The sequence below is a fragment of the Typopeltis vanoorti genome, chromosome 24 (assembly GCF_054136105.1).
Source record: "Typopeltis vanoorti isolate ZY-2024b chromosome 24, IOZ_Tvanoo_1.0, whole genome shotgun sequence".
NCBI classification, from domain to species: domain Eukaryota; kingdom Metazoa; phylum Arthropoda; class Arachnida; order Uropygi; family Thelyphonidae; genus Typopeltis; species Typopeltis vanoorti.
This window is the reverse complement of record NC_143572.1, coordinates 71,242,193-72,395,625: the sequence shown is the minus strand read 5'-3', so window position 1 is coordinate 72,395,625 and position 1,153,433 is coordinate 71,242,193. Positions and strand designations below refer to the sequence as shown.

General features: G+C 36.2%; 4 protein-coding genes and 1 non-coding gene across 7 annotated transcripts; 2 read left to right on the top strand and 3 right to left on the bottom strand.

Moving 5' to 3' along the window:
• Positions 1–75,150: 75,150 nt before the first annotated feature.
• TRNAR-UCU (transfer RNA arginine (anticodon UCU)) lies at positions 75,151–75,225 on the bottom strand. Its single transcript has one exon. It is a non-coding gene; the product is annotated as a tRNA-Arg (tRNA).
• Positions 75,226–201,585: 126,360 nt separating this feature from the next.
• Positions 201,586–440,173, bottom strand: WDR79 (Telomerase Cajal body protein 1 homolog). Of its 2 annotated transcripts, none has more exons than XM_090413474.1 (11): positions 440,118–440,173; positions 411,422–411,934; positions 405,303–405,417; positions 361,659–361,747; positions 354,012–354,102; positions 335,824–335,956; positions 320,824–320,925; positions 308,182–308,300; positions 302,014–302,117; positions 209,693–209,845; positions 201,586–202,148 (listed from the first exon to the last, which is right to left on the bottom strand). In XM_090413474.1, exons 2-11 carry the CDS (start codon positions 411,844–411,846, stop codon positions 201,947–201,949), a joined length of 1,533 nt encoding a protein of 510 aa, XP_090269600.1. In that variant the 5' UTR covers positions 411,847–411,934; positions 440,118–440,173; the 3' UTR covers positions 201,586–201,946. The 2 variants fall into 2 exon arrangements, 1 of the variants encoding a protein (XP_090269600.1); XR_016550413.1 differs by having other exon boundaries at positions 202,017–202,148; positions 302,076–302,117.
• A 228-nt stretch (positions 440,174–440,401) lies between these two features.
• LOC150093402 (uncharacterized) lies at positions 440,402–674,049 on the top strand. Its single transcript, XM_090413608.1, has 10 exons — positions 440,402–440,619; positions 491,414–491,597; positions 516,071–516,082; positions 530,425–530,523; positions 553,621–553,731; positions 582,847–582,917; positions 618,866–619,087; positions 631,484–631,728; positions 641,337–641,796; positions 673,508–674,049. Exons 1-10 carry the CDS (start codon positions 440,542–440,544, stop codon positions 673,787–673,789), a joined length of 1,764 nt encoding a protein of 587 aa, XP_090269734.1. The 5' UTR covers positions 440,402–440,541; the 3' UTR covers positions 673,790–674,049.
• Positions 674,050–717,410: 43,361 nt separating this feature from the next.
• Positions 717,411–802,800, top strand: LOC150093401 (dynein light chain Tctex-type protein 2B-like). Its single transcript, XM_090413765.1, has 5 exons — positions 717,411–717,528; positions 725,150–725,283; positions 756,053–756,122; positions 769,397–769,460; positions 802,408–802,800. The coding sequence occupies exons 1-5, from the start codon at positions 717,455–717,457 to the stop codon at positions 802,453–802,455; spliced, it is 390 nt and encodes a 129-aa protein (XP_090269891.1). The 5' UTR covers positions 717,411–717,454; the 3' UTR covers positions 802,456–802,800.
• A 73,300-nt stretch (positions 802,801–876,100) lies between these two features.
• On the bottom strand, positions 876,101–1,153,036 carry Cul4 (cullin 4). 2 transcript variants are annotated; one of them, XM_090414051.1, is made up of 18 exons: positions 1,152,648–1,152,779; positions 1,113,066–1,113,174; positions 1,097,614–1,097,833; positions 1,086,745–1,086,814; positions 1,078,670–1,078,743; positions 1,062,297–1,062,459; positions 1,046,062–1,046,234; positions 1,023,174–1,023,360; positions 1,009,423–1,009,615; positions 1,002,637–1,002,674; positions 985,520–985,586; positions 960,413–960,609; positions 950,924–951,145; positions 944,233–944,338; positions 938,663–938,736; positions 931,895–931,993; positions 899,730–899,882; positions 876,101–877,190 (listed from the first exon to the last, which is right to left on the bottom strand). In XM_090414051.1, exons 3-18 carry the CDS (start codon positions 1,097,688–1,097,690, stop codon positions 877,095–877,097), a joined length of 1,989 nt encoding a protein of 662 aa, XP_090270177.1. In that variant the 5' UTR covers positions 1,097,691–1,097,833; positions 1,113,066–1,113,174; positions 1,152,648–1,152,779; the 3' UTR covers positions 876,101–877,094. The 2 variants fall into 2 exon arrangements, with proteins under 2 accessions (XP_090270177.1, XP_090270174.1); XM_090414048.1 differs by lacking the exon at positions 1,113,066–1,113,174 and having other exon boundaries at positions 1,152,648–1,153,036.
• Positions 1,153,037–1,153,433: the final 397 nt, after the last annotated feature.

The following is a 1,153,433-nucleotide window of genomic DNA, read 5'->3' as shown; positions in this document are numbered from 1 at the left end:
ATCCTTTCTGGTCCATGAATGAACTCTCTTCAGCTGCCCTGCCATCAACACCTGACATGTGGAGAGGATGCTGGTCCAACAATCTCCCAACAAATGTCTTCCTGGTAGAAGATCCCTGTGCTCTGTTGCTTGGTTTTGCTCTTCCTAGGAAGATTTGGTTACCTATCCACAGGATCAGAACTAACCAGGGCAGATGTGGCTACCTACTACATAAATGGGAGCTTTCGGACCACCCTTATTGTGATTGTTCTCCAGTGGCTCAGACGATTACTCATATTGTGAACGACTGCCCAAGGCACCAATTTCACGGTGGTGGTCTACAGGACCGCCACAAGATGACTGATGAGGCCTTGGTTTGGCTTTCCAGTCTGGACATTTATCTGTAGCTGTTCTGTATTCCTTTTGCCATAAGAATAAATAAAAATAAATAAATAAATAAAGCGGTAAAGCATTCGACTGTAGATCAAGAGCTCCATAGTTCATTTCCTGGTTTCATTAAGCAACTTGAATCTTAGTAATCCACTTCTTATTTGAACTGTTAAGCACAATTAAAAAAAATCTTCCAGGAGGAAAAATTCGGATTTTTCCTCCTGGAAGAAAAAAAATCGACGTAAAATATTTTACGTCGTTTTTTTTTAATTAAAAATTGACAGAGAAGTTGTCTTCTGTTTAAAATAAACAGATTATTTGTGAACTAATAACTTTTAATTCACAAACATAAAAAATATCGAAACAATAGCAAGTTACATCGGTTAAAGTAAAGTGTTCTCCAGGGTTATGTGTTTGGACCAATATTATTTGACAATTTACATCAACGACTTCTGTGACGTACATTTATCAAATAAAACAAACACTTTTGCACATGACAGTGCATCGTTCTTCACTGCAAATTCTGTTAACGAAATGCAAAAAATGATAAACAAACACTGATCTTAAAATATTAAAAAAAAAAAAAACTGGGCTCATGCTAACAATTACTTTACAATTAGTAAGATCATTTGGTTCATCCATATATTCCTGCATAATCGGAATTGTAAAAAAAGTATATTTGTGATGTACTGTACCGTCGACAGGGTGTAGCATAGAGGCAGTCTGCCTCACGACTCGGCTTAATAAGGGCGCTCGTTCAGCCATATTGCGATAGGCGCCTTCGCTACCTTAACAATTCCGGTCAGGGTAGCAAGTACGGAAAGAAGATTTTCCAATCTTAAACAGATTAAAAATTATTTGCGAACAGCAATGACCCAAGACAGATTGGTCGGTATAGCAACTATACCGAAGGCGGACATAGCTTATAATTTAAATTTAGAAGAGCTTATAAACATTATTTAAATTAAGGGGATATTAAATCCCACATTGTTTTAAAACCGAATAAGAAACTCAAAGATCGGAATCAAAGAGTTTCATGCCGAATATAGTAAACTATAAAAGTATCGGCGACTACTATCGTAAGCTAAAGCACGAATTCAAGTACGTAGTACAAGGTAGGGCAACTCATTGCAAAGGTGGAGAAAGTTCTGATCGCTATTCTTAGTATTTTCCATAATGTAAAACCCATCTCCTAGGAGATGTATTATGTTATACATTATGCGGGGGGGTCACTACCCAGACCGGTTTCGATCTATATTGAGATCTCATCAGTGAGTAGCTAAACCAAAGTATAATACTGAGGGTATAGCGAAAAGAACTTATGTACTCTGCTATACGAGTTGTCAAAAAGGTGCACCCATAAATTATTTAAAATAAAGAGCCAATAGGCTTCATTTTCGGCGATAATTTAAATAATGTTTTACATCGCCGAAATGAAGCTTATAAACAGTTTAATTATTATTATTATGTAATCGTTTTGCATTAATGTTTCTGTTGTAATAAAAACAAAATAGCAATTGGAGATTTTCTTATATTTTTGTCTTATAATCCATCAGGGACGATGTTTAATTGTTTGCCTGAGGGCGCGATCTAATCTAGTGATGTAAGTTGAATTCAAATGTTTGAAAACTGTAATTACGGTTAGGCTATTTCATTCTTGAGGACTTCAAATGATCGATGCTGCCATCTAGTGGTACTTAAACACTATTATATATTCTATAAGAAATAGTGTGCGAATTCTGGGCAATTTTATTTTTATGTTTTTTTTATTATATATATATATATCATCTATTAACGATTTTACACAGTTCTGCCATCATTTCTATACTTCAGGTAATAAAAAAAAAAAAAAAGATTTCTTGCTCAAGTTTTTTGATAGGATTTCGTGTTTTGTAGAACGTCTGCGTTAACAATGTTTTGATGCAGCAAAGATCAATCCAAAAGAATATTTCAGGTTCACCAACGATATCAGCATTTTATTTGTTCAGACCAATTTCTTTTGCTCACCCTAAATATATAACGTAGGCGCGTATAAACACACACACACACACACACACACACACACACACACACACACACACACACACACACACACACACACACACACACACACACACACACACACACACACAGTAGTGATTGAGTCACTGGGCGATCCCCGATAGAAGAAAACTCGGCACAAATGTTCTTTACTTCTTTCATATATCGGAAATCGATGTCTTCTTTCCATACGCGATCTCGTCTCCATCAAGTCTTAAGAATAACAGGGCCTTTTCAATGCCTGGAATGGACACAAAGACACCCACGCCCAGACGCGAACGGCTAGAAACACTTCTGTGTGGCGTGTACTAACCCTAATGCGGTAATGTAGACATACTCAAAGAGCTTCGTTGGTCAAAAACGCAAAAAAACGTAAGTGAGGTATTCTAAGTTCACGCAATGCACTTGAATATTATTGGAAAACTGCTTGGTTAGAATATGAAAAAATAAAAAAATAAAATAAAAATAAAAATAAAAATTGAATTTGATAATTGCTTGCTACGAGGGTGAAAAATCTTGAACTTTTCAAGCAGCTCAGAGATGACGTCATATATCTTTTCAATATTTACTGCCAGTATTGCAAAATATCTTATTTTTCTTAATTTCTTGTTCAACTGCTCACTCAGTGCTTGTTCTCATAAAAAGGATATTACATGAAATCTCTAATTATCTGTATAAAGTACAGGCTTATCTATATAAACCCCCTGTTCTATAATAATTCCCCAAGTAGCAGTGATGCCCCACTAATTACTAGGTTGAGGGAAAACACCCACATTGGGAAGCTTTCAAAATTTGACATTATCGTTTTTAAATTTTCAATCTTACATACTTTGATTTATATACTTTTATTCTTTTTATTATTAATTCTTTCATTTTATTCTATTTAATTTTTGTAGTATTTGTTTTTATTTTGATTTCAGTTTTATATATGAAACGTAAATTTTAGTTTTTATTTGCAAATGTAAATTTATTTACATGTTCTTGTTCCCACTCCTGTTTCTACTACGCACGTAGGTTATTGTACCCAGATTTGGTCTGTTGGGTTTAAAGAGGATAAAGAAGCTGTGGAAGGGTGCAAAGAAGAGCTACAAAGAATTATATCCGGATTATGGAATTTAGATGAGGGCAGTTTGCGAGTATGTGGATTACAAACTCTGGGTTAACAGGAGAAAGAGGGTCGATAGGATAGAAGTCTATAAACTTTTGAATGGGTGTTATAAGATATGAACTGATGAAAATTTTCCTTATATGGGAGGTTGGGGTGGGGGAGAGAACACGGGGGCATCCATGGTAGTTAAGTTTGTTCGCAGTCAAGAAAGGGGTAAGAGCTAGGTTTTTCTCCAAGAGAGCATAATAATAATAATTTTTATTGATTTCTGAAATAATGATAATAATAATAATTAAACCTATAACCCAACGATCATGTGGATTCTTTCAAAGAAAAAAAAATACGAATTTTATCATTACTTTGTTATGCGCATAATGTTATTTAGCTTTCTATTTTGATGTTTATTTAGTTCAACGATTCCATGAATTTCCTGTGGCATTCTGTCATTACATATAATGTATATACGTCATTATTATATTATGACGAATATAATAATGACGTATAATATAATATCATATGCATCGAAAATAAAACTATTTCAAATCCGGATGTCTTTATAAAATTAATCGTTCTATAATTTAATTATATTTTTTATGCAATGGTTCAATACGTACTTATTAGAGAGAGCAAGTTGCAACCACAAATTATGAAACATCGATCCACCTATAGTTACTTAACACTACATTAACATTAACATTAACATTTCTGGCTAGATGGGTGAAGCAAAATTGCTTTTCATATTCCCCTTTGTCTTTTAATGGTAGGACTTTAAATGGAATGTTTGTGAGCTTTATGCTCGCCCATTGAGGGCAGTGAAGTTAGTTGTGTTCAGCTGAACTTAAGATAGACTTTGGTCTTTTATATTTGTTGATTTCTTCTTCATTATATTCCGAGGCTTCCTTGATTAAAGGGTTTGGGTGGTTACTTGTCTTGGTAAAGAACTTCTCAGCTAGATTTTTGAGAAGGGAAGAGATATAAGGGATATTAACTTCTCTATGGATCTGGGTGTTTCTTATGTACCAGGGGGCATCCAGAATCATCCTCAGGCTCTTATTCTGTAATCTCTGAAGTTTTAGAATGTTTGAATTTGCGGTGTGGCTCCAAGCTGGGGATGCGTAAGTGATAACCGGTCTAATTGCCATCTTGTAGATTGTTAATTTTGTTTGCATATCCAGTTTACTTTTTCTGTTGATCATAGGGAAGAGCTGTGCTAAGACGTTGGATGTCTTAGAGGTAATGTAACTAATATGTTTGCTGAATAGGAGTTTACTATCAAGAATCACTCCAAGATATTTAACTTCAGTCTGCCATGGAATCTTTACTCCCAATAAATAAATATCCTCCATGGTGTGAATTTTCTTTCTAGTGAACAGTATGGCTGAGCTTTTCTGGGGGTTAACTTGGATCCTCCAGTCTGCCATCCATTTTTCTAAGGTGTGTATGCTATTTTGTAATCTTCTAGTTGCCAGTTTTGGGCTCAGTGATCTTGCCATCAGTGCAGTATCATCTGCATATAATGCAGTGAATGTTGTTCTTGGGTTCAGAGGGATGTCTGCTACATATATTGAAAACAGTAGAGGTGCCAGAAGAGATCCTTGAGGTACGCCTGCCGAGATCCTGCGTCTGGTCGAAACCGTTTCGCCTACCCTGACCTGCATGTATCTGTCTTTCAGGTAAGAATGTATTACCTTTATTAGCCTGACTGGAAAATTAAATTTAATCAGTTTGTAGAGAAGACCTTGATGCCATACTTTATCAAACGCCTTCTCTGCGTCGATGAAGATGGCAACTGTATTGAGTTTCCAGTTGAAACCTTTAGTAATAATTTCTACCAGCCGGTGCACTTGTTGGGATGTACTATGGGCCCTACGGAAGCCGAACTGTTCATTAGGCAAAATTCCTAACTTATCTGTTTCTGCTTGGAATCTTGAGAGGATCACTTTCTCTGTTATCTTTCCGAGGCAGGATAATAGGCTTATGGGTCTGTAGCTTTCAGGTAGGTGAGCATTTTTTCCTGGCTTCTTCAGTGGCATGATTGTGGCTGTTTTCCATGTAGAAGGGAAATGCTGGAATCTAAAGATGGCATTTGTAATGTTAACGAGATGGACTATGGCCTTTCTTGGAAGTAGTTTTATTATTCTATTAGTTATGCCATCCGGTCCTGGGGCTTTTTTATTGTTTAGATGGGAGATGATATTTATCATTTCTGTTGGATTAGTAGGAGTGATAAGTTCTGAGTTGACATTGTTCTGTCTTAAGGTTGACCTAACATGACGATGAATCTTGTATATAAGGTTGATATTTAAATTAGTATACGATGGGTTGCACTGAGATTCTAGATTATCTACTATTGCCTCGGCTTTCTCTTCATCTTTGTGAACTGTTCCTTTCTTGGTTTGGATAGGGGGTATGAGTTGTTTTTTGGTGCGGATTGCTTTTAAGAATTTCCATACAGAATGATCATCAATGTTAATGTTGGTCAATTTGGTTTCCCATTGTTGGTTTCTGTGTTTTTGAAGAGCTTCTCGGACCTGCCTGTTTAGATTGTTCAATACTTTTTTATCTTGTGGGGCTCTGGTATTGTGGTATCTCTTCCTGGCTCTATTTTTTGCTCTGATTAGATCCATGATTTCTTCAGGGATTCGGTTAGTTGGGTTGAAGGCAGTGGATTGTCTGACTGATTCAATTGCTTTCTGAATTTGTATAGTTAAGTTATTTGTTGCTGTGTCAATCTCTTCCTTTTTACTGATATTGGGTACCGGACCAATATGATCAGGAAGAACCTTGGCTAACTTGTCCCATGGTATGAATGTGTGCAGAGGAGAGAATTGATCTGATGAACCTAGATTAAGCACTATTGGACTGTGGTCAGAAGATAATTCGTTGACTGATTCCAATTTGTATTGGTATCTTAAATTTTTAAAGATAACAATGTCCAGCACATCCGAGCCACCCGAAGGGCTGAAATGGGTGGGCTCAGTAGGGCCGGTCACTACAATAGAGTTGAGCATTGCATAGTTGAAAAGTGTGTGACCTTTGGTATTAGTAGATGAGCTGTACCAAGATGTGTGTTTTGAGTTGAAATCTCCTGCTATTATTATGGAGTCATTTGGACTAAGTATGGAGTCCAGGTCTGTTGTCAGCAGAGGAATGCTTGGAGGGTTATATGCAGCATAGATCTTGAGACTCCCGGCATTGAAGGTATGCACCTCCACACCAGTCACCTCCAGGTTTACTGTTTTGGGCTTGTCTATTGTGTTATGATTTAAATAACTCTTAATATATATGGCTGTGCCTCCGCCTCTTGTGCCAATTCTGTCGTTTCTGTAAATAGTATATCCACGGATTTTTGGGTTATTAGCTGGTCTTAGGTGTGTTTCACCAATCAAGATGATATCTGCACTGAGACGAGTTGAAAATTCTTTTAGTTCCAATATCTTGTTCATTAGTCCATTAGCGTTCCATGCTATTATCTTAAGAGCTTTTGGTTTGAATTTATTATTCATGACAGATGGCTGTTATAATGTTTTGAGTGCTTTGCAGGAATCTTTTTCTGGAAGATGTTGATGGGCATGTCTTGCTGAATTCTTGCAGCATAGTGGCAAGTGAGGCTGTTAAGACAGATGCTATGTTTGAGCATTCTAGCTCGGGAGATGTAGGAGGCTTAGTTCTTGCAGCTTCAGCATATGTTTTGTCCCTGGTTGTTCCTTCTTGTGAGGTAGAAGGCAAGGTGTTTCGGACTGGAAGACCATTTGTTTGGATGCTTGAAACATTGTTACGTGGCGGAGAAAGATTGACTTTTATTGTTCCTCGGTTTTTTGGATTGGAAAGGCATCCCTTATAGTTGGCGGGGTGAGGTCCTCTGCAGTTTGCACAGCATGCTGGAGTTGTGCGAGGTTTGGTGCAAGAGATGGTCTGGTGTCCCTCGCCGCACTTCAAGCACCTGTAGGCTGCCTTACATAATTTTTGAGCATGTCCAAATCTTTGGCATCTGTGACACTGACCTGCAGATGCTCTTTTCCTTAGAGGCTCAGTTGTAATTTTGAGACCGCATACTACAGTCAGTTCATAGATCTGCTTTTGTGTGTTGTTTATTTCTACCAGCACCAAAGGCATTGGTCTTTTGTCTGCTCTGAGCATTCTGCTCACTTTAACTGGGGACAGGCCCTGTCTGGAGAGATCAGTGGACACTTCTTCAGGAGTGATACCTTCAGCTATCCCACGTAGAACAACTTTCAGGTTCTTTTCGCTAGGTAAAGTGAAGGTGTGGTATGGGACGCTAGCATTGTCCATAAATCTGGTCATCTGTCTGTAATCCGAGACAGTAGAGGGTTGTATTTTAACTCCTTCATCTGTATTTTTAGCCCATGAGAATGAGATATTTTGTTCTCTTAGGGCTGATGTGAAAGGGATCCATTTTTCTTTATCCCTTAATATGACTGGTGGTATCTTTTCTTTAGGACCATTGAGTACTTCTATCCCTGTTGTTTTGGGTTCTTCCACACTGGTAGACATTTTCCTCTTCTTTTTCACCAGTTGGAACTCTGTATCAGTTTCCAAGGAATGATAATTACTGTCTTGGGATGTAGCATCTTCCACACTTGGGGAGTGTGCTAAATCTGATTGCGTCTGAGTTGTGGGCTCTTCAATCATGTCAACCATATTATCCTCTGTGACAGCTGTGGGGGGGAATGTGTCAAAGAGCTTGACTTTTCCTGGCCAATTTTCACTCAGCAGCTTTCCCAGTCTGAGGAATTCAAAATAAACTTCTTCGAATTTGGCCTCATTCAGAAGTTTTGCCATGACAATATTTGGAAATGTGTTAAGTCAAGGATGGAGAAAGAGTAGAGATTGCTCTGGTGTTCCGAGCAGGTAAAAGTAATCCTGTGGACTTTTGAGGGTCCACTAGCAAATCCCGTAGACACCCTAAGGTGTCTACCAGCAATAAGATGTCGCGATATAAAATACAGCAATGGCGATACTAACGGCAGTAGGCCTAGCGTATCGCCCTTGTAACTTCAATTGACTTACCTGGATGGAAAATAAATAAAGTGCCTGTTTATGGCAGTAAGCAATTAACTGAAATTACTGATGAATACGCATAAATCACTAAATCATAACCGTCAAATTCACAATTCACCATCAATAATACACGACACTAAACACTACCATGCGAGCCGCCATCTTACAAACTTTTTCAGTTGCTTTGTACCACTTAACACTACATTGAAGTGTGTGTTTATTTAAATTTTCTTTTATTTATTTATTAAATGGTGTTTAAATATTTATTAATTTTAGAAAGGATTTTCTTCTTTTAATGAAAAAATCTACAAATATAAATTTAATTTTATTTACTTAAAATGTTTTTATTAAAGATAATTTACTATAATCAGAAAAAAATATACGAAAAAGATCAATCCATATAAATGATGACGTGTTTTGGATAAAAAAAATAAGATTGATTGTTATTTATAATATTAAAACATATTAATATACGGGATTTCACAGACAATATTTAGGTTAACTAATAAATATTACCCTACCATGCACGATAATTGCTAATTAAAATTTAGTTTTGTAATAGCAAATGCAATGTCGAAGCATTGACTATCATCCATCAGCGTATAAGTAGTTAAATTTTATAACATTATCACTAATTTTATTGCATAAACAGTGTCAGAAGTAATACGTTTGTAACTAGCGTTTTACAGAACGTTAAAAAGTTCAAAATGCAGTACTTCGTATTCAGGATTCCTGTTTGTATATTTTCTAACAAAAATATAATATAATATAAATAAAAAAGGCACAAAAAATGTAATAGAGACACAGCTTCTGATAATTAGGCTATGAAATTTTTTCATAAATTTTTATGCACGGACATGACAAACCACGGTCAACTGTAAGTATTTATTTATTTTTATTTTTTTATTTTTATTTATATATATTTTTTTCGCCTATTATGTATCTTTTTTCTAATTCAAATACGATATTTCAGTTAAGCGAATAATTTTAATTAAAAAGTTAAAAGTAATTAACTTTAGCTAATTAAATAATGCATATTAATATTGAAGAAGTCGTTGATTGACGACTCACTTCAGGACTGGAATTTATGTTTAGAATTAACCACCAACTGAACATCGTGTTTTTATGCAAAATGAATGCCCCAAGACAAATTATGATTACTTCCACTGGGAAGTGTTGGTTGTTTTCGCAAAATTAAGAAGATGCGATCCTTGGGCCATTCGTCTTTTCTGCTTTAAGAAGTTGTCAAAGACACATCGGAATACATTATTAAAGTAGGAATAGGGACGAGCTAAATTTAGAACATTTCGATAGCGTATAGGTGACCGGATTGAGTTGATTGTGTTGTGATTAATTAAATATCATTTTAGGTACTTTCGCAAAATGTATAAACCCTTTGTGGATTCATTTGATCCGCTTCTAACCACATAATAATTGTCTGCCGGACCGATCTCATTCCTATTTAATATTTGTGTTCAATGCTAAACTTTGTTTAGTTAATGGTCACAATTCGTATTATTGTTTTTTTCGAAAAAAAAATCTTGGTAAAATTAGCCCGAATGATAGTAATAAGTGCTTTATGCTCTACCGGATTTAGTATTTAGGATTTATATTAAAACCTGTTGAGTAATGTGAATTTTTGCATAAATTGAACTAGTTGCATTAACAAAACTAGTCAAAAAACGAAACTGTGTATGTAACAGTAGTCATGCCAAAAATGGCCGCTAGGGTTTAAATTTTTGCGATACGAAGAACGTCAACAAACAAGAATTTTATTCTTTGTGTACTTATTGCTGATTTTCACGCTAAATTCATTCTACGGTGTTTATTCACTTTTGTTAAAGAGTCTTGAATTGGATATATTTAGGAGTATAACAACATTTGTAAACTCAGTAAACAACCCGGTTTAATAGTTACGATTCTCATTAATCTTTCTGATTAAAATGCCACTTTCTCTCTTAATTTGATCGATAGAAATGAAGAATTACAGTGAGGGTTAACTTGTATTCGTGTCTTAGAACTGATTTTACATCAAATTATCTTCGTCTACATACTTTTAGTTTAACGATGGAATTCATTTCTATCAGTTCGATATACGGATACAGTATGGACTATGTACTCATATTATTCTACATATTCTTTACGACACAGAATTCTACAATTTTGAACAGCTTTTCTCTTGTCATATACTGTTTTCAGATCTGAAGACTTTTTTCTTTCTTTCAGTTCTACACTTTCTTTTCAATATGATATTCAATTTTATTTTGCTGATCACTAAATAGTGGTCCCATCTGATTTCAAATCCTTTGTATTCTCTTGTGTCCTGATCAAGTGCGAAGATATCGCTATCAACCATATCAAGCAATAAGAAAAGTCAATGAGACTTTTCTTATTGCCTGCATCTTATCTCCACGTGAATTTGTGTACATTTTAATGTGGAATCATGGTGTTAGTAACGACTAGTCCATATCCTGAATACAAATCCTGCTCTGACCTTGTCTCCAAATTTTCCTAAAATATGTCTATATGAGGGGTATTCATTTCCCACTGTGCTGTTTAGATAAACAGCAAAGACTATCTTACCCCTTTCTTGCCTTCTGCAATGGCTAAAAATTCTCCTGCTACTTCTTTAGTAGAAATTTCTGTGAAGCCATGGGCCCAAAGAAGTCTCATTGTCCAATTCTCCATCTTGAGGGTTTGCCCACATCACTCGACTTGATATCCCCCGTTATTCCCGAAGATTATCCTCATGCTAGTCTTGAATATTACAGCTACTCTTTACATTTCTGATCCCTAGTGCTGGAATTATTCCCATTTATTATTTAGAAGGCTATTTTTAAGTGGCTATGCGTTTCGCAACCATATGCGCGAGGAAGGAGTGTCCTAGGTTCGATTCCCGTCGACGACGTGAGGATCTTCTTCAGCCATAACCAAGTTAGCCGGTGTTGGGCATGGACAGTATATCTTGGGGGAAAACCCTATTGGGTTTCCCTCCAATTTATCTGGGGTTTTTCATACAGTAAGCAGGCAAACCGGACCCCTGAACACGAACGGATTACAGTTATTAATACGTCCCAGCCATATGCGGGTCTCGAGCCGGAATAAAATTGGGGTTGGGGGTTGGGGAAAGCAATGGTGAACTATCCTGTAAAAATCTCACCAGGAATAATTTGTGGGCATGCTACAAATTGACTTACGGTCGGAAAACGACTGAAAGAGAAAATGAGGATCAGGGATTATTTAGAAGAATTGAATCTTTTCTTTCTTTTTGATAAAACTAGCTGTTTGCTATTTCTTCCTAATATTTATTCTTCGATTCTTTGACGTTCTCCAAACAGCACATCAAGAAACACAGCATTTTGACACGTGCAGTCAAACACGGATTACTGCTTCTTACTGAATAAACAACCATTTTATTCATATTAACATAGAATGAAGGAGGCATTATAATGCTGAATTCATGACAAGATTACTATTCTTGGTCTTGTCATCAATTTAAATGCCATTCAAGAAGAAACATACAAAAAGAAAAATTATATTAGAAATAAGACCGCTAAGCCTAGCTCCCTCCCATTTAAAGGCGCTTATTGCATATCATTATCTTATGCAGTTGAATAAGCAGAGGAACACACCCTCCTGTTCGCTTACATCATTAGCTAAAGATCTGCTGTTATCAGACTTTGATGTCAGAATCTGGTAAAATTCTTGGAAATTTACAGAGGAATGTTTGTAAAGTATGGTGAAACGTGTGTGAATTAAGTAAAAGTGTGGAAATGAAAAGAACTATGCAAAGTAGAATGGAAACCGCTTTTCAGAATAAACTAAACGCAAGAGAAACGCTAAACACACAGTCGGAAAACTCTATATAAAATTTTTAAGCAATGTGGAGAGTAGACTGGAGTGTCAAACTAATATCCAACTCTCACCGTGTTCCTAGTGCACTCTCAGTAGATATCTACCTAGATAGTGAATGAAACAGATGGGATTTGAGGTTTAACATACCAAATTTTATATTTATTGACTTAAACCAAAACACTGTAATTATACAAGAAGAAGAAGACATGTCATATCGGCTGGAAATTCGCCAGATTTAACAAGGATCCACTATTTTCGTGGAGAAAGAAACCACAGCGGCCGTGAAAAGTCAGCTACTGAAAAAAAAAATCAACATCAACAAAAAAAAACAAAAAACTCAACGTCAGAAATATCAACCCAAAAGAAATGGAACTGGTGGACGATTCAAAGAACACAAAATCGACATAACTGGCATCACCAAAACAAAGAAGAATAAATAAACTGCTGAAATTCTAAATAACCACAACAGCAGGTTATATTCATGCCATGATGATCATGGAAAGAGACACGTAGCTATAGTCTACAGACATATTTTGGGCAAATTTGGAGAAAAGAGCAGAGATACTGTATTAGTAAGGACTTACGGAATTTCTGTTGGGGATATAGACTAGTAATTTCTCACACCGTATTTCACCATAAAGATGCGATAATCACATGAAGAGAAGACATATTAGCAATGAAAATTCTCATTGACTACGTTGTTATTTACAGCGACATTATCATGCTAGTTCTACACACAACAAGATTGACGGGCACTTGAAATAAGAAATGTTCACCATTTTGTTTTGAGCAGGATTAAAATTAAGTTCAGATTGAAAATAAAAATGTCCACTAAATTTTTAAAAATAATGAAGTCAAGCAGTGTTCGAATGTGAACTCAAATATTCTAATATTATTCATAAAGAATGGAAGAGTTCGAAGACAAGAACCAAACCTTAAAACTCAGAACAGTCTTTGAAGAAAACATTGATTGATTCAGCTAAGGAAGCATATGGGGAAGATGTCTGCAGCAAGAGCAAACTCAGAACTCTGTGATATACTCAGGAAGTTAAAGAAATAATCAAAGAAGAAAGCCTACAGAAAGGTCTTAGTAAGTTAGCATATCCTAAGAGAAGAGAATACATAGAAAGCAAAAAGGTGAGCAGTGTGTATGTAGAATTGGTAAACGTCATGGGGAAAATTTGGTAAGAAGATAGAAGATAATCGATATCAGGAAGGTGGGGGAAAGGATTGAAACAATTCTAGAACATAAATTTCATATAAGAATTTAAATTCTTCTTAGTTCAGTCCACACTTGGGATAATGCTCCGCGTAAAAGGGTGGTCTGAAAAGTTCTCAATCTAACAATAAAAAAATGAATTTATAATTTCAAAATTATTTTTATTTTTCAGTCTACCATAATCTTTCTTAAGACTAATACATTTATTCCAGTGATGCTCCAGCGCCATTTATTCCATCTCTGTAGTGGTTCTCGGTAAGATCATCAACATACTCCTCTGCAGCTGCAGTCACCTCTTGATTCGAAGAAAAACGCTGACCAGCGAGTAAGAATTTTAGTTTTGGGAAGACACAGAAGTCAAAGAGAGCCAAATCTGGAGAATTGGGTGGATGTTCCAACAATTCATAGTGCAGATCCCTTAATTTTCCCATTGCCAAAACACTTTTGTGGGCAGGTGCATTGTCCTGATGAAAGATGATTTTTTTTTCTTCTGCAAACCGTGCCTTTTCTCATGAATTTTTTCGTCTAGCGTGGTTAACAGATCGGAATAATATTCTCCGGTTATTGTTTTACCCTTTTCAAGATAATTAATAAAGAAAATGCCTTTAGCATCCCAAAAATACCGATGCCATGACCTTTCCTGCTGATGGAACCGACTTTGTCTTCTTTGGCGCTGAACAACCGGCTTCTGTTCACTATTTTGACCACTGTTTGGATTCTGTGTGTAATGGTGAATCCAAGTCTCATCCATAGTAATAAATCGACGCACAAAATCAGTTTTTTTTTATTCTTGTTAAAACGCTCCAAGCACTGTTCAGAGATTTTCATGCGAGTGCGCGGCACCCATCTTGTGCAAAACTTTTTCATTTGCAGTTGTTTATGCAAAATATATCCTGCACGTTCTTTTGAAATGTCTTATAGTCTCAGCAATTTCCCACACTTTGATTCGTGGGTCATCCAATATCATATCGTGCACTGATCAGTGATTTCTGATGTTGTTACTTTTTGGACGTTCTTCACGTGGATCATTTACAAGGCTGGTACGGCCACGTTTAAACTCGGCAGCGCATTTCTTAATTGTCGATGACGAAGGAGAAGAGTGGCCGTAAACGTTTATGAACTTAGAATGAATTTCTTTTCGCGATAATCCTTCTTTTACAAAGAATTTTATAACCCACGATACTCAATTTTATCCATTTCAAGGGATACAGACAACACTTTCGCTTCAGACAGCTGTATAAAACAAACTACTTGATAGAATGACTTGCAACTTCACATGGATGCTTATGACAGATGTACCAACTTGAAAAAAAATCTTGCCGATAGTGTGGCAATCTGTGGTCGAGGACGAGAACGTTTCAGACTACCCTCCTAATAATCACCTCTTAGCCTTCTAAGAAGAAAAAATAAAAATAATTTTCCACATTATGAATAACGTAAAGAAGCGATGCATAATTTGCTTTAGAATATTCGACAACATTCGTTTCAATCCACATTAAGAAATTTTAAGAAAGTTTTAATGTGTTTGAAGAAAATAATACTAGAGATCTGTACGCTTATTTTTCTGTGTAACAAATCAAAAGGCTTTTATTTTTCGATGTAATTTGTAATGTAGAAATTAAAATATATTTTATTGCTAAAATTATTGGGGAAGCTTCGCATTTTTTTTCCCGTATCTACCTATACATGATTAAATAAAACCTGGGAATTAACTAGAATTAGCTGCGCTGTTGCAAAGCGATTGTACGTTTCTAAATCAATGTTAGAAGATGATTTTAAAAACCTAAGAAGTCCTACTTCTTAAAGGGAAACATTTACAAAATCGTTAATCTTTATTTTTTTATAAATCCACCATTGTCTTAAATAAAATGTTTTATGACGTCATTTACTTACTATTTTCATAACGAGAGGGTTTATTTTTCCGATAATTTGAAGTGAATTGCGATTACAATAAAAAAAAGACAAATAATTTTGTTAATTTCCACTGCAGAAAAACAAATTATATAAAAATACTGTAAATCACTATTCTGACAGATTGGTTACTAGAGGGCGTATAAATAGACAAAACCAACAAATGACACGAGCTTGCGTTTTGTGCACATTATCCACGTGCTTTCTCATCAAAAGATTATAAAACAAAATGAACCTTTATGACGTCCATTTCCTTAAATTGACTTCATACAAAAATCTTTTCACGAAAGAGGATGCTCATTAACCTCGCTTTGAAGTAATGGACGCAATTTAACATCTTATTTTCATAAAAATGTAGAAAGTTTCTACCATATATCTGTAAGCACCACGTGCAAATGTTTCGAGAACATAAAATTTAATAGAATTTTTGAAATGAATTCTTTCTTTGTAGTGATCATGATTTCAACATACCCTCAAGCCTTCATCAAATGTTTATTTCTTTTTTCTCTTTTTGTAAAGCGAAGTTAGATGCAATCATCCAAATTCTTTCCAAGCATTACGAATGCCCTTTCATTTGAAATAACATAAAAGATCTGTTCTTTTGTAAATAAAGATAAAAATCCTTGATTATAAGAAACATTTATGGAAATGCATTCTACATTTTATATTATTATTTTTCTTGGTCTAATTTATTAATTAAATTTACATTTAAAAAAATATATTACACACCTTTTATTTATTTAAATTAAATACATATAATAAATTTAAATGAATATTTCAAATGAATTGCATTTGCTTGGTTTCAACACGATCAGAGCTAACACAACTGCCCTCAAAGGGCGAGATTAACTGCTCACAAACCTCTCATTCCCAAACAACTCTCATCACAGATAAAGGGGAATATGAAAAGCACGAGTGCTTCGCCCATCCAGTCAGTAATGTTAATGGTAAAAGAAAAATGCATTTGCTTGGGAATCAATCGACCGTGAGATGCGGTGATTGATTCATTGAATCCAATAGTCTTGGAGGGTAATGGATGGCAGTGCAGTAGCCAATGAAGTTCTACCTGAGGTTCGGCTATTGCTGTTACCCTCCTGCCATGATCAAAGCTTCAATAGATCAATAACACCTTATCCCTACACTGTCCTCTACAGATAACGGGGAAGATGAAAAGCATTCTTGCTTCGCTCATTTAAGCCAGTCCTAATAAGGACTAAGGCATTATATATGTGCGATTATGAAAAAATTTGCATTAGTGTGATATTTTTGGATTTTCGAATGATATATATATATATATCATTCGAAATATACAGAGAGAGAGGTAAGCGATCTGTAAGACTTTTTTTGGTAACACAATTTTTCTGGAAGCGGTCAGAAGGGAAAAGAGTAGGGACAAGACAGGTCTTGCTGCCCACATTTTATATAGAGAGAGGTAAGCGTTCTCTAAGACTTTTTTGGTAACGCAATTTTTCCGCTAGCGGTCAGAAGGGTCAAGACAGGTCTTGCCCCCCCCCCCCCAACATTATATATACAGAGAAGTAGCCTTTCTGTAAGACTTTTTTCGGTAACGCAACTTTTCCGGTAGCGGTCAGAAGGGACAAGACCAGGTCTTTCCCCCCACATTATATATACAGAGAGGTATGCGTTCTGTAAGAATTTTTTCGGTAACGCAATTTTTCCAGTAGGGGGTCAGAAGGAACAAGGCAGGTCTTGCCGCCCACATTGTATAGAGAGAGAGGTAAGCGATCTGTAAGACTTTTTTTCGGTAACGCAATTTTTCCGTTAGCGGTCAAAAGGGACAAGCCAGTTCTTGCCCCCACATTATATATAGAGAGAGGTAAGCGATCTGTAAGACTTTTTTCTGGTAACGCAATTTTTCTGGAAATGGTCAGAAGGGAAAAGAGAGGTCTTGCCCCCCCCCCCCCACATTATATATATAGAGAGGTAGCCTTTCTGTAAGACTTTTTTCGGTAACGCAATTTTTCCGGTAGCAGTCAGAAGGGACAAGACAGGTCTTTCCCCCCACATTATATATAGAGAGGGGAAAGCGTTTTGTAAGACTTTTATTCCCAACGCAATTTTTCCGGTAGTGGTTAGAAGGGACAAAACAGGTCTTGCCCCCATATTACATATACAGAGAGGTAAGCGTTCTGTAAGACTATTTTTGGTAACGCAATTTTTCTTGTAGCTCTCAGAAGGGACAAGACAGGATTTGCCCCCCCCCCCACATTATATATACAGAGAGGTAAGCGTTCTGTAAGACTTTCTTCGGTAACGCAATTTTTCCAGTAGGGGGTCAGAAGGGACAAGACAGGTCTTGCTGCCCACATTTTATATAGAGAGAGGTAAGCGTTCTCTAAGACTTTTTTGGTAACGCAATTTTTCCGCTAGCGGTCAGAAGGGTCAAGACAGGTCTTGCCCCCACATTATATATAGAGAGAAGTAAGCGTTCTCTAATTTTTTTGGTAACACAATTTTTCTGGAAGCGGTCAGAAGGGAAATGAGAGGTCTTGCCCCTCCACATTATATATATAGAGAGGTAGCCTTTCTGTAAGACTTTTTTCGGTAGCAGTCAGAAGGGACAAGACAGGTCTTGCCCCCACATTATAAATATAGAGAGGTAAGCGTTCTGTAAGGCTTTTTTTGGTAACGCAATTTTTCTTGTAGCGGTCAGACGGTACCAGACAGGTCTTGTCCCCCTCATTATATATAGAGAGAGGTAAGCGTTCTGTAAGACTTTTTCTGTAACGCAATTTTTTCGTTAGCGGTCAGAAGGGACATGATAGGTCTTGACCCCCCCACATTTTATATAGTGAGAGGTAAACTTTCTGTAAGACTTTTTTTTTTAACGCAATTTTTCTTGTAGCGGTCAGAAGGGACAAGATAGGTCTTGTCTTCCACATTATATATAGAGAGAGGTAAGCGTTCTGTAAGACTTTTTCTGTAACGCAATTTTTTCGTTAGCGGTCAGAAGGGACAAGACAGGTCTTGCACCCACATTAAAGCTTTCGCCTTGAAATGGATTTGCCTTTTGACGATCTGAGTTTTAAAGAACTATTGGCTCTTTTCAGGCATTTAGGTAACATACTAAACAGAAAATGTCCTGAGAAAATCGGAAACACGAGGTTCTTGAAGTGGAGACAGAGGGCCTCCAGCCCTCTGAACCTCCTCCCTCTTCACGTGACAACACCAGCAAGAACAACTGAAGACATCCCTAATTCAAACTCCAGTGGCTTTCAGAAAGTCAGAAGGAAGGAGAGAAAGGAAATGTCCCCCGCAGCAGATCCTGAAATAATACCCCAACCCTTGGAATGTACAGCTCCAATGGGCACAACCTGTTGAAGAAAGAGCGACGGACTCAGGGTCACAGCCCAAAGAGAGGATTCCTCCAGTTATTCTAAGATCGAAAGAAAAATGGTCATCAATCGCGGAGACAATGAAGAACAGCAACATCAAATTTATATCAACTAATAACACAGATGACGGAATCCGAATTCAACCAAAAGGGGCGTTGGACTACCGCTGGTTCAAGGACTTATGGACGAATTGAATGTCCCATATCACACATTTCAACTCAAGAGTGAAAAAAACCTAAAAGTAGTCATCAGAGGTCTGACAGAAACCATTACTTCTGATGAAATAGCTACTGACTTCAGATCACAAGGCATTGAACCAATTAAGATCTCGCGCATGCACCCAGACAAGCGCCCCATGCCTCTGGTCTTAGTGAAGATCATTAAAGACCACAGAGAAATTTACGACCTTAAGATAGTTTGCAGCTTAGTCATCAAGACCGAACCACTTAGAAGGCATCTGCCGGTCAATGCCATCGCTGCCAAAAATGTGGGTATGCACAAAAGTTATGTAAAGCAGATTACAATGTGTAAAGTGCGGTGACAGCCATCCCTCGCACACTTGCACAAAACCACGGTCTACACCTGCTAAATGCGCGAATTGTGGCAGCCCACTTCCAGCCAACTATATGGGCTGCTCAATTCACCCTTCTAACCTACAGAAGACAAGAGCGGCATCAGCCCCGCCCACTCAGAATCAAGCCTTGAAACCTGCGCCAGATTTCACAGCACGGGTGTTACAGCCGATAAAACTTTCGCTTCTACGGTTTCTCCGCGAATTTTATCTGGAACCTCGGCAGCTTATAGCCAAAACTCTGCACTCATTCTTGCTGCCTCACTAGGGGAGATGCTAACAGCCTTTAGCAAAATGAACCCCAACCAAGCCGACACCAACAAATTCATTAGGAATACCCAGATCATCTTCTCCATAATCAACAAGTGACACGTTCTCCTGCATATCGTCGCTGATATCCCAGATATTTCCTCGTTGCTCCGTAACACTACCACTACTTATTCACATAAACGGCTTTTCATCGCAAGCAACTTATTCAGGAGTTTTCTAAGCGCCTGAAAGCTGCTCTGCTTTTCGGTTCAGGAGCTTCCGCACTGCCCTGAATAGGGTGAGCCAAGTGCTCGTTAATCTTAAACACAAATCTATTTCCTAGCCATGAAGGGATAATCATCCATGGGATTGAGGTCCATCAAGCCACAGAAGTTACAAGCATTTATATGCACTCAACAGAATTGTGTCATCAAGGAGCAAAATTCTGGCGGGAGTACCTCAGGGTTCTTTTCTGGCCCCAATACCTTTCATAACCTACATAGCATATATTCCTCTCAATTCAAGAACAACTACTACGGCCCTTTATGCTGACGACACCGCTGTTCTAGCAAGATCGCTCAGCCCACACCTAGCAATCACCAGACTCCAAGGAAGTATCAATGAGCTAGCAAACTGGTTCACCAACTGGAGGATTCAAATGAGTCCCCTCAAAAGCTCAGCCATGCTGTTTTCAAGAAGAAAGGTCTGAGCTTTTGAGGTGACTCACTTGAATCCTCCAGTTGGTGAACCAGTTTGCTAGCTCATTGATACTTCCTGTCTGGTGATTGCAGGATGTCTTCTTTCTGCAATAAAGAAGACATCCTGCTCTCTGGTCATAAGATCCCATAGCAATCAGAGACCAAATGTCTTGGGGTATTAATGGATAAGAAACTCCTTTTTAACAAGCACATCAATCTCATTGGCTCCAAATCTTCCAAAGTAATAGCACAGCTCTACCCATTGATCAACCGCAAGAGCAAATTGAACCTACATAATCAATTGCTTCTTTACCGGATGGTAATACGTCCAGTCATTACCTAAGCCTCACCAGCATGGAGTCACACTTCAAGATCAAACATTTCGAAATTGCAGAGAATCCAAAACAAATGCCTTAGGATGATCCTGGATGCACAGTGGTTCATCAGAGATTCACCAAGAAACTGGCATTCCATACATCTCCTCCTTTCTTCGTCATCTTGCAGAAAAATTCTTCGTTAAGTCAAGTTCACATTCAAACCCACTGATCGTACAAGCTATCAATTACAAGGAGACTGATTACTACAAACACAAAAGACCGAAAGCTAATCTTCTCTCAATTGATCATAGCTAACACAACTGCCCCCAGAGGACGAGCTTAATTGCTCACAAATCTCCTATTCCCAAACAGCTCTCATTACAGATAAAAGGAGAATATGAAAAGCACTAGTGCTTCACCCATCCTGTCAGTAACGTTAATGGTTAATTGATGCATTTAAAATATTTAAATGAATAATTTTTTTTTTAGAATTTAGCTGCTATTTGATTGTTGTGCTGATACATAAGACGAAATATTTACATAATAAAAAAAGTTTTTAATTATTTTATTTTATTATAATAAAATACATTTATTACTTATTTTATTTATTTATTTATTATTATTATTTTTTGATAATAAAACATACTTAGCATGGATACGTGTAAACGGTCCTTTCCTTATTATTATTTTTTTTTTCAAACTCATTTTAATGACACCAAAGGAATTAAACCACATTGTGCAGATTTCCATCTCTTATATGGAAAAATATGAACAGTCTTTAAATAGAGCTCGCGGAGAACTAGCTAGGATTACTCTTAGCCGATTCTAAAGATCCAAGTGCTACTTAAGCTATGTGGAGAAAAATAATAATAAATAAGCCGACATAATGAAAGGTTGTTCTGCAACCACAAAAAAAAAAAAAAAAAAATCACATTCCAGATTGAAAACCTCTCTCAAAATTCCTTGCATTGTATATAAAGGAGTGAACTGTTTATGCTTCGCTGGCTGAAGGAGTAGTGATTCAGCCTCTACACTAAGAGAAGTTGGTGGCATTGTTAGCGATGGACTACCGTTACTATGGTAACGTCCTTGGAGGACTTTCGGAAGATGTTGACTCAGAATAGCCTCTGGATGATCGAAGCAAGCACCCGTTAGTTATACTGTCGGGTCAAGTTTCAAGAGACGCTGAGACACTGTGACGTCACAGAGCGTAGTTAGAGATTCGTGGTGATGGTAGTACTGGACGAGGTAAAAACGAAAAAAAAAATTGTTTCTTTGCTGTTTGTCTATTTCGGGTTCCACTTTCGCAGTTTGTTTTCACAATACTATTGGGTTTCCACACTTGGGATGAATTTAGTATAAAATGATTCAACCTCCGTGCCAATGAACCATATTTCGAGGTGGATTCTTCTATTAAGCTGGTTCTACAACCTTCACCTCATTTCGTAAAATTTCTGTACTCAAAATACATTAAAACGTGATTGAATAATGCCTAACTTGTTTTCCATCTTTTGGTTGCTATGTAACCGAATAATACCATAGTATCTCCATAGCAACAGTTGTAATTTCATATACTAATTTTGCTACCAATTTCTTTCGATATTTCATCCAATAGGATGTGAAAATGATCACAATATAACACGTTTGTATTAATTTTTACCCCTCTAATTTTTATTTCGTTGTCATGGCAACTCCGTAGTAACAGCCGCAAATTCATTGCATGCTACTAATTTCTCGTCCTCCTTATCCAGTTCTTTTGATTGTCATAGTAACTCAGCAATCATGAACATTACTGTGATATATCGCAATAATGCAAGCTGGTTTCATCTTGTCCAGTTGGCTATATTTTGATACAAAATATTTGCGTTCGGTTGGTTGTTGTTTATAGCAACATTCGTAGAGATTATTTTTAATCTGTGCAATCAAAGGAAGAGATTGTCTGTAACAATTGATAAAATTCCTACACATGGACAGGGGTATAACAAAAATTTTAGTTTCGAGAATTTTGGGGAAAACTTTAAAAAATCGAATGAAATTGTTTTTATTACATCTCTGATTATTTATTTGAAAATTTTCTTAAAAAAATGTTTGTTTATTAAAAAAAATGTTTTATATTTCTTTTACGACAAAAAATCTTATACTAATTTTGTAAAAATTAAAATTTTCTCTATCTACCTTTTATTCTATCTTATCACGGAAGATTAAAATTTTGTTGTAGTGACAATTAGTGATGTTGAAAAAAAAGATGGCGTCTCGCATAGTAGTCTCGCATGACGGTTGTTGTTGTGAAGAATTGTTGTGAAGAATGTTTTTTGATTTTGATTTTGATATCAGTGGTGATTAGTGAGTTTTAGATATTGTGAATCTGCTTTGTTTACAGAATAAAAGGTAAGAATTTAACTTTTGATACAATTTTCTGGCCCTAGCCCGTTCTATACGCCATCATACCTTTCCGAAATATATCTTAATATTTCGTACACAAGAATGGAGAATGTAAACGATATCAAGGACGCCATTCAACAGCTAAACAAAGATATGTCACTTGACATTCTCAAATTCATCCTTAAGAAATTTGATACAGACTACCCTGGCTGCTTGAATCTCTTTACTCAAGTAAATGACACTGAAGATGATGATTTAGACATAGAAGAGGACATTACACCTGTTCTACCTACAAAGTCTCCCCGACAGCTCGATTGTTCTCATGAGGAACAATCTAATAAAAGACGAAGAACATCGGTAGGTGAACTGGAAGATAATGTATCAACTCAACAAAATCAGATCTCCCAAGACAGAAAAGAAAAGGTCCCTCCAGTTATCCTTCGAGACAAAAACAAATGGACCTCAGTCTCAAGATCCCTAGGAGATCATAATATCAATTTTTCCTGGGCAAGAAATACGGAAGAGGGTGTAAAGATCCACCCTACCACTGTCACCGATTATCGCTTGATGACCAAATTGTTTGACAACTCCAAACTGCCCTTCCACACCTTTGCGCTAGCAAGCGAGAAGAACTTAAAGGTAGTTCTAAGAGGAGTGGCTGAAGGCATCTCAACTGATGAGATTACAGCTGACCTCATCAATCAAGGACTGACTCCAACCAAAGTCACTAGAATGTTGAGATCAGATAAAACACCAATGCCACTGGTGTTGGTCGAAATCTCTAATACACAAAAAAGCATCTATGAATTAACGGACATCTGTAAGCTTAAAATCACAACCGAACCTCTAAGGAAAAAGGCATCGGCAGGGCAGTGCCACAGATGCCAGAGGTTCGGGCATGCCCAAAAACTGTGCAGAGCTGCATATAGATGCCTAAAATGCGGTGAGGGTCATCAAACCAACTCCTGCACCAAACCCAGGTCAACACCTGCCTGTTGTGCCAACTGTAGAGGACCACACCCCTCTAATTACAAGGGTTGCCTTTTCCATCCAAAAAACCGTGGATCATTAAGAAGTAACCACGCTCCTCCAAGAAATGACACAATGCACATCCAAGAAGTCCGCCCTCCAGAACATATTACCTCACATTCAACATCACAGGAAGGCACTAGACCATCAACCATGTCCAAATCATATGCAGAAGCGGTAAGAACCCAGACTTCTTCATCACAAGAGCGAACAAGCTCTAATCTCACTTCAGCTTTAACCTCGTCACTTGCAACAATGCTGCATGAATTCAGCAAAGCAAGCACCTCACCATCCTCCAGAAAAAGATTCTACCTAGAAACCCAATCCATACTAACAGCTCTCTATAATGTTTAAAAAATTTAAACCAAATTCTCTCATGATAACAGCATGGAATGCCAATGGCTTAACAAACAAAATTCTCGAGCTGCAAGAATTTGCAAAAAGATACAATCCAGACATAATCCTGATCAGTGAATCCCACCTCAGACCATCAAACAATCCAAAACTAAGAGGTTATATTTTATACAGGACAGACAGACTTAACTCTAGTGGAGGTGGAACAGCTATCTTTATCAAAAATTATTTAAGCCACAACTCGCTGACCAACCCCCAAACTCTAAACCTTGAGGTGACGGGTGTGGAGGTGCACACAAATAACGCTGGCAAACTCAAAATCTACGCAGCTTACAATCCTCCCAGTATTCCACTATTGACAGCAGACTTAGACTCCATCCTCGGCTCCACAGATTCCATAATCATAGCTGGAGACCTTAACTCTAAACATACGGCTTGGTTCAGTTCGTCAATCAACACCAAAGGACGTACCTTATACAACTACACATTACTCAACTCATCAATAGTAGCTGGACCCACTGACCCCACCCACTACAGCCCATCAGGAAGTTCTGATGTATTAGACATAGTTATCCTCAGAAACATCAAATATCAATACCAGCTGGAGACAGTAGAAGAGCTTAACTCAGATCATAATCCCATCCTACTCAGGTTAGGACTTCAAGACCAACTCTCTCCCCATCATTCTTTCATACCATGGGACAAGCTCTCTAAGGTTCTTCCAATCCACATCGGTCCTCCCCCTGTCATTCGTAAAAAAGAAGAAATAGATCAAGCTGTAAACAACTTAACTAGGCAAATCAACACAGCAATAGCATCAGTCACTCAAACCACTGTCTTCCACGCTTCCAAGATCCCAGAAGAGATAATGGACCTGATTAGAGCCAAAAACAAGGCCAGAAAGCGATATCACAACACCAGAGCCCCGCAGGACAAAGCAACCTTAAACACTTTGAACAGACAGGTTCGAGAAGCCCTCCAGGTCCACAGAAACTCCAAATGGGAAACCAAACTGAAAGAAATCAACCCAGAAGATAACTCCATGTGGAAGTTTGTAAAATCTCTTCGTACCAAAAGACAACCACTTCCCCCTTTAAAGACCAATCTTGGAGTTGCACACACAGATGAAGAAAAAGCAGAAGCCCTAATTGACAATCTGGAAAATCAATGCAGCCCATCTTATGCAAACTTAAATATCAATCTTATTTACAAAGTCCATCGTAAAGTTAGAAATGCACTAAGTCAGCTTAAGGATGATTCAGAAACCATCATCCCCACATCTCCAACAGAAATAATAAATATCATTTCCCATCTGAAGAATAAAAAGGCCCCCGGCCCTGACGGCATTACCAATAGAATAATAAAGCTACTCCCACGGAAAGCCATAATTCATCTAGTTAATATTACCAATTCCATCTTAAGATTCCAATACTTTCCCTCTGATTGGAAAGTCGCGGACATTATACCTCTGAAAAAACCTGGTAATAACCCACAACTTCCCCAAAGCTACAGGCCCATCAGTCTTCTTTCCTGTCTTGGCAAAGTGACAGAAAAGATCATCCTATCAAGACTGCAAACAGCAGTGGACCAACAGAAAATAATCCCAAATGAACAATTTGGGTTTCGCAAAGCTCACAACACGGTGCAACAAATTCACCGACTAACAGAACATATCACTCATGGTTTTAACTGGCACCTTCATACTGCTGCTGTATTTTTGGATGTTGCCAAGGCTTTTGATAAGGTCTGGCATCAAGGCCTTATCTTCAAACTAATTGAAAACAATATCCCAATTAAACTAGTGAAACTCATATATTCATATATCAATGAAAGATACATGCAAGTAAAACTCAACGGAATTGTTTCTTCAAGGCGCAGAATCCAGGCGGGAGTACCTCAAGGTTCTCTTCTGGCCCCAATACTTTTCACAACTTACATGGCAGATGTTCCTCTCAACCCAAAAACTACTACGGCTCTTTATGCCGACGATACCGCTATTCTGGCCAGATCGCTCAGCCCTCACCTAGCAATCACTAGACTCCAAGGAAGTATCAATGAGCTAGCAAACTGGTTCACCAACTGGAGAATTCAAGTAAACCCCCTCAAAAGCTCAGCCATGATGTTTTCAAGAAGAAAGATCTGCAACAAAGAAGACATCCTGCTCTCTGGTCAAAAGATCCCATGGCATTCAGAGACCAAATATCTTGGAGTATTGATGGATAAGAAACTCCTTTTCAACAAACACATCAATCTCGTTTGTTCCAAATCTTCCAAAGTCATAGCTCAGCTCTACCCATTGATCAACCGCAAGAGCAAATTGAACCTACATAATAAATTGCTTCTTTACCGGATGATAATACGTCCAGTCATCACCTACGCCTCACCAGCATGGAGTCACACTTCAAGATCAAACATTTCAAAATTGCAGAGAATCCAAAATAAATGCCTTAGGATGATCCTGGATGCACCGTGGTTCGTCAGAAATTCACAGATTCACCGAGAAACCGGCATTCCATACATCTCCTCCCTTCTTCGTGATCTTGCAGAAAAATTCTTCGTGAAGTCAAGTTCACATTCATACCCACTAATCGTGCAAGCTGTCAATTACAATGAGACTGATTACTACAAACACAAAAGACCGAAGGCTATTCTTCTCTCAACTGATCATAGCTAACACTACTGCCCTCAGAGGGCGAGCTTAATTGCTCACAAATCTCCCATTCCCAAATAACTCTCATTACAGATAAAGGGGAATATGAAAAGCATTTGTGCTTCACCCATCCTGTCAGTAACGTCAATGGTCAAATAAAAGAAGAAAATAAAATTAGTGATGTTGTGATAATATTAATTCCGAGAGCTAAGAGGTATATCTTTTGCAATATACATATAAGACGCAACACAATTGTAGCTTTCACCTTTAATATTTAAAATTTAAAAGGAAACTTGGATCATGTGAACCCTCAACATTCACTTAAAATGTGCAACAGATGTTTGCACGCGCATAATATTTAATTTTTATAAATATTTTATCGGTCTCGCTTGCATTTATAAGCAAGATTGTCTATCAAACTCGAATAAAGGTGTTTCGTTTTTCTTTTTATTTATTCATTTATTTATTAAACTTCTATTAACACCATGTGCAGCTACATTTCATTTTCTATGGAACATATTTGTTCACAAGGTGAACTGCCAACCAACACAGTAATTAATTTCAATGACACCGGGGACTATCTGCTAAGTTTGAGATATCAACAGCTTTGTTAAAACATCGAAAAGAAAACCACGAGAGGTTTTCTTGCAAATCGAACCACTTCTGGCCTCCAAAAATCAATTTTCCACCTAATAATCATTTTTTTTAACCGTTGTAAGGGTAATTTAGTTATATTTTGGTTGTAATATATTTTATATATATTGGGAAAGATAACTTTCGACAGTTACAAATCTTAGAGTTAAAAAAAAAACAACTAATTAATCCTAATTAGGAAAATAGAAAAAACCGAATTAAAAACCAGACTATTTTAATGCAATATTCTATCTTTTTTTATATTTTTTTTAATGAGAAACAACCGGGAATTCAAATGCAACTGATTTTAATTCAGTGATGTAACAATAGGCATCTTCTTAAAAGTGCCACGTGTTGAGTAGAAGTATAACAAATGTTATTAGCAGTTTAAAGTGATTAGGAATTCGTTATTTTGCTGCATTGGAAATTACAATAACGTTAGTTTCAGTAACGACAGGTGAAAATTTCAAGTGCGGTGCCGCATATACAAAAAAAAAAAAAAAAATTCTAATCAGTAACCAATTTATTAATAAATAAATTTACACATTTAAAATCGGAATCATTTGTAACGTGCAATGACAAGCGCAAACGAATATCGGCGTTAGATCGCAGTGCATTTGTTTCGTAATCTAAAGCGTTAATCAAACAATTCCAATTTTAACTATTCAATCGATGCCAAAACATAAGCTGTAACCTTTAACATGTTGTATTGCATTTATGTAATGTTGTAAGCATTGTTATTATTTTATTTAATTTTTATTTTTTTATTATTTTGTTCCTTGGGGATGCTGCAGTGTCGCAGTGCTTATGTACGAGCCGCCACTGGTTAGTTTGGTAGAAACTGCAACAAATAAAGAAAAAAAAAATCACACTACATAATGTTAAACCTGAAATTTGGTCTCCCAAAGATTGACCAACTAGGTTGCTCTTTGAGGTGAATAGTGGATGTTATTGGCACTGCTACTTATATAACTGCCACATTTTTGTCAACAATTCTCTCCCATCAAGCTCATACATCAAAAATAATGCCAAGAGTTCTTTTTTTTTTTCCTACAAAAAAAAATTGAAAATTTAAGCCACGATCCTGCTAGTATCGCGATACGTTTTGGCATCCCTTCGACCATTACTAATATACTTAAATGACTCTGGATTATCAAGATTTTCCTGACAACATCGTAAAACTCTTGAAGTTAGTGCTTACCTCAAGATAGGTCACCTGGAAGGACAAATTTTATAAAAATCGAAAGACACTGACAATGGTAAGTGCATTCTCCCCTGTTTTGGCAAATTAGTTTTTTGGATTATTTAAAAAAATAGCTCCATCTATTCAGAACAATTGTCATGGAGCTGGTAAGTTAAGAAAATATTTTTCATTCGTTTGGACACTTACAGATCAAGATATGCAAACATTTCTTCAGAGATCCAATATTTCTTCATATAGGATTAAGTTCACCTTCTAAAAGGGATCAAAAGATCATCCTGGATTCGCGAATGAGAAACTGAGTTCTTGACTCAACCGTAAATTCAAAGAAAATATCTGAGTATCCCTATGGACCTTTGTCTTTACGCAGGAGAATACGACTATCATAGATATTTGACACCAGCCGTATTATCTGATTGGATAAGCATTCATGGAAGCCGGATTGGATAATACGAGAATAGTGTTATGGTGTGATTTTTTTTATTTTTTTTTTATTTTTACAAATTCAGTTGCATTTGGAAAGAAACCTAGTGTTATTGAACTATACAATTGAGATTCGAATTATATTTGAATTTCTCATTGTTTCCCTATTCATGTGCTGACGATCTGTTGTGATATTCGAAATATCTATTAACTAGTTTAATTAATTAAATAATTAAAAAAAGAACAAACTTCTATCTCAGTCCTCACATATATTCCACGCATAGTAGTGATGTGCCTTTATAGGCAGATCCCTCAACCTCTCTTGTATGGAATCAATTTAAAAAAACGCCCTCCAGTATGATCAGATTTTATGCATCTGTATTCTATGGCACCTCTGACTGCATTAATCCACCTAGATCTTGACCTTTCTTTGGTTAGTTTTTCTGCCATTTTAGCATCCCTGCAAACATTTTCAAGTTCCTTCCTGATATCTTCATTTTTTAATATAATTCTACCACTGATACCATCTGGTTATTTCCCTAACTGTTTCTAAGACTTCTCATATCTGTGGTCTCCAGTCTTAGATCAAATGATTTATTTCAAAGCTCCATCTCAACCCACAACTGTCTTGTATACTGTTAGTTTATAGTGTCCTAGCTAAGTATGTCTTATTGCATTTAATGTATTCACCTGGTTCTTCACCACATCAGCTTTGCTTATTCTATTGTCTATTTCCATATTTAGTTTTCAACCTTCAATAAATTTTGCAAAAATATTAAAAGACTAGAAGATGAAATAGAATATAAAAGAATAAGAGCCATAGCTAAAAGAGAAGCCAGAAAAAGACATAGAGAATCATGGAACAAATTTGTTTCTAATTTAGAACATGATTTATAAAAAAATAAGATCCAATGTGTATAAGTTTTTGAAACACTTAAATGCAAATACTAAGGAAAACATAAAAATAAACACCGAATTGAAATTAGAAGAATTTCTAAATTTCTACACAGAATTGTGGACAGATAAATATTTTAAAAAAGGCAACTGGCAAACATTTAATGAAAATGAAAAGGAAATAACTGAAGAAGAATTAGAAATCAGCCTGAAAGAAACAAGAAGCGGAAAATCACCTGGAGAAGATAAGCTAGGTTCAGAACTATATAAATACGCAGGAACAAGATTCAAAGAAAGAGTCCTATTATTTTTAAATAAAATTTATTCAGCTGGTATCCTCCCAAAAGAATGGAAAAAAGCAATTGTGATTCCTATCTTTAAGAAAGGTAATAGAGTGATCCTAAAAACTATAGAGGCATAAGCATACTAAATTCCTGTTACAAAATATATAGCAGAATTTTAAATAGCAAACTAATGAAATATTCCGAAAACTTTATTTTAGAAGTACAGAATGGGTTTAGAAAAGGACGATCATGTATAGACCCGGCCTTTGGCCTAAAATTAGTAATAGAGAAAAGAAGAGAATACGATTTAGAAACACATATTACATTTATTGAAAAAATCATTTGACAAAGTTAAAAGAAACATATTATTTAACATATTAAAAGAAAGACGAATACCAAATAATATCCTAAAAGTTATCACAAGTATATATGAAAAGAATCAAATACAAATAAGATTAAATCATGAGCTATCATATATGAGAGTGATAAACCAAGGGGTTCGACAGGGATGTCCCCTTTCAGCAATTCTTTTTAATAATTACCTAAATGAAATAATAATAAAATGGAATAAAAATTTCCATCAAGGTATTAAACTTTCTCCTACTGTGAACTTAAACACTCATCTCTTTGCCGACGACCAAATAATAATTACAAATTCTGAAGATAACTTAGAAAGCTATTTCAGATCTAAATGAGATAGCCAAAGATTATGGTATGATAATATCAACTGAAAAATAAAAAACTATGGCCTTTAACGGACAAGATCCAGAAAGAACTAAAATAGTAATAGATATCTTAGAACAGGTGAATTCATTTAACTACCTAGGATGTATGATCACATATGAAAATGAAAAAGATATAAACGTAAAAATTGCGAAATATTTAAAAATAACAGGTGTAATTAACTCTATATTTAAACCAAACCTAGTTCAAAAACAAACCAGACTAAAAGTATACAATACTTTTAGTCTTTTAGCCTTACCGGTCTTAATCTATGGAAGCGAAATCTGGACAATAAAACAAAAAAGACAAACAAAGATTAACAACAGCAGAAATGAAGTTTATGAGAAAAACTGCAAAGTATACCCTATTTGATCACAAAAGAAACGAAGATATTATGAAAGAATTAAACCAAGAATCAGTAATAGAAAAAAATTAAAAAATATAAACATAAATGGATGGAACATTTTGAAAGAATGAAAATAGAAAGATTACCAAAACAAGCCTTAACCACACTACCGGCTAAGACGTCCGTAGACGTGAAGGTTATCCTGGATGCGAAGTGCATATTAAAATTGTAACGTCATTGATATTACATTGAAATTAATGATGGATACGAAGCGTATCAGGATGCATATTTGATCCTCAATGGCCGGTAAGGTGGTTAAAGTACAAGCCATTAGGAAAAAGAAGACCAGGACGACCTCTAAGGAGATTCAACGATGACTTCTAAGGCTGGAACAGGCCATTCTAGGCTTAAATCCTTGAAAAGCATGATGATGATGATGATGATAAATTTGCCTCAGTAGCTGAGTCCTCATACGGTATTTATTTGCCATTTGCATGGACCTAGCTGACCCGCATCACAAGTATTTTTGCGTAAACCATACCTAGAACTCTTGGCAGAGAAATTCATCTGAAATATTGACGTACACTTTTATTTCCCTGGTAACGATAAGAACTCTACTCCAATCTTCGAGAGTTCAACCTTCTTACTAGTTCACAGAGCCATTTGAAGTATTCATGTGTTCATATATTGCATAGGCATTGCTGACGTTAAATAACCCTGTTGCTTTGGTAACCGCTCATCAATGGCTTCATTGTTTAGGCGTCACTTTTGTGACTTCACAAACGCAATGCAAGCTCAAGTAAATTAATTTCTAAAAAAATGTTTCTGTAGCTTTAATAAATAGATCGATTGTTAGATGAATCATTGTTTGTACAAATAAAAACAGGAGGGTAACTAAATACTTTTAAATGAATAGGAAAATATATCATGTATTCATCGAAATGGATGTAATGTGTGTAGTTTTGGGCACTGGCCTCATCTACGGAAAGGAAGATGAATGCCTGCCCCACTCCTTTAAGATAATAAGATAATAGAGTATTATCTTGAACGACTGGATTCCCAATGACTGAATTGAGCCGGCAGCGTAACTTGATGGTTTAATAATGAGCTTCCCTGGACAGTTATGTAGAATTGAATTTTAAAAAGGCTTCGGAATATCCCCCTTAGATCTTTTCGGTGAAGGAGTGGAGTAGTTCCATTCGGAGTGCATTCTCTATCAGGGAAGAGAATTCATTCAGACGGAACTGCAGTTATGGAGGACACGCGTGGGGTGGCTGGTGGGAATTTATCGGAAGGGCTTAAAGAGATTCAATATATAAAAATGCGTCGAGCAGTTTTAAATATTGAAAAGTCTTTTCCGGTCTGGTATGACAGAAACCGATCGTTTCTTGTCCTATCATTTTTGCCACTTCTGTGGTGGAGGCGTATGAGGGCGGTCGGTGGGATCAGTGCCATCTTTCAGGATGGTGGTTGGAAGGTGGGAAAACTGTGGACGTGTTCATGGATAATACCGTGGATGCGATGGAGGTGTATGAGGGCGGTCGGTGGGATTAGTGCCATCTTTCAGGATGGTGGTTGGAAGGTGGTAAAACTGTGGCCGTGTTCATGGATAATACCGTGGATGCGATGGAGGTGTATGAGGGCGGTCGGTGGGATCAGTGCCATCTTTCAGGATGGTGGTTGGAAGGTTTGAAAACTTTAGCCATGTTCGTGGGTAATACCATTAATGTGGTGGAGGAGGCGTATGAGGGTTGGTGGTGGGGATTTGCACCTCACAGACACTGCAGTGTGTGTGTGAGGTGTCAGTCGATGATCATTGCATTCGAGGTCAGAAGCTTCGGATAAGTTCTCGACAAATAAAGATTGATTGGAATGTCTTTCTGTGTTAGTAGAATTTTTTCCAGTTGCCTAAATGTTTCTTGATTTGCTATAAATAGCCATTTGGAATATTAAGTTTATCGTGTGTGTGTGTGTGTGTGTGTGTGTGTGTGTGTGTGTGTGTGTGTGTGTGTGTGTGTGTGTGTGTGTGTGTGTGTGTGTGTGTGTGTGTGTGTGTGTGTGTGTGTGTGTGTGTGTGTGTGTGTGTGTGTGAACTTAATTCCGAATATTTTACGGAGTACCTCATACTTCCGCGGAGTTTGCTGGTATATTATTACCAGCAAACCTAGCCGAAGTTTGATGATAGTTAATTCTTAGTTAATGCTAGTTAGCAATAGTTAATGCTTTGATGCTAGCTAATAGATGCTAGTTAATTATTATTTGTTCTTTTTAGGACAATTTACCATTAATCTATAAATAGAAAACGTTAATGTTTAGCTACGAATTCAATGGTATTAGTCGCTCATTGTATTCGTCCTTGATGAATTTTAAAAAAAAGTTTTATTTTTTTTATTTTTATGACAATGTTCTGTAGATTTCTGAAATTCATGTTTTAATATATTTTTCTGTCTTTTACATGTGTTATTATACAACAAATTATTTAGCTAATATGAGTACGAGGGTATATAACGTATATATGATAAAATGAATAAAATACCGCTGGCCACATCCTTTAAAGCTTGTCCTGTTTTCGGCAGGTTTTTAGCGTTGTGGTAAAATGTCCCAAATACCACTTTATGAAATCATGCATGCCACAGAAATTATTATTGTTTATATTATTTAAAAAAAAATACTCATTTTTAACACCATGCAACACACTAACGGGTGAACGAAGAATATTAATTATTTTATCCGTGAATTTTTTTTTTTTTTTACAAAAGGACTGTCTTAAACGCCATCTGCTGGCCTTACAGAATAACTCATGCGATCAAAAGTTGAGCTTGCAGCCAAGTAGATCAAAGGATGCGAATTACGAGAAAGAAACTTTGACAAAAGGGTAATGCATGAGATAACATCAATCGGCTAACTCACCAAGGTGATTGAAAAACGTTTTCACCACCAGGTGTCGGTTCACATGAACACTTGATTTATTTTCTCTCTTTCATCTTTTCTTTCGAAGCACCATCAATTTTCTGATTATTTGTGTACAACTAATACAAGACCTTACACGATATCATCTTTATGATAGAAAGATAGACAGAGAGACCTTCGCGATATATCATAATTCTAAAAATTGTGAACAATAGCAGAGATTAACCGATAAGTTGGATAGTTTAGTTCTATTTTTTTATTGTTTCGGTGACAAGCATAAAAAGTGTTGGTGTACACCTCACGGATGAGTTGAAGAGTGGAAGGAGAGCATAAAAGGCCATAACATTTGGATTTGATTAAATATAGTTACTGAAACTGAATCTAACTATCTGGCAGAAGAGCCCACACTATAATGAACCATAGAACCATTTTAAGCTAAAAGAGAATGCTTCGTATATCTCTTACTAACACTGTATACAAAGATTTCATATAAGTAGACCTTCGCATACTTCTATAATATTTCAGCGATATTTTAAGGATAATATTAGTAAGTTCAAAGTTATGCACTTTGAAGCGATGACTATCAAGCGGCATTTTATATTGGTGGGATTATGTTTGGATAACTGATTGGAATTATGGTGGAAGTTTAAGGATCACATAGCAATAATTGCAAATCTAACTCGGAAAATAATTGCGTTGTTCAAACGAACATTGCCAGGTAAGAATATGGAAGTTATTTTGCCCTCTTTTACAAGGTCTTGATACGACTACACTTCCACTACTGTGCGCAGATTTGGTGTCCTGGGTTCAAAAAGGATAAAGAAGCGTGGGAAGGCTGCAAGTAAGAGTTATCAAGATGATATGGGGATCATGGAATGTAGATTATAAGGATAGATTGGATGCATGAGGACAGAAGACACTGGTGGACAGGAGGAAGAGGAGTGATATGACAGAGGTCTGAAAAATTTCAAAACTTTTACAGGATATCGGTTGATAAAAGTTTTCATTATATAGAAGGTGCGAAGAACACAAAGGGGCATTCGTGGAAGTTACGTTTGTGTATGGTTTAAAAAGGAGTGAGAGTGAGATTTTTCTTTTCTCAGAGAACAGTGAGTGAAACAATTTGATAAAGTGGTGACGACATCCAGTGTCAATGAGTTTAAGAATAGGTAGGATAGCTGGTGTGTGTGTGTGACGTATGGTCTCCTCAATGAATCTTCTTGAGTCTTCCTGAAAGTTAACAATATATTTGTAGAAGTGGATTATAAGAGGATTTATAACTATTTATATATCACAGGCCACTAATAAGCTTGTAATGTCACAAGGTAATGAAATTGTTAATGTGCGCAGATCTTGAATATTTATGACAGAGTATAATTCAAATCCACAGCTTGTTCTAAAAGTGAGACACTATACACTTTTTCCTTCTAGGATTTATATAGAAAAATCGGTTTTATAAGGGTTCATGTTCATTATAGATAGGAAGTTGAAGTTTATGGACCATGCAACAAAGATTGCAAATTCAACTCAAAGGATAATTGCAATGCTGAAACGAACTTTGACATGTGAAGATAAGGATGTTATTTTGTCTCTTTACAAGGCCTTGATAAGACCTCACTTGGGCTATTGTGCGCAGATCTGGTCTCCTAGTTTCAGTGATTCTGATATATATTGTAGAGGGTGCAGAGGACTGTGTCAAAAATTACATCAGGATTGTGGAATACTGGTTATGAAGAGAGATTGAGAATTTGGAGGCTGCAGATACTAGCAAACAGGAGAAAGAGAGGTTTTATGATTGAGACTTACAAACTTCTGAAAGGGTCATACAGGATTTCAATTGATGGAATTTTTCAATTTATGGAGGGCGTGGAAAGGGCAACCTTGGAAGCTGAGAATGAATACTACTAAAAAGGGCGCGAGGGCTAGATTTTTCTCTCATAAGGTGGTGTGTGATTGGAATGGATTACCATTGGATGTTGTGAGTGTGAGCAGCGTGAATGAATTCAAGAGATAAGTATCACAGCTGGTGTGTGTGTGTGTGTGTGTGTGTGTGTGTGTGTGTGTGTGTGTGTGTGTGTGTGTGTGTGTGTGTGTGTGTGTGGCCTCCGTCGAAGAGTCTGTGACTCCCTGGAGGTCTCTCTTAATAATAATAATAATAATAATAATAATAATAATAATAATAATAATAATAATAATAATAATAATAATCCAGAAGACGAATAGAGTCAGCAAGTAATAATTCACCAAAAGAAAGTTAATCACTAGATGTAGAGTTATGGTTAATAAGGGTACGGTGTCTGAAAAGATTATTCTTATTTATTTATGTTTTTGTCAAGAAAAGGGAATAAAATATTTTTCAGTTAAGCACGAAAAAAAAAGCCTTCAGAACAGTCGGGCAGATGACATCATAATAAGACTTCCTAGTATCAAAATGATGAAGATTTTTCCAATCTCGCTTTGTTTAAACGGGATTCAAATTATCTAAAGCTTATGAGAATCTTCTCACACTAAACACCAAAATTCTTCTGGAATTCGAACAAAGAAATTAGAATGTCTAACTTCATTCATGTGAGCAATATTTTAAGACTTAACACTAACACGTGACCATCACAGGCGATTCCTAATATGCACATATTTAGCTAAAATAATATTGATACAAAACAAAGCGTGTTCTGTTTAGTTCTTTACCGTCAACTTATATCCACACTAGATAAACATAGTTGGAAATGGTCTCGTACTTTACTATCAAATTTTATTTTTCACTTTCTTTGTTTCTTTTATCTTTTGAAACCATTTTTTCTCTCTTGTGCTTTGATATCTCGTTATCTATTGTACTTCTAGTCCACTTCTTACATTTTGCTACAAACTGCAAATTATTAAAAGTCTCCTGACGCGAGACACAAAAGGATTTGCTCGTTGCCTCCTAGGCAGATCGCAAGTAGCCCGCTAACTTCGCTCAGTTACAAAATTGCTGATGCTGGAAAAACTTTGTTTGGAGCCTCTTCACATCGAGACAGCAAGAGAGAGAGAGAGAGAGATTCTCCACTTCCGTCTTTCTCTCAATGAGTCCATATTCATTACAAGGAATTCCGGTTTATCAACTTTTAAAGGCCAATCCTCCATGTGTACACTCTACTAATAGTTACAATAGCATTGATAATTATAATGGTTGACAAATTCATAATTTATTTAAAATAAAATTAATTTATGCTGCTATAATCTATTTCGAGGTTCTCAATGCGAATACCTTAAGGAATTATTTTCTACAGATATGAATAGGTTTTTATTATGAAATTGTTATAAAGCCAGGTGGTTTCTCATTGGCTTCCTTGTCCAATAATATCCTATGCCTGTTTGCTAGGAGAAAAAAATACAGCCTCCTTACGAGACCGGGTAACTCATCTCCGATTAAAAAAACTCTGAGAAATGTCTTTGCGTCAAAGAGGAGGATTCGATCCAACTTCTTTCCAACCAAAGATTACTTTAAATTGAGCTACGGAGGCTCTAGGAAATAAGTAAAAGAAAACAAAGTGGCATATCTTCATATATTTATAATAAAATATGGAAGTAACTGAATTTTAATTGCTTATGTTAATTTTACAATATACGTTTTTTTCTAATTAACAATTTTTAAAACAATTTTCATCCTTGAACAGTATTCAAAGAACTGACAAGACCAGGTATGTTGTTCCAACCATATTGCATTCTTGTAATTACTCTATTGACATAAATAATAGGAAGGAAGTGTGTGTGCGAATGCAAGGGCATTTGTAATTGGAATGAAGGTAGTGCCCTTTTTTTTACTCTTGAAATTCATTTGCATATTGGACACTTATCTTAGCGTCCAAATATTTGTTTTGGTAATTATATGTATCTGCATTGATCTCAGGGGCGGCTCGTGCATAGGTACTACGGAACTGCAGCACCCCCCCCCCCAATTTTTCACGATAACAATTATATTCATTAGTTTATTTATATTTGCTTGTAATATTTAATTTTTTCTTCAACAATCCTATACAATTCTCTTATTTTGTATAAAAAATAATAAAAATCCATCTTGTAGCACTTAGGAGGGCGAAGGACGCTAGCAGCACTGTGTTTACCACAGTGTCATATTGCTACGCGCGCAAGCATATGCACGTCATAGTGAGATGCGAGCTATTAGCGTAATGCGACACTGTCTGTCGCGAAGTTCCACTGTTATTTATATGCAGTTTGCATCAGTAGTAGAGTGTCCGTAGTGCTTATCGTGTTTATGGAGTAAACCTATATCCCATGGACTAAGGTCGATGCTATGATTTTATCATAGACAGCAAGGCAATTAATTCTGTACAAATAAAAGGGGAAAAAAAATCAAAATTTAGTTGATGTTTTTTTTTTAGTGTTTACTGTATAAATAGTTCAGTGGAGTTACTCATTTGTATGGAAAAAATAGAACTTTTTACGATGTTTACCAGGTAATTAATCACTCGAACAAATTTTATGTTGTACCAAAAGAAAAAAAATTAAGAAAGAAGTGCGGGATATTCGATTATTTTTAATAGTTACAGTTTACTTCTTTCTCGCCTGACATGCGAGCAATTAAAAACAACCCTCAAAAAACTAAAATACTCGAGAGAGTGAAATAGGTCCCAGTTGGTTCTTTAGCTAACACGAAGAGAATTTCAATAATGTTGAACTAACGGAGATAAAAATATGATTTAAAATAGTTGCAATATTAAAAACTCCAAATAATCACGAAGCATGAAGAATGGATTCACGAACATTAGCGTTAGAGGCGATGCTAAGTGTACACCTCCACCCGCCCATATTCTTAATACAGGTGGTGATTTAGTAGTTTGGGGAAAAAATAATAATTTTTGGGGGGGAAATGCCTTCATTTTTATAAGAAAGTTATCTTGTAAATTCATATTCTTGGAATAAGGTTCTCCGAGTAAATAAACCAGGTATCTTTAATTTATAGTCTAACCAAGGGGAAAAACTTTTAACAACTACCGTCTCCAATCCAGAGTATTATAATAATAAGGTGTGACACCTTTTGTCGACTCGCATATGAAAATATGACTTCTGCATTATTTCAACCTTGGTATCACCTATGGGTCTGGCTCCCACTGATGAGACCTCAATGAAAATCGAAACCGGTTGGAAGTTTGGGTAATGAATGGCAATGCTGTAGCCCATGAAGTTAACTGAGGCACGGCTGTTGCTGTTATCCGTCAGATGAAATATGATCCGCTCTGTTCGGTAGTGGGGTGAGCCTGCCACGGGGTAGAGCCAACGCGGAGAGTTCTTCTCAGTGGCAGGATGAGCCTGTTACTGAGGAGAATAACACTGAGTTTTTGATCCTGCGGGTCGCTCATTGTTGGGATCTCACGAGTTTTTTGGAGAGGTAACCCCACACTTAAACAGGGAAACCGGTTTGGGTAGTGATCCTTCCCATAATGCATAGCATTATACATGTCCGTAAGGAGATGTGCTTTGCATTATGGGATACTAAGGCAAGTGATGTGAATCATACCACTTTTACCACGAGTTGCCTCAGTCCTGAAGATACTTCAGGCGCAAACTTTGTTTGTTTACACTTGAGGAAAAATGGGCATTTTAGTCTCTCATGATGCCATTTCTTGTTTACTGTTTACCCATTGAAATATTTTTATTGTCATTAATTGGAAATCTAAACTTTTTAAAATACTTCAGGATGATAATTATCATCCTGAAGTATTTAGAACTATTAAGGATGATAATTATCATCCTTACCACCGACTTACCACTATATATTATAATATAGCAGTAGAAATGCTTAAAATAAATTTTACAGATTTTCTTAAAGCATTTGAGTGTATTGATAGTGAAACTTTATCTGTAATTTTAGAAGCTACGGAAGTCCTGACAAATATGTGAAAAAATCAAAGAAATGTATAAGGATGTAAAAGTTATGTTATTGCACAGCAAACAACATCTGAATGGTTTGAGATAAGATCTGGTATAAATCAGGGTTGGTAATGTCTGGGTTATTGTTTAACATAATCATCGATTGAATTATGAGAAACGTTTATGAGAAATGGAATCCTTTATCGCAGCTGGAAGATCTAGATGATGGGGACGCCATAGTCTTGATACACATCAAAATACGCATATACAAGGAAAATCGGCAGCCTTGTATAAAACAACTGAAAAGGTTGGTCTTAAAATAAATGTGAGTGAAAAAAGTTCTTCAACTGAAGAGCAAATGCCTGAAAGAAATGAAAATCAATGAATTTTATAAAAGAATTAAGAATTTTAAATACTTGAGAGTAAATGTAGGTAATGAAGGTGGAACTGACAAAGATATAACGAAAAGGTTGACTAAAGAAGATACTGTCAGAAATTAAATAACGGAAGTCTTCAAAATATCAGAAAAAAGCCAAATAATACTTTAAGGCTGTATTATTATATGGATCAGAAACATGAAAGCTGACCAAAACACAGGAAGATAAATTAGTTTTCTCACAGAATGTCTGCGTAAATTATTAAAAATAGTTTGTCCCCAACGTATTAAAAACGACGTATATATAAAAGGACTGAATAAAAAAGTATTACCAGTGAAATAAAAAAGGTAGATGGAAATGGGTCGGACATGTACCGAGAAGAAACAGCTGAGAGTTTCCAACAGTAGCTTTGCCATGGGTCCCAGAAGGAAAAATGGAAAACGCCTAAACTAACTGGAAGAGAATGAAAAGGAATGAAAGAAAGAAAAGAGGAATGGCTGAATGGTTGGCTGGGAGAGCTGGAGAGAAGCCGAAATTGTGGCACATCACAGAGGTGCCTTGAATAAACGGATCTCGGTCTTATGTGCCATGAGGCACGAAGAGAATAAGGAAGTAAATCCCGGTTCCCAATTACTCCATAGTCAGGTCCAGGGCAATTCTATTGGCGTTCAAATCCTTAAGAAACTCCTTTCCAATATCCAGGTCTTCCATTCTCTTAGATTACCGTTAAGTCCTACACTCAAGTTCTCTTCAGAGAATGCGAGGAACCGTTTATAAAGACTTTTCAACTAAATATATGCTAACTGGTCTTATATGGACACGAGAGGATTTTTTCACCCAACAAAAAGGCAAAACGACTGAGAATATGCTTATTAAACTGGAATTATAAACTGGCCTCATGGGATTAATCGCTTTAGTTGTAATTCCAAGCAACCCCCAAAGCCTCTTACAGGTACGGTAATATGCCTGCGTATTCTTGATTGAATTTGGCCGTATGTTTTCAAGCGGGTTTGTGTGAGTTATTCAGGAGAAAAACTTTGCCATCTTTCTTGTGTATGAGATCAACTTACGCACCTTAAGGTCATCTTTATTTAAGATAAATGCTCATTGCTCAGAAAATGTCATATTTATTTAAGAGAAATGTTCGTCGCAGGTCTTTTTTTTAAAATCCAAATATGAGTCTCGTTATCCATCACATTGATTTCTGGAGCAAAATCGGATAGAGTCATTAATGGTGAGATTATTTTCTCCTGCAGTCATTTTCGAAAGTAAAGTCATTTCTGGCTATGTTAACTCCATGCATTGCATGAGGGTCTTAATACTCATTTTTTTAATATATGATATCATTGAAGTTTTTTTTATCATCCTACAAAAAATAATCCATTGGAGCTAATTTCTTATATATTACATCTTTTATTTCGATAAACTTTTCTGATGTTTTCTATTGATTTTTTAAACATTGGGATCGAGTATCAATGTAACGAAAGTCGTGCAGTTTGCTAGTTCGACATGTCCTATGTGGAATGGAAAGTTGCACAAAGAAAACTAGAAGGAACCATGGAAGAATGTAGAACAATCTTCGCCGATAGATGATATTGTAAAAACAAAAATCAAATGCCGACTAGTTATGATACTAAGTGGATGGCGCTTGCTTAGAAGTCATAACTATCTACTGTTATTGCCCAAGTATGATTGCAGAGAAAAAACAAAGACTGCGGTATTCTATTTTTATGAGACTGGATTGATTGCACAAAGTGTAGAATAGAATTTGGACCAAAATGGAATTCATTTCTTGGTAGACTGAAAAATGTCGGTAATAATTATTTATATTTGAAATGAAAAGTGTCAAGAGCCACAGATTTGATCAATGCTACCAAGAATGCTATTAAACTCACTGAGAAAGATAGCAATCTGAAAGAAGCTATCATAGAGGAAAATTGCGCGGTAGGATTGTGTGATAGAAGCTAAAGGTAATGTTCCTGAGTGTAGGCGACCACTGAACACATACGTGACAGCAATGGTTAACGGGAAACTTCAATTTTATATAAAATAATAATACTGAACATTAAATAACCAATAATTTACATTTGAGCAGCAAACAGCTGCGTCTTTTCCAGTGCTAGCACATATAATAAACAGGTTGCTAACAGAGACACTGTGTGATTGTAATATCCAGAGCACAGAATTTGAATACGATAATTATGGGTTTAGAGAGGAAAGAGAACATGATTGGGGTTATGCTGATGACAGCAAATATATATATATATATATTCAATACAGAATTTTCCACTTAATAATGATTTTGTTCTTATCATAGACTGGTATAGTGTGATATTAAATTTAAAGTTCGTCTTACTGTTCATGTGGGAAAATGGTGCAAAATAATAGGCAACAATTTGAACTATGGTGGAAAGTATTTGAAACAGTTTAAGTGGAAAAGCAAGATTCGTTTGGAATATTTCGATATCCTTGATATACTGATTGGTTATTGTGGAATGTATATTTGACTTGAAGCACTGAACACAATTTTTGGATGTCTGAAAATGTTTTTGCGTCCATTTCTTGTAGATTGCTATAGCCATGGGATTCATCGCTCAACAGGTATTATCTGTTGTCTTTAATCAGAGCTATTCTACGTGTCCAAATACTCCTGAAAGCAAGATCGTCGTTATGCTTTAATATCTTGGAGACGTTTTCCATTTTTTTTTATAAGGTTCCAGTGCTTTTCCATTGTAACAGAATGTTAAAGGTGCTGAATCCCAAACCATTATGTTTCTTCTCAATGTACGTAATGTTTTCTTGTGTATTTTTTGTTTCATTTCAAAGATTTCGTTTGCATTTGGTTGGAAAGATCTGGTTTTGAATCCTGTTCAGGACACCAGCGGAACCTTTATGAAGCCTTGTTAAATAAAGATGAGTTAGCCAGCCTCATGCGGAGTTGTTTAGAATATTTAATTTAAAATATATGAGCCAAAGTTTTCTCACCATTAAAGTGTCCTAAATAATGTTTGTAGGCAGCCATTTTGTTTTGATATCGAAGACGAAATATTTCGGTTTAATGCCAAAGATAATCTGATTACTAATTATCAGGCCACGAACATCGACGCGATATTAATTTGGTTTTTATGTCAAGTAACTGTTTGTACTACAAATAGTTACTTGACATAAAAACAAAATTATTCTCAAAATAAGCATTCATTAGACTTGCCGTTATTTGGGTGAAATTACAAAAATTAGACCGCAAATTAATGCACCCAAATTGTTCAAATGCAAATTAACCGTATAAATATATACAGATTAATTATAATTAGGCTAGTTTATAATCAGTCAAAATATTGTAAAATAAATAAATAAATATAAAAAACCGTAGCGAAGAATTGTTACACCTCACGTCATACTAGTTTTTAAGAACTATCATTAAAATAAATATCCGTTGAATTTATCTGAATGAGATCCAAACACCACCTGGTGGTGGTGGTGATACTTATTCACCTAAAGATGCAATCCACTCAGTAATAACCTTCGATGATAAGATGTCTATTAGTAATTAGCTATTTCTTTTTCATTTATCTAGTATTGGCTTAATACTATTGGGGAATGTTTTTGTAAACATAAATGCTTTCCAACTGGGAGCTGGTGGTTTTAGTCTCAGGTGAGGAGAATTAGTTTTGGTCTTGCGTTTCCATTTGTCCTGTTCGTGGTAGTTTATAGCTTGACAGATCAGCTACTTGGACGTTTTTGGTTGCACATGGTATTTAGTGGCCATAAAGTACGCAGATAGGTATTGATGTCGAGATTCTAGTCTCGCGGTGAATTTTTGCATTACCGATGAACCATGATACGTCTACTATCATGTGTTAGCATGAAACTTTGTAAAGTAGTTTGTTTCCTGGACTTAGGCTATGTGTGGAGTAGGATTGGCCAATTTCTTTAGTTACTTTTTGTAAGCGGATTTGCTGTGTTTAGCTAAAATGGACATTTTTCCAAGGTATTCCAAAAGTTTTTGGTTGCCGGTTGCAAGGGGATTGAGATGTAGAAATGCACACGTTGCCTTGGGTGTGTGTTGGGTGGGGGGATTGTCTCTTTGTGAAAAGGGATGCTGCAATTTTGTCAGCTTTGACTTGTCGTCTGCGTCGAGAACCACAGTGGTCAATAGTGTTTTGGAAATATCTGTCATGTATATGGTAAATAGCCGGGGTACGGCAGAAACTGTTACCTGTAGTCGGAAGTTTAGATTTCTGTTACTTAAGAAGGATTTAATGGTTTTGATTATATTGATTGGGAAGTTGGCTCCGATGAGTTTGTACTGGAGGCCGCAGTGCCACTCTTTGTCAAGGCGATGTCCAGAAAGACAGCAACATTATGCTATTTCCGGGTGTATTCTATCCCACTGTAATGTACTCAACGAGGTTGTCATGCTTGTAGTTAGGACTGCACTGCTTTTCCAGACTGTTCGCAAGAGCCTCTGCTTTGTTCACTTCGTTGAAGACAGTGATTTGCACACCATGGATTAGAGGAAGGGAATTTCTGTCAATGAGACACCCTAAAAAGTTTTCATAACAATGGTTCGTCTGGTTCGTAGTGATTGTAGTTTCCAATCCAAGTGCTAATTGTAACAGTCTTTGAGCTAGACGTGGTCATGGCATAACGGACCAGTTGTTAGTTTTGTTAAGTACTCAACAATCTTAACAGACCAGTGTTTTGTAGGCTTCGTCATCTGACTATTCTTTTGTCCGCTTACGTTCATAATTTCTTCGGTATCCGATGATGATTGGGTCGACTTGTAATTGGACTATCAGGAGTGACGTTTTAAGTGAGTCCATTTGTAACAAGACTGGATTATTATCTAAACCGAGGTCCTTTATCATTTGTAGCTGGTACCGATGTCTTACTTCGGTACCAAAACTGGTACCGAAGACAATGAATAGGACATCTGGGAGTCTGGTTAATCCATAATGGATGGTTCCAGGGATCCTGCAATTGGATATTTCTAGCAGTGGCATAATTGCAGTTGGTTGCGTTGCTGTTCCAGGAAGGCGTTTGGAATTTATGTGGCCGGCTTCTAATATAGCGTCTTTGAAGTACCGGTCTGATTTCAGTACTTGCTCGGGGAGTTACAGGCAAAATAGACTTTTAGATTATCGGTATTGGTAGTTTGGATATCGATTCATGTTCCTCGTTGCGAGATTTACAATTTTGTTCTGTTTTATGTCACGCATCATGCAGATGTTTGTGCTTCGGCCTCTCACATTTGATCTGTTGTTGGCTGATTTTAGGGTTTGTAGGCTGGGGGTAGGGTGCGCCTTTTTGATTAGGATTATTCCTATATCGTATCGTTTGTCGAAATTCTGCATTTTGTGGACTTTATAGGTTAGGCCGTCGGTTCCATTGCATTTTACCCCATTCATCAACTGCATTTTTAGCAATTGATGAATGGGTAAAATTCTGTGAGCGTTTTTTAATTTTAAATTTGTTTGTATTTTCCTGTGTGGGGGTTTGTTTTCCTGAAACTGGATGTGTCAATTTCTTTGAGATGGTTGCTTCTGCATACCTCTTGATATCTGAAAATGCTTTAGTTATTTTTGATTGGTGCTCATTAGGAGCTTGCGTAGCTCAGTGGGAGTAGTGTTTGCACTTATCAGTACTAAACCGCCCTAAGAAAGCGTTATGAGTTCGATTCTAGTCGCCGGCTAGAGGAACGTTTTCCAAGTTCACGAGTTAGTCGATCTCTGGCACGGGAAAGCGGGTTTTTCCTCTCGGAAACTGAAGAAAACCAACTGTGGAACGACATTGTTTCGGACGCTAAAAATATTGTGTTGGGGTTAGAGACCACGAGATGGCGGTACTTGTTAGCCATCTCTTCACTGCGTGCCACTTAAATTAGTGATAGCCTTGTGCCAGCCGTCTCTGATTGACTACTAATGAAGTTTGAACTGCCCACTCAGTCTCCAAAAGTTAGATAGGGCCTACTCTTAGGGAATAAAAGGCATTAACTGATTTTTATTTATTTATTTTTTCGTTCAGTTAGGGTTGCTACTTTCACTTCTGGTATACTAGTATTTTTGATGGAGGGAAGGCTACTTTGTGAGGGTCTGTCTTTGTTTTTTTTTTTTTGCAGGTAGTAGCCGTCGAATGAGTGTAGTCGAATACACTCAATTTGGTTTCTGATGACAGCTGTCATGGTCACCCATTGGTTTTGATATGGGATGGTGCTGGTATTTGAAAAGTGGAGTTGTACATAACAATATCATACTACGCTAAACTTTGCTTATAAAATATTATCAAGTATGAAGTCACACAAAATTATGGACTGAGCACGGCTAATTAATTACATAATGATCAATCTCACTGATCTTTTTTTTTGGCGGGGGGGAGTGGGACTGAGCCCTTGACGCTTTATCCTGAACTTCATCTGATTGAAGGAAATGTGTGGATGGGGTGTTATTCAGCTAAAAGCTCTAGTCATGACTGGGTAAAGCCAAGCCTCAGTTAAAACTTCATTGGCTACAGCATTGCCATTCGTTACCCGGGACGTAACTTCTCTGCCCCTACTAGATACTACTGTTTTGTTATAGATTTAATAACACTAGAAATTCATCTTCATTAAAAGGCGAACTTATAAAACTTACTTTATAAACTTGTTCTTATTAAAATATCACTAATCAAAAATTAAATTTAAAGATAAATTTATATTATTCTATAAATGTTATATTAATTTTATAATATCTAATTACCTAAAGGATTAATTGCTATTTTATTTTATTTTTTCAAAAGTTTCATAAATTTGCCAAAATCGATCATGGCTCCATCTGACGTCAATTAAATATATCATTGCTATTTCACGTAGTACGTAGCTAATATATTAATAACGAAAATAAAAACCGCTTTTGAATTGATATATTTCTTATTTTACCTAACAATTGAAGCAAATACCGTACATTTAATATATAGTTTACTTTAGTAATCTGTTGTGATGTATAATTCAAAACATCAATTTCACAGTGTTTATGTTTCGTTTCTTTCCTTCCTTTTTTTAAAACCGATAAATAACAGCGGTTCCAGCCGCACGATTACTAAAAGCCTAAAGCCAAGAAATATCAGTTTAGTCTTCTATTTGGAATACATATACAATTATCAGATAAGATACACAAGCATTATAGGTTCGTTGCATATTAACGAAAAATGCTGTCGACGTTGCTTGAGAAAGAAAGAATGGAAATATGCCGTGGAATGTAGACACACTCTCCGTACTTTACCTAAAAATCCAATAATTTGTATTGATGTTTTCTACTTGGGTTACAGAGTCCTCCTCTTTATGGATAAATCTAAATGTAAATATGAAGCTTCTAGAATACAATCAATTACAGAAATCCATCTGAGAGTTTTCTAAAGCACATTATAAACATTGCTGCATATAAAACGTAAACATTGAATGTTACAAATAGCTGTTTTGTACTGTAAAAAGAAATTATCGTAATACAGTTGCTTTTTGTGGGAAGTTAGCAAATAAATTTTATACAAAACTATTGCACTTATATAATATAAATAAAATGTTTTCTTTTTAATTTATTTTAAGCTTTTTAATAGTAATTTTTTCACATGTATACCAGACACCGTTTTTAAGTCAAATTACTCTCTTCGTACATATATAATAAGAAAGGGTTTAGCTTAAAGCAACTTATTAATGATTGTCATGTAGAGATGCTTTGTTATTAGCGACTTATGCAGCTATTATGCAGCCAACGGCAATCTATTGCTGTATTCTCCCCTAACGAGCGGTCGTTCTGTTTCAAAAGATTGGCGAATCTCATGGAGCCAATCTTTTGAAACATTAATATGTATGAATTACTGAGATAAGACTGAACATTCCCCTGGGAGAAAAATAGTAAAGTCAGAATCAGTAAAATGCGTAAATTGTAGAGATCCACATTCGGCTAGCTATAAAGGCTGTACTCAATTCCCGCTGAACCTGAAGGAGACCAATCTTACTCAAGGCTCCACTATTACTTGAGTCATACTCAAATGATCTTATCTACACCAGGTGATCAACTGTAACGGAAATCCCATGTCGCTAAGATCGTTTGGAACGTCAACGGATTGGGCGAAATAACGAAAGGTATGAGACCAATGTATTTTTCTGTTAATTTCTGTGACAGTACACGATAATGTTCCCATAATCCCTTGGGAATTTAACAATATCTATGGAAATCTTTTATGTAAAATTCTATGAAATTACACAAAATTTTGTTGTGTGGCGTTAGGCATTATTTTAAGATCTTTGTTATGGCAACAATAGAATGGCTGCTGAGTCACTGGTCAAGGTGTGATTGAAAGGGATAGAGAACCTTTTTTTCATTACAAGAACAGAAGTTGTTTCAAGGCGAACTTGTGATTCTGCAGCCAACAGGGAATTATGTGTCCAGTCTATAAATGAAGAATGTATTACTATTAATATAGTGAGTAGGCTAAGGGTTAAATAATCCATAAACCCTGGCCTATAAACCAGATAAAGTCTTTAGAGTTGGGTTTCTGGATTATGTAATCCTTATTGGAGCTTGAAATGCCTTGGTAATTTGGGCCAGGCTCAAATAGATGAGGCACTGATCTCCCACTGCTCCATAAAATTCATCCACATCAGAGGAGCGTCATGCATATAAATGGAAATGTGGTCATGCATAAGATGCATACTGCGGTTCAAGATACTGAACTAGACGAGAATCAACACTAGATGAAGGAAGCAAACGGCATATCACAAAAACAGATTTGGGTTTGGTGCGATGCCTTTGTAAAGTATAGTTCTGGATCACCCACTAACCAGTCCTGATCTTTTATGGGTTTTTTTTTTTTGTTCTATGCTGGAGGTACTATTTACGGCACAAATACATAAACGTATTTCAGTTAACAATGTGGAAAAGCGATGCGAACCCACTTCAACATTGCTGAAGTTGGTAGACAAAAAAAAAAGCCATGTGTAGTTAACGGTACTTCCGTATCTCTCAGATTATCAATGCTGGTGTACAGTCTTTCACATACGAATGTTTGTTGTCTTATTTTTCAAATCACTATCATGCACATATATTCAAAGCTTTGCTTGAATACAAATAGGCAGGCTAGGATTATTCATACCCTAATCTATCTTTCGCGGAATTAATAATAAAATCTTAAAAAGAAAACGAAAGGGATAAACATGAAATAATTCTTCAATCTGAAATAAACAGGAAGTAAAAAAATTATTAGCATTCAGTAGAATGTCTGTATCATCTTAAATGGATTAGAGAGAGAGATATCTGATTCTGGCTTGTAGAATGTTACCTGCGTATCAGTAAATTAAGTGCAGCGGCTAATTCGTAGGGTTCCATGTTTGTTAACAGCATTCACGTCAACCGTTACATATATTTATCGATCAAGCATTGCTCTCTTTTCCATTAGAGGGAATGCCAGAGTTTATAGTCCAGCAAGGTAGTTAAAACCACTCAGAGAGGAACATTTGATAAACAACCCACTTTCCCAAGTAGCAAATGACTACGATATCTAAATTACTGCCGATTTACGAGCTACGAAAATATAATCTGAAAGGACTGAAAACTGATACGAGCAGAGATGCAGTGGATGAACACCGAATGGAGTCTCTACAGAGGAGTTGTTACAGATTTAGATCCAAAATATTAGCGATATCTCCAAGCTGAATGGAATCGAACAGTAAAGCAGAAATAACGATACGTCTAAAGCACTTGCTATAAACAAGCAATGCAGTGCATTAAGAAGACGATGTCTACGTTCAAGTGCGTATGATAATGGGCAAGGGTCGTGATCAATGAATTCGATGACGATGGAATTATGAAAAAGCTACGCGATTCAGTAAAAGAACTATAGTAGGCAGGGTATCAGCTTGATGACCGTTAGCTAGCGAATCGAAGACAATTATTATTATTATTAATTTGCCGGCCTGGTTGTCGCCACTCTCCAACCAATATACTGCGAGTTCTAATCCCATTATGGATGTTTGTGATCTTATTTAGGTGGGAAATGAACTTTATCACTCGGTGTGAAACCATCTCTCTGCTTATTGGAGCCTGAGGTGGCTTGTAAGGTTCCATGTTTGGTCTACAGCAGGGTTTCTGGAATGTGCAAAAAATAAATAAAAAAATATATATATATATATAATTGATAAAAATAGGGAACAAAAATCTTTAGCCCATCAACGGTACAAGAAATGTACCATAGGCTGGCAAATAAGCTTTCGTGGGTGGAGGCAACATAAGAAAAATGGCACATCCACAGAATTTAAAGAATGACTGCAGGAAGTCATGTTACACCATGTTATAGAAACCATTCTTCCGGTTTTGGTGTAGACAAACTAATTTTCAGCTGAAAGAGCTTTTCAAAGATTTCTCTCGTCATGATGTGAAGTCTTTTCCAATTAAAGTGAAATTAAGAAAAAGTGGGTTGTTAATATTGAACTACTGAGGCAAGACAGCTTCACTGTGTTAGTATATGAATTGAATCAAGTTTCGGACGTAAATAATCAAAGAGGTCAGAGCGGTTACCAGCATTTGGAGAGCGATTAAGTCCTCCTAGAAAAAAGATTCTGGGTGGACGTTCAGTGCTATGGAATGTCTGAATTGATGAATGCACATGTGTGGGAATTTTGTTGTTTTTTAATTTATGTTTGGGCTTTGACCTAAACTTGGTTCATTGTACTACTATGAATGGTAGTACTGACATGTCCTGCATATCCGTTTTGTTGCTGTACCTTGAAATGATAGAGATTTTCTTGCTAATTCAATGTATTAAGCATGTGATTGGATATATATTATTATGATTATTAAAAAAAAAATAAATTCAGATAAGTACATCTACCATACTTTCAAATTTGTCTCCCATCTACAACTATTTATATTAAATTTATACGAATAATAAAAAGGTGGATTATTAGATCTCATAGAAAAGATTTAAAACCAAAAATTATAAACTATGAAAGAATCAGGTTTAACTCTACTTAAGATTCCATACAGAAATTATAATAATAATGCATCATTATTCAAATTTAAATTTATAAATCTCTCTATCATGTAGATTGCAATAAGCTTTGAATATGCTTCTCTCATCATTATTAAAACGCACTGATAGCTGAAGTGTAGTATCTGTTCATACAAGTAAAACGCTTAATGCTAAGAGGACACAATGCTAGGAATAAATTGTGAAAACATGTGATACATTGACATCACAATTTCTTTATAATTTATTATTCACTACAGCGCAACTGGAAGAACGAGAACAGTGACGGTGGCCCTTTGACTGTCATCACAAAATAACAAATAGGATTGAATTTATATTAACAATTTAAATATATCAATTCCCATTTTCCTTTAAATCTGAAACTCATCATCCTATCATGGCAATATTTCAGTTAAGGAATAAAATGCATATAACTTTATTTAACTATAAAATCCTTTAATAAGGAAATATGTAATTCAAATTTATAATAAGCTACTATATATGGTTCCAGCTCCATCCAAAGGATGCTTTGGATGGAGCTGGGACAGTTGGAAAAAATGTATCTTAGCTGAGGCTCATCAAGCGGAAGACAAATTGTGTGTATTATTATTATTATTATTATTATTATTATTATTATTATTATTATTATTATTATTATTATTATTATTTACAGAAGTACAACATCATCTCACAAAACCAATACGGCTTTCAGAAAACAAAAAGCACCATTACTTTATTAGAAGACATCGCCGACGCAATAAAAAAAAGCTCTTGACAAAAACAAGTACGCTGTCGTTATACTGCTGGACCTAACCAAAGCATTTGATACACTTGAACATGACATACTACTCACCAAACTATACTCAATAGGTATAAGAGGAACACTGCATACATGGTACAGGAACTATCTCTCAAACAGAACACAAGTAACAAAAATAAGTACACGTCACAGCCGGGGTATACAAATAAAACACCATGTCCTTCAAGGCGCCATATTATCACCCACTCTATTCAACATATACATTAACGATGTTCATAACATACCCATAAGAAGTCAAGTATTTCAGTACGCAGATGACACTGCACCACTAGCAATCCACACAGACATCAACTCGGCTCTCTGCAAAGCACAACAAGACCTAAATGAAATCACGACATACTTCTATCAAAACGCAATTCTAATCAACCGCGGAAAAACACAGATGTTGATAACACACAACCGAAGAATCATGCGACCCGCACCACTATCGACACAGTGTCACACATACCGCTGCATTAACAACAAAAAAAACCTGCCAATGTCCCGAAATCAAACTGTAACATATGCAAAATAAATAGATTGCCACCTTAAATGGACAAAACATATAGAATACCTACATACAAAACTCAGCATCATCGCAGCAAAACTCTTCTAAGTAAAAGACATTATTCCATCCAACATAAAAAAAAAACTCCTATATCACGGTATCTGCGAATTCCTACTCAGATACGGAATAACAGTCTATGCAAATACATCAAACAGCCACCTAAGAAAATTAGAAATATTACATAGGAAAATTTCTTTAACAGTAATTTGGACACGCAACAACCAATATCCGACCAGCACATGGCGATACACAGAATCCTGAGCATTAAAAATCTGAAGCACTACATAACATTAATAAGGAATTCATTCAACATCACCTATGGAAACAACCGAGACACATATCGTATAACACGACCTATAACAACTCTCTACATCCCCACACCTTTCATGAACTCATACAGTTCTTCTGTGAGATCACATCAGATACCCATGCAACTCAACAACCTACCAAGAAATTTAAAACACATACATAACTACAGAACATTAAAAAACGAATTGTGGAAAATATACCAACAAAGTTTATATATTATTAACACTAATATACACATCACAAATCACCAGCATCCAATGCCTACATCATTGACATAAATATTGAAGGCTAATCCCACTCTCTTCATAAAAGCTAACCCAAGCTTCGAAGTAGGTGAGATTAATTCGCCTCACTTATCTACACGAAATCCTCATAATCAAAGACTGCAGGTTACGTAACAAAACAGTCAGTACGGTGTATAATAATAATAATAATAATGAAGATACTGATATTAAAAAAATAATAAAATTGTGTATATGTAAATAGGCTGAATAATAATAAGCTATGATATTGATATTGAAAAAAATATGTACATTTATATTTAAAAAAAATCGCTGTACTCTACGTTTTGTACTGAACAGAAAATGTAATAGTATGCTTTATTGTATATATGTAAATACTCTGTATGAATAAATAAAATGTTTTTACAGTTTAAAAAAAAATTATTATTAAAGACATCGTTGGAAATGAGCTGAACTATTGGCTTTGAAAAGACTGACTCCCTACCAATTGCCAAAGGTACGGGCTATAAGAGTTTTGTCCACTCTCTTTGGGAAATATAAGTGCACACGAGAATTTGATTTTAATTTTATTTATGATTACTTTTATCAAACGAAATTTCGTTTGATAAATGTTTCCTTTGATTTAACTTTAACCCGAAGCTGTTCTTACTGCACTGATTCAAAAAGAATGTACAAAGATAACACGTTTGATCAAATGTAGTAATTCAACATCATGATACTGTAATTTCAATAGCCAAGCGAACATAAACATCATCTTATCTAAATATTCCAAGGATGCAGAATCTTTATATATATATATATATATATGATTCTAAAGTAAGTTATATTAAATAAAACTTCTAAATTACTTTCGGAGAATTTCCGAACTTTTAAATTGTTTATTAAGAATTACAAGTACACCTTTTTCATATTAATACAAGTTTTAAATAATAGGTAGAGAGCTCGGTCGATAAGTCGTGAAGATCAATCGACCGTGAGATGCGGTGATTGATTCATTCAATCCAATACTCTTGAAGGGTAATGGATGGCAATGCTGTAGCCAATGAAGTTCTAACTGAGGCTCGGCTATTGCTGTTACCCTCCTGCCATGATCAGAGCTTTAATAGCTCAATAACACCTTATCCCTACACTGTCCTCTACAGATAACGGGGAAGACGAAAAGCATTCTTGCTTCACTTCTTTAAGCCAGTAAAGAATCTCTACAGACTCTTTACAACTAAATGCGCAAATTGTGAAGGACCTCACCCTGCCAACTACAAGGGATGCATTACGCACCAAAATAACCGAGGATCAGGAAAAACTACCCTTCCAACACATTTCAGCGATGCTCAAGACAGCCGTGCAAGTCACACCCCAGTCCAAATTACCTCCAGCTCGACAACTCAAGAAAGCAAACAAATGCCTAAAACTTATGCAGAGGCAGAACGAACAAAGGCTACTCCATCTCATGACCATATAAGCTCAAATCTAACATCAGTACTAACTGCCTCCTAGCTGCCATGCTACAAGAATTCAGTATGACGAATCCTTCGCCGTCCTCCACGAAAAGATTCCTACAAGGTATCCACTCAATTCTGACAGCCCTCAACAATGAATAAAAGAAAATTCCATCCAGACTTTCCCATGATCACTGCATGGAAAGCCAACGGACTCAATAACAAAATCCTAAAACTACAAGAGTTCTCTCACAGACACAATCTTGATTTCATACTGGTAAATGAAACACATCTCAGGCCAGCTAATAATCCCAAATTACGGAACTATATTATGTTCAAAACAGATAGACTCACCAGCAGCGGAGGAGGAACAGCTATATACGTTAAAACCTACCTAAGCCACAATGTTCTGACCAATCCCCAAACCAAGACCATAGAGATAACAGGCATTGAAGTTCATACCAACAATGCTGCCAATATCAAAATCTATGCTGTATATAATTCACCAAGCATTCCATTGCTGGTGTCTGACTTGGACTCCATTCTTGGCTTCACAGACTCCATTATCATGGCTGGTGGCTTTAACGCCAAACATACAGCCTGGCATAGCTCCACAATCAACGACAAAAGTCGAACTCTAAACCATTACTCAACGCAACATTCTATTGTTGTAACTGGACCCACAGAGCCCACCCATCACAGCTCAACTGGAAGTTCAGATGTACTTGACATAGTCGTCCTCAAAAACATCAGATACCAATACCAGCTGGAAACAATAAATGAACTTTCGTCCGATCACAACCCGATTCTGCTTCAACTCGGTACACAAGAACAATTCTCCCCTCCCCACTCTTTCATATCTTGGAACAAACTCTCCACAATCCTACCTGATCAGATTGGCCCAGTCCCCACTATTCACACTAAAGAGGAGATAGAAATGAAATGGCTGCAAACAACCTTACCAGTCAAATCAAAAATGCAATAAAGTCAATTACCCAAACTACAGTCTTTCACCCTAGTGGTCGGATCCCCGAAGAAATCATGGATTTAATTAGACTGAAAAACAGAACCAGAAAGAGGTATCATAACACAAGAGCCCCTTAAGATAAAACAAATTTGAATAAATTAAACAGACAAGTCCGAGAAGCCCTCCAAAAACATCGAAACCAAGAATGGGAATCTAAGCAAACGAAATTAAACCCAGAAGACAACTCCATTTGGAAGTTTCTGAGAACCTTCGCACTAAAAGACAACTCTTACCCCAAATTCAGACCACAAAAGGAATAGCCCATACTGACAAGGAAAAGGCAGAGGCTCTGGCTGACAGCTTGGAAACTCAATGCAACCCCTTATATGAAAATTTGAACATCAATCTCATCTAGAAGATGAGATTGATGTTCAAATTGGTGTTCAAAATGGCCTGCATAACTCGGCGGTGTTATGGCCTGTATAACTGCAGAGGTTCTAGATCATCAAAAAGATGATCTAGAATCTCTCACACCCACTTTTCTAACAGAAGTTATAATTATTATAACCCACCTGAATAACAATAAAGCTCCAGGTTCAGATGGGATTACAAACAAAATAATTAAACTACTCCCCAGAAAATCATTGTACATCTAAACAACGTAATTAATGCCATCCTCAGACTCAAGTATTTCCCCTTAACATGGAAAATAGCAGATGTCACACCAATCAAAAAGATTCGAAAAAACGCCCAACTCTCTGAAAGCTACAGACCTATCAGCCTTCTGTCTAACCTTGGAAAGATCGCAGAAAAAGTAATCCTTACTAGGCTTCAATCGCAAACGGACAAACTACGTATAATCCCAAATGAGCAATTTGAATTTAGAAAAAACCACTCCACCGTTCAGCAGATCCACAGGCTGATCGAATATATCTCCGAAGGCTTCAACCGGAACCTTCATACAGCTGCAGTCTTTTTAGATGCTGCAAAGGCTTTTGATAAGGTGTGGCATCAGCGTCTTCTCTACAAGCTCATCACATTCAATATGGCTACTAATCCAGTTAAAATAATTCACTCTTACCTCAGAGACAGATACATGCAAGTCAAAATAAATGAAACTGTATCAACCAGACGCAAGGTTCTGGCGGGAGTGCCGCAGGGCTCACTCTTCGCCCCCCCTTGCTGTTTTCTATCTATATTGCTGATATCCCTCAAAACCCAAGCTCAACAATCACTGCATTATATGCTGATGACACTGCATTATTAGCAAGATCTCTCAGCCCCAAACTAGCTATCGAAAAACTCCCAAACAGTATTCACACATTAGAGAAATGGTTGATGGGCTGGTGAATCCAAGCCAATCCACAGAAGAGTTCAGCCATACTGTTCACTAGAAAAAAGCCTCAAATCAAGGAAGATATATATTTACTAGGTGTTAAAATCCCATGGCAGAATATAGTCAAATATCTCGGATTAATTCTCGATAAAAATCTACAGTTCACCAATCATATAGAACACATAAGTTCAAAGACATCCAAAGTAAGAACGCAGCTCTACCCCGTGATCAACAGAAAAAGTAAATTCGATACTCAGAACAAACTGCTCATATACAAGATGGTAATACGCCCAGTCATAACTTACGCATCTCCATCATGGAGTCATACTTCGAACACAAATATTCTAAAGTTAGAGAATACAGAACAAATGTCTGAGAATGAGTTTGGATGCTCCGTGGTTTATCAGAAACTCCCAAATTCAAAGAGAAGTCAACATTCCCTACATCACATCTCTCCTTCACGACCTAGCTGAAACGTTCTTCATCAAGACAAGTAATCATCCGAACCCACTGATTAAACAAGCTTCAGACTATAATGAAGCAGATTTCTGCAAATACAAGAGACCCAAGTCAATTCTATGCTCAGCTGAACAGAGTTAACCTCACTGCCCTTTCAGGGCGAGCTTAAAGCTCAATAATTCTCCACCCAAAGAACTTTCCTTTTCAAATGCAGGGGAATATGAAAAGCATTTATGCTTCACCCATCAAATCAGTATCGTTCTGCGTTCTGCGAACTTTGTTTGAAAGTGATTCTGAATTCTTGTGAATTCGATTACGGTCTGTATATAAGCTGGTGTGAGTTTATTTTGTGCGTTTATTATGTGTCTTGAAGATCGTGCAATTTTTGAATCAGTGCTCTTACCAAAACAGTTCAGAGTCCTGTAGCAGTGCCGGTAAGATTACAACTGCATGGTAAGCGGTTTGTTTTTCTTTCTCACTTTGACAGATATGGAACAGCAGCCAAACGAGACAACGTGTGAAGACGTATATCGGAAATCTATCAGACTGGGCGAGCTGCTCAACAAAAATTGGCCAGGAAAGGTGAAACTTTATGATACGTTTCTCCCGGTTAGTGTCACAGATGTTGACGCGGAGATTATGGAAGATCAGTCAGAATCGGCAAACCTCACTATTTCTGATTTTCAAGAAGTCCGCGTAAGCAAAAAGCGGAGAAAAACAGATAAACCTCTCAAAGACAACATAATGGAACAACACGATCAAGTTTCGGACTCCACTGCTTCTCCCTGAGAAAAGGTGCTTCCGATTATATTAGGTGAGAAGCAGAGATGGGCAGCTTTAAGATCAGCAATGTCCAACCTACACATTGGCTATGTAAAGGCCAAAAATGTGGACGAAGGAATAAATATATATCCTACAACGGTGATAGACTATAGGCGATTATCAAAAGAAATAGACAATAGAGATATACAGTACCATACCTTTTTGCTCAGCTCGGAGAAAAATTTAAAAGTGGTCTTCCGTGGCGTCTGTGAAGACATTGATATAGAAGATATAGTTGGTGATCTTAAATTGCAGGATTTACCTCCTGTTAAGGTCAGCAGAATGTGCAGATCCAACAAATCTCCCACCGTTAGTCCTCGTAGAGATCCATAACATATATAAAAATATCTACAACTTGAAAACAATCTGTGGGCTCATTGTCACACCAGAGCCACTCCGAAAAAGAGCATCTTCTGTGCAGTGCCATGGGTGTCAAAAGTTTGGTCATGTCCAGAAATTATGTACAGCTGAATTTAAATGCTTGAAATGTGGGGCAAGCCACCCAACCAATATCTGCACAATGCCAAAAACAACCCAGGCTAAATGTGCCAACTGCGGTAGCTCCCACCCGGCCAACTACAAGAGTGCATTCAGCACCCAAAAAATAGATGAATGGAAACAGCTAAACAGTCCTCTTCCTCTAGTACAAGAATACCAGAGGTCCCTACACCACAGCCGGAGGCTCGGTGTCCACAGTCAGAGACCTTCGAAGATAAAGTGAACCAAAAGCAAACAAGAAGTTATGCTGATGTGGCCCGTACAAACAAATCAGCACCTACAAATCTAACAGCTGTTATTACAGCCTCTGTAGCCAACATGCTACAAGACTTCAGCTTGTCAAACCCTTCAGCAACCTCCACCAAAAGATTTCTCCATGAAACACAGGTCATCCTCACAGCACTAATTGATGAGTAGGAACAAACTTCTTCCAGCCTCTTTGCAAATCATTGCATGGAATGCGAATGGCCTAAGAAACAAAATTCTGGAGCTGCAAGAATTCACTAACAGATATCAACCAGATGTTATATTAATCAACGAATCTCATCTAAGACCCTCAGATAACTCTAAAATAAGGGGTTACTGCCTATACAGAAATGATAGATTGGTCTACAGAGGTGGTGGTACTGCCATCCTCATTAAAAACTAAATCAAGCACAATTCTGCGATCAACCCTCCAACCACTAATCTTGAGATCACGGGCGTGGAGGTGTTCACCGTTGTTAGTGGAATTGCAGATCCACTAAAACGGTTGCATCCTTTCCAACTTCATAGGATCACACAATGCTGTTGTGGCAGGCCCTACTGAACCAACTCATCTTAGTACGTTTAGAACTGCAGACATCCTGGATATAGCTATCCTGTAAGACATTAATCTTCAATAGCCTAAGATCATTAAATCAGTTGTCATCTGATCACAACCCAATACTACTTCAGATAGGAAGACAAGAATACCTGTCTCCTCCCTCTCACTCCTATATATCGTAGGAAAGATTGTCGGAGGCGCTCAGGGATAGTATTGGCTCTGTTCCTCACATTCGTACAAACGACGACATAGAATCTGCAGTTACTAGCCTCTCCCAACTAATTAACTCCGCCATAACGGTAGTCACATTCTACAATTCGTCCACAAGCCTAGTCGTCTGCCTGAAGACATTATGAACTTGATCAGTGAGAAAAACAGAGCCAGAAAAAGATTTCGTAACACTCGTGCGCCACAAGATAAAACAAATCTAAATAGACTTACTGGGGCTGTGAGAGATGCCCTCAAGCCACATAGAGACCATCTATAGGAAGAAACGTTAGTCTCTATCTCACCTACTGATCACTCTGTCTGGAAATTATTAAGAAACATCAAAAACAAAGGCAAATCTCTTCCCTCAATATTCTCTGCCCAGGGTCTTGTACACACTGATGCGGACAAGGCGGAGGTCATGGCAAGAAATTTAGAAGAGCAGTACAGACCTGCATATGGAAATCTAGACTTCAATCACATATACAAAATTCACAGACAGGTCAGAGACTCACTCAAACTTCCTGATACTAGTACTGACCACATTGTACCCACATCACCAGGTGAAATTTATAATATTATTAAAAACGTAAAGAACAAAAAAGCTCCTGGACGGCATGGCATCTCAAACAGGGTGATCAAGCTGTTGCCTCGAAAAGCTGTAGTGCACCTGACCATTATAATAAATGCAATCTTAAGATTTCACTATTTTCCTTCCACCTGGAAACTGGCTGATGTAATCGCTATACATAAGCCAGGCAAGGACCCACAACTACCGCAAAATTATCGTCCAATCAGTCTTATCTCCAACCTGGGTAAGGTCGCGGAGAAGGTCATCCTTTCACGACTCCAAACCTCAGTAAATGACCTAAACATCCTCCCAAAAAACAGTTTGGTTTTCAGTAACACCATAGTACTACCCAGCAAATCCACAGAATTGTGGAATACATCACCACCAGCTATAACTGGCGCCAGTGCACAGGAGCTGTTTTCCTAGACCTATCCAAAGCATTTGACAAAATCTGGCATTTCGGACTCCTACACAAACTTAACTCAGCCGGTATCTCACTAAAAATGGTTCATCTAATCCATTCATATCTTTAGAATAGATCGATACAAGTCAAAATCAACGGTTCTACCTCATCCCAGCGCCATATCTTTGCTGGAGTGCCGCAGGAATCCCTAGTAGCTCCATTGCTGTTTTCTATATACATGTCGGACATCCCACACAATCCGATGTCTTTCATCTTGACCCTGTATGCGGATGACACAGCAATACAAACCAGATCTTTCCGTCCCCACTTGATTACCAGAAAGCTTCAAGAAAACCTTCTAAAGCTGGAGGGTTGGTTCTCCAAACGGAGATTAGAAGTCAACCCCCAAAAAAGCTCAGCCATTCTTTTCCTGAAAAGGCCAATATCTCCTGCAGGAGATGGATGTGTTAATATTCAATACTAAAATTCCCTGGCAGACAGAAACAAAATACTTTGGTGTAATTCTCAACAAAAAGCTATCTTTCAACCAACACATCAAGTCTACGTGAGTAGAGGCATCTAAAGCCATCGCTCAGATCTATCCGCTAATTAATAGAAATAGCAAGCTCAGCAACAGAATCAAATTGCAACTATACCAGCTGACGATTCGTCCTATAATCACCAATGTCTCTCCAGCCTGGAGCCATACCTCTAATACTAACATTATCAAAATACAACGAGTACAGAATAAATGCTTGAGAATGATTCTGAACGCCACATGGTATGTTAGAAACAATCAACTTCAGAGAGATACAAATATTCCCTATATTTTCTCTTTCCTAGAATCCCTAGCATCTAAGTTCTTCCTAAAGACGTCCACATACCCCAACGATTTGGTTCAGCAAGCTGCAACATACGAGGCAACAGACATATTCAAACATAGAAGACCAAAAGCTATATTAACCTCCTATAGCGATGCATTATCTCCATGCCCAATCAGGGCGAGCAAACTGCTCATAAATTTTACTCTCACTGTAACCTCAACAGATAGCAATGAATAAGAAAAGTATCTTGCTTCGCCCCTAAAGACATAAATGTCAATTGTCAATTGTCAATTTTGTTTGAGAGATGAGATTGAAAAGCCCGATGCTGACAGACGTGTTTTATTAACTGTGCTTGAAAACTGCGCCGTTTTCGGCTGTATTACACAATTTATGGAGGTATTCCGTGAATCTTGCATTGCACTGGATCTAACCCTGCCCGAATTCCTACTATCTTCCCTATACACGAAATGTGTATGAGGTCAATGGCCACGTAGGCCCTACCCGTAATTGATGACCACTGGTGGATGTATGGTTTTAAGGAGGTAGGAAATCCGAGCTGAGCCAAGCAGTTCCTCGGTCTCTTCCCACAGCACAGCACCCCTTATCGATCTTTGCTAGTTGACTGTTCCAGTTAATTGATTGTGCTGGCAGGTCCTTAGGCCTGCGGGAACATAATTGTAGGCTCACAGTCCTACTTTATTACCAAGCCTTTCACAGCCCTCAAATAACTCCAGGAGATGCCCCATCGGCATGTAGGGCATCACGGAATAGATCCAGAATCTAAACAAGGAGGAGTCTCTAGATGCGCTGAAGTTCATCATGACAAAGATTGAGACTGATTGGCCGGGTTATTTAAACCTGTACGCCTAAACAAACGATTCAGAAGGAGTGGATGAGGAAACTCAAGGAGAATTCACTACTGTTCAGCCAACTAAAATCCCCCGCCATAACAACTCACAATGGGAGCAGTCAAACAAGAGGGGAAGAACAACAGATCTTATGGAAGATGACTCATCAACACAGTATGTACCGAAAAATTCGGAAAAAGTTCCTCCCAGTCATATTACGGGATAAGGATAAATGGACTTCTGTCACTTCAGCCCTCAGGGAGCACAACATCACATACTCCTGGACAAAAATCTCAGATGAGGGAGTCAAAATCCAACTACTGTCACTGACGACAGACAGATGACAAGGCTACTGGACAACAAAAATCTTCCCTACCATACCTTTGCTTTACCAAGCGAAAAGACCCTAAAGGTACGCAGAGTCACAGAAGGAATCACCCCAGAAGAAATCTCAGCTGATCTAAGCAACCAGAGCCTGACCCCAATCAAAGTGAACAGGATGCTCAGGTCAGACAAAAGGCCAAAGCCGTTAGTATTTGTAGAGATTGATAATACTTAGAAGAAGATATATGAACTGACTGCTATTCGTGGCCTCAGAATTACTACAGAGACTCTAAGAAAGAGAATGTCAGCAGGACAGTGCCTCAGATCTCAATGGTCTGGGCACGCTCAAAAACTATGCCAGGCCAACTTCAGGTGCTTAAAATGCGGCAAATGCTTCCAGACCATTGCATGCACCAAACCAAGATCTACGCTAGCTAAGTGCGCCAACTGCGGAGGTCCCGCACTCCTCCAACTATAAAGGGTGCGTAGCACACCTAAAGAACCGCGGGTCAGCAAAAGCCGCCCTGCAGTGACATTCCGGGCAACCGTGCAGGTCGCCATCCATTCCAAACAACCTCCACTCCGGAAGAAAAACAACTTGAAGTCATGACCAAAACATACGCTGAGGCTCCACGAGCTAAGGAACCTCCTACGAACTCACAACCTCCAATCTAACATCAGTACTAACCGCCTCACTGGCAACCATGCTTCAGGAATTCAGCAAAACAAATCCTTCGCCTCCTCCACGAAGAAATTCCTACAGGGTACCCATTCAATTCTGGCAGCCCTTAATCATGAATAAAAGTAAACATAAACCTAACTCCCTCATGATCACATCATGGAAGGCAAATGGTCTGACCAACAAGATCCTCGAACTACAAGAGTTTCCTCACAGATATATCCTGGACATTGTCCTGGTTAACGAAACGCATCTCAGGGAAGCCAATAGCCTTAAATTAAGAGGTTTTGTGATGTATAAAACAGACAGACCTACCTCCTGTGGAGGTGGCACAGCCGTATACATCAACAGTTATTTAAGCCATAACGTCCTGACCAACCCACAAACCAAGAACCTCGAGATAACAGGTATTAAAGTTTATACTAACAATACCGGTAGCATCAAAATCTACCCCGAATACAATCCACCTAGTATCCCACTATTGGTATCTGATTTGGATTCCATTCTCGCCTTTACTGACTCCATTATTATGGCTGCAGACTTCGACGCCAAACACACAGCTTGGTTCAGCTCCACAATCAACAATAAAGGTCGTACACTAAACAATTATTCAACACAAAACTCAATAGTTATAGCCGTACCTACAGAGCCCCACCCATCACAGCCCAGTTGGAAGCTCAGATGTACTTGACATGGTCATCCTCAGAAACATTAGATACCAGTATCAGCTGGAAACACTAAACGAACTGTCTTCCGACCACAACCCTATTCTGCTCAAGCTTGGTACTCTCCAGCAACTCACTCCTCCGCATTCCTTTATACCTTGGGACAAACTCTCTAGAATTCTCCCAGCGCACATCATCCCAGCCGCAAAATCCTGGCTGGTGTGCTTCAGGGCTCTCTCTTGCTCCCCGCTTTTATTTTCAATTTACATAGCTGACATTCCCCAAAACCCTAGTACAATCATAACTGCATTATATGCAGATGACACCGCTTTACTGTCAAGATCACTCAGCCCCAGACTGGCAATCAGTAGATTCCAAAGCAGTATTCATATACTAGAAAAGTGGCTGATGGACTGGAGGATTCAAGTAAACCCCCCAAAAAGTTCACCTATAATAATTTCAAAAAATAAAAAGGTCCAGAGCAAGAAGGACATACCTCTATTAGGAATCAAGATTCCATGGCAGACTGAAGTTAAATACCTCAGCGTGATACTTGACAAAAAACTTTAATTCAGCAATCACATAAAACACATAGGCTCGACATCTAAAGCAACGGCGCAACTGTACCCCATGATCAACAGCAGAAGCAAACTGGATGTACGTAACAAACTACTTATATATAAAATGGTAATCCACCCAATCATCACTTACGCATCACCTGCTTGGAGCCATACCTCGAATACAAATAGTCAAAAACTGCAGAGGATACAGAACAAATGTCTGGGAATGATTCTGGATGTCACGTGGTTCATAAGAAACTCCCAGATTCACAGAGAAGTCAACATCCTTTATATTTCTTCCCTTCTGCACAATCTAGAAAAAACGTTCATCAAGGCAAGTAATCATCAAACTCGCTGATCAAACACAATGAAGCAGAATGGTACAAATATAAAAGACCCAAATTAATCTTATGCTCAGCTGAACGCAGCTAATCTCAATGCCCTCAGAGAGCGAGCCTAGAGCTCAATACACACTCCATTCAAAGAACCTCCCTCACAGACAAAGGGGAATATGAAAAGTATCAGTGCTTCACCCATCAAACCAGTAACGTTCTGCGTGTTCTGCGAACTTTGTGTCGTACTGGGAATCTGCGGTTTATTTTGGCTTATTGAGAAGACAATACAAGGAATACCCTTTTTCGCTGACTATACGTGAATTACTCAATTCCTCTAACGAAAAGCTAACCCCTCTTTCAAAACAGGGGTTATTCGTCTTTTAATACAAAAGTAACGGTAATCAAAACAATTATCGTAGCCATGTTGCTATACACCATTTCAAACATCACTGACGCAAGGGTTAGAATCATTTTTAGGCGTCTGATTGTTTACTTCTGGAGTTATTGAGTTATCTGAGGTTCGTAGGAATTTTCTCCATCATATAATAAAAAAGTTTTAGCAAATGGGATCTGGGTGCATCAGCTAATTCCAAAACAGTTGCTTTTGCAAACTTTTGTTTTTGAAACGCCAGACCTAGTCACAAAGGGAGTGTTGTATAAGAACATCAAAAACAGTTGAAGGCAATCATGTCACCGGGACTTCGCTTTGCGGATCGCCTACGGGCGACTTCCAGTGAAACTAATGAAATCGCTGTACCGACCCAGACCATGACACTCGCGCTGTGATGTGTGTCATGGAATAAAAGCAGTGGAGCACTTCTCTATCACTGCCCACCATCCAGCGCATTTGGCTGAGGTGGAATGAGGCGTTTAGGGTTCCAGTGCCAACTTTTTTGGAAGTGGTCCTACTATATATATATATATATAGAAAGTATTTTACCTTGGGTATAATAAATGTTAAAAATACCAAGCTATTTTGGAGTAAAACTAAAATGTAGTAAAACCAGGTTTAAAATAGCTTGGTATTGTTAACATTTATTATACCCAAGGTAAAAAATACTTTCTACATTTATATCTCCTCCTGAGATTTTAATTTAATAAGGTTAAAACACCTTATGGTAACTTGTTCTGGTAAAATACTTATAAGCTCTGTATTACTAAAATCTTGGTATTTCTAACCTGGCTCCCACTGATGAGACCTCAGTAAAGGTCGAAACCGGTGGGGAGCTATTATGAGTTCGCTCTCTTAAGGTTTTTGCCTTAAGGGAGCAATTTGAGACTCCAGGGAAAGTGTTTTCCGGCACGGCCCGGTGAGGGGATGTGTCGGTGAATGCTTTTCTTCGGAATATGAGCGGTTCTGCTCGGTGGTGGTGGTGGGTGGAAGGCCATCGCTGAAGGGAGCCAACGCTGAGATGGAGGGTCTTTCGCCCAAAATGGAGTGGCCTAGGGATCGTCCGAATTTTTAGAGACGGCTTTACTTATTCATAAGGTCGAAACCGGTCTGGGTAGACCGGTTTGCCTTTAATACAAAGCATCATACATCTCCTCCAGGAAATGTGCTTTGCATTAAGGGTAAATATTAAGATTAGTGATCAGAGCTTATTCTACTTTTACCATGAGTTGCCTTGGTCTTGCACTAAGTGCAGGATCAGCTAGACTTGCAACACTTGCAGGCGCAAACTTGACTTGTTTGTCTGTTTGTCTTACTTGGGAAATGGAGTAAAACCAGGTTTAAAAATTGGCATTTTTAAACCTGGTATAGTATATATATATATATATATATATATATATGTATTTATTCGGTTTTAACGATTTTACATGAAGCATAGTTCCATTGCAAAGATTTGCGAGAGGGAGGCGTTTCCCCCAACATTCAAATAGGTTGTCGCAATCGCCAAGCATATCTAGTTGGACCTTTTGAGTGTGATCGATATCCAGTACTTTGCCCAACAGCATACACCTGAAGTATCGCATATATGAATACCGTCCGGAGAAAAGCAAACCAAGAGTACCTCTTTCTATTGACCTTGAAAAGGCCTTCAGTAGTACCTCACGAATATCGACTCTGCGTGACCGTAAACACTAACATCAACCTTTTCTTCATAAAGCCATGCAAACTACGTTATGGAGCTAAAAGCAGTGTTGTTATGAAGGGACGGCCATAAAATTTTCCCCAAGAGAATTCATTTATCGGTCATTAGCCACCAGTACTGTCTCTCGATATTGTTATTCCTTATGTCATTGGTCCCTCCCTATGGTCAACAAGCACTTTAAAAAGGGTTTCAAATATCCAGCATCCCTTCGCATAAAGTATTTATGGCAGGCAATCAGACACAATAATACATTGAGAGGCTGAAATGCAGAAGCTGTTAACAAAAACATCTTGAAATAAACAGGCGTAAATCCACGAGATTGGTGACAGGGGACACTTGGCATTCCAGCCAAAGTTTTTTTTTTCTTTTTCTCTGAATGGGTGGTTTATACTTCCATAAAAAAGATAACTTCATAGTTGCAGAATATGGGGATAAAATAAATAGAATAATAAGCCATTTGATGCAAGCTGCTGTCAGTGTAGGGATACTAGTTTGAAATATCTACCATCAGTCATGACCATGGTATACGACAATAGAATGATATCAAAATACCATTGATTTAATAAGCAATTGTATTATTATGCGTTAGCATGTATCTTTTTCAGAAAATATGCAAACGTAAATGGCTACAAAAACTCAATCACATATTACTCAAATGGATATGTGAAGCGAAAGATGTTGCTTTATGAATGTGGTGAACTCCAGGCCATCAAAAAAGCAGCATCTTATCAACAGAGTCGGACTGACTTGGGATGCTTCGGAGTTAAGACCAATGTAACTAAATCTACGATGCCAGTATTATGTCTGTTATTGGTGGGTGTATTTCTAGCAGTTTGGCTTTTTTTTGCTGGATGAGAAATCCTGCGTTGGCTTTATGAGCCGATCGATAGAAAACAAAGCGCTTAATAAACTCAGTAAGATTTTATAGAAACCTAATAAAAATATAAGTACCTCATTTCACCCAATCCGATGGCTTTGTATACACAGAAATTTAAAAAAAAAAAGAAAAAATTAAAAGGCAGCCCTAGAAGATACTACATTAACAACAGTCTCTGTAATGTTAACTTTCCAAGGATGAGACAGCAAAACAAATTTGAAATGTATTTCGATCAATGATATCGAAGATATGTTTCTTTTTACAGAACTAGTAAAAAGAAAAGAGACTCTTAGTTTTTAGACATTATGATAACAAAAACAAAATAAACCGACCAGACTATCATCAAATATTCACAGGAAGCTGACTCATACTGGATGCTATCTGACTGGTTCGTCTAGCCATCACTCCAATCCAAAAAGAAAAGCAAAAATCAATTTTGCATCCAACCATCTTCCTGTGCCTCTTGCAATTCTAACAGCTGACGTACAACTTATCAATCAGCTATTTATTGCTCTTTGTAATATCCCATTTACACCATACAATTGTAGCGTTTTGAACAGCTTTTCTGTTGGCACCTTTTCATATATATTTTCCAGGCGTACGAAATATGAATATAGATCTTAGTTAAGTTCCTGGAATTTCGTGAATATTTCTTCTGAAAACCTCTATTTAGTCTGAGGCAACTTGTTCTTCCATAATGCTTTTCTTAGCCTTGTGATTTATGTAATCATGTATGATTACAGTAGAAAATTCCTCTGTAATTCCTTCAATTTTATACCCTTCTTACATGGTATTCTGATTGTACTCCTCCGATCATCTGGAATTCGACCTTCTGGATTATGCAATGTAAAACGTTTATACGCGTATTGGAGTCTTCCGGTCGAATATCATCTATTCCAGCTGCATTTCCGGTTTCTGATGTCTTTTTCTATTTCACTTATTTAAATGTACTGATTGCATTCCTATAGAATGTATTCTATCACTTATTTCTCATTGCTAAACTGATTTAATAATTTTTCCCAACTGATTCAAACATCTAAAATATGTTTATCTTCAGTTTTATGTCACTTTTATCATCTCTGATTCCCTTTACAATATTCTTTCCCCAATTTCTAAGTTTTTTTCTTTGTTCTTCGATAGCCTCCAGAACATTTTGTCGCTCTCCTGACATCTATCTTCAACATTTTTACTAAAGTATTCCCATGACTTTTATTTCGCTATTTTTACACACTTCTTATCTTATGTTTCTTACTCTGCATTCCCTGAGGGTCCTTCTTGACCTACTTGCCAGGAGCTTTCGATATTTTTTTTTTCAGGACTACCTATTTATCTTCTTCAATCCACCATAAAGTTTCTTTCTTTCTTTCTTTTTTTTTGTCTCAGTAAACAACTTCATAAAATTCCTCCAAAGAATTTGTAGTTGAGTTGATATCGGCAATGCCATCTGGCCTGAATGACCTGATTTTGAATCTCGTCTATGATTGGAGAATCATTATAGGGACTTTTCAGCTGAAGGTGAGTTAGCTGGTTTCATATGGAAGTGAAAGGGGGGTTTTCTTCTCGGAAACAACCCGCAAAACAGGAAAACTGACGAAGAACATTCGCAATAGATAAAAATATCACACTAGCCTCGTGGCCTTATTTGCTTCGGCTGTAACTTCAAAAAAAAAACCAACTTAATACCTCTATTTGTTGCCTTTAACATTTTAGTCAGATTTTGTATTAAGTCCTCAACAGGCGGTTCTTGTTTTCAAATACTAAAACAAACCGAACGTTTCTAAAATAGAAGAAGCGGCAACCTTCATTAGTGTGTTGTGTCAACTGTTTATGGCATTTGTTTCATCAGAAGCCCAGTTATAGTGCCAAGAGTGAAAGTGTGTTTTGACGAGCGGTCGGAAAATGAGTTTCAAACAGAGAGCTGCGATTGATTTTTGTGTTACACTTGGTAAAAGTTTTGCCGAAACGCATCAAATGCTTCAAAATGCAAACGGTGACGAATGCTTATCCCGTACTCAAGTTTACGAGTAGTTTAAGCGAATTCAAAGTGGTCGTGTAACGCTTGAGGACGAGGAAAACCCGGGCCGTCCAAAAACCAGACTGAGCGAAGTTAACGTCCAAAAAAAAGTGCGTGATTTCATCAAAGAAAACCCGAAATCGTCGGTGAGATTGATTGAAGATGAGTTGGGGATTCCAAAATCAAATGTGCAAAACATTTTGACCGAGAGTTTGGGCCTTGGTAAATTGAATTCGCGATTTGTTCCCCACAAGTTGACAGACCACCAAAAATGTTTTGAATTGAACACTGCAAGGACCTCATTACAACCGCTCGTAAAGATTCAAACTTCATTGAAACGATCGTTACTGGTGACGAAACGTGTGTTTTGAGTATGAGCCCGAAACAAAGCGCCAGAGTGCTGAGTGGAGACCACCAGAAGAGGGGCATCCGAAAAACAGTCGCTTGGAGAAGTCAAAAGTAAAGATTTGTTTCTACGATTCCAAGGGCATATCCATAAAGAATTCGTTCCGCCTGACCAAATGGTCAATGGTGAGTTTTATCTCGAAGTTCTGAAGCGATTGATGGCGAGAATTCGTCGCGTACGGCATGAGTACGGCAAAACACACCGTTTTCGACAACAAAAAAGATAAAACAGGTGGCGCCACTAGTTTTTCCATTTTCGAAAAGTTCGGTTTCGATTTGGACAAAGGGTGTATTACGATCGCCGAAAGAGCTACGCCACTTACGACTTTGAAAATATATTCGTAGATTTGAAAATAGAAAAAGAGGACCATGGTTAAAAACCCGAGGGGAGAGTATACCAGTGACGGGTGGAGTTAACAGGATCAGCAGCACATTGAATATCATTAATGCAAACCATGCCAACATCTGCCTTCCATTTAGAACCCTTAACTATCTAAGATTTTTAATGGAATTTTGACGAAACTCCCAAGAATGTGCCCAGTTAAAAAATATTGCTATAGGAAACTTGATATAAACAGATACAAATCTTTTTTTTTTTTTTAATTTTGTCATTACTTTTTTTATTGTGTTATAATCGCATCTAGCAACAGACGTGCCTCTCAAGATGTAGAACTTGATAAACACCCCTTTCGCGTTACAGAGACACAGACAATGCACCAGTTAACGATAAATAAAAAGCTCAACCAAAAAAAAAAAAAAAAAAAAAACATTCTATGACTCACTGCTCTCTTCAACCTATGAGTTTGCACGTGTAGCCAAGCTCGCATCGCATGATAACAACACATAAATAAATAAGTGGAACTGTCTGTGTAATAGCAATGAGTTCGTAAACGGGACATTTATACAGCAAAGGTGAAATTAAATGTATAATTTAATGGACTGAAGAGAGAGATGTGATAGACAAGAACCTAGATCATTTAGGAACAGGTCTGCTGTTAGTTATTTATATCAAGAAATCAAAGTCCAATAAAGACTGAAATGAAAATGACTCCCACCAGAGATGAAAGAGGTTTGTGTTTTATTCTTTCTATTGTGATTCTCTATATACACTGAGGTAGCTTCGCATTAGGAACACTTCCCACCGATTTACATATTCGGCGCGATAACGAAGTATCACGTGACATCAACGCCATGGACGGCTAATATAAATTGGCACACCTACCTCTGCACGCAATCCGTGAACGTTTGCCAGTAATGGGGAAAGGTGGCGACGTAAGCCAATTTGACTGCGGGTAGATATGCGGGACCTGTAAGGAAAGTGCCAGTATTTCAGAAACAGTCGCACTTGTTGGTTGCTCCCATACTACTGTATCAAAGGTGTACCAGGACTGGATTAACCATGAACAGACAACCAGCAGAACGGCTCGCATTAGTCGACCAAGAGTGGTTGATCCTAGAGGTAAACGTTTGTCACGACTGGCATCTCAGCAACAACATGCAACAGTCACGCAGTTCACCCTCCAGTACAACAGTGGAGCAGTTTGACCCATTTCCACATGCACTATGTGCCATACCTTACTTCTTCACCTGGGGTTCCACAGCCAGAGACCAATGATATCCATGATGACAGCCGGGCACCGCAAACAACACCTCACATGGGCCAAGGAACATTGGCAATGGATCCTCAACAGATGGATGAAGGTCATGTGGGGTGATAAGTCCCGTTTCTTGCTGCACCATGCTGATGAACAGGTTCGCATGTGGCATAAACAGCATGAAGCCTTATTCCCTGGTTGCACAGTTGGGGGTTCAACAGGCCGTTGGAGGGGGTGTTATGGTCTGGGAGTTTTTTCCTGGCACGTCCTAGGTTCATTGCTTATCATCCCACAAACACCGAATGGTGAACGCTACAGGCACCTGTTAGCCAACCATCTCCGTCCATATCTCCAGGAGGTTTATCCCGATTACAGTGCCATCTTTCAACAGAACAATAGATCATGTCATCGGGTTCGTATAACTACTGAGTGGTTAGAGGAACACGACAATGAATTTGCCACATTGCCTTGGTCCTCAAACTTCCCTGACTGTAACCCAATGTGTGGGATATGCTAGAACAGGGTGTGAGAACTGCTGATCCTCCTCCTCCACAGAGTGAGCATGAACTGATGGAGTTGGGGTAGAGTTACGCATGGAGGATGTTCAACACCTTGTGGAATCTGTTCCTAGGCATCTGCGAGCCATGATTGCACAGAGAGGTGGATCAACGAGTTACTAGTTGGGTGTTCCTAATGTATAGCTAACTCAGTGTAAGTAGTTTTCATTCTAAATGAATCCAACATTAAAAAATTGAGAGACTTGATTTTTCTAAATTATAAATTCTTATCAGTATGAATAAGAACAAGAAACACATTCTTTTAATATAATAACAGGTATGTATTATACGTATAAATCTTATTAATAATCGTTTTTATGACTTAGTAGAATAATATGCATATATTGGATTATAGAGTATAAGCTCAGAAGTTGAATATTTGCTACCAGAATATGATGATTCCATGTGGAATCAGTCGGTCAGAATTCCTATCCTGAAATGTATTTTTCATCAAAATACTTGATTTTTGCTTTCTTAGACCTAAAGACAAAATAAATAGAAAGAATTTTTTTTTTCACTTGGAAAAACAAATTCAGGTCAGAAAGGGAACTAATGTACAACGCTTACAGAAAACTACTCTTAGAGACATTTCAGTACCCATCCCGAACTGTGATGCAGCTCTCACAACGTCGTACCATGCTTAGCACCAAGCGATTCAGGAGTACTTGAAGCAAACTGGCCCACTCGCTTTCAGAGCAAGGATAAGGCAAGCAGCAATGTGTCTTCCTATTGGGTACCAAACGTGTTGTGTGGAATGGAGATCTGGAGAGCATGCTGCCCACTCGATGCAATTACTATCGTCATCCTCCAGAAGCATCTCCACTGGTCGCGTGCGAAGTGGTGCGGTCGTCATCCATCAAAATGGATTCTTCGCCTACAGAACCATGGAGCAATCGAACACGACGTTGAAGAACTTCGTGGTAATGTCGAAATTTTTCAACGTCATGTTCGATTGTTCCGTGGTACTCTAGGCGAAGAATGCTTCTCCACACCATGATTCCAGCACCGCCGGGATCATTCACTTTCAAGAACATTCTCGCGATGGTAAGCAGTACCATTTTCACGTCTAGAATCCGAAGAAAGACTGAAGCGACTCTAATCTGTAAAGGGTACATTAGCCTATTGGTGTCTTGTCCAATTTTTAGGATCCATTGAAAACGTGCTATACGAACATCTGTGGATAAAGGGAAGCAGAGTGCAGGCCTCAGGACATATAGGGCCTACATTTTTCAGACGTCTTGCCACAGTTTGTCGAGATATTCCCGTATCTGGGCTTGAATGGGACCAACTTTTGCAAGCTGATTTGCGGTGGTGTGCGTCGATTACGTATTGCTGTTATAACCAAAAATCTCTTCATGCTCCATGATTAGAGCGAGGATAACCTCTTAGCAAACGTTTGGAACACACTCCATTGGTTTGAATTTGCCCAGACTTCATAAATTCAAAATTCCAAACTCTCTGGCAATATCAGTAATTCTGCAACATCCTTCAGGCTTTCCAATAATTCTTCCCAGCGTGGAATCATTTAGAGGATGTCTCTAAGACACTACAAGCCATCCGAGTTTGCAACTTCATTCCATCACGAAAAGAGCTTTTTTCAAACACAACTCTCTTAGCACAGCATTTTGCTTTATATTCTGCGGAGTGCTACCTCGTAACCCCTTTGCACACGATTCGAAAATTTGAACACATACCCACTTTCTACTCGAAATCGTCAGTTATACAAATTGTCACAAGCTGATTCGTCTGAATTTGTGGGTTGTCCTTAGGTTTTGGACACTAGTGTACTATTGTTATTTATTATCATTATTATTATTTGTCACCTCCAGGGAGCCCAAAAACTCATCGAGGGAGGGCACCAGCTCTACAACTCGGTCTCCACCACTCACAATCCACCAACTGACCGCAACTACACCAACGCCATCTACCGCCGACCACTACCACTAGTATTTTATTACACAATTATTATTATTATATGATTATTTATGTTCGCATGTAAATATAAGTGCTTCACTCCATTTTTATCAGTTTCCTTGAGATAAAATTTTGTTTTTCTCGTTAATTTAAAACGTAACGAATAATTTTCAACTGAGCATCGTAATAAAGAAATTATTACTCAGAGCGAGAGGTAGGAATGATTAAGTGATTTTTAAAGAAAAGAAATCATCCTTGGTGGGACTCGAACCCACGACCTTTGGATTAGAAGTCCAACGCGCTATCCACTGCGCCACAATTTATTTTTCTTAGGGTTACTATCATCACAGTTGTTGGGTGTATTTGCTCGACCATGGTCGTGGAGAGCCAAGTCAACTTAGCTACCGAGTCAAAAAAAATTTCCGGTCCTCTGATCTTAGAAATAATTCTATGATGTTTAGTACCAATTTGAAATACAACAAAAAATTATTCTCTTCAGAAAAAAAATTAAAATAATCAAGCTACAAATAGGACCTTGTGAGATCCAAAGAAGTCGATACGGTTTCCCGAGGGAAAATTTGGGAAGGAAAAGCTTATGATATGTATGAATAATTTTTTTCATTCACTGTTCGATTAGTCATCAAAATTATGTGAATAATGTTAATCAGGATACCACTGGTAAGAACTGTTCACATCAAATAGCAATCCGCTAATTCTTGACTGGACCTTCTAAGATTCTAAGGAGGAGTTTTTGTGCATTCTGTTTTTTGAGGAAATCATCATAATATTTTTTTATAAATATATGATTTCATTTTCTGATTAATTTTCGTATTTTAAAATATATGTGAACATAAGAAATTTGTTTTTTCCTCAGTTAGAAAATACTTTATATCCATGCGTTCAGACCACGACCCACACGGTCGAAACGGCTCGCACCCCGTCAACCCTCTCCTTGGTCCCCTTTTCCTATAAACCCTTCCCCTTCCGCTAAAAACACAGTTTCTATTTTCAGCTCCCTTTTTCATCTTTTCCCACCCTACAAATAAAGGGCTCCGCCCACCCTTAAAAATAATATATATTATATAAAAAAACGGGTTTTTTTCAAATTAATTCTCCCACATTGCCTAATTAATTAAATTAATTAGGCAATGGATTCAACATATTCAGTGGACGAGTGAGCTATAAAATAGGCCGTAATCTCCTTCTAACTCCGGTTATAATTGAGCAAACTTCCGCTAGATGGCGTGTACCGAAATTCAGAGACTGCTTTAAAACAATTGAACTATTCCTTTGAAATTATATTCAAATAGACCTAAGCCATTGGCGACAAAAAATTAGCGTTGGTGTTAATGAATGTTAATTTTACCAGTCGATTCGTACTCGATTTTTGTGATAATAATGGTCCTAATTCTCGAAATCTGAACAACAACTCTTCTAGGAAAACTATAAATATCAACGTTATGCACGAAATTGAAGGAGACAGCGTCTCCTTTAAATTAGGAAACTCCCAGCCTCAGACAGGTGGAAATTAATAAAGTGTAACCTGTTCAAGGTCAAGGGAATGATGAAGAAAGAACGATTGCTATAATGACTACTGTCTCGCTTAAATGAGGGTACTTAACCCAGACGTATGCACCAAGGAAATTAAGAAACTTGTGCTAGTGATGGGAAGAAAGTTGTGAATGACGTTGTCATATATCTTATATTAGCAACCTATCGTTCCAAAAACACAGTGCAGTTACCACAACCTGTATAATTAGAATCAGTAGTTCCCCACCCCCCTCCTGAATATCTACATGCAATGACAGCAATCAGCCACCTCTCAGAGCTAAGCGCTGCCAGTACATAGATGAGATATCCATAGTTTATTCATTCATAGTGACATAAGTAATGCCCAGCAAATATACAACATGACATCAATCTAGTCGCATTCATAAACCCCATCTACCAAACTCGGATAAGACAAAATCAATGATATTCAGATACCCACTGAGCTAGACAGTTAACAATAAGTACGTAATAACCAGTATTATGACTTCCTCAACACACACACACACACACACACACACACACACACACACACACACACACACACACACACACACACACACACACACACACACACACACACACACACACACACACACACACACACACACACACACACACACACACACACACACACACATGCTGTACAAACTATAAGCTTAGCATATTAAAAGGCATTAATAGCTAAACACCGATATCGTTGCAGAGCTATGTTCAATACATTACTTTGATGCTAACTACAGAATAGATAGAACAACGCATCGCATAACAATACTTCAAACAGTTATATAAATTAATACATAAAAAATATTATGGAAAAGCTACCTGAAGATTCTACGATCCACATATGCCTAAACAATACTTTCAAAACAGAATCCTTACAAACCATGGTGTCCTAAAATGGGCGTCGAGAAAAGAGAAGAGTATACTCTATATAACCGTACAGGAGTAAAGCAAAATACTATACGAGATCAGGTATTTCCAGTTCAGTAAGGATCTTCATATTCTTAACACCAATGTGTGTGTGCGTGTATGTGTGTATATATATTATTATTATTATTATTGTTGTTGTTGTTCCGGGAAACTCCAAGGAGTCGACAGACTCATCGAGGGAGGCCCTAACATCATGTCAAGAACAACTATTCAACATTCACACAGTATCTATCATATCTTGCCTTGAACTCATTCACGGTCGTAGCACCCACAACAGACTCTGGAAGCTTATTCCACTCATTCACCACTCTCCAAGTAAAAAACCTAGCTCTAACACCCTTGTCAACCACGCTCTTGCCCAGCTTCCATGCATGGCCCCTAGTCCTCCCACCACCAGTCATATTTTCAAAAATATCTTCTGGATCAATCTTATAAAAACCCTTCAGTAATTTGAATGTCTCAATCATATCACCCCTCCTTCGCCAATCGTCCAATTTCTGCAACCCACAAATCCTCAACCTATCCTCATAAGGTTCATTCCACAGACCTGCTATCATCTTGGTCACTCGTCTCTGGACACTCTCCACTTCCTCCCCATCACGAAGAAACCCTGGTGCCCATTACTGGGCACAGTAGTCCAGATGGGGTCTTATCAAGGCTCGATACAGAGGAACAACAACTTGTTTGTCTCTGCATGTTAAATATTTTTCAGAAGCCAAGTGATTTGGTGAGCTGTTTTAGTCACTTTTGCAATGTTCCCCCTAAACTTCAACTCCCTATTCACCAACACTCCCAAATCCCTGGCCTCATCAATCTCCTGGAGTACGGTTCCACCAATGCGATACACTGCTGCTATTCTTTTCACCCCAAAGTGCATAACCTTACACTTTGCCACATTAAATTGACATCCATTTTTCCTAGCCCAGTTCTTCAAACTATCCAAATCATCCTGTAAAATTTTGACATCCTGTTCATTCACAATTGCTCTACCCAACTTTGCATCATCAGCAGACAAGTGAACACTTCCTCTCAAATCCTTTCCTATATCATTGATGAACAAATTGAAAAGCAGTGGTCCAAGAACAGAGCCCTGTGGCACTCCACTAGTCACAAGCCGTCTTTTAGACTCCACTCCTGAATAAACCACTCTCTGGTATCTCTCCTTCAACCACCCTCCTATCCATCTCATCAACCCTATATCTATCCCCATCTGCTCCAGTTTACTGATTAGGGTTCCATGTGGTATCCTATCAAAGGCCTTGGCAAGGTCTAGTAGTATCACTGTACACCCATTACCCCAGTTCAGCCGTCACTGTGTTATAAAACGTGAGCAAGTTACGGAGGCATGATCTACCCTTCACAAAACCATGTTGTCCCCCATACAATATCCCATTTTCATCTATCCAATCCTGTATTCTTTTCTTGACTAATTTCTCTAAGACCTTGACAATGGTTCCTGATATGCTAATCGGTCGATAATTTACAATAGCAGTCTTGGAACCACCTTTATGCAGTGGAACTATTTTCCCCTCTTTCCACCCGCTCGGGACTAACTCAGACCCGAGACTCAAATTAAACAAAATGGTCAAGGGTACTGATCTCTTTAGCTGCTTCTCGTACAACACGAGCTGGTATACCATCCAATCCCACAGATGTATTGACATTGAGGTTATGCAATAGACTACTCACCTCCATTTCATTCACCACAATTCCCGTATAATCTACTGGTACATTCGTTTCTGCAATGTCACCACCTGGATGATATATTCTTGCAAAGTGCTCACTCAGTAACTCAACTATCTCAACTGATTCAGTTACCTCCCTACCATCGGCATTCTTTAAAATCATTCCGCCATGTACATTTTTCCTTTTACTTGCTACATATCTAAAAAACTGTTTAGGATTCTCTTTAGCCTGTATGGCCAATGTTCTTTCTTAATCCTTTTTTGCTTTTCTTACCACACTCGTCACCCTTCTGGCCTGTGCTTTATACCGTTCATGTGCCTGCCGGTCACCTTTCTCCTTAAATTCCCTCCATAGTTGTTTCTTTTTTTTTGCAGCTCAATCTTAATGGTGTTATTCATCCATTTAACCCCTACGTGATTTATTATTCTGACTCTTGGTATACAGTCAGCCATTGCTTCATGCAAGCACTTCTTAACTACCTCCCATGCACTATCAACTTCTAGTCCTTGCAGTTGTACATGCCTTGGCACTGAACCAATCAAACTCCTAAGCTTGTCATACTTTCCAGCCCGATCATTCCACATGTACCCTGTCTTAATTGAAAATTCTACACCATTACCACCTCCCAAGTCAAGACCCTATGATCACTCTCACCAAATGGTGGCAATATGGTCATCTTTGTTACAGCCAAATCCTCAGATGTAATTACTAGGTTAAGCACACTCTGATCCCTAGTATTTTCCATTACATGCTGTCGCAGATAGTTATCCCTTAATAACCGCATAAAATCCAATTCCTTCCACCCGTGTGTCCTCTCCTCACTCCAATCAATGCGACCATAGTTGAAATCCCCCATAATAATCACCCTCCTTCCACTCATTTCTTCTATTTGCTTGTGCATACTGTCACCACCATCTTTTCCATCACCTGGTCTATAGCAGCACCCAATTGTATATTTAGTTCTGCTAGTCACAATCTCACACCAAATGGCCTCAAATGTGCTCTTTTCTCTATCCTGCAATTCAACTTCTATTCTCCTTGGCTGTAGCTCATCAGCTATCCTCAACAATACTCCTCCCCCCATATATATGACAGAATGATCATTGACTCGGTTAACATACATAGGTTTATGAAGAATTAAATGACTAGAACCGAGATTTAAGTAAAAAGGTTTTAATATAAACACACTACTAGTTTCGGCCTGTAACAGCCTTCTTCAGGTGACATTATAAAAGAAGAAAAAACACCAAACATTGAGAGTTAAAAGACTATGAACAACCCAGACAGTCTTTATACATGAAACACAACTACAACGTTTTCATGCTAATTATGTATGCAATAAATATTTACAATAAATATTATACAGAATTTTTGAATATAGAATATACATAATAATAATAATTATTATTACTATTTATTTATTTAATTAATTTATTTATTTATGTTTTTTATGTCTCAGATAAATTGCATACATAGTTGCTGTAATAATTATATATATATAATATTTATAGCACATTTCAATTGTGAATAACAGATACTTGCAAGTAATAATTTTCTTCCTCGAAGCTTAGCAGAGCTTATCTGAGGAAGATAATAGATGACAGAGGGTGGTGGTTTCATGGTTGTGTTCCTATAGTGGTCACATGCCAGGTGTTGATTTTACTGTTTGTTGGTACGTGCTTGAAAGACTTCAACTGCTATTACAGTTTCACTATTTTTTGTGTGTGCAAATAGGGTTGGATTTAGACATGGTGTGTTTGTTTCTTTGTGTTCTTGTAGTGATGGTTTTTGATAGGGGGTTTGTCATAGGTTTGTGTGTGCGTGTGCGTGTGTGTGGGGGAGAGAGAAACAGGAATTGCTCTAATTTTCATTCTCGCTATAATATTTATATAGTGCCTGTTTCAGCTCTCTGTATGTTCCTAGGTTTCTGTTGTCGAACAGCAGTTTGTTTATCATGTCAGGTACGTAGAAGTTTCGGGTGGCTTTGCCGTGTTGATTGTTGTACTTATATGTTATGTAGTTTGTTGAGTGTGGTCTTGTTATTTGATATGTTGTTCTGGTTACTCTATATGTTGGGCTGTAGTAGTGTTTTAACATGACTGTGTAGTGGCGTAAGTGTTTCACCTTAAATATTTTGTGTTTTGTCCGTGCTTCCTGCATAAGAGTGGGTTGTTCCCAGAATATCAGTTTTACTATTTTATCTTGCAACCATTGTAGCCTGTTAAGTCTGTAGTCTGCGCAGAATGTATATGATGTAATTGCATATCTTAAAATATTTTCACATAATGCTTTATAGATTAGTATTTTTATGTGGGTTGGGGCAATGTCTTTTAATCTGTATAGTTTGCTTGCTATTATCTAAAACTTGGTATGTAGGTAGTTTGTATGGCTATTCCAACTTTGATCAGCATCGAAGTGAAGTCCGAGATAGCGTGTTGTTTTCACCTGTGTGATGGTTGTGATTTTCGGTTCTGCGCTTTGTGTGTAGGAGCATGAATGTTGGACAGTGAGATATTTAGTTTCTATGGGCAGGATTTGGGGGTTTTTGAATACCATTAGCTTTGTTTCCCTGGATTTATATATATGCCGTTTTCGGTTAACCAGTTAGTGATTTGATTGATGTTGCATATTTGTGTAAGCGATATTTGCATTGTTGTGAATGGATACTATGGCAGTGTCGTCTGCATACTGGAAGATTTTACTTTTTAGGGGGAGTTGGCTTATGGCGTGTGTGTATATGTTAAATAGAATGGGAGATAGGACAGCTCCTTGCGGTTCTCCACAGGTTACATGTACCTCTTTGCTGTATGCTGTGGTATGCTTTCTGTTTTTCGTGTATGCTTTAAACCACTGGAGTAGACGACCTCCAATTCCGATATGGGTTAGTTTCGTTAACAAGGTTTTGTGTGTTAGTGTGTCAAATGCTTTTGTTAGGTCAATGAATACCACTAATGTTATTCTGTTTTTATCCAATGCAGCGTTTATTAGATCTGTGAAATCTTCCAGGAGTGTTGCTGTTCCTTTATTTTTTGTGAAAGCCATATTGTGTTTTGGGTATAATTTGAAATTTTTCAACGTATGTGGAAAGTTTCTGATGCACGCTGCGCTCCATGATTTGGTTGATTACAAACAGCGGCGATGGGTCTGTAATTACTTATAATGTTTCTTTTTCCCTGTTTGTGTATGGGTGTGATTAATGCAGTCTTCAGTGTTTCAGGTATGTGTCCCGTTTCGAAGATTTTATTTAACAGTTTTTGTATAACTGGAAGTAGGTTGGTTGAGTGGTTCTTGATGTCTTTTGTTCTGATTTCGTCTATCCCCGGTCCTTTGTTAGGGTTAATTTGTTGAATTGCCAGTGATAGTTCTTCTTTTGTTACTGTGGGGAACCACATCGACTGGGTTGCTCGTGGACCTAATGGAGAATGTTCGTTTGTGTGAGGAAAGGTTGTTTCTTGTAGCTTTTGGACAGAGTTCACGAAGTGCTGATTAAAGTTGTTTAACAACTGTTTGAGGGATTTTGGGTCGCAAGCAAAGCTGTGTTTTATTGTTTCCGAGGCAGTGGTTCTGTGTATATTGTCCAGCATTTCATTAATCAGGTGCCAGGTTTCCTTTATGTCATTCTGAGCTGTTTTTAATTTGTTGCTGTAATAGTTTATTTTTGTCATTCTAATCTGTGTTGTTAGGAGATTCCGTTTTCTTTTGTATTCAGCTTTTAAAGCGATATTGTTCGGCGACTTCTTAAGTTTCTAGCTTCTGGTTCAGTGTGTAACTGTAATGCTGTGAAATAATGGTCTGCCAGTTTGCATGTTATGACGGCTGCTGTGTGGCTGTTTGGAGGGTGCTCTTATATTTATATGGTCAATGGAGGATGAGGTTGTTGTGTTTCCGACTATCTCTTCTCGTGTATACGACTGTATGGATGGGGTTATGTTATATGCCAATAATAGGTCTAGGTATTGTTCTGTGTTGTTATTTATGTTTCTAATATTTATATTAATGTCTCCTATTATTATCAAGTATTCTGCGGCGCCTTCTTCCTTGGCTGAAAGCCATCTGTTTAGTTCTAGGAATTTTGTGGTGCTTAAGTTGGGTGGTCTGTATATTGCGTTTAATATCAGGGAGTTTTCTTGTTTGATGTTTTTAATTTCGATGCATATGTTTTCTGCGTATTCTAATTTATAGTTTATTTCTGTTACTTCTAGTTTCTGTTTGGTAAATATTATTATACCACCGCCTCGTTTTGTTTGTCTGCAGTGTTTGTGTTGTTGGAAGTGTGGCATTTGGTAGGTGGATGCTTCTTCGTTTGTCATGGATACTTCAGTTAGTATTAAAATGTCTATGTCGTCTATATCTTCCTTCAGATAAGCTTGCAGGGTCAGCTAGTATTTCTGAATGCTTCTGATGTTGATGTGGAGAGTAGATAGTCCTTTTTTTGGGGATTGTCACTTGTTTCCATTCTGTTATTGATTTCAGAATGTGGCAACTATCATGTTCCAGGGTGATTACATCTGCTTGATGGTCTGCATTCATGTTGGTTGGTGTGCTGTTCCTTCTTTACGAGTTTCAATATTCCTTTCAATGTGGCAGCCTGTTGAGGTCGTCTACGGATTTTATTTCGATTGGTTTTACGTCTTGTGTCTTTCTAAGGAATATTTTGCTGTCTCTTATCCATATAAACTGGTAATTGTTTTCTGTTTTTAATTTCATTGCTTGGTAGAATATTTTCTGATAATATGGCATTAGGTATTCGGACAAGTATATTGGGGTATTGTCGTGGTCTCCTTTCAGATCCTTGACTGCTGTTTTTTTAATCCTGCTAGCTTTTATAAGTGTAGTTTTTGTTGGGCTGTTGGTGAGTCGCACTACGACGGGAGAAGGACGGGTATTATTTTCTCTTTTCTTTTTTTGTGGTAACCGATGCACTGACTGGATGTCTCTTGATTCAATGGGAGAGCCAATTTTTTGGCTTAGTTGTATTACGATGTCTCTTAGATGTTCCGTAGCTATTTCTGGGAGACCATTTATGAGGAGATCATTTTTGTGCTGCTGTTGGTTTGAGAGTTCGTACTGTTGCTTTAAAGAGTTTAGTTCTTGCCGTAGTTCCTTTGTCTCTTTAATTAAATTATGCTGTCTTTCCGTTAGCTCTTTAACGCAGTTTTTAATTTCTCTAACGGTCTGTAATACACCTTCTATCGAGTTATTATTAAATTTAATAAATTCCTCATATTGGTTGCATTTTTCTGGAATTTGTGCGGTATGTTTTTTAAATAGTTCTCCAACAAAATCGATTAAACAATCTTTTAGGTTTTGTAATCTATTTTCAAGTAATGCATTTAAAGTTGGCTCACCTGGGTTTCCGTTGTTGTTTTCTTTGTTTTTAATCCCCTCTGTTGTTGATAGCTGTTTACTGCCTGCGGTTGTTTTCTGCATTGGCTGTTTTCCGCCTGCGGTCGAAGGCGACGTTCCTTTGTTGTCTCTGCAATGGGGACACTTCCACTCGTCACGATTCTTGTTTGATTTTCGCTGCCAAGTAGTCTCGGACAATCCTGAACATAGAAAATGCATGTTTCTCTGGCAGTTCCTACATGTTACGTGGTTTTCTTCCCCCGTTAAGTCTTCTTGGTATTTGTAACACTTCATATTTCTTGTTTGACGATCTTGCTGTAATTTCTAATATGGCGACTTTGTTCTCTTCTCGCGTAGTTGACCAACGTATACTTCGAACTTTGAATACTTATATTTTACTTATTACTTAACAGATACTTACAGTTTTTACATCAATATGTTCGTCTTGAAGAACGGAATTCACCGATGTACTTTAAATTTTAATTCACAAGAAAAGATCTACTTTGCAACTTAAAATATGGGAGCATCGAAACAGCGTACTTGCGACCGCTTGCTGCTAAAGCGCCCTCTCTCCAATAATAATAATAATAATAATAATAATAAATTATTAATGATATTTGCTGTTTGAACCCTGTGGTCGGTTTTATGCTACCAAATATTACATACAAAATTAACTCTTGGTGTTCTTAGAACTAGAACTAGAGTGGATAGCCATGTTGAAAAGTATATTTTCTATGACTGAGTTTGAAAATAACATCAGAAATGAATAAATAAATATACGCCTATTGCTACAAACAATTAGTAAAGGAGCTCCACCTATTCCCTTTAGGGGAATAAAACACGTTAGCTCGTATATACATAGATATCATATGACAACTTTTATTCTCCAATGGGAGTAGGTGGAGCTCTTTCACTACCTTTTTTTATTTATTTATTTTTTGAAATAGTCGGTCATCCAGTCTCCACTGTTACTGTTGTGTCTTCTCTTTAATTTACCAACTGTCAGCAGTGATGTGTTTGTTTTAACACTACGACTGTGCCAAATAGGATGAACCCCAGGACCTCTAAATTCCATAGTGATGCTTTTGCAATTTTCAGATTCAAATATTTTGTCGGATTTGCATAAATTATTCATTATAGAATGAAGGCCATTCCTATTTCATTCCAAATTATCACGGACAGCATCTAAGCCTTCGTTTTTCAGCAAGTGTAATAATAAGGTAGTCAATTATAAAATCACAACTCCCTTGAGATAAACCTCCGTCTTCATACTTAGCACTGAATCTTCAACACCAAATCATGAAATCCAAATCAGAAGTATAGCAACCACCTAAAAAGTTAAGTTTTTAGCCAGAAAAAAAATTAACTACCTTACCGGCCATTATGGATCAAATACGCATCCTCATACGCTTCGTATCCATCATATATTTCAATGTAATAACAATGGTATTTCAATTTTAATGTGCACTTCGTATCCATGGTAACCTGGACGCATATATACGTCTTAACCGGTAGCGTGGTTTTAAAGAAACTTTTAAATAATCTAGATACCTACAAAGTTTCAAAATACCTACAAAATGCTAATTACACCAGTCGTATCATATGATAAGTCCGCGCGGTTAACCTAGTGGCTTTCGCTTCGCAACCATATGCCTGGGGAAGGAGTGTTAGGCAATGCGGCCCCGTAAACACACAGGGATACGGCCAGGAATACTTTGAGGCATAGGGGTGACCATTCTATCCTCGTATTTCGGTTACGAAATCTAAGCATGCTTGGAGGGTTGTGGGACTTAAAGGCCTGTTAAAGCCATCTGAGATAGATGAGATAGATAGTATTATATGGTATAGAGACATAGAATATAACAAAAGCTGATGAAGATGAATTACAACGCTTCGAAAACAAAAGCTTCAGATGAAGCTTTTGGTCCGGTGAAAGATCCTGTGACAGATCCTAAAATACTAAATAAAAGATTTCTCCTTTGCACGATTACAAAAAGTAATTTTTTTGAATCATTAGATAAGGCAGATGACAGAAAGAAAATAAAAAAGCTGGTCTTTGGTGGAATTCTAAGCAGAAGAGGGGGGAAATGATTATCAGATGTGTAGAAATATTTGGGGAAAAATTTAGAGAAAAAAAGCAAAGATAATGGTAAGCATCTGCTGGCTTTCTGTTCAGAAAACAGATTAGTCATTACTACCACTACATCCTGGCATAAAGATGTGCACAAATTCACACGGAGAGAAGGCACAAGAAAATAAAAAAACTCTTATTGAGTACAGCAATCCCTCGATTAGTGCGCCTAATGCGTGCTTTAAAACAGGCGCATTAATCGAAAACGCACTAATCGAATATAACCTATGGGAAAAAGTATAATTCGTTCCTCAAATTTCTTTTTTGACCCTTAATTTTTTTATAAAAGAATTAGGGTATGTCTCAGGGCCTAGTTAAAGGAAAACCATGAAGCTGAAAGACAATAAAACATATTCAGAATATAAATTTATTATTCTGCTTCTTAACAAAGAATTGAGCTAACGTAGTTGGGTGGGCATTTTGTTTCTTTTTTTTCATACAACTCTGATGGTATGGCCCTATTTGCCTCTTCTGCAAATTTTACTGCTTCTCTCTTCATCAGGGTTAGCCTCTAAGCATTGCTGCTTAAAAACTTCGATTGTACGAAACATATTTTCAAATTGTTTCTGTGAAACCTCTTTGGGCTTGTCAGTGATTAAATTTTTTTCATGTTCTTCAGGATCTTCCCGCTGTGTATCTAAATTTAGCAGGTCGGAATCACTCAACTTCTCAGAATGAGATTTAATTAAATTAGATTCATTTGAAAAGCCTTTAAAATCATTTGTACAATGTGGAAGAATGTGCTTCCAAATGGCTCGCAGATTGCTAGCAGTAATTTCATTCGACTTTATAACCAGGCTGAGATTTATCTGATTTGGCTAGAAAAGTCTTGGAAGACATTCACTTCCAAAAAAAGGCCGTTTTCATCGACATGAAATATTTGTTGATCAGAATAGTCTCCTTCTTACACAATTTTGAAGTCTCCTTCTTCAAAATCTCTGGATATCTCCTGATCTGCACTTGCAGCTTCGCCTGTGATTAGAACATTATGTAGGCTATTTCTCTTTTTGAAACGCTCAAACCACCCAGCACTAACGTGGAGTTCTTCTTTTTTTCCATCATTGATAGCCCTTTCTTTCCAGGTTACAAAGAGACAATGCTTTTGATTTAATAAGGCCAGTGTATATAGCGGAATCCGTTTTTGGTTACAATCTTCGATCCATGTAAAAAGAAGTGTCTCTAATTCAATCATTATAATACTTTGATTTCGAGTGCATACATGATGAACTTGAAGCAGCCTTACCTTTCTCTTTGTATTCAGTAGTTGATTCACCCATTTTTGTGTTCTTGTCCTATCTCTGCTCTGGACTCGCCTTGTTTATTTTTCTTAATTATTTCAAGTTTTTCTTGAAATAATTTCTTGAAATCCAACACTTCCAAACACTCAAACACATTTGATGTTCGGGCAAAATCTTGTAGAAAATGAATTTTCCAGAGTTCACCATTCGATTTTCTCCAAATCCACTGATATTATCTTTAAATTCTCCTTTCTTATTGTCTCCAAATCCTGCAGCTTGGAAAGTAGCCCATATTCGACCCATTGCTAAAAAAAGGGCAACAAACTTTACCATAAACTTACTGCTGTGTTTACTTATTTCAGATTTTTTTTTGTAAAGAAACCATTAACACTCGACTTCTGCGCGAAAATTTAAAACTCATAAACATTAGTTTGTGAGTTTTAAATTTTCTATGATTTTTTCTCTGTAATATTCTTCTGAATCGCATCAGTAATAATTTTCCCAATCATCTAAAATCTGGTAAAGCGCAATTTAGGGGCTCCTTTACAGTCCAGTTCCATATTCACAGGACAGGTTTATTCCTACTAATTCATTCATTCTACTTTGCAACAATGCTCTCTTTCTCTCTCTCTCTCTCTCTCTCTCTCTCTCTCTTTCCCGTATATTTCGTAAAGGGCACAGTCTACAGTTTGTTGACAAGTTTTTCTAAAATTTGTGAACATTGCATTTCCAGCATTTCCTACTCAGCAATTTTTTTCCTCCTCAACTTGCTGTCCATCAGTGACACCAAATGTAACAACTTGAAAATTCTCTGCTGTATGGATTGCTATAAAAGTTGCTAAATTTCTTCATGCCATTCTTCTTGAATTCGACATACCATTGGCAAACAGCATGCCATTACAAGATTTTAAAAAGGAAGGGATCCATGTTAAATGCAGTCGTTATACACTATTTAAAACAAAATAGGACGCGATATTAGTCATTAGTCAGCTAGCGATGCGATGGCAGGACAAATGGAGCATCTAAGATTAATATCGCTTAGTTCATTAAATGATCAAAATTCCGTAGTGAAATAACCCAAGAAATAGGCAGATCACATAAACTGAAATTAAGAATTGCCCAAACTTTCTACCTTGCATCGGTGGATTCTGCAATCAAGTTCAAGCGCTACACACGCAGAGATTTATATTGCTAACAACATAAGCATCATTCTCAAACAATTCCCAGGTTCGACTTTTGTGGTTCGGAGTTCGCCTTGATTGGATGGCTGGTGGAAGGAAATCTGTGGTATGGAGTAACGAATACCAATACAGAATCTGCAAAGCAAATAGTTTTGTTCGGTGGTTGCCAGGGAAACGTTATTTGTCAGAGTGTACGTCAGCATCTATTAAGTGTGATATGGAATGGGGATACATGCCCTGGCTTGAATTATGGTTTGATACTTCTTCCGAAAATCAAACGCTACACACTTTATCTACATTCTGGACAATTATCTGCAGTGACGATTCGATGGAAGTTACTCAGATATCAAGTGATACCATTCTTTGATGAAATTGAAGTGCGAAGGTTGAACTGGCCAGCGTCTAAACGGACAGAGCAAATTTGTGAAGAATTTTCGTGGCTGGAAGGCCATGTTAGCTGGCTCAGTTCATTGTAGAATTTGAATAGCATTTCAGTGGAGGAATGATCCAAAATATCCTCATCTATTGGCAACATTTAGTAGAAGGGCTACCAAAGAGAGTGGCATCCAACAGCAGCGGATGGATGAACAACGTTTATAAAACTCTGAGGTGTCCTTTTAACAAAACATGATCAATTAAATTAATCGATTACATACGTTTTTTTAAACACTTTGTTATTCCTCTTTCTTTTCAGAATCTGAAGTCTTTAAGAAGTTTCCGAATCGATTATAATTTATCCAAGGAATTCTGTAAGAATTCCACATGTTGGAATGAATATTTTTTTCCTGTTTTTAAGCTAAACGTGGGCTTTAAAACAATAACTTGATTAATAGCAAAGATCAAAAAGGGCTTACTGAAAAATAATAGAGATTTTTGAAAAAAAAAACGACACAGATCTTGAATAACTTAAAATTTTTAAATTAGTATCTTAAAATAAATTATATGCTGAAAGTTTATTTCATTAAATGGAGATTTCGTTTATATATTTCATTTAGACATCATTAAAAAGTAAAGGGCGCTGCCACACCAATAATTAATTTCTAGTAAACCGATATATAATCTTTATATGACTTGCGGATGAATCAATCGACCGTGAAATGCGGTGATTGATTCATTCAATCCAATACCCTTGGAGGGTAATGGATGGCAATGCTGTAGCCAATGAAGTTCTAAATGAGGCTTGGCTATTGCTGTTACCCTCCTGCCATGATCAGAGCCTTAATTGCTCAATAACACCTCATCCATACACTGTCATCTACAGATAACGGGGAAGATGAAAAGCATTCTTGCTTCGCCCCTTTAGGCCAGTACTTCCGTCTTTTCGTGTATCTTTTGTGACTGCAGTCTGTCTCCATCAGCAAATAACCAAGCCCCACTTCTATCAAGCTTCTTCGTTCCTCCACACTATCGAAATCCTCATCCTCCTTCTAACCTGACATCTTCTCCACATAGAACTGCATATCAAGCCCATACGAACTTTAAAGTAACCCCTTGGAACTTATTGTAAACTAAAATTTGAAGGATAAAATTTTACCCAAGTGTCCCGTCATCAATTGCTATTATCTCCAGTTCTTTACTTAGTTTATTATGAAGATTAATCATAATAAGAAAAAAATAAGTCTTGAAATTCCTCTTCATTTCATATGAGGGGGGGGGGGATATCCTATTATGAAATAACGAAGGATAAGCCTAATATTTTGACTAGGCTGTGTATATTGTAAAACCTGGGATATTTGGGATTATCTCGGGTGGGTTGTACGTATTTTTGTCCATTTGGTTAACATGCCTAATTAGGAAAATGGGGTATTAGACTTTTTTTATGTGTTTCTTCTTCATGAAAGGTTGTAACCCTATCCTATGTTAATACCTTGAGTCATTCATATACTCGCTCAAAACAACAATTCACAGTACCCTTATTCTTCTTTCGATTATCATGAAGATGTCTTTGTGCATAACAAGGACTTCATAAGCCTAAAATCACCCATATGGTCACCGTCCTCATGGGCTTTACAGCTCCATACATAGTACGTGTCCTGCATTCTAAAAATACTATTAGTATGTTTGGTAATGAATTATGGTGGGAGCAAGATTACAATGTAGCATACATTGTAATCCTGCACTGTAATCACTCATTTTTAGGAAGAAGTAAAAGTCGCAGCCGAAATAAACTTCCACTTATTTAAATAGCAGTGTTTATATATTCATCTACCTTCCACTGCTTTAGTTTGAAGTTGGGCTAACCGACAAGAACAAGAGGAGTTTGAAGAAATGAATCCCAGGCAGGAAAAGCATCAACGGAAGAAGAGGAGACTGACGAAGCAGACGAAAAAAAAAAAAAAAAAAAAGGTTAGCTACGAGCAAAAAAATAATGGAGAAGAATAAACACAGCGGGATGTCCACTGTTTCTATTGTTTCTGATAACAAAAAGAGTGATCTCTACCCTCTGAGCAATAACTACTTGTTCACCATGGTAACCGACATGGAGAGTCACGCTCCGTTCTTCTGCACGAGCTGACTGTTAAGAAGTAAGTTTGTTTCTCAAAGATAAGCTTGTTAATGGGGGGTTTTTGTGTGGATGACGTATTACCACGAGCTCTTTCTTCGTCCCATCAAAGAGTCCAGAAGGAAGGACATCCATCAAAAGGGAATCCTTCAAGTGTTGGAGATCGGAAAAATATTTTCACGAGAAATCGTCGTTTAATTATCGAGTTACGTTTCAAAATCGTTAAGTGGGTGGGGTTGGTCATCAGCGCCACCTGCCGACAAAAATGTCGATTTCATTCACAGTCCACCGTTAAATGATCCGTTAAACGAATTGGCATAATTAAAGGAGAACTGTCGCCCTGATCCCTCAAAGGGTGTTCGATGCATCAGACTAGCAGCACCTGACGACGGGATTTTTCACTCAACACCACGTTAACGGAAGACGCAGTAGCGTCGGAGCTGGCTGAGTTAGTGAACCGTCCACGTTACCATAGCAACAGACAAAAGAGCCACACGCAGCACGACAAAGAATAGAGTCGGATTATAGGCGAGTGAATCCATTGCAAATAAGAGCACCAGAAAAGGGTTGTACCCATAAGTGCTTCTGTTATTAGCTATCAACACTTCTATTGTGTTGTGAATCAAGTCTCTTTTTAATTCACTAATGATGTTTGCTGCTTAGGTTTCCCAGTTGTTTGATTTAGTGATGACACGCATCTGCTTGGAAATGCAGAGGGAGAGACAGACAAAAAAAAAATCGAATTTTTATTCCCTTTTGATTTACATCATGTCGTAATAACTTTTTCTTTTTTAGTTTTATTTTCTCGAAAAATATCTTTATGGATGAAGTAAGGGTTAGATGATCCATAACCCTGTTTTCGAGTCCACGTGGAGCTTTTTTTAAGCCACACCAGGCTTCCAATAATGTTGTCTCACACCTGGCGATGAAAATCATATCCTAACTAATCATATTCGCAGACATCCATGTCCGATAGTGTGATTTGAACCCACTACCTATTGTTTGTAGAACGGGGATGCTATCCACTTGATCAACCAGCTGGCAATAATCAATATATTAACATTAATTATGATATAATTAACAGTCCACGTAGGTAACAGACAAAGCACACTATTTAATAGGATTAATCGCCCTGTCATAAAATGAATTAGGTTATTAAGTCAGATTACCACTTCGCCGCGACAGGCTATTTCAGTCTAACATATAAAAGAAATGAGGTTAGATATATTTTCAAATTTTAGAAAATATTTTAATTAGTAAAATTAAAACGTAGAGTAAAATTAGCATGTGACGTCACATCCTTCTCAAACTATGATACTTCACTCATGCTACAACGAGAACGAGAACAATTCCTCGACATACATTCCCATTCAGCTATCCTTGTTAGTCGTAATTAAACTAACTCTTATTAGTTAATAGAAGTGGCTTTAAAATCCTTATAATTTTTTAAATTAAGCAGGTACTGTTTGTTAATGGTAATTTATGCTTCCAGCCATTACTCGTCTAGTGGGACTGACCACTCGGAGATTTTCGTTTCTTGTAGTTCTAAATAACTTCCTTCTCTGTCCAGATAATTTTTTTTTAAGGTTCTGACTTGGGAAGCAGTTCATCGTACGTCTGTCCAAGCATTGAAATTTATTAGAGTATCTTCATATCGTTTGCGATGGTGAGAAGGTCAGTGTTTAAGAGAATGGTGGCAGATCTTGAAGTTTTAGTGATTTGAGTACTACGAGGTTTTTCAAATGAGCCAGCAAAAGTATGAATAGGATTTGAAGTTAGAGAGAGAGAAAGCTACCATCCAGTCCACAAGATGGTAGCTTGTTGAGAAGGCATCAATACCAGACACTATCAAATGACTTGGAAATATCCAAAAACCACATGAGTTTCTTCAAAATATTGTCCACGGCTTGTATCCAAAGATGAATAAGGTTAGTGTGGAGGTCTGATGTAGAACGAGAATGACAGAATCGAAATTGGTGGTCATTAATTAGTTAATGGATCTCCAGGCAATGAAGGCTGGTTGTTGATGACCTTCTCTATCAGTTTCGCTAGCAGGATGTCAGAAAACTTCCTGCTGGCGAAATATCTTCCGTGAGCAGTGTGCGTATAGCAGGAGGTTGATTTAGTAGGAGGTCATCTCTATAAGAGTTGAAGACAAAGACTGGTAACGAAGTGGTCCACCTTTATATTTGGATGATGTCACCATGGTACTGTGAAAAACAAGGAAGTGCAGAAGATACACTAAACCAAACAGCCTTAGAGACGGACCAGAACGCTTGACTACCATTTGAGTAGAGCAGGAAAAAAGCTTGTTGTTCGACTTAAAGACAGAAAGTAGCACATGCACCAAACACAAACTTCGAAGTGTTCTCTGAGCCTTGATCCAAGCTGATCAGAAAGAAAATTTATAGACAGGATGTTTGAAATAGTTATTTAATAGTTTCTTCAATCTGAGAAATTCAAGAAATTCAATTTTACCTATTTATTCATATTAATAAGGTAATTACAAAACATATACATCTAACAGTGTCAAATAAAAAGTGTTTGTGGAAAAACGCTGCAAAACTAGCCCAACAGAAACATTCCACCCTACTAACTACAACTAGCGGTTCCTATCGAACACTGGATTGCCATGTCCATGATTACAAAAACTTAAAAAACACTATAAAAAGTACGCAACATTAGATAATGAGAAAACACAACGGATTCAACCAAACAAAGAGCGTGTGGAGACAGGAGAACAACACGTTCACTTTATAAATTCTGTGCTAATTGGCTTATAGAATCCCCTACCCCCTTCTGTGATGAATAAACATTACAACACAGTGGAGAAAACCTTCCTTGATTTGTAAACCTCAAACTTGTGGTCCGATTATCTCTGATTAATCGTAACACTGAAACGTAACTAAAGAATAAACCTATTCATGTGACAAACCACAGAATTTCCAAGCAAAAATGCATCCCCCGATGACTTTCTCTTCTCAGTGTCACACTAGGCTTAAAATTAATTCCTCCATACTAATACGGATAAATCGAATTAAAAGACCAACGCAATGCATCTGAAGATTATACCAATATAATTAATCTATCAGATTTTTTTTTTAATTTCAGGAGCTTGTCGCTGTTGTTTGCACAGCTCCATCGATAGGATGCAAAGATGATAATCTTTGCATCCCATCGCTGGAGCTTAAAACAACAAATTGGATGACATGATAGGCATAGTAATCCCCATTAATTATACAAGAGCTTTAGGAATTTAATAAAGCATATTAAAAAATCACTAGATTATCTTAAAGGTTAACCCATTGCTTTTAATACGGCAACTCACTGAAGAGAATAAAGAAATTACAATGGTATAACTACTTGATTCAAAGTCTAGAAATTCTCTAGAATTTATTTGAAATGTGATAGAATATGTGATAGGATGTTTTATTTATCTTCTGGAAGACATTAAGCTAACCCTGTTTTTCTAATTATGTCAACATTTGGAAGAAAGACTCAAAGGTATCAAGAAAAATGACTACATAGGTTTGATGTAGGCCATCCCGAAAAATAAATATAAACTTTTTTATGTGATTCTACAGGTACGCTAGTTTTTCATTTTGATATAGCGTGAACTTTTGAAGACTTATTCTTCTTCAAAAATGATCAGAGAGAGAGCGATATATCAAAATAATATTTTAAATGGTAAAACTATTTAAAAGGCCTGTAGGTCCATGTGTTTTCTCTTTTGTTCCCATAGCGTTAGAACATCAGTAGAAGATATAAGTTCATTTGTAGTGATCAAAGAGACTTTTTCTGGATCTTTTCAACCAATGAACTTTGACACAGACATGTTCGGTGTAGAATTCCAAAAATGGCGCTGCAGTTATCTGCCGTAGTCTCACCCCTAAGTATTGAAATCGTTGGTAGGCCCAAACTCAGCTATTATCTAAGGCTATGGATAGAGATTTGCTCCTCGTCAATTTTCAGATGCTGGATCAAAAGTTCTGCTTATCCGAGCTCATTAATCGATTGATTTTGTATGCGTTTATTCAGTAAATTCCAGTTTCATTTTGATTCCAGTGCATAACTCACTTATTTTATGGACACTCGCAATAAGTTCCCCTGCATGAATAAACAAGCGGAACTTTTTTTAAAAGAAATTTTTTGTTTGAAAAAAAAAACATCCTCCAATTTATAGAAGTTGAGGAAAGGACGAGAGGGCATCCTTGGAAGCTGAGAATGAAGGCCGCCAAGAAGGATGTGAGGGCTAGATTTTTCTTTGAGAGGGTGGTGCGTGACTGGAATGAATTGCCATTGGATGTTGTGAGTGAAAGCAGCGTGAATGAATTCAAGAATAAGTATGATAGCTGGTGTGTGTGTGGTATGTGGCCTCCCTCGATGAATCTCTGACTCCCTGGAGGTCTTTCGTAATAATAATAATAAAATCTGATTTGGGTCAAAAATACCTCGTGCGAAATCAACTGTTTTTTATTCTGCTTGGAGTTACCTTTTAAAAGTTGAATCCTAGTGGTGAAGCGGAAAATACAAGTTCATTAATCCACACTCGAAGATTTGGGATTTTAACCACATGTGTGACTGAGAGTGGTTGAGACTTTTATGCTTCTCTTCCACGATCTCTCTCTCTCTCTCTCTCTTGCTTTGAAGATTTCCCCACATAAACAATTCTTTCATTACCGTAATCCTCTTTGAAGACCGAGAAAGCACACGAGGCAGTCAGCTGACACTTTCCACGTGGTATACTTCAAATGCGTACTCCAGATTTTTTTTTCCCCTTTTATCGGAGGCGGAAGACGATAGTCTTAAGTGGACGGAGGGAGAAGCACCAAACAAGAAAAGTAATACGTCAGCTTTTCATGCCTTTTCTCTGCCTGGGTAACATCCATTAGATCCTTATGGGGATGCCAAGATGACAGAATGTTATCTTGTAATTCAGTTCGTTATATAGTGGCGCCCATTACAAGCTAAACTTCAGAGATAATCAGCTCATTCGAACACCCATATATATATATATATATATAAATATTTATTTATTTACGATTCAAAACTCGTAATTTTTTGCGTTTATATGTTGTGATATTTTTGAAGTAGTCATTGAGTCAAATATAACTTTTTCCTGAAAACTGTAGCTTGTAGAGCAAAAAGATGATGGAAGTATTATGAAGAGTTCCCCCTTTATAATACTTCCATCATCTTTTATAAAGAGGGAACCCATAAAGGGGGAACTCTTTATAATACTTTACTCATCGTTTTGCTCTAAAAGCTACACTTTTTACATGCTTAGTCGCAAAAGCAGGACTACTGGAATCCATCTAATCTAATCCATCTTGAACCTATCCATGGTATCGGTGCACTATAGCCTTTCAATCTCTCTTGGATGGGATTCCTATAAAAATTGACACAAGCATATCGTTCCCTCAAAATGAGAGTCCATCTACTCGAGTGAGTAGATTGACATCGTATGAATTATGATAATATTCAAGTATGCAATGCTTATCGTTTTACCTAATTTAGATCCTATTTTTGTTCTAAATGACTGGATCCACATTTGCAAATACTGAATTTCAAGAAAATTCATTTAACACAAACTATGCTGTCCTCGATGTAGATAGGTGGACGAACAAAGCGATCATATTGGGTCTCAGTGGTTGTTAAATTATTCTTTGTTTATTTTTATTAAAAGGACAAAGAAAAGCTTTATAAACTCTTGAAACTACGAGTACACAAGTTTTTGGGAATGTAGAAATTAATTCTCAAGTTTCTCAAGATGAAACAGACTGAGTCCATCGTTTATTCTTCTTCGTGCATCAATTTTAATCATCTCCATCTATCTGTCTAGTTCTCTCTTTGCAGAGCCAGAGAATAAAGCTAACCAGTGAAATGGATTCCTACCTTGTTGCGAATGCTTAACATTATTTTTTAAAAATAATTCTTTCAGATTTTTACTAAGAAATTATGGATTTTATTCATGGCAACAAATAAGCATTTAAATAAACTATCAGACGAGAGAGATGTATGGCAGGAGAAAATTAAGATATTTTTATCATCTTCAAATTCTTCTCGCATTCTAAATTAGAGATTTTCAGTTGGTCCGATGAATCTTTCCTCTTCTCTCTCTCCTCATCTTCATCTCGTCTCTCCGTCTCAGATTTATGCTCCAATCCTTCGGTTTTATCATTGGTTTTGTGCAGTCAATAAGAACTGGATGAGTGTGTGTCATCGATCTAGTCTTAGTGGCGTCTCCATCGTCTCGTGCAATGGCTCATTGCACGCATATATGGCACACAGGATCATCGTTCACGGGATGGCTTTCGTGTTTGTGGTTTTAATGATTTAAGCTAGTTTATTAATAAACGTAACAGTTGTTTTATAAAACCTGCTTGCATAACGAGGATGTTTACCGAGGACAAATATAGCGGCAGTTTCACTTGAGACTTCCCTCGCTGTTCTGTGCCTGATAAGTTCTCTCCACTCACACTTCCTTTAGAAAAGTTAATTGACGAATTAAAGTGAGAATAAATCGCTGTTGACAGTGACAACATTGACATTCATGCTGATCGCGGAAAAGGTTGAGATAGTCAAAGAGAGCCGTATTGAGTTATTATGTAAATAATAGGTTTTGTAACACTGGTTTAACGAAGTGTTTGTGGGATGATATTTTTTTTCTTAATTTAATCATCTAAAAACACTTTCTTTTTTTTGGTGTCGCTTGATTCACTTGCTTGCGTAATCCTTTGGAGTTTTTTTTTCCCAGATGATTTAATGAATTAGTCGATCTTGGTGCAGGTAAATAGGGTTGGTTCTACCTGAAGAACTCCGATCTTTAAACTCAGAAAAAAAATCGACTGTAGAAAGAACACACATAGACAATTAACTTGGATTAGGAACACAAGATGGCGGCAGTGGGCTGTTCTTGCCACCTTTACCAGTAAAAAGCCAAAAAGTGTACTGAATTGAGGCGAGAGTGAAGGTGGATGCAGGAAATTCAATCTATTTCCAATAATTTAGTATGAAATAGGGTAAACCTTTTCCCTATTTTCTTTGTTTATTGCAATATAAACCTTTCTTTTCAAAGGTCACCTTGCTGTAAAATTCTGCAGATTTGAGTGGATGTTGTTACGATTCAAAAACGTGATTAGGCAGGATCTCTCAATAGCTACTGGAGAGATATTCATTTAGGATCCAGATATTCACTTTCCTCCAAACAATAAATAAAAAAAAAATAGTAAGACACTGTCATGTTCTCTACCTCTTCTTAACTCATGCACAAAACCATCCTCCTTATTCACTGGCGAGAATGAGACCTTCCTAGATAATTCCCGAGGAAAATGTGAACGTTTTCTTTGGTTGCAAAGATCTAGGTTCGAGTCCAGTCTGCGACTTAAAGAACCGTCATGAAGCTTTTCAACTGAAGAAGGAGGCAGCAAGATTTTTCGCTCCCAGAAACTCGGGTTTTTCAGCCCGAGTTTATGGCTTCATACCCACAATTTAATAGACGTAATGCTGGCTTCCTTGTCTAACTTGCTTCAGTCACAGTTCTAACCAAAATCAGTCTTCACCGAGATGGTCAACTTGCCGACTCTTCACGCAACTTCCTCTCTCCATTCGGCTCTTATTTATGTACATGGGCCATCATGTCTTACAGCCAGGGGTGTGTTTTATGTGAAAATCATTTCATTCTTGTAGAAACGATGGAATTGTATAGTGAAAAGCCTACCTTGTAACGGGATCATGTCTGCTATCAGAAAGTCAGTTTAGTTTGAAGACTTGCATAAATGGGTTAGCCAAATCAGATCCCCGATCTATCTTCGTCTACAGCTGAGTCATTTGGAGTAAGTTTAGAGGAAAAAGATCAGAAAGATCAAAAAGTTTCACTGATTTTATTTTGACCTAATATTGCTGGAAATGTAGTCTGTGCTTGGGTATTCATGTGTGCGCAAGCGTAAAAATCCATCCATGAAATGTTGAAAACATACAGAGTACATTACTACTACTAGTAGTGGGCTAAGGACTAGATAATCTAGAAATGAAGTTTCTAATGGGAATTTCTCGTCTTGAGGACGAGAACACACACACACACACACACACACACACACACACACACACACACACACACACACACACACACACACACACACGCACGCACATTTGTATTATTGATAATCAATAATAGATAAATTGACATTTGGATTAATGATAATCCAATATTTTAATATTGGATTATCAATAATAATTGATAATCCATAATCCACAATTCACAATTGATAATCCACAATCATGAACATCCATATCTACGGCGAGATTCGAATCTGTTGGTTGAAAAGCGAATATGCTGACCACAGCCAACCAAGCCTGCAAAGAATTTAATTCGATACGATTGTGCAAGAATAACTTGCAACAACAACGACCAGAGGAATCTTCATATGCGTTCTTTTCAATTGAAGGTGATTTATCCGAACTTATACTGAAGTAACAGGGTTTTTTCCTCCAGGAAACCAGGGTTTCTTGTTATCCCGCGTACAAGCAAATCGGCCATAAGAACACACACATTTACAGACAAAATATATTGTTGGTGTTGGTGATGGGCGGTAGATGGCGTTGGTGGTAATTCTATGTAGAGGGAGAATTAAATAGTAGACGGTAAGATGTTTGTAGCGTGAGTGAAGTCCCTGCTGCGATGAGTCCTTGGACTCATAATAATAATAATAATAATAATAATAATAATAATAATAATAATAATAAATGCAACTCAAGTCATTCTTTAGCATGCGTCCTGTAAAGTTTGGTGTGAATTTCTGTTTTACCTACGATGCCCTTTGGTTGCAAAGACCAGGTTTCGAATCCATTCTAGGACGCGAAGAATCTCATCAGGGCTTTTATGCCTAAATGAGAGGCAGTATCATAAAGAAGCTACTGGGCTATTTAGAATTGTCTGTTATGGCTAACTGTACTTTAAATGAAACGTCCTGGTGAAGGTTCTTTGCGTCCTGGATGAACGACCTGAGATTTGATTACAAAGACCTGAGATTCGAACTCAGATACTTCTGACTGAGTTACGGAGGCTGAACGTCAGGGAGATTCAATTTTTTTTTTCCAGATACTTGGGTTTTTCATCTATCAAAACATGCAAACCAACCGAAATAGTTCACAATTAACAAACATAAGAACAAGAACATAATCATAAGAACAGTATTAAAACCTAGGTGGAACTTTCTCAAAGCTGACTGGGATTCTTTTAAGAAACAGGTTGACACTGTAATAAGATTTATAAAGCGCACTGTAAACGATTACAATAGATTTGTTAGCATTGTTATTGGTGCAGCCAAATGAACCATTCCAAGAGCTTTAGGAGAGAATATATCCCAGGCTGGAATAGTGACAGTTAAAAACTATATAAAGAACTCTCTGCTAATAATAACCCTACAGTAGCCACTCAGCTGCTGAAGTCTCTTGACAATCCTAGAAAAGACAAATGGATTAAAACAATGAACAATTTTAATTTTACTCATCATCATCATCATCATCATCATCATACGTAATAATTTTACTCATTCCAGTCGAAAAGCTTGGTCCCTGATTAAGAAGCTTGACCCTAATACAAGGACTTCTGGTAAACTGCCCGCCATATATCCAAAACACATTGCAAAGCATATAGTCTCAATGACTAAATATCCTCAAGATAAAGTAACTACGAGAGAGGTGAAACAAAAACTAAAAAATCTCAAAACAGATCTTCCACCATCATCACTATCTCCGGCTTTCACTTCCCAGGAACTTACCCAGGCAGTTAACTCATTGAAGACTGGGAAGGCGACTGGACTCGATAACATCTACCTGAATTCATTAAGAACTGTGGACCAAAAACTATTCTATGGCTTATTGCTATGTACAATAATATCCTGGACTCTGGCATACTTCCATCAATTTTTAAAAGATCTAAAACCATTACTGTCTTAAAACCTGGCTGGAATAGTGACCTGGCAAAGACCTTGCAATTGCTTCCAATTACCGTCCTATTGCCTTGTTAAATATCTGCCTGAAACTTCTCAAAAGAATGCTATACAACAGAATTTCTTCAAGTATACATAACAGAACTCCACAGGAACAGACTGGCTTCAAACCTGACAGAAGTTGTTGCGATCAAGTACTGGCCTTGATATGTATAGAAAACGGTTATGAAAAACAATCGAAAACAATAGCGGTATTCGGGGACCTCTCTGCTGCCAGTGACACAGTGTGGAGAGAGAGTCTTATCTTAAAATTCCTAGAAACTATTCCATCACCAAAACTAGCCAACCTAATTAATCAAATACTAGCAGAGAGATGGATACAAGTATCTCGGAATGAATGTAAAAGTAAATTCTTTAAGATTGAGAATGGCCTACCTCAGGGGTCAGTTCTTGCCCCATTGCTCTTTAACTTATATATTAGTGATATCCCAGAGACAGCATCACAGAGATTCACGTATACTGCTGACAATATTGCCATTGCAACTCAACATTCAACATTTCAAAACGCTGAGAACACCTTAACTGAAGATCTGGCTGGACTTTATAAATACTTTAGACGATGGCGATTACAACCTAACCTGAACAAAACTGAAGAGGATCCTTTCATTTAAGTAATATCCAGGACAACTATGTCCCAAAAGTTTATTTCAGAAATAAACAGGTGAAATTTAGTAATCATCCAAAATACTTAGGAGTTACCCTAGACAGAAGTTTGACATTTAAATATCATCTAGAAAATATTCCTGGGAAATTAAAAACTCGTAGTAATATAATGCATAAACTTGCTGGTACTTCTTGGGGTGCTGATGCCAACACACTGCGTACTACCGCACTGTCTTTGGTCTATTCCACGGCAGAGTATTGTGCTCCTGTGTGGCTGAACAGCGCACACGCTTCTTTGGTCGATGTCCAGCTGAATCAAACTATGAAGTAATCTCTGGAGCTTTAAGATCTACTCCTGGCTACTGGCGCCCAACCCTCAGTAACATAGCCCCCCCTCGCTCCGCAGAACTCAAGCCTTAAGCAAACTATGGACAAAAATAATTGGAAACAGTTCCTTGCCTATCCACCAAGACATTCCCTTCCACACTTCACAAAGACTGAAATCCAGACACCCTGCCTGGAGGGGGAGAGTATTGGCTTCAATTGACCTCCAATCTTCAAATTCCCATCTCAAATTCGACATCTTGTCTGGAGGGCTTCAATCTCCCTAGACATGTATGGACCACTTTAAATCGGATCAGAACAGGACATGGGAGATGTAACCATCTCTTGCATAAATGGAACTGGTCCTATACTCCAAACTGTGAATGCAGAAGAGGGATCCAGACTATCAATCACATTGTGCTTGAGTGCCCTATCTACTCATTCTTGGGTTCTAAAGAGGACTTTTTTAAACTGACCCCAGAATCCCTGGAGTGCATCCGGGATTTAAGGATTAAGTTCTGACTCCTGATTCTTAATTTTGATGTTTAATCATTTCAACCTAGTGTACTCCTTTTAATATGATTTTTACAATTGTTTTTATGCTGTTTTATGTAATTTGTATGTTGAGACCTGTACATCATACCCTAAATAAATAAATTAACAAACAAAATCCATTCGCCTCGTAGCCTTAAAATGCTTCTGTCATAATTCCAAACAATAATGGCAGCATCTTTTTCTGTTTATTGAAAATGGCAACATCACTAGAAATCACTAGACCTATTCCTTGTCATGGAAAACACTCTTACACATCATACTACCGCCACCGTGCGTGTAGTTGAAGACAAACTCAAAAAAGATTCTTTGTTTCAAAGTCCAGGGACCAGTTTTGGCGATCTAAGCACCAATGCAACCTTTAAGTGAACAATGATGAATACTTCCTCTTTAGCTTCTTTCCATCCACTGCAGGATATAGCCCTCACTCTTAAGTGTCCAGCCGTCTGTCTTTAGAAAATGTCCACCATTTCATGTCAACCCTCTTTTGTAGATCGTCACTCTTTTGTTCTTTGCTCTTTGTCGAGGAATATTAGTAAATTTCTTTTCTTGTCTTGGTATCCACTCAGTACTTAATTTTGTCAAACTTTCGCCTGGCAGTTTACTAATATGGCCAACCCATCTCCACCTAGAATTCTTTACAACACTTCACAATATCATCTACTGCACTCATCTCTCCAATTCTAGTATTTCTTATTCTATTTTTTTTAAGTGGAGAATTTATCTCTCCAAGGCTCTTTACGCCACACGCATCTGTTTGCCTGTTTTTAGTTGTCGCCCATGTCCCACTTCCATAGGTAAACAGTGGAATAATGCACATATTCAAGAGTTCTCCTTTAAGGCCTATAGATAAAGCTCCTAACAGATAAACTTTGTACAGCCAAAATGCTTTAATTCCTCGTGCGATTCTGCTACTTATTTCGTTATCTTGTATTTCCTTAAAACTAATTGACTAAGATAAATAGTCTCACACAATATCAATACAATTGTCTGTTAATTTTAGTTCGATTTGATTTGAATTCGTCATCATTTTGGTTTTATATTAATATTTAAACGTTTTTCCTACGTTCTCTGTCAAGGTCATTTAGCATATCTTGAGTGTCTACTTTTTTGTTTGCTATGTCATCTGCAAAACGTAAGTGACAGATTTTTTCCATTGATGCTAATCCATAGTTTTCCAATGTGATGTTCTTAAAGATTTATTCTGTCAAAACAGGAAACAATTCGATTGATATAAGATCTCCTGGTCTTACTCCTATCCAATACAAGTTCCTTTCACTGATGTTCTATATTTATACTTTTATTTTGAATTTTGATATATAGTTTTTAATAATCGGATATAATTGTGTGTGTGTGTGTGTGTGTGTGTGTGTGTGTGTGTGTGTGTGTGTGTGTGTGTGTGTGTGTGTGTGTGTGTGTGTGTGTGTGTGTGTGCGCGCGCGCGTGTGTGTGTGTGTGTGTGTGTGCGCGCGTGTGTGTGTGTGTTCCAGAACGTCAGTTATCTACATCCTTTGCATAGTTTTGTCTCCATGTTTCTTCATCACTTGCGTTTTAGATGATGTTCCTATACTTCTGGCAGCGTAGTGTACATTTTTCTTCACATCATTATTAAATATGGATTGTTCTTAACAGTTTTCAGCAACGATCTAAGTAAATTGTATAAATCATTGTAAGGATTATAAGCTCTCGTGACAATATTGTAAACACAAACCTAAATGGTCACAAAAGTGATTAAGGGCGACACAGATTAGTAATAACAGAGTTGTTAACCTGCTTAACTGTATTATGTTGTTCATTTTAGATTACTTTAAGTATCTTTAAGCGAGTATTAGTTAGTTCCAAATATTGTCGGCTGCTTATTCGACTGCGTACACCTTTTCCATCAATTCTTTCAATCTTTCTCGTATTTTTTGGGCTCCAAACCATTTCTGACATGCAATAAGAGTCACGAAAGTGCCACTAATCCCCAGGAAAACATTCTTTCCATTCCCACAAACCGCCCCCCCCCCTCTCATTCTCCCACAAAGATGTCGCAATTGCATCCGGATGCAAATACACAAACACGCAGTGCCGACCGAGCAGGTGAAATTCTCGTCTGTCGTCGCCTTTCTTCTCCTCCTCCTCCTCTTACATCATTTGTTTCGAGCCGAGACCACCACGAGCGTTTTACGTGCACCGCGACAATTCATCAGCGCTACTTTCGTGTGGCCACTTTGCCATTAACGTGTCCCAAACCCGCCCAGGTAACCTCCGTTAACATACAGTGCGTGACTACTGAAAAATGGGAGAAAATTGATATGTTGTATCAAAGGGAAGCAACCAAGCTGCGATGACGTCATACAAGTAGTGGCGCTAGCGTATATTTTGCGTGTAACAACAATGTCGATTTCGGTAGCTTATCAAAGAAAAGGAAATCACGTAATTGGAGCGAGTCACTAAGTAAAACTATTTGGCGTCGTTTATCAAAAAAAAACGGAAAGAACTTATTAGCGTTGCTTGAACTAATAAATTTAGTTTCCTAAAATTAACGAATAAGTTTATTAAATGAAAACGACTTTTAAAAAATCTAATTTTTCAAAGTCTTTCATAAATTATTGTTAGTTTGACTTGAACTGGAAAAAAAAATCTACGTTCAACTCTACGTCTTTAAATTACAAATGCAGAGTAACTTTGGACAACGTCGTGATGTTCTGATTCACTGACGTCATCCTTCGCCACGACAGACGCTCATTAGAGTACGGAAGATGCTATTGGAATGAGAGGAGGGGAGAACGAAAAGATCGAACATCACAGACCCGATAAAACTGCGTTTCAAAGGCATCCTTCCGTTTGCAGTGGAATTACTTGAAGGAGTGGACCGACAGGACACCTGGCGGGACATAAGAGTGGCAGTCATCGCAAAGCCTAAATTTCCGACATCATAATGACACACAGGTGTGTGTGTGTGTGCGTGTGGTTTACAGTATTTATTACCTTTGTCCCAGTGCACACTTGAAGTTGTGTTTCTTGTACCATCCATACTGATTTTTAGAAAAATATATACGACTGAACATTGTACATATTTGGAAAAAAATAAATCTATTGAAGGAGTTCAGTGACGCACCTAAGATTTATAATGGATTTGCGGGTTCCAAAAATGGGGAAAAAAATTGATTTAATAGGAATGATGGTAATCTTTCTCACCAAGATTCAAAAGCACAAGCAATATTCGATTTTACAACCAGTATAACAGTTTTTAAATTTAGTTGATACTTTGTTCACTATAGTGTGTTTTTCAGAATAACTTATTCTTCATTTTATAACCGCTGGTGAGTTAACCGGTCTCATTGAGTTGCGAAAGGTTTTTCCCCTCTCCGGGAAACTTGGATTTGTCATCCAAAAAGGCAGCAAGCAAACCGAAATGAAAAACAAACGAAGTTTACAAAAACGATACACTGGCCTTATAAGCTTAGCTGTTTCGCAGTAATTCAAAAAGCAGCCGCAAACGCTCTTTATTTATTTATTATTATTATTAACCTTACAAACTACAATAGCCTGAAAAGAGCTCTAAGGACATACTATGAACAAGAAACACGCACCCAAAATACCATACAAACTTAATGAAACACAATATGTTCGTTCAGGCTTCCAGTTCAGCGACGCATCAATACATTCCAACTTTGTGTGTGTGTGTGTGTGTGTGTGTGTGTGTGTGTGTGTGTGTGTGTGTGTGTGTGTGTGTGTGTGTGTGTGTGTGTGTGTGTGTGTGTGTGTGTGTGTGTGTGTGTGTGTGTGTGTGTGTGTGTGTGTGTGTGTGTGTGTGTGTGTCGCGCGTGCGTGCGTGCGTGCGATTTTCTCAATCATAGATTTCGTAGCTCTTCAACATAGCAAAAAAACCAATAAATAATAACCAACTGGTGTCATCCTCAGTTGGTTATTATTTATTGGTTACATATAAGCTTACATATAAGCTTGAACTTCTCATCCAAGATGTATCATATGTAACCAAATGCATGTAATGTACGTATCACATGTAAACCAACGTATGTATTATATGTAAACAAATGTATGTAATGTATCATATGTTATCAAATGTAAGTAATGTATGTAATAACTGTAACAAAAGAATGCAATATAGAGTGATTATATCCATTGATATTGTATATATAGAGTGTAAAATTGCAACGAAACATCTGTAATAATCATCGTTATGAATATTATAATAATATACGTTGTAAACAGTTATTGTTATTATTACTATTTAAAAAACTTTATGTACGAGAAACTATTTGTTATGCATAATTGTGTTCATATAATGTATGTAATTTATCTGAGAAATGATAAAAATGTTAAAAAAAATAATAAAATATTATTTGACACCTCCAGGGAGGCCAAAGACTCATCGAGGGAGAGTGTGCCAACAGCATCGAACGAATAACCCCATCCGACTACTAGCCGCGCGCTAAAATTTGCTTAACTTTTTGCATGAGACATTAGTAGCAAAAACTTAAGCAAGTTTGAGATGTCTGAATTCATGGCTAACGTCTTCTTGGCTTGAAAGAGAGGATTATTTACTTTACTCCGCATATGAGTGACCTAAAGTGTCCTGGAAATGTTTGGTGTCTAGCGAAGCTTCTAGATTAGGTAAAATATTAACAAAAGGCTCAAAATGCATAAAATTAATTCAAAAATCCTTTGGCTACCAATTACAATATTTTGTGAATGGACATCACTTAAATAAAAAAATAAACAACTCTTTGCCGTCCGAATAAAAAAAAACTATGATTAATTAAGTATTTGTATAATTTAACCTCTGTTGTAACATGGATATTTTAATATTTCATTGTTTTTCCTAAAAAATGCGAACCATATCCGGACTTGAACACCCCCTTCCGTAAGTAGAGCTGCCTGCAGGTATCGTTCACTTAAACATGGCCAAATAGTGAACAGAAATTTTCGTTGCAAGTCTCAGGGTTCCAAAAATGTTTGCTCCATTGGTCGAACATTCTCTCTCTCTCTCTCTCTCTCTCTCTCTCTCTCTCTCTCTCTCTCTCTCTCTCTCTCTCTCTCTCTCTCTCTCTTATGTGAATGAATGATGTGACACCAAAAAATAGTAGTAGCGGAAATTAAGTTCGACCTTCCATGGCTAAAGGTGGAAATTATTCCTCCGGGGTTAGGAAAGAGGGGGCAGAAAAAGGAAATGATCATATTAGCAGCAGACAGCCAATCGTGAGGAAGACAGAAAAGGTGAGAGAGAGAGAGAGAAAAGAAATAACCGAGAGCCATGCAAGCGGGTTCCTTCCGTTTCAAAGCACGATCCAAACCTCCCTCACTTATCAAAGCAGAGCTTTACTCATTAGGAAATTAATTTAATTTGCCTACGATAAAAAGTGTATCAGTTATATTTCCATTAAAAAAAGTATGTCTGGGATGATTGTAAGACTGGAAGAATTAAAATGCAAAAATGATTCGATATGCTCTTTTTTTTCTTGAATAATACGTACAGTTTAAAACCACATCGCAGAGTAGAGTATAAAGGCAAGGGATTCACGCTAAAATCCTAAGTTTCATAGTACAAGCCGACCATCGATTCCAACAATGCTCGAGTTCGACTTTAGAGAAAGTTTACGGTTCAGAGCTCTTCGTGATCGGACTATAGATCGTTAGAAAGACATATAGGGTAACATTAATCGCAAGGCATCATCAATAAATCAAGCAGACGTATTTCGGTGTGACGTCTACTAGGAGAATGCTATTTACCGAAGTTTATGATTCTATCGGGTAGCGATGATGTTTTGGTGTGAATTGTTTCTTTTGGTTTGGACCACTACATTATGCGTTTGGTCCATGCATTACTGGTCCTAACCATACAGAATTCTAATCTAAATTTTATGTGAAGGGCCTAGAAAGATGTACAAATGTTAGATTGGTTGAGGACGGGACCAATGCGTTTAGCTTAAATGCAGGAACTGACCTTCCATGTTACTAAAGAGACTGTGAATCAAAATTCGCTTATTAAAAAGTCTATCCAGAAGAGAAAAATCACGACCAAAGGTGCGCTGCTGGTATACTGGAATTTATTTATAAAAATAAAGTATTTGTGACACATCTACTTACTGTATATTTTTTCTGTTATTCTTTATTTCATTTTATTTTTATTTTATGACACGCTTTTTATGCAGTTTTGGAGTTAATTTGCTTGTTGGGGAATTACACACGATTATAAAATTGAAATCTCTTGGAAAATCATGGCATAATACCAGAACATAAGCCCACGTCAACAAACTCGAAGTTGGTGCTTGAAAAACGATGACTGGAATACGAGACTATTGTTGCATTTACGTAGACAGTTACGCATGCGCAGTTAAAATTTAGGCATAGGTCAGTCGAGTGTGAGCGGTTCATTAAAAATTTATTTCATAAACACACCGAGTTACAGAAATTTAATTTATTAATAGTGACACCGAAATATTTTAGCATAAGTGTGGAATAATTGAACTTATTTGCAAGTTTCTGCAAAATAACCCTCGAAAGTACTTCGTCAAACGGACAGAATCAAGCCAACGAAGCCCTCTAATAATCCAAGATATAATACTGCATAAAGCTGAGAAATAAACTGATATAGAAAGGAGAAAATATCCTCCTTTCGAGGGACCCTGTAACCTCTAGAGAGCGTGCCCTGAGTGGCAGATAGGGGGAGTCCACCAGATGGCGGGGTGGTCTGAATATATTAAATAAGGACTCGTGGATCAACAGGGCCATGAGGGGAAATCATCTTGCAAAGGAAGTGGCATTCCCATGGTCCCCTAACTGGATCTATCCTCTTCTTCCTCTACTTTGAGGAAGATCCACTGACTTTAACCTTTCCTTTAAGGCCTTATCAGCCAATTCTTCTTATTTTATGACCCTTATGCTATTAGAGTACTCAGGACTATTAGGATCTTTCCATTTCTGGCCCATATCTATGTCCCCCTCTAAAATCTACTCTTTCCCGTTCAAATACTCTATTCCTCCTACGGGTTTAAATTTGTAAGAAGGCTAGTTTCAGAAGCCTTAAAGTAGCAGCCCTACCATTAGACTATCCATCGGCAGACTAGTAATCTGACACGGAGAACATTAATCTACTTCTAAGCTAATAGACAAAGGTAATCGAAATGAATCTGTGGAAAATGACCCTGGAATGGAAAAGGTAAAAGGAAGCAAATGGAAGCTTAGGGAAGACCAAAAAATTCAATGATAAGAAAAAACGTGTAGATATGAGACAATACAACCAAAGAAATAATCAAAATGAAAAAAGAAGCCTATCATGAATGGTTAGCAGCAAAAGATTAGAAGATGAAATAGAATATAAAAGAATAAGCGCCATAGCTAAAAGAGAAGTCAGAAAAAGATATAGAGGATCATGGAACAAATTTGTTTCTAATTTAAGACCCAATGTATATAAGATTTTTAAACATTTAAGTACAGATACTAAAGAGAACGTAAAATTAAACACCGAACTGAAATTAGAAGAGTTGTTAAACTTCCATACAGAATTGTGGGCAGATAAATATTTTAAAAAAGGCAACTGGCAAACATTTAATGAAAATGAAAAGGAAATAACTAAAGAAGAATTAGAAATCAGCCTGAAAGAAACAAGAAACGGAAAATCACCTGGAGAAGATAAGCTAGGTTCAGAACTATATAAATACGTAGGAACAAGATTCAAAGGAAGACTCTTATTATTTTTAAATAAAATTTACTCAACTGGTATCCCCCCAATAGAATGGAAAAAAGCAATTGTGATTCTTATCTTCAAAAAACGTCGTAGAGATAACCCTAAAAATTATAGAGGTATAAGTATATTCTAAATTCTTGTTACAAAATATACAGCAGAATTTTAAATAACAAACTAATAAAATATTCTGAAAACTTTATTTTAGAAGTAAAAAATGGATTTAGAAAAGGACGATCATGTATAGACCCGGCCTTTTGCCTAAAAGTAATAATAGAGGAAAGAAGAGAATATAATTTAGAAACACATATTGCATTTATTGACTTTGAAAAAGCATTTGACAAAGTTAAAAGAAACATATTATTTAACATATTAAAAGAAAGACAAATACCTAATAATATCCTAAAAGCTATCACAAGTATATATGAAAAGAATCAAATACAAATAAGATTAAATCACGAGCTATCATATCAGAGAGAGATAAACCAAGGGGTCCGACAGGGATGTCCCCTCTCAGCAACTCTTTTTAATATTTATCTAAATGAAATAAGAACAAATGGGATAAAAATTTCCATCAAGGTATTAAACTTTGTTCTACAGTAAACTTAAACACTCTCCTCTTTGCAGACGATCAAATAATAATTACAAATTCTGAAGATAACTTACAGAAAGCTATTTTGAATTTAAATGAGATTGCCAAAGATTATGGAATGATAATATCAACAGAAAAATAAAAAACGATTGCTGTAAAAGGAAAAGATCCAATAAGAACTAAAATAGTAATAGATAATAAGATTTTAGAACAGGTGAATTCATCTAAATATCTAGGATGTATGATTACATATGAAAATGAAAAAGATATAAACGTAAAAATTGCAAAACATTTAAAAATAACAGGTGGAATTAACTCTATATTTAAACCAAACCTAGTTCAAAAACAAACCAGGCTAAAAGTATACAATACATTAGCCTTACCGGTCTTAATGTATGGAAGCGAAATCTGGACAATAAAACAAAAAGACAAACAAAGATTAACAACAGCAGGAATGAAGTTTATGAGAAAGACTGCAAAATACACTCTATTTGATCAAAAGAAATGAAGAAATTATGAAAGAATTAAACCGAGAACCAGTAATAGAAAAAATTAAAAAATATAAACATAAATGGATGGACCACGTTCAAAGAATGAAATCAGAAAGATTACCAAAACAAGCCTTAAAGTACAAGCCATTAGGAAAAAGAAAACCAGGACGTCCTCTTAAGCGATTCAACTAGGACTTCTAAGGCCGGAACAGACCCTCTAGGTCCAAATACTTGAAAAGCATGATGACGATGATGATGATGATGATGAAAATATCCTCACAATGAATACTACGAGCATAGCTTCAAACATTAAAGGAATCGGGTAAATTATAAATTGAAAGAAGGAAAAATGCAATTATTACCATAATGAATTTTTAAATGCGAAGATAATGTCAAAAACAATGGAGATCCGTAAACGATATACTCGATTAAAATATCGCCAACCAATACTTCCAAGAGTGAACAGATGCCTGCAGTCACTTGCATTAAAATGGCAAAAGAGTCTTAAGAGATAAACTGAATAATTACATCATAGTGGTCAATAAAATTTTCTATGTAGCGCTAATAACAAAATAATAATAACGAAATTTAAAGGTGACACTGCTGAGGGCCACGATGGTAAGTACAGTTGTAATGTTAAATAAATATCTTTACGCTTAAAATACACAATATTGACGTTGCATTGATCTTCACTGTAAATTCTGTAAACGAAATACAAATGCAGATCTAAAATAATAGCTAGAAATTGGTTTCAGTCTAATAATTTACTCTCAAAGCATAATTTATAATTTTAAACTGATAAATACACCCGTTAATAAAATCATTTGCTTCATCCATATATTAATACATAATTGGAATTGTACAAATTAACTTAAATTATAACTAGAAAACATAAATACTGTAACATCTCAGAATTAAAAATTTTCAACGACCTAAGATGGAAACTACATGTTAAAGATAGAGAAAGAAACAGAGATGGGAAGAAGGTAAAATTCATGGTATGTATCTTTTTTAAAATATCTTAACTATAATATATTTGGCGTAGATACAAACTGTGATGCGTATAGTGTTCTAATCTGTGGAGGAACCTATTACACCACACCACATCACACTAATGCCCCTAATTAGTTCACAGAATAAATCAATACGTGTGCTGACCAACAGTAAATATATAGACACCACAATGGACTCCAAATACACCCTATTAAATGTCTTACCACTTTGACAATTAAATATCTATACCCTTGGAGGGTAATGAATGGCAATACTGTAGCCAATGAAGTTCTAACTGAGGTTCGGCTATTGCTGTTACCCTCCTGCCATGATCAGAGCTTTAATAGCTCAATATCTATACCCTTGGAGGATAATGAATGGCAATGCTGTAGCCAATTAAGTTCTAACTGACGCTCGGCTATTGCTGTTACCCTCCTGCCATGATCAGAGCTTTAATAGCTCAATAACACCTTATCCCTACACTGTCCTCTACAGATAACGGGAAGGATGAAAAGCATTCTTGTTTCGCCCCTTTAAGCCAGTCCTTATAAGGACTATAATTAAATATCTATTTACTGTATATAGAATATTACTGTTTTTTTTTTTTTAAAAAATCCGATGAAGACCTCCTCTTCATTATAAACGGAATCAACATAAACAAATTCTTCTAGCTTTGATCAGAGATTGTTTGAATTTCTATAAGAATATTGATAGTTGTTTAGAATAAATGTATACATTTAGATATGCGTTAATGTCATAACAATAAATTAGCTGACATGTACACTTTTATTGAGTGTATATATATATATATTATTCCCGTGGAGTGACTTTTTGGCGATGTAATTAACCCTCTGAGAGGAAATAGTCTCCTTTGAAATGTTTCCTTTCTACACTCGCATATTTTTAGACAGCAGGCAGATTTCGAAACAGGTTTGGAAGATTCGTATCGGAACATCATCTCCAAGGATAGTCCTGGAGTTTAAGATTTAAACAGTTAGATTATCGCTACGATGCAAGATGCAGAAGATCTCATTTTGAGGTGACATTCAATGCTATTAAACAAATTCCATATACAAGGTAAACCTTGGTTCAGAACTCAATGAAATACTTGGATTAAGAAAAATCCACGAAAATGAATCACGCTGAAGGCAGACTTCTAAGATTCCTTCGGTTTTAATGAGGCCATGATTACCAGTTATTGATTATCTATTAAGTTTACGTTAGTTCCAACCGATTGGCGAGTGTAGCTGAAGAAGCCATTACTCCTATCAAACGCACTCACAATTCACGAATCATTACCTCAAAGCCGCTTCAGTTATGTTAGCGATTTGGGTCTTGCCAAAAGTCCTGATGAGGTGTATTTAAATGGGACAAACCATTAACAATTTCAATTAGGTCAACACTTGCAGTTCAATCTTGTTGCATATTAACCTTGAAAAGATGTCTTCTAGCCAGTAGCTGGTGGTGATAATATTGTAGACGATAATATTCTACAAGTCGTTTCTAACTAGTCTATGTTCTAGTCGCAAAATATTACATTTTCCCCTCATATTGATTTGCATTTATTTGTATTGTGCTTAGTTTCCTTATAATTATTTACATTTTAAATTGAGACTAGGGCCTCCACAATTTTTTCCAACAGGGTGGAGTGCTCTCAATATGTAGAAACTCTGTGCTTTCTACATATATGCTCAAATAATAATGTTATTAAACATTCAGGAGTCAAAGTCACTGAATTGTTAGACAAATTATTAGAGAAATGATCAACAAACCCCCATGGAGTCCATAAACTCATCCACAACATATCTTACGTAACCACAAATTTATTCACACCGTTAGCATTTATAAATCATTATAAATAACCTTCCATTATGTCCATCACCCTCCACTTAAAAAGAATCGCTTCTACGCTGTTATTCAGCACTTGCAAGGATGGCCTTGGTCTTCGTCCTGATCATTGTTACATCACTTGAAAATTCTTTCCAGTGTCCATCTGGTAAATACCTCTCAAAATTTCTATCAGTCATATCACCCCTTCATCTTCTTTCGTCAAATTCCTCAGATTACATTAGACCACATTGTCATGCTCAGATCTGGTAACTAGATCTGAGCATGACAATGTGGGCTAATCAGGATCTTATCGATCAGGGTAGAACAGCAGAAGTCGACTGTAGTTTTATAAGAACGAAAGAGAAAAGTTACTTTATATTGTTATTGTTATTTTAGGATTTTCAACATTTATGTGACAAGTCCTCAGTGTATAATCTTAAATAGCTTGTGAGGTTTCTTCATCTTCTTCAAATCTTGGTAACCAGACCTGAGCATGACAATCCAGATGTGGTCTAATCAGGACATTATGCAATGGAACTTCTACTGTCTTATCTCTGCTGATCAATGTCCTTCTAAGCTTTACATTAGACTTATCTAATCAAGAATATATCCTTCAACTTCAAATTTTTATGTACCATGGTCCCAAGAATCAGCGCCTCCTCCTGTCTATCATCCAGAAAAGTAGGAAAACCAGCAATTAGAATATGTTCAATTAACAGCCATAATATATCTGTTGACCTTGCGAAAAAGTCATAAAAACCCATTGAAATGTCTGTCTAATTCTTCAGTAATTTTATTCGCCACTTGATTCGACACTTTCTCTTCACCTTGATGAACATCAAGGTGAAGAGAAACTTGACTTTGTGTTGTTGCACATGCGCGGTAGAAAATACACAAAACGATAGAAAAATTAAATAAGTAACGAATACTTTATAATGTGATTATAGGCGGCCGTTTGCTTGGTTTACCATAGCTTAGGTTAATGTCTTTAAGCTAAAGGAAGTCACGAATCCAGAGTTAATTCCTTCCCTCGTAAAATTACATGTTTTCAAAAGAAACACACCCACCCACCCACAAGTTGTTCTATTTCACACGTATGTAACTAAGATAAAGAGATCTGGTTGGTGCGACATACTGTCTCGTCTAGTTCTTCATTTATAGAAAAAGAGTTTTTTTATCAAAGACATATTTATAGAAAAAAGTTACGTTTATTTTTCCCGAACGACCGCAGCAGACCACTCAAACGAAAGAAGAAAAAAAATATTCTTGAGTTTGGAGCTGAAGTGTAATTGGAATGATAACCGACTTTAACAAGTTTCTTACAGATTTACAGAGAGGAGGGATTTCCCACGTGACAGCTCATAAACAACGACCTTGCGACCTTGAAAATATTTGTTGAAAAATTACAAGCAATTGAGAGAGAGAGATTGAACTTTAAAGATGTTCGCTCCAAGAAGAGAAATCTCGTCTTATCCATCTATAAGAATGAAACAAATAACGAAGAATGAGCTACCTTGATTTTACAAGCATATTAGTTTCCTAGGATGTTAGTGGTCCACTGGAAACAGTTTTGAAATCGCGTGTAGGACGGGAAAAATCCTTATTGGAGGTAAGTTAGCCGGCATCATACGAAGCAGACGGGGAGTTTACTTCGAGAAACCACAACTACGAAAACCAGCCATGAAAACACACGCAACTTACACATAAAAATACATATTTAGGCAAAAAAATTCCTATCCCCCCATTATCTTTTAATTATGGTTGTGAAAACCAAAGATACATGGAAGGCCTTAAGGCAATGTTTCCCAATGTTTTTTGGATCATGCCCCACCTCAACGCCTCAAAGATTTTGATGCCCCCCCCCACCCTCTAGCATAATAGTCAACCAAGTTCTGAAAAAGTATAATATAAATATGTACTTTAAATAAAAAAGGTAAAACTGTTTTTAATTTGACTTTCTTCAATGAATATAAATTTTAAATTACACTTTGTATATTATAAAACATAAATCGAACTGAACTCGCGAAAATGAAATCCAAGTTAATGCGATCCTTGAGCTTGATGTCTGCTGCAAAGAGTTTTTATTTGAGGTACTAATTTCATCATTTTCAATCTCAATTCCCCATGGTTTGTGATATCCAGATGACTTCTTTTCTCAGTAGCAAGTTGTTTACAGTACTAAAGCCACATTCAACTAAATATGATGACGGGATGGGAAATAGTGTTTTTTTTTTGCAAAACTAGTTGAATTTCGATATTTCGTTTATGTTTCGTCAGAAAGCCATGCCATTGTTCCTTTTATGTTGAATAAACTTCTAATAGACTCATCATTTTGCTTTTCTGAGAGTTCTTGATACTGTATTGATGTCGACTGCTGTACTAGTGGTGTCAGCTTTTTTCTCGAAAAGTCAGGGTTGCAACATCGACAATTTATCGCCGATAATGGTGAGTTTTTTGAGTATATCGGTGATGAGGTGGCGAATGTAACATTTTCTCATTGCCCCCAAAATATTCAAATTTCCCCTACGTGGGGCGTACGCCCCACGTTAAGAAACACTGCCTTAAAGGCTTATGGATATCATACATTATTATTAAAGTTATGTGGAGTCTCCGTACCACAGTGACCATAAACGAGTCCTTTTGATGGGAAAACCTGTATCTCGTCTAGGACACAAAGAACCTTTATCTGGGCGTTTACAGAATCTGATACGAAGATGGAAGATTTTAACACCTTTAACACGCCTACAAAAATAATATGATCACTGAATAATGCATTTCCACATACAAGTCCTTTGGTCCATTGCATATTTTGTTTCTATTGAGAATTCCATAAGAATAGTGCAGCAATTAGACCTCGAGGAGTTGATTTACAAAGTATTTTTAAAAAGGCTTTGAATTATTCTTTTTTTTTCTCTAGTTCGCGGAACTTGAACTTTGACCTGACCTGGCCATCACAAATTCAAACGTATTTGTTCGACTTCAAACGCATTTATTCGTTTAATTGATTATGAAATGAATACTTCGGCTTTGCTATAATTTTACATGCAGAATAACCTTTCTCACGACTAACTGCTACGGTCTAAATACTTAAAAGATTGCCTTGGTTTATAGTACAGAGGTTCGATCCCCAACAATGCTTTGTTTCGATTCACGTCCTTTTTGTGCCATAGTGATGGATTGCTTGCTGCAGATGGGTGACCCATCACAATGAAACTGTGAGTAATACCGATTGGCTGTCACAACAGCAGCTGTTCTAATTAGTTACTTGGCACGCGTTCAATCTATATGTAAATTTATGTTTGTTTACAATTTTGAATCTGATTTATTTATTTTTCCTGAATGGTAGAGTAGACAATAAACTTAATGAATTTGCTGCTAAATTATGGAGATATGTTGTTATTGCTTACAAGGTTAGTCGGAATCAGGTCTTTCCAACCCAATGGTATTCACTGCTATGGAGGTGCTAAAAATTCCTCTTTTAAACAGCTTAAAGGAGAATGGAACTGATATGCAGGTATAGGACAAATTCAGATTAAATAACTTATACAATCTGAAGGTAATTCCAATTTTATACGGAGGTAATGTGGTTTTTTTCATCTTACAAACCGGCCAGAATAATGCATTGATCTCATAGTCTCAGCTGTTGTTGCCGTAGTTCCAAACAAACTACAACCCATTGGGTCAAACTCGGCTTTTCCCTGCAAAGTAACCTGGCTTCATAAAAACCTGACTGCTTTGACAATACATTAAATCCTATCTAAATAGGCGACTCTGCCTGTCAGTTGTGTGTATTCTCTGGCCAGCCAGTTTGACTGTTTTGTAAGATGGAAAAATCCGGTTTTCCAGGAGAAGAAAAACTGTTCACCTGCGCCTGAGACTGGTTAACTCACCCTTAATTGAAAAGTTCTTATAAACAGCTTTGTATATGAGGATCGAACCCATGTCTATCCACCCACCGTATATTATCATTACCAACTTATTGATATATTTATGCTATTTAGAAGTATATTACCAAATGAAAATAATGTTTTTTTCTCTTTGATCTTCTTGTCACCAATCGGATTTTGTGTATCTTTCGTGCGATTCAACACATGGTGAGTTTTTATTAGCAGAAAGTTCTGTAGTTTTTCATCGAGTTCCCACAGCTAAAACCACGTCAATGTCCAATTATGACGTCACTTCCAAGGCATTTCTTTTTGTAAACAGAAAACTGTTCTTTGATAAAACCACTTTGGAGACATTGACTGGTGCTTCACGAAGTTAAGCAACATTTTGTGGCCCGCGTTAAAGAAGGGAATGAAAGAAGGGGAGATTGCATAGTGTGAATTTGGCTTAAAAGGTTTTTTTTTTTAATCTTTATAATTCATCGTAAGCACTTTCGTCTAGAGAGGAGTTGCGATGAGAATGGAAGTGCCAACATCAATAGCCTAAAATCAATTGGAGAAATTTTTAAGCAGTTCACTCTGCGAGAGAGAGAGTGCATATGACACTTAATGCAAACAAAATAAGACGGCAAAACACGTCACCTCGGAATTCGACATCACGTGACGAATATTTTTTTTCTTGGACGAAGTTGTTCTGGTGAGTGAGCATTTTCACATTCTTTTGCACTGTCAAGGGATTGTTGACCTTTCCCTCTGAATAACTTGGTCTGCATCAACCGAAGAAAAAAAAAAGTAAAACATAATGATGCGGTACCTCCAAGCGTTCGACGACCTCGCTAAGAAAGTCCATAGGGTCATGTGTGTTCTCTGGAGAAAACGGCATAATGTTCGTCTGAACATTTTGGGAAATAGTGACGCAAAATATGAGACATGTTTTCCATGCACGTAAGTCTCCATTCCTGTTTTGGTATTGACGACGTCTTATCCCAAATGTCTTTGGTTTCTCTGGCTTAAAATATGATTTTGATTCTTTTTTTTTTTTACTTTTAAAAATATCAAATAAAAGTTAGAGATTTTTTTAGGCTGCATAATAACCTAAAGGAAGCTCGATAATCAAACTATGTGATATTTCTAATATTATCAACAAAAGTATTAACATCAAAGAGTGTACGAATAAAACTAATAAGATCTTGCAAGCGTTTTCGACTGGAACCAAAATTTACTCAGAAAGATTTTAAATAAACAGCAAGACTCGTTTAGATTGAATATTTGTTCATGAGGACATTTTGAACACAGATGTTTGACGAATTTCTGTAGTGATGAATCACAAACGTATGATCCACCTTGATCGCCTACTTTATTCTGAAGACATGGTTCAAACAATGTCAGAATAAAGACATTGTTGGAACCACGTCTTCAGAATAAAGACATTGTTTAAACAATTCTTATCTTTTAAGAAAAAGACTGAAATCATCTCTTTTGAACGTACCTTGAAGCATCCCCTGGAGATAAAGAAAAAGCCCCCCTCCCCCCCCCCCCCCCCCCAAAAAAAAAAAATTCACCATCACGTCGAATTATCACAGCGGCTTCATAAGCCTATTGTGCCAAACACTGCTAAACCTACGTATACAATATACCAGACGTTCACCAGACAGTCCTTTAACTGGCTCAGATTTGCAGAATAGAATATTTTTTTCTTGTACGAAGTTGTTCTGGTGAGTGAGCATTTTCACATTCTTTTGCACTGTCAAGGGATTGTTGATCTCCCTCTGAATAACTTGGTCTGCATCAACCGAAGAAAAAAAAAAGTTCTTCTCCCGGATCTGTTTTTCTAACATGTACCTTACATTCTCAACAGGGTTCAGATTTAAGCTTTCTGGTGTCCAGGGAACATGGTGGAAGCCACTGTCATGCTCGCTGAACCACTGCTGAAGAATTCTTGAGCGATTAACATTAGCATTGTCGTTCATGAAACTACTGCTACCTGCTGGATAAAAAGTCAACATTGCAGGATGGACTTGATCAACAACAGTGTTCAGATATTTCTTGAAGGACACCGATCCTTCCAGAAATATCAGGGGATCCGTTCCGTACAAACAGAACATTCCCCACACCATGACACCTCCTCCAGAACCTTGAGTTATGTTTACAAAGCAAGCTGGGTTCATTGCTTCATGGGACTCCGGTCAAACTATCTGCCTACGGTGACTAGTCGGAGGGCACGACTTTTCCAGCATCTAGTCACGATGTTCCTAACACCACTTTAGACGAATTTTCCGGTTCTTCGCAGAAATCAGTGGTTTCCGTGTAGGCATACAACTGCTAATACTGATCCTTTTTAATTCCCTGTGGATTGTTCGGTGAGATATGGGGCAGGAACAAACTTCATTAAACCTTCACAAGACTTTTCAGAAGACGGTGATCTCTTTCCTGACAGACTGTCTTAGGATCACAGTTATGCCTCTTAGGCAACCAATGTGGGTTATTTTTCCGCTGATTAAACACATGGGTTATCTCACCTTTTGAGAAGCGAGCTCTGTTGTTTTCAAAATCGTCGGTCCAACCAAACGGGCACCCACAATAAGTCGTTTATCGAGTTCAGAAATATCCTTTGTTTTTTCCTATTGTGATCAACATTATTCACGATTACTGACCACCACCACTACCAGCATTCCCAAACGGTTGCCTAGGACACGTGGTGATGCACGCGACCAAGTATTTTGCATATATGCTGCGTAAGTGACGTTTACATACATCTGTATAAAGGTGCCTAATTCATTGACCGGTATGCGTGCATAAGTTTCATCTTCCACCATAGTATTTCTCCAAAAAGTGTGTGTGTGTGTGTGTGTGTGTGTGTGTGTGTGTGTGTGTGTGTGTGTGTGTGTGTGTGTGTGTGTGTGTGTGTGTGTGTGTGTGTGTGTGTGTGTGTGTGTGTGTGTGTGTGTGTGTGGAGCAGTAGGAACTAGAAAGTGTTATTATAGATAACACACCACCTTCTAGTTATATTCTAGTTGTTATCTACAACTACAAGTAGTGCTTAGTTGTAGATAACACACACACGCACACACCTCTGTGTGTGCATGTGTGCTCGTGTGTGTGTGTGAAGCAGGAGGAATTAGAAAGTGTTATCTACAATAACGCCTTCTAGTTTCTAGAAGGTGTTATCCATCGTAGGTAGATAACGTATCTATCTACGATATGCTATATCGTAAATAGATGTGGGGTTCAGATCCGAGCTTTGTAGTGACCAGAGAAGAAAGTGTGGAAGTCGCTTTCATGATATTTCCTATCGTAGAATGCACACTGGCGATCGTTAATTATATCAGTATAAAAATGTAGCATAGGACAGTGTTTTTATATCAATATCACTGACGAAATATCTAACATATTTTAGCACTTCTGGTGAATATTCTCAAGTCCTTTGAACTTGAGAATATCCGCCAAGAAAATGTATATTTTACTTTTGAGAATGTTGTTGGATGATGATAGTTGGGACAAGTAGAAGTCCCAGTAGACTCTCCATGGCTTTAGTGAGAAATCGAAAAATAAATAAATAAATAAGCATCATTTGGGGTTAGTCAATTTCCTGAAAATCATAAAATGGCTTAGAAAAATCTAGGCCACTTTATGAGTTTTTATATAAGTTTAAGTATGTCGATCACTTTCTAGTTATGACCTGCCAACATGCTTTAAATACACACAGTATTTACGAAGTATTAACGTACAGTCCATTAAGAAAACGTAGTCTGTGATTACGAACATCTTGAATGTCTACTTCAAAGGGGAAACAATGCCTTTAGCGCCAACAAGAGAAAATCTGTGGGAAAATCTGTGCCATCCTTTATTTGTCCCTGAAATTTTAAACATTTACCGGTAGTCATAGCAACCAGAATGCGAGGCATTCTCTCGGGGATTATGGTTCAGTTTTGCGATAATTCCAGTTGACCTTTGTCGCCACTCTTCCCAGACATGAGAATGGACTCGGAGTTCACTACGGCTAGTCGTTGACGACTGCATACGAAACCCCAATTATTAGATCCAAGCGAAAGGTATGAACACTTAATAATAATACGCATCAGCACTCTCTGAGAATAGACGGTATTCTAATGGGGGAAAGCGAAAACGTGTCTTCTGCTCAATTCCTGGTATTCGATTGCAAAATAGAGAACATGAAGATGGCAACACGTGGAGCACTCAGGAATCCAAGCAAGACTTAAGAAGTCAAAAAGCAGCATTGGATAGTAAAGTATCCAAACACGAGAAGCATTTTATATATATATAGATAGATAGATATTTTTTTATTATTTAACTTGTTAAAATATACATTAGACGATAGGTAACAAGGACTATTTACATATTATAATTATATATATATTACAGGGAAAGAAACATTTTCCTTTCGGGTGTACAATAGAGAATGCAACAAACGAATTAAAAAATTACAGTTCAGTTTCAGTCTGAGTTATCTTTCAGATGAAGCACATTGTCGTCGTCAATCCAGAAGAGGGTACCAGTTGGATTCCACTCCTCTATGAATTTCGCGACATTCAGGGCATAGGTGATTATCACTCTGTTTGCGGGACAGGTTAGATATGTGTGTTCCAAGGTACCGGAAGCGTCACAGAATAGACACTGATCCGTTTCTCTTAGCTGAAATTTGTAGAGCTTAGGAGTTGGCAAGATGTTATGCCATAGTCTCCATTGTATGTCGGAATCTGAGTGGCATATGCAGCCTTGTAGATGAGAGTGTTAAGGATGAATATAAGAAGGGCGAGGATGGAGACACTGACATGAGGAAGTGGTATATTTTCTTGTAGTTGGAGGGAAGAATTGGAAGTGAGGCTTCAGATTGTACAATATAAAATATCGGCCCCGAGCAGTTTCTAGAAGGAATACGGATTTCCTGAGGTGTAGCGATATCTGGATAGGCTTTTATAATGGAGGCTTGCAGCTGTTGATATTGCTTTTCAGTTTTTGGGTTCTTCATTGGTAGGCTTGTGAATGCTTTCCACTTTAGGGTGTAGGTCAGGAGGTCCCCTATGACTCTTATTCCTGCCCAGTTCCATGTAGGGAAAAGAAAAGGCTGGCCCGTTGTGAGACTTGTGATGTTTCTGTTCGCAAATAGTGGTTCTGTAAGTACAGCTGACTCTGTTAATTCTGTAAGTGTGTGTGATGAAGTCCTGTGTTTTTCCATCGCTGTACAGCTTCTTTGTAAAAATGAGGTAGTTTAGGAAGAGATGGTGCAGGACTGGCCATTCGGAGGATTGTGGAAAGTGTAAGTCCTCTGGTGGATGATTTCGTGATGTAATCGAAGATGGTTACATAAGTGTGATTGCATTGAAGTGTCTTTAGGAGGAGGATTATCCTGAAGGATCTAATCTTGTTTTCAAGGGAAATCAGGCCTTGACCTCCCTTGCTGAGTGGCTTGCAGAGTTGAGGGTATGTTGTCCAGTGAGTTTTGTTCCAGAGGAAATGTTTGATTTCCTTTTGAATGTGGTAGAGAAATTCTTCAGGAGGTGTGAGTACTTTGAGGGTATGCCATAAGACACTCGCAGCCATCTGGTTAACTATTAGTACTCTTCCTCTAAGTAAAGACATGGAACGAACGCTGTTCCACTTACCTAGCACCTGTTTAAAACGGTTGTGCAGCTGTGTCCAGTTCAGTGTGTCATATATTTTGGTGTTGCCAAGGTGCACACCCTAAGTATCTTTGTCCTTCGCTTGAACAGGTACTCTTTCAAATACCAGTATTAGTCATGCTAGTATTTAAAGCGGTATTCTATTCCCTGAGCTGTACTATTCAACTTCTGGGCCCTTGTAGAGCAAGGGTGCAGTTGAGATAACAATAAATATCAAATTGCAAAAATAATTTAAAATACAGTACTTCTTTTAAAGGATTTATTGCTATTCGTTTTCCTATAAAAAATATCATAAAAGTAAAATACGCACTAGACAGCGCTCGATCGAGATAGAATTGTTATTTAGGAAGCAGGTTTTTGAAAAATGAAGGATAATCCATACTGTTTGCAAAGTCAGCAACCATGAGGAAAAAGTTTATATCTTTTTAATTGCAACAAGAAACACTAATAGCGGTAAAAAATTAAAAAACACTAATAGCGATTAGTTGTGATGAAAATAGCACTAAGAAGTACGTCACACTTATTAGTTTTATTGTCCATATAATTATTGCGAACTTTAATTTGCATGCGATTGATCCCTTATTTGGGGTCCAGAGAGTTCACATCTGTTTGGTCCTGTTTAGTGAACAGCCTTAATATCAGCTTCAGAAAAGAGGGAAAAACGTAACCAAAGGGCAACTGTGAGCGCAAGAGCACACTCGATGATAGTAGAGTTACTGAAGAAGCACAAGTGAACTTATTGGTCAGTAGAATATATCCTAAAAGTTGTTCTTTGCTTCTAAAGCTTTTCTTGAGTTCCTGCGTCTTGATGCGGTCAAAAGCTGAACATGCAACCAACTTTGCAATATGCAGAACCAACTTATTTTGTCGAAAGGGTATAAAGATGTTTTCCTCTTCGTTCGGAGAGACTTTGGTTCAAGTACCATCGATGATGTTGATAAGTAGAGGAACAGCAAGAATAGTTCCCGATATGTACAAGACGTGTTGAAAAAACAGACCGAGTTTTTGCCATAAAAACGTTATTGCTCATTTACAACATTTTAACACTGTCCCCTTCAAAGTAGTGCCCTCTATTGGCGATACACCATTCCCAACGTTTCTTCCATTGTTGAAAAGCACAAGCAAAGTCCTTTCAAAGTGGTTTTAAATTTAAGAAACAGGAAAACGTCTGCTGGGACTAAGTCCGAAGAATAGGGGGGATGGGACACAACCGATGTCTGATGTTTTGCCATACAGATGACTGCGCATTGTCGTGGTGTAACATCTAAGTCTGGTTTTCCCACCATTCAGGCCTCTTCCTGCCACGACATCCCTCATACGCGCTGAAACTTCCTGGTACAATTCTTTGTTTACCATCTGACCACGTGGTACAAATTCATAATGTCTTTCCAATCAAAATACACAACCGACATCACCTTGATCTTTGACCAACTCATCCATCGACGCTTAAACCACTCATAACACTGCGTTCAACTCATGCAATTCTCCTCGTATGCTTGGTTAAGCAACTGAATTAGCGCTGTGAAATTTTTACCAAAGTTTGCAGCAAACTTACACACGCACGTTGTTCTTCAAGCTCTTTCATAAATAAACCATTGAACCAAGGAAGGAGGTCAACGCAATCCATTGTACATCTAGTTTGCATCGAAGAGATTCTAGCAAAAATAATTTAGAATTTAGAGAAGAAAAATGGATATTCATAATGCTCGTGATTATCTCTCTCTCTCTCTCTCTCTTTTCTCGATCAAGAAAATGTATAAAGTATCCTTGAAAGATCTTTCGATCACTGCCAATTTTCCTTTCCTTATTTTCTAATTTTATCTGTCTATCTCTCTTCAGATCACTGTTCGTTTTTACTCTGGTCTATCGTTGGCGTTTCGATTTCGTTATTTCTGTTTCTTCGCATTTTCACTACGATGGATCAAATTGGGTTCGTGTTTCCGGTTTGGAAATAGGCGTGCCATCATTATGCCTTTTTTTTTTTTTTTTTGGCGAACTTCGTCACGTTCAGGATTGCCAGATCTTAACTGGAGCACGTTCGTTGTAATTTCCTCTCTAAATGTTCCTTCGCGCGCGATTTAGAAGGTGTTAACGGGGTCACACGTGCTTGGGAGTGAGGAAGTGCACAGCTCACAATTAGGAACGTATAAACGAACGCCAAGAAGTATTTGGGAATGTTCGAAAACAAATAAACTAACTAACACAGTGCAACTTCTTTTTTTTTTACTCTATGTGTCTCTCACACTCTCCCCTCTCTTCAAAATCCGGTGACTCTTCGGAGAAGATCCATCATATTCATAATCATTCTGATTGCTTTGGAAGCACCAAAAGAACCAGGAACATGTGGATAATAAATATAAAACTTTTTAAATATCATGAACATAATTTCTGTTCTATCCCCCAGATTGCTCAAATTGCTAAACAAGGAAAGCATCTTCTTCATATATACATTAGAAGACATTTTGGAAAACATCGCTTGCTGATTTGCACCATTTACGATACACATTTGGATAATCTTGTCCGTATCTTCCCTCCTACTAAACTTTTATTTACAAATTTCAATCCACCCGACCATGGAATACTGTTCTCATATTTGGGATGGGTGCATCTAAGACCTTCCTCAGTTATGGAGGGGTTATGGCCCCTCCATAAACGCTTCCTCCAATCGCTTTTCCATAGACGCACTGTTGTTGCATTATGTATTTCTATGGGCGCTGCTTCACGCCGCTGCCATCCTACCCTTTCTTCTAGTTATGTATGGGCACGCGCGCATGCTAGACAACACCTTATACAGTTCAACTGCAAATCCATCGAACCAACTACTCATTCTCTAGATTTAAGTCTAGAATTCGCATTTACAGGCTTACAAGGCCTACAAAAAACTTCAGAAGCTAGTGATAGGAATCGAAAAATAGTCTTTTTAATCAGGTCTAGCGTTATGGAGGTTATCATAGGGCTACTCAGCCTCTAAACATATTAATTATTTCTAAAATTTCCCACTTGCAAAAGACATAAACGATATTTGAAATCGTCTTCCTAATTAGATGTATACGTTCGATTTTAGTCACCGTCTATAGCAGGGGAGAATTCTCCATGCTTGCAATGCAAGCTCATTAATCAAGAAAGAAGTAATATTTATTTCTTAATAAATGCATGCATTTATAAGCATTCCATTTAGGCTTTTATTTTTGTAGATAGAAGACGTCTTAAGGAAGCTTGCGCGGCAATAATTGAACTTTGCGTTGTGTATCGAAGCCCGATGCTTGCTCGGTTGTGGGAGCTTCCAGGTCCTCGCAGCAGCACTGTGATTTCATGGCTCCACACCCATTTCCTCTCCCTTCACGTCATCTTAAACACAGACCATACGCAGTCAATGTAGCTCTAGCCAGTGAGCTTCAGCCAGCCTTTACAAGTGTGCGTGTTGCTTGGGAAAATTAAGTTACAACCAACTTCTTATGGCGATGTTATTGACCAGTTCATAGAGAAGCACCTTAGGGTAGAATTTGTATTCAAGTAGCTAAATTGAAAAAGATAGAATATCATTTGTAAAATAAATGTTGTATTTGTATGATTAAATGTATATAAATATCTAAATATATAGTTTTGAACGGTCATTAATTCATTATTCAGCTAATCAGACTTCAATCACACCTCTCACTCCCTGAATGATAACAAGAGCAAGCGTGAATTTCAAGATCAGCATTCGCCCCTGGTCTATAGGATCTTTTAGTCGGATTTTTTTTCCAGTTTATTTCTAAGTTAGTCGACTTTTGTGGGGCCAAAATATGGCGACAATAGTCTGCCATATTTTGTACGCATTCGGATATTATGTTGCAAAACATTGTCTTAATCTGCGCTGAAATGCCAGAAATATAGTACCTCTAGTTAGACACGTTGGCACATTACAAATTCAGACATATTAAGTGTAATATTTGTGAAAAAAAAATTGTTACACATATTAAGTAGTGTCTCCAAAATGCTCATAATTCCAGTTATAAAATAAGTAGATATATTCTGGAGAAAATTATCTTCTAAGACACAGGCATTTCTTTAAAAATTTGCTTCCTAACACATAACAACAGATTGGGTATATTTTACTATTGAGAGCACGAGTGAGATATACAGGAGAAGGTATTTGGTTTATAATTAAAGTAGGCTAATTAATTCTTGCACTCTAATTAATTCCGCTGTCATTTTCTTTGTCTAGTTTAACTTCAAGCTTTTCACTGGATGCGACCTCGGCTGACAGTAAAAGAGACGAAGGAATGGCTATCGTATTTCTTATGCGCAATGAATTCTCCAGCACCTGTCAAGGGGTAAAGTTTGCTTATTTTCTAATAATTAACACCAATAATTAACTATTATTATTCGCATTTGCATACAGAACTTTGTGTTACGTAATAGGGCAGTAACTGGTTGGGAAGATCTTTTTTAAGACTCACTGATCATTCGTTTAGTTGAGAGACAATTTCAGGTATCGAATATCTTCTTTTAGCCTCAGCTTCTGGGGCTGAAAGAGGATGTCCAACACCTGAATGTTTCCCCCAAATCATCCAGTTATTTTGCTAATATACCACCATGCATTACTCATTATGTTGAGTAATATCGCTTGAGATTTATGTAGTCCCATCTCTAGTTTACGAAGTCAAGGCACACGTGTTTCTTCGTCCATTTTGGCTACAGGACCAACAGATGTTCAGTGCAGGGTATCTAACTGGAAAGTAAAAAAAAAAAAGCATCCAAGTCAACATCCGGAATGCCTGGACCAAGTTTAAGAGTCGCACTAAGTGTTGCTCACATATCTTAAACAGATGTTTCGCTGTCAAATAACAGATGGCTTTAACAGAAGGCCCACAGATGTTGCGTTGATTGCAAGAAAGTAGAGAGAGAGAGGGAAGGAATGACAGAAAAGGTGATATAAGACAGTCTTTCTTGTATCTTTTTTTTTCTTCTCTTTTCTTTCCTGTTTCTTTTGCCTCCTCCCACCCAGGTGGTGCCGAGTCTAAAATCTGCTGCTGAGAAGATGGGGAGTATCAAACAGACTTTTACAGATGTTTATTGCATATGAGACGTTGCCAATTTCCTCCCCTCCCTACCCGAAACGTCTTACGGTTCGTTTTGAGATGAAACTAACGACTAGACAAAAATTTATGTCAGAACATGGAAATATAATCCAGTTACAACAAACTTAAGGTATAATCACGCTAACAGTTGCTAAGGAAAAACAACCCCTGTGTATGCTATGTTAATACAGCGAGCACAGGTGGAGAACGTTCGCTAAATTCATGCACTCTTTCAGAAATATCAGGACACGAATAAATATATAATAAATATGTACATATTTTAATGTTTAGCACATTTTGGCATGCGAATTATGTGACATGTTTCTGTCAGCTGATGACATGTTTTAGGGGAGTAATACACCTTTCAACTTATGCTCCGAAATCGTCAGTTCCTTTATCAGGAGGATTCTGAACAGGAAATTCTGCCAATATTATTCTGTACTCTTCCAACTAATTTGTTATACACCCGACCTTTTGTGATAATCTCATGTTCAAGTATGTAACACCATTTGTCAGGAATTATGTCACGTCATCTAGAAAATATAGCGTGATTCTTTGTTTCATTATACTGTCGATAAATTCCCATACTTCCAAATACTGTAGTTAACACAACACGCGGAACAAGCATGTTGGAAACAGAAACCAGATCCAGTCTGTTTGAACAAACGAAAACGATGGTTTGCAAGATTCATCGCTTTCACTGCTTCTAGGCGTAACGTACCAACAACGAAGAAGATATATAATATTGAATTAAATCTCTAAAAAATGTTTAGATGAGAATTTGTTGTTGGACCATTTAAAAATGGAGATCCGCATGATTGTTTTAAATAAAATTCGCTGAAAGTGGAAGATGATATCAGTTCGAGTAATCAGGAATGCGTTTTGGCAATTTCTATTTGATGTGAGTTAAGAGATGTCATAGGTTAGATGAACTGCTACCTTTTGAACAATATCTTGTCAGAAAATTTCACATGCGCCAACTCCAAAAGAAAAATTAAACAGGAGTGGAAGATAAATTTGCGTTTAATGAGTAATGTTTGTTTTAATGATTGAGAATCCAAATATTCTCTTCTTTCTATAGCCGTGATAAAGGTCACAGAGATTCGCGTAGTCAACAATAAATGTTTGATTGTTTATAAGATCTTTCGTGTCGTTCAGTAGAGTTTGACGTGTTTTAAATATTAGTCGTGGACTGATCAGTGGTACACTGGTGTTCAATCTAATGGATGGTGCGATCGGAAAGACAAAGCATACTAAATAAATGTTCACTGGATTTATTTATCAAGTTAAAATGTGTTGTGCGACAATCTGGTTTCAGCTCATCTTGAATTAATGAAAATATTGTAGATCAAAGTACTCACCAAGTGAATGACTTGATCTCATGAATGGTTGCATTCTAATAGAGCTGTAATCTACAAGTTGGAAGTTGAACACGCAGAATATGCAACAATAATCATTTTGGCATAATGCCTGCGTAGAGGAAGAAGAAAACGATGTTGGAAACGTACCAAATGTGAGGAGAAAAAAATCTGCAGGTTCTATATTGCTGTCCAGTTCGAAGCAGTCTTTCGTGACCGGATATATAGTGCATCTAGCGTTTTCATCGTAATTTAAAAACCTTTGAAGAAGCCGATGTTTTGAATTTTATAAATATTTTCTTTGTATTACATCATGATGACGAAATGGTCAATTCTTCTTCACTTGAATGCGAGCTTGCATTTTGATAATAGAATAAAATGAAATTTTGCGGGAAGCCGGATGTGAGGCGTAACAAGGTCGAGTGCAACAGCCGCACCATTTTTTGGCAAGATATTCTTACACGGATAAAGCAGAAGTATTGTTATATGTTTGGGTCTTTGCCATCCAAATGAGATAAGCAACACGTAGTTTGGTAAGGAATCTATTCTACATTTCATCAAAATCCAGCAAGTTAAAGTTTTATTGCAGAGAATTTTTCTACCACCAATCAAAAACAACTGAAAGACACTAAAATGTGTGGAAAAAATTTTGGTATAACTTTTGAAATAATATTTTTTTTAATTCCAGTTTTCGTTTCTATGTCAAACTATTGCAATATTACATCCTTTTGGCCATTGTACGAATTAGAATCGCATTATAGTTTATCATTGACGAAAGGTCTTCTGAACTGTTACGGAAAAACATGTTTGTTTGTTTTTTTAATTAACTGTGATTTCCTTCCATCCAAAATGGAAACGTTTCCTCCGCTAAGAAATTGGCGAATTCAAATATAGTAATAAAAACCCTTTTTGTCCTCTTCTGTTGTTTCTTTAGCGATAGATTTTTCTCCGTTAGTTTAGATGATTGCTGGCTTTCTCTCTAATTTCATAAACCTGCTTTTATATTCGCTTTTATTCGCATTTATATTATATTTATATACAAGTTAACACACCCATTCTCCAAAGTACTGTATAAGTTGAATGCCAAGGGATCCAATTTAGATATTTTGTTTTGTGGCATTTTTATGACTTATTTCGTGTTCAAACACTTTCGTTTAGTCGCCTCCCAGAGAACATTCTGTTCTATAGAAAGAACAGAATTTGTATTGTGAATTCTATTCTGACAGTTGTGTCAATAACACGAAAAGGCAAATTAGTGAAGCACTTCGAAGTATCTAAAAAGTGTTTGCCACTCAGACTAATAATTTTAAAATCTTCGCACTAAGTGCATTCTGGGACCCTTACAATACTCAAAAATATTCTGAGACAAATATTTTGGCACGTGAGCTTTACGAACAATGGCCCTTCAACGAATACGCCTGTGTCTCACTTTGATTTCTACCTAGACTGTCATATTAATCAATCATCCCTTAAACAAAACACATAAACCTGCCATAGAACACACACAATCGACCGACATAACCAGCTTGTTTCGGTGATTATTCCAGTCACACCAATGCGTAGTTCATTGATGGATTCTCTTTCAAGGAGTTCTAGCTAGCCATGGATTATAGAAGTTGTGCCAAGGCGTACCTACTGAATTCTAGCCATATTTTCCATGGAAACGGGGACTATAAAGTACAGTAGATTCCTTTATAGACTTCTTGAATAAAAGTCGACGATTAAGCTTGTATGATGGAGAGCTCATCATGATTCGCCAACAGATCCGTAAAGTTGTGGAATAAACTGATGAATCACCATTTGGATCTGTCCCTGATCTTTCAGAATTTCGAAGCGCACTCCAGTTGCTTCTTTAACTCCATCCACCCATCTAATTCTTGGTCTTCTCCTATTTCCATCAACTTTAGCAAGCATCATCATCTTCACTTCTCCAGACTGTCATTTGCTCGCATAATATGTCCAAAATATAACAATTTTTCTTGATGAGCATAGCTTCGAGGGAGCAATTTGGCCATATTCTGTCTATCACTGATTTATTGGTTTGCTTTGCAGTCCATGATATTCTTAGTAAGCGTCTCCAAACCCATAATTCAAATGATAATATGAATATGAATATGTAGCATATTATCATACTTTCTTTCTGAGTAATAATCTTCTTCTAACTTCTTCAGTACAATACTCATCTTTAATATTAAGTATGATAATATGCTATTATCATACTAAAAAGGGTAGTGACTTTAGTTTTGGGGAAAATGGGAGTGCAAAGAGATGACTATTCACCAGATAATCCTTACTTGATCGCAAGAATTAAAAACATTGGTTGATTCTTACGTTTATTTGAACGCAGATTAGGTAATACGTGATTTTTCTCTCTTTTTCTATCATTCAATCCTTTCACCATTGCAATAATATTTTAATCTCCACTGAGATTTATGTCAACAGTACTTAACAGTGGAATATTAACTTTTTTCAATTTATATTGATCATTCTTCAATGTCATCGTGATATGTAACCCCTTTCTACTCCTTCCCCACTCACACTTCATTCGTTAGCATGAGAAGATCTCTCTATTGGCATGCTTCCAGTAGTTTAAGGCGATGACCCAAAACATTCCAAGAATACTGGGAGATTTCCCTGCTGATATCTTTGGAATGTTGCGCCTCGCAATAAAAAATAAATAAATAAAAAAGTCTGACGAGAAATTATGTATTACATTATAATACATAATTTGTATTATAATATAGGGAATAGGGTTGTATCTAACAATTAATGGGTTAAATATATGTGAAACGTGTATTTTAATCCGTTTAAATACGTTGTTTCATAAAATATGTTTAAATGTTCATATTCATTCTGCTATTTTTGGAGGTGGGGTAGATAAATGATTGTTTTTGGCTTTTGTTTCTTCCTTAAGGATTTTTATCTCCTATGAAATGACGTCTTGGGAAATTGTCCTCAACAGACTATGTAATAACTAACACAAAAAATTATACAACAAGAAATAATTGATATCAGAGTTCTAACATTAGCTGATGTAGGAAATTACTATTCATACTTATTGAAATTAAGATTCAGTTTAAAAAAATTCAGCAGAGTAACACACATTAATAAGATTAATGAACCAAAGTATAAGATAGAACTATTCAGGAAAGAAGGTATTGAAACAATACCTTCAATATATCAATAATGAATAAAACAGTTTTAATGAAAATACAAAACTGAATCAAAGCTGGAAAATCTTTTAAACTAATATTAAACAAGAAGTATACGAAGCCTTAGGAGAGAGAGAGAGAGAGAGAAAGAGTTGCAAATAAAAGGAATGGACTCTTTGGTACTTGGAGAAGGTTAACCTATTTATCTGGAACAAAAGAAAAAAGAAGCCTTTTAGCATATCTGCAAGGTACATCTATTGAAGAAAAGTACAACGCCAATATTAAAAAAAAAAGAGGCGAAACAGATCCAAATATTTACAGAGGAATCGATATATTACTAACCACGTTGAAAATCTGTACAAAACTTATCCAAGAAATAATAAATTAATCTTTAATATTAAATGATGGCAGCGAGGTTTTAGATTTGAAAGATCATACACTGGCACAATATTTGAATGTGAAACAACTCATACAAAATCAATAGAATACAATGCTCCAAGTTTTATGTTTTATAGAACAACATAAAGCATTCGATAGTATAAAATTACAAAATGTAAATATAATGATGAAAAGAAAAATATAAAACACAGATAGTAAAGCGTATAACAGATATTTATACCAATAATAATGTATAATAAGACACTGCGATAATAAAGCAAAAGAAATTGAAATAAAGAAAGGAATAAGACAAAGTGATTTGTCTTGAGAAACCACAGTAGCTCAGATGATCCCTGTGGTCGGAAAGACTCTGGTTTGGATCCTGTCTAAGCCTGAGAAAGTTTTATATCAGAAAGTTTAAAATCAACAATATGAAAAAATAAAGATCTAAATAATAAGAAAGAATAAAGAAAGAACATCCATACCTGTTGATATAAATTCCATAATATCAGATTTACTTGGAGAAAACTTCAAACTTCTTTCTTATTTTCTACCTATTTGAATTTTTTCTGTCTGTATGTTTGCTATTTATATAAAAGTATCTTCCAATAGCTTCTTGGCTTCACGAGCATGCGCATTGCGAGAAAGAGTAATGGCGATAATATAAGCCAAACTCAGTCTTGTTTTCCAATATTGGTTGCTAATTTAAGTGATTCCCAACTCCAGCGAAATCTGAAATGGTTGTGGTACAACCAACGTGTGGACCACTCGAAAGCCTTTTATACTCTTCATCTTTCAAACACACAAAAGGCTTGTTAAGTAAGCCTTTTATTAAATAATAATATCATTTGCGAAATGTCTCCAACACCCATCTCGTTATCATGCTTGTATTGGCATTTAAGCAATAGTTTAACGATACCAAACTCAAATGTTGGAATTCTTTGATGATATCGAACGAAGATTTAATTATAATTATTACTCACCTCCTTTCTGGTTTTTTAATCGGCAAATATTATGAAGAAGAGATGAGCGATTTAAAAAAATGGTATCCCCCTTCTGTTTTTCCTTTTAGAAATAGAGAAAAACTTAACGCGTAGAATCTAAGATTTAAATGATGTGGAAGAATAACTCATTCTTTTACCAGAAATTTAACCCAAGTGATTAATTTAAACATTTTGGTGTCAGATAATTATTGGAAACAGAGCAGCATACTCGAGGTAATCAGAAAGCATCTGTGCTCATAATGTGCTTCTTGTGACACAAGGGTTCGTTTTGCAGTAACATCACACAGAGTAAATACAATAGACAAATCCTTCCTCAATCGTATTTTAAAATATTCCTAGGTGAAGACAGAATTAGGGATTTTTCCTATGGATAAACCACTGTAGATCGATATTTTCGACGGAATAAAAGGCAAAAGACAACTATTGAGAATAAATGCTTCATACAACAAGAAATCGTCGTTCCTATTATTTTATAGGAGCGGTCAATGTTAGGAAGATAAATATTTTTCTGCTATATTTAATGTTAATTCTACTTCATCTTTTGTTTCTTTATAACAAAAGATTTCGGTGAATCTTAACATGAAATAAGATATTTTATCTCTTCGAAACTTCTCGTTAATATAATCATTATAGCACTTTCATTGATTACCGTTTTTTGTGTTTTTATCCTTTGCATTTGCTCATCCTGCACTATCGAAGTAATAGTCAATATTGATCCATTCCATAAGGCAAATTCTTACCTTTTTGGATGTTTTAATTGTCTACAACGAATATTCTTTATAATGCAATTCACTAATGGGCTTCTAATTGCTTGAATTCTCACTGCATCCCGTTGCTTTTGAGAATGTGTGCAAGGAATAGACCAAGATTTTCTGGAGGAAATAAATGACAGGTGGTTTGGTTTCGATCTTATGTAGAAAGTTGAAACGAAAACTATCAAAATAATAGATGCAAAGGAGTCGTTTTAGAACAAGCAAGGGAAAGAATGAAAAAATATTACAACACACCCAAACCATCAATATAACCGACGAAAACATTGTAAGTTGTTTTAAGTTGAATACGAAAACAGACAGCATGAAGGAGAACTTGAATTAAGGCAAAAGAAAACTTTAACTTTTAAATAAGTCTGTAGCTTTCCCGCATTTCTCTTACTAGATCGCGTACACTCGATTCTTCTTCTTCAAGATTTATTCTCTTCTTCTTCGTCTTCTTCTTGCGCATCTGCAGTGAGCACAATTCAGAACATTCCCACCAGTGGAAACCGAAAATACCCCACATGGAATGGCATTCCAAGGAACCAGAACATAAAGAAGAATGAAGAGAGGGAGAGGTGTGTTTAAAAGAGAGAAGGAATCAGCAAAGTTAATCGGCCAGATAAGTGCTCCTATTTTCAGCCATGAAATATACGAGCCGAACTGAGTTTAACTACCCCCCGCACACACACACACACACACACACACACGAAGTTTGTGATTCAACCAATGTTCAGATTTAAAGATACAGCTATTTACGTAAGAATGAGTGCCATCTGGCGGATGTTTCTTTCCTATTCTTGGCTACAAGCAAGATAGTTTTACTATCAAGTTTGTAGAAATACGCATCCGGTCCGTCCCTTCATGCGCAACTTGGTGGACATGCATTAAATCCGTTTACTTAATTAAAATGGATCCTGTTCGGACACAGCTCTTCCCCGGTGGTTTCGTCATCCCCCCTGTCACCTGATGGAACATTACTCTTTCAGAGTTATTTGGGTCACCCACGTAGATATCGCAATATTCTGCTCGTGCAGGATAGAAGTGTGTGTGTGTGTGTGTGTGTGCACAGGTGACGTTTAAAATTGAAAGGGGGCTTATGCTAAACAGATTTTTCAATTAAAGTGTAGAATTAAAGTAGAGACAGCAAAGTCATTTATTAACTGTAACTATACACATGCACGCGATGGTAGACAACCTGTTTATAAGCAGAAAATTATGAAGGCAGAGTCGAGAAGATTCGCCCAAAATTGTTTGACCCCAATTCTGTCACCGTTTAAGACTTTCGGCTTCAAACGCGTTGTGGTTTAGACTCAGCTGTCGGCAATAAACCAAACCACACACACACACACACACACACACACACACACACACACTGGACAGACCTCCTTCTCACGCTCAAACGACGATCCTCTGCTAATCTATCCAATTCGAGAAAGTATGTAACGCAGAGGTACTGTCTAAAAATAGCAGATAAGTATCTACCACCAACCTCTCGACCTTTGCTCTCACTTCGATGTTCTCTAAGATAAAGGAAAGGCATGAACAGTCAACTTCTTCAACACCTGGAAAATGATCAACTAATCAGTGGCCATAGAGATACGCCAGTCAATTCACAGCAGATCTAGTCGCCTACTTTACCCACCTCTGGACACGTGCCATAGAAAAGTTTAAAAAAATCTATGCGGTGGTCATCAATATTTCAAAGATCTTTGGTAGGTTTGGCATCAAGGGGTTCCTTAGGAAATTTACATCTTATGGTGTGCCTTTCATCCTTCGAACTGGATCAGCAGTTTTCTCTCCGCGGTTCACTGCATGAAGTAGTGCAGGGGATTTACTCTTCAGATTTCTCTACTGATAGGTTTTCTTCAGGACTTTGCTACTTCACTCACTCTTCTTCATATAAATAAACAATCTCCTTTCACCTACACCTTAAATCGTATCCAGAGTTTGGCTGATGATAAAAGTAATTTCTCCTACTCATAACGTCCCATCCCTTTACAACCATTTCCTAACTGGGTCGAGACTATACAGTGAGGATATATGATAGACTTGCTTCATAACGTTATAAAAACAATTACAGCACACACACACACACAATTATTATTTCGTAGAAATTAGAAGAACCACTTAACGTTGATACAACTTTAGAAGTCAAACTAATATGTTCGTGTACTGTCGTAGCTATGATCGCGTATATAAACAAACCTTACGATGGTGACATTACAGTACGGTTTGCTGGATGTGTGTGTGGACTGTTGATGTCTGGTTTATCAGCAAAGTGAAGTTTTTCTGTTTAATTAAGGTACTTAAGCGAGTTTTTCTCCATTTCGTCAAACTATGAGCTTTAAGAAATACAAAAACAACTCTCGTTATCATTACAAGGAGGACATGTAGACTAACTTATCGAAACTTTTTAAAAAAATTCTTAAAGCCACCACAATAATTCCAAAATTCATAAAGATTCAATAAAAAAGAAATGCTTAAATATTAAAAAGAAACAAAACGAAGAATTAGTAGCTTCAACAACATTTCTTAGTGGCCTTCCTCATTGTCATTTAAGAGAAAGTACGAAACATTACTTACTGAGGCAGATTATGTTAAGTTGTATCCGTATGGTGTCCAACTGGGTAAGTGTGGTCATAACGTTCTATAAGCCACAGCATGCGGTTGATGTGGTTTATAAATTATTACTATCTGTTTAGATTATTGCTATTTATTCTAATTCCTAGGCTTCTGAATGTTTTAATTTTTGATAGGCTTGTCTTTTGATATGCTTTGTCTGTGATCTTTGATTTTGAAGCGTTTGGAATAAAATTCTCAAGTGGTAGGCTTTGGACATTACTGTAGGCATGTTTGCCTTGTTATTTGGATGCTTTTCATAGTGTCTGAAGTGTCCGTTCATCCTCGTTCTCATTGACTGATAAATGATAATTGTGAGTATAGTTACATCTCTCCATTGACATTGAAACTTCGGGATACGCTTGGCTCCCTTCTAGAATGTGACACGTCATTCTGTATTATTAAATTTGGTTAGTTTATTTTTAATCAACTTTGTAAGGGAAAAAATTACTTAATCAAAAATAAATAAATAAAATAAAAACCTAAATAATGTACATCTCCAGTTATAATCCAAACATGCCCCTGTAAATCCATCTTCCACGTATAACACGTTCAATTGTATATTTCCCACTTTATCTCTTTTTTTTTCTTTATGTGAATCTCGCCAACGACAGGTGTTTTCCTATCGTATATTATTATGGGTGGACTAAGGATTAGCTCATTAACCCCAAAATCCCTCAGTTTTTTATATGAATTTTGAAAGAGTACCATGCTTGCTCTAGAGATCAACCATGCACTTTTTCAAGCCACTTCAACAATTCGGGTTGAGTATCTCACATTGGGTGATAACAACTGTCTGTCTTAAAACTATGTTAAACCACTAAGTATTTAAAAAAAATAATTAAATGAATGCTACCGCTAGCTAGATTGTTCGTTTCAATCCACAAAGAATACATTAAATAACGATAACCCCTGTAAATCTATCTTCACTGCACAACACACGTCTCATTTTTTTTCCCAGCTTGTTATAATTAATGATAATAATAATAATACTAAAGTTCTACACTTCCAGTTGCTAACAACGAATTCGGGAGTGGCAAAATTACATTATAATCAAGATAATTGAGTTAAGCGTGTGAGCTTGGCGATGATCAATTCATTTCCTATCACCCATTTAATGATGGGTCTATTTGTGCGTCACAATACAAACGTGAGATACTAAAAAATTCATTCGCACTCTTCAGAACGATGTGTGAGTACCATACACAAATACCCACAGGTATGTTCGTTGTGGAGAGAGAGAGAGAGAGAGAGAGAGAGAGAGAGAGGTCCACCCAATTCTCTCGTCTTTTCCGAGTGTTTCAGTTTCCACGCCAACATTTCGTCCTCATCCCTAACATCCCCGCATCGCGCAGTTTTAATCGATTGCCTTCCTTCCTTCCATACACTCGCACCCAAGTGTCACAGAATGGTCATGAAGGGATGGAAACCAGAGTAAGTAACTGATGCAGGAAAGAGGTGAAAGGGGTTTATGGGATTGTTGTTGTTGCTGTACGAAGGGATGGCAGAACAACAACAACCACGAAAAAATAAAGTGTTTTATATGGAAATGCAAATCAGAAGACACATTAAATTCGCAACAAACACTCAGGAATTCTGAAATATGTTTTTTTTATTTCGTTTCTAATAACGCTGAGCAGCAGTAGAGTAGCAAATCGAACGTTTGGTGTTCGGAAAAAACAATTCACTGAAGAAGATTGCATGGACACAACGGAGGAAGACAAGAGAAGTAAGAAAACTGAAGATGAAAGAGGAAGGAAAAAATAGAAACCCTGAGAAAAACCGAAACAAAAATAGACGGAAAGTAATCAAGAGAGTAAGAGAGAGAGAAAGGAAAGGAAAATAGAAAGGAAGATGGAGAGAGAGAACAAGAGAATAAAAAAGAAAATACAAGAACAAACCTTGTGTGTATAAGAGAGAGAGAGAGAAAGAGAATGGAATGAGTGAAAAATAAACATAAAAAAGTGATATGGAGAAATATAAAGAGAGAACTAACAGAAGTAACACACACACACACACACACACACACACACACACACACACACACACACACACACACACACACACACACACACACACACACACACACACACACACACACACACACACACACACACACACACACACACACACACACACACACACACACACACACACACACAGAGAGAGAGAGAGAGAGAGAGATACAGAAGGAAAATGGAGAATTTTTGGAAAGAATGTTGGGGGAGAAGAAAAGAAAATACGATAAAAAAACATCAGTTAGGAGAGAAATCGAAGAATATTTGAGAAGAGAAGAAGATTATAAAAAGATGAAGAAAATGGAGAAAGGAAAGATGAGTGAGATAGGTGAAATTAGAAAATAAAATGTGCAAAAAAAAAAACCAATAGAAAGAAAAATGCAAAAGGATAGAAAAAATCAAAATAGCGGGAGAGCAAAATGGAAAGAGTAAAATACTGAGAGAGAGAAAATCGAAAAGAGAAATAGAAAGATAAGAAAAGTATAAAATGGGGGGAAAGTGGACTTGTGTTTATGAGAGGTTCTCCGTCTCTTGCACTTGCATTCTCTCCAGAGATCACTCCTTAAAAATATTCAAGAAAGTCCCTCTGTTTTGAATGAAGTGTATTTTAGGCGACTCCTCCTCATGAAAGGTTGTACACCTTTAATATCGCTGATGGACTGATGAGAGTTTAATTCTTTCTGTAGAAACCAAACATGAAATTTTTTCAAGCCACTGCGGGCCTCCAATAGGCAGTCTCACACCGGGAGTGAAACTCATTTCCTACCTAAGCATCCATCCCCATGACACGATTCACTCAGCCTGTTGGTTGGAGAGCAAAGAAGCTAACCACTCGGCAACCATACAGACTTAAAAAGGGACATGTTATTCAACATGCAATATTTATTTTTACATTTCCTTAATAAACGTGGTCATTCGTGACAGAAATCTTCAATAATTAAACAACGTTTTTATTAATCTCCCTGAAAACATCGACTTCGTTAATTCAGTCACTGTGATTGACTCGTTTTTTTTTTTAATTCCCAAATACGCCACTCCAACAAACACCTGCATGAAGCTGTTAAATACGATGGGGGGAGGGACAACATTGCGCCAATCCTCCCACAGTAGCGCATTGACCTCTCTCTCCCTCCCCAGAGACCTACCCATAATTCATTAAGCACCCTCCAACTCTATTACCGTATTATTAACAGTTGCTAACAGATCCCATAGCAGTGACGTGTGACGGAAGACAAATATGCGATAAATTAGGGGCGCCCCTGGCAACGGAGAAATGAAGAGGGCGAGGGGGGGAGGGGGGGTTGAGCACTCACGACTCTCCTGGGAGATTGTTTTCTTATCTTTGGCGGTGCACACTTGGCACTCCCGTCTCCACTCAAGCTTTCGCAGTGGTTCGTACACACACACACACACGCACGCACACACACACACACACACACACACACACACACACACACACACACACACACACACACACACACACAACAGTCTTGCAAACGAAACCATCTGTCGCACGAAACACGACGGTGTAGAAGTAAAATTGTCGCTAATTATAATGGAAAAAAAACCGACTGGATTATTTGGGCCTAACCTAACTTAAATTTGGCAGAAAGATTCAGCTTATTATGTCAAACAGTCTTTCGTTTTATTTGCATGCAAAGTATATCTCGCAGATATTATTTTATTATTTTTGTAATAAATTACGAACTTTTGAGTTACCAACGATAATTTAGTTTTCGGTAGCTTCCATGTTAATAGCATCCTTAAGTTGTGAGCCGTTTTATCTCCTTTCTTGTTATTTCGCAAGTTTTATTACGGGTAAATGATACTGAAGATAAAGTCTTCCCTTTTCACGAAATTATGGCTAAGATACAACACCATTAATCCACCCTCCACACGAGATGATATCAACTCCATTACGAACTGGTGTCTCTTCATACAAGCTCGTAAACTTAATGCACTCGATGGTGTTTTATGTAGAAAGCTTTAAACAAAATTTCCTCATCAAAAATAGACGTCACTGCAACGAATGAAAAATTCTAAACTAACTGTTGTTACTCCTCGTATTACATTGGCATTTTATTCTTATTGGATTAAATAAAATATTTACAAAAGAAGGGATGCATAGATTTTTCCTTAAAAACAAAAGAAAAAGCATGACAGTTATAGTTAACTCATAGGATTAAATAGATAGAAAAGGACATTTTTATGAAACACACTTATTATATTAATTCTGTAGTAGGTGGTGTAAAAGTTTTACATTTTTAGGCAGTGATTCTATGATGGACGTTTTTAATAATGTTACGTTTATATGATTAGTCTACGCTTCTAAAGATATTATATTAACCACGCATACAGTTCGTATGCTTACCCATCATCGCATTCAACGAAAGGAAAAATTCCTAAAACTATTAGATATCGTACATTGATCGTTTATGTATCTAAATACACAACAATTGATAACACAATAATGTACATTGTAGTGTATTGGTATCGTCCAGTTAGGTATTTGCAAGGATAAGTTTTCCTGTATTTAGACATCAGAAGGTATCAGCTGTATTCAGGTATCTAAAGGTATTAAGCATAGTGTATTCAGGTATCAAGGTATTAGGCATCGTATATTTATCTATCTAAAGGTATCGTGTATGTATTAAGATACTTATAGGTATCAATTATCGTGTGATTAGGTACCAGAAGGCCTTAGGTATTGTCCCTTTAGTGTTTACAGGTATTCTGTATGTAGCTATTTGAGGTATCGGGTATATCGTGCATTTAGGTATCTAAAGATATCAAGTATCATGTATTTAGGTATAGGAAGATATTAGGTATCGTCTATTTGGGTATCTAAAGGTTGTAGGTGTGTCTAAAAGGTATCGCAACTTTAGACAAAGGAAGAATTCCTAAAACCACCCTTTTGTCACCTTTTATGGTCAATGTGGAAGAGGGAGTTCCTAAAAGGTATGAATTTATTTTAAATATATAAGGGTGAACATTTCTAAAGATATTTACTGTGTACTTGTCGCAAGTGTGGAAGAAATAATTGCTAAAAACATTCGATTTATTTAGTTCTCTTTCCAACTCACATTTTAATAAATGCAGTTTGCTCTGATTAAGCGTTTTTGCCTTTACATTTCCCGTTTGTGAACCTGTATTGATATCAAGGAAGTGGGTTTTATTATCTATTCCATTAGCGACAAACACGACCTAATGTTCCTCTGTTCTCCGGATAAATGCTAATTTTATCGTCATGAGAAAGAAAGCCTTTCAGTGACTCGTTTTTCATAAACCACTAGAAATACCGACACTTCGATCAACACTGTGTACAACAAGCGAACTGTTTTAGCTTCGTATAAATAATAAAAAACGTATCAGTCATAGCTTTAGTCCAATCACAGTAACATGTCCTACTTCTTCGGGTATCCGCAGATAAAAACGTTACAAAATTCCAAATAAATCACTCGTTAGCTATTAGCAACAACTCTACCGAAGGACGTAATGAGCGATCATTAATCGCTATGACGACGCAAGGTAATGTATGTTTATTTTATTTTTTTTTTTTTTTTTCAAAAAAGTTAGACGCATTACCTGTCAATACGATCTTATACCGATTCTCTTTCGTTTTGACCTGAAATAGTTCTACTGTTATTTGTAAATATGTAAACATAATTGAGAACGAAATTTGATGCTTGTGGATGTTAACTCTATGTTAAACACTTATTAAGAGAACTAAAATAGTTAACAATGATTAAAGTGCTCAATGGAGTAATAATAGACCAAAGGCCAGTGAGCTAACAATGGATCGACAAGCTAACGGGTTAACAATGGATCTACGTGTTAATAGGTTAACAATTAACCAACACGGAATTAACAGATGGAAATGTTTAAACAATATATTAAGAGCAAGTTAATAGGCCAATGGTTAGTTTATGGAATGCAGTAAGTTAACAGTAGTTTTAATATATTGACACTGTTGTAATAAGCATGATGTTAATGATAGTTTATATTTTTACCTAAATCAACGATTTATCATTTGTCCGTGTTGTTTTTTTTTTCTGTATTCGCGACACTGAAATGGTGTTACAGGTATGGTTATTATTTATCGAGTGGAAGCAGTTACCAATGTTTAACTGACCTTATTAGAATCAAAATTTATCATAATCATCAACTATATTCTTATAATTTTTCGGAGAATATTTTATCTTATAAACCTGCATGTAAGCAACAGGGAAGGAGAAATTTTCAAAAGAGATTTGTGGAACCACTCGGGACTATAGGAACAGTCACGTGATGGTAGCCTACAAATCTTTTTTTGAAAATTCCCGAATAACTGATTTTTTTTCACGAAACTGCAGACTTGAGCATATTGATTTTACAATCTGATTTTACATATTGATTTTACTACCAAAGAAGTTCCTGTTTGCTCTCTGAATACTTGCGAAGTTTACATAATAAAATTAATCGAAACAATTTTTTTTAAAAAAGATTTCGGTTCATAGTGAATTAACGATCTGTTAACGATAGGATAACTACAGATGAAGGATAAGTTACTAATAGAGAAACTGTTGATCGAAGTTAACAATAGGGTAATCGCATTAAAGGATAACTATAGGTTAACAATAGGATAACAATGAGTTAACTACCTCAACCCACTGGTAAATTTGTAGGTTAATAAGGCTATTATCCTAAATCACAATTATATTGTCTAATATATTCACTATATAATAAAATTTAATTTTTATTGCTGAATATTGTCAAAAATGTCAAACACAATTTCACGGAATAATTAAAAACTTTTTATTGATAATTAAAAAACCGAATTATAACAAACAAAAGTGTTATAAATTATGCACGTGGTCCAGTATTAATCCAATGACTTTAAACAGCTTTAATACACAGGAGATGATCATAGAAATCAGAATATTAATCATATTTCTTAATTTTTGTTAATCTTTTTAAACTTTCGTCATAATCAAGTTGTTGTTTTTTATTTTTTATGTGAGCACTTTGCTGTACCTGATCAGAAATGTATAAACTTCATACTTACTTTGTAGATAAGGAATAATAAATAAGAAGTAAATGACAAGGTCCAACTGAAATCGTAGAACGCACAAGCAGATGGAGATTATTCGTTTTGATCACAGATGGCGCTGATTAATTCTACAACACTGAGAAATGGGTCAATGATACAGTGGGTGGTATTATAGTGAAAAAAGGGAGAGGGAATAAAGGGGAAACTTACCTGACATTTCTCACACGTCCACTTGACGGAGTACCCGCTGCCGCAATCGTACCTCGAGAGCAGCGACTCGAATTCACAAGAGAAATTGCGAGCCTCTTCGTCCAACTTGCGCACATCGCTTACCAGGGTATTGCAATCTTCCCCTGGTCGACTCCCGTTAATCACGTGTGCTAGGGTGTAATGGGCACAGAATCGCAGATGAATGTGACCCTGTCGTCCCGGGTCACAGGCCGTACCCTGGGCCATTGCGTCGTCCAAATAAAGGCACTGGTGATGCTGAGTGAGATTAGGGGAGGCACTCGTGCAAGCCGTTTTTCCGTTCACGGTCTCCACCTTGCACGACTTCGTGGTAGGACGCACACCTAAAAAAGCCTGCAGGATCCGGGGGTCACGGAGGTGAGAGCCGAAGACCTCACCGTGTGTCGCCACACAGTCAACTAACGCGACTGAGAAAAGCAGAAGTGCACACTGCCGCCATCTTTGAAGAGTAGTTCTGTACGACTTATCCACTAGAGACGTCTTCCTCCCATACTTAGACACAAATATCATAGTTCATTGGATTAGGAACTGGGACTTGGGTGTCGGAAGAGCTGTTTCAGTTACACGTTCCAAATGGAGCCAGTCCGGGCTGGGTCGAGCCCGGGTCCACCCCACATACCACCGCCAAAACCCCGGCCGACAGAGGGCAGCTAGCGCCCTCCTCCACCGTCCCCCCGAAGAGTAGGCCGGGAAGGGAGCGACCTAGATGCCCCCTTACCTCCAGGCCGACTGTTGGCCCCGAGCTCGACCCACCCGTCACCCAGAAAGAGCAGTCGTTGCGGATCGCCTTCTTGGGCACCCTCCGGCTTTCGGAGTAGAAACACGCGATGGACGAGTACACCGCCACCGAAGATGTTCTGAAGACGAGGAGCCTCACGTCTGCCCGTGCATAGTAAGCAGGCGTGGAGGGTAGTCATGCTTGACGGACTGACGGGGGTGTCCTTTTCGGGCTCAGCCGGAGTTCACCTTCTTACACACCGCCATGTTTGGAGAAAATTTTCCTTCCTGCCTGCTCGCACAACACAACACGCATGCGCAGATGACTGAGGGTGGCAATGATTACCATGGGACGAGGAGTTCGGTGGGCGAGGGGCGTACGAAGGGGGAAAGAAAGAAACCAAAAGCACCGCCGGGGAAGATCGCGAGCTCGGGCCGATGAAAGGCAGCCACTTTCAACGAATGCTCAGCACCTCCAGGTCCGCCAGAATGCTCCCTTGGAGCATGCGCGTCGTCTGCTTCCTTCCTCGCATGACACCATCCGCGCACGCAGTGCAGGGGATGCGGGTTCTTGGCGCAGCCTAGCAACGGGAGGGTGGGAGTCAGGGGGGGGAAGAGAAGAGAGAGAGTATGGAGAGCGAGCCGATCTCAGCTGATGCGATGTCACCTTCCTGGGGGCAGGCGTCGGTCGTCTGCTCGATGTTCGGGGAACAACAGGTTACGAAAGCCGCCGTCGACTACCTCCCCATTGGGTCCCCGTTTGATCCTTGTGTCACAGTCCGGTCCGCACGCAGGAACACTTCGTCGCTTCAACTTTTGGTGTCATTAGAACGTGTCGATGTAATCCACTGTGACTTGCAGTGCCGTCTGACGGACAGAAACCGAAACACAACCACATAACGAGAACAGAGTCGGAGAGGGGGGGGGAGAGATTTGTTCTATAATTAGTCGGCCAAGTATTCCGGTTATGAGAAACTGATTTGATTTTTTTATACCTTAACTTTTTGGAAGATAGTGCATATGTCCGATGTGGTCACAAGAGCGAGTACTGATGCAATAATCCTCGCCTGTTTATTTTTGAGACCTGCGCTGGGAATGCGCAGCCGAACATGCGATACACGAAAGGCCGATGGTTGAACCACTGGCAACAGTGATTCGTCAAAATGTTGATGAATGAATTTTATTATTATTTTCTGCTAATTTAAAATCGTCTCGAACTGTTTAGTTTTTCTTAAACTTCTTCCTCTGTTCGGAAGGAGATACACAAACTGAAAAAGCCTCTGTCTCTGTTCGACCTTTGCCATACCTTCACCGACTGCCTCTCATAATAATTTAACGACTTATCCTTCCCTTTATTTTGCTTAAAGAGACCCACAGGGGGTGGAAAAAATCTCTTCTTGAATTAATACCCAGACAGTTTTCTTCCATTGCTAATATTCCAAGGTTTTTTCCTTTCATCAATGATTCTCGATGTATAAAAATATTCAAGGGAGTTATTGCAGAAAAACCTTTAAGGGGTCGATTTGATATCCCCATGTAAATTAGCGTCTATTAGGGAGATGTTTGAAAGAGAAGTCGTTTATGTATATCTCGCGGCACTAAGTGCACTCGAATCAGTTTGTTGGAAGGGCGCCTCTGGATAGATGAATTTGGATCAAATAAGTTATTTAGAATTTTTACTAAAATTAACAACTATATGAACGGTTATCCAAGCCAAACAACAACTAAAACCTAAACGACGCAAACGTGTAGGAGTCTTTTAAAGTGTGCAGTGATACTGAGCTATCATTACACTGAAAACTCGCTTTTCGTGTCCTTCTTTATCATGGTAAAAGAATTCCTGCATATCAAGTTCACCCAATGCTACTTTAGAATGCTTGGAATTATGTCAAAGCAACGGGCAACGAGACCAGTGCATTTTCTGTCAGCTGCGTGTGTAAACCTCGATTTTTCCAACCTAAACGTATAGATTGTTATAAGGAAAAGATTCTCTTCAAGCAGTAAAACATCCAGTTATTTAGAGCATCAAAGTTCCTCTGTAAATGCATTTCTAGATGAGCCAACTATTCACTCTTCTTCTTTGGATAACTCTGTGCATTTTTAAAGGAGAGATAGCTCCTAGCGAGTAGGAGACTCAAATCTTCAATCGTGTCAGGGTCGAATCCTGCGTGGACACAGTGCTGTCTTAAGGCATGGGCACACTGGACAGTTTCCCAGAGGCCCAGTGCTGTCATATTGTTCATGAGAGATCTCTTATCAGAGTGTATAAATTACTCAACTCGCTGGAACACTGAGCTAAGAAGAACTGGAGATAGCGCCCAATACTTCAATAACTATATGCATGGAAAATGATATTCTCAATTTTTTATGATTAAACATTGATTTTGTTAAAAGTACCAATAAATCTATAGGCTTCATTTTATTGACCGTTTGCATTTTTATTCCAGTAGGTGAGTGGGTAGGGGGCCCCCAGTGCATTTCTTTGCCCAGCAGCCTACAATAGTGTTAAGACGGTACTGTGTGGACATGCGTGTTTGTGATTGTCTTTAGGTGAGAGATGACTTTTATCATCTGGTGTGAGACTACCTTCCCTAAAGCGGCTTGAAAAAGTTCGATGTTTGGTGTCTAGAGCAGGATTTCTGGACCAAGTAAAATACGAATAAAAATATTTTAAAAAAAAACTACAAAAATTAATTAGAAAATGGAAAAAATCATTAGTCCACCTATAAATACTAATATACTATGACTGTAGGTTTAGAATTCATCATGGGTGGAAGTGACACACACATACAAAAAAAAAAAAAAAGAAAGAAAGAAAAAAAAAAACATTAATGCTGTAGGTCCGGGAAAAAAATAGGTCTGCAAAAGTCCGTATCCTGTTTACTAAAAAAACTTTACTACAAACCCCACAGTTCTTTCCTAACCCCTCGTTGGTCTGTATGGATGTGAGAACATTTGATAGCCTTCCATTTCGCCTTATGTTGCTGATAACTTCAGGTGAATAGCAAAACCAGAATAGCTGCCTCTCTGCACGGAATATTGCTCAAGCGAACATTACCCATCGGCCGTATGGCAAAGCAGAATCTCTCTCGGCAAGATTTATAATGAAACGAGGGCGGGACTGTAGTTTGATAGCCGTCAGCGTATCCTCTTCCTCAGTTCGTGGTTATGTGTTTCCCACCTTGAAATCCAATATAGTACGTCTGTAACGTGGCGGACAATTTATCGGTCAATTACTGCTTGCTGCCTGCTTATTGATCTACACTCGAGTCGGCTTTAGCGTCTTCTTTGCCGCATCAAAGGGAGAATTTTACATCACCTGGATATCACGTGCGAATACAACGATACCGAAGATTCGCAGTTGTCATAAATTTCATTCAATCGCTGTTTCCGCAAAGAGGAATTGATGCTTCGTACATTCATACGGAAAAGGAAGCGGGTTACAAACGATAGTGTTCACAACCGTACAATATTATAAGTAGGTTTGAAAAGAATGCATGGGTTATGCCAATAACGTCTTTCCTTAAAGGTCTGTTAAAGTACATAATAATAATAATAATAATAATAATAATAATAATAATAATAATAATAATAATAATAATAATAATAGTAATAATAATAAAGAGAAACTGACCTATGGAATAGATTAAATAAAGCTTTTTCTGTTGCCATTACAACAATTGGTTAAAATCATGCAACAGCTGATACTGCTATGACGTCATAATAAGAAAACGACAACGGATATTGCGTGAAATGGACAATTTCATCAAAGGTACGTTTCAATAGCTATTTCTTTGTGACGTAATAATGTCGTGTCAATTTCAACACCTAATATCTCTCTGTGACGTATCAATGTTGTGTCAATTTCAACAGTTGATATTTTTCTATGACGCAATATGTACAAAATGTCAATTTCAGCAGTGCAACTTTATCCATTTATTTCAAATTTCTATATTTCCCGTTTTCCTTACCATGGCGAGTGATTTTAAAAGTGCACAACACGCTTTAACAGTGCCTTACCAGCGAAGCCAAATCATTTTTATCCCCAGCTTCTCAATATTTGACATCTGACTGTCGACCACTTCATATCTCTAATGCACTTTGGTCTTTTAGTTTGTTTCGTGGCCAAAAGTAACAAGTCGTGCATGCAATACATTTGCTGGCTAACTGCCACAGCTCGAAAGCGTGGATTGTGCAACAGTTGACAGCTCAATTGAAATATTTTTTGCAACTAAAAGGAATTCTTAAAAGTTAATAAATGCCCAAAGTCATGCACTTGTTGCGAAAAAGCTGAATTTCATATTTTCAATAGTGGAGGTTCCACAAGGTCTTTGGGATGCATACCGAATAAGAAATAATGAGAAACTGACCTATCGAATAGGTTAAATAAAGTTTTTTCTATCGCCATTACGACAGTTGGTTAAAATCATGCAAACAGCTGATACCGTTATGACGTCATAATTAGAAAACGACAGCGGATATTGCGTGAAATGGAACAAGTTCATCAGAAGTACGTTTCAATAGCTATTGCTTTGTGAGGTAATGATGTCACAAATGAGAAACTGGATCATTTGGTTGTTGTATTCGAAATCGACTCTCATCACGAAGCGGAAAATAACATCTTCCAAGTATGAACAGTTTTTGCCTGCTTGTTGATCTGAACTTCCTTTTTTGTTAATTTCTAAGAAAGAATTAATTTTCCAACTTAGGAATGAATTTTAAGGTGATAATTGTAACTTTTAATGCAAAAAAATAGACGTTTGAACAATATAGTAGGGAATTTTTTTCTTGCGATGATCATATCCAGTAGCTGTCAAGTCACATACATAAAAATGTTTGGTTGAAATCTTTCCAGGAATCATGTTCGAATATTGACAGATTCTTCCTGGTTAACATAATAAATAATAAACGTGGGTCGCGAATTTCATGGCCTGTACAAAGTTATAAAATTTGTAACCAAATTTCAGAATCATGACCATGCAGCGAAGAAGATCCTATATATATAATATAGGATGAAGGTTCTTATAAGAACTGGGTGATGGACTGAGTCCTTGACTCTTTATCCCGTCATCTGAATGAAGAAAATCTGTGTGGATGGAGTGTTATTGAGCTAAAAAGCCCTAGTCATGGCTGGGTAACGGCAATAGCTGAGCCTCAGTTAAAACTTCATTGGCTACAGCATTGCCATTTGTTACCCTGGAAGTCCTAAAAAGGACTTTCTCTCTGTCTCCATCATAGGATGAAGGTCCTTATATCCTTATATGGACTGGCTTAAAGGGGCGAAGCAAGAATGCTTTTCATCTTCCCCGTTATCTGTAGCGGACAGTGTAGGGATAAGGTGTTATTGAGCTATTAAAGCTCTGATCATGGCAGGAGGGTAACAGCAACAGCCGAACCTCAGTTAAACTTCATTGGTTACAGCATTGCCATCCATTACCCTCCAAGGGTATTTTGAAATAATGTTATTAAGCAATTAAAGCTCTGATCGTGGCAGGAGGGTAACAGCAATAGCCGAGCCTCAGTTAGAACTTCATTGGCTACAGCATTGCCATCCATTACCCTCCAAGGGTATTGGATTGAATCAATCAATCACCGCATCTCCTGAAATAATGTTGAAATAATGCAGATATTATATATACCTCATATACAAGTATATAAAAGGTGCTTGAACTTCTTAATAAAAATCTCTGAATGAGAGAAAGATGTAGAAAGATTTTTACCTTGGGTGTAACGTACATTAAAGATACCAAGAAATTTTATAGTTTGTTTTAATCCTTTTCTAAATAAGCAAAAGAAAGTTTTGCGGGTGAAATATATATTTACGTCTGAACTACTTGTATATAGAGGCTAATGACCTTGTATCACTTGCCTTAGTATGCATCCCATAATGATTATACATTCCTAAATGTGTGATTTGCATTATGGGATACATACTAAGGCGCCAGTGATATGAAGTCATTAGCCCCTATATACAAGTAGCTCAGACGTGAGTATATTTCACGCGCAAAACTTTCTTGGGGAAGAGGATTAAAACCAAGTATAAAATTTCTTGGTATCTTTAATATACATATCTAGATTGAACTCGATTTACTTCCAGCGGTCTAAAACCAACAGAAACCAAATAATCTCGCAACCAGATATTCGAGCACAATTTCGAGTACGAAATAGCAATTTTGAGGAATTATTTCGAAATCAATGGGAGAATGAAACCGATCATGCGTATTTCAGAACTCGAAAAGTAATCAGTCGCCGGAACTTGAACTTAGCGAACTGAATGCAATTCTTTACGCACGTAGAATTGATCAAAGCAGACAAGTTCATTTAGAATACGGTCATTTACAGACTTTCGCTTCTATTAAGAGATTTTCCTTAAAATAGAACTGTGCACAACTTCCGTGTGAGCATTATTTTTTTTAGTTTTATTTTCTGTCTATGGAAGAACTGGAACTGCAAACTAGAAACACTTCATAGACTCGATAACCTTGACGAAGTTAGGCGTAAGATTTTTTTTTTTTTTGGCTGAACATTTCGAAATAAAAAAGAGTAATCATTGGCCACTGTTTTTATGGTATCCAATCATTACACCTTTTTTTGTGAATACCGTCTAGGATTCCCAATCGTCATAATCTCCATGCCATTGGAATTACATCTCCGAGCTGTCAAATACTGTGGGTCGACTAGTGCACCAACTTTCCAACGTCAAAATGCTAAACGCACAGCGTTTTCTAAATAGGGACTGTCATCATCCCTGCGCAATATTTTACAACACTTCGACAATCAGTGACAGTGGGAATAGGGTCTAAAACGTTCCTGTTCACGACGTCGCATGTTAGCGACAGGTGTTAGACACAGCAGTCGAGTGTTAAGATTAAGACAGTCAATCGTTTGTTTGCTGCATTCATGACTGAGCAGTCCTATTCAGGATCCCCTTTGTTGTCCTCAGGTGGGGAGGGGAAATTAAGAAAGGCGTCCTAAAGATTGACTGCCCCACTAATAGCTTGTTTGATTAGAATAACCATTCGCCAATCGAAAGCAACGCATTTACTCTGCGACGTGGAATGTTCGGAGTCGTATGGATAACCATACACTGCGTTATCTGATAGATGGACTTCTCTTTGGTCCAATAAAATCAATTGGACCAAAGAGATCAACCTGCTGGTTCTCTTTGATGACATTAAAGCTTACTTAGATGGAAGATGATTTTAATAATCCTGTATGACAGAACCATTATATTTATTGGATACTTGAAGAGACATTTGAAAAAAATATCATGTGTGATCTGTAGATAAAAAATTCCGAATTTATTAAGACATCCCATCTTCGGTATTTAATGTCCTATAGATCTGTAACCGTTTTAATGATGGTCATAAAGCATACAATATGCAGCTATATAAATATAAAAAGCAAAATTTATTTATAATAAATAAATAAATATCTTAGAATCAGAACTCAAAAACGAACTTGAATTTTGAGCCCAAAGTCCAGTCCTCACCTACTCTCATACGTCACTTTGTTATGTCACCTGATTATTTGATTATGGTGTGCTACCATGATGTATGTGAAGTTTCAGTCAATATAGAATTCGTTTTGGTTCGGTTAAGTCATAAATTTAAATTTTGTTCAATATCCACTGGAATCAAACAAAAGAAAATGGAATGAAAATTTGGGACTTGGTTCAAACAAACTGTACAGGGTGGCCATAAAATAACTTCCCCTCTTTGGAGGCATCTGTAACTAAAACCAATAAACGGAATGAGACCAAATTTTATATTGAGACTTTTGAAGGCATGGGGAGATGATTTCTGAAAGAAAAAAAAAAGATGTAGTGCCAAAAGTTGCCGATAGGGGAAATTTTGGCGCTGGCGGAGCCGAAAACAAGCGGATAATTACATTAAAGGCAGATAAAATGGAATAATAACATTTCGATGATGTAAGCGACAGACGCGTCACTCATTCCAGCTGGATATACGGCCAGTTACAATGATAATAATAATAATTAAACTAAAACAACTTGCGAGAGACACAGAAATTAATGTAGTGGTTGAACTCACAGGAAATAATGTTTTATTCATCAGAATGAGGTTCCCCTGGACCACATACACGATTTTCAATGTACTGCTTTCCGTCCTCTGCCAGGTCTAACTCCTGGTGATCCAGTTTCTTCAAACTTCTTAATCATAGCTCTCAATGCTACAGCTGACATAGGACCTGTACGCAGGTTATGAAGCCTTCTAAATTCCCAAAGGGCCGCTACGGCATTGCACTGTTTAAGGTAAAACAACTTAACCAGTAAAGCACGCTGAGGCAAGGTAGGACGCATATTGAGCACAATTCGTCAGTCATTCGAATAACCGCCTGAACGTTCCTAATCCCTTTTTAAGTGGAATTGGTGGCGCTGCTGTCACGTACGCACAGTAAAATTTGCATAATCCTTTTTACCTGCATTTACTGCAAATATTCGATTGCTTTCGGCTCCGCCAGCGCCAAAATTTCCCTATCGGCGACTTTTGGTACTAAATCTTTTTTTCGCGGAATTCATCTCCCCATGCCTTCGAAAGTCTCAATATAAAATATAAAATTAATTTATGGCCACCCTATATTTTGTACTGAGTAAAGCTAAATATACATCGTTGATAAGACAACATAATCGGGTATCATGCTAGCTGGGACATTACGGTTATTATATTAGACTCTGATGCTTTCTTCAGGGAACTCAATAGAGCAGTGACAAGTCAGTGACTGAAGCAACCTCAGAAGCACTGAAGAAGCCACTTTAGCCTCTTTCTAAGCAACAGGTCAAAAGTTCGTATTACACCGCTGAAATGATAAACATCCATGAATTTTTTTCAAAATGGATATTCAACACCTTAATTACTACATTTTTCTAGCAATATATGAGTTTTATAAACTATTCATATTACTTTCAACGCTCCGATGCGCCACGTTATATTACAGGTGCTATCGCAACAGTTCGGGAAAAAAAATTGAAAAAAAAAAAAAAAAAAAAGAAATTTCACTGACCTGCATAGGTCCGATTCCAACGTAATAGAACATCTTCGGGACAAAATGGAATGTTGGATGCGTGCAATACCAATGCGCACAAAAACATCACGTGGTAAGTGGTATACTTGATTTATATTTTTGGAAAGTGTAAAGAGCGTGGGTCAAAGGAGAGCTCGCACTTATTGGTGTGGGTGCAATTTAGGTTTCTCCGAAATATGGGAGTGCTGAAATAGTTATTTTAGCTTAGTGGATTTATGTTTAGCAGGGAAGAAGTGGAGGAATTTTTCGATTCATTAGACAAGCTGTGTTAAAGACTTAACGAGTAGAGTAGGAAATAAATCCAAGACAAAAATGTCCAGAAAATTTGGAAAAAAAAGAACACTTTTAATAACAATAGTAAGTACCTGCTGAATTATTGTCTAATGCATGGACTAGTAATGTAGATATCTTTTCAATATCTAAAGAAAAAACAAAAATAATGGCATTCAAAGGAGAAAACCCAATAAGAAGTAAAATTGTGATAGATGATAAAATATTAGAACGAGTAAATACTTTCAGATACTTGGGATGTGATTTATCATTGTCAAACTAAATGGCATAATTAATAATATATTTAAGCCATCTCTAGTACAAAAACACACTAGAATCAGACTATATAATGTCTTGTCAAACTAACTCTACTATACGGAAGCGAAACATGGACCATAAAAAGAAGATGAAAAACGAATTCAAACAAATTTCTCAGAAAAACAGCTGGATCTACCAAGTGGGATCATAAAAAATGACGAAATTTTACAATCCCTGAATATAAAACCAATTAATCACTACATAAGACAGCGTAAGCCAAAATGAACTAGAACGTTTAAATTGAATGGTCAACAGCAGACTACCAAAAATCTTATACAGATACAAAATAAGTGGGAAAAGAAGAATCGGAAGACCAAGAAAGAGATGGCATGAGACCGGAACAGGCCACCTGACCTAAAATCCATGTTAGGAAGAAGAAGGAGGAGGAGAAGATGATTATGAAGATGAAGAAGAAGAAGAAGAAGATAAAGAAGAGAAGAAGATGAAGTAGAAATAGGAAGCGACTACCACCTGAGTTCAGTCTGAGTTCAGCACGAAAATATGAACATCTATTGAAACGGAAATGTGTTCCGAAGTTTCGAAAATAATTAAATCCTGAAGCTTTCGACAATAAACAGTAGACTCATCTTGTAAACAAATCTTGTAAACGGAGCACGGAATTCCGAGCAATAGGAAGAGTTTGGAAAGATTACAGGTCATTGAAAATAGCATAATCTTTGGACACTAATAAGAAATCTTATAAATGAAAGAAAGACTATCACAAAAGAATCAAAGTTCATAAAGATGACACAAAACTTGAAGACGATGATAGGTTATATAATTTGGTTGTCTGAAGCAATGACTTCAAATTATTAAATGATGAATGAGAAGTAGCCAGGAGAAAACTGCAGTAGGTGCCAAACTGGAATGCTGCCACGAGTATGTTTCGTACAGAAAAAGATACACAAGCAGTTAGAGTTGATGCAATCCTTCTGATATAAAAGATTTAGAGAGGATAAAATATCCAGATGGTTTAGTCACAAGTTAAATAAGATGATTGTATCAAAACTGTTATTGTACTAATCTATAAAAAAAAGAGAAATAAAACCGAGTGTAATAATTACAAAGAAATTCATTTTCTTTGATGAGTATTTCAATAGCCGAAGAATGTATAGGAAGATGATGTGATGCTACATCAGATGAAAATGCTGTTCCAACTGTTGAACCACATTATTAGGGAAAATGTGTCAAACCTGTATTCCTATAGGAGCTATTACGTCTTTATTCTATGTGAATGATGTTATGCTGTTTAAGCAACTGTTCTGCAAGTATTCAAGAAGCTTTAGTAGGTGCCAAACTAGAATGCTGCCACGGGTATATGTCGTACAGAAAAAGATAGACAAGCAGTTAGAGTTGATGCAATCATTCTGATATACAGGGTGTCCCAAAATCCACGCAAGAAGTAATTTTGATAGAAAACACAGATTTTTAATTAAAAATTGTAATTTCTTATTGATTCATAAAGTATACAGTATAGGGTTATGCATGGAATAGTATATCGGGTAAATGGCCTCCACGGCTTTGCTGGTACATACGCACTCTTTTGTCGAAATTTTCCATGACCGTTTTGCATAAATGTGGCTGAATTTCGTTGATACAGCGCTCAATTTCCTCCTTCAAGGCGTGGGTGGTCGTGGGCTTGTTGGCATAAACCTTAGATTTCAAAAAACCCCAAAGAAAAATGTCCAACGGCGTTCTGATCACCAAAACGGGAAATTACACGACCAGGAAATGACTCATGCAGTAATTGAATTGTTTCTCGGGCTGTATGGCATGTGGCACCGTCTTGTTGAAACCACATGTCGTCCACATCATATCTTGCAATTTAGGCACAAAAAACTGGATTATCATGTCGCGATAGCGAGCACCATTAACTGTTATTGCCTTACCAGCCGCATTTTGGAAGAAGAATGGACCGATGATGCCTCCACCCCAAAATCCGCACCAAACAGTGACACGTAGTGGATGCATTTGTTTCTGAACAATCACTCGTGGATTTTCTGAACCCCAAATACGACAATTTTGTCGATTAACGAAGCCATCAAGATGAAAATGAGCCTCATCGCTGAAGATGATTTTGTTCGAAAAATAAGCACCCACTTGTTGTTGTTCCATAATCCATTCAACGAACTCTCTTCGTTGTGTGTGTGGTCATTTTTAATAACCCTAAACTGTCAGCTGTCACGCTGCCTTTTTTTCTCATTGGCAACACTTTACCGCACAAATGGCGCTAAATTTAAATCTTGCGTGAATTTTGGGACACCCTGTATTAGTCGAATTAAATACCAAATTGCTGTGAGAAATTTGGCATGAAAATCAACATTTAAAACACAAACTATGAAAATAGGCAGATAAATATTAAACATCAATGAATTCTCAGCAGTGAACCCATAGAACGGATTACACATTTTGACTGTTTAGACACAATTTTAGAAGATGGCAAAAATTATAGAAATTAATAAATAAATAAGGCTGGTATGGTGGGAAACCACTGGTTGAGTTCTTAGTTTTCAGTTCTTTCATAGTAGAGACAACAAGGAGCAGATCAATAACCATAATATGAAATCGATTGTATGGTGTGCGATCATTGCAATTGGAATCATGAATTGATACCTCACGCGTATTCTATTGGGTATTAAACTGTACTTGCTCTTCGGGTCTTTTATTATTATTATTACTATTTGTCAACTTCAGGGAGTCCAAAGACTCATAGAGGGAGGGCATCTACTCTACAACTCCACCACTCACAATCCACCAATTGACCGCAACTACACCAACGCCATCTACCGCCGACCACCACCACTATTTTTTCCACAGACAATCACTTTTTTGATAAGTAATAATTCAAATAACGACATATAGAAGAGGAAAATATCACTATATAATAAAATAATGTCCTTTAGTTGTTTAAGACGGATGTGACTTATTTTTTACGCGAGAGTGGCATTATTATATTTTTGCGATATCTGCAGGCTTAGCTTTCATGTATCCATAGCAACTATAACTTCTTCTTGCGGATACCAGGTGGAGGCGTACCTTATACGTACGTCAATAAACAGATGTCAGGAAATAGGTGAGTTTCAGCACGTCCTCTGGTAGCGAAATTAGTAAATAAACAGAAATACAAAATGGGTACACCCGATTTTTTGCACCGGATATCGTTCAGAACAATTTAACTGCACTAGAAATAAATTTCCTACCACGCTCGAATCACAAAAATTAATTGGCGACAATTTAGAAAATTGCAGTAAATATTACAATAATATTTGCTACCCAAGCAAGTGAAAATTAGTTTACGACCGACCTGTTTATGATTTATTTTACGTCTTTGTCAGCCTAAAGTGGGCAATAATAATCCTAATGACAATGTTACTGAGTTTAATTATCGCAACATGAGGTGTGCTGCAAACAAATAATAAGACAGGAATGTTCCCTGGTGACAGACGAGCCAAAGTCTTGAAGCGGTTTGCGTCTCTGTTACAACTTAACAATTAAGGGGTGTGTAAATTTTGATGTGTGTGCCTACTTTAAAACTCAAGTGACTTGCTTAATATGCTGTTTAAATCGGAGTGGAATTTTTAATTAATGTCAATTAGAAACGGTCACTAAACGAATTGCATTTTAAGCCTTCTTTCAGGTCAAGGGAAACATCCCCTCCCCCGTTTTAACACAATAAAGAAGCAGTTGAATGAGGAAGTAAATAGCCTATAATATCGATCGTTAAAATAATTTAAACTGACTTACATGCAAGAAGAATTTATTCACTAAATATTACTATTCCTATAGACCTCTATTTATTAAATAAATCAATAGAAGGGGCAAAATAATAATTCTCGAGCAGTTGCCATAATTTTATTAATATACCAACGCATCTTATAATGAATAAGTGAAATTTTTAATCGAAAACACGCTTGAATTGTTCGCCAAGAGAAAATAATTAGACTCAAATAAAAATAAATATATAAAATCATGATTTAAGTAACTGTTCTGGCAGCAGACATATGACGAACATTACTTTCAGCAGAATTTTGTTGTTATCGAGCCATAAAACGCAAGATTTTATGTCATCTGCGTGCCAAATGCGTTTGTATATTTCCATGGCAACTTACCAACCACAGTGACACCTGCAGTGATTTATATTACGTAATGCCATTAAATGAGCAATAATTGTTACATAGCTAAACGTATACCTAATTTCACAAATTCTTTTAGGATCATTTCCCCGCAATAATTCCATTAAATATTATCCTATCATATCTCACATTTATACAAGCATATGATGCAAAGAATATTCTCTTTGTATAGAAATCGTCAGAACTCAGAATTCAACCTTGACGGTTGAATTCTGAATTCAGAGGAGATCACGGGTATCATGTATTGGTTATGTATTGGCAGATGCTCAGTAAGAGCTCGTATGCAATGCGTAGTGTGTGTATTCTCAAATCGTCTACTCAACTCGCCCCCCCCCCCCTCCAAAGATTAAATCTTGAGTGCGTCACTGAGAAGACTGTTCCAAAGAACAGAAGCAGATGGAATGAAGGAAGAAGACGAGATTGAGAATTACCTTTACTTTTATGAAAATTATAATTTTAAAAGTGATAACTATTTTGCTTCTAGAACAGTCGGAAAAATTTATATTATAAATTAAAAAATGTATATTATAAATTTGAACGTATAAAGTATGATTTCGCGTGTTGGTGACGAATTTGTACATTGCCTTATTCATTTCTTTCCTTCAATATGAATTGACTCTTCTTGGCACTGTGCCAGCTAGGGCTCTCGCATCTGTAATCGGAAAATATTAGGATTTGAGAGTTTATTTATTTATTTTTTTTTTATGGACCCCACGCACGAGCAGTTACGAAACCTAAAATACAACACTTAAGAGAAGTGTTGTGTTTTGAACGAAAAAGAATACTGTTTTTTTTTTTTTTTTTGGAAGCTGAGGAGAGTTATGAATGTGATATGTTTATGCAAGGGTAAGCTAGATGTGAAATCAGTCCAAGAAAGGGAAAATGATCCTGACTGGAGACCGGATCAGTATCAAAAGTAGAAGGAAGTGAAGTGAGATCTTTCTGATGGATAATAAGGCAAGACTGTGTTCTGATAGCGAAACCAACTAGATTATCTCTCGCCCTACTTGAGAGTGGTGAGGGGGGAGGGTTATCTTTTATGATATTAAACACTAATTTCATAAATTAATAAATAAAAATAATTCGGCACCTTTTGTAGTATTTTTATTGTGTGTGTACACACACACACACACACAGAGAGAGAGAGAGAGAGAGATAAAAGGAATAATTTGATTGATTGATTTGTAAGTTCTGGAGGAAATATCAAAGGATGGAGAGAGGGGATTACACGAGCCATTACTGCAGCCTGATTTCCTTCCTTCTCAATGTGCTTCCTTCATGTTATATCTAATAAAGCAAAGACGTTTTCCCGCCTAGTAAAAGGATGAACGACAACCGATCACGTGAGTACGTAATCTAACTATATTACATTTCTCATCTTTAGAGAGGCAAAAGTGGACTAGCATCGCGAGAGTGTGCGCCAGTCCATCAGCACTTTAATTAGCCCATAGGCCACTAATATTTTCGCGTCATTTTCTCCGTAGATAAACGTGTTACGAAATAACTGTGCGAACGGATGGAAGAGACAGCTTTTCTGATTGGTTATTTGATCCCTCCTACACGTTTGGACCTTATCCTAATGCCATCAACTTCATAAGTCAATCGTTGACTTCGTCACTAAACTTGGACGCAACTAATTATTATGAATACTTGAAGTCTTGAAAATTGTGCGCCGACACTAATTTTTTTTTAATTTTTTTAATAGTTAAAATCATTTTTGATGACGTCTACAATAAAGTGATGCTTCTCGAGCATTCATTTCATTGGTTATTGTAGTTAACATTGACCGATTTATTTATTTCTGCTTCTATTTATATTCTAAAAGCTAATGGAGAAGCCAGTAAAGTTAAAAAACGGCATAAAGAACTTGATTTTAACAACGCAAAAAAAAAAAAAAAAAAAAAGAAAAGAAAAAAGTCGTCTGCTGTTTCAGAACAAACAAAAATAATCTTTAAAAAAAAAAAAAAGCAACAGACTTTAAAATAGAAACCGCCTCTCTGTAGTTTTTATATTCGCGTACATTTGTTTATTTTACATTTCTTCCTACCCACCTATCCTGTCTTATGGAATTACGTCACCGAGGAAATACAGCGCGTGAAAGGCTGAAGGCTACAATAAACAGACGCCATCTGATTTTAGTCGCCTTAATGGAACGAAGTCAGACGTGGAAGTTATTTAAAACACGTGCACCTATTTAAACTCGAGCCATGGCAAGATTTGAATTAAACGGGATTAAAATGAGGCCTTGCCAGACCTGTCAGACTTTGAATAATCGCATAACCTTTGTTTTCACCTGTAATAATTTATAAGTAGACACCGAACAACTCCATAGATCCACAAAGTCATTTCCAACGCACACTCTTTACGTTATCAAAATAAAGACACCGAAAACATCCTTTGGGAGGCAATTAGTCAACGCTAGTTTGTCGTTTGACAAGGGGTTCGCTCCATTTGTATAATTAGATTTTGAATATCTGCCAGATAAGCTCGTGGGTGAAACATGAAGCTGGAAAGAAGTATACGTAAGCACGTCCGAGGATTACTTTCTTACCACTGTGTTTTTGTTGAAAGCAACCTCTCAGTAGTGTGTGTGTGTGTGTGTGTGTGTGTGCGTGTGCGCGCGCGCGTGTTAATCGGTTTTCCAAATTATCGTTAAATGAACGTGTGCTAGAAAGATAAACATCCTTACCCCCCTTTAGACTCGTCAAGGCAAACACCAACACTGCGTATATTTTACATGGGATATCCGTTGTTTATCGAATAGGTTTACGTTCGTCTTTTGCTGTCAACTATCTTAAGCTATGGTGAAATGAAGTTGCTTTACTGTAAGTCAAAACAACAGACATTTGTACGGAAAGAGTGACACTCGGTAGAGCAAATCATTCTGCTAGTTAGTATCTGCAGTTTCGAAACAAAAAAAATTGAAAACTAATTGGTCAGTAACAAAGCTTTCGAACTTCGTCCAGACGACGACTTTTAGCCACCAAGCGGCGATTTTTACCAGAATATCTTATCATTCAAAGAGAAATAATCAAATCGAAATTGATTATTTTATTAAAATCGTATCAAAATTGATTATAACTAATCAAATAATTTATTAATTAATGTTTAATTATTTTATCAAAATAGCAAAAATGTTATTTTTAAAATAATGCAACGAAATAATTATTCTATAATCAGTTCTTTAAAATAATATAAATTATTTAATAATTATTCTATAAACGGCAGACGATAAAAAGATTATTATTCACGCAGTTCACTAAAAGAATATCAAATATTTCTTAATTATTTCATTTAAACCATACGATGAATTAATTATTATTTGATTAGTTCTTTAAAAGTTAAAGTTTTTTAAAACGAAAATTATGAATTATTAGTTTTTATTTATTTATTAAAATATATCATTTCTCCCGGAAAAGCGGGTTTTTCATCCTTCGTACAGCAAATAGGGCTATTAAAAAACACTCAATTTACAGATAAAAAAATACTATTGCTGTTGGTGGTAGTAGACGGTAGATGGCGTTGATGGTAGTAGTGTCGCTGTGTTGTAATTGGAAAATTAAGTAGCTGTATGAGACAGCAAGATGTACGTAGCGGAGTAGAGTAGTGTAGAGTGCCCTCACGAGATGAGTCCTTGCACTCCATGGAGGTGTCATGTTGTAATAATAATAATAATAATAATAATAAATCATTTTCCTTAATATGACAAGAGAAATTTTTAGCGTGCCGACATGAGTGTAAGGATAAACTTGTCTGCTTTTATTTAAAAAACACGAAATTATTTCGAGTTAAGCTAAGAGTCAAAATGATTTACATTTCCAAATTTTAGTTCCTTGAATTAGATTGCTTTTCCGTTTTTGGTAGGGTTCAAGCTGGATCATGCAATGGAAATTTCTGTTATGGTCCATGAACTATCTGAAACCTCTTCCTACTCAATGGACAGCTGAGTTGCCATCCTAGAAGGCTCATTAACTATTAAAATAATATCGCCATCATAGGTCTCAGAGCCATTCCTAGATCAAATGGACTCCAGGCTAAATCATCTTAGGTGGCTTTCTATGTCACTCAAGATTTTTCCCTTTTCTCTTTTTCTTTCTTATTTTCGGGGCAAGGAATCAGTTGAAAGAACTAGCTCAATGGAGACATTTATCAGGTTGGAAGGAAGCTTGTAATCCCAAGAGTTACTGGCCTCAAGCAGTCCAGCTTGGGATTCCAAGAGAATCCTGGATTTCTGGATTCTGTACTGATTGGTTATACAAGGTCGGATGGAATTCGCTTGTTGTTGTTGTTGCTGTTGTTGTTTTCTTCTTCTTTTTCTTCTTCTTCTTCTTCTTCTTCTTCTTCTTCTTATTATTATTATTATTATTATTATTATTATTATTATTATTATTATTATTATACAGAAGAACGAATAGACTTTCTTCTGTCTTCCAGCACACCAAAACCAACCTAATCAATGTGTCTCTAAGAGATATCATAAAATCCACTACTGTACTTGGAAAAGAAGGAAGAATATCACTGGATGTTACATATGTCGGTGTACTCATTGGTTTATTAATTTGTTAAGATTATTAGAACTAAAGGAAAGGCCACAGATGAGTAAATATTGGCATGTGTTATTTTTCAGTAGAAAAGCCCCTCCTCTCGCATGGCGCTGGCTAATTCATCATCAGTTGAAACGTCCTTATACCAGGCTAAGTCAAAAATGATTTTATTTTATTTAAAAATAAATAAATTGACTATTTTATTTACCTTCCTTGATATTGAATTTAACTTTCACTAATTAGACTTCTTTCTGCATTATTTATGTGAATATATTTGCTCTTTGAGTAAATGCATTAAAGTGTGCAATGAATCGATTTCAATGGGCTGAAGTATAACAGATCCAGAAATACGATCTAGACTTATAGTATGGAATGGCAAAAGCGTTTTGTTGCAGTGAAGCATATGCAAATGGATCCAAGTATTTAAAAAGCATGTAAGTATCAATGAGGAAGAACAGTCAGAATGGTGAGCCTCCATAGGTTGGTTAGGTTGGTCGGTATAGAGGAAGCCCTTTAGCTGAAAGACCTGGGTTCGATTCCCGTCAGTGACGTGAAGAATCTTTATCTGGTCTCTTTCAACTAAAGGTGAGTTAGCCGGTCTCATACGGAGGTAGGAGGGTTTTCACCCGGAAACTAGGGTTTTTCTTCCCCCATGCAAACAGGCCCCGTGAACACCCACACGGATTACAATCACATACATCCATGCCCAAAGTGGAATTCGAATCCGCAACTTATTGGTTAGAGAGCGGATACGCTAACCACTCGGTCAACCAAACCGCCAATGAAGTCGAGAGTAAATGATAACAGGAGGTGGCGTGACCATCGCTTTCACATTACTTTTCTATGTCAATAACGATAAATAAGAGTAACAAACTATACTGCTTTTTTTTTCTTTCTCACTGTTGTTGTCGGCATCAAGGGTGTTTTTCGATTCACGGATATCTTGAATTGACAGTATGCCATCGACAACCTTAAGCATGGTTGTCGTAATGTTTACAAGCACAGTAACACAACTATGTTTGGTAGCTGTAAACAATAACCATCCTAGACGGTGTTAAACTTCCGTAAACATTCTGATTTATGTTATGTCTTTTGCGTGTGTCTCGTTTTCCAAACATTATGGCAAAAGTGTCAAAAGTGGGAAACACTGCGTTTCCCACTTTTGACACTTCTTTTTGTGGCAACAAACATTGTTTACAATACATTTTCCTGCTCTTCCCATTTCTTTGTCTGCTTTCAGATATTTCTTAAGAACTTTTAAGATTTCAGGATATTTATTGATATTTTATGTTAGAATAAGGTTCCTGTGTAGCCTTGTGGAAATGCCGCTTGCTTCCATTGTGCTATACCCCCAGAAGAAAGCCCCGTATAGGTTCGATTCTAGTCGCCTACTAGAGGAACTTTTTCCAGGCAATTTTTTCAATATGTTTCCGGGTTAGTCGATCTCTTTGGCACAGGCAAGTAGTGGTTTGCTCCTGAAAAATCGGGTTTTTAATCCAGCAACTCATGGATATTGAGAGTACAACTCACATTGACAATAGAACTCACACTATTTCACACAATAATATATAGTTTCAGGTTATTGACCAAATTCTGGAGTCAGTTGCCATACACTCCTTCGCCAAAATCATTGAGGACCATAAACTAGTTGTTGTCAGCGATAGCTAAGGGTGGAGTTTGGCTACTACAAATTTTCAAAAGGTTAGGAATAAACGGCCTCACTTTTGGAAAATAAAACACATTTAGTAGATTTATATTTCTTTCAGAATATTTTAGGATTTTAAGGTATTAAGATTTCTAAACATTTTAAACTTTTTTCTTTTTTGTTTTTCAGTCACTGGGTGATGCAATGCGCACTGCTATGCAGTTGCTTCAGATCACAGTTTTTTTTTTCTATATTTAATTTCTACATTGTTACGTTTATTTTACGTTTCATCATGTGAAACATGAACGCTGATCGCGAAATATTCGATCAACCACAGCAAGATTCTTCCTTCATTTAAAAGATGACAACAAGAGAAAAACAAACTCAGCATCATGCACTTCACCTTACGTTAAGGGAGAAACTATAGTTGCAAATGCCATGTAGCTTTACCAGTATATTTTAAATCTATTTTATCTGTAAATCAATGTTCATAAACAACTGCCTCTATAAATATTTCATAAATCTCAAATGAGAATAGTATTTTTAATCAGAATATTCAAACATAGAAAGCATGACATCTTCGACAATAAAATCCATGTGACAACAGTTGCATTAATACTTGTTGATTGGATTGGATTCCTTTCTGTAACATGAAATCTGTCCAGGTGGAAGGCTGTTTGCGTAATCGGATGTATTCTGGGAAGGAAAGATCTGAAACGATCAAACTTGGTATCAGATTTATGAGAATGGTATAATATCCGAGCCTCCATAGCTCAGTTGCTATAGAAGAATCCCGTTGGTCGGAAAGATCTGTGTTCGATTACGGTCAATGTTTCCTCTGTGTTCGATTCTCTCATACGGAGGTATTGGATTTTTCGTCCCAGTAGAACACACGCAATTTACAGATAGGAATACTTAGAGTCATAGCGGTAATCGCCTTATCGAGAAAATTCTTGCCTGTGTCATCACTGTATCACAACAGATTCTCCAGACACATCATGCATGTTGCCTTGGGCTAATCTGACAACTGTAGGGCCACCCAGCAGAAACATACGTTTTGAAAGCCAAGGATGTGAATAATTTCATGAACAGTAGACTTACTCAAGTTGACCACTTGTGCAATTCCATGCAGTTTCACTTGCCGTCTTCAAGAACGATGCCCTTAATAGGCAAAATGTTGTCTTCTGTCTTGCTCGATGAAGGCCTGTCCACCCAGGGGTACATTGAAAGAGCCTCCTCGTAGATTGTGTTATATACAAGGGCGATCACTCAGAAATCACAATCGGGCGTACCTTGGGTAACGTTGAAACTCAACGTTGGCTAATCCTTCAGCTACCGGAACAATCATGCGAACTATAAATCAGCCTTCTTCAAGGCTAGCATTTAAGACAACTTCAATAAATATTGAAGGACTGGCGTTCAAAAAGGCTGACGGTCAATGACAAGGCGATACAAGCCGCTGTTTTTTGGATGAAGAGGATATGATTGGTGTTCCGGACTCGGAAAGTAAAGTAAGTACGGAGGATAAGTTCAAGTTCTGGGAAGCTCCTTGGAAGTCTATGGGTGCTTAAGTGCCTGTTAAAGCCACTGATGGATGGATGGTATAATATCCAGTTTGTTAAAGGAGTGAAATCTTTGTCTGAAGGAACATATCTTGCTTTTTAGAATTTTTACTGTAATTAAAATTTCTAGAATTTTTGGAATTTAGAATAATTAAAATGCTAAAGATATTTTGCCTTTTGTCAATGTCGTGCTCGAAATTACAGGAGCAATTTTCATTGTACTGTATTATAGTACAATGTTCAAGTCCATAAATCAATCTACAAAATTTACAGTTTTACGTTCAAGCTCAAAATACTTTACCCGAGTTGTGTCCCCGCAATATTGCTTAATATTGCAAGGCTATTCAGTGCTTTCTCGTTCAGATTGCAAAGACAGATGAGGGCCAAATGTCCACTTACGTCTGGTTCAGTTGGTATGAGCATTCGAGAAATCTATCCACATAAGCAATATCACATGTCGTTTCTATTTGTTCATTTCATCGACTTGATTGCAATGACCCACGAATTTTCTCTTTTATGTTTGCTGATTGACTGACTGATTCCTAATCTCTTGATATGCTGCCCGTCTTTCAGCCTGATATTAGACAGCACTGTGTATGTGTCTTCTCCGATACAACTCGCATTACCAAAATAATGTTTTCTGAGGTCAAAAAATCTATCATTGTACATTTTTCATCCTCTAAGGTATCGTATTCTCATGTTTATCATTTTCTCTAGTATAATTCAGAGATGGCTGATAGCAGAATTGTAGAATTACCTACCAAAGTGCAGAAAATAAATTAATGTGTGTTGTTTACTTCAGAGAATGGGTTCGTTTCATAAATAAATAAAGCCTCATGGAACAAATCCACATCTAATTCAACAGGTGCTGTTGCAATAATGAGGAGAATATTTGGCCTTCATTTGCCTTCGGCCACCTGAGGTGGTCCTACCACCTCTGGTGGTGAACCAAAGGAAAACATACCCATTATTCAGGTGGCACGTGCACTAAAAGAAGTTTAGTGCACTCCACTACTTATTTCAACACATTCATCCCCACCCACACAAACTCGATTAAGTAGATAACGACACCCTAAATACCTGCAGTCTTCAGCTAAAACTTTGAAAAGTTCAGCCTTTAAGGTGTTAGCATCGGCTCTCGTGCTCGGCATCTGTTAGTTTGTGCGATTTTAGCAGAGAATATCCAAGATCCACTATAGCTGGTGTGATTAAAAGATGTAAACACGATGGCCAAAACAAAGAAGGAGACAACATATCTTTTGCCATTAGACATCTGATGACAAGAGATAGAAAAGTGCTGAAATTGATGGTGCATTGCATTCCTCCTGTTATTCATCAGTGTACAAGTAAAAGATACAAATCCATAACACAACAGCTCGTTTGTGGGCAAGTAGATCAGAGTAACAAGGGATTGATTGATGTGTTTTTTGAATAAATTATGGGACGCAGACCTTAGCGGAAATTGTACATACAAAAATGTTACAAACAAGTGTCAGATGGAAAGAAAGAGAAGAAAGAGAAGAACACTTTAAGCAGTTGAAGCTAATGGTCATACTGCATTAGATATTCATTCGGTAAGTTTAAAACAGGACTATGACCATTAGGTTCAAGTGCCTCAAAACACTTAGAAGATGATGATGAACCCTTCTAAAGATACTGGCCAAAACAGAAATGTTGTCGAAGGGAAAGATGCTTGCGCGCGCGCTTGTGTGTGTGTGTGTGAGAGAGAGAGAGAGAGAGAGAGAGAGAGAGAGAAAGGAGTAATCTATTAAATGGTTATCCACTCATGGACAGCATCTCAGAACAACACTCTAAGATCGGGAGGATTTGCAATTTATAGTGTTAGGAATTATGCAACAGAGAATTGGTGTTTTGAACGAAAAAGATGTCCAAGTTTTTTGAAGGTCGAGAAGAATACGCATTCACTTAACCACATTCAGCCTCATATCTTATTGCATTGGAAACGGCGCTAACTGATATAAACTCTAAGATTTCGACATCACTTTTCCATGGTATGATTACACTGTTTCCGATTTCTTTATCCAAACAACTACTCCTACTACTGAATAACTGAAAGAATCCTTGTTGGGCTGGACCATTGCTGGGTCTGCATTCGCACACACACAAAAAAAAAGATTATTACCTTAGCCCTGGACTTCTTTCGCACAAGTGTACAAAAGAAGTCCAATAAACATTCAGCTTACTTTAGCTGACTGAAGTTAAAACCTGAGCATCGCATTTAGTTTAGCCTATAGACCGTATCATCCATGCTCAACCAGCTGCCGATCATTTTGGTTCCATTCTAAAACTGTGGCTTCAAAATGGTTCCTGTAGTCCAGGAGTGTCAAACTCGTTTAGCTTTGCTGGCTGGATTGAATCATGAACTAGATCTCGCAGCTGGATAGGGACAATTATTCCTAAATACCCATAGACTTGGTATATAATAATTTGACAAAAAATTTTTTTTTTCCCATGAATTTGTTTTTAACAAATTCACTTTCTGAAAAAGGACTTTGACGAACGGCTATTTCATTTGCAATTACATAGCTCGCTGTAATTATAGCATCCCCTTTTTATGTATGTTTCTAAAAACTGACTTTTAGTGCGAAGTTTGATAATTTTTTCTTCGCGAATCTTTCTACTACAATCTTTAAATTTCTTTTCTTGATTAGTTTTACAAGGTCGTTGCACATTGTACTCTTTAGAAACAGAAATTTGTTTATTGCAAATCGGTTTACTATCCAATTCGACAAAAAATATAAATCTGTTCATTTTTTTGCACTATTTTACAGTCAATATCAATTTTTCTTTACTTTGGCATAATGGGCTTAGGTAGATATAAAATGTTTACATAAAATAATCTTTAAATCTAAAATTATCTTTAGCGAAAGCAGTAAATTGTCACCGATAAGTATATACTTTGTTGCAGCTTTGTTAGAGAATTCGCTCCCCATAAAAGGGTTACAGTTGAACTTTAAACCTTAACCGTTAAGAATTAAAGATAAACTGTTTTATAACCTCTATAAATATATATTAGCAGAATAATTTAAAATTAAAAAAATATTTTTTAAATATAAACTTCAGCCCTGGGCAGGACTGAACATGGGCCGGATCCGATCCTTGGGCCGTATGTTTGACACGCTGCTAGTCGTCAACTAGAATCGAACTCAGAACGGTCCTTCTTCCGGTAGCCTAGCGCTATGGATGCAATCGTCGTTTCCACTGGGCTACACAAGCCTTCATTAAAAAAAATCATACAGATTTTGAATTATCGTGATTTAACTCTTTGTTCCTTAATTTATGGAAACCAGTGTAATCAATGACTACCATTATTTAACTGAACATTGTCACAGGCTTACATAAGGATATCTGCAGTCTTACTAATGATTGGTTTGGTTTGATTTTGGATTTACGATGAAGCAACTCAAGCTATGAAGTCAGTGTATCATGTCTACTAATTGCGTATGTTTTAATGGCCGGTTTTCTTGTTTTTAGGGAGTAAAAGCCCTTCCACTTTCGTACACACACACACACACACACACACACACACACACACACACACACACACACACACACACACACACACACACACACACACACACACACACACACACACACACACACAATGTCCTGTCAAAAATCAACGAACTTTGTAATGTGCTAGGGAAAAAGCCAAGAGACTGTTTCCTTAATCAGGATTAGAATCAAACCCAAACCAGCTTTATTTTATAGACCTCTTGGAAGGTACCAAGTAGCTACGTTTCGAGCGGTGTATTTTTATCACTTATATATGGGTTATGTCAAATATGGTGTTTCCTTCGTTTGGTAGTTTAATATCCTTAAAATATTTTTCGCTTTATAAACATATAATTAGGTAATGAAAACTTGAGCGAATATTTGCATTTCAGACCCGAAATTTGTTTCCATGTTAATACATCATTCACGAAATTTCCATGGGTCATACTTCTAGTTTTATGGTTGATACTTAACTCTTGTGTTTAAATACTGTTCAGGGCGCAGAAAATATTTTCCACTTGTAATACGATATCGTTTCATAGACGACAGAAAGTTTTTTCTTCCATAAATTGGCTTATCACCACTGATGAACATTCAATAAATACGCACTCACTTGACTGCCTTTGCCATCGCTCCCATTGTGGAGTGATTCACTGAGGATGGGAGGAATACGATATTTGAAGTAAGTATGGGAACACCTCAGTTTTAAAAAGGAATATACTGTTGCTAATTCAGCCGAGATGCACTCAGGAAAATAAAGAATGCAAATTTTGACACATTTTTCGAAGTAATCAATTAAAGTTCAAACGTCTTCAGAGGAAGAATGTAATGTCAAGATCTGCGCATAAGCCTGACATCAACTTTGTCAATCAATGGACAAATCACACTAGTATAAATCATTTTGGATAGGCAACTATGGATGTGGCAAATACTTGCAAAGTGCCGTATGTCCGAATGCGCCCTTCCTTCCCAACTAAGTCGCACAGTGGTTTGGAGTTATTTCTACTGATGTGGACGGACGTTCAATTGTAGAGTTCAAATAATTCATCATAAAGGAGGCCCCCCCATGCTACTTGTCAGTGTATAGTTGTTTTCCTTGAAATGTAGTGTGCTACTTAAATACAATCAGACCATTATGTAAGAGTTAGATTCCTCCAACTTTACGTAACATTGCTTAAGTCGGATTTAACTCCATCATCCTTTAAATCACACCATATTGCTAACATGTGTACAGTGCATGTTTTCCACAGTGCATTAATTATTATTATTAATACTTTATTCACATAACTGATACACAATCAAAACAAGATATCACTTAAATACCAATTTGACTGGTGATACAGAACAATTCAGATTCGACCCAAGAATCTAAGAAATAGTCTGTCAGGTAGCGTCGTAAAATATTGAATGTTCCAAGTAAGTTGCTTTTTGTAGGTCATATGGGATCACTTCGTTGATGTTTAATTGCTGTATATAGTTGGATAGTTTCTTTGAAATTGCGCCAAGTGCACCGATAACTATTGGGATGACTTTGGTGTGTTTAAGCCACAGTCGGCCAACTTCGATTGCCAGATCTCGATATTTAGTCATTTTTTACAGTTCTTTGTTTTTAATGTTGTTGTCACTGGTACTGCGATATCAATAATCCAAACCTGTTGATGTTCGATAATTGTGATGTCAGGTCTATTGTGTTCCAAATGCCGATCAGTTTGTATTCTAAAGTCCCAGAGAATTTTGGCTGTTTCGTTTTCCAATACAGTTTCTATTTTATGCTGCCACCAGTTATTAGAAGTAGGAAAACCATATTTTTTGCATACATGCCAATGAACTATTTTGGCCACTTGATCATGGCGGTATTTATAGTCAGTTTGAGCTATTTTGCTGCAGGCACTGATTACATGTTCTACAGTCTCATCTTTCTGATCGCATAATCTGCATTTGCTGTTATTGTTAATGTTCGAAAATTTTTGTTTTCATTGCACTAGTTTGTGATGCTTGTTCTTGAACTGCTAGAATAAATCCTTCTGTTTCTTTTTTAATATATCAATGTTGTAGCCATTGCCACGTCTTGTTGAAGCCAATATTTTCCTCAGTCTCTAGAAAAAATTAGCCATGCAATGGTTTATTTTTCCAGCGCACATATCGGTTATTTTGTTGTTCCTATTTTGTAATCGGATTTGTTTCCTGTTGCATTTAGAAGGCCCTTTTGTGTAATTGCTTGAAGCATTTGCTCAGAGATATTGTCGATGTAACTTCATAAACTAATTTCTTCTTCTTCCCCAGTCTGTCTCACTTGCAGCAGACCCCGTCCACCTATTCTCCTCAGTAGGTACAACCGGTCATGTACCTACTGAGTTTATAGTTTTGCATCCAGTTTGTTCAGGTCTTCTTTTGTCCGGTCTGTTATGTCACTTGTGTATCGGATCACTGGTATAGCTTCAGGATCTTTCTCACCCATAACCAAGTTATCCGGTCTTGTGCGTGGATAGTAGGGTTTTTCTCCACAGTTTATCTGGGTTTTTTACATCCAGCAAGCAGGCAAACCGGCCCCCTTGAACTCATTAGCTACAGTCATAGGATACACCGAGAGGCATAGGGCTAGCAACCATATCCTCGGAACGGGTACGACTTAGAAGAGCTAAGGATAGCTCCGTAACAGGCCACTAGGCCTAATACGTGAAGGCAAGAAGAGGAAAAAATTTTTGTTTTCAGATATTTCTAGCTCATTTGATGTATTCTGCCTGTTGTTTAACTTTCGAGTGGAGAATATCATTCGCTTCTAATATTCCAAGGTATTTATAATTTTCGTCAGCTGAAATTGCTTTTATATATTTCTCTTGATCAAAATTGACACTGTTAGTGTCATTAATTTCCCCCCGTTTAATAGATAAAATGTTGAAGAAGCTTAGGAATGGAGGAAAGAGTGCTGTAAAAGGAGTTAGAGATGATAAAGGTGACATGAAAATAGGAGAAAAAGATATCCTTGAAGTATGGAGTAATTACTTTGAAAAACTGCTAAATGAAACAAGGAGTGATGACAGCACAGTGTAAAAAACACTGACCAGGCATGCAGTCAGGAATACATATCCATACTTGAAGTAGAAAAAGCCATTAAAGGCTTGAAATGTGGAAAGGCAGCAGGAGTAAATGATATTCGACCAGAAATGCTGAAGTATGGTGGTATAAAAGTCTTACAGTGGCTGCACTGCATAGTTCAGAAAGCCTGGACAGAGGGACGAATTCCCGCTGATTGGAATAGAGCTCTCATTGTACCCATATATAAAAAGGGAAATAAAACTGAATGTGAGAATTACAGAGGTATTTCCCTACTGAGTGTTCCTGGCAAGATCTATGCAAGTATACTTGAGAAACGGTTGAGAAGAATTGTGGAAGAAAAGCTTGGTGAAGAACAAGCTGGATTCAGGCCAAATAGAGGCTGTCAGGATCAGATCTTCACTTTACGACAAATAGTCGAGAAAGCATGGGAATATAACAAAGATTTGTATTTAAGTTTTGTCGATTTGGAAAAGGCATATGACAAGGTGCCAAGAGAGAAGCTATTCAATATGCTGCAGTTATATGGTGTCTATGGGGCATTATATCATTATATATTAAACACTTAGTCTTTATTTGAGTTGTAAGTCAGCAGTTAGAATTGAAGGAACTTCAGGAAGATGGTTTAATGTTAAATCTGGTGTGAGACAAGGATATACATTATCCCCTCTGTTATTCATTATCTATATGGATCGCATTATGAAGGAAAGTGGTATTAAACATGATATCAAAATTGGAGATGTTAATGTCAGCTCTTTGCTTTATGCGGATGATGTTATACTTCTAAATAAATCCGCTACAAGTCTGCAAGATTCTCTGACTAAATTGAATAGCTGTTGTAATCGATATGGTAAGAAAGTCAGCAATAAAAAGGCAAAAACAATGAAAATAGGTAGAATAGTTGAAAATATCAACTGCGTTGTGAACGGAGAACTTGTGGAACAAGTAAAACATTTCAGCTACTTAGGCACGATTTTTTCTGAAGATGGTAAATTAAATATAGAAATAGACAACAGAATCAGCAAAGCTGGTATGGTCGGAAATCAATTGAATAAATTCATATGGAATAAGAGAGAAATTAGTCGGAACACTAAATTAGCTGTATACAAGACAGTGTTCAATCCAGTTTTAACTTATGGATCTGAGAGCTGGGTCAGAAGTAAAACACTTGACCAAAGACTAGAGACTGCAGATATGAGAGTCCTGAGAAAGATTAGAGGCGTGAACAAATGGCATCAATGGCAATATCATATTAAAAACGAGGATATTAGGAAAGAACTTGACATTGTCAGCATCCAGGAATGCATTAACAGAGCTAATCTCAGGTGGTATGGTCACTTAAACAGAATGGACGAGTAAAGATTAGCAAAACAAGCGTTCTCTACCAAGTTGGCAGCAAAACGACCCAGAGGAAGACCAAGATATAGGTGGATTGATACGGTGCAAAATGCCTTAGACGATAGAAATATAAGATCTGATAATGTTGGAGTCTTGACAAGTAACAGACTGATTTGGAGGAAAATTGTAGATAGGAAGTTAGTAATGAAGTAATTTTTTCATGTAGTACTGTCATATCCTGTACACCCCTTGAGGGTACATGGCCGGAATTTGATGATGATCATGATGATAATGATGATAGATAAAATTGCGCATTTATCTAAACCAAATTCCATTTTGATATCCTGACAGTAAAGAGTCTATTTGTTGAGCCAATTTTCCATATAACTTCAAGTCATCCATATACAACAGATGGGAAAATTTAATATTATATTTAGGAATTTCATATCCAAGTTATGTTTTATTCAAAATCATAGACAAAGGTATCAAAGAAACTTTGAAGATCAATGGTGACAAGGAATCACCTTGAAAAATTCCACGTTTAATGCTTATATCTCCGAATCGTTCATTATTCACTATTAAAGTTGTTTTCATGATTTCATAGCAGCAGCCAGAAACGAACATATGTTTTTTGCTAATTCCAAATATTTGTAGTAATTTTAGGATCCAGGAGTGTGGGAGGGAACTAATGCTTTCTTTCTTATAGTCTATCCATGCCATGTTTAAGTTAGTTTTTCGTCTTTTTGAATTTCTGGGAATTATTTTATTCATAAGGATCTGGTCTATTGTTCCTCTAAATTTTAAAATTGCCTTTTGGTTCAATCGCATAAATCTGATTATCTGATAAGTAGTGGTATATGGAATTTGCTATCACTGCAGTGAACAGCTTAAGCATAGTTGGTAGGTATGTTATTGGACGATAGTTACTAGGGACCACATCCTTATCCCTAGCTTTTATATTATTATTATCATCATCATAGGGGACCTCCAGGGAGTCAAGGATACAAACCAGTTGTCATACTTTTCCTTAAACGCATTCACACTAGATGCATCTCATTATCTATACGGGAAAACTATTCCAGTTACTGGAATAGTTTGCCTTGCATTTTTCTCTGTGAGAGAAAAACCTAGCTCCTACCCCCTTTCTTAACTTCCATAGATCCTCCGTGTTCTCTCCCCACCTTCCATATAACGAAAAATTTCATCAGACGATATCCTATAACACCCATACAGAAGTTTATAGACCTTTATAATATCATCCCTCTTTAACCAGAGCCTCTAATTCCCATACTCTTAATCCGTCCTCATAATCTAATCTAAATCACAGAATCCAGATATAATCTTTGTATCTCTTCTTTGCACCCTTTCCACAGATTCTTTATCCCCTTTGGAAGGGGATAAAGAATTGTGCCCAGGAGACCAAATCTTGGCCCAATAATCCACGTGCGGTCTTATTAAAGTCTTTTAAAGAGGCAAAATGACTTCCTTATCCTTACATGTCACGATTCGCTTCATCATCGCAATTATTTTGGCCGGCCTTGTTGGCCTAGTGGTTAGCATACCCGCTCTCCAACCAACAAGTTGAGGGTTTGAATCTTGTCATGGGCATGGAGGTTTGTAATTGTCTTTAGGTGGAAGATAAATTTCATCGCCTGATGTGAGACCATCTCCTTGCTTACTGGAGGCTTGAATTGGCTAAAAAAAGTCCCACGTTTAGTCTCTAGAGCACAGTTTCTGGACAATGCAAAAAATAAATAAAAAATTACAAAAAATATAAAATTGACAAAAATGGAAAAAAATACCCACACACGGTGCAAAAGTACTACATGTTTAGTAAATAACTTTTGGCCGGTGGCAACCACAAAAAATCCTCTAAGTTGTATTTGTAATTTTTACTGTGACCTTTGACCTTCAAATTCCTATATGCCAAGGTCCCTAGCCTCATCAGTTTCTTGTAGAATAACCCTGCTAATATAATATGCCACTGGAAATCTCATCACGCCGAAGTACATAACTTTTCACTTGATCATATTAAAATAACAGCCATTTTCGTTTGCCCGAATTTCCAGTCTGTTCAAATCATTTTGTAAATGCTGGATATCAGCAGCGTCACTGACTGCCCTGCTATCTTCGCATCATCGGGGAAACAATTACCCATTTCCTGTTAGACCCTTCCTAATGTCATTAATCTATAGATTGAACAACAATGGCTCCAGGAGTGAACCCTGGAATTCACCATTGTTCACCATAAATCATACCCATTTTTGATATTCGTCTGCCAACCATCCACTTATCCAATTCAGGTTTATATTCCGCACCCACATTCTCCAGTTTATGCAACAGCCTTTCGTGTGGTATCCTATCAAATGCCTTAAAAAATCCAACATTATCATAGTATATCCATTCCCTTTATCCAACTCGGCCGTAACATTGTTATAAAATATGAGCAAATTGCTGAAACATGACCATCCTTTAGTAAACCCATGCTGCTCCTTCAAGAGTATAGAATGTTTGTCTACTCATTTTTGTATGCGAGTTCTTACCTACTTCTGTAAATTTTCACTAACACACCAGAGATAATGATACATTGGTAGTTAAACATATTGAATTTTGCACCACCCTAGTACAACGGAGCTATCACATATTCTTTCCATTCCTGTGTTATCTTTCGTGGGATGAGATTGAAGCCATACAAACATGTCAAAGGCTAACCAGTTTGGCTGGACGTGCCTTTAGCATATGCGCTGTTATCCTATTTATCCCTATTGCCGAATTCTTATGAAGGTTATGCAAGATGATAGGTCTTAGCGCAAAGTGAGCACTCACTAATTGGACAATCTTTTATTATTAGCTTCTGACACAAGAATACCATCCGCATTCAGTAAAGTTATTCTTCCATATTCGTTCTTTCTTTCTTTTACTTGTGGCATAATGAAAATTTCTTTTGGGTTGCCAGACATCTGTTGGCTTTGAGACTTTTTTTAAGCTGATATATCTTCAAAGCATGTCTGACATTGCCAGAATGGACATAGAGAAAAATGTGCCTTTTGTGATGGCTACCTGAAACTTCCACCACCATCAAGACCACATACACGCGCTGAGATCACAGGATTTGGTGTCACACATGCGCAGAAGCTTTCTGAGCAATGACTTTCCAAAAAAAGTAAATATTGTTTCCAACTTACCGAATGAACCGTTATATTATATCACGTGTTTCACATCAACATTAAAAGTCGCATCGTCAATGCAGCTAGACACATTAAGGCAATTAGAAATCCCACTGAAGTTACGCTTTTTTTTTTTTTTTAAGATTTAAATAAATTTATTATGTAATATCAGTAGTTGCAGGTGAGTTAGGCACTTAAAAAGATTGACGTTATATTTGGTTGTATGTCAACAAAATGTATATTAAGTAGCACCTATAGCAGTTGTTTTCTCAGCCTGTACCCAATTTATTCAGAGGTTCTGACTGGACAGATTTTACTCAATTTTTTGAAATACGTATCCTTACAAAATTGTCGAGCCATTCCAATTAATGACCATTTCTAGAGGAACACAAGGGACAAAGCATTTGGAAAGTGTATATTTTGTATTAACCTCTCCACAGTCGTCTGGAAATTAGTAAGAGGTTGGTTATGACACAAATAGATATACATGCAGTTCACTTTTTATTTCAATCAGCTTTTTTATGAGCAAAATTTGTCAAAACGAATCTTTATCATCAAGGTGGAATTTAATTAAATGTGGTGTTTAAGAATATAAAATAAAATAAATCTGCTAATGCCTTTTATCCCTGAAAGGAGGTAGGCAAAACTTTTAGCCTATATTAACTTTTTGAAGACAGATTGGCAGTCAGTTTCCATATTTCAGAACTTCACTATAAACGATCCAAGATGATTCAAGGCTTTTTAGGGAGGAGAAAAAGCGAGGAAGAATACGGTGAAAATCGCTATCATCTCGCGAGCCTCTGTCTAAAATATATGAAGTCCAAGGTCGTTTTTTTACGAGGGTTAAAGAAATCCAAGTTTCCGGTAGAGAAAACCCTACTTTCCATACTTCTGAACTAGATAAAGAAAGGTTTAGAAAAGTTCCTGTAATCGGCAATGGAAATCGAACCCATAATGGTCTTTCTTTGGTTAGCCTTTCACTGTGGGCACAAATACTATTTCTATAGGAATACACACAAGCGCTTGATTTATTTAAACCCATTGGTTGTGATAAAATTAGGAACGACCACTATACGAATCAAAAGTGATCAATTTATTATTAAGCCGCATTATAACGTTCGAAACACTCCTGGAAAAGTGGTAGTACCTAAAGTACTACCACTCTTGCAATTCATAAAGTCCTTTGAATCACGTAGCAATCAAAATTTTCAATGCGATTAATATAACAGGTATTATAAAGGCAATTATAAGTGATTTTGCTGATGTCAAAGTAGTCGAATGATATGCTGTTAAATAGTAGTTTCTATCATTAAACTTGACCATTGGTTCAATTTCTTCCAAAACTTTTTTATTATTATTACTATTGTGAAGAGCCTGTGTAGCTCAGCGGATGTGGCGTTTACACACCGCCGCGCTGGGCCGCACGAAGGAAGACTTGGTTTCGAGTCTAGTCGGCGACTAGAGGAAATTTTTCTAAGCCTTTTTTCGACCGGTTCCCGAGTTAGTCGATCTCTGGCACGGGCAAGCAGGTTTTTCCTCCCGGAAACTCGGGTTTTTCGTCCTGTAAACTCAAGAAAATCGACCGTAGAACCCACATTATTTCAGACATTAAATATATTGTGTTAGGGTTAGGGACCACGAAATGGCGGCACATTTGAGCAGTCTCTCTTCACTGCATACCGCTTAATTAGTGATAGCCTTGGGCCATCTGTCTCTGATTGGGTACCAGTGGAGATTGAACTGCCCACTCAGTCTCCAAAAGTCAGATAGGGCTAAATGGCCTCGCCTACTCCCGTATACGGGAATGAAAAGGAGTTAGCTGATTTTTTTTTTTTTTTTGTGATAATTCCGTTTTCACCGACTGAGTTTGAATGATAATAATGTTTCGTTTTTTCTTTCTATTTCTCTATATCGAACAATAATTCTTTAAAAACGAATTAAGTAAAACGTATCTAAAAAGTAAAACTGTGTTTGATAATGTGCTAACATCGATTAATCCTGTCTGCAATATATACTTTACGTGTCATTTGTACACAATTTCAGGGCTTGTTTTGTGGCATGAAAAACCCGTTTCCAGGAGTCAAAAATACTTCCATTGCTTTATGAGCCTGTCTAATTCATCAATAATTGGGAAAAGCCTTTTAAAAGATTCTTCACATCCTAAACAGGATTCGAAAAAATCTTTCTAACCTAATAGTATCGTCCTTTTTGTACCTGTTTCTAAAACTTTTCTAAAACTTTAAATTGTATCTTTGGTGTTACAATTCCGGGAGGAAGCGAGTGTGGTTGTTATCAGTTTCATACTATTTGAATAACCTGCAGATGCATTTTCCACAACTTCCCCTACCCCTAATTGAGCACAACTGTAATTAATTCTCATCTGCAGAGAATCCGTCAATCCGCTTACAATATGACCTTTTCTTACATACAGGCAAATTGGTCATGAGAACACACGCAATGTACAGACAAAAAAATACTAATGTTGGTGGTGGGCAATAGTTGATGTTGTGCGTAGTTGGAGAATTAAGTGGAGGAGACGCGAGATGTGTGCAGTGGAGTAAAGTGCCCTCCAATGATCAAATCTTAGACACTTTGGAGGTGTCTAATAATCATAATAATAATAATAATAATAATAACGTAATACAGTCTACAGGTAGCTAGACTCCAGAAATTCATAGGAAAATTCTCCATACCATAAGGCTTTCGCTTTCTGCCTCTTTTTGTAGAATTTGCATCTGGTTGATTCCTTTCGCAACACAGTCATCGATGATTAGACGCAAACATGACAATCTGGGCGGAGAGCCCACTTGGGAGACCCATATGGAGAAGAATGAGTTGAACTAGACAATGGTGAATGAGTGGAATGGATTACCAGAGATGGTTGAGGGCGTCCCAACAATGAATAGGTTTAAGGAGATGTATGACAGGTATTGTGTTGGATAGAGTGGGTCTCACGCGATGAGTCTTTTGACACCATGGAGTACCCATATAAATAATAATAATAATAATAATAATAATAATAAAAGTGGTTTGGGAAACACGGCCGTTGTCCATTGATTAGCCATTTTGTGATCAGTCATTCCAGGTTTTTCCATGGGCTTGCACAAGGTGAGCCGAACTTCATTAGCATCGGTGTGGTGTAAACCCATCATTGACCCATCTACTACTGTTTTCCACTTCACCTATAATAATTATGAACAGCCAACAGTATTCGGTTTCCCTGACACTTCCACCTTTCAATCATGTCCTTCTGAAGTCTGGAAGGTCACTTTCCCGTTTTGATAAGCAACTTCGAATGAACAGAGCATTACATGCTTCCAGTTGTGTCCAAAAAAAAAAAAAATAAATAAATGGGATAAAAGAAAAGGATGGAGCGTTGGTGACATAATCTGAAGCCGAACTATATATGATGTTTACGGATGATCACAGTAGTAGAGTCATTTAGTTGGACATATCCAGGAAGCTACTGGATATAGTTTATGAACGGTTGGACGTCTATTAAGCAAATTGCCCTCTTCTGGACAGCATTCAGCTTTTTAAGGCAGGCTTTCACTGCACCACTTCATATGTGGAAGCAGTATTTTAGCACAGTGGTTCCCAACCTTTTTCCACTTGTGTACCCCTTTTAAATCCTTTTCTATAAATTGTACCCTTTGTTTTTAAATACTGACACTTTTCTTCAGTGCCTATCTTAATGTAAAATAGTGGAAAATAGTTGTTTTTCCACCATTATTTTTCGTGTACTCCTGAACGGCCCAGCAAGTACCCCCAGGGGGGGGGGGGAGTATGCGTACCACCAGATAGGAACCACCGGATAAGCATCATCGTATGGTAAGACAAATGTCTCCCGTATGGCAAACCGAACACTGACGAACATAGGAGTTGAGGACTTCGTCTCTATAAGTTGGAGCATTCGTGGTACGACTAGGAAGCACATACTGACCGGTGCGTCCACAGAACACAATACCTCCCGAAACCATTAGACTACTTCCACCATAAGGGTGCCTCTCGCTGATATTAGAGAGATGAGAACGTGTCCTTGGGTCTCTCCAGATCAGAGCATGACTGTAATTGCTTGTAGCAGAAATCAGGACTCGTCAGTAAAAGTACTCACCCCCACTGATCTTTGATCCAGTTGATATGAAATCTAGTCCATGTGAAACGTTCTCTCCTCTGGCAGGGGAGAGGGGCATGCAGACTACTGGGTAATCCAGCATACAGATCACTTTCGTGAAGCCCTCTGTACACAATGGAAGCAGATATCAATGTACCTATAGCGTTAGGGGTCACATCGCAGCGTACACTATTATGGACAATAATAATATGAGTATTAGCGTTCAGGATCGCGACACGGCAGCAGATGTCTTCTGTATTTTCTCCGATGTCATAAAAAGTATCTATAGCCATGTGCTTACCTACTGTTGCACGCCAAGGATGGAGGCCTGCTGCCCACCGAGTACCTATCTTTAGGCGGGAGGGAGATGATTTTCATCACTTGAGATAACTTCTCAGACAACTACCCTGCTTATTTGGGTCCTGAAGTGGTTTGACAAAATTTCACATTTGGTCTCTAGAGAAGGATTCTGGACTATGCAAAAATAAATAAAAATACGATATATATATATATATATATAGTGAATTTAAAAAACAGAAAAAAATCTTACCCCAATTGCACTGCAAAAGCCCTAGAGGTTTACAAAACCTTTAGGTTTATAACTTTTCATGCGAGGAATTCACTTAAAATTATATGTTGGTCAATTTTTTGACATTGATATCATCCAGAAGAATATGAATCAGTTGAATCTATGTCTAGCACCATAAAAAATCAAATAAATAAATTCGGCATGCCTTTCATTACCCAAAGGGAGTAGGTGCTGCTGCTGTTTAGCCCAGACCAACTTTTGGTCTGGGCCAAACAGCATTTTTAATTGGCTTCCGGGAAAGAGAGTAATATAGGCAGCTGCCAACTTGTACTCCCTAACTAGAACAGTATATATTATTATCTGAAATAGTGCGAATTCTATTATCGACTTTCTTGAGGTGTGGGATTAAAAGCCAGTTTCCAGAGAATAAACCACACCCACCTGTTCCAGACAACGACTAACTCGAGAACCACTCGAAGAAGTTCCATCAGTTGGCGACTAGAATCAAACTTAGAAAACCGCGTTTTTTGAGATAATACTTTCAGCTACTTTATAGTGTTAATTTCTAATATATTTCGATTTATTAAAAACCGTTAACAGTGTCAGAATGCATTCAGCACTATAATAATTTGAAGAAAAATACACTATATAGAACTCTTTGGTGTAAAAATTGTTTATTAAATGTAAGAAAATCTGTGTAGCTCAGTGGAAGTGGCCGAACCAAAGACAGACTAAGTTCAAGTCTAGTGGCCACCTGGAGGAATTTGTAAGCTTTTCTTCGACAGTAATCGATCTCTGGCATGGGCAAGCGGGTTTTATTTTCCCAGAAACTCGAGATTTGCGTCCCTTAAACTCAAGAAAATCGACCGCAAACCCACGCTATTTCAGAGCATAACCCATCTTGTTAAGGTTAGGTACCACAAGATGGCAGCACTTGTTTGTCCATCTCTTCGTCGATTGTCATATAATTATTGATACTCGTGTGTCAGCTGTTTCTGATTGACTACCAAGTGGAGATTGAATTGCTCACTCAGTCTCTAAAAGCTACATAGGGTTAAAAGGCCTCGCCTGCTCCCTATAAGGGAATTAGAAGCATTAGCTGATTTATTTTATAAGAAAATGTAGCACAACACAAAGCCAACTTTTGTTTAAAATTATTTATTGCGAATTCCACCTTCAGAGTGTTATAAATCTATTATCGACATATTAATATCGATGAATAATATGTGAATTATGATAATAGAAACTGTTGTTTTTAAAGCATTTCGAGCCTCCAATAAGCAGAGCAGTGGTCTTGTACCAAAAAATCTTAAGGGACCTCATTGGTGAAAAGTGTAATTTCTTCTTAAGGAAGAGCCATATTCTTTTCTTGTAATTTCTTAACTGTGCTTAAAAAAAATCAGCTAACGCCTATGTTCCCGTATAGGGAGTAGGCGAAGCCGTTTACCATATCTAACGTTTGGAGACTGAGTGGGCAGTTCAATCTCCACTGGTAGCCAATCAGAGAGATAGCTTGCCCAAGGCTATCACTGATTCATTGGTATGCAATGAAGAAGGCGGCAAGCTAGTGCCTCCATCTCGTGGTCCCTAACCCTAACACAATATTTTTAATGTCTGAAAATAGTGTGGGATCGACGGTCGATTTTCTTGAGTTTACGGGACGAAAAACCCGAGTTTCCGGGAGAAAAAACCCGCTAGCCCGTGACAGAGATCGACTAACTCGGGAACCGGTCGAAAAAAGGCTTAGAAAAATTTCCTCTAGTCAGTGACTAGAATTGAACCACCAAATCCTTTCTTTGCGGTCAAGCGCCGTAGAGTGCAAACGCCACTTCTACTGAGCTACACAGGCTCTTAACTGTGCTCTAACAAAGCAAATTCTAATCTTTCTTAGGTTTTCTTTCTAACAATCAGTATTAATTTGCTATATTTGGGTTTAATCCGCTTTGATACCTTTCTTCCTTGCTTGCAATTTTCCAATAGAATATTTCTTAAACCATTTACTTACAGATCTAAATTTATTTAGGCTGCATGTGAAATGAAGATGCAGAAAATGAATTTGAGGCTCATATTGTTTCCACTTTGTCAAGAATTTTTTTCTACATGATTTTATTTATCATCTCTTTGATATTTCAGACATTTGATCGTCTGGTAATAGGGCCTTCTCATTAAGCTTACACCTTAGAATCCCCCTATCATCAAAGGATTGCCATCTTCCTCTCTGGTTGCTTATTGCATGTTATGGTGATTAGTTTCATCAGATTTCTCCATAAAGGCTAGAGTACCTCAATGCTCTGTACTTTCTCATGCACTCTTCTTTTTATATAATCTCCTCCCAGATTCCATTGTATTCATAGGTTAACTTGCAACACACTCCATGTACCTTCTTCATTCGACAAACCTTCCAGTTTGCCAACTTTGATTCAAACTTAAAGATCTTCCATAATCATCTTAATCGTAGGCTGAAGACCATCTAGTGAATTTGAATTCTCTCAAAATGCAGTCCTGTCTTATCAGAAGAGACTGCTTAGTTTTCAAAATGCTTCGATTTACAGTCAAGATCAGCATACATTTTATGGGATTTAATCTAACTTATAATGACATAAACATGTTACATCCATGGCATATTAGTTCCCAAAATGACTGGCATTTTCTTTGCTTTGAAACAATATTTCCCAGGCCTCTGTAACCTACTGGCAATGGCGTTTCAATCCCTAGTGCTAGGCCGCCTGAAGAGAGGTCGTTTTTCTAACCCGTTTTTCGAACGGACCCTGCATGCGCAAGTAGGGTTTTCATGCTAGAAACTCGGTTTTTTTAACCAGTGGCCGCAAGATGGCAACAGTTTATAGCTCATGTACTTTCTTCACTTGATGCTGTTTAAAATCACTGAAAGTCTTGGACCAGCTGTGTGATTGGCTGTCCCACAGTTTCCAAAGTTATTTGGGGTTACATGGTCTTGTTTACTCCCACGGGTATTAAAAAAGATTAATGAATTTTTCCATGTTTATCTTTAGGTCAACTTGTAACACTTTATAAACACCAAATCTTCCAGATGTTTGAATATTGATCTCACAATTGGTTGTGGGGCACTAAAATCTACCTAAAAATGCTCAATTTTATAAGGAAGAGCTGTTTGTAAACAGATTACTCCACCTATTTTTCCCAATCACACTCCTAGATGCTGTTTTCATTATGTCTTTTCTATCACTATGGATAATCAAATGGATAGGAACAACTATAGAAAAAGATTGGTTCATCTCAAAGTCAACTTCCCGTTTTCTCCATGTGGAGTGGCTGTTCGTGATAGAAGAGAATCTCCTAGTGATGGTGCTAGTTGCTTTTCATCCTTTCTTTTTGTACTTTTCTTCCCATAGTATTTGCTTTACTTTTGAATCTATTTTACTTTTCTATTCTTCAGATCATTATCAGTAGTATCAAATCTCCTACCATGTAGTGCAACCTGTGGTAACCTTGAAGGGGATCCTAGTAATGTTGCACTGCTTTGGCAACAGAGGAAGGCTTGGATAGTTCAGCAATTACTCAATTGGCTAGTGGGCTCACCTACAAGGGTCAACATTGTTGCTCATGCAGGCAATGAAAAATGTATCTTTTCCATGGTCTTGGGGAAGGGTTGTCTTGATGCATTGCTGGTGTAGTGTTCAGAGGATTTGTGGCATTATATTTCTTGGCAAAGAACTAAAAATCCCTTTGAGCATGAATTCTGCATTCTCAAATTTTTCATCTCCTTCACAAGGCCCAAACTAAGTACAGATGGTATAGATATATCATCTGATAATAGAAATAAGAAACAATAGTCTGACGTATATAATCCATGCTACAGGTGAAAAGATCAAATAAGAAAAATGTTACATTTATTTGTCCAATAAAGTTCAGAAAGGTTGGCAGGATCTTCCACAATTTACAATCACATTCTGGTGATATTCTCGTGATAACATCACATCTCAAACACTCAGATAAGGACGAGTAACAGCCGTAAGAATAAAAAACACGTTACAGTATCACCACAAAAACACTCAATAATTCTAGAGGAGTTATATCAAAACGAAATATTCTCGATGTGCAAAATGACAAATATGTTCAAAGGCTAAAGGATCAAGGAGTAACAGATATGAGGTGCATCGTGATATGTAGGGCTAGTAATGTAATTTCAAACAGAACTATCGCCCTTAAATCTGATAGATAAGAGCATGATATCCCCACTGTCCTGTTAGGCTCTTCAACTTAATCCATCAAGATATAAATTTGGGCAGGTCCAAACTGACTGTCGTGGCTCTACCATCGTCCCCATAAGGCGATAGCAATCAGCATGATAATAAACTGTGCTCATGAGATTTTAAATAATTAATACATTTTAAATTATATAAAATAAATAAAATTGCATCAACTGAAACCAACCAGCCTTCTCATGGACACTCCAAAAGTGAAAAGGAAACTGTAGAGCAAACAGAATATTTCACTATATCATGATTTCAGCACAACTCAACGTTACGATTGAAAGTATTCTTTGGAACGGCTGTTATCACCCACGCTATTGCAGTCACACTCCCAAAACGATCCCACTTGTAAAAAACCTCATGGCTAAAGCACCATGAAGAAAACCCTTCAGACACCTCCACAGAAAAATTGGGTATGTTTGTTTCCACTGAATTAAAAGTAAAAGCAACAAATGATAAAATATATCAAATTATATATTAAAATTTGCCAGAGAAAGGGACGGACACTATCCATCGGTATTTTGCAACATCCAATGGCAAACACAAGCCAGATAAAACTAAACCCTCAAATTACATAACAAAAAGACCATGGAAATTCATACAATAGATCTGCCCAGGATTAAGCCAAAATATCAAAGTTTTCACGTTGAAACGTTTCCCTTACAGGAGGAATTTAAAGAACAGTGCAGACCTTCACTTTAAGTAATTTTCCTATTTCTTAAAGATAGAACTGATGACGAATTTGGTATCCCTTTTCAACACCTTGACACCACTCTGGAAACTTTAGCTCTCTCCCCACTCCTAATGGGTTTATGATTATCATTTATTCACTACCAGGTTCTGATTCAACTCAGACTGACCTTAGCCTATACTGTAACTGTCTCTGCTCATATTTATCGTGACTAATGGACATAGTACTGTGGAGGAGTGGGGAAATAGTGTCAACATTAATGGAAAGATTTGATTGTTAAGCGTATGCTCGACAATAACGTCTCTTATTCTGAAACATATCTTATAACTGCTCTCTCTTTCTCTTCTAGCATTTTAGCATCTTGCACATTTTTTGATACTTTTTAACTGGCATGGCGAGAAGCTACATTCATGCCAGCAACCCTTCCCACACGTACCAAGGAGAATAGAGATCTGATGTGTATACACATCAGTAGGTAATAACTGAAATTCCCAACATGGAACTGTGCATAGCTAAAGATATTAGCATATTTAAATGACAACTGCTTTCATCAAAACAAGAGAACAGGTTCATTTGCTTCGAAATCAAGGCCCTGAATTGAATGCTTTGATAATTCCAACCATCAAAGGATAGGTTCCCTTACAGAATCACAAACTCGCAATCAAGAGCTTGGAGAAAACGAATATATATGGTATAGATGAAGTCTCGAACACTGATCTGCATCTCATTCCTTAGAGATGTGAGGGATATATATTCGGCTCCTTCTACTACTTTTAGGTCACGAATATGTGTAATGTAAACTGTATGCAAAAATATATATTAAGAAGTTGACTTTTTTCACTGCTGAGAATAGTTTTTCTCATCCTTAAATGTGGATCTGAATGAGGATTGCAATTTAGGCAAATACGTATACATGCAAGTACTATTTCGTCTGTTGAAAACCTCAACATCTGGTAGTGTACTAGCGATTCACCAGCGCGAATGAATTTTTACTAATTTAGCCAAGCTATACTCCACTAGATAACAAACTGAATGATGTTTTTAACTTTTTCGGATTGGTTGGCTGAGCTGTTATATTGGTTGGCTGAGCTGGATTTTCTGAGTGGTAGACCAGAAGTGGCTTTAGTTTCAAGTCTCTGCTTGCATTTGCTGCCAATAACAAGGTAAGTCTATCTTTCATAGGCTTGTCCTGGGAGTTTCACTTCTTCTTGCATGATGCAAGTTCGATTTGGCAAGCGCTTCCAAAATAACCCAGTTTCATCCCCGTTAAAAATTTGCTGTAGTAGCCTCCCCCTGTCTGAGAACAATATGGATGCCTGTTCTACCTTGGAATCTGTGAAACCAGCCTTGACTTGTTTTGAATTCCTCAGTTTGATCTGAGGAATAGATCATTGCCTGAGTTACTGGATCTCCCTTCATCTGTCTATCTTTCTCTAATTCAGGTGATAAGCAGCTTTTCCATTCCTTCATTGATTGAATATCTAATTGAAGATCTATTCTCGTCAGAAATCTTCATTGAACCCATAATCTTCTCCGTTGCCAAAAAGTTGCCACAGTTGACCTAGGAATGCCATACTCTTGAGCCACATCTGTAATTTTTCTGCCTTTCTACACTTTATCTACAATTTCTTTCTTCTTCTCTATGCTCAACCAAGTGTGCTTCTTTCCTGAATTATTCCTCTGTTCACTTCTCTTTGGACACATTCTTAAAGTTAGCTCAAAAAAATAATAACTGCAGATGCACAAAATTTTTACTTCCTGAAAAATGCAATTTGAAAATTAGCACAAACAACACAAGCAAACGCCAAAATAGCCCAACAAGAAATGACAAACAACATCGCACAATTCCATGCACTGGCCCGCGAAATTCAACTGTTGAATTGCGATGCACCACTGTACCATTAAGGTAGTACAAAAATACTTTTTCATGAAAATTATGCTGAATGAAACTGAAATGCCATATACAGAGTAGTGGCCTATAAATTATAGGGCAGTCAAAGAATCCATGTTTAAGATTTGAACCATCATCCATAGTTCAAATCTTCCTCTACTAAGAATTCATTGAAATCAAAATAATTATCAATTAATAACATAAAACAACTCATTTAATTATTAAAATAGTATAGTAATCATAAATTATAAAATAATTAAAAATCATCCAAACAATAACCGTACTAACATCAAAATAAAGAAATATATAATAAAAAAAATTACATAAATTTATAAATTATTCATCATCAAATTCCTGACATATATCATCATATACGACATATGACATGATAGTGCTACATGAAAAACTTATCATTACTTCATCCTATCAACACTTTTCCTCAAATCAATCTGTTATCTGTCAAGATTTCAACATTATCAGATCTTATACTTCTGCCTTCTAAGGTACTTTTTATCAATCCACCTATAGCTTGATCTCCCTTTGGGTCTTTTTCCTCAAACCTGGAGGTGAATAATTGTTTTGCTAAACTTTCCTCTCCAATTCTTTTCTTTAAATCACCATACCACCTGAGATTAGCTCCACTAACACATTCTTGTAACAATGTCAAGATTGGAAGTTTCCCCCTACTTGGTTAGACTATAATAAATTTAGTTTAATCCTTTATCCAAGTGTAAGCAAACAAAGTTTGCACCTGAAGTATTTTCAGGACTAAGGCAACTCATGGTAAAGGTGGATCAAGCTCTCATCACTACTTGTCTTAGTATTTCCCATAATGCAAAGCATATCTCCTTGCAGACATGTATAATGTTATGAATTAAGGGAAAGCACACTACACAGACTGGTTCCAACCTTTATTGAAGTGTCGTCAGTTGGAGCCTGACCCAGAGAGGTGATACTAAGGTGGAAGCAATGGAAAAGTCATATTTACCTATACGAGTTGCCAAAAGGTGTCTGACCTTATTATTCAATTAGTCTGGATTTAGAGAAAGATGTTGGAAGTTTTTTCTCACTTGGTTAGACTATAATAAATTTAGTTTAATCCTTTATCCAAGTGTAAGCAAACAAATTTTGCACCTGAAGTATCTTCAGGACTGAGGCAACTCGTAGATAAAGGATTAAACTAAATATATTATAGTTTAACCAGGTGGAGAAAAATCTTCCAACATCTTTCTCTAAATCCAGAGTAATTTAATAATAAGGTGAGACACCGTTTGGCAACTCGTATAGGTAAATATGTATGACCTCACCATTGCTTCCACCTTAGTATCATCACCTCTGGGTCTGGCTTCCACTGACGAAACCGGTCTGGGTAGTGGCCCTTCCCATAATGCAAAGCACATCTCCTTTCACATGTATAATGATACATGTCTGCAAGGAGATGTGCTTTGCATTATGGGAGATACTAAGACAAGGAGTGATGAGAGCTTGTTCCACCTTTACCACGAGTTGCCTCAGTTCTGATGATACTTCAAGTGCAAACTCTATTTGCTTACAATTGGATAAAGGATCAAACTAAATTTATTATTTCTTTCTAATATCCTTGTTTGTAATACAATATTGCCTTCTGTTCATTCCTCTATTCTTTCTCAGGACTCTCATTTAATCTTTGGGTCAAGTTATTTGTTTCTAACCCAGTTCTCAGAACCATACGTTAAAATTGGTTAGAACACTGTCTTCCATATAGCTAATTTAGTGTTTTGACTAATTTCTCTCTTATTGCATATAAATTTATTCAGTTGACTTCCAACCAGACCACCTTTGTTCATTGTCTATTTCCATATTTAATTTACTATCTTCACTAAAAGTTGTGCCTAAGCAGCCGAAATGTTTTACTTATTCTATAGGTTCTCCATTCATGATGCAATCGATATTTTCAACATTTCTACCTATTTTCATTGCCTTTGTCCTGTTACTGCTGACTTTCATACCAAATTTATTACAACAGTTATTCAACTTAGTCAGGGAATCTTGCCAACTTCTACTAGATTTATTTAAAAGCATAACATCATCTCAACAAAGTAGAGCTGACATTAACATCTCTAATTTTGATATCAGGTTTAATACTGCTTTCCTTCATATGATCCATATAGATGATGAATAACAGAGGAGATAATGTACATCCTTGTCTGACAACAGATTAAACATCCAACCATCTTTTCTGTACTTCTTTCAATTCTAACTGCTGACTTACAACTCAAAGACCTAAGTATTGCTTGATATAATGCCCCATCGACACCATACAACTAGAGATTTAAACAGCTTTTCTCATGGCAGTTTGTCATACGCCTTTTCCAGATATACAAAACTTAAATACATATCTTTGTTATATTTCCAGTATTTCTCAACTCTTGTCATAAAGTGAAAATCTGATCCTGACAGCCTCTTTGGCCTGACTCCAGCTTGTACTTCACCAAGCTACCCTTCCACAATCCTCAAACATTTTTCAAGTATACTTGCATAAATCTTACCAGAACACACAGTAGGGAAATACCTCTGTAATTCTCACATTCGGTTTTATCTCTTTTTACATATGGGTACTATGAGAGCTTCAATCATCTGGAATTCATCCCTCTGTCCAGGTCTTCTGAATTATGCAGTGCAGCCACTCTAAGAATTTTATACTCGAGCATTTCTTGTCGAATATCATCTACTCCTACTGCCTTTCCACATTTCAGACTTTTGATGGCTTTTTCTACTTCAAGTATGGATATGTATTCCTGATTGCATACCTGTTGAGTGTTTTTTACCACTGTACTATCACTGCTTGTTTCATTTAGCAATTTTTCAAAGTAATTACTCTATACATCATGGATATCTTTCTCCAGTTTTCGTGCTACCTTTATCTCATCTCTAATTCCTTTTACTGCACTGTTTCCTCCATTTCTAAGCTTTTTCAACAGTCTCCAGAATATTTTGCCACCTTCCTGATATTCATTATTTATGTTGTTTTTTCATGACACTAGTTTTACAGTGTTTAGCTTTCTTACATTTCTCACTGTATTCTCTAAGTGCACAAGCTGATATTAGCCAGGAGCTTTTGGTATGCTTTCTTCTTTTCCTTCACTGCCTCTTTAACTTCCTGTACCGATTTTCCTGTGCTTGCACAAAACCTCATCACATGCCTCTCTAGCTGAATGAATCAATGTTATCTTCAAGGTTTGCACTGAATCTCCAAAGTTTGGTCCCTGTTCTCAAACTCTTTCATTTTTTCTTGAATAATGATTGTGTATTTTAGTCTACAGTTCACATATGAGAACTGCTCAACTTTTATTCGCTTTAAAAATTTCTTACATGTTCATCTTTTCAATTTTATCCTGAAATATCAAGTCGAAATGATCACTTCCAAATTCACATCCTTTATACATTCTAGTGTCCTGCACATTATTAGATTTGCTCTTTTGTCCAAATTTTCCTAAAATATTTTCTATGTCTGACAATTTCCTACTCTGCTTTTAGATCTCCAACAAAGTCCAACTTTTCCTTTTTCATTGTGTCAGTTGTTTCTCTAAAGCCTAAAAATCTTCCACTTCTTAGTAGAACTTTCTGTGGGACCATAAACACAAATAAGTCTCATTGTCCAGTTCCTCATTCTGATATTTGTCCACATCACTACTTGATATTGCCTGCCATTCAAGATTAGTTTCATATTTAGTGTTGAACACCATAGCTACTCCTTTTTCCTGATTGTTATTACCTGAATAAAACATTTTGTATTTATTGCTTTTCTAAGCAATAAATACAAAAAAAAAAAAAAATAAATAAAAATAAATGACAAAAACTGGTGACGCCTTTCTAGATGTCACCAGTTTTTGTATTTTTTTTTTGTTTGTCACTCCTATTATGTCAATTTGGTATTTATTCGATTTCTTTGCCATTCAAGGTTCTTATGTTTGGCTAGCTGAGCATGTAGGAATCGAAATTATTGCAAAGAAAGTAATATTCGCCGTCGTCTGAACAATTTAGGTGTCTCTTCTTGTAGGTTTATATTCTAGTGCTAATTTAGGAATCTTATTATTCTTCATTCTTTCTATGTGTTGTAGCCAATTTTGCTGGTATACTCTATTTCTCGTATGTTTTTTTAAAATTTTTGTATCTAATCGTTCTCTTATTTCTGTGTTTTTCTTTTTATCTAGGTTCTAAGACCTAGGAAGATTCCAAGACCTATCCTTAGATAGGTCTTGGAACCTTCATCTGTTTCTTTGTTTTATCATCCAGGTTTCACTTCCAAATTTGGGAGATGGTTTAGAGGTCATATTATGTAATCTTAAGTCTCTTTAGTCATTTGTTTTCCAAAATTTCTTTCAACTATGCCACTCATCCTGTTGTAAATTTGTAGTCTAGCTTCCAATTGTGAATCAGTATTGTATTGCGAGATTATATTTCCTAAGTACAGTAGTATCTCGCTAATCCGAACCCCCCAGTAATCCGAACTGTGGTTTGAAAGAAAAAAAAGTTTTCTTTATGTATTATTATTTTTTGTGATATTATTTTTATTTAATAATTATTTTAACTATTATTATTTATGTTATTATTATTACAGTACAGTATTTTTAAACATGCATAATTTGGTTAAAAATATAAATCCAGATGTTGAAATTTCACAAACAGATGTTATGGAATGGATTACAGGTAGACCCGAAAGTGAATTCGAAATCAAATCAGATGTTGAAATTATAAATGTGACGCTACAGAATGAATTAAAAGATGATAAAAGAACTCAAAGAAAAAAAAGTAAAACATGAAGAGGCAGTTGAAAGAATGGGCTAAGCAGAATGATATGCCATTTCACAAAATTTTATTGCTAATGCAGCTCCGAGAAGAAGCATTCGAAAAAAGTTTGGTTTCCAAGAAGCAAAAGAAAATCAGTGACTTTTTTTTTTTTACAAAGAAATACTCTGCTACTCTATTGTCTATTATTCTATCAGTTACTTCATTTATTTACAAAATTAAGTTGATGTACCATTAAAATCGGATTATTTTTGTCTTAAAAACTAGTTGTCTTTTGGGGGGAAAATTCGCTAATCCAAACGAGCACGGATTTTATTAGTTCGGATTAGCGAGATACCACTTCATTTGAATTCCATAACTTGTTCCATTATTTTATTGTTAAGCATAATTTTGACTCTTTGAATGGTGTTTCCACACAATGCCATAGCTTTTGTTTTTGTTTCAGAGATTTTCATTTTAAATCTTTCTGCTATTTCATTTAGGTGGTTAGTTGCAATTTGGGGTTTATCTTCTGAATTTGAAATTAGTACTTGATCATCTGCATAAAGTATTGTATTTAACTGGGTTTTATTTGTTAGTTTAATTCAGTGTTTCTCAACGTTTTTTGGATCATGCCCCACCTCAACGTCTCAAAAATTTTGTCCATTGGACCTTTTTTTAATAATATTTATTACTACTACTACTCCAGTTGCCCATTCTTTTGATATTTCCAGATATTATGGAAGAGTTTAAGTAAGCTTTCTTTTAAGCTATTGTCTGCATATTTAAGGAGTTCAACACATATTCCATCAAGGCATGGGTTTTTTCTATTTTTTTAAATTCTTCCATTACTATTTCTTCTGTAATTTCCTGTATATTGATATCTTCAGTTTTGAGAGTTTTGTCACTGTTTTCTGTTGCTTGTTTTTCATTCCATAATATTTTGTGTTCTATCCAATCCTCTTTGGAAATTAAATTATTTCTTAATTGATCATTTTCTGTTGTTTGTAATTGTCTGAAAATTTTAAAACATGTTCTTTGTGGTCCAGTGATATCATGCTCTGATGTTTATTAATGTTACTTTCTAAGAAACTACGGATTAGAAATTACTCTCTACGTATACTTCTGAAAGGCTTTCTGACTTCAGCCCATAGTTTCTTAGAGAGTAATTTCTAATCCGTAGTTTCTTAGAAAGTAACATTAATAACATAAAAATAAGATATACAGAAAGATAAAAATTTTATTTGTAAATGAAGAACAAAGTGGAAGATAAATGAGACTTCACTTCATACAAGTGTCTGAAGTATGTATCTAAAATTAATAAAAATAAATCTAAAATTATTACTCAAATCGAAATATTAAAATATTAGCTCAGAGTTAACTAAAATAACTCACATAAAAATTATTTTTTTTAATATATTTTTTTAATATATTTTATTTAACTCAGAGTTAAATAAAATAATTATTTCATTCCATGAAATAATTATTTTATAACAAGTCAGATTAATGGCGTTGGCGATTTTTTTTTTTTTTTATGGTTATCTCAGCACATAAACATGCTAAGATAACTTGTAAACATATAAAGAGTTCCAATCTGTTTTCTTGCATAAGAACTTACAATAAATATTTCCTTGCCTATGTATGATATGTGTTTATCAGATATGCTTTCAATAAATTTTAAAATATCAATCTTACCAACTACAAACGAGAAGTTGCAAAACTTATAGCACATAAGTGCTGTGTGTGTGTGTGTGTGTGTGTGCGCAAGAAGTTGAAGAGAAAGTAGGAATCTGATGTATTTCTTGAATCTGGATGTTGTAGTCTCTGGGGAAATGAGGGAAAACAGTGTAAAAAAAGGTTGTTCCAAAGAATAGATGAAGAAAAATGAAAAAGGAAGAAGAGAAACTGAATTAGTAGATTTGAAGCAGGACCTTCGAGGAACACTGGAGCACTCTATATCCCAGTACATGTGAGAAACAGTGTCTTGAGCAGAAAAAGTAGATTAGTTTATTTTGAGTCTGAAGAAGCTATGAATGAAATGCATATATCATGGTTTGGAAATTGGATATTATGAGATATCAAGGGAAATGAAGTGGGAACTTTCTCATGTAAAATAAGACACGACTTCATTATGGTAGTATTAAGGTTCACAAGGTTATCCTTGCTCCACTGAAGAAAAGCAAAGTTTAAAGTACTGGTAATGAAAGATCTTGGAATCTACAAATGATTATGCACTTCAGGGTTGAGATGAAGAAGAGGAATGGAGTGTATTATTAGCATAGCTATGAGCAAGATTTGAGGACAGTGAAAGGTTATTTATGACAGGAGGAAGAGAGTGGAAAGTACAGAGCCCCGTGAGATACTTCAACAATGATGGGGAAATCTGAAGGGAGGATGACATTATCCATAACTTGTAGTGATTGTAGTGATAGTGACATCTATAAAATGATTGCCATCATTTTATAAGATGGCAGTTTCTGAGCAGACCTCTGTGCCAGACCCAATCCAAATGTCCTAGAAATAACAAGAGCGACTACGACATGAGTTTCTCAAACCTTTCCATGGCTTGAATCCAAAAGTGGAAGTGACATCTAGGAGAGTGGTTGTGGATAGAGTGCCAAAATTCATATTGCTGGTGATTGATTAGCAGGCAAGCTCTGAGAAATGAAGTGAGAGCAATTAGGCAACAGTTAAATCTGACGTTCGTAACTTCTTTTTTTTGGGGGGGGGGGGGGCTGAATACAAGCTTATTTCCATGCTGAAGGTTAGATGCTGGACTAGCAGGAAACACTGAAAGAGAAATATACATATATATATATATATATACACAGGATAGGTGCTAAATCTAGAGTACAAGATTTTTGTACAGTAGAAAGAATACTATTAGGAGCAGAGAGCATATTTTGCTGTCAAAACTATTCAGGATTCTTTTGATGGAGGATAAGAGGAGGCATGGAAGGCACTTTCTTCATGAAACGAACGCTACTGTGGTTGTTTATGCAGGAGTTGGAGGAGAGGAATGATACCATGTCTGCCTTATCTTTGGGTGATGTAGTGATGATACATCAGAATAAGTGAGTGGGAGATGGAAGGGCAGAAGTTGCACTAAAGGAAAGCAAAACTACAGCTTGCTTGGTACTATCCCAAATAACAAAAAACTGTTTTGTTGTTTTTGAAGCAAAAATTCACTATATATGAAGGGGAAATTGGCTACCAACTGCAAACAGCACTTCTGTTTTATTGGCAAGGGACCAGAATACTTTATTGCCATTGAACAGGAGGCAAGCTTTCTGCATATGATCCTTTCAAAATCAAATTTGGTATGTAGATTTTTACTGCAGCTGCAACAAGCTGAAAGCAAAGCAGAAGTTTTGTTGGCAGGCCATATGCAATAATATAGTAACCTACCATCTAACTGACCCTTCAATTACCAGAATGGCAAGTACAGATAATTGAAGTACTATTAACAGGTGCTCTACAGGGAAGGGTCAGTTAATTGAAAGGTTGTTGTTTTGAAGGTCGGATAAATGGTAGATACTGTATATGAATCCCCCCCCCCCCGGATTCCCTTGTACACTATAAATGCACTACTCATTGGAGAACTAAGGCTTGGATAGTGGTTAGGATTTTATGTTGAATGGGGGAATAAACACCTTTATTCTATTATTTGATATGAGTAGAAGATGGTGGGGAGAATGGAATCAGTAATCGGACTATGTAGAGGAGAAACAGAAATCACAGAGGGGGTCAACCCATTTATCATGGTGACAAACAGGGTGACACAAGACTGAGAATGGGTGGAGGGTGTTTTTTTAGTAAAGGAAACCTGGGTGAGATCATGGTCTGAGTTACCATTAGAAGAATGACATCTACAGTATATTTTAAATGTTAAGGAAAAGTCAAAGGTTGGCAGAATAGCTAAGATTATCTGGTATTATGATGGTACATGGATCATTTGCAACTTTCTTTTATATTTTTCTACTTCTTCTATACTTTACATGGACTTTTTTTTTACATTGTATTGTTGGGTTTATATGCAATTTATTAAACTCTTTTTTTCTTATTTTTGCAAAAAAATAAAATAATAAGAATAAAAATAAATATGTAAATAAAGAATAATAAACAAGAGAAAAGGGCTGCTGAAGGTTTTGGATCCTCTAATCCTGAAGATCACAAAGAACTTCAATTGGTTCCATAAGTAAAATTGCTGAAGTGATACAGAAAATAGAACTAATAATTACAGTGGTTCAAACAAAACAGCAATATCTAATTCTAGAAATTTCAGTTCTGCAAGTAAAGCTGATATCACTGAAATCTGTTCCATTTCTTACTCAAAAAAAGTAATATTTGGTGTCAAATCAGACAGAACAAGAAAAAATTTTGCTATAAGCCTTCCACAAGCAAATTTCAGTCAATAAAACAGAAGTGCTATTTGCAGTTGGTAGCCAATTTTCCCTTCATATACATTGAATTTTTGCTTCAAGAACAACAAAACAGTTCTTTGTTATTTGGGATAGTACCAAGCAAGCTTTAGTTTTGCTTTCCTTGTCATTTATTCAGCAAACTCCTATCAACACAGTTCAATTTTAACAACAGAAATTAGTTATAGACTTTCATATTCAGGTATTTTGTTGTAAAAACTTTACAACAAAATACATGAATATAAAAACAGTAATAATCATTAAATATCTAACATAGAATAACAACCAGTAGAAAACAAACTACAGTTAATAGTTTATTATGACAAAATACAAGTGGAGCACAGAATAAAAAAAATATGAAGATTTTTTATGTTCAATAGAATTAGATGTCAATTTGTGTTCTTGCAGAAAGTGAACTGGCTTTAGGGTGTCTGTGTGTGTTGCGGGGGGGGGGGGGGGGGGGGGGGGGGGGGGGCACACCTAATTAAACATTCAATATATGGCAAGCTTTAGGAATATTAGAAATTATAAACTAGTATGATCCTTAATGTAAACAAGCTAAAAAGTAGAGAGAGAATGATTACATTATTTGTTGGCCAGAATTAAAAATAAATTTATATCATGTTGTGTTGAATAGCTTAAATAGCTGCATGGAAAGAGAAAATGCAAAGTACTTTTTTTTTCTTTTTTTTTTTTTATCATTGTAGATGTGACAAGGTTCAGTACACATGTTTCTGTTTTGCTTTCATAAGCAAAGAAAGCAATGAATATGAAGTCTTTGGAAGATTTATGGAATTTATACACTATATAAGAATGTGTTTATAGAAACACAAAAAATACAGTATTCATATGAATGAGAGTCAACAATGATTCTAATACAAGTGGAGCACATACAGCCACTCAAAACTTGAATTTCACAAATTAATCTGTTCGCTATTTTTTCTCTTTGCATCACACGAACATGCATAGGAACACAGTGAAATGTTGTCTGAAAGTTGTAACATTTTCCAGTGTTGTACAAAAAATCTGTAAAATGACAATACACAGAAATGGAAATTTTTGAAAAGACACACACGAGAGAGAGAGAGAGAGAGAGATAAACCTTTTTCAGAAATACTTCCTGGGATCAAGAAGACAAATGGGTCATTAATGAAACCAAACCTAACTTGAGAAATCAAAATGGATCTAAATGTTATATGTACTGAATCATTTGAATAAATTTTGATAGTATCTCTATGGCTGAAAATATTTACAGCAATAATCATGAAAGCACTGTTTTGCAAGTACGAAAGACCACAACTGATGAAGTTGAAAATCATTTTAGTCTTCTATATAATTTGAAAACAATCAGAAAGAGTTGGTAAGCCAGCTTAAATAAATGCAAACTAGTTGCTGAAAATGTAAGTATACTTGGTTGAGTTTGATTTTCAGAAAGAGAACAACGATGGCAACAGTTTTAGAAAAATAAACAATTCAAGAGGTCTTTTTCTTGAAATCAAGCGTAAAAGAGATATTCAAGAGCAAAATATTTAATGTTCATTTGAACAATATCATTTCTGACATTATCAACTTATTTGACAATTGCCATGCTTGAGAAGTTTTTAAAAGATATACATAACTTTTTTTTTGTCATGCCAAATTTAATTTCTTTATGAACTAGATTTCTTTGAGAATGTTTCAAACTTTTTCATTTTTGAGTTTGAAACATTTTTAAAAAAGTTTTTATGCCTAAAGTTAACATAAGAAGCTTCCACACCAAAGACAGATTTGTATTTTAAGTTATTTAGTTTACAATTATTATTATTTAATTCTGTTCTTTAAATTTTAAATGAATAACATAAAAGGTTTTGTTTTTCTTCTTATTTGTCTGTTTCATTCTTATATCGATATCCCTGGAAGTCCACAAATTTCCTGCACCTCACAGTGGCCGTGGAAATATCGCAGCATTTTATTCTCAAGTAACTAGAAGAAAAGCTGTCAAATATCCTGCAATTCTTCTATGCACATTTTAAAGGTCTTTAACAATTTAACTGAAACTGAGGACTAATAAATCAAAGCATAATTAGAATATATAGTATATAGAAAAGTGACTTCAAACGGCTCACATGAAATATGCACTTCAGTTTCTTTTTGAAAGCGAAGTATACTGAGTTGTTAAACAGATTTCCAATGCTCATACTATATACATTATAGTTTGTTTTTCCTGTTATTTTTCGTTGCTTGAATGCTTTAAAGATAATTTATTCAGCTAATGTTGACTGATAAAATTACAACTGAAGTAACTATCATAAAGCAATCACTTCCTCTTCATTGCTATTTTCCAAATCAGAAGAATTTCCTATCCACCATATTCTCAATGAATTGTCTTCTTTTATATATTTATCTGTGAATGAAGCAGAGTCATCTAATTCATCATCAGAATCTAAAGGATTAGAAAACTTGCGCTGACCAGATGAAGTAGCCAGGAGAGGAAGATAAGGATGAAAGCTAGGAGGAAAAAAAAAAATGTGTATATATATATATATATATATATATATATATTATATATATATATATATATATTTTTTTTTTTTTAAATATGAAAAACATAAAACTGCTATATGTTTACAATATAAATATTTGAATAAGACATTATCACATGATAACAATAGCATGCATACTCCTCTTGTATATATATGTGCACATCTGAAAGCCACATAATAAACTCCAATACCCTCAAACACTACCAGCACATTTGCCTCTTGTGGGTATCGAGTGTGGTTATAACCAACCAAACCTAATGCCCTCGTATCTTCAAAGTTGTAATATTAATTCAGCCTGCAGGAGTGTAGTGAAGTAATGCTCACAAGGGATAATGACCAGCACACAGATTAGTTTGAAATTACAATTATAGTGCCCAAAATAATGCAATATAATTAAAAAATGTGCTAAATGACATATGAAGAATTCAAAAGAAAATAAACTGGAATACACATATAATATAATACAGCAACACTGAAAAGCATATAATAAAATAAACAGTTATCCACCATCAAATTCCTGATATGTACTCTCAGTGGTGGTGGTGGTGGTGGTGGAGGGGGGGGGGGGGGTTTATACAGAACAGTACAAAAGTGCTACACGAAGAAAAGTTTACATCCTTACTACAATAATTCCTATTGACAATTTCCCTCCAAATTAATCTGTTATCAGTCAGATTTTATATTGCAGTCTGTCTAGAGCACTTCTTACTGTATCAATCCATCTAGATCTTGATCTTCCCCTGAGTCTTTTCCCTGCCATCCCAGCAAAAACATTTGTTTTCTTAACATATCCTCTTGCATTCTGTTTAAGTGACCATACCAACTACCAGTTCTAGATCTGCTCACACATTACTGAATGCTAACAATGACAAGTTATTTTCTAATATCCTCATTTTTAATATGATTCTGCCATTGATGTCATCTGTTTACTCCCTAATCTTTCTCTCAGATCCATTAACTAAAATTAGTTTGAACACTGTTTTCTTTATGGCTAGTTTAGTGTTTTCTCTCTCTCTCTCTCTCTTATTCCACATAAATTTATCCAGTACACTATCATACCAGCTTACCTAATTCTGTTATCTATTTCTATTTCCAGATTTAATTTATCTTCACTAAAAATTGTGTCTAAACAGCTGAAATGTTTTACTTGTTCTATAGGTTTCAATCAGGATGCAGATGATATTTTCAAAGTTTCTGGCCTATTTTCATAGCCTTTAACTTTTGATTGCTGACTTTCATATCAAATTTATTATAGACTTATTCAATTTAGTTTAGGGAATCCTACAGACTTGTACTGGATTTATTTAATAGTATAGACTGTTGAGAGATAGTTAAAGGGTTGACACTGGGGAGTTCTTTCGTTTGGTAAACAGAGAGAAAGAATGAGGACAAGAGAGTAAAATCCTTGAAAATTGTCAGCAAGAGGGCAAAGAGTAGTTTCTTTGCATGATGGAGGGTAGTCTAACTGTGGAATGCATTGCCAGATAGGGCAGTGAGAGAATGAATGGTGAATGAGTTCAAGGAGTGGTATGATAGACTGTCTTTTCTAGGACAAGTCTCCCACAATGACACTTGCAACTCCATAGAGGTCCTGAATCACAATACCAATAACATCATCTGAATAAAGTAAAGGGCTGAAATTAGTATTTCCAATTTTCATATTGGGTTCACTTTCCTTCATGTTACCCATATATACCTATTCTAGCCATAAACACTGTTACAACTTGAGCAGTGCAAAAACTTTTAATCTATCAGTAAATTGTTTATAACTTTCAGCACATACAAACCACCACATGCATAACTTGCATACAGCAGCACTCACTGTTTGAAATGTCCCGCTTTACCTTCAAGCACACCCAAAGTCTGAGCAGCCACATATTGATATCAGCATGCACAACATTCAATGGAAACACTGCCACTGCTTGCTCCAAATTCACCTTCAGGTTGGCAATGCTGGGGTGTCATTTCTTACAGGCTATTCTCTCAAGTTCCAACTACAATTTGAAGCCCACAGATTCAGATCAGGACTTCCAGACAGCAAACCATCGTTGCGATATGTAGTAGTGCACATTCGCCTCCAAACACTTGCAGGGAGGGACTGAGTCCGGTTAGATGGCCCACTGCCTACCATGAAATAAGGTGTTGTTCAGAGCTGTACCACAGGTTCTAGCACAGTGTCTTGATGCACTCTGGCAGAAGTTTTGACCCCTTTCTTGCAGAAATATAATTTGGATACCCATCCCCAAACCATCACTGATGCAGGGTGACAATTTCTCTGAATCGTGGGTGCAATGGTACATGCTGCAACCATTCAGGGTATATACCTGATCATTTTGGTGGTTAAACGACTCTTCGATGAAAATCTTATCTGTGAAGAGGATATCTGTGTCTGGTGTTTGTGTACTGCTGGAAAAGTACCTTTGATTTTATCACCTTCTTTTGCATAAGTTGTGGTGTTAGGAAGTGTCCAGTAGAATGATAATAGACTCACCTCTAGGTCATCAGTTAGTACACGTTACACTGTTTTTTGCGAAACATTCATCTCTCTTGTGACATCCCTTTCTGTGTTCTCACAGAATTATGGCAGAGGCATACTTCACAGCCCTCACAAACTGTTGCATCCTAATGTAGCATGGTCGACCTGTTCTTTGGTGGTCAGATATATCTTCTGTATCCTGATCCCAAGTGTTTTTTGCAGCCACCTGCAAATAACAGGTGGCTGCATTCCAACCTTGTGAAGTGTTATTACAACTACACGGGTCTCATAATCTCCCCACTGTATGTTCACCTGCACAGCTAGACAACGCTCTCTACTGATAAACATGCAAATGTTGACTGCACACAGCGCCACTAATGGAACCAGGCTTGTGCAATTCTGTGGGCAGCACAGAGAGAATACAGAAGTTGTAACTGTATTTATGGGAAAAAACTGTGTAGATAAAGTGCATTCTTACCATATACCTGGTTTAACATCAAACTATCTTCCTGTACCTCCTTCAATTCTAACCACTGATTACAACTTAAATAGAGACTATGGACTGCTGATATAACATCCCATCTATACATATAATTGTAGTGTTTTTTATGGCTTTTTCTCTCGACACCTTGTCATATGCTTTTACCAGCTCTATAAAACAAAGACACATCCTTATTACATTTCCACGATTTCTCAACTATTTGTCAAAACATGAAAATCTGATCCTCACAACTTCTATTTGGCCTGAAGTCAACTTCTATCACTTCTTCTTTTCAAAGTTATACTTCATTATGATAAATAGACTGGAATAAAGAGGCAACATCTGGAACCAAAGAGAATGGACTTTTTGAGGGACAACTATCTCAGGCAGTATGCAACAGAGGAAACACAAGAACTGAGGGTCTTGGATTTATTTATCTCATCAGAGGATATAATTGTAAATGAAATGTCAAATCTTCGTCCAGTTGGCGAAAGTGACCATGAAGTAATCTTAGGTGGTGGCCAGCCACATCAGGTCTTTTGTATGACTTATTTTTAACGGTATGGTATTAACAACACCAAACAATTTTATCAAAATATGTTTTATTAACTGCTGAGCTAATTGAGCAGTTAATAAAACATTTTTTAATAAAATTGTTTGGTGTTGTTAATACCGTTAAAAATAAGTCATGAATAACCGTCAACACCTAAGCTTACCCTGTTAGGTCTTTTGTAAAAAAGGGTTATATGTGGAACTATAAGGAGATGATTATGGCAAACTCAGGAGTCAGCTTGCAGCTATATTATGGAATGAGAAATTGAATGGGAAGGAAATCAAAGCTTCTTGGTCCCTAATCAGTAATTACCTGGAAGAAGCAAATGACTGAGTCTATTCCAGAGGTCAGGAGATTAAATAAGGTAGGGTGTAAAATAGATGATTACAGAGGTGAAGCATTCAATCTGGAAGAAAAAGTAATTGTGGAGGCAGTACAAGATGAGTGACAATAATCAATTACATGAGTACAAGTGAGGAAGGTGACTCACTTGGTAAGGATAGCAAAAGTGCAGTATGAACAGCAGTTAGTAAATTAGACTAAAAAGAAATCCTAGGGGATTTATTGATATATAGCCAGTAGAAGGAAGAATTATTATGAGAGGATGATATTGGTCAGCAGTAATGGTAGAATGATAGCCATCATCATATTCCCGAACATGTACCCTCAAGGAATGTGCAGGATATGATAGTACTACATGAAAAATTTACATCACCACTAACTTCCAATCTACAATTTTCTCCAAATCAATATGTTACCTGTCAAGACTCCAACATTATCAGATCTGTATTTCTGTCTTCTAATGCACTTTTTACTGTATCAATCCACCCATATTTTGGTTTCCTCTGGGTCTTTTTCCTGCCAACCTGGCAGAAAACATTTCTTTTGCTAATCTTTCCTCTCCCATTCATCTCTCATAAACATCTGGTTAAGTGACCATTCCACCTAAAATTAGCTCTGCTAACACATTCCTGGATGCTAACAATGTCGAGTTCCTTAATAATATTCTCATTTTTAATATGATATTGCCATTGATGCCACCTGTTCATGCCCCTAATCTTTCTCAGGACTCTCACATCTGCGGTCTCTAGTCTTTGGTCCAGTGTTTTATTTCTAACCCAGCTCTAACATCCATAAGTTAAAATTGGTTTGAACACTGTCTTGTATACAGCTAGTTTAGTGTTTTGACTAATTTCTCTCTTATTCCTTATAATTTATTGAGTTGACTTCCAACCATACCAGCTTTGTTGAGTCTGTTACCTATTTCCATATTTTCTCCATGGTTCTCCGTTCACGATGCAGATGATATTTTCATTGTCTTTGTCATGTTATTGCTGATTTTCATACCAAATTTATTACAACAGTTATTCAATTTAGTCAGGGAATCTTGCAGACAAACTGGATTTAATCAGAAGTATAACATCATCTGTGTAAAGTAAAGAGATGAGATTAACATCTCCAATTTTGATATCAGGTTTAATACCACTTTCCTTCATAACGTAATCCATATAATGCATAACATACAGAATAATGTACACCATTGCCTGACACCAGATTTAACAATAAACCATCTTCCTGTACTTCCATCATTTCTAACTGGTGACTTACAACTCAAATAAAGACTAAGTATTGCTTGATATAATGCTCCATTGACACCATACATCTGTAGTGTTTGAATAGCTTTTCTCTTGGCACTTTCATATACTTTTTCCAGATCTACAAAACTTAAATACAGATTTCTCAACTATTTGTCACAAAGTGAAAATCTGATCCTGACAGATTCTATTTGGCCTGAATCCAGCTTGTTCTTCACCAAATTTTCTTTCCATAATCCTTCTCAAACATCTATCAAGTATACTTGCATAAATCTTAGCAAGAACACTCAGTAGGGAAATACCACTGTAATTCTCATATTCAGTATTATTTCCTTTTTTTTTTTTTTTTGTATATAGGTACTATGAGAGCTCTACTCTAATCATCTGGAATGCATCCCTCTATCCAGGCTTTATGAACTAAGCAGTGAGGCCACTACAAGATTTTATATCTCCATTTTGAGTATTTCTAGTCGAATATCATCTGCTCCAGCTGCCATTCCACATTTCAGGCTTTTTCTACTTCAAGTATGGATATGTATTCCTTGCTTACTTCATTTAGAAATTTTTCAAAATAATTACTCCATACATCAAGGACATCTTTTTCTCCAGTGTGTCACCTTTATCATCTATAATTCCTTTTACAGCACCCTTTCCTCCTTTATTTCCTCCTGATATTTATTTTCTATGTTCTTACCAAAGTCCTCCCAGGTCGATTGGTAGAGCCTCTGCTACTAATAGCGCATGCAAAAAGTTAAGCAAGTTTGAGCACAGTTAGTAGTTGGAAGGGATCAATCGTTCGATGCTATTGGCACACTCTCCCTCGACAAGTCTTTGGACTCCCTGGAGGTGTAAAATAATAATAATAATAAAACTAGCTTGTTTAGCTACTTTTACACAGTGTTTAGGTTTCTTACATTTGTCTCTGTATTCTCTAAGAGCACAAGGTGACTTATTCACCAGGAACTTTTGATATGCTTTCTTCTTTTGCTTCACTGCCTCTTTAATTTCCTGTGTCCACCATGGAGTTCTGATTTTTCAATCCTTACAAACAACCTCACCACATGCCTCTCTGGCTGAATCAGTCAATGTTTTCTTCAGGGTTTGCCACTGAACCTCCAAGGTTGGTTTCCTGTAATAAAACTTATCATTTTTTCTTGAATGATGTATGTGTATTTTAGTCTACAGTTCACATCTGAGAGCTGCTCAACTTTTATTCACTTTAAAACTTTCTTACATGTTCCTATTTACAATTCAATTGAATTTCAATTGAATGAAATTCAATTTTATCCTGCTCAAGACTAAATGGCGATTACTTCCCATTTCAAATCCTCTGCACACTCTAGTACCCTGCAGTAAGAAAACAACCTAGTCAATGGGATTTTTCTTATTTCTTGCCTCTTCTTTCCATGTGAATTTGTGCGCATTTTTATGTTGGAACATTGTGTTAGTAATAACCAATTCAAGTAATCCAACAGGTATTTGCCAATTATTATTAGCTTTGCTCTTTTCTCCAAATTTTCCCAGCTAGTTTGCAGCATTTAAGGCCCTCCCCAGACATACCAAGGGAACTAATGTGTCACATTAGGTCTGCTAGTATGTCTGGGGGAGGGCCTTAAATCATCAGAGAGCCGCCATCACCTCCTTGAACAAAGCCAATCTAGCATGATGAGGCTATGGTTTTATGCTGTCAACATCACACCCTCCCATCAACTGATAACAAGATTCATCAGACTACATCACTCTGGTGCATTATGCAGAGGTTCAGTTTAGATGATCCCAACATTCTGTCAACAGTGCTATACATGATAAGGTTGTTGGCTCCAATAGCCCATGGTATGCAGGGTATGCCATCTGTTCACTTGATAACACTGCTCGGGCCTCTGAGGTTAAACAGGATATGATTTATGCTGATGTTGTCCTGCACGAGATTGGATAGTCTACGTCTACCCGAGTCATCAATGGCATGTGGTCAGCCACCACTTGCTCGCTGGGCACTGATATGTCTACTAATGGTATACTAGTGGCAGATCCATAATGTGGTTGCCCTCAAGAACCCTAAGATTCTTACCACTTGGACGATAGAATGATCCATATGTCTTGTGCTGATAATACGTCCACGATCAAAGTCGCTAAGATCACCACATTTAATCATGTTTGTTGATTGTGATACACTGTTAGGAAGCCCCGATGTCTGCCTATTTACCGTCCACATTCAGTTTGGGTACATTTCACTCTGTGCAGGGAATGCCAGTATCAACTTCCCATCACCACTGAGTATGTATGTCTTCACTTCTTTATAGTTTGAGATCACAATTATGGAATCTTCTAATTTTATAAACTAGTAAATTTATCATCACAATTCAAAAAATCAATTATCAATATGTTATTAAGTTAAGATACTTACCTAGTACCATTAACACAGTCATTATGAGCCTGATAAAACATTATAGGTTCTTGAATAGGTTCTTTATTTATGCCTACTTCAATAGGGGACTTGAGTGTGTCCCACACAGTTACTACTCCATTCTGATTACCTGATACCAAATAACGGCCACAACTAGAAGGAATAAAGAGCAATTCTAGATAACAAAAATTATTTACATACAATATAAGTAATAAACTGATTTACAAGTCACTTGCTACAGGAGCTAATCATAACAGATTAACAGTTACTATCCTGTCACCTGGATATCACGACTTACTGTGCATGTCCAGTATTCTTAATTAGAGATGTGATATCAGATTCATAGAGCTTTTACTAAGTCAGCTAAATGTGCATTAATTAATGATGAACTTGAATATCCAGAGATATCTTATCATGAACTTACATAGTTACACAGGTCTGTTGTTAAATCTTGGCAGGTCTAAAATTGAGTAGAAAAGCTTATGTGTGTTGGAAGTTCATGTCAATTTAATAGTATTAATTCCCAACAAAAGAATAATAAGAAAATAATTAATATTTATTTAACTTATTTGCTGATATTTCATCCAGCATCTTCAGAGCACAAAAAAAAGTTTGTAACAGTGGGATAAGTTTAAAAAATTGTTAAGGACAAAACAAGGACCTAAAGTCCTAATTCATGGCATCTATTATTTCATAAAGAGAGAAGAAAAAAAAAGTTATTTAAATTAAGGGGATATTAAATCCCACATTGTTTTAAAACCGAATAAGAAAATCAAAGATTGGAATCAGAGAGTTTCATGCCGAATATAGTAAACTATAAAGTATCGGCGATCACTAGCATGAACTAATGCAAGTGACTCTAGTATGTAGTACAATACCGGACAACTCATAGCAAAGGTGGTAAAGTTCTGATCGCTATTCTTAGGTATTTTCCATAATGTAAAAACACATTTCCTAGGAAATGTATGCTGTTATTACATTATGGTGGGAGGTCACTACCCAGACCGGTTTCAGCCTTTTTTTGAGGCTTCATCAGTGAGTAGCTAGACCAAATTAATACCAAAGTGTATAGCGAAAAGAACTTATATACTCTGCTATATGAGTTGTCAAACAGGTGCACCCATTAAGTTACTTAAATATAAAGAGCCAATAGGCTTCATTTCGGCAATATAAACATTATTTAAATTAAGGGGATATTAAATCCCACATTGTTTTAAAACCAAATAAGAAACTCAGAGATTGGAATCATATGAAGAATTATATTTAAGAAAAAAAAGTATTAATTTGATCTTAAAATGATTATTTCCCAGATTTTTGGTAACTTGATACAGCCATACATACTTGAGGTTTGGGGAATATTTTAAAGCTGCTATTGATTCCAAAAACAATTTCTCTGACTTATGACTTCTGTGTAACACTTTTGTTTTCTTCCAATTGATTCTGCGTGAAGCATCCAAGGCATGATGGTGCTAGTCCCAACTTGCCATAACGATAGTGCCAAATGTATTTTTTATGTTCTCCAAAGCGAATATCAACAATTCTTCCTGTCTGTCCATAGTACGCCAGGTCAAAAGTACAAATACTTCATACACTCCTGGATGTGATGAAGGAGAGAGCTTATCGTTAGGTGAATGCATGAGAGTTACCAGTTTGATATAATTTAAATGTGGTATGGAACTGATATTTTTTAAGCATTCTAGATATTTTTTCAGATGTGTCATGAATGTATGGGATGGAAACAATTTTGCTGCAGTATTGCATATTAGGCAATGAAAGGAATTTCTGGGGAAATTTCATATTTTCTATTTTCTTTGAGGATTATAGCCATTGGCTAAAACAATGTGATGCAAGTACATGAGTTCAGTGGTAAGAGAATTATCATCAGAACAGGTAGCTTTGGCTTTGTGAGTTAGTGTTTTTAAGATACCATATTGTTCAGCTGGATGATGGTGTGATTAGTTGTGCTAATATCTCCCTGTATGTGTAGGTTTTCTATAAACAGAAAAAGATAATGAACTATCAGAAAGGTGTGACTAGTATATCTAGGAAGGGCAGACAGTCATTAACTTTCCATTCCACTGTGAAGTGCATTTTAGGATGTTTGCTATTTAAATGCACTAAAAATGTATCTGGACCATGTGGCCAAACAGCAAACACATAATCAACATAGCACAGCAAGACCACTTGAGAGCACTGTATTCATTGCTTGTTTTTCTAAGTGTTCTTGTGTAGAAATTGGCTAAAGGAGAGAGAGAGTGGGGAGCTCTCTCTCCTTTAGCTGTCCCATCTGTATATCTTCCCTTTCTATGCAAAATAACCAACATGATGTACTTAAAGTTGAATAATTCAAATATATCTCACCGGGGGGGGACTAACAAATCCAAGGTCTCAATTAATGGTTTGTTGTTAAATAATGAATTAATATCAAAACTAATCATTATGTCTGAACTTTTTAAAATATGGTCGTTTTGTCGTGACGTGTTCTCTTGACGTTCGAATCCGCCATCTTGCTAAAAGTCACTTTCATAAAATAAAGGAAAACTAATTGCAAATTAATCACTGATCTAAGGATAGAGAAATTTCTATTATACTGCGCCACTCTATCCTTAGATAAGTCTATATGAATTAGTAGGATCAATTCAAAATTAGTTAGCAGTCTTTTCATTCATTCAGGCCGAAGTATTTATTTTCTTTCTGGGATTCCCGCTAGATTCGAATTTTTGTGAACGGTGCAGTAAAAAGAAATTCAGGCAAACACAATATTCAAATTAACAAACACAATATTTAAATTAACAAACACAATATTTAAATTAACAAACAAAACATTTAATATATGGTTATATAACAAATACATGAATTCCACTTCTAAATATGACAACTCAGTCAAGTTAGTACATCATGTCAAGTCATTCATATTAATTCAATCTTCCAAACTTTCACATACAAATTCACAGTTTCAGAATCACAAAGTTTCTTTACTCAATTTATTACAATAGAATTTCTTATTTAATCAGTTTCACACACTTCTCAGTCATGCTATAAGTTCAAAATATCGCAGGCACTAATAGTTGAAAATATCTCTTTAACAATTCTTAACTTCAACTCTCAATCACGAAGGGTTTCCACAGTTAAAGTTAACAATTCACTATGATAGACCTTACCGGAAATGGTTCCTAGAACATCTATTATGTTGTGAGGAAACTTCTGGAATTCACTTATCACACTTAAAGAATAAAAACACATTTACAAAACTTATCCGCAGTTATACTTAAAGCACTATCAATTACGCTTCAGAATTCTTGACATCAATTAGGGCACTTCAACTATCGTTATTACCACTCATAAATTAATTAAAACACTGTGAGGCTCTCTTTAGGGCAAATCGGAAATAAACTGCAATACTAGATCAGCTGGGTTTATTCAGAATTCTTCCTTGAATGTTCAGCTTTTTACTTTATCAGATTGTAGCTTTAAATTTCCTTCTATTACTACTGCTGATTTCAATTACAGCTAACTATAAAATTCGTTACGTTCTTGCTCACTTATAAAAATTATCCACTTAACTCCTACCCTAAGAACCTTTTATTTACTTCTACTTCTCTAGTTTATCCCCTTGCTACTTTTTACTTCCAAAATTCCGTTCCGACTTTCCTACTACCTATATATTTTCTCTTCTTATTTTGCCCACGCTCCCTTCACTCGCGCTCGTTTATTTCACGCGTCTCTATGACAACCGATAAAAGTAAACATTCTCGCGAATGTTACATTAGGCTATACAACTACATTCAGTTATTACATAACGTTAAACTTTCACAAAAAAGAATAAATAGAATATTTGCATTTCAATAAGTGTGTAGTTAAATTACAAATACAAGTTCTTATAATATTGACATAACAATTAATAAAATAACTTAATAATATTTAATACAGAACCTCTTTATCATTAACACTTTCTTTTGATTCAATAATTAAAAACTTGATATAATTAAGGCAGTTATATGATATCAATTATAATTTATGTTATTTACATTAAATAATATTTACAAATATAGTTCTTGTGACGGAAAATCATGTTGGATTCTGAATCAAGTAACATTTATTCTAATTTCTACATAATCAGAATCCAACAGTTTAATATAATTTTTAGGTGAACAGGATTTTTAACAAAAGAGGAAGAATTACCTGCGGGGGAGGGAGACAGGTTCTAGTAATTTAGCCAAATGTTTAGCAATTTTGTATGTAAAGCTGTTTATACTATCCACAACTGTGCATATGGTTGTATTTTGTTTGTGAATTTTTGCTGCTTCATATATTCTGGGTTTTATATATTACTGAAATTATTATTACTTCATATGAAATATGAAGTAATAATAATTACTTCATATGAAGTAACATATGAAATATTACTTCATATATTACTGAAAAGGCTTGAGTTTGTTAACAGCTTCTATTGGCAAGGAAGTGACTTTATTCTTTTGTAAGTAAGTTAGAACACTTAGAAAAGCAAACAACGAATACAGCCACTCTCAAACCTGTGGTTTGAGAGTGGCTGTATTCATTGTGGTTTGGCTGCAATATGTTGATGATGTGTTTGCTATTAGGATACATAGTCCAGACACATTAGATACATTTTTGGTGTATTTAAAATCCACTTCACAACGGAACGGAAAGCTAATGACTGTCTGCCCTTCCCAGCTATACTAGTCACACACTTTTCTGATGGGTCAGTATCTTTTTCTGTTTATAGAAGCCCTACACATACAGGAAGATATCTGCACAAGCAATCAACCATCATCCAGCCTCAACAATAAAAACACTAACTCACAGAACCAGAACTGCCTGTTCCAATGACAATACACATAACACTGAACTCACTCACTTGCATCACACTGCTTTAGCCAATGGCTATAATCCTCAAAGAATAGACAAAATACTAAATGCGCTCAGAAATTCCCTTCATTGCAAAATATGCAAGACTAAACAAAACTGTTATCATCCCATACATTCAGTACACATCTGAAAAGATATATCTACAGTGCTTAATAAATGTCAGCTCCATTCCATATTTAAATCATGTATCAAAATGGCAACTCTCATGCATTCACCTATGGAAAAACTCTCCTTCATCACATCCAGGAGTGTATGAAGTGCCTTGTACTTGTGACATAGCATGCTATGGACAGACAGGAAGAATTGTTGACCTTCACTTTGGAGAACATAAAAAATATTTGGCACTATCATTATGGCAAGTCGGGACTAGCAGACCATGCCTTGAATATCCCTTCATGCGAAATCAAGAAAAAAAAGTGCTACACAGAAGTCAGAAATACTGTTTTTGGAATCAGTAGCAGCTTTAAAATATTCCCCAAACATCAAGTATGTATGGCTGAATTAATTTACCAAAAATCTGATAAACAGTCATTTTAAGATCAAATTAATACTCCCCTCCCCCCTCACTCTTTATGAAACAATAGATGCCATCAGTATATACTTTTCAGGTGAACAGAATTTTTAACAAAAGAGGAAGAATTACCTGGGAATGGGGGGGGGGGGGGAGGTCTAGTAATTTAGCCAAATGTTTAGTAAGTTTGCATGTAGGGCTGTTTATACTATTCCCAACTAGGCATAGGATTGTATATATAAGATAGCCAAAGGTTATGGAATGATAATATCAACAGAAAAATAAAAAAACAATGGCATGTAAAAGACAAGATCCAGTAAGAACTAAAATAGTAATAGATAAACAAGATTTTAGAACAGGCGAATTCATTTAACTACCTAGGATGTATGATAACATATGAGAATGAAAAAGATATAAATCTAAAAATTGTGAAATGTTTAAAAATAACAGGTGTAATTAACTCTGCATTTAAACCTAACCTAGTTCAAAAAGAAACCAGACTAAAAGTATACAATACATTAGTCCTACCATTCCTATTGCATGGAAGTGAAATCTGGACAATAAAAAAGAAAGACAAACAGATTATGAGCTGAAATGAAGTTTATGAGAAAAACTGCAAAGTATACTCTATTCAATCACAAACAAAATGAAGAAATTATGGAAGAATTAAACCAAGAATCAGTAATAAAAAAAAAGAAAACAAAAAAAAAATTACCAATACAAGTCTTAAATTACAAACCATTAGGAAAGAGAAAACCAGGACATCCTTTTAATAGATTCAAAGATGACTTCTAAGACCAACAGGCCACTCTAGGCCTATATCCTTGACAAGCATGATGATTCATTCCTTTGCATATTTTGAATACTACTTTTATTATTATTATATGGGCACCTCCATTGAGTCCGAAGACTTATCATGGAAGACCAATGTATCCATACAATCTGTCATACCTCTCCTTGAACACCCATTCACAATGCACTCACAACTGACTCTGGCAACCCATTCTACTCATTTACAACTCTCCAAGCAAAAAATCTAGTCCTCACACCCCATGTTCTGGTCCCTCTAGCCAAGTGCTGAAACATTTCCTCTGCATCTATCATATCCCCTCTTTTTTCTCCTATCAACCAACTTCTGCAATCCACACACCCCCTCAATCTATCATCATAGGAAACATTCCACAGACTACTCACCATCTTGGTCATTTGCCTCTGAATCCTCTTCACTGCCTCCTCATCCCCAAAAAACCCAGGGGACCAGACTTGAGCACAGTAATCCAGATGTGGGCATATCAAAGTCTTATAGACAACTTCCTTATCTCTACTTGTTAATGCGTTCGTCAATAGCCAAGTAATCTCATGGACTACCTTAGCAACATGTCCTCTAGACTTCTCAACATTAAACTGACACCCATTAACTTTTGCCTATACTGACAGCCCATTTAAATTGTCCTGCACATTGCCTTCATTAACTCTCCACATTGCATTCATTAACTTTACTCTATCTACTTTTGCATCATCAGCAAACAACTGAATATTTCCTTTCAGGTTATTTTCTATATCATTTATGTACAAATTAAACAATAATGGTCTCAGCACTGAACCTCGCAGCACACCACTAGTTACCTGTTTTTACCTCGATTCTGCTCCTCCATATACCACTTTTTGATGTCTGTCCCAGAGTCAACCTTTTATCTACTTAATCAGTGTCATATCAATCCTTATTTGTTCTAATTTGCATAACAGAGTTTTATGTAGTATTCTGTCAAATGCCTTTCAAAATAATCATGTAGCCATTTCCTTTATCCAATGCAGCTAGGGTATGACTGGGGTATTACTAGGGTATGACCAACCCTCATACAGTATCATATTTTTATCTACTCGTTCTTGAATTCTCTTTTTTTACCAATTTTTCTAATACTTTTACCACCATGCGTGAGATACTGATTGGTCTCTAATTTGCTACTGTAGTCTTAGAATCTCCCTTATTTTGCCCTCTTTCCACTCCTTTGGAACTCTACAAAAGCTCAGACTGAAATTAAAGAGCCTAGCCAGACGCATTGCCAGTTCCCTTGCACATTCTTGCAAAAAACCCCTAGCCGATATCCCATCTAATCACACAGCTGTATTTACACTGAGATTCTGAAATATTCTAAGAACCTCCAATACATCCAACTCTGTTCCCACATTAGTGTTTGTCACATAGGTTAAAGCAGTAACCCAACTATTTTATCCTCTTTTGTCTCCTCATGAACATCACTTATTAAGGTTAATATTCCATAGTCATTCTTCCTCTTACTTGCCACATAACAAAAGAAAACCCTGAGATTTCCTCTGGCCTGCTCGGCTAGGCTCTTTTCATAATCTGATTTTGCCTTCCTTACCATGCTGGTCATCTTTGTCTTTATATATCCTCCACAGCATTTTCTTCTTCTGCAGCTTGTGCTTAATGATATTACTCATCCATCTTACTTCTACTCGATTAACCTTTCTTACCCTAGGTATACAATTTAATACTGCTTCTTCTGGTTGACCCTTAACTATATCCCACGCACTACTAACATCCTTACCCTGCAGTGTTTTATGCCATGGTACAGATTTATGCTTCTTCCTAAGCATGTCATAATTACCTGCCTTGTAGTTCCACAAATACCCCTTCTTGATAGAATATTCCTCATGTTTTACAATCTCCCAAGTCAAGACTGCATGGTCACTTTCACCAACTGGAAGCAATGTTTTAATGTGACTCCACCTATAAAAGTTTGTAAATTTATAGTACAGGGGTGGCCAACTATGCATCGTTTTGGAGCCAAAATAATTCTGGTAGGACTTAGAAGAGCCATGACCTTTGACTGATGCGATGGTACGAGAGTGAGGGAGTGTGCACATGGCGAGTTTGTAAGAACTACTTTGACTAATTACACACCTAATTTTAAGGAGCCTACTACAAAAATGGATACAAGGAAGACCTCTAATAGTAAATAATTACTAAAATTATCGACTTTAAAATTATTCTAATTGTTCAAAGTAAAGTTCATTTAATGTGTTTGAATTAAACTTTTTTATTGCTGTAATTTTTACTAACTCTGTTTTTTTCTCTCTTTCTCTTCTCTTTTTGTTTATTTCTTCTTGGTAGATCGTGAAGAGCTGTGTGACGTGAGTCGCATGCGGCTTGTGAGCCACACTGTGGTCATCCCTGTTAGAGTACATTAGTACTGTAGGTAGGCTAGAGATTTTTTTTCTATTTGATTAATTTATATAATCTTTTTTGTATTTTTTTAAATAATCTGGAATCCTACTCTAGAATCAAACATGGAACTTTTGAGAAAACAAAATACTATTCCATTTTATACATATTTAAAATATAATTAAAATATTTTCTGGAAAGGATTTGGAAAGAATTCTGAATCATGTTTTATTTGATAATTTTCTTCAGGAGCATATCATGCCTGGCCAATGTAAATTACTGGCATTATATGACAATCACACCTATTTATTTATTTTATAATCTGATTTCTTTCTAAAGTAAATCATTTCACTGTCTAAGAGAGTTTCCACTATCTCTTACAAAATTTATAAGGAGTGTTTTTTGGTTCTGATTAGAAAAATAAAAGAAAAACAATATCCTATTAATTATCATATGAGATTCTATTCTATTAATTATCATTTTCTTCCACCTTCCATATTAATATATGGAAAAAGTAAATTTTGATCTGATGACCTTTATGGTATATATAAATTGCCTCCATAGCACAATTGGAAGAACGACAGTACAATGCACCCTTTGATTGAAATAGGCCTAAGTTCGATTCTCATCGTGACAGGAGGAATCTTTATGTGGACTTTTTTCAATTGCAGGTGAGTTAGCCGATCTTATACAGAGGTAGCAGGGTTTTTTCTCCCAGAAACTTGGGTTTTTCATCCCGCATACAGACAAATCGGCCCTTCAGAACACACGCAATTTACAGACAAAAAATATTAGTTGTGGTGGTCGTGGGCAGTAGATGGCGTTGATTGGTAGTAGAGGTTCAGTGTACTGGTGAAGACAATTGTATAGTAGATGTCCTCCTGCGATGAGCCTTCGGACTCCTTGGAGGTGTCACGAATAATAATAACCATAATATGTTTTTCCCTTTAAAAGGAGGTGGGGAATACAAACTGCACTGGGCGGTAAATCAACACAGTAACTGTTGGTCCATCTCATATGATAGCATGCTAACCGCTTCCTTGCACATTAGTATTCAGATGCATTTTCAGTATGTCAACCATGTTTGTTGAAGTGCTTTTCAAATATATATGCAATATACTTTTTAAAGTAACCATATAATAAATATGTCAAAACATGTCATAAATGCGAAAACAATCCCAACTTCTGTCAGGGGGGGTGGAAAATTTACAATAACTTAATAAGAAATTGACCTGGCTTTTCAATGAAAGTCTGGATGCAGGAAAGGTGCCCATGGAATGGAAGGAAGGTAAGATAGTAGACTGGAAGTGTCTAATTATAGGCCAGTTTGTGTGTCATCAGTAGTTAGTAAGATCTTGGAGAAAGTAGTGAGGGACCATATACAGCATTGGGCAGATGAAGGTAATGTTATCAGTGAGAGTCAACATGGATTTGTGAAGGGGGTGCTCTTGTTTTAGCAATATGCTAGCCTTTTATGATAAAGTTACAAGAGCATTAGATGAGGGAAAGGCATATACTGCCATTTTCCTAGACTTAGCAAAGGCATTTGACAGGGTGTCACATGATAAGCTGATATTCAAGTTGCAGCACATGGGTCTGGATTGGTCAACTGAATTCAGGATTGGCTGTCTGATAGGTATCAGAGAGTTGTGTATGGTGGGGCAATATCAAAGAGGCAGAAGGTTACAAATGGGATTCCACAGGGCTCAGTACTGGGACCTATAATGTTTAACCTTTATATCAATGACATTGTCCGTGGATTGCAAGGGGATATTCGGTTGTTTGTGGATGATGCGAAGCTGGGAAGGGTTATTAGTAATAGTGCAGATGTGGTAGCCCTGCAAGAGGATTTGAATAAGCTAGATAGATGGGTAAATGAATGGGGGTGTCAGTTTAATGCAGCAAAATGTAAGGTCTTGAGGTTTGGGACACATTGATGGGACTGCATACTCTATGGGAGGAGTTAAACTGGAGGAAGTAGGAGAGACAAGAGATCTGGGTTTTATTATTGATAGAAACCTGAAATTTAGGGGACATATTGCAAAGGTAGTGAAGGTAATGCAGAGGATTGTTGCAATAATGAGAAGGACACTGACCTGCAGAGATAAAATGGTTATCATTCCAAATTGTATAAGATTCTGATCAGACCACACTTAGACTATTGTTCTCAGATCTGGTCCCCAGGATTTGAAGGGGATAAATTAACTGTGGAAAGGGTACAAAGGCAGATAACAAAGATGGTGTTGGGACTGTACAATGTTAGTTATGAGGATTGGCTGAGGGAGTGTGGACTGCAGAGTTTGGTGGATAGAAGAAGGAGAGGTGATATGATTGAGACTTTTAAACTATTGGGAGGTGGTTACAGGGTTGACACTGGGGAGTTCTTTCACTTGGTTGAACAGTGGGAAGGAGTCATGACAAGGGGTCATCCCTAGAAGTTACGAAAGGAAACTGTAAGAAAGAGGGTGAGGAGTGGTTTCTTTGCATGGAGGGTGGTTGAACCATGGAACGCATTGCCTGATGGATTGGTGAGAGCGAGAATAGTCAATGCATTTAAGGAGTGGTATGATAGACTTTGTGTTTCCTAGGAGGGACCTCCTTTGATGAGTCTTAATAGACTTGTGTTTCTTAGAAAGGACCTCTCACGATGAGTCTTTTGACCTCCATGGAGGCCTAAATAATAATAATAATAAAAATTTTATAACTTTAGCTTTTCCCTTTAGCTTCTACCTTAGGTCTTAGACCTGCTTCGACCATGTTTATTATAATATACCTTTCCGCTGTTTTTGTGATCTTCTAGTACTTGGTTTCCGTTTTTCTATTATTAATTATAAATAATAGAAAAATGGAAACCAAAAATTGGAAAAATTTATAAATTATAAATTTTTAATAATAAAAAAATAATAATTATTATTTTTTGCATTCTGTTGACATGCTTATGCCATTCCTTTTTCATGTATTTGCTATTCATTCATTTACTGATTGTAAGGCACATTTTTTTATATTTCTTCATTTCTGATCATATGAAATTTTGTTTTCCCCACAATTTTCCTAAGAGTTTTCAATAGTCAATCTTAACTGTTTCATAGGCACATGTTAAACTGGTCTTATTATACTTTTATACATACAGGGTGATCCAAAAATTAAAGTATTCCTGTTTAAGGACTAGTGGAGCACCACCCAGTCATCCAAATGCTGCAAAACTTTGCAGGAAGATATTACAATTCATGAGGAAGCAATATCTGAAGGGAGAAAGGGGGGGGGGGGATCCAAGGTTAACCACCAGAGGCAGTGTATGATGTATCAAATGCAGATGTAGATTTGGTACATCATACACTGCTCCTGGTGTATGGTGTACCAAATATAGATGTAGTAATTTTTCTCTGTGTGTGTGTGTGTCTGTAGAAAAGCAATACAAGCATATTTTTATTCACTTCTATTATCCATTCATGGACTGGACTGTTCAATGTACTGCCCTTCCTAGTATGCCACAAACTGCATCCTTTGCACAGTGTGTTCAATGGTAGAATGCAGCTGATGTTGCTCACATGCTGCGTTATTGTGTTTCAGCGCTGGCAAGTTATCAGGATGATCCTGATAAACCCTATCTTCGAGAAATCCCCATAGCCAGAAGTCACAGGGGGTCAAGACCAGGTGAACAAGGCAGCCGTGCAGTGGGAAATGCACAGCTGATTACTCTGGCTTCTGTGAATGTTCTCAAAGAACTTCCTGTATGGATTGACTGATGTGTGAAAGGGGGGGGGGTACTGCCTGTGCACGACTGAGCCTATGCACAGGCAGTGCTTTAGCTGTCGTACAACAAAACTGTTTATCATATTGCAACACCTCTCAGCAGTAACTGAGCTGGTTACAGAACCTGACTAGCAAATGTTCTCAAAGAATGGTCAAATGATAAACAAAGCTGTAAACCCCCATGAGACAGTAAAAATCATCCACAGCCACACAGCGTCCAGCTCCAGTCAAGCAAGGAAATGTTGAAGCAAATGTCAGTCGACTTTCAGAGTGCTGCAGGTGCAACTCCTGTGTTGGGGTTATCTTGAATGGATAGAAATGCAGAATCTTCCACAGAATTTTCCAAGCAGTTGTGTAAGGCACATTTATGTGTCTTGATACAGCACATGCACTGCAGCAACCAATGCTGTTAGGCCTGCTTCACAATGGCAGTAGCAACTTCACTCACTTGTGACCTGAATGGTTTGTGACCTCTGAAAGATCTAACACCCAACGATCTCGTTGCTTCAAAACAAATAATCATAATCACAGAGCACATGGAGATAGTGGACCTCACTGACATTTGTTCAGGTGATGAAATTCTCAAGTGTAGCAAAAGCATTGGAATTGTGTAGGTAGTACAGCTTTACAAGCAAAGTACAATGGGCAGGGCTAGTGCCATAATTGTGGATGGTATTAACAACCATCCACAATTATGTTTAAAACTTGAGAAATCCTCTTTGACTTCAGCATTTGCTCTTTTACTTCATTTTCTATACTGTTCCTTCTTAATTCCTAAGTATTTAAAATTCACTGCTTGTTCAATTATTAGTTTTGTTTATTTCTAGCTTACAACCGATAGGGTGCCTATAAATCCTGAGATTTTTTTTTTTTAAATTGATATTTTCATATAACTTTGGCATATTTTCTGGAAATGAAATACTTCTTTTCGTAAATTATTTTCTATGCCTGATACCATTACCAAATCTCTGCATAGCTGATTACGGTCACTATATTATTATTGTTATATTCCATTTAACTTCCTATCTTTAGTTCTGTTATTATTTCAGTCATAAAAATATTGAACAGTAGAGAGCTTAAGGAATCACTTTGTTAATTCCTTTCTTCATTCTGATTTCTAATGTTTCTTTATTGCAGAACCTACTTACACACTTATGTGTATATATATCTTTGATAAGCTTTACTACACATTTTTATTTTGTTTTTCACTATTATGTTTAAAAATATCTTGTAATTTTAGACTACTGAATGCTTTATCATCCTCAAGGGCTCACTTTAGTGAGTATGGGCTTGGCAAACCCAAGGTACCAGATGCTGAATCATGCCTTACTTCATGTAATATACATCTGCTATATTATCTGTAGACTGGTCCCTCCCCCTTTTTTCTTTCATTTCTTTCTTCTCTTCTTGCTCCTTCCCCCAATGTTATTAGAGTATTTGAGGGCTAGGGGTGAATCTTTCCTATTTTGCTATTTCATCTCCATCTCATCTTACAAGGGTGGTCTGAAAAGTTCTCAGCCCAACAATGAAAAAACAAATTTATAATTTCAAAATTATTTTTATTTTTCAACATAATTTCTCTTAAGACTAATATATTTATTCCAGCGATGCTCCAGCACCATTATCTCATCCCTGTAGTGGTTCTCAGTAAGATCTGCAAAATACCCCTCTACAGCTGCAATCACCTCTCGATTCAAAGAAACGCTGACCAGCAAGGAAGAGTTTTATTTTTGGGAAGAGACAGAAGTCAGAGGGACCCAAATCTGGGAAATAGGGTGGATGTTCCAACAATTCATAGTGTAGATCCCTTAATTTGCCCATTACCAAAACACCTTTGTGGGCAGGTGTATTGTCGTGATGAAAGATGATTTTTTTCTTCTGCAAAACTGGGTCTTTTCTCACGAATTTTTCCATCTAGTCTGGTTAAAAGATTGAAATAATATTCCCTGGTTATTGTTTTACCCTTTTCAAGATAATTAATAAACAAAATGCCTTTAGCATCCCAAAACACTGATGCCATGACCTTTCCTGCTGATGGAACCGACTTTGTCTTCTTTGGCATGGAACAACCGGCTTCTGTCCACTGTTTTGACTGCTGTTTGGATTATGGTGTGAAAGAGTGAATCCAAGTCTCATCTATAGTAATAAATTGATGCACAAAATCAGTTTTATTCTTGTTAAAACATTCCAGGCACTGTTCAGAGATTTTCATGTGAGTGAGTTTTTGATCTGCTGTGAGCAAGCATGGCCCATCTTGCACAAAGCTTTTTCATATGCAATTCTTCATGCAAAATATATCTTACATTCTTTTGCAATGGCTATAGTCTCAGCAATTTTATGTACTTTGACTCGCCAGTCATCCAATATCGTGCACTTAATCAATGATTTCTGGTGTTGTTACACGTTTTGGATGTCCTTCACATGGATCATCTTCAAGGCTGGTACAGTCACGTTTAAACTCAGCAACCCATTTCTTGACTGTCGAAAACGAAGGAGAAGAGTACCCATAAAATTTTATGAACATACATACATACATCTTCAAGGCCCACTCTTCCTAATTGGGTTGTGGGGACAACAGCTGCAAGAGGAACTTCCAATGGTCACGATCCTCTGCCACCAAGCTCAGGTGTTCTGGTAGGATTCCCAAACATGTCCACCCAAGGTTTTGGATATAATCTATCCAGCGAGTCCTTGGCCTTCCACGTGGCATCCCACCCTCTGGCTTGGCAAAGAGGACCTGCTGAGGGAGCCTCTCTTGTGGCATTCTGACCAGGTGCCCGTACCAGCGTAACTGTGATCTCTCAACACGGAGAAGCAGCGGTTGAGTATTGAGGGTTTCCCGAATTGCAGAGCTTCTGACTCTGTCGAGTTTTGTCAGCCCCGCAACCCCTCGAAGGAACCTCATTTCAGCCGCTTGGATTCGTGTCAGCATTCTTTCGGTCATTACCCAACTCTCATGACCATAGGTGAGGATGGGGACATAGACTGTATTGAAGACAGCCAACTTTGCCTTCTGGCTTAACTCCCGCTTCAATACTACCGAAAGGCCAAGCTCCCGCAATATTGATCTTGCTAAGCCAATTCGAGTATCTAGCTCTACGTCCCATTTTCCATCATCCGTGAATATGGACCCAAGGTATTTAAACTTCTCCATCTGTCTCATTGGGACTCCACTTACATTTAGAGTGCACTGGAATGGTTGTCTTGAGACCACAAATGTTTCAGTTTTGGCCACACTGATCTTCATTCCGGCATCTGCACAAACAGCTACAAACCTATCCAGGGTCCGCTGGAGGTCATCTGTGGAAGAGCTAAGCAGAACTAGGTCATCTGCAAAAAGCAGACATCCAATGCTACATTTTCCAATTCTGACACACTCACTGCCTCGGCTGTGCCTATCAATCCAGTCCATAAATATTATGAAAAGGAGGGGTGACAGAACACACCCTTGGCGGAGGCCAACGGAAACTGTGAAAGGTTCAGACTTTGTGCTGTTTACCCTGACACAAAACTCTGGGCATTCATACAGGGACTTGATGGCAGCTAATAGTTGCCCATCCACTCCATACTCCTATACTACTTGCCAAAGCTTATCCTGAGGAACCCGGTCATATGCCTTCTCCAAGTCCACAAAACATGTGTAGACATTCTTGGCATATTCCCAAGATTTCTCAAAGACTTGCCTTAAAGTGAAGATTTGGTCAGTTGTGCTTCTACCATGACGAAAGCCACATTGTTCTTCCTGGAACTTTGACTCAACTATGCTCCTGCACCGTCTTTCTAAGCACTTAGCATACAGTTTCCCAGGCAGGCTGAGCAGAGAGATGCCACGATAGTTACTGCAATCCTTCTGGTCTCCCTTCTTAAAGACTGGTATTATTATGCCTGTCTGCCATTGCTTTGGTGCTCGCCCAGATATCCAAGCAGCCTGACACACTCGAGTCAGCCAGAGAACAGTCTCGATTTAAGGTTTTAGCATTTCGGGGCCATTTCATCATCGCCAGCAGCCTTGCCCGATTTTAGCGATTTTATTGCTAAATGGACCTCTTCTGCTGTGAGACTAGTCATTGCCCCGATCTGCACCTCTTGGATGTCCACAACTGCTGGGCCACCCGGGTTAAGAAGGCTCTCAAAGTATTCCCTCCATCTGTGGAGGATATCCTTCTCGGTTGTTAAAAGTGCACCATCAGAGGCCTTAACTGCCCTTACTGTGCACGATTTCCTCCCTCGAAGGCGGCGGATGGTCTGCCAGAATACTTTGTTTGCATTTGCATAGGATGAGTCTAATCTTTCTCCAAAGGATTCCCAAGCCTTCTGCTTTGCTGTCTTTACTGCCTTAGCAGCAGCTTTTCATGCCTCAGCATACCGCAAACGCATCTCAGGTGACCTGACTCTAAGCCATGTTAGGTAGGACTCCTTTTTTGCCCGGACAGTTTTTCGGACTTCTTGATTCCACCAAGGTGTCCTTTTCTCACTGCCCGTTGCCACGCTGAGCCTCTTTCTGCCACACCATGAGAGTGCAGAGACAGTGACAGCTGTTCTGAACAGCTTCCATTCCTCCTCAACATCTGCAGTATGCTTGGGAATCTCTTTGAACCTGGAGGAAATGTCATCTGCAAAATTCTTCCTCACAGCCTCATTTTCCAATGTCTCCCATTTCACACGGTATAGCTGCTTAGGCCTACCAGCGTTGATGGTAGCATCTGGTTTCTGAAGCCGCAGAGTGCACACAACAAGGTGGTGGTCAGTTGGCAATTCTGCCTCTCTTTTCACACGAAAGTCCAACACTGAGGAAAATAGGTCTGCTGAGACTATAAAGAAGTCAATCAGAGACCTTTGTTCTAGTGTATCCCTGTACCAGGTATACTTATGGACTTCTCGGTGCTGGAAGAATATATTCATTATGGACAAGCTGTTAGTACAGCAGAAGTCCAATAATTTCAACCCATTCGCGTTAAGGTCAGAGGCACCGTTCCTCCCAAACACACCCCTCCATGCCTGGTCATATATACCTTCCTTAAGTGAATTTGATGCAAGGATGAAGAAGGTCAATAAACCTTCTTCATCCTTGCATCAAATTCACGCTAGAAAAAAAAAATCTCCACAGGGTATCTCCTTTCTGGATTTACATATCCAAAGAAAAGAAGACGGTTCTATCTCCACTTCAGTATATCGTAAGCCGACATTTTCAGGTCGCTACATTCACAATTCTTCTGCTCATCAATGTTCCAACATGTGCATTGAAGTCACCCATTAGCAGGACTGATTCCATGTCTGCCACCCTGTCAAAAGCAGCATCCACTTCCTCTAGGAAGGCAGAGTATTCTGACTCCAGATTAGGTGCATAGGCTTGCACCACAGCCAAATCATGGTTTTTCATCTGAAGCCTTAACTTTTATGAACTTCGAAAGAATTTCTTTTGGCGTTAAACCTTCTTTTACAAGGAATTTTATAACTGAACAATACTCAATTTCATCTGTTTCAAGGGATACAGGCAACACTTTTGCTTCAGACAGCTGTATAAAACAAACTACTTGATAGAATTTATTGTACAATGAAACATGTGGAGTATTCATGACTATACAACCACACGTAACCACAGTAATAACTTTTAATAAGTAAAGATTTCATCCTAAGTATCATACGACAAGTATCATAGCCAATACATAGAATACCTTGAAGAAAAAATTTTCACATTTAAACCTAAACCAGAAATTTGGCTACGATATGTTGATGACGTCTTTGCTGTCTGGGGTCATTCTGAACAAGAACAACTTCTGTTTCTAGATAAAATAAACCTTCTTCATCCTTGCATCAAATTCACGCTAGAAAAAAAAAATCTCCACAGGGTATCTCCTTTCTGGATTTACATATCCAAAGAAAAGAAGACGGTTCTATCTCCACTTCAGTATATCGTAAGCCGACATTTTCAGGTCGCTACATTCACAATTCTTCTGCTCATCATCCATCTCAAAAATTTGGCATCGTTAAATCATTAGTAAGCAAAGCACAGATTCTGCTCCTCTGAAGAATCTTTAAACCAAGAATTGGAAATAATCAAAAAGACAGCCATACTAAATGGATTCAATCCTTAAACAACTCAAAAAATCATCAGTCACTTCCCTACACATCAACCTAGACAAGAACCAGCCCGTAGGATTCCCATACCTTATGTTAGAGGCATCTCCGAACATCTTTCAAAAATTATGAAGAAATACAAACTTGCTGCTACTTACAAACCAATCAACCAGTTCTATAACTTGTTTCCTTCTCCTAAAGACAAACGTTCACCTCTGATGCTACCTGGCATGTACAAGGTTCCATGTTCCTGTAAATTGTCTTACTATGGACAGACAGGTAAATCCGTTAATAAACGCATTTCGGAACATCAAAACCATATCTGTCTTATCAAACGGCAGAAATCTGGCCTCGCACAACATGGTAGTTGAAAACCCAAACCATAAGATCCATTGAAAAAAGACCCAACTTCTACATAGATCTTATATAAACATTAATATTTATATAAGTGCTGAAGCTCTACTTCAACAGACCAAATCTGAACCGTAACGACGTTTTTTTTTTTTTTTTTTTTTTTTTTTTATATATACGTTATCTTTATTAAACACTTAAGGAATTGAACAACGTAGTTAAGGATATAAATTACATTAAACTTTAATAAATATTTTCCGATATTTCGGCAACGTCACGTTGCCATCTTCTAAAGGAACTTACAAAAAAAGTTACGTGCACGTAGGCACTACAACACAGAAACTGGGAATGAAGAGATGAAGCTATTGTTCTCCTAACAGTCCAGATGGTGCCCTCTAGCGGGCTAAGTAGGTGTTCTTGGCCGTTGGGCTGAAGGTCTGCTGATGTAGGCCTCCCAAATTTGGGGCAGTCACATACAACCAAATTTGTTGAGGTTTGGAGAATTTCTTAGGGCTGAGGCTGATTCCATAAAGAGTCTTTCAAATTTGTATTTGCTACGGTGTATCACTGTAGCTTTCTTCCACCATATTCTGTGGCGTGTATAGAACATGGTCTGCAAGACCAGAATGACAGTACTTGTGAAAACGGATGTAGTCCTTGTGTTCAGAAATTCTGATATTCGCTGTCCTGCCTGTTTGGCTAAAGTAAGACAGTTTACAGCTGCAAGGGACCTGGTATACACCAGGTAGGTCTAGGGGAAGTGGTTGGTCTTTAGTGGAGCAGATAAGGGATGCCAATTTTCTGCAAGGCCTGTAACAGAAGGTCAGGTCATGTTTTTTTAAGATTTTGGTAATCTTTTCTGAGGTGCCTCGGATGTAGGGAATGGTGATGGATTTAGAGTAATCCTTGTTGTGTGTGTGTGGGGGGGGGGGATCTGTGGTTTATAGGTTTTAATATTTTTTGGATTTTTTTTGGGGGGGGGGGTGTAGCCATTGGCTGAGAAAGTGTTCAGGATGTGATTTAGTTCAGTGTTTAGGAAGGACCATGTCGTTAGAACAGATTAGTTTAGCCCTGTTGTATAGTGTTTTCACCACTCCATATTGTTGTGAGGGGGGGGGGGGGGATTGTTGGTGAATGTATCTGGCTGTATGGGTGGGTTTTCTATAAACTGAGAAAACTAAGGTTCCATCAGGCTGGCAGGTGACTAGTGTGTCTAGGAAAGGGAGGCTGTTATTTTCCTCTTTTTCCAGAGTGAATTTGATCCTGGGGTGTTGGTTGTTTAAGTGTGTTAAGAAGGAGAGAAGTGTTTCAGAGCCACGTGGCCAAATAGCGAACAGATCATCAATGCAGTGAAGCCATATGGTTGGTTTTTGTGGGGCAGAGGCTAAGGCTTTTTCTTCAAAGGTCTCCATAAAGAAATTGGCCAAGGGTGGGGAGAGTGGTGAACCCATGGCTGTCCCCTCTATTTGTTTGTAGAGTTTTCCCTGCCAAACGAAATAGCCTGAGTTCATTGTGAACTGAAATAGGGCCGAGATATCAGGAGAAAATTTAGCTTGGATTAGCTCAAAATTTCCTTGAGTGGGACATTTGTGAATAAGGAGGAGACGTCAAAGCTGACCATTATGTCAGTATGTTGGAGTGTAAGGTTTTCTATGCTGGCTTTGAAGTGGGCTGAGTTTTTTTTATGTGTGATGGTGTGTTGCCAGTATAGTGTGTGAGCTCTTTGGCCAAATGTTTAGCTAATTTGTATGTGAGGAATCAATGCCATCCCCTATGGGACGTAATGGCACATTTTCTTTATGTATTTTTGGGAGTCCGTAAGTATGGAAGGGGGGGTTATAGAGTTAAATGGCTTTAATCTGTTAGCAACTTCTACAGGCCAAGAAGTAAATTTCTTAAGGAGCCTGTGAAGTTTTCTAATTTGTGAGTTGGTGGGATTGTATTTTATAAGGAGGTAAGTAGCCTGATCTAATAGAAGAGCTTTAAGCTTACCTGTGAAGTCCTTTTGGTTAAGTACTACAGTTGCATTTCCCTTATCTGCTTTGGTGATAACTAATTCTTTATTATTCCTCATTTCCTGCAGAGCTTTATATTCCTTGTTGGATATGTTGATTTTTGGTGGTCTTGCTTTGGAGAGGACACAAGTTACATCCAGTCTTACACTGTTGGCGATTTGATGTGGAAGGTGGCGGATTCTGCGTTTCGTCTGGATCATAATATCCTCACTAGGTATTTTTCTGGCAGCAATGGCGAAGTTGTGGCCACGTGAAAACGCGTTGAGTGCTTCAGGCTTCAGGGTGACTGAAGAAAGGTTGATTTTGGTGTTGGTAGGAAGTTTTGGATTGACGGTAGAGTTCTTTTTTAATTTTTCAAATTTTTTCATCTGTCGGCCTTGTATTTTTTCAAATTCTTTGTCTGCAGCAGCACACGAGATGTCATGTAAAATTGACCAAAGCTCGTGATTTAAAGTGCACGAAAGCTCTTCTTCGAATGCACGAATAGCTTCGTTAATGTCCGCTAAGAGAAACCGCGTGGCGGTGATTTGTTCGCGAAGCAACGCGTAGCTGGCGCGGTTATATATATGAAGAGCTTTTTGTGAAACAAAACGGTGCTTGAATTTTACACAGTTCAGGATTACCTGATTATCCCGGCAGCGTTTTAGGAAAGTTAGACGATTTAATTGTCTAGTCAACTTCATTTTACCGTATTGGCGAGCCTTCCGTGTGATAGCATCTCCGTGGATGATGTTAATTCTCATAGACAGGCTTATATGTTGGTTATGCATTATTAAATTACTTAAGGAATTGAACAACGTAGATATGAATATAAATTAAATTACAAATATTTCCAATATTTCGGCAACATCACGTTGCCATCTTCAAAAGGAACTTACAAAAAAAGGCATGTTGTAGTGCATGTAGGCACTACAACACAGTAACTGAGAATGAAGCTATCGTTCTCCTAAAAGTCCTGATGGTGTCCTCTAGTGGGCTAAGTAGATGTTCTTGGCCATTGGGCTGAAGGTCTGCTGATGTAAGCCTCCCAAATTTGGAGCAGTCGCATACAACCAAATTTGTTGAGGTTTGGAGAGTTTCTTAGGGCTGAGGCCGATTCCATAAATAGTCTTTCGAATTTGTATTTGCTACGGTGTATTACTGTAGCTTCCTTCCACCGTATTCTGTGGCGTGTATCAGAGCATGGTCTGCAAGAACAGAATGGCTGTACTTGTGAAAACGGATATAGTCCTTGTGTTCAGAAATTCTGATATTCACTGTCCTGCCTGTTTGGCCAAAGTAAGATGGTTTATTTTAGTTTATTACAAAATAAGACGCGTCCCATTGTGGATGGCATTGATTTCCCCACATATAAATTAGCTAAACATTTGGCCAAAGAGCTCACACACCATCACACATAAAAACTCAGCCCACTTCAAAGCCAGCATAGAAAACCTTACACTCCAACATACTGACATATTGGTCAGCTTTGACGTCTTCTCCTTATTCACAAATGTCTTTTGTGTAGTCTTTGGTACAGGATTTTTATGTATGTCAGTGGTACAGGACGAGTATGCATATCTAAGATGCTTGTCTTCCACCGCTAGAGAGCCAGAATGTAATTAATCTGGTGCCTTTACCTAACAATGTTACATATCCAAGTATAGGTTCATTGTGGGTGTTTCTGGAAGCAGGTATTGGCAATAACTAATCTGTTAGCGTGGACAAATTCCAACAGCCTTTCACCATGGGTGTTACATTCACCCAGACTAAACATGCCACGCTCCGGCCTAACTCTCATACTCTTTCTGACTTTTGCATTTAAGTACCCCTAAGATATAAAGTATGTCTCTCCCTGGTAGGCAATCCAAAACAGTGTAAATTTTCATAGAGTTCCTCACTTTCTTCTTCAGGCCTATCTGTGTGGGGTGCATAAACTACCATGATTGATACACTGATATGTACACTTTCTTTTGAAATGACCTTCTCCATTCCATCTGGTCTCTGTGATTTCCAGTATGTCATACTCTTTTATACCTATCCATCTCTTTACATACGATCTCAAGGCACATGGAATGTTCGGGGTCTACCATCTGTAGACCCCGAACATTTCACGTGCCTATGCAAAATTCCCTTCTAAGATTAATCCTATACTTTCTGTGTTGCTTATTCACAATATCACTGACTTTTGTTGGCGACTGTAATATACTTCTCGAACAGGACCCTCTGCCTTAAGCCAAGAACACTGCTCTGATTATTCTGCATGACAACCGATGCAACATGAGATGTATTATAAGGCACAACCATATAATTTTTATGGTTGTGCCTTATAATTTAGCATTTTCGAGTGAAGTCACTACCAGAGGAGAGTGGTAAGGTTGCAGAGACCCTTTCCACATACGAGGGTGGTCTAAAAAGTTCTTGGCCTTGTCCATAGATGACAACACTATTGCCAAGATTTTTTTTTTCTAAGTTATAAGTTTCAGTAAGGAAATACCATGAGTAGACACATTACTTACAATTATAATAACAGAATTAACTCATGTAAAATATTCTTTATTAGTAGAATTTTCTCCTGAGTATCACAGGCTTCATCAATACAAGTACAAAGGGTAATTAAACAATAACTAACATATTCACAAGACGCCACCTAAGTAGCTAAAGTAAGATAACTAAAAACGTCCTTAAATTTCCTAAACTTATTTTTAAAAAAAACTATATGTATTTGTGTATACAATTACAAAAGTTAGGAAAGATTAGCTGATTTTTAGAGTACCATCTCCCACAAAGGGGATAGACTGTTTAAGTTAGGGGAATGAAGTAACGTTTGTAAAGCCGTTCCATGAGGAACCGACTTTTGTCTTATTCCAAATGTCTAGTGTTGATGGCATGCTCTGCAAGTCCAGACTTTTCAGGTTCAAGGTACTGAATATATGACTTGTGTTCTTCTAACCAGATAAGAACAGATCTTCCTGTTTGTCTGAAATATGATAACCCACAAGAGCAAGGAATCTGGTAGACACCTGGATAGTTGAGATGTGAGAGCTTGTCTTTTGGAGACATGAGGAATGTGGAGATTTTTCTGATGGGTCAAAAGGCAACACAAATATTTAGTGGTTTTAAAACTTTAGCTATGCTTTCGCTAACATCTTGCATGTAGGGGATATGTACACACATTATTTCTTCTGTATTTGAAGAGGATGCTAAAACACGACTACTTATAAGGAATTCTTATATCCATTGGATAAGAAGGAGGAATTAATATATTGAAATTCTTTCTGTAATAGTTCTTCTGAAGAACAAAAGGAGTGGGCTCAATGAACTGGTGTTTTTATAGTACCTGCCTTTTCACTGGGATGGTGATGTGATTCAGCATGGATGTAATGGCCTGTATGAGTCTCCTTCCTATAGACTGCGAATGGTAGGTTATCATCTGGTTGGCAAAGAATTAAGAGATCTAGAAAGGTTAACTGCTTATTTGCTTCTACTTCTAGGGTGAACTGGACCCTTGGATGAAGTGCATTTATTTTTTGTTGTAATTCTTCAGAAGTGCCCTTCAATATGACAAAAATGGCATCCATATATCTGAACCGATGGTTAGGTCTAGGTGAAATGTCAAAAATACATTGTTTGAAGTGCTCCATGAAGAAGTTGGCAATAGCAAGAGATATAGGATTACCCATTGCTGTTCCTTCGATTTTTTGGTATAACTGGTTTTTGAAGGAAAAATAACCGGACTTTATTACAAATTCAGATAATTTGACTGTCTGGAGGAAATTCTTGATGCAGTAATTCAATGCTGTTTCTGAAATCCAAACAATTTTTTATATACGTAGCAGTTCTTCTAGTTGAAGAAGTGAGAAAAAAGAAGTAAATTAAAAGAAGTTTTTAGGTCTCAAAGAGCCCATTGGATTTATTTAAAGGCCAGTAGATCACTGTTAAATTATCAGCAGCAAGAAGCAAAAAAAAATTCTTGCCCTCTTAAATAAAGAAATTGTAGATATCAAGAACACTTCAGAATCAGTATTAGAGGCTGAAACGTTTAACACCATTTTATGCACATCATCGATGCCATACCGAAAGGTTTTTAATGCTTCCCGTGATAGATTAAAATAAGTTTGTTTCACTGGTGAGCCTCCCCAGATCCAGCAGTAACGTCTGTGATACAGATAGAGTAGTTATTAATGTGTCCGGCCGTCCGCTAACAGACAGCAAACATTTTGTTTTTTCAAAAGGTCATAATTTTGCCATTGCTCTGAATAAGGGACCATAATAGATTTTTTCCATAGCATAGACAGAGGTATTCGATCCTCACCCCGCCAAAAAAAACAGCTAACTGGACAAGATTTGAATGTGCAAAAATTCTTTTTAATGCCAAACCTCCTCGACCGAATCTCTCTTACTCTGAACTAAAAGCACTGAAATCGCCGAAGAATAATAAGAACCTAATTATTACGAAAGCTGACAAAGGGAAGACTGTAGTTATTCAAGTCAGAAGACAATACGAGGAAAAAATGTCACTGATACTCCACAACAATTCAACTTAGGTAATGTATCAATATGGGATGAAGATAAAAATAAAACACAAAAAACCTCCTTCAGGCACTCACCTAGATTATATGGTCTTCCAAAAGTATATAAGCCAGGAATTCCATTAAGACCTGTTGTAGACTGTATAGGTTGACCCACTTACAAAATTTCAAAATTTCTGTCAAATTTACTCACTTCTTCAACTAGAAGAACTGCTACGTATATAAAAAATGGATTTCAGAAATAAAATTGTAGATCTTCATCTAGACGATTCGGATATTGTGATTAGTCTAGATGTTGTTTCTCTATTTATGAATGTTCCGTTAGCACACAACATTGAATTACAGCACCAAGAATTTCCTCCAGACATAGTCAAATTATTTGAATTTGTAATAAAGTCTGGTTATTTTTCCTTCAGAAACCAGTTATACCAACAAATCGGAGGAACAGCAATGGGTAATCCTATATCTCCTGCTATTGCCAACTTCTTCATGGAGCACTTTAAACAACGTATTTTTGACATTTCACCTAGACCTAACCATTGGTTCAGATATGTGGATGACATTTTTGCCATATGGAAGGGCACTTCTAAAGAATTACAATGGTTTCAAAAATAAATGCACTTCATCCAAGGATCCAGTTCACCCTAGAAGTAGAAGCAAATAAGCAGTTAGCCTTTCTAGATCTCTTAATTCTTCATAACCTACCATTCGCAGTCTAAAGGAAGGAGACTCATACAGGCCATTACATCCATGCTGAATCACATCACCATCCCAGTCAAAAGGCAGGTACTATAAAAACACTGGTTCGTCGAGCCCACTCCTTTTGTTCTTCAGAAAAACTATTACAGAAAGAATTGCAATATATTAATTCCTCCTTATCCAATGGATATAAGAATTCCTTCATAAAAAGAGCGTTAAGTAGTCTTGTTTCAGCATCCTCTTCAAATACAGAAGAAATAACGTGTATACCTATCCCCTATGTGCAAGGCGTTAGTGAAAGCATAGCTAAAGTGTTAAAACCACTAAATATTTGTGTTGCCTTTCGACTCATCAGAAAAATCTCCACATTCATCATGTCTCCAAAGGACAAGCTCCCTCATCTCAACTATCCGGGTGTCTACCAGATTCCCCTGCTCTTATCCAGTTTGAAGAATACAAGTCATATATTCAGTACCTTGAATCTGAACAGTCTGGACTTGCAGAGCATGCCATCAACACTAGACATAGAGTTCATTGGAACAAGACAAAAGTCATTCACAAAAGTCAGTTCCTCATGGAACAGGTTTACAAAGATACATGTCAAACATTACTTCACTCTTCCCCCCTCCTTAACTTAAACAGATCTGATGGTCTACGTCTATCCCCTTTGTGCAAGATAATACTTAAATCAGCTAATCTTTCCTAACTTTTGTAATTGTATACACATATACATATAGTTTTTTTTAAATAAGTTTAGGAAATTTAAGGACCATTTTTAGTTATCTTTCTTTAGCTACTTAGGTGGTGCCTCGTAAATATGTCAGTTATTGTTTAATTAGCTTTTTTACTTGTACTGATGATGCCTGTGATACTCAGGCGAAAATTCTACTAATAAAGAATATTTTATGTGAGTTAATTCCATTATTATAATTGTAATTTTTTCTAAGTTGCTACATCTGTCATAAGCATCCATGTGAAATTGCAAGTCATTCTATCAAGTAACTATTACTAAACAAACACACGTAACCACAATAATAAGTTTTAATAAGTAAATATTTCATCCTAAGTATCATAGGACATCGTCAGTACAGTTAATTCAAACAATACTAGGAATAACATATGGTTAGGGCACATGATTACAATGGAATCCCAATGTGCATGCAGTAACATATTATAGAATTAAATTAAAATATATCTGGAGAATAAAAATAGATTACATTAAAATAAGATAACATATTCTCGTAGACAGGCTTATACTTTGGTTATGCATTATTAAAACACTTAAGGAATTGAACAACGTAGTTAAGGATATAAATTAAATTAAACTTTAATAAATATTTTCCGATATTTCGGCAACGTCACGTTGCCATCTTCTAAAGGAACTCACAAAAAGAGTTACATGCACGTAGGCACTACAACACAGAAACTGGGAATGAAGAAAAAAGATACACAGGTAAGCTGAATGCTCTTCTATTAGATTGGGCCACTTACCTCCCTATCAATTACAATCCCATCAACTCTCAAATTAGAAAACTTCACAGGCTCCTTAAGAGATAGCTTCATCTCTTCACTCTCAGTTACTGTGTTGTAGTACCTACGTGCACGTGCCTTTTTTTGCAAGTTCCTTTTGAAGATGGCAACGTGATGTTGCTGAAATATCGGAAATATTTATTAAAGTGCAATATAATTTATATTCGTATCTATGTTGTCTAAAGAAGAAGTTGCTCTACTACTGAATTTACCATGACTACAAAAATAATGATATGCCTTGGGAACAATATCATTTTGGCAGTATGACTGGGACAGTGTCTTTCTAACTCAGAAAGGTTTGACTAGAGAGAAAGTTTTCAACAAAAAGAGGTGAAATGCCCTTAAGAGTAAGATCATAAAGGTATTTTAATAATATTATTTATTATTCTGATTGTTATCCTAAGACACCACAGAGTCACAGACTCACTTAGAAGGTCCCTTTTGTCATAAACACAGCTCATCATACCATGCCTTAAACACATTCAAATTTTCCACAGACACCATACTCTCAGGAAGTGCATTCCGATCATCACAACTCTCCATGCAAAAAACCTGCTTCTCACTCCCTTGCTCACACCATCTTTCTACAGCTTCCAGGGAGGACCTCTTGTTTTCTCCCAATTTCCCACCATTTTATTAAAAACCTCTTCAACATTAATCCTATAACAACAACTTACCAACTTGTACATCTCTATCATATCACCCTCTTCCCCCTATCCACTAGACTCTGCAAATTGCATCGTCTCAACCTTTCTTCATATTCAACATTCCAGAAATCAAAAACTATTTCGGTCAATCACCTCTTGATCCTCTGCAACATCTCTTCATCCTTCTGAAAACCAGGTGACCAAATCTGTACAGAGTAGTACATATGTGGCCTAATCAGAGCCTTATACAATGGAACCAGAATCTCCTTTCTTCTACAAGTCAGTGTCCTCCACATCATTGCCAGAATTCATTATATTGTCCTCACAATTTTGGCATTATATCTTCTAAATTTTAGATTCTTATCCACCCTAAGAGCTCTTATTTTCTCCACCTCCTACAATATATCCCCACCAAGAGTAAATTATACATCCCATCTTTGTTTTCCAAATTTTAAAACCTTACATTTTTCAACATTGAACTGGCATCCCCACTCCTGTGCTCATTCACTTGGTCTATTTAATCAAGTCTTCTTGTAAAGCCAAAACATCTGCAAACATATATATATCCCTATTCAAATCTTCTCCAATATCATTAGCATACGGTTAAATAACATATGCCTTAAAACAGATCCTTCAAGCATACAACTAGTAACTTTCCTCTTCTGGGATATTGCTCCCCATACACAACTTGTTGATATCTATCAAGACAGTCAATCACCAATTGAATGCAGTAGTCTAATATACAAACTCATTGTAGTTTGACTATCAACTTATCATGTGGTAATCTATCAAAAGCCTTTGCATAGTCTAAGTATACTATCGTGTATCCATCTCCCGCATCCAATGCTGCTATCATCTTATGTCATGTAACAAGTAGATTACTAAAACATGACCTCCCTTCAGCAAATCCATGCTGTCCATCAAAGATAATACCATTATTGTCAACCCAATTCTGGATCCTGATTCTCACCAACCTTTCCAACAATTTAGCCACAACACTGGCCTATAATTTGAAGCTTGAATTCTGTCACCTCCTTTATGAAGCAGCACAAATCCACACCTTTGGAACTTGACCCAATGTAAGACTTATATTAATATTAAACAAATATGTCAAGGACGATGTCAACTTCCTGGCACATTCTTTCAAACTATGTAGTGATATATAAATAAGTCCTGCAGCCTTATTAACATCGTGTTTGCTCAATTCTCCATGTACCTCACTCACTCATAGTCAGTCTCTTATCCTATCATATCGAAAGTACTCCCTAGGAATTTTTTTTTTTTTTTTTGCTTCAGTAGTTAACTGCTGCTCATACTGAACTTTTGCTATCCTTAACAACTGAGTCACCCTCCTTGCCTGTTCTTCATATTATTCATGGAAATGATTAATACCAATCCTCTTATGTTGTGTCCATAATGCCTTTTTTTCCCTGTATTGCATGCTTAATCTCTTCATTCATCCACACCTATCTTATTTAACCTTCTGACCTTCGGAATACATTTTGATATTGCTTCTACCAGATAGTTCTTGAATATCACCCAAGCAGCACTGATCTCCTTTGCACTCCAATCCTCATTCCATGCTACAACAGCAAGCTGTCTCCTGAGCTTCTCATAATCACCAGACTTGTAGTTCCACATATATCCCTTCCTCAAAGATGTCCTCACATGGCTGGCAACTGCCCAGGTAATCACTTCATGGTCACTCTCGCCAACTGGAGGGAGATTTGACACCTCATTTATAATAACATCCTCTGATGAGATGATCAAATCCAAGACTCTCAGTCCTTGTTTGCCCTCTGTTACATATTTCCTGAGGTAGTTATCCCTCAAGAAATTCATTTCCTTTACTTCTAATTGCTACCTCGTCATCCCAATCTATACTGTGTAATTAAAATCACCCATACTGATCACCCTTCTCCATTTGCTTGCCAAATTTACTCATACATTTCCTGGTCACTACCCTCAACATTATCAGGTCTAAAGCAACATCCAATGAAGTATTTTGTTCTATTCACCTCTATCTCAGAACACACTGCCTCAAAACCATTACCACTATTTCCCTCTTCCCACTATCTCTACCTTTTATGGACACAACTCTCTTTCTATCTTCAACAGCACTCCATCTCCCTTTTTACCCTTTCTATCTTCATGAAATACAACATATTCTTCCATCTCTATTCCTGTCAGGATGTTATCCTCATCCAACCACGTGTCACTTATTTCCAAACAAAATTCCAACAATTTTTAGGTGAACAAACTCAATCAATGCAATCATTTCATTTCCCTTGTTTCTGATATTGCTAGCATTTGTATACAAACATAACAGCTCATCCCTGGATCTATAACAAGTTTCACTGATGAAAATTATTAGATGTGACTTCTCCATACTTTCCTCAAGTCATTTCTTTTTCTTCTTATTCATCTTAAAATCTTTCAAATCCAACCATTTTCCTTTTTTTGTCTACACATGCATTCACATCCTCTTGAAGCATCAACCTTTCTCACGCTGTGTTCCCCTGTCCATCTTGAGTCTCCCCATTTCCCTGCTTGTCTTGCACGCTTGTTCTCTCATTTGCTACTCTCATGCTACAGATTTCTTTCACTGCATTCCAGACTCTAATATCTCATAGTAATACTTAATTTACAATTTAGACAATATCGACAAACATTTAAATAGAAAATTTACTTATCTTGCTGCAGCCCACATGATGACCACTGTTTAACTCATGCCGCCTAACGCTGATGACAATATATCATATATCTTGTCAAAGAAAACTAATGTGTGTTCACATTTTAAGAATATATCTCTGATGAATGCTTTTAAAAGGACAAAAGAGTCCAGTTATTTGCTGATTAAGTAACTCACAATGCTGTTTGAAAAAAAATTTCATTGCTTTCTAGATACCATACTAGCTGGCACTGACTGACCGCAGGACATGGACTAATTATTACTAACACCATGTTCCCACATAAAGATGTGCACAAATTCACATGGAGAGAAGATGCAAACAAGAAAAGTCTCACTGACTATGTTATTGTCGACAGTGATGTTTTCACACTGGTTCATGACACAAGAGTATTCAGAGGATTTGAAACTGGAAGTGATCACCATTTAGTCTCGAGCAGGATAAAAATTAATTTCATATTGAAAATAATGGTGTGTGAGAAAGTTTTGAAACAAATCAAAGTTAGACAGCTATCAGATGTGAACTGTAGACTCAAATACACAAACATTATTCAAGAAAAAGTAGAGTTTGAAAACAAGCACCAAACATTGGAGATACAGCAGCAAACCCTGAAAAAAACAATGATGGATTCAGCAAGAGAGACATATAGTGAGCATAAAAAAATCAGAACTCCATGGTGGATTCAGGAAGTTAAAGAGGCAGTGAAAGTAAAGAAGAAAGCATATGAGGGGTGGTCTGAAAAGTTCTCAGCCTCGACCATAGATGGCAACACTATCGGCAAGATTTTTTTCCCAAGTTGGTACATCTGTCATAAGCATCCATGTGAAATTGCAAGTCATTCTCTCAAGTAGTTTGTTTTATACAGCTGTCTGAAACAAAAGTGTTATCCGTATCTCTTGAAATCGATAAAATTAAGTACTGTTCAGTTATAAAATTCTTTGTAAAAGAAGGTTTAACGGCAAAAGAAATTCATTCAAAGTTCATAAACGTTTATGGGCACTCTTCTCCTTCGTTTTCAACAATTAAGAAACGGGCTGCTTAATTCAAACATGGGCATACCAGCCTTGAAGATGATCCACGTGAAGAATGTCCAAAATGTGTAACAACATCAGAAATCATTGATCAAGTACACGATATGATATTGGATGACCGGCGAGTTGAATTGCGTGAAATTGCTGAGACTATAGGCATTTCAAAAGAATGTGTAGAATGTATCTTGCATGAAGAATTGCATATGAAAAAGCTTTGCACAAAATGCTGCGCTTGCTCACAATAGATCAAAAACGAACTGGCATGAAAATCTCTGAACAGTGATTGGAGCGTTTTAACAAGAATAAAACTGATTTTGCACGTCGATTTATTACTATAGATAAGACTTGGATTCACCATTACACACCAGAATCCAAACAGCAGTCAAAACAGTGGATAGAGCCGGTTGCATCAGCAGGAAAGGTCGTGGCATCAGTGTTTTGGGGATGCTAAAGGAATTTTGTTGTTATTGCAGCTGTAGAGGGGTATTTTGCAGATCTTACAGAGAACCACTACAGGGATGGGATAATGGTGCTGGCGCATTGCTAGAATAAATGTATTAGTCTTAAGGGAGATTATGTTGAAAAATCAAAATAATTTTGAAATTATAAATTCATTTTTTCATTGTTAGGCCGAGAACTTTTCAGATGACCCTCGTATTGAAAGTTCCTGTCATGAAAGTCTACTTGTACTTTTAGAAAATACAGAGAAAAATGTAAAAAAGCAAAGCACTATGTAAAACTAACTAAACAAAAGTCATGGGAAGACTTTGGTAAGAACACAGAAAATAAATATCAGAAAGGAAGTAAAACATTCTGGAGGCTATTGAAAAAGCTCAGAAATGGATGAAGAGTACCATAAAACGGATCACAGACGATAAAGATGACATGAAGACTGAAGATACCGATATTGTAGATATCTGAAGTAATTACTTTGAAGGATTATTAAATGAAACAAGTAGTGACAGCATGGTGGTAGAAAACACTCAACAGAAATACCATCTAGAATATATATTCAGTACTTGAAGTAGGAAAAAAGCTACCCAAAACCTGAAATGGGGAAAGGCAGCTGGAATAGATGATATTCGACTAGAAATGCTAAAATATGCAGGTTTTAAAGTTTACAGTGGCTAGACTGCATAATTCAGAAGGCTTAGTTAGAGGGTTGCATTCCAGATTGGAGGAGAATGCTTATAGTACCCATCTGCAAAAAGTTAAATAAAACTGAAAGTGAGAATTACAGAAATATTTCCCTGTGGAGTGTTACTGGTAAGATATGCAATATACTCAAGAAACAGCTAAAACAATTGTGGAGGAAAAGCATGGAGAACGATGGGTTCAGGCCAAACAGAGGTTGTCAGGATCAGTGTAAGTTTTGTAGATCTGGAAAAAGCATATGACAAGGTGCAAAGAGGAAAGCTGTTTGAAATGCTCTGGCTATATGGTGTAAATGGGACATTATATCAAGCGATACCTAGCCTATATTTGATTTGAAAGTTAGCAGTTAGAACTGAAGGGGTTACAGGAAGATCGATCAATGTTAAATCAGGTATGCAACATGGGTGTATATTATCTCCACTCATATTCATCATCTATGTGTATCACATTATGAAGGAAAGTAGTACTGATTGATATCAAAATTGGAGATATCAATCGCAGTTCATTACTTTATACAGATGACGTAGTACTCCTAAATAAATCCAGGACAAGTCTGTAGGATTCCTTGACTAAACTGAATAATTGCTGTAATAAATTTGGTATGAAAATCAGCATTAAAAAGACAAAGACAATGAAAATAGGCAGAAATGTTGAAAACAGCAACTGTATCCTGAATAGAGAACTTATAGAACAAGTAAAACATTTCAGCTATTTAGGCACAATTTTTAGTGAAGATGGCAAATTAAATTTGGAAATATAGAGCAGAATTAGCAAAGCTGGTATGGCAGGAAGTTGAATGAATAAATTTATATGGAATAAGAGAGTGATAGTCGAAGCACTAAACTTGCTTTATAAAATACAATGCTTAAAGCAATTTTAACTTATGGATCTGAGAACTGGGTTAGATATAAAAACATGATCAAAACTGAAGAACCACAGATATGAGAGTCCTGAGAAAGATGGGGGAGGGGGGTGAACATATGGCATCAATGGAACTATCATATACTGCCATTAAAAATGAGGATATTAGGAAACAACCTGACACTGTTAGCAAAGCTAATCTCAGGTTTTGTGGCTACTTAAACAGAATGGGAGAGGAAAGACAGCAAAACATGCATTCTTTCCTATGGGGATGGCAGGAAAAAGATCTAGATAAAAACCAAGATGTAGGTGGATTGACACACAGTAAAAACTGTCTTAGAAGACAGAAATATACCGCAAGATCTGTTAATATTGTAATGTTGGCTTATCTGCCATTCGGAGGAAAATTGTTGATAGGAAGTTAGTAATGATGAAACTTTTTCATGTAGTACTATCATAATATCCTGTACATCCCCTGAAAGTATATTTCCGGAATTTGATGAAATTTTTAATAATAATAAAAAAAGTTTTATTATAATAAAACATGCCGTTGATGAACAGGTTGTAAGTTCAAGTTTTCCCAGAGCAAAAAATAAAAATATAATGCAAGCAGTCAAAAACAGAAAAAGAAAAGTAAACAAGATTATAATTGTAGTAGGTACTAATGACTTAACTAGTGATGAGTTCAGTATGAGAAAGAACATGAAAGGGTTGTTGGACGAGGCAGAGTGAAGAGTGAGAAAGTGAAAATAGTTGGCATGTTGTCTCGATATAATAAAAATGAATTAGAAAGAAGGGTTATGATGGCACATGATGCAATGCTAAAGCTGTGCTAGGAAGTTCAGATTTGTATAAGATGGATGGCCTACATTTGAAAGTGTTTGGCATCAGGAGTCTTGAAAAACTAATAACTTGTATGAGATCTAACATAGAGAGTCAGGGAAACTAAATTATAATGGATGCAAGTTTTTGGATGTGTGGAATGAGTTTGAGGGAAGTTCAGATTTGTATATGTATGGATGGCCAACATTTGAAAGCGTTTGGTATCACGAGTCTTGAAAAACTAATAAGTTGTATGAGACTTAACATAGTGAGTCAAGGAAACTAAATTATAATGGGAGGAATAATGAGAATATGAGTGTAAGAGTGACAATATTATATAACTGTGTTTATGATGGGAATGGGAATTATCATGGAAATGATTACGAGGAGAGAAGGATTTCGACTTTGTGTTCTTCTGGTTCAGACCCATCAAATGTGTGCAAATATGTCTACATGTATAAGGCACTAGAGAAGAACAGAGATCTGCACGTTGATAACTGTGTGATGCAGATAGATTATTATGTCTGTACACAAATGCTAGGAGTATCAGATACAAAAGGGTAGAGTTTATTGCTTTAGTCAATAGGTTGGGATCTCAGATTGTAGGCATTAATGAGACCTGGCTATCAAAATCAGACATATCGACTGGTATCGAGTGTAAGGGGTATATTTTCAGGAAGGATAGACAGGATAGGAGAGGTGGGGGCATGCTACTGATATCAGGTGACATGAATTGAGTTAGAGTTATGACCTACGATTGTAGTACTAGATTGTAGAACCATCTGTCCAAAAAAAAAAAAAAAACAAACTTTTCAAAAATATAAGAAACTAGTGGCGCCACTTGCTGTAGTTTTGTTGTCGAAAGTGGCAACCTTCATTAGTGTTGTGTCAACTGTTTATGACATTTGTTTCATTAGAAGCAGAGTTATTGTGCCAAGAGTAACAGTGTGTTTTGACGAACGGTCAGAAAATAAGTTTCAAACAGAGAGCTGCGATTGACTTTTGTGTTAAACTTAAAAGTTTTACCGAAATGCATCAAATGCTTCAAAAAGCATACAGTGATGAATGCTCATCCTGTACTCAAGTTTATGAGTGGTTTAAGCGATTTCAAAGTGGTCATGAGACGCTTGAGGACGATGAAAAGCTGGGCCATCCAAAAACTGGACTGAGCAAAGTTAACATCCAAAAATTGCATGATTTCATCAAAGAAAACCCGAAATCGCCCATGAGATATTGAAGATGAATTGGGGATCCCAAAATCAACTGTGCACAGCATTTTGACCAAGAGTTTGGGCCTTCGTAAATTGAATTCGCGTTTTGTTACCACAAGTTGACCGACGACCAAAAAATGTACCGAATTGAACACTGCAAGGACCTCATTAAAACCACTCGTAAGGACTCAAACTTCCTTGAAACGATCGTTACTGATGACTAAATGTGGTGTTTTGAGTATGAGCCCAAAACAAAGCACCAGAGTGCTGAGTGGAGACCACCAGAAGAGGGCATCCGAAAAAAAGTTGCTTGGAGAAGTCAAAAGTAAAGACAATGCCGATTTGTTTCTACGATTCCAAGGGCATTATCCAAAAGAATTCGTTCTGCCTGGCCAAACGGTCGATGGTGAGTTTTATCTCAAAGCGATTGATAGTGAGAATTCATCGCGTGCAGCATGAATATCGTGATGCAGGCAGCTGGTCACTTTTGCACAATAATGCACCATCTCATTGTTCGAACATTGTGAGACAGTTTTGAGCAAAAACCAAGTTTGTGTATTGGATCACTCGCTGTATTCACCTTATTTAGCATCCTGTGACTTCTTTCTCTTCCCCCAACTTCATTTGCTGATGAAAGGAAAGCGATATGACACCATTGAAAACATTCAAGTGGCGGTAACCACAACCCTCAACAGTATCCCAAAAACCGATATAAAAAACTCATTTAACAAATTAATTAAACCGTGCCAAATGCTGTATCGAAGAGAAGGGAGAGTATATTGATTGAAATAAATGATTTTAATAATAATAATTGGCCTGTGTTTTATTTTCCATCAAAAGTTTGGTTTCTCTTTGGACAGAAGGTAGTAACAGTACTTCATGACTATTATTTCTGTTGAATACTGTTATATACTGCTCATGAATTTCATGAGTTTGAAGACATCTAGTGTGAGGGAGAATCTAACAAGATCAAATACATAGTAGGATATTAATGTTACAGACCTGGTGGATCGGTTGCTAGTCATGAAGAAATGCATCACCAAATAGAGATGATGGCAAGAAAAAAGTAATCATAATGGAAACTTTAATTATCCAAACATTGATTGGATAGAAATAAAATTTTATGAGAAGAATGAAACTAAATTTAATGAGCTGTTGCGAGACAAATTCCTCAAGCACATGCAACAGAAGGAACTCAAAGTCAAAGAGTGTTAGATTTGAGTTAAAAATGTAATTATTCTGCCTCTACTGTTTGCAACAGTGATCACGTGGTACTCACTTGGAAAGTGGCTAGGTTTATATTCAGAAAAAGTTACATGCAGAACTAGAAAGGCAGGAAATTATGACCAACTGTGGAGTATACTCAGCGCAATGGTATCAGTTGCTGGATGGGAAGCATTTAAAAAATACTTAAATGATGCAATATCAGAATGTGTTCTGAGAGTCGAAGAATATATATGATAAGAGTCAAATGGATGTGTAATCTTATTAAGCAAGAGATTCATAAGAAAAGGATGATATGGAAAGATAACCGTGTGCATAAGAATAATGTCCATTATGAAAATTCTAAACAACAGGCTAGAAGAGTCACAATTGTTGTACGGAAAGCAAAGTCTGAGTACGAAAAGAAACTTGCTCTGCAAGCTAAAGACAACCCACAAGAATTCTACTGATCTGCTACAAAGGAAGAATGAAATTGAATAACTCTACTGAATGCAGATGGTGTGAGGGTGACAGACACAAAGAAGTTGTTCAACTAACAAGTGCATATTTTGCTAAAAGCTATCAACCTGGTATAATGATGCAACATTGAGTTCACTGCTACCTCTTCATTGTTTAAAAAACTCAGGTGTATGAAGAGGAGGTATTAGAGTTGTTGCACAATTTAAATAAGAATTCAGCAATAGGGATTGATGAGATATCAGCATAGGTGCTAAAAGTTTTTCAGCTGAAGAACTGGTTATTTTTCTGACCAGGCATAATAACGAGTCTTAAAAGAGAAGATTCTACAGGAGTGGAAATGTATGGTAATCCCATTGCACAAGGATGGTGCAAAGACCGGTGTATCCAACTATCCTCCAATCAGTATCTCAAGAGTGGTGAAGATTTTGGAAAAGTTGGTTAGGGCTCATATTCAGAAATGGGTTGACAGGGAATCTCTATTTGTAATGAATAGCATGGGTTTACTAAGGGAAGGTCATGTTTCAGCAAGTTGCTCACACATTCTATAATAATGCTACCATTGAACTGGACAAGGGGGAATGGATACACATGATACTTTTGGATTTTGCTTAGGCTTATAACAGAATACAGCATGGAAGACTGTTGCATAAATTGGAGAATATGGGTTCCAATTATAAAATATTACTGCGGATAAGAGGACGACTGACTGACAGATATGAAAAAGTGGTACACGGGGGATGTGAGTCTGCAAGATTTAAGGTAATCAGTGGTACACCACAAGCATCAGTCCTTGGCCCACCGTTATTCAATCTGTACATTAATGACACTGGGAAAGATTTGACAGGTGACATACAGTTTTTTGCTGATGATGCAGATATAGGTAAGGTAATTAGGAATGATGCTAATATGCAGTTCTTGTAGAATGATTTGAATAGGCTGGAAGTGTGGGCATGGTAAAATGGATGCAAGTTCAATGTCAGTAAATGTATGTCATGCATTTTGGTGTGATCAGATATCCAATGTTGTATTATATTGTGGGATTAAGTTAGAAGAAACTGATCAGGCTAGGGATCTTGGAGTGTTAGTAGATAGGAAGTTGAAGTTTAGGGGCCATGTAGCAAAGATTGCAAATACAACTCAAAAGATAATTGCAATGCTGAAACAAACTTTTACATGTAAAGATAAAGATGTCAATTTGTCTCTTCACAATGCCTTAATAAGACCTCACTTGTACTATTGGGCGCAATAGTACAAGTGAGGTCTGGTCTGCTAGTTTCTGTTGTGATTCTGGTACAATAGAGAGAGAGTGTGCAAAGGAGTGTAAAAAAATGAGAATACTGATTATGAGGACAGACTGAGAATTTGTAGACTGTAAACACCAGCAAATAACAGAAAGAGGCTTATATGATTGAGACTTACAAACTTCTGAAAGGGTCATACAGTATTTCAGTTGATGAAATTTTCCATTTTATGGAAGGTGGGGAAAGGACAAGAGAGTGAGGGCTAGATTTTTCTCCCATAGAATAGTGCATGACTGGAATGGATTGCCATTGGATGTTGTATGTGCCAGCAGTGTGAATGAATAAAAGAACAAGTATAATAGCTGGTATGTGTGTAGTATATAGCCTCCCTCGATGAGTCCCTGATTCCTTGGAGATCTCTCTTAATAATAATAACTTTAAAGCTAGCTTCTGCAGTTGTATGACCTGGTATACATTGGCAAAATAAAAGACCACTGTGTACCTCTTTACTTACTTTGCATTTGATAAACACTAAAAGATATTGCAAAATTTGCAACAAAAGTGGCTTTGTTGGACAACAATATTTGCATTATATTTTCAACCATTTCTGTAACTCAATGAAGAGTTATTTGAAAGGGGAATACAATCTATAGCTTTGCTTGCCTTATCTCCAATCATCACTTGCACCTTATTTTGGTTGCATGTTTTATAATGATTTACCAATTGTTTCATCTGCTCCAGATTTCACTATTAAGAATGCTATATAATATGAAGATTCCAAAATTTGTAATTTTGGAATCTTCATTTTCACCTCAGTAAAAATTGAGGTGAAAATTCATATTTTCACCTCAGTCATAACACATATGATTTTTTGAGAAATTTTTAAGTCTTTATGCCTATTTTCAAAAAATTCTACAGGTTTTTGTGATACTCTACATTGTGTCAAAATAGCACTTTAAGTTGGATGGTTTCATACTTTCATTTTTGAGAGTTTCGTAACAAATGACACAAACTGGAATAGGCTCTGCTTCATCGTCACCAGTCCATGAAAATCAAATTTTTGATAACCTTCAGATCGCTTATAGAGTTTTTTCCTTTTTTTTAAAAATAGTTGACACTGATTGTAAGAAAAACTTACAGATGGCTCACACTTAACATTTTTTGATCCTGAGGTATCATCATGTTATTTCTTATTGACACCATAATCATTTTCATTTCCTTCACCATTCTCTATTGTGTATTGCAAACATCCTACTTTTAACTTGTGATCTATATTAAACAGTTTAATATAAAAAATATATTAATATTAATAAAATGTTTTAATATTAATTATCGGTACAATGTACTTCAAGATTTGTAAATACCAACAAAACACCTGCTAAAAAAGTGACAGTATTATCTGAATGCGTATTACTTGTATATCTATCATAACCTGTGACAAAAACACAAATAAACATGTATAGATGCAGGCATGGTTGGTGAAGCAATTGCTGAGGGCTATTACAATTTAAGATAAGTGATTTAGAAAATTAGCATGAGTGATTTAGAAAATTAGAGTTCCAACAGCATGGTTCGAATGCGGTCAACCAGATGCCAAGAGAAGATTTTGTTTAAAAATTCCTTTAATTTTTCAATAACTAAAATATTAATTCTAGAGGTTATTTGTGATAATATGATGCCAAATAAATAAATAAAAATAATCAAAAATCAAAATTTTAAAAGAGTGCCATGTTACCTGTAGACCTTTTGAGTACCTCTGGGATAATGCATACTACACTTTGGGAAACATCATCATCAAATTCCTGACATGTACCCTAAAGGGGTGTACAGGATATGATAATACTACATGAGAAACTTACATCATTACTAACTTCCAATCTACAATTCTCCTCCAAATCAATCTGCTGCCTGTCAAGATTCCAACATTATTAGATCTTATATTTCTGTCATCTAAGACACTTTTTACTGTATCAATCTACCTACATCTCAGTCGTCCTATAAGCCTTTTTCTTGCCAACCTGGCAGAGAACACTTGTTTTGCTAATCTTTCCTGTCCTATTCTGTTTAAGTGATCATACCAACTGAGATTAGCTCTGTTAACACATTCCTGGATGGATTGGAAACAGATACATTCCTTGGGAAACACTGTTCTACAATAATTGAGTGTTTTATGGGGGTATTACCATAAGTCTCCTCCCCCATAATGGATTCTCTCAATAGCTTTTCTAAGTATTTTTGATACGATGTTTCTACTAGAAACATCACCAGCCCTAGCTATCCACTTGTTCAGTGGTTCGGCACATGAATAATGAAAATCAGTGGCACATTTACAAGTGCAGCAGCCATTTTTGTTTCTTAATTTTTATCAAAACAATATATCTATGTTTTCTGTTTTTCCATGAAACCTCCAACATAACGTCTTCCCAGCACTTAAGCCTTAACATATGGCATTCTGACTGATCTTGTGCATCTCTTCACTATAAATTTCCATGACATCTTAAATGTCACCAGTTCTTGGTGACTATTCTCTTGTTCTCCTTACCTCTGTTGTAAGACATGCTCATCACATTCTTGCCCAGTGCCATTTATTGCCTTTTATAGGTGATGCAATGTCCACTACCTTTGTTTGTTTCCTTTTGCTCCATATATATATATTCATTTTAATAAATTATGGAGAAAATTATTGTGTTATATTAATAACTTCAGTTTAATATAAACAAAATAATCACCTGATGTTTAAACCTTCATATCAAGGTCATCATCTGGAGTATACACAGTGCCGTAACTAGCTTTTCACGGGCCCTGTACAAGATTTTATTTTTGCCCCCCCCCTTTTTTTTTAGAAAAAAATAAATAAAAAACTGATATGATAGAAATTAAAAATTGTTAGTTTTTAACTTTAACCAAGAACATTATGGAATCAGTTCCCCATAGCAGCAAAATTTAAAATTTGAAAATGAAAATATCTGATTATTTTTTTGATATCCCATTTTGGGTCCCCTTCATCCTGGGTCCCATGCAAATGCCTAGTTAAGGCACTACACAAAAATATACAAAGAAACAAGCCAACACACACTGGCATGCTAAGGACCTTACTACATCCAAGCTAGTCCTGTTATCTGTTGGCTAAAAATTACAATTAAATTAGAACAAAAACAGTACTGATGGTGGAATATATGAAATACGAGGCTGAAATTATTGCTTAGAGCCCTAAAAATGAGGGCTTGTTGGAAAACTTGAAAAGAAATTATGTGGGCTAAATGTATGCAATCCATATTCTTGGTATTTTTAGGTTGTAGTTCAGATGAAGATTGATCAAATTTTCACAGGCTTCCTTAAATTTACATCCATACCAGTTTTTGTATGATGTAAAGAACAGGTACCTTTCCAATCAATTTGGTGTAGAGCATTGCAAGTGTGATCAGAGAGGCCCAATTTATCAAAATTGTTAAAGTTTGTGGGTTTTTTTTTTTTTTTTTTTTTTTTTTTTTTTTTTTTTTTTTTACAAACTGGAATTGTGCATCCAGTTTTACCAATATAAGGCAAGTTTGAAAATTGAATATGTTTTTAAATTTTGCAGAGGGTTTAAAAGTAGCATTAAGGATTTATTGGTGTAGCAGTACAACTTTAATGGGGTTATCAGGAAAATTATTTATCTGATAACCCTTTAATGTATTAATGTATGGAATAGTTATAACTGTAATCAGCATTATTTGCATTTTTAGGTGTAGTTTTATGAAGAATTTTGATGATGTAGTCATTGTTTATAAATGCTAATTATTTGTAAATCTTGCTTAAGAGCTTGCTCATTACAACAAATTTTTATACCTCTGTTTTTGAGGATGTTAATGACTTCAAGTTTTTTGTGAAGGGTGGTGGTAAGAGTTAACATGTAGGTAGGTAGGTACTGGCCAATATGTGTGGGCTTGTAGCAGACAGTGAGGGACAGACTACCTGAGGGAAGCTGTGTGACAAGTGTATCCATGAAAGGAAGCAAGTTTTGATTTTCAGTTTCAATGGTAAATTGTGCTGTCTGTTTGGGTGGCTGAGAAAGGTTTTTAACATTTTGCAGCTGTGTGGCCAAATAACAAAAATAACTGTCAACATATCTAAGCCCAACTGTAGGCTTTAAAGTGAAGGATTCTAGAGCACAATGCTCAAAAGCTTCCATATAAAAATTAGCAATGAGGGAGAGGGGAAATAGTGGTGAGCCCATTGATGTACCTTCTTTTGTTAAGTAAAAATTATTTTTTCACACGAAATAACAAGAACGTAGTATGTGGGCAAAGTGAGTCATAATATTGGGTGGAAATATGTCATGTAAAAGAAGAACTATGTCACTGATTGGGAGATTTGTGAAAAGAACAGAAACATCAAAATTGACTAAATCATCTTTACTAAGCATTTCTTCTTCTTCTTCATGTAGCTTCCTCAGTGAGAGGGTGCAGCACCGTGTCCTTCCAGTTCTCTCTGTTGGTGGCTTTCCTTTTTTGTTTCTGCAAGCCATGTGATCCTGTCCATGATCTTATATCTTCAAGCCATGTCCTTCGTTTTTTGCCTCTTGATCCTTTTCGCAAAATTTTTCCTTCTAAAACTGTTACTAAGCATTATGTTGCCTCTTGATCCTTTTCCCATAATTTTCCTTCTAAAACTGTTACTAAGCATTATGTTTTTAATTTTGTTTATCAAAGGTTACGTGTTCTTTATATAGAAGGGAGAATAACCTATTAACTCCTTGAGTGTTGATGCTAACTTCTTGTCTAGGTAACAAGTAGGGATGTCTATACCTTCAAGTATTGGTGAAGCAAGACAAGACATTGGTGTACTTTAGGAATACCATAAATTCTGGAGAGCATGCATGCACAGTGTGTGCATTAAGTAACGAGACAACAATTATTATATCAAAAGAAAGAACTATATTTGGAATTGTCAATTACACAGATTCAAAATAATTTCCCTCCAATTCCATACAATGTTTACAACTGTTGTACAGGTGTTCAAAGGCACGGTGGAAGTCCTGAACAGGAACCTCCTTCAGTGTCTGGATCACATCGCTTTGGATGTATGTCCTTAACGTCACTGAAGTGCTCCCCTTTCAAGGTACACTTCATCTTTGTTGATCACATAGATTGACTTCGAAGCCAGAAACTGTTTCACAGGCAGCACACAGTGCATGGGTGCGTTATCATGGAACAGAAACCAATTGTTGTTGTGGAACAGTTCTTTCCTGACACATTTCATGTGGGTGTACAGACACTGCATTACTCTAAAATAATATTGACCGTTCACTGTGGTGCCCTCATGAACAAATTCGCAGTGGATAATTTCAGGACCATTGAAAAAAACTGATGACCATTGTCTTGACACGATTTTTTCAACCTGACTTTTTTCTGCCGGAGAGAAGACATTCCACGGCATTCCAGGCTCTGGCGTTTCATTTCCAAATCAAACTGAAAACATTAACTTTCATCACCAGTGACAATTTCTTTTGCAACACATCACAATCTTGATCAACTGCATGGATGAAATTTTGACAACATGCAAATCCAGTGCTCTCTCTGTTCATGCCACACATGTTGACATGTGTGGCACAAACAATCTTCCTCTTGTGAAATTCTCATTGTAAGATTAATCTAGCCATTTCCTTACCGACACCAAGATCACGGGCAACAATTTCAATGGCTTTCACCACATTTTCATTTGTCCGTCCAAAGTGTGGTTCATCCTCCAGGAACTCCCTCCCATAAGATTTAAGTAATTTAACAGTTTTTCTTTTTAATCTTGTTAGTTGAATTATAGTTCATAAGTTGTTAGGTACTGCTATCAGAAACTAGTTGATTAATTTCATGAAAGTAAGTGGATCTGCTTAAGATGCCTGTAACGTTACTTTTGTCAGCCTTTGTTATAACAATATCTTTATCAGTTTTCTAGTGACTTGACAGCTGCTAGTTCTGTTTTGGTTATATTGCTAGATAATGCTTTGGTACCATTCAAAATGTTACAAGATTCTAATAATTTATAATTAATATATTAATAATATATATATAATACGATAATATTATCGTCATCAACAGCTTTCTTCAGTCCACTGCTGGACGAATGCCTTTCTATGCTTCTTCCATTTTTGGATATATAATCTACTGGTGCTTATTAAATTACTTAAGGAAATTACAACGTACAAAGGATATAAATTAAATTAAACTCTAACTACTATAATTCCAATATTGCGGCAACGTCACGTTGGCATTTTCACAGGAACTTAAAATTAAGACACGTGCACGCAGGCACTACACACAGTAAATGAGGACGAAGCAGAAAACTGTTGTTTCTCCTAAAAGTCCTGATGATGCCCCCTAGCAGGTTATGTAGGTATTCTTGGCCGTTAGACTAAAGGTCTTCTGATATAAGTCTCCCAAATATGTGGCAGTCTCATGCAACCAAATTTGTTGAGGTTTGACATGTTTCTTAGGGGCTGAAGTTGATTCCATGAATAGCCTTTCAAATTTGAATTTACTACGGTTATTACCGTGGCTTTCTTCCAGCGTATTCTGTAGCGTGAATAAAGACCATCGTCTGCAAGACTAGAGCGGCTGTACTGGTGAAAACGGATGTAGTCCTTGTGTTGTGAAATTCTGATATTCGCTGTGCTGCCTGTTTGGCCAAAGACAGTTTCTTCAAATCCTCAAAAACAGTTTACAGCTGCAAGGGACCTGATATACACCAGGTAGGTCTAAGGGAAGTGGTTGGGCTTTTGTGGAGCGGATAAGGGACTCCAATTTTCTATATGGTCTGTAACAAGAGGTCAAGCCGTGTTTTTTAGAATTTTGGTAATTTTTTCCGAGTTGCCTCGGATGTAGGGAATGGTGATGGATTTAGAGTAATCCTTGTTGTGAAGGGGGTTGTGGTTCACTGGTTTCAATATTTTTTATTTTTATTTTTTGGGGGGGGGGGGAGTAGCCATTGGCTGAGAAAGTGTTGAGGATGTGGTTTAGTTCTGTGGTTAGGGCACTGTCATTTGAACAGATAAGTTTAGCCCTGTTGTGTAGTGGTGTTTTAATAACTCTATATGGTTGTGTGTGTGTGTGGGGGGGAATTGTTGGTGAATGTATCTGCCTGTATGGGTGGGTTTTCTATAAACTGAGAAGACCGAGGTTCCATCAGGCTGGTGGGTGACTAGTACATAAGAAAGGGAGGCTGTTGTTTTTCTCCTTTTCCAGGGTGAACTTGATTCTAGGGTGTTGGTTGTGTTAGAAAGGAGAGAGTGTATCAGAGCCATGTGGCAAAATAGCAAACACATCAACATAGTAAAGCCATATGGTTGGTTTTTGTGGGGCAGAGTTTAAGACTTTCTCTTCAAAAGTCTCCACAAAAAAGTTGGCCAAGGGTGGGGAGAGTGGTGAACCCATGGCTGTCCCCTCTATTTGTTTGTAGAATTTTCCTTGCCAAACGAAATAGCCCAAGTTCATAGTGAATTGAAATAGGGCTGAGATAGCGGGAGAAACAGACACACTTAGACACACTAGTCACCCGCCAGCCTGATGGAACCTTGGTTTTCTCAGTTTATAGAAAACCTACCCATACAGCCAGATACATTCACCAACAATCCCCCCCTCACAACAATATGGAGTTATTAAGACACCACTACACAACATGGCTAAACCTATCTGTTCAAATGACAATGCCCTAACCACAGAACTAAACCACATCCTCAACACTTTCTCAGCCAATGGCTACCGCCCAAAAAAATCCAAAAAATATTGAAACCAGTGAACCACAACTCCCTTTCACAACAAGGATTACTCTACATCAATCACCATTCCCTAGATCTGAGACACCTTGGAAAAAATTACCAAAATTCTAAAAAAACATGACGACCTCTTGTTACAGACCATATAGAAAATTGGAGTCCCTTATCCGCTCCACAAAAGACCAACCACTTCCTTTAGACCTACCTGGTGTATACCAGGTCGCTTGCAGCTGTAAACTGTCCTACTTTGGCCAAACAGGCAGGACAGTGAATATCAGAATTTCAGAACACAAGGACTATATCCGTTTTCACCAGTACAGCCACTCTAGTCTTGCAGATGATACTCTGGATTCACACCGCAGAATACGGTGGAAGAAAGCCATGGTAATGCACCGTAGCAAATTCAAATTTGAAAGGCTATTGATGGAATCAGCCTCAACCCTAAGAAACATGCCAAACCGCAACAAATTTGGTTGCATGAGACTGCTCCATATTTGGGAGACTTATTTCAGAAGACCTTCAGCCCAACGGCCAAGAATACCTGCATAGCCTGCTAGGGGGCATCATCAGGACTTTTAGGAGAAACAACAGTTTCCTGTTTTGTCTTCATTTACTGTGTGTAGTGCCTGCGTGCACGTGTCTTAATTTTAAGTTTCTGTGAAAATGGCTATGTGACGTTGCCGAAATATTGGAATTATAGATTAAAGTTAAATTTAATTTATATCCTTTGTACGTTGTAATTTCTTTAAGTAATTTAATAAGCATGTATAACCAACGTCTAAGCCTGTCTACGAGAATAATCTACTGGTGTCCAAAATCTAAGGATAAACACTATTACTGAAGATTACAGTGAAAAATTCAGACAAAGCAGCTTGTGGCAATTTGTATAACTGACGATTTTGACCAGAAAGCGGGTACATATTAAAATTTTCGAATCCCAAGCAAAGGAGTCGCATGATAGCACTCAATAGGAAAAAAAAAAAAATGCAAAAGGCTGAGCTAAGGGAATTGTGGCTGAAGTAAGTTAATTTCATGAAAGAATAAAGTTGCAAACTTGGACGTATTGTAATGTCTCAAAGATATCATCTAGATGATTTCGCATGGAGAAGAATTACTGGAAAGCTTGCAGAAGGCTGCAGAATTACTGATATTGCCAAAGGGTTTGGAATTTCACAAAGCATTGTATCCAGGTTCTGGGCAGCATTTCAAGCGAAGGGAATTTGTTCCATTCCAGTCATTTGCTAAGAGGTCATCCTTGCTTTCCATGGAGCATGAAGACAGATGTTTGGTTATAATAGCAAAATGCAATCAGAGTACCATGGCAGGTCAGCTAGTAAGTTAGATCCATTCAAGAACAGGTATGCAGATATCTTGACAAACTCTGGCAAGACATCTGTGACAAGTAAGCCTACACACACACACACACACACACACACACACACACACACACACACACACACACACACACACACACACACAGTAGTCTGTATCCCTTTATCCACAGCTCATTGCAGAGCATCTTTTCAGTGGTGGTGCTGCATCCATTAAAATTGGACAAGACACCAATGGACTAATGTACTGTTTACAGATGAGTTGTAACTCTTTTTTAATATCTACTTAAATGAAATAATAATAAAATGGAATAAAAATTTACACCAAGGAATTTTAATAGAGACTAATCTTTCTCCTAAGTTTACTGTAGGAGAAAGATTAGACTTTCTCCTACAGTAAACTTAAACACTCTCCTCTTAGCTGACGACCAAATAATAATTACAAATTCTGAAGATAACTTACAGAAAGCTATTTTAGATCTAAACGAGATATCCAAAGATTATGGTATGATAATATCAACAGAAAAATCAAAAACTACGGTCTTTAAAGGACAAGATCCAGCAAGAACTAAAATAGTAATAGATAACAAGATCTTAGAACAGGTGAATTCATTTAACTACCTAGGATGTATGAAAATGAAAAAGATATAAATGTAAAAATTACAAAATATTTAAAAATAACAGGCGTAATTAACTCTATATTTATACCAAACCTAGTTCAAAAACAAACCAGACTAAAAGTATACAATACATTACCCCTACCAGTCTTAATGTATGAAAGTGAAATCTGGACAATAAAACAAAAAGACAAACAAAGATTAACAACAGCAGAAATGAAGTTTATAAGAAAAACTGCAAAGTATACCCTATTTGATCACAAAAGAAATGAAGAAATTATGAAAGAATTAAACCAAGAACCAGTAATAGAAAAAATTTAAAAAATATAAACATAAATGGATGGATCACGTTCAAAGAATGAAAACAGAAAGATTACCAAAACAAGCCTTAAAGTACAAGCCATTAGGAAAAAGAAAACCAGGACGTCCTCTTAAATGATTCAACGATGACTTCTAAGGCCGGAACAGGCCACACTAGGCCTAAATCCTTGATACACATGATGATGATGACAGATGAGTTGTTGTAGTCTTTCCTCTGATTCTAGATGACATTTGATCTGGTGTGAAAGTGGTACCATCCAAGAATGTTCTTGAAAGGGACAGATATAGCAGTTCTGGGATCATGGTGTGAGGAGACATTATGCTTAATTGACACAATGAGCTACAAGTGCTGGAAAAAGGGACCATGACTGATGAATGATATTGCAATGAAGTTTTTCAACATCATGTTCGACTGTTCAATGGTGCTGTAGGCAAAGAGTTCATTTTTATAGATGACAATGCCACACCACATCATATACGAGCAGTGGAGGTACTTCTGCAGGATGAGGATATTAATCAAATTGAGTGGCCTGCATGCTCCGCAGATCTCAATTCCAAGCAACACATTTGGGACACAATAGGAAGATGCATTGCTGCTTGAAATTCCCCACCAGAAATCAAACAAGGCTTTATCCTTGCTCTGAAGGAGGAGTGGGCCACTTTGCCTCAAGAACTCCTGAATTACTTCGTGCTTAGCATAGTATGACATTGTGAGAGCTGCATCATGGTTCTGGGTGGACATATTCCATACTAAAATGTCTCTACGCATAGTTTTCTGTAAGCACTGTATATTAATTCCTTAATTATGTCCTTAGGAAATTTGTAACTTTTGTCGAAATGTACTGCAATTTAATTTGTACAAAATTTATAACACATTTTTTGTGTAATATAATTTATTAGCATTCTCAATAAATTTATATGCAGATTTGGCTGTAGTCATGAAACTTTTTTCATACACAGGTAAAAATGTAGTTCGTCCTTAGCTTTTGGGACCAGTGTAATATTATATATCTATATTATAATTTAATATTAATAAATAATTAATCAAATTAAGGAGATATTAAGTCCCACATTGTTTTAAAACCGAATAAGAAACTCAAAGATTGGAATCAGAGAGTTTCATGCCGAATATAGTATAAAAAAACTATAAAAGTATCGGCGAATACTAGCGTGAGCTAAATGCAAGTAGTCCTAGAATATAGTACAAACACAGGCAACTTGTTGCAAAGGTGGGGAAAGTTCTGATCGCTATTCTTTGGTATTTTCCATAATGTAAAAACACATTTTCTAGGAAATATATGCTGTTATTACATTATGGTGGGAGGTCACTACCCAGACCGGTTTCAGCCTTTATTGAGGCTTCATCAGTGAGTAGCTAGACCAAATTAATACCAAAGGGTATAGCGAAAAGAACTTATATGCTCTGCTATACGAGTTGTCCAAAAGGTGCACCCATTAAGTTACTTAAATATAAAGAGCTAACAGGCTTCATTTCGGCGATATAAACATTAATTAAATTAAGGGGATATTAGGTCCCACATTGTTTAAAACCGAATAAGAAACTCAAAGATTGGAATCAGAGAGTTTCATGCCGAATATAGTATAAAAAACTATAAAAGTATCGGCAAATACTAGCGTGAGCTAAATGCAAGTAGTCCTAGAACGTAGTACAAACACGGGCAACGTGTTATTACATTATGGTGGGTAGTGACCTCCCACGATAATGTAATAACAGCATATATTTCCTAGGAAATGTGTTTTTACATTATGGAAAATACCAAAGAATAGTAATCAGAACTTTCCCCACCTTTGCAACGAGTTGCCCGTGTTTGTACTACGTTCTAGGACTACTTGCATTTAGCTCACGCTAGTATTCGCCGATACTTTTATAGTTTTTTATACTATATTTGGCATGAAACTCTCTGATTCCAATCTTTGAGTTTCTTATTTGGTTTTAAAACAATGTGGGACCTAATATCCCCTTAATTTAATTAATGTTTATATCGCCAAAATGAAGCCTGTTGGCTCTTTATATTTAAGTAATAATTAATCTATAATTTCAATGCATATCTTGGTCACCTACTTTGGAATGAAAAATATAAGATACTTCAATTGATTATAAAAGGAAAGATAAATGGAAAAAGAAGAGGACAAGGGAAGCTGAAGAAAATCTTGGCTGGCAGACATCAAACAGTGGACTGGCATGAGCTCTGAGAGACTATTCAGAGTGGCTGAGGATCACTCAAAATTTGCCAAGGTGGTCACAGACCTCTGATAGGAAATGGCATTCAAAGAAGATAATTTAACTAAGTAATCTCTAGCCTAATTTTTGTTAATTTTCTAATCAATAGATAACAGGACTAGCTTTGATGTAGTTTTTTTTTTTAATCAAAGTTTTATTTTAATCTGAGGTCAGTCCAGTAGTGCTAACAGATGACCATATTAGTGTGACTTTAGCAAACCTATGTGTATCGTAATGTCGCTTGTTTTGACGTTGATATGAAGGTCAAAACATGAAATGCTTATTTTGGTTTATATTAAACTGAAGATATTACCATAACATGGGAATTATCGCCTGAATTTATTAAAATGAATGTCTGAAAGAAAGAAATGTTTATTTAACTGGTTCTTTGCTATATCAGCAGTATTATGACTGGTTTCTGTATTTAATCTACCATCTTTACTGAAAATTTTGCCTAAAATATCTGATTTCATATCTGAAGTTAATTTGTGTTGTGAGCTGTGAAAATAATCTTAGGACAATACTATATTATGATTGCAAAACTACATAAGGGGTAAAGGTGTTAGTTGAATAAGATGTATAGATACAATACAGTATTTAATTAGATTGTGCAGCTTTAATTTTTGTGTTTATAATTACCGGTTTTATTTTGTTAATGAAATGATATTGTGAGAACAGTACAATTTAAAAAAAAAATTGCATTTTAGTGGATAATATTAGTTTAACTTATTGTAGTTTATGTTTTAAGCAGGTGTGCGATTGATTGATTGAGCTATTTAGTTTATAAGTAAACATGGTTTTTTTTTTACGATTTTGTCAGTATGGTGCCAATGCATAGTAGAACAATGGTGGCAAAGACCCCATTGTCAGGTAAAGTGAATCTGTGCAGTGCAGTGTGTGCAAAATATATTCGTCAAGAAATTTAAAGGGTATATGGAAAAAAATTAAACGTTTCAAAAGTGAGTACCTATTAGGTGACAAAAATGCATCGAATGTTAGTGAAGTGGACAGTAATGACAGTAAAATGGAAAATGATGTTATTAACGTTAAACGTGTGGCCGCAAAAATAGCAGAGAATGAAATGGATATTAATAAAGAAATAGTGCGCTTGAGTGTTATCCTTCACAGGGCAAAGCACAAAATTGAAAAATTGCAGAAGGCAGCAATAACTTAGCAGGGCCGAGATGAGAAACAAGCAGGCAGTCCAAAGTAGTAATAAAGAAATTATTTATAGAGACTTAATGATCAGAAGTAATGAAAGTAAGACAAAATCATGTTTCCCTGGTGCAAAAAAATCACAATATTAGTCACACCATCTGGATGCAGAAAGGTAAGTCAAAGGAAATGATTGTCTTGGTTGGCACAAATGATTTGAGAGGCAAGAAGTGTTCTATGAGGGAGGATGTAAAGGAGTTGTTAGAAGTAAAACAGATGAGCAAGAAGATGAAGATAGTAAGTCTCATACCACACTATGATAGAGGTGAACTAAGAAAGAGGGCATTCCTAACTACTAAGTCTATAGGTAGGTTTTGTAGAAAGATGGATTTGTACAATACTGATGGACTGCGTTTAAATGGTTTTGGTGTTTGGTGTCTAGTGCGCTTTGTTCACTGAACATGTGAAGCACAAATTCAGGAAAACTTAAGCAATTAGGGTGAAAGCAAATCAGCTTGTGTGAAGGCACCCATGAGATGAGTGAGAATGATTGTGCAGAATCTGGTCTCTCAAGCAAAAATATTGAATAGGATAGTCAATTCAGGAAGTAAAGGTGGGTGGGGACTAAAACGATGCTGCAGTTTCTATATACTAATTCCAGAAGTATCACGAACAAGAGGGAGGAGTTTTCGGCATTGGTTACTGCAACCTCTGTAATAGTATGCATAGGGAAATTGATGAAATGAGTGGAAGGAGGGTAATTATTATGGGGGATTTCAACTATGGTAACATTGATTGGAAGGAGGAGAGGACACATGTGAAGAAGGAAAAGGATTTTATTCAATTATTAAGAGATAACTATCTGAGACAGCATGTAATTGAAAATACTAGGGGTGTGAGAGTGCTTGACCTGGTAACAGCATCTGAGAATTTGACTGTAATGAATATGACCATGTTGCCGCCTATTGGTGAGAATGATCCTGGGAGGTGGCTAAAGGAGTGGAATTTTCGATTAAGACAGGGTATATGTGGAATTACCGTGCTGGCAAGTATGACAGGCTTAGGACATTGCTTGGATCAGTGAAATGGCATGTACAACTGCAAGGGCTGGACGTCGATAGAGCATGGGAAGTGGTCAAGGAGCATTTACAGGAGGTTATGGCTGATTGTATACCTAGGGTCCGAATAGTAAAACAAGTAGGAGTTAAATGGATGAATAACACCATTAAGCTTGAGCTGCAAAAAAACAAACAACTCTGGAGGGAATTTAAAGAAAGGGGTGACCTGCAGGCACACGAACGGTATAAAGTGCAGGCCAGAAATGTAACGAGCGTGGTAAAAAAAAGCAAAAGCGGACTATGAAAGGAAACTAGCTATGCAAGCAAAAGAGAATCCCAAACAGTTCTTTCAATATGCTGCAAGCAAGGAAAAAACTGTACACGGCAAAATGATTTTAAGGAATGACGATGGTAAGCAGTTCACTGAATCAGTCGATATAGTGGAGTTACTGAGCGCGCACTTTGCAAAAGCATATCATCCAGGTGGTGACATTGAAAAAATGAAGGAACCATTAGTTTATACGGGAATAGTGATGAATGAAGTGGAGGTAACTAGTCTATTACAGAACCATAATGTGAACACATCTGTGGGATTGGATGGTATACCAGCACGGGTCTTGTGTGAAGCGGCTAAGAAATTATCAGTGCCCTTGACCATGTTGTTTAATCTGAGTCTCAGGTCTGGTTTAGTCCCAAAGGTGTGGAAAGAAGGGAAAATAGTTTCGCTGCATAAAGGAGGATCCAAGACTACGGTTGCAAATTACTGACCGATCAGCATATCAGGAGTCGTTGTCAAGGTCTTGGAGAAAGTAGTCAAGGGAAAAATACAGGAATGGATTGATGAAAATGAGATACAGTACAGGGGACAGCATGGCTTTGTGAAGGGTAGATCATGCTTCAGTAACTTGCTCAAGTTTTATAACAAGGTGACGGCTGAACTGGATAAGGGAAATGGGTTTACAGTGATACTGCTGGACCTAGCAAAGGCGTTTGACAAGATACTACATGGAATACTAATCCGTAAACTACAACATATGGGAATGGATATAGGGTTGGTGAGATGGATAGGTGGTTGGTTGATGGAGAGATATCAAAAAGTAGTTTATTCAGGAGCAGAGTCCAAAAGACGGCCTGTGATTAGTGGTGTGCCACAGGGTTCTGTTCTTGGACCACTGCTGTTTAATCTGTTCATTAACGATATAGGGAAGGATCTAGGTGGAACAATTCATTTGTTCGCTGATGATGCAAACTTGGGTAGGGCAATAGTGAATGCAGAAGATGTCAAAGTCTTGCAGGATGACTTAGATAGATTGGAGTTCTGGGCTAAGGAGAATGGATGTCAATTTAATGTGACAAAATGTAAGGTTATGCATTTTGGGGTGAAAAGATTAGCAGCAGTATACCACATTGGTGGAACTGTACTCCAAGAGATTGATGAGGTCAGGGACTTGGGAGTGTTGGTGGATAGGGTGATGAAGTTTAGGGGGCACATTGCAAAAGTAGCTAAATCAGCTCATCAACTCACTTGGTTGTTGAAAAATACCTTGACGGGCAGAGACAAGCAAGTTATTGTACCTCTGTACTGAGCCTTGATAAGACCTCATCTCGACTACTGTGCCCAGATTTGGTCACCTCGGTTCCTTCTTGATGGGGAGGAGGTGGAGAGGATCCAGAGACGAGTGACTAAGATGATAACAGGTCTATGGAATGAACCATATGAGAACAGGTTGAAGATTTGTGGGTTGCAGAAACTAGTTGATAGGCGGAAAAGGGGAGATATGATTGAGACATTCAAATTGCTAAAGGGATTCTATAGGATTAATTCAGAGGATATTTTTGAGATCAGGACTGGTGGTGGGAGAACTAGGGGACACCTATGGAAACTGGGCAAGAGTGTGGTTAGCAGGGGTGTTAGAGCTGGGTTCTTTACTTTTAGAGTGGTAATTGAGTGGAATAAGCTGCCAGAGTCTGTTGTGGGTGCTATGACGGTGAACGAGTTCAAGGCAAGGTATGATAGATACTGTTGGAATGTAATCGCATAGTTGTGTGGACATGATGTTTAGGGCCTCCCTCGATGAGTCTAAGGACTCCTGGAGTCACCCGAAATAATAACAATAATAATAATAAAAACCTCGCTATAAGTTATAGGCATTTGTGAGATTTGGCTAATAGATGATGTAGTTACAGGTATAGAATGTGAAGGGTTTAGTATTTTCAGTGAAGATAGTGAAGATAGGATGGGGGAAAGAGTACTGTTGATGAAAGCAGATGAATTGAAGCCAAAAAGAGTAGGAGACAGGAAGAAAGAGCACATGGAATTCATACACCTACTGAGAGATAATTACTTGAGGCAACATGTGATGGAGGGAACTAAGGGTGGTGAGCATATTGGACCTGGTCATAGAATCAGAAGAGAAATCCATGACCAAAGTGACCACAAGGTCTTAATTTGGGAGGTTGTACAACATGAGGAATATTTTGTCAAAGGGGGAGGGGGGGGTATATACATACCTACAAGGCTGCTGATTATGACAAGCTTAGGAAGAAGCTTAAATCTGTGCCATGGCATAAAACACTGCAGGGTAAGGATGCTAGTAGTGCACAATCAAGGAAAAGAAGGAGTAGCCATAGAATTCAACACAAAATACGAGGCTAATCTTCTTGAATGGCAGTCAGTCTCAAGTAGAGTAATGTGGGCAAATATGAGAATGGGGAACTGGACAATGAGACTTATTTGAGCCTATGGTCCCACAGAAGGTTCTACAAAGGCAGAAGTGGAGGAATTTTTTGAGGCTTTAGAAAAAGCAACTGACACAATGAAAAATTGGTCCTTGTTGAGGATCTAAATAGCAGAATATGAAATGATTGTGAGACATACAGAACAACAAAAGTCAGCTGCTGGAACAAATCTGAAAACAGACCCCAACTCAACATCACAAGAGTTAAAGATCGGTACTATCAACATAAGAAGCCTGAATGGCAAAGAAATGGAGCTAGCTGAGGAATTAGATAAGTACCAGATTGACATAATAGTGGTGACTGAAACAAAAAAGACAAAAACTGGTGAGATCTTTCTGAGCAATAAATACAAAATGTTATATTCAGGCAATGACAATCAAGGAAAAGAAGGAGTAGCCATAGTATTCAACACAGAATACGAGGCTCATCTTCTTGAATGTCAAGCAGTGTTAAGTAGACTGATTTGGGCAAATATGAGAATGGGGAACTGGACAATGAGACTTATTTGTGCCTATAATCCCACAGAAGGTTCTATTAAGGCAGAAGTGGAGGAATTTTTTGAGGCTTTAGAAAAAGCAACTGACACAATGAAAAATTGGTCCTTGTTGAGGATCTAAATAGCAGAGTATGAAATGATTGTGAGACATACAGAAATATTTTGGGAAAATTTGGAGAAAAGAGCAAAGCTAATAATAATGGCAAATATCTGTTGGATTTCTGCTCAGGACAAGGACTGGTTATTACTAACACCATGTTCATCTTCTTGAATTGTAGGCAGTGTCAAGTAGAGTGATTTGGGCAAATATGAGAACGGGGAACTGGAAAATCAGACTTATTTGTGCCTATTGTCCCACAGAAGGTTCTACTAAGGCAGAAGTGGAGGAATTTTTTGAGGCTTTAGAAAAAGCAACTGACACAATGAAAAATTGGTCCTTGTTGAGGATCTAAATAGCAGAGTATGAAATGATTGTGAGACATACAGAAATATTTTGGGAAAATTTGGAGAAAAGAGCAAAGCTAATAATAATGACAAATATCTGTTGGATTTCTGCTCAGGACAAGGACTGGTTATTACTAACACCATGTTCCAACATAAAAATGTGCACAAATTCACATGGAGAGAAGAGGAAAAGAATAAGAAAAGTCTCATTGACTATGTTATGATTGATAGTGATGTTTTTTCCCAGGTGCAGTACACCAGAGGGTACAGAGGATTTGAAATTGGAACTGATCACTATTTAGTCATGAGCAGGATAAAATTGAATTTCATATTGAAAAGAATAACATGTAAGAACTTAAGTATAAAGAGCTAATAAGCTTCATATAGTTCTTTTCGCTATACACTTCGGTATTAAGTCTAGCTACTCACTGATGAAGCCTCAAAAAAGGCTGAAACCGGTCTGGGTAGTGACCTCCCTCCATAATGTAATAAAAGCATACATTTCCTTGGAAATGTGTTTTTACATTATGGAAAATACCTAAGAATAGCGATCTGAACTTTACACACCTTTGCAATGAGTTGCCCGTGATTGTACTACGTACTAGGATCACTTGCATTGGCTAACGCTAGTGTTCCCCGATACTTTATAGTTTACTATATTCAGCAAGAAACTCTCTGATTCCTATCTTTGAGTTTCTTATTCGATTTTAAAACAATGTGGGATTTAATATCCCCTTAATTTTAGTAATAATTTTAGTAACATGTAAGAAAGTTTTAAAGCGCATAAAAGTTGAACAGCTCTCAGATGTGAACTGTAGACTAAAATACACAAAGATTATTGAAGAAAAAATGAAAGAGTTTGAGAACAGGAACCAAACCTTGGAGATTCAGTGGCAAGCCTTGAAGAAAGCCCTGATTGATTTGATTCAGCTAGAGAGGCATGTAGTGAAGTCGTCTGCAAGGATAGAAAAATTAGAACTCCATAGTGTACACAAGAAATTAAAGTTTCTTTAATTTCTTGTGTACACTATGTGAAGGAAAAGAAGAAAGCATATCAAAAGTTTCTGGCAAATAAGTCAGCTTGTGCTCTTAGAAAATACAGCGACAAATGTAAGAAAGCTAAACACTGTGTAAAACTAGCTAAACAAAAGTCATGGGAGGACTTTGGCAAGAATATAGAAAATAAATATCAAGAAGGTGGTAAAATATTCTGGAGGTTGTTGAAGAAGTTTAAGAATGGAGGAAAGAGTGCTGTAAAAGGAGTTAGAGATGATATAGGTGACATGAAAATGGGAAAAAAAGATATCCTTGAAGTATGGAGTAATTACTTTGAAAAACTGCTAAATGAAACAAGCAGTGATGACAGCACAGTGGTAAAAACATTGACCAGGCATGGTCAGGAATATATATCCATAGTTGAAGTAGAAAAAGCCATCAAAGGCTTGAAATGTGGAAAGGCAGCAGGAGTAGATGATATTCAACCAGAAATGCTGAAGTATGGTGGTATAAGAGTCTTACAGTGGCTGCACTGCATTGTTCAGAACGCCTGGACAGAGGGAAATTCCCGATGATCGGAGTACAGCTCTAATAGCACCCATATATAAAAAGGGAAATAAAACTGAATGTGAGAATTATAGAGATATTTCTCTGAGTGTTCCTGGCAAGATCTATGCAAGTATACTTGAGAAAAGGTTGAGAAGAATTGTGGAAGAAAAGCTTGGTGAAGAACAAGCTGGATTCATGCCAAATAGAGGCTATCAGGATCAGATCTTCACTTTACGACAAATAGTCGAGAAAGCATGGGAATATAACAAAGATCTGTAATTAAGTTTTGTCGATTTGGAAAAGGCATATTACAAGGTGCCAAGAGAGAAGCTATTCAATATGCTACAGTTATATGGTGTCGATGGGGCATTATATCAAGCAATTCTTAGTCTTTATTTGAGTTGTAAGTCAGCAGTTAGAACTGAAGGAAGTACAGGAAGATGGTTTAATGTTAAATCTGGTGTCAGGCAAGGATGTATGTTATCCCCTCTGTTATTCATTACCTATATGGATCACATTATGAAGGAAAGTGGTATTAAACATGATATCAAAATTGGAGATGTTAATATCAGCTATTTGCTTTATGCGGATGATGTTATACTTCTAAATAAATCCGCTACAAGTCTGCAAGATTCCCTGACTAAATTAAATAACTGCTGTAATAGATATGGTATGAAGGTCAGCATTAAAAAGACGAAGACAATGAAAATAGGCAGAATCACTGAAAATGTCAACTGTGTTGTGAATGGAGAACCTGTGGAACAAGTAAAACATTTTAGCTACTTAGGCATGAATTTTAGTGAAGTAGGTAAATTAAATATAGAAATAGACAACAGAATCAGCAAAGCTGGTATGGTGGGAAGTCAATTGAATAAATTCATATGGAATAAAAGAGAAATCAGTCAGAACACTAAATTAGCTGTATACAAGACAGTGCTCAAACCAGTTTTAACTTATGGATCTGAGAGCTGGGTCAGAAGTAAAACACTTGACCAAAGACTAGAAACCGCAGATATGAGAGTCCTGAGAAAGATTATAGGCGTAAACAGATGGCATCAATGGCAATATCATAGTAAAAACGAGGATATTAGGAAAGAACTTGACACTGTCAGCATCCAGGAATGCATTAGCAGAGCTAATCTCAGGTGGTATGGTCACTTAAAGAGAATGGGTGAAGAAAGATTAGCAAAACAAGTGTTTTCTGCCAGGGTTGGCAGTAAAATGACCCAGAGGAAGACCAAGATATAGGTGGATTGATACGGTACAAAGTGCCTTAGACAATAGAAATATAAGATCTGATAATGTTAGAGTCTTGACAAGTAACAGACTGATTTGGAGGAAAATTGTAGATAGGATGTTAATAATGATTTTTTTTTTATGTAGTACTATCACATCCTGTATACCCCTTGAGGGTACATGGCAGTAATTTGATGATGGAAAAAAAAAAAAAAATTTCTATATTACGGTTTTTTTCGAGAGGGAGCCGTGAAATATTTTAAGTTTTCCAAAGAGGGCCCTGACATCCAGAAGTTTAGGAAGCAATGTTAAATTGTATACCTAAGATAAGGATTAATCAGGAGTAGATGGATGAGCAATATCATTAAGAATGAGCTGCAGAAGAAGAAAATGCTGTGGAGGATATATAGAAAGGTGACCAGCAAACTCAATATGTATGTATGTGACAGACACTAATGTTGGGAAAAGACATGGATGAATTGAAAGTACTTAGGGTATTGCAGAATCTCGATGTAAATACAACTGTGGGATTAGACGGGATATCAGCACAAGTTTTGTGAGAATTAGCAAGGCAACTGGCAATGACGCTCTTTAATTTCAGTCTGAGCTCTGGTAGAGTTTCAAGGGAGTGGAAAGAGGACAAAATAATTCCCTTGCATAAGGGAGGCTCTATGACTGCAGTAGCAAATTATAGACAAATCAGTATCTCAGCCTGCTACACAATGATTCTGATGAATTCTGCAAAGGTATTTGACAGAATACTGCATCATGGAACTCTGTTACACAAATTAGAACAAATGGGGATGGATATGATGATGATGATGGTTAAGTGGATAAGAGGGTGGCTACTGGAAGGATATTAAAAAAGTGGTATATGGAGGGGCAGAATAGAGGAAAAAACAGGTCACTAGTGGTGTGCTGCAAGGCTCAGTGCTGAGACCATAAGTGTTGAATTTGTACATAAATGATATAGGAAATAATCTGAAAAGAAATCTTCAGTTGTTCACTGATGATGCAAAATTAGATAAAGTTAATGAAGGCAATGTGGAGAGCTTACAGGACAATTTAAATACGCTGTCAGTATGGGAAAAAGATAATGGGTATCAGTTAAATATAGAGAAATGTAAAGGTATGCATTTTGGATAAACAGATTACAAGTTGTGAATCACATTGCAGGCATTGTACTCCAAGAAACAGATGAAGCTAGAGATTTAAGGGTGGTAGTAGATCGTTAAAGTTTAGAAGACATATTGCTAAGGAAGCCCATGACTACTGAAGAACACATTAATAAGTAGAGATAAGGAAGTTATTCCTCTCTATTTAGTCCCAATATGTACATATGTGGATTACTCTGATCAAGTCTGGTCTCCTGGGTTTCTTGGGGATGAGGAAGCAGTGGAGAAGATTCAGAGGCAAGTGACCAAGATGGTAATCATCTGTGGAATGTTCTCTGTGAGGATAGATTGAGGGTGTGTAGACTACAGAAGTTGGTTGATAGGAGAAAAAGAGGGGATATGATAGAAATATTTAAGTTGCTTAAAGGACATTATAGAATTGATATATGGGAAATGTTTCAGCTCTTGACTGGAAGGGCCAGAACAAGGGGTCATCCCTGGAAGTTGAATAAAGGTGTGGTTAGATTTTTTGTTCAAAGAAAGGTATGATAGATTGTGTGGGTAGTTTGTGTCTGCCAACAAGTCTTTGGACTGCATGGTGGTGCCCATACAACAATAATAATAACAACCTAATACTGAACTAAAGGAATGCATTGATTTGATTAAAAATGTATTTAAAATCATAACTAATTTAATTTAAATATACTGATGATATGAAAAATTCATTTCCTCACACATTTCAAGTGTTTTTTTTTTTTTTAAATAAAGCACTGTAACCATATAACGAGAGCTCAATTTTGTTGATTTATGTGAAAACCAGAAGTTAATCTGGAGTGGAGCATGCGTAGAGTGAAAAGAACACTATAATATTCCTGAGAGAGAAATGAGGGGATTTTTGGAACTCAGTAGCAGGTGATTATAAAGTCTTTCATGTAGAAAGAAAATGGTCTAAGGTTATGTTTGGGGGGAGGGGGGGGGAGAAGTCAGGGTGATTTGTCAATTTCTACGAAAAACGAAGTGTTTCACATAGAAAGAAAAATAAAGTTCTGAACCTTAAAAGAAACAAAAGGACGGAAGAAAGTGAAGATGACTGGTTACGACTTTCAGATAAAACCGGCAACTAAAATTGCAGTGGTTCATTAAATGGGAGTGTTGTAGTATTTGAATTTCAGATCCATATATTGGCAGCTGTCTGTGATCGAATAACGTGGTAGTGAATGAGATGTTTTAAAATTAAAAGAAAGTGCAAATTATGCAAAAAATATATTTTGAATTCATTTAGAACAAGGCTGAAAATTCGGTCACCATTTGTCTCTGATAAATTGCCTGTGGTGAGGGGATTTCTGGAGCCCTGCTGTCAAAGTTGTCAAAGAATGTTCACTTATGCATATTACATGTTATATGTAATCACATACATAAACCACTAAAAATTCATAAATCTATTAATAGACTGTGCAGGAACAATAAACTAGTGCAGATATGATGATGTGTTTATAGTGCATTAAAAAACATGAAATAATTTTGGAATATAAAGAAAAAAAAAAAAAGATTTTATTGATAGAGTAACTAAGAGAATAACAAAATACATTTACAGACTTGAAATATTATTGTTGTTGTTGTTCCGGGTAACTCCAAGGAGTCGACAGACTCATCGAGGGAGGCCCTAACATCATGTCAAGAACAACTATTCGACATTCACACAGTATCTATCATACCTTGCCTTGAACTCATTCATGGTCGTAGCACCCACAACAGACTCTGGAAGCTTATTTCACTCATTCACTACTCTCCAAGTAAAAAACCTAGCTCTAACACCCTTGTCAACCACGCTCTTGCCCAGCTTCCATTCATGGCCCCTAGTCCTCCCACCACCAGTCATATTTTCAAAAATATCTTCTGGATCAATCTTATAGAAACCCTTCAGTAATTTGAATGTCTCAATCATATCACCCCTCCTTCGCCTATCGACCAATTTCTGCAACCCACAAATCTTCATCCTATTCTCATAAGGTTCATTCCACAGACCTGCTATCATCTTGGTCACTCGTCTCTGGATCCTCTCCACTTCCTCCCCATCACGAAGAAACCCTGGTGCCCATAACTGGGCACAGTAGTCCAGATGGGGTCTTATCAAGGCTCGATACAGAGGAACAACAACTTGTTTGTCTCTGCATGTTAAAGTATTTTTCAGAAGCCAAGTGATTTGGTGAGCTGTTTTAGTCACTTTTGCAATGTGCCCCCTAAACTTCAATTCCCTATCCATCAACACTCCCAAATCCCTGGCCTCATCAATCTCCTGGAGCACGGTTCCACCAATGCGATATACTGCTGCTATTCTTTTCACCCCAAAGTGCATAACCTTACACTTTAGCACATTAAATTGACATCCATTTTTCCTAGCCCAGTCCTCTAAACTATCCAAATCATCCTGTAAAATTTTGACATTCTGTGCACTCATAATTGCTCTACCCAACTTTGCATCATCAGCAAACAAGTGAACACTTCCTCTCAAATCCTTTCCTATATCATTGATGAACAAATTGAAAAGCAGTGGTCCAAGAACAGAGCCCTATGGTACTTCACTAGTCACAAGCCGTCTTTTAGACTCCACTCCTAAATAAACCACTCTCTGGTATCTCTCCTTCAACCAACCCTATATCTATCCCTATCTGCTCCAGTTTACTGATTAGGGTTCTATGTGGTATCCTATCAAAAGCCTTGGCAAGGTCCAGTAGTATTACTGTAAACCCATTACCCCTATCCAATTCAGCCGTCACTGTGTTATAAAACGTGAGCAAGTTACTGAGGCATGATCTACCCTTCACAAAACCATGTTGTCCCCCATACAATACTCCCATATAATCTCCATTCTGCTTTATTATTGCTGCCCAACATTTAAGTATTGTGCTCCTAATGGCAAACTTTTTTTTTCCTGATAAATTGGCTTAAGCTGGAACAAAAACTCCATGTCAAACATTTAATTGCCATTGACAGCAGAGACAGCAGACACTCTGTCAATGGCAATTAAATGTTTGACATGGAGTTTTTGTTCCAGCTTAAGGAACAGACAAAAGACTGGATGCTCATATCAGGACTATATTGGGTGAGAGAAGTACTTACAATCAGTATTTTTTTTCACAAGATCAGATACTTAACACGATGTGTCATTATCATACAAAATGTACAATATCTGGCTGAAGTTAGATTCTTTCTCCATTTTGAAGTTTTATTTCACAAAACAAAATCATCAGAAATAGAAAATGCGCAAAACGTTTTACTAATTGTGGCTTGCAACTGACAGGTGAAAACTTATTACATCAATCCAGGTGATAACATGTGTAATATGCAAAACTTTTGAAATGACAAGAGTGAGTGAGTGAGTGAGTGAGTGTGTGTGTGTGTGTGGTTCCATAAATTTCTGGCCTGAGGTAATAGAAAGAAAACAACTGTGTCACTTTTCAACATTAACTCTCTTTACTTCAACACACTTTTCACATCTTTGAATTAACATTTCCATGCCCTTGAAAAAATAGTCTGTACTTCTGTCTGCAAAATGGCCTAAAACTGGCATCTTTCACCTCATTACCATCTGCAAATTTTCTTCATCGAAGGTCTTTCTTCACTTCCGAGAAGAGGTAGTAGTCACTGGGTGCTAGATCTGGAAAGTAGGATGGGTGTTCAATCTCCTGGAAGCCAAGTCCTTCACTGCAGCCTTTGCAACAATAGCCATATGGACTGGAGCATTGTCATGAAGCAGGTAAACACCAGGACTTGGCATTTCTTGTCTCTTCTCCTTTATGACATCATGTAGTTTGTGCAGCAATGAAGCATAATATTCTGCATTCATGGTGATATTCCTTTCCTTGAAGTCAATCAAGAGAATTCCCTGGCAATCCCAAAAGACTGTTGCCATGATCTTCGTGGTGGACTGAGTGACCTTGGCTTTTCTTGGCAGTGTTTTGCCTGGTTTGCACCACTCCATGGATTTCTTTTTGGAAAGAGGATCCTAATAAAGGACCACGTTTTCATCCCCATTGACAATGGATCCAGCACTCCTCTCTGATTCCCTTGGCAAAGCTCTAAAAATTTGTAGGAACAGGTCACCCGATGCTCCTTTTGAATTGAAGAGAGAAGTTGGGGCACCCACCTTGCAGTCACTTCCGTCATGTGAAGCTTCTCGTGAATGATGCAAAAGACAGTTGTTATAGAAAGCCCCAACCTTGACTTTCTTCATGTGAAGCTTCTCGTGAATGATGCAAAAGACAGTGTAACAGAAAGCTCCAACCTTGCTGAGATTTGAGCTTCAGCCATTTGTCATTAAGCAGTTCCTCCTCAACAAGAGAGAGAGACATTTTACTCAGTCATCACTTCTACAAGCCAACCATCACAAGATCATCTTCAATGCTCTTCCTAGAAAAAGCCGTTTAGCCCATTCCTTCATGGTGGAATATGAAGGAGAAGCTTCCCCATAAACACCATCTAATTGCTGTTTGACAGCACTTGGAGAAAGCACATCTTAGGTGGAAAACTTTATTACAGTGCAGTACTCGATTTTGAACACTGCAGCCACTTGACATACCACGTGTTAATCAAATAAGTGTCTCCAACTGAATGACACAGGTAGAGAATTAAAACTCGTACACTAAGTTCCCCATAAGATGGTACTATCTGTCACGCAAGGCGTTTAAAATCAGCATGAATTTTATATGTCAGGAGGGAAACTTTTGGAACCTATCTCGTGTGTGTGTGTGTGTGTGTGTGTGTGTGTGTGTGTGTGTGTGTGTGTGTGTGTGTGTGTGTGTGTGTGTGTGTGCGCGCGCGCGCAGCGCGTGCGTGCGCACACACACACAAAGCTATTTAGCCATTTCTTCAAAAGTTTTCACCCTGATTGATCAGCATTGTATTTGATTAATCCCAGCCAATTACAGCCCTGTACCCCAATAGCATTATATAGCTTACAGGGTTTCTACCTCTTTTCAACTCCACTTTATCAATCCAAACACTTGCTCCAACAAAATAACAGAAATAATCCTTACTGGAATGAGGGCCTTCATTCCTATTCCACCACAAATTCTGAACTTCTATTCAAACCCCAAGTCTCTAAAAAATGTGCCTCTGCATTTGTGATGATTTTCTTGCACTTATTTAGGACTATAGTATAGAAAGAGTGAGAAGGTGGAGTTTTTGAAAACAAGGCTGTTGGCCATAACTTCTTTCCTTTCCTGTTTCTGCTTCTCCCTTTCTGTCTCTCTCACACACATACCTTGATAGTCCTATAGTAACATCACTTAATGATAAGGTAAACCTCTCGGTATCAGTCTTTTCCTCTAACTTGACAACCAAGGCAAATCATCTACTATCATGAACTGCTCACAGCATGTGATCTGCCATGATCTTTTTCCAGAAGGACATCAGAAAAATCTTCAGTAGTCATGATAATACTAATGTATACTGGTGCATACAGTATCTCTTCAGTTGCTAAAAACTTGTGCTCTATGATTAATAACTATTCTATTTCACCTTTCATACTCATCTGGCTTTTAATCAACAGTGCCGAAGAAAGCTTTTATCCAGTATGTTCCAAAAAGTCAGCCATCAAATTATCATCCCATTTTTCTTACCTCAATATTCTCGAAAGTACTGGAGAAGGTAATCTACAACCAACTTCTTAACTACTTACAGATTCATCAGTCATCCCCAACATGGATTCTGCCATTATTCTAGAGCAAACCTTCTGTCTAATCTTGTCTACTTTTGGACATAGGCCAGGGCATGAAAAAGTTTGGAAAAACTCATATTTTTGCTCTTGATATTTTAAAGCCATCCTCCCTGCCCTATGTGACTGAATTGACAGTTTTCTCCCTGATTGCTCACTGTGTGAGTGTGTCATGGCTTCCTTTTGCCAGATTTTTTTAAATTCAATTCTGGAGTATTCTGTGGGTTTATCCAGCATATATAGATTATTATGTGTATTACATAAAACTTAAAGTGCTGCACACTCATCAGATCATGTAAACTTTTTCAATATACACTTCTCCTTGCTCTTCTACAAATACAACAATGACCTTCTGTGCTTAATTTCAAATCCTATGAATAGGTTTGCTGATGAAAGTGCTCTCCATTTCTCTTCTTCATTCAAGAAACCTTGTAGTACTCAAATGATTCAAGCTTTATCTTCTGTTATATTCCTCTGCTTTCCACTTATCAATGCTCCCTCTAATTTTTTTTTACAGCCACACTGAAAATTTTTACATGATCTGATGATTCTGCAGCACTTTAAGTTTTACGTTAATCTACACAGCTCCACCATGTAGAAAACAAATGACTACTGACCGGCCAGAAGCTGTTGCAACAATCTAATATGCACAGAAACATTTCAATTATTGTGCATCCATGCCATTTAGACTGAACATTGATGGCTAGCCACAGTTTAACTCCAAAGACATCGAACCTAGTTCTCGTCTTTTTTTCTTCATCACATCTACTTCTATTCTTTGGAACAGCCTTTCCTATACTTTTTCCTCCAATAAATTTTTTAATAAATTTCTTCCACCCATATGACACAGTTGGATTATAGGTTCTGTGACCTCATGTATGTGTGTGCATGCAGGAGGGGGAAGTTATCAAATTCCTCATATGTACCCTCAACATGTGCACAACATATGATAGTACTACATGATTGTAGTATTATCATATTAATATCCTTGTTTTTAATACGATATTGCCACTGATGCCATCTGTTCACCCCTCTAATCTTTCTCAGGACTCTCATATCTGTGGACTCGAGTCTTTGGTCAAATGTTTTACTTCTAACCCAGCTCTCGGGATCCATAAGTTAAAAATGGTTTGAACACTGTCTTCTCTTCCATCATCTATGTGGATGATGATGAGGCCGAACGAACTCTTTCCACTTCTGTCTGTCCCGGGAGAGTCCGAACAATTCCGTCCAGTTTGGTGTCGCATGTTGTGATTTGGTTTTCAGGTCCTCTTTTATTTTGTCTATCCATCTAATTCTGGGCCGTCCTTTGGATCGTTTACCTTCCATCGTTGTATTCACGGCTTTAGATGGTAGTCTTTCTGCTCCCATTCTGGTCACATGGCGAAACCATTGCGGTCCTCTTTCTTGGATTTTGTCTATTATTGTTATTTCTTGTTTTAGTTGTTTCTTTATGTCTTCATTTCTTAGTCGATCCAACAGAGCAGAGATAGATGGTGCTTCTTTTTCCTATTTGCATAATTTTTGTTTTATCTATATTTATGTTTAATCCAGATTTTATACACTCCTCCTTTATTTTATCAGAAATTCGCTCTAGATTTTCTTCTGTACTTGCAAGTAATGCAATGTCGTCTGCAAATTTTAAATTTGTCACATTTTCCCTATATATTTTGATTCCAGAGTCTTCATTGTTTAAGACCTTATTGGTTGCTTCTTCCACTGTAAGATCTTCAATCTTACACTGGAAGACGGTCTAGTGAGAGATTGCATCCCTGTCTTACTCTGCTCTCTGTGTGGAACCAGTGGGTTAAGGTGTCCTCCATTCATACTGCACTTTCAGATTTCTCATAGATTCTTTATTATTCTTATGGTTTTGTTGGGAATTCCAAATTCTTCCATAGTTTTCTTCTATGGATTGAATCAAATGCCTGACAAAAGTCTATGAAATTTATGTAGCAACTTTGGTTGTACTCTAGTGTCTTTTCTATTAGCTGTCTTAAGGTGAATAGTTGATCAATTGTCTTCGCCCTGGTCTGAAACTTGCTTGTTCTTCTCCTAGTGCCAGTTCTCTATATGGCTTAATTTGTTTCTGGAGTACTTTCGTAAAAACCTTACTTGGAATACTGAGGAGGCTAATGCCTCTGTAATTATTGCATTCTGTTTTATCTCTTTTTTTGTATATAGGTGTTATGACTGATTTGGTCCAATCAGTAAGCACTGCTTAATTTTTGTAGATCCTTTCAAATAATGTTTTTATCATCATCATCAAATTCCTGCCATGTACCCTAAAGGGGTGTACAGGATATGATAGTACTACATGAAAAAAATTACATCATTATTAATTTCCTAACTACAATTTTCCTCCAAATCAGCCTGTTACTTGTCAACACTCCAACATTATCAGATCTTATATTTCTATCATCTAAAGCACTTTGTACCGTATCAATCCACCTATATCTTGGTCTTCCTCTGGGTCGTTTTGCTGCCAACCTGGCAGAGAACACTTGTTTTGCTAATCTTTCCTCGCCCATTCTGTTTAAGTGACCATACCACCTGAGATTAGCTCTGCTAACGCATTCCTGGATGCTGACAATGCCAGGTTCTTTCCTAATATCCTCGTTTTTAATATGATACTGCCATTGATGCCATCTGTTCACGCCTATAATGTTTCTCAGGACTCTCATATCTGTGGTCTCTAGTCTTTGGTCAAGTGTTTTACTTCTGACCCAGCTCTCAGATCCATAAGTTAAAATTGGTTTGAACACTGTCTTGTATACAGATAATTTAGTGTTCCGACTAATTTCTCTCTTATTCCATATGAATTTATTCAACTGACTTCCCACCATACCAGCTTTGCTGATCCTGTTGTCTATTTATATATTTAATTTACCATCTTCACTAAAAATCGTGCCTAAATAGCTGAAATGTTTTACTTGTTCCACAGGTTCTCCATTCACAACACAGTTGACATTTTCAATGATTCTGCCTATTTTCATTGTCTTTGTCTTTTTATTGCTGACCTTCATACCATATCTATTACAACAGCTATTCAATTTAGTCAGAGAATCTTGTAGACTTGGAGCGGATTTATTTAGAAGTATAACATCATCTGCATAAAGCAAAGAGCTGACATTAACATCTCCAATTTTGATATCATGTTTAATACCACTTTCCTTCATAATGTGATCCATATAGATAATGAATAACAGAGGGGATAATGTATATCCTTGTCTCACACCAGATTTAACATTAAACCATCTTCCTGTACTTCCTTCAATTCTAACTGCTGACTTACAACTCAAATAAAGACTAAGTATTGCTTGATATAATGCCCCATTGACACCACATAACTGCAGCATATTGAATAGCTTCTCTCTTGGTACATTGTCATATGCCTTTTCCAGATCGACAAAACTTAAATACAGATCTTTGTTATATTCCCATGCTTTCTCGACTATTTGTCGTAAAGTGAAGATCTGATCCTGACAGCCTCTATTTGGCCTGAATCCAGCTTGTTCTTCACCAAGCTTTTCTTCCACAATTCTTCTCAACCGTTTCTCAAGTATACTTGTATAGATCTTGCCAGGAACACTCAGTAGGGAAATACCTCTGTAATTCTCACATTCAGTTTTATTTCCCTTTTTATATATGGGTACTATGAGAGCTCTACTCCAATCATCGAGAATTCGTCCCTCTGTCCAGGCTTTCTGAACTATGCAGTGCAGCCACTGTAAGACTCTTATACCACCATACTTCAGCATTTCTGGTCGAATATCATCTACTCTTGCTGCCTTTCCACATTCAACCCTTTGATGGCTTTTTCTACTTCAAGTATGGATATGTATTCCTGACTGCATGCCTGGTCAATGTTTTTTACCACTGTGCTGTCATCACTGCTTGTTTCATTTAGCAGTTTTTCAAAGTAATTACTCCATACTTCAAAGATATCTTTTTCTCCCGTTTTCATGTCACCTTTATCATCTCTAATTCCTTTTATAGCACTCTTTCCTCCATTCTTAAGCTTCTTCAACAATCTCCAGAATATTTTGCCACCTTCTTGATATTTATTTTCTATATTCTTGCCAAAGTCCTCCCATGACTTTTGTTTAGCTAGTTTTACACAGTGTTTAGCATTCTTGCATTTGTCTCTATATTCTCTAAGAGCACAAGCTGACTTATTTGACAGAACTTTTGGTATGCTTTCTTCTTTTCCTTCACTGCCTCTTTAACGTCCTGTGTCCACCAGGGAGTTCTGATTTTTTTATCCTTACAGACAACCTCACCACATGCCTCTCTGGCTGAATCAATCAATGTTTTCTTCAGAGTTTGCCACTGAATCTCCAAGGTTTGATTCCTGTTCTCAAACTCTTTCATTTTTCCTTTAATAATCTTTGTGTATTTTAGTCTACAGCTCACATCTAAGAGCTGCTCAACTTTTATTTGCTTTAAAACTTTCTTACATGTTATTCTTTTCAATATGAAATTCAATTTTATCCTGCTCAAGACTAAATAGTGATCACTTCCAATTTCAAATCCTCTGTACACTCTGGTGTCCTGCACCAGGGAGAAAACATCACTATCAACAATAACATAGTCAATGAGACTTTTCTTATTCCTAGCCTCTTCTCTCCATGTGAATTTGTGCACATTTTTATGTTGGAACATGGTGTTAGTAATAACCAGTCCATGTCCTGAGCAGAAATCCAACAGATATTTGCCATTATTATTAGCTTTGCTCTTTTCTCCAAATTTTCCCAAAATACTTTGTATGTCTCACAATCATTTCCTACTCTGCTATTCAGATCCCCAACAAGGACCAACTTTTCCTTTTTCATTGTGTCAGTTGCTTTTTCTAAAGCCTCAAAAAATTCCTCCACTTCTACCTTAGTAGAACCTTCTGTGGGACCATAGGCACAAATAAGTCTCATTGTCCAGTTCCCCATTCTCATATTTGCCCACATTACTCTACTTGAGACTGATTGCCATTCAAGAAGATTAGCCTCGTATTTTGTGTTGAATACTATGGCTACTCCTTGTTTTCCTTGATTGTCATTGCCTGAATATAATATTTTGTATTTATTGCTCAGAAAGATCTCACCAGTTTTGGTCTTTTTTGTCTCAGTCACTCCTATTATGTCAATCTGGTACTTATCTAATTCCTCAGCTAGCTCCATTTCTTTGCCATTCAGGCTTCTTACGTTGATAGTACCGATCTTTAACTCTGGTGATGTTGAGTTGGGGTTTATTTTCAGATTTGTTCCAGTAGCTGACTTTTCACTGTTAGCCCTGGTTCCCTGGCAAAAACAATGGGGGCCTTGTTTAACCGGGCGACGCCCCAGCCGGCATGAAATTTTGTCATGTTGTACCATCATTCTATATTTTGGTTTAACCAATAAGAATACAATTTGGTCGGCTAAATCCCAAATTGCCAGCCCATCCTCGTCCGCTCAGTATCTAAGTAGATACCCAACAGGGTGCACCACGAGAAGGTGAGGATTGGACATTAGGTCAGAAGCCCTGGTCAGTTCTCCGCATTCCTTTAAAGGCTATGTGGAGGTCTCCTCTCAGTTATACAGCTTTGACCCTTTGGTTCCAAAAGTTGTTCCTTTCCTGCTTTTAAGAATTCTGCATGTATTTGATCAATACCAGGTGCTTTCCTAGTTTTGAGTTTTTCTATGCTGTGTGCTATTATTTCTTTGGTAAAGATATTTGTTTCCTCTTCCATTTCAGTCGCTGGCATCGTAATATCCTGGGAGCTGTTTTTATTATATAAATCTTTGAAGTATTCTTCCCATCTGGCCATTCTTTTTGTTTTACTTTCAATTAGTTGTCCCTCTTTGTTTTTGATCATTATAATTTTTGTTGTCCATGTCTTACTAATTTGGATATATATTTGTTTATATAATCCATGAAGGTTATTTTCTTTTGATAGCTTTTCTGCCATTTTGCATTTTTCTTCTAACCAGTATTCTTGTCTCTTTTAACTAGTTTTCTAATTTCTCTGGTTAATCTATTATATTCATTTCTGTGATACTTCTGTTTTAGTTTCATGCTTTTCTTTTGATCGCTTAACCTTTTTACTTTCTCTTTCTGTGTAACCTATTGTTTTTTCTGCCGAATTTAATATTATTTCCTTTAATTTGCACAAATGTTCTTCGATGTTTATATTCTGTTTTGGTAGTTCCTTCAGGTTTTTATCTAATTCTAGTTGATATTTTCTTAGAATATTGTTGTCTTGTAGTTTTTTTACATTCAGTCTCCTTTTGACTCTAAAAGTGCTTCCAGATTTTAACTTTATTCTTAGGTTTGCTAATACTAGCTTATGGTCTGATCCACAATCTGCAGAGAAGGATCTGCAGTTTAGGATACTTGATTTTCACCTTTGGTTTACAATAATATAGTCTATCATATTCTTGGTTTGTCTGTCTGGTGATATCCATGTCCATTTTCTTTGGGGTTTTGGATGTTTAAAGAGAGTGTTGGTTATTGTTAGTCTATTATTTGAGCAGAGGTTTAGCAGTCTTTCGCCACGTTCATTGCTTTATTCATACCCGAACTTTCCGATTACTCTTGGCCAGGTATCCCAGTCTTTGCCTACTTTTGCGTTTAAGTCCCCCATTACAATTAGGAGATCTTGACTTGATGTTTGCTGTAGTGCTTTTTGCAAATCTATATAGAACTCCTCAATGTCTTCTTCTGATGATGTCGAAGTTGGTGAGTATACTTGAATAATAGTTAGTGATCCGACTGACGTTTTAAATCTTGCTTTAATTATCCTAGGTGAGATAGAATTGTAGGACAATAGAGTTTTGAGCCTTGGGTTTAATATAAGTGCTGCTACTCCTTGATGTTTGTTGTCCTCTCTGCCTAAAGTTAAGATTTTGTACTGTCCATGGTGGAATTCTCCTTTTCCAGTCCATCTGGTTTCGCAGAGTCTGATCACTTCCCATCGATAGTTGTCTAATTCATGGAGTAGTACTTCCATGAATTAGACAATGCTCCTTCCTGGTGAAGAGTTCTTACATTCCATGTTCCTATGCTTGTTATGTTTTTCCTATCTATTAGGTGATGTTTTGTTCCAATAGCATATTTTTCACCTTCACTATCTTGGTTCCATAATAGTGGGTGCGACCCTTGTTCAACCGGGCGAAGGTCGAGCTGGCATGTATCTTTAGGTTGGTTAGAGTTCATTTGGTTTCAATGGTTAAGTTTTCGTCAAGTGTCAACCACCACTCCTTGACCTGAATTCAGCTGCTTTTTTTAGTAGATAGTGGAAACTACAGTTTGAGAGGAAAGACCCCCCCTCGCCCTCGAGTTGCTCTAATAGTAACACTGGGGAGGGAGTAAGAAGTTAGAGAGAGCAGAGGGAAAGAAGAGTAGAAGACCAGTCTCCAGATATGATATACCAAGTGTATATTGTATGAAATAAGATCAGGTCTAGCTCGGTATCTCGGGTTTGCCATGCCCATACTCGCCAATGTGAGCCCCTAAGATAATATATAGATATAATACTCTTCACCAGGAAGGAGCATTGGAAATACTACTGCATGAATTAGACAACTGCTGATGGGAAGTGATTGGACTCTACGAAACCAGATGGACTGGAAAAGGAGAATTCCACCATGGACAGTACACAATCTTAACTTCAGGCAGAGTGGACAACAAACATCAAGAAGGAGTAGCACTTATATTAAAACCAAAGGCTCAAAACTCTCTATTGTCCTACAATCCTATCTCACCTAGGATAATTAAAGCAAGATTTAAAACATCAATCGGATCACTAACTATTATTCAAGTATACTCACCAACTTTAACATCATCAGAAGACAATGAGGAGTTCTATATAGAACATTGTCTTATATATAGCTAATTTAGTGTTTTGACTAATTTTTCTCATATTCCATATAAATTTATTCAGCTGACTTCCTACTATATCAGCTTTGTTGATTCTGTTGTCTATTTCCATATTTAATTTACCATCTTCACTAAAAATCATGCCTAAGTAGCTGAAATGTTTTGCTTGTTCTAAGTTCTCCATTCAAAATGCAGTTGACATTTTCAATGCTTCTGCCTATTTTCATTGTCTTTGTCTTGTTATTGCTGACCTTCATACCAAATCTCTTACAACAGTTATTCGATTTAGTCAGAGAATCTTGCAGACTTGTAGCAGATTTATTTAGAAGTATAACATCATCTGCATAGAGTAAAGAGCTGAGATTAACATCTCCAATTTTGATATCAGGTTTAATACCACTTTCCTTCATAATGTGATCCATATAGATAATAAATAACACAGGGGATAATATACATCCTTGTCTGACACCAGATTTAACATTAAACCATCTTCCTGTACTTCCTTCAATTCTAACTGCTGACTTACAACTTAAATAAAGACTAAGTATTGCTTGATATAATGCTCCACCAACACCATACAACTGTTGCATTTTGAACAGCTTCTTTCTTGGCACCATGTCATATGCCTTTTCCAGATCTACAAAACTTAAATAATACAGATCTTTGTTATTCCTGCAGAGTTTTCTGTGGTTAAGAAGTTCAATATAATTATTCTGGTTTTGTGACCGCATGTTAATAAACATGTGGTCACAAAACCGGAATAACTATATTGAAGATCTTTGTTATATTCCCATTATTTCTCAACTATTTATCGTAACGTGAAAATTTGATACTGACAGCCTGAATTTGGCCTGAATCTAGCTTGTTCTTCCCCAAGCTTCTCTTCTCAACTGTTTCTCAAGTTATAATTGAATAAATCTTACCAGGAAAATACCTCTTTAGGAAAATTCTCATTCTCAGTAGGAAAATACCTCTGTAATTCTCAGATTAGTTTTATTTTCCTTTTTATATATGGGTACTATGAGAGCTCTACTCCAATCATCTGGAATTCGTCTCTCTGAACTATGCAGTGCAGCCATTGTAAGACTTTTATACCTCCATACTTGTGCATTTCTGGTTGAATATCATCTACTCCTGCTGCCTTTACATATTTCAGGTTTTTGATGGCTTTTTCTACTTCAAGTATGGATATGTATTCCTGATTGCATGTCTGTTGAGTGTTTTGCTACTGTGCTGTCATCACTGCTTGTTTTATTTAGCAATTTTTTTGAAGTATTACTCCATACATCAAGGATATCTTTTTTTTCATCAGTTTTCATGTCACCTTTATCATCTCTAATTTCTTTTACAGCACTCTTTCCTCCATTTCTGAGCGCTTCTTCAACATATAAATCAAGAAAAAGAAGAAGAAAACTGGTAAGATCTTATTAATTAAAAGTATAGGATGTTATATTCAGGCAATAACGATCAAGGAAATTAATCATTCAACACCAGATATGAAGATAAACCTCTTAATTGGAAGGCAATTTCAAGTAGAGTTATGTAGGCAAACTTCAAAATGGACAATGAAACTTATTTGTACCTATGGTTCCACAGAAAATATTCCTAAGACAAAGAAATAATAAAGAAAATGGAAAAATTGGTCTGTGTTGGAGATATAAACAGCAGAGTAGGAAATGAGTCCTACAAGGCATATAGAAAGGTTTTGGGAAAATTTGGAGAAAGGAAAAAGCTAATAATAATAATAAGAATCTGGTCAGTATACAGACTAGTCACTACTAACATCATGTTCCAACATAAGGATGTGCACTAGTTCACATGGAGAGAAGACACAAGAAATAAAAAGCATGGACAGAATGGATTTGCTAAAGGGAGGTCATGTTTTAACCTACTTATTACAACAAGATTACAGCAACATTGGACGTGGGAGATGGATACACGATAGTATACTTAGACTATGCAAAGGCTTTTGATAGATTACCATACGATAATTTGATAGTCAAACTAGAACTGATGGGGTTGGATATTAGACTAATGCATTGGATTGGAGATTGGCTGTCTGATAGGTATCAATAAGATATGTATGGGAGAAGCAATATCCCAAAAGAGGAAAGTCACTAGAGTGCCAGAATGTCTGTTTTAGGGCCATTGCTGTTTAAACTATATGCTAATGATATTGGAGAAGATTTGAATAGGGATATACATTTGTTTGCAGATGATGCAAAGTTGTGACGAACTATGAGGAGTAGAGCAGATGTTGCAGCTTTACAAGAAGACTTGAACAGACCAAGTGAATTGGCACAGGAGTGGGGATGATAGTTCAATGTTGAAAAATGTAAGGTTTTAAAATTTGGAAAACAAAGATAGGATGTAGAATTTACTCTTGGTGAGGATATATTGTAAGAGGTGGAGAAAATAAGAGCTCTTAGGGTGATGGTGGATAAGGATCTAAAATTTAGAGGATATGTTGCCAAAACTGTGAGGACAATACAACGAATTCTGGCAATGACATGGAGGACACTGACTTGTAGAAGGAGATTCTGACTGGTTCGATTTTATAAGGCTCCGATTAGGCCACATATGGACTGCTGTGTACAGATTGGGTCACCTAGTTTTCAAAAGAATGAAAAGATGTTGGAGAGGATCAAGAAGCAATTGACCAAAATAGTTTCTGTTCTCTGGAATGTTGAATATGAAGAAAGTCTGAGCCGATACAATGTGCAGATGCTAGTGAATAGAAGGAAGAGGGGTGATATGATAGAGACATACAAGTCGATAAGGGATTGTTATAGGATTAACATTAAGGAGTTTTTTTTATAAAAATGGTGAGAGATTGAGAGAGTACAAGTGGTCATCCCTAGAAGTTGTATAAGAAGGGTGTGAGCAGGGTAGTGAGAAGCAGATTTTTGCTTGGAGTTGTGAATGATTGGGTGGTGGTGTCTGCAGAGAATTTTAATGTGCTTAAGGTATGGTATGATGAGTTGTGTGTATGACAAATGGTACCTCCTAGATGAGTCTGCGACTCTGTGGGGGTCTTAGGATAATAATAAGTAAACACTCTCACTATGTATATGGTCTTGTTGAGTGCACTTTACACCATATGGCTTCAAACTCACTGCCAGATGGAAAATTGATACTAATATTGTAGTCATAGCTTTCTACAATAACTGAACTCAAAAATCATCCAATATTATTAGTAGCCTACCCTATCTTCTTCTATTATGTCTATCCTTTCTAAAAATACTATATCATTTTCAAAACAAAGTATTATATCTGCCTCTGACAACCAGGTCTCACTAATGCCTGAGACCCTAAGGTGTCCATAAGACAAACTCAACCCATCTGTTTCTGATATTCCTGGCATTCATGTACATACATAATAAGTTACCTGTTTGCATTTTTTGTATACTCACTTCTGTAGTCTGCATAACCAGGTTGGACAACTTGCAGATCTCTATCCTTATATAATACCTTGTTTATGTTGATATCCTTGCACAATTGCTTAATAAGTCTGGACCAGATGAATGCACAATCGTTTTTTCCTCAATCATTCCCATGATAATGCACATTCCTCTCATTAACACAGTTACATAAAATGGTTGCTCTTTTGCATGGCTTTGCACTATTTCACTCATTATAATTTAGTTTCCCACTCTCTGTTAGGTTGCATTCCAATTAATTTTTCCAGACTCCTGATACCAAATGCATTCAAGTGTAGGCATCCCTCTTATACAAATCCATTCTTCCCTAAACTCATGCCACAAATTGAAATACTCACAACAATTCTTTCTACACAGCCTACACATCGAATCATTTGCCATAACAGCCATTTTAATTCATTTCTATCATATACTAACTATTTTCACTTTCTCACATTTACTCTTCACTTTTGCTTTTTCTAACAGTCTTCTCATATCCCCCCTCTCATACAGTATTTATCACCAGAAAAATCATTTGTTCAGACCAAAACTACTATTTTTTCTTTCCTGCTTTTCAATGACATTTGTTAATTTTTTTTTTATTTTAGTACCCAGAAAACCCAAAGTAATCGCAGCCTTCAGCTGCAAGTTTTATGAAAAATCTTCAACTTTCTTTTTATAACTGATTTTACCTACTGCATTATCTTTACCTAAAATATTACCTGATTCAATGCTCTTTTTGTTTCTTCTTATGCTGTTTATTTGTCCTTCTGAGGCCTCCCTAACTGCTTTTCAACTTTTTGCAATTCCTTCGTTATCCATCTAATAATTCACTTCACCATCATCAAATTCCTGACATGTACCCTCAAGGGGTGTACAGGATATGATAGTACTACATGAAAAATTTACATAATTACTAACTTCCTATCTACAATTTTCCTCCAAATCAGTCTGTTACTTGTCAAGACTCCAACATTATCAGATCTTATATTTCTATTGTCTAAGGAACTTTGTACCGTATCAATCCACCTATATCTTGGTCTTCCTCTGGGTCATTTTACTGCCAACCCTGGCAGAAAACACTTGTTTTGCTAATCTTTCTTCGCCCATTCTCTTTAAGTGACCATACCACCTGAGATTAGCTCTGCTAATGCATTCCTGGATGCTGACAGTGTCAAGTTCTTTCCCAATATCCTCGTTTTTACTATGGTATTGCCATTGATGCCATCTGTTCACGCCTCTAATCTTCCTCAGGACTCTCATATCTGCGGTCTCTAGTCTTTGGTCAAGTGTTTTACTTCTGACCCGGCTCTCAGATCCATAACTTAAAACTGGTTTGAGCACTGTCTTGTATACAGCTAATTTAGTGTTCTGACTAATTTCTCTCTTATTCCATATGAATTTATTCAATTGACTTCCTACCATACCAACTTTCTTGAATCTGTTGTCTATTTCCATATTTAATTTACCATCTTGTATACCATCACGTATACCTAGGGTACGAATAGTAAAACAAGTAGGGGTTAAATGGATGAATAACACCATTAAGCTTGAGCTGCAAAAAAAGAAACAACTGTGGAGGGAATTTAAAGAAAGGGGTGACCTGCAGGCACATGAACGGTATAAAGTGCAGGCCAGAAGGGCAAGGAGTGTGGTAAAAACAGCAAAAGCCGATTATGAAAGGAAACTAGCTATGCAAGCAAAAGAGAATCCCAAACAATTCTTTCAATATGCTGCAAGCAAGAAAAAACTGTAAATGGCAAAATGATTTTAAGGAATGACTATGGTAAGGAGGTCACTGAACCAGTCGATATACTGGAGTTACTGAGCACGCACTTTGCAAAAGTATATCATCCAGGTGGAGACATTGAAAAAATGAAGGAGCCATTAGTTTATACGGGAATTGTGATGAATGAAGTGGAGGTGAATAGTCTATTACAGAACCTTAATGTGAATACATCTGTGGGATTGGATGGTATACCAGCACGGGTCTTGCGTGAAGCAGCTAAGGAATTATCAGTGCCCTTGACCATGTTGTTTAATCTGAGTCTCGGGTCTGGTTTAGTCCCGAAGGCGTGGAAAGAGGGGAAAATAGTTTCACTGCATAAAGGAGGATCCAAGACTATGGTTGCAAATTACCGACCGATCAGCATATCAGGAGTTGTTGTCAAGGTCTTGGAGAAAGTAGTCAAGAGAAAAATACAGGAATGGATTGATGAAAATGAGATATTGTACAAGGGACAGCATGGCTTTGTAAAGAGTAGATCATGCCTGAGTAACTTGCTCAAGTTTTATAACAAGGTGACGGCTGAACTGGATAAGGGAAATGGGTTTACAGTGATACTGCTGGACCTGGCAAAGGCGTTTGACAGGATACCACATGGAATTCTAATCCGTAAACTACAACATATGGGAATGGATATAGGGTTGGTGAGATGGATAGGTGGGTGGTTGATGGAGAGATATCAAAGAGTGGTTTATTCAGGAGTGGAGTCCAAAAGACGGCCTGTGACTAGTGGTGTGCCGCAGGGTTCTGTTCTTGAACCACTGCTGTTTAATCTGTATATTAACGATATAGGGAAAGATCTAAGTGGAACAGTTCATTTGTTTGCTGATGATGCAAAGTTGGGTAGGGCAATAGTGAATGCAGAAGATGTCAAAGTCTTGCAGGATGACTTAGATAGATTGGAGTTCTGGGCTAAGGAGAATGGATGTCAATTTAATGTGACAAAATGTAAGGTTATGGATTTTGGGGTGAAAAGATAAGCAGCAGTATACCACATGGGTGGAACTGTACTCCAAGAGATTGATGAGGCCAGTGACTTGGGAGTGTTGGTGGATAGGCAGATGAAGTTTAAGGGGCACATTGCAAAAGTAGCTAAATCAGCTCATCAACTCACTTGGTTGTTGAAAAATACCTTAACGAGCAGAGACAAGCAAGTTATTGTACCTCTGTACCGAGCCTTAATAAGACCTCATCTTGACTACTGTGCCCAGATTTGGTCACCTCGGTTATTTCTTGATGGGAAGGAGGTGGAGAGGATCCAGAGGCGAGTGACTAAGATGATAGCAGGTCTATGGAATGAACCATATGAGAACAGGTTGAAGATTTGTGGGTTGCAGAAACTGGTTGATAGCCAGAAAAGGGGAGATATGATTGAGACATTCAAATTGCTAAAAGGATTCTATAAGATTAATTCAGAGGATATTTTTGAGATCAGGACTGGTGGTGGGAGAACTAGGGGACACCTAGTTCTCCCACCTAGTACACTATGGAAGCTGGGCAAGAGTGTGGTTAGCAGTGGTGTTAGAGCTGGATTCTTTACTATTAGAGTGGTAAATGAGTGGAATAAGCTGCCTGAGTCTGTTGTGGGTGCTATGAAAGTGAGCGAGTTAAAGGCAAGGTATGATAGATACTGTGAGAATGTCGTATAGTTGTGTGGACATGATGTTTAGGGCCTCCCTCGATGAGTCTAAGGACTCCCTGGAGTAGCCCGAAAATAATAATAATAATAATAATAATCTTCACCAAAAATCGTGCCTAAGTAGCTGAAATGTTTTACTTATTCCACAGGTTCCCCATTCACAACACAGTTGACATTTTCAACAATTCTACCTATTTTCATTGTCTTTGCCTTTTAAATGCTGACCTTCATACCACATCTATTACAACAGTTATTCAATTCACTCAAGGAATCTTGCAAACTTGTAGCTGATTTATTCAGAAGTATAACATCGTCCGCATAAAGCAAAAAGCTGACATTAACATCTCCAATTCTGATATCATGTTTAATACCACTTTCCTTCATAATGTGATCCATATAGATAATGTATAACAGAGGGGATAATGTACATTCCTTGGCTCAAAACAGATTTAATATTAAACCATCTTCCTGTACATCCTTTAATTCTAACTGCTGATTTACAACTCAAATACAGACTAAGTACTGCTTGATATAATGCCCCATTGACACCATATAACTGTAGCATATTGAATAGCTTCTCTCTTGACACCTTGTCATATGCCTTTTCCAGATCGACAAAACTTAAATACATATCTTTGTTATATTCCAATACTTTCTCGACTATTTGTCATAAAGTGAAGATCTGATCCTGACAGCCTCTATTTGGCCTGAATCCAGCTTGTTCTTCACCAAGCTTTTCTTCCACAATTCTTCTCAACCGTTTCTCAAGTATACTTGCATAGATCTTGCCAGGAACACTCAGTAGGGAAATACTTCTGTAATTCTCACATTCAGTTTTATTTCTCTTTTTATATATGTGCACTATTCGGGAATTTGTTCCTCTGTCCAGGCTTTCTGAACTATGCAGTGCAGCCACTGTAGGACTTTTATACCACAATACTTCAGCATTTCTGGCCGAATATTATCTACTCCAGCTGGCTTTCCACATTTCAAGCCTTTGATGGCTTTTTCTACTTCAAGTATGGATATGTATTCCTGACTGTATGCCTGTTGAGTGTTTTTTTACCACTGTGCTATCACTGCTTGTTTCATTTAGCAATTTTTCGAAGTAATTACTCCATACTTCAAGGATATCTTTTTCTCCTGTTTTCATGTCACCTTTATCATCTCTAACTCCTTTTACAGCACTCTTTCCTCCATTTCTATGCTTCTTCAACAACCTCCAGAATATCTTACCACCTTCTTGATTTTTATTTTCTATGTTCTTGCCAAAGTCCACCCATGACTTTTGTTTAGCTAGTTTTACACAATGTTTCACTTTCTTACATTTGTCTCTGTATTCTCTAAGAGTACAAGCTGACTTATTTGCCAGGAACTTTTGATATGATTTCTTCTTTTCCTTCATAGCCTCTTTAATTTCCTGTGTCCACCATGGAGTCCTGATTTTTCTATCCTTGCAGACAACCTCACCACATGCCTCTCTGGCTGAATCAATCAGGGTTTTCTTCAAGGCTTGCCACTGAATCTCCAAGGTTTGGTTCCTGTTCTCAAACTTTCATTTTTTCTTCAATAATCTTTGTATATGTTAGTCTACAGTTCACATCTGAGAGCTGCTCAACTTTTATTCGCTTTAAAACTTTCTTACACGTTATTCTTTTCAATATGAAATTCAATTTTATCCTGTTCAAGACTAAATAGTGATTGCTTCCAATTTCAAATCCTCTGTACACTCTGGTGTCCTGCACCAGGGAGAAAACATCACTATCAACAATAACATAGTCAATGAGACTTTTATTATTCCTTGCCTCTTCTCTCCACATTTTTATGTTGGAACATGGTGTTAGTAATAACCAGTCCATGTCCTGAGCAGAAATCCAACAGGTATTTGCCATTATTATTGGCTTTGCTCTTTTCTCCAAATTTTCCCAAAATATTTTTGTATGTCTCACAATCATTTCCTACTCTGCTATTCAGATCCCCAACAAGGACCAACTTTTCCTTTTTCATTGTGTCAGTTGCTTTTTCTAAAGCATCAAAAAATTCCTCCACTTCTACCTTAGTAGAACCTTCTGTGGGACCATAGGCACAAATAAGTCTCAATGATTTACTTCAGTCTAGATATTTCCAAAGGTTCTTAGGTTCTTGTACCTCTCATGTGTGGGATGAATATAAAGAATATATAAATATTTTTTATATTTAAAAATTAAAATAAAAATTCTTGATGTCCCCTCATTAGTTTCTGAAATGTCATAATTCTGTGCATTCCTTTTTGATTTTGTAAGGCAGTTTTTCTCAGCCTTCTTTCATGTGTCCCCCATTTTTTAATATTCATTTTTGTGGTGCCCCCCCCCCTTTGCAATTCTTGTGTTGAGACACAGACCGTTGAATCATATCAGCATTTTGGAAACATTCACGATTTCATCACAGGAAATCTCAAATGTTCTGGAAATGTTTCTGCAGGTATAAATAAGGCTTGAAATGGCAAGACAGCAGTAACACTGCAACAGTGAGAAGCCGATGGTCGGTGTTATTTTACTCCTATTCGCAACGACTGTGATACACGGTATAAAAACAATCTCTTTTATCATAGTAAAATGGATAAATTTTTCATTTAAAATTGATGTAAGGAGGCATCTGACAACTGTGGAGCGTCGAAGCCAATACATTTAGGTTCACAGAATATCACTCCAAAAGTAAAATCAAGAAAGTATGTGGCAGAATATTTAGATTTTGGTTTTACAGCGGCTGAAGTAAATGATAAAGAAAGACCACTGTGTGTTATTTGTTTGAAAATTTTAGCAGCTGATAGCATGAAACCGAATAAACTTAAAAGACATTTGGAAACACTTCATAAGGAGTATGTTAACAAACCTCGAGGGGTCTTTGCTGCCAAACTGAAATGTTTTGAAAAAAGCAAAAATCTGGCATCAAAAAAGCTTTGTCTTTAAATGAAAAAGCTTTACTAGGTTCTTACGAAGTTGCATATTAAATATGCTAGATGCAAAAAGCCCCACACCATCGGAGAAGCCTAATTCTGCCAGCTGCGATTGATATTGTGGAAACTATGCTTGGAGAAAGTTTTGCAGAACAACTATAGTGCATACCTTTATCAAATGAAATAGCAAATAGCATACTGTTGCTTGGCGAATTGGTGATATATGTGAAGATATGCAGCAACAACTTTTGCCGAAGCTTTGTGACCAATTATTCTCAATTCAAGCTTGACGAGGTAATAACAGATAGCAACAAAGATTGTCATTTAATTGCTTATGTTCGATTTTGCAATAGATTATCAGCAGTTGAAGAGTTATCGTTTTGTAAACCAACAGAAAGAAGAGCCACAGCACCTGAATTGTTCAAAATATTGAACAATTTTATATGCAAACGAAATATACAGTGGAAAAATTGTGTTGGAATTTGCACAAATTCTAAACATTGAATTAAATAAAAATGAGACTCTTAAAGACTGTTTTCTGAACTTTGAAAAGACATGGCTGGAGCAGAACATTCAGCATTACTATTTTACTGCAAGAAAAGATGGTTATCACAGGGAAAATGTTTACGTGTTTATGAATTAAGAGACGAAATAGCAATTTTCTTGGAGGAGGAAAATCACGAAGAAGCAGAAGTTTAGAGACCACTTATTTGTGATGAAATTGAGCTACTTGGTGGACATATTTGAGGAATTAAGTATATTAAACCTGCAACTGCAAGGAAAAAATACACATATATTAGAGAGCACTGACAAAGATCATGCTTTTTGTAAAAAACTAGAGTTATGGAACAAAAAAGTAAAGCTACAAAAATTAGTAGATATTTGCAAATGCGGATGAATTTATCAAAATCTACAAGGCAGAAGGGCAACACAAAGTTTTATTTGCAACTGCTGAAACTTATTTAACAATGTTGATGACGAATTTTAGAAACTATTATATAACCGACGACAATACAATGGCAATGTATGAGTGGGTTAGAAACCCATTTCAAATTACCCCTGAAGGTTTCTCAATTGAAGAAGAGGAAGAATTTATAGACTTCATGTGTTTGAATTTTGAGCTGGTGTTGATGATGAATTTTCTGCACTAAAGTCAAGAGCTTTTCATGCATTTTTGCCATTTCCATCATCTTATCTTTGTGAAACTGGGTTTTCTGCAGTGGTTGCCTTAAAAACAAATTATAGATCTCAGTTAAATATAAAAATTGAACTAAGAGTGTCAATTCCCAATGTATCACCATCATATGAAAAGCTTTGCTCTGCAACACAGACCAAAAGAAGCCATTAATTTTTAAATTCATTGTTATTGTTTAGTTTTAATTAGTTGCTCGGCATATTTTGCAATATTAATATGTTCCTGTAAGTGTAACTAGTTTATTCGATACAGTGGATTTTATGCATTTTATTATTTTATTTTCAGAGTGTATTTTATGTTTTTGTTTTATATTGTTTTTGTGTCAATAAATAGTTCATTAAATGCTTTTTGTTTCAATAAGGGAGTTTTTCAGTTTTTCCTTTGATTTTCCCTTTCTTCGTGCCCCCCCCCCCTCCACCCAAAGGGAGCACGCCCCATAGGTTGAGTATCATGTTGTAAGGTTTTGGCACTATTTCATTGTACTACTTTAATATTAACGATATACTAACAAAATATCAGGAAATATATCAAATACTAATAAATGCATGAAAATCAGCAGTAATGTCACTATAAAGACTAATTATTCTAAGAAAATAACACAATAAAACAGATAAAAATCACCAATTTCACAGGAGCGTTAAATACACCAATCTTCCACTGTATAGTTTCAAATCAGATTATTTTGTTGGGAAGGAAAGGAAATTATATCTGACAATAAATTGTATTCTTGTTTTCATCCTTATTTTGTCCAAGTGTGAGCATAAAATTTCATAAGCACATGAAATATTGTGTTGCCCTATATCCCATAATACATAGAATACTCCCTTCTCAAGTTTATGTTAGAATTCATGTTAGAATACTCCCTTCTCAGGCATGTATTATGGACTAAGGGTTATATTATTCAGACTAACTAGTTTTGATCTTTATTGAAGTCTCATCAGCAAGAGCTAAACCCAGAGAAATATGCCTTCTACTATCTTGATAGTAGATGGCATATTTCACATATAAAAGAAGCAAAAGGTATGATATCACAATATTAGTGCAATATTCTGGATTAGAAATAGTCGTCAATTATTTATTTTTTTAAACTGAATTTGGAAAGTACAGTTGATGCTCAGTATATAATAAAAAGGGGAGAACACAGAAATAGTTTGTAAAGTGGATAAGTTTATGTCATTATGAATAGTTTTTATTTTATTTTCAGGACTCCACAATCACCACCATATACTTAATGAATTTACAGAACTAGGCTCAATATTATATGGAGACAATTTTCAATTACTACAAAAGGGTACCCACTTTCAACTACTGTATCATTGTTATTGCTATTATTAGATAATTTCAGAACTCAAATTATTAGAAAAAAAGGATAATCAGCTCACCATTTCTAACTTATAAGATACCAGGACCAACATTCAAAATGAGTGTCATACTAACTCTTTCTCTTGAGTTCAACTACAGTCTGTAGTCTCACAGTGCATAATAACAGGAATCGAGATGAGTGTATGTTTATACACCAATTCATTGATGTGGCATTATTTATTTTTTGTCTTTCTCCCCCTCTCAACTCTGCTATCCTTCAAACATTCCATGTAATTTTTTTTAATCGCTACATGTCACATTAGGTGTTTTAATTTAATCAAACCTCAGCTCTTTTTTTAACCATGTTTCATAACTAGTCCAATGTATTCTGAGGAGGATCAAGACAAAATAGTAATAAATTAAATTTCTCAATTTCTTGCCCTTCATATTAAGATCTGAAGGCCACACACACACACACACACACACACACAGAGAGAAATAAGTTACATCACTCAAAATAGCATACTAAAGTAACACTAATTTGGTAGCAGTTACTATACTGGCCTGGCTTCTGATTGGAAAAAACAAAACACTATATTGATGCTACATCCTGCTTTACATGGCCAGAAATCAAATTCATATTACTTATTAATGATACTGCAATAGTTGTAGCCTAATCAGAATTTAAATTAAGGGCTAATATTTGTTAATAACAAATTATGGCTAAGTTCCTGAAGTATTACAATCATAATTATTATGACCTGTCAGAACAAAATTTATGCAGAGCAAATATGCACCATTCATTGAAATATGCAATGAGAGAACATATGAAAGAGTTGTTAGAAGCAAAAATGAAGAGTAAGAGAGTAAAGACTGAGTCTGCTGCCACTGGTATGATAGGACAGAACCCAGAAGAGCCATAATTGCCAATGAGAAAGTTGTGCAGGAGGAATGGTGTGCAGTTTATGGATGTGTAGGGTGAATTTGATGGATGTCAGGACCTGTATATACCTGATGGACTGCACTTATGAATTCCATTTCCATTTTGCCATGTGCCCTTTTTTCTTTCCAATCTATATCACCAAAGCTGAAGTCTCCCATGATAATTGCTTGGTCTGCATTCATTGTGCTAATCTGCTGATGAATGTTGTCTGCATCTTCTTCTGGACTCCCAGGTCCATAGCAGCAATCAACAATATATTTTATCCAATTGGCACCAGACATATCATATCACACCAACAGCCCTCAAATGAACCATTTCCATTAGATCTACTATCTTCCTTAACTTGTATTTTTGTTGGTTGAAGTTCATCAACTATCATTAATAATACCTCTCCTCCTCCTCCCCTGTTCCTTCTATGTTCTCTGAAAATACAATATCCGCTCGATTCAATTCCTGTAAATATATCATTTTCTGACAACCAAGTCTTGCTGATATCAATAATTTTTGGTCAAATCGAGCTGACCAATGTCAAAAACTCCTCTCCTTTATTTCTGATAGTTCGTGAATTTGTGTACATACATTTAAACATCCCCTTGGGCCTGTAGTTACATTTACATAATGTCATTACCTGCCCACTCCGATTCGACACCTGGGAAACTGCACACAGTTCTTCACAATCATTCCTGCACTCATACTTATCTATCTTAAGATATTAGATATTAGGGGGAGGGGAAGCAATCAAGCATGTGTGTAGCCACCCCTGAGACAAATGAGTGCAAGTGAAGGGATGACTGTGCAGAAATAGGGGTGGCTATTTTTGCACAGTCATTCCTACACTTGCACTCATTTGTCCCAGGGTTGGCTAGACACATGCTTGATTGCTTCCCCATCCCCTAATATCTTTAGTTTCCATGGTTTTACATTTCCAAACTCTCACTGAACAAAATGTTCTCTAAGGACCTAACTCCAAAACCTATAGCTACAAAGTGCCAAGTCAATTTTTAAGAGAAAAAAATATAACATATATATAAATAAAACGAAATATAAAAATTCAAGTGTATATGAATAAAATCCCATTAAATATTTGTAAAATAACATATTTTGAACAAAATTATATAATTTAGTAAGTTTTAACTTACTAACATTAAAACTTACATAGTAAATTTTATTATCAACATAAGAAGCCTGAATAGCAAAGAAATGGAGCTAGCTGAGGAATTGGATAACTACCAGATCGACATAATAAGGATGACTGAAACAAAAAAAAAAAAAGGCAAAAATCGATGTTATCTTTTTGAGCAATAAATACGAAATGTTATGTTCAGGCAATGTCAAATAAGAAAAAGAAGGAGAAGCCATAGTATTCAACAATATGAGGCTAATCTTCTCGAATGGCAGGCAGTCTCAAGTAGAGTGATGTGGGCAAATATCAGAATGAGGAACTAGACAATGAGACTTATTTGTGCCTATGGTCTCACAGAAGGTTCTACTAAAGGTAGAAGTGGAGGAATTTTTTGAAGCTTTAGAGAAAGCAACTGACACAATGAAAAAAGAAAAGTTGGTCCTTGTTGGGGATCTAAATAGCAGAGAATGAAATGATTGTCAGACATACAAAAATATTTTGGGAAACCATGTGCAGAGGCTTAAGTGCTATGAGGACATATGCTGGGGGCTTAATGGATTTTTTTACAACACTCAGAAAGGATTAAAACAGAATTTAAAACTTCATATATTTCGTCTCAGTCACTGAGACATCTTCAGGGATTACAAAAAACTAATGTAACATAAACACAAATAACAAACAATACTAAGCCCAACCACATGGGTGACTCTAAAGTCCTAACTAGGTGGATCGCCCTCTGAAGGCAGTTGTAGGTGGCACCTCTGGTGATAAGTGTTTCCCAAATCTTAGGAAGCTTAATGCAACCGTATTTATTAAGATTTGGTTGATTTCTGAGAGCTGCTGCTGATTCTAAGAAAAGTCTCTGTTTTTTTGAATTAACTGTGGTGGAGCATGGTGGTTTTTTTCCATGTTATATTTTTTACTGTTAAAAATTGACTTGGCACTTTATAGCTATAGGTTTTGGAGTTAGGTCCTTAGAGAAAATTTTGTTCAGTGAGAGTTTGGAAATGTAAAACCAGGGAAACTAAAGAAATTAGAGGATGGGGAAGTAATCAAGCATGTGTGTAGCCAACCCTGGAACAAATGAGTGCAAGTGTAGGAATGACTGTGCAAAAATAGCCATCCCTATTCCAAATAAGTCAGCTTGTGCTTAGAGAATACTGAGACAAATGTGAGAAAGCTAAACTCTGTGTAAAACTAGCATGGGAGGACTTTGGTAAGAACATGGAAAATAAATATCAAGGCAGCAGCAAGATATTCTGTAGGTTGTTGAAGAAGCTCAGAAATGGAGGAAAGAGTGCTGTAAAAGGAATTAGAGATGATAAAGATGATATGAAAACAGGAGAAAAAGATATCCTTGAAGTATGGAGTAATTACTTCAAAAAACTGCTAATGAAACAAGCAGTGATGACAGCACAGTGGTAAAAAAAAAAAAAACACTGACCAGGCATGCAGTCAGGAATACATATCCATACTTGAAGTAGAAAAAGTCATCAAAAGCCTGAAATGTGGAAAGGCAGAAGGAGTAGGTTATATTTGACCAGAAATGCTCAAGTATGGAGGTATATAAAGGTCTTACAGTTGCTGCATTGCATAGTTAAAAAGGCATGAACAGAAGGATGAATTCCAGATGTTTGGAGCAGAGCTCTCATAGTACCCATATATAAAAAGGGAAATAAAACTGAATGTGAGAATTATAGAGGTATTTCCCTACTGAGTGTTCCTGGTAAGATATATGCAAGTATACTTGAGAAACGGTTGAGAAGGATTGTGGAAGAGAATCTTGGTGAAGAACAAGCTAGATTCAGGACAAATAGAGGCAGTAAGGATCAGATTTTCACTCTACGACAAATAGTTGATAAATCATGGGAATATAACAAAGAACTGTATTAAAGTGTTGTAGATCTGGAAAAGGCGCATGACATTGTGCCAAGAGAGAAGCTGTTCAAAATGCTACAGTTATATGTTATCAATGGGGCATTATATCCAGCAATACTTAGTCTTTATTTGAGTTGTCAGCAGTTAGAATTGAAGGAAGTACAAGAAGGTGGTTTAATGTTAAATCTGATGTCAGACAAGGATGTACATTATCCCCTCTGTTATTCATATCTATATGGATCACATTATGAAGAAAAGTGGTATTAAACCTGATATCAAAATTGGAGATGTTAATCTCAGCTCTTTGCTTTATGTGGATTATGTTATACTTCTAAATAAATCCACTACAAGTCTGCAAGATTCTCTGACTAAAATTGAATAGCTGTTGTAATAGATATGGTATGAAGGTCACCATTAAAAAGACAAAGACAATGAAAATAGGCAGAAACATTGAAAATATCAGCGGCAATGTGAATGGAGAACCTATAGAACAAGTAAAATATTTCAGCTACTTATGCACAGTTTTTAGTGAAGATGGTAAATTAAATATTTACCATCTTCACTAAAAACTTAAAATAGACAACAGAATCAACAAAGCTGATATGGTAGGAAGTCAGCTGAATAAATTTATATGGAATAAGAGAGAAATTAGCCAAAACACTAAATTAGCTGTATACAAGACAGTGTTCAAACCAATTTTAACATGGATCTGAGAGCTGGGTCCGAAGTAAAAAACTTGACCAAAGACTAGAGACCACAGATATGACAGTCCTCAGAAAGATTGAGGGCATGAACAGATAACATCAATGGCAAATCATATTAAAAACGAGGATATTAAGAAAGAACTCGACATCGTCAGCATCCAGGAATGCATCAGCAGAGCTAATCTCAGGTGGTATGGTCACTTAACCTCCTTACCGGCCGATGTGGATGAAATAGTGAGACCAAATTGCACTTCTTATCCATGTTATTCAATAGATGTTATAGAATTGTATCCAGATTTAGCTGGATGTTTATAGACGTCCTGGCCAGTTGGGATGTTAAACAGAACGGGAGAGGAAAGATTAGCATAACAAGTGTTCTCTGCCAGGATGGCAGGAAAACAACCCAGAGGAAGACCAAGATATAGGTGGATTGATACAGTAAAAAGTGTCTTAGAAGACAGAAATATAAGATCTGATAATATTATAGTCTTGACAGGTAACAGACTGATTTGGAGGAAAATTGTAGATAGGAAGTTAGTAATGATGTAAATTTTTCATGTAGTATTATCATATCCTGTACACCGCTTAAGGGTATATATCAGGAATTTGATGATGAAGAGTAAGTTTTAAAAACTTAAAAACACTAGATATACCTGAAGCATCTGAGTACATCTATTATTTGTAGTTTTTGCCTATGTGAATGTCAAAAACATTTATCTTCTAACATTCAGAACATGTTAGGATCATCCCAGAAACCAGATGTCATGTAAATCATGGTTTTGCATATTATAAAATTAAAATAAATAATGTAGCTTCTCAAAATTTTTAAAAATTATTTTTCTAATCGTATTTGATATTTAAAAATTTGATACATGAAAAAAAGTAAAATTTAATTACAAAACATGACCGACATACCTGCTAATATCAAAATATATACGCTGATTTGTAACAACAATTCTTCGCAAAGAAAATAGTACCTTTCCAGGATTTCTAATATCCCAACAAAGAATTTCAGCATCCTAAAAATATTAAACAGAACTATTTAACCAGCTTAGACAAAGAAAGTAAGTACAGTAAATTACATCATACTAATTAGAATTACTATTTTCTGGATTTAAACCAGTCACAGAGAAGTAAAAAAATTGTTTTAAATTGACAGTTTCATGAAAAACTTTGTTTCAGTTCATCAGGAAATAGCAAGAATAAATTTAAAAATACAAGCATGTCATGATGGATTAAGGAAGACCAGATATGATGTAAAATTATCTCTTGTTTTTGTTACACTGTAGAGAATACTTCATTATTTCAGCTGATTCTTTGAATGCCCTTGAGTAAAAGTAGTCATCAACGTGGAGAATTTTTTTGTTGCCATTCTACTAAATGTTTTGTATCTGTTGTATGTACTGTTAGCCCTGATTTGTGCTCTCTTTCATTCTCAATGACTTTGATGTTTTCTGACTGGTATATCTCCCCAGATCTTTGCCCACAACTGGAATTGATCTTGTAGACAGCTGTTTTTTTTAAATGGTAGATATGGTGGTTTACCAGGTTTCAGATGACTGGAGATTTTGTTGATTGGGAAGAACTGTTGACTGGGTCACACTTATGAGTGGGACCCAGACCCAGAAGTGATACCAAGGTTGAAGCAATGCTGGAGTCATATTTCCACATGCAAGTAGCCAAAAGGTGGCACACCTTACAACTAAAATACTCTGGATTAGAGATAGATGTTGAAAACTTTTTCACTTGGTTATACTATAAATTAAAGATACAAGAAATTATATTCTTGGTTTTTTCATCTTTATCCAAGAGTATGCAAACAAAGTTTGCAAGTGAAGTCAGTTCAATACTTCACTTCAATATGGAAATATGACTTCTGCATTACTTCAACCGTGGTATCACTTCTGGGTAGTGTGCTTCCCATAATGCATAGCATTATACATGTCCGTAAGGATATGTGCATTGCATTTTGGGATACTAAAGTAATTGATGTGAACTCATTAACCTGTATATACAGGGTGTCCCAAATTTCACGCAAGAAGTAATTTTGATAGAAAACACAGCTTTTTAATTAAAAATTGTAATTTCTTATTGATTCATAAAGTATACAGTATAGGGTTATGCATGGAATAGCATATCGGGTAAATGGCCTCCACAGCTTTACTGGCACATAAGCACTCTTTTGTCGAAATTTTCCATGACCGTTTTGCATAAATGTGGCTGAATTTCATTGATACAGTGCTCAATTTCCTCCTTCAAGGCGTGGGTGGTCATGGGCTTGTTGGCATAAACCTTAGACTTCAAAAAACCTCAAAGAAAAAAGTCCAATGGCGTTAAGTCACATGATCTGGGTGGCTAATTCTGATCGCCAAAACGGGAAATTGTATAAGATCACTAATTGATCTTATACAATAATCATCTTATACAATAAGAGTGTATAAGAGCACTAATTGATCCAGTTTCCTTGAATTTTTTAATTAATCTTTTCACAGTTGATGAAGTTAAATCACTATTCCAACCATATTTTGTACGAAAATTGCGAACTGTAGCTACCAAACATTCATTATTTTTAAAATATTGCTCAACAATGAAAATGCGTTGTTCTTTCGTGTAACGCTCCATTTTTAATAACCCTGAACTGTCAGCTGTCACCTGCCTTTTTTTTCTCGTTGGCAACACTTTACCGCACAAATGGCACTAAATTTAAATCTTGCGTGAATTTTGGGACACCCTGTGCAAGTTGATTAATTTTAATGGTATAGTTGAGAACACAGACTGATAAGAAAATAATTATTTATTAACTTATTACTGATATTTCATTGGTATTTTATCCAGCATCATCAGAGCATGAAAACAGTTTGTCACAGTACGTGAGACAACCACATCTGGTATAACAATGGGATTAGTTTGAACAATTGTAAGTATACAATACAAAGACTAAAGTCCTAATTAGGTACCATCTATGTTGAAAAAAAAAAAACAGGTATTAATTTGGTTTTAAGATGACTGTCTCCCAAATCTTTGGCAAATTTATACAGCCATACTTGTTGAGGTTTGGCATATGTTTCAAGGCTTTTGTTGATTCCAGGAACAACACCCCTTATAAAGGCTTCTGTACAGCACTTTTGCTTTTTTCCCAATCGATCCTGTGTATAGGGATATCTAAAGCATGGTCTGCTAGACCTGACTTGCCATAGCGATAGTGCCGGATGTATTTTTTATGTTCACTGAGGTGGATGTCAACAGTTCTTCCTGCTGGTCCGTAATAAGCTCGATCACACGAACAGCATTCGTGTGATCGAGCTTATTATAGACTCCTGGGTGTGATAAAGGAGAGATTCTGTCCTTGGGTGAACGGATGAGAGTTGCCAATTTCACATATTTCACACAAAAGCACGTAATTAGCACCATTACATCATGTATAACAAACGCGTAAGCCTTCCCACGCATTTGAGGATCCTTCACGGAAGAATCTCTTGGTCTTGTTGCATGCAGAAACTGTAAAACAGTTCAGAGAATGAGTGAATGATGCTGTTTGATAGTAAGGTAGTAAGTAAAAAAGATATATACTATTTGATATATTACAAAGAATAAATATACCTATTTTACTACATGCAATATTGAAAATATACAAATATAATGAAATAAAAATAAAAATAACCGAAAAAATGTCTGAAAAACAATCTATAGACCAAGGAGTAAGACAGGGATATCCTTTGTCTCCAATACTTTTATATGTTACGGTTAAAGTGATAAATCCGGTTATTATTAATAATTACCGGTTAAAGTGAATAATTCCTAGAGGAGCCTGGTAAATGTAATAAAAACATGTTTATAGGTTTTATATATAGGTTTTCATTCTCAACAGAAATTATAACAGCTTAGGTTAATTTATAATGAAAAAAGTAAGGAAAGTACTTCTTTTGCACTCAATGAAATTAGAAATCATAAATCATTATAAACTAACCTAACCTAATCTTTCAGTTGGAAATCATTATAAACTAACCTAACCTTTATCGGTTGGAAATCATTAACCTAAACTAACCTAACCTTTATTGGTTAGGTTAGTTTAGGTTATAATGAAAAAAGTAAGGAAAGTACTTCTTTTGCACTCAATGAAATCAGAAATCATTATAAACTAACCTAACCTAAACTAACCTGGATGTCGCATGTCGAACCAGAGTGTAGTCGTAGTTTGTCATGGGCAGATTAATGTGGATGAAAGATAAACGTTGTTGTGGGCTGAGCTTAATGATTGCTGGCAGATAAATGGGGATAACAATTCAAAGTTGTAGTTGTGGGTAGATGAATGGGGATAATAGATAAATCAGAAAGGATCTGATCGGTGTTTTTCTCCATTGATGAGGAAAGAGGTACAGCAACAACGTTTATCTATAATCCCCATTCATCTGCCCACAAAACGTTTATTTGTTATCCCCATTAATCTGCCCACGATAAACTTCGACTACACTCTGGTTCGACATGCGACATCCAGGTTAGTTTAGGTTAGGTTATAATGATTTCTGATTTCATTGAGTGCAAAAGAGGTACTTTCCTTACTTTTTTCATTATAAATTAACCTAAGCTAACCTAACCTAAGCTGTTATAATTTCTATTGAGAATGAAAACCTATAAACATGTTTTAATTACATTTACTAGATTCCTCTAGGAATTATTCACTTTAACCGTAACATATATATATATATATATATATATGTTAATGAAATATTAATACAATGGATCACCTTAAATAACCAAGGTATAGAAATTTCCCAGAATAATAAAATAAAATACACTATTATTTGCAGATGATCAGGCAATATCAGATAAAGAAAACAATTTACAAAGAGCAATATATCATTATAGTAAAACAAATATCCATAGATAAAACTAAAACAATGTCATTTTGTGGACAAACTCCAATTAGAACTAAAATAATTATTAATAATAAAACAGATAAATACTTTTAATCATTTTGGATGTAAAATATCATATGAAGGAGAAAAGACATAAAATTAAAAACTTAAACATTTTTACAGATTATAGGCCTGCTAAATAAACACTCAATCCAAATATTATACAAAGAGAAACACGCTTGAAAATATACAATATTTTAGCAGTGCCTACATTATTATATGGCAGCGAAATTTTGGCAATAAACAAACAAGATAAACAAAGAATAAAACCAGGTGAAATGAGATTCATGAGAAGAACTGAAACAAAACACAACATTAGACAATAAAAGAATGAAGATAATTTAAAAGAACTAAAAATAAAATCAACAGAAGAAAAACTAAACAATTACAAACAAAACTGGATAGAACATGTAAACTGAATGGCCAACCCCTGATATCCTAAACAATTAATAAAGCATAACCCAAATGGAAAGGCCAGGTAGATCTCAAAAGAGGATATCAGATAATGAGACTAGAACAGATTAATATGGTCTATATTTGTAATAAGCACTATGATGATGATGATTTTAAGAATATTTTCATAAAAATTAGTTTTATGAAACAGCTTTTGTATATCAACAAAAATATTCAAAATCAGAATGACAGAAAAGTTTAGTTTCATTTCACATTTTGATTGGTTTAAATTTTGATGTACTAGCCACTATTGTGGATACTAAGGAACACTATTAAAGTTTAAAAGAAACAATTTCTGGAGATAGATTTCGGTATTTAGACCACGTGTTTATTAAATAATAAAAACTAAAAGAATAAAAAACCAGACAAGTTTTGTTCGTCGTAAGACTTACATCATCAGGGTGTATAAAAGTATAATGGTGTATAAAAGTTTAACACAACAACCAAAGATTAATTGATAATTAATAGTCCATTAGATGTTTGTTTGACTTCATAACTGTTTTCATTAATTGAGAACCCGAATACAAAATGATGCTTGTTGGAACAGCGCTAGTTGTTGCCACGTTCTGTGGCTCACGTGCTATATCTGATATAAATAACATAAATAAATTAACAAAAGATTGTGCAACTCAACGACAAAGGCAAGCCGACGACTGTTGAGTTCAAATGCTGATTCTCTTCAACTGAATTCCAAAATATCTGAAACTACCATAACATTCACTATCTATTTCTTAAAGTTTTAAACTTTTTTTCATGTGTGAACAATATGTGAAACTTTTTAATTTTTTTTTTTTTTTTTTGTAAAGTAAAATTAGGGGCGCAAGGTATACGCGAAGGTGAGTTATATTCGAGTAAATACGGTATGTGAGAAAGGACTGTTGAGTGAGTACTATATGAGCCATGCATCAAGACAGTCATAATTGATTAGTGATTACAAGAAAACTACTTGAGTTTTCCAATAACTTCCATGGCATTTGTCAGTGTCCCTTGCTGATTTACAATAGCATAATGTAAACTAATGATCATGTATTAGTTAGAGGTTTCCAGTTAGTGTAGAAGATGACTAAAACAGATTTCTAAGGTAAATTTCTATTTCTGAGAAAGAAATACTAGTGGAATGAGAGTGTGGGAAAAAAAAAGCAACACCAATAAAACCATCTGATAAAAAATGAAATGTTATGAACATATTTTTTAATATATTCTTTGTTTAAATAACCTACAGTACATATCATTAAGATGGAAAATAAAATCATTTAGATTATTTTATTTATTTATTTTATTATTTTAAAAATAAAAAAATAATTAAAAAAAATTAAAAAAATGGGAACCAGATTATGATTATAATCTGGTTCTCATTGCTCACCAAGATATTTTTTTTGATCTCAGTTAATCACAGGACACCTGGTGTGCACATACATATATAATATATACATACAATCTATAAGTATGTAAGACACAAGACACAAGGCAACAAATGTATATCCTTATTTGTCTCATGATAAAAACCCCCACTCTAGCACTACTACAGGATGCTGAAAACACGAGAGATTTTCTTTACAACTTCATTCAAATGAAAGATGCAAACTAGCATAAATTGTTCATTATTCTAAGTCTAAATAAAAGAAATAATGTGTAACTGTATTCTATTATTCTGTTGTTTTAAGAACAAGTTGGTATACATAATATACTACTGCAGATTAAAAAAAAAAATTACCTTTCTCCCACCACTATATAATTTTGTACCATCAGGAGAAAAAAGTAGATGAGTTACTCCTCCCTGCTGGCCCCCAAGCATCCAAAGAAGTTCACCTTTTGGCTCAGCATAAACACCAACTTAAAAAAACACAAAGTGCAGATGATAATCTAGTAATTGCAAAAAAGTATATTTCTAATTATACATTGGGTTTTATCCTTTATCCAAGTGTAAGCAAACAAAGTTTGCACCTGAAGTACTTTCAAGATAGGGACAACTCATGGTAAAGGTGCTATAAGTTCTCATTACTTGCCTTAGTATCTCCCTTAATGCAAAGCATATCTCCTTGCAGATATGTATAATGCTATGCATTAAGGAAGGGCCACTACCCAGACTGGTTTCCACCTTTATTGAGGTCTCATCAGTGGGAGCCAGACCCAGAGGTGCAAACTTTGTTTGCTTACACTTGGATAAAGGATAAAACCCAGTATATAATTAGTAGCATAGCCAAGTGAAAAAACTTCCATAAAGTATATTTCTATTTAGTACTTACTCCACTTGTAGCTTGCTTCTTAAATACAGAGAACAAAAATACCTAAGCCCCATCATAAAAGCTGTTCAAAATGCTACAGTTATATAGTGTAAATGGTTATATCAAGCTATAGTCAACTCAGATATAGTCTATATCTGAGTTGAAAGTTACAGAAAGACAATGTTCAATCAGGTGTGATACAAAAGTGCACATTATTTCCACTGTAATTCATCATCTGTATGGATCACATTATGAAGAAAAGTGGCATTAAACCTAATATTAAAGGAGATGTTACTCTTAGCGCTATACTTTATGCAGATGATGTTATATTCCTAAATCCAGTACAAGTTTGCAGGATTCCCTGACTAAAATGAATAACTTCTGTGATAAAGTTACTATGAAAATCAGCAATAAAAAGACAGATAATGAAAACAGGAACACTGAAAGAATCAACAATATCTTGAGCAGAGAACCTAAAAAAAAAAAAAAAGTAAAACATTTCAGCTACTTCAGCAGAATTGTTAGTGTAGATGGGAAATCAAATATATGAAACAGACAATTAGCAAAGCTGATATGGCAGGTAGTCAACTGAATGAATTTATATGGAATAAGAGAGAAATTAGTCGAAACACTAAACTGTATACATGATAGTGTTCAAACCAATTTTAACTTATGGATCTAAGAAGTGGGTTAAAAATAAGACATCTGATCAATGACAAGACTACAGACATGAAATTTTGAAGAAAGATTAGGGGAGTGAACAGATGACATCAATGACACCAGCATGTTAAAAATGAGGATATTAGAAAGCAACTTGACACTGTTAGCATTCAAAAAGGTATGAGCAGTGCTCATCTCAGGTGATATGGTAACTTAAACAGAATTGGAGAGGAAGGATTAGCAAAATAATTTTTTTTGTCAGGATGGCATGAAAAGACCCAGAGGATCTAAGTGGGCTGATACAGTAAAAAGTGCCTTAAGAATGTCTTAGAAACATAAGATCTGACAATATTGGATCTTATGGACAACAGGTTAAACCTTTCATAGTACTATCACATTATCCTGTATACGCCCCCTTGACCCAAGATGAATATATCAGGAATTTGATGATGATAATTCTTTGTTTCAACCTTTATAAATATGTATAAAAAAAATCAAAGATAAACCTATCTTTGGTTAAGACTATGGTTAATCTTTGTTTATAATAACATTATTACTATAATACGCCACCTCCACGGAGTCTGAAGACTCATCGTGGGAGACCCAATCTATCCACACAATCTATAATACCTCTCCTTGAACGATTAACAGACAAAACACTCACAAGTAACTCTGGCAACCCATTCCACTCATTCGCAACTCTCCAAGCAAAAAATCTAGTCCTCACACCCCCTACTAACCACATCTTTATTCAACTTCTGGCCAAGTGCTAAAACATTTCCCATATATCAATCCCATAATACCCTTTGAGCAACTTAAATGTTTCTAGCATATCTCCTGTTTTTCTTCTATCAACCAACTTCTGCAATCCACACACACACACACCCTCAATTTATCCTCATAGGGAACAATTCCACAAACTACTCACCATCTTGGTCACTTGCCTCTGAATCCTCTCCACTGCTCTCTCTCATCTCCAAGAAACCCAGACTTGAACAGAGTAATCCAGATGTGGGTGTATCAAGGTGTTATAAACAGGAATAACAACTTCCTTATCTCTACTTGTTCATGTGTTCTTCAATAGCCAAGTAATCTTATGGGCTACCTTCTCTAGCTTCATGTATTTCTGGATACAGTGCCATCAATGTGATACATGACTTGTAATACATTTTTCTCAAAATGTACAACTTGATATTTTCCCACATTACACTGATACCCATTATCTTTTGCCCATACTGACAGCCTATTTAAATCATTCTGCAGATTATTTCCTATATGGTTAGACATCATTAAATTCCTGCCATGTACCCTCAAGGGGTGTAGGTCTATATCATTTATGTACAAATTAAACAGCTATGGTCCCTGCATTGAACCTTGCAGCACACCACTAGTGACTTGTTTCTGCCTCGATTCTGCCCCTCCACATACCACTTTTTAACATCTGTCCAGCAGCCATCCTCTTATACACTTAACCAGTGTCATGTTTATCCCCATTTGTTCTAATTTGCATAACTGAGTTCCATGCAATATACTGTTAAATGCCTTAGCAAAATCCAGCAAAATTGTCTAACCATTTCCTTTATCCAACTCAGCTGTTATTCTATTATACAGTAAATTACTAAAGCATGACCAACCCTTTACAAAGTCATGTTGAACCATCACATAGTATCATACTTTTATCTAACCATTCTTAAATTCTCTTTTTGACCAATTTTTCTAGTACTTTTACCACCATGGCTGAGATACTGATTAGTCTATAATTTGTTACTGCAGTCTAACTCCCTTATGAAAGGGAATTATTTTGCCCTCTTTTCACTCCCTTGAAACTCTACCAGAGCTGAGACTTAAAGATCCTAATCAGATTGCTAGTTCCCTAGCACATTTTTGCAAAACCTTAACTGATATCCCATCTAATCCCACAGCTCTACTTATATTGAGATTCTGCAATATCCTAAGAACCTTCAATTCATCCACCCCTGTTCCCACATTAGTGTTTGTCACATATGTTAAAGCAGTAACCTCACTAGGATGATATACCCTAGTGGTCACAAAGTAATTTGACTATCTTATCTGTTTCTGCTTCTGGATAGCTCTTCTGATCCTATGACCAGGTCCAATATGATCACACCCTTAGTCATGTATGACATGTCACATCAAGTAATTATCTCTCAGTAAGTGTATAATTCCATTTCCTTCCTGCCATGTGCCCTTTCTTTCTTCCCGTCTGTATCTCCACAGTACAAGTCCCCCATAATAATCACTCGACCTATATTCATTGTATAAAAAACCTTTATAAAATATAAAACCTTTATTGAAATACTCAAGTAGCCAATGACTGATGCAATTTTCATTATGTGAAATAATAAGTGAATAAATAATAATAATAAAAAAAAATATTTTTGTGCTTATTATATAATGAGTACATAATTTTAACACAATTTATAAATATTACATAAATCACATTAAATATGACAAAACAAATATGAAAAAAATCTAAATTAAGAATTAACAATTTTAATTATTTAAAAAAAAAAGAAACCTTTCTAGCCTTAATTTTGGCAAACTTTACTTATTCTAGATCTACTGTCTCGGCTATGTCACTTTCAACAGATAAAGTGGCTAAGCCATTTGATCTCTCTTGGGACATTGTGGACCTCAAATAATTTTTAATGTCTTAATTTAGAAAATCTGCACTCTGCACTTGTAGTTGAGATTTTAAAAGAATTCGTAGTGATGTGTACACATCAGGAAAAAAGACTTATTCAGTTATTTGCACAAATATAATTTAATACTACTTTGGGAGAATTATTATTTGATATCCTCTGAGACAATATTTTTAATTCATCTAATAAATCTGTTGCTGAAATATCTTTTTGATCAACATCAGACAGAACAATTTCTAAGTCGAAACAAGCTTTTTTTACTGTATCATTATCAAATTTTAAGTTACCAATGTTAACGAGAAACCCAAAAATTGATTCATATTTATTTAGCTGCTCAAATCTCTCAGTAATTGATGTTATTGCTGAATCAAGAATTACATTAAAAAAATTAATTTGAAACTGTCGCTCAAAATTAGCAATTGATTTGTCAGGACATTCATAATTGAAATTGAGTTTTTACATGCTGAGTTCATGTGCTGTCGTTAGTTGGGAAATCAGCATTTAACTCAATATTTAGAGTAAAGTTATGGGCTTGGTGCTTAACTTTCAAAAAATTATTTTCACTTCTGTATGATGTCAAGAATTTTTTCATGACATCTAATGATTTCAAGGCTTCCATAATATTGCAAGAGATATTTTGCAATTGTTTGCTAGATGCATTGACTTCACTTAGAATGTCATACCAAACAAATGTGCCAAATATAAACTTGAAAGAATTTATTTTTTTTGCTAACGAACTAGCTTCCAATTTTGTTTTAATGCCTTGTTGCCCAATTAAGCTGTCATCTTCTGTAATGAAAATGAAAGCTTCATGTATTTCTTTTACTTGATTTTGTATTGCTTTTACAGCTTCAATGTGACTTTCCCATCTCGTTGTGCATAAAGGTTTTAAAGTAAAACTTTGGATGTGGTTTAGAAGAACTTCCCATCGATGACTCGATGAAGAAAAGAAATTATAGATTGACTGAATAATGTCAAAAAATAAAATCACATCTACATTGCAGCTTGCTACATCACTTAATACCAAGTTCAAAGAATGCGTACAACACAGAACAAAAAATGCTCTAGGATTTTTGTGCCTTAAAAGTGCTTGTACCCCTGCATTCTTCCCCTTCATATTTGACCCGTTGTCATATCCCTAACCATGGATATTTTGAATATTTAAGTTTTTTTCTTCTAATAATTTTAAAATTACTTCAGCTATACCACTTCCTGTTGTATTATTAATTTTAATAAAATCTAGAAATCTTTCCTCTATTTGTATAGTATCTTGTGTTTCTTCATTTTTTTCTTTTATAAAAACATATTTTACAATTAAGGACATTTGCTCCTGCCGCGAAATATCAGTGGTGCAATCAAGAATTATTGAAAAATACTTAGCATTCATTATTTTAGATACAATTTTTTTTAAAATTTCATTACTCAATATATTAATGATTTCTGTTGTGTCCCAATTTATGATTATTATTCTATCTAGTGAAATTCTGCTTATCTATATTCAATTTTTATCTATGTGAGAGATATCACCCCAAAATACAAATATTTAAGCTATTTCTCCCCTTAGTGTCCCTAATATTTATATTATACTGTGCCTTTCAGGACATTTAGTTCAAGATATTAAATACAAAAACAAGGAGCAATCACAAAAATATGTCTGAATGTGAAACAACATTGCAGTCATGACACTTTATCTCGTTACTCATTTAAATATTCTCCCCTCCCGCGTGATTAGGTTCATACGTTTTTAAGTGGTGCATTGGGCAGCAATTTCAGACAACTGTTTTATCAATGAACAAAGGTTTATTAAACTCATTAGTATGGTACAATTCAATTTCTAATATAATTCAATTCAATACTAAGAAAACATTTACAAAATAACATTAGCTTATCACAAGTAATTTGGCTATGATCCTATATGGGTATTGCGATCATGCCGCCATAACAAATTCAACACATACAATCTTTTGTATAATCCCAGATCTAATTAGCACCTTAGTTAACTCTATATTAGTCTGAATATGCGCTATATGCTGTAGCACATAGACATATGTGATCAACTCACTCTATTTAACTATCTAAAACTATGTAGATTAAATTATCCTTTCACTGTAGTAACACATAACTTTGACATTTAAAACTTTCCTATACGTTACAATACACATGCATAATTCTCAGGACACATGAATTATTATATAATATTAATAAGCATACTCTCATTACAATCAGTCATGTACTATAGTCCTAGTATAATTTTCCTTAGTCTCTTCAACAGTTCAGTAATAGAATAATGATTGCAATTATAGACGATTTTCAGTTAACACGAGATTTTTACAGTACCTTTTTTCTATCGAGTTTTCTATATTGGCCTCTACCTTTTTCCGATTATACTATCCTGGTATGATCTCTCCTATAATCGGTCACTCCTAAATTCCTTTGGCATTAAACTGTGCTTATGCGATCTTTACTTTTCGTACTTGAATTACGGACACTTTTAGAATCATCCATACAATGGCTGTGAAATTTGCCACGTGGACACCGACTTCTTTACAGATTTCCCTTTCTCGTAGTTGTCACTGGATGATGAAACACTTAGACAATACCTTCTTTCCTTTGGTTAAATGGCATTCCTCGTTTCTTACCATAGGAAATATGGAATTGAAATCCCGCTCACTTTTGTTTCCTTGTTGTGACGACAGAGATTAACTCCAATCCCGCCACTCAGGAAAACCACGTGAAACCTATATGAAGGAGCTCGTGAAGAAACTATCCGGGAAAAATCCTCGTGGTTGGGATTTCTAACCCTTTTATACCTTGACCCCTACCAGCACCTTCTTTAATTTCTTTTCTCCACCCCTCACTGGATTCGACTTCACCGACCAATTAGGGTGGCGTTTTTCTGCCAAACATCCCGAGGTCAGCGAGCACGCGACTCACACGTGACGATGTCTAAATCCGGGAATTGACCCTGAGCGATAGTCTATTGTTTTTCTTTTGCTAGCCTCTAAATTAATCCCCCTTCCAAATTTTCTAAGAATTTACTTAATATTTTAATCTCTAGCCTCTCACATACAATTCCTTATGACTAATCTTTTCTGTTTTACTTAGCTAATTTTTTTTTATATCACAACTGTAATATATTCCTTCTTTTATTATTTAGTTCAACAAACACTTTTTGTTATATATTTTACTTGGATGCAAGAACATTTTTCTTTCTTTAAATAATTTATGTATTAGCTCCTATACAGGGGTTTTATTTAATTTTCTCTTCATGTTACACCATGATAACTGAAAATTCCACATAGTGAAGGTATCAGGGTGTGACATTTCGTTTTGTATACATTTCCCTAAATAATGAACGCGAATTTTGTTTTTTTATGCGTTCTACATGTTTTTGCAATACGCTGTCAAATTCGGCGAATAATTCAATCAGTTTCAAAACTTTTCCATTATTATTTGTATATAGAGTATCTGAACTTCCTCTGAACGCTGTTTTCTTTTGCAAGAAATTTAATAACCGATGTTATCCGTTTTAAAACCTACATCCAATGTTCTTGTTCTTTTTTGAGTAATTTTCGCTGATGTTGATCAATCGTAATTTTTTAAAACGCTTTTCCAAATCAATCCATTTTTCAAAATTATTAAGATGTTTCCAATCATTATTTCCTTCCGAAATTAAGTTCATAGTTCAAATATCAGAAAATAATTTGCAGCAGAAACAAAATAATACATTTTTTGAACTCGAGTAAATTAACCAAGATCTTTTAATGGTTTCTCTGTTACTCAAAATCCTATTATCGATACATAAAAACGTCTATTATGTTCATTGCGTGGGGAAAAAAGTCTCCTTTGATTCTGCAGGTTTTTACTAATATATATCAATTATTGAATTGGACAAGTTTGGCCATAAAGCTGGATCGTCAAAAATCTCGTAATTTAGTGTTGAGATATTTGTATTTGAAGTCGAAGCTATTGGATAATTCTCAAGAGCCTGATTATCATCTAAACACAAATTCGAATTTTCAGACTCATTGTCAGTGGGGGGACTCCACAGGAACGTCGCTTTCACTGACTCTTGTTTCTGATAATTTCAAAACTTTCCGCAATTGATTTTCTTGCTGAGCTCGAATAACTGCTCGTTCTGCTCATCTTTTCTCAATGAAATTGGATCTAAATGTTTCTGTCCCAGGGATTATCAAAATAAAAATAATTATTTGGAGTTTATATAATTAGAATAAAATATAATTATCTTTATAAATATGCATATATAAATTTAATATTTTTTAAATATATGATATATCCAATTTAATTTTTTTTATTATTAATTTTTTTCTGCCTCCAATATAATTGTAACATAAACTCTGTAAGGTTTCTGCCCTTTTACTTTTCCACCTGTGGCATTCGCCCATTCCACCCCTGCGTCACGCCGTGCTTGTCAAGGATACTTGAAAGGCTTTGGACACTTATATGCCTGTTAAGGCCACTGGAAAAAGAAGAAGAAGATGATGATGAAAAGGATAAGGTTTCTCTTTTGAACACTTAGACGTTTCCTCCTGCAGAGAATCCCAGCCATAAGTGCACATCAGTATAAATAAACAGCTATATACTTTTAATTTTACTTTTCTGACTAGGAATTAGAAAACTCAGCTATGTTAAGGATAAGCTGTATTTGCCACCCTGGCAAATATAGCTTTTGACAGGGTGGCAAATAAATAGGACATTGGTTTACAGTCAATCCAAACAAGTGGAAAAATGACTAGAAATGTCCCATCTTACACAATACGACATGCTAAGAACATGTACTAATAGAACAATTGACAAAATACTGCAAACAAGTTATTAATAACAACAGTGCAACATTCCAGAATACATTGTTCTCCAAAAACCAAAAAGAACAAACCATCAGTCAACTGATAATATAGCAATACAAAGAAATGCAGAATGATATAAAAAGACAGAATGATATAAATGTAGAAAATCCCATTAATTCAACAAATTCAAATTATATGAATGTTTCCATTCATATAATTTGATGTTGTTTTGTTGTCTACTGACAGCTCCATTTATACAATTGTGTTCGCATCACAATCCATCACAGAGGAAGGGGCTGTCAGTAGTGCACTGAGCTTACTCCATCAATATGATAGTTAAACCAAACAGCAAAAAACTACCCTGAGCACTGATGAATACAATTATAACATTTAGAAGTTTGCTCATAGCTGAGTTTTCTAATTCCTAGTCAGAAAAGTAAAATTAAAACTATGTACATCATTAAGGTGCTCAAAAAAGATTTTCCTTATGTCCAATAGTGAGCTATATTGATTCTTCCACCTACCATTTAGCTAAGCTTCTACTGATCAACTCTGAAATTTCACTTGCTGATGTAGATTTTAAAAAAATAACTGATTTTAAAGAAAAATAAAATATATTTGTTTACTTGATACTGAAATAAGGATTTCTTTTGATGTATCATTACTCACCAACATAAATCTCCAAGAAACTCTTTCTTGGAAGACATTAACTTTTAATTTCATCATCAATTTTGAAAAACAAGTTGAAGATACAATTTGAAATAACTGTGATGGTTTCATCACACGTGCACCAGCAGACTACTTTGTGGAACATCTGGAAAGTCAACTCTGATAATATAATTTCACAGCTTTGTTGTATCTGGGTTTGTTTTGTACGTAGGTGACATTTTTGAAGAAGTCATATTTAGAAATACAGTTTTTAGACTAAATTAACTCCATGTGTAGCTGAATAAAGCTCACTAACAAATAAGAAACAAACAAGTTTCTTCTTTTCTTGGATGCATGAATAATATGTATTCTTAATGGTGCCATTAATTTTATGTTCTACCAAAAATCTACACTGACCATCATCATCATCATCAAATTCCTGACATGTGCCCTCAAGGGGTGTACAGGATATTATGATAGTACTACATGAAAAACTTGCATCATTACTAACTTCCTATCAACAATTTTCCTCCAAATCAATCTGTTATCTGTCAAGACTCCAACATTATCAGATCTTATATTTCTGTCTTCTAAGGCACTTTTTACTGTATCAATCCACCTATATCTTGGTCTTCCTCTGGGTCTTTTTCCTGCCAACCTGGCAAAAGAACACTTGTTTTGCTAATCTTTCCTCTCCCATTCTGTTTAAGTGACCAACCATCTGAGATTAGCTCTGCTAACACATTCCTGGATGCTAACCCAGTTAAGTTCTTTCCTAATATCCTTGTTTTTAATATGATATTGCCACTGATGCCACCTGTTCACCCCTCTTATCTTTCTCAGGACTCTCATATCTGTGGTTTCCAGTCTTTGGTCAAATGTTTTACTTCTAACCCAGCTTTCAGATCCATAAGTTAAAATTGGTTTGAATACTGTGTTGTATGCAGCTAATTTAGTGTTTTGACTAATTTCTCTCTTATTTCATATATTTATTCAGTTGACTTCCTACTATACCAGCTTTGTTGATTATGTTGTCTACTGACAGCTCCATATATACAATTGTGTTCACATCACAGCGGAAGGGGCTGTTAGTGGTGCAATGAACTTACTCCATCAATATGCTAGTTAAACCAAACAGCAAAAAACACTACTGTGAGCACTGATGAATACAATTATAATATTTAGAAGATATCTATTAAATATCAGTCCTCAATTATACCAAAATCAGATGTTAAAATAGTTGCAATGTTCTACCATAACAGGGACATCATAATGGATACCATGCTTTCTTCAATCTACATACCATTTTCAAACCAGTTTGAAATCTGTTGTCCTTTTTGCCTACCACTATGGACAAATTATCTTTCTTATTCTAACCTAGATAGGAGAGAGGTACATGGTAAAATTTGTGTTATGTACAAGTTACCCTGCTTCTGTCATCTACCCTATTTTGAACAAATTAGCCAATCAGCTGAAATCAGAATTAATGAATACAGAGAATACATCAAATCTGATGTAGTATCTATGTTATGGACATTAGTTCTATAAAGTTCAGTGAAACAAGATGAAGATACCCCATAAAAGTCAATTCAAATATGATGATAGTTTCATGGAAATGAAACCTATCAAACACTGCTCCCCCTGTCCAAATTGTGGCTGAGACTTGAGTTGTAATTGACATGTGTCACTTTTCTTAATGTTGCTTTATGCTTCTTATTCTTTTCTTTCTCTCTCCTTCCCCCCATTATGTTACGGGACATATGATAGAACACATATTAAGTTGATAATATTATTTTAAATTGTAAATTACTGTAATTAACTGATAATATTACTAACATCCTATCAACAATTTTTAACAAAATTATTCTGTTACTAGTCAAATCTCCAAGGTTGTCAGATATTATTTTTCAGGTTTCTAAGGCAATTCTAACTACAACAAACCACTGAGATTTTAGTCTTCCCCTGAGTCTTTTGCCACCATTGCTAAACTCTTAAAATTAGTTTGAACACTGCTTTGTTTACTTCTAGTTTAGTGTTTTGGTTAATTTCTTTGTTAATCCATGAATTTCTCCGACAGGCTTCCCACTATATCAACTTCACTTATTCTGTCTATTTAGTATTACATTTTTTTTTTGTCTATCTACCTATTTATTGTTTTATCTATCTGTTTTTTTATGTGACGTTTCCACCAACAATATGTTGTAAATCTCAAGTACACTAGTACAATGAGTGGGCTAAGGATTTCTTTCCTATTTATATATTTTTTTTGGTATTTTTTATTCATTTTTACCTAATTCAGAGACCAAACATGGAACTTCAGGAATGAAATTCATCTACCACCTAAAGACAATCACAAGCATACATGTCCACAGTGCAATTTGAACCTACAGCCTGTTGGCTGAAAGTGAAATCACTCAGCCAACCAGGCTGGCTATCTATTTATTTGATCTCCTGGCCTGGTTGACTGAGTGGTTAGAATATCAAATGCCAAAAGAGATGTTCTGTGACTACAAGGAGGATTTCTTTATTTAATATTATTATGAATAAATTTGTTGGAATATAGTTCATTCTATTCCTTATCAAGAGAATATATAATTGGCAACACTGTTATAATGAAGACTGTCTATTTGTAGATTAAGTTACTTTAATTACTTAGTGATTACTTTAATCACTATTTTCTTGCAAGTCAAAAATAAATGAATTAATTAACAATAAATAGATATTTAATCTATTTCTCATCAGTTTCAGATGGATCCATTTCTATCAATATTTTCAAAAAATTGCAGAAATGCATTTTTAAGCTTATTCTTATTTTGTTCTTAGCATAAATTGACAAGCTCATGATTATGTAAAATAATATTTATAAAATGGTAAAGTATACATTAATTTTCAAGTTTATTTAATGAATTATTTTTTTTAAGTACTTGACCATCTGGGAAGCAGGATAAGGAGTGTGCTAAATGATTAAACCTATAATAAATTTCTTTTGCCATTTTCCAGTAATGTCTTATAAGTCTGAAGTCAACTGAAGTTGTCACACTCTCTCTCTCTATAGAAAACTCACAGGGATCAGAGGACAGTTTATCATAATGAATTTCTTTTGTCATAGTACTGTATCTACAGGGCTTTTGTTGAGATTTTCAGAAGTAGCTTTATTCAAAAGATCCAACAGCATATACATCATCAGTAAATTCACTAGAGCAAAGTTTATTCTATTCTTTGGGTTGGAACTCTTCAGAAATTTTTGATAGTGAGCAAGTATGCATGATAGTATTTGCTATAGTAAGAGTTGACTGCATATACTTTTTACTTTTTTTTTTAATCTCATTTTTTTAAAAAAACTAATACTTACTAGTTTTGTCATAAGATCCAGCAGCATATATATCATGACATTCAGGACTAAATGCGATACAAGATATTATTCCTTTCTGTCCCCGCTTTGTTTTTTTCTTTTCTAAAAGAAGAAAACTACCTTCAATATAAATGTTATATATCCTACATCAGTCTTTCTCAAACTTCAGATATTTGCGTACCCCTTCTTAAATTTTCATTATTACCAAATACCCCTAATTAATTAATTAAAAAATAAATTCATCAATTAATATATAAATTAATTAATTAATTAAAAAATAAATTGAAATTAATAAATTAATTGAAAATATTAATTAAAATTAAATATCTATTTTATTTGAATTTATATGTTCATGTAAACAAAAAATATGATTTATTTTTAAATTTTGGTTCTCTAGATATGTGATGACAGATGACACACTCATCAATTTCATTTGATCCAGATGCAATATCAACGTTTTCTTGTTGCTTACAGCTACTTGTATTTGCTATATTGCTCTCTTTCGGGGGTTTTATAAATCCAATCTTTAACCAATGATCCATATGTAAGAATTTGAAAGAATAAAAAAATACTGTATTTACTCGAATATAACTAACTTTTTTCCCAAAATTAAAGCTAAAAAATCGTGTTGCGAGATATGTGCGGGAATTTTCGGAAACTAAAGTTTTCAGAAAAAAAAAACTGAAAATGGTGCGACTTACCAAGAAGCTCCTACTCGCTTTCACTACTTTTGGCATCGAGAACAGTTTCTTTGTGTACATCGTGAAAGTCATCTACCCAAATAGCGTCATCTTCTTTCCCATTATTTCAAGCAAAAATTACCGGTAATTTACAAGACTTGAGATACGTAGAGCAGCAAAGAACTGCATATGATTGGTGCGGTATTAACAAAAGATCGCACGAACCAAAGGCAAATTAGCATTTCAACAGTTGAGTTGAAATGCTAATTCCCTTCAACTGAATTCCATAATATCTGAACCACATTCACTATATATTTTTTAGTTTTAACACGTTAACGACGGGGGTGGTATCAAGCAAAACCATATGTTCCACCCGCAACATATGGTTTTGCTTGGTCTATATAGCAGTTTCTGTTGGAGAGGGGATGCGATTCATTAGTCAGTACCGTTTTATCCCGTTGTCCCTAATTGCACTGTTTGTTGAAAAATATGACTCCTTTAATTATGCATAGCCGAAAATTGCCACGTACCCCCTAACAACCTTTCGTGTACCCCTGGGGGGGTATGCGTACCACACTTTGAGAAACACAGTCCTATATAATATCAGATAAAACTATAAATAAGTAAATAATTATTAGAAATCAAAAAATCAAATACGCATTGAGAAACTTGACTGAACAGATATCCAGGGATAATAATGAACTTATTTTTATTTAATTATTATGGTTATTTTATTTGGTGATAGGGTGACAACTGCAAATTTGAGCAATAACTATTCTGGATGATGATGTTTTGAAATCTAATTTAAAGCACAGTAATTTATTGATTTAAAGCTGTTGCTGTTCTGAAAAATTAGCTGAAATGACTATCTCAAGAAATAAAAAAAAAACAAAGATTAAAAAAAATACATTACATATATCAACTGTACAATTTGTTCAGTTTTGTCTCATCTGTCAGAACATTACCAAAACTATAGAATCCCAATCCCTAACCATCTAAAGCAGAGAGACAGAAATTAAAGTAATATATAAAGTAATAGCCAGCCTGGTTGGCCGAGTGGTCAATGTATCCGCTCTCCAGGTGCGGGTTCGAATCCCACCATGGGTATGGATGTTCGTGATTGTCTGTGAAATATGAGTGGTGATGATCGGCGGTAGATGGCATTGGTGTAGATAATATTGGTAGTTGCGGTTCTTTGTAGTTGGTGGGTTGAGTGGTGGAGAGAGAGAGTTGTAGAGTAGGTGCCCTCCCTCGATGAGTTTTTGGACTCCCCGGAGGTTGCGTAATAATAATAATATATGCTAGCCAAAGAAATATAAACACATATCATTCCATATAAACATATTTCCAGCATTTGAACAGACTTAAAGGCTTTTCAAAATTACAAAATTAGAGATAGATGCTGAAAGTTTTTTCATTTGGTTATACTGTAAATTAAAGATGTCAAGAAATTATATTCTGTGTAGCTCAAAATTGCACACCACGGCGCTTGACAGCACGAAGGAAGACTTCGTTTCGAATCTAGTCGGCAACTAGTGGAAATTTTTTTAAGCTTTTTTCGACCGGTTCCTGAGTTAGTCGATCTCTGACACGGGCAAGTGGGTATTTTCTCCTGGAAACTCAGGTTTTTCGTCCTGTAAACTCAAGAAAATCGACCGTAGAATCCACACTATTTTCAGACATCAAATATAGTGTTAAGGTAAGGGACCACAAGATGGCGGCACTTGTTGAGCTGCCTCTTCACTGCGTGCCGCTTAATTAATGATAGCCTTGGGCCAGCTACCTGTGATTGGGTACCAGTGGAGACTGAACTGCCCACTCAGTCTCCAAAAAGTTAGATAGGGCTAAACGGCCTCGCTACTCCCTATACAGGAATAAAATGGTGTTAGCTGATAGCTGAGCTGAGAAATTATATTCCTGGTTTCATCCCTTATCTAAGTGTTAGCGAACAAAGTTTGCATGTGAACTTCAACCCACTTGTATATGGGCTAATGACCTCAGATCAATTGCCTTAGTATCCCATAATGCAAGGTATATATATCCTTAGATATGTATAATGGCATGCATTATGGGAAAGGTCAATACCCAGACTGGTTTTGATGTTTATTGAGATCTCATCAGTGGGAGTGGTAGAGGCCCTTCCCATAATGTATGGCATTATACATGTCTGTAAGGATATGTGCCTTGCATTATGGGATACTAAGGCAATTGATGTGAAGACATTATACAGACCTCTATATACAAGTATCCCAGTTGGGAAGTGACTTCACACACAAACTTTGTTTGCTTACACTTGGATAAAGGATGAAACCAAGAATATAATTTCTTGGAATCTTTAATTTATGAAAATTAGATTCCATTGCCCAAGAACCTCTTCTAACATCACAGCAGATAAAAGTATTATATATCCTCATAGACTACACATTATCTTGTCTGCCCAGATGGAATAATGTAGTGACTTTTTTTCACAGCTAATGAAAACATCCATGCGAATGCCGATCTTTCCTATTCTGATGATAAGTAACCTATCACAACAACATGATATCAAAAATGGATATTTCTTTCTTGATTTTAGTATGTTAATGCTATATCAGATTTTAAAGTCCACCTCCTTCTTGGTTTCATTTCAAATTCTATCTTACCTCATTATGTCCTCTCCCCTCCCCCATGTTCAACAGTCATATAAAAATGCTATACTTTTTGCAAAATATTTAAAAGAAATTACTGTTCTTCCAATTCAGAGCTGTTCATATGTCAAATTTTTGAGTTTTCAGAAAGCCACATATTAAGTAAAGTATGTGATTTTATACTTTATACAAATATTTTATCTTTCTAAATTCAGCATTAGAAAGTTAGGCAAAAAAAGAAGGGTTGCATAAAATCAATTCAGTTTTTATAAATTTAGAGTTAGATAACTGACTAAGTCTGGAACTTATTAAATATTGGAAGTTTAACTTCCAATAATTAATACTTAAATAATTTTTTATTATCTAACTCACTTCTAAGAACTACAGACTGGTTTAAATACCATCTTCTATATTGAAAGCTTGATAAGTTTCTATCTTGTTCCAAATCATTTAAAAGGAACTGGCTCTATCATATCAGCTTTACTTATTCTCATATTTCCATATTTAATTGCTAAATGCAATAAACAGTACAATGTTGAAATATGTAACTTTCCTATATAAATTCCTCTTGTGTTTCATATGTGTGCCACTGAGACTTCATTCTTTGCCTATTTTATATTTTTAGTATTTTTATTGCTGACTTTTCTACCACTTGTCACAGCAGTTATTTGTTTAGGAACTCTTGTGGCATATTTACTTGAAATCATCTTCAAAAAGTAAAGAAGTGATCTACTACCAGGGGCGGCTCGTGCATAGGCACTGCAGAACCCCCAATTTTTCTCGATATATAAATATATTTATTAATTTATTTATATTTGCCTGTAATATTTAATTTTATCAACAATCCTATACAATTCTCTTACTTTGTATAAAAAATAATAAAAATCCATCTTGTAGCAGTTAGGAGGGCAAAGGATGCTAGCAGTACTGTGTTTACCACAATGTCATATTGCTACGCGTGCAAGCATATGCACGTCATAGTACGATGTGAGCTATTAGCATAACGTGGCACTGTCCATCATGCAGTTTCACTGTTGTTTATAGGCAGTTTGTGCTAGTAGTCGAGTGTTCGTAGTGCTTATCGTGTTTACTCAGTCTCATTAAATATTTGGACATTACAATTAAAGACATAACATTTGTTATAGTTTTTATTTTAAAACATTATTGGAGTTATGATAATGGATTTTATTTTTAAGTAATTTTGAATTATACCGAACTGTATAATTTTATCAATAATAAACAATATTATTTCATGTTTAATTTTTTTTTAAATTTTTACCATAATTTTGATATTTTATCCAAACACATATACACTGTACTTACAGTGTGTATGTATATTTCGAAAGTTGCAGCACCCCATGATTTCAAGCCACAAGCTGCCACTGTCTACTACATAATATATTGTATACTAACATTGGATTAAATTTCACTCTCTTTTATACTACAGTCTATGTCTAATATCCTAAATGAAAGAAGACAGTGGGCTTTGTTGTTTTTCACCTTTAAGGATCAAAGATCAGCGTGCATAGTTCCTGTTGGATTGTGATCAGCATTCATCATGACAAAATTATGGAGACTATTGTCTTAGAGTTAATACAAACAAAACTAAACGCTTAACATTTTGACTTTCATATTAAAGCTATCATCTGAAATGCATGCACAAAGAAAACAAGCTACACTACAATACACAGTATAACAAATTATTATTAATTTGTTCGACTGCTGACCAATTTATATCTATCTATCTATCTATATATATATATATATATATGGAGGGATACTGAAAGGTTCTGATAAACACCTAAAACAAAAATGATATGATTTGTGCCACGAGGGAAAGACTTTTATTTCCTCAGAAGATTGCAAATGATGCAGCAGCATTGTAACAAGTATATACAGGGTGTTCGGGATAAATTTGACATATTTATAATTAATTATATTTTTCCGTAAGTTACATGTATTAACACACACTTCTCTTCATTTAAAAGTTTGGACCCTTCTTCATTCATATACAAGATGTCAGAAAGGATGGATAGCTGGAACCCATCTGAATCATGGAAGAGAATAACTTGTATCATGATGATTCGTGCCCGCCATCAAAATAAGGATATTACGACTGCTGCCCAATGCTCCCTGAATACAGTAAAAACAATCAGGCATGAACTAGAGACTTGCAATGGTGACTACGAGGATGTAGCAAGAAGAAAAATCCCTAGCAGACGATCTGATTGCGTTCGTACAGCAGAATTCCTCGCAAATCTGCAGGAACAGGTGTTGAAGAACCCTGGCATTGAAATTCGGGCTTTGTTCGTGGAGTTGCTAACTGTAGTCAAGCCCTGGATAACAAGGGTAGCCAACGGTAGGCCGTATGTATGGCAGCAGGATTCGGCCCCTTGCCACACCTCTGGGAAAAGTCAAAAATGGTTGTCTGAAAATTTCTACGACTTCACCAGTCCAAATGTTTGGCCTCCAAACTCCCCAGACCTTAACCCCATGGATTATTTTGTATGGGGCGCAGTTGAAAAAGACACCAATCGCACTTCCAGTAATGCAAAAGCCCAGTTAATGGATAAAATTAAAACAGTTTTTGCGGCCCTTCCCAGGGAGACTGTAGCATCAGCATGTTTGGGGTTCCGAAGCAGAATTGAAGCTGTGATCGATGCTAATGGTGGTTATTTTGAGTAAATCTTGTTGATAGTATTGTAATTAACTCTGCCTGTAATGTTTTTTTGTCAATGCATTAAATTTAATAGATACAAAGAAGATTTTCTTTTTCCTTACGAAACTGTCAAATTTATCCCGAACACCCTGTATATAACACTTTGTGAGGAACATGTAGAATAATTTATGTTGCACAAACCATACTATTTTTGTTCTAGGTGTTTATCAGAACTTTTCAGCCCTTCTTCATGTGCACACATGTGGTGTAGGATAGCTTAAAGGTCAAAGAAAAATAACTGGGAGGAGACCTCCAGACAGCCTTTTAAGGAAAATGGAGAACTAGCTGGAAATTCTGAACTTCTCATGTGTACTCTCAAGTATCTACCATGATACTAAATGAACAAGAATGGGTTGACAATTTGGGATTTAGCCAACTAAACTGTATTCTTACTGACTTAAACTAAGATAACAAAATGATGATAAATCATGATGAGATTTCAGGTTGGGTAGTGCATCACCCAGTAAACAAGGACATTCCTCATTTCTGGCAGGGGACCAGGGCAAACAGCAAAAATTCAGCTGGTGGAACAAACTCCAAATCACCATCAGCAGAATTCAAGTTTAGCACATTGACATTGAAGCCAAAGTCCCACACTTTTAAACCACCTACAATTAATCCCCCACTGTGTGGGATGGGTTTTGTCATGAAAAACTTCAATTTTCAGGAGGGAAAAACCCTATCATCTCCATATATGACTAGCTAACTTACCTTCTGTTGAAAAGTTAAATTTTTATAAATGTTCATGCATCAGTTATGAAAACTGAACATGAATCTTTAATCTGTGATTTCTGTCTAGAAACTCTATCACAATGAGCACACTGTGGCATGCCACATTGTCGTGATGGATGATCTACTTGTCAGGCCACAATTTAGATCTTTTTCTCTGAACAGAATCTCGTAATCTTTTCTGCACCTCTAAACAGCATTATTGGTTGACCATTTATTCCTGTTCAATGAATTCATAGTGGACCATCCTCTTGTGATCAAAGAAACACACCAGCATGGTCTTGAACTACGAACGTGACATGCGTGCTTTTTTCGGACGTGACGAACTCGGGGTTTTCCACTGCATGCTATTGTTTTTGCAATAGCCAACTAACAAATGGCCCTATTAGCTTGAGGTTTATGCACGTATTAGTTAAAACATGTATAAAGACGATTACTCACATGACTCCAACTAAATCACCACACAAGCGACATTACATGGCTGTTCTGGGAATTGTCACACTTCGTAATAGGGGTGAAGAACTTCTGGACACAACTTTTACTTACATTGGAAGTGCTCAGACTATAATTCAAATATGGTCTCAACAGTGCTCTCCAATATGCAATATTCAGATTCTCTCTAGGCACAATGTGGCGATGCAAGCAGCTATATTATTCAATAGCTGATTGGAAAGTTTCCCAAAGGATTACTAAGTTTACTGGCAGCAAACCTGCAGAAACCACTTTACTGCTGCATCCTACAATGGTAGAGGAGATGTGAATAATTATGGCATGAAGAGCATGTGCAGCAAGGCTATCATCACCCACAATGCATAAAGAAGAAAGGGAGAGGATAGAAACCAGAGATCCTTTTGTAGAGATGAAACATGGCAATGGCCATTTCATGCCTCCAATAAAGGGACGTAGCATTTCGGTGAAAAAAATCTACCACCTAGAGGTCTAGCTGGCATTTCCTTTAACCATGGAAAGTATACTTTTAAAGTGGCAATACTTGCCTATTGTGCATCACAAGCACATACAAGCCCCAAAAAATCTTTAGACGCAAGTTTTCTGCAAACATAAAAACAGATTTGAAAGAGTAGCTAGCATCTCTCTTTCAAAACAACACGGTCAAATCCCACTGTGGCATGAATTGCCCAATGCAAATAAGCAGGGTTTTCAGATTATTTCATCTTTAATCCATTGGCACTAATGTACGATAGGTCAATAAAAGTCATAGCTTTTGCCGATGATGATGCGATGATAATGATTCAGGGACGTGATGGTTTACAATTAGAAGTAATGGTCAAAAATAAAGTTTAAAATTGCAGAGGGGGAGCATGTGAGAAGAAAGTTACCTTCAATAGCACCCAGTCTAAAGTGCTTCACATCTCACATAAACCTTTAATTGTCTTCCTAGACAGGGAAGTTCTTCAGGTAGCCAGTGAGCTAAAATACTTAGAAATAATAATAGATGAAAGTTTTACCTTGAACAAGCACATTGCATGTTTCCAAAAAAACTTACAAATAGAAAACCTTCTGGCTAAGTGTCAGCAAGGATAAAGTGAGGGATTAGGCCAACGAGCACTGAAAACAATATATACCTGAGCTATACCACCATTGAGATCTTATGCTACACTTGCTTGGAAAGATGCACTAAAATCTAAGAAAAACTGACAAAAGTTAAACAAAGTTCAACATCTTATAGCCATACATTTGATTAAAGGATACAGGACAATATCTTTAGAAGCAACTTACATTACACTGGTCTAACACTGATCTGTCTGATAATACAAGAATTCTCTCATATATGAAGGCACTTCTGGGATATATGACAAAAATGCCAACATTGATCCAAACTATCGAACTTCCACTTCACTGCAGCAGGTGGATTCACCAGGCAAAGAAAACATATACAGTGGTGCCTCGTACTTTGAACGTTCCAGAGTTCAAACACTTGAGAATGCAAGAAATTTGATTCGCAGTTTGAACGACATTTCTAAGTTTGAACTATAGTCCAGGAACTCAGAGTCATATAGCATTCTCCCCCACTAATGCTATATGACTCTGAGTTCCTGGACTATACTTCTTCCCCACTAATTTCCCTCACTCACTTCCTCGTGCCTGCGCAGTGTGCGTCTGTCTCAGTCCGCTGTGTGTTGTTCCTTACTTTACACAGCCTAGTCATTGCGCGATACGTTTGTGTAGAGAATTTTTAACTGTTTTTGGCATTTTTTCTATTGCCCAAGGCATCCAAGAATGTAGAAAGAACAAAATCTAAAAGAAAAGTTGTAGTATCGACAACTGAGATGAAAAAAGAAGTTATCATGAAACACAAAAGCGGCACATGTTTGCCGGATCTGGTGACAATGTTAAATGCCAAAGTCAACGATAAGTAGCATTCTTAAGAATAAGGAAGCAATAAAAGCAGCAAATGTGGCTAAAGGTGTGACAACATTGACCTCCAAGAACTCACATGTTATTGAAGAAATGGAAAAACTCCTTTTAGTATGGATAAACAAGAAGAGATTAAGCAGTGGCTTTATTACTGAGAGAATTATTTCTGAGAAAGCAAAACATCTGCATAGTGAACTTAAGAAATGCACACCTAAAACCAGTACTGAAAATGAGGAGTTTAAAGGAAGTAGAGGCTGGTTCAATAAATTCAAAAAACAAACTGGGATCCATAGTGTTGTCATGCACGGAGAAGCTGAGAGTGCTGATGTAGAAGAAGTGGACAAATTTGTAAAAACCTCTAAGGAGTACGTGGATAGTGAGGGATTTGTATCTCAATAGGTTTTAATTGCGATGAAACGGGTCTTTTTTTGGAAGATGTCCAAAAGGACCTATATCACAAAAGAAAAGATGGCACCGGGATATAAACCTATGAAAGATAGAATTACTTTGCGGCTTTGTGGTAATGCTAGTGGAGACTGTAAGATAAAGCCTTTGCTCGTTTACCATTCTGAAAATCCATGTGTGTTTAAAAAGAACAATGTTTTAAAGAGCAAATTCGGTGTTATGTGGAGGGCCAACACGAAAGCGTGGGTTACCAGAGAGTTTTTCACTGAGTGGATTTATCAAGAATTTGCTCCCACTGTAAAAGCTTATCTTACTGAAAAAAAATCTACCATTAAAAGCTCTTTTAGTGATGAACAATGCTCCTGCTCATCTCTCAAATTTAGAGGAGGATTTAGTTGGTGAATTCAGTTTCATCAAGATTTTGCCACCCAATACCACTTCTATCATACAACTCATGGACCAGCAAGTGATTTCAAACTTCAAAAAACCGTATATTAAGGCTATGTTTCAAAAGTGCTCTGAAATAACCAATGACGCAGAACTGACTCATAAAGAATTTTGGAAAGAGCATTACAACATTCTTCATTGCTTAAGGTTCGTTGATAAGGCATGGAAAGAAGTTTCTATTAAAACGATGATTTCTGCTTAGAAAAAACTCTGGCCAGATTGTATTTCAGTCAGTGAAATAGTAAGCTGTGAAGAAGAGTCTGTTGTAAATGAAATTGTGTCTTTGGGTAAAGCTATGGGAATTAAACGTGAGTGATCAGGATGTAGAGGAGTTAATAGATGATCATAAAACCGAACTCAGCACAGAAAATCTTCAACATCTTCACGATCAACAACAAAAAGAAGTGGAAAAAGAAATTTTTATGGAAGAGAAGGATGCCAAAGGATGCATTTCCAATGTCAACCTTCAAGAATTGTTCTCTGTTTGGGTTAGAACAGAAGCTATTGTGGAAAAATGGCACTCTAATAAGAGACAGTAGTGACCAGGAATATCAACTTATTCGATGACAACGTGATGGGTTGTTTTAAAAATATCAAAGAAAATCATCAGCGCCAAACAACATTAGATAGATTCTTCTCTGCAGAAAAAAGAGAACGTGAATCAGCATTCTCAACTCCAGCTAAGAAGCAGAAAGAAGATGCTTAACAACGGGCACATTATTTTCGTCTTTGTGATTTTTATATTAAAAAAATATTCTTCACTGTTATTTTTATGTTGTAATAATTAAAATTAATAAAATAAATATAAGATTATTTTGTTTATTTTTTTCTAAGTTATTAACATTAAAAAACCAAGAAAGCCCAAGAATGCCAACATTGCCCGCTAGGGGGCACCAATAGGACTTGAGGAGAAAGAATAGCTTCCTGCTTCGTCCACATTTACTCTTTGCTGTACCTGCATGCACGTGTCTTGCTCACAAGTTCCTTTGAAAATAGCAACGTGATGTTGCCGATATATTGGATTTATATTAAAAAGTTATTTTAATGTATATCCTAGTCTACGTTGTTATTTCCCTAAACTATTTAGTAATAATGCATAACCAATGTCTAAGCCTTTCCACTAGAAAAATAAAAAACCTAAAATAGATAAAATTAAAAAAAAATTATTGAAATTTTTTGGATATGGGAATGGATTATTTCGCTTTCCATTATTTCTTATGTAAAATCTTGATTCAGACTTAGAACGATTCACAGTTCGTAATAATATTTTTTGGTTTACCGATCAAGTGTTGATCAATTTTATTAACTGAACCAACAAGCTCGCCAATCTCCTCAAACAACATAAAATAAGAGTAACATTCAAACCAATAGAATCTATTAGTAAACTACTAAGATCTCCAAAAGACAACCATCCTTTCTACAAATATGCTGGAGTTTATAATATTCCATGCTCATGTGGCTCTAGTTACATTGGACAGACTTCGAGAAGCCTCGAAATCAGGAAAAAGGAGCACATTGGCTATGTCCAACAGACAGGACATTTCTGGCCTATCGTCTCATTTCTCTACAACTAACCATGTCATCGAGTGGGACAAAAGCTGTTCCCCTTACATAGAGGAAGATTACCATTCAAGAATTTTCAAAGAGGCAGCCACAGTCACCCGCTCTACTCTCAACCTTAACAGAAATCAAGGCCTAATACTCCCAGAGATATGGAAAACCCTAATCAGAACCTTAAAAACGGAAGAAATGAACTTTAATACAAACTACAGAAAGTTCCTCAGCAACAGCTAGCTGATCTTGTACACGCGATACATGTTTCACTCACGTTCGATACTATTTTATTTGTAATTATTCTAGTCAGTGTTTTACAGTTATTCTTGTCAGTTTGCAGTTACGCATAATTGTGAGATTGTTTAAACCTCTATGTAAGCCCTGAAGATGCCAACAGATAAGTGTGGCGAAACTAGTTGGTTCAGTTAATAAAACTGATCAACACTTGATCGGTAAACCAAAAAATATTATTATTTACTAATTTATGATCAAGAAAATAACCTTCATGATTCATAGTTCGAACGGGTTTCTGGAAGGAATTAAATACAAACTATGAGGCACCACTGTATTAAGGAGAAAGAAAGCTCTGAAACTGATGATTTCCATATATACACTAATGAGAGCAAAACTGAAGGAAATGTTAGTTGTTCTTTCATTGTATATTACATACAGTCCATTATACATGAAAGCTGCTCTAGACTGCATCCCCTCTGTTCCAACAACCAAACAGAACAACTTGCTATAGTTCATTCACTTGCATATCTCTGGGAATCAGAACTCAACACCTCTTATGAAAAGACAGCAACAATTTACAGTGACAGTAGAAGCACTATACTTCTTCTGCAGCTTGTCCAACTTAAGTAGGGTCACTGTTTTTAGTGAGTCTCCTCCACATCCTCCTGTCTTGGGCTGTAACCACATCCAAGTTCTTTATCCTCAAGTCCTCCTCCACCAACTCCTTCCATTTCTTCTTTGGCAGCCCATGCTTCCTCCTCCCTTGCACATCTATCTGCATGACCTTCCTTCCCACATACTCACCCTCCCTCCCCATCACATGACCAAACTACCTCAACCTTGCCTCTTGTAGCTTCACTCCTAAGTTCGCTCGTAACTTTCACTGTTCCTCTTACATTTCTCAGACGATCCTTTCTGGTCACATTGCACATCCACCTAAGCATTCTCATCTCTGCTACCTCCATCCTACTGATGTTATTTTTCCTCGGGACCTCAGTTTCCATAGCATACCATAGCTGGTCTCACTACTATCCTGTAGATTTTGCCTTTTAGATTGATCAGCACCCTCTTATCACATAGCACTCCAGCCATCTCCCTCCAGTTCCTCCATCCACCTTGTATCCTGCATCCCACTTCCTTCTCAGCCTCTCCATCCTCTTTCACTGTTGAACCTAAGTATCTAAAGTCCCTAACCTTCCTGATGACATTTCCTTCCAGATCTATTTCCTGGCTGCCATACACTTTGCAACACATATACTGTCTTACTTCTGCTTAGTCTCATACCTCTCATACCAGTACTTTTCTCCATCTTTCCAGTTTAGCTGCCACTTTTCTTGATTCTGCACACAGCATGATGTCATCTGCAAGGCATGTCTTCTCTCACCTCCTCCATTACAATATTAAACAGGAGTGGACTTAATGCTGACCCTTGATGCAAGCCAACTGTCTGAAAACTTTCTGTCTCTCTGAGGCAGGTCTGAACTCATCTTCGCATTTCTGTACATCTCCTGCACCAACCTGACATATTTCTCCAGTACCTTCTTCTCCCTCAGACACCTCCAGAACTCTTGCCTTGGCACTGTATCATATGCTTGCTCCAGATCAATAAACACCAGATGTAGATCCTGTGTTTTTCTCTCGAAACTTTTCCAACATCTGCCATAACCCAAATTGTTCCTTTGCAATCTCCACCTCCATCCTCAAGTCTTCCATCAAGAACTCTTCCTAGGATTTTCATTGTGTGGGACATCAACTTTATTCCTCTGTAATTCTTAGTCTTGTAGATGGGGACAAGAGTTACTTTCCATCCATTCCTCGGGTATATTTTTCTGTTGACAAACTTTTATTAACAGGTCCCACAGCAAGTCAATTCCCTCTTCCCGCAGTGCCTTCCATGCCTCCACTGGGATCCTGTTAGGGCCCAATGATTTTCCATTCTTCATCCTCTTTATGGCCTCCTTCACTTCCACTCTACTGATGTTCTGCAACATCCCCTCATAAGGCTGCCCATCTTCTCTGTAAGTCATTGCATTTTCCTCATTCAAAAGTCCTTCAAAGTATATTCTGCATCTGTTTCTTATATTCACATCCCTCCTTAATACTCCAGAGTCTTTGATCTGCCTCACATGTAAGATGTCCTTTGATGTCTTATTTCTACATTTTGCCAATCAATAAATTTTTCTCTGTCCTTCCTTTGTTTCTAATTGATCATAAAGATCTTGATATGTCATGGTAGAAGCATTATACACAGCACAAAAAACCAAAATAACTATATAGTATTAAAAGAACAGAAAAGAAATCTGGTTGGGAATCTCACTTTAGAGAAATGGGAAATCAAGTTCTGTTGGGTGAAGGTGCATACTGGGAAAGCAAGAAACAAGAGAATGGATCAGCTGGCTAAAGAAGTAGCTATAGTCGGTTAGAAACACATTACTAAAAGTACTCAAAATCTATTAAAAAAACACCTGCAGAAAAAATAAGCTAAACTTGTGGGAAGAAGAAGAATGGACATCTAAAAACCAGATCGACAGCAAAAGAATTCTTGCCAAGTATCAGAAGCAGACTCTGGCTGATAAAACATGTCATCTCTCCAGGTTTAGCCATGCTACTAATGGGACATGGAAAATTAAGACACTACCTAAACAGATTCTATATCCTGGAATTGCTATCTTGCATTTGTTGTCAGCAGATTAAACAGACTGTCCATCACTTACTTTGCGACTGTCAGCTACTGGAATCCATCCAGATGTCCCTAACAAATTACTGATAATGTTTGAATTATATAGTGTAAATATATGTAGATATAAAAATATATGGATGTAAATGTAGAAATTCATAAGTCACTGCCATAACTACACGTGGTGCTAAAGATGATATAGATTATATGCTACCAAACGGGTATGGTGAGGTCACATTAACATTATTCCATGGATACTGAAATAGCAATTTCATGATTCTGTCATGAAATTCATTTAAAAACTATCCTCTGCTCACAAGCAGTACAATAATACATGATAGGCCATAGTTTGCCAATCTCTGATCTAATTAATATGCAAATGGAATATTCATTTTAATAAAATTTATTGTTTTACAGTTTATCATATCTTAACCATTTAAAAAAACTTATGTCTCAAAGACAGCAATCAAAACCTAAACTAATTTTTATGATTGGGTCAAGTATAAACAAAATTTTTCAGTAAATAAAAGAGAGCTGAAATCAATAACTTGCCAATAGTAGGACGATTTATGCAGTCTCTTCCTGGAATATTAACATCAAATATTCTGATCATTTTGTTAAAACCACAAAACAGCCTTTTTCCTAGAGGATCAAATGTAACGGCGTGAGCAGCAATGATTTCGTCCTGAAATAAAATTTATAGTAAATATCGCATTACTAATAATTAAAAGAGACAGCAATGTTCACTTACATGATCATATAAATTTTCAAAAAATTCTACATTTCAGTTTCATATGTGCAAACTTATTTTAGCCAACTGATGGGATTTACTTTTGATTCTTTAGTATTATATGCAATTAAAGACTAAACTATTATTAATATTATTATTAACAGAGATCTTCAGGAAGTCAAGAACTCACTCGGGAATGCCAAGTATCATCCAGCAATCACATCTTACCTAAACACATTCATGCTAGATGCAAACATACAACAGACAAGCTGTTTGAACTCAAACATTACAGTCCAAGTAATTTTAATCTGTCTTCATTTGCATTCCATAATCCCAATATCATCTTTGTGACTCTTCTCTCCACAGCTTCTTTATCTCCTTGGAACCTAAGAGATCATATCTGCACATAGTAGAGCTTGAGGTCATATCAAGGCCTTGTAAAGAAGCAAAATGACTTTCTTATCTTCAACTCTTATATTTAACTTTTTGCCATTTCTTCATGCATGCAATATGAATAATGCCTTTAAGGTATATTCATGGAGAGACCCATGTTTTTAGAGAGTATAACTTTAAAATGGTTATGATGCAGACTAACTACTACATGGCAAATATGCTATGACCAAATGAATGGTCATACTTTAGGAGGATTCCAGTCAGATAGCAATGATCTTGGGAGGGACTCAAGATCATGTCAAGGTTGTCAAAAATCAAGGTTGGCAAATTAGCCTTCTTGGATATCCTCCTATTCTGTATCACATCTCATAAGTACTTTCAACTTTTGTTCATCATAAATCTACTTTCATAGGCCATTGTACACAACAAGATTCCACCAATCACCATCTAAAAAATAGGCATTATCAAATCCTTGCTTGTTAACAGAACACGTCTCCAATCTCAAGGATCTATTACTAGAACTTGACACAATCCAAAGCATCATGCCAAGATGGCTTCACCACAAAGAAGATTAAATGCATCTGTGAGATATAAATTAAAGATGCCAAGAAATGATATTCTTGGTTTCTCCTTTATCCAAGTGTAAGCAAACAAAGTTTGTGCGTGAAGTAACTTCACGATTAGGCTATTTGTATATAGAGGCTAATGACTTCACATTAATTTAGTATCCCATAATGTAATCCACATATCCCTCCCGACATGTATAATGCTATGCATTATGGGAAGGGCCACTACCCAGGCCAGTTTCAACCTTTATTGAGGTCTCATCAGTGGGAGCCAGACCCAAAAGTGATACCAAGGTTGAAGTAATGCAAAGGTCATATTTCCATATATACAAGTAGTCAAAAAGTGTAACACCTCATTACTAAAATACATCTATCTCTAGATTAGAGATAGATGTTGAAACATCTTTCAACATCGATCGCTAATCCTCTTTACTAGGCCTTGACACAACTGCACCTAAACTTGCTGCGTGCAGATTTGGACTCCTAGGTTAAGAGGAAATAAAGAAGCTGTGGAAAGGGTGCTTAAGGGTCAAAGCTGTATAACTGAGAGGAGACCTCCACATAGCCTTTAAGGAATGCAGAGAACCGACCAGGGCTTCTGACCTAATGTCCAATCCTCACCTTCTCGTGGTGCACCGTGTTGGGTATGTACCTGGATACTGAATGAATGAGGATGGGCTGGCAATTTGGGATTTAGCCAACCAAATTGTATTCTTATTGGCTTAAACCAATATAGAAAATGATGGTACAACATGACAAAATTTCATGCCGGCTGGGGCGTTGCATGGTTAAACAAGGCCCCCGTTGTTTTCGCCAGGGAACCAGGGCAAACAGTGAAAAGTCAGCCACTGGAACAAATCTGAAAGCACACCCCAACTCAACATCACCAGGGTTAAAGATCGATACTATCAACATAAGAAGCCTGAATGGCAAAGAAATGGAGCTAGCTGAGGAATTAGATAAGTACCAGATTGACATAACAGGGGTGACTGAAACAAACAAAAAAAAAAAAAAACGCAAAAACTGGTGAGATCTTTCTGAACAATAAATACAAAATGTTATATTCAGGAAATGACAATCAAGGAAAAGAAGGAGCAGCCACAGTATTCAACACAAAATACGAGGCTAATCTTCTTGAATGGCAGGCAGTCACAAGTAGAGTGACTGCCTGCCATTCAAGGCAAATATCAGAATGGGGAATTGGACAATGAGACTTATTTGTGCCTAGTCCCACAGAAGGTTCTACTAAGGTAGAAGTGGATGAATTTTTTGATGCTTTAGAAAAAGCAACTGACACAATGAAAAAAGAAAAGTTGGTCCTTATTGGGGATCTAAATAGCAGAGTAGGCAATGATTGTCAGTCATAGAAAAATATTTTGGGAAAATTTGGAGACAAGAGCAAAGCCAATAATAATGGCAAATACCTGTTGGATTTCTGCTTAGGACACGGACTGGTTATTACTAACACCATGTTCCAACATAAAAATATGCACAAATTCACATGGAGAGAAGAGGCAAAGAATAAGAAAAGTCTCATTGACTATGTAATTGTTGATAGTGATGTTTTCTCCCTGGTGCAGGACACCAGAGTGTACAGAGGATTTGAAATTGGAAACAATCACTATTTAGTCATGAGCAGGATAAAATTGAATTTCATAATGAAAAGAATAACATGTACGAAAGTTTTAAAGTGAATAAAAGTTGAGCAGCTCTCAGATGTGAACTGTAGACTAAAATACACACAGATTATTGAAGAAAAAATGAAAGAGTTTGAGAACAGGAATCAAACCTTGGATATTCAGTGGCAAGCCTTGAAGAAAACCCTGATTGATTCAGCCAGAGAGGCATGTGGTGAGGTTGTCTGCAAGGATAGAAAAATCAGGACTCCATGGTGGACACAGGAAGTTAAAGAGGCAGTGAAGAAGTTCTTGGCAAATAAGTCAGCTTGTACTCTTAGAGAATACAGAGACAAATGTAAGAAAGCTAAACACTGTGTAAAACTAGCTAAAAAAGTCATGGGAGGACTTTGGCAAGAACATAGAAAATAAATATCAAGAAGGTGGTAAGATATTCTGGAGGTTGTTGAAGAAGCTTAAAAATGGAGGAAAGAGTGCTGTAAAAGGAGTTACAGATGATAAAGGTGACATGAAAACAGGAGAAAAAGATATCCTTGAAGTATGGAGTAATTACTTCGAAAAATTGCTAAATGAAACAAGCAGTGATGACAGCACAGTCGTAAAAAACACTGACCAGGCATGCAGGCAGGAATACATATCCATACTTGAAGTAGAAAAAGCCATCAAAGGCTTGAAATGTGGAAAGGCAGCAGGAGATTCAATGATATTCGACCAGAAATGCTGAAATTTGGTGGTATAAAAGTCTTAAGTGGCTGCACTGCTTAGTTCAGAAAGCCTGGACAGAGGGACGAATTCCTGATGATTGGAGTAGAGCTCTAATAGTACCCATATATAAAAAGGGAAATAAAACTGAATGTGAGAATTACAGAGGTATTTCCCTACTGAGTGTTCCTGGCAAGATCAATGCAAGCATACTTGAGAAATGGTTGAGAACAATTGTGGAAGAAAAGCTTGGTGAAGAACAAGCTGGATTCAGGTCAAATAGAGGCTGTCAGGATCAGATCTTCACTTTACTACAAATAGTTGAGAAAACATGGGAATATAACAAAGATCTGTATTTAAGTTTTGTCGATCTGGAAAAGGTATATGACCAAGAGAGAAGCTATTCAATACGCTACAGTTATATGGTGTCAATGGGACATTATATCAAGCAATTCTTAGTCTTTATTTGAGTTGTTAGTCAGCAGTTAGAATTGAAGGAAGTACAGGAAGGTGGTTTAATATTAAATCTGGTGTCAGACAAGGATGTTCATTATCTCCTCTCTTATTCATTATCTATATGGATCACATTATGAAGGAAAGTGATATTAAATCTGATATCAAAATTGGAGATGTTAATGTCAGCTCTTTGCTTTATGCGGATGATGTTATACTTCTGAATAAATCGGCTACAAGTTTGCAAGATTCCCTGACTAAATTAAATAACTGTTGTAATAGATATGGTATTTAGGTCAGCATTAAAAAGACAAAGACAATGAAAATAGGTAGAATTGTTGAAAATGTCAATTGTGTTGTGAACGGGGGAACCTGTGGAACAAATAAAACATTTCAACTACTTAGGCATGATTTTTACTGAAGATGGTAAATTAAATATGGAAATAGACAACAGAATCAACAAAGCTGGTATGGTAAGAAGTCAATTGAATAAATTTATATGGAATAAGAGAGAAATTAGTTGGAACACTAAATTAGCTGGAAAAAGACAGTGTTCAAACCAGTTTTAACTTATGGATCTGAGAGCTGGGTCAGAAGTAAAACACTTGATCAAAGACTAGAGACGGCAGATATGAGAGTCCTGAGAAAGATTATAGGCGTGAACAAATGGCATCAATGGCAATATCATTAAAAATGAGGATATTAGGAAAGAACTTGACATTGTCGGCATCCAGGAATGCATTAGCAGAGCTAATCTCAGGTGGTATGGTCACTTAAACAGAATGGGCGAGGAAAGATTAGCAAAACAAGTGTTCTCTGCCAGGTTGGCAGGAAAACAACCCAGAGGAAGGCCAAGATACAGGTGGATTGATACGGTACAATGTGCCTTAGACGATAGAAATATAAGATCTGATAATGATAATATTGGAGTCTTGACAAGTAACAGACTGATTTGGAGGAAAATTGTAGATTGGAAGTTAGTAATGATGTAAATTTTTCATGTAGTACTATCATATCATGTACAACCCTTGAGAGTACATGTCAGGAATTTGATGATGAATGAATGGAAAGGGTGGTGCCAAAAAGAGTAACAAAGATGATATCAGGATTATGAAATGTACATTGTGAAGGCAGATTGAGAGTATGTGGCTGCAGACACTGGTAAACAGCAGAAAGAGGATGATATGATAGAGATCTATAAACTTCTGAAAGTTGTTATAAGGTTATCAACTGATGAAATTTTTTGTTGTGAATTTAGATACCTATCTAAAATCTACAGATAGATAGTTGTGATTTTCAGTAGTGAAAGTGGGGAGAGAACAAGGGGACATCCATAGAAGTTAAATTTATGTGCAGTTAAGAAAGTTGTGATGGCTAGATTTTTCTCTCACAGAGCAGTGAGTAAGTGAAACAATTTGCCTGTTGAAGTAGAGAGAGCATCCCATGTGGGTGATCTATGGCCTTCCTTGATGAGACTTCAACTCTCTGGAAGTGTCTGATAATAATAATTGCAATGCTGAAACGAACCTTAAGACATAAGGGTAAAGAAGTCATTGTGCCTCTTTATAAGGCCTTGATATGACCTCACTTGGACTACTGTGTGCATGTCTAGTGTACTGATTTTTGTGGTGATGCTGATACAGTTGAGAGAGAGTGCAAAGGATAGTGTTAAAGATGATATTGGGATTGCAGAATACAGATTATGAAGACAGATTGAGAATTTCTGGAGTGTAGACACTAGCAAACAGGAGAAAGGGGATGATATGACTGAAACACAAACTTCTGAAAGGGTCATACAGGATAACAGTAGATGGAATTTTTCATTTTGTGGAGGGTATGGAGAAGATAAGAGGGCATCAATGGAAGTTTAGAATGACTTCAGTAAGCAGGAGATGATTTTTTTCTCATGGAATGGTTCATGATTGGAATAAACTGCCTTTGGAGTCTGTGAGTGCAAGTAGTGTGAATGAATTCATGAAAAGGAATAACAGTTGATGATATTATTATACCTCCAGGAAGTTGAGGACTCACCAGTGATGCCATACATCATCCACACCAGCATTCAAACCTTTTCTTAAAACTTGTTCACACTAGTGTACCAACTGCTTCAGAAGGCAAAATGTTGCACTTATTCATGGCTCTGTGACAAAAAAATCTAGCTCTTGCCCCTTTCTTAACTGCACACAAACTTAAATTCCACAGATACCCACCCCCCTTGCTCTCTCTCTCTCTTTTTCCTCCTGATATTTCTGCCTTTCTTGTAATGAAAAATTTTTATCAACTGATATCTTATAATGCCCTCTCAAAAATTTATACACCTCTATCATATCACCCTCTTTCTTCTCTATACCTGTGTCTGCAGTCCACATACTTTCAATCTATTCTTGTAATCAACATTCCACAATCCCCATATCATTTTTGTAACACTTCTTTACAGACTTTCCACTTCTTCATCCCTTTGAAACCCCAGAAGACTAAATCAGTGCATATTAGTCCAGCCACAGTCATATCAAAGCCTTGTAGAGCAGCAAAATGACTTCCATATCCTTACATGTCAATATTTGATTCAACATTACAATTATCATCTGAGTTGTATTTGCAATTTTGCAAATACGAAATTGTTGTATTTGTTGGATATCGCATCATGCCAAAGTGTATAACTTTATACTTACAAACAGTGAGTTGACATGCATTGTAGTTTGCCCACACTTCCAGCCTATTCAAATTACCCTGCAAATGCTGTATAGCGGTAACATATCTATCTTTGCATCATCAGCAAACAACTGAAGATCTCCTGTCAATTCCTTTCCAATAGCATTAATGTATAGATTAAATAAACATGATCCAAGGACTGATCTCTGGGGAACACCACTGGTCACCTTAAATCTGGCAGATTCATGTCCTCTATATACCACTTTCTGATAACTGTTTGTCAGTCACCCACTTAAATTATACTTAGCTATTATACTTATATGTTACCTCCCTCAATAAGTCCCTGATTTCTTGGAGGCCTCTCTTAATATTAATAACAATATATGTCAAGAATAGGACACTGAAAAAAAAAAAAATAACAATTTGAGTTTCAATTTCAAGTTCAAGGATTTTAGAATTATTAAGTTCAGTGTTATCATGTTCTCTGATTCAAGTTTTTCTTTATTGATTTCAGCCTATATATACAGTATATCAGTTTCAATTCAGGTTTTGGTTTAGATTCCAGTTTTTCAGATTTTTATATTTGTGTCCATACAATAATAATCATACCAGCCTCAAATCTTTTATTTGGTTAAGATATATTGATGATGTGTTCTCTTTTTGGCAACATGGTTCAGACACAGATTCTTTTCCTGTTCCATCTCAATACCCCAGAATCCAGTTCGCTACTGAAAAAGAAAAAAATATATCTTGCCATTTTTAGATACTCTGATCACATGTCTGCCCAATGGTACCCTTTCTTCCTTTCTCAGTTCACAGAAAACCCATCCATATAGGTGGATACATATATAAAATTTCCCACCATCCCCTTCTCAACAATATGGGGTTATCAAAACCCTTGCCAACAGAGCCTCCAACCTCTGTTCCATCCAAGCTTCCCTTACAGTGGAACTTGCCTTTAATTCACCAAAACCTTCCTGTCCAATTGTTACAATGCCAAAAAAAATCTACAAATTATCTGTCCCTTCCATCTCCTCAGATCCCTCTCAACATAAAGACTATAATGTCATTAATATTCCCTATATCTGGAACACTTCAGAAAAACAGCCAGAACTTTGAAAAAAATATAATCTCTGCACTACTTTCAAACCTCATTTGAAGCTGGCTTCGTTTCTCTGCTCTTCTAAGGATCCACTTCCTCCCCTCTCTATTCTAGGTGTTTACAAGGTTCCTTGTTCTTGCAAATTATCATATTATAGTCAGACTGGAAGATCTACTAACATCTGCCTAGAAGAATACAAAATACATCTGCCATCACAACTATGGTCAATCAGGTATAGTGTGTTGTGCCTTGGATACCTTACACAAGGCATGGTGTCAGATGGAAGAAAACCATCTGACAGCAAATACAAACTTGAAAGACTTGTTTTAAAATCTGCAGCAGACATAAAAAAACAGCCTAATCTAAATAAATACAGTTATATTAAACTTTCCAAAATTTCGGAAACTTTCATTCTTAGGCTTCCCACCCGATATCTAAGGCCCCTTCACAGGAGTTCAGTCTTTATTTATTCTATCTCATTTCTTCTACTTATTGTGTTTTTGTGACTGAGACGAAATATCAAAATTAAACCTGTCATTTAATTATTTCTCTTTGTGCTGTAAATTATTCCATTAAAGTGTGACATGAATGTAAATCAGCACCTAAGCCCAAATGCTTGTAACCAAGCAATCTCTGTGTCCATTTGACTTAGAGTGTATTATACTATTTTACTTGGAATATCCATTACTGTCCTTCAATTAGCTTTTTGTTTACAATTTAATTATTGTATTTGTTTCCAAGAATAAAAATAAATTTCGTATGTGTAAAAATAGAATAAATCATTTTGAAAGGAGACAAGAGATCAAGCCTTAGCAATGAATTTATTTGCTATTGGTATATTTACAATTTTTTATTTTTCAGATAGGCACAATGGAAAAGAGAATTTATTTATGTTCTTTCATTTTACTGACAATATTACAGAAATTATTTTTACTATTTTTAGATTCTTACACTGTGTTAAATTGTGAATGAAGATATTTGAGAATTATAATACTTCATTCACATTTAACATAATCTGCATAACTTAAGCAATACTTGTAAATATTATTTGATGTTAATCTCTTGCTCATAAATTATTATTCATAATTACTTTGAGTTTGTTTATTATTGTTTAATTATTTAATCTAGAATATGCATTAGTACTGAAAGGACTCTGTATTATAATGTCACTCAATTTATTTTATTTATTCCATTGTTAATATTGTAAGAAGCTGTGTATATATATTATAAGAATTTGTATTTATCATATTTAAATGTGAACTAACGGATTATTTCTTTATTTGTTATTTCTGAAAGAGAATGTAAATATGTGGAATTCTGCTGATATGATTTTATGTAATTCTTCTGATTGAATTTGATTGGCTAGTAAAGGAGAAACGGAGTTGTTTTTAGCTAGCGCGTACTTAGAACGTGAATGGCTATGATATGGAGAGAAGCCTGTAGATGTAAGTTGAACTGGCTAGAACCGGATTTTAGGTGGGAAAAATAAACGCAGTTAATTGGAAAACGAAAGTAAACAAAGAGGAGAAAGCTTGGGGACAGCGAAGAGACTGGTCGCGTGTAACAAAAGGCAAGTTGAGATATGTGAAAAAATCGACAAGGAAAGGACCGGGAATAAATAGGCATTAAAAACTACCTCTATGGAATTCTGATATTACGATAGATTCCTAACGATTAGAGGAAGAAAGCTGCAGAGCTGAAGTCAATACATAGTAGAAGATAAGGAACTAGTACATGACATAAACCTAATGTGTCAAGACTTATGTAGCTCTGTGTTTAATATTTCAGTTAACATAGTGAAGATTTCTTTGAATTGTGTTTCCTCACGTTAATTAGTTAACAGGAATTTTAAAATGTGCCTAAGTGAATTCAATGTGCTGAAGTTGTAACTCGGTAAGACTTATCCTTTTTACATCCAGTGTGAAGCAAATGAAAATTAGTTCCGCCTAACGTATCTTAACCCTAGCTGCCTTTAACTATAAATAGTCGAAAGAATGAAGCACTAAAGTGTTTCCCCCTTGAATTGATAACTGCCTTGTGATTCAATTAAGTGTTTATAGACTAGAAGTGAATTAGAGAACCGCAACTATAAAAATATTTATTGTGAATTCTGGAACTTGAAATTGTGAGAGCTATTTTCTATTAATTGGTAGAATATAGAGAACTGAGAGTTGAATGTTTGATACCTAATGCATTGTATCTATTCTAAGCACTAGAACTAAATTGATGTATAGATGATATGATTTATCTCATAGAATAGAGACAGGTTGTGATAAAAATACTTATGTCTTGAAAAATAAGATCTAAGATTTGTGGCTTTAATCTTAAAACCTAACTGAATAGTACCTATATCTCAGAGATATCTTGGATTTGTTCAATTGCATTATCTTGTTTGGAAAGTTTACTTAAATGTACTTGTTATATAAATCTGCATTAAATGTTTTGTTTTATTGAATTCAATTTGATGTTTGCCTGATTTCCTTTCATTGCACCGCTCATAAAAACTTATCGGACCTTGCGGAAGCCTTAAATGATAATATTAACCTCGGCTGTAGAAAAGTGAGATTGCAAACGTTAGTTGATATTTCATAATATAAATTTCTTTATATTCGGATCAGTATTAATCAACATCTGACAAATAAAAAACGGAATTTAAAGAAGTAAGGATAAGTTCAACTAACCATAAATAGTTGTAAATAATGTTTTCACAAATAATATTTATTGAAATAAATATATTTGAATGTTTTCCTGTCCTTGAAAAATACCATTATATGGATCATAAGCTTGTTTTTGATAGATTTTCTCCTTTTATGAACAACAAATTAGGCTAAATTGCATTACTTCTTTCTAATTGTAAGACCTGTTTTAACATCAAAAATTTACACCCAATAATATGTCAGTAGAATCTCAGTCACTCTCATCTTTAGCTTAAAATTGCTTTTTTTTTTTTTTTAATAGGATGCTCATTCAAAGTTTAACTACTATATCTTCAATGCTTGACCATTGTATGCAGGATGTGGTGAAAATGTATGAAGTACGTACTATACAGAATGCATTTTTTCTTGGTTCTAGGAACTGAATTATAAAATACTACCCTGTCTAATTTTCTACTAGCTTGAAATTTTTCAAAAAAATGTGCAAAAGAAAATCAAATGAAATTAGTAAAGCCCTTCTGTTAAAGATGATGTTTATGGAATGGTAACTTTATTCTCTTTTCTACCATTTAAATAAATGTAAATCATCATTTAATTCCAGTGGCATTCATTTTAGGAATAAAAAGTTTTGATCTGATGGAAAGTGGTATTACAGTCCACTCTTTGTTGGCTTGAAAGAGAACACCATGAGGTCATAGTGACTAATCTTACCTTGGGGGGGGGGGGGGGGGGTACAGAGTTCTCATGTTGTAATTGCAGGCTTATTTTTCTATTTTGGTTTCAACTGATATTTTTGTTACCTTACTGTAGCTATTGTGGTGCTTTTTTTTTAGAATCTTTCTGCTATTCGTATATTATTCTGTCCATTTCTGTACTGAAGAGATGCCTTTGACACTTATGTACAAAATTTTACCCTTAAAGATTAAGTTATTTAACATGAATTTCCTGTTTTTTTAATCTTGAATAGGTTAAAGACTTAGTTGACAGACTGAACAGACTATTCAGACTTTGTCTTCTTCCTTAGCTTGCTGAACCAAGGTTCTTTGCTGCAAGTTTTCTTCCAGTCCTTTCTGTCTTGGGTTCTTTTAGTCCAGTCCAGGATTCCCATCTCAGTTGTCTTTCTGGATGTTATCCTACCAGCACTTGCCATGGTTTTACTCTAGATCACTTTCCATCAAACCTCATCTTGAATGCTTGTTTAGCCATTCTCTCCTCACTCATTCTTTCTACATGTCCAATCCATCTAAATCTGCAAGCCAATTTCATCTGACAGAAGTGGAGATCTATACAATTCATATAGTTCTTGATTATGTCTTCTTACCCATTCACTTGTTCTGTTATCTCTTACAAGTCAAAAGACTTTCCTAATGATTTTATTTTTAAATATCTGCAAAGCTTTTGCATCTTAATTTGTTATGCTCCAGGTTTCTGCTTCATATAAAACAATAGGTCTAATGATTTTGTATATTTCCATATTAATCCTGTTTGACAGAATTTTGGAAGATAGTAAATGATGCAGTGAATGATAAGATCTATTAGAGGCATTTATTCTAGGCTTGTATTTCTGTACTAATTTTATTATTTGAGTAATCAATGTTCCAAGATATTTGAAGGAACTGGCATTTTTAAATTTCAGGTTATCAATGGTAAACTGGTCATTTTCCTATTGATTGTGGTTTCTACACAAGTTCAGTTTTATCCAGGTTGATTTGTAATCCTAGTTTTTTTCATTAGACGTTTTGAGTTTTCTGAATATTATTCTAATGTCTTCAGCATGGTGTCCAACTAGGCATATATTATCTGCATATCTTAATATCGCTGTTTTGCTTGTGTTATTTTTTACAATTTCTTGAATACATACTTTCAGATTGCACAGACTAAATATTTTCAATGGTCCGCGCAGTTAGTCAAGTGGTTACACGCTCTGCAACCATATGCCTGGGAAAGGAGTGTCCTGCGTTCTATTCTCGTCGCTGACATGAAGACATGAGGAGCTAAAGATCTTTCTCAGACATTGCCAAGTTAGCTGGTTTTGGGCAAGGGTTAATCCTCCCACAAAGCAGGCAAACCGGTCTTAAGAACACAATGCTTCACAGACAATTACAAATGGTTGAGTGTGGGGATAACGACCCCACCTCGTAGTGAGTTATGAAACCCAAAAATGGGAGGCCAAGGCCCTACATGGGGGCTGTAGTGCCAAAAAAGAAGAAATATTTTCAATGAGACCAATTCCTGATTATTCTTCAAAATTTTAGAAACACATGATTACATGTTTAGTTGATGTCAAAAAAGGCTTCTGATTCAGCTGAGAGACAAAATTTATGAAAAAAAAGTGCAAGAATCTATAGAATACCTGCACTCATTAGCATTATGATGTCTTTATATGATAACAGAGCAGCCTGTATTAAAGTGAATAAAGCATATAATGAATGGTTTAAAACAACTGGTGTAAGACGAGTAAAAACTGTCCCTTTTTCTATATTTAATCTAGTGATTGATTTCATGATGCACAAGACTATGCAAGGGAAGGAATGGGGAGTTTTACAGTGTAATGGCAAATCTTACAGTATTTGACCTACATTATGCTTTGTTCACAAATAATGTAGGAGAAGAAATGAACTCCTTTATTGCTGATGCTGATAGTCAATTCTATCATAATCTCCTGTTTTTTTTTCTTTTTTTGAAGGATGTGCTATAGAACAAGTCTCCCACTTTAATTATCTTGATAGCTGTCAAACTGATATTCATGAGGTGAGAAATTATGTAAATAGAAGATATTGTTAGTGTTCAAAAACCAATGGAAAGTTTTTTTGGGGGGATGGGGAAAAGCATCAAGAATGAAATTTAAATTTGCAGTAGTCTGGTTCTCATTTTATAGATGACATCTTTGGTGTTTGTTCACACTCAGAGACTGAATTTCTACAATGTTTAAATAAACTCCTTTTACAATTGTATCAGGTCCACCACTGAACATGATTCAAAACAGCTGTTTCCCCTCCTGGATACTCTAATAGCCCATATCTTGACTAGTAACATTCACTTTTCTTTCCTATCAGAAACTTATTTCACTGGCTGATATATCCAGTCTTCTTCACATCAGCATGCAATGCAGAAGATAAGTGTTATCAAAATTGCAATATGCTAAGCTTACTCTCTTCAAATTAATTACATCTGTTGGGGCACTAAAAATATAAAAATCTCCATGACTGCTAATGGATGTTGATCTGGCCTCCATTCAGAGAATCTTCGATAAATATCGAAGTAGTCAGTCACTTCATTAATGTACCCAGAAATGACACAGTGGATCTACTTGTAAATCTTTTCCCACCAGACACTGTAGAACTATTCAAACACCATATGGAAGACACTTTTTTCATATTTCAAGACAAATATTGGAAACATACAGGACTTGCCCCCCCCCCTTTCTCCAGCCTTAGCTAACCTGTTTATGGAAATTGAAACTGATGTATTAAAAATCTATCAGAAGAAACCAAAAATTTGGTTACATTACATTGATATTTTCATCATTTGGTTGGGAATGGTGAATGAGCTAATTGCTTTCAAAGATTATCTGAACAACTTGCATCCCAATATAAAATTTACTCTTGAACTAGAACAGCACAAAAAGATTAGCATTCCTTGATTCCCTTGTAGAAGTAAACGAAGAGGGAAAAAAGGTTATCCTTTTTCGTATACAGAAAACCTACCCCAACAAGAGGATTTTTAAGTGCCACTTCAAACCCCCATCCATTGCAAAAGATAGGCATAACTAAAACTTTATGACAGGACATACAATATATCAAGCTCATCAATTAAAAGGAATGAAAAACTGCACTACCTGAAACAGAATTTCACACTTAACGGTTCTGAACCAAAGACAATCAGAAAAATTCTTAATACATCTCCTGCAACTCCCTTACTTAAACAAGATATCAAGAATCCAATCACGCTGCCTTACATCAAGAATGTCACAGAAAAGTGGCTATGTTGCGCTGCGAGTACAACATAAAAGTGGCTTTTTTACCTTTACAAAAACATTCAAGATTCCTACATCCATCAAAACCTCCACATCACACCATGAAAAAAATCAGGCATCTATGGTCTATGAGATTCATTGCTCTTGTAGCATTTGATATATAGGCCAGACAGGAAGGTCAGGAGAGATTTGCATGTCTGAACATGTAAAAGATGTCAAAAAAAAAAAAAAAAAAGAAGAAGAGAGCATAAATCAGTCCTGGCATTTCACATAACCACTACTGGCCATCAAGTACTCTGGCAACAAACAAAAATGTCATATATTGATCATAACTGTTTTACAAGAAAATTTAAAAAAGCCTTGCAAATGCTCAGGATCCCTGCACACACAATGCAATAAAAATCAAGTATTGTCTGTTTTCATCAAATATTTAACTGCTACGGACCTAGGATATAGCATGTGTGATACCACAGAACGTGACAGCAACGACTAGCAATGTTCCAACATACATACGGTAATGAATTTACCATTTGTATTCTGGTTTATCAATTATATTTAAGAGTTGTGAAATTATAAAAAACATCTAATGTGTGTACTTGTTAATAGGCTTTTGTTGTGTAAAACTTTTATGACCCGCTACCACTGATAATGTAAATCTTAGGACGTAGGAAACTTGTCGGGTTTTAATTGCTTATTTTTATTAAACTCTTATTTATATTATAATGTGGTCTCAATACCAAAAACTTCTCACAGAACTGCTAAATCAGAAACATGTGTGTACAAATATCAACCCTCTCAACCAGACCACAATCAGATGTTAAAAAGGGTTGCCATACCTTATCTTAAAGGAACATCAGAGCAGACAGTACAAGTTCTTCATAAATTTAATCCATGTACCACCTTCAAACTATTTCGTAAACTGTTTCCTTTTTGCTTACCATCAAAGACAAATTGCCTCTCCCTGCTTTTTCCATCTTATTATGGAAAAATTAGCTGTTTTGCTCAGATCAGAATTCAAGAATATAAAGATTGTGCCAAATACTTGGAATCCAGTAAGGAAGACCTCACATCTACCACTGACACTGGTCATAGAATTCACTGGAACCAAACTAGGATAATCCATTCAGGTGAATTCAAATTTGACTGTCTTTTCCAGAAAACATGTGAAACGTTATCATCCAAAAGAGAATCGTTCAAGTGGCTTGGATATTGGCAAGCAATAGTTCAGGAAAGTTAATAGCTATTAACTGTCATTATTTTTTTTTTAATACATGTAATGATGTACATGCTCCTTGTAATAGATATTCATAGACCATTTGTTTATAAATATCTTGAACTTGGAAAGTGTGTTTCACCTCTCATACAGCTGTGGCCAAGGTTGGACATGCTATGTAACATATCTCACTTTTAAAAAATTTTTTAAATTGTTTCTGCATTTGGTAACTATTATTTGTTTTTACAATATGTCTGATACATGTTTCATAAAAAGTTTAATAAGTCTAGCCAAATTGAATACTAGCTGTAATAAATTTGATATGAAAATCAACAATAAAAGGACTAAAGTAATGACACTAATGATGTAATTTTTCATGAGTACTATCATATCCTGTAAACCCCTTGAGGGTACATGTCAGGAATTTGATGATGATGATGAAGTAATGAAACTGAATATACTGAACAAGTTACATTTTAGTTATTTAAGCAAAATTTTTAATGAAGATGACATATTTAAAATGGAATGATAATATAATAAGTAAAGCTGGAGAAGTGGTAGGTGAATAATTTTATACAGAACAAAAGAAATAAATCAAAAGACTTAACTGGATCCATGTGTTTCACCTTTCACATACAGCTGTGGCCAAGGCTAGATGCATGCTATCTGATATATGTCACTTTTAATCCCCTCCCCCCACATTTGGTTTCTACACTTAGCTGTACAGAAATTAGTATTCATGTCAAAGTTTCTGGAACAGAAAACTACGTAGAGACTGGAATGTAAATAAATAATTTCCTACCTAAAATTATTTATTTACATTCCAGTGTCTATGTAGTTCTCTGTTCCAGAAACTTCAACATGAATAATAAATACAGCTATGAAAATTTAAAGATGGAAGTATACAAGACAGTGTTCAAACTGATTTCAGCATATGGATCAGAAAAGCTGAGCTAGAAATAAAACAGCCGATCAGAGACTGAAACGACAGACATAAGAATTCTGAGTAAATTCGGAGTAAAAAAGTTGACATTAGCAGCTGAACCATATTATAAATTAAGATATCAGAAAAGAACTTGCATTATAAATATTCATGTAAATTCATGAATATGCAAATAGAGCTATAGTGCCATATTCTTGTGTTTTTCATGAATTTTATTATTTGTCCTTATTAATGAACTATTTTTATGGATAAGTTATATAAAATTCACCCTTCATTATGAACAACAAACACAAGGAAACTGGCACAAAATTGAAGGTGAATGTAAGGATCTAAAGGTATTGAAATACTAGAGAACAGTTCTGTTCTGTCATTAAGTAAAAAACAATCAAGAATGATGTGCTTTACAAGACAACTAGCTCAAGGAAATCAAGTAGCAGCACTATGAAGATGAAGTTGCATTTTGTAATGTATGTAAAAATATCCCGTGTTACTGACAATTATTCTATTTATTACAAGATTTTTGAAGATCCTTCAAAGTGGATTTAGGTTTCATGAGTCACAATTTTCATAAAAAAATGCTGTGATATAGAAATCATCTAGAAAACACACTTCTAGCTGTTTGGGAAAAAAAAAAAAAAATTCTAAAATGTTGGGATACCTTAAAATGTCTTTTTAATACAACATATTATATAGCTAAATTTTAAAAAAACCATACTGCAAAAACCTGATAGCCCTGTTAAATATGCTTGTAGATACAGGTTGAGGCCAAGTAGCAGAACAGTATCGGATTTGTGTCAGTTATTACTGATGTCATTAAATAAGAATTAGTTAAAGAAATCAAACACTAATAGCACAATGCTTCTACAAATATTTGAAATTAGGAGGAACGTGTTGTTTAATTGTAGAAAAAAACTGAAAGAGGCATTTGCTTCCACAATTCATTTCCAAAACTCAACAGCCACATGATATTCATAATGTGATATATCAGAGAGTGAAATGAACAAGTTCTACTTGCCACAGTAAAAACTAGTAAATGGTTAGCAAGCACTGGACAATGGATATACATGATACAAGAGGATAAATATAAGAGAAAAATCAGTAAAAACACTGAACTAGCTACTTACAAATAATATTCAAATCGATTTTAACCTGTGGATCCAAGATCTAGGTTAGAAATAAAACACTTGATCAAAGACTGGAGACCACAGATATGAGAGTTCTGAGCAAGATTAAGGGCAGATGTCAATGGTAAAATCATATTAAAAATGAGGATGTTAGGAAGGAACTTGATAATGTTAGCATTCAGGATTATATATAAAGAGTTACATTTAGGTAGAACAGTCACTTAAACAGGTGGTTGCATGCAAGGATAGCAGGAAGAAGACCCAGAAGAACATCAAGATATAGAGACAGATTGATGCAGATAAAAAAGTGCCTTAGAATACTGAAATATAAGATATGACAATATTGGAGTCCTAATAAATAACAGATTAATTTCAAGGAAAGCTGTCGACAGTAAGTTAGTAATGATGTAAATCTTTCATATAGTATATCCTGTATAGCTCTGAAGGTACATATCAGGAATTCAATGATAATAATAAAATAATCAAATAGTCTTTTTTGCAATGGCTATTTTCTGAAACGTCTTGAAATAGATCTTTATTTAGGGATGCATTTGAAGTTAATAACCCATACTGCATTCCAATTTATGGTACTTACCAGATGGTTATAAGCACGATAACTACACCGTAAATTTCCTGTAAAAGCATCCCACATATGTATTGGATTGTCTCTGGTTGTGCTCACTAAACTAGTGAAAAAAAGAAAAGAAAACGAAGCTGAATTTTTGTGATAAAAAAAGGTCTTTATTAAATCAAAAATAACTCAGATACAGACACACTCAAGGAGATAGAAAGGAATGTTAACATTCCTTTCTCAGATATTGGTAATATTGTCAATATTACCAATTTCTGAAGTAACAGAAAATAATGTAGACTACAATCTCCTCCCCCCAAAAAATGTGCTGTGTGTTCAAATGATGTTTACTTTTTTTTTTAAATTCAGATTTCCTTTTCAAGTTCACAACATATGTCTCCTTCCATAAAACCTACACTAACAACAAAACAGATGGATGAGAACATTTTGCAGTAATTTTTTTTTCAAATATCAATCCTGTACAAAGAAGGTTGCAAACCTTATCAGTATCATGTGGTGAGGTTAATGCAAAGTATCCCACAAAAAATAAATTAGGACTATTTATTAAACACACATGCTTTATATCAGGGGTGTCCAACCTTTTAGCTTCCCTGGGCCACAAGACGAGTTGTTTTGGGCCACACATAAAATACACTAACGATAGCTGATGAGCAAAAAACATAGAATATATAGTTAACATATTTAAGTAATTTAAACTTCATTAATTCATGAATTTTTATTATAAAAGTAAAAGACAAGACAGCAACATGAAATTAGTGAGATGTTTGACATTGTTTTTGAGACACTAATGCTTCGATATTTGGTTCGATGGAAGTAGTTGCAATTCTCAGTGAGTTCTCAAGGTGCTCATCAGATATTTTGGTTCTAGATTTATTCTTTAAGTGCTGCTTCATCCTTGAAAATAGCTGCTCACAAATGTAGGTGCTTCCAAATAGCAATGACAAGAATAAGGCATGATTGTGAAGCAAGAGATATTTTTCTCTGGGAAGATATATCTTATAGAAGTCCAGTAAAGAGACATGATCAAATTTATCTTTAAGTTGAATGTCAGATTGTAACTCTATGCATTCCATTTGAAAATTGGCAGGTAATATGTTTATGTCGAGTAATATGTTTTAATAAACATATTACCGAGCAGGTAATATGTTTATTAAAATGAAGTCGCAAATTTACCAAAAGATTGATGATTTTTCCAGAAATCTTGAAACCTGTTCTCAAATTCCTGTATCAAATCGAAAAGCAAGGCTGCATATTTTTCGTTGTTCATAGGACCGTGTTTAGCCAATGTGTCGAAATGCATAAAATTGTTTGCCTTAATTTGAGATTGCCATAGTTTCAGTTTCATTTCGAATGCTGTTATAGTTTGAAACATTGTATTGATCAGTTGGTTTTCACCTTGAAGACGCATCTTTATCTCATTTAAATGAGCAGTCAAGTCTACTAAAAATGCCAAATCTGTGAGCCAGTTTTCATCGTCAAGTTCTGGCACAAATTTTGTTTCCATAAACGACTTAATTTCATTTCGCAAATCATAAAATATTTTCAACATTTTACATCGACTTAACCATCTTACTTCCGAAAGTAAATAATTTCCCCATAGTCAGCATCCATAAATTTAAGGAATTCCTGGAATTGGCAATGATTCAAACCCTTGGCCCTTATGAAATTTACAGCCTTGATGACAATCTGCATGACGTTATCCATCTTTAAAGCTTTTGCACATAAATTTTCTTGGTGTACTATGCAGTGATATTTCATCATACGTAAATTTTGGGAGGCAATTGCATCGTCTTCTATTAATTTTACAAGTCCATCTCTTTTACCTATCATCGCCGGGGCACCATCAGTAGCTATATCAGATATGTTCATAATGGACAAAGAAAATCGCTTTAATGTATTTTTCACAGCTTCGTATAAATCTCTAGATTCAGTTGTGTCTTTTAATGGCACTAAAGAAGCCATTTCTTCAGTGATATTATATTCATCATCAATACCTCTAACAAAAATTGCCAATTGAGCTGTATTTGTATCATCAGTACTTTCGTCTATCGCCAAAGCATAAAATTTAAAATTAGCAGCTCTACTCTCCAAACCTTTTCCGATAGATTTTCCTATTTTATCAATTTGCCTGGCTATAGACTGGTGAAACAAACTGATTTTAGAAAAATCCCCTTTTTTTTTATCAGGGCAAATTATATCTGCCACGCTTTCCATACATTGCTTAATGAACTCACCATAGGCATACGGTTTGATTTTTTTGCTATTAGGTTTGCAACCACATAACTAGCTTTTACAATAAAATCTGTTTCAGTTCCGCTATTTTGTCTTTAAGTTTTAAAAGAGGTAAACCATGAGTAGACATATCGATACAAAATAAATAACGGAAAAAACTCAAGTAGAAAGATTATTTAATAGTATAATTTTTGCCTTTGTGTCATCTTACACCAGCTACTTAGGTGGCGCTTTTTGGAATTGTCAGTTAGTGTTTAATTTTGAGCTTAATGTACTGAAGATGCCTGTGACACACAGGCGAAAATTATACTATTAAATAATCTTTCTACATGAGTTTTTTCCATTATTTATTTTGTATCGATATTTTGTCTTTACCGAACATTCCTTGATACGCACTAAATTTCGCAGCATGTTTTTGCATGTAATGCCTTTTCAAATTGTAGTGTTTGAAAACTGGCACAAATTAAGCAGACTGCCTTAGTATTTGCCTCGACAAAAAAATAGTCATCTGTCCACTTTTCGTTGAACAATCTTTCTTTTTTATAATTTTTCTTTTTGGTTCGATTTTCTTTGGAGACACTGTGGAAGCCATGCTGGAATTTAAAAAAAAAAAAAAAAATAGATTGAAAATTAGAAAGCAAGGTTTAATAATCACCAAATCTTTACTACTAAAAAAATTACTCGCCATAAACACATGTAACATCTGCATCTTTCTTCGGTGTAACCTCGACTGTTTACAAGTGCACACTGAAAGCAATACCAGCGTACACATGGCACACATAGAGAGAGAGACATTTATTACGTGGTAAAAGTAGGAAGCAAGAGTGCTAGCGCACCATTTATTATGTCGAGAAGTAACTACTTGCATGGGCGGCAATTCTGAATAAATACAATTATTTGAGAATGATTTTATGAATCTCTCGTTGCTAAAGAACGTGTTAAATTCAAAAATTCATCGCTTATAAATTAATAGCATGTTAAAATTGTATTTGTAGTATTATTAATTTGTAGTAAGTTTACGATTTTTTGTTGGGTCTCATTCATAGCCGTCCTGGGCAGCATGCGGCCCGCAGGTTGGACAAGCCGGCTTTATATATATAACTTGTAATTTGGGATAGGGCAGATGGCTGACCTATCCCAAAACTCGGATAAAAGATTAAACCAAGAATATAATTTTTTGACATCTTTAAATCATAGATACTCTATTTCTGCACTATCTTTTTTTCACCATCAACATGACCTAACTTTCCCTCTAATTATACAAGAACAAAAGCAGCTGCTAGTCAATACAGTTAAGCTGTGAACTTATTGAACCAATTTCTCATTATTTTCTTTTATTCTAGTTACATCTGTTCTTTGGAAAAGCCTTATCCATACTGTTTTCTCCAACAAATACAGCTTCCTATCCTTCAAGAAAAATCATTATCATCAAATTCCTGATATGTACCCTCAAAGGGTGTACAGGATATTATGATAGTCTATGAAAAACTAACATCATTATTAACTTCCTATCAACAATTTTCCTCCAAATCAATCTGCTATCTGTCAAGACTCCAACATTATCAGATCTTATATTTTTGTTTTCTAAGGCACTTTTTACAGTATCAATTCACTTAAATCTTGGTTTTCTTCTGGGTCTTTTTCCTGCCAACCTGGCAGAGAACACTTGTTTTGATAATCTTTCCTCTCTAATTCTGTTTAAGTGACCATACTACCAGAGATTAGCTCTACTAACACATTCCAGGATAATAACAATGTCAAGTTCTTTTGTAATATCCTCGTTTTTAATATGATATTGACAATGATGCCATCTGTTCATGCCTCTAATCTTTCTCAGGACTCTCATATCTGCGGTCTCTAGTCTTTGGTCAAGTGTTTTACTTCCGACCCAGCTCTCAGATCCATAAGTTAAAACTGGTTTGAACACTGTCTTGTATACAGCTAATTTGTTGTTCCAACTAATTTCTCTCTTATTCCATATGAATTTATTCAATTGACTTCCCACCATACCAGCTTTGCTGATTCTGTTGTCTATTTCTATATTTAATTTATCATCTTCACTAAATATTGCACCTAAGTAGATGAAATGTTTTACTTGTTCTATAGGTTCTCCATTCACTATGCAGTTGATATTTTCAATGTTTCTGGCTATTTCCATTGTCTTTGTCTTGTTATTGCTGATTTTCATACTAAATTTATTACAACCATTATTCAGTTTAGTCAGTGAAACTTGTAGACTTGCACTGGAGTTATTTAAAAGTATAACATCATCTGCATAAAGTAAAGAGCTGAGATTAACATCTTCAATTTTAATATTGGATTTAATACCACTTTCCTTCATAATATGATCCATGTAGATAATGAATAACAGACGGGATAATGTACATCCTTGTCTGACATCAGATTTAACATCAAACTATCTTCTTGTACTTCTTTCCATTCTAACTGCTGACTCACAATTCAAAGACTGAAGAATTGCTTGATATAATGTCCTATTTACACCATATAAATATAGCGTTTTGAATAGTTTTTCAATTGGCACCTTGTCATATGCCTTTTGCAGGGTCTACAAAACTTAAACACAGATATTTGTTATATTCCCACAATTTCTCAACTATTTGTCGTAAAGTGAAAACTAATCCTGACAGCCTCTATTTGTCCTGAATCTAACTTGTTCTTCACCAAGCTTCCCTTCCACAATCCTCAACCATTTCTCAAGTATATTTGCATAAATCTTACCAGGAACACTCAGTAGGGAAATACCTCTATAATTCTCACATTCAGTTTTATTTCCCTTTTTATATATGGGCACTATGAGAGCTCTACTCCAATCATCTGGAATTCGTCCATGTGTCCAGGCATTCTGAATTATGCAAAGCAGCCATTGTAAGACTTTTAAACCTCCATACTTCAGCATTTCTGGTCGAATATAATCTACTCCTTCTGCCTTTCCACATTTCAGGCTTTTTATGGTTTTTTCTAATTCACAAATTGGATATGTATTCCTGATTGCATGCCTGCTGAGTGGGTTTTTTTTTTTTAATCACTCTGCTGTCACTGCTTGTTTCATTTAGCAATTTTTCGAAGTAATTACTCCATACTTCAAGAATATCTTTTTCTCCAGTTTTCATGTCACTTTTGTCATCTTTAATTCCTTTCAGCACGCTTTATTCCATTTCTGAGCATTTTCAACATCCTCCAGAATATTTTTCACCTTTCTGATATTTATTTTCCATGTACTTACCAATGTTTTCCCATGACTTTTGTTTAGCTAGCTTTAAACAGAATTTAGCTTTCTTACATTTGTCTCTGTATTCTCCAAGAACACAAGTCAACTTATTTGCCCGGAATTTTCGATATGCTTTCTTCTTTTCCTTCACTGCCTCCTTACAGAAAACTTAACCACACGCTTCTCTGGCTGAATCAATCAATGTTTTCTTCAGTACTTGCCACTGAATCTCCAAGGTTTGGTTTCTGTTCTCAAACTCTCATTTTTCTTGAATAATATTTGTGTATTTTAGTCTACACTTCGCATCTGAGAGATGCTTAACTTTTATTCACTTTAAAAATTTCTTACATGTTCTTCTTTTCAATATGAAATTCAATTTGATTATACTCAAGGTGATAACTTCCAATTTCAAATCCTGTGTACACTCTAGTGTCCTGCACTAGTGATAAAACATCATTATCAACAATAACATAGTCAATGAGACTTTTCTTATTCTTTGCATCTTCTCTCCATGTGAATTTGTGGATAATTTTATGTTGGAACATTTGTTAGTAATAACCAGTCCATGTCCTGAGCAGAAATTCAACAGGTATTTGCCATTATTATTAGCTTTGCTCTTTTCTCATAATTTTCCCAAAATTATGAGAAATTTCTGGTACTTATCCCAAAATACTTCTGTATGTCTTACAATCATTTCCTACTCTACTATTTAGATCCCCAACAAGGACCAACTTTTATTTTTTCATTGTGTCAATTGCTTTCTCTAAAGCCTCAAAAAATTCCTCCACGTCTACCTGAGTAGAACCTTCCGTGGGATCATAGGCACAAATAAGTCTCTTTGTCCCGTTCCCCATTCTGATGTTTGCCCACATCACTCTCCTTAATACTGCCTGCTATGCAAGAAGTTTAGCTTCATATTTAGTGTTGAATACTATGGCTGCTCCTTCTTTTCCTTGATTGTTATTGCCTGAAAATAACATTTTGTATTTATTGCTTAGAAAGATCTCACTGGTATTTGTCTTTTTTGTTTCAGTCACCCCTATTGTCGATCTGGTACTTATCCAATTCTTCTGCTAGTTCCATTTCTTTCCATTGAGGCCTCTTATGTTGATAGTACCAGTCTTAAAGAGAGATTTAAAATTGAAATCAGTGATACAACATCAAATTCCCGAGATCAATGCTGACAGAAGGACCTCCACTACGATAGCAAGACTACGAACAGGACATTATAGAGGAATGAAGATCAATACAGATGATACGAGAACATATAGAAACTGCAACAACTGCCCCAATACGGAACTGACACCCACTCACATCTTTACCTGTCCAGCAATTACAGCAGCCTTGCAAGAAATAGATCCTAATCCTGAACAACAGCTCTATACAAACAAAATCACAGACATAGCCAAAGCAGTACGAGGAGCGCACGGAAACATCTAAGACTCTTCAAAGGACAAGACAACAACAACAACAACAACCAGTCTTAAACTCTGGTGATGTTGAGTTGGGATGTGTTTCAGGATTTGTTCCATCAGGATTTGACTTTTCGCTGTTCGCCCTGGTTCTCTGACAAAAACAATGGCGGCCTTGTTTAACCGGGTGACGCTGCAGCTGGCATGAAATTCTGTCATGTTGTACCATCATTTTACATTGGGGTTTAAGCGAATAAGAATACAATTTGGTCAGCTAAATCCCAAACTGCCAACCCCATTCAGTATCCTGGCAGATACCTAACAAAGGTGCACCACGAGCAGGTTATAATTGGACATTAGGTCAGAAGCCCTGGTCAGTTTTCTGCATTCCTTTAAAGGCTATGTAGAGGTCTCCTCTCAGTTATATAGCTTTGACCCTTATGCACGCCCCCCAAGAAACATATTAACAAATTCCTTCTTTCACCCTAATCACTTTGTCTACCCACCCACTTAAGGGTTTTATAACAAACTCGTGGAGAGGACATTAGAAAAAGTACTCTTCAATTTATGTAATGTTCCTTGAGCCTTTATAAAATGTAAATTTTACATAAGTCAGATTTTACTGAAAATATCATAAAAGGTTATCAAACAATAAGCAAGAAAATGGAAAATAAACAAAATAAGTTTTGATGCATACTACACTGCCAGTAACCCATAATTATCATTTTATATGATTCAGATTTAAATAAATAAAATTTTGACAACATTAGAACTTACCAGCAAGTTGCATGATTGAAAGAGGACATGAAAGGATACCAACAATAGTCGTAAATTAGTTCACCTTCTGGTATAGTCAATGCTGAATTCTAAAATTAATTTAAAATGTGTATTATAATTTTATAAAAAGCAATATTTTATATGCATCAGATTCAAGCATTTACACAAAAAAATTCCTGTTTCTATAAATAGAATAACATTAAAAATGTAATGTAAACAATAACTATGCAAATTCTTTCAACACCACCTATTCAAGTAGGACAGACACTCATAGTGAACCCATAGAGAGAAGAAAAAGTTTGTTATATATTGTGCCCCATAAGTCACAAAGGAGTTTAAAATGTGAATAACTTTTTTGGTTATTAATTTTTTCATTATATTTTTTTCAGGTATTCTAAGAAACATTTGGTAAATTAATCATGGAAAAGTTCACAACCCAACAAAGAACCAAATAACCCCACTCTGGATTAATCTGATAAAATCTCCCATTAACTTAAATGTCTCTATCATATCACCTCTTTTCTTCCTATCCACCAAAATCTGCAATCCACATTCCTTCAACCTTTCTCCAAAGCAATATTCTAGACTCCTGATATTGTCTTAGTCACTCACCTCTGACGCTCTCCATTGTTTCCACATCACATTGAAAACCAGGTGACCAAATCTGAGCACAATAGTCCAAGTGTGGTCTGACCAGTGTTATTAAGCACAAGTAATTAAACTCAAGTTTAACAGTTTCTATATTTCATTTCTCTCACACAGAGACATGCAATGTTTCAGGCATACAATACTAAAACTGTAAAAAAAAAAAAAACACAATAAGTGGAAGAAGTTAGACTACAAGACTAAAGTCATATGAGGGACACCCTCTGTAATTGGTATTAGTTGGGTAGCCTAAGAATTAAAGTCCTCAAATCTTGGTGAGTTTAGCAAATCCATCTTTATTTAGATTAGGTTTGTTCTTTCAAACCTGGTGCTGATTCCAAAAAAAATGTCTTTCAGATTTGTACTAGTTGCAAGTGAAGTATAGTAGTTTTTTTTTTTCATTTGATTCTGTGCAAGGTATCCAAGGCATGATCAGCTAGAGGATATGACTGATCACAGTTAATATGGCAAATTTCTTGTGTTCTCCAGGACAGATGCTGACCAAGCTCTCAGTTCAGCCATTATTGATAAGTTTTATGGAACAAGGAACTTTGTAAACACATGGAACAGAGAGGGGGGGGGGAAGAGAGAGAGAGAGAGAGTGGATCCTTAGGAGAGTAGACAATTACTGACAGCTTCAGGTGAGATTTGAAAACAGTCAGAAATTATATTTACATTTTTTTTTTCTTGAAATGCACTGGATATAGTAATAGGATTGCTGTAATCTGTATGTTGAGAGGGAAGGAACAAGGATTTTGTTGACACTTTTGACATTTGTAACCATTGGACAGGAAGGTCTTATGAATAAAGAGAATTCAACTGTAAGGGAATGCTGGTTGGAACAGAGGTAGGAGGCTCTGTTGACAAGGGTTTTAATAACACCATATTGTTGGGAGGGGGGAGTTTGTGTATGTATCTACCTGTGTGGATAAGTTTTCTGTAAACTAAGAAAGAAGACATGCCACTAGTAAGGCATATGACTAGAGTATTTAGAAAAGGCAGGTTATTGTTTTTTCCTTCTTTTTTTTTTTTTTTTTTTTTATATAGTGAACTCTATTCTGTGGTGCTGACTGTTGAGGAAGAGCCATGTGGCCAAGTAGAAAACACAATCAATCTCTTAGCCAGATAAAATTTTGAGAACAGCAGTAACTATTTATAAATGATGTTCTTCCAAGTGAAATAGCCAGTATAGATGGCAGTTAAAGAGATCATTGATAGTGGGGAGAAATTTTTCAGTAAAGTGTCAGAAGGGAGGTGGGATATTGAAGCTTACAATGATATGATTATTTAAAACTAAATTTCAGATTAAAGATTTGAAAAAGTGGGATTTTTTTAATATAAGATGAAGATGTCCAGTAAGTGTGGTTAAAGATTTAGCTAACTGTTTGGGTAGCTTAAAGGAGGGGGATTCATCATATTATGGTCAAACTGGGAGGTCTTTCAACATCTGCCTTGGAGAACACAAGAAATACATCTGGACTGGCCACAACTATGGCCAGTCCAGTCTAGCTGACCATGATTTGAATGCCTTGTGCAAAATCAACTGAAAAAACATAATATTCTAATTCTACTGTAATTATCAATAGAATTAGAAAACCAACCTAATCTAAATAAATATGGTTGTGCTAAACTTCCCAAAATTTGGAAAACTTTAATTCTTAGGTCTCCCATCCAACAGCACCCATAGAGGATGCCCCCCATAGGATTTCAGGCATCTAGCCTAACTTCGACTTATTAATGTATTTTTACAGTTTAATATTGTATTGCTGATATCTCTGTGACAAAGATTCAACTGCAATATAGGAACTATGAAATTTGTGTTTAATTATTTTTCTGTGCTATTTTTCTATAAGTATCTATACTCATTCCAGTAAACCTAATTATCAGTGTAAACCAGCAACTAAGCCTAAATACTTGTCTAATAGCTGGAGTATGTAATACTGTCATAGTATCCTACACCTTCCAACCTTCTCTTAACCTTGAGGGTAAGGAAAAGGAAAGCTGGATTACTGAGAGAAGACCTCCATGTCACCTTTTAAGGAATGCAGAGAATCAACATGGCTTCTGACCTAATATCAAATCCTCACCTTGTGCTACACTGCATTAGTAGGTATCTACCTGGATAATGAACAAATGAAAATGGACTTGCAATTTGGGATTTAGCCACCCATCATTTTGGAATATGACAGAATTCCATGCCAGATAGGACATTTCCCAGTGAAACAAGAACCACCATTGTTTTTATCAGGGTATACAGCAAAAGTCAGCTATTGGAAAATCCCAAGTGAACATCACAAAAGTTCCAGATTGGTACCATCAATATAAGAAGTATCCATGGAAATGAAATGGAACTAGTGGAAGAATGGGATAAGTACCATTTCAAAAATAGGCATTACCAAAACACAGAAGACAAAAATAGGTCAACAAATACAAGACGTTATGTCTAGGAAGCAATGATAAGAGAAAAGGTGAAGTAACTACAGTATTCAACATAAATATTAGAATACTATTCTTAAATGGCAAGCAGTGTCAAGTAGAGGAATGTTGGCAGGCATTTTTAAGACAGTAACGTGGGCAAACTTCAAATTGGGGGCATGAACAATGAAACTTATTTGTGCCTATTGTCCAACAGAAGGTTCTTCCAAGGAAGAGGTGGAGGAATTTCAGTCATTACAACAGGCAGCTGACATAAAGAAAATGGAAAAAAAGTCTTATTGGAGACTTAGAGTAGAAAATGAGTAGAAAATGAATTCCACTAGGCACATAAAAACTTTTTGGAAAATTTAGATAAAATGGCAAGACTAACTATAATGGTAAGTATATACAAGAATTCTGCTCAGATTACAGACTAGTCATTACTAACACCATGTTCCAACATAAAGATGAACAAAAGTTCACATGGAAAGAAGATAAGAAATAAGAACAGCCTCATTGACTATGTCATTGTGGATAGTGGCATCTTCATACTGGTTTCATAATACAAGATTTTACAGAGGATTTAAAACTGGAAGTGACCATCACTTAGTTTTAAGTAGGATAAAAATGAATATCACATTGAAAAGAACAGTGTGTAAGAAAGTTTTAAAAAGAATAAAAGTTGAGCAGCTTTTACAAGCTAGTTGCAGACTAAACTATATAAACATTATTGAACAAAAGATGAAACAGTTCAAAAACAAGAATAAAACCTTGGAGTTTCAATGGCAACAGAACTTGTTTAACTGCTTCTTTAACTTCTTATGTCCACCATGGTGTTCTTATTTTCTATCCTTGTATAGAACTTCACCGCATGCCTCTATAGCTGAATCAATCAATGTTTACTTGCTCTGAAGTAAACATTGATTGATTCAGCTATAGAGGCATGCGGTGAAGTTCCATACAAGGATAGAAAATAAGAACACCATGGTGGACATAAGAAGTTAAAGAAGCAGTCCTGAAAAAGAAGAAGTATAGCAAAAGCTTCTAGCAGATAATTCAACAGATGCCCTAAAAGAATACAGAGAAAATTGTAAGGGAGCAAAACTATGTGTAAAAATAGCTGAAAACTATGTGTAAAAATAGCTTCCCATGACTTTGGTAAAAGTCATGGGAAGACTTTGGTAAAAATATAGAAGGTAAATATCAGAAAGTGGCAAAATGTTCTAGAGGCTATTAAAAAAAGCATAGAAATGGAGTAGAGTACTGTAAAATGAACAAAAGATGATAAATCTGAAATAAAAACTGAAGATAAGAATACCTAGACATCTGGAGTAATTACATTGAAAGACTGCTAAACAAAACAAGCAGTGACAGAACAGTTGTAGAAATTTTTCAAGAGAAATGCAAACAGGAGTACATACCAGAACTTGAGGTTAAAAAAAAGCAATCAACAACCTGAAATGTGGAAAGGCAGCTGGGATAGATGATATTCGACTAGAAATGTTATAAACAGCAGAGTAGGAAGTAATTATCAGACATACAGAAATGTTTTGCAAAAGTTTGGAGAAAAAAAAGCAAAACTAATAACAATGATAAATACCTGCTAGTTTTATGTTCAGGACATGAGATAGTTATTACTAACACTTTCTTTTTTAAAAAATTTACTATGATGGAGTATGGTGGTTTTCTTCCAGAATATCCTGTGAGTAGTAACCAATACATGGCTGCAAGACCAGATTAACCATAGTCATGATTGCAGATGTAAGATTTGTGTTCATCTAAATGAATGGTGGCTGATCTACTTGTCAGTCTGAAGTAAGCCAACTTGCAAGAACAGGGTACTTTATACATGTCTGGTACTGAGAGAGGAGGGAGCTGATCTTTGGTACAGATAAGGAATAGCAAGTTACCAGTGGGCTGAAAAGCTGTATAGTATACCCACAGATATGAGACCCTTCTGCACATGTCAGAAGAAGGAAAATCAATTCCGATAATAGGGCAATCAATCGTATTGTGGGATGAATGTTTATTATTACATGTTGGAAAATTAACTTCTCTTTTATGATCATTGTAGTTTTTAAAGTGGTAACTATTTTTCTTGTGTAGCAGTTGAAAAATTTTACATATAAAGTACTTGATTTCGCGTGTTGGTGACCAAATCGAACATTGCCTTATTTCTTTCTCCCCTTCAACATGAATTGACTCTTCTTGGCAGTCTGCCAACGACAGCTCTCGCTTATGTGGTCGACTATACAGAGGTTGTGCTTTTTTAAAGACCTGGCTATATTTTCCAGTGCACTCCAGACATAGGGGATGTTAATGGCATTTCTGAAATCCTTCTGAAGGTATGATTGAGGAATGGAGAAAAGGATTGATTTTTTTTTTTTTTTTTTTTTTTAATTGTGTAAGCCACTGGAGAGTAAAGTGTTGTGTACATGGTTGAGTTCTGTTAAAACAGAGGCTACACTGGAACAAAGATTTTAGGAACAATATGGAACAAGATACCATATTGTTGGGTGGGGTGATGGTAGAAAAGTTTGTGAATATATCTGCCTGCATGAGTAGGTTTTCCATTTTACAGTGGAAAAGAAAAATATCAATAGTTGACCTTTCCTTGACACTTTGCTGATGTGCCTTCAGAATGGTAATCTTTCCTTCACTGTATATGGAAAACCTATGGTAGCCTTCAGAATGAGGAAGAAGTCTAATGTGTCTGCACTATGAGGCCAAATAGAGAAAACGTCATTTATGTATTTTAGCCAGATAGGTTTGGGAGGGTCTAAGTCTATGGCTTGTTTCTCAAAATTTCATCATAATCATCAATTTCCTGATAATCGTGTAGTGCTATCATAGTAACCTGAACCCCCAAAGGGGTTCAGGTTACTATGATAGCACTACACGATTAAGTTTACAGTATTATTGACCTCCTATCAATAATTGTCCTCCAAATCAATCTACTACTTGTGAGCACTCCAATACTGTCATATCTAACATTTCATGCTTCTAAAGCAGTTCTTACCAAATCAATCCACCTAGACCTTCATCTGGGTCTCTTTCTTGCAATCAAGGCATCAAACTCCTGTTTTGCCAACCTTTCCTCACCCATTCTATTTAAGTGGCCACACTGCCTTAGATTAGCTATACTGACACATTCTTGAATGGTAATAATGTCAAGTTCCATTCTAATATCTTCATTTTTAATATGATTCTGCCATTGATGCCATCAGTTCAACTCCCCTAATTTTTCGCTGAACCCGCATATCAGTGGTCTTTAGTCTTTGATCAAGTGCTTTATTTCTAACCCAACTCTCAGATCCATAACTTAAAACTGGTTTAAACAATGTCTTGAACACTGCTAGTTTGGTGTATTGGTTAATTTCTCTCTTATTCCATATAAATTTATTCAGCTGGCTACCCACCATACCAGATTTGTTTATTCTGTTGTCTATTTCCAGATTTAACCTGCCATATTCACTAAAAACCGTGCCTACTGAAATATTTTACTTGTTCTATAGGATCTCCATTCAGAATGCACTTGGAGTATTCTATGCTCTCCTGCCTATTTTCATAGTTTTAGGTCTTTTTATTGCTGATTTTCATGCCAAATTTGTTACAGATGTTATTCAATTTAGTTAATGAATCCTGGAGACTTGCATTAGATGTGTTTAGGACAACAACATCTGCATAAAGCAAAGAACTAAGTTTGAGATCTCCAATTGTAATATCAGGCTTGATGCTACTTTTTTTTCATAATGTGATCCATATAGATGATAAATAAGAATGGAAATAATGTGCATCCTTGTCTCATCCCTGATTTTACATCAAACCATCTTCCTGTATTTCCTTCAATTCGAACTGCTGACTGACAACTTAAATATAGACTATGAATTACTATTATAATGTTCCATTCACCCCATATAATTGTAGTGTTTTGAAAAGCTATTCTCTGGGCAACATGTCATATGCCTTTTCCAGATCTACAAAACTCAGATACAGATCCTTGTCATATTCCCACAATTTCTCAACTATTTGTCTTAAAGTGAAAATCTGATATTGATGACTTCTATTTGGCCTGAACCCAGATTGTTCTTCTCCAAGTTTCTCTTCCACAATCTTTCTCCATCTCTTTTCAAGTATGCTTGCATAAATATTACCTGGAACTCTTAGTAGAGAAATTCCTCTGTAATTCTCACATTGTTTTATTCCCTCTTTTTTTTTTTTTTTTTTTTTTTTTTTTTTTTTTTTTTTTTTTTTTTTATAGATGGTACTAAGAAGAGAGCTCCACTCCAATCATTGGGAATTCAACCTTCTGACCAGGCAGTTTGAATTATGCAGTGTAGACACTGCAAAACATTTATATCTCCAACCCCATTCCATGAATGCTTAGGTTTCTGGTTGAGCGTCATCTTCTCCAGCTGCCTTTCCACATTTCACGTTTTTGATAGTTGTTTCTAACTCAAGTATTGGTATGTACTTAAAATTTTCTAGTAAGGCTCTGTCACTGCTTGGTTCATTTAACAATTCACTCATGTCACCGTTACCATCTTTGATTCCTTTTATAGTACCCTTTGCTCCATTTCTAAGCTTCTTCAATAGTCACCAGAACAATTTGCCACCTTCCTGATATTTATTTTCTATATTCTTACCAAACTCCTCCCATAACTTTTGTTTATTTACTTTTACACTCAGCTTAGCTCTCTTACATTTTTCTCTGTATTCTTTTAAGGCATCTGCTGACTTATTTCCTAGGAACTTTTGATATGCTTTCTTCTTTTCCAGGACCGCCTCTTTAACTTCTTGTGTTCACCATGGTATTCTTATTTTTCTATCCTTGCAGACAACTTTGCCACATACCTCCCTAGCTGAATCAATCAATGTCTCCTCCAGAGTTTGCCACTGAGACTCCAAGGTTTGGTTCTTGTTTTCAGTTTGTTTCATTTTTTCTTCCATAATGTTTGTATAGTCAAGTATACAATTTACTTGTTAATTCTGCTCAATTACAATTATTTTTAAAAAACTTTCTTAAATACTATTCTTTTAAATGTCATATCCATTTATATCCTGCTCAGTACTAAGTAATGGTCACTTCCAATTTCAAATCCTCTGTACACTCTTGTATCCCAAATGAGCATGAATATATCACTATCAACAATGACATAGTCAATGAGGCTTTTCTATTTCTTGTGTCTTCTCTCCATGTGAACTTGTGCACATCTTTATGTTGAAAGATGATGTTAGTAATGACTAGTCTCCGTGTCCTGGGAAGAAGTCAGTCCAGTAAATACTTACTATTATTATTAGCTTTGCCCTTTTCTCCGTATTTTCCTAGAATGGTCCTATATGCCTGGTTGGATTGATTTCCTACTCTGCAGTTCAGATCTGCCAACAATGATCACTTTTTCGAATTTCTATATTTCAGTTGCCTGTTCTGATGACTCAAAAAATTCCTCCACTTCCTCCTTGGAAGAAACTTCTTTAGGACAATAGGCACAAATAAGTTTCATTGTCCAGTGCCCCATTTTAAAGTTTGCCCACATAACTCTACTTGAACCAATCAAGAAGTTTATCTTCATGTGTGGTGTTGAATGCTGTCGCTACTCGTTCCTTTCCTTGATCATTATTGCCTGAAAATCCCATACTTATTATTCAGTAACATCTCACCTGTTTTTGTCTTCTTTGTCTCAGTAATATCAATTATGTCCACATGGTTCTTTTCCAATTGTTGTGCAAGTTCAATTTCCTTTCCATTAATACTCCTTATACTGATGGTTCCTATCTTCAGTTCTTCTGATGTTGGATTTATTCTTCTTCAAGATGTTGAGTTGGAGCTTGTTCTAGTAGCTGACTTTTCACCTGACATTTGACCTAGTTCCCTGACGAAAACAACAGGGGCTTTGTTTAACCAGACAACACCCCAGCAGCCACGAAATCTCATCAAGTTGTACCATCATATGTATTTATGGTTTAAGCCAACAGGGAGTACAATTTGGTTGGCTAAATCCCAAATTGCCAGCCCATTCTTGTTTGTTCAGTACCCAGTAGATACCTACTAAGGACACACCATGTGAAGGTGTCGATTGGACATTAAGTCAGAAGCCCTAGTCCGTTCTCCATATTCCTGAAAGGCAATGTGGTGGGTCTCCTTCCAGTTATTTGGCTTTGACCCTTAAGCGACCCCTTTTCCAAAATTTTTTATGTAAAAATTGGCAAATGGCATGAGAGGACCCATAGCAGTTCACTCTCTCTTTGTAAATTTTGTTCTTCCAAGAAAAATAACCAAAACTGATGGCAAAGGAAAAGAGAGGTAAGATATCAGAAGGTAAAACTTCTTTTTAAGATTGTTAAGGTGTCATTCAAAAGAATAATGGTAAACAGTGAGGTGATTTCAATGCTTACCACTATATATCAGTATTATTTAAAGTGAGATTTTCAATCAAGGTTTTAAAATGGGTAGAGTTTTTTTATATATACAGTCATATCCCGAAGTCACGTGGTAGGTGGGACCAACAAAAAGCGCGTAAGTCGAATTCGCGTAACTCGGGTATAATTTTGCATACAAACATACAAAATTGGGACCAAAGGTTTACAAAAACACTTATATTTTTTAAGAAATATAATCATAATTGTAGTTTTTCATACATAAAAAAAAAGAAAGTTATTTCGATGTCAATGGCTTCATAAAATCTAATAGATTCGTCTGACGGCATAATGTCTTTTTCTTGTCATGCAAAATTTCTTCATAGCAAGCTAATGATTTTTTTATTCCTTACCTTGTAGCTACAATTCGTTCCTCGTTAGAATCCATGTCCTCCAAAATCTGTAAACCTTTCTTTTATGATTGTTCTTACTGTGGATGCCTGTAGATCAAACTTCTTTGCTAGCTCACAAATTTTCATTCCACCTTCAAAATCCTTAATAATGTTGAGTTTTGTTTCCAAAGTCAATGTTTTTCTTTTCTTGCTAGCCGTAGAAGAATCGGACTCATTTGGACGACATTATTATTTTTTATGTGATAAAATTTTTTATCAAGAACATAACATTAAACAATCGCAAGATTTGTAAACTATAAAAATCGTGTATGAATGGAGACCGCGCGAAACACGTCAGTGCTTGTTCACAGCATGTATGACACTGGCAAATGCAGCCAGCGCCGGAAAGATACGACCAGTGGTGAGGCATGAAGTGGGACGGAAATACGTAAATATATGAAACCTCCCGATTCGCGTAAGTCGGGGTATGACTGTGTATATATATATAGGATGTATAGTATGTGATAAGAGATTATGACAGCTGTTTTGAGAATTTGTAGCATGGAACATCAGTGGCATCTACTATAAGTCTTAGTGAGGAATTAGGTTTGTGGACTTTAAATAAACCATATATCTCGGGGGGGAGAGAACCAAAGGGGTTGAGTTTTTTTGTAATGTCTGGTGGCTAGGAAGATACTTTTTGTAAGCAGCATTTTAATTTTTTTAATCTGCATTTTTGGAGGGCTCATGATCTAGTGGGATGTAGGTATTATGATCTCAGGGAATAATATCCATCTTCCAATTATATTTCATGGAATTAAGGATGACTTTCCTCGTCCATCCCTTCAGAAGGATTTCAGAAATGCTATCACCATCTCCTATGTCCAGGACACACTGGAAAATATAGCCAGGTTTTTATTAAAGTACAACCTGTACACAGCTTTTAAGCCCCACTGGAAACTTGCTACCCTTATCTGTTCTACCAAAGATCAGCTCGCTCCTCTCTCTCACTGCCAGAAATATATAATACAGTTGGCTTACTTCAGACAGACAAGTAGATCAGCCACTATCTGTTTAGATGAACACAAATTTTACATCTGCAATCACAACTATGATCAATCTGGTCTTGCAGCCCATGTATTGGATACCCCTCACAGGATATTCTGGAAGAAAACCGCTGTGCTTTTGGAATCTGCAGCAGAACTCAGAAATCATAATAAACAAATATGGATGCATAAAACTTTCCAAAATTTAAGGAAACTATAATCAGGTCTCAGTTTACATCCTAGGCCACCTACAAATAGCCATAGAGGGCACACAGCTGTAGAGTCACGCACATGATTCGTTGATTATTGTGTTGTCTTTGTATGTGTTATTACAAGTGTTACTGGTACTTCCTGAAGATGTCTCAGTGACAGACAAAGTGTTGGAAGCAATAAAATTAGTTTTTAATCATTTCTTAGTGCTGTCAATACTCCATTAAACCTCCAACATGATATGATATCCTCCCAGCACTTAAGTCTTAACACACAGATACTGAATGTGGGAATTACAGGAAATTCCCTACTGAGTGCTCCTGGAAAGAATTATACAAATATACTTCAGAATCAGCTGAAAAAAACTGTGGAAGGTAAGCCTGGAGAAAAACAGGCTGGATTCAGGTCAAATCGAGGTTGTCAAGATAAGATTTTCACTTTAAGACAGATAAATGAGAAATCATGAAAATATAACAAGGATCTCTAAGTTTTGTAGATCTGGAAAAGCTATATGCCAAGGCACCAAGAGAAAAGCTGTTGAAAATAATAGAGCTGTATGGTGTGACTGGGATGTTATATCAAGCAATACTTAGTCTGTACTTGTGTTGTTAGCCAGCAGTTAGAATTGAAGGAAGTATGGGAAGATTGTTTGATGTTAAATCAGGTGTAAGACAAGGGTGCATTATCTCCATTGTTATTCATCATCTATATGGATTACGCTATGAAGGAAAGTGGAAAACCTAATATCAAAATTAAAGATGTTAATCTCAGCTCTTTACTTTATGCAGATGATGTTATACTTCTGATTAAATTCAGTATATTATTGGAAGTTTATTTTGCACTTGGTTAGACTATAATAAATTTAGTTTAATCTTTTATCCAAGTGTAAGCAAACAAAGTTTGTGCCTGAAAATACCTTCAGGAATGAGGTAAGGTGGTGCAACACCAGGCTACTGCAAGCAAAGGTGGACCAAGCTGTCATCATCTCCCATAATGCAAAGCACATCTCCTTGCGGACATGTATACTCGATTGCATTAAGGAAAGGGCCACTACCCAGACTGGTTTTGACCTTTATTGAGGTCTCGTCAGTGGGAGGCAGACCCAAACGTGGAGATACTTACGTCCAATTGTGGAAGGAAATGACAGTCTGAATTACTACTTAGCCAAAAAATTAGTGGCCACACTCAAGGAATTGGTTGGTCATTCCCCTTCCTACATAAAAAATACACAACAATTCATAAACAAAATTAAAAACATTACACTCAATGACCAAGATCTATTAGTCAGCTTTGACATAACTTCCCTTTTCACCAATGTCCCAATCAATGATACTATCTTATTCTTACAGAACATATTTCCACACGACATCACAGCCCTCTTTGCCAACATACTCCGCTCCGGATATTTTGTGTGGCAAAACAATTTTTACCTTCAAAAAGAGGGTACAGCCATGGACTCACCCCCCCCCCAATAGCGAACTTTTATATGGAAGACTTTGAGCAACATGCTCTAGAATCGGCGTGCCTAAAGCCCAAAATTTGGCTCAGATACGTCAACGATATTTTCGCCATTTTGCCCCACGGCCGCGAAGCACTAGATACATTTCTTAGCTACCTGAACAAACAACACAAACACATCCAATTCACCATTGAAATAGAAAAAAACAACTCTCTTCCGTTCCTAGACACACTTGTCACACGTCTTCCTTCAGGCTGCCTCTCTTTCTCAGTTTATTGCAAACCTACACACACACATACAGGCTACTACATACACAAAACTTATTATCACCATCCAACACAAAAACTAGGGGTCATAAGCACCCTTAAACACAGAGCTCAAACCATTTGTTTAAATGAACAAGCTCTTAACCATGAATATGAGACCATCAAACATACCTTTATAAAAAATGGATACAGTATAAAACCATTCACAAGATCCTCCACAAAGATACCACTAATAAAAAAATTTCAAGAATGTTATTGCTATACCATATGTTAGAGGCATTTCAGAAAAAATAGACAGAACACTACACAAATACAACATCAAAGCTGCCTTTAAACCCCCGACAAATTTAAGACACCTACTCAGTTCTTCCAAGGATCCCCTGCCACACCTAGCCCACCCAGGGGTTTACAAAATGGATTACACATGTAATATACCATACATAGGGGAAACAGGGGCGAACCATCCCAATCAGAAAGGATGAACACAAATGACATATAAAATACCTCCATTTTGGAAAAACCGCCTTTTTGACCATGCACTCCAAACATACCACAGAATTGATTGGAAAGGTACTATGTCCCTACACCGCACCAAAACTTGGTTCGAGTGGAAATTCAAGGAAGCATGTGAAATGCTCAAATATGATCTGAATCTGAATAAAAATGGTCTAACCATTCCAAGAATGTGGAGGTCCCTTCTGCAACCTTCATAGCAACCACGAAGAAAAATCTCAATACAAGAAGTTGGTGAAGTGTTTCCCCCCCCCCCCATGAACATTCAATAGCAACCTGTACTGTACAAATCCAGAAGATAATCGTAATATAACAATATAAACTGTATAATTCCAGAAGAATCCTAGTACGTGAGGACTTTAGCAGAGTTTATTGTAGTTTTTATTGGTAATTTTTTTTTTAATCACTAGAGGACTTTTAATCAAAAGATTAGTTAACAACGTACATGTAATTTACCTGTATAGAGTGCAACAGCATGTAACTTGGTTCTTATACACATGTATCATCCTTCTGATGATGACCTCAATACAGTGGTCGAAACGTCAAGTTATTATTTTATTATTAATCAGTAAAATAATCTTTTCAACACGTGTGTTTTGTGTCCCTAAATTCATAAATATGAGTGAGATACTAAGGTAGAAGCAATAGGAGAGGTCATATTTACCCATACGAGTTGCCAACAGGTGTACCACCTTATTATTGAATTACTCTGGATTTAGAGAAAGATGTTGGAAGTTTATTTTGCACTTGGTTAGACTATAATAAATTTAGTTTAATCCTTTATCCAAGTGTAAGCAAACAAAGTTTGCGCCTGAAAATATCTTCAGGACTGAGGTAAGGTGGTGCAACACCAGGCAACTCTGAGCAAAGGTGGACCAAGCTCTCATCACTCCTTGTCTCAGTATCTCCCATAAAGGTCTGTCTCCCACTGACAAGACCTCAATAAAGGTAGAAACCAGTCTGGGTAGTGGCCCTTCCCTTAATGCATAGTAGTATACATGTCCGCAAGGAGATGTGCTTTGCATTATGGGAGATACTGAGACAAGGAGTGATGAGAACTTTGTCCACCTTTGCTCGCAGTTGAACCACCTTACCTCAGTCCTGAAGATATTTTCAGGCGTAAACTTTATTTGCTTACACTTGGATAAAGGATTAAACTAAATTTATTATAGTCTAACCAAGTGCAAAATAAACTTCCAACATCTTTCTCTAAATCCAGAGTAATTCAATAATAAGGTGGTACACCTGTTGGCAACTCGTATAGGTAAATATGACCTCTCCTATTGCTTCTGCCTTAGTATCTCCACGTTTGGGTCTGCCTCCCACTGATGAGACCTCAATAAAGATCGAAACCAGTCTGGGTAGTAGCCCTTCCCTTAATGCATAGCAGTATACATGTCTGCAAGGAGATGTGCTTTGCATTATGGGAGATACTGAGACAAGGAGTGATGAGAACTTTGTCCACCTTTGCTCACAGTTGCACCACCTCACCTCAGTCCTGAGGATATTTTCAGGTGCAAACTTTGTTTGCTTACACTTGGATAAACGATTAAACTAAATTTATTATCAGTATATTATTATTATTATTATTACATGACAAAACACCTCTAAGGAGTCCACAGACTCATCGAGGGAGAGCACCTACTTAAGAGCTCTCCGTCTTCACCACTCAATCGACCAACTACCAGCGTAGTTGGTGGCTTTCTTCTAGCGTATTCCAGAATACACTGGAAGAAAGCAAATATAAGTATGAAAGATTATTCATGGAGTCAGCCTCGGCTCTAAAAACCTTCTCAAACCTTAACAAATTTGGATGCATGAGACTGCTGCAAATTTGGGAAGTTTGCATCCTAAGAACATCAGCCCAACAGGCCAAGACAACCTAATTTAGCCCACTAGGGAGAAGCTTTAGGACCAACTTCAGTTGCCTTCTTCAGCCTCATTTGCTTGTTGTTAGTGCCTGCATACACATATCATAGTTTGATGTTCCCAGAATATGGCAATGTAACATTGCCAAAATATAGGAAGGTACTGATTAAAGTTTGTTAATTAATATTTTTTAGTATACGTTGTGATTTCCTGACAAATTTAAAGTCATGTGTAGCCAACATATAAGTTTATCTACAAGAGTTACGATCGATCATCCACGGAGATTCTGTCGCACACAAGGCCTGCCAATATGGCAAATTAAAGCTGAAGATTTGAAGACAACTAAATCGTTTGACCTTCTTAAAATGCTGCCAGGATAATAATGTGATCCTGAACTGTGTAAAATTAAAACACCATTTCACATCACCAAAGGCTCTCTGCATTTATAGCTGCACTAGCTTCGCTCTTCTATGAACAGATTGCCATCACCTGCGTTCTCTTGGCCAAAACCAATGAGACTATTCGTGTGTTAGAGGAAGAGCTTGCCACTACGCTGAATGACGACCTTTGGACACTCCTCTCCGAAGTCTCGAGTGCTTCAGCAGAGAAAGAATTTAATAAAATAAGATGTCAGCATATTAAAAAATTTGAAAGTCTAAAAAAAAACTCTGCCTGCAAACCCAAACTATCGCTGAGTAATAAACCTGTCTTCCCTTACCCTGAAGCACTCAGCGTACTCGCACGTGGCCACAACTTTGCCTTAGCACCGAAAAAAATACCTTCTGAAGAAATAACGATACAGGTAGAACGTGGTATCCGCAACCTTCCAACCATATTGTCATCAATATCAGACTGGATGTAGCCGGTGTTCTTACCAAAGCTAAACCACCAAAAACCAACCTATCTAAAGAAGAATTAAAAAAATCTCTACAAGAAATGAAAAACAACAGCAAATTAATAATCAAAGTGGATAAGGGAAATTCCACTGTGAGCTTACCTGTGTAGTCAACCAAACTGATTAAACAGGTAAGCTTACCTCTTTACTGTTAGATCGGTCTACCTACTGAATATGATTCCAACAGTTCCCAAATCAGAACACTCCAAAGGCTCCTTAAGAAGGTTACTTCTTAGCCTGCAGAAGTGACTAGCAGACTAAAACCTTTCAACTGTAGACCCCCCCCCTCCTCCGAATATATGGACTACCAAAAATCCATAAGCAGAATGTGCCATTACTCCCATTGTGGATGGCATTGATTCCCCCACATACAAATTAGCCAAACATAACATTTAGACAAAGTGCTCACACATTATACTGGCAACACACCTTCACACATAAAAAAAAAAAAAAAAATCAGCCCACTTTAAAGTCAGTATAGAAAACCTCTCACTCAAACACACTGACATAATGGTCAGTTTTGATGTCTCTTCTTTATTCACAAATATCCTACTTAAAGATACCTTAGATCTGATCCAAGCCAAATTTCCTCCTGATATCTCAGCCCTATTTCAGTTCACCATGAACTCAGGCTATTTCGTTTGACAAGGAAAAACAGAGGGGACAGCCTCTGTTTGTACAATTTTCATTGTACTGCCCCATCAGTTCTCCACCTCTGGACAACTTCTTTATGGAGACCTTTGAAGAAAAAGCCTTAGACTCAGCCCACAAAAACCCACTGTCTGGCTACACTATGTGGATTATGTGTTTGCTATTTGGCCGCATGGCTTAGATACACTCCACAACTTCTTAATACACTTAAACAATCAACACCCCAAAATCCAGTTCACCTTGGCAAAGGAAAACAACAACAGTCTTCCTTTCCTAGACACTCTGATTACATGCCAGCCTGATGGATCCCTGGCTTTCTCTGTTTATAGAAAACCAACTCATACAGGTAGATACGTTCACCAACAATCGCAGCCCCCCCCTCACAACAACATGGGATTATAAAAACCCTATATAACAGGGCAAAATTAATCTGTTCAGATAACAATGCCCTAACTACTGAACTTAACCATATCCTTAACATCTTCTTAGCCAATGGCTACAACCCCCCAAAAATCCAGAAAATATTAAAACCCATTAACTACAACTCCATTTCCCCCCCTCCCACCCTTTCATAATAGAGATTACATTAAATCTATCATCATTCCTTATACCTGTTACAAACCATATAAGAAATTAGCATCCCTTATCTCCTCCACCAAAGACCAGCCACTTCCCATAGACCTACCTGGAGTATACCAGGTCCCTTGCAGTTGTAAGCTGTCCTACTACAGCCAAACAGGAAGGAATATCAGGATATCTGAACATAAGGACTGTATCCGGTTCCAACAATACAACCACTCAGGACTTGCTGACCGTGCGCATGAGACTGCCCCAAATTTGGGAAGATTGCATTCTAAGAACATCAGCCCAACAGCCAAGACAATCCAATTTAGCCCATTAGGACTCTAAGACCAACTTCAGTTGCCTTCTTCAGCCTCATTTGCTCGTTGTTAGTGCCTGTGTGCACATATCATAGTTTTATGTTCCCAGAAGATGGCAACTTAACATTGCCGAAATATAGGAAGGTATTGATTAAGTTTTTTTTTAATTAATATGTTGTCATTTCCTGAAAATTTTAAAGTTGATAGTTTTGCATAATTTGTTGAAGCATGCAATATGATATTCCTCCATGCTGTATTCTGTCAAAAGCCTTAGCAAAATCCAAAAGTATCGTTGTATATCCACTCTTGCTGTCTAACTCAATGGTAACATTATTATAGAATGTAAGAAAATTGCTAAAACATGACCTTCTCTTATTAACCCATGATGTTCATTGCAAAGTATATATTCTCTGCTAACCCATTTCTGTATGCAAGTCCTAACTAACTTGTCAAAATTTTTACCACTACTCCAGAGATACTAATAGGTTGATAGTCAGATACATCAGTCTTTACACTGCCCTTGTACAATGGGATTATCATACATTCTTTTCACTCCTGTGGAATCTTCCCTGTCATTGATTCAAATTATATAGCCTAGTCAAAGGAATAGTTAGTTCAGCTGACACTTTTTTAGCATCCATGCTGATTCCCATCAGCCTCATTTTGCAAATTCTTATTAATTTTGTGCAATAGCTCTAATATAATAGATTTAGTTTAATCCTTTATCCCAGTGAGAGCAAACAAAGTTTGCGCCTGAAAATATCTTCAGGACTAAATATAGTGTTGTACTATCTTATCCAGTAAGTAGTGCAACACCAAGGCAACTCGTGGCAAAGGTGGAGCAAGCTACCAGGCACTTCTAACCCAGTATCTCCCATAATGCAAAACACATTTCCTATGTGGATATGTACTGTTATGCATTAAAGGGATTGGCCATCTACCCAGACTAGTTTCGACCTTTATTGAGGTCTCTTCAGTGGGAGCCAGGCCCAGAGCTGGAGATACCAGGCAGAAGCAGTAGCAAGTCATCTGTGCCTATGGGAGTTGCCAAAAGGTTTATCACCTTTTTTAAAAATTACTCTGGATTTAGAGAAAGATGTTGAAAATTTATTTATCATTAGGTTAGACTATAATAGATTTAGTTTAATCCTTTATCCCAGTGAGAGCAAACAAAGTTTGCGCCTGAAAATATCTTCAGGACTAAATATAGTGTTGTACTATCTTATCCAGTAAGTAGTGCAACACCAAGGCAACTCGTGGCAAAGGTGGAGCAAGCTACCAGGCACTTCTAACCCAGTATCTCCCATAATGCAAAACACATTTCCTATGTGGATATGTATACTGTTATGCATTATGTATACTGTTATGTATATGTAATGCACTGCTTCTGCCTGGTATCTCCAGCTCTGGGCCTGGCTCCCACTGAAGAGACCTCAATAAAGGTCGAAACTAGTCTGGGTAGATGGCCAATCCCTTTAATGCATAACAGTATACATATCCACATAGGAAATGTGTTTTGCATTATGGGAGATACTGGGTTAGAAGTGCCTGGTAGCTTGCTCCACCTTTGTCACGAGTTGCCTTGGTGTTGCACTACTTACTGGATAAGATAGTACAACACTATATTTAGTCCTGAAGATATTTTCAGGCGCAAACTTTGTTTGCTCTCACTGGGATAAAGGATTAAACTAAATCTATTATAGTCTAACCTAATGATAAATAAATTTTCAACATCTTTCTCTAAATCCAGAGTAATTTTTAAAAAAGGTGATAAACCTTTTGGCAACTCCCATAGGCACAGATGACTTGCTACTGCTTCTGCCTGGTATCTCCAGCTCTGGGCCTGGCTCCCACTGAAGAGACCTCAATAAAGGTCGAAACTAGTCTGGGTAGATGGCCAATCCCTTTAATTTAATGCATAACAGTACATATCCACATAGGAAATGTGTTTTGCATTATGGGAGATACTGGGTTAGAAGTGCCTGGTAGCTTGCTCCACCTTTGCCACGAGTTGCCTTGGTGTTGCACTACTTACTGGATAAGATAGTACAACACTATATTTAGTCCTGAAGATATTTTCAGGCGCAAACTTTGTTTGCTCTCACTGGGATAAAGGATTAAACTAAATCTAAATCTATTATAGTCTAACCTAATGATAAATAAATTTTCAATAGCTCTAATACTTCCTTCCTCATACACCTGAGTTTCTAAATTCAGCAAGAAGTAGAAGTGAGCTCAATGTTACATACACCTGGTTGACAGCTTTAGACAAGCTCATTAAGTTGCACAATCTCTTCTGCATTTGTCACGTACCAAATGAATTCAGCAGACTTATTATTTTATATTCATTCTTTCTTTTACTTGCAGCATAACAATAGAATTGAATTAATTTGTCTTTAGCTTGCAGAGTCAGTTTCTTTTCATATTCAGACTTTCCACACATCACCCTCCATTATGATTACTCATTTTGAGCCAATCATCTTTATTTGGTAATGAATTTTTTTGTCACTAGCAACTGATCTGCTAGGTGTGTAACAATACCCCATGATGTATTTGATATTGTTAGACTCAACTTCTAACAAAAATAAAATAAAATAAAATAATAATAAATATTTTTTTTTCTCTCCCTTCTATGGATAAACTGGTCAGAAAAGCCAATTTCCAGATGACTGGAGTGAGTTCATAATGCCCATCTATTTAAAAAAAAAAAAAAAGGGAAAGAGAACTCGAAGTGAAAATTTATAGAAAACTTTTTTCCAAATTGAGTGTCTAAGATAAGATTTATTCAGAAATACTTGAGAAGAGACAAATTAAAATTTTGAAATAGATGCTATCAGTGTGGGCGCAGTTAAGAGTCAAAGCAAGACAACAGGGAGAAGATCCAATGGGAGTATTTGTGGTATGTTCCATTATTAGGTACTCAGCTGGATACTGAAAAAATAAGAATGGCTGACAACCTTAGACTTCATCATCATCATCATCATCAAATTCCTGCCATGTACCCTCAAGGGGTGTACAGGATATGACAGTACTACATGAAAAAATTACATCATTACTAACTTCCTATCTACAATTTTCCTCCAAATCAGTCTGTTACTTGTCAACACTCCAACATTATCAGATCTTATATTTCTATCATCTAAGGCACTTTGTACCGTATCAATCCACCTATATCTTGGTCTTCCTCTGGGTCGTTTTCCTGCCAACCTGCAGAGAACACTTGTTTTGCTAATCTTTCCTCTCCCATTCTATTTAAGTGACCATACCACCTGAGATTAGCTCTGCTAATGCATTCCTGGATGCCGACAATGTCAAGTTCTTTCCTAATATCCTCATTTTTAATATGATATTGCCATTGATGCCATTTGTTCACGCCTATAATCTTTCTCAGGACTCTCATATCTGCCATCTCTAGTCTTTGATCAAGTGTTTTACTTCTGACCCAGCTCTCAGATCCATAAGTTAAAACTGGTTTGAACACTGTCTTTTTCCAGCTAATTTAGTGTTCCAACTAATTTCTCTCTTATTCCATATAAATTTATTCAATTGACTTCCTACCATACCAGCTTTGTTGATTCTGTTGTCTATTTCCATAATTAATTTACCATCTTCAGTAAAAATTGTGCCTAAGTAGCTGAAATGCTTTACTTGTTCCACAGGTTCTCCATTCACAACACAGTTGACATTTTCAATGATTCTGCCTATTTTCATTGTCTTTGTTTTTTTATTGCTGACCTTCATACCATATCTATTACAACAGCTATTCAATTTAGTCAGAGAATCTAGCAGACTTGTAGCGGATTTATTTAGAAGTATAACATCATCCGCATAAAGCAAAGAGCTGACATTAACATCTCCAATTTTGATATCAGGTTTAATACCACATTCCTTCATAATGTGATCCATATAGATAATGAATAACAGAAGGGATAATGTACATCCTTGTCTCACACCAGATTTAACATTAAACCATCTTCCTGTACTTCCTTCAATTCTAACTGCTGACTCACAACTCAAATAAAGACTAAATATTGCTTGATATAATGTCCCATTGACGCCATATAACTGCAGCGTATTGAATAGCTTCTCTCTTGGCACCTTGTCATATGCCTTTTCCAAATCGATAAAACTTAAATACAGATCTTTGTTATATTCCCATGCTTTCTCGACTATTTGTCTTAAAGTGAAGATCTGATCCTGACAGCCTCTATTTGGCCTGAATCCAGCTTGTTCTTCACCAAGCTTTTCTTCCACAATTCTTCTCAACCGTTTCTCAAGTATACTTGCATAGATCTTGCCAGGAACACTCAGTAGGGAAATACCTCTGTAATTCTCACATTCAGTTTTATTTCCCTTTTTATATATGGGTACTATGAGAGCTCTACTTCAATCATCGGGAATTCGTCCCTCTGTCCAGGCTTTCTGAACTATGCAGTGCAGCCACTGTAAGACTCTTATACCACCATACTTCAGCATTTCTTTTCGAATATCATCTACTCCTGCTGCCTTTCCACATTTCAAGCCTTTGATGGCTTTTTCTACTTCAAGTATGGATATGTATTCCTGACTGCATGCCTGGTCAGTGTTTTTTATCACTGTGCTGTCATCACTGCTTGTTTCATTTAGCAGTTTTTCAAAGTAATTACTCCCTACTTCAAGGATATCTTTTTCTCCTGTTTTCATTTCACCTTTATCATTTTTAATTCCTTTTACAGCACTCTTTCCTCCATTCCTAAGCTTCTTCAACAACCTCCAGAATATTTTGCCACCTTCTTGATATTTATTTTCTATATTCTTGCCAAAATCCTCCCATGACTTTTGTTTAGCTAGTTTTACACACTGTTTAGCTTTCTTACATTTGTCTCTGTATTCTGTAAGAGTAAAAGCTGACTTATTTGCCAGGAACTTTTGATATGCTTTCTTCTTTTCCTTCACTGCCTCTTTAACTTCCTGTGTCCACCAGGGAGTTCTGATTTTTTTATCCTTGCACACAACCTCACTACATGCCTCTCTGGCAGAATCAATCAATGTTTCCTTCAGAGTTTGCCACTGAATTTCCAAGGTTTGATTCCTGTTCTCAAACTCTTTCATTTTCTTTTCAATAATCTTTCTGTATTTTAGTCTACAGTTCACATCTGAGAGCTGCTCAACTTTTATTCGCTTTAAAACTTTCTTACATGTTATTCTTTTCAATATGAAATTCAATTTTATCCTGCTCAAGACTAAATAGTGATCACTTCTAATTTCAAATCCTCTGTGCACTCTGGTGTCCTGCACCAGGGAGAAAACATCACTATCAACAATAACATAGTCAATGAGACTTTTCTTATTACTTAGACTTAGCCAACCAAATTATGCAAAACAAATAAAAAGTATTAAAAAAATAATTTAAAAAAATTCCATATCCAACCCATGATATTATTATACTAAATGTTTACAACCTTTTGTGGGTTGTGATTGATTGCTGAAGCAAGTAAGGCTACAAGGACAGAGTATTTGCATATAAATTGTATGTGTTCTTCAGACCAGTCCACCTGTTTTATAAGATAAAAAACTTGAGTTGTTGGGAGAAGACCAGATCAGCTCACTTATCTGGGAAAAAAAAAAAAAAAAGCTCTTTGCATCCTTGATGGGATTCAAATCCAGGTGTTTTTCAAAACAAAGGGCATCATTGATACCGGTTCATACAGGTTACTTTCATTGGTGAAAATTACAATAAAATAAATAATAACAATAATAAAGAGACATCATGCCTGCTGAGTCAGCTAAGCAAGGCACCTAATGTTTTCACAAAGAAAATCATGACAAACAATGAAAAATTAGTTGGTGGAACAAAATCAACATTATCAATAGAAAAGAAATAAGAAATGCTTACAGACTCTGTTATTGTCAATAGTGTTATCTTCAAAATGATTCAGGATAGGATTAGTACAGAGGATTAGAAAGAGGAAGTGATTACTGTTTAGCAAAATATGAAGAAAACATTGAGTGAGCCAAGTAAGCATGCAGTAAAATAAAGTGACAGTCCTAAAAAAAAAAGAGAAAATCATATCATAAAATACAGAATACAGAGAAAATCAGAAGAAAGTTAAGCAGCTAACTGTAAAAGTAGCTAAAGCAAAAGTCATAAGAAGACAATGTTCTGGAGGATATTAGGAAAAAAAGTTTAGAAATGGAGGAAAGAGTGCTATAAAAGGAATCAGAAACGATAAAAGGTGACATAAAAACCAAGGATGAAGATATTTTAAATATCTGGAGTAATTACTTTATAAGACTGTTAAATGATATTAAATATATTCAAGAGGCATGAAATCAGGAGTAAATATCAATATTTGAAGCAATAAAAGCAAATTTCAGAAACCTGAAATATAGAGGCAATGGAAGAAAATAATATTTCATCAGATATGTTCAAATATAGAGGTATAAAAGTTTTACAGTGGCTATGCTGAATAACTCAGATAACCCAAACAGAAAGTTGAAATCCAAATGATTATATATATTTTTTTTTTTTTTAAATAAATAAATAAAAAACTGCAGATTAATTTTCCTACTAACAGTTTCAGATAAGATTTTGTAAGTAGAATTGAGAAGAAACTAAGGAAAATTGTGAATGACAGAGTTGTTCCTTTACTCCCTATTCCACAATTTTTCTTTTCTTTCTCTTCTTGATTCTAACCAGATGGCTGGAACTTTTAATGCAAACAGTCAAGAAATCATAGAAATACCAGGATCTGTATGTAAATTTTGTAGATCTGTCAAAAAAAATATGATAAGGTGCCAGGAGGAAAAGATATTCCAAAGATTATATTTATATCATATAAATAACACATTATGTTGAGAAATATATAGCCTATACTTAAGTTGTAAGCCATGAGTTAGAATCAAAAGGTACAGGAGATGGTTTGATGGAAATTTGGTTGCTAGCACAAGTGTGCACTACCTCACCTGTATACGGATCACATTATGAAGCATTAGAATTGATATCAGAAGCAATGATATTCAACCCACTCTTTACTTTATGCAGATGTCATACTTCTAAATAAATACAGGGGCAAGTCTTCAGATTCTTTAATTTGGTATGAAAATTAGCAATAAAAAGACAAATCATGAACACAAGCAAACCTGGAAAACATTAACTGCATTCTGAATAGATAACCTAGAACATATAAAATAATTTTGTACAATTTTTAGTGAAGATGGCAAATTAAATTTGGAAATAAACAACAGAATAAGCAAAGCTGATGTAGTTGAGAACCCAGCTGAATACATTTATGTGGAATAAGAAATTAATTAGTCAAAACACTAAACTAGGTATGCAAGATGTTGTTCATTTTAACTTCGGGATCTGAGAGTTGGGTTTGAAAATAGTTGATCTAAGCCTAGAGACCACATCAAAGGCAAAAGTAAATTAAAATGAAGCTATTAAAGAACCTGGCATGTTTTAGCAATCAACAGTGTGTAAAAAGAACTAATCTAAAGGAGTATGGTCACTAAAACAGAAGGGGGGGGGGTTGAAAAAGGTGTTTGCTGCCAGGACAGTTAGAGAGATTCAGAGAAAGACCAAGATCTAATGAACTGATACAATTAGCAGTACTTTAGAAGACCAAAATGGAAGATATACTGGAGACTTGACAAATAAATTAATCTAGAAGAAAACTGATGACAGAAGAAAGTAATAGTGTAAACTTAAACATGTAGCACTATCACAGTGTTCTGTATATGCCTTGAAGGTATATATTGCAATTTGATTATCATTATGTTATTAGTGCAAAATTGAAGTTTATTATAACAATAACATAATAAGAGTAAAACTTAATAAATCTGCTTATCCAAAATTCAAGAATTACTTGAATATGGATGAACAATATGAATTTAAGAGCTGCTAGTAAATCCACTGCTGCTTTCACAAAAGTGTGTTTTGTGAAATATATCAAAAAATGCAACAGCAGAAGAATAAGAATTAACTTCTCATATGAAAGTTTAGCAATCTACAAGACAGCTAACAGGATTTTTTATTAAACCTATGGTACACAAGCAATAATAATGCACCGTACAATCAACATGCATACCTCACATAACATTGTGAGACACAGCACATCAAATTTAAAATCTTACATTGTTGACTTTTGCTGTCTTAAGGTTTCCTTGTCCTATTCAGTGATTACTCCTCTCCAAATTCTGAAAAATCACTCTAAACTCATCAATGTTTTATTCTAGAAAATGGACTTCTTGCAGTCCAATTACCCAAACTCCTCTCCATATGTTCCAATACACAGATATATGTCAAGTTATCCAACTACCAACTCATTCTCAGTCTTCTCAAATATAATAGAGAAAGCCATCGACAGTCAAATTCTTCACCACTTTCAGGTTCACCTATTAATCAATGACTACCATTATGGATTCTGCCACTCTAGATTTACATCACATCTTTAGCCTACATTGCCCACCCCTGAACATGTGCCATGAAAAGAAAGGTTTAGAGAAATACACTACTGCATTTCCATATGTGTCTGCTAACAAGGACTGTTCAAAAAATTAACAGCCCTTCCACCCTCTATAACCGAGCAGCCAACTTTCTTCTTTTTGAGCTTCCCCATTAATGCAGGAGTGCCTTACTCTGTTCTATTGCCTACCGAATAAATGGAATTGTATTCTTAACTGTATTCAAAAAATGAGCAGCAGTGTATACCAATTTATGAAGAATAAATTATAATGCATACGCCATAATCAATTCACACCACAAAATCCCCTTTTTTTAGGAGTACTTTTTATTTTTCTTCCAACGATGTAACTGGTAAGAAATGGAAAGAACAAGAAAGGTAATCTCAAATGCTGAAGAGAAAGACCACAGTCAAGTAGAGATAGCCTTGCCTTGACTTCTGAGAGTGTAATTTGTGAGTGCTGTGCTATTTTATAGCTTCATCTCAGAGAGGAAGATTTCTTGGCTTTTAGAGTAACATTAAGAAAACAGCAACACTGTACTTTCCTCAAAGAGATACTACCAATTCTGTGGCATATTCACCTCCTTATCAAATTGTGGAGGGAGCACTATACAAAGTACAAAACTTTACTTTTCTGTAATTAACTAAATTATAAGAGCTATGTGTCCTATGGTGAATATCATCTTAGGACACTAATTACTATATTAATTATTCTCAAAGCAATTAGAAGCTGTTCATTTTCTGCATAAATTAAATTAAATATATATATTTTAAAAAAAATTAGAATATGCTTAAAGTATGTAAACTAGAATATAGAAACCTTGGGTATCTTTCCATCTGGTTGAATCCCATCTTAAGAAAGTGCATATGCCATTTATCACAAAAGAAATCTCCAATAATTCTCTGAGTTGTTTAATTATTTGAAAGAAGTTTCCTAGAAATGCAAGGAAACCAAATCACTAGAGAAGCAGTCCTACAATTTAAGACATATGATGAAAAATCAACAAACTGCTTTAATATGAGCATGCTCATGATTCAAGTTCATCAGAACACAAAGTTTTATTCACTTTCTAATCTGATACATTATATGATACACACATAATTAATAACACTTATCTCTACTTGTATAGAGAACAAGTATGCATATTAACAATTCCATATTTTATGCAATACATTTTTAAAGTATGTTATGATCACACATAACTGTAATGCAAAAGCTATTTCTATAAATATCCTCCAGAAATATGAGAAAAATAGCAAGAGTAACTATGCACATACATAAATAAAAGATTGAAAATGATACTAGAACATATGAAATTCATATTATAAGGGATTAAATATTAAAGTGGAAATTATGGAAAAGAAGAAATATGATTCAAGGCACAAGAAACAATCTACAAGAAAAACTTATGTTTTTCAGAGTGTGATAAAGAAGAATGTTTTGCTATAAATTAATGACAAAAGAACTACATATATTTAAAAGGATGACTTATATACAGAGGACTAAGATTCATTGCAAAAATAATACAATCACACATTTTTATAAGACAATTCCATCCATGAAAGGTGTAAATTCATATTAGTGCTGCAGTGGGCAGTTAAACATATTATCCTTTTTCCTTACATTAAATTGGATAATAATTTGACAGCAATCATGATTTTCATGATTACTATGAAACCTAGACTTTCATGAACTGTTAGTTGTCAGAAATGAAAACCGACATTGCTTTTTGATCAGATACCCAGCTGGCAAATGTATGATTGCATATAGATAAAAATCGGTTACATTTAGATAACTATCCAAATTCTAAATTTAGGATTTAGATTCCCAAATTTGGGAATCCATCATTCCCAAATTTGGAATGATGGATTCCTAGGATGATATCAGGTCTTGTAAATACTCAATTGAAATCCAGGCACAGTTGTTCAGTTATCCAGGTTGGACCAACATGGTTAACTGAATTGGATTCACAGATTTAAAAGCCCAGATTCTCATTTTTATTATATCATGTAGCAGTAAATAAGAAGATAGGGTGAAAACTGCAGAAAATTAGAGGAAGTAAGGCATGATTTTCTGACTTCAGAGATGACTAGAAAATGTATGGCTATCATCACAATGGATGATGAAAGAAAGGACTGCATTTCCAATCCACAGGGATTTTATGTAAAATCTATGAACTAAAACTGAGGTGTTAGAAAAACATAAGCATGTACTTCAATTTCATTTAAATATATTTTTTAAAAAGCATTAATAGCAATGAAACAATTCCAATGCCAATTGGAAAGCATGTTTGGCTAAAGTATTTTCAAAATCTAGTTGCTATATTCTGGTAACCTGATGTGTACTACCAAACAGTAATTTACAACATCCATTTCAAACACTCAATATAATTTTATGGACCAAAATTATTCTTATTTCTTAATTTTTCAGATTAACAAGATTGAAAATATATTCCTCGCTGACTTCCAGAAAGTGCATAATTATACATACATACATAAACATATATATTTTTTTTTATTTTTCTTCCAGCGATGTAATAGGCAAGAAATGGAAGGAACAAGAAAGGTATTCTCAAATGCTGTGCTCTAAGATCTACTTCTGGCTCCCAACTCTCAATAATATAGCCCCTCGCTCACTTCGCAGGACCCAAGCCTTAAGCAAATTATGGAAAAAAATAATTGGAAACAGTTCCATGCCTATCCACCAAGACATTTCCTTCTATACCTCACAAAGATTGAAATCCAGGCACCCTGCCTGGAGAAGTGCAATACAAATGAATAACCAGAACTTCGACCAATGCACGTCATGGGGAGAGCATTCGCTTCAACATACTTCCAATCTTCAAATTCCCATTTCATATCCAACATCTCTTTTGGAGGGCTTCAATTTCCTTAGACATGTATGGACCACTTTAAATTGGATCAGAACAGGACTAGGACATGTAAGCATCTCTTGCATAAATGGAACTGGTCTGATAAAGTGGGATCCAGACTATTAATCACATTGTACTTGAGTGCCCTATCTACTCATTTGCAGGCACTAAAGAGGATATTTTTAAACTGACCTCCAGAATCCCTGGAATGGAACAGGGATTTAAGGATTAAGCTCTAATTCCTGACTCTTAATTTTTAATCATTTCAACCTATTGTACCCCTTTTAATACACCCTCATTCCAAAAAGAAACCAAAACTTTTGATAGAAAATAAAACACGGGCAAATTATAATTATTCAAATCATTTATTTCAATCAATATACTTTCCCTCAGCTTCAATACAGCATTTGGCACGATCAATTAATTTGTTAAATAAGTTTTTTTATATCAGTTTTTGGGATACTGTTGAGGGTCGTGGTTACTGCCGCTTGAACGTTTTCAATGGTGTTATATCGCTTTCCTTTCATTGACAAATGAAATTGGGGGGGGGGGGGGGGGGAGAAAGAAGTCACAGGGTGCTAAATCAGGTGAATGAATACGCCAAGTGATATAACACACAAACTTGGTTTTTGCTCAAAAACTGTCTCACAATGTTCGAACAATGAGATGGTGCATTATTGTGCAAAAGTAACCAGCTGCCTGCATCACGACATTCATGCAATACATGACGAATTCTCGCTATCAATCGCTTCAAAACTTCGAGATAAAACTCACCAGTGACCTACTCCAATCATCGGGAATTCGTTCCTCTGTCCAGGCTTTCTGAACTATGCAGTGCAGCCACTGTAAGACTCTTATACCACCATACTTCAGCATTTCTGGTCGAATATCATCTAGTCCTGCTGCCTTTCCACATTTCAAGCCTTTGATGGCTTTTTCTACTTCAAGTATGGATATGTATTCCTGACTGTATGCCTGTTGAGTGTTTATTACCACTGTGCTATCACTGCTTGTATCATTTCCCTTCTATTGGAATAGGCCTAAGTTCGATTCTCGTCATGACGGGAGGAATCTTTATCTGGATGATTTCAATCGAAGGTGAGCTAGCCGATCTCATATGGAGGTAGCAGGGTTTTTTCTCCTGCATACAGACAAATCAGCCCTACAAAAAAAAAAAAAACTATTTGTGGTGGTGATGGAGGTGGGCGGTAGATGGCGTTGATTCATAGTAGAAGTTCGGTGTAGTGGTTGAGACAGTTGTAGGTGTCCTCCAGCGATGAGTCTTCGGACTCTTTGGAGGTATCAGGAATAATAATAATAATTTAGCAATTTTTCGAAGTAATTACTCCATACTTCAAGGATATCTTTTTCTCCTGTTTTCATGTCACCTTTATCTCTAACTCCTTTTACAGTACTCTTTCCTCCATTTCTAAGCTTCTCCAACAACCTCCAGAATATCTTACCACCTTCTTGATATTTATTTTCTATGTTCTTGCCAAATATCTCCCATGACTTTTGTTTAGCTAGTTTTACACAGTGTTTAGCATTCTTGCATTTGTCTCTGTATTCTCTAAGAGCAAAAGCTGACTTATTTGACAGGAACTTTTGATATGCTTTCTTCTTTTCCTTCACTGCCACTTTAACTTCCTGTGTCCACCATGGAGTTCTGATTTTTCTATCCTTGCAGACAACCTCACCACATGCCTCTCTGGCTGAATCAATCAGGGTTTTCTTCAAGGCTTGCCACTGAATCTCCAAGGTTTGGTTCCAGTTCTCAAACTCTTTCATTTTTTTTTCAATAATTTTTATGTATTTTAGTCCACAATTCAAATCTGAGAGCTGCTCAACTTTTATTTGCTTTAAAACTTTCTTACATGTTATTCTTTTCAATATTAAATTCAATTTTATCCTGCTCAAGACTAAATAGCGATCGCTTCCAATTTCAAATCCTCTGTACACTCTGGTGTCCTGCACCAGGGAGAAAACATCACCATCAACAATAACATAGTCAATGAGACTTTTCTTATTCCTCGCCTCTTCTCTCCATGTGAATTTGTGCACATTTTTATGTTGGAACATGGTGTTAGTAATAACCAGTCCATGTCCTGAGCAGAAATCCAACAGGTATTTGCCATTATTATTGGCTTTGCTCTTTTCTCCAAATTTTCCCAAAATATTTTTGTATGTCTGACAATCATTTCCTACTCTGCTATTTAGATCCCCAACAAGGACCAACTTTTCCTTTTTCATTGTGTCAGTTGCTTTTTCTAAAGCCTCAAAAAATTCCTCCACTTCTACCTTAGTAGAACCTTCTGTGGGACCATAGGCACAAATAAGTCTCATTGTCCAGTTCCCCATTCTCATATTTGCCCACATCACTCTACTTGAGACTGCCTGCCATTCAAGAAGATTAGCCTCATATTTTGTGTTGAATACTATGGCTACTCCTCCTTTTACTTGATTGTCATTTCCTGAATATAACGTTTTGTATTTATTGCTCAGAAAGATCTCACCAGTTTTTGTCTTTTTTGTTTCAGTCACCCCTATTATGTCGATCTAGTACTTATCTAATTCCTCAGCAAGCTCCATTTCTTTGCCATTGAGGCTTCTTATGTTGATAGTACCGATCTTTAACTCTGGTGATGTTGAGTTGGGGTTTGTTTTCAGATTTGTTCCAGTAGCTGACTTTTCGCTGTTCGCCCTGGTTTCCTGGCGAAAACAGCAGGCGCCTTGTTTAACCGGACGACATCCCAGCCAGCATGAAATTTTGTCATGTTGTACCATCATTTTCTATATTGGTTTAAGTCAATAAGAATACAATTAGTTCAGCTAAATCCCAAATTGCCAGCCCATCCTCGTTCGTTCAGTATCCAGGTAGATACCCAACAGGGTACACCACGAGAAGGTGAGGATTGGACATTAGGTCAGAAGCCCTGGTCGGTTCTCCGCATTCCTTTAAAGGCTATGTGGAGGTCTCCTCTCAGTTATATAGCTTTGACCCTTAAGCACCCTGATCAGATACCTGTGCAATAATAATAATATGTTGCATTTTATCAAACATGCCTTTTAAGCTAGCAACAGTTATAAGCCAAGATACTGGATTACCAGTGAACATCAGCAGTGAGTATTTGTCACTGACAGTACAATACAGGCTCATTTATTGTGTGGATGCGTCTATGAGGTTAAAACTGCCAGCAGTATGCTTTACAAAGTTCTTATGTTTATGTTATCGTCTAGTTCCTTGACTTGGCATTTTTGCTTTCTGGCAGAGTATAAAAAATGCAAACTGCTTCTAAATGAAAATATGGATACAGCAAGAACACAGTGATATTTTCTAACTTTCTTGACCCACAGGTGGCAGATATTTTCATTGGCTGATTTCCAGAAAAACGTTTGTAGTCTCTGCCTCCCCATATGGAGTGGTTGATGGCTTCAGAAGCATTCTGAATATGCTATAAGGATCCCAAACCTCCCTCATTAAAGGATACAGCAGTAAAATGGTTCTGTAAGTTGGTTGCTGGATAGTATACATTGCATTAGGTTTCCTGATGAGGGTTGGTGCATCAAAAACTGCTCTAAAAATGCCCGACGCTGTCTAGAGTTGGGTGATTCCGTTAACTAGCGACCCTTCCCTTACAGACTAATGTCAGTCACCATACAGATGTACTGTTTTTCTGCTATGTGCCTTCTCTACAAGTACTTTTATATGTGGTGTTCTGTAGAACAGCCAAACCATCCGTCCACTTTCCTTCAAACCCATAAATACATGCCTGCGGCTCTGAATGTAGTGAAACAGCTTTCTAAGGACTTCTCTAAAGACTACAGCTATTCAAGCAATATATAAACAGATTCTATCTTTTTTCTTGACCACGTGCACACATGCATATCTGATATGTGACAGGTTTTAAAATTGCTCATGTGTGGGATTGATATATATATAAAAAGAAAAACAATTTTATTTTGGAATAGCTATGTATTGGCACCTTGCAATACCCATTTCCAATTACTGAATATTCACTTTAATAGATTATGGAAAGATCAAGAGAATTTCAGAAGGATAGATCATGGAAAGAGAGAATTTTGGAAGGAAGTATTCGTCTGTTTTATAAGAAATTTAAGAAAGCTTTTGATTGTATAGATCAGCGCGTCCCAAACTGTGGGCTGCGGCCCCCTTGGGGGCCGTAGGTTTTCTTGAGCGGGGCCGTGAAATAATGAAAACAAATTTAAAATGTTTTAAGACTAAGTAGATTTTTTTTTATTTTAAAAGAAACGTATTTAACTTTTATTATTTCTTTTTTGTTATTTTTCATATTTTAATGGAAAAATTCACACATTGGTGTTGGTTTACAAACTTTGCTTCCTGCGTATTTCGGCGCTTAATGAATATTAGTAAATATTGCTTATTCATATGTTTCAAAGAAGTGGTTAATTGTATTTACTTCGAATGCTCTCCAGGGAAGCTCCAAATCTTCCTGTCCCTTTCATCATGCGTTCGTAATCAGGGACTGTTGATAATGACTTTATATACATATCAAAACTCGTTTTATATTATCAGTCATCCGAGCTAGTTTTCTGTTACCAATAAAAGTTTCGCATATACTTCACACATGAAAAAAGGCTTAAACAAGTTCATGTGGGGAGATAGTAACTCGCTTGCAGTGGTAAACAACACCCCTCCCTAACAGCCACTATACTGGAGGCAATAAAAACAAGTACTTTTATTATGCCAGTGAATAAGGTATGAGGAGTCTGTGTAATATATTTCTCAACAAATAGTGCAATTAGAGACAACTGGGATAAAAACACTAATTAATGAATCACATGTCCCCTCATACAGAAACAAAACCATATGTTGCATGGGCAAACACAGTATCTAAAACTAAAAACTATTGTTATTAATTAGATGTGTGTGAGTTTGATTTCCCAAGGCAGCAATAAAATTCAACCAAACATGTTAAAATTCATAAAAGTGTTAAAACTAAGTAATATATATATATATATATATATGTTATGGCAGTTTCACATATGGAATTCGGTTAAAGAGAGTTAGCATTTCAATTCAATTGTCAGCTATGCTTTTATATTTCGGTTGCGCGATCTTTTGTTAATACCGCACCAATCATATGCACGTTTTAATAACCTGCCTTTGCTGTCTGTTTCGCGTTAGGCTTAATTACCGTAAAGGGAGAAAAGTCACAAAAGGAAAAAATGTTCCTGGTCCGGGGATTCCCTTATTCAGGTAATATTCGCTAATTTCATGTCAATCTGTGGTGTGCCAGTATCGGTAAGTGGTGATATTATTTGATTTATTTTACGTTAAAAAATTTAACCCTGAGATGGATAAGTGGCTGATAAAAAATTTAAAAAAAAAAAAAAGACAGTATTTCATATTTTACCAGAACAGCCCGCATTGTCTTCAGAACCAAACGGTAAGAGGCAAAATGTAATATTTGCATTTGATTTTTGCAATATTCGCTGTGTATGTTTTGTATTGAACATAAATACATTAGATATTATAATAGTATATCTCTCTATTACGATTTTTTTTCGAGGGGAGGCCGTGAAATATTTTAATTTTTGCAAAGGGGGCCCTGACATCCAGAAGTTTGGGAAGCACTGGTATAGACCACAATAGACTGTGGATTGTAATGCGAACAATGGAAATACCTGAGCATCTAATTCTCTTGATAAGAGAGCTGTATGACAACCAATCAGTGAAAACAGTCTTTGGAGAAACAGACAGTGTTCGAGTAGAAAAGGGGTGCAGTAGGGTTGTATACTGTTGCCTTATCTTTTTAATATTTATAGTGAATATATTATGAGAATGGCTGATTTAGACAAAGATCCAGCTGGAATTAAGATTAGTGGCAGAAAAATAAATAATTTGAGATATGCAGATGATATAACCCTCATAACAGAAATTAAAGAAGATTTGAAGTGATTGATTCTAATGGTTAAGAGGGAAATTAACAAAGCTGCACTTAATTTAAACATCAGCAAAACAAAAGTGATGGCTTCTGACAATTTAAATGAATTTATAATAGAGAGAGAAAAAAAACAGAAATTGTTGAAAGTAATCATTTACTGTGGTTCAGAATCACAAATGTGAAGGTAAATGTGGTAAATGTGAAGATGAAATTAAAAAAAGGATAGTCATGGGGGAAAAAAACCTATGTTAAACTTGACAAAAATTAAGAAAGATAGAGGTATGAATAAGGCCACAAAAGTTAAAATTGTCAAAGCAATGGTATTTCGAGTAGTGATGTATGGATGTGAAAGCTGAATTATCAAGAAGAAAGTGAATTGATTCATTTGAATTATGGGTGTGGAGACTATTAAGAATCCCAAGGACTGCAAGAAGGTTTTAGAGAATATAAAGAAAGAATGCTCCTTGGAGGCAATGATCGCTAAACAGAAGTTGATGTACTTTGGTCATATTATGCAAGCAGATGAATCATTGGAAAAGGCAGTTATGTTGGGGAAGATTGAGGGAACAGAAAGACAAAGACCACAAAAGAGTTGGATGGACAACATAAAAGAACTTACCAACTTGAACTTACAATTACTTAAAGAAAGGACAAGAGGCTGAGTGGGATGGAGAGCCTCTGTTCACAGGATCACCAAGAGTCAAAAATGAATGGATGGTATATAACAACATCTATCTCTAGTCACGGAGGGGGTGTGTCCAAGTTTGCTCCTGCTTTAAGTTGGTTAGTGTGCGGTTTTATATTTCAATTAACTGCAAGTTGTATGCCGGCATAAGCATAAATACTCTATCTATTATGCTATGAATTTTTTTTTTTTTTTTTTTTTGTAAATTTGTGAAGTTAGAGAAAGTTATTTTGAATTTTGAAACATTTTTCTTTGTTACTGCCACAACAGTATACCTTCAAGTTCCAGGAAATAGTCATAGCATACACATTCCCCGAACACTAGCAGCCATCCCTTGCCCTAGCTCAGCAGGAGTTGGTTAAAGGTTGCAGAATTCCAACAACTATGGAAAAGAAGCCAGTCAGTCTTACTCACATCTTAACCCTACATAAAGTAACAAACAAAGGTCAGTCTTCACTCTCTCTCTCTCTCTTTCATGCCAATATTGTAGCTAATACCTCTGCACAAATTCCTATTACTGAGACGACTACCACATGTACAAATGCACAACTAATCAACAGCATTTCCCAAGACAACAGAATAGAAATCTTTGCAATTGAAAAAATCTTATTGGAAAAATACCTAGATGCAGTGACGCAGCATGTCCCATTTCAAGAGTTACTAGAACCATTCAACTACAAAGCAGTGAAAGTAAAATCGCTGTGAGCCTCTACCTAGACCTGAGTTCACCAACATCAAAAGTTTTAGAAAACAGGCATTAAATGCACTTTGGCAAAAACGCAATTGGCTCCATACCTAAAATAATAAATACAGAAATAGAGTACCTTACACCTTTTACATTACTGTTGCTACTCAGTGCTTCTACTGCCATGAAGAAGACTATGTAAGGAAATTATGCACACATACACTCAAAAATGAGATACCAGCCCAGAAACATGAAACAACCAGCTCAAAAAAACAACAAACATCTCAAGTTCAAAACGTAACCAAATACTGAAGATACAAAATCAAGTACTGCTATCAGAAGAACCTATGCCTACATCATCTAAAAGCCAACCTAAAGAGAAGGAAATAGGAAATAGACAAATAACAAACTCACATATAAAAATAATGAATAGGAGCAAGAAACAAAAGCAGAAAAATAGCCAAAGATGAACCAACACAGCTGCAACAGAGAAATTTTGCCACCAAACATTCTAGAACCTTTCCAACAGCCTGTAGAGCTTCCTGTGTCCTCAGATGATGAAGAAACTGAAAATTCAGGGATTCCCCATATCGAAGGTCCACTAACAAATGAGCAGCTTCAGAGTTTCCTTAAGAAAGTTTGATACTCATCACAAAAACTACTGATAGCATAACTACCCCGTCGACATCAGTGGCCTTATTATCCAGCTGGAAGAACTAAGAACCATTCTGGCAGGAAAAAGAGGAAGAAAAACCATCAACCTCAGAAAAAGAATATACTGCCTGATCAACAGGCTTGAACCCGTGACAGTATAATTATCCCTAAAGTAAACTAGGATCACTCGACCAAACAAAATAAATCAGGATATAATGAGCACCCCACTAAAATGTCTCTCATTAAATGCTAGAGGATGTGCCATACCACTGAAGCACATCCTTGCCTACCAGCCAGAAATAGATATGCTGCAGGAAACTACCATCCATTCCACCAGCAAAGTTTCAGATCAGCACTAGAAGAATTGCCACATATCATGCACCATTGTACTGCCATACAACTTCATGGATCAGGAATCACTATTGGAATCCACAAAAAAACACCATAAAATTAAGGATCATCGATACCTTTCCTGGGTGTGCAATATATGCACTCATTAGAACTCAGGCTGGGAAGAAACATATAATTAATGTATACATACCACAAGATGAACAGCTTGCAGTGCAGATACTAGATTTCATCCAAAATTACCTTAGCAAAGTCAACAAGGACTACTTCATACAGGTAGCGGATTTTCTGGATCTTGCAATAAATAGACATCAATGCTAGGAACATCGACTCTCACTAGCTTAGCTTCTCTACGATGTAATCAAGAACTATGACTTGACTGATATCTTCAGACAACTGCACTCCCATGAAAAAGTGTTCTCCTGGAGGGCCAAAGGTGGTCCTCCAGGAGAACTCTATACCAGGCACAGCTCAATAGATATTATGCATCCATGCACACAATACCCTTCACAAAGAATATTACATATCATCCATCTCATGCATCAGACCACGATTCCATCCTTCCAAGCATCTGCATCCTTGGAGACAAAGAAGGGGCATATTGGATCTTTAATAAAAGCTTACTACAGGACACAGAATATCTCAAAATCTCCAAAAGCTACATTGCTACTCTCATCAGAGAGGATGCCCACTTCCCAACCAATTTTTGATAGGTGGTCATTCTTTAAGGCTAAAGTCAGGGTATTTACTCAAAAGTATAGTCACCAGAGAAATTTGAATAGATACTCTTAAATAATCGCCTTAAATAATTTAAATAATAATTAAATAATCATAAATAAATAATCTTAAAAAAAGTTTAAATAATCTACAACAGCAATTACATCATCCAGATTCAGAAGAATATCAGTCCCTAGAAGCCACCATATATCTAAAGCACCTGCAAGAGGAGCTCTAATAAGAGCACAACACATGCACATCAACTTCACTGACACAAAAACGCCAACAAGAGTGCACCACTATTTCTGCTATAACAACAGACAGTGGAAAAATTATAGAATATCATGATGAAATCCTTTAATATGCCTTGCAGTACTATAAAAACTTATACCAAGCTAACCAAACATCCAATGATGCCACTGATATAATTCTCTCTGATGTGAACATTCTCACCAGCAATGCAGCATAAGACAAAACTTCCTATCACGCTACACAATTTGAAAACTGCCTGCACCTCTTTACCAAAAGATAAATCACAATTGAATATTGCCAATCCTTCTGGGAACAGCTTGGACCTATCTACAGAATATATGTCAAAGTCAATACCAATGGCTTCCCACCCAACATGACAACACCTGTTATTAAGCTTATCCCAAAGAAAGGAGATGCTAAAAAAATTAAGAAACTGGCGACCCATCTCCATCATAAACACTGACTGTAAAACAGTATCAAAAGCCATTACCAACAAACTTAAACCCGCACTGAACAAAGAAATGGTTATGCACCAGAGCTATTCTATCCCAGGACAATTCATCCACAAAATTCCATACCTCATAAGGGATCTGATAAACATAACTAACAATAACAGCAAAACAATGGGTCTTGTAACACTAGATGAAGAAAAAAAGTTTTCGACCACATTGAACATTCCTATCTATTCAACTGCTTGAAACCCTTCAGTTTTGATTCAGACATCATTCAAGCCATTAAGATGTTATATACTAATACATAATTAATGCATGAAAATAAACAACTGACTCATCATATCTGTCCATACAGTAGGGATATTAAACAAGGCTATCCGCTTTGTGGTCCACTTTACACAATTGCCACAGAACCCTTTTTGCATAGAGTAAAGTTTCTTACCAAGCTATAACCATGACAGCATATGCTGATGTTACAGTTATAGCTGGCAAAGAAGAAGATTTCTGTAACATACAAAACAGCATACCAACAATACTAAGCAGCCTCAGGAGCTAAACTAAATGCACATAAAATTAGAGGTGTGTGGTGTGGTAAATGGAAAAACCAAATCAACTCACCCACTGGTCTGCAGAGGGAAACAAATACTTGGGAGTAACTAGAAAACACACCCTCTTACATGGATAAGAACTAAGATACACTCATTAAACATTTCAAGCAAGTACTAGGAAAGTGGGCAGCAATATGAGTCTCAGCCTCCACAAGAGGGAGAGCAATAATTATTAATCAAAAAAATCAAAAAATCAAAAAAACAGTGTCCTTTGGCATACACTAAAGATTCTCATGCTACCAGTGCAATTTACCAAACAAATACTTCACCATCTATCGATTCATATGGAACCAAACAAACTGGATTTCTTACTCCAAGTTAAGTATTCCTCTTAAAGGAGGAGAACAAAACTTAATATCTATTGATCACAGGATAACAATATTTCGCACTCACTTTTTTCTTAAAACCCAACAACAGGAAGTGACACACAAACGCCCCATCGTATATATTTTCAGTCCTGCCACTAGGGGTCTCGCTTTCTCCACAACCTTAAGAATGATAACAGCTCATGTGTCAGTCATTCTAAAAAAGTTCTACAAACCTCCAGCACACAGTGAAGACAGCATCCCTTCCTGAAATCCTAATGGAACCCATCTTCTACAACTCGATGATAAAAAAAAACCAATCACTCAGAAAGAGAGAGAGATTTTCATCCCTCCATGGAGCTAGTGAGGCATGAAGATTTTGGGTGATATTCTTTCTCTGAGACTTACCTGGAATTTTTCAAATTCACTTGCAAACTTTGAATATGGGAATCAGGCCGAGCAGATACACACTGTGAAATCTGATTTTCAAGCTGCTATGCCTGATAACATAACAGAAGAGGGGTCAGGCCTCCTGAGACAGAAGATCCAGTACCTATCTTTTTGATAAAAAACAATAATGCATGGGAGAGACTTACACCTTCCAATATAAACAAAATATACAGCACTCTAATACAACAGTCCAACCAAAGCATTTCATTGGACAATCCTGTATCATCCCACTAAACACCATTTCAATGGGAACTACCATATTACACAAGGGCCACCAAAACTCGACGCCAATATTCAGTGGAGAATGTGACACAATGCCCTACAAGCTCCTGCTATATTACAGAAATTCAGCACAGATCTTTTGGATAACCGTCTGTTCTGCTACCAAACAAGAACAGTTTGGCACATCTACTCAGAATGCCCAAAATTAATCATTTCCTTGAAATGCGGCAGCCTTAACCTGCAGTTGTCTCCATATAGAATAGGAATACCTCAATCTTGTGCACGCAGAGTAAAAAAAAAAAAAAAAAAAAAATTCAATCTGCAAATACCTCTTCATCACTGCGAAAGCAATAATATGCAGTTTCTGTCTTTGACAGACAGGACCAGTTAGCACAACAGTTTCATTGAAAGAGGCAGCTGACAATCTCCTTGTGATCTTTAAATAAAGGGTGAGAAGTCGTATCCTACATGAGCATCATCACCACAGACAAAACAACACTCTAGACATTTTCCAACAAGACTGGAATTCATGGAATCGACTCCTGGCTGAGCAGAGCGACTGCATCACAAAACACTTCCAACATAGAAGTAGCATCATTGCTCTCCCTCCCAAAAAAGGTACAAGAAAGAGATTTTCATACTATTTAATAATGTGAATAATGATCATTTGTTACTTAAAAATGTAAAAAAAGTAGCTAAATCAGCTCATCAAATCACTTGGTTACCGAAGAATACTTTGACGAGCAGAGACAAGCAAGTTATTGTTCCTCTGTATTGAGACGTGATAAGACCCCATCTCGACTACTGTGCCCAGATTTGGACACCTAGGTTTCTTCTTGATGGGGAGGAGGTGGAGAGGATCCAGAGGCGAGTGACCAAGATGATAGCAGGTCTATGGAATGAACCTTATGAGAACAGGTTGAAGATTTGTGGGTTGCAGAAATTGGTTGATAGGCAGAAAAGGGGAGATATGATTGAGACATTCAAATTGCTGAAGGGTTTCTATAGGATTAATTCAAAGGATATTTTTGAGATCAGGACTGGTGGTGGGAGGACTAGGGGACATCCATGGAAGCTGGGCAAGAGTGTGGTTAGTAAGGGTGTTAGAGCTGGGTTCTTTATTTTTAGAGTGGTAAATGAGTGGAATAAGCTGCCAGAGTCTGTTGTGGGTGCTATGACAGTGAATGAGTTCAAGGCAAAGTATGATAGATACTGTGTGAATGTCGAATAGTTGTGATGGACATGATGTTTAGGGCCTCCCTCGATGAGTCTAAAGACTCCTTGGAGTCGCCCGTAATAATAATAATAATAATAATAATTGTCTCGTAGCAACTGTTATTTTTGTGTAAGTTGTAGTAATATCATGTTATAATAACTAATATTTGTATGAAAAGTGTAATATTACACAGCGTTCACATTTCTTTTATGATTTGTAATATTATCTTAACTCAACAATCAATGAGCATGTAAACTCTCTGTCTGACTGCAGAGAATCAAAGCCAGTTAATCCTTGTACATAAGATTTTTTTTTATTTAAAAGTAACAATCTATTTATATTTTTTTTTCCCCTAAAAAAATTAGTCTAATGTTTTTTTCCAGGTCTCCAATATAACAACTGTTTCTTTCTATTTCCTTTTTAATATCTTTAGTTCATCAAGATATGAGGAAAATGACAGTCTTCTTCTAGGTCTTTTCCCTATCACATTTGCTTCAAACATTTGGCATTGCAATCTTTCAATGCCTGTTCTGTTTAAGTGACCATACCATATTAGATCAACTCTGTTTATTCATTTTTAATACCTATATGTCAAATTCCTTTCTAATGTCTTCATTTTTAAACGTTATGTACATCTTGTCTTTAGATCAACTGTTTTATTTCTAAACTAATTATTAGATACTTGGTGTATTTCAACAACTACAACCTCCAACTCTTCACAAAAATGCCAACAGATTTCTTCTTTTGCAATCCATGCCCACTCCACACATTGTAGTGATGGGCTGTAGGTTCTTCTCTCTAGTCCTGTATGATTTCAGTTCAGTATTCTGACTGATTCGTCTCTCTATTGTTCCATATAAATTTATTTAACTGGCTTCGAACCAAACTAACATTGCTTATTCTATTTCCATTTTTAATTTGTCCCTTTCAATAAAAATCATGCCTCAATAATTAAAATGCTTTGCTTGTTCTATAAGAATACTTGTGAGAATGCAAATGATGTTTTCTATCTGATTTCACAGTTTTTATATTTTTTATTAAAGATTTGCTTTCCCAATTTGTTAGAGAAATTATTTAATTTAATTAAAGAGTCTTCAAAGTCATGGCTGATTTATTTAAAAAATGACTATATATCATAAATTAAAGATGCCAAGAAATTATATTCTTGGTTTTATCCAAGTGTAAGCAAACAAAGTTTGTGCACGAAGTAACTTCATGACTGGGCACCTCACATATAGTATAATGCTATGCATTATACATGTCCATAAGGATATACACTTTGCATTATGGGATACTAAGGCAAGTGATGTGAAGTTATTAGCCTCTATATATGAGGTGTCCAGTCATGAAGTTACTTCATGCACAAACTTTGTTTGCTTACACTTGGATAAAGGATTAAACCAAGAATATAATTTCTGCAACTAGTATATATCATCTTCTACACAGAGTAAAGAACTGAACTTAATATCTCATTTTAACCCCCTTTCTTTTTTCATGAGGAAATAAGAGTATTTCCTTAATAACATAATCCACAGATTATAAAAAACAGTGGTGATAATTAGCAACTTTACTTTGTATCTCATTTATCATATTTATCTTCATTTACATCCATCAATTCTAACATACTAAATTACTTATAGTTCTGAAATCCCATTTATATTATATTCTGAACAATTTCTCCATTGGCACCTTATCATATATCTTTTCAAGATCTATAAAATCTAAATTAAGACTTATTTATAAATTACAAAATTATTATATTCCAATAATTTTGCAAGAGTATATCTTAAAACAGCTTAGTATGAACTAAGCTGTTTTTTTGCAAGATAATAGTCATCTCTAAAACAAGATTTATTTATTTATCTTTTTATATATATATATTTTTCTTTATTGTTAATAATAAATACTTAATATTTATATTACCAAACAGCATTGAATATCATCACAGTATAGCTAAGCATGGGATATATAAGATAGTTGTAATTCACCCTTTCATCATATATTTTGTCAGTTTGACAATAATAGTGATGAATATGAGAAATGTGGAGGAAATTAAGTACCGACTTAATAACATTTTCAGTTGACATAAAAGATTAATGTATGGCAAGCAATAAATCAAATTATAATATAAATTATATAATTATATAAATTATAAATACATTACATATAAAATACTGATAATCGGATGTAACTTTTTTTCTTTTTACCATTTGTTTCATAGTTTCCCAATCAACCTTGCCTTCCCACAATTCAAAAGGCATGTTAAATAATCGTAGGTATTTGTCTTCACTGTTTGTCAAAATACAAGAGCCATCAGGAGACCTAAAAGAAAGAAGAAATTAAAACAATAAGAAATAATAATAAAACATGGGAAATAAGAATAATGTAGGATCTGAGAATCAAGATATTTAATGTAATGAAGCCAAAGTTTTTTTATATAAATATTGGTATTACTATGGTGCAAAAGTAATAGAATAAAATGAGCATTCAGTTTTTACAAACTGTTAAAGTCAAGTGAGGTTTTAAAAAAGAGAAGCAGATGCCTAAATGAGAAAGAAAGTTTTTGTCCTTTCAGGTTCTTGCCTTCAAATCTTATACTAAATACCATATTTATACCAGTATGAGAAAGATTGCACTAAAATAAAGCACTGAACAAGTTGAAATTAGATGCTAACAGGCATTCAAGCAGACATAAGAGCAGTGCACTGGTTTTAGCAATTGCCACATATTAACAGTATGAAAGGAGTGATGAAATTGTGCCTGAATGATGAATGTGTCCACTGTTCACAAGTGCAAATTTAGACTTAAGTTTCAGGGAATGCAAGTGACAAATACATACAAAGCTTTTAACATTTCTTGCTTTTTTAATAAATTCTCACTTTTATTTCACAATTTTATTAATTATGGTACAAAAATTTATACAGATTGGCATTTTTATTTAACTGAAACTCAATTTTTCTTTTTGTTGTTGTTCCATTCCTGAGAGAGAGAGAGAGATGCAATCACACTTCATCTCGCTACTGTCTCAAAGATTATTTATTTCATTTTAAACATGATAGCAACAGAAAGTTGCAGTAGAGTGCAACTTATTTTTGATTTATTTTTTTTCTAGAATACTTCTATATCTATTCATTTTCTATCAAAAAAATTCTTAGTCAATCTGTTTTCATCCATTTTTCAAAGTGATTCAACACCTATTATATTCTTTTTTTCAGTCAATTTCAGTACATACAAGTTATTTCTGTACTTTGGCTAGATGGATTTTATTGAAATTTTGTACCTGGAATCTTTATAAAAATTTGCCAAGCAATCTCAATTTCTAATCTGATATGGATGCTTGGATGTTGATTATCACTCATGTTGATGTTTAGTGGAATCATCAAAAAACAGACATCAAAAGCTAATAATTCACCAACTAAATTTATTAAGCTAATTAGATTACTAAACTAATATTTGACCTCGATCACCAAGGAACCGTCATGGGCACAAAGAGATTTCTTAAGCACATGCATGCATGCAAGCATACTGGTAAGAAGGAAAATACAGATTGATTGTAAAATGTGGGGCCCTCAGTCCTAACTAGCACCCTCTATGGGTAAAGGGATGGTTTGCTTCAAAATGATGGACTTCCAGATTTTTGGCAATGTGATGCAGCCAAATTTATTTAAATTTGGAGAATGTGTAGGGCTGTGGTAGATTCCAGGAATAGTCTCTTTGATTTAAATCTGTTTCTATAGGATGACTAACTGCCCTCGAGTATGGGCCCAACATAAAAAATACCAATCACCAGATCAAATGGGGGAAACCTCCCTCTTATACAGAAACAGAATATATATCACTAGATTCTATGGGAAAAAAACCTCCTTCCTATACAGAGACAGATTTAAATCAGAGAGCTGGTAACCTGCAACAGTACAACCCTCACAATTAAGCATATTTGACTGCATAACATTACAAAAAATCTGGGATGCCATCATTTTGAGATCTTCAAGCAAGTAACTATCACAGCTCCTATAGTCCTAACCTACAGTTAGGACTATAGGAGCTCGCCTTTTACAATCAGTCTGTGTTTGCCTTCCTACTAATGTGCCTGTGTGTAAGTGCTCAATATATCTCATTGTACCCATGAAGATTCCTTGGTGATCAAGACAAAATATTGGCTTAGTAATCTAGCTAAACAAATTTAGTTAGATATATGAAGAGTCAAAGGCAACATATGACTTGTTTAAGTTAAGGGATATAACATCCCATATCGTTTCTTAGCCGAATAAGAAACTCAAAGAGTTTCATGCCGAATATAGTAGAAACTATATAAAGTTCGGCGATTCCTCAGTTGCCTCAGCTTGCACTACCTTTAGGGTCAGTTGCTGCAGTATCCAGGCATTTGCTTACACTTGGAATCGCCAAACTTTATACAGTTTCTACTACATTCGGCATGAAACTCTTTGAGTTTCTTATTCGGCTAAGAAACGATATGGGATGTAATATCCCTTAACTTAAATATCCCTCTAGCTTTAAACGAAACTATGTATGTTGTAGATGTTTAGTGGAATTAAAATATTCCACTAAACATCTACAACATACATAGTTTCTACATAATTTCTATTCAATTTGACCAATTACCAAAACAATTTGAAAATAAATAAATAAAAATAAAATAAACAAGTAAATAAATAAGTACAATTTTACTCTAAGTAGATGGAATTTAATAGAATTGGTCATTTACAGTATACACTAGATTACTGTCAAAATGATTCAAACTGAGTCGTAATTTTGCATTGACAGGAATAGGAGCTCTATTATTTGTCAAACTGTTTCAATGTCAGTTTGAATTTGTCCGTTTGAAGTGGGGAAAAATTAGGCAAAAAAAAATATGCCTACACATAAGCTATTAAAGAATCAAATGATGATTCAGAAAGAATGCTATAATTCTTGGTACAATTATCAGATTTTTACAAAAGTTCCACCACCACCTGACATGGTCATTTAAATATCATAATAATGTCATAAGTATTACATAAGAGCTATAGTGAAAGTGAAGGAAATGTCAACAATTAAATACCATGTAAACATCTGGGTAGATTAAGGATTAAAAATAAATAACTGGGAAGAGACTTCTACACAGCTTTTCAGGAAAATGGAAAATCCTCCAATCCTTCAGATGGTGTGTGCTCTGTTAGGGTACATAGATACTGAACAAATTACAGAGCAGCAATTAAGGATTCAGCTAACCATATTGCATTCTGTATTGGCTTAAACCAAAAAATGATAGTCCAAAAGAAGAAATGGCATGCTTCATACCAGCTGAAGCATTGCCCAGTTAAACAAGGTTCCTGCAATTTTTGTCAGGAAACAAGGACGAACAATGAAAAAGTCAGCTACTGGAACAAACTCAAATTCAACATCAGCAAAATTTAAGATAAGCAGCACTACTCAGAGAAGTAACATTCTGACCATAATTAGTGTTATTGAGGCAAAGAAGACACTAAAACAGGTGAGATTCTGCTAAATAATAAACATAACATAATAATAAACTATATCCAGGCAATGGTCATAACATAGAGGGGAAGAAGCAGCTACATTATTCAACACTAAACACAAGATAAACTTCTTGAATGGGACAGCCAGTTTCAAGAAGAGTAATGGGAGCATATTTCAAAATGGGAATTAGACAAAAAAATTTACACAGGAGGGGAAAATAGTTCCACTGCATAAAGGTGGTTCCAAGACTGCTGTTGTAAATTACCGACCGATTAGCATATCAGGAATCATTGTCAAGGTCTTAGAGAAATTAGTCAAGAAAAGAATACAGGATTGGATAGATGAAAATGGGTTATTGTATGGGGGACAACAAGGTTTTGTGAAGGGTAGATCATGCCTCAGTAACTTGCTCACGTTTTATAACACAGTGACAGCTGAACTGGATAGGGGTAATGGGTTTACAGTGATACTACTGGACCTTGCCAAGGCCTTTGACAGGATACCACATGGAACCCTAATCAGTAAACTGGAGCAGATGGGGATAGATATAGGGTTGGTAAGATGGATAGGAGGGTGGTTGAAGGAGAGATACCAGAGAGTGGTTTATTCAGGAGTGGAGTCAAAAAGACGTCTTGTGACTAGTGGAGTGCCGCAGGGCTCTGTTCTTGGACCACTGCTTTTCAATTTGTTCATCAATGATATTGGAAAGGATTCGAGAGGAAGAGTTCACTTGTTTGCTGATGATGCAAAGTTGGGTAGAGCAATTGTGAGTGCACAGAATGTCAAAATTTTACAGGATGATTTGGAGGACTGGGCTAGGAAAAATGGATGTCAGTTTAATGTGGCAAAGTGTAAGGTTATGCACTTTGGGGTGAAAAGAATAGCAGCAGTATATCGCATAGGTGGAACTGTACTCCAGGAGATTGATGAGGCCAGGGATTTGGAAGTGCTGGTGGATAGGGAGTTGAAGTTTAGGGGGCACATTGCAAAAGTAACTAAAACAGCTCACCAAATCACTTGGCTTATGAAAAATACTTTAACATGCAGAGAGAAGCAAGTTGTTGTTCCTCTGTATCGAGCCTTGATAAGACCCCATCTGGACTTCTGTGCCCAGTTATGGGCACCAGGGTTTCTTCGTGATGGGGAGGAAGTGGAGAGGGTCCAGAGACGAGTGACCAAGATGATAGCAGGTCTGTGGAATGAACCTTATGATAATAGGTTGAGGATTTGTGGGTTGCAGAAATTGGACGATAGGCGAAGGAGGGGTGATATGATTGAGACATTCAAATTACTGAAGGGTTTTTATAAGATTGATCCAGAATATATTTTTGAAAATATGACTGGTGGTGGGAGGACTAGGGGCCATGCATGGAAGCTGGGCAAGAGCGTGGTTGACAATGGTGTTAGAGCTAGGTTTTTTACTTGGAGAGTGGTGAATGAGTGGAATAAGCTTCCAGAGTCTGTTGTGGGTGCTACGACCGTGAATGAGTTCAAGGCAAGATATGATAGATACTGTGTGAATGTTGAATAGGTGTTCCAGACATGATCTTAGGGCCTCCCTCGATAAGTCTGTCGACTCCTTGGAGTTTCCCGGAACAATAATAATAATAATAATGGTCAAACAGAAAATTTAACTGAAGAAGTGGATAAATTTTTCAAGTCATTAGAGAAGGCAGCTGAGAAAAAAAGGAAAAGCTGGTCCTTGTTGGAAATCTAAATAGCAGAGTGGAAAATGAATACCAGAAAATTTGTAGAAAATATAAAAGTCAATAATAATGTATGTGCACCCTGCCCATGTGAATTCCATCTACTAGACTACTAGACTATAATACATAACATATTAGCATTGCAGGTTGGCTAAGGTACTCCAGAAACCCAGCTCGAGACCAAATATGAATATTTTTAATACTTCAAGAGCCTCCAAAAAGTAGAGTGGTAGTCTCACACCAGACAATGAAATTCACCTTCCACCTAAACACATTCACAAATATCCATTTCCACAATGAGATTTCAATGCACTGCATGTTGGCTGGAGTGCAGTGGTGTTCTGTTCATGGCATGGTCTTGTCATTACTGACAGCATGTTCATAATTTGTTTAGAAAGACAAAATAACCAGTGTATAATAAATCAAATGAATATCTGATGGGAATTTTCCTAGAGTAATCCAATGGTGCCAGATAAAGACATATTAGCAAACAAAGACAAATCTAAGGAGGTGTTTAAGGGTCAAAGCTGTATAACCGAAAGAAGACCTCTACACAGCCTTTAAAGGAATGCAGAAAACTGACCAGGGCTTCTGACCTAACGTCCAATCCTCACCTTCTTGTGGTGCACCCTCTTAGGTATCTGCCTGGATAATGAACAAATAAGAATGGGCTGGCAATTTGGGATTTAGCTGACCAAATTGTATTCTTATTGGCTTAAACAACAATCTAAACTGATGGTACAACATATCAGAATTTCATGCTAGCTGGGGCGTTGCCTAGTTAAACAAGGCCCCATTGTTATCACCAGAGAACCAGAACAAACAGCGAAAAGTCAGTTACTGAAACAAATCCTAAAACATCCCTCAACATCAGAGTTCAGGATCGGTACTATCAGCATAAGAACGTGAATGGGAAAGAAATGGAGCTAGCTGAGGAATTGGATAAGTACCAGATCGACATAATAGGGGTGACTGAAACAAAAAAAAGACAAAAACTGGTGAAATCTTTCTTCAGATAACTTTTTTATAATGACTAAATTACTAGATTAGGTAGTTGTAAAACAGCTTTACATGTATATAAGAAAACAGTGAAAAATAATAAACACACACTTGACAATATAACATTTATTTTTACTTACCATTTACATCCTTTTAAAAAATTCCCTGTTGATTCAAAATCTGTCCATGATCCAGTAATCTGAGAAGGAATGGAGGCAAAATTATACAAAGGAACCAATCTTGTGTTTGCAATATCATCTTTATGATCCAATGCATCTTCAGTTATTTCTGGGAGAGATATAGTTATATCCTCAGATAACACTTCATTTACACAATTTGAAATCACAGTTTTTTGTTCTCTAATTTCATCATTAACTGTTCCATTTTCATAGATACCAATCACATTGCAGACTGTTACATCCTCTTTTTCGCTGCAAATATTGTCAGTTATGATGTCCATTATTATCTTTTCTTCTTTATTAAGCTGTTGCTGGCATTCTTTACTTTCTGTGTCAACTGATACAGTTTCATCATTATTTATAGTCTCAAAGTCTTTGTTGTCCATTGCATAAAGTCACGTTTACTTTAGAATTTTTAGAGATTCATGAAAAATACACTAAGATACTTCAGTGTAGCCAACATGAAAAATAAATCTAAAAAAGAAGATAAAATTTTAGCATAGAAGTTCATTTGTGTACGCACATGTGTGCACACACGCTTTATAAAACTCAATACCTATTCTAATTAAGTGAAACTAAACTAATCCATGCTTAACCTAAATCATAATTGCAATACAATAATCATTCTACAATTTTATACATAGCCAAATATTTTTAAACTCAACTTACCTCAGCCCATGCAGTATTCTAATAGGAGAGTGAGAGAACTTTATTTTTTTGTCAACTCAACATCGGAAATCAGAAAACCAATAACACAATAGTTTCGTGTCATATGTGGACAGATGAAAGAGAAATAAGTAAACTATCAAAGCATTTCTAGAAGAGCTAGAGAATGTATTTTGGTAAAAATGTATATGCAAGGCTGTTCCAAAGAAAACAGGAATTGAAAAAAAGAGGTAATGAGAAGCAGTATTGAGAAATTTGGAAATTAACTGTACAGGAAGTTCACCATGGCACAATTATGGAGACAACTAACATACTGGAGTAATATATTTAATTAAAATAAAATAAAATAATTACTCAATATCCAAACATATTAAGATCATCATGAGTATATGTGTGTATTCCAATATATACATGTTTGTGAATTCATTCACACTACCTGCATATACACCACATCCAATGGCAATCCGAAAAAATCTAGCCTTCATCTCCTTCTTGAGAGCATTCATTCCCAACTTCCGAGGATACCCTCACATTCTTTCCCCACCCTCCATGAAATGAAAACTTCCATCTACTGAAATCCTGTTGATCCTTTTAGAAGTTTGTAAATCCCAATCATATCACTCCTTTTTCTCCTGTTTACTAGTGTCAGTAGCCTACAAATTCTCAATCTTTGTTTATAATCTGTATTCCACAATCCTGATATCATTTTTGACACTCTCCTTTGCACTCTTTCCACTGTATCAGAATCACTTGGAAACTCACTTGGACTATTGCATGCAGGTCTGATAATTAGGCAAAATGACTTCCTTATCTTTACATGTCAAGGGTTGTTTCAGTGAGTTGTATTTGCAATCTTTGCTATATGGCCCTTGAACTTCAACTTTCTGTCTACTAAAACTCCAAGATCTCTAGCCTAGTCAGTTTCGTCTGGCATAATCCTCCAAATATAATACACTAATCATACTGAAATGCATGACCTTACATTTACTAACATTGAACATATCATAACTATTATCCAGTGAAGACATCATATGACTATATCCACTGATGACTATGCAATATGTTAGCATGACAGTGATTGCAGATGGAGTTTAGGCATTCAATTACAATAGTGAACTGTATGTATTTACATCATGTCAAAACTTGATATGAAAAAAAAATTACAAGAGGCTTGTGATATGTTAATAAATTACTCTATTTGCAACAAGAATAATGACCTGAGAATCTAGAATATGGATGGACTTATTTGCAAGAATTTTTATATATGTTGCAATTAGAAAGAAGAATGATTATGGCAAGACAATTAATGGATGAAAATGGTAGATTGGTAACGGTTGCTGAGCAGCAAATAGTCACGGTATTAAAAGTGAGCAGTTCAGCAGAGTGTTTTATCCTCATCAGTATGAAATCATGAGAAGCTCAAATGTAGATGAAATGGGAGAAAATTCCAGGTGAAGGAGTGAGAGGTATGTAAGGAGTTAAGTTCGATTTCACTATGGATATAGGACTTTATGGCATATCACCAGGTGTATTAAGGGAATGTTCCAGGGAGTTAGCATCAGCCTTGGCTCATCTGTTCAATGTCTTGCAACAGCACAGATCCAACAGGAGTGGAAGGAAGTTAAAATTATTCCACTTCACAAAGGTTGTGATAGAGGCCGATGTTACAAATTATAGGCTGATCTGTATATTTGGAGTTGTGGTGAAGTCATTGGTGTTGATGACAATTAGGATACAGAAGCAGATTGAGAGCAGAAGAGATTGTCAACATGAGTTTGTTAAAGGGAGGTCGCATTTTACCAACTTGAAGTTGGGAAGTTTGTTATAGTACTTATGTACAATAACAAAGTGATGAATGTATTGGACAAAGGAGATACAATGGTATACTTAGATTTTGCAAAGGTTTTTGAAAGATTGTCACACAATCAATTGGTAACTAAATTGGAGTAGATGGGATTGGATGCTAATTCAGTGAGTTGGATAGGTAACCAGCTATCACATAAATATTAGCAAGGTTGCAGTATCCCAAAAGAGGAAAGTCACTCGTAATGTACTGCAGGGTCTGTTTTGAGACCACTGTTGTTTAATTTGTATATTAAGGATATTTGGATGGGTTTAACAGGAGATATGTAACTGTTTGCAGATGATGTAAATCTGGGAAGAACAATGAGGAATGATGTAGCCTAACAGGAGGACTTGAATGGATTGTATGAATGATGGAATTGTCAGTTCCTTATACTGCTGCAAAGTGTAAGGATCTGAAATTTGGGACAACAATGGGATGCAAAGTATACACTTCACTGGAAAATGTTGAAGGACGCTGAAGAGACAGGGACCTACAGTTTAGCAATCATACTGCATAAGCTGTGAAGTAAATCACATTGTATTATGGCAATGATACAGAGGACCTTGACATGTAGCAATAGAGGTTATGGTTCCATTATATAAGGCCACGACAAAGATTAGTGGATTGTTGTGGACCTATGTGGTTACCAGATTTTCATGATTATGAGGATTTATTAGAAAGAGTCAAGGAAGACAGACTATGATAGTAAATGATCTTTGAAATGTGGAATATGAAGACAGATTGAGAGATGTGTATTTAGGCTTAGGTGTTGGTTTACACTCATGATACAGTTTAATGGAATAATTACAGCACAAAGAGAAATAATTAAACAGCAGGTTTAATTGTTTCAATTTTTGTCTCTGTCACAGAGACATTTTCAGGAATACAATGTTAAAATTGTAATAACACATACAAGAAACAATAAGTGGAAGAAATGAAATTAGACCAAATGAAAACTAAAGTTTTATGAGCAGCATCCTCTATTGGTGCTACAGGCTGGACTTAGAAGTTGGGCAGGAGGTTTAAGAATTAATTTCCAATTTTGTGAAGTTTAATATAACCATATTACTCGGCCAACCAGCCGGCCTGGTTGGGCAAATGGTCGAATCCCGCTGTGGGCATGGATGTTTGTGATTGTCTGTGAAAATACTAGTGGTAGTGGTTAGTGTAGGTGCGGCTCATTGTAGTTGGTGGATTGAGTGGTGGAGACAGAGTTGTTGAGTAAGTGCCCTCCCTCGATGAGTTCTTGGACTCCCTGGAGGTGTCAAGTAATAATAATAATATTTATTAAGATTAGGCTGGTTCTTTAAATCTGCTACTGATTCCAAAAAAGAGCCTTTCAAGTTTCTACTATGATGGAGCATGATAATTTTATTCCATCATGGAAGAGGAGGGGTAGACAATTAGCCATCCCTAGAAACTGTTATAAGGAGGGTGTGAGCAAGGATGTAAGGAGCAGGTTCTTTGCATGGAGAATGGAATGTATTGTCTGAGAGTGTGATGAATGTGGACACATTATGAAGTAGAAAGTAGTAGGAGAAAGTAGGAGAAAATGAAGTAGAAAAAGGCCTTTGATGGCTTTTTTCAACTTCAAGTATGGATATGTATTCCTGATTGTATGCCTGTTGAATATTTTTTAACAATGTGCTATCACTGCTTGTTTCATTTAACAATTTTTCGAATTACTTAACACTTCAAGGATATCTTTTTCTCCAGTTTTCATGTCACCTTTATCATCTCTAACTCCTTTTACAGCACTCTTTCCTCCATTTTTAAGCTTCTTCAACAACCTCCAGAATATTTTGCCACCTTCTTGATATTTATTTTCTATATTCTTGCCAAAGTCCTCCCATGACTTTTGTTTAGCTAGTTTTACAGTGTTTGGCTTTCTTACATTTGTCTCTGTATTTTCTAAGAGCACAAGCTGACTTATTTGCCAGGAACTTTTGATATGCTTTCTTCTTTTCCTTCACTGCCTCTTTAACTTCCTGTGTCCACCAGGGAGTTCTGATTTTTTTATCCTTGCACACAACCTCACCACATGCCTCTCTGGCAGAATCAATCAATGTTTTCTTCAGAGTTTGCCACTGAATCTCCAAGGTTTGATTCCTGTTCTCAAACTCTTTCATTTTCTTTTCAATAATCTTTCTGTATTTTAGTCTACAGTTCACATCTGAGAGCTGCTCAACTTTTATTCGCTTTCTTACATGTTATTCTTTTCAATATGAAATTCGATTTTATCCTGCTCAAGACTAAATAGTGATCACTTCCAATTTCAAATCCTCTGTACACTCTGGTGTCCTGCACCAGGGAGAAAACATCACTATCAACGATAACATAGTCAATGAGACTTTTCTTATTCCTAGCCTCTTCTCTCCATGCGAATTTGTGCACATTTTTATGTTGGAACATGGTGTTAGTAATAACCAGTCCAGGTCCTGAGCAGAAATCCAACAGGTATTTGCCATTATTATTAGCTTTGTTCTTTTCTCCAAATTTTCCCAAAATATTTTTGTATGTCTGACAATCATTTCCTACTCTGCTATTTAGATCCCCGACAAGGACCAACTTTTCCTTTTTCATTGTGTCAGTTTCTTTCTCTAAAGCCTCAAAAAATTCCTCCAGTTCTACCTTAGTAGAACCTTCTGTGGGACCATAGGCACAAATAAGTCTCATTGTCCAGTTCCCCATTCTGATATTTGCCCATATCAATCTACTTGAGACTGCCTACCATTCAAGCAGTTATTCTTGTATTTAGTGTAATTCTAATTTATTGCATAGAAAATAATTATTACCAAATGTGAATTGGCATCATCTAAATCTACATACTTTGTAGATTATACAACCATGTAAACAGATAAAAATGCTATATAAATTATAAAAAAAATTTGTTATTTGAAAATTCGTAACATTAGAATACTTTTCAGAGTGCTTCAAAATATTAGAATAATGCAAAAGTAAATGCACAAAAATTACAGTCAAAAGGAAACAATTATATGTACTTTGTTCATCCCCTTAGCTTTAATGACCATTTGCAAATGGTTGGGCATATTATTTACTAGCGGTTCACAGTCTTTTTTATAAAAAAATGCTCGTATGTTCTGCAGACTAGAAACAAATTCATTTTTGTCCTGGGGCAACTTCTTGACGTTTCTTCATAATTCCCCACAAATTTTCAATAGGGTTTAAATCTGGTGAGTTTGCCAGCCAAGGAATTAAATTGATTTGCCTTTCATTGAGCCATCTAGTAGTGATCTTGGAAGTGTGACAAGAAGTTGAATCTTACTGAAAAAGGAAATCGTCATCACATAAATTTTCTGATGCCAGTAGCATAAAGTGCTCAAGAATTTTTTGGTACACTTTGGAATTGACTCTTTCATACACAATACATGGCCTATCTGGACTCTCTGCAGTCATACAAGCCCCATACCATGACAGAGATTGCAAATTTCACCGAATGTTGCATGCATTCTTTATCAAATGCTTCTTGCTTAAGACCCTAAACACGTATCCCTTGATGGACATGGGACACACAAAACATACTTAGATCGCAAAAAGTACCGTTTTCCAGTCCTCTTGACCCCACAACAGTCTTTGCTTGCACCATTGGACTCTAGCTGCCTTTTGCTTGGAAGTCATAACTGGCTTCGTCTTAGACACATATCATTTAAAACCTAATTGGTGAAGTCATCTCAACGTCATAGATTCAATCACATTCACACCTAGTGTGAATGCGTCCGACGCATATCCATCACCTGTGAAAATACCTTACACTTCGAAAGTGGTTTTTCCTTCAATCTCTTTTCATCTCTTGATGTAGTCATTACCTTTCTACTGGTACTGAAGCGATTATTTTGAAAAGTTCAGTTATTAGAATAGTAGGGAGGATGCGAAAGGACTTCATAGCATAAATCGAACAATTTTGGGGTCACAATTGCAGAAGAGTGACCAGATGAGTTGTCGTGGTGAAAAAGAAATTTCTTTTTCGCCAAGCGTGGTCGTTTTTCCTTTATTTCATTATTTAAACGATCCAGCAAAGATGCATAATACATTCCGTTAACTGTTTTGCCCTTTTCCAAGAAGTCTATAAAGATTACCATGAGAGTCCCAGAAGGTGGTGGCCATAACCTTTCCTGCTGAAGGAACGGTTGTCGCTTTCTTTCATACAGATTCCCCACTCGCAACCCATTGTTTTGACTGTTCCTTGGTCTTGCGGATAATTTCTCATATGTAAACGTTCATGTAAAATATTATGTATGTGGTCATTTGAGATGCCTACAGTCTTAGCAATTTCATTTCACGCACCTTCACTCTTCTATCATCCACCACCATATCATGGATTTTTTTTTTTTCAATAATTTCTGGAGTAGTGACCTCAACAGGCATCCAGAACATTCAGCGTCACTTGTGCTCATACGGCCACTTCGAAAGTTAGTAAACCACTTATAAACCATTCTAATCGAAGGTGCAGATGCACCATAATGCTTATCAAGCTTAGTTTTGGTTTCATGAGCCGTTTTGCCTTTCAAAAAAGTAATGTTTAATCACTACATGAAATTCTTTCTCATCCATTTTTCACAAATCACGGTACTTGATCAATTCAAATGAACACCAAACACAGAGCAATAGATCTATCTAACTGAAACTTAGTGTGTGATCCAGCAACTAAAAATAACCTCGATATGTACTGGTGGCACCATCTCTTAGACTTTGCACGGACTTATCAAACAGCCCTCGTAAGTCTCATTGTCCAATTTGCCATTCTGACATTTGCCCACATCACTCTACTCAGTGGCGGCCCGTACATAAGCACTGCAACACTGCAGCATCCCCAAGGAAAAAATGAAAAAGATAAATTTTGTTTTTTTTTGTTTGTGTTTATAAATGATAACAATGCTTATGACACTATATAAATGCAATACAACATGTTAAAGGTTATAGCTTATGTTTTGACATTGATTGAATACTTAATAATTGGAATTGTTCGATTAACGCTTTAGATTACAAAACAAATGCACTGAAATCTATTGCTGATATTTGTTTGTGCTTGTCATTGCACGTTACGTCATTAGATACACTAGCATCTGGGCAGTGTATCTTATTATTGCGCATGTTATTTCTGTGAGATATGAAATGTTTATTATTGGTGCTTGTGCGTGGTGAACTATTTTTTGTAAATCTTATTTTATTTTGTTAAAATAACATATAATTGTTTATTTATTATAGATACAAGGTTGAATTATGACAAGTGTCACTGTTGAAAATATTATTATTACAGGCAACTCCAGGGAGTCCTTAGACTCATCAAGGGAGCCCCAAATCATGTTCATCACAACTATACGACATTCATACAGTATCTATCATACCTCACCTTAAACTCATTCACTGTCACAGCATCCACCACAGACTCTGGCAGCCCATTCCACTCATTCACCACTCGAAAAGTAAAGAACCCAGCTCTAATACCCTTACTAACCACACTTTTGCCCAGCTTCCATGGATGTCCCCTAGTCCTCCCACAACCAGCCCTGTTCTCAAAAATATCTTCTGAATTAATTTTATAGAAACCCTCCAGTAATTTGAATGTCTCAATCATATCTCCCCTCCTCCGCCTATCAACCAATTTTGGCAACCCACAAATCCTCAACCTGTTCTCATAAGGTTCATTCCACAGACCTGCTGTCATCTTGGTCACTCGCCTCTGAATCCTCTCAACCTCCTCCCCACCAAGAAGAAACCTAGGTGACCAAATCTGGGCACAGTAGTCGAGATGGGGTCTTATCAAGGCTCGATACAGAGGAACAATAACCTGCTTGTCAATGTATTCTTCAGCAACCAAGTGATTTGATGAGCTGATTTGGCTACTTTTGCAATGTGCCCCCTAAATTTCAACACCTTATCCACCAATACTCTTAAATCTCGTGCCTCATCAATTTACTGGAGTACAGTTTCACCAATGTAGTAAACTGCTGCTAATCTTTTTGCCCCAAAATGTATAACCTTACATTTTGCCACATTAAATTGACATCCGTTCTCCTTAGCCCAGACCTCCAATCTATCCAAATTATCCTGCAAAATTTTGACATTATCTGTATTCACTATTGCCCTACCCAACTTTGCATCATCAGCAAACAAATGAACTGTTCCTCTCAGATCCTTACCTATGTCATTAATGAACAAATTAAACAGCAGTGGTCCAAGAACAGATCCTTGTGGCACACCACTAGTCACAGGCCGTATTGTGGACTCAACTCTTGAATAAACCACTCTCTGATATCTCTCCGACAACCACCCTCCTATCCATCACACCAACCCTATATCCATCCCCACATGCTGCATTTTACTGATTAGAATTCCATGTGGTATCCTGTCAAAGGCCTTAGCAAGGGCCAGTAGAATCATTGTAAACCCATTACCTTATCCAGTTCAGCCGTCACTGTGTTATAATACGTGAGCAATTACTGACGCATGACCTACCCTTCACAAAACCATGCTATCCCCGATACAGTATCCCATTTTCATCTATCCAATCTTGTATTTTCCTCTTGACTATTTTCTCCAAGACCTTGATAACGATTCCTGTTATGCTGATTGGCCAGTAATTTTCAACAGCAGCCTTGGAACCACCTTTATGCAGTGGAACTATTTTCCCCTCTTTCCACCCCCTTGGGACTGACCCAGACCCGAGGCTGAAATTAGACAAAATGGTCAAGGGCACTGACAATTCTTTAGCCGCTTCACGTATGACACGAGCTGGTATACCATCCAATCCCACAGATGTATTAACATTGAGGTTCTGTAATAGACTATTTACCTCTACTTCATTCATCACAATTCCAGTATAAGCTGTTGGTTCTCCAATTACTGCAATGTCACCACCTGGATGATATACTCTTGCAAAGTGCTCGCTCAGTAATTCCACTATATCGACTGATTCGGTTACCTCCCTACCCTAATCATTTTTTAAAATCATTCTGCCATGAACATTTTTCCTTTTACTTGCAACATATTGAAAAAACTGCTCAGGATTCTCTTTAGCCTGCATGGCCAATTTTCTTTCGTAATCCGCTTTTGCTTTTCTTACCACCCTTGTTACCTTCCTGGCCTGAGCTTTATACTGTCCCTGCACCTGCTGGTCACCTTTCTCCTTAAATTCCCTCCTCGATTGTTTCTTTTTTTGCAGCTCAAGCTTAATAGTGTTATTCATCCATTAAACCCCTACTTGATTTATTATTTGGACTCTTGGTATACAGTCAACCATTCCTCCTGCAAACACTACTTAACCACCTCCCATGCATTATCAACATCCAGCCCTTGTAGTTTTACATGCCTTGGCACTGAACCAAGGACACTCCTAAGCTTGTCATACTTACCAGTCCGGTAATTCCACATCTACCTTGTCTTAATTGTAAATTTCACTCCTTTAGCCACCCCCAAAGTCATGACCTTATGATCACTCTCACCAATTGGTGGCAACATGGTCATGTTTGTTACAGCCACATTCTCAGATGCAATTACTAGATCAAGCACTCTCTGCCCCCCCTAGTATTTTCCACTACATGCTGTCGCAGATTAGTTGTCCCTTAATAACTGCATAAAATCCAATTCCTTCCTCCCATGTGCCATCTCGTCCTTCCAGTCAATGTTACCATAATTGAAATCACCCATAATAATTACCCTCGTTCCACTCATTTCTTCTATTTGCCTATGCATACTATCCCCACCATCTATTCCATCACCTGGTCTATATGAGCACCCAATTGTATATTTTGTTCTGCCAGACTCTATTTCACACCAAATTGCCTCAAATGTGCTCTTTTCTCTATCCTGCAATTCAACTTCTATACTCCTTGGCTGCAACTCATCAGCTATCATCAATAACACTCCTCCCCCCCTTTTATTCTCCCTATCACTACTGAACACGCCATACCCATCGCATTCAATCCCACTAGCTTTATCATCTTCTGTCAGCCATGTTTCACTAATACCAAAAACCTGTGGCCTGGAAGTGCCAACCAAGGCCAAAACTCTTCCTTCTTGTTCCTAATACTCCTGGCATTAGTGTACATGAATTGCAGAAGCCCAGTAGTCCCATCCCTACTTTGGTGCCTTATACTAACTATCCCATTCTGATCTGTTGTCCTTCGTACTCGCTCGGGCATATTATACTCATTCATACACTCAACTGCCTCCCTAAAGTCTGCATATCTACTCCCCCCCCTTAATAAATCAAGTTTCCCTGAGTCTGTACATCCACTTCATTCATCAACACTTTTTCACGCCTCCGTACATCAAATCCATTCAAATGTAACCCATCCATCTTATATAAATCCTTTTGCCCATCGAACTCGCTCCACAAATTCCACACCACTCTCCATGCATAACCCACGCATAAAGTCATTGGCAATTATGGCCCTCCTTCTAAGCACTTCACTGTCATACCATGGCAAAATACTCACCATCCTAACTCTCTCACTCTTCTCTTTTGCTACCTCAAGTAATTCCCTCACATCCTCTATCATTTCCATTTTGTCTTCTTTCAAATCATTTGTTCCTGCCAGTACTATCATCTCTTTCACCCTCTGTTTTTGCACTCAAATAGATTCGCTGACGTCCTTTATGAAATATGAAAAGAATTATATTTTTTCAATAATCGTTACATGAAACAAATGCACTGCGATCTAACGCAGATATTAGTTTGCGCTTGTCATTGCTATTGATATGAAACTTTTATTATTGGTGTTTGTTCGTGGTGAGGATGAAATATTTTTAATGAAGCAATTTTTTAATATGTAAATTTATTTATTAATAAATTCGTTACTGATTAGGAAAAAAAAATTTTTTTTTTTTTTTTTTTTTTTAATATATATGCAGCAACCCACTTAAAATTTTCACCGGCCGCCACTGACTCTGCTTGATATTGCCTGCCATTAAAGAAGATTAGCCTTGTATTTAGTGTTGAATACTATAGCTAATCCTTTTTCCCTGTTTGTTATTGCCTGAATATAACATTTTGTATTCATTGATTAAAAAGATTTCACCAGTCTTTGTCTTTTTTGTTTCAGTCACCCCTATTGTGTTGATCTGGCTTATCCAATTCCTTCGCTAGGTCCATTTCTTTGCCAATCAGGTTCTTATGTCAATAGTACCGATCTTGAACTCAGGTGATGTTGAGTTGGGATATGTTTCAGGATGTTTCAGTAGCCGACTTTTTATTGTTGGCCTGGTTCTCTAGCAAAAACAATGGAAATCTTGTTTAACCGAGTGATGCCCCAGCCAGCATGAAATTCTGATATTATTATTATTATTACCACGGGCTACTCCAGGAGTCCTTAGACTCATTGAGGGAGGCCCTAAACATCATGTTCACGCAGCTGTTCAACATTCTCACAGTATCTATCATACCTTGCCTTGAACTCGCTCACTATAATAGCACCCACAACAGACTCTGGCAGCTTATTCCACTCATTTACCACTCTAAAAGTAAAGAACCCAGCTCTAACACCCCTGCTAACCACGCTCTTGCCCAGCTTCCATGGATGTCCCCTAGTTCTCCCACCACCAGTCCTGATCTCAAAAATATCATCTGAATTAATCCTATAGAATCCTTTTAGCAATTTGAATGTCTCAATCATGTCTCCCCTTTTCCGCCTATCAACTAGTTTCTGCAACCCACAAATCTTCAACCTGTTCTCATATGGTTCATTCCATAGACCTGCTATCATCTTAGTCACTCGCCTCTGGATCCTCTCAACCTCCTCCCCATCAAGAAGGAACCGAGGTGACCAAATCTGGGCACAGTAGTCGAGATGAGGTCTTATCAGGGCTCGGTACAGAGGTACAATTTGTTTTTCTCTGCTTGTCAAGGTATTTTTCAACAACCAAGTGAGTTGATGAGCTGATTTAGCTACTTTCGCAATGTGCCCCCTAAACTTCATCTCCCTATCCACCAACACTCCCAAGTCCCTGGCCTCATCAATCTCTTGGAGTACAGTTCCACCAATGCGGTATACTGCTGCTAATCTTTTCACTCCGAAATGCATAACCTTACATTTTGTCACATTAAATTGACATCCATTCTCCTTAGTCCAGAACTCCAATCTATCTAAGTCATCTTGCAAGACTTTGACATCTTCTGCATTCACTTATATATGTTGTACCATTATTTTAGATGGTTGTTTAAGCCAATAAGAATACAATTTGGTCAGCTAAATCTCAAACTGCCAGCCCATCCTCGTTCGTTCAGTATCCAGGTAGATAACTAACAGGATGCACCACAAGAAAATGAGAATAGACATTAAGTCAGAAGCCCTGGTTGGTTCTCCGTATTCCTTTAGAGGCTTTGTGGAGGTCTCTCAAGTTATACAGCTTTGACTCTTAAGCATCCACTCTGCTTAAGTGTCCTACAGTTTAAAGTTCCAAGGTCTAGTTTCCAATGGCAGTGAAATCTGGTTAGACGGGGATTCTTAGCACCCTTTGCCTTCATGTTTAACTGTCTGCTGCTGAAGGTAGTAACAATCTGGCTTCCAGGGAATGAGGGCCATTTTATTGCTACTTGATTTATTGTTATGCTGGCCCACTGCAAATTGGTGAATGGCAATATTTTCAAATGGGATCACCAGTCCCAAAACTACTGGTCCACGGATCTTTATAATATTCACCTACTGTGCTCATATCCTGCTGCCAAGAGTTGTCCTGATATCCAACAGATGGCAGCCAGGATTTTTCACCTATCTATCATCTGGGGACATGCTATATATACATATATCCCACAATAGTTTCTTTTCTACAATAACAGATGTGATGTTCATGTAACCTTGTTGTTGTTGTCTTGTCCTTTGAAGTGTCTTAGATATTTCCGTGTGCTCCTTGTACTGCTTTGGCTATGTCAATGATTTTGTTTGTATAGAGCTGTTCTTCAGGATTAGGATCTATTTCTTGCAAGACTACTGTAATTGCTGGACAGGTAAAGATATGAGTGGGTGTCAGTTCAGTATTAGAGCAGTTGTTGCAGTTTCTATATGTTCTCGTATCATATGTATCGATCTTCATTCCTCTATAATGTCCTGTTTGTAGTCTTGCTCTCGTGGTGGAGGTCTTTCTGTCAGCACTGATTTCGGGAATTTGATGTTGTATCACTGATTTCAGTGGAATTTAGCTTTTGCTAGTGCAGTGGCATCAGCAAGAGTTATCATGTTAGTTTCTTGGTTGAGTTCTCTGGCCTCTTTTGCTAATTTATCAGCTGCTTCATTGTAATCAATGCCTACGTGAGCAGGAATCCATTGTAAAATGCAACTTTTTCCTAAACACTTTCATTGATTTAAGAGTTTATGGATGTCTTATGTAAGCTTGGTATTGCCATTTTTGATTGCTTCCAAAGCTGATCTTGAGTCACTGTAAATTATAATTCCTTCAGATTGTTGAGATGATGATAGTTTTAAGTAGGCTTCTAGTGCTTTATTTATTGCGTAGAGTTCGCTGGTAAAATTGGAAGCAATTCTTCTATATCCAACTTTTATTGAAAGTTTTCACTTTTCGGGAGTGGATCGGCAGCGCCTGCATTAACCATACTGGTGTCTGACGATCCATCGGTATAACAAATAACCTGTTTGGAGGATCAAAGAAGGTTAACAGTATTTAGGCCTTTTTCCTTGAACATTTCTTCTGGTTCTTTTTTTGTACAGAGTTTGGTAAGGTTTAGATTTATGAAGGTATTTAAAGGTAAAGGACTGGAAAATAGAGTTTCTTGTGGGCATTTAGCTGATCAAGACCTATTTCTATCCTGATAGTGTCATCATATTGTAAAGTTGATGATCTGTGAAGTCTGCATTTTTGGTTCCAATGTTCATAAGTTTTTAGGGAGATATAATTGCTTTGGTAGCTTCCGATATTATTTATGAATTTTATGGTGGTAAATTTTCATCTGTCCTCCAGCAGGTCAAGCCCACATTCTTGTTGGGCTTTGATGTTGTTAGTGGATGAGACTGCACCAATGATAATCTTGGATGTTTTTGCTTGTATTTTGTCTAATTTTTTCTTCACCGATGAGGCCGAAGGTGACCAGAGAGGTGCTGCATATTCCATTATTGGCCTTATTAGTGTAGTGTAAGAAGTTTTGAGGATTTTTGGCTTGCGCCTCAATTTGTTCCACAAAGCCTTTTCGGTATATGAATTTTTTTTAGAGCTCTGTTGGAAGTGTTAGAGATGTGTTCATGTAACGTCTTGAGTGAAAGAGAAATCCTAGTTGTCAGAGAGCACCCAACCTAGAATCACTCAACTTTGTCCTTCTTTGGTTTAAATTATCCCTTCCCCATAATAAATTTAGTTTAATCCTTTATCCAAGTGTGAGCAAACAAAGTTTGCACCTGAAAGTATCTTCAGGACTGGGGTAAAGTGGTACAACACCAGGGCACTCCTTGCAAAGGTGGAGCAAGCTACCAACAATCCTTACTCAGTATCTCCCATAATGCAAAACACATCTCCTTGCAGATATGTCTAATGTTACGCATTAAGGGAAGGACCACTACCCAGACTAGTTTCAACCTTTATTGAGGTCTATTCAGTGGGAGCCAGGCCCAAGTGGAGATACCAGGCAGAAGCATTTGCAGGTATCTCTACCAATAGGAGTTGCCAAATGGTGTGCCACCCTTTTTTAATAAATTACTCTGGATTTAGAGAAAGATGTTGAAAGTTTATTTTTCACTTGGTTAGAGTATAATAAATTTAGTTTAATCCTTTATCCAAGTGTGAGTAAACAAAGTTTGCACCTGAAAGTATCTTCAGGACTGGGGTAAGGTGGTACAACACCAGGGCACTCCTTGCAAAGGTGGAGCAAGCTACCAACACTCCTTACTCAGTATCTCCCATAATGCAAAACACATCTCCTTGTGGATATGTCTAATGTTACGCATTACGGGAAGGGCCACTACCCAGACTAGGGAGATACTGAGTAAGGAGTGTTGGTAGCTTGCTCCACCTTTGCAAGGAGTGTCCTGGTGTTGTACCACCTTACCCCAGTCCTGAAGATACTTTCAGGTGCAAACTTTGTTTGCTCACACTTGGATAAAGGATTAAACTAAATTTATTATACTCTAACCAAGTGAAAAATAAACTTTCAACATCTTTCTCTAAATCCAGAGTAATTTATTAAAAAAGGGTGGCACACCATTTGGCAACTCCTATTGGTAGAGATGACCTGCTAATGCTTCTGCCTGGTATCTCCACTTGGGCCTGGCTCCCACTGAAGAGACCTCAATACAGGTCGAAACTAGTCTGGGTAGTGGCCGTTCCCTTAATGCGTAACATTAGACATATCCACAAGGAGATGTGTTTTGCATTATGGGAGATACTGAGTAAGGAGTGTTGGTAGCTTGCTCCACCTTTGCAAGGAGTGCGCTGGTGTTGTACCACCTTACCCCAGTCCTGAAGATACTTTCAGGTGCAAACTTTGTTTACTCACACTTGGATAAAGGATTAAACTAAATTTATTATACTCTAACCAAGTGAAAAATAAACTTTCAATATCCCTTCCCCACTCAGTCAAATTCATTTGCTGTCTCTTATCTCTCCCCTAATGCAATCAACCACTCTGAACTCTAATTTCTTCTCTTTAAAAATTGATTTTCTCCAGTCCCACTTTCCCAATAGCACTGATAGAAGAGGAGAACTCCTCCTCCTCTTCTGTATCAGATGACCAGTTAGGGTAAGAATGCAAAAAAAAAAAAAAAAAAAAAAAAAAAAAAAATGTTGGTAACAATGTCCCATGTGGTGAGTTTGACTATCTGGTCTGAAGTGGAGGCTAACAAAATGAAATATATGGTAGGGTGTTGCTGCAGAGTCTGGCAGCTCGGTTGCATGAGACAAAGAAATGCATCACCAATATAGCCTTATGGGTACCAAACAAGTGATCATTATGGACGACTTTAATTTTCCAAACAATGAATGAGTAGAAGAGAAATCTCATGATAAAGAAGAGAATTTTAGTGAATTGTTGTGACACAACTTTCTCAAGCAGCATGTGAAAGAAGGACCTTGAGGCCAAAGAGTGTTGGATTTTCTCATAGAGTCAGAAGAGGTCTCCGTTAAGAATATGGATATTGTACAACCAATTGGGGACAGTGATCATGCTGTGCTTACTTGAGAAGTATCTAATTATATCGATGCTACGATTAGAACAGGGTTACATGTTGAACTACAAAGCTGGAAATTCTGATCAACTCAGGAGAATAATATCTCTGGTCCCATGGTACCAGTTACTGAATGAGAAAAATGTCAGCAATGCATGGAAGCTAATGAGATTGTTCAATTAATGAGTGCTCACTTTGCTAAGATATATCAACCAGGTGTATGTAACATGGTGCACAGTGCTACTGCTATTGGATGAAGAGTTAGAGATGCATCAAACCGAGATTGAACAGCTGTTGCATAACCTGGATAACAATTTGTCAACAGGGACAAATGGAATATTGGCACATTTGCTAAAAGAATGTTTTAGCAAATGTGCCAATTTCACATGTTTGTATAACTTTAGTCTCAGCTCAGGAATGATACAAGGAATGGAAGGAATGTATGATAGTTCTGTACAAGGGTGGTGCAAAAACTGATCTGTCTGACTACTGACCAATCAGTACCTCTGGTGTGGTAGTGAAGATTTTAGAGAAGTTGGTAAGAACTTACATACAAAAATGGGTAGACAAACAAGCTATACTCTGCAAGGAGCAGCATGGGCTTACTAATGGAAGGTCATGTTTGAGCAATTTGCTTATATTTTATAACAATGTTATGGCTGAGTTGGATAAAAGGGAATGGATACACTATGATAATTTTGGGGTTTTCTAAGGCATTTGATAGGATGCCACACGAAAGGCTGTTGAATAAACTGGAGAATATGGGATTGGATTATAAACTCTTGACTTAGATCAGGGGATGGTTGACAGACAGATAACAAAAAGTGGTTGTTGTTGTTGTCTTGTCCTTTGAAGAGTCTTAGATATTTCCATATGCTCCTTGAACTGCTTTGACAATGTCAATGATTTTGTTCATTGCTTGAGGCTGCTGGACAGGTAAAAATGTGAGTGGGTGTCAGTTCAGTATTAGGGCAGTTATTGTAGTTTCTATATGTTCTCGTATCATCTGTATTGATCTTCATTCCTGTGAACAGGACATTTCAAACGAATGAAATGTCCTGTTCGGAGTCTTGCTATCATGGTGGAGGTCTTTTTGTCAACATTGATTTCAGTGGAATTAGTTTAGATTTTGCTAATGTGTTAGCAAGAGTTATCATGTCAGATGAGTTCTCTGGCCTCTTTTACTAATTTATCAACTGCTTCATTGTAATCAATGCCTACATGAGCAGGAATCCATTGTAAAATGCAACTTTTTTCCCAAACACTTTAGATGGTTTAAGAGTTTATGGATATCTTGTGTGAGTTTGATATTGCCATTTTTAATTGCCTCTATAGCTGATCTTGAGTCACTGTAAATTATAATTCTCTCTGATTGTTGAGATGATGATAATTTTAAATAGGCTTCGAGTGCTTTATTTATTGCATAAAGTTTGCTGGTAAAATTGGAAGCAATTTTCCCAGATTCAACTTTTATTGAAAGTTTTTCACCTTTCAGGGGTAAAAGGAGAGCACCAGCACCTCCATTAATCATATTAGTGTCTGATGATCCATTGATATAACAAATAACCTGTTTGGAGGATGAAAGAAGGTTGATAGTAATTAGGCCTTTTTCTTTGAGCATTTCTTTTGATTCTTTTTTTTTTTTTTTTTCTACAGAGATTAATAAGATTTATATTTATGGACGTATTTGAAGGTAAAGGACTGGAAAATAGAGGTTCTTTGCTTATGTGGGTATTTAGATTATCAAGACCAATTTCCTTCTCATAATGTTCATATTGTAAAGTTGATCTGTGAAGTCTGCATTTTTGATTCCAATGTTCATAAGATTTTAGGGAGATATGATCGCCCTGCTAGCTTCTGATATTATTAATGAATTTTATGGTGGCAAATTTTTGTCTGTCCTCCAACAGGTCAAGGCTGCATTCCTGTTGGGCTCTGATGTTGCTAGTGGATGAGTGGTATAGAGTGGGTATGAATCTGCCAGATTTGAGGTGACCAGTGGTGTATCTCAAGGGTTCAGTCTATACATTAATGACATCAGGCAGGGTCAATGTTCAATTATTTGCCGATGATGTGAAGATAGATAGAGCAATCAGAGATGCTACTGATGTTCAGCACTTACAAAATTATTTGAATAATGAAGGCTGGAATATTGGGCAAACGAAAATGGCTATCAATTTAATGTCAGTAAGTGTAAAGTTATGCACTTTGGCATGATAAAATTTCCAGCAGCATATTATATCAGCAGGTTATGCTACAAGAAACTGAGGAGGCAAGGAAACTTGGTGTATTGGTGGATAGGAATTTGAAATTCAAAGGTCACATAGCAAAAGTTGCAAATACAACTCAGAGGATAATTGCGATGTTGAAACAAACCTTGACATCTGAAGATAAGGAAGATTATTATGCGCAGATTTGGTCTCCTGGATTCCAAGGGGATAAAGAAGCTGTGAAAAGAGTGCAAAAAGAGTTACAAAGATTATATCCAGATTATGAGGACATACTGAGAGTATGTGGATTACAGACTCTGGTTAACAGGAGAATGAGGGGTAATATGATATTATTATTATTACATAACACCGCCAGGGGGTCCAAGACTAATCGAGGGAGGGTACCTACTCCACAACTCTCCATCTCCACCAACCGCAACTACCTTCATCACCTACATCAATGCCATCAACCACGACCACTAGTATTTTCACAGACAAACATCCATGCCCACAGCAGGATTCGAACCCACAGAATTTTGGCTGAATAGCGGACATGTTAACCAGGTAGACTGGTTAGTGTATATTTGTCTATAAACTTTGGAAAAGGGTGTTATAGGATACCGTCTGATGAAAATTTTCATTATATGGAAAGTGTTAAGAGAACAAGACGGCATCCATGGAAGTTAAGTTTGTTCACAGTCAAGAAAGGGGGTAAGAGCTAGGTTTTTCTCTCACAGAGCAGTGAGTGAGTGAAATAATTTGCCTTTAAGGGTAGTGAGTGGTGTAGTGTGAATGAATTTAAGGGAAAATATGACAACTAGTCTGGGTGATTTACAGCCTCCCTCAATGAGTCCTTGACTTCCTGGAGGTCTCAGATAATAATAATAATATTGAAGGAAGTGGTTGAGAGTAATAATTTGGATGATGAGATGCTAGCATAGAAAGAAATTGTACGCTTATGCAGACTCCTTAACAGGACAAAACATGAGCTCGAGCAACTGGAGAAACGACTGGCATGTAGTCATTTCTCCAGTTGTCATGTAGTCATTTCTTCATAACAGTATACAAAAGAGCAGTAAATGAAAGAAAGAGTGAATGGGAAGGGCATAAAATTGCAAAAAACTTGGAGAAAAGAGATAGTGTTACATGTAAATTCGAAAATAAGAGGTATGTTTGATGAGAAAGTGACGAAGGCAAATCTTCCAGGTGCAAAGATTTTAGTGACACTGCAAGTATGCAGAAGAATGAAGCGAATGAGTTACTGTTTTGGCTGGCACAAATGATTGGAAAAGTGAAGATATGAAAAAGTTGTTAATGGAGGTAAAAATGAAGAGTAAGAAAGTAAAGATTGTGAGTCTGCTGCCTCGACATGATAGGACAGAACTGAGAAGTAGGGCAATGACTGCCAATGAGTAGATTGTGCAGGAGGAATGGTGTGCAGTTTAATGATGTATGAAGTGAATTTGATGGACGGAAGGACTTATATATGCCTGACAGACTACATTTAAATGGTTTTGGAGTTAGATGTTTCGAGAAAGTGTTGTTTAGTGAGAGTGTTGTAGTCAAAAACCAGGAAAACTAGAGATACTAAGGAGAATGAAATCAAGCATGTGTGTGACCATCCCTGTGATAAATGAGCATGTGTACAATAATGATTATGCAATTCCGAATGGGATTTAACAGGTATCCAATTTGAATGGGCTGATAATGTCATTACACAAGGGTAACTACAAAAATGCAGTACATGCAGAAATCAGCAAATCAGTCCCAAAAAACTCTGGGTTTTTTTAATATGTGGCAAGTAGAAAGAAGAATGATTATGGTAAGATGATGTTAATGGAATAAAGTGGTAGCTGCTTGGTAACTGCTGCAGAGGACATAGTTGAGATATTCAGTAAGCAGTTCATCGTGTTTCATCTTCAGTATGAAATTAGAAACACAAATGTAGGGCATATAATAAGAGACGACTTAATGATGAGCAAGCAAAGGTATATGAGGAGTTAAGTAAGCAAGATGTCAATAAAGCAATAGCACTTGATGACACATCACTATGTGTCTTAAGGGAATGTTCCAAGGATTTACCACCAGCCTTGGCCTACCTATTTACAAGGTTTTGCAGCAGCACAAATCACAAAGGATTGGAAGAAAGGCAAAATTATTTCACTTCACAAAGGTGGTGTGATTTGTATATCTGGAGTTGTAGTTAAGGTATCGGAAAGGTTGGTAAGAGATAGGATACAAAAGTGGGTTGATAACAGTGGTATTCTTTGTGCTTGTCAGCATGGGTTTGTTAAAGAGGGGTTGTGTTTTACAAATATGCTTACATACTATAACAAGGTGATGAATGTACTGTACAAGGGAAATGCATATACAGTGGAATACTTAGATTTTGAAAAGGCTTTTGATAGACTGCCATACCACAAGTTGGTCACTAAACTGAAGCAGATGGGATTGGATGAAAGACTAGTGATGAATAGGTATCAGTAAGTTGGGCATTACGGGACACTATCTTGAAAGAGGAAAGTCACTAGTGGTGTGCAGCAGGGATCAGTTTTGGCACCACTGTTATTTAATTTGTATATTATTGATATTGAGATAGGTTTAAGTGGGGATATACATAATGCAAAACCGGAGACAGTCATGAGGAATCAAGCAGACGTTGTGGCCTTACAGGAGGACTTGAATAAACTGTGAGTAAGCAACAATATGGAACTGTCAATTCAATGTTACAAAGTGTAAGATTCTGATTGGTGGGGAACAATGGGATGCATAACATACACTTGTTGGAGATATTTTGGAAGAAGTCGAGGAGTTAAGAGACCTTGGAATGGTGGTAGACAAGGATCTTAAGTTCAGAGGTCACACTGCACAAGTTGTGAAGACATCACATCAGATTATGACAATGATGCAGAGGACCTTAATTTGTAGAAATAGAGGTTCTGGTTCCATTGTATAAGGCATTGATCAGGCCTGGTATGGATTATTGTGCACAGATTTGGTAATCTGGTTTTCATGGTGATGAGGTTATACTGGAAAGGATTCAGAGGAGATTGACTAAGGTCGTAACTGGTCAATGGGATATGAAGACAGATTGAGGGAATGCAGTTTGGAAAGCCATGTGAACAGGAAGAAGAGAGAGAATTATGATTGAGATATTTAAGTTGGTAAAGGGTAGTTACTAGGTTAACGTAGAAGAATTTTTTATAGAATAGGAGAACAGGTGGTAGAACATACCAGACTGCCTCAGTGTGGATCACTTAGAAGACATAAATGCTGCCCAAGTGTCTATATATTCGCCTTTTATTGGTCCATTTTGATTTGATAAGGTTTCACTGGCCTTACAGCTGTTTCGAACTGGTTGGTTCTCCTCAGAGACCAGGCAGAAACTAAAGAGAGCAAAAACTCTCATTCAGTACTAAGGAACTTGAAATGTCAGAGAGGTGCATTTTTCGTAAGCAAATTCTCGGTTGGTGCATGAAAGTATTTACTAAAATAAAAAGCCAAAAGGCTTCAATTCGGCGATGCAAAATTATATAAGTAAAGTGGATATTAAATGCAGCATTATTTCAAAGCCGAACGTAGAAACTATGAAAGTTTCTTCATGTAATTCTATATTACTTTATGTAATATAACATAATTTGCTGAACTGGCTTTAATGGTTTAGATATCGGTTGGGAAATTTGAACAGAGGGAGAAATGAAAGTTTCCACTCTAAAATGGATTATTTCTGTAACAAGATTATGATATGGATTTGAAGAATGAAAACAGTACTCTGACCATGGAAAAGAGAAGCAAAAATCATGTGTCCGCCAGCTTGGCACTGTAATGACAGAGCACAAGAGGTTGTGAATGGCTGAAGAAGGACATTCCACCAGAGATGAAACTTGAATGAGATTGTGGTCTAAATTACCAAGAGGGGAGCAGCCATCTGAACAGACTACCTGAAAGAAGAGATCCAAAGTGTTGGGTGAGTGAAGAGGATTGTTGGAATGAATGTCTGTTTTAAGTCATTGTTTACAACAAAAATCTCGGCCTCTCTTCCGGCTTGGTCAGTGAAATTTGAAAAAGGGAGCCAATTAGAACACTGAAATCATCAAGAAAGATGACTGTATAGAAATTTGGAGTGAATGAAATCAAGCCTCAAAGATAAGAAATCAAAAAGATGAGAACGATTTTCTGAATTGGGAGAATGGTAGAAGCAGCAGCTGAAGGAAACAAAATGTGGCAAAAAAATCTTAATCTATGTGAGATATCTTTTGGGCAAGGAATATCAGATTGCACAAAGGTAGAAGTATCTCTCCTATGCAAAAGGAATCATACAGGGCGTAATTTGGATAGTTAAAATAGGCTGTGGTTGATGTAGCAGAAATTAGGTTCAGTCAGATATTGTCATTTAAATTATTGCTGATGCTCCAGATGCTGGTAAAATGGATATTCCTGAGTTTAAATTTTTTTGGGTGAATTTTGGAAGGAGGTTTATTTGTTGGTTTAACTACAGAGACAATATAATTATTCAGGCTTACTTTCATATTTAATGTTTCAAAAGGCGAAGAGAAAAGAGAATGGGGGAAATGAAGTGGGAGAAAAATAGACTCTTGATCATGCCACCCATGCAGAAAGTATCCAGTTTCCAAATCAGAACATGGTCTCAACAGTGCTCTCCTGCATACCATTACACAGCCTCTCTCAAGGCTAAACCTGGCAGTATAGATGGCAGCAAGATTATGCATCATGCAGGAAGTCTCATAAAAACGTATTACCATCTGGTTCAGTGCTGTATACTAACTGATAGCCAGCATGTGGAAATGTTTTACTACTGTACCTTCAAAGATGAGGGAGGTACTGGATCTCTGCAGTATGTTTGACATGCCCTTGATGGGAGAACAGAAACTGATTGGATAAGGTCAGTAAAAACAAAGCAAAAAACACTGTTTGCACCCTCAGGGAAGGAAGACTGCATAAAGAATATTCACTGTTGCACTAATCCCTCAATAAATAGAGGTTGGGCAGGAATGTTAGTTTTTTAACGAAAATGAGACAATAACTGTCATAACTGGGATTATTGCTGGTTCTAGTCTTTGCTCTTGATCATGATAAATGCTGCATTTGTGCAAAAGTGTACACAAAACGGTCTTCTGTGGGAGAATACCTGAACCAATTGGCAAGCACTCAAGTAGAAAGGTGGTCTATAGCTTGCTGCAGCTGTCTTTCTAAGCATCTCATATTACAAGAATGACAAAAAAAAAAAAAAAAAAGACAGTAAAGTGATTTACTGTATTTGCCAGCATATAAGATGCACCCCCTGTTTTGTATGCATTTTTTAGGAAAAAAAGATTTTTTTTCCTAAAAAATGTTCCTTTGCCTTTTCCCCCTTCCACCTTGTCTCCTACCAATCTGTCAAGTTTATTCAAATCCTCTTGTTGGGCTGCCACATCTGCACTATTACTAATAGCCATTCCTAGCTTCATATTATATATGAACAACTGAACATCCCCTTGCAATCCACTGACATAAAGGTTAAACAATATAAGTCACAGTACTGAGCCCTGTGGGATCCCACTTAACCTTCTGCCTACTTGATATTGCCCCACCATACACATCTCTCTGATACCTCTCAGATAACCAATCCTGAATCCAGTTGACTAACCTCACATCTAAATCAATGTGCTGCAACTTAAATATCAGCTTATCCTGTGGCACCCTGTGAAATGTCTTTGCAAAATCCAAAAAAATGGCAGAAAATGCCTTTCCCTCATCAACCGCTTTTGTCATGTTATTATAAAAGGCAATTCATGTTGACTCTCACAGATAACATTACTCTCAACTGCCCAACACTGTATATGGTCGGTCACTAATTTCTCCAAGATCTTAACTACTGATGAAACACAAACTGGTCTATAATTTGACACTTCAGTATGCTACCGCCCTTATGCAAAAGCACTATCTTACCTTGCTTCCATTCCTTGTGTACCATTCCCATAGCAAGACTTTCATTGAAAAGCCAGGTCAAAGGATCTGTCACTTCTTTAGCACATTCTCTCAAAACCCGTGGTCGTGGTGAAATTCCATCTATTCCCACAGCTTTATTGACATCCAGAGTTCTTGAAACACATACATCTTACACCTTGAACCTGCCCTATTCCTCTAGTATTAAAACATACTTCTCCAAGATGAAATACTCCAATAAAGTGCTCATTAAAACAACTCCACTATGTCCTAGGCATCAGTCGCTCTATTCCCATTTTTATCCCAGAATGGCATTCTTCCACAATCATTTCTCCTCCTATTGGCCACATAGCTAAAAAATTCCTTATGATTTTCTTTGAATCTTAGGGCCATTCTCTTCTCATATTCCAGTTTTGCCTTCCTTTCCATACCAGTCAATTTTCCTGACCTGAGTCTTTTCTTCATGTATTTGCTCTCCACCCCTCTCCTTATCTCTCTTCCATAATTTTTTACCTACAGTTCCCATTTGATGTTGTCATCAACTTTACACCAAATTGTGTTCTCTTCTTCGCTCACGGTATACAATTTACTATTGATGCTAATAAATATTTATTCACAAGTTTCCAGGCACTAATGATATCTTGCCCTTCCAATTCCTTCATCCATGGAACTGCCCCAAGTTGATATCTAAGACAATGATAATCACCTGCTTATAATTCTACATATATTCACTTCTCTTTGATATTCCTGCATGTTTATTCATCTTCCAAGTCAAAATCACATGGTCACTCTCTCTAACTGAGGGAAGAGATGCCATCTCAGTTATAATCAGCTCTTTTGATGCAATGACCAAATTCAAAATTCTTGAAACTCTTATTCCTTCTATTACAAGTTGCCTAAGATATCTATCCCAAAAGAATTCCAGAAATTCCATTTCCATATTACTACATGCATTTTCCTCTTACCAATTTATACTGCCATAGTTAAAATCTCCCATAACAATCATTCTTCTTGCACTTCCCAAGCTCAACTGCCTAAACATCTCCCACTCCTCACCCGATCTGCTCCTTGGATTGTAGTAACTCCCTACTGAATATCCTGTCTTGCCCACCTCTACCTCACACAATATGTTCTCAAAAGTGTCACTGCCCTCCAAAGCCTCCACTCTGAGAGGACATAAATCATCACTTATCATAAGCAGTACTCCACAACTGCATTTTCCCTTCCTATCCTTTTGAAAAATGCTGTACCCTGCTATTTCTATTTCCTGTTATATCATCTTCCATCAACCACGTCCAGATCTTTGGACAGACTGATGCTATCAGCACCATTAATTTATCTCCTTTATTCCCGATACTGCTAGCATTAGTATAAAGCATAAAAATGTAAGTTTCTATACCTATCCTTATCCCATTCTGATGCCACTGGACTCATCATTAACTGATGTATTCCCACTTTTTCTAGCACCTATTTCCACAAGAGGCCACACCTGCTACCATCAGCCTTGGGTCTAGTTTCCCTGCATTGACACACCTACTTGTTCACAGAACGTCAATCACTCCAGATGCCTACATCCTTCCTCATTCAAATGTAAACTGTCTCTTGCATACAGTTCCTTTCTGTCCTCAAATGCCCTCCAAGTATCCACATATTCTAAGCCTCTCTTCTGACACATTCTGGCTATTATGCTATTCATTATTAATGCTCTTCTACTCAGCTCTTCGTTATCATACCTGGGAAACACGTACACTATCTTCCCTCTCTGAGTTCTCTTCTGCACAACCTCAAGCATGAATTTCAGATCTTGAAATGTAAGATTGTAAAATTTGGAAAACAAAATAGGATGTAGAATTTACTCTTGGTGGGGATATATTGTTGTTGTTGGAGAAAATAAGAGATCTTGTGATGATGGTGGGCAAGTTTCTAAAATTTAGAGGACACATTGTCAAAATTGTGAGGGCAACACAATGAATTCTGGGAAAGATGCAGAGGACACCGACTTGTAGAAGTAAGGAAATTCTTGTTCCATTGTATAAGGCTCTGATTTGGCCACATATGGACTACTGTACACTGATTTGGTTACCTGGTTTTCAAAAGCATGAAGAGATGTTGGAGAAAGCCCAGAGAATATTGACCAAAATAGTTCCTGATCTCTGGAATGTTGAATATGAAGGAAGGGTGAAACAATGCAATTTGCAGTTTAGTAGATAGAAGGAAGAGGGGTGATATGATGATAGAGAGAAGTTGGTAAGTGCTTGTTATAGGATTAATGCTGAAGTGGTTTTTCCTAAAATGGTGGCAGATTGGGGATGAACAAGAGCTCATCCATGGAAACTATACAAGAAGGTGTGAGCAAGGGAGAGTGAGAAGGTTTTCGCATGGAGAGTTGTGAATGATTGGAATGCATTGCCTGAGAACCTTGTGTCTGAAAATTTGAATGTGTTTAAGGCACTGCATGATGACCTGTGTGCATGATAAAAGGAACCTCCTAGATGAGTCTTTGACTCCAGGGAGTCTTAGGATAATAATAAGACCAGACATGATGATATTTCATATGCAAACTGTGTTTGCTTACACTTCAATAAAGGATTAAATCAAGAATATAATTTCTTGTGTATAACTTTAAAGGAAATGGTGACTTCGAGGACTACAGAACTTGTGGAAAAATTGTCTTAAATTTCCTTTTTTAGGTCAAGAGGTCTATTCATATATATTTCTTATCTTCATATTTATTTCCTTTTATTTACATTATTTGGTTAAATCTCTCTCTTTATGTTGATCACAAATTTAGGTCTGTTTTAAAACAACCCTTTGAGGCCATGGAAAAAATAATTCTCACTCACTACTCCCTTGTGCAACTTCCCAGTATGGCCACTCATCCTTCCCTTTTCTCCTTATTGTATCATTTGAAAAATCTTCCCAGTGTTGTAATGATAAATAGATCTGAGCTGTTTCCTCTTTCACCATATTAATCCCTCTACCTTTGGTCTATACTCCACAACTGTCCACAGTTCTGATATTATTTTTGCTACCTGCCTTTATATACTTAAAAAAGTTTTTTCATTCAGCTCTCAGCAAGTATATCTGGGGAAGAGGTAACCAAAAACTTCTTAGAAAAGGTATTTATATCTTGATATGAGGATAGGTGACTTTCTTGAATGATGAGGAAGTTAAAATTGCTGTTATGCATTACTTCCATACATAGTACTTTTTTTGTGTGTGTGCTTGATCTGAAACCACCAGCATTGAGGGTTCAGATGTCAACCATTAACAATTTACTTTTTTGTGCTGACAATTTTCTACATTACTTTATGCATTATGACTCCTCTTTCCAAATGAAGTTAACTGCTGGCATTTGAGAGCCTTTGATCCCTGTAATAAAGAACTGCAGTTCTACTTCATCTTTTAGGCCAATAACGTTTTGATAATAGGCTGTATATCTGTAGATATATACAAAATTAGATGAACAGAGAAATATAAGTTGTCTTATATTTCGTAGTTTCTAGAGCCTTTGAAACTGAGGTCCTGAAATATCAGTGTGACTTTTGTGCTACTTGAAAATTAGTCTGACTGAAGGATCAATGTATACGCAGAAAGCTATCTAAGAGAAACATAACTCAGTAAAATTTGCTAAGCTCTTTATGATGCGCACATCTCCACTTGGATTTCTCTTCTAAAAAAAAAAAAAAATTGCATCACTATTTGTAACCAATGCGTGATTTTTCATAATGGAAATATCGAGTTGTCAAATGGATTCTATTAAAAACAATTGTACGCTATATTCAAATCTCAAATATTGAATGACGTTAAAAAATTTAAAAAAGAAGAAAAAAAAAAAAGACTACCGTAATTACACATTTTACCTGTCACATTTAATTTATCAACCTATCCATGATTTTCGAGTAAATTTACACAGTGCTACAAAATCCCGGTATTTTCCTAACGATGATATAAACAGGTTTCTGATTGGACATTGAAAATACTCTCGGACACGTTTTTGAAAATTGCTTTAATTAATGATTTTATTAGTCTAATTATATTTATTGTTATTATTATCTGAAAGTCATTTTTAAATATCCATTAATTTTGAATAATTTTATTCTTTTCTAGATATGATGAACGATATGTTCAGGATACAGGATGTCAAAGCGAATGATGTTATCGCGTTTCTTCGTTGATTGCGTTTGTTGGTTGTTTAGGTAGATCTTGGTTTGTAGATTGTTCAGGTCATCCGAATTCAGCCACATAAATTAATTTCACTTGATAAATATTATTCTTGCAAGTAAAATGACTGTCATTACTCAGCCATTAACAGAAAAAAAACTTTCGAAACAGCAGGAACCTCTTGTTAAAAATGAGGAACTGGTAAGATATGTTTTAAGCCAAACTTAGGCTTAATTTTTACTGGTTTAAAAGGCAGCATATAATATGTGATTATCAAGAAGCACTAAGTTGATAAAATTGAATGGTATTAGTTGGGTGTATATTAAATTATAAATTTGTTTACTAATAATAAATAGCATTGTTGTAAAGCATTCGTAGTGTTACGTTAGCTGCAAAGGAGATGCGACTGGCATTTAAGATGTTTACAATTGCGCAGAGGTTGAATTGCATAGGGAAGGAGATGAAGTGACATAGCCGTCACATTTAACATGCATATTCTAATTAGCAAAGAATTGATCAGTATAATCGAAAGCATATATAACTTAGTAAACGACGATTGAATTCGAGATAAGTTTTAATTTTCAAAGCAAGGTCTGTTACTTCCGTTCAGCTAAATGACGCACATAAAGTTAAATGTCTGTTAATCAGTGACAAGTCCAATAAAGTGGAATCTATTTTTCATGTTCTTTGAAATTACCAGGCTGTAAGTTTGAATCCCATTGTGCCAATGATGTTTGTGATAGAAGATCAAAATCCCATATCACAAACATGAGATCCCCTCAGCTGGTCCATAACTTTTATTGCCTGGTGTGAGATCGCTACCCCACTTATTGGAGGGCTAAAGTGGATTGGTAGAAAAGTTCCATGTTTTGGTCTCTACTGCATCTTTCTCATCTTTCTTGAAGGATTTAATATTCACAACTACAATTTCTAACTGATCTAGCAGGTAGTTAAGTATCTGCTACCATCTGATCACATGTTTACATGCCCACCATATTATCCTAATTACTCTTGATCTCTTCCTAACCATACTAAGAATTGTTGTTCGCCTTCTAGGCCGTTTAGATCACAACTTTGTGTTGAGGAACTTACACCCACTTGTCCTAGAGATGCCGGGTATTATAAGAAACTAAGTGGGATGATCTTCATATTTTAGCTTAATTTTCTTGGATTATTAATTATAGTCCTCTGATCTCAGTGCATCACTGAAACAGTTGTTATAGGTATTTTCTATTCTAATATAAATTATCATCCTATGTCTAAGGTTTGTTTTCAAAGAAGCACATCAGAGATAAATTCAACATTAAAGGAAATCCAAAAGAGTTTTTTCTTTATGTGGTAAGAAGAGAAATGGTTTTTGGAACGATAACTTATATAATGAATGCTGGTGGTAAAGTGGTGACAGGAGCAGAAGAAATAGTTGAGTTACTGAGTGAATACTTTGTAGAGGTGCATCATCAAGATGGAGATAGTGGTCTGTTGCATCAGAAAACACAATATGAAAATAGAAATAAAGAAACTGGAGGTGCTTAGAATACAGCAATGGGATAACAGCCTGTGTCTGTATATACTATGAGAATGTGCAAGGCATTTGTCACATTCACCACCTAAACCTAGAGTGAAATAGTTGTCCGAAATTTTTCCAATGTTGGGAAGTTGGCCTGCTCATTACCCTTCATGACACTGTTAAATAATTATCAGGTAAACACATTAATATTTTGTGTGGATTGACTGGGAATTTTCAATTGTTTACTCATGATGCAAAGTTGGGGAGAATTATAAGCAAGTATTGCTGGTGTCAATTCCATTCAGGAAGATTTGAATAGACTTTTAATTTGGACAAGCAAGTTGAATTATAGTTTTAATATTGATACCATAAGGTGTTGCATTTGGAGTGCAGAAATATAAGGTTGTACTGTATTGATAGAACTGTTCTTTTGGGAAGCTTACATCCTTAGAACACCAGCCCAACAGCCAAGACAACCCAATTTAGTTTGCTGGGGGGGGGGGGGCACCTTTAGGACTGTAGGACCAATGCCAGTTGCCTTCTTCAGCCTCATTTGCTCATTGTTAGTGACTGCGTGCATATGTCATAGTTTTATGTTCCCAGAAGATGGCAGTGTAACATTTCTGAAATATAGGGAGGTATTGATTAAAGTTTTTTTAATTAATATTTTAGTATATGTTGTCATTTCCTGAAAAATTTAAAGTCGTGTAACCAACGTATTCGGTTCCCAGAAGAACATTCTTGTAGTTTATCTACAAGAATGTTTTTCTGGAAACTGTTGACATTGGACAGAAGTTTAGAGGGCACATTGCAACTGTTGCAAAGACTGCACAACATTGTTGCTGTCATAAGGAATACACTAATGAATAGGGATAAAGAATGGTCATGCCACTATAAAGCATTGTTCATTCCACATGGAATAGTGTGCTCAGATTTAGACAACTAGTCTCCATTATGATATGGAAACATTAGAGAAGGTCCAGAGACAAATGACCAAGGCAGTATTAGGAATCTGGAATGTTAGTTATGGCGAATAATCAAATAAAGCCTTTTATTCCCTTATAGGGAGTAGCCAAGGCCTTTTAACCCTATCTAGCTTTTGGAGAAAGAGCAGGCAGTTCAATCTCCACTGGTAGCCAATCAGAGATAGCTGGCCCACAACTATCATTAATTATAAGTGGCAACTGATTAAGACAGGCAAACAAGTGCTGCCATCTATCTGTTGTAATTCCATTCAGGTACCTAACAAGATGTGGTTAGGCTATAGTGTCTGAAATAATGTGGGTTCTATGGTTGAAATTCTTAAGTTTATGGAATGAAAAATCTGAGTTTCCTGTAGAAAAAAAAACGCTTGCCCAATGCCCGAGATTGACTAAACTTGAACTTCAGGTGGCCTTGTACAGGGGCTGCAAGTGCCACCTCCACTGAGCTACACAGGCCTTTTGCAGTTTGGTGGCTAGATGGAACAGTTTGTGACTCCCACCTATGAAAAGTGGTAAATATGTTAGTATCGTGGGTGGGATAAAAATAGTGGCATGATAAAGGTATGATAGACATTTGTTAGTGAGGGAATTTCATTGTAAATTAAAGATACCAAGAAATTATATACTTGCTTTAATTGGAATTTCATTGATTAATGTAGGAGATTTATAATAAAGAATAGAAGGTGAAAGTGGAAATTGTGTAAAGATGTGGTGTGAATAAAGGGTGAAGAGTAGATTTTTGCATAGGAATTGTGGATTGAGTGGAACATGTTACTGGAATGCATCATGGATGCCGGGAGTGTTGAAGATCTTAAGGTTCAATATTATTATTATTATTATGTGACACCTCCAGGGAGTCCAAAGACTCATCGAGGGAGAGAGTGTGCCAACAGCAAATGTGATGAATATATTTTTAGTTGAGTGAACCTCATATAATGATTTTCTGACTCCATAAAGGATGTGATGTTAAATTAATTTCAGTATTCTAGTTGTTAGATTAAGCTTTCCTCCTGCATTTAATATGTATTATAACATGCACTATAATTTTCAATTATTTTGTTTTATGTTTTTTCTTTAAGTGTATGCATTTAAAATGTTCTTGAAACAAGGCCAAGTATTCTGCTTATAATTTTTTCCAGTGTAAGTGCATTTTGTATATTGATTATAGGTAAAGCGACAGGTGAGTTGGATAATGTGAAATAGCTACACTGTGATATTACCACTTCTTCTTTGAGTGCCATCTCCTATTGGAGGTCGGCAACCACCTTGGCAAATTTTGAGCAATTCTCAGCCACTCTGAGCAGTCTCTCAGAGTTCATGCCAGTCTAATGTCTGCCAGCCAAGATTTTCTTCGTCTTCCTTGTCCTCTTCTTCCATTTATCTTTTCCTTTATAATCAATTAAAGTATCTTATCTTTTTCATTACAAAGTAGGTGACCAAGATATGCATTTTTCCTTCTTTTTATGGTATCTAAAAGTTCACGTGATTTCCCCATTTGTTCCAGTACTTCCTGATTGGAAGTTTTTGCTGTCCATGGGATTTTTAACATTCGTCTGTATAACCACATCTCAAAGGCTTCGTCTTTTTATTGATGTCTTCAAGGTTTCTGCACCGTACAGCAGTACAGACCATACATAGCATTTAACCATGCATACTCTAAGCTCTAAATTTAAACTGCAGTTACACAGTGTTGATTTCATCAAGAGAAAATTTTTTTCTTGCCATTTCAATTCTAACTTTTATTTCCATTTCTTGACTGCAATCTTCATTTAACCAGCATCCAAGATATTTAAACTTTGCCACTCTTTCTATTTGTTTTTCATTTAAAGAAAGTACCGAATTAAGAATTGGTTTCTTGCTTATGACCATGAATTTAGTTTTGGCTATATTTATTTTTATTCCCATTTTTTCATGCTCTTAATTCACTAGTTCCAGAAGGTTTTGAAGATCCTGAATATTGTCAGCCAGGAGAGCTGTGTCATCAGCATATCAGATGTTACTGATGATTTCACCATTTACATTAATCCCTTCCTTTCAAGACTTTTTTGAAATATGGCTTCTGAGTATATGTTAAAAAGAAGCGGTGACAGCACGCATCCTTGCCTTACTCCTCGTTTGATGTTAATGGAGTCTGTAATAATGTCAATTACTTGAACAGATGCCTTTTGGTTCCAATATAAGTTTTCAATGATTCTGATGTCTTTACCATCTAATCCAATTCTTTTTAATAGTGCATTAATTTTAGCATGTTGTACTTTGTCAAATGCTTTCTCGAAGTCGATGAAGCAAATGAATATTTCCTTTTTTTGGTCAATACATTTTTGGAATAAGATCTGAGAACAGAAAAGAGCCTCTCTTGTTCCCAAACCGTTTCTAAAGCCGAATTGGGTATCACTGATGGTGTCTTCACATTCTCTGTATATTCTTTTCTGAATTATTTTCAGAAACATTTTGAGAACTTGACTCATTAGGCTGATCATTCTATATTACAAGTTTTCGCATTTGCTTTTTTAGGTAGCATGATAAAAGTCGACTGTAACCAATCTTGAGGGATTATGCCTGTATCGTAAATCTTATTAAATAACTTTACTAATATATATTAATGTTGTCACCTTCTAATAACTTTATTATTTCTGCTGGTATTCTATCTGGGCCTAAAGCTTTACCATTTTTAGCTGAGTTTTAGTGCACATTCTACCTCTGATCTTAGAATGCATGGACCTTCCATATGTTCATAAGTATTTTCTGGGTTCTGTCTGTTATCAGTAAAGAGTTCTTTTATATATTTCACTCATTCTTGTATTTTGTCATCCTTTTCGGATATTATTTCTCCCTTTTTGTTTCGAAGGATACAGAATTGTTTTTTCTTAAATATACCTGAGGTCTCTTTCAACTTTTTGTGTAGATTAAAATTGTCATGCTTTTCCTGTAGAATTTCTATTTCTTTACATTTTTCATTCATCCAGATTTCTTTTGCTTCTTTGATCTTGCATTTAATAATTTTCTGAACCTCTTTATATTTTGTTGGACTATGATTTTTATATGATATGCGTTGATCCATGAGAGAAAGAATTTCATCAGTTATCCAATCTTTCTTTTTTACTGCTCTATTAGGACACAAGGTATTGGTACATTTCTCTATGAAGACAGATTTTAACTTGTACCATGATTCATCAACCCTCATGATGTCATCATTCTTCATAAGTGCTTGATTCAGATCTCGACTCAATTTGTTTATTATCTCTGTGTTTTTTAATTTTCCTAAATCAAACCTTTTTTGTTGATGTTTCTTAAGTATAGCTTTCAGTCTAAGTTTTAACTCTGCCACCAGTAGGTTATGATCAGAAGCAATACCTGCACTACCCAATATCTGTCCAAAAAGAAACCGAACTTTTCAAAAATAGAAGAAACTAGTGGCACCACCTGTTGTATCTTTTTTTTTGTTGTTGAAAGCGACAACCTTCATTAGTGTCGCGTCAACTGTTTATGACATTTGTTTCATTAGAAGTCGAGTTATAGTGAAAAGAGTGACATTGTGTTTTGACGAACAGTTAGAAAATGACTTTCAAACAGAGAACTGCAATTGATTTTTGTGTTAAACTTGGTAAAAGTTTTACCGAAGCGCATCAAATGCTTCAAAAAGCATATGGTGATGAATGCTTATCCTATACTCAAGTTTACGAGTGGTTTAAGCAATTTCAAAGTGGTCGTGAGATGCTTGAGGACGACGAAAAGCCGGGCTGTTCAAAAACTGGACTGAGCGAAGTTAACATTGAAAAAGTGCGTGATTTCATCAAAGAAAACTCGAAATCGTCCGTGAGATTGATCAAAGATGAATTGGGAATTCCAAAATCAACTGTGCACAACATTTTGACCGAGTTTGGCCCTTTGTAAATTGAATTCGCAATTTGTTCCCCACAAGTTGACCGACGACCAAAAAATGTATCGAATTGAACTCTGCAAGGACCTCATTAAAACTGCTTGTAAGGACTCAAATGTCTTTGAAATGATCGTTACTAGTGAAGAAACGTGGTGTTTTGAGTATGAGCTCGAAACAAAGCGCCACAGTGCTGAGTGGAGACCACCAGAAGAGGAGCATCCAAAAAACATTCGCTTGGAGAAGTCAAAAGTAAAGATAATGCTGATTTGTTTCTACAATTCCAAGGGCATTATCCACAAAGAATTTGTTCCGCCTGGCCAAATGGTCAGTGGCGAGTTTTATCTTGAAGTGATTGATAGCGAGAGTTCGTCGTGTACAGCATGAATGTCATGATGACCGACTGTTCGTCAAAACACACTGTCACTCTTGGCACTTCTAATGAAACAACGTTTGAAGAGAATGTGCTAAGGAACTGACAGCTCCATTGTCTTAGCTTTTCAATTAGAGTCTGGCTATGAGAAAGGTGTCCAAGGAGGGTAAGATGGCACATTTCATTAGAGGAGTGGTGGTAGAATAGAAGTATCAAACTATGAACTGGTTTGTATTTCTTCTGTCATTGATTAGATTTGGGAGAAATTAGGGCAGAGCTGACTGCTGCTGGGCTTGTGCCCAGGTGGTGGATAAGGGAATAATCCCCAGGATGTGATGGAGCAGGGTTAGCAACTCTTTCTCGACCAAAACTTATTATCCTATGACACTGTGGCATATGGCGAGTCAGTGCCACTAGTGCTTATATGGCTAGAGAATGCTCTCTACAGGGGCAGCAACTATAGAGTACCCTTTCACAGACAGCTGAACTGGCATAGCCTAACCAATAGTTGGCAAACCAGTTACAGTATTCTGCCAAACAGTTGCTTTGATTCGATATCAAAGCATTAACAGCAATGCTACTGTAATGGGCCATATTCATCAGCTCCCTGATGAACCTGGTCCAAAACTGCAGGGGGCAGGTGAAAAATTGGCTGTGTGGTCCTCAAAAACATTTTCAGATGTCAACTGTAAACATGAGAACACAAAGCATAAAACTGGTAAACCTAGACAAAGAGAATTTTTGTGTTTTACAAAGGCATTTGGCAGTGTACCACATAAGCTGATATTTAAGTTGCAACACATGGGTTTAGATTTCTACTTAGATGTTCACCTTGGAGACTTGCTACAGATTTGTTTATAGTCTAGCAGTAAAATGACACTCTCTCAGTTGGATTTTGAAGGGCTGAAAGCAGTGGTGTGTTGGGACTGGCTCGTGCGAGCCAGTTGTTAAAATTTTTCAAATTTAGCGATTAAGTTGGGCGAGCCGGTTATTAAAATTCTTTATGAAAAGCTAGATGATGAATGGTGGTATATACTTTTTCTCGTAAATATTTTGAAATTGTATAATAAACACTTACATATATTATTATTATTATCAAAAATAAATGCATAAAGGAGAATTCACAAAACACAATTTACAAACGGGAATTTGGAAACAATTTTATTTACTAAACAATGTCTGTATTCATTAAAACAAACACGTTATCAAAACTCCCGAACTGAGTATTTGAATAAACAATAATGCCTTATTTTTCACCGAATTTCCAAGGACTTGCAACATTAAGTTCTTGGAAATGCAACATTGTTGCACTATCGATAAATACAAAAATTCATCGCAACGGCTACAGTCTCTGGTCATTTGATCGACTACGAGTGGTAATATTAGTGTTACATTTTTTTTTTGTTCAGGATTTCATTTGATAATAGGTAAGTTGTAGGTAATATAGGAAAATTTTCTTTAATATGTGTTTTTATTTCGGTTTTTTCTTTTTTTTTTTTTAATAATTAAAATAATTTTAATCAGGGTTAGAGTTTTTCAGTCGAAAAAGCGGATAGCCGTTAGTTGAAAAAATGAAATAGAACGAAACTTCTTAAACATTAAAAGGACAAAATTTGAAGAAGCAGAAACAAAGACATCTGAAGATACAATAGAACTTTGTGAAGAATCAAATTTTTCATAAAGCGAGCCGGTTGTTAAAAATTTACCAACACACCACTGGCTGAAAGGGGTACTCAGGACACCACCAGAGGTGCAGTAGTTTATGAATAAGGTGGACAGGTTGCTATATGAACAGGGATGTCAGTTTAATGCATCTAAATGTAAGATGGAACTATAGTATACCAAACGAACCTGATGAGAGGTTGCATACTCTGTTCATAGAGGTGTGAGAAGAAGTGAAGGAGACGAGGGATTTTCGGGTAATAGTCAATGAATTACCACCATTGGGACATATCACAAAGTTTGGAACATGACTAAGAGGATTGCTCAAACACTGAGAATGTTGACCAGCATGGTTATTTCAAAACTGATCAGACTACATCTGGATTATTGTGGTCAAATCTGGTCATTGAGCTTTGAAGAGGATCAAGTAAATTTGGAAAGTATACAGAAGCAGGTGATAACAGTTATTGGGACTCTACACTGTTGAGTGTGGACAGACTGAGAGCATGCAAACTGCAGAATTTATTTGATAGAAGACAAAAGGGGTTATGTGATTGAAACATTTCAACTGTTGAGCTATTTCTGAATTGATGCTAGGGAGTTTTTTCATATGGTAGAACAAAGAGAAGGAGGAAGGACATGGGTCTATTCCTTGGAATGTCCTGACAGTGAATGGATCTAAAAGTAGTATTATGAATTTTGTATTACCTAAGATGTGCCTTCCATGATGAAGTTCATAATTCCATGGAGGTATGTAGTTATAACTGAGATGGCATCTCTTCCACTGTTTGGAGTGAGTGACAGTGTAGTTTTGACTTGGAAGATGAATAGAAATGCAAGAGTATTGAAGAGAAAGAAATGTTTGTGGAATTCTAAGACAAGTGATTATACTAATCTTAAAAATCAGCTTGGGGCAGTTTCATGGATGGAGGAATTGGATGCACAAAGATATCAACTGTGCACATGAACTGAGGAAGCAATATTTATTAACAGCAATGGCATGTTGTATGTTGTGAGTGAAAATGAGAAACAATATCAGATGGGAATTGCAGGTAAAAAAGAGGTTATGGTTAAGATGAAGAGATATAAGGGGAGCAGATGCATGAAGAATATAAGACTTGGGCCAGGAGAGTGACTAGTATGGCAGGAAGTCAAAACTGGAATGTGAGAAGAGATTGTCTCTGAGATCCAAAATCCTAAGGAATTCTTTCATTAGGTAGCCAGTAGGAAGAGGAATGATTCTGGAAGAATGACATTATTGGATAAAACTAGGAATAGAGTGACTGCTGCAAAAGGACATAGTGGAGTTATTCAATGAACACTTTATTAGGGTATTTCAATGAGAAGTATATTTGAATACTAGAGGGTAGGGGAGGTTCAAGGTTTAGAAGCGTAAGAAGAGGGTTTCAAATACTACTTTGTATGCCAATGGAACAGTGGGACTGGGTGGGATTTTGCCAAGGTTTTGAGAGAATGTGCTGAAGAACAGATAACTCCATTGAACTGGCTTTTCGATAAAGTTATCTGTTCTTCAGCACATTCTCTCAAGAGAGTAGTCTGGCCATGGGAAAGGAGCCGAAAGAGTGAAAGAAGAGTAACATAGTGCCATTGCATAAGGTGATAGCAGAAGAAAGTATCGAACTATCGACCAGTTTGTATTTCATTAGTGGTTAAGATTTTGGAGAAATTAGTGAGGGATCATTGCCAGCCTAGTTGACTGAGTGGTTAGCATATCTGCTCTCCAGCCAAAAGGCTGCAGGTTCGAATCCCACCGTGAGCATGGATGTTTGTGATTGTCTTTGGAAATACTAGTGGTGGTGGTAGGCAGTAGACTGCGTTGTTGTTGGAGAGTAAGTGCCCTCCCTCAATGAGTCTTTGGACTCCCTGGAGGTGTTACATCATCATAATAATAATTTACAGTGTTGGGCAGATTGGGGTAATGTTATCTGTGAGAGTAAACATGGATTTGCTAAGGGGGTGCTCTTAGTAATATGATTGCCTTTTGTAACAAACTGACAAGAGTGGTTGATGAGGGAAAGGCATATTCTGCCATTTTGGGGGGTTTTACAAAGGCATTTCACAAGGTACCACATAAGTTGATATTTAAGTTGCAGCACATGTGTTTACATGTCTACTTAGTGATTTGAGATTTACTGTCTGATAGGTATCAAAGTGTTGTGTATGGTGAAGTAGTATCAAGTAAGCAGTAGATTAAATGTGGGGTTCCACAGGGTACTGGATTGTTTAACCTTTATATTGTGAATGGATTGCATTGGCATATTCATTTGGTTGCAGATGATGTGAAGCTGGGAAAGGTCATCAGTAATATAGCAGATGTTGATAGTCCTTCAAGAGGATTTGAATAAACCAGACAGATGGGTAAATGAAATTGGGGTATCAGTTTAATTCAGCTAAATGTAAAGTCTTGAAGTTTGGGATACATAGGAAGCAGCATACTCTGTTGGAGAAACTCTACTGGAAGAAGTGTGAGAGGCAAGGAATGTTGGAGTGATGAATGATGAAAGCTGATACCTGATCAAGGCCTACAATGGAATCATAACCTATTTATTTCTGCATGTCAGTTTTATGTTTGTCAACAACTTCTCAAAACAATTTTAGTTGTTTGGCCTTCACAGTATGTGTATGAAAATAGTGATAAATTTTAACAAGAAATTCAGTACTTTGAAAGTTGACTGGTAAACTGGCAATGTGTTATAATATTGGCTGAATATCCTATCACAATAATAATTCAGTTTGTAGTTCTTCATGTTGGAGGTTTAATGGAATATTTTCAGCACTAGGAAAGAATTAAAACTAATTTTAATGCTTTCAATATTTCATCTCGGTCACTGAGAAATCTTCAGGGATTTCAAATAACTTTTGTAACAACACACTCAAATAGAATACAATACTAAATGAACATGTGCACCCAGGGGTGCGCCAGTAGTGTCCGGCGCCTGTGTGCAAAACTTTAGTTGGTGCCCTATCCCTCCCCTTCCAATTAAAAAATCACTTTAAAAAGACGGGTTTTTTTTAAGTATTTCCTCCTCTTTGGCGCCTTTACTATCCTGGTGCCTGTATGCATCACACATATGGCCGGTGCACCCTCTGTGGGCATTTGTAGGTGGCCTAAGATGTAACGTGGGATTCTCTGATAATTATTTCCCACGTTTTATGCAACCGTATTTATTTAAATTTGGTTGATTTCTCAGTGCTGCTGCAGATTCTAAAAACACTTTCGTTTTTGAATTTTACTGTGGTGGTGCTTGGTGGTTTTTCTCCAGGATATCCTGTGGATTGTATCCAAACATGGATGCAAGGCTATATTGACCATAGTCGTGATTTTTGTTCTAAATGGATGGGTGCGGATCGTCTGTCCGAAGTAAGCCAGTTAACAGGAATAGGGTACTCTATATACTCCAGATACTGAGAGAGGAGGGGGCTAATGTTTGGTGGAACAGATAAGGGTAAGTTTACAGTGGGGCTTAAACGCTTTAAAGCCCTGGCTATATGTTCTGATGTGACACGGATGTAGAGTATGGTAATGGCATTTCTGAAGTCCTTCTGAAGAGATGGCCAGGGAATGGGGGTGGAACTGATTGTTTTTTGTTTTAATTCTAATTGCTGTAGCCATTGGAATGGAAGGAAAGTCCACATAAAGTAGACATGAGAGGTTGAAAGGGAGGTTCCACTGGAACAAAACTTGTGGCTTCTATTGGATAGTTTTAATAATGCCATATTTTTGAGAGGAGTGGTGGTGATGGGAGAGTTTGTGAATGTCTGTGTGAGTAAGTTTTCTATATACAAAGAAGGAAAGGTTATCATTAAGATGGCATGTTACTAAGGTGTCTAGGAATGGTAAACTATTGTTAAATTCCTTTTCTATCGTAAACTGGATTCTTGGATGTAGGCTATATGAGGTGACTGAGGAAGGAGTAATGTGTCTGGGCTATGAGGCCAAATGGAGAACATATCATCTACATATCTTAGCCAGATAGGTTTGCGAGGGGATGAATCTGGGCTCATTTTACAAAATTTTCCATGTAAAAATTGGTGAGAGGGGAACCCATACTGGTTCCCTCTATCTGTTTGTAGATTTTGTTCTTCCAAGAAAAATAACCAAAATTGATGGCATAGGAAAAGAGCTCTAAGATACCAGAAGGTAAAACCTTGGATGACACCTTAACACTTTTGTAAGGGTTAAGGTGTCATTTAGATTATTGTTAAACATTGAAATGATGTCAAAACTTACTGTATTATTTAAAGTTTGATTTTCAATTAAGGTTTTAATGTGGGCCGGCCTGGTTGGCCGAGTAGTTAGCATATCTGTCTCCAGCCAAAAGACTGCAGGCTCGAATCCCGCTGTGGGCATGGATGTTTGTGATTGTCTGTGAAAATAGTGGTGGCGCTCAGCGGTAGATGGCACTGATGTAGATGATGAAGGTAGTTACAGTTAGTGGAGTGGTGGAGATGGAGCTGTAGAGCAAGTGCCCTCCCTCGATGAACCTTTGGACTCCCTGGAGGTGTCATGTAATAATAATAAGAATGTGGGTAGAGTTTTGTACGTAGGATGTGGTAAGACCAGTGAGAAGGGTCAGAGAGTTAGCCGGCTGCTTTGTCAGTTTGTAGCAAGGTGCATCAGTGGCATCTACTCTAGGTCTTAGGGGGAATATTTGGTTTGTGGATGTTTGATAAACCATTTATCCAAGGGAAGGAAACATCTGTATATCCAAGGGCAGGTGTGTTGGGGAAATCACAACCAATCAGTGGCTAAGATAGGACTGGCTACAGAGCTAAAAATGAACTGCTGTGTTTGTTTGCAAATGCCAGAAGTATCAGAAATAAAGGGGATGAAATGGTTTCAGTGATTTGAGTTTATTAGCACCAAAATCATTGCAATAAGTGAAACATGGTTGAATGAAGATGATATCATAATGGGAATAGAAATGGAAGGAGAGTATTACTCGCAAGGATAGAAAGGGTGAGAAGGGAAGGGGGGTGCTGCTGATGATAGCAGGAGAATTAAGTCCACATAAAGTAGACATGAAAGAGGGAAATAGTGGCACTGCTTATGAGGCATTGTGGTGTAATGTGGAACTTGGATTAGCGAACAAAGGAAGGGTAATTATTATGGGTGATTTTAATTATGGCGGTATACATTGAAATGAAGAAATGGCATTTGGGAATAGGGAAAATGAATTTCTTGAAATCTTGAGAGATAACTATCTCAGGCAGCATGTAAAGGACCGAGAGTTTGATCTGATTATATCGTCAGAGGATGTAACTATGAGAGGGGTTTTGCACTTTCCTCCGGTTGGTGAGTGATCACCTGGGTTGTGGCAAGTCATATGTGGACATCTGTAAGAAAAGGATATATGTTAAATTAAGGTTGGTGATTATGACAAGCTTAGGAGACAGCTTAGAGCTATAGCATGGAATGAGGATTTGAGAGGTAAGAAAATTAATGCTGCTTGGGAACTGACAAAGAAATACATAACAGCATCAATGTGCGAATGTATTCCGAAGGCCAAAAGGCTGAACAAGATAGGTGTAAAATAGATGAATGAGAAGCTTAAGCATGAAATCTGGAAAAAGGTACTTTGGAGGCAGTAGAAGATGAATAATGGTAATAATCAGTTTCATGAAGAGTATAAAGAACAAGTCAGGAGAGTGACTCAGTAAGCAAAACAAAAGTGCAATATGAGCAGAAATTAGCAAATCAGGCAAAGAAAAACTAGAAAGTATTTTAGATATGAAGGGGTCTGAAATGTTCTCAGCTTAACAATGAAAAAACGGATTTATAATTTCAAAATTACTTTTATTTTTCAACATAATCTCCCTTAAAACTAATACAATTTATTCCAACGATACTCCATCGCCATTATCCCATCCCTGTAGCGGTTCTCAGTAAGATCTGCAAAATACCCCTCTACAGCTGCAATCACCTCTGGATTCGAAGAAAAACTCTGACCAGTGAGGAAGAGTTTTAGTTTTGGGAAGAGATAGACGTCAGAGGAAGCCAAATCTGGGGGAACAGGGTGGATGTTCCAACAATTCATAGTGCAGATCCCTTAATTTTCCCATTGCTAAAATCCCTTTGTGGGCAGGTGCATTGTCCTGATGAGAGATGATTTTTTTTCTTCTGCAAATCAGGTCTTTTCTCACGAATTTCTTCATCTAGTCTGGTTAAAAGATCAGAATAATATTTGCCAGTTATTGTTTTACCCTTTTCAAGTTGTTGGCCGAGTGGTTTCCTGCCATTGGCATGGATGTTTGTGATTGTCTGTGACAATACTAGTGGTAGATGGTGTTGGTGTAGATGCAGTTTTTTGTAGTTAGTGAATTAAGTGGTGGAGACAGAGAATTGTAGAGTAAGTGCTCTCCCTGGAGCATGTAATAATAATAAGATAATTAATAAACATGTCTTTATCATCCCAAAACACCAATGCTATTACCATTTTTGCTGATGGAACTGACTGTCTTCTTTGGTGCTGAACAACTGGCTTCTGTCCACTGTTTTGACTGCTGTTTGCATTCTGGTGTGTAATGGTGAATCCAAGTCTCATCCATAGTAATAAATCAGCGCACAAAATCAGTTTTATTCTTGTTAAAATGCTCCAATCACTGTTCAGAGATTTTCATGCGAGTGCGTTTTTGATTTGCTGTGAGCAAGTGCAGCACCCATCTTGTGCAAAGCTTTTTTCAGTTGCAGTTCTTCATGCAAAATATATCTTGCATGTTCTTTTGAAATGCCTATAGTCTCAGCAATTTCACTCACTTGATCAATGATTTCTGGTGTTGTTACACTTTTTGGAAGTCCTTCACATGGATCATCTTCAAGACTGGTACGGCCACATTTAAACTCGGCAGCCTATTTCTTAATTGTCGAAAATGAAGGAGAAGAGTGCCCATAAACTTTTATGAACTTCGAATGAATTTTTTTTTGGCATTAAACCTTCTTTTACAAAGAATTTTATAACTGTGTGATACTCAATTTTATCCATTTCAAGAGATACAGACAACACTTTTGTTCAGGCAGCTGTATAAAACAAACTACTTGATAAAATGACTTCCAGTTTCACATGGATGCTTATGACAGATGTACCAACTTAGAAAAAAAATCTTGCTGATAGTGTTGCCATCTGTGGTCAAGAATGTTTCAGACCACCCTTGTATGTGGCAAGTAGAAGAAAGAATGATCATGGTAATGGATGAAAATGGTAACTGCTGTAGAAGACATTGAAGTATTCAGCGATTAATTTATAAGGGTGTTTCATCCTAATCGGGGTGGAATCAATGGTGAACTTAAGTGTAGAGAACATTGGAGAGGATATCTTAATTTTGAGTACACAGGAGTTATTTGAGGAAATAAATAACCTTGATGTCAATAATGTGATAGGATTTGATGACATATTGTCACATATCTTAACCCTCCAACTGGCCAGGGTGTATATATACGTCCAGCTAAATCTGGATACGATTCAATACACCTGTTGAAAGAACGTGGATAAGAAGTGCAATTTGACTGTTCTATCCTTAAGAAGGTGCTATAATCCTTCACGCTGTAGAGAACACTTAAACAGATTATCTTGTGAAGCTGAGTCTCAGTTCTCTTTAACAAGGAAAGCAGTTCCTTGTTTTATGCTTGTCAACTTGACTGTTAGTTATATTAGAGAGGCTAAAAATATAGAAATATCTTTAATTTCTCTTTTTATTGTACAGTTTATAATTCCAGGACAAATATAAATCCTTGCATACTTTCTACACTTAAATATTGTGTTACCTTGAAGAACTGATGTTTAATGTTTTTGTGCTAATTTTGTCATATCATATCACTTAGTATAAAACTGATATGTATATATTTTCTGCTAGTTTATATATTTTTCTACAATTTTAAAGTAAGCGATACTTTAGAGTATATTCTCTGATACAAAATATGTATATGTGCATGCATCAAATGTGAAATTTCATATTTTCACAATAGAAATGAACTTTATTTCGACTTTGATAGTTTTACACCCCCCCCCCCCCCAGCTGCATGATAGAGATGCCTGATTGTACTGTTTCCATTTCATCTTTCAAGTAAATTATTTCACCAAAAAAAAAAAAAATGAAAAATATAAATAATAAAATAAAATAATTAAAATATATAAATAATAACGTTAACATGTTCCACTTGCCAACACACCACTACACACCTTATTGATGTGATATAATTCCAAATTTTTTTGTGTGGGAGATTTATATATATATATATATTTTTTTTTTTTTTTTTTTTTTAAAGAGATTTAATGACTTAAAAAACTGAGATTACTTATAAAGATTTAATAAGAATAATACAACTAGTTTCGGCCTTCAGCCATAACAGCCTTCATCAGGTATTCTTAAAGGAAGAGAATAGTAAAAAACATTGAAGTATCTAAAAACTGGAAAATACAGGTAAAAAATCGCCACACATAATTGATACATAAAAAACGTTCTATTTTTTGAAGTTGTTCTAATTTTAATGCTTTCAATATTTCATCTCGTTTATTGTTTATTGCAAGTGTGCGGGTAGACTAACGTGAACGCCAATATTGAATAACTGCAGCATAGCTATCTGGGATGTTATAACTCAAATTGTTGTTTAAGTGGACAGGGTTCAGCAGGATTTCCCTTGATTCTACAATTTTTCTTTCAAACTCATCACAGCAAAAAATATTTTCTGATCTATTATATATTATTAAGGTATTATATATATATATATATATATATATATATATATATATATATATATATATATATATATATATATATATATATGTAGAAAGTATTTTTAACTTGGGTACAGTTATGTTAAAGATACCAAGCAATTTTAAACCTGGTTTTACTACATTTTTTCCACGTAAGCAAACAGACAAAATGTCAAGTTTGCACCTGCAATTTTATGCAAGACTAGCTGATCCCACAGGTAGTGCAAGACCAAGGCAACTCGTGGTAGACGTGGAGCAAGCTCTGATCACTAATCTTAATATTTACCCTTAATGCCAAAACACATCCTTGCCTTTAATACAAAACATCATACATCCCCTTCTTGGAGATGTGTTTTGGCATTAAGGGTAAATATTAAGATTAGTGATCAGAGCTTGCTCCACGTCTACCACGAGTTGCCTTGGTCTTGCACTACCTGTGGGATCAGCTAGTCTTGCATAAATTGCAGGCGCAAACTTGACATTTTGTCTGTTTGCTTACTTGGAAAAAATGGAGTAAAACCAGGTTTAAAATTGCTTGGTATCTTTAACATATATATATATATATAAAATACCTTAATTGTATTCCAAACAATTCTGAATAGTAGGATAAATCATTCTCTGAGATGTTTTTATTTCTTTTTGAAACATTCTGTGTACCACAATCTCGCCTAATACAACTATTTTTCAAATATGCCTATTATGAGATTGTTTTTTGTAAATAAGAATACAGTTTGCCGAAACTTTGTCTATTAAATTTTCATATCAGTGTGTGCCACAAATTAGAAATTTTAAAAGTAGCACGGATATTTTTTTTTATTACAAAACAGCAAAGTTTGATAATAAATATTTGCACTACAATAAAGTTTGACCGATTGAACAATATTATCGCATTATTTCTTTTCTCCTGTGGGAGAAAAACGGTAAAATGTCACTCGTATAATTATAGCAGATTTTCTACTGGCAAAAATGGTAAGAAAATAATCATTTGCACTTCCATTTCAAAACACAAAGAAAGAACATTGTAAATTCACCCAATAAAAAAGAAAATACTACATATTTTTCTTCTGTTATTATCTGGTTTCTTCTTGTAATAGAAAAATAAATTACTGCACATATTTCTTTGGTCAATACAAGAATGCAAAAATCTGTAAATTGATTACATTATAGCTGATAGAGAATTCATGACAGAAAAAAATATTTATGTAAGAGTTCTAACATAAGCAGATATAACGACATTTTCTTCTAGTTTACATACGTGAGATTATTGAAGTATTATTACTATTACTATTATTACGGGAAACTCCAGGGAGTCATTAGACTCATCGAGGGAGGCCCCAATTCATCACAACTATTTGACATTCATACAGTATCTATCATACCTCGCCTTAAACTCATTCACTGTCACAGCATCCACCACAGACTCAGGGAGCCCATTCCACTCATTCACTACTCTAAAAGTAAAGAACCCAGCTCTAACACCTTTACTAACCACACTTTTGCCCAGTTTCCATGGATGTCCCCTAGTCCTCCCACAACCAGCCCTGTTCTCAAAAATATCTTCTGAATTAATTTTATAGAAACCCTTCAGTAATTTGAATGTCTCAATCATATCTCCCCTTCTCCGCCTATCAACCAATTTTTGCAACCCACAAATCCTCAACCTGTTCTCATACGGTTCATTCCACAGACCTGCTATCATCTTCGTCACTCGCCTCTGGATCCTCTCCATATCCTCCCCATCAAGAAGAAACCTAGGTGACCAAATCTGAGCACAGTAGTCTAGATGGGGTCTTATCAAGGCTCGATACAGAGGAACAATAACCTGCTTGTCAACGTATTCTTCAGCAACCAAGTGATTTGATGAGCTGTTTTGGTCACTTTTGCAATGTGTCCCCTAAATTTCAATTCCTTATCTACCAACACTCCTAAATCTCGTGCCTCATCAATTTCCTGGAGCACGGTTCCACCAATGCAGTAAACTGCCTCCAATCTTTTCACCCCAAAATGCATAACCTTACATTTTGCCACATTAAACTGACATCCATTCTCCTTAGCCCAGACCTTGAATCTATCCAAATCATCCTGCAAAATTTTGACGTCATCTGCATTCACTATTGCCCTACCCAACTTCGCATCATCCGCAAACAAATGAACTGTTCCTCTCAGATCATTTCCTATATCATTTATGAACAAATTAAACAGCAGTGGTCCAAGAACAGATCCTTGTGGCACACCACTAGTCACAGGCCGTCTTGTGGACTCTACTCCCGAGTAAACCACTCTCTGATATCTCTCCGTCAACCACCCTCCTATCCATCTCACCAACCCTATGTCCATTCCCATATGCTGCAATTTACTGATTATAATTCCATGTGGAATCCTGTCAAAGGCCTTGGCAAGGTCCAGTAGAATCACCGTAAACCCATTACCCTTATCCAGTTCAGCCGTCACTGTGTTATAATACGTGAGCAAGTTACTGAGGCATGACCTACCCTTCACAAAACCATGCTGTCCCTGATACAGTATCCCATTTTCTTCTATCCAATCTTGTATTTTCCTCTTGACTATTTTCTCTAAGACCTTGACAATGATTCCTGATATGCTAATCGGTCGGTAATTTACAACAGCAGTCTTGGAACCACCTTTATGCAGTGGAGCTATTTTCCCCTCTTTCCACCCGCTCGGGATTAACCCAGACCCGAGACTCAAATTAAACAAAATGGTCAAGGGTACTGACAATTCTTTAGCTGCTTCTCGTACAACACGAGCTGGTATACCATCCAATCCCACAGATGTATTGACAATGAGGTTATGCAATAGACTACTCACCTCCACTTCATTAACCACAATTCCCGTATAATCTTCTGGTTTATTCGTTTCTGCAATGTCACCACCTGGATGATATACTTTTACAAAGTGCTCACTCAGTAACTCAACTATCTCAACTGATTCAGTTACCTCCCTACCATCGGCATTCTTTAAAATCAATCTGCCATGTACATTTTTCCTTTTACTTGCGACATATCTAAAAAACTGTTTAGGATTCTCTTTAGCCTGCATGGCCAATGTTCTTTCGTAATCCTTTTTTGCTTTTCTTACCACACTCGTCACCCTTCTGGCATGCGCTTTATACCGTTCATGTGCCTGCCGGTCACCATTCTCCTTAAATTCCCTCCATAGTTGTTTCTTTTTTTGCAACTCAAGCTTAATGGTGTTATTCATCCATTTAACCCCTACTTGATTTATTATTCGGACTCTAGGTATACAGTCAGCCATTGCTTCATGCAAGCACTTCTTAACTACCTCCCATGCACTATCAACTTCTAGTCCTTGCCGTTGTACATGCCATGGCACTGAACCAATCAAACTCCTAAGCTTGTCATACTTTCCCGCACGATAATTCCACATGTACCCTGTCTTAATTGAAAATTCTGCACCTTTAGCCACCTCCCAAGTTAAGACCCTATGATCACTCTCACCGATTGGTGGCAATGTGGTCATATTTGTTACAGCCAAATCCTCAGATGTAATTACTAGGTCAAGCACTCTCTTACCCCTAGTATTTTCCATTACATGCTGTCGCAGATAGTTATCCCTTAATAACCGCATAAAATCCAGTTCCTTCCTCCCGTGTGTCCTCTCCTCACTCCAATCAATGCGACCATAGTTGAAATCTCCCATAATAATCATCCTCCTTCCACCCATTTCTTCTATTTGTTTGTGCATACTGTCACCACCATCTTTTCCATCACCTGGTCTATAGCAGCACCCAATTGTATATTTAGTTCTGCTAGCCACAATCTCACACCAAATGGCCTCAAATGTGCTCTTTTCTCTATCCTGCAATTCAACTTCTATTCTCCTTGGCTGGAGCTCATCAGCTATCATCAACAATACTCCTCCCCCCATTTTATTCTCTCTGTCATTCCTGAACACACTATACCCATCACATTCAATCCCACTAGTTATATCATCTACAGTCAGCCATGTTTCACTAATACCTATAACCTGTGGTCTGGAAGTGCCAACCATGGCCAAAAACACTTTTCCTTCTTGTTCCTAATACTCCTAGTATTAGTGTACATGAATTTAAGACCCTCATTAGCCCCAACCCTACCTTGATGCCTTATATTAACTATCCCACTCTGATTTGTTGTCCTTATTTGCTCTGGCATATTATATTCATTCTTACATTCAACTGCCTCCATAAGGACTGTATCTCTACTCCCCCCCCCCCAACAAATCTAGTTTCCCTGAATTTGCACATCCACTACATTGAGCAACACTTTCTCAAGTCTTCTTACACCGTAACCATTCAAATGCAAGCCATCCATCTTATATAGATCCTTTCGCCCATCAAACTCACTCCACACATCCACAAATTCCACACCACTCGTCATACATAACCCACGCATAAAGTCATTTGCAATTATAGCCCTCCTTTTAAACATTTCACTGTCATACCGTGGCAAAAGACTAATCTTTCTAACTCTCTCACTCTTTTCTTTTGCTACCTCAAACAATTCATTCAGGTCTTCTATCATTTCCATTTTATCTCCTTTCAAATCATTCGTACCTGCCACAACAAGCATTTCTTTCACCCTTTCCTTTTGCTCTCTAATAGACGCAGTTACGTCCTTTATGGTCGCACCAGGTTGGTACGATTTTGTCAAATCCTCTACTAACACACCTCGTACTAACGAGTCTCCATACAGCACTCTATCCTTCATTTTGTTCATGTTCACATTCATATGTCTATTTTTCCTGTCATACCTTTTATTATTGGTTGGTTCATTCAGTCTACTTTTGTTCGTGCACTCTAGCTGCTGTTTTGCTCTTTCTATAGCACTATTCAACAACGCGATCTCACTCAATGCATCTAACTCATCTTTTTTGTTCTCTGAGAAATCATTTATACTATCATTCACACTTTCTACATTCACACTCTCACAATTTTCATGTACAACCTTGCCGTTTCTTGTCATATCCCTATTTCCTTCATTCTGAAGGTTGACAAAAATATCACACTCACGATCCGAAATACACTTCAATTCCGCATTCTCCCTACATTTTCTACACACATTCAATCCTTTATTATCATCTAACCACACTCCGACCGCACTTTGCAAAGCATACATTTCACAGCTAGTACACTGACTCATTTCTTTTATGCTACCGTTCTTTGATAACGATGGCGAACCTTCATTACTGGCCGCCATTTTCCTTCGCACAGGTGCCATACTTATCTGTAACGTGTTTTGTCAAATTATACGTTATAACACACCAAAAATAGACGCACTAAAATACGCAAGGCAAACAAAACAAAACTACACAATATTAAGTAATTTGTATCGATACCTGAAAATGATACTTATCTTATCTGGAGCTTGCACGAACACTACACATTACGAATTCATCTAGCGGCGACTTCCCGACATAGATTATGTTATAAAACACTTTAGTACACTAACCACGCTAATAAAGCTCCAATAATATACCAAAATTAAACACTTAAGTCCATTAAATTGAATCCAAAACACCAATAAATCAACAGAAAACACAAATCTCTCAGGAGCTCTCCGATAGCACGTCCGTTCACCAGCTCAAGTAGTTAAACTTTTGTTACTATTTTACACTAAACTGCATGAGCATGTTCCCGAAGCGATTTACGTTTGTAACAATTGCAGATTGAATAGTCTAACCCCTTCCCCTGCCCCCTCAACCAAAAATAAATGATTATGTAACAGATATGTGCCTTTTCTCTTAAAAAATTCAAATCCTTTTTTTCAAGATAATTGTATCAAATAATTTAGAATTTTTTGATAATAAAAGTGAAACTGATCACTATAAATAAAGAAATCAATTTTGGCGTAGATACTGCATCAGCCTGTAAAAGAAATGTAGTCATTATTCATAAGCACAGGGCAGAGGGATCAACCTACCCATGGGGGATTTGCCATCTTCGTGGGCAACCATATTAAATCCCACTTATACAAATGTAGAGGCAGTTGCCATCTGACTTTCAGTGAAATCTTTTATAATAGTATGTTGTATCTACCTACCTCCTGTTGCATATATCTCTTGGGATGACCTTGATGACATCATCCCCTTGACTTTTGGAGATAACTGCTGTTTTGGGGCATTTCAGGACACAACATGCTGTGGGGGTAGTGCCTGAACTTGCATTAGAGGAAGAGTTATGGAACATTTGTTTGATAACAATAATCTTCCCACCCCCCTCTTGAATACAGGAGCATCACCTTCTATGCCCCCAAGCAATTACTGCTGTTGATTAAGCTGTCTCTTCACCTTCCCTCTTCCCATGTGATATCCACTTTTTTTTTTTTGCATGGACAACCAACTACAACAATGGATATATCAAGATGGAAAATTGAACGAGCGAGCTGACTGGCTCTCCTGCTTTTCCTTTGAAGAATTCAATTTTGTGATGTCAGTTCATCTCCTTTCAGTGATAAAGAATCGTGACTGTAATTATACAAGCTGTCACAACTGCAGTTCATAAAACATCTGGTTAATTTCCACTTTTCCATAAACCATGGTGGAATGCTGGTTGCACAACACCTAAAGAAACATAGAAGAAAGCCTGGAGTATGTTCTGTAGATACCCCACAATAACAACAAACCTCATTACTTTGAAATGTGCCTGAGGAAGACACATCTATCATCAGAGATGGATTTGGGGAGATTTTTATTAAAACATTAGCAATATCTTCTTATCCTCTCTCTTTCTCGTTCTTTGCTTAAATGTTGCTCAACTGCTTTTGAACTAGATAATATCCACTATACAATGATCAGACAGCTGTCATGGATCAGCTCTTGCATCTGTTTATCAGAATCTTCTGTGAGAACATGTTTCTTCATACCTAGCAAAGACTGGATATGAAGAAACATGTCTTTCCTAAGCCAGGAAAGGGTCCAAAATCCACAATAAACTTTCAGCCAATTGTGCTGAACTGGCTGCTTGTAATATTCTGGAAAAAATGTTTAACTCGTATTTTGTTTCTGGAAAGAAACAACTTTTACTTCCAAAATACAATCTGGCTTCTGCAAATATTCATCAACAGATCATCCATTAGAGATGCCTTCCTAAAATGCGAGCACTTAGTAGCAGTTTTTCTATTTTCCATATCAGTGATATGGAAAATAGAAAAAAGCGTATCTACTACTTTGCAATATTGAAAGATCTATATAACTTTGGTCTGAGAGGGAACCTCCCTCTTTTTATGAAGAAATTTTTATCTAGCTAAATCTACCAATAGTGAGTGGGATTCACTCTTTACAAGAGGATGGTGTCCCACGAGGTTTTAAGTGTCATACTTCTCACAATTTCTTATTAGTGATGACCTCTGTCTGAATGACTACTGGTTTTTGTCATTCATGTAATATGATGATCATAGAAAGCCAGCTGCATCAGCCATGGACCATCTTTCAGAATTAGTGCTGCTTGGAAATGGGTTTGGATTTTTCCAGCAGAAGATAGCTTGCATGCATTTTTGCTACATGGTCTTCATCCTGCCCGAATTCAGAACAGAACCAACATTTAATCCAATTGCACCAAATGCCAAGTTCTTATGGCTCATATTTGACAGGAAACTGAGTTTCCTTCTTCAGGTATACCAGTTACAAGATAAGTGCTGTAAAATGATGAACATTTTTTACACCACTTGAGGTGCTTACAGATGTTGTTTGCTCTGATTGTACCATGCACTGATTAGATCAAACTTGATTGCATCCCAAGTGTATTCTTCTGCCACAGAAAAAGTATCCTGCATTGGTTGGGCTGTATCTACCATCTGACCATAAGAATTGCAACTGGAGCACTTTGTACCTCACCAAACCATACTCTATACCTCTGAACAAGTAAGAACCACCTTATTGCATCACCTTCCAACAGCTGTATTTTGCTATATGCTTTCAAAATAAAATCCCTGCCAGACCGTCTAGTGTGGCCAACTATTTCATGCCCGAGGTGGAAGAATCAGTATAACTTTCATCAGATTGCAATATAACCTTCTGATTTTCAAACAAAAGCTCTTACAAATTCTAAATATTGGGATAGACAATATTGCACAGACCCCATTAAATACATCACTACTATGCATTCATATATACTAGCATGCAGCTTTTCTTTCTGCAGGCTATCTGAAAATTCCCCCCTTCCTGTTGTCTTCCAACAACTCTCTTAAGCATGAATGGAATACTCTGATCCAAAATTTTTTCAGGGTCTCTAGTGCAGTATTTCCCACACTTTCAGTACCATCATATCCCTTTTGCGGGGTTTTAATATTTTATTGAATCACTAATATTATCATCATGTCTGTCAAGGATTTAGACCTAGAGTGGCCTGTTCCAGCCTTAGAAGTCATTGTTGAATCTCTTAAGAGGACATCCTGTTCTTCCTAATAGTTTGTAATTTAACGCTTGTTTTGGAAATCTTTGTTTTCATTCTTTCAATGTGTTCCATCCATTTATGTTTTTATTTTTTTCTATTACTGATTCCTGGTTTAATTCTTTCATAATCTCTTCATTTCTTTTGTGATCAAATAGAGTATGCTTTGCAGTTTTTCTCATAAACTTCATTTCAGCTGTTATTAATCTTTGCTTTATTGTGCAGATTTCACTTCCATACAATAGGACTGGTAGAGCATAATGTATTGTATACTTTTAGTCTGTTTGTTTTTGTACTAGGTGTGGTTTAAATATAGAGTTAATTACACCTGTTATTTTTTAAATATTTCACAATTTTTAGGTTTATATCTTTTTCATTTTCATATGTAATCATACATCCTAGGTAGTTAAATGAATTCACCTGTTCTAAAATCTTGTTATCTATTACTAGTTTAGTTCTTACTGGATCTTGTCCTTTAAAGGCCATTGTTTTTTATTTTTCGGTTCATATTATCATTCCATAATCTTTGGCTATCTCATTTAAATTTAAAATATCTTTTTGTAAGTTATCTTCTGAAGTTGTAATTATTTGGTCATCAGCAGAAAGGAGTGTTTAAGTTCACAGTAGAAGAAAGTTTAATACCTTGATGGAAATTTTTATTCCATTTTATTATTATTTCGTTTAGTTAAATATTAAAAAAAGTTGCTGAAAGGGGACATCCCTGTCGGACTCCTTGGTTTATCTCTCTTGTATATGATAGCTCATCATTTAATCTTATTTGTATTTGATTATTTTCATATATACTTATAACATTTAGAATATTATTTGGTATTTGTCTTTCTTTTAATATGTTAAATAAAATGCTTCTTTTAACTTTGTCAAATGCTTTTTCAAAGTTAATAAATGCATTGTGTTTCTAAATTGCATTCTCTTCTTTTCTCTATTATTAATTTTAGACAAAAGGCCAGGTCTATACATGATCGTCCTTTTCTAAATCCAGTTTGTACTTCTAAAATAACATTTTCAGAATATTTTTTATTAGTTTGTTATTTAAAATTCTGCTATATATTTTGTAACAGGTATTTAGTATACTTATACATATATAATTTCTAGCGTCATCTATCTCTATTACCTTTTTTAAAGATAGGGTTTACATTTGCTTTTTTCCATTCTATTAGGAGGGTTACTAGTTGAATAGATTTTATTTAAAAGTAATAGGAGTCTTTCTTTGAACCTTAATCCTGCATATTTATATAATTCTGAACCTAACTTATCTTCTCTGGGTGATTTTCCATTTCTTGTTTCTTTCAGGCTCATTTCTAATTCTCTTCTTTAGTTATTTAATTTTCATTTTCATTAAATGTTTGCTAGTTATCTTTTTTAAAATTTTATAATCACCTAATTAAATTTATAATCAACTAATATTATGTAGATATTTTTTTAATATTTGCATTATAATAAATTAATAGCCCCCGCTCCTTAGTACTTTTCCAAACATTTGATCCTAATGCATCATGTCTTTCTCAGTTATCACACTTCTTCATTTCCTTCACTGTTTCCTGTTGTGCATTTCAAACATCCTATTTTTAACCAGTGATTCATATTAACAGATTCAAGAAATACAAAAATGGAGATTAATTAAATATTTTAATCTTCTTCTTCTGCAGCTTCTCCCACTTGAGTGGGGTCACTGTTGATGATGAGTCTCCTTCACATCCTCCTGTCTTGGGCTGTCACCGCATCCAAGTTCTTCATCCTCAAGTCCTCTTCTACCAGCTCCCTCCATCTCTTCTTTGGCCGCCCACGCTTCTGCCTTCCTTGCACATCCATCTGCATGACCCTTCTTCCCACATATTTGTCCTCCCTCCTCATCACATGACCAAACCATCTCAACCTTGCTTCCTGTATCTTCACTCCTAAGTTCGTAACTTTCACTGTTTCCCTCACATAGTCATTTCTCAGACGATCCTTTCTGGTCACACTGCACATCCACCTAAGCATTCTCATCTCTGCTACTTCCATCCTGCTGATGTTATTTTTCCTCAGGGCCACAGTTTCTATAGCATACGTCATAGCTGGCCTCACTACTGTCCAATAGATTTTGCCTTTCAGATTGATCAGCACCCTCTTATCGCATAACACTCCAGCCATCTCCCTCCAGTTCCTCTTACCTGCTTGTATCCTGCATCCCACTTCCTTCTCAGCTCCTCCATCTTCTTCCACTGTTGAATCTAAAGTCCCTCACCTTCCTGATGACATTTCCTTCCAGCTCCAGATCTGTCTCCTGGCTGCCGCCCACTGTGCAACACATATACTCTGTCTTACTTCTGCTCAGTCTCACATCTCTCTCTTCCACATCTTTCCAGTTTAGTTCCCACTTCTTCTCTTGAATCTGCACACAACAATATGTCATCTGCATACAACATTGTCCAAAGCTCATCTTCTCTCACCTCCTCCGTCACCACCTCCATCACAATGTTAAACAGAAACGGACTTAATGCTAACCCTTGATGCAAGCCAACTGTTACTTCAAAACTTTCTGTCTGTCCCAGACAGGTCCGAACACTTGTCTTCACATTTCTGTACGTCTCCTGCACCAACCTGACATATTTCTCTGGAACCTTCTTCTTCCTCAGACACCTTCAGACTTCTTGCCTTGGCACTCTATCGTATGCTTTCTCCAGATCAATAAATGCCAGATGTAGCTCCTGTTATTTCTCTCGAAACTTTTCCATCATCTGCCGTAACCCAAAGATAGTATCTGTTGTTGATCTACCAGACATGAAGCCAAATTGTTCCTTTGCAGTCTCCACCACCTTCCTCAATCTTCCATCAAGAACCCTTTCTAGGATTTTCATTGTGTGGGACATCAACCTTATTCCTCTGTAATTTTTACAGTCTTGTGCATCCCCTTTACCCTTGTAGATGGGGACAAGAGTACTCTCCCTCCATTCTCTGGGTATATTTTCCTGTTGGCAAACTTTCATGAACAGGTCCCACAGCAGGTCAATTCCCTCTTTCCGCAGTGCCTTCCATGCCTCCACTGGAATCCTGTCGGGGCCTACCGATTTTCCATTCCTCATCCTCTTCATGGCCTCCGTCACTTCCACTCTACTGATGTTCTGCACCATCCCCCCAGAAGGCTGCCCATCTTCTCTCTGAGTCCTTGCATTTTCCTCATTCAAAAGTCCCTCAAAGTATATTTTCCATCGGTTTCTTATGTCCACATCCCTCCATAATACTCCTCCTTCAGCATCTTTGATCTGCCTCACATGTAAGATGTCCTTTGCTGCTTTATTTCTACATTTCGCTAGTTGGTAAATTCAATTTGTGAACTGTTGTTACCACTCCTAAATGTTATCAAATGTTCTTCCCTCTTGTAAAAAAAATTAGTTCACAATTGCCAGCCAGTTCAATTAAATATTTTAATATTAATTATTATTAAATTTTGTTAATAACCAACAATACAACTGCTAAGAAAGTAAGATATAACCATGGGCATGTAACCTGTACATCCATCACAACTTGCATCAAACACAATTCAATATGTACATATGCACACAGTGGTTAAATAATTGCTGAGGACTGTTGCAATTTAAGATACGAATGATTCTGAAATTTAGTGCAGCACTCCAATAGCGTGGTTTGAATTATTTGAATTTAAACTTTATATATTTAAAGTTTGAGCGACGTGGTTGGAACACAGGTGTACTGTCAACTAGATATGGGCCCACAAATCAGTCAATGCATACAAAGAATTTGTTTAAAATTTCCTTTAGATATTTTAGTTATTGAAAAGTTAATTATAAAATAGTTCTGCATTTTTCTACAACCAAAAGTATAAAAGTAAAAAAAAAAAAAAAAAAAATCAGCTAACGCCTTTTTATTCCCGTATATACGGGAGTAGGCGAGGCCATTTAGCCCTATCTAACTTTTGGAGACTGAGTGGGCAGTTCAATCTCCACTGGTACCCAATCAGAGACAGATGGCCCAAGGCTATCACTAATTAAGCGGTACGCAGTGAAGAGAGACGGCTCAAATGTGCCGCCATCTCGTGGTCTCTAACCCTAACACGATATATTTAATGTCTGAAATAATGTGGGTTCTGCGGTCGATTTTCTTGAGTTTACAGGACGAAAAACCCGAGTTTCGGGAGGAAAAACCTGCTTACCCGTGCCAGAGATCGACTAACTCGGGAACCGGTCGAAAAAAGGCTTTGAAAAATTTCCTCTAGTCGCCGACTAGACTCGAAACCAAGACTTCCTTCGTGCGGCCTAGCGCGGTGGTGTGCAAACGTCACATCCACTGAGCTATAAAAGTAAAAAAAAAAAAAAATTTATTTATATAAAGTGTCTAATATCCCCTAACGACCTTTATATGTACCATGTCTTGGGTAACACTGTTCTAGTGGGATGTTCTGCTGTCTTCCCAGCAGAAGATCCTGCTGAAATGTAACAACTTCACCGTTGAGCTGTTGGGCAATACAGCTTGTCTTAAACTGCATAAGATTTCAGTGCTACCAAAGGTGTATAATATATATAATATATAAAGATTACGAATTTCTCTACAGGCAATAAGTTGTCTAGAGCTGCAGAAACATCTGCAGCTCTCATATCCAACATGCCCTCTCTTAACTTATGGAAGCTACATTTGTATTTCTGTTAGATTCCAAGCCACATTTGAAAACAAGGCTACAGATACTGCTGGTAGGTCAGCTCTTTTCTCAAGCTTTCATCATCTTCCTGTCCCCTACTCCAGTTACAGATAAATAATATAAGAACTTTTTGCCTAGTGGCAGTGATTAGGGAATGGTGATTAGTAATCTGTGATATGGTTCAGAAACATGGCCTGTTAAAAAGAAAGATGAAAGTAAAATACAAACTGCAGAAATGAGATTTTTAAGAGCTATTAAAGGATGCATAAAATTAGACCATATAAAAAATGACATCAAGAAGAGGGCTAGATATTTTCAGCATAAATGAAGAGATCAAGGAATATAGAGAGAGAAATGGAAAGAGAATTTATTTAGTATGGAAAGATATTGGCTACCAAAAGAGGTGAAAGACCAGAGAGAGAGAGAGAGAGAGAGAGAGAGAGGAAGACCAGTGAAGCGGGAACAGGCAAATGCCTATTCCTTGAAGAGAAGAGAAGACTAGTAACAAGTTCCACGAAAACAAGCCCAAAACAAATTCTGGCAATCTGATTACACAGGGACAAAGGAGAAGTTGTTCTTGCAGAGTGCCATAGGTCTTAGCTTACACACTTCTTCCTATTGATAGGTGATGACATGTGTTTATCAGTTTTCATGAAACCAAATTAACCATCATTTACATTTGAATTTGCAATCTTATTCATAATTCATTTCAGCCTTGTACACTCAGACTGATTGTATGGGATTCCAGTGTTTTTGTTTTTAAATGCTTAGAACATCAATATTTATTGTTGCATATTATATATCATGTACGTGTTATGTATATTATTTTTATTTATATAATGTAGTTATTGTGATACCTGGTTGGTTTTATCTTTTTTCTTTTTATGAACCTCTTCACATTTGCTTTTGCTTTTATACACCTTTTTTTTACACTTTTTTAAACACTCATTTCTATACTTGTTTTATTCTGTTTGTTTATTAAGTAATTATCTTGTGTAATGCTATAATTGAGATGCATGTAGCAGAGTAGAGTAGATTTCTCTCTCACGTTGAGTACCTGGAAGTCCTTTCCTTTAGTGTTACGCAGTGATCAGCATTCATTTTACACAAATTATAGACTCTACAATCATGTTATAAATAATTGTTTTAATTTCCTGATGTTTTGACCTTCATATTAAGGTCATTATCTGAAGTATACACATATATACAGAGACAAGCTAAATTACATTTCATATAGTATGCTGAAGAGACAATGATTTGATCGACGGTTATTCTACTGGCCTGACCTCTAGTGAAATTGAGATTTATTGTAATTTTATTTTAATAAAATTACAATAAATGAATGAAATAAAATAAATTAACTACATCCAAGCTATATTCTATTTAAGACAACATTAGAGAAACATTCTTTCATATAGATAGTTTTGTTACAGTGAAAATGTCATAATTTAACATGACAATTATTATATTAGATTTAGGATCCTGGATTACCTATGGTTCTATTTAAAATTAACTCTTAGAGAAAAAGGTTAAATGGGCAGAATATGTGCCTTCCATGTGTCTGAGATTTTTAGACCATCATTATTAAGATTAGGTGATTGATATGAATCTTGCAGGCCTCCTTAAATTTAAATTCATACCATGTTTTGGTGTAACAGGTGCTTTTCCATAATTCTATCAATTCTGTGTAAAGTGTTCAGGGCATGATCAGAAAGACCAGCTTGACCATAATGTGTTGTTTATGTTCCTTTTTTTTTTTTCCTGATAGGAATTGTGCATCCTATTTCCCCTATGTAGGGCAAATTACAGGCACAATGAATACGGTATACCACTGGGTGGGCCACTGGAAAGAGTGGATTCTTGGTTGTGTTGAGTAAGTTCTTTACTTTTGCAGGAGGTTTAAAAGTGTCTCTTTAAGTTGTATTTTTGTAGTATTCTGTTTCTTTTATGTGATATCCCTTTAATGTATGGAATGGCTATAGTTTTATTATAGTCTTGTTTATTTTTAAGTGTGGTCTTGTACAGAATTTTGTTGATAGTATTTTGGCTGTAACTAGTTTCCAGTAAACAGTGAAGGAAAGACTGCCAGAAGGAAGACGCGTGACAAGTCTTTCCTTCACTGTTTACCAGAAACTGACACATACTGGCAAATATATTATTATTATTATGGTGTCTCCATAGAGTCAAAAGACTCATCGCGGGAGACCCTACATCGATACACTAACCATTATTTACACAATACCTATCATACTTCTCCTTAAATTCATTCACAACCACCTCTGGCAACGCATTCCACCCATTCACAACCCTCTAAGCAAAAAATCTAGTCCTAGCACTCTTGTTAACCACACTCTTACATAATCTCCAGGGATGGCCCCTTGTTCTCTCCCTTCCTGCACTGGTCTTAAAAATGTCATCAATATCAATCCTATAAAATCCCTTTAATAATTTATATGCCTCTATCATATCTCCTCTCCTACGTCTATCAACTAGTTTTTGGAGCCCACAGATCTTCAATCTATCCTCATAGGGAAGGAAAGACTGACAGAAGGAAGACGCGTGACAAGTCTTTCCTTCACTGTTTACAGAAACCGACACATACTGGCCAATATATTATTATTATGGTGGAATTGTGTGTATTATTATTACATTCCACAGACCTGCAACAATCTTTGTAACTCTCCTCTGAATCCTCTCCACAGTTTCTTTATCACCAAGAAATCCAGGTGACCAGATCTGTGTGCAGTAGTCCAAATGCAGTCTTATTAATGCCTTATAAGTGGAACAATAACTTCCTTATCCCTGCTTGTTAGTGTGTTCAACAACCATGTAATTTGATTTGATGTTTTGCCAATCTTTGCAATATGCCCTTTAAACTTAAGTTCTCTGTCCACAATAACTCTCAAGTCCCTTGCTTCATCAACTTCTTGCAGTTCATTTCCATCAATATAGTAAACAGCATGTGATCTCACCCTCCCAAAGTGCATTACTTTACACTTAGCCATGTTAAACTGACAGCCATTTACCTTAATATATATACAAAAACTAGGGGGTCATTAATATACTAAAAAACAGGGCTTTGAAGATTTGCTCCAATGAACAAGCACTTAAAGATGAATTGAAAGTTATCAGCAGTACTACCTTCCTAAAAAAAAAAAAAAATGGTTATAGCCAAAATACTATCAACAAAATTCTGTACAAGACCTCACTTAAAAACAAAAATAAACGAGACTATAATAAAACTGTAACCATTTCATACATTAAAGGGATATCACACAAAATAAACAGAATACTACAAAAATACAACCTTAAAGCCACCTTTAAACCTCCTGCAAAATTAAAGAACTTACTCAACACATCCAAGGATCCACTGGCCCACCCTGTGGTATAGCATATTCATTGCCTGTAATTTGCCCTATAACAGGGCAAATCACAGGAAACAGGATGCACAATTCCTATCAGAAAAAAGGAACATAAACAACACATTAAATATAACTACAGTCAATCTGATCTTTCTGATCATGCCCTGAACACTTTACATAGAATTGATAGAATTATGGAAAAGCACCTGTCACACCAAAACATGGTATGAACGTAAATTTAAAGGAGGCCTGTGAGATTCTTATCAAACCACCCTAATCTTAACAATGATGATGGTCTAAAAATCCCAAACATATGGAAGGCACATATTCTGCCCACTTAACCTTTTTCCCTAAGAGTTAATTTTAAATAGGACCATAGGTAATCCAGAATCCTAAATCTAATATAACATTTGTCATGTTAAATTATGACATCATTTCTCAATTTTTCTAAGCCCAAAAATAGCTGGGAGGGGAGATCGGCCCTGGGCGACACTTTTTTAGCATTTAAGAAATCTTGCCATACTGTCTATGGCAATAAAGCTATATTGTTGTTCACCCCTCTTTTATTATTCGTCATTTTGCGCTACAAATTTAGTGGCAGAATGACGATTAATAAAAGAGAGCTGAAGTGAACAACAATATAGTTTTATTGCCTCTGCCTTGGAACATTCTGACGCTATTTGTTGGTTTTTTTTAACCATTTGATTTCAATAATTTTTACTTACTTATTCAATTTTAATTTGTTTTGTTTGGATAATTAAAAATATATATATTTATTTAATTAATTTAAGTCTGCCTGCGGACCACCTGTCTCATCTTCACAGACCACAGGTTGAGAAACACTGATGTATATGAAAGAATGTTTCCCTTATTGTCTTAAATAGAATATATAGCTTTGATGTAGTTAATTTTTTTTTTTTCATTCATTTATTGTAATTTTATTTTAATTTCACTAGAGGTCAGGCTAGTAGAATAACCATTGATCAAATCATTGTCACTTCAGCATACTATGTGAAATGTAATTTAGCTTGTCTCTGTATATATATGTGTATACTCCAGATGATGACCTTAATATGAAGGTCAAAACGTTGGGGAAATTAAAATAATTATTTATAACATGGTTGTATCGTCCATAATTTGTGTAAAATGAGTCCCTGGAGGTGTCAAGTAATAATAATACTATCTTATTTTAAGTGCTTCCGTTGCACATTTGGAAGAAGGGCAATACATTGCACCCTTCAGAACACATGCAATTTACAGACAAAATACTAGTAGTGGTAGTGGGTAGTAGATGGTGTTGATGTAATTAGTGGAGACGGAGAGTTGTAGAGTAGGTGTTCTCCTTCGATGAATCTTTGGACTCCTTGGAGGTCTCACGAAATGATAATAATAATCATATTGGTGAAGGTAACCTTAGCTTGCATCACTAAACCCTCAATCAAAAACCCAATCCTGGACTACAGTATTCTATTCACCAAGATTTCCATATCCCTTGCCTCTTCCAACTCCTGAAGCATTCCTCCAATATGATAAACCTCCATCTTCTCTGGTCAATGTACATAACTTTACACTTAGCAACGTTGAAGCGACATCCCCATTGTTCAGCCAAAAGCATTAACTTTATTCAAATCTTCTTACAAGAACATCGTCATAACTTCCTGATGTTGCTCTTCCTAATTTAACATCATCAGCAAACAACTGAATGTCATCTCTCAAACCCGAACTATATCATTGATATATAAATTGCACCATGGTAGTACCAGAACAGTTGTAGTACCCCACATGTTATCTTCCTTTTTTGGGAACACTTCACTCCATACACAACTCGCTGACTTTTCTCAGTCAACCATCCTTGCGAGCAAGCTACCACTATCTATCCTTGTCCTGCTAAATATAAATAGGAATTTATGATGTATATCTAATGCACTAGTTGCTTGCTCCATTATAAAATGCACTTAAGTTACTAAGCAAAACCTGTTTTTAACAAACCTATGCTGCTTGCTCAAAAGATTTCCATTCTCATTAATCTAGATTTGTACTCTGCCTCTATCCTCTCTAACACCTTCATAAATATGCATGATATACACACTGGGCTATAGTTGGATGCTATTGACTTGGATGTTCCCTTATGCAGTGGCAATGTGTTTCCTTCTTTCCACTCTTCGGGACTATCATTGTTGCGACACTTTTTTTGAGCATAGAGGGCTAGCACACTGTTAGCTATTTCCGTTCCACCCACACATATACACTTGAAATACACTAATGAAATACTCATTTAACATTTCCACTGCATCGTCAGCAGATGACACGCTTCATCTCCAGCAACTAAAGTCATTCTTCCATGTTCACCCTTTCTTTTACAACAAAACTGTAGAATTCTCTAGGGTTTTGCTTTGCTTCTTCAGCTGTCTCTTTTCATATGCCAATTTCTCCTTCCTCATTATTCTTGTCACCTTCTTAGACTGTCTTATACTCATCATGCTCCTGGATACCCTGTTCTTTATATATCCTATATAATTCCATGATTCATGCATTTCACCTCTAGTTTATTTATTCTCCTAACTTTAGAGATACAATCTGACCCTGATTACAGTAATTGATTCCCAGGTACTGCTGATTTCACTCTTCAATTAATCAAGCCACTGTGCAATTACTTTCTCAACTTGTTAGCAGGTTTTTCAAGATCCAAGTAATTCTTTAATCTATTTACCAACTTTTGCAATATGCCCTCTGAACTTCAACTCTTTGTCCACCATTATCCCAAAGTCCCTAGCCTCATTAGTTTCTTGCAATTCAATATGATACACCATATGCAACTTTATCAACCTGAAGTGCATAACATTACATTTTGCAGCATTAAATTGACATTCATTATCCTTTGCCCACAATGCTTTATTTAGATCATCCTGCAGGATATCTACATCACCTTTATCAACTACTGCTCTCCCCAGTTTTGCATCACCAACAGACAACTGAATACCCCCTCTTAAATCTTTCCATATGTCATTGATATACAAATTAACGAGTAATTGCCCTGGTACCGAACCTTCAGATATTCCAATCCATCATATACTACTCTCTGGTGTCTATCTGTCAGCCAACCCCTATCCATGCTACTTAGCCCATATCCATTCCCATTTGCTCCAGTTTTTGTAATGGTTTCCCATGTGGTACTCTTACGAGCCTTTGTAGATCAGTCAGTATATATTTCTTTGGTTGGAAAGACCTGTGTTTGATTCCCATCCATGACGTGAGGAATCTTTATTTGGTCTCTTTTGATTAAAGATTAGTTAGCCAGTCTCATATGGATGTGGATGGTTTTTAACCCAGAAACGTGGGTTTATCGGCCCTCAGAATAGGTAAACTGGCCCCTTGAACACACTAATCTATAGTCCTAAATACTTAACCTCCTTTGTGAGGGGGGGACGAACCCACCCTAAGGGATGGGGGGGAGGAAACTCCATACAAATAAGTGTGGTATTCTGATGCCTTGGCAAAGTCAAGTAGTCTCATGGTGTAGCCATTACTTTTATCCAATTCTTTTGTCACATTTATTATAAAATGTGAATAAGTTGCTAAGACAGGACCTACCCTTTACAAAGCCATGCTACATACTGTAGAGTATCACATCATTATCCACCCACTGTTGTATTTTACCTTTCACCAACTTTTCCAATACTTTAAGAACCACTCCTGATATATTAATTAGTCTGTAGTTTGCTACTTCTTTCCTGGAGCCACCTTTATGCAGTGGTACTATCTTACCCTCTTTCCACTCCCTTGCAACCCTGCCAGAGCTGAGACTTAGATTGAACTACTTCATCAGAGGCAATGCCAATTCTCTTGCACATTCACGTAGTACAAGGGCTGATATGTATGCCATCCAGTCCCACTACTGTGTTCACATTCATATTTTTTTAATATTCTGATATTCTGGTACCTTAATGTAGATATGCATCTCTGTAACATCAGCACCTGTAAAATCACCACCCTGGATGATACACCTTTTCAAAATGATCACTCACAACTTAGCTATTTCTTTTGGTTCTGTCATCCTGTCATGAACATTGTTTCAAGTCATTCTACTATAGTCATTTTTCCTCTTACTTGCTACATAATTTTCTCTAGTGGTCTGATTTGGCCTTCCTTACCACACTAGTCGCTCTTCTTGCTAGCACTTTGTGCTGCTTATGAGTATGCTGATCACTTTTTTTTTCTTTGTTTCTTCCACAATGGTTTCTTCTTTTTTTTACAGCTCTTGCTTTATATCTACTCCTCTCCACTTAATTACAACTTGGTTTATCCTCCTGATCTTGGGTATGTAGTCTGATACTGCTACTTTTAAGCAATCTCTGACCACTTGCTATGCACTACTGACATTCTTTCCTTGTGGCTTCTCAAGCCATGGCACTGTTGCAAGATGACTCATGAGGCTCTCATAATCACCAGCCTTATAGTTGAATTGAACATAAACCACTTTTTGACAAAGAATTCTACATGTTTGGCAACTTCCCAGAAAAGAACCACATGATCACTCCTACCAATTGGAGGCAGAGTGTCTACCTTGGTTGGGGATACATTTTCTGATGTTATTATCAGATCCAACATCTTCAAACCCCTGGTCCCTTCTATAACATGTTGTTTCATGTAATTATCCCTTAGTAACTGTATAAATCCTACTTCCATTTTGCCATGCTCCCCTTTCCTCTCCCCAATTGATGTTTCCATAATAATTGTTTGGCCTACTCTCATTGTGCTAATCTGCCGATACGTGACATCTTCCTGTGGACCCCGTGGTCTGTAGCAGCATGCAACAATGTATTTTGTCCTATTTGCCTCTATCTCATACCAGATAGCCTCCAATGAATCATCTCCATCAGACCAAAAATACTCTAACTTCTAATTTTGTTGGTGAAATTTTTTTAGCTGTCATCGGCAATATCCCACCTCCAGTCCTGTTCCTTCTATCCCCCCTGAAAATACAATAACCTTTTCATTCTATCCCTGCAACTATATCATTTTCAATCAACCCAGTCTCACTGATGCCTGTCATTTTTGTCCAAGTCGAGCTTACCAATGCCAAAAACTCCACCATCCTTATTGCTATACTTCTTGCATTCGTGTACATGCATTTTAACATCCCTTTGTACCCATAGTTGTGTGTTATGATCCATTGATGCGTTTCCGACTCCTGGTGACTCCACGAACATACACTCTCCATTCCGATCTGTCCTTGACCATATCTTTCAGATCCTCCAAGCGCACTCCGGTTGCTTCTTTAACTCTATCCACCCATCTAATTCTTGGTCTTCCTCCTCTTCTGCTTCCATCAACTTTAGCAAGCATCATCTTCTCCAGACTGTCATTTGCTTGCATAATATGTCCGAAGTATGACAGTTTTTGCTTGATGATCATAGCTTCAAGGGAGCAACCTGGCTTTATTCTGTCTATCACTGATTTATTGGTTTGCAGTCCATGGTATTCTTAGTTAGCATCTCCAAACCCATAATTCAGATGCATCTATCTTCCTTCTTTCACCCTTTTTCAGGGTCCATCTTTCACATCCATACAGCACCACAGGGAATACCATTGCTTTCACGATTCTGATTTTTGTTGTGAGGCTAATATCTTTATCTTTAAAGATGTTGCTTAAATTTGTCATTGCTTTTTTTCCGAGTAACAATCTTCTAACTTCTTGTACAATAACCATCTTTATCACTTCGGGATCCTAGGAACACAAAATTGTTAACTGCTTCCATTTTCTCCCCATCACTTCAAAATCATTAAGTTCACATGTTGCCATAACCTTTGTCTTTTTGAGGTTAAGTTTAAGACCATATTTAGCACTTTCTTCTTTAACTTTCATAATAAGTTCCTTCAAATCTTCTTTGCATTCTGCTAGCAAGGTGGGATCATCTGCATACCTCAAATTATTAATATTTTTCCACCAATTTTGATTCCAACTGAAGACTCCTCCAGCTGCCATTTTTAAAATGTATTTGCTGTACAAGTTAAGGAATTAATTGGACCCATAGTTACCCTTGTGTAATGTCATTACCAACCTATCCAAATTGGAGACCTGTGGAATCCTGTTTGGCATTACATAATCATTACTGTACTCACTGATCACAGTGGTAGCCAGACACGTTTCATTTCATCCTCCCTATTATCTCTAGTTTTCCTGATTTTGCACTACCACAATATCATCAAACAACACTTTTCTCAAACATCTAACTCCAAAACATTTAAATGTATTCCATTGGACATATATAAGTCCATTTGTCCATCAAATTCATTGTATACATAAGTAAACTGCACAATCTTCTCATTGGCAATCATGGCCTTCTCAGTTTTGTCCTATCATACCAAGGCAGCAGACTCACAATCTACTTAATATACAAGACAGTGTTTGAACCAAGTTTAACTTCTGGGATCTGAGAACTGGGTTACAAATAAAACACTTGATCAAAGACGAGACCACAGATATGAGAGTTCTGAGAAAGATTAGTTGAGTGAACAGATGGCATCGATGGCATTATCATATTAAACATAAGGATATTAGGAAAGAACTTTCCATTGTTAGCATTCAGGAATGTGTTAGCAGAGCTAATCTCAGGTATATGGTCCCTTAAACAGAACTGGAGAGGAAAGATTAGCAAAACAAGTGTTCTTTGTCCGGTTTGTAGAAAAAAGACCAAGATGTAGGTGGATTGATACAGTAAGAAGTGCCTTAGAAGTCAGAAATATAACATCTGATAATGTTGGAGTCAAAGATTGCTTGAGCATTTTTGAAAAGTTTAAATGCTTCTTTTAGACCTTTTAAAGTGAAAAAATGAGTTGGAGCTTCATATTCATTATCTTCTTTGTCCTTTTTTCTTCTCCTTCTTTGTTTTTTTCCTGTTCCTCTAATTATTATTATTATTACGGGCGACTCCAGGGGGTCCTTAGCCTCATCGAGGGAGGCCCTAAGCATTATGTCCACACAACTATGCGACATTCTCGCAGTATCTATCATACCTTGCCTTGAACTCACTCACCGTCATAGCACCCACAACAGACTCTGGCAGCTTATTCCACTCATTTACCACGCTAAAACTAAAGAACCCAGCTCTAACACCCTTGCTAACCACACTCTTGCCCAGCATCCATAGGTGTCCCCCTAGTTCTCCCACCACTAGTCCTGACCTCAAAAATATCCTCTGAATTAATCCTATAGAAACCCTTTAGCAATTTGAATGTTTCAATCATATCTCCCCTTTTCCACCCATCAACTAATTTCTGCAACCCACAAATCTTCAACCTGTTCTCATAAGGTTCATTCCATAGACCTGCTATCATCTTGGTCACTTGCCTCTGGATCCTCTCCACCTCCTCCCCATCAAGAAGAAACCTTGGTGACCAAATCTGGGCCCAGATTTGGTCACCTAGGAAAATCTCCTAATTAAAGGAGATCATTGGGTGGGAGTTCCATAGTGTGAAATTGAAGCAGCTTATTAACATCACCTTCCGAAACTTCCATTTGCAACTGGTTAGTTATACCTAAGATCGCTTGAGTTTGTTTTTCTTTGTTTCTTTTGCTTATTTTCTGGTTTTGCACTGTTGCTTTTTTTTTTCCCCGACATTGTTGGAAAAGTGAAACAGTTATAGTTAAAAAGAAAACAAAATTTAAAAAATCAGGTATAATTGAAGAAAACTATGAATAACACACTCACGTCACCAAGGCTCGTTCTAACTGATCATTACGTCATTATGCAGTCATTACATACTGCATAATTACCTGTACACACCTGTAATCATCTTCGGCCTGCACAATTTAAAATAAAAATTACTATCCAAAAAATTTGTAAAGTGAGAACTACCTGTAGATTAATTTGGCAAAAAATTGTTGATCAGAAGTTAGTAATGGTGTAACATTACTACTATCATATCATATACATTCCCGAGGTTACATAACAGGAATTTGATGATGAACATGAAACTAAGCCTAAATAAGTATAGTGTGTGTGCAGTTAAACTAAAAAATAAACCTCCCTCCAAAATTTCAAAAAAAAATTAAAAATCACACCCTACACATAATCTTTCCTATCGACATTACTAATATGTGGCATCAACAGTTACTTAAATGATGTACATCATCTTCAGTCATCCATATCTGATGTTTTGTTTCTGACTGAATCCCAAAATTCTACTTAACCAACCAACCACAGCTCATCTCACCTGTACAAATTGCATCTTGTATGAATCCTTCCCCCATAAGAGAGAGGATCTTGTGCTGTTGTGTTTTGATATTTCCTTGATTAACCAAGGATGCTTAACCTAGAATCTCAGCTTTTTTTGACCTCTTGTGGCTTAAAATTTCTTTACATTTTATTTTATTCATCTATTGCCTCTACCATTCTCCCAATTTTGAAAATCATTCTTACCTCTTTGACTTATTTTCAAAGATTGATTTCATTGAGAAAAAAATTTCCAAACAGTGAAGTTGTCATCCTTTGCAATTTCAATGTCCACAATTCTAATTGGCTCCCTTTTTTGAATTTCAAACCAACTTGAAAGATAAGCAGATTTCTACTTCATTTCCCTACTAGAATTCCTGACAGTCCTCTTCATTCGCCCAACACTGGATCTCTTCTTAACTAGATATCCTTCCAGATACTCTGTTCAGGTGACTGCTCCTCTTGATAATTCTGATTACATCATCATCCAAGTTTCATCTGGTGGAACGTCCATTCATTCAGCCACTCACAACCTTGCATGCTCTGGCATTATAACAATGCCAAGTGGTAGGACTTCATGACTTTTACTTCTCCTTAAGACTTTCATTCCTCACTCTGTTCAAATTTCCCAACCCATGTTTAAACCACTGTTCTCCAAGAACTGTGGCATGGCTGTCCAAGAAAAGTAAACCTTTCAGAATTGGCTTCAACCAAAACAGTAGCTTCCTTCACAGCCTCGTGGTTGCCCACAACACTTGTAAAACCATCATTACAAGGGCAAATTCGACATAGATTAATGTAAAAAAAATTGCTGCTTGTGCCATTGGCAGTCTTGCCTTCTAGTCCCTCACCAAAGCTGTTAGGTAGAACAGATAAACTTTCATTTATCTGTTCTACCTCCTCTATCTCACCTTAACAGTAATATTGTGACATCATCTAAAGACAAAGCTGATGTTTTGACTTTATTTTTCTCCTCAACTCCTACACAGATGACCATGGCAAATTACCTTCTTCTTTGCCTAGAACATTGCATTTCATGCTACCTGTGACCTCTTTAAAGACATCAGATGAATCTTGAATAATTTGGATTTTTCATCACGTCCGACTGTCACAAAGGCAGTCGGACCTGATACAATCCCACCCATTTTGCTCATGAGATGTGCTACTGAACTAATGCTTGTTCTCTATCATCTATTCACTAAACTGTACTCAGCTGTCATCTATCCTTCAGCATGGAAGAAAGTTCATACACAACCAGTTCCCATAAAAGAAGATAAATGTTTATCATCAAGGTATCAACCTATTGTTCTCACATCAGTTTTGTCTTAAGTAATGGAGAAGGTTATCAACAGCCAACTTCAACACCTGGAGAACGATCTAATTAGTGACCACCAATATATGACTTCCACCAACCTAGATCCATAGGAGATCTTTTGGTCTGTCATGTATCTTTGGATCCATTCCATGGAAAGGTTTGGAGAAACCAGTGCTGTTACTTTTGACATCTCCAAGGCTTTTGATAGGATCTCACATCAAGGGCTTCTCAGCAAGTTATCATCATTTGGACTGCCTTCATCCTTGTGTAAATGGATTGCCAATTTTCTCTCAGATCGATTTCTACATGTAACGATGGGTGATATTCTCTCCTCAGACTTGGATGCCAGTATCCTCAAATTTCTGTCATTTCATCTCCTCTTCCTAATTTATATTAAACAGCCTGCTCATTGACTGCAACCCTTTTCATAGTTTTGCTAATGATAGAAGAATATTAACACATTACTCTACTCTTGATCCTGCCTACACACATCATTTGTTTGTTATAGGCTCTTCTGTCTTTCCTGTGTCGGAGAAATAAAAAATTTTAAAAAATCTCTTGCAGTCAGAATCACTCGCTCCATTTCTTTATAAAGTAATGGAGAAAACCGTTAACACTCATCTTATGCTACATTGAAGCCCCTCAGCTAATAAATGATTCACCTCTTTCTTTTATATATCAGTAGCTCTCTTCAGTTTACTGCAAATTCAGTACAGTTTTGCTAGTGACACTGCACTGCATTCTTGTCTCATCGGATAAGCCTTGCATTACACAAATCATAAAAACTACCAAAATATTATCTTCTGGGATTCTGATAACTTTATTCTGATAATTTCAATGTAAGTAAATCTTGATCCTGTTTTATTTTTCTCAAAAAATAACGGGTTCTTCTAGTCTTACTTTCAACAATGCCCACATCTCTGGACAACATGAGATTTCTCTTCTTGGAATTATACTAACCTTGTATCTCTCCCTTGACATAAATGTATTATAAATATTTCTTTCTTGGCATCCAAAAAATTCAGTTTTCTCTTTCACTCCAAGCATTACTTTAGCCCTGAAGTATTAAATTTATGCAAACTACAAATTTATCCAACCATTGAATACTGTTCTCACTTTTTCAGTGGTGTCCCTATCTCCCTTAAACTACTTGACTCAGTACAGAAGAGAGCGATTAGGTTGACTAATGACCCATCTCACTAATTCATTCCACTCTTTCACACAAATGTTCAGTTTCTGCTGTTTGCATTTTTTACAAATATTTCCATGGATATTGTTAATCAGAAGTAGCATTGATAACTTCCTGACACTCTCTCTCTCTCTAAAACATATGCAACAGCTGTTCAACTCCAAATCACAGAACAAATTTTCTTCATTCTTTCTAGTAGTAGGTGTCTTTTGAAACGATCCTTTCTTCTTATGTATTTCCTAAAGTGTATAATCTTACAAATCATCAAATTCATTGTTTCTTCTTTTTCCTCATCATTCTGCCCATCCATATACTGTACTTAAAAAAAAAAAAAAAAAAAAAAAAAAAAAAAAAAGCAGATAATATACCTACAATCCAACCAGCAGGTTGACTGGGATCAATTGCAAAGGCAACAGTATTTTTAGGAAATGACCATCAAATGATATCAGATGACTTGAGTCCAGTTTGGATGGAAACAATTGAAAGTAATAATAGTAATGTCCTGTGTTGAGTTGAGACTATCTAGTGTGGAGGTTAACCAGATGAAATATATGGTGAGGTGTTGCTACAGACCTGGCAGTTTGTTTGCTGGAGATGAAGAAATGTATCACCAAATTACCCTGATGAGTAAGTACTAAGTGAGTTATTATGGATGACAAATGATCCAACTATTAATTGGTTATCAGAGAAAATGCATAAGAACAAAGGAGAATTGATTGACCTGTTGCATAACAAATTTTTCAAGCAGCATGTGAAAGAAATAACTCTGACAGTGTGTGTTAGATTTGATCATGGTGTCAGAAAGATCTCAGTTAAGAACGTGACTGTTTTGCCACAAGTCGTTGATAGTGATCGTGTTGTGTACTGACTTGGGAAGTAGCCAGCTGTATGGATGTTCCATTCAAGACAGGTTATATGCTGAACTACAAATCTGGAAATTATGACACTCAGGACAGTAGTGTCTTTGGTTCCATGGTATCAGTTGTTGAATCGGAACGATATCAACAGTGCATGGGAAGCTTTAAAAAAAATTCTTAAATGATACAGTATCTGAATGTGTCACTTGAGTTTGAAGAACAAATAGAATGAGAGTGAAAGAGATGTGCACTCCTGTTAGCTAAGAGATCCATAAGATGTGGAAGGAACATTATGAGAATAAGGAGAGATGAAATAATATAAATATCAAGCCAGAAAAGTTAAGGATATTGTATGGAAAGCTAAGTTGGAGTATGAAAAGAAATTGTCTCCACATGCTAAAAGCAACCCAGAAGAATAATTTTGCTGAATGTAGATGGTATCCTGGTATCAGAAGCAGATGATGAGGTAGTTTAAATAATGAGTGCTCACATCACTGAGATCTATCAACCTGTTGTATATGCTACCACATATAATAGATGCATGAGAATGAGGTTCTAGAGCTGATGCATAACCTGGATAAGAATTTGGCAGTTGGGATAGATGTGATATCAGCATGTGTACTAAAGGAATGTTCAGCTAAACTGGCTGGACCTTAGCATGTTTGTATAATTTGAATCTTTACTCAGAAAAGATTCCTCAGGAATGGGAATAATGTATGATAATCCGTTGCACAACAGTGGTGTAAAGACTGATGTGTTTATCATCCTGTCGGTATCTCTAGTGTAAGCTTTTGCCAATTTCTCTAAAGATTTTAGAGAAGGATGTGAATCTGCCAGATTTAAGGTGACTTGTGGTGTGCCCCCAGGATTCGGTTCTTGGATCGCTGTTTCAGTCTGTGCATAATGATATTGGAAATGGATTGACAAGAGATCTTTAGTTATTTACTGATGAGGATGCAAAGATATGCTGGGCAATCAGATGCTACTGATATACAGCATTTACAGGGTGATTTGAATAGGCTGGAAATGTGGGCAAACAATAATGGCTGTCAATTCAATATTATTAAGTGTAAAATTATGCACTTTGTGGTGATACAATATCCAACTGCATACTCTACTGGTAGGAGTAACTGATGAGGCTAGAGATCTTGGAGTTATGGTAGATAGAAAGTTGAAGTTCAAATGTCATATAACAAATTGCAAATATAACTGAGGATAACTGCAGTGTTGAAATGAGCATTGCCATGTAAGGATATGGAAGTCATTTTGCATTTTTACAAGGCCTTGATATGACAACACCGGAACTACTGTGTGGAGATTTGGTCTCCTGGATTCCAAAGGGATGATAATAAAAAAAAATAAAAATAAAGTGAAAGATTGCAAAGAACAGCCACAAAGATGATATCACGATTATGGAATGTAGATTACAAGGATAGATTTGAAAGTATGTGAACTGAAAATATGATAGATCTATAAACTTTTGAGAGGGTGTTATAGGATATTGCTTATTAAAATTTTCCATTATATGGAAGGTGAGGAGAAGATGAGTGGGGAATTGTGGAAGTTGTTTGTTCATAGTTAAGAATGGAGTTAGATTTTTCTCTCACAGAGCAGTGAATGAGTGGAACTGTATTGTCTGCTGAAGTAGTGAGTGCATTTGGAATGAATCAGTTTAAGTGAAGGTATGATAGCTGGTGTGGGTGATATAAGGCCTCCCTTGATGAGTCCTCGACTCCCTTGGGGATTTGATAATAATAAAAATCCTTCTATGAGTATGGATGTTTGGAGAGTGGTTTTTTTTTTAACTTTTATTGTGCATGCATTCCTGTCATTTTTACCATTAGTAAATTACTCTCTTCATTCTGAAAAAACACCTGAAACTAAACTACAAATCAAGTTTGCACATTGATCATGGGATACATTTGCAATTGTATCCCATGATCCAGCAATTATCCTTTATTGACAAAACTTCTTGAATTTTAGTGTCTTGTTTCCTATATACAGAAGGAAAAACTAATGTATAAACTGTTTCTCCCTGCATGCTAAATCATAGAGCACTGCAGAAAGCATATCTTGTCTTTTTCATCCAAAACTCTTCAGTAACTTAATTCACTTTCTGTATGAAAGTCACTGTAAGCTTCATTGAATAAATTGCTAAAACCTTACCAACAGTTTCATTACTTTAGAATGAATTTACTTTCTGTATGAAAGCTGTGGTTAGTAGGTGTGTGAGGATGAGATTTTTACTTGGAGAGTTGTGAATGAGTGGAACGGGTTGTGTTTCAGTTATGGTTAAGAATGTTTCAGCCAAAATTTTTTGGCTGAAACATTCTTTTGACAATTGCAGAAATGCAATGAAGCCAAATATCTTAGCCTTTGCAACGGGTCAGTTGTGTGCTTTGTTTGTTAATGGGTTTATTGCAGTAGTTCCCAACCTTTTTTGGATCGTGCCCCACCTCAAAGATTTTGATTCCTCCTCTAGCATAATAGTCAACCAAGTTCTGAAAAAGCATAATATAAATAAGTATAAATAGGTACTTCAAATAAAAAAGGAACATAGGTAAAACTGCTTTTAATTTGACTTCCTTCAATGAATATATTTATATTACACTTTGTATATTATAAACATAAATCGAACTCAACTCGAGAAAATAAAATCCAAGTTAAGGTGGTCCTTGAGCTTGATGTCTGCTGCAGAGAGTTTTTATTTGAGGTACTAATTTAGTCAATTTTAATCTCAAATCCTTGCGGTTTGTGATATCCAGACTATTTCTTTTTTTCAGTAACAAGTCATTTACAGCACTAAAGCCAAATATAACAAGAAGGGCAACAGTAATTTTCGTGCAAAACTAGTTGAATTTGGGTATTTCGTTTCTGTCTCATCACAAAGCCATGCCATTGTTCCTTTTATGTTGAATCAAGTTCTAATAGACTTGTCATTTTGCATTTCTGAGAGTTATACTACATAGCCACTAGCATTGCCTGAGTTATTCAAGATGGAAAATAAATTTATTTTAAATCAGAATACCTCTCGTTTAAATCATAGGCCATTTTGCTCAGGTGATCAACATTAACAAGTACAGCAGCATCAATTACCTCACACTTATTTTGACAATTGCAGAAATGCAATGAAGCTAAATATCTTAGCCTTTGCATCAACAAGGGTCTTGATCTCCTTGCAGTTGCTTATTTAACATATTCAGCTTTTCAAAGATATCAAATAACTCACAAATGCTTGACCATCAACTGTTTGTAAGAGTTTCATTTCAGGTTTGTCATTCAAAACTCATTAAGAATATCAAATGGTTCCGTGAATCTTCTCAAGCAATTCTCCTGTGACAGCCACCTCACCTTGTTGTGAAGCAGTAGTCTTACATGGTCAGCAGTTTTATCCTTGCAAAATTGTTTGAAGAGATGCTCACATTTGGCATTAGCTTTGATAATGTTGATACATTTTATAACTGAATCAATATCTCATTTAGAAGTTTTTTGGAAGCTAAATTTTTTCCATGAATAACAGAATGCACAAACACCATTTCTGGATTGTCATCCTTCATTAATTTTAAACAGCCACATTTCTTGCCCATCATAACAATAGCACCATCTGTAGCACAATATGTAATATTTTTTATTGAGTTTATTATATATATCAATGGCAGTAATGGTGGTTTTCAATGCTTCACAGAACATCTTTTCAGTAAATTCACCATTGTCAATATATCTTACATAGGCTATCAATACAGCCTCACTGTCTTTTAAAGTTGATTCATCTGTCTGTATTGAGAATTTCCTTGATCTCAACTTTTCAATAAGTTGTGTTTCTACATCTTTAGCCATCTCATCTATTCTTTTGCTAACAGTGTTATTGCTCAGTGGCATTAATAAATTTAGTTTAATCCTTTATCCAAGTGTGAGCAAACAAAGTTTGCACCTGAAAGTATCTTCAGGACTGGGGTAAGGTGGTACAACCTAACCCCAGTCCTGAAGATACCTTCAGGCGCAAACTTTGTTTGCTCACACTTGGATAAAGGATTAAACTAAATTTATTATACTCTAACCAAGTGAAAAATAAACTTTCAACATCTTGCTCAGTGCATTCCTTTGACATCTTTGTCATCTTTCTCCAGAACTGTTTTAAGAAAAGTTGATATTGTTGGTTTAATTAAATTCTCCCCTATTATTATTAGACTCCTTGGAGTCTACGGACTCCAAGGAGTCCTTAGACTCATCAAGAGAGGCCCTAAACATGTCTACAACTATTCAGCTTCCACACAGTATCTATCATACCTTGCCTTGAACCCACTCACTATCCATCCATTCATGTGCCATCTCCATTCTAGGAGGTTGACTACCATGATGTGACTCATGGTTTACTATAGGTGTAACGACATGGGTGAGAACCCTATCCTTTCCACATTGTCGTAAGTATTCATGACTGTAATCCGTGTGTGTTCACAGGGCCAGTTTGCCTGTTCTGAGAGACGAAAAACCAGAGTTTCCGGGTGAAAAAGCCCTCTACCTCCATATGAGACTGGCTAACTCACCCGTAGTCGTAAGAAACCATCAGGACTTTAGGAAAACGGTAGCTTCCTCGCTTTGTTTCTCATTTGCTGTTGTGTAGTACTTGCGTGCACGTGTCTTTATCTTAAGTTCCCATGAAGATGGTAACGTGACGTTGCCGAAATTGTGGAAAGTGTATATTAAAGTTTGATTTAATTTATATTCTAGTATACGCTGTCAATTCCTTAAGTATTTAATAATCATGTTTAACCAGTGTATAAGTCTTTCTACAGGAATAAATGTCTTGACCTTACAAACATTTAACAATTTTACAAAACAATACCTTATTTTTAATTTGTGGGATATCTGAACTTTCATACTGATATGTTATAGATGTTTTTCAGTGATGAGAGGTGAATTCCATTGTCCAGTGTAATGCTATCATCCCTCTTATTTGAGACTTGAACAAGTGTCATGTTTGGTTTTTAGAGAAGTTTCTGGATTATGACACTTCTATACAAAAATAAAAACAAAAAATTTATCTATAAACTCATGATTAAGTAATGCCTAAACCAACAAAAAATTGAGTTTCCAATTCATTTCTCGTTTAGTACAGAGCAACATATATGAAATGTGTGCAACCAGACTTAATGAACGGAGGGAAAAAAAAAGTTTTGTTTTGAATGGCCTTATAGCTATAGTTTCTAGGAAATATTGATTTTGGAAGTTACTTCCATATATATAGTCTGTGTATGAATAAATAGTAGTAGTTAGTGTTGTAAATTTGTGATAGAGTTTATTAGAGAATTGAAATAGCAGTATTATGCAGCTTGAGAGTTTATATTTAAAATTAGGGGGGATACCCCCCCCCCCAGTGACAGCTGTGCCCAATCCCCCTCGAGTTCTGGACTGATAGGTCAGTTTTCCTTGAATTCTGATGACTCGAATTTTGAAGAATCGAAAGCGGATTACTGGCACCTATGGTGTCCATCCCCCGAGTTCCAGGCTGATAGGCCAGTTCTCCTTGACTTTTGAAGACTCGAAAGGGGGTTTCACCCCCTGGTGCCTACGGTGCCTTCCCCCCTCCCCGAGTTCCGGACTGGTAGGCCAGTTCTTGAATTCTGATGACTCGAATTTTGAAGACTCGACACTCAGAGTATCCCCTGAGTTTCAAAATTTCAAACAATGTGACATAAAAAGGCTTATCATTTTATATATATATATATATATAAGGTAGATATAAAACTTTTTGATCTGCTTAATGTCTTTTATTTTCTTTGTAACTTCTGTATAATTTTTAAAATAGAAAAGTTTTTTATTTTAAATATACTCTTATACGATTTTTTTTTTTCATATAGCCTGCAGGAAGAGACCCTGAGGAAGGAAGGCCTATGGTGGTAACGGTACCTACCCATGTACGTCGGGTTAGCTCTACTACCACGTTGTGTGTATTTATCACTGCTCTGTTGGTCCTTACTACTGGAATTATTGGGGGTGTATGTTTGTATAGACAGTTTGCACATTATAAAGTAAGTAACAATGGTTTGTTTCTAATAGAATTATTAATTTTAATCATCCAGAGCTGATAAGCAGAAAACACTTGGGGTACATTTTTAGTGCTTAGCTCGTCTTAAGAAATGGGCCAGAATACTTTGTCCAGCTCTTTGATCATACTTTTTCTCAGTATGCTATTAATCTTATGTGGATTACAGGAAATTTCAATTTTGGTAGTATAATAAATGGAATGCAAATTGTTTTACTCACATCCTACAAAACTGCTCAAGTTACCAAACTAGATATTATGAAGGAAAATAACAACAGTACTGAATAATTTGGTATTTGGATGATGTGGAAAAATCTATTATGTATTATCATCTGTTATCTAATATATTATAATCTATTATCTTGTAATTTTCTTTTAATCTTTAAGTAACATAAATTCAGATTGATATAAATCTGTGTTTTCAGAATATAGGATACAACTGAAAATTGTTAGCTACATAACTAGGAGGAGACTTCCATGTATAGCCTTTAAGAAATACATTAAAATGACCAGGACTTTTGACCCATTTCTGGTCAGTCCATTAATCACTTTATCCATTCTTGATACATCCTGTTGTCAGGTGTTCAGATATTGATGAATGAGGATATATTGGTAATTTTGGACTTGTATTCTGTTTTAGCTAAATTGCATATATATCTTAACAACTCAACATATTGCATGTGCGTTTTAAGCATTTACCTAGACTGCATTCTTGTTGGGGGATTTATCTGCTTAAATGAGACCCCTCCCTTTCTTTCAAACTAAAAATAATTGAGGATGAGCACAATCAATATATAACTAGTGACCACTTCCTCATTAAAATAAAATTAAGATTACCACCTAAATGGCTACAAATAACAAGAACAGAAAGAAAATTTAAAATATTTGTTTATAAAAGATTATTAAATAATACAAATATACAATGGCTATATGGATAAAGAATTAACCAATATTTAAATAAAATAAAACAAAATGAAGAAATAGAATGACTTAATATAAAAATGATACTAAATGAAGTAGCAAATGAAAGCTTAGGAAAGGCCAAAAAATTCAATGAAAATGAAAAAAGAATCATCATCAAATTCCTGCCATGTACCTTCAAGGAGTGTACAGGATATGATAGTACTACATGAAAAATTTACATCATTACTAACTTCTTATCTACAATTTTCCTCCAAATCAGTCTGTCACTTGTCAAGACTCCAACATTACCAGATCTTATATTTCTATCGTCTAAGGCACTTTGTATACCGTGTCAAACCACCTATATCTTGGTCTTCCTCTGGGTCGTTTTCCTGCCAACCTGGCAGAGAACACTTGTTTTGCTAATCTTTCCTCTTCCATTCTATTTAAGTGACCATACCACCTGAGATTAGCTCTGCTAACGCATTCCTCGATACTGACAATGTCAAGTTCTTTCCTAATATTCTCGTTTTTAATATGATATTGCCATTGATGCCATCTTCACGCCTCTAACCTTTCTCAGGACTCTCATATCTGCGGTCTCTAGTCTTTGGTCAAGTGTTTTACTTCTGACCCAGCTCTCAGATCCATAAGTTAAAACTGGTTTGAACACTGTCTTCTATACAGCTAATTTAGTTCCAATTAATTTCTCTCTTATTCCATATGAATTTATTCAATTGACTTCCTACTATACCAGCTTTGTTGATTCTGTTGTCTATTTCCATATTTAATTTACCATCTTCAGTAAAAATCGTGCCTAAGTAGCTGAAATGTTTTACTTGTTCCGCAGGTTCTCCATTCACAACACAGTTGACATTTTCAATGATTCTGCCTATTTTCATTGTCTTTGTCTTTTTATTGCTGACCTTCATACCTATTACAACAGTTATTCAATTTAGTCAGAGAATCTTGCATATGTGTAGTGGATTTATTTAGAAGTATAACATCGTCTGCATAAAGCAAAGAGCTGACATTAACATCTCCAATTTTGATATCATGCTTAATACCACTTTCCTTCATAATGTGATCAATATAGATAATGAATAACAGAGGGGATAATGTACATCCTTGTCTCACCCCAGATTGAACATTAAACCATCTTCCTGTACTTCCTTCAATTCTAACTGCTGACTTACAACTCAAATAAAGACTAATGCCCCATTGTCACCATATAACTGTAGCGTATTGAATAGCTTCCCTCTTGGCCTTGTCATATGCCTTTTCCAAATTGACAAAACTTAAATACAGATCTTTGTTATATTCCCATGATTTCTCCACTATTTGTCGTAAAATGAAGATCTGATCCTGACAGGCTCTATTTGACCTGAATCTAGCTTGTTCTTCACCAAGCTTTTCTTCCACAATTCTTCTCAACCATTTCTCAAGTATACTTGCATATATCTTACCAGGAACACTCAATAAGGATATACCTCTGTAATTCTCACATTCAGTTTTATTTCCCTTTTTATATATAGGGACTATGAGAGCTCTACTCCAATCATTGGGAATTCATCCGTCTGTCCAGGCATTCTGAACTATGCATTGCAGCCACTGTAAGACTTTTATACCACCATACTTCAGCATTTCTGGTCGATTATCATCTACTCCTGCTGCCTTTTTACATTTCAAGCCTATGATGGCTTTTTCTACTTCAAGTATGGATGTGTATTCCTGACTGCATGTCTGGTCAGTGTTTTTTATCACTGCTTGTTTCATTTAGCAGTTTTTCAAAGTAATTACTCCATACTTCAAGGATATCTTTTATTCCAGTTTTCATGTCACCTGTATCATCTCTAACTCCTTTTACAGCACTCTTTCCTCCATTCTTAAGTTTCTTCAACATCCTCCAGAATATTTTGCCACCTTCTTGATATTCATTTTCTATGTTCTCCTATTTCAAAGTCCTCCCATGACTTTTGTTTAGCTTTCTTAGATTTGTTTCTGTATTCTCTAAGAGCACAAGTTGACTTATTTGCCAGGAACTTTTGATATGCTTTCTTCTTTTCCTTCACTGCCTCTTTAACTTCCTGTGTCCACCATGGAGTTCTAATTTTTCTATACTTGCAGACAACTTCACCACATGCCTCTCTAGCTGAATCAATCACGGTTTTCTTCAAGGCTTGCCACTGAATCTCTAAGGTTTGGTTCCTGTTCTCAAACTCTTTCATTTTTCCTTCAATAATCTCTGTGTATTTTAGTCTACAGTTCACATCTGAGAGCTGCTCAACTTTTATTCGCTTGAAAACTTTCTTACATGTCATTCTTTTCAATATGAAATTCAATTTTATCCTGCTCAAGACTAAATGGTGATCGATTTCAAATCCTCTGTACACTTTGGTGTCCTGCATCAGGGAGAAAACATCATTATCAACAATAACATAATCAATGAGACTTTTCTTATTCCTTGCCTCTTCACTCTATGTGAATTTGTGCATATTTTTATGTTGGAACATAGTGTTAGTAACAACCAGTCCATGTCCTTAGCAGAAATCCAACAGGTATTTGCCATTATTATTAGCTTTGCTCTTTTCTCCAAATTTTTCCAAAACATTTTTGTTACTTTGACAATCACTTCCTGCTCTGCTATTTAGATCCCCAACAAGGACCAACTTTTTCATTTTCATTGTGTCAGAAGCTTTCTTTAGAGCCTCAAAAAATTCCTCCACTTCTACCTTAGTTGAACCTTCTGTGGGACCATAGGTACAAATAAGTCTCATTGTTCAGTTATTCTGATATTTGCCCAAATCACTCTACTTGATACTGCCTGCCATTCAAGAAGATGAGCCTCTATTTTGTGTTGAATACTATGGCTACTCCGTCTTTTCCTTGATTGTCATTGCCTGAATATAACATTTTGTATTTATTGTTCAGAAAGATCTCACCAGTTTTGGTCTTTTTTGTTTCAGTCACCCCTATTATGTCGATCTGGTACTTATCTAATTCCTCAGCTAGCTCCATTTCTTTGCCATTCAGGCTTCTTACATTGATAGTACCGATCTTTAACTCTGGTGATTTTGAGTTGGGGTGTGTTTTCAGATTTGTTCCAGTAGCTGACTTTTCGCTGTTTGCCCTTGTTCCCTGGTGAAAATAATGGGGGCCTTGATTAACCGGGTGATGCCCTAGCCAGCATGAAATTTTGTCATGTTGTACCATCATTTTGTATTTTGGTTTTACCAATAGGAATACAATTTGGTCTGCTAAATCCCAAATTGCCAGCCCATCCTCGTTCGTTCAGTATCCAGGTAGATACCCAATAGGGTGCACCACGAGAAGGTGAGGATTGGACATTAGGTCAGAAGCCCTGGTCGGTTCTCCGCATTCCTTTAAAAGCTATGTGGAGGTCTCCTCTCAGTTATACAGCTTTGATCCTTAAGCACCCCATGAAAAAAGAAGCATATCATAAATGGTTAAGTAGTAAAAGATTAGAAGATGAAATAGAATATAAAAGAATAAGAGCCATAGCTAAAATAGAAGTCAGAAAAGGATATAGAGAATCAGGAAACAAATGTTTCTGATTTAAAACATGATTTATATAAAATAAGACCCAATGTATATAAGATTTTGAAACATTTAAGTACAGATACTAAAGAAAGTGTAAAATTAAACACTGAATTAAAATTGAAGGAATTTCTATACAGAATTGTGGACAGATAAATATTTTAAAAAAGATAACTGGCAAACATTTAATGAAAAGGAAATAACTAAAGAAGAATTAGAAATCAGCCTGAAAGAAAAAAGAAATGAAAATTCACCCAGAGAAGATAAGTTAGGTTCAGAATTATATAAATATGCAGGAATAAGGTTCAAAGAAAGACTCTTATTATTTTTAAATAAAATCTATTCAACAAGTAATCCACCAATAGAATGGAAAAAAGCGATTGTGATCTCTGTCTTTGAAAAAAGGTAGTAGAGATGACCCTAAAAATTGTAGAGGAATAAGTATTCTAAATTCCTGTTACAAAATATATAGCAGAATTTTAAATAACTAAAAAATATTCTGAACACTTTATTTTAAAGTACAAAATGGATTTAGAAAAGGACGATCATGTATAGACCTGGCCTTTTGCCTAAAATTAATAATAGAGAAAAGAATACAATTTAGAAACGCATATTACATTTGACTTTGAAAAAGCATTTGACAAAGTTAAAAGAAGCATTTTATTTAACATATTAAAAGAAAGACAAATACCAAATAATATTCTAAAAGCTATCATAAGTATATATGAAAATAATCAAATACAAATAAGATCCCCTTTCAGCAACTTTTTTTAATATTTATCTAAATGAAATAATTTTTTTTTTTTAATTTATTTATTTTTTTTTTATTATCCCATGGTATTATTACATCAGATCATAGAGGTCAAGTTCATGTATTTTATACAGCTCCTTTTCTGAGTTGTTATAGAGTTCACATTTGGAAATATTCATACAGTTTAGCAAATGCATTGGTGATGCTTCATCGATGTTACAGATTTTGCAGGTGGGGAAGACTTTTATGCCATTGCTAAACTTGATTGGTCTTGAGGCGAGAGATCATGGTAGTGGCACTGTGATTAAACTTGGAGTTGATAGTAACTCCTGATTTTCTGCTGAGTACCAGTGGTTAGTCATGTCCTGAAGAATTGTTTTTTTTTTTTATGTTTTCTTTTTGGGTGGTTTTAAAAAGATCAATCTGTGGTATCACTTGATGTTGTAGCCATTTTTGCTACTTCATCTGCAGTTTCGTTTCCCTTTAATCCCACATGGGATGGATCCGTTGGAAGATTATTTCGGAATCCTTATGTAGTTTGTTTTTTGATGTCTAAATGAAATAATAATAAAATGGAATAAAAATTTCCACCATGGGGGGGGGGGTGGGGGGGGGGGGGGGTGGGGGGGGGGGGGGGTGGGGGGGGGGGGGGGTGGGGGGGGGGGGGGGTGGGGGGGGGGGGGGGTGGGGGGGGGGGGGGGTGGGGGGGGGGGGGGGTGGGGGGGGGGGGGGGTGGGGGGGGGGGGGGGTGGGGGGGGGGGGGGGTGGGGGGGGGGGGGGGTGGGGGGGGGGGGGGGTGGGGGGGGGGGGGGGTGGGGGGGGGGGGGGGTGGGGGGGGGGGGGGGTGGGGGGGGGGGGGGGTGGGGGGGGGGGGGGGTGGGGGGGGGGGGGGGTGGGGGGGGGGGGGGGTGGGGGGGGGGGGGGGTGGGGGGGGGGGGGGGTGGGGGGGGGGGGGGGTGGGGGGGGGGGGGGGTGGGGGGGGGGGGGGGTGGGGGGGGGGGGGGGTGGGGGGGGGGGGGGGTGGGGGGGGGGGGGGGTGGGGGGGGGGGGGGGTGGGGGGGGGGGGGGGTGGGGGGGGGGGGGGGTGGGGGGGGTGTTCTATGCCTATCATTTCTTCGTAGGTGTTTTTTAATCTATTTTTTATAATTGTTATGAATATTTTATAGGTGTGAGGGAGTAAATTGATTGGTCTGTAATTTCTGCCGTCTCTTTTGTCTCCTTTCTTGTATATTGGGATGATTTTTCCAGTTCTCCAGTCATCTGGGATCTCTCCTGTTTGCAGTATTTTATTGAATAGGGTTGTTAAATATTCTATTGATATGCTGCCTCCATATGACCACAGTTCAGTAGGGATGGTATCACGGCCTGGTGCTTTATTGTTTTTCATCTGTTTTATTGTGTATCTACCTTCTTCTTGTAAAATTTTTGGGTGATCATTATTTTCTTCTATTGTTGGCATTGTAGTTTTGTTTCCTTGGTGGAAGATAGTCTTAAAATCGTTTGACCAGATTTTTCTTATATATTCAATATTCCCGTTATCAGTTATCTTGTTGTTTATCATTGTTACTACTTTTACTGAGAATTCCTTTGTAATTTCTCTTACAGTATCATGGAAGACTTTTAGGTTGTTTTGTTGGTATGCTTCTTGGCATTTCTTAGCTTTTTCTTCTAACCATTTTTCTTTGGCTATTTTGCATAGGTTATCAACTTTATTTTTTAGTGCTCTGTATTTTTCTCTATTCTCTTCATTGTTTTGTTGGTTTACAAGTATCTTGGCCTCTCGTTTCTCTTCTATGGTAGCTACGATTTCTTGGGTTATCCACTGTTTGTTTATTTTGGGTTTGGAATCTAGAGTGTCTTTTGCAATTGATAACACTGTTTCTTTTCCTTCTTCCCAGTATTTTCCGCTGTTCTGGAAGATGGAGGGTTTTAATTTCAAGCACATGTGTTCTAAAAATCAACTTCTACTTGAGCTATCTTTTAGTTTTGATAGGTTGATGTTTTCTTCTTTTCTGATATTGTTTTTTTCTGTTGAATTTTATCTTCACTTTGGCAGTTAATATTTTGTGGTCAGTGTCAAAATCAAAACTTCTTAATGTTCGTACATTATTTACTGATCTTTTCCATTGTTTGTTTATGATGATATAGTCTATGCAGTTCTTTATATTACCATCTGGGGATGTCCATGTATATTTATTATTAGGGCGTTGATAGAACAATGTGTTTATAATCATTAGATCGTTTGCTTTACAGAAGTGGAGTAATTGTTCTCCTCTGTCGTTAAGCTCTCCGTATCCAAAATTCCCCATCACATCTTTTTTTGTCTGCTGTGAACTATCCTATTTTAGCATTAAAATCTCCCATCACTATCATGAGTTCTCTATTTTTGGGGTTATGTATTTCCTGTTGTAGTTCTTCATAGAAAATTTCTATTTCTTCCTCTAAATGGTTACTATCTGGTGCATATATTTGGATTACTTTAATTGTTTGACCTTTTCCTTTTGCATGAGGTTTGGCTGTTATTATTCTAGGAGACACTGGGTTTATTTCAATTACTGAGTGTGTAAGTTTCTTTTCAATTAGTAATGCAACTCCTTCTCTGTGTATGTTATCTTTTCTTCTTGAGAAGTACAGTCTTCCTTCTGGTAAATCCATGAATCCATCTCCGCACCAATGTGTCTCTGATAAACCTAAAATACTCCATTTCAGTCTTTTTAAATTTCCTGGACTAACTGCAATTTTCCAGGTCGGTATAGTGATCTTATGTTGAGAGGGACTACGTGTTTCACATCCTTGGCTGACCACATTGCTGCTTTCTCACCTACTCTATATGGTCTTTGAGTAGGCGCGTCGGTTTGTAGTATGTATATGTGTATATGTATGTATATATATGTATATACATGTATATATATATGTATATGTATGTATATATATGTGTATATATATATATATGTAGAAAGTGTTTTACCTTGGGTATAATAAATGTTAAAGATACCAAGCTATTTTAAACCTGGTTTTACTCCATTTCCCAAGTAAGCAAATGGACAAACAATTCAAGTTTGCACCTACAAGTGTTGCAAGTCTAGCTGATCCTGCAAGTAGTGCAAGACCAAGGCAACTCATGGTAAAAATAGATAAGCTCTGATCACTAATCTTAATATTTACCCTTAATGCAAAGCACATCTCCTGGAGGAGATGTATGATGCTTTGTATTAAAGGCAAGGGGGCGAATACCCAGACTGGTTTCGACCTTTATTGAGGTCGAAATGAGCTCATCAGTGGAAGCCAGGCTAGAAATACTAACTCTAGCCAAATACCATTTCTAACCTGGCTCCCACTGATGAGACCTCAATAAAGGTCGAAACCGGTCTGGGTAGTAACCCCCTTGCCTTTAATACAAAGCATCACACATCTTCTCCATATATGATACTCTCCATATAATCTTACTAGTAAAGATATATTTAAAAAAATATATCGAAAATATAACGAAAAATATAACGAAACTAGTAAAGATATATTTAAAAAAGATACTACTAGTTTACTAGTTTTGTGCTAACAGAACAAGTATATACTTGTTTTGTTAGCACAATTTAAAAATAAAAATCAACTAAACGCCTTTTATTCCCTAATAGGGAGTAGGCGAGGCCTTTATACCCTATCTAGCTTTTGGAGACTGAGTGGGCAGTTCAATCTCCACCGGTAGCCAATTAGAGAGAGCTGGCCCATGTCTATCACTAATTATAGCAGCCACCGATGAAGAGGCTGGCAAACAAGTGCTGCCATCTCTTGGTACCTAACCCTAACAAGATAGGTCACTGTCTGAAATAATGTGGGTACAACGGTCGATTTTCTTGAGTTTACGGGACGAAAAACCCGAGTTTCCGGGAGGAAAAACCCGCTTGCCTGTGCCAGAGATCGACTAACTCGGGAACCGGTCGAAAACAGACTTAGAAAAAGTTCCTCCAGTCAGCGACTACACTAGAACCTAGGTCTAATTTAAAGCAGCCAAGCGCAGAGGATGCAAGCGCCACTTCCACTGAGCTACACAGGCTTGGCACAATTTTAATTCTCTGTAATTTTTTTATATATATATATATATATATATATATACAGGGTGTTCGGGATAAATTTGACATATTTATAATTAATTATATTTTTCCGTAAGTTACATGTATTAACACACACTTCTCTTCATTTAAAAGTTTGGACCCTTCTTCATTCATATACAAGATGTCAGAAAGGATGGATAGCTGGAACCCACCTGAATCATGGAAGAGAATAACTTGTATCATGATGATTCGTGCCCGCCATCAAAATAAGGATATTACGACTGCTGCCCAATGCTCCCTGAATACAGTAAAAACAATCAGGCATGAACTAGAGACTTGCAATGGTGACTACGTGGATGTAGCAAGAAGAAAGATCCCTAGCAGACGATCTGATTGCGTTCGTACAGCAGAATTCCTCGCAAATCTGCAGGAACAGGTGTTGAAGAACCCTGGCATTGGAATTCGGGCTTTGTTCGTGGAGTTGCTAACTGTAGTCAAGCCCTGGATAACAAGGGTAGCCAATGGTAGGCCGTATGTATGGCAGCAGGATTCGGCCCCTTGCCACACCTCTGGGAAAAGTCAAAAATGGTTGTCTGAAAATTTCTATGACTTCACCAGTCCAAATGTTTGGCCTCCAAACTCCCCAGACCTTAACCCCATGGATTATTTTGTATGGGGCGCAGTTGAAAAAGACACCAATCGCACTTCCAGTAATACAAAAGCCCAGTTAATGGATAAAATTAAAACAGTTTTTGCGGCCCTTCCCAGGGAGACTGTAGCATCAGCTTGTTCGAGGTTCCGAAGCAGAATTGAAGCTGTGATCGATGCTAATGGTGGTTATTTTGAGTAAATCTTGTTGATAGTATTGTAATTAACTCTGCCTGTAATGTTTTTTTGTCAATTCATTAAATTTAATAGATACAAAGAAGATTTTCTTTTTCCTTACGAAACTGTCAAATTTATCCCGAACACCCTGTATATAACATTGAGTTGAATTGGTCATAATAACCAATCCCAGCCATTGATTTCTCAGTGTTATTGTCTCAGCACACATCCATCCTCGCCTTCTCGATGGCTTACAACCACCCAAACTAAGAATTTAACCCACTATGCCATCTGTACGTCTATTCAAAGGGCTCGAAGGTGTTGTCTCAGCACACACCCAACTTTGCCTTCTGGATGGCTTACAACCACTGAAACTAAGAATTTAACACACTGCGCTATCTGTACGTATTCTATTCAAAGGGCAAAGGCGTCGGTATTTGTGACCACACACCTAGGCTATTAGTGTGAATGTGATGTCATGCTTGTGTCTAAACGTGTCCTCTTCATAAAGCATTAGTATATTGTGTTTAATTATAGGAATCACACAAAGCCAGGAAACAATTAGTGGAGTCTTTAAGAGGAATAAATGTAAAAATATAATATCGGTGATATTGCTATCCGTTGGTGTGCACCGCACACCTAGCACACGCGATATACATGCCCCTGATATATATATACATATATACAAACAACACACACATACATACATATACAGTACATAGTTGCCGTTTGGAGGAACTTTTACTGTCTTTCTTCGACCGATTCCTGATTTAGTCGATCTCTGTCACGAGTAAGCAGGGTTTTATTTTTCTTCCCAGAAATTCAGGTTTTTATTCCTGTATACTCAAGAGAATTGATTATAGATTCCACACGTAATTCAGACAATAAATATATTGTGCTAATGCTAAGAACAACGAAAGCGACAGTTTCCTACCTCTCTTCGCCAGATACCGTTTATAATTAGTGATAATCTTAGGCCAGCTTTCTCTGATTGCCACCGGTTGAGTTTAAACGACCCCCTCCATCTCCTCAATCTCCAAAAGTTAGAGCTGAAACGGCCTCACCTACTTCCTATAGGGGAATAAATTGTGTTAGCGGATTTATTTTTTTTTATTTTAGTAAAAGTATATTTTGTCTTGTACGATTAATATAGGCGTATGTTGTATTATTATTATTATTATTAGACACCTCCAGGGAGTCCAAAGACTCATCGAGGGAGAGTGTGCCAACAGCATCGAATGCTTATTGAAAGCTTGGAATGGCTTGAAAAAGTTCCATGTTTGAACTCTAGAGCAGGGTTTATGGACTAAATTAAAAAAAAAATACATAAAAGGTATAGAATTGATAAAAATAGAAAAAAATCCTTAGTCCATCCATGGTACAAAATGTACAATAGGCTTGCAAATAAGTTTTGGTGAGTGGGAACAACATAAAAAAAAGATGCAATTACCTGCACCTTTTAATGAGTTTGAAATGCAACTAAACTTAATCATCAGAGAGGGAAGGAGCTTATAAATTATAGCTTAGGGGTTACCAGTGTTAAATTCTGCTCTGGCTACGATCTTGATATAAACTGCTACTTTCATGTGGTCTTGACCTGGAGATTGTAAGATGTGCTGAATATTCTATTAAGAATGGGTATATGTGGAATTACAAGGCTGGTTATTATGACAAGCTGAGAAGTCAGCTTTCAGCTGTACTATGGCATGAGAAATTCAAGGGGAGAGATGTTGATGGTGCGTGGGAGATTCTCAAGGAGTATTTGAAGAATGCTGTATCAGATGTATTCCCAGAGTCAGAACGAAAAATCAAGTAGGAGTAAAATGGATGAATACTACTATTAAACAGGAGTTGCAGATAAAGAAAAGGACGTATAAGATAAAAGGTGATGAGCGTTCCAATGAGCAATATAAGGTACAGGCAAAGAAAGTAACCTGTATGGTAAGGATAGACAAAGCTAATTATGAGAGGAAGCTAGCTGATGAAACCTGAAGGAACTCTAAAGAGTTCTTTTGCTATGTGGCTAGTAAAAGGAAGAATATCCATGGAAAGATTACTTTAAAAAGTGTTGATGGTAGGGAAATTACTGAAGCTAATCAAATAGTTGAGTTGCTTAGTGATCATTTCGCAAAAGTGTGCTATCTTCGTAGTGATAGTGCAGTGTCAAATGTGTCATTGACTGATGAGAGTATAGAGATAGACGAAATTGAGGTGCTTAATATATTAAAGAACCTTAATGCTAACTGCCATTGGGTTAGATGGCATATCGGCCCATGTGTTACGAGAATGTGCAACAGAATTAGCAACTCCTCTAACTAGGATGTTTAATTTAAGCCTCAGTTCTGGTAAAGTGCTAATAGATGGGAAAGAGTGAAAATAGTTCCATTGCACAAGGGAGGCTCTAAGACTGAGCTTGCAAATTATAGACCAATCAATATATCAGGAATGGTGGTTAATATTTTGGAGAAATTGGTTAAAATTAGAATTCAGGACTGGTGGACAGCAATATGATACTTTATATGGGGCAACATGGTTTTGTGAAGGGTAGGTCTTGCCTAAGTAATTTGCTTACTTTCTATAATAAATTAACAGTGAAGTTGGATAAAGGAAATCCTGACTCAGTGATACTGCTTGACTTTGCAAAGGCTTTTGACAGGATTCCACATGGAACTCTGTTACATAAATTAGAGCAAATGGGTATGCATCCGAAGATGGTGATTTGGATTAAAGAATGGCTGGTGGACAGATATCAAAGAGTGGTTTATGGAGGAGCTGAGTCGAGGAAAAGGCAAGTAACTAGTGGTGCACCTCAGGGCTCAGTGCTTGGTCCTCTATTGTTTAATTTGTACATCAATGATATTGAAAATACCTTGAATGGAAATATCCACTTGTTTGCTGATGATGCAAAATTGGGAAGAGCGATAATCAATTCAAATGATGTAAATATTTTACAGGATGACTTAAATAGGCTTACGGTATGGACTGAGGTAAATGGCTGTCAGTTCAACGTGGCTGGCTAAGTGTAAGGTGATGCACTTCGGGAGGATGACATCGCATGCCGTTTACTATATTAACGGAACTGAGCTGCAGGAAGTTGATGAGACAAGAGACTTGGGAGTTATTGTTGACATAGAACTTAAGTTTAAAGGGCATATTGCAAAGATTGCCAAAACATCACATCAAATTACATGGTTATTGAGGAACACACTAACAAGCAGGGATAAGGAAGTTATTGTTCCACTCTATAAGGCATTAATAAGGCCGCATTTGGATTATTGTGCATGCACAGATCTGGTCGCCAGGATTTCTTGGTGATGCGGAAGTGGTGGAGAGGATTCAGAGGCGGGTTACAATGATTGTTGCAGGTCTGTGGGATGTTCCTTATGAGGACAGATTGATGATCTGTGAGGTTCAAAGGGCTTCAAAAACTAGCTGATAGACGTAGGAGAGGAGATATGATAGAGGTATTTGAATTGTTAAAGGGATTTTACAGGATTGATACTGATGATATTTTTAAGACCAGTGCAGGATGTGAGAGAACGAGGGGCCATCCCTAGAGATTGTGTAAGAATGTGGTTAACAAGGGTGTTAGGACTAGATTTTTTGCTTGGAGGGTTGTGAATGGGTGGAATGCTTTGCCAGAGGTGGTTGTGAATGCTTCAACTGTGAATGAATTTAAGGAGAGGTATGACAGGTATGGTGTAAAAATGTTTAGTGTGTCAATGTCGGGTCTCCCGCGATGAGTTTTTTGACTCCATGGAGACACCGTTAAAATAATGATAATAATAATAAGAAGAAGAAGAAGAAGAAGAAGAAGAACTGCCCACTCAGTCTCCAAAAGTTAGATAGGGTATAAAGGCCTCGCCTACTCCCTATTAGGGAATAAAAGGCGTTAGTTGATTTTTTTTTTTTTTTTTGATATTTATCTACCTCCACTACTGATTTTTTTTTGATATTCATCTACCTCCACTACTGATTTTTTTTTTCTTTACTAAGACGTTTTTGGTAGTACTTTTAAAAGTATGAAGCGACTAAAATGGCGCTATGGTAGCTTATCTCATCGGTAGTTGTTCGGAGATTGTTGGTTAACCATTTGCAATGTTTATGTTAAGTATCAGTTGGTTTTGCGATGTTGTTGTATAGTAGTCGTGTGGTGTTGCTAAATAATGAGTGTGCAAGTTAGTCTTGTGCTGTTACAAAATTAGTATGTGGCATATCAGTTGTTGGTGTGGTTAAATATTAATGGCCCAAGAAAAGCACAGAGATGAATGTAGTACAAAAGACTGCAAACAAAATAACGATTACACTAAGCAAAGATTAAAAAAAGATAAAAACTTTCAAACTAAAGTAAGTACTATCACGTGTGCTTTAACGAAGAATACATGAGCATATTTAAAGGCGTGTTAGATGTCATGTTGATTGAGAATAAGAGGAGGTGAAGTGTTATTGATTGCAGCAGAGTAATAAAAAGATTTGGAAACCGATACGTTATTACAGTGGGTGGGCTAATAATTTTTTTTTTTTTGTCTAAATTTTATTTATTTATTTATTCTTTTACATGATCTCGAAATCCTGCTCTTGAGAACATAAAACTTTTTTCTTAAGGCCTGCAATAGTTGGATGGTAGTGAACATGGAATTTTATCATCTTTCATTCATGTTATGATGAGATTCAAACCCACAGCCAATTGTTTGGAGAATAGGTATGCCATCCACTTAGCCAAACCCGAAATTATTAATCATGATTAAGAGTATAGCTAAAAAAAGCCAAAATAAATGAAGATATGATGAAGAAACTTGAATAAAGGTAATTTAGAAGGCAGCCTTCTAGTCATTGGGAAAAAAAATCCTCTAATGCCATTCATTTGTAACATCAGTAGGTAGAACTTTTTTAGTTCTAGCTTTCTGGAAGATCAGTTGGCAGCCAACCTGCATCCCTTAGCCATCATTGATAGCAAAGGCTGTCAGTGATTTTTAGGTGATGAGAGAGAGAGTATGGAAGACAACTGCTTCTATCTCATGGTCTTAAGCCACTGATTTCATTATTTTCTGAAATAGCATGAGCCATATATAGGGTTGATTTTGCGTTACATTGTTAAAATCCGGGTTTCTAAGCGATAATTACATGAAACAACATGCTATAGATGGGACAGGGGGTTTGAGGTTTTGGATCTGGTAATAGCATCAGAAGATGTATCCATAACCAAGGTAGACACTCTGCCTCCAATTGGAGAGAGTGACCATGCAGTCTTGTTCTGGGTAGTGCCTCTGTACTATAATTGGAAGAATGACGGTACATTGCGCCCTTCGATTGAAATAGGCCAAAGTTTGATTCTTGTCATGATGGGAGGAATCTTTATGTGGACTTTTTCAATTGAAGGTGAGTTAACCATCTCATACAGAAGTAGCAGGGTTTTCCTCCTGGAAACTCGGGGTTTTTCATCCCGCATACAGACAAATCGGCCCTTCAGAACACATGCAATTTACACACAAAAAATACTACTTGTGGTGGTGGTGGGCAGTAGATGGTGGTGATGGAGATGATTGATAGTAGAGGTTCGGTGTAGTAGTGGAGATAGTTGTATAATAAGTGTCACTGTCCTCCCACGATGAGTCTTCGGACTCCTTGGAGGTGTCACGAATAACAAAGTTGCCGAACGTGGAGCTCTCTGTCAAAAAAGGAGTTTATGTTCAACTAAGGCTGGTTATTTTGAAAGACTCAGGAGTCATCTTGGGACAGTGCCGTGGCTTGAGAAGCTACAAGGAAAAAATGTCAGTAGTGTATGGGAAGTGGTCAGAGATTGCTTGAGAGTAGCAGTATCAGACTGCACACCCAAAGTCAGGAGAATAAACCAAGTTGGAATTAAGTGGATGAGCAGTGATATAAAGAAATATAATGTTTGCAAGAGCTGCAAACATTATATTTCCTCCATAATGTTTTGAAGAAAAAAAAGATCGTCATACTCATGACGATCAGACTATCAAAGAGAATTAGCCAAAGTAAGCCCAAAAGAGTTTCTTTCTTTCTTTCTTTCTTTCTTTTTTTTTATGTATCAAGTAAGAGGAAAAATGACTATGGTAGAATGACTTTAAACAATGCCCATAATAGGAAGGTGACTGAACCAAAAGAAATAGTTGAGTTGCTGAGTGATCATTTTGCAAAATGTATTTGAAAAGGAGCTGTTCAACATATTAAAAAATATGCATGTGGATACATCACTAGGACTGGATGGCATATCAGCCCATGTACTGTATGTATGTGCAAGATAATTGACATTGCCTTTGACGAAGTTGCTCAACCAAAGTCTCAGTTCTGACAGGGTGGGTTTCAAGGAAGTAGAAAGAGAGTAAAATAATACCATTGCATAAAGATGGTTCCAAGAAAGAGGCAGCAAATTACAGACTAATTAATATTATTATTACCCCCAAATCCCATACTCATCTAGGAGATCCTTTTATCATACACACAGCTCATCATACCATGCCTTGAACACACTCAAATTCTTTGCAGACACCATACTCTCAGGCAAGGCATTCCAATCATTCACAACTCTGCATGCAAAAAGCCTGCTTCTCATTCCCCTGCTCACACCCTCCTTATACAGCTTCCAGGGATGACCAATGGTTCTCCCCTGGTCTCCTACTGTTTTTCTGTAGAACCTTGCCAATATTGATCCTATAACAATCCCTTACTTACTTGTAGGTCTATCATATCTCTCCTCTTCCTCCTGTCCATCCACTATACTCTGTAAATTGCATCTTCTTAACCTTTCCTCATATTCGACATTCCAGAGGTCAGACACGACCTTAGTCAGTTGCCTCTGGACCCTTCCCAACATCTCTTCATCCTTTTGAAAACCAGATGACTAAATCTGTTCACAGTAGCCCATGTGTGGCCTAATCAAAGCCTTATACAATGGAACAAGAATCCCCCTACTTCTACAAGTCACTGTCCTCTGCATCATTCCCAGAAGTCTTTGTGTTGTCCTCACAATTTGGCAATGTGTCCCCTAAATTTCATTCCTTATTCACTATCACACCAAGATCTCTTATTTCCTCCACCTCTGACAATATATCTCCACCAAGCATAAATTCTACATCCCATCTTTGTTTCCCCAAGTTTTAAAACTTTACATTTTGCAACATTGAACTCGCATCCCCATTCCCATGCCCAATCATCAATTTATTCGTCTTCTTGTAGGGCCACATCTTCTCTACTCTTCGTAATTCTTCCCAACTTTGCATCATCTGCATACAACTGAATATCTCCATCCAAATCTTCGCCAATATCATTAACATACAAGTTAAATGGTAATGGCCCTAAAACAGACCCCCGAGGTACATCACTAGTGACTTTCCTCTTCTGGGATATTGTTTCCCATACACAACTTGCTGATACCTATCAGATAGACAGTCTCTGATCCAATGCACTAATCTAATATCCAACCCCATCTGCTCTATCAAAAGCCTTTGCGAAATCTAAGTATATTACTGTGTAACCCTCTCCTCTGTCCAAGGAAACCATCACCTTATTGTAATAAGTAGATTACTAAAACATGACACCTCCCTTTAGCAAATCCATGCTGTCCATCAAAGATTATCCATTGATGTCAACCCAATTCTGGATCATAGTTCTCACAAGCCTCTCCAAAAACTTAACACCTGACACACAGATAGGCCTATAATTGGATGCTTGAGTTCTATCACCTCCCTTATGAAGCGGCACAATCTTGCACTCCTTTGGAACTTAATCCAGTGCAAGACTCATATTAAAAAAATACGTTAACTCCCTGGCACATTCCTTCAGAATATGTGGTGATGTATTATCAAGTCCCACAGCCTTATTAGCATCAAGTTTGCTCTACTCCCCATACTCCTCTTGCTCACGATCTGTCTCTCTTCCCCATTATCAACTGCTCTCAATTTCTCCATGAAGTCACAGTCACAAGAATGAAAGACCCTTATGTATCTCTTATTAAGTATCTCCACTATATCTTCTGCAATAGTTGTCCTTATACCATTTTCTCCAATGTCATCTTTCCATAATCATTTTTTTTTGCTGGCTACATATTGAAAGAACATCTCTAGGATTCTTTTTGGCTTCATTAGCTTACTGCCACTCATATCTCACTTTTGCTACCCTAACCAACCAAGTCACCCACCTTGCCTGTTCTTTGTGATCCTCATGGAATTGGTTATTACCACTTCTCTCATGCTGCCTCCATAATGCCCTTTTTTTCTGTATCGCATGCTTAATCTCTTTATTCATCCATTTTACACCTGCCTTATTTAACCTTCTGACCCTTGGAATACATTTAGACATTGCCTCTACTAGATAGTTCTTGAATATCTATAGAAGCAATGTCTAAATGTATTCCAAGGGTCAGAAGGTTAAATAAGGTGCTTTGATCAATCCCAAGCTGCATTGATCTCTTTTCCATCTAACTCCTCATTCCATGCTACACCTACAAGCTGTCTCCTGAGCTCTTCATAATCACCACTCTTGTAGTTCCACATATACCCTTTTCTCACTGAGGTCCTCACACTGCTGGCAACCACCCAGGTAATCATTTCATGGTCACTCTCACCATTTGGAGGGTGATTGGACACCTCATTTATAATTACTTCCTCTGATGAGATGATTAAATCCAAGACCCTCAATCTTTGTATGCTCTCTGTTACATACTCTCTCCCTTTTTACCCTTTCTGTCCTCATGAAACACGTCATACCTTCTATCTCTCTTCTTGTCAGGATGTCGTCCTCATCCAACCATGTCTCACTTATTCCAACAATTTTTGGGTGATCAGACTCAAATAATGCAACCATTTCATTTGCCTTGTTTCTTACGCTTCTAGAATTTGTATACAAACCCCACAGCTCATTCCTGGATCTATAGCTGATTCCACTGATAGCACTCATTTGATGCGATTTCTCCATGCTCAACTCAAGCCATTTCCCTTTCTCCTTATTCATCTTAGAACCCACTTCAAATCCAATGTTTCCTCTTTATCCCAGGTCATTCCCTTCCTTTCCTGCGTACACATGCATTCACATCCTCTTGGAGCATCCATCTTTCTCACTCTGTGTTCCCCTTTCTACCCTGAGCCTCCCCGTTTCCTTGTCTGTCCTGCACACCTGTTCTCTCATTCTCTATACTCATGGCGCTCACTTCATTCATAACAACCTCTTCAATCTCTCCTGTCTTACTCTCCTGCTCTTCCACATCACTTCCCACTTGATCAGATTCATTCTCTGCACTCACTTCTCTACCTTCCAGCAACAGTCTCTCCAAGAGACTGAAACCAAAACCACTCAAATGCAGTCCATCACTCTTATACAGTTCACTTCATCCTTCAAACTCATTCCACACATTAACAAACTGCACTCCTTTCTCTTCACACATTTCTGCTAGCATATCATTCATAATCCTTGCTCTCTGCCTCATCTCACCACTGTCATACCTAGGCAACACGCTTACTACCTTTCCTATCACACTATTCTCTTTTATCTGTCTAAGCAACCTCCTGATATCCAATCTGATGTGTTCTTTGTTTACAGAAGTGGTTCTTAAAGTATTGGAAAAATTGGCGAAAGGTAAAATACAACAGTGGGGATGTGATATTCTATAGTGGGTAGCATGGCTTTGTAAAGGGTAGATCCTGTCTTAGTAACTTATTCACATTTTATAATAAAGTAACAGCAGAATTGGATAGAGTTAATGGCTACATTGTGATACTGCTCAACTTTGCCAAAGCATTTGACAGAATACCACATGGAAAACTCTTACAAAAACTGAAGCAGATGGGAATGGATATGAGGCTAGTAGCATGGATAGGGAGTGTCTGATGGATAGACACCAGAGAATAGTATATGGCAGAGTGGAATCTAGGAGAATGATGGTGACTAGTGCAGTACCTCAGGGTTCTATACTAGGGCCACTAGTCTTTAATTTGTATATCAGTGGCATAGGGAAAGATTTAAGAGGGGGGATATTCAGTTGTCCATTGATGATGAAAAACTGGAGAGAGCAGTAGTTGATAAAGGTGATGTAGATATCCTGCAAGATAATTTAAATAAATTGTCATTGTGGGCAAAGGATAATGAATGTCAATTTAATGTTGCAAAATGTAAGATTATGCACTTTGGGTTGAAAAGGTTGCATATGGTGTAAAGATTGATGGTATTGGATTGCAGGGGTAATGATATTAGATTGATGATTCTAGGGACTTAGGGATAATGGTGAACAAAGTGTTGAAGTTCAGGGGGATTATACCTTTTTACAAAAGTTGGTAAAATTGCTCAAAGGATTACTTGGATGTTGAAAAACTCGCTAACAAGTAAAGATAAGGAAGTTATCCCACTTTATAAGGCAATGATTTGGCCACATCTTGACCACTGCATGAAGATTTGGTCACTTGGATTTCTTGGGGACCTGGAGGTGGTATAGAGCAGTGCTTCCCAAACTTATGGGAAGCACTGCTATATAAATATTTTAATGAAAATATTAAAATATTTTACGGCCCCCATCCAAAAATAAACCATAATACAGACATATAGTATTATAATATTTATTGTATTTATGTTCAATACAAAACATACACAGCGAATATCGTAAAAATCAAATGTAAATATTACATTTTTATCATCTTACATACACATTTGACATGCCACACTTAGTCTTAAAACATTTTAAATTTGTTTTCATTATTTCACGGCCCCCTCAACAAAACTAATGGCTCCCAAGGGGGCTGCAGCCCACAGTTTGGGAAGCGCTGGTATAGAGGATTCAGAAACAAGTGACCAAGATTGTGACAGGTCTGTGGAATACTCCCTATGAGTCTAAGTTGAATGTCAGTGGGTTACAAAATTTAGTTGATAGGCAGAAAAGAGGGGACATGATAGAAATTTTTAAGATATTAAAGGGGTTTTATAAATTTGATGCAAGTGAAATATTTCAATATAATATGACAAATAGAGAACTAGAGGGTCATCCGTGGAAGTTGTGTAAGAGTGTGGTTAGTAGCGGGTGTACAGACCAGATTTTTTGCATGAAGGTGAGTTAGTGGAATAATTTGCCAGAATTGGTTGCGAGCTCTCTGACAGTGAATAGATTTAAGGAGAGGTATGATAGGATTTGTGTGTATAATAGTTAATTTGGATCTCCAACGATGAGTCTCTGGATTCCATGGAGAGGCCATGAAATAAGAAAAAAAAAATGAAACTCAGTGGCTTCTCAGACTATGCAAGGTCTTTATGATTACTATAATCCTAGCTCAAATAATAAGGGGATACAGTATGTCGAGTTCCTATCCCATAGATTTCTGGCATCTCAGAACTAGTTTCCTGAATTCTGTAGAAATACAGTTTAGTGGCTACATTTATTCTTGTCAACAAATTATCATCATGGTTTTCATCTTCTAAAAATAGGTGCTCCCCTTTGGCTCTTCCTGATGTCTACCAAGTTCCTTGTGACTGTTGTCATTCTTACTTCAGAAAAATTGGACACTCAGTGGAAAAGAGGATTAAACAAAAAAACACCAATCTTACATTAGCAATAGGAAATCTGAGAAATTTGGCCTATCACATCACAATATCCTGCGGTCAGAAACTTGCTTGCTTCATCTTTTTCACTAGAAATATGAATATTTATTTAAAGACAGCACTGTAAACATCTCACTATCCACTATCCTTTCTTCACTTCCTGAAGAAAGGATAGTGGATAGTCTATCAAAACGATAGACTCTCACTATCCAAGATATGGAGAAATCTTATTCTAATCACATGGCATTAAAGTATTATTATTTTTAATAACAGTTAATCAGTAATAATGCAATGTTTCCTGAGTTATACCTTTTCATTGTTTTACATATAACATCATTCAGCTCTCACTGTTTCAAATGAATCTGTTGTTCACATTCTACTTTGTAATTAACTAATGTTGCCCTGATAAATGCCTGTAATATTCAGGCTGCAATGTATGACTTTTAAATAGATATTATTTATTTATTTCCATGGGGTTTTATGTGAATTGGAGAAAATTTTCGTAATGTGCTCCACAAACCAAAATTTAAATAAGCCAATAATTCTCCACGTTAAAAATCTACTCCTCGCTACACCTTTATACAACTTCCAGGGATGACTTGTTCTTCCCCTCTCACTTTCTATTCTTTTTGTAATCTTCTTGTGTATTAATTCAATAGAATCTTCTTGCTAATTTAAATGTTTGTATGATATCACCTCTTTTCTTCTCATCCACCAAACTCTGCAATTTACATTCCGATGTGGGATCTTAGCAAGTTTTCTAGATATTTAGATCGCAATGAAGTTAGAGAATGCCTTGCATCCACAGTGGGTTATTTATTTGGGGTCTTATTGGTGATTATGGGAATGACCTATTGGATTGCGATCAAGTTTAATATAGGTATTTGTTTACATTTTTTCTATATATTCTACAGAAATCATCAAGCTGTTGTTGCCTTTATCAGTTTTCAGAACTACAATGCTTTTATCCAGTCTAATATTTTGTAGGGCTAATTGGTTCATTTTTGTAATGTTATTAATAGGCAGTTTTGCTTGAAGACCTGCGGAAACTTTTTGAATGCAAAGAAAATCTGGCACATTGTTAGGGAGTCTGCTTTTTTTTTCTACATTGGCCACGATATCTAATTTTTGAATTGTACTTGGTAATAACGCAAATCTGAAACCTCATGAAAGGATTTTAGAATAGTTGTACCAAGAACAGAAACCTTACAATTACTACAAGATCGATTTCCATCAGAAAGCATTACATTAACAGCACTTTCTTCAAATTCCAAGAGGAATATTTTGAACAGAAGGAATGACTAGTAACGGGTTCTTCCTTTACCCCTCTGTTAGCAAATTTATTCATGTAGTGGTTTGAAGAGAAACCCATTTAGGACCACCTAAGTTTAGCTCAGATGTGTCAGCAATATGTTTTTTTGCCTGGCTCTTCACCCAGTTAGAAGAATTTGTCCCATACCTGAACAATGTTCACCCGCTTATTAAATTCACTTTAAATTGAATTAGAAGTAAATTATCTTGACCATTTTCAGACACACTTGAAGTATCTGAGCAGAACACATTCAATTTCTCACTGTGCTGGAAGCCAACAAACACTGGACAATACTCGCATGCCGTAACCCATTACCACCCAGTGCAAAAAATAGGGATTATTCATCCCCTGTGTGATAGAGCTTACAGAATTTTTAGTAATATAGACAAAAATAAATAAAATAATAATAATAATAAGAGTTTGACTACCTCAGCCTACCAAAGAATGGTTGCAACAGAAATTCTCTGTCAACCTTCAAAACAGTCAAATGAACATGAAAAACAAAATTTAGAACAGTGATTCTTTCCTTTATACAGTCTGTCACAGATGAGATATCAAGGATATTACATTAATAAAATATAAAGATTGCTTTCTACTCAAGATTTCTAATATCCTGAAACCACTAAAACACCATGATTTACCTCTTAAAACCTGGTGTCTACAGGACCAACTGTATATTTGTGGTTTGTGTTTGCTTGTGGTTAGGAGGGGGTACACCAATCTGAACACATTAAGAATTTAGAAAATGAAAGGAAACAAATCTGGACGGGCAGCACATATAGGCAAAACAAACATCAAGTATTATGACAACAAACCAACAACAAAATGCTCCACACAAATTTCTCAAGCACATTCAAGGAGTTAGCTGTAATGATTAAACATCCTCAACAGCATAACAAAAAACAATGGATGCTTTTCATGAAGTCATAGCAAATGTGCACTTTCCATTGCTATTTCTGTTTTTAAATATTTCATTATGATATGTTACCTGTTATGATCTGTTTTTTAGTTTATTCACTTATTTCTCTTGATTACGTGAAACAAAAGAATTTTCATGAAACTAAGTTGAGTAGTCAATAAATTATTTCTTTCTCATCTGGCAACACATTTCTAATATGTCCTTGCTTCATAGAAGCCTACACAATGAGAACAGTTTTAAAACTAAGTTGACAGTCATGTAGTCCTAATGAAAATAATATCTAAAATTATGACATTTCATGTTTTTTAGTTACTGAAATGCATGCTTGTGGCTACATCAGATATGTTAATGCATGCTTGTGGCTACATCAGATATGTTAATGCATTTTGTATCTAAGTTTTTTAGATTGCTTGCATAAACATGTGTATTGTTAATGTTTAATATAAGCATTTATAAATTCATCATATAAATGTTGAGTAACTTACAGTATATCACATGTTCAATTCTTTGAATTTGTAGGTTGTTGTCCGAAGGCTTCCACCATCTATGACAGAAGAGCAATTTTTGGATCAGATATCACCAGTTCCAGATCATGATTATATGTACTTTGTAAGAGCTGATATACGGTAAAATATTTTAACCTTTTTATATTAGTTTATTTTGCAATGTTTCATTGTTAGTTCAGAGTAATGTCAATGCTTTCATGTTATTGAAACTGAAGCATCAAATTATTATTATTATTATTACATGGCCCTCCAGGGAGTTCAAAGACTCATCGAGGGAGGGTACCTATTCTACATCTATCTCCACTACTCAATTCACCAACTACAACAACCTTCATCATCCATACCAACGTCATCTACTGCTGACCACCATCACTAGTATTTTCACAATCACAAATATCCATGCCCACGGAGGGATTCAAACCCACATTCTTTTGGTTGGAGAGTGGATATGCAGACCACTTGGCCAACCAGGCCGGCTATTGCACACATTCTTTTTTTTTTGAGTGGCAGATTTTGATTGATTAGGATTGGAAATACACCTGGTCGTCGACTTATGACCGTCCGCACTTATGACCACAAAAAAAAAAAGAATAAATTAATAATAAATCAGGCAGCTGCGCGTATGATAACTATGGGATACAATAGTTATCGTATGATAACGTGCGTATGATAACTATCTCTCACATACACTCAGTCGCTTTCAAGCATCTGTTGCGTGTGGTGTATTAATTAAAATTCTACTGAAATACTACCCATAAAATGTCTAGTAAAAGGAAAATGCCTTCATCTACAGAATATGCCAGCTAAGAAGTCAAGGAAAACTATGGATTTAGAGTGTAAAATGAAAGTTATCCAGAAGTATGAAGGCGGAAAGAAAGTGAATACGATAGCACGTGACTTGAAGTTATCACATTTCACAGTATCGACGATACTTACAGACAAAGAAAGAATTCGGGAAGCTGTGAAAGGTTCCGCACCCATAAAGTCTGCAATTTTAACCAAACAATGACAGGGACCCATCCATGAAATGGAGAAATTGTTGTTTATGTGGATGGAAGATTTAATACAGAAAAATTCACCCATGAGCCTTTGCACAGTGCAAGCAAAGGCTAGAAGTCTGTTTCAGAGTTTAAAATCATGTGCCGTAGACAATTACGCAGAAGATTTTCAGTCTAGTACTGGATGGTTTAAGTGTTTTAAAAAAAGATTTGCTTTGCATAATGTACGTAGGCTGTTCAATAGGTAATAAGACTATATTTATACAGAAAACAGATTACCTTTAATCGTCATCATTTACATGGTCTTTTTCGAAGTAACTACTGTGAGACGCGATGCATTTGTCCCAACGTTGCGTCAACTTCTTAAACACGTGAGAGTTCTTTCAAAACCGCCTCCGCAGCTTTTACACATGCTTTGTTGCTTTCGAAATGGCGGCCTCTTAGTGGTTTCTTGAGCTGAGGAAACAGCCAGAAATCACACTGTGTGAGATCAGGACTGTATGAAGGGTGTGGTAGGATATCTGTGTTGTTTTCTTCTGCAAAACGTCCACTACACAACTAGCAATATGTGGCCTTGCATTATCGTGGTGCAATAAGAAGCCATTCTTCAGCAATGGATGCTTCCTTTTGACGTGCTTGATGATAATTGCTGCTGTGTTGATCATTGTCTCTGTGATGGACATTGAAGGTCTTCCCTCACGTTCAAGATCTTCCACATTTTGCCTTCCTTCCTTAAAAGTTTTATGCCAGCGAAAAACACTTGCCCTCGACATTGCTTCATCGTGGAAAGCTTCACGTATCATGTTAAAAGTGTCCGATGCCGATTTTTGCAAACGCACACAAAATTTAATCGCATAATGCTGTTCCAAGGACGCTTCCATTTCGAAGACTAGTCGCACCTCGTAGGCATGCCGATGAGCACTTGTGTTTAGTCACGTGACCCTCTGGCACATCAGCCCGTATACACCATCTATCAACCTCTTTTGTTAATACATACAGCAACATTTCTGTATTCCACAGAAATTAATATTGTGGTGAGTGGTTTTGCCACAGTAAAATTAGTCTTATTACTTATTGAACAGCCCACGTACGTGCCACAAGAGCAGGAAGTGTAGATGAAGATGAAGCCCAAAAATTCATTGATAGTTTCGACTCTTTAATCAAAGAAGAAGGTTATCTACCGGAACAAATATTTAACGTAGATGAAACAGGCTCGCAATGGAAATGCATGCCTAATCGTACGTACATACACCAAGAAGCAAAAAGGATTCAAAGCTTTTAAGGATCGGTTGACTTTGTTGCCTGGTGGGAATGCCGCGGGTTTTAAGCTGAAGCCTTTTCTCATTTATTGCTCAGAAAACCCTCGTGCATTTAAGCACACACTGCCCGTTTACTACCATTCAAACCCTAAAGCTTAGATGATTCAAGCACTGTTCAAAGACTGGTTCATGAACTGCTTTATTCCCCAGGCTCGTGAATATTGTGTGGAGAGAGAGAGGTATCCCTTTCAAGATTTTATTGATTATGGACAATGATTATGGGAGATCAAAACCATTAACACAATATCTATGATACTTCTCCTTGAAATCATTAACATACAAAGCACTTACTACTGACTGAAGCAACCTATTCCATTCATTGGCCACTCTCTAAGTATTCTCACTCTTGCTAACCATGCTCTTACCCAACTTCCAGGGATAACCTCTTGTTCTTCTTCCTCAAGCCAAGTGCTGAAATATTTCTCCTTCATCAATCCTATAAAAGCCTTGAAGTAACTTAAATGTAACTTAAATCCCCCTTCCCACCTTTTTTTTTTTACCATCTGCAATCCACAAACCCTGAATCTGTCCTCATAGGGAGCATTCCACAGACAACTCACCATTTTGGTCACTTGCCTGTGAATCAAAGCTTTATAAAGAGGAGTAGTAACTCCCATATCTCTGCTTGTTAGTGTGTTTTTTAATAACCAAATAATCCTGTGTGCTTTCTTGGCTACTTTAGCAATATGACCTCTACACTTCAACTATCTACAACCATCCTCAAATCCCTAGCTTCACCAATTACCTGGAGTACAGTTCTCTCAATATGATGCACAGCATCCTTGTAATCTTTCTGCTCAAAAATGCATAACTTTATACTTTTCCACATTAAATTGACATCCATTATGTTTTGCCCATACTGTCAGCCTATTTAAATCATCCTGCAAGCTCTCTATCGTCTCTACCCAACTTTGCATCATCAGCAAACAAACAAATGATACTTAATATTTACCAAATCTTTTATACTTTATATTTAATAAATCTTTATTAAATATAAAGATATTTAATGCCATTATTAAATGATATTTATATTAAATATAGTTAACAAATTCAGTTTATTTACCATATCATTTATGTATAAATTAAACAGAGTGGTCCAAGCACAGTGCCATGCAGCACACCACTAGTCACCTTCCTTCTCATGTATTCTGTTCCTGTATATACTACTTTTTTGTATCTGTCCATCAGCCAACTTTTTATCCATATCACCAGTTTCTTACCCATCCCCATCTGTTGCAGTTTGCATAACAGAGTTCAATGTGTATCCTGTCAAAGGCCTTTGCAAAATCCAGCAGTATAATCATACAGCCATTCCCTTTATCGAACTCAGCTGTCACTCTATTATAAAAAGTTAGTAGATTACTAAAGCCAGACTGACCCTTCACAAAGCCATGGTGCCTCTAATTGAGTATCATATTCTTATTCATTCTTTTCTTGTACTTCCACCACCACCACTTCTGAGATGCAATTGCTTTATAATTTGCTACCTCAGATTTAGATTCTCCTTTATGCAAAGGAATTATGAATTATTTTGCCCTCCTTCCACTCTTTTCATATTTTGCTGATACCAGAGCTGAGACTTTAATTAAACAGCCTAGCCAAAGGCATAGCTCCTCTGCACATTCTTTAAAATGTGACCCAATATCTCATCCAATCCACAGTTGTATTTGCAACTGTGGATTGGATGGGATATTGGGTTACATTTTCCTTAGTATACTGCAGATTCTGCAGTATACTAAATGTATATGTAAATGTTCTCGCATCAGTCCCTGTCGACCTCTGTCATAACAGTATCTTCACTTGAGTGATATACTCTTGCGGCATGATCGTTCAATAGCTCAATAATTTCTTCTGCCTCCATTAACTCTACCATCTGCACTCACTTAAGTTAGCCTTCTATAGTTATTCTTCTTCTTACTTGCCAGATAATGAAAAAAACTTTTTGGGATTTCCTTTCTCCTGTTCGAATAATTTCCTCTCATAATCAGATTTTGCCTTGCTTGCTTGATTCTTGTACTGTTAATGAGTTAGCTTGGTCACCTTTCTCCTTATATACCCTCCACAACATTTTCTTTATTTGTAGCTGATGTTGCTACCTACTCATTCCTGTAATGCCATTCCGATTTATCCTCCTGACCTTGGGTATGCAGGTTGATATTGTTTCCTCAAGATACCCCTTGACTATATCTCCCATGCACTGTGAACATCCTTTCTTTGTAGATTTTTATGCTGTGTTACTGCTTCGAGCAGCTTCCTAAGTGTATCATAATCTCCTGCCTTCTAGTGCTACATATGTCCCTTCTTAACTGGAATTTCCATGTTTTGCTACGTCCCAAGTCAAGACCATGATCACTTTTCGCAATTGGAAGCAAAGCCACCTCTGTTATGGACAGTTTTTCTGATCCTATAAGAAGATCCGACAACACTCTTGTATCCTTAGTCCCCTCCGTCACATTCTGTTTCAAGTAATTATCTCTCAGTAAGTTTATAAATTCCATTTCCTTCCTGCCATGTGATCTTTCCTCCTTTTAATCTATGTCTGTGAAGTTGAAGTCCTCCATAGTAATTACTACTTGACTTGCACTCATTGTACTAATCTGCTGAAGCATGTCTTCCACATCATCTGTGGTATCCCTTCTCCCCCCCCCCCAGCTTAGCAGCAACTAATTTTATATTTTGTCCTATTCCCTCAATCTCACACTAAACTGACTCAAAAGAGCTGATTCTTACTCTTCTTGACTACATTTCATCTGATATCATCAGCAGTACCCTATCCTCTGTCTTGTCTACTTTATCGTCTCTGAAAATACAGAATCCATCACATTCAGTCCTGGTAGCTGCATCATCTGCTATTAGCTAAGTTGCACCATTGCCTATAACGTTTGGCAAGGGTGCACTAATCAATGCCAAAAATTCTGCTCTCTTGTTCCTGATACTTCTGGTATATAAAAACTGGCAACATCCCTGTAGGTACCCAACCCCTTTACTTCCTGAATTGACTATCCTATGAAGACTAGATTCTGCACTTGTTGGTAATTCTCACACTCATTTGCTTCATGGGTGCTTTTTATCCATTTTTTATCCATACACACACACACACACAGGTACATCTGCATCCACCCAACTTCCTTTAGTTTTCCTGAATTTGTGCTTCCCCACTCTCAGTAAACAAAGCTCTCTCTCTCTCTGGACGCCTAACTCTGAAACAGTTATAAACAAAATAGAATTTATCACATTTTCCATTCAAATGTGATAACATATCTATCATGAATTAAATTAATTGTAAAAAGTCTTGAAGTGAATTTTCATCCCTTTTAACTATGAAAGTGAAAGGAGATGCTACACATTTAGACAAAAATTTTCTTGAAATTATTTTCTTATATTTTAGTGATCAAATTCAGGTTTGTGGAGGCTGTAAGAAACTAAGAGATATTAATTAAGCAAGCATAAAATAAAACCATTATACAGTAATAATTTTTAGGATGAGCTAATGTTTTAAAAGTTGGGATATCTGCTTTATTTTTCATTACATCTTGTATGAATATTCTATGACTGACTGGATGTTCAAAACCATCCTGTTTACAATGGTGTTTCAAACAAGAAGACACACTTCGTTAATTCATGAATAGGATAAGCACTTAACTTTCTCACTTTTTTTTTTTTCTCAAAGCAGAAAACATACTGAAGTTGTCTGAAGTCAGAAATATGGAGTAATAAAATATTAATGCACCATACATTATCGATAGTAAAAACCCACAATGATGAAACACAAACTCTAAATAGTAAAAGATACATTGATAAGGAATAGCTATAATGAGAAACACACAGAAAAAGATTACACTGCTCTCAAAGCTCTCCCTTCTCCTCTCCAGTTAATATAGAGAAGACTCAAGGCTTTAGGTTGCCATTTCCTACCATTTGGAAGGAGGAGCATCCATAATGATTTCTAAGAATTTCGATATCAGACTGGCATTCAAATTTGCAAACCAAATTAGAGTAATTCCTTGATTCTTTTGGTGCCAGCATCTTCTTGGAGTATATAGGTTAACATGTCAGTGCTATATTTCATATTTTGCTCAGACAGGATGATCTTTTGAAGTGAGAAAGAAAGAACATACAGTGGATGTTCAGCAAAGAGACAACATGAGCTGTCCTCACATTATGGTAAGTCACACTTGATGTGACTTATAATAATATATTGTCGCATCATCTGGATCGGATTTCAAATAAACTGATAATTTAGTTAAATGAATGATTAGCATTTTGTCAGCATTCAGTTAATTTGAAATTAACAAGTACATAGCATTTATAAAAAATACTCGTATTTTTTCTCATCTTGTGAAATATGCCATGTTTATAATTTTTGATCTACAAATGCTAACTTTCTGTAGGTAAATGAATGAGGTCATTGCTAAAAATTTAAGAGAGAGCATGACATTCGAGTCATGCTCTCTCGAAATAAAACTGGCCAGTTAAAAGCATAGTGGTGCTTTTAACTGGCCAGTTTTACTTATCATCATTATCAAATTATTGAAATGAATCCTTAGGGTAAAGGATATTGTGATAATACTTCATGAAAAGTTGGCATCATTACACACTTCCTATCAAAATTTTCATCCAGATTAATCTGTTATTTGTCAGGAGTCCAGTATTGTTAGACCTTATATTTCAGTGTTCCTAAGCCGCTTCTTACTGTATCAGTTGGCCTAAATGTTGTTCTTCCTAGAGGTATTTTCCTACCATCCTTACAACAAATACCTCTCCTGTTCTGTGTTTATATGACCATACTATCTGAGCTTAGCTCTGCTCACACATTCCTGAATGCTAACAATGTGAACTTCCTATCTAATATCCTCATTCTGCTATTGACGGCATCTGTTCACTCTCCTAATTTTTTTCATAACGCATATCTGTCATCTCCAGTCTTTGATGAAGAGTTTTTGATCAATGGAGAAACTAATAAACAATATTTTATTCGCTCTATAGGTTCTCCTTTCAGGATGCAGTTGTCCTGCTTATTTTCATAGTCTTTGATTTTAATACCAAAATTATTACAGAACTTATTCAATTTAGTTAGCATAACATCATCCGTATAAAGAGTTGAATATTTCCATTTTTAATAACAGCACTAATGCCACTTTCTTTAATGTGATCTATATGTAAAAATATTTCTTTTTTTGCAGAACCCCTATGAAAATTTTAATAAGAAATTACAACAATGAACTGTTACATGCAAAATATTTTAATCAAGAAAACAGGATACATAATGTTACAGATAATAAAATACCACAATTGTTCTGGAAATAAGTCACTTTAGTAATAATTTCCCCATTAAAGTCAGCATGCTCTGAGGAACCCCCAAATGTTTTCACAGAATCCTAGGGTTCTTCAGAATCTTCTTCTTCTGCAGCTTGTCCCACTTAAGTAAGGTCGCTATTCTCAGTGAGTCTCTTCCACATCTTCCTGTCTTGGACTGTAACCACATCCAAGTTCTTCAAACTTCCTCCATCTCTTCTTTGGCCACCTGCACCCCCTCCTCCCCTGCACATCTATCTGCATGACCTTTCTTTCCACATACTCATCCTCCCTCCTCATCACATGACCAAACCATCTCAACCTTGCCTCCTATTTTTGCTCCTAAGTTCATAACTTTCACCTTTCCCCTTACATAGTCATTTCTCAGATGATCCTTTCTGGTCACACCACACATCCACCTAAGCATTCTCATCTCCGCTATCTGCATCCTGCTGATGTTATTTTTCCTCAGGGCCACAGTTTCCATAGCATACTTCATAGCTGGTCTCACTACTGTCCTGTAGATTTTGCCTTTTAGATTGATCGGCACCCTCTTATCGCATAACACTCCAGCCATCTCTCTCCAGTTCCTCATCCTGCTTATATCCTGCATTCCACTTCCTTCTCAGCCTGTCCATCCTCTTTCACTGTTGTACCTAAGTATCTAAAGTCCCTAACCTTCCTGATGACATTTCTTTCCAGCTTTGCAACACATATACTCTGTTTTACTTTTGCTCAGTCTCATACCTCTCTCTTCCAGTACTTTCCTCCATCTTTCCAGCTTAAGAAAGTGGCCTAGAGTATTAGAGTTGACACTAATCTCTACAAACAAAATGAAATTACATCAATGACAACAGGAGAACCAAGTGTCTTTTATTATTATTATTATGTTATTTTAAGGACATATACTCTCCTATTGGTCTAGGCTAAATAACTATTGTTTTAATGTAATATGTATATCTTCTTCTTCTTCTTCTTCTGCAGCTTCTCCCACTTAAGTGGGGTTACTGTTTATAATGAGTCTCCTCCAAACCTTCCTGTCTTGGGCTGTCACCACATCCAAGTTCTTCATCTTCAAGTCCTCTTCTACCAGCTCCCTCCATCTCTTCTTTGGCCACCCACGCTTCCATCTTCCTTGCACATCCATCTGCATGACCCTTCTTCCCACATATTCGTCCTCCCTCCTCATCACATGACCAAACCATCTCAACCTTGCTTCCTGTATCTTCGCTCCTAAGTTCGTAACTTTCACTGTTCCCCTGACATAGTCATTTCTCAGAAGAACCTTTCTGGTCGCACTGCACATCCACCTAAGCATTCTCATCTCTGCTACTTCCATCCTGCTGATGTTATTTTTCCTCAGGGCCACAGTGTCTATAGCATATGTCATAGCTGGCCTCACTACTGTCCTATAAATTTTGCCTTTCAGATTGATTGGCACCCTCTTATCACATAACACTCCAGCCATCTCCCTCCAGTTCCTCCAACCCACTTGTATCATGCATCCCACTTCCTTCTCAGCTCCTCCATCTTCTTCCACTGTTGAACCTAAGTATCTAAAGTCTCTCACCTTCCTGATGACATTTCCTTCCAGCTCCAGATCTGTCTCCTGGCTGCCGCTGCCCACTGCGCAACACATATACTCTGTCTTACTTCTGCTCAGTCTCATACCTCTCTCTTCCAGTACTTTTCTCCATCTTTCCAGTTTGGTTCCCGCTTCTTCTCTTGAATCTACACACAGCAAGATGTCATCTGCATACAACATTGTCCAAGGCGCATCTTCTCTCACCTCCATCACAATATTAAACAGAAATGGACTTAATGCTGACCCTTGATGCAAGCCAACTGTTACTTGAAAACTTTCTGTCTGTCCCAAACAGGTCCGAACACTTGTCTTTACATTTCTGTACGTTTCCCGCACCAACCTGACATATTTCTCCGTTACCTTCTTCTCCCTCAGACACCTCCAGACTTCTTGCCTTGGCACTCTATCGTATGCTTTCTCTAGATCAATAAATACCAGATGTAGCTCCCTTTGTTTCTCTCGATATTTTTCCATCATCTGTCGTAACCCAAAGATAGCTTGAAGCCAAATTGTTCCTTTGCAATCTTCACCTCCTTCCTCAATCTACCATCAAGAACCCTTTCTAGGATCTTCATTGTGTGGGACATCAACTTTATTCCTCTGTAATTTTTACAGTCTTGTGCATCCCCTTTACCCTTGTAGATGGGAACAAGAGTACTCTCCCTCCATTCCTCGGGTATATTTTCCTGTTGGCAAACTTTCATGAACAGGTCCCACAGCAGGTCAATTCCCTCTTCCCCCAGTGCCTTCTGTGCCTCCACTGGAATTCTGTCGGGGCCCACCGATTTTCCATTCCTCATCATCTTCATGGCCTCTGTCACTTCCATTCTACTGATGTTCTGTACCATCCCCTCAGAAGGCTGCCCATCTCCTCTGTGAGTCCTTGCATTTTCCTCATTCAAAAGTCCCTCAAAGTATATTTTCCATCTGTTTCTTATGTCCACATCCCTCCATAATACTCTTCCTTCCGCATCTTTGATCTGCCTCTTAATGTAGTATGTATATAGATGTATATATTCCTGAAGATGATCTTAATGTGAATGTTGTAGAATTTTAATGTTCTTCAAGTTTTTTTATTTATCTGTTTATTTATTTATTTTTTATCTCAATGGTAGTTGGGTCCATAAATCCAGTATAATGAACTGTTCACAGCTGGCAGATATAAACTTCAAACTCAGATCTGTAAGCATCATTGATTTAAAAAAAAAAAGTGAAAACAAGAACTCATATTTATTGATCAGGTGAAAAATCTGAAGATTACATTAAGAGAAGAATATCATGATGTTGTTTGCAAAGATTAGAAAAACAAGAATCCACATATTAAGCCCAGTAAGTTAAAGAGAGAGTTAAAAGAAGAAACTGCATAGAAAGTTTACCTAGCAAATCAGCATGTAATATTTTAAACCAGTTGTTTCCTGGCTTAATCATCAGGCAGGTATGTGGACAGAGAGAAGGCATCTGTTCAGTTTTTTTTTTTTTTTTTTTTTTTTTTGACAACTGGAAGCTGTAGTATTTGGAGGAAGATTGGTCCAGAGGTAGATGGTAGGAAAGAGAAGCAAGAGAATCTGGTTCTGTAGGTTAGCAGTTAAATCATGAATGGATAATGGGTAATTGTTGCTCATGTTACTGTAGCAGAAATGGAGATGAGTATTGGATGCCAGTTCAGTGGAATAGCCCACAGAAGTCTGTAGAAAAAGCATCTGTGAGATCCATAGAGAAGAATCGTTGGTTAACTGAACTGTCTTCTTCCCTGCATGATTGCCCACAATAAATGTGAGAGCATATTCTGAGGTCGAGCAGATTTGGAATTTGTACAGAGTTAGTAGCTGGTTAGGTGAAAGAATCAAGTATTGAAGGTCTTTCTTGGATGTCAGGAACCTACAGGTGTGATGTGATGTGTTTGTGCCAGGGAAGGGTAGAGGTAAATGTCAGCTGAAGATCTGGTCTTATCTGTGAACTGGGTATTAGCAGAGGTAAGGAGAGCTGAATGAAGTTTTTTGTAAGAGAAAGGCAGGACTGCATTTTGTTGATAGCATTGATGGTGAATTGCCTGTAGTGCTACTAAAAACATCTTGTCTTTTTTGGGGTAATGACCAGGTTGTTATTACTTTGGAGAAGAATGGTATGGAGATCTGCATTTAAGGCACTGATGCACTTTGTATGCTGTAAAGATCTTGAAACTTGTGATATTTGAACACTTCTAGATTTGTCAGAGGAGGAGGAGGAATGGATTACTATTGTTATTAATGTCTGGCCTCTGGTCAAAGGAGTCATTGCAGAGGGTCCACACTTTCATGCAAAAAGATCATTGAAGCCTTAAATCCATTTGCAGTTTCCACACTCACCACACTTTCAGGCAATGCATTCCACTAACCAATTACTCTCCATGCAAAGAACCTGCTTCTCACTCCCCTGCTCACACCCTCCTTATACAACTTCCAAGGATGACCTCTTGTTCTGTCCTTGTCTTCCCATGCTCTACAAAAAATCTCCATATTAATCTGGTAACAATCCTTCATCATCTTGTACATCTCAATCATATCTCTTCACTTCATTAAGCCTCTAACATGCATATCCTTCCTTCTACTTGTAATTCTTTGTAAGTTGCATTGCCTCAATCTATCCTTATATCACACATTTCATAGACCTGATACTGACTTATTGAGCCTTCTTTGAACCCTTTCCAATGCATCCTCATTCCCTCGAAAACCATTTGACGAAATATGCACACAATAGTCTATATGTGGCCTGATCAGAGCCTTACACATAACTTCTTTGCTTCCCCATGTCAATGTCCCCATGATTATTGCCATAATCCATTATTATGGTCTTACATAATGTCTATTTCTTTAAATGTATGCTTTTAATAATTTATATGTATGCTCTTACATTTTTTGTAGTTCACACATGAAATTAAAAAAAATGTTCTCAACAATTTTAGCAATAGTGACCTGTAAACTTCAAGTCTCTGTTTACCATCATCCCCAGATCACTCATCTCTTCTCTTCCACTTCCTTCAAAATCTCTATTAATTGCATACTCTGCATCCCAACCTTGCCTAGCAGATTTCAGGACCTTGCACTTGGCGACATTAAACTAATATCTTCACTCACCTGCCCACTCACATAGTCTATTGAGCTCCTTCATTAGTAAAATTATGACTTAAGATCAGTGTCAGAAGGTCATTTATGTATAAGAGAAAGTGGGTTGACAACATAACAGAGCCTGAGTCACTCCTTCATTGGTGGGGAAATTTCAGAGACAAATGCATCAACCATTATATGCATTGAATGACTAATTAGAAAACCATCCAGTTAAAAAGAATGGAATATTATCCCATATGATGCAACTTTTCTGAGCAGTTATTTGTTCCAGATACTGTTAAATTACATGGACATGCTTGGTGCAACAACACCAGTTTCTCTGAACCATTTCATGTGTCCAGAGGTTAGTGACACTTATCCAAGTGTAAGCAAACAAAGTGTGCATGTGAAGTATATCTTCATGATTAGGCTACTTGTATATAGTGGCTAATGACTTCACATTAATTGCCTTATTATTCCACAATGCAAAGCACACATTCTTTGTGTGTGTGTGTGTGTGTGTGTGCGCGTGCAATACTATGCATTTTGGGAAGACCAGTTTCGACTTTTTGAGGTCTCATCAGTGGGAGCTAGACCCAGAAGAGATACCAAGGTTGAAGTAATGCAGAGTCGTATATTTTCCATATATAAGTAACCAGAGTTATACTTATGCACAAGTGCATGAGGCTCTAGCTGGGAGCCCAAAAAATTAGGGCCAACTTAAGGCCAAACAATGAGGGAGGGGCCCCAGAGCACTCTACCATCTCAGGTCCCACCCACCTCAGGAAAAGTATAAGTACAGCCCTGTAAGTAGCAAAAAAAAAAAAGGTGTAACACCTTATTATTAAAATACTTCAAAGTTTTTTCACTTGGTTATAAATTAAATTAAAGATGCCATGCATCTTTAATTTAATTAAACAAGAATTATATTCTTGTTTAATCATTTTTTTAGAGAAAATGTTTAAATGTAAAAGGATAAAAGAATCTGAGAGTTGAATTAGAAACTATTGATTGAAGGTTGGAGACAGATGTGAAAGTTCTAAGAAAGATTAAGGGAGTGCATTTATTGCATCAGTAGCAGAACATATTCAAACTGAAGATTTCAGAATTGACATGAAATTTTTAATATTCAGGAATATATGTAGGAGTAGTAATGATAATGATAACCATCTGCAGTACTTACAAGTCCTTAGTCTTATGCTTCAAGAATGTGTAAGTAGAGCTAAGATTACCAAAATAAGTGTTTGAGAAAAAGATAGCAGGAAAGGCAATTGGAGGAAGACTAAAACATATGTGAATTAATATAGTCATGAATGCTTTAGCATTTAAGAAATTTTATAGCTAACCAAATCTGAGAGACCTGGCCAAGTGGTTTGTGTACCTGCTTTCCAACCAACATGTTGCGGGTTTGAATCCTGCCATGGGTATGGATATTTGTGATTGTCTTTAGGTTGGAGATGAATTTCATCACCCAGTGTGGAACTGCCCCACTTATTGGAGGCCTGAAATGGCTTCAAAAAGCTCCATGTTTGGTCTCTATAGCAGGGTTTCTGGACTATATAACAAATAAATAAATTAAAAAAATACAAAAAAAAATTTATAAAATTGATAAAAATAGAGGGAAAAAACCTTAACCTATCCACGTTACAAAATATACTATGGATTGCAAATAATCTTTCTTGTGTGGGAGCAACATGAAAAAATAAATAATAATAGTTTGGAAGAAAGTTGTGGAAAGTAGTTATGAAATATTGTTCTCGACTGTCATAATATATGGTACATTCTGCACAGTGTGTACCAGAAAATGATGTGATGATGATGAGGCATCAAATCAAATTACAGGGAAAATATAATGGGATTTCCTATAATGGAGATTCAGTTAGAGACCTAACAAATAAAATGCAGTTATAGGAGAGTTGATTAAAAAAAAAAAAAAGAAATCTTATATTGCTATAGTATCTTCTAAATCTCTTCAATAATGCATTGTAGAATATGATGACCAGAGATGTATGCTTTCTATTTTGAAAAATAGAAACCATAGAAATCTTAGGTAAAACATAGTTAATCATTATTTGTGTTTGTTTCCTTTTCAAAAATTATGCATATTGGTAAATGATATAGTACATAGCTTCATTTCAGAGTTATTACTTTCTGTCAATATATATATATATATATATTCTAGGAAATGAATATCCAGCTATTGTGGAATTTGCTCCATTTCAAAAAATTCCTAAGAAACGAACTAAGAAAAGAGATGCCAAATGTGGAACCATTGAGCAAGGTAACTATACTGAATAGAAGTAAAGTTGTTTTTAATATTAAAATAACTAAATTGATGTAATTTATGAATCATGTAAAATGCTTAATTTAATCATTTAGATGGATACAATTTATTTCAGTACCTAAAACAAAGATTGCTCATAAAAATTAAACAGTATGGCCATCTTACTAACTGCTTCCTCAAGTTTTTGTAAGAAGTTTGTTGATCAGATTAATTCCAGTCAGAAGGCACTGTTATTACTGACCAAACTATGTAGGTTCACCAAGTCCAAAATATCTGACTCATCCTGGAGATATTTAGAAAGATGAAAATTGTGTACAGGTCCAAAGGAGCATGTACTATTGAGATGTGTGCCATTTGAGTTTCTCTGAAATATAGTACTCCCAATACTTACTCAGCTTAGCGTGTGACTTCAGACAGTAATTTGAATCTGAAGGCAGAAATTATTCATTTTAAGTTTAATTAAAGTTACTTTTACTCAGAACTACTCTTCTCTGTAATCACTCTGTTACCAATGTTCATTGAAAAAGACTGATGCCAAGAGGTCTGCCTTATCTTTGGGTGATGTTACAGTGGTACCATGAGAATGTGAGAGAGGTAGAAACAAGGAAGAACAGACGTTATGCATCTTTGTCTAAGGTGGAAACAGGAGATCTCTTTGGTTAAAAATTCAGATCATATATCTACAAAAGGCATATGAGATTTGAATTTTCAAGAGAAGAGCTCCCACCCATTTTCATCTTAGATAAAACTTGTTTTATCTAAGATGAAAATATTCACTCATTCATTAAGTTGTGTAGTTTCTGCCCTTCCTTGAGAGGTAAAACTCTCTCTCTCTCTCTCACACACACACACACACACACACACACACACACACACACACACACACACACACACACACACACACACACACACACACACACACACATCCTGATAGTGCCATGTAACTAGCATCATCATCCAAAGATATGACAGACTTTTTTGGCATCAGTTTTTCCCTCCAACTCTTGTATTGTGTAGATCACTTTCTGTAATCTTTCACCAGAAGAGAAAAATTCTTATTAGTCTTGATACTAATAAACTTGATCCAGATGATATATATCTTTACTTGAGCTCAAGTATATATCATCTTATTACTCCAGAAGTACCACCTATTCATATTATCTCTATAAGCTGTCATACTCATCTAGTATCTACTCAATAGCATGGAAGCAAGCATTTATCCAGCTTGTTCCTAAAAAGGGAAATAAAAGTCAGTCATCAAACTATCACCCATTCCCCTCACTTTAGTACCTTTGAAAGTGGAGAAGGTCTTTAGCAACCAGCATCTTTACTGTCTAGAGATTCATCAATTATTTAGTGATCACCAATGCGAATTCTCTTTCTCTTGCTCTACAATGGATCTCCTCACTAACTTCACCTATCTTTAGATAGGCAATGGAAGGATTTGAGAAACTCATGTGGTTATGCTTGATATTTCCAAGACATCTGATCATGTATAGCATCAAGGCCTTCTCTACTACTACCTTATGACTTTCTTGCACTTTGTGATTGGATTGCCTGCTTCCTCTATGGTTATTCATTGCTTGTCATGGTGGTTGGCTTCCTTCCATCAGATTTCTTTATTACTACTGGAGTATCCCATGATTATGTACTCTCACCATATCCATCTCATCCTCACTCTTTCTCCAATCCATCATTGACCTCTCTCTCTCTCTCTCTCTCTCTCGCTTTAAATTATGTTCATAGTTTTGCTGATGACAGTACTCTTCTCCATTTCTTCATTCAAGAAACCTTGCAGTATACTCAAATGAATCTAGCTTCAATATCTTCCATAACTAATGTCTTAAATACTGATTTCCTCACCAATCTCAAGTGGGGTGAAAATAATCTTCACTGCTATCAAAACCTAGTCCTGTCTTATTACCTGGAAGAAATATCTTGCTTCATGCCCTTTTACTTTTGATGATTTTCTCATTTCCTCCAAAATCAGTTTCCCTTTTTGGACTGACTTTAACATCAATCTTATCCTGGCACAAACTTATTACATCCATAGCCTTTTCAGCTTCCAAAAAAACTTGGCATTTCGTTCGAAAACACTGCTTCACTTCTACTCAAGCTGACTGACCTTAGAATATTGCTGAAAACATGTGAAATATATATAATTATATATTTCACATGGAAATATATATTTTTTATTGTAAAAAAAAAAAAAAAAAACTGAAATAATAGCCACTTCAAAAATGCCACATAATATTGTTACTAGGAATAAATTTATTTCTTATGAAATAGTCTTTCTTCTTTGAATCAGTTCAATGGGATTTAATATTTTATTCACGATATTGTTTCATTTTTTTCAAAACAGTAATATTTTCTCACTGCTGTGGTGTTAAAGATTTTTTTTTCTTTTTTTCATTGCATTAGTTTGCACTTACGCACAAGTTAAAGAGTACATTTTTTTTTTTTATGGGGCTCCTGTTCATGAAAGGTTTAGTGTAAACCTATGATACATTAGTACCATAGGTGGGCTAAGTTTTTTTTTTATTGATTATATATATATATATATATAATCAGCTAATGCTCTTTATTCCTGTATAGGGAATAAAGGCCATTTTAGCCCTATCTAACTTTTTGAGACTGAGTGGGCAGTTCAATCTCCACTGGTAGCCAATTAGAGATAGCTGGCCCAAGCCTATCACTCATTAAGTAGCACACAGTGAAGAAACAGCTAACAAGTGCCACAATCTCGTGGTACATAACCCTAACACAATATATTAAATGTCTGAAAATAGTATGGGTTCTGCGGTCGATTTTCTTGAGTTTTATCTTGATTACCTTGATGGACCTGTGGTTTCAATCAGGATTTCTCCATGCCTGCAGGTCGTAAAGAGTTCAGCTATTCCTGTCTTGGGCCTTTCTTCTCCATTTTCTTCCAACTTTCTTAATCATTGGGTCTTCCCACCTTAAGGCTGGTCTTCCAGGTTTCCTTTTGGTATCTCTCGGATACCAGTTTGTAACTCTGACTGTCCATCTGTTGTCTCTCATTCTGGCGAGATGTCCTGCCCATCTTCTTTTGCTGTTGTAGATTGTTTTTATTATATCTGTGAGTCCAGACTTCTTCCTGATTTCTGTGTGCCTTACGTGGTCTATTTTGTTTATATTACATGTTCTTTCTATTGCACGTTGAGTTGTTATTAAGCTTTGTTCTTCTTTTAAAGTTGTGTTCCATGTTTCACTGCCATAAGTTAATGCTGGTAAGATGTGACTATTGAAAAGATGGGCTCTTATTTCTATATCTTTATTTTGTTAGTAATTGTTGTTAGTTACAATTACCAACCAAATTATCTTAATTTGGTTGGTAATTGTTGATTTTATTTTGTTGAAGGCTATCCAAGCAGCTCTTTTTCTCCTTGCTATTTCATTTGATATATCATTATTCATTTTTATGGACTGGCTGAGGTAGATGTATTCTTCAACTTTTTCGATGGTGTGAGATTCTAGAGTGATTGTATGATCTTTACAGTATTTGTTTTTCATCCATCTTGTTTTGTCAGTGTGTATTTCCAATCCAATTTTTTGGCAGTTTTGGCTTATGTTATTCAGCATTGATTCTAAGAGTTTGGGTGAGTGAGATATTAATACCACATCATCGATGCGTAATAGGATATTTAATATTTCACCATCGATGTTTATTCCATCTTTCATGTCAATTTTTCGAATGATGCTGTCCAGAGTAGATGTGAAGAGATTAGGTGATAAGACATCACCCTGATGTACTCCTCTGCTTAAGTTAATTTTAATTGGGTGATTGAAAAGGGTGATATTTGTTGTGCTTTCTTTGTAGATATCTTTTATGAGTTGGATGTATGCTTTTCTTGAGTTTACTGGACAAAAACACCCGAGTTTCCAGGGGGAAAAACCCGCTTGCCAGTGTATGTTATTATTATTGTCTGAGACAAATATCTGGGACAAATGTTTATAGAATGAGGAAATTCCCTTAAAGAAATAAAAAGAGGAATAGATATAGCAAGAAAAACCCTCATTGATATGAAAACTGTACTAAGTTAATCCAGAAACATTAGCATAGACATGATAAAAAGATTAATAAGGTGTGATTAATAGGGAAATATATATATATATATTTAGTAATTTTAATGACTGTAACAACTGAGATAATTAAGAATAAAAGTTTAATATGGATACAACTAGTTTCGTTGGTAAGCCACCTTCTTCAGATGTCAAAGTACAAAGATATATAGACAAAAAAGACCTACAGAAACATTACACACTTACAACAACAGAGCTGTCAAAAAAAAAAAAAAAATATATATATATATATATATATATATATACAAGGCAGGATTTGAATCCATAGCCTTTTGGTTAGCGAGCAAATATACCAACCACTCAGCCAACTAGTCCCGAAAAAGCACAACTAATGCTATAAAAATTTTTTACCACTGATGATGATAATAGATTGATATATTACAGTATGAAAGTTTTTCTTTCAGTTTGTTTTGCCATTAATGGCAAAATATATGAGTGTGTGTGTGTGGGGGGGTCTTCATCAAATTTCTGGTATGTTCCTTTTGGGGGGCATATAGGATTCTATCATAGTACTATATGAAAAGTTTTCATTATTACTGACTTTCTTCAACAATTTTCCTCCAAATTAGACTATCTGTCAGGACTCCAATATTGTTAGATGTTATATTTAGATCTAAGGCATTTCTGATTGCTTGCATCAATCCACCTAGAGCTTGGTCTTCCTCTGGGTATTTTTCTTTGCATTCTGGCTGCAAGCACCAGTTTTGCTAACCTTTCCTTTCCCATTCTGTTTAAATGACCATACCACACCACACCACCTGAGATTGGCTCTTCTGACATATTCTTGAATGCTAACCATTGGAAAAAAAAATATAGGAAATAGAGGAATTTTAGTTTTATGTCCGTCCACATTTAAAACAACTCAGTACAGGGGGGGGAGCCACATTTCTTGCATTCATTAAATTGAACTTTGTGTCATTGTTTTGAGATGCATAAGAAACATACTGACTTTTTAAAATAAGATTATCACACCTTGCAGTGGAGGTGTAATTGATGACTTACACCTGCCTATCTTGGCATCATATATTCCATATCTGCTTTAGTTGACATTTGGGAGTTAAGCAATCATCCCTTAACTGAGGATGAACTTAATGTTCTAGTTCAAGGCCACAAATCTGCAATTGTTACAAAACTTTCTCTTATTTAGATTTTCTACATAATGTTAAATGTCATATATCTCATCTCTCTTATGAAGATAAAAATAAATTATGTTTCGAGGTCACCAAAGTTATTATGATTCAAAACCACCACCTCTCGATATCCCTGTGTCTGAATTAAAAGATTTATGTAGTCTCCATAATAATAAAAATCTCACCATTACAAAAACTGACAAAGAAAATGTTGCTGTTGTGCTCGGTTCCTCTGAATATAAGCATAAAATAGGTTTTCTCTTATGGGATTGTACCATAGGTGGTGCGATCCCAGTCAGGGTCCAATCAATTACCAGCTGAATAAACTTAATTCTTTATTAGATAATGAATCTTCATCAACCCAGATACTGTTAAAAGGTTTAGGACCTATCATTGCTAGACCATCCGGGATTTCTGGGCTTTAACTTTACAAGCCTGGATATTCTCTGTGACCAATTCTTACACAAAATTTCAGTCTCTCTCTTTTTGATCTCCTCACTCACTTTCCTGTCCACTCTTTCTCTTCTGTAAGGGAATACCTCTCATTTTATTTCAAAAATTAGAGATTTGAATCTTGACCCTTCCAATTTGATATTGGAAAAGTTTTAAATTACACCTTGGAACTATTATCTTCTAAATTTCTATTGGACATTGTGGCCATTTAAGTTTGTCATGAACTCTGGATATTTGAGCTGGAAAGATACTGTGATTGGCTCCCTGATTTCACTGGCTCTCACAGACTTTTACTTGGAGCATTTTTATTATTAATAATAATAAAAAAAATGTCTACTTTAAATTCAAAACCTTCTCTTTGGCTTCATTATGCTGATGATGTTTTTGTTATCTGAAATAAATCACATCAGGAATTAGGTGTCTTCCTATGAAAAACAAATAGCTTTCATTACAGAATCAAATTTACCTTGGGATAAACGAATGGAACTATATCCTTTCTTGATGTCCTTTTGAAGGAAACAGATGATTCCAATTTCATTCTACTGCAAACAGTCCTTGTATGGTCAGTATATTTATCACACATCTGTTCTTCATCTGAATTGCATTAGAAGGAAATTTCTACCATTAACAGACTATTTCTCTCAATGGCTACAGTCCAAAAATTATTAAAAGAACTATTAGCCGATTTTTACCTTCTGCAAGAAGAGATGACTTCCACAAAATCTCCATCCTTTCTGTCAGAGGTAATTCCGAATATGTTTCTTGTATCCTTAAGAAATTTCATCATTCAGCTATGTTTAAATCTATTAATCCAGTTCTTTTGTTGCCTTATACTCTATTTTTAGCAGATGGTATTCTTTGCTTATACCTGGAGTCTATTCAATTCCATGTAATTACAAGTTATTTACTTCATTTAAACAGGCATCGTTAAACTCATTTCCAAACACCTTTTTTTATATCGAATCCAAAAAAAATAAATAAATAAATAAAAATAGTTACACACATACCTACAAATCTATCTTGGATCCTAATACTATTTACCAGACTTCCTCACAGTCACATATGAAAAAGATAGCACATTCTCCACGTGCTTATATCATTGCTGTTTGAATTTCTCAATTGTTTTTGTTACACTCATGGTGGTTTAAGATACGTAAACCAAAATATTTGTATAATTTAATACAGTTAATTAAATATTTTCCAACTGTACTGTGTTTCTTTTTTAATCTGGCCATTACTCATCAAAACAAATTTTTGAAATTACAAGTATACTGAAAACCCATCAATATAAGGATCTGTCTTCATATTGCTATACACTGCATATTATTATTATTATTATTCAGCGAGACCTCCAGGGAGTCAGGGACTCATTGAGGGAGACCATATACAACACACATCAACTATCATCCTTATTCTTGAATTCATTCACACTCCTTGGACATACATCCAATGGCAATCCATTCCAATCACACACCACCCTCTGAGAGAAAAATCTACCCCTCACCCCCGTCTTAGCAACATTCATTCTCAGCTTCCAAAGATGCTCTCTTGTTCTTTCCCCACCCTCCATAAAATGAAAAAATTCATCAACTGAAATCCTGTATGTCCCTTTCAGAAGTTTGTAAGTCTCAATCATATTGCCCCTCTTTCTCCTGTTTGCTAGTGTCTGCAGTCTACAAATTCTCAATCTGTCTTCATAATCAGTATTCCACAATCTTGATATCATTTTTAACAATCTCCTTTGCACACTCTCCCTCTCTCCCCTCTATCAGAATCACAATGGGAACCAGCATAATAGTCCAAGTGAGTCTTATCAAGGCCTTGTAAAGAGGCAAATTGACATCCTTATCTTAGCATGCGAAAGTTTGTTTCAGCATTGCAATTATCTTTTGAGTTGTATTTGCAATATTTGCTACACAATTTGCTTTCTACTAACATTCCAAAATTCCTAGCCTGATCAGTTTCTTCTAGCATAATCCCACCAATATAATACAACGTTGGATATCTAATCAAGCCAAAGTGCATGACTTTGCATTTACTGACATCCATTTTCCCATGCTCACAATTCCAGCCTTTTGAAATCATTCTGCAAGTAAAAGCATATCAGCCACATTCTGATTATCCCAGTATCTTTGCATCATCAGCAAATAGCTATATATCACCTGTTAGTCCTTTCCAGTGTCACATTAATATACAGATTAAATAACAGTGTGCCAAGGACTAATCTTTGTGGTACACCGCTGGTTACCTTAAATCTTGCAGACTCACATTCCCCGTATACTAATTTTTGATATCTGGCAGTAGCCATTCTTATCAACACTAATATTTTATAATCCAAACCTGTGTTCTACAATTTATGCAACAGTTTTCCATTCTGTATTCTATCAAAAGCCTTAGCAAAATCCAAAAGTATCATGGTGTATCAATTTCCTCCCTTGTCTAGTTCAGTGGTAACATTATTATAGAATGTTAGCAAGTTGCTAAAACGTGACCTTCCTTAGTAAACTCATGCTGTTCATTGCAAAGTAAACATTCTCTGCTAATCCATTTCTGAATGCAAACCTTAACCAACTTTACCAAAATCTTCACCACCACTCCTGAGATACTGATTGGTTGATACTTGGATACATCTGTTTTTTTCACCACCCTTGTGCAATGGGATTACCATACATTCTTTCCACTCCTGTGGAATCTTCCCTGTTTTGAGACTCATTATTACGTCTGGTCAATAGAATATCCAGTTCTTCAGCTGAACACTCTTTTAGCACCCATGCTGATATCTCATCAATCCCTATTGCTGAACTGTTATTCAGTTTGTGCAACAGTTCATTCAGTGAACTTAATGTTGCATACACCAGGTTGATAGCTTTTAGTAAAATGGGTACTCATTAGTTGAACAACCTGTTCTGCATCTGTCACCCTCACGCCATTTGCATTCAGAAGAGTTATTCTTCTTATTATTATTATTGTTACTATTTGTGACACCTCCAAGGAGTCGAAAGACTCATCGCGGGAGGACACCCACTGTACAACTCTCCGTCTCCACCACTACCGAGCCGCTACTACCAATCAGCACCATCTACCGCCAAACCGCCACAAGTATTTTTTTGTTTGAAAATTGCGTGTTCTGAAGGGCCAATTTGTCTGTATGCGGGATGAAAAACCAGAGTTTCCAGGAGAAAAAAACCCTACTGCCTCCGTATGAGATTGGCTCAGCTAATTTCTTAACACTTATTAATATACTGCTGATCCCCTTAATGACTTACAAAAAAAAAATAACTTTCTGCACATAGCATTTAAAAAAAAGTAAAATAAACTATTCCCATAAAATGATTTAGGAAATATATACATAATTCAATACACCAAAAAAATTTTGATATTTCCTTATATAAAGTCATTTCCCTCTTTCCTCATTTCACATGCACTATGGCTAAAATAATGCCAGAATAGATGCAGTACTATTTATATTTGGTCTATACATAGCACATATATCTTCTCTCCCAGAGAACACTTCAGTGACTGTGATATTTCCCAATCTTAACTAGTACATCCTTCTGAACACCCCCCCCCCTTATCTTCTCTTCCAGAAAAGATATGGGGGGGTCAGAAAAGCAAAACTCTACAAAAAGCTAGCAGAGCACTGTCTCCTAGTCTTAATGAAATTCATTTCAACCTATGTTATACATTACATTAAGTGTAATGCATCACATAGATGTTAATATCAGCGTCCATACTGCTATTTATGTTCACAGCTGTTAATATAAATTCCATAGGTGCAACATCTCTACAATCCTCCAAAAATAAAAAAGGAAAACAAGCTAATTCAAAACTTAAAACATTCAAGAGAATTGTCAGTCTACATACTAGAAGATAAACATAGTCCTAAAATCAGCCAGGTCACAATCATAGAAAAATGAGCCCATTCAGGACATCTGTAGGAACCTTGCAGGTGAAATTAGCATCCATTTTCATTATTCTTTTTTTGTTTAAAAATTAAAGCTAATCTTATGTACAAAAGATCAACTGAGTTAATTACACTGGATTTCTCAGCATTCAGGCACCAAAGTTACTTAAACATTGATTACTAAATATGATATTTACAAAATTGGTGAAAACTACAAAATCAGTTTTTGGATCAGTTCTTCACTTGGTTCTAGGCCAATGGCAGCCGGTGAAAATTTTAAGTGGGGGTGCTGCATATAAAAAAAACAAAAAAAAACACGTTTTTTCCTAATCAGTAAGGAATTTATTAATAAATAAATTTACATATTAAAAAAAATTGCTTTATTAAAAATATTTCATCCTCACCATGAACAAACACCAATAATGAAAGTTTCGTATATAAAAAGCAATGACAAGTGCAAACGAATATCGGCATTAGATCACAGTGTATTTGTTTCATGTAACAATAATTGAAAAAATGTAATTCTTTTCATGTTTTCAAAAGTGACACTCATCATAATTCAGCCTTGTATCTATAATAAATAAATAATCATATGTTATTTTAACAAAAGAAAAAAGATTTACAAAAAATAGTTCACCACGCACATGCACCAGTATTAAAGTTTCATATCTCACAGAAATAACATGCGCAATAATAAGATACACTGCCCAGACGGCAGTGTATCTAATGACGTAACATGCAATGACAAGCGCAAACAAATATCGGCGTTAGATCTCAGTGCATTTATTTCATAATCTAAAGCATTAATGGAACAATTCCAATTATTAACTATTCAATCAATATCAAAACATGAACTGTAACCTTTAACATGTTGTATTGCATTTATATAATGTTGTAAGCATTGTTATTATTTATAAACACAGACAAAATTTTTTTCATTTTTTCCTTGGGGGTGCTGCAGTGTCGCAGTGCTTATGTACTGGCCGCCACTGTTCTAGGCAATCAAAATGCAAAAGAATCTTTCTCTTCCATCTTTCTGGGGAGGGAGGGGAGGATTGAGCCGCTGCTGTTATGGAAACTGGACTGTGATACTATTGTCCTACTCAGTCCAGAGTTGGTTCCTTTCGTTCCAGCATTGATGGAAGAGGATAAGAGTGTTGTTTTCACAATGGTGTTGATGCTTATGGAGAAGACAGCTTCTCACCTTTTCTTTAAAGGCTGTGAGTAGGTGGTCATTTGCTTCTCTAAGTGAAAATATCATCTGTCTGCTCTTGTGTGTCGGAGATAAAAGTTATATTTTACTGCTTTCACAGTAATGAAGAGATATTTGCAAACTGGGTGGTTTTTAGACTGTGTATGAGCAAGGTTCAAGCATTCTTCCTCTGAATGCAGCCTGCTACAGGATAGAGCTGCAGTTTTCTGATAAGAACAGATCAAATTGCTGTTTACAGGACACTCCAAGTAGGTGTGACATATTGTTCCAGTTCTGTTGCAGAAGAGGCAGTTTTCTGATAATTCAAAGTAAAATTTGTGTAGTGCAGTAGGGATGAGGTGGACGTTGTGCCACATTGTCCACTGTATATCAGCATCTAGTTCAATGGCACTACTTCAGTAAGGCAGATCCCGCATAATGGGTGTTTGTTGAGATAATGGATTGCTGTGTTCTTTTGATTAGAAATTCATACAGGCTTTCCTATTGGTTTTTGAAGGCCTGTTTCAGATGCGATATCTGGCATGGTTATCTGAAGTGCAGATTTGATGGTGTCTGTCTTTTCGGCTCGGTTTCCATATTCAACTGTTACTAGCAATTCTGGACAGTGCCATATGAAGTTTGGGGATAAAATATCTGTTATGACTCTCACCCCTTGCCAAATCCCATGCAGCGTAGAAAAGCGGTGGGTTAGTAGTAGAACTTCTTATCATATTGTGGAAGGGGGACTCCTCTTTGAGTATTTCTTGAAGTGAATCTGCTTTCACTATGTGTTGTAGATTGAGGCTTTTCTACATTAGCAGCATGTGTCTATAGAAGGTAGTCAGATATGCCATCACACGTGCTGTTGTCATTCTTAGGATAGTAGAGGGAGAGATCTCTGGTGGCAGAGGAGAAAATATATTCTGCAGTCTCTTTATGTTGCTTTTTATGATGCTGACTATTTATGAAAAATAGGATATGGAATGTTGTTATATTGTGCTTGACTGACAACATGCCCCTTTCTTCCATATAAGGAGGTAGACAGAGTTTGTTGTAGAATCCAGTTGGTTTTGTTCCATATATAGCAGTATATTTCTGATTGTGTTTTCTTGTATTTCCTAGTTCTTATCCACATAAGAGGTCCGCGCGGTTAGCCTAGTGGCTTTGCGCTTCGCAACCACATGCCTCGGGAAGGAGTGTCCTAGGTTCGATTCCCGTCGGAGACGTGAGGAGCTGAAGGATCTTCCTCAGCCATAGCCAAGTTAGCCGGTCTTGGGCGCGGGCAGTAGGGTTTTTTCCACCAGTTTATCTGGTGTTTTTCATCCCGCAAGCAGACAAACCGGCCCCGTGAACACACAGGATACAGCCAAGAATACCTTGAGGCATAGGAGTGACCATTCTTTCCTCAGATTTCGGTTAAGGTTGTGGGCCTTAAAGGCCTGTTAAAGCCATTGGGATAGATAGATAGAATTATCCACATAAGAAGGTGTGTGTCCTAGGTGAATTCCCAGGCATTTGTTTCCCCTTTGCAGACCAGTGGCCAGAAATAGGGGGCATCAGTTTGGCTCCTGAGACTGTTTGATATTCTTAGTATTCTGTTTTCATGTTAGAGAAATCCTTATCATGGCAGGCTGTAAGTTTTTTTCTGAGTTGTAACTCAGAAAAGGATCTCTGGAAATTGTATACAGGAGACCAGAAAGAGGACAGTCTTATTTAATTCCTCTGTTGTATGGTATAGCTATGGTGAGCCTGTTGTTTATCTTCATGCAGAAGTGATCATTAATGTATAGAATCTTAATGACCTGAAGGATTCCTGGGCCAAAACTAAAGGCTTCTAGACAACTGAATAGGTAGGGATGTTCAGTTCAGTCAAAAGCTCTTTTTCTTGATCAAGTGTTACAAGGACCATAGTTTCATTGTTGTTGTTAGCTATGCTTATCAGGTTCCTTACAAAGTGTAAGTTTTTACAGACAGATTGTCTTGGGATAGAGTAACTCTGGTTCTTATCATATGCTGTTCAGAGCAGGTTTGAGTATTGGCAACAGCTTTTGATGTTATCTTACAGTTGGTATTTATAATGGAGATGGGTTACCAGATGAGTTTGAAAGGAGATCTCACATTAGGATCTCCTTTCTTTGGACTGACTGATTTTCCCTTTCAGTCATTTCTGACCATAGATGACTATGTAGGCTTTGCCCACAAAGTATTCCTGGTGAAATATTTACAGCATAGTTCACCATTGCTTTCCCCAACTCTGCAATTTTTATTTGGGCTCAGAACCGGTATATGGCTGGGATGTATTCACAACTGTAATCCATGTGTGTTCATGGGGCCAGTTTGCCTGTTCTGGGAGATGAAAAACCCTAGTTTCTGGGTGAAAAAACCACCTACCTCTGTATGAGACCGGCTAACTCACCTTTAGTCAAAAGAGACCAGATAGAGTTTCCTAACATCACTGACAAGAATTGAGCCCAGATCTTTCTGACCAAAGGACTTTGTCTATACTGACTGAGCTATGGAGACTCTCCTTTGGGATAAGCTTAATAACAGATGTTGTCATACTGGGTGGGAAGCTGTTGTTAGTGGTTTTGACATACTATATATTCTGTGGAGAATGGGTTCAAGCTATTCCCAGAAGGACTGGTAAAATTCAGTAGTAGTCCAGGGATGCAGATATTTGGAGGGATGGAATCATGATCTGATACATGAGATTGAAGATATGTGATGCTCCTTATGAAGGGTATTGTGTGCATGCATACATAGGAGATGGGTTACCAGATGAGTTTGAAAGGAGATCTTACATTAGGATCTCCTTTCTTTGGACTGATTTGGACTGACTGATGAGTCGTTTAATGATTACATCCTGTAGAAGCTGAGCTAGTCGATGCTCCTGGCATGGGCATCTGTCCATTGTAGGATCTAGAGTGCAGCTGAAATCCCATGCAAGTATGAGGTGGTCCTCAGTAACTTTACCGAAGTGATTTTGAATGAACTCCAGTACTTGGACTGCAAGCTACACTTCATTTACATTTCATGAAATTTACATTTCATGAAAGAAATGGACTGCAAGCTGTTCATCCTATGGTATATATACATTAATTATGCATTCTCTTCCCAGTCTGAGTTTTAATGATTGCATAAATTGTGCAACCAGGAAAGGCATCTATGATCTGTAATTTTAAGTAGCTTTTTTGGCATCCACCAAATTCCTGATCCATGAAGTTGTATGGCTGGGAAGTGATGTATGATATATGGTCAGTGCTGGTGTGAAGGTTTTTGTCTGAAGTGAAGTTAGTTTCCTGCAGCATAACTATTTCTGACTGATGGGCAGAGATATGCCACAGGATGAATTTGTTCTGCAGTGATGGAGTATATCCACTTACATTTAATGAGAGAACAGTTGCTGGACTGGTTTAATTTGACTGACATGATGCTCCTCATTTGCTTTAAGGATAATGATGCCGCTGCCTGGATTCAAACTCATTGATCAGGTGATATAATCTTTTTCTGAGGTGGATCATTTTTCTTTCTTTTTTTGCTTGCCAAAAGGTTTCTTAGTTCATCTTCCAACTGAAATGTTGATGGCATAGTCATAAGCTGTGAGCAGTTTTTGTAATAAGCCTCAAACTCTTTTAAGGAAGCACTGAAGCTGCCTAGCTGTTAGCAGGCCTTCAGTGTGAGGAAGACCTGCATTTTTAAGTTTCTTCTTTATCATCTGAGGACTTGAGATGCTCAATCTCCTCACCTTCCTCTACAGGTTGTTGGAAGGGGTTCTAGAATGCTTTGAGGCCGGGGATCTCTGGTGCAACCGTGGTGGTTCATCTTTGGTTGTTTGTGTATCTGTTTTCCTGCATTTGTTGTTCACTATTATTTTCTATTTCAAGTTCCAAAAAAGAAGAAGATACACCTGGAAAGCACCTGGGGATTCAAATAGATTATATATTAGTCAAGAAAAGATACAAAAACCAAATAAAAAATTGCAAAAGCTATCCAGGTGCCAACATTAGTAGTGACCATAACCTTGTCTTAATGAAAAGAGAACTGAAACATAGGAAACAAATCCAAAGATACAAACCAACCAACAAACCAAAAATTAAAGCGTAAAGAAAGGATACCAAGAAGCAACTGATGATAACATTCCAGAAAACATAAATAGTCAGTATAATATTGAAAACCAATGGAATATGATTAAAGAGTTGATTACAAATTCATCAAATCAATTATTGAAAAATGCAGAAAAAGAAAAAAGAAAACATTGGATAACAGATGAAATACTTGGCCTTATGGATGAAAGAAGAAAATATAAAAATGCTCTTAAAGAAGAAGATGTGGCCAAATACAAATATCTTAAAAATCAAATTACAAGAAAATGTAGACAAGCCAAAAATGAATACCTAGAAGAACAGTGTAATGACATAGATGAATTATTTAAAAAAGAAAACATAGAGAAAGCCTATAAAGAAATTAACAAACTGACTTTCAAATTTAATAAGAACAGCAAAAACAATGCCATCAAAGATGAAAATGGAAAATTACTAATAGAATCTGAGGATATATTAATGGAATGGAAGAATTATCTTGAAAAACTCTATAATGGCGACGAACTTGATGTTGATATCAGCATAGAAAATCAAAACGAAGATAATCTAGGACCCCCAATAATGCGAGAAGAATTTGATGAAGCACTGTCTGAAATGAGTAAGGGAAAAAGTCCAGATGTAGACAATATTCCTATAGAACTGCTACAAAATCTAGGTGATGAGACAAAAACCTTACTCTATCAATTAATAGCTCAAATCTATGATAGAGGAGAAATACTGAAGGAGTTTATGAAATCAACCATAATACCAATACCAAAAAAGAATAATGCAAACAAATGCAGCCAATTTAGAACAATAGCTTTAATCCCACATGCTAGCAAAATTCTGTTAAAAATTATTCAAAATAGAATTATTCAAAAATAGATTGTCTATTGGATGAAGACCAATTTGGATTCAGAAAGAATAAAGGAACAAGAGAGGCAATACTCTGTTTAAGAACAATAATAGAGAGAAGATTAGACCTTAGTCAAAATACTTACATTTGCTTCCTTGATTTAGAGAAAGCGTTCGATAAAGTAAACCAGCAAATACTCCTAAATTGTCTAACTAACATCGGCATAGATTTGAGGGATAGGAAAATAATTTATCAAATTTACAAAAATCAAAATGGACGGATTAAAATCAGTGATAAGGAGAAAATAATAAATATAAGGAGTGGAGTAAGACAAGGATGTATACCTTCACCACTTTTATTTAATTTATATATTGAAAAGGCCATTCAGGAAACTAAAGATAAAATAAATAGTCGCATAAAGATAAATGGTGAGCAAGTCATGTGTATGAGATTTGCTGATGACATAGCCCTTGTAGCAGAAAACAGAAGAATGTTAAAAACAATGCTAGAATTACTAAATAATAACCTTGAAAAATATAAAATGAAAATCAACACAGATAAGACCAAAATCGTTGTTACAGGCAAAATTCCTAGCAATATAGAGCATATAGGCATCAGTGGGAAACAAATAAAACAAGTGAAAAGCTTTAAATATTTAGGAAGCCTAATAACAGAAGATGGCAGAACAAGAGAAGACATAAGATCAAGAATAAACAATGCAAAAGCCCAATTCTCTAAGCTGAAAAGCATTTTAACAGGAAACCTCAACCTACAATTGAAAAAAAAAATTAGTAAAGACATTGATATGGAGCATTGCACTGTATGGATGTGAAACCTGGATTCTAGGCAGAGAAGATTTAAGAAGATTGGAGGCTTTTGAAATGTGGTGCTGGTGCCACATGAACAAAATAAAATGGACAGAAAAAAAATCAAACAAACAAGTCCCGAGAGATAAACGAAACAATTAAATCGATCTAAATTATAAGGGATAGGTGGTTTGGACATATACTTCGACATGATGGACTTGTGAAAAGAATAACCAGAGGCAAAATAGAGGGGAAAAGAAGATGAGGCAGACCAAGGAAAAGCTTTCTTGACCAAGTCAAAGACAGCGCGGATTTGAGGAGTTACCAGGAAGTTAAGAAGAAAGCCAATGACAGAGCAAAATGGAGGAAATTGCTGCTGAACTACCATTCCCAGGACTGATGCAACTGATGATGATTATTATTATTTTCTTGCTTTTGTTCATTGTTTTGCTCATGTGGTTTTGTGATGTCTGTTTCCTGCTTCCCTTCCTTTTCTTTAAGGTTGTTTGCAGTAGGTAGTGGTTCTTCCTGAGGAGCAGTTTCTGTAATGGGTACTTGATGTTGATTCTTCATTGCTTGGCAAAATGGGAATGGTATTTCTTTTTTGGTTTGATATTTCTTGTTTTCTACCCTGCTAATGTTGGCTGGTGGCCTTGTCAGCTGATGTCTCATTTTTAAGAGTATATGGCTGTTAATTCACAAGTGAAGTGTGAAGCTATTTTGCCAGCTGTGGTTTTGATTTGAAAACTCTCCTGGAGGCAAGTTTTCTCTACCTTTTCTCCAGGTAGAGTTAGAAAAACCCTTGAACCTCCTTGGTGGAGTGCTTCATCAGATGATCCATCAGTGTAGGCAATGACATGGTTTAGATTATTTAAGTGACGTATAGTGTCACATCATTTTCTTTTATTTTCTTGCTGTGAGTCCTTTTTTTTGAACAAGGTTCTAGGAGATTTAAGTTTATCATTGTGTTTTTTTGGTAGAATAGTGGAAAAGAATGGCTCTTTGCTTATTTCATTGAACAGGTGCTCTAAGTCGATCTGTTTTCTAATTTCATGATCGTATTGTAAAGTAGATGATCTCTTTAGTCTAGATTTTCTTGTCCAGGCATTGAAAGTCCTGAGTGAAATGAGATGTGATTCAGTTGTTGGCTCCTGATTCTGTTAGTGAATTTAACTGTGGATAGTTTTCTTCTGTCTTCTAGTATGTGAAGCTCACACTCTTGTTCAGCTTTTAAATTATTGGTGGATGAGACTGCACCACTAATAATTTTTGTTGCTCTTGATTGTACTCTGTCAAGTTTTTCTTTTGAGCTAGTAGAAGCTGGAGCCCAGATTAATGAGGCATATTCCATAGTGGGTCGTATGAGTGCCGTATATGTAGTTTTGAGTGTCTTCGGTTTTGCACTTCACTTTGTTCCACAAAATCTTTTGATGATATTAAACTTTTTAAGAACTTTATTAGGTATATTTGTAATATGATTTGTAAATCTCAGTTCAGTATATAGGGTTAGGCCTGAGTATTTTGGAGACTGTTTTTTCAATTTTGGTATTATGTATTTTGATTTCGGGGTTGTAATTGTGTCTGGTTTTTCAATCAGTGGAGAAGATGCTCAGTTTTGTTTTTCCTGGGTTTATCTGTAATTTAAGTTCCTTTGCCCATCTTTCTCAGCCTTTTATTGAATTGTTTAGGACTTTTTCAGACTGTTGAGGATACTGCTTGTGTGCCAGATTGCTATATCATCTGCATAGCATGCTATTTTTGTGTCATTTATTAAACGAGGATGAATATTGTTCATATAGATGAGAAATAGGAATGGGCTTAAAACAAAACCTTGTGGGACTCCAGGCCAAGTTTGATGCATGTTGGAATAAATGAAATCTGAAATCAAATTAATGCATTCCCCCTTATTCCAGTATCATATGCAGTTTTTATTAACTTTTGCCTCCAAACACAATCAAAGGCTGCTGTAAGATCCAAGAATATTGCTGTTGTCTTCTTTGGTGGTTTTTCTTGAAAGCCAAGTATGACTGATTTGCAAAGATAAAATAATTGATCTTCTCTTCTGTGTTGAGACCTGTATGCAGTTTGGTAGAAGTTGATCTTGTTATTTTCTAAGAGCTAATTCATAAGTCTGGTATATATATTATTCTTTCGTTTAGTTTACAGAGAGTGCTAGTCAAACCTACTGGTCTGTAGCTTTTATAGTCATTGGGTTTTTGTTAGGTTTTAGTAAGGGTATAATGACTGATGTTTTCCAGATTTTTGATAGTTTACCTATATTTCAGGAAGTGTTAAATATCTTCAGAAGGCAGTTTTAGCTATTTTTCCAATGTTTTTAATCATATGTCCAAAGATAAGATCAATTCCGGGGATTTGTCAGGATCAATTTAACTAATTGCTGTTTCTAATTTTGCCATTGTGAGGTCCTGAGTAAGGATGTCTGCAAGGAGATGTGCTTTTATAGTCATTGGGTTTTTGTTAGGTTTTGGTAAGGGTATAATTATGGGATACTAAGGCAAGTGATGAGAACTTATACCACCTTTACCATGAGTTGCCCCAGTCCTGAAAGTACTTCTGGCACAAACTTTGTTTGCTTACTCTTGAATAAAGGATAAAACCAAATATATGCAGTTTGCTTACTTTAGAGTTTGGCTAGTATATTTGTCATCTGTTTGTTTGTTGCTGCTGTATTAATTCCTGAGGAGACTGTGTTCAAAGAGTGATCGATATCCAGAAGTGTTGCGTTATTTAATAATCTGACGATATTCCAGTGTTATGAGTCTTTTCTTAGGTCTAGTCTATTGTTGAATTCTTCCCACTTTTTTTGTTTGCTGTCTTCTGTATTATTATGTTTTAGCTGTTCGTTGATAATATCTCTTTCAGTGATTATAGTATTGATATTATGATCTTTCCAAAATGGAACCCAACTGTCTTTCCTGAGTCCTCTGGGAATTGAATTTTTTGTAGCTCTCTATATGTTTTTGGTTAATTCTAGTAGTTGCTGATCAAGTTCTTTACTAGTGTATTTGCCAGTGCAATATGTATTTAATAGCTGTGTGTTTTTAGGCCAATTTGCTTTTCTTAAGTTCCAAGATCGCTTTGTCTGTGGTTTTTGGTCTAACTGCAAATTAATGGTTCTGATAATAGGTCTATGATCATCAATGGAATTCTTTAGTATTTTCCACTGGGTAAGACTCACAATTTCATAATCTACTGCTGTGATATATAATGCTGATTCTGTGTCTGTTGTTTATGATCACAAGGTTTAGATGATCATCAATTATGTCTTTTATTTGTGCTCCTTTCCAATCTAGTTGTAATGAGCCTCAAGTTAGGCTTTTGGCATTTAGATTTCCTAAAAGGATCTTTATATCTGACATTGTTTGACTTAATTGCTTAAGTAGTTCTGTATTTATATCTGTGTTATCTGGTGATATGCACTGACTATTGTAATAATGCATTTTGGTAGAAATATCTTGACTGCTTGAGCCTCTGTGTTGCTATTTATGTTGCTGTTTGTAGATGATATGATTTCTTTATATTTAATGTGCTTGGTCTGTAAGACTTTAGTTAGACCTCCACCAGAACGATCAGGTCTGTCGTTGAATAGCCTTTGATTTAGTTTCCTTTCTTGTAAGCATGCAATGTGGATGTTATTTTTGTATAAAATGTTCTTAAGTTGTTCCATCTTTTTTTGAGTGCCATTGATGTTTAGCTTAAGTATGTTGAGAGTCCTCGTAACATATTTGCCAGCCTGGCTGGCTGAGTGGTTAGCATTTCCACTCTCTAGCCAAAAGGCTGCAGGTTCTAATCCCGCCATGGGTATGGATGTTTGTGATTGTCTGTGGAAAAATTAGTGGTGGTGGTAGATGGTGTAGTTGCCATCAGTTGGTGGATTGAGCAGGTGCCCTCCCTCGATGAGTCTTTGGACTCCCTGGAGGTGTCAAATAATAATAATAATAAATATTTCTCATCGAGATTCCGGACTGCAACTCTCGACATGTCTGCTGCTGACACGGTAGCATGTATCTTCATAGCATTCTCATCAAGATCCCAGACTGCAGTTCTTGACGCGTTGGCTACCCTGGATGCGGTAGTATGTTTCTGATCAGAACATTTGCTCTTCATGGAATTGGGTGTACCAGAGTCCTGTCAGCCACCAATTTTCAGGATTGTCTGCAAAGTTTGATGTAACAATCCAAGTGAAAAAAAAAAAAAAAAGTGATAGTAGGATTAGACAAAAGAAAACTTTGGTAAGATACCAGAAAGTTTTCTGGGTATGATGTAGCATCAGGCAAAAGAAAATACCCATTAGGTGAAAGAAAATTTTTCATGCTACCATATTGGAGTTTCACCCTACAAAGCATGGGGTTGGACTTCTGCAAGGCACCTTCAGGGGATGTACAGGATATTATGATAGTACTACATGAAAAAGTTACATCATTACTAACTGCCTCATCAACAACTTTCCTCCAAATTAATCTGTTATCTATCAAGATTCTAATATTATTAGATGTTATATTTTTGTCTTCTAAGACACTTTTTGCTGTTTCAGTCCATCAAGATCTTGGTCTTCTTCTGGATCTTTCCTGACATCCTGGCAAGGAACACGTGTTTTGCTAACCTTTCCTCTCCCATTTTGTTTAAGCAACCGTAGCACCCGAGATTTGCTTTGCTAACATATTCCCGAATGCTAACAAAGTCAGGTTCTTTCTAATATTCTCATTTTTAATATGGTACTACCACTGTTCACTCTCCTAATTTTTCTCAGAAATTTAGAGTATCCTGCACACTTGTACTGGATTTATTTAGAATTATAACATCATCTGCATAAAATAAAGAGCTGAGATTAATATCTTCAATTTTGATACCAGATTTCATATTACTTTCCTTTATAATGTTGCGAGCCATATAGATGATAAATAACAGTGGAGATAATATACACCCTTGTCTCACACCTGATTTAACTTCAAGCCATCTTCCTGTACCTCCTTCAATTCAAACAGCTGACTTACAACTCAAATGTAGACTAAGTATTGCTTGATATAATGTTCTATGTGTACCATATAACTGTAGTATTTTGAACAGCTGTTTTCTTGGTACCTTGTCATATGCCTTTTCCATGTCTGCAAAACTTAAATACAGATCTTTGTTATATTCCCATGAATTCTCCATTTTCTATCTTAAAGTAAAAAATTGATCCTGACAACCTGTATTTGGCCTGAATCCAGCGTGTTCTTCTCATTCCCTTCCATAATTTTTCTTAGCCATTTCTCAAGTATATTTGCATAAATCTAAACAGGAACACTGAGTAGAGAGACACTCTGTTCACTCAGTGGCAAATTGTTCACATTCAATTTTATTTTCGTTTTCATAGATAGATGTTATGAGAGCTCTACCCCAGTCATCTGGAATTCAGCCCACTGACCAGTCCTCTGAATTATAGTGTTGTAACTATAAAACTTTTAATATCTCCATAATTGAACATTTCTAGTTGAATATCATCTAATTCAGTGCCTTTCCACATTTCAGGTTTTTGATGGTTGTTGAGTGTTTTCTACCACTGTTCTGACACTGCTTGTTTCATTTAGCAGTCTTTTAAAGTAATTACTCAAGGCATCTAGAATATCTTTTTCTTCAGTTTTCTTGTCACGTCTGTTATCTATAATTCATTTTACAGTAATCTTCCATTTATATATAATAGTCTCCAGAATATTTTGTTACCTTCGTGATATATATTTCTATGTTCTTACCAAGTCATTCTCATGAGCTTTATTTAGCTACTTTTACAGAATGCTTTGCTTTCTTACATATTCTCTGTATTTTCTAAGAGAGTTTGCAATGAATATGCTGACTTTCTTGAATTTTATCCTACTCACACTAAATGGTGATCACTTCCAATTTTGAATTTTCTCTATACTCTTATGTCCTGAACTAGTGGTTAAACATTGGTATCAACAATAACATAGAGACTTTTCTTACTGCTTCCTGCTTCTCTCCATATGAATTTTTGCACATTTTTATGTTGGAACATAATATTAGTGTCCGCACAGTTAGCCTAGTGGCTTTGCGCTTCGCAACCATATGCCTGGGGAAGGAGTGTCCTAGGTTCGATTCCCGTCGGAGACGTGAGGAGCTGAAGGATCTTCCTCAGCCATAGCCAAGTTAGCCGGTCTTGGGCGCGGGCAGTAGGGTTTTTTCCGCCAGTTTATCTGGTGTTTTTCATCCCGCAAGCAGGCAAACCGGCCCTGTGAACACACAGAGATACAGCCAAGAATACCTTGAGGCATAGGAGTGACCATTCTATCCTCATATTTCGGTTACGAAATCCAAGCATGCTTGGACGGTTGTGGGCCTTAAAGGCCTGTTAAAGCCATTGGGAATGGATAATATTAGTAATAATTAGTTCACATCCTGAACAGAAACCTAACAGATACTTACCATTATTATTATTATTATTAGCTTGCTGTTTTCTCCAAATTTTCCCAGAACATTTCTATATGTCTGGTTATAATTCTTGCTCCTAATCAAAATTTAACCAAAATTAACCAAAAAAATTTATTTGATTAGATCCAGACTATATAAAGTTTGTAGAAGGAATCCATAGTACTGAGGAAGTAAACCTTCCTACTGCAGAAGTATATCTGGAAGAAATTGAAGCTAGAGAAAAGGAACTAAAAGGTAATTTACTGTTGTATTTTTAGTTTAGAATACCAATTAAAAAAGAATAGCATGTTATATAATTTAAAATTTACTGTTTCCAATTAATATTAATTTCATTTTTTATACAATAAAGTGAATAATGCTTCATGTTTTTTGAGACCTGGGCTTGAATCTCATCCAGGATGCAAAGAGAATTTATAATGTTTTTTTTTTTTTTTTTTTGATGAAGGTTAGTTAGCCAGTTTTATGCAAAAATGGGGGGGGGGGGGGGGGAATTCATCACATTCTTAATACAGGAATCCCTCGATTAGTGTGCCTAATGCATTCTTTAAAATAGGCGCATCAATCGAAAACGCACTAATCGAATATAATAACCTATGGGGAAAAGTATAATTCGTTCCTCGAATTTCTTTTTTGAACCTTGATTTTTTTATAAAAGAATCAAGGTATGTCTCAGGGCCTAGTAAAAGGAAAATCATGAAGCTGAAAGACAATAAAACATATTCAGAATATAAATTTTATTATTCTACTTATTAACAAAGAATTGAGCTAACGTAGTTTGGCAGGCATTTTGTTTCTTTTTTTCATACAACCGACAGTATGACCCTATTGCCACTTCTATTCTGCAAATTTTACTGCTTCTCTCTTCATCAGGGTTAGCCTCTAAGCATTGCTGCTTAAAAACTTCGATTGTACGAAAAATATTTGCAAATTATTTCTGTGAAATCTCTTTTGGCTTACTATCAGTGGTTAAATTTTCTTTATATTCTTCGGGATCTTCCCGCTGTGCATCTAAATTTAGCAGGTCGGAACCACTCAATTCTTCAGAATGAGATTTAATTAACTCTTGGATGTTATCCTTGAAGGGGAGATGAAGGACATACGAATTGGTCGCCAACATGCGAAATCACGTGCTTTATAGATAAAATTTCCCAACTGTTATACAGGCAAAATAATTACCACTTTAAAAACTACAATGATCATAAAAGAGAAGTTAATTTTCCGATGTGTGTTATATTTTTTTCATTCTCTTAAGTGTATATTTATTTATTTTATGTTTTATTATCTTAATTACTATCTTGTTATATACTTGTTATGATATTATCTCTCATCCCTTTACTTAGTATTGTATCTTAGCTAAAACCTATTCCTTCAGTGGCCTATCATTCCAATAGATCACGTGTGCAAATCCTACAAACAAAGAGATTGCTTTAGTTTAGGGCCAGTTTTCCTTGGTTGCAATTCTGGAGTTAACTCCTTTTCAGAATTAAGAAAAATTATTTTTTGAAGCTGCGCTATCTTAATTCCTTCACCATCAGAGCACCATCAGGACTTTAGGAGAAATAATAGCTTCCTGCTTCTTCCTCACTTACTGTTTGTTGTGCCTGCGTGCACGTGTCTTGTTCTTAAGTTTCTTGAAAATGGCAACATGACGTTGCCGAAATATTGAAGTATATTAAAATTTATTTTAATGTATATCCTAGTTTACTTTGTAATTTCGTTAAATTATTTAGTAAAAAAAATCTTAATTTCTATACAAGAGAAATCTCCTTGTCAGAGAGTTAACACGCAGACTGTCACACGATCTTGGAATCTAGTAATCAACCAGCCCTTAGATTACTTTCTTCAATTAGCCGTCGTAACCAGCCCCCCCCCGCCCCACGCTTGAAATTTTTTTATACAGGTTCTAATTTAAGCAAACAGTGCATTGGTTTGAGAAATCAGGCAATTTACTTCGGTAAAGAAAACAAGAATGTTTATTCATTCTAAGATATTGTACATAGTAATCAAAGTTATTCTAAACATAAAAATTTTGTTCCTGCAGATAACACCAATCTATCAGACAAGATCTAATTACAATTAAAGTGTTACACTAAAAGACATCAGCAAATCAAACTGTCCTATTCTTGTTCACTTATCACAACTATGCAAACGAATAACTACTCAATATCCAAAGATTAGATTATAACACATCGAAAATGATTCAAGGACAATATCTGTTACAATATACTTCTAGAATTTCAACAATTTACCACAGGTTAAAGTACTAGAGTCCTGTCATATATTAGCAAGTCCTGTCACTTACTACATTAGCACATTAACTCTTCCTAGCTCTGTTCACAGTTCAATGGACAAAAAAAGGTTTTACGTTACCGACCAAGTGGACTAAGTAGGAATTTCCTCTCGATCAATCTTTGCTGACTTCTCTCGGCTAGTTTCCTCAATCTGCTACCTGTTGTCCTCCGATTTTGCCAACTAGTGATTATGTTCACAATTCACTCCTGTGCTGATGATTGCAATACTACTCTGATGGATGGGTGCGCGTGGTTTTGCATATAGCTGCGTCTTCACTGGCTGTTTAGCTGTGCCACTGCTATTCCTGGACTGGACCGCTACCTGACTGCATGGCTGTCATTGACTATCGTTCTTCCCATCCACACAAACGACTTCTACCGGAACCCGAAATCAAGGGGGAAGAGAGAAGCACAAACCAAGAAAAAAGCCCCGAGCTTGCGCTGTCAAATCTTTTATATCACTTGCAGCTGCTCTCCCTACTACGTCACCAATTGCTGATGGTACCTAAGCTTTTTGCACTCCGTGCTATCTTCTCTCCGATATGTCTCCCATGTGGGTGCCTTGCACGTGCCTCGACTTCACATTGCGACTGCCTGGGGTTATGTCTATAAGCCGATTAAACTAATATGAACTTTGCTCTAGCTTTCTTATTCCAATGTAACCTTTACAAAGACTTTTATGATTCTTGTCTGTTATTTACAAGACAGTTTACAATATAACACACACAAAATTTCATTAAGAAAGTATTATTACATTATTTACAAAATCGCTTACACCTATGTACAAGCATTTCTTTTGGGGAATTTTGGCATCTTAGTTAAATCCCAAATGAAATGCTTAATAATAAATTAAACCTTTCATTCCAGATTTAACACGTGTAATAATAAACAATTTATCCCAGAAGACTGATTGATTACCCTATTATCGGAATGGATTCTCCTTATTGTGATATGCGCAGAAGTGTTGAGGGGTCTCGAATCTGTGGGTGTACTATAGCAGATGACAAATTTTGACAGTAAAAATTTGGAACATAGTATACATGGAAGTAGTGTAGTTTACCATTAAAAATAACTTTGTAAAATGTTTTAAATCAGTATAAATTATTTCATCTGGTGAGTGATTTTTTAAAATAGTTAGCCATAAAAATGTATAAATAAAAATTTTTTAAAATCTGTAACATTTATTTTTTAGATGTATGTAGGCGCATTAATCGAATTTTAGATGCACTAATCGAATTTGGGTATCGAAAAAAATGACACACCAATTAAAAAGGCACTAATTGGGGGCGCATTAATCGGGGGATTACTGTATCTCCTTAAGGTGTATATAGGATACTATGGTAGTACTACTTGAAGAACTTACGTTGTTACTAACTTCTGATTGTGAGTTTTCCTTCAGATTAATCTTATCTGTCAGGACTTTAGTATTGTCAGATCTAATATTTTGTCTTCTAAGGCTCTACTAACCAATACATTTTGGTGTTCCTCTGAATCTCTTTCCTGCCATCCCAGTATTACACATCTGTTTTGCTGAATTTGCCTCACCCATTCTGTTTTAGTGACTACATCACCTGAGATGTGCTGTGCTTACACATTCCTGAATGCTGCCAATATCAAGATTGTTTCTAATACCTTCATTGTTAATATGATACTGCCATTGATGCCATCTATTCACTCTTCAGAACTCTCACATCTGTGGTATTGTGTCTTTGATCAATAGGAAATAAACTAGGTTAGGAATTTTTATTTCTAACTTGGCTCTCAGATCCAAAAATTAAAATTGTTTGGAACACTGTCTTTTATAGCTGATTTAGTGTTTTGACACTGATTTCTTATATATTCTTATATATATATATATTAGACACTGATTTCTTATATACACTCTGAATGGAAAACCATAGAACAAGTAAAACATTTCAGCTACTTGGGCACAATTCTTATTTAATTTGCTATCTTCACTAACAATTGTGCCTAAGTAACTGAAGTGTTTTTCTTGGTCTATTTTTTCATTGATGCGTATCATTGATGTGTTCAGCCTTTTTTTTTTTTATTGCCAATTTTCATATAAAATTTGTTACAGTAGTTATTCATTTTAATTCAGCAATCCTGAAGAGTTATACTGGATTTATTTATGAATATAATATTATCTGCATAAAGTAGAGATCTCCAGTTATGATATCAGGCCTAAAGCTACTTTTCTTCATACAGGTGATAACCATGGAGATGGCATGTACTCTTGTCACATCATGTTCCTTGACTTCCTTCAGTAAAGGAAACTGCTGATTTGCAAATCAAATATAGGATGTGTATTGATCAATATAGTTGCCTATTTACACATGTAGTTGTAGTATTTTGAACAACTTTTTCTCTCAGCACCTTGTTATATGCCTTTTTTTCATCATCATCAAATTCCTGCCATGTACCCTCAAGGGGTGTACAGGATATGATAGTACTACATGAAAAAAATTACATCATTACTAACTTCCTATCTACAATTTTCCTCCAAATCAGTCTGTTAGTTGTCAAGACTCCAACATTATCAGATCTTATATTTCTGTCATCTAAGGCACTTTGTGCCGTATCAATCCACCTATATCTTGGTCTTCCTCTGGGTTGTTTTGCTGCCAACCTGGCAGAGAACATTTGTTTTGCTAATCTTTCTTTGCCCATTCTGTTTAAGTGACCATACCACCTAAGATTAGCTCTGCTAACGCATTCCTGGATATTGACAATGTCAAGTTCTTTCCTAATATCCTCGTTTTTAATATGATACTGCCATTGATGCCATCTGTTCACTTCTATAATCTTTCTCAGGACTCTCATATCTGTCCACCTATATCTTGGTCTTCCTCTGGGTTGTTTTGCTGCCAACCTGGCAGAGAACATTTGTTTTGCTAATCTTTCTTTGCCCATTCTGTTTAAGTGACCATACCACCTAAGATTAGCTCTGCTAACGCATTCCTGGATATTGACAATGTCAAGTTCTTTCCTAATATCCTTGTTTTTAATATGATACTGCCACTGATGCCATCTGTTCACTTCTATAATCTTTCTCAGGACTCTCATATCTGTGGTCTCTAGTCTTTGGTCAAGTGTTTTACTTCTGACCCAGCTCTCAGATCCATAAGTTAAAACTGGTTTGAACACTGTCTTGTATACAGCTAATTTAGTGTTCCGACTAATTTCTCTCTTATTCCATATGAATTTATTCAATTGACTTCCTACCATACCAGCTTTGCTGATTCTGTTGTCTATTTCTATATTTAATTTACCATCTTCAGTAAAAATCATGCCTAAGTAGCTGAAATGTTTCACTTGTTCCACAGGTTCTCCATTCACAACACAGTTGACATTTTCAATGATTCTGCCTATTTTCATTGTCTTTGTCTTTTTATTGCTGAACTTCATACCATATCTATTAAAACTGCTATTCAATTTAGTCAGAGAATCTTGCAGACTTGTAGCAGATTTATTTAGAAGTATAACATCGTCCGCATAAAGCAAAGAGCTGACATTAACAGCTCCAATTTTGATATCAGATTTAATACCACTTTCCTTCATAATGTGATCCATATAGATAATGAATAACAGAGGGGATAATGTACATCCTTGTCTCACACCAGATTTAACATTAAACCATCTTCCTGTACTTCCTTCAATTCTAACTGCTGACTTACAACTCAAATAAATACTAAGTATTGCTTGATATAATGCTCCATTGACACCATATAACAACAGCGTATTGAATAGCTTCTCTCTCTTGGCACCTTGTCATATGCCTTTTCCAAATCGACAAAACTTAAATACAGATCTTTGTTATATTCCTATGCTTTCTCAACTATTTGTCGTAAAGTGAAGATCTGATCCTGACAGCCTCTATTTGGCCTGAATCCAGCCTGTTCTTCACCAAACTCCTCTTCCACAATTCCTCCCAACCGTTTCTCAATTATACTTGCATAGATCTTGCCAGGAACACTCAGTAGGGAAATACCTCTGTAATTCTCACATTCAGTTTTATTTCCCTTTTTATATATGGGTACTATGAGAGCTCTACTCCAATCATCAGGAATTTATCTAGGCTTTCTGAACTATGCAGTGCAGCCACTGTAAGACTCTTATACCACCATACTTCAGCATTTTTGGTCGAATATCATCTACCCCTGCTGCCTTGCCACATTTCAAGTCTTTGATGGCTTCAAGTATGGATATGTATTCCTGACTGTATGCCTGGTCAGTGTTTTTTACCACTGTGCTGTCATCACTGCTTGTTTCATTTAGCAGTTTTTCAAAGTAATTACTCCATACTTCAAGGATATCTTTTTCTCCCATTTTTATGTCACCTTTATTATCTCTAATTCCTTTTACAACACTCTTTCCTTCATTCCTAAGCTTGTTCAACATTCTCCAGAATATTTTGCCACCTTCTTGATATTTATTTTCTATATTCTTGCCAAAATCCTCCCATGACTGTTTAGCTAGTTTTACACAGTGTTTAGCATTCTTGCATTTGTCTCTATATTCTCTAAGAGCACATGCTGACTTATTTGCCAGGAACTTTTGATATGCTTTCTTCTTTTCCTTCACTGCCTCTTTAACTTTCTGTGTCCACCAGGGAGTTCTGATTTTTTTATCCTTGCAGACAACCTCACCACATGCCTCCCTGGTAGAATCAATCACTGTTTTCTTCAGAGTTTGCCACTGAATCTTCAAGGTTTGATTTCTGTTCTCAAACTCTTTCAATTTTTCTTCAATAATCTTTGTGTATTTTAGTCTACAGTTCACATCTGAGAGCTGCTCAACTTTTATTCACTTTAGAACTTTCTTAAATGTTATTCTTTTCAATATGAAATTCAATTTTATCCTGCTCAAGACTAAATAGTGATCACTTCCAATTTCAAATCCTCTGTACACCCTGGCGTCCTGCACCAGGGAGAATACCTCACTATCAACAATAACATAGTTAATGCAACTTTTCTTATTCCTTGCCTCTTCTCTCCATGTGAATTTGTGCACATTTTTATGTTGGAACATGGTGTTAGTAATAACCAGTCCATGTCCTGAGCAGAAATCCAACAGATATTTGCCATTATTATTAGCTTTGCTCCTTTCTCCAAAGTTTCCCAAAATATTTTTGAATGTCTCACAATCATTTCCTACTCTGCTATTCAGATCCCCAACAAGGACCAACTTTTCCTTTTTCATTGTGTCAGTTGCTTTTTCTAAAGCCTCATAAAATTCCTCCACTTCTACCTTAGTAGAACCTTCTATGGGACCATAGGCATAAATAAGTCTCATTGTCCAGTTCTCTATTCTCATATTTGCCCACATTACTCTACTTGAGACTGACTGCCATTCAAGAAGATTAGCCTCGTATTTTGTGTTGAATACTATGGCTACTCCTTCTTTTCCTTGATTGTCATTGCCTGAATATAACATTTTCTATTTATTGCTCAGAAAGATCTCACCAGTTTTTGTCTTTTTTGTTTCAGTCACTCCTATTATGTCGATCTGGTACTTATCTAATTCCTCAGCTAGCTCCATTTCTTTGCCATTCAGGCTTCTTATGTTGATAGTACCGATCTTTAACTCTGGTGATGTTGAGTTGGGGTTTGTTTTCAGATTTTCAGGGGGGGGGGCTTAAGGGTCAAAGCTGTATAACTGAGAGGAGACCTTCACATAGCCTTTAAAGGAATGCGGAGAACCGACCAGGGCTTCTGACCTAATGTCCAATCCTCACCTTCTCGTGGTGCACCCTGTTGGGTATCTACTTGGATACCGAACGAACGAGGATGGGCTGGCAATTTGGGATTTAGCCGACCAAATTGTATTCTTTTTGGTTAAACCAAAATAAAATTTAAAAAAAATGTTTTTTTTAGGTATTCAAAATTTAAATACAGATCATTGTTATATTTTCATGATTTCTCAGCTGTTTTTCTTGAAGTGAAAATCTGATTGACACCCCCTATTTGACTTGAACTCAGCTTGTTTTTTTTCTAAGTTTCTAAATTTTCTTAATTTCTTCTCAAATATGCTTGCCTAAATCTTACTTGGAATTCATTACTAAAAATTATGGACGCCACATATAAGCCAAAATAATCTCTCGACATTTCAACCTTCACATTAAGGTAATCATCTGGAGTGTATGCATATATACAAAGAAACAAGCAACATTACAATCTATATGGTATGCTAAAGTTACATTAATTTGATCAACTACTGGCCTGACCTCTGGGTGAAAAAAAACCTTACTACATCAAAGCTGGAGTCCTGTTATTATTATTATCTATTTGGTTACAAATTATTAAAAGATATATTAAGCTAGAGAGTAACATGCTCTCACATAATTACTCATATAAGCACACACATAAATGAGAACAAAACAGTATGGATAGTGGTCAATAAGAGCTGAAATTATTGCTTAGAGTCCTGGAGTAGTGTGATAGAGGAAGATGTGAAAGACTGCATAACAGTAGCATAATGAAGGAGGAATGGTAAAGAATCTCGCATGAACGATATGAACAAAAGTGAAGATATTAGAAGAGAATTTGGTAAGGTTGAGGAATGAATTGAGGCATGTACAGGTGAGACAGAATATTTAGGGTATAAATTGGTAATTGGAGGTACAAGAAAGATCAGTTCAGGATAAGTGATGGCAGTTTTGTATGCCATGACAATACACATCCTGATCATCATTGGCATGAAATTCCTTAAGTTTCAGATTCTATGGTAGTACAGTATAAATGCGGTATTTAAAATGGGCACATTAATCGGAAACACAATAATCAAATAACCTATGGGAAAAAGTATAATTCGTTCCTCAAATTTCTTTTTTGATCCTCAGTTTTTTTAATAAAAGAATTAGAGTATGTCTCAGGGCCTAGTCAAAGGAAAACTATGAAGCTGAAAGACAATAAAACATGTTCAGAATATAAATTTATTATTCCACTTTTTAACAAAGAATTGAGCTAATGTAGTTTGGCAGGCATTTTGTTTCTTTTTTTCATACAACTGATGGTATGACCCTATTGTCTCTTCTGCAAATTTTACCGCTTCTCTCTAAGCACTTCTGCTTAAAAACTTTGATTGTACAAAAAATATTTTCAAATTGTTTCTGTGAAATCTCTTTTGGCTGACTGTTCTGGTTAAATTTTCTTCATATTCTTCAGGATCTTCCCACTGTGCATCTAAATTTAGTAGGTTGGAATTGTGCAATTCCTCAGAATGAGACTTAATTAACTCTTGGACATTATCATTGTCAAACTCAACAAAACCCAGTTCATGCCCGATGTTGGCAATTTCCTCAACAACATTATCCATTTCATTTGAAAAGTCTCTAAAATCATTTGCATAATGTGGGAGAATGTGTTAAATTGCATTTAAATGGCTTTGGAATGTGTGTACAAGTGTTGCTGGATGAAAATATAGTGTGTGGAAGTACAGTGTGTGATATGTGCCAGAAATCAGAAGAAAGAGATGAAGGGAAACTGAGGGAGCTCAAATGGACAGGGAGACATAGCATAAGGAGAGGATGTTGAAAGTGGCAGTGAATGTGTGTATGAAAATGGAGTATATTGTGATGTGAGTAGAGAAGTTGAGACTGAGCAGATGTATGTGGTAAGTGGTGATGAAGACGATTGGGCAGGTGTAGTGGGGAAATCGCAACCAACACATGGCTTGGATAGGACTGGCTACAGACCTAAAAATGAACTGCTGTGTTTGTTTGTTTACAAATGCCAGAAGTATCAGAAATAAAGGGGATGAAATGGTTTCAGTGATTGAATTTATTCTCCCCAAAATCATTGGAATAAGTGAAACATAGCTAAATGAAGATGATATTGTAACGGGAATAGAAATGGAAGGGTATATTTTTTGTGAAGATAGGAAGGGCAAGAAGGGAGGGGGGAGTGCTGCTGATAATAGCAGGAGAATTAGTAGACATGAAAAGAGTGGCAATGGTTATGAGGCAGTGTGGTGTAACGTGGAGGTTGAGAAGGAGACATATTTAGTTGCTATAGGCCTGGGAATATGGAAGGTGGTGGTGATGAAATGTATAAACAACTTGGATTAGTGAACAAAGAAAGGGTATTTATTATGGGTGATTTTAATTATGGTGTATAGATTGGAATGAAGAGATAGTATTTGGGAATAAGGAAAATGAATTTCTCGAGTTCTTGAGAGATAACTATCTCAGGCAGCAAGTAAAGAAGGGCATGCGAGGATCAAGAGCTCTAGATCTCATTATTTCATCAGAGGATATAATTGTTCGAGGGGGTTTCACACTTTCCTCCAGTTGGTGAAAGTGAATCATGAAGTAATCACCTGTGTTGTGGCTAGTCATATGCATACTTTTGTGAGGAAAGGATATATGTGGAATTATAAGGCTGGTGATTATGACAAGCTTAGGAGACAGCTTGGAGCTATAACATGGAATGATGAGTTGAGCGGTAAAGAAATAAATGCTGCATGGGAACTCACAAAGAAATACATAATACATCAATGTGCAAATGTATTCCGAAGGCCAAAAGGCCGAATAGGGTAGGTATAAAATGGATGAATGTGGAGTCACTGATCCAACTGAGACTTCTGAGTTGGATCCGTGACTGGCTGTCAGATAGGTATCAGAAAGTTGTATATGGGGGTGGGGGGGGTGTATCCCGAAATCTGGAAAAAGAAAGTACTTTAGAGGAAGTACAAGATGAATAATGGTAATAATCAGTTTCATGAAGAGTATAAAGAACAAGTCAGGAGAGTGACTCAGTAAGCAAAAAGTGCAGCAGGAGCAGAAATTGGCAAATCAGAAAAAGAAAAACCCTAGATAGTTTTTTAGATATGTGGCAAGTAGAAGGAAGAATGATCATGGTAAGATGAAGTTAAGGGATGAAAGTGGTAGAATGGTGCAGAACTGCTGCAGAAGACATTGTTGATGTATTCAGTGATCAATTTATAAGGATGTTTCATCCTGATCAGGGTGAAATCATGAGGAAATTAAGTGTAGAGAACATAGGAGGGGATGGTTTAATTGTGAGTGAGCAGGAGGTGTTTGAGGAAATAAATAACTTTGATGTCAATAAGGCAATAGGATTTGATGACATATCACCATGCATCTTAAGGAAATATTCCAGGGAATTGGCAGCAGCACTGGCATGCCTGTTTAATAAGAGTCTTACAACAGCAGCACAGGTTCCAAGGGAGTGGAAGGAGGGTAAAATTGTTCCACTGCATAAAGGTGGTGGTGATAAGGCTGTAACTTCAAATTATAGGCCAGTCTGTATATCTGGAGTTGTGGTGAAGGTCCTGGAGGGATTGGTGAGAAGTGGGATACAGAAATGGGTTGATAACAGCAATATTCTCTGTGGTTATCAGCATGGGTTTGTTAAGTGGGGAATCATGTTTCACTAACTTATGTACTATAACAAGGTGACGAATGCCTTGAAAAGGAGAGATGCATATACGGTGGTGTACTTAGATTTTGCAAAGGCTTTTGATATACTGCCACACGACAAGCTCTTAAATAAATTGAAGCAGATGAGATTGGATAACAGACTTCTGAGTTGGATCAGTGACTGGCTATCAGATAGGTATCAGAAAGTTGTATATGGGGGGGGTATCCCGAAAGAGAGAGGTCACTAGTGGTGTGCCACATGGGCCAGTTTTGGGGCCATTGTTGTTCAATTTGTATGTCAATTGGGTTGGGTTTAATTAGTGATATTGAGTTGTTTGCAGATAATGCAAAACTGGGAAGAGCAATAGAGTCAAAAGAGTCAAGCAGATGTTATTGCCTTACAAGAGTACTTGAATAAATTTCATGAATGGGCAAGTAAGTGGAAGTGTCAGTTCAGTGTTGCAACGTGTAAGGTTTTGAGATTTGGTACGCAACCATGGGGATGCAAAGTATACTCTTGGTGGGGAAACTTTAATGGAAATAGAGGAGATGAGAGATCTTGGAGTGATGGTGGACAAGGACCTGAAATTCAGGGACCACATTGCACAAGTTGTGAAGATATCACATCAGATAATAGCAATGATACAGAGGACCCTGACATGCAGAAATAGAAAGGTTATGATTCCATTGTATAAGGCCTTGATCAGGCCTCATGGATTATTGTGCATAGATTTGGTCGTCAGGTTTTCATGGTGATGAGGGTATGTTGGAAAGGGTCCAGAGAAGATTCACAAAAGTAGTCAGTTGTCTTTGGAATATGGAGTTTGAGGATAGATTGAGAGAATGTAAGTTGCAGAGCCTCGTGAATAGGAGGAAGAGAGGAGGATATGATTGAGACATATAAGCTAGTCAGGGATTGTTATTGGGTTAACATCGAAGAGATATTTCATAGAATCGGAGAGGGGAGTGGAACAAAGCCCATTGCTGGAAACTGTGTGAACAGAGGAGTGAGTTCTTTGCATGGAGAGTAGTTGGTGAGTGGAATGCATTGCCTCAGTGTGTTGTGGGTGTAGACACATTGAATCAGTTTAAAGCACGGTTGGATGAGTATTGTGTGCAATGGTGTGTATATCCCATGATGAATCTCTGACTCCATGGAGGTCAAATGTTAATAATAATAATGTGTTTCCGAAAGGCTCGCATGTTGCTAGCAGTAATTTTGTTTGCCTTTGTGATTTTATAACCAGGCTGAGATTTCTCTGATGACCTTTCCAGAAAAGTCTTGGAAGACATTTGCTTCCAAAAACAGACCAGTTTCATCGACATTAAATATTTGTTGAAAGTTTATTTTTCACTTGGTTAGAGTATAATAAATTTAGTTTAATCCTTTATCCAAGTGTGAGCAAACAAAGCTTGAGCCTGAAAGTATCTTCAGGACTGGAGTAAGGTGGTACAACACCAGGGAACTCCTTGCAAAGGTGGAGCAAGCTACCAACACTCCTATCTCAGTATCTCCCATTTGGCAACTCCTGTAGGTAGAGATGACCTGCTTATGCTTCTGCCTGGTATCTCCACTTGGGCCTGGCTCCCACTGAAGAGACCTCAATAAAGCTCGAAACTAGTCTGGGTTGTGGCCCTTCCCTTAATGCATAACAATAGACATATCCGCAAGGAGATGTGTTTTGTATTATGGGAGATACTGAGATAGGAGTGTTGGTAGCTTGCTCCACCTTTGCAAGGAGTGTCCTGGTGTTGTACCACCTTACCCCAGTCCTGAAGATACTTTCAGGTGCAAACTTTGTTTGCTCACACTTGGATAAAGGATTAAACTAAATTTATTATATTAAATATTTGTTGATCACAATAGCTCCCCGTTTTCCACAATTTCCTTCAAAATCTCTGGATAATTTGTGGCTTCCTCCTTATCTGCACTTGCAGCTTTTCCTGTGATTCAAACATTATGTAGACTATTTCTCTTTTTTGATATGCTCAAGCCATCCAATGCTAGCGTGGAATTCCTCTTCTTTTCCATCAGTGATAGCCCTTTCATTCAAGGTTGTGAAGAGACTTAATGCTCTTGATTTAATAAGGTCAGTGCTTAGCAGGATCCGTTCTTGGCTACAATCTTCGATCCATGTAGAAAGAAGTCTCTCTAATTCGGTCGTTATAGTACTTTGATTTCTAGTGGTTTGTATGCATGAGGAATTTGAAGCAGTCTTAACCTTTCTCTTTTTATTTAGCAGCTTTGCCTAAAATTGCTCTTATAGTTGATTTACCCATTTTGTGTTCTTGTCCTCTCTTTGCTCTTGACTTGTCTTGTTCATTTTTTCTTAATTATTTCAAGTTTTTCTTCCAATAAGATTACTTTTCGAATCTTTTTCACACTTCCACTTTTTTGCTCATTAATTCTTTTACTCATGATTAAAGATTAAATGATTAAATTACTCATAATTGAGAAAATACTTTAAAATAAAAAAAAAAAGTAAGGAAAAAAAAAACAGTTGCAAAGGAGGAATGAGATGTGATCAGCAAAATGCTATGTAATTAGCAGACAACATAAATTTTGGCAGTAAATTTGGAACATAGTGTACACGGAAATAGTGTAGTATGGCATTAAAAAATAACTTTGTAAAATGTTTTAAATTGGTAACTAAATTATTTCATACTGGTGAGTGATATTTTAAAATGTTTGCCATAAAAAATGTAGATAGAAAATTTTTAAAATATATAACATTTATGTTTAAGATATATGCAGATTATAAGATATATAAGATATATGCAGACTGATAATACCTGTCAAGACAAGTATTATCAGTCTGTTAAGACCCTTCTAACTGTACCAATCCACCTAAATCCTTGGCTTACAGGTCTTTTTTCTACTATCTTAGTATCAAAACCTGTTTTGGTAATCTTTTATCTCCAGTTTTAAGTGAACCATAACACTTTAGGTTAACTCTGCTCACACATTGTTGAATGCAAAATCTGAAATTGCTTTCTAAAATCCTCACTTAATATGATTCTGTCATTTGTTCATTTGCCATCTGTTTATACCCCTAGTTTTTTTCAGAACTCATGTCTGTATTCTCTAGTTTTCCAACCAGCTCTCAGATCCATAATTAAAATTAGTTTGAAGACTGCTTGTATACTGCTAGTTTACTTTTTTTACTAATTTCTCTTTCATTCCTTATAAATTTATTCATTTGACTTCCCACCATACCAGCTTGGCTTATTTCTATTGTTTATTTCATATTAATCTGCCATCTAAAAATTCTGCCTGAATAGCATAAATATTTTGTTTGTTCTGTTCCATTGAGAATATAGTTGATCTTTTCCAAGTTTCTGTCTGTTTTCATAGTTTTTGTCAATTTATTTCAATAATTCTGAAAGTCTTGCTGGATTTATTTAGGAATATAACTTTGTCTGCATAAAATGAATAGCTAAATATCTCCATTTAATATCAAATCTAATGTCACTTTTCTTCATGATGTGATCTTAAAAAAATGATGAATGAGTGGAGATAAAGTACACTCTTGTTACATACTCGATTTCACATCAGGCGTTCCCTAAGTTTTTCATAATTTCTGTATTCTGTTTTGACAGGTTCTGCTTATAGCTCTTCTTAACTAAAAATTCCACATGCTTAGCCTCTCAGGTCAAGATGGCTTCTCTCCATTTGGACACAAATTGCTACTGTGGATATAGACAAACTCTCCAATGTATCACCAAATTGTATCATCTTGTGCTGTTTTAAGTAATTATCTCTCTGTAGCTGCATGAATTCCTTTTCCTTTTATCCTTCTTATCTGTTTCCATACTTGAAGTGTGTCTTAATAATTATTCACTCTCTGAATTCATTGATCCCCTTACCTATAGCAACAACCAGCAATACATTTTGGGAAGAAATATTCCAGCAATAACTACATAAAAACAAGAAAACTTTGTTTATTGCTTGACTTGTTTTGCATCCCTTATGACATGTTTCTTTGGTGGAATAAATGTACTACAGATGTTATACAGAAAACTAACAGAATTTAAATGAAAGGAAAGACTCAGCATGTTCAATAATTGACTCTGATAAAACTGAATTCTTTATTTAATCTATCTTTTCTCTGGGATGAAGATGCTATCAAGAAATTAAAAACTCATTTTGGCAGATCTTTATTATCTATGGTCTTGCTGCCACTGCCAGAAATCCTTAAAATGTTTCTCTTAGACCAATCATTAACTGTATTGACTCTTCTACCCACCTTTTAATGAAGTTTCTACTACATATCTTATGTGCTCTTATTGGCCATTCCTTTTATTTATTTATTTTATTTTATTTATTGCCCCCCCCCATCTATATGTATAAGACAGTTATATGTCATTCTAGGTATGCTATGTGGATGGTGTCTTCACTAATATGGCCACATTCTCCTCTCAGATTCACAAAAAGACATCATAAAAACTCTTTGTAATAGATCACACATCATCTGCTCCAATCCTTATGATTTGAAACTATACCTTGATGCTGTCCATAGACTTATGTAGCAGAATATCTTCATCATAAAGAAGAGCCAGTATCATTGATTGATACATGCAAGCCTGTTCCTAATGTACATATTTTGTATTCAATATATTGCTGGAATCTCACTCTGGTCAATAAATCCTCCTATGTTATCTTGTGCCAAGAATAAACAGTCCCCTCATTATATCCCAGTTGTTTACTAGCTTCCTTGTGATGCTTGTCAGAGTACTTTTATTGCTCCAAATGACCAACACTAAACCCATTCAAATGCATTCCATCAGATTTTGGTTGAGAAGGGATTGCAAGAATATCCTACATCTCTATTAAAAAAAAACAAAAAAACTCTAAAAGTTTGGTCTAGTACAGCATAGAGTTAAAGACCAGAAGAAGATCATCTTTTATGCAGAATATCATTTTAAATTTGAAAGTCTATTTAAAGCGAGTGCCAGAGCGATTGCATCACCTTAACTGGAACTGGATTGAAGGCATTTCCTTTACTAAAATTTGGGAAAGCCTGATCCTTAATAAAGTGAAATTTTTTATTGCATATATGCATCAACCTTATATCTACTATACTATACCATTACAGCATGCAGCTTGTATTTCTTTTGAAATTCATTGTCATTATTCTGCCTTTTTGAATTGTCAGTTTGCTGAGGATGATTTGTAAGTTTCAGATTGAAACTGAACAGTATTGGGCTATTAAACTTATAGTATTAAATTATTTGGTTATATATGCTTTATTAATGGATTTGAAGAGAAGTTAGAATGGTTCAAAGCCAATGGAATACATTTGAATGGGTTTGGTGTTGATCATTTGGAGCGATCGTTGTTTACCAAAAGTACACAGGGCTCATATGAAATTAGTATCGGTCAAAGAGAGGTTGAGAAGCAGGTTGTGGAAGTACAGGAAGAAAGATACAAAGATGAAGGGATTATGGCAGGGCTGAGTGATACAGTGCAAAACATATAAGGATATGAATGAAAATCAGTCAGGATCAGGGAAACAGGGATGATTAGAATGAACAGAAAGGTGTATTATAGCAGAGAAAGTATGTAGTGATGGAGTTAGTGGGATGGCCTCAAAGAGTAGAGAATTGCTGTACTTGTATACTAATGTATGAAGTATCAGATATAAAGTGGATGAGTTTGTAGTATTTATCGAATCAGTATGCCCAAAGATAATTGATACAAGTGAAGCTTGGTTGACTGAGGATGGACTAGAATTCTCTGAAAGGATAGGAAAGTTAAGAGGGGGGGGGGTACTGTTAATGATAGCAGAAGAATCGTGTCCTTCAAGAGTTAAAGTGGAAAATGGTAGTGTGTGAAGATTTTGAAGCTATTTCGTGAAGTTGAGATCAATAGAATAATATACCTAATAGGATGCTGTTATAGGTCAGGGAATGTGAAGTTCTGATCATGAAATATTTAGACAAATTAGCTGGGCAAGTAAAAGGAAGATGATCCTGATGGGAGATTTAATTATAGGAATATGGATTGGAAAGAGGAGACTGTGTATAGTAATGAGGAGAGTGAATTTATTGAGTTTCTGCAGGATAAATATCTAAAGCAGCATGTGATGGAAGCAACATCCTCACAAGATGTAGTTGTGTATGAGGTATCAACACTGCTACCTGTTGGTGAAAGTAACTATTAGGTATTGGTTTAGAAGATGTCAAACAGGAAAAGTTGTTACCTAGAAGGGTTATATGTGAGGTGGGTGATTAACCACCCAACCGGCCAAGACGTATATATACGTCCAGGTTACCATAGATGCGAAGTGCATATTAAAATTGTAATACCATTGATATTACGTTGAAATATATGATGGATATGAAGTGTAGAGGAGTGATGTAGTTTATCCATGTTGACGCCGACATGGTTAATACATTGGGTTGATGAATTGTGCATAGGACAGTGATTTGACAGTGCATAGGAAATAATAAGGTAGTATCTAACATAAGCAATATGTGTAGATTAGGTTGTTCCTAAGAGTTAAGAAAATAGGGAGTGAGATGGATGAACAATGAAATCAACCAAGCAGTGTTATGAAGGAGGTACAAAACAGTTTGTAGTGAACAGATGCATGAAGAATATAAACTGCAGGCCAGAAAAGTGAAAAGTGTGATTAAAAAAGAAAAAGTAGAATATGAGAGGAGATTGGTCAGTTAGGTCAAGGCTAATCCATGGTGAATCTTTCTGTTTATGGCAAGCAAGAGGAAAAATAATTATGGCACATTGACACTGGTAGATAGTTATAGTAGCAGAGTAACCATAGCAAATGATATAGTGGAATTATTTAACGAACACTTCATCAGTGTAGCATGTAGAACTGTGCAACATGGAAGTTACTGAAATAATAATCATAAATTTTATATATCTAGTGTGTTCATGTATTATTTTTTGTATATCAAAAGTTCCTCTAAAAACTGATATTAGTATAATTTTTATGTGAAGTCATTTGCCTCCATATACAAGTAGCCCAGTCATGAAGAGGATATTTTACTTGCAAACTTTGTTTGCCATGCTTGGATTAAAGATTAAAATATAGTCTTTTGTCAAATATAATTTACTATGTTGCTTTGGTTGTAACTTTGCATTAGTCTTTTGTAGTGAGTGAGATTGTTATAACAGTCAATAGTATATTCCTATGATTTCTAGACTATTTTTCTTAAAGTAAAAATCTGGTCATGACATCTCCCATTTTATCTGAACCCCCATGTCTTGTTCTTCCCCATATTTTTTCAACAGTTTTTCTTCTCCTCTTCTCGGTTCTTTTTAAAAATGAACTATCCCCCCCCCCCATACCACCACCACCACCACACACACATGTATTTGCAAATCGTCTATCAGCACTATGCGTGGGCTGGTATTCATTATTCGTGCTTAAATGGTATAAATTATAAGATTTATTCTTTCACACCACATAGTACATACATATCAAACTATGTATGTACTATGTACATATCAACATTTATCCATTCCTCCAAGGATTAAGTTAACTCTGATACATTCAGAAGAGCTTCCTATGTGACTTAAAGGAAGAACACTCATGATCTACTTGGAAGAATATAAAAAATTCTTCATGCCAGCATCATTATGGCAAGTCAGGACTAGAAGACTGCTTGTTAGACATCTATGAAATGAATAAGTTCATCATATTGCATAAGAAACTGTTACAAATCTGAAAAACAGAGATATCATCAACATTGCACTCTCCTAATCTTGTGTTCAAGCCACAGTTCACAGGAGTTCAAGATCAGTACTATCAACATAAGAAGCCTGAATTGCAAAGAAATGGAACTAGCTGAGGAATTAGATAAGTACCAGATCAACATAATAGGGATAATTGAAACAAAAAAGACAAAAGCTGGTGAGATCTTTCTGAGTAATAAATACAAAATGTTATATTCAGGCAATGACAATCAAGGAAAAGAAGGAGTAGCCATAGTATTCAACAGTAAATATGAGGCTAATCTTCTTGAATGGCAGGCAATATCAAGTAAAGTGATGTGGGCAAATATCAGAATGGGAAACTGGAAAATGAGACTTATTTGTGCCTATGGTCCCACAGAAGATTCTACTAAGGAAGAAGTGGAGGAATTTTTTGAGGCTTTAGAGAAAGTAACTGACACAATGAAAAAGGAAAAGTTGGTCCTTGTTGGGGATCTAAATAGCAGAGTAGGAAATGATTGTGAGACATACAGAAATATTTTGGGAAAATTGAGAAAAGAGCAAAGCTAATAATAATGGCAAATACCTGTTGGATTTCTTCTCAGCACATGGACTGGTTATTAATAACACCATGTTCCAACATAAAAATGTGCACAAATTCACATGGAGAGAAGAGGCAAGAATAAGAAAAGTTTCATCTACTATGTTATTGTTCATAGTGATGTTTACTCTCTGGTGCAGAACACCAGACTGTACAGAGCATTTGAAATTGAAAGTGATCACCATTTAGTCTTGAGCAGGATAAAATTGAATTTCATATTGAAAAAAAAAAAAAAAGAAAGTAGTAAAGCGAATAAAAGTTGAGCAGCTCTCAGAATGTGAACTGTAGACTAAAATGCACAAATATTATTCAAGAAAAAATCAAAGAGCTTGAGAACATGAACCAAACCTTGGAGATTCATAAGCACATCCTGAAGAAAACATTGATTAATTCAGCCAGAGAGGCATGTGGTGAGGTTGTCTGCAAGAATAGAAAAATCAGAACTCCAGGGTGGACACAGGAAGTTAAAGAGGCAGTGAAGGAAAAGAAGAAAGCATATCAAAAGTTCTTGACAAATAAGTCAGTATGTGCTCTTAGAGAATACAGAGACAAATGTATGTGAAAGGTAAACACTATGTAAAACTAGCTAAATAAAAGTCATGGGAAGACTTTGGTAATAACATAGAAAATAAATATCAAGAATAATAAGAAAATAAATATCAGTGGGTCAAGATATTCTGGAGATTGTTGAAGAAGCTCAGAAATGGAGGAAAGAGTGCTGTTAAAGGAATTAGAGAAGATATAGGTGACATGAAAACTGGAAAAAAAAATATCCTTGAAGTATGGAATAATTACCTTGAAAAATTGCTAAATGAAACAAGCAGATAGCAAGTGGTAAAAAAAACACTCAACAGACATGCAGTCAGTCAGTAATACATATCCATACTTGAAGTAGAAAAAACCATCAAAGGCCTGAAATGTGGAAAGGCAGCAGGAGTAGATTATATTCGACCAGAAATGATCAAGTATTATTATCATTATTACGGGCAACTCTAGGGAGTCGACAGACTCTTCGAGGGAGGCCCTAACATCATGTCAAGAACAACTATTCGACATTCACACAGTATCTATCATACCTTGCCCTGAACTCATTCACAGTCATGGCACCCACAACAGACTCTAGCAGCTTATTCCACTCATTCACCACTCACCAAGTAAAAAACCTAATTCTAACACCCTTGCTAACCACATTCTTGCCCAGCTTCCATGGATGGCCCCTAGTCCTCCCACCACCAGTCCTATTCTCAAAAATATCTTCTGAATTAATCTTATAGAAACCCTTCAGTAATTTGAATGTCTCAATCATATCACCCCTTTTCTGCCTATCAACCAATTTCTGCAACCCACAAATCTTCAACCTGTTCTCATAGGTTCATTCCACAGACCTGCTATCATCTTGGTCACTCGTCTCTCTCTCCACCCCATCAATAAGAAACCCTGCGCCTATATCTGGGCACAGTAGTTTAGATGGGGTTTTATCAAGGCTCAATATAGAGGAACAATAACTTGTTTTTCTCTGCTTGTTAAAGTATTTTTCAAGTTGAAGTTTAGGGGGCAAGGTGCCCCCTAAACTTCAACTTCCTATCCACCAGCACTCCCAAATCCCTGACCTCATCGATCTCCTGGAGCACGGTTCCGCCAATGTGATATACTGCTGCTAATCTTTTCACCCAAAAATGCATAACCTTACACTTTGCCACATTAAATTGACATCCATTTTCCTTAGCCCAGTCCTCCAAACTATCCAAATCATCTTGCAAAATTTTGTCATCCTGTGCACTCACTATTGCTCTACCCAACTTTGCATCATCAGCAAACAAGTGAACGCTTCTTCTCAGATCCTTTCCTATATCGTTAATGAACAAATTGAAAAGTAGTGGTCTAAGAACAGAACCCTGTGGCACACCACAAGTCACAGGCCGTCTGTTGGACTCTACTTCTGAATAAACCACTCTCTGATATCTCTCCATCAACCACCGTCCTATCCATCTCACCAACCCTATATCCATCCCCATATGCTGCAGTTTACTGATTAGAATTCCATGTGGTATCCTGTCAAACCTTAGCAAGGTCTAGTAGAATCACTGTAAATCCATTACCCTTATCCAGTTCAGCCGTCACTGTGTTATAAAATGTGAGCAAGTTACTGAGGCATGATCTACCCTTCACAAAACCATGTTGTCTCCCATACAGTATCCCATTTTCATCTATCCAATCCTGTATTTTTCTCTTGACTATTTTCTCCAAGACATTGACAACGATTCCTGATATGCTAATCAGTCAGTAATTTACAACAGCAGTCTTGGAACCTCCCTTATGCAGTGGAACTATTTTCCCCTCTTTCCACCCCCCCCCCTCGGGACTAACCCAGATCCGAGACTCAAATTAAACAAAATGGTCAAGGGCACTGACAGTTCTTTAGCCGCTTCACATATGACACGAGCTGGTATGCCATCCAATCCCATAGAAGTATTGACATTGAGGTTTTGTAATAGACTATTCACCTCCACTTCATTTACCACAATTCCCGTATAATCTATTGGTTCATTCTTTCCTGCAATGTCACCACCTGGATGATATACTCTTGCAAAGTGCTCGCTCAGTAATTCAACTATATCAACTGACTCGGTTACCTCCCTACCATCGACATTCCTTAAAATCATTCTGCTATATGCATTTTTTCTTTTACTTGCAACGTATTGAAAAAATGGTTTGGGATTCTCTTTAGCCTGCATGGCTAATGTTCTTTCATAATCTGTTTATGCTTTTCTTACCACACTCGTTACCCTTCTGTGCTTTATACCGTTCATGTGCCTGCTGGTCACCTATCTCCTTAAATTCCCTCCATAGTTGTTTCTTTTTTTGCAGCTCAAGCTTAATAGTGTTATTCATCCATTTAACCCCAACTTGATTTATTATTTGGACTCTAGGTATACAGCCAGCCATTGCATGGAGGTATAAAAGTCTTACAGTGGCCCCACTGCATAACTCAGAACGTCTGGACAGAGGGATGAATTCTGGATGATTGGAGTAGACCTCTCATAGTACCCATATATAAAAAGAGAAAAAAACTGAATGTGAGAATTACTGAGGTATTTCTGTACTGAGTGTTCCTGGTAAGATTTACGCAAGTACACTTGAGAAACGCTTGAGAAGGATTATGGAAGAAAAACTTGGTGAAGAACAAAAATTAATTATTTACTTAGTTTCTGTGTTCTATTATACCATTAAAATAATAAACAACTTGGTGAAGAACAAGCTGGATTCAGGCCAAATAGAGGCTGTCAGGATCAGATTTTCACTTTACGACAAATAGTTGAGAAATCACAGGAATATAACAAAGATCTGTATTTAAGTTTTGTAGATCTGAAAAAGCCATATGACACGGTGCCAAGACAGAAGCTATTCAAAATGCTACAGGTATATGATGTCAATGGGGTTATATCAAGCAATACTTAGTCTTTGAGATGTAGTCAGCAGTTAAACTTGAAGTATACAGGAAGATGGTTTAATGTTATATCTGACATCAGCAAGGATGTACATTATTCCCTCTGTTATTCATTATCTATATGGTTCACATTATGAAGGAAAGTGATATTAAACCTAATATCAAAATTGGAGATGTATAGTGTCAACTCTTTGCTTTATGTGGATGATGTTATACTTCTAAATAAATCTGCTAGAAGTCTGCAAGATATTCCCTGACTAAAATGAATAACTGTTGGAATAGATATGGTATGAAGGTCAGCAATAACAAGACAAAGACAATGAAAATAGGAGAAGCATTGAAAATATCAACTGCATTGTGAATTGAGAACCTCTAGAACAAGTAAAATATTTCAGCTACTTAGATGCAATTTTTAGTGAAGATGGTAAATTCAGTATGGAAATAGACAACAGAATCAACAAAGCTGACATGGTAGGAAGTCAACTGAATACATTTATATAGAATAAGAGAGAAATTAGTCAATACACTAAATTAGCTATATACAAGACAGTGTTCAAACCGATTTTAACTTATGGATCTGAGAGCTGGATCAGAAGTAAAACTTGACCAGAGACTAGAGACCGAAGATATGAGAATCCTGAGAAAGATTAGGGGCATGAACAGATGGCATCAATAGCAATATCATATTAAAAATGAGATATAAGAAAATAAGTGTTCTCTGCCAGGTTGGCAAGAAAAAGACCCAGAGGAATACCAAAATATAAGTGGATTGATATGTTCAAAAGTGCCTTAGAAGATAGAAATATAAGATCTGATAATGTTGGAATCTTGACTAGTAACAGACTGATTTGGAGGAAAATTGTAGATAGGAAGTTAGTAATGATGTAAATTTTTCATGTAGTACTATCATACAACCTTACATTTTGCAACATTTAACTCACATCCCCATTTCCATGCCCAATCACTCAATTTATTCAAGTCTTCTTGCAAGGTCACAATATCTTCACTACTCTTTATGGTTCGTCCCAACTTTGCATCATCTGCAAATAACTGAATATCTCCATCCAAATCTTCGCCAATATCGTTAATATACAAGTTAAACAGTAATTATCCCTAAAACAGACCCCTGAGGCATTCCACTAGTGACTTTCCTTTTCCTAGATATTGCACCCCCATACACAACTTGTTGATACCTATCAGATAGCCAGTCTCCAATCCAATGCACTAATCTAATATCCAACCTCATCTGTTCTAGTTTGACTGTCAACTTATCATGAGTTACTCTATCAATAGCCTTTGCAAAATCCAAGTATATTACTGTGTATACTTCTCCTCTGTCCAAGGAAGCAGTCACTTTATTCTAATAAGTAAGTAGATTACTAAAACATGACCTCCCTTTAGCAAATCCATGCTGTCCATCAAAGATTATATCATTGTTGTCAACCCAACTCTGGATCATAGTTCTCGCAAGCTTCTCCAACAACTTAACCACAACACCTGACACACAGATAGGCCCATAGTTTGATGCTTGAGTTTGATCATCTCCTTTATGAAGTGGCACAATCTTGCCCTCCTTCCACTCCTTAGGAACTTGACCAAATGCAAGACTTGTATTAAAAAAATATGTCAAGGCAGGTGTCAACTCCCTAGTACATTCCTTCAGAATACACTGTGATATATTATCAAGTCCCACAGCTTTATTTACATCTAGTTTACTCAACTCCCCAAACACCTCTTGCTCACTTACAGTCAGTCTCTCCTCCCCCATCATCAACTGCTCTCAATCTCTCCATGAAGTCACATTCACAAGATTGAAAGATCATTATGAACTGCTCATTAACTATCTCCACCACACATTCTGCAACAGCTGTCTTTATGCCATTTTCTCCAATCAGTGTCATCCTTCCATAATCATTCTTTCTTTTGCTGGCTACATATCGAAAGAACTCCCTAGGATTCTTTTTGGCTTCATTAGCTAACTGCTGTTCATACCTCTCTTTAGCTACTCTCACCAACCAAGTCACCCTCTTTGCCTGGTCTTTGTAGACCTTATGAAATTGGTTATTTCCACTTCTCTTATGCTGCCTCCACGATGCCCTTTTTCTCTGTATCGCATGCTTAATCTCTTTATTCATCCATTTCACACTTACCTTATTTAACCTTCTGACCCTTGGAATACATTTAGACATTGCTTCTACTAGATAGTTCTTGAAAATCCCCCAAGCTGCATTGATCTCTTTTCCAGCTAACTCCTCATTCCATGCTACACCCACAAGCTGTCTCCTGAGCTCTTCATAATCATCCCCCTTGTAGTTCCACATATACCCTTTTCTCACAGGGGTCCTCACACTGCTGGCAACCACCCAGGTAATCTCCTCATGGGCACTCTCACCAATTGGTGGATGATTTGACACCTCATTTATAATTACATCCTCTGATGAGATGACCAAATCCAAGACCCTTAATCCTCGTGTGCCCTCTGTTACATACTGTCTGAGGTAGTTATCCCTCAAAAACTCAGGAAACTCATTTTCTTTACTCCAGTTGCTATCTCATCATTCCAGTCTATATTGCCATAATTAAAATCACCCATAATGATTACCCTTTTATTTGTTTGGCTAATTTGACTATACATTTCACTATCACCACCATCCACATTACCTGGTCTATAACAACATCCCGCCAAGTATTTGATTCTATTTATCTCACACCATACTGCTTCAAACCACTGGCACTATTTCCATCTTGCATCTCTACTTTGTATGGACATAACTCTTTCATCAATAGTACTCCCCCTCCCCTTTTTACCCCTTCTATCCTCACGAAACACATCATACCCTTCCATCTCTATTCCTGTCAGGATATCATCCTCTTCCAACCATGTCTCACTTATTCCAACAATCTTTGGGTGAACAGACACAATTAGTGCAACCATTTCATCTGCCTTGTTTTTTATACTTCTAGCATTGGTATACAAACACAACAGCTCCTTACTGGATCTACAGCTAGTTCCACTGATACCGCTCATATGTGATCTCTCCATGCTAGACCGGAGCCATTTCCCTTTCTGCTTCTTCATTTTAGAACCTTTTTCAATTCCAACTCTTTCCTCTTGATCCCAGGTCATCCCATTCCTTTCCTACCTACACATGCTCTCACCTCCTCTTGGAGCATCCACCTTTCTCACGCTGTGTACCCCTGTCCACCCTGAGCCTCCCTGTTTCCCTGCTCCTCTTGCACACCCATTCTCTCATTTTCTATACTCATACCACTCACTTCCCCATTCATATCCACTTCTTCAATCTCTCCTGCTCTTCCACATCACTTCCCCTCTCGATCTGATTCATTCTCTCTATTCACTTCTCTACCTTCCAGCAGCAGTCTCTCCAAGCGACTCACATCATAACCACTCAAATGCAGTCCATCGCTCCCATACAGCTCATTTCGTTCCTCAAACTCATTCCACACATTAACAAACTGTACTCCCATCTCCTCACACATTTCAGCCAGCATATCATTCATAATCCTTGCTCTCCGCCTCATTTCACCGCAGTCATACTTAGGCAACACACTGACTACCCTTCCTGTCACTACTCTCTTTTATCCTTCCAAGCAGCCTCCTGATACATTCTGACACGCTCTTTGTCCTCTCTCAAATCATTTGTACCAATTAATACTATTAACTCTTTTGCTCGCTCCCGCCTCATATCCAATGCCTCAATCACTCTACTCATTTTATCGCCTGGAAAACATACCTTGTGCATTCTATCCTCTAGCACACCTTTAATAATGGAGTCACCATACAACGCCACTCGCTTATCTTTCGTTAACTCTTTCATGCCATCATGATTTATTTTGATAGTTTTGACATGAATTCTCTTAATTTCATTCCGCATCCATTTCATTTCTTGCCTCATCCAATCCAATTCAGCTTCCAAATCTCACGACACATTCTCTCTATCATTCAATCTTTCTAACTCTCGACCCCCTCTTCTCACTTTCACTCTCATTCATCCTTCTTTGTTTCCGTACTTTTTGTCCAACATACGTCCAACTTTCGCTATCATTCTTCTCACTTTCACTCTCATTCATCTTTATTTGTTTCCGGACTTTCAGTCCAACATGCGTCCAACTTTGCCATCATTCATTCTTTCGTTTTTTTTTTAACTTTCAATTTCTGCATCACGCCATTTCTAGTTTCATTCGTTCTCTCAATTCCATTTCCTTCCGCCATTCTCGCCTCACTTTTGTCCCTTTTAACATCCGTTACGGTTTTCAAATTGCTCTTTTTCTTTTTTTACTGATTTTTTAACATTTTTTCACCTCTCTTTCTCGCCACCCTTCTCTTTCAAACGTGCACTCATGTTCCCCATGACATTCTCGTTACTAACACTTTCTGTCATCAATTTCATATTTGCATTCATCAGTTCTTCCTTCAGGTCATACTTCACACACACACCCTTCTTCCATCTGTGCTAAATATCCACAAATCATTTATGTAATCGAAAGAATACATATAACAGACTTCACACTTAACGAAACAACTGAAATCTAAATTAAAATCATGGAATGACAATGCCATATCCCCTCCCCCCTGCAGGTTACTAGGTCTAATAATAACGATTCCATAATTAAGTTTAGGCAAGAAATATCCCCCACACTAATAATACTGTAGCGCACAACGTTTACAGAATGCTTACTCAAACAATTACACATATATACTTAATTATTCTTAGAATAACTTATAAAAATCAGGAGCTCTTCTTAGACACGTCCACAGCGCTTGGCTCACTAGCGCCATGTAGTAGGTCTTGTTCTCTCTCTCTCTCTCTCTTCCCAATTACAGTTTTGAATTGTTTTGCACTTGATTGAAGTGATTCTTTGACAAGTTGTTGGTTTGAATCTATCAGAACATCTGCAGCTTAATAAATAATATAGTTTGTTTTGTTGTTATATGGTTTAATGAGTTAATACTACTAAAAATGTTTCTGTAATGAATTCCACCGTTCAAATTAATAAAAGCCATAAATCATTTAATATTATATTTATAGAATTTCCACCAAAGAATGCTGATATTTTAAATACAAAAATTTTTCACTCCAGGTGTGATAGTTAACTAACTTAAAATAGCTCTTTTCCCTTCATAGACTTTTGCATATATGATACCATTTTACTTAGTAAGTTTCAAGATTGTGACAGTTCAACAAAAAAGCTCTGTGGATTTTACGATATTCCAAATTTGAGTCAAGTGATTTGTGTGTATTGAGAAATTAGGTGAATTTACCTTGCTAATTTTAAATGGTAGTATAATCAATTAAAAGAAATTGGGCTAGTTGATAAATTAAGCCTGTAGATATCCGAAAACTTCTTTGGATGCCCATTTCTAGAGTAATCGGTTGGATTTAAGAGAACTGGTTTCTAGGGTGCCTCCCAGCTTTATGATGCTATACTTTTTCCTATGGGGAAAAAAAAAAAAAAAAATCTAATCTAGTCTGCATTATGTAAAGGATTAAATGTTCAAAAGTTGGAAATGTTCCATGTTTGATCTGTAGAGCAGGGTTTCTGGACTATATAAAAAAATAAATTTAAAAAAAATTGACAATATTTGTTACTGCTGTGCTTAATGTTTTCAGTTTTTTTACAACATATATCTGCATTTGAAATATTCATACAATTTAAAATAATTGAAACAGTACAGGGTTTCCATTTAAGGATCATATGTAGAAGTTCTGCACTGTTCCTAAGACATCCATGAAACAATTAACACATGAATTTTTAAATTCTTTCACTGTATGTATCAAAATTGCTTGCATTGATATGATATTGTTCATTTTTCTAAATTATTTATACTTTTAAAACTATTTTTTTCTCAGATTTGTTAAAGAAAAGTGAAAATAAATAATCTGTATTATACATAATCTTATAAATAATTGTATATTTTTCCAGCTAATAACGGTGTGCCAAAATTAACCACACCATTAATTGAATATCTGAAGCAAAGAAAAATAGAGCAACAGGTAAGGTTTATATAAGAGTTTCATATCTTTTTCACTATTTCCTAAATTTTTTGGTAATCATAATACAAAAAAAGGTTTTGGAATAGCATTCTAGTTTTGCAGATGAGTCATCTATATTATTGCAATGTTTTTCAAAGTGCAGGTCATGATCCACTAGTGGGTTGCAGGATTAATTTAATCTGTTACAGCCAGCTTACACTGATTATCAAAAACGATTTTTTTTTTTTGCATATAGTGTTGACTAAAGTCAAGCCTATGTCCAAATATTTAAATGTGCAAACAAAATTTTGGTTCTACTGTCATTTCTATAACTGATGAAAGTTATAGAAATTTTTGTTAAAATTATTTTATTAATTTTTTCACTGCACAGTGTTCTTTTCTGTATTTCTTATTACTTTTTTTTTTAAATTAGTGTATAATGTGCCTTTTTATTGCAAATTGTGCTGCATTTTTTAAGTCTGGATAGTGTCCTTCAGTAGTGTTGTTGTAGGAATTTTTCTTGTTTGTATTGTGTTTTGCTTCTTGTTTATTGTTGCTGCTTCTGAAAATGACGTTCGTAAAGGAAAAAAAAAAAAAAGGAAAAAAAAGTGCACGTTGGTCACGTGGAAAGCTTCTGTATAATGTAGATTGAGTTCTGCCTTAGATTTTTTTTGCAGTGGCTGTATTGTGAAAATTGCTAAATGTATGCTCTGAAATATGTGAAATATTTGTGGGCTGTTTGGGTAAATGAAAAGAAGAAAAGCATTAACCTATGTGAAAAGCGTCTTGATAGATTGCAGCGATTAGAAATGGAAGCAAGAGTCAGGATCATACTAGGAAAGCTTAGGCAAGAGTTAGTGAAAATGAAAAGTGAAATGAAACATCTAGAAGAGGATATTAAACATCTAAAGAAGAGATTGGCTGATGAGAATGAGAGGGAGGAAGTTAGTATTATGAAAAAAAGAGTCAAAGGATAGTCATATATCATTAAATGAGGACTCAGTCCTCATTTAAGGACTTTATTAGTCATCACATTAGAGATGTGATGACTAATAAAGTGTACAAAATATGCTTTCCTGGTGGAACAATGAAGCAAATAGCTGATGTCTTGCAGAAAATGAAAGGCTAAGCATTGAAATTAGTGGTAGTTGTTGGCACAAAAGACTTAGTTGGCAAAAAAAAAAAAAGTATTGATAGGGACTGGGACTTGAGGAAGTTGGTATCGTGGCTGGTAAAGATAATAGTATTTTTGGAAAAGTGTTGCCTAGATGTGACTAGTGAATTGAGAAGGAGAGCAGAGATAATGAATAGAAAGATTCTGAGTTGTGTGAGGCACAAGGGATTCAATTTGTAAATCTACAGAGTGAATTTGAAGGAAAGTTGGAATGGTTTAAAGTTGATGGATTGCATTTGAATGAGTTTGGTGTTGTGCATTTAGAAAGACTATTTTTTTCTGAGAAGGCACAAAGTAAGAAGTTGATGTAGTAAATGATGATCATTTACTAAATGGATTGTACAACAGGTGGAAGATGGATAGAAGTTGAAAATATTGTTGCAGCACCTCGGTGATAGAATGCATAAAGGTGAGGATGAGAGAGAGGTAGGAATAGAAATCAGAGTCAGGATCAGGGAAAGAAATGGGAGTGGTCAGACTGAAGAGAGGTGTGGTTTATCAACTAGAATAGAGAATGTTAGTGCTGGTAGAATGGCTTCAAAGCCACAGGGATTGTTATGCTTGTACACAAATGTAAGGAGTATTCAAAACAAAAGAGCTAAATTTGTTGCATTGATTGAGTCAGTATGCCCAAAGATAATTGGTATAAGTGGAACTTGATTGTCTGAAGAGAATGTGATGTCGGGAATAGAAATGGAAGGACGTATAATTTCCTGGAAACATAGGATGTGAAAAAAGGAGGGAGGGGAGGAGTGCTGTTAATGATTGCAGAAGAATTGTGTTCATAAACCGTGAAGTTGATATTGCATGCACAGATTTTGAATCTGTGCTGTGGTGTGAAGTTGAAATTAACAGGCTAGTATATCTGATAGGATGTTGTTATAGACCAGGGAATGTAGAGAATACGGATTGCAAAATGTTTAGGCAAATTGGTAGAGCATGTAAAAAGAAGGCGATCCTGATGGGAGACTTCAATTTCAGGGATATAGAATGGAAAGAAGGGATGGTGTATGGGAACAAGGAGAATGAGTTTGTTGAATTTCTGAGAGATAAATATCTTAAACATCATGTGACAGAAGCAACTAGAGGCTTTAATGGTTTGGATTTGGTGATAACTTCACAAGATGAAGTTAAGTTGTTAATGAGGTGTTACTGCCATCAGTTGGTGAGAGTGATCATGAGGTACTTGTTTGGGAAGTGGTGAAACAAGAAAAGGTTACTGCCAAAAATGGATATGTGGAAGTATAAAGCAGGTATTTATAGGAAGCAGTATATGGGGTAGATGAGCTGAGCAGAAAAGATGTTGACAGTGCATGGAAATTTGCAAGGCAGTATCTGACACAAGCAATATATAACTGCATACCAAGGGTTAAGCGAGTAAATAGAGTAGGAGTGAAATGAATGAGCAGTGAAATCAAGTAGGCTGTGTTGAAAAAGAAAATGCTATGGAGGAGGTACAAGACAGTTGGTGGTGATCAGATCCATGAAGAGTATAAAGTGCAGGCTAAGAAGGTGCATGTCTGAACAATCCATCACTGACAATTCATCGTGTAGAAAATTTGAAACCTTATTTCATGTCATTCCCATATATGAAAAAAAAGAGAGAAATATTTTATGTGTTATTTGTTATTTTAATTATATTTGACATTCTGAAATTTTTTATTCTGTATAAAGTTATTAATATTCTTTCTTACTTAGATGCTACAGTCTGTAGATGGAATATTAATTTTTACAAAACTGGGATAAGGTAGTTAAGGAGAAAGGACACGATATTTAAGAATATTTATAGATAATAGTTATTTCCAACTAATATTATAGTTAATTATTTACATATTCCTATTAACTATTCTATTAATAGTTAGAATAGTTATTAGGGAGAACAAAATATTTAAGAATATTTATTCTTCTAACCATTCACTATTTTTCTGTTCTGCACATTTAGATATCCATCCAGGTGTGATATATTTTTTATTTTAACAAATTCAGAAGGTGAGGTGTTTCAGTTATTGAATATATGTGTATTTTGAAAATCACTGCACTTTTCCTGCATAGTAAAGACATCTTGTACACTGCTATTGTTTGCAGAGCTAGTTTAAGATCATAGGTGCAATTTTGCGTAATTATAAATGATAATAAAATTATGTAAATGCTGTCATAATGATGTAAATCAGCATAAGCTAAATTGCCATCTGCGGCTTCAATACTAGTCTTTACTTTTTCCTCCAATATGAGTATTTTATGACACTAAGAAATTTAAAATTTTATATTTGTTCTTCTTTACTGAAAAAAAAAATATATATATATAGATATATATATATATGGATGGGTGTCTAAGTGTGCAGAAATACAGTGAACAGTTCGCAGAATAAATATTCTTAAATATGGTGCCCTTTCTCCCTAAACCACCCTATTCTAGTTTTGTAAATATTAATATTCCATCAGCAGAACATGTAGTATCTAAATAAGAAAGAATATTTACAACTTTTTAAGATGAAACAGAAATTAGGAAACCGATCAATAAAATATTACTTTCACTGTATGAGAATAAAAATATTATGAAAATCTAATTAAAATCTAAATAAATAATACATAAATACATAAAAGTGTATTTTATGAAATTCACATTTTTTCCACAATGAATAGTTTGCACAATGAATTTTCCTGCGATGAATTGTCCGTGATCCAAGAAAGTGATGAGCATGGTAAAGAAAGAAAAATGCAGTATGAGAGGATATTGGCTGGTCAGGCCAAGGTTAACTCAAGGGAATTTTTCCACAAAATGTAAGCAAGAGAAAGAATAATTATGGTAGGTTGACACTTGTGGATAGTTGCGGCAGCATAATAACAGTTGCCAATGATATAGTGAAATTACTGAACAAGCACTGTATCAGTGTATATCACACTGATGTAAATGATGCAGTGCAATATATAGAAGGGAGGCAAGTATTAGGAGAATTGGAAGTGAAAGAATCAGGTGTTAATTGGATTAGATGTTAATAGGTCTGTGGGAATAAATGACATACCACCTATTCTTAAGGAATGTGCACAATAGTCAGCTATGCCCTTCACCTGGCTATTTAATGAAAGTATCACAGTGTGAGTAGGGTTCCTAAGGAGTGAAAAGAAGGCAAAATAGTACCACTACACAAGCATGATTCCAGGATAGAAGTTTCCAATAATAGACCAATCTGTATAACTGCAGTTGTGGTGAAGGTGTTGGAGAGATTGGTTAGGAATAGAATACAGGATTGGGTTGATGGAGACATAACATTCTTTATCAATGGTCAGCATGGATTTATAAAGGGTATTCTTGTTTTAGCAATTTACTTGCATTTTATGATAAGGTAAAGAGTGTGTTAGATAAGGGAAAATCATATACAGTGATATTCTTACAAAAGGATGGGAATAGATAGTATATTGGTTAGATGGATCAGAGACTGGTTCTCTGAATGATACCAACAAGTTGTGCATGATGGAGCAGTGTCTCAAAAAAAGGAAGGTAACCCGTGGCATGACCCAGGCTTGTGCTCTTAGGCCCCTGCTGTTTCACTTGTTTGTAAATGATATATCATATGGACTGAGTGGGGATCTTCATTTATTTGCTGATGATGCAATGTTGAAAAGACTTTTGATTTGGACAAAGAAGTGGGGTTGTAGTTTTAATATTAATAAGTGCAAGGTGTTGCATTTAGTCGTGCAAAAATATAAGGCTATGTACTGTATTGATGGTACCATACTGCAGGAAGTGGATGAGATTTGGGAGTGATGGTTGACAGTAGACTGAAGTTTAGATGGTATATTGCAAGTGTTGCAAAAACTGCACGTCGTAGTGCTGCTATAACATGTAGGGATAAGGAAGTGGTTGTGCCACTGTATAAAGCACTGGACTACACTTGGACTGTTCTGCTCAAATTTGGTCATTTGGTTTTCATTGTGATGTGAAAACATTGGAGATAGTCCAGAGATGACTGACTAAGACAATATCAGGACTCCGGAATGCTAATTATGGAGAGAGAGGCTGAAAAAATGTGGATTGTGGAATTGTGTGGATTGGAAAAGAAGAAGTGGTATGATAGAGATATATAAGTTAGTCAGAGGATTTTAAATAGAGTAGAAGTCAGGTGTGAAAGAACCAGAGGCTATCCTAGGAAGTTATGTAAAATTGTGGTGAAGAAGGGTGCAAGCAGTAGTGTTATACATGGAAAATTGTCAGTGAATGGAATGCATTACAAGAATGTATTGTTAATGCAAGGAGTGTTAAGGATTCTTTAGATTTGGTATGATAAATATATTGTCAGTTGAATGAATTTCCCACGATAAGTCTGCCGACTCTATGGAGGGTGAAATAATAATAATACAAACTGCTGATTCTTCTTCTCTTCCTTTTATACAAAAATAAAAAGGTCCTTGCCCTTGTTCTTTTGTTTAATAATTAAAGGACTTAGATATCTCATGAGACTTAACTTTACTTTTCATTATACGAGGGTGGTCTGAAAAGTTCTTGGCCTCAACCATAGATGGCAACATTATCAGCAAGAGATTTTTTTTTCTAAGTTGGTACATTTGTCATAAGCATCCATGTGAAATTGCAAGTCATTCTATCAAGTAGTTTGTTTTATACAGCTGTCTGAAGCAAAAATATTGTCTGTATCCCTTGAAATGGATAAAATTGAGTGTCGTGCGGTTATAAAATTCTTTGTAAAAGAAGATTTAACGGCAAAAGAAATTCATTCGAAGTTCATAAAAGTTTATGGGCACTCTTCTCCTTCATTTTCGACAATTAAGAAATGGGTGCCGAATTTAAATGTGGCCATACCAGCCTTGAAGATGATCCACGTGAAGGACGTCCAAAAAGTGTAACAACACCAGAAATCATTCATCAAGTGCACGACATGGTATTGAATGACTGGCGAGTCAAAGTGCATGAAATTGCTGAGATTATAGGCATTTCAAAAGAACCTGTAGGATATATTTTGCATGAAGAATTGCAAATGAAAAAGCTTTGTGCAAGATGAGTGCCGCACTTACTCACAGTAGGTCAAAAACTCGCATGAAAATCTCTAAACAGTGCTTGGAGCGTTTTTAGCAAGAATAAAACTGATTTTGTGCATCAATTTATTACTATGGATGAGACTTGGATTCACTATTACACACCAGAATCCAAACGGCAGTCAAAACAGTGGACAGAAGCCAGTTGTTCAGCACCAAAGAAGACAAAGTCGTTTTCATCAGCAGGAAAGGTCATGCATCGGTGTTTTGGGATGCTAAAGCCATTTTGTTTATTAATTATCTTGAAAAGGGTAAAACAATAACCGGGGAATATCATTCCAATCTTTTAACCAGACTAGATGAAAAAATTCGTGAGAAAAGACCCGGTTTGCAGAAGGAAAAAAATCATCTTTCATCAGGACAATGCACCTGCCCACAAAGGTGTTTTGGCAATGGGAAAATTAAGGTATCTGCACTATTAATTGGTAGAACATCCACCCTATTCCCCAGATTTGGCTCCCTCTGACTTCTATCTCTTCCCAAAACTAAAACTCTTCCTTGCTCGTCAGCATTTTTCTTCGAATCAAGAGGTGATTGCAGAGGGGTATTTTGCAGATCTTACTAAGAGCCACTACAGGGACGGGATAATGGTGCTGGAGCATCACTGGAATAAATGTATTAGTCTCGAGGGAGATTATGTTGAAAAATAAAAATAATTTTGAAATTATAAATTCGTTTTTTCATTGTTAGGCTGAGAACTTTTCAGACCACCCTCGTATATCTGGAATATTACGTTTTCTCATTATAACCATTAGGCAAGACTAACTCTTTAAGCACAAAGTTCTTCATGTTGGAAGTTTAATGGAATATTTACAGCAATAGGAAAGGATTAAAAACTAATTCTAATGCTTCCAGTATTTTGTATCAGTCACTGAGACATCTTCAGGGATCACAAATAACTCTTGTAACACATACACACAAACACAATAGAATACTAAATGAAACACGTGGGTGACTCTAAAGTCTTATCTAGGTGGAGTAGTACCCCCTATGGGCTTTTGTAAGCGGCCTAGGATGTAAAGTTGGGCCTCTTAAAATTATTGTTTCCCAAATTTTGGGAAGTTTTATGCAACCATATTTATTTAAGTTAGGTTGATTTCTGAGTGCCCCTGCACATTTTAAAAACAGTCTTTCCTTTTTACATTTGCTATGGTGGAGCATGGTGATTTTCTTCCAGGAGATCCTTCTAAAAGCTTTTAATTCCCACTGGAAACTTGCTGCTCTTATCTGTTCTACCAAAGATCAGCTTCCTCCTCTCTCAGTGCCTGGAGTTTATAAAGTACTCTGTTTCTGCAGTTGGCTTACTTCAGACAGACAGGCAGACCAGCAACTATCTATTTAGAAGAACAAATCATACATCTGCAATCACAACTATACATTGCATGGATACATTACATGGTCTGCATGGATACAACCACAGGATCTCCTGGATCACTATGCTTCACCATCGTAAATGGGAAACAGTAATTGTCAGAGGTTCCAATTTACATCCTAGGCTGCCTACAAATGTCCATAGAGGGTGCATTGCCTAGATAGCAACTTTAGAGTCACTCGTGTTTCATTTAGTATTGTGTTGTCTTTGTGTGTGTGTGTGTGTGTGTGTGTGTGTGTGTGTGTGTGTGTGTGTGTGTGTGTGTGTGTGTGTGTGTGTGTGTTACAAGAGTTATTTGCTCCCTGAAGATGTCTCAGTGACTGAGACAAAATATTGGAAGCATTAAAATTAGTTTTTAATCCTTTCCTGAATATTCCATTAAACCTCCAACACGATGTCCTCCCAACACTTAAGCCTTAACATATTATTATTATTATTATGTGACACCTCCAGGGAGTCCAAAGACTCATCGAGGGAGAGTGTGCCAACACCATTGAATGATTGATTCCCTTTTAACTACTAACCGCGCTCAAACTTGCTTAAGTTTATGCGAGCAATTAAAAGCAGAGGCACTACCAATCGACCAACCTTCGCTGGCAATATGGAAGCACAAAGTTCCTTCTTTCTTTCATCGTTTTATAAGGAAAGTTTTTTAACAGAATATCTGTAGGTAATCAGTGGTTAATAATACTGCTTGGATTTTAATACTTATTCACAAATATAGGAACTTCTAATGACAGTTCTTTCTCAAGATATCTAAACTTATATCCTGAATGTCTTTCAGCATGTTGCAGTCAGGGATTGTTTAAGGGTCGAAGTTATATAATTGGAAGTAGGCTACCACCATATTTGGTGGTAGCCTACTCAACCAAGAACTGGCTGAGCTTATGATCCATTGGTTAATCCTTCCAGATTAGGTGTCCATGTACATATACACTGCTTGGAGAGAAGTCAGTTGACACCCATGGGCAATGTGCATCGTGCTATGTAATGAGACACATGTTTGTAGCTGATATAAATTGGAGGAATATGATGTTCCGAAGTCAGTGCAATTGTTTGTGAGTGAAATGGCTGTTAGAAGGAAACTGACAGAGTTTGAAAGAAGCATTGTGATAGCATGCCATGTTGCAGGCCTATCTGTTTGGCAAATTGTTGATGAATTGGGCCATCCCAGTCAACAATCAGTGGTATCATACTGAGATGGAAGTGCAGAGAGTGAACTGCAAGTGCTACCTACAGTGGACGATCCAATCACATTCACTGAACGTGACAATCAGTGGTATCATACTGAGATGGAAGTGCAGGGAGTGAACTGTAAGTGTTACCTGCAGTGGACGATCCAATCACATTCACTGAACGTGACTATATGGTGCTTCGAAGGATTATGTGTAAAAACTGCCATTTGTTGGCCAACATGTTGAATGCGGAGTTCCGGGCATTGACTGGAACATGAATCTGCAAAAAAACATTTAGAAACAACATGGGTTTCCCATGCTAGGACTGCAATATGCAAGCCCCACATTACCTGAACCAACATACAGCTTTGTCTTCAGTGGTGCAAACAGCATGTACAGCGGGATGTGGAAGCTAGGAAAGTTGTGTTATGAAATGAAGAATCATGCTATACCCTCTGCTGAGTAGATGGATGGTTAGGTGTGGGTGTGGTGAATGCCTTGTAAATGTCTCTTATCAGAGTGCTTAACCCCAACTATGAAATTTCGAGGTGACAGTGTGATGGTATGGTCCTGTTTTTCCTGGTTTGGCTGCAGACCTCTGTTTGTGGTAACATGAACTCTGAGAGGTATCTGAATATTCTGGACAATGTAGTACTTTCTACTTTGTACCGTTTCTACAGAACTGACCCTTTTTTCTTTCAGCAAAACAATGCACTGTGTCACAAGGCTGCTGTATCCGCATAGCTTGTAGGCCTGAATGTCACCAGACTTGACTAGCCTCCACAGAGCCCTGATCTTAACCTTATTCAACATCTGTTTGATGACCTGGAGCATTGGGTGATGTCAAGGGACATCCTCCCCACAACAATCCAGGACCTCATTACATACCTATAGGAAGAATGGTCCAGAATTCCCATTGATCACTATCATATACTTGTGGAAAGTATGCTCATAGGATTGCTGCAGCGATTGCTATTAAAGGAGTTCCTACATCTTATTAAGGTGGGTGCCATGACTGTTTGTTCCTCACACCATGGTGTCCTTTGACTTCTTTCCAAGCAGTGTACACACACACACACATATTACACACTGAATGTCCCCCACAAAAAAAAATGTATACATAGTTTGGTTGCTGATAACTGCTATGTTTATTTTCTTAAATTTAATAATTTTATAATTAATTGTTACCATAAAGATCAGATATAAAAAACATTACATGGTTCATATTTAAATGATGCATCATCTCAAGTGTTTAAAATGTCCTTCGTTCTCATCAAGGCTTTGCTGATAGCAGTGAGAAACTGATCTGCGAACATCAAGTAATGTATCTCTTGTAATTGTGTGCCTCTTCGATTTCTTACCATAACTGTATAAGTGTTGTAGATTTTGTGGCATAAACTTTCTCTTTGAGGTATCCCCTTAAGTAATAACCAGGTGGTGTGAGATCAGGTGAATGTACGTGGTATTCAACACTGCTTCCTTGTCCAGTCCATTTATTTGCAAAAGATTGATGTCATGACATCATGATTAAAATGGGGAAGTGCTCCATCATGTTGGAAATAAAAATCCTCCTCATACTCAAATAGCTGAAGAATTTGTGACACACAATTAAACATTGAAGTTTGTTGAAGTATCGGTAACTGTTTGATTAAAAAAGAATGGTCCAATATGATGATAATCCACCATTGTGGATTCTGTGTTCACTAGTACATAGACTTTGACATTTCATATGATTCAAAAATTGATAAACAGTGGATGCTTTGTTAATTTTGACAGGAACCACTCACAAAATTCAACCTTATGAACAGAATCATCTTAGTTCAAGGCATGCACTAATCTTAGGATGTAGCTTTTGAACACTTTCAAATTTTCCATGCTTTAAAATGTGGTAAACACTTGATTTTGCATTTTCATGAGCAGCCTGTCAGACAGATTTTCTTGGTGATTGTAGGAATCGTTGCATCACCTCTTGTGAGAGAGAGAGGTGCAGAAAATCTAATTGTCCTTGCCTCAATACATCAAGCACTTTTGGCAAGGTTTTCAATGTGTGGACTGTGTAGAAGAAATGGATGTTAGTTTTTGTATGTAGAATGAGATTGATAATAATAAAGACTTGTATAAGAGGGATGACCTACGCTTAATGGATTTGGTATCAGTGCTTAGAGAAATTACTTATTGGAGTGAGCCAGGGAAACTATCATCTTGGGAGGAATGCTGATAATGTGTGTGTATATATAAGTTCAGCTGGAGTGTTGGTGTAATAGTGATACAAATATCAGTGACCATGTTTATGACTGGTGAGGAGATAGACTATGCTTTTGATTCAGGCATGAGCGTGTCTAGGAACAGAAAAGATTAAGTTGTCTAACTGAGCTATGAAGACTGCTGATGTAAGTATACAAAAAAGCGAGGCGATAACTTATGTCTATACACAGATGTCAGGAGTATTAGAAACAAAGTGGTTGAGTTTGTTACTTTGATGAATTAGTTGTTGCCTAAAATTATTGACATTAGTGAAACTTGACTGTCAGAGTAGATGCAGTAATTGGAATTGAGTGTAAAAGTATAGTATTTTTAGGAATTACAGAAGAGATAGAAGAGGAGTTGGGGAATATTACTAATGATATCAGATGACTCAAATTAGGAGTAGAAACCCATGAAACTAATAATGGTTATTAATGGTAATAATAGTGAGTTTGGTGTGAAGGCTATCTGGTGTGAAGTAGAAGCTGACATGATGAATATATGGTGGGGTGTTGCCAGGGATGAAGAAATGTACTGCAAAATTACTCTGATGGATACTAAATGAGTAATCATTCTGGGTGACTTAAATTATCCAAACATTGATTGGGTAACAGAAAACTCATAACAAATGAAGGAGAATTTATTGAGCTGTTGCTAGACAACTTTCTCAATGCAGCCTCTGAAAGAAGCAACTCAAAACCAAAGAATGCTATGATCATAGCATCAGAAGGTGTCTAAGCTAAAGATGTGAATTGTTTTGTTACCCATTTGATATAATCGTTATAGCAACTGGTGACAAAACAGTTAGTACAATGATTGTGCCTTACTGACCTGGGAAGAGTTAACTATATGGATGCTCCAATTATGACAGGTTACATGCTAAACTAGAATGCGGAAAATTATGACAAGCTCAGGAGATTACTATTTTTGATATCATGGTATCAGCTAATGAATGGGAAAGATGTCAGCAGTGCATGTATGGATGCTTTGAAAAGATGCTTAAATCACTTTCTGAATGCCTCCCAAGAAAATCCCTATTTTGAAGAATAAAGAGGTGTATGTGAAATGGATGTGCACTCTGAGTAAGCAAGAGATCCATAAGATGATGATGATGTGAAAGGAATGCCGTGAGAAGAAGAGTAAGAAGATTTATGAAATATATAAAGTGCACACCAGAAAAGTTCCGAGTATTGTACAGAGAGCTAAATTGAAGTATGTAAAGAAATTGGCTGTGTAGGCTAAAGGCAACCCAAAATAATTTTATCGTTATGCTGCAATGAATGTGGACAGTACCCTTGTGTCAGAAGCACATGTGATAGATCAAATGATGAATGCTCACATCGCTAAGATCCATCAACCTGGTGTATGTATATAACATAGTGCACAGTGCTACCACTACATTGAATGGAGAATGAGATTCTAGTGCTGTTGTATAACCTGAATAAGGATTCACTAATAGGGACAGATGGAATATCAGTGCATATGCTTAAAGAATGTGGGAAAGATAACAAGGACCTAGCAGAACTGACCAGGTCCTTGAAATGTTTGACATAATTTGTGTCTCAGCTCAGGAAAGATACCATGGGAAGGGAAAGAATGTATGATAATCTCATTGCACAAGGGTATTGCAAAGACTGAGTGACTGTTAACTTAGCAGTATTTCTGGAGTTACTGTGAAGATTTTAAAGAAGTTGGTAAGAACTCACATACAAAAATGGGCTGACAAACAAGCTATTACTTTGCAAGGAACAGCATGGATTTACTAAAGTGAGGTCATTTCTGTGCAATTTGTTTTTATTTTATAATAATGTTATGGCTGAGTTGGATAAAGGGAATATCCATTCCCTTTATCCAACAGGTTGGACTTTGCTATGGCATTTGATTGGATACTGCATGAAAGGCTGTTGCATAAACAAGAGAATGTGGGATTGAAATAAAAGCTATTGGCTTGGATAAGTCTGTAGCTAATGGGCAGGGTATCAGAAAGTGGTCTATGGGGGGGGATACATGAATCTGCTAGATTTAAGGTGACCAGTGGCATGCCCTCAGAGATCAGTCCTTGGACTATTTTGTTTACTGTGTATATTAATGATATTGGGAAAGGCTTGACAGGAGATGTTCAATTGTTTATTAATGATGATGGAAATATAGACAAGGCAATTAGGGATGCAACTGATATACAGCATTTACAGGATGATTTGAATAGGCTGAAAGTGTGGAGACAACTGGTAATGGCTGTCAATTCATTGATAGTAAGTGTAAAGTTATTTATTTTGGCATAATGATATATGCAATGCCGTATTACATTTGTGGGATTATGCTTGGAGAATCTGCAGGTGCCAGAGATCTTGGAGTTATAGTGGCTAGAAAGTAAAAGTTCAAAGGTCTCATAGCAAAAATTGCAAATTTTTTGCAAATGAGTTCAAGGAGTGGTATGATAGACTTTGTGTTTCCTGGGAAGGACCTCCCACGATGAGTCTTTTGATTCCATGGAGGCCTGAATAATAACAATAATAATAATAAATACAACTCAGAGGATAATTTTTTAAGGGGCACTCTTGCTTTAGTAATATGATTGCCTTTTATAATAAAGTGACAAGAGCAGTTGATGAGGGAAAGGAACATAATTCCTTTTTTTTGGGGATTTTGCAAAGGTATTTGACACATAAGCTGATATTTAAGTTGCAGCACATGGGTTTAGATGTCAGGTTAGTCAACTGGATTCAGAATTGGCTATCTGATAGGTATCAGAGAGTTGTGTATGGTGGGGCATTATCAAGGAGGCAGAAGGTTACAAGTGGGGTCCCACATGGCTCAGTACTGGGACCTGTATTGTTTAACCTTTATATCAATGATATTGTCAGTGGATTGCAGGGGAGGGGGGGTATTCAGTTGTTTGCTGATGATGTAAAGCTGGGAAGGGTTGTTAGTAATAGTGCAGATGTGGCAGCCCTGCAAAAGGATTTGAATAAACTAGACAGATGGGCAAATGAATTGGGGGTATCGGTTTATTGCAGCAAACTGTGAAGTCTTGAAGTTTGGGATACATCGATAAGAGGTTGCATACTCGATTGGAGGAGCTGTACTGGAGGAAGTAGGGGGAGACAAGAGATCTGGGAGTGATGATTGATAGAAGACTGAAATTCAGGGAACGTATTGCAAAGGTGATGAAGGTAACCCACAGGATTGCTGCAATACTGAGAAGGACCCTGATGAGACTACACTTAGACTATTGTTCTCAAATTTGGTCCTCGGGATTTGAACGGGATAAATTAACTGTGGAAAGAGTACAGAGGCAGATAACAAAGATGGTTTCAGGACTGTACAATGTTAGTTACGGAGATCAGCTGAGGGAATGTAGACTGCAGAGTTTGGTGGATAGAAGAAGGAGAGGTAATATGATTAAGACTTTTAAACCGTTGCGAGGTAGTTACAGGATTGACACTGGGGAGTTCTTTCACTTGGTGGAACAATGGGAAGGAGCGATGACAAGGGCCATCCCTGGAAGTTGCAAAAGGAAGCTGGGTGTAAGAGGATGAGGAGTGATTTCTTTGCATGGAGGGTAGTTGAGCCATTGAATGCATTGCCTGATAGAGTGGTTGAGAGCAAGAACGGTCAGTGAGTTCAAGGAGTGATATGATAGACTTTGTGTTTCCTAGGAAGGACCTCCCATGATGAGTCTTTTGACTCCATGGAGGTCTGAATAATAATAAATATAACTCAGAGGATAATTGCAATGTTGAGATGAACATTGACATGTAGGGATATGAAAGTCATTTTGTCTCTTTACAAGCTTTAATACAGTGGTTTTAATACACTTTAATCTGGACTACTGTGCAGATTTGGTCTCCTGTTTTTCGAGGAGATAAAGCTGTAGAAAGACTGCAAAGAAGAGTTACAAAGGTCATATCGGGATTATGAAATGTAGATTACGAGGACAGATTGTGAATATGTGGACTTCAGAAGCTGGTAGACCAGAGAAAGAGGGGTAATATGATAGATCTGTGAACTTCTGAGAGGGTGTTATAGGATATTGGTTGATTAAATTTTTCATTATATGGAGTGTAGGGAGATGGTATTTGTAGTTGTGTGTAGTTAAGAAAGGGGATGAGATCTAGATTTTTCTCCCACAGAATTGTGGATGAGAAGTGTGTCTGTTGATGTAGTCAGTGCATATAGTGTGAATGAGTTCAAGCCAGTCAAGATTTTTTTAATTTCTCTTCTGAAGTTGACCTGCTCATCTGACTTTCTGCTACGGACACATCACATCCATAGACTCTTCAGCCTCCAGAAAACTTTGTGTCTTCTATTTCGAGACATTGCTTTTCAAATCCTGTATATGTCCTGGCATTATATGGATCCCAGATCTTCACATCCTTGAATATTGTTCTCGCATCTGGGATCACGTACCAAAAATTATGTTTATGAAGGAACTAAAGGGTAGTCCACTTGATTGTAACTCCTTCTCTCAGAGACTTCCCTGATTACTTTCTCATAGAGACTTTGTTTCCACATTTTTTTTCTGTGGGTATTTTAATGGGCACTGCTCCATGAAAATAGTAGCTGCTGGTCAACAGCCATGAACAATTCAGCTTCAGACTTATTGAATCAACTTCTCATACTCCTCTTTCATTCCATCTGTCTTTGTTCTTTGGAACAGCTTTCCGATATTGTTTTCTATGGCTGTTTGGGAAATATGTCCATGGATTCCTTTTTTGTTTCCACTTGTCATACACATGACACAGTTGTGTTATAAGCTTTGCGACTTCTCACGTTTGTGGTTTATATTAAAAAAAAAAGTTTCCCAGCTTTCAAAGGTTTGATAGTTTTCCAAATACCATATGGTTTGATCACTTGGTTTCCATTCAAGGTATGGAATAGGATGAACTCTACTACTACTACTTTGAAAATGCACTGATAATAATAATAGTATCTTCTGAATGGAATGCACATATTCTCCTGGTTAATTTTATGTCCTTCCTTGGGTGCATAAGTTTCTTAAGCATGATATTCAGAAATATGCAAGATATTTTTCCAGGAATATATTTTGTATATAGTTATTATTATTACAAGCGATCTCTAGGGACTCATTGAGAGAGGCCACCTATCACTGACATCACATTACACCTTCTCTTGAATTCATTTACACAATGTGCATTCACAACTTTCAGAGGCAAGCCATTCTACTCACACACTGCCCTGAGAGAAAAATTTAGCTCTCATCCCTTTAACTGCATTCATTCTCAGTTTCCATGGCTTCCCCCCTTGTCCTCTCTCTCTCTCCATCCTTCATAAAATGAAAAATTCAATCAATTGCTATTCTGTATGACACTTTTGGAAGTTTGCAGGTCTCAATCATATCACCCCCTCTTTCTCCTGTTTGCTAGTGTTTGCAGTTCACAAATTCTCTCTCTCTCTCTTGTCACAATCTGCATTTTATAGTCCTAATATTATCCTTAATGCTCTGATTAAAGCAACTGTATCTGCTTCACCTCTGAAATCAGGAGACCAGATTTGCATTCAGTAGTCTGATGAGGTTGTATCAAAGCCTTGTAAAGAGGCAAAATGGCTTTCTCATTCTTACATTCAGTATTTGTTTCAGCATTGCAATTATCCTCTGAGTTGTATTCGCAATCTTTGTGCTTCAATTTCCTATCTACTAAAACTCATTTGCAAAGTATCTGTGCAATTTTCATGCTAAAACCACTGTCCCATTAAAAGGATGCGGGAACTCGAGGCCATGGTTTGAAGTTTCCTCTCTATAATAATTTGCTGGGAAAATAGTGCAGTGGTTTCCCCTTGCTTTCTATACCACAGTTTTATAATCATTTTGTAACTAATAACAAGACTGTTGTCGCTTGTTTTTTCACCTAGTAGGTAAGGAAGAGAATGCAGACTCCACTGCATGAGATGAACAAAATAGTATAAAGATTCATCTGTAGTCCTTGAATACTCTAGTAGCATTGAGAGGAAGGAGAAAGAAGAAGAGAAAAGAAGAGTTATGACCAGTCTACAGATAATATAGTAGATGTATATTATGTGAAGTAAGGCATGGTTAAGCATCGTATACCTCAGGTTCGGTACATCTATACTCACTAATTGTTATTCATATGGTATACAAATCATGTGGAAATCCTACGTCATGTATCATTTCATACAGTTTCTCATTAAAATATTAATACTATTTTATAGCCATATGTGTTATAGAAGTACTATACTAAATGATAACATAAGAATAGATTCATCTCTAGATCAACTATTTTATAGCCATATGTGTTATAGAAGTACTATACTAAATGATGACATAAGAATAGATTCATCTCTAGATCAATTTATAACCTCATTTATCAGGTTGATATATACCATTTAGCTCATTTACAAATGTCAGTATCAGACACAGTATTGGACATGCTTATTATATGGTCTGTAGTTTGGCTATGCTTTCCACAATCACATGTTGGGATAGTTCCTAAGTCAACACTGGATGCCAAATCTGTACTAGCTTTAGGGTGCCCGCTGTCATCCTCTTAGCATTAATTTGGAATTAATTTGGAATTGACCATCTTAAATATGAGTTTACATACCATATAGGAGCACAGTATTCTGCAACAGAAGAATAATTAAAATGAGATAAGGTTTGGTAAGCATAACTCTCAGATAAACTAGATTTTCATCATGAAATACCATCTCACACTGCACTACTAAATGATAAGTTTTGTTTTTATACTTGTTGGAAGAACATACTTATGTTTTTACTAGGTTTGGCTTTAATCTGCAATTCTTAAAATATTCCTAAATAATCTTTAAGTCCTGATTTAGGAAATGTATGTCTAAATCAGGACTTAATTTATTATGTCTTCAATTAGATAATTCATTAAAATGAATTATCTAATTGAAGACATAATTCATTGGGATGCAGAATTTGAAAAGATGTCCAAGTCTAAAACCTCCTCACCCTGTGGACCTAAAAAAAAAAAGGGGGGGGGGTCATATCACATTTCAGATTGGATGATCTCTCTCTCACCTATTATCAGAAATACCTTCCAAAACTTTTATTTGGAAACACCATTATATATATATTTCACCACCAAACATAACACCATATATATTTCTGTAATGAGTCTTCTGATTCCATAGAGGCACACTTCTATATATATATATATATATATATATATATATATTTAATAATTTTATTGATTTAAACCAGCGCTTTCCAAACTGTGGGCCACAACCCCCTGGGGCCATTAGTTTTATTGAGGGGGGCCATGATGAAAACAAATTTAAAATGTTTTAAGACTAATAAGATAGATAATATCTATCTATATAAAAATATAAGATAATGTTGCACGTCAAATGTGTATGTAAGATGCTAAAAATGTAATTTTTGCATTCGCTGTGTATGTTTTGTATTGAATATAAATGCAACAAATGTTATAATAATATATGTCTCTATTACGAATTTTTTTTCGATGGGGGCCGGTGAATATTTTAATTTTTCCAAAGGGGCCTTTACATCCATAAGTTTGGGAAGCACTGACTTAAACCACCGAGATAATTAAGAATAAAGTTTAATAAGGACACAACTAGTTTCATTGGTAAGCCAACTTCATCAGGTGTCAAAGTACAAAGGTATATACAAAAAAGACCGACAGAAACATTACACACTAACAATAACAGAGCTATCAAAAACTGTAGTTAAGTTTAAATTGGAGTCCGCGCTTCAGTTCTAGCTACATTTATATGTGTGATCTTGCAAGAATGCCAGCACTGAACAGCAGAGATATGCGAATCTGGCAAACTGTAGCTAAGGTTGCTAGTCATGTGGGTGGAATCGAGGGCGATTTCTTTTGACTCCAGGATACATCTTTCAAGTTCATCATAGCATTTGTGAATATTGGAAGTTTGATTCTTTTAATTTGGAAAAATATCATTTCTCCAAAGGAAGAGATGGATACTGGCCATCTATGCTTCCCAAAATCAGCTGATAAATATAAGCCCTCAACCTATCTGAAATTGGACAAGTCAAATCAGTACAAAAAAGGGAACTGTTGTGGGTTTCACCAAAATTTTTATGATATCAAGGTACTGCTGTAGAAACACAAGCCTTTTGTTTCTATCTGTAGGAAACATTTAAAACCCAGTGAGGACCCATCTTAAGGAATTTCACTGTTATTCGTAAGGACAGAACCGGAGATGGTCGTGCTAATGGTGGAGTATCTGTATTAGTGGGTAATCATACTCTTATTCAACATGTCCAGCTTAATACTGCTCTGGAAGCAGTATTGATTTGCTTATCAATGAGATTTCTTATTGCAATATGTTCAATGTATTTAGCACTGGGTTTTGAGTTAAATGAGATCAACCTTGATAATCTTATATTGCAACTTCCTACACCCATACTTTTTTTAACCTTTCAGTATGCAAGCTATTGGCATGAATGTTGACAGCATTACCCACACTGAACATAACAGCATTCCTCCAATGCAGGTTTACGCTCCATCATGCATCCTCTCTGTGTCAACTAAGGTGTGTGTGTGTGTGTCTCAACTAACACTCCATTTTTCTACATTCACTTATTTCATGTGCACAGAGAAGAACACCCTTATTTTCTTCCCATCTATACTGATGATTCAAGATCTGAGACTTGCTTTTGTTATGCTCCTGACTTTAAACAAAGCTGTATCTACATATCAATACAATTTATAATCAAATGTGTTTGTATAGATTAATTCTTTTTAAAAAGTTAAAAACCATGCAGTTTGTTTTTAATTAATTACTATAATTAATTAATTTTAATTAATTGGAATTAATTCCAATAATTACTGCATCCATCCACTTGATTGCAGCAATTATACACCAGAACTGCAGCAGTTCAGCTTTTTCTTCTGCATATAAAAGAAAACCACTACCAAAGTAGTGGTTTTTTGATTTTTACAGACTATTGAGTTCTTTACAGGCAATCTCATCTCCTCTGGATAATTCACATCCATTGCTTTGTGAGATTCAATGACTGTTAAACAAATTTAAGGTCCTTAATTTGATATTCAGCTGTCGTGGATTCCCAGTCACTTTGGTGTGGAATTAAGGGAAATGAGACTGCAGATGCAACTGTTAGAATAGCTCGGATTCATTTTTCAGGTACTGTTTAGTTCCGTATACAGACAGTACAATCTTCACCCCCAGATCAAAAGTAATAACCTAATAGCAGTCATCTTGGTGGGAAACACTGACAAATAAATTGCATAAAGTTAAGCCTGAAATTAAGTATTGGCAGCCAAGTCAATGGATAAACAAAAGAGGAAGTTGTTTTCACTTGAGAAAGGAATGGATTTTTTACTATTCTGACTGAGCCATATACACTCAGACAAATCTTATCAGACTCAAACAAACTGCATGGTTTTTAACTTTTTAAAAAGAATTAATCTATACAAACACATTTGATTATAAATTGTATTGATATATAGATACAGCTTTGTTTAGCTTAATTTTAATTTTTTTTTCTGTTACATATGTTATGTGCAAAATTTGCTTCTTACACATAACATATTATTTACTAATTTATCTCTTTATTACTGTTTGTTATGTTCGGTATGTACCGAACCTGATTTTCCTCTTTTATTTCGTATACCTCAGTCTTCTGCAAGAAGTATTTCCAAACATTTACTAATTTATCTCTTTATTACTGTTTGTTATGTTCGGTATGTACCGAACCTGATTTTCCTCTTCCTCTTTTATTTCGTATACCTCAGTCTTCTGCAAGAAGTATTTCCAAACAACTACAATCTCCAGCTCTTCCAAAAAAAATGTCAATAAACTTGTATCTGAGTCTTCACCCCCAGACACAGCACTGATGTGCTTATAGGTCCTTAAACTTCTCATATATCATGGGATCATTTCGTAGAAATACCACCATCTTAGTCACCCACTTGCCTCTGGATCGTCTCCACCACCTTATCTCTAAGAAATCCAGATGACCAAATCTGTGCACAGTAGTCAAGAGGTGGTATATTGTGGTCTTATAGAGATAATAACCCTTTCTCCACTTGTCAGTGTGTTCTTCAACATCCAAGTAATCCTTTGAGCTATTTTATCAACGTTTTTTGCAGTATGCCCTCTGAACGTTAACTCTGCACCATCAAATCCCTAATTCATCAGTTTATTTCCTGCAATCCAATATCATGAGTATATTACATGGTGTGAAATCTTTTCATCTTGAAGCATAATCTTACATTTTACAACATTAAATTGACAACCATTATTCTTTGCTCTTATTGCCAATTTACTTTAGCTCACCCTATAGGATCTCTGCATCACCAGTATTAACTATTGCCTTCCTTAGTTTTACATCCTTAGTAAACAACTGAATACTGTCCCTTAAATTATTCCTTATATCAGTAATATACAAATTAAACGATAATGACCCTAGTACCGAGCCCTGAGGGACTCACTAGTCAACCTCATTCTCCTAGATTCTATTCCACTATACACTGCTCTGGTTTCTATTGGATCCCCCCCCCCCCTGCCATTCATGCACCAGCTTCATATCTTTACCCATTTGTTTTACCCATGTGATATTCTGTCAGATCAGATGCTTTTGCAAAGTCCAGCAGTATCATGGTGTCAACATTTTTCTAATCCAACTCAGGTGTCACTGTTATAAAATGTAAATTACTAAGGAAATCAAGACCTCCTTTCACAAAGCTATGCTATCTACTATAGAGTAGCATATTTTTATTCATCCATTCCTGTTTTGCATCTCCTTTATATAATGGAACTATCCTACCATCTTTCATTCACTTGAAACCGTGCCAGAGCTAAGAGGTAGATTAAACTTGGGCAGAGGCACTAGCTGTTCTATTTTGCTTTCTCATAACACACAGGCCAACATGCCATCTAATGGCTCAACTATTTATTCTGCTTCTGTCACTTTCCTACTATTAGCACTGATTACAGTTATCCTTTCATAATCATTCTTCCTCTTACTGCATGGTGAAAAAACTCATGAGGATTTCCTTTGGTCTGCTTAGATAATTTCCTCTCATAAGGTGATTTAGCCTTCTTATCATGCTAGTCACTTTCTTGCTTGTACTTTGTATTGCTCATGGGCATGCTGATCACGTTATTTATATTCTCTCTATAATGTTTTTGCAACTCCTGCTTTATTATGCTACTCATCTATTTAGCGACTTGGTTCATCATCCTGATCCCGAGTATGCAGTATAATACTGCTTCCACAGTTCCTGACAATCTCCCATGCACTATTTGTATTCTTCCCCCTTAGCCTCTTATGTCATGGCAGGGATCTAACTTATCCCTTAAGTTTATCATAATTGCTGGCTTTGTAGTTCCACACATACCCCTTCTCAACTGAGAACTCCACATGTTTAACAGCCTCCTGGAACAAGATTGCATGGTCATTTTCCCCAATTGGAGACAAAGTGAGCTGGCTACATTGATTATGTGTATACCATCTAATGCTATTACCAGATCCAGCACTCATTTTAGTTTTAGTTCTCCTCCACCACAGGCTCTGTGGTGGAGGGAAACTAAAATTCATCTCCATCTTGTCATGCACCCATTTTTCCCCCCAGTCTGTGTTCCCATAGTTGAAGCCTTCATAATAGTTATTCATCCTGCATGCATTGTGCCTATCCGTGCATAGCATCCACATCTTTCTGTACCCCCCCCCCCCAAGCCTATATCATCATCAGCAGCTAACAATATAGTTTGTGTTGTTGGTCTCTATCTCACACCAGATATCCTCAAATGAACCATCATGTTCAATCTTGATATTCTCATTAACTTCTACTTTTGTTGGTTGCAGTCCTTCAGATATCATCAGTAATACTTTAGTAAAAATAAACTAGCAGTTTTAATTTTTAAACTATTAAAAAAATGAAAATACGTCAACACATGACATTGCATAACATTCTAGCCAGCTTAGTTATGGCTACTGTCTTCACTAATGTATCCATGGAAAACACAGCAAACAACTTTGGGAGAAAAAAAAGTCAGACATTGCCTTAATCCATAATGCAAACTTCCTCATGTGGAAGGATGGAAGAACAGAATTTGTAAGTAGAACTATTGTTCTGCAATGGATTCTCAACTGTTGCTGCTAGCCAAACTGTATATGCATGAATTTGAAGATCTGACCTTGCAAGAAACCACGTTAACACCAGCATCATTTGAAAGTATTTTCATAATCTTTTCCTTTGGCATGGAAGAACTGAAAATTTTGCCTTATACCTGACTAAATCATGACTATATCATCCAAATATCAATCAAGTTTTTCAAAAAAAAAAAAAAAAAGCATTTCTAAGATGTTCAAGTTGTCAAAACAGCAAACAACATTATAACAGAATGCAATGAGACATATAAGACTGAGAATAGTATTAGCCAGAAGTGTGTATGAAAAAATATTATTGCAAATTCAGAAGAGGCTGAAAGAGCAGAAACAAGCATGGTTGCAGGGACCAGAAGAGAGCATGAATGGAGAGAAAGTGAGAGTCATTCCTGATATAAAAGAATATGTGATTGTCATAATGCAAGAATTGAAGAATGAGATGAAGTATGTAAAAAATGAGATTAGACTTAGTGGATTTGAATGAAAATGACTCAAATGAAAACAAACTAAGATTCTCCACACAGATACATTTTATTTTTACTCAGGAGCATTCAAAGAATCAGCTGAAATGGTAAAGTATCCTCTACAGCATCAGTTCCCAACTGGTGGTACTAGTACCTCAGGGGATACGTGCTGGGCCGTTCATGAGTACATAAAAAATAATCATTAATGGCAGAAAAACAAGTAAAGTAAACAAAATGCAACAACATTAGTTATGGAACAATAAATGTTAAGTTTGAATCGCTGCTAATGGTGACACTTCAAAACTAGCTCACATTAACGAATGACGATTGGTGAGGGCATGGCTATGAACACCCCTCCCCAAACCACTCTTCTACCAATCATTACGCACATTTCATGTGCCACTTTTGTCACCATCCTCCTTTCCAGAACAATCGCATTACTAAGAAATGACCTTTGCGATAATGAACATTGATCATCATTATCAATATTTAACATGAAGCTATACTTATTTCTGTGTTACAAATATTGTAAAATTAAATCTGTGGTTTGTACTTTTAGTGTTGTAATTTTCCTTTCCCAACTCATTACTTCATTTCCACTATTTTACATTAAGATAGGTACTGAACAAAAGTGTCAGTATTTAAAAACTGCTATTTTAAAAACAAGGGGTACAATTTATAGAAATGGGTTTAAAAGGACTACTACACAAGTTGGAACCATTGCTCTACAGTGTAACAATAAAACGAGATAATTTTACATCAAGTCTGGTCTTCATTAATCCATCATGATACACTCATATTTACCAGTAGTATAAGGCAACCCATGAACCATCAGCCAGTGTAATAGCTAATACATGTGTTCCATTGTTTTAACAAGTTAAATTATTTTCACTAGAGATGTTAACTGTTTTTTACTTGCTTTCTAGTTTTTTAGTTTATTCATGTTATTTCCTGATGAAGTGAAACAAAGCATTTCACTAAACTAGTCTAAATAAAAACTGGTTTCTATTTGGCATCTTTGTTTATGGTTAAATACCGAATAAAATATTTCTAGAATGTCCTATCTCCACAGAAGCTTATGCAGCGAAATACAAACTCACAGTGAGTTTTTACTTATGAAAGCGAATAAATTTGAAAAACTAAGAATAAAACAAAAACTTTTCTTCAATAGATTAGCATTTCTTTTAATGTGTAGAGACAGTGGTGCCATTCCTTATTTTTTAAGATTGCATCAGCCATTCACCATTAGGCATGTTTTAAAAATTTTCCATTACACAGAAGTAGCATTACTGAAAGAACACATACAACATATAAGGTGTGAACTTTCAAAAACTGACAGCAAGTCGTATACTCTACACCCAGAATTGTCTTCTTCTTTTCATTCAAACATCTGGAATAGTTTACAGACTTTCATATGAGAAATCAGAACACATTGGTACAGTAAGCAAAGAAAGAATGGAAAAGAAACTTTCAAACCTTATCAAAGAAAGAAACAACCACAGTGACAGATTACCATTCAATAAAATAGTTATTAGCAAGTCTTCAAAAATGTTATCTGATTCTGAAAGGAACATTCTTTGTCATGGTTTCAATTTTGCCATCTCTCCCAGTAAGATTCCAAAATTAGATATTATGGCAAATGTGGAAAAAAGCTGCCAAAGAATTCCAAGAGATGCACAGATTTTTTTCGCATCCAAACAGCTTCTGTACTTTTGCAGGCAAAACTTCCTACCAATAATGTCACAAAAATGGAATGTGAAGGGCTTTAAAAAAACATTAAAAAAAGACAAAAACACAGTAATACTGAAAGCCATCGAAGGCAACTCAATAATAGTTTTGAAATCTCTATGATGCATAGAAAAAAAATGAAATTACTTCTAGAAGACACTGACATCTGTGACAAGTTAGCCATAATCCCATGGATATATTTCCATCATAAAACCAATAAATTAAATAAAAATACATAAATAAATTTAAAAAAGCACATCCTGAACTTGTCTGAAAAAATGAAAAACACCTTGATTCTAGACACCCTCTTGTTCCTAGAATATGTGGAATCACTAAACTGCATAAACTAGACTTGCTATTGTGACCAATCATTGATACAATATACTCTCCAACTTCTTTACTATCTAAACATATAGCAAATGTACTGAAACCTTACATCAGGCAAGTATCCTCTTTTGTATACTTCATAGAAAATGTCCAAGACCATCATGATGGCTCCTGCTGATTTAACTGTGAGCCTGAACATAGTAAATCTTTTTAATATTCCAAGAACAGAAATCATACAACTACTTCAAGACATCTTTTCACCAGACACAGTGGATCTCTTTAAACATTGTATCAGTAATATTTTCTTCAAATTTGAAGAAGACTATTTTGAACAGAAAGAATTATCAATGGGCTTTCCCCTCTCTCTGTTGTTAGCTGACCTATTCCTGGAGTGGTTTGAAAAAATAGTCCTCCAGCATCAAGGAATAAATCAAAAATTTGGTGAAGACCTGTTGATAATTTTTATTATCTGGTCCATGAAATGATGAAGCATCCTCTACAGTGTAACAAAAAAACAAGGGATGATTTTATATCAAGTCTGGTCTTCATTAATCCATCATGACATACTTGTATCTACCAGTAGTATACAGCAACCCATGAACCAGCAGCCAGCGTAATAGGGAATGTGCGCTTTCCATTGTTCAGATATTTTCACTAGAGACGTTAACTGTTTTGTTTCTTACTTGCTCTCTAATTTTTTAGTTTATTTGTGTTATTTCTTGATGAAGTGAAACAAAGCATTTCATGAAAGTAGTTGAAAAAAAATAGTTTATATTTGGCATCTTTGTTTGTAGGTAAATAGCAGATAAAATATTTCTAGAATGCCTTATCTTCACAGAAGATTAGGTAATGAAAAAGAGTGATAGTTTCTTTGGATATGCGAAGTAAATATATGAGGAAGTGTTGGTGGCAGGAATGAATAATTTGGTTAGGCATTGAGAAGACTGTGAGGATGGATATTAGGAGATTATTGAGAATACAACAGTGTGGTATGGAGGGTAGTTAGTGTATTGCTCAGTTATGACCAATGATGAGTTGTGACAGTAAGCAAAAATAGAAGAGATGAATAGAATTATATAAAAAAGAGATGGTATGCATTTGCATCGAGCAGCAGCTTCTGTAGCTAAATTGCTCCCAAAAGCTAAGTTGTTTGTTTTTAAAAGCCATCAGTATTGTTAGAAATTGAATTAGAAATAGTTACATTTCTAATTCAATTAGAAATATAACTATTCAATTGGATTTAATTAGATTTAGGTTAATTTTGCCATTAAATAAAAGTTATTTTGTACAGTAACTTATCCTGTCATGTCCATAACATGGCACTGATGTGAAATAGAACAGTGGCACACAAAGTATCTTTGTTCAAGGAATTCAACCTGGGAGACTTCATGCAGTGCAATATCTGTGAAAATACTCTTTACTGAAAGCAAATGAATCTTGGTTTGAAAAGGTAGTTAGAGAGTGTGCTGAAAAATGTTCTGAAGCAAGTGTCAGAAGCACTGGTCAAGTTGGGAGCTTGAACTGGCAGATGTAACAGGTAATATGCATGAAAATGTGTGCAGTGGAGTAGCAGAAGATAGAATTGAGAGAGGGGGAAAAAAATTAAAGTAATCAAAATAATAGTAGCATTAAAGATGTGAAGAATGAAAAGTTAGCTGTAATGAAGTTCACTTACATGGAGTCCTTTGCAGGATGAAGCTTGAGCAAATGATGAAATGTCTGGTGAATGGCATAGCTGAGAACAGAAAGAAAGAAGTGTAAGAAAAACAATAGAATACTCTACTAAGAAAGGAAGGAAAAGTAAGGAGAGAGAGAGAGTCTTGTTTGGTGATTCTTGATGAGAGGTGTGCTTGACAAGAGAGTGACAAACTCATTCTTTCTAGGTGCAGAGATTAATGATGTTAGTGAGTCTATTAGGTTAAGAGCAAAGTGAAAGACTTGTTTGTTTTGGCAGAAACAAATGATTTGAAAGGAGACAAGTACGGTATGATGAAGTGCACAAAGGAGTTCCTGAAAGTAGCAGAAAAGAGGGAGTGAGTTAAGATGGTGAGTCTGTTGCCATGGCATGACAGAGGTAAGTCGAGAATGAGGGCCATGATAGTGAATGAGTTGACATGTAGGTTATGCAAGAGGAATATTTATAGATATATGTCTTACTCATATAGAAAGCATAGAATTGTATTCAAAAACTTGGACATATTTCATCCAGTGTATTTTTTTTTTTAACCGTGCACAAACTTTTACAAATTGCTCTTCTAATAGTGTAATCCTGTTAACTCATCTGCAAACAAGACAGCTAGTAAGCACATGCTACACAACTTATGATTTATGGTTTGAATGTAGGTATTGGTCTTTCTCCCAGATGATGAAGTCCATGTTACATTGGATTAAATGTACTGGAGTTTTTGAATAAAATTTTATATTTTTTCTACATGGGGGTATACCACATAATTATTTATAAATGTGTCTAGTACCCGTGTTCCCTTAAAATCGTTGAATGCAGGAGATGATATGGAGTTTGTGGATGTGTAGGTTAAGTTTTACAGACAAAAGGACTTATATAAAGTAGATGGTTGCACTTGAATGGATTTGGTGTTTGAAGTCTGGAAGAAGTGTTGTTGAATGAAGTGAGATTGGAGTTGCATAAGCATGGAAACTAGAGCAATTAAGTGAGAAGCTGTCAAGTGAGTACAGATACAATGAGGTAAGTATATGGGAATGTACAAAAAATGCCTAAATTGATGCTGCTTCAGGTAACAATGAGATAGTTAGTATAAAGCATAAGTATAGCTGTAGGACTGGGGAATTATTGTGCTTTATGTACACTAATGCTGAGAGCATTTGAAAGGGGAGGGAGTTTTTGGCATTGTTTAGTTCTTCCTGACACAAGATGATATAATTAGTGGGATAGAATGTGAAGGGATATAGTATTTCAGGAAGAATAGTGAGAAAAGAGTGAAGAAAGGGGTATTGGTGATGACAGCTGATGAACTGCAGACAGATTTGGAGGTCAGTGAAAATAGTACATTTTCTGCCATCTTGTGTGGGATAGAGGCCAACAGGACAAAATGTTTGTTGCCACTATAGACTAGGAGATGCAAAGATGATGCAGATGGTATGCATTGGTAAATAAGCTCAATGAGTGGAGAGAGTGAGTTATTATTATGGGGGACTTCAAATATAGAAACATAGATTGGAGGGAAGAAGGAAATGAAATTCATGCAGTTACTAAAGAATAATTACCTGAGGTAGCATGTAATGGAATTTACCAGGGATTTGACAGTGCTAGATCTGGTAATTGCATCAGAGGATTTGTCTGTAACTAAGATGACCACATTGCTGCCAATTACTGAGAGTGATCGTGTGGTCTTAACCTGAGAGGTGGCTAAATATGTGGAAATTTCAGTTAACAATGGAGTATCTGTGGATAAGACTGGCAAGCATGACAAACTCAGGAGATTGCTTGAAGCATTTCCATGGCATGAGAAACTACAATAGTTGGATGTTAGTGCATGGGAGATGGTAAAGGAGTGTTTGAGGGAAGTAATATCAGACTGCATACCTAGAGTTGGGAGGATAAATCAAGTGAGAATTAAATGGGTGAATAGCATCATTAAGCAGGAGCTACAAAATAAATGAAAAAAATTAGAGGAAATTCAAAGAGAAAGGTGATCAGCAGGCATATGAGCAATACAAAACAAAGCCAGAAAGGTGTTCTGCCTTCCTTACCATTATGGGAAGAAAGGCAAAACAGAGTATTAGAGGAAACTAGTTGTGTGGGTAAAAGAAAGAGTTCTTTTGACATGTGACAAATAAAAGGAAGAATAAAAAAGAATAAGAATAATAAGCCTTTCGGCTTATTAAAAAAAGGAAGAATAATTTTGACAAATGCCAATGGTAGAGAGGTAATTGAAGCAGACAGAATAACTGTTGGTGATTACATTGTGAGGGTATGTCATTCAGGTAGAGATATTGCAGTAGCAAGAGAGGTAAGGGCTGATGTGAAAATATAGGTAGATGAGCTGGACTTGCATATTACAGAACCTTGATGTGAAAGCAGCTATGGGATTAGACAGTATACCAGCTTAAGGGCTACTAGTAGAAGATGCTAAGGAATTAGCAGTGCCTTTGACTACATTATAAAGTCTCAGATCTAGGTTGGTCCCAAGGTGTTGGAAAGAGTGGAAAATAGTTCCATTGCATAAATGAGTCTCCCAGACTGAGGTAGCAAATTACTGACCAGTCAGCATCTCAGAGGTGATGGTCAATGTATTAAAGAAGTTGGTTAAGGGAAAATTTAGGAATGGGTAGACAAAAATGAGATACTGTATTGGGAGGTGGGGACTTGGTTTTGTGAAAGGTAGATCATGACTTGGTAACTTATTCACCTTTTATAATAAAATGACAACTGAGTTGGATAAAGGTAATAAGTACATGGTGATACTTGTGGACTTATTGCAAGGACTTTTGACAAGATACTGCATGGAATTCTGATAAATAAATTGCACCAAATAGGGATGAATATGAAGTTGACCAAGTGGATAAGAGGGTACTGGATGAAGAGAGAGTGAGAGAGATACCAAACAATAGCTTATTTAGAGTCGAGTCTAGTAGAAGGGCCTGTGACTAGTGGTGTGCCACAGGGCTATTTGGACCACTACTGTTTAATATGTTTCATTGATAATATAGGAATTGATCTGAGGAGAAATATTTAGTTGTTTGCCGTTGATGCAAAGTTAGGTAGAGCAATGGTCAATAAAGATGATGTTAAAATTTTTGCAAAATGTTTTAAAGAGGCTGGCAGTATGGGCAAAGGAGAATTGATATTTAATGTAACAAAGTATAAGGTTATATGCATTTTGGGTGAAAAGATTATGCTGAGTACCATATTGATGAAATTATAGTCCAGGAAATTGAAAAAGCCAGGGATTTGGAGGTGTTGGTGAATATGGAGTTGAAGTTTAGAAAGTGTATTGCAAAAATTGGCTAAAACAGTTCATCAGATAACCATGGAAGTTGGTGAATGAGTGGAATTGGGTGCCAAGTCTGTTGTGGATTTCGTGACTGTGAATGAGTTCAAAGTGAAGTATGATAGATATTGCACATATATTGAATAGTGCTTGGCATAATGTTTTGGGCCCTCTCTTGTTAAGTCTATGTACTCCATGGAGTTGCCTATGTAATAATAATTTAAATTGATTTGGTATAAAGCTACTGGGGGGGGGACATAATAGAAGTCCAATGAATGATGCGAACAAGGTAGTCCATATGCACCTTGATTGGTGCACAGATCTGGTTGACTGGTTTTCAAGGAAATAAAGACATTTTAGAGAGGGTCTAAATCTATGGAATGTGGGATATGAAGACAGATTGACGGAATTTAAATTGCATAGCCTTGTGAATAGGAGAAGAGATATGATTGAAATGTATAAGTTGATGGCAACAAGGGGCCATCCATGGAAGCTGCATGGGGGGGGGGGGTTAGCAAGGAAGTGAGGAGTAGTTTCTTTTGGATGCTTTGCCTCACAGTATGGTGAGTGTGGAAACTATCAATTGGTGAATGATCACAGTCTTTTGACTCTGTAGAGGTCTGATGATAATAGTATACAGGAAATCAACATACTGGATATTATATGCATACTAATTTTAGTATATTCAATACTAATATATTCAAAACATTATACTGTCAAGATCTAACCTCTTACAAGATGAGAATAAATGAAAAACAGAACTAAATCTTCTTAAAATCTAAGTACCAAAGTCTTCTTAAGTATTTTTTCTATAGCCATTTAATAGCTGTTGAAGACTTTTTTGAAGATTACCCTATGCTAGAACTTCATTCATGTTGAGGAGCTGCTGTAATCTCTCATACTATAATGATATACACAAATACTTTTTACATAACAGTTAGCTTTAAGCCAAACATGAAGCTATCCATAATACACACCCAGTTGAAAAATGTCCAATACAAAATATTTTGTAACTATTGAAAAGCTTACTGGCCAATCTGTAGAAATTTCTTCGAAAGAGTGTAATGTTAGTGATGTTACACACTATCATGTTGTTGACATGATTTACAACATATGTATCCATGGAAGGTCATGAAATGGACTGGGAAAATATCTGCATATCATTTAGAGTAGCCTGTTATTAGTTGTTATGGATGAGAGGTTTTCAAATAACCTATGGATTCTTCCTGTCATCCCATTTGGAAAACCCTAATAAAATTTTGCTAATAGGCTAAATTGCAATAAAACACTTGCAATTTGTGCAAATTGCAGCACTCAAGTTGTGGGCACACATAAATGATATATAATATATTATGTTTGACTGTCTGCCATCATAATGGGTAGAAAATATTGTCACATAAAAAAACGATATGTTAAATTGCCCTTATGTAGTTTTTCTGATTTTTTTTTTCTTTTATTATCAAAGTTGCTAAAATATATAGTGAAACTTTGCTAACTTTCATTTAAGTTGAAAGAATTGTATTGATGTATTAGAGGATTCAAAGTATTGTGTGCTCTCCAACTCCCCCCCCCCCCCACTCACTCCCACCTTTACATTTATAAGCATCACTGTAAATTTAACAATTGTTCTTTTATGCACCTTTATCCTTACCTTTATTTTTCTTCTCTTTATCTTTTACTTTTTTATTTATATTTTTAATATTTTATTCACACTGTTGAGGCTTAACTGTGTTTTAGCCTGTTTTGTATATTTTTATATTATAATATACAGGGTGTTCGGGATAAATTTGACATATTTATAATTAATTATATTTTTCCGTAAGTTACATGTATTAACACACACTTCTCTTCATTTAAAAGTTTGGACCCTTCTTCATTCATATACAAGATGTCAGAAAGGATGGATAGCTGGAACCCACCTGAATCATGGAAGAGAATAACTTGTATCATGATGATTCGTGCCCGCCATCAAAATAAGGATATTACGACTGCTGCCCAATGCTCCCTGAATACAGTAAAAACAATCAGGCATGAACTAGAGACTTGCAATGGTGACTACGAGGATGTAGCAAGAAGAAAGATCCCTAGCAGACGATCTGATTGCGTTCGTACAGCAGAATTCCTCGCAAATCTGCAGGAACAGGTTGAAGAACCCTGGCATTGGAATTCGGGCTTTGTTCGTGGAGTTGCTAACTGTAGTCAAGCCCTGGATAACAAGGGTAGCCAATGGTAGGCCGTATGTATGGCAGCAGGATTCGGCCCCTTGCCACACCTCTGGGAAAAGTCAAAAATGGTTGTCTGAAAATTTCTACGACTTCACCAGTCCAAATGTTTGGCCTCCAAACTCCCCAGACCTTAACCCCATGGATTATTTTGTATGGGGCAGTTGAAAAAGACACCAATCGCACTTCCAGTAATACAAAAGCCCAGTTAATGGATAAAATTAAAACAGTTTTTGCGGCCCTTCCCAGGGAGACTGTAGCATCAGCTTGTTCGAGGTTCCGAAGCAGAATTGAAGCTGTGATCGATGCTAATGGTGGTTATTTTGAGTAAATCTTGTTGATAGTATTGTAATTAACTCTGCCTGTAATGTTTTTTTGTCAATTCATTAAATTTAATAGATACAAAGAAGATTTTCTTTTTCCTTACGAAACTGTCAAATTTATCCCGAACACCCTGTATTAGAGTGTGCATTTTCTTCTATACATGTAAATATTTAAGACTGATTATCAGCAATGGAGGGTTGATGCTTTAACTGATTCAGTATGTCTCACATTTAGATTTAAGAGTGATGAGGCCATTTGTGTTATATTAAACTTACTGCTATTTTCTTAATGAACCTAAATGAAGTAGTTTTGCATGAACAAATAATTACTTAATATTTTAGTGAGTTAACAACATGGAGTTAGTCTTTTCAGTGCTTCATGTTATTCACTGAAAAGTTTAATCTCCCAGCATTGGTAATTTATATCTATTACAAGGAACCTAACTTTGAGGCCTAACTCCCTTAAAGATGAGATTCTATCCCATCTTGTTTTTCCTTAATATTTTAGGCCAAATGGCTTCTCAAAGTTAAATAACTTATAATCCTCATAATCCAAATTTATTCTAGAATTGGATAGTTAATCTAATTGTCACATAATGCTATTATATGCCAAATACACATGTTCTCCATCTTGTTTTGTTATTATCATAAAAACCTTCAAAATGAGTCTCTGAAATGAATCCTTTGACACCGTAAGATTGATTGTGGGATATCCACTGTAGGTACCACAGAATCATACCACACTTTAAAATTATTTGCTGTATATGTTCACCTGTACATCATAAAAAAAAAGGGAAAAAAAGAATTATATATATATACTGGGGGGGTATGCCCCCCCCCCTGGTGCCTACGGCACCCAATCCCTAAGTTCTGGACTGGTAGGCCAGTTCTCCTTGACTCAGGGTAGCCCCCGAGTTTCAAAACATTTCAAAAAATGACATAAAAAGGCTTATCATTTTATATATATAGAGGATATACAGGGTGTTCGGGATAAATTTGACAGTTTCGTAAGGAAAAAAAAATCTTCTTTGTATCTATTAAATTTAATGAATTGACAAAAAAACATTACAGGCAGAGTTAATTACAATACTATCAACAAGATTTACTCAAAATAACCACCATTAGCATCGATCACAGCTTCAATTCTGCTTCGGAACCTCGAACAAGCTGATGCTACAGTCTCCCTGGGAAGGGCCGCAAAAACTGTTTTAATTTTATCCATTAACTGGGCTTTTGTATTACTGGAAGTGAGATTGGTGTCTTTTTCAACTGCGCCCCATACAAAATAATCCATGGGGTTAAGGTCTGGGGAGTTTGGAGGCCAAACATTTGGACTGGTGAAGTCGTAGAAATTTTCAGACAACCATTTTTGACTTTTCCCAGAGGTGTGGCAAGGGGCCGAATCCTGCTGCCATACATACGGCCTACCATTGGCTACCCTTGTTATCCAGGGCTTGACTACAGTTAGCAACTCCACGAACAAAGCCCGAATTCCAATGCCAGGGTTCTTCAACACCTAGTTCCTGCAGATTTGCGAGGAATTCTGCTGTACGAACGCAATCAGATCGTCTGCTAGGGATCTTTCTTCTTGCTACATCCTCGTAGTCACCATTGCAAGTCTCTAGTTCATGCCTGATTGTTTTTACTGTATTCAGGGAGCATTGGGCAGCAGTCGTAATATCCTTATTTTGATGGTGGGCACGAATCATCATGATACAAGTTATTCTCTTCCATGATTCAGGTGGGTTCCAGCTATCCATCCTTTCTGACATCTTGTATATGAATGAAGAAGGGTCCAAACTTTTAAATGAAGAGAAGTGTGTGTTAATACATGTAACTTACGGAAAAATATAATTAATTATAAATATGTCGAATTTATCCTGAACACCCTGTATACTTCTCTGTTTAGCTTCCTTGTATTCCCTTGTCCTTAATTTTTTTATCTACACTTTGGAAAATCTTCCCAGCATCGATTTCATAAATACCTTGTAACAATTCATATCAATCATATCACTTCCTCCTCTGCATATTATTCAATATTGTGTGATCCATTTCCTATGCATCTGACCACTACACCCTCATCTCTCTGTTGATTGGTGTCCTTCCCACCATTGCAGCCATCTGCTAGGTAGTCTTTACCATATACACTGAACTCCAGCATCCTTTTATCCATCATTCTAGATCACTTAACTCCTCTAGTATAGTCCCACTAGTAGAATATGCAGCCTACCATCTCTCATTCCCAAAGTTTAAAACTTTATATTTGGTGACTGGTATTCCTATTCCTTTTCTCACATTCCCAGCCTATTCATAATTTCCTGAAGAGCCACTATTTCAAGGCCATTTCTAATAACTATTTCCAGCTATCTATTGCCTGCAAATATCTGCCTATCATTGTTATCCATTTATGATATCATTATAAAGATTTGAACAGTAATGCTCCTGTACTGAGCCCTGTGGACCCTCACTTGTTGCCTTTCTCTTCTGCCTTGTTGTGTTTGTTTGGGGAAACTCTTTGTTAGATAGTCAGTTACCAATCCATTTCACTAGGTGATTACTCAATAGTTGCTGTTCAAATATCAGTTTGTTAAATTATAAGCTGTCAAAATGCCTTTGCAAAATTTGAACCAGATGTAGTATCTGATACATAATGGGTCATCAAAATTAATCAGAAAAAAAAAGTTTTCTTAATTTTTTACACTGTTAAAAATAAAGTTTTAATGAATTGGAAGCCTAAAGTATATTATAATTAATTAGTTCTTTATGAAATAATAAAATGCCATAATTGCTTTAGAAGCTAAGGGAAGAAAAGCGAGAAGAAAGAAAACGACGTGAGCTTGAGAAAAAGAGATTACGAGAAGAAGAAAGAAGGCGGAGAAAAGCTGAAAAAGAGAGAGAGAAGGAAAGAGTAAAAGAAAAGATAAAAGAAAGCCAGACAGAAAAGGAACCTGAAGAAGCAATTGAAGAAAGTGAAACAGCAGAGGATTGCAAGCAGGCCGAACCAGCAGTGGTAAAGGTAGAGCTGCCTCGAGTAGGCAGGGCTTCTTTTCATTTTCTTTAATTCTGTGGCAGGAGAGAATATATATATATATATAACATATAGAGAGAGATATACACTATCTACCAATAATTGTCCAGACACCCCTGTTATTTGAAGTTCTGGAGCATTCCAGGTTTGTTAATAAAAACCAGTGTACAGAGAGTAGGAAGTAGTATTTCATCATAGCTGTTGAATACAAGTTGTACGGCAACACGACCTGAACTGAGTGACTTTGAGAGAGGTGTCATCATGAGCTGTCACATTGGTGACATGTCCACACGTGCCATTGCTGCTCATCTGAAACATCCAGAATCAACGGTTGGCGATGTGATCAACAAATGGAGATGTTCTGGCATCACTAGTACAGGAAGCATGCAAAAACCCGCTACAATTAGCATGGAGCATCCATGAAGAGTTCCAGTGTGCCAATAACACCATGGTGAGCACTAATACTGTACAAAAAGAACTCCATTTACTGGGTTTCCACGGAAGTGTATGAATTGTAAATTGCTAAAGTGTCTGGACAGTTATTGGTAGATAGTGTATATACCACTTTATTGTGAAAAGGATGTGATTTTTGAGTACCTTAAACCACTTAACAATAATTCTTACGTTTATTTTGTCTATTAATTTTGGCCAAGTGATCCATTCCAGGCTTTTCAATATCTTCCTGGCATTATTAATTTTCCCTTTCTATTTATTTTTTCTTTGTATTTTATTGTTTAAATGTTTTTTCACTAGTTATGTAGTATTATTATATAACTATTCATTGATTTTTAATACATATTATAAAATTTTATTTGTTTTGTGGTTCTGAGAAATATTTCTGACCGTTGCCTTTAATATACTGTTAGAAGGCTTTTGTAGGGACCAGTTGCTAGTGACTTATTGTTTTATAAGGATTTTATTTTTGACTTACAACTTAAAATATTGTAATCTTATATTCTCTTTATATTAAGAGTAGTTTAAATATATGTTATACCATTGAATTTTTAGCTTTTTTTATGACATCCTAGAAATTTGAGTTTAGTCATTTGTTCTAATATTTTGTTTTCCATTATTATGATATTGTTTAAGAAGTGTTTCTGCCTTTAAATATCATTATTTTTATGGAAGTGACTTCTATTTGGATTTATTGATCAAGTATTTTTTTAGAACAGCTATGTTATACCAACTAAGGTTGTTGGCATCTTCAGGGTACATAACTGATATAAGGCACTTAAAACTAAAAACTGTTACAGACTATAAATCAACTTATTCCAATTATATTTGACAAAACATAATGTACAATACATGCATAGCACATGTATGATCTCACTTGTTATTTAGGAACGTTCTATAATTGGCACTATAATTCAGTTCTTGTATGTTTAGAGATCTAATGAGGGTCTTCCAGATCTCGGGCAAGATAAATCTTTGGTTCCTGTTAAGATTTTATACAGAACGGGCAATTGTTGCAGCTTCTTTAATAATTCGGGAGTGGAAATCCTCTTCCATGTAAGGAATGGAACTTTTATCCCACTCTATGATATGGTTAGTTCTTGAGAAACGAAAGGATAAACCTGATTTTTCTTCTCTATTGTTATTAACGTCTCCAGTGTGCTCCCTTTGTCTAATCTCAAGGCTTCTTGAAGTTTGGCCGATGTAGTTTAAACCGCACAAGCAAGGTATGTTGTAAACTCCAGAATATTTGAAGAAAGAATGGCTATCTTTTGGAGATCTTAAGAGTTGCCTAATCGTTTCTGTAGGTTTAAAAGTCACTCTTATTCTATGGGGGTTTGAGGAGTCTTGCAACCTTATTAGAAAGAAACTGTCCCCACATGTGGAATGACAATTGTAGAAATATACTATATATATCGTCTTGTCTTTGTGGGGGGGGGGGTCAGAGAAAAGTATCTTGTGGATGAGTCTCCGAGGGTAGCCATTCATGGTGAGGTTGTTAGATATCAATGATAAATTCATCTTGGATCATTATTTTTGTTTCTCTTCTTTATATTTGAAATTTCATATAGGTCTACAAATGTTTTGGATCATCATTTGTTTTGGCTGTTTACAGTTTGATCATCTGCAAATTGTAATATAGTTCTTTTCTTATTTGTTGATTGAGATTACCTCCAAATGGAATTTGTTTTTTCAATATGTCACTTTATTTATATTGGAAAGTAAGTAAGAAAGATAAGCAGCAGTCATATTGTACTTTTGTAATATCAATTCTATATACACAAGATTTCAAACTGTAGCACATATGTGGACAAGAGGAAATAAAATTTTATAAGTGTGATTTTTAAATAACTGGAAGTTGTAGTCTTTGGAGAGGGGATGTGAGGGAGACTATTTCAAAGAGCAGTGGCTGATAGAATGAACATGGGTGCCTTGATATTTTAAGCTGAATAGTAAATGGATGTTGACCAGTGATTGCTTGTGTCGTTACTGCTTTAGAGAAAAGGAGGAATGATGATTTTCAGTTCAGTGGAACATTATCCATAAAAATATCCATAGAGGAGAGGCATTGGGCAAAAACAGAACTTAGAAAAAAGGCATTGGAGTGAATCTGTGAAAGTAGATCCTAAAAATCAAAATCATCGAATGATTTTGATTTTTAGGGAGATTTTTGATGCACCATCCCAAATGTGGAAATGGTATTCCATGGATGGACAGATTTGTAATTTTTATAGTGTCAGCAGTTCTGCAGATAAGAAATAGTCTTGAGTGGAATAGGATACTTAGTTTTATTGGAGACGGAATAGGTTTAGGATGCAGTATACTTGTGCTAGATAAGGTTATATATAAGTCATCCTAAGCAGAGAAATCTGAACCTGCTTGGAGAGCTGGTAGCATCAAACTTGATAAGATTGTGCTTGCCCCACTAAAGAAAGCAAGGAGTGTAGAGTTTTAAAGCACTGGTTATGGGAGATCTTGGAATTATGACAAACTTACATTACAAAGTTTGCCACATGAAGAAGAATCACTGTGTGTATTTATCCTTGAGCCACTTAGGATACGTAAAATTTATTTTTATTTTGGATTGTCTTGCTGTATTTCTTATAGAAGTCCTTGATTGTGGTCAAGAATTTGAAGTGGAATAGAGGATGAAGACCTCCGTTCCAGTTAGAATTATTTCTGTTATTCAGTCAGAGCAAGTATTTGAATATTAAATAAATATAAAAATAAAAAATCAAACTTTAATCCTCCTGCCATTTCATGGATGGATTTAGAAATTGTGTTGCTAACTCATCATTAAATATTGGAAGTAATTTATATTTCTGTATGCTCTATCAAACATTTGTTCATAGCTGAATTAAGTACTGTCTGTCTGAAATTCTCCCCTGCTCTTTTTTTTTAAATTCTCAATTATTAAAATAAATATTGAGGCCACATAATATGCTTTTTTGGAAATTACTTTAGAAATTACCTTTTATTTCTCAAAGGGAATAGAATGAGACTGTTTTAGCCCTAACATTTTGGGAAAAGGGAGAGAGAGCAACAGTCTCTACCCTTAGCCAGTCATAGATGGCTGGCCCAAGACTATCAGTGACTTTAATTGACATCCAGGAAAGAGATTACAGCAAACACCTGCCATCATCTCATGGTCTTTAACTGTAACACTATATATCATTGTCTAAAATAATGTGAGTTCTGTGGTCAATTTCCTTGAGTTTCTGGGAGGAAAAAACCCTACTTTCCCATGTTAGTAATCAACCAACTCAAGAACCTGTTGAAGAAAGGCTTAGAAAAAAAAGTTCCTCTAGTCAGCAACTAGAATTGAACTTAGAATGGTCTTTCTTTGGGCAGCCTAGCACTATGTATGCAAATATCATTTCAAGGCAATACAGGCCTACTGGAAATATTAAAATTCAACTCCAAACACTTTGTTGGCCTACTAACCATGCTGCCATCATGTGATTTACCTTCTAGCTTTGTAATTGGATCACCAGCTTCCTGCCCCACCAATGTAATAACATGCATAAAATGAAATTTTTCCTTTTATGCATGTCATTACATGCATGCATCATTTCATAAAATAAAATTTTATGAAATGCATAAAATATAGTAATCCAGAAGAAACTATCTTGAGCATAGAATAATTACTTATTTTTGAAGAGAAGGATAGAAAAAGTAATTTTTATGTGAAGTTCAGTAGAGTATTGCAGGTCATTATTAAGACAAGGATAGATGAGAAATACTGGGCTATGTCTTCAGATAAGTTATTGTGCCCATTTACAAATATCATAAGTATTTGTGTTAATCCAGGCAGATTATCCAAGAAATTGTTGCCATAATTGAGATCAGTGTGTGTGTGTGTGTGTGTGTGTGTGTGTGTGTGTGTGTGTGTGTGTGTGTGTGTGTGTGTGTGAAAGAGAGAGATATGGATGGAATCATAGATGGACAGACATTGTGCCCAATATCTGGAGCAGAAGACCAGAAAGCTCAGCTGCCATTTCAGCAAGGCAAGTTTTCTACATTTGGCCATTTTAGAGTTTGATTTAGATTTCTGATTTTTTTTTTTTTTAAACTGAATTTTCTGCTTTGAGTACAAGGCTGTGATTTTAAAGTTTTCAGTCCTTTGAGAATATGTTGATTTTTTTTTTTGGACTTCTTTGCTTAGTGTTTAGGAGAACTAAGCACAGATAATGGATCAGGGAATTTTGTATGGAATAGAGAATGACATTCCTCATTCCAACAAGAATTATTTTAGTTATTTGGTTATAGATTGTTTGGGTCAATGGAGTAGATACAGTAATTAAACCACTGAAATCCTGAAAGACACCTCATTTGGTAAGAAGAGTCATGGGACATTGGGGGTTGAGACTGGATGGATGAAGGTGTCATTCTGTAGAAAATGAAACATGGACAGAGTTATGGTTGGAATTAACCTAGTGAAGACCCTGACAGCTACAGGGTATTTGGAGGAAGAGCCAAGGTCTGGAGAGAATGATGATGGTTATTTGGTATTCTGGTTGATGGACAATTTATGTTAAATCATTACTAATAACAAATGTTTCAGCATCTCTTCTGGCTTGATCTATGAAGTTTTAGAAGGGAAGCCAGTTGTAATTGTGAATATTGAAGTCCCCAAGGAAGATTTCACTTTGTGTAAATTAGACTGTAGGAAATCAGTTTTCAGTAAATAAGCAGAGGTCAGAGTAATTATTGAAATTAAGTGAGCAGTATAAAATAGTATGGCAGGAAACTTTTGAACCAGAGCAGATCATAAAGAGGATTTTAAATTTAATAATCTCTGGCATATCTCAGATCTGATAAATGTACATGTATAACCTGCAAAGGAATCAATGTAACTTGTATATAATTAAGATGGACAGTTGTTAAGGCTGCCAGTCGAGATTCTGTTAGAAATGCTGCATTAGATTTTGTTGTTGGTATGGTGATGTGTGTGTGATTAATGTTTACATAAATGCCACAAGTATTAGTAAAGTGGATGTGGAGGGTTTTTTTTTTTTTCTGTGTGTGTTGTATTTTGTGACTGATTGCTACATGTGATTGTGTTAAGTGCTGTTGTGAACAGCATTACTGAAGAATAACTTAAAGATGGTAAAAACTGATCACATAGTTTTTCGTAGGTGTAAAAATAATATTATATTATATTTTATTTTATTATATTTATAATATAATATTATATTATATAAAATTAACTTATTATAATATATATTATATTTATAAATCTTCTTTACATTAGTCCTTGCACATCAGAATTCTTGCAATTTGCTTCAGTTATTGTAATTATCTGATGTTGGTACTCATCAATTTGAAGAATGATAAATGTCTAGAAAATTAACATTGAATTCATTAAGTTATACATAACACAAAATTAATGTTTATAATACCTTCAATAATTCTGGTGTTTAGGTTTATACTTGATTATTATACATAATGTTGTTTAAGAAAATTAACAATGTAGATGAATACATGCATGCAAGTTCCTCAAGCAACCAACAATCAACCTACCTCTTTTCATAACACCTGGATCACTCAACATAATTTTGTTGACAACCCATCATTATTCACATGAAGTCAAACCATATCACTCCTAAAATTAAGGGTCATCTAGAGGAAGCAGTATTAAATTGTGTACCTGGGGGAGGAGGGTTAATCGGGTAGGAGTTAAATGGATGAGTGATATAATTAAGCATGAGCTGCAGAAGAAGAAAATGCTGTGGAGGATATATAAAGAGAAAGGTGACCAGCAAACTCACGAACAGTACAAGGCTCAGGTAAGAAAGGTGACCAGCATGGCAAGGAAGGTAAAATCAGATTATGAGAAAAATTTAGCTGAGCAGGCCAAAGGAAATCCCAAAGAGTTCTTTCATTATGTGGACTAAAGATTAACCTTAATAACTGATGATGGTCATGAGGAAACAGAAGTGGGTAAAATAGTTGCGTTACTGAGCGACCACTTTGTAATCATATATCTTCCTAGTGAGGAAGATATATGATTACTACTTTAATATATAAGATTTAACCTATGTGACAGACATTAATATGGGAACAAAGGTGGATGAATTGGAGGGTCTTAGGATATTGCAGAATCTCAATGTAAATACAGCTGTGATTTTACGAGAATGTTCAAGGGAACTGGCGATGCCTTTGACTTAGCTGTTTAATTTAAGTCTCAGCTCTAGTAGAGTTCCAAGGGAGTGGAAAGAGGACAAAATTATTCCTTTGCATAAGGGAGGTTCTAAGACTACAGTAGCAAATTATAGACCAATCAGTATCTCAGGCATGTTGATCATAGTACTAGAAAAATTGTTCATAAAGAGAATTTAAGAATTGGTAAATAAAAATATGATACTGTATGAGAGTCAACATGGCTTTTTCAGTTATGCCTTAGTAATTTACTAACTTTTTATAATAGAGTAACAGCCGAGTTGAATAAAGGAAATGACTATACGATGATTTTGCTGGATTTTGCAAAGGCATTTGACAGAATACCACATGGAACACTGTTACACGAATTAGAACAAATGGGAATGGATATGACACTGGTTAAGTGGATAAAAGGGTGGCTGCTGGACAGATATCAAAAAGTGGTATATGGAGGGGCAGAATTTAAGCAAAAACAGGTGACTAGTGGTGTGCTACAAGGTTCAGTGCTGGGATCATTTCTGTTTAATTTATACATAAATGATACAGATTTATGTATAAATTAAATATTCAGTTGTTTGCTGATGATGCAAAATTAGGTAGAGTAATAGTTAATCAAGGGGATGTGAAGAACTTGCAGGAAGATTTAAATAGACTGTCAGTATGGGCAAAAGTTAATGGGTGTCAGTTTAATGTCAAGAAATGTAAAGCAATGCATTTGGGGATAAATAGATTATAAGCTTTGTATCACATTGATGGCACTGTACTCCAGGAAATAGATGAAGCTAGAGATTTAGGGATGGTGGTATACAGGGAGTTAAAGTTTAACAGAGAGTTAAGGTTTCTAAATTAGTGCATATGATTACTTGGCTATTGAAGAACACATTCACAAGTAGAGATAAGAAAGTTATTATTCCTCTTTATAAGGACACATCTGGAATGTTGTGCTCAAGTCTGGTCCCCTGGGTTTCTTGGTGATGTAGAAGCAGTGGAGTGGATTCAGAGGTGAGTGATGAAGATGATGAGTAGCTTGTGGAATGTTTTCCCTGTGAGGATAGATTGAAGGTGTGTGTGTGGATTGCAGACGTTGGCTGATAGGAGAAAAAGAGGGGATATGATAGAAATATTTAAATTTCTTAAAGGATTTTATAGGCTAGATGCAGGAAATGTTTCAGCACTTGGTTAGAGGGACCTGAAAAAAGGGTCAACCCTGGAAGTTGAATAAAGTGTGGTCAATAGGGATGTGCGGACTAGATTCAGGAGAGGTATGATAGATTGTGTGGATAGATTGGATCTCCCACGATGAGTCTTCGGACTCCATGGAGATGCCCATATAATAATAATAATAATAGTAAAATACTCCTTAAACACTATTAATCAAAAGCATCACATCTGTGATTATTATTCTTACACAGTGGCTCTGTCTCAGTTCCACACAAAACAGAGAGAACCAGACTATTGTAGTAATATATCAGTAAAAGCAAAATTAACATCTACAGTAGTATATTAATTTTGCTTTTACTGATATTCTGCTGTTTTCCCACTTTCTATAATTTTTGAACACTCCTAAAGCCATCCTAAATCTTCTGCCTTCTTCATTTCTCACTTTACCAACATCAGTTACACAGCTACCAAGATAATTGAAGTGAGACCTGTTCTATACCATATCTTTTAAAAAAGACAGAGGATTCATCTTTATCACCTGTTTTCATTACCTTTGTTTTCTCAATCTAGTTGACTTCCAGCATCATCACTTGTAGCAATAAAGGAATTCAGTTTTTTCATGTTATCATCAGCATTAGCAACCCAGATCAGATATACTAAGATCTTTACATTTTAATCCCTAAGTCTTCCCTTGCAGAGTCTTATTCATTACAAGACTAAATAGAAAGAGTGACAGGACACACCCCTGTCTTACGTTATTTTAAACTATTCACTATATGCTTTATGAACTTTAGCACGAGCCTCACTGTTATTATATAAAGCAGACATAATGCTAATAAGTTTGTCAAGTATTTCATAAGCTTTTACGATCTTCCATAAATTTTGCCAGCTGAATCAAAAGCTTTTGAAGTCAATAAAACACGTGGTCTGAAATTTTAAACATTTCTCAAGAATCTGTCTCAGTGAAAATATTTGGTCTATGCAGCTTCTTTCTTTTCTTGCTTGTCAATCAAGTCCTTTATTCTATTGTGTTCAATAATGCAGAGGACCTTCCTGGAATAGACAATATGCTGATTCCTCTATAATTTTCATACATTGTACAATCTCCTTTCTTAAAAAATGGCATTATTATACTTCTAGTGAAGTTCCAGAAAATTTACCACTGATAGAAAAATGTTCTGCCACTATACTCTCCCTATCCTCTTTTAGTACAGGATTGACAGCAATCCTGTCATATCTTGGTGATTTCTTCTTTTCATCCATTTTCTGTCCACTGCTGGATGAGGGCCTCCTCCATTTCCTTCCACCTTTCTTTGTTCTGAAGTTGTTCTTTTATGAAGTTTTAATTTACGTATGGCCAGTCTAACCTCAGATGATATAATGGGACTGATATCAAATTGGAAAGTAGAACTAGTCTGTTCACCAATGATAATTGGATCACAAGACTGAATATTGTATAAAAGATCATCATCAAAATGGTCATCACCTACCTTGCCATGATGGCATCTTGTCCTTCAGTTGTGTTCTTATCTTTTAATGACCTCACTCTGTTCACCCCCTTCCTGCATATCTTATTTAATAATTTCCTATAGTCCTTCATGATTATTCTCTCTCTAGCACCATTCTCTGCCATGTTGACAAACTGGAAGTTTTTATCTGTTTTCAATACTTTCAGTTGTTTATTAATTTCCCCTGTACAGCCTCTTCTTACATTCTCTTCTTTCAGCAATTAACTGCATTGCCTCACTGATTAAATAATTCTCCTTTTGCTTCTCTTGAACATCTAAACTATCCTTTAAGCCATTCCACACATTTTCTACATCACAGTCTTGTAGGCTATCTCTTCCATAACACCTGATCATCCCAGTTAAATGTAGCAGTAGTGGTACTGTTCAGTGTAACAGTGTTAAAAGAGACAGTGGGTATGCCTTGTAGTACATTTTTGAAGCTTCAGTTGCAATCTGCTCTTAACACTGTAATGGTCAGATCTTATCTCTGCACCTCTGTTTTATCCTGGTGTTCTGCACAGAACTTGCCCATTTACTATTAATGAGAACATATCATGTTGTTGTAAATACCATTAGGTAGATCCAAGTCTACTGTAAAGATCCTTATGCTTGAAATAGGTATTGGTTATTTTCAGTCCATTTAGCTTACATCTGGAGGAGTCAATTACCTATTTCAATAATTGATATCAGTAATTGATATCAGTGCTAAACTTAACATTCAAATCCCCCCAAATAACTCATATATCATCATATACCATCTAGATCTAAAAAGATTTAGATGGTATATGAATCCAGCCTTTCCAGTCAGACATCATTGATACTGACTGAGCTATGAAGGCATAGGGAACAGGAGCGAGAGAGAGGGAGAAAAAAAAACAGAAAACAGAGGATTTGTTTGTTCGGAAAGCTGTAAAAAGATTTTACAACTAAAATATCTAATGCAGTATCTCTATAAGGACCTTTTAAACAACAACAACACACACACACAAAAAAAAAAAATAGAATAATACTGTTGGTTGATGGACTAATTATTTAAGTGGTTAGTACTAGTAAAGAGCCTGTTTGAGGAGAAAGGGAAATTTTTTCGCTATGCATTATGTTCAGAAGGGGAAGGGATGGTGGGGACACACTAAAAGGAAAATTTTTTGTCTTAAGGACATAAGTAATAAAGTCTTATTCAACACCAATAAGCAAAGATAAAGTCAGTATCTTGAACTTTCAAATTTAGCAAGTAGAAAATGCTCCAAATTATCTTTTTTTTGGAAAAAGATGATTTATTAGTCAGTTTGACGTCTCTGCCCTCTTCACAAATGTCCCAATCAATGACACAATCCTTCTATTACAGGACAATTTCCCTCCCGATATCACAGCCCTCTTTGCACATGTACTTATGTTCTGACTATTTTGTGTGGCAAAACACTTTCTACCTACAAAAAGAAGGCACAGCCATCAGCTCACCATTATCCCCCCCCCCCATTGCTAACTTACATGGAACATTTTGAGCAGCATGTTCTAGATTCCCTTTCTTTAACCACCTTACCAGCCATTATGGATCAAATATGCATCCTCATACGCTTCATATCCATCATATATTTCAATGAATATCAATAGTATTGCAATTTTAATATGCACTTTGCATCCATGTTTACTTGGACATATATATACGTCCTGGCCGGTAGCATGGTTAAAACCCAAAGTCTGAATTAGATATATTGACAATGTTTTCGCTATCTGGCCCCATGGCTGCTAGACATTAGACACTTTCCTCAGCCACCTAAACAAACAACACAAATGCATACAATTCACAATTGAGATTGAAAAGCAGAACACACTTCCGTTTCTAGATACACTTGTCACACGTCTTCCTTCTGGCAGTCTTTCCTTCATGGTTTACCAGAAACTGACACATACTGGCCAATATATACACATAAACTCTTACCACCCAACACAAAAACTAGGGGTCATTAATACACTAAAAAACAGGGATTTGAAGATTTGCTCCAATGAACAAGCATTTAAAGATGAATTAAAACAATACCTTCCTAAAAATGGTTACAGTCAAAATACTACAACAAAATTCTGTACAAGACTGCAATTAAAAAAATAAACTAGACTACAATAAAACTATAACCATTCCATACATTAAAGGGATATCAGACAAAATAAACAGAATACTACAAAAATACAACTTAAAGCCACCTTTAAACCTCCTGCAAAATTAAAGAACTTACTCAACTCATCCAAGGATCCATTCCCTCCGCTGTCTCACCCTGGAGTGTAACGTATTCATTGCACCTATAATTTGCCTTGTATAGGGGAAACAGGATGCATCAGAAAAAAAAAGGAACATAAATGACACATTAAATATAATAACTATGGTCAAACTGGTCTTTCTGATCATACCCTGAACACTTTACATAGAATTGACTGGAAAAGCACCTGTTGTTTACATCACACCAAAACATTGTATGAACATAAATTTGAGGAGGCCTGTGAGATTCTTATCTATCACCCTTGATGGTCTAAAAATCCCAAGAATATGGAAGGCACATATTCTATCCACTTAACTTCTCCCTAAGAGTTAATTATAAATAGGACCATAGGTAATCCAAGATCCTAAATCTAATATAACAATTTTCATGTTAAATTAGGACATTATTTTTACTGTAACAAAACTATCTATATGAAAGAATGTTTCTCTGATGTCTTAAATAGAATATAGCTTGGATGTAGTTAATTTATTTATTTCATTTATATATTTCATTTGTATATATTTTACAAAAATCTCTGGTTGACTAATAAAGCCAAAAAAAAGCTCCAGTTTTAATAAATTTGAAGTCATTGCACCATTCAAAATGAATCCATATCATTTTTACCACTCAGTATAAAAGATCGAAAAACTAGCATTACAATAGAAGAACAGTGGGGGAGGAAGGGAAATACATGAGAACAAGGAACCATTCTGGAAATTGAATTAAGCTTACTAGTTATATGTTGCCAGTTGCATTGATTAAAGTTAAGGAATTATAGGCATCTCATCTAGCTGTCATTAGATGGCTAGAGATGAGCCTCCCATAATTATAACAATATTGATTCACAGGTTTTAAAGAATCCTGAACGAGAAAAGGAAAAAGAAAGAGAACACAAAGTTCAACCTCTTGTCCATCGATCAAAAGACATTTCAGCATGTTCTTCTCTAAGAATAAATAAAGACAGAGATAGAGGACGGCGAGAATGGGAAAGAGAGCGACAGAAGGAGCGTGAACGTCTGAGAGCTAAGGAGAGGGAGCGGCAAAGAGAAAGAGAACGTACTTATAGAGAAAGATTCAAAAGGGATGATCACAGGTATGTCGTTATTTCTGAATACAAATTAAGAGCTTCTTTATTATTATTATTATTATAACAACACTCTCATCTCCATAGAGTTCAAATATTCATTGTAAAATTGCTTCCGCATCAAATCAATCCTGTAAAATCCTTTTATTAATTTCTATATTTCTAACATATTCCCTCTTCTCTACCTGTGGATCAATTCATGTAACCAACAAAATTTCAGTTATAAGGGGCCTTCTATAGATATATCATCTTGGTCATTTTCTTCTGGATACTTTTCATCATTCCCAAGAACTCAGACAATCAAATTCTGCACTATAGATACTTATATAAAGGAATAAAAATCTGCTTGGTGAGCCATTCTTTCAACATATAAGTGATTCTTTGAACTAGTACATCCTTTTATTAATTTCTATATTTCTAACATATTCCCTCTTCTCTACCTGTGGATCAATTCATGTAACCAACAAAATTTCAGTTATAAGGGGCCTTCTATAGATATATCATCTTGGTCATTTTCTTCTGGATACTTTTCATCATTCCCAAGAACTCAGACAATCAAATTCTGCACTATAGATACTTATATAAAGGAATAAAAATCTGCTTGGTGAGCCATTCTTTCAACATATAAGTGATTCTTTGAACTAGTACAGAGGATATATTGTTTACTGAAACTCTGCCTGTCATTACCCATAATTCCTAGCCGCTTCAGTTTCTTGAAGTGCAGTTGTGTGTGTTTCATAACACATGCAGCCTGTAGTTATTTCATCCCAAAGTTCATGACTTTGACAAGTTGAACTGCTAACTATTATCCTTTTCCCAAACTACAAATATATTTCTTTCATTCTACATGATCACTGCATCTCATTTATTAACTATTGCTTTTTCCATTTTAACATAAATGGGTTGATATTCTTTCCCAAATTATTCCCAATATAATATGTACAGATTGAGCAACAGCCTAAGTACAAGCCCTAATGCTAACACTTAGTGGAGAAAATACATCTAGAGAATTACTACACTGCATTTATTTAGCTAATAAATTATTAAGCCACTATTTTGTCTTCCTCACCACTTCATTGTCACAAAGAAATACAACTAAGCATATGCATGCACTCACACTATCAGGAAGACAAACATAGACTGAATATGAAAACAGGATCCTACAGTCCTAACTGGCGCACTCTATAGATGTGGTAATGGAATGTGGCTTGAAGGTCTCAAAATGATGGTCTCTCAGACTTTTGGCAGAGTCAAGCAGCTCAATTTGTTGATACTTGATAATGTTATAATGCTATGGTAGATTCTAGATGATTTATATCTGTTCCTGTAAAAATAAGTGAGGTTTTGTTCCATTTATTTTTATCCAGTAATTTACATCCCTGCTTATTGCTAAATTGACACTAATCCTACCTAAACACACACACACAAAAAAAAAGCACTCCAAATATTATTAGACAAAGTTATATCCTAGCCTGTTGAAACTGTCCAAAAATTTAGACCTCATAATCTTAGACCATCCTGGATTTATGGATTACTAAAAATACCCAAACCGAACACATCCTGACCAATAGTGGGCAGTACTGGTTTCCCCTACTTTCAAAGTGGCCAAATATTTAGCCCAACAGTTGTCTCTAATTCTTATGGACCACACACTCCCATTTGAAAAACTCTGTGTACTTAAAATCTTGCTTGTCAAACCTGATCCTCAAAAATACTGACATTATGTCAGTTTTGCTGTAGCTTCTCTATTCACTAATGTACCCTTGAAAGAAACCTCAGAACCCATTCAGACTCTCTTTCACCTGACATTATCTGTTTTTACCATGAACTCTGGCTGTTTTATGTGGAAAGGAAAACCTCCGAGCAGATTTGAAGGTACAGCTATAGGTTTCCCCACCCCCAATCTTTTTGTGAAACATTTTAAAAACAGCACTAAATTCTATTGCTGTACTACACAGATGATTTGCTCTTCTCCACTTGGCCACATGCCTCATGAGTGGAATAGGCTAGCACAGTTCATTACCCCACACCCAAGGATCTGTTTCACCATCAAAAAAAAAAAACTGTCTTACCTACCTTGACACTCTGGTCACCTGACTACCGATATTAGAAGATACATCCATCATCTGTCGCATCGCTTCCACAGCAATATGGTGTCATCAGAATCTTAGTAAATTGAGCTAGAACTGTTTGCCCTGATGACTAATTTCTCCATAGAACTCAATCACATTTGGGACACTTTTTACTAGTTGCTTTCCCCTTGCAGAATCAACAGAACTTTCTCTCTATCCCTCAAACTTAGCCCTTCTCAAAATCCAGAACACAAGAAATATATTGCCATTCCCCCACATCTGGGACATCTCAGAAAAAATTCACATGTTCTAAATATGCATGATTTACAGACCTCCTTTAAGCCACACCAAAAATTAGCTACCCTTATCCACTCACCAGAAGATTCTCTTCATCATCTCCATCCTGTGGTTTAGAGTATTTCTTGTTCCTGCAAACTTTCGTGTTTCAGACAAATGGGAAGAACAGTCAATATCTGTCTGGAGGAACAGAATGCAGAAACTATGTCCATTACCTACTACAGCCATTCTAGAATAGCAGAACATGCCATAGATACAAATCACTATCCATGGCATGTTCTGTGGTGGATCCAATGGGACTAAGCCTCCATTTTATGCAGGAATAGATAAATCAGAGAGAGAGAGATTATTTCTAAAATCTATTTTATGACATTTGCCAAATCTGTGGGATCTTCAGCAAGATTCCATCACTGCACTCATAAAGGGTGCCATTTAAAACTGTAGGATCCACCTCTTATATTATGTTTGCCTTCATGCATATCCTTGATTGTATTTCTTTATGCTCCTGAATATGCTTTGATGACCAAGGTGAAATATTGGCTGAATAATTTATTAGCTAAATAAATTTAGCTAATAAATAAATGGTTTAGTGATTATTATCTTTAGACATGTTTTCTCTACTGAACATCAACATGAGTGATAATTAATCCTAGCATCCATACCAGGTCGTGTGGCACACTTCAGATCACCTGCCTTCTCTGTGATCCGGCTTCACCATAAGTATCTGTAAATTGTATGTATTCTGTGATGTGCAGCTTACAGATTTTATAAGCAACAGCATCCATCAAACACCACTCTTTGATACCTGTCCATCAGCTACCCTCTTATCCATGTCACCAGCTTTATGTCCATTGCCATTTGCTCCAACAGCAATAATTCCATGCAGTATACTGTGAAATTACTTTGTGAAGTATAGCCTTATCATGATATAGCCATTTTCTTTATCCAACTCAACCCTCCTATCCAATAACTAACTTTTACTATACTTTAACCACCAATCCTAAGATGCAAATTGATGTATAATTTGTTACATTATCTTGGAACCTCTGTTATATAACTGGATTATCTTATCCTCTCTTTCCATTCTTTTGGAAAACTATCAGAACTGAGATTTAAACAAACAAAAGCAAACAAAGTTTGCATGTGAAGTAATTTCACAACTGGGCAACTCATATATAGAGGCTAATTACTTCACATCACTTGCTTTAGTATCCCATAATGCAAAACATATATATCTCTATATGTGCCTCTATATATGAGTTGTGAAGTTACTTCATGCACAAACTTTTGTTTGTTTACACTTAGATAAAGGATTAAACCAAAAATATAATTTCTTGACATCTTTAATTTATAATATAACCAAGTGGAAAAACTTTCAACATCTCTCTCTAATCCAGAGTGTTTTAGTAATAATGTAAGACACCTTTTGGCTACTTGTATATGGAAATATGACTTCTGCATTACTTCCACATTGGTATCACTTCTGGGTCTGGCTCCTGCTGATGTGAGTTTGTGCTGAAGTGGTTGCTTTCCCTGAGATATGAGTGGCTCTGTAGTGGGGTAGGCCTGTAACTGAACTGGCCTGTAACTGGAACAACTGCTGAGTTAAATGATCCTTCGGGTCACTCATTGTTGGGTAATCTGAGAGATTGCACGAGTTTTTGGAGAGGTATTCCCACACTTAAACATACCTCAATAAAGGTCAAAACCAATCTGGGTACTGACCCTTCCCATAATGCATAGCATTTTAGATGTCGATAAGGATATGTGCTTTGCATTATGGGACACTAAGGCAAGTGATGTGAAGTCATTAGCCTCTATATACAAGTTGCCCACTCATAAAGTTACTTCACATGCAAACTTCATTTGCTTACACTTGGATGAAGGATTAAACCAAGATTATACTTTCTTGGCTTCTTTAATTTATAGTATATAACCAAGTGGAAAAGCTTTCAACATAGACTTCATATACCACATTGAAAGAGGTCTAAAATCCCTCCCCTCCAATATAGCCAATAAAATACAGATGGAAACATCCAACATACTAAATTCTAATAAACAAGTAAGCTGCAATTTAGCAAAAAGCAGAAAAATTAATCCTAAATAATTCTGTCAGACCATGCAGCATTTCAAACCTGTCAGAGAATCAACTGGAAAGGCATCAAGACCCTACACCACATCAAAATCTAGTTTGAAAGAAAGTTCAAGGAAGCTTATGAGATGCTGAAACATTATCCAAATCTAAACAAGAATGATGGATTAATAATTCCAAGAATCTGGAGAACCCATATGCAATCTGTATAGTATCCAGAACATGATGGCAGAACCACAACACAAGAAAACAATAATGTAAGAGGACTGCAAAGATGTGTTTAATGTAGTTCTGCTATAAAACTTTATTTTTATTTATTTAGTTTTTTTTTTTCCTATTATCTGTTGTTAAAAATTTGTTGTTCAAGTCTGTTATGACCTAAAGATCCCAGATGCCATCTTATGATCTCCCTTCCACCACTTTGAGAGTGGATTTCCAGTTTATTCTCTGTTGGAAGAATAAACTGGAAATCCATATTCTCATCATTGGGAGCCAGACCCAGAGGCTGTGATACTACTACCTTTTGGCAACTTGTATAGGTAAATATGACTTCTCCATTACTTCCACCTTAGTATCGCTGCCTCTGGGTAGTGGCCCTTCCCTTAATGCATAGTATTATACATGTCTGTAAGGAGATGTGCTTTGCATTATGGGAGATGCTAAGACAAGTGATGAGAGCTTAGTCCACCTTTACCACGAGTAGCTTCAGGAGTGAGGTACTTCAGGTGCAAACTTTATTTACACTTGGATAAGAGATTAAACTAAATTTATTATAGTTTATTCTCTGGTTGTTCATTGCAAGTCATGGTGAATGGTTCCTTCTCGTGTGATTTTCTTATCAATGCTAAGCAACTTGTAGCTCTGTGCTTTCACCTATCCCTCTTTCTCCTATACATCAGTGATCTCTTGCTAACATCCAGTCTTATTCGTAGCTTTGCTGATGACAATATGTGGACAGGAGAATGTTGGAGATGAAGCCACCTGGCAAAAGAAGTAAGGGGAGACCTAAACAATGATGGCCGGACAACTGCAGATTGGACCTCCAAGACCTCAGGCTAGATGAAAACATGGCCTTAGACAGAACTGAATGGTGGAGGTTGATTCATTGCAGCAACCCCACTTAAGTGGGATTGAAGCTGAAGAAAAGAAGAAGAAGCCATTCAGCACCAAACCAACTTCTCATTCTCTTTCTTCATTTCATGTACCTCTGTCCTTTGGAAGTTTTCCCCATACCATTTTCCCCATTGAATACAACTGACAACTCTTCAAGAACTACATTAATATATTCCTTTCTTCTCTCTAATCACTTGTCTTCTCACATCACTGTCATGTTATAGGTCTCAATATCTTTCATGTGGGATTGATATAAAAAATGCACACATACATTTTGCCTGATGGCTTCTATCTCTCACCAGACAGTCTCAAATGCACTGTCTCCTGCACCTTCATCTCCGCCTTCCTGCTGGATTTCTACTCTTGTTGGTTGCACTTCTTTTACTATCACAGCAAGCAAATATCCCTCTTCCATTCAAGTTCCCTTTACCCTCTCTTCTGTATCCCTTACATTCTATCCCTATAATTGTATCATTTTCCATCAGTCATATCTCACTTAACATTGATAACTTTTGACCAAGTTATACTAATCAGTGTCAAGAATCAAGAACTTCTTGATTCTTGACACTGAATCTCTAATTCTGAATGCTTCTGCCACTAGTATTACTAAATTGTAGTATTCCTCTCTCAGGCCACAGCTACCCTTGCATCTTGTTGTATTCAAATTTGAGACCTGAGAAACTATAGGTTTTGAATTTAAATAGACACCCATGCATCAAATGAGTGCAAACATCTTTTTGTTCATTCTTATTATCAGTTATTGCTACAAAAGTGCCTACACACATACATCTTTTCTACCCCACCCCCAAATGGCTCTAGTTTCCCTGACTTTGCATTTCATTTCTTGTTGAACAATTTCTCTGGACTGGACACCTAACTCCAAATATATTCAAGTGAATCCATCAGTCACTCACTCACACACACACACACACACACACACACACACACACACACACACACACACACACACACCTTCCTATTAATTTCATGCACATGATAGTGGTCGTGAAACTCATGTTTCTTGACCACTATCACACCGTCATACTCTCCTGGAGTGCACTGGTATGTTACCAGCCTGCTATTTTATTTGCATCATCAACAGAAAAACTGTATATCCCTCTTCAAATTATCCACAATATTATCATAAGTTAATAACCATAAATCAATTCCTGTGTCTTCTCACTTGTCACCTTCATTCTCTTTAACTTGCCCACTACAAGGAAAGTCAGTGAGTAGGGGATCTTGTATTTTCAGGGAAGATTGATAGACAAGATGGAGGAAAAGTGTCTGATAAGAGCAGAATAATTACAAAACAATAAATATTCAGTAGAAAGGCAATATTATAGGATTTTGCACTCCTACAATATTATGCACATTATAGGAGTGTATTTGATGATAGGTATTACAAAATAGAGACTAGTAGTGGAGAATATATAGTTGATTGCTGTTATACACCCAAGAATGTAGAGGGAGAAGCAGATAGAATGTATAGGCTATTTACTCTCCCTCTGCTCACTGAGTTTTAACTTAGTGAGCACAGGGGGAGTAATCAGTATGCAAGGTTTTGTAATTGTGAGACATAGATCAGAAGGAGAAAAGGAAATAGAATTTATGTAGCTGCTGTGATATAATTACCTAAAACAGTATGTGATGGAGATTCCCTCCATCACATACTGTTAGTGCCTCCTAATAATCTTATCGATGAAACATTGAAAATGTGTAGCACATCATTATGGGTACTTAAAGGCTCAGTTATCCGAGAATCCTACTTTAGAGACCAAAGGATCTTTTTCTGACTTAATGAGCAATGTAGTGATATCACACCAGCATGAATGCCAGCCCTTTCAAAACGATTGAACTGTCTATTCCAGAGTGGGATTCATGTCACCATCATGTTAGTGACAAAGCAGCAGCATTATCTACCCAGACTACCAGAATGTATTCAATTAACTTCTTTCAAAGAAGCATGTGAAGTACTCTATATGCTCACTCACTCACCTGTGGTCACACACACAGAAAAATAAAAGTAGCAGATAATTGTAGCTCTGCAACTTGTTAAAAATGAAACTATTAAGGAAATCGTAAATAGCAAAAAAGAACCCAGTTTTCATGGAAATGCAAGGTGTTAAGTGTGGTATACTATATATATAATATTAGGCCATCATTCCATGAAAACTTGATTCTTTTTGTTCTTTACAATTTTGAAACAATGAAAAGTAGCATTTTCTTTGCTATGTGATGTTAGGCACAGCTATTGTTTATTATTTTTATCACTTACTGTATTGTTTTGTTTTTGACTTTACTTAATACGCTGCTCAAAAAACAATTAGGGGATATTTTAGTTTCTGTCGATAATTATAAATTTCTGCAAATAATTATAACTATTGGGACTGCTGTTAGTAGTGGAACAGGCAAATCTGAATCTGCCGGAATAAAAAGGACTGAAGAAGATGGAAAAAAGGTTGAATCTTTTGATGAAATGGACATGAATAAATATTTCTTACTTATGGATAAGGTGTCATTGATGAGATATTGTTTAAATAATCAATATTTATTACAAATTTAACAAATTATACATTTCAGCTTGAAATCATTTTAACAAGAATAGCCAAAAACGCTTTTGTTAATTTTTAATAGGGCATATTAAAAATATTGTCTCCATTAACAGCCGAACGAAACACAATACATCTTGATTGCATGGACCGGATAAGATGATCAAACAGTTCTTGTGGGATATTTCCACAATCTTCTGTGAGAGCAATTTCAAGCTCTTGAAGCGATCGTGGTGGCACCAGTCGAGCAGAAACTCTCCTACCTAAAGCATCCCAGGCATGTTTGATTGGATTACAATCCAGTGAACAGGCAGCCATTTCATTTGTTCAATGCCTTCTTCCTCACTCTTTTACCAAATTTGCATGGTGTGGACAAGCATTGTCATCTATAAAAATGAATTCTTGGCTAATTGCAGCAGCATATGGACAAACTATAGGTTCCGAAATCTCATTGCAATACCTTTGGGCTGTTAAGGAATCGTTTCTGATAAAATAGAGATCAGTATGGCCACTTATACTTATCCCATACCATCAAACTCACACCTTGATGTTGGGGTCTTTCACGAACAAACTGTGGATTATTTCTTGTTCCATTTTCACACCATATCAAGATACATCGGTTATCTGGTTGCAAACTGAACCTACTCGTCACTAAAAAGTACATGAGCCCAATCCTCATTTGTCCAATTGCAGTATTCCTGTGCCCAAATTCATCAGACTCTTTTGTGATTTGCAGTAAGCGGAATGCAAACAATTAGTCTTCGATCATATAAACCTGTGACATGAAGATGATTTCAAACTTTCCCGTCTCCAGGAAGTGATTCCAAAGTCGTGAAATTATGCTTTAAGATACACGACACGTTGCATTTGTTCAGCTTCTAATCGACCAATGGCTCTCCAAGCCATGGATTCCGGGATATCATGTTGCTCTGCCATTTTTAACAAAATAATGGGTGGTAGGTGACACAAATTTACAATTGAAGTGATAATTATGCACTGTGGAAGTGAGCGCAACAAGCCACGCTATTATACCCCCCCACACACACATGCTAATATGACTAAGACATGTTTCGACAAGTCTTAATATGATTTTATATGCAGTTGCATGTTCTACACTGTTGTATATTAAGAATATTTAAAATAAATGTGTTACATTTGTAAATTATTTTTATAACTTTATAATTTACAAGAAAACCAAAATATCTCCTAATTGTTTTGAGTGGTATAGTTTCAGATTTTTCTCTCACCTTCATTTTTTTTCATGAATTTATATTTCATTAAATTTTACACATAAATATATTTCATTAAATTTTACACATAATAGATAATTTCATATCAATAAGAAATAGTAAACTTATGAGTTCCCTCAAATATCCCCCATAGTGCTTAGTTAAATGATTTTTATCTTCACACTTAAAATATAGTTAACAATGATTTTGTTAAATTACATATGAAAGTGAATTTTGAATGTAAAATCTTTCTTTTTTGGAGGACTGCTGTTAGTAGTGGAACAGGCGAGTCTGAATCTGCTGGAATAAAAAGGACTGAAGAAGATGGAAAAAAGGGTGAATCTTTTGATGAAATGGAAAATAAGGCATCAAAGGAGCGAGGAAGGTATCCTACTGGTGACAGGGGAGAAAGGTCAACTGAAAGAGTATCATTTAGTAACAAATGGGCAAGAAGAGATAAAAGAGACAGTAGTTGTCCAGCAAGTGTAGATCCATCTAGTGACACTCATATTGGTTGTGCATCAGGATTTAGTAGGGAAAGGTCCAGCCTGAAAAGGGAATCACATTCAAAATCTTCTCATAGTGATTCTGTAATGCGAGATAATGGTGATGCAGCTAATACTGATGAAGATAATGGAAAAAGTGAATCAATGTACTCCGAAAATAGAGATGCTAAAGATCCGTCTAAAGATCCACGAGTTGACAGAAGGATTAGAAATAAAGCAAGTGATGTTACTTTTCTTTTGTCACAAGTTGATTCTGTTATTAGTAATTTGATGCTCATAGTAAAGTGAAACCATAATATATATATATATCTACTCTATAATATAAAATGATAAGCTTTTTTGTAACTTTATGTGTCACATTTTTTGTAAAGTTATTTGAAACTTTTTGAAACTCAGGGGCTACCCTGAGTGTCGAGTCTTCAAAATTCGAGTCATCAGAATTCAAGGAGAACTGACCTACCAGTCCGGAACTCGGAGGATTAGGCGCCGTAGGCGTCGGGGTGGGGGCTCTCCTAGTATATATATATATATATTTGTATGCAGATTGACTCGGTTTATGAAAATGTTCAATAATTTTAATGACTTAATCCCCAAGATAATTAAGAATGAAAGTTTAATGCAGACACAACTAGTTTCGTTGGTAAGCCAACTTCGCCAGCTGTCAAAGTACAAAGATATATACAAAGAAGACCGATAGAAACGTTACACACCACAACAACAGAGCTATCAAAAAAACTAATGTGTAGTTTTTTTTTGATAGCTCTGTTGTTGTGGTGTGTAATGTTTCTGTCGGTCTTCTTTGTAACTACACATTAGTTTTTTTGATAGCTCTGTTGTTGTGCTGTGTAATGTTTCTGTTGGTCTTCTTTGTATATATCTTTGTACTTTGGCACCTAACGAAGTTGGCTTACCAATGAAACTAGTTGTGTCCATATTAAACTTTTATTCTTAATTATCTCGGGGATTAAATCATTAAAATTATTGAACATATATATGTATATATAAATAACATATTTGATGCAGTGGATTTACTTGGCTATAAGACATGGTTAAATAAATTTAATGACTAGAAACCAAGAGATACCAAAATAGAAAAAATACTATTATTATTTGTGTGCATAAATAAAAAGAGAAATACAAAAATAATTTATAGCTGCCTCTTGTAACGTATATTTTTGTATTTCTCTTTTATGTTAATGCACCCGATGAAGTTTTCTTAGAAAACGAAACTAGTTGTGCACACAAATAATAAATAGTATTGTTTCTATTTTGGTATCTCTGGCTTCTAGTCATTAAATTTATTTAATCATAACATATCATACATATATGTATGATATGTTATTCTTTCTGAATGGAAAATTTCCTCCCTGCTCCCTCCCTGGTTTCATTATACTGTAAATTATTTTATATACATTACTTTAAAATAAAACTTTTCAACTTTGTGAAAATTAAAAGTTTTTAATTTTGTATCCACTCAGAAGAAATTTATTCACTTAGCCTATTCTATTTGGTTCTAATGAAGAGAGTTCCAGAAAAAAGTTCGCTTGTTTTTTGTTACAAAGGAAACATAATAACAGGAATGAGAAATTTATGTGTATTATAAAAATTTTGAGCTTCCAAATTTTAAATTACCCATGAAGTCTAAGTAAATTTCTAAGAAGAAATTTATTCACTTAGCCTATTCTATTTGGTTCTAATGAAGAGAGTTCCAGAAAAAAGTTCGCTTGTTTTTTGTTACAAAGGAAACATAATAACAGGAATGAGAAATTTATGTGTATTATAAAAATTTTGAACTTCCAAATTTTAAATTACCCATGAAGTCTAAGAGTGGTTTTCTCCTATCTAGCGGAAGATAAACTCTTCTAGCTTGCAAATGATTACATCTTGAGTTTCCAACACAGAACTTGAGCTACGGTGTTTTTATGCTTGAAAATTTGAATTTCTTTGCCGATTATTAAGACATAGAAACAGTTGTGGAATTGTTATACGAGTTATTCTAATTACATATCAAGACTTGGTAATGCCTCTACTAAGTTGGTACTACTTGAGCCAGCTTTAGAGAGAAAATGCTAAACATACAACAGTGAAGTATGATTCTTATCAAAATTAAACTAAGCAAGGATTAAATTGAATATTATGAAGATATAAGTGGATAAGAGGTCAGGAATGATGATAAACATGAACGAAGAAATGCACAAAAATAAGACTCATGCAAGAGATTTCTCAACTTTAATATCTCATTTTTAAATTAATACGATGAAAGAAAAGTGAACTCAAAAACTGGTAATCGGAGAATAATTAAAAGAAAAGTAAAAGAGGAATAAAAAGAAAGAGAAGATTATATGATAATTCAAGAATTAGACGTGCATTAAATGAGAGCAAAGCATATTTTCTTTAATGTAAATTCCAAAGTTACTGGTCTCTAATAAGCAGAGTGTTGAGACCTCATACTAGATAATGAAAATCTACTACTTAAAGTTTCTACAAACATCATACTATGGTGGGATTCAAACACAGCAATTTGATTAGAGAGAAGATATGCTAACCACCCAGCCAATTCATCTAGCAAACAATAGAGATCTAACTTAATCTTAGTAGGGAATAATTCAAAAAAAAAAAAATATGAAAACATTAGTTGTGCATACATGATTTAAAAGATAACATTTAAATATGGAAAGTGATTTGAAAGAATAAGGTGAAAGAACCAAAAACCAGAAAATGTGCAAATTGAAAATATAATTAGAAATACATGCTGTAAGCTTGAGTTTTTGGAGCTACCACTTAAAAGGTTGGCTTTGTAAATTTAAGCTTATTGATCAGTGTTCTTAATAAAAGATTAGAATAATGTGAATATAAAGGTTCAAAAATCGTTTAAAGTTGAAAATGTAAGCTTGAGATTTGATCGATTATGGCTAAGAAGCAGACATCATTGCTTCTTTGCCATTTATCATTGCCACTGGAATGATGGCTGAATTGGCATAAAAATTGACTCAATATGCTCATTAGTATCCAGAAAAAATTTGGAGAAAAGATTTTCATAAGTTGGATGTTTTATTTGAATGGGTTTAGTAATTTTTTTACATGACCAAGGGTCTAAGATAGATCAAATTGACTTTCACTATAATGCATGTATAGAGACCAAAGGAATAGCTTGTTATAGTAGAAGGTTTTCTTTAGTGAATTTCCTTTAATCTAGCATTGTTGCTATGGGCTTTGGTGAGGATTCTTGGTAGTTGCTTATAAAGAATTCACTACAGTAATATTTACTTTAGTGAGAGACAGGTGTAAATAGGAGGAGACCTCTACAGATCCTGTAGGAATACAAATAACTGTGGTGGCCTCTGACTCAGTATCCAATCCTCATCTTCCCAAGATGCACCATATTAATAAGAATCTGTCTAGATACTGACTGAAGGAGGATGCACTAGCAGCTTGAGAATTAACTAAATTATATTCGTTGTCTTACACTTAAAACATATGTGCGGTATAACAATTATTATTATTTTACAGTGTCTGCATGGAGTATGGAGACTCATCACGAGAAACCCAAACTAACTATTACATATACAAAACCTATCATACCTCTCTTCTCCTTAAATTCATTCACTGTCAGAGAACTCATAACTAATTCTGGCAATCCATTCTGCTCACTGCACCACCCTCCATGAAATAAATTTAATCTGCACACCCTTACTAACTACACTCTTACACAACTTGCACAGATGACCCACAGTTCTCGGTCATGTATTGAAAAATTTCCTTTGCATCTTAATATCTTATAAGTTTTTTTTTTATTATTATTATTACGGGTATCTCCATGGAGTCAGTAGACTCATCGCGGGAGACCCAAACTAGCAAAACAATATCTGTCATATCTCTTCTTGAATTCATTTACAGATGAAGAGCTCACAACAAAGTCAGGCAATGAATTCCACTCATTCACCACCCTCCAGGCAAAAAACCTTGTTCTGACACCTTTGTTAACCACACTCTTCTTTAATTTCCAGAGATGACCTCTTGTTCTTCCATCACTATCACACAGCTGAAACATTTCCCCTGCATCAATCCTATAAAAACCTTTTAGTAATTTGAATGTTTCTATCATATCCCCTCTTCTTCGCCTATCAGCCAATCTCTGCAATCCACAAGCTCTCAATCTATCAATGTAGGGAGCATTTTTTATATCACTCACCAACTTGGTCACTCTTCTCTGAACCCTCTCCACAGCCTCCTCATCTCCAAGGAATCCAGGTGACCAGACCTGAGCACAGTAATCCAAATGTGGAAGTATCAATGCTTTATAAAGGGGAATAATAACCTCTTTATCTCTGGATGTCAGTGTGTTCCTCAACAACCAAGTAATCCTATGTGCAATCTTGGACACCTTAGCAATGTGTCCTCTGAACTTCATCTCCCTATCTACCAATACCCCTAAGTCCCTAGCCTCATCAATCTCTTGGAGTACCTTTCCATCGATGTAGTACACAGCTGGTAATCTTTTAATCCCAAAATGCAAGACTTTACACTTTTCCACATTGAACTGATATCCATTTTCTTTTGCCCATTTTACCAGCTTATTTAAATCCTCCTGCAAAACTTTCAACATCAGCTTGATTTTTTATTGCACTACACAACTTTGCATCATCAGCAAACAACTGAATATCTCCCTTTAAGCCGTTTCCTATATCATTTATATACAAATTAAACAACATTGGCCCAAGCACAGAGCCCTGAGGCACACCACTGGTCACCTGCCTCATTCTGGACTCGGCTCCTCCATACACCACCTTATGGTATCTCTCCCTGAGCCATTCTCCTATCCATATCACCAATTTAATATCCATTCCCATCTGCTCCAATTTGCGTAACAGTGTTCTATGGGGTATCCTGTCAAAAGCCTTAGCAAAATCCAGAAGTACCACTGTGTAGCCAGTTCCTTTGTCCAACTCTGATGTTATTCTATTTTGGATAGTTAATAGATTGCTAAGGCAGGATCTACCTTTAACAAAACCATGTTGGCCTCTATAGAGTATCATATCCTGATCCACCCATTCTTGAATTTTGTCTTTAACCAACTTTTCCAATACTTTTACCACTACTCCTGAGATGGTGATTGGTCTGTAATTCAATACTGCAGTTTTAGAGCCACCCTTATGCAAAGGAACCACTTTGCCTAACTTCCACTCCCTAGGGACCATACCAGAGTTCAAACTTAAATTAAATATCCAGGTAAGAGGGGTTGACAATTCATTTGCACATTCACGCAACACCCGAGCTGATATTCCATCTAAGCCTACCGCAGTGTTTGCATTTAAGTTTCGCAATATATTTAATACCTCTGATTCTTTAGCTTCAATTCTCACATTAGGTATTGCTATAGGTATAGAGATATCCTCACTTGGGTGATAGACTTTTGAGAAGTGATCACTCAGTAACTCGACTATTACATCTGATTTTGTCACCTCAATACCATCAGCACCCACTAAGGTTATCCTTCCGAAGTCATTCTTCCTCTTACTTGCCACATAGCGGAAGAACTCTTTGGGATTACCCTTGATCTCTTTGGCTAAGGTCTTCTCATAATCTGATTTAGCTTTTCTTACTATGCTGGTAACCTTCCTAGCTTGAGCCTTGTACTGCTCATGGGTGTCCTGATCGTCCTTCTCCTTGTAAATTCTCCATAACATTTTCTTTTTTTGTAGTTCAAGCTTGATACTACTGCTCATCCATCTAATGCCTGCCTTGTTTGACCTCCTGACCATGGGGACACAATCTGATATTGCTTTCCTCAGATACCCACTGATTTTATCCCAAGCACTGCTAACATCTTTCCCTTGCAATATGTTCTGCCATGGGATGGCTGCAAGCTCACTCCGAAGCTTGTTATAATTGCCTAATCTGTAGTTTCATACATACCCCTTCTTAATAGAAAAATCCACAGATTTTGCAACCTCCCAAGTCAATACCACATGATCGCTTTCACCAACTGGAGGTAACGAGGTCACCTTACTTATGCATATAACCTCTGAACCAATAACCAGGTCCAACACTCTCACACCACGTGTCCCTTCAGTTACGTGCCGTTTCAAGTAATTATCTCGTAGCAGATGTATGAACTCCATTTCCTTTTTGCTACGTGATATTTCCTCCTTCCAATTGATATCACCATAATTAAAATCCCCCATAATAATCACTAAGCCTTCACTCATTGCACTAAGTTGCTGATGCATGAATTCAATATCTCCCCCTGTACTCCCTGGCCTATAGCAGCATCCAACTGTATATTTGGTTGCGTTGGTCACTATTTCGCACCAGACTGCCTCAAATGAACTCTCATTCACATGTCTATCATCATGATATACTACTTTCTTTGGCTGCAACACATCAGCTATCATCAACAGTACTCCTCCTCCTGTTCTATCTTCTCTATCCTCCCTGAAAATACTGTACCCATCACATTCAATTCCAGTGACCACATCTTCTGCTGACAGCCAAGTTTCACTAATGCCTACAACTTTTGGTGAGATTTCACTGACTAATGCCAAAAATTCTTCTCTCTTATTTCTAATGCTTCTAGCATTGGTATACAAAAATTGCAGATTCCCTCTAGATCTTGTACCGGCTTTAGAACTGATATATAAGTCACTAACTACCGTAGTCCTATGCCGATTTTTTCCCCCTCTCTTCTGCAATTTATTCTGCCTATAAGGATCAATAAATACACAATCAGTGCTAAAGTTTCTCTCTCTTACACTCAACCTTTTCAATATTAGTTTCCCTGCCCAATAACTTCAACCTGTTCAGAAAACAATAACTTCTTCAATCTCTTATGTCCTTCCATGTTAAGATGCAGTCCATCTCTAGCATACAACTGCCTTTTTCCTTCAAACACACTCCAAACATCAACAAACTCCAGACCTCTTTTTCTGCACATTCTTGCAATCATATCATTCATTATCATTGCTCGTCTACTTAACTCGTAATTGTCAAAACGAGGCAGCACACACACTATTCTCCCATTGACACTTTTCCTCTTCACAATATCTAATAATGTTCTTAAATCTTTTCCTACCCGATTTATACTACCTCTCAGGTCATTTGTACCCACCATAACTATCATCTTGTCTGTTTCATGCCCTCTCTTTATTGCTAAAGCCACTCTTTCTATTGTACCATCAGCCAAGCACTCCTCATGCATACCACTCTCCATACCCTTAATCATAGAATCACCATATATTTTACCACTATTAACTTCATTCAAGTTCACACTCATGGACTCATTCTCTACACTATTCAGCATGACTCTCCCAGCTTCATTACTCAACTCTCTATTACTTACCCCCCCACTCTCACTACATCTCATTTCTTCTTGGCCACTTGTGGTTTTATTATGTTGACTCCCAATCACTCCCATACTATTTATTACTGAATCATTCACCAAAGACTCACCCATATGTAATCCTGTTCTAGTTACTTCAGCTAAAGTAATCTCTATAGTCCTAATTTCTCTGTTTAACACATTAAACTCAGCTTTAACTTCCAGTATCTCCTTACCGATCACTTCCACTTCCTCATGAAGAAGATGAAGGTCATTTTTCATTTTCATAAACTCCCGCCGAAGTTCTTCCGCTACGGTCCCGATGTCAGCTTCCATTCCTAAACGCTCCAGCCTATCCCGACACTTCTCACATACGTCGACATTTTCTTTCTTTTCATTTTGCCAGACCGACCACAGATCCTTCACATTTTTCGGTGCATACATGTAGCAGTTTCCGCAACGCATCCATTGCGAAAAATCTAACGCTGAGCCAGCCTTTCGTGTAATAGTAGAAGTCCTGCGCGCCGCTGACGTACGTTTCTTGTTGGACGCCATCTTTGTTTCTGTCATGTCCCTCTTTTCTGCCTAGCAACTAAACTTTATAACCCACACACCTTCAGCCTATCCTCATAAGGAGCATTCCATAGCCCTTTCACCAATTTAGTCACTCATCTCTGAATCCTCTCTACTATCTCCTGATTTCCAAAAAACCCAGGTGACCAAATCTGCACAGTAGTCAAGATGCACCAAATCATAGCCTTATAAAAAGGGATAATAACTTCCCTATCTTTACTTGTTAGCATGTTTTTCAACATCCAAGTAACCCTTTTGGCTATTTTACCAACATTTGCAATATGCCCTCTGAACTTCAACTTATTGTCCACCATTATTCTCAAGTTCCTAGCATCATCAGTTTCCTGCAGTCCAGTACCATCAATATGATGGTACTGGACTGTAACCTTTTCAACCCAAAGTGCATAACCTTTCATTTTGCAACATTAAATTGATAATCATTATCCTTTGCTCACAATGCCATCAACATTGCCTTTATTGACTATTGCTCTCCCCAGTTTTGCATCATCAACAAACAACTGAATAACCCACTGTTAAATCTTTCATTGATATCATTGATACAAATTAAAGAGTAGTGCCCTTAATGCAAAACCCTGAGATACTACACTAGTCACCCTCATTCTCCTAGATTCCACTCCACTATATACCACTCTCTGGTGTCTGTCAGCCACCACCATCTGTCATGTCTATCATCCATGCTACTAGCTTCATATCCATTCCCATTTTGCTCCAACTTTTGTAGTAGTTTTCCATGTCATATTCCCTTGCAAAGTCCAGCAGTGTCATGGTGTAGCCATATCCTTTATCCAATTCTGCTGTCACATTTATTATAAAATATGAATAAATTACTAAAACAGGACCTGCCTTTACAAAGCCGTGCTGTCCACTATAAGAAATCGCATTCCTATCCACCGCTGTTGGATTTTACCTTTAACCAACTTTTCCAATACATTAATAGTTGGTTAAACAGAATAGAAGATGGATGATTAGTAAAGCAAGCTTTTGATAGTAGATTGCAGGAATGTTGAAGTAGACTAATGTACTTAGATTTCATCTATCTATTCATTGGACATCATCAGATGTCATATGATCACTCAGATTCTCAGTGATGTGCCTCACCAGGTGGTCCTGTTGTATTCTTTTCTAGAGGCTTCAACTCTCTGAAGATCAGTTACTCCAGACAGACCATTCATCTCACTGACGGTGTACCCCTTCCTCTTTTTCCAGGATTATCTTTTATTACGGTTTTGAGAAGTTCTTCTTCCATCCTTTCAGTGTATCCAAATTTTCTTCTATCTTCTGGCAGTATCCTTAAGGGAGACTTAAGGGTTCCACGGTCCTTTCTAGTAACTGTCTGTTTGTCCATCTTTCAGTATATGGCATCCTCAACAGCCTTCTGTAATACCACATCTCAAAAACAGCTATGCTTTTCCTATTAGACCTTGGTTCCAAGTCTCTCATCCATAAATTGCTGTTGGAAAAGCAGCTGCATCCAAAATCCTCAACTTTGTTCTGCAAAGATAGACCCATCCCTCCAGAATTTACACAAGTCTCTGACTATTGTTTTAGTCATTCCTAATCTTGTTCTGGTGTCTTCTGAACAGCAAATCTTCACATTAATAATGGATCCCAGGTACTCAAGGTTGTTGACTTCCTTCTTTCTACATTTAAGTACACTTGTTTCATCTGAGAACCGTAATCTTTGTCTTGCTAGGATTGGGCTGAAGTCCTCTGTTCTTACTGATCTCATTAACTTTCTCAAAGATTTGTCCTGGGACTTGTCATTACAAAGGAGTACTGTATCATCAGCATACCTCAGATTACTTAGACTTAGAAGACTGAAATATGAAATTTCACAATACTGGAATCCTGGACAAGAGAGGGGGGGGGGGCATAATTTGGAAGAAAATGGTAGGACGTTAGTAATAAACTTAATTATTTAATATTATCATAGCATTAACAGTGTCTTGGATGACTAAAATATTAGAACTTCATGATTTTGAAATCAGGAGAAGAGAGGGGAAAATCATAATTTGGAGGAAAATGGTTGGAAGGAAGTTAGTAATAATATAAACTTTATGTAGTATTATCATAGTATATTTATATCCCTTGAAGGTTTATAATGTTGGTAAAAGAATAGGTAATTATTATCCTTCTGACACATGTTTTTTTTTTTTTTTTTTGGTTTTAAAATAGTAATTTTAAATGGGAGAATCTTCTCTATTGAAGTGTACTGATATATAGATTTTTGATGAGTCATTACAAAACCAGAACAAAAATGTTCTGGAAAACCTGTTTCCTCAATGAATAATAATACAATAAATGTCTTTGGTTTAAAATTTCCCAAACTGTAAATAGCTGTGGTATTTTTGCATCCTATGAAGGAAACTGCTGAATTTTAATTGCTTATTTTATTATTATTATTATTATTATTATTATTATCTGAGACTTCTAGGGTGTCAAGGACTCATCAACTTCCCTTAAATTTATTCACAATAGATGCACTCACTACCCCTAAAAGCAAACTATTCCACTCACTGCTCTATGAGAGAAAAACTTTAGAAATGCTCTTACCCCTTTCTTGACTGTGAACAAACTTAGCTTCCATGGATATCCCCATGTTCTCCCCCCACTTTCCATATAACAAAAAATTTCATCAGATGATATCCTATAACACCCATTCAAAAGTTTATAGACCACTATCATATCACCCACTTTCTCCTGTGAACCAGAGTTTGTAATCCACATATTTGCAATCTGTTCTCAGAATCTAAATCCCATAATCCAGATATAATCTTTATAACTCTTCTTTGCATCCTTTCCATAGCTTCTTTATTCCCCCTTGGAATCCATGAGACCAATCTCCACACAATAGTCTAAGTGTGGTCTTATCAAAGCCTTATAAAGAGGCAAAATGACTTCCTTATCATTAGATGTCAAGGTTCACTTCAATATCACAGTTATCCTCTGAGTTGTATTTGCAACGCCCAATGTGACCTTTAAACTTCAAATTCCTATCCACCAAGATATGCCAAGATCCCTTGCCTCCTCAGTTTCTTGTAGCATAACCCTGCTAATATAACATGCTGCTGGAAATCCCATCATGCCAAAGTGCATAACTGTGCGCTTACTAACATTAAACTGACAGCCATTTTCATTTGTCCCAATTTCCAGCCTATTCAATTTTCTCATTTTGTAAGTGCTGAATTTGCTGAATCAGCAGCATCCCTTATTGCCCTCCCTATCTTTGCATCATCAACAAACAATTGCACATCTGATGTTAGACCCTGCCTGATGTCATTAATGTATAGATTGAACAATAATGACCCAAGGACTGAACCCTGAGGTACACCACTGGTCACCTTAAATCTGGCAGATTCACACCCACTGTATGCCACTTTTTGATATCTGTCTGTCAACCATTCCCTGATCCAAGTCAAGAGTTTATATTCCAATCCCATATTCTCCAGTTTATGCAACAGCCTTTTGTGTGGTATCGTATCAAATGCCTTAGAAAAATCCAACATTATCATAGTGTATCCATTCCCTTTATCCAACTTAGCCATAACACTATTATATAATATAAGCAAATTGCCAAAACATGACCCTTCTACAATGGAACCATCATACATTCCTTCCATTCCTGTGGTATCATTCCTGAGCTGAGACTCAAGTTATACAAGCATGTGAAAGGCCTAACCAATTTTAATGTGAGGTTTAATGCCACTTTTCTTCATCACATGATCCACACACATGATGAATAGCATTGGACATAATGTGCATCCTTGTCTCACATCTGATTTTACCTTTTCCAGTACCCCCTTCATTTCTCTGCCGACTTACAACTTAAATATAGATGATATATTGCTCTGTATAGTGTACCATTTATCCCTATACAATCATTTGTAATATCAATAAAAATTGTCATAATTCCCAATATATACCCTCAAGATTTTACAGGACACTGTGAACTTCTACATGATTGTTTACATTCTTCTTAACTTCATTGTCAGTTCTTTTTCTCCAAATTAGTCTGTTATTTGTTTCCTCCAAATTAATAATTTGTGGGGACTGGACTTCAAGTTGTGAGATCTTTTGTTCTGGTGTTCTAAGGCACATCTAATTACATCCACCCATTTATATCTTGGCTTTTCTCTTATTTTTCCTACTGCCACCTTGACATCAAACATTTGTTTTTCAAATCTTTCCTCTCTCTCATTCTGCTTAAGAAACATTGTCACCTTATGCTAATGTAGCTCACAAAACTCTGCTCTTGAATGTTAATTATGTCATGTTCCATAATTAACACAAAACAGGTATTTGGATTATATGACCATAGGTGTACAAATTCGTCGACTAGATTCGCTAGCAAATCTGACGCTTTGTCAAGACTAAACAGTGCAAAAGACTAATAAATGCAAAAAAAACGGAGGAATATAGTAACAGTTAGACAAAATTGGAAGGCCTTCCAATTGTTTTCTGTTACTATATTCCTCCGGTTTTTTTTTTTTTTTTGCATTTATTAGTTTTTTCACTGTTTAGTCTTGACAAAGCTAGTCAGATTTGCTAGTCAACGAATTTGTACATATGTTTATTAAACCTATGGTCTTATAATCCAAATATCTGTTTTGTGTTAATTATAGTTAATAAAGACCAAATATAACTTTCAATATGTCATGTTCCTTTCTGATATTTTCATTTCTAATGATTCCATTTGTGCCATCGTTCAATCTCTTACTCCTATCTGTGATCTCTGTCTCTGATCATTTAATTCTTTTCAAAGCCACTTTCAGAATTATAAATTTAAATGGCTTGAACATTGTTGTGTAAATTGCAGTTTAGTGTTTTAGCTCATTATCTTATTCACATAAATTTGCCTTCCAACCATACCATTTTTGCTTATTCTATTGTCTTTTTCTATATTTAATTTCCCATTCACCAAAAATTGTACCTACATGGCTAAAAATATTTTACTTGTCCTTTAGGTTCTCCATTGAAAATGCTGTTCATTTTCATGTTCCTGCCTGTTTTCATAGTTTTATTATTGCTTTTTTTAATTGCTGATTTTTCATCTCAAATTTGTTACAACAGTTATTTATTTAAAGACTAGATTATTTAGGACTATAACATTATCTGCATGAAGTAAAGAATATTATTTTTGATTTTAATGTGAGGTTTAATGCCACTTTTCTTCATAATATGATCCACATATGTAGTGAATAGCACTGGACATAATGTGCATCCTTATCTCACATCTGATTTTAGCTTTTCAGCACCCCTTCATTTCCCTTCTGACTTGCAACTTTAATATAGATGATATATTGCTTTGTGTAATGTACCATTTATCCCTATATAATTGTAACATTTTGAACAGCTTTTCTTTTGGCATCTTGTTGTATGCCATTTCCAAATCTACAAAATATATATATATGGATTATGTTCCCATTTCTTACAGTGAACCTGATTTATTATCTTACAGAGTGAACCTTACCCACCTTTGGACACAAGAAATTTAAAAGTTTGGAGAAACTCATGGCTGGTCTTGAAATTTCAAAGACATTTGATTGAGTCTGGCATTGGCCTTCTTACCAGCTTGGTAGCTGCCATTTATGGTCCATCTTCTCACATTAAACAGTTAGATTGCCCAGCTTCCTCTCTGGTTGTTCATTACATGTAATCATGGGCAGTTTTCTGTCATCAGATTTTTCCCTTTTACACTCCTCTTTCTATTAGTGACCTTCACTCACTAACCTTAAATCTTATTTGTCTTCATCATTCACAACACTTTGTCTCAAGTTTCATGATCTTCTATAATCAATACCTTAAACACCAATCTCCTTTTTTTTTTTTTCATAGTTACACAGTGATCAGCATTCATTATAATAAAAGTATGGAGACAGCAATCTCATTCCCAACTGCATCAGGCTAAAAAATAACTTAATCCTGGCTAAAGCACTCCAGATCTATGCCCATATAGAAAAAGTAATATTTAGGAAACAAATTCAAACAGCTTGCTTAAACTTAGCTCTGGCCCAGAACCAAGTTATGAATTTAAAATCTGAACTCTCTAACAAAAATAACTAACACTGAGTTTATAGGTCATAATAGTTATTCAATTAAACCTACTAGTTTCATCACATATGTTAGTGGCTTCATCTGAGTTAGGAAGAACAAGAAAATATATACCAAGTGGTAAATATAAACTCTGAACTCTCTAGTTATATAAATCCTGATATTTGGAATGTGCTTAAGAGAATCGCCAACAAAAAAGAAAGACTTATAGCAGAATTTCATAGACTGAAACAGCAGCAAGATTTAAACAACCATCATACAAATACATATATCAGCCACCGAATTAGAAACTTTTATTTAATACCATGTTGGATTTCCTGAATTACAGCAGATATACTGTTTGGCATAGATTCCACAAGGGTTTTGGATTGCATCTACGTCTACAACATACCAGCTGTTCACCAAAAAGTCCTTTAACTGGCTCAGATTTGATGGAAGATGACTTTACTCCTGGATCTGTTTTTATAATCTATATCATACATTCTCAATGGGATTCAGATCTGGGCTTTGTGGTGGTCAGAGAAGATGGCAGAAATTGCTGTGATATTCGCTGAACCACTTCTGAACAATGCTTGCGCATGGACATCCATGGATGACAATGCTTGTGCATTGTCATCCATGAAACAACCGTCATCTGCTGGATAAAAAGTCAACATTGCAGGATGGACTTGATGTCCTTGGAGGACATCTAATCTTCCAGTAATATCAGGGGAACCATTCTGTAGCAACAGAATGGGTCGCTACACCATGACACCACCTCCAAAACCTTGAATTGTGTTTACAAGGCAAGTTGAGTTCATTGTTTCATGAGTTTCCTACCAAACTCTATGCCTACCCGTGGTACAGAACAAGGTGTACTGTGACATGAATTTTTTCCAGTCTTCCAGTCCAGTCATGGTGTACCTGACACCACTGTAGCTGATTCTTCACAGAAATCAGTGGCATTCCATATAGGAATGCAAGTGCCTGTACCAATCCTCTTCAATTCCCTGTGCATAGTTCAGTGAGATATGGGTCATGAACAGCCTTCAGTCAGTTGATCTGTTTGTCCATACTTTTCCCATTGTGATCAGCAACGGGAAAAACAAAGGATCTTACTGATAACCAGCATTCTTTAATAGCTGCTTAAAATACACAGTGATTGCATGTGACCAAGTATTTTGCATATATTCTGTGTAAGTGTTAAAGGTTTCTAATTCAGTTACATCTGCATAAAGGTTTCTAATTCAGTGGCCAGTGTATGTGCAGCCCATCAGAATATCTCTTTCCCCTAGTGAGCTGCCAACCACAAACAAGAGGGAGACAAGAAGTGACCAACCACCTGCATGGAACTGCCTTATGATCATCCTGTACAACTGCAACCCAAATAATTGTGAACTCTTTCTACTTAATAAAGATATAAACTTTACAATAGCACCCAGAAGTGTTAATAAAGAAAGAGGCATTAAATTTCACCCAACTAATATAGATGATAAATTTTGTCTAGAAACTTATAACATTTTAAATAATATCAAAGCAATTTCCAACTATCTCACCAAAACAGTACTAGCAGCCATCTAATTAAAAGCTAATGAGGATAATGTTATCCCAAAGGTAGGAAAAAGTTAATTTTACTGTTATTTTAAACTTTTAAGCATATCAATTACTCTCTGACAGGTAACACATCAACTTGTGAATCCAACCAACAGGATTAAAAAGAAAACTGTTAAATTACTCAAGTGTTATTTCTTGGCCATCAGACAGTGTTGTTATTATTATCCAAGACCTCATGGAGTCAGACTCATCTGGAAGGTCCTTTTATTATACACATAGCTCATCATACCATGCTTTAAACACTCAAATTCTCTGCAGACACCACACTCTGAGGCAAGGCATTCCAATCTTTCGCAACTCTGCATGAAAAAACCTGCTTCTCATTCCCCTACTCACACCCTCTTTATACAGTTTCCAGGGATGACCTCTGGTTCTCTCCTGATCCCCCACTATTTTCTGTAGACCCTCTCCAGCATTGATCCTATAACAACCCCTTACCAACTTTTAGATCTCTATCATATCTCCCCTTTTCCTTCTGTCTACCAAACTCTGCAAGTTGCATGTTCTCAATCTTTCCTCATACTTGACATTCCAGAGGTTAGAAACTACCACAGTCAGTCACCTCTGGTCCCTTTCCAACATCTCTTTGTCCTTCTGAAAAGCAAGTGACCAAATATGAGCACAATAGTCCATGTGTGGCCTAATCAAAGCCTTGTACGATGGAACAAGAATCTCCCTATTTCTACAAGTCAGTGTCCTCCGCATCATTCCCAGAAGCCTTTGTGTTGTCTTCACAATTTTGGCTATGTGTCCCCTAAATTTCAGATCATTATCCACTATCACCCCCCAGATCTCTTATTTCCTCCACCTCTGACATCCTCACCAAGCATAAATTCTGCATCCCATCTTTGTTTTCCAAATTTTAAAACCTTACATTTTGTAACATTGAACTCGTATCCCCATTCCCAATCACTCAATTTATTCAGGTCTTCTTGTAAGACCACAACATCATCTTTATTCTTCATGGTTCGTCCCAACTTTGCATTATTTGCAAACAACTGAATATCTCCATCCAAATCTTCACCAATATCATTAATATACAAGTTAAACAGTAATGGCCCTAAAACAGACCCCCTGAGGCATACCACTAGTAACTTTCCTTTTCCTGGATATCGCTCCCCCATACACAATTTGTTGATACCTATCAGATAGCCAGTTTCCAATCCATTGCACCAATCTAATATCCAACCCCATCCGCTCTAGTTTGACTATCAATATATCATGCGGTAATCTATCAAAACCTTTGCGAAATCTAATTATATTGCTGTGTATCCTTCTCCTCTGTCCAAGGAAGCAGTCACCTTATTGTAATAAGTAAGTAAATTACTTATTACCACTTATTTATATTACCATTATAAAGCTATTACCACATACACACGTATTCTCCTAGAATTTATGGTGTTTTTAAAAGTACACAAACATAATGTTCTGCTTTGGCTGATGGTTAAAATATAGACAGCCCTAATAATCACCTAGCCAAGGAACTAGCATTGATACTTGAGGAGTTGGTAGGTTATTCCTCCTCCTATATAAAACACAACACTTCATAAACTTAAAAACATAAAACTCAACAAATATTATTTATTAGTCGATTTGGACATTTTTGCCCTTTTCACAAATGTTCCAATGAGTGACATGATTCTTTGCTTGAAGGACAAATTTCCATCTGATATTATGGTCCTCTTTGCTCATGTACTACATTTTGGATACCTTGTGTGGCAAAATAATTATTAGCCTACAAAAGAGAAGATACAGCCATGGGCTCGCCACTCCAACTTTTATATGGAAACTTTTGAGCAGTGTGCTCTGCATTCCTCTAGTTTAAAACCTACGGTTTGGCTTAGATATGTTGACAATGTTTTTGCTATCTAGTCACATAGCCACCAAACTTTAAACACCTTCCTCAGCCATCTGAGCAAGCAACACAAATGCATACAGTTTACCATTGAAATTGAAAACCAAACCTCACTTGCATTTGGTTTGTGCCCTTAAGCTGAATTACAAATTATTAGCAATATGCTTATAAACAATGGCTATAGCAAAAATACCATCGATAAAATTTTTCACAGAACTACTTAAAAATGGAAACAATATAGATTACAATAAAACTGTAGCCATTCTTACATTATAGGGATATCAGATAAAATAAATAGAATGCTACACAGTTCCAACTTTAATTCTACCTTTAAACCCTCCTACTAACTGAAAAACATATTCAACTCCTTCAAGAATCCCTCCCCCCTCTTCTTTCACCATCCTTGAGTCTACCAAATTCAGTGCTTCTGTAACTCACCTTATATTTGTGAAACAGAATGCACGATTCCAATAATAAAAAAAAAAAAAAAGAAAAAAGGAATACTACTGACACATTAAATTTAATAGTATTATTACAGATCTCTTTGATTCCACTGTTAACACTCTACACCAAATTGGTGAGAAAGGAACTTTATTCTGAATAAATTTATATGGAATAAGAGAGAAATTAGCCAAAACACCAAACTAGCAGTATACAAAACAGTGCTCAAACCAGTTTTAAGTTATGGATCTGAAAGTTAGGTTAGAAATAAAGTACTTGATCAAAGACTAGAGACCATTAGGAGAGAACCGATGGCATCATTGGCAGAATCATATTAAAAATGAAATATTAGAAAGGAACTTGACATTATCAGCATTTAAGAATGTGTCAGCGCAGCTAATCTAACGTGGTATAGCCACTTAAATAGAATGGGTGAGGAAATATTAGCAAAACAGGTGTTTGATGCCAAGATGGCAGGAAAGAGACCCAGAGGAAGAACAAGGTCTAAGGCACTTCTGATTGAGTTGATTCAGTCAGAAGTGCCTTAGAAGCACAAAATGTTAGATATGACGATATTTGAGTTCTCACAAGTAATAGACTGATTTGGAGAAAAATTGTTGATAGGGAGATTAATAATATAAACTTAATCTTGCAGTGCTGTCATAGTAACCTGAACACTCCTTGGTAGTACATATCAGGAGATTGAGGAGGAGGAACTTGTTCCTTACATCGCATTAAAACTTGGTATGAATGCAAATTTAAGGAAGCTTGCAAATTTTGATCAGCCATCATAAGCTCAAAAATAATAGCAGCCTAAAAATCCCAAGAATATGTATGTATGGCATGTATTCATCCTATATAAGTAAATCTTCACTTCAGAACACTAAGTTATATTTTAGCTCTTATTTCATATATTAGCCACCACCAATACTGTTTTGGGTTAATTATTTGTTAGTAGTCTATAGTCAAACAAATAACAGGACTCTGGCTTTGATGTAGTAATTTTTTCCTTCCGCCAGAGGTCAGGCCAGTAATATTAATAGTTGACCAAATTAGCATTATTTTAACTTACTATGTGTATTGCAATGTAACTTGTCTCTTTGTATATGTATACTACAGATGATGACCTTGATACAGAGGTTGGGACATTGGGTAATTATTTTGATTTATATTAAATTGAAGTTGTTACTCTGACATGAAGGTTGTCTCCATAATGTTATCATAATTAAATACAGTCTCTTTGCCATTATCAAGTTGAAGATAATATAATGAATTTCATTACTACAAAACACAATCCTTATATCTTGGAATAAAGATCTTGCTTTATTCTCCATCACTTTGGACAGTGTTCCAGACTCTGACCAAGATCAGTTTTCTCTTCATGGATTACCTCTTACATCTAGCCTATACTAACACAAACATATCCATATCCTCTCTAAACTGACAAAACTTTGGTATTCTTTCCTTGTTCTAAACATTACTGCTTTTCTGCTCAATTCTTTTAACATATCCCAAATCTGTCTCACCCTAGAATATCATTCGTCATTTAGAATGGGTATCCAAAACCTACCTCAGAATGCCCATTATCCAGAAGAGGGCTATCTGCTTAACAAATAACCTTCCAATTGCTCCCCCCTCTCACTTACTTTCTGATTGAAACTCTGTTTCTGCATTTTATCTTTTTTTTTGTAAGTATTTCCAATGGTGCTGCTCCACTGAACTAGCTACCATCATTCCTCTGCTGTCCTCTAATTGTGTACAAACATGGACATTAGTCAACATCCATATGTAGTTCAGATCCTTTTCCTTTGTTCAGTTCATTATTTGTTCTTAAGTACAGTTATTCCATACAGTTTTCTCCAATGAATACACTCCTTCAGGTCTTCAAGAAACAACATAACAGATTCCTTCCTACCATCTAACCAGTTGCTTACACTCAGCGCTATTATTTTATAGTTCTTGTGAATTGCTTTATGTGGAGGTGAATTAAAAAAAGTAAAAAAAAAAAAAAAAGCATCAGAATTAAATGAATTAATTTTTTGTAAGTTACCTTCAGTATCTTATATTTTAGAGTTTTCTGTTATCCCCCCCCTTCAGTAAAACATAGGTGAATCATGTAATTTCATTTCTTTATTTACTTATTAGAAAAATGTTTAACTTAAAGCATTACTGTGTTTGTTGTTTTCATTTCATACTTCATTTGAAAGAGAAAACTTTCTCATTTAAAGTCAAGGTTGTCAGTTATGTTTTTGTGCTATGACTTCATTATACTATAATAGTCAGCTGCTTTATCATATGTTAAAGTGTGAAATAGGAGCTTTTCAGAAGGAAGGAATCTTTGATTGGTGATTTGTATTAAGGTTTCTTGCAAAGAAGAATCATTTTGAAAATTGAAAAATATATTATAATTGGTTGCCTGAACAAATAAACTAATCTTATATGAAATGATGGCAAATAATGTAGGAAATACCCTGCTGATTATAGGTTTGAATGACTTTGTTGAGCAAATACAAACTTGAAACTTCATGTTTTTTCTATTTTTGCAAGTATAGAACACAGAATAGCTGACCATTGTTTGAAGAAGGTAGTAAATCCTTCAGAGATTTAGAATAGGTTGCATCTTGGAAACTAAATGAATTTGAACTATTCTACTTTCAAGTAGCATAATTCTTAATCTTCAGTTGCATAATCTTATCTTGTCTTCAGATAAGATCAGCATTCTGTTTTGAAATTTGGAATTCTAACATCTGCTCTGGAAATCTCACTGATCACTTTATTTCAATCAGTTTGGGTTATATTAAATCAGATAGGATCACACTATCTCAGTATTTGTCTGAATTCCTATGAAAGTAAATGTTAGTTTAAGTTGACCTCCAACAGAGCAGTTTAAAGTTACAGCTTTAAGGGACTAATTTCTTGTGAAGGAATATTTATTTAATTTATGAACTTACAAACAACTGACTAATGCTTTTTATGTCAAGAGGTTTTTTTTAAGAATCCTTTACTCAGAAGGAAAATATGAACTTAAAATGGTTCAAACAGTTCTCTCATTTTACTTAAATTGAAAACTATCTGATACAGAGTTAATTAGTAATAATGATTTTATATTTTTACCCTGTGAATATATACTTATTTAAATGTATTTGACCATAAATTAATTCTCATTAAAATTTGATTTTTTTTAATTTAGCCTGACTTAACCAGTCATTTCTGACAAATTTTATTGATTAAAAAAAAAAAAAAAAAAGGGTACAAAAATAGGATTTTGACTTGAGTAAATTTAGTTAAGAACTACATAACGACATTTTCTTAGGCCTGTGTAACCTTATGGTAATGTTCCATGATACTAGACAGGAAAAAAAAAAAAAAGACTGTTATGTTTGATTTTAGTTACCAACTACAGGAACATTTTCTGAATTGTTATTCAACCAATTCTAGAATTAGTTGGTTTTTGGTGAAGCCTAGTACAGTTTTTGTCTCTTAGAAAAATTGTGGTTTATAATTCTGATTTCAACAGAATTGACTGTAGAACATGCATAAACATATTCATATAAATAATGTGTTGGATTTCTAAACATGGCTTCTTATCTGGTATGCCATGGGAAATGTACTCACCTTGGATGATGTGAGACATGGAGACTAGCTGTCCAGCAGTTTCTGAAAGTTAAGGCTAAAACAATGCTGCATTGCTCCATTTGGAAAATGAAAATGCATTGGAGGATTTTTTATTTTATAGAAGAATTTTTTTTTTCTTTATTCATGATTCTGTTACAAATGCATTTAGTGTTAGTTATTGTTATTATTATTCTCTTAATCGATTGAAGACCCTTGTGAATAAATAACAAATACAACTCTGCTGAATGGGAGAGACATACACACCTTGTATGGCAGGTGTATGGGAATCACAAAATGCCTAAAACACTTGGATTTCCTCTGCAGTTCATCACTTTTAACAGTTTGCTGTCTAAAAGTGAATTGCTATGTTTATTTATGAATAGCAGAAGCATTAGAAATAAGGGAGATGAAATTGTTTTACTGATAGTTTATTTTTCCTAAAATTATTCCAATAAGTGAAAACATAGTTATATGACAATGATATCTTAATGGGACTAGAAATGGAAGGGTATGATTCTTAACAGTGCTTCAAGGTACAGATAATGTACAAAAAAATGGAAACACTGAGCTATGGAGTTGCGTTATCGGTAGTTGCGATGCAACTGTGGTGCTACAATGCACCAAACACAGATGCAGTTGACATGCAAATATACTCCTGACATTACATTAGACGTGTATATAAAGGCAAATGGAGGCCTGCCACTGTTTATTGCATGTTAGAATGGAATCCAGAGAGGACTTTAGTGACTTTGAAAGAGATGTGATTGTTGGAGCCAGGCTGGCAGGTGCATCTGTGACCAGAACAGCTGAAATTGCACATGTTAGTCGAGGCAGTCTCTAAGGTTATGTCAGCATGGCAGTCGACAGGACAATCATCAGCAAAACGTAATAGCCTGAAAGCACTTACTACAAGAGAGGAATGTTTGAGCATTAGTGTGCTGTACCATGAAAAATAGATGGGCTACTGTTGAGCAATTGTGTGAAAATTTCAACAGCGGCCATGAGAAACCCACTTCAGCAAAAACTTTATGCCTGAAATTACACAGAGTTGGATATCACTGTCAGGTTGCCTTACACAAGCCTTTGATCACTCCCATTAATGCACATCCAATGGTGCAAAGATCACAGGCAGTGGAGGGATCTGATATGGTCCGCGAATCCACATTCCAATGGATGGAGGAATTGGAACGGCGAGATATCATCAGTGCCTGGAAACTTGTGAAGAAATATTTATTAGCAGCAATAGCAAATTGTATACCGTGAGCAAAGAAGAGAACACAATTTGGTGTAAAATGGATGACAATATCAAATGGGAACTCTAGGTAAAAAAGAGATTATGGGAGAGATTTAAGGATCGGGGTGGAGAGCAGATACATAAAGAAAAGACTCAGGCTAGGAAAATGACTAGTTTGGTAAGGGAGTCAAAACTGGAATGTGAGAAGAGATTGACAAAAAAAATCCTAAGGAATTCTTTCGTTGTGGTCAATAGGGAGAGAAATGATTGTGGAAGAATGACTTTATTGGATCAAAATGGGAATAGGTGACTGATGCAAAGAACATAATGGAATTGTTCAATAAACACTTTGTTGAGGTATTTCATCCTGGAGAAGTAAGTTTTAATAGTAGAAGGATGGGGCAGGTTTGAGGTTTAGAAATGCAAGAAGAGAGTGTCTTTCAAATACTGAGTGTTCTGGATGCCAATAAAGCAATGGGATTTTGCTTTTGCCACAGATCTTGAGAGAATGTGCTAAAGAACTGATAGCTCCATTGACCTGTCTTTTAAATGAAAGTCTGGCCATGGGAAAGGTGCCCAAGGAAAGGAAAGTGGGTAAGATAGTGCCATTGCATAAGGGTGGTAGCAGACTGGAAGCAGGGTGACCACCCAGCAAAAATATTTCGTACTAACTTATGCAGGAAAAAAGGTACTAGATCTGAAAAAAAAAAGTACTAATTTTCATTTGCTTTCTTTTCACTCTATTTAAGACATTTTATGATATTACTACCTTATTATCATAGATGAACTCAATGTAAAACCGCTAAATTAACACATGTACCACAAATACGAAAAGAAAAAAAGGTAAAACTCACCTCACTGCAGTCATCTATGAGTTCAAGAGCTGCAGTTGTCAATCATCATAACAGAAGTCCCAATTGTAACTATAGCATTTCACATGTGTATTAATTTACCATATAATTTTTAGTCTCATTTTAGTGTTTAAAATAGTGTAACATTAAATATTCAGTTATTTATTATGCTATTTACATATATATAGGGGTTCCCACCCACAAGAAAAATACTGAAAGTATTTATTCTTTATTTTTATCAGATTTTACTAAATTAATTAACTCTTCAGAAACAGTAAAATCTGTAGCTGATGAATGTTTCAATTTTTCTTTTGTCAAAAGGAGTCCATTCACCAAAGGAGTTTTTTTTGAGATTTCATTGTGTGAATCTACAGCCAATATATCTTATAAAATATCTTATAAAAATATTCATTTTTTATAAGATAGTTACATTTAGAGCATCCACACTGTATTTTCTTAGCAATTTCACTATCAGGAGCAATTGTTTTTAATAGAATTGGAAGAGTACCCATAAGCCACAAAAGCAGATTGTGTTCGGCATCCAGGGCCATTCCGTTGGTTTGCAACTCCTGAGTGCAAAATTTTTGTGCCCCCTTTCCATTAAAAATTAAAGGATCCAGAAGTACAATAACACGTTACGAATCATTTTATTATACTGCACATTAAGAGGAATGTATATTAAAATAAAGAAAAAGCACAAATAGTAAAAAAAAAAAACTTATTTTTATATAATAAGCAAACATATTACTGTTATGTAACATGGAACATGACAAGAAAAGAAGAGACTCTCAGCGTGCAATGGAACGTAGGATTTGTAACATCAACAAAATGGAACATGTTAGAATCACAGAACTAAGAAAGAGGTCAGGCATAAAAGATATGGTAACTGCAGTATATGAAAGCAGGATGAGATGGGCAGGTCACATAGCCCGACTCAGGAAAAACAGATGCACATATAGAATATTCAACTGGCAACAAGAATAAAGAGAAAACCAGGAAGACCACTTACAAGATGAGAAGATCCACCAGTGAAATCTATGGGTATAACATGGAAGAGAGAGGATCGAGATTGTCAGAGGCATCTTTGTGACCTGCACTCATGGAGAAATCCTGAGTGAAACACAGGTCCATCAAGAAGAAAACTCAAGAAATTCCAAGAATCTTTGTTCAGTGTGCTGAGAGCAGTGATTAAAGTAAGTTGTGTTGAAGCTCGTACCATTTATTTAACTACCCAGTGATTCAGCCCCTCATTGAAATCTCTCACATTCAAAGGTGACAAATATGCACAAACAGTTCAGTGTATTATTTATTCCGTATTTTGTATGAATGTTCGATTATATCGCCCCTAAATTGTGCTGCCCGGGTTCGTTGCATCATTTGCACCCCTGTATGGAAGGGACTGTCTGCATCATATGCACATAATCTTAATTCTGCCGCTTTAATTTATTTTTCTGACTGGTATTTGGAATTGGATTTAAAAAACGACATCATACCTAGTGTGCTTCTTTTAGATTCTGCATTCTGCTAGTGTTTTGGAGTGTTTGCATAACGAATCAATAGACATTTGCTACCATTAATGCTTATATCACAAAATTTACAATAAGCAGCGTGTCCTTTACTTTTACCTGAATAAATCCAGGATTTAAGAAAGGGATCCTCCAACCATTCTTCTTTGAATTTTTGCTTATATGACTTTTTCATCTTTTTAGAAGAACCTTTCATATCTAAATTTGAATCATAACTAGCGTCACTTCCTCTTTTATCTGAGTTACCTGTGTGAGAATGGTTTCTTGTGAATGGGAAGTGCTGGCATTGATATCTTCACCTTCAATAGCTCGTTTATGTACTTTACTGACTCATGCACTACACATTTTCTCTTGAGATTTAGAATCAAATTTAAATTTAGAACGTTTTTCTTGTCACTTGTCCATGTTTAAAAGTAAAATCTAAATAATATTTTCGATTAAGAATTAAACAAGTTTTTGTTAATAAAATTATTAAAAACACTGGACTTCTTATAACGTGCGGGAATTGTTTGAACAGCAAAGAATATATTTTCATTGGCTAATACCAGTCAGATTGCCTAAGTACGGGATCGTGGGGGGGGGGGACTAGCGAACAGTGAGAGGGATAGGAAAAAAAGAGAATGCATATTCTTTTATCACTGAATGTGACATATGGAGAGGTGGGAGAAGAGAAAAATTTTCAATTCATATGTCTAACTCTCATGTTGTTGTTGTTGTTATTATTACGGTATCATTATTATTCAGAAGGGAAAAAGTACTAGATTTGTTGGCGAACATACTAGAACACTAAAAATTTATAAATCGTACTAGATCTAGTACAAAAGTACTAGATGTGGTCACCCTGACTGGAAGTATCAAACTATAGACTGATTTGTATTTCATCAGTAGTTAAGATTTTGGAGAAATTAGTGAGGGATCATTTACAGTGTGGGACAGATGAGGATAATGTTATCTGTGAGAGTTGGCATGAATTTGTTAAGGGATGCTCTTGTTTTAGTAATATGATTGCCTTTTCTAATAAAGTAAAGAGCAGTTGATGATGGGGAAAAGGCATATTCGGCCATTTTTTGGGTTTTACAAAGACATTTCACAGGGGTACCACAAAAGCTGAGATTTAAGTTGCAACACATGGGTTTAGATGTTAGGTTAGTGAAATGTATTCAATATTGGCTGTCTGAGAGGTACCAGAGAGTTGTATATGAGGAAGAATTAAGTTACACGTGGGATTCCACAGAGCTTAGTTCTGGGACCTGAATTGTATAACCTTTATATCACTGACATTGTCAATGGATTGCAAGTAGATATTCAGTTGTTTGCAGATAATATGAAGCTGGGAAAGGTTATTAGTAATGGTGCAGATGTGGTAGCCCTGCAAGAGGATTTGAATAAACTGAACAGAGATAGACAAATAAATGAGGGTATCAGTGTAATTCAGCTAAATATAAAGTCTTGAAGTTTTGAATACATTGATGGGAGGCTGCATACTCTGTTAGAGGAAGTGGAGGAGGCAAGGGATCTAGGCATAATGACTGAGAGAAACCTGAAGTTCAGGGAACATATTGCAAAGATGGTGAAGGTAACCCAGAGAATTCATATAATACCGAGAAAGGATACTGACCTGCAGAGAGAAGAGTTGTCATTCCATTGTATAAAACCTTGATCAGACCACACCTGGGCTATTGTGCTCAAATCTGGTCCCCAGGATTTGAAGTGGATAAATTAATGATGGAAAGAGTGCAGAGGCAGATAACAAAGATGATATCAGGATTTTCCGATGTTAGTTATGAGAACAGGCTGAGGAAGTGTGAACTGCAGAGTTTTGGAGATCGGAGAGATGATAAGACTTACACTTTTAAACTGTTGAGGGGTAGTTACAGGGTTGACACTGGGGAGTTCTTTTGTTTGTGGAATGAAGGAAGGAGTGGGGACAAGGAGCTGTTCCTGGAAGTTGTGAATGGATTGTGAGCAAGAGGGTAAGGGGTGGTTTCTTTGCATTGCATGGAGAGTGGTTGAGCCATGGAATGCATTGCCTGATAGTGGTGAGAGCATGAATGGTCAATGGGTTCAAGGAGTGGTATCATAGACTTTTGTGTTTTCCAGGGTGGTCCTCCCATGCTGAGACTTGTGACTCCATGGAGACCTGAATAATAATAATAATAATACACTGACCTCATAACCTTACTTGCTTTCGCTGTAATGCAAAACATCATAATCCATTGCTCAGTTTTATCTGGTGTGTTTAGCAATGTATTTTCTTCAAAATTGCCAGCCTTCTGGATAATGTTGATAGTGACTTTCTTTACGCTATTAGTGTTAGGCACATTGAAGTGACCTCATTTTAAGCATCACAGATTTTGTAATTTTCCATCTTGATGTTAAACTAGCACCAAAAATCCTTCATGGTAAGCCTGCCATTGAATTCTTTTACATGTTGCATAAACATATAGATGGTTGGTTGTAGGTAGTAGGCTTTAAAAGCTGCATGATTAATTCATATACTGAAAGTTTTGTTGTGCAAAAACTAGAAGAAGTTCCACTGATTTGCAAAAACATTGATATTAAAAGTTCATGTCATAAGATTCAACTTTGTTAGTTTAAACAGTTTATAAAAAAATTCAAATAAATAATACATCAGTGGTCAGCTATCTAATTTACTGTTGGCACACCTGTCTTGCCAATATTTCCTTTTATGGAAAGTATATGTTGATTACGTACTGCACATTGAGAATACCAGTGTCATAAATATACTATTAAATAAGTTCAACAATTATACCCTTAAGTTTAATCTTGGTATAGAATTTGAAAAAAAATCAGTCAAGTTTGTGATTTAATGATTATTATAAACTTATGATAAAGTCACAAATACTAGAAATTATTTGCACTTCTGTGTATACCTATGGTTTCCCTCATCCATTTTTTTAACTAAATTAATTTTAATTTAACCCCTTAAATCAAGGTTTTACCATAAAAAAAAACAACCTTAAATCAAGTGATACTGCATAAAAGCATAACTATATGCCAGTTTCAAGAAACATTCCTTCTTTCTACTTAACCTCTCTCTCTCTCTCACACACACACACACAAATTACTTTGCAACATCTCATTCATGAGGTTGATATAAAAGGGGAAAAATCATTATTATTATTATTACGTGATACCTCCAGGGAATCCAATGACTCATCAGCCTTCTAGCTTGAGTCCATTTAAGATGGCAACTTAAATGAACTCACAAATTACCAGAATTCACACTTTTCATTACATGTAACTACTACCATATGTAATCATGGTTGATTTTATGTTAGGAAGAAAAAAAATGAAGCATCTGAAGGAAAACCAATTCCACAATCACATTTTGAGACTACATTATATACTGTACACCTGTCCTTAAAACTTTCCTGCTCTTATGACTGGGAAATTTTCTTTTATGAATGTATGAAATGCAGACCACAGAAGTGTGAGGTAATCAGAAAACGTGTCCTTCTTGAGATTGATGACTGACTTAGATCACAATGCACAACCAAGAATAAAAATATTTTAATTATTATGAATGGTTTCTAAAACCTGAATATGCATGACTTAATTTTCTGAGTTTTACATCACAGTGAGGCACAGCCTATGGTTAAAGTAAACTGTTGTAATTTGCCTCACTCTTCATTTATTATCAATTTAGTATGAAATTATTTGCAGTGCAGTACATATATAAGCCCTCAAAAATATCTGGAAAGAGAAATCTAGAACTGAACTGATGGAACTTGCCCAAATTTCAGTTGTCCATTCTGTGATAAGCACTTTCTTAAAGAATGCACAAAAAGATTAGATCAGATTAGAAATAATATAATTATTTATCATATAATATGAATTATGTTATATGTAATATAAATAATAAAATATAAATTATGTTATTTCAGGAATGTAACCCCAATTCACAAATGCTGAGCCTATGAAAAGGTTCAGTTGATGACAGCTTGCTTAGCAATGATTTTCTAGGAACAAATTAGGTCAAAAAAAAGCAGGGATCTACTGTATATCCCCCCCCACACACACACACTTGAAAGGTTGCAAAATCTACAGACAATTCTGTATGGATGAGTAGTTAAGTAGAAAATGAAACAAGTGTTAATGTGTTTCTTGAAAAGCTGGAGGATGGTCTTTATAGAAATCAGTATGGAGAAGGCTGTTTAAAATAACAGGCATGCATGAAATGAAAGAAAATAAGACACCATTTCTCATGCATCATTACATCTGTCTCCTTTTTGGAAAAGCTTTCCTCACATGTAAGCTTAAAGCTGAACTATATGGTTGTTGGCCAGCAGCTGCCATGTGTTTACTGGCTTAATGGAAAGCAAAAGAATGATGCTAGTGACCATTTTGAAAGACACAGTGCCTATGAAAATACCAATGGAAAAGATAAAAAGCAGAAATGGAATAACTATGAGAAACAACTGCAGTGAGTGTGTGTGTGTGTGAGAGAGAGAGAAGGGTGATCTGTTAACCAGGTTATCCTTTTCTGAATAGCATCAAGCTTTAAGAATCCTCAGTATTGGGGAGGTGCTGTTGGGTTTCATTTTATTTATTTTTTTTAAACAATAGTAGGTGAATCATATTTAGTATTCACCAGTGGTCAAAAGAACACATATAAATTCTTGGAAATTTTTCAGCTTTGTAGTCTAATGTATAAATTTAATTGCCAGTCTTGTGTGGAATTCTGTATTATGATCTTACCTTTCAAAATATTTCCGAGTTTGCATTGTTTCAATCCCAGATCACCTTATTCTTACAAAACATAGAAAGCGTCCGGTGCATAATGGGACACAAAAATGAACACCATGATGTGAAGTTAGCTACTCTATATACAAGTAGCATAGGTATGAAGATTTTGCAACCTTCACTTGTAAACTTTTATTTGTTTATACTTATGTGAAATTAGGATCAAAAGAAATATGTTATATCTTATGTATTCTGAATATTTTCATCTGAATATATCTTATATTCAGATGAAAATAAATTTTCCCAGCTACAAAAATGTTCTGGCAATTAAAAAAAAAAAAAAACTTACAAATAATCCCTAATTTATGTAGATTTGCTTTTACATGGTTTTTTTCTCCAGTAATTACAATTTTTATTCAAAATACTATTATTTCATTGTATTTTGAATAAGATGATTTGTTTCAAGGTATTTTGTACACTGTATTAATGTGAAAAAAGAAAAAAAAAAGTCAATCAATAAAAGCAGTTAAAAGAATGGTATCCCCCATTTAATGTGGAAATTTGCTTTATACAGATTTCTTGAAATGCAACGCCCTGCATAAAATGGAGGTTACCTGTAATTGCCTTTCAAAATAATGAAATGAAATTACTTGGAATTTCTCTGAGAATATTCTATATACAGCCAGGCCAGGTTGTGGAACCAGTCATATTATGTGTTGGTTCTCTATAAAAGGCATACAGTATTTTAAAATCTTTCTTAAAATAATGATATTTCTCTTTCTCTTTTTCTCTTTTCTTTTTGTTGGTTTAATTAAGTTAGGGATTGCTCATTATCCAGAAATTTGTAGCTATTTTATGATCAGTAAATCAGTAATTAATTCCCCCCCCCTCCACACACACTTGAAAAGTTGCAAAATGTATAGACAATTATAATTGTCTATAGATTTCACATCTCTCCTTCTTACTCTCAGTTTAATAGTTGGAAGTCAAGTGAAAAATGAGGAAAAACTAACGGGTCATTAAATTCTTAAACTTTAGAAACAAACTATGAATGTTTCTTATTTAATGGATTTAAATACAGTAAATTTCTGATTCTCTTATGGTTTTAGGTAAAGAAGTCATTTATTAAATTAAAAATTAAAATACTTTTAAATTTAAAGCATAATGTTTAGAAATTGGAGGGAATTATTGGTTTTGCTATTCCTTGAGTATTTACTCAAAGCAAGTTGACTCATTTATATATATATATATAACCTCTATCACAAAATGATCTAGGTAATTCTACTCATATTCATCTTGTCTTAACTTTCACGACTTTTAATTCTAGAACAATACTTCATTTCCATCTACTGTGGATAAAATTGATTTTATTCACATGTTACGTGAGTATCTTTACACTGTGCAAATAAAATTTAGTTAAACTAAAAAAATTTTAATGAAAATTATGCAGACCCATGTAAATTATAAATATTTTTAACCTATGAAGGCATTTTTGCTTAACAATTTCCTTGTAAATTTAAAAGAAATTGAATAATTTGTATTTCATTTCAAAGCTAAAAATAACCAAAACAAGATTGTTTCATTTGGATGAAATCAAAATTTATTCAGTTGTAAAAGAGTAGCTTAAGGATTTGCTGCCTTCAGCACAAAAATCCTTGAGTATGCATGCCCTGGCATATTGGAAAATGCATCTTCAATATTGTCTTTCATTGTAGTATGTTGTAATGGTTTCACTGATGACATTTTTTCGGTCTCCTTTGACAATTCTTTTAACACATTTTTTCAATCTGTTAAACACAAGATACCAAAAAGCTATTCATCAGTTTTTATTGATATGAGGATCTTATCGATCTGCCCATATACCAGTGAAAGATGCAAATAGATCTGAAATAGTCATCTAATCAGTGAAACCTTACAGTATGCTATAATATGCTACATCATGTAGACCCTTGCTATGGAGCTTGTCTTTCCAGTAAAGTAGTACAGAATCATGACAATTTAAGTACTAATTTTGCATCATCTCATGGAAATTAAATTTCCTTTACCAACTCATTTCAGATTATTGTTCTAATTATTTGTCTACTGTTAACACAGAATATCTTTAAATGTAATTCTCAGATTTATTTTTTGTTTTTATCTAAGGACCGTCCGTCACTTGAAATATACCGACCAGGTATGAGACGATTAAGTACACAGAGAAACAGTCCACAGAAAGAAGTCTCTACATCAGCTAGCAACTCATCGAGCCCAAGTCCTACACCGATGGTAGGTAAAAAGCTTACAAGCTCAAGTGACATACCAAAATCTGCAAAACAAGATGATATATCTGGCAGCAACCAAGATATGGAACATGAAAAAGATGACTCAAATGAAAGCACTGAAAATCCAGAGAATCCTACTAGTGCATTAACAAAAGAAGATTAAATACTACAAAATAAAATAAAAGTATTTGTTCATTAAAACTTATTTATGAACTTAACAGAATTTCACAAAGAGACAGTGATCAGTCTGTTAGGCATCTAATTTTCAGTGAATCATGCCTCCATTTGGGAGTGCAGTCACTTACCAAGGGAGGTAAGAGATTTGACAGAATCTGTAAGCTTTATTCATAACTCTGCAGTGAATTTCCACTTTTATGAGAGAGGAAAAAAAAAATTAAATGCTATTCTTCCTTTTGCAGTATATTTTATGAAAATATCAATTTTCAACTATAGCAGTAATTGAAAATGAATTTATATGGGAACAGCTGTAACTTGAATTTGAATAATGTAAAAGAGAGTGTGGGGGGGGGGGGGTGCTCATTCTTATGCCTTTCAAAAAATGCACTTGAAAGTCCTACCATGTAAGGATTTTATTTTATTTATTTATTTTTTGAACAACTCAAAGATGCTTTTAAATAAGCTACTAGAACCCAGAAAAAGAGGTGAAACTGCTGATTATCATTTATTTTGACAATTTTTTAAGTTCACTATAATATTTGCTCAGTCTGAAGGTTGCATACATACACCTACTTACCTTTCTGATATTTTTATATCACATAAAAGATGTTTGGTATAATTTGAAACCACACTTTTATGAAGTTAATGAGTTCATTCTGCATTTCTACTCTTGTTCACATATTTATGCTGTTGACTTTGATTACTTTTCTCTTATGGACTGCTGGGTTGTGAAGATGAAAGAATAGATATAATTGGCAGTTATTTTTTTCATCTAAATGCAGTGAAAATTTTTGGAAAGGTTAGCAGTAGTTGTCAAAAAGATGTGTGTACCTAATACTGGACCATTTTCTAGCTATGCAAACAATAGCACCCCAGGAAAAATAAGTACAAGTCATTAATTTATCTAATCATGGTATTTTGATTATACCATCAACCTTCTCACTCAAAACAGATCTAAACTCCATGTCAACGCAACAAACTCGCAGAAGGTAAGTTCATTAGTCAGATCTCACTATAGTGAGTCATACAACCAAAGGATTGGTTTACAATAGTAGAAAGTTGCTGTAGCAAATTTTCTTTGATATTGTGTTGATGTATATGAATTTGATCGAGCCTTTTCATTCATTTCTTACAGTGAGTGATTTCACTCTAAAGGTAGTTTTTTCATTACCCAGAAGACATAATCATTTCCTAAACGGCTAAAGAATTTAGTGGTTGATTGTATTATGTCTTACACAAGACTTAATGCAACATAGATAATCATACCACAACTGGAAATATTGACTGATAAAAGTAAAGAATTTCAGTGTCAGCAATGTACCATTACTTACTTACTAATGATGAATAAGTAAGTGAAACTTCAATAAGCACCTGGTGTTGTGTTCTCAACTGAGTGGTACACTAAGACAAACATAGACTGTTTGCCTTCCTATTTGTGTGCACATCCTTAGTATATTGCTTTAAAGATAATGTAATTAGCTAAATAAATTTAGTTAATTATTATTATTTTCCACACTAAACATCACATGAGTGATAATCGAGGTCTAACCATTCATACCAGATTTTGAGAGTATTGGATCTAGTGATAGCATCAGAGAATTTGTTCATAACCAAGGTAACACTACTTCACATCTAACTGGATGAGTGATCATGCAGTTTGACCCGGAAGGTGACTAGGAATGTGAAATCATCAGTTAATAAGATATATATATATATGTTGAAAGTTTTTCCACTTGGTTATACTATAAATTAAAGATACCAAGAAATTATATACTTCGTTTAATCCTTTCTCCAAGTGTGAGCAAACAAATTTTGCACCTGAAGTATTTTCAGGACTGGGGCAACTCATGGTAAAGGTGGTATGACTTCATATCACTTGCCTTAGTATCCCATAATGCAAAGCATATCTCCTTGTGGACATGTATAATGCTGTGCATTATGGAAAGGATCACTACCCATACCAGTTTTGACCTTTATTGAGGTCTCATCAGTAGGAGCCAGACCCAGAGGTGATACCAAGGTTGAAGTAATGCAGAAGTCATATTTTTATATACAAATTGCCAAAAGGTATCACACTTTATTATTATAATACTCTGGATTAGAGATAGTTGTTGAAAGTTTTTTCCACTTGGTTATACTATAAATTAAAGATACCAAGAAATTATATGCTTGGTTTAATCCTTTATCCAAGTGTAAGCAAACAAAGTTTGCACCTGAAATATTTTCAGGACTAGGAAAACTCATGGTAAAAGTAATATGATTTCACATCACTTGCCTTTTGGCAACCTGTATGTAAAAATATGACTTCTGCATTACTTCAACCTTGGTATCACCTCTTGGTCTGGCTCCCACTGATGAGACCTCAATAAAGGTCAAAACCGGTCTGGGTAGTCACCCTTCCCATAATGCATAGCATTATACATGTCCACAAGGAGATGTGCTTTGCATTATGGGTCATACCATAATGTAAAGTCATGCCACCTTTACCACAAGTTGTCCCAGTCCTGAAAACACTTAAGGCGCAAACTTTGTTTGCTTATATTTGAATAAAAGATTAAACCAAGTATATAATTTGTTGGTATCTTTAATTTATATATTTGAAAATACAAAGCTGATGATTAGTTGAAGTCACTTAAGGATCAAAGCTAGATAACTGGGAAGCAGCCTTCACATAGCCTTTTAGTGAGGTTACTGCTTTAACCTATGTGACTGACTAATATGGGAACAGAGGTGGATGAATTGGAGGTTCTTCGGAATTGCAGAATCTCAGTGTAAATACAGCTGTGGGATTAGATGGGATATCAGGTAGGGTTTTACAAGAATGTGCAAGGGAACTGTCAATGTCCTTGACTAGGCTCTTTAAGTCTCTGCTCTGGTAGAGTTTCAAGGGAGTGAAAAGAGGGCAAATTATAGACTAACTTTTTGTAAAATACTAACAGCTGATTTGGATAAAGGAAATGGTTACAGGATGATTTTGCTGGATTTTGCAAAGGCATTTGACAGAATACCACATGGTACTGTTACGCAAATTAGAAGAAATGGGAATGGTATGACACTGATTAAGTGGATAAGAGGGTGGCTTCTGGACAAATATCAAAAAAGTAATATATGGAGGTGCAGAATCGAGGCAAAAACAGTTGATTAGTTGTGTGCAGCAAGGTTCAGTGCTGGGACCTTTGCTGTTTAATTTGTACATAAATGATATAGGAAATAACCTGCAAGGAAATTTGTAGAAAGTTTTTTACCTTGAGTAAGCATTAAAGATAACAAGAAATTTTATACTTGGTTTTAATCCTTTACCCAAGTAAGCAAAACAAAGTTTTGTGCGTGAAATATATTCACGTCTGAGCTACTTGTATATAGAGGTTAGTGGCTTCGTATCACTTGCCTTAGTATGTATCCCATAATGCAAAACACACCCCCTTTCAGGCATGTATAATGCAATGCATAATGGGAAGGGCCACTACCCAGCCTGGTTTCGACCTTTATTGAGGTCTCCTCAGTGAGAGCCAGACCTTTAACATATTTTACACACAAGGTAAAAAACTTTCTACATCTTTCTCTCATACAGAGATTTTTATTATGAAGGTCAAGCACCTTTTGTCTACTTGTATATGAGATATATATGGCTTCTGCATTACTTCAACCTTGGTATCTCTCCCGGGTTTGGCTCCCACTGAAGAGTGGGAGTGAAATGTATAATGCATTATACATTTGGGCATGTATAATGCATTGCATTATACATGCCCGAAAGGGGTAGGGAGTACTTTGCATTATGGGATACATACTAAGGCAAGTGATATGAAGTCATTAGCCTCTATATACAAGTAGCTCAGACGTGAATATATTTCATGTGCAAAACTTTGTTTTGCTTTCTTGGTATATTTAACAAAATATTCACTTGTTTGCTGATGATGCTAAATTAGGTAGAATAACAGTTAATCAAGGTGATGTGGAGAGCTTGCAGGTTGATTTAAATAGGCTGCCAGTATGGTTAATGTTGAGAAATGTAGAGTTATGCATTTAGGAATAAATAGATTAAAAGCCATGTATCACATTGATGGCACTGTACTCCAGGAAATAGATGAAGCTAGAGATTTAGGGGTAGTATTAGTGATAGATAGAGAGTTAAAGTTTAGAGGACATATTGCTAAGGTAGCCCATTAGATTACTTGGCTATTAAAGAACACATTCACAAGTAGAGATATGGAGGTTGTTATTACTCTTTATAAGGCCTTCATAAGCACACATCTGGAATATTGTGCTCAAGTCTGGTCTCCTGGGTTTCTTGGTGATGAAGAAGCAGTGGAGTGGAGAGAATGCTCAATCTATCCCTATGAGGATAGATTGAGGGTGTGTGGGTTGAAAGGAGAAAAAAAAGGGGGGGGGGTTGTGATAGGTGCGTTTAAGTTGTTTAAAGGGTTTTATAGGATAGATGCAGTGGAAATGTTTCAGCACTTAGCTAGTGGACCAGAACAAGGGATCATCCCTGAAAGTTGAATAAAGTTGTGGTTAGTAGGGGTGTGAGGACTAGATTTCAGGCCAAATAGAAGTTGTCGAGATCAGATTTTCACTTTAATACAAATAATTGAGAAAGATTTGCATTTAATGTGCATATCTTATACTAATTTTTTGTATGAATTAGAACCATCAGTTATAACCTAGTCTGTTACCTTCATATAGCTTACTAGTTTGTATTCCCTGAAGATGCCGATAGAAAAATTGGCGAAACATGTAGGACGATAAAATAAAGCTACTTGACGAACATTATATAAAAAAGTGTAATAGTCTGATATGCACTTAAGTTTGTCGCTCTGGAAATGCCATAAGACAAGGTGCCCAGAGGAAAGCTTTTCAAAACACTACAATTATATGGAGTGAATGGAACATTATACGGAGCAATATGTAGTCTATGTTTAAGTTGTGTCAGCAGTTAGAATTGAAGGAAATACAGGAAGATCGTTTGATGTAAAATCAGGAGTAAGACTTGTTTATAGATGATACAAAGAGTGGAGATGCTCTTATTTATTATCTATATGGCTCACATTATGAAAGAAAGTGGCATCAAGCCTGATTTTAGAATTGGAGATGTCAAACTTCCTCTTTGCTCTATGCAGATGATGTTGTACTCCTAAACATACCTAGTGTAAGTCCTCAGGATTCGGTAACTAAACTGAATAATAGCTAAAACAAATTTGGCATGAAAATCAGCAATAAAAACACCAAAACTATGAAAAAGGTAGGAGTGTAGAAAACTTCAGCTATATTCTGAATGGAGATCCTATAGAACGAGTAAAATATTTCCGCTATTTAAGCACAGTTTTTAGTGGAGATGACAGTTAAATCTAGAAATAGACATAGCTGGTATGGTGGGTAGCCAGCTGAATAAGTTTATATGGAATAAGAGAGATATTAGCCAATACACCAAACTTGCAGTATACAAGACAGTGTTTAAACTAGTTTTAAGTTATGGATCAGAGAGTTGGGTTAAAAATAATGCACTTGATCAAAGACTAGAGACCACAGATATTGAGTGTTCTGAGAAAAATTAATGAGTGAATTGATGGCATCAATGGCAGAATAATATTAAAAATTAAGATATTAGAAAGGAGCTTGACATTATTAGCATTCAAGAATGTGTCAGCATAGCTAATCTAAGGTGGTTTGATCACTTAAATAGAATGGGTGAGGAAAGGTTGACAAAACAGGTGTTTGATGCCAAGATGCAGGAAAGAGACCCATAGGAAGATGAAGGTCTAGGTGAATTGATTCAGTCAGAAGTGCCTTAGACGCACGAAATGTTAGATATGACAATATTGGAGTGCTCACAAGGAATAGATTGATTTTTGGAAGACAATTGTTGATAGATTTATAGTAATGTTAACTTGTAGTGCTGTCATAGTAACCTAAACACCCCTTTGGGATACATATCTGGAAATTGATGATGATGGTGATATAGTTATGGAATGGTGATTGAAAATATTTTTGAGAAATGCAATTTGGAACACACACACACACACACACTAGAAGTGGAAAAGGCCATCAAAAATCTGAAATGTGGAAAAGCAGCTGATAATGTGGAAAAGCAAGTAGATAATATTCAAAATGACCAAATATGATGGTCGAAAAAATTTATCTTGGCTTCGTTACATAATTCTGAAGGTAGAATTCCAGATAATCAGACACATATTACCCATCCACACAAGAAAGAAAGGGGGGGGGAGCAAAATTTCAGACAAAATTCTCTACTAATTTTTCCAGCTAAGATTTATGCAATATTTCCTCTTATCCTAAAACAGGGGATAAGAGTATCAATTAGAGAAGAATGTAAACAAATTGTGGAAGGGCAACTTGGAGACGAACAACATTTCTTCAAGCTAAATGTGGATTATCATAAACTTTGCACGTTATCGCAAATGGTTAAAAAATCATGGGTGAAGAAATCAAGGAGCTGTGTTTACATTTTGTAGATCTGGAAAAGGCATATGACAAAGTGACAAGAAAAAAGCCATTCAAAACCCTACATAGGATAATATATCCAGTAATATATAGTCTATATTTGAGTTGTAAATCACCAGTGCCAATTGAAGTAGGTACAGGGGTTTGATGTAAAATGCATACTTTGCATTTTGCATTCAAGATGCACACTGTATATAGATCACATTATAAAGGAAATTGGCATTTGACCTGATATCAAAGTCTCCAACTTTGATATCAGGTCAAAGTTAATCTCAGATCTTTATTTTATGCAGATGATGATATACTCCTAAATAAATCCAGTACAAATCTGCAGGGTTCCTTAACTAAATTGAATAATTTCTATAAAAAAATTTGGCATGAAAATCAGCATTAAAACGACTAAGACGATAAAAATAAGCAGGAACACTGTAAACATCATCTAAATCCCGAATGTAAAACTTATAGAAAAGGTTATGCATTTAAACTATTCACAGTTTTTAGTGAAGATAGCAAATTAAATATGAAAATAAATAACAAAATAAGCAAAGTTGGTATGATGGAGAATCAACTGAATTCATTTATATAGAACAAGAGAAAGAAAACACTAAACATGCTTTATATAGAAGAGTATTCAAACCAGTTTTAACTTATTATTATCATCCTAAGATCCCATGAAGTCACAGACTCATTTAGGAGGTCCCTTTTGTCATACACACACACACACCTTATCACACCGTGCCTTAAACACATTCAAATGCTCTGCAGACACCACACTCTCAGGCTAGGCATTCCAATCATTCACAACTCTCCATGCAAAAAACCTGTTTCTCACTCCCTTGCTCACACCCTCCTTATACAGCTCTTGTACTCTCCCAGTCTCCTACCATTTTATGAAAAACTTCAATGTTAATCCGATAACAACCCTTTACCAACTTTTACGTCTATCATATCACCCCCTCTTCCTCCTATCCACTAGACTTTGCAAACTGCATCATCTCAGCCTTTCTTCATATTCAACATTTTAAAGATCAGAAACTATTTCAATCACCTCTGGACCCTCTCCAACATCTCTTCATCCTTTTGCAAACCAGGTGACCAAATATGCACACAGTAATCCACATGTGGCCTGATCAAAGCCTTATACAATTGAACCATAACATCCTTACTTCTACAAATCAGTGTCCTCCACATCATTGCCAGAATTTGTTGTGTTGTCCTTACAATTTTGGCAATATGTCCTCCACCTCAAGATCTCTTATTTCCTTGACCTCCAACAATATATCCCCACTAGGAGTAAATTCTGCATCCCATCTTTGTTTACCAAATTTTAAAACTTTACATTTCAAAACAGTTAACTGGCATCCCCACTCCTACCCATTCACTCGGTTCTCTTTAAGTCCTTGTAAGGCCACAACATCTGACCTACTCTGCAACAACTTTATATCCCCATTCAAATCTTTCCCAATATCATGAACATACATGTTAAACAGCAATAGATCTAAAACAGATCCCTGAGGCACACCACTAGTGATTTTCCTCTTCTGAGATATTGCTCCCCACATACACAACTTGTTGATACAGCTAGTCTACAGTTCAGTGCACTAGTCTAATATCCAACCCCATCCACTCTGGTTTGACTCTCAACTTATTGTGCAGTAATCTATCAAAAGCCTTTGCAAAGTCTAAGTATACTACTAAGTATATTCATCTCCCACATCCAATGCTGTTGTCACCTTATTGTAAGAAGTGAGTTATTAAAACATGGCCTACCTTTAAATTATATATTTAGCTTAATCCTTTATCCAAGTGTAAGCAAACAAAGTTTGTGCCTGAAGTATCTTCAGGACTGGGCAACTCGTGGCAAAGGTGGACAAACTTTGTCACTTACCTTAGTATCCCATAATGCAAAGCACATCTCCTTGCGGACATGTATAATGTTATATATTATGGGAATCGTCACTATCCAGACCAGTTTCGACCTTTATTGAGGTCTCTTCAGTGGGAGCCAGACCCAGAGGTGATACCAAGCTTGAAGTAATGCAGAAGATATATTTACCTATACGAGTTGCCAAAAGGTGTGACACCTTTTGAAATTTGTCCACCTTTGCCACGAGTTGCCCCAGTCCTGAAGATTCTTCAGGCACAAACTTTGTTTGCTTACACTTGGATAAAGGATTAAACTAAATATATAATTTATAGTATAACCAAGTGAAAAAAAACTTACTTGATCTACCTTTAGCAAATTCATGCTGTCCATCAAAGAAAATACCATTGTGTCAATCCAATTTTGATTCCTGATTCTCACCAACCTTTCCAACACTTGAGACACAACACCTGACACACAGATTGGCCTATAATTTGATGCTTGAATTCTATCATCTTCTTTAGGAAGCATTACAATTTTGCCTTCCTTCTGCTTATTTGAACTTGACCCAGCGTAAGACTCATATTAAACAAATACATCAAGGCAGATGTCAACTCCCTGGCACATTATTTCAAATTTTTCAGTGATATATCACTAAGTCCTGCAGCCTTATTAATATCGAGTTTGTTTAATTCTCCATATACCACTTCCTCACTCACAGACAGTCTCTCCTTTCCATCGTCCACTGCTACCAAACTCTCCATGATATCACATTTACAGGGATGAAAGATCTTTATGAACTGCTCATTAAATATCTCAAGTATATTCACTGCAGCAGTTGTCCTTATACCATTAATCTCCAATTAGTGCCATCCTACCATAATCATTCTTTTTTTTTTTTACTGGCTATGTATGAAAAGAACTCTCTAGGATTTTTTTCCCTGCTTCATTAGCTAACTCTGCTCATACTGAACTTTTGCTACCATTACCAACTGTCACCCTCCTTGCCTGTTATGAGGGTGGTCTGAAAAGTTCTCGGCCTCGACCACAGATGGAAACACTATCAGCAAGATTTTCTTTTTCTAAGTTGGTACATCTGTCATAGAATGACTTGCAATATCATCCATGTGAAATTGCAAGTCATTCTATCAAATAGTTTGTTTTATACAGCTGTCTGAAGCAAAAGTGTTGTCTGTATTCCCTTGAAATGGATAAAATCGAGTATCATGCTATTATAAAATTCTTTGTAAAAGAAGGTTTAACGCCAAAAGAAACATTTGAAGTTTGTAAACGTTTATGGGCACTCTTCTCCTTCGTTTTCAACAATTAAGAAATGGACTGCAGAGTTTAAACGTGGCCATACCAGCCTTGAAGGTGATCCATGTGAAGGATGTCCAAAAAGTGTAACAACACCAGAAATAATTGATCAAGTGCACAATATGGTATTGGATGACCAGCAAGTCATCACTGGTGTGTGAAATTGCTGAGACTATAGGCATTTCAAAAGAACGTGTAGGATATATTTTACATGAAGAATTGCAAATGAAAAGGCTTTGCTCAAGATGGGTGCTGCGAATGCACTCACATGAAAATCTCTGAACAGTGCTTGGAGCGTTTTAACAAGAATAAAGCTGATTTTGTGTGTTGATTTATTACTATGGATGAGACTTGGATTCACCATTACACACCAAAATCCAAACAGCAGTCAAAACAGTGGACAGAAGCCGATTCAGCACGAAAGAAGAGAAAGTCGGTTTCATCAGTGTTTTGGGATGCTAAAAGCATTTTGTTTATTAATTATCTTGAAAAGGGTAAAACAATAACCAGGGAATATTATTCTGATCTTTTAACCAGACTAGATGAAAAAATTCATGAGAAAATACCCAGTTTGCAGAAGAAAAAAATAATCTTTCATCAGGACAATGCATCTGCCCACAAACATGTTTTGGCAATGGGAAAATTAAGGTTCTTCAATATGAATTGTTGTAACATCCAACCTATTCCCTAGATTTGGCTCCCTTTGACTTCTATCTCTTCCAAAAACTAAAACTCTTCCTCGCTGTTCAGCATTTTTCTTCGAATCAAGAGATGATTGCAACTGTAGAGGGGCATCTCAGTAAGATCTGCAAAATAGCTGATCTTGCTGAGAACCACTACAGGGATGGGAAAATGATGCTAGAGCATCGCTGGAATAAATGTATTAGTCTTAAGGGAGATTATGTTGAAAAAAATAATTTTGAAATTATAAATTCGTTTTTTCATTGTTAGGCTGAGAACTTTTCAGACCATCCGCTTATTTGTGTCATCTGTTATTTTTATCAAAGAGTAATTGATTATCACCACCACCACCACTACTTATGTTGCCTCCATAATGTTTTTTTTTTTCTTTGTATTATATGCTTAATCTCTTCATTCATCCATTTCACACCTACCTATTTAACCTTCTGGCCTTTGGAATACATTTAAGACATTGCTTCTACTAGATAGTTCTTGAATATCACCCAAGCAGCACTTTTTAGTGAAGATGGTAAATTGAGTATGAAAATAGATAACAGAATCAAAAAAGCTGGTATGGTAGGCAGTCAACTGAATAAATTTATATGGGATAAGAGAGAAATTAGTCAAAACAGTGTTCAAACCAATTTTAACTTATGGATCTGAGAGCTGGGTCAGAAATAAAACACTTGACCAAAGACTAGAGACCGCAGATATGAGAGTCCTGAGAAAGACTAGAGGCATGATCAAATGGCATCAATGGTAATATCATATTAAAAATGATGATATTAAGAAAGATTTTGACATTGTTAGCATCCAGGAATGTGTTAGCAGAGCTAATCTCAGGTGGTATGGTCACTTAAACAGAATGGGAGAGGGAAAAACAAGGGTTCCCTGCTAAGTTGGGAGGAAAAAAAACCAGATGAAGACCAAGATATAGGTGGACTGATACAGTAAAAAGTGCCTTAACGGTAGAAATATAAGATCTGACAATGTTGAAGCCTTAACAGGTAATAAATGGACTTGGAGGAAAATTGTAGATAGGAAGTTAGTAATGCTGTAAATTTTTCATGTTGTTCTATCATATCCTGTACACCCTTTGAGGGTACATGTCAGGAATTTGATGATGATGAACTAATCTCAGGGTAGAATAGTTGCTTAAACAGAATGGGAGAGGAAAAATTAGCAAACCAGGTAGAAAGATAGAAAAATGACCACACTAAGACCAAGATCTGAGTTGATTAATACAGTCAAAATTGCCTTAGAAGACCAAAATATAATATCTGACAATATTAATCCTGATAGATAATAGGCTAATTTGGAGGAAAATTGTCGAGAATTATAATAATACATTCCCCTTCCTAAGAGTACATATCAGAAAATTGATGATGAGATTGAGAATGATTTGAGAGGACGGTGTTAAAAAAATTGTTTCTATATGATTTTTTCTTAATTTATTTATTTACTTAAGTCTATCCTTTCTTACCTAAAACCTTACCAATCAAAATCCTACCGGCTGCTCTATTGTTATATATTTAACTTTCGTTATTTATTCTTTCTTCTCTTACTTTAATCTTATTCTTATATCTAGGATTGTTTCCTCTTCAGATACTGGCAAATTTATATTTTGCTGCGCCATCCAGTATCCTATAGTAGAAAAGATCCTTACTCAGGGAGACAATACTAAATTCATAGATTTCTTACACAATATCTTATTTAAACTGCCATATAGATTCAGATTATTGCAGTCGTGACCTAAATCTGTATTTAAATTCACTCTCTAAATCCTTCCCGCCAAAATAGGTTCTATTTTTATAAGGGTAATTTGGAATCGTAATCAGGCATGACTCAGGTTCAGGTAAATATGACATGTTTATTGGAATATCTAAAACACAATACAAAATTCATACACTCAATTATTATCATCATCATCACGAACCATGGGCTCACTGCCCGTTGATGTCTGATGCCTGTTTCACTATCTTCTTCCACCTTTCTTTGTCCAGTGCACAGTGTCGCAGCTTTTGTACACCCATTCCACACCAATCTTTTATATTGTCTATCCATTCTCTGTATGGTCTACCTCTTCTGTTTAAACCATCCAAAATACCAAACATAAATGTCTTTATCTTCCAGTCCTCACTCATCCTACAGATGTGTCCAAATAATTGCAGCTTCCGTTTTATAATCTTTTGCATTAGATTCTCTTTTGGTTGTATCTTCTGATAGAGCTCTTCATTGGTGATTTTCTGTACCCATCCTATTCTTAGAATCTTCCTGTAACAAGTTCTTTCAAAGAACTTGTTACAGGAAGTTCTTTGAAAGTTTCAAATGCCAAAATTCTTTATTTATTACCCACGTTTCAGATTCATACAGTATAACGCTGAAGATGCATGTTTCCAGTACTCTTAGTTTTGTTTGCAGACTGATCATTTTACTTTTCCAGATGTTATCCATGGCCTTCAGATTTGTTCTTCCCTTTTCAATCCTGATCTTTATTTCTTTTTTACAGTCCAAGTCATATGTCAGTTTACTTCCCAAATATGTGAATTGTTCTACATTTTCTATATCAGTTCCATCCACTTGTATCTTTTGTTTCATGTTCTTCTCACCAAATACCATTGTCTTTGTTTTTTCCAAGTTCATAACAAGTCCAAATCTCTTCCCTTCCTCATATAACAGTTCCAGTGTTTTTTGTAGTTCTCTTTCGTCTTCTTCAATAATAACAATGTCATCTGCAAATCTCAGATTGTTAATTCTCATTCCGTGTACAGATATTCCTTTGGCATCTTCCTTCAATTTGTCTATTGCTCTTTCTAAATGTATGATGAAAATGCTTGATGATATTGGGTCTCCTTGTCTAGTACCTCTGCTTGTTTTAAACCATTTCCCCAAATCATCACCTATTCTAACTCTGCAACTGCATTCTGATAAACATTTTTTAATACATCTATTAGTTTTTTTATCAATTCCATAGGATTCCAGAACTGCTAATGTCACTTTCTGGTCAATACTGTCAAATGCTTTCTGAAAATCAACAAAGCAAGTATATATGTTTTTGTTTTTTCTCCTAGCTGTCTCTGCTATTAACCTCATTGTCAAAATCTGTTGAATTGTAGTTGTGTCCTTCCTAAATCCTGCTTGCTCGTCTGCAAGGTATGCTTCCAATTGTGTTCTCAATCTTTCTGTCAATATGATCATCATCACTTTACCAGGGTGACTTATCAAGGCAATTGTTCCATAATTTTTACATTCTAGCTTATTTCCTTTCTTGTATAGTGTCACTAATATTGATTTCACCCACTCCTCTGGCATTTTCCCTCATTTTATTCAATACTAAATAAAACTCGAACTAAGAGATTAACACATTCTAAACTAATTAAATCTTATAAGGCATGCTAAACACAGTAACTGCACATTGGGATATAGATAGCAAATGATATGAAGTTAAGCTAAATTCCTTTCAGTAGTATTACTCGTAAGAGAAAACTAACAAACATTCTAATGTCACTGAGATGCTAAATTCTACTATTCTTATCGCATTAAATTAATCCTATCACATACAAAATTTACAACAGATCTCTTCCAAATAATTCTTCTTACTCTCAAAGGAGGTTAACTTTCTAATTTGAAACTGTCCATAGAGTTCTTTAGAATACAGTTCTTAATTTCATATTCATAAACAATCTTCTCTCTTCTAATGAATTTTCACACAAAATTAGAGTAATTGCACCTTACCGAGCTTTTTCCACGTCATTCTGCACCACGTGTCTGTCTGGATACTTCTCATCTATTGGCTGTCCATATGCCAATGTAGGGGTTACGCTATCTTCATTCCTTCTGCCGAAAACGGACTCAAATCTTTGCGTTTCAGGAACAACTCAATGGGATTTTTCAGTGACGACTTGATTCTGCTAGGACTGGATATTTTACCTTCAGCTTTGCATAGAATCCTACTTCATTTTAAGAATGCTCGCAGTCCGACAACTTATCACAGACTTAACCCCCCCACGCAAAACTGCCTGCTAACTTCCGAACCACCAAAACAGGGAAACGATATGACAAGAGATATCCTTTCGATACGGGCTCAACCCCTTATATTCTTCTATAGAGCACCCTCTTTTCTCAGTCCCCTTTATGCTCGCGGCCCTTATCTTTCACCCCTTTGGGTTCATCCTTCACTTTTACGATGCTGTTATACTTGGATTCACAGAATACATGGCAACGTAATTTTCCGAGTAGGCTATAGCCACTAGCGTTACGCTGTACACGTGTAGCTTTATGCCTTCCAGGAATTATTACTTAGCAACTTTTTAGATGACTCACAGTAAATTTTACATATCTTAAGTGAGACTTAAATCAAAAATCAGATTATCTCTCTTTTTAGACATACTTAAAATGAAATCTTAATATAATCACCACAGCTTAAATATAAGGTACTTAAAATAAAGAATACAAATTTTACATAAAGTGAAGAAGTTTCACTTTTAATTACAACTGATGTGCAGGTATTTCTCTTTGCCAGCAAGCTTTATATGTTAGGTTCTAAATGAATGATTTCTTTCCAAGATTCCTTCATTTAGGATCTAACAAAGGCCCCCTCTTTTTATAAAAAAAAGTTTTTCTAATATTTTTATAAAAACTATTTTTGCTTCTCCCTCAATCCTCTAGGGACAAACCTTGCATTCTTTCTGGGTCTGAAGTCCCTAAAAGGGTTAATCATGGTCTTCCTAACACCTACATAGTTAATTTCTAGAGTGTCCTTATCGTTCTCACTCTTTTCGTGAATTGCGACCTTTTCTTCAGTTTGTGTCTTTTCTTTCTCTGGTTTGATTATCTCAGGTTCCTTTACAGTCCTTGACGGGGTGACCTCACTCAGTTTCAGATTTTTGAGTGTGTTAAACCCTGTATCTCCCTCCCCTTTAGTCTGAAATCCCCTTTCGTGTTGTAAACTGATCATGTTCAACTCTCACGTGTTTTCTTCTAACCCTTTCCTTGATGCAGATATAATTAACCCCTAGTACCCTCTGACATATTTCATCCTGACTCTTGCTCGTCATTTCACTCTCACCGGATGTTGTTCTATCCCTCAATTCTTTGGGAAGAACCTTCCCATTTCGCCTGGGTCTCAACTCGTATCTAGGTTGAGCAAACTCCTCATTTTCTTCGATCATTTTCTCATTTCCTGTTTGATTGCCCTGTGTGTGCTTAACCCCCTTGTTCGTATCAGAGTATCTCCTATGTTTGTTGTAGTTCGAATACGGATCATTTGAGGTAGGATGTTCTTCTTCCTCTTGGGTATTTCCTCCTCTCTGTCGTTTCTCCGTGGATTCCTCCTTGTCGTCATCTCTATGGTCGTTGCCCACAACTAGTGTTTTTCCCCACACACTTTCAAGTGAATCTCCCAAGCATGCCAGTCTCTCTGATCTACATTTGTAAAGCTTCAATTGGTCTGAGTGGTACTACTATGGTTTTTCCCCAGCGTGTCCTTTCTTTGATCCTGAATGTCACTGGCGATAACTTTTCCAGAATCTCAAATGGTCCCTCAGCACTCCTTCCAAACTTTCCTCCTTTCTTCTTGGTAGAGATATGTTCTAGGAGGACTAGATTCCCTGGATTCTTGATCCTTATATTTTCTTAATCTGTTTACATACGACCTTGTACGTTGTGAGCATATGTTGCTGGACTCAGCCACCATATCATAAGACACTCTGTTCTCCCTGATAAGATTATTCAAATAGTCGTCTATATCAGGGAAACCTATATTGACTTGGGAACTTCTGGAGTCATTTGGGAATAAAGGCTCAAACCCATAGAGTAAGACAGCATGAGCCTCTCTGGTAGCATCATGGAGAGCAGTTCTACATGCAAACAGAGTGTGTGCTAAATGGTTGTCCCAGTCTGACACTCTATTATGTTGTTGTTGTCTTGTCCTTTGAAGAGTCTTGGATATTTCCATGTGCTCCTTGTACTGCTTTGGCTATGTCAATGATTTTGTTTGTATAGAGCTGTTGTTCAGGATTAGGATCTATTTCTTGCAAGGCTGCTGTAATTGCTGGACAGGTAAAGATGTGAGTGGGTGTCAGTTCAGTATTGGGGAAGTTGTTGCAGTTTCTATATGTTCTTGTATCATTTGTATTGATCTTCATTCCTCTATAATGTCCTGTTCGTAGTCTTGCTACGAACAGGACATTATAGATCCTTCTGTCATCACTGATTTCGGGAATTTGATGTTGTATCACTGATTTCAGTGGAATTAGTTTAGCTTTTGCTAGTGTATTTGCATCAGCAAGAGTTATCATATGAGTTTCTTGTTTGAGTTCTCTGGCCTCTTTTGCTAATTTATCAGCTGCTTCATTGTAATCAATGCCTAAATGAGCAGGAATCTATTGTAAAATGCAACTTTTACCTAAACACTTTAGTTGATTTAGGTAAAAGTTGCATTTTACAATGGATTTGCTTTAATCTGGATTGCTGCATTGATTTTGACTTTGATCTTTCTTCCTCTAATGAAATTAGCAATCCAGATTAAAACGTTTCCGCTAATTCCAATATCATGTACTGTTTGTATTAATTTTTTAATCCAAACACGATTGAAAGCAGCAGTCATATCAAGGAATATGACAGTTGTCTTTTTTTTGTTGGTTTTTCCTGAAATGAGTCTATTATTGTTTGGCAGAAGTGGAATAATTGATCTGTTGTCGAATGACGAGTTCTATAGGCAGTTTGGTAGTAGTTGATTTTCTTATTTTTTGTCAGCCAGTGCATAAGCCTGGAGTGTATGATTCTTTCAGTAATTTTACAAAGTATGCTAGTTAATGTGATAGGTCTATGACTGACATTCTGCAGCATTTCTATCAGGTTTCGGGGTGGGTACAATAACTGATTTTTTCCATTCTTTTGGAAGTTTGCCAAGAGGTATTGAGAATGTCCAGAAGTTGTTCTTTGGCAATTTTGCCAAGATGTTTGACCATATGACCAAAGATATGATCATTACCAGGAGATTTATTAGGTGCAGTTTTCTCCATTGATGAATTTAGTTCACTTAGTATAAATTCTTTGGAGAAGATGTCATTATATTGGTATGTTCTTGCTTGTTTTAGTATTTTACTTGTGAGTTTATTGAGGATCTTGTCCTCTCTGTTATATTGAAGTTTGGAGTTGTTTGAATAGGTTTTTGCCAGTGTGTTTGCAATTTCTTGATCTGTAATAGCTTGTTTCCCAGCATTTATTATGAAGTTTGTTTTCTGTTGGTTCTCTTTTTTGATATTGTTGTCTAGGATTCTAATAATGTTCCAGTGTTGGCTGTCTTTTCTTGGATTCAGGTTACTGCAAAATTCTGCCCATTTCTCTTGTTTGCACTTCCAAATTTCCTGCTCTATTTTGTGTGTTATGTCCATTAATTTCTTTCTATATTCATCAGTTTTATTAATTCTGAATTGTTCATTGATATTGTCTCTTTCTGTAATCATTGAATCAATATTGTGATCTTTCCAGTATGGTATCCAGGTATTTTTCCGCTTGCCTCTTGGTATTGTTGCTTTGGCAGCTTTACTGATGTGTGAAGTTTACAGCTTGGAAAGAGTGTGCTTAAGCGTCCTATTCATCCTCTCGCACATCCCATTTCCTTTAGGATGATAAGGAGTGGTGAATAGTTTCTTAATTCCTAATAGTCCACAAAGTTGCAACATAACTTCTGTGGTGAAATTAGACCCTTGGTCTGACAGGAGTGTTTGAGGTGTTCCATATCTGGAAAAGATTAGTTTGAACAGCTTATTATTCACAGTCTTAGCTGTTTGGTCCTTCATGGCTGTGGCTTCAGGAAACCTCGAGAACATGTCAATTATTACAAGAATATACTTGTTGCCCTTCAAGGTGGTGGGAAGTGGGCCCACAATGTCCATGGCCACAGCCTGAAAAGGACACGAGGGGCTTTTCCTGTGATGCTCGACTTCTGCTGACATAAGTGGCATGAAGACACATATGCTTCGACGTCCTCCCTCATTCCTTTCCATAAATATCTATACTTTACTCTATTCCATACCTATGAATACCTTGGTGTTCTGCTAGGTCCGAGTCATGAAACGCGAAAAGGACCCAAGAGATCATGACCTTCGGAACTATGATTTTTTTCTTTCCATCTTCCAGAAACGTCCTGTTTCAACAACAAAAGACTGTTCTTGTCTATATGCAAGGTATCATAGAACAATTTCCCAAATCATCTTATTCAAAATACAATGAAATAATAGTATTTTGAATAAAAATTGTAATTGCTGGAGAAAAAACCATGTAAAAGCAAATCTACATAAATTAGGGATTACTTGTAAGTTGTTGTTTTTTTTTTTTAATTGCCAGAACATTTTTGTAGCTGGGAAAATTTATTTTCATCTGAATATAAGATATATTCAGATGAAAATATTCAGAATACATAAGATATAACATATTTCTTTTGACTGAAACTTCCACTTCATCTTATCATGAGATTTGACTGTGAGTGAGGAAGTGGTATATGGGGAATTAAGCAAACTTGATATTAATAAGGCTATAGAACTTCATGATATATTACTGCATATTTTGAAAGAATGTGCCAGGGAGTTGACATTGTTTAATATGAGTCTTACATTGGGTCAACTCCCAAAGGAGTGGAACGAAGGCAAGATTATACTGCTTCATGAAGGAGGTGATAGAATTCAAGCATCAAACTATAGGCCAATCTGTGTGTCAGGTGTTTTGGTTAAAGTGTTGGAAAGGCTGGTGAGAAACAGGATCCAGAATTGGATTGACAACAGTGGTATTATCATTGATAGAGAGCACGGATTTGCTAAAGGGAGGTAGTGTTTTAGTAATTTACATATTACAATAAGGTAACAGCAGCATTGGATGTGGGAGATGGATACACATTAGTATACTAGACTTTGCAAAGCCTTTTGATAGATTACTGCATGATAAGTTGATAGTCAAACTAGAATAGATGGGGTTGAATATTAGATTAGTTCATTGAATTGAAGATTGCTATCTGATAGGTATGAACAAGTTGTGTGTTGAGGAGCATTATCCCAGAAGAGCAAAGTTGCTAATGGTGTACCTCAGGAGTCTGTTTTAGGACCAATGCTGTTTAACCTGTATGTTAATTATATTGGGGAAGATTTGAATGGGGATTTATATAGCTGTTTTGCAGATGATGCAAAAGTTGGGATGAACTATGAGGAGTAGAGCAGATGCTGTTAGCCTTACAAAAAGTCTTAAATAGACAAAGAATGGACACAGGAGTGGAGATGCCAGTTCAGTGTTGCAAAATATAAGGTTTTAAAATTTAGAAAATAGATGGGATATATCTTAGGAAGTGGAGGAAATAAGGGATCTTGGGATAATGGTGGATAAGGATCTGAAACTTAGAAGACATATTGCAAAATTGTGAGGACAACACAACAAATTCTGGCAATGATGCAGAGGACATTGACTTGTAGAAGTGAGGAGCTTCTGGTTCCAATATATAAGGCTCTGATTAGGCCATATATGGACTACTGTGCACAGATTTGGTCACCTGGTTTTCAAAAGGATGAAGAGATGTTGGAGAGGATCCAGAGGTGATTGACCAAAATAGTTTCTGATCTCTGGAATGGTGAATATGAAGAAAGTTTGAGACAATGCAATTTGCAGAGTCTAGTGGATAGGAGGAAGAGAGGTGATATGATATAGACATACAAGTTGGTTGTTATAGGATTAAAACATTGTCACAGACTGCGTGTATGACAAAAGGGACCTCCTAGATGAGTCTGTGACTCCATGGGGGTCTTAGGATAATTTCTCTTTGGACCCATTAAAGTTTGGGTAATTAAAGTCACCCATAAAGATCACTCATTTAGTACCCATCTGGGTAAGCTGTCAATGTATTTAATCTTCTGCAACCAAATATTATACCTGTGATGAAAATTTGAAGGTTGATAACCAGTTGGAGAAAACACGTGCATTTTACTGGTATAATGGCTTCACCTCATAGCTCTAGTTGCTTTCACATAATTTAACAATTCATCCACTCTCAATCCTAGTAAATCAACTTAATTTTGCAAGAATGTTTCTACTTCAGTTCTGTTGTTTATATATTTCTATCTCTTGAATGGGGGACTAGGACTGTAACTAATAAAAGTATATGGAACTCTACTATAACAAACACCATTTTATAACATGTTCCACTTGAAGCTCCATAAGCATTACATTTGACTATAATAAATCCACAATAATAAACTGTTCCTCTGGTCCCTACAAATTTGTTATAATGAAAATTAACTGTAATTGCAAAAACCATTATACTGTAGTCTTGCTTATTATAATATATATATTTTTGACATATAGAAATGACCACTGTCAACATATCTTGGTGTCTAGGATCCATCCAGTTTGTAATTCATGGGAATAATTTCTTTGCAGGATGCATGGGTTCCCACAAAAATTTTATTTTTTGTTGTATGTTATAACGGTCTTATACTAGTCCTGATTTACTTAGTTTAAAATCTTTGCTAAGTTGTTATATCATTCGTTCCATATTTCTTTTAGACTGCAGGTAATACTGCATTTTGTTACATTATCATCAAAAATCTAAAAAAAATTTTTTAAATTAAAAAAAATAGGTAAATATTATTTATAAAAGATGATCACATATATAAGAAAGGTTTCCCTGATACTTAGACTGTTGAATGATAGTTGAAAAGAGTTGAAGGAAGCTGTCCTCTTTGAGTCTTTCATATAATAACAAAAAAAATTGTTTTCTTGATGTTTTCAGTTTTTCAGAAAAGTAAAGCCATGCTATTATGTTAAGCAGTTGTGATTTCTTCTTTTTTTTATTACTGAATCATCGATATACAGTTTCAGTATCTATAACTGAAACAAAAGTACAAGGATAGTGCTATAAGTGTATAAATATAAAACTTATATAAAAATATAAGTGTACAAAAGAAGTTATCAAGAGTCATTTGAACAGTTTTATTTTTTTTCTTATCAGTGTAAATTCTACGATAACAAGCAAAATGACTCACCAGACTTCAGCAAACAAGCAATAAAACAAAGAAAAAAATGCTGCAAATATAATACATGATGGTACAAATTAAGTGGATGTTGAATCCAAAATTATTTCATAGCCGAATATAGAAACTACAAGAGTTTCAAACCGAATATATAGAAACTAAAAAGTTTCGGTGGATGCAAGTCACCTTATGGGCAACTTGTAGTAAAGGTAGGTGGAGCACGCTCCAGATCACTTTCCTTAGTATTTTCCATAATGTAAAGCACATCTCCTAGAGGACATGTATGATAAATAAGCCTTTGGCTCTCTCTTTCAGTAATACATGATGGCTTATTTATTTCATTTACAATCTAGAAATTATTGAACAAAGAATAAAAAACAACAACAACTAAACCATACTATACTGACATCGGAGGTCGCAGTATCCCACAGATACAATTTACTGTCAAATATCACAAACCTTTACATAACGTGTTAAACCAAACTGACAGCAAAAAACAGTGCGGAATATCACTCGCAACACATGAATGCACAGCTACTCATGACCTCCAAGCTATACATTGAATTGTGTAAGAATATTTATATATTGAACATTTTGCATGTATCTGTCAGATCAGCTGCGAGCTCTGCAGGATTAAAGGCCATGTTAATCAAAACTCTTGCTGCATATATCAAGGGATTGACGCAATTAATTTCGAAGCTTAATCAAATCCCAGGTTAAACAAGGGATACCTATACTGATAACGTATTCTCTATTTGGTCAGATGGCTCAAACACATTACACCTTCCTCCTCCATCTCAGCACCCTGCACCCCAGAATCCAGTTCCACATTAAAGAAGAAATAATAATAGCCTTTTCTAGATATTCTAATCCCATATCTTCCCAGTGGCAACCTTTCTTTCTCAGTTTACAGAAAATCTACCCACTTAGGTGGATACATATACATGCATAAACTTTCTCATCATCCCCTCCCCCAACAGTATGGTGTTATAAAACCTCAACAGAGCTTCCAATCTCTGTTCCACCTAGGCTTCCCTTTCACCTGAACTTTCTTTTATTTGCCAGACAACCTTCCTATCTAATGGTTACAATGCTAAAAAGATTAACAAGTTGGTTTTTCCTCCCTTCCCCTCACATCCATCTCAACAAACAGACTACAATAATGCTATTACTATTCTCTGTATCTTGGATACCTCAGAAAAAATAGAACTCTAAAAAATGTATAATCTCCATACTGTTTTCAAACCTCATATAAAGCTGGCTGCCTTTATCTGCTCTCCTAATGATCCTCTCTCTCTCTCTCTCTCTCTCGCTTCTCTGTTCCAGCTGTTTACAAGGTTCCTTGTTCTTGTAAATTATCTTATTATGGTCAAACTGGGAGATCTGCTAGCATCTGCCACTATAACTATGGTCAGTCCGATCTAGCTGACCATGCTTTAGATACCTTGAATAGATTCAAATCGGGGGGGGACTATCCTTCACCACAACAAATAATATACTTGGAAGACCCCTTAGAAACAGCAGCAGGTTTATTAATCCAGTCTAATCTTTAATAAATATACTTCTCTTCAACTTCCCAAAATTTGCCAAATTTTATTTCTTATCCCATCCCACTCCCACCGTGCGTCTAAGGCTAATCAGCAGTACCCATAAAGGATTCCTCTTGTAAGACTATGTCTAGTTTTTTACTGCTTTTTTTTTTGTGTGCGTGGGTGTGCACGCCTGTGCACATGCACACACTTTTACAATTTTGAAGTTGTATTCCTGACAATGTCTCTGCGACAGAGACAAAATATAGGATCCAATATACATTATTTTATGGTTCCTCTGTGCTATATTCATTCCATTAAACATAATAATGAGTTTAAACCAGCACATAAGCCTAAATACTAGGCTCTCATTACAGCAGACTATCCATTATAACAAACTACTCATGCAATCCTTACTTGTAGGGACTGCTTGAGTAGTTTGTTATAACTGTAGCAAGAGTCAATTATATTAGCTATGTCTGTCCCTTTCTAAATTCTGAAAATCTATTTAGAAAGCCTACACATGATGCTAATGTGTCATGTGTAGGCTATGCTATAAGACATTGTAACTTTTCCTTTATGAAATTGATGTAAAAAAAAAGTTTCTGAAATACTTAGCAACCGATCTGCCAAAGAAGATGAAAGATGTTGACTATGGAAAACATTTGTAATTTGAATTTTTGGTGCTTTGTTTTTAATGCCTAGTATTTACACTTATGAGGTGCATTGCAAGTCATATACATTATGTAAAACGTAATGCTAAGTCTGATTATTGTATGCAAATAAGTGGCACTGTCAGCAGTATATGCAAATGACCAAAGCATAAAAGCAGTCATTTTGCAGTGGTTTTTCCATTTTGTGAGTTCTTGGATGTACAGCAATACATTATTTAACTGATGAATTCAGGTAGTGAGCGATCATAAGACTAGAGACTGGCTGAAGACAAGCAGAAGTAGCCAGATGGTTGCATGTTAGTAATTCTGTAGAACACTGATTGTTGAACCAATTCCAACAGTAATAAACAGTTTTCTGGAGATACAATGAAGGAAGGTCACAGGCTACAACTGCAGTGGAAGACCGATAATCTCTGATTATCTACTCACCAAAACAGGAAGGCTACCACAAATCAGCTACAATCTGATCTTGCAGATACCAGTGTTACTACGTGAACAATGGTATCTTCTTCCACTACGTGCAGAAAGCTTCACAAAGGGTCTGTATGTTATGTGACTGGTAGTCTGCATGCCCCTATCTCCACTCCACATGAGAGAATGTTTCAAATGAGCTAGGCTCCATATCATCTGAAACCGAGACTAATGAAGGTCAGTACTGTTTACAGGCAAGTTCCTATTTCCTCTACAAAACAATTCCAGGTATGCTCTGATATGTGTAGAACCAGGACACATTATCGTAACCTCTAATATCTGTGAAAAGAACTCTTACAGTGAAGGTAAAGTGATGGTTTGGAGAGGCATCTCATTGAGTGAATGCACTGACTTATATGTGCGTCCTAACAGAACCGTGAATGCTGAAACTTGTAGACGAGGTCCTGGACTCCTATATTCTTCTGTATGCAGGTGCAGTAGGGGAGACATTTATTCTAAAAGGCGATAATGCTCATCAAACGAAGGTCGTGGACCAATGTCTTCAAGAAGACTATCATATGTATGAACTGGCCAGGCAGTTCTCCTGTTCTGTTGAGCATATCTGGGAATCTCTAGGTAGATCTTTTTTTTTGCTTCAGTCTCCTTCCCAAAACCTTGAGGGACTTAGGAGAATTTTGTAGGAGCAATGATTGTTATTACCAACCAAGCTCCTGGGCACCAATTATAAGCAATATGAAAAAAGTATTGTGAGCACTGTATTACTCTGAGGGATGTTCACATTCTTTATTTGAGGTATTTTCACAATCTCATTTTGACCTTGATTATCTTCATGCATGCCTATTTGTTACTGAATTAATTATTTACAATTTTTGTGGGCTTTTCTTTCACATCTCATATCATAGTGCTTTTCACTAAATTGCATAAAAATTTATCATACAGTTTTTGAGCTATCGTGATTTTTCTCTTTGTTCCTTAATTTATGGAAACCGGTATATTTTATCATTAAGAATAAGAAAAATATGAAGTGGTATTTTCTTGAACTTGGCTCATTTTTTTTTCTTCACAGTATAAATATTTGCTACAATTTTAAAATAATGATTTAGGCATCTTTGCTGCCTTCCCATAAGCATTATTATCATTAGAACAGCCTCATAACTTCCATTATAATGACAGGTCTACAGAAAAAAATGTAAATTGAACCAAATGGTAAATCGTTTTTTTTGCTGCTGATTTCAGAGTTAATCTTTGGTACAGTTAAGTAGGATTTTCCTCTTGGAAGAAAGTCAGGATTTTAACTCCACATCTCAGTAACATTAAGCATAGAACACATTTATTATTATTATTATGACACCTCCAGGGAGTCAAAAGACTCATCAAGGGAGGACACCTACTCTACATCTGTTTCCACCACTCAATCCACCAACTACAGTGAAGCACAACTACACCAACGCCATCTACTGCCCACTACCACTAGTATTTCCACAGAAAATCGCAAACATCCATGCCCATGGCCGGATTTGAACCTGCAGCCGTTTAGCTGGAGAGCGAATACGCTAGCCACTCAGCCAACCAGGCCGGTTTATGCATATTAACCATCAAATTCAGCCACTAGAGGACTACATGGTGTGTAGTGTTTGTAGAAAGCTCCTGAAAAGATAAGTGTTATTTTGAGTAAAAATTGGCAATATTGCTTGAATCTTATGTAGTATTTTTTACTTTTGGTAACTTAGTGTATCTCTGTGATTTTTGTGTTTTCTGCATTAGTTAGTATTTTGATAAGATACGATAGATAACATGCACATGACGCTGATGAGAAGAAAAACAATGGCGTCCAAATCACCATCATTGTTCAAAAAATTTAATGTAAGTGAGTTTGTTCAGTGTAATACCTGCGAGATGTATGCTTTGTGGAGAGTGGTTGGAGTTTGGTTAGATAATGATGGTGGACTGAATGTGTGCCGAAAGTGTAAGGAAAGTGAGGATTTAAAGTGTGTTTCAGGTCGTGAGATTGATGTCGATGCTGAAAGTCAGAATGTAGAAAATAGTGATATGATAGGGATTTGCAATGTAGTACCAGTTAGCTTTGAGAGTGGTGTTGAAAGTGAGAATGAAGGTTTAACGGATAAAAAAAATGAAGAGTTGGTTTCAATGAGTGAGATCGCACGGTTGCGCAGAGTGATACATAAGGCGAAGCAGCAGCTTGAGGGTTTGCAGAATTGTTTACTGAGCGCATCAGCTAATGAAAGTCAAATGTATGATAAGAAAAATGAAGGAGTGAGTGTTATACGATGATTCTTTAGTAAGAGGTGTAATAGATGAGAGTCTGTTAAAATCGTACTTACCAGGTGTGAAAATTAAGGATGCGAGTCTATCAGAGCAAAAAACATAGGGTAAAAAAAATGATAGTACTGGCAGGAACATTTTTAAAAGGTGATAAATTTTCTATGAGAGAGGACCTGAAGGAATTACTAGAGGTACCAAAAGAAAAGAGTGAGATAGTTAAGATAGTGAGCCTGTTGCCACAGTGTGATAGAGAAGATTTGAGAAGGAAGGCCATAATTACAAATGACTCTTTGCGCAGGTTATGCAAGAGGAGTGGTGTGGAGTTTGTGGACGTGTGGAGCGAGTTTGATGGGTGAAAGGATTTATATAAGATGGATGGTTTGCATCTGAATGGATTTGGTTGCGGAGACTGGAAAAAGTGTTGTTGAATGAAGTGGAAATGGATGTGCAGAATTAGGGAAACTAGAGTTATTGGGGGGGGGGGTATATGTAGACTTTAGGGAGGCAGTTGAGTTTATGAATGTGTATAATATACCCGAGCAAGTATGAAGGACAACAAATCAGAATGGGATAATTAATATAATGCATCAGGATAGGGGTGGGACTAACAGGCTTCTGCGTTTCATGTATACTAATGCTAGGAGTATTAGGAACAAGAAGGAAGAATTTTTGGCCTTGGTCGGCTCTTCCAGGCCACAGGTTATTGGCATTAGTGAAACATGGCTGACAGAAGATGATATAGCTAGTGGGGTAGAATGTGAGGGGTATACTGTGTTCAGGAGGGACAGGGAGAATTAAATGGGAGAGGAGTGTTATTGATAGCTGATAAACTGCAGCCAAGGAGAATAGAAGTAGAACTGCAGGATAGAGAAGAGAGCACGTTTGAGGCTATTTGGTGTGAGATTATGACTAGCGGAACAAAATATACAGTTGGGTGCTGCTATAGACCAGGTGATGGAATAGATGGTGGAGATAGTATGCATAAGCAAATAGAAGCAATGAGTGGAAGGAGGGTAATTATTATGGTGATTTCAACTGTGGTAACATTGATTGGAGTGAGGAGAGGCACATGGGAGGAAGGAATTGGATTTTATGTAGTTATTAGGGGATAACTATCCGCGACAGCATGTAAAGGAAAATACTAGGGGTCAGAGAGTGCTTGACCTAGTAATTGCATCCGAGAATTTGGCTGTAATGAATATGACCATGTTGCCACCAATTGGTGAGAGTGATCGTAGGGTCTTGACCTGGGAGATGGCTAAATGTGTGGAATTTTCAATTAAGACAGGGTACATGTGGAATTACCGGGCTGGTAAGTATGACAAGCTTAGGAGATTGCTTGGTTCAGTGCCATGGCATGGGCTGGATGTTGATAGTGCATGGGAGGCAGTTAAGGAGTGTTTGCAGGAGGCGATGGCTGACTGTATCCTAGAGTCTGAATAGTAAATCAAGTAGAGGTTAAATGGATGAATAACACCATTAAGCTGGAGCTGCAAAAAAAAAAAAAAAAAAAAAAAACTGTGGAGGTAATTTAAGAAGAAAGGTGACCTCGGGCACATGAATGGTATATAAAGCACAGGCCAGAAGGGTAACGAGTGTGGTAAGAAAAGCAAAAGCGGATTATGAAAGAAAATTAGCCATGCAAGCTGAAGAGAATCCCAAACTGTTTTTTCAATATGTTGCAAATAAAAAAAAAAATGTATACGGCAGAATAATTTTAAAGAATGCCGATGGTAGGGAGGTAACCGAATCAGTTGATGTAGTGGAATTACTGAATGAGCACTTTGCAAGAGTATATCATCCAAGTGATGATATTGCAGGAATGAAGGAACTAACAGCTTATACAAGAATTGTGGTGAATGAAGTGGAGGTGAATAGTCTATTACAAAACCTCAATGTGAATACATCTGTGGGATTGGATGGTATACCAGCTCATGTCGTACGTGAAGCGGCTAAAGAATTATCAGTGCCCTTGACCATTTTGTTTAATTTGAGCCTCGGGTCTGGGTTAGTCCTGAGGGGGTGGAAAAAAGGGAAAATTGTTCCACTACATAAAGAAGGTTCCAAGACTGCTGTTGAAAATTACCAACCGATCAGCATATCAGGAGTTGTCAAGGTCTTGGAGAAAATAGTTAAGAGGAAAATACAGGAATGGATAGATGAAAATGGGATACTGTATGGGGGACAGCATGGTTTTGTGAAGGGTAGATCATGCCTCAGTAACTTGCTCATGTTTTATAACACTGACGGCTGAACTGGATAAGGGTAATGGGTTTACAGTGATACTGCTGGACCTTGCTAAGGCCTTTGACAGGATACCACATGGAATTCTAATCAGTAAACTGCTGCATATGGGGATGGATATAGAGTTGGTGAGATGGATAGGAGGGTGGTTGATGGAGAGATAGTATATTCAGGAGTAGAGTCCAAAAAATGGCTTGTGACTAGTGGTGTGCCACAGGATTCTGTTCTTGGACCACTACTGTTTAATTTGTTCATTAACGATATAGGAAAGGATCTGAGAAGAACTGTTCATTTGTTTGCTGATGATGCAAAGTTGGGTAGAGAAATAGTGAATGCACAGAATGTCAAAATTTTGCAGGATGATTTGGATAGTTTGGAGCACTGGGCTAAAGAGAATGGATGTCAATTTAATGTGGCAAAATGTAAGGTTATGAATTTTGGGGTAAAAAGATTAGCAGCAGTATACCACATTCGTGGAACTGTATTTCAGGAGATTGACAAGGCTAGGTATTTGGGAGTATTGGTGGATAGGGAGTTGAAGTTTAGGGTGCACATTGCAAAAGTGGCTAAATCAGCCCATCAAATCACTTGGTTACTGAAGAATACTTTGGCTAGCAGAGACGAGTAAATTATTGTTCCTCTGTACCGAGTCTTGATAAGACCCCATCTGGACTATTGTGCCCAGATATGGGTGCCAGGTTTTCTTTTTGATGGAGAGGATCCAGAGACGAGTGACCAAGATGATAACAGGTCTATGGAATGAACCTTATGAGAACAAGTTGAAGATTTGTGGGTCGCAAAAATTGTTTGATAGATAGAAGAGGGGGGGAGGATATGATTGAGGTATTCAAATTACTGAAAGGTTTCTATAAGATTAATTCAGAAGATATTTTTGAGAATAGGATTGGTGGTGGGAGGACTAGGGGCCATCCATGGAAACTGGGCAATAGTGTGGTTAGCAAGGGTGTTAGAGCTAGGTTTTTTACTTGGAGAGTGGCGAATGAGTGGAATAAGCTGCAAGAGTCTGTTGTGGGTGTCATGACTGGGAATGAGTTTAAGGCGAAGTATGATAGATACTGTGTGAATGTCGAATAGTTGTTCTTGACATGATGTTAGGGCCTCCCTCGATGAGTGTAAGGACTCCTTGGAGTTGCACCCTTTTTTTTTTTTTTTTTAATTATTATTATTATTTCTCAGATAAATTACATACATTATAGGAACACAATTATGCATAACAAATACTTTCTCGTACATAGTTTTTTTTAAATAGTAATAATAACAATAACTGTTTACAACATATATTATTATAATATTCATAATGATGATTATTACAGATGTTTCTTTGCAATTTTTACTCTCTATATATACAATATCAATGGATATAATCACGCTATATTCCATACTTTTGTTACAGTTATTACATACATTGGTTTACATGTGATAATTACATTACATGCATTTTGTTACATATGATACATCTTGGATGAGAACTAATTTCTCTGCTTTCATCCTCGAAGCTTATATGTAAGCTTATCTGAGAATGACACCAGTTGGTGATAATAATAATACCAACTAGGATGTGTGAAACCCTTTGTTCTTGCATATCACAGAAATGCAGCTGCGGAGATTAAAAAAGGTGAAGCTAGCTGCATACCTGTTTCCAAGAGAGGGAGGGAGCAGGGGATGCTTATTTCTTTTGCAGAATAAAATGACAGAGGATTTATCATCATCACTAGCATCAACACATCATACATAAAATTCTAAGTCTACTCTGTATGCTAATAATATCCACTTATATTTGTTGATGTTTTCAATCAACTTGTGTATATTACATCAGCTTTATTACAAGTAATGCTTATTAACATATTTAAATATTACACTAATGCATAGATGACTCATCTTTTTGACTCCCACCCACAAAACGTAGACATAACATACAAGCTGCTGATTTGTAATGTTAATTTTTTGCATATTTATTTTTTAACTAATATAGAACCTGCTGTAGGTGATATCATGATTATCATGCAAAGTATTTAAGGCATTACTTTTTGGTAGATGGCAGTTTAATTTATTCTTATGGCAAGAAGAATACAATGCAGCTATAGGTTAATGCCTGATCCAGAAAGCCAATCCAGGGCCTCATCCATTACCTTGTGAATGTCTTGGAGAATACCATGAAATTGGCACCTTGGGCAGTCGTTTACAATATGAATGATTGTCTGGGCTATGGGAGAAAACATCACAATAAGGGTGGTCGGAGTTTCATTTGTGTAGTAGGTAGCCACATTTGCCATTGTTAGTTCTGATCCTATTGACAGATGACCAAATCTTCCTAGGAAGAGCAAAACCAGGCTGCGGAGCACAGAGATCTTCAACCAGGAAGCCATTTCTTGGAAGATGGTTGGACCAGTTCTCTCCATGTATTATCAGATTTTGATGGTAAGGCAGCTGAAGAGAGTTCATCCATGAATCAGAAAGGGCTTCTTGATTTTAGGCAAAGACAGTGGATTTTGGAGAGACTGGTACAGGGGCAGAAGTGGGTTGCTCATTACTTTATTAAATTCTTTAATCAAGACTTGTCTTCTCCATGTATTTGGTGGATCAATGTTTGGATAGGATAGGGTACCAGGGGAGAGGGGTGCTTCTCAGTGTCCCACTAATTGTGTGCATGGTAGAATTTGTATGGGATATGATGTTAGTGTGTGCACCTCTTTCTCAGACAAGGACACAGTATTCTGCTGCAGAGAATTGGAGGGATAGTGCAGATGACCTTAAAACCTCTGCCCCACAACCCCAGGTTGTTCCAACAAGCCTTTGAATGATATTATTTCTTGTTTTAAATTTGTTCGACAGGTTGGTGATGTGCCTTTTATAGGTTAGACTTCTCTCCAGACCAGTGACGGCCCGTGGCTTGAAATCGTGGGGGGGCTGCAACTTTCAAAATATACATACACACTGTAAGTACAGTGTATATTTGGATAAAATATCCAAATTATGGTAAAAAACGTTTTAAAAAAATTAAACATGAAAAAATATTGTTCATTATCGATAAAATTATACAGTTTGTTATTATTGTTATTTGACACCTCCAGGGAGTCCAAAGACTCATCGAGGGAAAGTGTGCCAACAGCATCGAACTATTGATCCCCTTCCAACTACTAACTATAATTCAAAATTACTTAAAAATAAAATATATTCTTGTTTTGTTTCATGAAAAGATAGTTTATTATCCATAAAATTATATAGTTTAGTATAATTTAAAATTACTTAAAAATAAAATCCATTATCATAACCCCAATAATGTTCTAAAATAAAAACTATAACATGTTATGTCGAATGTTTATTTTTCACTTGGTTAGACTATAATAAATTTAGTTTAGTCCTTTATCCAAGTGAGCAAACAAAGTTTGCACCTGAAAGTATCTTCAGGACTCGGGTAAGGTAGTACAACACCGGGCAACTCGTTGCAAAGGTGGACCAAGCTAACATCACTCCTATCTCAGTATCTCCCATAATGCAAAACACATCTCCTTGCAGATATGTATAATGTTATGCATTAAGGGAAGGGCCACTACCCAGACTAGTTTCGACCTTTATTGAGGTCTCTTCAGTGGAAGCCAGGCCCAGAAATGGAGATACCAGGCAGAAGCAATGGTGAGGTCATCTTTACCTATAGGAGTTGCCAAACGTTGTGCCACCTTTTTATTAAATTTCTCTGGATTTAGAGAATGATGTTGAAAGTTTATTTTTTACTTGGTTAGACTATAATAAATTTAGTTTAATCCTTTATCCAAGTGTGAGCAAACAAAGCTTGTGCCTGAAAGTAAGGAGATGTGTTTTGCATTATAGGAGATACTGAGATAGGAGTGATGTTAACTTGGTGCACCTTTGCAATGAGTTGCCCGATGTTGTACTACCTTACCCCAGTCCTGAAGATGCTTTCAGGTGCAAACTTTCTTTGCTCACACTTGGATAAAGGATTAAACTAAATTTATTAAAATGTTATGTCTTTAATTGTAATGTCCAAATATTTAAAGAGACGGAGTAAACACGATAAGCACTACAAACACTACTACTGGTGCAAACTGCATAAACAGCAGTGAACTGTGCGACGGACAGTGCCACATTACGCTAATAGCTCGCATCTCACTATGACATGCCTATGCTTACGCGAGTAGCAATATGACACTGGTAAACACAATGCTGCTACCGTCCTTCGCCCTCCTAAGTGCTACAAGATGGATTTTTATTATTTTTTATACAAAATAAGAGAATTGCAAAGGATTGTTGATGATAAAATTAAATATTACAAGCAAATATTAATAAATATAAATATATTTATATATCGAGAAAAATTGGTGGTGCTGCAGTTCCGCAGTGCCTATGCACAAGTCACCCATGCTTATGAATTAACTATCATTGCAAATGATCAGTTGTAGGTCGTATGCGATGCATAGTGTGTGTATTCTCAAATTGTCTACTCAACTTGCCCCCTCCCCAGATTAAATCCTGAGTGCGCTACTGACTCAACGTGATTGAAAACTAGCTCAAGTTCTTTTGCAGTTAGCTTCTTAATTGTAACATTCTCTTGTTCGCACTCCTTATCTGTTTCTTCATATGCACGTTCTAGTTGAAGGAAATCGTTCTCGCGCTTAAATAAATATTCAGCAGAGTCTAAAGATGCTATCTGCATCCAGCCTTTTTTCTGATTTCGTTGTTTACTATTATTTCGTTTAGAATGCTGTAATACTGTTTTGTAGTCTCAGTGAGTTTTATGAGTTCTGGTTCAGTGTGTAACTGTAATGCTGTGAAATAATGGTCTGCCAGTTTGCATGTTATGATGGCTGTTGTGACTGTTTGCAGGGGCCCGTATATTTATATGGTCAATACAGGATGAGGTGGTTGCATTTCCGACTAATAATAATAATGTCGCTCAAAGTCAGACTTAAGTTCAAGTCTAGTCGCTGACTGGAGGAACTTTTTTCTAAGCCTTTCTTCAACCAACTGCCGAATTATTCGATCTCTGGCATGGGCAAGCGGGTTTTTCCTCCTGGAAATATGGGTTTATTTATCCCATAAACTGAAGAAAATCTACCATAGTACTCACATTATTTCAGACAGTAACATATCTTGTTACGGTCAGGTACCAAGAAATGACCACTTGTTTGCCAGCTATTTCTGATTGGCTACCGGTGGAGATTGAACTGCCCACTAAGTCTCCAAAAGCTAGATAGGGTATAAAGGCCTCACCTACTTCCTATAAGGGAATAAAAGGCATTATCTGATTTTTTAATAATAATAATTTTTGCTTATGTACAGTACTGTCTGGGGTTAACCATGTGTTTAGGGTAATACTTTCATCACGAACCATGGGCTCACTACCCATTGATGTCTGATGCCTGTTTCATTATCTTCTTCCACCTTTCGTTGTCCGGTGCACAGTGTCACAGTTTTTGTAAACCCATTCCGCACCAGTCTTTTATATCATCTATCCATTCTCTGTATAGTCTACCTCTTCTGTTTAAACCATCCAAAATACCAAACATAAATGTCTTTATCTTCCAGTCCTCACTCATCCTACAGATGTGTCCAAATAATTGCAGCTTCCGTTTTATAATCTTTTGCATTAGATTCTCTTTTGGTTGTATCTTCTGATAGAGCTCTTCATTGGTGATTTTCTGTACCCATCCTATTCTTAGAATCTTCCTGTAACAAGTTCTTTCAAATGCCAAAATTCTTTATTTATTACCCACGTTTCAGATCCGTACAGTACAGCGCTGAAGATTCATGTTTCCAGTACCCTTAGTTTTGTTTGCAGACTAATCATTTTACTTTTCCAGGTGTTATCCATGGCCTTCAGATTTGTTCTTCCCTTTTCAATCCTGATCTTTATTTCTTTTTTACAGTCCAAGTCATATGTCAGTTTACTTCCCAAATATGTGAATTGTTCTACATTTTCTATATCAGTTCCATCCACTTGTATCTTTTGTTTCATGTTCTTTTCACCAAATACCATTGTCTTTGTTTTTTCCAAGTTCATAACAAGTCCAAATCTCTTCCCTTCCTCAGTTCCAGTGTTTTTTGTAGTTCTCTTTCGTCTTCTTCAATAATAACAATGCCATCTGCAAATCTCAGATTGTTAATTCTCATTCCATGTACAGATATTCCTTTGGCATCTTCCTTCAATTTGTCCATTGCTCTTTCTAAAGGTATGATGAAAATGCTTGGTGATATTGGGTTTCCTTGTCTAATACCTCTGCTTGTTTTAAACCATTTCCCCAAATCATCACCTATTCTAACTGCTGCAACTGCATTCTGATAAACATTTTTTTAATACGTCTATTAGTTTTTTTATCAATTCCATAGGATTCCAGAACTGCTGTCACTTTCTGGTCAATATTGTCAAATGCTTTCTGAAAATCAACAAAGTAAGTATATATTTTTTTGTTTTTTCTCCTAGCTTTCTCTGCTATTAACCTCGTCAAAATCTGTTGAATTGTAGTTGTGTCCTTCCTAAATCCTGCTTGCTCGTCTGCAAGGTAAGGTATGCTTCCAATTGTGTTCTCAATCTTTCTGTCAATACGAATCCTTATCCACTAATATCCTTTTCCATTCAAAACAATGACGTCACTTATTTACAACTAACAATTATGTCACTTATTAACAACTAGCAAATGATGTCACTTATCTACATCTGAAAACAACGCACACACGACACAATTCCTTATCTTGATCTTGTCAGAGGTGTCCCACCAATCATGACACGATTCCTTATCCACTAATATATTTCCCATTTCCATTCAAAACAATCACTTCACTTATTTACAACTAACAAAGTATGTCACTTATGTACATCTGAAAACAACACACCCACGACACGTTTCTTTATCTTATCTTAATCTGGTCACTAGTGCCCCACCAATCACAACACGAATCCTTATCTCAACCATCATCCATAATTACATACGCGAACCAGAACACAAGAACTGAACCCATTGACACATATGCCCCAGGGAAATTCCAAACTCATGACGTCACACACAATGATGTCATCAAATGAGCAACCAATCACGTCACGATTCCTTATCTTTTCTTCATCTGGTCACTAGTGCCTACCCTACTACTTTCTCTGTTAGTCTGCCAGATTATCCCAGCCAGTTGGGAGGGGGCCTTAACCACATGATCTCTCTCATCTCGTAGGGCAGGGTTTCTCAAACTTTTTCTACGACGGAACACTTCACAAATCCTGAAATGTTCACAGAACACCTTGGTTATTTTGTAATAATTACCAATTAATAAATTATTAAATTGTACTAATGTACTAAATTACCAATTAATAATAATTAATTGTAATTTAGCTTATTTTATCGTTAATTAATAATTGATAATAATTAATTAAACCGTCATTAAACTAATTTGTGCTGATTTTGATTGACATATCCCATTCAGATCAAAAATTATATAAGTACTTACGAGTGAATGCAGACTTTTTCTCCTCTGTGCTGGTTTTGTAGGTTAGGTAAATATAAATAAAACAAATGAGTAAATCTAAGCGTTAAGAAAAAACAATCATTTATTGTCAAATGTTAATTAGTAAAAACAAAACAAATAGTAAAACGTATATTGCAAATTAAGTTCTTAATGACGCCGATGTTTTTGGGTCTTTGAATTACAAATTCTTTTGATATCAGGCACAATATTAGAAAGTTGAATTCTCATATTTGGTGTAGCGTCGAATCTGTTCCTGGACTTTGATTTGGTTGTAGCATAATATGAAAATCCTGACTCGCCTAAATATCATTGTAAAAGGAAGTAAAACAAAAATAGCTAGTTTTGACATGCTTGTCCATCATTTATTGGCAGTTCCTTGTATTTTTGTTTTAAATTAGGATCACTAATTAAGTCAATTAGATTTTCATAGTCACTTGCGCTGAAGCCTGCTGGCTTAGCTGTCACTGTAAATAGATTCAGAACCCAGGAATTATCCTCACTGGATTTTGGAAAATATTGCAAAAGGGTTGATTGCAAGTGTTCTAAAATTACGTTATATACTTCTTCATTTACTTTAGAATTTATTTCAGTCAAAAATTCATGCAAGGTGGGAAAACAATCAAAATTATTCTGTTCAACTATCGAAATCCAGAATTGTAACTTCCTATCAAAAGATGCAATTTTATCTCTTGTATTAAAAATTGTAATATTCTTTCCTTGTAATGATAAGTTAATTTCATTGCACTTTGTACAAATATCTGCCAGATACGTATGCCAGTACAAATATCAACCATGAAGAATTTCTTAATAATTCAATAAAATTTTGTCTTAAATTATGTGATATCAAGAAGACCATTAACTCACTACGAAGTTCAAAAAGCCTCAATAATGATTTTCCTCTGGATAGCCATCTCACTTCAGTATGTAATAAAAGTGCATTATGTGCACTACCCATTTCATCGCACAAAATTTTAAATAATCTGGATTGAAGTGGTCGAGATTTTACATAGTTGATTATTTTTTCGGCTTCATTCAAAATAGTTTTTAAATATATACGAATTATTTTTGTTACTAGTGCTTGTCTATGCAAAACACAATGCCTTTTGGTGGCTCTTGTAGCTACTTGCAGGATACGTGTTACAACTCCCTTCAACTTTCCTTCCATTGCTTGAGCACCATCTGTACAAATATCAATACACTTCTCCCAACCGATTTCCTGTTTTGTAATATAATTATTAATACAGTTGAATAAGAGCCTGTGTAGCTCAGTGGATGTGGCGTTTGCACACCATCGCGCTAGGCCGCACGAAGGAAGTCTTGGTTTCGAGTCTAGTCGGCGACTAGAGGAAATTTTTCTAAGCCTTTTTTCGACCGGTTCCCGAGTTAGTCGATCTCTGGCACGGGCAAGCAGGTTTTTCCTCCCGGAAACTCGGGTTTTTCGTCCTGTAAACTCAAGAAAATCGACCGTAGAACCCACATTATTTCAGACATTAAATATATTGTATTAGGGTTAGAGACCACGAGATGGCGGCACATTTGAGCCGTCTCTCTTCACTGCGTACCGCTTAATTAGTGATAGCCTTGGGCCATCTGTCTCTGATTGGGTACCAGTGGAGATTGAACTGCCCACTCAGTCTCCAAAAGTTAGATAGGGCTAAATGGCCTCGCCTACTCCCGTATATACGGGAATAAAAAGGCGTTAGCTGATTTTTTTTTTTTTTTTTTTATACAGTTGAATATATCTTCTCCGGTAGTTTTTTCTTGTAGATATTCGCACATGAATAAATCTTCTTCAGTACTTTTATCAAATATATAACGAACAAACACTAGTAATACAGAGAGCCCTGCGACATCTGTAGATTCATCCATTTGCTATGAATATTCACTGCAGTCTAAGTCGATGAATTAGCTCTTTTTCAATGTCAGCAGAAAGATCTTTGATGCTGCGTGAAACAGTATCATTTGATAACTGTACTGCAGCTATTTTTTTAGCAACCTGCTCGTTTAATATGCATGATACAATGTCTTTCACACAAGGCTTAATGAGCGTCTCACCAATTGTATGAGCTTCACCATGAAGTGCAATGCGGTAACTCGCGAAAAGACGCCTCTGTTGCATTTTCAGTTGTAGCAATTGTAGCCATTTGAAGTTTAGATTTTTCTAGCGAGTCACGTTAAAAAAATTTAAAAAATGTATCTTATCCTTTATAATCAGTGTTTCGTTTAGAAGTGCCTACGAAATTTAGCTGGAGCCAAAGAACTGTTTACTAGTATTTTATTATATAAAACATCAGGAGCATGTGTATTGCCAATACACGTAAATCCATAATTTAAAAACTTTCATGGTACTTCTATTTTGGTCTGTTCTTAGATGGTAAAGTTCATATATTAACATAAGTATTAATAATTTATTATAGCCTAATCATAAAGAGTATTAGTACACTTATGTATACGGTGTGGCATGTTGACAAATATAAATTACATTTGAATTAGTTATCAATCACTGGACTAATGAAATCTTGTAGCATGTCGTGGTTTATTCAGGCAAACATCATTGAATTAATTTGTGCTGATTTTCATTTACATATCCAATTCTGATCACGAAATATATTTATAATATTATTATAAGTACTTACGGGTGAATGCAGACTTTTTCTCCTGTGTGCTGGTAGTTTCCCCTCCTTTTGTACATCTTTGTAGGCTTCAGGTGGATGACTCACTATCTGTTCCGTCACAAACACCTTCAATAAGAGATTTCTTAATACCAAAATTAAACAATGTGACTTGTCTCTTATTCATATCAGATTTTAACTCTGTATTCCTATTACTTTTAAAAAAATCACGGCACTCCGGTTTCAGAACAAGCACTTACACACTGCAATACGAACTTGCGAAGAAAGTATTCAGTAGTAATAGATTTGAGAACCGTATACAGACTACCTTGATCATCAATTAGGTGGGAAAATTTTCTTTATACTTCCTTGCTGATTGGTCGCTGATATTTGCAACGCATATGTTATTTCGTTCAGTTTTGAGATCACACGTTGTTGTAATCGGCTTGCAGGCAATTTTTGTGATCGGTCATAAACGGCGGTATTCTCTTTCCCGATTGTTGAAAGATTTCAATGTGTGAAAATTAACGATAATTCATGAATACTTCCATGTTTAAAAATATGCTGCTTGGTCACTGACATTTGCTACATAGATGTTATTTCCTTCAGTTTTGAGAACAGAAGATATGACACCAATTGTTGTAATGGGCTTGCAGGCAATTTTTATGACCCGTCATACACAGCAGCATTCCCTCTGCCAAATGGTGAAAGGTTTCGATGTGTGAAAATTAATGATACACAGATGTTATTAGGTGTTCTGGGTCTGAGCTTTTCGACATATTCACGAATATTATTCTCCTCAGAATATTTTTACTATAAAATATTTATTCATGAAAAATGCTTAGAAAACTAAAATGACAAATCTGAGAACTTCTCGCGGAACACAGTTTGAGAAACCCTGTCTTAGGGTATACCACAAGCCTCTCAGAATCACGCAACCACTCTGCCATATGGCTGTCGCAATAATAATAATAATGCCGCACTTGTTGCGCTGGATTTTTGTTTCCAAGGTAGAGCCCTTGCACTATTTCTTTTAAGACTACACCCCTGCCTATAGGATGTGATTGGTTACTGTGCTAACCAATCCAGTTGCACGTTTTTGCTTTTAATTTCTCAGTTTCATCTGTTTTGTGTGTGTGAAGTGTGAACTGACGTGGTAGCCAAGTTATTTTTAAAAAATATCATTTTCCATAAATTTCTATTTTTTGATCATATTTACTATGGGAAATAGTATTGCAGTCGAAGGAAGTGAGCCTCTTCCAAATTTTACACCTTGGAGTAATTCAATTATTATTATTTGACACCTCCGGGAAGTCCAAGGACTCATCGAGAGCACCTACTCTACTATTCGTCTCCCATTCAATCACCAACTGACCGCAACTATACCAACGCCATCTACTGCTGACCACCACGAGTCTTTCCCCAGACAATCACAAACATCCATGCCTACGGCAGGATTCGAACCCACAGCCTTTTGGCTGGATAGCGGATACGCTATCCACTCGGCCAATCAGGCCGACTTAGATCTGATAATATTGCAATCTTGACAGGTAAAATTGATTTGGAGGAAAACTGTTGAATCGAAAATGAGTAATGATGTAAATTTTTCATGTAATACTATCAGATCCTGTACACCCCTTTAGTGTACATGACAGGAATTTGTGATGTTGGTGGTGGTATCCCCATGAATTCTGGAAACTCATTATGGGAAACCTATTCTAACCTAACCTAATTATTTCTCGAATTAAACCTATTTACTCTCAGGAAACACACAACTAATTCAGACAGAGTATGAATCTCAATAGATCGCAGTATGGCGGCTGCACTTCTAAGCACGACACCCAGACCAGTACCTAGGTCGTCTGCAGACGACTTGGTGCCCACACGTCGCACGTGAATGGTTCGGCGTAGGAAGCAGCTGCCGCATGATCTCAACGGCTGCCTTGATGCTTCTGCTCTAGTGGCCTCGTGTATTCTCAAATCGTCTACCCAACTCGCCCCTCCCAAGATTAAATCTTGAGTGCTTTCCCCCATGATTAAATCCTGAGTGCGCCACAGCCATTAAAATAAAAGGCTTATCTATAAACATGCTCTACACACGAATCGTTGCTTTTCATTATGCTAGCGTCAAGATTATCGCAAATTGCTTTTGCCATCTCCTTGTCCCTAAAATTATATATTATCGGAAATACTCATAGATCCGATGTCGATTTTTTAAGTTACGCAATAAAAAAACGAAAAAATCCTACTTGTCTGGTATAGATCGAAACTCGGGAAATAGCCGATAAAATGCTCAGGTAAATTCTACTAATTAACGACAAAACTACCCTTATAAGGTTAGTTTTTATTGCTATACAAATATTTTTTTCTGGCGGTTTTTAACTCTAAACGACTGTATATCTAAGGATGATGGTTCATTTGAGGCTTCGGGTGTGAAATAGAGGCCAGCAAGACAAAATATATCGATGTTGGTTGTTGAAATAGACCAGGAATCCACTGGAAAATGTGGATGCTTTGCATCTGGAGATTAGAATAATGTGTCGGGCGAGCAGTTATTATTATTATTAAAGAACCCAGCTCAAACACCCTTGCCAACCACACTCTTGCCCAGCTTCCATAGGTGTCCCCTATTTCTTCTACCACTAGTCCTGTTCTCAAAACATATCCCCTCTGAATTAATCCTATAGAAACCCTTTAGCAATCTGAATGTCTCAATCATCAATTTCTGCAACCACAAATCTTCAACCTGTTCTCATAAGTTTAAATTCCATAGACTGGCTATCATCTTTGTCACTCGCCTCTGGATCCTCTCCACCTCCTCCCCATCAAGAAGGAACCAAGGTGACCAGATCTGGGCACAGTAGTCGAGATGAGGTCTTATCAAGGCTCGGTATAGAGGTACAATAATTTGCTTGTCTCTGCTAGTCAAAGTATTTTTCAACAACCAAGTGAGTTGTTGAGCTGATTTATTCACTTTTCCAATGTACCTCCTAAAATTCATCTTCCTATCCACCAACACTTCCAATTCCCTGGCCTCACCAATCTCCTGGAGTACAGTTCCACCAATGTGTACACTACTGCTAATCTTTTCACCCCAAAATGCATAACCTTACATTTTGTCACATTAAATTGACATCCATTCTCCTTAGCCCAGAACTCCAATCTATCCAAATCATCCTGCAAGATTTTGACATCATATGCTCATCTTCAGGTCTTCCTATCCACATCTTCTCATGGTTCCCAGTTTTTTTTTTTTTTTCAAAGAAAAAGGGAAAAAACACTACAAAATTTCTAAAAATATTTTCCCAATTAAAATTTATTTTTTTATTTATGTTGTGTCATGTCTTCCATTTTTATACTACTTATGAATTAGCGATCATTGCTGATGCGCAGTCTCTACCTTCTCTGAAAGTCCTTTACATTCCATCTTTTTAGTCATACCATTCTCAGTCCACCAGGTCTTGATGATGCCAATAATTTTTGGCAGAGTCGAGCTGCCCATTCAACATTTGCTCCTTTTCTGATACTCTGGACATTTGTATACATGCATTTCAACAATCTCTTTGGGCCATAGTTACTTGTGCATAATGTATTTACCAGCCTATTCAGATTCGTCTACTCAACTCTGGTCCCCCCCCCCCCAAGATTAAATCTGGTAATCTGTACCCAGCTGTTCATGGTCATTCCTACTTTCGCCATCATTTATCCCGGGGTCGTCAGATACATGCTTGATTGCTACCTCCCCCCTCCCAAAGTATCTAATTTCCCTAATTTTTTTGCACCTTCCATACTGTCTCCTGAACAAAACTTTCGTCTAACACATATCTCTAAAACATTCAAATACAGTCTGTTAGATATAACAGACAAATATAACAAGTCCTTTTTTTTTTTTCATCAGTGTCATCTTAGAAATATATAAATAATTAATTATTGGAATCTCTACATCAATTATTTGATAACATTTTTTATAACATTTTTTTATAACATTTCTTCCTATTTTTTACAACAAATCATCATGTTAAGTGTTTTGGGTCGTTTATAAAAGTGCAGGTTGCAGGATCATCTAATGGGATGCCAAAAGCCACTACCCGCATTTTTGTCAGCAGACATGTATTGTGCAATCTGAATAAAAACACTTTGTAGAATAATTATTATTATTATTATTATTCCTGATACCTCCAAGGAGTCCGAAGACTCATCGTGGGAGGACATCTACAACTGTCTCTGCACCTAACCTCTACTACGAATCATCTCTATCAACGCCATCTGCCGCCCACCTCCAACACCACCACAACTAGTAATTTTTGTCTGTAAATTGCGTGTGTTCTAAAGGGCCGATTTGTATGTATGCGGGATGAAAAACCCGAGTTTCCGGGAGAAAAAACCCTGCTACCTCCGTATGAGATCGGCTAACTCACCTTCGATTGAAATCGACCAGATTTCAGTAATCTTACTGGAAGCCAACATACATTGTTTATAAGTGGGCTTTCAATGATCCCTCGTCTTTTTTGTTTTCGGTGTTGAGGTATAGAAAAAGTGGATTTGGAAAACTTTGCAAATATTGCTTGAGTTAACGGCCTCGCCTACTCCCTATACGGGAATAAATGGTTTACAAAGCCACCCAGCTATTTCAACGAACATTCTGGGTGGCCTTTGTAAACCACGCAACCGGCCAAGACGTATATATACGTCCACGTTACCATGGATGCGAAGTGCATATAAAAATTGTAATACCGTTGATATTACATTGAAATATATGATCGATACGAAGCGTATTTGATCCATAATGGTCGATAAGGTGGTTATATTTCCACACGGGGACGCCGGCTTCCTTATGCAGGTTTTAATTATTATTAAATAATTAATTATTAACATTAAAAATAATAAATATTAAATAAATTATTAATAATAATAATAAATTATTTTATTATAAATAATTATTTATTTATAAGGTAGACTTATGGAATATAATGTGAGTCTCAAGACGAACGTGGTTTCTAAAAATCGAAACCAAAGTGGTGTTACTGTACTACCTCGTAGGTGAACGATGAAAGTTATGGATACAGAATCCGAACAAGAAGAATCCAGTTCTTATACTATTAGGCCATCATTTGAAAAGAAGTAAGTTTGCATATATATTAAGTTAATTATATGCAATCGATTAATGGTAGCGCAAACAAGTGGTTAGTATAATCTGTTTTTTCAGTTGAATTTACTAGTGACGCAGTGTTGATGGAGAATTAAGTAGCGTAGCCTGTGGTTTGTGTTGTGTCCTCCCGCGATGAATATTTTGATTCTTTGAAGTAGAATTGTTTATTTTTGATAGAGCGAACTCGTACTAATACTCGAACTAATACTAGATACTTCCCCACGCGCTACTGAGTTGTGTGCAATTTAGGTTTCCTCTGAAATATAGTGCTGTGCCCGTTTTAATATAGTGTGTATATTCATAAACAGTAAACGATTTAAGACGTTTTTTTTTTTTTTTTTTCAAAGAGGAGAAGAAAAAAGAGAAGTACTTCGAATGTGGTTTAGTTCGTTAGTTCGAATTGAATTCAAGTTAACAGTAAGGATGAAAATTTTTACAGTTATGAGATCAGCAATAATAATATTATTATTGTCTATCCGTAAACAGGGGGGAAATGAGATGTATACTTTCATATTTTATCCTTTCTCTTGTGGTTTCTTTTCAACCAAAATTCCATTCATTCCTACAAAAATTAATTAAATAAATAAATGAAATGTTTATTTACTTTTTATTCAAACCCATCCACAAAACTTGCAAAATTCCAATACGTTATTGACATTGTGGGTTAAGAGCAAGATAATCTTGGAGCCCTTCTAGAGATCAGACATGGTCCAAAGACATTCACAATTCATATACTGTGACACAGTTGATTTTACTTGAATAAACATGTCAACAAATGTGTATATATAAATCTATAAAGGCATATTACAGGCTAGATTACTTGGCTGTAATTGAGCTGTTTGGAGTGGGATAAAGTTTTATTTTAAATTTCCAAAAAATTATTTCTGCTTTTCCAACTTTAATAATTATAATAATGAAAGCTTGACAAATTATGCAAAATTTACTTGCCTATGTATTATTCTTTTTATTAAATAAAAAATATTCAATATTTTCCAGTCTGCAGCTACTTGCCAGATTGCAAAATCTGTTTACTACAGGCAAGGTGTTTGTCAAGTCCTGATATTAATTATATCCAAAGTAAATTTATAATTGGATTCTGTTTGTGTGTAGCAGTTTTTACTTTTTTTTTTAAATTATATTTCATATTTTTAGCTCTATTTTAGGGAGGCAGGCTGTATTTCCAATTCTGAAAATCTTTAAAATATTCTTTAAAAAAAAAAGGGATTTAGCTCTGTGATTATGCAGTTCATAATATGTCCTTTCCTCATCAGAATTTTCTCCAAGAGTGGAACACGATTTAAGAATGACACAGTATGACCAGCAGAAGTACAATGAAAATGATCCACATAAATAGTATTAATTTAATTTACTATGTTACTAAAATCTAGCAGTATCAAAGCAAGACTGCTGTTGATATATAGTAACCATAGGCAAATTGGCCAGAGAACTCACACAACTTATTGGTGGGTAGATAGATGGCATTGTGTTTTGATTTGGTTAGTACTGTTGCATGTAGGTGAGGATTAAATAGTAGAGTCAGCAGGGTATGTTTGGAGTGGGGTGGGGTGTTGGAACATTCTTGTAATGAGTCCTTGGAGATATCATGTAATAATAATTATGGAATAATACAAAATGAAGCAGCAAGCAGCATGTCTTAATTTGGCATTGTTTGTGACCATATTTAGAAAATATGAGATTCTATAGATGACCATATCTCCATGACAGTACAATAACCACTGCTTAAAAAAAAAAAAAAAGAATGTATTGCTACTAAAAAACAAGTAAGGGGGAAAAACGCAAGCAAGTGATCTTGTTATGAAATTAGCCAGCAAAAGTAATGATATTATAGAGAACTGGTGGTCCTAAAGTTACATAATGAATATTTTGTTATGGTGATATCAGATATAGTAGAGTTGGGAAATAGTGGATGAAAGAAAGTAGAACTGTGGTGAGAAAATGAGGATTGGTAATGAAGTTTGCATGACAGATATGAATGAGAGAATATCTGCATAGAAAGAAATATTAGGAGTGAACAGTTGAGGTTAAGTAAGGAATTAATCAGGTTCAGTTGGCTGTTGAAAGTGGAGTAAGGAGGGTGCCAGTATAAGAGGAGTTGAATGATGGCAGGAGAAGGTTGGAAATTATTGTGCTATATACTGAATGGGAATTCTGTGGTGAAGAATATTCAGAGTAGATGATTAGTTGGTGTGTTTTTGAGAATGGAATGATAGGACTAGAGATTAGGGCTGTGTGGAGAAGCAGAGATATTGAATTTATGTTGTAAGAACAATGATTTGTGAAGAAATGTGAGTGAAGTAACAGAGGATGTGAGCATTGTTTAAGACATTGAAGCGGAAGAATGTGTTAGGTAAAGTTGTGAGTACTGCAGAGGTATGATAGTAGAGAGGTGAGGAGAAGAGATACTGATTATGAATAGCATGATAGCTGGGATGCACAAGATGAGAAGTCTTGTGTATGTGGATGTACAGGAGAAATTTGAGATAGAAATGTTTACTAGCGAGATTCAGTATCTAAAGCTGAATAGATTGCTTTTGGGAAGAAATAGTGTACATCTGTGCAGGGAATGAAAATTAGACATTGGGCTGCAGGTATAAGCTGCCAGTTAGTACGAGAGGAACTATGGTGGTATGAGAGATAAAGCTTCAGGGATGCCATCAGTGGAAGTAGTGGCCAAATGTCCGGTGGATTGAAAAGATAATTATGAAAAGTAAAGGGAATCAGGAATATTAGGGAAAAAGGGCAGAGTTTACGGCTGTAATAAAATTAGTAGGTCTCCAAATTGTTCAGAGACATAATGACAGATTTGTCCAGCTCTCCTTGCTGGGCAACCAGAACAGGAAGCAGAAAAGTGACTGGAAGAAACCAAATGTAAAAAAAAAATGGACTATAGAAGAAAACAAGGACGTTAGGAAATGTTTCTACTGATCAATGCCAGAAAATGAAGTTTTAGAAAGCATATGATTTGGAAAGATAAAAAAATCCTAAAATCTGCAGTAACAGAACAAAGACTTATGAACCAAAAGTATTTTATATTTCACAACGAAATATTTACGAACTTCAGTTGCAAGAGTTATGTAATAATTCAACAGAAGGTAGCTGTATCTAACTTTGATATTCAACTCAGTGATCATCAAGCTGATGACGCATCCCAGAACAGTTTGACAGAAATGCGGTATGGAATGAAGTTGGCCATATTGAAACATATTATTATTATTATTATTACGTGATACCTCCAGGAAGTCCAAAGACTCATCAAGGGAGGGCACCTACTCTACTACTCTCCACTGCTTTATCTACCACCTACAATGAACGGCAACTACACCAATGCCATCTACTGCCAACCACCACCACTGCTAATATTTTCACAGACGATCGCAAACATCCATGCCCACGGCAGGATTCGAACCTGCAGCCTTTTGGTTGGAGAGCTGATATGCTAACCACTCGGCCAGCCAAGCCTGAACTTCATATATGACTGATTGAGACTACCAACATTAAAAGCCCTGCAAAAATCTAGGCTAAAACAGCTCCTCTAGATGTAAATAGTGTGATAAACTTGATGTGAGATAAATGCCAACATGATGAAATATATAGTTGATCGCTGCTATTAATTGCTGAAAAAAGTGTGGATGACATGCATCAGAAAATTACCACAATGAGCTCAGAGCATGTAATTGTTATGGAGGACCTCAACTATGAGGACATGGAGGTACAATAATGGGGTGGAGAGGAAGGAAATGGTGTGAGTCTGATGGACAAAAGGACTTGTATTATATATTAGTTTTTTTAATGTGGTTACCATCCACAAAAGATGATTATTAAACTTTTAGTACATTTGTACAGTGAGTGGGCAAGAATTTTTTTTTTCCATTTTTGTCAATTTTATATATATATATATATATATATATTTTTTTTTTTAAATGGTCCAGAAACCATACTCTAGAATCCAAACATGGAACTTTTGCAGCCACTTCAGGCCTCCAATAAGTGTGGAGGTGGTCTCACACCTGGCGATGAAATTCATCTTCCACCTGAAGACAATTGCAAACATCCGTGCCTACTGCAGATTTGAACCTGTGAACTGTTAGTTTGAGAGCAGTAAGCTAGTCACTCAGCCAACCAGTTTGAATGGATTTAGAGTTAGGCTAGGAGATGTAAAAAGAGATTTTATGAAAAACTTCTTTAATTTAATATTAATCCTATAACAATCCTTTACCAACTTGTACATCTTTATCATATCACCTCTTCCTCTTATTCGCTAGACTGTAAATTGTATCTTCTAACTTTTCTTCATACTCAACATTCCAGAGACCAGAAACTACCTTAGTCAATCCCCTCTGACCCTTTCCAGTATCTTTTCATCCTCTTGAAAACAAAGTTACCAAATCCGTGCATAATAGTCCATATGTGGCCTAATCAAGACTTTATATGTTGAAAGTTTTTCCACTTGGTTATACTATAAATTAAAGTTACCAAGAAATTATATTCTTGGTTTAATCCTTTATCCAAGTGAGTGTAAGCAAACAAATTTGTGCATGACTTCACATCACTTGCCTTAGTATTGAATAATGCAAAGCAAATATCCTTATGGACATGTATAATGTTATACATTATGGGAAAGGTCACTGCCCAGACTAATTTCGACCTTTATCGAGGTCTCATCATTCGGAGGTTTGTGTCTGGCTCCATATAATTTCTTTACATCTTTAATTTATAGCATAACCAAGTGGAAAAACTTTCAACATTTATCTGTAATCCAGAATATTTTAGTAATAAGGTGTGACACCTTTTGGCTACTTGTATATGGAAATATGATTTCTGCATTACTTCAACCTTGGTATCGCTTCTGGACCTATCTCCCAATGATGAGATCTCAATAAAGGTCGAAACTGGTTTGGGCAGTGACCCTTCCCATAATGTATAGCATTATACATGTCTGTAAAGATATGTGCTTTGCATTATGGGATACTAAGGTAAGTGATGTGAAGTCATTAGTCTCTATCTACAAGTTGCCCAGTTGTGAAGTTACTTCATGCCCAAACATTGTTTGCTTACACTTGGATCCAAGAATATAATTTCTTGGAATCTTTAATTTACAAGACCTTATATAATGGAACCAGAATCTCTTCTAAAAATTAGTGTCCTCTGCATCATTGCCAGAATTCATTGTGTTGTCCTCACAATTTTGGCAATATGTCCTCTGAGTTTAAATCTTTATCCACCATCACTCCCAAGATCTCTTATTTCCTCTACCTCTAACAATATATCCCCACTAGGTGTAAACTCTACATCTCATCTTTGTTTTTCAAAATTTAAAACCTTACATTTTGCAACATTGAACTGGCACCCCCCCTCCCTCCGTACCCATTCGTTCAGTCTGTTCGCCTTCTTCTAAGGCCACAATATCTGCTCTACTCCTCATAGTTCTGCAAATATCTGAATATCCCCATTGACATCTAACACAATATCATTAAAATGTAGATTAAACTGCACTGGCCCTAAAACAGACTCCTGAGGCACACCACTAGTGACTTTCTTCTTCTGGCTCCTCCATACACATATGCCAGTATCTATCAGTTGATAGATACTGGTTTTTCAGCATGAATTTTAAAGCTTTACAAGTACCGCTAAGCTGAGGCAGCTTGATTCTAAAGAATTCCACCCTTGTAAAGAGTATATCATACATAAGTTATTGTTTAAATAATCCTTTATTACTATGAAGGTCACTGAAGAGCACATCATGCTTTATGAGTTTCAAAAAAGGCAACAATGCTGCTAATGCCATTTAAAAAAAAAAAAAAAATGTGCAAGAAGTGTATGGATAATGTTTTGAAAATGCAAAAGTGCCAGCAATGGTTCCAAAAATTTCAACAAGGGAACTTTAGTTTGAGAGACTCCCCTTGCTCTGGGTGAGAAAGATCTTAGCAAAAGACCTTAATTCATCGACAATCCATTGCCATTTGCAAGAACTTGGAATAGTGACTAAGCTTGGCAAGTGGGTTTCTCACAAACTGTTGAACTACAGTCGAAGAGAGCATGTCAACATCTGCACTGCTCTGCATTCTCGAGAGGTTCAATCTCTGTTTTTGAGTCATGTAGTCACTGTTGATGAAAAGTGAATACTTTACAAGAATGTTAAGTGCCGAAGGCAGAGGGTTCATTCAGGAGAACAGGCTAAACCTCAGCCAAAAATCATGCAAGACCTTCACCCTCAGAAGGTTTTGTTAAGCGTCTGGTGGGACATGACTGATATTATACACTTTGAACTCTTGCCAGAAAACCGAACGATCACAACTGAAGTATACTGTGAACAACTCAATTGGTTGAAAAAAACTGAAAGAAAAGAGGTGTTTTCTGGTCAGTTGAAAGAGTGTTGATTTTCACCATGATATGTCGCACCCTCATAGTGTGAATCATCTGTACCAAGATTGAGGAACTTGGCTGGAAAAAGCTTCCACATCCTTTGTATTCTTCTGATCTTGCACCTTCAGATTATCACTTATTTTGAAATTTGCAGCATTTCATTAATGAAAGAAAAACAATACAATATACATTAGAGGCACTGAAATTGAGCCTATGTAACTTCTTTGCATCCAAACATCCTGAATTCTATAGAAATGGCATTATGGAGCTTTCACAACATTGAAAGAGCATTATTGATTCAAATAGAGAATATATACTTGATTAAATTAGCAAATGATTTATCTTTTATATCCTTTCAAAACTTAATGCTAAAAATGAAATTACTTTTGGGATGACCTGATATTTTACACCCAATCAACTTTTAACTAGATACAAATCTGAAATCTACCTTCTCTTACAGATTCAACCTCTGTCTTGCTGATGCCGTGTTTCAGCACTGTGTCTGTTCTACAGGTACTTTAGTGGTTACTGTTCCACTGAACTGGCAACCACTTTCTGTTGCACTTGTAACAAGAACAGTGGCTGCCCAACATCCTTTTACTGTACAACTGCAAACACACTGAACCTGCTTCTCATCTTCCTCTTTTTTTTCATTCTATCTATCCCTGTCCTCTTCTCTGGAACAGCCTTCCTCATGACCTATTCCCAAACATCTGCAACCTGCTACTCTTAAAAAAAAAATAAACTTCTTTTTATTTTACCTGCACCCCACACATGGCACTAATATGCTTATAGATCCTTTGACCTCTCTTGTACAGGATCATTTAAAAAATAAAAATACACAACTGAACAGATATGTTTGACCACTTGCACATAGTGAGTAGATTTTGCCAGCTGGTAAGTAGTTGCAGACTGAATGAAATGGAATGTTTATTTAATAATAAAAAATAAAAACCCAAAGCAAAATAAAATAAATCTTGAACTTTAAGAAAACACAGATGCAACATCCCTAAATCACTGATTATAGGGGCTTAGACTAGTATATTTTTTGTATGGCATGCTGAATTTTGTATAAGGAATTTGTTGACTCCTGTGTGTATATATTGCATGTGTGTGTGTGTGTGTAATAAAGTATTTTTTCTATATTTTTGGCATACTGTTTATTTAGTATGGAGAGTTAAACTCTGTTTTATTTTATTATTTTTTAAGGTTTCGGCCATTTGCTGTAAAGGAAGTAATTCGATTGGTTCTAATTGAAGAATTAGGAGATAAAACATATAGTCCTGATAGTGCTGCAGAGTGGGCAAAAACAATAGCAGATACTATTCAGAATAAAATGAAAGGTACTAAATAGCTTAATATAGGACACTTTGTAGTATAGACATCATATAACCAATTTATGGTTTACCAAAGTAAAAAATTATTACTCCCCCCCCTCCCCAAGTTTGATAATATAAAGTATACTGATATGGTAAACTTTTAATTTTGTATAAATAATTAATTATTCTTTAATTAATTAGTTTTTTCATGTTCTATATTGAATAGAGTATGTAACTTGTAAAAATTTAATAGTATGTAAATTGTCATTATCTGACTGCCACTTAAATCCATCTAGGGAGACAGTGGCATAAACACTATGAATTACTGAAAAATTCAGATGTTATATATTTACAGTGCATATAACACTAAAATACCACATGCATAAGGTTAATTTTTATGTATGTATAATGGAAAACCAGTGTAAAACCAATGCTACATTCAGAGCCCTACTAACTTGTTACCAGAAAAACCAAAGCAGATGAACCATGTATTTGTAATCACTGCTGAGACCAAACAGATTATACGTCACAAGATTTACAACCCAAAACCCACCTCACTTATAAGATGGAATGGAGTAGTGAATATGTATATGTTCATACACATACTTTTTTATGTGAATACCATCCATGTTAGATTTTAAAGTTATAGTGTGTTAATTATTAGTACTATGGATGAGCTAAGATTTGGATTTGAAACTGCTCTATAGTTTCTTTTCAAGCTACTTCATACCTTCAATAAGCAGTGGTCTCACAATGGGTGATGAAATTTATCTGTCTGTCACCTTAAAGGAATTCACAAATATTCATGTCCATGACTTGATTTGAAACCATGCTGTTTGCATGAAAGAGAGATGCTAACCACTTGGCTGATTAGACAGGCTCTTTCTCTCTTTTTCATTTTTTATATTTTTAACTTTTTGTTTTGTGTAACTTTTACATATGTATTTTGCTTTTCAGCTGGAGGAGTTAGCCACTTTCATAGTAAGGTGGCAGGATTTTCCTTCTAGAAACCTTGGGTTTGTCTTTGGCCATAATTCCAACCAACTCAACATATATAATTATATATAAACACATCATAAATATTGACAGGTTCATCATCATTATATTCCATCATAACCCTTGGAAGTGGGGAAGGTTTACAGGATATTATGATAGTATTACATGAAAAGTTTACACCATTATCAACTTTCTTTTGACAGTTTTCCTCTAAATTAATTTCTCATCTGTCAGAACTTGAGTATTATCAGATTTCAGTCTTTTAAGGCACTTCTTATTCTATCAGTCCACTTAGATCCTGGCTGTCTTCTTCTTCTTCTAGGTCTTTTTTTCTTACCATCTTGGCATCTCACAAAATACCTGCTTTACAATCTTTCCTCTTCGTTCTGTTTAAGTGACCATAACACCTTAGATTACTGACACATTCTTGAATGCTAACATTGTCAGGTTCCTTCCTAATATCCTCAATTTTAATATGGTTTTGCCATTGATGTCATCTGTTCACTCTCATATCTGTGCTCTCCAGTCCTTGAATGTGTTTTATTATCATAAGTTAATATTGGTTTGAGCAACATCTTGTATACATCTAGTTTAGTGTTTTGAATAATTTTTCTCCTATTCCATATAAATTTAATTATTTCAGATCCTGCCTTATCAGATTTGCTAACTATGTCTGTTTCTCTATTCAGTTTGCCAACTTTATAAAAATTGTGCCTAAATAGTTGAAATGCTTTACTTGTTCTATATTTTCAGCATTCCTGCCTATTTTCATAGTCTTTGTCTTTTTTGGCTAAATTTCATACCAAACTTATTACCAAAGTTTAGTCAGAAATCATGCAAACTTGGACTGTTTTTATTTAACAGTACAACATCCATCTGCTTAAAACAAATAGCTAATGAATATCTCCAATTTTGATATCAGGCCTAATGCCAGTTTTTTTCATAATGTGATGAGGATCCATTTGAATCAGCTGCTAGAGGACCTCTTCATAGTTGTCATTGGTAAAGGGCTCCAGAAAAGATAAGTGCAATTTTGTGTAATAAGTGGCGCTATTGCTTGCATTTTAGTATAATATTGTTTATTTTCAATTACATAATGTACCTGCATGATTGTTGGATTTGTTACTCGACTTTTTTTTTATTTTATTAAAATTTTAATCATGCTTTGAACAGAATGCACTGGCGGTACACACAAAGATCAAATGCTGTTAACAACATAGACTTTTCAAAAGTGGTTTGATGTGAATGCAGCATGTATGCCTGGTGAAATGTGAAAGATGTGTTTGCAGAGTGACCAAACAGGAGAGAAGGTACAGATTTATAGAAAGTGCGATATTTTGTTAAACTAAGAGTTATCAGTGAATACAAAGCAGACTGAAGGAATGAAAGAGTAAATGAAAAATATATAAATGGAACAAAAGCTAGTGATATTGAAGGAGTTGAAGAATTCAGGCCTCCCACAGTGCGGCTTTTGACTCCATGGAGGCCTGAATCATCATAATAATAATACTAAGTATCCCAATACAAACATTAAGAGGAAGAAGATACAAATGAACACTAACAGAAAAAAAAAGAAAAAAAACCGCCAGTGTCATAAACAGTAGTAATGACTGTTTAACTATTTGCACATAATTTATAATGGGAAGTTATAACGAGTAAAATTAATAAAACAAATAACAGATGTAAATCACCAAACACATCAAAATAACACAACAGAGTCAGTAAAAGTGGGAAGTTTTTTCACCTGGTTAGAAAGTAAATTATACTTAACAAAAAATTATATTCTTGTTTAATCCCCTATTCCAATATAAGCAAAAAAAAATTTAATGTCAGTTATTTTCTCGACAAAGCAAGTAGCCTGGTCAGGAAGATACTCTGCCAGTAATTATATATAAGTACAGGAAAACCTCGCTTAACGTTAATTCAATATGCATAATAATTAGTTATTGTGATTGAGTGAAATGATACTCTTTTCTGCTTTAAGTGAGTGATTAATCAGTTAACGCAATTTTTTTATGCTACGTGAAGGTTTTTTTTTTTTACCAATCTGCAGTGAGCGGAAAAGCTGGAAGTCATTATGATACGTGAAAGTGGCGCTAGTAATACAGTGATTGTGCGAGACCTGGGATACAGTGAGTTTACAGTTTGGACTATATTAAATAAGAGCAAAGAATACAAAGAGCAAGGAAAAGTTACTACTGCTTCTTTAAGCATGCAGATCACCCGAAATAGAAGCCATTTAATGATCGAGATGGAGCGTCTTCTGTCACTCTGGATTGAAGATTATAACCAAAAAATAATACCTCTTAGTACAGAGAATAATCAGGCAAAAGCTCTCAATATTTTTACCGCATTGTGAAAGCTTTAAAAATCAAACTGGACTGCATAACATAAAAATAACTGGGGAATCTGCTAGTGCTGATAAAGATTCTGCGGCCAAAGTTTCCTGAAGAATTGCAAAGGATAAATGAGGAGGGTGATTATGACGATCGGCAAATATTCAATGTCAACGAAATTGATCTCTTTTGGAAGCATATGCCAACAAAAACTTTCCTAGCTAAAACTAAAGCATCTCAACCAGGATACAAGTATCCAAACATCGTCTTATGCTTTTCTTTGTAGGCAGTGCAGAAGGCAACTTTAAACTCAAGCCTATGTTAGTTTATCACTCACAAAATCCAAGATCTAACATTATTGAAGAAATCAGCACAATTGGAAAAGAACTTGGATTTAATGAACTAGATAATGAAGATGGGGTGTTTAAGGGTCAAAGCTGTATAACTGAGAGGAGACCTCCACATAGCCTTTAAAGGAATGCAGAGAACCGACCAGGGCTTCTGACCTAATGTCCAATCCTCACCTTCTCGTGGTGCACCCTGTTGGGTATCTACTTTGATACTGAACGAACGAGGATGGGCTGGCAATTTGGGATTTAGCCGACCAAATTGTATTCTTATTGGTTAAACCAAAATAAAAAATGATGGTATAATATGACAAAATTTCATGCCGGCTGGGGCGTCACCTGGATAAACAAGGCCCCTGTTGTTTTTGCCAGGGAACCAGGGCGAACAGCGAAAAGTCAGCTACTGGAACAAATCTGAAAACAAACCACAACTCAACATCACCAGAGTTAAAGATCGGTACTATCAACGTAAGAAGCCTGAATGGCAAAGAAATGGAGCTAGCTGAGGAATTAGATAAGTACCAGATCGACATAATAGGGGTGACTGAAACAAAAAAGACCAAAACTGGTGAGATCTTTCTGAGCAATAAATACAAAATGTTATATTCAGGCAATGACAATCAAGGAAAAGAAGGAGTAGCCATAGTATTCAACACAAAATACGAGGCTAATCTTCTTGAATGGCAGTCAGTCTCAAGTAGAGTAATGTGGGCAAATATCAGAATGGGGAACTGGACAATGAGACTTATTTGTGCCTATGGTCCCACAGAAGGTTCTACTAAGGTAGAAGTGGAGGAATTTTTTGAGGCTTTAGAAAAAGCAACTGACACAATGAAAAATGAAAAGTTGGTCCTTGTTGGGGATTTAAATAGCAGAGTAGGAAATGATTGTGAGACATACAAAAATATTTTGGGAAAATTTGAAGAAAAGAGCAAAGCTAATAATAATGGCAAATATCTGTTGGATTTCTGCTCAGGACATGTATTTGTATTACTAACACCATGTTCCAACATAAAAATGTGCACAAATTCACATGGAGAGAAGAGGCTAGGAATAAGAAAAGTCTCATTGACTATGTTATTGTTGATAGTGATGTTTTCTCCTTGGTGCAGGACACCAGAGTGTACAAAGGATTTGAAATTGGAAGTGATCACTATTTAGTCTTGAGCAGGATAAAATTGAATTTCATATTGAAAAGAATAATATGTAAGAAAGTTTTAAAGCGAATAAAAGTTGAGCAGCTCTCAGATGTGAACTGTAGACTAAAATACAGAAAGATTATTGAAAAGAAAATGAAAGAGTTTGAGAACAGGAATCAAACCTTGGAAATTCAGTGGCAAACTCGGAAGAAAACATTGATTGATTCTGCCAGAGAGGCATGTGGTGAGGTTGTGTGCAAGGATAAAAAAATCAGAACTCCCTGGTGGATACAAGAAGGTAAAGAGGCAATGAAGGAAAAGAAGAAAGCATATCAAAAGTTCCTGGCAAATAAGTCAGCTTATACTCTTACAGAATACAGAGACAAATGTAAGAAAGCTAAACAGTGTGTAAAACTAGCTAAACAAAAGTCATGGGAGGACTTTGGCAAGAATATAGAAAATAAATATCAAGAAGGTGGCAAAATATTCTGGAGGTTGTTGAAGTAGCTTAGGAATGGAGGAAAGAGTGCTGTAAAAGGAGTTAGAGATGATAAAGGTGACATGAAAACAGGAGAAAAAGATATCCTTGAAGTATGGAGTAATTACTTTGAAAAACTGCTAAATGAAACAAGCAGTGATGACAGCACAGTGGTAAAAAACACTGACCAGACATGCAGTCAGGAATACATATCCATACTTGAAGTAGAAAAAGCCATCAAGGGATTGAAATGTGGAAAGGCAGCAGGAGTAGATGATATTCGACCAGAAATGCTGAAGTATGGTGGTATAAAAGTCTTACAGTGGCTGCACTGCATAGTTCAGAAAGTCTGGACAGAGGGACGAATTCCCAATGATTGGAGTAGAGCTCTCATAGTACCCATATATAAAAAGGGAAATAAAACTGAATATGAGAATTACAGAGGTATTTCCCTACTGAGTGTTCCTGGCAAGATCTATGCAAGTATACTTGAGAAACGGTTAAGAAGAATTGTGGAAGAAAAGCTTGGTGAAGAACAAGCTGGATTCAGGCCAAATAGGGGCTGTCAGGATCAGATCTTCACTTTATAACAAATAGTCGAGAAAGCATGGGAATATAACAAAGATCTGTATTTAAGTTTTGTCGATTTGGGAAAGGCATATGACAAGGTGCCAAGAGAGAAGCTATTCAATACGCTGCAGTTATATGGTGTCAATGGGGCATTATATCAAGCAATACTTAGTCTTTATTTGAGTTGTAAGTCAGCAGTTAGAATTGAAGGAAGTACAGGAAGATGGTTTAATGTTAAATCTGGTGTGAGACAAGGATGTACATTATCCCCTCTGTTATTCATTATCTATATGGATCACATTATGAAGGAAAGTGGTATTAAATCTGATATCAAAATTGGAGATGTTAATGTCAGCTCTTTGCTTTATGCGGATGATGTTATACTTCTAAATAAATCCGCTATAAGTCTGCAAGATTCTCTGACTAAATTCAATTGCTGTTGTAATAGATATGGTATGAAGGTCAGCAATAAAAAGACAAAGACAATGAAAATAGGCAGAATCATTGAAAATGTCAACTGTGTTGTGAATGGAGAACCTGTGGAACAAGTAAAATATTTCAGCTACTTAGGCACGATTTTTACTGAAGATGGTAAATTAAATATAGAAATAGACAACAGAATCAGGAAAGCTGGTATGGTGGGAAGTCAATTGAATAAATTCATATGGAATAAGAGAGAAATTAGTCGGAACACTAAATTAGGTGTATACAAGACAGTGTTCAAACCAGTTTTAACTTATGGATCTGAGAGCTGGGTCAGAAGTAAAACACTTGACCAAAGACTAGAGACCGCAGATATGGGAGTCCTGAGAAAGATTAGAGGCGTGAACAGATGGCATCAATGGCAATATCATATTAAAAATGAGGATATTAGGAAAGAAGTTGACATTGTCAGCATCCAGGAATGCGTTAGCAGAGCTAATCTCAGGTGGTATGGTCACTTAAATAGAATGGGAGAGGAAAGATTAGCAAAACAAGTGTTCTCTGCCAGGTTAACAGGAAAACGACCCAGAGGAAGACCAAGATATAGGTGGATTGATACAGTACAAAGTGCCTTAGACGATAGAAATATAAGATCTGATAATGTTGGAGTCTTGACAAGTAACAGACTAATTTGGAGGAAAATTGTAGATAGGAAGTTATTAATTATGTAATTTTTTCATGTAGTACTGTCATATCCTGTACACCCCTTGAGGGTACATGCCAGGAATTTGATGATGATGATAATGAAGATATGAGAAACTTTCTTGATTCCCATTCAGAACATTTAAGTGAGAATGATCTTCAACTAGAAGAACAGTGTGCGTATGATAAGAAGTGCGAACAAGAAGAGAATATTACGAGTAAGAAGCTAACTGCAAAGGAACTTGAGCTAGTTTTCAATCGCATTGAGTATACTGAGGAAATTTTGTTTGATGCTGATCCTGATATGGAACTAAGCTTCGAAATCTGCCAAAATCTTGATAAAGCGATCGCCAGTTATCGCAAATTGCATGACAAGATGAGAAAGTCGAGCACGATTCAAACATCTTTAATTTTTTTAAAAAAAAAGTAGCTTAATCAAATATTTAGACATTAAATAAAAATGTAAGCAGTTGATTTTTATTAACTTTGATGATTTTATCCTCCATTATAGCTTATACTGTAATTTTTTTTCCCAAATTTACACTAACTGATGAATGAATTATAATTATTCCTATTGTTTATCATATTCGCTTAGCATGCATTAATTGATGGATTAATTAATCTCATTAAGTTAGGTTTTCCTGTAGCCTATTATCTTCATGAAGATCATCAGCAGATTAGTACTATGAATTCAAGAGAAATTATTATTGGAGACTTCAGCTTCAGAGACATAGATTGGAAGGAGGAAAGATCACTTGGCATGAAGGAATGGAATTTATATACTTATCAAGAGATAATTATTTGAAACTGTATGTGATTTATCTCATACCTGAGATCTCACACCAGTCCCTGTCACCACTCTCATCCAACACTCTCATACCTGAGATCTCAGGTATGAGAGTGTTGGATCTGGTTATAGGATCTGAGGACCTGTCCATAGCTAAGGTGGCTACATTGCCTCCGATTGGGTAAATGATCATATGGTCTTGACTTGGAAGGTAAGAAAATGTGAAAATTCCAATTAAGTGGTATATATGTGGATCTACAATGCAAGTGATTATACACTTGGGAAGCAGCTTGAAACAGTACCATCTCATAAAGATCTGCAAGGAAAGGATGTTTACAGTGCATGGGGAATAGTCAAGGGGTACCTGGAGGAAGCAATATCACACGCTATATCACCGGAATTAGATGGTTGAGTAGTATCATCAAGCATAAGCCACAAAAAAAAGGAAAAAAAAATTTTATACAGGGTATATAAGGAGAAAGGTAACCAGCAAACTCATGAACAGTACAAGAATCAGGCAAGAAAGGTGAATGATGCATGATAAGGAAGGCAAAATTAGATTATGAAAAGAATTAGTTGAGCATGCAAAAGGAAATCCCAAAGCATTCTTTCCTTTTGTGGCAAGGAGGAGGAAGAATGACTATGGGTGGATAACTTTAATGAGTACTGATGGTAAAGAGGTGACAGAAGAAGATGAAATGATTGAGCTACTTAGTGATCACTTTGCAAGGGTATATCATCCAAGTAACTATATTATTATGGCAGAGGTGACAGGGACTGGTGTGAGAACAGAGGTTGATGAATTGGAGATACTTAGGATATTGCAGAAATACAGCTGTGGGATTGGATGGGATATCAGCTCATGTTTTATGAGTATGCAGGTGAACTGGTGATGCCTTTTGACTAGGCTGTTTAAGTCTCGGCTCTGACAAAGTCCCAAGAAAGTGGAAGGACTTCAAAATAATTCCTGTGCATAAAGGAGGATCTAAGTCTGTGGTATCAAATTATAAACTAATCAGTATCTCATAAATGGTGATAAAAGTATTGGACATATTGGTCATAAAAGAGAATTCAGGAATGGATAGATAAGAATATGATACTCCAGGAAGGGCAGCATGGCTTTGTGAAAGGTCAGTCATGCCTTAGTAATCTATTAACTTTTTTTATAATGGAGTAAGAGCTGAGTTGGATAAAGGGAATGATAATAAAGATAATGATTATACTGCTGGATTTTGTAAAGGCCTTTGACAGGATATCACATGGAACTTTTACTCAAACTGCAACAAATGGAGATGGATATGAAACTGGTGATATGGATAAAAGGATGGTCTAGGGAGAAGCAGAATCCAGGAGAAGGCAGGTGACTAGTGGTGTATTGCAGGGCTCTGTTCTTGGACCATTGCTATTTAATTTGTACATAAATGATATAGGAAATAATTTGAAGGGAGATATTCAGTTGTTTGCTGATGTGCAAAGTTGGGGGTAATAGTTAATCAAGGTAATGTAGAGAGAGTTTGCAGGATGATTTAAATAGGCAATATAACAGGCAGAACATAATGGATGTCAGTTTAATGTGGGAAAGTGTAATGCTATGCATTTTGGGATACAAAGATTACAAGCTGTGTACCACAAGTGAGGTAACTATACTCTAGGAAATTAATGAAGCCAGAGAGTTGATGTCTAGAGGGCATATTGCTAAAGTAGGCAGGGTAACTCATAGGATTACTCACAGAGATAAGGGAGTTATTCCATTTTATAAAGCTTTGATTCGATAATGTTGATTATTGCACTCATGTCTGTTTACCTGGATTTCTTGGGAATGAGGAAGTGGTGGAGAGGATCCAGAGGCAAGTGATCAAGATGGTGAGTTGTCTGTGGAGTGCTCCCTGATTTGTGGGTTGCAAAAGTTGGTTGATAGCCAAAAAGGGGGAAATGATAGAAACAATTAAGTACTTAAGGGATTTTATATGATTAATACAAAGGAAATATTTTGGCACTTGGCTAGAGGTGGCATGAGAAGAGGTTATTCCTGGAAGTTAGGTAAGGGTGTGAGGACTAGATTTTTTATTTGGACAGTAGTGAATGAGTGGAATGGGTTGCCTGTGTCAGTTGTGAGTACATTGTCTGTTAATGGTTTCAAGGAGAGATACAATATATACTGTGTTGATAGTTCTGATCTCCCCACTGTTTACATCACTGTTTAAATGAATAAACAGTGATGTAATTTCTTGGCAAGTATAATTCATAGTCAATAAAAAATGACCACAAGCACGGTTACCAGAATTAAAAATATGCAATCAAACAACTCAAATATGCAGCCTTGGAAAGCAAACCTCATTTAAAATCAGTGTACTCCCCTTTCAGAAACAGAAGCACCTAAACGATACCAGAAAGCCAGTAACAAAAGTTCTAGTACCAAGAACCTTCAAAGCTAACCTGATCTTTTAGAAAAACCCACATACCACCATCATCCTTATTGAAACAAAAAAAACAGTGACAAATATGAAATGCAAGCTCTAAGAGCCTAACACCTCTAGCCTGAGGTCTTTGGAAAATAACGTCACCCAGTAACAACTAGTTCATCTTAAAAGTTAATAAATTCCAATTGTTATTGATGAAAAAGAATACCTTAAATACCTTAAAGAATACATTAAAAAACACAAAGAAGTAGGATACCAGATCACCTCTTGCAAACAAAAACTGATTTAAATAAATTTGCCATCACTTCAAACATGCAAAAGAATACAATAGACCATTTGCAGAAGCACTACTACCAAGAAACACTAAAAAATGAATGAATAACACTGCCTCCCCCACACACAAATAATAAAAATAACAAGGCACTATTCTAAACAAAAAAAAAAAAAAAAAAAAAAAAGACCTTGGTAAACAGCATAAATCAATACAAAATTAATAACGGAAAAAAAACTCACATACAAAGATTATTTAGTAGCATAATTTTCGCGTGTGTGTCACAGGCATCTTCAGTATATATTAAGCTCAAATTAAACAATAACTGACAATTCCAAAAAGCGCCATCTAAGTAGCTGGTGTAAGATAACTAAAAAGGTCAATAAATTTCCTTAAAAAAGAAAAAAAAAAAAATCATCAATAAAATAAAAAGTTAGGAAAGATTAGCTGATTTGTAAAGTACTATCTCCCATAAAGGGGATAGACGTAAGCCGTTGGATCTGTTTAAGTTAGGAGAATGAAGTAAAGGTTCACATGTTTCTTTATAAAGGCGTTCCATAAGGAACTGACTTTTGTGAAGAACTCTTGTCTTTCTCCAATGAACTCTGTCTAGTGAAGATGGCATGTTCTGCAAGTCCAGACTTTTCAGGTTTAAAGTATTCAATATAAGATTGGTGTTCTTCTAGCTGAATAGAGGCAGATCTTCCTGTTTGTCCGAAATAAGATAATCCACAAGAGCACGGAATCTGGTAGACACCTGGATGATTAAGATGTGGAAGCTTGTCCTTAGGAGAAGTGAAAAAGGTGGAGATTTTTCTAAACGGTCGAAAGGCAACAAAAATATTCAGTGGTTTTAAAACTTTTGCTATATGTTCACTGATGCCTTGTACATAAGGGATAGGAATGTGCATTATTTCTTCTGTGTTTGAAGAGGAAGAAATATTAAAACTACTCAAAGTTCTTTTAATGAAGTAATTCTTATAACCATTAGATAGAAAGGAAGAAGTTATATATTGTAGTTCTTTCTGTAAAAGATCGTCTGAAGAACAAAAGGAGTGGGCCCGATGAACCAGTGCTTTAATAGTTCCTGCCTTTTGACTGGGATGGTGATGAGATTCCGCATGGATATAATGCCCTGTATGAGTCTTCTTTCTATAAACTGAGAAATGGAGGTTACTATCTGGTTGGCGAAGAATTAGAAGATCTAAAAAGGCTAACTGCTTATTTGATTCTACTTCTAGGGTAAACTTGATCCTAGGATGAAGTGCATTTAACTTAGTGAGAAATTGTTGAAGTTCATCCGAAGAGCCATTCCATACAGCAAAAATGCCATCAACATATCTGAACCAATATCATGAGTAGGTCTGGGAGAAATGTTGTCAAAGATACGTTGTTAAAAATGTTCCATAAAGAAATTGGAGATAGCAGGAGAAAGAGGATTGCCCATTGCTGTTCCTTCAATTTGTTGATACAACTTATTTTTAAAGGAAAAATAACCAAAATGTATTACAAAATCAAATACGTTTACAATGTCTGAAGGAAATTCCTGTTGTAGTAATTCAATGCTTTCAGAAAGAGGCACATTTGTAAATAAAGAAACAACATCTAAACTGATCATGATATCATAAATGTCCAAATGAAGATTGAAATTTTATTTTTGAAATCCAGAGTTTCAAAAATACAATTTTTGAAATCTCTGGATTTGTAGATTGTGTAGGTTGCCCCAATTACAAAATCTCAAAATTTTTATCAAATTTACTCTCCTCTTCAGCTAGAAGAACTGATACTTATAGTTGAATACTGTAGTTGGATAAATTTTCTAATTAATTAGACTGAAACAGAGGAGAGAAGATAGTGGAATGGAAACCAGAGGATTGGCTTGGAAAGTTAATATATAAGACTTTATTGATTGGAATAAATAACACAGTTATTTCTATAAAAGAGCTTTTAAAGAAAAAAGTGAATACTGTGATTGAGGGACTAATAGTTTGAATGGTTGGCACCAGAAAGGAGCCAGTTTTGGGAGAAAGAAAATTTACCATTAAGTATTCTGTTTCAGTTCATTAAAAAAAAAAAAAAAAAAAAAAAAAAAGGAATTTTTTTCTGTCTTAAATTTGGTTAGGTTACAGTCTTATGGATAAGTAATAAAAAAAAAACAAATAAACAAGTGGTAAAGATAACCCAGAAGATTTCTGCAATACTGAGAAAGATGCTGATCTGCAGAGATAAAAGATTATTATTCCATTGTAAAAGACCCTCATCAGGCCACACTTAGACTATTGTTCTCAAATTTGGTCCCTGGGATTTGAAGGGGCATAAATTAACTGGGGATTTATAATACTCTGGATTGGAGATAGCTGTTGGAAGTTTTTCCACTCGGTTATACTATAAATTAAAGATACCAAAAATTATATACTTGGTTTAATCCTTTATCCAAAGGACAAAGTTTGTGCCTGAAATATAATCAGGACTAGGGCAACTCGTATATAGAAGCTAATGACTTCACATCGCTTGCCTTAGTATCCCATAATGCAAAGCACATATCCTTACAGTGGATATGTGCTTTGCATTATAATAATAAGACATTATGGACAAGTGATCCTTCCAATAATGCTATGCATTATGGAAAGGGTCACTACCCAGACCGGTTTCGACCTTTATTGAAGTCTCGTCAGTGGAAAAACTTCCAACAGCTATCTCTAATCCAGAGTATTTTAATAATAAGGTGTGACACCTTTTGGCTACTTGTATATGAAAAAAATATGACTTCAGCCTTACTTCAACCTTAGTATCACCTCTGAGTCTTGCTCCCACTGACGAGACTTCGATAAAAGTTGAAACCGATCTGGGTAGTGATCCTTCCCATAATGCATAGCATTATACATACCCGTAAGGATATGTGCATTATGGGATACTAAGGCAAGTGATGTGAAGTCATTAGCTTCTATATACGAGTTGCCCTAGTCCTGATTATATTTCAGACGCAAACTTTGTTTGCTTAAACCAAGTATATAATTTCTTGGTATCTTTAACTGGGAAGTTCTTTTGTTTGGTAGAACAGCAGGAAGGAGTGATGACAAGGGACCATCCCTGGAAGTTATGAAAGCAAGCTGTGAGCAAGAGTGTGAGGAGTGGTTTCTTTGCATGAAACGTAGTTGAACTGTGGAATGCATTACCTGATAGAATGGTGAGAGGAAGAACGGTCAAGGAGTGGTAGGATTGACTTTGTGTTTCCTAGGAAGACCCTCCCTTGATGAGTCTTTTGACTCCATGGAGGCCTGAATAATAATAATAATGAAATTAGTTTAATCCTTTATCTAAGTGTGAGCAAACAAAGTTTGCTCCTGTAAGTATCTTCAGGACTGGGGTAAGGTGGTACAACACCAGGGCAACTTGTTGCAAAGGTGGAGAAAGCTATCAACACTCCTATCTCAGTATCTCCTATAATGCAAAACACATCTCCTTGCGGATATGTCTAATGTTATGCATTAAGGGAAGGGCCACTACCCAGACTAGTTTCGACCTTTATTGAGGTCTCTTCAGTGGGAGCCAGGCCCAAGTGGAGATACCAGGCAGAAGCCAAGTGAAAAATAAACTTTCAACATCTTTCTCTAAATCCAGAGTAATTTATAAAAAAAGGGTGGCACACCATTTGGCAACTCCTATAGGTAGAGATGACCTGCTAATGCTCCTGCCTGGTATCTCCACTTGGGTCTGGCTCCCACTGAAGAGACCTCAATAAAGGTCGAAACTGGTCTGGGTAGTGGCCCTTCCCTTAATGCATAACATTAGACATATCTGCAAGGAGATGTGTTTTGCATTATAGGAGATACTGAGATAGGAGTGTTGGTAGCTTTCTCCACCTTTGCAACAATTTTTCTGGTGTTGTACCACCTTACCCCAGTCCTGAAGATACTTTCAGGCTCAGACTTTGTTTGCTCACACTTGGATAAAGGATTAAACTAATTTTATTATACTCTAACCAAGTGAAAAATAAACTTTCAATAATAATAATAATGATGTCTTATTCAGCACATATAAGTGAAGATAAAGGAATTCAGCATTTCAAACTATAAAATTTAGAAATTGGTGAAACTCGGTTTATCCTAATCTATTATGGTATAAGAAAAAAAATGGTTTGACTTTTGCATCTCAAGAAGGAACTTCGATTTACAAATCTCTGTAAATATTTGGTAGTATATGATGTAAGTGTGATAGCATACGGAAGTAATTTTCTTCCACTAGTACATATTTGTGGAGACACTTTCCTTTATTAATAATATTTTGATCTGTTATAAATTTAGTTTAATCCTTTATCCAAGTGTAAGCAAACAAAGTTTGCATCTGAAGTATTTTCAGGACTGAGGCAACTCGTAGTAAAGGTGGACCAATCTCTCATCACTCCTTGTCTCAGTATCTCCCATAATATAAAGCACATGTCCTTGCAGACATGTATAATACTATGCATTAAGGGAAGGGCCACTACTCAGACCGGTTTCGACCTTTATTGAGGTCTCATCAGTGGGAGCCAGACCCAGAAGTGGTGATACTAAGGCAGAAGCAATGAAGAAGTCATATTTACTTATGCGAATTGCCAAAAGGTGTGTACCACCTTATTATTAAATTACTCTGGATTTAGAGAAAGATGTTGGAAGTTTTTATCCACTTGGTTAGACTGTAATAAATTTAGTTTAATCCTTTATCCAAGTGTAAGCAAACAAAGTTTGCACCTGAAGTATCTTCAGGACTGACGCAACTAACGCAAAAAACTTCCAACATCTTTCTCTTAATCCAGAGTAATTTAATAATAAGATGGTACACCTTTTGGCAACTCGTATAGGTAAATATGACTTCTCCATTGCTTCTGCCTTAGTATCACCAATTCTGGGTCTGGCTCCCACTGATGAGACCTCAATAAAGGTCGAAATAATGGGTAATGGGTCTGGGTAATGGCCCTTCTCTTAATGCATAGCATTATACATGTCTGCAACGAGATGTGCTTTACATTATGGGAGATACTGAGACAAGGAGTGATGAGAGCTTGGTCCACCTTTACTACGAGTTGCCTCAGTCCTGAAGATACTTCAGGTGCAAACTTTGTTTGCTTACACTTGGATAAAGGATTAAACTAAATTTATTATAGTCTAACTAAGTGGGAAAAAATTTCTAACATTTTGATCTATTAGCCAAATCATTGAATATACCTAAACTTATGGTGGCTGAAAAATAAATGCATTTTATGAGTACAGCTTAGAAAATAATTTTTGTGAGAATTCTTTCACTGTGAAGATTTAAATTGTTCACTCTGATAGACTGATATTGAATTTAACCATAATTTACTGTTATGTAGAACAATTTGGTAATGGTAGAGTCGAATGAATATGCGATTTCTGATCACAAATAAGACCTCTCATTAGAAATTGTTCATCATCATCATCAAATTCCTTCCATGTACCCTCCAGGGGTGTACAGGATATGATAGTACTACATGAAAAATTTACATCATTACTAACTTCCTATCTACAATTTTCCTCCAAATCAGTCTGTTACTTGTCAAGACTCCAACATTACCAGATCTTATATTTTTATCGTCTAAGGAACTTTGTACCGTATCAATCCACCTATATATTGGTTTCCCTCTGGGTCATTTTCCTGCCAACTTGGCAGAGAACACCTGTTTTGCTAATCTTTCCTCGCCCATTCTGTTTAAGTGACTGTACCACCTGAGATTAGCTCTGCTAACGCATTCCTGGATGCTGACAATGTCAAGTTCTTTCCTAATATAATCATTTTTAATATGATATTGCCATTGATGCCATCTGTTGACACCTCTAATCTTTCTCAGGACTCCCATATCTAGAGTCTCTAGTCTTTGGTCAAGTGTTTTACTTCTGACCCAGCCCTCAGATCCATAAGTTAAAACTGGTTTGAACACTATGTATATCAGCTAATTTAGTGTTTCGACTAATTTCTCTCTTATTCCATATGAATTTATTCAGTTGACTTCCTACCATACCGGCTTTGTTGATTCTGCTGTCTATTTCCATATTTAATTTACCATCTTCAGTAAAAATCGTGGCTAAGTAGCTGAAATGTTTTACTTCTTCCAAAGGTCCCGGTTCACAACACAGTTGACATTTTCAACAATTCTACATATTTTCATTGTCTTTGTAGTGTTGACCTTCATAACATATCTATTACAACAGTTATTCAATTTAGTCTGGGAATCTTGCAAACTTGTAGTGGATTTATTTAGAAGTATAACATCATCCGCATAAAGCAAAGTGCTGACATTAACATCTCCGATTCTGATATCAGGTTTAATACCACTTTCCTTCATAATGTGATCCATATATTTGAGGGGTCGCTTGGTGTCGCACGGATTAGATCGTCGGCTTGTCTAGAGCTCCTGAAAAGATCAGTATTATTTTGTGTTAACATTAGATATTTTACCAGAATTTTAAGTAGTATTGTTTGCTTTTTGTTTCTTGGTGTGTCTGTGCAATTTTTGCGTGTTTTCTGTTATTTTAATTATTATTTTTAAGAAAAGATAGCGTACACATGGCACCGATAAAGAAAAAAATGGCGGCCAGGTTGCCATGCTTGCTTAAGAGTTTTGATGTAAAAGAATTTATGCAATGTGCTGTCTGTGAGATGTATGCCTTGCGAAGAGCGGTAGGAGTCTGGTTAGAAAGTGATAGTGGAGTTAATATGTGTAGAAAGTGTAAAGAGAATGAGGACTTCAAGCGTGTTTCGTGTATCGAGACTGATATCGTTAACGGTAGTCAGAATGTAGAAAATGGCGGTGTACTAGAGAATTGCGCGGTAGTGCCAGATATGTGTGAGAGCGTCGCTGAAAGTGTAAATGAAGGTAGAAACACCGAAGGAATGGATGATTTGATCGATAATGAAAATGGTGAGATAAATGCGAGTAGCGAAATTGCCTGTTTAAATGGCACGATACACAGAGCCAAACGACAACTGGAGCGTATGCAAAAATGTGTGTTGAACGTACCGACAAATAACCGGCGGAAGTCTGTGACGGCAAATAATAGAATGTACGTAAACGTCAATAAAATGAAGGAGCGAGTGCTGTATGGGGATTCGCTATTAAGAGGCGTAATAATTGAGAGTTTAACGAAGTCGTACCAGCCGGGTGCGAACATAAAGGACGTCGGCGAATCTATTCGACTGCAAAAACAGATGGTGAAAGAGATGATAATAGTGGCAGGAACGAATGATTTGAAAGAGGACAAAATGGAAATGATAGAGGATGTGAGGGAGTTGTTTGAGGTAGCAAAAGAGAAGAGTGAGAGAGTTAGGATGGTGAGTATCTTACCGCGGTATGACAGCGAAGTGTTTAGAAGGAGGGCCATAATTGCCAATGACTTTATGCGTGGGTTATGCATGGAGAGTGGTGTGGAATTTGTGGATGTGTGGAATGAGTTCGATGGGCGAAAGGACTTATATAAGATGGATGGGTTGCATTTGAATGGAGTTGGTGTACGGAGACTTGAAAGAGTGTTGATGAATGATGTGGAAGTGGATGTACAGACTCAGGGAAACTAGATTTATTAAGAGGGGGGGTAGATATGCAGACTTTAGGGGGGCAGTTAAGTGTATGAATGAGTATATTATGCCCGAGCGAGTACGACGGACAACAAATCAGAATGGGATAATTAGTATAAGGAATCAAAGTAGGGATGGGACAAATGGGCTTCTGCGATTCATGTACACTAATGCCAGGAGTATTAGGAACAAGAAGGAAGAGTTTTTGGCCATGGTTGGCACTTCCAGGCCACAGGTTGTCGGTATTAGTGAAACATGGCTGACAGAAGATGATAAAGCTAGTGGGATTGAATGCGATGGGTATAGCGTGTTCAGGAGTGACAGGGTGAATAAAAAGGGGGGAGGAGTGTTATTGATGATAGCTGATGAGCTTCAGCCAAGGAGTATAGAAGTTGAACTGCAGGATGGGGAAAAAAGCACATTTGAGGCTGTTTGATGTGAGATACAATCTAGCAGAACAAAATATACAATTGGGTGCTGCTATAGACCGGGTGATGGAGTGGATGGTGGGAATAGTATGCATAAGCAAATAGAAGAAATGAATGGAAGGAGGGTAATTATTATGGGTGATTTCAATTATGGTAACATTGACTGGAAAGAGGAGAGGGCACATGGGAGGAAGGAATTGGATTTTATGCAGTTATTAAGAGACAACTATCTACGGCAACATGTATTGGAAAATACCAGGGGGCGGAGAGTGCTGGACCTAGTAATTGCAACTGAGAATGTAGCTGTAACGAACATGACCATGTTGCCACCAATTGGTGAGAGTGACCATAAGGTCATGACTTGGGAGGTGGCTAAAGGAGTCGAATTTACAATTAAGACAGGGTATATGTGGAATTACCGGGCTGGTAAGTATGACAAGCTTAGGTGTGTGCTTGGCTCAATGCCATGGCATGTAAAACTGCAAGGGCTGGATGTTGATGGTGCATGGGAGGTGGTTAAGAACTGTTTGCAGGAGGCAATGGTTGACTGTATACCAAGAGTCCGGATAATAAATCAGGTAGGGGTTAAATGGATGAATAACACTATTAAGCTTGAGCTGCAAAAAAAGAAACAATTGTGGAGGGAATTTAAGGAGAAGGGTGACCATCAGGTGCATGAACAGTATAAAGCTCAGGCTAGGATGGTAACAAGGGTGGTAAGAAAAGCAAAAGCAGATTACGAAAGAAAATTGGCCATGCAGGCTAAAGAGAATCCCAAACAGTTTTTTCAATATGTTGCAAGTAAAAGGAAAAATGCTCATGGTAGAATGATCTTAAAAAATGCTGAGGGTAGGGAGGTAACTGAATCAGTCGATGTTGTGGAATTACTGAGCGAGCACTTTGCAAGAGTATATCATCCAGGTGGTGGCTTTGCGGAAATGGAGGAACCAACAGCTTATACTGGAATTGTGATGAATGAGGTAGAGGTAACTAGTCTATTACAGAACCTCAATGTCAATACATCTGTGGGATTGGATGGTATACCAGCTCGTGTCGTACGTGAAGCGGCCAAAGAATTGTCAGTGGCCTTGACCATTATGTTTAATTTGAGCCTTAGGACTGGGTTAGTCCCAAGGGGGTGGAAAGAGGGGAAATTAGTTCCACTGCACAAAGGTGGTTCCAAGGCTGCTGTTGAAAATTACCGGCCAATCAGCATAACAGGAATCATTATCAAGGTCTTAGAGAAAATAGTCAAGAGGAAAATACAAGATTGGATAGAAGAAAATGGGATACTGTATCGGGGACAGCATGGTTTTGTGAAGGGTAGGTCATGCCTCAGTAACTTGCTCACGTATTATAACACAGTGACGGCTGAACTGGATAAGGGTAATGGGTTTACAGTGATTCTGCTGGACCTTGCTAAGGCCTTTGACAGGATACCACATGGAATTCTAATCAGTAAATTGCAGCATATGGGAATGGACATAGGGTTGGTGAGATGGATAGGAGGGTGGTTGACGGAGAGATATCAGAGAGTGGTTTACTCAGGAGTAGAGTCCACAAGACGGCCTGTGACTAGTGGTGTACCACAAGGATCTGTTCTTGGACCACTGCTGTTTAATTTGTTCATAAATGATATAGGAAAGGATCTGAGAGGAACAGTTCATTTGTTTGCGGATGATGCGAAGTTGGGTAGGGCATTAGTGAATGCAGATGACGTCAAAATTTTGCAGGATGATTTGGATAGATTGGAGGTCTGGGCTAGGGAGAATGGATGTCAATTTAATGTGGCAAAATGTAAGGTTATGCATTTTGGGGTGAAAAGATGGGAGGCAGTTTACTGCATTGGTGGAACCGTGCTCCAGGAAATTGATGAGGCACGAGATTTAGGAGTGTTGGTGGATAAGGAATTGAAATTTAGGGGACACATTGCAAAAGTGGCCAAATCAGCTCATCAAATCACTTGGTTGCTGAAGAATACGTTGACAAGCAGAGACAAGCAGGTTATTGTTCCTCTATATCGAGCCTTGATAAGACCTCATCTCGACTACTGTGCTCAGATTTGGTCACCTAGGTTTCTTCTTGATGGGGAGGAGGTGGAGAGGATCCAGAGGCGAGTGACCAAGATGATAGCAGGTCTGTGGAATGAACCGTATGAGAACAGGTTGAGGATTTGTGGGTTGCAAAAATTGGTTGATAGGCGGAGGAGGGGAGATATGATTGAGACATTCAAATTACTGAAGGGTTTCTATAAAATTAATTCAGAAGATATTTTTGAGAACAGGGCTGGTTGTGGGAGGACTAGGGGACATCCATGGAAACTGGGCAAAAGTGTGGTTAGTAAAGGTGTTAGAGCTGGGTTCTTTACTTTTAGAGTAGTGAATGAGTGGAATGCGCTCCCTGAGTCTGTGGTGGATGCTGTGACAGTGAATGAGTTTAAGGTGAGGTATGATAGATACTGTATGAATGTCGAATAGTTGTGATGAAAATGATTTGGGGCCTCCCTCGATGAGTCTAATGACTCCCTGGAGTTGCCCGTAATAATAATAATAATAATATAGATAATGAATAACAGAGGGGATAATGTACATACTTGTCTCACACCAGATTTAACATTAAACCATCTTCCTGTACTTCCTTCAATTCTAACTGCTGACTTACAATTCAAATAAAGACTAAGTATTGCTTGATATAATGCCCCATTGACACCATATAATTGTAGCTAATTGAATAGTTTCTCTCTTGGCACCTTGTCATATGCCTTTTCCAAATCGACAAAACTTAAATACAGATCTTTGTTATATTCCCATGCTTTCTCAACTGTTTGTTGTAAAGTGAAGATCTTATCCTGACAGCCACTATTTGGCCTGAATTCAGCTTGTTCTTCACCAAGCTTTTCCACAATTCTTCTCAACAGTTTCTCAAGTATACTTGCATAGATCTTGCCAGGAACACTCAGTAGAGAAATACCTCTGTAATTCTCATATTCAGTTTTATTTCCCTTTATATATATGGGTACTATGAGAGCTCTACTCCAATCGCCTGGAATTCATCCCTCTATCCAGACTTTCTGAACTATGCAGTGCAGCCACTGTAAGACTTTTATACCACCATACTTCAGTATTTCGGTTGAATATCATCTACTCCTGCTGCCTTTCCACATTTCAAACCTTTGATGGCTTTTTCTACTTCAAGTATGGATATGTATTCCTGACTGTATGCCTGGTCAGGGTTTTTTTACCACTGTGCTATCATTGCTTCTTTCATTTAGCAATTTTTCAAAGTAATTACTTCATACTTCAAGGATATCTTTTTCTCCTGTTTTCATGTCACCTTTATCATCTCTAACTCCTTTTACAGCACTCTTTCCTCCATTCCTAAGCTACTTCAACAACCTCCAGAATATTTTGCCACCTTCTTGATATTTATTTTCCATCTTCTTGCCAAAGTCCTCCCATGACTTTTGTTTAGCTAGTTTTACACACTGTTTAACTTTCTTACATTTGTCTCTGTGTTCTCTAAGAGCACAAGCTGACTTATTTGCCAGGAACCTTTGATATGCTTTCTTCTTTTCCTTCACTGCCTCTTTAACTTCCTGTCTCCACCAGGGAGTTCTAATTTTTCTATCCTTGCAGAAAACTTCACCACATTCCTCTCTAGCTGCATCAATCAGGGTTTTCTTCAAGGCTGAATTTTGCCACTGAATCTCCAAGGTTTAGTTCCTGTTCTCAAACTCTTTCATTTTTTCTTCAATACTCTTTGTGTATGTTAGTCTACAGTTCACATCTGAGAGCTGTTCAACTTTTATTCACTTTAAAACTTTTTTACGTGTTATTCTTTTCAATATGAAATTCAATTTTATCCTGCTCAAGACTAAATAGTGATCACTTCCAATTTCAAATCCTCTGTATACTCTGGTGTCCTGCACCAGGGAGAAAACATCACTATCAACAATAACATAGTCAATGAGACTTTTCTTATTCCTTGCCTGTTCTCTCCATGTGAATTTGTGCACATTTTTATGTTGGAACATGGTGTTAGTAATAACCAGTCCATGTGCTGAGCAGAAATCCAACAGGTATTTGCCATTATTATTAGCTTTGCTCTTTTCTCTTTGCTCTTTTCTAAATATTTTTGTATGTCTGACAATCATTTCCTACTCTGCTATTTAGATCCCCAACAAGGACCAACTTTTCCTTTTTCATTCTGTCAGTTGCTTTTTCGAAAGCATCAAAAAATTCCTCCACTTCTATCTTAGTAGAACCTTCTGTGGGACCATAGGCACAAATAAGTCTCATTGTCCAGTTCCTCATTCTCATATTTGTCCACATCACTCTACTTGAGACAGCCTGCCATTCAAGAAGATTAGCCTCTTAGTTTGTGTTGAATACTATAGCTACTCCTTCTTTTCCTTGATTGTCATTTCCTGAATATAACATTTTGTATTTATTGCTCAGGAAGATCTCACCAGTTTTTGTCTTTTTTTGTTTCAGTCACCCCTATTATGTCGATCTGGTACTTATCTAATTCCTCCGCTAGCTCCATTTCTTTGTCATTCAGGCTTCTTATGATAGTACCGATCTTTAACTCTAGTTATGTTGAGTTGGGATGCATTGTCAGATTTGTTCCAGTAGCTGACTTTTCACTGTTTGCCCTGGTTCCCTGGCGAAAACAACGGGGGCCTTGTTTAACCGGGCAATGCCCCAGCCTGCATGAGATTTTGTCATGTTGTACCTTCATTTTGTATTTTGGTTTAACCAATTGGAATACAATTTGGTCGGCTAAATCTCAAATTGCCAGCCCATCGTCGTTCGTTCAGTATCCAGGTAGATACCCAACAGGGCGCACCACGAGAAGGTGAGGATTGGACATTAGGTCAGAAGCCCTGGTCAGTTCTCCACATTCCTTTAAAGGCTATGTGGAGGTCTACTCTCAGTTATACAGCTTTGACCCTTAAGCACCCCTGAGAAATTGTTTATTTTACTTAAATTCCTCTTGGATCCATTTAGTTTTCATGATTGCTAATTGAGGATTTCTTTGACTTTGGGGTGCTTAAGGGTCAAAGCTGTATAACTGAGAGGAGACCTCCACATAGCCTTTAAAGGAATGCAGAGAACCGACCAGGGCTTCTGACCTAATGTCCAATCCTCACCTTCTCGTGGTGCACCCTGTTGGGTATCTACTTGGATACTGAACGGACAAGGATGGGCTGGCAATTTGGGATTTAGCCGACCATATTGTATTCTTATTGGTTAAACCAAAATACAAAATGAAGGTACAACATGGCAAAATTTCATGCCGGCTTGGGCATCGCCCGGTTAAACAAGGCCCCCGTTGTTTTCGCCAGGGAACCAGGGCGAACAGTGAAAAGTCAGCTACTGGAACAAATCTGAAAACAAACCCCAACTCAACATCACCAGAGTTAAAGATCGGTACTATCAACGTAAGCAGCCTGAATGGCAAAGAAATGGAGCTAGCTGAGGAATTAGATAAGTACCAGATCGACATAATAGCAGTGACTGAAACAAAAAAGACCAAAACTGGTGAGATCTTTCTGAGCAATAAATACAAAATGTTATATTCAGTCAATCACAATCAAGGAAAAGAAGGAGTAGCCATAGTATTCAACACAAAATACGAGGCTAATCTTCTTGAATGGCAGTCAGTCTCAAGTAGAGTAATGTGGGCAAATATGAGAATGGGGAACTGGATAATGAGACTTATTTGTGCCTATGGTCCCACAGAAGGTTCTGCTAAGGTAGTAGAAGTGGAGCAATTTTTTGAGGCTTTAGAAAAAGCAACTGACACAATGAAAAATGAAAAGTTGGTCCTTGTTGGGGATCTAAATAGCAGAGTAAGAAATGATTGTCAGACATACAAAAATATTTTGGGAAAATTTGGAGAAAAGAGCAAAGCTAATAATAGTGGCAAATATCTGTTGGATTTCTGCTCAGGACATGGACTGGTTTTTACTAACACCATGTTCCACCATAAAAATGTGCACAAAATCACATGGAGAGAAGAGGCTAGGAATAAGAAAAGTCTCATTGAATATGTTATTGTTGATAGTGATGTTTTCTCCTAGTGCAGGACAGAGTGTACAGAGGATTTGAAATTGGAAGTGATCACTATTTAGTCTTGAGCAGGATAAAATTGAATTTCATATTGAAAAGAATAACATGTAAGAAAGTTTTAAAGCGAATAAAAGTTGAGCAGCTCTCAGGTGTGAGCTGTAGACTAAAATACACTAAGATTATTGAAGAAAAAATGAAAGAGTTTGAGAACAGGAATCAAACCTTGGAGATTCAGTGGCAAAATCTGAAGAAAACATTGACTGATTCTGGCCAGAGAGGCATGTGGTGAGGTTGTCTGTAAGGATAAAAAAATCAGAACTCCCTGGTGGACCCAGGAAGTTAAAGAGGCAGTGAAGGAAAAGAAGAAAGCATACCAAAAGTTCCTGTCAAATAAGTCAGCTTGTGCTCTTAGAGAATATAGAGACAAATGCAAGAATGCTAAACACTGTGTAAAACTAGCTAAACAAAAGTCACGGGAGGACTTTGGCAAGAATATAGAAAATAAATATCAAGAAGGTGGAAAAATATTCTGGAGGTTGTTGAAGAAGCTTAAGAATGGAGGAAAGAGTGCTATAAAAGGAATTAGAGATGATAAAGGTGACATGAAAACGGGAGAAAAAGATATCCTTGAAGTATGGAGCAATTACTTTGAAAAATTGCTAAATGAAACAAGCAGTGATGACAGCACAGTATTAAAAAACACTGACCAGGCATGCAGTCAGGAATACATATCCATACTTGAAGTAGAAAAATCCATCAAAGGCTTGAAATGTGGAAAGGCAGCAGGAATAGATGATATTCGACCAGAAATGCTGAAATTTGGTGGTATAAGAGTGTTACAGTGGCTGCACTGCATAGTTCAGAAAGCCTGGACAGAGGGTCGAATTCCCGATGATTGGAGTAGAGCTCTCATAGTACCCATATATAAAAAGGGAAATAAAACTGCATGTGAGAATTACAGAGGTATTTCCTTACTGAGTGTTCCTGGCAAGATCTATGCAAGTATACTTGAGAAATGGTTGAGAATAATTGTGGAAGAAAAGCTTGGTGAAGAACAAGCTGGATTCAGGCCAAATAGAGGCTGTCAGGATCAGATCTTCACTTTACGACAAATAGTCGAGAAAACATGGGAATATAACAAAGATCTGTATTTAAGTTTTGTCGATCTGGAAAAGGCATATAACAAGGTGCCAAGAGAGAAGCTATTCAATACGCTGCAGTTATATGGTGTCAATGGGGCATTATATCAAGCAGTACTTAGTCTTTATTTGAGTTGTAAGTCAGCAGTTAGAATTGAAGGAAGTACAGGAAGATGGTTTAATGTTAAATCTGGTGTGAGACAACGATGTACATTATCCCCTCTGTTATTCATTATCTATATGGATCACATTATGAAGGAAAGTGGTATTAAACATGATATCAAAATTGGAGATGTTAATGTCAGCTCTTTGCTTTATGCAGATGATGTTATACTTCTAAATAAATCTGCTACAAGTCTGCAAGATTCTCTGACTAAATTGAATAGCTGTTGTAATAGATATGGTATGAAGGTCAGCAATAAAAAGACAAAGACAATGAAAATAGGCAGAATCATTGAAAATGTCAACTGTGTTGTGAATGGAGAACCTGTGGAACAAGTAAAACATTTCAACTATTTAGGCACGATTTTTAGTGTAGATGGTAAATTAAATATGGAAATAGACAACAGAATCAACAAAGCTGGTATTGTAGGAAGTCAATTGAATAAATTCATATGGAATAAGAGAGAAATTAGTCGGAACACTAAATTAGCTGTATACAAGATAGTGTTCATACCAGTTTTAACTTATGGATCTGAGAGCTGGGTCAGAAGTAAAACACTTGACCAAAGACTAGAGACCACAGATATGAGAGTCCTGAGAAAGATTATAGGCGTGAACAGATGGCATCAATGGCAGTATCATATTAGAAACGAGGATATTAGGAAACAACTTGACATTGTCAGCATCTAGGAATGCGTTAGCAGAGCTAATCTCAGGTGGTATGGTCACTTAAACAGAATGGGCGAAGAAAGATTAGCAAAACAAGTGTTCTCTGCCGGGTTGGCAGTAAAACGACCCAGAGGAAGACCAAGATATAGGTGGATTGATACGGTACAATGTGCTTTAGACGATAGAAATATAAGATCTGATAATGTTGGAGTGTTGTCAAGTAACTGACTGATTTGGAGGAAAATTGTAGATAGGAAATTAATAATGATGTAATTTTTTTCATGTAGTACTATCATATCCTGTACACTCCTTGAGGGTACATGGCAGGAGTTTGATGATGATGATTTTTTTTTTTTTTGATTTAGTTTTGACTCACTCATATTCTAGATTCATGAGAACAAAGTTTAAAATCATTGCACCAATCAGAAATGAATCCATATGAATTTTTCTTACTACTATATAATATGGACATACTAAAAAAAAAAAAATACATGTAAATACAGAATATCTTAACATTAGTATTCATACCAACCTAGTTGGCATATACACTATTCAATGACTCTAGGTTCTAATCCAGATGTGGATGTTTGTGAATGTTTTTAGGTAGCTGATAAATTTCATTGCCTAGTTTGAAACCATTGCCTCACCTATCAGATGTTTGAAGTGGATTCTAAAAGATTCATGTTTGGGCTCTAGACTAGGATTTCTGAATTATGCAAAAATAAATTTAAAATAAAAAAATTTCTAGCCTTCCCACAGTTCTAATGTACCGTAGGTTTGCAACCTTTCATGGGCTGGAAGTCACATAAAAAAATCTGCTGCACAAGAAAAGTGAAGGACTACAAGAACTATAGAGAGAGTTTAGACTTTTATTATTATTATTATGATTATTATTACGGGTATCTCCATGGAGTGAGTAGACTCATCGCGGGAGACCCAAACTATCAAAACAATATATATCATATATGTTCTTGAATTCATTTACTGACGAATAAATCACAACTGAGTCAGGCTATGCATTCCACTCATTCACCACCCTCCAGGCAAAAAACCTTGTTCTCACGCCCTTGTTAATCACACTTTTCTTTAATTTCCAGGGATGACCTCTTGTTCTTCTATCATTATCACACAGCTGAAACATTACCCCTGCGTTAATCTTATAAAAACCTTTTAGTAATTTAAATGTTTCTATCATATTCCCTCTTCTCTGCCTGTCATCCAACCTCTGCAATCCACAAGCTCTCAATTTATCAATGTAGAGAGCATTTTTTATATCACTCACCAACTTAGTCACTCTCCTCTGAACCCTTTCTACAGCCTCCTCATCTCCAAGGAATCCAGGTGACCAGACCTGAGCATAGTAATCCAAATGTGGAAGTATCAATCCTTTATAAAGGGGAATAATAACCTCTTTATCTCTGGATGTTAGTGTGTTCCTCATTAACCAAGTTATCCTATGTGCAATCTTGGATACCTTAGCAATGTGTCCCCTGAACTTCATTTCCCTATCTACCAACACCCCTAAGTCCCTAGCCTCATCAATCTCTTGGAGTACCGTTCCATCAATGTAGTACACAGCTGGTAATCTTTCAATCCCAAAATGCATAACTTTACACTTTTCTACATTGAACTGATACCCATTTCCTTTCACCCATTATACCAGCTTATTTAAATCATCCTGCAAACTCTCAACGTCAGCTTGATTTTTTATTCTGCTGCCCAACTTTGCATCATCAGCAAACAACTGAATTGAATATCTCCCTTACCATTTATGTACAAATTAAACAACAATGACCCAAGCACAGATGCTTTGTAGACCTCTCAGATGCCTTTGACTGTTCAGCATATAAAATTTTGAGAGGTGGCGAGGAAAATAAGCTTTCCCCAACATTGATTGGATTTGGGTAGACAAAGATACTCTCTGTACCTATTTAGCATCTATGCTGAGAACATCATGCAAGCAGTACTAAATGAGCTGAAAATGGAAATTAATAGATAGGTGGCAGTTGGGTCAGCATCCTGAGATATGCTGATGGCACAGTATTTTTCTGTACTAGGGAGATCTAAAACGAATTCTTGACAGGGTAGAGTTAATGAGATTAATTAGAACAGAGGACTTTCAGATGAAATTCAGTTTTGCAAAGATTGAAATTGTGGTTCTTGAAAGAGTTCAGTCAAAGAAAGAATGGAAAAGCAAGTTTGTTTTAATAGGAAAATGATTGAGGTGATTAGCAAGAGTGAGGATCCATCATTTTAGAGAATTGCTGTTCTGAATACATGAAGAAGACTAGGAATGGTCAGAACAATAGTTAAAGTTTGGAATGATAGATTAGTCACTCCAGGAATGAAGTTGAAGATCAACTGTAGCTGTTTGTTTTGGTAGCAACTTATGACTACCAAAATTGTAATCTAGAGGACTAAAACACACAAAGGAAATCTGCTTTTGAGATGTTATATTACAAGAGATTGAGGGTTTCAGAAATCGAAAGGTGGATAAATAGATGATTTCTAGAGTTGGATTGTTATGACTTTAATGCTCCTTAAGATCACTGACAGAAAAAGTTGAAGTACTCTGTGCATAGAAGGAGAATTTCTCAAAACAGTAGTAGAAAGCAGAGTACCTAGGAAAAGAGGAAGTGACATATTTTATGAGGTGGACAGATGATGTATTATGTTTGCCAAGTCTTTGGAAATTTGTGGTTGCAAGAAAAGTTTGACACAGAACCACTTAGTTAGAATTCACTCATCATATCACAGAGGTTTGGGACCATACAGCATCTGTTGATGTTTAATGCAATCATTAAACATCATATATGATATTAGTATATAAGAATGTATTATCGTTCAGAGTACACTTTAATGTTGAAATTTCTCATTCATTAATGCAAATGCTCCCTCTTATAACTCCTTGTTAATACCTTCAGCTTTTCCAGTAATTCTTTTTATGAGACTTCCACACATAAAAGGCATGAAGTTCCTTTGAAAAAATTTCATGCACAAACTTTGCTTTTACTTGGATAAAGGATTAAACAAGAATATCATTATTATCATAATTCTAACATCCCCATGGAGTCAAAGACTCATTGTGGGAAGGTCCCCTTGTTATACACACAGCTCATCATACTGTACCTTAAATACATTCAAATTCTCCACAGACACCACACTCTCAGGCAGTGCATTCCAATCATTCACAGCTCTTATGCATAAAACCTGCCTCACACTCCCCTGCTCACACCCTCCTTATACAGCTTCCAGGGATGACCTTTTGTTCATCTGGCATTTTATGAAAAATCTCTTCAATGTTAATCCTTTAACAACCTTATGCCAACTTGTATGTCTCTATCATATCATATCACCCCCTCTTCCTCCTATCCACTAGACTTTGTACATTGCATCTTCTCAACATTCCAGAGACTAGAAACTATCTGTCATTTGCCTCTGGACCCTTTCCAACATCTCTCCATTCTTTTGAAAACCAGGCCTGCTAATTTCTTAGCATTTTTAATTTAATTTATAATCAAGTGAAAAACAAAACAAAACTTTTTACAACTAGCTCTAATCCAGAGTGTTTTAGTAATAAGGTGTTACACTTTTTCACTATATATATGTATATGACTTCTGCATTACTTCAACCTTAGTATCTTTTCTGGATCTTGCTCCCACTGATGAGACTTCGATAAAGATCATAACCAACCTGGGTACTAGTGCCCATAATGCATAGTATTATACATACATTAGTCTATGTATAGGCTTGATGTGAAGAAATTTCACACACAAACTTTGCTTACACTTGGATAAAGGATTAAACAAGAATATAATTTTTTTGTGATTTTTAATTTAATTAATAACAAAATGAAAAAAAACTTTATGTTAATAATAACTCTGTCTTATTCATTATGATCTCACACACAATCAGATTCTTTCAGATCTAGTTTGTTTTAAATTGGACAATAAGTCATAAATTAATAATACAAAATTATAGTCTACTGTTTTATATTAAACTAAAAACAAGTTAGCACTGTCTGAAAGTTTGTGATTACTGTGATAATTGATGAGTATCATGTTGCTTGGCAGTGTGTCAGGCTACACATTGCCCACTGCCACCATATCTCAAGCATGTTACAGGTAAAAAATAATGATAATTAATAAATAAATAAAATAAAAATAAAAAAGAAGTTGAACAGTTACTTTAATAGACTTGACGATCTCAGATCATTTCCACACCTCAGTCTTTGTGTGTTAATTTTTGTTTTCTAATTAATTCTTTAATACTTCTCTTTCAGAATTTGAATATGACAGGTATAAGTTTGTAACACAAGTTGTTATTGGAGAGCAGAGAGGTGAAGGAGTAAAGTAAGTATTTTTAAATTGAAAATGAAGAATATAATGAAATTTAAAAAAGAGTAGTTTAGTTTTCATGCATAGGATTCTGTGGTTAAGAAGTTCAATAGAAATATTCCGGTTTTGTGATTTATTAGAGAACTGTTTTTAAAATACTAAACAAGTACTAAAAATAACCCGACAAGTTTTCATTAGTCGTAAGGCTAACATCTTCAGGGGTAAAGAGACTAAGAGTTTAAAGCACAAACTATAAGAAATTATGAAAAACAAGTTCATTTGTTAGTATTATGAACATCAAAAAAGTTAATTAAAAAAACGAATAACAGATCTATACAACTGTTAATGTGTGTTAGTTGGAGACAATGCTATTTGTTGTCATGTTCTGTGGTTCACGCTCACTCTGTATGAGGTCTGAAATGGATAAATTTTTAATAAATGATGACCAAACTTTATTTAAAATCAAACCCTGGTTTTTGTTGCATTGCGTAGAAATTTTAATCATATTTGCTGCCTCTCTGAATTTTCTTGTGAAACAATTCTTATCAATGTAGGACATGTTTGTTCTATCCCAGAATACATCATGATGGTAGACGCTGTGTGATATGCTAAGCCAGATTTATGTTTTCTCTTCTTTTGTTCGTCCTTTTGATGTTTAGTAGTTTAAGAGTAGTTTAGGTTTTTTTCTTTTACAAAATGAAATGTGTACTTAAATTTTCCTGCTAGAAGTAATTATCAGAGAAATGAGCAAATAAATAACTAATATAGTTGGCTTTATTTAATACACCTACATTCATTAATGTTTTGTCCATTTTCAACAAGAAAATAGTAGTTAGCAATAGTTTGTTTCTAGCCTTTTTATAGAAATTCTTGATTTTACTGTGTAACATTTTACTTCTTTTTTTTTTTTTTATACAATACACCACAAAAATTACAATATAGTATATAAAATATATAATCTTTGTAATAGTAATTATACCATTCCTTCTTAAGTCTTGAATGCTAGTGATATGATAGTGGTAGTTGATATGAAGAATCTGATCTCAGATCATTCATATCAAGATATTTGATGTTAATGTTAGTAATTGTGCAGCAGAAAACTGTGAGAGGGAAGATAGTGAGCATATTGCTGAAATATGATAATGCAGAATCGAGGAACACAGCAGCATTAAAGAATGACATGATAGCAAGAATGTGTCAGATTAGAGATCTGGAATATATGAATACTTGCAGTGCATTTTGGAGCAAAGTTCAAGCAAGGGGATAGCTGGTACACAAACATCAGAGGGCATTATATGGTGGAGTGGAATAAAGGTAAATGAGGGTAACAAGTGGAGTGCACCAGGGCTCTGTACTAGGACCACTTCTTTAATTTGTACATTAATGATATGGCAGAAGTTTTGAAGAGGGATATTCATTTGTTTGCTGGTGATGCAAAACTAGGGAGGGAAATAGATAATAATCTTACAGGATGATTTAAATAAATTGACAGTGCAGGCAAAGGACAATGCACTTAAGAATGAAAAGATTACACACTTCATATCATATTGATGACTAGTTTACAGGAAATTGTAAGGCTAAGGATTCAGAGGACATATTGCATGAGTTGGCAAAATAGCTCAGAGGATTAATTGGATGCTAAAGAGGTTATTGTCCATCTTTATAAAGCTATGATTTGGCCACATGTTGACTACTATGCACAGATTTGGTCACCTGCATTTCTTAGGGATCAGGAGATGGCAGAGAGAATTCAGAAACTAATGACCAAGCTGGTGACAGGTCTGTAGAATGTTCCCTATCAGGATAGATTGAGGGTGCTTGGGTGGCAGAGTTTAGCAGACAGACTGAGGAGAGGGGATATGATAGAAACTTAAGTTACTAAAGGGATTCTATAAGATTGACATAGAAGAAATTTTTCAATACATGGGGAGTAGGAGAAAAACAATTGGTCACACTTGGAAGTTGTCTAAGAGTGTGTATAGACTAGGTTCTTTACTTGGAGAGTGGTAAATGATGGATTGGATTGCCAGAGGTGGTTGTGAGCACCCCAACAGTGAATAGGTTTAAGGGGATGTATTGTGCTAGTGGATAGAGTGGGTTTCCTGTGATGAGGCTTTTGACTCCATGAAACACCCATATAAATAATAATTTTAGGATAGAAAAGAACTGCTGGATGCAAGAGATGAAATGCATTCGAATGTGGAGGGACATAGACATCTGGAGAGATTTCTGTTGTCTGACATGGAAAATGACAGCAGTTGTTTGGAAAGTGTATAGTATGAGATGGAGGTGGGAAGGAAAAGTTAAGTGGAAATGTTGCTATAGGCTAGGGAAGATAGAGGTAATGTTTAGACAGTTTTCACCAGGTAATGTTTAGACAGTTAAATTTGGCAAGTGCAAAGCAAGTGATCATGATGAGAAATTTGACAAAGCAGTATAAATTGAATAGAGGAAACGGCATATAGTAGTAAAGGAATGGAATTTCTTGAATTATAAATTAAAGATGCCAAGAAATTATATTTTTCATTTAATCCTTTATCCAAGTATAAGCAAACAAAGTGGGCGTGCTTAAGGATCAGGGGTGCTTAAGGGTCAAAGTTGTATAACTGAGAAGAGACCTCCACATAGCCTTTAAAGGAATGCGGAGAACCAACCAGGGCTTCTGACCTAATGTTCAATCTTCACCTTCCGTGGTGCACCCTTTTAGGTATCTACCTGGATACTGAACGAATGAGGATGGGCTGGCAATTTGGGATTTAGCCGACCAAATTGTATTCTTATTGGCTTAAACTTAAATATAAAATGATGGTACAACATGATAGAATTTCATGCCTGCTTGGGTGTTGCCTGGTTAAACAAGGTCCCCATTGTTTTCACCAGGGAACCAGGGTGAGCAGCAAAAAGTCAGCTACTGGAACAAATCCTAAAACACACCCACCCAAACTCAACATCACCAGAGATCAAGATCGGTACTATCAGCATAAGAAGCCTGAATGGCAAAGAAATGGAGCTAGCTGAGGAATTGAATAAGTATCACATCGACATAATAGGGATGACTGAAACAAAAAAAAAAAAAAACTGGTAAGATCTTCCTGAGCAATAAATACAAAATGTTATATTCAGTCAATGGCAATCAAGGAAAAGAAGGAGTAGCCATAGTTCAACAGTAAATATGAGGTAATCTTCTTGAATGGCAGGCAATTTCAAGTAGAGTGATGTGGGCAAATATCAGAATGGAGAACTGGACAATGAGACTAATTTGTGCCTATGGTCCGACAGAAGGTTCTGCTAAGGTAGAAGTGGAGAAATTTTTTCAGGCTTTAGAGAAAACAACTGACACAATGAAAAAGGAAAAGCTGGTCCCTTGGTGGGGATCTAAATAGCAGAGTAGCAAATGATTGTCAGGCATACAAAAATATTTTGGAAAAATTTGGAGAAAAGAGCAAAGATAATAGTAATGGCAAATACTTGGATTTCTGCTCAGGAAATGGACTGGTTATTACTAATAACATGGTCCAACATAAAAATGTGCAGAAATTCACATGGAGAGAAGACACAATGAATAAGAAAAATTTCATTGACTATGTTATTGTTGATATTGATGTTTTCTCTCTGGTGCAGGACATTAGAGTGTGCAGAGGATTTGAAATTGGAGGTAATCACCATTTAGTCTTGAGCAGGATAAAATTGAATTTCATATTGAAAAGAAGAACATGTAAGAAAGTTTTAAAGCGAATGAAAGTTGAGCAGCTCTCAGATGTGAACTGTAGACTGAAATATACAAACATTCAAGGAAAAATGAAAGAGTTTGAGAACAGGAATCAAACCTTAGAGATTCAGTGGCAAGCTCTGAAGAAAACATTGATTGATTCAGCCAGAGAGACATGTGGTGAGGGTGCTTGCAGGGATAGAAAAATCAGAACTCCATGTTGGACACAGTAAGTTAAAGAGGCAGTGAAGGAAAAGAAGAAAGCATATCAAATGTTCCTGGCAAATAAGTTAGCTTGTGCTCTTAGAGAATACAGAGACAAATGTAAGAGAGCTAAACACTGTGCAAAACCAGCTAAACAAAAGTCAAGTCATGGGAAAACTTTGGTAAGAACATAGAGAATAAATATCAAGAAGGTGGCAAGATATTCTGAAGTTATTATAGGACTCTTGAAGAAGCTTAGAAATGGAGGAAAGAGCGCTGTAAAAGGAATAAGAGATGATAAAGGTGATATGAAAACTGGAGATAAAGATATCCTTGAAGTATGGAGTGATTACTTTGAAAAGGTGCTAAATGAAACTAGCAGTGATGACAGCACAGTGATAAAAGTGATAAAAAAAACACTGACCAGGCATGCAATCAGGAATATATATCCATACTTGAAGTAGAAAAAAGTAGGCTCTCGATCGCACCCGCTCAAATAAAACACACATAGAAAAAACAAAGGCAAAAGTGAATGCAAGAAACAATATATTATGAAAGCTTACCTCCTCCAAATGGGGTGCAGACTCTAACACAACTGAAATCTTCTGCCTTGGCCCTTTGCTATTTTTCTGCTGAATATGCCTGCCCAGTATGGTCTGGATCCTGCCATGCTGAAAAACTTGATTCAGCATTGAATGAAAGCTGCCACTGAATTACAGGATGCCTGAAACCAACACCACTAAAAGACCTGTATACTGGTATTACACCCCCTTGAATTCAAAGATCTGCATTCTCAGCTGATGAAAGAAGCAGACAAATGAATGATGAACGCCACCCACTATTCGACCAGACTACAGTGCCCCAAAGACTAAGATTCCAACATAGCTTCCTGGCAACTGTTGAACCACCTAAAAACCTCCCAGAGACAAGATTTCAACAATGGCTTGCACTGTATCCTGAAAAAAATACTAGTATTCCAATAGCCGAACATCTTCCACGTGGTGCCCACTTAGACGGACTGGAATACTTAGAAAAGCCTCAACAGACTGCGAACGACAGGACGCTGCAAACAAAACCTCATCAAATGGGGCTACCTCACTGGCCCAGACAATTGTGAGTGTGGGACAACCCAGTCCACGGAACACATTCTTGCTTGCCATTTTCTTCCATCACATTGCACAAATGAGGACCTTATATCCTGCACAGAAAGAGCAGTTGATTGTGCAAGATACTGGTGGAACATCTGACCATATCTATTGTATATAAGTTATGTATAGTTTCTTTTTTTTCATATTTAATTTTTATTTCCCTGTATAATTCACCTACCAAATCTAAGCTGATCTCATTGTAATGTATCCTAATTCGGCATAAATAATGTTGTACCACTTACTTACTACTGCACAACTTGTGTTTGGATACAAAATAAAAAAAGAAGTTAAAACACTGACCAGGCATGCAATCAGGAATACATATCCATACTTGAAGTAGAAAAATCCATCAAAAGTCTGAAATGTGGAAAGGCAAAAGGAGTAGATGATATTTGACCAGAAATGCTGAAGTATGGTGGTATAAAAGTCTTACAGTGGCTGCACTGCATAGTTCAGAATGCCTCAACAGAGGGACGAATTCCAGATGATTGGAGTAGAGCTCTCATAGTACCCATATATAAAAAGGGAAATAAAACTGAATGTGAGAATTACAGAGGTATATCCCTACTGAGTGTTCCTGGTAAGATATATGCAAGTATTCTTGAGAAACGGTTGAGAAGAATTGTGGAAGAAAATCTTGGTGAAGAACAAGCTGGATTCAGGTCAAATAGAGGCTGTCAAGATCAGATCTTCACTTTACGACAAATAGTGGAGAAATCATGGGAATATAACAAAGATCTGTATTTAAGATCTGTATCCGATTTGGAAAAGGCATATGACAAGGTGCCAAGAGAGAAGCTATTCAATACACTACAGGTATATGGTGTCAATGGGGCATTATATCAAGCAATACTTAGTCTGTATTTGAGTTGTAAGTAAGCAGTTAGAATTGATGGAAGTACAAGAAGATGGTTTAATGTTAAATCTGGTATGAGACAAGGATATGCATTATCCCCTCTGTATTCATTATCTATATGGATCACGTTATGAAGGAAAGTGGTAGTAAACATGATAATGGAATTGGAGATGTTAATGTTAGCTCTTTGCTTTATGCGGACGATGCTATACTTCTAAATAAATGCACTACAAGTGTGCAAGATTCCCTGACTAAATTGAAAATCTGTTGTAATAGATATGGTATGAAGGTCAGCATTAAAAAGACAAAGACAATGAAAATAGGTAGAGTTGTTGAAAATGTCAAGTGTGTTGTGAATGGGGAACCTGTGGAAGAAGTAAAACATTTCAGCTACTTAGGCACGAATTTTACTGAAGATTGTAAATTAAATATGGAAATTGACAACAGAATTAACAAAGCTGGTATGGTAGGAAGTCAATTGAATAAATTCATATGGAATAAGAGAGATATTAGTCGGAACACTAAATTAGCTGTATAGAAGACAGTGTTCAAACCAGTTTTAACTTATGGATCTGAGAGCTGGGTCAGAAGTAAAACACTTGACCAAAGACTAGAGACCACAGATATGCAAGTCCTGAGAAAGATTAGAGGCATGAACAGACATCAGTGGCAATTTCATATTAAAAACAAGGATATTAGGAAAGAACTTGACATTGTCGGCAATGTGGAATGCGTTAGCAGAGCTAATCTCAGGTGGTATGGTCACTTAAACAGAATGGGCAAGGAAAGATTAGCAAAACAAGTGTTCTCTGCCAGGTTGGCAGCAAAACGACCCAGAGGAAGACCAAGATATAGGTGGATTGATACGGTACAATGTGCCTTAGATGATAGAAATATAAGGTCTGATAATGATAATATTGTTGTCTTAACAGGTAACAGGCTGATTTGGAGGAAAATTGTAGATATCATTTAGTGCTATCATATCCTGTACACCCCCTTAAGGGTACATGTCAGGAATTTGATGATGATGATGCTTTATAATTCCACATACCTTCCCATCTCTTTGACACTCTTGCATGTCTGTTCATTTTCCAAGTCAAAACCATATGGTCATTCTCTCCAACTGGTGGGAGAGATGTCATCTCAGTTATTATCAGCTCTTCTGATGCTTTAACCAAATCCAAAACTCTTGAACCTTTTATTCCCTCTGTTACATATTGCCTAAGACATTTGTTCCTCAAGAATTCTAGAAATTCCATTCCATTATTTCTACATGCATCTTCCTTTCTCCAATTTATACTGCTGTAGTTAAAATCTCCCATAACAATCGTCTTCTTGCACTTGCCACGCTCAACTGTCTCAACATCTCCTGGTCCGCACCCTCTGTGCTCCTTGGTCTGTAACAACACCCCACTAAATATCCTGTCTTGCCCACCTCCACCTCACACCATATGCTTTCAAAATCATTAGTGCCACAGCCTTCCAAAGCCTCCACTCTTTAGAGGACATAGGTCGTCACTTATCATAAGCAGTACTCCATCACCACGCTTTCATTTCCTATCCTGCTGAAAAATGCTGTACCCAGCAACTTTTATTCCTGTTATTATATCCTCTTCTGTCAACTACATCTCTGTGATCCCAATAATCTTTGGCCAGACTGATGCTATCAGTGCCACCAATTCCGAATACTCCTGGCATTGGTATAAAGCATAAAAATGCCATTGTTTCTATACCCAGCATTATCTCCTCTAGACTCCACTGGACTCAGCCTTACCTGATGTCATCCCCCTTCTCCCAAGTACCCATTCCCACAAGAGGCCTCCCCTGCTACCATCCACACTGGGACACACTGACTCGTTCAGAACAGCAATCTCTCCAGATGCCTACGTCCTTCCTCATTCAAATGCAGGCTGTCTCTCGCGTACGATTCCTCTCTGCTCTGAAATGCACTCTAAACATCCAAATATTCGAATCCTCTCTTCTGACACATTCTTGCTATTATGCCATTCAATATCACTGCTCTTCTCCTCAGCTCGACATTATCATACCTAGGCAACACACATACTATCTTTCCTCTCTGTGTCATCTTTTGTACAGCTGCAAGCAAGAATCTTATGTCTCTCAGTGCCCTATTTACACCACCACTCAAGTCATTTGCTCCCACTATCAGAATCATCTCATCCACCCTTTCACCTCTCTTAATTGCCGTAGCCACACTTTCTATCATTCCTCCTGGCAAACACTCCTCACGCATCCTATCTTGAACACCACGGATCATCGAGTCCCCATACATTACACCTCTTACCACCATATTCCTCGATTGCTCACATGCATCCCTCACTCTCTTATTGAGGGATGCATGTGATATTGATCTCTTATTGATATCTTCACACTGTTTCTATTGCCATTTTGATTTGTCTCTCTCTTAGCTGCCTTCCTCACTTCATTGCATTTTTTTCTATTCTTCCATTTCCATAGAAATCTCTCTCTCTCTCTCTCTCTCTCTCTCTCTCTCTCTCTCCTAATCTTTAAAGCTCTTTTTTCCTTGAATTATCTTTAATGTCTCCTGTGAGATCCACCTCTTCTTTGCCTTTTCTGTCTCTGGTACTGTTTGTTAAACTGCTTTCTTGATTGTAGATACCACTTTGTTGTTTCTATCCTCCAGTTCCTTTCCTGCAATTGATTTCAGTTCTTCCTCGAGCACTTTTCTGTACACCATCATCATCATCATCATCAAATTCCTGACATGTACCCTCAAGGGGGTGTACAGGATATGATATACTACATGAAAAATTTACATCATTACTAACTTCCTATCTACAATTTTCCTCCATATCAGCCTGTTACTTGTTAAGACTCCAATATTATCATTATCAGATCTTATATTTCTATCGTCTAAGGCACATTGTACCGTATCAATCTACCTATATCTTGGTCTTCCTCTGGGTCGTTTTCCTGCCAACCTGGCAGAGAACACTTGTTTTACTAATCTTTCCTCTCCCATTCTGTTTAAGTGACCATACCATCTGAGATTAGCTCTGCTAACGCATTCCTGGATGCTGACAATGTCAAGTTCTTTCCTAATATCCTCATTTTTAATATGATATTGCCATTGATGCCATCTGTTCACGCATCTAATCTTTCTCAGGACTCTCATATCTGCGGTCTCTAGTCTTTGGTCAAGTGTTTTACTTCTGACCCAGCTCTCAGATCCATAAGTTAAAACTGGTTTGAATACTGTCTTGTATACAGCTAATTTAGTGTTCTGACTAATTTCTCGATTATTCCATATGAATTTATTCAGTTGACTTCCTACCATACCGGCTTTGTTGATTCTGCTGTCTATTTCCATATTTAATTTACCATCTTCAGTAAAAATCGTGCCTAAGTAGCTGAAATGTTTTACTTCTTCCACAGGTTCCCCATTCACAGCACAGTTGACATTTTCAACAATTCTACATATTTTCATTGTTTTTGTCTTTTTAATGCTGACCTTCATAACATATCTATTACAACAGTTAATCAATTTATTCAAGGAATCTTGCAAACCTTGTAGTGGATTTATTTAGAAGTATAACATCATCCGCATAAAGCAAAGAGCTGACATTAACATCTCCAATTCTGATATCATGTTTAATACCACTTTCCTTCATAATGTGATCCATATAGATAATGAATAACAGAGGGGATAATGTACATCCTTGTCTCACACCAGATTTAACATTAAACCATCTTCCTGTACTTCCTTCAATTCTAACTGCTGACTTACAACTCAAGTAAAGTCAGCAGTTAGAATTGAAGTATTGCTTCAATTCTAACTGCTGACTTACATGGGGCATTATATCAATGCATTATATACAATGGGGCATTATATCAAGTATTGCTTGATATAATGCCCCATTGACACCATATAATTGTAGCATATTGAATAGCTTCTCTCTATATGAAATATGTAAATATGTTACAAATTACTATGTCATGCTTCAAGGCAAATTCAAGCATTCTTTCTTCTGTCATTCTCGTACCAAAGTCTATCACACCACTCCTTAAAATCATTCCTAGTCTGCACGTTCACCACCCACTCAGGCAATGCATTCCATGCTCCTACCCCTGAAATATTTATTGCCTCCATGCAAAAAGCTTACTTCTTACTCTTTTACTACCACCTCCTTTTGCAACTTCCAGTGATGACCCCCTGTCCTTGCTCCTTTCCCTCATTCTACCATATTAAGAATCTCCTTAGTGTTAATATGATAATAACCCTTCAACAGCTTAAATATCTCTATCATATCTCCCCTTTCCCTTCTATCCACCAAACTCTGCGGTCTTCATGCCCTCAGCCTATCCTCATAATCAGTGTTGTACAGGCCTGATATCATATGCCTATATTGTCATAATTTAAATCACCCATAATGATCACCCTTTTTCCTTGGCTAATTTGCCTTATACATTTTCTGGTTGGTACTCTTCACATTACTAGATCTACAGCAACATCCAACGAAGTATTTCATTCTATTCACTGCTATCTGACACCATAATGGCTCATAACTATACCACTGTTTCCCCCTTGCATGGACATAACTCTTTTTCTATCATCAGTAGCACTCCACCTCCCTTTTTACTTTTATGAGCAGATTGAAAATTGATTGCATGAATTTCTCAATTTTGTTGCAAGAATTTTATTTAAAAAAAAAAGTGCTTTGCAAAACTACTACTTAATCTTGTTCTTGTGTAAAATAAAACTCATCATAATTTTTTGAGTGTTATGTGAAATGAATTTCATATTCAAATTTCCATAGGTATTGTAATGATTCATGTTGTAGTCTTCGGATTAAAAACTACTTGGAACTGGAATAAAAATAAATAATTTACTAACTAAATTAATTATTTATGTTCCACCTATAAACTTGATGAGGGCAGACAAAGGAAATGCTAATGTGATCCTTAATACAGATGACTATAATAATAATTTAAAAGAATTATTATTCGATACATCAATATCCATAAAAAATAACACCACGAGTCTCTTAAATTATGTTACAAGCTGGCCAGTAAACTTTCTCCAGATTAAAAATTTTTACCTACATGCATCAAGGCTATAAAGACCAAACCTAGAGCCTCGTTTGCACACATTTTGGCTGCCGTAAATTGTCTCACTTATAAACTTGCTAATCACATGGCATCCAGATTCAACAAGTACATTGTCTTATGTTAAAAAGCTCCATACACTTTTAAACCGCTGTTTAGAACCTTCAGTTGGAGGATAACAATCACTTAAAGAGCTTTGGCCTGTTGTCTCTCTTCATATGTTTATCATCATCATAACACTAATTATGGGTATAGACCATATTGGTCTGTTCCGGTCTCATTATCCATCCAGTAATCCTTTTTTTTTTTTTTTGAGGTCTACCCTGCCTTCTCTTTCCATTTAGCTAATATTTTAGTGTTTGTTTAGGGTATCGGGTGTTGGCCATTCAGTTTACATGTTCAATCCATTTTTGCTTATAATTGTTTAGTTTTTCTTCTATTGATTTTGTTTTTAGTTCCTTTAAAATGTCTTCGTTCCTTTTTTGATCTAATAATGTGTATTTTGCAGTTCTTCTCATAAATCTCATTTCACTTGATTTTATTCTTTGTTTATCTTGTTTGTTTATTGTCCAAATTTCACTGCCATATAATAATGTGGGCACTGCTAAAGTATTGTATATTTTCAAGCGTGTTTCTTTTTGTACTATATTTGAGTTGAGTGTTCTATTTATCAGGCCTATAATGTGTAAAAATTTTGAAGTTTTTAATTTGATTTTAAATTTGATTTTTAATTCTTTTTCTCCTTCATATGATATTTCACACCCAAAATAACTGAAAGTATTTATCTGTTCTATTATTTTATTATTAATAACTGTTTTGCTTCTAACTGGAGTTTTTCCACAAAATGCCATTGTTTTAGTTTTATCTCTGGAAATTTTCATTCCAAACTGTTCTACTATAATGTTTAAAATATATATTGCTCTTTGTAAATTGTCTTCCTTATCTGATATTATTACCTGATCGTCTGCAAATAATAGCGTATTTATTTTGTTATTCTGGGAAATTTCTATATCTTGATTGTTTAAGGTATTTATCACTGTATTAATATTTCATTAATGCAAATATTGAAAAGTATTGGAGACAGAGGGCATCCTTGGTTTATAGTTGTTTTTCAGACAACTTTTCATTTATTTTTATTTCATTATCTTTATATATATTCAATATTGCATGTAGTAAAATATTACATAAAATATTAATGAAAATAAAATATTAGTAGAATATTGCTAATGTTCCAGTGGGCAATATACTAGAATTCTTTTCTGAAATATCCCCCTTCCCATCCGCCAACATTTACACACTCTTTAAGCACTGGCTGAAATAGTATTTCAGCTGGAATTATCAGCTCTTTCAGAAACTTGGAATTTTGAAAACTTGAGTCTCCTGGACAGAGTGAATTTCATTCTCAGAACCTGCACTATATCTAGAACAAAGGCTCTATTTACATCATTTGAACAGAATTAGTTCAAAAACAAAAAATCCTAAAAGAACAGCAACTCTCCTCCCCATCCAGATTAATACCTATATGCACACATATACTGTATCCCTACCCTACATTAAAGGTTCAACTGATAGACTGATCTCACTGGACAAAGTCCTCACCTTTCTGAGAAAAATCAGTGACCACCATATCCTCTCTCCTTCCCAGGTGTCTACAACATCTCTTGTCAATATGGGATCCAGTATTTTGGACAGACAGGATGGACCTTGATAAGAAGAAAAGAACACAAAAGTAGACTAGCATAACATGCCTTGGATAAAGACCATTTCATCAGTTGGAAGCAAGTCATACAACTACACAGATACTCCCAATTCAGATCACATAGGCTGTTCCTGGAAATAGCTTATGAACTGCAGTAGAAATGATGGATGGTGTAATTAGATACAAATTTTGGTCTGCTGCCCTATCCTTCATCAGAAGTAATCATAGAAGGATGTGGAGAGTGCCACTGCTGCCCTCCATACATGACTGTCCTTATTCTTGAGGTCATTTCATTCTTAGTCTTTGTTCAGTGTGTGTTTCTTTAAAGTGCCTTTGATAATACTAGATTGAGCTGGCAAAACATCGGCATGTAAATAATTAATTTAGTTAGTAAATTAGTTATTTTCATTTCAGTTCTATGTTGTTTTTATTCCAGAAGCTTCAGCATGAATCATATAAAATGAAGGGCAGTTGTAATTTATAGTATTAAACAGGATACATTTGTTTTTGTTTTTTTAATTTCTTTTTCTCCTCACTTGGAATTATATCCAAAAAGATAAAAATAAAATTTTGTCTTTTTCCCAGAATGGGCAGTCGTTGTTTATGGGATGCTGATACTGACAATTTTGCATCAGAGATCTTCAACACAGTAAGTATATATCCGTTTGTATTGTTTCAAAGATGTTAATATCAACATAGTCAAAAATAAAATTCTGTACCCTTCAAAAAAATTTTTAAAAAAATGCATTAGTACTTGTTAAATTTATTTCTTTTCCATTTTATACTCATGTAATTCTGCTATTGCTAGTTAGAATTTAATTAAATTTATGTGTGATAAATTTGTCAAGATATTTCAGGTTAAATGTGATCATTTGCAGGGACAAAATTATCAATGTTTTTAAAAAATACAAATAATTTCTCTGCTTTGGTTGGATACAATTTAATAAAATTAAGTATTTAGGTTGTCATCTAAAATTTATCACACCTCTGATTTTGACTTAAATCAGGCCATTATGCTGAATATTATTATTATTCAGGCCTCCATGGAGTCAAAAGACTCAATGTGGGAGGGCCTTCCTAGGAAACACAAAGTCTATCATACCACTCCTTAAACTCATTGACCGTTCTCGCTCTCACCACTCTATCAGGCAATGCATTCCATGGTTCAACCACCTTGCATGCAAAGAAAAACCACTCCTCACTCTCTTACTCACAGTTTTCTTTCATAACTTCCAGGGATGGCCCCTTGTCATCACTCCTTCCTGTTGTTCAACCAAGCGAAAGAACTCCTCAGTTTAAAAGTCTCAATCATATCACCTCTCCTTCTTCTATCCACCAAACTCTGCAGTCCACATTCCCTCAGCCAATCCTCATAACTAACATTGTACAGTCCTGAAACCATCTTTGTTATCTGCCTTTGTACTCTTTCCACAGTTAATTTATCCCTTTCAAATCCTGGGGACCAAATCTGAGAACAATAGTCTAAGTGTGGTCTGATCAGGGTCTTATACAACAGAATGATAACTGTTTTATCTCTGCAGGTCAGCGTCCTTCTCATTATTCATTATTGCAGCAATCCTCTGTGTTACCTTCACCACCTTTGCAATATGTCCCTTGAATTTCAGGTTTCTATCAATCATCAACCCCAGATCTCTTGTCTCCCCTACTTCCTCCAGTATAGCTCCTCCAATAGAGTATGCAGCATTATGCATTATTAGTGCATAATTCAGCAAAATGTTTCAAATCTCAGGGGATTTGAAACATTTACAAAATGTGTCAAAAATTATCTGCAAATAGCAGTGACAGAGTTGTGTACAGTACATAAGCAAGAATGGCTATAGATTCAGTTCCTATAATAATGAATTATGTCCAAGCTACCATACTAGAATGCTATTGCAAAATGTACATCTTCTCCTCCTCCTACTGGCCGGTTACAGAGCTATCTTAAGCCCTTCTAAGTCATACCTGTCCTGAGGATAAGGTGCCCTATGCCTCCCAGTATATTTTTATGGCTGTAGCTGCATGTGTTCGCAGGGCCAGTTTGCCTGCTTATAGGAAGAAAAACCACAGATAAACTGGGGAGAAAAACCCTGATATCCACACCCAGGACTGGTTAACTTAGTATGTCTAAAAAAGATCCTTTAGCTCCTCACGTCGACAATGGGAATTGAACCCAGGACACTCCTTTCCCAGGCTTATCTGTGTTATTATTTTTATGGTTTTATCTAGGATCATTTTCATGTGCTTGTTTGTTTTTCATTTCTAACGCTTTAACTCATACAGTTTATCATTTCTCAGTTTAGCATGATCTGTTTTTATTTTAATGTGGTAAGCAAGCTTATACTGGATGTACGAAAGTGGTCTGAAAAGTTCTCGGCCTCAACCATAGATGGCAACACTATCAGCATGATTTTTTTTTTCTAAGTTGGTACATCTGTCATAAGTATCCATGTGAAGTTGCAAGTCATTCTATCAAGTAGTTTGTTTTATACAGCTGTCTGAATCAAAAGTGTTGTCTGTATCCCTTGAAATGGATAAAATTGAGTATTGTGTGGTTATAAAATTTTTTGTAAAAGAAGGTTTAAAGCCAAAAGAAATTCATTCGAAGTTCATAAAATTTTATGGGCACTCTTTTCCTTCATTTTCGACAATTAGGAAATGGGCTGCCAAGTTTAAATGTGGCTGTACCAACCTTGAAGATGATCCACTTGAAGGACATCCAAAAAGTGTAACAACACCAGAAATCATTGATCAAGTGCACAATATATTGGATGACCGGTGAGTCAAAGTGCATGAAATTGCTGAGACTATAGGCATTTCGAAAGAACGTGTGTGATATATTTTGCATGAAGAATTGCAAATGAAAAAGCTTTGTGCAAGATGGGTGCGTCGCTTGCTCACAGCGATCAAAAATGCACTCGCATGAAAATCTCTGAACAGTGCTTGGAGCATTTTAACAAGAATAAAACTAAATTTGTGTGTCAATTTATTACTATGGATGAGACTTGGATTCACCATTACACACCAGAATCCAAACAGCAGTCAAAACAGTAAACAGAACCTGGTTGTTCAGCTCCAAAGAAGACAAACTCGGTTAATTAAGCAGGAAAGGTCATGGCATCGGTGTTTGTGATGCTAATTTCAAGATTTAATTATATTGAAAAGGGTAAAACATTAACCATCATCATCATCATCATCATCATCAAATTCCTGCCATGTAACCTCAAGGGGTGTACAGGATATGACAGTACTACATGAAAACATTACATCATTACTAACTTCCTATCTACAATTTTCCTCCAAATCAGTCTGTTACTTGTCAAGACTCCAACATTATCAGATCTTATATTTCTATCGTCTAAGGCACTTTGTACCGTATCAATCCACCTATACCTTGGTCTTCCTCTGGGTCGTTTTCCTGCCAACCTGGCAGAGAACACTTGTTTTGCTAATCTTTCCTCTCCCATTCTATTTAAGTGACCATACCATCTGAGATTAGCTCTGCTAACGCATTCCTGGATGCTGACAATGTCAAGTTCTTTCCTAATATCCTCATTTTTAATATGATATTGCCATTGATGCCATCTGTTCACGCCTCTAATCTTTCTCAGGACTCTCATATCTGCGGTCTCTAGTCTTTGGTCAAGTGTTTTACTTCTGACCCAGCTCTCAGATCCATAAGTTAAAATTGGTTTGAACACAGTCTTGTATACAGCTAATTTAGTGTTCCGACTAATTTCTTTCTTATTCCATATGAATTTATTCAATTGACTTCCCACCATACCAGCTTTGCTGATTCTGTTGTCTATTTCTATATTTAGTTTACCATCTTCAGTAAAAATTGTGCCTAAGTAGCTGAAATGTTTTACTTGTTCCACAGGTTCTCCATTCACAACACAGTTGACATTTTCAATGATTCTGCCTATTTTCATTGTCTTTGTCTTTTTATTGCTGACCTTCATACCATATCTATTACAACAGCTATTCAATTTAGTCAGAGAATCTTGCAGACTTGTAGCGGATTTATTTAGAAGTATAACATCATCCGCATAAAGCAAAGAGCTGACATTAACATCTCCAATTTTGATATCAGGTTTAATACCACATTCCTTCATAATGTGATCCATATAGATAATGAATAACAGAGGGGATAATGTACATCCTTGTCTCACACCAGATTTAACATTAAACCATCTTCCTGTACTTCCTTCAGTTCTAACTGCTGACTCACAACTCAAATAAAGACTAAGTATTGCTTGATATAATGCCCCATTGACACCATATAACTGCAGCGTATTGAATAGCTTCTCTCTTGGCACCTTGTCATATGCCTTTTCCAAATCGACAAAACTTAAGTACAGATCTTTGTTATATTCCCATGCTTTCTCGACTATTTGTCGTAAAGTGAAGATCTGAACCTGACAGCCTCTATTTGGCCTGAATCCAGCTTGTTCTTCACCAAGCTTTTCTTCCACAATTCTTCTCAACCGTTTCTCAAGTATACCTGCATAGATCTTGACAGGAACACTCAGTAGGGAAATACCTCTGTAATTCTCACATTCAGTTTTATTTCCCTTTTTATATATGGGTACTATGAGAGCTCTACTCCAATCATCGGGAATTCGTCCCTCTGTCCAGGCTTTCTGAACTATGCAGTGCAGCCACTGCATAGTTCGAATATCATCTACTCCTGCTGCCTTTCCACATTTCAAGCCTTTGATGGCTTTTTCTACTTCAAGTATGGATATGTATTCCTGACTGCATGCCTGGTCAGTGTTTTTTATCAATGTGCTGTCATCACTGCTTGTTTCATTTAGCAGTTTTTCAAAGTAATTACTCCATACTTCAAGGATATCTTTTTCTCCTGTTTTCATTTCACCTTTATCATCTCTAATTCCTTTTACAGCACTCTTTCCTCCATTCCTAAGCTTCTTCAACAACCTCCAGAATATTTTGCCACCTTCTTGATATTTATTTTCTATATTCTTGCCAAAGTCCTCCGATGACTTTTGTTTAGCTAGTTTTACACACTGTTTAGCTTTCTTACATTTGTCTCTGTATTCTGTAAGAGTAAAAGCTGACTTATTTGCCAGGAACTTTTGATATGCTTTCTTCTTTTCCTTCACTGCCTCTTTAACTTCCTGTGTCCACCAGGGAGTTCTGTATTTTTTTATCTTTGCACACAACCTCACCACATGCCTCTCTGGCAGAATCAATCAATGTTTCCTTCAGAGTTTGCCACTGAATCTCCAAGGTTTGATTCCTGTTCTCAAACTCTTTCATTTTCTTTTCAATAATATTTCTGTATTTTAGTCTACAGTTTACATCTGAGAGCTGCTCAACTTTTATTCGCTTTAAAACTTTCTTACATGTTATTCTTTTCAATATGAAATTCAATTTTATCCTGCTCAAGACCAAATAGTGATCACTTCCAATTTCAAATCCTCTGTACACTCTGGTGTCCTGCACCAGGGAGAAAACATCACTATCAACAATAACATAGTCAATGAGACTTTTCTTATTCCTAGCCTCTTCTCTCCATGTGAATTTGTGCACATTTTTATGTTGGAACATGGTGTTAGTAATAACCAGTCCATGTCCTGAGCAGAAATCCAACAGATATTTGCCATTATTATTAGCTTTGCTCTTTTCTCCAAATTTTCCCAAAATATTTTTGTATGTCTCACAATCATTTCCTACTCTACTATTTAAATCCCCAACAAGGACCAACTTTTCCTTTTTCATTGTGTCAGTTGCTTTTTCTAAAGCCTCAAAAAATTCCTCCACTTCTACCTTAGTAGAACCTTCTGTGGGACCATAGGCACAAATAAGTCTCATTGTCCAGTTCCCCATTCTCATATTTGCCCACATTACTCTACTTGAGACTGACTGCCATTCAAGAAGATTAGCCTCGTATTTTGTGTTGAATACTATGGCTACTCCTTCTTTTCCTTGATTGTTATTGCCTGATTATAACATTTTGTATTTATTGCTCAGAAAGATCTCACCAGTTTTGGTCTTTTTTGTTTCAGTCACCCCTATTATGTCGATCTGGTACTTATCTAATTCCTCAGCTAGCTCCATTTCTTTGCCATTCAGGCTTCTTACGTTGATAGTACCGATCTTTAACTCTGGTGATGTTGAGTTGGGTTTTGTTTTCAGATTTGTTCCAGTAGCTGACTTTTCGCTGTTCGCCCTGGTTCCCTGGCGAAAACAACGGGGGCCTTGTTTAACCAGGCGACGCCCCAGCCGGCATGAAATTTTGTCATGTTGTACCATCATTTTTTATTTTGGTTTAACCAATAAGAATACAATTTGGTCGGCTAAATCCCAAATTGCCAGCCCATCCTCGTTCGTTCAGTATCAAAGTAGATACCCAACAGGGTGCACCACGAGAAGGTGAGGATTGGACATTAGGTCAGAAGCCCTGGTCGGTTCTCCGCATTCCTTTAAAGGCTATGTGGAGGTCTCCTCTCAGTTATACAGCTTTGACCCTTAAGCACCCCTAAAAACATTAACCGGGGATTATTATTCTGATCTTTTAACCAGACTAGACGAAAAAATTTGTGAGAAAAGACCCGATTTGCAGAAGAAAAAAATCATCTTTCATCAGAACAATGCACCTGCCCACAAAGGTGTTTTGGCAATGGGAAAATTAAGGGATCTGATCTTTTAACCAGACTAGACGAAAAAATTTGTGAGAAAAGACCCGGTTTGCAGAAGAAAAAAATCATCTTTCATCAGAACAATGCACCTGCTCACAAAGGTGTTTTGGCAATGGGAAAATTAAGGGATCTGCACTATGAATTGTTGGAACATCCACCCTATTCCCCAGATTTGGCTCCCTGTGATTTCTATCTCTTCCCAAAACTAAAACTCTTCCTCGCTGATCAGTGTTTTCTTCGAATCAAGAGGTGATTGCAGCTGTAGAGGGATATTTTGCAGATCTTACTGAGAACCACTACCAGGATGGGATAATGGCTCAGGATCATCGCTGGAATAGGGTGGATGTTCCAACAATTCATAGTGCAGATCCCTTAATTTTACCATTGCCAAAATTAAAAACCTAAATTCGTTTTTTTTTTTTTTTTTTTTTTTTTTTTCATTGTTGGGACAAGAACTTTTCAGACCACCCTCATAAGTCAGTGAATTGTATAAGCACTTGGGTTATATAGCAGCTTGGGCATGACCTAGTTTCACTGGCAACCAGTTAATAGCTGACTTTGTGCATTACTTCAGTCATCATGTTGCTAAATTTTGCTTTGTTGCTAAAAATTCTTTGTTCTATTAGTCATGTCTCCTCTCCCTTTTCAGAACAGAGACTAAACCGTATTTTTCTTTATATAAGCCCCCCCCCCATACTCTACTTTTTCGAACCCAAAATTAAAATATCAATATTTTAAACATAAAACAGAACACATTTGATATTTTTTTTAAATATTCAAAGTATATTTAGTAATTAGGTAATCTTTTTAAGATATATATACTAAGAAATTATGCATCACTCTCAGTTCCGGGTATATCTTCTTCATCGTTTTTTATTTTCGGACATTTTTATGGGCTAGTGCTCAAAATATTGTTAATGCATTAACTTACCCTGCCAACAAGTTGCAGACATATGAATGCTTTCAGAGTTCTGATTGGTTTATTCAGAACCAGCCATTAATGATGTCAATCGACAGAGTTAACAAAGGCTAGTGATTGGCGAAAGCCTGTTTGTGAAGACAAGGTACCGGCAGTTTTACCACGTCAACTGCAGGTCTCTTAACCGGCTACCCCTTCCTCCCCGTGTATAAGACTACCCCCAATTTTTGGTCTAAAAATTTTAGAAAAAAGTATCGTCTTATACATGGAAAAATACAGTATATATATGATTGTCATCCCATATACATGGAAAAATACAGTATATATATGATTGTCATCCCCTATCCATTCTAGCAAAGACCAGTCACCCTCCCTAGGCCTACCAGGTGTTTACTAGGTCCCTTGTAGTTGTAAACTATCCTCCTTCTTCTTTGAATGCCATCTCCTATTGGAGATCGGCAACCACCTTGGCAAATTTTTAGCGATTCTCAGCCACTCTGAGCAGTCTCTCAGAGTTCATGCCAGCCCACTGTCTGATGTCTGCCAGCCAAGATTTTCTTCGTCTTCCTTGTCCGCTTCCATTTATCTTCCCTTTTATAATCAATTGAACATAAGGACTATCCTTTCCACCACTACAGTCACTGAGGGCTTGCTGACCATGCTTTGGACACCTGCCACAGGATATGCTGAAGAAGGCCAATCTACTCCACCACAGCAAATCACAGCAAATATAAATATGAAAGACTATTCTTTGAATCTACTTTTGCCTTAAGAAACTATCCAAACTTCAACAAATTTGGTTGCATGAAACTGTCCCAAATTTGGAAAGCTCTTATCCTCCATATTTCAGTCCTGCAGCCAAGGACACCCATTTCAGCCAATTAGGGGACACTATTTAGCACTTTGGCTTACTTTCATTTGCCATGCTTCAGCCTAATTAATCAGTGTAGCATCTGCATGCACACACATATTGTACTGTGTTCCCTCATGATGGCAATTTGACTTTGCCAAAATATTGGAAGTATTAATTAAATTTATTGTAGTTAAATGTTAGTACCATGTAGACTTTTCTTAAAAACTACGGTTAAGGAGATTATGGTTCCATTGTATAAGGCCTTGAGAAGGCTGCATGTCAATTACTGTGCACATATTTGGTCACTTGGTTTTCAGTAGGATGAAAATATTTTAAGGTATCATGAGACATTCACTAAGGTAGTTTATGGGCTTTGGAATGTTGAGCATGAAGAAAGATTGAGGAAATGCGATTTGCAGAGTCTAGTAGATTGGAGGAGGAGTGATATGATTGAGACATATAAGTTGATAAGGAGTTATTAGCAGATTAATGTGAATGAAGTTTTTCATATAACAGTGGGAAGGGGAGATAGGGAGAAGAAGAAGAGGCCTTTCCTGGAGCTGAGGAAAGGTGGTGTACAGTGAGATCATACACTAAAGAAATTCATCAGAATTAATGTGTGTGATATATATATATATATATATTATTATTATTATTATTATTCAGACCTCCATGCAGTCAAAAGACTCATCATGGGAGGTCCTTTCTAAGACACACAAGTCTATCAAGACTCATCGAGGGAGGTCCCTCCTAGAAAACACAAAGTCTATCACACCACTCCTTAAATGCATTGACCGTTCTCGCTCTCACCACTCCATCAGGCAATGCATTCCATGGTTCAATCACCCTTCATGCAAAGAAACCACTCCTCACCCTCTCTCTCACAGTCTCCCCTTGCAACCTCCAGGGATGGCCCCTTGTCATGACTCCCTCCTGCAGTGCTTTATATATATATATATATATATATATAAAACAAAAATGCAATGTGAAATTAAGAACAAGCAGAGAACATATATTTAGATCTCAACTTCAAATTGAAACGTTGAGTGAATAGAACATCTGACATTACAATACCTTTTAATCTTTAGTAAGGAATTTGGTACCATTTAAACTTTCACAGGTATACATTTAAGATTTCAGCATTGTTGCAGAGGTTGCTACATTCTTGAAACATTCAATTTTACATCTTCTCTCTCACTCCCAATAAGATGTTATTAAATATCTTCTCATTTAAACTGGAAAAAAAAAAATCACTCTTTTGGTTTCTTTGAATTAATATTTTAGTGAATTATTGTACATTATCAGATTTGAAGTATTGAAGTATCTTATTTTCAAGCAGTGCAAAATAAATAAATCAAATATTCTAAAAGAATATTAAATTTTTGTGTGTAATCTATGTTATTACTTTGTATAAAATATTCAGTACAGTATAAATTATGGATTAATAGAAATGCATAGCCACAAGAATTTAATAATTTATTAATTCAGATATTTCAGTCTGAATCTAACTGATCATCATCAGTGTACAAGCAATTCAAAAGGTGGGGTCACAACAATGGATTATTTTTCTTTTCAACACAGGAGCCATGTCCTGGAGTGATACCATGCAATAGTTGGTAAAGTCTGAAAAAATGAAATAAAAAAAAATCAAATATAAAATAATAAGAAAAAATTAAAAATAAAAAGGAGTGTTACTGCATGTCATTAATCAAAACGAAACTCTCCCAAATTTTACCTATGGAAAGACAGTCATTCTGATTTAAGTTTGGCTCTTTAGCACTCTATTTGAACAACTGTTTAAACTTGTACCAGAGGATATTATTAATGTTGTTAACAGAGACCACCAGGGAGGTCAGAGACTCATACTTATTCTTGAATTCATTCACATTGCTTGCACACAACATCCATTGGTAAACCATTTCAATCATGCACTACCATATGAAAGAAAAATCTAGCCTTCATCCCCTTCTTAGCAGCATTCATTCTCAGATTCCAAGGATACCCTCTTGTCCTTTCCCACCCTCTATAAAATGAAAAATTCTATCAACTGAAATCCTCTATGATCCGTTCAGAAGTTTGTAAGTTTCAGTCATATCATCCCCTCTTTCTCCTATTTGCTAGTGTCTGCAGTCTACAAATTCTCAGTCTGTCTTCATAATTAGTATTCCTCAATCCTCATATTATTTGTAACATTCTCCTTTGCACTCTCTCCATTGTATCAGAATTACAATGGTAACCAGGAGACCAGACCTGTGCCCAATAGTCCAAGTGAGGTCTTATAACGGCCTTGTAAAGAGGAAAAATGATATCCTTATCTTTGCATGTGAAAGTTTGTTTCAGCATTGCAATTATCTTTTGAATTATATTTGCAATCTTTGCTACATGGCCCTGAACTTCAACTTGCTATCTACTAACACTCCAAGATTCCTAGTCTCATCAGTTTCTTCTTCTTCTAGCATAATCCCACCAATATAAACATTGGATATCTAATCACACCAAAGTACATGACTTTACATTTACTAACATTGAAATGATATCCATTTTCCCATGCCTACAATTGTTACCTCTTCAAATCATCCTGCAATGCAGCACTCCTCATTACCCTATCTTTCTTTCATCAGCAAATAGCTTATGTTGCCTGTCAAATCATTGATGTACAGATTGAATAATCAGTAGACCAAGAACTAATTTCTTGTGGTACACCACTAGTTACTTTAAATCCAAAAGTACCATTCCCCTTGTCTAGTTCAATGGTAACATTATTATAGAATGTGAGCAAGTTGCTAAAACGTGACCATCCCATGCTGTTCATTGCAATGTCGAGATTCACTGTCAACCAATTTTTCCAAAATCTTCACGACCACTCCTGAGATACTGATTGGTCAATAGTTGTATTCATCAGTCTTTGCTGGTAATTAATTTATATCTTTTAAGGATCTTGCAATCTGTGGAATTGGGACTCACCATACATGTTCAGGTTTGTGTCATAGATTTTCTTGGGACAGGATTGTGTCATAGATTTGTGATGATCCTTTTTGAGGTGAAGCCATTTTGCAACGTGATGTTTTAGATGATATCAAGTTCTAGTTAGATATCCTTGGGATTGGAGCACACAACACATGCTCTGTAAAGTAAGGAGATGACCATTTTTTTGAGAAGAATGATGGCCGAATCTTGTATGTAACTAGGTTTATGATGAACTGAAATTATTAGTACACCAGATGGCATACTACTGGAGAGGCATACGAATGTCCAGGAAGTCTGATTTTCCATCCTTTTTCATAGTGAAATTGATGTATAGGCTATTAATTATGGTTAGGAAGATAAGTAGATATGATTCAGATTTGGATTTGATGGCAAAAACCGTTCACATAGTACCAGAAAGGAAGGTTGTAGTTGTACTGAGGAGAATAATGAGTCTTAAAATAACAACTTTCGTGTGTCATCAAGAGGTACTGTAGAGTGGACACACCACAATATCCAAGACCACTTGTCAAGAATCTGAGAAGTTTATTTGAGCAATTGTTCAAAGAGGGTTCTGAAGCGCATTTACACTACTAAAACTGGAATGGAAACAACTGCCTTTCCACATCAAAAATTTGAGTGTCATCAACTTCAAACAGTAATCCTTCCCTTTTATTTTTAATATTTATTTTTATTTTATTTTTTATCATTATTTTTATCTTTAATTTTATTTTTAATTTTATTTATTTTAATTTTTATCATACCTTGCCATTTATCACATAGTGTCTATTGCATGGCTCATGTATTATGAAGGAAAAATAATCCATTATTTTTATTCCACCTATTTAATTGCTTTTGCTCTGATGATGATCTGTTAAATTCAGATTGAAATATTTGCATTAATAATCTATTATTAATTTCTTGTGTCTACATATTTGAAAGGCTTGGGTGTTGTTAATTATTCATATTAGTGCTTCACAGCATGAACAACACCAGGAGATGAAATAATAAAGTAATTTATTGAACTTACTAATATTTCACTACTTTTCTACACAGCATCATCAGAACACAAATTATAACTATGATAAGCACTGCAGTAAAACATTAGAACAATTCAGTTTGTAACTGATGCAAAACTAATGTCCTAACAAGGTGCCCTCTATGGATTGGTTAATTGTAAAGTTAATTTGGTTAGCCATGAAGTTAATCAGTTAATATCTATCTTGAGGAGCACAAAAATTACATCTACGGTCATCTTTATGGTGAGTCAGAACTAGCAAACTATAATCTGGATTAAATTGAAGAAGAAATAAAGTTTACAGAGAAGTCACCGTAGGTCAAAAAGACTATTTTTAGAATCAGCATATGAAGCACTCCTCCACCCTCAATGTGTGGTTGCATTAATTTGCTAAAGATTTGGGTGACAATCAGTGCTTTTTTTCTGGCGGTACTCAACAGTACGCAGTACTGGCATCTTTTTTCTTAATTTTTTTTATTTTATTTTATTTTATTTGCAATTTATTGACAGTAAAATGTATTATAAATATTCTGGTAGATGGTACTTTGTTCACGAATTGAATTTTCAGTTTTTTGATTACTCATAAGTTGGTACCCTGCTTTCCTGTTTCATAGGTTGGTACGCAACTGGAAACAGGAAGTTGTGTTCACTTTCAATTGCTTCCAATCAGTTGATCAGTTCTATATTCACTCTGCAACAGGCAGGTGTTCACATGAGTTTTGAATTAATCTAAGTTAAATCAGTGCAGACATTGTTCAAAATAAGTAAAATAAGTAGTTACTTTATGTCAGTGAGTAAAAAAAAGGAAGGCTGAAGAAGCAGAAATTATTGAATCTACTTTTGAGCCTGTAAAACAGAAAACTAGCACCGAAAATACACTTGGTAAACAAGATCACAAAACCAAGACTGAAGATTGACGTGGTCAAAAGGAATCAGATTCTGATAATGATTGGCTCGAATGTTGGACACTTTTGCAGAAAAATGACTTCTGTGAGAGAAACGATGGCTGTATGTCAAGAATAAAATGTTGGGCTATAAAGTGTGTCGTGATGTCCGAAGTCTTGCTGTTGATAAACACGTGGGAGCGAAAATTTCAGCTGAGTGGGCAAAATAAAATCGGTCATTTTGGAGAATCTCACAAACAACAGTTAATGTCATTAAGAAAAAAGATTTACAACCATAAGGAGAATGCAACGCACAAAGCTTGCCAAAAAATAAAATCTGAAGCAAAAAAACAAAACATTAGAGAAAGTTTTCTTAAATACTTTGTATCATAATAAAGATGTAACAGGAAAAGTGTTTCACACTGCTTACAAAGTTGCAGGGAGAAATCAATCATTTAACAACTTTGAAGACAAAATAAATTTACAGGAACTTAATGGCCTAGACATGGGATATATTCTTCATTCTACAAATGCTTGCATTAACATTGTGAGCCATATTGCAAATGAAATGAGAAAAACATTAATAGATAACATAGTGAACTCCAAGAACAAAATATTGTTACTTATTGATGAATCGACTGTGAGTAACGCAACAACATTGATTGTTATTGTTCGTGTAGTTCTTCCTGAACTTTCGGCTTCTGTGAGTCTTTTCCTAGATTTGATCGAATTATCAGATGTAACTGCTGGAGGAATTCTAAACTCTTTAATTAGCCATCTTGAGTATTTAGGATTATCTGAAGATTACTTAAAGGAGTATTTATTGTCTGTAACTTGTGATGGTGCAGCCATCACAAGTTACAGACAATAAATACTCCTTTATATATAATAAATGTTTGGTGTGCGTAATGGTGTAAGGAGGCTAATGCAAAAAAGTTTCCTAGTGTTATTTTCTGGCATTGTGCTAGCCATTGCCTTGAATTGTCTGTTAGTGACACAGTGAACAATGTGGCAGGAGTGAATCGCTTTAAGAGTTTCATGGACAAACTTTATGTGACTTATCATGCTTCACCTAAGAATGCTAGGGAACTACAGGAGTGTGCACGACTCTAGAACTTCAAAACTTCTTAAAATTGGCAGAATTTTAAGCACTCGCTGGGTTGCATCTAGCTTTCACACTGTTTCTGCAGTGTGACAAGACTTTGAAGCCCTCGTCCATCACTTTCTGGAGGTAAAAGAAGACAGCAGAAGAAGCAAAACAGATCGCTTTCTTTATGAGGGCCTTTTAAGAAAAATAACGTCATGCGAGTTTGTTCTTGATTTGGGCCTTATGTGTGATGCTATCCAAGAGCTTAGTGAACTAAGTCTAGATTTACAAGAGAGAAATATTGACTTGTACAAATTAGACAGGAAGATAAAGAATACAGTTCAACTTTTTGAAGAAAGAATTGAAAATCCTGGTTCGTACAGTATTTCTCTTCAAAGTCAGAAGAACATGAAGTTCAAAGGGATTGAGCTCCACATGAATGAAAGACACAGTCCTGCAATGAATTCATATGCTTTCTATAAAAGTCTGAAAGAAGCTGTTGGAAAGCATCTGCTTGAAGGAGATGATGCTGATTTGCCTGAATGTGTTAAAATTTTAGATTTCAAGTATTGGCCAGAAAATCCTGGGAAGCATCTGACATTTGGTGAAGCTGAAATTAAAAAGTTAGCATGCAAATTTCACTTAAATGAAAGAGAAGCAGTTTGTGGTTTCCATGAATATCTTCAAGAAAACTACTTCCTCTAAAGCACACTTTGGGCACAATTGCAATATCTTCCAGTGAATGTGAAAGGGGTTTCTCTTAGATGAATCTTATAGTAACTTTATCTAGGTCATCTCTGCTTGTATGGACAACTTCTGCACTGATGTTCATCAGGATGGTAGGTCCTCCTCTTACTCAGTTCAATCCTAGCAAATATGTGTACTCATGGTTGCTCCGAGGTTGTCATTCTGCAGTTGATACCAAAAGCAAGAAGTGATCTAGAGATGACGAGGGTATATCGGAGGATATGTTAAAAGTGTGGAAGTTGCTGTAGTAACGTCTTCATGGTGAGTATGTACTGGCACCTTTTTTCCCAGAAAAAAAAGCACTGGTGACAATTATTGTAAGACTGGATAGCCTGACTTTTCCAAATTAATTTTACAGTTAACCTGCCCATGAAAGGTGCCTTGTTAGGCAATTAGTTCATTGAATTGTTTGTAATGTTTTAGTGTAGTGCTTGTTCACTTATCATAGTTATAATTTGTGCTCTGATGATGCTGGGTAGATAACCAGTGAAATATTAGTAAGTTTGTATATTTTCTCCTTTGTTATAGATGCACACACACGCACGTGCCTGAGTGGTTCACTAACTTATTAACTTAAGAGATTGAGTGAGAGACAAAGAAAATACAAAAATAATATGTGATGTAAAATAATTGGCATTGGGTTTTATTAGGCTATAATAGTAGACATGATTATATCCACTGCTGGTAGCACTTGCAGTTAACTCCTTGCACTTCCATCTGAGTATTGTATCACTGATTGTTGACCTGGGATTCTCCAATTTGTCAACAGTTTATTGTACAGATAGGCCTGCAACATGGCATCCTTTCACAATGCCTCTTTCAAACTTCATCAGTTGACTTCTAACAGTTGCACTGACCTGGGAGCATTATATTCCTCTAATTTATAATGGCTATAAAAACGTGACTCATTGCATGACACAGTGCACCTTGCCCGCGAGGGGGGTGGGGGGGTGTCAGTTAACTTCTTTCCAAGCACTGTAAGAGTGGCTTTCAAACCAATTGTGACGATATGAGCTTTATTACATTCACCTCAGGACTACAACCCTTTCAACAAGCATCCTGAAGTTTATAATATTCCATGTTCTTGTGACCTTTACATAAGGCAAACATTTAGAAGTTTGGAAATAAGTCAAAAAGAACATATTGGAGACGTGAATAACAACAGAGAAGACATCCGAGGCCTGGGTTTCCACTTCTCCAACACTCACCATAATATTGAATCAGAAAAGAACTCCATTTCTTACATAGAGGACAACTTCAGTGTGGTAGAAAGAGAACAACTCTTTCTATGGATAACCATCATAGAAAGAATCGAAGATAGTTATCCACTCACAAGGCACACTCAGCAGAAACCAATAAATAATTCTGTGATATGTGGAGATCTTTCCACACGTCAGACTAACTTTTCTGACAGCTTTCACATTTCACATGTTTTCTGTTTTTTACTTTTGTGTAATGGTTTCCTATGTGTTTTGTATTTTAGTTGTGTAATGGTTCATGTTTACCCCATTATTTAATATCTTTATTTACAAACAGTTAATATTAGTGGAAATTTATGGGATTGCTTTAACAATATGTGTAAAATGTTTGTTTTGCAAGTACTAATACAAATTTATGTTATAAATAAAAACTTTTCCCTTAAAGAGAAAAGGACTCACAAACTGAATATCACACTTAAATAACAACCACCACACAAGATTTGTTGTCTCTTCTCAAGATTGCAGGATTTGATGAGAATACACAGCCTTCAAACTTATAGGACACAGTTTCTTCCACTCTATATAGTAGCCATAGAAATCTAATTAGCTCATACCTGTTTTTCTTTGAAAGCAAGAAGATAATTTGTGTGCAGCTTTTCTTAAGAAAGAATGTAATTCTTCTTTCATGTGGTAACCAGTGGTGTACCACAAGAATCAGTCCTTGTCCACTGTTATTCAATCTGTACATTAATGACATTGGGAAGGATTTGTCAGCTATTTGCTGATGATACAAAGATAGATAGAGTAACAGGAATGCGATTGATATGCAGTATTTGCAGAATGATTTGAATAGGCTGGAATTGTGGCAATGGGAAACTGGATATCAGTTCAATGTCAGTAAATGCAAAGTCATGAACTTTGGTGTGATTAGATATCCAATGTTGTATTATATTGGTGGGATTGTGCTAGTAGAAACTGATCAGGCTAGGGAGCTTATAGTTTTAGTAGATAGGAAGTTGAAGTTCAAGGTCCATGTAGCAAAGATTGCAAATACAACTCAAAAGATAATTACAATGCGGAAACAAACTTTGACATGGAAAGATAAGGATGTCATTTTGCCTCTTATCAAGGCCCTGTAAAGAGCCTTGATAAGACCTCACTTGGACTATTGTGTGCAGGTCTGGTCTAATGGTTTCTGTTGCGATTGTGATACAGTAGAGAGAGAGAGTGTGCAAAGGAGAGTGTTAAAAATGATATCAGAATTATGGAATACTGATTATGAAGACAGAATGAGAATTTGTAGACTTTAGATACTAGCAAACAGGAGAAAGAGTGGTGATATGATTGAGACTTACAAACTTCTGAAAGGATCATACTAGATTTCAGTTGATGGAATTGTTCATTTTATGAGGATGGGGAAAGGACAAGAGGAAATCCTTGGAAGCTGAGAAGGAATGGAGTAAGATCTAGATTTTTCTCTCATACAGTGGTTCGTGATTGAAATGGATTGCCATTGGATGCTGTTTATGAATTCAAGAACTAGTATGATAACTTGTGCATGTAGTAGTGGCCTCTCTCGATGAGTCCCTGACTCCCTGGAGGTCTCTTTTAATAATAATAATTATAATAATAATATCTTCTCTACAATATCAATTCATTTTATATTTCCTTGAAATACAAAGATAATTTTAAAGTTCCCTTTTTCCTTGTGGAAGCTTCTTCCTTATTATTGAACAGAAAAAGATCATTACTTTTGGGTTCACAGTGTTTAATTAGAATACGTTTGCTGCATAGCATATCAAAGGAATTGTACATTGCTTTTGGAGAAACTACACATCCCTTTTATCTATCAACAACTTAGCTTTCTTTGAAAGAAATTCATCCATTAATTTTGGAATAACTGTTTGTTTCCCTCATAACACTCTTTTCTATATTTTTGGCTTAGAACTCTTATCTTAGAACTCGATTAGAAAAGGCCTACGTTCGATTCTCGTCGTGACAGGAGGAATCTTTATATGGACTTTTTCAATTGAAGGTGAGTTAGCCGATCTCATATGGAGGTAGCAGGGTTTTTCCTCCCGGAGACTGGGGTTTTTCATCCTGCATACAGACAAATTGGCCCTTCAGAACACACACAGTTTACAGACAAAAATACTAGTTGTGGTGGTGGGAGGCATTGATGTAGATGATTGGTAGTAAAGGTTCGGTGTAGTGGTGAAGAGCTGTACAGTGGGTGTCCTCCTGCGATGAGTCTGCAGACTCCTTGGAGGTGTCACAAATAATAATAATAATAATAACTCTTTTAAACTCTTTTATATTTCACCCTTAAACCTCTGACTTTTCAGAATGTCTTCTCTGTTTCAATCAATGCAATAGCTGTTCTATTATTCTCTTACTAATTCAACTTACTCTTCAGAAGTACAAACTTTGCAAGTGCACTACTAGCTGGTGCAGTAAGTAACATTGTAATGAGACGAAAGCAAAACAATACTTGTTATAAACAAGATTACAGTTCTTGAATGGCATGAAAACATCATCAGAAAGTTCAGTATTTTCTTTTTTCATCATCATCATCATCATCAAATTCCTGCCATGTACCCTCAAGGGGTGTACAGGATATGACAGTACTACATGAAAAAATTACATCATTACTAACTTCCTATCTACAATTTTCCTCCAAATCAGTCTGTTACTTGTCAAGACTCCAACATTATCAGATCTTATATTTCTATCATCTAAGGCACTTTGTACCGTATCAATCCACCTATATCTTGGTCTTCCTCTGGGTCGTTTTCCTGCCAACCTGGCAGAGAACACTTGTTTTGCTAATCTTTCCTCTCCCATTCTATTTAAGTGACCATACCATCTGAGATTAGCTCTGCTAACGCATTCCTGGATGCTGACAATGTCAAGTTCTTTCCTAATATCCTCATTTTTAATATGATATTGCCATTGATGCCATCTGTTCACGCCTCTAATCTTTCTCAGGACTCTCATATCTGCGGTCTCTAGTCTTTGGTCAAGTGTTTTACTTCTGACCCAGCTCTCAGATCCATAAGTTAAAATTGGTTTGAACACAGTCTTGTATACAGCTAATTTAGTGTTCCGACTAATTTCTTTCTTATTCCATATGAATTTATTCAATTGACTTCCCACGATACCAGCTTTGCTGATTCTGTTGTCTATTTCTATATTTAGTTTACCATCTTCAGTAAAAATTGTGCCTAAGTAGCTGAAATGTTTTACTTGTTCCACAGGTTCTCCATTCACAACACAGTTGACATTTTCAATGATTCTGCCTATTTTCATTGTCTTTGTCTTTTTATTGCTGACCTTCATACCATATCTATTACAACAGCTATTCAATTTAGTCAGAGAATCTTGCAGACTTGTAGCGGATTTATTTAGAAGTATAACATCATCCGCATAAAGCAAAGAGCTGACATTAACATCTCCAATTTTGATATCAGGTTTAATACCACATTCCTTCATAATGTGATCCATATAGATAATGAATAACAGAGGGGATAATGTACATCCTTGTCTCACACCAGATTTAACATTAAACCATCTTCCTGTACTTCCTTCAATTCTAACTGCTGACTCACAACTCAAATAAAGACTAAGTATTGCTTGATATAATGTCCCATTGACACCATATAACTGCAGCGTATTGAATAGCTTCTCTCTTGGCACCTTGTCATATGCCTTTTCCAAATCGACAAAACTTAAATACAGATCTTTGTTATATTCCCATGCTTTCTCGACTATTTGTCGTAAAGTGAAGATCTGATCCTGACAGCCTCTATTTGGCCTGAATCCAGCTTGTTCTTCACCAAGCTTTTCTTCCACAATTCTTCTCAACCGTTTCTCAAGTATACTTGCATAGATCTTGCCAGGAACACTCAGTAGGGAAATACCTCTGTAATTCTCACATTCAGTTTTATTTCCCTTTTTATATATGGGTACTATGAAAGCTCTACTCCAATCATCGGGAATTCGTCCCTCTGTCCAGGCTTTCTGAACTATGGAGTGCAGCCACTGTAAGACTCTTATACCACCATACTTCAGCATTTCTGGTCGAATATCATCTACTCCTGCTGCCTTTCCACATTTCAAGCCTTTGATGGCTTTTTCTACTTCAAGTATGGATATGTATTCCTGACTGCATGCCTGGTCAGTGTTTTTTATCACTGTGCTGTCATCACTGCTTGTTTCATTCAGCAGTTTTTCAAAGTAATTACTCCATACTTGAAGGATATCTTTTTCTCCTGTTTTCATTTCACCTTTATCATCTCTAATTCCTTTTACAGCACTCTTTCCTCCATTCCTAAGCTTCTTCAACAACCTCCAGAATATTTTGCCACCTTCTTGATATTTATTTTCTATATTCTTGCCAAAGTCCTCCGATGACTTTTGTTTAGCTAGTTTTACACACTGTTTAGCTTTCTTACATTTGTCTCTGTATTCTGTAAGAGTAAAAGCTGACTTATTTGCCAGGAACTTTTGATATGCTTTCTTCTTTTCCTTCACTGCCTCTTTAACTTCCTGTGTCCACCAGGGAGTTCTGATTTTTTTATCTTTGCACACAACCTCACCACATGCCTCTCTGGCAGAATCAATCAATGTTTTCTTCAGAGTTTGCCATTGAATCTCCAAGGTTTGATTCCTGTTCTCAAACTCTTTCATTTTCTTTTCAATAATATTTCTGTATTTTAGTCTACAGTTTACATCTGAGAGCTGCTCAACTTTTATTTGCTTTAAAACTTTCTTACATGTTATTCTTTTCAATATGAAATTCAATTTTATCCTGCTCAAGACTAAATAGTGATCACTTCCAATTTCAAATCCTCTGTACACTCTGGTGTCCTGCACTAGGGAGAAAACATCACTATCAACAATAACATAGTCAATGAGACTTTTCTTATTCCTAGCCTCTTCTCTCCATGTGAATTTGTGCACATTTTTATGTTGGAACATGGTGTTAGTAATAACCAGTCCATGTCCTGAGCAGAAATCCAACAGATATTTGCCATTATTATTAGCTTTGCTCTTTTCTCCAAATTTTCCCAAAATATTTTTGTATGTCTCACAATCATTTCCTACTCTACTATTTAGATCCCCAACAAGGACCAACTTTTCCTTTTTTATTGTGTCAGTTGCTTTTTCTAAAGCCTCAAAAAATTCCTCCACTTCTACCTTAGTAGAACCTTCTGTGGGACCATAGGCACAAATAAGTCTCATTGTCCAGTTCCCCATTCTCATATTTGCCCACATTACTCTACTTGAGACTGACTGCCATTCAAGAAGATTAGCCTCGTATTTTGTGTTGAATACTATGGCTGCTCCTTTTCCTTGATTGTTATTGCCTGAATATAACATTTTGTATTTATTGCTCAGAAAGATCTCACCAGTTTTGGTCTTTTTTGTTTCAGTCATCCCTATTATGTCGATCTGGTACTTATCTAATTCCTCAGCTAGCTCCATTTCTTTGCCATTCAGGCTTCTTACGTTGATAGTACCGATCTTTAACTCTGGTGATGTTGAGTTGGGGTTTGTTTTCAGATTTGTTCCAGTAGCTGACTTTTCGCTGTTCGCCCTGGTTCCCTGGCGAAAACAACGGGGGCCTTGTTTAACCGGGCGACGCCCCAGCCGGCATGAAATTTTGTCATGTTGTACCATCAATTTTTATTTTGGTTTAACCAATAAGAATACAATTTGGTCGGCTAAATCCCAAATTGCCAGCCCATCCTCGTTCGTTCAGTATCAAAGTAGATACCCAACAGGGTGCACCACGAGAAGGTGAGGATTGGACATTAGGTCAGAAGCCCTGGTCGGTTCTCCGCATTCCTTTAAAGGCTATGTGGAGGTCTCCTCTCAGTTATACAGCTTTGACCCTTAAGCACCCCTATTTTCTTTTTTTCAAGATTTAATTACAGAAACAAAACATTAAATTACAATTTTCTTTTTTTCAAGATTTAATTACAGAAACAAAACATTAAATTACAAATAAATATCACAATTAAACAGTTTGCGATAGGCCATAACTGTGCAAAGATTTCTCTTATATGTAACATTAGTAAAGAAATTTCTGATTACAAGAAATAATGCATTTTCGTTATATATTTAGTATAATGAAATTTGTAGTCCACAAATTCTTAATCTGCCTTCATGATCCACATTCCAGAGTACATAGCATCTTTAATACTCTCCTTTGCACCCTTTCCCTGTAACTATATTGTTTCAGAAACCAGGAGACTAGATCTTATTCTTACATGTCAATATTTGTTTCATCATTGCAGTTATCCTCTGAGTTGTATTCACAGTCTTTGCTATATGCCTGTGAACTTCAACTTCCTATCCGCTAAAACTCCAAGATCCTTAGTGTCAGCTTCTTTTAGCATAATTCTGTTAATATAATATGCCAGTGGATATTTCATTACACCAAAGTGCATAACTTTACATTTATTAATATTGAACTCATTTAGAATGATTTCTTTTGAAGTTATATGGTGATCAGCATTCATTTTGATAAATTATGGAGACCGTTACCATGTTAAGAATAAGTAAATTTCCAACATTTTGACCACATTAAGGCCATCATTGGAAGTGTACACACACACACACACACACACACACACACACAGACAAGCTATATTAAAATTCAAACAGTATGCCAAAGTGATTACCTGATTATCTTACTTGTCTTTGCATCATTAGGCAATAGCTGTATTGTCTCCCAATAGATCCTTCTTATTGTCGTTAATGTAAAAAGTTGAATAACAATGGATAATGACTGATCCCCAGGTTACACTACTGGTCACTTTAAGTTTTGCAGGCTCACATCTCCAGTACACCACTTTTTTGTTGTCTGTCAGTCAGCCATCTCCTTTTATCCAATCTGATAATTTATATCCTCCAATTTATATAACAGCCTCCCATTCCGTATTCTGTCAAAAGCTTTAGCAAAGTCCAAAAGTATTGTGGTGTATCCATTCCCATTGTCTAAATGAACTGTAACATTATTATAAAATGTGAGCAAGTTACTCAAACATGGCTGATCCCTGGATTATTCAGCCATGCAGTTTTCTGCATGACTTCTCATTTACATCATCTCTGACTTCCTCTAATACCATATTCACATCAGTCATTACTTCTTTCAACAGTTTCTCTAGTTGATTCACACAAAATCCATTTAAATGCAATCCATCTCTTTTATACAATTCCATTTGCCCCTTGAATACATCCCATACATCCAATAATTACACCACTTTTTTTGTACATAGCTCTGCTAGCATACCATTCATGATTTTTGATTGCCATCTCAACTCATATCTTGATAAAACACTAATTACTCTTTCTACCAAACTACTGTCTTTCACTCTCAGTAATAATTTCCTGATATTCATCCTCACATTCTCTCTCTCTCTCTTTTGCCCAACCAAGTCATTTGTTCCTATCACAACCTAACTCCCTTGCATGCTTACTTCTCATATTCAGAATATCAATCACCCTATTCATCCTCCCATCTGGAAAGCAGACTTTTTGCACCTCTCATCTGCTATACCTTTTATAATAGAATCTCTGTACAGTGCTACCTTTAATCATTTGCCACTTCTTTTCTCAATTATGTTTATTTCATTTTTTTACACTCTTCCATTTATATCCATCAAACATCTAATGTAATTTTACATATGATTCATCTCATTTCTTATCTTAATAATTTCATTCTTCAACTCTTTGCATTACAGCAGTCATGCTTACTTTTTTTAGTCACTTCCATATTCATAATCATGTTCTCTACACATATTTTCTTGCTCTTCCTTCTGGAAGATACTATTATCAGTTGTACGCAGTCACTGCCTTTTGCCTTTTTTTCTAATATTCACTTCTCATTCTCACTGCAGTCCATTAAAATATCACACTTTCTGCAGACCTTCATGTCTTGTTCAGTGTCTCAATAAATACATCCTTCACATTTGCTCATGCACACACATATACTTTCAACAAAACATCTTAGAAAAATCCACACTGCTCACAGCCACATTAAATTTTCATGCTGCACATCTTGTTCTAGTTGTAACTGCTATTTTGATTCTATTAACTGTATTACACAAAATTTACTATATTCAGTCTCGGTATATCAGTCTCGCTGATAAATAAATTTTCTGGGAAATACGTGCAATTTTTTTTTTGAAAATATTCCAAAAGATAAATACATCACCAATCTTGAGAATTTGCTTGGAAGAGTTGATTGTCTAAATTCTAAAACCTAGGAAATTGTTTTTATTGTTGCTAATCATAGTCCTAGTTTAAAAAGAAAAGTTCTTACAAACTATTATGATATTTGATTCTCTTGAATATGAACAAATCTGAAAACACACCCCAACACAACATCACCAGAGTTAAAGATCGGTACTATCAACATAAGAAGCCTGAATGGAAAAGAAATGGAGCTAGCGGAAGAATTAGATAAGTACCAGATCGACATAATAGGGGTGACTGAAACAAAAAAGACAAAAACTGGTGTGATCTTTCTGAGCAATAAATACAAAATGTTATATTCAGGCAATGACAATTTTGGAAAAGAAGCAAGAGCCATAGTATTCAACACAAAATACGAGACTCATCTTCTTGAATGGCATGCAGTGTCAAGTAGAGTGATTTGGGCAAATATCAGAATGGGGAACTGGACAATGAGACTTATTTGTGCCTATGGTCCCACAGAAGGTTCTGTTAAGGTAGAAGTGGAGGAATTTTTTGAGGCTTTAGAAAAAGCAACTGACGCAATGAAAAAGGAAAAGTTGGTCCTTGTTGGTGATCTAAATAGCAGAGTAGGAAGTGATTGTCAGACATACAAAAATGTTTTGGGAAAATTTGGAGAAAAGAGCAAAGCTAATAATAATGGCAAATACCTGTTGGATTTCTTCTCAGCACATGGACTGGTTATTACTAACACCATGTTCCAACATAAAAATGTGCACAAATTCACATGGAGAGAAGAGGCAAGGAATTAGAAAAGTCTCATTGACTATGTTATTGTTGATAGTGATGTTTTCTCCCTGGTGCAGGACACCAGAGTGTACAGAGGATTTGAAATTGGAAGTGATCACTATTTAGTCTTGAGTAGGATAAAATTGAATTTCATATTGAAAAGAATAACATGTAAGAAAGTTTTAAAGCGAATAAAAGTTGAGCAGCTCTCAGATGTGAACTGTAGACTAAAATACACAAAGATTATTGAAGGCAAAATGACCGAGTTTGAGAACAGGAACCAAACCTTGGAGATTCAGTGGCAAGCCTTGAAGAAAACCCTGATTGATTCTGCCAGAGAGGCATGTGGTGAAGTTGTCTGCAAGGATAGAAAAATCAGAACTCCCTGGTGGACCCAGGAAGTTAAAGAGGCAGTGAAGGAAAAGAAGAAAGCATACCAAAGGTTCCTGTCAAATAAGTCAGCTTGTGCTCTTAGAGAATACAGAGACAAATATACGTGTGTACAGGCTTAAGTGCTGTGAGGACATCATGTTGGAGGCTTAATGAATTTTTTACAACACTCAAAAAGAATTAAAATAGAATTTAATACTTCCTATATTTCATATTAGGGGTGCTTAAGGGTCAAAGCTGTATAACTGAGAGGAGACCTCCACATAGCCTTTAAAGGAATGCGGAGAACCGACCAGGGCTTCTGACCTAATGTCCAATCCTCACCTTCTCGTGGTGCACCCTGTTGGGTATCTACTTGGATACTGAACGAATGAGGATGGGCTGGCAGTTTGGGATTTAGCCGACCAAATTGTATTCTTATTGGTCGTGTTGTACCATCATTTTAAAAAAAATGATGGTACAACATGACAGAATTTCATGCCGGCTGGAGCGTCGCCCGGTTAAACAAGGCCCCCATTGTTTTCGCCAGGGAACCAGGACGAACAACGAAAAGTCAGCTATGGAACAAATCTGAAAACAAACCCCAACTCAACATCACCAGAGTTAAAGAATCGGTACTATCAACGTAAGAAGCCTGAATGGCAAAGAAATGGAGCTAGCTGAGGAATTAGATAAGTACCAGATCGACATAATAGGGGTGACTGAAACAAAAAAGACCATAACTGGTGAGATCTTTCTGAACAATAAATACAAAATGTTATATTCAGGCAATGACAATCAAGGAAAAGAAGGAGTAGCCATAGTATTCAACACAAAATACGAGGCTAATCTTCTTGAATGGCAGTCAGTCTCAAGTAGAGTAATGTGGGCAAATATGAGAATGGGGAAGTGGACAATGAGACTTATTTGTGTCTATGGTCCCACAGAAGGTTCTACTAAAGTAGAAGTGGAGGAGTTTTTTGAGGCTTTAGAAAAAGCAACTGACACAATGAAAAATGAAAAGTTGGTCCTTGTTGGGGATCTAAATAGCAGAGTAGGAAATTATTGTGAGACATACAAAAATATTTTGAGAAAATTTGGAGAAAAGAGCAAAGCTAATAATAATGGCAAATATCTGTTAGATTTCTGCTCAGGACATGGACTGGTTATTACTAACACCATGTTCCAACATAAAAATGTGCACAAATTCACATGGAGAGAAGAGGCTAGGAATTAGAAAAGTCTCATTGACTATGTTATTGTTGATAGTGATGTTTTCTCCCTGGTGCAGGACACCAGAGTGTATAGAGGATTTGAAATTGGAAGTGATCACTATTTAGTCTTGAGCAGGATAAAATTGAATTTAATATTGAAAAGAATAACATGTAAGAAAGTTTTAAAGCGAATAAAAGTTGAGCAGCTCTCAGATGTGAACTGTAGACTAAAATACAGAAACATTATTGAAAAAAAAAATGAAAGAGTTTGAGAACAGGAATCAAACCTTGGAGATTCAGTGGCAAACTCTGAAGAAAACATTGATTGATTCTGCCAGAGAGGCATGTGGTGAGGTTGTCTGTAAGGATAAAAAAATCAGAACTCCCTGGTGGACACAGGAAGTTAAAGAGGCAGTGAAGGAAAAGAAGAAAGCATATCAAAAATTCCTGTCAAATAAGTCAGCTTGGGCTCTTAGAGAATATAGAGACAAATGCAAGAATGCTAAACACTGTGTAAAACTAGCTAAACAAAAGTCTTGGGAGGACTTTGGCAAGAACATAGAAAATAAATATTAAGAAGGTGGCAAAATATTCTGGAGGTTGTTGAAGAAGCTTAGGAATGGAGGAAAGAGTGCTGTAAAAGGAGTTATAGATGATAATGGTGACATGAAAACGGGAGCAAAAGTATCCTTGAAGTATTGAGTATTTACTTTGAAAATTTGCTAAATGAAACAAGCAATGATGACAGCACAGTGATAAAAAACATTGACCAGGCAAGCAGTCAGGAATACATATCCATACTTGAAGTAGAAAAAGCCATCAAAGGTTTGAAATGTTGAAAGGCAGCAGGAGTAGATGATATTCGACCAGAAATGCTGAAGTATGGTGGTATAAAAGTCTTACAGTGGTTGCGCTGCTTAGTTCAGAATGCCTGGACAGAGGGACGAATTCCAGACGATTGTAGTAGAGCTCTCATAGTACCCATATATAAAAAGGGAAATAAAACTGAATGTGAGAAATACAGAGGTATATCCCTACCGAGTGTTCCTGGTAAGATATATGCAAGTATACCTGAGAAACGGTTGAGAAGAATTGTGGAAGAAAAGCTTGGTGAAGAACAAGCTGGATTCAGGTCAAATAGAGGCTGTCAGGATCAGATTGTCACTTTACGACAAATAGTGGAGAAATCATGGGAATATAACAAAGATCTGTATTTAAGTTTTGTAGATCTGTAAAAGGCTTAGACAAGGTACCAAGAGAGAAGCTAGTCAATACGCTACAGTTGTATGGTGTCAATGGGACATTATATCAAGCAATACTTAGTCTTTATTTGAGTTGTGAGTCAGCAGTTAGAATTGAAGGAAGTACAGGAAGATGGTTTAATGTTAAATCTGGTGCGAGACAAGGATGTACATTATCCCCTCTATTATTCATTATCTATATGGATCACATTATGAAGGAAAGTGGTATTAAACATGATATCAAAATTGGAGATGTTAAAATCAGCTCTTTGCTTTATGCAGACGATGTTATACTTCTAAATAAATCTGCTTATAGTCTGGAAGATTCTCTGACTAAATTGAATAACTGTTGTAATAGATATGCAATTAGTTATATGCAACGGTTATTCAATTGCAATAGATATGCAATTGAATAACTGTTGTAACAGATAATGCAATAAAAAGACAAAGACAATGAAAATAGGCAGAATCATTGAAAATATCAACTGTGTTGTGAATGGAGAACCTGTGGAACAAGTAAATCATTTCAACTACTTAGGCACGATTTTTAGTGAAGATGGTAAATTAAATATGGAAATAGACAACAGAATCAACAAAGCTGATATGGTAGGAAGTCAATTGAATAAATTCATATGGATTAAGAGAGAAATTAGTCGGAACACTAAATTAGCTGTATACAAGACAGTGTTCAAACCAGTTTTAACTTATGGATCTGAGAGCTGGGTCAGAAGTAAAACACTTGACCAACGACTAGAGACCGCAGATATGAGAGTCCTGACAAAGATTAGAGGCGTGAACTGATGGCATCAATGGCAATATCATATTAAAAACGAGAATATTAAGAAAGAACTTGACATTGTCGGCATCCAGGAATGCGTTAGCAGAGAATGGGCGAGGAAAGATTAGCAAAACAAGTGTTCTCTGCCAAGTTGGGAGGAAAACAACCCAGAGGAAGATCAAGATATAGGTGGATTGATACGGTCTAAAGTGCCTTAGACGATAGAAATATAAGATCTGGTAATGTTGGAGTCTTGACAAGTAATAGACTGATTTGGAGGAAAATTGTAGATAGGAAGTTAGTAATGATGTAAATTTTTCATGTAGTACTATCATATCCTGTACACCCCTTTGGGTACATGGCAGGAATTTGATGATGAATATTACTTATAAATTATTTATTTGAAATGTTGGTTTTAACAGAAAAATGGGTTTATTTCAAACTCCAGAGTTTGGGACCAAATACCATATTTGATCCCAAAATGTTGAATAATGTGATGTCTGAATGTGTCATTGGAATTTAAAGAACAAATATTGTGGGAGTGAAATGGATGTGTCTTATTAAGTAAGAGATCAGTTAAGAAGAGGATGATGTGGAAGAAATATCATGAAAATAAGAGTAAGAGGGAGTTATGAAATATATAAAGCACAGGCTAGAAAAGTTAAGTGTTGTGTTGTATGGAAAGCTAAGTCAGAGTAGGAAAAGAAATTAGGTGTGTAGACTCAAAAAGCATTTTATTGTTATTTATTTATTCTTATGGCAAAAGCAGCTACAGGTCAATGTTCAGACCAGAAAGCCAATCCAGGCCTCATTTGTCACCTTGTAATGTCCTGGAGGCCACCACCATGAAACTTGCACCTTGGGCAGTCATTCACAGTATGGGTGATCGTCTGATAGTCTCCATTTATGCAGTAGGTAGCCACATCTGCCCTGGTTAGTTCTGATCCTGTTGATGGATGACCAAGTCTTCCTAGGAAGGGCAAAACCAGGCTGTGGAGCACAGGGAGTCTTCAACCAGGAAAACATTTGTTGGAAGATTGTTGAACCAGTGTTCTCCCCCACATGTCAGGTGTTGATGGTAAGGCATCTGAAGAGAGTTTGTCCATGGACCAGAAAGGGTTTTGTGATTTTAGGTGAATACTAGGTGGATTTATAAGAGTATGGTGCAGACACAGGAGCAGGTTGCTCATTACTTTATTAAATACTTTAATCGAGGCTTGTCTTCTCCGTATATTTGGTGGAGCAATGTTAGATAGGACAAGCAGCCAGGGGAGAGGGGTTCTTCTCAGTGTCCCACTAATTGTGTGCACGGTGGAGTTTAGCTGTGTGTCTATAATGTTAGTGTGCGCACTTCTTTCCCAGACAGGGGCACAGTATCCTGCTGCAGAGAAATCGAGGGCTAGTGCAGATGACTTTAAGACGTCAGCGCCAAAAACCCAGGTTGTTCCAGCAAGCCATGAGACGATATTATTTCTCGTTTTAACTTTGTTGGACAAGTTGGTGATGTGCCTTGTTAAACTGCAAGAGTAATAGAAAGAACAAATGTGGAAGAATAACTTGGTGAATGCAGTTAGTACTCTTGTGTCAAAAGCAGATACACTTGTTCTGGTGCTAAGTACTCACTTTGCTAAGATCTATCAACCTGGTATATGCAACATAGTGCTGCCACTACATTGGTTAAAGAAGAGGTCCATGAGAAGGAGGTTCTAGAGCTCTGCATAACCTGGATAAGAGTTGGAAATAGGAATAGATAGGATATTGGCACATGCACTAAAGGAATGTTCAGCAAAACTAGCTAGACCATTGACCTATTTGTATAATTTAAGTCTCAGCTCAGGAAACATCCTACTGGAAGGAAAAGAATGTATACCAGTTTTGTAGTATTAAGGTGATGCATTAACAGATATGTAACTACTGATCTCTCATTATTTCTAGAGTCATGAAGATTTTAGAAAAGTTATAAGGAACTTGCATTCAGAAATGGATTGATGGACTATATAGGTGTGGATTTACTAATGAGAGGTCATGTCTGAGAGATTTGCTTATATTTTATAATCATGTTATGGCTGGGTTTTATAAAGAGAAAGGATACTTTAATACTGTTAGACTTTACTAAGGTGTTCAATAGGATACCACATGAAGGGCTATTGCATAAACTGTAGAATATGGGATTGGAATATATTGATTTGGATAAGTGGGTGTCTGAAAGACAGGCAGCAGAAAGTGGTATGTGTGTGGAGGGGGGGTGGGAGATGAATCTGCCATATTTAAGGTGATATCCCAGGAATCAACCCTTGCTGTACGATCTGTATATTAATATTGATAGTGGGAAGGAGGACATGATAGTAGAGGTTTAGTTTTATGCTAGAGATGCAAAGATAAGAAGGGCAATCAGGGATGCTACTGCCATTTAGAGAATGATTTAAATAGGCTGGAAGCAGGGCTTGACAAATTATGCAAAACTCTACTCACCACAAAAAAAGAAAAAAAAATAATTCCCAAGACCACCTCTCCACTTACCATTTTAAATGTTCTCCCAGTAAGTCAATAGGTATTCCATAAAGTGGCTGGGGGGGGGGGGGCTGTATATCATTGTTTTGAGAACATTTGTGTGAGAACCATTCCAAGAAGGTGATATCAATAAATAATAAGAATACAGTGTTTAACATTCTAATAACGAAACATGCAAAATGCTTTGTCACTAGAATGGCTCTTTATCCCATTGCATCTTCCTTTTCATATTAGACTGAAAGGCCTATCATGATCAATCAACTTGACTTTCTTAGAAACCTAATATTGCTTATAATAGGCAAGTTGATCTTATCTACCTCCAGCAATTCATTGCACTCATTCATTGCTCTCCAAGCAAAGAACTTACTCTGCACACTCTTACTAACTACGCTGTTACACAACTTCCAGAGGTGACCTCTAGTTCTTTCCCTATTTGTCATGTATTGAAAAATTCCTTTCTTTCAATCTTATAGAACCACTTGAATAACTTATAAGCGTCCATCATGTCCCCTCTTTTCTGCCAATTAACTAAACTTTGCAACCCACACACCTTACCTATCTTTACAGGAAGCATTCCACAGATCTTTCTCAAGAGACCATCTTGGTATCTTGTCTCTCCACCTCCTGATCTTCAAGAAACTCAGGTGACCAATCTCTGCAACAGTAGTCAAGATGTAGCCAAATCATCATTGCCTTATAGAGGTAACCTCCCGATCTTTATTTGCTAGTATTTATCAACTTTCAAGTAATCCTTTGAGCTATTTTACCAGTTTTGCACTATGGCTTCTGAAATTCAACTCTGTTAACCACCATTAACTTCCCAAGTTTGTAGCCTCATCATTTTCTTGCAGTCCAGTTTCATCGCTATGATACACAGTAAACTTTTTCAACTTGAAGTGCATAACTTTACATTTTGCAACATTAAATTGACTGCCTTTATCCTTTGTCCACAATGCCAAATTATTTAAATCATCCTGCAAGATATTTACCATCACCATCATCAACTATTTGATCAGTTTTTGCATCAGCAAACAACTGAATATTTCCCTTTAAATCTTTCCTTATACCATTAATATACAAATTAGAGTAGTGACCCTAGTACAGAATCCTGAGGCACTTCACTAGTCACCCTCATTCTCTTAAATTCCACTCCACCATATGCTACTCTCTAGTGTCTGTATGTTAGTCCCTCCCCATCCATGTTACCAGCTTCATATTATTATTATTATTATTATTACTATCACATGGAATTCTAATCAATAAACTGCAGCATGTGGAGATGGATATAGAGTTGGTGAGGTTGATAAGAGGGTGGTTGATGGAGAGATATCAGAAAGTAGTTTATTGAGGAGTCTAGTCACAAGCCTTCTTCTGGACATGCTGCTACTGTTTAATTTTTACATTAACTATATAGAAAAGGATCTGAGAGGGACTGTTCAGTTGTTTGCTGATGATGCAGAATTGGGTAGAACAATAGTTAATACAGATATTAAAATTTTGTGGGATGATTTGGATAGACTGTCAGTATAGGCAAAGGAGAATGGATGTTAGTTTAATATGGCAAAGTATAAAGTTATGCATTTTGGGATGAAAAAATTACCAGCTGTATACCACATTGATGGAACTATACTCCAGGAAATTGACAAAGCCAGAGATAGTAACTCATCAGGTTACTTGATTACTGAAAAGTACTTTGATGAGCCAAGACAAGCAGATTATTATTCCTCTTTATTGAGACTTGATAAGACCCCATCCTGACTAATGCATGCAGATCCGGTCACCTGGGTTTCTTGGTGATGAGGAAGAGATGGAGAGGATCCAGAGGCAGATGACCAAGATGGTAGCAGGTCTATGGGATGAACTGTATGAGAAAAGATTGAAGATTTCTGGGTTACAGAAACTGGTTGACAGGCAGAAAAGGGGCGATATGATTGAGATACAAATTACTGAAGGGTTTTTTGGTTTGGTTTATTTGGTTACAGCCAAAGCAACTGGTCAATTTAGCAGCCATGATGAGTTAAAAACATACAGGAATCTGGGGAAAGAAAAAATTATTTAAAAGTTGAAAAAATAATTTATTTTCTCGAATTTATTTTGGATATACTTCTAAATTGAACCATGATAATGTGTTTTTTTTTGTGTTTTTTTCACAGGAAACTATGTTCTGTGTTGCTGCAGTATTTGGTACGTATTATTACTGAATTGTCAAATGGAATTTTTCACCTACGGTATTTATGCAGAAATCAAGTTCACTGTTTGAAATTCTAAAAGAACATGCTGATACAAAAAAATACGTCACAATTATGTTACTAAAGTGCAATTAATTTGAAAAACACTAACTTTTATAGTTTATATTTGTGGCAGCCACAAACAATTATGGCTTTAAATGTAGCTGAAAAGAACATATATTGTTGGAGCATGTTATGTGAATTGGAGTTTTTCTAAATTAACAGTTGTGTCTGAATGTGCATTCAGATTTTGCCTTTGTCTACTGTGATATGTTACTTTTTTTGTAAATTATGTAAATAAAATTATTTTAAGTATTACTATAGATAGGTTTATACAAACTAAATGTTTTCAGAGTATAGCATTAGTTTATTTTGAAGATATCAATCTTTTCGGGTCATTCCATAATCATCCAAAATAATCATTGAAATCATCAGGTGCTGAAGCTACATAATTTTTGAATTTGATGAAAGCACGTTATTCTTTCACCCCATTCTTTAGAACAGTGTTTCCCAAGCTTTCACTATTCGCATGTTCCTTTTAAAATTTTAGTAACACTGGTGTGCTATATGTCAGGCAAAGGCAATTTTGAGAGAAGTTATAATAATATTGCATTCAAACATGAATAATTATAAAAGTGTTTATTTATAATATTAACATTAGAATAAATTAATGGGTCAAACTCACATTACTTTCATTACAAATATTTGATTCTGATATGTCATGTTCTTTCTCACAGTCACCACCATCATTTTCATTTCTTTCACTATTTTCTGTTATGTGCTTCTTTTATGTCGATCAGTGGTTAAAAAACAAGATGTTTTTAACCACTGATCTACATTAAGTGTTTAAGATATGCAAAAGAGAGGTTAATGGCAGTTGAAAAACACGACTGCTTAAAGAGTAAAGTGTGTTATCCTTACATATATAACCTATACATCCATCACAACTCGAGAGACACATATATGCACAGGTGGTTAAAACAGTCTTAAGAATTATTACAATTTAAGATATAAGTTATTCTGAAATTTAGTGGAGAGTTCAAGTCATAAAATTTTAATGAAAACAGTTCGAGCTATGTGGTTGGAATGCAATCATGCCAGAAACCAAGCATGGCTCTAACAGAGGTTTGTCAGTACGTGTCAAAAGACATTTTGATTAAAAATTATTATATTATAGGATATTATAATAAAAAATAACTAACACTTGGTTTATAGGTCATAATAATTATTTAATAAACCTACTAGTTTCACCATTTAAGCTAGTGGCTTCGTCTAGATTAAGGATAAACACACATACAACAAGCGTTAAATATGACTCATTACATAACTAAACACCGATTGTGTAGGAACTGATACACAACTGTTTAGTTATGCAATGATTCATATTTAACGCTTGTTGTATATTTATGTTTATCCTTAACCCAGACGAAGCCACTAACTTAAGTGGCGAAATTAGTAGGTTTATTAAATAATTGTTATGACATATAAACCCAGTATTAGTTAGTTTTTTATTATATTAGTTTTTTGATTGAAAAAAATCAACATACTCATCATATAGGACCTACATGGCAAACCTAGGCATGCATGCCAGAGGTGGCATGTTAACGATTTACAGGTGATATCTTTTATATACTTATAAATTATTCAACCTTTTTTGTTTAATTGTTACAATACTTACAAGTTAAATTTTGTTTTGCACTCAAGAGCAGCTATGAAGACATGAATATGATTGGTGCGGTATTAACAAAAGATCGTGCTACCCAAAGACGAAGACAACCAACAATTGTTGAGTTGAAATGCTAATTCTCTTCAACCGAATTCCATAACATCTGAAACTGTCATAACAACATTCACTGTATATTTCTTTTAACACATTCACGATTGGGTGTCATTTATCATTCCAGTGGAACTTCTCATTACTGGTGGGCTCAACTCACACAAAGTTTCAACCCTTGGTTGAATTTTATTGCTGTTTGTTTTAGTTTGAGCTGCCAGACGAACTCACATATGCATTATATGGCATGTTGTTAAATTGTGAATGAATACAATTCACTAAGAAATGTTTCATTCATAATGTGACAAGTTAAAACCCTTGAAAAGGATATGCTTGTATTTTAGTAAGTTGTATATAGCCTGACAAATATTGGATACCGTAATTAGTGTAAAACTTGTGAATATTCCTGTGTAAGATACCTACTAAATTGTATGTTAGACAATGAATTTGTTATATACATATTGTCTGTTAGAATTGATATAAAAGAATTACTGTGTAAATTGCATATAACCAACTGAGATTATAAGGTCAAAGTAGGTGGGCAAGATGCCAGATTAGTAAGTTGCCTCAAGCAGTCATGCACGCATATGGCACGTGGCAACGTAAGTTTTCGGGGAAGACGCTACAGAAAGGCAAGACCCACGAGTGCAAAGGAATAACGTGTCGGTTGAAAATTTAGGGTTACAAGGAGTCCTGGAAGGGGTTGATATAAAAGGGCTGGGAAACCCCCTCATGGGGCTTTTTGTCTGGAGTCTCTGTTCTCTCTTGGTGGCAGAAGTTGGAGGTGTCAGGTCGTGATTAGAGGGATTGCAGATTCCAAGCCCTACGATGAACGAATAGAGGATTTTAGAAGCAACGGGCAACTCCCGGGAAGGATAGTGGCCAGGTAGCGTGCCTTATAGATGCAGAATCGCCTCGCTCTAAGAATATTCTAGGCATAGATGATCGGTATGCAGACTCCATGAGGACCAACCTAAGCTGACAGGAATTTTAGCCTTAACATAGAGGGAAGAAAATGTTTAGAAGGAAAGGAATCCAAGAATCAAAAGGACAAACATGAGGAATCTTCGAGTTCAGTATAGTAAACCTTTAATCAAGTAATGTGTGAGAGGAAGGTAATTGTAACTTAAGAATCATAGACCTTCATAAAGTTTTGAGACTCTATCTAAAATTAAGACAGGACAGTGATATTTTAATTGTAGTTGGTGAACTGCATGTGCTATGTTCAAGAGCTGTAGAGATGTCTAATCCAGATAGCTTAATTAACACCTAAAAGTCATTATTGGTTTTATATCTAAGAATGCGAGCTTTGAATCTTTGAACATGATGTATATTGATTAATTTTACTTTGTAATCTAGTAGTACAGTGTTAATTGAAAGTTCTTTATTCTGTATAATAATCTTTATGTTAAATAAACTTTTGCTCTTATTAATTTGGTTGCCTGTGTCTAAGAATCCGATGCACGACTCATAAAATATTCGGATCTAAGCAGGAGATAATTGTTAATTAAGACCACGACTGGACTGCAAACATGGTTGATTATAGAATGTATTGATAATTGATAACTTAGTATAGAAATAGATGAGATTAACCACATGCATATCTGAATGTTCACTTCTTGACTGAGGAGTTTTTCCAACCTAAGGGTTCTGGGTGGCACAGCGGAAGCTTTGTTACCAAGGAGTTGGCTTAACCTTGAGACCATCCCTTTGTAGATCAAACTCGCGCACGTGATAATCTAAGGGGCTGAAGTATATAATAGTAAGACAGACACATTATAGGCGCTGCTGAGATAGGACAAATTATTCAAGAGATAGTTAAGTAAAGGAGTTAAACCATATTAAGTAAATATTAACTACAATATTATAACTGTTTCAATTCGTGGTAGAATTTTATTTGAAGTTAGCCTTTGTGATCTGTCATAATGACAGATCACAAAGGCTAACTTCATAAGTTTTATAGAGTTTCAAATGCTATAAAACAAACACTTACTTCATGTAATTGAAAAACTGGACAATAGTTTTTAGTTAGATACTGTGTTTCCGGTGCAACATATGGTTTTGCTTGAGTCTATACAGCAGAGTTTCTGTGAGAGGGGATATATGATTCATTAGTTAGCGCCGTTTTTATTCCAACTGTCTGGAATTGCACTATTTGCTGAGAAATAAAAGGCTCTGTATCTTATTCAGGGATAAAATAAAACTACTTGTTTTTCTTGCATCTGCAGTATAATGCTGTTGGAGGGGGAGTGTGTATTGTTATCCATAGGGAGCGAGTTACTATCGCCTCAACGTAAACATGTTTAAATATTTTTCGTGTGTGAGGTATATGCAAAACTTTTTAATGTCTTTTTTTCGTAAAGTAAAATCAGGGTTGCGAGTTATATTCGAGTAAATATGATAAGTGTTCTGCCGACAAGTTGACATCCTTCTGCTGCTTCCCCTGCTCAGCTGACTTCTATGGTGAGTTACAATGCACAAATATTTTTCTCACTACCGTTTTTTTTTTTTTTTTTTCAAACCAACATCATTAAAATCAATTTAAAAATACAATAATCAATTTTACACTGAATAATATAAGTTTATATATAAATAAAATAAAATATTATTTATAAAATTGTGAATAATTATTTATAAAATTATAAATAATTATTTATAAAATATTATAAATTTATAAATAAATTAAGTTAGATTAATTTTCTGTTAATTTTTCCCCTACTAAAAACCTGCCTGGCACGTCAAGAACTCAATTGATAAATTTAATTTCTGGCACTCGCCGGCACGTCAGCAACTCGATTTGTAAATTTTTGGCATATGCACATAAAAAAATGTTCGCCAATGGTGATATAGGATATTATATTTATAATAAGTTAAGAGATTGAGTCAAAGACAAAGAAAATTCAAATCTTAATATCTTTATTTACAAATAATTAATATTATATAGATTTAAAAATGTTTGTTTTGCAAGTGCTATATATAAATTTGCATTATAAATAAACTTATCTCTTATGAAGAAAACAACCTACAAACTTGATAACAGAATTAAAGAACATAAACTTCATGCAGAATTCCTTGTCTTTTCTCCAAGATCACAGATTTGATGAATACACAAATTAAAACAAATGTATAAAGTACAGTTTCTTCTGCTCTCAATAATAGTCATTAAAAGATAATTATTTAGCTCATACCTGTTTTTTTTTTAAACAAGAAAATAATTTTTGCACAACTTTTCTTAATATTTCTTCTTTCATATATTCTGCACAATATCAGTTCCTTTCCTATTTCCTTAAAATATGAAGTTCCTTTTTTCCTTGTGGAAACTTCTTCCTTATCCTTAAACACAAAAAGAATTCATCTCTTTCAGGTTTACAGTGCTTAGCTAGAATACGTTTGCTGCATACCACATCAAGAGGAACTGTCCATTGCTTCAGGAGAAACTATACCATATTTATTTGAATATGGCTCACCCTCGCATATATCTCACAATCCTGATTTTACTTTACGAAAAAAGAAATTGAAAAGTGTTTCATATACCTTTCACATGAAAAAAGTTTAAAACTTGAAGAAATAGATAGTGAATGGTGTTATGACAGTTTCAGATATTTTGAACTTTGGTTGAAGAGAATCAGCATGTCAACTCAACAATCGTTGATTTGTCTTTGTTGTTGATTCATAAAAAGGAAAAGTGTTTCCTTTCATCGAAGGACACCCCTTTGTGCAAGAATGCAGAAAGATTTCAAGGATAAAGAAGGATTTTCATTGCTATGTGATTCAACTTAGGAAGAATGAAACAAATACCTCATGATCACTCTCACCAACCAGCGGCAATGTCAACACTTCATTAACAATTACATCTTGTGAAGTTATCACCAAATCCAAAACATTAAAGGTTCTAGTTGCTTCAGTCACATGCTGCTTAAGATATTTATCTCTCAGAAACTGAATAAACTCACTCTCCTCCTTCTATTCTGCATTCCTGTAATTAAAGTCTCCCATCAGGATCACCTTTTTTTTTAGATGTCCAACCAATTTGCCTAAACATTTCAGTCAGTATTCTCTACATTCCCTGGCCTATAACAGCATCCTATCAGATATACTAGCCTGTTAATTTCAAGTTAATGATTGCAGATTCAAAATCTGCAAGCATTAACCAGAAAATTATATATCCTTCCATTTCTATTCCCGACATCACATCCTCCTCAGACAACCAAGTTTCACTTATTCCAATCTTTGGGCATACTAACTCAATCAATGCAACAAACTTGGCTCTCTTGTATCTAATATGCATTATATTTGTGTTCAAATATAAAGCCCTGTGGCGTTAAGGCCAGTCTACGAGCACTAACATTCTCTATTTTAGCTGTTATACCACACCTCTCTCTTCAGTCTGACCACTCCCGTTTTCCTGATCCTGACTGATTTCCATTCCTACCTTGCTCATCCTCACCTTTATGCATTCCATCAACTTGTGCTGCTACAACCACATCTTCAACCTTGTATCCATCTTTCTCCTGTTGTACAATCCATTTAGTTGTGTTACCCTGCTTCACAAAGATTCAACAATCGTTGAAAACTCTGATCATTTACTACATTAAACTTCTTGACTCTGTGCCTTCTCAGAAAATGATAGCCTTCGTAAATTCAACACAAAACCCATTCAAATGCAATCCATCAACTTTAAACCATTCCAACTTTCCTTCAAATTCACTCCATGGTTTACAAATTGAACCCCCTTTGCCTCACACAACTCGACCATCTTATTATTCATTATCTCTGCCCTCCTTCTCAATTCACTATTGTCATATCTGGGCAACATGCCAACTTTTCCAACAACACTGTTATTCTCTACCTGCCGCAGCAACTGCTTCTCGTCCCTATCGACACTTCCCCCCCCAACTTAGTTATTTGTGCCCACAACTACCACTAATTTTAAATCTGGCCTTTCCTTTTCTGCTATGCATGAGTTATTTGCTTCATTGTTCCACCAGGAAAGCATGTTTTGTGCACTTTATTAATCATCACACCTCTAATGATTGAGTCCCCATACAATGATATATGACTATCCTTTGACTCTTTCTTCATGATACTAACTTTCTCATTCTCATCAGCCAGTCTCTTCTTCAGATGTGTTATACCCTCTTCCATATTTACGGTCCCAACTCTTGCTCCCATTTGTAATCTATCAAGACGCAATTTTCACATATGTTAATGCTTTTCTTCATTTTGTTTATCCAAACAGTCCACAAATCTTATTTTTTTATCATACATGCACCGACTAATTGTCCCCAAGGCCAACAGGGATCCCTCCTTGATCAAGAGCTGGCGGTCAATTAGTCGGTGCATGTAAAGTGCCAGGAGAGCTAGTAGTATAAAGTCCCATGCCTCATGATAGAACTCTGCCCCAAGTCTGTCTGGACCAGGTACTTTCTTAGCTTGGCATTGTTAAAAGGCTGTTGTTATTTCAGCCTCCTTAAACGGACGATCCAACCCTGCTTGGATGTGCACAGGGAGGGGTAGTGATGTTCCAAGAGGAGCAATCTGGAGAAGCACCATCATCAGTATAAAATTCATTGTAGTGCCTCTGGAAGGCATGCAAATGTCAGAGGTAGTGTTGATGTTACTACCATCTGTGATGTTAAGTATGAGTCTCTCCTCTCCGAACTTTGTAAAGTGCCTGCTGTAAAAGGTGACTGATGGCCTGTCTTCCAAGCACAAGTGTGTTCTGATCTTGAATTTTGCTTTTTTGTATCTATTTTAGCGTTGATTTCCTGGATGATGTTATCACATGTCATTCCTTGGCATTAGCTGGCTACAAACCATCTTCTTTCTTTGTAGAGGTTTCAGAATAGAGCGCTGTAGAGATGAGCACATTCTTGGCCCCATTCTATCATTTTTTTTTCTCGATGAATGTGAAATGCACCAAAGTGTCCCAATCCCAGGAAGATGGTGAAGCTTGACTGAGAAAAGGAATGGGAAGTCTGATGGTAACTTCCAGGGGCACCAGACTAATTTCTAATTTTTCACAATCATTTTATGGTCTGAAATGTTGCTGATGTTGTTGTGCCACCATCTCGACTCTAGAAAGGGGTGATGATGTTAAGTAGAAATGGGCTAGCCGAGTGCCAACTCCTTGGCCAAACCATGTGTAGTCATGGATGTGGGGATTACGATGTTGCCAAACATCATTCTAAGGTGAATTTCCAAGTCTCTGTGGCTGGATGTTCCTGATGTTGGGTTCCCTCTTACTTTGTCTAAGACCAGGTTCGCCACAGTTGAACTCGGCCATCATGATGACGTGATGGGTGCCATGGAAATAGTTGTTGAGACTCTGGAAGAATGCTGGTCTTGTAGGTGTGTTATCCGGAGCGTAGATGTTAAGGAACCTGGTGGTACAGCCCCGGTACTTCCGGTCTATGGCGAGAATTCTTCCTTCTGCATCCCTTTGGATGTTGTGAAAGGCTCCTAGGAGGGAGGGGGGTGCTAGCATAAGTGCCACAACTCTGGCACTGATTGGTGTTGGGCCGAAGTTCCAATATAATGTCAAGGGGATACTTTTGGCTAAGTTTCTTCATGTCTCTGTAGTGGTAAAAGTGTGTTTCTTGCAGGAATAATAGCCTAATGTTGTATGCCAGCATCAGTTTCCACACTGCTTCCTGTTTAAATGGTGATCGGAGGCCTCCGATGTTAAGTGAGGTGAAGCAAAAGGCTGGTGGTGTTAATCATTAGTTCTTTATACCTGGTCTTTGGTGAATCTAAGCAAGGATTCTGTTCATGTGGGGGAGGGGGAGGTAGTGGAATATCCGGTCCCCTGCAGGCTTGCTTCAAGTTTGGGACACGAGTTTGCCAGGACTTCGAACTTGTGTCTACTGTTCTTTATCTTGAAACTGACTATTCTATCAGAGGTCTTGTATGAATAGGTGTTAAATTGTAACCTCGTGTATCTCTTTATTTTATCCTTAATGTTGTCTTCTCTTGAAGGGAGGGGGATCCAGCTCCATTTCTGATTCTGATGTTTCTGTTGTTTTTCTAGTCCTGGATTTTTGTTTCTTTTCTTTCTTTCTTTGGAACTGATTCCTCTCTGCGTTTAGCCACCTTTGATGTTTCTGCTGGTGGTGGCAGGAGATGATATTTCCCTCCCTTCAAGTTGCATGTCTTCTGCAGGAGAGGGGTCACTGACTTCAGATGGAACAGTCTTGTCCTCAGTGTTTTACTGGCTGCTCATGTTGCGGTAGTATGACTGCTTCTGTAGGAATTTCAGTCTCGGCTTCAGGTATCAGTTTATCTGGCTGGTTGTCGGTGTCACCATAGCCACTGATGTTGTTGTGGTAGGGGTGTCAGTTGTAGCTATTTTCTTTACCTTCCCGAGGACTGTCTGTGTAAAGGTCTTTTTTTTGATGGTCTTAGGGAGTTGTGGAAAATCACGTTGCTCTGTGGTCATGGTAGGGTGTGTGTCAATGGCTCTATTGGTGCTCCTGCTCTCCCTCCACAAAGGTGTGTAGCAGGCAATCCAATGTTCTTGATTGTTGCACTTTTGGCAAGGGATTAGGGCACTGGCTGGAGATGTGTGCAACACTAACACAATTAAAGTATTTGACTCGGGGGAAGTCTTTGCCCAGATGTTCAACCGAGCTACAGCATAAACATTGTCACTGCACTCTGGGGTAGTTTACCATTACTCACTTTTCCCCACTTTGCAAAGACTTGTATTAAAATGTTTTCTCTGGCTTGGATTTATACCATAGGGAACCTGCCTAAAACTTTATTTCTCAAATCCATGTTCTTGATGATGAGGCGGAGGAACTTTCCACCCCCCATACAGAGTGAAGGAGTAGAACTTCTGTGTCCCAATGATCTCTTTTAATACCTTTGTTCAAACTCTAGGTTCCTCACATCCTGGCATATCTATCCCTAGCGTTCTAGTCCTGGGAGGGACTTGAATCAGTTTACTCATTATGAACTCTGCATTGGAAAAAGAAAGAAACAAAAATAGACTCTTAAGTCAACCAACTTAGGCATTGTTACTACATTTATTTACTTTACTCTATGTGGCAAAAATCTCACTCTAGTGGAAGGAAAATAAAAAAGTATCCCCCCACTAGAGCCAGCAAGTTAGTAACAAATAATTATTAGTAAAAAATTTAAGAAAAAAAATAGAGACAGCAAACCTGGACAAGCAACTCAATGAACCTCATACTAGTGGACCCAGGTGAGAGTAGGTTGAGAAACCTAAGACAAGTCCTTCTCGACAGTTCGTCTTATTAAGGCTTGGACTTCCATTGTATGCATGCTCACATCTCTCAAAACTTCCATATATGGTCATATACGGACAGCTGAACATGGTGGCATCATACTTTGCGTGTCTTTTGAAATTGCCATATATGGATGTGAGCAACAATGTTACATAATGATGCCATGTGCCACATTTTAACAAAGTTGCATGATTAAGTTATTACAGAAAAGTTTGACATTTCTTTAAGTGCAATCTCGCTAGAAAAACATGGAAAAACAAACATAATAAGTTACTTATCACGAGAGATTTTACAGGAGCACAATCTAGCATCTCATTGATTGGATGCCAGGTTTGTTTCATGTCATTTTGTGCTGAGGTTAATTTGTCTCTATAGTAGTTTCTTTTTGTATTTGTTCTGAGTTATAAGGCAATTCCTTATCTTATATTCAGTTTTTAAAGCTGTGTTATTTGGATATCGCTTAATTGTTTCCATAGAATATCCTTTCTTTCTACATCTAGGATTATGTTCTGTGTTATCCAAGGATTTTGGCTTATTTTTGAACGAATTCTGATTTTCTCTGTGGCTTTCTTGTATATTATTATTATTATTATTATTCGTGACACCTCCAAAGAGTCCGAGACTCATCACGGGAGGACACCTATTGTACAACTCTCCATCTCCACCACTACACCAAACCTCTACTACCAATCATCTACTGCCCACCACCACAGCTAGTTTTTTTTTTTTTTTTTTTTGTCTGTAAATTGCATGTGTTCTGATATTTCCTCCAGGGCGAGTTTAATGTTGTTGTATAAAGTATCTATTAAATCTGGAATGCTGTGTGTTTTCAGTCGTTTTTTTCTTATTTCATAGGATTATTTCTTTGTCTATTATTGTTTTGTGTTGCTTTTCAGATGTGTATTATTGCATGGATATTGTCTTAGTGTGCAGGTTAAGAGCTATGAAGTAATGGTCTACTACTACTTTGCATTGTATGACTGCTGCAGTGTAACAGTTTTGTGTCCGAATGTTTTTATGTTATACTTGGTATTAGGTTAAACATAGATAACATATCTAAGTACTGTATGGTGTTATGGTATACATTTGTAATATTTATGTTATATCACCAATTATCATTAAGTATTCGATTGAGCATAATTCTTTGCATGAAAGCCAACAATTTAGTTCGTGCAAGAATTTTATCATGATTAAATTTGGTGGCCTGCATTTAGTATTAAAGGATGCTGTGGATTGGCAGTATTAATTATTTCAATACAAAGGCTTTTAGCATGCTCAAACTTATAAATAATTTCTTTTGCTCTTAATTTATGTTCATTAAATATTAATATTCCACCCCCTCTTTTTGTTTGTTAGCAGGATCTATGTTGTTGAAAGCTTGGAATTTGGAAGATAGTTGCTTCATTATTAATAACAGATACCTCCATTAGGACCAGTTTATCAAACACTGGTGTAATCTTTCATAAACCTGTAACATTATCCAATGTTTTTGAATGCTTCTGATGTTAATATGTAGGATGGTGAGTCCCCTCATTTGATCTATGTATTTTTTCCATTGGTCAAGTAAGTCAAAAGTACAATTGCTGGTATATTCTGGAATTATTACATCTGCTGTGATGGTTTGCATTCATTTTTTGTTGTGTTGAAGTCTTCCTTTTGATCTAATTAGGAGTCTTTTGTTTTCACTGTGGCAGTCTGAGTTTTTGATTTGTGTAGACTTTGAAAATTGTGACTTCCTCAAGAATATCTTAGCATCTCTGATCCACAAGAATCAGTATTTTTTTTTTTTTTTTTTACTTTTCTTGCTTGGTATGACAGATTCTGGTAGAACAGTATTAAATACTTAGGAAGATTGTTGTGTTATCTTGCAATGTGTTCAAGTCCTTGGCAACTGGTTTTTTGAGTTCTGCTGGTTTTTGTGAAATTATCTCTTGTAAAAAACTGGCAGCACATATGACAGATACAAAGCATATAATAGAATGGCAACAAACTGAAATGTTCCACATTGATTACTGCTTTTACTCAAGAGCATTCAAAGAATTGACTGAAATGATGAAGCATCCTCTACAGTGTAAAAAAAAAGAAAAAAAAGGGAAATTTTATGTCAAATCTTGTCTTCCTTAATCCATTAATGACACACATGTATCTACCAGTATACCACAACCCACGAACCAGCAGCCAGTGTAACAGCAAATGCATGCTTTCATTTTTAAACATTTTCAAATATTCTTCACTAGAAATGTTAACTGTTATTACTTTGCTTGTAGTTTTTTAATTTATTCATGCTATTTCCTGATGAAGTGAAACAGTTTTTTTTCAAGAAACTAGTCTTAAGCCATAAGTAATTTTTGACTTCTTTGGGAGTTGTTTAATATCAGAAAATAGTGATTCTAATATGTCTTTTCTCTGCTGAAGTCTACACAATGAGTCACTGTCTGAATCTCATTAGGCTGTAGAGGGATGTTAGTAGCATGGGCTAACTTTAAAACTATGTCTCTGAGATTTTCTGTAGGTGCAGTTTCAGGCAGACCATTTATGACAAGATCTTCTTTACATTGTTGCTGATTTAAAAGTTTGTATTCTTGTTTTAGGAAATTAATATACTAACTGACAGGCAACATAATCTGATGAAAGAGACACCCGAACTCAGTTAAGAACTTGAGTTCGAGTGTCTCTTTCAGATTACGTTGCCTGTCAGTTAGTACATTAACACTAGTTTCGATATCTTTTACTGTTCATAAGACTTCATCACTGCTGAATTATTATGTTTGATGAAATCCTCATGCTTGCTTAATGTTTTTGTTATTTCTTCATTCTGCTTATCAAAAAAGTTCTTGGACAAGAGCTATTAGGCTGTCTTTTATAATTTCTAAACCGTTTACTAGAAGTATATTTAAAGAATTCAAAGTATAGGAGTCACCTGTATTTTTTTACCTGTTCAGCTCGTCATCTGATTCTGCCTCTGGTAAAATCGACTGCATCATTAATTTATATCCTGTTGTGGATTACTGCATTTCTTTGTTCTCCCTGCAGTTTAGGCACTTCCATTCCTTGCTTTTTGCATTAGATTTATGTTGCCAGGTTGTTTTTGAATGGTCAGCATGTGTAAAGTGGAGATTCCGAAAGCATTTCTACACTTTATGATTTCTATCAGATGATAGATATTTCAGTCATTTGTTACACTTTATGAGTCACCTTTCTTTTTCTTCCCTTGAGCAACTACATTGTAACTGTAAAAATGGTGACATCCTTTGTTCTTCACTCGTTGGTAACTATAGTACACTTTGCAAATTTTACCGCACAAAATTTGGATACTACTTAGTCAACTTCGATGAATTATACGTCTTTCATAATAATAATAATATAATAAAAAATAAATATAATAATAGTAACAATAATTTAAATGTCTAATCAGGAGATTTCTAATTTTATCTCTGATGTACTTTTTTTTTTTTTTAAATTACTCTGTTTCCTTTTCAAAAGAAAGAGAATAGCATTGTTTTAATATTAGATAAGATTTAATCATAGAGTAGGATATGAACAGGAACAGGGAGTGAGGAACAAGTTCTTTACATGGAGAGTGGTTGCTGAGTGGAATGTATTGCCTGAGAGTGTTTTGAATCTAGACATACTGAAACAATTTAAGGCACTGTTGGATGAGCTTTGTGTGTGATAGTGTGTACCTCCCACGATGAGTCTCTGGCTCCATGTACATCAGATGTTAATAATAATATAGAAAAACACCAAAATTCTCATTTACAAATCTGAATGATTTTAGAGACAGCAGAATTTGTGGCAGTACAAAAATATTCTTATTATGAAGAGAGACCTCCAGAGAGTCAGACTCATCGAGGGAGGCCACATACTACACACACCAGCTATCATACTTATTCTTGAATTCATTCACACTGCTTACACTCACAACATCCAATGGCAATCCATTCCAATCACGCACCACCCTATGAGAGAAAAATCTAGTCCTTACGCCCTTCTTAGTGGCCTTCATTCTCAGCTTCCAAGGATGCCCTCTCGTCCTTTCCCCACCCTCTATAAATTGAAAAATTTCATCAATTGAAATCCTGTATGATCCTTTCAGAAGTTTGTAGGTCTCAGTCATATCCCCCCCCCCCTCTTTCTCCTGTCTCCTAGCGTTTGCAGTCTAAAAATTCTCAATCTGTCTTCATACTCAGTATTCCACAAACCTCATATCATTTTTAACACTCTCCTTTGTACTCTCTCCAATATATCAGAATCACAACAGAAACCAGGAGACCAGACCTGCACACAATAGTCCAAGTGATGTCTTATAAAGGTCTTGTAAAGAGGCAAAATAACATCGTTATCTTTACATGTGAACGTTTGTTTCAGCATTGCAATTATCTTTTGAGTTGTATTTACAATCTTTGCCACATGACCCCTAAACTTTAACTTCCTATCTAGTAACATCCCAAGATCCCTAGCCTCATCAGTTTCTTCTAGCCTAATCCCACCAATATAATACGATATTGGATATCTAATCATGCCAAAGTGAACGACTTTACATTTATTGACATTGAACTGACACCCATTTTCCCATGCCCACAATTCCAGCCTATTTAAATCATTCTGCAAGTACTGCATATCAGCAGCATTCCTGATTACCCTTCCTACCTATCTTTGCATCATCAGCAAATAGCTGTATGTCGCTTGTCAAATCCTTCACAATATCATTAATGTACAGATTGAATACCAGTGGACTAAGCATTGATCCTTGTGGCACACCGCTAGTTACATTATATCTTGCAGATTCACATCTCCAGTATTACCACTTTTTGATATGTCATTCAGCCATCCTCCTATCCATTCTAATATTCTATAACCTAGATTCATTTTCTCCAATTTATGCAACAGTCTGCCATGCTATATTTGCCATGTCTAGTTCAATGGTAACATTGTTATAGAATGTGAGCAAGTTGCTAAAACATGACCTTCCCCTTAGTAAACCCATGTTGTTCATTGCAAAGTAGATTCATTGTCAATCTATTTCTGAATGCAAGCCCTAATAAATTTTTCCAAAATCTTCACCGCCACTCTTGAGATACTAATTGGTTGATAGTTGGATACATCGGTCTTCGTACCACCCTTGTGCAATGAAATTACCATACATTCCTTCCATTCCTGCAGGATGATCCCTGTTTTGAGACTCATATTAAATAGCCTGGTCAAAGGAATGGCCAGTTCATCTGAACACTCTTTTAGCCCACATGCTGATATTCCATCAGTCCCTATTGCTGAATTCTTATTCAATTTGTGCAACAGCTCTAATGCCTCGCCCTCATACACCTGTGTTTCTTCATCTAGCGAAGACGTAATAATGAGTTCAATGTTGTGTACACCAGGTTGATAGATTTTAACAAAATGTGCACTCATTAACTGAACAACCTCTTTTTCATCTGCAATCATGCCATCAGCATTTAAAAGAGTTATATTTTCATATTCATTCTTTCTTTTAGCAGCTTATCGATAGAATTCTTGTGGGTTGTCTTTAACACCCAGAGCCACTTTCTTTTCATACTCACTTTGCTTTTCGTACAACATTTGTAACTATTCTAGCCTGCTGCCTATAATGTTCATAACAGACATCATCCTTATGTACACAGAATTATTCCTTCCACACTGTCCTTTTCTTATGAATCTCTTGTTTAATAAGATTACACATCCATTTAACTCCTACTCTATTTATTCTTCAAACTCTCGGGACACATTCTGATATCGCATCATTCAAGTGTTTAAATGTTTCCCATGCATTCTCAATATTCTTTCCATCCAGCAATCGATCGCATTCCACTGAACTCTGTATACTTCTCAGTTGGTCATAATTTTCTGCTTTGTAGTTCAGCATGTAACCTTTTCTGAATGGAACATTCATAAACTTAGTCACTTCCCAAATGAGTACTGCATGATCACTGTCACCAACCGGAGGCAGAATAGTTGTGTCTTTAACTGAAACACCCTCTGACACTATAATCAAATCTAACAGTCTTTGCCCTCGAGTTCCTTCTGTCACATGTTGCTTGAGGAACTTGTCCTACAACAGCTCAATAAATGCATTTTCATTTGTTTCATGAGATTCTACTGCTACCAAATCAATATTTAGATAATTAAAGTCTCCCATTATGATTACTTATTTCTCACTCATCTTTTCTATTTGGTGATGCATTTCTTCATCACTAGCAACCGATCCACCAGGTCTGTAACAACGTCCCACACGAAATATTGTTAGTAGTATTGCTACAATCATTGTTCTCAACTCTAATTGGATTCAAGTCATCCGATATCATTAGCAGCATGACCCCTCCTCTCCTATCCTCTATCCTTCCTAAAAATACTGTACACTTGATACCAGTTAGTAGGTCTGATTGTGATAGCCAGGTCTCACTAATACTTTCAAGCTGAGTCGCAACATGTTGACTAAGGCAGAGGTCGGCAGCCTGCGGGCCGCATGCGGCCCATAAAAGGTTGACCATACTTACATGGCATGTGTCCCTTATGTTGAATTATTTGAATAATACATTTTATAATATGAATAATAAATTAAAAATAATTTTATACCTATACTTCTTGATATCACTGTGCAACTTGGTGTGAGTCATCGTGAGTGGGGATAACAAAGGCGACGACAACCGAGATTTTGGCGTACATTAAAGAACGCATTTTCGTTAGAAAATATCCAAAAAATTTATCGATGCTTGCCAAAAAAGCAGGGAGACACACATATTGTGATGCATAATATATATTAGTTTTTACGTAGTAATAATTTTTCATAATAAAAATTGATAACTCAAATATTTTTTTCACTTACTATTTTTGCTTAATTAAACGCTTGCGGCCCGATTATTAAAAATAAAAGTTGAATGTGGCCCGCGAGTCTGAAAAGGTTTGCTGAACTCTGGACTAAGGCAACAATTCTATCCCTTTATTTCTGATACGCCTAGCATTCGTGTACAGAATTGATAATCTATCTTTTTTCTTTTGTATTGTCTTGTGTGCAGTCTGCCTGACACTGTTGGACAACATGCAGATCTGTATTTTTCTCTAATGCCTTGCACATGTAGACATCTCTGCACCCATATGATGGGTCCGAACTGGACGAACACAAACCCGAAATCATTCTCTCTTCTTCAACATTTCCATGGCAAAGCCCATTCCCGTCATTAACACAGTTATATAACATTGTCACCCTTACACTCACGTTCACACCATTCCTCCCTTTATAATTTAGTTTCCCTAACGCTGTGTTAGGGCTCATACCAGTTATTGGTTTTTCTAGGCTCCTGATACAAATGCATTCAGGTGTAGGCCATCCCTCTTATACAAATCCAATCTTCCCTCAAACTCACTTCACACATCCAAAAACTCGCATCCATTCCTTCTACATAGAAGGGTGACGAGTGTGGTAAGAAAAGCAAAAAAGGATTACGAAAGAACATTGACGATGAAGGCTAAAGAGAATCCTAAACAGTTTTTTAGATATGTAGCAAGTAAAAGGAAAAATGTACATGGCAGAATGATTTTAAAGAATGCCGATGGTAGGGAGGTAACTGAATCAGTTGATATAGTTGAGTTACTGAGTGAGCACTTTGCAAGTATATATCATCCAGGTGGTGACATTGCAGAAATGAATAAACCAGTAGATTATACGGGAATTGTGGTGAATGAAGCGGAGGTGAGTAGTCTATTGCATAACCTCAATGTCAATACATCTGTGGGATTGGATGGTATACCAGCTCGTGTCGTACGAGAAGTGGCTAAAGAATTGTCAGTACCCTTGACCATTTTGTTTAATTTGAGTCTCGGGTCTGGGTTAGTCCTGAGCGGGTGAAAGGAGGGGAAAATAGTTCTACTGCATAAAGGTGGTTCCAAGACCGCTGTTGTAAATTACCGACCGATTAGCATATCAGGAATCATTGTCAAGGTCTTAGAGAAATTAGTCAAGAAAAGAATACAGGATTGGATAGATGAAAATGGGATATTGTATGAGGGACAACATGGTTTTGTGAAAGGTAGATCATGCCTCAGTAACTTGCTCACGTTTTATAACACAGTGACAGCTGAACTGGATAGGGGTAATGGGTTTACAGTGATACTACTGGACCTTGCCAAGGCCTTTGACAGGATACCACATGGAACCCTAATCAGTAAACTGGAGCAGATGGGGATAGATATAGGGTTGGTAAGATGGATAGGAGGGTGGTTGAAGGAGAGATACCAGAGAGTGGTTTATTCAGGAGTGGAGTCAAAAAGACGTCTTGTGACTAGTGGAGTGCCGCAAGGCTCTGTTCTTGGACCACTGCTTTTCAGTTTGTTCATCAATGATATTGGAAAGGATTTGAGAGGAAGTGTTCACTTGTTTGCTGATGATGCAAAGTTGGGTAGAGCAATTGTGAGTGCACAGGATGTCAAAATTTTACAGGATGATTTGGATAGTTTGGAGGACTGGGCTAGGAAAAATGGATGTCAGTTTAATGTGGCAAAGTGTAAGGTTATGCACTTTGGGGTGAAAAGAATAGCAGCAGTATATCGCATAGGTGGAAGCGTACTCCAGGAGATTGATGAGGCCGGGGATTTGGGAGTGCTGGTGGATAGGGAGTTGAAGTTTAGGGGGCACATTGCAAAAGTAACTAAAACAGCTCACCAAATCACTTGGCTTATGAAAAATACTTTAACATGCAGAGAGAAGCAAGTTGTTGTTCCTCTGTATCGAGCCTTGATAAGACCCCATCTGGACTTCTGTGCCCAGTTATGGGCACCAGGGTTTCTTCGTGATGGGGAGGAAGTGGAGAGGGTCCAGAGACGAGTGACCAAGATGATAGCAGGTCTGTGGAATGAACCTTATGATAATAGGTTGAGGATTTGTGGGTTGCAGAAATTGGACGATAGGCGAAGGAGGGGTGATATGATTGAGACATTCAAATTACTGAAGGGTTTTTATAAGATTGATCCAGAAGATATTTTTGAAAATATGACTGGTGGTGGAGGACTAGGGGCCATGCATGGAAGCTGGGCAAGAGCGTGGTTGACAAGGGTGTTAGAGCTAGGTTTTTTACTTGGAGAGTGGTGAATGAATGGAATAAGCTTCCAGAGTCTGTTGTGGGTGCTACGACCGTGAATGAGTTCAAGGCAAGATATGATAGATACTGTGTGAATGTTGAATAGTTGTTCCAGACATGATGTTAGGGCCTCTCTCGATGAGTCTGTCGACTCCTTGGAGTTTCCCGGAACAATAATAATAATAATAGCTTACACATCGAATTGTTTGCCATCATAGCCCTTCTTCTTAATTCATTTTTATCATAGCGAAGTAAAATACTAATGATTTTCACTTTCTCACTCTTCATTCTCGCTTCTTCCAACAACCCTTTCATGTCCTCTCTCATACTGAACTTATCTCCACTTAAATCGTCCGTACCAACTACAAGTACGATTTCATTTACTTTTCTTTTGTGTTTTTGAATTGCTTCATTTATATTCTTAATTGTCGTTTCCAGGAAGACTCGATGTTATAACTCGCTCTTCTATATCATGTTTTATTATAGAGTCACCATACCAAATAACTTATTTTTTTTGTACTAACAACGTCACTTATCTGTTTCCTTGCTTTGTTGTTTCATATTTTCCTGTTTCATTTTCTTTTTCTCCCTCTGTTCATTTAAACATCTTGACTTTTTGCAATTCCTGCATCATGTCTCTGATGATCTGCTTCAACTTCGCTTTTTTGGAGGTTAACTCATTTTCATTAACCTCCTCAATAACATCGTTATCATGACTAACCTTCTTGTTCTCATCTGCGGTGCTTTTTTTAGCATTACATTTCTTGCCCTTTTTTGGTGGCATTTCAGACATATACTAAATATTTCAATATTTAGTATACATTTGAAATAAAAATATGTGATAAAATACTAAATACACTAAAATCTACAATAGTACACTACAAAACTAATTTTCTAAGGGGAAACACAATGCAAACAGACAAAAATCACAAATTTCAGAGGAGCACCAAATTCACCAACCAACCACAATGTATCCTCGAACCAGAATAATAATAATAATATTATTATTATTATTATTATTATGGCCTCCATGGAGTCAAGAGACTCATCATGGGAGGTCCTTCCTAGGAAATACAAAGTCTATCAGGCAATGCATCCACACAAAGAAACCACTTTTCACCCTCTTTCTCACAGCTTCTTTTCATAACTTCCAGGGATGGCCCCTGGTCATTGTTCCTTCCCGCTGTTCCACCAAGTGAAGAACTCCTCAATGTCAACCCTGCCTCTCAACAGTTTAAAAGTCTCAATCATATCACCTCTTCTTCTATCCACAAAACTCTGCAGTCCACATTCCTTCAGCTGATCCTCATAACTAACATTGTACAGTCCTGAAACCATCTTTGTTATCCACTTCTGTACCCATGCACAGTTAATTTATCCACTTTAAATCCTGGGGACCAAATTAAGAACAATGGTCTAAGTGTTATCTGATCAGGGTCTTATACAATGGAATGATAACTCTTTTATCTCTGCAGGTCAGCGTCCTTCTCAGTATTCCAGCCATCCTCTGTGTTACCTTCACCACGTTTGCAATACGCTCCCTGAATTTCAATTTTCTATCAATCATCACCCCCAGATCTCTTGTCTCCCCTACTTCCTCCAGTCGAGTATGCAGCCTCCCATCGATGTATCCCAAACTTCAAGACTTTACATTTTGCTGTATTCAACCCATAAGACCATTCATTTGCCCATCTGTCTAGTTTATTGAAATTCTCTTGCAGGGCTGCTGCATCTACACTATTACTAATAACCCTTCCCAGCTTCACATCATCAGCAAACAGCTAAATATCACCTTGCAGTCCATTGACAATGTTATTGATATAAAGGTTAAACAATACAGGTCCCAGTATTGAGCCCTCTGGAACCCCCACTTGTAACCTTCTGCCTCCTTGATATTGCCCCACCATACACAACTCTCTGATACCTATTAGATAGCCAATCCTGAATCCATTTGACTAACCCGACATTTAAACCCATGTGCTGCAAAGTAAGTATCAGCTTATCATGTGGCACCCTGTCAAATGCCTCTGCAAAATCCAAACAAATGGCAATATATGTCTTTCCCTCATCATCTGCTCTTGTCACTTTATTATAAAAGGCAATCATATTATTAAAGCAAGAGCACCCCTTTAACAACCACTGATGACACACAATCTGGCCTGTGATTAGATACCACCCTTATGCAATGGCATTATCTATTACCAGACTTTCATTGAAAAGCCAGGTCAAAGGAGCTGTCAGTTCTTTATCACATTCTCTCAAAAGCCGTGCTGAAATACTATCCAGTCCCACAGCTTTACTGACATCCAGAGTCCTCAGTATTTGGAACACGCTCTCCTCCTGCACCTCTAAACCTTGAACCTGCCCTATCCCTCTAGTATTAACACCTACTTCTCCAGAATGAAATACTTTAATGAAGTGTTCATTGAACAACTTCACTATGTCCTCTGCATCAGTCACTCTATTCCCATTTTTATTCCACAGTGTCATTCTTCCACAATCATTTCTCCTCCTATTGGCCACATAACTAAAAAATTCCCTAGGATTTTCTTTGGATCTTAATGCCAATCTCTTCTCATATTCCAGATGTGCCTTCCTCACCATACTAGTCACTCTCCTGGCCTATATCTTATATTTTTCATGCATCTACTATCCTCCCCTCTCCTTATATCTCTTCCATAATCTCTTTTTCACCTGCATTTCCTGTTTGATATTGTTTGTCATCCACTTTACACCAAATTGTGTCTTCTTCTTCACTCATGGAATACAGCATACTGTAGCTGCTAACATATATTCCTTCACAATTTCCCAAGCACTAATGATATCTTGGTCTTCCAATTCCGCCCTCCATGGAACTGCCCCAAGTTGATATCTAAGACTGTTATAATCACTCTCCTTATAATTCCACATACATTCCCTTTTCTTTGATACCCCTGCATGTCTATTCATCTTCCAAGTCAAAACCACATGGTCACTCTCTCCAACTGGGGGAAAGATATCATCTCTGTTATTATCAGCTCTTCTGATGCTACAACCAAGTCCAAAAATCTTGAACCTCTTGTTCTCTCTATAACATGTTGCCTAAGACATTTGTCCTTCAAGAATTCTAGAAATTCCATTCCCTTATTATTACATGCATTTTCCTCTTCTCAAATTATACTGCTGTAGTTAAAATCTCCCATAACAATATCATTCTTCTTGACTTGCCAAGCTCAACTGCCTAACCATCTCTTGCTCCTCACCCTCTGTGCTCCTTGGCATGTAGCAAGATCCCAATAAATATCCTGTCTTACCTGCCTCTACCTCATACCATATGCTTTCAAAACCGTTAGTGTCACTGCCTTCCAAAGCCTCCACTCTTTTAAAGAACATAAGTCATCACTTATCATAAGCAGTACTCCACCACCGCGTTTTCCCTTCCTGTCATGCCGAAAAATGCTGTACTCTGTTGCTTCTATTCCTGTCATTATATCATTTTCCCCCAACCACGTCTCAGAGATCCCAATAATCTTTTGCCAGTACGATGCTATCAGTGCCCTGAATTCATCTCCTTTATTCCAGATACTGTTGTAGACATGACCTCACAGCTGAATGGACAACTTTGTCCATTTGGGACAGGACTGAGACATATGTCCTACCAAACACCAACATGTGGTAAAAGCATGGTAGGAGATAGTGGGAAAGGAGTCTTTGTTGGGCTTAAGAGGAGCTTTCCTCAAAGAAGTCATCCCAGCTTCCAAGATAGAAGGGACAGAAGACCTCCCCCTTTGGGAGTGAACATGATACCAAGGTATCTCCACTCCTCCAGGATGGTCAAAGAATGCAACGACCTTCCTTTCAGGGGGAAACTCTATACCCTCGACCTTTAGCTTCTTGTCACGACCAGCGGGGACAAGAGCTAGAGAACAAGACTTCTCCACATTTATAGAAAGGCCTCTAATGAAGAAGTCAATTGCCCAGTCAAGGAGTTCTTGCAAGCCTACCTTAGTGGAGGCTACGAGAATAAGGTCGTCGGCAAAGGCCATAGCATTAAACGAAGAAGCACCAAGAGAGTAGCCTATATGGCTAGGAAATGAGTGAAGAAACTCAGCTATGATGCAATTAAAGAAAAGGGGAGATAGAGGATTGGCCTGGCAAACACCTCACACTGTGGTATTAGAGGTTGCACAGACCCCAGTAGTGATAGTAATGTTGCTACCCAAATATAGCTCCATAACATAAGAAAGAAAGGGTTCTGGACATCCAGTAAATTATAGCGCTTGAAGGAGAGCAGGAAGGGACACGCTATCAAAGGCCTTTTGGAGGTCTAGCGGTGCCATATATTATAGAGGCCTAAGGTGTCGTTGGGAATCAGAGAGAAGATAGATGTTCTCAGCACAGCAATCCGAAGGGACAAAAGCTGTTTGCCAATAATCGTATGATACAATCGAAGGATCACAGAAGAGATAGTGATCAGTCTATAGTCTGCAGCATGGCTTAAGGTCTTCTTCGGAATGAAGATGGTTCTCGAGGCTTGTAGGTGTGATGGAATGACCTTACTGGAGAGAAGAATGTCCATGAGATCGTGAAGAATCTGCAGCGACACCCTTCGGAGCCTAGATGCAGGGAAGCCATCTGGTCCGAAGGTAGAGGAGTCAGCTGGAAAAGCTGCTTTAATATCCTGGATGGAGACAGGCTGATATAGTTCAAGGGCTGGAATGGATCTCAGTATCTTGGGTGGATCACTGTCTGGAAGATGTGGAGGTGGAGTAGAGAAGACTGTACTCCAGAACTCCATGTAGTTATCATGTAGCTCTTCGAGAGGTGGAGGGGAGGCACCATCCAAGATGTTCTTGGTGCATTTCCCTCTATTTTTCCTATAGAGAGCCTATGCATTAGATAAATAGGAAAGATAGCCTATGTATTGCTGCATAGGCTCTCTTTCCTCTTGGACATCATATCATTAGGACAAAGCATAGGTCAATGCTGGAGAGGCACTAGTGCTCCGTAAATTCTGCCTGGAGATATTCATTCAACTGATCTGTAATATCCATTCCAATCAATTGAGTCTGGATGATAGATTTAAGAAGTTGGTGATTATACTCAAGAAGAGGAGGATGATCCAGGGATAATGCTAAACAGAAGATTAGAGCCTTCCCCTCAACAACAGAATGGTGACTGGATTATGAAGGAATGGGAGGTACGGAGATATTACCTGTCCCTTCCTGTGGTAATATGGTGGATGAGTAGCCAGTTTTTGAACTAAGGCCTTATAGCTGACCTTCCATCGGTGACTTTTAATAGCATCAAAAGTTCTAGATGGAAACATCTCTGCCAAGGCCTTGTTGATGTTTTTGACACCTTGAGCTGCCAACTTGATCTCACGGGTGACGAGGATCCTCTCTTCCTCAGCGGTCCAGCATGCTTTCGTGCACTCCATGCATGTCGCAGCATTAGCCTGAACAGGGTGTTTCGAAGTTCGATGCACTCCAAAGCCCACTGCAGAAGGAAACACACAATCGCAGTCAGGACACATAAAGTGCCTAAAATTTGAGACTACCGGATCACCAGAGCATTCATGTCTTGTACTTGTTGATAAAGGTTGTTGACAGTCCTTGCAGAATTCGTTTGGTTTTCTTCCTGAGTATGCCACTGGGACGGGTGACTGGATCACCTCCAAACAAGTCGTGGACAACAAGATCCACCCTTGGAGAGGTTCCTGGCTCCAACCAGTCAGAGCCGTTTTCATCTGTTGAATCCTTGAAAATGAGGAAACTTAACCCTGGAAGGGTGGAAGAGAGTCATAGTTACTCCCATGGTTTACCTGCATTTGATTGAATTTTATCTCAGCTATGTCCCATTCAATAAGAAAGGTGTTTAGCTGTTTGCTACTATTCTGCTTCAGAGAGCTTTGAATTAATTGTCACTTTAATGTCAAAGACTATTTCACCACGATTGAATGATTATTTCTGTTGTGTTTACAATGGTAACTATTAAAATTAAAATTGACTTAATATAGAATTGCAGTCCAAGTTAACAACATGATCATATCCTTTGGAAAAATAAATGACATTTGGGAGGTGAGTACTTTATTTTTTTATAACCTAGCTAAGCAATTTTAATTTTATATTGCTACAGTTTGCAAAGAACAGGTGCAGTGCACCTGTTCTTTGCAGACTTGAGCAATATTGAAATTACCTTAATTCTAAAGCAAAATTTCTGGTATAAAAGTAAAAAAAAATTGTCTTTTTTAATGTGTTATTTTACTTTTACATTAATGATGGTGGTGTAAAAACTCAACATGTAATTTGCTTACTTCACACCACTCAAGATGGCCTAAAAATTATGTCTTGATAGAGTACAAAATTTGGAAAAAGACCACTTGAACACCTGAAGCAGAAGGCTACCATTTTTTTTAAAAAAAGTTTCTCTGATAATGCAAATAAGAAATGAAACACACCACTTAAGGATTAAAATAACAGTAAAAAAATAATTAGAAATTGGAAATAATCTGATCAATTTTAAAATCCTCCAAAATTGTGAAAATTCTGTGAATCTGACAAACAAAAATGGTAGCCATAATTAATAGGATGTCAGGAAAAAAAAAAAAAAATTTACATCTAAATCAGACTAACCGAATAATCACTTTAATCAAAATGCAAAATCATGCAGCTTGAATTAATTTTTAATTTGATGATTTCACATGGAATGACTTTTTTAAGTGTCTGCTTAGTTTTTATAACAAGGTCATATTTTTGAAACAAAAAAAGTGATTTTATTTGCATATATTTTACTTTGACGTAAAGCAGATGGTGACCTTGTTTGTTATATAATAAGTGATTCTTTAATCTTAAATAGTTTGTGAGGAGATTGCACATTTATGTATGTACTTTTGTAATGCATATAATCACAAATTTAATTATTTATTTAAATAAATAATATTTTTCAGACTGGTCTTAATTATTGTTCTAAATCATTCTTATCAACATTGCTGCTCCTTTTTTAAATACTAATCAAATTCAGCATTTATGATTAACCATTAGTATTAATGAGACTTGGTTGATGAGGGATGGTAGTTATAGAATGCTATGATTATAATAATAACAATAAAGGAAATAGGTGGAAAAAAAGCTATTTAGTAAAGGAATTGAAGCCAAAAAGAGAAGTTCAGCAGGAAGATGGGAATGCAGAGGGCAGTGTATAAGAAGGTATCTGGTGTGATATAGAAGCCACCAGGATGAAATTGTTGATTGCTGCCATTGGGCCCTTGCACTCTCAGGAATGTGGATGACATGCATTGGCAAATTAGAACGAGTGTAGGATGAGTCATTGTTATTATGAGTGAAGAACTTGAACTATGAGGACATACATTGGAAGGAGGAATGGTCACAGAGAGGAAAGTAAATGGAATTTATACAGCTGCTTAATTACCTGAAACAGCATGTAGTGGAGAGGGCTAAGGGTTTGACAGTGTTGGATCTGGTGATAATATCAGAGAACTTATCAGTAACCATGTTAGCAACACTTAGAATTTTCAGTTAAGAAAAGGTATTACAAAGCAGGTAATTATGAAAAACCTGAGGGCTGGCTTGGAACAGTGCTTGATAGAAGTCAAGGGGTGTTTGAAGAAAGCAGTAATCAGACAATATACCGAGAGTTAGGAAGGATATATTAGGTTAGAGTTAAATGGATGAGTACCTTAAGTGGGAATCGCAGAAAAAGAAAAAATTGTGGAGGTTGTATAAAGAGAAATGTGATTGGCAAGACCATGTGCAGGCATCTTTGTTGACTGTACAAAGCATAGGCAAAGATGTTGATTCTTTAGAGAAACTTGTGACATTAAGATTATAATATAATATACTGTATAGAACACGTTTACACAAGAATATTATTTTAATTAGCCAATGTGGCTTGTCTCTATTCCTGTTAGGACAACATCCTCTGGTCAGACTCGCCTCCTACACAGATGTCGCTATAAATTTGAACGTTTATTTAAAGAAAGTGTGAGGGCCTTACTTCAACGCCCTAACTTGAATTGAAATGACTGTATATCTTTATCAAAAATATGGGAAATTTTAATCAGGATAACACATTTATATAAATATATTTTTTTATTTATTATTATTTTTTTTAAAATTTAGACTTTAATTCTTACATTAGTCTAATATTTATAAATTAAGATTATTATATGAATTTGTGAATTAATATCTTTAATTTAATCATTACTCTGATAAAAAAATGTTTTCCTCTCTTTAATACTTAGCAATATAACATCACAAGGCTCGTGCTACTTTCGAATGATCAATTGTTGGTATTCAATCTTGTTAAAAACTGTTCCTATGTAGCCACTGAAGATAGTCTGTTATTTTCAGACTGAAATATTTGGCAAATTAAAATATAATATTCTTGTGTAAATGTGTCTATATATTATAGACAAAGATGATTTGTATGGCGAAGAAAGCCAAAGTTTATGAAAGGAATGTAGCTGATAGGGTCAAAGGAATCTCAGAGTTCTTTTGCTGTGCAGCAAATAAAAGGAAGAATGGCTATGGAAGGATGACTAATGAGTGCTGATGGTAGGGAGACAGAAGCATATGAAATAGTTGAGTTACAGAGTGATCATTTGGTAGGGATATACCATCCAGATGAAGATATTTCAATGTGAAATATGACATTGGCCAACGTGAGAATAGATGTACATGAATTGGAAGTGCTTACAATATTGTAGAATCTCAATGCAAATTGAAATGTGGAAAGGAATTGAGAGCTCTGACCAAGCAGTTGAGTTTAAGTAAGCCTTTTATATACTTATATATTGCTTTATCTTCTTCTTTCGCTATGCCTTATCCCGAGTTAAACGGGGTCGGTGTTCCCATCTTTAATCTTCCAGATTCTCCAGTCCAGGGCATCTTCCCGACTCCATCCTTTCTCCCTAAGATCCTCTGCCACCTTATCCCGCCATCTGAGTTTGGGCATGCCTCTTTTCCTCCTTCCCTCCATGTGCTCCACTCGTTTACCAACATACTCCTCACTCCCTCTCTACATGACCGAACCACCTCAGCCTGCTTTCTTGTACCCTCGTACCGATCAGCCCCATCTTGACTGTCCCTCTGATGTAGTCATTCCTTATCTTGTCCTTTGTCACACCACTCATCCGCATCTCCGCCACCTCCATCTTCCTCTCCTGTGCCTTTGTTATAGGACACGTCTCCATGCCATGGAGCAACGCCGGCCTCACCACCATCTTATACAGCTTTCTTTTCATCTTACAACTCACTTTCTTATCGCACAGGACCCTGCTCATCTTCCTCCAGTTCATCCAGCCGCATATTATTCGGTGCTGTATTTCCTCATCCAGGTCACCATTCCTCTCGATGACCAACCCGAGGTACTTGAATTTCTTCCCTGGAGTCCTATGATCATATCCTCGTCACTCCCTGTATGTATTGCTTTATATATATATATTGAATTGAAATATATATATATATACCTGGTGATTATAAAATAACGTCAAGTGTACAGAGCCCTCTAGCGAGTAATGTATTGGACGAAACACGGATATTCAGTAGACGTACACAGTGGAACATGGGGATTCGATTTAACGAAAAAAAGTACCAAAAGTCGCCAGCAGGGGAAATTTTAGCGCTGCCGAATTAATTTTAGTAGGTGTGACTAATGAATGACTAAATGGCAAATGAGAGAGACAGCACACATCAATTTCATGACGTTTATTAATTACAAATGAGGTTCAATATGACCACCATTCTGATGTTCCAGGAACTGCATACGGTGCATTTTCTGCAGTGGCTCACAACATATCGCAATTGATTTGTCTCACCTGTAACGTTATTCGATCTTTCAAAGTTGGAATATCGGGTACATGCCCTTCATACAAATGCTTTTAAGAAATCCCCACAGCCAAAAGTCACAAGGATTGAGATCAGGCGATCTCGGTGGCCATGGCGTGGGAAATGTCCGACTAACGATTCTTCTGTCAGAGAAATGTCGCAAAGCACGCTGTACCTGAAGTCCGATGTGGGGTGGTGCACCATCCTGCATGAAGATGGTCGAATCGAGACATCCATTTTGGCGATTTTCCTCGTAAAAGTATGGACCAATGATAAAAGATGCCGTAAATCCGCACCACACTGAATTTGGGCGGGTGGATAGGCATCTGCAGACACGTGCGGATTAGTTGCAGCCCAAATGCGACAGTTGTGTGTGTTAATATCGCCGTTGAAATAAAAGTGCGCTTCATCACTCCATAAAATCTGCCATTGCCATGCATCATCCACTTCCATGCGTGCTAAGAATCTCAAAGATAAGTCGATTCGTGTGGTCGCATCACCAGGGCGCAATTCTTGAACATGACTAATTTTATAGGGAAACTTCAACATCTGATGTAGGATTTTCCACACTTGTATGCGATATCCGTTTGCCGGGATATTGCTCGTGCACTGCTGGTACTCGTATCCTGCACGTTCGTCATCTCCTGTTCCACAATAGCAGTTGCAACTTGTTGGTGATTGATTGGTTTGTGTCCTCTGCCTACCTGCACTGCTAGAATTCCAGTAGTTTCAAATCGCCGAATCAGTTTTCGTAAGTTTGTTACGCTAATCGGTCCTTTTCGTAAATTTTTCATATGCCGAAAATCACGAAGACAAGCACTGTCATTATTGTTCTCCTGATAATAGAGTTTGACTAACAAAGCACGCTCACGTAAGGTAAGAGGCATCGAAAAGCAGTTCGTCTACGAATGATAAGAAATCTCACAAGCTTTCCTTTGATTGCATGATCGCTCACAAGAAACACAATAATGCAAATTAATGCATTTTACTCGGCAAACAGCGCCAAAATTTCCCCTATTTGGCGACTTTTGGTACTTTTTTTTCGTTAAATCGAATCGCCATGTTCCACTGTGTACGTCTACCGAATATTGGCATGTTTCGTCCAATACATTACTCGCTAGAGGGCTCTGAACACTTGACGTAATTTTATAATCACTCGGTATATATATATTAATCACTTTTTATAATAAAGTAACATTTGAGTTTAGAAAAAGGAAAGTGATAAAATTTGGAAAAAGACCACTTGAACACCTGAAGCAGAAAAAGAAAAAAAAATTCTTTTTCGGCTTCAATTCTGAATTTTTTTCTGCTAAACTTTGCAAAGGCATTTCGTGGTATACCACATGGAACTCTGTTACATAAATTACAAAGTGGCATGGATATGAAGCTAGTGATAAGAGGGTGGCTGATGTACAGACATCAAAGAATGGTATATGGAGGGAATCGAATTCAGGAGTAGGTAAGTGACTAGTGATCTAATACAAGACTAAGTCCTTCATCCACTGCTGTTTCATTTGTACATAGTTGATTTAGGAAATGATTTAAGAGAAAATATTTAGTTTGCTAGTGATGCAAAGCCAGGAAGAGTGATAGTGAATAAGATATAGCGATCTTGCAGGGATAACTTAAATAGACTGGCAGCCTGGGGAAAAGAATAATGGCTATCAGTTTAACATGGCCATGTGTAAAGTTGGGCACTTGGGAAACAAGAGATCATAAGCTGTGTACTATAGTAATGGAACTGGATCAGAAGATTCATAACACCAAGGATTTGAGAGTGAGAGATTGTGACAGGAAGTTGAAGTTTAGGGGATTCATTAGAAGATGACCGAAATAAGTTATCAGCATACTTGGTTGTTGAACAAATGCTGACAAGGGAAAAGGGAGGTTGTTATTATTCGTTTTTTTTTTTTTTTTATAAGTCCTTAATAATCCACATCTGGATTACTGTGCATAGATCTTGTCATTTAGATTTCTTGGGGAATAAGGTGGCAGAGAGAATCCAGAATTGAGTAAATAAGATTGTAAGAGACAATGGAGTGGAATGCGTCCTGTGAGGAGAGATTGAAGTTATATGGGTTACAAATGCCTAATTAATAGGTGCAAAAGAGCAGGAAGTTAGAGGACAAGAATCGTCGCTTAAAATTTAATAAGCATATGGTTGACAAGGTTGTGAGGACAATTTTTTTGCTTGGAGGACAGTGAAAGGGAGGAATGGGTTGCAAGCGTTTGCTGTGAGTACTCTGTCAGTGAATAGTTCAAGGACACTATGATAGGCGAATAGTGGTAAGCTCAAGCCTCCATGATGAATCTTTGACTCCACAGAGATGCCTGATAAATTAATAAGAATAATTAGAAAAAAGTGTATAAAGAAGTACAGTAAGTTATGTGATATCTGACCTTTTCAAATTTCAAAATAACTAGGGGAAAAAATCAAGTGTTCCATTATTTGTAATTGTCTGAAAATTAAATGGCTACTTGGAAGTTGATATCCTTGAAGATTTCAGCAACAGACTAAGAATATCAAACATACATCATTGTTTTGGTAAAACTTGGAGAAAAGGTGAGGTTTTGGCGCTAACTTTTTGTAGACTGAGGGGGGGAAAAGTTCAATCTCCACTGGACACCAGTTAGAGATAGGTAGACCAATATTATCGCTTACAATATCCGGCGAAGAGAGGTGGCTGACAAGTGCTGCCATCTCGTGGTCCCTAATACTAACACTATATATTTATTGTTGTAGATTGTATGGATTCTATGGTCGATCTATTAATGCTATATGGTTCTGTTTTTTTTATGCCGTATATAGTGCTTCTACTGTCACTGTAAATTGTTGCTGTCTTTTGATGAGAGGTGTTCAGTTCTAATTCCCAGAGATGTATAAGTGAATGAACTATAACATTAGTGTATGCGATGAAAGACCAACCGACGTTTCCTTCTATTTTGCTTCCGTCAATGAATAAATGGAAAGCGTCGCTTTCAGAGCTTCCCATCTCCTTAACATATGTTTTCTTTGCCAGGTGAGGCCACCTACTGTAGTGAACCAGACGTTCTTAGCATTTTGGATCGATGTTGGAATTTCTGTTATATCTTCCAGAAGTGACTTCATATATAAGAGAATTCTTTCATTTTCAGGCTGATCGGAGTTAGACCAGCAATAACGCAAGCTGCCTCGAAAGATATTGTCCCGCATCCTTTAATTATTCGTATGGTTATAAGGCGTTGAACTCTGTTTTAATTTTTGTCGGTTTTTCTTAGCGCTCGTTGGCCTAATCTCCACATTCCACAACAAATAATATAAACTAGTGCTCCCGCATTTTATCACAATTGCAAGAGTTTCCCATTCAAATTAAACATCAAACGGAAATCTTAACAGCGAGTACTAAGGTGCAGAAAACTCCAGCACAACCTGTAAATACTTTTAGTACATTAAACCATTTATATTTCGATCTAAAAAATTAGCCAGGTGCAAACGCCCGTTATGCCTACCATGCGAAGAAAAGATAGCGGCAACAAAAATCAAAAGATTGCCGACAGACCCACAGCAAAGTGTCGCAGCTGCAAAATTGATATCAGCGATAAAAAAAAAAAAAAAATGGTATAATGTGCAAATTCTGTTGCCACTGGATACACGCTTCCTTCGAAAAAAGACGAATCGGCGCAAAAGATATATATCGACCTTAACCAGCCCTATTTCTGTTCGCTGTGCCTCCCGTCTGTGAAACAGCTCCTGAACTTAGGAAAACGAATTGAAAACCTCGAACAGCACATCAGTGCTATGAATGAACCTCTTTTCTCCAAAATACGAGCACCAAGCTCGAATCAACTGTCGATCAGCGCCGCAACGCAAGTTCACTCTTCCCCGCGAATGAACTCTGTGAAATAATCGCACCAACGGTGTACGACTCAATAGAGGCCAAAAACAAAAAAAAACGCCGTCTGAACTTTCCAAAAGAAAAAGGAAAAGCACTGAAAGAAGACATCAAATTAGCAGAAGAATGCGACATCGATCCTAAAAATATCGTCAGGTGCCATCGTTTCGGACCCATAAACAAAAAGGACGGAACGAACTTTCCACGCCTCGTAAAAGTGACTTGCAACAAGCACAGCACAAATAATAACAGTGATCAACTGTTTCAAAGACACTGTTTTTAGAATAGTCCGCAATCGCGTATACGTGCTCGACCAGATTTATCATTTGCACAAAGGAAACAAGGACGCCAGCTTCGAAGACAACTTGCAGAAAAACGTCAAAATGGTGACTACAGACAAGCTTAATTGGTGCAAAAACGAAGTGAGCCCACTAGCAGCCACCATTGTGACCAATGTGCAAGACCCTTGTGGTCAAACATCACTCACAAAATCATACAAATCCACTTCACCAACATCTGCGGCTTAAACTCCAACCTTAATAGTGTCCATTACCACCTACAGTCTACCAACCCCTCCCCCAACCTACTCTTTCTGACAAAAACTCAAATCTCACCTCTCTCCACTATTCACCTCAACCTTCCAAACTACACTGTTTAACTAATTTTGACCCAAGGGTGGCATCTGTGCATACATCTGCACCGACACGCCTTACCAGAGAGCACCCAACCTAGAATCGCCCAACTTTGACTTTCTTTGGACGAAAATGTCTATCCAACTCAGTCAAATCCATATGCTGTCTCTATCGCTCCCCTAATGCAATCAACCACTCTGAGCTCTTCAATTTCCTTTCCTTAAAAATTGACTTTCTCCAGTCCCACTTTCCCAACAGCAAAATCATTCTCTTTGGAGATTTTAATGTCCACACACCAACTAGGTACAGATCTTGCAGGCAGAGACGCTGAAACATTAGCCATCACTAATGACCTTACTTAACTAGCTCAGATGCCAACAGAATACCCGATGACCAAAACACCTCTCCAAATACCGTAGCCCTCTTCCTGACCAATGACCCTTCCAAATACACAATGAATGTACAGAGTTAGGCAATTCTGACCGCAATCTAGCGCTCATCTCCATGCAACAACGTTTACACAGCCACTCCCATACAAGAGTAGTTTGGCATTATAACGGTGCCAAGTGGGACAGTCTCTGCAACTTCTATGCCTCATTCCTAAGGCTAGACTATTGCTTCTGACCTTCCAACCCAAACACATGCACTGAACTCAACCAAAATAATCCTCACTGGCATTGAATCACACATTCACCACAGTACTCTGACCTGCCATTCCCTAACTTAACCCTGGTTTTCCAAAACATGTGCCAATGCAGTACAAATAAAAAACCAAACATACCATCACTGGCTGAGATCAAGAACTCCATCCTCCTTTAGAGCTTATACCCAAGTCCGAAATAAATACAAAAAAAATAATACTTCCAAAACAGTTCGAAAGAGCAAAAAGCAGGAAATTAGCCTGTCCAAATGGCAGCCGAGCCTTTTGGTCTCTTGTCAAAGCAATCGGCCATAACTTCTGCTCAATACTATTCCCACCCTCTATCATATCCAGATGGCTCCATTGCATCATCTCCTACAGAAAAGGCTAATCTCCTGCCCTCACACTTTGCCTCCAATGCACGCACAATCGACAATGGCAAATGTCCCCCAACCATTCCAGATGCACACTATATCCTTTTGCCAGAAAGAGATCAGCAAAGCACTGTCCAAATTAAACACGAAAAAGTCTCCTAGCCCTGATGGCATTCCTCCAATTGTCCTTAAGGTTTGCACACCAGAACTGTCTCCTGTCCTATGTCGCTTATATATACTGTCCTACTCTATTAGTATATACCCACAGCCTGGTAATTGGCCTATATTCAACTCGTTCCCATGACATGTCACTGCTGTCCAACTACCGCCCCCAACTCGCTCACCCTAGTCCTGTCTAAAGTAATGAAAAAAAGCATCAATTTGTAACTCCTACACTACCTTCAAGCTACCTGTCTAATAAATAACCGCCAATATGGATTCCGTCGCTGCCAACCATCAGGAGATCTGCTGACATATGTCGCCCATCTCTGGACAAATGCCATGGAAAAGTTTCGCGAATCTCATATGGTTGGACTTGATATCTCCGGGTCGACTTGACCGGGTCGGCCACAAAGGCTTACTAAGCAAGCTGCCATCGTTTTGTCTATCTCAAGACCTCTGTAGTCGGATTGCCAGCTTTCTGTCTGGACGAATACTATGTGTGGTGGTGGTGGATGGCTCCTTATCCTCTTACCATTCAATTAACGCCAAGGTTCCTCAACGTTCTGTCCTCTCACCAACCCTCTTCTTACTATATATCAATGACCTACTTCAGCTTACCTCTAACTCAATACACAGTTTTGCACACAGCACATTGCACTTCTCCCTTTCTTTTGATAAACCTTACTCCACACAACTCACCTCAACCTACATAACAGCAACCACCACTGCCCTCAATTCATACCCCCAAGCCATCCTCCTATGGAACTCAGATAACCTAGTCAATTTCAATGCAAATAAAAACCAGCACTGTCTCATTTCTCATAAAAAAAAAAACAATTTTCTCCCAATATTATTTTTGACAACACCCAAATTTCCAATCTGAGATTTCCCTTCTTTGAATTATCCTGACATCAAGCCTCTCCTGGCATAAACACGTACCAACCCTTGCATCCTCGGCTTCTAAAAAAACTAGGATTGCTCTTTCGCTCAAGATGCTACTTCACCCCCTGAATAGCTGATAACCTTATACAAATCATATGGGGGTGGAGCCCCCCAAAATCCTTCGTAAAAGTGACTTGCGACACGCTGACAAGCGCATCACAACTAATAACAGCGATCAATAAGTTCAAAGACACTGTTTTTAGAATCGTCTGCAATCGCGCATACGTGTTCGACCAGATTTATCAAAATACTCGACTCAATATAGAGGGCAATCAAATTCAGACTTATCAATGACCCATCTCTTACCAATTCACTCCCCCCACATTCGCACAGACGATCGGTCTCTGTACTATGTATTTCCACAAGTATTTCCATGGAAAATGTTCATCCTAAATAGCATCATTTATTCCTCCACTTAGTACCAAGCTCGTTGAAACACGTGCAGCTGCTGCTGCTGCTGCTCAATATCCCTTCACATTGCACCTTGAAACGGACAGAACATGTTTCTTCTCCTCCTCCATCCCTGCAACTGCTATACTTTGGAAATCTTCCTCTTGATGTGTTCCCTAAGGAATACAATATGCAGTCATTCAAATCTAATGTGAATAAGTGCCTTCTTTCCCAACCCATTACCCATATAAGGTATAAATGTTACATAGGTTGAGTAACCAGCCTCTCGTGTATGGGCTCGACATAATACAAAAAAAAAAAAAAAAAAAAAAATCGAACTCTAATTTGTTCCGTGCCGACATTTTAGTGCTCGTCAACGTTATAGTATTTAAATTTCTGATTGAACTGTTAAGTATTTCTAAGGTACAAAGTTTAAGAAAATGTACTTATAGTTTTGCTGTTTGTTGTGATCTTTGTGCTTCCCAGTATCAGCAGTTGGGGGGAGGGGTTTTCTGACCTGCGCTACAGTAGTTAAACCTATTATGGGAGCAACGTCTTTAGTGTGACCACTAGTATTCGGTCTAAAAGGATAGAATAATAGTCACTCATACGCTTAGAACTTTACTCAGAGTAAATTACTCCCTCGGTAATAGATCCAGTAGGATCTATTATATCCAGTTTTCCTGTTCGATAAAATCAAGGTAAAAAGAGAAGCGATCCGAAGAAAGTTCGAGATTACGGACGGTTTTGGGTCTGTCTGCATGCGCAGTGATTGCCTGTCTAGCTCAGTAGAAGTGACGTTTGCATCCTCTACACTAAGCCACCCGAAGATAGATTTAATTTCAAGTTCTAGTCGCTGAATGAAGGAACTTTTTCTAAGCTGTTCTTCAACCAGTTCCCGAGTTATTTGATCTCTGGATCGGGAAAGCGGGATTTTTCTACCGAAAACTCAGGTTTTTCTTCCCATAAACTCAAATCGATTGTAGAACCCACACTATCTTCAGACAAGAACATATCTTGTTAGGGTTAGGTACTAAGAGATGGCAGCACCTATAATTACTGATAATCGCTTATAATTAGTGAGAGTCTTGGGCAAGCTATCTCTGATTGGCTACCTGTGGAGATTTAACTACCCACTCAGTCTCAAAAGCTAGATATGATTAAAAGTCTTGGCTTACTCCATTTAAGGGAGTAAGCCAAGACTCTCTTGGCATTAGTTGATTTTTTTATTTATATATGCAATGTCATTAAACTGCATAAGAAAAGTTGAAAGCTGTTGATAAATATTGGCCTAAGAGAAAAAAGATGTTCAGCTCCAAAAGTGTTGGGAGCTGCATATCTCTTTTTGTGACAATTTGAAGAACAATAGAGTATTGAGATCTTTAATTGGAAAAACCCCGAGTTCGATTTTCATGTATGTATATGGGTTTCCTTTTAATTGATGGGGAATTAGCCGATCTCATATATAGGGGGGACAGGAATTTTCACCTTCAGAAAACTTGATTTATTATTACACATAATCAATCAGAAAACATAATTTACATACAAAAATAATATAGGAGTGCGATACGTGGCTGTGTGTAAATAGAGGAGTAAGTAGAGACGATTGTGGGTTTGTGAAGTGGAATACCCTTGCATTTCCAATAAGCCATTGCTGGAGCAGTGGTTCATTGGACAATATTAGGATTGTATAATATGCTCATTGTCATATTAGGGAAACTTGGTATTTAAGTAGAGATAGTTCACAAATTGAATTATCCAGATATTGGGAATTATTATGCTTGAAGACTGGATATAGTCTCTCATTTAATAAGACCAAGAATATTTGTATAGATTATCAAATCAAATATATCAGCAATTGAAAATAGGGACTGCCCCGCTCATTGCAAGTCACTGAATTAGACTGAATATTGTGTTGGACGTCCTTTATACCAAATTACCACAAGGTGTTGGATTGCATATACGTCTACAACATAACAGTTGTAGACGTATATGCAGACAGATTTGGTAGAACAAGATTATTTTCCTACCATGTCCTGTACATTCTCAATAGGGTTCGATTCGACTTTCAGGTGGCCAGGAAAATCCTTTATCGAATTCCGAAAGATTCTTTCCCAGTGTGTCCAACACTATCGACGATTAATGACCGCAAGCATTCTTTAAATAGTTGCCTAGAAGACTAAGTATTTTGAATATATATCGCGTAAGTAACATTTACGCATACCTGCATAAAGGGTTCTAATTCAGGTGGTTGCAATGTGTATATATATTAGGTTGCTCAGATTATTAACAGTGGAGATTCCAGATAATATAATGGCGATATAATAAATTGAGAACCTGGCGGAAAACAATCTGGGTTGAAGGAAAATATGTATTTGGGACATTTTAATCGCAAAATTAAATAACGAATCGTAATAGTGTCATAAATACCAAACCATTAAATTACAGGTAGAATTATCTCTATTTTTTAAATAAAATTAGTCCATGTATAGCACAAAACATTTCAATTTTTTTACTTATACCTTTGTAGCCCTGCCTAAATGGTGTTGCGTCCATAGAGCTAGGTCGCTCAAAGAAAGAACTGTTCTAAATGCAGTTCTTTCACTAAGAAGGGCAAGCGGGTTTTTCGTCCTGCAAACTCAAGAAAATAGACCATAGAACCCACATTATTCATACAATAACACATCCGGTTAGGATTAGGTACCAAGAGATGGAAGCACTTGTTTGCCGGTCTCTTCATCGGTGGCCGCCTATAATTAGCGATAGTCATGGACCAGCTATCTCTAATTGGCTAATGGGGGAGACTGAACGGCCCACTCAGTCTCCAAAAGCTAGATAGGGTTAAAAGGCTTCTCATACTCCCTATAAGGGAATAAATAAAAGGCGTTAGCTTATTGTTATTATCAGCTGGTTTTCGTTTTCTGAATAAAAACTTTCACTTGTTTTTCAAACTCGGAATTTAAATTTATGAGAGACGTGAACGACTGTTTCCATTAATTTTAATGTATCCCGGTGTCGTTTGATAAATTTGAAAACTAAAAACGATAGTTTTTACTTTTCAAATTTGACAGCATACAAAATCTGTGTTTCACCTAATAAATAAAATTTACAAACAAGATTGTTTCACAAAAATGTCATTTAAGAGAGAGGGCGTTACTTGCATTCATCCAGTTTGTATTGTGTCACTCGTGATTTATTTGGCGTGAAACTCAGTTCTTCTCCTTTGAATTTATTATTATTATAAAAACCTCCATGGAGTCAAAGACTCATCTTGGGAGGGCCACTGTTATACACACAGTTTATCATACTATGCCTTAAATATATTCACTGTCTCTGCACACACCACACTCTCAGGCAAAGCATTCCAATCACTCACCACTCTCCATGCAAAAAACCTGCTCCTCACTCCCTTGCTCACACCCTCCTTATACAGCTTCCAGGAATGACATCTTGTTCTCCTGCTATCCTCACCCATTCTGTGCAAAACCTCCCCGACGTTAATCTGGTAATAACTACTTAACAGCTTATATGTCTCAATCATATCCCCCCTCCTCCTCCTCCTTCTATCCACCAATTTCTGAAATTGCATTTTGTCAATCTGACTTCATACTCTACATTCCAGAAACCAGAAACCACCTTAGTCAATCGCCTCTGAACTTTTTCCAACACAATTTCATCTTTTTGAAAACTAGGTGACCAGATCTGTGCACAGTAATCCATATGTGGCCTGATCAAAGCCTTATACAAAGGAACGATAACATCCTTACTTCTATAAGTCAATGTCCTCCGCATCATTCCCATTATCCGCTGTGTTGTCTTCACTATTTTAGTAACATGTCCCCGAAATTTTAGGTCCTTGTCTACAATTACTCCCAGATCTCTCATTTCCTCTACCTCTTCCAAGATATTCGCATAGATTGTGTACTTTATATCCCATCTCTGCTTCCCAAATTTCAAAACCTTACACTTTGAAACATTGAATTGACATCCCCACTTATTTACCCATTAAGATTATTCAGACAGTGTATTCAAGTCCTCTTGCACAGCTACAGCATCCACACTACTCCTGATAGCTCTGCTCAACTTTGCATCATCTGCAAACAAATGCACATCACCATTCAGACCTCTCCAGATACCATTTACATACAAATTAAACAGCAATGGACCCAAAACAGACCTTTGAGGTACACCACTAGTAACTTTCCTCTTCTGGGATATCGCTCCTCCATAGACAACTCGCTGATACCTATCAGACAACCAATCTCTAATCCAGTAAACCAACTACTATTCAGCCCCAACCGTTCCAATTTAATTACCAGCTTGTCATGTGGCAATTTATCAAACGCCTTTGCAAAATCTAAATATACCACTGTATATTTAGATTTTGCGAAGGTTTTAGATTTTAGTATATTATATATGCAATACCCTTATCCAACGCATTTGTCACTTTATTATAAAAAGTAAGCAGGTTGCTAAAGCACGATCTTCCTTTAGTAAATCCATGCTGGCTGCCAAAGAATATTTTTTCTGTTGTCAACCCAATTCTGAACTTTATTCCTAACTAACTTCTCGAATACCTTGACACCACAACTCCAGACACACAGACTGGTCTATAACTCAAAACCTTACTCTTATCACCTCCCTTATGAATTGGAACAATTTTACCCTCTTTCCACTCTTTCAGAACTTGACCCAGTGAGAGACTCATGTTGAAAAGATATACAAAAGCTGTTGTTAACTCTCTGGCACATTCCCTCAAGACACGTGGTGAAATAGCATCAAGTCCCACAGCCTTATTTACATCAAGTCTATTTAATTCCTCATGTTCACTTACTAACAGTTCCTCCTCCTTTTCCACTGCTTTCAAGTTCTGCATGATGCCACATTCGCAAGAATGAAATACCTTTAGAAATTGCTCACTAAATATATCCTCCGCAGCGGTTATCATTCCTCCGTTTTCTCCAATTAATCCCATCCTACCATAATCATTTTTTTTCTACTGGCGGCATATCGAAAACACTCCTTAGGATTTTTTTTTTTTGCCGCTTTAACTAGCTGCTGCTCATACTGCATTTTTGCTATCTAGTCACCTTCCTCGCCTGCTCTTTGTACTTCTCATGCAACTGGTTGTTATAAATACTCATTTTGTGTTTCTTCCATAATACCTTCTTCTTCCAGATTGCATACCTTATCCATTTTACACCCACTCTATTTACCTTCTTGACCCTTGGAATACACTCTGATATTGCTTCCACCAAATAGTTCTTGAGTATGCCCCAAGCAGCATAGATATCCTTTCCATCCAGTTCCTCTTTCCAATTTATTATCGCAAGCTGTTTCCTGAGCTTTTCGTAATTACCAGTGTTATAATTCCACACATATCCCTTTCTAACAGACGTCCTCGAATGACTGGTCACCCTGCACGCGATCACCTCGTGGTCACTCTCACCAACTGGTGGAAGATTTGACACCTCATTTATAATAACATCATCTGATGAGATGATCAAATCCAATACTCTTGATCCTCGTGTACCTTCCGTTACGTGCTGCCTAAGGTAATTAATCTTTCAAAAACTTCAAGAATTCAATTTCTCTATCCCCAGATGCAGTCTCTTGCTTCCAGTCTATATTACCATAATTAAAGTCGCCCATAATGATAACTCGTTTCTTACTAGCTAGGCCAATTTGCCTATACATTTCCTTCTCATTACCCTCCATATTACCAGGTCTATAGCAACACCCAACTATTTCATCCTGTTTACTTCTACCTCACACCATACCGCCTCAAAACCGTAACCACTATTTGCACCTTGCAATTCCACCTTAGATGGGCACAACTCATCTACTACCATTAACAGTACTCCTCCTCCCTTTCTTCCCTGTCTATCTTCACGAAAAATATCATATCCGTTCATCTCTATTCCTGTCAGGATGTCATCGTCATTTAACCACGTCTCACTTATACCAACAATTTTGGGGCGAACAGACTCGAGCAAAGCAACAATTTCGTTCCCCTTATTTTGAATACTTCTAGCATTAGTGAATAAACATAAGAAATCATTACTGCTTCTACAAGTCCTAAGAACGTCACTCCTACGTTGTGACTCTACAATACCTTCCCCAATCACTTCCTCTATATTCTACAACTTTCTTCACACCTAAACTCTTTCCACCCATCCCAATCTGTGTTTGTCCGCTTACACATTCACTTCTGAATTCAGCACCCGCATGTTTCATAAAGTTTCTCCCCGTCCACCCTGACTTCTCCTCGTATTGTACCTCCACTCTCTCATTTACTTCATTCATAATATTCACCTCCCCATTTGCAAGTGAACAAATACCTCTCCCTACCTTACTTTTTTGCTCTTTCATATCACTTCGCACCATCTCAGATATATTCATTAGAGTCATTACTTCACCTGCCAGTAACAATCTTTCCAGCAGACTCACACCAAAACCATTTAAATGCAGCCCATCTTCTTTATACAATTCCGCCCGTCCCTCAAATTCCTCCTACACATTCACAAAATGCACTCCATTCTCCTCACATAAGTGCGCTAACATATAATTTATAATCTTTGCTCGCCTCCTCAATTCTTCACTATCATACCTTGGTAACGCACTGACTACCTTTCCTACCACACTGTTATCTTTTACTCTCCTTAATAATCTCCTTATATCCAATCTGGCATTTTCCTTATTCCCATCCAAATCATTTGTTCCTACTACAACCACCAACCCTTGTGCTCTCTTATTCCTCATGTCCAACGCTTCAATCACTCTCTCCATTCTACCACCAGGAAAACAAACCTTATGCATCTTCTCATTCACCACACCTCTAATAATGGAATCTCCATAGAGAACCACTCTCGAATCATTCGATATATCTTTCGCATGGCCATCTTTCCTTCTGCTCTTATTCACTCTTTCATGTATGTCTCTAATTCTTTTCATCTCATTTCGCATGCAGTTCATATCTTGCTTCATCATCATCAACTCTGCTTTCATGCCCACATCCAATATATATTCCTGTCTGTCATTTTCATGTAGTTTTATATTATGCCTTTGGATATTTTTGGTCACGCAACATCTACAGCAGTCCTCACAATGATGTTCTGATGAGGATATCCAAGGATAACTAACTGACTAATTTTCCTTCTCTTGAGCAACATTCTGATCCTGTAATGGAAGCTGCTGATCATGCATTTTAGGAATGTTTGGCATAACAGCAGTAAGCCTGGATGTATCCCAAGACATCATCATGGATCTACTGTCTTGATGTGAAGAACTGGCTCAAGATGAAACTGCAGCTCCAGGTAATAAGAGTGAGACACCAGGTTTGATAACTTTTATCCTACTTTGTGCAACTTGAAGAGAAGTAGATAATTCAGTTGATACAGAACAAAGAACTAATATTTGGCTATCTGTACTTAGCCCTGATTCTATGTTATTTGAGTGAGTTTCAATTAACTCAACAGTAATAAGAATAGGCATAGTATTCATTACTGGGATTGACAATGAATCTTGGATCAAACTGTCAAAAGATGTTGCCAACGCCTGTGATTCCTCAATTTCTATTATTGTATCTTCGCTTTGTTGTGATCCTTTTACTAACACTGAACTCTGCGTAGATGGAAATGAGTTCTGAGGTTGGACTAGGATATATATTTGAATTAGAAACAGAAATCTCATTTAATGGATAATCAGTTCCTGACAGTTCTAACCTTCCTTCACTTGTGAACAACTTTATTGACCTGTTGGTATCTTCTGGTGTGTCTAATTCATTTACTTTTGATGACACATTGGCCTTCATGTCTTTACTGTTAGAACTACGAATCTATTTCGAGGTCTTCCTCGTTTCTTCTTAATTACCAGTGGCAATTCTGTGCTGCGTTTTATGTGTTGCACCTCAGCAAGTAACAAGGCCTGGTTACTTGAGTCATGTTCACTCTTCTCCTGAATATCAATACTGGAAGTATCCCTCTGTGCAACTTCTGTACAGATCTCAACATTCAAACTTTTAGCAGCACTAAGCAGCGTGGCAAGTTGGTCCTGCAAAATGATCACTTCACCCTTGTACACAAAATCTATTATCATTTTTAAATCCGTATATTTTATATCTTTGAGAATAACAACTGGATGTTTACAAGAGTTTTCAAGAAATATGTGTGCTTTAAGTCTCTTACCTTAACATACTAAAGTCACATCTACAAAAGTTTCAGTAAAGAGTAACTCATTAAAAGTAGTTAGTACATTGACATGGTGATTATTCCTTCTTAAACAGATCTGCTGAGCCTCCATCTTCATAATCTAGTAACATTTTTTTTTAAAGTTAACCAATAACAAGTTGTAAAAATGAAACTAGCACCTAAATTGTTATATCTTTACCAGCAATACAATGGTTCATACACGTATAAATTAGGCCTAACTCGACGCGTACACGAACCTCCAATCAGTGAAAAATGACACTGCATTACTGACTTTACTCACCGTATTAATGACTTCATTTATTCTAGGAATGTCTGATCACACATATGCCATCAATATAATTGAACTTCTGCACAAACTAATAATGTAAACACGAGAACTGAAATTATCCGACATTAAATAACATTAATTATAACTGAAATTGTTTTTTCAAAGTGTTGTACGGTAATCAATTCACGACATAACTGTTACTGCGTACCATCGTAGCATACAAAAAATAAATAAATAAATAAATAAATAGAAAAGGAAAAATATTCATTTTGACAAAAATTTCAATTGCGCAAAGAAATTTTCCTGTTTACAGATTAGTTTTATTTCTTGAAATCCACGCATATCGTAATGTAATGATTAATTCTTTTGGGATTAATTTTACATGATAATCTACATATAATGAACTACTGTAGCAATGTTACAAATGATTAGGCTGACTATACGTACCGTTTTGAACGGGACATTACCGTTTTTTTCATATTTCTCGACCGTCCCGTCGTTTTAATAAAAATGTCAATTTTGTCCCGTTTTTAATTAAAACTATAAATATACTTTCATATGGTCAATTATAAATTATTATTCATAACCTATAATCGTATATCAATATCATGGATACCAGTGATTTGTATTAATATGGAGTCTCATTGTTCGATACTAAATATCGACATCTGCAGTGATTTATTCAGAGAAAATAAAAAAATGCATGTTGGCATCTCAGACGCGGCGTTATGTTCTGATGTAGCCATTAGTTTTTGTTTTTCCTGTACACTAACCACTGGCTTTGTTATTCAATGCCAGTGGTGTAAATTTCATACTTTTTTAACGTTTTAAAGTCTTATTTTTTAAAGCGTTAACAGGCGAAATTGCAGTGTTAATGATTTTGATGAATTTAAGACGATCTCCAGGGAGAATTGAAATTTATTTAACTGGGCAAGCTGTGTGCAAGTGATGGAACAAAAGTACAGATTTTTTTTTCTGAAATTAGCTAAAAACGCCTAGACTTTCAAGACATTTGTAATATTATAAAGTTTATTGTTTGTGTTCCAGGAAGTACAGAACCTGTTGAGAGAATATTTTCTGTTATGAACAGGATGTGGCCAAAGGAAAAATCTAGATTAAGTGTTGAGACAATGAGGGCTATGTTAGTTGTAAGACAAAATTGTGTCTTGGAGTGTAAGAAGTTTTATAAGATGTTGAAAGATCGAAATTTGCTGCGTAAGATCACTTCATCGGAGAAATATTCATGATACGATCGTGGTGAAATACAGTCCCCCTCTACGTCTACCTAAATTTTTGTATGGGTTCTGTCACTGAAGTATGGTAAGCTCAATATGTTTATGTAATAAAACTTTTTTAATCGTCTTATTTTTTTTCATGAACACAGAATATTACATAACCCCCTTTCCGTTTTTGTCTCAAGGAAATATGGTTAGCCTACAAATGATTGAATATTAAAAAAAAAAAAAAAATCAGCTAATGCCTATTTGTTCCCGTATAGGGAGTAGGCGGGGCCGTTTTACCCTATCTAACTTATGGGGACTGAGTGGGAGTTCAATCTCCACTGGTAGCCAATCAGAGAGATAGCTGGCCCAAGGCTATCACTGATTCATCGGTACGCAGTGAAGAAGGCGGCAAGCTAGTGCCGCCATCTCGTGGTCCCTAACCCTAACACAATATTTTTAATGTCTGAAAATAGTGTGGGTTCGACGGTCGATTTTCTTGAGTTTACGGGACGAAAAACCCGAGTTACCGGGAGAAAAAACCCGCGCCAGAGATCGACTAACTCGGGAACCGGTCGAAAAAAGGCTTAGAAAAATTTCTTCTAGTCGGCGACTAGATTTGAACCACCAAATCCTTTCTTGGCGTTTGCACTCTACGGGTCAAGTGCCGTAGAGTGCAAACGCCACTTCTACTGAGCTACACAGGCTATTGAATATTTAAGAAACTCATAATCAGAAAACAAGACTGGCTGGTGATTACTGATTTTCTAAACTTCAAAATGTTTTTGGAAAACTAAAATATAGTGATGAGAGTTCGAATCTGCACAAGAAGTGAAACATTTATACTGTATACAGTTGAGCAATCTGCATTCAATTAACAGCATAAAAAATCACTCTTCCATCTAATGAATAAAGAAGTATTCCTACTGTAAGGGCGTGGCTCTTAACCTCGTCGCTCATAGAAACCACATGGCTGTTGGATCCACTGAATCTTATGTTTTAATTACAATCTGAATTCGATTCGTATGTCTAAAACACAATAACGAGTTCAATGTTGCAGAAAAATAACCTTTTCACTAATTATAGTAATTGATTTGGTTAAGGTTACAGTCAACAAATCGATACCTGTAAGGATATAAAATATATATGTAACAAACAAATCCATCATCTCTTTAATGAACACTAGCAGTTAAAATACAACGAAAAACGTTTTAACACTAATAAACACTTACATATCTTATCCCTTCAAAAAAAAAAAAAACATTTACCTACAATTAAACCATAAAACATCTGTATACCTTCTCCCCTCGATGACCCACGTGTATGAGTAAAATAAGCAACAATTACAGATGGGTAGGCATACCCTCGGGGGGGGGGGGAAGCGTCTTTATAACACGGGTGAAGAAGCATTTGCCCCCTAAGTCTGTACCCGTAGATTTCAGTCATTTTAGCCATCTCTGAGAGAATAAAAATGCATGTTATTACTGTTCAACTGTAATCATATTCTAAAAACAGGAATCAGTGGCCCCGACAGTCACGTTGTTTCTATGCAATCCGACTTTCGAAGTTGGATTCGGCGAGTAACTTAAAAAAAAAAAAAACGGATACGAAACTGTGAGTGATTCCAAATAACAGTTTTCACTATTCTTTCAAATTGGCTTGTTATTAAAACGACAATGGAATTTGTTGTACGTGAAAGAAATCTACGTACATAAAACGCAAGTCAAATTCTTGCATTGAAATATATTCAGCGAAGAAAAATTGTTTTATTAACACTTTGAGAGTAAAATACCGACCTTCTATTCAAGTTTTCTGATTCTTAAAAATTAATAATTTCTTATCGTAGAGAAGGATATAAGTGAATATTAAAAGAAATCGTAGGTATCTTTGCAGTTTAGATAATCAAACGGTCTTGTTTTCTGAGTACAGTTTGTTAAATATTACTTTTGAGATTTTTTTTAAGGTAATAAACAGTGAACTTGTATACGCGTGGATAGGCTTAGGTGTTCGTCAGACATGTTTGTAATAGATTTCACGGTTTGATATGAACACGGATGATTAAGAAAATAACTATTTATTAACTTAAAAGCTAATATTTCGCTGGTATTATATCCAGCATCTTCAGAGCACACACAAAGTTCGTTACAAATGCAAACAACCCAATCCAGTGTAACAGTGAAGCTAGTAAAAGTAATTGCAGCGTGCAACACAAGACTAAAGTCCTAATATGGCGCCATCTAGGTTAAAAAATAAATTAATTAATTAAAAAAAAAACATGCTTTGGATACCCCTGCACACAGGATCAATTGGAAAGAAATCTACCAAAGATTTGGGAGACAGTAATCTTAAGACCAAATTAACATTTATTACTTTTATTTTATTTCATTTTTCCAAATTTTCTAAGACTATCATTTTGACTACTATTTTAAAACTTTGAATTTTATTTATTTTTTTTTAACCTAGATGGCGCCATATCAGGACTTTAGTCTTGTGTTGCAAGCTGCAATTACTTTTACTAGCCCCACTGTTACACCGGATTGTGGTTGTTTTGCATTTGTAACAAACTTTGTGTTGTATGCTCTGAAGATGCTGGATATAATACCAGCGAAATATTAGCTTTTAAGTTAATAAATAGTTATTTTCTTAATCATCTGTGTTCATATCAAACCGTGAAATCTATTACAAAAGTGAACTTGTATTTTGTAATATTGTCACGAATGATTGAATATTTAAGGAACTGTAGTCAGAAAACAAGCCTGTTTGATGACTGCTGATTTTTTAAACTTTAAAAATTATTATTATTATTATTCCTGATACCTCCAAGGAGTCGGAAGACTCATCGCGGGAGGACACTTACAACTGTCTCAACCACTACACCAAACCTCTACTACGAATCATCTCCATCAACGCCATCTACCGCCCAAATGTTTTCAAAAATGTTCTTGAAAAGTAGAAAACGGTGATGGGAGGATACACTGAATCGAGCTGTGTTAAACACAATAAGGTATTTGTACTTGTAGACAGGGGAGGCTCGTGCCTAGGTACTGCGGAACTGCAGCACCCCCAATTTTTATCGATATGTAAATATATTTATTAATTTATTTATATTTGCTTGTAATATTTAATTTTATCATCAACAATCCTATACAATTCTCTTATTTTGTATAAAAAATATTAAAAATCCATCTTGTAGCCCTTAGGAGGACGAAGGACGCTAGCAGCACTGTGTTTACCATCGTGTCATATTGCTACGCTCGCAAGCATATACACGTCATAGTGAGATGCGAGCTATTAGCGTAATGCGGCACTGTCCGTCGTGCAGTTCTACTGTTGTTTATATGCAGTTTGCGCCAGTAGTAGAGTGTTCGTAGTGCTTATCGTGTTTACTCCATCTCTTTAAATATTTGGACATTACAATTAAAGGATTTAATTGTAATGTCCAAAAATTTTAAATCCATTCCTTTAATTACAATTAAAGGAATGGATTTTATTTTTAAGTAATTTTGAATTATTTAAATGATTTATTTAAAATTGAATAATTTTATCGATAATAAATAATATTTTTTCATGAAACAAAACAAGAAGAATATATTTTATTTTTAAGTAATTTTGAGTTATACCTAACTGTATAATTTTATCGATAATAAACAATATTTTTTTATCTTTAATTTTTTTTTTAAATTTTTACCATAATTTTGATATTTTATCCAAACACGTATGCACTGTACTAACAGTGTGTATGTATATTTCGAAAGTTGCAGCACCCCCACGATTTCAAGCCATGAGCCGCCACTGTTTGTAGAACAAAAATGCTTGTAAAATAGGAAAATAACTTTTCCATTAATTTTCCCTTTAACTCGTTTGAAGATACTGCTAAGACGGTTCTGTAACAAAGAAATCCTCACTACCTCAATACCATTTTTAAAGAAGAAACAACTAGAAAACAAAGAAAAAAATAGATACTCTTAGATGGCTCATAAATTTGGTTTGGAGTATCACCATATATTCTGATATATCAGTTGCCTGAATATCATTTTTGTTCTAGGTGTTTATCAGAAATTTCCACACCCCCTCCCGCCTTGTATTGCCTATGATGTTGCTTCACCTCAGCGAATAGTGTTTTCCTGTTTGTGGTGGTACCTCCTGAAGAATTTTTCTTACAAATGCTTACCTTAGTATATAAATGAGCGATTAGTACAACGATCCCTCTCTTTTTCTGACAGTTTGCTTAATCTTTTTTTCCAGTCATCACTCATCACAGTTTTATTAGTCTGTCTTCTCTAAAATCTTTTAACATTTTAGATAAAACTTCTACAAAACTCATCCAACATTCTTTCACATGTGTTGGAAATTCAAATGTTTTCTTCTACGTTCTATCTACTGCTGTCTTTTTGAATGGCATCTCGCTTATGTATTTCCTAAAAACTGTATGCAAAGACAGCCTGTTTAGATCAGTGGAAGTGAACGTTGATTCTCTGTACTAAGCTACTCAAAGATCGACTTAAGCTCAAGTCTAGTCGCCGAATGCAGGAACTTTTTCTAAGCCTTTCTTCGACTGCTTACCGAGTTAGTCGAATTCTTGCACAGACAATAGGATTTTTTTATCCAGGAAACTCGGGGTTTTCGTCTCATAAACTCAAGAAAATCGACTGTAGAACTCACACTATTGCAGATAATATATCCTTTTCGGGTTAGGTACCAAGAGAAGGTAGTACTTGTTTGCCAGTCTATCTTTTGCCACTTATAATTAGTGAGAGTCTTGGACCAGCTACTCGGCCTTGCCTAAAAGGGACTAGTGATTTTTGATTTATAATAAGATCTTTAAATCAATTTGATGTTTTATTCATGTCTATGTTAGGCATGGGGAGTTTCTTCTACATCATATCAACTGTGAAAGTTGTGTGAAAGTTGATACAGTATATCAACTTTCACACCACTATCATGGTCAGTAAACACAGCTTAATATATGAAAAAAACTAATCCTGTGATCTTACTATAACAAATAACCATGATGCTAAAAACAGGCAGTATTTGATCAATGAATGATGCATAAAGATCAGACCATATCATCTATTCTACACATCAGGGATAGTATTATGACTGCACAGGCAACTTCAGAGAATCCTAAGACTCATCGCTGATGACCGAAACTATCCACATAATATGTATCGTGACTCTCCTTGAAACCACCCCCAACTGAATCTGGCAACCCATTCCATTCATTCACCACTCTCCAAGCGAAGAATCTAATCCTCATTTCCTTGCTAACTACACTCTTACCCAATTTCTAGGGATCACATCTTGTTCTTCCCTCTCTAGCCATGTGCTGAAACATTTCCTGTGAATCAGTCCTATATAAAACCTTTTAAGTAACTTAAATGTTTCTATTCTACCCTCCTCCCCTTTTTTTAGCATATGAATCAACTTTTGCAATCCACAAAACTTCAATCTATTCTCATAGGAAGCATTCGACAGACTACATGGGTGCTTCAGTAATGATATATAATAATTAGACATCGTGAAGCCAACAGCAGCTTGGAGAGTGAACAAAAAACAGCTCACTGATACTCAGAGAATGGCAAGAATTGTGAAACGTGATAAGACCGCCACACCTAATTAAATCAAGCTCAAACAACAGTGGTGGTCAAAACCCCATCTGGGTGCACACAGTTAGTTGCATGCAGTCACAAATGGGATACAGGAGCAGACGACCATCCCAAGTTTCAATGCTCTCAAGTAAGAACGGGAAGATGCAGCTTTGGTAAGGACACCAACTAGACGGGTGATAACTCGGCCAGCCTGTTTGGCCGAGTGGTTAGCGTATCCGCTCTCCAGCCAAAAGGTTGCGGGTTCGAATCCCGCCTTAGGCATGGATGTTTGTGACTGTCTGTAAAAATGCTAGTGGTGGTGGTCGGCGGTAGATGACGTTGGTGTAGAAAAACGTAGTTGTAGTTGGTAGACTGAGTGGTGGAGACGGAGAGTTGTGTAGTATGTGCCCTCCCTTGATGAGTCTTTGGACTCCCTGGAGGTGCTACTAATAATAATAAATAGCAGCCTGGTCTGGAGAGTCCTAGATTGTACTGTATCATGCTGAAGGCAAAACGAGATTGTGGAGACGACATTAACTCTTCCTGCCAAATAGCAACTGCTCAGACTGGTGGTGGTGTAATGGTGTGGGAAATGGGTAATAGTGTAAGAATGTTGGAACATGTTACCAGTTGAACATCACTCAAATGCCACAGCCTAATTTAACATCGTCGCTAATCATGTTCACCCATTCGTTGCTACAGTTTACGCAGTGAGATGGGTATGTCCACCAAGTCAATGCGGCCTGCTATTGACTTGGTGGGCATACGACTGCAATAGCATGCTATTGCAGTCGTTTAAGGAACACGACAGGGTGTTTTCTTCGCTTCAATGGTCAGCTCATTGTCCAGACCTCAACCCAAGAGGGCATATCTGGGATAAGGCAAAATGAACAAGTATTGCAGCAGGGGTGCCACCATCCAATCTGCAACAATTGGTGATTGCATTGTGAGAGCATGGACAAGCCTCCTGTAGGAACGTTTTGGACAGTCGAAATCAATACCATGGAGAACACAGGCTGTTTTTAAGTCAAACGAGTATCCCTCTCGTTATTAAATGCTATTCCTAATCCAGCCAGTATATTTTCTGCAGTCTTGATATTTTCGTTATCCACCTCTGCACTCTCTCTACAGTTACTTCATTCACTTCGAAGTCCAGTGACCAGACAAAAGCACTGCAATCCAGGTGGACTTGATAAAGGTTTGATACTATGGAACTACTCCTTTCTCATCTCTGGTGGTCAATTCCCCCCCCCCCCCTTTCATTATTGCAATAATCCTCTGAGGTCCAAATTTCTACAACCCCTTAGAAATCATGCTTAACTACTTTTTCAAATATAGCTTCACTAAGTGTCACTCTCACCATGGGAGTCAAAATTTCAAAAGCTTAGGTTTAGTTGTGTTGAAATCCTGACTCATTTACCTACCTCTTTCATTCTTATTCAAATCCACATGAAGAGGATTGCCATCGCATGGCAGTCCTATATAGTCCTTACAACTCTCCCAAGCTCAACATCTGAATATCTATTATCTATTAATCCAGTGATATTCACAAACGGTAATGATACCAATACAGAAAGCTGTGGAATCAACCTTGTAACTTTCCTACTTCCTGATAGTTTCCCCATGTAGCATTGATATGTCAGAAAGCCTATTTCCAATAGGTTGCAAAGAAATATCCAATTTTACTGTGAACGTAGCACCCTGTCAAATGCCTTTGGAAAATCCAAAAATCGGTGTATCTTTCCTCATTTACTGCTCTTGTTACTTTAATATATTGCCGTGAGCGCTCCTTAACAAATCCATGTGGGCATAAATAAATATTACCTTCGTCTGTCGAATTCTGTATATGAGCTACAACCAATTTTCCCAAATCTTAACCACAGAAAAAATTCCAGCTGGTCTATTGTGTGATAGTCGTATCGTACCTTCATTCTATTACCAAGAATATGCAACATCATCATCTTACTCTCGTTTGGAACTCATCCGATTGGAAGACTCATTAAACAATAGCATCAAGTGCAGTTTCTTAGCAAATCTCTTAAAACATGGCAAAATGTTATGTTGCTCCACTGTCACATCTGGATTGCTCATCATTTGGAAGGCATTTTCGAATCCTTCAACCCTCTCTCCATTTTGAAAACCAGCTTTGCCAGGATGAACCACCCTAATAAACTGATCACTGAACAGTTCGACTACAGGATTGCATCATCTTGAAATGGCAGTGATGCTTTAAGATACTAATGAATGCCGTTGGTTAACTTTTTGTCAACCTCTGCTTCCACCTTTTTTGTACTAGAATGGCTTTATTTGCAACTTTACCTGCATGAAAATCAGTCTTTCCTCCTCCAGTTTGTGGTATCTCCTTCCATTTCAGATGCACAACCTTGAGTATACCCACACAACCATCATTGATTTTTCAACAAAGTTTTTATCAACTGTACTGCAGATCTAATTTGCAGAGTAGACTCCCATTTTGGATTGCTTTTTTCAAAAATAAAAAAAAATAAAATCAGCTAATGCCTCTTTTTATTCCCGTATAGGGAGTAGGCGAGGCTGTTTTAGCCCTAACTTTTGGAGACTGAGTGGGCAGTTCAATCTCCACTGGTACCCAATCAGAGATAGCCGGCCCAAGTTTATCACTAAGCAGCATGCAGTGAAGACAGATGGCTCAACAAGTGCTGCCATCTTGTGATCCCTAACACAATATATTTATTTACTGTCTGAAATAATGTGGGTTCTATGGTCGATTTTCTTGAGTTTAAGGGATGAAAAAACCAGTTTCCAGGAGAAAAAAATCCGCTTGGCGTGCCAGAGATCGACTAACTCGGGAACTGGTCGAAAAAAAGACTTAAAATTCGAAAACAAGTCTTCCTTCATGCAGTCTCAAGAGCTGTGGTATGCAAATCCAGCCACACAGGCCGATTGCTTTTTTATATTGTCTTATTCCACAGGTATTTATCTTGCAACCTGAAAATTAGCCCATATATTAAATTAAAAGCAAGGCCTGCATAACCTCGTGGAAATGGAATTTACATAGTGTTAGGCTGCATGAAGCAACTGTTTTAAGTTCAATTCTAGTTGCTGACTACAGGACCTCTTTCTGATCTTCTCTTTGACCAATTCATGAGTTAGTCTATCTCTAACATGGGCAAGTGAGGTTTTCTCTCAGATAATTTTTTTGCCGAGGTTGGTTGGACCATAGAATGCTTCATGGCTGCAGATGATTTTGTGGGGAGATGAGGCTCACTTTCACCTAAAGTTTCTTTGGTCTCTAAAGTTAGTACCAAAACAGCCTCCAGATCCTTTAGGAAACAGAAGGCATTGTATTATAATCTTTTGAAAGCAACAAATCTTTGGCATCTTAAATGTCAAATCACAAATTTCACACAGCCACAAAGGCCTATTAATTGTTATCTTATGATCCTACATCTACAAGCTGGATATGGCAACCTAAATCTGCATTATTTGCGATGGCAAATAATTCTTTATCCATAAATCGCGTAAATAATTGAGGTATAATAGGAGTTATACACTCATGAGCAGTTTAATTAGATACCTGCCATATTAGCAAAATGGTGCTGTGGTCGCCCTGGAGAATGGAATAGTCTGATGACATCCCTGTCATGTGCCACATGGCACATGACAGGGATGTCATCAGACCTTGTACTGATCGTCTGAGTAATAGCCGAGCATAGAATGGGGAAGACTCAAGATCTCAGTGAATTCGATCACGGCCAAATAGTCGGAGCCAGATGTTTGGGGAACTCCATCTCCAAAGTCATGCAGGCACTGGGCTTTTCAGAGTGTACCATGAGTACATGGAACTGGGTAAAACCACAGCCGCCAGGTAAAACTGCCGTGGTGTATGTGTCAATGCCATCGGCTAGCAACAGCAGATAGACGGGGCAGTGTCGCAGATCACTCACCAATTCAATGCTGGACGTGTGAGCAGCCACACCATCCAGAACCATCTCACTATGGGGTACAGAAGCCACCGTCCGATTAGGGTAGCTCTGCTCACTGCATGTCACGATTAGCATGGATGCAGGGACACCGCCATTGGCCCCTTGGTGCATGGAAAAAGGCCACCTGAACTGATGAGCCGAGATGCACTGATAGAAGGGTATGAGTGCATCACCAAGCACATGAAGCAATGGATCCCGTCATGCCAGTGGTGGTGGTATCCTCGTATGGAGTTTAAGTGGGATGAAATGGGTCCCCTGATACATCTACCATCGTCTCTCACTGGCAAACAATACAGGGACCTGCTGTCAGATCATGTGCATCCATTTCTGTGCCTACAGCACCCTGCAGACCTGTACCTACAGCAAGACAATGCACTAGCCCACTGCTCTCGAATTGTGGCTGGATGAACACTCCACAGACATGAGGATGCTTGGCTCCCCCCCCCCCCCCCCCGAAACCTCAATCCTATTGAACACATCTGGGATGCTGTCAAGAGATATACACGCCCGGACCCTGCTCCGACCAATCTCTATGCATTGTGGGAGGCTGTGCAGTAGTCATGGATCAGTTTGGCTCCCCAACACTTCTGCCTTGTGGAGTCCATGCCACACTGCCATCATCAAGGCGAAAGGGGGTGCTACCTGCAACTAGGCAGGTATCTCTAATTCAACTGCTCATGAGTGTATAGTTCAATGCAAATGTGGCTGTTTGCTGATGACACTATGCTGAATTCTTTCTCACCTGATAATTTTGCATCAGACTATGGACCATTATGAATCAGTGATCTCTCCTGGCCAAGTCATCTCCCCAACTTCCTGTGGTATGATCTGCATTCACAAAGAGGGCATGCAGATTGAGTATTGCCACACCGAGTATCTGAAGAGCCAGTTTCTGTTCCAGAAACTGGCTCTCCAGATTTCTGGGAACAGAACGTTTTCTGCAAGCCAGTGCAAGGGACTGAACACATTTATTGATCTCCCAATTAGCTGGCAAATAATCCTGTTGTTTATTTTGGCAGGTTGTGCATGGAGGAAGACCAGGCCAATAGTATTCAGGACCCATACTATTGACCCAGTCGGTATGGTGTCTTAATAGTATGGCCATACTATTCCAGTCCTGCTCGCCCTCTTCGTGAATGCAGGTCATACCACAAGAAGTTGGGGAAATGACTTGGCTAGGAGAGATCACCGACTCATAATGGTCCATGGTATGATGCAAAATTATCAGATGAGAAAGAATTCGGCATAGTGTCATCAGCAAACAACCATATTTGCATTGTGAGCCAGTTTGTTCCATTTGAGGGTACAGCAGTAAACGTTTTCTGCAAGCCAGTGCAAGGGACTGAACATATTTGTTGGAAATTTCACAATCAGCTGTTGTTTGACAGATTGTGCATGGAGGAAGACCAGGCCAATAGTATTCAGGGGCCATACTATTGACCGAGTCGATAATATGGTGTCTGAATAGTATGGCTAGACTATTCCAGTCCAAATGTGGCTACTGTCTGAGGCCACAATTAAATCATGGCACTCCAGTGTGCAAGTTATGTACACCAGTCTATCACCCAAGCTGCATGCCCCACTGTTATCCAAATAAGCAACTATTCTGCAGTCATACAAATATTAGTAGTTTAGCTGTGGATACAAAAAATCTCCCATAAAAAAAAAAGGGAAAAAATAAAACTTTCTATCCATTTCGCTAACATTTGAAGCATCAATTATATACACTACCACTTATCCATCAACATCTGATTTTTTTTCCAATCAGAATCCCAAATGACATCCAACAACCATAGCCCACCTCAACTTTACCAACATCTTACGACACCTGCAAAAAGAAAAACATATGCCTTTGGAAAATCTGATATCCTTTAAGCTCTTCTTAACTAATACTCCTCCAATACACTGTGGATATTTGCTCCCTCCCCCCTGGCAAACTCTGATCAAAATCTTATTCGTCATCTCTACAGGTCATCCTCCTCATAGTCAATTTGGCATCACACCCTATAACACTACAATTGTGCCAACTGGGATGATGGAATTTTTATGCATTTTCCATGGTCAGATTACTGTTTTTGCTTTGAGAGCCTTCATTTCTCACTCCACTGCAAACTCCTGATTTAAAAAAAAAAAAAGTACCTTCTTAGTCATATGTTCAGCAGCTTAAATTAAAATCTCAAGCTTATCATTCAGCTTACACAACCTGAAACAAATGGAAAAAACTTATGAATTCTAAAGCAACTTCTTAAGATTGAAATACAATAAATTTGTCTCCTGTTCAACTAACAGTTGAGCCTTTTAGTCCTTTGCTAATGCTGTTTGACATAATCCCCCCACCCCCATATCCTGATGGCACCATAGTAACTTCTCAAGGAAAAGGCACAGACAACTTGGCATTTATTTTTTTTCCCCCTCCAACTCCTGCCTACTCACCCAAAGCAAATCACCACCTGCAACAAACTGCCCACTGCATGCCTTGTCTGAACTTTTGCCAGGAAAACCCTGATTAATCTCGACACTAATAAGGCCCTCCTAGCAAGATGGTATTCCTCCAGTTGAGCTCTAGAATTAACACCCATCCTCTATTACCTATATAAATTATATTTTCCTGACATCTACCCAACTGTACGAAGCAAGTCTATATACAGCCTGTTTCCAAAAGACAAAAGTCAGTCATCTATCGACCCATTGCTCACTTCAGCAGATTCAAAAGTGATGGAGGTTTTCAACAACTAGCATCTTAATTTTTATGTCATCCATAAAAATGAATTCTTGGCCAATTGCAGCAGCATATGGACAAACTATAGGTTAAAAAAAATCTCATCTCGATACCTTTGGGCTGTTAAGGAACCATTTCTGATAAAATAGAGATTGAATGGCCACCTATACTTATTCCAGCCCATACCATCAAACTCCTTATTTCTTGTTCCACTTTCACGCCATATCAAGATACCTCGATTAGCTGGTTGCAGACTGAACCAGGACTAATCACTGAAAAGTACACAAGCTCAATCCTCGTTTGTCCAAATGCAGTTTTTCTGTGCCCAAATTCTTTGGGCTCTTTTGTGATTTGCAGTAAGTGGAAAGCAAACCAACGGTCTTCAAGTATATAAACCTATGGCATGAAGACGATTTCGAACATTTTCTGTCTCCAGAAAGCAATTCCAAAGTCGCAAAATTACACTTTGAGATGCATGACACGCTTGAACAGCAACTTGCTGCCTTTGTCCAGCTTCTAATCGACCAATGGCTCTCCAAGCCATGGATTCCAGGCTATCATGTTGCTCTGCCATTTTAAACAAAATAATGGGTGGTAGGTGAAAGTTTACAATTGAAGTGATAATTATGCACTGTGGAAGTGAGAGCAACAAGCCACACTTTAATACAACCCCCACATGCTAATACAGCTATTACACATTTCGATAAGTCTTAACATGATTTTGTACGCAGTTGCGTGTTGTATATTAAGAATATTTTAAAATAAATGTGTGACATTTGTAAATTATTTTTAAACTTTATAATTTACAATAAAACCAAAATATCCTTTAATTATTTTGAGCAGTGTATATGGATCACATTATGAAGGAAAGCAGTATTAAACCTGATATCAAAATTGGAAATGTTAATCTCAGCTATTTACTTTATGCAGATGTTACACTTTTAAATAAATCCAATACAGGGTCCACAAGCTTCTCTGACTAAAATGAATAGCTGTTGTAATAGATATGGTATGAAGGTCAGCAATACCATGACAAAGACAATGAAAATAGGCAGAAGCATTGAAAATATCAACTGTATGAATGGAGAACCTATAGAACAAGTAAAACATTTCAGATACTTAGGTGTGAGTTTAAATGAAGATGGTAAATTAAATATGGAAACAGACAACAGAATCAACAAAGCTGGTACAGTGAGGTCAACTGAATAAATCTGTATGGAATAAGAGAGAAATTAATCAAAACACTAAATTAGCTGTATAACAAGACATTGTTCAAAACAATTTTAACTTTTGGATCTGAGAGCTGGGTTAGAAATAAAGCACTTGACCAAAGACCACAGATGTGAAAATCCTGAGAAAGATTAGGGGTGTGAACAGATGGCATCAGTGACAATATCATATTAAAAATGAGGATATTAGGAAAGAACTTGACATCGTTAGGAATCTGTTAACAAAGCTAATCTCAGGTGGTGTAGTCACTTAAACATAATGAGAGAAGAAAAATTAGCAAAACAATTTTATTTTATTGTCAGGATGGCAGGAAAAAGACCCACAAAACCAAGATAAGTAGATTGATACGGTGCCTTAGAAGACCAAAATATAAGATCTGATAACATTGGAGTCTTGAGAAATAACAGATTAATTTTGAGGAAAAGTGCAAATAGAAAGTTAGTAATGATATGTTTTCATGTAGTGCTATCATAATATCCTCTACAACTGCAGAGAGCACATACCAGGAAGTTAGGGAGACAATGTCAGGAAGGCAGCAGCAGCAAAACATGTTGATTAGTGATGACACAAACTGAAGATGATATTCTTGATGTCTGAATTATATTATCTATTATATCCTGTACACCTCCTGAGGGTGCCTATTAGGAATGATGACATATTTTAAGTGGTCTCTTCCTCCTTGCATAGAGAAATATTTATATTTTTTTGAAACAACTGTCTTGAAACTAAGAAATCTCTACTTGATTACCATAAATTATAAAATTTCAATCTTCTATTACTGTAACTAAAGCCATTAGAAATAAGCAAATGTATACAGATATTTGCTTAATCATGTGCTATATCCATTAACACACTATGTGGCAAAGTTCTCATGCAAACACTGCTATTCCAGAAAGCTTCATAGCACACTCAAAATTGACTACTTGTGGTAGTGTGCAAAAATGAAGTAAGTAAAATGTTTATATTTAACAGGAATAAGTTAAGTAGGAAAGAATACTACCATATTGCAGAATAATAAATAAAATCCAAACTCTCTTATCCCTTAGGGAAAAAAAAGTTTATATTTTGATCCTTATTTAACCTTATCAGTAAAATCGCAATTTATGATTAAATATTTAGCTTTAATTTAAGTAAATAATTTCTTAGTAGTGCCTGTGGTCTAACACTGGAAATCATTACTTGAACAAACGTATGTTATGGCAGTGGAGCATAAGCATTCTAATAGGGGAGACATTTTTATTCCATTCTTGTATGTCAATTTTTTAAAAAATCAAATAATAAATTTAATTTTTTAGTGAGATACAAATAACTTTTCTCCTTTGAAAGAGTGCAAACAATCATATAAAAAAAATTCATCAGACAGACAAGCAGTCACATAAAAGGAGTTAAAAGTGCTAACTGTGAGGCAATTGGGGGATGAATTGCGACATTTCCATACCTATAGACTAAAAAATCCACCAGTGATTTACTTTGTCTTTAGAAGATTTACTATAAGATATTTGATCATGATGCTGCTATTTTAAATTATGGCTGGAATGATTAAGGCAATGACACAAATGTATTATTTCTGCTAAATGCATGTGCTCTGGCCAGTTATCTTGTTTTGTGAGATAAATCCTGCTGCTGAATATATGATATATTTAGCAGAAAACTAACTCACCTTTTAGTTGAAAGCTCTTATAATGATTCCTCATATTCTAGACTGGATTCAAATCCAGGTCTTATCCATATACTAGACACTGTTGTTACAACTGAGTCATATATGGAGGCTTAATCCTGAAGGAAACATGTTAAAATAACAGGAAAACATCACAATGTTTCTCTTTCTTCTCCAAGAACATCAAAGGCTTAATTGAGCATTTTTTTTATTATTAAAATGTCGTGAATGAGATCTTTAATCATACACCATTATACATAAAGTTTTGTCAGATTCTAATTCATGAAACATATGCAAGTATAATAAGTAGATGAAATTATTATGTTTGTTTTCCCAATTTATCAAGGAATATAAATAAGCGTGTCAGGAAAACGTAGTTTTATATATATATATATATATATATATATATTTTTTTTTTTTTTTTGAAGAAATAAAGTATGAAATCTAGTTACGCTTTTTTCATAGATGTAATGCATTAGATGATATCTATATATATACACACACAATGAAATATCTTATTACAGGTCATGTGAGAAAATATTCTACAAGCAATGTACAAAACTGTAAAATTGCACATGCTTGCATGAATACACATAAAATTTATTTATTTTTTTTTTAGGGAAATTTGAAAAAATAAATACCAATTTATAAATGCAATTTTAAGTCATCTAATTTTACACACCAAACGATTTATATATATATATATAATTAAAATCGCTTGGAAACCATATCAACATTAAGATGAGAATTTAGTTGTAACATAATGGCCAAAAGAGTGTTAAAACAGTTAGCAACAATATTTAGAATCAATATATCAAATTTACTTTGAAATGTTATACACATTTCCACATTATTAGACAAAAATTATATTATAGAAGAATCTGTCTAATGCTTATCAAATGATGGCAAAACAATCAATTTATGTGAAATATCAAAGAATTCACCAAGTCAATTTATATTGCAAAAGCCAACACTTCAAAAGCTGCAATTATTTCAATCATATACCCCACCCCACCCCAGCTTCTCCATTTTGATATCTACAAGCACAAAGTTCACTATAACATTATGAATATGATATCTATGCTTTCCATAAACTTAGACATCAAACAAAAAATCTTAACTGGAAGCCAATATATTATTTGTGTGTATTAGTGATTGTGACAACAATTTTGAATACTCATCTTTTCACCGCATACTATCATTAATGGTATATTTAAGTGTTAACAGTGATCTCTCAAATGAATAAACTTCAGTTATCCAAACCCTTCAATTATCTGACCAGCCAAATGGTTGGATAACTGGGGAATTACAGTATTATTAAGTGTATAAGGGTTTTAGTTATACAGTAACCCCTCAATTATCCAACCACAGTGGTAGAACAATTTGCCAGTTGGATAACTAAAGGTACAAAAAATAGTGATGTACCAAAAGTCAGTTAACACATTAACCCATTCAAGGGTCAACTGAGATATCATACACATCTTTCCAGATCAAAAATATTAAATTTATGTGATAAGAATAGTACTGAGATTAAAGTCAGTGGCAAGCACTTTTTTATGAATTTTAAAAGACCATTATGTTGCTTTCTGAGGTATCAGTATTAATGAATAATATTCATTGAGCATAGCATAACATAACTAAGAGTTCTCATTTCTACTGTCTGCCTGCTAATCCATCACTTTATTTGTGGATACCCTTTTTTTTTTATAGATACCAAAATATATTTATCAAATCCTTAGAGAATTTCCAATTATATAGCACCTGTTATAAACACAAAATAACATTTTATTTAAATAATAATAATAATAATAAAAATCATGATTTTCTGTTTAAGTGAAGCTATTTTAACAACAATACATATCTTTTTCACATAAACATACTGTTTTAGTAGATTCACAATTGGGGAACACTTATTTACAATTTGTGCTTTTTTTGCATTAATATGCCACATCCATATCTCTATCTCTATAACATACTCTTACAGTCAATAATGCAATAACTTATAAGATGGAATGTTTTCTGTTACTCAAAAAACGAAAAATCTTAGAGTGAAATTACATAAACAAATATGGTTAACTTTGTTTGAAAATGCAAGATACTTGCATTTTCAGACAAAGTTTCATACATTCTATTATGGAAGTGGCTATCATTATTTGTATTTGGGTGGGTGGGGGGGAACTTGCAGTAATGTCACAAAAATTCAAAATAACCAGAATTTCTAAATTTTGGAAATATGCGTGGTGTTCATATTATAAAGACAATGATGTTCGTATAAATAAATCTGGGGGAAAAAAATGCACAATTTTTATTTATAAATTACTGTAAAATTATTGTGATTATTTTCTTATGATTTATATAATAGACTAGGATACAAATTTTTTTTAGTTTGAAAATATGATTCATTTTATAAAAAAGTATTCCATAGTTGTTATGACTTTGCAATTCATAAAACCGATTAGAAAAAGCAGATCAAAGTTTACTGACTTCAATAATTTGTTTCTGTTAAAGAAACCACCATGAGCACAATGTGAAAAGCTATAATATGCATACAATAAAGTGGAGATGATTAGACTTAAATTCTTGTAAGAATACCTTCCATAAGGTGCTAATAAGAAGCCTTGTTAAAACACAACCTAACCTCAATAATTATGACTGTGTGAAATGTATCAAGATATGTCGAAAGTTTTTTCATTTGGTTATAATATAAATTAAAGATGCTAAAAAATTATATTCTTGGTTTCATCCCTTATCCATGTGCAAGCAAGCAAAGTTTGTGTGTGAAGTAACTTCATGACTGGGCTACTTGTACATAGAGGCTAATGACTTCATGTCAATTGCTTTAGTATCCCATCATGCAATGCATTATGGAAAGGACCACTACCCAGACCCAGAAGTGATACCAACTTTGAAGGAATTTAGAAGTCATATTTCCATATACAAGTAGTCAAAAGTGTCACCTTATTACTAAAATACTCTGGATTAGAGATAGATGTTGAAAGTTTTTTCCCTTGATTATACAACAAATTAAAAATGCCATGAAATTATATTCTTGGTTTCATCCTTTATTCAAGTGTAAGCAAAAAAAGTTTGTACATAAAGTAACTTCAAGACTGGCCCTTTCCATGCATATCATTATACATGTCTATAAGGATATGTGCATTGAATTACTTCAACCTTGATATCACTTCTGGGTCTGGCTTCCACTGATGAGACCTCAATAAAGGCGAAGTCTGTCTGGATGGTGGCCCTTCCCATAATGCATAGCATTATACGATACTAAAACAATCGATGTGAAGTCATTAGCCTCTATATACAAGTAGCCCAGCGATGAAGTTACTTCATTCGCAAGCTTTGTTTGCTTACACTTGCATAAAGGATGAAACCAAGAATATAATTTCTTGGCATTTTTAATTTATCACCAAGGTACCATAATTCTTCAACCCTTTGCTCAACAACTTAGATTTCCTACTGGCAACACAGAAGACACCGTTCGCAGGATTTTAAACTTTTATTCTAATTGTTTTTGCTTTGTTTTTTGATGCTTGTGTGCATGTTAATTTTTATTTTGTTAGTCCCAATGATGTCTTTTGTGACTGAGATGATATATTAAAGTCATTAAATTGTCAATTTCATTCATTCTTATGTGCTGCCTTCACTTCACATGAAGTCATAAAACATAAGCTTCAGTCAATATTTCTGATTAAATACATACCAGCTCAAGATTATACATCAAATTATACAACTCTATGCCACTTCAGAAATATTATGTGAAATAAATGTTATATCAAAAACCAGTATATACAAACAATCACAGAATGTAAACTTTCTGTTTACATTCTAGACACAAAATATCCTAGCTTACCTGAATAATAAATATAACTTAAGACAAGAATGAAAACACACATCTTACACACCTTATTTTTTTAATGTAGTATAATGAATAATGTTTACCCTTTGTTAAGAGTATTATTATATATATATATAAATTAAAATAAACTGCTAATTTTTGTGAAAATCATGATGTATTAACAGAAGGATTTACTTAACACTCATTCATAATAGTGGATTCTACAAATGGTGTGCATTAGTATATATATTTATTTTTCTCATAAAATACAAATTCAATAAAATTTTCATTCTTGTCATAAATAGCACAGTCCTGTGCTTTCATGAAGCAGCTTTGTTTCTTATCAAGATGCTAAAGATTGCAGTACAACATATTACTTTTGAATTCAGGTAATGTATACAATTTGTTCATGATGGAAATTAAATCTTACATATTTAATTCACTATACTTATCATTTTCTATAAATATGATCTTTTTTTGAAGCCTACATTGTATACAGTATATTTTGAAACCTGACCAATGGAAAATGCTTAGCAAACTGCTTTTAATGTGGTGTAGTAATTTTAATATTTACATCAAATAAATACATACATTTAAATATAAACTAGAGGGATAGTTTAAGCTAAATAACTGAGAGGAGACCACAAGTCTGCAAGGAATGCAGAGAACCAGTGAGTTTCTGATGACATTTGAAATTTTAGGTCATGTTATGGTATGTTGTGTTATTAAGAATCCACTTGAATACTGAACAAATAGGGACAGGTAGGAACAAAAAATTAGAAAATGAGAGCTATTTGTGTCTATGATCCTACAGAAGGCACTGTACTAGTAGAGAAGAATCTTCCAAGTTATGCCAGAGGGTGGCTGACTTAAAGTAAAGAGAAAAGCTGGTTTTTGATGGAGATCAAAACAGCAGATAAGGAAAATTCCAGATATACAGAAATGTTTTGAAAAAATACCAGGATTAATAATAATAAGAGAAAACTTAGTGGACTTCTGTTCAGAATATGGAATAAACACTACTACTACCTTTTTCTGACATGAAGATGCCTGCCAATTCATATGCAAATATATTGTTGTTGAAAATGTCAATCAGTAGATCGGATAAAGGCACAATAGTAATACAAAGGACAAGGGGTAAGTGATTGCTATTTAGTTTTAAAACAAGACAAAAATGAGTATCATAATGAAAAGAACAATATGTATTTTTAAAAGAGAATCAAAGTTGAACAGCTTTCGTAAGCATACTGTAGAATCAAATATATCAATATTATTAGAGAAACACAGATTTTCAGAAGAACCAGGCTTTATAAATCCAATTAGCAAAACATGAAGATACCATTGACAAAATCAGTGAAGGTAAGTATAGAAGTTCTGTCTGCAAGGAGAGAAAAATCAAACTCCATAGTGAACTTATTAGAGAGGCAGTCCTGGAAAAGCCTAAAAGAATACAGAGAAAACTGTAAATCTAAGTTATGTGTAAAAATAGATTAAAAAAAAAATGTCATGAAGAAGAGTTGATAAAGAATAGAGAAAATAAATATCACAATGGTGGCAAAAATTTTTTTATGACTTAATGTCAGAAATGCTAAACATAAAAGTATAATGGAATGTCTGAAGTAATCAAATGAGATAAGTAGTGACAAATAGTGGAAGAAAATATTTAAGGGGAATACAATCAGAAGTACATATCAGTACTTGAAGTAGAAAAGCCATCAGAAATTGAAATGTGGAACAGCTGGAGTAAATGATATTTGGCTAGGAATGCTCAAATATAGAAGTATAAAAGTTTTACATTGGCTACACTGCATTAAGTCATCCTGGTCAGAAAGCTGAATTTCTGATGATTGAAGCAACACTATCAGTACCATCTATAAGAAAGGGTTTGGAAAATTGCAGTGGAAAAACAAGCTAGGTTCAGGCCAGATAGGGGGTGTGTCAGGATCAGAGTTTTACTTTAAGACAAAACAGTCAAGAAATCATACGAATAAAGTAACAAGAGACAAACTACTCAAAGTGCTACAATTTTACAGTATAAATAAAACATGAGACATATATAGACTGTACTTAAACTGTATGTTAGCAAGTCAAGTGTAATATAAGAGTGCATACTATTACCCCTGTTATTCATCATGTATATGGATCACATTATGTCATATTCCTGTATAACATTATGAAAATTTGTAATTAACAAACAAAAACTATGAAAATAGGCAGGAACATGGAAAAGAAACTGCACTCTCAATGGACATTTAAAATATTTCAGTAAAATAATATAATAACTATTATTATTAAGAGAGACCTCCAGGAAATTAGGGACTCAGAGGGGTCACATATCACCCACAAATCATAATTAGGGCACAATTTTTTGTAAAGATAGCAAATCGAAATATGGAAATTGGTAAAAAATAAGTAAAACTGGTGGTGCCATTTGAAATTATTTATAGATAATAAACAAAAATTACTCAAAATACACACTATAAAATACACAAAATATGAGTATTTGGAGAAAAATTAAAGGAGTGGGCAGATGGCATTATTGGGCAGAATGAGTAATCTAATCTAGGATCACAGTCAAATTGGGAATGGAAGCAAAAAAAAGTATTCAATTCCAGAAAAAAGACCTACAGGAAAGCCACTGCAGTAAAGCATACTAGAAGACAGAGATGTAACACCTTAATAAGCTGTTAATATGAAGCCACTGATAAACTTATTCTGCATTACCATCATGAAATTCTATATATTCCCTAAGAATCCACATCAAGACTTTGATGATATAAACTTTGACGATATATGTGTGTCGGGGGGGATGTCCAAAATTGTCCTTCTACACATAGAATTAGAAACCTTTATGCAGATGTATACATTTACATAAGTTTAAACTTCACTTATGCAGCATATATGCAAAATACTTGGTCACATGCATCACCATTTGTTCTAGGCACTATTTAAAAATGCTGCTGGTCAGTAATTGTCAATAGTGTTGATCACACAATGGAAAAAAACAAAAACAAAGGATCTTTTGGAGTTTGATAAAGGGCTTATTGTGGGTGCCTGTCTGGCTGGTGCCACGATTTTGAAAACAGCAGAGCTGACTGGTTTCTCAAAAGGCGAGTTATCCTGGGTGGTTAATCAGTGGGAAAAATAACTTACACTGTTTGTCTAAGAGGTGTAACTGTGGTCCCCAAACAGTCTGTCAGGAACAAGATTGCTGTCATCTGAGAAGGGTTGTAGCAACAAACAGAATTTCCTGTGCGCAGCAATTGACCAAAGCATTTAATGAAGGTTGTTCCCGACCTATATCTCACTGAACTATGCACAGGGAATTGAAGAGGATCAGTATTGGCAGTTGCTTGTCTAATGGAAACAAGATAAGTTTCTAATTCTAATCCTTTCTGCCTTAAACCAGGGAAATAGCTTTTCAGAATCTCCCTAATACTCAATAGTAAATTATGCATAACAGCAATGTGAGAAACACAGTCTTGAATATAACTGTATTACTTAAGGAAATTCACAACATATATTATATATTAATTACAAAAAAATTAATATTTTCAATATTTCAGCCAAGTTAAATTGCCATCACCAGGGGAAAATGACAAACGATGTGTCTATGGAGACACAATATAGGGCAGATAGGAGTGAAGCAGAACAAAGGCAAGTGGGCTGGGAGGAACTTCACTCACAGCCCAGCCCTTAGTGGGCTGGGCTGTGAGTTAGGCTGAAGTTCCTCAGGAAGGGTGCTTCGTATATGACCAAATTTGTTGAGGTTTGGGTAATCCCTTAAGGCTGAGACAGATTTCAGGAAAAGCCACAGTGGAAAAAGTGACAAAAATTCTAAAAAAAAGATACAACTGACCAACCACAGTCTCCAGACCTGGAACTCCACAGGTTCCATGCAGTTGCAAGGATTAATACTGTTGTACTACGGCTAAACAGAAAAGATCAAAACTGTTGAGCACAAAGACTACACCTGATTCCATCACTACAGCTATTCAGGACTGGTCAATCATACCTTGGGCACAAAATATGATGAAAAAAGGCCATCTTACAATTTAATTTGCTCCTGTGGAGCAAATTCAAATACCGAACCTCAATAAATTTGGTCACATGAAACTGTCTCAAATCTGGGAAGCATTCATCCTCAGAACTTCAGCCCAACAGCCAAGAATACCCAGCCCAGAAGACCACTAAAGGGCACTATTTAAGACACTATTTATTTACTTTTGTTGTTCTGCTTCAGTCATACTTACCCTATGTAGTACCTGCATGCAAATATCAATTTGCTCATTGTTCCCTGTTTGTAGTGTCATGTTTTGCATACATAAATTATTACTATTTCAAAAAAAAAAGTCTACAATTTATTAGTGAAAATTTTAAAACCTGTGCCAGGAAAACACAATGTTTAATTGCCAACTTATTCTCTAAAAGGAAAATACATTCTATAAGTTCTTCAAAAGAGGTAAATGATAACTATCTATAGCATTTAAGTGCAACCATGCTATGTATTGCAAACATAGGACAAAAATATGTGTAGAATGTGAAAAAAAATTAACTTTAAAAATAAAATAAATTCAGTATTCTGAAAAAAACTATATTTCAGCAGTAACTTTGAAGTGTGTCCTAATGGTATTCAGCATGCATTGCATTAATGTGCTAGATTATATTTTATATGGTATTTTAGGCAAACATGGAAAATGTTTAAAGAAATCCAATTTTTACAACAGCCATAGCTGCAAGATTTAGAAGATAAACTGTGAGCACTAATTAGCTAAAAAAGATTCGGTGACTTGATCAACAAAAGTCATAACTTGTGAAAGTAGTATTCAAGAATGTAATATTTATAAAAAAAAATATATTTTATTAAACTCAGATATTACCACAGAGTAAACAGTATTGGGAAGCCAGCAATCTTGAACCAACCAGGTCTTACTCAATGTCATCCTGTAACACCTCAATCTTCATTAAATAACAGTACTTCCATTAATATTGTTGATTATGCGAATAAGAAGATATAGTGCTTGATAACCACACTTCTGTAGAGTCAGAAAGATAGTTCTTTAATCCTTAGTGCTTTATAAATGTTGAGATCAAATTGTTTTTGTATCTTTTCACATTTGCGAAATGAAGAAATCTGGTCCCTATCACTTTTATAAATCCATTTTCTAATTAAATGATTATATATACACACACACACGAGTTTCTCATTAGAGCTTTTTGTTATCACATTACTTCAGATGGGTAATCCTCATAATAAAATAGTCAACAACAAATTCAATGAAAGATTAAAAAAAAAAAAATCACAGTAAACATATTTGGTAGTTTTCTTTTTATGATAGGTAAACACAAATTTCAATAATGGGACATGGTGAATATATTAAGCTACCATATCCTAATTTAACTAAGAACCATTGAAATTTCTTAAGTGAACCACTCTGATAAAACATTTCTCTCATGAAATTTAGTATCGCAATAGTGGAACCTGACTGCATTTGAAAGTTTGCAGATGGAACATTGGATGCACTGATGAATCACTTGCCATTAGAAATGGTAAATGATCAGTGTGCAATAAATATTGTCACAAAGTAGCCACATTAAAATACAACTTCTTTGCAACTATTGTATGCACACAAATATTAAAACAGAAATTTGATAATGCAGTGTACATTGTACACAGACAAGTTTAGAATTTATTAGTCATCCTGCCTAACAACCAGACAACTGCAAGATGAAGCTGATGCAATACATGGAAGTAAGGAGAACACAGAAATACTCAAGATTTGAATGAGCACTACAAAGACACATATGATAATGTCTCAGCAAATCTTAATAAATCAAGCACCCACTGGATCTTAACAGGTATAGCAGATGCTTGAATGCCATTACTACGCATCTGTTAGAGCAAACATTGAAAGATAGTGGGACATCCAGCCACTTTTTCTAGTAGAATCAGAGCATGTAGATTACTGGAATAGTACTGTTCACCCATATGTTTATAGGTTTCTTCCTGTTTGCTTGAAACAGATGATTCAGGAAATCACCATAGTTCTATAAAAGCATGCCACTGTGCATTGTTTGGTTGTGACATACCAATGATAATGTATTAGGGCCTTTATGAGGTTTCAAAACTATGTTCTAACACTGTAACACTAAGAGCACATCAAACTGTAGTACCTTTTTTTCCTCTGAAATGCCATGGCCTCTAAATACAGGGTGTAATTGGATTCCTCCCCCAATTCCACATACTATCTAAGTAAAAGAGCAAGAGAGAGAGAGAAATAACTGAGACAGCTAATTATTTACAGAATTTACTGCTCAAAGCTGTAAACTTTTCAATAGCATGGATAGACTAGGGATTAGGTTATCCAACATCCCTGCTCTAGAGACCAAACATGGTACTTTTTCAAACTACTTCCAGTCTAATAAGCAGGATCTCTACCCTGGGTAAAAAAAAAAAAAATATATCTACTGTGTACATACTACCTCTGTTAACAATTAATTAATTTTTTTTTTTTTTTTAATTTGAAAAAGTTGTAAGCTCAATATACATTCAGCAGCATGGATATGCAATGGATTAAGTAATCCAATACCAAACACAGCACTTTTTCACTTCAGGTCTCTAATAAACAGAATATCTCACACTGGATGAAGAAAATCATCTATTATCTATCTGTATTAACAATTAATTGAAAACACTTTTCTATTGTACACAGTGTTTCACTTTAATATTTGAATACTTGATATATGTTCAGATATATATATATATATATATATATATATATATATATATATATCTGAATACATAACACACACATATCTTGTACATTTCACTTTCTGAACTGACATCTCTAAATTCACATACAAGTTATGATACTAGATGACATATGTCCTGTATAAAAAAAATAAAAATTGAACCTTATTCTGAAAGATAAAAATTTTTTCCATTTATCAAATTGCTTATGTGAAGATAACTAGACAATGTGGTTTGGTATCCAACTCTTAAAATCTACCATAACACATAGCAGTAGATTTTTCATTTTGGCTGTTTTTTTTTTATACGAGTAAATGAAACAAAAATAAAATGACAATACAAAGTTTAAGCAATAATTTCTATAATACTTATATGTTCATATTTATGCAAATACTCTAGTATAATTTAATAATCACATAATTATGAATATTGCAACTATTTCTTCTCAACCTTTCTTTAAACAACAACACAGGTTGTTTATTGAAGCATACTTTTTTTTTTGTCTGTAGTAAATTCTGGTTAGATGAAGCAATTTTTGTGACATTTGCTACTACAGATTGTTATTTTGCTGAGTTATAAAAGTGGACAATATAAATATTACAGTGTTGTAACATGAACATGTAAAAGGAAAAAAAGTCACTTTCTAATGCATAAAATGCAATGACTTTAATGAAATTAACGAATGGAACTAAGTCTCACTTTTATGAAAGTAAGCATCTGCATTTCCTTTCCATTCAAATTCACGAATTTGTTTATTTAAAACATTGTTCTACTAACATCTTTATTTTGTAAATCATAAAATATCATTGTTAAAAATCTTACTTAGACTCATTAATTTAACAATAAATGTGTACACCATTTCAAGCAAAATGATGTATTAAATGATTTGGTAAAAACATTATAGTTACACAAGATAAAAACAGAATATTAATTGAGATGCATGAATTTCTTTTCCCAATGGGGAAGAAATTCCCTGTACTGACATTTGTGAAATTTCATAAAAATTTTAGAACCTTTTCTCTAACAAAAAAACAAATTCAATATGTGAATAGAAATGAAGATCTAATCAAAGAAAAGCTGCATATTATGAAAGAGTGAAAAAATTCCATTAGTTACTGTTTTATTTTAAATAAACTAAAAAAAAAAAAAAAAAAAAAAAAAAACAATACATCTTATGCACATATTCAAACAGAATGTATCTTTTCAAAGTAGATGACAACTCATTTTGAAAAAATACAAGAATTTTCATGCTATAAAAAATCTTTATAGCATAAACGATTACTATTTGAGCTGAATCACAAAACATGAAACTAAAACAGGCCAATCTAATTTGACTCTGTAAACAATGTCAACTGAACAAACTACACATTTTAATATTTTTGCATTCATCAAAAACCAGTATCTGTTCTTCCAGAATTGTAAATATAAATAAATTTATTTATACAACTGAAATGTGATGCTTTCTAAGTTGAATCTATATTAATAGACATAATATTACCGGTACGTAACAGCATACATATTACATATATATTAGCAGTATGTAACAGTACATGAACTTGCAATTTCTGCATACTTAATTGGATTCTATGGAAATTATAGACAAAAATATCTTTCAATATATTCTGAAGGAAATACCAGTTAATATAGGAACCAAACTGACAGAAGATTTAGAATAAATATAAGATACTAAAGTAATTATTCTTCTTAAGCATATTTTTGAAGATGAAAACTACAAATTGATATTTTGAAGGATAAATACATATTATGGAGACTTTTATAATGTAACCAATTTTGATTTGGACACTAAGTACTTAATTCAAAAGATTTTCTTTATAAAACTTTTTTTTATATTTTTTATTTTAATCCTTCAACTACTATTTTTCAATATAATTTTGTTCAACTCCCAACTTATTTCTTGGGAGTTGGACAAAACAACTGTGAATGTGGCAACCTGAATTTAATCTCAGGTGAATTATGAGGGTTTCATTTATAAGGTAGAAACACAATCTACCACATTTTTTCAAGGCAATGTGATAGCTGTTTCAATTAATCAATTTTACAGTTTGTTGTTACAAATTGTAAAACTAATATGAAACATAATCAGTGAAATATAATGAAATGGCCAACTTCATTTAAATGTCTGCATTGATGAGGCAACAGTGCATTCGATTTTAAGTGTTTTCTATTAAAAACTATGAAACAAACAAAATACTTCTAGGTTGACACATGCTTTTCTTGGGTAAACAGAAAAACTAAAATAAAATAGTACAATACAGAAATTTCAATGAAACTCCCATCATATTACATAATCAAGAAGATGAGAACAGACTAACATAATGATAATGGTGCATGATATTTTTGAGCTAGAGCGAGAAGTTTAATGTTTTTTAAAATTAACAAAACTTTTACAGAACAATGCCCAAATGTGATACAACATTTCTTAAAATAAACTTCTGATGTTTACATTTATTTTGAAAATAAAACAAGTTTTATGGATTTTTTTGATAACAAATTAGTATTTCTGCTTTTTCTTTTCATTCTTTCTTTCTTTTTAGAACCGACGTACAGTTCATTATACAACCATGAGACGTAAGACTGTCCAATTAATTATGATCGTAAAATTCTCAGAATTTCAATACTCACCAGTTTTAAATGCCAAATTTTAAGAAAACATAGCAGACTAAACTTCTTTGCTCATTTCCTTCAATGAGGATATTCTGTTACAATAAAACCTTTATTAATCACAGCTGTATGTTAGTTCAAATTTTATTTAAGTACTTTACATCTTTAGGTGTACAGCTTGTGACAGGCTGATGTTGCAAAGAAAGTAAAGAACGTAAATAAGTTTCCAATGTATTATACACTGGGCTTTTTTAAAAAAAAAAAAAAAAAAAGTCACTACACTGCCACTAGCTGCCTGGTGGAAGGAGGTATCTATCTCCACCGAGACGCATATATAAACATACTGCTGGGAGACAGCAGATGCGACACCTCAAAAGACCGCAACTTGTGGTACATGTGGTGATGGCAGACATGGGTACATTGCTGTTCCAGTCATTTGCTATTTACATATTGGCTTCATACCTATTGGTAGTTGCTCTTCCTGTACCCAAGACCTACGTATGGTTTGCCACCAAACGGCGACACAGCAGAAGCACTTAATATACAGCGTGTTGCTAAATCTAGAGCATAAAAATTTAAAACTGTTATGCAACATAATGGTATTGATTAGGATTGTCCTTGTCACGTTCTAAGTAGTCCCTGTCAATTAAGCTTTCAATTCGCTTTTTTAAATCTGTAGGCTGAAAAAACAAAAACTCAGATTAATTTTCTTCCTTTAAAATGAATTATCTAAGTTATTATTAGTATGCTTCTGAATCACAAATAGTAACCATAGTCAACTCTCACTACAGCAAACCTGTAGGAAGCAGAGGAATAATAGTTTGCTATAGTGGAGAGTTTGTCTATTTTGCTTATGGAGATTTTTGGTCAGGACTTCTTGGTGGTCTATTATGGTGAGTGAGTAAGTTTGTTCTAACAGTGTTTGCTGTAGTAAGAGCAACATTAATAAAATGAATAACCTTAACAAAATTCTAGGATTATAATCTATAATAAATTCACAAATTTAACAATTAGTTCAGTGATGCTTGTGGAAGTCTTTAGGTGGCAGTCAATTTTCTCTGTCTGGTGTGAGACATACTTGCTCACTGGTGATATGAATGCTGTGAAAAAGTTAACTGATTCTAATTGGTCATAAAATGCAGTCTATGATAATCTGCTTTTTATAGAGAAAAGGTTTGATTTATGCAGAAAATATACTTTTTTTTTTTTTGTAATTACACTAATATCTTAAAAGGAAAAAAAATTCCTACAGCAGCATAATGTATTTCTCAAAATAGTATTATGCTATTCCCACTTCCCTTCAAGGCAATAAACCTAAATTTTATTTCTTGCAGAAATGTATACTTCAGTCTCTGAGCACATACCTTTCTGTTGCAGACTATTTATTGGGTTTGACATATAAATAAACTTCCATCTTATAGTCTATCTTTTGTCACTGGGTTGTTAGTTTCTTCTCTGGCTGTATCTGATAATACTGTTATATGTTTCTCCTCAAATTTTGCAAATAATGTCAGGACATATTGCAGAACTCAATTTTCAATTGCTTTCTTCTATATTAACAAAATCCACAATTTTGACCATTTACCATCTTCTTTCTAATCTGAAATGCATTTCAATAATATCTACCCTTGTAACCCTGAAATATTAATTTTTAAATCCATTTTCGTTAGAGATCTGTGAATTCTGTCCAATATCTTAAAAAAAAAAAAACTTTTTTTTTCTCAATCTCTTAACTTCACTAATATCCAACATCAAACATGAGGAGATTTCTTAACTTGCAACCTTTCTTTACATAACTTCCATCACATGTGCTGCTTTTTGGTATAAAAAACTGTTTTTTTCTCTCTCTCCAGACATTTCTTCACCTTTGAACAACTAATAATTCTAAACAAATCTGCAAACGACAGAATACTGTTCTTGCATTGGGGGTGAGGTACTAAAGAATTCCTACATATATTTGGAATTGGTGAAGAACACAGCAGACTAATGCCTTTATCACCGATCTGATCTACTCTCTCTTTTACACAGATGCTCAATATCTACTACTGCATGCATTTTCTATAGAAATTTCCATTGTCAATGCCTAACAGAAATAGCACAATTAATTTACTTTTCACCAAATCAGTTAAGATATGCTTAGCAACCAGCTATCGCACATTAAGAAATTAACTCGCTAACAGAATAATTTTTTATTCACTTCCCCCTACCTCCATTGGTGTCCTTTCAAACAACCTCCCTTCAGATGTTTCTACAATATGCACAGGTGTTCAAACAGCGATCCCCCAATTATAATATGGCATAAGAATGTCTTCCTTCTATGCACTACACTACACTACCAGATTTGCAAATCTCAATGACAGCTAAGGAGACAACTGAATGGGGAAACAGGAAACACAAACTTTTGATTATGATTATTATGTATTGGCAGGAAGAAGTGAGGAACTCAGTGGGTGAAGGCTCTTTGCAAGTCATACAATACCTAAATATTTATTGTGCTTTTCCTTGAAAACATTCATTGAAGACACAATGTTCACTAGATTATTCCATTCACTTAGCACAAGACACTAAGAAAAACCTGGACCTGACATGCTTCCTGACCGCATCCTTATTCAGCTTCCAGGGATCATCCCGATACCAAGAGATGCAAAATTTCCATTCATATCTATCCAAAGAGTCTTTGTAGCTCATTTGGAACAGATGAGTCCTTTGGTTGGAAAATTCTGGGTTCAAATCCCATCTATGATATGAGAAACCTTTATCAGGTCTTTTCAATTAAATTGTGAGTTGGCCTGTCTCATATAGAGGTGGAGGATAGAAACTCTTTTTGTCCCTCAGAACAGGCAAACTAGCCTTGTGAACACAGAGATCTACAGGCATAAATACTTGCCCTTTTGAGATGCAGCAGAGGAGTGACATGCCTGTTGCATTAATTTGTCGTGACCTTTAATCAGAGGACTCTACCTGTCCTAAGGGATAAATGGGCTGAAGAAGATCTACCAAAAGCTAGATCCCCTTATCAACTTGTATATTTTTTTATCATGTCTCCTCTCCTCTTATTTCTCAAACTTTACAGACAATTCCTTCAACCTGTCTTTATATGCTAAAACCCACAGGCAATACATCATCTTGGGTGCCTATCAATGAATCAAAGCCTTGCAAAGCTGGAGATTAAGAATAATATTCTTATTCCTACAAGTTAGTGTTCTCTTCAACACTGCAAGTTCTCCACATGCTGAATTAACTACCTTAGCAATGTGGCAAATAAACTAACTCGCTATCCATTATCATTGCCAGACCTCTGGCTTCATCAACCACTTGAAGACAATTCCCATCGATATAATAATAAGCAGCTTGCAGTATCTCTCTTCAATCAACCTCTCCAATAAAATTAAAACCTGAAATAACATCATTACAAGGCTTGCTGGAACAACCTGGGGTTGTGGTGCAGAAGTCCTAAGGTCATCTGCACTAGCCTTCGCACTCTCTGCAGCAGAATATTGTGCCCCTGTCTGGGAAAGAAGTACACACACTAACATTATAGACACCCAGCTGAACTCTACCATGCGCACAATTAGTGGGACAGTGAGAAGCACCCCTTTCTCCTGGCTGCCTGTTCTATCTAACATTGCTCCACCAACACATACGGAGAAGACAAGCCTCGATTAAGGAATTTAATAAAGCAATGAGCAACCCACTCCTACCCCCTACACTAGACTCTCATAAACCCACCTAGTCTTTGCCTCAAATCTAGAAAGCCTCTCTGGTCCATGGACGAACTCTCTTCAGCTGCACTGCCATCAATATCTGACATATGGAGAGAATACTGGTCCAACAATCTCCCAACAAACAGCTTCCTGGTAGAAGATCCCTGTGCTCTGCAGCCTGGTTTTGATCTTCCCAGGAAGATTTGGTCATCCATAAACAGGATCAGAACTAGTCAGGGCAGATGTGGCTATCTTCTACATAAATGGAGGCTGTCAGATCACCTTATTGTGATTGTTCTCCCGTGGCTCAGACGATTACTCATATTGTGTACGACTGCCCAAAGTGCCAATTTCACGGTGGTGGCCTACAGGACATCCACAAGGTGACGGATGAGGCCTTGAATTGGCTTTCGCCTGGACCTTGACCTGTAGTTGGTATGATGGCGGTGGTGGTTATGGAGGAAACAGAAGATCACGGTCCCGTCTCACCATGAAGATGTTATTCTCGTAGTTGCTCTCATAGTCCTCGTCATAGTATCAGCAGAACTCCCCATGTTAGAAAATGATGATACAGTGTGAAATGGCCCTCCTCTAATGGATCAAGTTTTCTCATGTGAAGTGTTGTGAGAACATGCAGCCTTGTCATACTTGGTGCAGCAGGACGATAACTGTCCCTGGCTTAATTATGACAAGTTACTTTTGCTTTATATTTAAAAAAAAAAAAGGAAAGACTTAGAAAGCAGGTTGTGCCTTTTATGTAATGAACTTTTATATGTTAAGATTTTCATCATCTGTTTCTGGAAATTGTGATTGTACTTTTCACTTACCAGTTTTCATGTAGCCATAAGCATAAATAAATAAGTGTCTCTCTTGAGTCCAAAACATATAACCTTACACTTAGAAACAGTAAACATATAAATATTAGCATCTGTCCATAGAATCACAGTCCATTCAAGTCAGAATACAATTCAATTATCAGATATGCTCCTTATCACATAAACCAGCTTTGTATCATCATATATTTGGATATTCTATTTGGATATGATTGCTGTGGCAGGTACGAATGATTTGAAAGGAGATAAAATGGAAATGATAGAGGACCTGAATGAATTGTTTGAGGTAGTAAAAGAAAAGAGCGAGAGAGTTAGGATGATTAGTCTTTTGCCGCGGTATGACAGTGAAATGTTTAAAAGGAGGGCCATAATTGCAAATGACTTTATGCGTGGGTTATGTATGACGAGTGGTGTGGAATTTGTGGACATGTGGAGTGAGTTCGATGGGCGAAAGGATCTATATAAAATGGATGGCTTGCATTTGAATGGATACGGTGTAAGGAGACGTGTAAAAGTGTTGCTGAATGTAGTGGATGTGCAAAATCAGGGAAACTAGATTTATTAAGGGGGGGGGAGTAGATATATACAGACCTTAGGGAGGCAGTTGAATGTATGAATGAGTATAATATGCTCGAGCAAATAAGGACAACAAATCAGAATGGGATAGTTAATATAAGGCATCAAGGTAGAGATGGGGCTAATGGGGGGCTTTAAATTCATGTACACTAATGCTAGGAGTATTAGGAACAAGAAGGAAGAGCTTTTGGCCATGGTTGGCACTTCCAGACCACAGGTTATTGGCATTAGTGAATCATGGCTAACTGTAGATGATATAGCTAGTGGGATTGAATGTGATGGGTATAGTGTGTTCAGGAATGACAGGGAGAATAAAATGGGGGGGGGGGAGTATTGTTGATGATAGCTGATGAGCTGCAGCCAAGGAGAATAGAAGTTGAATTGCAGGATAGAGAAAAGAGCACATTTGAGGCCATTTGGTGTGAGATTGTGGCTAGCAGAACAAAATATACAATTGGGTGCTGCTATAGACCAGGTGATGGAAAAGATGGTGGAGACAGTATGCACAAGCAAATAGAAGAAATGAGTGGAAGGAGGGTAATTATTATGGGAGATTTCAACTATGGTCATATTGATTGGAGTGAGGAGAGGACACATGGGAGGAAGGAATTGGATTTTATGTGGTTATTAAGGGATAATTATCTGCGACAGCATGTAATGGAAAATACTAGGGGTCAGAGAGTGCTTTACCTAGTAATTACATCTGAGGATTTGGCTGTAACAAATATGACCACATTGCCACTAATTGGTGAGAGTGATCATAGGGTCTTGACTTGGGAGGTGGCTAAAGGTGTGGAATTTACAATTAAGACAGGGTACATGTGGAATTATCGGGCTGGAAAGTATGACAAGCTTAGAAGTTTGATTGGTTCAGTGCCATGGCATGTACAACTGCAAGGACTAGAAGTTGATAGTTCATGGGAGGCAGTTAAGAAGTGTTTGCATGAAGCAATGGCTGACTGTATACCTAGAGTCTGAATAATAAATCAAGTAGAGGTTAAATGGATGAATAACACCATTAAGCTTGAGCTGCAAAAAAAGAAACAACTATGGAGGGAATTTAAGGGGAAAGGTGACCGGCAGGCACATGAACGGTATAAAGCACAGGCCAGAAGGGTGACGAGTGTGGTAAGAAAAGCAAAAAAGGAATACAAAAGAACATTGGCCATGCAAGCTAAAGAGAATCCTAAACAGTTTTTCGATATGTTGCAAGTAAAAGGAAAAATGTATATGGCAGAATGATTTTAAAGAATGCTGATGGTAGGGAGGTAACTGAATCAGTTGATATAGTTGAGTTACTGAGTGAGCACTTTGCAAGAATATATCATCCAGGTGGTGACATTGCAGAAATGAATAAACCAGTAGATTATACGGGAATTGTGGTGAATGAAGCGGAGGTGAGTAGTCTATTGCATAACCTCAATGTCAATACATCTGTGGGATTGGATGGTATACCAGCTCGTGTCGTACGAGAAGTGGCTAAAGAATTGTCAGTACCCTTGACCATTTTGTTTAATTTGAGTCTCGGGTCTGGGTTAGTCCCAAGGGGGTGGAAAGAAGGGAAAATAGTTCCACTGCATAAAGGTGGTTCCTAGACTGCTGTTGTAAATTACTGACCGATTAGCATTTCAGGATTCATTGTCAAGGTCTTAGAGATATTAGTCAAGAAAAGAATACAGGATTGGATAGATGAAAATGGGATATTGTATGGGAGACAACATGGTTTTGTGAAGGGTAGATCATGCCTCAGTAACTTGCTCACGTTTTATAACACAGTGACGGCTCAACTGGATAAGAGTAATGGGTTTACAGTGATTCTACTGGACCTTGCCAAGGCCTTTGACAAGATACCACATGGAACCCTAATCAGTAAACTGGAGCAGATGGGGATGGATATAGGGTTGGTGAGATGGATAGGAGGGTGGTTGATGGAGAGATACCAGAGAGTGGTTTATTCAGGAGTGGAGTCTAAAAGACGTCTTGTGACTAGTGGAGTGCCACAGGGCTCTGTTCTTGGACCACTACTTTTCAATTTGTTCATCAATGATATAGGAAAGGATCTGAGAGGAAGTGTTCACTTGTTTGCTGATGATGCAAAGTTGGGTAGAGCAATTGTGAGTGCACAGGATGTCAAAATTTTACAGGATGATTTGGATAGTTTGGAGGACTGAGCTAGGAAAAATGGATGTCAATTTAATATGGCAAAGTGTAAGGTTATGCATTTTGGGGTGAAAAGAATAGCAGCAGTATATCTCATTGGTGGAACCATGCTCCAGGAGATTGATGAGGCCAGGGATTTGGGAGTGTTGGTGGATAGGGAATGCAAGTTTAGGGGGCACATTACAAATCAGCTCATCAAATCACTTGGTTTCTGAAAAATACTTTAACATGCAGACACAAACAAGTTATTGTTCCTCTGTGTCGAGCCTTGATAAGACCCCATCTGGACTACTGTGCCCAGTTATGGGCGCCAGGGTTTCTTCGTGATGGGGAGGAAGTGGAGAGGATCCAGAGATGAGTGACCAGGATGATAGCAGGTCTGTGGAATGAACCTTATGAGAATAGGTTGAAGATTTGTGGGTTGCAAAAATTGGTCGATGGGCAGAAAAGGGGTGATATGATTGAGACATTCAAATTACTGAAGGGTTACTATAAGTTTAATCCAGAAGATATTTTTGAAAATAGGACTGGTGGTGGGAGGACTAGGGGCCATGCATGGAAGCTGGGCACAAATGTGGTTAACAAGGGTGTTAGAGCTAGGTTTTTTACTTGGAGAGTGGTGAATGAGTGGAATAAGCTGCCAGAGTCTGTGGTGGGTGCTACGACCGGGAATGAGTTCAAGGCAAGGTGTGATAGATACTGTGTGAATGTCGAATAGTTGTTCTTGACATGATGTTAGGGCCTCCCTCGATGAGTCTGATGACTCCTTGGAGTTGCCCGGAATAATAATAATTCTCCTCTAGACCATTCTCAATGTTGTTAGCCATCTTACGGATCAAATACGCAGCCTCATATGCTTCGTATCCATCATATTTTTCAATGTAATGTCAATGGTATTATAATTTTAATATGCACTTCGCATCCATGGGAATTTGGACATGTGTGTATATATATATATACACACGCCCTGGCTGGTAGCGTGGTTAACATATAAATTAAACAGCAGAAGGCCAAGCATATCCACTGGTCACTCTTCTTCATACATCATTCTCTGATAGCTGTCAGCCAGTCACTCTCCTATCCATGTCAAAAGCTGATTTTGAATACCCATCCCCTTAAGTTTGTCTCCCATGATAATTCTGTCAAATGTTTTGGAAAAGTCAGGCATACTGTGCTATATCCAATTCCTTTATTGAACTCTGCAACAACCAACTCCAATGTTGTCTTCAATAAAGAACCAAAGGTTTTCCTTTGGTTCTTTATTGAGGTTAGTTCTGCTAACACATTCCTGAATACTAACAACCATAGTACAAATTTCTTTCCTCATATCCTTATTTATAATATGATACTGTCACTGATGCCATCTATTCACTCCCCTAATGTTTCTCACCACTCTCATATCTGTCATCTCCAGTCTTTGATCAAGTGTTTTATTTCTAACCCAGTTTGCGAATGAAATGGATTTGCACCTTTATTAAATTAGGTGAAATTTAAATTCTAATAAAGGTAAAATAAGGATGAGAAGAACTATGAAGTATATAAAGAACAAGAAGAATTTTATTGCTATGCTGTAAATAAATGGAATGAAATTAAAAGAATAACTTTAGATAAATGCATATAGTACACTTGCGTCTAAAGCAGATACAGTTGTTCAAATAATGATCACCCACTTCGTTAAGATCTATCAACCTGGTGTAATCAACATGGAGCACAGCACTACCACTATGGTAGATGATGAAAGAGAGGTGCATGAGAATGAGGTTCTAGAGCTTTTGCCTAAACTGGACAAAAATTTGGCAATAGGGACAAATAGTATATCAGCATATGTGCTAAAGAGATGTACAACTGCACTGGTGGTATAATTTGAGTGTTAGTTTGGGAAAGATCATACAGGAATGGATAGAATGTATGATAGTCTTATTGTGAGGGGGGGGGGAACAAAAGCTGATATGACTAACTAGACCTACCAGTATCTCTGGAATGGTCATATTAGAAAAGTTGGTAAGCACTCACATACAGAAATGGCTTGACACACAAGCTATACACTAAGTTAGCTTTGCATTAGGAACACCCTCCCTGATTTACATATTTGGCATGATAACGAAGTACTATAAGATATCAACGTACGTGCAGCTACTAAAAACGGGCACACCTATCCTGGTATGCAATCAGTAAACACTTGCAAGTAATGGGGAAACATGCCGACATAAGCCAATTTGACCGCAAGCAGATAGTTGGGGCCTGGAGGGCAGGTGCCAGTATTTCAGAAACAGCCGCAGCTATTGGTTGCTCCTGTACTACTGTATCAAGGGTGCACCAAAACTGGTTTTACCATGAACAGATATCCAGCAGAAGGGCTCACAATGGTCAGCCATGTGTGATTGATCCTAGAGGTGAGTATCAGGTGTCACAACTGGTGTCTCAGCAACAACGTGCAATAGTCACACAGCTCATCCACCAGTACAACAGTGGGGAAGTTCGACCCATTTCCACATGCACCATGTGGCGCACCTTGCTTCGCCTGGGTTTCCACAGCCAGAGCCCTATCCCTTGGTTGCAAAGTTGGGATTCAACTGGTCGGTGGAGATGGTGTTATGGTCTGGGGAGCTTTTCCTGGCACGCCCTAGGTCCATTGGTTATCATCCCACAAACACTGAATGAACACTACAGGGACTGGTTAGCTGACCATCTTCATCCATATCTGTAGGTCTAACTTGATCTCAGTGCTATCTTTCAACAGGACAATGTACCATGTCATCCGGCTTGTACAACTACTGAGTGGTTGGAGAAACATGACAATGAATTTGCCACATTACTTTGGTCCCCAAACTCCCCTGAACGTAATCCAACTGAACATATGTAGGATATGCTAGAATGGGGTGAGAGAACTGCTGATCCTCCTCATGGAATGAGTGTGAACTGATGGAGTTGCTGCAGTGGACATGGGTCAAGTTATTCACAGATGATGTTCGATATGTTGTGGAATCTGCGAGCTGTGATTGCACAGAGAGGTGGACCGATGCATTATTATGCATTGGTCCACATCTTCCTAATGCAAACTAACTGAGTGTACTTTGCAAGGAACAGCATGAGTTTACTAAAGGGGGTCATGTTTGAGTTTGGATAAAAAGAATGGATATGCTATGGTACTGTTGTACTTTGTCAAGGCATTTTACAAGATATTAAATGAAAGGAATTTCCATAAATTAGAATAAATTAGATAAGTGTGTGGTTGGCAGACAGATGGTGTTATCCAAGGATCAGTTTTTGGACCACTGTTGGTCAATCTATACATTAATGATACTGGGAAGGATCTCAAAGGAGATGTTTAATTGTGTGCTGATTATACAAAGATAGGCAGAGCAATCAAGGATGATAGCAATATGCAGAATGGCATAGGCTGGGATTGTAGGTGAATAATATGTTAGCAAGTGTAAAGTTATGTAGTTTGGTCATGAGTTTCCAATGAGGCTAGAAATCTGGAAGTTATAATGAATAAGTTAAAGTTCAAAGACCACATAGACTGTGCATATAATTCAGAGGTTAATTGTGATGCTGAAATGAATAAGTAAGAATAAGGAGATCATTTTGTCTCTTTAACAAGGCCTTGTATATCCAAACATGGCCTACTGTATATGGATTTAGTTTCCTGTGTTCTGAGGGGATGAAGCAGCTGTGGAGAGGATACAAAGAAACCAGACCTGTGCATAATGGTCTTATCAAAGCCTTGTAAAGAGGCAAAATGACATCCTTATCTTTACATGTCAAAGTGTGTTTCAGCATTGCAATTATTCTCTGAGTTGTTTTTGCAATGTTTGCTATATGGCCCTTGAACTTCAACTTCCTATTTACTAAAACTCCAAGATTGCTAGCCTGATCAATTTCTTCTAGCATAATCCCAATAATATAATATGGCACTGGATATCTATTCACACTGAAGTGAATGACTTGACATTTAGTAACAGTGAACTGACAGCCATTTTCACATGCCCACAATTCTAGCCTATTCAAATCATGTACTGCATATTAGCCTCTTTCCTAATTACCCTACCTATCTTTGCATTATCAGCAAATAGCTGTATGTCAGCTATCAAATCCTTCCCAATGTCATTAATGTACAGACTGAATAAAATGATAGCCAGTTGGGTGTTATGTGATACCAGTTGATGAAACTTTTCATTATAGAGATGATGACAAGGATGGAAACATCCATGGAAGTTGAGTTTGTGTGTGTGCGGTTAAAAACAGGGTAAGAGCTTGGTTTTTCTCACAGGGCAGAGAGTGTGTGAATAGAATATCTTGCCTATTGAAGTGTTGTATGCATCTAGCGTGAATAAGTTTAAAAGAAAATATGACAGTTGGTTTAGATGATATGTGGTCTCTGCACATCTGTTTCTTTATTAAAAATTTTGCTTTACTGAAAATTCAACAACTTTTCTTCCATTTGCTAAGTGAAACACATTTTAGAAAAATTCTCACTCCACCACATTTTATCCACAAACTATTCATATTTGTATTCCACATATACTACTTTGTACAAAGTTGTTCATCACACATAGGAAAAGGGCTTACTGTTTCCATTCTTATACTACTACTACACATATTAATTTAACAATTAAATGGAAAGTGAATTAAAAATACATTAAAAGTAAACTAAATGAACACTAGATAAATATAAGGCTTAATCATTAATATATATATAAAAAAAAAACTTCTTGTAACATGCAAAAACATGTCTTAGAATTAACAGCAACCTTTCTGCTAAATAGCAACAAAAAAAATTATAGATTTTTTAAAAAGCAATTTTTCTCATCTCATCTTCCTTATACCCTCTTTTACCTTGCAGTGTCGAGGGTCCACTGATCATCGGACCTCACTCCGTTTACAGGATAAGGTGGTCAGCCTTATGCCCCGGTGTATCCTATGGCCTGAAGTGTTGAGTTCTCAAGGCCAGTTTGCCTGCTTTGCGGGATGAAAAACCCCAGAATAAACTGGAGAAAAAACCCTGCTGTCCATGCCTAAGACTGGCTAACTTGGCTATGGCTGAGGAAGATCCTTCAGCTCCTCACGTCACAGACGGGAATCGAACCTAGGACACTCCTTCCCCAGGCATATGGTTGCGAAGCGCATAGCCACTAGGCTAACCGCACGGACAACATGGACAATAACAGGAGATAACAATTTTTTATTAGAGATAACAAGCAATTTTTATAAAACAAAATTAATGTTCATTTTAATATGATTGATTACTTTCTTACCATTACTTAGTTTTATATGAAGCTTACTATTTGGTCACGGCAGGCCATCAAGCCTTACACATAATGAGAAGATAAAAATAGTACAAATAGTTTTGGTTTTCCATTTGGTGATCATCAGAGTGAAGTATTCATTTCAGGAGTGGTTTTGTCATCATTAAGTTTACATTATTACTAGCGTGTAATCAACAATTTTCTTTCAAATTAGTTTGTTAGGTCTCCAATATTGTCATATCATATATTTCTGTCTTCTAAGCATTACCTGAATCAATCCACTTAAAATCATAGTTTTCCTGCTATCAAAACCTGTTTTGTTTAAGTGTCTATACTGCTTTAGATTAGCTCTCACACATTCATGAATGCTAACAATATCAGGTGCTTCCTAATAATTTCATTTTTCATATGATTCTGCCATTAATGCAAATTGGCTCACACTCCTTTTTTTTTCCAGAACTCTCATACTCGTGATCTGTCTTCCATCAACTGTTCTGTTTCTAACCTGGCCATCAGATCCATAAGATAAAATTAGCATGAACATTTATTTTATTTTGTATAAATTTATTCAACTGGCTATATACGTCCATGTTTCCATATTTTATTTGCTATCTTCACTAAACATTATGCCTAAACAACTCACGTGGTTAGCTGAGTGCCTATGCGCTTGGCAACATATGCCTGAGAAAGGAGTGTCCTGGGTTTGATTCTCATCGCCGACGTGAGGAGCTTTCTCAGACATAGCCAAGTTAGCCAATCTTGGGCATGGACAGCAGGGTTTTTCTCCCTGGTTTAACTGAGGATTTTCCTCCCGTAAGCAGGCAAACCAGCCCCGTGAACAAACACAGATTACAGTCAGGAATACTTTAAGATCCAGCCATAGGCCTGATTCGTCAGCTATGCTGGTCCTGAGCCTGTATAAAAATTTGGGGGAATTGAGATGATGCTGTACTTCCCCATAAAAGGGGCCTGACGGCTGTTATATCATCTTATTAATAAAAAATAAATGCTTAAACAGTGAAAAATACTGCTTATTGTATAGATTACTGGCCAACAAAAAAAATTTTTTTTTCTGCTGATTATGATCTGACACTTGTTTTTTTACTAATTTGGGTGCGCTGATTTCAAAAATCAAACCCATTTTTCTCTATCACGTCAGGTTTTTCCTCTATGGCATTTTCTTTTTGCTAATTTGTAAGTTTTTGATAGTTTTAAGGAGGCAGTACTATTTAGAGGATCAAAAAAATCGATTTTTTAATATTATTTTCTGAAAGTATGTACTTTTAAAAATCTGTTCCTAACTTTTTATCAAGAAATCCGAAAAATTCCCGAAGATATAGCCTATTATTCAAAGGGTGCGCAGATCAGAATTGGAGCACTCACCGCTCTCGCTTGTTAGTAAATGAATAAATGCGTAAGAACCTGCAACGGCACGTACTGGCGCTTTGAATGTGAGAGAGGCCAATAACCGACCTAATACATTTAGGTGATGAAAAGTAGGCGATGACAACTGCCTAAAACAAATGAATGCTATATGCGTGATAGCAGACAAAGAACGATCGAAATCAGTCAATCGTTAATCGATCGTGAAAGTATGATGAGCGCTTATAACGTTTCAATAAAGTCTCTGGTTTTTTTTTGTCTTGTTAATTGCATGTTAGTCGGCAGTGAATAAAATACATCATGTCTACTACTCGAAATTGTGTCAATAGTGTAGATTCCTTCTGCTATTTGTCCTTTGACTGGAAACAGTAAAGCTGCCACAAATACTGTTTCCAGTCAAAGGACAAATATCACTGATTTCGTTAAGCAAGTGTACTTTGCATACTTTGACATAAAAATTGCAGATCAGGACAAGTCATGGGCTCCAAATAAAGTGTGTAAGTCATGTGCAGAAAATTTACGACAGTGGAGCAAGGGAAAACACCAAAAAATCACTTAGATGATTGCTATTTTTGTTAGTTTAGTTTTGTAAGTAGTTATGTATCTAATTATCGGCCTCTCTCGCATTCAAAGCGCCAGTACGTGCCATTGTAGGTTCTTACGCATTTATTCGTTTGCTAACAAGCGAGTGCTCCGATTCTGATCTGCGCACCGCTTTGAATAATAGGCTATATCTTTGGGAATTTTTCGAATTTCTTGATAAAAAGTTAGGAACAGATTTTTAAAAGCATACTTTCAGAAAATAATATTAAAAAATCGATTTTTTTGATCCTCTAAATAGTACTGCCTCCTTAAAACTATCAAAAACTTACAAATTAGCAAAAAGAAAATGTCACTACATGGCATTCGTATAGTGAAGGTATGTAAGTTCTTTTCACTAAGCTTTGATATCTTCCAGGTCTACCTACTCACTGATGAGACCTCAAAAAAGGTTGAAACCGGTCTGGGTAGTGACCTCTCCTCATAATGTAATGACAGTATTACATCTCCTAGGAGCTGTGTTTTACATTATGAGAAAATATCAAGAATAGTGAGGGAACTTGATCCACCTTTACTTCAAATTGCCTTCGCCGATAGTTTTTCGGCATGAAACTTATAGATCGTAGTTATCGATCTTTAGTTTCGCTTACTGGCTATAAAACAACAAAGGATGTTTATCCCCTTATTTTCAATGTTTAAACATGTTCATGTTTAAACATGTCGAGGCAGTAACTCGCTCCCTGCAGTTAACAACCCCTCCCCAACAGCCATTATGTAAAATTTATACTGCAGATGCAAGAAAAACAAGTAGTTTTATTGTATCCCTCATTAAGGTACAGTAGTGTTTGCAGTCTGTGTAATATATTTCTTAACAAATAGTGCAATTAGAGACAGCTGGAATAAAAATGGCACTAACTAATGAATCACGTCCCCCTCTCACAGAAACTATGCTGTATAGACTCGAGCAAAACCATATGTTGCACCAGAAACACAGTATCTAACTAAAAACTCTTGTCCAATTTTTCAATTACATGAAATAAGTGTTGGTTTAATTGCATTTGAAATTCTCGATGTCATTATGACAGATCACAAAGGCTAACTTCAAATAAAATTCTACCACAAATTGAAATATACTATATAATGTATGTATGACCCCTCAAGGGCTCACTTTAGTGAGTACGGGCATGGCAAACCCAAAGTACCAGATGCTGCACCATGTCTTACTTCATGTAATACATATCTGTTATATTATTCTGTAGACTGGTCCCTCCCCTTCTTTCTTTGTTTCTTTCTCTTCTCCTTGCTCCTTCCCCCGATGCTATTACAGTATTCGAGGGCTAGGGGTGAATCTTTCCTATCTTGCTAAGTCATTTCGTCTTATGCCCACCGAAGGAGCCAAGCTAGCCTCAATAGGTGCCGGTCCCAATCCTGGATAAATGGCGAGGGTTGATGTCAGGAAGGGCATCCAGTCGTAAAACTTCACTGCCAGCTCTAGCTATGATAAGAGTCAAAGAGAAAATGATATAAGGGCTAGGGCGTACCCCTTAAGCGGCACGCAGCCACATCCCCCTACAGCTGCGAGAAGTGGACGAGGGCTACCGCGTCAAGGGCGGGTGCGGTTAAAGAAGCAAGCCCAGCAGGTGGAGAGGATGTTGCGAGTGGAAACACCGAATGTTGGAAGCATGACTGGAAGGGGAAGAGAGGTGGCAGACATAATGAGGAAGAGGAAGTTGGACATTTTGTGTGTGCAGGACACAAGGGGGAAGGGGGAAAGGCAAAGTAACTGGGAGATGGATATAAATTGTTCTACTCTGGAGCAAATAACAATGGAAGAAATGGTGTAAGAATTGTGGTGTGTGGCAGAATGAAGGGCGAAATACTGGAAGTGGGTAGAAGGAACGACAGGATCATGCGAATGAAATTGGGTCTTGGAGAAGAGCGGGTGGTCGTATTATGTGTATATGTCCCGCAAGTTGGCTGTACAGCAGAGGAGAAAGATGAGTTCTGGAACGTGTTAGATGAAGAAATGAGGGAACTGGAAGAAAACGAGATGGTGATTATCGGAGTAGACTTGAACGGACACACAGAGAGACAGAATAGAGACTGTGAAAGGGTGCATGGTGGCGACGGAGTGGGAATGATGAACTAGGAAGGAGAGAGGGTTGTGGACTTTGCAGTAGCGTTTGATCTGGCAATTGTGAACTCGTTTTTCTACAAGAGTGAACAACATTTAATAACATTTAGGAGAGGTTATAACAGTTCACAAATTGACTACATTTTGACTAGAAGAAAACATCTTAAGGTTGTGACAAATTGTAAAGTAATTCCAACAGATCAACAGATGATGATGATAATAATCTATTTAGAAGTATAACATTGTCTGCACAAAGCAAAGAGCTGATATTAACATCTCCAATTTTGATATCAGGTTTAATACCACTTTCCTTCATAATGTGATCCATATAGATAATGAATAACAGAGGAGATCATGTACATCCTTGTGAAAAAATTTATATGGAATAAGAGAGAAATTAGTCAAAACAGAGAAAAATTTACCAACTAGTGAAATGTAGAAATAAAGCAGCAAAGGAGGACATCTTACATGTGAGGCAGATCAAAGACGCTGAAGGAAGAGTATTATGGAGGGATGTGGACATAAGAAACAAATGGAGAATATACTTTGAGAGACTTTTGAATGAGGAAAATGCAAAGACTCACAGAGAAGATGGGCAGCCTTCTGAGGGGATGAGGAATGGAAAATCGGTGGGCCCTGACAGGATTCCAGTGGAGGCATGGAAGGCACTGGGGGAAGAGGGAATTGACCCGCTGTGGGCCCTGTTCATGAAAGTTTGCCAACAGGAAAATATACCCGAGGAATGGGGGTAAAGGGGATGCACAAGACTGTAAAAATTACAGAGGAATAAAGTTGATGTCCCACACAATGAAAATCCTAGAAAGGGTTCTTGATGGAAGATTGAGGAAGGATGTGGAGATTGCAAAGGAACAATTTGGCTTCATGCCTGGTAAATCAACAACAGATGCTATCTTTGGGTTAACGCAGATGATGGAAAGGTTTCAAGAGAAACAACGGGAGCTACATCTGGTATTTATCGATCTGGAGAAAGCATACAATAGAGTGCCAAGGCAAGAAGTCTGGAGGTGTCTGAGGGAGAAGAAGGTAACGGAGAAATATGTCAGGTTGGTGCGGGAGATGTACAGAAATATGAAGACAAGTGTTCGGACCTGTCTGGGACAGACAGAAAGTTTTCAAGTAACAGTTGGCTTGCATCAAGGGTTAGCATTAAGTCCGTTTCTGTTTAACATTGTGATGGAGGTGGTGACGGAGGAGGTGAGAGAAGATGCTCCTTGGACAATGTTGTATGCAGATGACATCTTGCTGTGTGTAGATTCAAGAGAAGAAGCACGAACTAAACTGGAAATATGGAGAAAAGTACTGGAAGAGAGTGGTATGAGACTGAGCAGAAATAAGACAGAGTATATATGTTGCACAGTGGGTGGCAGCCAGGAGACAGATCTGGAGCTGGAAGGAAATGCCATCAGGAAGGCGAGGACTTTAGATACTTAGGTTCAACAGTGGAAGAAGATGGAGGAGCTGAGAAGGAAGTGGGATGCAGGATACAAGCGGGTTGGAGGAACTGGAGGGAGATGGCTGGAGTGTTATGCGATAAGAGGATTCCGATCAATCTGCAAGGCAAAATCTATAGGACAGTAGTGAGGCCAGCTATGACATATGCTATAGAAACTGTGGGCCTGAGGAAAAATAACATCAGCAGGATAGAAGTAGCAGAGATGAGAATGCTTAGGTAGATGTGCGGTGTGACCAGAAAGGATCGTCTGAGAAATGATTATGTGAGGGAAACAGTGAAAGTTACGAAATTAGGAGCGAAGATACAGGAAGCAAGGCTGAGATGGTTTGGTCATGTGATGAAGAGGGAGGACAAATATGTGGGAAAAAGGGTCATGCAGATGGATGCGCAAGGAAGGAGGAAGCTTGGCAGCCAAAGAAGAGATGGAGGGAGCTAGTAGAAGAGGACTTGAGGATGAAGAACTTGGATGTGGTGAAAGCCCAAGACAGGAAGGTTTGGAGGAGACTCATTATAAACAGTAACCCCACTTAAGTGGGAGAAGCTGCAGAAGAAGATCATGTACATCCTTGTCTGACACCAGGTTTAACATTAAACCATCTTCCTGTACTTCCTTCAATTCTAACTGCTGACTTACAACTCAAAGACTAAGTATTGCTTGATATAATGTTCCATTGACACCATATAACTAGTGTATTGACTAGCTTCTCTCTTGGTACCTTGCCTAAGCCTTTTCCAGATCTATAAAACTTAAATACAGATCTTTGTTATATTCCAATGCTTTCTCGACTATTTGTCATAAAGTGAAAATCTGATCCTGACAGCCTCTATTTGGCCTGAATCCAGCTTGCTCTTCACCAAGCTTTTCTTCCATAATCCTTCTCAATTGTTTCTCTAGTATACTTGCGTAAATCTTACCAGGAACACTCAGTAGGAAATACCTCTATAATTCTCACATTCAGTTTTATTTTCCTTTTTATGTATGTGCACTATGAAAGCTCTACTGCAATCATCCGGAATTCATCCTTCTGTCCACGCCCTCTGAATATGAAGTGCAGCCACTGTAAGACTTTTATACTTCCATACTTGAGTATTTCTGATTGAATATCATCCACTCCTACTGCCTTTCCACATTTCAGGGCTTTGATGGCTTTTTCTACTTCAAGTATGTATGTGTATTCCTGACTGCATCCCTGTTGAGTGTTTTTTACCTGTGCTATCACTTTTCATTTAGCAATTTTCCGAAGTAATTACTTACTTCAAGGATATATTTTTCTCCAGTTTTCATGTCACCTTTATCATCTCTACTTCCTTTTACAGCAATCTTTCCTCCATTTCTGAGCTTCTTTAACAACCTCCAGAATATCTTGCCACCTTCGTGATATTTATTTTCTACCAAAGTCTTCCCATGACTTTTGTTTAGCCAGTTTTACACAGTGTTTAGCTTTCTTACATTTGTCTCTATATTCTCTAAGAGCACAAGCTGACTTATTTGGCAGGCACTTTTGATGATATGGCTTCTTCTTTTCCTTCGTTGCATCTTTAATTTCCTGTCCAGCACGGAGTTCTGATTTTTCTATCCATGCAGACAACCTCAACACATGCCTCTCTGGGTGAATCAATCGGTGTTTTCTTCAGGACTTGTCACTGAATCTCCAAGGTTTGGTTCCTGTTCTCAAACTCTGGTGTCCTTCACTAGGGGGGGGGGGGGGAACATCACTATCAACAATAACATAGCCAATGAGACTTTTCTTATTCTTTGACTCTTCTCTCCATGTGAATTTGTGGACATTTTTAACAGGTATTTGTCATTATTATTAGTTTTGCTCTTTTCTCCAAATTTTCCCAAAATATATTTGTATGTCTGACAATCATTTCCTACTCTGCTATTTAGATCCCCAACAAGGACCAACTTTTCCTTTTTCATTGTGTCAGTTGCTTTTTCTAAAGCCTCAAAAAATTCCTCCACTTCTACCTTAGTAGAACCTTCTGTGGGACCACAGGCACAAATAAGTCTCATTGTCCAGTTCCCCATTCTCATATTTGCCCACATCACTCTACTTGAGACTGCCTGCCATTCAAGAAGATTAGCCTCATATTTTGTGTTGAATACTATGGCTACTCCTCCTTTTCCTTGATTGTCATTTCCTGAATATAACATTTTGTATTTATTGCTCAGAAAGATCTCACCAGTTTTTGTCTTTTTTGTTTCAGTCACCCCTATTATGTCGATCTAGTACTTATCTAATTCCTCAGCAAGCTCCATTTCTTTGCCATTCAGGCTTCTTATGTTGATAGTACCGATCTTTAACTCTGGTGATGTTGAGTTGGGGTTTGTTTTCAGATTTGTTCCAGTAGCTGACTTTTTGCTGCTCACCCTGGTTCCCTGGTGAAAACAATGGGGACCTTGTTTAACCAGGCAACACCCAAGCAGGCATGAAATTCTATCATGTTGTACCATCATTTTATATTTAAGTTTAAGCCAATAAGAATACAATTTGGTCGGCTAAATCCCAAATTGTCAGCCCATCCTCATTCGTTCAGTATCCAGGTAGATACCTAAAAGGGTGCACCACGGAAGGTGAAGATTGAACATTAGGTCAGAAGCCCTGGTCGGTTCTCTGCATTTCTTTAAAGGCTATGTGGAGGTGTCTCAGTTGTACAGCTTTGATCCTTAAGCATCCCTTACCAGTAACATCCAGTAGAGAAATACCTCTATGCAGTGCAGCCACTGTAAGTCTTTTATACCTCCATACTTGAGCTTGAGTTTAACAACCATTAAAATTAATTATTTCAGACTTTGCAACATGATCTCCTTGCTTAATGGGAGCCTGAGGTGGCTGTTGCCATGTTTGGTTCCCAGTGCATATTTCTACACACACACACACACACACACACACACACACACACACACACACACACACACACACACGCATGCACACACCCATGCACACACACGCATGCACACACACACACACACACACACACACACACACACACACACACACACACACACACACACACACACACGCATGCACACATTTATCCCAGGGCTGGCCAGACACAATGCTTGTTTGCAGCCCCCTAATAATTTGCACTTCCAAACTGTCATCAGGCATATATAAGTTCCTTTGTCCATCAAATTCACTCCATACATCTATAAACTACACAGCATTCCGCTTGCAAGTCCTTGTCACTGAGTCATTAGTAATCATGGCCCTTCTAAATTCTGTCCTATCATACTGAGGCAGCAGACTCACAATCTTCATTTTCACTTCTTTCATATCCTCTCTCAGTGCATATTTTGAACCCTTGAAATCATTTGGGCCTTGTAAAACAATCAACTCTTTCAATTCTCCCTTCTGCAAACTAACAGGCTTCACTAACATCCTTGATCTTCATGCCTGAGAAGCATGCTTTCATCACTTTCTCGTTAAGCACACCTCTTATCACTGAATCGCCATACAATACTATTTCTCCTCACTCAGTTTCTCACACTTTGATGCTTTCTCATTCACTTTTTCTTTCATTTTAACCTCATACTGTTCCACACACACACACACTACCAGTCATTTCTCCAATCATTCAAGTTCATGTTTCGTCCTATGAAGGACTGCAAATAAGCATGGTATTTCTCTTATCAGTGTCAACCACATTACTTTCAGCTACTTCTTTCATACTCTCATTCATATTTTGTACACTAGCATTCATCCTTCCAATACATTCTCTACAACACTCACTATTCTGCCTTACATTGTTAATATTAGTTATTTCATTCTTCTGCTTTTGACACACCTTGCACTTACTTATGAAACACTTGCAACACATACTCTCTCTCTCTCTCATTTTTGTACCACAAACCATTCACTCTCAGCAATGAATGGATTAAACAGACACTAAATCCTGCATATTGAAAATATCGAAGTATTGGCCCCATTTTTCTTGTATGCATTGATTCCATATAGAATGCTTTTTAATCGATATCATTTAAGAGGATTCACAATTAAACACTCAATTACACATTAAAGTATATGACCAATAATGATTAGCAACATCATGGATATTTACTAAAAATTAAAACATCTGAACAACACATGCACAATGCTGCCATTTAAGACTTCTCATTTATTAAATGAGTTTTTCTAATTTTGTCTTTTCAACCAAATTTTTCATCCAAGTGGGCAGTAGTAATTGACTTTTTATTCAAAGCATGATCAGAACTGACACATGCAGCATTTTTAGCAATAACTCAACTATCAATACTAATTCCTATTACAAAATTACAAATTCCATGATTTGTATCATTTTTGTATTATAAATGTTCTTTAATAGTGAATTCACTATTATGTAAAAATGCAAGGGAAAAAAAAAACATACACCACATCATATAAGAACACTGTAAAGTGCAAAAATGATACAAAGCATGAAATTTGTAACTTTTTAAAACTTCCATTAGAAAGATATTCTCAGCTCTATTTGCAACTCTAGCATTCTTGTTAAATGCAATAAGTTTTTTCTTTGTTTTTAGGTAGTAGATGTTTAAAACAGTTTTTTTTTTTTTTTAACTACTCAGTTAACTGATTAACTCTGTAATTGTCTGTGAAAATACTAATGGTGGTGGTGGGCAGCAGATGGCATTGGTGTAGATGATGATGATAGTGCGCTTCACTGTAGTTGGTGGACTGATTGGAGATGGAGAGTTGTGGAGTGGATGTCCTCCCTCGATGAGTCCTTGGAGGTGTCACGTAATAATAATAATAATTATCAACATAGCATAACATCCATATACTGTCCAACCACAGATGTGAGACCCCTTGACACTTGTGCACAAGGTGGAAGAAGGCCCATTCTGTAAACAGGGTAATCAATGATGAGTGCTTATTATTATATGTGAAAATAAGCATTTCTTTTATGAAAATTCCAGTTTTTAAAGTGGCAACTATTTTGCTGGTACAACAGTTGAAAAATGTTATGTATAAAGTATGTGACTTCACATTGGTGACGAATTCATACATAGCCTTATTCTTTTCTCCCCCTTCAACATGAATTGACATTTCTTGGGACTTCTTAAGCATAGCACATAACGCAAAGAAAAGGCAGTAGCCTGTAAAGTAACCACTACTCCAAACAGTCCATAACAATTATTAACAAAAATTAAACTATGCTTACCTTAACAGGAAATTTTAATTGATCATACAGCTCAGTAATAAGCAAGTTGTGTGTTAAAGTTTTCCTCATTTTCATAATTCGAACTATTGCAGCATCAATCTGATACTGCCTGTCCTGAAATACCCTTTCCTGAGTTGTTGTTTGTTCTTCTTGCTGAAAATGCAATAAATTAAAAAAATTGCAGCAATTATTTAATTTCAATCTAGGACACAAAAATTTCATAACAGTGTGGACAAGAAGAAACTAATAAATTACTGCCAAAAGGCCATTGACTTTTTTCAATAAAATATAATTTAAAAAGTATAAAAGTAAAAATATTTATTACAGACTGTCATTCATTTTGTTTGGGTTTCAGGTATTAAAGACATCACCACAATTGGAAAATAAACATTACTCCTGCTGATATTTCAATGGATTTAAAATGAGCAGTTTATGAAGACTATATATCAATATACCTGCTACCAATAGCACTTCACCACAGTGAATAAGCAAATTAAGGAGAAAGAAGGACCTGTTGACTCATTCCTTGAATAGTCATTCATTGTGATCTCAGGGAAGGCAGTATATAGAAGGCTGTTCCAAAGAATAGAAGTATATGGAATGAAAAATGCAAATGAAAGGTTGATTCAATAAGTTTAAAGCTGGCTACTGACTAGCAGGTGCTCATGTTTTTACAGAATAAAAGAAAAGTGAAGGAATGATTGGTGGCCTGTTCAGCAGAAAATGTCCATAAAAATATCTATGGAAGAGGCATAATGTAGAAATCACTCCAGTCACTTTCTCATAGAATGAATATGAGAAAGTGATTGTATCAAGACAGAGAGAGGAATCATCTACACAATCTTGCATAAATACTGTTACAACTTCCATGCTACCCACAGAATTGTAAGCAGCCAACATTCGCATGTTTATCAGTAAAGAGAGAGGTTTGTCTAGCTGTAGGGGTTAACATGTAGTGTAGAGATTATGAGAACAGTGTAGCTGTAATAGCACTTCAAGATGAGAACCGTTACTTTCAACATGTTAAAAGCACAGGATCAGCAGGATGTTTCTGCATCGGACTGTTAACTGTTATAAAGATACAGAAGACGTATCTGATTGCCAAAGAACAGATCAACCATGCTGGAGAAGTGCCTTAGATTTTATCACCTTCTGACACATAAGTTGTGCTGTGATGAAGTGTTCAGTAGAACAACGATAGGCTCTCAGCCCTGGGTTATCCATTAGTATATGTGATGCTGTTCTCTGCAAAATGTTCATCTCTCGCAACAACACTTCATGCATTCACAGCCCTCACAAGCTGTTGTGTGTGCTGCTATCAATATGTAGCCTCACAAAATTCGAGCATGGTGAAAGCAAAACAGGGACATTTTGAACACCAAGTGTTGTTATATGCACATTATACATGTGGTATATATATTTTGAAAGCTGTAAATGATTTACTGATAGATTAAAGGTTTATGCACTTCAAGTTGTAACAGTATTTATGGCTAGACAAGGTATTAAACAGACTTTTCTCTTCTGGATTGCATCATGCATTTTGAGAACAGTAATTTAAGGTAATTTGAGGTTATAAATGAGAGGAGACCTTCACATAGCCTTTAAAGGAATGCAGAGAACTGACCAGGGCTTCTGACCTAATGTCCAATCCTCACCTTCTCGTGGTGCGCCCTGTTGGGTATCTACCTGGATACTGAACGAACGAGGATGGGTTGGCAATTTGAGATTAGCCGACCAAATAGTATTTTTATTGGTTAAACCAAAATAAAAATGATGGTACAACATGACAAAATTTCATGCCGGCTTGGGCATCGCCCGGTTAAACAAGGCCCCCGTTGTTTTCGCCAGGGAACCAGGGCGAACAGCGAAAAGTCAGCTACTGGAACAAATCTGAAAACAAACCCCAACTCAACATCACCAGAGTTAAAGATCGGTACTATCAACATAAGAAGCCTGAATAGCAAAGAAATGGAGCTAGCTGAGGAATTAGATAAGTACCAGATCGACATAATAAGGGTGACTGAAACAAAAAAGACCAAAACTGGTTATATTCAGGAAAAGACAATCAAGGAAAAGGAGTAGCCATAGTATTCAACACAAACTACGAGGCTAATCTTCTTGAATGGCAGGCTGTCTCAAGTAGAGTGATGTGGGCAAATATGAGAATGGGGAACTGGACAATGAGACTTATTTGTGCCTATGGTCCCACAGAAGGTTCTACTAAGATAGAAGTGGAGGAATTTTTTGATGCTTTCGAAAAAGCAACTGACACAATGAAAAAGGAAAAGTTGGTCCTTGTTGGGGATCTGAATAGCAGAGTAGGAAATGATTGTCAGACATACAAAAATATTTTGGGAAAATTTGGAGAAAAGAGCAAAGCTAATAATAATGGCAAATACCTGTTGGAATTCTGCTCAGGACATGGACTGGTTATTACTAACACCATGTTCCTACATAAAAATGTGCACAAATTCACATGGAGAGAAGAGGCAAGGAATAAGAAAAGTCTCATTGACTATGTTATTGTTGATAATGATGTTTTCTCCCTCGTGCAGGACACCAGAGTATACAAAGGATTTGAAATTGGAAATGATCACTATTTAGTCTTGAGCAGGATAAAATTGGATTTCATATTGAAAAGAATAACACGTAAAAAAGTTTTAAAGTGAATAAAAGTTGAGCAGCTCTCAGATGTGGACTGTAGACTAACATATACAAAGATTATTGAAGAAAAAATGAAACAGTTTGAGAACAGGAACTAAACCTTGGAGATTCAGTGGCAAAATTCAGCCTTGAAGAAAACTCTGATTGATTCAGCTAGAGAGGCATGTGGTGAAGTTGTCTGCAAGGATAGAAAAATTAGAAAAATTTATATATGGAGACAGGAAGTTAAAGAGGCAGTGAAGGAAAAGAAGAAAGCATATCAAAAGTTCCTGGCAAATAAGTCAGCTTGTGATCTTAGAGAATACAGAGACAAATGTAAGAAAGCTAAACAGTGTGTAAAACTAGCTAAATAAAAGCCATGGGAGGACTTTGGCAAGAACATAGAAAATAAATATCAAGAAGGTGGCAAAATATTCTGGAGATTGTTGAAGAAGCTTAGGAATGGAGGAAATAATGCTGTAAAAGGAGTTAGAGATGATAAAGGTGACATGAAAACAGGAGAAAAAGATATCCTTGAAGTATGAAGTAATTACTTTGAAAAATTGCTAAAATGAAACAAGCAGTGATAGCACAGTGGTAAAAAACACTCAACAGGCATAGTCAGGAATACATATCCATACTTGTAGTAGAAAACGCCATCAAAGGCTTGAAATGTGGAAAGGCAGCAGGAGTAGATGATATTTGACCAGAAATACTGAAGTACGGTGGTATAAAAGTCTTACAGTGGCTGCACTGCATATTTAAGAAAGCCTGGACAGAGGGATGAATTCCTGATCATTGGAGTAGAGCTCTAATAGAGCCCATATATAAAAAGGGAAATAAAACTGAATTTGAGAATTACAGAGGTATTTCCCTACTGAGTGTTCCTGGCAAGATCTATGCAAGTATACGTGAGAAACAGTTGAGAAGAATTGTGGAAGAAAAGCTTGGTGAAGAACAAGCTGGATTCAGGCCAAATAGAGGCTGTCAGGATCAGATCTTCACTTTACTACAAATAGTCGAGATAGCATGGGAATATAACAAAGATCTGTATTTAAGTTTTGCGATCTAGAAAAGGAATATGACAAGGTGCCAAGAGAGAGAAGCTATTCAATACGCTACAGTTATATGGTGTCAATGGGCCATTATATCAAGCAATACTTAGTCTGTATTTGAGTTGTAAGTCAGCAGTTAGAATTGAAAGATGTATGGGAAGATGGTTTTATGTTAAATTTGGTGTGAGACAAGGATGAACATTATCCCCTCTGTTATTCATTATCTATATGAATCACATTATGAAGGAAAGTGGTATTAAACATGATATCAGAATTGGAGATGTTAATGTCAGCTCTTTGCTTTATGCAGACGATGTTATACTTCTAAATAAATCCACTACAAGTTTGCAAGATTCCCTGACTAAATTGAATAACTGTTGTAATAGATATGGTATGAAGGTCAGCATTAAAAAGACAAAGACAATGAAAATAGGTAGAATTGTTGAAAATGTCAACTGTGTTGTGAAGGGGGAACCTGTGGAACAAGTGAAACATTTCAGCTACTTAGGCACGATTTTTACTGAAGATGGTAAATTAAATATGGAAATAGACAACAGAATCAACAAAGCTGGTATGGTAGGAAGTCAATTGAATAAATTCATATGGAATAAGAGAGAAATTAGTCAGAACACTAAATTAGCTGTATACAAGACAGTGTTCAAACCAGTTTTAACTTATGGATCTGAGAGGTGGGTCAGAAGTAAAACACTTGACCAAAGACTAGAGACCACAGATATGAGAGTCCTGAGAAAGATTAGAGGTGTGAACAGATGGCATCAATTGCAATATCATATTAAAAACAAGGATATTAGGAAAGAACTTCACATTGTCGGCATCCAGGAATGCATTAGCAGAGCTAATCTCAGGTGGTATGGTCACTTAAACAGAATGGGCAAGGAAAGATTAGCAAAACAAGTGTTCTCTGCCAGGTTGGCAGGAAAAGGACCCAGAGGAAGACCAAGATATAGGTGGATTGATACGGTACAATGTGCCTTAGACGATAGAAATATAAGATCTGATAATGATAATATTGGAGTTTTGACAAGTGACATACTGATTTGGAGGAAAATTGTAGATAGGAAGTTAGTAATGATGTAAATTTTTTATGTAGTACTATCATATCCTGTACACCCCTTGAGGGTACATGTCAGGAATTTAATGATGATGATAATTTAAGGTTAGGATTGTCATGAATAAGGTTGGATTTATATAATGCTGGAATTGTGCAGACAATTGAAAAATAGAGTCTTGAGATGAAAATCACCAGTATTATCTAGTCTTGCCATAAATACTGTTACAACTTCCACACACCCTTCTGCGGTGCCCACAGAATTGCACAAGGCTTCTGTTAGTGGCACTGTGTGCAGCCAATATTCGGATGTTTATCGGTAGAGAGAAAGAGTCGTCTAGCTGTACAGGTTATCATGAAGTGGGGAGAATATGTGGAACCGAATCTAGGTCTTTCTGACCAAAGGGCTATGTCTATACTGATTGAGTTACAGAGCCTCTGTAGATCAATCAGTATATATATGAACTCACTTATATGAATAATGAATTTTTTCTCCACAGACTGATAAACAATTAATATGTAAGTAGTTAACATACTTCATCAACAATGGTAGTTATGCAGGGTAAAAATTTGGCATAGCATTAACAAAAACTTAAAGTGGCTGTGATATATAAGGTGGCATGAAAGAGTACACCCAGACTGACATCTAACTGAGATATTTGGCTGAGTGGCGAGTCAGTACAAATTCTTACAAACCTTGTTAACGAGTTTTACGCTCACCCACAAATACTTAAAAATTGTTCTTATATAGCTGAAATATATTACCTATTTCAAATGTTTGCTAGCAAGAATAAATCTGATATGTTCTGTTTTTCATAGCTTTTTTCATACCAACTTTGTTAAAGCAGTTATTAACTAATTAGTCCTAAGACTTGTTACAGGATTTCTTTAAGGGAATAAATTTGGATAGCATAAAGAACTGGTTTTTTAGTGAGTATACTTTATGAAACTGTAGTGGTAGAGAATGTGCGAGCAACTAAGCCTAATTTGAGTAGAAGCTTAATACAGTACTTTAGGTGTGTGTACGTTGTATGCAACTGCTTAAGGATTTCTGTTGATAGTACTATGCTGTTCAATTTAGTTAAAGAATCCTAATATAAGGGGAAGGGTTAGCGAGGGGCCAACTACCCCTCCTGTCACTATGGATTACGAAACAAGCACTACAGAAGCCTCAGAATTTGGACGCTTTGCGACAATGATTATTAATCGTTTTGGGAGCTGGAATATATGTAGTTTGGTGAAAGAAGGAGCTCTTTTTAATGTGACGAATATCTTACGACAGTATAAAATTGGACTTTGTGCTGTACAAGAGGCACGATGGCCGGGACATGGCTCGACCCGCAATCAGGTGTACATGCTATACTATAGTGGTGACGACAGAGGATGAAAAGAACTCGGAACTGCGTTTTTAGTTAGTGATAAATTTTTGTGTAATATTTTAAACCTGTGAACAATCAGCTGTGTACTATTAGAGTTAAGGGACATTTTCAAAATGTGTCTATTGTGAACTGTTATGTTATGCGCCTACTGAAGAGAGCTCAGCAGAAGCTAAAGATTGTTTCTACAAAGTGCTTGAGCATACTTGTGCTAATCTACCATCCTATGACATCAAGCTAGTAGTGGGAGATTTCAATGCAAAGCTGGGGAGAGAGCGTGTGTGGCACCCTTTCATGGGTAGTGAGAGCCTACATGAGGGGTGCAATGATAATGGGATCTGACTTGCGAGTTTTGCCGCTGCTACGAAATGTTTTGTAAAGAGCACTATGTTTGCGCATAAAGACGTCTACAAAAAGCAGACCTGGAGAGCGCCGGACGGTAGAACAGCTAACCAAATAGACCATGTACTAGTGTATCGATGTCACCACAGCTCCATCTCGGATGTAAGAAGTTTCAGAGAAGCAGATGGAGATAGTGACCACTATCTGGTAGCCTATGATTTCAGGCATAGAATTTCGGTTCAGAAGCCCGCATGTCCTACCATACGATCAGCATGGGACCTGGACAAATTGAAAACAGTGGAAGGCAAGCGGGCTTTCCAGTCAGAGTTGCAGAATCGTTTTGGGGAGTTACAGGAGAAAGAGGATGATCCAGATGGGATGTGGGACACCATCAAAAATACTGTCGCGTTAGCTGCCTCGAGAACTGTGGGAAAGAGAAAGAGGAGGAGAAAAGCATGGTTTAATAGAAGAAGCTGTAGCGAAACGAAGGTAAGCACTATTGAACTACCTAGTGGATAACAGGAAGAAAGCTGCATATGAGAGGGTGAGAAGAGTGGTGAATACATGTCTATGCAGGGAAAAGCGAAAGTATCTTGATGAGAAAGTGGCTAGTATAGAGAGAAATAGGGTGACGAATAATGGACGGGAGATGTACCGGACGATCAAAGCCATGCGAGGTGCCCAGACACAAGCGGCAACCATAACAGATGAAAGTGGAAATCTATTAACAAACTCAAAAGATGCTCTCGCTCTGTGGCGTAGATATTTCACGAACTTGCTGAATGTCAATGCTGGAACGTCAATATCGGAGGATTATTCTCCTTATCAAACTGTTGAACCATTTATTGAAGAGCCAACATTTAGTGAGATTACTTGTGCTATCCACATGCTGAAAAATAATAAGGCTCCAGGAGTGGACTGCATACTGGCGAAGCTCCTGAAGAATGGTGGGGACGTCCTGCTGGAGCAGCTGCACATGCTCATCTTGATGATCTGGCAAGAAGAACGGCTGCCGGACGAGTGGAAGGAGTCACTGATCACCCCAGTATATAAGAAAGGAGATAAGGCTCAATGTGGCAACTATAGGGGCATCTCACTGCTGTCAACTAACTACAAGGTGCTGTCTAACATCATGCTAATCTGCCTCACACCATATGCAGAAGAGTGCCTTGGTGACTACCAGGCAGGCTTCAGGAGGAATCGTTCTACAATAGACCAACTCTTCACGCTGTGCCAAATTTTTGAAAAGTGCTGGGAATATAACTGGGAAGTTCATAATATTTTCATAGACTTTTCTAAAGCCTGTGACTCAATAATATGCCCAAAAATATGGCAGGTGTTAGAAGAACTGGGAATTCCTCGAAAACTCCGAAAAATGGTGCAGGTGTGCGTAGCTGGTTCGAGAGCAAGAGTGAAAGCAGAAGGTGACTTTTCAGACCCATTTCAAGTACAGACCGGTGTGAAGCAGAATCCGATTCTCTTCAATCTAGTGTTGGAAAAAATAATTAGAAACACACAGCAAGTGGCAGGTGGAGTCGACATGGGGGTGCAAAGATACCAAGCAATTTTAAACCTGGTTTTACTCCATTTCCCAAGTAAGCAAACAGACTAAAAGTCAAGTTTGCGCCTGCAATTGATGCAAGTCTAACTGATCCCACAGATAGTGCAAGACTAGGGCAACTCGTGGCAAAGGTGGAACAAGCTCCGATCACTAATCTTAATATTTACCCTTAATGCCAAAACACATCTCCAAGGAGGGGATGTATGATGTTTTGTATTAAAGGCAAGGGGCCACTACCCAGACCGGTTTCGACCTTTATTGAGGTCTCGTCAGTGGGAGCTAGGCTAGAAATACCAAGATTTAGTAATACAGAGCTTGTAAGTATTTTACCAAAACAAGTTACCATAAGGTGTTTTAACCTTATTAAATAAAGATCTCTGGAGGGATTTTATATCCTTATTAAATAAAGATATAAATGTAGAAAGTATTTTTACCTTGGGTATAAATATGTTAAAGATACCAAGCAATTTTAAACCTGGTTTTACTATTTATTTACTTATTTTAAACCTGGTTAAAACCAGGTTTAAAATTGCTTGGTATCTTTAACATATTTATACCCAAGGTAAAAATATTTTTACCTTGGGTATATATCCTTGGAGATGTGTTTTGGCATTAAGGGTAAATATTAAGATTAGTGATCGGAGCTTGTTCCACCTTTGCCACGAGTTGCCCTAGTCTTGCACTACCTGTGGGATCAGTTAGACTTGCATCAATTGCAGGCGCAAACTTGACTTTTAGTCTGTTTGCTTACTTGGGAAATGGAGTAAAACCAGGTTTAAAATTGCTTGGTATCTTTAACATATTTATACCCAAGGTAAAAATACTTTCTACATGGGGGTGCAAGTTAGGAGTCTTGGATAAGTGGACAACCTGAACGTCATGGCGCATCAACAGGACGACGCAGTGGCATTGGTTACTGCTATTGAGGAAGCTGCAGAAGAAGTTGGCTTGAAGATAAATGCCGAGAAGACAAAATACCTTTTTATGAGTCGCCATGCTGCTCAAGATCCAGAGGTAGCTGCACAGTTTGAGAGGGTGAAGGTATTTAGGTACTTGAGTTCTTTCGTGACTGAAGACAACAAAGTTGAGGATGTCCAGAGTCGGGTAAATGCTGCGAATGTGGCCTATTACCAGGTGTGTCCCCTTTTCGCCTCGTGCTTGCTGTCTTGGACTACAAAGGTGGGACTATACAAGACTTTGATCAGGCCTGTTCTCCTCTAGGTGCTGAAGCGTGGACTCTCAAGGCAAGACAAGCCGATCACCTGTGAGCATTCGAGAACAGGATGCTACAACGTATCTATGGAGGGTCATGGCAGACGGAGCCTGGAGGAGGCAGTCCAATGCTGCCATACACGCTTTATACAACTCGGCAGACGTCTTGATGGAGCTGCGAGCCCAGCGTCTTCAGTGGCAGGGGCACCTGTACCATATAGGCCCTGAAAGGACTGCGAGATAAGTGTGGGAGGCCCGACCCCAATCAGGGAGGCTGCCAGGGAGACCGAGAAGGAGGTGGGAGTATCAGGAGAAGGAAGACCTGCAGGCTGTCAGGCTGGAGACCAGAACGTGGCGGACAGTCGCAGAGGCGATATGTGGTGCTTGAGGCCAAAAAGTCCCCCCAGCCTGATAGTGCCTGGCTTATTTATTCGTATGGCATGAATATCAAAACATGCAGTACAATACACGGCACTTTAATAACATATAAAATTAAAAGTCAAAAGTCATTTTAAAAACCAATAAAATTAAAAGGTTACATCCATGTAACCAGTGCCTGGCTAATGTAATGTATAAAGAACTGAGCTTAATATCCCCTAGTGTAACATTAAGTTTCATATCACTTTCTTTAATGATGTGTCCATATAGGGTTCACATCATTGTCACTTCTTTCCTTGACTCATCAAGGCTAGATAACTAGGAGGAGACTACCTCAACTTCACACAGCCAGTCCCGGTCAGTTCTCCACACTCCTATAAGGAATGTAGAGAACTGACTGGGACTTCTGATCCAATCACCTCACCAATATGTCCTTTAACAGGTGTCCACTTGGATGAATGAATGAGGAAATGTTGCATATTAATTAGGATGATACAACATAATTCAGATATCATGCAGGCTGGGACGTCACCCAGATCTTGCTGTTTTCATTAGGGAACCAAGGTGAAGAGTGAATAGTCAACTACTGGAAAATCTCAGCAGAAATGAAGACAGCCACTGTCAATGTAAGAAGCATTAATGGAAGAACTAGAGCTAGCAGCATCATTAGAGAAATACTATGTCAACATAATGGTGTTAATATGATAAGCAGATGTAGCCTGATTGGCTGAGTGGATAGCTTATCTGCTCTCCAACTATGAATGTTTAGGCTTAAGTGGAGGATATAGAAAGTATGATGTTTAATGGAATGAATACTGAATAAGGAATAGTTAAACAACTACTAATGTTTCTACTGTCTCAGAAACAAAGACATCTTCATAGAGTATAATATAAATAGTAACAAATATATGCAACACAAAATATAGTGAAACTTCGACTGGAGTCTAATCCTAGCTAGACGGACGAATTCAATGGTCATAATGGGAAGGGAAGCCTGCTTTTTGTCTCCTTTTACACTGTTAGTTTCTTCTCTCTTTCTCTCTTGTCAGATGTATCTCCTTCCAGGAGGTTGACTACCATGAGCTTCTTCTTCCACCATGTACGGTTTTGTGCTTCTCTTGCATTCTTCATAGGACAAAAAGGTCCAGTCCTTAATATTTCTCATCCAATCTGTTCTTTGTCTTCCTTTTCTTTTTCCTTGTATCATTCCTTCTAGAAGCGTTTTTTGTAGGGATTCATGCCTTAGTATGTGAAGGTAGGTGGTTTTCAACAGATTCCTATCTTCTCCAATCATCTCTAATATTTCTAAATTAGTTTTTTTGGCAGTCCATAGGACTCTAAGAATTCTTCTGAGGATCCACATCTCAAAGGCTTTTAGTTTATTTTCACAATATTTTGATATTGTCCAGGTTTATGCTCCATATAGCAGTGTTGACCATACGTAGCATTTGAAGAGCCTAATTCTTGTTTCTGTGAATTTCCCATGAGGTCAGAATGTTTTTCATGCTAATGAAGGTTGATCTAGCAATTTCTATTCTTCTTAATATTTCCTTATCACACTTTCCATTCTCTATAATTAGTTCACCCAAATATATATAACTCTCTACTTGATCTAAAGTATTTCATGTGATCTTAATATTTATATTGGGTATTTTCCCTTTTTCTCTTGTTACCAGCATGGTTTTAGTTTTTTTTTGAAGTTGAAATTAAGTCCATATTTTTCACTTAGCTTCAGAGTCTCTTCTAGTAGGTTTTGAAGATCTTTTTTTTTATTTTCAGCTAGCAGTACTGTATCATCTGCATATCTTAAGTTGTTTATATTCCTGCCTCCTTTAAATTCTTCTAATTGCTGGAAGATATTTTCAGTATAGAGGTTAAACAATATAGGAGAAAGAACACAGCCTTGTCTGACACCCTTCTTTACTGAGAATTCCTCCAAGATTTCTCAGTAATCTGGTATCTTTACCATCTACGCCTGAATTTCTGATGCATTTGATTAGTTGTTCATGTTGTATATTGTCAAAGGCCTTTGTGTAGTTAATAAAACATAAGTAGACTTCTTTCTGCTTCTCCAGATATCTTTCTATAATAGTTCTGATATTGAAGAGTCGTTCTCTAGTTCCTTTATTTTCCTGAAAACCAGATTGTGTTTCATTAATTCATTAATGAATTAATGTTAGTTTCTGCCAGGGAGACAGGGACTCATTGAAGGAGCCCACATATCACCTATGCCAGCGCTTCCCAAACTGTGGGCCATAAGTCTTGTTGAGGGGGGCCATGAAATAATGAAAGCAAATTTAAAATGTTTTAAGACTAAGTAGATTAAAAAAAATCTTAAAAGAAACATATTTAATTTTTATTATTTTTTACATTTTAATGGAAAAAATCACACATTAGTGTTGGTTCACAAATTTTGCTTCCTGCGTATTTAGTGCTTAATGAATATTAGTAAATATATGCTTATTCATATAAGTTTCATTTCAAAGGTATTAATAAGAAGCACAAAAAAGCTTACAAATGCAAAATCTTGAATATAAATATAATAAATATTATAATATATGTCTGTATTACAATTTTATTTTCTGACGGAAGCGAGTTGTGAAGGGTAAGGTTTATCAAATGAAAGGGAGGAGTGCAATGTGCTATCGTCTGCAAAACTCTGTATTGGGTTGGAGGTCAACTGAAGTAGGTCATTGATGTATAGAAGGAAGAGGGTCGGTGAGAGAACTGAACCTTGTGGGACCCCAGCATTACTTGGATAGTGGGAAGATAGGAAGCCATCTACCATTACGCATAGTGTGCATCCAGACAGGAAGCTAGCAATCCATCTGCAGAAGTCCTGAGACAGTCCAAATGATGGAAGTCTGCCTAGTAAGCCTTTGTGCCAGAGCCGGTCAAAGACTTTAGAGATATCGGTGCAACTACTTGGGATTCGCCAAATTTTTCCATGGTATATGTCCAGAGATGGGTGATATATGAGAGCAGGTCACCTGTTGATCGGCATTGGCGGAATCCGTACTGGTGGTCGCTTAATAGCTGGGTACCTTCAAGGTAGAGTAGTAGTTGAGAATTGATGGTTTTCTCCATCACTTTAAATAGGATTGAGGTGAGTGAGACAGAGCAGTAGTTAGATAGCAGCAATTTGTCTCCCTTTTTTTGGGGGAATGGGTTGAATATAGGCCAATTTCCAGGCTTTGGGATATATATACCAGTGGAGTAACATAGTGTGTACAGACAGCATAGGATAGGAGTCAGTTCTGCTGCACAGACCTTCAGGACAATTGGAGGAATGCCATCAGGGCCAGGCACTTTTTTTGTGTCTAATTTTGACAATAGGTTTATGATCTCTTTCTGGCAAAAGGATGCAGGGGGCATTGTATGTTGGGCAGTCGGAATGACTTTGCAGGCAAAGTCATTCCGACTGCCATTCAGTCATTCAATGTGGTGTGGGGAATGTATGTTATTATTGAATTGACAGCCATTTTTGCATGCCCTCAGTATATTCACATCATTCTGCATATACTGCACAACCACACATTGCTGATTACTACCTATCTTTGCATCATCAGCCAGGAGATTAGCTTTTTCTGTGGGTGATGTTGCAATTGAGCCATCTGGGTGTGATAGGGGTGGGAGTAGTGTAAGGCAAAAGTTGCGACCAATTGCTTTGGCAAGAGACCAAAAGGCATGGCTGCTGCTAGGACAGGCTGCAAGTTTCATGCTTTTTGCCCATTTAAATTCTGTTTTGGAATCATCGATAATTTTTTGCATCTCTTTCGGACTTCAGTCTAGGCACTGAAGGAGGATGGAGTTCTTAATTTGAGCCAGTTGTGGTATGCCTGGTTTTTCATTAGTACAGCCTTGGCACACCTTTTGGAGAACCAGGGTTTGGATAGGGGACGGCAGTTCAGTGTGGTGTGGGGAATGTATGTTATTATTGAATTGACAGCCATTTTTGCATGCCCTTAGTATATTCACATCATTCTGCATATACTGCACAACCACACATTGCTGATTACTACCTATCTTTGCATCATCAGTGAACAGCTGTAGGTAATCTGACAAATTCTTCCCATCATTAATGTAAAGATAATACCAATGGACCAAGGACTGATTCCTGTGACACACCACTAGTCATTAAATCATGCAGACTCACATTCCCCATATATCACTTATTCATGCTTTTATTTTATAATTCAGTCCTATATTCTCCAATTTATGAAACAGTCTTCAATGTTGTATCCTGTCAAAAGCCTTAGCAAAGTCCAAAAATATCATGGTGTATCTATTCCTCTTGTCTAACTCAATGGTAACATTATAATATGAGCAATTTGCTGAAACATGACCTTAAACCCTTGCTGTTCATTGAAAGATATAGATTCTCTGTCAACCCATTTCTGTGCAAGTTCTCACAAACTTTTTCTTTACCACCACTTTAGAGATGCTGATAAGTCAATAGTTAAAAAACATCAGTCTTTGCACTACCCTTGTGCAATGGGATTATATTATTTGCATTATTATAGAATCATCCTTGTTCTGAGGCCCAAATTATGGAGACTGGCTAAAGAAACATAGTTCAGCTGAACACTATTTTAGCATCCATGTTGATATCCCATTGGCCCCTATTGCCAAATTCTTATTTGGTTTGTGCAACAACTCTAGTACCTACTCCTCATATACCTGAGATTCTTTTTCCAGTGAAGAGGTGGCAGTGAGCTCAATGTTGCATACACCAGGTTGATAGTTTTTAGCAAAATGGGCACTCATTAGTTGAACAATCCTTCTGTAGGTAACCAATGTATTCAGTAGTTATTCTTTCATACTTATTATTGCTTTTACTTGCAGAATGGTGGTAGAATTCTTTTGGATTGTTTTTAGCTTACAGAACTAGTTTTCTTTTCATATGCAGACCTAGTTTTCATACAACAGTTGTAACTTTTCTGGCCTGCTCAGTATTCCTTCACATCATTTTCTTAAGAATATCTTGTTTATTAAGATTTTACATCCATTTCACTCAAATCTTTTATTCTACAAACTCTAGGGACACATTCTGATATTGCACCATTTAAGTATTTTTTTAAATGCCTCCCATTCATTGTTTAATATCCTTCTCATCTAGTACATAATACCATGGAAAAGAACATAGCATACACCTCAGCTGGTCACAATTTCTTGCTTTGTAGTTGAACATGTAACCTTTTCTGAATGGAACATCCACAAACTTAGCCACTTTCTAAGTCAGTACAGCATGATCACTGTCACCAACTGGAGGCAGAACAGTCATGTTTTTAACATCCCCTCTGACACTATAATCAGATCCAAAACTCTTTGAAGTTGAGTTCATTTTGTCACATGCTACTTGAGGAAGTTGTCTTGCAACAACTCAATAAATTTGATCTCATTCTTCTCATGAGATCTTACCACTGCCCAATTAATGTTTGGATAATTAAAGTCATCCATGATGACTGCTCATTAATTATCCCATCATTTTTATTTGTAATGCATTTCATCATTGCTGGCAAATGATCTACTAGGTCTATAACAACACCCTGCTATGTATTTGATTTTGTTAGATTCAAATGATTTCAAACTTACTGTCACATGGAAACTTATTAGTATTGCAGTCAAAGTTTTCTATCCTAACTGGACTCAAATCAACTCCCCCCCCCCAATACTTTCCTATCCTGTCTGTCCTTCCTAAACACACTGTACACCAATTAGTATATCTGCCTCTAATAGCTAGATCTCACCAATGCCTATAATCTGAGGATTTGATGTATTTCCAAAGGCAACAAACTCCAACCTTTGTTTTATACTCCAGGTAATTATGTACAGAACATATGTTACTTGCATACTTTTTTGTATACTCACTTCTGTAGTTTGCATAACTTTGTTATATTAAAATTCTTGAAACTCTTCAGGTGTTTGGATCACATTTAAATATAATTAAATGGTAATCATGCCCATTTTTGTTTTGTATTTGGTCACTTAAACATTAAAACTTGAGCTTTTTCTTGGTTTTATTTGTTGACCAGATATTAATAAATGATATACACAAATTTTCAACAAGTTTCACCAGCTATTCTGTCTGGCTTCTTCAGGACAAGTATAACCGTACACACACTAACGTTTGCTAGTAAAAAAGAAGAATGGAGTAGCACAGTCAAATAAATTAAAACTGATGCGTAACATCATAAGCATGGAGCGTAGTGTCTCAGTCATTGTTTATTGAGAGTCTTATATAGTTTTTAGTGAAATGAAATTCTGATAAGCTGAGTGAATTTATTAGGCTTTTCCAGATGTCTTTCAGAATCATTCCTTGATTTCTGTTTAGATTTTCTCCAGAGCAGAGTACAACTGTGGCTTCTTTGAAGTTTCTACATCGAAAATCTTCTTCTATATTATAAGGCATGGAGCTGTTATCCCAATCGATGATGTGGTTAGAGATTGAGAAGCGATAGGCTAATCCTGAAGTATCTGTTCTATTGTTGTTCACGTCTCCTATATGTTCTTTTTTTTCGAATTTCCAGGCTTCTTGATGTTTGGCCTATGTAATTTAATCCACAGGAACATGGGATGTTGTATACACCTGCGCATTTGAAGAAGGCATTAATGTCCTTAGGAGATCTTAAAATGTAGCATATAGATTTGACAGGTTTGAGAGCAACTCTGATGTTGAAAGATTTCAGGAGTTTGGCTATTTTTGTTGAAACTGAGCTTGCATAAGAGATGATGATGATGGACAATGCGTATTGCGGGACAGGTGGTTGTTGCTGTGGAGAGTTTCTATGAAGAATCTTCTTGGATTATATTTTTTGGATGCAGTATTTTCAGAAAACATAATGGGATAGGGATTTTGGTAATGATAAAAGAAGAACTGGAGCCAAAAAAAGAGCAAAAGTGCATCAGAAAGACAGGGGGACACACAGTTCATTTGAGGCTATCTACTGTAAGATAGAGACCAACAGGATGGAATATATAACTGGTTACTGCTATAATCCAGGGAGTATAAGGGAAATGTAAATGGCATACTTTGGCAAGTTAGCAGGATGAGTGCAAGATAAGTAATTATTATGGTGAATTTCAACTATAGGGACACAAGTGTAGGAGGAGGAATGATCACAGGAAAGAAAGGAAATGGAATTTATACAGATGCTGCTAAGAGATAATTAGCAGAGACAGCATGTAATGATCTGGAGAACATGATGGCCAATTGCAGATCTTTGCAAAATGATTTGATTGTCAAAAATGTACATGCTTTTCAAAATAAAAATGCACAATTTTGGTTCCTTATTCGGTTGTGAACTTTTCCATGATTAATTTTCCAAATGTTCTTAAAATTTAAACCCCTTTGTGATTTATGGGTCACCCTGCATATTAATGGAAATGAACTGCAGGAAACTGATGAAGACAAGGACTTGGGGGAATGACTGTTCTTCATCCAGATTCCATAGGGATGAAGAATTGTTGGAGAGGATCCAGAGGTGAGTGACTAAGTTTGTAGCAGGTTTATGAAACAGAGTTGGAGAAGATGGGGAGCAGACCTTTGCCCTGCAGTGGAATATCTAGGCTAACAACAACTATGAAACTGAACTGATCTATGAAAGTGAACTGTGGATATCAAAAACTAGCTGATAGGCAAAGAACAGGAGACAGGATAGAAGCATCATCATCACGAACCATGGGCTCACTGCCCATTGGTGTCCGATGCCTCCTTCACCATCTTCTTCCATCTTTCTTTGTCCAGTGCACAGTGTTGCAGTTTCTGTACATCCATTCCACACCAGTCCTTTATGTCGTCTATCCATTCTCTGTATGGTCTACCTCTTCTGTTTACACCATCCATAATATCAAACATGAACGTCTTTATCTTCCGGTTCTCACTCATTCTGCATGTGTGTCCAAATAATTGTCGCTTCAGCATTAGATTCTCCTTTGGTTGTATCTCCGATAGAGCTCTTCATTTGTGATTTTCTGTACCCATCCTATTCTTAGAATCTTCCTGTAACAAGTTCTTTCAAATGCCAAAATTCTTTTTCTTGATTCCTTATTTATTACCCACGTTTCAAATCGATACAGTACACCACTAAAGATGCATTTTTCCAGCACTCTTAGTTTTACAGGCTGATCACTTTACTTTTCCAGATGTTATCCATGGCCTTCAGATTTGTTCTTCCCTTTGCAATCCTGATCTTTTTTTCTTTTTTACAGTCCAAATCATATGTCATTTTACTTCCCAAATATGTGAACTACATTTTCTATATCAATTCCATTCACTTGTATCTTTTGTTTCATGTTCTTCTCACCAAATACCATTGTCTTTGTTTTTTCCACATTCATAACAAGTCAAATCTCTTTCCTTCATCATTTACCTGTTTCAATTTTTTTTGTAGTTCTCTTTCTTCTTCCATAACAACAATGTCATCTGCAAATCTCAGATTGTTAATTCTCATCCCATGTACCAATATTCTTTTTGCACCTTCCTTCATTTTATCCAATGCTCTTTCTAAATGTGCGATGAAAATGCTTGGTGATATTGGGTCCCCCCCCTGTCTAGTACCTCTGCTTGTTCTAAACCATTTCTCCAAATCATCACCTATTCTGCTGCAACTACATTCTTGTAAATGTCTCTTAATATAGCCATTAGTTTTCTATAAACTCCATAGGATTCTAGCACAGCTAATGTCACTTTCTGGTTGATACTGTCAAATGCTTTCTGAAAATTAACAAAGCAGGTATATATGTTTTTGTTTTTTTCTCCTAGCTTTCTCTGCTATTAACCACATTATCAAAATCTGTTGAATTGTACTTCTATCTCTCCTAAATTCTGCTTGCTCGTCTGCAAGGTATGTTTGCAATTGTGTTCTCAATCTTTCTTCAATATCATCATCATCACCTTACCAAGGCGACGCAGTTGAAGAAACAGTACCAGAAGAAGAGAAGATCAAGAAGACGTGGATTAGACAAGAAACACTGACGTTAGTACAGGAGAATGGAATGTTGAAGATAAGAAGGAATACATCAGACCAAATAGAGAAGAGGTATAGAAGAAAGTGTAATGAAGTGAAAAAAGCAGAATGGATAAGATGAAATGGTTAGAAGCTTAATGCAATAACACAGAACAGCACTATGGAGAGCATAAAATTAGGGAGGTGTACAAAATGATTAGAACCATTTATTAAACTAAATTTATTAAATAAGAGTGTGGCTAGCATGTTAGGACTAGGCTTTTTTTTTTTTTTCCCCCCTGATTGGAGGGTGTTGAATGGGTACAATGAGTTGCTAGAGGTCGTTGTGTTTCATCAGTGAATATGCTTAAGGAGAGGTATGATATGTATTGTGTGAAAAATGACTAGTATATGAATAAAAGGTCTCCTGCAATCAGTTTCTGAATCCAGAGAGATGCCTGTATAATAACAATAATAATAATTATTATTATTAAGAAAGACCTTCAGGTAGTAAGGAACTCATTGAGGGAGACCACATACTACACGCACCAGCTATCATACTTATTCTTGAATTCATTCACACTGATTGCACATACCACATCCAATAGCAATCCATTCCAATCAAGCACCACCCAGTAAGAGAAAAATCTAGCCTTCACCCCTTCTTATCAGCATTCGTTCTCAGCTTCCAAGGATGCCTCATTTTCCTTTATCTTTTAGTACTCCAAATCTCCTAGCCTGATCAGTTTCTTAATTAATTAGCATAATCCCACCAATATAATATGACATTGGATATATAATCATGCCAAAGTGCATGATTTTACATTGATTAACATCCATTTTCGCTTGTCCACAATTCCAGCCTATTCAAATCACTCTGCAAGTCTACATAGCAGCATTTCTGATTACCCGACTTATCTTTGCATCATCAGCAAATAGCTGTATGTCACCTGTCAAATCCTTCCTCATATCATTAATGAACAGATTGAATAACAGTGGACCAAGAATTGATCCTTGTGGTACACCAATAATTACCTTAAATCTCGCAGACTCATATTCCCCTGTATACCACTTTTTGATATCTGTTAGTCAGCCATCTTACCAACACTAATATTTTATAATCCAAACCCATAATCTCCAATTTATGCAAGTCTTCCATTCTGTATTCTGTCAAAAGCATTAGCAAAATCCAAAAGTGTCATGGTGTATCCATTTCCCTTGTCCAGTTCAATGGTAACATTATTATAGAATGTGAGCAAGATCCTAAAACATGATTTTCCCTTAGCAAACCCATGCTATTCATTGCAAAGTAGAGATTCACTGTCAACCCATTTCTGAATGCGAGCCCAACTAATTTTTCAAAATCTTCACCACCACCACCACTCAGATACCGATTGGTCGATAGTTGAATACATCAGTCTTTGCACCACCTCTGAGCAATGAGATTACCATACATTCTTTCCATTCCAGTGGAATCTTCTCTTTCTGAGATTCAAATTATATAGCCTGATCAAAGGAATATCCACTTCAGCTGAACACTCTTTTAGCACCCATGCTGATATCCCACTAGTCTCTATTGCTGAATTCTTATTTGGTTTGGGCAAAGGCTCTAATACCTCCTCTTTATACATCTGAGTTTTTTCAGAAGAGGCAGCAGTGAACTCAATGTTGCATATCTTCCCCATCCAGCAAATGACACCATTCTGTTGAATTCAGTATATGCCTCAGTTGGTCATAATTTCCTGCTTTGTAGTTTAGCATGTAACCTTTTCTGAATGTACATTCACTTCCCAAGTGACCAAGTACTGCTTGATCACTGTCACCAACAGGAGTCAGAATAGTTACACCTTTAACTGAAATGCTCTGACACTGTAATCAAATCTAACACTCTTTGACCTCAAGGTTCCTTCTGTCACATGCTGCTTGAGGAAGTTACCGAGCAATAAATTCAGTTTCATTCTTCTTATGAAATTTTACTGCTGCCCAATCAATATTTGGATAATTAAAGTCTCCCATTTACTTTTTTTGCACCCATCGTCTCTATTCGGTGGTGCATTTCTTCAATACAACCAACCGATCCACCAGGTCTATAACAACACCCTACTATGTAATTGATTTTGTTAGATTCCACCTCACACCAGATAGCTTCAAACTCACTTCCACATGAAATATTGTTAGTAGTGGATATTATTTCTAGGAAAACTCCCATGTTACTCCTCTTAACGAACTATTTATGGCTATTTTGCCTGCTTCTGTCACAGGGGCACTCCTAAACAGAAGCAGGCAAAATAGCCATAAATATAATTGTTAGTAGTATTACTAAAATCATAGGTCTCAACTCTAATTGGATTTAAGTTATATGATATCATTAGCAGCACCCCCCCCCCACCTCCTCTCCATCCTTTCTAAAAATACTGTACCCACTACACTCGATACCAGTTAGTAGGACTGATTCTGATAGCCAGGTCTCACTAATACTTACAATCTGAGGTCGCAACATATTGACTAAGGCAACAAACTCTGCCCCTTTGTTTTTGATTTGGCTTTAAATTCACTGCCACATGAAATATTGTTACTAGTACTACAATCATAGTTCTCAATACTGACTGGATTCAAGTCATCCGATATCATTACCAGCACCCGCCCCCACTCTCCTATCCTTCCTAAAATACTACCCTTTACACTTGATACCAGTTAGTAGGTCTGATTCCGATAACCAGGTCTCACTAATGCCTACAATACGAGGTCCCAACATGCTAACCATGGTGACTGAACAAGAGAACAAATAGGCTGTATTTCTTACATGTGAGAAGTAGTTCTTTCCTAATATCTTCATTTTTGATGTGATACTGCCATTGATATCATCTGTTAATTTCATTAATCTTTCTCAGAACTCTCATATCAGAGATCTTTAGTTCTTGGTCTGCATTCAACTTATTCTTCACCAAGCTTCCCATCCACAATTTTTCATAGCTGTTTCTCAAGTATACTTGCATAAATCTTACCAGGAACAGTCAGGACGAAAATGCTTCTGTAATTCTCATATTCAGTTTTATTTTCCTTTTACAGATGGATAATATGAGAGCTCTGCCGCAATCCTCTGGAATTCGACTCTCTGACGAGGCCTTCTGAATTATGCAATGCAGCCACTGTAAAACTTTCATAACTCAATATGTGAGCATTTCTGGCTGAATTTCATCAACTCCAGCTGCCTTTCCACATTTCAGGTTTTTGATTATTTTTTCTACTTCAAGTATGGATATGTATTCCTAATTGAATTACTGTTGGGAGTTTTCTACCATCATGCTGACACTGCGTGTTTCAATTAGCAGTCTTTCAAAGTAATTATTCCAGACAACTACAATATAAGTATCTTCAGTTTTCATGTCACCTTTATCATCTCTTATTCCTTTTACAGTACTTTTCCCTCAATTTCTAAGCTTTTTTTTTTTCAATAACCTCCAGAATATTTTGCTAACTTCCTGATATTTATTTTCTCTATTCTTACCAAAACTTTCCCATGACTTTTGTTTAGGGAGTTTTACACAGTTCTTCACTTTCTTGCATTTTTCCCTGTATTCTCTAAAAGCACAAGCTGACTTACTTTCCAGGAACTTTCAATATGCTTTCTTCTTTTCCTTCACTGACTAACTTTCTGAGTCCACCATGGAGTTCTGATTTTTATATCCTTACAGACAACCTCACCACATGCACCTCTGGATGAATCAATCAACGTTTTCTTCAAGATTTGGCACTGAATCTCCAGGGTTTGGTTATTGTTTTCAAATTCTTTTATTTTTTCTTCAATGCAATGTTTGTGCATCTCAGTCTGCAGTTCACCTCTGAAAGCTGCTCAACCTTGATTTTTTTGAAAACTTTCTTACACACTCTTCTTTTCAATATAAAGTTCAATTTTATCCTGATCAATACTAAATAGTGATCACTTCCTATTTCAACTCCTCTGTATACTCTTATATCCTGAACCAGTGGGAAAACATCACTATCAACTATAACATAGTCAATGTGAATTTGTGCACATTTTTATGTTGGAACATGGTGTTAGTGATAACTAATCCATGTCCTGAACAGAAATTAAGCAGGCATTTATGATTATTATTAGCTTTGTGCTTTTCTCCAAAATTTTGCCAAACACTTCTTTTTGTGCAATAGTCATTTCCTACTATGCTATTTAGATCTCCAACAAGGACCAACTTTTAATTTTTCACTGAGCCAGCTGCCCTCTCTAGCTTCAAAAATTTGCTCCATTTCTTCCTTGGTAAAACCTTTAGTGGGGCCATAAGCACAAATAAGTCTCATTGTCCAGTTCCCCATTCCAATATTTGCCCACATCACTCTACTTGATATTGCCTGCCATTCAAGAAGATTATCCTCATATTTAGTGTTGAATACTATAACTACTCCCTCTTTTCCCTGATTGTCATTGCCTGAATATAAAATTTTGTATCTGTCATTTAGAAAGATCTCACCTGTATATGTCTTTTTTTGTTGCAGTCACTCCTATTATGTCGATCTGGTACCTATCAATTTCTTCTGCTAGTTCTATTTCTTTTCCATTGATGCTTCGTATGTTGATAGTACGAATCTTGAACTCTGTTGATGTTGAATTGTTATGTGTTCCAGTAGTTGACTTTTCAATGTTTGTCCTGGTTCTTCCCTGACAAAAATAATGGGGATATTTGCAGGCGTAAACTTCTGTGGTTAATTGGTTCAAAAGACATATTTCGGTGATTACACTACATTTTTTTATTATTATTCAGTTCTATAAAACACTGAAATAATAGTTCCCGACAAGTTTCGAAAATCGTAGGATTTACATCTTCAGGGGTAAATAGTATAACTTAAAGTTTAAACAAGAGAATTAATAAATACAAATCATAACCGTCTGGCTATTCATAAAACTCAAATAACAGAATGCAGATATATAACGTTATTCATGTTGAACAATACTGGAAGATGTCACGTGTGCTTGTTCTCGTTCATACAGTCCGAGCTCAGATTGAGGTAGATTTTTTATTAGAGCTGACCACACTTGATGGAGAATTAAACCTTGATTTTTATTGCATTGGGTTGGGTTTTTTAGCATATTAGCAGCTTCTTTAAATTTTCTTATATAACTGTTGTTTTCTATGTATGACATCGTCGTTTTTTGCCAGAGTACATCGTGTCCAGTGGAAGTGGTATGGAAAGCAAGACCCGTTTTTTGTTCTATTTTGTATTGTACGTCTTTTTGGTGTTCAGCCATGCGTATTTCTCCAGATCTTCCTGTCTGTCCTACGTAGCAAATCCCGCAAGAGCAATGGATTTTGTAGACTCCTGGTTTTTTAAGAGGATGATGAGGTGGTTTTGGTGGATGTAGGAATCTTGAGATTTTCTCCATAGGAAGGAAGGCTACTTTTATGTTGTGTTTGTTCATTAATTTGGCTAGCTTGTCTGTAACATTTTTGATATAAGGAAGCGAGATTGCATTTTTGTAATCCTGTTTTATTGTGTTGTTAGCTGGAGGCATTTTAAGGATTCTCTTGATGGTTTTTGTTTCATATCCATTCTGTTGGAGGGTTTGTGTTAAGTATTTTAGTTCGTCATTACATCTTTCTTGTGTGCTGGAGATATTGTATGCTCTGTCTCGAAGAGTTTTAATTAAGCTTATTTTTTGTGAAGGATGGTGGTTGGAGGTTGCATTTAGAAATCTTCCAGTGTTTGTAGGCTTCCTATATACTGAGAAGGAGAGTTTACTTTCTTCATTAACTTCTAATAGAATATCCAGAAAAGGAAGTTTTTTATTTTTTTCTTGTTCTAAAGTGAATTTTATGGTGTTGTGCAAATTGTTGAGATAATCTTTGAAATTGATAGGTTCATCTGTTGTTCCACTGAATATGATGAAAATATCGTCAACATAGCATAGCCATATTTTTGGTTTTTTATGGTAATTCTTAAGAGCATTGTTTTCAAATTTTTCCATAAATAGGTTTGCTAATACCGGTGATAATGATGAACCCATGGCCAGCCCTTCTTTTTGTTCCCAGATTCTATTTTTATAGGTGAAAATTAATATATCTTTATTAATGAACAAACACAACATAAAAGTAGCCTTCCTTCCTATGGAGAAAATCTCAAGATTCCTACATCCACCAAAACCACCTCATCATCCTCTTAAAAAACCAGGAGTCTACAAAATCCATTGCTCTTGCGGGATTTGCTACGTAGGACAGACAGGAAGATCTGGAGAAATACGCATGGCTGAACACCAAAAAGACGTACAATACAAAATAGAACAAAAAACGGGTCTTGCTTTCCATACCACTTCCACTGGACACGATGTACTCTGGCAAAAAACGACGATGTCATACATAGAAAACAACAGTTATATAAGAAAATTTAAAGAAGCTGCTAATATGCTAAAAAAACCAACCGAATGCAATAAAAATCAAGGTTTAATTCTCCATCAAGTGTGGTCAGCTCTAATAAAAAATCTACCTCAATCTGAGCTCGGACTGTATGAACGAGAACAAGCACACGTGACATCGTCCAGTATTGTTCAACGTGAATAACGCTATATATCTGCATGCTGTTATTTGAGATTTATGAATAGCCAGACGGTTATGATTTGTATTTATTAATTCTCTTGTTTAAACTTTAAGTTATACTATTTACCCCTGAAGATGTAAATCCTACGATTTTCGAAACTTGTCGGGAACTATTATTTCAGTGTTTTATAGAACTGAATAATAATAAAAAAATGTGGTGTAATCACCGAAATATGTCTTTTGAACCCAATTAGCCACAGAAGTTTACGCCTGCAATTACAAACTTACGGTGAGTGCTTTTGGCATAAAGTTATACAACAAGAGAAACTACGCATTAAACATCTCAACTTCATTAATCGTCTAATTTTTCTCATCCGATGCAGAGATAACGAAGTCATCCCGAAATTCATCAAAATCAAACGCATATTCCACACAAACAAGGCCTCCAGAATTTATCATAAAATAGAACTAGCTTTTCTAAGAGAAAGAATTACAGTCACTAGAGCTGAATTAGCATTAATTAGTAATAACATTTTTTCTCTTCATAATGAACCGGCCACATCTCTTCCATCCTACCTATGGAACAACATCGATAGTGTTACATTTAACAAAGCAATAGCGATCTCAGAACAGAAGAAACAAAAATTAATTAATAAGTTCAACGTACTCCTTCAGAAGAAAGAAATACATAAAAAAACAACTAGATCATTCAAAAGTAGTTATTAATCTTTCTTCGAGAGTCCTAACAAAAGAGGAAAATAATCTTTTACTCAAGGGTTTTAACTTCGCCTTAACCCCACGTTTCCTTCCAAAAATTGATATCATAGCACAAATAGAAAAAGGAATTAGAAATCTACCGGACAACACGGCAATCTTATCCGTATAGAAAGTACAGCTTTACTATTAAAAAGCAGATTACCTCGTAGGAACCTACCTCACAATGAATACGTTTGCCTTAAAAATTTAAAGGATGATAAAAATATTGTCATAATAAAAGCAGATAAAGGCAACGCAACTGTCGTTTTAAATGCTACAGAATATGATAACAAAATGAAAAATCTCCTGGAAGATACCAACACCTACAAACCCATAGACAGAGATCCGACTTGGCCTACACACAAAAAAACAAACGTTCTAATAAAAAAAGTGCTTCTCTGGACGGAAGAACTTAAAAAAGGCTTAAAATCAAAACATCCTTTGATACCAAGAATATATGGTGTTCCAAAGATCCACAAGACAGATATACCTTTAAGACCAATAGTAGATGGAAGAGATTCACTGACTTCCAACTTGGCGAAATACCTCACCAACATGATCTCACAACATATAGGAAAAACATCTTCCTTCATAAAAAATAGTAAACATTTCATAGAAAAAGTGAAAGATATACATATTGGTCCAACAGACATCTTAGCAAGTCTCGACATTATCAGCTTGTTTACAAACGTCCTGAGACAAGAAATTTTGAATCTCCTAGAAGACCTCTTCCCTCCGGACATCTTGAATCTTTTTAAACATTGTATAAACAATACTTTTTTCACCTATAAAGATAGAATCTGGGAACAAAAAGAAGGGCTGGCCATGGGTTCATCATTATCACCAGTATTAGCAAACCTATTTATAGAAAAATTTGAAAACAATGCTCTTAAGAATTACCATAAAAAACCAAAAATATGGCTACGCTATGTGGATGATATTTTCATCATATTCAGTGGAACAACAGATGAACTTATCAATTTCAAAGATTATCTCAACAATTTACACAACACCATAAAATTCACTTTAGAACAAGAAAAAAATAAAAAACTTCCTTTTCTGGATATTCTATTAGAAGTTAATGAAGAAAGTAAACTCTCCTTCTCAGTATATAGGAAGCCTACAAACACTGGAAGATTTCTAAATGCAACCTCACACCACCATCCTTCACAAAAAATAAGCTTAATTAAAACTCTTCGAGACAGAGCATACAATATCTCCAGCACACAAGAAAGATGTAATGAGGAACTAAAATACTTAACACAAATCCTCCAACAGAATGGATATGAAACAAAAACCATCAAGAGAATCCTTAAAATGCCTCCAGCTAACAACACAATAAAACAGGATTACAAAAACGCAATCTTGCTTCCTTATATCAAAAATGTTACAGACAAGCTAGCTAAATTAATGAACAAACACAATATAAAAGTAGCCTTCCTTCCTATGGAGAAAATCTCAAGATTCCTACATCCACCAAAACCACCTCATCATCCTCTTAAAAAACCAGGAGTCTACAAAATCCATTGCTCTTGCGGGATTTGCTACGTAGGACAGACAGGAAGATCTGGAGAAATACGCATGGCTGAACACCAAAAAGATATACAATACAAAAGAGAACAAAAAACGGGTCTTGCTTTCCATACCACTTCCACTGGACACGATGTACTCTGGCAGAAAACGACGATGTCATACATAGAAAACAACAGTTATATAAGAAAATTTAAAGAAGCTGCTAATATGCTAAAAACCCAACCCAATGCAATAAAAATCAAGGTTTAATTCTCCATCAAGTGTGGTCAGCTCTAATAAAAAATCTACCTCAATCTGAGCTCGGACTGTATGAACGAGAACAAGCACACGTGACATCGTCCAGTATTGTTCAACGTGAATAACGTTATATATCTGCATCCTGTTGAGTTTTATGAATAGCCAGATGGTTATGATTTGTATTTATTAATTCTCTTGTTTAAACTTTAAGTTATACTATTTACCCCTGAAGATGTAAATCCTATGATTTACGAAACTTGTCGGGAACTATTATTTCAGTGTTTTATAGAACTGAATAATAATAAAAAAATGTGGTGTAATCACCGAAATATGTCTTTTGAATGGGGGTATTGTTTAACCAGGCAATGCTCCAGCTGGCATGAAATTCTTTTTCCAAACCATCGTTTCACATTGTGGTTTAAGCCAATAAGAATACAACTTGGTTGGCTAAATACCACATTGCCAGCACATCCTCGTTTGTTTGGTTTCCAGAATAAACACGGTACAGCACGAGAAGGTGAGGACTGGACATTAGGTCAGAAACCCCAGTCAATTCTCTGCATTCCTTAAAATGCCTACGTGGGTCTCCTACCAGTTATACAGCTTTGACCCTTAAGGCCCTGGAATAATGAATTCTATTTAGTTTCCTCTTACATGTGTGAAGCTCATTATTTAAAACATTATACCACACTTCAGAAAGAGTTGATAAATATAAGTATTTGACCATTTTGAATGTAGGGAATTTAAATTTGAGTTATGGTCAAAACTAAGGTTAATGTGGCCAGTGAATAGTTAATTTCCAGTGTAAAAATCCTGACTGAAGCTCCACAGGCACAATTCCAAAAATCGGCTATAGCATACCAGCCACCACAATAAATTATTCTTGGGATCTGTACAAGTTTTTTTGTAGAGAGAGTTGACTGTATTATGTCTTTTAATTGTGTATCTGTTCTACTAGCTGGTTAGTAGTGTGTGGAGAATGTGGAATTATTTGTAATCATAGGAGAAGTAGTTACGATACCCTTATAAATCTTTGGGCAGATCAATATTGGATTACAGTTCACACATCCAGGATTTTATCAGATGTCAAAGAGACTCAAAGTATGCAGAGAAGATTCACCGTGTATATGTTTTGGAATTGTGCCATGATAATTATGGTCAGCTGTCCCTTTGAAAGTTTATCTACTGGATACATTGAAAATAAGAAGAGATTTAACTGAAGTTTATAAATTAGTTTTGGGAATGTATAACACATAGAAGTTTTGTTGCACTTGGAGACATTTGGTTCTATTAAAGAGAGCATAATAAAAAGTTGAAGTAAAAATTTATGTAGCATTAAGAAAGAAAGAATTAGATAATCATATTGGTTTGGCCACAGTTGCATAAATCTCAGGCTGTAGGAGTGGCTTCAGTTCCCCTCCATATGTTCTGATTTTCCTCACATAAGTATAAAACTAATTTCAACACAATGGCTAGTTGTGTTACATGAAAGTTAGTTATAAAATTAGAGATCTGTATAATTTGCAGAGGATATCTGTATAATATGCTTGCCACCCTAAATGGACTAAGTTTAATAAAAAAAATTATGAAAATAGGAGAAATAAAAATTATGCATTCCTATATGTTAAAATAAACCTACAAAAAAAAGTATCTTACTTCTCCAGAATTAAAATACCATTTTGATAAAAAGGCTTTTTAATTAAAGAAGAATTTACTAATAGAAGTTTTACTGAATTATTAGGAATAAAAAGATTCCTTTTTGAAAAGGACATAGACTTGAAATACCATATCTTGAGATAAAAATAGAGTTCTTGTCCGAATAAGTATTAAAAACTTAATTTTAATATACAAGTATTATATAAAATTTTTCATTACACAGGATGATTTTGCACCTGTCATAAATTTTAAAAGCATATTCTATACCTCCAAACTAATAAAAAAAAGTCCCTAAAAACATGAGTCTGGAAACCTCACCTGAGATACAGCCCTTTGTAATTCAGCACAAAATCAGACAACCATCATATGACATATGATTTTTGTCAAGCACCTTTACCAGATTACTGTCATCATGGAATGGCATTTAGTCAGTTTCTACAACAGTGCACAGGACAAATAATTACTCTCATTGCTTTTCACAGAAGAACCAATGTTCAGTAAAGTTCATCATCAAATTCCTGCCATGTACCCTCAAGGGGTGTACAGGATATGATAGTACTACATGAAAAATTTACATCATTACTTCCTATCTACAATTTTCCTCCAAATCAGCCTTGTCAAGACTCCAACATTATCGGATCTTATATTTCTATTGTCTGAGGCACTTTGTATCATATCAATCCACCTATATCTTGGTCTTGATCTGGGTTGTTTTCCCACCAACCTGGCAGAGAACACTTGTTTTGCTAATCTTTCCTCGCCCATTCTGTTTAAGTGACCATACCACCTGAGATTAGCTCTGCTACGCATTCCTGGATGCTGACAATGTCAAGTTCTTTAATAATATCCCCATTTTTAATGATATTGCCATTGATACCATCTGTTCACACCTCTAATCTTTCTCAGGACTCTCATATCTAGACTCTCTAGTCTTTGGTCAAGTGTTTTACATCTGACCGAGCACTCAGATCCATAAGTTAAAACTGGTTTAGCTAATTTAGTGTTCCGACTAATTTCTCTTATTCCATATGAATTTATTCAACTGACTTCCTACCATACCAGCTTTGTTGATTCTGTTGCCTATTTCTATATTTAATTTACCATCTTCACTAAAAATCGTGCCTAAGTAGCTGAAATGTTTCACTTGTTCCACAGGTTCTCCGTTCACAATGTCATTTTCAACATTTCTGCCTATTTTCATAGTCTTTGTCTTTTTGTTGCTGACTTTCATACCATATCTATTACAACAGTTATTCAATTTAGTCCGGGAATCTTGCAGACCTGTAGCGGATTTATTTAGAAGTATAACATCGTCTGCATAAAGCAAAGAGCTGACATTAACATCTCCATTTTGATATCATGTTTAATACCATTTTCCTTCATAATGTGATTCCATATAGATAATGTATAACAGAGTAGATAATGTACATTCTTATCTCACACCAGATTTAACATTAAACCATCTTCCTGTACTCCCTTCAATTCTAACTGCTGACTTACAACTCAAATAAAGAATAAGTATTGCTTGATATAATGCCCCATTGACACCATATAACTGTAGCATATTTAATAGCTTCTCTCTTGGCACCTTGTCATATGCCTTTTTCAGATCGACAAAACTTAAATATAGATCTTTGTTATATTCCCATGATTTTTCAACTATTTGTCGTAAATTTTAGATCTGATCCTGACAGCCTCTATTTGACCTGAATCGAACTTGTTCTTCACTAAGCTTTTCTTAGTGAAGAACAAGTTCTTCACTAAGTTCTGTGTCAACCATGGAGTTCTGATTTTTATATCCTTGCAGATAACCTCATCACATGCCTTGAAGAAAACCCTGAAATTAATCAGGGTTTTCTTCAAGGCTTGTCACTGAATCTCCAAGGTTCGGTTTCTGTTATCAAACTCTTTCATTGCTTAAAGGTGGGGTGCTTAAGGGTCAAAGCGGTATAACTGAGAGGAGACCACCACATTGCCTTTAAAGGAATGCGGAGAACTTATCGGAGTTTCTGACCTAATGTCCAATCCTCACCTTCTCATGGTCGACCCTGTTGGGTATCTGAACGGACGAGGATGGGCTGGCAATTTGGGATTTAGCCGACCAAACTGTATTCTTATTGGCTTAAACTAAAATACAAATAATGGTTCAGTAAAGATGGTATTTTTAATTATCAGAACAATCACACATGGGTAAATCCAAAAGCAATTATTCAGTCAAGACAACCACAATCTCTGCATCAACATACAGATTAAACTGCCATCAGACACCAACCAGGAACTTTCAAGTACATAAGGCTGTCAATGGTGAGTTGTCTTAACAAATGTGTAACTGGCAAAAAGAGATTTTGAACAAACACATCTGTGAAGTGGGTTCAATCTAGAGTATTTCTGATGCCAATTCCCAAGTAATTTATGTTTATTTCTTGACATTTTACACTCGATTTTTCATGGCAAGTTTAGAGGTGCAGAAATATGCCTTTCAAGTTTATGACAGAGAAGTAGCATCATCCTGTATATATGTAAATCTATCTGTATATTTCACTGGACCTGGCAATGGTATGAGAACGAAAACCCACTACTAGCAAGATATTTACCACCCCTTTTTGGAAAGTAATCACTTAATATCTAGAGTACAATTCAATATCAGAGTAAGTAAGTAAAAAACTCAGACGATGAATTAAGTTAAAAAAACCGAATCATTAAGTTTCAGTTTGCGTTTTGTCTTTGTATGGGAAAAAAAAAAAATGTAAAATACAAGGTTTCACTGAATCAATATAAAAAATTCTTAATACTTCATTCTTTAGTAATCAAAAATAAAAATTAGCACCCACAAGTAAACAAACAAAAAAATTACCGTTTCTTTCATTTGTATCTGATTGATTTTAATCCTAAAATACTTATTTCTGAAATCACCATTGTATACAAATTTGTCTCCATCTTCTACATCTTTACCCTAATAAAAAGAAAACAATTTTCTTATATATTTCTTTAAGTAGATCATTTCTTTTTCATTTTATAAGTTAGTAGCAAAACTTAACATGTTATCATTATCTATAATCATTATGTACAACAAGCTTATACTGCTAGAAATTAATTTACTTTATTTCCTACATTTCATTAGCAATGAAGCTGCCCTGAGATTTGCTAAAATAATGCCTAACTTTTCATACTATATTCATTGGAATTCTGGAAAAAAGAGAAGATAAGCTTAAGAGATATGGTTATTAGAAGGTAGTTGAATATGTCTTGCAGATAATCAACAGAAAATCACCAAATCCTATTTTTGTGAGATTTACTAATTCAGTGATTCCCAAACTTTTTTAGACAGGGAACACTTTTCATCTCACAATATATTTACAGAACACTTATGTTCTTTGGTAGTTGAGGGTCTACACTGCACCACCAACACTGTGTAAACATGCAATGTGCAAGTGGAAGATTACTTTATTTAATCTAACCAAATGATGCATGATATTGGGTCACTTATCCTCTCCTTCAACCCAGTACTTCAAGTTAAATCACAGATGAATGGCATATTAGATCACAGCATTGCTTTTTTTGTAGATGTCATTGCTTCTAAGCATATTTCTCTATGCAAAGCCCATCAAAATAAAGCGTTCTACAGTCTATTTGATTTAGTCTATGCCAGTATATTAATAACAAAAAGTTAAAAATTATAACGTTACAAAAGTGATGTACACTATGAATATAGAAAACTTATTTATTGTATTATTTAAAATAATTAATTATAAATTTTCACAGAATACTGTTTGGGAAATGCTGTACTAAGTAATGGTGACAATTTACTATTACTACTTCATGGATTACAATCTCAATAAAGTGAAAGACAAGTACATTCAAGAAATGCAGATATAATACTGTTTAAGGAAGCTGAATGCAAATTATATATTCAGCTTATATATTCAATTATATTCAAACTCCAGAGAAGGTAATAAGATATTCTATAATTTTTTTTGGAAAGAAATGGAAGGGGGAAGGGGAGGTTACATTTCTTTGGGAACTGGACTCAAAGAAAATATGTTCAGAAAAGCCCAAAGTACAACAATCCAAAGAAGGTTGAATTAATGCAGCAGTTATATTTTCTACACACAAGTAGAAAACACAGTTATATAACTTTATTAAATTACTATGGACGAGAGATAAGTGAAAAAAAACTTTCTTCACTTATTCCTGATAATAATTATTTCAATAATAAGATGATGCAATTTGCAGGCACCACCACATGCCTTCAGTTAAGGAGGCAGTGGTGAATTGTCTGCAAGGATAGAAAAATAAGAACATCATGATGCACACAAGAAGTTAAAAAAGCAATCAAGAAAGCATACCAAAAGTTTCTAGCAAATTAGTCAGCAGATGTCTGAAAAGAATACATAGAAAAATGTATAAGAGATAAACAATGTGTAAAAGTAGCTAAAAAAAAAGTCACAAGAAGACTTTGGTAAGAATATAAAAGGTAAATGGAAGATGTTCTGGAGGCTACTGAAAAGCTTAGAAATGGAGGATAGAATACTGTAAAAGGAATCAAAGATGACAGAGGTGACATGCAAACTGAAGATAAGGATATTCTAGCAGTCTGGAGTAATTACTTTGAAAGACTTTATCTAAACAAATATTGAAAGAACAGTAGCAGAAAATATTCAAGAGGAATGCAAACAGGAGTATATATATCAATACTTAGGTAGAAAAAGTTATACAAAGCATGAAACCTGGACAGGTATATTAGAATATATTTAACAAGAAATGCTCAAATATGAAGGTATAAGTCTCGCAATGGCTACACTGCATAATTCAGAGGGCCGAGTCCGAAGGTTGAATTTCAGATGACTGGAGTAAAACTCTCCAGCTATCTATAAAAAGAGGAATAAAGCTGAACTATCAACACAATATCTATCATCTCTTCTTGAACTCGTTAATGGATGAAGTACTCACAACTGAGTCAGGCAATCCATACCATTCTTTCATCAATTTTTCTCCAAGTGAAAAATCTAGTGCTCACACTCCACACTCTTACCCAATTTCCATGGATCACCTCTTGTCCTGCTCCCTCTAGCCAAGTGCTGAAATATTTCCTCTGTATTAATCCTATAAAATCCTTTAAGTAGATTAAATGTTTCTCAGGTAACCAAACCTGAGCACGGTAATCCATACATGGTTATATTCAAGCTTTATAAAGATAAATGACAACTCCCTTATCTCTACTACCCCCAAAGCCCTGGCTTCATCAATTTCCTGGAGCAAAGTTCCCTCAGTGAGGTACACAGCTTGTAATATTTGTATCCGAAAATGCAAACTTGATACTTTTCCACATTAAATTGACATCCATTAAGTTTTGGCCATACTGACAGCCTATTTAAATCATCCTGCAAACTCTCTACACCTTCATTTACTATTACCATACCCAACTTTGCATCATCAGTAAACAACTGAATATCTCCCATCAAATAAGAATGTTATTTCCTATAACATTTATACTGAACAAATTAAACAGCAGTGGACCAAGCACAGAGCCCTGCACCATACCAATAGTCACCTACCTTCTCCTGGACTCTGCTCCCCCTTATACTACATTTGACTATATGTCCACCAGCCACCCTTTTATCCATATCACCAGTTTCAAATTCATCCCCATTGTTCATTTGCATAATGTGGCATCCTGTCAAACATCTCTGACAAATCTAGCAGCATCACGTAGCCATTCCCTTTACCCAACTCAACTGACACTCTATTATAAAAAAGAGCATATTACTAAGGTATGACTGACCCTTCACAAAGCCATTCTGCACACTGAGAGTATCACATTCTTCTCCACCCATTCCCAAATTCTATTTCTGACCAACTTCATTACCACGGACTTAGATTATCCTTTATGTAAAGGAATTATTTTGCTTTTCTTCCATTCCCTTAGGACTTTGCCAGTTCTCTTGCACATTCCCATAAAACAGGAGATCTAATCCCTCAGCTGCATCTGCATCGAAATTTTGCAATATCCTAAGTATCTCCAAATCATCTACCTCTGTTCTCACACCAGTCTCTATCACCTCTGCCACAGCAATATCTTCAACTTGGATGACACATCCTTGCAAAGTGGTCACTCAGTGGCTCACCTGTTTCCTCACTGTCACCTCTCTATCACCAGTACTCACTAAAGTTATCCATTCATAGTCATTCTTCCTCCTATTTGCCATGTAACAAAAAAACTCCTTGAAATTTCCTTTGGTCTGCTCAGCTAATTTCTTCACATAACATGATTTTGCCTTTCTTACTATGGTCACCTTTCTCCTTATATATCCTTCACAGCATTTTATTTATTTTTTCTCGTGCTTAAGGAGACTACTCATCCATCTAACTCCTACCTGACATTGAGTACAGTATACCGCTTCCTCAACATATCCTTTGACTATCTTCCATGCACTGCTAACATCCTTCCCTTGCAGATGTTCATTAATTATATGGATCACATTATGAAAAAAAAGTGACACAAAACCCAATTTTAAAATCAGTGATATTAATCTTGGCTCTTTGTTTTATGCAGATTATGTTGTACTCATAATGCATCCAGTGCAAGTCTCTAGGGTTCTTTTAACTAAAGTGCATAACAGCTGTAACAAATTTGGCATGAAAATCAGTAGTAAAAAGACTAAAACTATTAAAATAGGCAGAAACATAGAAAACTTCAGTTGCATTCTCAATGGAGAACCTAGAGAACAAGTAAAATATTTCAGCTATTTAGCTACAGTTTTTAGTGAAGATGACAAATTAAATATAGAAATAGACAACAGAATGAGTAAAGTTAGTATGGTAGTGAGCCAGTTGAATAAATTCATATGAAATAAGAGAGAGTTAGCCAAAACATTAAACTATCAGTGTAAAAGACAGTCCAAACCAATTTTTAAGTTATGGATCTGAGAGTTGGGTGAGAAATAAAGCACATGAATCAGAGATGAGATGATAAAGATAAAAGCTAAAGATATTCTTGATGTCTGACATAAGATCTCTCTCTCTGTAAGACAAATGAGATAAGCAATGATGAATAACGGTAATAATTCTGACCTAGATAACCATAATATAAGCCCCAAACTAATTTCTCAAAAACCAGAGACCATGTCTAAAGAAAACAAGGAGAATGAACAAACATAACATCAAAGTTGCTTTTCTACTGCTGGAAAAATTTTCAAGATTTCTACATCTCCCAAACCTCCACATCATCCCTTAAAAACCAAGGTGTTTATAAAATTCATTGTTCCTGTGGCATCTGCTAGGTAGACCAGACAGAAAGATCAGGGGAAATTTGTATGAACGAATACCAAAAAGATGTGCAAAAAAGAAGAGAACACAAATAGACCTAGCATACCATATAACTTCCACTGGCCATAATGTATTCTGGCAAAAAAATAAACATGTCTTACATTGAAAAAAACTGTTACATAAGGAAATTTAAAGAAGCTGCAAACATGCTTAGAATTCCAACACAATGCAACAAAAACCAGGGCCTAATTCTACACCAAGTTTGGTCAGCAATGATAAAAAATATACCCAGTCAGACCTTGGACAATGTGAACGTGAACAACAGACATTGACAGCATCCAGCATTGTTCAAACTTAGCATTGCACTGAATCTGCATTCGGATATTTAATTTAATGAACAGACCAGTGGTCACCAAAGTGGTCGATATAACATTGTTAGGGGTCGATAGAAAAATATAAGACATCATTGTATGGGTAATATTTAATTTGGTTAACTTGGATTACCTCCATCCTGAATGACAATGCAATTAAGAGCGAATCGTGGGAACAGTGACATGAATAGGATTTGTAACATGGAGCAAGGTCATGAAAATAGTTACAGAGGCCAATCAAGTAGGCCAAAATGACGTATTTACCAATAAACGGATGTCGGTGGTTCCTGCCTGGCCAGCGCGTACATGGTTGAAGCTGGTTTCCGTCATGTTAATTCCATTTTAACAAAACAAAGAAATAAGCTAGATATAGAATTCCATGGCGATTTAAGGCTGAAACTTGCTAATTTTGAACTCAACATTTCTAATCTCGTCAAGAGTCACGAAGCACACCCTTCATATTGACAACGTTAGTAAATTGTATACTAAGTTAATAAAAGTCTTATTTTCATTATTTAAATGAAGGGGATATTAAATCCCACATTATTTCAAAGCCGAATGAGAAACTCAAAGATCAATTTAATGTTACAATGCCGAAGTGAAGCCCATTGGCTCTTTTATTTAAGTCTTATTTTCATATATCTTTTATTTAAGTCTTATTTTCATATATATAAGGAAGATTGTATTATTGTTATTTTGTTATCTAATTTAAATTTTATATTTTACATATTATTTATCCCTCCTATCAAATATGCAATGTTAAGAAGGACGTCAAAAACAAAAAGTATCCCTTTGACGTTAAGCCAATATAATAATATATACTATATTATACATACAATAAACACTGTAACTATAAAATAAACAATCTAAAAACTCGCATAAGCATCTTTTTTTGCTTGTCCTATTATAATTACGTAATAGTAAAATAGAGGGGGTCGATGGTCAAAGAAGTTTGGCGACCCCTGAGTTAGACGGCCACAACTGCATAGAATGAACTATTTTGAGTAATTTCTCATTTCCTGTGTTTAAACTTTTAGTTACCTTTGACCCCTGAAGATGTAAGTCAAACGACTTACGAAACTTATCAGGTTTGTTTTTTATTGTTATTTATCTTAATAAACATGTGGTCCAATTATCAGAATCTTTCTTATGAACTTGATGTTATTAATGTATTCAGAATGCGGAAGAAGAGCTAACTTAAAGATGAAAAATTAGAAATTCAGGTATTTGGGCAAAAACAGCAGAGGCTAGCCACAACCTAGATAATAGGTTGCCAACAGCAGACTCGTGGCAGGATAAAAACTATATTAAATTATATGTATTATCAATTTAGCCATTAGTTTTGACCGCAGATTTTCTGATTGATATACTAGTTATATTCGTTATTTCTGATGACGGAAACAATTTATATTTTCAACACAGAATCAAAATTGCTTTAAAAAGATTACTCAATTTATAAAATCTACTATTTCTCTGTGTGAGTTGTAGTAATGGGAGTGGTAAATTTCTATGCGCTCCAGAGTAAAGCATCATTGGAAGTCACTTGCTCTGCTCTGGTTACAGTGATCCATTTCAGAGACTCAGTTTCAAGTATTTTATATTGTTCTCCTAGTAGTAAAATGATTTAACAAATATAGTAATTCAATACATATAACTATTGCCTTGAAAAAATGCAGTTTATTGTTATTTAAGTTCTGTCTTAAAAGTATGCAGCCCGTGACGATACCACTCATCATATATTGGCCCTCGTACAGAATGAAGTTGGCCAGGCCTGACCTAGATGAATCAATATAGTCAAGAATGACTCAGAAATCGAATATATCCATGAGCTGACATTATGAACTCCTCAAATAAGTCAATTTGGTGGCAAATTGTTGATAAAAAACTAGTATTGTTATCCTGTGTTGGACTATTAGAATCTTCCTTAAGGATAATATTCCAGAAAATAATGATAATAACAAGCATATTTCTAGACAGTTACTTACTCTGGGAAGTTTCTGAAGAACTCTTGCTTTTCCACATGCCAAAGATTGCAGTGTCCGCCTTAACTCACCATCCTCTGTAAAATGAATACATATTATGTTGAAATATAAATCATAATGAATTCTAGGTTTCTTGAAAAGTATTTATATATATATATATATATATATTAAAAACAACAACACTGTTTCATCATTGTTGCTACTGTCATCTTAGAGGAAAAGATGAGGGGGGCTATTCAGATCAATAATGTAATAGATAATAAAACTGACAAAGCATTACATTGTATGTATTGGTCAGTATGATACATGGCAGCAAATCTGGATCAAATGTGTGATGGGAAGACAGGGTTGGAGATGGAATTAACACCATCATGTAAAGCCATGGGAGGAAGAGGCGTATTTATATTCTTCTCACATGGTAATAACTAATGCAGAATAGTGAAAATCTTAGAACATCAAGACAAATTTATTTACTAATAAAAACAACAACAAAACAGAATATTCATTTTCCCCACATTTATTATATTTTTAATATAATCATTTTTTCAAGGATTAAAAAAACAGTGATCAGAAATTCAATCTAGGTTCAGTGGTAACAAATTTTTATGAACTCACACATAGGGAATGACCATTATTCTGACATTTTATGAACTTTGTACGTAATATCAGAAACAAAAATTCATCAAACAGGAGATTAGTGATCAGTCCAATTTTAGCATTAGGAACTGACTACTCAGTAAAAGTTATTACATTTATTACATAAATGTAATAACTTAATCTACTTCAGGTGTCTTCATGTACAATGTTGGGTTTAGTTTGTTTCATATGCCAATGTTACTTTTTCTTTTCTTTAAAATGACATTTCTAACCACGAAAGGATATAAACCTGTACATTAGTACTCTAGGCAGGCTACAGATTAGATAATCTAGGAACCTTTTTGTAGAGCAGGGTTCCTAAATTAGCTAATCTGTTTTTTTCCAAGTCAATTCAGATCTCCAATAACCAGATTGGTGGTTTTGTGCAAGAAAATGAAAATCATCCACCACCTAAAAATATTTACAATGAACAATGCCACAGACCCAGCCTGTAGAGATCAGAGATATTATTCACTTGGGTCAACAAAACCAGCTACAACAACAACAACAAGCTTATATTTTCTTCTCTCACAGAGCTTCCAACTAGCAAAAGATTCATTTTGGTATTGAGTCACGTCCCCTCCATCACTCCTCTGACAGTGTTGTAACTCTTCCCCATCCACATGACTAACATAATTAATAATTATAAATACCATATTATATCAGTATTATACAAGATGATGCACAAAGTGATGACATGTGAAAAATTAAAAATGGAGTTTTTTTTTTTTTTTTTTAATGTGACTGCCACTCGTGGAAAGTTGTAGTACCACAGGTGCACTAAGGGTAAGATAATCTGAAGACTCTTCTATAGAGACCAAACGTACACCATTTGCAAGTACCACTTTAGGCTTCCAGTAGGTTTGGTAGTAGTTTTAAAATGAGTGATGAAATTCATCTGCTAACCTAAAACATTCACAAATCATCTATGTCCACTATGGGATTCAAACCAGCTTACTGGCTGGAGAGCTAATTGCTAACCAGGAGGCACTCATTACAGATGACATGAGAAATATATTTTTAATGGCCAGCATTCAGTTTCCCCCCTCCCTCAATAGGCTATGATAGGAATTCCATTCACTTGACCAAATTAAGTGATTGAAGACTGATTTTCATCTATCACCCACCACAGATGACACAGAAGTGAAAAACTTCCTTCTTCAAAGCCATGCCTACCTCATCTAATACTCGCTTCTCACAACATTAGCTCTTATAATTTGTGAATAGTTCACCATCATCAAGTTCTTGCCATATATCCTCAAGGGGTGTACAGGATATGATAGTACTACATGAAAAATTTACATCATTACTAACTGCCTATCTACAATTTTCCTTCAAATCAGTCTGTTACCTGTCAAGACTCCAATATTATCAGATCTTATATTTCTATCTTCTAAGGCACTTTTTACCATATCAATCCACTTATATCTTGGTCTTCTTCTGGGTCATTTTCCTGCCAACCTGGCAGAGAGCACTTGTTTTGCTAATCTTTCCTTGCCCATTCTGTTTACGTGACTACTGACAGGGAAAAAGACTAAGAATCACTGCATTATAAATGCCAAAATCAGTTTGGAATTTTCTTTGATGATATATCTTGGACTTTTTCCAAAATTGTAACTAGGATTTTGTTTATAAAACTACAATGTTTTTTTTTTAATTTTTTTTAAGTTTGGATTTAAAGTTTAACATATTTGGCTGTGTCTCATGCCTTATTTTGCAATAGTCAGCACAAAACATTCTTGAGTGAATGTGTTAGGCAGTAGCACTGTGATTAATTTTATAATTTTGACAAATTTCCAGTTTTACTATTCTGGATTTTCAGCTATAGCAGATTAGAGATAAATACACATTATGCAGCAAAAGCACATATACATTCATGTTTTGGTCACCAAAAGAATTTCTGCTTTTATATTAACTGGTTCTTTAATTAAATTTTAGATAAATATAACTGCATTAACGTAACAGAAAATCTGAAGATATGCATTAAAACATAAGAAATATTGATGGAAAAACAAGTGAAACTGGCTGAAGAATTAGAAAGGCCAGGTCAATGTAACTGGCATTACTCAGACAAAGATTAAAACAGTTCACTAAAGAATAACTACATTCAATGTCATATTTATGTTAGCTTCCTTTCTCTGATACAATAGTGATCAGAAAAAGGAAGAGTAGACATGACATTGAAATATAATCTTAATATGAATGGTAAGCAATTTCAATAATGTAAGCAAATTTCAAAATAGGAAAAGGGACAACCTGACATATATGTTAAAGGTCTTAGAGAATGTTCTACCAAGGAGGAAGTGGAGAAATTTTAAAAGCCATTAAAGAAGGCAACAGAGATGAAAAAAAATGAAAGGCCAGTTCTTGTTGGGGATCCCAATAGCATAACAAGAAATGAAAACCAGACAGAAATGTTTTGGGAAAATTCAGAGAAAACAGCAAAGCTAATAATAACAATAAATACTCTGTTAGACTTCAATTACAGGCGTATATCAGAATTCAGTTTTGAGCAAGATAAAAGTGAATATAACATTGAAAAGAAAAGCATGTATGAAAATGTAAAAATAATCAACGCAAACAGTTTTCAGAGAAGGATCTATAATGCAAATGAAAGGATGAAATAGTGCACCTTTCGATTTGACCTGCTTTCAGTTTTTGTTATGACGAGAGGAATCTTTACATGGGCTTTCAATTGAAGGCAAATTAGCCAATCTCATGTAGAGTTAGAAGGGTTTTTCATCCAGGAAACACGGATTTTTTATGCTGTGCACAGGCAAATCAGCCCTGAGAACACAATTTACTGACAAAATGAAAAAAAAGTTACTATTAGTGACAGCAGTGCTGTGTGTAGTTGGAGAATTAAGTAGTAGGGGAGACTGCAAGATGAATGTAGTGGAGTAGAGTGTCCTCCTACAATGAATCCTTGGAGGTGTCACATCGTAATAATAGTAATATACATATTATTATTTTAAAAAAGTCTCAAAACAAGAACTCAACTTTGGTAACTCATTAGCAAACTGAATAAAACACTGATTCAGCAAGGGATGCATGTCGTGAAGTTGTTTGAAAGAGAGAAAAATGTGACTCCAAGAAGTCATGAAAAGAAGAAAGCACAGTGAAAGTTCCTGAGAAGTAAGCCAGTAAGTGTCCTGAGAGAATACAGAGAAAGGCAAGAAAGCAGATGATGTATAAAAGTAGCAAAAGAAAAGTTGTAAGAATGCTTTTGTAGCAAATATTACATGGCAAAAAGTTCTGCAAGTATTGAAAAAGCTCAGAAATAGAGAAAATAATAAAGTAAAAGAAATCCAACATGATAAAAATAACATAAAAAAGTGAAGGCATTCTAGATGTCTGGAGTGATTATTCTCAAAAAATACTGTTAAATATAACAAGCAGTAAGAGAAGTGATAGAAAATATTCACGAGGCATATACAACCAAAAGCATACATCAACACTTGAGATCGATTAAAAAACCCATCAGAAACTCAACATGTATGAAGGTATAATAGTTTTACAATGACTGCACTGCATAATTCAGAAAACACACAAGGTTGAATTGCAGATGACTGAAGTAGAAGCACTCATAGTATACATCGATCATGGTTGATAAACTGTGGGAACATAACAAGGATTGGTAAGTTTTGCAGAACTGAAAAATGAGAAGTCAGCGATGCTGCTCAAGGACATATCTGCATATGAATTTGCTTATAATATAAAACATAATACTAGCCATTTTAGCAAAATACTGAGTAAATAACATAAAATGACTGTAGTCTAATATCTATTTTTCTCTATTGCAAAATGGACAGAAAAATGGCTCACCAAAACTCCATCTGGATATTCAAACCTTGGAGGATAATTGCACACCATTTTCTCTTCAAAACTGTGAGTGTCCTTTGTACCAATGTCCTACTTACTGAAACTCTACAAGCTGTTATAAGCATTTATTTTGGATATAACCAAACTGTTTATAAGAATTCTTTCTTTCAATGTTACACAGTGATCAGCATGTATTTTGGCAAATTATGGAGCCTATTACTGCATTAAGATAATTACTTTAATTTCCCTATGTTTCAACCTTCATATTAAGAGTATCCATCTGGAGTATACAAACATATAGACTGCTTGGAAAGAAGTCAATGGACACCTCCATGAGCAAGGTGTATCGTGTTAGTAGCTGGTATAAATTGGAGGAATATGATGCTACTCATTTTATATCAGATATTAAAATAACTGATATATAACCACAAGAGAGAACATATCTTAAAATGCTTTAATCTATCATATATCATCAAATTGTAATAATTTGTTATTTTCCTTTTAGGATATATATATGAAGACAAAAAAAAAATGTTTGTTCTAGGTGTTTATCAGAACTTTCCAGATACCCATCATATCTAATTGATTTGTCATCTAAAAGCCAAAGAAGAGAATGAACTGATTTGAGACTTCCTGTGGATTTTTAAAGGACTCTAGAAAGGTGAACTAAAATGCATAGCTCTTTAATCAGTGCTACAGGCAGATTGAAGTAGTTAAGCCACAGAACACTGATTAATAAGACAATCAAATTTAAAACTTAAGTAGATCAGTTTGAAAGGAAACCAACAGGTAATAAAATGTTATATTGAATTAGCATAGCATTCATTCCAATACAGCATAACATAAAAATATATTTGGTAAGCAACCCAGTATATCTGTTAATAATACCTTCTTTAAAGTGCTAGTACAGATGGCTCTCACTATAGCAAATGCACAGTAACAAACTACTGAAAAGCCCCAATCAAAGCTGCATAGGTAGGTATGATGCTATGGTAAATGAAATTCACTATAGCAAACTATCCACTAGAATATATTATTTTTATGGTCCCTACAAAGTTTGCTATAGTAAGAGTCAAATGCGTATGCAAGATTATCTTTATTTAAGATATACTCACCAACTGAAGTGGCTTGTTTGATCTCCTCAAATGTAAATTCATCACCATCATTAAACATTAATAAAACTAATGCTTGAAATAAAGACACTTGTAATTCTTTATTTCCCTTTAAAAAAAAAAGTATTTTCATGCAGAAAATATTAAAGATTCTATGCAAAAATATACAAATTACAGCAAACACTATTACATTCGACTCTCATTATAGCAAATGCTATAACAAATTTCCCTGCTATAATTAATTACCAAAACGTCCTAACAAAACCTATTAAGCAAGAAATTCACTATAGCAAACTGTTCACTGTAACATTTATTTCTGAGGTCCCTACAAGTTGACTGTGGTGAGAGTATGAACTTTTCACTATAACAAACTACAAAATATTCTGGACAGATCTAGATCTGGACAGTCTTATTCTAAAGGAAAGTCACCATATGAAACCTACATAATAAATTATTCCTTTGATTCCTATATATTTGCTGTTGCAATAAAGATTCTTGAAAACCTATGGTACATCGGCACCATTGGGGGGGGGGGGGGGTACTAAAAACCTTTTTGAATTTTTTTTATTTTATTTATTCTTTTGCATTTTTAATTATTTTTTATATAACCTGGAAAACCCGCTCTAAAGCACCAAGCTACTTCGGGCCTCCAATTAGGGTGGTGTATTACTTGGTTGACATTCATCAAATACCTAAAGACAATCATAGCATCCATGCCTGCACTGGGATTTGACTAAATTATTTATGCAGGACTAGAGTCAACCAATGCTAGGAGATTACCTATATTTTTGAGTGATGGTACAATATGTGAGCAAGCTGCATGGAAGAAGAGAGGCGACATTTGATAAACAATCTGGGTGAAAAAAACAGGAGAAGTTTCTGTATTTGCTATCCCCCTCTTCTTACAGCTATTATAAGCTTCAGTGTAGGGCAGGAGTGGTGCTGAGATGTCTGTAATACATACACACATATGTGCAAGATAGCAAGACTGCAATGCAATGCTATGTTAATGACATTTCCACATATCACTTTCTTTATAAATTATTAAGAATGTTATATGGTATTTTTAATTCCATCTTTTTAATATTAATTCCATCTATCAGTTAAGTACTGACTTAATGCTGTTGAACAATAGCATAATCTGGGTTCAAAAATAAGGAGCTATGGATGCATTTGTGTCTAGAAATACTAAAGGTGTGTATCAGTCTATGAAGAAAAATGTGTTGAGATCACATTTCTCTTCTTGTCTTTCTTTCTCTCTCTATATGTGTGTGTGTGTGTGTGCGTGTGTGTGTGTGTACACGTTTATTCTTTTCCCTCATATCTCCACCATCAAAACAGTAACAAAATAAATCTGCTGAAATGCACTTAGTATATAAATCATCTGATGCTTTGGTATTTGCACTAACTTTTAATAGCATAAACTCATTTCAAGACACTAGCTATGAAGTTCCCCCCAATAAAAAAAAAGTAAAAAAGGTAGACAACACCAAATAGAAACTGCCTATTTTAGCCAGCTCCAGAATAACCAAAAACAGTTTCTCTATATAGTCGTTGAGAACATAACCCGTTTGTAGCATTACATCTATGGGAATTACTTGTGTGTGTTGGCACCACCTATTGCTAGATAATAAAGGCAGTGTACAAATATTAATTTGATCTTAAAAGGAAGATATACAGCCATACTAGTTGAAGTTTGAGAAATGTTTCAGAGCTACTGCTGATTCCAAAAACGGTCTCTTTGACTTGTAATGACTTCTGTGTTGCACTATGGTTTTTTCCCTCCTCACATAATCCTAGATGTCTAAAGCATAGTTTGCTATGCTTTAGACATCTAGGATTGTGTGTGTGTGGTGGTGGTGGGGGGGGAAAATCTTTTTAAGGAGTTTAGCAAGAGGTTTTGTTCAAACTAGGTTAACAGATGACAGTCCTGACTCGGCATAGTGATGGTGGTGAATGTAATTTTTTATGTTCTCTGAGGCAAATGTCAACAGATCTTCCTGTCTGTTCACAGTAAGAAAGGTCACAATTATAGGTGTAAGAATTCAATTGTGCATAAGTCATATTATGCCTGAATTCTTTCAACAAGAAAAGGGGGATGAGCATGAATTAGAGAATGCAACTTACTGCTAAAAATATGATATATCTCAAAATGCAACATGTGGCATTCTGAGAGGTAACACAGACTGAATAAATAAATGTGTAGGGAAAAAAAAATTAAAGAAAGATACAGAACAGTGATGAAATAAATCCTACTAAGGAAGTTCCAATATAGTAAAGTAATATAGTAGTTTAAAAGTTAAATAGTAAACTAGAGAACTTTCAAAATTTTATATAAATGCTTCATATTTTGGTGTAGAATTTAATGTCATGCCTCAGAAATAAATTTTTCAGCTCACATGAGCTAAAAAAAAAATCGTCATTATAAAGTCTGTAGAATGGCCATATAGTTTTAAAATTTAGAACTAGATACCGAGAATATTATAAGCCATTATTTTAATTCTAAGGAAAATATGACTGTCAGATCTTAAGGGGAAAAAAGGACATAAGTCACAGAATTGTATCTCCTGTACATATATATTTGTTTATAGTAAATATTTTAATTATTTATTTCATCATCATAAAATTCCTGACATATACTCTCACGGGGATGTACAAGATATGACAGTACTACATGAAAGATTTTACAGCATTACTAACTTCCTATCTACAATTTTCCTCCGAATCAGTCTGTTACCTGTCTAGACTCCAACATTGTCAAATCTTCTATGGTACTTTTTACCATATCACTCCACCATATCTCAGTCTTTTTCCTGGCAGACAACACTTGTTCTGCTAATCTTTCCTCTCCCATTCTGTTTAAGTGACCATACCACCTGAGATTAGCTCTGCTAACACATTCCTGGATGCTGACAGTGGCAAGTTCTTACCTAATATCCTCGTTTTTAATATGATATTGCATATTGATGCCATCTGTTCATGCCCCTAATCTTTCTCAGGACTCTCATATCTGCAGTCTCTAGTCTTTGGTCAAGTGTTTTACTTCTAACCCAGCTCTCAGATTCATAAGTTAAAATTGGTTTGAACACCATTTTGAATACAGCAAATTCAGTTTTTTTACTAATTTCTCTCTTATTCCATATAAATTTATTCAGTTGATTTCCTACCATACCACCTTTGTTGATTCTGTTGTCTATTTCTATATTTAATTTACCATCTTCACTAAAAATCGTGCCAAGTAGTTGAAATGTTTTACTTGTTCTATAAGTTCTCCATTCACAATGCAGTTGATATTTTCAATGTTTCTGCCTATATTCATTGTCTTTGTCTTGCTATTGCTTACATTCATACCATATCTATTACAACAGTTATTCAATTTAGTCAGGGAATCTTGTAGACTTGTAGTGGATTTATTTAGAAGTATAACATCTGCATAAAGCAGAGAGCTGAGATTAACATCTCCAATTTTGATATCAGGATTAATAGCACTTTCCTTCATAATGTGATCCATATAGATAATGAAGAACAGAGGGGGACAATGTACTTCCTTGTCTGACACCAGATTTAACATTTAACCTGTACTTCCTTCAATTCTAACTGCTAACTTACAACTCAAATACAGACTAAGTATTGCCTGATATAATGGCCCATTAACACCATAGAATTGTAGCGTATTGAATAGCTTCTCTCTTGGCACCTTGTCATATGCCTTTTCCAGATTTACCAAACTTAAATACAGATCTTTGTTATATTCCCATGATTTCTCAACTATCTGTCGTAAAGTGAAAATCTGATCCTGACAACCTCTAGTTGGCCTGAATCCAGCTTGTTCTTCACTAAGCTTCACTTCCACAATCCTTCTCAACCGTTTCTCAAGTACTAGCATATAACCAGGAACACTCGTTAGAGAAATACCTCTGTAATTCTCACATCCAGTTTTATTTCCCTTTTTATATATGGGTACTATGAGAGCTCTACTCCAATCATCTGGAATTCTTCCCTCTGTCATGGCGTTCTAAACTATATAGTGCAGCCACTGTAAGACTTTTATACCTCCATACTTGAGCATTTTTGTTCTAATATCATCTACTCCAGCTGCCTTTCCACATTTCAGACTTTTGATGGCTTTTTTTACTTCAAGCATGGATATGTATTCCTGATTGCATGCCTGGTCAGGGTTTTTTTTTTTTATCACTGTGCTGTCATCACTGCTAGTTTCATTTAGCAATTTTTCGAAGTAATTATTCCATACTTCAAGGATATCTTTTTCTTCAGTTTTCATATCACCTTTATCATCTCTAATTCCTTTTACAGCACTCTTTCCTCCATTTCTGAGCTTCTTCAACAACCTCAAGAATATCTTGCCACTTTCCTGATATTTATTTTCTATGTTTCTACCAAAGTCTTCCCATGACTTTTTTTTTAGCTATTTTAAACAGTGTTTAGCTTTCTTAGATTTGTCTCTGTATTCTCTAAGAGCACAAGCTGACTTATTTGCCAGGAACTTTTGATATGATTTCTTCTTTTCTTTCGCTGCCTCTTTAACTTCCTGTGTCCACCATGGAGTTTTAGTTTTTCAATCCTTACAGACAACCTCACCACATGCCTCTCTGGCTGAATCAATCAGGGTTTGCTTCAGTGCTTGCCACTGAATCTCCAAAGTTTGGTTCCTGTTTTCACACTCATTTTTTCTTGAATGATGTTTGTGTATTTTAGCCTACAGTTCACATCTGAGAGCTGCTCGACTTTTATTCACTTTAAAACTTTCTTACATATTCTCCTTTTCAATATGAAATTGAATTTTATCTTGCTCAAGACTAAATGGTGATCACTTCCAATTTCAAATCCTCTGTACACTCCGGTGTCCTGCACCAGGGAGAAAAATCACTATCAACAATTATAACATGGTCAATGAGACTTTTCTTATTCCTTGCCTCTTCTCTCCATGTGAATTTGTGCACATTTTTTATGTTGTAACATTGTATTAGTAATAACCAGTCCATGTCCTGAGCAGAAATCCAACAGTATTTGCCATTATTATTAGCTCTGCTCTTTTCTCCAAATTTTCCCAAAATATTTTTTGTATGTCTAACAATCATTTCCTACTCTGGTATTTACATCCCTAACAAGGACCAATTTTTCCTTTTTCATTGTGTCAGTTGCTTTCTCTAAAGCCTCAAAAAATTCCTCCACTTCTACCTTAGTAGAACCTTCTGTGGGACCATAGGCACAAATAAATCTCATTTTCCAGTTCCCCATTCTGATTTATTTATTTAATATTTTATTATTTATTTATTATTACTATTATTTAATAATAATATTTATTTTATTATTACTATTAGTTTTAATATTCTAACCAATCATAAACAAAACTATATATATATATATATATATAGATGTAAGTAACATCTCTTCCACCTTAGACTACCTTCACTGCAATTTAGGATCCCACAAAAAAAGGGCAAGTTCCCATGTCAAGTAAATCTCTGCATCTGACTGTAACATAAAATTAATAGGTGCAATTTATCATTATTTTATATGTGAATTGCATCCACAAATTATGGATGAAGGGTGGATAAATACAGAATCCCTGGTATGCATGTGTGGGGAGGGGTGGGGTGTCTTTTTAAGGAGTTTGGCAAGCGTTTTTGTTCAAAGGATGTTAATAGATGACAGTTTGCTCAGTCTAGAGAGTAAAGTTTTATCATTTTCAAATTTAGTCTCCCATGGCAGAGCAAATTTCACTCTTGGGACCCGCACTCCTATCAGCTGGAATATCAAATAATTTCAGTTCTCCAACAAGGAGGGTGATTGTCTTGCACTGGGTAACAAAATTCATCATCCATATAATGCCTAACTATGTTCACAAAACATCCAAGTTGAGTGTAGAGATGTTATCCATTCAGTTATCAACTACTATTTTTTTTAATAGTAGTTGATAATTCAAATTTCTAAGAAAAATATTGACATGCTTGGATAGGAAGCTGATCTTTTTATTCAATAAATCCACGCTTCCAAGAATTAAATTCACCATGGAAATTAGCTTACTTTCACTACATCAATAAATGCAATCATACAGTCAAATTGACATGAATTTTGTAGTGTGGGTTTCATAAGCAAGATGGCAGCACACCCAACCTAAATGGGCATGTGACACCACTGATATATATACATATAATTTTTAAATTAATTAATTAGGAGTTTTATTGAATGGTTGTCTTAATTATGCTATGGGATTGTGGTGCTTTTTAAAATGCTTATGTTATTTATATTTTGCATCCCATGGTCAGTGTGCTGAAAATGCCTTTGATACTAAGGCAAAAATTTTTGCACCATTAAAATGTTCTGCTATCTGCTAATGCTGTTTATTCCACATAGGGAATAGGTGAGGCCATTTCAGCCCCCTATCTAACTTTTTAAGACTAAGGAGCAGTCAATTTCCATCACAGACAATCAGAGATAGTTGCCACAAGATTATCACTAATTTTAAATGGCATCTAATGAAGAGAAGCAGGCAAGTACTGCCACCTTGTGGTTCCAATGCAATATATTATTGTCTGAAATAATGTGGCTCCTATGGTTGAATTTCTTGAGTTTATGGTATGTGGGGAATCTTAATACATGTACATGGACACACACAACAAATAATTTTCCATGATATAATCATGGACAAAGAAAGAGTAAATACACTAACTGCAGGAAAATCTGCTCGGAGGAGACAATGCCCCAAATTTGGCTGCCACTGAAGCTTGCGACCACTATGCTTGCCAAGATAAAATTTTTTGAAGATCTCCTGGTATTGAACCATCTCTGTGGGAAGATGAACCTCCATTGGCTGATATGTTGGCCAGTATCCCATAGTAAGAATATTTACTGTCATATCTACACTACCAGGAGGCTTGATGTTCTGCAGGTACTGAAAAATGAGAAAGATATGTGTAATACAAATTTTTCATCTTCATTCTAATTTAAGATATAAAGTCAAATAAGTTCGATATAAATTACAATTTTTAAGTTATATTTATTAAAATAATATAAAACTATCAATAATTTATAAATAATATAATTAACTAGTAAAGATAAATTAAATTAAAGATACGACAAACATAATTGAAAAACAGAAAAGAAGAGTAAAAGAGATGATAGTTCTGACAGGCACTAATAATTTAAGTAGCGACAAATATGTATGAGAGAGGATATGAAAGGTCTGTTGGAAGAAACAAGAAAGAAATGTGAGAGAGTAAAAATTGCAGGGCTGCTACTCAGATATGACAGTACTACCAAGTTAAGGAGGAGACAAATGATTCCATGTGCAGGCTGCATAGAAGAAATGAATGCGAGTTTTTAGATGTGTGGAGTGTGTCGATGGCAGAAGAGGGACAGCCTGCACTTGAATTCATTTGGCATCAGGATCTTGGAAAAATTACTTATTGGTATGAAACCTGATGCACAGAGAGTCAGGGAAACTAGATCACGAAGGGGTGGAAAAATATGCTTTGGGTTTGGACTTCTTGAGTATGTCTGGAGAGGGAAAAGAGAAAGTTCTACAACAAGGCCAAATAGATGCATATCTAATTATAAGAATAGGTTAAGTGGTAATTTATTATGTCTATACACAAATTCTAGGAACAACAGAAACAAAGGGGTTGAGTTTGTTGCTTTATTAAATATGATGTGGCCTAAGATTGTTACCATTAGTTGAAACCTGGCTATCAGAATCAGATATGGTAATAGGGATCGAGTATAATGGATATACTATTTTTAGGAATAATAGAAGAGATGGGGGGGGGGGTAAGTACTAATAATAATATCAGATGACTTCAGTCCAATTAGGTTAAAAATGCAAGAAAACAATGTCCCATGTAGTGGGAGTTTGAGTTATCTGGCATGAAATGGAGGCTAACAAAGTGAAATATATGGTGGGGGATGTTGCTACAGACCTGGTGGTTCTGTTGAAGGACATGAAGAAACATCGCCAATTTAGCATTATGGGTACCAAACAAGTGATTATTATGGGTGATTTTAATTTTCCAAACATTAATTGGATAGATGAGAAATCTCATGATAAGAAAGAGGAATTGAATTGTTGCAAGACAACTTTCTCAAGTAGCATGTGAAAGAAGGAACTTGAGGTTAAAGAGTGTTGGATTTGCTCATAGCTTCAGAAGGGGTCTCTGTTAAGAATATGACTATTTTACCACCAGTTGGTGACAGTGATCTTACTGTGATTTCTTGGGAAATATCTAATTGTATTGATGCTCTGATTAGAACAGGTGTTGAACTACAAAGTTGGAAATTCTGATAAACTCAGGAGAATAATATCTCTGGTCCCATTGTATAAGTTACCGAATGGGAAAAATATCAACAATACAAGGGGGTCTTTGAAAATTGCTTAAATGAGGCAGTATCTGAATGTATCCCTAGTGTTCAAAGAATAAACAGGTTGGGAGTGAAATGGATGTGCAATCTTATTAAGCAAAAGATTTACAAGATGATGATGTTGTCGAAAGAATATCGTGAGAATAAGAGGGAGAGGAGTAGTTATGAAATATATAAAGCTCAGGCTAGAAAAGTAACAAGTATTGTGCGGAAAGCTAAATCAGAGTATGAAAAGAAATTAGCTATGCAAACTAAATGCAATGCAAAAGAACTTTATCGTTATGCTGCAAGCAAAAGAAAGAATGAGTGTGAAAGAATAACTATTGAATGCAGATAGTACTCTGTGGAAGCTAATGGGATTGTTCAATTAATGAGTGTTCACTTTGCTAAGATATATCAATCAGTCAGGTGTACATAATGCACAGTGCTACTGCTACATTGGATGAAGAGTTAGAGGTTCATGAAAATGAGGTTAAAGAACTGTTGCATAACCTGGATAAGAATTTGGCAATAGGGACAGATGGAATATCAGCCAGTTTGCTAAAGGAATGTTCAGCTGAATTGGATAAACCTTTCACATGTTTGTATAACTTGAGTGTCAGCTTAGGAATGATGACCACAGGAATGTATAATAGTTCCACTGTGCACAAGGGTGGTGCAAACATTGATGTGTCTAACTACCAACCTATCAGTATCTCTGGTGTGGTAGTGAAGATTTTAGAGAAGTTGGTAAGAACTCGAATACAGAAATGGGTTTACTAAGGGAAAGTCATGTTTTAACAATTTGCTCACATTTCATAACAATGTTACAGCTGAGTTAGATAAAGGGAATGGATACACTATGATAATGTTGGATTTTTCTAAGGCATTTGACGGGATACCACATGAAATGCAACAGCATTTCATACCACATGAACATACCACATACCACAAACTGGAGAATATGGGATTGGAATATAAACTCTTGACTTGGATCAGGAGATTTTTGATATCTGTCAACCATCTCCTGATCCAAGTCAAGAGTTTATATTCCAATCCCAGTGGTATACAGTGGGTGTGAATTTGCCAGATTTTAAGGTGACCAGTGGTGTACCTCAGGGTTCAGTCCTTGGGCCATTATTGTTCAATCTGTAATTCAGGTAGGGTCTAACATCAGATGCACAATTGTTTGCTGATAATGCAAAGATAGGCAAGGACAATCAGGGATGCTACTGATATTTACCACTCACAAAATGATTTGAATGAATTTAAGGGAAGGCATGATAGCTGGGTTGGGTAATTTACAGCCTTACCCGATGAGTCCTTGACTCCCTGGAGGTCTCAGATAATAATAATAATAATAATAAAATAGGTTGGAAATTTGGGCAAACGAAAATGGCAAGTCAGTTTAATGTTAGTAAGTGTAAAGTTATGCACTTGAATGATTATAGTTCCACTGGCATATTATATTATACTAGCAAGATTATGCTACAAGAAACTGAAGAGGCGAGGGATCTTGGTGTATTGGTGGATAAGAATTTAAAGTTCAAAGGTCACATAGCAAAAGTTGCAAATACAACTCAGAGGATAATTGCGATGTCGAGGTGAACCTCGATATGTAATGATAAGGAAGTCATTTTGTCTCTTTATAAGGTTTTGATAAGACCACACTTGGATTATTGTGCAGATTAGGGTTGAGTTCATCGCTTTATTGAATATGATGTGGCCTAAGATTGTTTGGAGTTAAAGAAGCTGTGGAAAGGGCGCAAAGAAGAGTTACAAAGTTATATCTGAATTATGGGATTTAGATTATGAGGACAGATTGTGAGTAAGTGGATTACAGATTCTGGTTAACAGGAGAAAGAGGGGTAACATGATAGAAGTCTATAAACTTTTGAATGGGTGTTATAGGATATCGTCAGATGAAATTTTTCATTATATGGAAGGTGGGAAGAGAACATGGGGGGCATCCATGGAAGTTAAGTTTGTCCACAGTCAAGAAAGGGATAAGAACTAGGTTTTTCTCTCACAGAGTAGTGAGTGAGTGGAATAGTTTGCCTTTAGAAGTAATCTGTGCATCTAGTGTGAATGAATTTAAGGGAAGGTATGACAGCTGGTTTGGGTGATTTATAGCATCCCTCGATGAGTCCTTGATTCCCTGGAAGTCTTAGATAATAATAATATATACAAATGCCAGGAGCATCAGAAACAAAGGGGTTGAGTTCCTTGCTTTATTGAATATGATGTGGCATAAAATTGTTGGCAGTGAAACCTGGCTATTGGAATCAGATATAATAACTGGAATCAAGTGTAATGGGTATACTATTTGTAGGAATGACATGGCAGAAGGGATAGAAGATGAGGGGAGTACTATGAATCATATCAGACACTTGAGTCCAGTTAGGTTAGAAACTCAAGAAAACAATGATGGTAACAATGTCCCATGTAGTGGTGAATTTGAGTCTATCTGATGTGAAGTGGAGACTAACAAAATGAAATATATGATAGGGTGTTGCTACAGACCTGGCAGCTCAGTTGCAGAGGATAAAGAAATGCATTGCCAGTTGAGCCTTATGGGTACCAAACGAGCGATTATTATGGGCAACTTTAATTTTCCAAACATTGATTGGGTAGAAGAGAAATTTCATAAGAATGAAGAGGAATTTATTGAACTGTTGCAAGACAACATTCTCAAGCAGCATGTGAAAGAACTCAAAGCCAAAGCATTGGATTTGTTCACAGCATAAGAAGGGATCACTGTTAAGAATATGACTATTTTACCACCAGTTGGTGACAATGATCATGCTTTTCTTTTTTAGGAAGTATCTAATTATACTGATGTTCCCATCAGAATAGGTTACATGTTGAACTACAAAGCTTAAAATTATGATCAACTTAGGAGAATACTATCTTTGGTCCCATGGTATCAATTACTGAATGTGAAAAAATGTCTGCAATGTTTGAAGAATAAATAGGTTGGGAGTGAATGGATGTGCAACCACATTAAGCAAGAAATCCATAAGATGATGATGTGGAAAGAATACAGTGAGAATAAAAGTGAGAGGAGTTATGAAATATATAAAGCTGTCCAGAAAAGTAACAAGTATTGTGCAGAAATCTAAATCAGAGGTATGAAAAGAAATTGGCTATGCAAGCTAAAGGCAATCCCAAATTTCTCAAAATATTACACTTTCTTCCTATTTTTGTTTACATTGTGCTTAAATTTTTACTCTGTATATATTAATTCAAAATAAAATTTTTTATTATTTTTTATTTTAATTTCAAATCTGTATTTTATTCATTGTAAAAATGTATTAATGGCAATTATCATTATAATTATAAATATGAAAAAATGACAATGAAATGCACTGAAATACAATAAATATATTTAAGTTAAGAGATATTACATCCCATATTGTTTCTTAGCCAAATAAGAAACTCAAAGAGTTTCATCCCGGATATAGAAACTATATAAAGTTGGGCGATTCCAAGCGTAAGCAAATACCTGGATAGTGCAACCTAACCCATTTGGTAGTGCAAACTGAAGCAACTCATAGTAAGGGTGGAGCAAGCTCTGATCACTATTCTTGGTATTTACCCATAATGTGAACTTAGCTCCTAGGAGCTGTATTACTGTTCTACATTATGAAAGAAGGTCAATACCCAGACCGGTTTCAACCTTTATTGAGGTCTCATCAGTGAGTAGGTAGACCTAGTTAATACCAAGTTTGTAGCAAACAGAACTTACATCCCTTCTATGAGAATTGCCAAGAAGGTGTCCTAATAAATTACTAATTATATGAAGAGCCAAAGGCTTCAATTCGGCGACATGAATGGGTAAATACCAAGAATAGTGATCGGAGCTTGTTCCACCCTTACTATGAGTTGCCTCAGTTTGCACTACCAAATGGGTCAGGTGTTGCACTATCCAGGTATTTGTTTACACTTGGAATCGCCGAACTTTATATAGTTTCTATATTCGGCATGAAACTCTTTGAGTTTCTTATTCGGCTAAGAAACAATATGGAATGTAATATCCCTTAACTTAAATAAGTTCATGTCGCCGAATTGAAGCCTTTGGCTTTTCATATAATTAGTAACAATAAATATATTTTTTAAAATAATTTCATGAGCTAAACTATACAGTCCCAGGGAGTTATAAATGCCTTTCTTCCAGGAAAAAGTAAAATAGCAGAGACCCAGAAACACTAGTCTGGAATCATGACATCCAAGTTCTTCTCATGACATGTAGGGAATGTGAAATAGGAAACCAGCAGAAGTTATTGCATCTTAAGTGAAAAAGTTTTTAAAAAAGAATAATGCTTTCCCCTGCAACGAGTCCTTGACTCCTTGGAGGTGCCTGCATAATAATAATAATTCATTTTGTGTTCACTAGGTTTAGTGACATGCTTAGTAGTGTAGATGTATTTTCTCATATTGTATTTGTATATGGGGGGGGGGGCATTATGGGAATGATTACAAGGAGAGAACGATTTCGACTTCATATCAGAACATCAAACATGTGCAAAGATATAAGGCATTAGAGAAGAACAGAGATCTGCAAGTTGTCCAACTGTGTCACACAGATTACAGACAAGCATTCGTGTAAAGAACATGCAGGTATCTTAATATGTCTGTAAATGAATGCTAGGAGTATCAGAAACACAGAAGAAGAGTTTGTTGCCTTGGTCAATATGTTGGGACCTCAGACTGTAGGCATTTGTGAGACCTAGCTATCAGAATCAGACATACTAACTGGTATTAAGTGTAAAGGGTACAGTATTGTTAGGAAAGATAGACAGGATAGGAGAGGAGGAGGACATACTGCTAATGATATCGGATTACTTGAATGCAGTTTACGTTGAACCCTACGATTGTAATACTAGTATTGGTTTTTCATGTGGCGTGAGTTTGAAGGCATCTGGTGTGAGGTGGAATCTAACAAGATCAAATACACAGTGTGGCACTGTTACAGACCTGGTGGATCAGTTCATAGTGATGAAGAAAGGGATCACCAAATAAAGATGATGGGCACAAAGAAAACAATAATTATAATGGGGGACTTTAATCATCCAAACAATGATTGGGTAGCAGTAAAATCTCATGAGAAAAATGAAACTGAATTTGCTAACCTGTTGCAAGATAAATTCCTCAAGCAGCACGTGATAGAAGGAACTCTAAATCAAAGAGTATTCGATTTGATTATAGTGTCAGAGGGTGTCTCAGTTAAAGATGTAAGTGTTCTGTCTCTGGTAAGTGACAGTGATCATGCAGTACTCACTTGGGAAGTGGCAAAGTTTATGAAAGTTACACTCAGAAAAGAGCACATGCTCAATTACAAAGCAGGAAATTATGACTCGCTAAGGGGTATACTGAGGTTCAGCACAATGATGCCAGTTGATGGATGGGAAGAATATAGAAAGTGCATAGGAAGCATTTAAAAAATACTTAAATGATGCAATATCAGGATGTGTCCTGAGAGTTCGAAGAATAAATGGGGTATAAGTCAAATGGATGTGTAATCTTATCAAGCAAGAAATTCGCAGAAAAGGATGATATGGAAGAAATACTGTGTGCATAAGGACGATGTGTAATGAAAATTATAAGCAGCAGGCCAGAAGAGTCACAACTGTTATACAGAAAGCTGTCTGATTATGAAAGAAACTGGTTCTGCAAGCTAAAGATAACTCCAAAGAATTTTATCGATATGCTGCAAGTAAATGAAAGAATGAATATGACAGAATAACTATAATTAATTGCAGATGGTGTGTGGTTGACAGACACAGACAACTCAACTAATGAGTGTCCATTTTGCTAAAAGCTGTCAACCTGGTGTATTCAACATTCACTGCTACCTCTTCACTAAATGAAGAAACTCAGGTATGAAGTGGAGGTATTAGAGCATTTGCACAAACTGAATAAGAATTCAACAATAGGAACTAATAGGATAAGCACGAATGCTAAAATAGTGTTCAGCTGAACTGGCTATTCCTTTGACCATGCCGTTTAATATGAGTCTCAGAACAGAGAAGATTCCACAGGAGTGGAAGGAATGTATGGTAATCTCATTGCACAAGGGTGGTGCAAAGACATATGTATCTAACTATTGACTAATCAGTATCTCAAGAGTGGTAGTGAAGATTGTGGAAAAATTGGTTAGGGTTCACATTCACAAAAGGGTAGACAGTGAATCTCTACTTTGAAACATACAACTATTTGCTGAAAAGATAGGCAGGGTAATCAGGAATGCAGCTGACATGCAGTACTTTCAGAATGATTTGAATATGCTGGAATTGTGGACATGTGAAAATTGCTATCAGTTCAATGTTAGAAAATGTAATTTCATGCACTTTGGTGTGTTCAGATATGCAATGTCATATTGCATTAGCAACATTATGCTAGAAGAAACTGATCAGGCTAGGGATCTTGGAGTTCTAATAGGAAGTTGAAATTCAAGCCATAAAGCAAAAATTGCAAATACAACTCATTGTAATGCTGAAATGAATCTTGACATGCAAAACTAAAGCAGTCATTTTGCCTGTTTAGAAGGCCTTGAAAAGATCTCACTTGAACTATTGTGTGCAGGTCTGGTCTCCTGAATTCCATGGCAATTCTGATATAGTGAAGAGGAAGGGGGAGGAGGAGAGGGAGAGAGAGAGAGAGTGCAAAAGCAAGTGGTAAAAATGATATCAGGATTGTGAATAACAGATGGATGAATTTCATTACTCAGTGTGAGACCACCACACTGCTTACTGGAGGCCTGTGGCCAAAATTGATTATCTTTAGATGGGAGATGAATTTCATTTGCCTCATGCAAAACTACTCCCCCAATGAAAAGGCTTGAAAAAGTTCTATGTTTAGGCTCTAGAGCACATTTGCTAGACTACATAAAATTTCTATAAAATTCATAAAAAAAAAAAAAATAAAATAAAAAAAAATAGGGGAAACTCATTAGTTTATCCACATATAGGTTTACAACCTTTCATGGGTGGGAATCATAAAAAAACCTTATTTAGTATTTTCTGATTACTCTTTGAAAGATGTACCATGTTTGGTCTCTGGAGTAGGGTTTCCACATCATGGAAAAATAAATTTTAAAAAAATATGTAAAATTGATTTAAAAAAAAAGTAATAATGCTACAACCATTAGGAAGAAAGCAAGAAGAATCTCAAAATGTGAATAGTCAATTAATAGAGAAGAAATGATGGTGGAAAAAGAAAAAAAAATAGTAAGGATGTTCCATGAGCATATGAAGAAAACTACCAAAGAGTAATCTGAAAATACTAAATAAGGTTTATTTTATGATTCCCACCCATGAAAGGTTGTAAACCTATATGTAGATGAACTAATCAGTATATTTATTATTTATTTTATTTTAGCAAGACAATAATACATCAAAAAGTAGTAACAAACTAGAATTTTTTTTTTTTTTTTTTTTTTAATTTTATAAAAATTTTATGTAGTCTAGCAAATGTGCTCTAGAGACTAAACATGGAACTTTTTCAAGCCTTTTCAGTGGGGAGTAGTTTTGCATGAGGCAAATGAAATTCATCTCCCATCTAAAGATAATCAATTTATGACCACAGCAGGATAAGAGCATATTGATGAGAGAGGGAATATGCTAACCACTTAGTCAATTGGGTTGGCTTAAGAATACTGAAGGATGTAAGAACTTTTCTTGATTTAAAAAAAAAAAAGATACCATATACAGTATTTGGTTGGATAAAATAAAAACATGATTCTTTCATAATATCACTATAACATCTTGAAAATAATTTATGAAATTAATTCAAGTTTTAATAATTTCAAGATAACTAAATGTACCTGTTTAAATGCAAGCATAAGTTCTTTTGATAGTTCCATATCTTTGAACATGCCTTCTAATTTGCTAGTAAAAGCAGCACCACATTCTTGTTTCAGCTTGGATAGCATGGATTTTTCAGCATCAACTGAGGCACTTTTACCAACTAATAACCTTTTAGCTAAGTCTTTCTTGTAAAATGCTTCAAACACATCCTTCCCTAGTAAAATAACAAAGATAGTATAAATAAAGATATACTGTTAGTCAACAATTTCTTATTCCCAGAGTATAGAAAAAAAGTAAATGTAAAAAATAAATATCAAAGTACATTTATTGTGAGTGATCACCACTCGTCTTATTATTCTTCACTGTGATATCAGAAATATTCCAGTTAAATAACTGTTTTAGCAATTAAATTTAAAAGATTTTGAATGTTGAAATAATTCATACAGATACGGAAATACATTACTTGTTCCACTTTAACTGTTGTATATTTAAGCTTTCATTTCTATAAAAACAGACTATTTCTATCCAAGATAAGTACAAATTTCATTGAAATATCATCATCGCAATTTACAGACAAAAATTACTAGTTGTGGTGGTGTGGTAGGCAGTAGACAGCGTTGATGGAGATGACTGGTAGTAGAGGTTCGGTGTTGTGGTGGAGACAGTTGTATAGCGGGTGTCCTCCTGCAATGAGTATTTGGACTCCTTGGAGGTGTCACGAATAATAATAATATGCGTCATACACAGAATCACTGGGATTTCTAGTTTCCTACTGTGCCTATACAAAATTACATAATAAAATTAAGGAACTTCTGAAAATTAAACTCATACTACTACTCTGCAGGAATATCAATATTAATAGCTATGCTTAAAGCTATGATAAAGGTGACATGAAGACAGGAGAAATAGATATCCTTGAAGTATGGAGTAATTACTTCAAAAAATTGCTAAATGAAACAAGCAGTGATGACAGCACAGTGGTAAAAAACAATCAACGGTCATGCAGTCAGGAATACATATCCATGTAATTCCTGACTGCATTTTTCTATTCTTGAAATAGAAAAAGCCATCAAAAGTCTGAAATGTGGAAAGGCAGCAGGAGTAGATGATATTCAACCAGAAATGCTCAAAGTATGGAGGTATAAAAGTCTTACAGTGGCTGCACTGCATAGTTCAGAAGGTCTAGACAGAGGGACGAATTCCAGATGATTGGAGTAGAGCTCTCATAGTACCCATATATAAAAAGGGAAATAAAACAATGTGAGAATTACAGAGGAACACTCAGTAGAGAGTTCCTGGTAAGATATATGCAAGTATACTTGAGAAACGGTTGAGAAGGATTGTGGAAGAGACGCTTGGTGGAGGGCCAAATAGGGGTTATCAGGATCAGATTTTCACTTTACGATAGTTGAGAAATCATGGGAATATAACAAAGATCTGTATTTAAGTTTTATAGATCTGGAAAAGGCATACGACAAGGTGCCAAGAGAGAAGCTATTCAAAATGCTACAGTTATATGGTGTCAATGGGGCATTATATCAAGCAATACTTAATCTTTATTTGAGTTATAAGTCAGCAGTTAGAATTGAAGTACAGGAAGATATCCTTAATGTTAAATCTGGTGTCAGGCAAGGATGTACGTTATCCCCTCTGTTATTCATTATCTGTATGGATTACATTATGAAGGAAAGTGGTATTAAACCTGATATCAAAATTGGAGATGTTAATCTCAGCTCTTTGCTTTATGCGGATGATGCTATACTTCTAAATAAATCTGCTACAGGTCTGCAAGATTCCCCGACTAAATTGAATAACTGTTGTAGTAGATATGATATGATGGTCAGCATTAAAAAGACAAAGACAATGAAAATAGGCAGAAACATTGAAAATATCAATTGCATTGTGAAGCAAGAACTTATAGAACAAGTAAAACATTTCAGCTACTTAGGCACACTTTTAGTGAAGATGGTAAATAGACAACATCAACAAAGCTGGTACAGTAGGCAGTCAACTGAATAAATTTATATGGAATAAGAAAGAAATTAGCCAAAACACTAAATTAGCTGTATACAATACAGTGTTCAAACCAATTTTAACCTATGAATCTGAGAGATGGCAAGTTAGAAGTAAAACACTTGACCAAAGACTAGAGACCCCAGATATGAGAGCCCTGAGAAAGATTAGGGGCATGAACAGACAGTATCAATGGCAATATCATATTAAAAATGAGGATATTAGGAAAGAACTTGACATTGTCAGCATCCAGGAATGTGTTAGCAGAGCTAATCTCAGGTGGTATGGTCACTTAAACAGACTGGGAGAGGAAAGATTAGCAAAACAAGTGTTCTCTGCCAGGTTGGTAGGAAAAAGACCCAGAGAAAGACCAAGATATAGATGGAGTGATACAGTAAAAAGTGCCTTAGAAGATAGAAATATAAGATCTGATAATGTTGGAGTCTTGAAGGTAACAGACTGATTTGGAGGAAAATTGTAGATAGGAAGTTAGTAATGATGTAAATTTTTCATGTAGTACTATCATATTCTGTACACCTCTTGAGCGTATATATCAGAATTTGTTCATGATGATAGCTATGTTTAAAGTAATATAGAGTTCAATCCTTACCTTTGCATATATGCTGTTAGTAGGTATCTTCATGGATACTAAACAAACAAGGATGTGCTGGCAGTTTGGGAGTTGGCTGGCAAAGCTGTATTCTGCAGCTTAAACCAAAAGACAATGATAGTACAACAAAATGAAATGTGATGGAAGCTGGGACATCAACCAGTTACAAGCTGAAAGAGGTGGTGGTGGTGGTGGAGGGGGGGGACATTTACACTTTTACAGCACTCTTTCCACCATTTCTAAGCTTTCTCAACAGCCTCCAGAACATTTTGTTGCCTTCCTGATATTTATTTTCCATATTTTTACCAGTCTTCCCATGACTTTTGTTTAGCGACTTTTACTTAACTCTCTTACATTTTTCTCTCTATTCTTTTAGGGCATCTGCCAACTTATTTGATAAGAACTTTTGGTATCTTTCTTCTTTTTCAGAATTGCTTCTTTAATTTTTTGTGCCCACCATATGGTTCTTATTTTTCTATCCTTAAAGACAACTTTACCGCATACCTCCATACCAGAATCAACAATGTCTTCTTCAGAATTTGCATTTATTTATTCATATGGAGTTTCCTCCCTTTTTCCCTCTGTCCCTATTGGGGTGAGTTGGGTCCCCTCATGGGGGGTTAAGTATTTATGGCTGTAGATCCATGTGTTCACGGGGCCGGTTTGCCTGCTTGCAGGATGAAAAACCCCAGATAAACTGGGAGGGGAGGGGGAGAATCCTGCTGTCCACGCCCAAGACCTGCCAACTTGGCTATGGCTGAGGAAGAATTTGCATTGAGACTCCAGGATCTAGTTCTTGTTTTTAAACTGATGGAAGTTTTCTTTAGTTTGTATAGTCAAGCTTACAGTTTATAAAAGCTGCTCAACTTTAATTCTTTTTAAAACTTTCTTATACTGTTCTTTCTAATGCAATATCCATTTTTATCATGTTTACACTAAGTAATGTTTACTTCGAATTTCAAATCTTCTGTGCACTCTTGCATCTTGAATCACATGAAGATATCACTATCAACAATGATGTAGTTATTGAGGTTTTTCTTATTTCTTGTGTCTTCTCACCACATGAACTTTTGCACATTGTTGGAACATGGTATTAGTTATGACTAGTCCATGTCCTGAGCAGAAATCTAGCAAATACTTACCATTATTATTAGCTTTGCCATTTTCTCCAAATTTTCCCAAAATGTTCCTATATGCCTGGTAGGATTCATTTCCTATTCTGTTGTTGAGATCTCCCACAAGGGCAACCTCTTCCATTTTCTTTGTCAGCTGCCTGTTCTAATGACTCAAAAAATTCTTCCACTTTTTTCTTAGAATTTTCTGTGGGACTATAAGCAAAAATAAGTTTCATTGTCCATTTCTCCATTTTGAAATGTGCTTCACTCTCCTTGAAACTGCCTTCAAATCAAGAAGTTTATCTTCATGTTTGGTCTTGAATGCTACTGCTACTCCTTCCTTTCCCTGATCATTATTGCCTGAATATAGCATCTTATGCTTATTATTTAGGAATATCTCACCTGTTTTTGTCTTCTTTGTGTCAGTAATGCCAATTATGTCCATGTGGTACATTTCCAATTCTTCTGTATGTTTGATTTTCTCTTCATTAAAATTCTTTATATTGATTATTCTTATCTTCAGTTCTTTTGACATTGAGTCTATTCTTCTTTTAAATGCTGAACTGGAGTTTGTTAAAATAGCTGACTTTTCACTGTTCGCCCTGGTTCCCTGACAAAAACTGCAGGGGCTCTTTGTTTAAACAAGCGACACCCCAGGCTGCATGACATCTTGCCATGTTATACCATCGTATGCATTTGTAGCTTAAGCCAATAGAGATTGCAACTTGGTCGACTAAGTCCCAAATTGCCAGCCCACTCTTGTTTGTTCAGTACACAGTAGATACCTACTAACAGGGTGTACCACGTGAAGGTGAGGATTGGACATTAGGTCAGAATTCCCAGTTAGTTCTGCATTCCTGAAAGGCAATGTGGAGGTCTCCATCGAGTTATTTGGCTTTGACCCTTAAGCAACTCCCATCGTCAACATATCTGTACCAAATCGATGGTTTAGGTGAAAAAACTTCAAGAATACATAGTTCAAAATGTTCCATAAAGTAATTAGCTAGAGTAAGGGAAATGGGAGACTCCATCGCTGTTCCATCTGCTTGCATAATTGGTTCTGACAACTGAAGTATCCTGAAATAAATTTACAATAGCAGGAGGAAAATCATTATGAAGTAATTCAACTATATCAATAACATGGATGTTTGTAAAATGTGAGACTACATGAAAACTTACTAGAAGATCTGCAGGTTGTAAGGATAATCCTTAAATTTTATTCTTAAAAACTACTGAACTTTTTATGCAAGAAGCAGAACTTTTTGTAAACACAGAGAGAAGATTAGATTGGTATCTTGAGAGTTTATAAGTCAGACATCCTATGAAGCTCACTATAGGTGTTAATGGAAATTTACTTTACGAAACATTTTGAACATATTCTCAATGTTTTTTTAACCTAAACCAGGGGTCGGCATGCGGCCCATAAAGGGTTGACCATACTTACATGGCATGTGGCCTGTAAAATTTTATCATCAAGAAAAGACGTTATGGACATTCAAGAGGACGTTATCTACTACTCAACTGTTGGATGGTTAAGTATAGGTGCTGTGCTAAAAAGATTTTTTAATTTATGTGAAGAAATAGATATTTTCATGATGGAATATGGAAATACTGTCCCACAACTATCAGATAAAAAATAGATTATGTCTCTTGCATTTATGGTAGACATTACAACTACCACAATAAACTTAATTTGACCCTACAGGGCCAAGGTAAATTACTAGCAGAACTGTTTTCTGACATAAAACCTTTTGAAGGCAAACTATGTCTGTTGAAGAAATATATGACGGAAGAAAATCTACATCATTATATATGTTGCACATCTGCATCTACAGTTGGATGGCAAACACAAAGGGAAACTTTTGTTGGTATTATTGAAGATTTACAAACGGAATTTTCAATAGGATTTGTGGATTTTCATAAAAACAGCATCGAAATGTGATTATTTTTGCACCCTTTTAATGTCGACATTGATGTGATGTACCAAACCGACTGTAGAAGTTTTGGAATTACAACACAATGAAACATTAAAGAACGCATTTTCGTTAGAAAATATCCAAAAATTTTATCAATGCTTACAAAAAAAATGTGAAGGTTTAATCATTTTCACAAAGAAAATGATAGTCGCATTTGGAAGCACATACACAAGCATTTTCTGCCATGCGTTTAGAAAAAAAAGAAATTTTTTTCTCGACTGACTGATGAACATTTGCATGCTTTGATTCGAATTTTCACCTTAGGTTATCAAGTGGATCTAGATAATTTGGCTAAGGGAAAACAATCACAAAAGGCACATTAAGCAGAGGGACACACATTGTATTGCATAAACTATATTACTTTGTTTTTAAGTGATAATAATTTTTCATTGAGTTTCATATCTTGTACTTTAAATATTTCTGTGTGTTTTAAGATTGATATAATAAAAATTGTATCAATATTTTCTATTAATTAAATGCTTGCGGCCCCATTATTAAAAATAAAAGTTGAAAGTCTGAAAAGGTTGCTGACCCCTGACCTAAACCATTGATTTCATATAGATATGTTGATAATATTATTCCTGTATAGAACTCCCCCTTGTCCAGTTTTCATGAAATTCTTGAGAAAATTAATTTAGTAAATCCAAGAATCAATAGAAGTTAACAACTGTGTTCCTTTTCTCAATATTCTCATTCTACATCAACCAAATAGCAGTCTACTGTTCTCGTGTATATAGAAAACTAACTCATACTGGCAAATACATTGACTCTAACTCACATCATCACCCTTGTCAGAAATATGGCGTAGTCAAATCTCTAGTCGATAGAGCTCATAAAATATGTTCAACAGATTTTCAAAACAAGGAACTGTCTATTTTCAGAAAAACCTTTAACTCAAATGGTTATAATGCAAAACCTGTGGATAAAATAATAATTATGGCCTTCATCGTAAATCTTCTTAAGAAGTTTCCATAATTCGTCTTCCACACATTAAATGACTTTCAGAAAAAATAGAAGGTTCTTCACCAGATTGACATACAAATTCCTTTCCTACAATTTGTAAACTGAATACTTTCCATATCTCTCCAAAAGACAAATATTCTCCTCTTTCTTGTCCTTGAGTTTACAGAATTCCTTGCTTGTGCATCTTATGTTATTATGGACATTCTGCACTAATTCATCTTGAAATATGCTCTTGAACAAAGAATATGTTTCATGTAAGGAGTCCAATAAATCTGGTTTAGTAAGTCCCACCTTATGTACACAACACAGAATTCAGTGGAATAATACCCAAGTATTACACAAAAGCTATTTTCTTCTGGAAAAACTATACAGAAAACTGTGAAGCATACATTCACAATCCCAACCTTAACAAAAATGATCGCCTTAAACTTTGTTTTTGGGAAGTTATCCTAACTAATATTCATCATTCCCTTGTTTCGTAAATTGTAATTAATTGTTTAAATTTAAAAATATTTTATAAACTATTTTATTTTTAGTTTAATTTATTTCTTGTTATCTATTAAGACAGATGAAGTTATTCTCCTACACACATATAATATTACACTTTCAATTTAATTGTTATCTCTCTCTCTCTTTATAGTTATCTTCCTGTAATATATTGAAAATGGCTATGAAAAATAACCGAAAATTCTACAAAAAGAATTTTTACATAAGTGTCTTCTTCCAATTACATCAATTTTTAAATCAGAGAATATTTCAGATATACTTAGAAAGAACAAAGAATGACAAAGTATTGTGTATATATATATATATATACACACACAATACTTCTGCTGCATGTGTGTGTATACACACATACAGTAAAACGCTATTTTTATGTTTTCCTGCTATTTACGTCATTTTCCATTGGTCCCGTCTTAAGGCCTATTCTTATGATATGTTGTTTTCCCACCATCTCGATGAGGACATTATTTCCCGGGGTTTTTTCTTGAGTGGCAACACTGATTTTCGAATCGATTTTCTCTCATTCAAATCTGTGCATTTCTGTTCCCAGATGGTGTTGCTTTTGACTGTAGTTTTGTTTCCGCCATCACGGTGACTTGCACGCTTGCAGCAGTGATGTAGTGATGAGCGATACCGTGATTTTTCAATCACAGTACGAATTGATACCATGAAGTTTTCATATCACTAATTTTAAACTGTCAGTAGAAGGTGTTGTGATGTGATTTAACATTCGCAGTGCAACTGTATTGAAATCGTGAACAAGGATCATACACAAATTATGAAATCACATTAACACTTCTACCAAGTAACAGTTGTTACTCATGAATATTAGATATCAGTGAATAAATCACAGTTCATGAAATATTGCTTCACTAGCTTGCAGTGTTGGTGTTCGTAGTCACAATTCAGAAGCACGTGGTATATTGCAGAATTTCTGCTATAATTTAGCACATGATAGTTGCTGTCAAGTTGTGGTGGTGGATGATCCATGTTAGTAACATGGAGAAAAAAGACAAAAAATGTATTTTGGTAGAAGAAAGGATGGCAATTCTGCAATGTGTAGATTGGCATGCAGGAACACGTGTGCAATTAACAAAAGATCTTGGACTCTCTGTGTTTGAACACGATAGTAAAAAAAACAGGTCAATCATTGAACTCAATGCAAAGTAATCTGGCACTATGTCAAAAAAATAAAAATATATCTGGACATCGACAAACGATGAATTGGATAAACTTGTGGCAGAGTGGTTTGTTTCTAGGAGAGCATCAGGTATTCCAGCCGATGGTACTATACTCTGAGCGAAAGCCCTCGAATTTGCTGCGAGGTTGGGGATTAATCGTTTTACTGCATCAAATGGATGGATTGATCGGTGTTCAAGACTCGTCATAATATTGTGGGAAAAGTAATAGTGTTGCAGGAGAAACTGTAAACCAATGGAAACATGAACTAAAGACTATTATTAAGGATTGTAAACCGAAAAATATTTTCAATGTTGATGAAACTGGGCTCTTTTATAACATTCTGCCAAGTAAAACATTGTGTTTTAAAGGAGAGAAGTGTCATGGTGAGAAAACTCAGCAAGCAAAGGGTAACTGTTTTGCTCATGGTCAATGCTGATGGATCAGGAAAATTACCTCCACTGGTAATTGGTAAATTTAAAAAACCAAGGTGTTTTAAGAACATGAAAAATCTGCCTACTAAGTATGATGCCAACAGATCACATCCACCATGCATGATCAGGATGCTAAAATGGGGGCAGATCACTGCAAAATACTACTACTGCTGGACAAATGTCTTGCACATCCTTAAGATCTGCAGATCAGGAACATTAGTGTTCTTTCCCCCTAACTGTACAAGTGAGCTTTAGTCATTAGATCTGGGCATCATCCATATATTTAAATAGAAATATAGAAAAATGCTTGTTGAAAAAGCTGTGTTTATGCATGATAATGGTATGCATTACGTGGCCAAAGCATGGTTGCATGTTACTCCGGAAACCATATCCAACTGTTTCCAGAAGACAGGAGTTACGTTTGTGGAAGAGGAGGAATTACAGGAGGAAGAAGAAGATATAGCCCAAACAACTGGTATGTGATGGATGAGTCTTCCTCATTTCAAGACTATGTTGATGATGATGTGATCACATCAGTAGTACCAAGTGTAGACGACATCCTTTCCAACCACCTTAGTGAAGAAAAGAAGGAGTGGTTGAAGAAGACTGTGATCAAGAACCTACCGTCCCTACTAGTAAAGAAGCAATCTCTGTTTTGAGGTGGTATATTGCAAGTGCATCAGGAGATGATGGGGCATTTAATGGCTTATACACTGTGGAGAGGCAGGTGGAACTTATGTGTGTGCAGAAAAAGCAAAAACAATCAACAATTAGAGATTTTTTAAAATAGATAAATGTAAGTAACTGTAAATTAATTTATTTTCAGTTATCAAATTTTGTAATCTAGCATGTAGAGTCACATACTAGAAGTCAGTCATATTTTAGCCTTTTTTAATGTTTTTTACATTTCCTGTTATTTACACTTTTTTCTATCAGTCCCCTAGAAAGCGCAAAAAAGAGGTTTTACTGTATATACAGCAATCCATTGATTAGTGTGCCTAATGCATTCTTTAAAACAGGCGCATTAATTGAATATAATAACCTATGGGGAAAAGTATAATTCGTTCCTCAAATTTCTTTTTTGAACCTTAAATATTTTTATAAAAGAATTAAGGTATGTCTCAGGGCCTAGTTAAAGGAAAACCATGAAGCTGAAAGACAATAAAACATATTCAGAATATAAATTTTATTATTCTACTTCTTAACAAAGAATTGAGCTAACGTAGTTTGGTGGACAATTTGTTTCTTTTTTTCATACAACCGACGGTATGGCCCTATTGTTTCTTCTACTCTGCAAATTTACTGCTTCTCTCTTCATCAGGGTCAGCCTGTAAGCATTGCTGCTTAAAAACTTTTGATTGTACGAAAAATATTTTCAAATTATATCTGTGAAATCTCTTTTGGCTAACTATCAGTGGTTAAATTTTCTTCATATTCTTTGGGATCTTCCTGCTGTGCATCTAAATTTAGCAGGTAGAAATCACTCAATTCTTCAGAATGAGATTTAATTAACTCTTGGATGTTATCACTGAAGGGAAGAAAGAAATGAAGGACGTACGAATTAGTCGCCAACATGCAAAATCACGTGCTTTATAGATAAAATTTATCAACTGTTATACAAGCAAAATAGTTACCACTTTAAAAACTACAATGATCACAAAAGAGAAGTTAATATTCCGACATGTAATAATAAACAACTCATTCCAGAAGACGGATTGATTACCCTATTATTGGAATGGATTCTCCTTTTTGTAACATGCGCAGAAGTGTCTCGAATCTGTGGGCATACTATAGAGACGACATAAATTTTGGCGGTAAAAATTTGGAACATAGTGTAGTGTACATGGAAGTAGTGTAGTATGTCATTAAAAATAACTTTGTAAAATGTTTTAAATCAGTAACTAAATTATTTCATTCTGGTGAGTGATTTTTTAAAATAGTTAGCCATAAAAATGTATAGATAGAAAATTTTTAAAATCTGTAACATTTATTTTTAAGATGTATATAGGCACACTAATCGGATTTGGGTATCGAAAAAAAATGATGCATTAATCGAGGGATTACTGTGTGTGTGTGTGTAGTCATCTTACTCTCAATAACTGACTATTCGCATAATAAGCTGGATATAGAGAAAAGAGGAGGTTAAAAAGCAATTTCAAGTAGAGTGATATGGGTGAACATCAAAATGGAGAAATTAACAATGGGCCTTATTTCTAGCTAAGGTCCCATAGAAGGTTCTACCAAGGATGAAACAAAAAGAATTTTTTGAGCTATAAAAGACTAAAATTATTTTATTTATTTTTTTACCAACTTTTTCTTTGTTATCTGATAAAGAAAAGGTTTGTAATTGTTGGAAATCTCAAGAGTATATATATATATATATATATATATATATATATATATATATACTCTTGAGATTTCCTTGGTCGCCGTAGCACGTGGCGGTGAATTTGAGCTGTGCAGAAGAAAGTGATTTTTAATCGGTGAATAGTCTGCTTTTCCCCCCCCGTTTTTCTACGTTTTTGAGTGCTAAATTGTTTCTCTGAATACGAGTGTACTTCAGTGGTTGTTTTTTGGAAGTTAGTTGCTGTCGCGATATAATATATTTTGGTACCGTCGGAATCGAACGCGTAACGGTGGAAGACAAAACGAAGCTAAGTTACTGTATTTAGTTATATTTCATTTTATTTAATTACATTTAGTACTTAAATGTTCTGATGTTTGTACTTTTTTTCCTCTTATTTATTAATTGAATAATTATTAAAGATTAGGGTATAATTTGACAAAACACGTCACAGATAATAATGGCACCTGTGCGAAGGAAAATGGCAGCCAGTAATGAAGGTTCGCCATCATTATCAAAGAACGGTAGCATAAAAGAAATGAGTCAGTGTACTAGCTGTGAAATGTACGCTTTGCAGAGTGCGGTCGGAGTGTGGTTAGATGATAATAAAGGATTGAATGTGTGTAGAAAATGTAGGGAGAATGCGGAATTGAAGTGTATTTCGGATCGTGAGTGTGATATTTTTGTCAACCTTCAGAATGAAGGAAACAGGGATATGACAGGAAACGGCAAGGTTGTACATGAAAATTGTGAGAGTGTGAATGTAGAAAGTGTGAATGATAGTATAAATGGTTTCTCAGAGAACAAAAAAGATGAGATAGATGCATTGAGTGAGATCGCGTTGTTGAACAGTGCGATAGAAAGAGCAAAACAGCAGCTAGAGTGCATGAATAAAAGTAGACTGAATGAACCAACCAATAATAAAAGGTATGACAGGAAAAATAGACGTATGAATGTGAACATGAACAAAATGAAGGATAGAGTGCTGTATGGAGACTCGTTAGTACGAGGTGTGTTAGTAGAGGATTTGACAAAATCGTACCAACCTGGTGCGACCATAAAGGACGTAACTGCGTCTATTAGAGAGCAAAAGGAAAGGGTGAAAGAAATGATTGTTGTGGCAGGTACGAATGATTTGAAAGGAGATAAAATGGAAATGATAGAAGACCTGAATGAATTGTTTGAGGTAGCAAAAGAAAAGAGTGAGAGAGTTAGAATGATTAGTCTTTTGCCACGGTATGACAGTGAAATGTTTAAAAGGAGGGCTATAATTGCAAATGACTTTATGCGTGGGTTATGTATGACGAGTGGTGTGGAATTTGTGGATGTGTGGGGTGAGTTTGATGGGCGAAAGGATCTATATAAGATGGATGGCTTGCATTTGAATGGTTACGGTGTAAGAAGACTTGAGAAAGTGTTGCCGAATGTAGTGGATGTGCAAACTCAGGGAAACTAGATTTGTTAGGGGGGGGGAGTAGAGATACAGTCCTAATGGAGGCAGTTGAATGTAAGAATGAATATAATATGCCAGAGCAAATAAGGACAACAAATCTGAGTGGGATAGTTAATATAAGGCATCAAGGTAGGGTTGGGGCTAATGGGGGTCTTAAATTCATGTACACTAATACTAGGAGTATTAGGAACAAGAAGGAAGAGCTTTTGGCCATGGTTGGCACTTCCAGACCACAGGTTATAGGTATTAGTGAAACATGGCTGACTGTAGATGATATAACTAGTGGGATTGAATGTGATGGGTATAGTGTGTTCAGGAATGACAGAGAGAATAAAATGGGGGGAGGAGTATTGTTGATGATAGCTGATGAGCTCCAGCCAAGGAGAATAGAAGTGAATTGCAGGATAGAGAAAAGAGCACATTTGAGGCCATTTGGTGTGAGATTGTGGCTAGCAGAACTAAATATACAATTGGGTGCTGCTATAGACCAGGTGATGGAAAAGATGGTGGTGACAGTATGCACAAGCAAATAGAAGAAATGGGTGGAAGGAGGGTGATTATTATGGGAGATTTCAACTATGGTCGCATTGATTGGAGTGAGGAGAGGACACACGGAAGGAAGTAACTGGATTTTATGCGGTTATTAAGGGATAACTATCTGCGACAGCATGTAATGGAAAATACTAGGGGTCAGAGAGTGCTTGACCTAGTAATTACATCTGAGGATTTGGCTGTAACAAATATGACCACATTGCCACCAATCGGTGAGAGTGATCATAGGGTCTTAACTTGGGAGGTGGCTAAAGGTGTAGAATTTTCAATTAAGACAGGGTACATGTGGAATTATCGGGCTGGAAAGTATGACAAGCTTAGGAGTTTGATTGGTTCAGTGCCATGGCATGTACAACTGCAAGGACTAGAAGTTGATAGTGCATGGGAGGTAGTTAAGAAGTGCTTGCATGAAGCAATGGCTGACTGTATACCTAGAGTCCGAATAATAAATCAAGTAGGGGTTAAATGGATGAATAACACCATTAAGCTTGAGTTGCAAAAAAAGAAACAACTATGGAGGGAATTTAAGGAGAAGGGTGACCGGCAGGCACATGAACGGTATAAAGCACAGGCCAGAAGGGTGACGAGTGTGGTAAGAAAAGCAAAAAAGGATTACGAAAGAACATTGGCCATGCAGGCTAACGAGAATCCTAAACAGTTTTTTAGATATGTAGCAAGTAAAAGGAAAAATGTACATGGCAGATTGATTTTAAAGAATGCCGATGGTAGGGAGGTAACTGAATCAGTTGAGATAGTTGAGTTACTGAGTGAGCACTTTGCAAAAGTATATCATCCAGGTGGTGACATTGCAGAAACAAATAAACCAGTAGATTATACGGGAATTGTGGTTAATGAAGTGGAGGTGAGTAGTCTATTGCATAACCTCAATGTCAATACATCTGTGGGATTGGATGGTATACCAGCTCGTGTTGTACAAGAAGCAGCTAAAGAATTGTCAGTACCCTTGACCATTTTGTTTAATTTTAGTCTCGGGTCTGGGTTAGTCCCGAGTGGGTGGAAAGAGGGGAAAATAGTTCCACTGCATAAAGGTGGTTCCAAGACTGCTGTAGTAAATTACCGACCGATTAGCATATCAGGAATCATTGTCAAGGTCTTAGAGAAAATAGTCAAGAGGAAAATACAAGATTGGATAGAAGAAAATGGGATACTGTATCGGGGACAGCATGGTTTTGTGAAGGGTAGGTCATGCCTCAGTAACTTGCTCACGTATTATAACACAGTGACGGCTGAACTGGATAAGGGTAATGGGTTTACGGTGATACTACTGGACCTTGCCAAGGCCTTTGACAGGATTCCACATAGAATTCTAATCAGTAAATTGCAGCATATGGGAATGGACATAGGGTTGGTGAGATGGATAGGAGGGTGGTTGACGGAGAGATATCAGAGAGTGGTTTACTCGGGAGTAGAGTCCACAAGACGGCCTGTGACTAGTGGTGTGCCACAAGGATCTGTTCTTGGACCACTGCTGTTTAATTTGTTCATAAATGATATAGGAAATGATCTGAGAGGAACAGTTCATTTGTTTGCGGATGATGCGAAGTTGGGTAGGGCAATAGTGAATGCAGATGACGTCAAAATTTTGCAGGATGATTTGGATAGATTGGAGGTCTGGGCTAAGGAGAATGGATGTCAGTTTAATGTGGCAAAATGTAAGGTTATGCATTTTGGGGTGAAAAGATTGGCGGCAGTTTACTGCATTGGTGGAACCGTGCTCCAGGAAATTGATGAGGCACGAGATTTAGGAGTGTTGGTAGATAAGGAATTGAAATTTAGGGGACACATTGCAAAAGTGACCAAAACAGCTCATCAAATCACTTGGTTGCTGAAGAATACGATGACAAGCAGAGACAAGCAGGTTATTGTTCCTCTGTATCGAGCCTTGATAAGACCCCATCTAGACTACTGTGCTCAGATTTGGTCACCTAGGTTTCTTCTTGATGGGGAGGAGGTGGAGAGGATCCAGAGGCGAGTGACCAAGATGATAGCAGGTCTGTGGAATGAACCGTATGAGAACAGGTTGAGGATTTGTGGGTTGCAAAAATTGGTTGATAGGCGGAGGAGGGGAGATATGATTGAGACATTCAAATTACTGAAGGGTTTCTATAAAATTAATTCAGAAGATATTTTTGAGAACAGGGCTGGTTGTGGGAGGACTAGGGGACATCCATGGAAACTGGGCAAAAGTGTGGTTAGTAAAGGTGTTAGAGCTGGGTTCTTTACTTTTAGAGTAGTGAATGAGTGGAATGCGCTCCCTGAGTCTGTGGTGGATGCTGTGACAGTGAATGAGTTTAAGGCGAGGTATGATAGATACTGTATGAATGTCAAATAGTTGTGATGAATATGATTTGGGACCTCCCTCGATGAGTCCAATGACTCCCTGGAGTTGCCCGTAATAATAGTAATAATAGTAATATATATTCACTTTGTCTTAAAGTGGAAATCTGATTATAATTCAAAAATCATGGGAAAATACCAAGAGATGTTTAAGTTTCATAGATCTGGAAAAGAAATATGATGAGGTGCCAAGAGAAAATATGATCAAAATGATGCAATTATATGGTATAAATGAGACATTATATAGAGCAATACATGGTCTATATTTAAGTTCCTTCTGAGTCCGTAGTTAGAACTGAATGAGATGCAGAAAACTACTTTGATGTAAAATCAGGTGTAACACAAAACGGTGCACATTATCCCCACTCTTATTTATCATCTATACGGAACGAATTATGAAGGAAAATAGCATGGCATTAAATCTGTTAGTGACATTACAGATATTATTCACACCCCTGAACTTTATGCACATGACGTTATATATAAATACAGTACAAGTTTTCAGGATTCTTAAACTGAAAACTAAACTGAATTGAAAGTCAGAATAAAATGATCGAGACTACGAAAATAGGCAAACCTCAGCTGCATTGTGAATGGAAAAAACCTACAGAAAACAAGTAAAATATTTCAGCTATTTAGGCACATTTTTAATGAAGATGGCAAATTAAATATGCAAATAAACAACAGAATAAGCAAAATCGGTATGGTGAGGAGCCAGTTGAATCGATTTAAATATGGAATAAGACAAAAACACTAAGCCAGCATTATAGACAACAGCATTCAAATCAATTTTAATTTATGGATCTGAGAGGTGGGTTAGAAATAAAACAGTTCATCTATGGCAGAATCATATTAAAATGAAGATATTAAGAAGGAACTTGGCATTATTAGTATTCAAGGTCTGATCACACTTCAAGAATGTGTGATCAGAGCTAATCTAAGTTGGTATGGTCACCTAAACAGAATAAGGAAAGGAAAACAATACAGGTGTTTGATGCCAAGATCTATAGTGACTCAGTTAGAAATTTCATAAAAGAGATAAATTTGAGATTTGACAATATTGTAGTGCTGAGAAGTGACAGAATGATTTGGAGGAAAATTTTTGACAAGAGATTAGCAATACTATAAACGTAAAACGCATGATCATAGTATTCTATAACTTCCTTCCCCACCACTATACTTGAGAGGGTTTATCATGAAACAGATAATGCTTCTTTCTTTCTTCCCCCCCCCCATCACCTTCATTTCTTTTGTTATAACTTTTTTTCCTTTTATTCTGCTTTATGAAGTAAATGTTGAGCATAATTTGCTACATTTTATACTCATTTTTTCTCATAGCATTTGTTTTCTTCCTGGTCATATATCTTACTGCCTATATCATAAAAGGAATGATAGGGTGACAGTATCGGTACCTACTTTAGATTCTTATTTTGTTGAATAAGAATCTAAAGTAGACATGGATTGGATTCTGTGAAGGAAAAGAAGAAAGCATATAGAAAGATCCTAGAAAATAAGTCAGCTTGTGCTCTTAGAGAATATATAGAGACAAATGTAAGAAAGCTAAACAATGTGTAAAACTAGCTAAACAAAAGTCAGGAGAAGAACTGGTAAGAAATTGAAAATAAATATCAGGAAGGTGGCAATATATTCTGGAGACTGTTGAAAAAGCTTAAAAATGGAGGTAAGAGTGCTTAAAATGAATTTGAGATCTTCTTCCTCTGCACGTTTTTCCCGCTTCCATTGCAGGGTCAGCGTGTTACGTAGATACGACGTTTTGTTAGTACAACCCCCAGGTGGCCTGTCGCCGAGCCTGCCGCTGAGGGGAAAATGCATTTTTTGACTATAGCAGCGTGTGTTTACGGGGCCGGTTTGCCTGTTTACGGGATGAAAACTCCCAAATAAACTGGGGAAAAAACCCTGCTTTCCAAGCCCAAGACCAGCTAACTTGGCTATGGCTGAGAAAGATCCTTAAGCTCCTCACGTGGAGCTTAAGGATCCTCGATGGGAATTGCACCTAGGACACTCCTTCCCCAGGCATATCGTTGCAAAGCACGTAGCGACTAAGCTAATCGTGCAGACTTAAAATGAATTTGAGATGATATGATAAAAATGAATTAAAAAGAAGGGCTATGATGACAAATGATTTGATGAATAGGCTATGTAAAAGGAATGGATGCAAGTTTTTTGATGTCTGTGGTGAGTCTGAGGGAAGATTGGATTTGTATAAGAGGTATGGCCTAAACCTGAATGTGTTTGGTATCCGGAGTCTAGAAAAACTAATAACTAATATAAGGCCTAACACAGAGAGTCAGGGAAACTAAATTATAAAGGGAGGAATGGTGTGAATGTGGTTAACAGCGACAATGTGATATAACTGTGTTAATGACGGGAAAGGGCTTTGTCATGGAAATGTTGGCGAGGTGAGAATGATTTCGGGTTTGTGTTTGTCCAGTTCAGACCCATCAAATGTGTGCAAAGATGTCTACATGTGTAAGTCATTAGAGAAGAATAGCAAGATCTGTAAGACAGACTGCAAACAAGAGTATACAAAAGAACATTCAGGTAGATTATTATGTCTGTACACGAATGCTAGGAGTATCAAAAACAAAGGGGTACAGTTTGTTGCCTTAGTCAATATGTTGCGACCTCAAATTGTAGGTATTAGTGAAAATTGGCTATCAGAATTAGTCCTACTAACTGGTATCAAGTGTAGTGGGTACAGTATTTTTAGAAAGGATAGAGAGGAGGGGGGGTGCTAATGATATCAGATAACTTAAATCCAATTAGAGTTGAGACCTATGATTTTAGTAATACTACTAACAATATTTCATGTGGAAGTGAGTTTGAAGCCATCTGGTGTGAGGTGGAATCTAACAAGACAAATTACATAGTGGGGTGTTGCTACAGACCTGGTGGATCAGTTGCTAGTGATGAAGAAATGTATCACCAAATAGAAAAGATGAGTGCAAAAAGAGTAATCATAATGGGAGACTAATTATCCAAATATTGATTGGGTAGCAGTAGAATCTCATGAGAAGAATAAAAATGCATTTATTGAGCTGTTGTGGGACAACTTCCTCAAGCAGCATGTGGCAGCCGGAATTTAAGGCCAAAGAGTGTTAGATTTGATTATAGTGTCAGAGGGAGTTTCAGTTAAAGACATAACTATTCTGCCTCAGGTTGGTGACAGTGATCATGCGGTACTCACTTGAGAGGTGACTAAGTTTATTAATGTTCCATTCAGAAAAGATTACATGCTGAACTACAAAGCAGGAAATTATGACCAAACTGAGGAGTATACTGAGTTCAGTGGAATGGGATCTGTTGCTGGATGGAAAGAATATTGACAGTGCATGGGAAGCATTTAAACAATGCTTAAATGATGCGATATCAGAATGTGTCCCAAGAGTTTGAAGAATAAATAGAGTAGAAGTCAAATGGACGTGTAATCTTATTAAACAAGAATTTGTAAGAAAAGGACAATCTGGAAAGAATACCATTTGCATAAGGATGACGTCCGTTATGAACATTATAAGCAGCAGGCTAGAATAGTCACAACTGTTGTACTGAAAGCAAAGTCTGATTATGAAAAGAAACTGGCTCGGCGTGCGAAAGACAACCCACAAGAATTCTATCGATATGCTGCAAGTAAAAGAAAGAATGAATATGAAAGAATAACTCTTCTAAATCCAGATGGCATGAGGGTTACAGATGCAGAGGAGGTTGTTCAGTTAATGAGTGCCCATTTAGTTAAAAGCTATCAACGTGGTGAACACAACATTGAGGTCATTGTTACCTCTTCACTAGATGAAGAAACGCAGGTTTGTGAGGCCGAGGTATTAGAGCTGTTGCACAAATTGAATAAGAATTCAGCAATAGGGACTGATGGGATATCAGCACGCGTGCTAAAAGTGTGTTCATCTGAAATAGCCTTTCTTTTGACCAGGATGTTTAACATGAGTCTCAGAAAAGGGAACATTCCACAGGAATGAAAGGAAGGTATGGTAATTCCATTACAAAAGAGTGGTGCAAAGACTGATGTATCCAACTATCGACCAATTAGCATCTCAAGAGTGGTGGTGAAGATTTTCGAAAAATTGGATAGGGCCTGCATTCAGAAATGGGTTGACAGTGAATCTCTACTTTGCAATGAACAACATGGGTTTACTAAGGGAAGGTAATGTTTTAGCAACTCACTCACATTCTATAACAACGTTACCATTGAACTAACAAGGGGAATGGATACACCATGATACTTTTGGATTTTGCTAAGGCTTTTGACAGAATACAGCATGGAAGACTGTTGCATAAATTGGAAAAAATGGTTTTGGGTTATACAATATTAGCATAGATAAGAGGATGGCTGACTGACATATATCAAAAAGTGGTATATATGGTGGATCTGAGTCTGCAAGGGTCTCTGATTCCTGACGCCACCTTAAGCCTCTATATATGGCGTCGCTGGACCTCCAAAAGGCCTTTGATAGCATCTCCCTTCCTGCTCTCCTTCGAGTGCTGTCTATTGCTGGATGTCCAGAACCTTTTCTTTCCTATGTTATGGAGCTATACTTGGGTAGCTCCATCACTATCACTACAGGGTCACGTGCATTCCTGCATTGTGGGGTGTTCGCCAGGGTGATCCTCTATCTCCCCTTTTCTTTAACTGCGTCATAGATGAGTTTCTTCATTCTCTTCCTAGCCATACAGGCTACTCTCTAGGCACTTCTTCCTTTAATGATATGGCCTTTGCGGACGATCTTATTCTCGTAGCCTATACTAAGATAGGCTTGCAGGAACTCCCTGACCAGGCAGTTGACTTCTTCTCTATTTGAGGCCTTTCTATTAATGTAGAGAAGTCCTGCTCTTTAGTTCTTGTCCCCTCTGGTCGTAACAAGAAGCTTAAGGTCGAGACTATAGAGTTTTCTCTGCAAGGGAGGCCATTGCATGCTTTGACCATCCTGGAAGAGTGGAGATACATCAGTATCATGTTCACCCCAAAAGGAAGGTCTTCTGTCCCTTCTTTGAGGGAAGCTCCTCTCAAGCCCCAGCAAAGACTGTTCCTCTTTTCCTATTATCTCCTACCTTGCTTTTGCAACAAGTTGGTGCTTGGTATGACATATATCTCGGTACTGTCCTGAATGGACAGGGCTATCCGTTCAGCAGTGAGATCATGGCTCCGACTGCCGCCTGACACTCCTACTGTATTTCCATGCGAGGGTGAGGGATGGTGTGCTTGGGGGTTCCATCACTTAGATGGCTGATCCCACACTTGCAGCTGTAAAGAATTGCACAGTTAGAACTATCTTCTTCCCCTTCTGCAGAGAGGCTTTCTATAGCCCATTAATACAAGACGTCTTTAGGAGGGCTAAAGGCTGGTCCCATTATCAAGGTACTTTAATCGGGTCAGCACACGCAGAAAACAAGATGAGTATCTCTGTTGCACTGTTCTGTAGATGGTTCTCTTTTAAAAGAGTCATATCTGGTGCCTCCCCAGCATGATTGGGTAAGGGATGGCACCAAACTCCTCCCTGGGTTCGAGTATATTGACCTTATCCTCCCTGGGTTCGAGTATATTGACCTTGTGTGGGCTTGACGAGGATCAAGCCCACACAGCTCGATGGGATAGTGACGACTCCAACTGTAGGGCTGGCTGCCACTACAGTGAGACATGGTCTCATATAGCCCAGTGTTGCTTCTGCACCCAAGGGGTCTGCGTGAGGAGGCATGATGCCGTGGTCTTCATTCTGAACAACCGATTTAAGAACAAAGGTTGGGAGACTGCAGTGGAACCACATTAAAGGACCTCCACGGGTTTGCGTAAGCCAGACTTAGTGATTAAAAGAGATGGTGACATTTGGGTAGTTGATGCCCAGGTGGTGGGAACAGGGCACCCGCTAGCCTATAGCCATAATAATAAAGTAAATTATTATAAAAATAACCCAGATCATGGGGATCTCCGAGGTTTACCAGCGCCACCATTTCTTTACATGACGTATGGAGTGCAGATAGTTATAAGGACTTAAAACAGCTTAAGCTTACACAAAAGGATATAAAAGTTCTTTCCTTGAGGGACCTACAGGGCACACTGGTCGCATGACATTGCCACCAGTGTGCCCTGTAGGGTAGTACAGGGTAGGTAGTGGTTATGGGCAGTACTACCCCACAAGGGTAGTACTGCCCATCACCAGTACAAAGATTAATAAAAAAAAATAATAATAATAATAAAATAACAAATGGTGCACCACGATCAGTGCTTGGTCCACTGTCATTCAATCTGTACATTAATGATATTGGGAAGGATTTGACAAGCGACATACAGTTATTTGCTGATGATGCAAAGATAGGTAGAGTAATCAGGAATGCTGCTGATATGCAGTCTTTGCAGAATGATTTGAATAGGCTGGAACTGTCGGAATGGGAAAATGGGTGTCAGTAAATGTAAAGTCATTTACTTCAGTATGATTAGATATCCAATGTCGTATTATATTGGTGGGATTAGGGCAGAAGAAACTGATGAGGCTAGGGATCTTGGAGTGCTAATAGATAGGAAGCTGATGTTCAGGGGCCATGTGGAAAAGATTGCAAATACAACTCAAAACATAATTGCAATGCTGAAACAAACATTCACATGTAAAGATAAGGATGTTATTTTGCCTCTTTAGAAGGCCTTGATAAGACCTCACTTGGACTATTGTGAGCAAGTCAGGTCACCTGGTTTCCATTGTGATTCTGATATATTGGAGAAAGTACAAAGCAGATTGTTAAAAATGATATCAGGATTGTGGAATACTGATTATGAAGACAGATTGAGAATTTGTAGATTGCAGACACCAGCAAACAGGAGAAAGAGGAGTGATATGATTGAGACACAAACTTCTGAAAGGGTCATACAGGATTTCAATTGATGGAATTTTTCAATTTATGGAGGGTGGAGAAAGGACGAGAGGGCATCCTTGGAAGCTGAGAATGAAGGCCACCAAGAAGGGTGTGAGGGCTAGATTTTTCTCTCAGAGGGTGGTGCGTGGTTGGAATGGATTGCCTTTGGATGGATGTTGTGAGTGCAAGCAGTGTGAATGAATTCAAGAATAAGTATGATAGCTGGTGTATGCAGTATGTGGCCTCCCTCAATGAGTTCTGACTCCTTGGAGGTCTCTCTTACTAATAATAAAGGTGACGTGAAAACTGGAGAAAAAGATATCCTTGAAATAATGAGTAATTACTTCAAAAAATTGCAAAATGAAACAATCAGTGATAGCAGAGTGGTAAAAAACACTCAAAAGGCATGCAATCAGGAATATATATATCCATACTTGAAGTACAAAAAGCCTGAAATGTGGAAAAGGTGCTAAAGTAGATGATATTCAACCAAAATGCTCCAAGTATGGAGGTATAAAAGTCTTGAAGTGGCTGCACTGCATAGTTCAGAAAACCTGAACAGAGGGACGAATTCCAGATGACTGAAGTACAGCTCTCATAGTACTCAAATATAAAAAGGGAAATAAAACTGAATGTGAGAATTACAGAGGTATTTCTCTACTGAGTATTCCTCGTAAGATTTATGCAAGTATACTGGAGAAACAGTTGAGAAGATTGTGTCAGGGAAGCTTGGTGAAGAACAAGCTGGATTAAGGCCAAATAGAGGCTGTCACGATCAGATTTTCACTTTATGACAAATAGTTGGAAAATGATGAGAATATAACAAAGATATGTATTTAAATTTTGTAAATCTGGAAAAGGCATATGACAAAGTGCCAAGCGAAAAACTATTCAAAACACTACAGAATGTCAATGGAGCATTATATCAAGCAATACTTGGTCTTTATCACCTGATATCAAAATTGGAGATGTTAATCTCAGCTCTTTACTTAATTGGATGATGTTATATTTTTAAACAAATCTGGTATAAGTCTGCAATAACAAGACAAAGACAACGAAAATAGGCAGAAAAGTTGAAAATATCAACTACATTGTGAATGGAGAATCTAGTTCTCCATTCACAATGCAGAACTAGGCACAAAATTTAGTGAAGATGGTAATTAAATATGGAAATAGACAACAGAATAAATTTATATGCAATAATAGAAAAACTGGTCAACACACTACATTAGCTGTATACAAGATGGTGTTCAAACCAATTTTAACTTATGGATCTGAGAGCTGGGTTAGAAATGAAACACTTGATCAAAGACTACAGACCACAGATATGAGTCCTGAGAAAGATTAGGGGCATGAACAGATGATATCAGTGGCAGGTATCATATTAAAAATTAGGATATTAAGAAAGAAGACAGGTGCATTGATACAGTAAAAAGTGCCTTAAAAAGACAGAAATATAAGATCTGATAATGTTGGAGTCTTGACAGGTAATAAATTGATTTGGAGGAAAATTGTAGATAAGAAGTTAGTAATGATGCAAGTTTTTCATATAGTACCATCATATATGATAGTACTAACACAGTATTAACACTACCCATAATATCCAGTGGGATAAAGCTATTCTCCTCCATAGATGCAGGTTGAAATATGAACGCCTTTTTAAAGAAAGTTGTGAAGCTATTTTACACTGATCGAATTTAAATCGAAATGATTGTCTCTCTCTCTCTCAAAGATCTGGGAAAGTTTTACTTTATGTAATCATTAAAAAAACCAATTATCTTAAATATTAATTAATTATTATTTTAATAGATGATCCACCGAATGCTCGTTACTTGTATTCCATTCCTATAACTGTTTGTAACACTGAAGATATATTATTAGTTTTAGTATGAAATATCTGTACCTTATTAATTAAAAGTTATTACTGTGGTCTTACATGTTCCTTTAATAATTATACTATGCCACAGGTATCTCTAAAAATAAAAAAGACTAAGGAAACAACACTGTATGATAATTCAATGATTGGTTGTGTGGTTGATAGGTGTTGCTATATCGTGCTTCCCTAGTGCAATGTCTATAGATATTAACGAAAACATTGGATTTCAGAAAGGGAAAGTAAAAGAGTTAATAATTTTCATTAAAGAATGATTAAAAAAGTCAAAGTATATAATGCAATAGGATATGAAATTTACTGAAAGAAGCAAAAAAAAAAAAAAAAAAAAGTGAGAGAGAGAGAGAGAGAGAGCAAAAGTATGTAAGATTCTTTGCTAAGGTATGATAGTAATGAAATGAGAACAGGGACCATAATTATAAATGCATCAATGTAGAGGTGGTGTAGGAGGAATGGTGTAAAATTTTAAGATGGTTAATGTGAATTTTTACTGCTGAATAAATCCTTATGCACTTCATTGACTTTTAAGTTGTTCGGTGTGTTAAGGTTTGTGGAAAATAAGGGTTGTTAAACACTCAGGTGTGTGTGTGTGTGTGTGTAAATGCTGAAACAAACTTTCTCAGATAACGGAATATTTGTTATATGGCTGTTTTCGCAGGAAGTAACTGAAAGAAACTAAAATAGAGATAATTATTACTGTTAATTTAATAGTAGTACTAGTTTTGTTCTTATATCAAATAAATAATATGAGAATAATATTATCTAACAGGTAACTAGTTGTATTTTTCAAATGATATGGAAAAAAATATTTTTTTTTTTTTAATCTGCTTTCTCTAAGAATTTTTGGAAAACTTACCATGAATAAACCTAAATAAAACCATGATTTTGTCTAATAATCTCTCCAGTTCTTCTTCTGTTGCTTCCTAAACATTTTGAAGAAAAACCAATTTATTTCTAAACTTAATAAACAGCAACACAAATTGATAATCTCCATATAGTATAATTACAGCAAAACTGGGTTTTATTCAATCCTGTGCAAAAACGCACAGGGTCGAACCTATATAGCCAAGGAAACCAATATTCTCACACCATTAAAATATTCATTCTCAAAGGTTAAAGACCAATGCTAATTTTTATAAACATCTTTATATAATTTGGTATATACCTGTTGGGAAAGCATGTGGTGGATGAGAACAGACAGAAGTCATACAACACAAAAGAACACAAATCTGATCTCAATGATACATAAATCCAAAAAACATCTGAGTTAACTGGACCAAGCAACTAAGTTACAACATGCTTGTTAAACACAAGCTTCAAACTTTTCTGTAAGCAGTGTATTAAATATTAATCTCAGTTGGGTACTCCAGACACCCAACTGAGGTCTATGAAGGAAATGATTGACAAAATCCGTGGCATCGTTATGGAAGAACCCCAAATGAAAGCGTGTGAGATTACTGAGATTGTAGGCATCTCAAATGACTGGGTGTATAATATCCTGCACAAAAAATTGCACATGAAAAAGCTGTGTGCGAGGGTGCTGCGATTGTTGACTGTTGATCAAAAGCTATGCGAAAGACATTTCAATGCAGTGTTTGGCAATGTTTATTCGCAATTCACAAGATTTTTTTGCGTCAATTCATAACTGTAGATGAAACTTGGATCCACTACTACACACCTGAGTCCAAGTAGCAGTGAACAATGCCCAGTGAAAGAGCACCGAAAAAAGTAAAGATTGTTTTGTCAGCTACTCATGGGCACTGTTTTTTGGGATTCCCAAGGAATTATGATGATAGACTATATGAAAAAGGGTAAGACAATAACAAGAGTCTATTATTCATCATTGTTGGACTGTTTAAAACAGGGGTGGGGAAACCCTCGCCCGTGGGTGAAATTTCGCCCGTGAGTCTATTCCAATTCACCCCTTTGCTGATATACTCATATGTACATGTAAATAAAATTTTACAATAATTTAAATTGTTATAAAATGGCCAAAATTGCCATGCTTTTTCATCAAGACAATCAAGACGGATCATGTGTCCCACACATGATCCGTCGCAATGGCAAAATTGCATGAATTGAGGTTCGAATTGGTTCCACATCCACCGTATTCACCGGACTTGGTCTCTTGCAACTTCTTCTTGTTCCCAAACTTAAAAATTTGGCTTGGTGGGAAAAAATTTCTTCCAACGAGAATGTCAAGGCTTTCAATGGCTATTTTGCACAATTTGACAAATCCTACTTTTTAGACGGGATGAAAAAATTGGAAACTCGCTGAATCAAATGTATAGACCTCGATGGAGACCATGTCGAGAAATAAATAAACGTGATTTTTTCCAAAAAAATGTGTTTAATTTATTTTTTTACTGAACTTTTCAAATAACCCTTATATTCTTACAATAAAATTAGCTAGAGAAAAGAAAATGTTATTAAAAAAATTCATAAGGAAGTGAAAATGCATTTTTCTGTACTGTATTTATCAATACCGTAAATTTACGTCATCTGTTTACAAGATGAATCATATGTCTGTCAGTACCTACATCAATATTGTCTTAATAGATACAAAACACAGTAGATGTTATACATATTACTAACACTATACATCAAAAATGAAAACATAATGCATCGACAACGAAGACCCAGCAATATGATTGCTTTATGGTAGCCCAGTACTTCTTGGTATGTACAGCAATACATTTCTTTGAAAATATCTAAAGTTACTTATGATCGTCTTTCCTAGGAATAAAAACAAAACATATGTTATGAACACACAAGTCGATTAAACACAATGAAGCTCTTGAAAAATCAGAAATGGTTCAATGAACTACTATTTGTTTGATTTACAGCAAAGGAATCTAAATGTGACTAACTGCTGGGTGAAATATAAGTGCTTTTATAGTAAATGCTGTGCTAAATCTCCATAGCTAGTCAGTACTGATGATGCCCTTTGGATGGAAAGACTTGGATTCAAATCACATCTAGGACACAAAGAAATTTTAAAAGCATTTCAGCTGAAGGAGGGGTCAGTCCGTTCACATGAAGATGGCAAGATATTTCTACAAAAACTTTGCAGGTTTTCATCCTGCAAAGCAGAAAATCCAATTCAACCTTCTTGTAGCCTGCCCATATATTTATAACCATGCACTTTTTATTTTTTTTTTGTGCAGGTTATGCATTTTTCCTCTCTTCAAATCAGAATTCCCCCATTCAGTATGAAAAGCCAGACTTCATCATCTTACAATTATCCATGTAACTGACCAATGAAGCAAAAGTAAATTACATAGAATTACGTATATGCTTTCAGCTCCCCCCCCCTTTTCTATGCAGTGTGAGTGATACCATTCAAGGGCATGACTAACAACTTAAAGATTCAGACCCTCCTCCATTTCAAGGATACAGCAGTTAAAACAACAGTAATACAGGCTGGCTGGCTGCCTGCCTGATAATATACCTGAACTGGTCGGTAACAAGTCACGAGGCGTCTCGGTCATTTGGCACATAATCTATCAGGTTTTGCCTGATGAGAGAGTCCAAGTAGTGGTATATGGGAGGTACTGTCAAGGCCACAGAATGACAAGGAGACTATTTGCTCTCTGTATGGGAATCATGTTCACGAGTCTATCCTCTTCCACTGCATGTCTCCACTCTTTCCTTTCATTTAATAACAAACCAAAAATGAAAAAGACAAACAATGACGGCAACACCATGAACATAATAAATCTTTAACAACCAGTTTATCCAAACAATTCAAGAAAAACACAGTATTCCAAACTTACCAGGATCCCTCCTTTAAGCGCCTCCGTAGCGCAATTGGAAGAACGACGGTACATTGCACTCTTCAATTGGAATAGGCCTAAGTTCGATTCTCGTCGCGATGGGAGAAATCTTTATCTGGACGATTTCAATCGAAGGTGAGTTAGCCGATCTCATACGGAGGTAGCAGGGTTTTTTCTCCCGGAAACTCGGGTTTTTCATCCCGCATACAGACAAATCGTCCCTTCAGAACACATGCAATTTACAGACAAAAAATACTAGTTGTGGTGGTGGTGGGCGGTAAATGGCATTGATGGAGATGATTCGTAGTAGAGGTTCGGTGTAGTGGTTGAGACAACCGCTTGTAGGTGTCCTCCCACGATGAGTCTTCGGACTCCTTGGAGGTGTCAAGAATAATAATAATAATCCCTAAAAAAACAGCCACAGCATAAATTCCAACATAAACAATGTTCATCAGCACTTACAGACTTCCAAACCAGACCTCTTTCTCTAAACAAAAATCCAAATTACAGCTACATCAACCCACCAGAATCCAAACAGCAGTCAAAACAGTGGAGACAGAAGCTGGTTGTTCAATGCCAAAGAAGACAAGGTCATGGCATCGGTGTTTTGGAATGCTAAAGGCATCCCAAAAAAGAAAAGACCTGGTTTACCCAAATTATACTCTTCATTATTCATTTTGTCACAAAGGCAAACACATCACATTAGTAGCTTCTTCTCCTGTGCCTTTACATGATCTAACACTGTTTGCCAGAGAATGCCAAATTTAGAATCCTTTGCTTTTGACCTCTTCTGGCAGAAAGTTTCCTTGCCCCACTTAGTAACATTTGTCTGCTGCATTTACTGGTTTCCAAATCTGAAACCACAAAGACCTCTTCACATTCCTCTCCATGAAACTTGACCATCTGCAATCCAGATGCAAATCATGCGGCTATCTAATCGAATTCCAGATAATCCTCTCCACTTTCTCAATACCCTTGATCTTTTTTTAGCTAGTTCTTCTAGACATAGAAGTTACCTCTTCTCTCAGCAACTAGACCACAATCCAGTGCAAGTTTCCAATCTCACAGAACACCCCCCCCCCCCTTCTTCTTTGATTGCACTCAACCCCATGTCCTCTGACACTACAAAGTGGAATAATCTCTGGAACTACTACTTTTCTTTCACATGGCATGACTATTGGTTCTGCTCTTCAGACCCATACACCAGCAATGAGCTAGTCACAGAAATCATCTTCAGTTGCATGAACACATTCACCTCTTATAGACAAGAATTGTAAACAGTGGAGAAAATTTGAAAAAAAAATTATGTTTATTTTAATCCTTTACCCAAGCACAAGACAAACAAATTTGCATATGAAGCATCTACAAAACTAGATTACTTGAATATAGTTTGCTGGCTTAAGGGGGTGCTTAAGGGTCAAAGCTGTATAACTGAGAGGAGACCTCTACATAGCCTTTAAAGGAATGTGGAGAACCGACCAGGGCTTCTGACCTAATGTTCAATCCTCACCTTCTCGTGGTGCACCCTGTTGGGTATCTACGTGGATATTGAACGAACGAGGATGGGCTGGCAATTTGGGATTTAGCCGACCAAATTGTATTCTTATTGGTTAAACCAAAAATAGAAAATGATGGTACAATATGACAAAATTTCATGCCGGCTGGGGCGTCGCCCGGTTAAACAAGGCCCATTGTTTTCGCCAGGGAACCAGGGCGAACAGCAAAAAGTCAGCTACTGGAACAAATCTGAAAACAAACCCCAATTCAACATCACCAGAGTTAAAGATCGGTAAATTGGAATGGCAAAGAAATGGAGCTAGCTGAGGAATTAGATAAGTACCAGATCGACATAATAGGGGTGACTGAAACAAAAAAGACCAAAACTGGTGAGATCTTTCTGAGCAATAAATACAAAATGTTATATTCAGGCAATGACAATCAAGGAAAAGAAGGAGTAGCCATAGTATTCAACACAAAATACAAGGCTAATCTTCTTGAATGGCAGTTAGTCTCAAGTAGAGTAATGTGGACAAATATGAGAATGGGGAACCAGACAATGAGACTTATTTGTGCCTATGGTCCCACAGAAGGTTCTACTAAGGTAGAAGTGGAGGAATTTTTTGAGGCTTTAGAAAAACCAACTGACACAATGAAAAAGGAAAAGTTGGTCCTTGTTGGGGATCTAAATAGCAAAGTAGGAAATGATTGTGAGACATACAAAAATATTTTCGGAAAATTTGGAGAAAAGAGCAAAGCTAATAATAATGGCAAATATCTGCTGGATTTCTGCTCAGGACATGGACTGGTTATTACTAACACCATGTTCCAACATAAAAATGTGCACAAATTCACATGGAGAGAAGAGGCTAGGAATAAGAAAAGTCTTAATGACTATGTTATTGTTGATAGTGATGTTTTCTCCCTGGTGCAGGACACCAGAGTGTACAGAGGATTTGAAATTGGAAGTGATCACTATTTAGTCTTGAGCATGATAAAATTGAATTTCATATTGAAAAGAATAACATGTAAGAAAGTTTTAAAGCGAATAAAAGTTGAGCAGCTCTCAGATGTGAACTGTAGACTAAAATACAGAAACATTATTGAAAAAAAAAATGAAAGAGTTTGAGAACAGGAATCAAACCTTGGAGATTCAGTGGCAAACTCTGAAGAAAACATTGATTGATTCTGCCAGAGGGGCATGTGGTGAGGTTGTCTGCAAGGATAAAAAAATCAGAACTCCCTGGTGGACACAGGAAGTTAAAGAGGCAGTGAAGGAAAAGAAGAAAGCATACCAAAAGTTCCTGGCAAATAAGTCAGCTTGTACTCTTAGAGAATATAGAGACAAATGCAAGAATGCTAAACACTGTGTAAAACTAGCTAACCAAAAGTCATGGGAGGACTTTGGCAAGAATATAGAGAATAAATATCAAGAAGGTGGCAAAATATTCTGGAGGGTGTTGAAGAAGCTTAGGAATGGAGGAAAGAGTGCTGTAAAAGGAGTTAGAGATGATAAAGGTGACATGAAAACAGGAGAAAAAGATATCCTTGAAGTATGGAGTAATTACTTTGAAAAACTGCTAAATGAAACAAGCAGTGATGACAGCACAGTGGTAAAAAACACTGACCAGGCATGCAATCAGGAATACATATCCATACTTGAAGTAGAAAAAGCCATCAAAGGTTTGAAATGTGGAAAGGCAGCAGGAGTAGATGATATTCAACCAGAAATGCTGAAGTATGGTGGTATAAAAGTCTTACAGTGGCTGCACTGCATAGTTCAGAAAGAGGGACGAATTCCCGATGATTGGAGTAGAGCTCTCATATTACCCATATATAAAAAGGGAAATAAAACTGAATGTGAGAATTACAGAGGTATTTCCCTACTGAGTGTTCCTGGCAAGATCTATGCAAGTATACTTGAGAAATGGTTGAGAAGAATTGTGGAAGAAAAGCTGGGTGAAGAACAAGCTGGATTCAGGCCAAATAGAGGCTGTCAGGATCAGATCTTCACTTTACGACAAATAGTCGAGAAATCATGGGAATATAACAAAGATCTGTATTTAAGTTTTGTCGATTTGGAAAAGGCATATGACAAGGTGCCAAGAGAGAAGCTATTCAATATGCTGCAGTTATATGGTGTCAATGGGGCATTATATCAAGCAATACTTAGTCTTTATTTGAGTTGTAAGTCAGCAGTTAGAATTGAAGGAAGTACAGGAAGATCTTTTAATGTTAAATCTGGTGTGAGACAAGGATGCACATTATCCCCTCTGTTATTCATTATCTATATTGATCACATTATGAAGGAAAGTGGTATTGAACATGATATCAGAATTGGAGATGTTAATGTCAGCTCTTTGCTTTGCTTTATGATGTTGTACTTCTAAATAAATCCGCCACAAGTCTGCAAGATTCTCTGACTAAATTGAATAGCTGTTGTAATAGATATGGTATGAAGGTCAGCAATAAAAAGACAAAGACGATGAAAATAGGCAGAATCATTGAAAATGTCAACTGTGTTGTGTATGGAGGACCTGTGGAACAAGTAAAACATTTCAGCTACTTAGGCATGATTTTTACTGAAGATGGTAAATTAAATATAGACATAGACAACAGAATCAGCAAAGCTGGTGTGGTGGAAAGTCAATTGAATAAATTCATATGGAATAAGAGAGAAATTAGTCGGAACACTAAATTAGCTGTATACAAGACAGTGTTCAAACCAGTTTTAACTTATGGATCTGAGAGGTGGGTCAGAAGTAAAACACTTGACCAAAGACTAGAAAACGCAGATATGAGAGTCCTGAGAAAGATCAGAGGCGTGAACAGATGGCATCAATGGCAATATCATACTAAAAACGATTATATTAGGAAAGAACTTGACATTGTCAGCATCCAGGAATGCGTTAGCAGAGCTAATCTCAGGTGGTATGGTCACTTAAACAGAATGGGAGAAGAAAGATTAGCAAAACAAGTGTTCTCTGCCAGGTTTGCAGGAAAACGACCCAGAGGAAGACCAAAATATAGGTGGATTGATACGGTACAAAGTGCCTTAGACGATAGAAATATAAGATCTGATAATGTTGGAGTCTTGACAAGTAACAGACTGATTTGGAGGAAAATTATAGATAGGAAGTTAGTAATGATGTAAATTTTTCATGTAACACTATCATATCCTGTACACCCCTTGAGGGTACATGTCAGGAATTTGATGATGATGATGAGTTTGCTGGCTTCACATCAATTGCTTCAATATTCTATAATACACAGCAAGCTTCCTTCCAGGTGTGTGTAGATTGCAAAGCATTATGGGAAGGTAGCTATCTAGACCAGCTTGATCTTTGTGTCTATTAGTACGAGCTAGATTCCAGAAGATTACAGAGGTTAAATCAATGGAAAAGGCATTTTCTATAGAAAAGTAGTAAAAATGGTGTATTATCAGAGTATTATTATAATTATTATATTTTTTTTTTATAAAGTAAATGATACTCAACAACACTGCATTATTTCAAGTCAACAGTCTATATACAAATGTAGATACTTCACGTGCAGACTTTACTTATGCTTGGGTAAAGAATTAAAACAAGAATTTTTTTGTATAGTACAATTAACAAATAGACAAAAAATTACTGAATAATCAAGTTGTTTATAATACTTAGATAATACAAGTAGAAAAATAAATCAAAATATATCAGCTATATTTTCCCATAAAATTTACAATTTTATGACTTCTTTTCATGGAAAAAAAAAAATCTACGAACTATAATTTCTTCACAGTGCGCAGCTTTTTTTTTTTTTTTTTTAAATATATGAACACACTTTGGGAGGGGGGGGGAGAAGTGAAGCAGTTTGAAATGCAAATGAAGGAAACAAGAAGAAAATAATCTCAAAGTTAAGTCATAAAATATGTGCTCTTAGAAAATACAAAGAAAAATGTAACAAACTAAGATGTAAAAGTAGACTACAGGGTAATGACGTATCAATTGCCTTAGTATTCAATAATACATAACATTATACATGTCAGTAAGGATATAAGCATTGCATTATGGAATTCTAAGGCAACTGATGTGAAGTCATTAGCTTCTATATACAAGTAGTCCAGTGGTGAAGTGACTTCATGTGCAAACTTTGTTTGCTTACACTTGGATAAAGGATGAAACCAAGAATCTTTCAACATCTATTTCTTTTAGGATATATAAGATATGTCAGAGGTTTTGAAGAAATTCGAAGACACAGAGAGGTCGTCATTGAGTTTTTCAAGCTGCAAGAAAAGTACACAACTGAGATTTGACACACTTTAGCGTGTCAAATCTCAGTTGTGTACTTTTGGGTAAACCTGTGTGACTTTAGGGGACTATGCCCCAACATATCCAGTAGTTACCAAATAGGTGGCCAAGTTTAAATCCTGGCATCCTGAGACAACAGATGGCCACAGGTCATGAGGACGTTCCCCTGCAATCATGCCTGAAAACATTGCAAAGGCTCTGGAGATATCCAGAGAATGAGTTGGATCAGTATCCACCAAGAGCTGAACATGCTAAAGTTCTCAGCGAAGTGGGTCCCCAAATGTTTAAATGCTAACCAATAGAGAACATGTGTGGTCTTCTCAAGGGATTTTGGTTCATTTTGAGAAATTAGGTGGAACATTTTTGGCCCGTATTGTGACTGTTGATGAAATCATGGCTTTGTCACTATGACTCAGAGACCAAACAACAGTCAACGGAGTGGAGAAACAAAGGTTATCCACAGCCAAAAAAGTTCCTCACCATTCTCATGAGGTGAAGATAATTTAGTGAATTTGGTGCTATCAAAATACCACCATCTTTCTTAGAATGAATAAAGCAAGATCTTTCTTGCTCTGCTCACCCTTATTTCTGCTAATATTCTGTAAATCAGTCAAGATCAGTTTTCTCTTATTGGATTGACTTCTCCATGTAACCAATCCTCACACAAGCACATCATATCCATTGCCTCCTCAGTCTCCAAAACTTTTTAATTCCAAACACTACTTCTCTCCTGTATGACTGAATATTTTATAAATCCCCAAAAAACTTCAATTGAGAAAAGGACAATCTGCTTAAAAGATGCCCTGTTTCTACATTATGTATTTTATTGGTATTTTCATGGACACTGCTCCACCCAACTAACCATCACCATTCTTACACTTCCTCCTAAAAGTGTAAGAATTATGAGCAATTGTTAGCCTATATACATAATACAGTTCAGCTCTGAACTTACCAAACCAACTTCTTATCCTTTTTCTTCATTCCATCTTCTTTTCCAAAATCACTTGACCACATATGGCACTGATGTGTTTGAGGCTGATTACGAAAAAAGTCAATACTTGAAGTAGAAAGTCATCAAAAACCTGAAATGTGCAAAGGCAGCTGGAGCAGATGAAATTTAAACAAAATTAACGGTTGATATAAGTCTTTTCTTAATGGAAAGACCACGAGGCTACATGTGCTTATCTATTGTACTATGTGCGTGTCTTAGTTTCTTTAGTGTTGTATCATAAATTGACTTTTGCACACTTCTACAATTATTAACAATGTCAAAGGAAAAACCTGGACAAAAAAAAAAAAAAAATGTATTGTTGATAAAATTAAAATAGTGAAGAACATTTAAAAAGGTGTAAACAAAAATGTTTTGTTGCATGAATATAATTTTGGTTCATAAACTTTATGATATTAAGCATTCAAAATTTTAAGACTACTCTGACTTTTGAGATATCTGAATCCATCAATAAATGAAAAAATTACACAAGTCTAAATTAGTGCAATTTGTTCTAGTTTCATTTAATGATCAGAAGAAATGGCAATTTCAAGACCTGTGATTTATTGAAAAGCAAAGGAATTTTAAAAGGTAAACGAGCAAGCAATGAAGACTGCTTTTAAGCTTTGACATAGAATTTTGCATTAATGACATTGGAATGGATTTGATAGATGACATACAGCTTGCAGAATGATGCAAAGATAAGTCAGGTAATCAGGAATGTACAGGTAACCCTCATATAACGCGGTACTTATACAATGCAGTCTACAAATTGTAGTAACCCTTTATCTTTTGATATGTTTTTCACCACGCGAGATATAAAAATCTAATTTTATTTTCTTTAAATTTGCATCTGTCCATATCACACATGTAGTTATAAGTAGTGAATTTATATTAGGGGAAATACCCTTTAGCACACACATGTATGTGAATTGTTTACCGTATAAATGTTTATTGATGAACTTTGTTTTCGTTTTCTTCCAGGAAAGCGCATTAAAAGTTATAAGTGTGTTAATCCCAAGCTGAGCACTTTATTTTCTGGTGAGTTACATATAATATGTAATGCTTTTTTTATGTAAAAATTTTATTTTTTATAGTAATGGCCACTTAGAGGGCTTTTGCGATATGGTTGAAAACGAAATTAGTGAATTAATTGATGGGGAATAGATTTAAATGAAGAGGAACTCTACAATTAATAGAAGGCATCGAACCAAATGGCAGAGAAAATTCTGCCGAAGATTCTGATTGTGATGAATCCGTTAAAGAATTCAGTTTAAAGAAATTAGCAGAAGGATTGGACTTGGCAAGAAAGATATGAAGTTATTTTACGGATAATATTCCCTCAATGGAGTGCTCCGGAAAATTCACGAGACAATTGGATACTTGTTTAGCTCTGTATTATGAACTTAATAAAAAATTGCAGCATAGTGGTAAGCAAAGTCTTATTACTGACTTCTTGATAACTAAACCAGCCAAAGTATGCAATGAGAATTATAGAAATTATGTCCAAGAGCTTTTCAAGTGATGATGAGGTCCAGTCACTCGTAAATAGAGAACATCTACAAATCATGTTATTTTTGAAGAGAGTGATGACGAATAAAATATGCACTTTATTTTATTTTGCCTAAAACATTTATGCATCATGTGCAATGAAGTTTATGTACAATTTGTAATTTTTATATTATGTATTTGTTTTATAGTTTATATGTTTTCTTAACTACACGAATTACCTGAATTAAATAAAATATTTTTTTGTTGGATATATAATTGTTCTTTATATAATTAAAAAAAAAAAAACGATTTTGGAACATAACCCTACTAAACAAGGTTTGCTGAACAGAACATTCAACAAACCTTGTAGTGCTCAAATATTAGAATCCTCAAAATCTACCATGACAAGGGACCTGAACTCAGAACTTTTAGTTAGCTATATCCCATACACTAATGTGCTATAGGTCTTGTGGGCTTTCATGTGTGAATCAGATATTAAAAAATATATATATTGGTGGGATTATGTCAGAAGAAACTGACCTGGCTAGGGATCTTGGAGGTTTAGTAGATAGGAAGTAAAAATTCAAGGGTCATACAGCAAAAATTGCAAATACAATTCAGAGGATAATTGCAATGCAGGAATAAAAGCAATAATGAATAATAAATGCTAGATAAATGCAATGAAGAAAATTGCAATTACAAACCTTGGCATGTAAAGCCCAAGTCAGATATAAAGAGATCAATAAACAAGTAAAAAATAGAAGAAAATGAGATATGAGAAAGGTCTATGATTTCAGGGAAGAAGAGAAGGACAAAAAGGCAGTGCTTTGAAGGATGAAAAAAGAAAGATTTTGTTGGGAAAAAAATTAAAAAATGATAAGGTGGAAGATGTAGGTAACAGAACTTTATGGAGATGAAGATAGAAAATGATGATATCCCAGAAATTAAGGAATGGGAAACCAAAGCAGCCATTAAAAGAGTGGATGATATTCAAGGAGAGCTGAAGAAGGCACTGGAAAAGGAAGGAATAAAACTTCTATCCATCATCTTCAAGAGAAGTCTGGAGAAAGATAGAATACTTAAAGACTTAATAACTATTTTTATTTCTATTCCCAAGACTACAGGAATGATGGATTGCAATAAGCACAGAACTATCAGCTTGATTATCAATGTTGCAAAAGCCCTAATCAATATAATATATAGAAGAATGGAACAGATGATAGATATAGAGAGAGAATTAAATGAAAAACAATTTGGTTTCAGGAGGAACCAGGAAGCTATTACAATATTATGGATATTGGGGGAAAGAATGATTGAGTGCAATAAAAATTTATATCTATGCTTTGTGGATTATGAAAAAGCTTTTGATAATGTTATCACTCTGTTTTATTTGATATTTTGCATAAAATAGGAATAGATGAAAAAATTATCAGACTGCTGTTCAGAATATATAAAACTCAAGAAGCCAGGGTTAGATTTGAAGGAGAGGATACTGAATGGATCCCCCATAAGAAAGGGTGTGAGGCAGGGGTGTGGGATGTCCCCACTCCTTTTTAATGTCTATAATGAATGGATGATGAGGGAGGCCTTGGAAGATCTGAAGGATGGAATAAAGATAAATGGACATCTGATAAATAATATAAGATATGCAGATGATATTGTACTTATGAGAAAAACAGAGGAAGGTTTGCAAAGAATTTTAAATAGACTGAACAAGATTGGAAATGAGAGATATAAAATGAAAATAAATTTTCAAAAGACAAAAGTGACGAGGATTTCAAGGAAAGGAAATGATGGGATGGAAATCACTTTGAACAGACAAAGAATAGAGAATGTAAAAATTTTGAATACCTTAGGAGTTGAATAACAGATGACAATAAATCTAATTATGAAATTAAGAACAGAATTAAAAAAGCAAAAGCAGCATTTTTCCAAATATACCACATATTAGGAAACGGAAATCTGAACAAACAGTTAGAAGTAAGAATCCTCAAGACAATGATCTGGAGTATGGGGACATATGGATGTGAATCCTGGACAATCAATAAGGAGATGAGTGACTGATTAAATGCATTTGAAATGTGGTGCTTGAGAATAATGGATCATATCAGCTGGACTGAAAGAGTGAGGAATAAAGGGGTTCTTAAAAGATTCAAGATGAAAAGAGATTATATGGCTAGTATCCAAAGAAGTAAAATAGCATTTTTGCAGGACATTTGATGAGGTATTCTTCTGGAAAGCTCCCCAGAATCATATTGCAGGGGGTGGTGGAAGGAAGGAGAGGAGGAGGAGGACGATCCCGACTGTAATGGAAGACTGGACGGGCAAGAAGTCTTCCAGAAGCAAGAGATAGAGAGGCATGGAAGCAGATTGTTCATCAGCTGCAACCTTCTTAATAGAGGAGGCCACAGGAATAGATTAGAGCAAAAATTGCAAATACAATTCAGAGGATAATTGCAATACTGAAATACCTTGGCATGTAAAGATAAGGAAATCATGTTGCATTTTTAAATTTTTTTTTTTTTTACAATGCATTGATACAACCTCTCCTGATTAACATATGATCTGGTCTCCTGGTTTCCAAAGTGATGTAGATATGGTGGAGAAAGTGCAAAGGATAATGTTGAAGATGATATTCTGGAATATAAATTATGAAGAGAGATGGAGAATTCATGCACTGAAGTTGCTAGCAAACATGAGAAAGATAGAATTTTTCATTTTATGGAGAATGGGGAGAGGAAATGAGGGTATCCATGGAAGTTGAGAATGAATGCAGTCAAGAAAGGCGGTAAGAGCTAGATTTTTCACCCAGAGGTGGTGCATGATTAGAATGGTTTACTTTGGAGGTGCTGAGTACAAGTAGTGTGAATGAATGAATTCAAGAAAAGGTATGATAGCAGGTTTGGATGATATGTGACCTCCCTTGATGAATCCCTGGCTTGCTGGAGATCTCTATAACTAATAATAAACAAATCAGATATTTTTGGTGCAAAAAAATAAATACTTCTGACTAAATTTATATGCACTTTATAAAAAAAATTTTATAAAGTGCATATAAATTACAGATTAATAACCCTAATTTTCCAAGATTGCCATATTCCTGGCATTTACTGTAATAAATAATTTGAAATTATGTTTCACAAAGAATAACAGGAAACAACTGAACCATAAACCAATGACAAAAATGAATCCCCCCCCCTCTAACTTACACCATTTCTGAACAAAATCATCACATTGATAACTGTCTCAAACTCTTGGTAGTATTTTTTTCTGTTCAAAATAGAACACTACTTCCCATATATAACTCCTAAATATTATTAATCAACTCCACTGAATGCACTCATTTCTGGTCAATGAGCTCCATTAACACTTGGGAGGATGCATATGGGAACACTGAGAACTATTGTTGCCAACCTGGCTGAGTGCTTAGCATATCTGCCCACCAACCAAACATGCTATAGATTCAAATCCTTCCACATGCACGGATGCTTGCAATTGCCTTTAGGTGCAAATGAATTTCATTGCCAAATGTTTAAGAAACTCCCTCCACACACTTACTGGAGGCCCTAAATGGCTTCAACACATTCCTGACCTCTAGAGCAGGATTTCCAGATAAGTAAAAAATGAAAATAAAAAATTGTAAAAATTCATAAAAATAGAAACAAAAAAATTCTTAGCCCATCCACAGTAATAATGTACTATCATATAGGTTTACAACCTTTCATGGGTGGAAGTCTCTCATGCACATGTGTGTGGGTGTGTCCCAAATAAGACCAAACTTAAAATACTGTTCACTCTTACATCTGATGAAGTGCATCAAAAATTTCTCTAAATTCTCACAGACTCATTCCAGTTACTTTCTCATCAATGTTATCTGACTTATACATTTTCTGTATGTATTTGTCAATTTTCATTGTCTGTTCCAATGAACAAGCGGAAATAATCTCCACTCTTCTCTAAGTATATAAAAATGAAAACTGAGGTTACTTCTGGTCAGTATCCACATATATTTCAACTTCAAACTTACAGAACCAACTTCTCATACTCCTCTTTCATTCTATCTACCTCTATTCCTTGGGAATAGCCTTCTTGATATACTGCCCCCCCAGGACTTCCTCTCTCTTAACTTCTATACATTAATGACCTTCAAAAATAGCACTGTTTTGTTATGGGTTTAGTGATCCCTCATGTGAGATAAATATAAAAAACAAAGAAAGAAAAAAAGAATCAATAGTTGCTTGTCATTAAAAATTATATCATGCTTTACTGGTCCCGTCCAGGTATTGCTTCTCACCTAAAATTTATCCTCTCCAAATATGCTATTTCAAATCTTTTAAAAATCCTTAACTCCACTACAAAGAAAATTATCAGACTAAATGATTAAGGATTCCAATTAATGAGTGACTTTACTCCATATCTGAAGATAATCTGTTTCTGCTATGTGTCACTTCTAGATACTCCAAATAATTTGGCATCTATAATTTAATTTTTCCACACCAGTGAGTTTGGTCTATACTAATGCCTCTTCAAACATTACCCTTTCTGCTGCTCTTAATTATCAGAATAATCTTTGCTTCTGAGCATCTTTCCAATTTTCTTGCCATGTATACATTATTTATAAAATGAATGTAAATAAATAATGTATACATGGCAAGAAAATTGTATGTAAGAAAGAAAAGATTAATTATATAAATTTGTTGTATGATTTTTCCATTCTTAATCAAGAAAATAATGAAGAAAATCAGCCAAATAATTTCATAAACTAAATGATAACAAAACAAATTTTAAGATATCTCATAGGACTGTATATTACAGTAATCTATTTACATATGCTAGTGGTAACTTATATCAAGCAGTCAATACTCACGGGAACTAAAGGAACAGTTTGTTATAATAAAAAGTTTGTTAGAGTAATTGCCTTTAATACAGCATTCATGGCACGAGGTGTTGAGAGACATTTCAGTAGTTTAGTACAGTGAATGAGTTCAGTATAACAGCATTTGCTTCAGCAAGAGTACAATGCTTTTTAATGCACAGTCATATCTTTGAATAAAAAAGAACAGTATTTCACAAAGGAAAGGGTTTGGAAGAAGGCAGAACGTAAAAAAAAGTATTCTAAATCTGAATCTGCAGGTAGCCTAAAAAGTTATTATCATTCATTTTATTTACATATATAATGTTTCTTCATCTTAACTCACTGCCATATATTTATACAAACATTTTAACTATACAGATATGACAAAATAAAAGTAATTCCCTTTGTAAGTATTTTTATTTATTTTCATGGGGCTGGGGAAGTCAACTCTTTAAGATAAATGTGTTTTCCTTCTCTTCACTTCCACAAAGCACGATCTAAAAACACAATCAGCTTGATTAGTATGGGGATTTGTAACTGATAGTTGAAGTCCTGAAAATACTTCAGGTGCAAACTTGTTTGCTTATACTTGGATAAAGGATTAAACCAAGTATATAATTTCTTGGTATATTTCATTTATATGTAACTGATAGTATTGTAGGTGATGTCATCACTCTGCAGAAAGCTGAAGAAACTTGAATATACAATTCCAGTTCACTATAAGTAAGTTAGCAAAAAATTCCAAATATGTTTCAAACAGAAACAAATTTGGGATTTTCAAATTCCAGTTTTCATAACAAATACATATAAATCCATATATCATTATCATTAATATAATACATGTGATTCTGCATCCTATAAATTTTAAGAATATTAAAAAACTATTTCACTGCATTAACACATAGAGAAAGAAAAAAATCTCTTCAAAGCAGCAGGTACTCCTTTTTAAAATGAAATTATATTTATATACTAATACTAAATGAATTAATTGCTGACAATTCAACTAGATTGAATTATTAGTTCTTAATCTAACAAAAAAAGATATGCGATTAAAAATTCATAATAAAATAGTCTCACCTTATTGCCAGCTCGTAATTTAGAATCTACAAATTTAGCTGAAATAGTAAAAAAAAATTTTATTAATTTTCTTTTAATTTATGCAAGAATTAAAGTTTGACAGTAACCAATAAAATATTCATGAGTGATATTTGATTATATTAAAATAAAACACAAGAAAAATACTGTTGTTGTTGCTACTATGACCATAATTGCTTCATAATGACTTCATGGAAGTATTAACTTTGTGAAAAATCTAGTAATTCACAAACTGCTAAATATTTTATTCTTTATCACCATCAAATTCCTCATATGTACCCCTAAGGAGGGGAGGGAGGGGGATAAGGATATTATGATAGTACTACATAAAAAAGTTACACCATTATTAACTTCTGATCAACAATTGTCCTCCAAATTAATAGATTATCTGTCAAGATGTCAATATTATTAGATCTTCTATTTCTGTCTAATGAGGCAGTTTTTTACAGTATCAATCTACCCATCTTGGTCTTCCTCTGGACCTGAGATTAGCTCTGTTAACACATCTCTGAATGCTAATGATGGCAAGCTCTTTCCTAATATCCTCAGTTTTTAATATGATACTGCCACTGATGGCATCTATTAACTCCCATAAGATAGAGAAACTGGCTTCTATTTGTTGATAATTCCATTTCTCTATTAAGTTTTGGAATGAGGATAGTAAGACTTGTCATAAATTCACTTGGTATGTGAACTGTAGAGAAATGAGTGAAAGAATGTAACTAGAATGGAAATAATAAAATAAAAAGTAAAGGAAGATATTCTTTACCACAAGTCTTTCTTGTCTGATAGACAAGTCTTTCTTGTCTATCAGATGATCAAGGTGATCAAGGTATCATGAAGATTTGAGCAGCATAACATGTTGAAAAATACATATGAAAGTCTAGAAAAGAATCAAAGTCAGCCAAACGAGAGTGCAAAACTCTAGGCTGAAATATACAAAAATTAGAAAACGTGAGTATGGGGGGGAACCATAATTAGAGATCCAGTAGCAAAATCTGAAGAGAACAATGAATTGATCAGAGTGGTTGTCTGCAAAAATAGAAATAACAATACTTCATGGTTGAAGCAGAAATTAAACAGGCACCCTTGGAAAAAAAGAAAACATAAAAAGTTTTTGCAAAAAAGAAAGCTATGTTTAAAAGTAGATAAACAAAATGGTACGAAAAATTTTTTTGTAAGATTATTATTACATAAAACCTTGACAGAAGTTCTAGGACTAATGTAGGAGGCAACTTTACAATATATAACCTTGCATGATCCATTAAAGTTTAGCTACTTAGGCACGATTTTTAGTGAAGATAGTAAATTAAATATGAAAATAGACAACAGAATCAACAAAGTAGGAAGACAACTGAATAAATTTATATGGAATAAGAGAGAAATTAGTCAGAACACTAAATTAGTTGTATACAAGACAGTGTTCAAACCAGTTTTAACTTATGGATCTGAGAGCTGGGTCAGAAGTAAAACACTTGACCAAAGACTAGAAAACGCAGATGTGAGAGTCCTGAGAAAGATTAGAGGCATGAACAGATGGCATCAATGGCAATATCATATTAAAAACAAGGATATTAGGAAAGAACTTGACAATGTCAGCATCCAGAAATGCGTTAGCAGAGCTAATCTCAGGTGGTATGGTCACTTAAACAGAATGGGCAAAGAAAGATTAGCAAAACAAGTGTTCTCTGCCAGGCTGGCAGCAAAATGACCCAGAGGAAGACCAAGATATAGGTGGATTGATAAGTAAAAGGTGCCTTAGAACAGAGCTTCCCAAACTGTGGGCCGCGACCCCCTTGGGGGCTGTAGGTTTTGTTGAGGGGGCCGTGAAATAATGAAAACAAATTTAAAATGTTTTAAGACTAAGTCGATTTTTTTTTATTTTAAAAGAAACGTATTTTAACTTTTATTATTTATTATTTCTTTTTTTTTTTTGTTATTTTTTATATTTTAATGGAAAAATTCACACATTGGTGCTGCGTATTTCAGCGCTTAATGAATATTAGTAAATATTGCTTATTCATATGTTTCATTTCAAAGCAGTGGTTAATTGTATTTACTTCGAAAGCTCTCTGGGGAAGCTCCAAATCTTCCTGTCCCTTTCATCAATCGGGGGACTGTTGATATTGACTTTATATACATATCAAAACTCGTTTTATATTATCACTGTCATCCGAGCTAGTTTTCTGTTACCAATAAAAGTTTCGCATATACTTCACACATGAAAAAATGCTTAAACAAGTTCATGGGGACATAGTTACTCGCTTGCAGTGGTAAACAACACCCCTTCCCTAAAAGCCACTATACTGCAGAGGCAATAAAAACAAGTACTTTTATTAGTAATACATATATAATGAATGTTATGGCAGTTTCACATATGGAATTCGGTTGAAGAGAGCTAGCATTTCAACTCAATTGTCAGCTAGGCTTTTATCTTTCGGCTGCGTGATCTTTTGTTAATACCGCACTAATCATATGCACGTTTTAAAAACCTGCCTTTGCTGTCTGTTTCGTGTTAGGCTTAATTACCGTAAAAGGAGAAAAGTCACAAAAGAGAAAAATGTTCTTGGTCCGGGGATTCCCTTATTCAGGTAATATTCACTAATTTCATGTTATCAGTCTGTGGTGTGCCAGTATTGGTAAGTGGTGATATTATTTGATCTAGTCTACATTAAAAAATTTAACCCTGAGATGGATAAGTGGCTGATAAAAAATTAAAAAAAAATCCCGCGAACAATCAGAAGAAGCAGAAACAGAAAAAAAAAAAAGAAAAAAAAAAGACAGTATTTCATATTTTACCAGAACAGCCCGCATCGTCTTCAGAACCAAACGGTAAGAGGCAAACAATGTAATATATGCATTTGATTTTTGCAATATTCGCTGTGTATGTTTTGTATTGAATATAAATACAATAAATATTATAATAATATATCTCTCTATTACGATTTTTTTCGAGGGGGGGGTGTGTGAAATATTTTAATTTTTGCAAAGGGGGCCCTGACATCCAGAAGTTTGGGAAGCACTGCCTTAGAAGATAGAAATATAAGATCTAATAATATTGGAGTCTTGACAGGTAACAGACTGATTTGGAAGAAAACTGTACATAGGAAGTTAGTAATGATGTAAATTTGTCATGTAGTACTATCATATCCTGTACATCCCTTGAGAGTATATATCAGGAATTTGATGATGATAACATAAGAGAAATTATAAGAATATAACAAGAACCTATATTTAAATTTTGTAGATCTAGAAAAGTTGTTTAAATAATACAATTATATGGTGAAAACAGAATGGTATTATGAACATGTTTATATAGCACCCTGAAAATTTTAAGTTTTGCCATACCTCTGCCACAAAAATACCCCTTCAATCAAGGGATATTTGTGGAACAAGGCAGGTGATTATGATATGCTTAGAAAGAAGCTTAAATCTCTACCATGGCATAAAACACTGCAGGATGCGATCTCTTGATTATCTGACCCATTAATATTAGGGTGCGAGTGTGTCAAGTGATTCCAGATACAGCATCATTGGCTGAGTGGTTACTGTATCCACTCTTGAGCCAAAAGGCTGCGGGTTCAAATCCCATCATGGATGTTTGATTATCTGTGAAAATACTAGTGGTGGAGATCACTGGTAGATGACAGTGTATATGATGAAGGTAGTTGCAGTTGGTGGAGTGGTGGAGACAGAGAGTTGTAGAGTAGGTGTCCTCCCTTGATGAGTCTTTGGACTCCGTGGAGGTGTTATATAATAATAAGGATGTTAGTGCATGGGATATAGTAAAGGGTCATCTAGAGGAAGCAGTATTAAATTGTATACCTAGGGTAAGGAGGGCTAATCGGAAAGGAGTTAAATGGATGAGTAATATCATTATTAAGCACGAGCTGCAGAATCAAAAACTGCTGTGGAGGGTATATAAAGAAAAAGGTGACCAGTAAACTCATTAATATTACAAGGTAAAGGCAAGAAAGATGACTAGCATTCAAGGAAGGATGTGATCTCATCAAAGGCAAAATCACATCATTATTATCATCAAATTCCTGTCATGTACCCCTAAATGGGTGTACAGAATATTATGATATTTCTATATGAAGAATTTACATCATTACTTACTTCCAATCAACAATTTTCCTCCAAATCAATCTATTATCTGTCAAGGCTTATCAGACTTATATTTCTGTCTTCTAAGGCACTTTTTACTGTATCAATTCCACCTATATTTTGGTCTTCCTCTGGTTTTTTCCCTGCCAACCTGGCAAAGAAAGCTTGTTTTGCTAATCTCCTCTCCCATTCTGTTTAAGTGACTATACCACCTGAGATTAGCAATGCCCCGACCAGCATGAAATTCTGTCATGTTGTACTATATTTTACTTCTGTTTAAGCCAATAAAAATACAATTTGGTCAACTAAATCCCAAATTGCCAGCCCATTCTTGTTCGTTCAGTATCCAGGTTGATACCTAACATGGTGCACCACAAGAAGGTGAGGACTGGACATTAGATCAGAAGTCCTGGTCGGTTCTCCACATTCCTTTATGAGAAGAATCTAGCCGAGCAGGCCAAAGGAAATCCCAAAGAGTTCTTTTGTAATGTGCCAAGTAAGAGGAAGAATGACTGTAAATTAACCTTAATGAGTGATGATGGTTACAAGGAGACAGAAATGGATAAAATAGTTGAGCTACTGAGACACCACTTTGCAAGGATATATCATCCTAGTGAGATTACTGCTTTAACCTATGTGACAGACATGAATGTGGGAACAGAGATGGATGAATTTGGAGGTTCTCAGGATATTGCAGAATCTCACTAAATACAGCCATGGGATTAGATGGAATATCAGCTAGGGTTTTGCAAGAATGTGCAAGAGAACTGGCAATGTTTTTGACTAGGCTGTTTCATTTAAGTCTCAGCTCTGGCAGAGTTCCACAGGAGTGGAAAGAGGGCAAAATTATTCCTTTGCATAAGGGAGGTTCTAAGACTACAGTAGCAAATTACAGACCAATCAGTATCTCAGGTGTGGTGACAAAAGTACTAGAAAAATTGGTAAAAAAAGAATTCAAGAATGGGTAGATAAAAATATGATACCGTATGAGAGTCAACATGGCTTTGTGAAGGGTCAGTCATGCCTTAGTAATTTACAAACTTTTTATAATAGAGTAAGAGTTGAGTTGGATAAAGGCTACACGATGAATATGCTGGATTTCGCAAAGACATTTGACAGAATACCACATGGAATTCTGTTACACAAATTAGAACAAATGGGAGGGATATGACTAATTAAGTAGATAGGAGGGTGGCTGCTGGCCAGATATCAAAAAAGTGGTACATGGAAGGAGCAGAATCGAGGCAAAAACAGGTGACTAGTGGTGTGCCACAAGGGTCAGTGCTGGGACCACTGAAGTTGAATTTGTACATAAATGATATAGGAAATAACCTGGAAATAAATATTCAGTTGATTGCTGATGATATGAAATTAGTAGTTAATCAAGGTGATGTGGAGAGTTTGCAGGAAGATTTAAATAGGTTGTCAGTATGAGCAAAAGTTAATGGGTGTCAGTTTAATGTTGAGAAATGTAAAGTTATGCACTATGGGATAAATAGATTACAAGCCGTTTATCACACTGATGGCACTGTACTCCAAGAAACAGATGAAGCTAGAGATTTAGGGGGGGTGGTAGACAGAGAGTTAAAGTTTAGAGGAAAAGGTAGTCCACAAGATTACTTGGCTATTGAAGAACACATTAAAAAGTAGAGATAAGAAAGTTATCATTCCTTTTTATATGGCCTTGATACATCCACATCTGGATTACTGTGCCCAAGGTTTCTTGGGGATGAGGAAGCAGTGGAGAGGATTCAGAAGTGAGTAACCACGATGGTGAGTGGCCTGTGGAATGTTCCTTATAAGGAGATTGAAGGTGTGTGGATTGCAGAAGTTGGTTGATAGGAGAAAAAGAGGGGTTATGATAGAAACATTTATGTTGCTTAAAGGATTTTATAGGATAGATGCAGGGGAAATGTTTCAGCATTTGGCTAGAGGGACCACAAAGGGTCATCCCTGAAAGTTGAATAAAGGTGTGGTTAGTAGCGGTGAGAGGACTAGATTTTTTGCTTGGAGTGTTTTGAATGAGTGGAATGGGTTGCCTGAGTCAGTTGTGGGTATTTTGTCTGTTAAAGGAGAGGTATGGTAGATTTTGTGGGTAATTGGGTCTCCCACGATGAGTCTTTGGACCCCCTGGAAGTGCCCATATAATAATAAGACTTAACTTAGAATTATTAACAAGAAAAGCTGGATACACAATAGCCTCTGTCAGTAGCTGAAAATTGGAGTTGGATTGTTTGGAATTATGACCAGTTGGGTAAAGCTAAGGCAAAGAGACCAATTTACTATGTCAGTTAACTGTAGTACTCTCTGGCTGTCAAGTCTATTATTTTTTTTTTTTTTAAAAAAACAAACAAACATGAGTTCCTGGTGTAGGAAAGTGAAACCTCCATAACTGACCCAATTCACCTTAAGATGAAAAAAGCTCTCGTAAATGATCCTTAAATCCTGGTCTCTTTAAGTTGGAAAGAACCCAAATCTTTCCAAATGAAAAGAAATGTCAAACATCCTAGGGAAGTACTAAGTAATACAAACAACTGATCATTTTTGTGTCTCTAATAATTGAGTTAAGATAAATTTTAAACGGTCAGTTATACAATGAATTTACAAAATCATACAATGTGTTTAACAAATATTAATAAATTTTTTTATCAAACCTGTTACCTATAAGTTCTGCTGGTTTATTTGGCCTTTGGTTAATGAAATACTCAAATGCTTCTTTTAATGAGTTTACAAATTTTTCGTTTTTCTGGAAACAATAATTGACTACAGTATCCATCTGATCTTTGAAGTCTAAGAGTTCTTGAACCATTGTTTTGTCCTTTTCTGGATTTGTTACTATAACTCTACCACGTTTCTAGAAAAACAATAAATAAAATAGATAAAATAAAACAGAAAACAATGTCTTAAGTTAGGAAATGAAAATTATATAGTATATAATTACACTTGAATGAATTTGGTGTTGGGAATCTTGACAAACTAATCATAACTGGTATGAGATCTAACAAAGAGATACAGGAAAATTAAATTATAATGGGAGGAATGGTGAGAATCTGTATGTAAGAGCGACAATGTTATGCAACTGTCTTAAAGATAGAAATGATTACAAGGAGAGAACAATTTTGATATGGTATTCATCAGGTTCAGACCTATCAAACGTGTGCAAAGATGTCTGCATATATAAAGCACTAGAGAAGAGCACAGATCTGCAAGTTGTTCAAATGTGTCATGCATACACAGTTGGATAACTTGCAGATCTCTATTCTTCTCAAGTACTTTATACATCACAAAAGAACATGCAGTAGCTTATTATGTCTGTAAACAAATGTTAGGAGTATAAGAAATAAAGGAGTAAAGTTCTTGCCTTGGTCAATATGCTGAGACCTCAGATTATAGGCATTAGTGAGACCTGGCTATCACAATCAGACATTAACTGGTGTGGAGTGTAAGTGGTACCATATTTTTAGAAAGAATAGGAGAGGTGTGGACATGCTCCTAATGATATCAGACAACTTGAATGAAGTTCATGTTGAAACCTACAATTGTAATACCAGTAACAATTTTTCATGTGACAATGAGGACATCTGGTGTGAGGTGGCATCTTACAAGATCAAATAAACAGTGGGGTGTTCTTACAGACCTAGTGGATTGCTTTCTAGTGACAAAAAAATGCATTACCAAATAAAGATGATGGGCACAAAAAGAGTCATCATAATGGGGGACTTTGATTGGGTAGCAGTAAAATCTCATGAGGAGAATGAAATTACTGAGCTGTTGTGAGACAACTTCCTCAAGCAGCATGTGACAGAAAGAACTCGAGGTCAAAGAGTGTTAGATTTGATTATAGTGTCAGAGGGTGTTTCAGTTAAAGACAACTATTCTACCTCTAATTGGTGACAGTGATCATAAAAGTACTCGCTTGGAAAGTGACCAAGTTTATGAATGTTCCATTCAGAAAAGGTTATGTGCTAAACTACAAAGCAGGAAATTATGACCAACCGAGATGTATACTGAGTTCAGCAGAATGGTATCATTTGTTGGATGAAAAGGATATCAACAGTGAATGGGAAGCATTTAAAATATATTTAAATGATGCAGTATCAGAATGTGTCCTGAAAGTTTGAAGAATAAATAGAGTAGGAGTCAAATGGATGTGTAATCTTATTAAGCAAGAGATTCGTAGAAAAGGATGATGTGGAAGGTATACCATCTGCATAAGGATGATGGCCATTATGAAAATTATAAGCAGCAGGCCAGAAGAGTCAAATGTTGTACAGAAAGCTAAGTCTGAGTATGAAAAGAAACTGGCACTGCAAGCTAAAAATAACCACAAAGAATTCTATTGATATGCAGCAATTAAAAGAATGAATATGAAAGAATAGCTCTATTGAATGCAGATGGTGTGAGGTTAACAGTTTTAGAAGAGGCAGGTTGTTCAACTAATTAGTGCCCATTTTGTTAAAAGCTATCAACCTAGTGCATGCAACATTGGGTTCACTACTACCTTTTCACTGAATGAAGAAACTCAGGTGTACGAGAAGGAGGCAATAGAGCTGTTTCACAAACTTCCCTTTCACAGAACAGGGAAGATTCTATAGGAGTGGAAAGAATGTATGGTCATCCCATTGCACAAGGGTGGTGCAAAGACAGATGTATCTAACTATTGACCAATCAGTATCTCAAGGTGAAGACTGTGGAAAAACTGCTTAGGGCTCTTATTCAGAAATAGGTTCACAGAGCATCTCTACTTTGCAATCAACAGCATGAGTTACTAAGGGAAGGTCATGTTTTAGGAACTTGTTCATATTCTATAATAATGTTACTATTGAGCTAGACAACGGGAATGGATACATGATGATACTTTTCAATTTTGCTAAGGCTTTTGACAGAATATAGCAGGGAAGACTATTGCATAAATTGGAAAATATGGGTTTGGATTATAAAATATTAATGTGGATAAGAGGATGGCTGACTGACATCAAAATTAGTATATGGGCATCTGAAAGACTTAAGGTAACCAGTGATGTACCACAAGGGTCAGTCCTTGATCCACTGTTATTCAATCTGTACATTAATAATATTGGGAAGGATTTGACAAGCGACATACAGCTATATGTGGATGATGCAAAGATAATAAGGGTAATCAGTAATGCAGCTGATATGCAGTACTTGAAGAATTATTTGAACAGGGTGGAACTGTGGACATGGGAAAAGGGAAGTCAGTTCAATGTTATTAAATGTAAAGCCATGCACTTTGGCATAATTGGATATCCAATGTCGTATTATATTGGTGGGATTATGCTAAAAGAAACTGATCAGGTTAGGGATATTGGAGTATTAGTAGATAGGAAGTTGAAGTTCAGGGGCCATGTAGCAAAGATTGCAAATAGAACTCAAAAGATAATTGCAATGCTGAAATGAACTTTGACATGTAAAAATAAGAATATCATTTTGCTTCTTTATAAGGCCTTGATAAGACCTCACTTGGACGATTGTGTGAAGGTCTGGTCTACTGGTTTCTGATGTGATTCTGATACAGTGGAGAGAGTGCTAACGAGAGTGTTAAAATGATATCAGGACCATGGATTGCTGATTATGAAGCCAGATTGAGAATTTGTAGACTGCAGATACTAGCAAACAGGAATAAGAGGGGTGAAATGAAGGAGACTTAACTTCTGAAAGGGTCATTCAGGATATCAGTTGATGGAATTTTTCATTTTATAGAGGCTGAGGAAAGATTCTTCCCCATCCTCCATTTTGAGGGCTAGATTTTTCTCTCATAGAGTGATGTGTGATTGGAATGGATTGCCACTGGAAGTTGTGTGTGTGTGGCAAGCAGTGTGAATGAATTCAAGAACTAGTATGACAGCTGGTGCGTGTAGTATGTGGCCTCCCTTGATGAGTCCTTGACTCTGTGGAGGTCTTTCTTAATAATAATAATATTTTGAATATTCTGAAATATGAGTTTTATGTATCTCCCTGCACATAAGATAAATAAATAAAAGCTAAGCTTTATTTTAATAGAGCAGCACATTTATTACCAACCAGCAGGTTCTACATTTAAAAGTTAATTTGTAATACATATATAATAATAATATTTTGAATATTCTGAAATATGAGTTTCATGTATCTCCCTACAGATAAGATAAATAAATAAAAGCTAAGCTTGGAATGACTTCTTATGGGACTATATTATCAAGTACATATAAGAAACAACTATGTTATGCCAACTAGTTTCACCAACTAAGGCTGTCGGCATCTTCAGGGTACATAACTGATGTAAGGCACTAAAAACTTAAAAACTGTTACAAACTATAATCAACCGATTCCAATTATATTAGACAAAGAACAGAGCGTGTACAATACATGCATAGAGCGTGCATGATCTCACTTGTTATTTAGGAACGTGCTATAGTTGGCACTGTAATTCAGTTCTGGTGAGTTAAGAGATCTAATATGGTTATTAGGTATCAGGGATAGTTCTTCCTGGAGGTCTGTTGATCTGTTGTAAGGAGAGAGGCATGGTTCTTCAGCATGTAAAGTACAATGCTAAGTTTCTGAGAAATGTGGTGGGAGGAAGTGAAATGTAAATAACGTCCTGTATTGGTAGGTTTGCGGTAAACAGAGAGGTTGATACCACCATTCATTAGCTTCTTAATTAAAGTGTCCAGAAATGGTAATTGGTTATTTTACCGCAAACCTACTAATATGGGACGTTATTTACATTTCACTTCCTGCCACCACATTTCTCAGAAGGAACCTTACCATGAATGGATTTCCTCGAAGACTCGTCCACAAGATAATTTTCTCTGACCCCCCACAAAGACAACGAGATGACATACGTTATATTTCTACCATCATCATTCCATACTTAGGGATAGTTTCGAATAAGAATGCAAGACTCCTTAGACCACATAAAATAAGAGTGGCCTTTAAACCTACAGAAATGATTAGGCAATTCTTAAGATCTCCAAAAGCTAGCCATCCTTTCTTCAAATATGTTGGAGTTTACAACATACCCATCATCATATGCTGGAGTTTACAACATCATACTGCTCGTGCGGCTTGAATTACATCGGCCAGACTTCAAGGAGCCTTGAAATTAGGCAAAAAGAACACATTGGTGACGTCAATAACAGAGAAGAAAAATCAGGGTTAGCTTTTCATTTCTCAAGAACGAACCATATCATAGAGTGGGATAGAAGCACAATTCTTTACATAGAGGAGGACTTCTGCTCCCATATTATTAAAGAAGCTGCAGCAGTTGCCTGCTGTATACAAAACCTTAACAGGAAACAAGGACTAATCTTGCCCGTGATCTGGAAGACCTTTATTAGTTCTCTCAACTCACCAGAACTGAATTACAGTGCCAATATAGAATGTTCTAAGTTTCAGTAAGGAAATACCGTGAGGAGACATATTACTAACTATTATAATAATGGAATTAACTCACGTAAATTATTCTTTATTCGCAGAATTTTCACCTGAATATCACAGGCATCATCATCAGTACAGGTACAAGGCTAATTAAACAATAACTGTTATATTCACAAAGCGCCACCTAAGTAGCTAAGGTTAAATTTCCTAAATTTATTTAATTATTATTTTTTTTTAATTTAATTATTAAATAATAATTATTTATTCCATTATAATAATTAAAAAAAATTTTTTTTTTATATAATTAAATATATATATGTGTATACAATTATATGTTAGGAAAGATTTGCTGCTTTATAAAGCACCATCTCCCACAAGGGGGAAAGATGTAGACCATCGGATCTGTTTAGGTTAGGGGAGTGAAGTAATGTTTCACATGTTTCTTTGTATAGCCGTTTTTTCATTAGGAACCGACTTTTGTCTTGTTCCACTTAACTCTATGTCTGGTGTTGATGGCATGTTCTGCAATTTCAGACTGTTCGGGTTCAAGGTACTGGATATACGACTGGTGTTCTTCTAACTGGACCTGAGCAGATCTTCCTGTTTGTCTGAAATATGATAAATCACACGAGCAGGGAATCTGGTAGACACCTGGATAGCTAAGATGTGGGAGCTTGTGGAGCATTAGGAATGTGGAGATTTTTCTGATGGGTCGAAAAGCCATACAGATATGGTTTTAGAACCTTAGTTCACTAACCCCTTGCACATATGCGTTCACTAACCCCTTGCACATATGCGTTCACTAACCCCTTGTACATAGGGGATGGGTATATGTGGAGGTTCTTCTATACTTGAAGAGGATGCTGGAGCACAACTACTTAAAGATCTTTTTTTATGAAGGATTTCTCATAGCCATTGGATATGAAGGAGGAATTAATATACTGTAATTCTTTTTGTAAAAGTTCTTCTGCAGAACAAAAGGAGTGGGCTCTATGAACTAGTGTTTTTATATTACCTGCCTTTTGGCTGGGAAGGTGATGTGATACAGCGTGGATGTACTGGCTTGTATGAGTCTCTTTCTTATAGACTGTGAATTGTAGATAACCATCTGGCTGGCGAAGAATCAAGAGGTCTAGAAAGGCTAACTGCTTATTTACTTCTACTTCTAGGGTGAACTGGATCCTTGGATGAAGTGCATTAATTTTTGAGAGAAACTGTTGTAGTTCTTCTGAGATGCCCTTCCATATGGCAAAAATGTCATCCACATATCTGAACCAAATGTTAGGTCTGGATGTAATGTTGTCAAAGATACGCTGTTCGAAAGTACAGAAGAACCTACACATATACTTATCCCCTATGTACAAGGGGTTAGTGAACGCATAGCTAAAGTTCTAAAACCATATCTGTGTGGCTTTTCGACCCATCAGAAAAATCTCCACATTCCTAATGTCTCCAAAGGACAAGCTCCCACATATCAGCTATCCAGGTGACTACCAGATTCCCTGCTCGTGTGGATTATCATATTTCGCACAAACAGGAAAATCTGCTTAGGTCCAGTTAGAAGAACACCAGTTGTATATCCAGTACCTTGAACCCAAACAGTCTGGAATTGCAGAACATGCAATCAACACCAGACATAGAGTTAAGTGGAACAAGACAAAAGTCATTCACAAAAGTCAGTTCCTAATGGAATGGCTATACAAAGAAACATGTGAAACATTACTTCACTCTCCTAACCTAAACAGATCCGATGGTCCACGTCTTTCCCCCTTGTGGGAGATTGTGTTTTATAAAGCAGCAAATCTTTCCTAACATATAATTGTATACACATATATATATTTAATTATATTAAAAAAATTTAATTATTATAATTGAATATTTAATAATTAAATTTAAAAAATAATTTAAAAAATAAAAAATAATAATTAAATAAATTTAGGAAATTTAACCTTAGCTACTTAGGTGGCGCTTTGTGACCATAACAGTTATTGTTTCATTGGTCTTGTACCTGTACTGATGATGCCTGTGATACTCAGGTGAAAATTCTACAAATAAAGAATAATTTACGTGAGTTATTCGTTATTATAATAGTTAGTAATAGAACGTTCCTAAATAACAAGTGAGATCATGCACGCTTTATGCATGTATTGTATGCGCCCTGTTCTTTGTCTAATATAATTGGAATCGGTTGATGATAGTTTGTAACAGTTTTTAACTTTTAATGCCTTACATCAGTTATATACCCTGAAGATGCCGACAGCCTTAGTTGGTGAAACTAGTTGGTATAACATAGTTGTTTCTTATATGTACTTGATCAATATAGTCCCATAAAGAAGTCATTCCATTGCTTTTGTGGTCAAGAAAATTAAACGTTTTTTTTAGCTAAGCTTTATTTTAATAGATCAGCCCATTTATTACCAACCAGCAGGTTGTACATTCAAAATTTATTTTAAATTAAAAAGAGAAATAAACATTCCAGGATAATATGAAGATTAACATGGTGATATTTAGAGGAAATTTTTTATAAACAAGCTGAAAAATGAGATGAGATCGAGAAAACAACCTGGAAGGTAAACAAGTATGTAAGTAACCAAAAAAGGTAGAAATAAAACAGGAAATTTTGGAAGGTGATGGATTAAATTATGAAATTTACAAATATCAAGCAAACCATGTGTCAAGCTTCCAAGTTTTCTTTACTACACTTTTTAGCTCTTGTTTTTAAATTTTATAATCTTTTAATATCTGTTGCCTTCTAAAATTTGTTTTATGGTTTATTGCTACCTTTTGATATATGGTTATATATTTGTATTTGCTTTTCACTTCCTAGATTGTTTTCTCAATCTCACATAATTTTTCAGCTTGATTTTAAAAATTTTCATCTAAATATCACCATCATTCTGCCTTTAAATTTAAAAAATAACCAATTAATGTAAAATTAATGAAAATCTGAAAATTAAGATTCCTGAAAAAAATTAACATACAAATAAGATTAAAGAAAAAAATTTAAGGTAGAACCGTTACAAGGAAGGAAGTATTAAAATACTATATCAATGTAGAACAAAATAGCAGTTCAACAAAAACAGTTTTAATAAAAACACCGAACAAAATCAAAGCTGAGAAAGAACCAGATGGCAAAGATTTGCACATAGGAGATTCAACCTGTCACCTGACGGATGAGAAAAAGAAAGAAGAATTAATGTAAAACTTACTGGTTTGTAATAAAGGGGGAACTCTATTAACATACCTCTTAGCTTTCTTTTTCTAGTGAGTAAATAAAGCAATTTCATATTAAAAAACAAAACGAAACTGAAGAAATCGAGATCGAGTAGTATGTGGCCAAATTTAGGGATGGCACTCATTCTATTACAGAAAAAATCTTGAGAGTTTATACATTAGACCAGAACTTTTAGACAAACTTTTTTCTTTAGTAAGATTAAAAAAAAAAAAAAAAAAGTTTAATATACAGCTACGACAGGAAGAAAGTATTGAAATACTATATCAATGTAGAATAAAACAGCAGTTTAACTAAACCAGTTTTAATAAAAACACAGAACAGAATCAAAGATAGGAAATCTTTAAAAATAACATTAAATAAGCAGCATATGAAGCCTTATGAGAAAGAAAACAGCTAGAAATAAAAGAAAAAGATGGGCTCTTTGGTAATTCAACCTCAGAGGGGTAGAACTAAAAGATATCTACAAGTAAAATTTATGAAGAAAAATATAACAGATACAAAAACTTAAATGAAACTAGTAATAAAAGCTGGGAAATAAAACAAGACTTCTGGGATAACTATTTAAAACATCTTGACCATGATTTACAGCACATAGAAACAAATAGGGAATTTATTAGAAAACAAACTGAATTATGGGAATTAAATGCTGAGAAGAACATTTTACTAAACTGTATGAAGATGAAGAAAAAATAACTTTGCCTGATAATCTGAAAGAAGATGAAGATTTAGAAATAACATTACAACAAAGAAAAACCATTTAAAAAAAATCAGAATAGAAAAACAGCTTGAATATACAAAATAAGTTGTTAAAAAATAGAGAAAGAGAATATTTTAGATAACAATTGAAAAAAAGTGTTTTTTATTTTAAAAAACAAAAAGACTATAAGAATGGAGTAAAAATATCAAAGCACCAATTTTTAAAAAAGGACATAACAAATCCAAATAATTACAGAGGGATTAATCTATTACCACCCTGAAAATCTGTACAAAACTTATTTGAAAGAAATCATAAATGAATCTCTAATATTACAGAAAATCTCTAATATTAAAGAAAAATAACGCTTGTAAAAGATATAGATTTGTATAGATAATAAATGTATAATAAGATAATGCAATAATGAAACAAAAGAAAGTGAAAATAAGGAAATGAGTTAAGGTGCTTCGAGTCCCGAGCTGTCCAATAATTTACTGAATAAAATAATAAATTAAAAGTTGAATGAAATAAAAATTAATAATATAGTTAATCTAATCTGCTATGCAAATGATGTAGTAATGGTAGCAAAAACAGAGGATCATTTACAGAGCAGCATTTTATTTTCAACAGATTTACTAAAAATATAACAGAAAAATAACAAGAACCTGTGATTAGTAAGGAATCAATCAGATTTTAACAGAAAAATAACCAAACAAGTGATGAATTTTAAACACTTAGGAATTCAGATTAACTCAAAAGGAATAACTAAAAATAAATAAATCATCATCAAATTCATGATATATACCCTCAAAGGGTGTACAGGATATGATAGTACTACATGAAAAATTTACATCATTACTAACTTCCTATCTACAATTTTCCTCCAAATCAGTCTGTTACCTGTCACGACACCAATATTATCAGATCTTATAATTTAATCTTGTAAGGCAATTTTTACTGTATCAATCCACCTATATCTTAGTCTTCCTCCGGGTCTTTTTCCTAACCTGGCAGAGAACATTTGTTTCACTAATCTTTTCTCTCCCATTCTGCTTAAGTGACCATAACACCTGAGATTAACTCTGCTAATGCACTCCTGGATGCTGACAATGTCAAGTTCTTTCCTAATATCCTCATTTTTAATATGATATTGCCATTGATGCCATCTGTTCATGCCCCTTGTCTTTCTCAGGACTCTGATATCTGTGGTCTCTAGTCTTTGATCAAGTGTTTTACTTCTGACCCGGCTCAGATCCATAAGTTAAAATTGGTTTGAACACAGTCTTGTATACAGCTAATTTAGTGTTTTCACTAATTTTGTTCTTATTCCATATAAATTTATTCAGTTGACTGAATAAATTTATATGGAATAAGAGCGAAAGTCCTACCATACCAGCTTTGTCGATTCTGTTGTCTATTTCCATATTTAATTTAACATCTTGACTAAAAGTCGTATAAGTAGCTGAAATGTTTTACTTGTACTATAAGTTCTCCATTCACAATGCAGTTGATATTTTCAATGTTTTTCTGCCTATTTTTGTTGTCTTTGTCTTTTTAATGCTGACCTTCATACCATATCTATTACAACAGTTATTCAATTTAGTCAGGGAATCTCGCAGACTTGTAGTGGATTTATTTAGAAGTATAACATCATCCGCATGAAGCAAAGAGCTGAGATTAACATCTCCAATTTTGATATCACGTTTAATAACACTTTCCTTCATAATGTGATCCATATAGATAATGAATAACAGAGGGGATAATGTACATCCTTGTCTGACACCAGATTTAACATTAAACCACCTTCCTGTAAGTCCTTCAATTCTAACTGCTGACTTACAACTCAAACACTAAGTATTGCTTGATATAATGCCCCAGTGACACCATATAACTGTAGCATTTTGAATAGCTCCTCTCTGGGCACCTTGTCATATGCCTTTTCCAGATCTACAAAACTATAAAGATCTTTGTTATATTCCCATGATTTCTCAACTATCTGTCGTAAAGTGAAAATCTGATCCTGACACCCTGTGTACTATGGTACTAGGATATAAAAAATATATATTTTCCCCCCTCCTGTCACCTTTATCATCTCTAATTCCTTTTACAGCACTCTTTCCTCCATTTCTGAGCTTCTTCAACATCCTCCAGAATATCTTGCAACCTTCTTGATATTTATATTCTATGTTCTTACCAAAGTCTTCCCATGACATTTGTTTAGCTAGTTTTACACAGAGTTTAGCTTTCTTACATTTCTCTCTGTATTCTCTAAGAGCACAAGCTGACATATATGTCCTGAGCAGAAATCCAGTATTTGCCATTATTATTAGCTTTGCTCTTTTCTCCAAATTTTCCCAATATATTTTTGTATGTCTGACAATCATTTCCTACTCTGCTATTCAGATCCCCAACAAGGACCAACTTTTCCTTTTTCATTGTGTCAGTTGCTTTTTCTAAAGCATCAAAAAATTCCTTCACTTCTACCTTAGTAGAACCTTCTGTGGGACCATAGGTACAAATAAGTCTCATTGTCCAATTACCCATTCTGATATTTGCCCACATCACTCTACTTGAGACTGACTGCCATTCAAGAAGATTAGCCTCATATTTAGTGTTGAATACTATGGCTACTCCTTCTTTTCCTTGATTGCCGTTGCCTGAATATAACATTTTATATTTATTGCTCAGAAAGAACTCACCAGTTTTTGCCTTTTTTTGTTTCAGTCACCCCTATTATGGCCATCTGGTATTTATCCAATTTCTCAGCTAGCTCTATTTCTTTTCCATTCAGGCTTCTTATGTTGATAGTATCGATCTTGAACTCTGGTGATGTTGATTTGGGGTGGGTTTTCGGATTTTTTTTCAGTAGCTGACTTTTTGCTGTTTGCCCCGGTTCCCTGGCGAAAGCAACAGGGGCCTTGTTTATCCGGGCAATGCCCCAGCCAGCATGAAAGTCTGTTATGTTGTACCATTATTTGATATTTTGGTTTAAGCCAATAAGGATACAATTTGGTCGGCTAAATCCCAAATTGCCAGCCCATCCTCGTTCGAGAACATGAAGATTGGACATTAGGTCAGAAGCTCTGGTCGGTTCTCTGCATTCCTTTAAAGGTTATGCAGAGGTCTCCTCACTTGGTATCAAAAAAATAACAATAGACAAGAAATTGTGTTTTTGTTTTAATCCTATCCTGAAGTATAATCAAATTGTTTGCACATGAAGTACCTTCACAACTAGACTACTTGTAAATAGAGGCTACTGACTTTACAAAATTTCCTCAGAATCCTATAATGCATTATGGGAATGGTCACTACCCAGACTGGTTTCAACCTTTACTGAGGTATCTTCACTGGAAGCTAGACCCAGGATGATACTGAGGTTAAATCAAAGCAGAACATATGTTTTTCCATACACAAGTAGTAAAATAGAGTATTATCATTTTTTTAAATACTCTAGTATTTAAAAAAAAGTGACATTTGTAGAGAGTTTTTGTTTGCTTATGCTTAGGTACAGGATAAAAGCAAGAATTTCTTGTCTATTATAATTTACTTGATAACTAAAGAAAAAAAAATTTACATCTCTTATCCAGAGTACTAAAAATTGATAATACCACACTGGTGGTGCAGGAAACAAGAGTGTACAGAGGATTTGAAATTGGAAATGACCTTCGCTTAGTTTTAAGCAGGATAAAACTGAATATTACATTGAAAAGAAAGTATGTAAAAATGGTTTTTAAAAAGAGTTAAAGTTGAGTAGCTTTTACAGGTAAACTGTAGATTGGACTACACAAATTACTCAAGAAAGAATGAAACAGTTCAAAAACAAGAACCAAACCTTGGAGTTTCAGTGGTGAACTCTGAAGAAAATATTGACTGATTCAGCCAGGGAGGTATGTGGTGGAGTTGCTGCCAGGATAACAAATAAGAACACTATAGTGGACATAAGTTATGGAAGCAGTAATGGAAAAAAAGAAAGCAAGCATACCAAAAGTTCTTAGAAAATAAATCAGCAGAGGTGCTAAAAGAATGCAGAAAAAACGTACGAGATCTAAGCTAAGTGTGAAGGCAGCTAAATAGAAGTCTTGTGAAGACTTCGGTAACAATATCTGCTTTTTCTTAGTGTCATGTCCTGCTAAGTGCAGGGTATGCTGAAATCCCATTGCAGGAAGTTAGGTCTACTTCTCCCATGGTGATCCACTCCATCTTGGGAGAGTGTGTACATATTTGTCTGGATGAATGTATGAAGGTGAAAGACAATCACAAACATCCAACACCCAAGGAGGAATTCGAATCCACAGCCTCCTGGCTGGAGAGCAGATATGCTAACCACTTGGCCAACTATGCCAACACTTTGGTAACAATATATAGAAGGTAAATATCAGGAAGGTGGCAAGATATTCCGAAGGCTATCAAAAAAACTTAGAAATGGAAGAAAGAGTACTAAAAAATAAATCAGAGATGATAATGGTGACATGAAAATGGAAGATAAGGATACTCTAGATCTCTGGATTAATTACTTTGAAAGACTTAAATGAAATAAGCAGTGAGAGAACCATAGTAGAAAATTTTCAAAAATGCAAATAGGAGTACATATTAATACTTGAGGTAGAAAAGCCTACAAAACTTACACCCACAAGGAACCATTAAAAAAAGAAATAATCAAAAGAAATCTTATGGTTCTGGATAAGTGTACTTGAGACATACCAGAAAGTCAATAATAAACCTTGGGCAGTGGCCAACATCAATTTTTCACTCTGTTGTGTGTATCTTGTGTTACAGCCCCAATCTGTTAATCCATTCCTTGTGACATTAGTGGCACTCTGGAAATGCAGAATCTTTGTAAGAAGATTTGTTTTGCAAAAAACAGGAACTGCTTTAGAAAATCAGACTTATTACCACTGCACATAACAGATTCAAAAGCAAGAGGAGGACTAATTAATTATTGATCATTTTCTCTCTATGCATCTTAAAAAATAAATAAATAACTGTTCAAAGAGTTTATAAAGTATTAGCAAAATTCTTTTAATTTAATAGAATCTTTGACCAAAAACATATTGTGCTATGTATGATGAAAAAAAAAATTTCTCAATATCAGATAACTTGCAAACTTACCTTGATATAAAGATTAAAATGTGCACAAAGTTCAGGTAAACCCTCCCTAACACGTGAAAAAAGACTATACATTAATGTAAGATCAGTAATTCGGTTTTCATCTAATAACTGGTCTAGTCCTTTTTGAAGAATGGTTGTGAGATGTTCTCCTAACAGCTGCTTCTCTACACACTGAATAAGAGATTTCCTAAAAGCAAATATAAATGAATCAAACTTAATTGCTTTAATATTAACATTTCATCCATAACAAAATGCCTAGAAGCAGTAATTTAAAAGGAAATGTTGTGGATCACACTAACTACACTTCCCTCAATTTTTCCCTTAATATTAATGGCATATCCCCCTTGGGGAATGGATGTTTGTGATTGTCCTTTACCTTCACACATTCATTCATTCATGCAAATATATACACACGCTCCCAAGACGGACTGGGTTGCCATGGGAGAAGTAGACCCAACTCTCACAACAGGAGAGGCCTTCACTCAGCAGTGAAAAAGATACAAGCTCAATATCATCATATATAGCATATCTTAGTTTACAGGGGGAGAAAATACATGTCAGCATACAAGCCAAGCAAGCATATAAAATTACCTCCAAAATTTCTTTCCATTCAGAACACTTATTTTGTGCTTTACTTTCAGTATAAGACAACCACATGTTTTACACTTATCGCTAACATCTGCTTACACATTAATATAATATCACATCACAGCACATTTTCTTTATTGTAATTTTTGAATGACGTCTTCCAGCACAAGGCAATCGGTGATATTATTTGTTATGTTTATTCCAGTCTTTGGCTTTGTATATGTTATAATTCATGTGATAATCACACCAGTAAGGTTTCATCAGGATTTAAATACAAATTTTTTATGCAAAATATATTAATATAGTGCATGCATCTAGCAAAACACTGCTACACAGCATACATTACTAGACATTTGCTTGAAGATATTCTTCCATCAATGAATTCAAGGGTTCAGATTTTATACCCAGGATATACGATAACTTCATATTTCAGTAATATTTTTTCCCCAACTTCATATACTGTCTTATACACCGGCATATACCATAATTAAATCATTAAAAATAAATTAACAGTGACTATTGTCATAAAATTTTAATAAGATGAGCAACTATTGAAAAATACATTTTTTTATTACAGCAAAATTGCACAACTCTTTTTTTTTCAATGATCTTTTTACATGATAGCTTAAAAATCTCAGTCGTAAATTACATATTATGTTTATTTTTTTACAGTATAATAGACTGTATATATAAATTTCATACATTGCTTTGAAATTAAGTTTTATCTATACAAGACAAAATATTTGTTGAAATTTATTTGTTTGCATATCATAATAGTGAAAAATATGAGCACTACTGAAACTTTTACATGGATGAAGTAATGTAAAAAGATATTAAATATATATTTAGAGTATATAACTCACAATCCATGAAAGGTTGTAATGTGGGTGGGCTAGGGTTTTTTCCCTTCTATTTTTATTAATTTTATATCTTTTATTTATCATAATCTGGAAATCTTACTCTAGCAACCAAAGATGGAAATTTTTCAAGCCACTTCAGACTTCCAATAAACAGGAGAGTGGTCTCGCAATGGGTGATAAAATACATCCCCGACCTGAGGACAATTATAAATCTCCATTCCAGGCAAGGCATAATTTGAATATGCAGTCTTCCAGGTGGTGATTGGATATGCTAACTACTCAGCCAACTGGCCAGCAAGTTGATGATTTAATCATTAAGGAACTGTTAATAATTGGTGGATTTTTATATAGATAAGGATATTCATAGATATTATCTTATATTTAATCCTACCATAGAGAATGATCTCTGTTTCTAACAATTATTTTTTTATTTCCGAGTGTACCTATATTTTATTATGTGCACAAGAGTTCACTCCAATTGGTGCAATGATCTTAACTCTTTCTTTCAGAATCCAAATAATCACTGACTCAAGACTAAATACAAAATAAACACATTTAATAAAACTAAAACAATATATATATATACACTTCAAACAACTTTACATAACTAACTACAAATTAATTGGATCCAAGGCCTTTTAAAAATAAACTTACACTTAAGACTAGACTAAACGCTTTGTTTGCACAATCACAAAAATGCTCATAGCCAGTTTCTTTCTCTGTCACAGCCCTTTTTCCGAAGATATATGACTCTATTCTTCATTTTTACAGAATCCTTTCTCATCACTTATGTAACACACACTAATTCTTCCTGACTTAATTCTGTCTCTTTTCTTCAGTAGAAATAATAGTCAGATCCGGCATCCTTAATACAGATGAAACTTCCTAATCAGTTTTCTCGAACATTCCTTTAGAATGTAAATAGCAAATTCTTCTTTTATTCACTAAATGCTTATTGACAGTCTTAACTTTTCCAATAAAAAAAAACTTACAGTTCTATGATTCCCTTTTCCGGAATCTACTATAAATCTTTCAATTAGTATTTCCTCCAATATTCCGTTTAAAACGCATATAGCAATATTTTCCTTTTATTCATCAATACTTATTCCACTTTGAAACTTAATAGTTCCACGATTCCTTTTTCGGAATATACTATTAATTTTCTTCCGACTGTCACTTTAAAAAACTTAAGTTCCTTCCGAACCTAAATGTCTGCCGGCCTGTGTTCTAAATTCCTTCCGAACGCTCTCTTGTTTACTCTCCCGTTACTCAGATACCGAACGCATTCCTTGTCAGCTGTCAATCACACATCAAACTTCTCGTCGAGCATGCGTACTCCATGGCAAGCGAGAAACTAAGTACTGTATAATGGCTGACACGTTGTCTCCGTTAGCGACAAGGGAATGTCCTCATAAAACACAAAACTTAATATTTCAAACCATAATAAATTTGTTTAAAGTTACACAACTATTCAAATCCGGTAAGTACATAAATTTTTAACTGCTTTACATATCACTTTTAACAAAACAATTTCCATAACGAGCACATCGCAAGTGCCGACAATGCGTGTTATGAAAACAAAACTAATAAACATACTAACATAAACAATACGTAAAAATATTCAGATTTTTAATTATGATTATTTTTACAGAACTAAACAGAAATATTATATATCATTCTTTATGGTATCATAGTAATTTTCTTATATTATGTGTCACTGTAACATAATTGCAATACTGGTAGCAGGGTCTCATCAAGTGAGTTTTGTTTTGAATATTGGTAATAGACATACATAATGGCTAAGAGTTTTCATTTCATAATTAAACAGGAATATAAGAAACAACAAAGCAAGAGAACATGTAAGTCAGGAAATAACGGAAATCAGGTAAGTGATGTTGTTAGTAAAAATAAAGAAGTTATTTGGTATGGTGACTATAATAAAAAATGCTATAGATGAGCAAGTTATAACATCGAGTTTTCCTGGAGCGAAAATTAAGAATATAAAGGAAGCAATTTAAAAACAGAAAAGAAAAGTAAATGAAATTGTAGTTGTAGTAGGTACAAACAATTTAACTGGCGATAAGTTCAGTATGAGAGAGGACATGAAAGGGTTGTTGGAAGAGTTGAAAGTGAAAATCATTAGTATTTTACCTCGCTATGATAAAAATGAATTAGGAAAAAGGGCTATGATGGCAAACGATTTGATGCATAGGCTATGTAGGAGTGGATGCGAGTTTTTGGATGTGTAGAGTGAGTTTGAGGGAAGATTGGATTTGTATAAGAGGGATGGCCTATACCTGAATGCATTTGGTATCAGGGGTCCAGAAAAACTAATAACTGGTATGAGACCTAACACAGAGAGTCAGAGAAACTAAATTATAAAGGGAGGAATGGTGTGAACGTGAGTGTAAGAGCGACAATGTTATATAACTGTATTAATGATGGGAATGGGTTTTGCCATGGAAATGTTGACGAGGAGAGAACGATTTTGGGTTCATCCAATGCAGATCATCATATGTGTGCAAAGATGTCTACATCTGTAAGGCATTAGAGAATAATAGAACTGTATTGGGTAGACAAGACAATACAAAAGAATAAACAGGTAGATTATTGTCTGTACACAAATGCTAGGAGTATCAGAAACAAAGGGATAGAGTTTGTTGCCTTAGTCAATATGTTACAACCTCAGATTGTAGGTATTAGCGTGACCTGGCTATCAGAATCAGACCAACTAACTGGTATCGAGTATCAAAAGTAGGAGAGGAGGGGGCATGCTGTTAATGGTATTGGATGACTTAAATCCAGTTAGAGTTGAGACCTATGATTTTAGTAATACTACTAACAATATTTCATGTGGAAGTGAGTTTGAAGCCATCTGGTGTGAGGTGGAATCTAACAAGATTAATTACATAGTGGGGTGTTGTTACAGACCTGGTGGATCAGTTGCTAGTGATGAAAAAAATGCATCACCAAATAGAAAAGGTGAGAGCGAAAAGAGTAATCATAATGGGAGACTTTAATTATCCACATATCGATTGGGTAGCAGTAGAATCTCATGAGAAGAATGAAAATGCATTTATTGAGCTGTTGCAAGACAATTTCCTCAAGCAGGTGACATGTGACAGTTGTATGTCACTTCATGTGACATGCAACTTCTATTCCTGGAGTGTTGGCTGTTCGCCAGGGCGATCCTCTATCTCCCTTTTTCTTTAACTGCGTCATAGATGAGTTTCTTCACTCTCTTCCTAGCCATATAGGCTTCTCTCTCTAGGCACTTCTTCCTTTAATGCTATGGTTCTGTCTTTATGTGACAGAAGGAACTCAAGGGCAAAGACTGTTAGATTTGATTATAGTGTCAGAGGACATTTCAGTTAAAGACAACTATTCTGCCTCTGGTTGGTGACAGTGATCATGCAGTACTCACTTGGGAAGTGACTAAGTTTATGAATGTTCCATTCAGAAAAGGTTACATGCTAAACTACAAAACAGGAAATTATGACCAACTAAGGAGTATACTAAGTTCAGTGGAATAGGATCGGTTGCTGAATGGAAAGAATATCGAGAGTGCATGGGAAGCATTTAAACAACACTTGAATGATGCGATATCAGAATGTGTCCCAAGAATTTAAAGAATGAAGAATAAATAGAGTAGGAGTTAAGTAGATGTGTAACCTTATTAAACAAGAGATTCATAAGAAAAGGATGATGTGGAAGGGATACTGTGTACATAAGGATGACGTCCGTTATAAGCAGCAGGCTAGAATAGTCACAACTGTCGTACGGAAAGCAGAGTCTGAGTATGAAAAGAAACTGGCTCTGCATGCTAAAGACAAACCATCTTTCTTTCATGAATATGAAAGAATAACTCTTCTAAATCCTGATACTGTGAGGATTACAGATGCAGAAGAGGTTGTTCAGTTAAGGACTGCCCATTTTGTTAAAAGCTATCAACCTGGTGTATGCAACATTGAACTCACTGTCACCTCTTCACTAGATGAAGAAACACAGGTGGATGAGGATGAGGTATTAGAGCTGTTGCACAAATTGAATAAGAATTCAGCAATAGGGATTGATGGGATATCAGCATGTGTGCTAAAAGTGTGTTCATCTGAAATGGCCATTCCTTTGACCAGGATGTTTAATATGAGTCTCAGAACAGGGAAGATTCTGCAGGAATGGAAGGAATGTGTGGTAATTCCATTGCACAAGGGTGGTGCAAAGACCGATGTATCTGATCAATTAGTATCTCAGGAGTGGTGGTTAAGATTTTGGAAAAATTGGTTAGGGCTCGCATTCTATAACGATGTTACCATTGAACTAGACAAGGGAATGGATACACAATGACACTTTTGGATTTTGCTTAGGCTTTTGACAGAATAGAGCATGGCAGATTGTTGCATAAATTGGAGAAAATGGGTTTGGATTATAGAAATTTAGCGTGGATAAGAGGATGGCTGACTGACAAATATCAAAAAGTGGTACACGGGGGATGTGAGTCTGCAAGATTTAAGATATATATAGCATCCCCTGGATCTTCAAAAGGCCTTTGATAGCATCATCCTTCCTGCTCTCCTTTGAGCACTGGCTATTGCTGGATGTCCAGAACCCTTTCTTTCCTATGTTATGGATGTGATGGAGATACCCAAGTATAGGTAGCTCCATCACAATCACTACAGGGTCCTGTGCAACTTCTATTCCCGCAGTGCTTGCTGTTCACCAGGACGATCCTCTATCTCTCCTTTTCTTTAACTACATCATAAATGAGTTTCTTCACTCTCTTCCTAGCCATATAGGCCTTTCTCTCTAGGCGCTTCTTCCTTTAATGCTATGGTCTTTGAGGATGATCTTATTCTCGTAGCATCTACTAAGGTAGGCTTGCAGAAACTCCTTGACTGGGCAGTTGACTTTTTCTCTATTCGAGGCCTTTCTATTAATGTAGAGAAGTCCTGCTCTTTAGCTCTTGTCCCATCTGGTCGTGACAAGAAGCTTAAGGTCGAGACTATAGAGTTTCCCTGCACAGGAAGCCGTTCCATGCTTTGACCATCCTGGAAGAGTGGAGATACCTCGGTATCATGTGCACCCAAAAGGGAAGGTCTTCTGTCCCTTCTATCCAAGAAGCTGGGATCGTTTCTTTGAGGAAAGCTCCTCTCAAGCCTCAGCAAAGACTGTTTCTCCTTTCCCACTATCTCCTACCTTGCTTTTACCACAAGCTGGTGCTTGGTGTGACATATATCTCGGTACTGTCCCGAACGGACAGGGCTATCCGTTCAGCCGTGAGATCATGGCTCCAACTGCCGCCTGACACTCCTACTGCATATTTCCATGCGAGGGTGAAGGATGGTGGGCTTGGGGTTCCATCACTTAGATGGCTGATCCCACGCTTGCGGCTGTCAAGAATGGCACAGTTAGAACTATCTTCTTCCCCCATCTGCAGAGAGGCTTTCTATAGTCCATTAATACAAGAAGTCTTTAGGAGGGCTAAAGGCTGGTCCCATTATCAAGGTGGCTGCCATCTACAATGCCAGGTCATGCTTGGAAGAAGACTGTGTAATAGTCGAGACATGAAGCAACGTGACATTGCTACATGTCTCAGTATACCAAAATCCACCAATGCTTGGTCCTTCATAGATGGAAAGTTGATGGTGCTACCACAGCAAGAAAATGCACTGGGAGGATACTAACAGTCACTGACTGAGATCGATTTTTTTTTATTTTTTTTTATTATTATTGCTTTATTTTTATATGTTGGGCCCATATACGAGAGGCTGATTGATCAACCTATAATACCCTAATACCGTATATGGGTAGTGGATTGGGAAAGGAGAAATTTGTTTACATTTGTTTTAAAAGTCTGTATATTGTATTCCTTGGGAAAAACATCAGGGGAAAGACTATTACACAGTACAGCAGTAGCAGGAATGAAGGAGAAGGAAAAATAACTTGTTCTGTGGGTTTCAAGGTGTACTGTAAAAGGATGTTGGGAGGCAGCTGTACATGTTCCAATGGGCTTAGTACTGAGTGTGGGAATTATTGATGCTATTTCAGATGAACATTTGCCATGGAAATATTTATAAAATACACAAATTGCAGAAACCAAATGTCTATGTGAAAGTTAGAACAGTGAGTTGGTAAGAGATGGGTCATTTATCAACCTAATTGCTCTCCTCTGTATTGAGTCAAGTATTTTGAGGGAGCTTTTAGGAGCCACACTCCAAATGTGAGAGCAGTATTCAATAGCTGGGCAGATTTGTGATTTGCATAAGATTAACGAGGTGAAGTGACGTCTTGAGTGAAAGAGAAATCCTAGTTTTTTGGAAGCTGAGGATGCAATGTTTGTGATGTGTTTATGCCAGGAGAAGCTTGATGTCAGGGTAATTCCAAGAAGAGAAATCTCATCTTATCTGGAAATTTGAGTGTTATCAAAAATAATACTAGGGGGGGGGGGAATAGTTTTTTTTTGTGAGAAATAAGACAGAACTGGGTTTTACTAACATGAAGTTGAGAAGGTTATCTGAGTCCCATCTTGGAGGTCAGAATTGAGAGCAGTGATGGTTGATGTTCTGTAGATTGAAGCGAGTTGTGTAGAGTAAGATTTGTCAAATGAAAGGAAGGAGTGCAACGTGCTGTCATCTGCAAAACTGTATTGGGTTGAAGTAGGTCGTTGATATACAGAAGGAAGAGGGATGGTGAGAGAACATAACCTTGTGGAACTCCAAGCATTAGTTGGATGGTGAGAGGATAGGGAACCATCTACCATCACACATAGTGTGCATCCAGACAGAAAGCTGGCGATCCAACTTGAGAAGTCCTGAGACAGTCCAAATGATAGGAGTGTGCTTAATAAGCCTTTGTGCCAGACCTGGTCAAAAGCTTTGGATATGTCAAGTGCAACACCTGAGATTCACCAAATCTCTCCATGGCATTTGTTTAGAGATGGGTGACATATGAGAGTAGATCTCCTGTTGATCGCAGCGACAGACTGTACTGGTGATTGCTTAAAAGCTTATGACTTCAATGTAGCGTAGGAGTTGAGAATTGATGATTTCTCCATCACTTTAGATAGGACTCAGGTGACTAAGATAGGGCAGTAGTTAGATGGCAGTGATTTGTCACCCATCTTAGAAATGGATTGAATATAGGTAAATTTCCAGGCTTTGGGATATATACCAGTGGAGTAAGAGAGTATGTACAGGCAGCATAGGATAGGAGCCAGTGCTAGTGTACACACCTTCAGGAGAGTTGGAGGAATGCCATCAGGGCCAGGAGACTTTTTTGTGTCTAATTCAGACAATAGGTTTCTGATCTCTTCCTGGCAAAAGGATATAGGATGCATTGTATGTTGGGCAATTGGAATGACTAGGGGGGGGGGCTTTGCCATTGTCAGGCATGAGTGCATCGAAGGCAAAGTGTGAATCCAGGAGATTAGCTTTTCTATGGGTGATGATGCAATAGAGCCATCTGTGTATGATAAGGGTGGGAATAGTGTAGGGCAAAAGTTACAACCAATTGCTTTGCAAGAGACCAAAAAGCATCACTGCCATTTGGGCAAGTTGCAAGTTTCCTGCTTTTTGCTCATTCAAATTCTGTTTTGGAAGCATCGATCTTGCACTGATTCTTGCATCTGTTTCGGGCTTCAGTATAAACATTGAAGATAGATGGAGTTCTTGATTTGAGCTAGTTGTGGTATGCTTAATTTTTCATTTGTACAGCCTTGGCACATCTTTTGGAGAACCAGGGATTAGATAAGGGATGGCAATTCAGAGAAGTGTGAGGAATGTATGTTTTCATGCCAGTGAGGATTACTTTGGTGCATATGTTTGAATTGGAAAATTGGAAACAACAGTCCAACCATGGGAATGAAACATAGTAGTCTCAGAGGCTGTCCCACTTGGCATTATAATGCCAAACTACTCTTGTGTGGGAGAGCGACTGTGTAAGCTTTGCTGCATGGGGGGAGGAAATGAGCACTAGATTGTTGTCAAAATTACCCAGGGGGCTCACTACATTCACTGCATATTTGGAAGAGTCATTGATAAGGAAGAGATCTAGGGTATTTGGGGAGTGGTTTGGGTTATCTGGTATTCTGGTTGGCATGTGAACAAATGGTGTAAGTCATCAGTGATGGCAATTTCAGCATCTCTGTCTGCAAGATCTGTACAACTGGAAGAGGAAAGTCAGTTGGTGTTATAGACATTAAAATCTCCTAGGAGGATGATTATGCTGTTAGGTGAGTGGGACTGGAGAAAATCAATTTTTAAGGAGAAGAAATTAAAGAACTCAGAGTGATTGGTGGCATTAAGAGAGCGATAGAGACAACAAATGAATTTGACTAAGTGGAGGAGGGATATTTTCAACCAAAGAAGTTTGGAAGGTTGAGATGAATAGTACTGGGGGGGGATTTGAGTTTCTGCTAAAAAGATTATGTGGGGTTTGGTGGACTGTAGATGGCAGTGGACACTATTAAGGTTGGAGTTGAGGCCACCAATGTTGGTGAAGTGGATATGCAAGGTTCTGTGAGGCATGTATTTGACCGCAAGGGTCTTGCACATTTCCTATGCAGTACCTGCATACTGGTCTCTTTGGTGGATAATGGTGCAGTCGCTTGATTTTTGCACTAGTTTGGCTTGTTTGTAGTCTATGATCCAACTGTTGTCTCCATTCTGGAATTTTTTTTCCAATTGTCTTTGAAGTTGGCATCTTTGTTCCCTCTGGGCAAATGTTAAGTCAGGTCAAGCACGTATGCGTGATTGGGGAGTGTCCTTTAACTTGTTATTTATCGCCGTTATTAATTTGGATGTGTGTGCTTATCGGTGTGTCACAGGTTACTTTCAAGATACGTGGAAAATTCGTTCCATCCTTTCTTTTGTTTATGGGTCCAAAACGATGGCATTTGACAATGTTTCTGGGATCGAAGTTGCATTCTCCTACTAATTTGCTGATGCCTTCTTTTAACGATTTACCGTCTTCCATCAGAAAGTTTAGAATAATGACGCGAGTCTCTTGTTTTCGGTCTCGATCAACTAGTGTACTATTCATGCAATTAGGTCGTGAAGTTCATTAGCAGGCAAGGGCACACTTGAGATCGGGTGCTGGTCAAGTATTTGAGCTTAGTTTCTAGTGCTTGGATTTTGGAAGAGAAATTTCGACCATAGCAATAAGGTGTTGTTTGAGGTTTTCGAGACATTTGCCTAAGTTCAGTAGCTGTTTTATGGAAGGAAGGTACATCGAACAGAAGAAAAGCTGGTTGAGATCGATAGAAAGCTTGTGCACCAATTCATCTATTTTTGCACAGGAAGCATGCAGCCAGTGGCAACAGAAATCACATGATATACCTTTTTTTTTTTTTGATAACTTCAGTTTTACAACTGCGCCACTTCATATTGTGATTCAGTTTGTTGGCAACCAATGGTGCAATGCTGCTGAGACTCAAGGTCTCATTCGTAGTTGGCCTTTGTTGCCGCTCTTTACTTCACGCAGTAGGCATAGTGGGGACTTTCATGTGGCTGTTTTCTAATTGTAAAGATAAGTGATTTGATGGACTATGAGTACTTATAAATTGTGCAGAAGTAATCGGCTCCTTAGTACCCTCTGTTAGTTTTCTGTTTACTGATAATTTTGCATGAAAAACACATGCATAAGAATAAAATACAGGAGTACAAGTTTAATATAGCTTATTCACCAGCATGCCTTAGGTTACCACAGCAAACCTGAGTGAACAAGCCACGTATCACCCGCACACCCCCTCAATGCCAAATAATGTTACAGATCTGAGAGTTGGATTGGTGTCTTTCACACCGTTCCTAGACATAGATATTGGAAAATAGTTCTATGGAGTGACAAATCATGCTTTCAAATGTTTCATTCTGATGGTTTTGTTTGTATCTGGAGATTCCCTGGGAACGGTTCTGGCAGGACTGCATCATTACAACAGTCAAGTTTGGTGGAGGCTCAGTAATGGTATGTGGTATTTCAGTTGGATGGGTCTTGGTCCATTGGTGGATGTGCCCAAAACCAAGATCTCTGATGGCCACCTGGATATCCTAAACAACTGTATGCTTCATGCTGTGGAAGAACTTTAGCAGCATGTTTCAGCATGACAGTGCACCAAGCCATACTGCACTTATATCTGAGACCAGTTTCTACAAAACAACATTGAAGCGTTCTTGGACTTCATGGTTCCGAGTCCGGACCTTAACCCCATCAAACATCTTCAAGATGGATTAGAACGCCAACTTTGATCAGACCACAGCTTTGAACAAGGAATGGAAGAATATTCCTGTTGCAATGCATCCGAAATTGGCGGAGAGCATGTCTCCCAAAGAGCAGCTGCTGTGATTTAGGCTGTAAAATTTCTGGCAATTCGTTAAATTAATTAACAAATCAAGTTCAATTTTACAGAGGTTTCCAAACATACATAAAATAGGATTTTTGTGGTTATTTATTTATTTATTTATTTATTCGTATGGCATGAATATCAAAACATGCCGTACAATACACTTTAATAACATATAAAATTAAAAGGTTACATCCATATCGGTCAGATAGTTCATAGCTTCGGGTGTAGCACTTAAAAAGTCCAATTTGTCTCCTGAATATGCTCTGAGATAACACTGAGTCACAATATGGTTCACAGTTTGTCTCTGAGCTCCACAATCACAATGTGGGGATGGTCGTTTACCCCATTTAAAAAGCATGTCCACACATACACCATGACCAGTTCGTATTCTATTAAGCTGAGTCCAGGATTTTCGTGGGAGGTGTGAGCAAGCATCAAAACTTTCTTGTAATTCATTGAGAGAAAATTTTGTGATGTCATCTGTATGGCTCTCCCACTGTTCTTGCCACTTTTGCTTCAAGTCAAAGTTAGAATGTAGTAGTTGGGCTAATTGTAATGGTGGATGTCTTGATCTCAATCGTCATACACTTAAGTCTGGGAGATCTAAATGTATTGGTAGGGCTGTGTTCTCCAAGATTTTCTTATACTCATGTAAGAGAGCCTTAGTCCTGCGCAGATTCGGTGGAACAATGTTACTAAGAGCTGGAAGCCAATGTGTGGGCATTGATTTAATTGTGCCAGAAATCAGTCTCATTGTATTATTTAGTTGGCTATCAACAAGTTTAACACGTGTGCTATTTAGCCACACTGGTGAGCAATATTCGGCAACAGAGAAAACTAGACCAAGAGCAGTAATCCGCAGATTATCGGCTGTTGCTCCCCATGTCGTGCCTATTAGTTTTTGTATTATGTTGTTACGGGTTCTTAACTTAGCAGAAACGTTTGTCAGGTGTTGCTTGTAAGAGAGCGTGCGGTCCAGGGTAATGCCCAAGTACTTTGGAAACTTATTGTGTCGTAGTAAACATCCTTCAAAGAAGATATGTAAAGTGACATCTGCCATGTGATTATTAAGATGAAAGCTTGATACTTCTGTTTTGTTTGGATTGAGCTGGAGCCTCCATTTTTTATAATATTCACCTATAGTTTTCAGATCTTTTGTAAGTATGTCTTCAGCCTGACTCATGTTTTTGTGTCGAATGGCAATTACAGTGTCATCAGCATAAAAGAACTTGCGTGAGATGGTAGCAGGCAAGTCATATGTGTATAGGTTATAAAGTAAGGGTGCCAATACTGACCCTTGTGGAAGACCATTATTAAGTTTTCGTTGTCGGGACATTTTATTTCCTAATATAACTTGAAAGAAACGTTCAGTGAGCATGGAGGAAATTAAGTGTGCAGTCCGTTTACATGGGACAATGCTAAGAAATTTGTATATAAGACCTTCACGCCATACTGTATCATAGGCTGCTGTTAGTTCCAAGAAGACAGCTGATGTTTTTTCTTGCTTCTGAAATCCAGCTTCTATGTATGATGTTAAAGTGAGCACTTGATCACAGCAACCATGTTTTTCTCTAAAACCAGCTTGCTCAATCGGGACATGTTGCATAATTGGTGTGGACAATCTGTTGTACAGAAGGCACTCTAACATTTTATAGGTGCAACTCAATAAAGCAATAGGTCTGTAACTTTTTGCCTCCTGGGGTAGTTTTCCAGGTTTAAGAATAGCAACTATTTTTGACTTCTTAAACTGGCTAGGTAGTCGGCCAGTCAGTAATATATTAGAAAAGAATTCACAGAGCCATTTTATAGTATTTGGCCTGTTATTAATCAGAAATTCAGGATGGACACCGTCGAAGCCTGTGGTAATTAAATATAATAAATTTTCTGTAAAATGCATAAAATAAATTACATAATTTCCATTAAGTTGTATGTAAAACAAAAAAGAGTGGATTAACAGAGATTAGAACGATGACTAAGCAAAAACAAACATTCACAAAGTCTTGCAAACATAAATATATGCACCCATGATAGAGACACACAAGAGGAGGGAGCCGAAGTGACGTCATCATGCTGGCAGATAATCCTGGAAAATATAACATAATAACAAAGGATTACAGAAGTTATAAAAGAGAACTGAGACGGAACAAGAGCGTTCTTGATTTTTTTAGGTTCTTAGTTTTCTCCTTTTCCGGAGAAAAAAGTTTCAAATGTGTGGAGGTGAGGCCGTTTCCAATTAAGCTCCTGTTTGAATGTATGGATGTGAGAAGAGTGCTACTACCCGAGTCATAACAGAGACTTTGGCGGTTCCTTTCCAGTTACCGATGGGAAATCGCAGCAGCAGTACCGAGGGAAGAACCATCCGACCTTGTCCGCCAATTCCCAGAGCAAGAACCACCACATCGTCCAAGCAATGATCATAACCCATGATCACGATGTATCTGAAGTGTTGTTCAATTGTCTGAACTGTATATGCAAAAAGCTTACTGTAAATAAGCACATTTTGTTAACGTTTATGAATAATGTATTATGAAGGTGCTTACAGGTATTTGTTAGTGAAATGTTAAATAATGAGTTATGGTTACTAATGAGTAATTTGATTGTAAATTTGTATATATAATGGAAGGAATTAAGTTAAGATGTAACTTAGGGAATAACTTTATTTTTATTTTGTATGGTGATTCAATGACTGTGAGCTCCCTATTACGGGAAGGTACAGCACCACCTCAATGCCCCCCTATTTTTATCCGGGCTTGGGACCAGAATAGCTGACAATTCAGACCTATGGCTAAAGGGATCATATTAGGTATTCCTGACTGTATTCGTGTGTGTTCACAGGGCTGGTTTGCCTGTTTGCAGGATGAAAAACGCCAGCTAAACTGGAGAGAAAAACCCAGCTGTCCATGCCCAAGATAGGCTAACTTGGCTATGACTGAGGAAGATCCTTAAGCTCCTCAAGTTGTTGACAGGAATCGAACCTAGGACACCTTCCCAAAGCATATGGTTGTGAAGTGCAAAGCCACTAGGCTAACTGTGCAGACAAGGAATAACTACATGCTTATTATAGATAGGTTAGCATTGTGATGGGAATAAGTAATTGTTATGTGCAAAGTTCTAAATTGAACATTGTAGCTACTGTGTACATGAATAGGCTGAGACACACACATCCTCTCCCCTTACATGTGTGTGTATTGTACTTTCTTACTAGCTTAAAATAAAATGTTTTGTTTAATTACCTAGCCTGATCAATTGCCAATGCACTATCTCTAAAAAATTAAGGAACCTGCGTGCACTTTAGATTGAGATTGTCATGGCTAGCTATAGAAAATCAAGTGTATTAACTATTACCTTGCCTGTGTTCCTTATCTTAATTCTCAAACTACTTAAATTTCAATTAGAATGCTGCAGTCATTAATCAAATAAATTTTTCTGATTGATTAGTGTGAGAATTGGTAATCTGTATATCATAGATAGGCTGATAACTTAAAAGTCTCTTTACTAGCAGTGGGAAACAGGGAGTAAGATTAAGTAGGATTAACAGTGAGACATATGCTAAGCAGATTAAAGTTAAATTAAGAGTAAAGTTGCATAGAGTTAGTTATGACATAAGGTTCTGGGAGCACAGCATGTATAAGCTTATCCAAAGTGCAGTTGAATTTAAGATACAAGACAATAAGGAAGAAAACTTTTACAATGATGCAGCTGACAGGATATAATCCACAATTAAATTCGAGTATAGTAGATTGAGATAGTTTTGGCAAAGGATTGGGTAGTTAGCAATTAAGACATTTTGAAAGTGATGAATATTGACAATACCGATTGTGACCTTACTAGTACTAACATGGATGACAAGGAATTCTTTAGGACTGCAAATCTTCACCTTGTTATTCCATCGTTTTCTGGAGACGATCATGAAGATATACATTCATATTTCAGGTTTGCTGAAAAGTTGAGAAAAACAGAGAGATGGTCAGACTTCCAGTTATTAATTCTCCTCAGAAATAAACTGGTAGGCAAGGCAGAGAATTTTTTAAATCCCTCCCCACCCCATCCTATGAGACACCTTGGAATATACAAAGTTTAAGGATACTCTGATATCTCAATATTCTAAAGTGTAAGCCTGAATCTATGAAGAACAGCAAAAATGCATGCAAGGAAACAAAGAAAGTGTAACAGAATTTTATAATAGATTACTAACCCTTGCAAATAGTCAGTGTCCCTGGAGAAGAAAACCTGCATTTAGATTTGGCAGTTTTCCATCAATTTCATTTAGGGTTGAAACATGAGTTAAAGGAAGTTGCATACAAGAAAAAAATAAAGAAATAAGAGGAGTGTTACCTCATGGTCAAAGAAAGATAGGAGAGGCTTGGTGCTGCATTTAGGGTTGAAGCATGAGTTAAAGGAAGTTGCATACAAGAAAAAAATAAAGAACTTAGAGGAGTGTTACCTCGAGGTCAGAGAAAGAGTAGAGGCTTGGTGATATTCATCCTGCCTCTAACCCCAGACAAGTGCTCTCCAGAGAGCAGTCAGGTGGTCCTACCAGTAACACTAAGGATAAGAATGCTGAAAGAAAGAAAAATCCTCAAGAGAAAAACAAGAAAAGGAAAGTGACCTAGAGAACACAACTCACATTAAAGTAGTAGACAAAAGTAAAATTACTATACCGATGTCAACAGACTTCTCAGGCATGGAGACATTAAAAATGTTCATTAGACAGGACGTAGAAAGGCTACAACACCAGTGATTGAGCGGCAAGATGCAATTATCAAGCAATTAGAAGAACTCAGGCTGGGAAACTCACAAAACATGTCGTGTCAAGATAAGGAGAATAGTGAGTGGAAAAGAGGAGAAACCCCCCCACCCCAATGTTACAACTGTAACACAAAGTAGGACATCTTGCTCGAAACTGTTTCAAGAAGAGGAAATCTCCCCCCCCCCCCCCCATATAATGTATGAGTCAAATGTCATGGTTCCTCACAGCGGTTCAGTAAACAACCTGAGCAAAAGAAAAGATAATATCAAAAAGAGGTCTGGAAAATCGCTGACAATCATTTAAGGTTTAATAGAAGGGATACCTTGTGATGTCCTGCTGGATACTGGATCCAAGTCTTGGTGATAACCTGGTCATTCTTCAATAGAAGAAGTACCTGTATATCAAATGTGAAAGAGCTGAAAAAACCGATCAGGCTAACAGGCACCCTGATGTGAGATATGTCCACTGAAAAAGGTGAGAGTTGACATTAAGCTGCCTGAATTGGCCTTGAATGTCTCTCAAGAGTTAATCATTCTCCCCAAAACCTCTAGTCCGAGCATTCAAATTATTCTGGTATTAGATTTCTCAGAGATGCAAATTCTCCTACGATTTCCAGGAGAGAAAAATTTCCCTAATGGGAATTGAATATGCACCTAATAAAGGTAGTGTTCAGAAGTCTCAGGCATTAGAAATTGATGAGAGAACCGAACGAGTAGATAGATGCAAAGTTAAGACTTGTGAGCAAAGAGAAGAGAATGGAGACAAGTCAACAAAATGCATCAAACTCTTCCAAAAATTCTTCAATAGCTGAAAGGCTACACAAGGAAATCGTAACTAGCACTTACATAATTTCGAGTTGCACCAGCAGTTAATCAAAGGAGAGAGAACAAGAGCACCAACATTATTTCGAGTGCTGCACCAGAAGTTAATCAACGGAAAGAGAACATGATCGACTGGACAATTGGTTCACATCAAGGGATGGAATATTGTTTAATAACTGATCACACCAGTTTAATAACTGGTGTGATCAGTTATTAAACAGTTATTATTGATGATATTATATATCAGTTATTATTGATCAGATACAAAACATAAAACGAGGATTGTAGTGAACAAAAGTGCAAGAAAAAATGAGTTAGGCAAAACAAGAACTAGGAAATCCAATCGGCTTCTGAAAAAAGGAGCAGAAATAGAACAGAACTTAATTCTGTTCTATCTAGACACAATCTGAATTCAAGAGAAAGAAACTAAAGAAAATCATGATCCTCTCCGGAGAGAAATGGAAAGAAAAAAAAGGCCTTTGTAAAATCTCTCGCAATTTGTTAAATTAATTAACTCATCAAGTTCAATTTTACAGAGGTTTCCAAACATAAAATAGGATTTTTATGGTAATTAAATAAATGTAATAAATTTTCTGTAAAATGCATAAAATAATTTCCATTAAGTTGTATGTAAAACGGAAAAGAGGGGATTAAACAGAGATTAGAGTGATGACTAAGCAAAAACAAATGTTCGCAAAGTGGGTGCATATTTTTATGAACATAAGAATATGCACCCACGACAGAGACACGCAAGCAGATGGAACCGAAATGAAGTCATCATGCTGGCGGGTAATCCTGGAAACTATAACATAGTAACAAAGGATTAGAGAAGATATAAAAGAGGACTGAGACGGAACAAGAGCATTCTCAATTTTTTTAGGTTCTTAGTTTTCTCCTTTCCTGGAGAACGGAGTTCTAGGTGTGTGGAGGTGAGGCCGTTTTCGACTGAGCTCCTGTTTGAATGTATGAACATGCTAGAAGAGTGCTACTACCCGAGTCATCACAGAGACTTCAGCAGTTCCTTTCCAGTTACCGATGTGCAATCGCAGCAGCAGTACCGAGGGAAGAATCATCCGACCTTGACCAGCAATTCCCAGAGTGAGAACTGCCACATCGTCCAAGCAACCATGTCACATACACAGTTCAGACAATGATTCAATTGTCTGAACTGTGTATGTGAAAGGTTACTGTAAGCAAGCACATTTTGCTAACGTTTATGAATAATAATTGGAATTAGTATGTATAATGAAAGTGCTTACAGGTATTTGTTAGTAAAATGTTAAATACTGAGCAGATATAATAACAAATAATGTTAATTATGGTTACTAATGGGTAGGTTGATTTTAAATTTGTGCATATAATGGAAGGAATTAAGTTAAGATGTAACTTGTGGGAATAACTACATGCTTATTATAGATAGGTTAGCATCATGATTGGAATAAGTAATGGTTATGTGTCAAGTTCTAAACTGAATTTAGTAGCTACTGTGTACTTGAATAGGCTGAGAGAGACTTCGTCTCCCCTTAGATGTGTGTATTGTACTTTCTTACTAGCTTAAAATAAAATGTTTTGTTTGTTTAACTACCTAGCCTGATCAATTGCAATGGACTATCTTTAAAAAATTCGTGAAGCTGCATGCACTTTAGATTGAGAATTGCCACAACTAGCTACAGGAAATAGCTTAAAGTCTGTTTATTGCTGGTGGGAAACAGGGAGTAAGATAAAGTAAGATTAACAGTGAGACATATGTTAAGCAAGTTAAAATCAAATTAAGAGTAAAGCTGCATAGAGTTAGTCGTGATATAAGGTGCTGGGAGCACAGCACGTATAAGGTTAACCAAGGCGCAGTTGAATTTAAGATACAAGACAATAAGGAAGAAAAATTTTACACCAGCATAGTCGACGACCATTGAAATTTACAAGGCCAAAGGTGGCCCCACTCGGTAGTAGAAATGTAATTAAAACACTTTTTTTTTTGTTGTTTTGGCTCTTCATATAATTAGTAATTAAAACAATTTTTTGACCACAACTAGGTGTTCCAATACTTTTGTGAATAGTGTATATTTTCTCTGCAGTTAAACTAAAAATATACCTCCCTCCAAAATTAAAAAATAAATAAATAAATAAAAATTTATCTCAAAAATTTCACAAAAAACATCTCATACTCACCCATCAGATGTTGGGCGAGTATGATATGTTGTCATGGGTGAATAAAGATGATTGTCGAAAGAGGAATCTGGATCTGTTGTTACCTAATTCACCTTCAAGAAACTCAGTTTAAGTGACTGCTCCTCTTGATAATTCAGATCACAATCTCATCCAAGTTTCATCCCTGGTGGAATGTCCATCCTTCAGCCAATTCACAACCCACATGATTTTATCCCCCTTCAACAGGTATCCAGATACCTGTTGTTGTTCTTACAGAAATAATCCACATTGGAATGGAAGCTTGCATTCTTCACTCTGTTCAAATTTTCCAAAACATATCAACCATGATTCTACACAACATATGCAGGGCACTCAAAGAAAATAAAACAGCCTCTTACAAGTGGCTTCAGACCAAAACACCAGTTTTCCACACGGTTGCCAGCAACACTTGTAAAACAATCATCAAAAGGGCATATATATATATATTCAATGAGGATTAATGTAGAAATCCTGCCCAAAGCTGTTGGGTGCAACTTTTGTCCATCTGTACTACCTCCTCATCCTAATAGTAGCACTGTAACCACATAAAGCCAAGGCTTGTCTGGCTTCGTTCTTCTCTTTCAACTCATCCCACAGATGACCATGGCAAATTACCTCCTTCTCTGCCTAGAACATGGCATCTCATGCCTCCTGTGACCTTCCACCAGAAAGACATCAGAAACTTGAATAACTTGGATACTAATGTTCGACAAATACACAAGCCCACTCACCCGTGATGAGTAGCTGCACAATGGAAAAAACAGATTCTTTTTTTTTTATTTAAAAAAAAATGTTTTAAACATTTTTAACTCTACAAACACAGATGATGCACCACTGATCAATTTATGGAATTCCTACTGTCTTATTGAGAAGTATCAATAAACAAAGGGCAGCTTGTCCTGATGGAATCCCATCCAGTGTGCTAAAAGATGTGCTCCTGAACTAACACCTATTCTGCCATCTATTCACTAAACTGTACTCAACGGGCATCCACCCTACAGCATGAAAAAAAAAACATACATATACAACCAGTTCCCCCCTCAAAAAAAAAAAAAAAAAGGTGATAAAATGTCTACCATCTACCTACTGTTCTCACCTCAGTTTTGTCTAAAGTAATGAGAAGATTATCAACAGTCAACTTCTTCAGCACTTGAAAAACTGACATCTAATTAGTGACCAGCAGGAGATCTCCTGATCTACATCATGCACATGGGGCTCATTCCATGGAAAGGTTTTGAGACCTGTGCCATTGCTCTTGAACATCTTCAAGAGTTTATGGCATTGAGGGCTTCTCAACAAGTTACTATCATTTGGACTGCCTTCATCCTTGTGTAAATGGACTACCAATTTTCTCTGAGATCAATCCCTAAGTGTAATGTGGATGATAATCTCTCCTCAGACTTTCCTATCAACACTGGTGTTCCTCAAGGTTCTGTCATTTCACCCATCCTCTTCCTGATTTATATAAATTACCTGCTCTCATTAATTGCAATCCCTATTCATAGTTTTACTGATAACAGCACACTCTGCTTGTTCTACTCATATGATAAGCCATGCAAGTGCTCAAACATCTGAAGCTTCAAGATCACTTGCAATACGTGCCATGAATACTGATCATAGAATCCTTGATTGGAGTGAAACCAACCTAGTCAACTTCAATGCTTCCAAAACATAGTTTTTGGAAGCATTGAAGTTGACTAGGTTTTATTGTTTTCTCGAAAAAAAAAAAAAAAAAAAAAAAAAAAAAAAAAAAAAAAAAAAAAACCTCAGATCTTTTCCAATTACTTTTGATAATCCTCAGTTCAACAGTCAAGACTAAATCTCTCTTCTCACACCAACTCTTATTCCCAACCTTTCCTGGTATAATTACATCACTTCTATAGCATCAGTTTCCAAAAAACTCTGCATCCTTTTCTGCTCAAGATATTACTTCTCTGCTGAATAGAGAAGTAACATCTTGCTCTGTATAAATCTTGTGGAACTGCTCTCATATTTGAGATGGTACACCTAAGCCCTCCCTAAAATTTCTTGATGCTGTTCAGAAAAGGGCAGTTTGGTTGATTAATGACATCTCTTACTGACACTCATCTGCCATTTTCCCAAAGAAAATCAGCTTCAGCATTGTCTCTCTTCTACAGATATTTCCAAGGCCACTGTTCAGCAGAACTATCATCCATTATACCTTCCATTTCTACAAGATCTACAGGAACTCAAGCAACAGCTGCTCAACATCCCTTTTCAGTTGAACAGCATACTCATCGAACTTGTCACTCAATTCTGTGGAATAGCTTCCACCATGAAACATTTTCAAAGGCCTAAACCTCCAACAGTTCAAGAAGAATATGAACAGATTACTTTGGTCTTGACCCCTGCTCACACATCGCACTGATTTGGTATAGGCCTTATTCCCTCTCATGTGTGGAAGGGATATGAAAACAACGATAAATCATTTATTTCAAGTAAACAGTATATATGTTAATTATTTTTTCTAAATAAGTCAAAAGTGTCATGTAGCAATTTTACTTATTAAGTTAATGGAGTATTGTATTTCAGATGATGGCTGCGAAACATACTCTTCCATCTTGTACCTTGTTTACATGTTAACATATAGACTGAAAAGCTTGTAACATATAAACAATGTCTCATCATGTAACTCATACATGGTAAATTTACATGAGACAGAAGATTGTGACAAAATATCTTTTTTTTAAAAAAAAAAAAAAAAAAAGTCAGAATTTCAGTGATCATTTTAAAGTATTCTGATGATCAAGTAATGTTATATCAGTGACATTACTCATTGATCATGGACTTGTTTTAATCTTTCCAGCATCTTCTCACTTGCAGACTTTCTTTACTTCAAATTGAAGGCTTTGTTCAAAAATAAAGTTCAGTTTTTTATAACACTGTGTACACATGTGCGTGCATGCACAAACACACACACACAAATTTCCAATTAATAAACAATTTTTGGTATACAGTAGACACATTCTGAGATTTTTGTACTTTATACCTGAAATTGTTAAGGTAAAAGATGCATTTCATTTTTAACCAGTAAAGGTTAGATGTTTCACTTAACACCTTAAATATGTAAAAGTATAAATGAAAACATTTCAAATAAGTACTGGTGTGCACACAAGCACAGAATCATATATAAACTACTCGATAAAATCATACTGATTATTGTGTAGCAACACTGTGTGCGTGCAATTTCTGAAAGCTACACAAATAATCAGTTGCAGAGCACCAGTTTATTCATATTGGCAATGCCATGTTAATTTTCAATCCAATTTACTAACCATTAAAAATCAACTTATACTAAGAATTCAAAATAAAATGATAAACTTACTTTGTTGAGTGGTCAAGGTAGTATAATAACCTTTCCCACTCTTCATTTAACCTTTTATCAACATGTTGAAGATAAGCTGGTACTTCTTGTTCGTGCATAAGTCGTTGCCCTTCTGCTGCATATAATTCTTCAGTTGCTTGAAGAAATCTAACTTCAAATGCTTCTTGATAAATCTGAAATTGCAGTTATGTATATCAGGGTGATTTAGGTGAGCATTTTAAATTCACAATATAATGAAATAATGATATAAAATACTAGAAAAATTCTAAGACATTTTACAAGCATAAATAAGTGCTGCTAACCATTCTTGATTGCTATGGACTCAAAAGGTTTCCTGTTTATGACTATTTATTATTATTATTAGAGACCTCCAGGGCATCAAGAACTCATAGAGGCAGGCCATATTATTTGCACCAGCTGTCATACCTGTTCTTGAATTCATCTGCACTACTTGCACACACACAACATCCAACTGCAATCCACTTCAATCATGCACTACTCTATGAGAAAAAAATTTAGCCCTAACTCCCTTCTCAACAGCATTCATTCTCAATTTCCATTGATGTCAAGTTCTTTCCCCATCCTTTATAAAATGAAAAATTTCATCTACTGAAATTCTGTATAACCCTTTCAGAAGTTTGTAAATCTCAATCATATCACCCCTCTTTCTCCTGTTTGCTATCGGCAGCCTACATACATGGAATACAGGTTTTGTTTTCATAACCTGTATTCCACAATCCTGATATCCATTTTGATACTCTCCTTTGTATACTCTTGTCTTGTTCTTATCTAATTCCTTACTTATGCAGACATCTTTAAACATACTTGATAAGTCCAACAGAACAAACATAGAATTGTTCTATCTTCATAATCATTTCCATAATAATAACCATACCCATCATTAACACAGTTATCTAACAATGTCGCTCTTACACACAAATTCTCATAATTCCTCCCATCAGAAATCCGTTTCCCCTGACTCTGTGTTAGGTCTTATATCAATGAATTTTTCAAGACTCCTGATGCCAAACACATTCAAATATAGTCCATCCCTCTTATACAAATCCAGTCTTCCCTCAAACTCACTCCACACATCCAAAAACTCGCATCTATTTCTTCTACACAGCCTAAGCATCAAATCATTTGCCACTGTAGCCTTTCTTCTTAATCCGTTTTTATCATATTGAGTAAATATACTTACTATTTTCACTTTCTCACTCTTACCTCTTCCAACAACCCCTTTCATGTCCTCTCTCATCAGAACTTATCGCCAGTTGAGTCATTAGTGACTACTACAATTATGATCTTGTTGACTTTTCTTTTCTGTTTTTGAATTGATTGTGTTATATTTTTAATTTTTGCACCGAGAAAACTTGACGTTATAACCTGCTCATCAATGGCATGTTTTATGATAGTCACCATACCAAATAACATCCTTCTTTTTATAATCAACTTGACTTATGAGATTTTTTTGTTATTACGCACTAACTTACCTGATTCCGTGCTTTGCTTTCCATTTTGCTACTGAAATTTTTTTATTCTCCCTGTGTTCCTCTTAATGCCACTCGACTTTCTGTAGTTCCCTACAAAAAGTTGAGCGGTAGAAACTCATTTGTCTAATAATCTGCTTTAACCTAGTGATCTCAGAGGTTAAATTATTTTCAACATCCTCTTTAATAATGTCTTTAGTGGAGAAAAACCTTTATGTTCACCACTTCGTTATTCTTGTTAGCGTTTCATTTCTTCTGCGTTTCTGGTGCCATTTTATATATGTATTTAATAATAAAATATTACAATAAAAATATGTTATAAAGACACTAAATACTCTAAAAACACGAAAATCTACTCTACTATACAATAAAACTAATTTTCTAAGGAAAAAACACAATAAAACAAATAAAAATCACTAATTTTCATGAGCCTAAATTACACCAACCACTCACAATATAACCTCAAACCCGAAAATGATATATGGAAGTAGTGGAAAAATTTACTTTCTCAATATAATAAAATAATGATATAAAATATTAGAGAAATTCTAAGACATTTTATAAACATAAATAAGTGCTGCTAACCATTCTTCACTGTTATGAACCGGAAAAGTTTCCAGTTCATGACTATTTATATAAGGGAGTAGAGTTGAAAAATTTATTTAAACAACACGCATTAACATTATGTGCATTTGCAGGCCAACTAATTCCTTAATTATCATAAAGATAATAATAGCATAATCCTATATCCCTATACTCAAGAATCAAGAAATATTAATTCAGCAAATCATATTCTTCAAGTAATTTTGCCAATAGTAAAAGAATTTACTGTTACATCAGATTATATAACAATTGTTGTAAGTGAAATCAATGTGAGCAGAGATCTAAATTATTTTCCTGACTCATATAAATGAACAATTAGCAAATGAATGAAGAAATATTTCACAAACACAATTTTTTTTTCCCTTGCTAGTCAGACTGAACAATACTGCTTTGTTTAGTTTAGAATTTGTTTCCATATGTAGGTTGAACACTGTATTATATCGTAAAGAGGTCAAAGCATAATATATAGCCACTGCCAGCCAAAACAGCCTTACTTTCTTGTGATGTAGCCCGTTTTCACAAACATCACTCTGGTGAACCTGGCAATACTACTGCCAATGCAAAGTCGTATCTTCCCTAGTTGGAGGAAATTGTAACCAGTTCTGTAGTGTTTAGGCAGTGTTTCAATGACGTGAAACACTGCCACCTTGCTAAATGGCGGCCTGAAGCAGCTGTTGTCGTGTTTGGTCTTTACAGCAAGCTCTCCAGTTTCCGTTACCTTCTTCCTTCTTTTAATGCAGTAAAGGGCTTGTATCAGATTACACAACATCCTTCCAGGATATCATATATACATTGAAGGAAGCATGACTCTTCCTCATTTAAGGGTACAACAGTACAATGGCTGTGAAGGCAAGCCAACAACAGAATCATAACAAATTAAACTTCAAGACCAATTAGTGCAGAGATGGGCAATCTTTACTAGTGGCACACATGTTTATTAAATTAGAGGACAATTCTTTAAACTCTTATAGAATTGAATTCTGGTGTAACACGACAACTATTTTAAAATTTAAAGGAATATACATACATATTATTTGCAGAAATGCACAAAATACTTATTCGAGACACTGTGATTGTGAGCATAATGAACTAAGCTGATTGTATTTATTACAAAATATTATTACCAGAATTACTTATGTTTAATTTTAATGTCTTTATTTTAAAATATTTAGCTCAGTTTCATAGCCACTGTCAATACAGTTATAGGAAAACACTAAAAAGAACAACAATTCAGTTGAAAGCACATGATATTATGTGCACTATTGGCTGCAGGAGAACAGCTCCAGCTGCATTAATAGACATTCAAAATAAATTACAATAAATTATTTAATTTTGTTAATAAATTAAAAGAGAGACGTGGGAAGGCTGTCTGCAAGGATAGAAAAATCAGAACTCCATGGACACGGGAAGTTCAAGGGGCAGTGATGTAAAAGAAAAGACCAGATCAAAAGTTCCTGGCAAATAAGTCAGCTTGCACTCTTAGAAAATACAGAGACAAATGTAAGAAATCTAAACACTATATAAAACTAGCTAAACAAAAGTCATGGGAAGACTTTGGTAAGAAAGAATATAAATATCAAGAAGGTGGCAAGATATTCTGAAGGTTGTTGAAGAAGCTCAGAAATAAAGGAAAGAGTGCTGAAGGAATTAGAGATGATAAAAGTGAGATGAAAACTGGAAAAATAGATATCCTTGAAGTATGAAGTAATTATGTTGAAAGTTTATTTTTCACTTGGTTAGACTATAATAAATTTAGTTTAATCCTTTATCCAAGTGTGAGCAAATAAAGTTTGCTCCTGAAAGTATTTCAGGACTGGGGTAAGGTAGTACAACACCGGACAACTCGTTGCAAAGGTGGAGCAAGCTAACATCATCCTATCTCAGTATCTCCCAAAATGCAAAACACATCTTGCGGATATGTATAATGTTATGCATTAAGGGGAGGGCCACTACCCAGACTAGTTTCAACCTTTATTGAGGTCTCTTCAGTGGGAACCCAGTCCTGAAGATACTTTCAGGCGCAAACTTTGTTTGCTCACACTTGGATAAAGGATTAAACTAAATTTATTATAGTCTAACCAAGTGAAAAATAAACTTAATATCTTTCTCTAAATCCAGAGTAATTTAATAAAAAGGTGGCACACCGTTTGGCAACTCCTATAGGTAGAGATGACCTTGCTATTGCTTCTGCCTGGTATCTCCACATATTGGCCTGGCTCCGACTGAAGAGAGTTCAATAAAGGTCGAAACTAGTCTGGGTAGTGGCCCTCCCCTTAATGCGTAACATTATACATATCCACAAGATGTGTTTTGCATTTTCTTCCATTTTCTCTCCATTTTCTTTTCAATAATATTTCTGTATTTTAGTCTAAACTGTAGACTAAAATACAGAAATATTATTGAAAAGAAAATGGAAGAGTTTGAGAACAGGAATCAAACCTTGGAGATTCAGTGGCAAACTCTGAAGGAAACATTGATTGATTCTGCCAGAGAGGCATGTGGTGAGGTTGTGTGCAAAGATAAAAAAATCAGAACTCCCTGGTGGACACAGGAAGTTAAAGAGGCAGTGAAGGAAAAGAAGAAAGCATATCAAAAGTTCCTGGCAAATAAGTCAGCTTTTACTCTTACAGAATACAGAGACAAATGTAAGAAAGCTAAACAGTGTGTAAAACTAGCTAAACAAAAGTCATGGGAGGACTTTAGCAAGAATATAGAAAATAAATATCAAGAAGGTGGCAAAATATTCTGGAGGTTGTTGAAGAAGCTTAGGAATGGAGGAAAGAGTGCTGTAAAAGGAATTAGAGATGATAAAGGTGAAATGAAAACAGGAGAAAAAGATATCCTTGAAGTATGGAGTAATTACTTTGAAAAACTGCTAAATGAAACAAGCAGTGATGACAGCACAGTGATAAAAAACATTGACCAGGCATATAGTCAGGAATACATATCCATACTTGAAGTAGAAAAAGCCATCAAAGGCTTGAAATGTGGAAAGGCAGCAGGAGTAGATGATATTCGACCAGAAATGCTGAAGTATGGTGGTATAAGAGTCTTACAGTGGCTGCACTGCATAGTTCAGAAAGCCTGGACAGAGCGACGAATTCCCGATGATTGGAGTAGAGCTCTCATAGTACCCATATATAAAAAGGGAAATAAAACTGAATGTGAGAATTACAGAGGTATTTCCCTACTGAGTGTTCCTGGCAAGATCTATGCAAGTATACTTGAGAAACGGTTGAGAAGAATTGTGGAAGAAAAGCTTGGTGAAGAACAAGCTGGATTCAGGCCAAATAGAGGCTGTCAGGATCAGATCTTCACTTTACGACAAATAGTCGAGAAAGCAAGGGACAAAGATCTGTATTTAAGTTTTGTCGATTTGGAAAAGGCATATGACAAGGTGCCAAGAGAGAAGCTATTCAATACGCTGCAGTTATATGGTGTCAATGGGGCATTATATCAAGCAATGCTTAGTCTTTATTTGAGTTGTGAGTCAGCAGTTAGAATTGAAGGAAGTACAGGAAGATGGTTTAATGTTAAATCTGGTGTGAGACAAGGATGTACATTATCCCCTCTGTTATTCATTATCTATATGGATCACATTATGAAGGAATGTGGTATTAAACCTGATATCAAAATTGGAGATGTTAATGTCAGCTCTTTGCTTTATGCGGATGATGTTATACTTCTAAATAAATCCGCTACAAGTCTGCAAGATTCTCTGACTAAATTGAATAACTGTTGTAATAGATATGGTATGAAGGTCAGCAATAAAAAGACAATGAAAATAGGCAGAATCATTGAAAATGTCAACTGTGTTGTGAATGGAGAACCTGTGGAACAAGTAAAACATTTCAGCTACTTAGGCATGATTTTTAGTGAAGATGGTAAATTAAATATGGAAATAGACAACAGAATCAACAAAGCTGGTATTGTAGGCAGTCAACTGAATAAATTTATATGGAATAAGAGCGAAATTAGTCAAAACACTAAATTAGCTGTATACAAGACAGTGTTCAAACCAATTTTAACTTATAGATCTAAGAGCTGGGTCAGAAGTAAAATACTTGATCAAAGACTAGAGACCACAGATATGAGCCTCCTGAGAAAAATTAGGAGCATGAACATATGGCATCAATGGCAATATCATATTAAAACGAGGATATTAGGAAAAAAATTGACATGGTTAGCATCTAGAAATGTGTTAGCAGAACTAATCTCTGGTGATATGGTCACTTAAACAGACTGCGAGAGGAAAGATTTGCAAAACAAGTGTTCTCTGCCAGGTTGGCAGGAAAAAGACCCAAAGGAAGACTGAGATATAGGTGGATTGATATAGTAAAAATTGCCTTACAAGATGGAAATATAAGATCTGACAATGTTGGAGTCTTGACTGGTAACAGATTGATTTGGAGGATAATTGTAGATAAGAAGTTAGTAATGATGTAAATTTTTCATGTAGTATCATCATATCCTGTACATTGTTGAGGATACATGTCAGGAATTTGATGATGATGATTAACATATTTTTATTTCATTCATCATCATCATCAAATCAAATCAAAAGACTTTAACATATTTTTATTTCATTCAAGGACTTTCAGAAAAATAGCAGGCTTACTTCGACATATTAATATACAAGTCGCTTTCCATCCAGTTCGCAAACGTAATACCTTCCTTATCTCATCTAAAGATAAATATTCTCCTCTTTCTTATCCTGGAGTTTACAGAATCCCCTGCTTTTGTCTAATTGTGGACAAATTCATCAATCTGCACAAATTTGTCTTGAACATCAGAAATACATTTACTAAAATGAAGAGTCAAACAGCTTCACAGTTCAGCAATGCAATATTTATAAAATTCAAGTGGATATTAGATCCAACATTATTTCAAGACAATGTAGAAACTATGAAAGTTTCGTAAAAAAATAAGTTGACTAGAGAGCTTATGGGAATACGACCACGGGCATTTACGAGTCGCCCTAGCATGGACCACTTTAGAAAACATGCACGCTGCCCAGGCATCCATATATTCGCTTTCTAATTTGGTGCATTTTTTTTAAGGTTTCACTGGCCTGACAGCTGTTTTGAACTAGTTGGTTCTCCTCAGAGACCAGGCAGAAACTTTAAGAAAGCAAAAAGTTTCTTTCAACACTAAGGAACTTGAAACGTCGGAGAGGTATATTTTTCATAAGTGAACTCTTGGTCGGTGTGTAAAAGTATTTACTAAAATAAAGAGCCAAAAGGCTTCAGTTCAGCAATGCATAATTAGAAAGTGAATATATGGATGCCTGGGCAGCGTGCATGTTTTCTAAAGTGGTTCATGCTAGGGAGACTCATAAATGCCGGTGGGCATATTCCTGTAAGCTCTCTCTCTGGTCAACTTATTTTTACGAAACTTTCATAGTTTCTACATTCGGCTTTGAAATAATGTTGGATCTAATATCCACTTGATTTTTATAAATCAGGAATACATTTAACTTAAAGAATCCAACAAATGGATTCTTTTAAGTTTAGCAAGCCAGCCATGCCTTATCTACAAAACACAGGACTCAATGGAACAAAATCAAAATGTTACACAAAAGTTACTATCTTCTGGAAACTCTACAAAGAAAGCTAAGAACACACATTCAATACCCAAACCTGAACAAAAGCGATTGCCTAATACTCACCATCCATGTGTTCCTTAAATCATAAAAATTTGTTTCTATTGTAAAAATAATTTATATACTAAATTAGTTTATTGTAATTTATTTTGAATATCTATTAATGCAGATAGTGCTATTCTCCTGCAGCCAATAGCGCACATAATATCATGTGCTTTCAATTGAATTGTTGTTCTTTTTAGTGTTTTCCTATAACTGTATTGACAATGGCTATGAAACTGAGCCAAAAATTTTACAAATAAAAACATTAAAATTAAACTGATTTTATGCAAAGTACTGTGCACATAATGCATATGAGCTTGTGCTACATACTCCTCACTGCACCACAAGCCCCTCTAGCATAATGCATTAAGTATAAGGATATTTAATTTTAAAAAAAAAAATATATATATATATATTGTAATGGCATACTGTTAATGTGTATATACTTATACATAAATACAATCATGTCTACTAATATCTGTGTTTTAAAAAAAATTAAAATGCAATTCTCTTTAGAAATCTCTATATTGAGGACCACTTAAAAAGAAATTTACACTAATACTTCAGAGGAATCCGTGCCTTCAATTTTGATGTTAAAAAAAGTGGGCAGCTGAATTTAAACACAACAGATCTTGGAAAGTGACTCTCACAGTGAATCAGCACAATAGAAATGAAGAAACCATCCAGGAAATCCACACCATGAAAGACTACCAAATTAAAGTGCACAGGATTAGTGTGGCTAAGTGCATCTCAACTGAGTGGATACACTATATCCTAACCAAAGAATTGCATACTTAAATGTGTCTGTCTGCATGGTGGGTGCCACATTTGTTGATACCAGAACAAAAACACATTCAATGTCAGAATTCAAAAGTGTGTTTGGAGCATTTTACAAAGAATACATCAAATTGTCTGAGGAGATTTGTGACTACTGATGAGACTTGGATCACTACTACAAACCAGACAAAAGAAACATCCCAAACTCAACTTCCAAAGAAGACAAATAGTGTCATCAGCTAGCAAAGTTAAAGCATCAGTCATCTTGGATTTTAGAGCCTCCATAGCTCAGTCGGTATAGACAAAGCCCTTTGGTCGGAAAGACCTGGGTTCGATTCCTGTCCATGATGTGAGGAACCTTTATCTGGTCTCTTTCGACTATAGGTGAGCTAGCTGGGCTCATACAGAAGTAGAGGAGTTTTTGACCTGGAAACTTTTTTTTGTCCCTCAGAACAAGCAAACTGGCCTGTGAACACACACAGATCTACAATCATAAATACATTCTTAATACCTCATTAGGACTCAACCAGTCCTAAAGGTCGATTGAGGAAGGGGGGGGGAAGGGAACCCACACGAATAAGATAAGATCTTGGATTCTAAAAGGATAATGATCTGCTATTTTCGAAAGGGCCAAACCATAGATGGAGGGCACAATACTGCACTTACCATCTACAATTACAAGAAAAAATTCAAGAGAAAAGGATAATGGTGCTAAGAAAAAGTTTCACCACAACAACACACAAGCTCACATTCTCAATTGTAAGGGCCAAAGTTTATAATGGAAAGTGGCATTAGGCCTGACATCAAAATTGGGATTTTAATCTTGCCTCCTACTTTTATGCAAATGATTTTACCCTCTTAAATAAATGCAGTGCAAATCTGTAGGATTCCTGAACTAAATTGATAACTACTGTAAGTTCATATTTGAGAAAAAAAGACAAAGTCATGAAAATAGGCATAATAATGGAAATATCAGCTACATCCAAATAGCAAGGCAGAATCTATAGAACAAGAAAAACATTTTAAAAAATGTAGGCACAATTTTTATTGAAGATGGCAAATTAAATATGGAAACAGACAATACCATAAACAAAGCTGGAATGGTGCAGCTAATCGAAGACTTTAACAACAGATATGAGAGTTCTGAGACAGATTAAGGGAGTGAACAAATGACATCGAAAGCAGAATCACATTAAAGTTGATATCTGGAAGAAAATATAAATTTTTAGTATTCAGTAATGCGTGAGGAGAGCTAATCTCAGGTGGTTTGGTCACTTGAACATAATGATAGAGAAAAGGTTAGCAAACAGGTTTTGGATGCCATGATGGAAGGAAGAAAACAGAAGATCAAGATTTAAGTAGATTAATGCAGTTAGAAATGCCTTAGCAGACCAAAATATAAGATCTGAATATTGGATTTCTGATAGATAATAGGACTAATTTGATGGAAGATTTTCAAAAACAGAAAGTTAGTAATAATGTAAACTTATGCTGTATGCACTATCAAAGTATCCTGTACACCTCTCGAGGATACATATCAGGAATTTGATGATTTACATATAAATTAAACTGTTTATGTCATCATCATCATCAAATTCCTGCCATGTACCCTCAAGGGGTGTATAGGATATGATAGTACTACATGAAAAAAATTACATCATTATTAATTTCCTATCTACAATTTTCCTCCAAATCAGTCTGTTACTTGTCAACACTCCAACATTATCAGATCTTATATTTCTATCGTCTAAAGCACTTTGTACCGTATCAATCCACCTATATCTTGGTCTTCCTCTGGGTCATTTTGCTGCCAACCTGGCAGAGAACACTTGTTTTGCTAATCTTTCTTCGCCCATTCTGTTTAAGTGACCATACCACCTGAGATTAGCTCTGCTAACGCATTCCTGGATGCTGACAATGTCAAGTTCTTTCCTAATATCCTCGTTTTTAATATGATACTGCCATTGATGCCATCTGTTCACGCCTATAATCTTTCTCAGGACTCTCATATCTGTGGTCTCTAGTCTTTGGTCAAGTGTTTTACTTCTGACCCAGCTCTCAGATCCATAAGTTAAAACTGGTTTGAACACTGTCTTGTATTCAGCTAATTTAGTGTTCTGACTAATTTCTCTCTTATTCCATATGAATTTATTCAGTTGACTTCCCACCATACCAGCTATGCTGATTCTGTTGTCTATTTCTATATTTAATTTACCATCTTCAGTAAAAATCGTGCCTAAATAGCTGAAATGTTTTACTTGTTCCACAGGTTCTCCATTCACAACACAGTTGACATTTTCAATGATTCTGCCTATTTTCATTGTCTTTGTCTTTTTATTGCTGACCGTCATACCATATCTATTACAACAGCTATTCAATTTGGTCAGAGAATCTTGCAGACTTGTAGCGGATTTATTTAGACGTATAACATCATCTGCATAAAGCAAAGAGCTGACATTAACATCTCCAATTTTGATATCATGTTTAATACCACTTTCCTTCATAATGTGATCAATATAGATAATGAATAACAGAGGGGATAATGTACATCCTTGTCTCACACCAGATTTAACATTAAACCATCTTCCTGTACTTCCTTCAATTCTAACTGCTGACTTACAACTCAAATAAAGACTAAGTATTGCTTGATATAATGCCCCATTGACACCATATAACTGCAGCGTATTGAATAGCTTCTCTCTTGGCACCTTGTCATATGCCTTTTCCAGATCGACAAAACTTAAATACAGATCTTTGTTATATTCCCATGCTTTCTCGACTATTTGTCGTAAAGTGAAGATCTGATCCTGACAGCCTCTATTTGGCCTGAATCCAGCTTGTTCTTCACCAAGCTTTTCTTCCACAATTCTTCTCAACCGTTTCTCAAGTATACTTGCATAGATCTTGCCAGGAACACTCAGTAGGGAAATACCTATGTAATTCTCACATGCAGTTTTATTTCCCTTTTTATATATGGGTACTATGAGAGCTCAACTCCAATCATCGGGAATTCGTCCCTCTGTCCAGGCTTTCTGAACTATGCAGTGCAGCCACTGTAAGGATCTTATACCACCATACTTCAGCATTTCTGGTCGAATATCATCTACTCCTGCTGCCTTTCCACAATTCAAGCCTTTGATGGCTTTTTCTACTTCAAGTATGGATATGTATTCCTGACTGCATGCCTGGTCAGTGTTTTTTACCACTGTGCTGTCATCACTGCTTGTTTCATTTAGCAGTTTTTCAAAGTAATTACTCCATACTTCAAGGATATCTTTTTCTCCCGTTTTCATGTCACCTTTATCATCTCTAATTCCTTTTATAGCACTCTTTCCTCCATTCTTAAGCTTCTTCAACAACCTTCAGAATATTTTGCCACCATCTTGATATTTATTTTCTATATTCTTGCCAAAGTCCTCCCATGACTTTTGTTTAGCTAGTTTTACACAGTGTTTAGCATTCTTGCATTTGTCTCTATATTCTCTAAGAGCACAAGCTGACTTATTTGACAGGAACGTTTGGTATGCTTTCTTCTTTTCCTTCACTACCTCTTTAACTTCCTGTGTCCACCAGGGAGTTCTGATTTTTTTATCCTTGCAGACAACCTCACCACATGCCTCTCTGGCAGAATCAATCAATGTTTTCTTCAGAGTTTGCCACTGAATCTCCAAGGTTTGATTCCTGTTCTCAAGCTCTTTCATTTTTTCTTCAATAATCTTTGTGTATTTTAGTCTACAGCTCACATCTGAGAGCTGCTCAACTTTTATTCGCTTTAAAACTTTCTTACATGTTATTCTTTTCAATATGAAATTCAATTTTATCCTGCTCAAGACTAAATAGTGATAACTTCCAATTTCAAATCGTCTGTACACTCTGGTGTCCTGCACCAGGCAGAAAACATCACTGTCAACAATAACATAGTCAATGAGACTTTTCTTATTCCTAGCCTCTTCTCTCCATGTGAATTTGTGCACATTTTTATGTTGGAACATGGTGTTAGTAATAACCAGTCCATGTCCTGAGCAGAAATCCAACAGATATTTGCCATTATTATTAGCTTTGCTCTTTTCTCCAAATTTTCCCAAAATATTTTTGTATGTCTCACAATCATTTCCTACTCTGCTATTTAGATCCTCAACAAGGACCAACTTTTCCTTTTTCATTGTGTCAGTTGCTTTTTCTAAAGCCTCAAAAAATTCCTCCACTTCTACCTTAGTAGAACCTTCTGTGGGACCATAGGCACAAATAAGTCTCATTGTCCAGTTCCCCATTCTCATATTTGCCCACATTACTCTACTTGAGACTGACTGCCATTCAAGAAGATTAGCCTCGTATTTTGTGTTGAATACTATGGCTACTCCTTCTTTTCCTTGATTGTCATTGCCTGAATATAACATCATCATCATCATCAAATTCCTGCCATGTACCCTCAAGGGGTGTACAGGATATGATAGTACTACATGAAAAATTTACATCATTACTAACTTCCTATCTACAATTTTCCTCCAAATCAGTCTGTTACTTGTCAAGACTCCAACATTATCAGATCTTATGTTTCTATCGTCTAAGGCACTTTGTACCGTATCAATCCACCTATATCTTGGTCTTCCTCTGGGTCGTTTTCCTGCCAACCTGGCAGAGAACACTTGTTTTGCTAATCTTTCCTCTCCCATCCTATTTAAGTGACCATACCATCTGAGATTAGCTCTGCTAACGCATTCCTGGATGCTGACAATGTCAAGTTCTTTCCTAATATCCTCATTTTTAATATGATATTGCCATTGATGCCATCTGTTCACGCCTCTAATCTTTCTCAGGACTCTCATATCTGCGGTCTCTAGTCTTTGGTCAAGTGTTTTACTTCTGACCCAGCTCTCAGATCCATAAGTTAAAATTGGTTTGAACACAGTCTTGTATACAGCAAATTTAGTGTTCCGACTAATTTCTTTCTTATTCCATATGAATTTATTCAATTGACTTCCCACGATACCAGCTTTGCTGATTCTGTTGTCTATTACCATGAATATAACATTTTGTATTTATTGCTCAGAAAGATCTCACCAGTTTTGGTCTTTTTTGTTTCAGTCACCCCTATTATGTCAATCTGGTACTTATCTAATTCCTCAGCTAGCTCCATTTCTTTGCCATTCAGGCTTCTTACGTTATGTTTTTATTACAAATTTGTTCAGTTAATTAACTGCATAATAGATTTTTGCATGTAGCTTTGACTTTGTCATGACTTTGTCTTGAAAAGATTGTCTTGACATGTAATGCTTTTTAGAACAAAAAAAAAGAAAAAAGTATATGCAAATAAGCGTCCACGGAGTTAGCCTAGTGGCTATGCGCTTCACAATCACATGCCTGAGAAAGGAGTGTCCTGGGTTCGATTCCAGTCACCGACATGAGGAGCTTAAGAATCTTTCTCAGTCTTTGCCAAGTTAGCCGGTCTTGGTCATGGTTGGACAGCAAGGTTTTTCTCTTACTGTCCGACCAGCAAGAGAAATTTTCTCTTGCTGGTCTTTTTCTCCCACTTTATCTGGGGTTTTTCATCCTGCAAGCAGACAAACTGGCCCTGTGAACACATGCAGCTACAGCTATAAAATATACTGAGAGGCAGAGGGTCACCTTATCCTCAGGATGGGTACGACTTAGAAAGGCTTAAGATAGCTCTGTAACAGGCCAGTAGGCCTAATATGTAGAAAGGAGAAGATGCAAATAATGCTTTTCTTATTTTTAAAAATATTAAAACATTTTTTAAAAAAACTGTTCAATTAACTACAAAATATATTGAAAATACTAAATTTGACTCCAAGTTGAGTTGGAGTTTGCATTTTCAACATTTCACAATGGTTAATTAAGCATTTCTTTTAAACATTTTTCTTGACTTTCCACTTAACAATTACATTCAACAAAACATCATTCATGCTAAATAAATTTCCAGTCAAATAAGAAAGATATATTAATAATTAATATCCTTCACAGTTTGCTCGGTCTTGAAGATGTCTCTCTCTCTCTCACACAATAATACAGTAAAATACATCAATGTTTCCATATTAAATAAGTGATGTTTAAAATGGTTATTCTTTGTGTTGCAATGTGGCTATGTATAGCCTCTAGTCAGCAGTGCTTTCTTGAATCAAGAATAATGAATGCATATGTTAAAACACTTTAAACATTATAGAATCAACAAAAAATAACAAAAGTTTTATTGTAATGGGATGTCCCTGCGTTCCAACCTAAAGTTAAAATGAACTTCTTACTATGTACAGAAAAGCTTAGGTGTTGATGATTCATAATAATGTTTTACAGTATAAACAACACCAAGAGAAGAAAATATATACATCTATTAAACTCACTAATATTTTGCTGGTTTTCTAACCAGCATCAAAGAACAATAACTGTGATAGGCATACAGCACTAAACTAAGTAAGTGTAGAAACAATTTAAAATGTAAATAACACCTAATGTCCTTGCATAGTACTAGCTGTATAGGTCAGATAATTTAGAGCAGTCATGCTATCAGGTCTTAAAATGACAATCTTTCAGATCTTTGGAAGACCTATTGTTACATTAATTTCTGGAAGAAATTAATGTAACAACACTTGTTCAGGTTAGTGAGTGTTTCAAAGCTGATGCCTGATTTTAAAAATAGTCTCTCAGACCTATAACAACTCCTATGTAATAAAGATGCTTTCCTCCATTTGATCCTTTGTGAAAGAGAGCATGGTCTGCCAATCCTGACTTGCCATACAGATAATTGTGGATGTAATTTTTGTGTTCTTCAAGGTAGATGTTAACTGATCTACCAGTCTGTCCAAAGTAGCACAAACTTCAAGCACAAGGAACTTTATATGCTCTGGAATGTTCCAGAGGATGCAGTCAAGCTTTAGGAGAAAGTATGAAGTGGCATGGAGATCATATCTGCGAAGAACTTTGGCCATTTTTTTGATATACCCTTAACATATGGGATGGGAATGGTTTTGCTGTGATCCTGTGTGCTGGAAGAGTAAGGAGTGCATGCAATATTTTATTATATGGGCTGTAGCTATTGGCTAAAAAAAAGTTTTAGTAATGAAATACTGTGAGTGCATAATCAAAAGAATTCTGAAAACAGAGGAAAACTAACAAACTTTATTACTGTAGAATATTCACCTAAGCATCACAGGCATTGTCAGTACTGGATCACAGAACAACAATTAAGCAATAACAGACAATTCTAAAAAGCACCACTTGAGTAGCTAATGTAAAATAACTAAATAAAGTTAATAATTTCTTATTTAAAAAAAAAAAAAAAAAATATATATATATATATATATATTAAATCTGCTAATCTTTCCTAAATTCATTCTGTTTATGTATATATTTGTATAAATCCACAGTAATAGTCTTTTACATGAGTTTTCCTCCATTTTTAGAATTCTTTCTTTGGCTAAAAAGGTGTTGTGAAAGTTCCTGAGCTCGGTTTCCAGGGCTGTGTCATTTGAACAAATAGCCCTGGTTTGGTGAGTAACTGTTTTGAGGATGCTCGACAGTATTATATATAAATTACTTTGATGGAAGGTTTTTCGTAGGAAGTTTTAAATAAACATCACTAAAAATCTCTGTAAATATAATTAGATTTTCAAAAAAAAAAAAAAGTAAAGTAAAATAAGAAAATACAGTGAATAATAATCATGCCTTAATACATGTTTTCTTTATCATAAACAAACTTGAAGATTTACCTGAAGATCTGAGAGCATCCTTAACAAATTTTTGAGCAATCCTCGATCTACAGTTTCTCCATTTCTTTCCTTTTCTATTAGCATTAGCAAACCTTCCACTGTCCTTGTCTGAACTAAGGAATTACTAATGATATGCATCCTAAACATATCCAAACCCATATCCCTAAAGAAAGAAAGTTACAACAATATAATGAAAAAAAAAACAAAAAAACTTTTTTTTTAAAATTTAAATACAGATTACTCCAACAGTTTTTACAATGCTACTTCAAATATGATTGATGAGATACACAACATTTGATCCTCTGAATAAGTGAGAATAACTGGTTTTCAGAACGGGGGGGGGCTCAAAAATAAAATAAGCATGCAGCTGTATTTCATTTAGTGGAAATCAAGCAAATATTAAAAATTCATTAATTTTGCATTATTGCTAATAAAATATAATCACTTATTTTCTAATATGATTACATTACACAATAAGAAATGGTGTGTCTTAGATGAGTACTATAATGTGCAATATATTTTATGAACTGTGCAGTTTGTCATTATAGTTATTATTAACAGAGACCTCCAAGAAGTCATGAACTTAGTGAGGGAGGCCATAGCACCAGCTATCATACCTGTTCTTGAATTCATTCACACTACTTGCACACACCACATCCAATGGCAATCCATTCCAATTGTGCACTACTCTATGAGAGAAAATTTAGTCCTCACCCCCATCTTGACAGCATTCATTCTCAACTTCCAAGGATGCCCTTGTGTCCTTTTCCTCGCTCTCCATAAAATGAAAATTTCCATCTACTGAAATCCTGTAGGACCCTTATTTTCTAATTTGATTATATTACAAAATAATTGAGTGCTATAATGTGCAATACATTTTATGAAAACTGTGCAGTTTGTCATTATGTGAGTCCCGATCATATAAAACCTCTTTCTCCTGTTTGCTAGGGTCTGAAGGTTACAAATTCCAAATTTGTCTTCATAATCAATATTCCAAATCCTGATATTGTTTTTATCACTGTCCTGTGCACTTTACACTGTATCAAATCACCATGGAAACCAGGAGACTAAACCGGTGTGCAATAGTCCAAGTGATGTCTTATCAACGCCTTCTAAACAGGCAAAATGACTTATCTTTGCATGTCAAGATTCATTTTGGCATTGCAATTATTCTGTGTTGCATTTACTATATTGCCCTTGAACTTCAACTTCCTGTCCACTAAAACTCCAAGATCCCTAGCATGATCAGTTTCTTCCAGCATAATCTCACCAATATCATATGACACTGGACATCTAATCACTAACGGCATTATCTATAAAGAAAATAATTAAAACAACAACAAAAAAAAATCAAAAAACGTTTTGCCTCTTTTATAAGAATAAATTACAGCATTCATTTACTTAATATAGTAAATGGATACTGTAATAAGCTTATCATAAATGCATTTGCTTATTAGTTAACATTAAGATCATGCAGCTTAATTGGAACATGTGTGTTATGTTCCATCGAGTCGTTTTTCGACTCCTGGTGATTCTATGAACATACGCTCTCCATTCAGATCTGTCCCTGGCCATATCTTTCAGAATTTCCAGGTGCATTCCAGTTGCTTCTTTAACTCGATCCGCCCATCTAATTCTTGGTCTTTCTCTTCTCCTACTTCCATCAACTTTAGCATCATCATCTTCTCCAAATGTCATTTGCTCACATAATATCTCCAAAGTATGACAATTTTTGCTTGATTATCATAGCTTCGAGAGAGCAGTCTGGCTTTATTCTGTCTATCACAGATTTATTGGTTTGCTTTGCAGTTCATAGTATTCTTAGTAAGAGTCTCCAAACCCATAATTCAAATGCATCTATCTTCCTTCTTTCACTCCTTCTCAGGGTCCAACTTTCACATCCACACAGTACCAGAGGGAATACCATTGCTTTCATGATTCTGATTTTTGTTGCGAGGCTAATATCTTTAAAGATCTTGCTTAAATTTGTCATTGCTTTCTTTCCGAGTAATAATCTTCTAACTTCTTCAGTACAATACCCATTTTTATCAATTCGGGATCCTAGGAGCACAAAATCGTTAATTGCTTCCATTTTCTCCTCATCTACTTCAAAATCATTAAGTTCACATGTTGCCATAACTTTTCCTTTTGAGGTTAAGTTTAAGGTCAATTTTAATTTCAACTGAAGACTCCTCCAGCCCTGCCATTCTTAAAATGTATTCACTGTACAAGTTAAACAGGTATGGAGATAAAATACATCCTTGTCACACCCCTTTATCTATTCTGAAATACTCAGTTTCGCCAAGATCTGTTCGGACAGTAGCTTCTTGTTCATAATAAAGATTCCTCAGAAGGATAATGAAATGCTATGGTACGCCCATTGTTCTACATTCCACAGTTTTGATCTACAGAGTCAAAAGCCTTACTATAGTCAAGGAAACAAAGGTAGACATTCTTTTGATATTCTTGAGCTCTTTCTATTATCCATCTCACCTTGGCGATGTGATCTCTTGTTTCTCTGCCTTTTCGAAATCTTGCCTGTTCATCTGGCATTTCGCTCTTCATGAATGGTTCCCAGTCTTTTCTGAATGATCTTAAGTAGGACTTTACTTGCATGAGAAATCAGTGCTATAGTTCTGTAATTTTTGCACTCTCTTGCATCGCCTTTCTTCAATAAAGGTATATAAACTGATTTTTTCCATTCCCTAGGCCATGTAGTTGTGATCCAAATTCACTGACATCCCATCTTCCTTATACCTTCTTTTACCTTGCAGTGTCAAGGGTCCATTGATCATCGGACCTCACTCCGTTTACAGGATAAGGTGGTCAGCCTTATGCCCCGGTGTATCCTATGGCCTGTAGTGTTGAGTTCTCAAGGCCAGTTTGCCTGCTTTGCGGGATGAAAAACCCCAGAATAAACTGGGGAAAAAACCCTGCTGTCCACGCCCAAGACTGGCTAACTTGGCTATGGCTGAGGAAGATCCTTCAGCTCCTCACGTCACTGACGGGAATCGAACCTAGGACACTCCTTCCCCAGGCATATGGTTGCGAAGCGCATAGCCACTAGGCTAACCGCGCGGCCATTCGCTGACATAGAGCTGTTAAAATTTTAACTGCCTATTCTCCTGCTTTGAGCAGCTCAATAGGTATTCCATCCCCTCCCGGTGCTTTCTTACTGGATAGCTGTTGCAGTGCCCCACCTCACTTCACTCTCCAGTGAAGTGAGGTGGGGCACTCTTCACCTCACTGGCTCCTGCTCTTCAAATTTCTCAGTAATTCTGGCATCCTTTTTGTAAAGAACTTCTGTATACTCTTTCCATCTTTCTTTGATGTCTGCAGCTTCTGTTAGATATCCTTTGAGTTTACTTTTCAATATTGTCACCTTGGTGCTGAACTTCACTGTTTTTTCCTTGATCTTTTTGAAAAGATCTCTCGTTTTGGTCTTCTATTTGTTGGCATTCCTGGTTAAAGTATTTTTCCTCATCTCTTCTGACTTGTCATTGAAACTCTGCATTCAAATGCCGTACTTACTGCAAATTTCCTGTGGCCTTCATTTTCTTCCTTTCCTGAGCAGTTTTGATGGCATCTTCTGACAGCCATTTAAACTGTTTCTTCTTACAAACTGTTGGAATATTCTTCTTTGCTTCTGTTTTAATTATATCTTTAATCTCTTCCCATAGTTTATCTGGTTCTCTTTCACACAAATAGTGTGTTGAATCTGTTCTGTATAATAATATTGTATTCAGCTGGTATATTTCCAAGATCATATCTGATCAACATTTGTGTTGTTTTCAGCTTCGTAATTTTACACGTATCATAACCACTAATAATTCATGATCTGTTCCACAGTCTGCACCTGGAAAAGTCTTAATTGGAATACCATACAAATATTAAACAATTTAAAATTAACTCAATCAAAATAATAACAAAAGATTTTACATTTGTGGAGTTCAGCCAAATAATAAATTTTATTGTGAAATCCTTCAAATGTCACTTACTTACTGGTTTGGAGTGGATGCTTGATCAGATTTATTTGCTATTTATTTTTACTACAATTTAAGCACAAAGGGTTTCATGCCCAAATTATGATAATGTAATGCTAAGATGCAAGGGAGGTGGGAAGTTGCTTTACAGTAGTATTTTTATACTGTTATATTATTCATTATCACAGCAACAACCAAAACTATTTTTGGCTAATACATAGGCTATTTATGTCAACTGTAATAACATCATTTGGCTAATTTTGCAAATAAAAACTTAAGATAAAGCTCATATAACTAAAGTTTCAGTAAAAATCCTAAATGTTAATTTTCATTAATTATTTATTATCATCATCATACCAACCTCCATGGAGTCGGACTCATCATGAGAGGTCTCACTCAATCTATCATACTGAACCTTAATTCATTTACACCAAAAGCATTTAGAGCACATTCTGGCAATGCATTTATTCACCTACCATCACTCTCCAAGAATTCTACTCCTCACTTTCCCTCTTCACTGCCAGCCCGGCTGACCGAGTGGTTAGCGAACCCGCTCTCCAACCAACAGGTCATGGGTTCGAATCCCGCTCAGGCATAGATGTTTGTGATTGTCTTACCTTGTGTATTGCTATAACCTTCGATAGGATGCAGTACAACCTTTGCTGTCCTTGCATCATTTAAACCTTAAATCTTCATCATCCCCCTCTTTACTACAACTTCCAAGGCCTCTCATTCTGCTCTCAACTTCCACTCTTTTTATGATCTCCTCTGTATTAATATTGTAAAATCCCTAAATCACCATTGTGATGTGGAGACACTCTCCAGTATCTCCACATCACAATGGAAACTAGATGACAAAACTAGGTACAACAGTTTATGTAATCTGGCTAATGCATTATTTTTCTTATTAATAGCAATGTGCAGCTGCTGTAGTCTTTGCAACACTTATAATGGGTCCTCTAAAACTTCAGACTAATGTCGATCATCAACCAAAGATCTTGAATTTCATTCACCCTCCTAAAACACAGCTCCACCAATACAGTGCACAATAATTTCAACACATTTGAAATCACACACACAAAAAAAAAAAAAAAATATGTTTACATCAAAATTGAGACAATTTTATAGTGATGGTCCTAAATTTCATTAAAATTCAACTGGCCAACTAGAGCAGAGTAGTTATATGCATATGGATAGAACTGTGAATAAAACCTATTCTATCTGTATGGTTATACATCTACTGTGCAGTGTATCTGAACAAAAATATAAAATCAATAACACATGGATGAATAGAATGTTCTTTGCCAAAAAGACAAGGCAAAATGGCATGTATGATGTGAAGATCTCTATAAGTACTTTTTAAATGAAGGTAGGGGAGATTTTCACACCCATAAATTCCAGTTGTATGTAAAATCCTTTGTCATAGTTACAGGGTGATTAGCATTCATTTTTAAAAAAATTATGGAAACAATCATCATGTTATAGTAAAACCTCAGTTTAATATAAACCAAAATAATCATCAATGTTTCAACCTTCATATCAAGGTCATCATCTGGAGTATATATATTTATATAAAGAAACAAGCTATGTTCCAATCCACATAGTATGCTAAAGTCACACTAATTTGATCAACCATTAGCACTACTGTCCTGATAGATTGGGTCTCCCACGATGTCTTTAGATTCCATGGAGGTGCCAATATAATAATAGTCATTAATGTCTGCTACTTATTTGGATGCACATTTCTGCATGTTATAATAATACCTGTCGTTTACTATCACTATGTTGATTGTCGTGAATATAGTCTATACATCCAAAATGCTCCACTGCTGTGCATTCCTGTTCTGAAACTTTTCACACATACTGATGCTTTTATGCAATCAGAAAATTTATTAAAAAAAAAAATTTTTTTTTTTAATAAATCAATCCCACACAGAAAAGGTCTAAAGACCTATAACACGACAGTGTCATGTGAACAAGTGATTAGAGAGAAGAAAGGAACTGTTAATGTATTTCCCGAATAACTGGATCTTTATCTAGTGCTCTCCAAAAAGTCTTTTTAAGAATTCTAAGAAGAACATTCTTTAGGCACTTGTTTCACGACTGCACTGTACTACTTGAATCACATTATTCTGAACTCCATGCCACATTCAGAAATGACACCAAACGATCCAGTTTTTTTGCATGTGTCGGCATACAACAATAAAAATATGTAGTTAGAGACAACAAACACAGTCAGAATATCGCCATGTGTATTTCGCAACAGCAGTTCTCTCAATGCCATTACGAAAAGCATTAACAAAATGAATAAGTTTTTGACTTTTTGAAATTTTCTGCTTGTTTGAATTCTTGCCTGTTCATTTAATTCCATTCTTTCTAATATTATGTTTCTATTATAAAACATCAGAATCATATTTTAGAGTTATTTACATTCAGACTATCTATCTAAGAATAATCTGGATGTTCAAAAATGTAACAATTATAGTCCAATTACTCTTCTTTGCCACTCTTACAAAATCTTTGTAAAAAATAATACAGAATCATCTAAATAACATTTATAGACAGCTAATAGAAGAACAAGTTTGCTTTAGAAAAAACGTTACTCTTCACAGTCTGGCCAAAATCACATTGGACAATGGGAGAAATCTTTATTACTGTTTTGTAGATTTTAAACAAGCATTTGATTCTGTCAATAGAAAAAAACTTATTAAAATATTAACAAAGAAAGACATGAAGCTGCTATTAGAATAGCAGTGCAGTAGTTCAATATAAAAATATCACCAAACAAACTTGAAATCAAATGAGAGAGTTATGCAAGGATGCCCACTCTCCCCATGCCTTTTTAACATTCTCATCCAAGAGCTCATTAAAGAAGTATGGTAGTCAAACAAAAGTCAATGGAAGACCCATCATACATTTCATATAGGCAGATGATGTAGCAATTATAACAGATAACAAATCAAATCTCCAATACCAGCTTACAAAATTATAAGAAACCTGCAGAAATTATAATATGATTATAAATTCAAGTAAAACAAAGATGATGAAAATTGGAAGATATACAGATAACACTTAATCAGGAAACCATAGAACAAATTTAATGGTTTTAATTACCTAGGAGCATATTTGACTTCAAATTTCAATGACACAGCAACAATAAAACACAGATCTCCACAGCATGGTCAATGATAAATAAACTTGATAAAATTTGGAAAAACAACAAAATTCCTACTCCTCCACACACGCCATCCATCTCATTGATGGTCTACCCCTGCCTCTTTTTCCAGGAACTTTACCTTCTATTACTGTTCTGAGAAGTCTCCCTTCCATCCTAAAACAACAAAATTCCTACAGTGCTAAAAATAAAATCTTATGAAAGTATAATATTACCAACAGTTCTCTACAGGGCAGAAAACTTGGACCTTAAAAAAAAAGAAGCAGGGGAAATTGTTGGCTTTTTGAAATGAAATGCATCAGTAAAATCAGCAGAACTCATTGGACAGAACATAAGACTAATGAACAAGTGTTGCAAGATTTGAATATCCTTAACTCAACAATTCTTAACACATTAAAAAGCATCAACTCTGCTGGTTTAGTCACATTGTGCGAATGGAATCAGACAGACTTCCTTGCATAGTATCAGAGGGCACTATGGAGAGCATAAGACCAAGGGGAAGACCAAGATTAACATGGCATAAAGTCTTAGAACAGCACTGGACTTTCAAAGCTACTGGTATATGAAAGAGCTTGCTTTGGACAGAGAATGGTGGAAGGCTCTTATCCATATGGAACTCAACCCGTCATGAGGACGGAAGAGAAGCAGGTTAGCTTTTCCAAATGCACTGTTAAACTGCTTTGATCATAATAAAAAATGCATTATAAATATTACTACACAAACAACAAAATAAAAAAAATTATCTTTAATTCCTGTTTTGATATTCAGATTAATGCTATCAATTTATTTGGAAAAATTCATCCGTGGTAAATATGAAAGTGAATTTTTTATATCATCATTTTCAACATTCACCTTTTCCATATTTCTTTACTCTAGTAAAGTTTTTCTATGATAAAGTTTCACAACCCTCAATATTAACATCTATTCTATGATTACATTCACTAAATTTCCTACTGTGATTCACATCATGTTTTTTTAAAATAAGAAAGTAATTAATGTACTATGTTGCAAATTAATGTACACTGACTGGTGCACACCATTTTTTACTTTCGCCTGGTAGTGAACTGCACATTGTCACACCTGATTTGTATGTAGCTGAGAAAGAGAGAGAGAAAACATGTTAGACGCGGTAAATAAATTTTAAAAAATAGCACAAACATTTCACGCTGAAACTAATGGTACATCATCAGTACGGAACAAACAAGCAAGTTAAAGAGACAGTATACAAAGCTGGGATTAAGCAATAACAGCAAGTGCTGTATGCTAGAAGGATTACATCAAATACAATACAAAACATTTCTGATATTTACATTTAATCTCCCAAACTTTTTTTTCTGGTTTGGTGGGAGGGGGCAATCATTACAATTCAAATTGGGCTGGTATAACAGAGATTCAGAACTTCCTTTGAAAGGATGTTCATATTTAAAACTGCTTCTTTGGAGAAGGAACAAGGCCCATTCTAAAGGATACTGTGTTTTACTTCCAATCCTCTGTTGTGTATGACCAGAACCAGTCAGAGACAAAGGTGAAAGGTTTGTCTTTTGCAGTTGGTAAGAGATTATTAGAAATGAATATTAGTGATAGATGTTAAGAGTTGTTTTCACTAGGTTATGCTATAAATAATTACTAAGCAAATTATGGGATGACCACAAGTAGTGTTTTTATTTCATTCTTCAGGAGTAAGACACCATACTTCGGTTTCAAAACCTGATATATATATCTTCTTCTTCTTATGGTGCTATCTTCTATCGAAGGTCAGCGACCATCTTGGCAAACAAACTGCATTCTTCAGTTAATCTGAACAGTTGTATGCTGCTCTTTCCTGTCAACGTCTTGATGTTGTCAAACCAAGATATTCTTTTTCTTCTTCTAGCTCCTTTGCCATCAATTCTTCCTGCCAAAATAGTTTGTAGAAGTTCGTATTTGCCGTTTCTCATGATGTGGCCAAATTATGATGATTTTTCTGTTTCTTGATTGTTTGTATGAGATCTTTGGCTTTGCCAATGGATTTTAAGACATCTTCATTGTAAATTTTTTCTGTCTATGATATCTTTAGCATTCTTCTATACAGCCACATCTCAAAGGCTTCAATTTTCTTGATGGTTGTCAATGTTCATGTTTCAACTCCATAGAGCAGAATGGACCAGAAGTAACATTTCAGCATTCGACATCTGACTTCTATGTTTAGATCTTTATTGTAGAATAATATTCTCATTTTCATGAAGGACTGCCGTGCAACTTCAATCCTTGACTTTATATCTCTTTCAGGATCCCACATTTCATTAAGCCAGCAACCAAGATATTTATACCTTGACACTTGATCGATATTTTCCCTATTGGGTGTCAGTTTCATTGATGAGGTTGGATGTTTGCTTAAGACCATGTATTTCATCTTGTTCATGTTTATATTTATTCCCATGCTTTGGCTTTCTATGTATACTCTGTCAATGAGTTTTCGGAGATCAGCGATGTTATCTGTAATTAGCACAGTGTCATCTGCATATCGTAGGTTGTTAACAATATTTCCGTTTATTGTGATTCCCATTGGACATTCTTCTGCCTTTTTTAAAGATTACTTCTCAGTATATGTTGAACAAGAGTGGTGAGAGCACACATCCTTGTCTCATTCCTCTTTAGACGTTAAAATCACTAATGGTAATGTTGTCTAATTGAATGATAGCTAATTGACTCCAATACAGATTTCTTATTAGTCTTACGTCTTTTTCATCTAGCCCTATTTGTCGAACGCTTTTTCAAAATCTATCATCATCAAATTCATGCCATGTACCCTCAAGGGGTGTACAGGATATAATAGTACTACATGAAAAATTTACATCATTACTAACTTCCTATCTACAATTTTCCTCCAAATCAGTCTGTTACTTGTCAAGACTCCAACATTATCAGATTTTATATTTCTATCGTCAAACACACATTGTACAGTATCAATTCACCAATATCTTGGTTTTCCTCTGGGTCGTTTTCCTGCCAACCTGGCAGAGAACATTTTTTTTGCTAATCTTTCCTCGCCCATTCTGTTTAGGTGTCCATACCACCTTAGATTAGCTCTGCTAATGCATTACTGGATGCTGACAATGTCAAGTTCTCTCCTAATATCTTTGTTCTTAATGTGATATTGCCATTGATGCCATCTGTTCATGCCTCTAATCTTTCTAAAGACTCTCATATCCGCGGTCTCTAGTCTTTGGTCAAGTGTTTTACTTCTGACCCAGCTCTCAGATACAAAAGTTAAAATTGGTTTGAACATTGTCTTGTATACAACTAATTTAGTGTTCTGACTAATTTCTCTCTTATTCCATATGAATTTATTCAATTGATTTCCTACAATACCAGCTTTGTTGATTCTATTGTCTATTTCCATATTTAATTTACCATCTTCACTAAAAATCATGCCTAAGTATCTGAAATGTTTTACTTGTTCCACAGGTTCTCCGTTCACAACCCAGTTGATATTTTCAATGATTCTGCCTATTTTCATTGTCTTTGTCTTTTTATTGCTGACCTTCATACCGTATATATTACAACAGTTATTTAATTTAGTCAGGGAATCTTGCAAACTTGTAGCAGATTTATTTAGAAGTATAACATCATCCGCATAAAGCAAAGAGCTGACATTAACATCTACAATTTTGATATCATGTTTAATACCACTTTCCTTCATAATGTGATCCATATAGATAATGAATAACAGAGGGGATCATGTACATCCTTGTCTCACACCAGATTTAACATTAAACCATCTTCATGTACTTCCTTCAATTCTAACTGCTCACTTACAACTCAAATAAAGACTAAGTATTGCTTGATATAATGCCCCATTGACTTTCATTCATAACTGTAGCGTATTGAATAGCTTCTCTCTTGGCACCTTGTCATACGCCTTTTCCAGATCGACAAAACTTAAATGCAGATTTTCGTTATATTCCCATGCTTTCTCAACTATCTGTTGTAAAGTGAAGATCTGATCCTGACAGCCTCTATTTGACCTGAATCCAGCTTGTTCTTCACCAAGCTTTTCTTCTACAATTCTTCTCAACCGTTTCTCAATTATACTTGCATAAATCTTGCCAGGAACACTCGATAGGGAAATACTTCTGTAATTCTCACAAATAAGTTTTATTTCCGTTTTTATATATATGTACTATGTGAGCTCTACTCCAATCATCGGGAATTCGTCCCTCTGTCCAGGCTTTCTGAACTATGCAGTGCAGCCACTGTAAGACTTTTATACCACCATATTTCAGCATTTCTGGTCGAATATCATCTACTCCTGCTGCCTTTTCACATTTCATGCCTTTGATGGCTTTTTCTACTTCAAATATGGATATGTATTCCTGATTGTATGCCTGTTGAGTGTTTTTTTACCACTGTGCTATCACTTTTTGTTTCATTTAGCAATTTTTTGAAGTAATTACTCCATACTTCAAGGATATCTTTTTCTCCCGTTTTCATGTCACCTTTATCATCTTTAACTCCTTTTACAGCACTCTTTCCTCCATTTCTAAGCTTCTTTAACAACCTCCAGAACATCTTACCACCTCCTTGATATTTATTTTCAATGTTCTTGCCAAAGTCCTCCTATGACTTTTGTTTAGCTAGTTTTACAGAGTGTTTGGCTTTCTTACATTTGTCTCTGTATTCTCTCAGAGCACAAGCTGACTTATTTGCCAGGAACTTTTTGATATGCTTTCTTCTTTTCCTTCACTGCCTCTTTAAATTCCTGTGTCCACCATGGAGTTCTGATTTTTCTATCCTTGCAGACAACCTCACCACATTAAGTAACAATAGAATTACTAACTCAAAAATTTCCATCTGATATAGTTGAATTGTTCAAGTTTGTTATTGCATGAGGTTACTTCACCTGGAAAGGTCAAATTTACAAGCAAGAAGAAGGAACAGCAATGGGATCTTCTTTATTACCAAACCTAGCAAACTTGTTTCTAGAATACCTTGAGGAAAAAATATTCACTTTTGAACCCAAACCAAAAATTTGGTTAAGATATGTCGACAATGTATTTGCAGTCTGGGATCATCCCGAACATGAATTACAACTGTTTCTAACCTTCTTCATTATCGCATCAACTTTACAATAGAAAAAGAATCTCCACAGGGTATCTCCTTTTTGGATTTACACATCCAAAGAAAAGAAGACGGTTCCATCGCCATGTCTGTCTTTCACAAGCCTACATTCTCAGGTCGCTACATTCACAATTCTTCCGCTCATCATCCATCTCAGAAATCTGGCGTTATTAAATCATTAGTTTCCAGAGCACACAAATTCTGCTCCTCTGAAGAATCTTTAAACCAGGAATTAGAAGTAATCAAAAATACAGCCATCCTAAACGGATATAATCCTAAAATTACTCAAAAAATCATCAGTCACTTCTCCACACATCAAACCAGATAGGAAGAAGTCCATAGGATTCCCATACCTTACGTCAAAGGCATCTCCGAATGTCTTTCTAAAATTATGAAGAAATACAATTTTGCTACTACTTACAAACCTATCAACCAAATTTACAACTTGTTACCTTCTCCTAAGGACAAGCTCTCACCTTTGATGTTGCCTAGCATTTAGGAGATTCCATGCTCATGCAAATTGTCTTACTTTGGACAGACAGGTAGGTCTGTTCAGAAACGCATTTCGGAACATCAAGACCACATTCGTCTTTTTAAACCACAGAAATCTGGCCTCTCTCAACACGGAATTGAAAATCCAAGCCATAGGATCCATTGGGAAAATCTAAACTTTTACATAGATCTTTACATAAACATGAATGTTTATACAAAGAAAGTTCTGAAGCCCTACTACACAGACCAAACTTAAACCGCAACGACGTTCTTACTATTCCTCAAGTATGGGAAATTGTCATACAAAATTGTGTTAATTTTTTTTTTTTTTTTTTTTTTTTTTTTACTTCTGTAACACGTTACGCACGTTTAATGAGATTCTATTGTAATCATGCGCCCTAACTGTATGTTATTCCTATTATTGTTTTAAACTACTGTACTGATGATGTCCTAAGATACTTAGGATGAAATATTTATGATTAAATAATTTTCGTGGATGATGTTGATTCTCGTAGACAGGCTTATATGTTGGTTATGCATTTCTAAATCACTTAGGGAATTGAACAACGTAGATACGAATATAAATTAAATTATACTTTAATAAATATTTCCGATATTTCAGCAACTTCACATTGCCATTTTCAGAAGGAACTTACAAAAAGGCACATGCACGCAGGCACTACAACACAGTAACTGAGAATGAAGATATGAAGCTATCGTTCTCCTAGAAGTCCTGATGGTGCCCTCTAGCGGGCTAAGTAGGTGTTCTTGGCCGTTGGGCTGAAGGTCTGCTGATGTATGCCTCCCAAATTTGGGGCAGTCGCATACAACCAAATTTGTTGAGGTTTGGGGAGTTTCTTAAGGCTGAGGCTGATTCCATAAATAGTCTTTCGAATTGTATTTGCTACGGTGTATTACTGTAGCTTTCTTCCACTGTATTCTGTGGCGTGTATCCAGAGCATGGTCTGCAAGACCAGAATGGCTGTACTTATGAAACCAGATGTAGTCCTTGTGTTCAGAAATTCTGATATTCGCTGTCCTGCCTGTTTGGCCAAAGTACGACAGTTTACAACTGCAAGGGACCTGGTATACACCAGGTAGGTCTAGGGGAAGTGGTTGGTCTTTGGTGGAGCGGATAAGGGATGCTAATTTTCTGTAAGGCCTGTAACAGGAGGTGAGGTCATGTTTTTTTAAAATTTTGGTAATTTTTTCCGAGGTGCCTTGGATGTAGGGAATGGTGATGGATTTAGAGTAATCTTTGTTGTGGAGGGGGGGCTGTGGTTTGTAGGTTTTAATATTTTTTGGATTTTTTGGGGGAGATAGCCATTGGCTGAGAAAGTGTTGAGGATGTGATTTAGTTCAGTGGGGGGGGGGGGGGATTGTTGGTGAATGTATCTGCCTGTATGGGTGGGTTTTCTATAAACTGAGAAAACCAAGGTTCCATCAGGCTGGCGGGTGACTAGTGTGTCTAGGAAAGGGTGGCTGTTGTTTTCCTCTTTTTCCAGGGTGAACTTGATTCTAGTGTTGGTTGTTTAAGTGCGTAAGGAAGGAGAGGAGTGTTTCAGAGCCATGTGGCCAAATAGCAAACACATCATCAACGTAGCGAAGCCATATGGTTGGTTTTTGTGGGGCAGAGGCTAAGGCTTTTTCTTCAAAGGTCTCCATAAAGAAATTGGCCAAGGGTGAGGAGAGTGGCGAACCCATGGCTGTCCCTTCTATTTGTTTTATTGAATTTTCCCTGCCAAACGAAATAGCCTGAGTTCATTGTGAACTGAAATAGGGCTGAGATATTGGGGGAAAATTTAGCTTGGATTAATAATTTTCACTGTGGTTAATACGCGTTTCTTTTAATTATGATCGTACCACAGGTTTCGTTATTTAAAAAAAAAAAATATGATCGTGTGTATGATATGCATGTACAATGTGGAGAGTCTGACAATAATAATTTCAATTTTCTGGTATTTTTTTCCCCACAATGAGCTATCAGTGAAGAATTGTGTGGACATGGCTTCTATTGTGTCTTTTTCTTTTCACCTATCAGATATTTTTTGAAGCTCATAGACCTGCCACAATCTTTATCACTGATCTCTAGATCCATTCCACCACTTCTTCATTCCCCACAAAATCTATGTGACTAAATCTGTGCACAGTTATATATAATAAGTTATGGCCTTATTAAAGCTTTATGAAGGGGGCAATAACTGCCCTATCCCTTCTTGTTAGTGTGTTGTTCAACAACTATGTTGAACTGTTCACTAACTCCCTATTCATAATCACCCCCAAGTTTCTGGCTTCATCAATTTCCTGCAATTTAATTCCATCAATTTATCACAAAGCTTGTAATCTCTTCTTACCATGCCACCTTACACTTGGCCACATTGGCAGCCATTTACCTTTGTCCATACTAACAGTCTATTGAAGTCATTCTGCAGGATCTCTACATCACCTTTATTTACTATCACTCTTCCCAGTTTTGCATCAGCAAACAACTGAATATTTCTGATCAAATCATTTCCTATATCATTAATCTACAAATTAAACAAACAAAGGATCAAGTACTGAGTGCAGTTGTATACTGCTAGTCACCTGCCCTCTTCAGGACAACTCCTCCATAAACCATTCCTTGATATCTGTCCATCAGCCACCCTATAATCCAAATCACCAAATTCATATCCCCATTTTCTCCAATTTATACAACAGAGCTCTATATAGAATCCTCTCCAATGCCTTTGTAAAGTCTAGCACTATCACTGTGTGGCCATTTCCCTTATCGAACTCAATTGTCACTTTATTATAAAAAAAAAGTAAGCAATCACTAAGGCAAAACCTGCACTACAAAAACATGCTTCTCCTTGTAAAGTATATATTCCTATCCATTCAGTCCTGAATTCTATCTTTTACCAATTTCAATAATATCCCCCCCGCCAAGATACTGATTGGCTTATAATTTGTTACCTCTGTCTTGGAGTCTCCTTTATATGGTGGGACTATTTTGCCCACCTTCCCAGTACTGAGGTTGGTCAATCTCATGACCATGTTTACATTGAGATTCTGCAATATTCTAAGCGCCTCGAAGTCTTCAACCTCCATCATCCAATGTCAGATAGATCCAGTATTGCAAATTTGCAGTTAAAGACAAAAATAACTGTAGTGTGCAAGACATGAATACAGTGAAATATGTAATGCAGTGCACCACAGAATGGCTTTTCATAATGAGTCCTGTCTTAGATTGGACAAGAAATAATGATCACAATCCAGTCCATGATCAGAAACCAAGCATGGCTTTTTGTATTTCTTATCATGTCATGCTGGAAGATAAATATCAACTACTATCTATTATACACTAAACATTCATTCATTCATCACAACACTCTGTATGACACTGAGGTGCTATCAGCTTGGCCACACGTTAACAATAAAATGCATCTGTAGTAGTACTGTATTAACATACACAAGCAATAATGAAATTTAAAACTCACATTATAAGTAGAAGATAATACTAAGTATAATAATGACAATGCTATCACTAACTGAACAGACTGGCATTTCAGATCAGTTCGCAAATTCATTTCATAATGATTTTTTTTCTCTACTTGCAAACTTAAAAATATTTAAATACTTACCATATTGAAGCTATACTTGCATTTTGCAATACATATGTGCGATCCAAAAATAAGAAAATACTCCTAATCATGATCTAGAGGGAAAAAATACACCTGTTACTGTTTTGTAAACAAAATGAAAAATGCAGTGCTGCCTCCCCCAATTACTGATCATACATTGTCTATAAAGTCCTTGAGCAACTTGAATTGTTTATATCTTATACAGAAGGGAAGTTATTAAAAAAACGGCAAAAAATAAAACAAAGAGTCAGTTGATATTTAAATAAAATTGTAAATTTTTCGTGTGTTTCTAATTTCTTATAATTTTCAAGTAATAAGTCCTACACTACACTGAATGGTTTCAAATGAAGAATAGGTCAACTATGTTCTCTGGCAAGCTGAGCTGAAATCTGTATCAGTTGGCAGAAGAAAATTTAGGACTCACTACAACAAGGAAGCACGCAGAGAAATTCAGTTACAATTGGATGAAAATTTAAAGAGACCAGTTACATTAACAATAAGCCATGAATGGAAGACCAGGAGTAAAAGATGAGAATGTGTTGTTTGTAGAGCATGATTTTACAAAAACAGGCTAGAAAAATCAGCAAGATAAGCTTCATTTGAACTAGATATTCCTAGAGCAATGTTCAAACTTTTCATAACAAAATGACACCTACAAGCATATATAATCCAAAACCACTAAAGTGAGTAGAAAAAGACTATGCAAAATCAGCTTTCTGCCATCATTTTAATCAAAATGTTAAACATAACTCATTTGTTAAGAATTTATTTGGTGATAAAGCAACATTTCACATCAGCATGAAAGAGATTCTCTGAAAGCAGATATCTGGTGTGCATAATAACAAAATCACGCATAATCAGTCCATTCTTTTGTAGAGGAACTGTTGTGAATAGAGGGCTCATTTGAACAAGCTGCAAATTACCTTGTTGCTGAAATGAGGATATAAGACTCACTGACAGCAGTCTTTCAGAAAGACATCTTGGTGCCTGCAATGTATGAAAATTTTCAAATGATCTGTTTCCTAATACACAGACTAGAAGAAGTGGACAAGAATAATGGCTATCTTGCTCCCCAGACTAGTCTCCATTAGATTTTCTCCTGTGGGATGTTAAAACTAAAGTTCACTCAACTCGACAAACACCTCTTTTTGAACGATCTTTGTGCTATAAAAAAAAAATGTGACCAGTGCATATAACTTAAACTGCAGAACTGATTCAGGATCGGGCAATACTTTGCATCCAAAATGATGGGTGGATATGTTGAAAGTTAGCATTCCCACAATGAAATATGCCAAATCTTGAATGAATTCCCTCCCTGTTGTATTTTGCACTGTTTATATCTTATATAGAAGTTATTTAAAATGCATACTGCTCTAAGACTATTCATAAGTTATTTAACAATACTAAAAAAAAAAAATAAAACACTAACCTATAAAAGGATGTTTAATGACTAGCTTATATTTCATTGGATTTCAAACCAGCATCCTCAGAGCACAACATGTTACAGTTTATATGCAATAACAACTAAGTGAAACAATTCAAATTGTAACTGACAAAAGATCTAGTCCTTATTTGGCACTCTCTTATGATACATAAAAGAAGTTATTACAGTCGTGTGTAAGTTGATCTTAAGATGACTGTTTCCCAAATTTTTGGCAAATTAATGAAGCCATGTGTTGTTAAAGTTATAAGAATGCTTCGTAGCCACTGCTGACTGAAAATAATCTCTCTGACCTGTAATGGCTTCTATATAGCCAACTGGTTTTCTTCCACATAATTCTGTGTGAACAAGTGTTCAAAGCATATACTCCCAATCCTGACTTCCCATAATAGTGGTAGCAAATAGCAAATATATCTCTTATATTCTCAGTGATGGATGTTTGTCCTTGAGAGAGTGGATCAGAGTTGCTAATTTTATATGTGGTTTTAGAGTGGTGTTAAGATATTTTCTTAGTGCTATGGCTATCTTTTTGAATGCAGCCTGAATAGCAATAGTAGTGTTTTGCTTTTGTGTTGTCAGGGGAGGAGGGCATGCATTGTTTTATCTATTTTGTAAGAGCAGTAGCCATTGGCCAAAAAAAAAGTGAGGTGAAGATAGTTGAGTTCCATGTAAATAACTGCATCATTAGAACAAGTAACCCCTGGCTCTATGAGTTTGTGTTTTGAGAATTCCATACTTCTGGGATGGATGATGATGCAGTTGTGTATATAGATATCCCATAGGTTGAGAATCGCTGCTCTAACAACTTCCATATACTACACCTTGGAATTCACTTCACATTAAAAATTAGAAAAAGAAACAAATAGTTATTTGCTTTTCCTGATTACATTAGTCACTCACTTTTCAGATGGTTCACTATCTTTTTCCACTACCTTTGAGCATAAACTGCAAGCTGTCCATCACTGGTTGCTTGGTATATTTTGCAATATTCATATGTTCCTGTAAGTGTAACTAGTTTATTCAATACAGTGGATTTTATACATTTTATGTTTTTCAGAGTGGATTTTATGTTTTTGTTTTTATATTGTTTTTGTGTCAATAAAGTTTCATTAAATGCTTTTGTTTCAATAAAGTAGTTTTTCAGTTTTTGAATGCAGCCAAAGGGCTCGCGTGAGCCCTTTGTTAAATATTTTTCCATTTATAGAAAACCATTGCATGCACTACCAGTGCATGCAATGGTTTTCTATAAATGGAAAAAGATAGTGAACCATCTGAAAAGTGAGTGACTAATGTAATCAAGAAAAGCAAATAACTATTTGTTTCTTTTTCTAATTTTTAATGTGAAGTGAATTCCAAGGTGTAGTATATGGAAGTTGTTAGAGCAGCGATTTTCAACCTTTGGGATGCATGAAGAAAGCGAAGAAAGTGGAAATCAAAGGAAAAACTGAAAAACTACTTTATTGAAACAAAAGCATTTAATGAAACTATTTATTGACACAAAAACAATATAAAAACAAAAACATAAAATCCACTCTGAAAAACATAAAATGTATAAAATCCACTGTATTGAATAAACTAGTTACACTTACAGGAACATATGAATATTGCAAAATATACCAAGCAACCAGTGAGCTATAAGGGGCTCAATGCAAGCCCTTTGTTAAATTTTTCTCAAATTTGCGAGCCCCTTGTTCTTCTTGTTTAATAATCTTGTAGAACTAGAAAATACCACTGCAGAATGTATACATGGTATTATAATTGCTACTTTAAAAGATTGGCTGTGTGTTTGGACCATGATGGACAGCTTGCGGTTTATGAACGGCTCTTGCTGTGTGGAGAAATTACCCAGCTTTATGCAAGCATTTTGCATCAAACAATTATTATAAGAGCTTTTTAAACCGACTTCTCAATTTGGAACTTTTAAAAGATCTAGCATTAATGATTGATATCCTACAGGAATTATCATATCTGTCAGAAGCTCTACAAAGTTGCATTATAAGTATTATACGGGCTAAGTTAGCTTTTTTTTTTTTTTTGCTCGACGATGCAAGCCCTTTGTTTAAAATTTCCATAGCTCACCACTACAAACAACTAAATAAAACTAAACAATAACAAATATAAAAGTTAATGGCTTCTTTGGGCCTGTGTATGACGGTGATACATTGGAAATTGATACTCTTAGTTCTCTTTCTATATTTAACTTCTTCTTCTACACGTTATTCCCGCTTCCTATGCAGGGTCCGCGTGTTACTTTTAGATGCGACTTCTTGTTAGTACTACTCCCAACCGACCCGTCGCCTGGTCTGCCGCTGGGGGAGGGATATATTTTTGACTGTAGAGGCATATGTTCACGGGGCCGGTTTGCCTGTTTGCAGGATGAAAAACGCCAGATAAACTGGCGGAAAAAACCCTACTGACTGCGTCCAAGACCGGCTAACTTGGCTATGCCTGAGGAAGATCCTCAAATTCCTCACGTCTACAACGGGAATCGAACCTGGGACACTCCTTCCCCAGGCATATGGTTGCGAAGTGCAAAGCCACTAGGCTAACCGCGCGGTTCTTTCTATATTTAACTGAGATCCATATTTTGTTTTTAAGGCAGCCACTGCAGAAAATCTGGTTTCACAAAGATAAAATGTTGGAAATGGCAAAAGTACACGAAAAGCTCTTGACTTTAGTGCAAAAAATTCATCTGCAACACCAACCCAAAATTCAAACAGCAATTTAAGATACAAATTGTCTTTTGATTTCGCCACTTGATGTGAGGTCTATAAATTGTTCCTACTCTTCAATTGAGAAACCTTCAGGAGTAATTTGAAATGGGTTTCTAACTCACTCGTACACTGTCATTATGTTGTCGTCGCTTATAAAATAGTTTCTAAAATTCTTTGTCAACATTGTTAAATGATTTTCAATAGTTGCAAATAAAACTTTGATGTGTTGGTCTTCTGCCTTGTAGGTTTTGATAAATTCATCCACATTTGCAAACATTTCTAATTTATGTTGCTTTACCTTCTTGTTCCATAACTCTAGTTTTTTTACAAAAAGCATCAACTTTGTTGCTCATTTCTAAGATGTGTATTTTTTCCTTGGAGTTGCAGGTTTAATATATTTAGTTTCTCGAATATGTCCATCAAGTAGCTCAATTTCATCGCAAATAAGTGGTCTCTAAACTTCTCTGCTTCTTCGTGATTTTCCTCTTCCAAGAAGATTTTCTTTCTTAATTTGTAAACACATTGTAAACATTTTCCCTGTGATAACCATCTTGTCTCACAGTAAAATAGTAATGCTGAATCACTCCAGCCATGTCTTTGCAGAGTTCAGAAAACAGTCTTGATTTTAAGGATCTTATTTTTATATAATTCACCATGGTTATAACTATTGTTAACACAATGTTTAGACCAGGACTCATTTCCTTTGCAGCAAGAGCTTCTCTATGAATCATGCAACGTGTCCAAATACAATGTGGGGATTTTTCACTCACAAGGGCTTGTAAACTTTTAAACCTTCCAGACATAACTCAAGCACCATCAGTGCAAATTCCAAAACAATTTTTCCACTGTATGTCTGCCTTGCATATAAAATCGTCCAATATTTTGAAAATACAGGTGCTGTGGCTCTTCTTTCTATTGGTTTACAAAACAATAATGCTTCAACTGCTGATAATCCATCGCAAAATCGAACATAAGCAATTAAATGGCAATCCTTGTTTCTATCTGTTGCCTCGTCAAGTTGAATTAAGAATAATTGGTCACAAAGCTTCGACAAAAGTTGTTGTTTCATATCTTCACATATATCACCAATTCGCCGAGGAACATATCATTTGTTAGAGGTATGCACTGTAGTTGTTTAGTAAAACTTTCTCCAAGCATAGTTTCCACAATATCAATTGCAGCTGGCAGAATTAGGTCTTCTCTGATAGTGTGGAGCTTTTTGCACCTAGCTATTTTATATGCAACTTTGAAAGAAGCTAGTAAAGCTTTTTCATTTACAGACAAAGCTTGTTTAATTCTAGATTTTTGCTTTTCAAAACATTTCAGTTTGGCAGCAAAGAACTCGAGGTTTTAACATACTTTTTTAACATATACTCCTTATGAGGTGTTTATCCAAATGTTTTTTAAGTTTATTCAGTTTCATGCTATCAGCCACCAAAATATTTGAACAAATAACACAGTGATTTTTCTTCATCATTTACTTCAGTCTTTGTAAAACTGAAATCTAAATATTCTGCTGCATACTTTCTTGATTTTACTTTCAGAGTGATATTCTGTGAATCTGAATTTGTTGACATCGACGCTTCACAGTTGTCAAATGCCTGCTTATGTCCAATTAAAAATTTATCCATTTTTCTACACTAGAAAAGATTGCTTTTATACCGTGTATCACAGTTGTTGCAAATAGGAGTAAAATAACGCCAACCATTGACTTCTCCCTGTTAGTCACTGTTGCAGTGTTATTGCCGTCTTGCCATTTCAAGCCATATTTATGCTTGCAGAAACATTTCCAGGACATTCGACTTCCCGTGATGAAATCGCAAATGTTTCCGAAAGGGCAATATGATTCAACGGTCTGTGTGAAGTGATGCCAGATCTATACAATTTTCGAAAGATTTGATGATGTATTTAAATTTATATGAATATTTAAAAATTTTAATTCCTAGTTTGTTTTGCTAACTTTTATGGGTTTTGTCAGTGTCTCAACACAAGGTAAGGGGGAAGGTGGTGGTGGGACCACAAAACTAATATTAAAAAATGGGGCAAACATGAAAGAAGGTTGAGAAAGACTGTGTTAGAGGTCTTACACTATTTTTGGAGTCATGGCTTTGAAGCATTCTTCAAACCTTAACAAGTATGGTAGCATTAATCTGCAAAAAAAATTGAGAGGCAATCTTAAGATCAACTTTTACACAACCACAATAACTTTTTTTTTTAATAACATTAGAGAAAGCACCAAATTAAGACTTTAGATATTTTGTCCATTACAATTTGAATGGTTTCACTTACTCACTGTCATATGTAAACTGATATTTTTGTGCTTCAAGAACAGTAGTTTGAAATCCAGAAAAGTATAAGCTAAACCAGGGTTTCCCAAACTGTGTTCCGTGGAACACCAGTGTTCCGCAGAAGGTGAATAAGTGTTCCAAGAGAAGTTCTCCTGGAATTTGTCATTTTAGTTTTCTAAGCATTTTTCATTAATTATAGTGGAAATATTCCGAGGAGAATAATATTCGTGAATATGTCGAAAAGCTCAGACCAGAACGCCTATTAACATCTGTGTGGTATCGTTAATTTTCACACATCGAACTCTTTCAACAATTGGGAAAGAGAATACCGCTGTTTATCACAGATTGTAAAAATTGCCTGCAAGCCGATTACAACAATGGGTGGCGTATCCTCTGTTCTCAAAACTGAAAGAAGATTAGTCACTAACATTTGCAACATCTGTGTTGCAAATGTTAGTGACTAATCAACAAGGAAGTTTAAAGAAAATTTTTCCACTAAAATCGAAGATCAAAGTAGTCTGTATCTGGTTCTCAAATCTAGTAATACTGAATACTTTCTTTGCAAGTTCATATGGTAGAATAAAAGTTTCGAAACTATAGTGCCGCGATTTTTTAAAAGTAATAGGCCTGCAGATTTAAATTTTAATATGAATAAGAGACTTTGTTTAATTTTGGTATCAAGAAATCTCTCACTGAAGGTATTTGTGACGCATCACTGCCAGCCTACAAAGCGATCTCCAGGATGTACAAAAGGAGGGGAAAACTACCAGCACACAGGAGAAAAAGTCTGCATTCACTCGTAAGTACTTATAATATTATAAATTTTTGGTGATCAGAATGGGATATGTCAATGAAAATCAGCACACATTAATTTAATAATGTTTGTTTAATTGATGTTTAATTAATGATCAATTATTAATTAATAATAAAAATCAGCTAAATTAACAATTAATTATTGATTAATACATTACAAAATAACCAAGGTGTTCTGTGAAAATTTCAGGATTTGTGAAGTGCTCTGTCATAGGAAAGTTTGGGAAACGCTGAGCTAAACAATAAATCCTTTTATAATTTAGTGTTTTGATGTTGTAATACCATTGAAATAACTTATGAATCATGTTAAAAACACCTAACCTGTCAACAAGATGCACAAAGACTATTTATAGACACTGTGTGTGCATGCATGCACCTTCCGGAGCCCATTTATTGCTCCATCATTGGACAGTTTTAAATTATAAAGTAATAAAGTGTTAACAATAGTTATTTTAAAATGTAATGAAAGGAAAAGCAGGCTGCAACTCTGTGATCTGATTTGGGAACAAAGAACTGGTACTAGAATTGCCTATAGGCACAAAAAGAAATAAGTTTAATGTGAAAGACATTAATTATTAAATGAGATCAAAACTGATAAAAAATCACTTCGCTTAAAAGAAAACAGTACTTTGTGTTCCTTCAATTAGAATAATAGTAACTGTGAAACATTACATAAGAAGGAAAATATTAATTTTATTGCTTAAGATGTTAACACATTCACTCAAGGTAACTGCAATATTTTAAGATTTACTAACATGCAAAAATGCATTTGTTTCTGAATCAAACTAACTAAAATAATAAAATACAAAAATAACTTACCATTTGTCTACAGTGAGCTTGCCAACATTCATTCATCAATTTTAAGAAATATAAACTATCCATATATTCTGTGTCAACAGTCAAAGAATAACAAAGGAGAATAGTAACTAGGAGAATTACTACAAAACCAATGGATTGATTATAACATTTCAGCTTAACCTAAATTAAGTGGACATCAATATTAAACAATTTAAAATTGTCTTTCACATAATTCAAAAAAATCAGGCTTAAAAGTAGCTTAAAATAAAATCTATAAATATTTGAAAATTACTTTTGATTTCTTTAATCTGTTTATTTTTTCTATTTCAGTCAGCATACACTATCTACCAATAATTGTCCAGACACTTTAGCAATTTACACCAGCAGACGAATAATATTGGGTATATCCACCTTTGACCACCTCCTGCACCCTTTGAAGGAGGCTTTCCACCAATTCCTCCATCAAAGCAGCACTGAGTTCAGTAACAGATCGAGGATGTGCTGCTCTGGACCCCAATCGCCACTCCAATTTGTCTCATGGGTGTTCGATGTGGTTGAGGTCAGGACTCTGCACAGGCCAGGGCAGTTGTTTAACACTCATTCTTCATTCCATTCCATAACAGCTGCAGCTTTGTGGGATTGTTGTCTTGATAGTAACGCAGGTCTGTTCCATAAGAACTTCACAGTGTAGGCAGCATCTGATTATCCAAAATATCAAGGTACTGGGCTGCCTTCATGGAACCACAGAGTCCAAACCAGTGGTTTGGACCCTGTTCCCAGAGAATGGGGAAGAATTATTGCAACACTGTTGACCCTTGCAAGCAAGTCCACTAGCCAACTGATCCTGGCCAGACCATGAAGGAATACTCATTTTGGCAAAGCAGTGGCCAAAGCATGAGAGACCAACACGATTGCTCTTTCTGTATGTCCATGGGATGCACTGCACAGCAAACACAGCGATGGTGGTCTGAAATTCATCATCAAATTCCTGACATGTACCCTCAAGGGGTGTACAGGATATGATAGTACTACATGATAATGGAAAAGGCTAAGGAGAAGCAGAGTGAAGAATACAGGAAGAAAAGCATAGTAAAAATAAGAACAAAAGGACTAGTACCATCACGGGGAGGTCCCCTTCAACACCTGAGGGGGGGGGGGGGGGGGCATGCTAGTCATCTACATGGAATTTGCATGTTTGTAGTCAACTGTTTTGGTGGATTTACTTTATATTTCGACAGTTTACCTGCTATTGCATTCTGGTTTGATATCTGAGTTTTACTGTTTTGTTTTACAAATTCATTGCTATGCTGCATTTTATATGATTAATCATATTTTACATTTTGAAAATTTTTCAAAATGTAAAATATGAAAACTTTAATGTACATTAAACTTCCAAATATCACTAAAAAACTATTCATGGCTAAAACTGTACTCGCTTTCAGTATTTTAAGAATGCATAATATAACTAAAATAAAAACAGAAACACCAAATTAAGTATCTATAACAAATGCAATGAAGCCTTGGTATGCAGTTATGCAAGATGGGGGGGGGGATTGTTTTCCCAATTTGTTGGGTTTGTTAGGATATGTGCAACACGAATTTTTTCTTCTTCAGCCAGAGCTGAATAGTGAATCCTCCTCCTGATTTGGCTGCAGTCAAATATTTGCAAAACATGCCAATCATCCAAATACTGAAGGAAAATTGACTATTCCATACATCTCTAGTAAAAGCATTCAAAATCATTATAAAAACTGCCAATAAAATTAAACTGTTAAGGCTACACATGCATTACTACATTAGTGAGTTTTCTGAATTCAGAATAGTTCCAAAACAATGCTTGAAAAGATGACAGAGCTAGTGATGTCTTTAAGGCACACTGATAACAGCATAAACAATTGAAAAACATTTAAGCTGTTTTTAGAATAGGAAATTATATATTCCAGGAAAATATTAAACAGCCACAATTTTTTCTCAACTTTCTGCATATTTCATCATTTGGTATCCTGATTGCTGCTAGTCATAGGGCATCAATTTAGGTTAGTCATGATTGATGTTTGAGTGTCACAGCCTTTTCTAATGATTCAAAAAATCTCTCCACTTCTCCTTTCTTAGTAAAATTTCTCTACCTCTTTTTTCTTAATAGAATCTTCTGTGGGAGATAGGCAAAAGTAAGTTGCATTGTCCAATTCCCAATTTTGATGTGTGCCTACATTACTCAACTTCATATTGCCTGCCATCGTAGATTTCAATTTACTCACTATAATATACTGACAGCTGAACAGAATAAAGGAAATGGTTATGACATGATAATGCCACAGTCAATTTGGCATGTTTCAGCATGGAACCCTCTAAGTAAATTGAAATAAATGTGAATGGACATAAACTGATGATATGGATAAGAGGTGATTCATGGAAGACATTAAAGAACAGAATATGAATGGAGCAGAATCAAAATGGCAGGTAATGAAGAGCATGCCAAGGACTCTGTCCACATGCTGTTGTTTAATTTGTATTAATGACTGATGGAATGATTTGGGTGGGGAGAGGGCTATCCGGTTAATATACAGTTGTTTGCATACAAAACTAAGGAGGGTAGCGGTGATTGGGACATCTCACCGAATAGCTTTGGATGATTTAAGTACTCCAGCAGGCAAAGAATAATGGATTAATATGGCAAAGTGTAAGGCTGAGATAAATAGTTTACAAACTACATATTATAGATGAAATTGGAATAACAGAAATTAATGGCTATGGATGTGAGGGTGATGGTGAACAGGAAGTTATCTCTTTTTATAAGGCTATGATGCAATCACACCTGCATCCTTGTGCAGATTTGCTTACCTGGGGTTCCTGAAGGAAGGAAGACTAAATTATAGAGAGGATCAAGAGGTAAATGACCAAGTCACAAGTCTGTGGAATATTCCCTATAAGAATATACTGGATGCATGTGTGTGTGGGAGGATGCAAAGTTTAGAAAAAATAAAGTACAGGGAAAAAAGAGGTGATATGACAGAAACATATAAGTCACTAAAGGAATTCTACAAGATTGCTGCAGAAGAATTTTTCTGATACATGATAGAAAGTACATGAATACATAAAAGCATGAATTTGTGAGCTGAATACAAACACAATTTCACCAGGAAATTGTATATATAAGTGTGGTTGGGAAGAATGCGGGACCACATTTTTTTCCCTTAAAGTGGTGAATGGGTTGGCAGAATCAAATGCATGAGTGTTCTGCATGTGAATGAGTCCAGGAAGTATGACAGACATTGTCAGAATAACAATTAGTATGGGCCTCCTGCAACATGTCTTCTGACCTCACAGAGTTATTCATATAATAATATAGGTATTTTTAGCAGGTTAAAATACACTGCTAAAATACACATTATGGATAGGGTGTAATTCATGAGATATTGTTTAAATAACCGATATTTATTACAAATTTAACAAATTATACATTTTAGCATGAAATAATTTTAAACAAGAATAACAACAAGAATATCCAAAAACACTTTTGTTAATTTTTAATAGGGCGTATTAAAAATATGGTCTCTATTAACAGCCAAAACAGCAGTACATCTTGAGTACATGGACCAGATAAGATGATCAAACATTTCTTGTGGGATATTTCCCCACTCTTCCGTGAGAGCAATTCCGAGCTCTTGAAGCGATCGTGATGGCACCAGTCAAGCAGAAACACGCCTACCTAAAGCATCCCAGGCATGTTCGATTGGATTATAATCCAGTGAACAGGCAGCCAGTCCATTCATTCAATACCTTCTTCCTCAAACCACTCTTGTACCAAATTTGCACGGTGTGGACAAGCATTGTCATCCATAAAAATGAATTCTTGGCCAATTGCAGCAGCACATGGACAAACTATAGGTTCCAAAATCTCATAGTTTCTGATAAAATAGAGATCAGTATGGCCACCTATACTTATTCCAGCCCATACCATCAAACTCCCACCTTGATGTTAGGGTCTTTCATGAACTGTGGATTATTTCTTGTTCCACTTTCCCACCATATCAAGATACTAGGTTATCTGGTTGCAGACTGAACCTGGACTCGTCACTAAAAAGTACACGAGCCCAATCCTCATTTGTCCAGTTACAGTGTTCCTGTGCCCAAATTTTTTGGGCTCTTTTGTGATTTGCAGTAAGTGGAATGCAAACCATTGGTCTTCGAGCATATAAATCTATCACATGAAGACGATTTCATGCTGTCTGTGTCGGTACCAGCCTCCCTGTTGCTGTGCCAAGTTCACTTAAAAGTTGTGTTGCATTAAATGTTCGATTTCTTCTGGCAAGTAATGACAAATACTGATCGTCTGTTGGAGTTGTTGTGATGGGTGACCGCGACCTTGTCTTCAGCCCATTCCCCATCTCCAGAAAAGCGATTCCAAAGTCGCGAAATTACGCTTTGAGATACACGACACGCTTGCTGAGTTTGTCCAGCTTCTAATCGACCAATGGCTCTCCAAGCTGAATTCTGGGATATCATGTTGCTCTGCCATTTTTAACAAAATAACAGGTGGTAGGTAAACACAAGTTTACAACTGAAGTGATAATTATGCACTGTGGAAGTAAGTGCAACAAGTCACGCTTTTATACTCCCACATGCTAATACGGCTAAGACATGTTTCGACAAGTCTTAACATGATTTTGTACGCAGTTGCATGTTCTACACTGTTGTATATTAAGAATATTTTAAAATAAATGTGTTACATTTGTAAATTATTTTTATAACTTTATAATTTACAAGAAAACCAAAATATCCCCTGACTGTTTTGAGCAGTATATTTACAAAGAAATTACATTTGTATGTCCATGTTTTTGAAGGATAATGCATTTGCAATGAGAGACTTCTGAAATACGATAAATCTTAGAAACACAAAGTAAAAAATTCTTTGATCACTTTACACATTTATTCTAATAACAGTTTTTCTTTCAAAAGTTAAAAAGAATCAAAATAAAATTTTTCCAACATTTTTAGATGTCGCTTTCTTTAGAGACATAATTTCAGAGACTTATTTCTAAACTTGTCTGTTTCAGACCAATACACACACCTGAACTAATGATTGTTTACCTCAGGAATTGACCAACAAGGCTTACAAAAGTTCCTCTGGTTAGCATACTAAGACTATTTAGGTAACACTGTTATAATATAAATGCTGGCTTGGTTGGCCAAGTGGTTAGCGTAGCTAATCTCCAGCCAAAAGGCTGTGGGTTGGAATCCTGCCATAGCGTAGCTAATCTCCAGCCAAAAGGCTGTGGGTTGGAATCCTGCCATGGGCATGAGTGTTTGTCTGTGAAAATACTAGTGGTGGTGGGCAGTAGATGGTGCTAGTGCAGATGATGATGGTGTTAGCATTAAGAATGTGTGAGGGGGCCTAAACTAAAAAATGAAAGAGGAAAGATCATCAAAACAGGTGTTTGATAGCAAGATGGCAGGAAAAAGACCCAGAAGACAATGAATATGATAGGCACAACAATATTGGAGTACTGATGAGTAATAGACTAATTTGAAGGAAAATTGTTGATAGTCATAATGTAAACTTAATCATGTGATACTGTCATAATAGCCTGTAAACTCCTTGAGGGTTACATATCAGGAACTGATGACTTTTTTAATGCTTTATTAGCTTCCCAGAACTTTCATCAGGCAACCCTGTTTGTGAATTTTTAGTTTTTAAATTTAATTCTTTTATATCTTCCTCATACAAGGTTTTTCCTTTACAGTAGCAGTTATATTTTAGTATCATTTGTGTTTATGCTATCCAGCAGCCATAAAAGTACAATTTAGTATTTCCAAATGACATTGTCTAATTCCTGATTAAAACTAAGGGAAGAGGAGATAATCATATATTTTTTTTGACAGAATAGCTAACTTTCAGAAATTTGATTGTTATGTGGATTGTACGTGGCAACTCTTCAAAAAAAACTGAGACTAAGAAGCTAAGGCATGTTCTATTTTGGCACAAATCTCTACAACTATGAGTGAGAAAACTCAAATGAGGAATGACAGAAAAAATATACATTTAGAGAATTTAGCATTCCTTTTTTTTTTTTCTATCAGTTTATGTGATCTGTTTCTTGGATTAATTTTCTCATCATCGCATTCCATTTTTAAATAATGCCAACAAATGCTGATCACAAATACTCTGTTCTGCAACAATATAAACTGGATGATGACTAACATGGAAGCTTAACTGAATACAACCACAATCATGTAGAGTGCATTTTCTTGCCTTTATTACTGTGGTTTGCTATATGATTTGTCACTGGTACACAGTATTTGGAAAATGATATCCATATATATTTTTGCTATGTAGTATAGCAGGGGTGTTAAACCTGTCGATCGCGGAGCTATTTTTGGTCGATCTCTTGTGTATCCCTCCTTACTTACGAATTTAATTAAAACTGAAAACATAATATTTTATTTATGATTCTTTTTAATTTGCTTTAAGTGTATTGCTATTGTTTATTTATTTTTCGTTAAAATTGTCAAATCAGCAATTTTCTTATAAGTGCAGGTAAATGAATTAATTTGGATCAGTGGAAGTCAAACAGCGAGCCAAGTGAATACGATTATAAGCAAAGTGTAAAAACTTGATTGTAGCTTAAATATTAAATATTCCAAAGCACATTACATCGATTTACTTAGGTTAAGTCCCATGTGAATATTGTAAATAAATAAACTTTGTCTCAGTATAGTTTGTATTAGATGTTTTTGTAAATAACTCTTTTGAAGCTAACTGTATATACTGCTTTAATAAGAATATGTTAGAGTGTTAAAAACAAAGGCAATGTTTTTGTCGCCGAAGCTGTACATGGCGGCATTAGAAAGATTGTTATTAAAACGTGTATGTATGTATGAGAAAGGCTTGCAGGTTCTAAGTGTAAACATCTCTGAAGTCAGTCAGAATGAGTTCAAACAACTTTCCAACTTACAATCAAAAGAAAGCGGAGGAGAACCAAAGGCATGCCGAACTTGAAACTTAAGATGAAAGACTCATACTAATTCTTTAGGGGTTGCCAAACTTCATGCAAGGTCTCAGAAGAAGCCTAATAAAAAGGGACTGAACCAAGCAGAAGGGGTCCCGATTCCAGAATTGCTGTCAGAGAGGAGGCCACCCGGATCCACGTTGCTTGAGAGAGGAGTTTTCCCGCTTCCAGAAAGGAGCTTCTCGGTTCGAGACGTCATTAGAGAGACTAGTTCTAGGCCACAGACAAGGTTTCAAATTGCCAAAAGGAAGAGTTCTAATTGCCGGAGAAAAGTTTCAAAAGGCAGAGAGGGATTCAGTTAACAGTTGACTGCAGTTCTAGCTGTTGAAACGGCAGAAAAAGAAGGCAGTCGTCCAGGCATTTTTGGCAAGCCCAAGCAGAGGAGAAAAGGCAATGGAAATATCCTGAAGCACCTTCGCTTGTAAGTTTTTCTTTTCGCCGAGGGAGAGTAACCATTTGCCAGAGCTGAATGAGCCCACAGCCTGCTACGTTCCCGATGAGATGCAGCCGAGCCAAAATTTCCTGAAGAAGATCCGAGACTGAAGAATTGCCATAGAACTTTTAGTGAAAGACGTTTGACTGAATGTAAGATACAGAGCCTTTGTAAGTTCAAAACGTTTATATAATTACTGTTATAGTTGATACAAGAAAGACTTTTAAGATATATGTTTAATAGTTTTAAGAAATGTCCATAGTCCATAAGAGAATCAATTGGCATGTTAGAGGTTGATATCAAATGTGTAAAGATAACTTAACACAGATTTAGGTAACCTCTTTACGAGTAAGCTTAGAGATTGATAAGTAAAAATTTGTAAACTGAGAGTAGGTAACCTTATGTGTTAAAGAAAGTAATTAATGTTGAAGAAAGAAGGTTCTAATTTTTTCTAAAGAATTTTTATAGATGGATACAGAGAGCAATCGCCCTAACGTTAAAAAGTGTATATTTCATAGTAATGTAAATAATTGTCATTTGACTTTCTTGTTAAAAGAGTGCTACCTGTTTGTTTATTTACAACTGCACTGTTTCTAAAATAAACCAGACTTGTTGAGCGTGAATCTAAGTGAGTTGGCCAAAGCGTGAAATTAAGAAAAAGAATAGACCACGACTGTTTGTAAAAGTTTTAATGTAGGAATTTGTGTTAGAGAAAAAGAGAGAGAAATCAAATCTACCAGCTGCATATTTGAGTTCTTTTTGCAAATCAAAGATATTAGTGGCGTAGTCTCATTTTAAATAAATTTTCTATTATCTTAGGCATAAGACTCGTAATGCGAAAGGTAGATAAAGATAGCAAGTAATAAGATAAACGAGAGATTCTGAGAGAGAGAAAGCACGCACAGCAAATTAGAATAACGGAGAATAAAGTACAAAGTAAAAGACATCACAAGTAATTAATAGAAATTACAAGTATACAAAGTTAAATAATAATAAAAGTTTACAATGTCACAGTAATGACTGGATAGCAAAAGTAGACACATAACAAAAGCACATCGCATGCGTTTTGTTTAATTTGAGAATAATCATGAGTGTATCAAAGAAATCGAAGATGTATCATTTTCACAAGGCATGGGAAATGGATTTTTTCTTTACAATGATAAATGGAAAGTATTGTTGTTTGATTTGTAATTCATCTGTAGCAATTCCAAAAAAAGATAATATTGAGAAACATTTTCATTGCTACATGCAAAATATGAAGATTTTCACCAAAATTCTAAAATACGTAAATCAAAAATTATAAATTTAAAGGCAGGACTTTCTGGACAACAAAATATGATTTCGAAAATAATAAATAAACCAATATCAGTCACTATTGCATCTTTGAAAGTGTGTCATTTATTAGCAAAAGCAAAAAAGCCTTTTCCTGATGGAGAGTTAATAAAAGAATAGTTTCTTGCAGCAGCAGAATCTTTATTTTCTGATTTTAAATATAAAAATGAAATCATTTCGAATATTAAAGATTTACAACTTTCCAAAACAACGGTTATGAGAAGAGTTGAAATTAAGTGCCGATCTGAATACTCAGTTAATGTTAGACATTCACCAGTGTGTTGCGTTTTCATTACAATTTGATGAATCAAACGACTTCACTGATATTGCTCAGTTAATGGTATTTATTTGCATGGTATTTCATGATTATTCAAGTAAAGAAGAACTTTTGAAAATTATACCATTATTGGGAAGGACTAGGGGAGGAGACATTTTTTTGGCATTTGATGAATTTGTGAAACAACACAAACTTCTGCTTTTTAAACTTGTGTCTATTACTACTGATGGTGCTCCTGCAATGATAGGTAATAAATCAGGCTTCATTTCATTATGTAAAAACGATGACAAATATCCAGATTGTTTAATGTACCACTGTATTATTCACCAACAAGTACTGTGTAGTAAAAGATTAAACACAAAAGATGTTTTGGATATTACATTTAAAATTGTAAATTCTGTTCGAGGAAAAGCCCTGCAACAGCGGTTATTTAAATTACAGGCAGATGATGGGGAACTTCTGTTGTACAATAATGTTCGCTGGCTCAGTCAATTTTTAGAAAGATTTCTTGTATTAATTAACGATATAAACATTTATCTTGATGAAAAAGGAGATATTTATCCACAATTGAGTGATAAAAGTTGGTTGTTACACTTAGCATTTTTAGTAATTTCTGTACAAAATTAAGCAATTTAAATTCAGAGTTACAAGGTAGAGATAAAAATTTAATTGACATGTTAAGTTCAATAAAAACTTTCCAACGATACTTACTTTTATTGACTGCGAATTTAGACATCTCCCATATTTATTAAAATTTTTTTAACAAAATCAAGAAATGTTTCGCTATGATTTAAAAGAATTTATTCGTGAAATAGAATTAGTTGAGGAAGAAATAAATTCAAGATTTAAAGATTTTAATAAAACTGAAATGATTTTATCTTTTATCAATAATCCATTTCAAGAAAACTTGAACATCACAGAAATTTCAAATAAAATTAGTGGGCTGTTTGATATAAGCCAAGCTGAAGTAGAACTTGAGATAATAAACATTCAGAATAGTTTACATTTAAAATCAATAAACAATGAAGTCATTTGGAAGTATGCACATGAAATATTCCCAATATTAACTGATATTGCAAGAAAAAATTCTGTCATGTTTCGGATCGGCATACTTGTCAGAATCTGCTTTTTCAAATATGAATGTCATAAAAAATCAATTAAGAAACCAAATTACAAATGATCATTTGGATGATTGTCTGCAATCGGCCACTTCTTCATATCAACTTGACTATGAAAATATTGCGAGGTCCAAACAATACCAAATTTCACATTAACTTCTTTTTTTTTTTTTTAATCAACCAGCATTTCCTGTAACTTGTGAGTTTGTAATCAATCTGTTGATTTTTCTAATTTTGGTTTTCCAAAATAGAGAAATAAATATTTTATTCCAATTTTTTTTTTTTTTTTTTTTTTTTTTTTGTATTAAAATAATTAAAAGTGATACATAAATTTTTAAATACACAAATAAAGTTTTTAGTTGTTTATTTGTGCGTAATCAGATATCAGGTTGGGGGAACGTGATCCATATAAGAGAGTAGATCGCCGAATAACTTTTCATAGAAAAGTAGCTCTCGTAGTAAAAAAGGTTGAACACCACTGTAGTATAGCATGGAGGAGAAAAGAAAGAATATAGATTTGTGGAATTTGACTTTCCATCTTTTAATAGTTAACATTTGAAATCTTTAATTAGTAGAAAGAAGGGCAAGTCATGAAACATTACACATCCTTGGAGAACAGTGTGATAATCCATGATAATGGGGAAAACATTAACAACTTTAATTAAAATGATTTAAATACAAATTAACATGACCTGATTAAATATTTACATAAAAGGATATTTTAAAAACTGGTCAACATTTGACTTTACATGCTGTTCACAGAGGACCCTAAGACTATCATACAACTGTGCTGCCATCTTGTGCGAACAAAGATTCTCTACAGCTTGGTAAAGTTCCTCTTGTGAAGTGCTTATTGGTCTTGATGTCTGAATAGCCAATACAGCCTCCTGTAATTTCTCCCATGTCTGCTGTTGATAGTTTTCTGGAAGCCTGGGCTTCTCTGTACAAAAAAAAGAAGTTTTTTTTTTAATTCATCAACTAAAAGAGAATCAAAATTTACAAAATATCTTAAATGAAGTTAGTATTTTTATTACAACAGTATTTTTCAGTATGTAACTTTAGCTTGAAATGCATACCGATTAAAAATCAATACATAACGAAGCATTAAAGACTGCACTTGTTTACCAGCATATTCCCAATCCACATTTATTTCTACTGATAAATTATTTACACGTAAACACGAGAAGTAATATTTATTAAATATACTGACAAATATTTCAGTTTGAAACATTTGTCAGTATCATCAGTGGCCTGAACAACATTTTTTACAAGGTAGAATGCAAACAATTGAATTATTCAAAATAGTACAAGCTCGTGATGTTAAATAGCTAATAGCGTTATGCTTCAAGGAAGAAAAGGTTAATCATAAAAGTGATCATAAAATAATTATATAATTGATAATATCATACTAAACAGATCATTAGATTGATGTAATATCCAGTGGTTTCTTAGGATCTAGCTCTTTATATTTAAGTAACTTAATGGTTGCACCTGTTTGGAAACTCGTACAGCAAAGTATATAAGTTCTTTTCGCTATACACTTTGGTATCAATATGGTCTAGCTACTCACTGATGAAGCCTCAAAAAAGGCTGAAACCAGTCTGGGTAGTGACCTCCCACCATAATGTAATAACAGCATACATTTCCTAGGAAATGTGTTTTTACATTATGGAAAATACCTAAGAATAGCGATCAGAACTTCACCACCTTTGCTACGAGTTGTCCGGTATTGTACTACGTACTAGGATCACGTGCATTGGCTAACGCTAGTGTCGCCGATACTTTATAGTTTTCTATATCGGCATGAAACTCTCTGATTCCAATCTTTGAGTTTCTTATTCGGTTTTAAAACAATGTGGGATTTAATATCCCTTTAATTTAAAAATAATAATAATAAAATGAATGTGTTATTCAGATCAAACTTTCTCATATTTTTGACATTTTTCAGTCATTCCGATTCAAGTTAGGGCACCAAAGTAAGGCTTCAGCACTCTCTTTAAATAGGCATTTGAATTTATACCGACTTCTGTGTAGAAGGCGAGATTTAGACTACAAAATGTTGTAGTCTGCGTCTATTCAATGTGGCGCCAATCCAGACTTATCGTATTTGTTGTGAAGAATATAAGACTAACTGTTCAACTCCCCATCGGTCACAGGAAGAACTCTACTATCAAACAGTACATGAAACTAAATAGCTTCTCCTAAAGAGCAACACAATGCCTTTTTGATTCCTACAAATCCAACCAAAATAACAAAGAATCAATTTGTCGAGTTCCAATCCCATACATCTCTGGCATATTAGAGCTTATTTCAAGAATTATGAGGAAATATGATTTAGTAGCTACTTATATTCCCATTAATAAACTATCCACATATTTCTTATTATCTAAAATAAACTCTCAACCATGTCTCTTCCTAGTGTATATCAAGTTCTATGTGACTGCCAGTTTTCCTACTTTGGACAAACTGGACGTTCAATAGAAAAAAGAATACAAGAACATCAATGTTATATTCTTCACAACAAATCCGATAAGTCAGGACTGGTGCAACACAGAATAGAGGCAGACCACAACATACTCTGGCCAAAAACTCGCCTTCTACATAGATGTCGGTATAAATTCGAATGCCTATTCAAAGAGAGTGCTGAGGCCTTACTTCACCACCCTAACTTGGATCGGTATGACTGATTATCCTGGTCAAAAATATGGGAAAGTTTGATTCAAATAACACATTAATATTTTAAGGCCAATAGTGATATTTACAAAGATAGATCCTAAGAAACCACTGGATACTACATCTGTATATGTGTGTTGAGGCTTAAGTGCAGTGAAGAATTCATGTTACAGGTTTAATGTAATATTAACAGCACTGAGAAAGGATTAAAACTAATTTTAATACTTCCAATATTTCATCTCTGTCACAGAGACATCTTTGGGGATTACAAAAACTTTTTGTAACAACACACACACACACACACACACACACACACACACACACACACACACACACACACACACACACAAATACAATACAAAGTGAAACTAAAGTCCTATCTAGGTGGTGCGCCCTCTATGGCCATTTGCAGGTGGCCTGAGATGTAAAGAGGGATCTCTGATAATTAAAGTTTCCCAAATTTTGGGAAGTTTAATGCAACTGTATTTGTTTAAATTAGGTTGATTCCTGAGTGCAGATGCAGATTCAAAGAATAGTCTTTCTTTTTTGAATTTACTATGGTGGAGCATGGTAGTTTTTTTTCCAGAAGATCCTGTGGGATGTATCCAAAAACATGGTCTGCAAGGCTAGATTGACCATAATCGTGTTTGCAGATGTAAGAACTGTGTTCTTCTAAACTGGATGGATGCTGACCTGCCTGTTTGTCCGAAGTAGGCAAGTTTACAGGAATAAGTACTTTATATACACCAGGCACTGATAGAGGAGAGAGCTGGTCTTTAGTGGAGCAGATAAGGGTAGCAAGTTTACAGTGGGGCTTAAAAGTTGTATTGAGGTTGTACTTTTTTAATGATCTCGCTATTTTTTCTGAAATACCACGGATGTAAGGAATGGTGATGGCATTTCTGAAGTCCTTCTGAAGAGATGGACGGTGTTATATTTGCTCTTCCTTAATATATTTTATTTACCTTATGTATTTAACCTCTCTACTTTAACTACAAGACACAAAATTTCCTTGACTCTAACATCTGTATCACTTCTTATGTGTTCATTCTATAAGGAAAGCAAATTCTATATCTCTGGCCGATTCCTAATTTTACTCACGTGCTTACCCTGACCGTTAAAGGTTATTCCTTGCTATAAGAAACGAATCTTCTAATTTCTTTATGGGGCCATCTCCTCTTCAGATATTGACAAATTTATTTTTTAAAGCTGCACCAGCCAATATCTTAGGAGAAGAATATATCAATAGAAGAAGCAGGAACTAAACTGGAAAGATGGAGAAAGTAATGGAAGAGAGAGGTATGAGACTGAGCAGAAGTAAGACAGAGTATATGTGTTGCACAATGGGCAGCGGACAGGAGACAGATCTGGAAGGAAATGTCATCAGGAAGGTGAGAGACTTTAGATACTTAGGTTCAACAGTGGAAGAAGATGGAGGAGCTGAGAAGGAAGTGGGATGCAGGATACAAGTGGGTTGGAGGAACTGGAGGGAGATGGCTGGAGTGTTATGCGATAAGAAAGTGCCGATCAATCTGAAAGGCAAAATCTATAGGACAGTAGTGAGGCCAGCTATGACATATGCTATAGAAACTGTGGCCCTGAGGAAAAATAACATCAGCAAGATGGAAGTAGCAGAGATGAGAATGCTTAGGTGGATGTGCGGTGTGACCAGAAAGGATCGTCTGAGAAATGACTATGTCAGGGGAACAGTGAAAGTTACGAACTTAGGAGCGAAAATACAGGAGGCAAGGTTGAGATGGTTTGGTCATGTGATGAGGAGGGAGGACGAATATGTGGGAAGAAGGGTCATGCAGATGGATGTGCAAGGAAGGTGGAAGCGTGGGCAGCCAAAGAAGAGATGGAGGGAGCTGGTAGAAGAGGACTTGAGGATGAAGAACTTGGATGTGGTGACAGCCCAAGACAGGAAGGTGTGGAGGAGACTCGTTATTGCTAGCTGCAGAAGAAGAAGAGGGGACTCTTATTCAGGGAGACTTTTCCAGACTTTTGGTGCACATAGGAGAATAAATTTAGTGCTTATACTCATAAATCAAATGCTCTACTATGGCTAAGTAAATTCTGGTTTGCAGTCGTAACCTATAACAACATGATATACCTTTCTTTCAATTCCACCTCGCTATGGTTCAGATTAATGAGTGGTAGTTTTGGTTCATATCACAGGCAAAACTCAGGTATATAAAAAAAACATTTATTGGAATCTAAAGACATAATATACACTTAGACCAATCTCACTTTCAATTAGTTCAATGACATGCTAACTCAAACCTTTTCAAACTGATTAATACTCTAATACATGAACAATAAATCCTTCTCTTAAGTTAAAGACTAAACACACATAATATACACATTATACACTTCTAATCTATATTAGAAGTGTATAATGTATAATGACACAGTAGGTATATTCTACCTACTGTGTCAGTCTTGCATATTAAACTAGTCACAATCGTCTATAATCATTCCTAACAATTTGTCTTATGGACATTAGCCACTGCTAAATAATCACTTAAAGTTCTTAAATACTGTCCATACTCGATTAATACACTACAATGATCTTTCCCTTTTTCCGACTGGATAATTATACAACAAAATCTGTACTTTACCATTTCTTGGGGTAGGATCTCCAGGTCCATCTGAACTGTCCTTCTTTGTTTGAATTACCTTGTCAATACTTCCATAAGCCTGCGTCCACGTGGTGGGTCACTATGGTCATCAGATTAAGCTGTGCTCTGCACCTGGCGTTTTTTCCCTTGTCTATTCTCGATCTGTTTCGAACCATTGTCATTTCTACTGCCGGTTCTGGTATACGTCCGCAATATTATTCCGTCGAAAATTTCAGCGAAGGAGCGAAGACAGCATATGCCGACATCTCACGCTTTCGTACTGGCGGAAATTCCCCGATATCAAACTATCACCAAGGAACACCATCAGGAACCACCGGTTCATGAGAGAAGTCAAATCATCATCCAGCAAAACAGGCGAAAAAAGCCCTGAGAAAGGGGTGCAAACCATTTTTATTCTCCCTTCCTTCCCCCCCTCTTACTACTTTCTGTGATCTTTTCCCGCCCGCTACTTTCTTCGTCCACGGCAACTTCGGCACATTGCGAGATCCTAGCAGCGTCTTCCGGGAAACGAAGATGCGTTGCTTTCCAAGATTGCCAATGCCTCAGGCCCGTCCGTGACCTTTGGACTATTGTTTACATCTAATTTACCCATTCACTGTATACACGATGCATTCATATAATACTGATTTATACACAAAGTTCTTTACATGGTCTTACAATTCTATTAAAAGAAGGTAATTCTATTTCCATTTACAGTTAGTACTTTATTTCTTCTGCTCCAGTACAAGTTTTTTCTCTCGGCTGATTTTTCTGACTTATTAAATCCTGAATGAAGTGTTTCTTTAATAAGGTGCTGCATTCAGGATGTAACAACGGGGAATTGGGAAGGACTTGATTATTTTTTAATTCTGTAATCATTATAGCCATTGGAAAGGAAGGTTTGTGTATGTGTTTAAGTTCGGTTGAAAGGGCAGTTTTACTGGAACAAAGATCGTGGGCCCTATTGGTCAGAGTTTTAATAATGCCATATTGCTGGAAAGGGTAGTGGTGGGAGAGCTTGTGAATGTATCTGCCTGTATGAGTAGGTTTTCTATATACAGAGAAAGAAAGGTTACCATTAGGAAGGAGTGTTACTAAGGTCTAGGAAGGGTAAACTATTGTTATTTTCCTTTTCCATCGTAAACTGGATTCTTGGATGTAGACTACTGAGCTGACTGAGGAAGGAATCTAATGTGTCTGGGCCATGAGGCCAAATACAGAACACATCATTATGTTGGAGGTTTAATGGATTTTTTACAACACTCAAAAAGAATTAAAATAGAATTTAATACTTCCTATATTTCGTCCTAGTCACTAGGACATCTACGGGGATTACAAAGACAATTAATGTAACATGCACACAAAAACTTACAATACTAAGCCCAACCACGTGGGTGACAATAAAGTCCTATCTAGGTGGAGCGCCCTCTAAGGGCAGTAGTAGGTGGCCTGGAATGTAAGGTGGGACCTCTGGTGATGACTGTTTCCCAAATCTTCGGAAGCTTAATGCAACTGTATTTGTTAAGATTTGGTTGGTTTCTGAGAGCTGCTGCTGCTTCTAAGAAAAGTCTCTCTTTCTTGAATTTGCTGTGGTGGAGCATGGTGGTTTTCTTCCATGATACTCTGTGGGTGGTGTCCAAAACATGGTCAGCCAAGCCTGAATGGCCATAGTTGTGTTTAACGATGTACGACTTGTGTTCCTCCAGGCAGATGGATGCTGATCTGCCTGTCTGTCCAAAGTATGCAAGCTTACAGGAACAGGGTACTTTGTAAACTCCAGGCAGAGAGAGAGGAGGGAGCTGATCTTTCGTAGAACGGATAAGGGTAGCCAGTTTGCGGTAGGGCTTATATGCTGTGTGTAGGTTATACTTTTTTAGTATCTTGGCTATTTTTTCCGAAGTGCCACGGATGTAGGGTATGGTGATGGCATTTTTAAATTCTTGTTGACGAGAGGGACGGGGAATGGGGGAGGAATTGATTATTATTATTATTATTTTTTTTTTTTTTTTTTTTTTTTTTTTTTTTTTTTTTTAAATAGCAGCATAGCCGGCCTAGCTGGCCGAGCAGTTAGCGTATCTGCTCTACAGCCAAAAGGCTGTGGGTTCGAATCCCACCGCGGGCATGGATATTAGTAATTGTTTGCCAAAATAGTAGTGGTGGTGTTGGGTGGTAGATGGCGTTGGTATAGTTCCGGTTCGTTGTAGTTGGTGAATTGCATGGTGGAGGCAGAGAGTTGCAGAGTAAACCCTTATGCGATGAGTCTTTGGACTCCCTGGAGGTGTCGCATAATAATAATATTTGATAAATATTACTTCTTGTGTTTATGTGTAAATAATTTATAATAAAACTATTTCAAAAGTTTCCCTCAAAAGTATTATTTCCACTGAGTAATCCACTTCTGGATTTATAATTATTTCACTTGCCTTGAAAAATAGTGCAGGACCAGCTACAAGTAGCATTACCTGAAAACATTTATTGCTTAAATAATAAAGAAATAATAATGAAAAATCCCTCTGTCTTTGTTCATATTTTGCAATACATTAGTCTCAAGTACTGCTCAAGTCAAATGCACTCTACTTTATTTTTGCAATTTGTGTGTTTGGAAAGTGAGTGCTAGATGTACACATCAAAAGTATAAATGAAGTGATTAACAAAATTACATGATAACCACAGTAATAAACTTTAATGAACATATATTTTGTATACTGAAAATAAAGAGTATATCATCATCAGTGTGTGTAGAACAACAATCGAATCAAAAGAACAGGAATACAAGGTACATACAACAATCAGTAAGCTAATGAAAAATGGTTGTCGCTAGCTAGAAATTAATATTAATAAATAATATTAAAAGTATTTTTGATGTTTATATAAAATTAGAATCTCCCAAACTTTTGTGGGAAAGAGAACAATCATTCCGATTCAGGTTAGATCGATTTAAAACGGCTTCACAACTTTCTTTGAAAAAGCATTCATATTAAAAATTGGGAAAGAGAACAATCATTCCAATTCAGGTTAGATCAATTTAAAAGGGCTTCACAACTTTCTTTGAAAAAGCATTCATATTAAAAATTGCTTCTATGGAGAAGATGAGCTTCATTCCACCAGATATTATTAGGTTATACACAAGAAGTTGGTTGATCAACCTGTAGCACGTTAGTACCGTATATAGGTAGTGGGTTGGGAAAGGAGAAACTTGTTTACATTTGATTTAAAAGCCTATATATTGTATTCCTTGTGAAATACAACAGAGGTGTATTTCTCACAGGATGAAGGATGAGGAAAAGAAACGTGATCTGCAGGTTTCAAGGTGGTTTGTGAAAGAACGTTGGACAGCAGTTGTATGTGTTCCAATGAGCTTAGTACTGAGTGGGGAAATTACTGATGCTATTTCAGATGAACATTTGTCATGGAAATATTTATAGAATACACAAATTGCAGAGTCTGTGTGAAAGTGAGGAAAGTGAGTTGATAAGAGATGGGTCATTTATCAATCTAATTGCTCTCCTCTGTATTGAATCAAGCATTTTGAGGGAGCTTTTAGGAGCACCACTCCAAATGTGAAAGCAGTATTCAATAGCTGGGCAGATTTGTGATTTGCATAAGATACTTAAGGTGGGTAGGGACAGCACAGTAATTTGATCAATTTCTATTTAAAAAAGAAAGTGACAGCTAAAGTGAATAAAGGAAATGAATACATCATATTTCTGGACTTTGCAAAGGTATATAACATGATAATGCACAGAACTCAAATATGTAAACTGGAGCAAATGAGGATGGATAGGCATTTGGTGACACAGAAAAGAATAGCAGTATCATTACTGACATGTACCCTCAGGAGGGGGGGGGGGGCACTATCATAATATCCAGTACTGGATTTTACTCTGCCATATCCTACTTTTGATACTGCTACTATAATATATGGCTGAGTAAAATCCAAGAGAAGAAAGGTGACCAGTGATATACATTACAACTCTGTATTTAATAATTTACATCAATAATTAAAATGGAATTATCTAGTTGTTGGCTAATGATGCAAAAATGGAGAAGGCAGTAGCTAATAAAAATGATGCAGAGATCCTGAAGGATAATTTAAACAGAGTGACAATATGGGAAAAAGATAATGATTATAAGTTTAATGTAGAAAAGCATAAGGTTATTATCCCTCTTTATATGACTTTAATATGACCAAGAGTGCAGAAGATTCTGAGGCAAGTGGCAAAAATGATGAATGATATTGGAGGTGCTCCCCTGATGGCGAAGAAATTTTCTAATACATGAATGGGGAGAAAAAAGAAGGAATCACTTCTGGACATTACCACTACACTAACCACTCGGCCAGACTGGTTGGCTGAGTGATTAGTGTATCTGCTCTCTCCAGCCAAAAAGCTGCGAGTTCGAATCCTGCAATGGGCATGGATGTTTGGGATTGTCTGTGAAAATACCAGTGGTGGTGGTGGGTCGTAGATGGCATTGGTGTAGTTGCAGTTCATTGTAGTTGGTGGAGACAAAGAGTTGTAGAGTAGATGTCCTCTCTCTCTCTCGATGAGTCTTTGGACTCCCTGGCAGTGTCACGTAATTTATAATTAATAATAATAATTATGCAAGAAAGAGACTTCTAACTTGGAGAGTGTTGAATGGATAGAATGGAATGGATTTCCAAAGACACTTGTGAATACTTTGTCAGTGAATGAACTTAAGGCAAGATATGATAGGCATTATTCATACAATAAGTATATCTGTCTTTCAATACTGTCCCCAAACTGGGGTAATATTGTTTACTGTGTGGGGTATTTTTTTGGTGAAAAAAAAAAAAAATTAGGAATCACACCACCGAGCAACATATAATTCTGCCTAATTAGGGAACAATTACTTCAGAAAGGTTAAGAAACACTGTGTCAGATGATTCTTTGAGATGGTGAGCTGTTTTACTACTTGAAGTCAGGCAGATGAAGGTGGCATAATGGCTAAAAGTGTCATGAAGTTTCATCTTGGCACTATGGAGGTAGTTTCAGAACACAGTAACCATTATAAGAACTAGTTCAAGGTTACCCAAGGTCTAAGTCAACCAGAATAGAATGCTATCTGGATCCAACAGCAATACAGAATCCTACTTTTCTGTTGCTGAGGCTGCAGGTTAAAACATTTCCAACTAGACTATGTTAAGAAGGCTTAATTTAAATGGACTCTACATAAGGAAGCCACTAATCTGTATCCCATTAACACAAACCATTGCAAGGCTTGTCACAACTAGTGCCATGAACATGTGACTTGGAGTCCTGACAAATGGGGTACAGTTCCGTTCTTTGATGAGCTCCATTTTAGCCTACAAACAGATTCTAGATGTTGCTTGACCTGGAGAGAATGTATACCATCCATCCAACAACAGAAAACGTGACAATTACAGTAGAGGCAGTACGTTCAAGTAAGACAGAGAAATGATCAATGGCTGCATCCCTCTTCATGTTTTTAATAGGGATATCATTATTGTGCCGAGATACCGAAAACACATCCTCAAATCCTGTGTGTGATTTTTAGGAGATGTGGTTGGCTCAGCTTTTCTTTTCATGCATAATAATGACATTTCCCATAGAGCTTGAGTGCTGGAGGAATATCCTTGAAGCTGAAGATATCCAACTACTGCCGTGACCACACAATCAGACTTAAATCCAATGAAATGTGTGGGAAACCCTTGGACATTACACTGCATGCTGAAAGCCACTGCATCGGTCCATAGTGGGGCTAAAGTCTGCTCTGGTGAAAGAATGGGATTTGTTGCCACAATCATATAGACACCCTTATAGTGAGTATGGTCCTCCACTGTCAGGCCTGTTTAGCATCACATAACATCAGTACATCATATGTACTGATGTTATGTGACCATATTTTTGGAGCATACAGTGGTACATTGTAATGCAATCTTTTTTGGTAATTGTTATACCTCTCAGATGTTTCTTGTTTTCTCTTCATTTCATTGTTTTCTATTGTATACCACACCACATGAAATTTTTTTCCAGCTTCACTGCAAATTGCATGAGTTAGCACATTTTCTAAACGTAGCCTAGTCGTGAAGAATAGAAGGCGAGTTAGCCGATCTCAAACGGAGGTAGCAGGGTTTTTTCTCCCGGAAACTTGGGTTTTTCATCCCGCATACAGACAAAAAATAATAGCTGTGGTGGTGGTGGTGGACAGTAGATGCTGTTGATGTAAGTGATTGGTAGCAGAGGTGTTGTATAGTAGTAGAGACGGAGAGTTGTACAGTAGGTGTCCTCCTGCGACGAGTCTTCGGACTCCTTGGAGGTGTCACGAATAACAATAATACTTCATATGAAAAACTTTGTTTGCTTACACTGGATAAAGGATTAAATCAAGAATATAATTTCTTGGTATCTTTAATTTATAGTTTTGTTAATTTTGTTGATAAGTATATTTTATCCACTTTTTTTTGGCAACATGTCCTCTGCACATACAACTATCTACCTCCTCAAATCACTAGCCTTATAGGGAACCACATGGTTTGTAATCTTTTCATATGAAAATGCATAACCTTACTTTCCACATTAAATTTGCAACTGTTATCGTTTACAGTCATGAGATCCTTGTAGTTTTCTACTGGTTGACTCTTCTCTCTTCAGAGAAATATAAAGAAAGAAAAAATATCAATCACAATTACACACAGCAAATTACCTGAGAGAAAACTAGCAAACCAATTACAAGTGGATGACAGATGATAAGACAGCAGCTTGCTGAGAAGCCCATTATGCCAGAACTCTATCATATGTGTTGGACATGCAACAGCAAAGGTTTCTCCAAACCTTTCCATGGCATGTTTCCAGAAGTAGGTGATATAGGCTGTGGGGCAGATGTCAGCTGGGTAAAATTGGGTGCAAAGATGATAAAGAACAGGTGTTAATTCAGGTGTTATTGTTACAATATGGGTTAGACAGACAGACAGAGAGAGAGAGAGAGAGGGGGGGGGGTAATGAACAGAAAATGAGTCCAATACCCTTTGCAACAGTGACCAGAAGACAACTTCCATTTGTGCAAGAGGTGGGATTTCTACATTTAGCTCTTTAAAAGTCAGATTTCATCATGGTTATTTATGCGATAATTTTTTAAAACTTCAGCACAGGGATGACACCGAAAATAGAGTTTTCATCTCAAGCCACTTGTGATATAGTTTTTTTTTTATATATATAACTTTAGTACACATTTTTATTTTTAATGGAAGATTCATATTTATCCCACTCAATACTAGGTGGTGGTCACTTTCTATTTCATATTCCTATTTAAGATATATACACTCATATCTTAAATCAACTAACAATAACATAACTTTTACTTCTTTTGTTCTTTCCATGCCAATTTATGTTCATTATGTTGGAACATATTGTTAATAGTGACTATATGTACTAAGTCAGTGGTGGCGAACCTTTTTATGTCTGCATGCCAAAAGTTTACAAATCGAGTTGCTGACGTGCCAGTGCATGCCAAAAATTTACAAATCAAGTTGCAGACGTGCCGAGCATGTCAGCAACTAATTAATACAACACTAATTAATTAACATTAATTAATACAAAATTGCAGAATTTTATTGAGACAAGTTTAAAAATCAATATAGAATTTCATAATAATGAACACATAATTTGACATACACATTGTCGTATACAAATCAATATTAACCTATTATCAATTTATTAATTTATCAATATATCAATTTATTAATGAGATTTTTGCGATGCCAAATACTTTATATCAGGTTCATATTTTGTCACTTTTAGTAATACACATGCGGAAATAGATTCATCAGTCATTCTATTTCTTAAACTGTCTTTTATAAAATTCATTTCAAAAAATAATGACTCACAAGCATATGCAGAGGAAAAAATTGATAATATAGCCATCGCTAGTTTTTTTAAACAACAAAAGGTTTCAGGAATGGCATTCCAAGTTCTTAATATTTCCTCTTCTGCATTCTTTTTAATTGACCCCAATAATCGATCGTTTTCCATTATTTCCAAGTCATTTCTCAAATCAACAAACTTTTGTTTCCATATAGAACTAGACTGAAAATCGATTAGTTGCATTTCTATATCTTCCAAATTCAGCCACTCAAAAATCTCCAAATGGAGTTTATCTGTTGATGTTGTGTCCGGATGCAAAATAAATTTTGATATCTCTGAAAATTGCCTGAACTGCGTAAATCTTGAAGAAAAAATTTGTTGATTATCGACTAATTAACTGTAGAAAACTCTTTTGTCAATTTAACTTGATCTGTTTTTTCATGGGATTCTAGATCTGCAAAGACATTTTTTGTATTTGGAAAATATCGGAAGGTATTGGAAATGACTTCAGGATTAAAAATTGGTAATTTAGCTTCGAATGCTTTGATTAAATCAAACATGACAATAATTGTCTTGTTAGCACCTTGTTTAACATTTAATTCATTTAAATGTAAACACAAATCAGTAAAAAACATTAATTTCAAAAGCCATTCCACGTTCATTAATTGATTGTATTTTTCAATGATTTTCTCATTATGTAAAAAAAGTCTGACTTCATCTAAACACTCAACAAATCTTTGAAGAACTTTCCCATGACTCATTGGACATTGTTGTACATAAGTAAACCATTGTATACAGAGTTTACCTCACTTAATAATTCTATAAATTTTCATTTATTTAAAGCGCATGCCGATATAAAATTGACCAATTTTGTTACAATGCTCATAATATCTTCCAGTGGATTGAAACTGGCCTTTGCGCATAAAACTTGCTGATGTATAATACAATGAAAACCCAGAACTGAATGTCCAATATATTTGGTAAATAAATTGACGAACCCATTTTCCTCTCCAGTCATACTGCAAGCACCATCAGTAGTTACTGATACAATTTTAGAGGGATCTATATCTCTTTTGGCAAGTGCATTTACGACTGCATTGCAAATATCTATTCCTTTTGTTGTTGCTAATGATGTTAAACTTATCAATTCTTCTTTGATGTTATTCCCAATGCAATAAGGAATAAAAATCGCTAAACGAGCTGATCCATTTATGTCAGTACTCTCATCAAGACAAAGAGAATTTAAACCAGAAGATTTTGATATCTGTTTTTGCTGATGAGTTATATTTTTAGCCATTTCTATGATTCTATCTTTCACCGTGTTTCACCAAAGGCACATCTTTTATTCTTTGAATAATTTTTTCCTTGTTTTCAAAATCTTCAAAGAGAACTGGTGCACATTTTAACCATGCTTCTTTTATATATTCCCCATCACTAAAAGGTTTCCTGTGTTTAGCAATTACATTTGAGGCAAAAAAATAGCAGCAGTTATATTTGAACAACTGCCGATAAATTTCATTAGGGTTGTTGACTGGATATTCCTATTTTTAATTGCCCGAACAATAAATTTTGTTTGTCCTTGCTTTTCTCAAGGAGTGATTTATGGTTTGAATAATTCACAACTTAAATCAAATGCATTTTTTATAGTTTCAAAAAAAATCAACATTTTATTATATGCCTAAATTATCTTTAATTATTAAAATTATTAAAAATTATCTTTATAATTCCCATTTACAGTAGCAAAAACAAAGCAGTGCCCATATGCAACAATAATGCACCTGCCGCTGCTTATTTCTGCCTACTGGAGGATGCACGGTAATGCATAATGAACGCATGTGCGATTAGAAAAGGGAAAAGTCAGGGAATCCTAAGGATCAGTCGTTCTCAATTCTTTTTCTATAGACTATTTTTATTTATTCTTATATTAGAGGGCTCAGTCCCAACAAACTTAGTCGTAAATACCATTCCCTTTTTTTTTAAAGTTCATATATTAAACTAACATAAGTATTAATATTATATTATATAAATTAAGTGGATAAATCCAACATTATTTCAAAGCCGACTACAGTAACTATAGAATTTTCGTGGGAAATTTGGCGAGTGTATTCCCGTAAGATCTCTGGTCAAATTTCGCAAGAAACATATAGTTTCTGTAGTCGGCTTTGAATAATGTTGGATTTAATATCAACTTAATTTATATAATTTTGTATCGCCGATATGAAGCCTTTTGGCTATTTATTTTAGTAAATGAGTAAAAAAAAAAAAAAAAACAGCTAACGCCTTTTTATTCCCGTATACGGGGAGTAGGTGAGGCCATTTAGCCCTATCTAACTTTTCGAGACTGAGTGGGCAGTTCAATCTCCACTGGTACCAATCAGAGATAGATGGCACAAGGTTATCACTAATTAAGCGGTACACAGTGAAGAGAGACGGCTCAAATGTGCTGCCATCTCGTGGTCCCTAACCCTAACACAATATATTTAATGTCTGAAATAATGTGGGTTCTACGGTCGATTTTCTTGAGTTTACGGGACGAAAAACCTGCCCATGCCAGAGATCGACTAACTCGGGAACTGGTCGAAAAAAGGCTTAGAAAAATTTCCTCTAGTCGCCGACTAGACTCAAAACTAAGTCTTCCTTCGTGCAGCCAAGCGCCGTGGTGTGCAAACGCCACATCCACTGAGCTACACAGGCAGTAAATAAGTATTAATAATTAATTATGGCATAATCATAAAGAGTATCAATACACTTAATGTATATGGTGTAGCATGTTGACAAATATAAAAGTACGCATTTAAATTAGTTATCAATCACAGAACTAATGCTACAATATTGTAGTTTCCTCAGGCCAACATCATTAAATTAATTTCTGGGAAATTCATTGACATATCCTATTGTGATCACCAAACATTTATAATATTATTCAGTATTAAAATTGATTACTGCATTATTAAATTGATTTTAATGATGTTGGTTTGAAAAAAAAAAAAAAAAAAAACGGTATTTAGAAAAATATTTATGCATTGTAACTCACCATAGAAGTCAGCGGAGCAGGGAAAGCAGCAGAAGGATGTAGACTTGTCAGCGAACGCTTACCATCGAATATAACTTGCCCTCGCATATAACTGGCACCCCTGATTTCACTTTACGAAAAAAGACATTAAAAGGTTTTGCACATATACCTCCCACACAAAAAACAACATGCCCTCCCCAACAGCCATTGTATACTGTAGATGGAAGAAAAAAAAATAGTTTTATTGTATCCCTGAATAAGGTACAGAGCCTTTTGCAGTCTGTGTAACATATTTCTCAACAAATAGTACAATTAGAGACAGCTGGAATAAAATTGGCTCCTAACTAATGAATCACATGTCCCCTCTCACAGAAACTACGCTGTATAGGCAAGCGAAACTATATGTTGCACCGGAAACACAGTATCTAACTAAAACTACTGTCCAATTTTTCAATTACATGAAATAAGTGTTTGTTTGATTGCATTTGAAATTCTCGATGTCATTAGGACAGATCACAGAGGCTAACTTCAAATAAAATTCTAGCTTCCAGCTCAAATGCAAACAAGGCAATAAAAACCAATCATGGGTTGAAACTTTGTGTGAGTTGAGGCCGCCGGTAATCAGAAGTTTTGTCTCTGTCAGAACGATAAACGACACCCCGTCGTGATTGTCTTAAAACTAAGAAATATATAGTGACTGTTGTTATGACAGTTGCAGATGTTATGGAATTCGGTTGAAGAGAATTAGCATTTCAACTCAAAAATTGTCGGTTCCATTTGTCTTTGGGTCGCGTGATCTTTTGTTAATACCGCACCAATCAAATTCATGTCTTCATAGCTGCTCTCTCCTGTAAAACAAAATTTAACTTGTACCTATTGTAACAAAAAAAAAGACTGAATAATTTATAAGCCTATAAAAGGATATCACATGTAAATCGTTGACGTGCCAGCAAAATTCACGGGCATGCCACATCTGGCATGCGTGCCAGAGGTTCGCCACCACTGTACTAAATTATATGAACTAGATGGTCTTAAGCAGAAATCAAGCTGTACTTGCCAATAAAATTGCGCTCTGCCCTTTTACCCAATGGCTATCACAGGGACAAAAAAGCCTTATAATACATTTTAATGATGAAATTAGCGAAGAACAAATTCACTGGTGTTCTGAAATGGATAAGAAGATGGGAAAAAAAACAATGCTGACTGAATTTTATACAAAGAACAATCTGTCAGTAATTAACACCTACCTGAAGCTACCAAAAAAAGATTTTATACTTTAATCAGGACAAGGCTACAGAAGCCATAAGCATTGTGGCAGGCTTGTTAGTCCTAGTGTGTGGAAGTGCTATATATATATATACTCTATATATATAAAAAGATAAGCCAAAATTTGAAACGTTTTTATGTCACATTTTTTGTCTTACCAGCCCAGAACTCGGGGGAGGGGGGGGAGTCCCCTAGTATACATATAAAGGACAAAGAATAACAGCCTACACCCACACATATATAGGATGAAGAATAACACATATGTAATGATAAGTCAAATATTTACTAATAAACAAAAGATAAAACTATTACAAATACAAAGACTTTCCCAGTGCAGATATCAATTCAAACTATAATCCTAAGTATGCATCCTAAGGAAAAGCAAAGCAAAAAGTAAGCCAGATTTCAGAAATCTAAGAAAATTGAAAAATGACAAGACAGCTTAAATAATAACAAGATACTGAAAACAAAGAAGAAACATGGAGAGAGAAATGTAATATTAAAGAAATATTAACAAGGAGAAGTTACATTAGAAACAAAAACAAAGGATGATATACGAGAATGACAGAAAACAAAGATGTGACTCCCACTCACAAAAGGTTGTAAACCTTTAGTAGATTAATACTGTGGATGGGTTAATGATTTTTTTTCTATTTCTATTAATTTTTCTAATTTTTCAATATCCTTTATTCATTTTTACCCAGGTCCAGAAACCTTGTTCTAGAGAACAAACAAGAACTTTTAACTACTTCAGGCCTTTAATAAGTGGTCTCACACAAGGCAATGAAATTCATCTACTAGTCACATACATCAGTGCCCGTAGCAGAATTTTAATGCACAGCCTATTGGTTGGAGAATAGATACACCAACTACTTGACAACCAGGAGGGAACCATCAAATACAGATATGGACAAAGCAGCACCTCTAGCACAACTGGAAGAATGATGGGCCATTATGCCCTTCACACAGAAAAGACCAAAGTCAGATTCTTGTCATGATGAGAAGAATCTTTATGTAGATTTTTCCACTGAAGGTGAGTTAGCTAATCTCATACAGAGATAGCAGGGATTTTTCTTCTCGAAACCTTGGATTTTTCATTCCACATACAGGAAATTTTATGTGGCTCCCACTCACAAAAGGTTTATTTCTAAACCTATAGTACATTGATACCATGATCAGGCTTAGGATTTTTTCCCCCCATTTTTATTGGTTTTATTTTATTTATTTTTTTTTTGTATTTTTTTTTTTTTTTAACTATTCTTACATAATCCAAAAACTCTGTTCTAGACCTAACATGGAACTTTTTTCAAGCCACTTCAGGCCTTAAATATGAGGGGCAGCAGTCTCACACCAGACAATAAAATTTATCTTCCATTGACAATTACAAATATCCGTGCCCACAGTAGGATTTGAACCTGCAAACTATTGGTTGGAGAACAGATGCTGACCGCTTGGCCAACTAGGCTGGCAAAACTGGCCACAGAACATACAGAATTTACAGACAAAAAATACTAGTATTGGAGAAGATGGCACTGCTGTAGAGAACAGTGGGTTGTGTGGAGTGAACCTCTTGCAATTAGTGGTAGCACATAAGTAACACCATGAGAAAAGAAAAATTATGAAAATAACATACCACTATGGGCAATACAATTCTAAAACTTTCCTTAAAAATACAATAAGTGATGAGAATTAAAAACATTATCATCCACCTCTACAATCAACAAGAATTAGTAACAAACACAAAAGAACTGTGCGAAAAATATTTAAAGAACACTTTGAAGTTTAACAGTGAAGCACAGAATGATATTCAACTGAGTTGCAATGGATAGCATGAAAAATGGTTAAACTTCCGGGTACAATAAAATCTTTAGTGAAAGACTAAATGACTATATAAAAAGAAAAAAAAAATTAAAAGATGGATTTCAACATCACTGGAGAGAGACAGAATCCAAACAAAACTCTGTCAAAGCATTCAAAACCAGGCTGAGAAGGAGAAGTTTTGCAACTTGAATGGAGATGAGAATCCCATCTCAAGAAGTAAGAGACTATGACCAATAGAACCTCAAGAAGAATAATGTTAGATGATGAATTGAAGTTGTCTACCTTGTATATGTAGGTAATCCATTCACCATGCTAAAGCACTGCAGACTAATAGTCTGCATTTCTGAAGTCTAAAGGCCAAGACCAACAGCTGGAAGGAAATTCTATACAACAAATTTTGGGATATAAAATGTCAGAGGTATAAATGGAAAAGAAACAGAACTGGTTAATGATCTAGAGGTGACAAAGATGAAATGTTAGATAATGGATTCAAGTGTTGTTCAACAGGATACAAAGAACAGAATGAGCAAAAACTGGAGTTGTCTACCTAAGGGAAGTTCATCAATGAATGCTTAATGACAATTCATATAAGAGGAGAAGGAAATGAAGTTTTCACCCTGATCATCACCATAAGTGAGAATGATAAAGATGCAAGAAAAAATTTCTAAACAAATGCAGAACACATTTGATAAAGCAAATAGAGCTGGGAAACCTACCAGAAATGTATCAGAATGTACATGGTATAAATGGTGAAAAAACTCTTATAAAAATTAAATTAATTAATAAAAATTGCTAACAATGCCACCAACACAAACAACAAATTTATACATAAATGCACTCGAGTCTCTTTTTATGCAGTAGTTACATTCCACAGAAAACTGCATATAAAAATTCGCACAAAAAAAAGACCTAACTTACATTGAAAAATTAGGGATACGTTCCATAATTTTCCAAAGCCGCATAAAACCGAAACAATGAATTAACATAAATCTAAAATCGCATAAAAAAGTTTATGAAATATCAGGAAAATAAGAATGCCTAAGTTTGTTTTAAAGCTTTATTCATTTAATTTTATTGAAAAGTAACTTTTTTTTTGTCATCAGAATTATTGTCGCCATTAGACAATAATCGGCAACATTTGCGAACTGGTGCAAAATCACTTTCATCACCAGAAGAGATAGTCAGCACATCAGATCTGTATGTGTTTGTGAAGAACCATGGTAAAGGCCATGGTTCTTCACAAACAGAATTAACTTCACTCTCGTTCTGTGCCGATTTTTTTCTTCTGACAATGTAATCAGTGATTAAACTTTGCAATGATGATTTCACTCATTTTTTATACAGCTCGCAATATCCAGACATACAGTTCTTCAGCTCACGTTGGAATTTAAAGGCTCGTTCAGAATTTGTGTCATTAACATGATCAATTATCAATAATAAAAATCAACTAAATTAACTATTAATTATTAATTAATACATTACAAAATAATCAAGGTATTCCATGAAAATTTCAGGATTTGTGAAGTGTCCCATTGAAGGAAAAGTTTGGAAAAGGCTGGATTACCCTATTATCGGAATGGATTCTCCTTCTGTTGACATGCGCAGAAGTGCGGATTCGAAGTTATGCGGTGCATAACTTCGAATCTGCATAAAAAGAGACCAGAGTGTAGATAGATTACACAAGAATATAACCTGGAGAAATGTAAAGTTAATTTGTAGTAGTAGCAGTTGAAAATGAAACTACAAATGCTTGAAAGATGCTAAAGTTAGCAGACCAGAACTTGGTAGTAACCACTAACTTTTTTATGCTATCCAGGAAAGGATAGCACAAAAAATCAAAACCTAAGGAAATGATATACAACTTATTATTATTATCCATGCCTCCATGGAGTCAAAAGACTCATTGTGGGAGGTCGTTTTTAGGAAACACAAAGTTTATCATGCCACTCCTTGAACTCATTAACCATTCTTCCTCTAACCACTCTCTAAGGCAATGCATTCCACAGTTCAACCACCCTCCATGCAAAGAAATCACTCCTCACCCTCTTGCTCACAGCTCCCTTTCGTAACTTCCAGGGATGCCCCCCTTGTCACCGCTCCTTCCCGCCATTCCACCAAGTGAAAGAATTCCCTAATGTCTATCTGCCTCTCAACAGTTTAAAAGTCTCGATCATATCACCTCTCCTTCTTCTATCCACCAAACTCTGCAGTCCACGTTCCCTCAGTCGATCTTCGTAACTGACATTGTACAGTCCTAAAACCATCTTTGTTATCCACCTCTGTACCCTTTCCACAGTTAATTAATCCCCTTCAAATCCTGGAGACCAAATTGAAGAACAATAGTCTAAAGTGTGGTCTGATAAGGATCTTATACAATGGAATGATAACTCTTATCTCTGCAGGTCAGCGTCCTTCTCAGTATTGCAGCAATCCTCTGGGTTAACTTCACCACCTTTGCAATACGCTCCCTGAATTTCAGTTTTCTATCAATCATCACCGCAGATTTCTTGTCTCCCCAACTTCCTCCAGTATAGCTCCTCCAATCGAGTATGCATCCTCCCATCGATGGATCCCAAACTTCAAGACTTTACATTTTGCTGCATTAAATTGACATCCCAATTCATTTGCCCATCTGTCTAGTTGATTCAAATCCTCTTGCAGGGCTGTCACATCTGCACTATTACTGATAACCCTTCCCAGCTTCACATCATCTGCAAACAACTGAATATCCCCTTGCAATCCATTGACAATGTCATTGATATAAAGGTTGAACAATACAGGTGCCAGTACCGAGGCTCTGTGCAATCCCACTTGTAACCTTCTGTTTCCTTGATATTGCCTCACCATACACAACTTTCTGATACCTATCAGACAGCCAATGCTAAATCCATTTGACTAACCTGACATTTAAACCCATATGCTGCAACTTAAATATCAACATATCATGTGGCACCCTGTCAAATGCCTTTGCAAAATCCAAAAAAATGGCAGTATATGCCTTTCCCTCATCAACCTCTTGTACTTTATTATAAAAGACAATCATATTACTAAAGCAAGAGCACCCCTTAAAAAATCCATGTTGATTCTCACAGATAACATTACCTTCATCTGCCCAATGCTGTATATATAGTCCCTCACTAATTTCTCCAAGACTTTAACTCCTTAACGCACCAATTAAAAATAGAAAGCAGTCGTTTTTCCGCCAATTTTCTTTGGGTGAGGGTGATTTGCTGGATCAAATTCATCATTATTTGAAAAATGTAGAAATTGTTTTAGGGCCTCGCATTTTCCGCTTTCACCTTCTGAACTAAATAACCAGTCTTGATCACTATCCATGACAGGGTAATAAATATAATGTAAAAATTGTCTAGCGTGTATATTCGGTTGTATTTATATGTGAAACCAAAATTTACAGTCACACGTATTAACTCGGGTGCGCAGAAAAAATTCAGCTTCTTGGACTAGAGTTAACTCGGTTGAGTGCATTAAGGGATTAACAACTACTGATGACACACAAACTGGCTTATAATTAGACACTTCCAGTCTGCTACTACCCTTGTGCAGCGGCACTATCTTACCTTCCTTCCATTCCTTGGGTACCTTTCCCGTAGCCAGACTTCTACTGAAGAGCCAGGTCAACAGAATTGTCAGTTCTTTAGCACATTCTCTCAAAACCACATGGTGATATTCCATCTAGTCCCACAGCTTTACAGGTATCCAGAGTACTCAGTATTTGGAACACACTCTCCTCTTGCACCTCTAAACCCTGAACCTGCCCTATCTCTCTAGTATTAAAACCTTCTTCTCCAGGATGAAATACTCCAATAAAGTGCTCCTTGAACAACTCCACTATGTCCTCTGCATCAGTCACTCTATTCCCATTTTTATCCTGTAATGTCATTCTTCCACAATCATTTCTCCTCCTACTGACCACATAGCTAAAATATTCCCTAGGATTTTCTTTGGATCTTAGTGCCAATCTCTTCTCATATTCCAGTTTTGCCTTCCTCACCATACTCTTCACTCTCCTGGCCTGCATCTTATATTCTTCATATATCTGCCCTCCACCCCTCTCCTTATATCTCTTTTTCAACTGCAGTTCCTGTTTGATATTGTTTGTCATCCACTTTACACCAAATTGTGTCCGCTTCTTCACTCGTGGAATACAACTTACTATTGTTGCTAACAAATATTCCTTCACAATTTCCCAAGCACTAATGATATCCTGGCCTTCCAATTCTGCCCTCCATGGAACTGCCCCTAGTTGATACCTAAGACTATTATAATCACCTGTCTTAAAATTCCACATATGTTCCCTTTTCTTTGATACACCTGCATGTCTATTCATCTTCCAAGTCAAAATCACATGGTCACTCTCTCTCCAACTGGTGGGAGAGCTGTCATCTCAGTTATTATTATCAGCTCTTCCGATGCTATGACCAAATTCAAAATTCTTGAACCTCTTGTTCCCTCTATTACATGTTGCCTAAGATATTTGTCCCTCAAGAATTCTAGAAATTCTATTCCCTTATTACTACATGCATTTTCCTCTTCTCAGCTCATACTGCTGTAGTTAAAATCTTCCACAACAATCATTCTTCTTGCACTTGCCAAGCTCAACTGCCTAAACATCTCCTGCTCCCCACCCTCTGCGCTCCCTTGTTTGTAGCATCTTGGAAGAAAGTTGAGAGAGCTTCAAGATCAATCATCCTCCAAGCAATAACAGAAGTTTAAGAAAAGTTAAAAGGAGGTTAAAATCAGGAAACAGACATCTGAGTCCATAAGAGGTGGCAAGAGAAGTAAAAACAAAGAAATTGCAGCAAAATTTTATACTTAATAATGAAAATACAAACAAACAAACAAAAAACTATGAATGTTAAACTACAAAGAACAAAACTGAAAAATGCAGTCTTAAAAACCAAACAAAAATCAAAAAAGATTTCAGAGGATTTATGGGGAATCAGAAGTAAAGATAAATGTTTTATAAAATCTTGTGAAATACAGGAAAAGTTCATCTTTTCTAATTTTAATGCATGAATTTTAGAACCCATTTCAGCTATGCACAATTTTTAGTAAAGATGGTAAATTAAATATGGAAAGAGACAACAGAATTAGCAAAACTGGTATGGTAGGAAGTCAAGTGAATACATTTATATGTAATAAGAAAAATTAGTCAAAAAAACTAAAGTAGCTGTATACAAGACAGTGTCCAAACCAATATTAACCCCTGAATCTGAGAGCTAAGTTAGAAATAAAACACATAATCACTGGAGGCCATAGAGCTCTAAGATTAGGAGAGTGAACAGATGGCATCAATGGCAGTATCATATTAAAAATGGGTGACATTATGAAAGAATTTGATGTTTACAGTATGCAGGAATGTGTTAGCAGAGCTAATCTCAAGTGGTATGGTCAATTAAATAGAATGGGAGAGGAAAGATTAGCAAAACAAGTAGTTTTTGCCAGGATGACAGGAAAAAGACCCAGAGGAAGAAGATCAAGGTTTAGGTGAACAATACATTAAGATATGCCTTAGAAGAGAGAAATATAAGATCTGATAATATTGGAGTCTTGACAGATAACAGATTAATTTGGAGAGAAATTGTTGATTGGAAGTTAGTAATGGTGTCATTTTTCATGTAGTACTATAATAATTATCCTGTAGACCCCCTGAAGGTACATACTAAGAATTTGATAATAGTTTGAAGAAAAGAGAAAAATGACATCACAAAACAGAGTGCCATGGAGAAGATGTAATCAAGGAAAAGGATGGCTATACAAAAAGTGAAAATTGGAAAAGCAGCAGGAAAAGACGTATTGTTTCCAAAATGTTCAAGTACATGGACAAGGCTATTAGAACACAGTTATTAAAAAGTTTAGAGGAAAAAAAGGGAGGTAATGGATTATGACAGAGCCATATAAGTATTTTACTAGTTTTATACCTTTCAGAAAAGGATTGTTATATAAAATGAAATAAAAATACAAGAATTTTTTTTTTCTTTCATCCATATAATATCCAAGAATGTGTGGAAAAAAAATTTGACAATAAATTATCAGACATTTTTATTTATTCGTATTTTATATTTATTTTATTTTTTTGTACAGCAAGAGCAACTCATATCAATACGATATAATGGGAAGATCACTTCATCTGCAGGGAATGTATATATTACAATAAATGATATGAAAATAATTAGTCAAATGTATTCTGATCTCACCAGCAAAGACTGTACTTAAGGCAACTCAATTTCTTGTATATTATGGATTACTGCTAAATTAGTGAAATAACTTTCCTCAACTATACAAACAGCAATGGCAAATAGAACTCATTTAAAAGACTCCATAGTGCAATTGGGAGAACGACGGCACTTGCACCCTTCGATTAGAAAAGGCCTAAGTTTGATTCTTGTCATGACGGGAGGAATCTTTATATGGATTTTTTAATTGAAGGTGAGTTAGCCGATCTCATACGGAGGTAGCAGGGTTTTTTCTCCCAGAAACTTGGGTTTTTCATCCCGCATACAGAAAAATCGGCCCTTCAGAACACACGCAATTTACAGACAAAAAATACTAGATGTGGTGATCGTTGTGGGCAGTAGATGCCGCTGATGTAGGTGATTGGTAGTAGAGGTTCTGTGTAGTAGTGGTGGAGACGGAGAGTTGTACAGTAGGTGTCCTCCCACGATGAGCCTTCGGACTCCTTGGAGGTGTCACGAATAATAATAATAATAAATTTTTGTACAATCTCTTGTGGTTCATAACATATTCTCTGTGTGTTTTCAACTAATGTATTTCCTAATGTACTGCTTTGTTTATTATGTAAATCTCACCCATGAAAGGTTGTAAATCTGTAGTACATTAATAGTGGGCTATGAATTAGATAATCTGGAAATCCTCTGTGCACACCAAAGGCAGAAATTTTTCAGTCCATTTCAAATCTCAAATTAGGATGGGGGAGGGTTACAGAGGCACTGTAACCCTCCCCCATCTCACTGTGGGCATAAACTACTATGCCCACAGTGAGATTCGAACCCAAAGTCTGATGGCTGAACAGCAGAGAAGCCGTCCACTTGCCAATAAGTCAACAAATTTTTATTTATTTATTTGCATTTAATTTAATTTTTTTGTACAGCAAGAGCAACTCACATCATTCATCTGAGTTAAGTACTAACCATTATGGAAAGAACACTTCACCTCCAGGGAACGTACATGTTACTTCCCCTTTAAGTAACTGAAATTCCTCAATCCCCACCCACACCACTTTACCTATCCTATACTGAATGACCATCCATAGTTATATCCCTCTTATATGACTTTCAGCTAGTTTTTCCAGAACACCTAATGACCATCAACATATAATTCAATAATATTCTATATAACCCAATACAAAAGCAACATTTCTTTCTCTCTCCCCTATTCAGCTGCTGTTCACAGTACCACTGTTTCTCCTGATGGTATTATTACAAGTTGTACATGACCCCATACAGAGTGGAATCTCATATGTGATATAAAAGTATAGTAATGGGAAGATTAATGAGATTATTGATTGGTGAGATAGTGCAAGACAACAATGGCATCATCAAGACTAATATTTATTATTACACCCTACATGGATATTTACCCCTTTACTTATCAACCTCGCCAGAAAAAATAGCAGTTTGGCTTTTCATCTTAGTTATAATATAAGATTTTAGTGCTGGATTTGATGATAACCCATACGCTCTAGTTGTGAGCAAGATATAAACATGACAGTCAATGATGAGAGTGATCATGAGGTGCCAAGCAAGGATATATTATTATCACTCAGACCACCATGGAGTCTCAAGACTCACTGCAGAAGGCCATCTTAGATAACACAAAGTCTATCAAAACACTTCTTAAATCTATTCACTGTCTGCACATTGACCACCCCTATTAGGCAATTAATTCCAAGGTACAACCACTCTCCATGCAAAAAAGCAACTTCAGACCCTCCTACTCGTCACCTCCATTCACAACTTAAAAGGATGATCTCATGTTCTACTATATGAAAAATCTCCCCCATGTCAATCCTATAAATACCTCTCAATAGTTTAAATGTCTCAATCATGTCACACCATCTTCTATCCATCAAACTCTGCAGTTAGTATGCCTTCAGTCTATTCTCATAACTAACACTGTAGGGTCCTAATATAATTTTGGTTATCCACCTCTGTATCCTTTCCAAATCCAGGTGATCAAATATGGGCAGTACTCCAGATGTGTCTGATCAGTGGTTTATACTAAGGAATCACCACTCTTATCTCTAATGATCAAAGTCCATCTTAGTATTCCAGCAATCCTCTAGGTTGCCTTCACCACCTTCACAATATATACCCTGAACTTAAAAATTTTATTGTCTGTCACCCCAAGATCCCTTGCACATGTGTATACAGGGTGTTCGGGATAAATTTGACAGTTTCGTAAGGAAAAAGAAAATCTTCTTTGTATCTATTAAATTTAATGAATTGACAAAAAAACATTACAGGCAGAGTTAATTACAATACTATCAACAAGATTTACTCAAAATAACCACCATTAGCATCGATCACAGCTTCAATTCTGCTTCGGAACCTCGAACAAGCTGATGCTACAGTCTCCCTGGGAAGGGCCGCAAAAACTGTTTTAATTTTATCCATTAACTGGGCTTTTGTATTACTGGAAGTGCGATTGGTGTCTTTTTCAACTGCGCCCCATACAAAATAATCCATGGGGTTAAGGTCTGGGGAGTTTGGAGGTCAAACGTTTGGACTGGTGAAGTCGTAGAAATTTTCAGACAACCATTTTTGACTTTTCCCAGAGGTGTGGCAAGGGGCGAATCCTGCTGCCATACATACGGCCTACCATTGGCTACCCTTGTTATCCAGGGCTTGACTACAGTTAGCAACTCCACGAACAAAGCCCGAATTCCAATGCCAGGGTTCTTCAACACCTGTTCCTGCAGATTTGCGAGGAATTCTGCTGTACGAACGCAATCAGATCGTCTGCTAGGGATCTTTCTTCTTGCTACATCCTCGTAGTCACCATTGCAAGTCTCTAGTTCATGCCTGATTGTTTTTACTGTATTCAGGGAGCATTGGGCAGCAGTCGTAATATCCTTATTTTGATGGCGGGCACGAATCATCATGATACAAGTTATTCTCTTCCATGATTCAGGTGGGTTCCAGCTATCCATCCTTTCTGACATCTTGTATATGAATGAAGAAGGGTCCAAACTTTTAAATGAAGAGAAGTGTGTGTTAATACATGTAACTTACGGAAAAATATAATTAATTATAAATATGTCAAATTTATCCCGAACACCCTGTATATGGGGGGGGGGGGATGTGTTGGTATGAGATATGTGGGTTAGTGTAGTGAAGTAACAACACAGAATGATTAGCTATGAGGAAAATAGATTAGTCACAGGCAATTAAACACAGGTCACACAACTGTACACTGCATACAGACAGGTGAATAGGTAAGGAAGGGGAGAAATGGATGAAGTGTGAAATTAAGCAAGCAACATGGAAAATATGTTATGAGAAGATAAGATAGTAAGTAATGACTAAATGTGTGAAAAGAATAAAAAGTTTGTAGGCTAGAAAAGTGACAAGTGTGATTATGATTAATCTAGATGTTGTTTGGCTATTTACGAATGTTCCATTGGTGGACAGCATTGAATTACTACACCAAGAATTTCCTCCAGACATAGTCAAATTATTTGAATTTGTAGTCAAGTCCGGTCATTTTTCCTTCAAAAACCAGTTATACCAACAAATCGAAGGAACAGCAACAGGTAATCCAATATCTCCTGCTATTGACAATTACTTCATGGAGCACTTCAAACAATGTATATTTGACAACATTATACCCAGACCTAACCTGTGGTTCAGATATGTGGATGACATTTTTGCCATATGGAAGGGCACTTTGTAAGAATTACAACAGTTTCTCTCAAAAATAAATGCACTTCATCCAAAGACCCAGTTCACCCTAGAAGTAGAAGTAAATAAGCAGTTAGCCTTTCTAGACCTCTTAATTCTTCGCCAACCAGATGGTAACTTACAATTCACAGTCTATAGGAAGGAGACCCATACAGGCCAGTACATCCATGCTGAATCACATCACCATCCCAGTCAAAAGGCAGGTACCATAAAAACAGTAGTTCATAGAGCCAACTCCTTTTGTTCTTCAGAAGAACTATTACAAAAAGAACTACAATATATTAGTTCCTCATAAGAATTCCTTCATAAAAAGAGCTTCAAGTAGTTGTGCTCCAGCATCCTCTTCAAATACAGAAGAACCTACGCGTATACCTATCCCCTATGTACAAGGCATTAGCGAATGCATAGCTAGTGTTAAAACAACTAAATATTTGTGTGGCCTTTCGACTCATCAGAAAAATCTCCACATTCCTCATGTCTCCAAAGGAGACAAGCTACCACATCTCAGCTATCCAGGTGTCTACCAGATTCCCTGCTCTTGTGGGTTATCATATTTCGGACAAACAGGAAGATCTGCTCTGATCCAGTTAGAAGAATGCAAGTCGTACATCTGGTACCTTGAACCTGAACAGTCTGGACTTGCAGAGCATGCCATCAACACCAGACAGAGTTCAATGGAACAAGACAAAAGTCATTCACAAAAGTCGGTTACTAAGGGAACAGCTTTACAAACAAATATGTGAAACGTTACTTCACTCCCCTAATCTAAACAGATCCAATGGTCTACATCTTCCCCCCCTTGTGGGAGATAGTACTCTATAAAACAGAAAATCTTTCCTAATTTGTAATTGTATACACATATATATATTTATATATATTAAAAAATAATAAAAATAATTTTTTAATTTAATATAATTTTTTAATATAATTTAATTTTATAATATAATTTATTAATAATATAATTTTTAATATAATTATTTTTAAAAAAAAATTTAATAAATTTAGGAAATTTAACCTTAGCTACTTAAGTTGCGCTTTGTGAATATAAGTTACTTAATTAGCCTTTGTACCTGTACTGATGATGCCTGTGATACTCAAGCAAAACTTCTACGAATAAAGAATAATTTACGTGAGTTAATTCCGTTATTATATTAGTATGTAATACAGTCATACCCCGAAGTTAAGTGGTAGGGGGGACCAACAAAAAGTGCGTAAGTTGAATTCGCATAACTCGGGGTATAATTTTGCATGTAATTTATATATACAAACATACAAAATATTAGTTAATTGGGACCAAAGGTTTATAAAAAACACCTATATTTTTTAAGAAATATAATCACAATTGTAGTTTTTTGTACATGAAAAAAGAAAGTTATTTCGATGTCGATGGTTTCATAAAATCTAATAGATTCATCTGACGGCATAATGTCTTTTTCTTGTCACGCAAAATTTCTTCATAGCAAGCTAATGATTTTTTTATTCCTTGCCTTGTGGGTACAATTCGTTCCTCATTAAAATCTATGTCCTCCAAAATCTGTAAACCTTTCTTTTATGATTGTTCTTACTGTGGATTCCTGTAGATTAAACTACTTTGCTAGCTCACAAATTTTCATTCCGCCTTCAAAATCCTTAATAATGTTGAATTTTGTTTCCAAAGTCAATGTTTTTCTTTTCTTGCTAGCTGTAGAAGAATCGGACTTGCTTCTTTTGGACGACATTATTATTTTTTATGTGATAAAATTTTTATCAAGAACATAACATTAAACAATCGCAAGGTTTGTAGACTATAAAAATTGTGTATGAATGGAGACCGCGCGAAACACATTAGTGCTTGTTCACAGCATGTGCGACACTGGCAAATGCGGCTGCCGCCGGAAAGATATGACTAGTGGTGAGGTGTGAAGTGGGATGGGAATACACACATATAAGAAACCGTGTAACTCTGGATTCGCGTAAGTCGGGGTATGACAGTATGTCTACTCACAGTATTTCCTTACTGAAAGTAACAGGAGGGTATTCTCCCATGAATCTGTTTAAGTGTAATATTTTTGCAACTGAAATAAACTCAATAACAAAACTTCATCTCACTGTACAAATTGCTCTTCATGTTAATGACTTTACAATTTTCTCTCATTACTGTAATAATATGAAAGTCAGTGAAAGACCACTACAAGAAGCCACTGATCAATTGACTGTGTGCACATCTGTAAAAAACACCCTGCTAAGGCTAAGACAGACTATTGTCTCTGTAGCAAGAGAAGCGTCGAGCTCCTACGACTCATTTAAAAAAAGAAAAGAAAAAAAAGCTTATCTTCCTTGCACATATAATGTGCATTTGTATGGAGGAATATCTTTTGATGATTGGTTCATATGCAGCTACTGGTGCATTTGCACATTAACCATTCAGAGTCTTTATGTCAAAACAAATGAACCTGCTTTCCTACTTTGACAAAAGCAGCTGTCACTGGAAAAAAAAAAAAAAAACTTTGCTTGACCATCATATATAATTTTTTCTTTACTGGGAAGTTCAATACAATAATACATATCAGATTTCTATTTTCTCCTTTGATATGAATGTAAAAGAGATTATACACACTCTCGTCATTAAAAAAGGCAATATTAACCTTATTGATGATATCATGAGTCTTCACCCCATAAGAGGTGCACTTCATTTTATCTTTATGTGCTGGCTGCTTACTCTATATTAGTATACCAGAAGCTCTTTCATACAGATTGAACTACTCTGTTGAATCTGCTGCTATTTTTTTCTCCATATTGTCTCCAGTTAATCATACTAAAAGAAGACTTCTACCAAAGATGTGTGATTTATACTCTCTGAGCTCATTACAACCCACATCCAGTACTCTATCAAATGAAGGCATTCAATTTAGATGTTCACTTGGGCTTGATCTTTGGCCACACTCACATCAAGGGAAAACAAAACTACTTATGTGGTTGCTAGTTCAACTTTTTCCACCTACTATTTGACAGTTTCCAGTACAGACTGCAGACAGTTAATTAAAATAAAATTAACAATCCATCAACAACAGTCATTCCGGTTGGGAGCAACAACAAAAAAATTAAATGAGATCAAACCTGAAATTAAGCAATGGAAGGCTTGTGATATTCATCAGAATTCTGTCTTTGTTGTAGGCACATGAAAGAGATTATTAGTTCTTAGAATTAATAGAGACAACAATATTATGTAGGAAAAGAAGAAAACACACTGTTCTTACTAGCTAGGTGAAAAACGAAAGAATATGTAAGTCATCTTATGCATTCTTTCTTACTAAGGCTGATGACCCATCTACGTGCAAGCACTATAATAATTGTCTTACCATATCTTCTGGTGGAGTGTCATCACATCACTCAAAAGAGTAATGTATCTTATACAGGTAACCCTCGTATAACGTGGTACTTATACAACGCGGTTTCGATATAACACTGTCTACAAATTGTAGTAACCCTTGTTGAACACGGTACTTATACAACGCGGTTTCGATATAAGACGGTCTATAAACTGTAGTAACCCTTTATCTTTTCATATATTTTTCAACGCTCGACTTAAAAATCAAATTTTATCTTTTAAATTTGTGTCTGCCCGTATCGTGCATGTAGTTATAAGTAGCAAATTTATATTAGGGGAAATACCTCTTAGCATGCACGCACGTCAATTGTTTACCGTATAAAGTATTTATTATTGAAAATTGTCTTCTTTTTCTGCCAGGAAAGTGCATTAAAAATCATAAGCATGTTAATCTCAAGCTGAGCACTTTATTTTCTGGTGAGTTCCATACAATATGTAATGCTTTTTTTATGTAAAAAAAATATTTTTATAGTAATGGCCATTTAGAGCGCTTTTGCGATATGGTTAAAAACGAAATTAATGAATTAATTGATGGAGAAATAGATTTAAATGAGGAAGAACTGGTACAATTAATAGATGACGTCGAACCAAATAGCAGGGAGAGTTCTGCCGAAGATTCTGATTGTGTTGAATCCGTTAAAGAATTCATTTTAAAGAAATTAGCAGAAGGATTGGACTTGGCAAGAAAGTTATTTTATGGATAATCATCTCCTAATGGAGCCTCCGGAAAATTCACAAGACAATTGGATATTTGTTTAGCTCTGTATTATGAACTTAATAAAAAAAATTGCAGCATAGTGGTAAGCAAGATCTTATTACTGACTTCTTGATAACTAAACCAACTGAAGTATGCAATGAGAATTATACAAATGATGTCCAAAAGATTTCAAGTGATGACAACGTCTGGCCACTCGTAAATAAAGAACATCTACGAAATGGTAGTTTTGAAGAGATTTGCCTAAAACATTTATGTATTATATGTACAATGAAGTTTACGTACAATTTATAATTTTTTATAATTTTATACTATGTATTTGTTTCATAGTTTATTTGTTTTCTTATCTTACATGAATTACCTAAATTAAATAAAAATATTTTTTTGTTGGATGTCATTGTTTATATAATCTTAAAAAAAAAAAAAAAAAAAAAACGATTCCAGAACCTAACCCTACTTTTTCTATGTGATCTGAGTCTCGCATAACGCGATTTATATAACGCGGCATTTTTGAGGAACCTAACATCCGCGTTATACGAGGGTTACCTGTATTACTCTCACAGATCCACATACATTCAGGCATAAGAGTCAGACAAAATAAATAAAGTTTTTAACGTTTTACAAAGCATGAATCTGAAAAGTCGCATCTTCTCACGAATGTTTTTTCTTTGTATATACTGTATTTTTTGTATACACCGTTCAACTTCTTGTTGGCTTGTACATGTTTTATTTATTTACTCAGCTATTCAATTTTACGCTGTATACTGCTATACCCTTCATCACTGCGCAGTATGAACTTAGTTGTTCTTGCATCACTAAACCTGCGTGCTACAATAATGTGCTTTAAACTGGCAGTGCTCTGATAAAGTTGTTTAATCTAAGTCTCAGCTCTGGTGAGGTTCCTAGGGAGTGAAAAGAGGGTAAGATAGTTCCATTACATAAAAGTGGCTGCAAGACAGAAGTAGCAAATTAAAGACCAATCAGTATCTATGGAGTGGTGGTTAAAGTATGGAAAAGTTGGTTAAAAGTAAAATTCAGGAATGGGTAGATAGAAATATACTTTATAAGGGACAGCATGGCTTTGTCAAAGATAGGTCCAGCCTCGGTAATTTATTCACATTTTATAGTAAGGTGACAACAGAATTGGATAAAGGAAATGGCTACACCATGATACTGCTGGACTTTGCAAAAGCATTTGACAGAATGCTGCATGGAAAACTATTACATAAGTTGGAGCAAATGGGAATGGATGAGGCTGATAGATATCAGAGGGTAGTGTATGGTGGAATAAAGGCAAATGAGGGTGGCTAGCAGAGTGTCCCAGTGTTCTGTGCCAGGACCAGTACTCTTTAATTTGTATATTGATGATAAAACAGAAGTTTTGAAGGGCGACATTCAGTTGTTTGTCAATGACACAAAACTAGGGAGAGCGATGTAAATATCTTACAAGATGATTGATGTATATTGACAATGTTAGCAAAGGACAATGGTTGTCAATTCAGTGCTGTAAAATATAAGGTAATGCACTTTGGAATGAAAAGATTACACTTTTTATCATACTGATGGTACTAGTTTACAGCAAACTGATGAGGCTAGGGATCTGGTGGATAGAGATTTGAAATTCAGAGGATATATTGCAAGAGTTGGCAAAATAGCACAGAGTATTACTTAGATGCTGAAAGTAAAAATAGAGAGGTTATTATTCCTCTTTATAAGACTATGATTGGGCCACCTGTTGACTACTATACACAGATTTAGTCATCTGCATTTCTTGGGGATCAGGAGGTTGTGGAGAGGATCCAGAGATGAGTGACCAAGCTGGTGACAGGTCTATGGAATATTCCCTAAGACTGTCAGTGTGAGGGTTGCAGAGTTTAGCTGACAGGATCATATTTCCTCTCCTCCTATATAGAGGAGAGATAACAGAAACTTATAAGTTACTAAAAGAATACTATAAGATTGACACAGAAGAAATTTTTCAATACATGGGGAGTATGAGGAAAACAAGCTGTCTAAGAGTGTGCAGTTTTTTTTCCCTTAGAGAGTGGTGAATGAGTAGAATGGGTTGCCAGAGGTGGCCTGTGAGCATCCCACCATTAGTGAACAGGTTTAAGGAGATGTATGACAGATACTGTGTTAATGAATAGAGTGGGTCTCTCGCGATGAGTCTTTTGAGTCCAAGGAGCTACGATATAAATAACAATAATCACTAAACATAATGCCACTGTAGAACAGTAGTCCTGAAATAGATGTTTCCGATTATAGATCAGATGGTGTGGGAGAGAAGTGCTGGGAACAGAATACAAGTTTGAGGTGAGAGAGACAGGTTCTAGAAAAGTCAGCATGAGCTTGTAAGGATATGCCCTGCTTTAGCAATCTTTTATTTTATGACAAAGTAGTGAATGAGATAAATAATATGCAGAACTCGTGTGTGTATATATATATATATACATACACACGAGTTCTGCATATTATTTATCTCATTCACTACTTTATACATATATATACATATATATATACACACACACACACACACACAGTAATATCCTTAACTCTGCCACATGAAGATGTATAAGCTGAGAAACAGATAATAGTTAGGTGGACCAAATGACAACCAATAAGTAATGGACTAGCAACATGTTACAGGTTTCTGTCCATGGAACACTTTAGAATATTTGTTAGTGATAATTCATTTGGACTGGCAAGGACTATTCTGATATAAAGTGAGGTTATAAGAAAATTATATCCAGCTCACTCTGGAGAATTTGAACTTTTAAATTAGACAAAAGGTTCCCAAACTTTTATAACTCGCTCTCCCCTTAAAATATTTTATAATTTTTTTCACATCCCCATCCTAGAACAATCACAAATAATCAGATTTGACATGAAAAATTAGTGATATTTCATTTTGATTGACAAGGAATGTTCTGATACAAAGTTATAAGAAAATCATGTTCAGCTTCCTCTGGAGAATTAGCTATGAGTATGCATTTATTTTATAACATACAGCCAAATATAAACTTTTCAAAAATAAAGTATTGCTGCTGCAAAGAGTCAGCTGCATGTGTGTAATGTTGTGAATTGTACATAAAGATACATTTTATGTTTATAAAATCATATATTGTTTGCTTTTTAAAACTGCTTAGTCTCTATGAGTTTGAATTCTACAGTACTGTATAACGAACTACCTCAAACCAAGCAAAGGATTTTAAAAAATGTTTCTCCATATGTCATTAAAAAAGCGTTTCATTCAATAGCACTTAACCTCCACCCCCCCCCCCCAATGCTTAACTACAACCTACAGATTAGACAAAATGAGTTGGGTTGCTGTTTTAATGCTAATAAAGAAGAGGAGTCTGAAGGGGGTCCAGAGATAAGTGAAGTAATAAGACTCTGGAATGCAGAGAAAATGTAAATTACAAAGTATAATGACTATGCAGAAAAGACATGATATGACAAAGATGTTTAAGTTGAAAGATTTTACAACATTAATACAGAAGGGATCATACACAAGATGAGAAAAGTGAAACAGAGAGAGAATAACAGCCATTTCTGGAGGTTGCAAAAGGTGTGCTAGAGAAAAGAGAGTAAAATACCAAGATATGGAACCAAAAATGCTTCAATTTGGAAAAATTAGTCAAATATAATGAGGATATTAAATAAAAGAAATGATTTGAATTTTACTAGTTTATGAGCATAAACTTTTCAGCACAGGAGTTACATTGGCCTTCATTACTTAGAAGACATGGACTCTACCGAGAAATTTGCCTTTTATTAGTGTATTAATTAGGTTTCACTGGCAATATGCACCTTTCATACCTCACAGACTTAATGAGATGCAATATTATTATTATTATTACATGATACCTCCAGGGAGTCCAAGGACTCATCATGAGAGGGCACACTACTCTACTTCACTAAATACATCTCACCTCTCCTCTACTATCCAATTCTCCAACTACGACACTACCATCAATGCCAACTATCGCTCCTCATCACCACCACCAATATATATATATATATATATATATATATATATATATATATGCGTGTGTGCGTGCGCACACATGTGCATGTACATGAATTTCTTACCTTACAGCTGTGGTAAATATCAAATCTATCAAGTGTCATTCTACTTCCAACACAGCAATTCAAACCAATAAACAATAACTAACCTGTGTCATTCTCAGATAAGCTTAATAAGTTTCGAGGATGCAAGATGAGATATTACACCTCAAATGGGATCAAATAAAGGGGGAAAAAAATCCATTTATTACAACTACAGCATTTAAATACGTTAAAATAAATAAATGTTTGAATGCAAAATTTGTAAAAAAAAAATGTCGTATTATTGTATAAATACTATAAAATGTAATTTTATTCAGTTGCAACCATAAATTAATTACCGTTTATATTTAAATCTATATATATGTACATATACATATGTGTATATATATATATATTATATGAATATATATAATGTATACATGCAAGCATTAATACTATATTATATGTTGCAAATACAAGATATATAAGCAATACCTAATCATGTTTAGCACTGAAGTTGCAAACAGTAGAACTTGACCTGTTTCATTGTTCGTATATGCAAGATTATAATGTATATGCATATAACTTATGCTTTTAAGTTCTTGTACGCAGATATGTACATATGTATATAACATAAATAGTAGTTATAACGAATAAAGTGCAATTTAAAAAAATTATTATTATTATTACTATTATTTATGCATATTTATATAACATTATTTGCTTAACTGAAGTAACTTAACAGTACAATTTACTGAATACATGTAGATGAACAGAAAACGTGATAGTAATACTTCAACTGCATATTTGTAAATATTCTGCACATGTAATGAAAACAGTAAACTTTGCCACTGTCATAAAACAACTGACCGCTATGGGGAGAAAGGACTCATCGCAGGAGGTCCATACTCTCTCATGCAAACTACCTAAGACAAGTTTAGGTGTTGAATGTTAACTTATTTTGACAATATTAACAACACCAAATGAACTATTTTATAAAAAAAAAAAAAAGATGTTTATTAACTGGCTAATGATACAACTCTTTCCACAGAACTTAAATATATAAGCCTCTTGGCCAATGGTTACAATTCCTACAAAATATATAAAATACTACATAGCCCCATTACCACTCCTTCCTCTAATGCACAAGAACAAAACATTACCATTCCTATTCCCTATGTCAGAGGTACATCAGAAAAGATAGCCAAAATACTAATCAAACATGGCCTTTGCACCACATTCAAACCACATGCTACATTAGCAACTCTGATCTGCTCTCCCAAGGATAAACTCAATCCTCTAGCATATTTAAGCGCCTCCGTAGCGCAATTGGAAGAACGACGGTACATTGCGCCCTTCGATTGGAATAGGCTTAAGTTCGATTTTCATCACGACGGGAGGAATCTTTATGTGGACTTTTTCAATCTAAGGTGAGTTAGCCAATCTCATACAGAGGTAGCAGGGTTTTTTCTCCCAGAAACTCGGGTTTTTCATCCTGCATACAGACAAATTGGCCCTTCAGAACACACACAATTTACAGACAAAAGAATACTAGTTGTGGTGATGGGCGGTAGATGGAGATGATTGGTAGTAGAGGTTCAGTGTAGTATTAGGTTGAGACAGTTGTATAATAATAGGTGTCCTCCTGCGATGAGTCCTCGGACTCCTTGGAGGTGTCACAAATAATAATAATAATAATATCCTGGAGTGTATGAATTTCCTGGTGACTGTCACTCAGCCTACTAGGGGCAGATATGAAGATCTGTTAGCATCTGGCAGCCCACACTTTGGACACCCCTTTACACAGGATTAGATGGAAGAAAATCAATGTGCTATTTAGAAGTCATTACAGATGAGAAAATTATTTTTAGAGTCAGCCAAGACCATGAAAAATTCTCCTAACCTGAACAAGCACGGTTGCGTTAATTTTGCAAAGATTTGGGAGACTGTTATCTTAAGATCAATTCCTACATAGCTGTAATACTACTACTTTTTTTTTTTTTTTACAATATAAGAGGGTGCAAAAATAGGACTTTAGATCTTTTGTCCATTACAGTTTGAATTGTTTCACTCATTGTCACATGTAAATTATAACATGCTGCTTTGAGCTCTGAAGATACTGGTTTGAAATCTCCAGTGAAATATAAGCCAGTTAATGAACATCTTTTTTATAAACTAGTTTATTTGATGTTGTTAATAATGTTAAAATAAGTTATTATGTCTATCATGCAAAAAAAAAAAAAAAAAAAAAAAAATCGTCAAACCATGTCTTATACCCATTCAATTTCTGTACTTGCCAATCACTCTCCACACAAAGAATCTGCTTCTCACTCTCCTGCTCACACCCTCCTTACACAGCTTCCAGGAATGGTGTTCTACCCTTGTCTCCTCCTACTCTATGAGAAATCTTCACATTAATCTATTAGCAATCTCTCACAAACTTACATTTCAACCATATTCCCCCACCTTTCCTTCTATTCACAAGGCCCTGCAACTTACATTCCTCAACCTCTCCTTTTATCTAACATTGACTTGGTAAACCTTCTCTAGATCATCTCCAATATATCATCATCCCCTTGAAAACCAGGCAACCAAAGCTGTGCACAGATTATATGCCTTGATCAAAGCTTTATACAAGGGAACCATAAACTCTTTGCTTCTGCATGTCAATATCCTCCTTGTTATTGCCATAATCTGTTGGGATGCTCTTACAATTTTAGCAATGTGACCCCAAAAGTTCAAGGCTCTGTCGACCATCACCTTCTTCAAAATTTCGCCATTAGTTGTGTACTCTGCATCCTAACCTTGCCTGCCAAATTTCAGGAACTTGCACTTTGCAACATTAAGCTGACAGCTTCACTAACTTGTCCCACACAGCTTATTGAAATATATCTATGAGGTCACATCTGCTCTACTTCTGATAGTTCTTACCAACTTTGCATCATCAGCAAACAGCTGCACATCACCAGATAAACCACTATTGATGTCATTGACATACAAGTCAAACAATAATCCTCCTTGTTGAAAAGTGACCTTGCTCTTTGAGGATACCACTCTTCCACACACAACCTATGAGAGCAAAATCAGATATTCCACTCACTAGTCTATTATCTATTCCCATCTGATATAATTTACTGTTAGATCTGAAATAGGCGACTTCAGAATTTACCTGACGTCACCATTCCAGAATCTAACAATTTACATAAAATCACACTTGCATACTTATCTTTTAGCAGTAAAAATGTGTTTTTTGTTTATAACAACTTCCTAATATAATAATTTGTGAATTTTGTGAATTTTAAAACTTTATACCTAAGTGTCTAGCATAAATGTAAGTCAGAAAAAAGGGCAAAATAAGAGAGGAATTGTTAATGAAATAATGCAAGTGAAAGAATGCGGACTATTCAACGACATAGGGCAAAGATCAACCTAAATACTGTAAGATCAGAGAAATACCCGCAGGCATTACATCTTAGAAGGCACAATGATGCATACGTTCCCCAAACCAAGAAGTCCCGTATGTTAATCAGTGAAGTCACCCGAACGTAAACCAATGGGTGAAACGATGAGAAATTTCAAACTCAGAAAGGTGGCGCTCCAGGAGAAGGTATATAACCCGTGACACGGAAGAAAATTACCCCCGTTTTTTCTTGTTCCTGAGTTTTCTCTCCGTGTGCTCCGAGAGTTCTTCGTGGTTCAGCTCTCATATTTGAAGGTTGACTTACGAAAGAGCTCAGTATGACACCGTAGTAGTTTCGGCAAGATTACCGCAGGCCGTAGTGAGAAGTTCATCTACGTGAAAACCTAGGCAGAAGTATAGCATCCAGCCCAAGCAAGCACGTGCAACCCACATGGCGTTAAAAATCGAGACAACCAGATTCGAGACAAAGGACGAGGGACAGCAGGAAACCGAAGAAAATGAATAGATAAGTACCCTCACTTATTCTAGCCCTTTTGAGATTGACTGACATTTAAGAGAGCAAAATTTGAAATTTGTATTAGAAGAAAGAGTGAAAAGTTTAGATCTGAAAAAAATAACTATGTTTTCTTGAAACGAACTCTAGGAACTTTCAACCAAATAGAGATTCTGTTATGTTTGTTCTGAGAGAGTTTGAAGAATGTGTTAAAGTGCCTTAATGTTAAAAATGAATTGTAATCTTAAATGTAATGTGTATTGAGTTACTGAAACATCGAATTGTGCTAATACTCTGAACTTAAGTGTTAAAAATGAATTGTAATCATAAATGTAATATGTATCGAGTTATTGAGACATTGAATTGCTGATACTTTGAAGCAGAATACTAAAATTTATTTAAGACTGAGAGAGTGAATGAAAGGTAGTGATTTAACTTTAGAATTTGATGATCAATTTAACTTGTGTAGCATCACTAATTGAACTTAATAAATGTTTGATTCTTTAATTATGTGTGTTTCTGATCATGTTGACTGACTCTGACCCTTCATAAAAAATCGAACCTGAGTACGTGTGAGTGTGTGGGAATACCCCAATTGAAAGTAAGGGCACGACTGCAAATAAGAGTAAAACTATGCCAGACAGCCCAAGTTTCTAGGAATTTAATTATATTGCTAGTAACACCTGATATTCTATAATTAACCTAAAGACAGTGTCTATCTCTAATTTTAAGGTCAGGCGGGCACAGTAAAAAAATAAATTTGCTTGAGTGATCAGGATAATATATAGAATTCAGGGAACAGGAAATCTTCTGGTGGCCCTTAAAGGTTAAGCTACGTAAGAAGGAGCATAAAAGAAATGAGACATAAGGCTAAGCTTATTACTAATATGGATCGCATAACAATGACGCAATCTATTTAACATAGAGACATACGCGATAGAACTTGATATTGCGACTGTAATAAGAAAGGCTAATATTAAAATGCGTTGTGCCGATATATCAGAGAGAGAGATACACACAACACATTATTTAGAAGAAGGGACGACATGACAATGGCGCAGCCAGTAAGAATTTAATTATATAAGGTCTGAAGTAAGCAAAAGGATAGAATCAAGAAACAGTAAATTACTGTATGATAAGATTAAACAAACTAAATAACTAACAATAGAGAAGACACAAAAGTTTAACATTACCAGCCAGTATGGTTGGTAAATTATATCAGATGAGAATATTTCATATATATCAGATGAGATATATATCAGATGAGAGATAATTTACCAAAGGTGTATGATAGACTGCCACATAACAAGTCTATCATATACCTTTGAAAAATCCTGGTATACCACTGTATGTGCATCTCCTTTATCTAATGAATTTGTCTCCTTCTTGTAACATGTAAAAAGATTGCTAAAGCATGACCTCATAAAGAATATGTCTAATTTCTTTTTATACTGCACTTTTGCTGTCTTTACCAACAGAGTAATTGGTAAAGACATTGCTCTTTGTACTCTTCATGCAACTAAATGTTGGCAATAATCAGTTGCCTCCACAGCGCCTTCTTCCAAATTTCACACTTAATCTGTTCATTCATCCATTTTACTCTTACCTTATTACTCTTTGCACCTCTGGAATAAACTCATGCAATGCAGCTGTTAAACAGACCTTGATCAATGCCCAGGCAGCAACTGCCTCCTTTCCACACTATGCCCTCAGGTGATCCCTTCATGGTCATACTCACCAACCAGGAGGAAGATTAGGGACTCCATTTACAGTCGCATCCTTTGATGATATAACCAGATCTAAGACTCTTAATTCTTGCATGTTCTCCATTACATACTGCCCAAGACTGTTGTCCCTTAATAACTACCCTGATGCTACCTCTTCATTTCGTTCAATACTGCCATAACTGAAATAACCAATAATAATAATGATTACACTTTGCTCGCTCACTAAGCCAAGTTGCCTATACATTTGTCTCCACTTTCAAAATTCCTCAGCCTATAGCAACACCCAAATAGCTCTTTCTATCAACTTTCACCTCATATCACACTGCTTCAAAATCACTGCCACTATTTCCTCCTTATCCTGTGTACCTCAGTGGAAGTGGCATGTGCCTTCCACAGCAGTAGATTGCCCAAAGAGAGAGAGCATTGCAAGTTCAATTCTAGTTGCTGACTAGAGAAACTTTTACTACGCATTTTTTTGACTGGTTCCCAAGTTAGGTCGATCTCTGGCAAGGGCAAACGGGTTTTTTACTCCCGGAAACTCAGGTTTTTCATCCCATAAACTCAAAAAAAAAAAAAAAAAAACTGATTGTAGAACCCACACTAATTTCAGACAGTAAACATAGTGTTATGATTAGGGACCACAAGATAGTGGCACTTGTCAGTCGCATCAATTCACCGGATGCCATGCATAATGGAGATTGAACTGTTCCCTCAGTCTCCAAAAGTTAGATAGGGCTAAATGGCCTCATGTACTCCCTATATGGGAATAAATGGCATTAGATACTTTTTTTTTGTTTTAGATATCTGAATGTCATGTGAACATAATTAACCAGTTCTGCATCATCAGCAGTGGACACTGCTATTGATAGCTGAAGAACTTCAAGCAACAAAAACAGAAGTTAAGGAGGATTTTACATCTGAGGCTATCTGGTGTGAGATGAGACCAATAGAACAAAATAATGCATGCCTACAGATGTGAGGCCCTTCGACACTTCTGAGCATGTCAGAAGAAGGAAAATCCATTCCGATAATAGGGTATTCAATCTGTCTTGCGGGATGCGGTTTATTATTACGTCTGAAAATTAACTTTTCTTTTATGAACATAGTAGTTTTTAAAGTGGTAACTATTTTGCTCATATAACAGTTGGAAAATTTTACATATAAAAGCACATGATTTCACGTGTTGGTGACCAATTCGTACATTCTTTATTTCTTTCTCCCCTTCAGCATAAACTGACTATTTCTGGCAATCTTCCAGACCCAGTTCTATGAACTGTGGGCGTACGTTATGTTATTAGTTGATGCTATAGACCAGATCCGTAGGAAAATGTGGATGCCATGCATCAGTAGATTAGCACCATGAGTGCACATTGGTCATGCAATTATTTTAGGGGTTTCAACTATTGGGATGAAGAGTAGAGGGAGGAAACCCTGTGGCAAGATAGAAATAGAATTTACACATGACTTTATAAAAGACAGGTCCTGCCTTAGTAATTTTGGAAGTTTAAAAAAAAATCTTCAAAATTTTGGCAATTCGTATAGATAAATATGACTTATCCATTGCTTCCACCTTAGTATCACCACCTCTGGGTCTGGCTCCCACTGATGAGACCTCAATAAAGGCCAAAACGAATCTGGGTAGTGGCCCTTCCCTTAATGCATAGCATTATACATGTCCGCAAGGAGATGTGCTTTGCATTATGGGAGATACTAAAACAAGTAGTGATGAGAGCTTGGTCCACGTTTACCACGAGTTGCCTCAGTCCTGAAGATACTTCAGGTGCAACATTACACTTGATTCAGATTACACTTGGATAAAGGATTAAACTAAATTTATTAATGCCTTAGTAATTTACTCATATTTTATAACACAGTGATAGAAAAATTAGATAGGGGAAATGGATATACCATGATGCTTCTGGACTTGACAAAGGCATTTGACAGAATAATACATGGAAAATTGTTACATAAGTTGGAGCAAGTAGCATGGAAATGAAGCTGGCAGCATAGATAGTAGCTGGCTGACTGACAGACACAAAAGAGTAGCATACAAGAGTGGAATCTAGGAGAATGAGTGACTAGTCAAGTTCCTCAAGACCCTGTACTAGCGCCACTACAGTTTCATTTGTATATTAATGATACAGGAAATGATGCAAGCATGGATATTCGGTTATTTGTTGATGATGCGAAACTGGGGATAGCAATAGTTGATTAAGGTGATGTAGACCAACATTCTTCAACCTTTTTACACCTGCAGACCGGGGAAAATAGGAGAAATATTTCACGGACCAGCTGACGGCTAAGACAGAAATATAAACTAATGTAGATAGTATTTTAATTATTAAATCCAATGTTATAAAATTACAATTTTTAGCTAGTGCGACATCTGCTGCTGCTTAGATGTTAGAAATTTGATATAGGTGGCTGGAGCGTTGTTTCTGAGAGACGAAAAAATGTTTGGCAGACCGCCAAGAAATTTCTGCAGACCGGCACCAGTCCACTGACCACAGGTTGAAGAACAAGGATGTAGACTATCCTGCAGGATGATTTATAAATGAGCATCGTGGGCAGAGGATAATGGCTGTCAATTACAAAATGGTTATGCATTTTGGGCTTAAAAGATTACATACTCGTATCATATAAATGATAATGGATTGCAGGAAATTGATGAAGCTAAGAATTTGAGATAATGGTGGACAGAGAGTTGCTGTTCAGAGGACATACTGCAAAAGTTGGCAAAACAGTTCAAAGGGATTACTTGGGTGTTTGTTTTCTTAAATACTAATGAGACATGGGAATGTAATACCTATGTATAACTTGAATACTAATGTTAATGCCATTCTCCAAATGGGAAAGTATTTAATTGCATTTTGATCTTTCTTGATGACCCTCAATTCTGTCTCATTTCTTATGAAGAAGTAATCCTTCTATGCAATTTATTTCTCACAGCACTAATACCTAGGTACTCACCTCAAAACAGTTTTTATATGATTGAGCTTTTATTAGGATAAGCACATTTTCTATTTAAATTTTGAGCATTACTTCTTACAGAAACAGCTATTTCTGATTATAAATCCCAGATCTGCACAACTATGGAATACTGTTTTCACATCGAACAAGACTTCCCTAAAATCTGAGAGAAAACTAATCCGATCGAATTAATAATGATCCACACTGACCCAATATATGAGGGAGGGACTGAAAAGTTCTGATAAACACCTAGAACAAAAATGATATTAAAGCAACTGATATAACCACAAGAAAGAAGGTATCTTAAAACCCTTTAACTTCCACTTCATCAAATTGTAATAATTTTTTTCTTTTAGGATACATAAGATATGTCAGAGGTTTTGGAAAAATTCAAAAACACAGAGGTACAGGCCATCATCAAGTTTATTGTGCTGCAAGAAAAGTCCACCACTGAGATTCACCAAACTTCGTGAGACTTTAGTGGACTGTGCCCCAGCATATCCAACAGTTGCCATATAGATGGCCAAGTTTAAAACTGGGAATCCTGAGATAATAACAGATGCCCCATTTCAGGAAGACCTTCCACAGTGATCACACTTCAAAAACATCGAATGCAGTGCATGCCATGATCTTTGATGAGAGACGAATACCAGCCAAAAAGATTGCAAAGACTCTGCAGATATCCAGGAAATGAGTTGGGGTCATTATCCACCAACGTTTGGAAATGCAGAAGCTCTCAACACACCTCAAATGTTTGGATGCTGACCAACAGAGAGAACGTGTGCTGCCATCTCAAGAGATTTTGAGGAATTTTGAGAAATCAGGTGCAAATTTTTTTTGACTCATATTGTGACTGTTGATGAAACGTGCTCCATCACTATAATCCACAGCCAAAGAAGTTCCAAACCCAAAAGCAGGGAAGGTTCTTGCCATTGCCTTTTGGGATATGGATGGTGTAATCCTTACCAAGTACCTCAAAAATGGTGAAATTACTACAGCAGCAATTTATTCAACAGCTTTGAAGGAACTGAAGGAAAAACACCGTGGGAAACTGAACAGAGGTGCATTACGTTTGCAGGACAACGCACCTGCTCACACTGCTTATAAATCCAACAGACAATGCACAACTTGAGCTTTCAATGTCTGGCTATTTCCTATTCGCAAATTTAAAGAAACACTTGAAAGGAAGAAAATTTACCACAGATGATGATGATGAAGTCATATTTGCAGCTAAGAACTGGTTGGTACAACAAGGGAAAGGCTTTTCTCAGAGGATTGCAAATGATGCAACAGCGTTGTAGCAAGTGTATAATATAACACTTTGTGGGGAATATGTAGAATAATGTGCAAGTTACATGGCTCTACCTCAATTCCTTCATGATGATTATCACAACTTTTCAGCACACCCTCAAAATATACAGACATCAGTTTCCTCTTTATGCATTTTCTCACACATACACCAGTATTACCCGACTAGATGTACATGTTGTGTCAGCAGTTTTATCCCATTAGACTGAATTTCTTATGTTTTTATCTTATACCCTAGCATGTCCACAGTATAACTGAATTCCATACACTTCAGGTGGAAACGATCCAAGTTTGATTCATATCACCGATGTGAGTGACATTTCTTAAGAATAAAAAGGATTTTTTGACAAAAGGCATGTTAGCCAGTCTTATACAGAGGTGGTAGAGATTTTCCTCCAGATAACTTGGATTTTTTTCTCCCCACCAACAGGCCTGAGAAAATACAGTTAAGCCAAATAAGAAAGTGGAATATAATGAGCTCACAATATAGGTTGTTGACTGGGAGTAAGTCTAAAGGAGAGGTAACAGATTTTAGGAATTGCTTAAGTAGTATAATTTTTTTTAGCTATCTCTCTCTCTCACTCCACCCACACACTCTTTATAGCACTTTTATCCAGCATAGGTGCAGAGTCCACTATGATTATGTGCCTATGGGAAACCTGAACCTCCCAGAGTCTGGCATATTTTTTTTGGGGGGGGGGGGGATTTTATGACTGTAGTGACATACACATGTCCCACAAAACTGACAGCACACCAATGCAGATTGTGGGGCAGTAAGTTACAAACTGTGTCAGAACTTGAAAGGGCAAGAAGAAAAAATAAATAACTAGGATTAGGGCAAGATATAAAATAGTAACCTGAAGTAGGAATGTACCCAAGTAAACAGTTAGGGATGACTGACACCTAAGGACCACCACTAGAGACCTCCTTCTATAATAACTAACCAACCTTGTGCTCAAAATAATGCTTTTCTATAGTTTGAAAATAACATATTCAAACTGATAACATGTTTGTTTGCATCACTATCTTCCATTTGCAGTATATTACTAGTCTTATGTAATAAATTTATGAGTTTATTGAATATTAAGAAAATAATGCAAAAATGAAATGATTTGAAACAAAATGAAAAATCTCATCCACATTAATCAGCAATAATCCCTTACCAACTTATATCTCAATTATGTCTTCCCTCCTCCTATCCACTAGACCGAAAGAATTCTCTCAAATCTGTCTTCATATTCAACATTCCAGAGACCAGAATTCACCTTAATCATTTAGACACTTTCAAACATCTCTTTATCCTTTTGAAAAACCAGGTAATCAAACCTGTTCATAGTAATCCATATGCAGTGTGATCATAGTCTTATACAATGGATCATAATATCCTTGCATCTTCATGTCAATGTCTTCTACATCATTGACATAATCAGTTATGCTGCCTTAGCAATTTTAGCCAATGTTCCCAAAATTTCAGGTCCCTCTCCATCATCATTTTCATTTTCTTCACCTCTTCTAAGATACCCCCTCCCCAATCGTATACTCTGCATCTCATCCCTGCTTCCTAAATTTTAAAACACTTACACTTTGCTACAAAGAACTGACAATCCCAGTCAATCACCCATTCACCTAGTTTTGTCAGTTTAGTTCTTGCAAGGTTACAACATCCATTCTACTACTCTTCATTCTACTGAAGTTCTTCCCAACTTCACATCACCTGCAAATAACTGTATATCACCTCTGATAAGATAACCAGATACAAGGAACAAAGGTCTTGAATTTGATCTAGAGGCAAGGAAAATGAATTTCTCAAAAACTCAAGATTTTTTTTTTCTATGTCCCTAGATGCTGTCTCTTCATTCCAATCTATATTAACATAACAAAAATAATCCATAATGATCACCATTTTCTTTATAGCCAGACCAATTTTCCTATACATTTACTTCTCAGTGTGCCCTCCACATTGCCAGGCCTATAGCAACATCCACCTGACCTCTACTTTACAACATACTGCTTCAAAATCAATTGCCATTATTTGCCCCTTGTATTTCTGCCTTGGAAGGGCATAGCTCCTCTGCTACCATCAACAGCACTCCTCCTCCTCCCTTTCTGCCCTGTCTGTCCTCACAGAAAACATCATATCTTTCCATCTCTATTCCTGTCAGAATGTCATCCTCATCTAATATCTCATTCAATCCTCTTAGTTTGAATACTTCTAGCATTTATAAACATAAACAGTAGTTCACTTTTGATTTGATAACAAGTCGCACCAACCCTGTTTCTCAGATATGACTCCTCCATACCTTTCCCCAGACTCTCCAGCCATTCATTATATTATCACTGATCTTACACCTCTCCCCAGACCTAAATGTCATCCCCACATTCCTGGCCATCTTAACCCTTTCTTGTACCCTCACACACATCCATTTTTGCATCCATCAAACACACACTTCTTACAAAGTCTACCTGTTCACTCTGACATTTTCCATGTTATCTGCTTTGTGTCCCCCATCTCTCATTCTCATGCCACTCCTCTTCATTCAGAAGCTCTCCTTCCCTACTTTTCTGCTCTTCCACATTTCATCTCCATTTTTTTTTTTTCAGGTTTTGCATTCACTTCAGTCATTACTCTCTCTCTCTTGCAGCAACAGTTTCTCCAGCTGACTTACACCAAACCCATTTAAATGTAACCCATCTCTCTCTCTCTCTCTCATACACTCATTCCAACCCTCAAATTCATTCCATACATTCATGAAATGAATTCCTTTCTAATCATATAATTCTGCTAGCATACCATTTATAATCTTCACTAGCTGTCTTAACTCATCACTGTCACACCTAGGTGATACATTGAATATCTTTCTTACCCCACTGTTAACTTTTACTCTTCTCAACTGATTTCTAAAATGAAAGGTCTTTTTTTAAAGATTCTAAAAGCTTTTAAAAATTTTATATGGATAGACTTACCATATTTTTTAGATATTTATGCCTGTATACAGAAATCACATTGTATAGAGTTTGATATCAATGTTGAATTTCCTTTTAATTAATCAGGTCAAATCAATGTAGCAAAGTTAAAAATTTATCTTTTTAATTACTTCATATGCTACTTTAGGAAAAATGCTAAAGATACTAGGTACTATTTTTGTTAATTATTATTCTCAATGGGATTTTCAGGTGTTTGGATTGTTTAGCACATTTTAACAGATGCCAAAGAATTTTCCACTAGATAAAAGCACCTCCATAGCACAATTGGAAGAATGGTAGTACATTGCACCTTTCAATTGGAAAAGGCCTAAGTTTGATTCTCATCATGATGGCTAAAAGAGGGTTAACAACAGCTTTTATATATCTTTTCAACATGAGTCTTGCACTGGGTCAAGTTCCAAAGAAGTGGAAAGAGAGTAAAATTGTTCTAATTCATAAGGGAGGTGATAACAGCAGGGCTTTGAATTATAGACCAGTCTATTTGTCTGGAGTTGTAGTTAAAGTGTTAGAGAAGTTAGTTAGGACGAAGATTCAGAATTGGGTTGACAACAGAAAAATACTCTTTGGCGACCAGCATAGATTTGCTAAAGGAAGCTCGTACTTTAGCAATATGCTTACTTTTTATAATAAAGTGACAAATGCATTGGATAAGGATGTTACATATACAGTGATATATTAGATTTTGCAAAGGCGTTTGATAAATTGCCATATGACAAGCTAGTAATTAAATTGGAATGGATGGGGCTGAACAGTAGATTAGTTTGCTGGATTAGAGGTTGGTTGTTTAATAAGTATCAGCAAGTTTTCAATGGAGGAGTGATATCCCAGAAGAAGAAAGTTACTAGTGGGGTACCCCAAAGGTCTGCTTTGGATCCACTGCTATTTAATTTGTATGTAAATGATATTTGGAGAGGTCTGAATGGTGATATGCTACTGTTTGCAGATGATGCCAAGTTGAAAGAGCTATCAGGAGTAGAGCAGATGCTGTGGCTTTGCAAGAGAACTTGAATACATTGGCTGAATGGGTAAATGAGTGGGGATGTCAATTCAATATCACAAAGTGTAAGGTTTTGAAATTTTGGAAGCAGAGATGGGATGCAGAGTACACGATCAGTGGAAATATCTTGGAGGAGGTAGAGGAGATGAGAGATCTGGGAGTGATTCTAGACAAGGACCTAAAATTTTGGGGACACGTTACTAAAATTGTGAGGATAACACAGCAGATAATGGGCATGATGTAGAGAGAACTGACTTTTAGAAGTAAGGATGTTATGGTTCCCTTGTATAAGGCTTTGATCAGGCCACATATGGATTACTGTGCACAGATTTGGTCACCTGGTTTTCAAAAAGATGAATATGTATTGGAAAAGATTCATAGTCGATTGATTGAGATGGTTTCTGGAATGTTGCATATGAAGACAGATTGACAAATACAATTTGCAGAAATGTGGATAGGAGGAGGAGAGGAGATATGATTGAGACATATAAGCTGTTAAGAGGGTATTACCAGATTAATGCCAAGGAGGTTTTGCATAGAATGGGTGAAGATAGGAAGAGAACAAGAGGTCATCTCCCTGGAAGCTGTATAAGAAGAGTGTGAGCAAGAGGGTGAGGAACAGGTTTTTTGCATGGAGATGGTGAATGATTGGAATGCATTGCCTGAGAATGTGAGCGCAGAGACAGTGAACATATTTATGGTGCGGTATGATAAACTGCGTGTATAACATGGACCTCTCACGATGAGTCTTTGACTCCATGGAGATTTTTTATAATAATAATAATCTTTATATGGGCTTTTTCAATTGAAGGTGAGTTAGCAATCTCATATGAAGGTAGCAGGGTTTTTCCTTCCAGAAACTTGGGTTTTTCATTACACATACAGACAAATTGGCCTTCAGGACATGTGCAATTTACAGACAAAAAAATACTAGTGATGGCAGTGGTGGGCAGTAGATGATGGTGATGGATGGAAGTGGTGGAGATGGAAAGTTCTAGAGTCAGTGCCCTCCCCTGATGAGTCTTTGGACTCCTCGGAGGTGTCACAAAATAATAATAAAATAATTCTTATATTTGTGTTAAATTGCAATCAAGAAAGAGTATAGTAAAAACTACAATGAAGCAATAATAAAAAGAAATACTGTATAGCATTTTCTTGACTGAAATGAAAATATTTCATTTCAGTCAAGAAAATGCAATTTCTTGACTGAAATGTTTGTTGCAAAAGGAGAAAAACCACAAACATTCCTTGGATCTATCATGAGAAGAGCTCAGTTTTTTGCAGTGGTAGAGGAAATAACAGTGAATTAATTCCCATTACAGCATCACACAAAATTTCTATATTTCATGTAAAATTATCAGCATCCAATATATGCAAGTATATGCCAACAAATCACTAACTTTTGATTAATTACTCATGAATATAATGTCCATCATGCTGATGGTTTGGAAACCAAAGCCATTAACAACTTTAATTCTCAGATATACAAGCAAATATCGCAAATAAATTTAAAAGTAAATTGGTAATGGGAATTATAGAGTTCTGACACACAAAGATTACTTTGGTCTCAACAACAGCAAAACCTAAACTAAAAACCTTTACAACAACGTCCAAATATTCTCCCCCCTCCCATGTAAAAGTATCTTATTTGCATGGAAAAAAAGCAAGTGGTATCATGGACTGAGCTGTCTAGAATGTCAGACTAATCATCATTATTGTCAGCACATATTTCTGATGAATTTTTAAAGCATGCAAGGCAGACAACTACTAAAAATAAATACATTTTTCCTGAATCCTATTCAGCACATTTCATTCGCAAGAATGAAATGTGAATATTACTATATTCTGGAATTTCAAAACAATGACCAGTTTCTAAGAAATGTTAAGCTTATTTCAGTCACATTTTTTACCTGGTTTATATATAGCTGTTTATAATCATATGAAAAAATACTGTAGCAAAAATCAAATCAAAATAACCAGACAGACATATCTCTTAGCCTACATTCCTTTCATATGAAGCACTGATCACACCACACATGGATAACTATGCACAAATTTAGACACACACACACACTAGTTCCCATTGTGATATGGAAACAGGAGAAACTAGAGAAAATATTAAGATTATAGTGAAATTAAAATTACAGTGCTTAGATAGGCAAAAATTATACAATTGAGATCTTATGGAATTAATACAAGAGACAGAAGAAAGGGCAGAATATTGAGGGGGGGGAAGAGAGAGACTATCCCTAGAAGTTATGTAAACATGTAATGAGGAGGAGAAATGAGAAGCAAATTCTTTAACATGGAAAGAAGAATGTCAATTAGCTACACTGCCAGAATGTGATACAACTGTAGAAATGTGAATGGGTTAAGAGCTCAATATGAGAGAGATCTTGCTGGCTGAGTGTAATATCCCACAATGAGTCTGTAGAATACCGAGAGATTATATGGGACTTTTTTAATATCTCAAAATTTTATTTGTTCATTTTATTATTATTTTTAACTTTGTTATAATAACATTTTCTTTTTAGTTTTCCTATTCTGAGAGGATTCCGTTTCTCTTTTTCTATGCACACACTACGAAGTTGGCAGAAGTAAGATTTTTCCACTAGGAATATGGTTTAACATATGAAACAAACCTTCCAATACACAAGATATACATATTTTCTCCTTCTTTTTCCTTTTTTTTTTCAACCCCACATAAAGTCACAAAACCGATACCACAACAGTGCTATATATGTGTGCACAATTACATTCATGAATTTTGGTAGTATCTCATTATTGCTTTTAAATTACTTAAATGATTCAAGTTTTAACATTAAATTGCATATGCAAATAACAGGAATTTGTACTTCTTAATTGCTTTGATATTAAACTCCATTCAATATTCATCTCGTTTTATAGCATGAGATAGGTTAATTAATGTTTTGGAATGTATGTAATCAAAAATTCACTATGAAACATTCTGATAAACTATTCTGTATGAAGAATATATATTCCTCCTTTACTAGTATATTTAACTGTACCAAATTTGTCGGTGTACAAGATCCACCATTCATTCAAAGATTCAGAAACGCATATACTTAAAAAAAAAAAAAAAAAAATGGTGAATATATAGGCTTCATTTACTATTTGTTTTATCATAATTGAAATACTATCATCAGTGAGGGTTTGCATCTAGGGCACAAAGAACTTTCATAAGAGCTTCTTGAGTGAAGTTGCACAAATCTGTTTTATATGAAGATAACAGGATTTTTTCTCCCAGAAACTCATTCTTTTTTTTTTAATCAGAAAATGTCAGAGAAAAACATGCATTAATGAAAATAACACACTGGTCTCATAGCCTTATTGCTTGAGCCATAAATTCAAACACAATGATCATCAATGAAGAATACAAAAGTATTTCTTCATGTGTGGTATCTCCTCTAGTTGTTTGATGCATGCCTAATTTGTACCACTTCATAAATTTCTAGTATCATGAGCATGATGCTGTAACAAACATCATAAATGGACATTGATAAAGCTGTCACTTTTTTTTCCCAACCAAGTCATTTTATAAGTTCCCCATGAAACTGTTGTTTGACCCTCTTGTTTCAATCAGTTTTCTTTCTGGCTTTCTCCATTCATGTGTCAACTTGAACCAAAATGTATCAGCTAAGATACATTTTGGTTCAAGTATATAGATATTATTTATAAACGTGAAGTATATAGATATTATTTAAAATATCTATATACTTCACGTTTAATAGCTTGCTGGTACAAGTCTTTGTTTTTTTTTTTTTTAAATACTATGTGCTTACATAGAATTTGAATACAATTAGCATACTTTTAAACAAGATATACTGTTGCAGTCAGAAGGCGTAACATAAAATGTGTCCATTTGGAGTGTATATATGAATCAGACTTAATTATCAATATTACTTATGTGCCTCAGACATTTATGGATGTGGCATTGTGCCCTTCAATCACGGGGCAGTAAAAATACTGCTAATTAGACCCTAAGAAATGCAAGCTGGGCATTAGTCAAAACATCACATACTACACAGCAGTTGCTGAAATTAAATTAAATGACAGGATAGTTAAAAAAAAAAAAATCTTCAACAGAATTGTCCTAGCATAAAGATCAGGCAAGAGCTTATCACTTCTTACTTTCAGTGCTTATGATTTTTGATGGCACTATTATTTAAAAAAAATAATAATTATAAATATGAGTGCCTGCTTATAAATCTAAATACAAGCACGTCACATTTTCTGGCTAAATATCTGAACGTACACTATCTCCTATCAATCGTACACATTGTTCATATCCTACATATCTGAACAGCATCGAAAGTATATCCATATTATATATTCTGACTGGGTGCATTACCTATTAGAATTTTGCATTAATAGAGTTAGTCCTTTCAATAAGAATTTAAAATATGGCACACGTGTTTCATAAAGTAGTATCTAAACAGCTTTCCTCTTAATACGATATAATCCTTAACGTTTCTGTTTACAAACACTTGTATGGTTAAGACAATCTGCTTGAAGACTTACCGAAGTTTTTTATAACCAATTTTCTTGCAGAACCAGGCTTATTATTTGCAAGAGGAGAAGCATTTTTGGTGACGCCATTTGGACTTAAAGTTGAAAAGTTTGTTTTTTTCTGATTTGGTGTGTCAGTCATATTTGGCGATTCGTGATCACCTTTCAGACGTTTTCCTGAGCGATCCGAAAGGTGATGATTATTTTCTGAAAGTCTCCGTCTTCTATGATTATGATTCTCTTCAGTCTTTTGTTCGCAATTCGGGGTGTTAGTTAGGCTTGACATAGGCAAGCATATCGCGGCAGCGGTCGCAAAAAGAACCGCTTTTAACGTCAGAGGGTAAGGAAAAGTGCCAAGATTGCACTTCAAAACCTTAATAGAAACACCAAAGATGGCCGCACGCCGTGCAGCAACACTCTCGCTACTAGCACACTTTCTACTAAAAGAAACACTATACACCACCACCTGGTGAAACATTACTCCTTTGAATTTGATATGCAAATACATTCTGACTTCTTAAATGATGAAATGCGTCCCCCTCTTCAATCCCCCCTAAAGTTTTCAAACATAGGTAAAGAGAAAAAAAAGATCCTTCACTAGATCTTAAAACAACTTTATTGCAGGTATAAATGAATACCATCGGTTATATAATCGCAGTTCAGTGCTGGCTTAAATCAGATACACAGAGCGATATACAACAGATAATTGTTTTAAGTTTTTTTTTTTTTAGTAAAAATAGTAAAAATTTTCTGCTATTACTCTATTTCAGTTATATAAATAAATATCGAAGATTCATT

Bases quoted from the DNA above. Each gene is read 5' to 3' on its own strand.
- WDR79 (XM_090413474.1), bottom strand. From the start codon at position 411,846: ATGGACAACAAAGACTTTGAGACTATAAATAATGATGAAACTGTATCA. The intron at 354,103-361,658 runs GTAAGTTCTAAT...TTTTTTCACTAG, and splicing joins TTCAATCATGCAACTTGCTG to TTTAGTGAGCACAACCAGAG. The intron at 308,301-320,823 runs GTAAGTATTAGT...TGTTTTTTTAAG, and splicing joins TGGATCTTATGACAAAACTA to TTGGTGTTTATGCTGAGCCA.
- LOC150093402 (XM_090413608.1), top strand. From the start codon at position 440,542: ATGACTGTCATTACTCAGCCATTAACAGAAAAAAAACTTTCGAAACAG. The intron at 582,918-618,865 runs GTAAGGTTTATA...TAATTGCTTTAG, and splicing joins AAAGAAAAATAGAGCAACAG to AAGCTAAGGGAAGAAAAGCG. The intron at 619,088-631,483 runs GTAGAGCTGCCT...ATTGATTCACAG, and splicing joins CCGAACCAGCAGTGGTAAAG to GTTTTAAAGAATCCTGAACG.
- LOC150093401 (XM_090413765.1), top strand. From the start codon at position 717,455: ATGAAAGTTATGGATACAGAATCCGAACAAGAAGAATCCAGTTCTTAT. The intron at 756,123-769,396 runs GTAAGTATTTTT...TCTTTTTCCCAG, and splicing joins CAGAGAGGTGAAGGAGTAAA to AATGGGCAGTCGTTGTTTAT. The intron at 769,461-802,407 runs GTAAGTATATAT...TTTTTTTCACAG, and splicing joins CATCAGAGATCTTCAACACA to GAAACTATGTTCTGTGTTGC.
- Cul4 (XM_090414048.1), bottom strand. From the start codon at position 1,152,921: ATGTCAAGCCTAACTAACACCCCGAATTGCGAACAAAAGACTGAAGAG. The intron at 1,046,235-1,062,296 runs GTAAATCTTCAA...CTGCAATTTCAG, and splicing joins GGATGCTCTCAGATCTTCAG to ATTTATCAAGAAGCATTTGA. The intron at 960,610-985,519 runs GTAAGTTTTCCA...TTATTTTACTAG, and splicing joins TTTATTTAGGTTTATTCATG to GGAAGGATGTGTTTGAAGCA.